Consider the following 1,153,433-nt stretch of genomic DNA (forward strand, 5'->3'; position numbering starts at 1 on the left):
GTTGGAAGCCCCGTACTGATTTCCTAATTTGCACAATCTCCCTGGAATACTGCACTGCGCTGTCTTTCTGATGACGATTTGTATGTATGGCATCAGAAGTGGCATAGAGCTCAGAATAAAAATCTGAAATAAATGTAAAAATGTGGTTCTTCAACCTTGGAAATTCCCCCACACCTCACAATAAGGATTAATTATGGGAGTTATAATCAACACAGACCTTAATTTGCATAACAAAACAAAGTATACTCAAAAATGTCTCCGCTGTTGCAACGGGGAGGCATCCTTCTACCACATCATATGGGAATGTTCACCTATACAGGCCTTATGGGAGAGGGCTACACAGCACATGCAACGAGCACTACAAAAAGACTCCACAGTTAGGGCTTCTCAATGTGTGGGAGGCAACAGATCTTTCTGAGGTGGAATAGCAGTGGGCTGCCCTGTGATACACACTGGTGAAACGGAACATAGCTACAAAGTGGGGAGCAGTTGACACTCCATCTTCCAGAAACTGGGCAAGGGCTCTATATAAATGTATGGTCACAGAAAAAGAGGTTTTCAAATCTAGAGGCTGCCCCAAGAAGTGGGATAAAAAGTGGGGAAAGTGCAATGTTTATAGGGGTGACATATGTGTCTCGCCGACCACGGAAATGGAAATGACGGAACACCGATGGGACAGGATGGATGCGGATGGATAAATGAAGCCGAAACCATGATTGATAAAGTTTGTAGACCACATATATATGCAACATGTACTGATCAATATTATGTATGTGACTGATATTGTCTTATTTTCAATAAAAACTATTGTTAAAAAAAACAATGACAGTCTACAATTGTTTATATTCAGGTAAATTATCCCACTCCTGCAAACAAGTCACCATGTTGAGCTTACATAGGACCTAGTAAGTGAGTAGCTGTAATATTGCAATAGTCTAAAAGAAGGGCCACGAAAAACGCCCACTGTCAAATGATAAAGGTTGCTACACAAATGCCTAAACCTTCGTAAAGGTGACAGCAGGAAGCCTGCTCGGAAAGCATTCCACTGGTTCACAATGCATTCAAGGATCACATTGAAAATTCTTTGGCCATCAACAAGATCCACTGGAACATAAGTCCTGGCTAAGTTGAGTGCCCACTCCACTCAGTGGGACTTCAGACAGATAAAACTTGGAGACAGGACAACAGGTGTGGTGACAGAGTGTCGCCAGCATGCTGTAATGGTTTCTTCCCTTTCCCTAAATGCCAGGATATATATGATATCCTGCCTGTTATGTTGGCCATGGCATCACACTAGCCGAAGCAGGTGTGCAGAGGGCTAGGCATGTCCCTGGCTAGGTGAGGTCTTGGTCCTGTCCAGTGACCTGAATGGGCGGACCAAGTGTGCACTATTGTACATAGACGACTACTGCTCCTGTCCTAGGTATAGTGCATAAATACTGGGTTTTGGAAGATGAATAATATGACCACACCTTTTTTCCTGTACCACTGGAAGTGAGACATACCATCTTCTATTGTGTAAGATTCTGCTGTTATGTACATGCCTAGCGCCCTCATCCTGTGTACATGTCTAGTAGGTGCACCTCTGTGGTGTGTGTAGCCCATGTACGGTAGGGTTATGTGTGTGGAAGTGCTGAAGCCAGAGGAATACATTTTGGATATCCTTGGCCTGGTATTTCACAGGATGGAGGCTGTGGATAGCTTCGCCAGACAGCAGAAATGTATTGCCTTCATTCCTGTGGGTGAAGGGTTGAGATCCAGGAGGATTGAGAGAGGGCTAGCTTTACAATTTCCATAAATACTTTTGTTAGCAAAGGACTGTGTGTTAGTCTTCCTGAGCACTGCCATTTGGTTGATAGTAGGGGTAGGGGTGGGTCTGCAGTTTCTGTTTAATGTGAGGACGTTTCTGGGTCATCCCTGTCCTTTTATCTATCCCTATTGGTCATGCCTGTTTTTTTATCTATCCCTGTTTACTGCTTCAGCTGAGCAGATTACAGTACAGGTGCAGAAACCTCACACTTCAGTGTACCTGTGTTATGGGTGCTCCCGTTTGGAGACAGCCCCTGTGCGATCTACTGTGAGAAACATCACTCTACACAAAGGCCGTTTCTAAGAGCAGTCTTAGAAGGACAATTGAAGAAGAGCTAACCTAAATAGGTCCTGGGGTTTTAGATAGTGGATCTACAGCCCCATATCTAGAAATATGTAAATAAGTGGAATCCAAACCATCCCACTTTGTTCCAGTTCCAAGTCTTTCCAGGCCTTCTTGAGCAGAGTAATTGAAGGGCTACTGTGTGACCACAGCTGGTGTCTGCCCCTTACAGTCATCTCCCAAATGTTAGGGGAGAGTGCTTTCTGCTTAAGAAGCTGAGGGTCTGCCTTAGAGCCTAGAAGCTTGCCTGCATGCTGAAAGAGTGGAGGAGTCTTCCTGACCCTGCAGGAGGAGACATGGTCCAGGAGTTGAAGCCCAGCGTGCCTTGGGCTGTAGGACATCCATAGAGAATGGACTGCTGAATGAGAGTGAGTAGTGCTATGGGGTGCCCTGGTCACTCATACCTGGTTACTGGCATGTTCCACTCTGTAATGACCTGTTATCCAAATTGGGGCTGCAACTGTTTAAGCTGGACAGTCATGGCTGCAACTTCCATATAACAACATCATCCCAATTGGAGGTGCAACTGTCATACGACATCATTAGCCAAGGTAGACGCCTTCAAACATTACAAGGGTCAAGGATAAGAATTGCAAGTGTTAAACTTGTCAGCCCTAGTGGATGTTGCATTAAGAATTCTAAGGCTGGAGGAGGAGCCAAGATGGCGACCGGGACGGCAGCGTAGGCTCCCGGCTCCGTGAACCTCCACATCCCGCACAGATATCCTGCATGTGATCCTCAGCCTGCGCTACATGCCCGTGTTGGTGATCGAGAGCGGCAACCGATCGTGTGATCCTGAAGCTTCCAGCGGCGGTACCGCCCGAGAAATGCTCATTTGAAGTTTGCGGCCTGTGCAGCCCTGGAGCCGGGACCTCGGGTGGACAACATGGCCGGGCGGCAGTTTAACAACAGCGGCCATTGGTGACCGGGTGGAGTCGGACTGCCGAAGCGGCGCGAATATTGGCTTGAATCTCGCAGTGGTCGCTCCTATCACCGAGAGTAGCGTGACGGGTGCATACCCGGGGTGACGATTCCAGGGGTTTATCGGCGATCGCCTGGACCCTCGCCAGTGAACTGATCGGACGCGGCCTGTGGCTCGTCCCGATTTGCGCGGGCTGCTCCCGGTTTTCGCGGACACTGGCCCAGGGGGAGAACGACTGTTACCTGTGGCCGCACACTGTATACACATTTTGCCTGCCTCCGGACCTTTGTTTGCAGGGATATGGAACTTGCTGCGCCCGTGCCTGAGACCCGGTCCCCATCTGGGATGGCCCTGCCCTGCGGCCATCTTGATGGGATGGACTCTGTCATCCTGTACACTGGGTCACAGCAAGATTGGGAGTGTGTGGCGCAAAGGAACGTGGCGGAGCGAGCGCGGGGGACCGTGCTGGGGTACGGTGACCTTCTAGATGCTCTCGGAGCCCTTCATTCCACCCTGGTCCACGGCGCCCTGGTATTGGGGTGGAAGCTGGATGGTATTGCGTCAGCGTCGGGAAAGTTGCGGTCTGCCTGTCCCCAGGTACATAAGGCTCTGTCTCACCTTCCACGGGAGGAAAGTACCGTGACCGCCTCTGTGGATAAGGGACGGATGGAAACTTTGGACATTGCGGCGGCGTGTGGTCGGCTGGCTGTGGGGTCGGTCTGTTCCGGAGGTTTTGGACTTGAGCAGACGGTGGTGACTTTGTCCCATGCGCGGCCTCCGGCGACCCAGGCAATCTTCACGCAACAATCGCCTGCTCTGGCCGATTTCTCCTTCCTGGACCTTGTGTGCGGCGCGGGCCCTGGGGCAGTACTGGGAAAGGTGATCTTCCATGACGATGACTGTGCTGATGTTTCGAAACGTCCTCCCCACATGTGTGTGTCCCTTCCTAGTCTTCTCTGGACGCTCCTCTTCCTTGTAACTTTGGACATGATGGTGGGTCGATGGGTATGCACTGGTGGATTCGCAAAGAGTGGCCAAGGATAAGGCTGATCCTTCCGCGGTGGTCAATTAATAGGCGGGCGGGCTGGGGGGTTGTGTGCTTTCACGACGTAACTAATAGTGTAGCCAGTACATAATGCTCCCCATTTCTCTTAGATATGGCCGAATTTTTGCTGTTTACTGTTTGCGCTGGGGAGGAATATATTGTGCGGGAGGGAGAAGCCGGGGGCATGGTTGAAGGCCCTCCTCCAGTTTATTATTACTCTCTCCCCTTTTCTGTTAGGGGGGGTTTCCTCTCTTTCCCCTTTTTCTCTGTTTCTTCTATATTTCGGGTCTGGTTCTGGGGCGACAGGCACGCTGCGGGGGGGGGGGCCGTAGTCATCTGCAGAGGTGCAGGGTGGGGGGGTGGGGGAGGGGCTTCTTTAGTCCTTTACTTTGTTTCTATGGCCTCCTTTTTCTTTTCTTATTCTTCTTTGTCTTTTTCTGGGGTCAGTGCGGTAGGTGTCCTTCGTGGCCAATCATTGTTTTTTCAGTTGTGCCTCATTTCAGTGGGGTTATCTGGGTCCTAGGGCAGGAGACTGCAGGCGCAAACGGCTCGTGATATTCCTCCACATCCTGAACCTTCTGTTTCTGCGCCATTGACTTGATAGCTTGCCATTTATTGTTGACGTTCATTATTCTGCTTGCCTTTTTTCGCTGCTGAGAACTTGATTGGCACCTGATCCTTCTATCCCTTATTGTAAAATGAAAACCTTTTATATCCTGGTTCCCCTCTTGGGCTATTCGGTGGACAAGAGAATACTAGCATGGAAAATCTGCTTCCCGAGGTGCTACATGTGATTAAAATCTGTTTGCTGTTATTTTCACTGCTTAGCGGCCGGCCCCGAGGGTTGTAGGCCCATACTTGTCTTTATTTGCAATGTCAATAAAGGTTTTCCAAAAAAAAAAAAAAAAAAAAAAAAGAATTCTAAGGCTGTGCAATTACCTCCCTATTGTGCCTAGAGGCCCACATTGAATATTTGGAAGATGAGGCATGCTCTGCCCACATATAGTAATTTGCTGGCCTTGGTTGTCTGAAGGGTCAATTTCTGACATCATCCAGAGATTTTTGATGCAGTGAAGTCTTCCTACTGGACCTCCTAACCACTTGATGGTTAGCAAAGTCTACAGACTGCCCACAGAGAGTGCACAGAAAAATACAGAGGTGAAAGGGACAGTGATGTTGTGTTAGCCAGAGTGATTAAATGTAGTAGTTCTAAAAGTGAGATGCTGAGTTGTAGGATGCAACAACCTTGCTATTCCCTGATTACAGTATGCAAACCCAGCAGGATAGCCAAAAATGACAAAGAAGAAACTCTTGGCCCTAAGAATGGAGGCATCTTTGTGGCCCCCTGGCAGACTTAAAGTAGCACAGGGGACTCAGCGCTTGTTTTATCATAAGTGGAAGAGGGTGAGTATTTTTTCAACAAAATTCGAAAGAGCAGGAAACAGGTGACCAGAGTTAGCCAGGGCTCTGGAGACACTTTTCACCAACATATCCCTTTTTGTTGGATGCTTTGGGTCTATTCACATAGGTATAGTTGGTCATAAACATACGTCTATGACCAAGTTTAACTCACATCTGCTAAGTATTCACAAATGGATTCCTGGCAGTCCTATGAGTGTGGAAATCTCCGCCAAAAGTACGTCCAACGCAGTAGGTGGAAACATTGCCATCCCTGAGGTTTCCAAGGCATGGTTAGCCTTGGAAATTAGTGAACGCCACAAACACTTATATCTGTGCGCATTCATAAACACCTTTCATTCTTCTTTTCAGCCTGGAAGGGGTCACTTAGTTTTCTTAGGACTGAGTTTTAGAAAAGGCAGTGACATCCAGTTTTCAACTGCAGAAAGGTAAGACGAGAGCTAATTACAAAGAGAGTCAATCAACAAAGAAAAGTAAAACTACATTTGGGTGTTGTTTGCATAAAATTATAAGATGAAATCCAAAGAGGAAATAATGGAGACTACAGAAATCCTACAGGCAGAAAAAAGTCAAGATCGAAGATCCGAGCCTTGGGGGACATCATACAGAACAGAGTAGAAACAACTACAGCCCCCTTCCAGGAAACTCAGAAGAAGCTATCAAAAAGATTGGAGCAGATCCATTGAAGAATAGTGCCAAGAATCCCAAGTTTAGAGACAACGAATAAGGACAGAATGATCCCCTGTGTTGAACGCAGCTGAGAGATCAAGGACAATTAGAACAGAAGACATTGTATAGTGACCTGCACGAAGTAGAGTAGTGGACAGAGAGAGAAGTGTTGAATAAGTAGACAAGCCAGGACGAAAAAGAATAGAAGATTATGTTGAATCAGTACTGTGTAAATAATAAATGAATAAAATTAAAAACACTTCCCCGCTGGCCTGCGCACTTCCCCAACTGGTACCACCCACTCACCTTGCTGGCTCCGCCCACTCCCAACACTAGCTCTGCCTGCTTCCTGCATCCGCAGAGTTGATGTTGGAGTGGGCCGAGGGTTCTAATGAGGACTGCGCTTTTTGTTTGTTCAGGTCCAGTCAGGACCGTAACCAGGATGCCAGCAGAATAAGTTCCGGCCCCCACAAATGAGTGTTGGCCGGGCCCACCAGCACCACCTGGCTGAACCTCACCACTGGCCTGAAGAAAAAAAACAAAAATACAAAAGACAGTACACTCCTGCATTTCAGAGAAAAACAGGAGCAGGGAAAGTGGCCGAATTTTACAGAGATCGTTAGGATCAATAGTAGGATAGTTAAGTTACAGAACAACCCTAGCAGATTCAAAGGAGGAGGGACAGCTTTCCCTATGGGACTCGTGTTTGGTCTGGGGATGCAGGCAGTGGTCCAGGGGACAATGGCCTGCTCCAGGTGTCTTCCCAAAAATGAAAAAAATGTAAAGCAGCACCCGTTCCTTAAAGGAACACGGGCTGCTCTGAAAAATGTTTTCCGTTTGACATTGAGAATGCAGAGATGGAGAAATTGGTAGACGATCGTAGGAGTCACAAACTGCAACCTGGCTCATTAATATTCATGAGGCAGGTCAATCTGTAACCACCTGCGAAAAAAGGTCTTTTGTAAAGTGACCTATTAGCATATAGGTTGCTGTGCAAAAGTGCAAGTAAGTCGCAAAAAGTCAGTGCACAATGTGTACCTCTAATTGCGAAACGTCTGTTCATACATTTGACCTAAAATACTCCATGGTGACAAAAGTGGCCGATAAGAAGCTCGTCCCAGCAACCTGAACATGCGCAGTATGGAGACATGAAGAAAAGTCTCTGCTACCTGAGACCTGCATTTTGAATGGAACGTGGCGGAATGAGAGTCCCAGAACTCGATTCATTTGAAGGGGGTGACAATCTGAATGCCATATCCGATTGTCCTCTCTTCTTGTCCACTCCTAGATCATTATCTTATCCTTCGTCTGGCCAGTAAGTTTCCTGTCTTACTCTGACCCACACACAAAATGTCTTCCTTGCTTGGTGGTCTCAGCCCTCAATCCTCCATGGGTAGATGTCAAGGGCCGTGTCGTGCTCCTGTTTTCTGCACCGTGCCAGCGTAGAAGGGATCTGTGCACATCTTTTTAGCTCCTCAGTGCATACATTAACTCAAAGTATCTCCGGGTTAATGCATGTTTTTCTTACAGCAGAGCTCGAAAACACAAAGAGGCAATTACTGCTCTGTTTCCGAGCTCTGCTGTCAGCAAACCACATTTCGAGGTCATATATGCACTCTAAACGCCAAACAGGCCACAGACCCCTTCTGTGCTGTCACAGAGCAGATGACATCATGACAGGGCCCTGGATGCTTCCAGTGTATTCATAATCCATTGTTGTTTGTTTTCATAGCTGTCGTTATGAAACAGTGATTGTTTTTCTTTAGAAAGGATGGCTATAATACTTACTGTTGACGCTATATCAATTATTCAAACACCTTTGCTTCATCTTCAACATCTGTGTACATCTCATCTTTCCATAATAGACGTGTTGATGCTCCACAGTGATTTGCTTCCATATTGTATGTTTTGTTTACCTCCAATAATGGAATTGTGTATTATCAGTTACTAAATCCCGACCCAATAGCGTTGCTTCATGGATGCATGTGTCATCGTTGTAACCTTCATGCCAGTGCACGGCGCACAGCGACGGGCTTTCCATAAATAGTTTGACTTAATGAAGCCCATTGCTGCAAAGCTTTCAGTGACTGATGTGGTGCTGTGCAGCACGTGGCAGTGCCACGTCACAGACTCACAGCTGGTGGACGCGCTAGGTGCACTTCTGAAGGCCATGACCTCAATTATAGGCCAGACATTTGCAGAATTAAAACAAATTAATGTTGAAGAGACTCTGGACGTGCCTTCCGACTCCCGGCTCCTTTCACACCGCCTGTGGATGGCAAAGCATTTTACTGACGCATAATGGACAGAGTCCTTCCTTGCTAAAGAGTTTGAGGTCTGCGCGCGCTCGGTGACCTCATTAACACGATGGGCCACATTTTTTTAAAATGCACGCAACGCAGCGCCCAAAGATGTTGCCCAGCGTTGTGTGACAGGGAGCGAGCAGGAGAGCGTCATATCTACAAAGATATGACTCTCTCCTCCCCTCCCCTCTCCCTAGAGCCGGCGCTGATTTCAACTGCCGTGCGCCAGCACACACCTTAGCGCTATAGCAGTAGGGTGTGTGCCTGTGTCTAGCATAGGTTTTGTACAGGAAGGTAGTACACAATACTATGCCTAGCAAGTTAAAAAAAAATCCCACTTGTATGTGTGCTGCACAGTGCAGCATGCATGCAAAGTAGGAAAAGAAAAGAGAAATGAAAACATTTCACCTCTTAACTCCTTCTTTCAGACGGCATTAGCTTTTCGTGCTGAACCCTGTCCACAATTGTTTGTAGATAGGATTTTGCATCAAAGGGCGTGGGTGGTTGCATGGGAACGCCCATGTACCACCCATGCAACGCCCCTTGGCGCAGAGACGTTTTAATGCATGGGCAAAGTGGGCTCTGGCCCAGGGCCCCAGCCTTTCAGGGGGCCCCCTGACAGAGTTAGCTCCGTTCTCCAGAGTTTTGCCCCAATGACCTTGAATATTTCTTAAACAGATTGTTTTAAATACTGTTTTCCTTTAATTTATGTTTCATGTGCCTGATGTGTGTGAGTCTAGTACAGCCATTTTGCAGAGAAATGTTGTGTTTATGTTTCATGCAATGTACATTAAAAAAAAGTTTCTTTTAGATCAAAACAAGGCCTAACATATAAGAAATGGGAGGACGTCACAGAGATTATTTGCAGTAATATTGGTGAGCTGCTGCTGTGTTACAATATTGAAAACACACATAACTATCTATCCCTGAATATTAGATGTAAACACATTTAGGGCCTTATTTATGACAAGTGATGCATCGCTGTGTGAAAACAGGGATGCGTCATTTCTTAGTGCGCCCTCCTTGCGACATGATGCATCATGTCGCAAGGAGTTACAGATACGTCAGTATTTCTGATGTATCTGTAGGTGCAAAAGTGATGCATTGCTGGGCTGTGTCTGTAAATAGACGCAACTCCAGCAATGTGTCCTTTCACATGGGGCAAGCCCCATGTGAAAGGGCCTGCATCAGTCTTACCCTGCTGGGAGGCAGGTGTAAGATATTGATGCAATGGCGTCCTAGAAGTGGCGCACTGAGTTCTCGTAGATTTCAATGCGCCACTTCTACGAGGCATTTTGCGGGGGCACACCCACCCTGCATACATTAAACCTGGTGCAGGTGTAATGTGGTTCAGGGGTTTATAAAATAAAGCATCTGCCTAGATGTGTCACTTTGTAAATAGGGCGCAACATGGCACATTTGTGAAGCAAGGCCTCATAAATAAGGCCCTTAGAATTTGGACGAGTGTTCCTTTGCACTGTCAGGGACCTAATGAAATGAAATGGTGTATTTAATAAAGGGTGCAGCTACTCAGACTAGAGTCTCCTGGCACGTGACAGTGGTGGGAAAACATGCGTAAAAGACCCATCAGTTATTAAAAAGTAAGCAAGTTCTTCCTGAAAGAGAGTAGGTCTGTGGTTAGGTTCAGAGACTCAGAGAGTCTATTCCACAATTTTGCGCCTAGGAAGCCAAGGCATTTGCCTCCAGTGCGGGCATGGCATATTTTAGGCACAATGGCCAAGTTGGTCATTGGAAGATCTTATGGGTCTAGATGTTGTGTAGCGATTAACGCGCTTATTTAGGTAAACGGCTCCTAAGCCATGAAAAGCTTTAAAGAAGATGGTCATCGCTTTGAAGTCGATCCGTTCTTTTATGCGCAACCAGTGTAGAGACTTAACAATAGGAGTCATACTAGATCTGGGTTTAGGTCTCAGGATGGCTCTGGGCGCCGCGTTTGGTACCACTTGTAGGCGCTGGATAAGGGATTTGGGAAGACCGAGGCACAAGCTGTTGACACAGTCAAGCTTTGATGTCACCAGAGCCTGCACCACGAGCTTTCTGTTCTCAAGCGGTAACAGTGGCAGGTATTTTTTTTGCATCCGGAGTATGCCAAAGCAAGCGCCAGTTAGATTTTGGATTTAAAAGCGCATGGATAGAGTCTTGTCTATGACAATTCCTAAGTTTTTGACTTTCTCTTTTTCTGCTGGTGGGGCGGCAAATCTTTTGGCCACCAAGAGCTCCAGTCAGGCGTTTCTGGATTACCAAAGAAAACAACTTCAGTTTTGTCAGGATTGCACTTCAGCTGATTGTCTTAAGCCTTTGTGAGGCAAGACCTAATCATTGCCCCGTCAAAGTCGGTTCCTTTTTACATGTAAAAATCAGCTGAGGGTCATCAGCATAAGAAACAATTTTGGCGCCCTCTTCCTCTACTGGAAATGCAAGGGGGATAGATATATATTAATAAGGGTAGGACTGAGAATGGAGCCTTGAGGGACATTCACGGCTGGAACTGGGGATGAGAAAGGGGGGAGCCAGATGTCCTGAGATCTATTTGCCAAGAAGGATGACATCCATGTTAAGGCGGTCCCCCCCAGGCCGATGTTAGCAAGTCTCTCCAGGAGCCTCTCATGTGGAACCGTATCGAAGGCCGCCGACAGAGCGAGCAGTATCAGAACAGCCTTGCCTCCCTGGTCTAGCTTACCCTTGAGAAATTCAGTCACTTCCAGCAGAGCAGACTCCGTACTGTAGTTAGCCCTAAAACAGGATTGGGGCTCATGAAGGAGCTTCCCATCTTCAATGTGTTTTTGGAGGGCCTTGTTTACATGCTTCTCTAATACTTTGGAGAGGGCCGGAAGAAGGGAGATAGGCCTGTAGTTGGCAGGGTCCATCGGTTTGGCGTTAGTCTTTTTTATCAGTGGAAGAATCTTAGCATTCTTCCATAATTTCGGCATGTTGCCTGAGGAGAGGGAAGCATTAAAGAGCTGGTTTACTGTGAGGTTTATGATGGGAGCTAATAGGTTCAGGATATTCGCTGGACATGGGTCAGTAGGTGAGCCGGACTTAATGCTTTGGAGAAGGGTCAGTGACTCTTCAAGCTGAAACTCATGGAAAGCTAGTAAAGATGAAGTATCCAAGAGGTGAAATTTGCTATTAGAGCTAAGGTAAAAGGTCAGTTCTTCCTATGAGATGTTAGTGAAGGCTTGTTGGATCACAGAGATCTGTTTGTGGGAGAATTGAGCAATTTGCTTAGACCATTCTTCCGTGCATGGCCCTTCCTTTGTGCTGGCTTTTGGGGCGGTAAAGGATTTAACTATGCTAAAGATATCCTTACTTTTATTTTGGGCATTTTCTATCTTGGTTTGAAAGAAGTTTTTCTTGGCTGCCTTCATGAGAATGTAATAAGCTTTTAAGGTGTCTTTATACACTTTCCTGTCCTCAAGTAGATAGGATTTAGACCATTTCTGTTCCATTTTTCTACAATTTCTTTTGCTGTATCTGAGGGAATCGTTAAACCATGAAGCTGGTAGGGCCGACCTCTTTGAGGAGCGGGAAAAGACCGGTTCTGCTGCACAATGTTGGTTCCGAGCCAGGGATCTATTGAGAGGCATCCGAGTCGGGGCAGACAGACAGCTCCAGTGAGGAACGACCGAGGGCGTCTGCTAACATCGGGATGGGTATTTTATGGAACGTCTTGTAATTAGGGACCCTCTGCCCTGCGTTAGCCCGAGGGGCTGTGGCAAAGTTGGGAATTACACATTTTAATAGGAGGTGATCAGACCAGTTAATGGGAAGAGGTAGGCTTACTGATATGTCAAAGTTGGGAAAGATTTGGTCTAGGGTATGGCCCGTCTCACGGGTGGCAGAAGAAATAGATGGAAACATGTTGCAGGCCTGCAGCGTCTCCAACAAGGAAATTGTTTGAGGGTCTTTTCCATTGTCCATATGTATATTGAAATCTCCCAGAATAAGGCAGTTATTGTATTTTAAGGCCAGGGAGGTGGTGGCTGTATTAAGCGTAGTAATAAAATTTCCAATTGCACCGGGGTATGTAAATCAGAAAACCAGCTATGCTATGATGGGGGGATAAGGTACAGTGGAAGCCTAAGGACTCTGTGCCCTCGATGTTTTCCATGGGTATGGGAGAGCAGTCTAGTTTTTGATTGTCAATTATGGCGACACCGCCCCCCTTCCTACTCGGTTTGTCCCTCCTAAGAATTTTATAACCCGTAGGGATGGCCGAGGTGATAGTGGGGTTGGAGGCTTCAGACAGCCAGGTCTCAGTGAGAAATAAAAGATCAGGCTGTTCATATAAAAGTAGGTCATAAATGTGTGGTTCATGCTTTTGCATAGAGCGACAATTTAAAAGGGTGGCCTTTAAGTCCTCTGTTTTCTTATTGTTTTTACACTTATTGTTGCGTGGGAGGATCTTGGGTGCGAGTTTCGTGGGCTGGAGGAGAGACCAGTTGCACTTATTGCATCGAAAGTCTACCTCCAAGCTTGGATCAGCAGCTGTACACTGACATAATGGTAGCCGCCTAAGGCTAAGCAGTTTTTCCTTATTGCAAAATATTGGAAGAAACTCACTGGAGGGGAACTGGGCAGCATGGCCGGTGCCGCACGCCTCCGGGACGCTGATGAGCACAGAGGGGCTTGCGTTTGGCACGCCTTCCGCGCGCCCGCTGCGCGTGTCCGTTTGCATCGGGAATATATAGGCTAATGCCTATGATGCAAACTGGATCGCTAACGCAGCTGAGGAAGCGGAAACTGCGTGGGCTGAAATGAGGAGCCCAATAGTAGCCCCAGCCCTCCGCACAATCAGCGTATCAGCCGCGGCGGGCCAGGACTGGAGGAAAAGCGAGATTCGAATCCGAGCAGCGAAGGAGGTGTAGGCAAGCAGAATCAAGTAAAGTGCAAGTGCGTGTAGGTAGGAGAAATTGTTAAAAAGCACAGAGTAATTCAGCCACACATATATACAATTTAAAAAGTATTGAAAACCTAGTAGCAGGGCAGGAAACACTAAATCCTAAAGCTGTCAGCTGTGCGCCTCCGTTTACATGGCAATATATAGGCTAATGCCTATGATGCAAACTGGATCGCTAACGCAGCTGAGGAAGCGGAAACTGCGTGGGCGGAAGTGAGGACCCCGATAGTAGCCCCAGCCCTCCGCACAATCAGCGTATCAGCCGTGGCGGACCAGGACTGGAGGAAAAGCGAGATGCGCATCGGAGCAGCTAAGGTGGTGTAGGCAAGCAGAATCAAGTGAAATGCAAGTGTGCGTAGGTAGGAGAAATTGTTAAAAAACACAGAGTAATTCAGCCACACATATACATTTTTAAATGTATTGAAAACCTAGTAGCAGGGCAGGACGCACAGATCCTACCGCTGTCAGCTGCGCGCGTCCGTTTACATCGGGAATATATAGGCTAATTCCTATGATGCGGACTGGATCGCTAACGCAGCTGAGGAAGCGGGAACGGCATGGGAAACAGGGGCTCAAATTGGATCATAAATTCAAAGCTGTTCTGAACAGGGGCCCCAAAAATATGTTTGGCCCAGGGCCCCCAAAATCCTTAAGATGTCCCTGCCTTGGCGCTAAGTAACGCAAAACAATGCTTCATGCTGCTTTGTGTTATTTGTATGATACTTTCCAGCGCAAAATTTGTAAGTTGGTAAAAAAATATTTTATGCTGGTTAGCGTTACTTTTGTGAAGCTAACCCAGCGCAAAATGTTTGAAAGTCTGCCCCGATGTTCCGCTACGTGCAATAAACTCTAATAGTGAATGTGAGAGCGCGCGGCAGACAGGAACAGGCTTGCACGTGGGGCCTGCATTCTGATCTGGAGCATTCGAATGCACCCGATGTCCACTCCATACACGATGAGGTCGCAGGGCCTCACTCTGACATCTACACAATCCAGTTAATTGTGGGAAACACTGATACTGCCTGGTGTGGTATTTATCAGGTGCATACTTACTACACCACTTCCACTTTACACATTTAGATTGGGAGATGATCTGGTAATGCGTTTTCCCCGTTTAAAGATGCACAAATTGGCATTTGCACAGTTTTCCCACAAAACGTACACCATGTTTGCACCTGGTCCACTTTGTGTGTGGGGCATAAATATCACCCCTATAATCCCGATTGGGCTCAAACAGGAGTTTCTGCACAAATGAGGATTTACACCTGAGTTAGAATGAGGGCCGCAGTGCTTTCCTGGAGCTGTCTGACAAGGTCCACAGATTCATAACAAATTCCCACTCCCCTATCATTAGCCTGCCCACTGTTTCCATGGTTACCTATTTTTAGAGGAAGTCTCTGTTGTCACACGTGATGGAATAGATAGTACACAGCAGGTTACCATGGGCCTCTTTAGTGACCCCCACTGTTAGCTAAAGTGCAGTGCAGTCAGCCCCACGCGGAGAAGAGGCGCCAGCCCAATAACCATCATTTACCAAACTCCATTTTCCAGTTTAAAGCTGTCGGGTTCAGTACAAAATCCAGGGCTTTACTGCCCGGCGAGACTCCGTTTCTGGTGATATCACGCAGTGTGACATGGCTCAAGGTTAATATAGTCATAGCCATAGGTTATATGACGTATATGATCTACTGTACCAGAGAACTGTAATATTCAGGAGAGATGGTTTGGATTGGTAGAGCGGTATGCTGTGGCCCACAATGTTCACAAAGACAAGTGTTTTTGAAGCACATTGAAACTTGAGTGTGTCAAAGGGACTTTTGGTCTCCCGGAGGTCCTTCTAATCGCTGGTAGCTATGACAGGAAATGACCTATCGCCAATGGTGCCAATGGTATATAACGGTGCCAGTAATGTAGAGCACAGGTATACAGAAGCGGAGGTGGAAGGATAGGCTTCTGTGTCTCAGGGCAAGTGCATTGAGAATTGACGAATTTTTAACTCAGACTGGCAAGGTGTCTGCAGACTGAAGAAGGTGAGGTGAGTGTTTATTGGACGTGACCTGAACAGCATTTGTATGCTAGCCACACAGGTAAACCAACAAGCTGAGACTTGGAGTGCTGACAGCGTAAAGCCAAACAAGTAAAGATGAGTCAAATTAAACCTTGGGTGATAGTTTCTGGTGAGGCAACGAACAAGACTGCAACACAATTGAACAGAGCATGGATGCAATCCGTACTCTATTTTGAGTAGGTGTCATTACACAGAATTCTTACCAGATGCTTAGTAGCGCTACCAACAGCATGTACACTGGCACCTATGTAAATGTGAGACAAAAACTAACTTAATTTCATTTGAGTTAAACTATAAACATATTTCCATTGAATGTACTATTATTTCTATGACATTCATACCATACAAGAAAATAATATATAAAGAATGCAGAAACCTATCCACTGCAGTGAGCATGGATGAATGAAACATACAATTCTTTACTCACAGCTATGGCAAAGTATTGTTCGACAGGAAGTCAAAATAACATCACCCAATGCTCAATATTTCCACCCTGGTGAATACGGTGAAAGTTTGCTGTGATCAAGCGAATGGCTCCAGTCTGGGATGAGCCGCATGTAAGTTACTGGCTGGTCCCTGCCAGTCCAGTGAACTCCACGTCTTAAGGGCACAGGGACCAAGATTAGTGGCCGATGCCTTTGAGCCCGAATGAAGACGTGCAGGAGAGCCAGGCTGTACACATTTTTCATAGTGCCGAATTTGAGAATTATACCGATTTGTGAGTTTTAAGATGTCTGAAAAATATTCGTGCCCTTCATCATCATTCGTAATCTCGAAAACTTCAAATGTGGTTGGCAGAACTAATGAATTTCTAGCTGTAGAGTGTAAACAGCAAGGGTATCCCTGAATGTTAACTTTTCGATGCCCAAATGGTAATATCTCAAAAACTGATGAACGGATTTAGACCAATTTTACTTTCATTCTATGGTTGGTGTTAATACGTTCAGTGGTTTATGTTGCAAGAGAGAGCAGAAATGGTTGAATGGGAAGTGCATTTTGTTTGAACCACCTTTAACGTTTTTCTGTGGCATTGCAGTGCTGGGATTGACTTAGGGGAGGGGAGTGAGGTTGCCTGATCCTGTTCCGCTAGACCCGGCCAGGAGCTCGGACGGCGCGGGACCCGGGCAGGTAAGTTTTTTAATTAACCTCTCCCCTGCGCAAATCCCCACGCGAACCCCCACGTGAGTCATGCCGGACACGACTGCTTCCAGTGCTCCCTGCATGTGGGTCTTCCAGTGCTCCCTGCCTGTGAGTCTTCCAGTGCTCCCTGTCTGTGGGTCTTCTAGTGCTCTCTGTCTGTGAGTCTTCCAGTGCTCCCTGCATGTGAGTACTCCAGTGCTCCCTGTCTGTGGGTCTTCCAGTGCTCCCTGTCAGTGGGTCTTCCAGTGCTCCCTGCATGTGAGTATTCCAGTGCTCCCTGTTTGTGGGTCTTCCGGGGCTCCCTGCCTGTGGGTCTTCCAGTGCTCCCTGCCTGTGAGTCTTCCAGTGCTCCCTGTCTGTGGGTCTTCTAGTGCTCTCTGTCTGTGAGTCTTCCAGTGCTCCCTGTCTGTGGGTCTTCTAGTGCTCTCTGTCTGTGAGTCTTCCAGTGCTCCCTGTCTTTGGGTCTTCCAGTGCTCCCTGCCTGTGGGTCTTCCAGTGCTCCCTGCCTGTGAGTCTTCCAGTGCTCCCTGTCTGTGGGTCTTCTAGTGCTCTCTGTCTGTGAGTCTTCCAGTGCTCCCTGTCTGTGGGTCTTCCAGTGCTCCCTGCCTGTGGGTCTTCCAGTGCTCCCTGCCTGTGGGTCTTCCAGTGCTCCCTGCCTGTGAGTCTTCCAGTGCTCCCTGTCTGTGGGTCTTCTAGTGCTCTCTGTCTGTGAGTCTTCCAGTGCTCCCTGTCTGTGGGTCTTCTAGTGCTCTCTGTCTGTGAGTCTTCCAGTGCTCCCTGTCTTTGGGTCTTCCAGTGCTCCCTGCCTGTGGGTCTTCCAGTGCTCCCTGCCTGTGAGTCTTCCAGTGCTCCCTGTCTGTGGGTCTTCTAGTGCTCTCTGTCTGTGAGTCTTCCAGTGCTCCCTGTCTTTGGGTCTTCCAGTGCTCCCTGCCTGTGGGTCTTCCAGTGCTCCCTGCCTGTGAGTCTTCCAGTGCTCCCTGTCTGTGGGTCTTCTAGTGCTCTCTGTCTGTGAGTCTTCCAGTGCTCCCTGTCTGTGGGTCTTCCAGTGCTCCCTGCCTGTAGGTCTTCCAGTGCTCCCTGCCTGTGAGTCTTCCAGTGCTCCCTGTCTGTGGGTCTTCTAGTGCTCCCTGTCTGTGGGTCTTCTAGTGCTCTCTGTCTGTGAGTCTTCCAGTGCTCCCTGTCTGTGGGTCTTCCAGTGCTCCTGCTTCATGTAATAAAAAGGGGATCGTCTGATGGAATCTAGAGCGAATCTGACGTATTAATAAGTGTGTGTTGTCTCTCGCACGCCTTATTCTTATGACGTAAATATGACGCTGTTTACAAGCTTGCCTTCAACCCCTGTTCCCTGCGGGCTCCACTTGAACTCTTGTTATTGCTATTATTTTTGATATTTCTAGAGCGCTACTGCTACCCGAAGGTGTCCTGGCGCTGTATGAAGTCCTGCCGAAGACTAAAGGAAGAAGAAATAACAACGATATTAATTCATGAAAAGCCATATTATTAATGCTTTCCAAAAGGCAAGTTAATTGGTCATACTCCTGAGGTGCACTGGAAGGCAGTTCCATGCTTTGGCAGCATTGGCTACGAAGCGTCTGTCCCCCTCCCCAACTGGCTTTTTTTCACCAATGGCACCATCACCAGTTTTGCATCTGATGACCTCAACGATCTTTTCGGGGCATACCAGCGTAATCGCTGTTGCAGATAGTCTGGCCCAGTTCCATGAAGGGCTTTGAAGACCAAGCATAAGGCTTTGAATCGGGTGCGCTTCCTAACCGGCAGCCAGTGGAGTTCTTTTATCTCAGCCGAGATAGAGGCGTATTTGGGTATGCCAGTCAGGAGTCTCACCGTCGCATTCTGCAGGATCTGTAGTTTGTTCGTCAGTCCAGTCCCTCCTCTTGTGTCCAGTGTGAGCTCTGTGCTTCCTCTGAGCCCTGCAGGAATAGCATTGGCTTTGGAGCAGGGTTTAAAGGAACTTCAGAAGCTATAAATAAGACTGTTGTGCTGTAAATTATTTTACGCGTATTCAACTGTTGATGCAATTACATATAGGGGTTGCTAGGTCAATAAACTGAATGTAATCATAATTGCTGGCAGAAAGAGAAGCGGAAACTAGCGACATCTCCTCACAGCTGCTAATAATATCAGCTCCAGCAGTGGACCCTGGGAGGAACAGAAATGAGATGGCATGGCGAGCCGAGCGAGGATCTGGCACTGATGGGCAGAGCGAGGATCTGGCATCGATGGGCAGAGCAAAGATCTGGCACCAATGGGCAGAGCGAGGATCTGGCACCGATGGGCAAAGAGAGGATCTGGTACCGTTGAACAGAGTGAGGAGATGGTACCAATGGACACAGTGAGGAACTGGCACCGATGGGCAGAATGAGGATCTGGCACTGATGGGCAGAGCAAGGTTCTGGCACTGAGGGGCAGAGCAAGGATCTGGCACCGATGGGCAGAGTTAGGATCTGGCGCCAATGGGCAGAGTTAGGATCTGGCACCAATGGGCACAGTGAAGAACTGGCACTGATGGGCAGAGTGACGATCTGGCATTGGTTTACAGTGTGAGGTGCAGGAACTGCAAGGCAGTGTTTGAAGCAGTGTGTGCTAACCAGTTCAAGGAGATGACACTAATGGGCAATGTGAGCAGTGTTATGAACTGGCACCGAAGGGGCATGTGAGATGTTGGCACTGTGGTGCATTGAGAAAAAGGCATTTCTCAGCACAGTAAAAAACTGGCATCAATAAGTAATGTGGGTCTCGAGAGCTGATGGCACTAATTTGCCATGTAAGAGGTTCATACTGGTGGGCAGTGCTCTGGTGGGCCCTATGCGCCAGGGCCACCAGTGACCGTAGTCGTCTGGAAAAATAATCTCCGGAGGAAAGTGTGAGGAGAAGGCAAATGGATTTTAGCGGGTCAGCGGGAGGTGTCTGGCACTGTGAAAAGCTGGCACCGATGAGCAAAGTGTAAAGCTCACAGTAGTGGGCAAAGAACAGAGATGGCACCAGTTGACACTTCGAATGGGTAGCACTGGTGGGACGTTTGCCATCCGTCAATGGTGATCAATGTGAGCAGCTGCGGTTGTCTGGTGGTTTAAAGCTCAGGAGCTGTGGTGTGATGGTTGGTTCGGTTGGACAATGTGAGCTTCAAAATGTTAAAAACTGGCATTTCTGTGAGGCTGTTCTGGTTTAAAAGGATTTGGCACAGGTAGGCGGTATCAAAAGCTCGTGTTGTTTGCCAGCGTAATGAGTAGCACTGTGGGCAGTGAAAGGGGCTGGCACTGGTGGTAAGATTGTGGGATGCACTGCTGAGCACTGTAAGGAAGTGGAACTGGTGGGCAGTGTAATAGGTGAGCACAGGTGGCAGAGAGAAGAGCTGCCTCTAGGTGGCAGCAGGAGGCGCCGGCACTGGAAAGCAGCATACGAAGTGCATATTAGTGGACAGTGTTATGAAGGATTTTCATTGTGGTTTGTTGAGGTGGCCTGCTGGGCAATGCAAGCTGTAGACACTCATAGGCATCGCGAGGAGGTGGTGCTGGTTGGTGCATTTGTGGTAGTATGGGGGCACTTACACTGGTGGGCACTGTGAGATGCTTGTACTTGTTGGAAATATCAGGAGCCTGCTTCAGTGGAAAGGGGGAGAGGTTCATGTTGGAGGGCGGTGTCAAGAACTGCTAGTGAGAGGAGCTGGCATTTATTCACTGTGGACAAAGCAGTAAAGCCCCATCAAACCCCAGCCGATCCCACAGGAGAGCTCGTGTATGCCCCCACTCAGAGAGGGGCCAACCTCCGATAAGAAAATACACTCCTCTCCCCTCCACCCTCAGTCTATCTTGGTGAAAATCCCCTCCTCGTTGGTTCAAGACGCTACAAAGTTCAAACCCTCGAAGGAAAACAGGAAAGGTCGGTGGCTTCAAATGAAGAAACTGAAGAAGCTACAGGACACCAGACAAACAACAGGCTTCAGGCCACAGCAACCATGTCTCCCCTACTGTCCACCCTCGCAGGTGACAACTACCGCACAAACATACTGCACAACACTTGTCACAACTTTGCAATCTCTGCCCCTGTCTATGTACAGAAACCTCCTTCACTGGCTCCTCCCAGCAGGCGAAACAGAGGTGCCAAGAGTGAAAGGCTCGTTAGCTTTCCTAAGAAGGAGCTCCTTCTCCCACCTCCGGTAAAGCTCCTAAGAATCAGTGTGCGACCTACTTACTGCCGGCGCCATCGCTGGAATCGCTGTACGACACTTACATTCCCACTCACTTCTCTCGTCTTCTGACGTTCTCTTTTTTCCTTTCCCTAGGGTTCAGCCATGCACTTGCTCCCAAAAGGTTTTGTATTATGGTTGCATCTCCTGATACCCTGTGTAATGTGGAAGGGTCCACAAAGAAGAGTGGGAGTAGCCGGAAAATGATATTAGAATAATGCATCTTTGCGAACATAGTATAGATGCACACACTTCTGTTTCAATAATAATTCAACAGATTTGGGAAAAAAGAGTACCGGGCGATGGAGAGAGCTGCACAATGATCTGTATGTCCTCAGCATGATTCTAAAAGGGAAACCCACTGGATCAGGAACAGATCAAAGTGGGCAGGATCTGTGGGGCATGACAAGCCCAACTTGTTTCACCTTTTTCACTTATCAAAAACAGTTCCCCTACTGGTTGTAAAAGGACAACCATCCTGGGAAGGTTCATTCTGACAGCACCGGTGTCTCAGCTGAAGTGGCATGGAGGGAGTCTCCTGTGCTGCCAAGCCAAGGGAGGACAGATAGCTAAATAAGAAACAAGGGTACCTACTTCCTGAAAGAAATGTTAAATGTGTGCAATTGATGAGTCTGCAAATATAGAGGCTGCTTTCAAGCATGTATGGCTTTAATTGATGGAATCACTTGAAGCTTTATAATGACAAAGATTTATTTTTAGGAGAGGTACTGTATGTGTTAACAGCTAAAATGTGGAGAGTGTGCTTTTAATGGACAGGTATAAAAAATGGTTGCAATGAGTACAGTTCGCGTATTACTAGAATCTATATTTTGATAGCCCTTTTTTATCTTAAACCTAAATCTTTTTGCTCATTTTGTGGCAGTCTATTACCGTGTCTACTCCAAGTTTTAAATAATGACTTACATATTCACAGTGATTTCTGTCACAGGCCTGGGGCCTTGTACCTCAATAAAATACACAAGAAGCTCTTCCCTACTGCGCCAACCAGAATTCCATTCTGTTACACTCTGGTTATACGTACAGAATCACATTAACCACTACAAGTTTCATCACCTAAAATCATGCATTTCTCACCGATTCATTTACTTGTTTTTATTTTTCAATTTACGGTGCGCGTTATTTTATATCCATTTACCAGAAGGTAACAACAAAATAGTTCCAGAATATTGTGATCTTAATAGCCATGCCCTTGGCCCTGCCCCTATGACACTGACCCAGCCCCTGTTGCTCTCATTATACCAATTCCCATGCTTTTATTTAATGCACTTCGCCTGAATGAGATAAAAAAAACTGCTGTATGTAACTCTCTGTTAGTCTTCCCCATAGCTCTGAAATAGCTGGTCAGTAGCAATCCAGTGGTCTCCTCACTGTATCAAATAAATAGAAAAATTCAAACAGTTTTACATGAACATATCATGGTAGGTGTAATCAGGGCCGGCTGGAGCAGTGGTGGCACCCGGTGCAACAGTCTTTTTTGGCGCCACAGATTCCCTTACCAACACACTCCAACAGTGCCTCTCATCTCTTCATAGTCTCCCCTCTGACATGCATTTCATTTTTTTTATAGTGCTGCATTGGTTCCTCACACAATCAAAACTGCCACTAGGCAAAACTCTGATCTCTCTCGGCAGGAACATTACTCACGAGAGTTCTTGACATTTTTATTGTTGCCTGAAAACTGCTAGACACAAGGATTTCAGCAGGATGTGCTTTTAAGCCATGTTAATTTTGTATTCAGCGCCCCCGCCCTCATGTCAGTGCTGGGTGCAACTGCACCAGCCGCACTGCTCTAAAGCTGGCCCTTAGTGTCAGCAGTGTAGCTTGGTCAGTAAGCTTGGGGAGGGTGTGAGCTTCAAATTTCCCGACAATCATGTTGGCTGAAATATGTTTTACAAAACCAGGGCAGGAGGGGCCCTTACGGAGCAGTAGAAATGAGAGGAGTGCAGATTGTGAGTACTTATAACTCTAAATGTTGTAAAATAAAAAAAAAATTAAGACCATTAAAACAGAGACAAGATTGTGCATTTGTTTGTGTGTGCTCTTTTGTTTACGTGTGTGTAAAAATCCCAAGTGAATTCCAACAAATACCTCACCATACCCGACTCAAAGCACCTGTACCGAACTGCTTACTACAGAATACATTATTAGGAGGGGTGTAACACCCAAAACACCGACCCTGAAGCTACGCCCCTGCTGGGTGTAAGTCAACATGCAATGAACGTAGAAAAGAATACAGCAAAACCTATCACACGTTTATCAGGAATGGTTGTTTGCAACAGTTTCAGACAGATACAAAAAAAGAAACCTGTATGCTATAATGACAGGCAACATGTTTTGTAAAGTCTATTCCTTGCTTGCTGTTTAATTTCCTGCTAGCATCACTCCACTGGCACATTCCTTTCCATAGGGGACAGTTTTTAACACATCCCTGATGTGATCAAATAATGTCACCCAAAGCTGTATTACCACTAAACTCCTAAAGCGCGCAAACAGAAAATAAATATCCAGTAACTGGGTTACTACACACTTACTCCATTAAACAAGTGTACTCCAATAGAGGCTCTTAGCATCTTCTACGTGTCCCTCTGCTTTTTCATTTGCGAAGCAGGAAGCCCAGAACAGGACAGCACCGTGGCACACACACACATATCTTCTCCCACTGCAGGAGGTACACGGAAGCAGTGCAAGAAAAAGATGGTTTTCTAGGCCACTCTGTGCTTTCACAAAGTACAAGAAGATGCAGTCCCACCTGAGGGTGTGGGATTGCTCGTATATTTATTTTATTAATTTTTAGAGTTTTCTATAGCGCAAACAAGACCCAGAATAGGGAATCAGAGCGCTTTACAAAACAAAGCAGAGTAAGAATAAACTTTTTACAAAAACAGAGCAGAGAAAGTATCAAAACAATTTTAACAAGTTTCGGACGGTAGCAGAAATGGTAATAGAGATGATTTGTTCGGAGTAGTAGGAACAGGTTCGAGTATGGGCAAGTCATAGAGGCGAAGGTGTCAATGAGGGGAGTGTAGAAACAAGTTTGAGGTAGTAGACTGGTACAGTGCCTTGCCAGTCAGTGAAATACCTGGTGTGATAGTTGAGCCCCATACGGTGAGGCAAGTGCGGAATTAAGGGAGGAATTTGCTCATCCGGAATGATTTTGCTTTCCTTTTGAATAGTGGTGTAGAAGAGATTTTTCTGATGCATAGAGGTAGTGAGTTCCATATTCTTGGTGCTGCCCCAGGGAAAGCTCTGTCAAAAGTTTATTTCTTACTGAAGCGAGAGGGTTTCAGGAGTAGAATGTCGGAGCTCCTAGAGTGTCTGTTTCCTCCAGATAAAGTAAGTTTCTGGGATAGGTACTGAGGGGTATTGTGGTGAAAAGCTTTATGAGTGATGCAGGCCATCTTTAGGTGGATTCTAGCTTCGTAGGATTGCCAGTTGAGCGCCTTCAGGTGTGGCGATAGGTGGTCAAATTTCCTAGAACCTGTTAGGAGTCTTGTTGCTGCGTTGAGACAGGCTTTTAGAGGGGATGTCGAGATTTTGGGAAGCCCCGGGAGGGTAGTACATCCGTACTCCAACCTTGAGATGACTAAAGCCTGAACTGCAGTTTTGAGGTCAGAGTTCTCAATGAATGGATTCATTTTTCTGAGATAGCTGAGTTGAAAGCGGGCATTTTTTGCCAACAGGTAGATGTGTGTTTGCATGTTAAGGTTTTTATCCAGTGTAATTCCAAGCGATTTGGTGGAGTCCACCAGAGTCGGTGTGCAATTTAAAGCAGTGATCATCTTGATCCATTCCTTTATCTCCAGTGAGTTTTTAGGGGGGGGAGATTGAAAGAAATTCAGTTTTTGCGAGTATAGCTTGAGGAAGTTGGGGGCATATTATCAAGAAACGGCGTTAAAAATATTGCCACTTTAGCGGCAGAAAACTGCAGCTAAAGCGGCGATAATGGGCTTGATAATATGCCCTTGAGAATTCCAATAGAAGCCCATGTTCTGGTGTCAACATGGGCTTCTATTGGAATTCTCATGGACATATTATGAAGCACATTATCACCGCTTTAGCGGCAGTTTTCTGCCGCTAAAGCGGCGATAATTTTAACGCCATGCTTGATAATATGCCCCGTTGTCGTTAGCCAGTGGACGGTCTTTTCAAGAGCTTGATTCATCATCTTTATCTCTTCAATGGAAGTGATCTTGATGTAAAGTTGAGTGTCGTTCACGTACATGTGGTAGGAGATATTCGCCAGCTGTAGTAATTCAGTAAGCCGTTCGACATAAAGGTTGAATAGCGCTGGGGATAGGGTTGAGCCTTGTGGTACTCCTAGTAGGTTGGGTGAAGCGGCAGAAAGATGTTTATTTGCCATGAACTATTGGGTTCTGTTTTCCAGAAAGGATTTGAACCATTGAAGGACTATGCCAGAAAAACCCATCCTGTTTTCCTGTCTTGTTAGAATTTTTTTGTGATTGACCGTGTCAAAGGCTGAGGAGAGGTCGAGCAGGACTAGTAGACAGGTTTCATTACGGTCAAGAGCGAGGAGGGTGTTGTCTACTATGTGCAGAATCGCTGTTTCTGTGCTATGCCCGGGTCTGAAACCCGACTGATAGTCGCTCAGTAGTTTGAAATCTGTGATGTGTTGGTTCAGTTGTTGCTGAACACATTTTATAGGACCTTGGCTAGCATGGGAATGTTGGTTATAGGTCGGAAGTTATTAGGGTCGGAGGGGTTTGCTGTCGTTTTTTTAGGATAGGGGTGACTTCACCAATTTTTAGGCAATCCGGGATGTGACCTTGCGCTAGCGAGGCTTTGATGATTTTGGTCCAGAGAGGGGAGATAATATGGTAGATGTGGGGTAGGCAGTTTGAGGGGACAGGGTTGGTGATGTCGTTATTGGGTTTGATAGTACCTAAGGTTTTAGTGATGTGACTGAGATCATAAAGTTTGAAGGTGGAACCATGAGAGTTAGTTTTAGGCAAAGGTAGTTGAAGTTGTTTAGGATTTTCAACTTGTGTTTCCTTTAGGGTAGCTGAGTTAGTTGCTGCCGTCTTTAGCTCGATTTGGAGGGATTTGGTTTTTGCTGTGGAGAATGAAGAACATTCTTCACTACTAAGCTGTGAATTCGAAGTCAAGAGACCGGTTTTGGCCAATTTGTTAGATTGTTGTTTTAGCAATTTGAAGAGTTTCTTCGGTCTGTTTTTGGCCTTGTCTAGTTCTGATTTGAAGAGGTCTTTTGTTGATTGTAGAATACTTTTGTTGTAGGAGTTTCTAGATTTCCTAAGTAGTTTAAGTTGGAGGGGGGAGAGATGTTGTCTCCATTTCCGTTCAGTTAATCTTAGTTTATGTCTCTCTTCGTTCAGGGCTCCATTGAACCATGGGTTTTTGTCTTTGTCCGGTATTCTTTTGAGTTTTGGTGGGGCTACTAGGTCAAAGACTTTGGTCATCACTGAGTTGTATTCAGCAGTGAGGTCATTGACGTCTGACATGTTATTGGGCAGAGTGAGAACTTTCTCAGAGTGGGATGTTAGGTTGTTCCAGTTGAGGTTTTTCGTTTCTCTTATCCAGTGTTTAGGTTTGAATTGCTGTGAGTACGTTTTCTTGTTAGCGGAGAGAATTTGGAAGGTAATGATGTGATGGTCTGACTAGTCACAAGGGGTGATCGAGATAGATTCAATCATTTTTTCTTTAGAATTGGTCCAGTCAAGTTAGCACCTTTGGAGTGAGTGGGTTTTGAGATGGCTTGGATCAGGGAACGGTCTGCTAGGAAGGTTTTGGAAGCGCTGACCTGCTTGTCTAAGGGGCCTTCCTAATGGATATTGAAGTCGCCAAGGAATATGTCATTGGAACGAGGGGGTCAAGTTAGTTGTAATGATTTCTATAAGTTGATCTGTGAATACAGCGTTCTTACCTGGGAGATGGTAGAGTATATGTAGTTTGCGGGAGTTGTTATCTGAGGATTTTAAGGAAATCCCAAAGTATTCACAAGTCTCTAGGGGTTCGGAGTGAAACTTTGAGATAGTGATGTCGGATCGATGTATGCAGGCGATGCCTCTGTCCTTTTTGTGATATCTGTCTACTCTTATGATGTTGTAGTTTGAGGGGACTGGGGTCTAGGCATGACGAGAATGATTCTGTGAGCCAAGTTTCTGTGAGGATGGTTACATCCATTTTCAGATTCAGGATGAGGTCGGCGATGTCAGAGGCATGTTTCAGAGCTGAGCGGCAGTTTAGTAGGAGGCAGGAGATCAGGTTTGAGGCATTCTCTAATGACGGTTTGTGAATTTTGGAGGTCGGGGTTATTGTTTGAAGGGTATTCGGGTTTAGCGTTCTGTGATTCGGTTGGGATGTTCTGTTTGGGTTGATGGGGACTGGGAGAATAGATAATTCTTGCTTATTTGTGGTGGGGCAAGTAGGAGTTTTGTAGAGAAGTAGTAAGGTTTGGATTTCCAAGTCTGTTAAGAAGTTGGGGTGATTGCGTGTACGTAAATGTCAATTGGTCAGAGGCAATGGGATAGTGTTTATAATATGATATAATATAATAGTGTATATATCAATGCATGTACTAATTGTGCATACCTGACGCATACTGGCAGGATTTGGCAAACCTTTAGGAGACTTTATCACAGATAACACAAACATATGTTGAAATGCCCTTGTGGTAAGGCATATATATTAGTCAAACATGCAGGACATGCACATTTGGAATTAATGTACACAAACTTAATATTTAGTTAAAAGTCACTGACTCAAGTGTAGCATGACTTTTTTCACAATTAAGATTTCAGATCTGTGAGGCAATGAAAATATCACCGCAAAGAGAGAGCTGGTGGGCCTATTGTTTAGTCAACAGCTCATACGGAGCTCATGGCAAGTTAGGTTTAGTTTTTATTTTATAGCTTGATTACAAAGTCGAAGTCTGTGCACAATTGTTTGGCTTTATTATTTAAATTGTTAGAGGATAAATCTGTAATCAACAACTGTGAGGGGCGAAATTGAATTGGGATATATTGGATGGCAACTGAAAATAAGGAAAGACTGAAAAGAAAACGACCATTTGAAAGGACGAGGAATTATATGGGTAGTTTAGGTCTTAAAAAGGATCAGGAAAGGGGGTGTGGCTTTGATGCAACACCAAGATCGCGCCTTCTGCCTCTCACCAACTTCACATGGGAACTAATTCATGCCTCCCATTTCGGATCCTGACTACTGGAATATGAGAATCTGATCCCCGGTGATTCACCAACATTCAAATATATATATATATATATATATATATATTCACTGAAAAAACCATAGGTTTCACGCAAGTTATAGTTAGCGGACATTTTACTGATAAAAAACCATTGAAATTCCCCCGTTATAGTTAGTGCAGGCAACTATAACTCACGCGACCGCAATCCTCTGCTGATGCTAATACTGTATTTAGACACTTATTTACCCATGTCTTCTTCCATAAATTTTTAGCTATACATATATTACAAATATTTTTTTTTCATAAAGACACATATGTCATCAGCAGAGGATTGCAGTCGCGTGAGTTATAGTTGCCTGCACTAACTATAACGTGGGAATTTCAATGGTTTTTTATCAGTAAAATGTCCGCTAACTATAACTTGTGTGAAACCTATGGTTTTTTCAGTGAATTTGCAAGGTTTTTTAAATGCTAATTCCTAACTATAACGTGTGTGAAACCTATGGTTTTTTCAGTGAATTATTACGGTTTTTTAAATGCTAAGTTACTTTACGCCGTTCGTGGCGTGCGCGCCCACTTTACGCAGTTCGTTCCGTGCGCGCACGGTGGGCACGCGGTGCGCTACGCGCACCGCGTGCCCACGTTACGCTAGATGGGCCATGTACGCACGATGCGCTTCGCGCACCGTCCGCACACGGAGGCCGTATTAGGCGCTTCGTTGTTAAAGGTTATCTATTGATTGTTCTGTTAATATATATGCCATGCACTAAAGGTGACCTTCGGGCACCTTTTGCACACGGGGTGTGGAAAACGTGGATATTGTTTTTTTTTAATTTATTTTTTACCGTACGCGTACGGTAAGCGTAATCGCCGATTTTTCGAAAATAAAACAAAATTACATTTTTGGCCTTGTGGGTTCTTTGGGGACACCATAACCATGACTGGGTGGTTGGGAGCTGTCTAGCAAGCCTCTTTTAATGTTTTCCGACTTTGATTTTCCTCCACTCCCCTCAGAGTGCGAGAGAGAAAATGGCGGCCGACACTTCCTGGTTTCGACCGATTCGAATGTTTACTAAGATCTAACAGCCAATCAGAATCGCGCTCGCGCACGGCACCGTACGCGAACGGTAAGCTTACCGTAAGCGCACGGTAAGCGCACCGTAAGCTGCCACAGATATATATATTGATTTAAAGGCTATTTTCTCAGGAACTACTGAACTGATTTACACCAGACCTACAAAAGGCACTTCCTTGACCTGTAGACTACCTCTCTGCCAAATTTCAAATAACTCTGTTCAGCCGTTCGGGCTGTAGCTGTGTCTAAAGGTCCTATGGAAAAATGCATGGGGAAAACGCGTTTTGGGACCCCCCTTTTTTCTCAGCCCCTGCTTGACGAATCCCCCCGAGACTTTCAGGGTAGGAGCGGAGCGTAGCGCCCCATTAGTTTTGAAAACTTCGCGAGGATTCATCGACCGGCGCCAAAGTTATTCAAAATAGAATGTTGCGGTTTTCCTATGGAAACAGGGTCCTAAATATAACTACCTACTGGCGACCGCCAGTAGGTAATATATACATATATATATATATATATATATATATATATATATATATATATATATATATATATATATATTACCTACTGGCGGTCGCCAGTAGGTAGTTATAGTTAGGACCACGTTTCCATAGGAAAACCTCAACATTCTATTTTGAATAACTTTGGCGCCGGTCGACGAATCCTCGCGAATTTCTCAAAATAGGTGGGGCGCTACGCTCCGCTCCTACCCTGAAAGTCTCGGGGGGATTCGTCAAGCGGGGGCTGAGATAAAAGGGGGGTCCCAAAACGCGTTTTTCCCATGCATTTTTCCATAGGACCTTTAGAACGAGCTACAGCCCGAACGGCTGAACAGAATTACTAGAAATTTGGCAGAGAGGTAGTCCCTAGGTCAAGGAAGTGCCTTTTGTAGGTTTGGTGTAAATCTGTTCAGTAGATTCTGAGAAAATAGCCTTTAAATCAATATATATATCTGAGCCCGCTTACGGTACGCTTACCGTACGCTTACCGTACGCTTACCGTAAGCTTACGGTGGCGTGCGCGAGCGCGATTCTGATTGGCTCTTAGATCTTAGTAAACATTCGAATCGGCCGAAACCAGGAAGCGGCGTCCGCCATTTTGTCTCTCGCACTGAGTGTTGTTTATCAAACATGATGGCCAAAAACATGTTACGGGGCTGTTTTGACAACTCCCTCCCACATAGTCATGTTGAGGGAGTCCCCAAACATCCCCCAAGAGCAAAAACGGTTTTATTTTTTTTTCGGCAATTTCGCGGGGTACGCTTACCGTACGCTTACCGTACGCTTACCGTAAGCTTACCGTACGCTTACGGTAAAAAAATAAAAATAAAAAAAACACTATCCACACTTACCCCACCCCCTGTGCTTTTGGTGGCCGCAGGCCACCAAATGTGCAGGGCTTATTAATAGAGAAAAAAAATGTAATTTTGGCAACATGAAATTATAAAATCGAAATAAAAAAAACACTATCCACATTGACCTCACCCCCTGTGCTTTTGGTGGCCGAAGGCCACCAAATGTACAGGGCTTATTAAAGTTGATAAAAACCGTGCACGGAACGAACTGCGTTAAGTGGGCGCGCACGCCACAAATGGCGTAAAGTAACTTAGCATTTAAAAAACCGTACAAATTCACTGAAAAAACCATAGGTTTCACACACGTTATAGTTAGGAAATAGCATTTAAAAAACCTTGCTAATTCACTGAAAAAACCATAGGTTTCACACATGTTATAGTTAGCTGGACATTTTACTGATAAAAAACCAATGAAATTCCCCCGTTATAGTTACTGTAGGCAACTATAACTCACGCGACCGTAATCCTCTGCTGATGACATATGTGTCTTTATGAAAAAAAAATATTTGTAATATATGTATAGCTAAAATTTAATGGAAGAAGATATGGGCAAATAAGTGTCTAAATACAGTATTAGCATCAGCAGAGGATTGCGGTCGCGTGAGTTATAGTTGCCTACAGTAACTATAACGGGGGAATTTCATTGGTTTTTTATCAGTAAAATGTCCAGCTAACTATAACATGTGTGAAACCTATGGTTTTTTCAGTGAATATATATATATATATATCCTCCAAAGACAGCGCTCCTTCCGATTGCTGGGACCCAAGGGAGCTGGCGCACACGCCGGCGGAGCACACCGGAAATTAAGTATTCCAAATATTCAGATGTCGTGCGCTCTCAGGAACAAAATAGTTCAACACAGATAGCGGAGAAACGGGTGTTTATTCACAACGCGTTTCGACTTTCACAAGCCTTGATCACGTGAATAACGGTGCTACAGTGATGACAAACTAAATAAAGTAAGAGAGCTGTGAATATAAACAAAGGACCAAAAAATCATGGTAACAATAAAGCAGCCCAATGCAGCAGCCATCTTGGAGTGGTCAAATTACCATCTCGAGCATGAATATTTTCACTTGCATGTTGTCCAAATGAGGCATAGCAATCAAATTGACCACAAATCCTGTAAAAATTAATACTAGCTTACATAAGGTATAGTATCATAATACCTGGCAAGTGCCTATGGCGTGTTGTTCAAACCACCCCATGTAACTCCAATTGGAGGGACAGTTGTAATAGTCAAAGGCAGAGATCTTAACCCGTATGTGCGGGATGTCTAATATCAAACAGGTATAACAATGGACAACAATCAACAAAGGGGGGGTAGTATGTGTTCCCCAAGTGGGGCTAACCGTGTTGACCAAGAGATGGACCAAAGTTTTCACACGCCCATATGTCCAGAACTGGTGATGACCTCGGTGAAGTGAAGGGGGAGAGAGGGAAGACTGCCCGTGCAGAGTGAGTGTCAGTGTTGGGGCCCCTGCCTCTCCTCCTGAAAGGAAGTAAACAAAATCAAATGAGAAAACATTGTTAAAAACAGATGCAAATGAGTCTGCATCTTGACAGTTCTAGTACATGTTCTAAAATTGGAAGAAGGGAAGAAAATGCACACTGGTTACACAGACATGACATAATGCAACTCTATATACATCATATACAGACAGGCTGGCGACAAAATCTAAATTATCACTCTCTAAGGTGTATGGCTAATTCTTCGTCCTGATTGAGACCGCCAGGGTCCTTGCTTTGAAAGTCAACAATGTACTTGGATTCCCTCTCTCTCAGCCTCAGTACCCTATCTCCTCCCCTGGGATTACTGAGGACTTGTTCCAAGATGAAGTATCTAAGTAAAGTGGAGTCAGAGAAATGATGGTCCCTGTAGTGACGTGCGACAGGATATTTTTCGTCTCTATGTGTTATGGCTCTACTGTGCTCAAGTACCCGTTTTTTGGCTTGGAGGATAGTGCTTCCTATGTACCACTTGTTGCAAGGACATACAATCACATAGATAGCAAATGTGGTGCTGCATGTTAGAAATTGCTCTATCTCCTTGTCAACTCCATTGTACGTGGTCGTTTTGAGGAATGTGCTCTGTTTACACGCCTTACAATGGCCACAGGGAAAAAATCCCTGAAGCCCATGTGTGTGTTTATCCGGGTACATTGTCACATCACTGCGTACCAACATGTCCCTAATGTTCTTCCCCTTCCTATACGTGATACTAGGTCGTTTAGGGATACTGGTGCCAATGACATTGTCAGTAGTGAGAACATTCCAATGTTTGGTCAGGATATGTTTGATGTTATCTGAATTGGTGTTATAGGTCATAATGATTCGCGTGACATCGTCATCATCCTTAGATGGCTGAGTGGGTTCATTTGCCAACGTAAAGGTTCTGGAAATCCCGTTGGCCCTCTCTCTAGCTCTGTTGAGTACCCAATTGGGATAGCCTCTATCCCTGAAGCGTTCAAATATCTCCTCACTCACTTGCAAATAGGCTTCTTCTGAATTGCAATTTCTTTTGGCCCTCATGAGCTCACCAAAGGGGATGCTCCATTTAAGGGTCTCTGGGTGACTGCTCAATGCATGCAAGATGCTATTGCTAGCAGTGGCTTTTCTGAAGAGAGTGGTGCGCAGTTGGTTGTTAATGATGTCAATTTTGACATCCAGGTATTCTGCCCCTGTACTGCTAACCTGTCCCGTAAGAACAATATTGCTGGAATTCTGATTGAGGCATTGGATAAAATCTAAGGCTTCATCTTCATCACCCTCCCAGACAATAAAAAGGTCATCAATATAGCGCATCCATCTGATGACATGCGCAAAATGATGGGCAAGCTCCTGTTTGGCCAGTATGGTCTCCTCCCAGTGACCCATAAATAAATTGGCAAAGCTAGGGGCAAAGCAAGATCCCATCGCCGTACCTGTCGTTTGTCTGTAGAGTGTGCCGTCAAATAGAAAAATGTTGTTAGAGAGACAGAACTCTATCATCCCCAACAGCATCCTGCTATGTTCCCTAAGTCTAAGAGGTCTTTCGTTGAGGAAATGTTCACAGGCCCTCAGTCCTTGTCTGTGATCAATAATCGTATAGAGGGATTGTACATCAAGTGTGATGAGAAAGAATTTCTCATCCCACTGGATGTCTTGGATCTTAGTCAGAAAATCTTTAGTGTCCCTCACATAACTGGGTAATGCCATGACAAACTCCCTTAGGAAGTGGTCCACGTATTTGGAGACATGTTCCGTTACACTACCTCTCGATGACACGATAGGGCGCCCCGGGGGATCTATAGGATTCTTATGTAACTTGGGCAAAAGGTATAGTACTGGGAGCACAGGATGATCGTTTTTGAGGTATCTGTACTCCTCCCATTCTAAGATCCCTTTGTCTTTCCATACAAGAAGTTTGTCCCATAAATCGATGATGCTAAGGTTGTATGTTTCCATGGAAACAGAGACATAACTGTTGGAATCATCCAGCTGTCTTAGAGCTTCTGCTACATACTTGTCTCTGCTGAGGATGACAACGTTGCCACCCTTATCAGCAGGGCGTACTACCACACTGGAGTCATTGGCAAGATCATGGAGAGCTTGCCTCTGACCAAAGGATAGGTTGTTGCGTTTGGTGTTGTTCTTCTTAGTTCTGTAAGTACATAAAGCTTTAGCAACACAGTCATGGAACGTATCGATGTTATCGTGTGGAAGGGAAGGGAGAAACGTGGATTTGGGTTTGAAACCCGACAAAGCACTGTCATCCATAGTGACCCCATATTCTGTAAGGGTCTGAGTACTGGTGGTAGGAACACTGTTGTCATCAACATTGATAGAATTGTGGATGTTCGTGTCTGTAGCGCTTGTTGTTTCTCGTTCTAATTCAATGAGATTAATCAGAGCGTCCATATCTCCTGTGGAGATCTCATTATGGCGTCTTGGAATGGATGATTTGGTCCCAATGGTATTGCCCAATCTTTTGAGCGCATGCCATTTTTTCAACTTCAATTTTCTAGTGAATTTGAACAAATCTATCCTGGTCTCAGTGAAGTTAAAAGATCTGGAAGGGCAAAAGGACAGACCCAGGCACAGAGTCCTTTTTTCCAAATCAGTCATAACCCTATTGGACAGATTAATGACAGTTTTATTTACCATTGTCATATCCATTATCGCATCCTTCTGGAGCGGGTTCTGTAACTTCCCACGCCGCCCCTTCCTCTGCCTCTCCTCCCATCGTTGGTGGATTCTCTTTCTTCTGTTCCTTCGTTTCCTCATCCCCTCCCACGTCCTCGTCCCCTCCATCCTGATGCAGTCTTCGCCGGAGCCTCCTTTGTCGTCCGTCTGCTCCGGCGCAGGTGACGATATTCCTCTAAAAAATTCACTTGCCGTGTTGTCGTCTCAAGGCTGTTGGTTTCTTCCGTGGAAATGTCAGATTCAATGTCGCTCGCCGTAGATGTTGATGGCGTTGGTTCCGTATCTCTGTCTTCCCTCATGGATGGCGGTTTTTCCTTATGTTCATAGAGATGGTCATATTTCCGGCTGAAAGTGAGAATTCTACCAGACTCGTAATCATTGTAGTCTCTGTTCATTTTTCTCTCCTTCCGCGCTTTGATCTCCTCTTCATGTTTTTTCAGCCGCTCTTTCATACTCTATAGGGATTTCTCTATGGTCTCTTTATCGATGATTGTTCTCAATTCATCAGTGATTTCTTGTATTTGTTTAAGAATTGTCTCTCTGTCAATCCAAGCGTATTTGACTAGGATCTCAAGCATACGCCTGGAGCTTGTGGCTGAGTTCTCAGACCATTCCGTTAGCATGGCTGGGTTGGGTGCTTCATAAGTCGGTGTTATAAAAATCCTTAGACCTCTAGGCACCATTTCTTGGTCAATGTAATTCTGGAGCGAAATGGCCTCCCACCACTTCGAGATTTCCGTTCTTTTAAGTTTCTCCAGTTTGATCATTTTATCATCAGTGGATAACGTCGATGTTGTTCCTGGTTTCGTGACTGATAGACTCTTGGGTTTTTTGGCAAATATCGCCAGGGCAGCCGCCCTGCGTTCTTCCTCCTCTTCCATATGCACTACACCCGAGTGTAATATCTGCTAAGTGTGTAGGTATTGTTCCCCTTGTTAATACAAGTTGCTCCTGCCAGTCCTTAAGGATCAACTGATGTTGGGGGTGCCTGGAAAGCTCCACCTTGATGAAACAATGCTGCATTAACCACCTGACTATTGTAGATAGTTCTAATGACACATGGTGCACAAGGTCTTTGGTGTTAACGAAAATTGTTGTGCCACAATACGACAGTATGCACCAAGGACGGGGTCAGTAGAGCAGATACCACTTGGGGAACACATACTACCCCCCTTTGTTGATTGTTGTCCATTGTTATACCTGTTTGATATTAGACATCCCGCACATACGGGTTAAGATCTCTGCCTTTGACTATTACAACTGTCCCTCCAATTGGAGTTACATGGGGTGGTTTGAACAACACGCCATAGGCACTTGCCAGGTATTATGATACTATACCTTATGTAAGCTAGTATTAATTTTTACAGGATTTGTGGTCAATTTGATTGCTATGCCTCATTTGGACAACATGCAAGTGAAAATATTCATGCTCGAGATGGTAATTTGACCACTCCAAGATGGCTGCTGCATTGGGCTGCTTTATTGTTACCATGATTTTTTGGTCCTTTGTTTATATTCACAGCTCTCTTACTTTATTTAGTTTGTCATCACTGTAGCACCGTTATTCACGTGATCAAGGCTTGTGAAAGTCGAAACGCGTTGTGAATAAACACCCGTTTCTCCGCTATCTGTGTTGAACTATTTTGTTCCTGAGAGCGCACGACATCTGAATATTTGGAATACTTAATTTCCGGTGTGCTCCGCCGGCGTGTGCGCCAGCTCCCTTGGGTCCCAGCAATCGGAAGGAGCGCTGTCTTTGGAGGTTACATGATTGAAGATTGCACCGGACCGGCCATCCCTTATGTGTACAGAGAAACCGTTATTTCCGGCAACCCGTCACTTCGAGGAGCTCGTAGTATTGAGGGTAAGTGCTTGACCCTGTCTGTCCGCCCCTTGGGAGGCGAGGGTGGGGGTCTCTGGTGGCGCTCGTCTCTCCTCTCCCGGGGCAGCGGCGGGGGGGTCGCGCTTATCTCTCATATTTACACGTAGCTGCCATTACGGACTGTGTCCTCTGAGTCTGCGGCGGTTAAAACACACTCTCTGCACAGGGTACTTGGACAATTTCTTAGCACCACTTGGCTGCAAAACATATATACGGAGCAATACGCGACTATCAGATTAACTATGATACCGTGGTATCTGCTCTACTGACCCCGTCCTTGGTGCATACTGTCGTATTGTGGCACAACAATTTTCGTTAACACCAAAGAACTTGTGCACCATGTGTCATTAGAACTATCTACAATAGTCAGGTGGTTAATGCAGCATTGTTTCATCAAGGTGGAGCTTTCCAGGCACCCCCAACATCAGTTGATCCTTAAGGACTGGCAGGAGCAACTTGTATTAACAAGGGGAACAATACCTACACACTTAGCAGATATTACACTCGGGTGTAGTGCATATGGAAGAGGAGGAAGAACGCAGGGCGGCTGCCCTGGCGATATTTGCCAAAAAACCCAAGAGTCTATCAGTCACGAAACCAGGAACAACATCGACGTTATCCACTGATGATAAAATGATCAAACTGGAGAAACTTAAAAGAACAGAAATCTCGAAGTGGTGGGAGGCCATTTCGCTCCAGAATTACATTGACCAAGAAATGGTGCCTAGAGGTCTAAGGATTTTTATAACACCGACTTATGAAGCACCCAACCCAGCCATGCTAACGGAATGGTCTGAGAACTCAGCCACAAGCTCCAGGCGTATGCTTGAGATCCTAGTCAAATACGCTTGGATTGACAGAGAGACAATTCTTAAACAAATACAAGAAATCACTGATGAATTGAGAACAATCATCGATAAAGAGACCATAGAGAAATCCCTACAGAGTATGAAAGAGCGGCTGAAAAAACATGAAGAGGAGATCAAAGCGCGGAAGGAGAGAAAAATGAACAGAGACTACAATGATTACGAGTCTGGTAGAATGCTCACTTTCAGCCGGAAATATGACCATCTCTATGAACATAAGGAAAAACCGCCATCCATGAGGGAAGACAGAGATACGGAACCAACGCCATCAACATCTACGGCGAGCGACATTGAATCTGACATTTCCACGGAAGAAACCAACAGCCTTGAGACGACAACACGGCAAGTGAATTTTTTAGAGGAATATCGTCACCTGCGCCGGAGCAGACGGACGACAAAGGAGGCTCCGGCGAAGACTGCATCAGGATGGAGGGGACGAGGACGTGGGAGGGGACGAGGAAACGAAGGAACAGAAGAAAGAGAATCCACCAACGATGGGAGGAGAGGCAGAGGAAGGGGCGGCGTGGGAAGTTACAGAACCCGCTCCAGAAGGATGCGATAATGGATATGACAATGGTAAATAAAACTGTCATTAATCTGTCCAATAGGGTTATGACTGATTTGGAAAAAAGGACTCTGTGCCTGGGTCTGTCCTTTTGCCCTTCCAGATCTTTTAACTTCACTGAGACCAGGATAGATTTGTTCAAATTCACTAGAAAATTGAAGTTGAAAAAATGGCATGCGCTCAAAAGATTGGGCAATACCATTGGGACCAAATCATCCATTCCAAGACGCCATAATGAGATCTCCACAGGAGATTTGGACGCTCTGATTAATCTCATTGAATTAGAACGAGAAACAACAAGCGCTACAGACACGAACATCCACAATTCTATCAATGTTGATGACAACAGTGTTCCTACCACCAGTACTCAGACCCTTACAGAATATGGGGTCACTATGGATGACAGTGCTTTGTCGGGTTTCAAACCCAAATCCACGTTTCTCCCTTCCCTTCCACACGATAACATCGATACGTTCCATGACTGTGTTGCTAAAGCTTTATGTACTTACAGAACTAAGAAGAACAACACCAAACGCAACAACCTATCCTTTGGTCAGAGGCAAGCTCTCCATGATCTTGCCAATGACTCCAGTGTGGTAGTACGCCCTGCTGATAAGGGTGGCAACGTTGTCATCCTCAGCAGAGACAAGTATGTAGCAGAAGCTCTAAGACAGCTGGATGATTCCAACAGTTATGTCTCTGTTTCCATGGAAACATACAACCTTAGCATCATCGATTTATGGGACAAACTTCTTGTATGGAAAGACAAAGGGATCTTAGAATGGGAGGAGTACAGATACCTCAAAAACGATCATCCTGTGCTCCCAGTACTATACCTTTTGCCCAAGTTACATAAGAATCCTATAGATCCCCCGGGGCGCCCTATCGTGTCATCGAGAGGTAGTGTAACGGAACATGTCTCCAAATACGTGGACCACTTCCTAAGGGAGTTTGTCATGGCATTACCCAGTTATGTGAGGGACACTAAAGATTTTCTGACTAAGATCCAAGACATCCAGTGGGATGAGAAATTCTTTCTCATCACACTTGATGTACAATCCCTCTATACGATTATTGATCACAGACAAGGACTGAGGGCCTGTGAACATTTCCTCAACGAAAGACCTCTTAGACTTAGGGAACATAGCAGGATGCTGTTGGGGATGATAGAGTTCTGTCTCTCTAACAACATTTTTCTATTTGACGGCACACTCTACAGACAAACGACAGGTACGGCGATGGGATCTTGCTTTGCCCCTAGCTTTGCCAATTTATTTATGGGTCACTGGGAGGAGACCATACTGGCCAAACAGGAGCTTGCCCATCATTTTGCGCATGTCATCAGATGGATGCGCTATATTGATGACCTTTTTATTGTCTGGGAGGGTGATGAAGATGAAGCCTTAGATTTTATCCAATGCCTCAATCAGAATTCCAGCAATATTGTTCTTACGGGACAGGTTAGCAGTACAGGGGCAGAATACCTGGATGTCAAAATTGACATCATTAACAACCAACTGCGCACCACTCTCTTCAGAAAAGCCACTGCTGGCAATAGCATCTTGCATGCATTGAGCAGTCACCCAGAGACCCTTAAATGGAGCATCCCCTTTGGTGAGCTCATGAGGGCCAAAAGAAATTGCAATTCAGAAGAAGCCTATTTGCAAGTGAGTGAGGAGATGTTTGAACGCTTCAGGGATAGAGGCTATCCAAATTGGGTACTCAACAGAGCTAGAGAGAGGGCCAACGGGATTTCCAGAACCTTTACGTTGGCAAATGAACCCACTCAGACATCTAAGGATGATGACGATGTCACGCGAATCATTATGACCTATAACACCAATTCAGATAACATCAAACATATCCTGACCAAACATTGGAATGTTCTCACTACTGACAATGTCATTGGCACCAGTATCCCTAAACGACCTAGTATCACGTATAGGAAGGGGAAGAACATTAGGGACATGTTGGTACGCAGTGATGTGACAATGTACCCGGATAAACACACACATGGGCTTCAGGGATTTTTTCCCTGTGGCCATTGTAAGGCGTGTAAACAGAGCACATTCCTCAAAACGACCACGTACAATGGAGTTGACAAGGAGATAGAGCAATTTCTAACATGCAGCACCACATTTGCTATCTATGTGATTGTATGTCCTTGCAACAAGTGGTACATAGGAAGCACTATCCTCCAAGCCAAAAAACGGGTACTTGAGCACAGTAGAGCCATAACACATAGAGACGAAAAATATCCTGTCGCACGTCACTACAGGGACCATCATTTCTCTGACTCCACTTTACTTAGATACTTCATCTTGGAACAAGTCCTCAGTAATCCCAGGGGAGGAGATAGGGTACTGAGGCTGAGACAGAGGGAATCCAAGTACATTGTTGACTTTCAAAGCAAGGACCCTGGCGGTCTCAATCAGGACGAAGAATTAGCCATACACCTTAGAGAGTGATAATTTAGATTTTGTCGCCAGCCTGTCTGTATATGATGTATATAGAGTTGCATTATGTCATGTCTGTGTAACCAGTGTGCATTTTCTTCCCTTCTTCCAATTTTAGAACATGTACTAGAACTGTCAAGATGCAGACTCATTTGCATCTGTTTTTAACAATGTTTTCTCATTTGATTTTGTTTACTTCCTTTCAGGAGGAGAGGCAGGGGCCCCAACACTGACACTCACTCTGCACGGGCAGTCTTCCCTCTCTCCCCCTTCACTTCACCGAGGTCATCACCAGTTCTGGACATATGGGCGTGTGAAAACTTTGGTCCATCTCTTGGTCAACAAGGTTAGCCCCACTTGGGGAACACATACTACCCCCCCTTTGTTGATTGTTGTCCATTGTTATACCTGTTTGATATTAGACATCCCGCACATACGGGTTAAGATCTCTGCCTTTGACTATTACAACTGTCCCTCCAATTGGAGTTACATGGGGTGGTTTGAACAACACGCCATAGGCACTTGCCAGGTATTATGATACTATACCTTATGTAAGCTAGTATTAATTTTTACAGGATTTGTGGTCAATTTGATTGCTATGCCTCATTTGGACAACATGCAAGTGAAAATATTCATGCTCGAGATGGTAATTTGACCACTCCAAGATGGCTGCTGCATTGGGCTGCTTTATTGTTACCATGATTTTTTGGTCCTTTGTTTATATTCACAGCTCTCTTACTTTATTTAGTTTGTCATCACTGTAGCACCGTTATTCACGTGATCAAGGCTTGTGAAAGTCGAAACGCGTTGTGAATAAACACCCGTTTCTCCGCTATCTGTGTTGAACTATTTTGTTCCTGAGAGCGCACGACATCTGAATATTTGGAATATATATATATATATATTACCTACTGGCGGTCGCCAGTAGGTAGTTATAGTTAGGACCACGTTTCCATAGGAAAACCTCAACATTCTATTTTGAATAACTTTGGCGCCGGTCGACGAATCCTCGCGAATTTCTCAAAATAGGTGGGGCGCTACGCTCCGCTCCTACCCTGAAAGTCTCGGGGGGATTCGTCAAGCGGGGGCTGAGATAAAAGGGGGGTCCCAAAACGCGTTTTTCCCATGCATTTTTCCATAGGACCTTTAGAACGAGCTACAGCCCGAACGGCTGAACAGAATTACTTGAAATTTGGCAGAGAGGTAGTCCTCAGGTCAAGGAAGTGCCTTTTGTAGGTTTGGTGTAAATCTGTTCAGTAGATTCTGAGAAAATAGCCTTTAAATCAATATATATATCTGAGCCCGCTTACGGTACGCTTACCGTACGCTTACGGTAAGCGTACGGCGGCGTGCGCGAGCGCGATTCTGATTGGCTCTTAGATCTTAGTAAACATTCGAATCGGTCGAAACCAGGAAGCGGCGGCCGCCATTTTGTGTATTTCACTCTGAAAAAAAAGAGTGAAAACAAGGAAAGGGGGCAATGAGGAGAGTTACAGACCCCCTAACATTTGTAAGGGGGTCAAAGAAGGACAGAAAAGTACAAAAAAAACATTTATTGATTTAAAAAAAAATCACGGGGTACGCGTACGGTAAGCTTACGGTAAGCGTACGGTAAAAAAAAAAAAAAAAAGATAAATGAAAAGCAGATTTAAGAGTTTAGAAATTAGGGAGCTCTAAAAAGAGCTGTTGTGTTTATGAAGTCATTTTTTTAGTGGTACCTACAAGTAAGTACCGATGCAGAGTCTAAGGTTCAAGAGGAAGACTCTGTTCCCTTCATCATTGAAGTGCACACCATCTCCTCTATAAATGTCTTGCATGTCATAACGCAAGTTGTTGTGGTAAATGGCACCCATACCATAGTCACGGAGGAAAGCAGAAACAGATTTGTTGACGTGCTTTCTTGCTTTGTCAATCTGTGGACAGAAATGATTGGACCAGTTCCATTTTTGCCTTTGGCATATGTTGGAAAACACAAAGGCAGTTTTAGGGAAAAGTGTAAACAGTTGTGCAAAGGTGTCCTTCATAAGCATTTCCAGACCTACCCCAGTCAAAGTGCCTAGGTCATTGCCACCACAGTGCACTATTATGAGGTCAGGGTGTTGGATTTGAATTAAGGATTTCACCAATGGCATCAATTGGTGCCACTTTAACCCTCTCTGACCAATCCATTTAATGTCTACATTTGGCAAAGCAAGGTCTCTCACCATATCTGTTTTCTCTGCAAACTTTTCACTCCAGAAGACATAGCTGTGCCCTACAATCCACACTGTGAACATCTTCAAAGGAGAACTGGATGCACTCAGGAGGTGTCTTTCAGTAGAATGGCAATAAGAAAAGAAAGACAGTTTGGAAATGGAGGCATACATATTTTTTTAAAACAAAAAGAACTGATTGGCTGTTTCATACCATTCTAGAATAAAAACTAGGCTGTATGTGAAAATTAATAGAAGCATGTTTTGTATTGGTACAAAAAAATGTGTAACCAAAGAACAGTACTATGGATTTGCTGTAAGGTTTGAAAAGTCAAGCACTCTTGCTCTGTGGAATTGAAACATTGTGTGTCAAACTTCTGACCTAACTGCACACAGCAGTGTTCCATGAGCTGTTGCTATGGTAGCAGGCAGAAGTCAAGTTGGGGGAAGGGTACTAGGCAGAAGTCAAGTTGGGGGCAGGGTACTTTTGGAAAAGGGTTGGTTTTCAACCAATAGAAATGTGTGAATACATGTGAAAAAAAGGGGGAAGCACTGAGATTTGAAACTTACATGTATATGTGTGGAAAAATAGAGGGAAAGTTTGCCATTATCTGGTTCTGCTGAGAGGAGAGAGGTGAACAGAACAGAGATCCTGGCTCTGATAATCTGCTGTTTGCGTGTCACATTTCTTTCACAACTAACTCATTTTAAAGGTGAGTTTACAGTTTGAGAGGGGATGTATGTGGTAACTTAAGAAATGAATAATAGAAATGGGAATTGTTTTTGTTGTAGTTACACATGGTGGTTTCATAATGTGTCAGTGTGTAAAAGTGATTTACACTTGCCCCGAAAAAAAAAAAGAGCAGTAAGTGTGCTTTCAAATTGGCAAAGAAATTTCGTTTTGGCACTAATGTGAAAACATGACTCTGTGTGCATAGAGGAATTATAGGCAGAGATTTATTGCGTCTTGCTCTGGTGATTTCACAGTTGCATTAGATGGAAAGGGGGAGCGAATTTTTGGGGGAAGAAGCAGAGGCTTAGCACACACCCATGTCCTTGCCGTGTATAGTCATGCACAGTATTTACAAGCGAGTGGGGTTTTCAGGTTTCAGTCTGTAATGCAAATACATTCAGCATCACTAAGGCTGGTTGCCCTTGGTGGAGTGTAGGCAGTCACAGAGAATGCACATGGTGGTGGTCTGAAAAAAAAACAGCTTGGACACGTGCAATTAAATAAATCAAAAATAGTGGTTTCATAATGTGTCAGTCTGTAAAAGTGATTTCAAATTGTAAAAAGAGATTTTCACTTGGCCCGAAAAAAAAAGAGCAGTAAGTGTGCTTTCAAATTGGCAAAGAAATTTCGTTTTGGCACTAATGTGAAAACATGACTCTGTGTGCATAGAAGAATTATAGGCAGAGATTTATTGCGTCTTGCTCTGGTGATTTCACAGTTGCATTAGATGGAAAGGGGGAGCGAATTTTTGGGGGAAGAAGCAGAGTCTTAGCACACACCCATGTGCTTGCCGTGTATAGTCATGCACAGTATTTAGAAGCCAGTGGGGTTTTCAGGTTTAAGTCTGTAATGCAAATACATTCAGCATCACTAAGGCTGGTTGCCCTTGCTGTATTGTTAATTTTTTTTGCCCGCTGTAAAATGATGAATGCAATTGCTTTCACAATTAATAGTGAAATGCAATTTATTCTGAAAACAGCAAAAATAAGGCAAAAATATTTTTTGGTAAAAAATGTAAATATGTGTACTGTATTATTAAATGGTTTAAAAATATTAATACTTTTTTCTTTATTTTCAGATCGATATAGAAAATTTTCGGAAACTACAACCATTTTAAAAACTATTTTTTAAAAAAACAAATGAATAAATATTTTTTTGAGTGAGTATGGTAAGTCAATAATAAAAATTGTAGTCTCTCAAGGACTTTATAATGTGATAAATGATTTTTAGTGTTTTTTTTTAAAAAATAAAAAAAAGGTACGCTTACCGTACGCGTACGGTAAAAAAAAAAAAAAAAAGTTTTTAAAAACAAGTAAAAAAAAGATGGAAGATAAGGTTGGCTCTTAAAAGAACCGTTGTGTTCATGCAGGGACAGAGGAAAGGAAGCATGGGAAAATCATTCAAAGCTACAAATGTGCTGATCTATTTTGTTGTTTACTAGGGAAACACTGGTCTCCCTATGACAAATTAGACCTTTACAAAATGTGCAATGAATATCAACCTTCCGAAATCGAAGGTTCATTTCCAGAGGGCCAGCAAAAGGAGATTCTCCCCCCACAGATGAAGGGCTCACCTGACCTGCAGAAGAAGGAGTAAGCCCTGCAGGTGATGGTCCAGGCTGAGCTGCTGTGGATGTACTGGCTCGTCTTTCTGAAGAGTTACCTCCAAAAAGATGACCATGTGTCCTTCTGTGTACATCCTGGAGGTGTCTCTTCATGGTGTGATTCCCAAAGGAATACTTCCTGTTAGGATTACCTCTAGAAAGTACACGCTTACACAGCTTGCAAGTAACTAAGGGTGCATTCACCTTTTGCTGGCCTTCTGGAAAAGTAAAATAATCCCAAACATAAGAAGGCTTTACTTTCCTCGCTCTCTGCCTCAAGACAGTGCTGCTGGTGCTAGCCTCACTCTCAGAAGAGCTCTGCTGTTCTGCCATCGTATCCCAAAGACAAACCAGCTCCTTCTCCCAAGGGATCACAAGCAGAAATGAGGGGAATGGGTGTGGTGTAGGAGAGTTCTAGAACTGAAAGTACTTTCAACCAATCAAAAGTTGTGTTTCATGATCACATGACCTACCGTACGCTTACGGTACGCTTACGGTGCGCTTACGGTGCGCTTACGGCAAAAAGTACGCATGCGCGTAAAAAAGACACGCGCTTGCGCGCATGCGCATAACAGTCACTCCCCGGCACTTCCGCGTAACGTGCGCGTGTGGCGTAAGCGCGCACGCGACCCACGCGCAGTACGCGCGGCTACGCAAAGTACGTAACTATACGCAAGCAGCGTAGATAGATTACGGGCGTTGCGTAAACCGTACGCTTACCGTGAGCTTACGGTACGCGTACTATTAAAAAAAAAAAAAAAAAAACTGGAAATAAATTTTACATGTTTATTTTAAAAAATTTATATAAAATAAATATTTAATGATTTTAAAAATTTAAGCATAGTCTTTATAAAAGGTAAGAAAATTAAATTAAAAATATGTTTGAAAAAAATGAAGAATAAAAAAAAAAAATAGCATTTAAAAAACCTTGCAAATTCACTGAAAAAACCATGGGTTTCACACACGTTATAGTTAGGAATTAGCATTTAAAAAACCTTAGAAATTCACTGAAAAAACCATAGGTTTCACACACGTTATAGTTAGGAATTAGCATTTAAAAAACCTTAGAAATTCAGTGAAAAAACCATAGGTTTCACACATGTTATAGTTAGCTGGACATTTTACTCGTAAAAACCAATGAAATTGCCCCGTTATAGTTAGTTCAGCTAACTATAACTCGCGCGCCCGCAATGCACTGCTGATGACGTCACATATTACATCACTCATGACATGGTCAGTGACATCACTCATGACATCACTGATGACATCTCAAATGACATCACTGATGACATCACTGATGACATCATCCTTGTGATAGAGTGGCAGACCTCCTCTCACCTTAATATAAGCTTTGATACACACATTCAAAAATAGAGACTAAAATTTTCAAAACAATGGACATACCAATACCAGTTACAACAACCTCTTCAGTAATTCTAAGATCAACATACACATCCACTCATTCACCAACAGTCCTATACAGTCACTCATACATGTACTCACTCATCATATGTACTCATACACCTATACATCCTGTTACATAATGCCACTCATCCATAGAGTTACTCACACACATAGTCACTCATGCTAGTAAAGAATCAAACATACATTCACCTGCATATACAGTTATACACACACCACCACACTTACTTCTACGGAAACTTACACATACTTAGTCTTTTAAACAATCACTTATAGAAACACATACTTATTCATACAGGAACTCTTTCAATCTCTCCCTCTCACATATACTCACATATATACACCAATAGTCACATATACTAGTTTAAAACATATGTAGTTACTCATAAAGACACTATTGAGACAGTCATTCACTCACTAACACACCAATACACACACGCATCCACCCATGCAGTCCTGCACACATGCTCTGTTCAACACATACAAACAGTGAGTCACTCATTCATGCACCTATGCACTACGACATACCCCCCACCGAACCATGCAGACACTCAGACTAATACTCAAAAAAACCAACTAATAACCTATATAGACACCCATGTAGCTACTCACCAACCCATGCAGCCACTTATACACAAAGTGAAAAAATGATACAGATATTTACATATTTAAATATTACTCACTAAGCCATGTATTCACTATGATACACTTAATCAGTCAGTTACACAATCAATTTTTCAAAAAGAAATCATCCATTTAGACAGTAATATACCCATTTATTCTTCTATCAACCTTGAGATATACATATATAAAACATATTTAATTATCAGAAAAACACACATTCACTGGATGATGTCATCAGTGATGTCATCAGTGATGTCATTTGAGATGTCATCAGTGATGTCATGAGTGATGTCACTGACCATGTCATGAGTGATGTAATATGTGACGTCATCAGCAGTGCATTGCGGGCGCGCGAGTTATAGTTAGCTGAACTAACTATAACGGGGCAATTTCATTGGTTTTTTACGAGTAAAATGTCCAGCTAACTATAACATGTGTGAAACCTATGGTTTTTTCACTGAATTTCTAAGGTTTTTTAAATGCTAATTCCTAACTATAACGTGTGTGAAACCTATGGTTTTTTCAGTGAATTTCTAAGGTTTTTTAAATGCTAATTCCTAACTATAACGTGTGTGAAACCCATGGTTTTTTCAGTGAATATATATATATATAGATAGATAGATAGATAGATAGATAGATAGATAGATAGATAGATAGATAGATAGATAGATAGATAGATAGATAGATAGATAGATAGATAGATAGATAGATAGATAGATAGATAGATAGATAGATAGATAGATAGATAGATAGATAGATTACCTACTGGCGGTCGCCAGTAGGTAGTTATAGTTAGGACCACGTTTCCATAGGAAATCCGCAACATTCTATTTTGAATAACTTTGGCGCCGGTTGACGAATCCTCGCCAATGTTTCAAAATAGGTGGGGCGCTACGCTCCGCTCCTACCCTGAAAGTCTCGGGGGGATTCGTCAAGCGGGGGCTGAGATAAAAGGGGGGTCCCAAAACGCGTTTTTCCCATGCATTTTTCCATAGGACCTTTAGACACAGCTACAGCCTGAACGGCTGAACAGAATTACTTGAAATTTGGCAGAGAGGTAGTCCTCAGGTCAAGGAAGTGCCTTTTGTAGGTTTGGTGTAAATCTGTTCAGTAGATTCTGAGAAAATAGCCTTTAAATCAATATATATATCTGAGCCAGCTTACGGTGCGCTTACGGTGCGCTTACCGTACGCGTACGGTGGCGTGCGCGAGCGCGATTCTGATTGGCTGTTAGATCTTAGTAAACATTCGAATCGGTCAAAACCAGGAAGCGGCGGCCGCCATTTCGTGTGTTTCACTCAGAAAAAAAAGAGTGATATCTTGAAAAGGGGGCAAGGGAGAGAGTTACAGACCCCCTAACATTTGTAAGGGGGTCAAAGAAGGACAGAAAAGTACAAAGAAAACATTTATTGATTTTAAAAAAAATCGCGGGGTACGCGTACGGTAAGCTCAACGTACGCGTACGGTAGAAAAAAAATAAAATAAAAGAAATGAAATGCAGATTTAAGAGTTTAGATATTAGGGGGCTCTAAAAAGAGCCGTTGTGTTTATGAAGTGATTTTTTAGTGGTACCTACAAGTAAGTACCGATGCAGGGTCTAAGGTTCAAGAGGAAGACTCTGTTCCCTTCATCATTGAAGTGCACACCATCTCCTCTATAAATGTCTTGCATGTCGTAACGCAAGTTGTTGTGGTAAATGGAACCCATACCATAGTCACGGAGGAAAGCAGAAACAGATTTGTTGACGTGCTTTCTTGCTTTGTCAATCTGCGGACAGAAATGATTGGACCAGTTCCATTTTTGCCTTTGGCATATGTTAGAAAACACAAAGGCAGTTTTAGGGAAAAGTGAAAACAGTTGTGCAAAGGTGTCCTTCATAAGCATTTCCAGACCTACCCCAGTCAAAGTGCCTAGGTCATTGCCACCACAGTGCACTATTATGAGGTCAGGGTGTTGGATTTGCATGAAGGATTTCACCAATGGCATCAATTGGTGCCACTTTAACCCTCTCTGACCAATCCATTTAATGTCTACATTTGGCAAAGCAAGGTCTCTCACCATATCTGTTTTCTCTGCATACTTTTCACTCCAGAAGACATAGCTGTGCCCTACAATCCACACTGTGAACATCTTCAAAGGAGAACTGGATGCACTCAGGAGGTGTAATTCAGTAGAATGGTAAAAAGAAATGAAAGACAGTTTGGAAATGGAGGCATACATATTTTTTTTATAAAAAAAAGAACTGATTGGCTGTTTCATACCATTCTAGAATAAAAACTAGGCTGTATGTGTAAATTAATAGAAGCATGTTTTGTATTGGTACAGAAAAATGTGTTACCAAAGAACAGTACTATGGATTTGCTGTTAGGTTTGAAAAGTCAAGCACTCTTGCTCTGTGGAATTGAAACATTGTTTGGTGAACTTCTGACCTAACTCCACACAGCAGTGTTCCATGAGCTGTTGCTATGGTAGCAGGCAGAAGTCAAGTTGGGGGAAGGGTACTAGGCAGAAGTCAAGTTGGGGGAAGGGTACTTTTGGAAAAGGGTTGGTTTTCAACCAATAGAAATGTGTGATTACATTTGAAAAAAAGGGGGAAGCACTGAGATTTGAAATTAACATGTATATGTGTGGAAAAAGAGAGGGAAAGTTTGCCATTATCTGGTTCTGCTGAGAGGAGAGAGGTGTAAAGAACAGAGATCCTGGCTCTGATAATCTGCTGTTTGAGTGCCACATTTCTTTCACAGCTAACTAATTTTAAAGGTGAGTTTAGAGTTTGAGAGGGGATGTATATGGTAAATTAAGAAATGAATAATAGAAATGGAATTCCTTTTGTTGAAGTTGTGTTTATCATTTTCTGTTTTGGGAGAAATTTAAATGTGAGGAACATGTAAAATAATATGGACTATGTTTTCATGATAAATTAAGGTGTACTGTACTGGTAAAAATAAGGAATACTTTAAGGGTTTGAGGTTGCACTCAGTAATGCAAATACATACAGCATCAGTAAGGCTGGTTGCCCTTGCTGGAGTGTAGTCAGTCACCCAGGTTACACATGGTGCTGGTCTGAAAAAGCAGTTTGGACATGTGCTTTTTTAAGAATCTGAAAAGTGGATTCAAAATGTGTCAGTCTGTAAAAGTGTTTATCACTTGCCAAAAAAAAGAGTAGTAAGTGTGCTTTCAAATTGGCAAAGAAATTTCGTTTTGTGACTAATATGAAAACATGACTCTGTGTGCAAATAGGAATTACAGGCAGAGATTTATTGCGTATTGCTCTGGTGATTTCACAGTTGCATTAGATGGAAAGGGTGAGCCATTTTTTTTGTACAGAAGCAGACTCTTAGCACACACCCAGCTGCTTACCCTGTGGAATCATGCACAGTATTCACAAGCGAGTGGGGTTTGAGGTTTCAGTCAGTAATGCAAAAACATTCAGCATCACTAAGGCTGGTTGCCCTTGCTGGAGTGTAGTCAGTCACCCAGGTTACACATGGTGCTGGTCTGAAAAAGCAGTTTGGACATGTGCTTTTTTAAGAATCTGAAAAGTGGATTCAAAATGTGTCAGTCTTTAAAAGTGTTTATCACTTGCCAAAAAAAAGAGTAGTAAGTGTGCTTTCAAATTGGCAAAGAAATTTCATTTTGTGACTAATATGAAAACATGACTCTGTGTGCAAAGAGGAATTACAGGCAGAGATTTATTGCGTATTGCTCTGGTGATTTAACATTTGCATTAGATGGAAAGGGGGAGCCATTTTTTTGTGCAGAAGCAGACTCTTAGCACACACCCAGCTGCTTACCCTGTGGAATCATGCACAGTATTCACAACCGAGTGGGGTTTGAGGTTGCACTTAGTAATGCAAATACATTCAGCATCACTAATGCTGGTTGCCCTTGCTGGAGTGTAGTCAGTCACCCAGGTTACACATGGTGCTGGTCTGAAAAAGCAGTTTGGACATGTGCTTTTTTAAGAATCTGAAAAGTGGATTCATAATGTGTCAGTCTGTAAAAGTGTTTATCACTTGCCAAAAAAAGAGTAGTAAGTGTGCTTTCAAATTGGCAAAGAAATTTCGTTTTGTGACTAATATGAAAACATGACTCTGTGTGCAAAGAGGAATTACAGGCAGAGATTTATTGCGTATTGCTCTGGTGATTTCACAGTTGCATTAGATGGAAAGGGGGAGCCATTTTTTGGTGCAGAAGCAGACTCTTAGCACACACCCAGCTGCTTACCCTGTGGAATCATGCACAGTATTCACAAGCGAGTGGGGTTTGAGGTTTCAGTCAGTAATGCAAATACATTCAGCATCACTAAGGCTGGTTGCCCTTGCTGGAGTGTAGTCAGTCACCCAGGTTACACATGGTGCTGGTCTGAAAAAGCAGTTTGGACATGTGCATTTTTAAGAATCTGAAAAGTGGATTCATAATGTGTCAGTCTGTAAAAGTGTTTATCACTTGCCAAAAAAAAGAGTAGTAAGTGTGCTTTCAAATTGGCAAAGAAATTTCGTTTTGTGACTAATATGAAAACATGACTCTGTGTGCAAATAGGAATTACAGGCAGAGATTTATTGCGTATTGCTCTGGTGATTTCACAGTTGCATTAGATGGAAAGGGTGAGCCATTTGTTTTGTGCAGAAGCAGACTCTTAGCACACACCCAGCTGCTTACCCTGTGGAATCATGCACAGTATTCACAAGCGAGTGGGGTTTGAGGTTTCAGTCAGTAATGCAAAAACATTCAGCATCACTAAGGCTGGTTGCCCTTGCTGGAGTGTAGTCAGTCACCCAGGTTACACATGGTGCTGGTCTGAAAAAGCTGTTTGGACATGTGCTTTTTTAAGAATCTGAAAAGTGGATTCAAAATGTGTCAGTCTATAAAAGTGTTTATCACTTGCCAAAAAAAAGAGTAGTAAGTGTGCTTTCAAATTGGCAAAGAAATTTCGTTTTGTGACTAATATGAAAACATGACTCTGTGTGCAAATAGGAATTACAGGCAGAGATTTATTGCGTATTGCTCTGGTGATTTCACAGTTGCATTAGATGGAAAGGGTGAGCCATTTTTTTTGTGCAGAAGCAGACTCTTAGCACACACCCAGCTGCTTTCCCTGTGGAATCATGCACAGTATTCACAAGCGAGTGGGGTTTGAGGTTGCAGTCAGTAATGCAAATACATTCAGCATCACTAAGGCTGGTTGCCCTTGCTGGAGTGTAGTCAGTCACCCAGGTTACACATGGTGCTGGTCTGAAAAAGCAGTTTGGACATGTGCTTTTTTAAGAATCTGAAAAGTGGATTCATAATGTGTCAGTCTGTAAAAGTGTTTATCACTTGCCAAAAAAAAGAGTAGTAAGTGTGCTTTCAAATTGGCAAAGAAATTTCGTTTTGTGACTAATATGAAAACATGACTCTGTGTGCAAAGAGGAATTACAGGCAGAGATTTATTGCGTATTGCTCTGGTGATTTCACAGTTGCATTAGATGGAAAGGGGGAGCCATTTTTTGGTGCAGAAGCAGACTCTTAGCACACACCCAGCTGCTTACCCTGTGGAATCATGCACAGTATTCACAAGCGAGTGGGGTTTGAGGTTGCAGTCAGTAATGCAAATACATTCAGCATCACTAAGGCTGGTTGCCCTTGCTGGAGTGTAGTCAGTCACCCAGGTTACACATGGTGCTGGTCTGAAAAAGCAGTTTGGACATGTGCTTTTTTAAGAATCTGAAAAGTGGATTCAAAATGTGTCAGTCTGTAAAAGTGTTTATCACTTGCCAAAAAAAAGAGTAGTAAGTGTGCTTTCAAATTGGCAAAGAAATTTCGTTTTGTGACTAATATGAAAACATGACTGTGTGCAAATAGGAATTACAGGCAGAGATTTATTGCGTATTGCTCTGGTGATTTCACAGTTGCATTAGATGGAAAGGGTGAGCCATTTTTTTTGTGCAGAAGCAGACTCTTAGCACACACCCAGCTGCTTACCCTGTGGAATCATGCACAGTATTCACAAGCGAGTGGGGTTTGAGGTTGCAGTCAGTAATGCAAATACATTCAGCATCACTAAGGCTGGTTGCCCTTGCTGGAGTGTAGTCAGTCACCCAGGTTACACATGGTGCTGGTCTGAAAAAGCAGTTTGGACATGTGCTTTTTTAAGAATCTGAAAAGTGGATTCATAATGTGTCAGTCTGTAAAAGTGTTTATCACTTGCCAAAAAAAAGAGTAGTAAGTGTGCTTTCAAATTGGCAAAGAAATTTCGTTTTGTGACTAATATGAAAACATGACTCTGTGTGCAAAGAGGAATTACAGGCAGAGATTTATTGCGTATTGCTCTGGTGATTTCACAGTTGCATTAGATGGAAAGGGGGAGCCATTTTTTGGTGCAGAAGCAGACTCTTAGCACACACCCAGCTGCTTTCCCTGAGGAATCATGCACAGTATTCACAAGCGAGTGGGGTTTGAGGTTGCAGTCAGTAATGCAAATACATTCAGCATCACTAAGGCTGGTTGCCCTTGCTGGAGTGTAGTCAGTCACCCAGGTTACACATGGTGCTGGTCTGAAAAAGCAGTTTGGACATGTGCTTTTTTAAGAATCTGAAAAGTGGATTCATAATGTGTCAGTCTGTAAAAGTGTTTATCACTTGCCAAAAAAAATAGTAGTAAGTGTGCTTTCAAATTGGCAAAGAAATTTCGTTTTGTGACTAATATGAAAACATGACTCTGTGTGCAAAGAGGAATTACAGGCAGAGATTTATTGCGTATTGCTCTGGTGATTTCACAGTTGCATTAGATGGAAAGGGGGAGCCATTTTTTGGTGCAGAAGCAGACTCTTAGCACACACCCAGCTGCTTACCCTGTGGAATCATGCACAGTATTCACAAGCGAGTGGGGTTTGAGGTTGCAGTCAGTAATGCAAATACATTCAGCATCACTAAGGCTGGTTGCCCTTGCTGGAGTGTAGTCAGTCACCCAGGTTACACATGGTGCTGGTCTGAAAAAGCAGTTTGGACATGTGCTTTTTTAAGAATCTGAAAAGTGGATTCAAAATGTGTCAGTCTGTAAAAGTGTTTATCACTTGCCAAAAAAAAGAGTAGTAAGTGTGCTTTCAAATTGGCAAAGAAATTTCGTTTTGTGACTAATATGAAAACATGACTGTGTGCAAATAGGAATTACAGGCAGAGATTTATTGCGTATTGCTCTGGTGATTTCACAGTTGCATTAGATGGAAAGGGTGAGCCATTTTTTTTGTGCAGAAGCAGACTCTTAGCACACACCCAGCTGCTTACCCTGTGGAATCATGCACAGTATTCACAAGCGAGTGGGGTTTGAGGTTTCAGTCAGTAATGCAAATACATTCAGCATCACTAAGGCTGGTTGCCCTGGCTGGAGTGTAGTCAGTCACCCAGGTTACACATGGTGCTGGTCTGAAAAAGCAGTTTGGACATGTGCTTTTTTAAGAATCTGAAAAGTTGGTTTAAAATGCGTCAGTCTGTAAAAGTGTTTATCACTTGCCAAAAAAAAAAGTAGTAAGTGTGCTTTCAAATTGGCAAAGAAATTTCGTTTTGTGACTAATATGAAAACATGACTCTGTGTGCAAAGAGGAATTACAGGCAGAGATTTATTGCGTATTGCTCTGGTGATTTCACAGTTGCATTAGATGGAAAGTGGGAGCCATTTTTTTGTGCAGAAGCACACTCTTAGCACACACCCAGCTGCTTACCCTGTGGAATCATGCACAGTATTCACAAGCGAGTGGGGTTTGAGGTTTCAGTCAGTAATGCAAATACATTCAGCATCACTAAGGCTGGTTGCCCTTGCTGGAGTGTAGTCAGTCACCCAGGTTACACATGGTGCTGGTCTGAAAAAGCAGTTTGGACATGTGCTTTTATCAGAATCTGAAAAGTGGATTCATAATGTGTCAGTCTGTAAAAGTACTTTTCACTTGCCTAAAAAGTAGTAGAAAGTATGCTTTGCAATTGGCAAAGAAATTTCGTTTTCTGTCTAATTTCAAAGCATGACTTTGTGTGCACACAGGAATTATTTTTAGATATTTAATTTGTGAAGGTGTTATTGTGATTTTCATTTATAGGAAAGGGGTTAATAGTATTTTAAGATTTCTAAAGAACATAAAAAATGTAGTAATATATTTAAATAAAATAAAGGATTTTTTTTTTAGTTTTTTTCAGGTATTGCTGAAGAGCAGTGAACAAAATTTAAGATGCCTACAAAATCCAGAGTAAAGAAAGACCACAAAAAAAACCTATATTTGAAGACAACTGGAGGACCTAAGTTAGTTGGAGATGCTCATGTTGGGAAAAAGAAAAAATCTTCTGGTAAGCAGACAAAAGATTTTTTAAAGAACATATTCAAAAAAAGGAAAAATGTACAAAATGTCTGTACTGGAAAGAATGTTTTCAATAGAAAAGGACAGGAGGAATTGAGAATTTAGTTAATGCAAATATACCTTCTGCAACTAAAAAGATTAACTTAAACAGAAAAACAGCGTTTAAAGAGATACGTAGAAAAATGTTTCAGAGAAGAGTTATGTCCAATTTGATAAAGGATGTGAAGAAATATAAGCAAAAGGCTAAATTTTACAAGAGAAAAAAAGAAATTGAAGCTATTGCAGCAAAGGCATTAGAATTAAAAAGGAAACTATTCATTTTAATTTTGAATATGATGCGTACATTAGATAAAATGGTTAATGTACTGAAATCACAAAGCAAAAGGAAAAGAGTAGTGAACAGAACAAACTTTTGTAAAGTGTTTTTAGGAAAATGGATGCATAGTTCAAGTAGTGAACCTTTTTTTACTGAAGAGAGTTATTTTCAAAGTAATAGTTTGCTGCATGCAGTTGACACCAGAGGTCGTGCTTATGAAGTGAAAAATGGTTGCATAATGGAGAAGGAGATAATGGTTCCAAGAGATGAGGTACAAGTGATGGCGGATGAGGCTATGGGGAGACGTCCTAAAGCCCCAGTGTACACTTGGAATTGTAGTAGTATTTGCACTGTGCGTCAGGAATCTATTGATAAATTTCGTGAGTTTCTAAGAGAATATAGTAAAAAAAGTGTAAAACAGAAGATTAAGGTGCTTCAAAGTCTAGATCCATGCAGAGTGAGAGAGAATACTGGTTTGCAGGGTCATTCTCTGGCTTGTCTATCTAGAAAAGTGTGTAATAGTGTTTTCCATCATTTTAGAATGCTGGCTGTTCATCATACTGAAATGAGAAAGTTTGTGAGACGGTTGTATTTTGCTAAAAGTCCAGCAATAAAGTTAGATGAATTGAATAGGGCTCTGTTCCGTGGATCGGTATCAGATGTAGAGAAGGTTGTTGATGAAATTCAGTTTTGTTACTTTGGTCCTGAACAAAACAGTGCAGAAAAGGACACAGTAAATGAGGAAGAAGTGGAAGAGAATGTAGAACCCTCTGTAAGTAAGACATTTAATGATCACATAACAAAATTTGCAATAATCTCTAATGAAAGACCAAATATTACTTGTATTTGTTGCCGCAGAACTCATTATAGAAAACAAACTAGGAATGTTGATCTCTACAGAAAGAGTGAAAATGAAGATAATTATAAGTGGAAGGATTTTGCCACATATATATTTCTTGAAAATTGTTTTGAATTGGGTGAAGATCAGCGTATTTGTAAATACTGTTACAACAAGTTAGAGGAAAATAGAATGCCGACCAGAGCTGTACATAATAATTTAGAATTGGATGCTATTCCTGCTGAACTTTCTGAATTAAATACATATGAGTCTATACTTATTCAATGTGTTCATCCGTTCCAGACCATAGTACGTATGGAGCCCAAAACTGGTAAATTACCTCCTTCAGATTTACTGAGAGGTTTAAAAGGTAGAGTGGTGTATTTGCCCTTGGATTTGAAAAAAAATATGGAAACTATTGATGCGGATACTTTGGAAACTGAACCATTAATTATTCTGGTTAATGGTGTACCTACAAAGAATAAGAAGATTTGGCAGGAGCTGGTAGATGTACGGAAAGTACAAAGAGCAAATTTGTATTTGAAAAGGAATAACAAATGGTATGAATCAATTTATATAGAAGAAGAAGAAGAAGAAGAAGATTTACAAGAAGACACAGAAACACCAACTGGACAAATTGAAAAAGTGGACAAGTCAAAGGAAGAAGAAATTTATGAACATTTTAGCATACATCCTCTTCATTCAAAAGAAGTTATGGGAGACAATATTGATCTGTTTCAGATGAAGAAAGCAAAAGGAACTCCCGTGAGTGTATGGGAGGAGAGCTTGGAAGCTCGATGTTTTCCCCAGCTGTTTCCTAAAGGAAAAGGAGGACGATACGATGAACGTCCAGAACAGATTCCAGCTTCTGAGTATCGGACTACAAGACTATATGCTGAAGATCCCAGATTTCGACAAAGTATTCCTTATTTGTTCCATCTTTTATTTGAAAGCGACTTGTCTGCACTGTCTTATGCAGTAAATCACATTTTAAAAAGTGGAGTACATTTACAAAATGTGTCTGCTAAGGATTTTATGGAGAAAGTGCAGCACCGAGATGATCATTTGGAAACACAACTGATCAATCTGATGGCTTGTCAGCGTGGGACAAATGAATATTGGTACCGACGCCATGGTGAATTAAAATGCATGTTACGGAATTTAGGAACACCAACATGGTTCGTTACCCTAAGCTGTGCTGAGTACGCTTGGGATGATTTACTGGATTTTCTACGAGAGGCAAATTCAAACATTAAAAACATCGAATACAAGACAGCAGGAGAACTGTGCTCATTGGATCCGGTTAATGTTTGCAGATATTTCAATCATAGATTTGAGGCTATGATGTCCTACATCTGCAATAAAAAAAATCCACCTCTAGGAGAAGTAGTGGATTTCTTTTGGAGAAAAGAGTACCAGGCAAGAGGTGCTCCTCATATTCATATGCTGTTGTGGATCAAGGATGCCCCAAAGTTTGGAACAGATGCTGATGAAGCAGTGTTATCTTACATTGAAGAATATGCAACATGTGCTATACCAAAAAGCACAGAAGAGAAAAAGTTAAAGGAGCAAGTTTTACGTTTCCAAAGTCATCGGTTCTGGAAAATACTGTCGACGGAAATACAAGAGCAAAGATAAATACTACACTAAATGTCGATTTGGTTTTCCTAGACCTGTTCTTTCAAATGGAAGAGTAAACAGTTTTATGTCATCTGTGAGACATACTATCACAAGAAAATCACCTAAGAATACCTACAACCTTAAAAGAAAAGAAGAATCAAAAAATATAAATGACTACAACCCAGTCATTTTATCCATGTGGAATGCTAACATGGATATACAGTATGTAGCTGACAATTCCATTGCTGTTGCTCGATATGTAACGTCTTACATTACGAAATCAGAAAAAACAGAATTGAAGGAAATGTGGGAAGAGATTTCTCACGAGAAGACTGTCACTAAGAAGCTGTACAGTTTTAGTTTAAAGATGTTATCGCATCGAGAAATTGGATCCTACGAATGTTCAGATAGGTTATCTTCTGCAAGTCTCTACTCGAAATCAAGAAGAATAATTTGGGCAAGTTTAGGCCTTGCAGCAATGAGAAATCGGGTACTGAAATCTGTTGGAGAAATTGAATATTTGACCGAGAATGACCCAGAAAGTACAGATATTTTGAAATCAAACATGTTGGACACATATTACCCAAAGAGAAGTCATCATCTGGAGAACATGTGTCTGTATGAAGTGCTGCAGAACTACATTTATTCATGGAAAGCCGCAGAAGACATCAACAATGGAAAATATAAAGTCATTGGTGAGGAAGGATGTTTGGTGAAGCAAACAAAAGGAAGTTTGATAAATCACAGGAAGCTGAGTTGCGACAGTACTGACAAAAAGGAATTTTACTACTTGGCTCTTTTACAGCTGTTTAAACGATGGCGTACAGAGGATGAACTACTGGGAGAATTTCAAAGCTATGAAGATTCTTTTAATGCTTGCAAAGACAGCATACAATGCAGTACATTCTCAACTTATCTGCAAATGTTAAATGAAGAAATTGAACAGGAAACTACAATTGCAGCAGAAGTAGCTAGAGACAGTTCTCAGGACAGCCAAAGTTCAGGAACACTCAGTCAAGATCCCCTAGGACAACCAATCGTTGAAAATGAAGCATCAATAGCCATGAATGAAGTGGAAACGGCTATGAATCAAGCTCAAGAAGAATTTATAGACTTACAAAATTTGGAAAGACAACTGAACGAAGAGCAGCAACAAATTTATGAAGAGATCAGAAACAAAATTGATCACGGATTTCTCATGCACATCATTTCATCCAATCAGGATGTATGTAAGTGGACAAGCTGGAACTGGAAAAAGTTTCTTAATAAAAGTCATCAGAAGCTACCTACAGCAAAAAACGGATTCTACTTTGTCTTGTGTGGTTACTGCTCCAACTGGGTTAGCAGCATATAACATAAAAGGAATCACCTTACATTGTTTGCTAATGTTACCAGTGGAGCATGAGAACAAAATACAATACAACAAGCTAACTGGAGAAGCATGCTTGGAAGTTTCAAGAGTATTGAAGAAGATGCAAGTTCTCATTATTGATGAGGTGAGCATGGTATCAAACTTAATGCTTGCCTTTGTGCATTTAAGAATGCAGCAAATTCTAAGGACAGACTATGACGTGTTATTTGGTGGAAAACATGTCATAGTTTTTGGGGATCTTCTACAGCTTACTCCAGTTAAAGGACAACCAGTGTTTAATACTGTGACACATGAAGACACAAAGAAGTCATTGGGAAGCATCGGTAATGCAAATATTTGGTCCTTCTTTGAGTACAAGGAACTTACTACTAATATGAGGCAAGCAAACGATGAAGAATATGGAAGTATTCTGAAAGATATCAGAATTGGACTACTCACTGAAGCTGGCACAAAAGCATTACAGAGTCGGTTGCTACATAATTTATTTCCAAAGGAAGAAATAGTTGCAGAGAAGATATACAAGAACATTGCAGAAAAGAAAAGTGTCATCTGCTTAATGCCAACTCTACGTGAATGCTCAATATTCAATGAGGAGCTTTTGAAATTGGAAAAGGAAGATATCAGGAAATTGGAAGCAGTGGACAAAATTGAGGATGGAAGAATTACTATCACATTAACAGGCACACTGAAAAATAAATTGGATTCACTAGAGAAGAACATTTCCAAAACAGCTGGATTAGAAAAAAATCTATATGTTTGCATGAACTGTAGAGTATTTTTAAGGAGAAATTTGGATGTTGAAAAAGGTTTAGCTAATGGAGCTATGGGAAGAGTTGTGGGTTTTAATAATTATCAGAAAAAAGATGGAATTGAATGTTTAAAAATAAAATTTGATCAGATAGAAGAAGTTAAAGATATTTGTCGTTGTTCAGTTCGTTTCATGCTTGTGAAAGACTTATATGTACGTAGGAAGCAGTTTCCGTTTTCTCTAGCATATGCTGTAACTATTCACAAGTCTCAAGGATTGACTGTAGATTGTGCATTTGTGAACATTGGTTCAACTGTGTTCAAAGAAGGTATGGCATATGTTGCTTTGTCACGAGTGAAAACATTATCAGGTTTATTCATGATAGACTTTGATGACTCAAAAGTTAGTGCTGATACAAATTGTGTAAAGGAGTATAATAGATTAAGAAGAAGCTATGCTCCTCATTTAGGTCAGTATCCTGTGTTGGAGAAACGTGTAGTATCTCGTAAAAGGAGAAATGAGAATATCTGTAATGAAGATGTAGAGAGGAGGAAAAAAAAGAGGAGTGATGTAATTGCAAGCAAAAAGATAAAGGAAAATGAAGAACAGGTTGTAGGATGTCATTTTGAAAATAGCTCTGGTGTCAACTGCTACGCTAATGTAGTGCTGAATGTTGCATTTTATCTGGAAAGTGTGCAAGAGCAGATAATAGTAAATCAGGGAAAAAGATTCTGTTCTGAGTTGAGTCTCCTTTTTCAAAAGCTGAGTAATGATAAAACTCAAATAGAAAGTGCTACTGAAATTAGAAAACTTTTAGATGTATGTTCAGGACGAACACAGTTTTCTCAAAATGTACAGCAAGACGCACAGGAATTCTTGATGTTTTTTCTTCAGGTACTGGAAGAAGAAGGGGTTCCCATTGAAAATGTATTTGGTCTCTCTTATAAATGGGAACATAGTTGTGAAAACTGTTATAATATATGTGGCTCTAATGTTGATTCTGAAAGGTTTATTTATTTAACATTGCCAGAAAGTAAAACAGTCACTTTTGCTAAATTAGTTAAAGATGCTAATCATAGCATGGAATGCAGTGAGTGTCAATCTGACATGTTTTCAACGTTAATTTTAAAGGAATACGGACAGTATGTAATTTTAATGATGCAACGCTGTAAAGCTGATGGTTCAAAATTAGATACTTTAATAAAGAAGTTTACAGGACAGCAATTATCAATTTCAGGAAAAACTTTTGTAACAGTTGCAATAATTTTCCATGATGGACCTACTGTAACTTCTGGTCATTACACAGTTTATCTTAAATGTGAAAAAGGCTGGACACTGTGTAATGATTCCCAATTGATTTTTAAGCAACGTTTGCCTTTTGATTTAGCAAATTCCTATCTAATCTTCCTGAAACCAAAATTTTAGAGAGACTTGGCAAGATCTGTACAAAACAATTTTACCATTTTATTGGATTACCATTGGAATTTAAAAAAAAAATGATTTTACAAATTATCATTTGGCCTAATGGAAAGGTAACCAATTGTAATGTGGACTTTTTCAATTTTTAATGAGACTTTGGAAAACCAAAAATTTAGAAAAAATCGGTAACATCTGCACAATTTAAATTTTGGAATGTTATTGGATTGCCATTGGAAATTTATTCCAAAAAGATTTTTCAGTTTTTCATTGTAGTCTCTCAAGGACCTTGTAATGTGATAATTGATTTTTAGTGTTTTTTAAAAAAAAAAAATAATAATTACGCGTACCGTACGCGTACGGTAAAAAAAAAATCAAAAAAAAGTTTTAAAAACATATATAAAAATAGTTGAAAGGTAAGGTTGGCTCTTACAAGAGCCGTTGTGTTCATGCAGGGACAGAGGAAATAAAGAATGGGAATATTAGTCGGTACGACAAATGTGCTGATCTATTTTATTGTTCACTAGGGAAACACTGGTCTCCCTATGACAAATTAGATCATGACAAGTGGCGCACCGTATTTCAACCCTCACAAACCGATGGTTTGTTTCCAGAGGAGAAGAAAAAGGAGATGCTCCCACCACAGATGAAGGGCTCACCTTACCTGCCGAAGATGGACTCGGCCCTGCAGATGATGGACCAGGCTGAGCTGCTGTGGATGTGCTTGGTTGACTTACTGAAGGGTTACCTTCAGTATGTCGAGCATGTGTCCTTCTGTGTACATCTTTAAGGTGTCTCAACATGGTGTGATTCCCGAAGGAATACTTCTTGTTGGGATTCCCTCTTGAAAGTACACGGCCACACAGCTTACAAGTCACTAAGGGTGCATTTACCTTTTTCTTGTCCTCTGGAAAAGTAAAATACTCCCATATGAAAGAGGTCTTTTCTTTCCTCCTTCTCTGCCTCAAGGTAGTGCTGCTAGCCTCACACTCAGAAGAGCTCTGCTGTTCTGCCATCGTATCACAAAGACAACCCAGCTCCTTCTCCTAAGGGATCACAAGCAGAAATGAGGGGAATGGGTGTGGTGTAGGAGAGTTCTAGAACTGAAAGTAGTTTCAACCAATCAAAAGTTGTGTTTCATGATCACATGACCCACCGTGCGCGTACGTTACGCTTACGGTGCGCTTACGGTGCGCTTACGGCAAAAGTACGCATGCGCGTAAAAAAGACACGCGCTCGCGCGCATGCGCATAACAGTCACTCCCCAACACTTCCGCGTAACGTGCGCGTGTAGCGTACACGCGTACGCGCCCCACGCGCAGTACGCGCGGCTACGCAAATTGCGTAACTATACGCAAACAGAGTAGATAAATTACGGACATTGCGTAAACCGTACGCTTACCGTACGCTTACCGTACGCGCACTAAAAAAAAAAAAATATATATATATTTTCAAAGTTATACTAATATATCTTACCTGTTTGGTAAAAAAAAAAAGAGAAAACTTGAAATATTGCAGATTTTTTATAAAAAAAACATAGTGTTTTAAGAGAATAAAAAGTTTTAAAAAAACTTGTTTTTTTTAAAAAAAAAAACACATTTAATATAGGAATTTATAATAAAAAAATCATAAAAAATCAATAAAAAAAAATATGGGAATCACATATGTTATAGCTAAGAATTAGCATTTAAAAAACCATACAAATTCACTGAAAAAACCATGGGTTTCACACACGTTATAGTTAGAAATTAGCATTTAAAAAACCTTACAAATTCACTGAAAAAACCATAGGTTTCACACATGTTATAGTTAGGAATTGGCATTTAAAAAACCTTGCAAATTCAGTGAAAAAACCATAGGTTTCACACACGTTATAGTTAGGAATTAGCATTTAAAAAAACCTTGCAAATTCAGTGAAAAAACCATAGGTTTCAGGGGTGTTATAGTTAGCTGGACATTTCACTCGTAAAAAACCAATGAAATTTCCCCGTTATAGTTAGTTAAGCTAACTATAACTCGCGCGCCCGCAATGCACTGCTGATGACGTCACATATTACATTACTCATGACATGGTCAGTGACATCACTCATGACATCACTGATGACATCTCAAATGACATCACTGATGCCATCACTGATGACATCATCCATGTGATAGAGTGGCAGACCTCCTCTCACCCTAATATAACCTTTGATACACACATTCAAAAATAGAGACTGAAATTTTCAAAAAAATGGACATACCAATACCAATTACAACAACCTCTTCAATAATTCTAAGATCCACATAAACATCCACTTATTCACCAACAGTCCTGTACAGTCACTCATTCGTGTACTCACACATCATATGTACTCATACACCTATACATCCTGTAACACAATGCCACTCATCCATAGAGTTACTCACACACATAGTTACTCATGCTAATAAAGAATCAAACATACATTTATTTGCATATACAGTTATACACACACCACCACACTTACTTCTACGGAAACTTACACATACTTAGTCTTTTAAACAATCACTTATAGAAACACATACTTATTCATACAGGAACTCTTTCAATCTCTCACTCTCACATACACTCACTTATATACACCAATAGTCACATATACTAGTTTAAAACATATGTAGTTACTCATAGAGACACTATTGAGACAGCCATTCACTCACTAACACACCCATACACACACTCTTCCACCCATACAGTCCTGCACATATGCTGTCTTCAACACATACAAACAGTGAGTCACTCATTCATGCACTTATGCACTACGTAATACCCCCCACTGAACCATACAGACACTCAGACACTCATACTGATACTCAAAAAACCAACTAATAACCTATATAGACACTCATGTTGCTGCTCACCAACCCATGCAGCCACTTATACACAAAGTGAGAGACTGATACAGGTATTTACACATTTAAACATTACTCACTTAGCCATGTATTCAATAAGATACACTTAATCAGTCAGTAATACAATCAATTTTTCAAAAACAAATCATCCATTTAGACACTTATATACTCATTTATTCTTCCATCGACCTTGAGATATATAAAACATATTTAATTTTCAGAAAAACACACATTCACTGGATGATGTCATCAGTGATGTCATCAATGATGTCATTTGAGATGTCATCAGTGATGTCATGAGTGATGTCACTGACCATGTCATGAGTGATGTAATATGTGACGTCATCAGCAGTGCATTGCGGGCGCGCGAGTTATAGTTAGCTTAACTAACTATAACGGGGAAATTTCATTGGTTTTTTACGAGTGAAATGTCCAGCTAACTATAACACCCCTGAAACCTATGGTTTTTTCACTGAATATAGATATATATATATATATATATCAGGAAAAAGTTCCTTTGAAGAAAGGAAAGTCGACGACTTGTCTGTTGCGCTCAGTATTTTATTGTCAACACAAACGTTAGACGCGTTTCGCCTGTGTGAACACAGGCGAAACGCGTCTAACGTTTGTGCTGACAATAAAATACTGAGCGCAACAGACAAGTCGTCGACTTTCCTTTCTTCAAAGGAACTTTTTCCTGATATTTTCGGGCCCGGCTTTGGCGGTCCGTTTGTCGACGCACCCTCTGTTTTGGAGGTGGCAGGCATACCGGAGCACCTGGGAAAGAAATATATATATATATATATATATGCTTCAAAAATAAAGCCCCACTCCGACTTCTGTGCAAACACAAGACTTTATTCGTCTGAAGCAGCATATATATAACTCAAGTCCTGACCGGTTTCGGCGTCACCACGCCTTGCTCACAGGTGAGTTCAATATTTACCATGTGGTCACGAGGCCATAGGATCAACTACAGCCCCCAGCATGCATCATCGTTGCTTTGTAATCACGAGGCATTGCTTAATATTCATGTTTTGCCCAAATAGCGTTTTATGAACAATGTCCCAACAACGTACCAATTTGTAATGTGCACGCATTCCTTCTCACAGCAAGTGCACTTTTATGCTGCCTCTGTCCATGATAAGGGTTAGCACTGCGGAGCTTCCAAGAGGAGAAAACTCCCCTATTCCCTTTCTCTCTGATGCGCTACCAATACTTCTGGCAATCCTTTGTTTGGTGCGCGAGAGCGTGTCATGCCCCCTCCATAAAATCCAGCACAACATCCTCCGTTTACTGGGGGCCACCGACTCTGCAGGGCGGGCTCAAAGGTTGCAGGAGCGGAGAAGCCTGCATGTTCAATGCTTCAAAAATAAAGCCCCACTCCGACTTCTGTGCAAACACAAGACTTTATTCGTCTGAAGCAGCATATATATAACTCAAGTCCTGACCGGTTTCCGCGTCACCACGCCTTGCTCACAGGTGAGTTCAATATTTACCATGTGGTCACGAGGCCATAGGATCAACTACAGCCCCCAGCATGCATCATCGTTGCTTTGTAATCACGAGGCATTGCTTAATATTCATGTTTTGCCCAAATAGCGTTTTATGAACAATGTCCCAACAACGTACCAATTTGTAATGTGCACGCATTCCTTCTCACAGCAAGTGCACTTTTATGCTGCCTCTGTCTATGATAAGGGTTAGCACTGCGGAGCTTCCAAGAGGAGAAAACTTCCCTATTCCCTTTCTCTCTGATGCGCTACCAATACTTCTGGCAATCCTTCGTTTGGTGCGCGAGAGGATGTTGTGCTGGATTTTATGGAGGGGGCATGACACGCTCTCGCGCACCAAACAAAGGATTGCCAGAAGTATTGGTAGCGCATCAGAGAGAAAGGGAATAGGGGAGTTTTCTCCTCTTGGAAGCTCCGCAGTGCTAACCCTTATCATGGACAGAGGCAGCATAAAAGTGCACTTGCTGTGAGAAGGAATGCGTGCACATTACAAATTGGTACGTTGTTGGGACATTGTTCATAAAACGCTATTTGGGCAAAACATGAATATTAAGCAATGCCTCGTGATTACAAAGCAACGATGATGCATGCTGTGGGCTGTAGTTGATCCTATGGCCTCGTGACCACATGGTAAATATTGAACTCACCTGTGAGCAAGGCGTGGTGACGCCGAAACCGGTCAGGACTTGAGTTATATATATGCTGCTTCAGACGAATAAAGTCTTGTGTTTGCACAGAAGTCGGAGTGGGGCTTTATTTTTGAAGCATTGAACATGCAGGCTTCTCCGCTCCTGCAACCTTTGAGCCCACCCTGCAGAGTCGGTGGCCCCCAGTACACGGAGGATGTTGTGCTGGATTTTATGGAGGGGGCATGACACGCTCTCGCGCACCAAACGAAGGATTGCCAGAAGTATTGGTAGCGCATCAGAGAAAAAGGGAATAGGGGAGTTTTCTCCTCTTGGAAGCTCCGCTGTGCTAACCCTTATCATGGACAGAGGCAGCATAAAAGTGCACTTGCTGTGAGAAGGAATGCGTGCACATTAGAAATTGGTACGTTGTTGAGACATTGTTCATAAAACGCTATTTGGGCAAAACATGAATATTAAGCAATGCCTCGTGATTACAAAGCAACGATGATGCATGCTGGGGGCTGTAGTTGATCCTATGGCCTCGTGACCACATGGTAAATATTGAACTCACCTGTGAGCAAGGCGTGGTGACGCCGAAACCGGTCAGGACTTGAGTTATATATATGCTGCTTCAGACGAATAAAGTCTTGTGTTTGCACAGAAGTCGGAGTGGGGCTTTATTTTTGAAGCATTGAACATGCAGGCTTCTCCGCTCCTGCAACCTTTGAGCCCACCCTGCAGAGTCGGTGGCCCCCAGTAAACGGAGGATGTTGTGCTGGATTTTATGGAGGGGGCATGACATGCTCTCGCGCACCAAACGAAGGATTGCCAGAAGTATTGGTAGCGCATCAGAGAGAAAGGGAATAGGGGAGTTTTCTCCTCTTGGAAGCTCCGCAGTGCTAACCCTTATCATGGACAGAGGCAGCATAAAAGTGCACTTGCTGTGAGAAGGAATGCGTGCACATTACAAATTGGTACGTTGTTGGGACATTGTTCATAAAACGCTATTTGGGCAAAACATGAATATTAAGCAATGCCTCGTGATTACAAAGCAACGATGATGCATGCTGGGGGCTGTAGTTGATCCTATGGCCTCGTGACCACATGGTAAATATTGAACTCACCTGTGAGCAAGGCGTGGTGACGCCGAAACCGGTCAGGACTTGAGTTATATATATGCTGCTTCAGACGAATAAAGTCTTGTGTTTGCACAGAAGTCGGAGTGGGGCTTTATTTTTGAAGCATTGAACATGCAGGCTTCTCCGCTCCTGCAACCTTTGAGCCCACCCTGCAGAGTCGGTGGCCACCAGTAAACGGAGGATGTTGTGCTGGATTTTATGGAGGGGGCATGACACGCTCTCGCGCACCAAACAAAGGATTGCCAGAAGTATTGGTAGCGCATCAGAGAGAAAGGGAATAGGGGAGTTTTCTCCTCTTGGAAGCTCCGCAGTGCTAACCCTTATCATGGACAGAGGCAGCATAAAAGTGCACTTGCTGTGAGAAGGAATGCGTGCACATTACAAATTGGTAGGTTGTTGGGACATTGTTCATAAAACGCTATTTGGGCAAAACATGAATATTAAGCAATGCCTCGTGATTACAAAGCAACGATGATGCATGCTGGGGGCTGTAGTTGATTCTATGGCCTCGTGATCACATGGTAAATATTGAACTCACCTGTGAGCAAGGCGTGGTGACGCCGAAACCGGTCAGGACTTGAGTTATATATATGCTGCTTCAGACGAATAAAGTCTTGTGTTTGCACAGAAGTCGGAGTGGGGCTTTATTTTTGAAGCATTGAACATGCAGGCTTCTCCGCTCCTGCAACCTTTGAGCCCACCCTGCAGAGTCGGTGGCCCCCAGTAAACAGAGGATGTTGTGCTGGATTTTATGGAGGGGGCATGACACGCTCTCGCGCACCAAACAAAGGATTGCCAGAAGTATTGGTAGCGCATCAGAGAGAAAGGGAATAGGGGAGTTTTCTCCTCTTGGAAGCTCCGCAGTGCTAACCCTTATCATGGACAGAGGCAGCATAAAAGTGCACTTGCTGTGAGAAGGAATGCGTGCACATTACAAATTGGTACGTTGTTGGGACATTGTTCATAAAACGCTATTTGGGCAAAACATGAATATTAAGCAATGCCTCGTGATTACAAAGCAACGATGATGCATGCTGGGGGCTGTAGTTGATCTTATGGCCTCGTGACCACATGGTAAATATTGAACTCACCTGTGAGCAAGGCGTGGTGACGCCGAAACCGGTCAGGACTTGAGTTATATATATGCTGCTTCAGACGAATAAAGTCTTGTGTTTGCACAGAAGTCGGAGTGGGGCTTTATTTTTGAAGCATTGAACATGCAGGCTTCTCCGCTCCTGCAACCTTTGAGCCCACCCTGCAGAGTCGGTGGCCCCCAGTAAACGGAGGATATTGTGCTGGATTTTATGGAGGGGGCATGACACGCTCTCGCGCACCAAACGAAGGATTGCCAGAAGTATTGGTAGCGCATCAGAGAGAAAGGGAATAGGGGAGTTTTCTCCTCTTGGAAGCTCCGCAGTGCTAACCCTTATCATGGACAGAGGCAGCATAAAAGTGCACTTGCTGTGAGAAGGAATGCGTGCACATTACAAATTGGTACGTTGTTGGGACATTGTTCATAAAACGCTATTTGGGCAAAACATGAATATTAAGCAATGCCTCGTGATTACAAAGCAACGATGATGCATGCTGGGGGCTGTAGTTGATCCTATGGCCTCGTGACCACATGGTAAATATTGAACTCACCTGTGAGCAAGGCGTGGTGACGCCGAAACCGGTCAGGACTTGAGTTATATATATGCTGCTTCAGACGAATAAAGTCTTGTGTTTGCACAGAAGTCGGAGTGGGGCTTTATTTTTGAAGCATTGAACATGCAGGCTTCTCCGCTCCTGCAAACTTTGAGCCCACCCTGCAGAGTCGGTGGCCCCCAGTAAACGGAGGATATTGTGCTGGATTTTATGGAGGGGGCATGACACGCTCTCGCGCACCAAACGAAGGATTGCCAGAAGTATTGGTAGCGCATCAGAGAGAAAGGGAATAGGGGAGTTTTCTCCTCTTGGAAGCTCCGCAGTGCTAACCCTTATCATGGACAGAGGCAGCATAAAAGTGCACTTGCTGTGAGAAGGAATGTGTGCACATTACAAATTGGTACGTTGTTGGGACATTGTTCATAAAACGCTATTTGGGCAAAACATGAATATTAAGCAATGCCACGTGATTACAAAGCAACGATGATGCATGCTGGGGGCTGTAGTTGATCCTATGGCCTCGTGACCACATGGTAAATATTGAACTCACCTGTGAGCAAGGCGTGGTGACGCCAAAACCGGTCAGGACTTGAGTTATATATATGCTGCTTCAGACGAATAAAGTCTTGTGTTTGCACAGAAGTCGGAGTGGGGCTTTATTTTTGAAGCATTGAACATGCAGGCTTCTCCGCTCCTGCAACCTTTGAGCCCACCCTGCAGAGTCGGTGGCCCCCAGTAAACGGAGGATGTTGTGCTGGATTTTATGGAGGGGGCATGACACGCTCTCGCGCACCAAACGAAGGATTGCCAGAAGTATTGGTAGCGCATCAGAGAGAAAGGGAATAGGGGAGTTTTCTCCTCTTGGAAGCTCCGCAGTGCTAACCCTTATCATGGACAGAGGCAGCATAAAAGTGCACTTGCTGTGAGAAGGAGTGCGTGCACATTACAAATTGGTACGTTGTTGGGACATTGTTCATAAAACGCTATTTGGGCAAAACATGAATATTAAGCAATGCCTCGTGATTACAAAGCAACGATGATGCATGCTGGGGGCTGTAGTTGATCCTATGGCCTCGTGACCACATGGTAAATATTGAACTCACCTGTGAGCAAGGCGTGGTGACGCCGAAACCGGTCAGGACTTGAGTTATATATATGCTGCTTCAGACGAATAAAGTCTTGTGTTTGCACAGAAGTCGGAGTGGGGCTTTATTTTTGAAGCATTGAACATGCAGGCTTCTCCGCTCCTGCAAACTTTGAGCCCACCCTGCAGAGTCGGTGGCCCCCAGTAAACGGAGGATGTTGTGCTGGATTTTATGGAGGGGGCATGACACTCTCTCGCGCACCAAACGAAGGATTGCCAGAAGTATTGGTAGCGCATCAGAGAGAAAGGGAATAGGGGAGTTTTCTCCTCTTGGAAGCTCCGCAGTGCTAACCCTTATCATGGACAGAGGCAGCATAATAGTGCACTTGCTGTGAGAAGGAATGCGTGCACATTACAAATTGGTACGTTGTTGGGACATTGTTCATAAAACGCTATTTGGGCAAAACATGAATATTAAGCAATGCCTCGTGATTACAAAGCAACGATGATGCATGCTGGGGGCTGTAGTTGATCCTATGGCCTCGTGACCACATGGTAAATATTGAACTCACCTGTGAGCAAGGCGTGGTGACGCCGAAACCGGTCAGGACTTGAGTTATATATATGCTGCTTCAGACGAATAAAGTCTTGTGTTTGCACAGAAGTCGGAGTGGGGCTTTATTTTTAAAGCATTGAACATGCAGGCTTCTCCGCTCCTGCAACCTTTGAGCCCACCCTGCAGAGTCGGTGGCCCCCAGTAAACGGAGGATGTTGTGCTGGATTTTATGGAGGGGGCATGACACGCTCTCGCGCACCAAACGAAGGATTGCCAGAAGTATTGGTAGCGCATCAGAGAGAAAGGGAATAGGGGAGTTTTCTCCTCTTGGAAGCTCCGCAGTGCTAACCCTTATCATGGACAGAGGCAGCATAAAAGTGCACTTGCTGTGAGAAGGAATGCGTGCACATTACAAATTGGTACGTTGTTGGGACATTGTTCATAAAACGCTATTTGGGCAAAACATGAATATTAAGCAATGCCTCGTGATTACAAAGCAACGATGATGCATGCTGGGGGCTGTAGTTGATCCTATGGCCTCGTGACCACATGGTAAATATTGAACTCACCTGTGAGCAAGGCGTGGTGACGCCGAAACCGGTCAGGACTTGAGTTATATATATGCTGCTTCAGACGAATAAAGTCTTGTGTTTGCACAGAAGTCGGAGTGGGGCTTTATTTTTGAAGCATTGAACATGCAGGCTTCTCCGCTCCTGCAACCTTTGAGCCCACCCTGCAGAGTCGGTGGCCCCCAGTAAACGGAGGATGTTGTGCTGGATTTTATGGAGGGGGTATGACACGCTCTCGCGCAGCAAACGAAGGATTGCCAGAAGTATTGGTAGCGCATCAGAGAGAAAGGGAATAGGGGAGTTTTCTCCTCTTGGAAGCTCCGCAGTGCTAACCCTTATCATGGACAGAGGCAGCATAAAAGTGCACTTGCTGTGAGAAGGAATGCGTGCACATAACAAATTGGTACGTTGTTGGGACATTGTTCATAAAACGCTATTTGGGCAAAACATGAATATTAAGCAATGCCTCGTGATTACAAAGCAACGATGATGCATGCTGGGGGCTGTAGTTGATCCTATGGCCTCGTGACCACATGGTAAATATTGATCTCACCTGTGAGCAAGGCGTGGTGACGCCGAAACCGGTCAGGACTTGAGTTATATATATGCTGCTTCAGACGAATAAAGTCTTGTGTTTGCACAGAAGTCGGAGTGGGGCTTTATTTTTGAAGCATTGAACATGCAGGCTTCTCCGCTCCTGCAACCTTTGAGCCCACCCTGCAGAGTCGGTGGCCCCCAGTAAACGGAGGATGTTGTGCTGGATATATATATATATATATATATATATATATATATATATATATAGTTCTTCTTTCTTTTGGAGATGCCTATAATCATCTGTGCTTGCCATTTTAAGGATCTTTTGTGCCTGTTTTACCTGGATTTGTCCTTTTGTCATCAATATTGAGGACTAAATTTGTCAACATCTATATAGTTTGGCGTTATTAGGTTTTTTGGCGGCCTCTTATTCACTTCATTGGTCCAGTGTATCCAGTTCCCTGCCTTATTAAATCACCTATCTGACTGTAAAGATGACTAGTGAACTGCATGCATCAACTAAACGATCTTCTTCTGGCACCAAGACAAAGAGACATTTTATCATCGAATGACCCTGTGTTGGATTCTATCTTGGATGAAGTATGTGGTTTGCAACCTTTCATGGGTATCACCAATGAAAAATTGCAGCAAATCAAAGACCGCTTGATTGTTATGGAAGGGAAGTTGTTGGAATTGGAACAACGTGTGGGAGACCTTCAAGATTTGTCTACTAAAATCCCTATGCTAGAACAAGAACTTCAGAAGCTTAAGTTACACACCAAAGACCTTGAATATCATAATAGGCGGAATAACCTCCAACTTTATGATCTTCCGGAAAACGTTGAAGGTCCTGATCTCTTGGTCTTCCTGAAGAGGTTCCTCTCATATCTTCTGGATTTTCCCACTACGCCACCACTCAATATCCAACGTGCATATCGTTTAGGATGTCTTCAACCTCATTCTTCCAAACCACCTGGGATTATAATGCTCTTTCTCGAATTCACTGACTTTAAGCGTGTCCTAAAGGCGGCTAAGATAAAGCGTTGTCTTATTTGGTCTGGCCATAATTTGTTCATATCACAAAATGTTTCAAACACAGCTAATGCCGTTGTAAGGAATTCTTAGCTCTCGGTCCTCAGATGAGACATTTGAACATTTAGTTTGGTATTCTTCATCCTTGCCACTGCAAGATCACCTATGAAGGCAGCTCCTGGTCGTTTGAGGATCCGGTGAAATTGAAATCTTTCTTGCAAAGCATTGCAAGTCGTAGCATGGAGATTACTCCCTAATTTTTTCTAAATTGTTCACTTTTCTCTTCACTAGTTTCTTTATTTCTCTGTTGATCTATTTTCTTATATCCTATCATAGCAATATTAGTATTTCTAATTCATACCATAGTCATCTGTTACTTTATCTTGCTTTTCTCCGCTTTTTAAGTTTTTAAGCCTGTGGCTATTTCCTTTATTACTTTTATAGTTCTTACTTTCTTCTGTCGCCATTCTTGTTTTTGGTGTAAGCATGTTCCCAACTTACTTCCTAATCTCTGTATTTCAGATCTGGATCCTTTTCCTTGATCTGTCTTTCTTTTCTTCATTTCATTCTTCTTCTCCTTTTTAGCCACCTCTCCTTCTATTTGATATTTCTCTCCATCGTATTCCCTTATCGCTATTTCTTCATATGTGTGAGTATTTTTCTTTACCTTTAATCTCTTTCCATTACAACTACTTCTGTCTATCAATATTTGACGATTGTTAAATGTTGTTTTTCTTTCTTTTTTATTGGTCCTGCAGCTTGTTGTTCCTGTTCTCGTATGTCTCCCCTCATCCTACAACATGTTTAACGTTGTCTCGTGGAATGTGCGTGGCCTAGGTCATCCTGTCAAGCATCAAAAGGTATTGTCTCATTTATCCAAACTCAATGCACATGTTGCCTTTTTACAAGAAACTCACTGTAAAGATGTGGAGTCACTTAAGCTCAAACGTCAATGGGTTAATCAGGTTATTTTTTCCTCTGCTCTTAATCGTCATGGTGGTGTTGACATTCTATTTCATAAGTGAGTAAATGCGCAAATATTATTAACTGAATGTGATTTGAATGGGCAATGGGTTTTGGTTGATGTTTTTATATGTAAAAAACAAGTTACCTTTTTCCACATTTATGGTCCTATTAAATGTGATCCCAAATGTTGGCATTGTATTAAACTAAAATTATCCTCTATTCCTAATCCTAATATAATTGTTGGTGGTGATTTTAATGATTGGTCAGATCCTTTCTCTGATGGAAAATCTAAGTGTAAATTTAAACCTGATAAAACTCACAAGGCATTTCAATCGGCCATCGCCTCTCACCCTTTCTATGACGTATGGAAAACATGTAATCCTGACGCTTGTGAATGTACATTTTTTTCAAATGTTCACCATACTATGTCTCGTATTGATTATATTTTGGTTTCTAAGACATTGCTCCCTTCTATACATTTCTCTGAAATTGGTTCTATTTTTATTTTTGATCATGTCCCTTTGTTTTCCTCCTTTGATATGTCCCTTAACACTTGCAAACAAAGCTGCTGGCATTTTAATAATGCCCTACTTTCAGACATATCCTTTATTTCACAAGCGATCTCTTTTATTAATGAATTTTTTCATTTCAATCAATATATGGATACTTCTGTTTATAACAATTGGGATGCCTTTAAAGCCCCATTTAGAGTCTTTACTATTATATACTCCGCTAGAAAAAAGAAATGACTAAACACTGAATATCACGCAACCCTTCAACAGATAAAGACTTTAGAGCACAACTATTTCTCCTCAAAATCCTCCTCAAGTTTGCAAGAACTGATTAAAGCCAAGTCTACCTTGAGTAAGATTGCCACTGTCGATGCTTGTAATATTCCCCTTCAATCTAAATTTCATGGAGGCCAAAATAAGGTGGGGAAAATGTTAGCCAACTACTAAAAAATCAAATCAGAAAGTAAAACTATTGGCCCTATTCTCTCTGAACAGAATAATAAAATGTTCTCCTCCGATTCTGATGTTGTAAATACCTTCCAATCCTATTATGAACTATTATATACAGAAGATACAACTCCTTCAGAAAAGGATTTTGAGACTTTTTTCCAGGGTATCCCTAAGCCACCTTCTCTAATTGACACACTTTTACCTCTTGAGAGAGATATCTCCCTTCAGGAGATTACTGATGCTCTTAAATCTTTCAAAAAGGCCATAGCCCCTGAACCAGATGGTTTCTCCGTTGAACTACTCTCATCCTTTTCCACCATCTTTGCCTCTAAACTATTAGAGCTTTTTAACTCATTCTTTTCTAATTCTAAAGCATGTGGTTCCTTTTTGGAGGCCCTCATTGTCGTGATTCCCAAGCCAGAAAAAGACTCTACCCTCTGTAAAAATGTTCGACCCATTTCACTTATTAACTATGATTGTAAGGTCTTTGCAAAGCTTTTAGCTTCCCATTTGGAAAATGTCATTACACTTCTTATAAAGCCGGATCAAGCTGGTTTTATTAAAGGTAGACTTGCTGCTGATGGTGCTAGAATGTTCTCTAATATCCTAGCCCTTGAGAAAAAATACTCATCTCCTTTAGCTGCCCTTTCACTCGATGCTGAAAAAGATTTTGATCGCATTAATTGGCAATATATGTTTCATACTCTTCATTGGTTTGGTTTTGGTCAAAAGTTTATTTCATATATTAAATTGCTGTATATTAATCCACGTGCTTGTGTGTTTGTTAATGGCCATTTCTCTCCCTAGTTTAAATTACAAAGAGGCACTAGACAGGGATAGCTTGATTCCAGTGGCACAGTGAGCCTCGGACCCACGTCTGGGCATACCCGGCGCACTTAGGGCGAGAAAGCAAAATACACACAATTGATGGATGGAATGCAGAACAAATCAAAACATTCACCCCCATTCAAGAGATCTGGGTTAAATCCATCATTCTTTTGCTCACCATGCCACCCCAGTTTAGACCTGGCCGTATGCAAATCAGTCTTCACCCTGTGCCTCATAGGAACAGTCCAGCCCGAACTGCCAAGCCAGGTCCTCCCTGGACCGGAATTATCTTGACCCTGTGCCTCATGGGAACAGTACAACCCGAACTGCCAAGCCAGGTCCTCCCTGGACCGGAAACAAGCATCCTAGGACCGATTTCGGGGTTTCACCCCTCGTCAGCCAGAATAACTTGATTCCAGTGGCACAGTGAGCCCGGGACCCACGTCTGGGCATAGCTGGCGCACTTAGGGCGAGAAAGCAAAAGACACACAATTGATGGACGGAATGCAGAACAAATCAAAACATTAACCCCCATTCAAGAGATCTGGGTTAAATCCATCATTCTTTTGCTCACCATGCCACCCCAGTTTGGACCTGGTCATATGCAAATCAGTCTTGACCCTGTGCCTCATGGGAACAGTCCAGCCCGAACTGCCAAGCCAGGTCCTCCCTGGACTGGAAACAAGCATCCTAGGACCAGTATCGGGTTTCACCCCTCTTCAGCCAGGATACCTTGATTCCAGTGGCACAGTGAGCCCGGGACCCACGTCTGGGCATACCCGGCGCACTTAGGGCAAGAAAGCAAAAGACACACAATTGATGGACGGAATGCAGAACAAATCAAAACATTCACCCCCAGTAAAGATTAAACACTTAGTAATATGGTTCTCCTCCAATATACCAGATACAATATAATGATCGCATTAATTGGCAATATATGTTTCATACTCTTCATTGGTTTGGTTTTGGTCAAAAGTTTATTTCATATATTAAATTGCTGTATATTAATCCACGTGCTTGTGTGTTTGTTAATGGCCATTTCTCTCCCTATTTTAAATTACAAAGAGGCACTAGACAGGGTGGTCCTCTTTCCCCATTACTTTTTCTCCTTTTGTTAGAACCCTTTCTTGAACGTTTCAGACATAACCCTGATATAACTGGTTTTAAACTCATCTCTCATGAAATTAAGCTTTCTGCATATGCAGATGATATCCTAATTTATATGTCCAATCCTTGACCCTTTTATATAAGAGATTGCTATATACTCTACTGTTTTTGGGTACAAACTAAATATTTCTAAAACTGAGATTTTACCACTAAACTCATCCTGCTATCGTTTTATATTTTTCATAAAACTAACTTTACTTGTTGGTCCCAAAAGATTAAAGCAAAACACACACAATTGATGGACGGAATGCAGAACAGATCAAAACACTCACACCCAGTCAAGAGATCTGGGTTAAATCCATCATTCTTTTGCTCGCCATGCCACCCCAGTTTAGACCTGGACATATCCAAATCAGTCTTGACCCTGTGCCTAATGGGAACAGTCCAGCCCGAACTGCCAAGCCAGGTCCTCCCTGGACCGGAAACAATCATCCTAGGTCCGGTTTCGGGGTTTCGCCCCTCTTCAGCCAGGATAGCTTGATTCCAGTGGCACAGTGAGCCCGGGACCCATGTCTGGGCATACCCGGCGCACTTAGGGCGAGAAAGCAAAAGACACACAATTGATGGATGGAATGCAGAACAAATCAAAACATTCACCCCCAGTCAAGAGAGTTGGGTTAAATCCATCATGCTTTTGCTCACCATGCCACCCCAGTTTAGACCTGGCCATATGCAAATCAGTCTTGACCCTGTAACTCATGGGAACAGTCCAGCCCGAACTGCCAAACCAGGTCTTCCCTGGACCGGAAACAAGCATCCTAGGACCGGTTTCGGGGTTTTACCCCTCTTCCGCCAGGATAGCTTGATTCCAGTGGCACAGTGAGCCCGGGGCCCACGTCTGGGCATACCCGGCGCACTTAGGGCGAGAAAGCAAAAGACAAACAATTGATGGACGGACTGTAGAACAAATCAAAACATTCACCCCCAGTCAAGAGATCTGGGTTAAATCCATCATTCTTTTGCTCACCATACCACCCCAGTTTAGACCTGGCCATATGCAAATTAGTCTTGACCCTGTGCCTCATGGGAACAGTCCAGCCCGAATTGCCAAGCCAGGTCCTCCCTAATCCGGAAACAAGCATCCTAGGACTGGTTTCGGGGTTGCACCCCTCTTCAGCTGGGATAGCTTGATTCCAGTGGCACAGTGATCCTCGGACCCACGTCTGGGCATACCCGGCGCACTTAGGGCGAGAAAGCAAAATACACACAATTGATGGACGGAATGCAGAACAAATCAAAACATTCACCCCCATTCAAGAGATCTGGGTTAAATCCATCATTCTTTTGCTCACCATGCCACCCCAGTTTAGACCTGGCCATATGCAAATCAGTCTTCACCCTGTGCCTCATAGGAACAGTCCAGCCCGAACTGCCAAGCCAGGTCCTCCCTGGACCGGAAACAAGCATCCTCGTACCAGTTTCCGGGTTTAACCCCTCTTCAGCCAGGACAACTTGATTCCAGTGGCACAGTGAGCCCGGGACCCACGTCTGGGCATACCCAGCACACTTAGGGCGAGAAAGCAAAAGACATACAATTGATGGACGGAATGCAGAACAAATCAAAACATTCACCCCCAGTCAAGAGGTCTAGGTTAAATCCATCATTCTTTTGCTCACCATGCCACCCCAGTTTAGACCTGGCCATATGCAAATCCGTCTTGACCCTGTGCCTCATGGGAACAGTCCAGCCCGAACTGCCACGCCAGGTCCTTCCTGGACCGGAAACAAGCATCCTAGTACTGGTTTTGGGGTTTCACCCCTCTTCAGCCAGGAGAGCTTGATTCCAGGGGCACAGTGAGCCCGGGGCCCACGTCTGGGCATACCCAGCGCACTTAGGTCGAGAAAGCAAAAGACACAATTGATGGACGGAATGCAGAACAAATCAAAGCATTCACCCCCAGTCAAGAGATCTGGGTTAAATCCATCATTCTTTTGCTCACCATGCCACCCCAGTTTAGACCTGGCCATATGTAAATTATCTTGACCCTGTGCCTCATGGGAACAGTACAACCCGAACTGCCAAGCCAGGTCCTCCCTGGACCGGAAACAAGCATCCTAGGACCGATTTCGGGGTTTCACCCATCTTCAGCCAGGATAGCTTGATTCCAGTGGCACAGTGAGCCCAGGTCCCACATCTGGGCATACCCGGCGCACTTAGGGCGAGAAGCAAAAGACACGCAATTGATGGACGGAATGCAGAACAAATCAAAACATTCACCCCCAGTCAAGCGATCTGGGTTAAATCCATCATTCTTTTGCTCACCATGCCACCCCAGTTTAAACCTGGCCATATGCAAATCAGTCTTGACCCTGTGCCTCATCGGAACAGTCCAGCCCGAACTGCCAAGCCAGGTCCGCCCTGGACCGGAAACAAGCATCCTAGGACCGGTTTCGGGGTTTCACCCCTCTTCAGCCAGAATAACTTGATTCCAGTGGCACAGTGAGCCCGGGACCCACGTCTGGGCATAGCTGGCGCACTTAGGGCGAGAAAGCAAAAGACACACAATTGATGGACGGAATGCAGAACAAATCAAAACATTAACCCCCATTCAAGAGATCTGGGTTAAATCCATCATTCTTATGCTCACCATGCCACCCCAGTTTGGACCTGGTCATATGCAAATCAGTCTTGACCCTGTGCCTCATGGGAACAGTCCAGCCCGAACTGCCAAGCCAGGTCCTCCCTGGACTGGAAACAAGCATCCTAGGACCAGTATCGGGTTTCACCCCTCTTCAGCCAGGATACCTTGATTCCAGTGGCACAGTGAGCCCGGGACCCACGTCTGGGCATACCCGGCGCACTTAGAGCAAGAAAGCAAAAGACACACAATTGATGGACGGAATGCAGAACAAATCAAAACATTCACCCCCAGTAAAGATTAAACACTTAGTAATATGGTTCTCCTCCAATATACCCGATACATTAGCTCATAATTTCACTGCCTTAAAACGTAAGCTTCAAAAATGTATGTCTTCCTGCTCCCTGTTGTTTTTGTCCTGGTAGGGCAGGCTAGACACTATTAAAATGATGATTGTCCCTCAGACTCTTTTTACGCTCTTAATGTTACCCTTTAAAATCCCTAACTATTACTTTTCTCAGATTATTTCTATTTGACCTAAATTCCTTTGGAATAACAAGCGTGTTCGTATTGCTTTATCTAAATTAATTCAACCAAAATCAGAGGGTGGTGGACGTTTTCCTGATTTTAAATTATATCATACGGCCTTCTTAATCCATCAATTCTATACTATGGCCCAGGATTATCATGACTATCCCATGCCAACATGGGTTGCTTTTGAACGTTCACAGTTACATGATTTTTCCTTTCAGGGTGTTGTTTTTATGACCAATTGTACTTTCATTTCCAAATATCCTATTTTAAAGTATTCTCAGCATTTACTACATACTCTTTTTACCCAGGGATTTAACTTTTATCAATCCTTTTTAGACTCCTCTCTATGGTATAATAAATATATAACATTTTGCCACATATCTTTTTGTTTCAAGCATTGGAAAGAAAGGGTATTGTTTATGTACATCATTTGATAGTCAATAATTCCATTTTATCATTTCTTCAACTACAAGAAAAATGTGGCCTCCCTGATTCGTGTATTCAACAGTATAACACATTATTCCCTGTACTCCAAACCTTTTTGCTGAATAATAGTTCCAACTCTGATGTTACTTCAGTTACGCCTGTTACACCGTTATTTAATATCAATGTAGATCCAACTCCAAGGACTTCTTTCATATACAAAATTGTGTCCTCTACAATTAATACAAGGAACAAATCTTCTATTGAATTACTAGGGGAAAAAGATCTATCTCAATCGCTCTCTGTCCATCAATTGGATCGAATGTGGGAAAAGATTTTTAAGACCTCTAAAGCTGCCAATATTACACAATCCCTGTATTTCATATATAACAGAGTGGTTGTTACTCCCGATTTTCTGCATAAAATTGACCATTCTATCTTTCCCTTGTGTTGGTCATGTCTCGCCTCTGAAGGTACTTTAACACATTTACTTTATTATTGTCCTAATATATATAAATTTTGGAAAGCTATATGGTCTAAATCTTTATAGATTTTTTCATGTAATAATCCATTTGCTATTCACAATGTCTTTTTGGGGACTATATCTGCTGATTTTGATCATCTCACCTCAAAAATTATTATATTCGACATTTCAATTGCTCTTGCTTTTAAAGATATATTAACCTGTTGGAAAGATAATTCTAAACTATCTTTTTTGTTTTGGTGGTACTTGATTTGTGATGAACATAGATTTGCTTCTGTTTCTCATTCCTCTGTATTTCAAAAGATTAAATCCGATCTATTATGGTTAACTTTTATCACATTTCTATCGTCACACTCATCCTTCTCCTAATACCGTTACTATATTTTATCTATCTACCTCCTCTTTTTTTCTCTCCTCTTTTCTTTCCCCCTTCCCCCTCTTTCCTCTCTTTATTGTTTATATAAAACAAAAACAAAACAAACGAATTTGAGACAATTCTTATGTAAAATATTCATTTACTATGTTGATGTATTTATTTTTTACTGTTTCTCTCTTCTCAAATAGGTTCCAATGATGTAGTATTTTCTAAATGTTATTAGGTATTTTTCTTGTTCCAAATGATTTTGTCAATTTTTATATCTTTATTATTTCTCACATCTCTTTTAACCAATGTAATGTTTTATTACTGTGCCTGCATTCTCAATAACAATTATTTACAAAGTATCAGGAAAGACCATGGCGTTATAGAGTCCACAACCTCGTACATGAAATATAGTGTCATTTGAGATTGAAATTCGTGATGTGTAAAATAATGTTGGCAAATTGGGTGTGTAAAAGCACCCAGTAACTGGTTTACAGTGTAATTGTCATTAACATAGACAATGATATATGATGTAACTTCACTTCAGAGACTATGGGTTCTCCGGAGTAGGGGAAACTATAAATCCAGAAATGCTTCGAGTTAGAATGATTTCATGAAAGCGGAGTAAGAAACTTATGGACATTTTTTATTGTTTGAAGAAATGATATGAAGAAAGTGTTAAAAAGGATTTTCGTGAATCTGAATGTTTTTCAAATGAATTAGAAATTCCTATTGGATGTCCATCACTTATTTAGTAGATACACTGTAAGGATTGTGATTGATGTTGCTCACATGTGGGCCATGCCCATCATTGTCTGCATGCAGCAACAGGTTGTGCCAAGGTCAAAACCCAGACATAAGTATCAGGGGCCCTGTGTGAGCGATGCCCATGCCAGAAGGGTTTAGGTAGCTAGTAGCTACATGCCATTGCACTTCTTCATGCATGACTTTACTGTTTGGTGACTCACTCACCCAAGGCCACCAGTCATGGGGTCACATATTAGGAACATCCTCTGGCCCCCGCACTGCAACCATGTTAGGTAAGCTACTTACATATATGGTGCTGTTGGTGGGGGCTTAGTTGTAGGAATTGTAGTGCTCCTTTGCCACCAGAGTCAGGCCAAAGAGCCACGATTGATTGACTTCCTGGTCATGGGCAGGCATGGGGGCTCGGATTATCTCTTGATAATGTCACCAAATTCTGAGTGAGTTGGAGAGAACCCCTTCTTTCCGTAAACGTACCTGCACATGAAGACCAGTAAGTGACATGCTGACAACAGAATTGTGACCTACTTTGACCATCAAATTTGTGCAGGACAAATGAAACCTCTCCTAAGAATGAATTCAGGTTCCACACATATCTGGCAGGTGTTTACGGGTTGTTTGAACCCAGCAAGCCTCCTCTCAGACCTCATCACCATGAGCGTTTACTAATAATCCAATGGAAAGGCAATGCCAGAGATTCAAAACTGCTCTTTGTGCAGCTCACCTCCTGTAGGCGCTCGAGTTCCCTAGACAATGTGGCATTAAGAGAGACCTGCATGGTACTGGGTTGGGCTAGTTCTATCCAAAATAGACAAGGGAAGGGTGCAGGTGTAAATGTTAGCGCCAAGATGCCCGCTGGGTGAACGGTGCACTTTACACATTTTTAAATAAATATATAAAAATAAAACAGAGACTGTTCAGCACAGTTGGCATAGCCATGCTTTTCGATCATTTACACTATGAAATTATTTAAGCAATAGTTTTTGCCCTTGTTTTTCTTGTCCTCCCTGCAGATTACAATCCCTTAAAATAATTAATGACCATGAAAATAGAAAATGTAAAGTGGTTCAGGTGATCAGTCTCCCTGCAAGGTCTTGATAGGACGTGATAATTATGATTACATTTATATAGCGCATGCCTAAATGTAGAACCTCTGGCTATTAGGGGTAGAGAGGCAAGAGATGATGCGAACAAATGCTTCTTATTAGCAGATTTAAATTTGGAAGGGGGGGCTTTCTGCAGATGAGGTTACTCATTTCCATTCATATGTATGAATATTGAAAATAAATGCACAACAAATTATATTATATGATACAAAAATAGGAAGGCTGTCAGAAAAAATACACACTTTTCCAGTTGTCAGAACCTAAATTAAATATATAATGCGGCATTGATGCACTCTATAATCAAGATGATAGTCCAAGTATTATCAATAAGCTAGGGGTGGAAACTCGAGTTTTGTCAAATCCTAATTAATTGGGCATGTACATTGCCTCCCTTGAATATCAAGTGTAATGACAAAAGTGGCAGCTTTTCTTAGAGCAGAGGTGTACTCTACATGTGTGGCTTGGGTGGAGTTTGGGAAGGCACATGGACGTGCTGTCAAGACAGACCCGCTATCACTAAGTAGAACATGCCAGAAAGATCTTGTTCCAAGCTAGGTTTTTCTTGTAACCTTTTAAACCAATCCAAGATGGAGACTGTTGAAGGTATCCTCAGACCATTTCCAGATCTATCATGAGGGATACTGTGGTTCCTGTTCCTGTATAGATTTGCGAACATTGGTTCCATAAGACACCGTTTTTTGTGAGCATAGAATGTATACACTGCACCCGGATTAATCCCAACAAGGGATACTATACTCGATGATGATATTGTGGAAGGGATAATTGTGCGTGAAAATGGGAAGAAAATATATTTTTGTATGTTTTATGTCCACGGACATCACGAACCCCGTGACCAGTAACATCATTACGAGATTCGTAATCATGACAGAAGACAATAGAAATAGATAAGCACATAATACGTGATTCCACAGCCTTCATTTTTTTTGAAGAGTGAGACTACAGGGAAATGCCCACTCCTTCTCAGCCAATGAGGTTGGTCGAGGTACCTGTTAGAGTAAGTTAGGAAACTGAGTACTGACAATGTTGCACCCTTTTCATACCCATACACATACACCTTGTAAAGAGTTATGCGGTCTCACAATAGCATTAGAGATTGCATTACAGATGGGGGATTCATAGAGTCAGCATTTGCCTCCTTGGCAAAGAAGGGTTTAACACATTCATAAGGATCTTATTTTACTTTTATTTTTCCTACAGGTTCAATAAAGCTGCAGAGACACAAATTGGAGAGCCTTATGTCTCCTTATTAAACAGACTCCTTTAGTGTGAAGGGTAGGCAGGCATGGTGTTTGCTAGCCCTGAAGCAAGTAGAGCAACCCATACGTCCAGATTATTTTCAGCTGAAACATACAGGCAACATTGTTAGGTCGAGGACTACCGGTCTGCCGAAAGGCAGAACCGGAAGTCGGAGATTTAATGACTTGGAGAAGAGGGGCTTGATCCAGCCCCTCTTCTCCCCTGTTCTCCATTGGCTGGCCTCGTAAATGCTGGCCAGCCACTGGAGAAGAGGTCAGTCACTCCGATCAGGCCCCGTCCTTTTCGGATCGGGGGGCGTGTTTTTTAAAGAAAGTCTCATTCTCTCCTCCAGCCAATGGCTGGAGGACAGAAAAGACAAACACGCCCCCGAATCTGAAAAGGACACTGCGTTTCTCCGAGGCATTTCTGCTCTGCCTCGGAGAAAGGCGGTGGTGTGCTTGTCTTCTCCCCCTGCTCTCGGCTCCCTCTGCCGCTCACCTGAATAGATTTCCTGCACGATCCGTAAATATTCTGTTTTCTCTCTGCCCACGTTGGGAAGGAAGTGTCCGTGCATCGTGATCAGTTGTTTGTTACCTTTCCCCTTTAAGCTGCGGGCGCCATTGCAGCTGCTGCAGAAGTAATACGACGCTTTGTCGTCATAGAGACCTGTTTTGCTGACTTATTAAACCATGGCTGTCTCGGCAGCTGCTTTTAAGCACGGGCAGGACCCGGTCCACTTACAGCCCTGGATTTAACTATGCAACATCATTTATGTTTTCTTCCTCCTTGTTCCAAGTAGGTCACGGTGGAGAGATCCTACGTAGGATTCGTTCGCATTTCTTCCTGGAGGAAGCGAAGAGCAGCTGGTGTCAGGACAAATGGCTGCAATAAACCTACCCCCGCCTTTCGTGGCTTTCTGCTTGAAATCCGCAGAGAAGAGCTCCTCGGCGTGTAGGGAGCCCCTGGGGCCATCTCCTCCCTCGATCCGCCATTGAGCCGGATACAGGAACACCACAATGCAGGTCCATCAAACACAACTGCCAACGGGCCACGTTGCCCGCGTGAAACCTTTAGCCAGCGACAAACAGGCTGCTTGCACGGCTTGAAAGCGCATATGCTATGGATGAACTAAACTACAAGTCACACAATGCAAAGCCTTTTTGGCTAAAGATGTCGCAGGAGGTGACAGGAGGCCCTCATTAACACTTACTTAAAGAAGGCGCCTTCATGCTTGATTATTTCCAATCCCTAACGGATCCGAAATAGCTGTTTAGCTTCGCAGGCTTCTCCATTCTCGCTTTCCTCGTTTATTTTAAGGTAATCAACAGTGCCCTCCCTGTGCTAAATTCATGTTGGTTTTAGCACTGACATTCTAAGGTCAGTGGCATAAAGCATAAATGATGCCCCCCCCCCCAAATCTCGCTGCTATTCATTGGCCTTGGGCTGAATGTGCCCCCCCACTTGAACGGTTGCGTGCCCCCCTGGGGGATTAGGGGACCCCTGCGTCGCGGGAGCTGCAGGAAATGGTTTTGGAATCGCCCTGTGTTGTGATGGAAGCCAAGGGGGTGGGGCAGTCTGCCTCTTCCCGCCGGTAACACCCTGGCCCTGCTGTCTGAAATCTGCTGTTGTCCTACACGGTGTGGATTACCCTCTGCCGTGCACCTTATGCTGGTAGCTGCTGGTGGTGAAAGGACATCTCATCCTGGTACATGTTTTTAGCCACGTGAACCGAAAGAGTCTGAGACTTCAGCAGCCCACAATCAGAGCAGTGGCCATGGGCGGTAATGGAAGCAACAAAATTAGGCCCCATCCCGTGGTTTGGTAATAAAAACAGCCATGGATTGCGGTCAAGTGACCCCCGGTGTCACTGCACCTGCTGCGCCATTGAAAACGACATCCTTAAATTAGACACCTCTCTCATACTGTTTCCATATCGTTTTTTCAACAAGAAAATCATGGGATGCTGAAAAAATACATCCGTCTAGCCTCCCTGCTCATCCCAACTACAATAGCCCGATTTTAAAAGAAAAAGCTCTTCCAACCCCTGCCACGAGCCAGGCAACAGGCTAAGATTCCTTGCGCCATGTAAATGTAAATGCGTATGTTTGGAAGCGGAATGTGAGGAGGGTGGGAGGAGGTGGGAAAGGAATGTGTTCTGCTGGCAAAGTTGACGACTTCAACACAATGAGACCATATTTAAATCTTGGCTTTGCCACCTCACGGACTGGGAGACATTTTCTGGCGCCTGTTTGTATGGTTAGCCTGTAAATGGTCCATAGTCCTGTTTGTAAACATAATTCCCCAGGGAAAACCTTCCTTGGGAGCACTACCTCTACTACCACAATTATTTATGTAAACTTTGAGGTTTTGGAATAGCCTCTCTTTTAGGCACATTAATATCTGTTTTCTTTAAATAGCGCCTCTCTGAAAGTTTGACGTTTCTCAGCGTCATAAATACGAGTGTGGCATTATTGCCTTACCGCTGCGCCATGTTTTATTTTAGTCATCAGATTTTTTTGGAACAAAATAATTAGTTTAAAAACAGAAAGTGGAGGACTCTTATTTTTAATGTTGGGATGCCACCTGTCACCTTCAATGGTGTGAGTGAAAAAAGACTGTCTGCTGAAGACCTGTTTCTCTCAAGGATGTTCGGCAATCAAAGACACATTTTGTCCTGTTTGCGGCTCACCGAGCGAGGCAACTGACGGTGCAGCTATAATTTTATGATCTGCATTTGCATTTACACCCTCGTTGTTTCTGTGTTTTGTACTGCACACAGTGTGCTTGCACATGGCTCTCTGCGCTCTGCCTTCGCCAGCGTAAACCGCTCTGGCCACGTGGCCCGCGCTATATAAAATCCAAAATAAATAAGCCACGGAGAGCAGTGCTTGGGTGTGGGGGAGGGGCTGTTTCCTATAGGACAGGTTCTGAGAACACACTAACAAGGTCTCTTAGGCACACGAACAAGAGCTACACCATATGCTAATAACATTTGCACCCCTTTTCACACTTGCTCCTACGAGGGCAAGGTGTAACAAGCATTTACAATGCAATGGTCTCTGCATTGGTAAAGTTAGAGCTATTGGCATTGCTCATGACATTATTTTTGTTTATGTTTTTAAAACATTTAAAGAAACGGCATTGTCATGAGCAATGCCAATAGCTCTAACTTTAACAATGCCGAGACCGTTGCGTTGTAAATGCTTGTTTTTAGATGTAGAAACCATTATGTTTCACAGTACATCCAGGTTTTAATCACACGGTGTCCCCAAAACTGAGAAATCCAGGGTTTATTAATAGTGGCTTTTAACTGGAACCTTGCACTTGTCCAGAAAAACAGCATATCTGAGCACCCAATGTCTGTTTGGTTGGGCCCATTCGGGTGGTATTCACTTGCCCAGATGAAGCATGCTGTCAAATGACGGGTGAGGTGTCTCCTCTAATATCTAAAACATACTCCTGGAGGACATCATGTTAGGTTTTTAATCGAAGGCTGACTGAATTTTGATCCATCGCATTTTTTGTGGCCTGAACATGTTTAACTGTCAGCCGGTGATAGATCACTGTTGTCCAGTGTCATCCTAATGATTTTTGGGGGCTGGAGAAAGACTTGCATTGGAGCCCCCTTTACAGAACACTTTTTAATTGTATTACCCATTTTCACTAACTTAAGTCTGCAAGGTACCAAACAATATTGAATTATAGATTAAATCATTAAAAACGGGTTCTCTCAAAAACAGCCAAAATATGACTTTGATGGCGTCCCAAAAAACTTATGATGAAACTGAGTAAAGAGAGACAGTCTGTGGCAGCGGTAAGCAGACAGCGGGAAGAAGGTGAGATAAACAGAGGTGATAGAAACAAATACATTTTCCAGGGCGGCCCTTGGAACTTGGGGGCCAAGCAGTGGCGGCCGGCACAAGTAAGAGCGGTGTGGCGGGGCAGGGTGTGGGGGGAAGTCGACAGATGACAGGGTAGGTAAAATTAAATTAAAAAATAAATAAAACCACCTATCTTTCGCTCGCCGCATCGCTGGCTCGGCCATGCAGTGAGCGCAAAGTAAGTGGTTATATTTCTTTTTTAATTTTACCTACTCTTTTTCTGACAGTTTTGAATTTTGATGGTCAATCGCATACTTTTTTGCTGCAAAAAGATGGTAAAAAAACCAAACTTACAACCACATACTACAAATTTTTGCGAAAGGACAATTTTGTCGCGAAATACACAAAATACTAACAGTTTTCGCATGAACTACATGCACTGCACATAAATAAAACTAAATGATTTGGACCAGGACTAAAAAAGGCAGCCAAAATCATAGGTTTGTGCATGTTTTGCTGTTAGTAGACGAAAGTGATGAGCATTCGTTCATAGGATTATGCTGGTTTCAGAGCTTAGTAACCAGTGTAGAGGACCAACCGGCCGCTACAATGCTTTGTAGCGATGCACCACTCCTCGTGGCCGGGCTCGGTCCGAGGGTATAATTAAATGGGCCCCTGGTCGCACGTCACCTTCGGCCGACACTTAGCCCTGAGTGAACGTGTGTTATGTAGCGCGCTTAACATAGCCCGCAGGCCCTACCTCTGCACAGCCCTTTGCACTGGCGACGAGGAGGTGAAACAACCCTGCCTGCCACCACACCACAAGGCTGTCTTCCCAACAGACCGGGTGTGACAGCGTCAGCCCGGGGAGCCTGCCGATGCCCACAGCACCATCATCCGTGCAACCCAATCCCCTCTGCAGTCCAGCATCAGGGTGTGAGTCACGGCAAGCAGCAGTGACCGCTCTGCTCACAGCGGCGTGTGAGCGACTCCAGCAGGAGCGGCAAGAGGTGATGTCAGCCGCTCTCCGAGCCAGCCCGGCTTTGATGCCTAGGCCCGCCGCGTGTGTCTCCCTACGCGAGATTGGAGCCTTCAGGCCAAGCTAGTGAAATTCCCTCTGTAGGACGGCACCTGAAGCTCAACACAGGCGGGAGGTCACGATCAAACCAGCATAAAGCCAAGAAAAAAAAGGGAACAATAACGAAAAGGAAAGAGAATAAAAGATAAGGAACGAGTGCAGGGATGAGGCCCAACGGGAGTTTCACTGAAGAGCACAGCAGCCCAGGACAACATACAGGCTCCATCAACAGCAGAAGGTCAGGGGGAGTCCCAGTAAGAGACACTGTGGGGACACGAGACAAGGGAGGCACCACCCCCAGAAGGGGGAAAAGGGCAGCACCACCACACGTGCCGTGCGCAACAAGGCAATTCTTATAAGGGTAATGAAACCCCAAGCCCGTCATGGGAGATCCCCCTCCACCCCAGCAACAGGCACAAGTGCCAATAGCGCTGTACTCTCATACGTCAGTGACGCCGATACCACCATTTAGCCAGCTTGCGAACCCCGCCGCACCCAGATGGAGTCTCTGGGTAGGCCGACTTAATCACTACTTCATAGGGCCCCGAGAGTCCGATGGGACGGTGAAACACTCCCTACTCGTGCACTTTGGGGGAGATGAGCTCTATGAGCTGTTCGAGACATTACCAGACACGGGGGCGGCACACAAATATGATGCAGGCATTGCAGCCCTGAACCGACCCGCAAATGAACCCCCAGCAAACAGAAGTGGAAACAGTGGACATGGTCTACACCAGGCATCAATCAGAACAAAGAAATTAGGGCGCAAATCATACAGGGATGCAAGTCCATTGCCCTGCGGCGCCAGATGCTCCGGCAACCAGGGGTTTCCCTCAATGAGATCTTGGTCCTCACTTGCTCCCATGAGCTGTCGGACAAGCGGGTTGAAGAGATGGAAGCGGTTCGAGTCAGGAACACTCCAGCCGCATCGACGCAGAAAGTAGTGCAGGTGAAAGAAGAGACCGTGGAGGTTGTGCAAAGGCAAAGGTGAAACACTGGAAGCCAGCCCGGCGGCAAGTGCGGACACAGTGGGTTTGACCTTAAAGAGCAGGACAGATGCCCCACAAGAGGACAAACATGCTCGAAATGTGGAAAGGCCAACCACTATGCCAGCGTCTGCTGCAGTAGCGGAGGGAGATCCCGCGGCGGCGCTATGAGAGGGCGATCGACGATGCCTCGAAACCTCACACCAGAGGAGCGGGTAAATCCTGATGCTCCACCCAAATAAGGCGCTACTGCCTACTATGAGGACGACGATGACACGTTTGTCATCTCCTTTGCAGGAAGGCCAGGTTGCAAGGGGCGTCCACCCCCGATGTGCAGCATCTAGGTCAATGGAATCTAAGTGCAAGCCCTAATTGACACCGGGGCATCAATCAATGTAATGGACTCAGACCAGGACGAACAGCTGTCACCCAAACCGAGGTTAACACCTAGTGCTGCCAAAATCTACACATATGGAGGCACAGAACCGATACCACTGTGAGGGATGATGGAGGTTGAGGTTTCGAGTTCCTAGTACTCCATGAAAACCAAGTTCCACATAACCGAAGGTAAGAAAGGGATGCTGCTGAGCTACCACACGGCTGAAGATTTGGAGCTGGTTTTCTTTGCCAAGCAGGTCCACGAGAATCACGCAGAAGACATGATGAGCAAATTTCCACAACTCTTCCAAGGGCTGCACAAGCTCGGAGGACACCAAGTGAAACTACGCATCAACCAGGCTGTCCAACCGCGAGCGCTCCAGCATCGTTGCATACCCTTCCCACCTCTCCGCCCCCTCGTGGAGCAAGAATTGCAGAACCTGGAGGATCTGGGTTTCATAGAGAAGGTATCGGGGCAAACCCCATGGGTGTCCCCGCTGGTGGTGACACCCATCCGAAGCAACCAGGCGCGATCCGGCTGTGCGTGGATAGGGGACTCCCTAATCAGGCCATCCGGAGAGAGAGACATGTGACCCCAACAATGGAAGATATTGTGGCGGACTTGAACGGCGCACAGTGGTTCTCGAAACTCGATCTGAACTCCGGATACCACCAGTTAGAGTTAGCGCCGGAGAGGTGCTACATCACCACCTTCGCCACTCATGTAGGGCTCCGAAGGTAAATCCGACTAAGCTTCGGGGTCTTGTCCATGGCTGAGGTTTCCAGAACGCCATCAAGGAAACACTCTCTGGCCTCGTAAGCGTGATTAACTTAAGTGACGACATCCTGATATATTCACAGGGTCTAGAGGAGCACCATGCCCGACTCAGAGCGATGTAGCAGAGGTTAGATGACTGCGGGCTCACCCTCCACAAGAAAAAGTGTGCCTTCTACCAAGGGTCAATAGATTTCTTCAGCTATGTCTTCTCAAGAGATGGGCTATGCGTCGACCCCCGCAAGGTGGAAGCCATCAGGAGGATATATTATCGATCCTGCCATGACTACTCAAAAGTGTAATCTGTTATTCTGTACGAAATTTATGTAAAAACAGACTTGAGTTCATATGTTATGCTGGAATTTTTTACTCACTTTAAAAGGAACAAGAAACAAATGTCCTACTTTTTGTCTTGAGTTTGAAAGTATCAAAACACATGAATATGATACGTAATTCCTGCATAATGTGTATATAAAATGACATAAATAAAGCATATCTAATAATTTTTGTATCTACTAGTGATATATTTAGGCATTCTGTCCGTTCTGTAGGTTTCTGTATTTTTTAAAATTGTTCCTAAATTGTCTTACAATTGAATGTTATAAGCACCCTGATTTAGGAATTAATCTCAGGGGCACCCCTAAATTCATTCAAGCCATCAGGAGTGCCCCAGTCCCGCAGAATCCCATGGAAATAAGGAGCTTCCTCGGGATGGCGACGTATTGTGGTTGGTTACTTCCAAACCTCGCCACCCTGTCTGAACCCTCCAGCAGCTGACAAAGACTGGAATACCCTGGGAGTGGAAGCCCCGAGAGGAAGGGGTGTTTCAAGGCTTCAAGAAAGCACTCCTAGACAAAACAAGGATAGCGTACTTCCATCCCAAAAGGAAGACTAAGCTCGCAGTCGACGCCAGCACAGAGGGGCTTGGAGCGGTCCTCCTGCAGGAAGACACCAAAGGAACATGTGTTCCCGTGGCATGCGACAGCCGCGTGCTGTCTCCCACAGAAACAAGATATGTGCAGATAGAGCGAGAGGCTCTGGCTATATGATGGGCATGCCAGCATTTTCATTTGTACCTGTGCGACCATCCCTTTCAGGTGATAACTGGCCACAAACCCCTCATACCACAATTTAGTGGGTCCACATGCCTAGCGGCCCCATGGATCGAAAGGTGGGCAGTCCAGCTACAGGCATACTCATTCCAGCTGCAATACAGACCAGGTGCAGACAACCCGGCCGACTTCCTGTCAAGGAACCCCATGGCGAAGGAAGGGGAGCCCACACCGGGTGAAGCTGTGAATACCAAGACTTTCATTTGCTTGGTCAAAGACAATGCTTGCCCCCTCGCAGTAACCAAAGAAGAGCTGTGCAGTGCCACAGAGGCGGATAACACCATGAAGAGAATCAAAGAGGCCCTCAAAAAAGGGCAGTGGCATCGCTTTCTTGATGGTCTCTGATCTCTCCCTGCTCGCGGCGGAAGAACAGAATTCCCGGTGCAAAATATGGCGATTATGACATGAACTCAGCATCAGTGGGTCTGGACTGATCCTAAGAGGACAGAGAATCATTGTGCCATGGGATTGTAGTAATCTAAATAGTAATCCCAAGGCCCACACTTACCAATGGCCCGCAATATCAAGTCAATAATAAGCAGTTGGCAACGTAGAAGGTTCAAGCGTTTATTGGCCACAACAGAACTCTACATAGAGGAGCCTCATCGATCCTCACCCATCAGGTGTGCCGAGGAAGACTGCTGGCCCCTTGACAAACTCACACTGATATACATAACAGATTCAGCATGCAAAGCATTGCAAGTGGAAAAACACCAGTTAGTCCTAGAGCTCCTAAATGAGCTCATACCATCTGCACACATAAGGTTACTATCTTCTGCAGAGAAGGTCGGCGGGGTGACTCCCTTTCGTCTCGGGCCCAGAGGAATTTCGCTTGATACTCCCTACTGCAGATGTGACCTTGGGCCTCAGTCGTAAATACAATTCACCCTGTCTCTAGGCTGGTACGAGCTAAATCATACAGACGGTGTTCAGAGAGAACCACGTGATCTGAGGCACGACTGGTCATAATCCAAGATGGCCGTAGTGCGGCTTTTCGGGCCTTTCTATCATGCAAGACACAGAGAACGAATGGGCCATCTTATGAAGCAGTTCTCGATGTATATGGAGCAGAGATACAGACCAAGATACGTTATGCTAACTTCACATACTGACTTGAATCCCACAGAACGGCCCTTTTTAGCATAATGTAGCTATTCCTCAAACTACTCTTCGAAAATACCCTTGTCTATCTGCATTATGTCATGTATCTCCTTCTGGACTAGTTGAGCGTTCACCCTAGCAGGGTTTGCCTCGGGCTTAGGTAAAGCAAGGTGAACTTGGGTAGCACAGTAGGAGCAACAGGCGGGCCCACATTAAATGCAAATACAACAAGTAAAAAGGAAACCCCCTATTCCTAGGAGGACCATGAATATTTTCCAACCCCAGGTGGTAAGGAGACCCCAGAACCACCCCGAAATAGACCAGGTACCTGTCTCCGTATGTATCTCAGATGCTAATCGATGCAACTTCTGAATGGCCAGATGAACTGAAGGGGCGGAGTCAGGTATATATACGCAGCAGGAGCTGCCGATCACTCTACACGCTCCTCCGCGATCAGCGAGGATAACGTCTAAAACAAGGCGGTTTTGGAGGGTCACAAGTCTGGTCACTTGAAGCTCAATGGTTATATTAGTCAATATCCCAGCGGTGGTATTCACCACTCCCTCTACCACCCTGGACAATCTTCTAATTTCTTTACTAGTTAAAATGGGTCCCCAGATAGGCAGGACTCCTTTTATAATATCAACAAAGTGTTGGGCAGGGGTATCAGTCTGATCTGTAGCATCTCTGTCAGTATTTCCTGAATCTAAACTCCGTCGGTTCAGTGAGTGGGATCTATGATAGTCGGAAGGTGCCATTTAAACGGGAGGGTATAGGAAGGATAAGTAACATTTAACTGACCAACCTCGGGGGAGCCAGGTGTAAGCGTTTTCCCCGCACACAAAATATAAATTCGGAGGAGTAAGTATAGGTGGGCTGCTAAAGGTTTGTAATCTATTTACTAAATCCAACGAATAGATGGCCAATACCATGTATGCAAAAGGAGGACGAGGTATTCAACACAGGGACCGGAAAGATCCTATCATTCGACACATTTCGTTCTTGGAAATATCTGAAATACTCAGTAAAATTAAAGGACACAAAATCTAACACTTCGTCCCTCAACCAGGTGTCGTTTTCATATTCCATATACACATTCATGCAGGCGGTAGGATCCAGAGTACCGTCCGTACCTTCGGCATTTGGGGTGAATCCCTTTTGCCTTTCTATATAGGCCAGAATCAACTCGTAATCCTCTGAAAATCGGTGCTCATCAGCAGTATAATGTTCATACATCATGGACAATAATTTGAACCAAGCTTCACAACTGCCTAAATATGACAAAGGCATTGAAATGAATAGATCATGCTTGTGCATTACTGAAGGAAGAAGGCCACATACCCAGCAATTCGTGGCATTCGTTGAACTATGGGTTTGGTGTAACATTTCGATAAAAGCATTATTCACATAGGTCTGACGATGCCTCTCTTTATGTGGGGCAAAGGTCTGAAAACGGTGCTCCTCGGGAGCGGGGGTGGTAGCTATCAGGGTGTGTACAGGATGGCGGAATTCTAGATAGATGAACATTCCTAAACATAACATTAATGAAACAACTATTATGACAATAAAAACAATCTTGGCACGCAAACTCCAAGTAGAAAACATTGGCAGATGTGAATACAAAGGGCGGTGTACTATGGGACGTTCCTCTTCAGGGACAAAATGGGCAAAAGGGTACATTCTCACTAAAAGTCCAGGTATAACCTCGGGAAAGAGAGAGAGAGTCTACAAGCAGTCCAACCTGCCGGAGGGTGCTTCTTTCCTGTGTCCGTATTGAGCCTCACAGGCAGACTCCTATTGTTCCATGCAACACAAAAAGGAAGAAGGGCACAATAACTTCTCGCGTCGGAGTTGCACTTGACACAACTCTTGCTGAAAGGAAAGGAAACTCTACCTGGGCCCCCACTAACTGATCAATGTCTCTATCTTCTTTCTGAACAGAGCGTTATCAAAAAGTTCCAAGCTCTCAACGAGTTCAGTCCAGTGTTTTTACCTTCCCAGGGTTTTACTCAGACCTTCATTCTCATTCTCTAGGCTGAACCTGGGATCTTTGCCTTCTGTCGGGGCCGCAGGTTGTAACGAACATGACCCGGTATCTCGGGATTAATGAAAAGAACAGGCACAGTAGGGTCAGGTAAAGGACTGGGTGTGTGACTTTCCTTCTCACGTATTGCACTCCCAGGTGTCAGATTACCTGTTGCAGATGCCGCCGAACTCATCACGACACCCTCCACTCGCCCATCCGTTTCTCCTTGGGCTTCTGGGGAAGGTGACTCTTCGGTAGGCTTATCACTTCCGTGCCTTAATGCTTCGCTCTGGTCCTGCTGATCATCCGGCAAAGGAAGTGGAACCCTTTTCAGATGCATTACATGAATCCAATGCCGTTTCCCTTCAACTTTTACAGCCGTCCTCGTAGCCAAAAGCACTTGAAAGGGCTTGGTCCAACGTGGGTCTAGACTCGATTTCCGTTGATAATTCCGAACCAGGACCCACTGTCCAGGCTCCAGGCTGTGTCCAGGACCCTCCGGCAGAGGCTGCAGTACTGCTGTTATCTGTTGGTGAATGGAACGAAGATCTTTAGTTAGTGCATAAAGGTAATCCGCCAACATAGGGTACTCAATGTCTCTAAGGGATTTTGGTCGTGGCACACCCCATACATTAGCGGGCCTACCAAATATCACCTCATACGGTGATATCCCACTGCGGGAGTGGGGAGTAGTTCTTACAGACAGTAAAGCCAGGGGTAATAGATCAGGCCATTTTAGTCCTGTTGTATCTTGTAGCTTCGCTAATTTCAATTTTAAAATCCCATTATATTTTTCCACCAGCCCTGCTGATTGGAGGTGATGGGCCGCATGGAACTTCTGCTGTATTGACAGGCCCTTGCAAACATGTTCGACAAGGTCAGCATTGAAATGTTTCCCATTGTCACTCCAGATCACCCGTGGTAACCCATAGCGGGGAAAGAACTCTTTTACTAGGGCCTTTGCGGTGGCTAGGGCAGTATTTTCTTTGGTAGGGTACGCCTCCACCCACTTGCTGAACGTACAAACCACCACCAAGACGTATTTGAGATTGTTAACCCGCTCAAACTGAATGAAATCCATTTGTAGTACCTCAAAAGGTAGGGTGGGGGGCGCGAAGCTACCAGTAGGAACAGGGATGCTACCTCCTGGATTAAGCTGTAGACAAATCATGCAATTCTGGACTAGTTGCTTTGCAGTCCTATGGATGTTGGTATTATACCATACGGGGTCTAGTATTGCGCAAATACCTTGAATTCCCACATGTGCGGGACCGTATGCCATGGACACTACCACATTCACAAATGCATTCGGCAGAAGCCATCTACATCTTTCTAATAGGTCAATCCAACATCCATTGTCATCTAGCTTCTCTATCTGTTCTTGCCAGTACTTTAGTTCTTCAGGGGTTGCTTCTGATTGCAATTCTTTCACACTGTCTATAGTGTTATTGAATGTCTCGGTTTCTACCATCCCCCTATGTGGACTCGTTACAAACATGGAGGTGGTATTGGATTGGGCAGTTTCTTTAGCGATTCTGTCCGCAAAGGAATTTCCCTTACCTACATCATCAACTACTGCTTTATGAGCACTACATTTAACAACGGCTATGGCTTGGGGCAAGGTCAGGGCGGCCAACAATCTCAAAACCAACTGACCATTCTTTATTTTCTGACCATGGGATGTAAGGAAACCTCTCTCTGCCCACAACCTCCCAAAGCTATGTGCCACGCCAAACGCGTACTGACTATCGGTGTAGACATTTATCCTTAACCCTTCCCCCAATTCACAAGCCCTTAGTAGTGCGACTAACTCGGCAGCCTGGGCCGATTGATAAGGTACCTTGGCCGTCTCAACTACTGTTTGCAATGTGGTGATCGCATAGGCAGAAGTCGTGGTGCCGTTAGGTAACCTAAAACATGAGCCATCAACATACAATTCCCCTTGAGGGTCAAATAAAGGAATGTCTGTCAAATCTATTCACCCCTTTGTTTCTTCTTCTGTCCGAAAGATGCAATCATGTATATCTTGACTGTGGTCTGCCAGAGGGAGAGGTAGTAACGTAGCAGGATTCAGGGTGACACATCTTCTGATAGTGATGTGTGGTGCAAACAGGGTCAATTCGTACCCTGTAAGACGCGCACTAGTTAAGTGCTGGGTCTGCGTCCTGTTCAATAATACGTCCACAGTGTGGGGCACCATCACTGTCAGGTCTGTATTCAGGACGAGCCCTTCTGATTGTCGGATCGCCACTGCAACCGCAGCCGTGGCTCTCAGACAACTGGGAAGTGCCCTGGCGACATTATCCAATACCGCCGAAAAGTACGCACAAGGTCTTTGCTTACCACCAAATCCTTGTGTTAACACTGAAAGCGAGCAACCGTCCACCTCATGCACGTAGAGTTCAAAAGGCTTCCGGTAATCAGGGGTGCCAAGCACGGGAGCAGAGCAAAGAGCAGATTTCAGAGAGACAAAAGCATTCTGACATTCAGCTGTCCAAGGTAAAGGCTCATGCACATCTTTAGTCGTTAGATGCAAGAAAGGTTTAGTCAGTAGGGAATAGTTAGGGATCCATTGGCAACAGTACGAAGTTATGCCAAGCAAAGCGCGGACATCACGTTGCGTGCAAGGAACAGGCATGTTAGATATTGTTATGATACGATCAGGAGTCAGTCGTCGTCCCTCCTTCGACAGGAGATGACCTAGATAGGTCACCTCCAGTCGACAATATTGAAATTTAGACAACGAGACTTTATTACCATGGTCTGCCAAGCGCTGTAACAACGCGGTCGTTGCCGCTCGGCAACCGTGCTCAGTATCAGAGGCCACAAGAAGATCGTCCACATACTGCACCAGAACGTTACCGGGTGGCAAGGTTAAGGTATCCAATAACGTTTTAAGCGCTTGGCTGTAAATACTCGAGCTTTCTGTATAGCCCTGTGGAGCGCGACAAAATCTGAAGCTGCGGCCTCCTAATGAGAAGCCGAAAAGAGAACGGCTATCTTGATGAATGGGAATACTAAAGAAAGCATTTTTCAAATCAATGACAGAGAAAAATCCAGCTGTCGGGGGAATCATCGTCAAAATAGTAGTGATGTCAGGCACCACGGGATATTGGGGTACTACAATCTCATTTATTTCACGCAGCTCAATAACAAAACGATAGGTGTCAGCGTAATCAGGGCTTTGATCTATCGGGGCTCGTTTAAGAATAGGAAGAATAGGGCTATTGCACGTATTGGAAGCTGTCTCCTCCACTACACCGGTGCGGATCAAATCATGGACAATGGACAATAATGCCCGCTCACCCGCGGGAGCAATCTTATACTGCGGGACTCTAGGTATCCGGGCATTTTGTTTCAGGGTGATCGAAATGGGTGGTATGTGTAACAAACCCACATCAGTATCTCCGGTAGCCCAAAGACTCTGTGGAATCTTTGCAAGCTCAGGGGGCAGAGTGTCCGTTTTGGAAAAACATTGCGCTGAAGGAGGAAAGGGTTTCTTAATAGTCAAATAAACACCATCTGGAGAGCAATAGATGCAGGCATATAGCCTCTTCAGTATATCCATCCCCAAGAGATTCTCACCACACTGTGAAGTTAGAAGGAAGGGTGAATCTATTGAAATCGGTCCCAAAGTAAGAGAAAGAGGTTGGGAAATGGGGCTTACCACTGGAGTTCCAGAGAAACCTACAGACACATTATTCTGGCCAGACCGAGCAGCCCCAGGGACAAGGGCATGTGAAACAGAACTATTCATAGCCCCTGTGTCAACTAGAAACTTACCTGATGTATCCAGTAAACGGGCATGCACATAAGGTCCGTTTTGATCTATTGGAATTGACACACGTCCCCCACTCTGTCCTCGGCTCTCCTATGCCTCAGAATAGCCTGCCGAGTCATTGCTCACACATCCTTCATTGTAATATTGCTTCCCCTGACCATGGTCAAAATAATTCTGACTATTCTCACCTTGCCCGATACCTTCCTGTCTCGTATGTCCACCTCGATGACCACCAGCACAGCCTCTCCCTTGGCCCCTCGGAACACCGTTTTGCGCATGCAACAACGGACACTGAGCTTGCCAATGCCCCTCCTGCTTACAGAATGCGCACTGATTTATTGCCAAATCTGTTCGTCCTACACCCTGCCCGGGACCCGGCCCTCGCGGGGCGTAGTTCTGTGTTCCCCGACCCCTCCCTCTGCCTCTTTCAACTTGCTGTAACAGGACCCTAGTCATTCAAATCCTTCGATTTCTTTTCTGTTTTTTCCTTACTTTCGTTCTCCCGATGCTCATAGTATTGAGCCATACTTAAGATAGTTGAAGGGGTAGATGTAGTCCAGGTACTCTCCGCAGCCTAAAGTCGGGCTGATATCTCGGGTAATAGGTTAGTTCCAAACATATTAACAAACAAGCGTAGGCCGCCCTCCTTGGACAGATCTTGTCCGCTAAAGTCAATAAAAACCCCTTCGAACCTCGTAAAGAAGTCGGACACACTCTCATCCTTCTTTTGTTTACACGCGGTCAATTTACCCCAATCTACTTTCCTGGGAGGAATTAGTGAATGCATGTAAGTTATTATTTTCTCCGGCAAAGTCAATATTTCAGTTCTAGGCTTATCTCCTGGCTTACGATCCCTATCCCAATCCCTCAATTGCTCCCAGGTTCCTCCAAACTCCGTCACATGGTCCTGGTCATGCACCTGTCGCCATATGTCCACCGGCACCAGTAGAGCAAAAATAGCTCGATATCAGCCTGTGTCATTACCGCCGAGGAGGCGGCTTCTGTGAGTTCCTTATAATATGCTGTAGGATTCTTCCTGGGGTCAGGCAACTGGGTTTTCAATGAAAGTACCTCACTACGTTTCCATGGAGTGTATACCCATTGCTCCTGAAAACGGGCGTCTGCTCTCGGGCGGGTGATTGTCCCATGTGCGTCTACTATCTCAGATACTTCTGGGTGATAAATGGGGTGCACCTCACGCATTGGGAACTGCTGTACCCCTGCAGGACTAGCTGTGAGTAGGCGCATTCTGTAACTGACCACAGAGTTTTCACATTCCCATATACCGCTTCCGGACTTAGCTGAGACTTATGTGCCTGGGTGTGAATATCATACAGTATAGTCGGAGCTCTTTCCCCTTTATAAGCTTGCTCCCACAATGAGATGAGGCGGTCAGCCATGTTTGCTAACGCATGCTGCTGCATCACCGGCTCATAATCTTTCATGGTGCTCCATATGTCAGACAGGGTATAAATAGATTGCCGCATCCATTGGGATGCCTGTACTGCAATGGTCTCCTTTTCCTCTGTTCCTAGAGCTGATCGAGTGAACAGCTTCTTGCCATCTAATGAACCGGCCGGATGTACTGGAGTTGAAACAGCTGCAAAAGGAGTTGCACTCGCAGAAGAGGAGGTCAAGGCAGAAGGAGAATGTATGGCCCCTGGTGACAACTGGGGAGCTTCAGCTGTTGTGGCTGACAACAAATTGGGCAATAAAGCCATAATTTCCGAGACAGAGGAAGACAACCGAGAGAGATCGGTGACAGGCGCGAGGGAGGGAGGCTGAGGCGCCGATGCAACCGGAGTTGCTGTGGAGGCAACTAGAGCCGGCGTAGGGGCGACTGTCCCTGCCCCCGCCGATACAATAGCTGCTGATACCTCCGAATATAACCGTTGCGGGACATAAGGAGGCGGTGGCCGCATGTCCAGCAAGTCTTCTATTTCATCCTCTGCATTAGATCGAGCCACATAACTTTTATCGACCTTCAATCTGAACTCCAGATTCATACAATCAATTCCTTTTTCTGCCCTAGCTCTATCATAGGCTACAGCTTTCTGAGTTATGGTCTGCCCAGCCTTAGCTCTCGCTAGCTTCTCCCCCCTCATCCGTCTTTGTTTGGCTTCTTTCTGCCAGGCGTTTAAGGCATCAAACATAGATTGCCTACTGCGCCTAGAAAATAGTTGGTCCTGTAGAAAGGCAATTTTCTTTTCATCAAATGAACCAGTCTTTGGCCATTGCAACTCTTCATTACCTTTTGTATACTTATGCCACAAGGTGTTGAACAATATGGGGGCAATTCCATGCCTCACATACATGAAATGGCTAGGGTTGCCCTTCGGAGGGGCAGGCTGACTCTCAGCCAAACGAGAGTCGCTGGTCCGGCAACAACAACCAAAACAATTCAATTTGCTGAAACACGACATGCTGGTTAGTAGACAGACACAAATAACATATAACAGACTTTATATCACTGATAACATATATGTTGACATTATTCTCTGCAGTTCAACCTATCCAAACTTGATGCATCCAAACAAACGAACCGAGCCCGTCAACTCCCGTTCGTGGAGAATTATTCAAAAAGGATCAACAGAATCACAACAGGCAGTCTCCCAGCAGACTGGCAAGAGGCTGTCAGACAGGAGTAACCATGGACTGGACTGCGGACCATCCCATGACCTCCCTGGTTCACCACTGAGACTGTTCTGATGTGGCCCGAGCCGCACTTCAGATATGTCTTACGGCTACCCAGTTACAGCCACGGGCTTTTCCGACTGCAATCCGGCCGCGTGTTACACACAGGTAACAACTAGGCATCTGATCAGTGTCTCTAAATCACAAAAGATCCGCGGAGTCTCTACAGTCAGTCCCTACCGGACCACCCTGCAAAACCTCCGTAATTCTCCTAGGGTACTCACGACCCCTCAAATCAAATACAGTTAACTGTTCCAAATGCACCGCTTAACAGCGAGAGCTTCAAACAAATGCACCGCTCAACAGCGCATGCTGCAAAGAAACAAATTACTCACCGGGTGCACCCAGGTACTAATGTTCGTTCTCCGCTGCCAACTTCTTACAACCAACACGGTCAGTTCCTGGGTTAAGCCCGTAGGACCCCGGTGAAGGGCCACTAGCAGCAGAGGGTACCCCGATCGGGAGCACGGAGTGGACGTGAACTCCCCTCCGCTCACCCGGCCAAGACACCCTCGATCCTGCCACCCAAATACGGGGGAGGAAAGACCCTATCACGGGGTCCCTTCGTGGTCGCCAAACTGTAGTAATCTAAATAGTAATCCCAAGGGCCACACTTACCAATGGCCTGCAATATCAAGTCAATAATAAGCAGTTGGCAACGTAGAAGGTTCAAGCGTTTATTGGCCACAACAGAACTCTACATAGAGGAGCCTCATCGATCCTCACCCATCAGGTGCACCGAGGAAGACTGCTGGCCCCTTGACAAACTCACACTTATATACATAACAGATTCAGCATACAAAGCATTGCAAGTGGAAAAACACCAGTTAGTCCTAGAGCTCCTAATTGAGCTCATACCATCTGCACACATAAGGTTACTATCTTCTGCAGAGAAGGTCGGCGGGGTGACTCCCTTTCGTCTCGGTCCCAGAGGAATTTCGCTTGATACTCCCTACTGCAGATGTGACCTTGGGCCTCAGTCGTAAATACAATTCATCCTGTCTCTAGGCTGGTACGAGCTAAATCATACAGACGGTGTTCAGAGAGAACCACGTGATCTGAGGCACGACTGGTCATAATCCAAGATGGCCGTAGTGCGGCTTTTCGGCCCTTTCTATCATGCAAGACACAGAGAATGAATGGGCCATCTTATGAAGCAGTTCTCGATGTATATGGAGCAGAGATACAGACCAAGATACGTTATGCTAACTTCACATACTGACTTGAATCCCACAGGATCTACGACAACAGATGGTCGTGCTGGCTCACCAAGGTCATCAGGGCACCGCCAAGACCAAGGCTAGGCTCAGGGCGAAGGTGTGGTTCCTTGGCATGGACGACATAGTGGACGAAGAAGTCAGGAGGTGTCACCCCTGCACCATCACAAGTACCGACCCTGCTTCCGCGCCCATAATCACGGAAGAACCGTGTTGCACACCCTGGGCCAAGATCAGTGTCGACTTCGAAAGTTTCCTGGATGGGAGGCACACCATGGTCGTCATGGACTCATTCTCAAAATTCCCGGTGGTGGAGTTGGTACCATCCACAGCACAGCATTTTCAAATGTCCAACCAGCCCTGGAGAAGATCTTCGTCATCTTTGGACTGCCGGAGGAAATAAAGTCAGACAATGGACCTCCGTTCCAGGGTCAAGACTTCCATGACTTCCTACAACGTCGAGCCATTCAGCACCGCCGTATAACACCTCGGTGACCTCAAGCCAACGGCGAGGTCAAGCATTTCATGAGGACGCTCAACAGAGCCCTTCGGATTGGCATGGATCAGCACCAAGAGCAGGAGACGTGCCTACACCAGTTACTGCTTGCCTATCGGCAGACACCCCACTCAACAACTGGGTGCGCCCCAGCCACGCTTCTGCTGAAGCGCTCACCAAGAGACATCATAAGACCCCGACTGGACGCCGCCTAGTCTGGATGTCGAGAGAGCCCAAAAAAAACGAAAAAACACTAACGAGAAGGCGACAGTGAGCAGCGGAGGAGCCAGAACTCCGACTATGTGCATAGGGTCCCTGGTGGTCCTCAAAGATCGTCACCCAGGCTGGAAGTTTCGCACACCCTTCGAACCGGATGTGTGGACAGTCACCCTAGTGGAGGGTATCATGGTCACAGCTCGACAAGGCCGACACACGGTAGTGCGAAAAGTGTCCTGTTTCAAAGAGGCTCCAGGAGCCTCGCACGCTAGCAGGGTATTCCCCGAAGAAGATAAGGAACCGATGAACATGCCCACGAAACCCGCAGGAGGCCTGAGTGCGACTTCAACGCCTACACCCAGAGGGGAGGCGACAAATAACCAAAGTGGAAACCCCGTGGATCAACCACGGCTAGGAGGGTCAGAGAGACCCCTGAAAAACACGGTGCGCAGTCAAAATATCTATTATTTTATATCGACCTACACTAATATCAAGTTTTTAATATCATAGGGACAGAATATCGATGTCAAGAATATCGGTGACCAGAATATCAACCTTAAGGTAAGTAACATCGTTTTATTTTATATCGAAGTAAGTAATATCGAAGTAAGTAATATCGTTAGCAAAAATATTGTTGTTAATAATATCGATATTTCTATCATTGTTAAGTATTTTAGTATGTATTTTATATGTACGTTTAACATTTTTTGTAATGTATTTTTATTATTTTTAAATATATGTATCAAGGTGCCGATTCCGATCCGTTAAAACCCGGGAACGAATGGTCGTACAGAGCGTTTTCTCCGTACGACTCGTACCCGGGAAATCCCCCTTACAAATCAGCAAGTACGAATCGTACAGAAATGTCATTTCCGTACGATTCGTACAAAACTACGTGCGGCTAAAAAATACCCACAATTCCGATCCGGGACATCGCGTACGTGACGTCCGGACGGAGTCAGGCAGCGTTTCCCGTACCAGCAAGTACGATTCGTGCCTACGTCACTCCGCACGGCTAATATTTTACGGCAGCCCAAAACTCCCGGGAAATTGAGGACGACGCGAAGAAGGAGCACCTGTACGCGACGGACAGCCATGGACCCCATCCTACGTGCAATCCCGGCCCTCCTAGCCTATGACCTGGTGCACAGAAACCGACGCAGACGCCACAGAAGGTCAGAACAACACCCATGGGCAAAGGGGGGGGCGAGGGGCATGCAACTTAACCCCTACCCAAATTATACCACATATATCATGTACATACAGTACCTCCAGGGTCTGGTCACTTCAGGGGGCGTGTCCACCAAGGCCTGCGTCCCACCACAACGGAAGTGGACGTGGACGCGTCCCGTCACCACAACAATGGTGGTACGGGTAGTACACACGCCCTCAGAGCGTGGGTATAGGTCGTACCACGCGTACCCCTACGTCACCCCAACAATGGTGGTACGGCCCGTACATACGCTCTGAGGGCGTGTATACAGCCCTTCCACCATTGTCGGGGTGACATAGGGGTACGTGTGGTACGACCCATACCCACACCCTCCGAGCGTGGGTACAGGCCGTACCCCTACGTCACCCCAACAATAGTGGTACGGCCCGTACCCACGCCCTCAGAGCGTGGGTACGGCTTGTACCCCTACATCACCCCAACAATGGTGGTACGGCCCGTACCCACTCCCCCACAGCGTGGGTACGGGCTGTACCACCATTGTTGGGGTGACGTAGGGGTACGCGTGGTACGACCCGTACCCACGCTCTGAGTGCGTGGGTACGGGCCGTACCCCTACGTCACCCCAACAATGGTGGTAGGGGCCATACACACGATCTCAGAGCGTGGGTACGGACCGCATCACGCGTACCCCTAGTGCACCAGTACATCAGTGATACAAGGCGTACACACGCCACGAATGTTGCCATAGGGCCTGGTGCAGCATCTAACCAGTATATTGGGGGGGTGTATGCCCAGGAGAGCAGTGTACTGCACCAAGGGTGCAGGCGGTTGGGTGGGTGTCTGCCTAGGATTCACATCAGTGGACAGAGACATGGGGGTGGGTGCAGAGGAATACCTGCAGTGGACAGAGACATATGAGGGGTGGGTGCATATCACTCCCAGCAGTGCCCAGACATATGAGGGGTGGGTGCCTATCACTCCCAGCAGTGCCCAGACATATGAGGGGTGGGTGACTATCACTCCCAGCAGTGGACAGAGACATGGGGTGGGTGCAGAGGAATACCTGCAGTGGACAGAGACATATGAGGGGTGGGGGCCTATCACTCCCAGCAGTGCCCTGACATATGAGGGGTGGGTGCATATCACTACCAGCAGTGCCCAGACATATGAGGGGTGGGTGCCTATCACTCCCAGCAGTGCCCAGACATATGAGGGGTGGGTGCCTATCACTCCCAGCAGTGGACAGAGACATGGGGGTGGGTGCAGAGGAATACCTGCAGTGGACAGAGACATATGAGGGGTGGGTGCATATCACGCCCAGCAGTGCCCAGACATTTGAGGGGTGAGTGCCTATCACTCCCGGTAGTGCCCAGACATATGAGGGGTGGGTGCCTATCACTCCCAGCAGCTGACAGAGACATGGGGGTGGGTGTAGAGGAATACCTGCAGTGGACAGAGACATATGATGGGTGTGTGCCTATCACTCCCAGCAGTGCCCAGACATATGAGGGGTGGGTGCCTATCACTCCCAGGGTGGGTGCCTATCACTCACAGCAGTGGACAAAGAAATGGGGGTGGGTGTAGAGGAATACCTGCAGTGGACAGAGACATATGAGGGGTGGGGGCCTATCACTCCCAGCAGTTCCCAGACATATGAGGGGTGGGTGCATATCACTCCCAGCAGTGCCCAGACATATGAGGGGTGGGTGCCTATCACTCCCAGCAGTGCCCAGACATATGAGGGGTGGGTGCCTATCACTCCCAGCAGTGGACAGAGACATGGGGGTGGGTGCAGAGGAATACCTGCAGTGGACAGAGACATATGAGGGGTGGGTGCATATCACTCCTAGCAGTGCCCAGACATATGAGGGGTGGGTGCCTATCACTCCCAGCAGTGCCCAGACATATGAGGGGTGGGTGCCAATCCCTCCCAGCAGTGCCCAGACATATGAGGGGTGGGTGCCTATCACTCCCAGCAGTGGACAGAGACATGGGGGTGGGTGCAGAGGAATACCTGCGGTGGACAGAGACATATGAGGGGTGGGGGCATATCACTCCCAACAGTGCCCAGACATTTGAGGGGTGAGTGCCTATCACTCCCAGCAGTGCCCAGACATATGAGGGGTGGGTGCCTATAACTCCCAGCAGCTGACAGAGACATGGGGGTGGGTGTAGAGGAATACCTGCAGTGGACAGAGACATATGAGGGGTGTGTGCCTATCACTCCCAGGGTGGGTGCCTATCACTCCCAGCAGTGGGCAGGGAAATGGGGGTGGGTGTAGAGGAATGCCTGCAGTGGACAGAGACATATGAGGGGTAGGGGCCTATCACTCCCAGCAGTTCCCAGACATATGAGGGGTGGGTGCATATCACTCCCAGCAGTGCCCAGACATATGAGGGGTGGGTGCCTATCACTCCCAGCAGTGCCCAGACATATGAGGGGTGGGTGCCTATCACTCCCAGCAGTGCCCAGACATATGAGGGGTGGGTGCCTATCACTCCCAGCAGTGGACAGAGACATGGGGGTGGGTGCAGAGGAATACCTGCAGTGGACAGAGACATATGAGGGGTGGGTGCATATCACTCCTAGCAGTGCCCAGACATATGAGGGGTGGGTGCCTATCACTCCCAGCAGTGCCCAGACATATGAGGGGTGGGTGCCTATCACTCCCAGCAGCAGACAGAGACATGGGGGTGGGTGTAGAGGAATACCTGCAGTGGACAGAGACATATGAGGAGTGGGTGCCTATCACTCCCAGCAGTGCCCAGACATATGAGGGGTGGGTGCCTATCACTCCCAGCAGTGCCCAGACATATGAGGGGTGGGTGCCTATCACTCCCAGCAGTGGACAGAGACATGGGGGTGGGTGCAGAGGAATACCTGCAGTGGACAGAGACATATGAGGGGTGGGTGCATATCACTCCTAGCAGTGCCCAGACATATGAGGGGTGGGTGCCTATCACTCCCAGCAGTGCCCAGACATATGAGGGGTGGGTGCCTATCACTCCCAGCAGCAGACAGAGACATGGGGGTGGGTGTAGAGGAATACCTGCAGTGGACAGAGACATATGAGGAGTGGGTGCCTATCACTCCCAGCAGTGCCCAGACATATGAGGGGTGGGTGCCTATCACTCCCAGCAGTGCCCAGACATATGAGGGGTGGGTGCCTATCACTCCCAGCAGTGGAAAGAGACATGGGGGTGGGTGTAGAGGAATACCTGCAGTGGACAGATACATATGAGGGGTGGGTGCCTATCACTCCCAGCAGTGCCCAGACATATGAGGGGTGGGTGCCTATCACTCCCAGCAGTGGACAGAGACATGGGGGTGGGTGTAGAAGAATACCTGCAGTGGACAGAGACATATGAGGGGTGGGTGCCTATCACTCCCAGCAGTGCCCAGACATATGAGGGGTGGGTGCATTTCACTCCCAGCAGTGGACAGAGACAGAGACATCCTCAGATGACCACAACTCCATGGGTGTATGAACGCATCCCCAATGTGCGACTATGTTGAGAGTGCCATAACAACACATCACTGACAGCAGTGTCCCACTCCCATGAGGATGGATGTCCTTCCCCCACTGCATGACACACCACATGTGTGTGTGATGACAAATGACACATGCATACCCACCCCTTGTGGATGCAGCACAATACACACACTGAGATCATGCCACAAGACAGTATAGTCATGTTAAAGCCTACTAAACTAAGAGAGCCAAAGGGAACACACACTGTCACGCACATTCCAGGACTGATAGGAATGTACAGGTGCTGGGACAGCCACCAAGTTGTTGTCTCCCATGGAAGGAATAGGGTGGAGTTCCCACAGATGCAATGCCCACACTTGTGAGTCAGGTGCCCAAATCCCCTGCAGAACAAGTAACATATGTGTGCTAGGCTGGGAGTACACACATGCATAGTGCGTAAAAGGGACCATTTCTACATGAAGGCATGGCAACATACTCTATACACAAGTACAGTGACTACCAAGGATGGCACAGACGATGTAGGCGGAGACATTGCTCAGCAGGCATGGCCATAGTTGAAGGGATCCGTCACCCACCAAGGAAATGTAGACACAGGTCAGCACAACAATTGTGCAACTCCCTGCAGGGAAGATGTCAGGTGCCACAGAGGAAGGAACACTCCTTGGGACAATGTCTCCAAACACAAAGAGCATACATGACCAAAGATTATTTGCAGAGACCTTGTGTTGGCACGCAGATACCAGGGTCCACCCCATGAGCAGCACACTACAACATTTCTCAGACACCTAACACATTATCACCACCCCAACTCAGGGAGCATCAGCACCAACATCAATACCAGAAAAGCAATAGTGTGCAAAGGAAAAACAAAATGCTTTATTCAGCATTAAATTAAAAAGTATAAAAGGACACTATTTACAAAGGCCATAGGCCAGTCCAGATGCGAAGTCCTGGGGGGGGGGGACACATGGCCACGCGTCTCCCTTAGCTTGCCCGCACATTTGACACTTCATGTTCATCCACTGGGGGGGGGCATCATGTGGGGAAGGACCAGGCACCGCAGGGACAGGAGGGGGAAGGGTAGGTGTTGTGGGTGCAGGGACAGATGACTCCACCACAGGGGGTGGGGCAGCACCAAAGGTGGTGGTTAGCAGGGTGCTGCACACGTCCGCAAGCTCGGCCAGCGTCTCCCCTGCACCCGAATAAACCCCAGGCCCCATGGAGGGGGGGACGGAGGGATGGGTTGCAGCGCTACTGGGGGAGGTGGTGGACAGGGGGGGGCTCAACTCCCCTACCCATGGAGTGCCTTGCCCGTTTGCGGGCTGGTGAACCAGTGGGGCTGAGGCCCAGCACAGCCAAGTAGGTCTCCTTTTCAGATTGTGGGGCAGGGGAGCCAAAGGGAGTGACATTGGAGGAACTGGGGAGTGAGGAATGCGGACTCCGACTGAGGCTGCGTGTCTGCCTGTGTGCCCCAGACCCAGTGGGTGTGCCTTCTTCCCCCTGAGTGTGCGTGACAGGAGGTGTGTTGGTGTGCTGGCTCTGTCTGGTGGGGTGCGTGCCTGAGAACGTCTGGGTGTGCTTGGGACAGGCATGGGAGTGGGAAGTGTGGATGGTGCAGGGGTGGGGGGGACGAAGCGCTGCAGGAGACTCACTGCTGCCGTCAGTGACGAGTCCATGGACCTCAGCAACATCCGTTGGTCAGACATCGCTGATGACATGCCCTCCATGTACGGCTCCATCTGTGTCAGCAGTCTGGTGTGGCCATGGAGGACACTCAGCAGCGATGTCTGGCCAACCTGCAACTGCCGCTGAATGTCCACAGACTCGGCAGTGAGGGCAGCAGGGGAGACAGGGGCAGGGGGTGCGGTGCCTGGCACGAAGGAGACATGTTGTTGCCCTACACGAACAGAAAGGACCGGAGCAACTGGGAGGGCGGTGATGAGAATGGAGGGGGCGGTGATAGATGTAGTGCTGCTGCCAGCTGTTGGAGCAGCCTCCGCCCCCTCTGGGAGTTCAGCCTCGGAACCGTCAGCGTCGTAGTCGGTGTTGGTACTAGACAGGTCCTCCGCCTGACTCCCCTCGCCCTCCGTGCCACTTGCTGCGCCAGACTCGCCAGCACTGGTGGCACCGGTGCTGGATCCCTCCTCCACGTCCGTGCAGGTGTCTCCCTCAGTGTCCCCCGATGATGCTGTGGGCAAGGTGAAGAGAAAGGAAATAATCAGACACCTGTATATATATGACACATTCGTCCAAACAAAATAGGTCACAGTGCATATCATGAAAAGCATCATGAGTAACATCTACAATACTCCGCACATATGTAAGCCCTGCACTCCCCAGTTGGTTGACCCATCATGCCCCTTGGAAACAATGAAAATCCGGACACAACAGCTAATAACTCGATATCCAATTAGACAGAGGATATGGTGTCTGGGAATAGTTAAGCACAGCCAGACTATGAAGGCATGCCACCTCTTGTTCACTGTGAAAGAAACAGTATTGGTGCACCCAAGGGCAAATAACTGACGCCAATGCTGAAGGTGTCCCCACACTCAGAGACCTGTGAGTAATTAGGAAAGCCAAAATAAATACATTGTGAACCCTTGGGAATCACAACACTTTACACAATCAACGTGTTTGGAATGTGTGAATGTGCCACTTTTTGATCAGAACACACATGTGCCTGTATAACAGAAGTCACACAAGGAGGTGCACAGAAAACTACTTTTACACAGTCATTGTATGAGCTGGCAGCCCAAATCAAATAAGCCACAGTAAAGAAGAAACGGGGTATCAGTAAGTACATATACATGGCACCATGGTGGTCTGAATGACTTGACACTCGTAAGTTGGTATCAGCAACAACCAAGGACTTACCCAAATGCAACCCCACAGTGGGAACATGTATATGTGTAATCTCAAAACAAATATTTTTCAAAACTGTGCCTTCGTTTCTAATGTGCCAGCGTGTCCAAGAAAAGTGTAAAGGTGGTGTCTTGTGCACTTCCTTGGGAGACATCTGTCATGCAGGCACATTAATGTCATTCACCACAAAACATCAAAGTCATGCATATCAACTATTGAGACATGTTGACAAGTGTAGTGAGTGCCAACGTCCAAGACTGCTTAACAACTTGAATCATGCCACCTGTCACATGGCAATCTGTAACATCATGACACATTTGGCAACACATCTGACCCACTACCTGTCATGTGGAGTGGCACACATGTCCAAACACAGGACAATGCATTAGCTAATGGCCCTGCAATTGTGTCGGAACAAGGAGCACCTGCACTGAGGAGACACCCTCATGGGAACCAAGATTGTCCACACAGATGTCAGCACACACAGACCAAACTACGTAGCATCTGGACCACACACCGTTGCCAAAAATGGATGAGCAGGAACCATGTCTTTAAACTTTTGACACATGCTGCAAAGCACAAACATTAAACCCTGCACAACATGACTGGGTCACTGCATGTTGAGTGTCTGTCCAGACAATTATCACACACAGGTCAGACCTGGCAAGGAGACATAAGGTTTGGACATGTAGGCCTTGCCCGCACAAACCCCCCCTACCTGAGACAATGTGATTGAGACAGAGCAAGTACTTACACCTCTTAATCTGGGTTTACTAAAATGTGCATCAAGAACTCCTAAATGTACTCAACATCACCTCGTGCGGCTTACCACACATATTAGTGACAAACAACCATCATCAGATAGTTGTACATAGACACACAGGCACTGGCCAGTGTGAGTACGTACGACCAGTGTGTACACGGACGTGTACGACCAGTGTGTACACGGACGTGTACTACCGTAGTACACGTCCGTGTACACACTGGTCGTACACGTCCGTGTACACACTGGTCATACACGTACATGTACGACCAGTGTGTACACGGACGTGTACGACCAGTGTGTACACGGACGTGTATGACCAGTGTGTACACGGACGTGTACTACCGTAGTACACGTCCGTGTACACACTGGTCGTACACGTACCTCTGTACGGTCCTTACACACACGCGTACTCCTACGCCAACACCAATATAGTGATACGCACCGTACACACGCCCTCGGAACGTGTGTACGGTGCGTTTCACATCTTCCACTGGTGATAGGAGGTGCACAGGACAGGAATGAAGGTCTCACACTCGCACAAGGCTGAACATCAAGTCATTGTCAGTGCAGTTCTTCTTATGCAGGGCCTATGTGTGTCAGGCAGTGATAGGGCACTTTTCTCCTCATGTTTTTGCACAATAGATGTGTCATGACCTCTGGACAGATGGCATGTGTGATAGGGCACTATGTGGCACACTTCCCCTTCACATTTTGCACATGTGTGCATGTAGTACAAACGTGTCAGAAACTGCATCACTGGTATGGCACAGTCACCAACACCCGCAACTGTCCCCTGATGCCAGGGACAGGAAAACTGACACCTGACATCTCACTACCAGCGTGGCCCGATGTGACTATGTTGTGTGCGTCATGTGTTCCCATGAGCTTGCTGTTGCTGTTCCGTCAACTGCATCTGCTGTTGCTGCATCCAACATGTGTCTGTGCGTAGATGGCCATGGCACACATATACGCACAACATGCCACATGTGGATTCACACGTTACGTGTGTCTGGATGCTTCGAGCATGTTCTTTTGACATGAGGACATATCTTCGTCATCTCCATGTCTGTGTTTTCTTTTTTCACGTGTACCCCTTCATCGCAATGTGTGTGAGCTGCTAATTTTTAATGACATGTGCCCTGTGCGTCTAGCTTGCCGCCAGCTGTCTGTATGAGATGACATCCTTCAAAAGCAGATATGTGGATGTATGTCACTCCTGTGATGTCTCTGGCTGTTCACTTACACTGGCCCACAGCTTGTTTCAGGGCATGTAATGTAGAACTTGACAATCAACGGTTGTAGCTGGCTCTTCGTAGGAGTCGCATCTGGCTGGCATACGTGTCCTGGATGTATTGCACAGACCAGACTCAGTATTTTGCAGATGTGTATTAGCAGTTGAACATGTGCTCAGTTTATTGACATTGGTGTTGTGATGTACTCACTCTTCGTTATTCCTTCCAAATTTCTGCAGGGCACCGCCTCTCCCCCGACCAATGCCAGACTTGGGTGCCATGAGGGAACGTGACTGCATACGCCGTTACAGATTCACCCAACAGTTAATTGAGGACCTGACAAACAGGCTGGCACCACACCTCCAACCGCGACACAGTTATCCTACTGCGCTGACCCCCAAGATGAAGGTGATGGCAGCCCTACATTTTTTTGCCACAGGTACTTTTCAATTCACCATAGCTGATGTGGGTGGCATGTCCCTGACCATGTTCAGCCGTGTCCTGCATGATGTTTTAGAAGGCATGTTGGAGCACCTGGAGGAATTCATCCATTTTCCGACTTGTGAGCAGTTGACGGGTGTCAAGGGTGAGTTCTATGCCCTGGGAGGGGTGCCCCATGTCATTGGGTCCATTGATGGGACACATGTGGCTTTGGTGCCACCACAGGCACAGGAGGTAGCCTATCGAAGCCGAAAACATTATCACTCCATTAATGCCCTTGTGGTGTGTCTTGCTAACATGCTGATTTCCCATGTCAGTGCACGTTTTCCAGCGTCAGCACACGATGTCTACATCATGAGGCGTAGCAGGGTGCCAGATATTATGCTGGGGCTGCACAACTAACAAGCATGTCTTGTTGGTGGGTATACTCTGTTTGTCCTGTATTTAGCGGTATCTTTGTATCTTACAGCATCTCCTGACCCACTTCTGTACATGATGTTTCCATGTAGGGGACTCTGGCTATCCCAACATGCCATGGCTGATGACGCCTCTCCGCAACCCCAGAACAACTGCAGATCACCGTTACAACAACACCCATGGGCAGACCAGGCGAGTGATTGAGAGGACGTTTGGCCTCCTGAAGAGCAGATTCCGGTGCCTTCATAAGACAGGCGGATCCCTCCCATATGCACCGGTCAAGGTCTGCAAAATCTTCCTCGTGTGCTGCATGCTGCACAACATGGCAGTGGAAAAAGCTGTGCCACTCATCCTGGATCCGGATGAGCAGGAACATCCACCCGTGGAGGATGAAGGGCTTGGTCACGAGGCAAGTGAGGAGGAGGAGGATGAGGAGGAGGACATCCGGAGTCAGGTCATACACAACTTCTTATCATAATGGTGAGTCCCTGGGTCTGAGTGTGCACGCTTTTAGCCTTGTGTGGCATGTGTTGCGATGTGTGTGTCCAGCTGACTATATGCTAAGTTACTTAGAGGTGTGTTCTGATGTGGCACTCGAGTGATGATGTGATTCCACACATTGTGGATGAGACAGTAAATTTAAAACTAGCATGGTGACAAACTTATTCCTGTAGAGTCACTGACCATGCATGCAGTTGAGTATCTTTTCAGTGACTTCTTGTGTGTCTGTCATCCCCAGGTATTTGCGCATGCTGTCTGCTCGTGGCATCGTTGGGCTCCTGCTATTCCTCATGAGTATTGCAACGTGTGCTGAATCAGCGTTACATGCACGGACATGGTGAAAATTCTCCTTTGGGTAGTATTGCAACAAGGCATTTTGGGTGTGGTAGTTGTTTGGAATGTGTGGGCACTGCTCCTGTGCATGTTTTGTTACTATGCATACATGTCGACTCACCATGGAGCACCTGACATGTAGCATGACTCCCATGACTTGATAGTCACCCTACGTGGCAGTCATCTGTAATGGGATTGTGGATTGTGAGGAAGGCATCAATGTGTGTGAAACATCCCTCTGAAACATCCGGGGGGCCACGGGTGGACATACTGTGGGACATCCCCATAAGAGGCTCAATGGGGAATTGCAGCCTCTCCGTGTGCAGCAGGGGTTGTTTGGCTCCCCCCTTTCACTTGTGTGTCAGTTCAATGGATTTACAGCATCTGTGGTGTGAAGGGGGTGTCCAGTCTAGGTCCCACATGTTCAGCCAAATGACCTGTGAGTCTGTTCATATTGATGCATTCCCCTTACTGTTGGCCTGAGTAATAAAGGTGTTCCTCAGCCTCCAAGGAGCCTCATCTCTGCCAATGCAGGTCTCTTGCCACTGTGCATGCGGCATCTCTGGCATAGTTGTCAAAGATTGTGCATATGAGTCTATGTGTAGATGAGCAACATGCATGGTGTTCTCCATGGATTTGAATCTCTCTTGTGCATGAAGTTCATGGTTGTGTATGTATTTGGCCATGTTGGTCCCCACAACGGGCCCTCAATATCTGCTGAGTGTGTGTTTTCTGTGCGCAGCTCGGCCTTCAGTTTCATGATCCGGTGTCAGTCTTCTTTGGTGATTGTGCATCCTTTGTCTCTGGGTGTGACATTGAAAACCGGACACTCCTTCCTTTACATACACCTGTTGCAGTTGGACTTTCTGACATCCTTATCTTTGTGTGCAACTTGTGGCATATTTTCCAGGACATGCCACCTGCTGCTGCAGCCCCTGCAGCAAGGGCACACAGAGTTTCCGGATGTGGCAACACACACGCCTCAAAGATGCTCCTCCCTTCCTCCCTCCACCCATTCATTTGGCTGGCATCAGCTTGTCTGTGCCACTGTTGCGGCCACGCGGTGCCAAAGGCTGGACCGTCTGCACATGCAACGTGCACATTGCACGACCCTCATGTCCTTGCATGACCCACATCACACTACAGTCTGATGTTGCAGCCACCCTCCATGCAATGTCCATCCGCATATCTACCGGCTGCTCTCAGGCAGACACTAAGCGCACACACAACACCTTTGCATGATGAGTGTGCAACTCCGACTACCTACACAGTGCTGCCACGCCTTCCAGGCCCTGTTACACCAACCAAGTCATGTCCCTCCTACTCCCCACAGGCTCTGTACCCCAGCAAGGCCATGTGCGTGGGAGTCAAGGCTTCTGCATGTAGTATGGTGTCGTCATCTGGCACATGGCCCAGGTATCATCTCTCAGCGTGTAAATCTACAATGTGTCCAGGACCCCCCTCACCACCATCACATGCTCACAGCACCTCATCATCAGCTCATATGCCATTGACAGCCAGGTGCTCCTCACCCTCACCAAAGACGCCGACATTGCCAGTTCAAATAATCAAGAATGTATGAGATCCATTGATGGATGGCTGAACATCAGCCACCTGAGGCTGGACTTGTACAGGACTGAGGTAATCATCTGCCGATTGTCCCCTTACAGCTGGGTCAACTGCTTGTGTCCCACCCGCAAGAGCCCTGCACAGGCACCCAGTGGGCACGCACACAAGATGGTGTGCATCATGTATTGCTCGCTCACATTTGCCATGGTAATCACCAGCATCTGTACCTCAGGCTGCAACACCCTCTGCATGATACACATGATCCACAGATAGATCCACTCCAAGGAAAGACAGACCATCCTCCAGGTCCACGACAACATCCGTGTCAAATACTGCCCTGCCCTCTAGCTAGTACAGCCACACTCCCTGGAAACTAGTACACATCCAGGGTGCATCTGCACACCTCAGCTTCAACATCCCGCGCCCCAGTCACATCACCGTCCAGCAGAGATAGCTGCAATGGATCACTGTGTGCTTGAGGATGACCTTCAGACTCCCCACCCACACTCAGGAGGCAGGCCACAACCCCGACCCAAACCCAACCTTGTACCACTGTCATCCGAGACCCCGTTGTGCCATCTCCGTGCATCCGACCTTGACCTGGCCACCATTCTTCACATCCACCGTACTCCAGCATGCAGGACATAGTTCTCCCACCTGGGAACAGATACCTGGGACTCCCTCCCCGGGATCCTCCAAATGAGGCATGACCTCTACGCCTTAATGATACTCTTCCAAATAGGTCTGTCCGCACAGTATTGCAAGCCGCCCCTCAGCAGCTTGAGGCCATCACAGGTGAGTATTGTGCTCCATGTCTGCATTGAATGACACATTGTGACCCATGTGTGTCCTGTATCAGACTCAGATCCAAGGGTATGGATGGGTGGAGTTAGTTCAACACTCAGGCATAGTTTGACATTTACACACACATATGTTGTGGACTAATGCAAAATGACTGCAACATCTCATGATACCAAATAATTATTTTTATTTGCAGTGGGGTACGTGTTTTGGTAGATGAAATGAGGTGCTCTACCGGGTGCATGGAATCCAAAGTTCACAGGGGGAGATGGTATCCTTGGCATTAGAAGTCATCAGAGTCCAGACCACAGTGTTGGTCATCATTGGTCAGACTGTGACCAGCAAGTCCATGTGGCAGAGAATGTCATTGGATGTGGTGCTGCTGTTGCGCCAGAGGGCCAGGTGCCAGGCCAGGTGACCTGGGAGATGTGGATGGTCCGCTGCCTATCACGGTATTTTCCGTGGACGACCCACCTTCCTCCGGGGACCCTCAGATGCAGGCCTTGACGATGTTTGGGACGCTCCGTCGGACGAATCCTCCTCCTCCTCCTCCCTCCCTGTGGCTGGTGCTGGTCTGCGCCTGGTGTCACGGGGAGGGTTGCCCATGTTGTCGGAGATCCGACGGAGTGAATGGCTTATGTCCCTTTGCACCGCCAGGAGCTCACCCAGTCTTGCCTCCATCCATCCTTGGTGTTGTTGTTGACTGGCGTGTTGCTCGGCCTGCAGGTTCTTCATCTCGTCGAGGGTCCCCTTCATCTCTGTGAGGCTCCCCACTACCTGGCTGATGCCCCTGGTGTCACGCCGGTATGTGTCCAGGATGTGGCGTATGTGTGACATACCGGTTCCCTCAGCTGGCTGGTCAGGTTCGCACCTCCGCCTGCCTCCACTCCCACCACCCCTACCCACACGAGCCTGGCCTGCCATTGTGGGCACATCGGGTCTACGGGACCCCTGAGGGATGGCATTTGCGGGGTTGCCTGCCTCCTCCTGGGTGCCCGGAGAACCTTGTCCCTCCTGGTCAGACTGGCTGTGTTGTTCAGTGCGAGCAGGGCTCCTGGGTGTCTCCTGGGATGTGGCAGGAATTGGGGTGGTGGTTGGCACAGATATACCTGATGCAGGTGCTCCAGGGGCTTGGGCACCAGAGGGGCCAGGTTGGTCGGGGTCATCCACGGAGTGGTGAGAGTCGTCGCTGCCGGTGGGATCATCTTCACGCCGAGCCTGGGACTGTGATTCTTCCCCCCATTGTTGGGGGGAGATCCATGACATTGCCCTGTGTGTGAGAGAGAGACAATGTCAATGCTGTTTCATGCGACATCCATGTTTCAGACATGTTCAAGTTGGCACAGTTCCTCCAGGTAGTTGGATGTGCCTAACATTCCTCTCAATGTCCACTTGTGGATGGGTATGTTGCGGGGGACAGATTGATATGTTCTCCTGAGTGTTTGACCTGTAGAATTGTGGCTAGAATGCTTATTTGGCTATGGATTGATATTGTTGTGTCACATGTCCATTGTGATAGTGGATGAATCCGTTGCTTGCCCCAGGGGTGTGTGCTTGTGTAAGGGGGGGGGGGTTGTGACCGGGCCTGCTGTTGTGTGTAGTGTGATTTGTCATTGGGTCTCCCAGGTGATGTGTCTGTCCCCTCATGGTGCATGCTGGCATGACAGTGAGTGTGAGTTCCTGTGCTAGATGTCTGATCTAGTGGAGTTGGTGTTTGAGTGTACAGTGGTCACAGGAGGGCCTTGTGCTGCATACAGCGGGGGCAAGTGTCAGCTACCTTGTCAGTACTTTGCCAGTCCCTGTGCCTTGGGCATGGTGCATGGGTGTGTACCTAGGCCATATGGGCTGAGGGCATTGGTGTCTGCTTCTGAGTGTCACAATGTGTTTTGTGAGGCCCACCCTCCCAGCATCCCAGACATCCAGTCTTGCGTTTGTGATTTGTGTAGCCTGGGACATGGCATGGCCTTGCTTAGTGAATGGGGCATGGACATGTTAGTGGCATGAGCGTGATTTTGAGTGTGGTTGTGACCGGTGAGGGCTTGGGGCTAGTTGCGTGCATTTAGGGTATTTGGGGTGTGGATGCCATAGCCCCCATGTTACGTAAGTAGTTTGTGTACTCACCAGGCTCTCAAACTCCTTCGACTCCGTGTACTCCCACCGGCGGAAGCAGGGCCATCACCTTCTCCTCCCAGGGATGGTAATGTACGGGTCTGCGGGGCAGCCCACCTCCAGTGATGTTGCTCTGGGCGTATTCCTCATTCATTTTCCGCTTGACTGCCCTGCGCAGATCGTACCACCTGGCTTGGCATTCATGCCTGGTCCTTCGGATGGGCGCAACAGCATTCACCTTATCGACGATCCTCTGCCACAGGCTAGTTTTTTGGGCTATGCTGGTCTGTCTGACCAATGTTCCAAACAGCTGTGGCTCGACTGATTACTTCGTTGACAAGGAGGTCCAGCTCCACCCTTGTGAACTTTGGATTCTTGTCTGTGGGCATGGTGTGGGGTGTGGGTGTGGATGGTTGTGGGTGTGTGGGTGTGAATGTGACGGTGTGTGTGTGAAAGTGAAGAGGGGGTGTTTGTGAAGGAGGTTGTGTGAAGGTGTGTAAGTTAAGGTGTAGTTAAGGTGTGAGTAAGGTGCAGTTGTTTGTCTGTGGGGTCTGGCAGCAGTGGGTCTGTTGCAAAGGCTCATGGGTTGTGTGTGTGGGCCCTTTTTATTGGTCCATTTGTGGGTGTGGCTGGGTTTGAATTTGTGGTGGGTGTGTTATAAGAGGTGGTTGTGATTTAGGGCCTCTGTTTGCCTGTTTGGATGTGCCAGGTCAGTCATTGAGATGTATTTTGTCATGTAGACGTGTTTTGTGGTGTTGTGCGAGTCGAATTGACCCTCCTTGTGCTGTTTTACAGTGTCCTGGTTCTGTACGAGTATTTTTCGCGTAGGTAAGGTCCGTACATACACGATGCTGGGTGGGGGTGCTGGGGTACGGTGTTGGGGTACGGTGCGTACAGGTACGGGGCTGGGGTATGGTCCTGGGGTGCGGCGCGTACAGGTGGGGGGCTGGGGTACGGTGTTGGGGTACGGTGCGTACAGGTGCGGGGCTGGGGTACGGTGTTGGGGTACAGTGCGTACAGGTACGGGGCTGGGATAGGGGCCTGGGGTGCGGCACGTACAGGTGGGGGGCTGGGGTACGGGCCTGGGGTGCGGCGCGTACAGGCGCTACGGTCCTGGGGTACGGTGCGTACAGGTGCGGGCTGGGGTACGGTGTTGGTGTACAGTGAGTACAGGTGCGGGGCTGGGGTACGGGCCTGGGGTGCGGCGCGTACAGGTGGGGGGCTGGGGTACGGTGTTGGGGTACGGTGCATACAGATACGGGGCTGGGGTACGGTGTTGGGGTACGACACGTTCAGCTGCGGGGCTGGGGTTCGGTGTTGGTGTACGGTGGGTACAGGTACAGGGCTGGGGTATGGGCCTGGGGTGCGGCACGTACAGGTGGGGGCTGGGGTATGGTGTTGGGGTAAGGCGCGTACAGGTACGGGGCTGGGGTACGGTGTTGGGGTACGGCGCATACAGGTGCGGGCTGGGGTACGGTGTTGGTGTACGTGGGTACAGGTACGGGGCTGGGGTACGGGCCTGGGGTGCGGCGCGTACAGGCACTATGCTCCTGGGGTACGGTGCGTACAGGTACAGGGCTGGGGTACGTGCCTGGGGTGCGGCACGTACAGGTGGGGGGCTGGGGTACAGGCCTGGGGTACGGTGCGTACAGGTGCGGGGCTGGGAGACGGGCCTTGGGTGCGGCGCGTACAGGTGCGGGGCTGGGGTACGGTGCTGGGGTACGTTGCGGAGGGGGGGTACGGTGCTGACATACGGGGGTACGGTGCTGACATATGCGGGGGAGGGGGAGCTGTACGACTCGTATCCGGGCACAAGTTTACCTGTGTACATGTGTGCTACAACGTTCGCTCAGTACGGGGCCTTTTACATACGGTAGTTTATTCGGACAGGCGGTACGGATCGTACTTGTGCGCTCGGACTTCTGTTTTACGATTTGCACGTAAAAATGTCCGGCTCCCTCTCGTACACTTTTCCCGACGCTATTCGTATGTATTTTTCACGTACGAATCGTACTTGGCCGTTTGTACGGGACTTGTACGATTCGGAAGTAAAAAAATACGGATACGAGTCGTACGGTAATTTTTTTTTAACAGATCGGAATCGGCCCCCAAATGTTTAGAAATTAGTAATTTATTATTAAATAAATTTTGCGTTTTAGTATCAGAGTGGGTTGTGGGTTTATAGGGGAATAGGGCAGGAAGTAATTTAATTATAATTAATTACTTAATATGTTTTTATTTATTGTCATTGATTATTAATGTATTGTTAATTAATTATTAATTGGTCATTCATTTTTATTAATTGATACATTTTTTATTTTGCTAATTATAATTAATTTATTATTTTTTGTTATTGTTATTGTTAATTAATTTATAATTAATGTATTATTAATTGGTAATTAATTTTTATTAATTGATTAATTGATCATTACATTACTTGTGTTATTTTTTATGTGTAGCGGGTTGTGGATTTATAGGGGAATAGGGTGGGAAGTAATTTATTATAATTAACTAATTATTATTTTTTCTTAATTGCTATTGATTATTCATTTATTGTTAGTTAATTTTTCATTGGTTATTAATTTTTATTAATTGATTCATTGATAATTACATTAATTGTGTTATTTTTTATGTGTAGCGGGTTGTGTGTTTATGGGGGAATAGAGTGGGAAGTAATTTAATGGTATTTAACTAAATATTAATTTAATTTTATTGGTATTTATTATTAATTTTTTTGTTGCTTAATAACGTTATTTATTTTACAAAAAGTTAATTAATAAATATATTAATTTAACCCCTACGCTATCCTACATTTTCCACACTGTTACACTCACTGGAGTTGGAATAGTGATTTCAACCCCTACGCTATGCAACACTTTCCCTACTGTTGCACTCACTGGAGTGGGAATAGTCATTTTTACCCCTACGCTATCCAATACTTTCCCTTCTGTTGCACTCACAGGAGTCGGAATAGTAATTTTTACCCCTGCGCTATCCAACACTTTCCCTACTGTTGCACTCACTGGAGTGGAATAGTAATTTTTACCCCTACGCTATCCAACGCTTTCCCTACTGTTGCACTCCCTGGAGTGGGAATAGTAATTGTTACCCCTACTCTATCGAACACTTTCCCTACTGTTGCACTGTTTGGAGTTGAGATAGTAATTTTATTCCCTCCGCTATCTAATATTTTTTGTATTATTTTAGTTAGTGTAGTATATAATTAATTTTACAAAGATTAAAAATAATTTTATTTTTTTAATTTGTTATATATATTTATTTAATTTTTACTTATATTAATGTTTTATGTGTATAGATGTATTTATAATTGATAAGATATAGTTTAACAATTTATAAGTTATTAACATTATTATTAAAATAATAAGTATATATATTATATCTTACATGTTTAATTAATTTTTACATTATATATATATTACTTATAATTTTTTACCATTTTAAAATATGTTTAACTATGTTTATTTTAATTACGTGTATTATTTACTTTATTTGACATTATTTTTTTAACTTAAATAAAAAACGATATTTTTAACAACGATATTTTTGACATCGATATTTTTTTAAAATATTTTTTACTTACCATAATGTAGATAGAATGTCGATATTCTTGACTTTGATACTCTTGCGTCAATATTCCTGTAGGTCGATATTCTGACCTTCGATATTCTGTCAGTGATTCGGAAAACACTGCAGTCGGCACTAGAGAAAGGCTCTCCAGAAGCCAGTGGTATCTGCTCCGACCCAACCCGGCACCCAGCCAGAAGTTAGACTATGGGCACCATTAGCAAAGTCAGCCCGCCATAGCCCCAGGAAATGGGACCGCCCGCAATGCATGCGGCGGTCCCGCAGATACAATTAGGATGTGCCCGCCACACTGGCGGGCACATCATGCATTTTTAACATTGCGGCGGGCGGTCCAGAAAGCACCGCCTGCCGCAATGCCAAAAATGCAAGTTGTGCATTTGCATGAACAACGTGACAGGTACCGCGTGGTGCCTGCCGCGTTGTACATGCAAAGGCAGGGGGGTACCATAGGTACCCCCATGTGGACCCCCCACGCACCAATGTGAAAGACCGCATGCCCAACGCCGCCACGGAAAGGCAAATCCCCGCATGCATCCTGATATGGATGGCGGTGTCTAACAGACACCGCCACCATATCAACAGCTTTTCCGCCCGTTAGGCAATCGGGCGGATTGCCTACCGGCGGAAAACTGGCGTACGGTCTTTCCGTCCGCCGGGGTCCCCCCACCATAGTAATATGGCGGGGGGGAATTGGCAGGCGGGCGGGAGAAAATATCGGGCGGATCGCCACCGCCATGCGGGCGGTGGCGATCCGCCCAACATACTAATGGGCCTCTTGGTATGTTGAAGCGCCGAGCACATGCGAAGTCTGGTCAGAGACTGCAACCAGGACCGGACTGGCTGTAGCGGGCAACGGGCATTTCCCCGGTGGGCCGCTAAGGTGGGGGCCGGTTTAGGGCCCTCTGGGGGCCATTTTGTTACCGGAGGCCGATATTCAATATCGGCCCCCTGTAACAAAATCGGCCGTAACAGGCCGCAGCATACAGCTCGGCCGGACCTCCATACCCCCTCCTGGGGGCCGGCCAGCAGTTAGCCAGGGCCGGTTTCGGTTCCCAGACCGCAACACCATGATTCTTTTTGTATTATTACTTTTGTTCTGCTCTACCTTTCCTCTTTCTTTTCACGGTTCTGTCCATCCTGTAAATTAAAGGAAAGGAGGGATGCGGAGTGCCAACCGGCCGCTACAATACTTGTAGCGATGCACCACCCCTCGTGACCGGGTTCATTCCGAGGGTATAAATAAATGGGCCCCTGGTCTCACGTGACCATCAGCCAACACTTAGCCCTAAGTGAACGTGTGCTATGTAGAGCGCTTAACATAGCTCGCAGGTCCTACCTCTGTTCAGCCCTTTACAACCAGGCGAAGGGTGCATTCGGATCTTTTCTAGGTCACAGACTAGAATAAATCATTCTGATGGCTCTAACAAGCAGATCAAAGCTGGTCCTTCCTACAGCTCCGCTTGTAGGCGAGCAGGTCGCAGCGCTTACCCCCTCGCCCCCCTCCTCCCCCATATCTCAAGAGGTCATGGGTTCTTGCACCTTCCCCGCCCATGCCTGCAGGTCATGGCTTCTGCACTGTGAAATGTGATCTGGTTCATACTGTACAGAAGAGCACAGCATCATTATACATTATAATCACTGAAATATTGCTTTTGAAATAGGAGACCGCCATCGCAGCCCTGTATGGCATTTGGACAGCACCGTTTTGAACGTGCATGCAGCGCCGCAGTGTACGTGCAACGCGCGCGGCTGCCGCTGCAGATAGAAGTGATGCGTAAGCAGGAAACGTCCTGTGCCCGTCACCGCTCGGCCCATCTCGAGAGCTAGAAACGGCCTTGATTTACGCAATATTCCAATTATTCAGCTTAATGAGAAGCGCATTCTCTCAAACTGTTAAGAAGAATTTAATTGTTTGGAAAGTAATATTAATGGCTTGGCAGAGGCCCTCCCCGGTGTACGGCAGGAGCAAACAACAGGCAATTACTAGGCGAGCTGCAGAGACGGCAGCCTGAAGGCACCCGGAACAGGCACACATCCTGCTCGGTTACTGGGGCTTGGAAACGAAATTCTTGATTTTGGGCACATGATGTGTCATTATCGCAGGTCTCTCCTCGAGACCTGAGGCCTACACAAAGCTCGGATCCAATGACCTTGTTTGGGGCCTCCTTCTCCAGCGGTCGAAGTGCGAAGTATGCAGACGTACATAATAAGAACAAAATAATCTTAAATCAAAAATACATGGAAATTAAATGTATATGTGGCAAAACCATTTCCCTGGTAGGAAAGCTCGGTGGGTTAATGCAATCACTTCAGATGTTTGTAGGTGTAACCAGCCGGTCACTGATATTAATTCTGTTCAGTGCACTGGGCAAATAGTGATGTATAGTTGTAGTGCTAACAAATGTCCAACCCTTGACAGAAAGCACTGTGATTATGTAAGTCATTTGATTTAAAAACAAAAAACAAAAAAACAAACACAGCATAACTAGGCTGTTGCAAAATTGCACAGTGTGTTTATATACTTACAGTGCTTTCAAATATTATTTTTAGTAATACACTGACTGGACCTATTGCTAATCTTCTTATAGGTTTCCAATGAATTCCAGATTCTATCAATTAATGCCTATTCTGGCTCCCAAGCAGCCTCTGATGAACTAATTGCGCGCATTTTCATTTCTTTCAGGAGCAAGGACCCAGGGGAGAAGGCTTGTTTCTCCTTTAGCTGCCTCTCCCTTCTATCCTTCACAGTACAGCAGCCCTTTTACTCCCCTTTCAACCCGCAGCAACTAAACCAGTCAGGGATGGTTGTTATTTTAACGAACAAATATGAGAACTGTTTTGATCAAATTGAAAGACTTGGGAACATCCTTTCCCCGTTCCTCTACCCTCTTCGACCACTTTCAGCAACTGCTTGTTGGTTGAGTTCATAGCACCTCTAACAAGGCTCACTGCGCTGTACTTTAAAGCAGCTATTATACATTAACATGGCTCTGCTATACTGTAGATCAACATGGCTTCACTGCGCTTTATGTCACCATGTCTTCATTACACTGCACTACAACATAGCTGTACTACGCCTTACTTTAAGATCTCTTCATTACCACCTGTACATCAACATGGTGCCACTGCACTGTATTTCTGCATGGCTCCGCTCTGCGGTTCATCCTCATGGCTCCACTATGCTGCATTTCAGAATACACCAAGATGGCGCCACTACACTTTATTTCAGCATGGCTTCTCTGCGCTGCACGTCATCATGTCTTCATTACACTGTAATTCAACATCGTTCACTGCCCAGTATTTCAACATCTCCTCAGTGCACTGCACTTAAAAATGTTTTTATTACCCTGCGCTGCAACAATTCTCCACTATGCATCAGCATCGCTCTGCTGCACTGTACTTCACCATGTCTTCATTACACAGCACTTCATCATAACACCATGGCACTGCACTTCAATACATTTTATTACACTATGCCTCAATATGGCTCCACTTCGCTATCCTTCACCATTTCTCCAATAACCTGTACTTCAACATAGCTCCACTACGCTGTATTTGAACATGTTTTCATGACACTGCAATTCAGCCTGGTCACCATTGCGCTGTACTTCAACATATCTTCATTACACTAATCTTCAATGTAGCTCCACTGTGCTACTTCAACATAGCTCCACTACACTGTACTTGAACAAGTCTTCATTACACTGCACTTCGACATGGCTTTATTACACAAGACTTCAATACATCTTCATTACAGTGTATTACAGCATAGTTCTAAAACGCTGTGCGTCATTAGTTCAAGATGTCTTCACCAATTATACTTCAGCATGTCTTCATTGCATTCAGGTCAACATGAATTCACTTCATTGTACTCAGACATGATTCCACTGCACTGAAATTCAGGATGCTTACACTAAACTGTGCTTTGACATGTCTGTGCTGCGCTGTTCTTCAACACGGTTCCACTTCAGTGCGGTGGGCAAGGGTTGAACAAACAATATGTCGATGTTAGAGGTGGGCGAGCCACTGAAAGTTCGAGCCGGGTTTGAGCCTGAAGCCTGGCTCTGGCTCAGCTCCATGTCCTGTTAGAACCTCAAGCCCATAACGAGCCAAGCTTTCATGTAGTTTCTGCCTGCCTCCCTCCCTCTATTCAGACTCTGGCATTGCGCTTAGAGCTGAAGACTATAGGAGCAGGGCCGGACTGGGAACCAAAGCCGGCCCTGGAAAAGTGCTTGGCCGACGGCCCTGTAACAAAAACGGCCCCCAGGGGCCCAAAACCGGCCCCCACCCGTGCGGCGCACCGGGGGATTGTCCGGTGCCCGCCACGTCCAGTCCGGTCCTGTATAGAAGCGGGGATCCAGGTTCGAGTCTTTGTGTCGAATCAACATCCTGTGATTCCGGACAAATCACTTAATCTACTCATGTCTATAAACAATGCATTTGACCTGGTGTAACGTAACTGGTGCTCATATAAAGCACTTGGCCGCCGAGTTGAGTTTATGCTGTGTTTAAAAACTGTAGAAAAATGAACTAAGAGGTAAAAATAAAGCCTTAACATAAGGAAAGACAAATAGATATGCATTTCCCGCTGATTTGTACAAAGTGAAACCAGAATATGTGGATAAATCTCAGCTTCCTCACTTAAATTGAGTGATCTTAGACAAATGTTATATTTAACCAAAACTCTTTTTCTGAATTATCACATAGGAAAGCACTTTCAAATCTGTGAGCTTAGACTACCAGTTGAACAAAACTATGACTTTTAATAATTTCTTCTCAGTGCAGTGTTTTAATGTGCCTTATTAATGTCAAAGCTTCCAAGTTAAAGAAATATTTTTTTAACATTTTATAGAAATGTTATCATTAGTTCAACTTGTTGTTTATTGTATAATTTGAATAGCAAATATTTTTAGGGCTCGGCTTGTGCACAGGCTCTAAGATCCGAGCCAGGCTCAGCTCTCTCTGTTAATTTGTTGGCTCCTCTACCACTAGTCGACATGACTGCATTGCCTGAACTACAAACTGGCTCCATCGCACTGAAATTAGAACCATTACATTGTTCTGCTAAGTGGCTCCACCGCACTTTTCTTAGACATGGCTGCAGTGCAGTGGACATTACCATGGCTCCTCAAAATAGCCCTATATCAATCTGGTAATGCATGGCTGCAGTGCTCTGTACTTCAACGTGCTGTAAAGCATTAACACTGCACTACAACGTGGCTCCAGTGAAGGCTCCCTTGCTCCCCACCCCACAAGAAAGACACACATTAAGTGCAGAGACAATGAACAAACTGAATTATTAACTGATTTACTGCAGCCACTTTTAATGTCAAAATTCTCTGTGGTTAAGATTGGCTAAATGATAATTCTCTTGTCGCCCGTGTTGGCACACAAACTGGTGAAAACGTGCCAGGATTTTAGGTGGTGCATTCAATTATTGGAATATTTTATGTAGTGCTGCATCACCAGTGTCTCAAAGTTCAATTCAATGGCACAGTGTAAGAGGAACTCTAAGGAGTAAAACATGCAATGACTTAGTTACATGCATTATGTGTGTTACCTTCAGTAACTGTTCATTTTCATCACCTTTTCATCACCTTACCTAACCCTGGACTGCAGAGAAAGTGCTATCATTCCAATAATAGTGTATTTATTATTTTGTGAAGCATTTTTTTTCTTGGCATGCCACTGCCCCCTACACATATCACTCAAAAAGTTACTGCTTTGCTGGTGTATGCAATACTTGCATATTGCTTGTTCTTGGCTTTTTCCTCTGTCGCAGCCTAGGTACATCCACTTTTAGTCACCCTTACAAGTGTATGATGTATGCATTTATAGCACACATTAGGCACGAATAAAACAAAAATATCCATATTCTTATTTGCACTTTTATATAGTGTGTCCACAGTCAAATAGGCATCAGAACTCTTTACAGAGACTATTCGTCCAAATACCATAGAATTCAAAAATTGAACAAATGGAGCTCATTGGTGGGGAGGAAAATAGCAGTTTAAAAACAGTAGTAAGAAGTAGAGAAGAAATAAGAAAAGGCATTGACAAGGCCACCAATAGGTCTCCCTTTTGAAAAGAATTAGACGACCTTTTGGCTTTACCATTGCTGAACATCATTCGAAAAACAAACCTAAAAACTGTATCCACCATAGATGATACATGCACACTAATGTGTAACTATGCTTGCAGGTGCACACATCATGATACGGCGGCCACTCTGCTTTTCTCTTAATCTACCCTTCCAAGATGGCGGCCAACTATCTTGGAGCAGTAAATAAAAAAACAATTAAAATCTAAGAAAGCATATTTAGTGAATGGAGCAGCCTAGCAGCAAACTGAAGCTGCTGAGCTCTCGTACAAAGTTTTAAAAACATGAGATAATAAAAACAGGATGGGGAGGTTTGGGAGAGCAATGGAAGCTCATGGGTGTTATACAAAAAGCTGGGTGGGGAGAGTTGAGGAAAGTAACAGATGAGTTGGGGGTGAGAGAGCAACACAGATGTTCTCTGGATGCAAGTGATGGAAGAATACACGTCATCCAATCACATGGGTGGTAAAAAAGCTATGCTAAAGGGAGGGACAAACACACGGAAAGGAAGGAAAACTATTAAATATAAAGCAAGCAAATAAGATTAACAAGAAAGCCAATTAATCATAAACAATGGGCTGACCCAAAATACAATGGGAGTACTGGTATTGTACTCAATAAGTATTTTGCAAAACAAAGATCTAAAGCTGCCTCGGGGTGGATGTAGGAAAGTAGGGTCTGCTTTCATGGTTACCCCCACTTTTTGCTGGTGTCAGTGGGTTATTGACTAGTCTGACTAGGATCCTGCTAGCCAGGAAACGAGTCACTGTGCTTCCTCCCTAAATTGACTATTTTCAATACTGGTGTACATTCACAATTGCATACAGGTGTACCCTTATAAGTCCCTAGTATATGGTACTAAGGTACCTAGGGCATAGGTACACCAGAGGTCTCCCATTGTCTGCATGTATTGTGCCACCCATGAAAGACCACTCAAACTGGGACTACAGGCTTGCCATTGCAGCCTGTGTAGGTTGTGCTAGCACCTCTCACAACAAATATAAATTTCCTTATATCTGAGGTCACTACACTTAAAACGTATAAGTTACCCCTCTGGCACATCTTTCGGTCCTGAAGTCAGGGGGCTTAGTTATAAGTGTGAGGGTGCCCTCTTATGACTCCTGTGCTTTCTGCCTGTGGGTCATATTGAGGGTCTTCTTCTGCTCCAGTGGGCTCCCCTACTTGCTCAGTGCCTGCTGTGACTCCCCTGCTTGTGGTGAGTCCCTTGGACCTTGCTAGTCCCAACGTTGCTCCTTCTTCGCGTTCCACGCCTGTTGCAGCAGTCAAGGTTTGTTGGTGCTCCCTGAAGACACCAACCCCCTGTTTCTCGACTTCGACGTTGGACAGGTCGTGCACAGCTCCATTGCCTTGTCCTCACAACTGCAGCGACAAGTTCACTGTCAACTCTTCTGAACTGCCCGTCATCGATGGGGATTCCTCTTCTGTGCCTCCTGGTCACCCCCATGTGGCATAGACACTGTCCCCTCTGCTTACAGGTTCTTCATTTCAAGAATCCACCCTTCGATTCCACCGGACTCTTGCACAGTCTTTTCCAGCAGCATCTTTCCTGAAGTCCTCCATTGTGGTCTACGGCGGTTTGCAGCGTCACTTCGCACCTAAGTAGATATACTGGTTCCTGGGGTATCCACAGGTGGGTAGACTCCAACCTTCTGTCTTCCATGGGGTATCTTCAGAGTCCACTGGGAAGGGTTGGGGTATCTTCAGGGTCCACTGGGAGGGGTCTTTCTTCTTCATAACTGCAACCACGACTTCCCCGTTGACCTCTATTGGGCATGTGGCTGCATTTCCACTGTGGAGTTCCTGGGTACTTACCTTGGGTGGTTCCTTGTGTCGCCAGCTCCTCTGAGTTTCCTGGTGCAAGTTCCAACTTCGGTCGAAGTTCGCATTCCATTTTATTAGTATATGGTTTTGTCTCCCCCTGGAGACCACTGTATTTTGTGCTACTTACCTTATTGTAATTGAAGTATTATTGTGTATTTGTATTTATATCTCCGGGTAGGAGATATATCAATGTGTTAGTGAGTGTTGTTTAATAAATAGACATATTTTTATAAATACACTCTGTGGTTCTTTTTCATTTAACCTACATTAAATGATTAAAACTTGTTAAACAAGGTGCTTAGCATTCCTTCAAGATTAGCCTGAAGGCTGTGATCCAAAGCTACCACTTTGGGAGCTTTCAAAAGGTTATCAAAGACCAGTAAAATCACCATAAGGGTTGCCTGGATTAGTGCAAGGTGCTTCACTTAAATAAGTGTGCACCATATACTAAGCCAGCCTCCTACAGTAGAAAAAAAAATGAAGATCACAAGTCTTACTAAAGGAAGAAGGAAGACAATTTGTATGCAAGGAAAATATGATATAATTAATTTAACGTGTGATGTTTCAGTGCACTTTGAGATGAAAATGAGTCCCTCCTGCATTGAAATGCACGAATGCCATAGGAGGTGGAATAATACACTAAACTATTGGCAGCATGAGATGAGAGAGACCTACTCCTCTGAGTGGAGCCAAAGCCCAATGTATGTATAATTTAAGTGATTAGCAATAGTAGGTATGGCAGGCAGCAATGTTGCCAAGTAAAATCTATTCTTAAAAAAGGGTAAGAGTCCATAGGACACAAAGATAAACTGTATGTTATCAGAACTGAAGGTGGCTTTGAAGCAGAAGAATTTTCACTTATTTTTTTAACTTAGGATAGGGCGTGGTGATCCTGACAGGAAGCGGAAGGGAGCTCCAAATCTTACGTCTACTGCTGGGAAGGATTGTACTATGTTACACTGCTCGATAAAGGCTGGCCTCTCTAGAAGAAGAGAGTCAGAGCTATGAAGGGGCCAACCATCTTCAGAATAAGTTGGCTATTCTTGAATTGGTCATTTTATTTATTTTACAGAGTTTTATATCCATATCCATAAGGTGAAAAACATTGTACTATTGTGACTCATGCACAAAGTATGAAGGCCCTCAAGTCTTTGATTACTCTCTAAGGGACCCATCAATAGTTTCCCAGTGGGTTCCCAATGGGATACTGTACTGCTCTGCACATCTATCAGTCTCCCAGTGTTTGAGGGCGAGGAATTACCAGATCCTTAAACTCTGGATCCGATGACTTCTGGCCCAGAAATACCAGACATGGACTGGCATTGGGGAGGGGGACATAGGGCAGCAGCTGTGCCTGACCCCATGAAGTACAAAAAGCTCCCCCCAGCTGAAGTTAAATACAAACTGCACCCCCATCCATCGCACCATGGCTGACCGGTTGCTTGTGTTTTGGTTCATGGATTACCTGGCTTTGCCGTTCAGCTGGACTGTTCTCAGTGGAACAGGGTCAAGACTGATTTGATTATAGCTGGGTCCAAACTGAGATGACATGGTGTGCAAAATAACGATGGATTGGGATGCGGCCCAGAGTAATTACAAGTGGCTAAGATTAATTCACGCCTTCCATCCATCACTCTTTTGTATACTTTAGTGTGCCTCTCTAAGTGGGATTAGTATACCCAGATGTGGGTCCTGTGTACACTGTGTCACTGGAACCAAGCTGGACCTGGCTGATGAGCCCATAACTAGGTCGAAACTGGCCCTGGGTTGCTAATCTCCTGGTTCAGGGAGGACATGGTTTGGCAGTCCAGTCAAGACTGGACTGTTCCAATTGGAGCAGGATCAAGACTGATTTGCATATAGCTGGGTCCTACTGAAGTGAGATGCTGTGCAAAGAACGCAGTCCAGAATAATTACCAGTGGCTGAGATTAATCCAAGCATCCCATCCATCACTTATTTCTATACTTTAGTGAGAGAAAAGGCATCCCACACATTTACCTCTAGATCCAAGTGGATGGAAAATGCCTGAGGATTTGGGTGTGTAACTTCCCTCAGAAGGGGAAATACAAGTGAAAGTAGACCCGGTGTTCCTGAGGTTGTACGTTATTCCCCATTCCTGCAAAAATAATTAATAATCCACGAATACAGTGCTGAGATCTTGGCCCTGCACCTATATCCGAGAAGCTCGTGCAATTGTGCCGTAAATGGTAGTAGACGTGGGCATGCTCTCAGTGAGAAGTAAAAGAGAGTCAGTCTGCAACAAAAAACTGAAGCTCATTTTCAACCACAGGGACGGTCCTAGGTTTTGGAGGAGCCAGATAATGTTCACGAGAATATCCATTCCAGGTCGGTACAACCATCCTTCATTACACGTGTGCCGCCTCCTCTCGAGATAAGCTTGTTCTCTAAATGCCTATTGGAGTAGGCATCAAGCACGCATACAAGGGATGCGAGGGATGCTGTGGTACGGCTTTCAGAGGCCTAAGAAAGATGAAAGAATGAGTGGTGAATTCAAAACTGTGTTTTCATGTTCCAAACAGATATTTGTAGCTAGAGCATTAAATCACAGAGTATCTTACCAGACACTACGGGGCACTGAACATGAACGGCTTTTATCGGCTGTTGTCGAGCTGCGAATTGTAGTAAATCAATATATGGGCACATAATTTCTTTTAACAAAGCCGCAGCTCGCAGCAGAATGAAATCCAGGCACAGAACAATGCCTTCCATATGGAGCCCAGTCACAACAATGCCAGAGGGGCCGTGGTTTAATCTCCATCCAGGGCGTGCACGGCAGCCAAGGTGAGGCGAGCAGATGTGTGCAGCGGGTGCGAAGACAATAGGAAGAGGACACCTTGCAGCTGCTGCCTGCCCTCCCCGGGCCGTGCTCTGGGGTGACCCGATCCCCACGGCGGGGATCGCTTTTCCTGCGGAGGCTGCATTACGTCAGGCAGGAGCCGCTTGTCAGTGAGAATGGCACAAACGTAGCTGCAGGCGGCGTGTGCGGGGAGGGAGGGAGGGAGGAAGGAGAGTGCGGGCGGGAGGGGGAGGGCCGCTCCACGCGCACTGCTCGGCACCGGCGCCAGCCGCACAGGTTGGCCGGGCTGTGGGATTCACACATGGGTCTGTTGCGGGCATGGTCGTCGTGAACTTCCTATGGGATACGTGAGCGAGGAGCGCGAGGCTGACGCCGAGGACCTGGCCGGACTGGCATGAGGAGCAGCGCGCCACAATGGAAGGTCTCCTGTCCCCGATGAGAGCAAAGGTGAGCTGCCGCCGCGCGAGCGTGGAATGAGGCTGCAGGGGACGGGGCGTCGCTGACGCCGAGCCAGCCCCGCTTTTGTCTTTTCCCAAAGTGCACCTGACCTGGCTGGGATGGACTGGAACCACCCCCACAGCAGGCTGAATGCGGCTGCTGTAAAATAGTGCAGGTGGGAAAACCTGACTCTTCGAGGTGTCTGTGCTGAAATAAGGGGATGCTCCTGCAGCGGCAGCTGGCACTACTGTTCCTGGTGGTTGTTCCCTGTCTGTAATTGGCTCCCTACCCTATGTCGCTCTGTGTCGGGTTCCAGCATCCTGTGGGTGTACAGGGCTACAGCTGGCTATGGGTTTGGTCTTGGAATCCCAGGTAGGGAGAAGGGGTTCTGGACTTGGCTGTCGCTTGACTCCTCTCCCACCCACGGTGCAGTACATCATTTACTGCAATATGAAGTGTGTTTGATTTGGTCATCTTAAAATGCATGTGATTCAGTGCTGTAGAAACGGTTACAACAAGCACCAGTATTCTGAAATGCGTTCCACCCTCGTTGGTGCTGCTGTTAAATATTTATGACTGTCAAGAGTTTTGAGACCCACTAGTCTGTTTTTGCATGATGTATTGCATTAGAGTCAAGGGGACTCTATGTAACACATATGCCACTTTAGATGGACCTATGTCTACATTTTCCAACAGTATACGGTGCTTTGCCTTAGAATTTAAGAAGCCTTTAATATTTTCTACAGAGCTCGTTGGTCTGCTGGGACTGGCCTCGCTCTCCTTTCAAGGTGTGAAGTTCATGCTAGTGGATTGTGTAGGTGATTGTGTTGCCTTTGGCATAGGTTGGCATGATAAATCATTTGCTTCACTGCATGCGGTCCTGGCGTGGCCTTGTTCAGGTGTAGCTGTTCCAGCAATTCGGCCTCGCGGCACCACTGCGTGCCCCATTCATATCCGGAGCATTGTGCGTCTGTTGACGGTGACATTTCCAGCCTGGATTCATTGGCCACAGTTTAGATTGCTGCCTTAGGCAAGCTATCAGCAGAGTGGGTTTATTGCATCAACGTTGCAATGCCATTACAGTGGCGGTGATCTGTCATGAGCAGGCGGTGTGTTAGTGATGGGATGTATGCCGCGGTCTGCACTAGAGCACGCGCCCAGTGCTTTTATAGTGCTGAGCGAAGTGGAACCTGAAATGTACAGTAATTGCCAGTTCAGCAAGCACCCCATCCGTTGAGAGACTTCAGCTGGGATGCACCAATTCATCTGCATTAGGATGGTTGTGTCTTGCAAGGATTCTGGCAGTGGAGTCCATGTGAGAGGGCTGGCGTGAGACAGACGAGGCCCTGTGTGTCTGTGGGCATGTCCTAATGAACTTGATTTCTCCAGCTAAGTCATTTTAAGGAGGGAGACCAGACCTTGCTGGTGGCAGCTCCTTCTGCACCAAAGCTAGGCTACGTTCAGTATGAACGCTAAACGCTTCAGCGAACCACTGCAGTCCAGCTCAGCATTTTAGGAACCAACCCCCTTCATCAGTACGTCAGTGTCTCTTTACCACTGTTTTGGGATCATGAAGTAGAATTCTGCGCACACAAGAGCAGCCTCCTCTCAATTTCTAGCATCATTTGAAGCCACCCTGCCTCTGAAGTATGCATGCTTCCGTAGCAGGCCTATGGTATGTGAAGTTGAACTTCTGGAACAGTGAAGGGGATTTGCCTACAAGTGATGATGATTCAAGACACTGCACTGGCCTCCCTTTGTTTGAATTGCATTAAGTGCACAGATTTGTAGGGCAACACGATTGAGACCTGTGGCACACCATCAATCTTATGTCTTTAACCCACAGTCTGTGCCAAAGGGACACCTGGTCTGCATTTGGGTCATTGGGTGTGTAGTAACATAGAGTGATACATTCTTTTTTAGGTGCTCAGACAGTGACTTGCATGAAGAAAAAGGAGTTACGCATCTACACAAAAGCAACTTTCTGTTCAGGCCAGGCGTCTTGTCCATGCTTTTTCCTCCCTCCACGGTGAACCAGTGAAAATGACAATCTCCAATAGCTTATCAGTCAAGAATGAGCGACATATCTTAGAAAGCATAAACATGTCCACAAAACTGAGTTCTGCTGCATGGAATTTCAATCAGGTGGTTGTTGCAGTTTGTGTATTTTTTTAAATTTTTCGAGCCATATCAAAACTTGTCCTATTAAACCTGTGAAGGCGGGGTATAGGAGGTTGTGCGTGTACGACACACAAACACCAATAGACACACTGGAAAGATTCTGGCTGCAGGGATGATGGTAGAGCTATATGTCCTTTTTGAAAAGTCCAGTTGGTGTACACACTGGTGTGAATGTATCATTGGCGGGATTGGATCTTGACTGTTTATACAAATCCTTTCTCAGATCCTGCAAGAACAACACAATCTTGACCTTTTTACGAGCATCGATTTCTGTGTGCACCAGCTCTGCTGCTTTCAATCAGCACAAGAGAGCTGGCCGGAAACGGAAGCGCTGCGGCTTGGTGTGAGAGATGCTGATTCATCTGGGAGCAGGTATTCCATGGACCACTGCTGCCACTGCAGGCGGATCCTGAGCTGGTCTCAAACAGTATGGAAAGTCACTCAGGCGAGCTGACAGATGTGTCCTGAGTAGGTGGTGAATGGAGGACAGCAAAGCTGTCTAGTCAGTGTCTGCACACACATGCATGCATGATCGTGGCTGATTCTGCCAGCAGCTGTAAACAGAGTGCATAGAAAATACACGTGACCCTGGGAGGCCACCTTGGCTACCACTTACAGAGGATCACAAGGATTGTACAGTGACTCACTCAGTACCTGATGGGCCAAGGACCAGTGCAGGCGCACAACCCTATGTGTGGTTTACCCACCTCCTCTTACCCGCTGTCTAGCCGGGATGTGAGTGGAATGACATATCACTCACAGTGGCATGTAGACGCTCTCCAGTACCTTCCTGGACATTTAAGTGCAGAAGTAAAGTGGACATTGAGCTGTAATGGGATTATGCTCTGTAATGCGATTAACAGATCTAAATCAAGGCTGCGGAATACCTTTGCATGCACATAGCTGACTTAAACTGTGCGCTGGATTAACTTGGGAGGTGAGAGGTGCCAGTACCACGGCCTAGCATGCTACGGTAATGAGATGCATATGGAAAAAGCAACAGTGAGGCAGTTGTGGCTGAATAAGTGCTTACTGTGCACTGGCTGTAGGCAGGAACTAAGGCTGACACTGATAGATGCACTGAATTATTTATTCATTTTTCATGCATTCTTCCTAACATGAGCACGTGCACACCGTTATTAATAGGTGACATAAGGATGGGTATGCTGTGGGTGCTGCTTCAATGGAGCCTTGCGCGCCAGACTACCAAGTGCACATCCGCAGCGCAAGCCGCCGGGAGCTCACTGGTTAACAGTCTTTGGAGGGAAATGCCTGGTTTTTCATATAGTCTTGCTCTGGTTGTGTTTTATTTTTGATTAGCATGATCATCACAATTACTCGAAATCCCTGTAGCACCGCCTGCAGTGGGTTCAGCTGCCAAGCTCTTGTTCCTGCTTCGGAGCTTGCAAAGCGAGCCCTTGCCGGCGCATGCCGTCGAACCTGCTTTCAGACAGGCAGAATTAGCTTTCTTTTGCTGAAACATGTTTTGTTTGGTGAAACAAAAATTGCTTTCTAGGAGTTAGTTGTTTTCAGGTCTGTGAGCTCAAGTCTTAAGATACCTCACTATTAGAGTGTATTGTAATTGCAAATTGTATTTATATAGCGCGTATTACCCCTCACAAGGTGTTTTGTGGCAAGTAGCATACTACTCCAGAACCAAAGGATAGATGTATATAGGTAGTAGATTGGTGATATGTGATTCCTGTTCCCTTGTAGGATTAGTTGTGGTAAGTTTGTTAAGTTTGTGCCCTTACAATTTCATTCATTCACTCAAGTGTTTTGAATAGGGATACATTAATTAGAGTGGATTCGTAAAGGGAAGATGTAAGAAGTTATTGTGTGGACATGTGCACCTGTTAGTTGAACAAATTGGATAGAAGGAGGCAATAGTTTGGAAGGGTGTTTCAGAGTCCATAGTAGTTACAAAGATTTTAGGATGAGTAAAAGAGTGACATTTTTCTTTTAAAAATAGCTAACAAATGAAAATATACATCTATACAGACCCTACCCACAGATAGAAATAGATACACATATGCACATTACACTTAATAATATTTCTGTACAAGGCACAAAACTAAATATATATATATATATATATATGTATATATATATATATATATATATATATATATATATACATATATATATATATATATTGATATATATATATATATACACACACAAACACATTCATATGTGTAATACTATTACATTGTCACACATACACATATATGTTGTGCATACATTTTACATAGAATATTTTTTTAATATCTATATATATTGTGATACCCTTACAGGTACCTTCTAAATAATCATATTTACATACTTAATATATATACATGCATGGAGACAAACCCACATAGATACATATATACATACATGCACAAATATATACATTAATCTTACTATTTCTGTACAAGACATAACCCCATATATAAACATATATATATATCACGCTGTTTTCCAACGGCCCTCTGACCTCATCCACCTTGCGGAGTCGATGGAAGATAGTGGGAGTAGGACCCTCTGTATGAGAAACAAGAAACCATGTGTGCAACGTGTAACACAGGAAATAACTTGCACTCCCAAGGATTGTTGCAGTCAAAAGTTTAATCAAAAGGCTGATGCGTTTCGACTAACACGGACTTTGTGTGTGTGTGTATATATATATATGTTTGTATATATACATATATATATATGTGTGTGTGTGTGTGTGTGTGTGTGTGTATATATATATATATATATATATAATGGCTCCAACTGCACCTCAAACCAGCGCACTCTCGGGCGGGTGCTTTGTAACGCGGAGGTGCATCCGCGTTTGAAATGCTCGCTCACTCCTTTCTCCCTTCTGGCATAAGGAAAGCACTCACAGGGGTTTTCTTTTGAGTTTCTTTTTAATTTTAATTCATCCGCTTTAAAACATGACGCGTTTCGGCTGACGCCTTAGTCCATTAGACTAAGGCGTCAGCCGAAACGCGTCATGTTTTAAAGCGGATGAGTTAAAATTAAAAAGAAACTCGAAAGAAAACCCCTGTGAGTGCTTTCCTTATGCCAGAAGGGAGAAAGGAGTGAGCGAGCATATATATATATATATGTATATGTATATATATATATATATATATATATATATATATATATATATATATATATATATATATATATATATATATATATATATATATATATATATATATATATACACACACACACATATATATTCCATAACTGTTCCAATTTCTCGATGAGAATCGGATCCCCACACAAGGTATGACACCACACTGGTTATCTTAATTGAGCTAAAAATAAATCCCGCTGTAAAACTTTTCGGCATTGCTGCCTTGATCACACATCCCTTTATATATATCCATGTGTACATACATGTGATACTATTTATATTGTCAGACATACACTTGTATGTTGTGCATAAACCATCCTACATACATTTTTTTAATATAGCTAGATACTTGTTATACCCTTACAGGTACCAGTGCTATAATCATAGTTGCACATTTACTTGGTTAATAACTGAAAAACAATATATACATGTAGATGACATATATTTATATATGTCATATATATATATATCAAACACACCTACATATCTATACATGTTAGAATATTTATATTGTCAGACATACTCTTGTATGTTTACAGAAATGTACATAGACTTTTTTCATATTACTAAATAGCTTGTTATACCCTTACAGGTACCTTCTCATATTTACATACTCTGCCATATATGTATTATCATACAAACAATCATAAACCAATATACTGAGACACATCTACATACTCAGCTATATACATATATATGTAACGCATAAACATTCAATTAAGATTATATACATGGTCGATTTTTTTAATATATATATTTTGCCAGTTAGTGCTATGAAAGCAACTAACCAGTCAACTGCATAGTGCACAGAGACATGTATATGTGAAGTAAAGTAGAAGACATTCATTATGTATTATTGCCCTCTGCTGTAAGCCTTAACAACTGTTAACAGGCCATCAAGCAGGCCTCCCCTCAGACAAAGGTGTGGGCAATCACTGAGGGGATGGGCATTTAACATCTGGTAACGCACATACACACATAGGCCACAAGGCTCTCATCACCCATCTCACTGACCTGAATCTCTTCACACAGAAGGCATGGATGGGCATTGGACATCGGTTATTGCCCATCATCACATAGGCAACAAGGATGTCATTGGCCATCTCACTGACCTCAACTTTTTCATGCAGAGGACATGGACGTTACAGCTGTTAATGGGGCTTATTGAAATGAAGGAAGGGAGAGTATGTCAATTATCCAAAGACTAGATGCACTGAATATAAAAGCAGAGATTGGGAATGAATCACCCACTGTCAATTCTGGTTTCTAATTTAGTTTATTCGTGGTCAGACATGTACTGGGAATTCAATGCTAAGTGGTAACCTGCCTTTTCTTATCCATCATCTGTGGTACTTCAGAAAATGAAGCAAATATGTTGTACAATTTTACTGCTGCGGACATATCATGGAATGTGGCAGACTGGCTTGGATACAGAATCATCATGGAGCAAGGGTTTCTACTCGAACTGTGATAGGTGTAGATTGTTCTAAATTGAAAAGGCAGACTCAGAAAGAAAAGCACTGGAATGTTGCATGAGGTCTAGTCCTGCCATTATTTGCCCTGAAACACACGCGTGTTTTCAAGGGAGCGCTCAACATTCCAATGTTCCAATTTACATTAATGCATGACACAATGTCACAATCTCATGCTTTGACAGCAGCCCCTCGCGCCTTCCTCACCTACTGTGCAGATTTTCAGCTTAACCTCTCACAGGCAGGCTTCTCAGCACTTGTCCAGTGCAGAGCTACAGGGCCCAAACCAACGGACTAGAGAGCAGGCAATATTGGCCAGAATGTGTGACTGCATCTCCATCAATGTCACATCTGGCCGACTTTGAAGAAGCAAGCATCCTATGGCTCATTTTGTCTGAGATGTGATGAAAATTACAAATCCTGCTTGGGGAGGGAAGCAGGTTTCCTTTTGGGAATTGTTTAGTTTTTATACGTGCAGCAAAACGCTGGAGCAGTAACTTTGCAATCTTTGTGTCAGGCAACATTTCCAAAGGCTGTAGAAACCAATAGAGGAAGCAGAACTGACGCATGACATCCTTCGGGGTGTGTGAGGGCATTAAGAGACAAGACTTGCTCTTTCTCCTCACACGTGGCCTTCATAAAGCCTAGGATCACTTATACCTCTATCTTACTCTTTATCGAGTGGGTGACTACCTGTACCCCTCATCTGGAACAGTGCCCCCTGTTTTGATTAATACGGTTTACGTTAGGAGCACGGGCACTGGACCTTAACTGGCTCCTGGTCCCCCCCTCTCTTTGTATAGATACATACGATAGCGGGATCGCTAACAACCAGAATTAAAATCTGCAGGCTTCATTTCAAATAACCAAGGATGGCGACGGGTGCTTACCGCCATCAATCTGGCTCTCGCCCCTTCTGCCATACTGCCAGCCCCTTTCTCTACCCCTGCAAGAGGGTTTACTGGAAATAAAAATACTCCTTAAACAGAATTGTGATTTTCTTTCTTTCACTCTTTAAAACAGAAAGCGTTTTTCCCTCTTTGTCTCTACGGTTCCCATTGGGATCAAGGTTGCTGTACTGTTTGTCCCATTTAACACATTGAACCAATTGTATTGATTTCCCAGAGGTTCGTTCCTGGCTGTGCGCTTTAAAATCCGTGAATACATTTCATGTGTTGTAGCGCCGCGTGGTCTCATGGGGTTCGCAGCACCTGGACCAGGTGCCCCTAATTCATACATCAATGCACCGGTACAGGTGGGGTATCGAAGCCATGGGCCCGTTGCCAGGCTTTAAGCAGGCGTTATCTGAAATCCTGCATGGAACCAAACGAGTTTCACATACAAAGATTCTCCCACTGGAAGTACTACAACCTTGCCTGGAAGCACCAATACTCTCCCACTGGAAGTACTGCATCCCTGCCGGGAAGCACCAGTACTCTCCCACTGGAAGTACTGCATCCCTGCAGGGAAGCAGCAGTATTCTCCCACTGGAAGTATTGCATCCCTGCAGGGAAGCAGCAGTACTCTCCCACTGGAAGTACTGGGAAGCAGCAGTACTCTCCCACTGGAAGCACTGCATCCCTGAAGGGAAGCAGCAGTACTCTCCCACTGGAAGTACTGCATCCCTGAAGGGAAGCACTAGTACTCGCCCACTGAAAATATTGCATCGCTGCAGGGAAGCACCAGTACTGTCCATCCGGAAGTATTACATCCCTGCCGGGAAGCATCATTACTCTCCTACTGGAAGTACTCTATAGCTGCTGGGAAGCACAAGTACTCTCCCACTGGAAGTATTGCAACTCTGCAGGGAAGCACTAGTACTCTCCCCTGGAAGTATTGCATCTCTGCAGGGAAGCACCAGTACTCTCCCCCTGGAAGTATTGCATCCCTGCAGGAAAGTACCAGTGCTCTCCCCCTGGAAGTATTGCATCCCTGCAGGGAAGCACCTGTACTCTCCCACTGGATGTATTGCATCCCTGCAGGGAAGCACCAGTACTTTCCCCCTGGAAGTAATGCATCCCTGCAGGAAAGTACCAGTGCTCTCCCACTGGAAGTATTGTATCTCTGCAGGGAAGCACTAGTACTCTCCCCCTTGAAGTATTGCATCCCTGCAGGAAAGTACCAGTGCTCTCCCTGCAGGGAAGTAACAGTACTGTCAAGCTGGAAGTATTCCAGCCTGCTGGTAAGCAACAGTACTCTCAAGCTGGAAGTATTGCATCCCTGGAGGGAAACAACAGTACTGTCTATATGGAAGTATTACATCCCTGCAGGGAAGCAACAGTACTCTCCCACTGGAATTATTGCCTTCCTATAAGGAAGCACCAGTACTCTCCTGCTGGAAGTATTACATCCGTGCATGGAAGCAACAGTACCGTCCCTCTGGAAGTATTGCATCATGCAGTGAAGCAACAGTACTGTCGCAATGGAAGTATTGAATCCCTGCAGGGAAGGAACAGTACCGTTCCGCTGGAAGTATTGCATCATGCAGTGAAGTAACAGTACTGTCCCACTGGAAGTATTGAATCCCCGCAGGGAAGTAACAGTACTGTACCAATGGAAGTATTGCATCCCTGTAGGGAAGCACAGTACACAACTGGAAGTATTGCATCCCTGCAGGAAAGCAACAGTACTGTTCATCTCGAAGTATTGCATCCCTGTAGGAAAGCACCAGTTCTCGCCCAATGAATGTATTGCATCCCTGCAGGGAAGAACCAGTACTCTCCCACTGAAAGTATTGCTTTCCTGCACGGAAGCAACCGAACTCTCTCACTGACAGTATTACACCGTTGCAGGGAAGCACCTGTACTCTTCAACTGAAAGTATTGCATCCCTGCAGGGAAACACCACTGGAAGTATCACCTACCTGCAAGGAAGCAACAGTATTCTCACACTGAAAGAACTGCATCCTTGCAGAAAAATGTTGGTACTCTGTTACTGAAAGTAGTGTATCCCTGCAGGAAAGCAACAGTACTATCCCACTGAAAGTATTGCATTCCTGCATGGAAGCAACAGTACTCTCCCACTGAAAGTATTGCATCCCTGCATGGAAGCAACAGTACTCTCCCGCTGGAAGTATTGCATCCCTACAGGGAAGCACCAGTACTCTCCCACTGGAAGTATCACAACCCTTCAGGGAAGCAACAGTACTGTCAAGCTGGAACCATTACATCCTACAGGTAAGCAACAGTACTGTCAAGCTGGAAGTATTGCATACCTGCAGGGAAGCAACAGTACTATCCCACTGAAAGTATTGCATCCCTGCATGGAAGCAACAGTACTTTCCAACTGAAAGTATTGCATCCTTCAGGGAAGCATCAATTCTCTCACAGTGAAAGTATGGTATCCCTAAAAGAAAGTACTAGTACTCTGTTTCCATGCAGGAAAGCACTAGTACTCTCCCACTGAAATTATTGAGTCCCTGCAGGGAAGCACCAGAATTCTCCCACTGAAAGGATTGCATCCCTACAGGGAAATACCAGTACTCTGCATCTCTGCAAGGAAGCATCAATACTCTCACACTGAAAGTATTGCTTCTCTGCAGGGAAGCACTAGGGGTCAGATGCACGACCTGTTTTTGCATGCGCAAACGGGTTTCGCAACCGGTTTGCTCATGTACAAACCCTATTTAGCGAGTCGCAATTTATTTGCAACTCGCTAAATAGGATTTGCGATTCGCAATTAGGAAGGGGCATTCCAAGGGCGTCCCTTTCTAATTGCGACTTGCTACCCTATGTAAGAAAGTTTTGCAACCGCAATTGCGGTTGCAGAACAATCGCAATTTACTGCCCTCTTGCAAAGGGTGGTAATACACTCGCAAATGGGAAGGGGTCCCAGGGGGACCCCTTCCCGTTTGCAAATGCATGTGAAAAATTTTTTGTGGGGCAGGCAGTGCCTTTAAGGAAAACGGGCTGGATTTTAAAAAAAACAGCTTTATTTAAAAGCCGTCCCAGACATGGAGGTCTGCTGAGCCCAGCAGGCCACCATACCTGGGAGGGCCAGCCATTCTCAATGGTCGCAAATTACGAGTGCCTCATGAATATTGATGAGGCATGCAATTTGCAACCCCATTGAGAATTGCTCACAGTGTCTCTGACACTGTTGTACATGTCATTTTGCGAGTTGCAATATGCGACTTGCAATTGAGCACAATTTGCGACTCGCAAAATGACATGGTCGTACATCTGGCCCCAGTACTCTCTGGCTGAAAGTATTGTATCCCTGCAGGGAAATGCTTGTACTCTGTTACTGAAAGTAGTGCATCCCTGCCGTGAAGCAAGTGAAGCAACAGTACTCACCCACTGAAAGTATTCCATCCCTGCAGGTAAGCACCCGTTCTCTTCCTCTAAAAGTATTGCATCCCTGTAGGGAAGTACCCGTACTCTGCATCCCAGCGGGGAAGCACTAGTACTCTCCCACTGAAAGTACTGCATCCTTGCAGGGAAGCACCATTACTCTCCTGCAGAATGTATTGCATTTTTATTTATTGCAGGAAAATGCTGATATTCTGTTTCTGAAAGTATTGCATCCCTGCAGTGAAATGCTGGTACTCTGTTTCTGAAAGTATTGCATCCCTGAAGGGGAATGCTGGTACTCTATTACTGAATGTATTGGATCCCTGCAGGGAAAAGCTGGCATGTTGTTACTGAAAGTATTGCCTCCCTGCAGGGAAGCAACTGTACACTCCCACGGAATGTATTGCATTCCTGCGGGGAAATGCTGGTACTCCATTACTGAAACTATTGCACACCTGCAGGGTAGGGCTGGTAGTTTGCCACTAAATGTATTGTTTCAATGCTGGGAAATGCCTGTACTCTTCCTCTGAAAGTATTGCATCCTTGCTTTGACATGCTGGTACTTTATTACTGAAAGTAGTGCACCCCTGCAGGGAAGTGCTGGTAATTTGGTAAAACATAATAATAACTGAATGCATTGTCTTAATGTTGGGAAGAGACAGTACTCTCCCTCTGAAAATACTGCATCCCTGCAGGAAACTGCTGGTACTCTATAGCTGAAAGTACTGCACACCTGCAATGTAGTGCTGGTAATTTTCCACTGAATGTATTGTTTTAGTGCTGGAAAGTGCCAGTATTTTCCTGCTAAAACTATTGCATCGTTGCTTGGAATTACTGCTGCTGTAGTACTGGAAGTATTTCATCAGTGCCCGAAAGCTCTGGTACTCTCTTACTAAAAGTTTTGTATTCCTGTTAGGACATGCCTTTACTCTCTCACTGAATGTATGAATCAATGCTGTGAAGTGCTCGTTCTCTTTTACTGTAAGTGTTGCATCATTGCTTTAAAGTGTTACCATTTTCTTACAGAGCGTATTAATCAATGCAGGAGAGTGCTGGTATTCACAACCTCAGAGTATTGCATCCATGGTTGGAAGTACTGGTAGCCTCCCATTACAAATACTCCATCCTCGCTGAGAAATGCAGGTGCACTCACATTGAAAGCATTACATAGGAGTGCTGGTGCATTTTCTGAAGGTCCATGTAGCCCTTCTTGGAGGAGCCAGCGAGCTCCATTTCAAATATAAGGCGCGGTGGTCTCTGGCACTAGCCCAGTGATAGATCAGTTTATTTGGATGTCATCACTTCTGTAAACTCCCAGCAGCATTCAGGAGTACCGCCTCCCTCAAGCTGGATTTATGGCTCTGTGTGTGCTAGGATCTCCACTGTATCCTCCAAAGTGTGCTCTTTACTCACTGTGTTCACCTGGGTGCCCTCCTGTGCATACACCTCTAGCCTGCATCTTTAACGCAGCCCCTTGGCACACAGAATGAACACATTTAGCACACCCAGTACAGTGTAGGACTAGATCTATGTGCTTCGCGTGCCAATCTTTCCTTTTATCCAGTCTGTGCATGAACTCCCTCCTTTTATCAGATTCCCAAGAGGAGTTTGAGGAGGCAAGAGCTTCCAGGGCTTTCCTTCATAGACGCGGATGGTGATTCCCTTGGCTTGAGTTTTCTCGATGAGGTTGCTGAACCCAAGGGATGGTGCTAAAGGAAGGAGGTGTATTCAACTTAAGGAAGCCTCTCTGAGACTAAGGCACAAGGAAAGGGAACTACACTCATTGAGGATCCCGAGGTGCCGAGGAGCATGTGGCAAGCCTCGATTGCTGCAAAAGTGACAGTGGTGTGTGTTGGGCATCCCTAGAACTTCTGCTATTGGTCACCGACAGTATTACATGATGTAGGATGTAACACGTGTTCTGGGAAAGGTACACAAATCATTGTGACAACTGGAGTTTGTGGGAGCTTTAAGCATAGGTTTCTATTTGCAAAGACTATCTTTAAGGTTGTCAGCTTAAGGCTGGTGGCCAGACCTGGATATGTCTTGGGAGTCATTGACTTAGCTACCTGCTTCACAGGGATCACTCCACAAAATTGGATATTTCTGGGAGGGTAAAATGAGCAAAACAAGAACAAGTGAGGGCCTCGCCCTCAGAACGCACCTCAGACTCTCAACGGAGGGTTTGTCAAGGCTGTCAACGTACCTTTCATATCCACACTTGATTTACCTATACGTCTGCAGTCCCATACTTTGACTCACTCTCGAAGTCAATGGCTAATCTTGAACTTACAGTGCACACACAAACTAAAAGTGCAAGCTTTTGATGTGCGGTTGGGCCTAATGACTGAAAATGCCTGTAGTTTGTTACAGCCATTGTTAAAAACAAAATGGCAGCGTTAAGCAACCAACCACCTACCGATACTGAATGCCAAAGCAGTAGCATGACCTGAATGAACTCGTTCGTGTGGACTTACTTTACTTAATGTGCAGAGTAGATTCCAACTATTCCGAGGTTAACATGGGCGCCAAGAGGAAAAAAAAACCTCCACAAAAATATTATGTACATTTTATGCAAGGATACTGTTTCTAGAGATGTCTAGGGGGCAATTTGCATATATTACGTACTGGTGCTTTAGTTTGGAAAGCAACGCCCACATCTAATTCTCCACTTTCTCTTAGGTACCCGGCTGTATTCCCCAACCCAGTGGCCCTCATTTTATTCATTTACGTATTTATGTATTTATTTTAGCTTTTTTAATTGCCCAGCAAACTTACACCCCAAAGAGCATTATCGCACTAATAGACAACTGCCTCTTAAGGACAAGCTCACGAGGATTTAGTGGAATAACATCCTTGTAAGTGCCTGACGGCGAGAGATGGTTCCGTACTCTGCATTGATTTATTGGCAGACTCGATCTAGCGGTCTTGTGAGGATACACATATAAATGAGCCTGCTGGGAGTTGAACCCGTGATCTTTGGGTTCCACACAGATCTCTGCTGTTGTCTATGAAATCCATTGCATTAATGGCCCATTATTAATAAACTAAATAAAATAAAAGGTTTCTGTTGCTGTTTTGTGTGATGTAGTACTTCTGACCCAATACGGACACTTAGCAGTAGTAGTAACTTTTTCTAGTAATGTTTCAAAACCTACGAACAATCTCAATATAGAGAGATTTAGTAGGGTAAAACTATATGGACGTAAGATGTGCAACGTCTCAAGCTCCAGCCTTCAGAACTACCCGCAGACTTCTTCATTTCTTCAAGTCACGGCTCATACCTAGTGTCTGCGCGCGGGCAGCTCTTGGGCTCTTTGTTAATATGTTAATCTTAATGAATCACTTCCTGGCCATGGGTCTAGAATGTGTGGTTCTGTGGGGGATAGTCTGTGATTTAGTGGGTACCATTCGCTGGTATCAGTGCTGGAACTTCTTGACGCTGCTTGCTGCAGCAAGCCCATAGCTCCTCAAGGAGCCCGCGGAACTAATGAATGTGCCATTGAAGGGATTTATGACCATGCAGGGTGAATCCATTTGTTTGACATGAAGCATCTCATTTTCGTGGATGTCTGTCCTCCATGCACACATTTAATGGACATAGCACACGCAAGGACGCCCTTTAACCATCTCATCAGGCCCGAAGCTCGCCTTATTGGTTTCCATACAACGACCATCATTCTCTGGTCGCTGGACACCGCTAGCTCTCAAACCACTGCATGAGGAAGTACATATTTTCATGTGCACCACCGATTGTTGCAGATTCTGTTTCTCTGATGCAAGGCAAGAAAGCAAAGGATGGAACAACATGACACTAGCGACCTCTCTGCAGTAAAGAGGGCCACAATTAGGCACACTCCTAGAAGAACAGAAACACAGCTTGCTAAACAATTACACCCGGCCTTGCACTTCTGTGTCTTTGAAACGTGTTCTACGCAAGAGCCCCGGCCAAACTCCTGAAGCGACTCCAAAGCATCCAGAACGCATCCGCACGCCTGATCCTCGACATCCCTCGCCACAGCCACATCACACCCCACTTGAGAGACCTACACTGGCTCCCCATCAACAAGAGGACAACCTTCAAACTCCTCGCCCATGCACACAAGGAACTCCACAACACCGGACCAGCGTACCTCAACAGCCGACTCAGCTTCTACACCCCCACCCTCCAGCTCTGCTCCACAGACCGCGCCCTAGCCACCGTCCCCCGTATCCGAAGAGTGACCGCCGGTGGCAAATCATTCTCCCACCTCACTGCAAAAACATGGAACACCCTCCCCATCCGCCTATGGCAGACCGAAGACCTTCTAACCTTCAGGAGACTCCTCAAGACCTGGCTCTTCGAACAGAGCAGCTCCCCCCTAGCACCTTGAGACCCTCACGGGTATGTAGTGCGCTCTATAAATGTTATGATTGATTGATTGATTGTTTGCTGATGCTAGCGCAAAAGCGATTTGTATTTTGTTTATATTTATCTATTTTGTGCTTGTTCAACGCAGCATGCTGCATTCCAGCCACCGCCGTGTGAGTAGTCTGAAGGGTATGTTCACAGACTCCACTCCACGAGACTCTCTCACAACCTGGCCATACTTCAGGTAAAGATGGCTGTCCCGTTAGGAGCCATTGGTAACTAAGGCTCCCATCCTCCTAGTAATCTGAATAGGGGACAATCAGGTTTGGGACATAAAAAATCGAAATTGAGGCCTGGATCCTTCTGTTTCCATGGATCTATGTTACTGGATGTCTATGCAAGAAGACTTTTTAGGTCTGACCTAAAGGCAGCTACAATTGTATCACCAGCCTCGTGATCGAAATACATACATATATACACACATGCATGGGCTTTGGGTCATCCTACACATCCATTGGTGTGTTCAAGTGACAATAACCATTAGCTTCTGACCCCCACAGTATTAAGCCATGTTGCATAGCGGTTGGAGGCATGTCACTCTACTCCATTGATTACGTCTATTGACCTGGGGTTTTAAGAAGTCTCAGGTGCACTGCATAGACCCCCTGGAGATGACTGGTGCTAAGTTATCAACAGGAGAGAGGGCCTGGCCATGTCTTCTAGAAGGACGGCCTATCTGAGCCTTAATGGGCGCTCCTAAGATGGGCATTTACCGTCATGGTACAAAGTTTTATGTATGCAGTAAACATTTAATGTAAAACAGATGTTTAGTGACATGATTGCTTGATATGTGCTGCATTTGTTGTACACAGAACAACTGTTTATCATAATCCACAATGCTATACTCTCCATAAGAACACCTTAATGCTAAAAATGTAACAGCGCAGCTCCGATACATTTCAGTGCAGAATTCTGTTTGACTTGCATTAAAGGTGTACTCTAAAAAGAGAATAACATGAAAAAATATACACTAATTAGATCTTGAAACAAAAATTGGACAAAGGCAGCTTATTAATGAGAATAGTGAAAGACGGTAAGAATGGATGGAGGGCCCAGCGCCACACAGATCTAAATAAACAGTGGCTCTATGTCAAGCACTGTGCAGAGAAGTATGCATACACTGGCAAAACAACGTCGCACATAAAAGTGATGCAGCAAATATGAACTGAGAAAATAACATATAAACAAGCATTGGCAAATCCACCAACTCTGGTCTTGGCAAACTGGTGCAATAGTTATTCAGTTTTTAATTGCAAGCACCTGCTACACAAAGAATAGGTAAAAAGGAAACAGGCTGCCTCCTAAGTGTGGCTGTGTATGCTTGCAATAAAAAGTTAACATTTATAAAAAATATTCCCCCTATGCAGCTGTTTTCCTAGTGATGTTTCTTTAATAGCAAGCCTTTCAGTTGTGCCATGTGTTGTATTATTTTTATTATTTGTAAAGGAGACAAGAATAAATCACCACCTAAGCAAGAATTCAAATTTCGGGCAGTTACAATGTTAACTGCCACCTAATGATTATATAACAACAATTTTTAATAAAGAGATGGACATTTAATTTCCATCTAACTGGGCATCCAAATTGCAGGCAAAATAAATAGCTGGTGTTTAAAGTTAATATAGAAATAATATGAAAAAGCACACTTTGAACCACCTTTGTCACAGAAGAGAAAGGAACTATTTTTAGGGGGATGTGAACAATGTGCACAGGCTTTGTGCAGTCACTCAAAGTCAAAGGAGCCAAAGGGAAAAAGTGGGCTGACCGATTGCTGTGGTGGATGAGAGCAAGATGTGAATGACAACTTAAGAGATCAATGAATAAAGCCCGCTGACCAAAAGTCAATCCAGACACGTAATTAGATTTACATAAACAAATAATAATAATGTCTGGCAAGAGATTTAAAGCTTTAGATCTCTCGCCAGTCATTATTATTATTTTTTAATCAAAGCCTTTTTAAGTCAAGCCCCAAATGCCTGAAATACAAAGGAGGCTGCCCAGAAGTCAGGAGCGCACTCTTTTTTTCCACACATTCGTAACTCCCCTAATCAATATGAAGGAATCAAAGGAAGTTTGATGTCTCTTTGTCCACATTACTGCAGTTGCCTCTCTTTTTAGATGCAAACATAGGTGTGGCACTTGGTGTTAATACACAGTGGAGTCTGGGAGTCCCATGAGGATCTCGAACACGCTACGGCCAGAGGGAGCAATGGTGTCATCATGTGGCACAGAATCCCCTCTCCTTCCTCCAAAACAGAGGTACATTTGGCAGAAGCCTTCATCGGTCTTATAGCTCCAACTCTGATCATTGCTATCCTTACTGAATTAGAAGGGAAGATGCGAAGATGCATCTACACTCTAAGCCATTATAAGGCAAATTACACCTCTCTGCACCACACCCCATTGCGGTGCCACACACCTTATCCAGCAAACAATCACACCCTAATCAACGATATCACACATCACAACACCCCACTGCACACCAAATGTCGCCAGAATAATGTGGCGCAAATACCCCACAGTAGCATGTACTACAGCTCTTTATACAATCTAACATCACACCATACCACACCTGGCACACCATACAATACAAAACATATACTTGTAAACATAAATACTTGGAAGACAGAGTTCCTTTTCCTATCTCCCAACAAGTCAACACCTATTACTACAAAGTGGACTGCAGCACTGGACACAATAGGGATCTTCATTATGTACATCTCAAAGATGTGAAATTCCTCGGTTTCATATTTGATGATAAACTCATCTTTGAACCCCCCATTATGAATTTGGCTAAAGGTACCCTCCAAAAAGCATAGCTCTACTGAAAAATGAAGCAGTTAATTCCACAACGCACCTCAGTTTGGCAGTTCAGGTCATTTTCATCTAACGTATTGATCAAGGATCTTCCCTCCTGGCTTAACTTCCCGAAAGGCATCTGGTTCCACCCAAGGCATTTTGCGCTCAGTTGCCAGAGTCTTTTGTTTTTTTATGCGCATTCACCAATTCCGTGGGGCTGAGGATATGTTTTCATGCTTCCAGTCGTGACTTTTCCCTTGAGAGTCTTCAATGGGCCTCTCTATAGACAGACTCTAGCAATCAAGTGAGCATGGTTTGTTGTAGGTTGTTTGGGTTTTCCTTATGATTTTGATCGACAAGAGGAAGCTTGGGCCTCATTGCATTTTTATAAAAAAATTCTTAAATAAAGAATAAACATCGACCCGTGCGCCATCGCACTACACCAGTCTGCAAAACATCGCTACATAGACCATTACCAAGTACGTCCACATTCAGAGCACATGCTTGGAAGTTCTGTTGCCCCATTGCATTGGTCGTTACTTTGGGTGGGAAAGAGCAGAAAGTGCAGGAGGCCTAATGGTGTCATGTCTGCAGATGCCTGGTATTGAGGGTTTGCTGGAAACCCCTTTGTCGGAAGAGGTGTTTGGAACTATTTTTGAACTTGGTGTCCCTCAGAGACAATGTCCAAGGCAAGATTGGTTTGGGTATAACCACACTTTGGATCAAGGAGATGAACGAGGAGCCATAGTAGGGGGTGCTCTTTGGACCAGGGAGACAAATAAGTAGAGCACAACAGTTTGCGAACCTTAGAGCAGCATGTTATGTCAAACAGGAAACATCACAGCTGGGAGATCCTGAGAGTAGGGCCACAGGGTCCGTGAAATTCTTTTAGAATAATTAAGACATAAGGAAAGGGCGACATAGCGACCGGGGACAGAACAATTCTTGAGGGTAGCCAAGCGAGGTGATAGATAACGTGTGCACAACATATAGAGTGGGATGAGCACAATGGTTACATTTAACGTAGTTAGGTACCAACCTGGTTAGACTTCAGTGGTTGTTCCTTTGTTCAACCAAAAAAGAATTATTTCTGAAATAAGCCACCGCTTCTTGAGTATGTTTTTTTTTCTGCATTGCAATGCAAGCCTATAATTCATTAATACTATATGTGGTTATTTTTCAGACGCAAATGTCTAGACGGGATTTCTTTTTGGTCACATTTCCACTTGCGGATGTGTAAATGTATAAGTCTTCCCCTAAAGTGATGCATAACATTTGCAGGGCATTTGAGGATTCAGCCTTATTATGGAATATTAATGCTGTTATTCACCACCAATGATTGGATCCGTGTTCATCACCGTCTAGTAGATCTTGTTTCACAATAAGTAGCCATTGTTGGTTTCTCAAGTCAATTCTGTATAGCATGAGAATGATTCCCTTTACACATTTTAAAATATCAAGAACGTTGTAAAAATGGGCTTCAAACAGTGGAATCTTCACAGTCCGCTTCAGTTTTGAAGTTGGGTCAGACAGATGTTCTTTGATCTCTTTCATGCAACAGCACACTTAGAAATCGATGAGTCTGAGAAACTCTCCTGTGGCCTCACACCACTAACCCTCAGGTCCTGGGGCTTGCATGGGAGTGGCCGCCTCTGCACCCATGGTGCCTACAGAGTTACAGAGGAGAAAAAGCAGAGAGCAGTCTTCCTCTGGAAAGTCAGCTAGAGAAGTGCAGCAGCAGGTAACGCTAGGTAATTCGCACTCATGCATCACTGCTGATGAGAAGGAGATGGTACGTCCGGTGAGTACTTGTACAAGAACAAGGGCCAGGACCCAAAAGACCCAAAGTGTTTCTCACAAGCCCCCTGCAGGCAATGCTGAATGTTGGGATCATCCAAAAGCAAGGCTGCTGGGTCTTGATACCACCTCATGCCCCTTCTGTCCACTGCCTGACACTGCTTTCACCTTTTTTCTCACTCCTGCGGGTTCTTTTTTTCATCCCTGATTTCTCCCATTTTCCGGTCTTTCTCTTCTCCCTATATTGTCCCTTTTCTTCCTTTCTCTCTTTTGTTCTGGGTCAAATTCTGATGATGAAGAATAGGTCATGGTGCCCAAAAATGTGTTCCAGTGGGCCCCATCTGCAACCACCAGCTCAAATTAAGCACTGTGAGCCTAATTCCCAAAGGGCCTTGTTATAAATGGGGGTCTCCAGTTGGCTATGGTTTGCACCTTTGTCCAAGTAGGGACCCTTGCTTCTAGTCAGTGTAAGGGAGTTATGCCCTTACAGAACCCCTGCTCACCTCCCCTTTCGATTGGCACGAGCAGACAGGCTTATCGCTGAGGCAGTTTGTAGAGCATTTGTGCACACATACAGTAATACCATGAAAACATTACAAATGGACACCACACCAGTTTAGAAAAATAATTTATCTTTATCTAAACCAAACAAGACCAAAATGACAAAAATCCAATATACAGTTATCAAAGTATGACTTTTCAAAGGTAAAAATAGTTCTGCCCACAGCAAACTAGAGATACAACACTTTCAACACAAATACTTTGTGTTGGAAGTATCGCATCTCTAGTTTGCTGTGGGCAGAACTGTTTTTACCTTATAAAAGTCAAACGGATGCATCAAAATCATAAACAAAAACAGCTGCAGGGAAGGTAATGCATCGGTTCCTTACGCACAGGGAAGCTGATGCATCAGTTCCTTGCTCCAGGGGAGGTTATGCGTCGGTTCCTTACTGCCACGCAAGGGAGGTGCTGCATCGGTTCCTTACTGAAGAAGAGGTGATGCGTTGGTTTCTTAATGTGTGGGGTGGTGATGCGTCAGTTTCTTACTGCTGCCCCAGCGTTGTTGTAGACTTGGCTCCCCAGTGTGATGCATGGGGATTCGGAGATGCGTCAGTTCTCAATGCAGTGGCACCAGTGCCACTCCAGCCGCGGTCCCACGATGTGTCAGTTCATCAGGGATTTTGGAGATCGGTGCACGAGACCTGGTGTGCAGTGATTTCTCCAGCCGCTGGCAGGCGCTGTGTCGGTTTCTTCAGGGGCAAAGTGGCGATGCATGGGAATTTTTACCGCACGGCAGTGTTGCATCGAAAACAGGGGCGGATGCGTCACGCTTATTTAGTTGCTTCTCTTTTCTCATCTCCCAGCAACAGGAACAACCATCAGAGGTTCAACACAGGAACTGGCAGGCACCTCTTGGCAGGTTAGAACTCACAGCAAGGAAGTTCAGGGGATCTGGTGTTGAAGTCTGTGTGTCCCAGAGATTTCAGAACAGGAGGCAAGCTCTACTTCAAGCCCTTGGAGATCTTCATCAGGCAGGATACACAGCGCACAACAAAGTCTTTGTCCTCTCCTTGACAGAAACACCCACCAAAGGCCCACCCCAGACAGCACACAGCAAAGGGGCATTACTTTTGTTTCAGCTTTCCCAGCTCTTCTCCGTGGCAGAGGTTCCTCTTGAGTCCAGAAGTATTCTAAAGTTCTGGGGTCTGGGCCCCAATATTTATACTCAATTTCTCTTTGTTCTCTTGTGACAGAGAGGCTCTGTGCTCAGTCAAAACAAGTTCTGTCCTCCCCGGTCCAGCGTCCCGGCAGGAGGCGGAGACAGCATTGTGTAAGGCAGACCAGGCCCATCAGGTGCAAGGAAATGTCTTCCCACTACTCTAAATGCAGCCCAGGTCTATTCAGCCCAGCCCTGGCTCATCCAGGAAGGCAGGACACACCTCAACCCCCTCCAGTGGCTGTCTATAGTGAATGCACATCCCCAGCCCCTGTCCCTCCAAAGCCAGTCAATCCACAAAGCAGCAGAGGGACACAGGATGGCCAAGCAAGAAAATACCCACTTTCTAAAAGTGATATTTTCAAACACACAATATAAAAATCATCTTTACTAAAAGGTGCATTTTTATATTCTGAGTTTAGGCATACTAAACTCCATCTTTCCATCTTGTCCCAATGGGAAGTTATACTTATAAAATGTTATAAATAAACTCCTATTCTATCCTATGGGACAGATATCCTTTCCATAGTGAAAAACGATTTACACTGCAGTTCACAATCAGGACATGTCACACACACACCAGGACATGTCCTACCTTTCACAAACACTGCACCCTGACTCACTGGGGTTCCTTGGGCCTACGTTAGGGGTGACTCACATGTACTGAAAGGGAAAGTTAGGGCCTGGCAAGAGGGTGCACTTGCCAGGTCGACAGGCAGTAGAGACTTCTTGCAGACACTGCAGTGGCAGGTGTAAGACCCCCTTTAAAAGGCTGCTTGTATGGGTAGCACAATCAGTGCTGCAGGCCCACTAGCAGAATTTGATGTACACACAGTGCATTGTACTAGGGACTTAGTAGTAAATCAAATAAGCCAATCTTGGTAACGCCAATCGATAAACACAATTTACAGGGAGAGCATATGCACTTTAGCACTGAACAGCAGTGGTAAAGTGCCCAGAGTCCTAAAACCAACAAAAACAGGGTCAAAAACAGGAGGCCAAAAAGAAAAAAGTCAGGAGGTAAACCGGCTGAAAAATGCCAGGTCAACTGGCCTCCACACTCATGGCTGAGGTCTCAAATGAGAATTCTCATTGTGGAGATTCCACCCCGTGTGCAGAGATTCCCCCACGTCTGTGGGGCCTCCACCAGAAGTGCAGGAGCCCTTTGTGAATCTCTCTGATTTGACCATAACAGCAATTCGAGATTTAAAGACACCATACGCGCCTCTCTCCTCGTAGAGAATACAAAGCAAATCCCTTCTTCCAGTTGGTGCAACTCACATTGATGTTGTTAGAGGTGAAACCCTCCAGGGCCTCTTTGTCGGGTTACTACCTCAGTAAGTGGGACTGAGAAGGAAGCTTAATCAGGCATACGCAATTTAATTTTACAACTCCTAATAAATTAAAGGGAAATGTGAAGTTCTAGATTTTGTGATCAGTGATGCCATCATTTATGTTACTCGCAATATTGTGTGATGTTAGCTGTGCTGTCATGTGTGATGATGTGTGTTAAGTCATCTGCTATGATTCTTGGATACATTTTGTGTACTTTTCTTAGGGAAAAGTACAAAAAATGTAATTATTTTCAGAAAGTTTTATCTAAGCTTCAGTGAGAATGTCCTTCCATCCATTTGTTAACTGTACTTCATTTTGATTCCCTTAAATGTAGATGGTTTACATTTGCATTAATTTGTGCTCCTATGTGTTTACCCAATACCAAGACATGGTGTCCCTCGGAGGGGATTATGTAGTTTAATTATTTCACCTTACATATGTTCGTGTAGAATAAAGGGATCAGTTTCTTCATTCATCTGTGTGCCCTGGCTATACCAGCTGCTCCTTCTATGTCAACACATTGTACCAATACCTTGTCTCTCATCCTTTACTGTAGACAAGGAATGAAGTCTTCATGCCCCATCATCCAACCTTTAGGCATCAGAGAGAAACACACTGCAAGATAACCTGTGCTCTCATACGCTGTTTCAGGCTCTCCTCAAAGTCACTTGGGGCATCGCAAAGCCAGCACTTCACTTTACACAGACAATTTACATATCTAAATTATAATCTAGCCTCCAAATATACTGGGGCAGGCTCTAGGCTTTCCTCTTGACCAAAGTGAGCTGCATAGTGTATTGGCTTCAACATGAATACAATCTCTCAAGCTTGATATGTGAAGGGATGTAGGTGATATGCATGGTACTAGATGATCAACGCTCACTTTTGTAGAAAATAAAACATTAATACCTTTTCCACTTTCCTTAGCGGGTACCAGTTCTCTGATGCAAACGCTTGGCTTTGCTAAGCAGCAATGTGCTGTCAGCGACCTTACTTCTGTTCCATACCAAGGTTTGGTGAGACATTTGTGTGGGGAAGAGTGTTGTCAAAACCCCTATTAAGGTTGTGTAATTGTACTAGATTAACCCAAGTGTAGACAAACTAATCCAAGAGGGAGATAGGCAAATCACTTATATTTGAGGCTCCCTGTTTCCCATTTTTACTGATTTTTACAGATAAATTCATACAGAAACCATATATTTTCCTGTCTGTATTTATTTTTTAATGAGGAGAAAAACAGAAATCGGTTCATTTTGAGCTATTCTGAATACTGTCAGTATGACTATGAGGGCAATAGCTGTGCGGATTCACAGGTAAAAGGAAAAAAGACATTTTAGTAATGAGGCTCAAACTGCAGTTGATATGCTATTAAAATTATTTTCATATAAGTGAATTGATTTATCATCAGTTGGTCTTCATATCATTGAAACTTGTCAGACATTCAAATAAGAATGCACATTTATTGACTGCATAAATGTTGAAATATACTAGTTTCAGCTTCATTTTTTCACAAAACCTAAAATAAATACAGATAAGTACAGATAAATTATCAAAAAATAAAGATGGATAAATAAAGATGAAAATGTCCCACAAAAAAAACCATAAACCCGGGAACCCTACTTGTATTCCACATTTGGGGTGCTGTTCATAGACCCATGTGCTCACAAAAAGGGCTAATGTAAGATTTTTGACTAGTTTAGATTGCAAGAAACAACCTATGATACATTATGTACATTTTTAGCAAAGCTTGAATCTCCATACTATGAGTGCGTTTTAAAATGTTTTAATAACACAGTGATATTTGATATGTATGAATTTCTCACAGACCTAGCTGCTTTGACAGAAGCACTTTTTAAATCCTCAGAAATAATCCCTAGATGGTAGGTGAGGATTAAGTTCTGTTACAATAATTGTATCTCCTGGGCACGGTTGTGGGAAGATAGATGCAGAGACTGTTTCCAGGTGCCTTTCACCCCCAAAATGAAGCGTGCAGCAACGCACACTGCCTTCACTTGGCAGCACAATTGGTCTCAACAATTTCTCATGCATCTGCGAGTAATTTGAAGATCACAGAAAGAACTGGCCTCGGATTTCTTTTCTGTCCCAGAGAAACCGACATTTCCTGCCTGTTAAGTCAGAGGTGATTGGAACGAGGCGACATAGTTCACCAGACTCCTATAAAGTCGGTTAAAGAAGGTTTTGCAGTATTTTGCAATTACATCTGGTATGTCAACTGGCTGCATTGAAAATGGTGCTAGGATCCTTCGCCGAAAATGCTAATTTACCTTCAACTGCTCAATAGCGCTTTCTTCTGCACTTCCACTCTCTATACAAAGATACCAAGCCATAGAGAAGTCTGAGCATAGACCCCAGCATCAAACTAAACCGCCCTTATATCCAACTGAAAGTGTTGTAAGTTAAGGACATGAGTTCAGGTAGGTGAATCAGCACTGATGTTAGAATTAGCCAATTCATGTATGTAGAAGTGTCATTGCTCTCGGGTAAAACATGGGCTGATTTTTTGCTGTGGTCAGTTCAGTGTCTGTGGAAGTTAGGGTCCAGGGAAAAAAAATCAACCAGCCAGCAAAAATACATTCGATGTGGTGATGACAGCACAACGTCCGAAAATGGAAATCACCTGACAGTTGTTTATGCAATGATTTCTGGGGGCAATGCTAAATCCGGAGGAGAGCCCACCTGTAGATTATTTCCACCACAGGCAGGGCCGGCTCTAGGGTGGTGCGACTGGTGCCGCCGCACCGGGTGCTGACTTCCGGGGGACGGGGTGTTTGTTTGCATGTTTATTATGGTTTTAAAGCATCTGCTGCAACATTCCTTTCCTCCAGCAATTTGTAGGCAAACATAAAAAATGTCAAGATAACTCCTGTGATTAATGTTGTAGAAAGAGTTCAGAGTTTTGTCTAGTTGAGGTTTTGACTCACTATAAAGCAGCATAGAGGGTTAATATTCCTGTTGCAAAGAACGTGTACCATGCCGAATACAAAGTGCATATAATGTATGTAAGGCAGTGGGTTATTGCTTTTAAAAAAGTCATCCTTTTGTCACTTGCAATTCATAAGTTAAAATCCTAATATAGAACTGCGAGCTATTAACTTTCATCAAAGAACTGCATGCACACTGCAAAGTAAAGATTAGAGCGCAGATTAATGTTGCACAAAGGGTTAATTTGGGTAGAAATCGATTCTTATTAATAAAGAGAATCCTGTTCCTTTCTAAATTCTGAGTTTGTGCTTCTCTAGATCAAGCACTCTTAAACTATACTGCTTACCAGTGTGGAAGACATGTCACTCCTACTCCTTGTAAGTCTCTGTCTTATGTAACATTTCCTATATACTGATTTTCAAACGTATGATTGATTGTCTCTGTGTAATGTGTGTGTGATGCAAAGTGTTCTGACACCCTACACTCGTATGAGTGGCACCCTATAATTAATAAAATGTATCTGAGAGAGAGCACTTATGCAGAATTGGGCACTGTTGTAGGGTGGTGGTGAGGGAGTCCGTGCTGGAGGTGGTCACTGGGGGACACCAACAAACTTTGTCGCACTGGGCGCCACAAGCGCTAAAGCCAGACCTGATTGGTTCTCCTGAGATGACAAGCATTTGAACTTGACTCGAACCCACTCACCTGCAGTCTGCCGTCCCACGTTTTCGGAAGGGACTGGTGAGTACAATGGTTGACATCCAGATCTGAACTGCAAAACTGTCTGTTGTCCACTGTCATGCCTCGTAGAAAGTCTCTTAATAAGGTCGTAGACTAACAAGTAACTTCCAAATCTTTTTTTTTTCCTCTTTGTTAAATTATGTCAGGATATTACAAATGCAAAGTATTTGCCATTAACCACTGCAGAGAATGTGTGTGACTTCCCAAGATGTTTTCGCACAACTCCCTTGCAAATCCAAGGCGTGAAGTGAACATGCTCAGCAAATCTTTGCTCAGTTATTGTCGAGGAGAAGCATCCGCATCATTTTTGCTGATTGATTATCTTTCACTTATTGTCATCGAGAATTCATTCTGATACAGAAAGAACACAACATCTTGCCTGCAATAGGAGAGAGTTTGATTTAAACATTTCAATGGGTACCTCTCAAAAACGTGGCTCTGAAATGTTTCTTTAATAATCTTTACAACCTGAATATGCATTGGTTGTTATTGAGATGATTTAAAGACATTAACTGACTTGGATGGGCTGACAATGGCCCATACACACATTCATCCCATCATCAGTTCTTGCTTAGTTAGCCAAAACAAGCACTGGCAAAGCCAATAGGTTTAACCTATGTGAGATCTATTGGCTTTGTTGGAGTGGAGTACCGTGAAGTGCAGTGTCATTGTGTGGCATGCAGAGGCATTGTGTGGCTTGGAGTGGAATTGTGAAATATATTTTCTTGGAGTGGAGTGGAATTTTGTGGTGTGGCATTGTGTGGAGTGGAGTAGCATTGTGTGGTGTGGAGTGGCATTGAGTGGAGTGGCACTGTGTGGAGTGGAGTAGAGTGGCATTGCGTGGCGTAGAATTGTGTGGAGTGGAGTGGAACTGTGTGGCTTGGTTGGAATTGTGTGGAGAGGTATTGTGTGGCATCTAGTGGAGTTGAATTGAGATGAATGTTGTGGGATTCTGTGGTGTGGAATTGTATGGAGGGGAATTGAGTGGTGTGGAGTTGAATTCTGTGGTGTGGAATTGTGTGGGGTGGAATTCTGTGGAATGGAGTGGAAATCTGTGATATAGAGTGAAGTGGAATTTTGTGGCATGGAGTAGAGTGGAATTTTATAGCACGGAATTTTGTGCTGCGGAATTATATCGAATGGAATTTTGTGCCGCGGAATTATGTAAAATGGAATTTTGTGGTGTGGTATTTTGATGCATGCAATTGTGTAGAGTGAAATTGTACAGCATGGAGTGGGTTGAGTGGAATTGTGTGGTATGGAGTGGAATGGCTATGTGTGATGTGGAGTGGTATCGTATGGAGTGGAGTAGAGTGACATTGTGTATCGTGGAGTGACATTGTGTGTGGAGTGGCATTGTGAGGAGTGGCATTAAATGGCATTGTGTGGCGTGGAGTGGAATTGTGTGCAATGTAATTTCTTGGAGTGGAGTGAAATAGTGTGGCGTGGTGTGAAATTGTGTGCTGTGGAATTGTGTAGGATGGAGTGGAATTCTGTGGCGTGGATTGGAATTGTATGGAGTGGCACGAAATCGTGTTACAGGGAGTGGAATTGTGTGGCGTGTGGTAGAATTGAGTGGAATGGCATGGAATTGTTTGGAGTGGAATTGTGTGACATGGAATAGAATGGCGTGTAGTGGAACAGTGTGGCATGGAGGGAGATTGTGTGCAGTGTGTGGAGTGGAATTTTGTAGAGTGGCGTGGAATTGTGTGGAATGGAGTGAAAATGTGTGGTGTGTAATAGTTTGGAATTATTTGGATTGGTGTCGAATTGTGTGGAATGCAGTGAAGTGGAATTGTGTGGTGTGGAATTGTGTGGCATGGAGTGGATTTGTGTGGCGTGGAATGGAGTTGTGTGCCATGGAATTGTGTGGGGTGGAATTGTGTTGCATGGAGTGGATTGGAATTGTGTGGTGTGGATTGGAGTGGAATTGTGTGGTGTTCAATAATGAGGTGCAAAGTGGGCTGGAATTTTGTTTTGGAGTGGAATTATGTGAAGCAGAATTGTGTGGAGTGAAGTGGTATTGTGTGGCATGGTATGGAATGGCATTGTGTGACCTAGTGTGGAGTGTATTTGCATGGTATGGAAAGTTGCCCGAGTTGCCAATAAATTGCCTTATAGCACTTCAAAGCCTTGTGCTATATAAAAGCAATTATAATTCAATATGTTACCAACTATATCGGCCTACGATCTATGTAAACATCTAATGCATGTGGTCTGATGCAGAAGCTTGTTAGTATGTACAACACTTTTGCAAGAACTGGTTTGTTTACAAATAAATGTGTTCTAGGCCTGGAGGGCCTAGTAGGCGAGGGAGAAACATGTATTATACCAGTTTGGACAAAGGAGATGGGCACTGTTGTTGAGCTTCAAATGTTAAAAGCCTTTTCCAAACTGGAGTAGCAGACGTGCTCAGTACTCAATCACGATAGAGAGTAACAGTCATCTTGTGAGAAGAGGCGGACACAACAGACTGTTGAAGGTTTAAAACAAACATATTCCAGAGTTGAAAATCAGGGATTTCTAGGACAAGTCTTTCAGACGTTAGGGTGGGGAGTGATAGGAAAAGAAGCAACACAGAGAACGGGTGGGTGGGAGGGGTAAGAAGCACCAAGATAAGGGAGGTGGGAGGAGAAGAAGAAATAGTACCACAATCACAGCATGAGTAGCAGACGGACACTAATTCAGATGAATCAATCTGTCCTTGGTCAATGCTCCACATACTGAAAAGGAAGTGATACCCGGCATGTGATTGCCATTTAGGAGGCAATAAAGAAGAGTGACAAAATATGCCAACAAATGGTAAATAATGGGTGGGCTCCAAGCCCTTTATAGAAAACAATACTCCTCACAGCAGACAGCGCATGCGGTATCGGCAGGAGAGAACTAAAAATGGCTCATTTGCTAGCATTCACAGTTTGATGAAAGACAAATGTATAAGCTTGATTGTCACACAGAAAAGTTTTGCTGCTGCCCTCCAAAATAGCGCAATTCTAGGCATCTTCAGAAATATGACTTTAAGACTGCCCCGTGTAGAGTTGGGGATTTCAATTTCCCACATATTAAAAAGCTGCTTCACCTAAAATATTGAGGAAATAGAATGCTAAAGAAAGAAGAAAAAATATTGCTACAATAAGAAATAAAAGTCAATAGTTTTGACCTTTTTATAGTGTTCATAGTGTAGAGTTTGAAAAAAACTCAATTTCTTCAAGCACTCACACAGAAATGTTGATGTTCAAACATGGGCCATCCAATTTTTTTTTGCAGCGTTAACAGTGTGATCACACGGTGACCCTGCAATTGTCAATACTTAATTTCTGCCAATGGTTGCAGGTCAGGACCATCGCCACTTGTGTCTGGGGACTGGGACTGGTGTGGGGAGGTCCCGAGGGCAGTACCAATTCTCAGTAAATAAATGTCCCGGGTTTGGTGCTGCCTGTCATGGTCCAGATGGAGGCCTTACCAGGCCAAGCAACCAGGCCAAGCAATTTGGCGGACTTTGAGGACAACCTGGAATGCCTGGAATAGAACTACTCAGATCGCTGCTAAAAGAAAAACACGCACACAGCACCACCATGTAGTTAGCTGATTCTAATAAATACATTCCTATGTTTACAAATAAGTGTGGGTGCCAAGTACCTGCAAACAGCAGCACAAGTTAAGCACTGCTGGTTGCCTTGTGGACCTTGGAGATGGAAACTGCCTGTATTCTGTCTTTGGGTCAAATGGGAAAAGACCATGATAAATTGGTAGAGACAGAGGGGAAAAGAGAAGGAGAATGATATGGACAGAGGGGGTAACATATAGAGTGTGGTGCAGGGAACCAGGGGGGGGGGGGAGAGTGGGAGACCAAAATAGAGACTAAGGGAATAACAGAGAGGAAGAGAAGGGGTAGAGGGGAAATAAGAGAGGGAAGAGAAAGGGTCACCGGGGGAAAAGATGGAGACAGGGCCCGGGGTAAGGCTAGAGTGGAAAAAGAGAGGGCGAGAGGAAAAGCAAAAGAAATTGGACCGAGGAGGAGCAAAAGAGATGGGGAGAGAGGAAACGAGAGAGAAATATAGGAATAGAGGGGAAAGAGTGCGAAAGAAATAGATATTGTGAGATTGGAAATGAGAGGAAGAAAGAGATAGCTATGGTGAGCAAAGAAATTGAAAGTTTGAGCCAAAGGGCAAAAGGCAGAAAAATATAAAGAGAGCGGAAAAGAGAGGGAGAATTATGAGAAAGATATATTGGAGAGGACAGAAAAGTTTCAAAGAGAACAGTGAGCAGCAACCTACTAACAAAAGTTTTGTGGAGTTGCACTTTTTTTTACTTTACAAATTAAGCACTAGAAACAGTAATGCTGCCCCCAACCCACAGAGGAGTTTTGAGCCACTCATCACTGCCTTGACTCTCGCCAAGACCCCATAGCACCTGCAGTTGAAGTTGTTTTTTCAAATCTGTATGTACTCTCTGGCTGCACACTGGTCTCACCTCGGCAAAGAGCACGTTCGAGCCTGGGCGTGGTTGCACCGGATGGGCCTTGTGCGTAGGTGCGCGCGTTCGCGCCAGCATAAGAATCTTCCACACTTTATTAACTTTGTAATTATTCTGTCACTTTTCAAATATAATCTCACTTGCAGCAGACGAGCAGCTGGGTGACATTACCAGTAATTGCTTAATACTGTCATCACATTTGCTTACAAGGAAAGAAAAGCAACGGACTATCAATCAGCTGGCGGAATATTCATAGCCCGTGATCATAGTAAGTGCTTCTGATCGCCATGGCAACCGCCGCGGGAGCGGCGCGAGGCACCTGATTACTCCGCGCGGCATTCTGGAGGGCTCCTGCACTGCCCCATTAATTTTATTTTGTTATCCTCATTTGTATCTGTTTGAGAGACACCCGGAGCCCGAGATATATCTTGCACTTTCTGCTTTCAAAAACTCAACAGGCCCAAATAATTATAAATAGCTGGAACAGATGCCGGGGAGACGCGCTGTGTTTACAGCAGGTCGTATATTAGTAGAGTGCGCAGGATCTAGTTGGGAACATCTCTGGGTGATATTGTGCGAATAAAATCCCATGTAAACTAGGGTCAAAAAGTGCTGAGAAGCCGAAGGTTGAAAGTGCTTGGTATGGCGCCCAGGCAGACACATTCAGACTTACACTAGCATCAACATAAGATGATAAGACGGCTCCATAGACCAACCACTCAGCACAAATGTTATTTTATGGCAATAATAACGAATCTTTATTTTATTATTTTTCCAGAATGACTGATGCTCATGTTATCCTCTGCAGAAGAAGGAATGGCTCAGTGGACTTGGGGGGGGGGGGGGGGGGGGGTGAGGAGAGGGGGATCAGAATTTGTAGCCCTGTGGGTAATGCCGCCCCTTTCAGTGAATGGATCATTTCAAAGACCGTCGAACCAGCCTGGGTCCTGGGAGAACAGTGACCTGCAGAAACTAGCATGGGCAAAGTGCCCTGATGGACTGAGAGTGGAGGCTCTCCATGCCCTCTACCATCAATAATACGCAATGAAGCGATACAGTTTGAATTAAAAGTAGAAGTAATGATCCAACAAACCACTGTATTTACTGAAAACATCACATAAGAGCAGAAGACGAAGCACAGAAGACTGAACTTCCAGTGTATACCATGACATTCCGTTGAGTGGGTGGGTGGCAGCGTCACACCGCAGGTGCGCTGCACCACAGAGGCGTGCATGAGCAATCTTATCAGAGCACTGCACCTCCTTCTAAGTCAGTGGTCTTCACATTTTTTAATGCCGCCCATCCCCAAACCGGGAAAAAACATCATCGGGCCCCCCCTCAGAATTTTTCACAATTCTTTTATTAAATTGCCAATGTTTAAATATGTCTATACCTATTTAAACACTGCAGTTACGTTCTATTACTGTTTTAAAAATGCAATCAAATACATGATTGTCAAACATACTATTCTGCTCAGGCAGGCCTTGCTGACACGTACAAGTATCCGCAGCGTGACTATTAGAAGTGGGGTGGGGGCTTTGAAGAATATTAGGACTCCCTTCCCTTTTGACACTGCTTCCCAGCTAGGATATAAATAGCAAAAGATGTTAGTGATGGCCCATTACAGAGCCGCTTGGCGCCGCTCATTTTTTCCATCTTAAAACAAAGCACTGTTATCAACAAAATGCTTGTTTTGGCCAGGCCCTGGCGACCCCCCCCCCAACCCCCAGAATCACTTGAGGATCCCCTAGGGGGCCCGCCCCCCAGTTTGAAGACCCCTGTTCTAAGTGTACCATGTAGACGGAGCCTGATGTATAGTATGTATGCACGCTCCAATGGGTTGTGCTGTCTTTCGTTATAATGTAATACTCACAAAGAGTAACCGGATGGTGTGTCAACTATATGAAAATATGGGTTAAGAATATGTTTGAAAAATCAGAAGCAATTGCTTTTTAAAGACGAGAACCCTCACTCACCCAGAGGTGACATGCTTCATCATTGGGTTCCCTCTTACACACTGAGGCCGCAAGGTACACAGTGTCGGCTACGACTCTCCCTCAGAAGAGGAGTGTGAGGTGTTTTTATCATCGAATGTTTCAGTGAGTGAGGGGCAGAGTGCAAAAATTAAATCAAAAGTGAATTAAAACTATCTCATCAGAGGAAAATGAATTTTAATAAGTATCCCCAGTGGATAGAGCTAAAAGACAGTGTGAAGAATAGGGATATGGATGTTCCCTATAAGACTAGGTCAACATGTTTCTGCCTTGATGACCAGAGGTTTGTGGCATTCTTCAGGACTGACATCATGTCACTCTGCTGTCAATGTGAAAAATTAAAGTAAAATACTATACTTATCTATATGGACAATCAAGGAACCAATTGGAGTCTGGTCCGTTTTCTGTGAATATAAAAATAATGATACATTCACTATGTCAAACCTTGTTAGCATCCCATATGAACAACCAAATAACCAAGTGTATGTGAAAACCAGTGCAAATCCTCCACACTACACAAGTGGGAAATGGTGTAAACTACATCATCTCACCAATCTCAGACCAATCTTCTGCCTCCACCTTTAGGAGGTCCTATACGCATGAGTCTCGAGAATCCAAAATAGCAATCGAGAACTCAGTTAAAAAACAGCCATGTCATGCATTACAGACATATCACTCTTAGTCCCTTACAAGTCACAGCCTTAATGTATTCTAAATATAGAGGCCCGAACATCTCCACGCTCCTTTTGAATCATTAGTACCCAGATATACTTCTGCCTCCATCACAGGTTGATAGACTAAAAAACAGGAAAACGATAGACAGAAGAATCAACGAGGCATAGCGCAAGACGCGTTTCAGTCTACTCACATATGACGATTTACAATCGCAGTGTTCTTACCAACTTTCCTGGCTCTTCCAGCTAATGCGCAAAGGCCGAAATGGGACGGGAAAGCGGCCGCATCCGCTCTTAATGACGTTCCTGCTCCATGCGTCATGTCACGGAAGTGAAAAACCCCTTCCAGTTCAGCTGAAAGTTCACATAACCCGCCATAATAACTTTGTTTGTGCAAAGCTGTAGAGCAGGACTATAGGTGGTACCAGATAGGAATGCAGTGTGAATGAAGGGTGGATTCAGAAAGTAGTTACAAGATGAATTTAATGGAGTGCTTCACAAAAGACATGGGTTTTTAAAAGTGTTTGGACATAAAAAGCGGAATGGTACTGTTAATGTCTGAAGTTTAAAGGTTCTAAGAAGATTCTGCGCAGTAGTCATTGAGGTTTTGAGCTTCTGAGGGGCAGAGTTTGCCCATTTGCTCAAGTAGATGAAATGGGTGTTGTGATGGAGCTCTGCTAAGGGGGAAATTATGGAAGCCAGCAATTCTACTCCACTGTCACCCCAACTCCGATGAATGCCCATGGGCACCCTCTTGAATAAGGGGAGCTTCAATCTACATGTCCTTCGAGAGAGCCTTACCAATGTTGGCACCCTGAGAGCGCCCTAATTTAAATTCCTAATGAGTGTGCTTCTCTTGAGAGGTCGTCTAACTTTAGCAGGCGCTTAAGTCCTCAATGAGATGCATGTCAGTTTCATTCTCTGCTAAAATATGGTAACCAGTGGGACATAGCTCTTCAGCAGCAGAAGTTATGACCTTGCAGCATTAATAACCATGTGCATGTGATGGGGAGGGCAGTGCCCGTGCCTTCTCTCTATGGTGGCACCATGCTTATGGAATGCACATATGAGGCATCCTCATGACCGTCCTATTTTTCAACACAGGAAGGGGAACACGGACTACTTCAAAATCATCCCCATAAAACACATTTCTGGACCAGCCTCTAGTATATTGATCTTTACACTGGGGAGAGGGTACACAAATGAAGGGCTGATTATTGGCTGAGATTGAAGGTCCTTACCCATGACATTGACACAGATGCCCCGGTTGACGCCTTTATTGAGTCTGATGATCCTAGTAGTTTTAATAAAAATAGTATCAAGGTGTACGATGAGTTGAAGAGCGGCAGCTGCAGGCGCAGTCACCTCCTGGCTCTGACCATCCTACCAGGGAAAGGCTTAGCGGAACAAGAACTATGAACCAAGAAGGGTCTTTCGGAGACTCCTGAAAAGATGATTTGACTCATGTATGATGCCATCACGTCAATTGTTCTAATAGTGGGTACCCCACACGGCAAACATATTTCTTCCAAAAGGTCCTTGCCTTCGTCTGAGGATAGCTATGAGTTGGAAAGTGTATGAGGGCAAAGGTATGCCAGGGAGGAGATTGTCACGGGGGACCATCTGTACCTTGAGCGACCTTCTGAGCATGGCAGCAAACCTGCACCCGAGTCTGAGAATCCGCTGGATGCCAGTGGAGAATTAGAAGAAGATGTGTGGGTGACATGGTTTTACTTCTTGAGCATAAAGAGCAGACTCTTTTAAGGCAGTGATCATTGACATGAGTGATGATATTTAAAATGCTACAACAATATCATGAACTAATGCCCATAACTTGCAAATCATGCCAGACTCTATAGTGGTAGCTGTAACTCATGGAGTTGCACAAATACTTTGCAAAAGCACTCGGCACTAAGAACGTTTGTTTTTTCATGACTGTCTTCAAGGTGTTTCACGTGATTTTCGAAATTGAACATCCACCCTAACACAACACTATAGTTAAGGTTGTTTTTCTGAGTTAAGGTTAAGGCTGTAAAACATCTGTATTATTTCGCTCAACTTTTCTCCTCTCGAGCAATCATAGGTCAGTTCTCCCACTTCTATTAGGTGGTTCAGACACAAATGGCTCTATGAGGCAATGTGCCTTACAATGTGCCCTACCATCTACAAATACAAACAAATAAAAAAGGTATGCATATTAGAAAGTACTGCTCTAAATCCTGCTCAAAGACCCACATATTGGAATTCTTGTTACAAATAATACAACTACAGTAGGGTACTGCAACTTGGTAATATCCCAGCTCTGCTCACTTTATTTAACCTCTTTAGATACATTAACCAATGGAGAACAAACTACCCCATTACGGTCAGCACTGAAGAAATTCTAGAGCACAAAAAAGAACGCAGGTCCATCTAAATTTTTTGCGACAAAGGCTATGTTAAAAGTAACCTTACGTTACTGTCCACCATGACTTTCAAGCGTTCACAGTCCTGTGGTCAAGGGGGTAGGGGCCATACAGTTTCACTGTGTACTCCTATGCCTTTTGTGTTACCATTCACGCGCTCCCATTGAGTGACCGCCTAACAGTGAGTGGACATTCAACAGCTGTGTGTGCTCCATAAAGGCCTCAGCAATTGAAGTCTGAGAAACCACATGCTTTCCATGGATGGTGGATCCTGTCCCAATCCCCAGAATGCCAGAATTCCTCACAATGAGGACATCTTCAGTTTAGGCTTTGCCAGGTGATAGGCCATGTGTGCCAAGCTCTGCTCACTTTGGAGACCAGGGTAATGGTGTTGGTGGTACAGGGAACCATGCCGCTGATTTCTTATTTTCTGTCTCCTGCCACCCAGAGAAACAACCCAGTGCCCCAAGTAGATACAAGTCAGTGCAGGGCCGGCTTTAGGGCAGTGCGACTGGTGCGGTCGCAGTGGGCGCTGACCTGTGGAGGGGGGCGCTGTGACCTCAGGGAGGCGCTGTGTTTAGCAATATCTTATGATGGGAGAGATAAGGGGTACTTTTGCAGGTGGTAGGTAGAGAATCCGAAGAGGTGGTCATGGGACGTGGGGGCACCAAAAGGGATTGTCGCACAGGGTGCCATCAGCACTAAAGCCGGCCCGAGTCAGTGCCTCCTACTAAGAGCTTTGGGTTCACAGTTGCGGATCAGGAAACTTGTGGGCAGTAAAGTGGCCCATTGGTAACAGCACCGGTGCTGCTGTGTTCTGGGCCACAGTTACTCTCCTGGCATCATCTGCCTCTGGCACTTTCATTCCTCTGCACATTCTGCCACGTGGTGATTCTTTTGGTGTGCTCCTGGGCAGAGAGGTTCCTCGAGCACTCACTGATTCACTTGCACTATTGTGTGGCACATGTGTTGGCTGTCTCTGCCGCACAGAAACGTTCATGCCATATTGTGTGGCACAGTGACTCTGCTCACACATTTAGAGAACAGTGACCCTGTTTGTACGGCAGGATACTGGACTTTGGTAGAGTGATTTGGGGAGTGATTGTGTTAGAAAACATATTAATTTTGTTAAGAATATACCGATGGAATTCACTTTTTTCTTTTCTGCAAATAAATCCAAACAAATGCATGCTAGTGTTTGCTTGCATACATTCTTACTCTATGCTCGACTGCCTCACGGGAGAGTCATTTTTTTCCTAAAATCTTTGAGAAAGAGCCACTAAGTCCATACTTATATATTTTCTGGGTGAGCCCAAGATTTCTTGTGTTCTGTGCATGCACACACAGTGGTTTATTGTTTCTCGCATAGTATGGCTGACAAGGGACACTAAGCAAAGCCTTAAATCACCGTACCACCATCTCTTCGTGGCATCTGCTGCTGAGGAGTGTTCTAACCAACAAGAGGGGCTAGCGTTCAGAGACCACCTCTCAGCAGCAACCTGTAGTAGAATGTCAGATCGTGCCAAGCCTGCTCATATCCATTATATTTGGCCTTGTTCTCCAGTGGGCATGGGGCCAGTTGGTACAGACCTGAAGACGTTGTGAGCCACCTCCAATAACTCTGGCTTGAGACGTTACGGTGAGCTGCTTCGCACTTGGCAGCGCAGCTCTGTAATAAATCGCATCTGTTATTGCAACTAACTGTTGGCCTCCGTGAGCAAGGCGGAGAGCCAGCATGTGCGTATTGCAGAACAAGACATGACTGCCCGAAGAAAGAGCAGTGGGTAATCCACAGAAGAGCTGTCCACACTCTTAGAATCTCTTGGACTGGGCTCTTCGCCATCTCAGGATGCGGCTGCTGGCAATGGCCAGGCATGAGTTAGCAACTACACTTCCTCTGTGATATGCAAGGGAGTAAAAGATAGGGGAATATATCCGCTGTAACACTCAGGTAAATTGATGCACCCCGCCGCTATCATCTTCACTTCCTGCAGGCCTTCCCAAAGATTACACCCCGCAGTGAAGGCGCTCATATGGATATATGCTTGCGGGGAGCACCTTGCCAATAACTAACGTGTAAACGGTCTGTGGAAAAGTATACAATGAAGCTGTAAGTCAGTAAAGTGTTCCTGGAAGCACTTGGTTTGTCAGGTCATTAAAACCCTCACCCACTTACATGGAATGCTTCCTTCACCATTGGGTTTGTGCTCCTCATCCCAGGGTGCTGGAGTAATTAGAGTGAGCTCTGCTCTGTCAGGATTTCTTTTTTTATTTTTCTGAATATTTCTTCCAGAGACGTTCTTTGCAAGAAGACTGGGTTGTTTAGTGGGTATTTTCTAGAAAGTTTTCACACTCTGGTTAGAATGGACCGAAACAGTTAAAATTGCCTTAGGTAGAATAGTTCATTTATTTAAAATGGATTTTTATTAGATTTTACAAAAACCAAGAAAACAGCAGGGCACGTTGGTAACATTTGATATTCTCAAACAAAATTATGCGGGAGTATCAAGCAGTGATCAATAATCTCGTGCACTATAGCTGGACGGAAGTCCGATAGTCATTTAATGTCCCACTATCTTTTATAGCAACTGTCTTCCCTGGATGGATTCCAGGGAGCCATGCAGACTCCATGGAAGAGAAAGATTAGAGATAGAAGAAAGAGAGAGGGATTTGGGGCAAAGGGGGGAAAGTTAGCACTACTCTGTGGCCCTTATGAGGCAGTTCTTGACAGTCGTAGCGGCGAGTGCGGCGCTCCTACAAATGGTTAACATGATCCAGAGGCGCAGCTAGGGGCAAATTTCGGGGGGGGGGGGGCTAAGAAAAATTTCGGGGGGTGCTGAATCTTTAAGCAAGAGTGGGGCTGCAGGTGCTCTTGGAAGGGGTGAAACAACAGCGAGGCCTCATTAACATGCAAATGGTCTTTTAAAGACCTGCGAAGTGCTCGGGTGCGGCTGTGTACATGCAAATGGTCTTTTAAAGACCTGTGAAGTGCTCGGGTGCGGCTGTGTGGGTACCCGGGAAGCTGTCTTATCCCAGGCTGCCACACACGACGGGGGGGGGGGGCTGAAGCCCTTTGTGTCCAATGGGTGTTGCGCACCTGACATGATCAGTTCATAGTGCCTGTGCCTCCTCTAATGTGGTTTCCCTTCGGTCAAGGCGATGAGACTCTAGATAACTTTGCAGTGGTGTCCATATGTTCTTCGGTCGCGACTGTGCGGGCATTAGTTCCCTGTAATCGGACAACTGGTTGTGACAAAACACTGCATCCCTTAGCCACTCAGTCATTCTCGGGCTGCACCTACTGCCTCTACAGATTGCTAACCTCTGCTTTGCCAACAGTAGTAACATAGTCACCAATTTCCTGTGCTCCGCAGACACTACACGCACAAACCCCATAAGGGCCACCAGGGGGGAGCGTTCAATTTCACCATCCATTAACAAGGCCAGTACATCAAAAGTGTGTTTGGTGTACCACGCCACCTCCGGGCATTCCCATGCTTGATGCGGGAAAGAGGCCTCCGGGGCTCGGCAGCGCACGCATCGCGAATCCTCACTCAACGCAGCTCTATGCAGCCAGACAGGGGTCCTGTACAGCTTATGAATGAACTTGAAATGAATAAGCCTCAACCTGTAATTAGGTGACATTTCCTCGATTTGCGTGCAGCACCAAGCCCACGTGCCCTCCTCAAAGGGACTTCCCAGGATCGTCTCCCATTTGCGCTGCGCAAGGGGGGCACATATCAGCGACGCGCGCTGGATTCCAGAATACAAGCAGGTAATAAGCGTCCGTCGTGAGGGATTCACCAGAAACTCCTCCAGCACCTGAAATGTTGGTGGCGCCACTGGCAAGGATACACAAAGTGCGTGCAATGCTGCTCGTAGCTGATAGTATCTCAACCTGTGGTCTTCCCCAAGCGCCTCGTCTATGGTAACGAACACACCGTTGGGGAACGCCTGCCCCATCGTGTGGAGCTGGAGTTTCCGCAGTCACTGGCCCACCCCATCTCTGCAGTGAAGGGCAACTCTGGGTGTCTGATGAGTGGTATCGAGGGGGCAAATACTGTCTCCAGTCACGCTCTACATGCCCACACTGTACAGCCTACCTTGTTAACCTTGGCTCGGGGTCTATTTTGCTAGGTAGAATAGTTCCTTTCTGTTTTTTGCTGACTCACCTTTGGTTGTTTATGACCTTTCTTGTCTTGTGTGTCCACATGTTTCTGCTGTATTCGGTGGCCTACGCGGATCAGTGACAATTCTTCAGAACATGGTGGTCCCTATGTCCTACTACCTCCTCACTAACTATCTTAGGCAGCATCAGAGTGTATGTAAGTTAAGTGCTAAACATGATGAAAATAACAGATTTGTACGTATAAGATTTCGTGAGACTCTTTTTAAAGAATCTATTCTAAGACCTGATTTTGAGGAAAAGTCTGATTCAAGGAGGCTGGTACAAAGACCTAGGTATGGCTGTTTTGCCCGGGGCATTGATTCGGGGGAGAGCGGCGTTTGGAGTGTGACACGCTTCAGATAAATGCATTCTTGACTTGGTAGTTGGATCTGGGGCTCTCAGTGGGGTGGGGTCTGATATGTCTGTGTTGGTTTTTCTCGTCGTTCTCATTCACTAAGGTTTTAGCTTGTTCCTTTTTTTGATTGGGAGCTTCAATATAGAAAGAGAGACCGGTTTACCAATAAGTAGTAATTCTGCACCCCCAAAAGTACTTCTTGAATTTGTGCAAATGTATTACTTTTTGGAAATCACAAACATTGGCAGTAGTAGGCTTGGAAAGCTGTGGCAATCTCAGGTTTCCAGGCATACTACTGCCAATCATAACCCAAAAGTTATAGGGTAAATGCTTGCAAATAATCTAACCACTGACAATCGCTCATAGTAGCATTCCAACCCGTCATCTTTTTCCCACTGTGCCACTCTAGACAGACGCCCACTGAATGCAAATCAGTGCTGAACATGTTTTTCATGGGAACTGCCCATCCCGAGACTTGGTCCTCTCATCCCTAAACCCTGGAGCACTCACATCATGGATTTAGGAGATCCAAGTCAAATCTGTACTATCAGAATGTCCTTTAGCCAGGAGCGACCTGTTCAGGTAAGAGCGATGGAGGGGGCGGGAGGTTATTCGATAGATGATGCTGAGGAAAAATTAAATAAATAATTAATTTTCCCTCTGCATCGTCTGTCGAAGCCCTCCTGCCCCCCCACAAAATGCCTCCCCACCCCCGCTCTAACCTGCGCGGGCCGCTCCTGCCTTTAGCACTTCCTTGCTTTTCAGTAAGCGTGAACAAGTGAATACTTTGTCATGATACGGTGTGTAATTGAATGTATCAAAATATTCTACAAAACTTCAAACTGCAAAACAGTTAAAGAAAAAAAATCACAAAATAAATCACTGCCAGGCAACTGCAGATGTCAGCGTTCGCAAGCGATAAACTACTACCCATGGCAGTGTGTCCTTTGAACGTACACTGTCACCTTGTGTTAAAGGAGAGTGGATAGGCAGCCAAGTGGAGCTCACCAGCAGATGGCCAGGCATCGCTTCTCTCCATGACAATTTGTAGACACAATTAAAACAACACGCGGCGTTGGATGCCCCGTCTCCATCAAGCTGTCTCGAGCGAATCCATGGCCTGGCAGGCTGTGTCCAATTTTTTCAGTGATACAAGTACTTTGTTGAGGTGGGATCTTCTTAGTTCATTAATATAACCCGGACCTTCTGTCATTATTGGCCCGTGCAAACAAAATATGTATGCCCACATCAGGTTGAATGTTTTCAGCTCGAATAAACTGGAGCAGGCGTTGCAGATGTAAACATGCATAGTCAGTGCTCCAGCCAGTACAGGCTGAAGGCAATCTACATGCACAACACCACATTTGAATGTGAATTTCTATTTTATATATTTCTTTTCACCATCATTTGCAATAGTGAAATAGCTGTGGAAAGCTCGTGCATGCTGCCAAAACACTACTGCAAGAGCCTCTTCATCCAACATAAATCTGTTAACGACTGGTGCACCTATGCGTTCGCCACCCACCCCCCTGCTGAGATGGGGTCTTGGAGAGTGAGGGGTGTGGAGAGGGGTGGGGGAGGCACAGTAGTTATAGGCAGGCTGTGGTGGGAGAGTGCAGGGGTTGCAAGCATTCTATGTCCAGAAATCCTGTGCACATTTCCCCTGTTAAATTCCAGTAGGTTTGACTTACCAAAATGTAATGAAGGTGAGCTATTTAATGCACCTGATAATTACTGGGTGCAGTAAATACCACCCAGCTATGCAGGAGTCGAGAGACATAAGCCCACTCATAATCAGGGCCTTGGAATTCCCTCCTTAGATTTAGGGTTAATAATTATAACAACTTTTTTTGTAGTGCTTTTGCCATTTCTATGGGCTGTACTTAACAGATGCTACTAATAAGAACGTTAACAGTGCTCAGTTGACCCCCCTCGAAGGATGTAAGGCTGAGTCTAACTTGCTGGAACTCGTGGCCTGCAGATCACCAACTATCTATATCAGCGACGAGCGTTTACTTTACTGACCTATCTTGGTAGGCCAGCTGTACCAGACAGTTACTCTATTTGAGAACAGCTGCCCCATAAATGCCACTGGAATTAGGCCTGTTTCTGTGGCTCGTCACTAATAAGAATCTACCATCTATTTCAATGCCGTCATTTCGTCCATGCATCATAGCCATGTTTAGGAACAATCACACACACCTGCAGTTCTGTAGCAGCATTCCTGATTCCTGATCAGGCCAATTTCAGGGCAAGGTGTGCAACTGGACTAGCAGTCGAGGCCGGCACAGGTGATTTGACGAGATAAGTTAAATAAAAATTTAAAAAAAATAAAAGCACTTACCTTGCACTCGCCGCATCGCAAAATCGGCGATGCGTCGAGCACAAGATAAGTGGTTTTATTTTTGTTAAATTAATTTAACTTATCCCGTCATATGTCAACTTCCCCACCCCCACCTCCCCACTCTTACCTGTGCCTGCCGCCACTGGGATCTATCCGCTGTTCAGCACTGCCTCACTGGGGCATCAGGGCGTTGGTGCTTTACAAATGGACTTTGTATTAATGCAAAGTCAGCCATTTTGCCCAACTCCTGGCCTTGAAATCAGAAAAGCATATTTATTTATTTGAGAGTTTTATATGGCACTGGCAAGACCGGAGGATATCAGATCGCTTTACAAGACATAGTTTAAATAGAAGGATCCATAAGTTGACATAGTGCAACACGCATGTGCTCAGATGCCTGATCCGTTTTTTTGTTATCCCTGGTCCCCTGCCTGTAACTTGAAAAATGGAGTCATAAGATGTGAGAGCTGGTTTTAATGAATGGGGGAGTAGTTTTGTTGATTGGGCGTTGGTTATCCCACATCTCAGAGCACGCCCTGTCCCTCTGGAGTCAAGCTATGCCAGCGCGCAGGAACAGTCTATACTAACCCATATTTCACAGGCACAAACCGATGTCGCACCCTTTACCCCTGGGTTCTCATTAGTTCTGAAGAGTCGCATTTTAGAAGGACCATTTATTTCAGAAAGAGGCGTGTTAAAAACAATATTTCCAGCATCCAAATATTTTCCTTCAGTGAGTGATTTCTAATTACAGGAAGATTAATGATTTAATCTGAGCTGGAATCAGTAAGGGCCACGCGCCTTGCTCCTGCTCATCCGGGTTCCAGCTCCATTAATCAAGGGAAGTTTCAAATGTGAGGCTCGACGTTTATTGTGGTAACCTTCTGTGGATCCTCTGACCTGCTGGGAAGCCCAAGGAATACATCACGAGCATCATCACTGTCATGGCGCCGGCCGCATTCACGCACGACAACGTCGAACTGCGCCACAGGCGCGCGCCAGTGAATCACGCATGCATTATTTATCAGCGCGCTCCATCTTCATAAAAGAAGCGGCGGAGATTACAGTTTAAATCCAGAAATCCATGTGAAGATTTTCGTGAGTTTAATTAGGAAAGGTTGGGTCGGTATAAAGATCATGATAGTTGTACCTGTGGCAACTAGCAAACTGACGAGTTATTTTTAGAAAAGTTTTTACCTCTGCCTGCTCTACTTACAATTCAGTACACACTGGGGCCGCCATAGTTTTATCTGGCCTTTGACCCAAAAAAGTCATTATTTGTTGTAATGCACCTTCCAGATCGTGAATGTGTGAGAGTCATGAAACATTCAGTGGAATAAAACAGGGGATGCTTCAACTGATTTCACCATGTGGGTTTAAAGTGCATGAAAAAATGCAGGTGTGGGGTTGCAAAATAATCGAAATAGAAGTTTGCAGTTGATCAACATCCCCGGGATGCATTGCGAGCACACAGCCTAGCATCCATGCTTTCAAGAGACGTTGGAATCTGAGAGCGAGGTATCCAATCTGAAGAGAATTCATCTCTCCGACAATACTGCAAACAAGGGGCTGTGCGTAGCAGAATCTTTTCTTTTATGGTCGCCAATGCCTCTTCAGGGGTAGTCAGCGCTATATAAATCCAATTACTATTACAATCACTTGAAATTAAACCGAGAGACCCTCATTTCACAAAGGCTAACACAAAAGTGTGAGCACTGTTCAACAAGGATGGATTTGAGCTCTGAGATCAAAAACTTTATACCCTCTACCTCCTGATGTGTCCTTCAGTTCCCAAAGGGCAGGTATGGACGAGCCACTTTCAGTTCGGTTGGAAGCTTATTAAACAAGAAGTTCGCCAGCATTTTAATTTGTGTGTTTTTGGGGATTGGACTTCAATGGAGGCCTTGCACCTTGGGTGTATTTTGGCCATGATTTCCAAAACACAGTTGGAAGCCTAGTTCTGGTTTGCAGGTTTTGCAGGCTTAACTGACATTTCATACTTTGTCGAGTATTCCCTCCTGTGGCTTTCGGCTTCTATTTCCTTGGATTACTGTTTGGAGATGGGTATGGAGATGGCTATGCGGTTCGGATAGTCGTTTAAGTGCATTCTTTTTTCAGCTTATCGTATGTCCTGATATTGGGGAACATTGCCCCGTCTGTGTCTTTACTCCTGCTTGTCACAGTGGACACTTTGAGATACTGGTCATGCCTGTTGGTAACTGGCCTGATGTCACCTTTATCCATGATTGTTGCGTTGCTCTGCTTTTGTCTAGCCGGAGGTCTGCGGCACCATACTCAGGCCGGGGAGCGCATGTCGGGGTCCTGGGGTGACTGTGCCTCCTCCGTAACCAGCTGATCAGTCTGCGAGGCTCTCTGTGTTGCGTCAGAGCAGGTGGTCTCATTTTAGCAGCCTGACTGGCCTGTGTATGGCGGTGTTACGGCTAGTGCAGAGGAGCGGCATCTGAATGCTATGCGTCAGACTTTTCCTTGCTCCACTGTTCTGTTCGCCTGGCTGGTGGCCTGTGATGCCTTTCTCCAACTAGGGTGAGTATGTTTGGGTTGCTGTGACTTCCTGCTGATATCCTTGTTTGTTCACTTGGTTTGCGCTGCCTGCTTCCGGCCAGAGGTCTGCAGTGCCTTCCTCAGTCCAGGGTGGACATATCTGGGTTACAGGGGGTGGTGGTGTTTCCTAGGCTACCAGCTGAACGGCCTGTGGTGCTAACTGTGTTGAGCCAAACTGGGTGGTCTGTTTACAGCAGCCTCTCTGGGCTGTGTGTAGTTTTGTTTTGATGGCCATGGTTACTTTTGGTGGCGGTTTCTACCACAATGGTGCAGGTGTTGGCATTATGGCTCTGGCGGTATGAGTCATGCTGATTTTCCTGGGTCCAGCGAGCAGTGCTGTGTCTGCACATGGTGCAGCAGACTTTTCCTGTTTGCCCGGCCAGTGGTCTGCAATGCCTCTCTGCGGCCGGGGTGAGTAGGTTTGGAATGCCGTAGATTCCTGCAGATTCCAGGTGCTTTAGCTTGCTTTCCTCCTGATTTGGTCTTTCTTAGCCCCTCTGGTTGGCAGAACTTCATTAATACAATGGGGTTGGTGCCTTCAGTTCCTGTGATTCGCATGGTGAATGATGGTCTGACAGAGTTTTTCACTGTCTCTAGTTTGGTGCTAAGGGCAGCATTATATGTGGCATTGATGGCAAAATCCTTGGGGAGAGATTTTGTGGCTCTGGCAGAAGCTATTGAGGAGAGGGCGAGTGTGTCAGATGTGACAGTTCGAATGGATCAGAAAACTGACTTTCTTGCTCTTGTGTTAGCAGATATTGTTGTAGGCATCTGTAGCATCCTCCTCTGCTTTCATGGCCTGATGGTTCCTCTGGTTGCGGGACTGGTAAGGCGGTCTGGCTTCCCATCTTTATTTCTTAGGTTGCCGTCAGGGGGGCCTAGCGGTTCGGTGAACGATTGGATGGTCTGCCTGCCTGTCCTGCCTGGATTAGTTGCGTGCCTGATCCTGCGGGTGCTCTTCCAGCACTTCTTCTGAGCCTTGGGATCACTCGGCTGCCAGGGTGCTCAGGGGTTTCCCACATATGGACGCCCGTCCCTATTCCTTCCATGGGGCCATCTCTGCTCAGGTGGGGTAGGATGCAGGTTTTCTCCCCTGATGCAGGTCCCTCAGGGCAGCACTCCTGTCTTGGGCTGTCCGGTGGGCACATGGCCTGTGGATGATTGGATGTGGTATTCCTCCCTGCTTGGATGCTTGGCATTCCTTCTAGTGGATGTGGAGCTTCATTCAAAGCTGCTATCTCATCAACTTCATCTTCCTTCCTCTAGCTACGGTGTTCCTCCCTGCTGCATCTCAAGGCAGGTCATCCCTGTCCTACTGGTACGGGTCGGTCAGTGGGTATATGGTGTCCTTCACCTGGTACTGTAGGTATAGGGGAGTATTTTGGTCAGGGTTGGGCCTCCAGCGCCCATTCCATTCTCATGCAATCCTTACCTCGGCTACTTCTCCGGAGGTCTTCGTGGCAGCGATCGTTTGTCCGTGTGTTCACTTGTCCTACTGTTTTTTTGACATAGTGTTGGCTCCCCTGATGACTGTTCTGGTGTCTCATGGCTTTTTTGTGTTTGCAAGCCAGTTGTTTCTATGGGCTCAGTCGACTGTTGGTTCTTCTTACCCGGGAGGCTCTAGATTGTCGGGTCGTAGCCTGTGCAGGGGATTTCGTCCTCTGGATTTTTTTACTTTCTCCTCAGTTATTTGCGAAGGTGTGTAGGCTGCGTGATCACCTCTGGGTGGACCTGTTTGCGCAGCCTGACATTGCACTTCTTCCCCAGTTTTGTTTCCAGAGGACAGGGAGACTCGGTTTTGAGGTTGGGTGCCATGACAGGTCGTTGACCTGTGGGCCTAACGTCTGCTTCTCTCTGTTTCCTTGCTCCAGAGGTTTCCGGTTTGGGTTCAGAGGGGGAGGGCTCAGGTTGTTCAGGTGACTTCGGCGTGGCTAGCTCTGTTTGATTTCCTCTGTTGGTGGAGATGGTGGTGGGACTAGAGTGGCGGGTTGCATTGATTCCATCTGCCCTGTGGTTGCCGGGTCTTCTGGTGCCCTCTCAGGCAATTCCCATGTTGGCACTTGGTGACTGAGTGGGGTGGCTTCTTGTTGCTTGGTCTCTTGGCTTCTGTCTCCTCTTCTGTGCTGGCATCTGGAGGGTGTCTGCCAGGTCTTCTTCTGTTCAGCATTGAAATCCTCCAGGATGGGCTTTTTAAAGCTTTAACCGGTCCCCTTGAAAGGATCTGGTGGTCGGTCTAGGTCTAGTCTCTTGTTCTTTGAGGGGGTGACCATTCCATGTCCATTCCCTCAGGTGGTCCCTCCTAGATTTTACAGCTGTTTTTACAGGCTCTGCAGTATCTCCTATTTGTATCTCTTTCATCTGCAGGGTGACTCCTTCTGAAGTGGCAGGGTTTAGTTTTTCTGCTGGTGGTAATGCTGGGGTACCTCGACTCGTTGTCTTGTCTGTCTCCTTTATTTTGTGTATTTGGGGTCAGGTTTTGGATCCAAAGTGTTTCTGCTGTCTTGGAGGTGGACTGTCTTTATTGTTTGTTTGCCCAGGAATGTGCATCTTTGTTTGGGTATTTCTGAGCAGATACTTGTCCTGATCTTTTTTGGCTTGGTATGTCTCATTGCATAATGGAGATAAGCGAGAAGGACGAAAAGGTAATGCTTCTATTACTTACCGGTAATTGCATTACTCCGAGTCCTACTCTCGTTTATCTCCATTATGGCCTCCCCACCAAGTGGCGGCCGGCAGGGATCGGGGAAAGGGAGGATGTGGAGATTGAAAATGAGAAAAAAACGTACCCGATTATTGGGTCTCTCCTCTGTCATCCCTCCGTCATCTCTCAGCCGGAACTGGGAAGCAGGAAGCACCCAGCTGTCAGGCTCTCCTGAGCCAATCCCAATGTGAGCACCGTGGATCAGCGCTCAGCCAGGGAATGTGGCCTTGGCATGTTTTCCATGCAGGCTGGAATGCAGCCTGCATGGAGAACATGCAAAGTGCACATGACTGTTTGGCTGGCCCGAAAGGACCAGCCAAACAGTCATGCGCAGGTTTTCAGTGCAAACCACTCCTCCCCTACTCTGTAAGTAGAGCATCCCCACCTGCCCAAAAAGCAGCCACACCAGGGAAACATAAAATGATAACAATGAGTTATCATTTTATGTTTTCTTTATTTAATTGCTGCAAGCAGTGGGGCGATGCTCGGAGGAGTCACCACTGTACCCACCTCATCGGTTGTCAGGCCAGCTGTGTCTAATGTGGCTGGGAACATACAGGAGGTGTGGTGGGTGCTTTTTATATTGGTAGGGGGTTGTGTCTACGAGGCACAGGGGCCCTATTGCGTAATAGAGATAAGCAAGAATAAAACACAGAGCAATGCAATAACCGGTAAAAAATAGAAGTATTGCAATTACAATTTCTTGGGACTAAACCAAGAACATCCCCTCATTTTACAAAGGCTAACTCCGAAGTGTGAGCACTGTTCAGCAAGGACGATTTCAACACTGAGATGAAAAACTTTATACCCTCTACCTCCCAATGTGTCCCTCAATTCCCAAAGGCCAGGTATGGGCAAGCTACTTTCAGTTTGGTCCAGTGGCAGCTCCCCCATTGGGGAGTAGGGGCGTCGCCCCACTGCTTTCTCGCAGTGCGAGAAGGCAGAAACATAAACGGTAAAAACTACCATTCATGTTTCTGTTTCTCGCACTGCAAGAAAGCAGAAGTGCCTCTGTGTCCGGTTGGGAGTGGGCGGGTGGGCGGTCCTGCTCGAGGGCAGGGGGGAGTGGCTTAGCCACTGTTGTGGGTACTGGCTGTTTGGTCGGCCCCAGGGCTGAACAAAGCAGTGATGCGCACTCCCCCTTTTTCTCTATGTTGGCTGCTGCATGCAGCCTACATAGAGAAAATGGCACGACTGGGGCGTTCTCCGCTGCGCCTCACCAATCACAGTGCTGCTATTGCAGTGTTGTGATTGGCTTGGGTAGGGGAGGGAAGCTGCCTGCTGGCTGCTTCCTGTTCCTGCAGCAGGAACACGGACCCGGCTGCCGCTGCTGGCGTCTTCAGAGAGTGTAGTTAATCACTGCACGCAATGGCTTTCACGTCACCCACAGAGCACTGAACGGCTTCCCCACTTCAGTGCTTCCCCTAGGCAACCAGTCATAAAGTCATCGGCTGGACTTCATCTAGTGACTTTACACCGGACGTGCCCGCCGATGCTTGAGTACTCAAATGGAGGGTCAGGCTGGGATGTGAGGTTAGCCCGGAGTCAAAGACGGAGCAGCCCGCAGATATGTCCCCACGAATTCACTTTGGGCTGCGCTCAAATACGTATATTTGTAATCACCACGGGTCAGTTAATTCCACCCCGTACCCGGGATCTGAGTGGAGGGCGCTTGCCCGTGTTCATCGTTCCCGTCACGGAAGTTCCAACCTTTATCAGTCCTGCAATGTAATCACTTACATGGCTGGTTGAATGGCAGTAGTCACTTTTCAAACACAATTTTTACTGCTGACTCCCGCCATTTTTAACATTCGAATGTGAAAGGCATCACCTTCTCATTTTTCGTATTAGGTGTTCACTATGGATTATCAGCATAGGTAATGCACACTATCTCAACGTTCAAACTACAGCACTGAGTTTTCACTGCTGCCACGCAATAGCCTTTCACCAACTACTGGTATTCCTGGTTAGATACAATTTATAGGTGTAATTTCTACTGAATGATGCTGATTTACTGGTTTTGCGACACACGGTTGTCAAACCCCATCACGTCTGACCGCAGTTATTGCTAGATCTATACTGGTATGACTCTGCATTCCGCTCCTTGACATTAAGTTCTTTTCCTCCCCAGCCTTAGGTTACTGATCAACCTTGGTCCAGAAACTGATTCATCACGGTAGTTACATGCAAACTTTCCGAGTAAGTCCCTTACGTTCATGGGTTGTTACATTGCTCATTTTTACCTTTCCACCTGCTAGTTCGATTATTTACCCTAGCGGTGTCGTCTCTGCTTCTGTTTCTTTTAGGAGCCTGGTGGGCCCAACCATCATATTTACAGCCTGAAGTTTCTTGCTGTACCACATTGGTAAATACCATTACGGATTGCTATCCATTGATATGTTTTCATTTTAGCATCACAAATTAACCCTATACTGTTGTCCATAGGTGCCATCTCCCCCACCCTCTTCCCTCTTTCACGTTGGTCCTGATGAAGACCCCCCGTTAAGGTGCAAGCTTCCTGTTGTCCATGGGGGTAGAAACGTTGACAGTGTTGTTTTGTGTGTCAAACATAGATGATAGAGTATGTGTATCTGCATCTATCTACTTATGTTATGATATATATGTGCATTTGCCAGGTGTTTGGCTGGATAGGCTGAAATAATTTATTGCTGGTGTATATAATGTACCCTACCTTCCCTTCCCACGTCACTATCACAAATCCTTCCTATGCCCTTGTCACCCCACCTTTTGTGCACCAATTTTAAACGTCTAACGTGACATGCATTTGTTCCTTGACTTGATCTATTCTTGAACTTTGTGATGAAAAAAAATCACAATCATTTTTTGAAAATCATATGGTGATGTCTTATTGGGATCAAATATACAAGATTAAGTCTATTTGTCTTTGTTATTGTTGTGCAACTGTTTGCCACTGTGACACACATTTTATGTACCGTTTGATTAAAGGGAGTAGTCCATATACACTGTAGACATTTTTAGCGCACCGACAGTAATTAACTCGAAGAGCAAGCGGGAATCTACATTAAGTATAGTTGTGACGACTATTCCAATTGCCCTTCAAGCAACCTCAGGTCGCTTTAATGTGCCATGACAAGCTGGGAGGTGCCTAGGAATGCGGGGGGCAAATGAAGGCAATACGTGGGAAATGCAGAGCATAAACAAGGAAAGCGACGATAGAACTCATAAGGGGGTGGGGCAACCTGGAGAGCGAAGGCCAGAAAGAGGCGGAGCATTTAGGAGGGGTAGGGCATTCTGTGTCGCTCGTATTAGAAAGAAAAGTAATCTGCCCCCAAAAATAATCCAGCCAGAAAATAGGTATTCTTATAAGATACTTGGGGACTGGGTGCCAAGCACACGCTTGTCAGTACGTTGCTAAGACAGTGTTTTATCAGCAATGGATTGTATCTCTAAGTCTGTTATGAAGCTCTGTGGTTATACTGAATAAGCAGCTACCTATGTTATATGACATCTTTTTATCAATGTAATAACTGCACTTTCACAATTGCTTTATTAACCTTCCTGCTTTCTCAAATTTGCTTGAACATGCACCATTTGTCCACTCTTTTTTCAACATTTTAACTGGGAGGAGAAACCCCCCGAACCCCCTGTAAGTTTTTCCAGCTCGCTCGCTCGCCACAGTGCAGTACAACACAACAATAATTTTATGCCTCGCCACTTTCAAATGTCACCAGCCGCTACTGGTTCGGTCAGACTGTTCATGGGGGGCATACACTTCTGCCTCCCCACAACAAGAGTTATCTTAGCAAATGTTTCAAGGGAAAACGAGCCACGGTGCAGAGGTATTCATGCATCTTTGTTCTTGAACAAAGCAACTGCGGGTGGAAATAAGGAAAATGCTAACATAGGAAGGAGATATATATGAAATTATTTTAACTAATATTTTAGATTACAAAGTGCGAGAAAATTTAAATATTTTCATAATGTAAATTAAATTACTTACCTTGTCAACAAAACGTAACAAGCCAAGTGGTTATTGTATAGGCAATAATTTCCATTAAAAGTGCCTTATCTGAAGAGCATCCCTTAACTCTGTTAATCTCTGTCTAAGTCAATTCAATAATGAATGCATCCAGCCTGAGGCAGTTAGAACCGACAAGCGACATAATCAGTAATGAGAAACAATTAGGTTAAGTAGCACCTTTGCGATTAAAAATATAAATACGTATCACATTGAATGTAAATAAAATATGCATCGACTCGAGTAGAATGATGTTATGTCATAAAAATTAATACAAGTACAAGAATGAACCAATCAACACCCACGTATGTCCTTATGAGTGGTTTCTTCTCAGTTCAGCTTTGGAAGAAGGAAAGTAGATTCCCTGACCTCCCCATGCATGAAGGATAGCACCTCCATATTCATGCACTGCAACCCACTGTGCACTCAGGACTTTATTTAGAGTTGGGTGCAATAGGACATCCCCAAAAGAGGTCTATTTTCCATCCCTTTGTCATGCAATGCTATTGGATTTAATGCACCTTTAATAAGGTGGCGGGGACATTCACCGATTTTTGCAGATGTCCAGCATTAAGGCCATTAGTCATTTCCAATAAAAAGAATAATATCCGTGCCAGTATGGACCAACAATTTTGTATGTAAAATGTTTGACTTAGTTCTTTTTTATAGGATATTTTAAAGATGAACCAAAAGGCAATGTGGTAGAGGTGGTTATCTGCCAGACATAGAAACAATATCTGCCAGACCGACAGTAGAAGCGACGAAGGACACAGGGATGTCAGATTAATGAGATGTGCTGAAAAAGCATATTTTCATTGGCACACTACTTAGATATAGTGGGCCCAATTTACAAAGGGTGATTAAGTCATCAGCATGTGTGTCTGACCAAAAGTACCCTTTTCTCACCTCTGCCAGTAATTCTCAAAATGATTTCTGCCAGGTGAAACCCATTTATGGATGAGTAGTTCTCCACCCCAAGTGTGGAGCTACCCGCAGCCATGAATATTACTAAAGGGGTGAGAACATTTGCATTTCAAAGCACTAAGTGGCCAGATGTAGGTCCCTTGGTCACTTTGCCACTGGATTCAAGCTAGCCTGGCTGATGAGGGCTGTTAGCCTGAAACTGGTCCCAGGATGCTTGCTTCCGGTCCAGGGAAGACATGGCTTGGCAGTTCGGGCTGGACTGTTCCCATGAGGACCAGGGTCAAGACTGATTTTCATATAGCTTTGTCTGAACTGGGGTGGCAAAGTGAGCTAAGAATGATGGTGGATTCAACCCAGATCTGTGACTGGGGCTGAGTGTTTGAAAAGTTCCAGCACTCCGTCCATCATCTCCTTGTGTTTGCTTTGTTTGCCCTAAGTTGGCAGGGTATGCCCAGCTGTGGGTCCTTTGCTCACTTTGCCACTGGATTCAAGCTAGCCTGGCTGAATAGGGCTGTTAGCCTGAAACCGGTCCCAGGATGCTTGTTTCCGGTTCAGGGAAGACCTGGTTTGGCAGTTTGGACTGGACTGTTCCCACGAAGAGAGGGTCAAGACTGATTTGCATATGGCTGGGTCCATACTGGGGTGGCGGGGTGAGCAAAAAAACAATGGATTTAACCCAGATCTATGACTGGGGGTGAATGTTTGCATTGTTCAGCATTACATCCATCTGTTCTTTTTGATTCTGTTGCCTTAAGTGGGAAGTTTATGCCCAGACGTGGGTCCCTTGGTCACTTTGCCACTGGATTCAAGCTAGCCTGGCTGATGATGGGTGATACACTGAAACCGGTCCCAGGATGTTTGTTCCCGGTCCAGGGAGGACCTGGCCTGGCAGTTCGGGCTGGACTGTTCCCATGAGGAGCAGGGTCAAGACTGAGTTGCATATGGCTGGGTCCAAACTGGAGTGGCTTAGCGAGAAGATGAACAATAATCTATTCAACCCAGATCTGTGACTTGGGTGAGTGTCTGAAAAGTTTCAGCACTCGGTCCATCATCTTATTGTGTTTGCTGAAACCCTGCTCCTTCCAGGTCCGTCTCTTTAGTCAGGCTTTGTCTTCTTCACTCAGGTGCTCACTACATTTGCTCTTCTTCAAGGCTTATTCATTGTGTTGGTGACATATTTGACTGTGATTAGCTTCCCACACCCTCCATCCAATTTGATGATCAATTTGCTCTCATCACCTGATCATTGCAGAGCACCACATTGAAGCCTGCCATTTCGTCCTCTACATATCCTCCCTGGAACAGAAATAACAAACGACGCTGACAAACAAAATGAATCTACTTTTGCTCAAATTACAAAGAAAATCAGACAGTCTCTTCCAATTTGGGATGTAAACTATGACTTGGAGGAATCTGGAAAGGCATTATCCACAGCCAAAAAAAAAATCACAAATTCACCCATTTACACAGCTTTTCCGCCGGCTCCGTCCCTGGTTCAATTAACATTGAATTACACAAATGACCTCCTCATATGACCCCAAAAATATTGCCTGCCCCCACTAAAAGCAAAGCATCATGCATCAGCCTGGCTAATTTCAGCAATGCGTTATTTCAACCATGTCTGGCAGAATCTAAAGGCCATGCAGAGGCTCTTAAATAAAGCAAGAATCCTTCATCAAAATGGCCTGCCTTGGCCCAAAACGTAGCCCACTCCCGGGCTCATTGTGGACAAACAATAATTTTCTGAAGAGTTCCAAAATCTGCAAAACTAGGAGAAAGCACATTTACTGATACCCCATTCAAAAAGCTTCAGAACTTAAGATAATTTCACGTGTGCAGTGCCAAAAGAACCTGAAGATCCCTCTAACCCAAGCTATGTGCACTCCCAGAGCAGTGCTATGGTACGCCAGTACGCCACAGTAATCTAGGTTCTCCTTCCCTCCCCTGGCATCCAATGCACGTGACGCAATGATCTTTCCGAATGGGGTGGTTCATTCCCACTGCTTCCTCTGTCGTCACCTTTCCTCTCTCTCAGATCTGTCTCCCATCTCCCATCTAGCACAATGCAGCTCAGAGCTCACATGCATGTGATTAATATACTAATAATCGAATGATCAAAGCAAATCGCGTTGACAACGTTTTCATATTTAGTTTCTACCCTTCTTTGCTGGTGACGTGTATCAGCTTGTACCTATAGCTCCATTGCTGTCAGTGTGTTGTTCTTTATCCCCTCTCACATGCAGCGTTTATCTTCCAAACAAGATCAGGTGTATGCGATTCATTAAAATGCAAAAATAAATATTAAATTAATTCTGCCCAAGGTGCTCTGTAAGTGCCGTCCAGCTACAGTATGCACGTAATAGGCTGAATTAATTCCACATTTATAAAATAATAAAGTCTGCTCGGTGCATATCAATCCAAGTGCTTCTGATCTTTAATTAAAGAATTTATCTTCACAGTAAAGTATATCAATTCCCTGGATGCTCTTCTCTGCAATAACTGCCAGAAATTATTTATTGCATTTCGCCTTCATTGCGCTGATAAGAATAATCATCTTTGCTTGACAGATATAGGCTGAGGGGAGCCACGCTCAATCACTGACACTGCTGCTGCTGATTTCAATTCTAACCAGGGTTAAAGTTCACCATTTTTAATTAGCTGGGCTGAGCGTCATTAGGTGTCCTTGTAACCGTAATGATCAAAGAATGGCCGGTTCAGGGCTGCAATCAACACAGTGTACCTGCTCGTCCCGCCAGCCCCCGCCCCTCCCCCGCCACTGCAATTATACATCTGGGATTCTGTGTCAGGACTGTATGCTCATCTTATGCATTATACGTTCTTCATTTATTGCTCAGCGGCCCAAACAAAAATCGTAAGCGATAACAATGAAACAACTACATATCCCATAAGCCCTTGAAAATGGCAGCAGTCCACTCAACATCCGGCCAATCCGTATAAACAGTCCTCAAGAAAATCACTTTTCTTTCTTTGCTTGTCAGAAGCTATACAATTACTTTTTTGGGGACTGCTTTATGTATGAAGTTGTTGGCAGGAAAACCGTAATAGTTGTAGACAAATATTAGAAGTGATGTGCACCCTCAACAATAACTTCTTCTCATTATTGTTATCACTTAAAACTAAACCCAGTGCCTAATTTGAGACGGTGGTTTCTGGTGTTCTGCACCATCACTTAGTTGTCAACACCAGCACTTATGACAGTGTGCCACATGATGGTGCTGTTTGTATATTTCATAGATGATGTTGGACCTAGCCCTTTTTGCAGGATTATACACAAACTTTTTGCCTTCTTCCTGTGTTTTTCTGACTTCATTTTTTTCTGGTTTCAGAACTCTGGGCACTTTACCAGTGCTGACCAGCGCTAAAGTGCAAGTGCTTCCTGTGTAAATTGTAATTGTGATTGGTTTTCCTTGATTGGTATATTTGATATTCTGGTAAGTCCCTTGTAAAGTGCACTCTGTGTGCCCAGCGCTTGTAAATTAAATGCTACTTATGGGCCTGCAGCACGGATTGTGCCACCCACATGAGTAGCCTTGCAACCATGTCTCAAGCCTGCCACTGCAGTGTCCGTGCGTGCAGTTTTTAAACTGCCATGTCAACCTGGCAAGCGCACCGACATGCCAGGCCCAAACCTTCCCTTTTACTGCATGTAAGTCACCCATAAGGTAGACCCAAGGTCTGCCCGTGGGAAGGGTGCAGTGTATTTAAAAGGTAGGACATGTACTGATGTGTTTCACATGCCCTGATAGTGAGCTGCTGCTAATTTGGTTTTTCACTATTGCAAGGACTATCTCTCCCATAGGTTATAATTGTAGCTGGCTTGTAGCCTCTTACAAGTTTAACTTCCAATTGGGAAGAGATGGAAATTTGGAGTTTGGGGTCCCTGAACTGGTGGGAGGAGTTGTCACTGACACCTGAATAGGGCTGTGCCTCTGCTCACACAACGATGTCTCCACCCCCCCTGTAATGTTTCTGGAGCCAGGTCAGGGAAAGGCAGGGTCTGTGCACTACAAAGAATATCCTTTGAAGTTTTCCTACTTCAATGGCGGAAAGGGGTATAAGTATTGGACCTCTGACACCCCCAAAATCAGTTCACTGTGGGTCCTGAGAAGACTCTGCAACTACGAGGAGCTGAGCTACCAGGAAGAGCAGCCATTCTGCCACTGCTCTGCTGACCTTCGACATGCTGATTGCTGTGTGACCAGAAGGAACTGCCACTTTGCACTGCACACTACTTGTCGGCCTGCTGCCTCTGCAGTGAGAGTGGAAGATGTTCTGCCCTCTGCATCCACTTGCACCCCAAGACACTCCAAGGGCTTGTTGGTTTGGCCCGGGTTCTCCTGAAGATCTCTGAACCATCAAAGACTTCATCCTTTGCTTGCCTCTACATTTCTTCTGCAAGCAGTCAAACTACTTCCCGGGAACATATTTTATTGCCATGCTGTGGGACTCAGATCAAGGCCAGCATGTACTGTGTGTTTCCTGGCACCGACCCGCAACCTTGTGAGCCCCCCGCCAGAGGGAGCCATGACTCTGCTGGCAGGAGTCTGCTGTTCACCACTGCACAAAAGAACTGCTTAGGACTGCAGCTGACCAAGGGTCTCACACCACATAATCGACCCTGGGACACGCAGCTGTGAGCCTGTTTCACCATGTCCCAAGGCCGCCGCACTGCAACGACCCCTTCTGCCTGGCCCCATCAGCTAGAGGAAGACGCATCAGAATACCCGCGCCCCATGAATCCCTCAACCCTGTCCTTCACGGTGATCCCGCTAGTCGAGGGATGCAAGCTGCATCTACCCTGTTTGCCCCCCCCCCCCCCAGCCCGTGAGGCTTGACTGTGGTCCGGAAACCAGATGCCGTGCATCATACCTAGCTGCAGCGACAGCACAAGGTACTGAGAGGGGTGGGGGCCCAACGGGGGGATCACATGGCATAACTCTTTACACAGCTCGGAGGCCTAGTTTGCATTCTTCAGCAAGGTGCTTCTCAGGGGATTAGGGCAACTCGTACCCAGATAAGAGGGACAGATTTTTCATCGCATCGATTGTCTACACATTTTCAACTGCCAAAGACTGGGCTAAAACTACCCTAAAGGCTCTAGAAGGAGCCCTGCTTTGAAATTAAACGTTGTGACGTAATGTATATAAAAATCACATATCTGGTGATTTAATATTTGTGTATGTTGGATTTCTGTTGTTTCGGTCTTGTTTAATTCAGATTAATATTGGTTATTTGTCTAAACTGATGTGGTGTCATTTTATAGTGTTTTCACTGTGTTACTTTTTGTGTTTGTATGTATAAATGCTTTACACATTGCCTGTAAGATAAGCCTGCCCGTGCCAAGCTACCAAGGGGGTGAGCAAGGGTTATGTTAGCTGTGTAATCCCCTTACCCTGATGAGAATAAGGTCCCTACTTGAACAGGTTGCAAGCCACCGCCAACTAGAGACCCCCATTTCCAACAGAAAAGCACACAGTAGTTGTTTGTAAATTCAATATATGTTAAACATGACTAATTCCTCCCACACTAGCAATTCTTATAGCTTTAGGGGTCTGGAATAGTGTTAATTGTCACACCTGTAGGAGGAGCGTGACCGTTAGTAGCTATATTGGTACTGTCATTGGCAGCGCTGACAGGGGTATTGGGTGGGGCAAGCTGCAGTGGCCTGAAGAGGGCCCAGGCACTTATGGTTTTTACACATTAAACACTGACGAAACGTTTGCTTCATGAAGGCTTGGAAATTCAACATTCCCCTTTGCGGTTTGGCACATAGAAACGAACGTCTGGGCACCTTCGCTCGCAGACAAACAAGGCTCAGATTGCAAATTACGAGATTGCACCACTAGATTAAGCAATTACAAATTGATTTGGTGCAACCTACATAATATATATTGCTAAATAAAGCTCATTTAAATTCGCTGTCAGCTATCAGAAGCATTTTTTGCACAAGCTTCTACCTTCAGTTGTTGCCTCAACTGACAGCAGTCCTGACATGCCAAATGGACGTAAGGTTTATCCCTGCCTCGTTGCACAGCACAGTCCTGCTTGACCAGGATGACATGAAGAACAGTTGTGTCATGCGCAGTAATGCAGCACATGAGAATGTGCATAATGATTATGCATCGAATATTCTCAAGTTAAGTCCTGTGAAAGGATCATCTTTTGCATGCCTGAAATTAAAACTATTTGAGATCGGATATATATGCTCCTTTAATTGATCTTCGCCGATTTTGTTGCCAATTTCATCATTACCAAGAACTGATTGCAACTTGGCCCTGCACATTCATAACACAATTTCTAGTTTAATTTCTTGTAAATATGTTTGCCTTTTAATGGCACGACGAGAAAAACAAAAAAATAAGCCTTAGCAAAGCCAATACATTTCACATTTGAAAGATGATTATGAAGCTATTAGCTTTGCCAATGCTTGTTTGAACTAAACCTCAAGAGAGAGGGGATAAGGATATGTGCGAGAAAGAAGAGACAGGGGAAAGAGGAATAGAAGCTGTGTGCTCCCACGTAGTGCTAAAAAAACATGTGTTGATAAAGTCAGTAGGCCTAACTTTAATGTGCCAATGTGTGTTAACACAGGCATTAACATTCACCACATTAAAGACTGCCTTCTTGGCTTTGCCAAGGCGGGTAAGAAAATAACACAAAAGGATTTCTTTCTAAATTAAATGCATATGAAATGAAATTAAAAGGATTTGATATAGCGCAAGCAGCTACTCCGACTAGAGTGGCCTGGCGCTAAAATGGAGTAACAGGGAAAAGGTGGACATAGTGGTAGGATACTAAGCTCGAGCTATGTCTTGAAAAGCCAGGTTTTAAGGTGTTTTCTGAAAGTTTCCAAGTCAGCTGAGGCTTTCAAAGATGTGGGTAGGCTGTTCCATGTTTGTGCACTCCGCAACCCAAAGGATCTTCCCCCTATGTGCGCTAAGCGTATTTTGGGGAGGCGTGCGAGATCTGCAGTCGAGGATCTTAAGGTCCTTGTTGGAATGTAGAGGATAACACGCTTCCTAAGATACTTGGCACCTTGGCCATGGAGTGCTTTAAAGAATATCACCATGGCTTTAAACTTAATTCTTTCTTTCATTCGGAGCTAGTGAAAAGATTTGAGAATAGGAGTCATATGAGATCTAGGCTTTGGCCTAAGGATCACTGTGGCTGCTGCGTTCTGCACTACTTGCAGACGCTGAATGAGATAGTCAGGTAGGCCAAGGTACAGGCTGTTAGCGTAGTCCAATTTTGATGTCACTAAGGCCTGAACTACGGTCTTCCTAGTGTCCACTGTCAACAGAGGAAGACATTTTTTTAGCATGCGGAGTATGCCAAAACATGAGCCAATCAGTGTTTGAATCTGGGGCCCATGGAAAGGACGTTGTCTATGACAATGGCAAGTTGTTAACCCTTTCTTGGGCCAACTGGGTGGACGACAGCTGCATTGGACACCATTCGCTCCAGTTACCCACTGCTGGTTGTCCTAAAAAAATAAGCTCAGATTTGTCCGGATTGCTTTTTAACTGATTAATTTTAAGCCAGTTAAAAACCTTCGTGAGGCAGAGTCTGATGCTGTCTCTGACAAAATCAGCTCCTTTTACAAGTAAAGATCAATTGTATATCTTCGGAGTAGGAGATAATCTTGACACCTTCTTCCTCCACCAGAGCTGCTAAGGGTGTATATATATTGAAAAGCGTGGGGCTAAGAATGGAGCCCTGTGGCACTCTTACTCTCAGATTTGACATTGGTGATGAGAAGCGGGGTGTCCAAATTTCCTGCGATCTGTCATTCAAAAATGACGACAACCAGGCCAAGGCGGTCCTGCCCATGTTCCTCAACCTGTCGAGAAGTCTCTCATGCGGAACTGTATCGAAGGCCGCCGAGAGGTCGAGTAGCACCAGAACTGCCCTGCCACCATGATCAAGCTTATCCTTTATGAATTCAGTGACTTCCAATAGGGCGGACTCTGTACTATAGTTTCACCTAAAGCCAGATTGAGAGCTATGCAACAGGTTTCTATTTTCGATGTACTCTGAGAGTGCTTTATTTTCATGTTTCTCTAAAACCTTAGAGAAAATTGGGTGGAGAGAGATAGGCCTGTAGTTGTTTGAATCAGTTTGATCTGCAGTAGGTTTTTTTAAGACAGGTAGGATTTTTGCCTGCTTCCAGATCTTCGGCATAATATCAGCAGAGAGGGCTAAGTTCAGCAACCTTGTTAACTATTGGGTTAACAAAAGGAGCTAACGGTGACACTAGTTTGACGGGGCAAGCATCTGTGGGGGAACCTGATTTAAGGCTCAAGAAGTAGTTGAGTGACTCCTCTAATTGTAGTTCTGGGAACTCTAACAGTGCAGGGGACTGCACAGGACATACGTTTTCATTTTGAGCTTGATAAAAGCGTAAGTCCTTCACTGATATCATGTAAAAATACTGTTGAATAAGAGCAATCTTCTTGTGGAGGGATGCTGCTATTTGCTTGAGCCACTCGGCAGAGAGAGGGGCCTCCTTCTTGACTGCCCTAGGAGAAATGAAAGATTTCACTATGTTAAAGATTTATTTACCCTTGTTGTGAGCTATATCAATTATACTTTGTAGGAAATTCTTCTTGGCCTCTCTCACTTGTTTATAATGCAATTTCAGGGCTGCCTTATAGGTCTTCCTGTCTTCAGGAGAGTAGTGTTTTCGCCATTTCCTTTCGAGACCTCTACAAATGTTTTTGCTGCTTCTAAGAGGTTCATTAAATTGAGGTGCAGAAGAGTGAATCCTCCTTGCAGGGGGCTCCAGTATCAATGTTGGACCTTAACCATGTTTCAAGCCTAAGAGCGTCAGAGTCAGGATTGCCCTGTAGTGTCTGCTAGAGCGTGCCAAAGCGGGTACCGATATTTTATGTAAGTTTCTGTAGCTGTGTTCTTGCCTTGTTGTATTTGGCAAGGGGAGCTTATTATCATATGGAATTTTAAAGCTAATAAGAAAATGGTCAGACCAAGTAATGGGGAGTGGAGGGTTGCACACTAAATACGTGTTGCAGAAAATCTGGTCCAGAGTGTGACCCTTATTTTGCGTGGAAGATGAGATCCAGGGGGTCAAATTGCAAGTCTTCAGCATTTCAGATAAAGAGATTGCTAGAGGATCCCGTGTTTTGCCCATATGTATATTGAAGTCTCCCAGAAGGAGGAACTAATTGTATCGAATGGCAAGCGGAGTGATGGCAGCATTAAGTGAGGAAATAAAATGTCCAAGTGCCCCCCCGGCATGATATGCATTGATGAGGGGAGAGCATGCAGCGAAAACCCAAACATTTAGCACCTTCAATGCTGTCAAATATAAGAGGGAGACACTCAAACTTTTGTTTAAAAATCATGACAACACCGCCTCCCTTCCCTGTATGCCGATCCTTTCTAAGAATTTTGTAGCCTAAGGGGATGGCAGAAGCAATGGTAGGATTTGAAGCCTCAGATAACCATGTCTCTGTGCGGAATAGGAGATCTGGTTGATTGTCTAACAAGAGGTCATAAATATATGAGATATAGCAATGAATGAGGCAAACAATATAGTGATTGAGTGTGCATTTCACATATGAAATAGTCTTTCATGCACTCCAATGAAAGCACTTACTGGAAGATGGAATGATACACCAAATAGCAGATAGCATGAGGTGAGACTCCTCTGGGTGGAGCCACTGCCCACTCTGTATGTTTTAAAGATGTGGTAACAATATGTCTTAAAAGCAGCTAAGCTGTTAAACCATGTCTAAAAATTAGAAAGCAGTCCCCTTATGACAGTAGTGGAAGGGTACCACTAATCTTTTAAAATAGGTGGTAAAGAAGTTGTGCTCCAGGGGCAGGACATAAGTAAAAATATGGCAGAAAGACATGCAATCGAGAGCAGGGAATTGAAATAAACAAGAAAGCCATCCAATCTTGAGCAATGGGCTGGCCCAAATCTCACCCTGTGTATTACATTGTTCACAATAGGTCTTTGAAAACAGACCTAAAAAGTGATGGGTGCAATGCTTGAATTAATCCCAGCCACTTGTAATTACTTGAAGCCACATTTCAGTTCATCATATTTTGCTCATTGTGATTCTTGGTGAGATGCCCTATGCGCAAAGTGTATGCCCAGAAGTGAGTAACATGATAGTTGGGCCAGGGGCCTCAAGCTGCACCTCACTGATGATGCCCTGCAAGGCCAAAACATGCTCCGGATTGCTTTTGTTTCCATCCTGAGGGGACATAGCTTGGCAGTTTGTGATGAACTGCTTCTTCTGGAGCAGGACCAAGTCTGATTTGCATAAAGATGGTCCCTGTTTGCAGTCGCACAGTCAGAAAAAGAAGCATTTGCAATGCAAAAGGTCTTGCAATTGCAAGATTTTGAGCTATTGACATTGTAAATGACAATACCTTTTAATTTTGTTTAAAAAACCTGCAATAATAAAAGGCATTGTCATGTACAATACTAATAGGTCAAAGTTTCTAAAATGCAAGACCTATTGGATTGCAAATGCTTGTTATTTACACGCGCCCCATGCTCCGCTTTCACATTAATAGAGGCCACGCCCCTTTCTTTAGACGAGCCATATCTAAAGAAAGGTCCATCGCCTCTATTAAAGAGAAAACGTGGTATGGAGCGCTTTTACCCAAAAAAAGCATTTGTTTGTCAATTTGACAAGCAAATGCTTTTTTCTAAACAGTGCCCTGTGAAAGCGCGCATGGCGCGCTGAATATTGAAGGAAAGCATGTAGTGCCTGCAATAGGAGAAACCATTAAAGAAAATAGTGCTTACAGACAAAATAAGATGTACCGTGTAACAACAGAAGTTAAAGGGCCAGTCCTCATGGGAGGTTACACATGAAGACAAGGCAGTATTTAGGAGGGACTAACAAGCCTATTAACAAATCAGAAGCCACCAATCATGATGGACAATTACACAACCTAATGACAAATATGGGCAAAGAGTGGGCAGGGCTTCAAGTTCATACTCCAATACAGCATGGCTCGCAGAGAAGCGTATGCACTGCCCAGGCCTAACCTAAAAACACGGGCCGACATATTGCCCAGGTTAATTAATTATCAGTGTTTAAGATTTCCTCAGCCCTTTCAACCCATCACCTTTTGTATTTCTCTGTTGTAATGGAAAAATGTAATTGAAAAACATAAGCACATCTTCAGCAGATTTGTATTTTGGTAATAAAGATAGTTAGTATACACAAAAGTAGCTTTGATTTTCAGTGAAATGTGCATCAGTAAGTACTTGTGGTGTTTTACCCTTGTTCCTTAGCTGAAGTACTACATATCCTTGTAACAATGCTTGGTGTACCAGAACGTAAACTTGGTGTACACACTGGTGCAACGCGGCACGCACCGCTTGCAGTGCTGTTGCTATATTCACTTTTTGATGACGTGTCAGCTGTAATTGATGAGCTGTGGCGAAGGGTGAGCTGCGCTGCTCACTGGGAGAAGACTTTTGACTCCTTGAACCCTTCCTTTTGTTTTGACCAAATGATAAATGGGACACTTCATTCTAGCACCCAGAGGAGACCCGGGGAGCGGCAGGAGCTGTGCCTGTTCTTTATCTATTTTGCTACACTCTAAAGCATGAACGTGCAGAGCTGTTAAGATAATAATACGTTGTTAGGTCTCGGCTGGCGATAGCAGCGTGCATGCGCTGCTCTCGGCTTTCGAGAACTTCTTGGAATCAATACAGATTCCGAAGCTCTCAGAGGCGGAGTTGAAGCCCCGCCCATCTTTTCAATTGGGTAGCGTCATCTCACATGCAAAACGCTGGCTTCTGATTGTAAAGGAGGCTTCTTAGTCCCTCCTTGTTGCCGCCTTGTCCTCTTTTGGCCCCGCCCACCGGGATTGGATCGTTTACTGGCAGCGTGACACTTTCTCCTTCATAAGTCCCTACGCACTTTTTTCTTCTCATTCGGCTTTGGAAAAGTCAGCCGCGTGTTTACTTTCGCATCACGCTTTCGCTTAAAGTGAAAGCGCGATGCGAAAATAAACACGCAGCTGCCTTTGTGGTACCGCGCTTGTTTGTATATGCTGTTTATTTGGCTACCACATATCTCAAAACAAGAGTGGAGTCAGGGCACACAGTCGTTATTCCCACCTCATTTTATTTATTTATTTATTTGCAGATTTCTATAGCGCGAACTCGACCCTGTGCCGTTCATGCTGAGTGATAGTAGAGAGTCACTTCCTGTGCCCTCTGTAATGATTGACGTCAGTGCTTATCTTCCTGTACCATCTGTTCTAGGTGACATCAACGCTTGCCTGAGTGAGTGACAGCGGGGCTTGTCTTCCTGTGTCATCTGTAGGGATTGAAAGTAACCCCTGGATGTCTGTATTGATTGACGACTGACACTACCTTTCTGTGTTGTAGATGATGAGTCACACTTGTGACTTGTGCCTACTTCCTTTGCCATCTACGGTAACTTCCGGGCTCCCAGTGTAAGACGGCTCCAGACGCTCAGGTACTGCTGTCCTTTGCTACATTGAGTGACTGGTTGGCCTCTCACTGTGCCAACTTCCTTTGCCACCTACAGTAACTTCCGGGCTCCCAGTGTAAGACGCCTCCAGACGCTCGGCTACTGCTATCCTTTGCTACATTGAGTGACAGGTTGGCCTCTCATCCCTTTATGTACCAGCCAACACCAGAACTGTAAATCCGTGCCCCCTCTAGCGAGTGACAGTTGAGCTGCTTTACTTTAGTAAAGTTTAGTTTAGTCGTCTGTGGTGACAGCCGGAAGTGTATCCAGAGGTGCCATCTTGTTTCAGCTCCAGTGACTGTCAACTGGCCGACGTCCTCTGATTTCTAGTGGGTTGTTAATATGCACTGTCAGTTTGTGCCGCCCTCATTGAGCGACAGTTTTGCTGGTGTGCTCTGCTGCCTTTTGTGTGTTTACAGCTTGTGCTACATTGTCACACATCTGGCCTGCCAAGCTGTGCCCCTTCTAGGGCCACTCAAGATGGAGCTTGTGCACTTGCATTCTGGAAATGGATGAATTTCCTTACACACCATTTTGTGTGTGCTCACAATTGGTCGCTGTATATTATGCATACGGTTTCAGATCGAGCCCAGTGAGCAGGGCAATTACCATGGATTAGTGCCTGCTCTGCGTGCCTTCTGCAGATACGTGGCAGCCAAGAGGGCTACTCACATCAAACAACACTAAACATGGAAACACACTCACAGCTGGGCATACACATGACATATTAACCGCAACCACACTGCTGGCTGACCTACAGAAACAAACAGAAAACTGATGCTGCTGTGTGGTGGGGAGACCAGAGTGTTGAGGTACCTGTACCCGACATTGTCACGAGGTCATGCGAATAGCAATACAGTACTTTACGTATCGCTGTGAACATGGACCTTCAGTGCTGAGAAGCCGCGGAGAGCAGATGGTTCATAAATGTGATAGTCAGTCATACATTTAGTGCATCTGCAGTTACAGCATCTGTGCTACTCAGGAGATACAGTACCAACAAGTTTAATGCAAACTTTGCAGATGTTAAAAATGTCACCGTAAAACCCTGATCACAGCGTAAATAGCAGAGCGTTTGGGTGCAGCTACTGCTCATTTGGGTATGTAAAATCAAAGGGCTAATTAACTCATGCATGTGCTGTGGGCACTGATAGCTCTGCATTAAAACCTTCTCTTCTGTTGTTGATTGGTATTGTCCAAAGGTCTATCAGCCTTTTAGTTGATTTCCATTTGATATAACTCCGCATATGCAATACTGGCTCATGTTTCAGTGCTGAACCAACGACATTAATTAAAATATGTAGTCATTTTTAAATGACGTGTACAGAGACCTTATGAAGCTAGCAAGGCCCCCTTAATGCCTGATCATTCTAGGCTACACTTGACCACTTCCTTTATTCCTCAGACTTTTTTCATAATCAAAGACATTGAGGGACATGATGTAGATCCCTTACTAAGATGGGACCAGCATGGACATAATTTCACATTTGCAGACAAATTTGCACTTTTATTTTATGTGAACAATCATTCTCCACATGCATGTATCGCTCTGTGTGCTTTTTCATTTGAAAACGTCAGCAAAATAGAAGCGTTATGTGTGGTGTTGTGTACTGCATTAATATATTGTGTTAATGTGCCTTGCTCACGAGGAAGCCTGGCATAAGACGTCCTGTCTTGCTAACGTTCATGGCCCTTAGCTCAAGTCTTTTGTAGGGACCATTCATTAACGGAACTGTATTTCTTATGCACACTTATTAATTTGCAGCAAATTAGGTGTTTACTAGATATATCTTATTTGATGTATCTTGTGTATTCGAAAAGTGATTGCTTAACATGAATGTAACTTTTTTATTCCAGCCCTATTATGTTATTTCTGTCTTTCTTTGCCTAACATCTTATAAAAGATGATGTTGTTAGGCTGTGTGCTAGCGCGCTTTGCACTTGCTTAGAGAGCAGGCTTTGTTAGTCTGTTTGCATACTTTATACTTAGGCTTTCTATTGAGTCAGACTTTGTCTGTCCTCTTACTGAACTATACTTTTGTGCTGGCTGCTATTAGCTTTAGAAGTACCTTATGTTAATTTTGTTGCATTATTTGAGTTTGATTTATTAGGACTGCTCATTAACCATGAATTATCTAAAAACATTTTACCTTCTCTAATTATCCTAATTTTGAATAAAACCTTTTGGTGTTGACTTATATTCTTGTCTTGTGGAGGGTTTCTTTATTGGCTTTGGACATAGTCTTATGAAGATTCAGACAGTCCCGATCCTACGCCTCGACTCCCTTAGTTGCTTTAATTAAAGCGTTGGCATTAATGTTGCGTGCTATGTGGCGGTCTGAGCTTGGAACTCCTGCTACAAGCCGATAAAGCTAAAAGGAGTCCGGTATCCTCCAAGGAGGCTTCTTTGCGGCTGGCTGAGGGATTTGTAGAAACTAAGCTTTCCAAGGGAATGCTCACTTGTAAGGCCTTATCTGTGAGCCAAGGTATGTATGCCCGTTTGTGCAATTAAATGTATTATCCTGGTACAATTGGCATTAACTACAATCCTCTACTTTTAGTTGGTATTTTGGTTTATGATAAGTAAAAACAAAAAGGAGCGTCCTTTTAGTACAAAATGTTTTGATATGCGTATGTGCGGCGTCACTTCTATGCAAAGCAAAGAACATTTTTACATAGAGAGTCTCCTGGATGAAAGGGAGAGAGAGAAGAACTTATCACAAACAACATAACAAAATCAACCAAAACAAAAGGTAAAGGAGACTTGTAAATGACAAAACATGGCGGTGGGATAGAAAAGTGATTATGTATTCTTTGCACAATGAAAATGGGTACAATTGAAAAATGGCTCATTAGCATGTGTATGTGACAATATTAGGCTGGAAACGTCACAGCATCCTTGTGAAATGTCATATTAAGAAGCAGATCTAGATTGATAAAAAGAAATTCCTAGTTGGTTAGAGCACGTATCAACATTTAATAAAACATTTTTAAATATATGTTATATAAACAGAGAAGGCACCAGTAGTTTCTGGTGACACCTTTGGAAATAATCTTATAATGCATTTATTGTGTCAGGGCACAGGAAGGGCATTTTCCTGCATCATGTGTCAGCTCCCCAGCCCTTAGGCAAGGCTGAAGAGCTTGCAGGGTGTAGGGGAGGAAGTAAGGGACTCCTGCAGCAGTGATTCACTTCCATTCCCAGGACAAGACTACAGAGCTGGTGAGAGATGAGGGGGCCTCCTGAAGCAAGTGTTTCCTCCCCAAACCTTGCGCGAGGAGGAAAAGCTAGGAGGAGTGGCACCAAAACATTGAGTTTTTAATATCAACCTGCACATATATCGACTTCACATTATCAACTTGTCCTAAAAAATCAAGGTGGGTAGACATGGAGTTAAAATAGTCAAGCTATGCTTTCCATTTTTGCTTAATTTGATGATATAGTTGTTGTCAATCTGTAGGAGTTGCCATATGTAAAGGTCCATAGTCCAGTTCTCAATATTTTGATATACAACTGTGGTAGGAGGGGGGGCGGTTCAACAGGAGTAGGGGGTTCCTATTCATTAGCAAGTGCACTTAGATGGAAAGTGGCATTCATGGCCATTGGATAAAACATTTTGTGTGCTAACATTCCACACCCATATCCAACTTTCGATGCTCAATTTCTAAAATAGCGTCCTTGGCCACTGTGCTAATGGTTCAAATTTTGCTCGGTATGAGGTGCAGCTTTAAGCCCTCCCCGTGGGCTGTTTCACAGGACCATTTGAACTTGTAGTTTCCCCGAGTCAATATTGAGGTTGGATAATGCTGCGGCCGGGAGAAGATTGATAGTAATGGATAGCGGTGGATAGGCGTAATGGGGTAATCGTTTTTTATACTTTGAAAGTTTGTATTCATTGGAGACCATTAATAAAGTCAGCTGCCTCTACACATTGTCTATCTGCATTAGTTGCTTCTGATTCCGTTCCCGCTCAGTCACAGGCGTCCTGGTGTTTCGGGTGAGTCCTTGAAAGGATTTTTAATTTAGATGGATGATCTGCTTCCAGTGCCTTCCTATTAAGAGACCACTCTGTGCCATCGTTGTGCTATGCATTATGCAATTAGTGCACACTTAAACAGTGCAACTCCTTAATAAGTCCGCGGTGTGCGCCACATAATTGTTGTAATTACACCCTGAGTGAACACAGTGCCGCAGCGTTGAAGAGGATGCCCTTGTGATATGGAATGGAACAAATTCTAATAACTTCCTGACTGTAAGCGGGGTAGGCTGACATCCTGCAAAATTTTACAGATGTACGCTAGCATGTTTCTAATTTAATAATCCTATGCCCACCCTATGGGAAATCAAGCCCATTGGAACTCCTTCAGAACACAAATTGGACATCGCAATTGCATTATAATTGTCATTTAAGGAGGCCAGCACTGCAAGATCGTTCTATAGGCAGCACTTTGATCGCACCAATCACAATTATGTGTTTGTTTACTGGAGCAAGCACGCTAATGCCCTGTTAATTTAGCGTTCAAGGTTTGCTTGAAGATTGCTCATCTAAATTAAGCTCGCAATATGTGTTCTAAAAAGCAACGAAGGCCATTTTGACTCAATAACTATAGTGTCTATGTAAGAACGTTTGGGTCGCAAAGCGGTCGGTGTTTTTGTGGTGCAGTCATGTGACCTGAACCCCTTTTTTGTGCTGTGTCAGATGAAGCAATCTGGCAGAGCGCAAAATGACCATTAGCAAGGAGTTACAGGAATCCAGCTGCATGTATAATAATGAGGCTATTTAAATCCATGCAAATGACTGCGAATGCAAGGATGGAGGCGCATCAGACCTCCATTCCTGCATCCATAATCACAAAATTCCATTATTGCCGCCCCTGTCTCCTTTAGGGACAGGGTTTCAATTGAGAAAAACTATCATTATTCAAAGGGACGTCGGGGAGAACAGACAGGGACCTGAGACCTCTGCATTCTCTCTCAATGCCCACAGTTGATATCCACAAAATGGAGGCTGTCCATTGTGGACAGCTTCCACTCTCTGAATAGAGACCAGTCACTTTCTGGTGTTGCTGCCCGAACAATGAATCGCGACTACTACAGCAGTCACGAGCCACTCATACAAAGCTTTGAGAGTTGCAAGTAAGAGAGGAATGACTCTTTCCTGTCCCCTTTTCTTGGCCATTTGCTGTTACCTGTATGTGGCTATTGTAAGTCACATGGCCATTTTCTACCTGCAGTATCCCTTTCGTACGTTGTGATTGGTGTTTTTGTTCTTGCAATGCTTGCAGTTTTGTGCACCACAGGATCTGCAAGAGCAGAAACCTTGGATACAGCCGGTCACATGTGTGCATTTGTGATGTTACTTGTCTAGCTTGGTAGTAATACTAAAAATGCACAACCTAATCTCCCTCTTGGATTTTGAGGCATTCTAGTGTATTTTGGATGCACCAGAGTTTACTCTGGTGCATTGACTGTTATATGCCCTGTCCTGTTCTACCAGTGTGTGTGAGTGGAGCACAGCAAGACAGTTGACAGAGGTCCCCGTCACAGGTGTCTCAATTCTTTATGGCAGGCTAATGAATACCAAATGAGTGGTCCCACTGTTAAAGGCTAATGATGCTGTCACTAAAGCCCACAGCGGCCTATTCTCCCAGCTGAAGAAGGATTAAAGAAAGGTGCTGCATGTACTGGGGCAATGCTCAAACTTTCCTATCCTCCCCCTGGGCAATGCAATTGGGCTGTCAAGACATAGGAAGTGAATGCTCCTGCATCCGAGGTTTGCTCGCCATCCATTGGGCAAGGATGAAGAGCTGGCAAGGTTCAGGGGAGGGAGTAGGGGACTTCTGCAGCAGTGGTTCACTTCCATTTCCAGGACAAAACCACAGAGCTGGTGAGAGATGAGGGGGCGTCTGAACTATGTGTTTATTCCCAAATCCCTACACAAGGAGGGAAAGCTAGGAGGTGTGGCACCAAAAGATTTAGTTTTTAACATCACCTGCACATATAGCGACTTCACATTATGACTTGTCCTATAACACCAAGATGAGCAGACGTGGAGTTAAAATAGTAAACCTATGCTTTCCAATTTATGCTTAATTTTCTGATATAGTTGTTCTCCATATTTAGGAGTTGCCATATGTATAGGTCCATAGTTCTGTCCATAATAGTTTGATATACAACTGTGGTACGGGGGGGGGTCATCAGGAGTCGGGGGCTCATATTCATTAGGCATACAAAGGAAGCTAATATGGGGGCTCTGCAGCTCGTGGCCTTAGACTTTTCTTCACTGGGTATTAAGCAAGTCTGAGGAACTGACTAGGACTTGGGGAAGGGGGTTCAGTTGTCCATGAAGTTTCCTTCCCTGTCCTTGAGCAAGGCCAGAAGCAGAGCTCCAAGGCAAAGGTTCATCTTGTGGACCCTGTGATGCCTAACTGCGGGACTTTAGAAGATCCTTCATGGTCCACGACCCGAAATCTGCCTCACTCCTGGATGTTGCTTTTCATTATGTGTTCTCTTGGCCTAGTCTTACAAATCCATTACTTGCAAATGAAAGGTGAAGTGCTTTCACGCTTGCTGACGTATACAGGGCTAATCTCCAATGGAAATCAGACCATCTCTTCAGGTTGAAGGCACACCAGGTGCTACTGCGTTGGTAGCGACAAGCATTTCAATCGGAATCTTTACTGTAGTCTTTCCTCAGTGAATCCATTAGGACACACTAGGTGATGTCGTTTGCACAGTTTTGCTCGTAAGTGTAAAAGTGAGCAACAGTGTCTATATCCCTCACAGTATCCTTGCACTTGAATGCACCTTTTTTAACATTCATCAGATTAGTGTGAGTTACAGACAATAACCAGCATGCAGTGTGAGCTCCTTATTTACGATATTGTATTATCCGTTACTGTATTTGTACACATTCGCATACATCCATGCATACTGCACACAGACAAATACACATATTTCATATATGTAGACGCTTTCGCACACAAACACATTCAATTCATGCACACATTTAAAAATGCAGAACAACGATTTGGCACCATGAGTGATGCCGAGAGTGCTATTGTGATGTACACATAATGCAAAAATTGCAAAGGTTGGGCCCCTTCTGTTTTTCAGTGTCAGCTTCCCTCAGTCCACATTTTGCTATGTGCGCATGCAACACTGCTTGGTATTACCGTTGGGTTTAAGATCCATCTGCGAGTGGACTTGTGGGCACCGTGGGCATACTGAAAATAAGGCTGGGTCTGTGTGCATTTGAATGCAAAGTGTGTGCATAGCTATGAGACTGCTTCAGATATTTCTACCAGCAAGCCTACACAAATGGCTGTGTGTGGTGTTTTAAAGGCATACATGAAGGTTTAGTTTTGAGTATAGAACTTTTAATCCAGAAGTAGAGAAGATGTGTTTTGTGCCTATCTGTCCTGTACCGCGGTGGTAGATGTTTCTGATGCCAAGAAACTGTCTCCGCTATGGGATAAACAACATTGATGAGCGAAGCGCGTGTAGAAATTTGGATAGTGGAATTTCAGGTCCGAAATTTGGTAATAGAAACATTTCCCTGAAATGGATGCACATTGTCAATGCCCACGTATCATGTCTCCAAGCATGCTAGGGGCACGATATTCTGTGAAGACCAGGCCTGCCACACATGGCAGTCTTTTGCAGGTTCACCTTGCTAAGCATAGTGGCATATCCACCGCTGTAGCCTGGATCACCGAACCACCACCATAGTTGGCTGAGTTACCAATTCACGGTTTCTAGTTGGAGGGTCCTTCATGATAACATGTCTTCCGCTTAGACAGCTCCAAACAGGAGATTTCAACAGCCAGACCACCATTTGTTTTGTTTGTCAGAACATCCAGGGCCACCCTGCTCTAAATCCAGTCACCAGTTTTCATAATGTCCAAGCTAATCACAGCCTCCTTACGTGGCGAAGGTTAGGCTGAGGAATTCTGGCTTGTTCACTTGTTTCTTCTTTTCTGAGTGATTTTAATGGATATCAACGTTTCTTAGTCCGTGCATTTTAGAGTCCCTTGTGGTGCCTTTCAGTGCTGTGAAGCTCAAGTCATTCCTTCATTTAACGAATAGATCCACAATCCGATAGGAAGGCATTGTACTCGACTAAGTTGAAGTGTTCAATCTGGAGCCCGTGTAGAATCAAGCATTCATCTCTTAAGACTATTAAATTATTTAAGAAAAAATGTTAACTTGTCTTTTTATATAGTGCTTCAACCGCCTCTTCTACCCCGTCTAAGTGGTAGTATACACAAGAGATGTTGCTATTACTTAAATCAGGGTTTCTCAATTCGCTGATCTGGGAATAGTGGAAGGCAGAGTCTACTGTGTGTGGATTCGAATGTGTGACCTTCACATGACTGCAAAGGTCAAGGCAAACCTTAAATCAGTGAGCAATCATACCGACAGGGAGGCCATGGAGCCTTTAAAAACACTACAGCAACCACAACAGAATGGCTTGGGGACTTTTCAGTTTGTACACGTTGTTCATAATGCAATGTGACAGCTTAATTTCTGTACAAGATGCAAAGACATTGGCGAATGAAATTTCAATTAAGACTTGTCTGAAAGCCATGTTTCTGCCATTGTTTTAATACAAGTCTGTTAGCAGCTAGAAATGGGAGCGGTCACTCCAGAGCTCAGTCTTGGCTAGGAACACCCAACTCGTTAGCCGTAAAGATAAATGAGAAATACTTCATGCACTTTCCTACTTACAAAGCAACCCATTCTCAGCGGAATCATTCTAAACGTGAATGGAGCACACACATGTTGAACTGTGTGACAGACAGAAGTGCACAGGTCTTGAAGAATCTGAGGTTTCCAATCAACATCTGGGCACAGTTTACTCAACTTTTGTGACTCGACAAGATTGCTCACTCTGTTTGCAACACAAATATTACACAGCTATCGTATTTATGCACTAACCGATCGGACCTTTTCTGTGGCAGAAAGTGCTTCCATTTTGTGACACCCCCTCCATTTTATGTCTTCTTTTCCTTCTCTAGCCAGCCGTATGGCTTGCGTTTTTTTATCTTTGTGTCCCTATTTCTTGCCCGTGGGCCAGGAAGGTTTCCTACTCGTCAGCTCGTTGTGAAGCTTGACACCCCTTCTGTATCACAGTGCACACCCAGCTTGTCTTTAGTGATTCTTTCAAGAGAGAAGCTCACAATATGATCCCCAAAACTTCTTCTTAATGACTATGCACAAGTACATTATTAGAAGAAAATTTTAATGTTTTTGTTTACTATTAATAGAAATAAATAGACCAATTTAAACAATATTTTGTCTGGTAACTACTTTTTTCGAGACAAAATCAATTGAGACATTTTTCACCCAGGGACGACTATCTCTAAACATACATATTTGTGATTCTTAATATTTTGTATTCTTCTGCTGTATATTTGATATTTATTTGCATAGTAGGAAAGCATACATGTGCGGTCAATGAACACCTAAATATATAAATCGTAATGGATCACGCAAGAGCGGGTTCTTCTCTGCCTCTGTAGTATTTAGGTTCTTATCATGCAAGCGCTCTCTCGCCATCCTGCATAAAGTAGGGAGCCAAAAATACCATTCCCAGAGATGACTCATAAGAAACATGCATTATGGGCCGGTACAAATTGATACTATAGAGGCAGGCGTAACAGATAAACCACATTAAAACATCAGCTACTTCGACCTTCAGCTCAATCACTTTCTGAAAAAACAAATTGCAAGCTGGATTATATTTGATAATCTTGAAACAGGAGCCTTCCTGAAATATCATTACTGCGGCTACTTTCATCTCGCTTTGGGCAAAACCTTTAATTCTATGTTGTGGCCAACATGGCCAGTCCCTGCTTTTTGTTGCTAATTGGATACACGGTGTGAAGAGATGGTTACCTGACAATAGACTGTATATAACGCAGCCTCTATCCTGGTACCTGTTTCCTAAGAATCTATTGTAGAGTCAAAATGAAGTAGTGAATGACCAGAGAATACTTCTGAAATATTTCGTACTTTGCAAAGGAAAATGTGGTCATGATATCTTCAAGAAATGCTGAGAAACCTCAGTGTGCACATTGTATTTCCTGAGAAAGAATGTTGATTGGTTATTCAATGAAAAGCAGCAGTCAAGTGATTTCCTAGAGTCTGTACTGTACATTCAAAAATGTATTTAGGATAAAGTCAGTAGTGTTAATAGGATACAGAAGCGGAATCTATTTCAGATGGGTTTGTGAACTGAACAATGTAAAGTTAGATTTTCATTATCTGATTCGAAGATCTCCATTATTGTCTTTAGTTGAATTTAGATGTTGTGTATTACATATTCTGTTCTAATATTGGCAGTTAAGGTTCAGTTCACGTTGGTGGGCCTCCTTATTTCAAATAACGAGTTACATTCCTATGAACAAGTCAGTTAATCTGCTATTCGCTAAGTAGTAGATAGTTGGAGGGAAGCAATGTTTTATTTTGTTTGAGGCGACTTACGAGCATGCAGTTAATGCTCTCCCTGTGCAAGGAGGGCGCTGCTTTACTTTGTTGCATACCACCACTGTTTCTGCAACAGCTATTGAGGACAGGAAACAACCATCCTTCTAGGGTGTTTGCACTTGGAAATACAATATCCAAAAATTATACTGTTTGTGTATATTATGTTTAGTGTACAACAACTACAGTGATGCAATTTAAGAGCATCAGACACAATCATCAATCCCATCCCAAGACAAAAAAACATGTACATAACCACATGCAAAATGCTGGTTGTAAATGTACAGACCCAAATATGCATAAGGAGGTTGTCACCACGTCAGTGTGCATTAGGCCTTCATATTTACATGAAAAAAAACATTAAACGAGGAGGTAGAACAGCATGGACACAGTATTATTTTTATTTGGCTTTAACTCCCTGAGTAGCGAGTGGTGTAAATAAGAGCCAGTAAGTTTCCTTTACCTTTATGACTTCGAATATTCCACAGTTTTTGAGTATCATGTTATATATTATTTTTTAACATATGTCATTCCTCCTTCTGGTGGATTAGTCTACTGACCTATTGCAACACAGAGAAGACTTCTTGTTAAGGGTTGGTTCATAGTCCTTTCAGTCTACATTAAGGTATATTGTATTTTGTTATATGTAGAGTTTCAAAAATATAATCCACACCAACCTCTAAACACTGTAGTGCAGTCCTGCAACAAATACACACTGAAGCACTCTTACGCAATAAGTAGTTAGTGATGGCAAATTGCACATTTTATTGCAAATACATTATTAAATAATTGCACAATGGTACAATGTCAACCAGTCTACATTTATCACATTTCACTTGGGAGATGCGAAGAACTTGGCAGTCTGGCTTCAGCTCTCCTTCCAGCTCGCTCAGACGTTTGCAGATACCAGCCTTGGTGAGGCTGCAGTCAGGGCCATTAGACAGGGATGCTTCTCACTGTGAGCTCTTCGACGTTAGGGCTCTCACTAGCAGCATATTTGCCAATATCGGGCAGATAGGCATTTGCTTGACTGATCATCTCACATTGTTAAGACTGATCTTTTCAACTGTTTGTTTTCACGCCACATCATTCTGCATGTTGTGTTCTAGCAACATGGTCTTGCTGACATGGAGGGTTCTAGCAGCCCTGCTTAGGGAGTTTGAGATAACCCAAGCCACACAAATAAGTGTGGGTGTAGCTAACTCCTAGACAGTGTTTTGCATGTCAGACCTAGACCCAATTTTACAAAAAGTATCGTTCTGTCAGACAGTTTTAAGGTGTATTATTTCATTGCAGGTTGGTCCTCTGTGACATTATTTGTATACAGCACACAGTCATTTAGAATGCAGTATTTTCCCACACAAGAGTTTTTCATAGTTTTGTAATGTATTATGCTCCTGGTAGCCAGTGTTACATCTTCTGAATCAGTATTTATCACGGGCGCTACTTTTGCCAGTGGTTTCAGAATAAGATGATTTCTGAAATTATACAAATTGGGTGTATATTGCTTCTATTGGGAGCAGAAATGTTTTGGGAGCTGCAGAGGATTAACACATCCGGGACACTGTGAAAAATTGTGAAAAATAAATGATTTATTCAGCTAAATATCAGATATTTCTCAGCTTTTTGGTGTTTTAAGCACATTGGCAGGAGATGGAATAGTGAGCAGTAAGAATTGTAATATTTGCAACAGAATTATCCTTGTTCTTTTTTCAAGTCCAAGTGGCAATAAAAGGGCTTACCTTATGCCACAACTTTGTGCTTAAGTTTAATGAATGGAATGAGTCCTTTACAAGGATGAAAGAGGGAGACGGAACTCCTTCGTCAGTCCCACTGCTCCCTAGCCTCTCCTCTGGAGCGCACTCAGTTTCCTGGATGTGCTATATTGGCAGGGTGGTTTTGTGATTGCGTGCACTGATACCCAAGTAGGCAAGGCTCAGAATCCCGATGTAGGACTGAGCCAGCCCTTTCCGCTTTATATATTTACATACGCAATATTCATGGTGGATGTGGTCGAACATATCCACTCACTTAGTTATCCGCAGACACCATGCCTTTAAACAAACTCTCCTAAAGTTTGAAAAGCTTTGAAGAACCTGCTCTTCCCCAATTAAAACTGATTTGGGCTTTGAAATTCAAGTTTACGGTATTTAGCCGCAGAAAGAGTCCAGTTCTTGTATAATTCCCCAACTCTCAAATGAAACCTTTCCTCACATAGTACATTTCTTCTTAAAGTAGCATTAACTTCTTCATCTCCTGTAACTTTATTGAGATGGCATCAGTGACCAGCAGCCCCCCCCCCCCCGACACTTTACCAACGCCCATCAGCAGTTCTGCCCTGTAAGTAATGGCACAGTATCACAACTCTCAGCATGGCTGTTTAAAAGTACAATAAAGACAGATGGTTCAAGTCCCAGTAAAGAGATCAATATTCGATGGGATATTGAGGACAGACAACTCTTGTACACCCCTGGGCAGGTTGGAATGGATAATTGTACAGTGTTTACAAGTCAGCATCAGAGCAAGCTCCTCTCACACACAGAGTAGTTGCCTCTCAGGCTATGGCAGTGCATGCTTCTCCCACAAACACAGAGTAGCTACAGTACAGCCCTATGCAGTACAGAAATCTCTGACACGCACAGGTAGCGGGATAGATTCATTCAGGAACAGAAGGTACCGTAGAGGCGGCAGCAGGAAGAGCTTGATTCCATGATAGGCCTAAGTAGTTCATCCTGTCCTGTTGACTCCTTTGCACATGCCTTGCATTCCCAATTTTAGGCATGTTTGTAAAATGGCATAACTGCAGATATCACAATGTACAGAAGAAACAATTATGAGATCAGCAACTGTGATCGACGCGCGGCGGCTTGATATCAAGTGCAAGTGACACTTTATTAATCAGGGACTTGTATAGTGCTAGGTCAACGCGTCAGTGTGCTTTACGGAGGGGAGCAGAGAGAAATAAGTAAACAGAGAGGTGGACAGAGATGACATAAGGGCCCCTTTCACATAGCATGTTTGCAGAGTGGATCTATTTGTTTGATGCTAGGTAAGTGCATCATTAATCATGTCCTGAAATTGGGCTTTCCTGTGTCAAATGAAGCAATTCATTCAGTCATGTTAATCCTCTGCATTCTCGTACATGCTGTTTTAAATTGTCACTGCAGCTTCAGTAGTAAAAGTATCAAAATGCAAAGCAAGATTTAAATACAAAAAGCTTTTTTGGCCTAACTAAACATACACGTTTTGCCAGAACTTGATTGGATGTGATAGTGCTGGCAGCTTTGTAGACTTTAAAAAGATAAAGCAGCATCACTAAGTGGCTTCCTTTCGTTTTTGGGTTTCTGGGGGCATGCTCTGACTGACCAGCCAAGAGAGGGACATTAAGCTCTTGGCTTTGATATGCAGATTGCTCACATCTTGGTGCTCACGGCAGAAACATCAAGTTAATTAAGTGTTGGTTGATGCCCCAGCCCTCCATTGCAAAAATTGCTCACATATGCATCACTCAAAAACAAAGAGGCGCAATAAAAAATATAATTGCCTGGTAAGTCTGGCCAAAGTGCTCCACCAAACCATCCCCCCTTCTGACAACCATGACTATCACAGCACAATAGATGCAAGGGTGGAGTTCTAGGAAGCCGAAGAAATTGCCACGAGTGTTGCAGCAAAAACAAAGAGAAACAAAACTAGTAGCTGTTTTTATGGGAAAGACTAGTGTGTCTGTAGCACCATGAATCCATATGTCCCTGGCGCCCAGGGCAACTGCCTAGTTCATCTATGCATAGGGCCATGGGTGCAGGCCACATACTGATTTGTTTGTATGCGAGATGCTGTTAATACCATGCTGATCAGTACTCTTGTGATGGACTTCAGAGCTCTGAGCAGGGGCAAAGGAGGGTCATCCCACAGAAAAATAAAATGATAAAACCATTTTATCATTTTATTTTTCTTATCTTATTTCCAGCCAAGGTTAGGGCATGAGCGAGGCCATGCTGAGGAGCATTACGTCAGCTGTAGGGAGGAGTGGTAGGCACTTATAAATGTGCATGTCAGTTGGGCCGGCCTTCTTAGGCCGGCTAAACAGACATTGCCACTTAGGTTTTTCCAACCCAGCTGTGTTGTACAGCCGGTTTGGAGAAAAGCTGCAGGCTCCCTGTGCCTGAGAGAGCATTAAACCAGCCCACACAGGCCAATCCAGGTGCTACTCTCATGCTAGGTTTAGCATAAGAGCAGCATCTGGATTGGGTAGGGAGTCTGTGCAGTGAAGCCCATCCACCTCTGGGACAAGAGGAGCAACGAGGCGGCCAGCCATGGGAGCGTAGCAGCAGGTCAATATTTTATTTTATTTTTTAAAACAAACTCCAAGCCCCCCCTCCCCTACCTCCCTCTGCCCTACCACTTTACTATAGCGGCACCCGTCCTCTCCACGATTTGAACCAGTGACCTTCAGGTTACCCAAAGATCCAGCCTTTTTTCTTCAATCACTGAGCTATCTCATCAGCTTAGCCAAGAGTGATTGATCATACTAAGACATATTGAAGCAATTTAACAATGGCGTGTCAGTCTAGATCAACATTTACCAAACTGTGGGCCGCGAGCCAATTTTTTGGTGGGTTGCGAAAGTCCAACCAATAAATAAAGACGCCTTTAAATGCCTTTAAATTCTGTATTTATTTTGTCATATTCAATGCACTTCAAAAACGTGGGTCAAACATGAGGCTATGTCTTCTGACAAATGGCTGCTTATTTTTTAGCATGAGGATTGATGTTTACAATCTCCTCTCACTTTGCAGTCAGTACAGAAATTGTGAAAGAAAAGGCTATAGGATGTCATTTTTTGTAACACACAACAAAATGTAAATACCTGTAAATCAACTGTACACGTTCAGTAGTTAGGAAAGCAAAAATAATGCAATTTGTTTTGTACTTCTGAAGTGTGATGGAAACAAAGATTTTATTATGATCAAAATAAATCAAGGCATGTTGATATGCAAATGATAAATATTCACTGAAATCTGATTTCTACACATTTTGTATGCAATATAGTTTTATCAGTAAAACTGTTTGTCTTCACAAATGTAGTGGACATTCAATGGAAAGTGTGCTGTCTGCAAACAAAAGTGCACACAACACAAAGATTCAGTTACATTAAAATATAGCCTACCTTATGTCCATTATAACCAGGTGGGTCGCAAAAGTTTGTTATTCTAAAAATTGGGTCGTGGTTCTAAAGAGTTTGGGAAGCACTGGTCTAGACTCAAGAAATCTGGTGTCTCCAAAACCTTCATACTGCAGTGAACCATGCCTTTTCTCATGATGTGATGGTGTGTTCAGAAAGGGCAGCAGTGTTTGCCCCAAGACCACTGGTGTAACGAAACTTGAGGGGGCCTTCCTGCAAGGTACGTGGAGTGGCCCCTCTGGGCTCAATCAGGAGCTTCCCGGCCAGAGTGCTGTGCTGAGTGGGCCCCCGGAAACTTGGGGGGCCTCCCACACCGCGGGGGCTGCGGGAGCCTGTGCTACGCCCCTGCCCAAGACCCAGTCTTGATATCTTATGACATTTGTTGGGATATTTGTGCGGATAAAAAGGCGAGAGATTGTGAAACTGGTCAGTGTGAAAAGAGGGTAAACAGTAATTTGGTGTGGCAGAGAGAGGGTGACAGGAAGGAGATGTTTCTGTGCCCGGTGTGTGTGCGTGTGTGAAGGGAACAGGATTACACGGCTTGAGAGAGAGGGTCAGCAAGGTACCCCAGGATCTGTTAGCTGAATACAGGGACGTCTGAACAGCATTTTTAGGCCTACGGGCAACGCAGTGCAATAGGTCTTGCCTACACAACCACTCATAGGAATAAAAATGTTTAACTGAAAATGTGGGTTACATTTTGCTCCGCATTAGGCCCCTATGCTCGTGGGGCTCCTGAGTAACTGCCCAGCCTGCCCACGCGTTAAGACGGCCCTGGCTGAACGCGCGATCCCAATGTGCACACGCAGCTAGTTTAGCATCTCCGCTTCCACACAATGAGTGACAAAGCCCTCTGAGAAGCTGACTAGGTATCTGGCCCGCCGCCCAGAGTGGGATGCACAATGTGGAGAACAGCTGATATTCTCTGCAGAGATGTTTGTGGGAGACACGCTCGAACATGTGCAGCCATTTTACTAGTCCCACTGCACGCAATGCACCTGTAGCTAGTGATTCATCCTGGAAGGGCATGTGGCCTCGTGCTTTGGAGTTCCGTGCAGTGATTCTGGGTACAATAAAGGCTACATTGTCCATCAGGCTGAACCTGTTTCCTATTCAGCACCACATATGATTCCAGTTAAAGGACCATTCTTTTTCCTGCACTCTGATTCTTTCATCTCGCCAATCTTTTAGAGCCTGGGGAGCAGCGGGCTATTGTTTAAAGCATACTCTATTTTTTACTAGACTTCTTCGTCTTGAAGTTGTTTCCAGAATGCTGTAAATTCAATTTTTATTCATTCAGCAGATTGCAATAGTCTGTTTTATCCACAGAACGTGAACCTTTGCGTCTTTTACAAGATGCTCTGTAGAAGCGAACGTGCCTCGTGCTCTTAGGCCAACTTTAGTTGGTAAAATTACTTTTTAAACATACTAGAATCTGTTTAATGCAAAAACAGGCCCAAAGCCTTCCTTGACATGCTCTTCTAACGTATTTAGTTTACATTGTTGAAGCGGGGCTCTATGCCGCCTCTTTTGAGAAAAGCCTCAGCAAAACAGTTTCAAACTTTGGGGCATATTTACAGGGCATTACGCCACAGGACCGTCACTTTTAATGACATTCCTGTGATGCAATGCTGTGCTCCATATTTACAAGATGGCGCTAAGCCACTTAAGTGGTTTAACGCCACTTTGTTAATATGCCCCTCAACACAGCAGTCTGCTGCGGCAAAGGGGAGGGCAATGGGGGTTGCTGTGTGTGTTCTACCCATTGCTTTTTGATGCTGCCCCCCATTAACAAGGAAGGTGTAAATATGGGGAAGGGCCAAAAATAAGAATAGGGAAAACCTGGTCTTAAACAGGCACAACGAGGAGAAATTAAATTAATAATTTCTCCTCGTTTTTGCTGCTTTTATGTGTGCTGCAGTGCAGCACACATAGAAGTTACAAATCGCCATTATTGATTGTTTATGTGCAGGAAGGCACACCTTCCTGCACATAAACAATCATTCCCTGCAATGCAGGCACCCTTGCACTATGGTGCAAAGATGCCTTGCGCTAGGCAGCTAAATTTAGCGCCAGCGCTAGGGGAAACTCAGGGGTGCGCCACATTCTTGTAAATATGGCGCATCCCTGCGCTCCAACAGTTTCCTTGTAAATATGCCCCGTGATGCACTGCTCTCAGGCATTTCTAAGACCATGTCACTCCTTTCGAAATGGCTGAATACTCCATTGCACAAAGGGAGCGTTGCCTAGGAGTTTAGCGAGGTTATGGCTATAATCTTCAAATAGCATTTTCTAATATGATACACTCATATTCTTAATTTAAAGCATTTGTTTAAGCAATAAAATCAATGGAAAAAAGTATTGGTGTTCAGGATCGTTTACTCTATAGGGCAAGTAAAAAAATCAGTTTTACAGTATCTTGTAAGTATGGCACCAAAACTGACAAGCGTGTCAACATATGTTTTGTTTTCAGAGCATGTAGCGTCTGGGGAACTCATGAAGAGGCAAAATTCAATTGTATCTCCTTGTGTGCTCTAAATCCTTGCATTGTTCCTCATTGTTTCCTAACGTCTCTTGGGGTTAATCATTTGGCAAATGTTTTTTAGTTAGTTCTTGTTCCAAATTGTGCTTCTATTAACGAAACACATTGACAAGAATATTAATGTTCTGTACTACAAGGTCAGGTGGAAGAAGCAAGTCAAAGTTTAATAAAGAGCAGGAAGAAAATTAGGCAATTTACATTTCTGAAAGCTTCTACTCATTAGTATGTCTTGTATAACTCCACACTGAGAGAAACTATCACACACACTTATTTACGCACAGAATAGGCAAATCCCCGGGCATTTCCACTCATGTTTTATGCGTGTTATTTTATGTTGTTCGCCCATGGAAGAATAAAAGTGGAATAACACCACCACATTCCCACATTCTGTGTTGTAAAATGTGCAGAGGGCATTCTGCCAACCCTATAACCCATATGTTGCTGCCAAGTCTTTTTTTACTGGTGGCACTACCAGCATCCAGGGAATTAAAAACAGACAATGTAACTTGTCCCAAATAAGCCCTATTTTGTGGCCTTCCTTTTACAAGTAAAAATTGTTACTCTCTTCCTCGAGAATGTGTGCAAAGAGCTCTTTGTAATCCGGGGTGATGCAGTCACTGTTACATTTCACATGTTTTACTTTGTTGCCTGGAGTCTGCACCCCTATCTCCGAGAAGTATTAATTTTCCCCAATGGGTTTCAGTATTTTTTGTTTTTCTTGCAACATTTGAATCTTGTGCAGCGCTTACGGCAAACTGAGTCACCTCTACGTGTCTGAGTCCAGGGTTGGATAGATGGTCATAACGGGACACGATTGAGAGCTCTGGAGTTAAGGCCGAAAGCAGTGTGAGTTGCTCACGGTGCCGGTCACCCTGCTATAAAGGTGTTCGGACTACATGCTCATCCAGTCCTTGGCCTCTCTGCATGGTGCATACAGCAATGGTCACTTATGTGCCAATCGTAATCATATTTCCAGGACAAAATTTGAAGGCAGTACATAGCTGTGGAAATATATATGACAGTGGCAATGAAAAAGAAAGGGCAGTGTGTGTCTGCGTGCATGTGAGAAGAAATGCTGAATTGGAGGAGTCTAATGTAAGAACAGAATAAAAAGATTGCAATGGAGAGGAAAGATATGAAGTGTGAGACATGAAAATGAAGATTCCAGAAAGAGATGTGCACAGACAACAGCCAAAAAGAGTAATTCAGAGATGTATAGCACAGGAAAATGAGATGAATGGAAAAATGGGAGCAGTTTCTCACTTATCTCATGTTGAAAAAATGAGTGCTAACAAAAATTGGTAACGCTAATTTGTATGGCATTTTATACGTGTATGTATTTGTTGCATAATGTACTTGGATGTACCAACAGAATAATCGATTGATGCACCCAAATCCTGAGAGCGCATCATGCTGTGTCACACAGAGCATTCAAGTTTGTGTGTTTTAGGCCACGGCCATAACTACATAGGCCAGGCCTCTAGTAAAGGACTCCTATTTACACTTCTTTGAGCATCCCTTCTTTAGAGATCACCCCGTCTCAAATACCCCTACCTGCACTCCCAACAACAGTCTGTAAAAACATTTAAAACACCCGCAGAATGCCTCAGACCACGAGCTTTACAGATGTTGAGATGACTGGAAAAGTACTGGGTCCACTCCTTTCACTCTGCAAGCATCTATACCTTGAGAAACTTAAACCATTCTGCAAGATCAGAGGTGCGGGGAAGAGCAGTAAAATGGGCAGCTTTTTGTTACTTCACCTCCTGGATGTGCCGTCTACTTATAACAAGGACGCTTGCATCCTCCCATATTTCAGGAAGGGTCTGTGATCCTACTGTTAACATGTATAAAAAGATCCAGTGAAAGATGCCTTTGTGAAGGCGCAAGTGCTATGCCTGTATCCTTTCTGTGCTCAGGGCTGGCTTTAGCACTGGTGGTGCCCTGTGCGACAGTGCTTGTTGGCGCCCCCCATGACCTTCTCTGCCATGGATTCCCTCACTACCACCATTTAACAGTGCCCCTCAAGTCTCCATAACCACTCTATCTCAGATTCATTTAGTTTCATAGTGCCACTCATACCAGTGTAAGGTGTCAGAGCACTTTACATCACACACACATTGCACAGAGACAATCATAGGTCTATAAATCAGTGTATAGGAAATGTTACAGAAGACAGAGGTCTACAAGGTGTAGGAGTCACATGTCATCCATACTGGTAGGCAGTATAGTTTAAGTCCTTGGTGTGGAGAAGCACTAATTCAGAATTTAAAATGCAACACCATTGTTAGGGGGTTCTCATTAATAATAATAATAATTGATTTCTACCAAAATGAAACCTTTTTGCAAGATTAGGTAAATGAAATACTGGGCAAAAATACAGATAGCTCTAATATATACCTTGCGGTTTGCATGCAGCTCTGTGATGACCGTTAATAGCAAAAGGACCTCTCTGACAAAAGCTGACCTATTTACTCTATATGGACTTTGTGATGTGCATGGTACAGGTTCTTTGCAGCAGGCATATTAAACCTCTGCACTACTTTATGATGAGTCAAAACTTCCTCTACACAAAACTCTGGTCTCTATCCAGGACGAACATTAATCACAGGAATTATCTTGACATTTTTATTGATGCCTGAAAATTGCTGGAGGCAAGGAACAGGGCAGCAGGTGCTTTTAAAATGATAAAATACTTGCAAACATGGCGTCCCCACCCCAAGTCATCACCCGGTGCAGTGGCACCCGTCGCACCGCCCTAGAGCTGGCCCTGTCTGTGCTTGCCTTTATTCTCATTTACATGTCGAGCTTCCAGCGAGTCTCTCACAGCCAGTTTTTGTGGGTGATTGATTTATTTTTGTAGGTGATTTATGTGTACATAATACTTATAATATGTATATAAAGATGCATGCTCAATTCTTTGGTAGCTTTTCCAGCTGCCTGCTGCATACAACATTGCAGTGAAGCCCTGGGCTCATCCTGTTGTGAGCCGTCGTAATATGCTGCCAGTGGCCATCCTGTGCACTCGCAGGGTTTATTAACATACTGCTCAGTGAGCCTGCAGTCACATAGCTGCCTCTTTCACATGTACTTACTCCAGCTCTGGCTTTTACATTCTTCCTAGCAGGACGATGAGAAGACAATTTAAGGACACCGCCCCTTTAAGAAAGAAAGTTATGTACAGCCTCCAGGCAAAACAGAAATGATTGGAGTGCACGTTTTCTCTCTGAAGAGAGCCATGTCACCGTATTATTAAGGGATTTTGTTTCACCTTTGCCTGTCCTGAGGATTGCTTTCATGATTCTCTTTACAAGTTCTCATTCCCTCCAGGTGTTTTAATGAACAACAAGGCGTCTACTCGCCCTGTCACTTTCAAGCAGCAAAGATCTGTGTCCTTCCCCTTAGTACACAGCAATGCCATTAATTTACGGGTGGGGAAATGGGAAAGCTATTAACACAATTTTAAAGAGGGTCCGCAGGGTTTATATTTATAGACCTACTATCAACTAAAACCCGCAATGAACTAACCAAAAAACAACTTAAGTTGAGCAGGTCTAATCTGACACTCACTCAGAGGTAACTAGTGGACAAATAGAATTGTGACTATGAAAAATGCTTCTTTTTACTGCAGTAGTTCAATAGACTTGTGAAAGCATCCCATCAACGACCACATTGGCCAGACTCATCATTTGAGATGGTAACAACTTATATCGTCCCCACAGGTTTATGAGGAAGATTCCTCTACCGTGATGTTGACAAAGCTGTATGTATTCACAGTCAGAGTATACAAAAATGGAAGATGGAATGAGAAGAAGTGCATTAAAAATGCCTACCATATAGCCATCATTATTTTATTGGAGCTATACTAGCGACAACGCTAAAATGGTGTAATTGGCCTTTAACATAATAGGCCAAGATATTACTGTATGTTGTTAAAGCAAGGTCAACATGTTTCTGCCCCTCTCGACCCACTAGGTCGGGCATTCGTCAGGACCATAAAGAACATCTATACACTCAGGAAAAACGTGAAAATCATAATAGAAATGTGATACAACCGTAGTCATGCTATGCCCGTGCGTCCATTTTGACGGCCACAGGAAGGTTGTCACCCTGCTTGACTAGGGTATGTGCTTCACCTCACCTATTGTATCACAAGGCGTGGAGCACCGCTCTCTCCGTCGGTTACTCCCGGCATCCAGGGATACAATCGGATGCTTTAACAACATACAGTAATATCTTGGCCTAATATGTTAAAGGCCAATTACACCATTTTAGCTTTGTCGCTAGTATAGCTCCAATAAAATAATGATGGCTATATGGTAGGCATTTTTAACGCACTTTTTCTCATTCCATCTTCCATTTTTGTATACTCTGACTGTGAATACATACAGCTTTGTCAACATCACGGTAGAGGAATCTTCCTCATAAACCTGTGGGGACGATATAAGTTGTTACCATCTCAAATGATGAGTCTGGCCAATGTGGTCGTTGATGGGATGCTTTCACAAGTCTATTGAACTACTGCAGTAAAAAGAAGCATTTTTCATAGTCACAATTCTATTTGTCCACTAGTTACCTCTGAGTGAGTGTCAGATTAGACCTGCTCAACTTAAGTTGTTTTTTGGTTTTTTTGAAATGGGAAAGCTGCCCTGTTTAAGTATAAAAAGAGGGGACATAGAGAACAATCCTGCTACATAAAAACGGAACCTCTACTGCCTGTGGGTCTTCACACTGCAGCGGACGTTCTACTGTAAACACCACACAATCTGCAATATTGTTTTATGTACCCAGGTACATACACCATGGCTCACCTGCATTGCTTGCTAATAGTTCTTCAAATGTTCATGTTGTGACGTTTTCAGTCAACGAGCACCTTGCGGAAGCCTCTGGTTCTTTGATGCTACTCAAAGCAGTGATCAGTACAAGCATCCTCTCTGCATGTGAGGGCTTCCAAGTTCACAAGAGGTACACGGTGGAATCCACAGAGTGTCTGATACTCCATGCCTATGATCAAGCAAGCGCAGCATACGATGCCTGGCTATTTCCGTCACAGAGAGGAGCCTGACTTTCACATGAATCACACACAAGGGTTTCCGTAATATTTCTGAGATTTTTTGATCAATGATATTGCCTACACACTATGGGCCAGCAAATATTTTAACAAATAATCACCTTGCATATGATGTACTGTGGTTCTTTCAAAAGAAGATCACCTGGTAAATTAAGCCTCTAATGTCCATATCAAATTATTTGAAAAAAAAATCTACATTTATTGATATGTCTGTTGTCATTGAGAGCATGTGGAAATTCCTTTTAAAAGAAAATATAGCAGTAACATTTTTACCTGACCTCTGTGCTGCTTTCATAGCAAAAGGAGTCCATGAAGTGGCATTCTTCTCGTTGCAGACAGTAGGGTGGAAATTATTCAGAAATTTTAATTATTGGAGTGCTTGTATCCTGGACAGATACTGTACAGCTGCTAAGTCAATCTAAAGCCATGTGCCACTCTTTATGCCACCAGAGGTAATCAACATTCTTTTTTGCGTTACAACAATCCTGCAATGCCGGAAGGAGTCGTCGTACCCAATAACACTCAGAACCATAGAGAGCCTACAGGACCACCACAATCTCAGACGGTCATGGGCATTCTTCATCCCATGGTGGATGATGTCAGAAAAGAGGCAATATGTTAGTGAGGATGTATTTATGATCTGAATTATGAGGCCACATTTTTTTAATCAAAGTCTATAATAGTTTACTGATTTGGAACTAATAATCTGTGTGAAATGGTTGTTTGTTTTGTTGTAAAATGTCGAGTAAGTGACAATCTGCATCAAAGATAATTTGCATAGGTTCCGCCTCAAAGACTTCCTTTTTGGACCAGTAACACATAAGGCAGAATTCAGTGACCAACTAAACCTAGAATAGTAAGCATGCATGCTTTTCTAGATTTTGTTGGTCAATCCCTGTTGGAGCCGGCCTCGTGGCGTGGTCCTGTTCCCCCTCGCCAAGCCGCACGAGGTCCCCTGCACCTCGGGGCTCCTCCATTTTGGATTGTACGTGACTCTGCGCACCAGCCTACGTGACCCCGCTCAACCCGGCCTCGGCCCCAGCAAGCCCCGACATCAAGGCGCCAACAACTGGCCAGGGGGTACAACGTGAACACTTCCCCACTCCCGGCGGAGGGCAGTATCGATGGGACCCCCAACCGTCCTCCCACACCTAGGTGCGATCGCCCCACAGCTCTCCTGGGCCTGGCGCCTCTCCTGCTGAGCGTCTGGCCGCTCCCGACCCGGCCTCTTCGCCCCCCCGGGCGCAAGGGTCCGGACATCAAAGGGCTCCAGACCTATATCTAGGGCGACCCTGCAACAGGACAGCAGTTGTATCCCGGAGTCAAGAGCCCTGCTGATCGGATCGCGGCTGACCCTACGGAGAAAGACTCATCCTGGAACCACGCTCTGAGCCCTGCTGACTACGTCGCGGCTCCACCGTGCTTAAAGACCTTCACGAACCTTTGGGGCCCTGCTGACGCTGACGCAGCCCGACCTTGTTGAACTTGCCATCAGAGCCCAGCTGACCTCGTCGCGGCTCGACCGAAGCGGACCTACCACCGGAGCCCTGCTGACTGTGTCGCGGCTCGACCCAAGCGGAACTACCACCCGAGCCCTGCAGACACCGTCGCGGCTCTCCACGTCCGAGCTGCTTTGAGACCAGCACCTGCCGCTCCGGTCCCCGGAGCCACCTTCGGCCTAACGCAAGGTCTGGCGCAGAGCATTCCCCGTACCAGGCTGGTACTAAGACTGTCCCGCTACCCTGTCCCTACAAAGACATTGAGACTCTTTCTGGATCTCTCGATCCCCCTGTAAATATTTTGAATGTGCTACTATTGATAAAATACCTAGATAAGCAACTGACACGGAGTCCTGTGTGGTGGTGTTACTGGGCCTAGTACGATCATAGGAGAAAGACCTCCCCTAGGAGGCTTCTCAGCGGCGCTCGGCTATAACTTTGCGGTAGGAAGGTGCCCCGGAGTGGTCCCCCTGACTCCCCGGTGGTCCTCCCTCCAACAATCCCACAAACACTTATGCTTACTTCTCTAGATTTAGTTGGCAGTACTTTTTTGGTTAGGTTACTTAACCAAACCTCCCTCCATGCATCCATGACCGTGTACGTCACGCCTTTAACTCCCCATTAGAAAGGGATTAGACCGATTGTGTGTTGATTCCCGGCAAATATGCTGTTGTGTCTCGGACCTGGTAGCATTGCAGAAGCTAGAGTAACTGGGTGTTTGGAACATGGTAAAGCTAAAAACAAGGGTTCGGTGAGGTGCTATGCTTTGAGTTGGGCTATAGGGTCTGGCTAGTTCCAGTGAGGGGTCCTGGCAGGACTAGGGTGACAGAAGCATTGGGATCCAGCGTCATTGCAGCAATCCATTGTGCAGTGCCTTGAGATGTTCTTGGATGCAGAAGGGTGCACATATTGATGTAATGATGTCACATTGGTATTATGATGTGTCTTTTTGAGCTAATGCAGTTTGCTGTGATTGAGAAGTAAATTAGGTTACCTCTGAGTCTTCACTTCTGTAAGCCAACCAAACATGATATCAGGCATCTGCAATGCACAACTACACAAATAACAGACTACACATACTTGATGGCCTCAGACTCTTGTTTCAATATTTTACTCTACCTAACTGTCTGACTTCTCTCTCTCATTTTTAAGGCTAAATTAGGGTCTGTACTTCCTTTCCAATTAAATACATTTTTTCTCTTGTAATTTTCCTCCTGGCTCCTTTCTTTCCCTCTTCCCTTTCATTGTGCACCCCTTCTCCAATCTTTCTGGTTGTTAAGTATGAGTCAACCCTGGCATCGAGCAGATCAAAATAAAGCAAGTCCTGCAGTGTCTCAGATCACGTGTTAGGAGGAACTGGGGCTCCAGGCAGATCAGTCTCAAGATACACCCGCCAATTAGTTCAGTTCACAAAACGTTATTCGGATAAACATAGTATGCATAAAAGTACGACAATGGTTAAAAATGATAGGGAAAAAAGTAACAATACATAATAGTTAGAATTACAGTTGTATAAACACAATATCATAAAATTTGGATAACAGAATAAAACTAGAGTCCTCAATAATAAATAAATCACTAATATATAAAACCAATCTAATCGATGGCTAAGAACTGTCCATACGTGAATAAAACTCAGTGATTAGACATTGTCTTACGCGCTCTGGTGGCAATTCTCAAAAATGTGCTTAGACGAAAAATCCGGTCTTCATCAGCCAAGGCAAGCATACATGAATAAGCAGAAACCAAACTAATAGGCCTGCTCTTATTAAAAAATGGGAAAAGAAGGCTCTTGATATATTTCATGTAATATTTGAAGAAAAACAAAAAGTGTTGAATTGATTGGCCTCTCACCCGTCACATGGGCAGGGTAGTGAATCGAGTTTCGGATGATAACCCAATGGGAAACACAAAGCAAATTTAACTTTCCCAGCCCTCAGGCGGAATAAGAGGCTCCTTTCCCACCGACTCATAGTTAAGGTGAGATAATTTGGTAGGGGGTAGCAGTGCCGTTCGTAGGCCATGTAACTGGAAACAGTAGGTTTATTTGATTTTGACACAGTTCTTACGGTGCTATATAACGAATAAAGAGCGCTTCTAAGTTCTCTTTTATTTACAGTTTCTGCTTCACTAGGATTTAAGAAAATGCAGCCCTTATTGACGCTGCATAAGCTTTGATACACTCCAGATAGCCAAGGAATATCCATCCCCTTCCCACACTTCAAACAGTCTTTTATGATGTTTTTAGTTAAGGTAGCTGCCTGATTCTTCCAGACTGATAGCCAGAAGAGAGCTGGGCAAGCGCGTATAAAATCAGATATATCATTTAAATTCAATTCCCTGTGGCAAATGTATTGTGGGGTCGAGATTGGGATACTCAACAGCTTTCTACAAACGCGTTTTTCTTCCTGCTGAATGCAGGAACTATCTACGGTGCCCCAAATCTCAGCTCCGTACGTGGCCACAGGGACACAATGTAATTTAAAAAAAATTTAAATAGCTAAAATAGCACCTGTGTTCTTTGGGCAGGGAAAACTAAAAATAGAATTAATAGTCTTTGAGAACTTGCTCCTGGAGTGAGTAAGATGCTCAGTCCAGGAGCCGTTTGCAGCAAAGACTACTCCGAGATAAGGGAATTTACAGGTACTTGTCAATTTTTGATTGCCGGAAACAACAGAACTAAGCTGGCGTTTTCTAGGGCCAGAGGACATTAAAAATGATTTTTTTAAATTCACGCACAAGTCCAAACTATCCATGAATTTAACAAAGGACTGTACTAGGATATGTAGAGATATATGAGTGCGGTCTATAAGAACCGCATCATCTGCGTAAAGTAGTACAGGAAGAGGTTTCCCGAGAATCCGACCTTAATGACTCCCGAAACCTCTCCCCCACTACCTATCCTCACCTGAGCCTCGAGGTCTTTATGGAGATATGCCAGAAAATGAGCCAGTGGCTCATCCAGCCCATAGGCCAGTAGGATAGCCCACAGCTTTGACCTGTTCACAAGGTCAAATGCTGAGGACAAATCATAAAGGCCAAATAGTTCGGAGCGATAGTATACTTCCCAACTACAAGGTTGAGATTAAGGCATTGTTCATTAGTACAAACCTTGCTACTCAAACCTAACTGGCAAGGCTCTAGAATACTACACTCCTCTGACCATTCCAGGATCTTTTTGTATAAAACTCTGCCCAAAGTTTTAAGGGTATTATCAATCAATGATACCAATTAAGGGAGGCCTACCAGGCTCGGTCCCTGACTGGTGGTACCAGGGATGGAGGTGGCATACAATGGCGGGGCCATTGCAAGTGTTCTGGCAGATACTGGGGAAAAGGTCTGGAACCTGCATTAAGGCAGGTTAGGATTAATACAGAATGTATGTGGACACTGTAAATAATTTATATGGCTTGAGCGTTGATGGAGCAGAGCACAGTGGGGAAATCAAAAGGACTGCTTAGAACATGGTCGCTATGTTCCTCCTTGAACTCCAGAAGGGCAGATGTGCATGTAGGTTCTCAGTGAAGATACGTCTATTCTGGAAACTGCACCTCTCCTCTGAGCTATACGCTGACAACTCAGATGTATGCCTCAGAACCTGAAAATGTGAGGGACCAATGAAGAAAGAGGATATTAGAATTCTGGTCCTTTAATGATTACCGCGAGCCATCTTAACATTCACAATCTCTTTCAATCTCAATGCAGAGATGCCTGTCTGCTTTGTGGTGGTTAAATATACTGGTTGTCACCTGCATGGAGTGTGCAGGAGTTGGTCACCCCTACCCAGACTAAGGCTCACAGAGCAGTGGGTAGCTGTGCTGAAATAGTCTTAGAAAGAGCAATCTAGGAGCAACCCCTGGCAAATGCAACAGACTTGCTAACTTTGTGAACCCAGGATTAGCTTCCAATTGGAGAGACATACAGAAATTATAACCAGACGGGGAAGCAAGTTTATGTGAGGGCAATGCAAAACCCTCCTCCAAATATGAGAATGCATAGCTTGAAAGGGAGATCCTGAAGAAGTAGAAGATAAAGAAAGCGTTCGTAAATATGTTATTGTCATTAAGCAAATATTATAGCAGAATTTTGTTCAGGCCCAGTGGGGGGAGGAGGGGTGCAGGTAAGTGCAGTAGTGCAGTGGGGCGGGTTGGGGGTGTCGACAAATAACAGAATAGAGAACATTAAATAATCCTAATCCATCGTCTGTCGACACCCCTCCTCCCACCCCTCCCTACCACGCTTACCTGCAGGGACCGCTGCTGTTCAGGCCTCAAGTGCATGAAAGCATGTGATCAAAAAGAGCAAAAGATGAAATTAAGTTATCCAATGTGCTCTTCAGTAGTACAATAAGTGACAACAGTAAAAAAAAAAACGGCGCATGCCAGTCAGAGAATAAAGGTAAAGTGAAGGGGTCTCCACATTAGAGGTCAAGGATACAGAAGTAATGTTATCATTAGCTACAAAGTACTGCAATTTTATCAAAGATCTTCAAGAAAAATGAAGATTTTGACACCAGATCACAGCCAAGCAACCTCTTTCATATCAGCATTTCAGAGGAGACTGAAGAAAAGAGAGGCGCCTGTGCTTTATTAACCATTTTCTAACTCTGCTTCCAGTCCTCTTGACCACTGATTGTTTCAAGAAAATGTGAAACCTAAATCGTGAGGCTTGCTTTACTCATGTCCTGTGGCTTCACCTGTTAAAGATGTAATTGACTTTTGGAAATCAAAATATCTGCAACAAAAATAAGTGGTCAATGGCTTTCTCTGTCAGAGGATCCCATGTTAGGTTTGGTTCCAAACAGGCTAGAGATGAAGGTTCAGTCTACAGACTGGTATGATAGCTCAGTGAGCTTAGTACCCACCCAGAAACCTGCATGTCACAGGTTCAAACATCACCACTATTGACTCAGTCTCTCGTCCTTCAAAGGCTAATTAACTGAACACACTTGAGTCAGCTTATAATGACACTGTACATCTGAGTACTCAGGAACAGTTAGTGATATGTGTTGTATAGATTATCATTCATGTGGTTACAAAAAGCCATACAAGAAGGGAACACATCTTTTGTTGTCAAGGGCCACATAAGGTGGATGGTCTTCCTTCCTCATTTGGCAGAGGTGCAGAAGGATGTCTCATTCAACCAGATTGGTTCCCCGAGAGCATCACATGAACTCAAGAATTTGCTGAATTTCAAATTGTGCAGACTGGTTTTACGCACGCGCTATGGCGTTAGCTGTTGAGGACATGCCAAAGATGAATACCAGTATCTAGAGTGAAAACTTGATCCAAACACTCATAGACAAAACCTCTGAGGGGTGTGGGGGAACAAGCAGCAGCTGTATCATGAAGTTACACAATCCCATGCTGTACCTACCCCCAGACATGCAACTGTGCAAAACCACTGGATGCAGCAAATGCCCTCGCCAGAGGACCACAGGAGTGATGTTTATACTGCAGACAGTGCTGTATGGGGTCACCAGCTGTGGTGAGCTCCCTGCTCCATGTTTCTGTGCACCTGGCACAGCTCCATTCTTCACCTGTGTGCAGGCATAGAATGAAGCCGTGCAGCATCTGGCTACAGCAACAGGAGAGCAGAACAATAGAACAAAAGCTAACAGCAGCAGATAAGCATACTGATGCTGTTGAGATGCATTTCACCCTTTAATATTGCTGAATACAGGATGTGATTTGATTTGATTTTGATTTTGTAAAGCGATTGATTGCCCTGAAGTGTCTTAGTGCTGCTTCTATCATTACAAGAGAAATGCAAAGTCTATTTACCGAGGAGGCAGGATTTTAAAGATTTTCTAAAAGACAAGAGATTGGGACTGTTATTCAAATACATAGAAGGGTATTCCACAGTTTGGTCGTTCCTGAGCTAAACATAGAAGTTGAGGGAATCCACTTTGGCTTGGTAACACTGGTGCTTCAGTAGAAAATTTGATGTGAGTAGGCCTTCAGTAAAGGAAATGTGGCCACGCTGCCACAACACAATTCCTTCTTAGGGCTCGGCTAGACAGTGCATGCGCTGTTTCGAAGAGATTGTTGTATAGAATTCAGTGGGCTTCTGCCCTCTCATAGGCTTACCATTTGTCCGCTCCGTCATCGCTCTCTTATCCTTCATTTCTGTTGGTCCATGGCATGCATGCGTAATGCCTCTTCTTGTGTTCAGCCCTCCTCCAGAGCATGGACCAAGTACTTCTATCGTACCGCTGCTCCCATGTTAGGCGCTGCTTTGTTCTTGGTGTTTGAGCACTTCACACGAGCGCTCATGTTTTCACTCGCTCCATTGTCCATTTGCTGTTTTTTTGTCTCCAAACTTTCACTCCTACCCTTCTGTTCTTATTTTTCTTTTAGCTCCCAAACACCCTCCCATCCCTGTTTCCCAACCCCCACCTACCATTTAAACTGTCCACTCACTTGATAAGTGCATAATGCATGTTTGTGGAACTACGGGGCATAATATAAATCCCCATTTCATCAACCACAGTGAGACAACCTATCATTTCACTTATCTTTTTAGTATCACTTTAGTATCTTTGTTGTATCACAGAAACACTTTTGACATTGTTTTAGCTCGGGATGTTTGGAACTAAAAGTTCCATTTCACTAAGTAGTGAGGCATCACGTCATGGGGACGTCGTTACCTCATGCACTATGCTAAAGTTGATATAAGCTGAATGTTGGGTTACTTGTGCTTTCTATACCCTGTAACTACTTTCATGAATATGTACTCTGCACGATTCTTACAATACGGGAACGTTTTCAATATTGCTTAATGTCCTGCGGAAACTGGTACTACATTTGCCACTACAGCTAGCGGTATAGTGCCATGGCCAGTGACAGCATTGCATCAAGTGTTTCGTTATTTGGATGGGTTTATGCTGACAATGGCGTTTTTCCCCCAGTGCGTGGAGAGGGTAATGAGCAGTGGCGCAAACTCAAGCAGGTACAATAAGGTTCAGCTAGGATGAAGGGTAATTCCATGTTCTATCAACTAACATTTTTTTTATAAAGATAGGCTGTACTGTTGATAGTTAGTAACTATAGTGAAGGATAGCAAAAATGCCCATGATGACTATATAGGGCAATTATACATACCAATGCAGATGTAGATTAGCGGAATATGAGAGGGGAAATGCGCTTTTGTTATCAACAATATATTGAAGAACAATTTAAATTTGCATGCAAAATCCTAATGTACACAAGATGTGCTAAATTGACTCCTGTTGCTAGACAAGTTGAGATGCCACTGCTATTCAACAATGCTAAAAAAAATGGACATTTACAACGCCAATAGCTCACGGATTGCCGAGACCTATTGGCTTTGCCAATACTTGTTTCCTGAAGGAGACACAAATATCTTAGTGACATCATTAAGCTACAACATTATACCACACATGAGGAGGAAAGACTCTGAGCAGAGGGGAAAGAGCCCATGCCGGCGAGAGGAAGCAGAAAGAAGTATACTGATCCCGGCCCTGTGCAAGGGGACGCCCTGCAGTGCCAAGGCTGCTGGGGCCTAGAACAAAGGAACATTATGAGGAAATGGCTACGAAACCAGTGCCGTCTGCAAGAGAGCTTATTAGGGCACTGCCACTGGCAAGGAGGGAAGCAGGGATACTATCCCAGGAGGGACGTGCGAGCCCAGGAGGCTGGGTGGAGTGCAGCACGCCTGAGATCTGATCGAGGGGAAGCCAACACCACCGGCATGAGGTCGAGAGTAGCGTGATAAAATATGATGCTGGAAAACACAAAGGGCCATGAAAGGGAGCCATAAGACTATATATAGCAGTGTGGAAACCCATAGGAAAACTTAGGAAAACTGAACAAGGCATGACAGATGCTTTACACAAACTCGACTCGATGATATACAGTATGTAAGAAGCAGGGACGGATTGGTACTTCGGGCATTGGCCGAAGGGCCGGTGTCTCATTGCCCTCTGTGGGCCGTTTTGTTTTCTTTCTCAGCCCACAGAGGGCCCTGGACAGGGAGACTAAAGCAGCCTCGCTTTGGGGGCCATGTGATATGGCAGTTTAGCAATTAGCAGCTTTGTCCTCCCCTTGACCCCCGCCCTGCCAAGCAGTCACTCTCATGGTGGGCTGGGGAGCGGGCGATTGTGTGCCAGAATCGACCTCCCTGGGGGCCAGGTGTTACTCAGGCCATTGAGCCATTCTCATCGCAGCCCCCCTGGGGCCCACGCAGCCCTGCAGCAGCGTGTGTGTTTGACACCTTGCCCACAGCCCTTCTCATTCAGGGCCTGGTGGGCAAGAAGAATGTGTCTATGAAGGGGCCTCGCTGTGGGTCCAGGTGATGTTGTGAACTCGGACCATCTTCATCTCAGCCTCCCCTCCACCCCCAAGGATGGCCCAGCAGCTGTGTTCTATGCTTCATCCCCTCCCCTGCCAGGCCTTCACCCTGAGGCAGGGGAGGGCTGAGTCATTTAGTAATAGAAAGGGCCTTGCTGTTGGGTTGCTCTGGCAATCGAGGGCTGGGGTGTAATTTTGTAATAGAAGGGGCCTCACTGTTTTTAAGTTGCTCAGCTTGTTGGCCATTGTCACCTTAAGTATAAGTATAAAAGAAGCTTGTAAAGCGCTCGAATACCAGAAGGTGTCTTGGCGCTGTGGTGTGCGAGATTGGCAGGAGAACCGGGATAATTACTGAACCTGAAATAAACGATGTTTCAACATTTTTCTGAACAGGGCATAGTTGGGTTGCAGTCGCATCCCCACAGGCAGGTGATTCCAAAGTCTTGCTGCACACGTGCTAAAAGAGCGACCACCCCATCTTGAAAATTTAAATCTGGAATAATGACCCCAGTGTCCTTCCCAAGAACAATATCCTCCCACTTTTATGCAGTGAGTGTGCATAGGCATATGTGGCCTGTAGGCCAGAGTTGCAGAGATGGGGAATCAGGTTTCAGTCCCAGCGTCTGCTCAACATCCTGTGATTCTGGGCAGATCACTTCATCTCCCAGCCCCTTAAATAAAAAATCTGATCTTGTGTACTGTAATTGGTGCTCATGAATAGCACTCAAATAACTGTTGTCATTGGCTGAATTCACACTATATAAAACTGTCAAAAGGAGGAACAACAATAAAAAATAACCATTTGTTCATTCTTAATGATTCTGCAAAGGGAACATGATAATTAGAGAGGACACTTTACAAAAACACATCCATATTTTCAGAACTGCAGTGCTCCTAGCCTTTACCCATGTAACTGTCTCTATGAGCTTTAAAAGGCTTAATTTACCAAACATTTATCTACAAAGGAGACCTCCAAGAGTAACCAAATAGTGTTTCATGAAAGGGCAAGCCCCGCGAATGTGCTCCACATTTTTCACCAGTGCCCGGGCCAAATTGTGATCCCAATCTGACCCTGGTCAGAAGATACCCAGAGTGTAAGATACTAGAATTAGCTTTATTTGAACTGTGGCACCAGGTTCGAATACCTGTCATCGGCTCAACATCCTGTGATTCTGAACAAATAACAATCTCCTATACATAATAAATTACGTTGTGTAAAAAAAAAAACTTTGTGTAATGTAATCCGGTGCTCAAGTCGCTCTTTATAAAAAAAAAAGATTTTTTTTATTTTAAAAGCCCTTGAATCTCATGCTGTCGTTTCTTTGCCTCCGGTGTACACAAACGAACACTAGGTGGCAGTAAACAGCGCAAAATGGACAGAAAGTAAAGCAACACGGGGACGTGATGGAAAAGTCAAGCGAGGTGAATTTCATCTTTTAGCACTTTGAAAGCTGTTACTCGAAACGCGTTAACGGTGCAGCATGCAGACTGTAGAAACAACATCCGTGTGTCTGTCGAATGAGCCCTCACCGGAAACGTTCTTTGTAAACCATCCAGCAACGGAGTTATGTATTCCTGTGCGTGCTTTGTTGAACTCTGACTTCTGCCGTGGGCGTGGTCATCACGGATAACTCTGGCCCCTTCCTCTACAGAGGATTTTACGAGCCTGGCCTGCTGGAAACTCAAAATGTAGCAATTTCGAATAGTGCGAACTATGCCCAAGGGAGTTCTTTACATGACCACTAGTTACATTACACGAGATCAGGTTATTTATTCTTTTAGGCACATGGAGATTATGTGATTCGCCCACAATCACAGGATGTAAGAGGCGAAGCTGAGACTCGAACCACCAGCTTTCTCAATTCCAAAGTGGGTAGCTCTGGCAGTAAAGTTACCTGTGCTTAAAATGGGCCGGTAGGTAGCACGCACCGGCACCTTTTCATTTTCTTCCCTTGAGAACCAGAACTTTTCCTTGTACAAGGAGAGCACTGGCGCTCAAAGGCTTAGACTCATGGCTTCAACGCAGGTGATGCTGCGCTTATCAGGCATTTCTGGCAGCTCTTTCTTTGCAGAGGGCTTTCAAACTGGGAGGAAGCCGGGGCAGAAGTGGTGCTACAGCGCCTGTGTTTCATGTGTGTTTCTTGTGTTCGCTTTATCCCAGTCGGGTTAAAAGGTTGTAAAACCTAATGGGCGGGGACTGAGGCCGCTTTCAGCGAAGTTCACCTTTTTAGCAAGCCCATTCTTTACCTGAAAATCACCGCCCATCAGCAATTTAAATTACATCGATTTGCTTGAAAGAAAATGCCTGCCCCAAAGGAATTATGTGGCAGGGGATGACCAAATCAAGCTGCAGTGTTCACTACATTATGCAGCAAGAAAAGGAAAATTAAGTGGCGTAGTGAGGAATATTTTCAAGCAGTTTTAATTCACTTTTTGGTAATTTGTTTACACTTTAACATTATTTGGGCACATGCTTTACCTCATAAATATCAGTTTAGCACCCAAATACTCCAATCAGCTGGTCTTCTTCTCCGCGACAAAAGTCCTGCCACTCACTGCAATAAGAGTGGGAGCGTTTTAGTCATTTTTGACCCATTCGAGCTAAAAACATTATTTTTTTTTTAAATCTGCAAATGATGCAATAGATGATGGATTATGTGGGAAATGCAGCGCATACATAATGTGGAAAATGTCACTGCCACAGAAATACATAATTCCATTGGTTATCCACACAGGTGAGGAACATTAAAATCATTTACTCGTGTGTCTCAGAAACTACTAATGCCCTTGACGGAGATGGGACTTTCTATCAGCCACCTTCATGCTTGCACCTTGGAGGTTCTCAACGCGCATCACTCCGAATGGTAGGGCTACAGTGTTGATCCAAAGTGGGAGGTAAAAGTAACCTCGTTTACTGATAAAACTGATGTAGAGATGTCAATAGTGGCCGGGGGCTATGTGGTCTACCCTTTGCTAAGCTGTTTGTGTATTTGTATTTGGTATTTCCACAGCACGTTGAAGATCTGCTGCCCCATGAGAAGCCTTCGACCATTGATTGCATCCAAGCGAGGCCTGGTCCTGCTTGTCATACATATCAGTGTTGTTATTGCAAACCTTTTGGCTGATTTAATTCATGCTTAGCTAAGTAAATTGTATAAATGGAAGCTCAGTGTCACAGCATGGTGGAAGGCCTTCTGCACCATGACATCTATGTATTGTATTGTAATTGCATTTATATAATGCTTACTACCACTGACGAGGCGTCAAAGTGCTTTTTCGGTGAGTAGCACGCTACTCCGGAACCCATAAAGGATTAGTGGTGAATTAGTATAGTGAAATATGAAAGTAATTTGAGTGGTGGATATGTTAGTCAGTTATTTGGAATAATAAAGATAATGGAAGGATAGAAGAGAGAAAAAGGCTTGCATTTATATAGCGCTTGCTACCCCTGATGGGGTGTTGAATCACTTTTTCAGCGAGTCGCACGTTACTCTTGAGCCCATGAAGCATTAGTGGTGAATTAGTATAGTGAAATATGAAAGGAATTTGAGTGGTGGATATATTAGTGAGTTATTTGGATTGACAAGGCTAGTGGAGGGATAGAAGAGGGGAAAAGGTTTGCATTTACATAGTGCTTGCTACCCCTGATGGGGTGTTGAAGGGCTTTTTCGGTGAGTAGCACGCTACTCGGGACCACACAAAGGATTTCTGGTAAATTAGTATAGTGAAATATGAAAGTAATTTGAGTGGTGGATATGTTAGTCTGTTATTTGGATTGAAAAGGATAGTGGAGAGATAGAAGAGGGAAGGATTTAGAATTTTTTTGTTTGTTTTTGTTTTGGACCTCATAACAGTCGGAGTAGGCTTGGGATGAGTGAAAGGGAGGTGGAGGGGGAAGAGTCAGAAGCAAGAGTTTAGAAAGGTGGGGACAGACTGCCTCAAAGCGAAGCCTGGACCTGTTTGTATATGTGCATTCCTGTTTGTCAGCACAATCCTATAAGTAACTACAGCATGTACTTTCCAGCCTAAAAACGTAGCCTTGCTGGAGACTACATTTCTTTATTGCTTTTTTATGTCTCCTGTTTTAAATGTAGTGTTGCTAAAAAAAAAAAAGACAGTCACTTTTTGTTCAGGGTTTTTTTATGGGACAATTTCATTACTCTACCTAGTTCTTTCATAATGATGTTGGTTATGAGCTTTCATCTACACCTGTGCAAGCAGGGTACAAAAAGACACAACAAATGCTGATATAAAGTCAAGGTGAACATAAAATGGTGTGCATGGCAACTCAGAAACTCCCCTTATAGAAGGGGTGAAACCTGCTACAAGGAAAGTGGTGTTTGCTGGGTGAAAAGGATGGTGCAGAATATGTGGAAGAGCATCTATGTGTAAGAGAACCCCATCAGGATGTGGTGTTGCTGGTCAATTGGAAAGCAAAGAAGAGGAACCATGCCTTCAAGAATCTTACTGCAAAACTTGTATTCGGCCCTCTATGGGATGTAGGATCCAGGGCATATACTAACAAAGTCTCAAAGTCTTTGATCCCACCCAAACTCTCTTATGACATTTTTAGTCCCTGTGAGATAATAAAAGCACCTTTGATGTGCTTTGGTCCTAGTTCATGGAACTTCCTGCTCCTAAACCATCATATTTCATGATTCTGTCAAGACCATTGATGTCAAAGAATCATGTGAAGTGTTATGGCTGGAACTGTGTCAGAGTGAAAAAATACATTCAGAATTAGCATCTGCCACCTCACTTAAAGGCTCTTGCCCGATACACCCTATATACCACTTTAAGGCTCTTGCCCGATACAACCTATATACCACTCTAAAGCTTTTGCCCGATACATCCTATATTTCACTTAAAGGCTCTTGCCCGATACACCCTATATACCACTTTAAGGCTCTTGCCCGATGCACCCTATATACCACTTTAAGGCTCTTGCCCGATACAACCTATATACCACTCTAAGGCTTTTGCCCAATACACCCTATATACCACTTTAAGGCTTTTCCGCGATACACCAATAGACTCTATGAAGGTTCACAGACCTGGAAGGATAGGCCCAAACAGTCAATACCAATAGGTATAAAATGAATACTTCAGTGGGCTGGGCCAAGATGGGATTGACAAAGTCTCCAGCCACTGGCTGAAAGAAGTCAGTCAAGGAAAGCCAAAAGTAGAAATCGTGGATCCAAAGTCAAAAACATATTCTTAGCGAAAGCTATGCTTGACAGCTTTGCTGTCAAAACCCAAAGCTAAAAAGGGTAAACCTATGCAGTACTTAGAACAACTTAATGTGCACCTAAAACTGAGCCAATTGTTGCTGGAAGATGCGTGGAACATTCTGAGTCTCTCTTGTATGATACTTCTAGGGAGCGCTCATTACATGTTTTTAGCCAACCGAGAGACGCTCCATTTATGACAGCAGGGCGCCACCACATTGTGCTGGAAACCACAGGCACTGATTGATCTGGCAGTGATGCTGGTTGTTGGTATGTTCAAATCAAAATATTTGGAAGTTATTTTCTGCCAGTTAAGCCGGTGACACGGCTGTAGGCTCCCAGTAAAACTGACTCCTGCACTTTAGACTCTCAGTTTGATAGTAGAGAGGCCAGAGATAGAGTGTACACAGTTGTTACATTCATTCGATGTTGGGTAGTATGAAACGATGGATAGATTTGGCATTTGAGTGGCACTGACAGGCTCTGATGAAGACTCTGAATATAGGCGTCACAGTACTCATTTAGAAACAACCAAAATACGTTGTGTTGTGCTATCAAATCATGAGGAAAAGTTAATATTCTATAGACCCACACCGACCCTTACTTTTAACACTTTCTGGCTCGGGGTACAGTGCAAGATGGAGGGACCGAGGAATATATGATGGTGCAAGGATTGAGAAAGATATGTTTTCAGTGTCTTTCTGAAATGGGCGTGCTTGGTCTCTCCGTGGATATTATGTGGCAGCGTATTCCACAGGCCGGGCCCCTAAACTGCAAAGCTATGTCTTCATTTTGAACTACAATGTGTTCTTGTGATGTAGAGCAGATCTTCGTTGGCCACGTAGAGGGAGTGCTCGTGGGCGTAGTGTTTCATTGCCCGGGTATCGAGAGGCTTCTCAATGGAAGCATTTGTGAATGTGGCTGAGGATCTATAGGCAATTTGGATATATAGAGGGAGTCAGTAGAGTACTTTCTATATTTGTCTACAAAGTTACAGGGTTTCTTTCCACCTACAAATGTGGCTGCTGCATATAAATTTCTGGGCAATTAAAGATTTGATGTTTTACAGACTTAAATCTAATCACAATTGGGAAAGCCGGAAAACCTTCCTAGAATACATTCAACCATGGAAATCCTGATGGCTATATCACAAATGCCAACAGGCAGGGGGAAGTGCTACTAAGACCGCACTTCCCACTTCAACAGATGGACTCGCTGGTTCACGCATTTAAAAAGATCAAAGCATATGGCATGGGGAATGAATTACTTCTATCTCTCCACGTGCCGTCCAAAAACCACCACTGATGTGGCGGATCATTGGCTATGGCCTCCGTATTACCATAAAAAACACTGACTTTGCAGAAGTTCTGAAAAGCTTGGCCTCTTTGAAGTGTTTACGGGGTTGTATGATTGGGGCTGTGTGATTGGGCATAAGCATCACCTGTGGGTGCATTATCAAAGCATGAGGGATGCAAGGTGCAGACCCCTGCTTATATCAACCAAGGATTGTCAATGTCAACCGAACAAAGGGTTAGGTATTACTGAGGCAAGCTCTTATTGGTCTACAGTACCTGTAGCATCAGAATATGCAATGTTTCTTTTTGTGCATCACTTACATATTTAATATGCTCCACAATTCAGTTTCCTTTGATTCGTTTATTTATTTTTTTATTTTTTTTAGTACACATCAATTTTTATGTTTAAGAGAAATCTCTGGGGTTTCAGCATGTTTTCCTTTATAAAAAAGGGGTGAGTACATCTCATCTAACAGTGGGTTGCAGTAGAGGTACATCATAACTCTGAAAAGAGAAACAATTTCTTGAACTCAGTTGTAGATAGTCCTTCTGCTGCACTCTCTATGATTCCTTTCTGTAAACAGCTTGACTCTGCCCCAGCCTCCCCTGTGGTTAGCCCTCCTTTATCCTGCTTTAATCGCTACATTGCCAAATTCAGTCGTTCCTAAGTCAACTTCCAGCGATCCAACCCTTCTTTACTATGTCAGCCCAGCCTTACTCTGTTCTTCTTGGCGTTACCTTGCTTTAACATGCTGTACAGTGTTACTGTTCAATCATCCTGGTTTATTCAGTCTAACCCAATATAATATGTAATGGCACTGACTTGTCTTATCCTTAGTACTTACAGTGCTGAGTCCAGATTCAATATGACTTTGCTCTGCTTAGCTGAGCCTCACCGGCTAACTGTGGTTTATCCTCATCAAAACTGCATTGTCTCGGCAAAGTAGCCCATGTCTTTCTGAAGAATCTTACTTTATTCTATCTCCTATTTTATTACGTAAAATACCCTGGAATAGAAACCAAAATCAGCCTTGGCAAGAATGTTTAAACCAGTTCAGCACTTCTAGAGGCCATGACTGGAATGCACAATCTGGGTTTCCATTGTTGGTTCATGGGAGTGGCCCGAGCCTGCAGCCCACTGGATGGTTCATGGGAGCGGCCGGAGCCTGCAGCCCACTGGATGGTTCATGGGAGCGGCTGGAGCCTGCAGCCCCCTGGTTGGTTCATGGCAGCAGCCGAGCCTGCAGCCCACTGGTTGGTTCATGGGAGTGGCCCTAACCTGCTGCCCACTGGATGGTTCATGGGAGCGGCCGGAGCCTGGAGCCCACTGGTTGGTTCATGAGAGCGGCCCGAACCTGCAGCCCACTGGTTGGTTCATGGGAGCGGCTCGAGCCTGCAGCCCACTGGTTGATTCATGGCAGTGGCCCGAGCCTGTAGCCCACTTGGAAAACGCCAGAGTGGTAAATGGCCAGTCGAGCTCTGCAAACGCTTTATCTTGTCTAGAACCACTCTATTGCTTGTGCTCTGTCTTTGTTTATCAGTCCGGTTTTATGTGTCCATGCTATGTTTTAACTTGTCAAGCAACTTCATAGGTCGTAACCCTCCTTCATGTTGCCCATCATTTCTTATATTCCCTAACTCTGGGTTGTCACCCTTAATTCTGATTTGTACTGTTTAAGTCTAATGCTATTCAGCTCACATTTTCAGTCTGATAACTAGCGCTTGAGACAAAGGTAGACGCGGGTAGACGCCTCTAACCGCTATTTTCAAAGGTTAGACGCCATCTTCCCTGCTGCAAAGCTGGCCGCTTTCAGCAGAGTGCTACGTTCCTTTCCTACTTCTCCTGAATTTACAGAAAAATATGCTGAACGCTTCCAGGTGTCATTTACTGACACCGGGACATTTTCAGCAGAACCTGCATGTTGTGTCATTTTCTGACACCGGGACACTTTCAGCAGCACCTGCATGTTGTGTCATTTTCTGACACCAGGACACTTTCAGCAGCACCTGCATGTTGTGTCATTTTCTGACACCGGGACACTTTCAGCAGCACCTGCATGTTGTGTCATTTTCTGACACCGGGACACTTTCAGCAGCACCTGCATGTTGTCTGCTTTTGTTCCAAGCAGCAATGTAAAGGCGGGGAAGGGGCTTATCAGATGCAAGCTGGGCCCATAACAAAGGCAAAGCTAAGGGGCTATTAGGCCTCTTTTTGTTGGAGTATCCTGGCTGGGAGCTATCGGAAGCCTCACACCTCGAGGCAATGGAGGGGAAACAAAGGCATCACTTCACTGGTAATTAAGAGAGAAAAGCTTTTAACTTTGTTCAGTCCCTGCATATAAGAGATATATATATATGCATGCATTGTAAGGATGCAAGATGTGTTGGTTGCCCCAGTATTTACACAAATAACAATTTAAATACCACCATTTTTTTTTCGTTTATAGCACTTTAGCCTTAAAGTAGTGCTAAAGTGCTATAAAAGAAATACAACAAAATAGTGGTATTTACATTTTTATTTGTGTATGTGTGATGCAAGTAGTGCCACTGCTCATCCCATTTCAGAGTGAGTTACATCACCCGTACAGATTATACATTGACAATAAATTATATGTTTGTACATCAATATAAAGGATGTCAAGTCAAGTCAAAAGATACTTTATTCGACAAATTATTACCATAAAAGTGAACATATAGGAGGAATTTGCTTTACAAATGACAATTAAAATGTAAAGTTTTGTAAACCAGAAGATAAAGTTAAAATTATTGGATAGAGCAGAGGGTTTCATATAAAGTGGATAGTGCCAAATTTATATTACTATATACAATAAGCAAGTTAAAATTCCTAACTGGGGCAGATGATAACGTATAAAATATCAAATACTAACTGGTGGAGTACAAAATATTACATTCACATTATCATAAACAATTGGACAAATATTAATATTTAAGAAGTTAATTTTAGTGCTCACAGTATAGTAGACACTACAATTTAAAATTACTAAATAGAACAGGGGGTATCCAGTGACGTGCAAAATGCTGCAATATAAAGTGCAACGTGCTAAATTTACAATTTAAATAACAGTAAACATTCAAGTAATCCTGATTACATAAGCAAAAAAGATGATTTGATAGTAATTGTTAAAATGACAACTTTTTTCTACATCTAATGGCTCCTGATAAAATAACTTGCAACCCCAAAACAGACCATAGGTGAAGATAGCATTTGGAGGTAAAGCAAAGCGGGCCTAACTTGAAATAAATGGCAATCTTTAAGAAGGGGAAGTATAAATCTTTTACGCAGCTGAGCATAGAAATCACAGAAAAAAATAAAATGTAAGGTATCTTGTTCTGAAAAATCTTCACAAGGACAAGGTTTGCGAGTACCTTATTTCGAAAAACCTTGTGGGACAGCTAAAAGCCAAGGGATCAAGTGTAATCGAAATCTTGTTAACAGAAAACAATGAACAACATTATTTACAGTAAGTAAATATGGTTGAACGTGATTATGCAAAGTTAATGTGATATATTTTCTAACCGTTGGTTTTATTAGCTCCTTTTCCTCCCTAAGGCCCTGTTGCTTCTCCAAAAACTGTGATTTAATGGCTCTAATTTTAGATTTGCTCATCGGTTTCGGCCTGTTATATAAATATGGGCAACCTAGCCATTTAGTCAGGTCCATTATATACTTCAGCCATGGAATATCCAAGGCTCTATCCAAAGCTATACAATCCATGATTACCAATTGGTTTAGCTTTGTGCTGGGGCTAGCCCAAACTCTGAGCCAACGTAGCAAAGGGGCTATCGCTATCTCATCCTCAATATACCCCACCCCAGCCTCTTCATGTAAAATAAACGCTGGGGTGGTGGAAGGTACCGCCAAAAGTTTACGTAAAAACTTATCTTCGGCTCTTTGAATCTAGAGGATGTGTTACATAAGACAGTGAGGGGCACAGTGTGTGAGAGCCGCATGTCGTTCATACCTCAAAGTGCTATACCAGAAGGATTACAATTTAGGAACTGCAAGTAACAAAAGGACCTGTCTTAAAAGCAGTAACACATTTACATTAAAAAAATCTTTCATCTGTGTGTTACATAATGTGCGTTGCAGGAGACACATTAACCCTCTATGCTACTTTGATTCAAAATTAGGACTAGGCAAAACACTGCAAATCCGTTATCCTACAGAGTTATCTTACCATTATTATTATTTCCTGAGATTTAGCTGGCACACAGATATATCTAAGGCAGGTGCCTTAACCCAATTAGATATTTTAAAATACAGATATTGCAACCAATTAGTCAGAACAGATGTACTGCTACATTTCTACTTGTTGCCAATTTCTTTGTGGTAGGGTTAAAAAAAAAAATGTATAAGTCAAGGCGCAGATTTTGCGTCTGGGTTTTGTCACTATTTTGGCACAACCCCAATGCAAAATCTAATTTGTTAAATATTGTAATGCACTCAAATGTACTCATGAATGACCTGCTGAACATATGTGAGGTCTTAAGATCTGATGTCACTTTCTGTGAGGTCATGGGTTGTGATGTCACTTTCTGTGATGCCACGTGCAATGTCATGCGCAGTGATGTCACCTCCTTTGATGTCACATGCGGTGATGTCACTTCCTGTGATGTCACACAGGTGATGTCACACCCATTCTGCCTAACTTGGTGAGTCCCCCCACTTCTTTTTTTAGGACTTGAGCCCTGAGTAACTGCCTTTTTTTCTGTCTAACTCTGCCTTATCTTCTAACCACATACTTCCTCACTTGCCAGTACTCCACTTTGTGTTGAAGGCCGTGTCCCTTTGTTGCGTGATACAAGAGTTACCGCTGAGAGGGTCTAACACATCATTAGGAGGCCTTGACCACTACCAGAGGACATGGTGAGCCCACACTGGGTTGCATCACCCACCATGTATGGTATTACATTTGTGTTGTTGTTAAAGACAACTGTTGCTCCGTTATATATATTCATATATGTTACATAAACATCATCTATGTGCTTCAAGTCAAATGCACGACATTGCTGCATTGATTCTTAGTTTCCACTGCCCGAAGAGATAGACCAACATAATTGCAGTAAATCTTTGCTTGTTTTAGTTTTATAAATATGCTATGTCTAACCACAGTATTCCAGCTTCGTTTTAAATAACCACACATTTGAAAGCACCTTTCTATTTTTTCCAGTTTTTGTATCTTTAAAAAGACACACATTGCTTGCCACCACATTGCAAAGGCACTTTAAAAGGAATGTATATAAATTACTTACTCACTAACGGTGTTTGTGACGTCCCAAGTATCACTCTATGTTGTTAAAGAAAATATCACCCTTATATTAGTATCTTTTTGTTGTTGTTTTATAATGAAAACATGTGCTGTTCACTGCCAGTTGCTTAAACAGTTCCCAACCCACACTACACATCCCCCCGAGACAATGCAGCCGGCTCGTGCCGTTTGTACCGACAGTGCCGGAGACCTGGCTGTGCTCAGTGGACCCAGCTCTGCTCTGATCAATTCCTTAACCACCAAATCGGGAAAAATGCAACCAGATTATCTGCCAGGACTTTCACATGGCGAGGCCATGCAGCAAAAATTTCATGACACTTTCATGGTAAATGATCGCATCAACTGGTGTCAGGGCTGCAGAGCTACAGGGTCAGACTTCTCTATCCTGTGCTTGCAGTGGGACCACGCCCATGCCTCACTGGGTCTGTGGACCCCTTCTGATGCCTAACAACCGGTTGGACATGGAGGACAAGGGGCACCACTCCCACACCCTCTGTGTGCTCTTCAATGCCATATGATCGCCCTCCTGGTCTCATTGCTCCTGCTGCATTATTGTTTTGCTAGTTGTTTCCTGTCACCTACCTCTTGTTTGACTGTAGCTCATCCTTCAGTCTTGACCATCAGATTCCATTCTGACTTCTAACATAAAGCTGTTCAACAGTCCATCCTTTAACCTCTTCTGTGCCCATGACGAGATAGTCTCGTCATGGAGCACGGTTGCGCTGTGCCCATGACGAGACTATCTCGTCATGAACCCCACCCACTAATGTAACGCCCGGCACAGGAGGGGGAAAGGGCGTGGCACTGAAGGGGTTAATAGACCTTTTCACCCTTGAACCTTGGCCACCAGATTCAATGATGAGTGCTGAAATCAAGTGGTTCAACAATTCCTCCTTTCATTGACCTCTTCATCCTTGAACCTTGACCACCAGAGTACTAAAATAAGTTAGTTGATAATTAAGCCTTTCAAAGACTCCTGTTTCTTGTCAGTAAGTTCCAAAACAACAACAGGATCTCATTCTTCGTTAAGCTGTCCTATCATGCTTTGTGTATTTTCGCCAAGTGTTTGTTCTTTGGTGTGACTTTCAGGGTTATTTTAGCCACAATCTGCCACTGTAGGCTTTTTGTCCTCTTTTTCATTCCACATAGTGCTGCTAGGCATGCTTTGCCTGGTCCTCTGTTAGCTTGCCACATTAATCCGATTTGAGATCTGCTCCATCCTGTTTTAAAATGACAAATAGTTGTTACCAACTCAAAGCAAATTTCTCTACTAACCCCTCTCTAACACGGCATGACCTAACGTGCATGCAACACTGACCTGCTACCGAAGTAGGGTCAGATGCATGAGAGGTCTGTGAACACAGTCGTTGTTCCATGCATTTCTGCATTACTCTAGATAATTGCCATGAGTGTGCCAATGGATGTCCATACCGACAGATTCCCTTCAATGTATGTGGCTATCCATTGCCATTGAATACATACTACAACACAACCCTGTTGGCTCATGTCTAGGGGCGTGCATTATTGTGTGTATTATAGTATGTGTTTAGCATTATGAAATACCCTTATCTTTGTGCAATGACACAATTTTATTTCCTCTGTGGGAAAAATATATTTCCGATGCGAAACTGCATTCCCTACAACCCCACCAATTTTTAGTATTGCCTTTCTTTTACTACCTTGAGATAATTTACTTTTGCCATTACTGTTTCCAGGCTGGGAATGGGTTTGTGGGAAGAATGAGAACACTCACAAACTCACACATTTATGGGTGTTCCCACCGGTACTAAAGAAACGCTACACTTGAATGCCCACTTCCAACCCTTAAATGAGATTACCTCATGAGCAATATTACTCCATTGTGTGAAAATATTGCCCATGAATAGAATAATTCTGAGTGCAAGGCAGGGGCGACTTCTCCGTGTGAGCAAAGGAGCGTTGCCCCACATAAAAATTCCCCCAAAGCCCAGAGATTTAAAATAAAATCGTAATTCATTACCATTTTATTTTTCATCCTCCCGTCCTGAGTCGAACGTCAGGACAGTGACGGCGCCTCTGCTGAATGGCAGCAGCAGGGAGGCTGTTTCTGCACTTTTCAAAGTGCGCATGTCCCTGTGGCCGGCTGTCTTGCAACGGCCAGCCACACGTGCACACTTTGAAAGCTCTAACTCAGCTGTCTTTAACCCAGCTGTCTTAAGACAGCTAGGTTAGAGTAAGTTCAGGGCTCTAGTGTCCTTGGGAGTGGCGAGTGAGGCCGGTCCCTCCAATCAGGGCACTGCTCTCTCAGCATGAGAGCAGCACCAGGACTGGGGTAGGGAGTTTCCTGGTCCCTGAGGTGGAGTCAGGAGATGTTGGGAGTAGGAGGTCCTTTCCTAAGGAAAGTTTTCTTTAATAATTTGTAACTTTATTTGTACTCTCCCGCTTATTTTCATACTTTTATATTTTATTTCTTGTGCGCGTGCGCTTGTTTATTTATAGATGTTTAATTGCATATGTTTGCAAGTGCACCCGCCCTACTCCTCCCCGCCGACCGGCACTGGTGCAAGGTCACCTTTTGTGAATTGAATACGCAAACGCAGATGGGAGGAATGCTTGCAATAAGTCTAGCCACTAGCAATCGCTCTGGGCTGGATTCAACCCATCGTTCTGTTGCCTACTATGCCACCTCTGTTTTAGACCCAGCCATATGCAAATCAGTCTTGACCCTGCTCCAATAGAAACAGTCTAGCCTGAACTACCAGGCCAGGTCTCTCTTGAACTGGAATACAAGCAGCCCAACACCAGTTTTGCCCTAACTGCGGCTAGTCAGTCGGGTACAACTTGGTTCCAGTGGGACAGTGAGCAAGGGCAGAGTTGGACTGGGACAGGAAATAGGCCTGGGCACCAAAATAAAATTGGCCCCAATTAGTGTATTAGATAAGTGAAAAGTGGCCCATGTTTGCAAATTGTGTCAGTTTTGATCTTGTATGTAAAAACACACTGTATAAGTGTGTTCCAAGGTCTGGAAGACTACATGGATTTGAGCTTGTTGCAGGCAATGTTTATTTAATATCAGTAAATCATCAGTAGAAACCTGCCCAACAGGGGCCACAAACAGCCAAAAAACAAGTCCCACAAAGTGGCCTGTCAGACCAGCCAATCAGGCTCTGCCTGATTGACACATAGGCCAGTCCACCCACAGCAAGGAGCCCACTGGGGCAACCCTTGGCCACTTAGGCCTTATATAAAACACAGAAAAAGGTGATCGGCTAGAATGCTATCCAAAGTTCCAGACCAGGTCCTCCCTGAACCGAAACACAAGCAACCCAAGACCGGTTTCACGCTGATTGGGGCTCCTCAGTCGGGTGCAGCTTGGTTCCAGTGGCACAGTGAGCAGCGGACCCACATCAAGGCATACATAACCATAGCCACCTCGGGAGTTACATAAAGCACACAAAAGGCGACGGGAGGAATCCTTGCAATAAGTCTAGTCACTGTCAGTCTCTTAGGGTAGCATTCCAATCCAATTGTTCTTTTGCTCACTATGCCTCCTCCGTTTGGATCCAGCTATATGTAAATCAGTCTTGACCCTGCTCCAATAAAAACAGTCAAGCCCAAACTGCCATGCTAGACTGATTTGCACATGGCTGGGTCCAAACTGGTGTGGCATGGTGGGTAACAGATTGATGGGTTGAAATGCTACCCCAAGAAACTATCAGTGGTTACACTTATTGCAAGCATTCCTCCCAGCACCTTTTTTTTGTTTGACTCCTTTTGTGAATACCATCCATTCATCAATTATTTGTGTGTGAAAGGCGTAAATCACACTAACAAGTTCAAATGGATTGATTATTACACTGAGCAAGGTGTATGCGACATCAATTGCGATAAAGGTCATGATTTTCACATGAATATCCTGACATGAAAAACTTTCCAAGCTATGTGACGTTGTAATGTTTTCGATGGAGCTTCACAAAGGTAGTAAAAAACAACTAACAACGTTGCACCCTGTCCCTACTCATGTGTATTTGCTGGCTTTTTAATGTGGTGTTCTACAAATCCATGATCTACATTACTTATCGAGGAAAATGTAGTGCCCATGTATATGATTTTATAGTGTTATGTTATGCATACAGCTCACACTGCACTTAAATGGTCTAGTACCACAATATCTTAACTAAAATATTGTTTGACATAAATATTGAGTTCTAAATTTACATAAATATTGCCCCAATGGAGTTAAATGATAGAAAATCTACATCCAATAGGACACTATTTTTGTAAACGATATTCATGACGCAATATTTCTTTGACAATACTTATGCTAACAGTATTGTCACATATAACTTTTTCGGACTTGTCCTGTCATATTTGCTAGAAAACATTTCTACGTAGATTAAACTATAATCAAATCCTATGAGATCCACATGGAAGATTCTACAAGAAATTTATTTTTCCAGGCCCTCGAGTCGAACCTTCATATAGACCGCCAAAAAAAGTGAACAAATGGACATAGTTTTTTGCTGTTGTGTTTACAAATGTTTGTTTATCACTTGATTTCCTTGGCATGTTGCTACCTTGGTGCAAATTGAATGGGTGGCGAATGCGCTTTGCAAGAATCTTTCAATTAGGATTTGACTTTTGTACTTTTGCGCATTTAGGGCATGAGCTGCGAGGGCGATGGGTGGCGTGGACTGCTTGAGTGAACAGTGCATTGAGAAATTACTCTGTGAAAGGAGGCTCGGTGAGGACCGCAGCCAGCGAATTTACACAAACAGGAGATCCCAGATCCAATGGATGGCTCCGGAATGCGTCTTGGCGTAGATTAAAACACAGGTCATTTGCTGTGCTTCAAACAGACCCATTGTGCCCAATTATTCATGGGCAAGCAGTGAATTCTCGCATTGTGAGTTCGAGATGTTTGAGGAGGAATCCCAAACTCTGTTCATTCAGGACTTCCTTGGGAGTGCTGCCAAAGGCCGCGCGACCCGCTGGTAGCCAACAATGTCACAGAAATCTAAATAGGAGTGAGACTTTCAATTATAGTAAAAAACAAAAACACTGATCATAGAAATGCATGAAGTTAACTGTGCAATATATATTCTCTCAAAAAGGTTATACCTACTGTTATACCTACATCAGGATGGTAGGTCCTCAACTGTACTACCAGAGAAATTGGATGAGTGGGCTAGAAGGTTTGATTCTAGGCATGGAAACAAGTCAAGAGTGCCGCAGAGACAGTTCAGTAACTAGGAGCAAGAAAACAGCAAAGATTCTCTGTGTCATTTCAAACTGCACTCATGTGGTAGTTATTAATATTCTGGTGGCTGCAGCCTCACCAGCCAGAGTCTCCTCTGAGGGCTACACACGCCGCGCGGAGAAGGGTGGATGAAGGACTGGTCTCCTCTCTCTTCTGCATCTCACCCTTCCCCTTTGAGGTCTGTGCTGTTAGCCTCTTCCAGCCCTCTGTCTCCCTGTAACTGCCACCAGTCAGCCATAAACGGCTGCCTACCGCCATATTGGACGTTGGCTTCTAGCTGCCTACCCTGACCCCGGATACATCGCACAAACTCGTCACCCCCACTACAGTCTCTAGACCTGCTTCCAGGATGTCACTCATACGACAGGTGTGTTACAGGACAGAAGGCCATTGCAGGACATGTATCACACAAATGTGTTGCAGTGGTAATAACCCGCAGAGGATGATTCTTCTTTGGCTGATGTGGTAAAACGGCATGAACTGGGAAGGCCTCGCTGTATAGTGTTTTTAGCAGTTTCTCTATGAGAAACCTGTCTGTGTTTGCAAAGATATTATGACCCGCAGAATTCACTGGAAAAGTATCTGAAGTTTGTTGGTTGATGGTTAATCTTAGACTTGCACTAGCATTGGAGGTGCCGTGGTGGTGCATAGCATTGGAAGGTGTTTTAGACGCATTTTTGTGGCCTTGTTCACAATGTGCTACTTGACTATATCAGTCTGTTGAGAAGCAAGGGTTATTCTCCTATGATCCAACAGAGGGCTGTGTGTGCCGACTTGGTGTGGACAATTTACCTTAATCCCCTCAGATTGGCTGCATAACGTTGGATGGTCTGCTCTTTGTTCAGGTCATTCATTGTTGCTCCAGAGTATGCATTTTAGTAGTAGACTGATAGAATTAGGCTGTCGATATTTGATGATAGAGGGTCATGGATCTGTCAAAAATCCCTTAAAAAGAACATTTTATTGAGAGCTGTAGGTGCAACAATGGATTATACTAAGAGACTTAGGGCTAAACGAGTGCAGGCCCTAGTTAGGGTATATTGAGAAAAGTACATCTCAGTGACAAGCTATGGGGGTGATGTGTGGGGATCCAAAGATGTCAGAGAGGTCCAGGTGATTGAAAATATTTTTTTGCATAGGCTTCCGACGGTCCCTACAAGCTCCCCGTTGTTTGTGGTTTACAAGGAGGTAGGACTGGGGTGCATCACCAATCTTATTGTCCTGGCCCCATTATGCAGTGTCTTAGAATCTGGTCTAACCCCGCTCCTTCAATTAATCAACTTGGGATTGAGGATTGCTGATCACTTGAGGTTAGCACTTTGTATCCCCTGGCTTGGGTATGTAAAGGATATGCTAGAGTGTGTGGGACGTACGGAATCATTTACCAATCCAAGACATTTATGGCCAAGGAAGTTGCTGGACCTAAAAAAATATGTTTCTATCTAGGTGGCAATGTAAAAGGGAGGAAAGGGAACTTCTTAAATCCACTGTGAAACAATACATTCTATTAACAACATGCTTTTGGGAAGAACCATACTTGATGATTGTAAATAATGCACATCATCAATTTTTATTGACAGGGTTCAGGTTTAACATAATATATTGGTTCTTAGCTATTTCAAAAGGGTTTCACAAGTTGGGAGATTTGAAACTGTGTCCTTGCGACAATTTTTCATAGCAAATCACCATGCATTTTATATTCTTCTGTGTTCTTTATAGTACATTAAGGCCCACATTTATTATGCCATTGTTTAGATTATTCAGTTTTCACAAGTGAAGCCAGCTTTGCTGTATTTACAAATGCTCCCTTTCCCCTTGGTTTGTTTTGGGGTTGCAAACTTCTTTTCTGGTGCCCTTAGGCTTAGGAAGAAGCTATTTCATGATCATGGGGCTGCTTAATTAATGAGCTGTTACTTTTGCTGTCTTAATGATTGTACTGTGACATTATATTTTTATGATTGGCTTGTAATCGTTTTTATATATTTTATTTTTCTTTGAACATTCTTGGTTTTAATGGTTGTTGACATTATGTGGTTTTAAATGACTGAATAAAGTATTATTAACTGACCGACTGACAAGAATAATCTTTCGTAAGATGGGCGTGGGTAAGAGAGCATTATCCTCCTAATTAGTCATGCTTTGTGAAATATCTCTTTGAACACTATGGGCCCGATTACGATGTTGGACCGACCTGAGACTGACCGACCTCCTGTCGGCGGTCCCAACCCAGCAATTCGGATGCATGCTCTCAGTGTAAAGTGAAGAGGTGCAGTTCATCGATGCATCCCGTGGCAGGCACCTTAACGTCCCTGCCACGGGGTGCAGGGATCAACAGGAGGGCACCATATGTGCCTCCTTGGCCGCCATCTGGAGGCCTTGCACCCACGGGGGCCCTGCTTGGGGCCACCAAAGTTGACTTCCAACAGCCTTTCTGTGTCGGAAAGACTGGCACAGAAAGGCCGTCGGAATCCGACATTGTAATCCCTCGGGCGGAAAGAGCCGCCCTTGGGATTACAGGAAGCTTTTCGAATGGCAGACGGGCTCTCCGAGCCCCTCGGAAGCCATTCGGAAATCCAGTTTGGATTCATTTCCAACCGACTCCATCCAAATGGGTCGGTCGGAAATGAATCCAAATAGGAGATTACAATGCTATAGGAACGGCTCCGACCGAACGTCGTAGCCATTTCCTACGGCATCGTAATCGACCTCTATATTGGAAGGACCAGAAAGTGTGCAGAATCAGATGAAGCTCCCGGCTTTAATGGTTTTTTCTTGGTTAGGCTCGTGTTGAGCATGGAGAGCTAAGTAAATGGGCATAATATGGGGCTAGCTGGTAGTCTTTTTCTTCCCATGGAAGCAGAGTCTGCTCGTTAGAAGTATAGGTGAATAGCATGTACACAGCATGTATTGCTCGGATGACTGGTAGTAAGATGTACACTTCCCAACACATATGATCCAGTCCACTTAGAATGGGTGTCCATCTATGCTTGTGTAGTCAAGCATTGGAAATGCTTAAAAAAAACACAAGAGTACTGGGTAAATGTACATAACTTTCTGCTCTCATACCCACAAACTTCCACATGGTGGCTACCTTTAAGCATTTGGAGGTATCTATGGGTGGATGAGACAGTGGTGTTTTTCAGTGAGGAGTCCTGCCAGTGAAGCACTCTGCTAGGACAGGCAGTGTTTACTTGCATTCCTTCTTCTGAACTAGGCCCAACCAATCACTGTACCAAAGCTGGTATTTATCTTGAGAATAAAGTGCCTTTGGAGTGTGTGGGGGGGGGACAATAAAATGCCAGTTGCCTGAGCCTTGCAAAAGAAAAAGCAAAAATGAAAGAGTTTGCTGAACCGCAAGGGGTAGAAGGGAAATGGAGTGCTGGGTAAAAGGGCCGCTGTGGGAGCGGGTATTTCAAGGGGAGGGGGAGCAGCACTCAAGAGAGAGAAACAAAACCCCTGCACTCTTATGGAGTGCTTAATTAAAAAGGAAAACGTCTTTCCTGAAATGTGGAAGGTTACAAGTTAGTCAATCAAATGGATTGAAAGAGGATATGCTCCAAGGGAGGGGCAAACACAAGAAGACAGAGGAAGGGAAGCCATCGAATAAGAAGCAGTAAGATTAAAGCCAATCAATTTTAATCACTGGCGGGCTCTATACCCCTGTATGGTATTGGTATGGTCCACAATAGGCGTTCACCACCAGACAGCTGAAGCCACCTAAAGAGCGTCAAAGCAGGCTTTTTTGTAACCCATCGCTGATCACATTTACCATTTGGACGGACGGTGAACTGTCTCGAAAGCGTTCTTATTACCTAACTCAATGCTACATGTTTTATCAATCTTGACATGGTCGGAGCTGTGTTGCCCCATCTGGAGTACACTGCCATGTCATGCTGATTACACAACTTAGTTTTTACAGCTGGTCACTCAACCAACTAAGCAATCGTTTCTGGTAGAAACGCAGGAACATGTCCAAGATCTAGACAAATGTTTACTTCATGTTATGGAGTTTAATAACTGGTATGAAACTACAAGTTCCATTGACTTTTGAGATACCTCTCACAGAAAGAGAAGATTGTATTCATTTAATGAAGAGAAAGCATAGAAAAGTCATTGTGTAGCGTCAACGATTTGAATGGCTGGCAGATGGAAGCCAAGAAGTCATTCATAGTGGTTTCAGTTGGGCTTTTCAAGCAGTGACAAAATTAATGTTCATGTCTCTTGCAGTTGAAGTTCGGTGGCAGGCCAGATAAGACATGGTGGGACGCTCAAAAGCAGTTGCCCATTAATGGCCTTATTTTGCCTCGTATATGGGTTGCCAGAATTCAGATTAGTTAATCCATAGTCTAAGATTGGGTTGGTCTACACAGAGATGTTTTAAAGCGTTGGCAAATTCCCAGGCCCAACCTTCCAAAGGCTCCCTGGCCCCTCTACCTCACATTTATTCTCTCCAGCTCAGCCTTTAAATCATTATTCAATATTGTTTACAATCATCGGGCTTGAAATAGCAGAAAATGGGTAATACTGTACAAACTTGTTATGGACAGGATCGGCTAAAGCGTCTCTTGTTTAGGGCTCAAAAAGCCTTGAGATGACCCTAGGTCTGCAATAAAAATATGAAATCACATAAAAGCTGAAAGTTTACTGACATTCACTATAGTCATTGCACTAACCATGTATGTTTACGTTTGGCATTAAAAAAAAGAAACAAGGTCAGTCTCACATACCGCACAGGTGAGAGGACATACACAAATTTTGGTTAAATAATAGGAATCAATGTTGTCGTTTTCGAATACTTTTTAAAATAAAGCTAATATTTGTAAAAATATTATGAAAGCGAAGGGTGCTCATTTTATTTTTCCGCTAAATCAGGTGCACGTTCTCCTTAAGCCACGTAATACCTGCCCTGGGTCCTTACTGAGTTTGTTCTCGTCATTTAAAGTTTATTTACCGAATGAGGCATAAAAAGAGCAGGCGGTTTCCCTACCCTGATATATGAAGTTTCAGTCTCCATGTTGCTACCAGCAAACAGCTTCGGTTGAGGTCTAAGACAGAATCCGATCAAGGTAGCACCTCCTGCACTAATCTTCCAAAAGGTGTCGTGATAAGACTGGGCCCCAAAAATGTTTACACTCGTTTCTTGGTGCTGTACTCTAGCATAAAACAGGCACTACATATTGTTTCCGCTACTAAACCAAGTCTGGAGAGAAGATGGCAGGTGATTAGAGAATAAAATAGAATTAGAGAATAAAGGCTCGATACGGAAAGAGGTGTCAAGAAGCCATCACAGCAACACCAAACAAGGGATTGTCATAGGGGCAAACTAGGAGATGGGAGTGAAGAAAAACATTACAAAAAAGCTTCCCACACTTTCTTTAGAAATAAACAATGTTTGAAACAAAACGATGTCAGAACATTGTGATGAAGCTACATGCACAAATATTTCAACATATAAGAAAGAGGGCACTGAAATGATGTGTTGCCCCAGTGCTTGGATCTCTGCAAGAAGCTGCTTTCATCTTGGCTCCAGAAAAAACACGAACAGACTCTTAGTAAAGAGTGAAAAATTTTATTTTGGCTCCACACCAGCGATGGCAAATTGTCTAACGTGAAGTCAGAGCCCCTGAATACTGACTGGAATGAAAAAAAGATTGGATTTTTTCTTTAAATGATTGAATTTCCTGAGCCCAATACAATTCATCTGTCAGCTTTACTATTTTCATATCTGCTGAGATTATGAACAGTAGGCACTGGGCCAAAAGACTTATTACTTGGCAGATGTTCTTCTCTGTATCTTTGATGTCTCTGTATTCAGATCCATTTGCTTTAGTCCAGCTTTTGTAGATGCACTTTCTTTGTGCAGAATGAAGCACAAAGATTACTGTGTATCGCGGGCTTCTCCAATGAGTAGATCGGGATTTACAAGAAGCTCGCCAGCAAACTGAAAGTAGCTCTCCTGGGTGCAACCCAGCCTACTAAGTTAGAAGCTTTTGTTTGGTTGAACTAATAACTGTATGCCAACAGTGAAAAGTGTTTATTCGAGATGAAAATGTGTGTATTTGCAAAACTCAGAAGCGGATGCTTGGAGCTGCAATGCCCTGGAGCCAGGGGCATTGCGGCTGCGACTGTATATATTACCCTAATGTAGTCTTGTTTGATGTGGTCACTACTCCACTACTAATATAATACTAGTAGCTTGGGATGAATTCCAATCAACATAAGTAGCTTTTGTTAAAAAAAAAAGGGTGGAGACCCCTAGTGTATACTGATCTGCTGTGAGCCATGTTCATCCTGATACAATTTAAGACAGAGGTTTCACCCCTGGATAACCTACACATCCAGATGCATCTCCAAACATATCATACAAATTAGATTTTTTTTTTTTAAATAAAGATGGCACTTCAGCACTCTTTCACACAGTGGGAAATTCCTCCCACTGCCACAGAGGGCAATGTAGGACAGTGGGTAATCTAAGGTACCTCAGCGGCACCCACCAGTGGACAGAGTATCTCCCTCATCCTCTTCACACCTTTCTTGCATGCCACAGCTTCACCCCGACCTCCCCACCTTCACCACCCAACTTTCCTTTACCTTCCTTACTCCCCCTACACCTTCCCACCCCGCGAATCCCCTTCTGTGTACTTCCACAATATTGCATGCCTTACTGCCGGAGGAAGGGATTTAAGTGGTTGTCCTCAGCTTTTCCTCATGCAGTATGTACAGCCCATGTGACATCTGGTGCAAGAAAATCTTGTGACCCTGAGGCCAGGCAAATCTTACTATGCTGTGTGTGAAGTATGTGTACTCAAGAAGCTATGCCTGCTTTGTCCAAGTAAACATTTCTGACGATGCCCTACTTCACAGCCATAGTTTAGACCTTCATCCACCCCAATTCTCAATATTTCCTCTGCTCCATCTACCACTTGTTGTACTACTTCCAGCTCTTGAGCTTTGCCCTACTCTTGTATTTAATTTGCATTTGCTATACACCCATTTCATTTGCCCCCACCAATCCAAAGTCGAGATCACTGCTTCCTAATCAGTTTAGGATGTGATATTTATATAAATATAGCCAAAATATTTAGCGTTTTGGTTTATTACAAATTGTTTTGCTGGTTTCTCTATCGATCTATCTCTCGCTATATATAATATATATATATATATATATATATATATAACCTACTTGGCGCCGTGTGATGAACCTTTACGCAATTTTCAAAACAAGTTTGCTGCTCACTTAAGCTGCAGTCTGGAAGGTTTCGGGGTGATTTGTGCGGGGAACTGGAAAAAAGGGTGGTCCCACAACATGTTTTCCCCGTGCTATTTTCCATTGTGAGTTAAGACACAACTATAACCCGAACCGCAGAACAGAGTTATACGAAATTTGTCAGGAAGCCTGATCATGGTCAAGAAAGATCTCTTTTTATAATTTGGTTTAAACTTGTGCAGTAGTTTTTAAGTAATTAAAAAAAAGATTTATGTATATCTAGGGATGCAAATCCTCAGTGGATCCAACAGATCTCATGCTGAGATCTGATTGGTTGCCTCCACTTATGGCTGCATGGCCATAACAAAGGGGAGGGGGCCACAGGGCCTTCCTCCTAGAGCCATTATTGGCCCTGGCGACCCCACTCACCAGTGCCGGACCCTGCTATGTCACTCAGTGCTCACCAGTGGGACATAGTTTCCCTACCCACACTGGCATGGGCAAGGAAACCTATGTTTGCTCCCGCTTGGTGGGAGCAGTTTCAAAGCTCCTGCCAAGTGAGTGGAAACATGAAGTCCGCTCCCAGCTGGCAGGAGCTTTAAAAATTCTCCCGCTAGCTGGGAGCAGACTTCAGATCTTTTCTCTACCCACAGTGATGTGGACAGGGAAACAGATCTGAATATTGCTCCCGCCCACAGGGAACAGTAATTTTAGATGCGGCCGGGAGCGATGCCGGCACCTGCTGGATGTGGGGAGCCGGCTAGGGCAGAGGGGCATTGGGCTCCCCATGTGGCCCCCAAGCAAGGTAAGGCAGGTGCCCTGGGTGGGTACCAGGACACCTACCCTTTGTTGGCCGGGCCCCGGGAGATGGATCCTCCTCCCCCTTTAGTAATTGGCTGGGCTCCAAGAGATTAGGTCCTGGGTCAATATTGGCCCATGGAGGGGGGCTGCATGCCCACATCCCCATTTAAAAAGTTGCTGGGCCCCTGGGGCGAGAATCGGCCTGGGGAGGGGGGCTACGTGGCCCCTTCATAATTTGGCCTAGCCCTGAGAGATGGGGTTCCCAGGGCTGAAATTGGACTGGGGAGGGGAGTTGTGTGCCCCCTAACCCATAAAAATACTGGGGGACCCCGGGGGATTGGGTCCCACAGGCCAAAAATGGCCCAGGAAGGTTGGACATGTGCCCGCCTCCTGTAAAACAATGCACCAGGTCCCTCAGACCACTGCCTACTCTTAAAAAAAAAAAGAAACTTTCACTTTTCTTTTTTTTTAATGCATCCCGTTTTCCTTTAAGGAAAACAGGCTGCATTTCAAAGTTCAAAAACGACTTTATTTAAAAAGCAATCACAGACATGATTGTCTGCTGATCCCAGCAAGCCACCATCGATGTGCGTGCCGGCCATTCCCAAAGGGGTTGCAAATTGCGATCTGCCTCATAAATATTAATTAGGCATGTCCCTTGCGACCCACTGAGAATCGCAAACAGTGTAAAACACATTGTTGTACATAGCTGTTTGCGATTTCCTAATAGCAAATTGCTATTAGGAAATTGCAAATGGAAGTCTATGTACCTCTGGCCCAATGTACCATAACTTGACAAAAAACAAATAAAATAGAGAAATAGGGAATCCCAAAGCTCTATAATTGGTTCATGAGCAGGCAAGTCCTGCACTCTCATCTCTTTTGCTTGCTCTTCGGCATCGCGATTCAGTCATTTTGCTTCAGTGTCTGCACCACATTCAATTATTCAGCAACTGTGGTCTGAGACGCAGTGACCATAACCCAATCAAGGCGCACATGATCGACGCCATTGTTCCAAAGGCTCTTAAGGGCTCTTTGCATAATCTACCCTGATTCAGACTCCTTATGGAGTAGTGGGATGGGGGGGGATTGGAGAAGGAGATGAGGAGAGATGAGGAGAGACAGTCTGGACCCCGATCATCAGTCTGTTGATCAGTGTGGTGTTTGGTCACTCTGGCCTTTCTCCTCACACATGGGCAGTTTCAAAAAGTCCAAAGCAAGTGAGAATCCTGCCTTCCAAGGGCACCGACACAGTCCTCGCGACCGAACAAATGGCTGTTAACAAAGGACTCACCGCAGAGGCTCCTCAGGGTGAGTATGAGAAAGGCGGAAGAGAAGACTGACCTCCAGCCATCAGTCATAGGCAGGCACAGCATGCGAGGGGCGGGCTCGGTGCTCTGGAAAGGGCTTCTTGGCCTTCCCTTCTATGCGTCTCATCTTGGGTTAGTTAATATTGCTGTGTAAACTATACTGGAACAGAAGTGTGTTAGTTTAGTGACTTCACTGATTGGCTGCTGAGATGTGAACTTGTCTGCTGGGTGAACTGTATTTTATTTCTCCCTGGACTGGCACAGAAAACGAAAAAGCCTGGCGCCCTTATATGACAGCGGATCGCCACTATAAATTGTGCCCCTTTCATTCTATACAGGTTTGTTACTTCTTAATGTGTTGTTCCTGGCTGGCGGAGTCTAGCAAAGCCCTTAAAAAGATTGATTCCTGCCCCTGGAGTTCGAATCGGGCACTGAAAGCGAATCCCTCTGCAGCGGCTGGCATCGGCATGGCAATGCGTTGAATCTCGCCTGATGAGTGGCCCGCATTGTCCTCGCGCTGATATTCATTCCTCCGCCAGGGCCCTCAGTGGCCGAGCTATGGACACAGCGATGGTTCCTGCGCGGTTTATCACTCCCCGCCAGACTGAGTGCAGGGGCCTCTTTGTAAAGGGCCTCGGATACTTTTATTAAGTGAGAGGCAATATAAATGCTAATCTGACTAATATCTTTCCTTGTAAAATCTTGAATGCCATTATTAGCAGTTACCAGGAGCGCGGAATACAATCCGCAATAATGAAAGCAAACACCGTTGTCCAACAAGCACAAGCTGCGCCCGCTGCCAGGGAACGGTGTCTCGGCGAGGATCAGCGCTGTGAGTCTGCACTTCTTGCCCCTCACAGGTTCTTCTGTGCGCGGAATCTGTTGGGTAAACGGGGCGGATAATACGCGCAATGTTCACATGTGAATGTGTTGTGAGAACTCTGTGGACGGAAGACGGTCGCCACGTGTGCTGTGGACGGAAGACGGTCGCCATCTGTGCTCTGTGCTCATTTATTTCTTCCGTGATGTTCTCTTGTTTATGTTTTATATTATACGCCCAATAGGATATCTTTACACAACCACGCGCCAGCAGAATCCAGCTCTCTGCTATAACGCATCCCTTAGACCCCTACAAGCGTCCATTAGCCCCTCTCAGTGTCATCAGTTTCTAAAAGGTAACCCAAGAGGGCAAAGCAAAAGCCAAAATGAGCTCCTATCTTGCATCATAATTCCAATAAATTGTCCCATTTTGGAGTCGTCTGCCCCACTGCAGCTCATTGTTCACCAGGCATTACCTCAACCCTGCGTTCTTTTCTCTCTGCCTTTGCCCCTTTGGTCGCACTGCACCATACTCCTCTCTTTCTGTGAGCCGCCCAGTCTACCCAAGGGCCCGATGCTTTGCTTTAGTTGAACCGGTGCTGGGGCACCACTGCCAGGAGTCTTCTTGAGCAGCATTGTCCTGCTGAGGCCAGGCGCCAGCATGAAGTGCCCTTCCCTTATGATGCTGAAAGTGGGAGTATAAATCCCATACTCCCCTGAGTCTCACCGTCCCATCTCCCACTAGAGCGCTCTGTGGAGTACACCACGCACGAGCTTTACCCCACTGCCACCAGGCAGACAGCACTGCATCAGCTACACGGGATTCACGGATTTCGATCCCTTTAAGTGCCTGGGCTTGATGCGCAATAATATGTGCTCACCTATGTTCCACCTACGTTTGTAAAAGGCCCTGTTCGCAGAGTGCAAATTCACACATGCACTTCAAAAAACACAAATGTATACTAGCTTACATGTAATATTACACCTGAGTGATGTAATATTAGGGAAGAATAAATCTGATCCCAGTGGCAGGAAGTGGGTTGAAAGAATGGGAATAGGTTTCTGATAGGCACAAATATTTAAATGTTTGTTATCCCTGCATTGCAGACAAGGGATCCTTTCCTTGCCCCGGCCTCATGATCCGTCCCTGACACAGTGCCTAGAATCAGGGCGGGCTTTAGGGCGGTGCGACCGGTGTCACCGCACCGGGTGCAGGCTTCCTGGGGGCGCCGTGTTTGAAAGTTTATTATGCTGTTGAAGCACCTGCTGCAGCCTCTCTTTCCTCCAGCAATTACCAGGCCTCATATAAATGTCAAGATAACTCATGTGATTAATTATCTTCCTGGAGAGAGATCAGCATTTTGTATAGTTGAAGTTTTGACTTATGTGAAGTTAGTGCAGAGGGTTAATATGCCTGCTGCAAAGAATGTGTACCCAGTAGATTAGAGTGCGTATGATGTAAACAGATCAGCAGGTTACTGCTTTCAAAAGAGACATCCTTTTGTTACTTGCAATTTATAAATTAAAGTCCTAATATAGAATTGTGAGCTATCAACTTTCATCCCAGAACTGCATACACACTGCAAAGTATACATTAGAACATTGATTAATGTTGCAAAAAGGGTTAATTTGGCTAGAAATCGATTCTTATTATTAAAGAAAACTCCCAACTATGCTGTTTCTTTTTCGACTTTGAGTTTGTGCTTCTCCACACCAAGCACTCTTAAACTATACTGCCTACCAGTATGGATGACATGTGACTCCTACACTTTTAGTCCTTTGGCTTATGTAACGTTTCCTATACACTGATTTACACACGTATGATTGATTGTCTCTGTGTAATGTGTGTGTGATGCAAAGTGCTCAGACTCCCTACACTGGTATGAGTGGCGCTATATAACTGATTCAATGCATCTGAGAGAGTGTGGTTATGGAGACTTGGTCACTGTTAAAGGGTGCTAGTGAGAGAATCCGTGGTGGAGGTGGTCATTGGGGGGCGCCAACAAACATTGTCGCATAGGGCGCCACCAGCACTAAAGCCGGCCCTGCCTGGAATTTACAAGAAGATTCCATGATCTACCACACCTTTTTTTAATTCTTCTAAAAATCCTTACTAGCATCAACAAAAGATGACCTAATTTTTTGGTGTCATCTCACTGTCTGGATCAGACAGTAAAGATCAGACTAGATGGTGAATACAAATGTTTACGCACTGCAGGATGTTTCATTTTAAGCCATTTTGTGCCATATTGCCTAGTTGCTCAAAATGTGCTTGTGTTAAGAAGCACTCGCATGTTTTGTACACCAAAAACTCCTTTGAAGCTGTTAATGCTAGCAGAAGTTTTACTCTGTTAATGTGTAATTCTGAAACAAAGCCAAGAAAATGATGTGCACTTTGGCACTTTTATCATAATTTTCATGCTAAGGTACTTCTCTTTTTGGGATGCAATACCGAAAAATGTGTAACATTAAATTATATAATTTAAATAACAGCTTTTTTGTGAATTGCACATTGAAACATTTGGAATTCAGCTAAAATAGCAACTTCAAAGACATTTTTGAAGCACAAAATATGTGAGTGCCTTTGAGTGCAGTTGCGGCCGGCATGGCTCGCGGGTGGGGGGACGAGCGAAAGGGGGTCGTGTGGGAGGGACCATAATAAAAATAAAAACATACAAAAAATAACTTACCGTAAGGCCAGGTCCTGCATCTCTGCTCCCCTGTCTCGAACTCCAGGAACAGGAAGCAGGCAGCCAGGCTCCCTCGCCTAGGCCAATCACAATGCTGAAATGCAGTGTTGTGATTGGTCTGAGCGCCGTGCCAGGGGCTGGAGGGGTGGGCATGTTCTCCAGACAGAGGTTATGATCCTAGGTGAAAAGACTGACCTTTGGGGATTGCATCACTGGCCATCCGAAATGGGCACTTAGCCCCTGCCAGTACACCACGTCCCCAATCTGGGTTTCATGATTGACAAGCAACTCACAATGAAGTAGCAAGTCACCAAGGTAACTGCTACTTGCTTCAACGTCCTAACATGGCTAAGAAAAATCTTATGGATGATACCTCGTGCCGCACAGAAAACGGTGGTCCATGCCTTGGTCACGTCCAGGCTGGACAATGACAATGTTCTTTACTTGGGATCCAACAAAGCCATCATCCATAGGTTCCAAGTAGTACAGAACGCGGCAGCTAGACTGCTGTGCAATATACCTATGTTTTTGCTTTTCGCACTGCGAGAAAGCAGTGGGGAGATGCTTCTTCGCCATAGCGGAGGAGCCGCCACTGAGTCACACTGTGGAGATCCAATAGCACATGGTGCACAAACAATAAAGCACATCATGTCATCTTCCCATATGATGTCCATCAAGGTCCAGCACATTAACACGTATGTTATCCTTTACATACCCACAGTAAAAGATGTCTGCAACACATGCTCCCTGCTACCCTACCCCTGAAAAACAACAAGTTCCAAAATTACCCAGGCCATTTCCTCTACATGAGTCATCCGTGAAATGTGCTCATTTGAACTCACTTGTGGTCAACAAAATGTATTTTGTGCCAAATATAAAGCACTCTGTTAAAAGGACCCAAACTGTTACACGCAGTAGCCAGCCCTTCATAAGATAAACAAAGCATGTCCCTATAGAGAAACGGGAAGGTAAACAGATGGCAGTGTCGCTACGAAATGCCCAGTGTGTGTGCATGAAATTAGTTTAGAAGAATTATTAATTGAAAATATGCTTGTTTATTTGGCCTCTGGGTGGGAATTGACTTCTATGGCAGTTCATTTTTTCTGATGAAGATTCCTCCAGGGGAAGTAAGAAGAGAAATGAAAAACTGATCCCCTTACTGCAGCTTCAGGATTTTACATGAGGTACATTATGAGGGCTCTGAAGCGGGAAGGGAGAGGGAGGCTCTGAGGTGGGAAGGGAGAGGGAGGCTCTGAGATGGGAAGGGAGAAGGAGGTTGTCATGTGGGAGGGAGAGGGAGGCTCTGAGGTGGGAAGGGAGAGAAAGGCTCTGAGGTGGGAAGGGAGAGAGAGGCTCTGAGGTGGGAAGGCAGAGGGAGGCTGTGAGGTGGGAAGGGAGAGAAAGGCTCTGAGGTGGGAAGGGAGAGAGAGGCTCTGAGGTGGGAAGGCAGAGGGAGGCTCTCAGGTGGGAAGGAAGAGAGAGGCTCTGAGGTGGGAAGGAAGAGAGAGGCTCTAAGGTGGGATGGGAGAGGGAGGCTCTGGGGTGGGAAGGGAGAGGGAGGCTCTGAGGTGGGATGGGAGAGGGAGGCTCTGGGGTGGGAAGGGAGAGGGAGGCTCTGAGGTGGGAGGGAGAGGGAGGCTCTGAGGCCTCCCGGCTGTGAGTGGGAAGGGAGAGGGAGGCTTTGAGGTGGGAAGGTAGAGGGAGGCTCTGAGGTGGGAAAAGAGAGGGGGGTGTGAGTGGGAAGGGAGAGAGAGGCTCTGAGTTGGGAGGGATAGGGAGGGTCTGAGGTGGGAAGAGAGAGGGGGGCTCTGAGGTGGGAAGAGAGAGAGAGGCATAGAGGTGGGAGGGGAGAGGAAGGCTGTGAGTGCGAAGGGAGAGAGGCTCTGAAGTGGGAAGGGAGAGAGAGAGAGGCTCTGAGGTGGGAAGGGAGAGGGCGGCTCTGAGGTGGGAAGGGAAGGGGAGGCTCTGAGGTGGGAATGGAGAGGGAGGCTGTGAGTGGTAAGGGAGAGAGAGGCTCTGAGATGGGAATGGAGAAGGAGGTTGTGAGGTGGGAGAGAGAGGGAGGCTGTGAGTGGGAAGGGAGAGAGAGGCTCTGAGGTGGGAAGGGAGAGGGAGGCTGTGAGTGGGAAGGGAGAGGGAGGCTCTGAGGTAGGAAGGGAGAGGGAGGCTCTGAGGCGGGAAGGGAGAGGGAGGCTCTGAGGTAGGATGGGAGAGGGAGGCTCTGAGGTGGGAAGGGAGAGTGAGGCACTGAGGCAGGAATGGAGAGGGAGGCTGTGAGTGGGACAGGAGAGAGAGGCTCTGAGATGGGAAGGGAGAGGGAGGCTCTGAGATGGGAGGGAGAGGGGGCTCTGAGATGGGAAGTGAGAGGGTGACTATGAGGCGGGAAGGGAGAGGGAGGCTCTGAGGCGGGAATGGAGAGGGAGGCTGTGAGTGGGAAGGGAGAGGGAGGCTGTGAAACGGGAAGGGAGATGGAGGCTGTGAGTGGGAGGGAGAGGGAGGCTGTGAGTGGGAAGGGAGCGTGAGTCTCTGAGGTGGGAAGGGAGAGGGTGGCTCTGAGGTGGGAAGGGAGAGAGAGGGTCTGAGGTGGGAAGGGAGAGGGAGGCTGTGAGGTGGGAGGGTGAGGGAGGCTTTGAGGCAGGATGGGAGAGGGAGGCTGTGAGGTGGGAGAGAGAGGGAGACTCTGAGATTGGAGGGAGAGGGAGGCTGTGAGGTGGGAAGGGAGAGGGAGGCTGTGAGGTAGGAAGGGAGAGAGAGGCTCGGAAGTGGGAATGGAAAGAGAGGCTTTGAGGTGGGATGGGAGAGGAAGGCTCTGAGGTGGGAAGAGAAAGAGAGGCTCTGTGGTGGAAAGGGAGAGGGAGGCTCTGAGGTGGGAAGGGAGAGAAGGCTCTGAGGTGGGAGGGAGAGGGAGGCTCTGAGGTGGGAAGGAAGAGAGAGGCTCTGAGGTGGGATGGGAGAGGGAGGCTCTGGGGTGGGAAGGGAGAGGGAGGCTCTGAGGTGGGAGGGAGAGGGAGGCTCTGAGGCGGAATGGAGAGGGAGGCTGTGAGTGGGAAGGGAGAGGGAGGCTCTGAGGTGGGAAGAGAGAGGGGGCTGTGAGTGGGAAGGGAGAGAGAGGCTCTGAGGTGGGAGGGAGAGGGAGGCTCTGAGGTGGGAGGGAGAGGGAGGCTCTAAGGTGGGAAGGGAGAGAGAGGCTCTGAGGTGGGAGGGGAGAGGAAGGCTGTGAGTGGGAAGGGAGAGAGAGGCTCTGAGGTGGGAAGGGAGAGAGAGAGGCTCTGAGGTGGGAAGGGAGAGGGCGACTCTGGGGTGGGAAGGGAGAGGGAGGCTCTGAGGCGGGAATGGATAGGGAGGCTGTGAGTGAGAAGGGAGAGAGAGGCTCTGAGGTGGGAAGGGAGAAGGAGGTTGTGAGGTGGGAGGGAGAGAGAGGCTCTGGGGTGGGAAGGGAGAGAGAGGCTGTGAGTGGGAAGGAAGAGGAAGGCTTTGAGGTGGGAAGGGAAAAGGAGGCTCGGAGGTGGGAAGGGAGAGGGAGGCTGTGGGTGGGAAGGAAGAGAGAGGCTCTAAGGTGGGAAGGGAGAAGGTGGCTCTGAGGTGGGAAAGGAGAGAGAGGGTCTGAGGTGGGAAGGGAGAGGGAGGCTGTGAGGTGGGAGGGAGAGGGAGGCTTTGAGGCAGGATGGGAGAGGGAGGCTGTGAGGCGGGAGGGAGAGGGAGGCTCTGAGGTGGGAGGGAGAGGGAGGCAGTGAGGCGGGAAGGGAGAGGGAGGCTGAGAGATAGGAACGGAGAGAGAGGCTCTGAAGTGGGAATTTAAAGAGAGGCTTTGAGGTGGGATGGGAGAGGAAGGCTTTGAGGTGGGAAGGGAGCGTGAGGCTCTGAGGTGGGAAGGGAGCGGGAGGTTCTGAGGTGGGAAGGGAGAGGGAGGCTGTGAGTGGGAAGGGAGAGAGATTCTCTGAGGTGGGAAGGGAGAGAGAGGCTGTGAGTGGAGAGGGATAGGGAGGATTTGAGGTGGGAAGGGAGAGGGAAGCTGTGAGTGGGAAGGAAGAGAGAGGCTCTAAGGTGGGAACGGAGAGGGTGACTCTTGGGTGGGAAGGGAGAGAGAGGGTCTGAGGTGGGAAGGGAGAGGGAGGCTGTGAGGTGGGAGGGAGAGGGAGGCTTTGAGGCAGGATGGGAGAGGGCAGCTGTGAGGTGGGAAGGTAGAGGGAGGCTCTGAGGTGGGAAAAGAGAGGGGGGTGTGAGTGGGAAGGGAGAGAGAGGCTCTGAGTTGGGAGGGATAGGGAGGGTCTGAGGTGGGAAGAGAGAGGGGGGCTCTGAGGTGGGAAGGGAGAGAGAGGCATAGAGGTGGGAGGGGAGAGGAAGGCTGTGAGTGCGAAGGGAGAGAGGCTCTGAAGTGGGAAGGGAGAGAGAGAGAGGCTCTGAGGTGGGAAGGGAGAGGGCGGCTCTGAGGTGGGAAGGGAAGGGGAGGCTCTGAGGTGGGAATGGAGAGGGAGGTTGTGAGTGGTAAGGGAGAGAGAGGCTCTGAGATGGGAATGGAGAAGGAGGTTGTGAGGTGGGAGGGAGAGGGAGGCTGTGAGTGGGAAGGGAGAGAGAGGCTCTGAGGTGGGAAGGGAGAGGGAGGCTGTGAGTGGGAAGGGAGAGGGAAGCTCTGAGGTAGGAAGGGAGAGGGAGGCTCTGAGGCGGGAAGGGAGAGGGAGGCTCTGAGGTGGGATGGGAGAGGGAGGCTCTGAGGTGGGAAGGGAGAGTGAGGCACTGAGGCAGGAATGGAGAGGGAGGCTGTGAGTGGAACAGGAGAGAGAGGCTCTGAGATGGGAAGGGAGATGGAGGCTCTGAGATGGGAGGGAGAGGGGGCTCTGAGATGGGAAGTGAGAGGGTGACTATGAGGCGGGAAGGGAGAGGGAGGCTCTGAGGCGGGAATGGAGAGGGAGGCTGTGAGTGGGAAGGGAGAGGGAGGCTGTGAAACGGGAAGGGAGATGGAGGCTGTGAGTGGGAAGGGAGAGGGAGGCTGTGAGTGGGAAGGGAGCATGAGTCTCTGAGGTGGGAAGGGAGAGGGTGGCTCTGAGGTGGGAAGGGAGAGAGAGGGTCTGAGGTGGGAAGGGAGAGGGAGGCTGTGAGGTGGGAGGGTGAGGGAGGCTTTGAGGCAGGATGGGAGAGGGAGGCTGTGAGGTGGGAGAGAGAGGGAGACTCTGAGATTGGAGGGAGAGGGAGGCTGTGAGGTGGGAAGGGAGAGGGAGGCTGTGAGGTAGGAAGGGAGAGAGAGGCTCGAAAGTGGGAATGGAAAGAGAGGCTTTGAGGTGGGATGGGAGAGGAAGGCTCTGAGGTGGGAAGTGAAAGAGAGGCTCTGCGGTGGAAAGGGAGAGGGAGGCTCTGAGGTGGGAAGGGAGAGGGAGGCTCTGAGGTGGGAGGGAGAGGGAGGCTCTGAGGTGGGAAGGAAGAGAGAGGCTCTGAGGTGGGATGGGAGAGGGAGGCTCTGGAGTGGGAAGGGAGAGGGAGGCTCTGAGGTGGGAGGGAGAGGGAGGCTCTGAGGCGGAATGGAGAGGGAGGCTGTGAGAGGGAAGGGAGAGGGAGGCTCTGAGGTGGGAAGAGAGAGGGGGCTGTGAGGGGGAAGGGAGAGAGAGGCTCTGAGGTGGGAGGGAGAGGGAGGCTCTGAGGTGGGAGGGAGAGGGAGGCTCTGAGGTGGGAAGGGAGAGAGAGGCTCTGAGGTGGGAGGGGAGAGGAAGGCTGTGAGTGGGAAGGGAGAGAGAGGCTCTGAGGTGGGAAGGGAGAGAGAGAGGCTCTGAGGTGGGAAGGGAGAGGGCGACTCTGAGGTGGGAAGGGAGAGGGAGGCTGTCGGGTGGGAGGGTGAGGGAGGCTTTGAGGCGGGATGGGAGAGGGAGGCTGTGAGGTGGGAGGGAGAGGGAGGCTCTGAGGTGGGAAGGGAGAGAGAGGCTCTGAGGTGGGGAGGGAGGCTCTGAGGTGGGAAGGGAGAGAGAGGCTCTGAGGTGGGAGGGAAGAGAGGAGAGGAAGGCTGTGAGTGGGAAGGGAGAGAGAGACTCTGAGGTGGGAATGGAGAGAGAGGCTCTGAGGTGGGAAGGGAGAGGGCGGCAATGAGGTGGGAGGGAGAGGGAGGCTGTGAGTGGGAAGGGAGAGAGAGGCTCTGAGGTGGGAAGGGAGAGAGAGGCTCTGAGGTGGAAAGGGAGAGGGCGGCACTAAGGTGGAAAGGGAGAGGGCGGCTCTGAGGTGGGAAGGGCGAGAGAGACTCTGAGGCGGGAAGGGAGAGGGAGGCTCTGAGGTGGGAGGGAAGAGAGGAGAGGAAGGCTGTGAGTGGGAAGGGAGAGAGAGACTCTGAGGTGGAAATGGAGAGAGAGACTCTGAGGTGGGAAGGGAGAGGGCGGCTATGAGGCAGGAAGGGAGAGGGAGTCTCTGAGGCAGGAATGGAGAGGGAGGCTGTGAGTGGGAAGGGAGCGTGAGGCTCTGAGGTGGGACGGGAGAGGGTGGCTCTGAGGTGGAACGGGAGAGAGAGGGTCTGAGGTGGGAAGGGAGAGGGAGGCTGTCGGGTGGGAGGGTGAGGGAGGCTTTGAGGCGGGATGGGAGAGGGAGGCTGTGAGGTGGGAGGGAGAGGGAGGCTCTGAGATTGGAGGGAGAGGGAGGCTGTGAGGTGGGAATGGAAAGAGAGGCTTTGAGGTGGGATGGGAGAGGAAGGCTCTGAGGTGGCAAGTGAAAGAGAGGTTCTGCGGTGGAAAGGGAGAGGGAGGCTCTGAGGTGGGAGGGAGAGGGAGGCTATGAGGTGGGAAGGGAGAAAGAGGCTCTGAGATGGGAAGGGAGAAGGAGGTTGTGAGGTGGGAGGGAGAGAGAGGCTCTGGGGTGGGAAGGGAGAGAGAGGCTGTGAGTGGGAAGGGAGAGGAAGGCTTTGAGGTGGGAAGGGAGAAGGAGGCTCGGAGGTGGGAAGGGAGAGGGAGGCTGTGGGTGGGAAGGAAGAGAGAGGCTCTAAGGTGGGAAGGGAGAAGGTGGCTCTGAGGTGGGAAAGGAGAGAGAGGGTCTGAGGTGGGAAGGGAGAGGGAGGCTGTGAGGTGGGAGGGAGAGGGAGGCTTTGAGGCAGGATGGGAGAGGGAGGCTGTGAGGCGGGAGGGAGAGGGAGGCTCTGAGGTGGGAGGGAGAGGGAGGCAGTGAGGCGGGAAGGGAGAGGGAGGCTGAGAGATAGGAACGGAGAGAGAGGCTCTGAAGTGGGAATGTAAAGAGAGGCTTTGAGGTGGGATGGGAGCGTGAGGCTCTGAGGTGGGAAGGGAGCGGGAGGTTCTGAGGTGGGAAGGGAGAGGGAGGCTGTGAGTGGGAAGGGAGTGAGATGCTCTGAGGTGGGAAGGGAGAGAGAGGCTGTGAGTGGAGAGGGATAGGGAGGATTTGAGGTGGGAAGGGAGAGGGAAGCTGTGAGTGGGCAGGAAGAGAGAGGCTCTAAGGTGGGAAGGGAGAGGGTGACTCTTGGGTGGGAAGGGAGAGAGAGGGTCTGAGGTGGGAAGGGAGAGGGAGGCTGTGAGGTGGGAGGGAGAGGGAGGCTATGAGATGGGAAGGGAGAAAGAGGCTCTGAGATGGGAAGGGAGAAGGAGGTTGTGAGGTGGGAGGGAGAGAGAGGCTCTGGGGTGGGAAGGGAGAGAGGCTGTGAGTGGGAAGGGAGAGGAAGGCTTTGAGGTGGGAAGGGAGAAGGAGGCTCGGAGGTGGGAAGGGAGAGGGAGGCTGTGGGTGGGAAGGAAGAGAGAGGCTCTAAGGTGGGAAGGGAGAAGGTGGCTCTGAGGTGGGAAAGGAGAGAGAGGGTCTGAGGTGGGAAGGGAGAGGGAGGCTGTGAGGTGGAAGGGAGAGGGAGGCTTTGAGGCAGGATGGGAGAGGGAGGCTGTGAGGCAGGAGGGAGAGGGAGGCTCTGAGGTGGGAGGGAGAGGGAGGCAGTGAGGCGGGAAGGGAGAGGGAGGCTGAGAGATAGGAACGGAGAGAGAGGCTCTGAAGTGGGAATGTAAAGAGAGGCTTTGAGGTGGGATGGGAGAGGAAGGCTCTGAGGTGGGAAGGGAGCGTGAGGCTCTGAGGTGGGAAGGGAGCGGGAGGTTCTGAGGTGGGAAGGGAGAGGGAGGCTGTGAGTGGGAAGGGAGAGAGATGCTCTGAGGTGGGAAGGGAGAGAGAGGCTGTGAGTGGAGAGGGATAGGGAGGATTTGAGGTGGGAAGGGAGAGGGAAGCTGTGAGTGGGAAGGAAGAGAGAGGCTCTAAGGTGGGAAGGGAGAGGGTGACTCTTGGGTGGGAAGGGAGAGAGAGGGTCTGAGGTGGGAAGGGAGAGGGAGGCTGTGAGGTGGGAGGGAGAGGGAGGCTTTGAGGCAGGATGGGAGAGGGCAGCTGTGAGGTGGGAGGGAGAGGGAGGCTCTGAGGTGGGAGGGAGAGGGAGGGGAGGCTGTGAGGCGGGAAGGGAGAGGCGGGCTGAGAGATAGGAAGGGAGAGAGAGGCTCTGAATTGGGAATGGAAAGAGAGGCTTTGAGGTGGGATGGGAGAGGAAGACTCTGAGGTGGGAAGGCAGAGGGAGGCTCTGAGGTGGGAAGAAAGAGAGAGGCTCTGAGGTGGCAAGAGAGAGAGGCTCTGAGGTGGGATGGGAGAGAAAGGCTCTGAGGTGGGAAGGGAGAGGGAGGTTCTGAGGTGGGAAGGGAAGGGGAGGCTCTGAGGTGGGAAGGGAGAGGGAGGCAATGAGGTGGGAGGGAGAGGGAGGCTGTTAGTGGGAAGGGAGAGAGAGGCTCTGAGGTGGGAAGGGAGAGGGAGGCTGTGAGTGGGAAGGGAGAGGGAGGCTCTGAGGTAGGAAGGGAGAGGGAGGCTCTGAGGTGGGAAGGGAGAGGGAGGCTCTGAGGTGGGATGGGAGAGGGAGGCTCTGAGGTGGGAAGGGAGAGTGAGGCTCTGAGGCAGGAATGGAGAGGGAGGCTGTGAGTGGGACAGGAGAGAGAGGCTCTGAGATGGGAAGGGAGAGGGAGGCTCTGAGATGGGAGGGAGAGGGGGCTCTGAGATGGGAAGTGAGAGGGTGACTATGAGGCGGGAAGGGAGAGGGAGGCTCTGAGGCGGGAATGGAGAGGGAGGCTGTGAGTGGGAAGGGAGAGGGAGGCTGTGAAACAGGAAGGGAGAGGGAGGCTGTGAGTGGGAAGGGAGAGGGAGGCTGTGAGTGGGAAGGGAGCGTGAGGCTCTGAGGTGGGAAGGGAGAGGGTGGCTCTGAGGTGGGAAGGGAGAGAGAGGGTGTGAGGTGGGAAGGGAGAGGGAGGCTGTGAGGTGGGAGGGTGAGGGGGGCTTTGAGGCAGGATGGGAGAGGGAGGCTGTGAGGTGGGAGAGAGAGGGAGACTCTGAGATTGGAGGCAGAGGGAGGCTGTGAGGTGGGAAGGGAGAGGGAGGCTGTGAGGTAGGAAGGGAGAGAGAGGCTCTGAAGTGGGAATGGAAAGAGAGGCTTTGAGGTGGGATGGGAGAGGAAGGCTCTGAGGTGGGAAGTGAAAGAGAGGCTCTGCGGTGGAAAGGGAGAGGGAGGCTCTGAGGTGGGAAGGGAGAGGGAGGCTCTGAGGTGGGAGGGAGAGGGAGGCTCTGAGGTGGGAAGGAAGAGAGAGGCTCTGAGGTGGGAGGGAGAGGGAGGCTCTGGGGTGGGAAGGGAGAGGGAGGCTCTGAGGTGGGAGGGAGAGGGAGGCTCTGAGGCGGGAATGGAGAGGGAGGCTATGAGTGGGAGGGGAGAGGGAGGCTCTGAGGTGGGAAGAGAGGGGGGCTGTGAGTGGGAAGGGAGAGAGAGGCTCTGAGGTGGGAAGGGAGAGAGAGGCTCTGAGGTGGGAAGGGAGAGGGAGGCTCTGAGGTGGGAGGGAGAGGGAGGCTCTGAGGTGGGAAGAAAGAGAGAGGCTCTGAGGTGGGAAGAGAGAGAGAGGCTCTGAGGTGGGATGGGAGAGAAAGGCTCTGAGGTGGGAAGGGAGAGGGAGGCTTTGAGGTGGGAAAGGAGGCTCTGAGGTGGGATAGGAGAGAGAGGCTCTGAGGTGGGATGGGAGAGAGAGACTCTGAGGTGGGATGGGAGAGGGAGGCTCTGGAGTGGGAAGGGAGAGGGAAGCTCTGAGGTGGGAATGGAGAGGGAGGCTCTGAGGTGGGAAGGGAGAGAGAGGCAGTGGGGTGGGAAGGGAGGCTCTGAGGTGGGAGGGAGAGGGAGGCTCTGAGGTGGGAGGGAGATGGAGGCTCTGAGGTGGAAGGGAGAGGGAGGCTCTGAGGTGGGAAGGGAGAGGGAGGCTCAGAGGTAGTTCGGTCTTGGGAGGCTCCGACGGATAGAAGAAGCTAGCAGGTCTGTTGCTCATCCTTTACTTGAGAAAACAAGGATCCGGAAGCGATGGGTGCTTATATACTGAGTCTGAATGAGATTTCTGTCTTGAGCAAAGGAAGCTAGTGTACAGACTCCAGTATGCGTTGCCAGATGGAGGGTAAAGTGTCACAGGCTATTACATCTAATTTTCTTAGGAAGAGAAAAGAAAGGCTGGGAGGGAAAGAAAGGTAAAGACTAAAGCAGAAAGAAAATAATTAAAAATAAAAGAGTAAGGCCTGGTTGTGGGTCTAGAGGTGGCAGGCAGAAGAGGAAGAGGGCATTATTTTGGGTGTGTCATTTATGGGAGTCATACCTGCTGTGTCTTCCTGGTCTGCACAGGTCGTGGGCCTCCCATCTCCTCAGGAGTCTGCAGAGTCTGTTTTCTGGCCATTGCCCACTTTCCAGGTAGGATAAACATAGGGAGCCTGTTTTGGGAATTTCCTGCGGCTGACATTACCACACCCACTTCTCAGACCTTCACTACCTCACAGAAGACTTCACGTCATTAATGGTCCTCTGAACATAGTCTGGATAAAGGAGCAGGCAAGCAGCCATGCAGCATTGAAGGAGCAGTGAACCAATTCATAAAACGGTGGTAGCAATAGGACTGCCGAAAGTGCGGCTTTTGCTTGTGTGAAACTAGTGAGCTCAACTATATGGCACCCACCCCCTTCGGCTCAAGAGTCTGCCCACTTCTTTCGTTTTCCATGTCTCTGCACCGTTCGCATTCTACTGTTCTCCGGGCGAAAAAGGGCTCCCCTTGAGCCTATTGCATTGAACGTCATAATGTGAGACTGAAGGAGCGTTGGCGATCTAGGACTCATGGTACAGGCCCAGAACCCACAGGTCCCAGGGGGGTAGCACATGCCTTGCAGCCCCTGCAGCACAGTCCCCCCCCCCCACACCCTTCAGGGGCCTCCAAACCTGCAGGGGCCCACATTCAGCAGAAGCCCAGTAAACTTCGATGAGATATGGGAGTCCCAGGGTCTCCTCATCACATTCTACAGGGAACCCCTATTGTTTTGTGTTGCGCCGCTCACAGATCTACCAGAACCTCTGAGCCGCGCTGAGGTACAGGGTACATGTTTGTCTCTGCCTGTTGGTAGATACCTTTCTGTGTGTAGACCTGTGCCCTGCCTGTAGATTGTTGTCCTCAGCAGGGCGAGGGACTGATTTGTTAACCATCATTCTCATGCCAGGCTTTGAATACTTCACTTTCACTGATTAAACCACTTGTGGTTTCTGCATCTATGGGCATCTTGCACATACAAATCTATGTATCAGTAAAGAAATGCATGCTCGTTCTATCTCTTTATTTGATTTCTGATCTTACCTATTACTGGAATGTAGTTTCCTTTTACGTAACCGTTCATATGCAGTAGCGCCTAAAGAAATAATTGTATGTACCGCATATTATTCAATTTTTCTTGATTTAAAACGGGATCTCCTGTCCAGTAACATGAGCAATTTTTTCTTGGTTAACAATATCGTCGATATTTTAAACTTTTTTTGTTCAAAATTTGTATCAGTTGGTCAAGCTTTTTCCCATCATCCCCCATTAGGAGCAAACACTGTTCCACATGTAATGAGACATGCTGTTCTGATCTTTGGCTTGAATTCCATATATATCTATACAATGCCCAGTGTCTAGTAAATAGGAGCCAGTAGCTTTGAGGAGTCAACTATGTCCCTATTACACCTGTATTTTACCTTAAACGTTGGGTTAGAGCCCATTTCCTTCTTTGTATTATGGCCAGTGATACTCTTGCTGCACAACTCAGCATCATTCGGCCAATTTGTAGCTCACGCGTTTGTTTTAGTCTCTTTTGTGGTGCTCCCTAAAGGCTTTTCCCTAAATGTACGTAGAGTGTATCAATCACGCTCTCACACTTTCATTTCCCAAAAGAGTAACCAATGTAGAGCCCTTGCAAGCAGTCAGCACACTTTGAATTTGGTTTAGTTCTGCAGTCTGGTTATCAGTGACAGGTTTCTGGTAGTGGTCTCTCGCTCTGTTGTCTGATATGAATACCCACTGGTGATTTGTAGGAGTAGAGGGTACTACTATGGAGTCTGCTGCAGTGCACACACAGTCACAAACCGGGGACTGGAGAAGGCTTAAAATATAACTACCTAGCCTGGGAAAATCACACAGAACCCTGAAGTCTTGAAAGCATGCACATTTATCATCTGGCAGTCTGTGAAATATGTTTAAAATGGCAGGCAGACATTATTTTTACTGCAAACCAAAACACAGGCATGGGAAACTAGCTTCAAGTTGGGCTCATGATGACTGGGAATGATGAAATAACAGCATGAAAATGTGAAATTAACCTGAGCTGTGTCATGTTGTCTGCCAAAATGTAAACTGGGATATCCTATCTGGGAAAAAACACAATTTCAAACAGTGCGATAAAACAATGCATATATATTATATGTACTAAACAGCTTTCAGCAGCCAGCTGTACGCTTACCATTTACATGAGGTAGAAATAATCCTCCAGTGTTGGCCGAGTGCCCTTGGGGGCATATTCTGCTATGTAGCCACCAACAAAACTACAAGCATGCCCTGCTTGCTTTATCACATCTCTTTTAACAATAAGGAATTACTCTGATAGACACAGCTATTGCCATGTAATCTACAAACCTACGAAAGAGACAAGCTTGCATTGTGAAACTCCCCAAGAACATTTAAAACTAGACCCTGCTACAGGGTTTTTCTTCCCCCTGAGTAAGGAAGGCTGTCAATCTTTAAAATAGGACAACAGCGAAGTTCAGGAATAACATTATTTAAAAAAGATATTCATAGGGCAGGTTGAGGAGAGGTGTGGAAGAGAAAGGCAAAGATACACCTGGAGAGGACATGGGAAGGGAAGAGTGAACAAGCATTGGCATAGCTAATAGGTCTCGCCTTTGGGACCTTATAAGTGTAGAGCCATTCAACAGTTTGTGTTGTTGCACCAAGGATATTGTGCTGCATAACTAAATACTTATAAGGCCCCAAAGGCGAGACCTATTGGCTATGCCAATGCTTCTTTGACAATGGGGCTCCAGGGTGCGAGAAAACATGGGAAACGTTGCATGCTAACTACATGTTTAGCAAATAATATTAAACAATACATACACTGGGATAGGGGAAAACCTAAAAAAACAACTTGACCTGGTGTATTGTAGTTTGGTGCTCATGTAAAGCGCTCTGGTGTTTTTGTGCCAGTTGCGCTATTGAACACTGCAAAAAAAGTCAAAGTGGGTCGCGTGAAGCGATTGACCACACATTCATAACCCTAACACAAATGTATGAAGCAGTCTGAGAGAGGGGAAGGTGCAAGGAAATGTAAATACGTTCACATATAACTCGTGTGGTATTTCCACAGTATATACCCATCTCCCTGGAGGGGAAAGACCGACGGGAGCAAGGGAAAGGTCAGTGCACAGAATGCAATAATTAGAAGTTTATAAGCACACCGCCCGATATAAGAGTTGCCGAAAGGGGGCAGCAGAAAGCATAATCAATAGGATTGCAACAAAATGACACATGTAAGTAGTGAACCCCTCCTACCGATGGAGGGGGCCAGCGTGGCAGCTGGAGCTGTCACGAATACATGTTCCACGTAAATATGCAAATATGGTATGACAAGGCCATATTATGTCACACACAAGAAGGCCAGAGGAAGCAAAGACAAGCATAATTATAAGCCATGTAATGAATAATAGGCCCGCAGGTAGGGAACCCATGAACCACTCCTACCGAGGGAGGGGTCTAACGTGGCCGATGGAAGTATTGCAAATACATGTAGCATAAATAAGTAAATATGGCATTACGAAGCCATATTAAGTCATACACGAGGATGGCAAACAAGGCCATATAAAGCCACGCACGAGGCCAGCAGGGGCAGACGAGAAGACAATCCAGGCAAATACAAAAATTATTAATTATGTTCCTTCGCTTTAAGGTAAATTGTGTGCACACTTTAACACGCTGGTTTGTTTTTTGCTATACGAATTATTTTGTAACTTTTTATGAAGAGCGTTTGTAAAAGTGAAATGTAATGATCATTTCAGAAGTCTTTGGGAAGCCGCGATCATAAACAGATTTAAAAATTAAAAGCTTAAAGGAAACGCAAGCGCAGCTTTAACCTTGCCCCGCCTCCATAAGTGAACTCACGGCAACCGGGCGCAGAGTGTGGAAACCAAGGGAGAGGGGTCTGTCCAAGAGGAAGAGGAGCGTGCCAGGGGGCAACACGGGGAGCTGACAGCGGGGCCACTCCGAGGACCTATGCCCGGCTTGTTGTGGGGACACCGGCAGAGGGCGCAACTGGACACCGTCAAGCACAGAGTGGATTGACGACAGAGTGGGTTTCTGGCAGTTATTTCTATATGTATGACACATAAGTAGGACCTGGTATGGCATCGAAGCGCATTCGGTATCCGGGTATGACATGTGCTTCACGTGTATGATGCCCCCATCTAGCCTCCGAGTATGTCCGAGGCACGTAAAAGATACACATGACGAGGTCAGCATCAGTGCACCACCGAGAAGCCTTCAACGAGCTGACTTCACAGCGCGCCGGCACTTCATATTCGACTTTAGCCTCGAATTGAGTCTTCGAGCTTTCAGTTGCGTCTCCCAATGTGCTGTCACACAAAAGTCTGCGAATTCCAAACTCATTTTAGTAGAAATACCTTCCAAGTATACAGTTATGTTTTCTAGCAATAAAAGGAGAGGAGAGTGTACGATATTGTGCCGGAATAAAAGCTTATTTGAATCTCTATTTGAAAATCCACCACGAGTTTCCATTTATTACAAATTAAAATGTATTTTGCAAAAGGAACACAAGCAACCCGACAGCATATAATGTAAGAAGAAGTATTACATTTTGATTTCAAGCTATATCTATAAAGTGGTCGGCGAGACCAAGCACACGCCGTGCATGAGTGATTAACCAATGCTGATTTGGTGCGCGCACTTTAAGGGGGCCCACGAACGATGCGCTTGAGCGATGCGCTTAATGAGGAAGAGATAGGAAAGCCAGATGGCGGATGTGCGCGTAACCACAAGCTTTAGGCCACAAGCAAAAGCGTGTGGTCGGATTTCTAAAGCCCACTCACTAAATGTCTCGCCAGAACAGCGCATGAGCTGGCTCAGGCGAGACCTAAAAAAGTAAGGAAACTAATCCCAAACTTACAAAACAGCATTAATAATAAAACGGGAAAAACTGAAAAATAGAGCCAATGCCAGATTTACATGTTTGAAAGAATCGCTGAATACTGTTCATTGTCAGACTGAGTGTTTAACGCACAGGGAGATCTTTCAAGACTAAAAGTGTCATAACCAGGAAACATGCAGTGGTGCAAATAGGCAAACTGTCAAACATGATTCACAACGTGTGGATCTGCACTCATAGAAAGATGTATGTGTGTCTGTCTGTCTCTACTTCCAGGGGCAGGGAATGGACATTCAACAGCAAGAATGCCGTGGAACACTTCTGAACAACCATTGTGGGTTTTTAAAAACCTTTTCATTACCTGCTCTCACCCGGGACATGGCTGAAAATGTACTTCTGTCAAGCAGAAGTAAAACCATATCCCCACTAAACTAACAAGTAATCTATAGGTTTCAGACTAGCAGGCTAATTGCTATAAATCACTACATTGTCTTTGATTGCTGAAGTGATAAACAGCATTTGTGTATGCAATACATAGTAACAAAATTAGTGAATGACAGTCTTCACGTGTGTTGGCACATTCAAGCCAGAACTGTTTACTTTGCCAATGCTTGTTTTTTCCTAGTGTACCCCTGCCACCTGTAAATTGGATTTTGCCAGTAGCATGGTAGGGCCAGTATGACATCAAAGACAAAGTTAAACTGGCACAAGCGCTTTATAACAATAATGGAGGATGATCACACAATTTTAAGTTAGCAATGCGGTATAAAGTGGGAATACACCCCTCCCCCTACAATATTTTTGTTATCATTTCTGCCTTACCCGGAAATAAGTAGTCATAGTCCACTCTGTTAATGTATTGTAGAAGGCAAGACAGAAGTCAAGGTTGTGACTTATAAAACCCAACTGTGTTCTTCCTTTTATGTTGTACATTAGTAAGTGTTGCAGTAACTGGTAACAAATCTGAAGTATTTCACAGCTCTAGTATTGTAACTAAAGATATAGGGCTCCGGTAGGGGTTGGCTGTACAACGGCCTGGTATTTCCTCTGCTGCCTCCCACAGAATTACCGCTACTGGAGCATCAATAGTAACAGAGAGGTAGAAAGACTCCTGATTATGAGATTATGGAGAGTAACATGCATGAATCAATCTTTCCTCATCAGTTCCTGAATGGTTTTGTCCGGGATTTCACCATAAGGCTTTGAGTACCCAAAGTCTCTAGGTGGAATTCTCCTAATCCACAGAGTTACAGAGGATCTTGTAATCCTAATTCAATGGTAACTCCTGTTACCGGGCAAATCTGGATTACCGGGGCACATGCAATAAGGACCACAGTATCTGTTGTTATTTTTAAAAGGCAGGGATAAAGCTTTAAATATGTAGGGATGGAATGTGTTGTGACTTTCAAACTTCAAACATCTAGATATATAATTTGCTGTGACGGTGAAATGAACCCAAATGTAGTGATACTCAACGTACGCGGGGTTCGCCTACAGCCGTCCTAACCTTCCCATGCGGCCCCCGGGTTAACAGCAACACTGGGCTGCTGTTTACTTCAGAGAGCACTAACATTCAGAAAGATGTTAAATAAATGGGGAAGCTTTAGTTTACAAGCTAACTGAAGTAAAGGAAAAGAAGCAAATAAAGTATCCTGCACCATTTAACCACCCACAAAGCCCCACACCCATCCTCTAACATCAATGCGACCATCGCGCTCACCACAGACCATACTGTGAGCCCCCTGGGAAAATGTTTGTGAATATCTATGCTCTAAAGCATATTGGATTATCCTTTGAGGAGTTTATCTGGAGCTGTTTTTGTGCAAACGTTGTTAGCATTATCTGAGTAGGGTTATGTACACTCTAGTCAAAAGATAGTTATTTCTGGTGTATACCACTTTCTTACCATGCTTACTCTATTTCTGTATGGTGAGATTCTCTCTGTTAATGACCTTTTTATGGGCTGGGAAAAGCTCTTGCTAATTTATTGGCAAACCCATTTCAGGGAGGGGAAAATTCCCAATTCATTATACATTTTATGAAACATCCACTGCCAATCAAAGAGAGAAAAAGTGCAACGGATTTTGAGTGATGAGTTAATTGTTTCAAACTTCCCCAAGAATGTATTAACTTCTATAAATGCCTGGATTATAGATCAAAACAGGACACTACTGAGGTTTACCAGCAAATCTGGGCATATGTTCTAGCTTAATTGGTCATAAATGTAGAAATTTAATTTAATTTAACGGCAACCTGAATTTTGGTAAAAATAAAACTTTATATGGATCCTCTTGTAAAAATAACCCCATTCTCAATTGTTCAAATAGGAAGTGCTGTCTATAGCAGATGTAGTTGGAATTGTATTTGAATCAATTGGAAGAGGGATGATACACCAAAGTGATGGCAGCAATAACTTGGTATAGCCTTCTACGGCCCAGGACTCGACACTTATTTAAGGTCAAATGAAGCTGTGAAATACAATGGAAAGTTAAAGTTGTGCCTCCATTGGAATCTTTTGTGGATGAATATACAACACAAACTGCATTCTTCTTATGAACAGGTATCTGTTAGGCATGGTATTCATTTGAATATGAATATACAGTGTTTTCATTATTAGGAATGCTGTTGTGCTCAATAATATGTGACCTTCTCTCACTTGTATGACTTGTGCCCGCATGACTGTGTCATTTCACAATCTGCCCTGCCACTCAGCCAGAGTGGAGCCATCCCTTGCTCAATGCATTCAAGCCTCCTTGCACTACAGATCCACCAGGATTGTTTTGAAAAAGATAAGACCACAGACAGTTCGGAGAGGAGTGCAGCTATCTCAGGGTCAACATCCCTCCTGGGAGGAGAATGTATGTGACAATTTGCACAACTCTTCCAGGAACGTATCTTGGGTGGGCAAGTTGCTTTCAAGCACTCTCAGAGGGTTTGGCCAGTGATCTCCTCTGACCTTCTGGCCTGGCAGAGGCCAATCCTGTTCCAACCCCTGATAACACTCCTCTGTGTCAAAATTAAAAGGCAGCATGTCCATGCCTCATGAGATGTTGGAGGAGCTCAGGGTTTCGTACTTGGTCAGTTTGTGGATTTATTGTGTGCCTCCGTATGTGATTTGCTGTATTCCTTATCTATAATATATGCGCTTTCTGATAACCTGACTCCGGTGTCATGTTGAAGCAAGTACCAGCATTACATTGTTAGCAGCCTCAGTCCCTTGACTCTAGTGGCCTGCACATCCCCCTTCCACCTGCTGTGGAAGGTGGGGGGGGAGCGAGAGAGAGAGAGAGAATTTTATGACACATCATTATTGACTTTTGATACATGATTTCAGGCTTTGAGTATGGCAAATAATGTCCACGATTAGAGGAACCTTGTTGCTACCAACATAAAAACCCCATAGTAATTGGTGGTTGGGGTATTGATAAATGATCAGATCATCTAAATCCACAATTATTTCATGCCCTAATAACTTTGATTTATAGTGTTATAACTACAAATTGGAAGAATGCTCAAATATGTACGTATTTGCCTTGATGGAACAATATCAGAGACATACAATAGACAAACTATAGGAAACGTCTAGCCCGAAATACCAGGCTACGTCTCCTCTGAGCAGGAACAGAAGCAACCCATGACCAGTTTCAGCCTAAATGGGCCTTGTCAATAGAGTGTAACTTGAATCCAGTGGCACAGTGAGCACGGGATCCATGTCTGGGCATACATATCTCACTTGTGGCATCACACTATGGACAAAAAATATTAGAGCACGACCAATAGTAATTTGCATATGGCAAGTTTCTAGCATGCCTGACTTAGTGAGTGAAAAACAATGGACTGTAATGCATCCTGAATGATCGCCATTAGCGGGGGTTCATTCAAGAATTCTTTTCTATCACCTTATTATTTGTTGTAGCAGGTGCCCTAAGTGTGAAAGGTATGCCCAGATGTGGTTCCTGTGCTCACTGTGTCTCAGGACTCAAGCTATACTCACTGATGAGACCTAAATAGGTCAAACACAGGCAAAAGTTGCATCCGTTCCTGCCCGGAGGGGTCCTTGCCCAGGAGTTTGGGCTGGACTGTTCCTATTGGAACCGGAACAAGACTGATTTGCATGTGGCAGGTCTCTGTCTAGAGTGGCATAATGGGTGAAAAACGATGGCCTGAATGTGGCCCTAAGTGATCAGTGGCTGAGATTAATTCAAACATTTTTTTCATCACCTTCTGATCATCCCATAATACTAGGACGTCCTGGACCGCAGAGAAACAGCGGCCCTTATCCTGCTAATTATCTCTGCAGCCTTCAACTCTGTCACCCACAACACCCTTATCAGAAGACTCCATGAGATTGGAATTCAAGGATCTCCTCCCAAATGGATCTGTTCCTTCCTCACAAGAAGAACCCAAAGTGTCAGGCTTCCCCCTTCACTTCAAAGACCAACAAACTGCTATGCGGTGTTCCACAGGGATCGTCGCTCAACCCCACCCTTTTCAACATATAAATGATACCATTCACCAACATCAACCGATCACAAGACATCGCCGTCATCTCCTGACATCAGAGTTAGGACCACCACCCACAGACCATGCAAGAAATCTAGGGATCATTCTAGATGACAAACTCAACGACGGCTCAAGCCAATGCAGTGTGCACCTCTTACTTCCACACCCTAAGCATGCTGCAAATGATCTTCAAATGGTTGTCTCAGAACGCTAGATGGGTCGTCACACAAGCACTCTTCACCCACAGGCTGAACTACAGCAATACACTCCACACCAGAAGCTTCAAACAACTTCTACACAGACTCCAGACCATCCAGAATGCAGCCGCAAGCCTCATACTTGATCTCCCACACCATGCCACGCCACACTCATTTTGCACCACACCTCAGGAAGCTTCCCTGACTCCCCATTCACAAGTGCAGCCAATTCAAACTTCTCATGCGCACATACAAAGCCCTACACAACACAGGACTAGAATACCTAAGCAGCTGCAAACTCTTTCACCTACCTAATAGACACCTATACTCTGACTCACTCACACACATGCCCCGCATCCGCAAAAACAAAAGTGGAGGTTACTCATTCTCCTACATCGCACCCAAGACATGGAACGACCTCCCTGTACACATCAGATCCTCCTCCTCACTTATTGAGTTCCCCACGAAGCTGAAGATCTGGCTCTTTATGTGAACACCTTTGGACCACAAACCTATAAACCTTGCCCAACACCTGCATACCCTCTCGAATTGTTAGAGTGCTATACAAATCAACATAACAACTAAGGTGAGAATGATAAGGCAGATGGCAGAGTGTGAGGAACGTAAAACTATGGGGAGCCTTCACTCTCCAGGAGAGCATCATTGGGTATGCTGCAATAGGGACTCAGACACATGGGAAGGCTATAGAGGGACAAAGACACTCAACTGGTGTGACATGTAGGAGCCACCCACATAGTGAACCATGTAAGGGAAAGTGAGTGGCACAAATGCGAGTCTGATAGGACTGCCACGTTGGAGCGGTTGATGGGTAGGGTTAACTCTGTAAGAAGGAAGGCAGAGTGGTACCCATACAAAAAGTGAGGAACCGGGGAGGAGAGCTTGTGGGCCATTCTCACAAGCGTGGGCAGGCAGTGCACATCACTCAAACAATTCATTAAAAAAGATGTCAAACAAAGAAACACATGCATACATATTGTTTCAATTCAGCGATCGAATCTAATGACTTGCTGTATACGTTTTCTTGAGCCACACTTTTCCTTCTATTTTTCTGTATAAAAATGTATTCGTTTTCAATCGGTCTATGAAGTTACCCAGAAACGGAGAACTTAAGAATTCTGTAGATAAACTGTTATTTTTGTGTAATTACTGCTTAGCTTCAACTCAACCAAAGTATCTGAAAGAGGTGATTAGATATGGCCAAGTCTCCGAAGCATTCATTTAACTGAAGAGTGAAAAATAAAAATAAATCCACCTTCATCATTATCATATAATTTCTGACAGCTACTTCAAGCATGCCAGACTCATGTGAGACACATAAACATATGCATAGTTTTCTATCAGACACAAATCTCTATGATATGTGTAGTCATTAGTATTGTTGTGTTGCAGCAGTGCGCCGCGCGGTATGATCGTTTTCCATGTTGTTTGTTATTCATCAGTGTAAATTGCATTGATGGTTCCAGGCAGTTTGAATGTGAGAAATTGACAAGTGCCTTCAGCTTCTGTAAATAACATCTGACAGGGTGATTTATTTCTTATTAAAAACCCTTTTTTCTTCAGTCCAATAATGGAAAAAGTCAACCAAATTGTTCTGTGGGTTTCATTTCTGCACCTCACTGTTTATGGTGGCTTGTCACCTCAGCATTTTCATTTAAGTGACCTTGTTAAGGCATAAAATGTGAATAAACACTCCGATGCGAGATGTTCTATGCAGTTATTCCACCGGAGCCGCCTCTATGTCTGTTGAACATGCTGGAGTGTAGAGGGTAAAAGCTTTTAACAGACTATAGACCCGGGCCAGCGGCACGCATGTTGCACAGAGTATAACTTCCTTACATTTAGAAAGAAATTCAGCACCCACATTTTTGAACCCTCCATGCACCCACTGTGTCTAGCAAGAATGTACCTTTAAGTAAACCCTGCATATTAAACATATGTTGATCCGTTCTTAAATTCAGTTTAGACAGTCACTCCAAACCTTCTTTAAAGCTTAGGGTTTAGCCTAAGATAATGGCAAAATGGCCCATGCTTCAACTGAGAAGAGGACAGTTGTTGTAAAAGTATTTATTTTCAACACACCTTGTCACAGTGGTAGCCCATCGGTTAAAATACCGGAGCATCCAGTCCTTTTTGCATTCGTGAAAATGAGGTTTTGGCCACAGCTCATTATCCCATGGGATACTGCTGAAGTTACACAATCAAATGATCACTAAAATAATATTTACTCCCGAGAAAGAACGTTAATAAAAAAAATTAGATCATCTTTGGGTAGTCTAATCGAAAATATTAACCAAAAGAAGAGATCGTACTCGAAGCAGACTATGTGGGAAGAGGGGTAGTGATTTTCTTCGAAAATCTGGAGACTGCAGAGCTGGAATCTCATGAAACAAAACATACTATGAGTTACTGATTGGAATAGGGTAAGGCGAGAGAAGCCCTGCTGCTGGAGAGAAACCCAAGAAACCAAACCTCGGACAGCTTAATCCTCTAGGACAGTCCTCTAATGGCTCCTGGTGCTATAGCGGTATGTGGGCTAAGGGCATGCTTTCCAGATGAGGTTTAACGGATCGTTTTAGTATATTTGGGAATAGTTTGAGAGATATGTATTATTCGCACTGCATTTTGCCTGAGAGTTTAATGCTTTCATTACATATGCACCTTCCCTCTTATACTGCTTTTGGAACATTTTAGGAAATGTACCGCGTATCAGATTGAGTCAAAGATCTTTTGTAAGTCAGAGAAGCACGAAAATATTTGACCTTTTTATATTTTATGAGCATACCATTGATTAAATAATGTAAGGTGTATATATGGTGATAGCCCTATAACTGTATACATATCTTATTTTCCACTTGTGCAGTGCTCTCTTTGCCTTTAAATCTTCTATGAAGGGTACCCAGGGCTCGGTGCACACCACCAAAGACAAGTGTGGTGGTCAACATTTTGTAGATGATGTACTAACCATGTGAAGGGTACCCAGGCCCCAGCTTACACCACCAAAGACACGTGTGATGTCCAACATTCTGTAGATGATGTGATAAGTACCTCCAACCACATGAAGGGTACCCAGGCCCCGGCTTACACCACCAAAGACACGTGTGATGGTCAACATTCTGTAGATGATGTGATAAGCACCTCCAACCACATGAAGGGTACCCAGGCCCCGGCTTACACCACCAAAGACACGTGTGATGGTCAACATTCTGTAGATGATGTGATAAGCACCTCCAACCACATGAAGGGTACCCAGGCCCTGGCTTACACCACCAAAGACACGTGTGATGGTCAACATCCTGTAGATGATGTGATAAGCACCTCCAATCACATGAAGGGTACCCAGGCCCCAGCTTACACCACCAAAGACACGTGTGATGGTCAACATTCTGTAGATGATGTGATAAGCACCTCCAACCATAGGAAGAGTACCCAGGCCCCGGCTTACACCACCAAAGACACGTGTGATGTTCAACATTCTGTAGATGATGTTGTAAGCACCTCCAACCACATGAAGGGTACCCAGGCCCCGGCTTACACCACCAAAGACACGTGTGATGGTCAACATTCTGTAGATGATGTGATAAGCACCTCCAATCACATGAAGGGTACCCAGGCCCCGGCTTACACCACCAAAGACACGTGTGATGGTCAACATTCTGTAGATGATGTGATAAGCACCTCAATCATATTTAAGGGAGTTGTACTGAGCTGAGTGCGAGACTGATAATAGACTGAGTGTTGAATTGCAGATTATCATTCATTATTATATCAGTTCCAGGTGCTTTATCTGATTTTACATGTTTCAGTGTAGCTTTGTTATTGGTACAAGGAAGTCAATATCTTTAATTACACTCACACGTTTGTAGCTCCTGTTGGCCATGTCTATCTTGTCTGGCGTGGATTGATAGCTTTTACTGACTTTGTAGAGTTTTGGGAAATGATGTAGCCATGCATTCCCATCTGTAATGTCCACCTCTTTCTTCCTTTCCTTCGTACACTTTTTGTTCTATTAAACGTAAAGCAATTTCCAGATTTTATTGTTTTTTTCTTATGTCCTGGAGATTCTTATTCTTTCTTGAAGTGCCATCGATATTTGCATTTGCAGAGAACCCTGGTCTTCGACACTTAGTGCTTGATTACTTGCTTAACCGTATTTTCATGTAGGTAATTTCTGTGTTAAGGATGAGCTACATGCTTAGGATGTTCAGAGAAACCTATAGTGTCCCAGCTGAGTTTTCTCTTTATTCTCCAGGCAGTAAGAACTCCACCAGTCTTCTCATCTTTTCATCGTTGAGAGCTCTTTTCCAATTGATCTCTGCTAAGGTGTTTCCATTTGACTCAGACTCGGAGGTTGTGCCATTTCTTATATCCCTGGTGCAGGTGTATTGTCCTTTGGATTTATTCAGGTGTAGGCTGGTTGGTTGTGGTAGCGATAAGGGTCTTTGAGTTAACAGTGAGCATTAATATTTTTAGGTCTCGCCTGGCGTTTGCAGCGTGCATGCCCTGCTCTTGCCATGCGAGGGCTTCTTGGAATCAATACGGTTCCAGAAGTTCGCTTTGTGCTCCACCCGTGTTTCCCACTGGTGCGCGTCATTTTGCGTCACCTATCATGCTAAACGGGGTGTTATGATTGGCTCGGAGGCTTTTTTGTCCCTCCTGGTTACCAGCTTGTCCACTTTTTTCCCTACCCACCCGGACTGGATCGTTTACTTGCAGCTTCGCACACTCTCCTTTAAAAGGCCGTAAGCACTCTTTTATTTCATTTTGAGCCCGGTCCGCTTTGGCTGCGTTTGTTTCTTTAAGCGCGGTCCGCTTTGGCTGGGCTTGTTTCTTTAAGGCGCTGATTTCAGTGCAGGACACGCTGATTTCAATGGCCGCAGTGCTCCACTCACCCGACATCACCAGGGAGGCTTTGCTCATAGTTGTGCATTCACGTGCAGCACTAGTGCTTCCCGTTTATTGTAAGCAGTCCCCCTTCCCTGCTGCTTCTCCGTATTGGTTCCCTCGAACCGGGTGATTTTACAACAGCGACATTGTGGTTTGACGCTGATTTCAATTGCCGCAGTGCTCCGCTCACTCTACATCACCAGGGAGGCTTTGCTCGTAGTTGTGCATTCACGTGCAGCACTAGTGCTTCCCGTTTATTGTAAGCAATCCCCCTTCCCAGCTGCTTCTCCGTATTAGTTCCCTCGTACTGGGTGATTTTACAGCAGCGAGATTGTGGTTTGACGCTGATTTCAATGGCCACAGCGCTCCGCTCACCCGAAATTGTGGTTTGTTGCAGATGTCACATACAAGGTACATCACATTATCAGCCCTCCGCCCTCCCCCACCCTCCAAACGCAAACAGTGCTCTGGTGGGTTTTCGTTTTTACTTTTCTTATGCTCTCCTCCTATTTTCATCTCCTGGCAGTGTTGATTTTTTTGTTAGTTAAGTGATGGGGGTTATGAAGACTTCTTGCGGGCAGTGGTATGAGTTCGGGAGCCCGGAAGTGGTGGAACTGTGGAAGGTTTGGGGTCTCAGCACAGAGTCATAGCGCCGGGAAGCAGCAACTAGTTGTCTGGTATGAACGTGGTGCTGGTCATTGCATATGGCAGCTTGGTGAGGAAAACAAACAAGCATTGAAAATGCAATAGGTCTCGCCTTTGATTAAGTTAAAGCCATTTGCTTTGCTAATGGTATTGTATAGCAAATCAAATGGCTTTAACTTAATGAAAGGCGAGACCTATTGCATTTTTAATGCTTGTTCACTTTGAAAGGGGTTTACGTGACCGCTTGCCTTAAAAAAAACATAAAGAGGCATCTTTTTAATTTGAATTCGAGCATGTTCGGGACTGCCATAAGCACTCGGAATTTGTCGTCAACGAACGAACACCTATTTGGTAGCCTACATCTTTGCTCTATTTTCAGCCTCGCACAGTTTGTTTACTCTGTGGCCGGTAATCGCAAAAGTGACAGCTGGTGACGTACGGACAAGTTCTCAACTAATCACGGCGCGAGAAGTTCACAGCGCGTCTTACACTGAACAGCTGTGGAAGCAGTCGGGGCTCGCAACTCTTTGGTGACGTACAATCCTATTGGCTGCTGACACGAGGCTCCTTTCTCTGCCAAGATGGTGACTAGTTGAGTAGCATCCTCTGCACCCAGGATCAGCGCCTGACACTGACCGGCGTAGGCGTGGTCTGGTTTCTGTTCCAAGCCGAGGTGAGATGCAAAGAGGTAAAGGCACCGAAGGACGAAGACACGAGCTTCTGTTCCAAAGGTAAAGGCCAAGATACACTGCTCTGTGATTGCAGCGGCACAGGAAAGCACTATATGGTGGGTAAGTGAAGGGGGACGGAAGTCATGGGTTGTCGGGCAGTAGGAATCTACGATGGCCGTGTGGGAGGATCAGAGGTGTTTGTGGATGAGAGGACAGGCACTTTGGAGCAGCAGGTGTTTTAAGTAGCTTAGTGGCGGAGTGCGAGTGAAAGAGGAGTAAAAGGTTTGTTGGTCATGTGTTTTGGCAGAATGTGTTGGGGTGGTGTGTGAATATGTATAATTAAGAGCGCTGTGGATGAGATGATTGTTGAGGGTAATCTAGAGCTCCAACGACGAGAGGATAGACTGAAATGAAGGTAGACACGATAAAACAAGCTGTCTGTGTGGAGCCGACGAGGGGAATGGAAAGTGAAAGTGCATGAGGCTGCTGAGGACGGAAGGGGAACAGGAGATGTGCGCGCCGCGTGGCTGTACACATCATTGCAAGCGCGTCTTCACAAGTGCGTACACAAGCTCCAATCCGCCAAAAGCCTGCGCGTGCCCATCTCCTGTCCCACTTCCAAGGCAAGTCAGCAACAATAGATCTCACTGGCGACAGCGCTTCGCGCTGCGTTCGCCAGGCGAGACCTAAAAAACACTGGGAGCTTGTGTATTGCAGAGCATGGACGTTTGTTGCCGGAGATCACTTAACATGCTTTTTTGGGACATTCTTTATAATCAATCAATCAATCAGAACATTTGTAAAGGGCACTACTTACCCGTGAGGGTCTCAAGGCGCTGGGGGGTGGGGGGATGCTGCTACTGCTCGAAAAGCCAGGTCTTGAGGAGTCTTCTGAAGGTTAGCAGCTCCTGGGTCTGCCTTAGGAGGATGGAGAGGGTGTTCCAGGTCTTGGCGGTGAGGTGGAAGAACGATCTGCCGTCTAAGGTCGCTCTCCGGATGCGGTGGACTGTGGCGAGGGCAAGGTCGGCAGAGCGGAGCTGGCGGTTGGGGGTGTAGAAGCTGAGTCGTCTGTTGAGGTATGCTGGTCCGGTGTTGTGGAGTGCCTTGTGTGCATGGGTGAAGAGCTTGAAGGTGATCCTCTTGTTGACGGGAAGCCAGTGCAGGTCTCTCAGGTGGGGTGTGATGTGGCTGAGGCGAGGGATGTCGAGGATCAGGCGTGCAGAGGCGTTTTGGATGCGTTGAAGTTGTTTCAGGAGTTTGGCCCAAGCTCCTGCGTATAGGGCGTTTCCGTAGTCCAACCTGCTGCTGACGAGGGCCTGGGTGACCGTTCTTCTTGTTTTGGTGGGGATCCACCTGTAGATCTTGCGGAGCATGCGGAGGGTGTTGAAGCAGGAGGACAAGACGGCGTTGACCTGCTTTGTCATGGAGAGAGTAGAGTCGAGGATGAATCCTAGGTTGCGTGCATGGTTGGTGGGTGTTGGAGCTGTTCCCAGTGTTGTCGGCCACCAGGAGTCGTCCCAGGCCGAGGGGGTGGATCCGAGGATGAGGACTTCCGTCTTGTCCGAGTTTAGCTTCAGTCGGCTGTTCTTCTTCCACTCGGCGACGGCTTTCGTTCCTTCGTGGAGGTTGGTTTTGGTGGTGAGGGGGTCCTTGGTGAGGGGGAGGATCAGCTGGGTGTCGTCGGCGAAGGAGATGATGTTGAGGTCGTGCAGTCGGGCGATGTGGGCGAGCGGTGCCATGTAGATGTTGAACAATGTCAGGCTGAGGGATGAGCCCTGGGGTATGCCGCAGATGATCTCGATTGCTTCAGAGCGTAAAAAGGGGGGAGGCGGACACTCTGGGTTCTGCCGGCAAGGAAGGAGGTGGTCCAGTCCAGAGCCTTGTCTCGGATCCCAGCGTCGTGGAGGCGTGTGCGTAGGGGGTGGTGGCAGACGGTGTCGAAGGCGGCTGACAGGTCCAGGAGGATGAGGGCAGCAGTTTCTCCATTGTCCAGCAGGGCCCTGATGTCATCGGTGGCGGCGATGAGGGCAGTTTCGGTGCTGTGGTTGCTGCGGAACCCAGACTGGGACGGGTCCAGGATGCTGTTCTCCTCGAGGTAGCGGGTGAGTTGTTGGTCTTCTTGATGACCTTCGCCGGGAATGGGAGCAGGGAGATGGGCCGGAAGTTCTTGAGGTCCTTGGGGTCAGCCTTGTTTTTTTTTAGTAAGGCATTGATCTCAACGTACTTCCAGCTCTCTGGGAAGGTCGCTGTCTCAAAGGAGATGTTGATGGCTTTCCAGAGGTGGGGTGTGATGGTGGCGCTGGCTTTGTTGAAGATGTGGTGGGGACATGGGTCTGACGGAGATCCGGAGTGGATGGTGTTCATGATTTTGATGGTGTCGTCGTCGTTTATGTTGGTCCAGGAGACCAGGGGGTTGGTACGGATGGTGGCCGTGGGGACGGAGGTCCCAGTGGTTGTTGGGATGGTCATGGCACTGAAGCGGTCGTTGATGTCTGAGATCTTGCGATGGAAGAAGGTGGTAAGGGAGTCGCACAGGTCCTCCGAAGGTGGGATGTCGTTGGTGTTGGAGCTGGGGTTGGAGAGTTCCTTCACGATGTTGAAGAGCTCGTTGCTGTTGTGTGCGTTGTTGTCTAGGCAGTCTTTGATGGAGGCCCTTTTGGCGGATCTGATGAAGGGATGGTGTCTGCGGGTGGCGTTCTTGTGGGCTACATAGCTGTCCGGTGTCTGTTTACGGTGCCATTTCTTCTTTAGCTTTCGGCAGGTTTGTTTGGAGGCCTGGAGGTCTTCAGTGAACCAGCTGGCTTTCTTGCTGGTGTGTCTGTTGGAGAGTTTCTTGATCGAGGCGAGGGTGTTGGTGCAGTCGTCGATCCATTGTCTGAGGTTGCGGGCGGCGGAGTCCGGGTCTGTTGGGTCGGCGGGTGGGCTCCGGGCGAGGGTGGTGGTTAGCTGGTCTTCGGTGACTTTGCTCCAGCCACGGCGGGGGATCTGTTGGGTGCGGTGGTGCGTGGTGGGTTTCCGGAAGGTGAAGTAGATGCAGCGATGGTCGGTTTGGTGGTGTGGTTGAAGGAAACGTGGGAGCTTGCGGAGAAGATGGGGTCAAGCGTGTGGCCTGCGGAGTTGGTGGGCGTTGTGACTAGTTGTCTGAGGCCGAGGTTGGTGAGGTTGTCGATCAGGGTGGTGGAGTTGCGGTTGTTGTTGTTCTCGAGGTGGAAGTTCAGGTCCCCCAGAAGGATGTAGTCTGTGGAGGCGAAAGTGTGTGTACTGACGAAGTCGGCGATGGAGTCGCTGAACTGTGGTCGGGGTCCGGGAGGTCTGTAGACAAGGGTTCCTTTGAGGGTGGTGTTGAGATCGGTGTGGATCTGAAAGTGCATGTGTTCGGCAGTGTTGAGGGTGTCGTCGGTGTTGGTCGAGATTCTTAGAGTGTTCCTGTGGACGATGGCGATTCCTCCTCCTACTCCATTGGTGCTGTCCCTGCGGGTGATGTTGTAGCTGTCTGGAATGGCTATGGCAATGTCGGGTGCTGAGGAGAGGTTCAGCCAGGTCTCCATCAGGAAGGCGACGTCTGGGGAGGTTAAGTCGAGTAGGTCCCAGAGTTTGACTGCGTGTTTGCGGGCGGAGCGGGTGTTGAGAAGGATGCATCTGAGGTGGTTGCTTTCCTTCACGGTGGGTGGCTTGGCGGATCGGATGCTGGTGAAGCTGCAGTTCCGGCAGCTAAAGGTTCCTTGGGTGCGCTTAGGGGCGGCCAGGAAGCAGGTGTGTGGTCGTCCGTGGTTGAGTGCGTGGAGGGTGCTGGCATCGTAGCGGTGTCAGGCGTCGTGGCATTCGCGGGGGCCAGGGGTTCTGGCACTGGGCACGGACAGGCTTGCCTTAGGTGCGCCATTGGAAGGGGAGGTGGGAGGGAGGAGGCAGCTGGGAGGAGGGAGCGGACGAATGGGTGAGCGGGGGCGGGGACGCAGGGGACGCAGCGGTAGAAAAACGGGGTCAGGAATGGTGAAGAAACAGAAGGCAAAAGGGCACAGGGCACAGAGAGAAAAGGGGGGAAACAAGGAGGAAGAAGCACTAAACAATAAGGCAATAGAGGGAACAGAAGGCAAAAGGGCACAGGGCACAGAGATACAAACGGGGAACAAGGAGGAAGAAACAGTGTACAAAATAAGGCAATACAATTACAGAAAACAATAAGAATCACTACAAACACAGTGAGATAAACCTATCTATGGCCTACCACGGGCCACCAGGGATGAGGCGCAGGTGGCAGCCTGCAGGTGGAGCAGGGGCTCGAACTCTCCTCAGTAGCGGCAGCTGAGGCTGAAGGGCAGGACACACACGCAGTGCTGTGCGGCGTGGGGAGCGACCTGCCTAAAGAGGTCACCTAAAGAGGTATAATTGTCAAAAACAAAACTGGAAGTCCCATAACAGTGTGCTAGGACACCCACAAAACGTTTTCATTATGTTTACTCTTAATTACTCCTTACTTTCCAGTATGCTCACATTGGTGTCATTAGTAGTTCTTTTTACAAGTAGAAGATCTAGTGTGGTTCCTGCTTGATCTGGAGTGTGTTAAAAGTATGCAACGTTTCATTGGTGTTTCTATTAGTGTAGAAGCTTCCACGTTGCAGCACCCAGAATAATGTGCTGCATGGCTAAATACTTATAAGGTCCCAAAGGTGAGACCGATTGCACTACCAATGCTTGTTTTATATGTAAGCGACCTCTGTGCGAACAATCCCCATGAATTCCCTCTCCTTTTCTTATTTATAAATCAGTGCCCTGCACAGAGGTAGTGGTGATTTTGCTCTGGCAGTTTGATTGGAGGCTTTGGTTCTGTTGTGTCTTGTAGTGTTTACGAGGCAGTATTGTTTTTTAGGAGATGCTCATTTTCCTCAGTGAGATTGTGGTCCAATTCTGTACCTGTTCCACATTTAGGTTGCCCCATTTCGAGAGCCCCCTCCTTTGAAAGAGGAGACTCCTCAAAGGATGACTGAAAGTGGAATGCTGCTCGTGTCTAATTGCTTCAGACAGCAATGCCGTATGAGCAATGAGTACAACGGGTTGCAGACTCGCAGCCTGCACCCCGGAGAGCTGGGGGCTCCTGGTTCAAAGCTCAGAGCGCCTGCTGGGGTCTGAAACTGAAGTGGGTGCAGAGAGAATCTTCTGGGCTCACCCTGCCTGAAGGATGGCAGGATGTCATGGACAGGGGTATGTCAAAGGATGGAGCACCCTGGTCAGCTCTGGAGGCGAGAGGGCACAGTGCGTGTGTGTGCGGTCCTTCCCCCTGCTCCCCAGATGCAGTGATGTACCCCTGGGAATCTGAGATCCCTCCCATTTCTGGGGCACTAGTAAGTCTGACTAATATGAGTCTTGAAGAATTAGTAATAAAGAGGTTACAGTTTCAATAATAGTCAACTTAATGACTGGTCAAGTTGACTAACAGCAATATTATGTATTTTTTAAAGACACATTCTTGAACTTTTTGAGCCTGGTGAGCCTGTCCGGTCTTGAACCTCCCCCTGGAGTATTCTTGTTGTCCTGGCATAAGCGCTCATCTGCTTGTGTTGTTCTGATGTAGCCCACATTTCATATGATTTTTAAGTTGCAATTGTTTCTAAACATCTGGCAAGCACTGCTTGAATGACAGTAGCCAAATTTTCCTATTGACGCTGGTATGAAAAGTATGTAATTTCAGCAACAAACTGGAGTTAACATCTGGAGTACTGGCAGGCGCGTATTTGCAGACGCGCATGTTAATTATGATCCATATGCGGATTAAGTATGCCTCTTGGGTTGTTCTGCAGCAACGGTAAAAAGAGAAAAGTTTGTAAAATTCACAGTTCACCAATTAAGCAGCAGGTCTGAGGCATAGGAACGGATGCAATGCCTCACACTCTATTCTATTCTATAGTTTTGGTAGAGCGCAACAGCTGCCCCAGCAATGAGGCGTCCCGGCGCTAGAAACCCAGATCCTAGTCTGAGAGGAGGGCAGGACAAGGGGGGTTACAGGCAAGGGAATAGAAACGTTTTCACAGCTTTCCGGAATGCTGGTAGGCTGTCTATAGAACGGATATGTTGTGGCAGGTCATTCCACATCTTGGCTCCGAGGAACCTAAAGGAGCGGCCGCCCATGCGGCTGAGTTTTATTCGAGGAACGCAAAGAAGATTTTGGTTGGAGGATCTAAGGATCCGTGCCGGGGCATAGGGAGTGAGGAGGGGTTGAAGCAAGGGAGGGGTGTTGAGTCTGAGAATTTTGAAGGACATAACAAGGGTCTTGAATTTGATTCTAGAATCAACGGGTAGCCAGTGTAATCTTTTGATGGTCGCTCTGGCTGAGCATCTGCGGGGGAGGCCGACCAGAGTTCTAGCCGCGGAGTTCTGCACACGTTGGAGACGTGCTATCTCACATTTGTTGGCACCAAGAAGGAGTACATTGGCGTAGTCTAGTCGCGAGAGGATGGTGGCTTGAATAATTAGTTGTCGGGTTATGGCGTTGAAAAAGCCTAGTATGTGGCTGAGGCTTCTCAGTAGGCCAATGCAGGTGCCGGCAACTTTCTTGGTGTGGGACCGGAAGTTGAGTGAGTCGTCCATCCAGACGCCCAGGTTTTTCACTAGTTTTTTTGGGGGGGGGTGGTGCCCAGGGAAGACGGCCACCAGTGTTCATTCCAAAGGTTGGTGTTATTTCCCAGGAGAAGAACCTCTGTCTTTCCGCCGTTAAGCTGGAGACAGTTCATTGTCATCCACTGGGCGACTGCAGAAAGTCCGTTTTTGAAATTAGAGGAAAGGTTGGAAGGACCTTCTGAGAGAGCGATGGCCAGCTGTGTATCATCGGCGTATGATACTATTGTCAATCCCCATTCTTTGGCCACTGCCGCCAAAGGCTGGACGTAGAGATTAAAAAGGGATGGGCTCAGTGCAGAGCCCTGCGGGACTCCCTTGGCAATGGGGTGGGGTTTGGATAGGAAGGGAGGGGCGGAAACTCGAAAGGATCTGTTTTCGAGGAAAGATCTGAACCAGTTCAAGGCATGATCAGTTATTCCAGAGGCCTCCAAACGGTTGAGAAGGATGATATGGGATACCGTGTCAAAGGCCGCGCTAAGATCCAGAAGGATCAGCGCAGCGCTTTGACCGGCATCTAAGATCGTTCGGAGGTGCTCTGTGGTGGTTAAGAGAGCAGATTCAGTGCTATGACCTGGTCTAAACCCGTTTTGCGATGGGTCAAGGATGTTGTTTTTGACCATGTGCTGGGACAGGGAGCTGTTGACATGAGCTTCAGCGAGTTTAGACAGCCATGGGAGCAGGGAGATAGGACGAAAGTTCTCCGGTTTAGATGGGTCTAGAGTGGGTTTCTTGATGATGGGCGAAACCCAAGCTTGCTTCCAGGCTGAAGGTACGCACGCTGAAGTGAAGGAGAGGTTCAAAATGGCGGTAAGTGCTGGTAGAAAGAAGTTGAGTGACTCCAGGAATTGGGCCGGGCACATAGGGTCTGCGGGGGAACCAGATTTGACCTTTTTGCATAGTCTGAGGAGGATATCATCGGTGATTTCTGGGATGTGCGTCATGTTCGAGTAATTGGGGGAGGAGGAAGTGCTGGTAGTGCTAGGGGCGGGCTGAGGGAAGGAGGTGTAAATCTTCCGTACTTTATCGACGAAGAAACTGGCGAGGTCTTCGCACTGCTGCTCGGAGGAGATAGTAGGGAGGGGGGCTTTGCTGCTCTGCAGTTCTTGTACTAGTTTGAAGATTTCTTTAGCAGGGATGGGACTAGAGTCGATCTTGTCGGCGTAAAAGGCGGTACGTGCCGCACGGATGGCTTTGTGATACGTTTTCTGTAGACCTAGATATTTTGCTTTGTCCTCTAAGTTGTAGTCTCTGCGCCAGAGGCGTTCTGCCTTTTTGCATTCTTTGCGTAGATTTTTAAGGATATCGTTGTACCAGGGATTGGATGGGGAATTGCGGCCTTTAGCCCATTTAGCTGGAATGAGACTGTCTAGTCCGCCCGTGATCCATTCTTGAAACGCGCTATAGTTAACGTTGATATCGGAATGGGTGTCCAGGTGGAAGTCCCCTAAGGTCGTATGCAGGTCGTTAGGAGATAGTTTATGCCATGGCCTTTTTAATCGGCGAGTCGAGGCCGTGTTGTGTCTGTTTTTATTGACCGGAGTGGCCAATTTGATGAGGAAGTGGTCTGTCCATCCCATTGGTAAGGGTGGCTCTGAAGTAAGTTTCTCTAGGTTTGAGAAAACTGGGTCTAGGATGTGACCGGCTAAGTGGGTTGGAGTGGAAATGAAGGAGTTGAGTTGCAGTGCAGAGAGATCTGCAAAGAGCGTTTTGATCGTGGGGTCATTTAGCTGGTCGAAATGAAGATTAAGATCTCCCAGAATTGTGAAGTTAGAGTATTTAGTTATTAAGGAAGTTGTTGTCTCGAGGAGGGCCTCAATGAATTTTGAGGTAGGGCCAGGTGGGCGATAGATGTAGAGACCCGACACCGTGAAGTTAGGATTTATGGTGATTTTAAAATGGGCGCATTCGGAGTTTGGCAGTTCTTCCTTAACAAATGCACAAGAATATATTTTTTTATAGATTATGGCGATACCGCCTCCTCTTCCATCTCTGTTAATGGTTGACATCAGATAGTCGTCTGGTAGCGTGAGGTTGGGGATGGTGGAAGTACCGTCCCATAACCAAGTTTCACATAGGAAGAGGATGTCTGGATTTTCCTCCAGGATGAGTGTATTAACCTCAGGGTGATGTTTGGCTAGTGATCTCACGTTGAGGTGGAATATCGAGACGAAGGTGTTTTTTTCCGGAGCTAGGAGCTGTTGAATGGGGTGGGGTTCAGTCGTAGTAAAAGTGCAGGTTTGGCATTGTAGGCAGGTGCGGCCGGGTCTACCTACAATGTTGGCACAAGACCGTCCAGGGTTCAGTCCAAGTAGTAGCTCTCTGTCATAGGAAAGGGGTGGTGACGGGATTAGACCAGGGGGACTGGCGAGAGGCGATGACTTGGCGATGACGGGCGCAGACGGGCTTGCCTTAGGCGCTCCCGCTGCGCTCGTCCGCTGCGCTTCCTGTACTGACACATATCAAGGTGAGGAAGGGGGTGTGGCCTGAAAGGGGGCGGAGTCAGCGCGCACGCCTGGGATGATGGCGGCAGCTGAGAAAGCGCGAGGTAGGGCGCGGCAGCTCTCAAATCAGCTGTGCGCAGAGGGCAGAGGAAGCGCTTGGGTGCGTGTTATTTTAAAAGCACAAAACAACAGTGACACCACACAGAATAACGAAAATAGCAGTTTTTTTTTTTAAATCAAAACAATCACATGAGTACCTCCAGCTCCCGGCTTCCGCCTCAGGACTGGGTCATAGGTTATCTGAGATCGCCAGGAATCGGCGGTTTAAATACAGGCAGCAGGGGGCGTGGCCTGAAAGGGGGCGGAGTCAGCGCGCACACCTGGGATGATGGCGGCAGCTGAGAAAGCGTGAGGTAGGGCGCGGCAGCTCTCAAATCAGCTGTGCGCAGAGGGCAGAGGAAGCGCTTGGGTGCGTGTTATTTTAAAAGCACAAAACAACAGTGACACCACACAGAATAACGAAAATAGCAGTTTTTTTTTTAAATCAAAACAATCACACGAGTACCTCCAGCTCCCGGCTTCCGCCTCAGGACTGGGTCATAGGTTATCTGAGATCGCCAGGAATCGGCGGTTTAAATACAGGCAGCAGGGGGCGTGGCCTGAAAGGGGGCGGAGTCAGCGCGCACCCCTGGGATGATGGCGGCAGCTGAGAAAGCGCGAGGTAGGGCGCGGCAGCTCTCAAATCAGCTGTGTGCAGAGGGCAGAGGAAGCGCTTGAGTGCGTGTTATTTTAAAAGCACAAAACAACAGTGACACCACACAGAATAACGAAAATAGCAGGTTTTTTTTAAAATCAAAACAATCACACGAGTACCTCCAGCTCCCGGCTTCCGCCTCAGGACTGGGTCATAGGTTATCACTCTGAAATTCAAACATTTTGTTCTGCCACAAGGATATGAACAGGCAGTCTGTGGTCTTGGCTAACAGGCTACTCTTTGGAATACTTTAATAAACCCAAATTGACCACTCACAGGGCTCACAGCACCTTGGCCGTAATCAGGTGATTCCACCTGAAGATACCAAATTGTACCGGGTGTCTGGCTGTGACTATGGTTATCTCGCGATAGAAGGCAGGGTCACCTGTTCATGTTTGGTGCACAACAAACCCATCTCTGAAACACAACTGTGACCTCACCGCGGTTCTGGTCTAGCCAGCTTGACCTGGCCAACCTTCCAATGACTTTCAAAGAAATGTGTTGGCTGTACCAATGCATCTTCTTTTCCCACAGTGCACCTCTGTGCCACAGGGCCTCGTCGGTATGTAAAGGACAGTGTGTGTGTGTGTGTGCGTGCGTGCGTGTGTGTGTGTGTGTACATGAGTGGCCTATAGGGTAAGAGAAGTTGTAAATGATAGATGGTGGGGTTGAATCAGTTTCAGGTTCGTAATGATCAAAGATCTATCCACGGGGTTGAATAACTTTCATGACATGGGTTGGGGATCCAAGTACAGACGTCTGTATGACCTCTCCCGTAGGGGCCACGCCTACGCTGCTTTCGCAAACAGCAGACAGGCATGGGCGTCCGCAGGGGAGGGCAAGGGGGGGCGCTTGCACCCCCCCTGGATCGCCGGTGCGGGCCCAGACATGGTCGACGCTAGGCATGGGTAGTATGGGCAGCTGGGCCTCGCTGCTGTCTAACTGGGATGGGCCCCCCCACGAGTCCATCATGCTTTTGAAATGGTGTACAAGTTACAGGTGGGCAACCCCCTCCCTTTAGGGTTGCCGATTTGGTGAGCTGTGAAAGACACAAGGCTGGGTGGGGGGATGAGGGGGGGGGGGGGCTCTCCTGGGCCGGGCTGCCATGGGCTGAAACGGCAACATGACACCGCATGCCTTTGAGGTGCTGCAGACTGGGCAGGGCAGGGTTTGTGGCCGTGATTAGCTTTCCCTGCATCTCTTTCTCTGAGCTTAATCACTGCATCTGCATGATAACAGCGTTAGGCAGACACTTGAACTGGGGTGAGGTGTGAAGGGAGCCCTGCCCCTGCATGAATGAAACGCAGAGCATCCTGCAGGGCTCACAACAAAAATACAGAGCAACCTCACATCACGATGGGCGCTGCTCACTTCCAAAGAAGGGAAAGGGAGAAGAGCAGAAAACGGAGAGAGAGGTGGTTATTATTATTTATTTTTTACAATTCTGTTTTGTTTACTCTAGCATCTTTTGTGGTCTGGGGGTGGATTCTGGAACCCTGCCCGTGTTGGGCCCCCTTACCCAAAAGTGAAAGATGCGAATTAGTTTCTTAACCTCTCAAGGGCCTCATTATAGTAAGGAGGCGTATGATTTACGTCACATGTTTTGGTCCTGCGCCCAGTTGGGTGACTATTGGGCAGAGGTTATGGATTGCCTGAATCAGGTGACGGACCGCATTATTGCCCCGGAACTGGGGGCCTGCTTGCTACTTTGGTTTCCCCACACCCGCCGGACGAAGGTTACTAGCAAGTTTTACGACTTAGGGTTGATTATGGCCAAGAGGGAACTGACTATGCACTGGAAGTCCCGAGCGGGGCCTAGCTTCTTGCGGTGGAGGGCGGCGTTTGCGCGATGGGCGGGGGCAGAGGGTACGCTCCGGTTGCAATTAGCCCTTCGGAGGGATGACGAGAAGGCACTGGCGACGGCCCGAGCGTGGGAGGCGCTGGTGGTGGAACTTCAGGGGCTGATGTCTGACACCGGGAGAGAGGGGACACCTCTGACAGGCAGGAGGAGGCGTTGAGCGGGGAGTAGGAGGGGAGCAGTGGCGAGCACTGGAAGCAAGAACGTGGCTAGGCATGAGGGAAAGCCTTGGTTCCCTAGAGGAGGTTGAGCACCCGTGCATGATTTATTGTAGGGGAGGGGCACATCAGGAGAGGGGAAGGCAGAGGGGGCACACTGACATGGGGTGGGGAGGGGGGGGGGCCCGCATGGGATGGATGACTATTCTCCTGGATATTGGATGGCAACGATGTATGTAAAGTATTCCTTTTGAAGGGGGGGGGTAGCGGGGGTTGTATTGAGTTGATGCTATGAAAACAATAAAAAAATGTTTTAATAAAAAATTATAGTAAGGAGGCGTCTAATCAAACCAAAGGCAGGCAGGAAGAACTTCAAGCAGAGAGACAAGCTTGCATTTCCTCTTATGTTATTTTAACAGGGGAGAGATGTTACTTGGGTTTCTTCGTTCAGTGCAGCAGGGCCTGTGCCTGATTTTCCCTAGGAGCAGCAATACTTATGGTACATGAATGTGCCAGACAACGTTGGACGGATCTGGTCATTACTCGTCCTTACGCCACAGGTCATGGCAATTCTAAAGGCATCATTCACACACACCAAAGCCTGATGGCACGTCTCTGGCCACACAATGGGCGATTACCGATTTAATTTTTTGGTTGTGTTCGAAGCTCACAGACACAGAATGTAACCATTTTTGCTGCTGTGGGGAGCAGGCAAAAAGAAATAAATCTAGGTGTTTCCTTCCGACTCAGAAAACAGATTAACTCCTACAACACCATGATCGTCAGCCACAACCAAAGTAGAGCTACAGTTACAATATCTGAAGGTGCTTATGAACCAACAGCCACGCAAGTTTGGGGACGGGGACTTTTTTTCTTTTCTTACAAATTAAACTCTGAACTGGATATAATTTTCTCCTTTCATACACCTCTACGCGGGGAGATTCGGTTCAAATTAGAACATTTCCTCACTTCGCAGTCACAGAAAGGAAACTAAAACAGAGGTCATCATGTTAAAATAATTACAGCAGTTTACCAGAAACGGTTGCCTGATATTTAACAGTCTGTGTCGGAAAACATAATAAATGATGACAAACGAAAAACATATGAAGGGGTTCTATTGTTAATTTTCCTGCTAAAACCTTTCAAGTTTTATAGGATTGGTTCATCAATTCCTGCATCCACAGTTCCAGCTCACTGACTGTTCCCACGTTTGTTTCTCAATATGTAAGAACCTACACTCCTAGGACCGGTGCTTAATTTGTAAGTAGAAGGCCCGGGGCTCACAGTTTTGCTCAGAAGGAGCTGCTGTATGTCAGCACGCTGAAAGACATGGCTGCATAGTCTTGATTCCGCCACCTGTTTCCTTGTTCCACAACCTCCTGTCCCGTTCTCTCACTCTTGCATGTTCTTTCTTTGAACCTTCGTCACTTTTTCCGGCCTTTTACTTCCTCCTTTGCTCCTTGTGTGTTTTCCACTCTCTTGCTTTGGATAAAAGTCTGACAAAGAAATATAAGTACTGGTCCCCAAAAATGAGTGCCGGTGTGCACCCCCTCACCCTCTGGCTCAAATGAAGCAAGGTCTAGAACCTATCACTAGCCCACGTATAAATTAATTCCATTCTTCGACCTTGGTTCTGAGGTTTCTTCAAGGTCTCCCTCTTCATCTCACATCTATTCTTTCACACTTACTCTTAAGACACATTTTAACTCTGCTTTTCGGTCAAATCTTTGGATAATTTATCTGATAACTACGTAACACAAGGGTCCCATTACTGCCAGCAGGCCTCCAGACGATAGTGCGATCTATAAAGGTTTTCATAACATAATGTAATATAACAAAACATTTTGGCAAGGGAAACAGGCTCTGACAACTTCCCCACTGCAGAACGAAATAAGTAAAGGATGGAAGCCACCAATGAACCTCAACCTTGTCTACCAGGGGGAAGCCAGCAGTGATCCATAGCAGCAGGCCGGTGAAGACGGAGGCCACAAGGGTGCGCAGTGACACAGCGATACATAGAAGAGTCCTTCAGACTAACAGGCCATGGTGACCCATGAAGAAGGAATGAAGCCTCCCAGACTATCTCAACTTATGGGTGGAAAGTTACTGTTAATTGCCCTCCGTCGATTTCCCAGGTCCCCTCAGATACATTTCATGGCAGTGAACAGGTTCTTTTCAAATGACATACAGGCCACTCAATTGATCTGGGTATATAACAATCTTGAATAGGAGAGCATATGACTTCTGTGTCTAAATGCCTAGTGCAAGATGTTACAAACTGCTGTATGTTGTGCAAAAGTGTCCCCTCTGGAAACCCTGTAGACCCAGTTAAAGTAAGTCACTAGAATATTCATTGCAGAAAGGTGCAGTCAAGGAAGAGCTACCAACCAATCTCAAGCCTGTATACCTCTCAGGAGGCGCCCATAATAGGGAACTTTCATCCCGTGCACCAAAATCGTATTCCGTACCATACCCCTGACTGTGTGAACTGGTCGATCATGTGGGCATGACAAGTTGTCTACTTCCAAGAACAACAAGCTTTGGCATAGCCAATAGGGCTCGCCTTATGGACCTTATAAGTGTTTAGCCATGCAACACTTGATGTTGTTGCACCAAGGATATTGTGCTACATAACTAAATACTTATAAGGTCCAAAAAGCGAGACCTGTTGGCTGTGCCAATGCTTGTTATTAAGTGACCTCAAAACACGATTTCTTCCCTAGAAGGGGCAAGGCCCCTGAATAACGTAAAATAGGGCTAAGCTCATCCTCCATTTTCTTGCCCCCCTACTCCTAGCTGAATGTAACTCCCAAGTCTCTCAGAACTCCATCTCACCAAACCCATGAACTCCATTCTGTCCATCCTTATTATTTGCCTTTTGGTCTCTGCCTTTGTTCTAAAGAGGTGTGCATTGGAGGACATGTAGCCCTGCCACTTCCATGTTCAATGACTTGCAGAGTACACCTAAAACCAACCATTTTTCAGTCCCCTGCTTCCTTGTTTCAGTTTTTCTGCACCTGACCTTTACTTCTGCACTGAGATTTCCCTCTCTTGCTTTTCCACTGACTCTAAAGAGGATGTAGGTATTCTTCTGTCCATGTTGAAACCCGGCTTTCCCAATGAATTGTGCTGTGTGAGAATATTACAAGGAACATCTACTGCCAGTGTCTAGGAAATTGCCAATATTATCAATGCATTGTTCACAGCTGGACTTGTCCCCAAAGTTTGGAAATCCAGTGTCGTTAGCCCTCTGCCTTCAAAAGATGGTTTGGATATTCCAAATGTTTATATCTCTGATCTCATGGTGCTGGTACCCACTTTGGAAAAAAAGGCAAAGCGAATAATGTCTGAACAACTTCCCGACCATCTTGAAGAATTCAATGCTGTGTACACGCCTCTGTGAGTTTCTGTCCAAGTAGATAGATGGAGTCAGTCATGGCTTTGGTACTTAATGAGGAGCTTCATTAATATTGTTTGAGACGATGTGGTTTAGCAAGGCTGATCCTACTAGCTCTTGAATTTGACACAATCGCCCACTGTACCATCATTGAAAGGTTTGCTGATGTGGATCTCTCTAGAACCACATCAACCTGATTTAGAATTTTTTTGTTTTTTCCGGCCATTTTTAGTTTTTCTCTCTGTTTCATTGTAGTTGCCAGGTCGTCTGCTGTGGTGCCTCGCAAGATTTTTCTATTCCCCCTATCGGTTTCTTTGTTTATTTAAGCTCTTTGTCTTATTAGATTTCTTAAAAATGTATTTAATACTTGTGCTCAATCATGTCGGAGGATGGTGATGAAGTTAAAAATGTGCCCCCCCCCCCTGGAAACATTTCTGCGGATGCCCATGCAGACAGGTCAATATCTGGCAAACCTCGACAAGGAGTGAGCCCCACACCCGCAGGTTCTCTCCCTGGTGGTACTGCGTGTGAATAGACTCTGGCAAACAATCACACTGAGGAGCATTGTCAACAAAAGAGTCATTGTGTAGAGCACTATGCAACCAGCAACAATGCCTAGGCTTGTTCACGGTGCAGCCCATTCAGGCAAACTCTGAACGATGTCTTCATTGTGTGACTATCAATCTGGGTTTATTCAAGGAAGGACCCAATCAGACAATATTTCCTTCTTAATGAGAGGTGTCTGAAACCTCACACTGCTGAATTAGATTTCCCCATTAACCCAGTACCCTGCGAATGGGGTTCAGCTAAAGCGTTGCTGGAAGACCCTGGTCACGCAATGTTGCCAGTGTGATTGTGTCTCCTCATCAACATATGTTTGTGTTAAGGTGGAGGTTCATGGAGGATGGATGGCTTGCGGACTGTTTTCAGCCCCAGTGTTACCCAATTTAAGGCTGGGCACTCTCTTGGCGGATCCTCCATATAGAGAAAGGGTGCAGCTACATTCCGCTATGACCCCTGGATTAATTTAAAATAGTCTGTGAAGCGCGTGCCTTGACAGCCTTGGCACAGAGATTAAGATTGTAGCAGTCCTGGCTGCCTTGGTAAGGCTTCTTGATAGAGACGTGCGGTGTATCCGGAAATCACATCAAATGAAGCCCATTCCGAGTAGGGTTCGAACCTTAAATCAGATTAAAATCACTTCCTGCACATTCTTATCTGTTAGCCTCTTAGCTGTGGCAAATGAACACCCAACAGAGTATCTCAAACATTGAACAGTGTCCCCAGGGCTACCTCACAATATGTGGTTACACAAAAATCATGTGTAGCTATTACTTGCCGCTGACATGTTTCTTGCAGTTCGATCCCGGACATGTGCAACGCATTTTGATGAGCCACCTCCCCTGAGATGTTTCCTTGGAAAGCCAGATGTGCTAACCCACTGGGATGCATTCCTGGCTTCATCAGCAGCCACATTCAGCAAAACTAGGCATAGTAGCTGCATCAGGAGGCCAAATCATGGTGATGCCAAAGACTCCTCATTTCACGAGAAGCGAAACCTGCTGCGTCATTGCTGCAAATGGCGTCGGCGATCTGGTTAATTTTGCCTGATACAAAAAGCCCACTGGCTGTGCACCAGATCCTGCTTCTGCTGCGTTAAACAACGGATTAGAAATAGTTCCTTGAAGCAGGAGAGTGCAGGGCAGAAAAGGGAACAACAACACACCATGTTGCACCCTGACTACATATGAGAAGCAGTCATTCCTCCAGTAGTGTGTGTTCACGTGCTCCTAGCGCAGTTTCTATTTGTGATGGTTCCTTCTTTAAATTAATAAAATAAGACTCTCAGTCCTGTGGTTTAGCTCTTAAAGATATCTTTGGGACTGTACTTGTACAGTATTATTTACACCACCTCACGGTTAAGAACACGAAGGGTCACAAAATGGCTGCATCTGATTTAAAACAACCTGGTTTCGGTTTCAGGGTTTAAACGCCATTCTAGGTTTTACTTCAGTTTCGTTTTACAGCAGTTGCTGACATTTGTTTTTACTGTTAAGTAATGCTTCCTTACATGGTTAATTAAAACTATAGCAAATGCATAGCACACAACATGAAGCAAACTCAAAACCAAGTTAGTTATGGAGGATTTGCAAAAACAATTATAACATTTCATACATGGTCACAATAACCTAAGGAAAATATACAGTTAAAATGTCAGTTTATCATATTGCTTCACGGGTTGCAGACTTGGATTCAAATGCAGGATATTCAATACATACAGTTTCTATTTCAGAGGATGTCACAAAGAGACTAGCACTGGTTATGTGGGAGATAGCAAGCATTGGGCCACATGTACGACACGTTTTAGCATTCGCAGATGGAGAATCTGGCCGTTTGCGACTGATAAAGAGCCGTTTCACATGTACTAACCCTATTTTGCGAGTCGGTAACCTATTGTCGACTCGCAAAATTGGCTTTGCAAGTCGGTATTAGGAATGGGCATGTTGAGGGCGTCCCTTCCTAACAGATTTACGACTAGAATGCAGTTGCAAAAGATTCATATTTTACCTACTCCGTGAAGGAGGTGGTAACCCATTCGCAAATGGGAAGGGGTCCCAAAGGGACCCCTTCGCTGTTGTGAATATGGGCACCAAGTTTTTTAAGAGCAGGCGGTGGTCCCATGGGCAACTGCCTGCTCTTCAAAACAAGCAGTGGTAATTCATCGGTTTTGCCTATGTAATGAATAAAGAGCTGTTTTCATCAATCATCGTCTAGTAGAAGGAAAGAGCTCCCTGACAGATAAAAACAGGAGTGGATAAGATGTGGTGCAGCGGCCAGAGCTGCTGACTCGGGAGCTGGGGATCTGTGATTCTATGCAAATCATGTAATCTCTCCGGGTGATACATTTTTATATAAATATGCTGCAATAGTAAATGGCAAAACGTTATGAAAATATAATATCACCAACGTGGATGTTGACAGTATTTTGGTGGCTAGAAACTGGTAAGAGAAACAGTCAGAGGAACAAGCATTGGTTAATGCAGGAAAATAGGCTACAGCCAATAGAAATGGAGGAAAGGTAAGCGTCACACACAGGAACCAATAAGAAGCCAGAAAAGAGAGGAGGCGGGATGTAAGTCCCTTTTAACTTTATAATAGAAACAATAGATTTCCTAAGTACAGCGCAAGTGTTTTTTTAATGCTTTATTTAAAAAGCAATCACAGACATGGTGGTCTGCTGACCCCAGCAGGCCACCATCCCTGTGATTACACGCCAATCCCAATGGGTCACATATTATGACCTAGCTAATGACTAATGATGAGTCAGGTCAATTGCGAACCCATTGAGAATCACTAAATATGTCTGAGACATATTGATACATCACATTTTGTGACTTCCTAACTGCGAGTTGCAAATAGTCTCAATTGGGAACTCGTAAAATGCATCAATGTCCTTTTTATGGACCAATTCTGTTTTATTCAAGATTCTTTGATTGGCACACCCACCTACAACACTAGCCTGCGGGGTGATGAATGTTGATGAAACAATCTATGAACAGCTTGCTTATTGACTCTCATCTTCACCCATATCCAGCGTGTGGTATGGAACAGTATGAAGTGTAAATAAAACTCCCAAATTACGCCCTCCCACTGTCCCACTACTGCCCCTTGCATATCTAAGGAAGAATTTAGCAACGTAGTCCCAATTATTCGCCCAGGTCTAGGCCGCATTGTCCATGCTCCTGATGGCAAACGTTGATCCCCCACATCTCAACAGGGCCATTAGCTCAGACTTGGGTATGATTGCAGCACTCTACGATATTTAGGGCACGTGATTACTCTAAATTCAGTTGAAATTAATGCAAAGCAGGGTTTCCAAGAGAGTCTAGGGTAGCCTCTTTTTGCCGCAGTCATTGGCGGGCTGGACTTGGAACCCAAAGCAGGCTTGGCAAATTTTGTTAGACCATCCTCCATACGGTGCACAGCGAGCGAGCAAGCCTGCCCACTACAAGTGGGGTTGGGAAGGGAGGGGTTTGCTCCCTCTCAAGAAAATATGGGGGAAAAGGCAAAACTTGTGCTTTCCACAACACATTTTTCATTATATATACAATTATATTAGCTTTTAAAGCATATTAAATGATGACCTTACACTGCACCAGGATGCAACAATATTTGTTGGTACTCTTTAATGCTTCCCTCAATGTCACCCTCCAACAGTGTCTCTCATCTCTCCATAGCCCCTCTCGCACATGTATTTAAATATTTTTTATAGTGCCTGGTTGTAGGGTGTTGGAGAATCACATACACATACAGAGAAAATTAATCATATGTGTGTAAATCAGTGTATAGACAATGTTACATAACACATGTAGGATTTCGTCATCCATATTAGTAGGCATTTTTTTAAGAGTGCTTGGTCTGTGAAGCACAAGCTCAGGATTCAGAATGTAACACAGTGGTTAGAGTTGCCTTTACTAATAAAAATGTCTTTCTACCTAAACAATCCCTTTTTAGCAAAATTAGGATAATGAAAGACTGGGAAAAAACATAACTTTCTAATCTAGATTATGATTGTAACGTATGAACTGCACAGTATCAAAAAGATCTCTGTGACAAAAGCAGTAACCCACTAAGCTATGCACAAGAAATACTGTTCTATGTTCTGCTTAATACACGCCCTTTGCTGCAGGCATTTTAACCCTCTGTGCTACCTTAGGTGAGTCAAAAATGCCACTGGACAAAACTCGGATCAGCAGATGTATTAATCACTAGAGTTATTTTGGCATTTTTATTGTTGCCTGAAAACTGTTGGATATACAAGGAACTCTGCACTGCTTTAAAACCAGCCCCTAGTAACAAAAGCGGCCTCCCACCCTTCCAGCCTTCAGGAGAAACGCCCGATGCGTGGTACGGCCATTGACAAGTTTTCTAGGTCAATTAACTTCCATTTACGGTATATCCAAGATCTGTGGCAAGGAATTTCTTCAGATTCACACAGGATCGAATTGCTAGTTTAGCAGCTCATAGAAGCATTGTAATCAGCATGCCCCTCAGGAACCTCAGTGGGTATGAAAGTTAATACGCGAGCCACAATGTTATATGTACTAGGAATCTAAGGACCGTGATGTTCAGCATTAAGTCTGTGTCATCTAACACTTCTTTCCAATTTCGTTTGAGTTTTGGTCAGTGCCAAAGTAAGTGTAAGAGAGATCCGAAGCCGCCGCAGCTCCTTCACCAACTTTTTTTTTCTTCACCCCATTCATAAATTCTTTCTGGCGCACAGTACCAATAAGTTACTATCTTGGTCAGAGTTTCTTTGAGAACTACACTGGATATGCTCGCCTTGGCCCTGCAGTGAACCTCACTTCACTACCTTTCTGACAACTGTCTGTCTGCCTAGATCTGACTCTGAACTTTTCTGGCCTGATCTTGCATAGGGGTTTGGTTAAAGTCTGTATATATATGACAGTATATGTTTATAAACTGTTTTGGAAAGTAACAATTTTTTTAATGAAGTCACAGGTTTGCTTGCTTGGTTTCTAATTGATTTCTTTGATAGCTTAATCTGTAGGGCTCTACATTTTCTGGTGCCTGGTAGTCCACACCCTGATTACATCTGCTGTTTCAAGTCTTCTTCATAGAGGAAATGTCGATCCTCTTGCACCCATGCGGATTGCCAATTTGCATATTGGGGTTCATTAAGTGCTGGGATGAAATTTGGTTCGCTAATAGATGGTGTGAGTAGGGACGGGTAGGAAGGAAAGCCCTTTCTTCGCATATGCTTATCCCACGATGCTAACGTCCTTGTTACCGGCGAAGAGTAGAGGCTTCAATAGCTACACTTTTCAGGTAGCCATGAAACTTTCCTTTAACTGATCTAGACTTTGTATGAGTCCAGTAGCCGAAACTAAATTTTCACTCGGCCATGAGTGAAACACATGTAAAACCTTCTGCTTCTCCCATCATGCATTTAGCCCCAAAATTCCCAGATCCGCTCGCTGTTTTGTGTGCCTGGCACTCTTTTTTTAGAGTCAACTGGTGTAGGCGAGGGACGTCAAGACACCGGAGACCTACTCCATGAGTGGCCCAGTAGTCCTGAAATCGTCCCTGCAAGCTGCTTGCCCCTGACCGCGAAGATCGCCTTTGCACACTGAGCTTGGCTGATCAACCTGCTCTGCACCCTGCCCACCCAGCCTGGGTACTGACGAACCCGCTGTTCTCCCATCCTCAAATGCCCTGCGACCTGAGGCCCCGTTTGGTAGCTCTTGGACTTGCCTACAAGTGCCCCCTTTGCAGCCCGTTTCTAGGTGCCCCCCACCCCCCTTCTTCATAGCGCTGCAGCACCCTGCTCCTGGCCGAATCCGGGACTCTCCTGATGAACCACTGGTGTGTTACAACTCCAAATCCAGAAGGTTAACCCCTCGAACCATCTGTGCACTTTTCTATGCATTTTGCTATTTCCTTTCATAGGAATACATGTGTATAAGTGCGCATGACTGTGGACTATTAACCGAAATTTAATAATTTATAAGAAATTAAGTACTTCCCTGTGAACAAAGTTCTTGGTTCGAAAATATATATATAAATACGTGTAATTTTTGCAAATTGGTCTCGATTTATTCTTTGAGAGTGTGTCTCATTTATTGCTTCTGTGAGTACAACAAATGCTTAGCACTCCCTCTGATAGGCCTAACTGCTCACCCACATTACCACAAATAGAGCGCTAGTATTATCTACTTTTGCCTCTGTCAACCAGTCGGGGGCTCACTGCACAGTGTACTTCATTATAGTGCACTATATAGAGAGCCGGCTTTCTACGGCTGGTTTTGTAACCATCTTGAACTGCATTCTTCGGAATACAGAAGAGTATGCGTGCCTGTCTCTGGCTCTGCTGAGACTAAACTGCGTTGTCTATGAAAAAGTGACACGCCCAATTGTTGGTTCTCTTCATTTAGTGGACAGTACAGACTTCAGGGAGGAGAATGATAGACTATTATCACAACCTGCCTCCCAGCTCAGGCAGTACCACTCTTTCAAGGGTCTGTAGAAACAGCTGAAACACCAGGCATTCTGCGAGCAACAAACTGCTATTCTCTGGGTATAAATGCATCTGTTTAGAATCGTAAATCGACAGCAAATCACTCTATTTAGATTTCTAAATAGAGCGATTCAGTTAAATTCACTTTTAACACAGAAGCCATTGCAAACATGTTCTTTTATTACTGTATTTCAAACTCCTGTCCCCAGAAAGAGGGATGCAGAGCCTCTGAACACCAAGAACACTAAAAGACTTGATAAAAAAATAGATACACTTAAATTGGCAGTTTTCATAAACAGAATAGGAAGTAGAAAGCGGAATATTTATTTTGATTTTTTGAAAATTGGTTTGGAGTCACATTTCTAAATTGCATCTGGAGTAAGAGTTGATATTTTCCGTTCTGCAGAACATTGAGAGGCTGAGGACATTGGCTGCTGGACAGTGATAATCTACAGAGGAGGGCATTCGATCCCTGCAGGGCTCTGGGCATTAGTGATTCTGGGGGTACAAGAACTAAGCCCTACTGGCCACTGGACACTAGATTCTGACAAACCTCTAAACCTGTTATAGTTTCTGGGTCTGAAATACCATCAAACCTTTGCAAAGGGTGCTGGTCGAGTTTGTCTGGAATGTTAAAACATACAATCATTGCTGTATATGTGTGAGGAGAAGGGCAGGCCCCTGCACAACTGTGCAGGAGGTAGCCTGCTCCCTTATCCTCCTCATGCCCCCCTTTCACATACAACCTGCAAGCTTGTCGCACCCACTTGGACTGCGCCGCCCGGCAATCGTGATCGAAGGCCTGTGTCCTATATTACAAAGCATGCTGCTTTTTTTGCTCTATGGCCATACTAGAAGGACTTCTCGTCCGCAATACAGAAGACAGACCTCACATTATGATTGCGGAGCAGCGGCAGTGCTGTTTGCAGAGTGTGTGAGAGGCAAGTAAGGGGCTGTGGAGATCAGGAGATCCTGAGCATAATCCTGTGGGATCCTATTAACACTTGCAAAGCGTCCAATCAATAATACAATTAACATGTTATGATTTTTGTAATTGTTTTCTTGAATGTTCAAGGCCATATTTGAGCTGTAAATATTGCCAGGTCATCACGAACTTGAGGTGGGCTTTTTCAAATATTCACTGGTCAATTTTCATAAAGGTTTGTGTGGCTTACTGATCTCTGATCATCAACAGTCCTAAGACACTGGAAGGTGGAGCCCTACTGCTCGGAAGGACTCTATGCATTGGCAATTCTGAAGTGGTGGAAAGAAGGCCCTCCTCTGTAATGGGCCTCAGCCCACTAAACATGGCGATGAGACTGATAATCAGTGGCCAGCACCTGTCTCTCTCAAGGCTATCGAAGAAACGCCATCTGGCACGCTAGGCACTGATAATCACGCCGTGCATAAGGTGGGTCCCATTTGGATCTGAGAATTAACATGCAAAAGTCATGGCAGGACATTCCCACTGGGCAGTGAGGCACTTAAGAAAGCGTGAGTCAGGCTGAGGGGCAGCAAAGGAGGGAGGGAGCGCCTGTTGTGTACTGACCATTGCCAATCGTGATGCATCAAGAGGCAAGCCTGGGTGACCGATAGATTGAGAGGATTCTAAAGTGCAAGGAATCATGTCAGATTTGTAGAGAACAGTAACTATTCTGAGATGATGCATTGCAGGCTCTGGTGGGGACCTTAGTCGTACTCCGTCCAGTCCTCAGAAGGTCGGATGAATGACCTGTTGTGCACTGGCCATACATAATAGTGCGATGGTGTAAGGCAAATCAAACAGAGAGTGTGCACTGACAATCTAAGGTGGCCAGGAGTGGGCACTGATAGTCTATGATGGATGGCGTTTTTCCATGCTGGGCATTGAGCAGTAGCAGCATTTAAATGATTGCAGCCGACCCTACTCGATAGCGAAAAGCTTGACATGTTGGAAAACCAGTCCTGCAGGGCAATAAACATTAAAAATATTGCGACGGGTAGGAACATTCTGCTGATCGCTAATTTATGGGATAGTTAATGTGGGCCATGTAACGCCCTGGCCAGCCACATTTCTGAGGTAGCTAGTAGCAGACCCCGCCAATCATGAGGCACTTAGCAGAGAGAAACATGAAATGATATGAGACAGATGGTCGATCTTTACATTGCTGATGATAGGCAAAGACGGTCCCCAAGCATATGCAATACTGAAATGGTGTGGGAGGCAGGCCAACTAGATACTTAGCCGTGACATTCTTGAGATGGGGAGTGATAGTCCCTGCATGATACGTGGCGAGTGGCATTCATGGGCTAGCAGACGGAAGATCCTTCTAATCGCGGAATGAAGATAGATCCAAGTAAGAGTAGATAATGTTCTTTATTCAAGAGGTATATGCTGTAGAAGCGGCAACAGCAAGACGAAACATGGCGCGCTGGCTCCTGAGCTCCCAGACACAACAATTCTGTTACAAATCTTCAAAGATGGGAAAAGACCTGGGGAAAGGAGAGAGAGAGAGCGGGAGTAGGCTTTAGCACTGATATTCACACTAACCACTTTGCACTGGTTTGTAAGTGGGGTTTTTGAATACTTATTGGTCAATTAAAGGAAATGGTGCTAAATCGGACTGCACCAATACAGACCTTGGGTAATCTGGCCCACCTCTAGTGGAATGAATAAAGTGTCAGACAGCAAAAAGAGGAAACAAAACAAAGTCTGGATTTGATAGGGAGGGGTGAAATAAGGCATTCTTCTAGGCTAGGAGAAAGCAAAGTGGGAGCAGAAAAAAGGGGTAGCAGATTTGAAAAGAAAAAAGGGGGTAGGAACTAGTAACTTTTGAGAGGGAAGACCAGAAGGGGGCACAAAGCAGCAAGGAGAGCGAGAGTGGATCGCACGATGGAGCGAGGCTAAAGATCAGTGCGAGTAGTCTGGGCCAGCACAAGGAAGAGATAAAGAGAGAGCATGCTCCTGTTAGTACGAGGATGCCGAGTGTGTCATTTAAGAATCTTCTTAAATCCATGCATAGTGAGGTATGCGTGTGCACATGATAGCCAGCTCCGGGGGGTCTGGAGATGGAGGAGTATGGGAGAGAGGATACAACCGTGGACAAGGTCTCACTCAGTGTACCCAAAAACGGGAGAATGATGGAGAAAAATAGAGGAACATATTTGGGTTAAAAGCAAAAAGTGTGAAAAGTCAGAATGCGCCTATTGGTGAGTCTGAAGCCTGTGAACCTTATTGTTTGGTGAACTGGGACAGAAGAGGAACGAGATCTCTGGCTTCTTCAGTCTGCTTGAAAGTGGGGTTTTCTCTCCACTCTTGTGGAGCCGTGCGTGTGCTTATGTGGATGTTTACACCTCTGTAGGTTGTGTACACTAAGGACGGACTACATCATAAATATTTAGGATCAAGTTAAGGTACTTGGAATTCGATTTTAATGACACAATATCTGGCGTGTTTCCTTTTTGCACAACGGCGGTGAGTAAAAACAGCACACTGATCAGGAACTGACTATTGGAAAGGACATCAGGGTGTTTATGCCAGATATCAGTCTCAACACAAGACAAGGAACAAAGGTTTGTGATGTCAAGATAGGGTAACCTGAACTTCATGTCTTTATGAAACAGAAAATTATACTGCACAATAAGCAGGGAGCAAAAGCCATTTTTGTAATGTTACCAAATGTCTTAAATTACTCTGTCATCGTTTGAATCACTCTGACATGAAGGTTTTATTGATCGCTGTGTATGCCATGGTTTGATGGGTGTCTTCTCGCAGTCTGAGATCATCGGTGTCATTAACACAAGATGGTGCTGAAGGTACGTTTACAAGAGTAGGCCTGTGGAAGGAGATGAAAGCCGTGAACATCTGTGCCCACTGTGATGGTGGCTTGACGGGGTGATGACCTTTATGAGGAATGAGTGTGTTTGCGTAGCACACACTAAAAAAATCCCTTCTAGACAGCCGCGTGGATTCAGAGTTGGATATAGTGCTCCTGGAAGGTGCTATATTTAGGCACAGGTACGTTGAGTTACCCAATGGCACATCATTCTCACTTGATGCCACCATCAGTGCACGTTCACGATTGACCATAGAGCAGACACACTTCTCAGTCAGGCCTCAGCACCTCTACGGCCATCACCAGCAAGAGTAATTCATGGCAACTGGGATGAAGTCAAAGGCTTCTTTATAGTGGGAGCCCAACTGGTGGAAAATGGTGTGAGAGGATCAACTCCTTTTACAAGGGATGTCAAACAAATCACTTGATGGAAATCAATTTGTCCCAGTGCCAATGAGAACCAGATATGAACCAGAGAGCCACGCAATCTCAGTCATCTCAGTACCAAAACATGAAGACGTCCAAGGAGGCCATCCTCTATCGAGTCCAGTCATCGATCTGATTCTGTATGGGCTTCCTTGGTCCTGGCTGAAGCTGTTGGGCGCAGGTGTGAAGGGACTTCGGGCTGTGGGGCGGGTGACACCAGGACAGATCATTGGGGTTCGGTGCAAAGACAGTGAGAAGTGGACAAGGGGAGGTCAAAGCAGAAGAGGGAGGGGGTGAGAGAGGGTCCCATATTGAAGAAGAGAGGAATGGTGAGCTTGGGAAGTTGGGCACAGCGACACTGGGGAGAGTGAGGCCATAGGAGCAGCGGTTAAAGAGACAAGCTTTGACAAAGCCTGTAAGTCTTGATTTATCTTGAGGCTTTTCCTTTAAGGAATATGATTTGCATCATGTGTTTAGTGCAGTCAGGCCCGCAAGAAGACAGGCAAGGGTACCATATCTGAGGGTTGGGTGTCATGCCGCTATTTCAGGACTTTCCACAGGTGTCCATTTAATTACATTATTAGAAGGGTCTACGGGACCTGACGGTGCTTGTTGCAGGCCTAAATAACAAGCAGAGACGGGAAAACTCGATATAAACGAGGGATACAACTAAGCAATCAGAGCAAGTAGAATAATGTGAGTACAACAAGGAGGAAGCCATTGTTGGAAGCACATTTCGGAGAAAAATAACTACTTCCTATTTAGTGCGTTGTTCATTGTACAGAGAGCAGGGTTGTGGGGGAGGCTGCCTGGCAAACTGTGCTCTCTTTGTCACATCTGAAATTGTGCATTTCTACGATGCTTTGTGTCTGGTGTGGTCTCGCCGATACCAACCCATTCCAGCACACTGCTCTGACGCCCCCAGGAGCTGGCACACTATATATAACTATACGAACGAATGCAGAAAAGAACAACATTGTGTGTACTGGCATTCATTATCTCACTGGAGGTCTGCAACCCAACAACATTGATAGAAAAGCCTTTAAAGAAACTCTACTAAAGAGAGAACACCAAGTATTTCACAATTTCAGCACACAATGTTCTTCTTTCAGTCCATGTAAGAGGAGGGAGCCATAATGTGATTTCCAATAAGAATGTCTTTATTTATGTTTCATCAATACTTCGCACCTCAGTCCAGCCAACGCGTTTCATCCTCAATAGAACTTCATCAGGGTTTGCGTGGTCATGTAGGAATTATCTGGCAATAGGTTGAACCAGTTTAATTATGGCTCAGAACGAGCAGCTTCTCCCAAGAGGGATCTGCAGAGTAATGCAGACACGTATGCAACGGCGCCAATGTCAAATAATGGTTTCTGGTTGGTGTATGCACAGTGGTTCCCGAGCCGTGGAACTGCACAAGTTTGAGCACTGTTATTCAACATTTGCAATATTAACACATGTGCATTCGTCCTAGGGCCAACGCTGCTCGGGTTTGTTGTGATTGGCTTCAAAGAAAACTAACATCAGAGAAAAATATTAAAGATCAGAGAGATGTCTCAATGGGTTAATAATACAGAGCTTCTAACTGTGCTTCTGCCATTTCTAGGCACTGTAAGCAGCCAGCTAAGCTATTACGCGATCTGATAATATTCCGTACTCTGGTCCCAGACGGATGGAAGACTGAGCGACCTTATCTGGATTCCAGCTTGTGACCTGTAGATCCCTCCAGATGCAGCGGCGAGTGACAGATCACTAAGCTAACTTGCATGCTTGAGCACGACCTGCAAAACCTGGACTCATCTAACCCTACCTAGTTCAGTTCTAATCCCAAGGCCACTTTTATATTACCCGTTACAAGAATGGTGTCAGATCTCATTTTCTGTGATATTTTAATAGAACATGGACCTTGGAAGAAGTGTATTAAAGTGTAGTGTAAGGGCTAAGCTTTAAATGTACGAAACTGTTTTGCAGTTGCAAAGCCTGTGATCTACGATATCACAGCTTTTGCAACTCAAAAACCGCAAGACACAATGTGCAAAAGCTTCTTTGCAAGTCCTAAAATTCTTTTCTGCTTGCATTGTGCAGTTTGCGACTCATTGTGAATAGGAGTGGAGAGGGTGTGTGAGAGGCATTCTGCGCCTCCTCATTCACAGTGTAATTAGAGTCCTAAATCAGAGGAGTTGGCCTAACGGCTAGGGCGGTCGACCTCGAATCTGGGGAACTGGGTTCAAGTCTCGGCAATGACGCTGAACATCCTGTGATTCTGGGCAAATCACTTAATCTCCCTGTGCCTAACAAAAATGAATGTGTCCTCGTGTAACGTAACTGGTGCTATGTAAAGCGCTCTGATACCCGATTCGGGTCAAGTTCGCGCTATATAAAACTCGGTTAAAAAAAAAAAATTACCAACCTATCAAAGCTGGCATACTGATTCGCTAAGTGGAAGCTCTCCATGATGGACAGCGTCCATCCTGTGAACCAGTGCTGCCGGTGTAGCGGAGGCAGGCAGCCGCCATGGGCACCACCGACAGCTCAGCCTGATGCTATGAGTAGAATCTCAATTTTAATTTTTGATTCAGTCCCTATCCCTTGACTAGACGGGTGCCTTACCTGCGGCTCGCGGAGTGATCCTGCAGAGACAATAGGAACAACCTCTGCTGTACCTTTCCGCCCACCTGTATGTGCATCAACAAAACCAAGGGAGAAGGCCGGGGCCGGGAGAGAGGAACCTAGATGACGGGGGTGTGTGTTCTTCTGCCGGTTCACCTTTTAACAAAAAAGACAGGGTCAGAACAATGGTAATTTTGTATAAGTAAGGGTACTCCTTCCCACCCCTGGTGACTGGTACCTATCTGAAGACGAGTTACCTGTAGGGTAAAAGGTGGAGTTAGGAAGAGACAGGATATGCCCCTGTAAATTATTGGTAAGCCCATAATAGGTCTTTTGCAACAAGACAGCTTCCATTGTCTGGTAGGCATGACTTACAAGTAGGCATACTGTAAATGTAATTGTACAGAAAGAAGACTGCTTTCCATCGCAGCCTCTCATCCCTGTGCTTGCAGCCATGTGCAATGAGTCGCAGAAGGAATCCTTTATCGTGCAGATTAATGACAGGACCTTTTTGTGACTTCCTATGAATGTTGGTTTCGCATCGCGACTGCTTCCTGCATCAATCTTAACACAAAACAGAGAGCTACATAACAGCTGCATCTGTGGAAGAAACAGGGAAGCTTTGCACCTCGATCTTTGTGCATCACACTCCAAGATGCTGCCTGTGCAAGTGATAAAGAAGTCATGCACAGATCCAATCAGGATTTAAAGTGCAGACTAAAATGTGCACCGATGATGTAAGAACCACTTCTAAAGGCATGTTAAATGCACAGGTACACTTACATTGTATGTGGTCATGTGTAAACCAGCCACAGGTGCAGCACACGCTGAAATCACAGTGCTAAACACTAGTTGGAGCAAGCGGAAGGCAAATACATTCAAGTAATGGTAGCCATGGAGGCACCAGGGTTCGGCACAAGGCTTGCAGGATTGACAGGACCCAAGTTGCTACCAAGCAAGTGGCACTGGGGTACAAAGGTAGGAGGGGTTGACTCTACCCCACATTATTGGCTGTTTTTTCTACCTAACAAGTGAATGGGACCTCCCCTTCCTTGCTTGCGTTACACCCATGATCACACGACACTGCTACTGGGATTGAGAAGTTGTGTAAGGAGTGAAGGGAGAACCAGTGGCTTAACGAAAATTGAGGGGGCCCCCTGCAATGTACGTGGAGGGGCCCCCTCCGGACACTATCAGGAGCTCTCCGGCCGTAATGCTGTGCTGAGGGGGCGCACTGGAGATGGGGAGCCACCCGCGACGCCTGTGGTACAGCCCTGGAGAGAACCCAGACAGGGAAAGAAGAAGATGATACCACAAGAATCTGGATCTTCAAAGGTTGGTGCAGAGATGAGAGGTGCAGGAATGCAGGCAGCAGGGTAAGGGATCCTGGGCAGTGGCCTGTGAAGTGGTTCACAGGGGTTGGAAGGCTCACCGGGGGCTCTATGGAGGCCCCTGCAGGGCCCACGGTGCAGGGGGGCCAAGGTTCATTGTATACCTTGCAGACCGCATGCAATGGCATGGAATAAGAAATAGTTAAACACTCAGGAAAGCCACTCTGCTTTACCAAGCAGGCCCCTGCAGTGTGTGGGAGGGGCAACCTTTCAGTGGGTCCCCATTGTGCCTTCTGCAGGGGGGGGCGCCATCATTTGCATTACTCCACTGAAATGCACCATCGAAGTGAGGCCCTCTTCACCTAAACAAAGTCTTCTGTCTCCAGGCAACAGTACAGGGTCTTAATTAAGATCTGAATTTAAAAAGCCATAGTGTTGTTGACTGCACAATGGAACCAAACTGTAGTAGGAAAGATATGAATAGTCTGAAAGCACAATTGTATCGGTGACATCTGGCTATCACGACCGATCTCCACGCCACTGGGCAACACAAGCCATGACGTGTGTAAACAAGAGCAGCCTTCATGCTAACGTTACCAGGCACCCCTACTGTAGACTGAGCGCGAGGAGTGATAGTCATATATGTACAGCAGAACTTCTTTGTTTTTATACTGAGTCTTTGCTGCATCTATCCTCGGGAAATCCTGAAAATCAGGTCTCGGGTTTTCCCAGTATTGTCCTCGGGGGTCACACAATAAGGAACCCTAAACCGTGGCTTAGCTGAACTACCCTACTGTTGCATAACTTTCGTCACAGTGTTGACTTCACCACAGTATTTTTTCCCAAGGCCGGAGATGCCCACTGTAGAGAGTTCCGATAATCAAAAGAGTGGAGGGCCCCAGTGCACAATATCGACTTTTTTTGTTTTAACGTTCACTTTTTTTGTACTGTTATATATCCCTATGAATAAAAAAAAATTAAAGGGAGCCTTGTGTCTAGTGTTCTGGGCAAATTGGGGTTAGAATCTTATTGTCCCTTAAAAATATACTTGAAAGTGTGTGAAGCATGCCGCATTTCATAGATTGTCTCGAGAACCTACTCCATGCCTCGCATTGATATTTTCGCGCGGTGGCAAGAACACCACAGCGTAGCTGCAAACAATATAGCATCGAAGCGCCCGTCTTATCCTGTGTTTCACAAGGCGGGGCTCTTTTCTGTCACCCGCCACAGAAAGGAGCCGGGGGCTTCCACAAAGCACTATTGATAGAGCGCCTGTGTGAACCGTCCTGCATTGGTCACAGCCAAACTTCGCGAGAGCCACCGCTCCGTCCCACAATACGCGCCTCTGTGCCGAGCCATTTATGAAAGGTCACCACAGAACAGGGAAATGGACTGGAGTCCAAACAGGCAGCCCTATAAATATCGCTCATAGCTCGCCCGGGGCAGCCTATTTCATTATCTGCCCCTTGTTTTTCGCTCTATTTTTTCCACGGCCTGTCGCAGATGCGGTGCCAGGGCCCTGACTGCACGACTCCAGGCAGGGGTCAGAGAGGAGTGGGCGCGCCTCGTGCCCTGGTGCTCGCATGGGATGGGACTGTCTGCTCGTCGGTGCTGCGGGCTTCCGGTCGGCGCGTAGCCTGCAGGACTGCGCCGTGAAGGGCTGTCTGCGTCACTCTGCATTGGTCGGCTGGTTACCGGTGTGCACAACCTTAAGAACTGGACACCCTTGACTTCTTACTGCTCGTAAGCACCTGCCGCCAGAATGACCCTAGCAGCTAAACTGGATGACATCGAGGCGACACTGGACCACCTGCTCATGGACCTGTTTGTAAGTAAAATGTGATAAGATGTGGAAATAATGCAGAAAGTGAAGGGATCAGGAGGATTGTGCTAAGGATGAAACACCTGACCCACCCCGCTACTAAACTAAATATCGACCCAACTCCTCTGCTAACCTCACACAGCCAAACACCAACAAACAACAGGCACAATTAGAATGTGACAGTCTCGGGCTTGCACAAAAGGGTTTGCTCCAAATCCAGAATGTTCTAGGATGCCACAGTAGGGGCAGTAAGTGTTAGCATTCTGCACTAAGCTTGTTGTTTCATAGGTGCGTGCACTGCCACTGGGAGTTTGGGTCTGATGGGCAAACAGCACAGTCACTACAATGAGACACCCAGGCATGTAAACAGATCTCCAGGGACATACAGTGCAGTTCAGGGAGGGATGGGGTGTAGAGAAGAAAGGTACAGAGAAGTATGGTGGTGAGAAAGAGAATGTAGAGAAGTGCAGCATGGCAGATGGCTATACAATAATGCATGGATGTTTCACATTTATAACTCTTATCATATATAAGCATTTTTATATAGCTTCCATTGGATATCATAAACTTGCATTATCAGAATGAAAGCCAGTTACTTACTGCTATGACAACCGTGAGGAAGAAAAGTTGGATTCCATTGTTACATTAGCAGGGGAAACGCTTGTTCCCTGTGCTTCCGCACTGCGCCCAGGACTGTGGCGACCCATGCACAGAAGCAGAATGGGAGACTCACCCACCTTCTTCCGCCTCATGGAAGTGTGAGACCGCAGGCGGTGCGGTACCTGTGCCAACCACCACATCTCCCTGCCAGCGCTGATCACTGAGACCCATGCTGACAAGAGAAGACCAGCAGTGCCGCGTGGAGCCAGGCCTCCACTCTTAAGAGCAGAGAGCTGGGCGTTGGGGAAGGCAAAGAGGGTGGTGGGGTGAATGGCAGGAGTCCTGGTATTTGTTTTTACCTATATGCAGGAGGAGGGGGCGTGTACATTTAGAGGGAGGATGGGGTGGGTGACAGGAAGCCAAGAATATGTTTTCAGTTTGGGCGGGTGGGGGCAGGAACGAAGAAAGTGGTAGGGTAGGTGCAGGAGGCTAAGTATTGTTTATTTTTGGCAGGGGGGATATCAAGGGAGGCAGGAATGGTAGTTGGTGGCCAGATATTTGTTTTCAATTTGGGTGGGAAGAGAAGGTATACGCAGAGGGTGATGGGGGTCGGTGACAGGAGGCCACGTCTTTTTTCATCTTTGGGTGTAGAGGTCCATTTGTGCTTGGATCACCTACTACTTCTCTTCCCCTACGCGGGTACTGACAATAGTGGCAGATGATTTGAAGGGGGGCTACACCACATCAAATTATAGATGGGTGAGAAGTGAATTACAGGGATGTTTTCCACCTCTGGGCTCTGAGTGACACCATAGACAACTCGAGCTTCACTCTCATTGTCTATTTGATATCACTCAGAACCCCTCAGTGAAAACCCTTCCTGCTATTCTCTGTTACCAAGCCATAATTATATGCGTGATAGGTCCCATAACCATCTTCTATCCTAAACGGACTTTGCAAAATGCTGTTATTCACTGCAATTATGTCACACTAATGAGAAACAAAGCCTGTCGTCTACTGCAGTGATGTGACAATGCTCAACTCAGGGCTCGCTGTGCCATTATAAAGAACTTTATGTGCAGTCTTGTGGTCTCTTTCATGAACCACAAGACCCCTTGGTGAAAAACATCCCTGTTATTCACTGTCACCCATCTATAATTCTGTATGTGCACATCTCTGGTTTGTCGGAATATCTCCGGTTAGAGTACAGTCTTCTTTAGAGGACCGCTCTTAAGTCACTGTGCTCATGCCTGCAATGGAAGGGCGTATCTTCTCGAGATGTTTTTCCACTCGGGTCCCCTTTACAACATTGGGGTATACCAGTGCAGTAATACTGCACCCTGTATTAGCAATATCAGAGGTATCAGTAATATTGTGATGCCATATTATGTTATGTTATGTTAAATATATTTATAACGCGCAATAGTTACTCCGAGGAGTGTCCCAGCGCGATGCCGAGTGAGGAGAACTAAAGTAAGAGGCTATGGAAACAGATGGGTTTTAAGGAGACGCTTAAAGCAGAATGGGTCCTGAGTGTTGCGCAGGAAGAAAGGGAGAGCATTCCAGGCCGCGGCAGCTTTGACCGCAAGCGAGCTGCCCCCAATCCTGGACCGGGAGAAACGCGGAACCCTGGCCAACATAAGTGCTGATGAACGGAGAGCTCTGGTCGGGACATAAAAGGCAAACCGCCTCTGCAAATAGATGGAACCCAAGTTGTGTAGGGCTTTATGGGCAATGACCAGTGCTTTAAACTTAACCCTCTCAGCCATGGGCAGCCAATGCAGGGCACGAAGATGATATTACAGGGAGTTTACCAGGGATCCCCTATGAATTTGTTATAAAATAACATAAAATAACATTTGAAAATCAGCTTTTCCTTACTGATTTACACACATTATGAATATAGAATTCCAGGCCAAGTTGTTGGAACAAATTCCACAAGATTGAACGTGGTGGATGGATCCCCGAGTCACTCACGTTATTAACGGAATAGTTGTAATATTTTAGTGAGTTGCCACCCAAATTGATTTCATGACAAAACTCACATTGTGGGCGTGAATGTTCACCATACTCTATGAAAATATATCCTCGTACTTAATGTTGTTAAAGAAAGTTATTTTCTACTCTTGCAAAAATGTTATTTTTCCCACAGAAAAACACATTCCTACCTCCTGATTCCAGTTGATTGACTGATCTTGAGGGCATGTTTACTTCTGCTAGAACAGCTCAATATCTTCAAGTGCAAATTCCTGCTACATGTTCAGTAGTTGACACTCGCATACAAGGCGAGGATGCTGTGCATGAGCCTAGGGGTGGCGTACCCTAGCGGTCAGTGTTCAGTCCACTGAGCGGGCACATACAGCCCACGCAGGACCAGCTGCCCCTTTGTGCAGTGACACCTACAGCAGAAGCAGGCATGAACACAAGCCCCTATGAAGGAGTGATGACAGTCAGATGAAATAGATGGGCCTGAGCTGAAGTCCTTCCATGTGGTTCTTTGATGTCTAGTGCACACCAGCTGATATACATGGAATCCTCCCTGAGGTGAGGAGTGTGACACACCTTAATGTCAGTGAATGACATGTCCAAATAGAAATGTAAACATTGCAGAGCTAAAGTGCAGAGTATTTGCACTGGTGCTAAAATACGCGTAAAACCCAAGTGTACAGTTTACTGTTTGTGTAATAGCGACTTTAGCAAATATATTTTGCTAAATTCTTTATTAGAATCGGTTTTTATGCTCTGTTGCACAAATGAGAAACGACAGTGTGAGGTTATATGTGACCGATGTGTTGTTTATATATCCTTCCAAGACGGCAATATGCATTTTAACAAAGCAAATCCTTGCCCGTGAATAATCCTCAAAAGAGCAACAGATTTTACTCTAACTTTGCTACCTATCCAATACCAAATAGGCCAAGTTGATTTTGCTTCAAATATAGTCCCACCTTTCAGGTTTGAAAAGCGCACAAATTGAATTTAATACACTTCTGATTATGTAGGCACCGCAAACATATGGTCGAATCAATATCTGCCGTGTTTACCATGGTACGAATACAATTTGCTCCATTCCTTATCGTGCAAGAAGCAAAGCAAACACTTTTGCCCTGTTTTTTGAACCACTGTAGATGTCTGTGTTATGCCGTTGAGACCTGGGGTATCACATTGGACAAAGGTAGAACTAATCAAAATTAAACTATTTATTTGACAAAGAAAAATATAAAAACAGAGTCCCTGGTCAGCTGTTTTTATAATAATGAATGATGGAAAGTTTGAGAGCTGGATTTCAAAAGGTTATGGGGAAAAGAGAACTGTGTAAAGTACAATAAATTAAGATGTTTGTGTATTTTAGAGTCCAAATGCTTGCTCCAAAATAGGGTAAAGGGATGTTTTAGCTAGTTTAGCAAAGAGAAGCTAGGAAGGTGCAAGCATGTGAGACGCGTAGCAGTAGTATCATTAGACTGGTAGTGAGAAAATTAAGGAAGAAAGTCAGGCACCAGGCCCTTTGTGGTACCCTCTAATGGTGTGGGGTTCCATCCTAGTCTAAATCTGACAGCCCTCTCCCCTCCCCACTTTCTCAAAGAGCTGTAGACTTGTCTCTTCAAACAACAGCGACTTTCAGCATAACCACCCTGCTGCCGGACCCACCCAAAGAGAAACTCTTTACCACCACTTCCTCCTGAGCCATGCCTCATCTCTGGTCCTCCCACACCTCTCCCGCTAATTCATTCTCCAGTTACGTTTCCTGCGCCTCCTCACTAACTGCAAGACACACTGCGTCCTCATTCTCTGCTGATCTGTGAACCTGTTCTTCTTCGTGTAATCTGTTCCCCATTGCTTTTTTCTAATAACCCTAGTATACGTTCCCCGAATATGCCTGGTCTTACCACTCTTACATTCTCATCTTCAACCCCTCTGTATGCCCACTCGTATCAGCCTTTTAGCTAGGTTTGAACATTGAAAAAAAATATATATATATATATATATATATATATATACTGAAAAAAACAAAGGTTAAAGTAAAGCTATAGTTAGGTGTGATAAAAATATCTGTTTTCGTTTAAAAAAAAAAAAAGTAGAAATTCACTGAAAAAACAAAGGTTAAAGTAACCTTATAGTTAGGTTAATATGTCAGTTATCACATTAACATTTTGAACTAAAATAAAACATAGAAATTCACCCCGCTTCTAACTATAACGGGCCCCCCACAATGCACAGCTTATGACCTCTCATATGACATCACTCATGACATGTTCTCTGATATCACTCCACTCTATACCACTTCACTCTGCCTCTAGACGCTACGTCACTCTACTCTGCATCACTGTTCTCTCCGACACTGAACTCTATGCTACTCTACTCTGCATCACCCCACTTTATGCCACTGTACTCTACACCAATCCTATCTAATCTACTCTGCACCACTGCACTCTACCGGAATTCTACTCTATACCATTGCACTCTATGCCACTTCACGTTACTCTGAAACAATCTACTCTATGCCACTGCAGTATATGTCACTCTATTCCAATGTACTCTGCACCACTACACTGTACGGCATTATAGTCTGCTCCACACCACTGCACTCTACACCACTCTACACCATTGCTCTCTGTCACTTTACTCTGTACCATTCTACACCACTGCACTCTACACCAATGCACTCTACGCTACTCTTCTCCACACCAATGCACTCTACGCTACTCTACTGTATACCAATGCACTCTACGCTACTCTACACCACTGCACTCTACGATGCTCAGCAGCTCAGCACTTTCTGCCACTGACCTCTGTCCCACTCTAATCTATGCAACTCTGCTCTCAGCCAGTTCACTCTATGCCACTGCACCCTACTCCGTACCACTGTACGGCATTCTAATTTACTGTACACCACAGCACTCTATGCCACTCCTTGCTACGTCACTCTTTTCTACTCTGAACCTCTGTACTCTATGTCACTGCTCTCTACACCACTCTTCTCTGCACCTCTCTACTCTGCACCACCCTACGACTCTGCACTCTGACACTATACTCTGCATGACTGCACTCTATGCCATTGCACTTCATGCCAGTACACTCTACTCTGCCCCACTCAACTCTACTCTACACCACTGCACTCTACACCACTGTACTCTACACCTCTCCACTCTACACTACTCCACTCTACCATGCACCACTCCACTCTATGCCACTTTACTCCACTCAGCACCACTCCACGCCATTGCACGTTGTGCCACTGCAATCTATTCTGCACCGCTCTACTCTTGGCCACTGCACTCTCCGTTACTCTATGTCACTGCATTGTATGCCAGTGCACTCTACACAACTTTAGACAAAACCAATGCACTCCACGCCATGGCATTCAACGACAATCTACTCTGCACCACTGCACTTTCCGCCACTTCACTCCAGGCCACTCTAATACACTCCACTCTAAAAGGCTTCACTCCACAATACTCCACTCTATGATGGTCTGCTCCATTAAAATTTACTCTACTGATACTGTATTCGCCTCTGTTGCACTCTACTCCACTCTAAGCCATTCTATGACACTACTCCACTCTGTGACGCTCTATGCAACTCCCTCTATGCCACTCCTCGCCACTCTACTCTTCTTTATTCTGTGACACAGGCCCTTTGCTTTTCTCTACACCACTCCATGATACATATGCCACTACATGACACTCTACTCCACTCTATGCTACTCAACTCTATGCCACAACACTCTACAACCTCCACGATACTCCACAACACTTTACACTACACCATGACACTCCACTTCGCTATTCTCCATGCCACAGAACTCTGCTGTAGACCACTCCTTAACACACCACTTTACGATACTCCACGCCACTCTCCTTTGCCCCGCTAACTTTTACTCATGCTGAACAGCAGTCACTCTGGTGTATAACATTGCTAAAACATATTGACAAAGCCAATAGCTCTTAAATAGGCAAAACCCATTGACTTTGTCTGTGCTTGTTTTCCTTTCAACTCTAGTTAAAGCAAAGGGAAATGTGGAAATGTGAGAAAACCCATATGTGGGAGGGGCTAATCTTGCACATTTGGCTTGGAATATATTTATTTATGTTGTAAACATCTATATAAGTGAAAAATGTTCATGAGTACTTCATAAAAGTGTACGGTTCTAAATGGGTGATTACTAGGGTGATTCTTTTGGTGGTCTTTGATGACGTGTATTTATAATACCGCACTAGTGTGCAGTTGCTTACTTGTCAGTTTCTTGTCTGTTGTGTTTGTTTATAACATGAAATAAAGCGTGCATGTTTTTTGTTAAGCTGGCTAACTCCTGCTAACAGTACTCATCATCGCCAACACATTATCGCAGCATGGTAAATAGACGGGTGCCCTCTGGTGCGCTTCACCAGTACTGGGACTATGAAACGAGGCTCTCACGGGCTGTAAAGCGCTCTCTTTCCCCCTGAATTGGGGAAGTGAGTTCTCTACTAATCACATATACGCTTGGAGAGGCAGGAGCCTCGCGAGTGCGGCCTGTGGCGCTTTCTGCAGCTTCTAATGTGCAGTTTCCCTTCTGAAACGCTATTTCTTCCTCCCGAGCGGTAGTTTGCAGCGTCGCACGTCAGTCCCTTTGTTACCAAAGGGTAAGTGAGAGCTCCAGCGGTGTCCACAGGCTCGGCAAGATTTGATATCAGGAAACCATCAGGCGCGACACTTCATAACCAGCTGTCGTCGGGCCGCCCTCAGAGCAGCCTCAGCCGGGCACATTTGCCGGGTGCGCCGCTCTCTGCACCGTGTGAACAGTGAGTGTGAGGGCCGCCGTACATGTCTGAGGGGTTTGTGGTAGGGGACTCCAAAGCCAAAATATGGACGAGTCACAATAGCGTGACCAGAATATCGAGGGACAATAGATCAGCGTAGACAGTTGTGCCATGACAATATGTAATGGTGTATATACATTCAGATTGGGCCTCTCAGGCCATAGTGTGGCAGAAAATACAAGAAAATATGTTTTGATAAAAAAAAAATGTTGAGGGACGATATATGGAGGAGCTAAGTGCACAGAGGGAGGTATGAATTTACTGTTCTTACCTCCACATCTACGTACCTCGAAGAAAAATATCACCAAGGTGCGTGTATAGGTATAGAAAACCTGTACACACGTACCTTTCCATAGCTTGTCCCTCGAGAATTCTTGTCACAATATTCCCAGTCTAGTCCGTAGTAGGGCCGTCCGTCAGAGAAGAGAGCCTCAGATCCCTGCAGGATCTAGTTTGGAAAGCGTACCCTCGTGCACCCGCCAGGAAGCGCCCACGTTTCTCTGCTGCCCTCTAAAAGCAAGTACCGGGCCGTCGGTAGTGGCTGCTTGCCAGTGTATGGTGCTTTAGAAGACTATGGCCAACAATAGGAATCAACAAAGAACCCCTGGCACATTTATGCCAATGTTGGTGCCACAAGGAAGGTATATCTTGGGGGCTCTGGGCACATCAAACATGGAGACCCACAGCTGGGCGCCAGAGTCCAATCACAAAGGCAAGAGAAAGTTCTGATGTGAATTTTCGCAGCTTGGTATTCCAACGACCTGGGTCAGCTCCAGTGCGTTTATTGTTGCACTCGGCTGTGCTCTTACGCTCGACAACAATACATGTGCTAATCTCACTGACCCAACTTGTAACTCAAAATAATAAGGGCTATTCGAGGAAAACTTTCAAGCTCACTGTGAACCTGGGCTCAAAATACACTTCAGTGATGAAGGCCACCGAGGCATAGGTGTTGTGGTATGTAATAAAGGCGTGGCGACCAGTTCTGACAGACTGTTCCTCGTCGTTGGGTCTAAACTAGCCAAAACCCATGCCCCAACACATGGAAGGGTTGAAGACGCACCTCTTTAAAGAGCACAACATCATGGTGCAGGAACAGACCACAACACCGCTCCCTCGCACATCATTTGTTGACTGTATCTTTGCCCTTGACCTTGTACAGCACTCTGCTGTCTTAAGTCTAGGTTTGCTCTATGCAAATACACATACCTATGCTTGGACATATCTCGTGATAGGACAGCAGAGTAGGAGCTTGCAGAATGCAGTTCAAAGCGTGTAAGTCTAAGTTCAAGCTGTAAGTGGTATAGTAACAACTTTTATGCCTGGAAAGTCGTTTTTAAGGCATTCATTGCTAAATGTGGTGCCTCAGATATTCCATATGCTCCATGTTAAAGAGTTACTATCAAGTTCAGTATTCTATCAACAAACACATCTTTTAACTTAAGAGCAGCTCTACAAAGACCACCGTATGCACTATTTTCACTGTTCCATGGAAGCTGAACTATGAGGGCCTGGGGTCTCTATGGCCCACTGCCAATGTTGTCACACCCTGGCGAGCGGTGATGGGAGAAAGTCATCCAAGGCCCGAAGAGTAAAGCTAACTTTTGCTCTCCTGGTCACATGTACATTACCATTCCTTTGACTCCATTGTGAACGGTCGAGCATCTCCTCCAGCACCGCAGTCCATGGCTCATTCGTCGGCACATTATTCGTATAAGGCCCATAAGTAATATTAACCTTGTGCGCACTGTGGTATTAGGTAAAACCCAAGCTCCCTTGTATTGCTGACTTGTGTTTTCCTGAAACTAAATGGGAGCACGTCATCCAGATAGGTCTGTGTAGTGGGCGGGTAGTCTTATTTTTTAGTCGTTTTGTCGATATTTGAATTTTCACGGTATTTCAATGGCTTATGCTATATTGTTTCCTGATAACTGTGTTTCCGCTATCTGTACCTGGATGTGGTTGCAAGGGCCTCCCCACCCTTCCCATTCACAGCAGACACTCATTAGTCTCTAGCTTAGTTTTCACTCTCACACAGTGATTACGCCTGTCGAGCACGTGCCTTTATGAATTTTGTGGCTTATGCTACCTTGATTACTCCACTAGCAGACAGTCCAATGCATTCTCAACGGCCTCCCTTCCTGAAATCTAAAGGCAAAGGACTGAAGAAAAAGAAAGGGGATAAGAGATGCAGGGAATGCGACAGGATGGCACCTCATTTGCATATAATGGCTGCTAGGCTTTCTGGGAGCTTACTGGTTCTAGACTTATAGGAAGACCAGTGCACCTCGGAGAGGGCCTAGCTTGGTGAGGGCAAACAAAGTTAAACCTGTGTCAAGCGCAGGGCAGGCTGTCGGTGTCTTTAGTCTCACCCCGGCTTTTGCAGTGTAACACCCAGGCTGGGCCACAGACCAGACTTGCTTGAAGAGGTGGGTGTATGTGTTTGAGTATCCAAGATGTAAGAGTTCACAACCTCCTCTCAGCAACAGGCAACATCCAAGTTCAGATCTGAAAATACACAGTATGTGCTTGTGGGAGGAAGTGGGTTTGCTGCATGATTACGTAAAGCCAAAGTCAGCACAACCAGGGTAACCAGGGTAACAAGTTGTTCATTACAAGTTTCTCATAAATCCCAATTTGGGCAGTAGAGGGAGGTACCGGGTGAAACGGGATTGCAAGTATTGGGGGGAAACGCTGCAGGTTTTGGTTAAGCCTGGCACATCTTGCCATTGTAAAACAGTACAGTATATCCAAGAGAGTGCCTCTAATAAGGGGAAGGTATGCAGGGATCACAGCACAAACACTGATTTCCAAAGTAATTCCTCATTCGAGGGGTGTAAACCTGCAACCTGCTGTTTCTGTAACATCAGTTTTCATCCACCACTTATGTAGGCTATTCAAGTCTGGAACTGTAGAGAGCAAAATCCTCACACCGTAAGGGAAGCTGTGCCATCCTGCCCTTGTGCCCCTTTTATCGCCCTTCCTAGCTTTGCCCTTTAGTGACCTGAGCAATCTTAAAGTCCTAGAGGGTTCTGCGTGTGTACTTCTCAACCAACAGAGCACAAGACTCTGACAGACTCAGGGAACACCCGAAACGAAGCCTTCACTCATGTTGGGGACAGCACACACATGCAGACATGCCAACTCACGCAGTACCACTGCGTGCCACTTGACATCGGCTCTCTGTACACGGTCAGTTGGCGTTGCGCCAATAGCACCTGGTGAGCGCAGGGTTAGCTGGACAGCCCTACATAGAGTAGATTTCCAGCTTGTTTGCGAGATGAACTTCACCCCCTCATTAAACGTTTTGCAGCCTCCCCAGGACAGCAGCGGTGGTTTCAGAAGTTTTGTTGGTTCATGTTTAAAAGAGTTGGAGGAGCTTCTTAAGCTGGGAAAGTTGTAGCCCTGACCCCTCTCATGCGAGTGGGTCTCTTTAGTCAGTCAAGCGCTGAAAGCCCCGCCCCTCTCCAAGCCCCACCCCTCTCAGACGTGAAATATTTTCTAGGGTAACAGTGGTCCAATTAGAAGAAACAATGAAGAATTGTATTACAGCAGAGGGCCAAATCAAGCCACTCCTCCTTATTTCCCTTGGATACCAGCACTTTGATTCAATAACAAATAAGAGGTCAGATTCAAGGCACACATAAAAGAATACCCTATAGGTCTGACTGGCCCTTTCCTACGTGCCGGGTCTAAACGTCGACACTATATGAAAGGCCTGGATTCAATAGACTGTTCACAGAGGGGCAATTTGAAATGAATAACTTTACCTCGATCTGATTAAACAAAATTAGTTTTTGCCATGTACTAAATATGTTTAGTACATTGCACTGTGGTGTATGTAATGTATCCATACCCCGTGCCACTCTCTTTCTTTCTCCTTTCAAATCTACATGAGCCCCTTTTCATCAACAAAGCCAAGAATTGAATGTAAATTATGTATTCACATTGTCGTTTTGTAACACCATTTCAAAACTCCTACAGGGGATTCGTTTGTGTGTGTCTTGAATTTGGCCTCTAATTTTTGATAGAATCAAAGTTTGGCTGTCCGAGGGAAATTAGAAGGAACTGATTTATTTGGTCTCCGCTGTAAAACAATTCTCCGTTGTGTCTTCCGATTGGATCCCTGTTGCCTGTATCGTAAGCTGCCCAGGTTCTTTGGGGTCTCCCCGTTGTTATGTAATGGATATTTTCTAGGATGGCAGGTAAGCCCACAGCAGCTCATGGGAAGGCTGACTCTTGGCTGTAACTGATATTGCAAAGCCAGGCCACAGGCCTTAGAACCTGTAACCCCGGACCAGGGGCCCCTCAGTGTTGCCTCCGTGGATGCATAGCTCCTCATATAGCTCTGCCTGCAAGTCTTACTTATGTTAGAGCAATAAACAAGTATTATTACTGTGTCTTTTAATAACACAACAACCTGGTCTGAAAGTGTTGCAAAAAAATCATGATTTTCAAGTTTATTAAAGACTGCTTAGGGCTTAATGGGAAGAAAGTCCATGAGTTCCTCACACCAACTTTGAAATTGATTTCCTGTAAAATTACCTGCTTTGATAAACAGTGGTTTCTAAATGCACTACCTCTAAATTATATATTGTCTTGTCATGCATGGTTCTGTCCGAAGTCTTGTTAGATAAAATTGTAATTCGCCATTTTCTCTTGAACGCAAACATTTTTTGGTGCAACTGTGATTCTCCGCAACGGGTGATGCCATTCGAGCTGTGTGCTTGAGCCCATTGCGACTCCTTCCTTCAATGGCCGCCATGGCCTGCGTTAATAGTTTTAAAATCCTATAATCACTTTGGTTTCTGAGCTGCTTTGAAATGTTGTCTTTTGTAAACCTGATGAGAGTGTAAATACCCGCCTTGTAAATGCAGAGAGGTCCTCTAACTCTGTGTGTGCGCTGTATCTGTTTCAAAATCACTAAGAAAGCTTTACAAATGTATTTTTTACCTACTTTCCTCTAATTCATTAAAACAAAACAGGGAAAGTTATTGCCATGAGAACCAGATTAAAACCGCTCGCAAAACAGGGCTTTAAGAGTCGAAACCTTGAAAAAACAAGGCACTTCCCGCCATAATTAGGGGCAGAGGTGGGTGGTAACCACAGAGGACTAGAAGCCCGCAGCCATGATTACAACCAGACGGCTGCACCGAAGGAAGAAGCCTTCCCAAGCCATCGACCTCTTGAAGGTCACTTCCGGTTGCCTTCTCTGGGAGAGGGTGGGGCCCGACAAGCCCTGTGCTTTACATCATGTTTCCTTGGACGGCAAGAAAAAGAAAGTGCAGAAATAGAAATCTTCCAGTAGGGCTAGCAACAGGAAGACATAATCCTCTTCAATAATGCATAAGCCGTGCGCTGTAATCTTATAGTCGCTGGCCTGGCCTGCCCTTCTGTGCGGCTTAGTGTTACGCTGTTCCGCGCTGTCTTGGATCAGGAAGTGTCTCCCACACAAAACACTCAGGTGTCAACCTCTCTCTCTACATCTAGCTATGTTGTGTTAAGTACACTTGCATAACACACTGACCATTTGTATGGTTCCAAAGTGTGTTCCGAAAGTGGCGCCCTTTTTGGCTCTGCGATTCTAGTTGACCCACATCAAAGTAGTGCATTGGTATTGCATTTGGTGGCGTTTGGTATTGTTTAGGGGTGAATAATATTTGATAGGGGCTGGAAAGTTTGCCGGTGACCACTGTATTGTTTCGTGAGAGAACCTAGAACTGTAGCGGCCAGCTAGATCCTGTTAAAGGTTTGGGGGGGTGTTTTATGAATGTATGCACGTACCAAAGACATTAGGGTTTGTTTTGCTCTGCTAACATGTATGTTTGCCCTCTGCTCAGCTTCAATAAGGCATCTTTGTTCATCATCATTAGCAACTGGTCCATGCTATGCATCCTTTGAAAAGTCTCAGTAAATTGCCTGTAGAAGTGTGTTGGTCAATTAACAGTGTTTTTTGTTGCCTGAATCAACTTGGCATTGATAGTACCTGATTGAGGGATGGGCAGCAAGAGACACACTGGAAGTGGACAGGTAAGTCATCACTGAGCAGCACACGTGTGCTTATCGCAAGGAATGGGAAGGACTATGTACAGATGCTACATGGGCGTGTCCTGGAGAGTAATATAACAAAATAGGCCTAGTCAGTGTATTATTTTGAGTTATTTGCTACTGTTAGTTTCTTCAGAAAACAGCTATAGTACTTGTCATTCAGTGTTCAATGCCGTCATCTTTTTCAATATCTTCTTTCCTAAGTACGCTGATGGCCTTTCGTAGGGCAGATGAAGATCTACTCCTCACCCTATCTGAGAACTTTTATCGACCCCCCCCGCTGAAGCATTGATCTTGTCCGCCTTTTAGGGTTTATAGCATATTCAAAATAACAAAAAAGCAGCCCATAGCCGGTGATGATCGTACCGACTGATCAGTGGTATGCACTAGTGGCAGCTGATACCCACCAGCTGGATATTGCTCATACAGGCCAACATACCCAATTCAGACAGGATACGCCCTACAAAGCCAAACAGGGCTTTATTTTAGCTTCTTCCCATTTAAAATTGGCTCCACTTCAATTGAAGTCAATGGGGAGAATAAATTCCGTGATTTACTTTTTCAAAATCGCCCTCTTTCCTGCTTCCAAATGTTGTTGTGTATGCTCGCTGTCGGCATGATTGGTGAACAATGGTTGCGCCTTTGCCAGAGTGGGACAGCATAGTGATGATCACTTCCTGTTCGGCAGCGGTTCCTGCTTCATAGATTTAGTCGAAGTAGTATGTCTGCAAGAAAGAGAAAAAGAGCGTCTGTTATATTCTGAAATATACTTCTCCGCCAGAAGTATTAACCAAGCCTTTAATCAAACCGAGCATCATAATGCGGCTGCTGACGAAGCAGTGTTGGTAATACAGTTAATATGCTCGTCAGGGCTTCACTTAAGAGATGACAATGAATCATGAGCCACTGGAGCAGCACTGAAGAGAAATTAAGTAGAAATCAAATTATTCATGACGTCACCCCCGGCTTCAAGAAGAGTGGACCAGTAGCAAGAGGCAATGGCATCCTGAGCCTCTTCTTTTCTTCGTTACGCGCCCTCTGATTTTATCGCTCCTGTCCCGCCTCAGCAATTTGAGGCAACCTTCCTGTAGCGTAGGACGTTGCATAAATAATTGAAATAATATCAGTAAAGCATAGGTTTTTGGCTGTGACGCTGAAGGCGTTGGCTTCTGTGCTAATGGGAGGGCAGAAGTCACACCCAGGCAGCTAGAAACAAAAGTGCAACGTCAACTAACATGGCCGAACCCTGGCCAATATAAGTTGTTCTCATGAATCATTGTTCAGCGCCCTCTAGATGACTGAATACATGTATGCCTGCTTCCTACTTTACTGTTAGTGTAGTGATTGCAACGCAAATACTATTAGAAGCATTTGTTATCACAATCTAACATATATCACGTTTGTATGCAGTAAAACACAAAGTACATGACATAAACCTGTGCAAACACCACAACACTGTCATCCAAGAAGCAGCACACTGCTCAAGCAACCACACTCCACAGACACAAATGAACCCAAGAGCTGATGCTGTCCTGCCCACTACATCAAAGTGAAACCCCACTAAACAGGTAAGTCCTTGAAACACGATTATCATGCAAGCCACCTACACACACACATGCATGTAAGAGCTTGTTAAACATACAGTGCCCTGAATACCACTAATAGATGGTGATTGTCTCACACCTACACTCACGTCTTCCAACTCCAGTGTGCATGTATTTTTATGCGGTGAGAAATGTATATTGTGGATTTGCGCAATGCACACTCCAGGCCCACAGCACTGGAACACAACATACTAGTAGGAAACGTGTGATACAAATATCAGTAACGAATCAAAAGTCATACTGACCATCCCTGGGGAGGGTACAGTTTGTGGTGTGTCTGCTTGAAGCTTTATAACACTACATGGCATAGCACATCATGATCTAATGGCATGTGGCATAACATTTCTTAGCATATTGTAGCAAAGCATGACACTAATAAGCCACAAGAACCAGGTCAGTAAATAAACCGCACCATGTTTGTGGCGCTAAGCGTATTTTGTTAAATAACTGGGGGCAGAGAAACTGAGGCAGACCATTAGCAGAAACCACACTGTTCACCGCATTGTCCTCATATGTCATTAGTGACCGCTTGCATCTTTAAAGTTTAAAGCATGCTTCCTCTGATAATAATGTTTGATGCTGAAGACACCACATTTTCCATCTGGGGGATTCCGAGTGGCCCTGTTTACATGTACACTATTGCTATGAATATTGGATTTGATGCTCTGATTTAAAATGCCCGAAGTGCAGTAATCTGTGTCGTGCGAGTGTAATAATGCACAATCCCATTGGTACCAGGGTACCAGCAGTACTAGCCCTTCCGCACGGCTCACATAACCCCGGCCCATATTAAGGGGGTTTTTCCTGCAGTTACCGCTACATGACTGCGTGCATCCCTTGTGCAAATGTGTCTTTAGTTGTGGTTAGTTTTCGCAACATGGTGTCCGAGTTAGTTATCATCAGTGACATTGCTCAATTATTTAGTAAATTTTACACTGCTTGTACAAATGTGTTATTCACTTTCAATTTGTCACTTCTTGTGCTATCACTGGGGTGATCTACCAAACTGTGATATCCGTGTGTCAAAGGTGGTGTGAATTAGCTTTCTGTGATACCAGTGGGGGAGGGGGATTTCAAATGCCTTGTGAGGTCACATCTGGTAAGTCTAGGGCTTTGGTGAAAGGGCACCGCAGAAAACAATTGCAGTGAAGGAAGACTTCTCTGTAACAGAACCCCACCTAACCAGAATGGTGTATCTCTAGCAGGAGATTGCTCACTGTAATGCGCAGAATTCGCCATTTAATTAACACTTTGTCAAACAGAAATCTGTGGTGCAATATTGAATTATCCAATCCAACACAAGGGCACAGATCTCCAAGGCGTGATCATTCTGGCTGCGCGCAGTCTCTGTGGTCTATTTAAAATGACATCTATAGAGTCTTGTATTATAAACGCTTCCCTTGCATCGATCTGTTCATCCAACATTTACTTCTCTTATTCAAAAGACACTTGAATGATGGCTGAAAGTGGAAAACATTGTTTCCAGCCAGGTGGGCCGTTCAGCATATGACCTCAGCTAGCTTCTTCGGTCCACTACGAGCCTTGGAGCATGTCCACATTGGCACAGTCTGCTTAGATTCTGGATGGAACCCAGGATTGAGTTTGCACCATCTCTCTGAAGCCGGAGACAATGATGATTTTCCAGGAGCCAAGTTCTGATACCCTGACACTGCCAAAAAGTACAAGAGTGATCACTGAATACAGGTCCTTCCCATGGCTTCTTCAATAGCAAGACTGGTAGAAACTTCCATATTGGGGGGTTTCAGCCTACATTGTGTGGGATGGTGATCGCTGTAGGTTGTGGACCTGCATCTGCTCACCTGGTCCATAAGGTACTTCGGAAAGCAAGGATCAAGTGCAAAGCCAGGCATTATGGGAACAATTCTATCCTGATGTAGCATGCACAGGTGGGGTAGTTCAGTAGGTTGAATACATACTGCAGACCTGCATAATACTATTTTGAATCCCAGTTAAACTGACTGGACTAAACTTTTCATCCTTTTGAGATGGATGCAACAAGATATGTGAAAATGAGGTCTAATGAGAATAAGAAGTAAACTGCAAGCAGCCGCTTGGGTTCCTTGGACAGTGCCTCAATTTAAACAGGGTGCCTGCCTTGCTTCTACAAATGATTCACTTGCCGCTTGTTTCGTGAGCACTTGCATTACCAACAACTTGCAGAGCCATATCTGACCCAAGCAGAACCAAACTCAATGCCCTCGCACATTGGTAGAATCGGCACTCGACATCCCCACCTAGGTGGCGTAAGAACAGCTAACTAGTCCTTCCCCCAGAATATTCTAACACTGGTGTTTAGACCAATAAGTAAATAGCTCTTGGAATAGTTGTATGAATAAACTGTTTGCTGGCCGCTCCAATCCAGGTTGGGAGGACATTTTAGGCATTGAATGAGGTGCTGCACAAAGGTCATGGCAAATGTATCAATATTTCTAAAGTTTTACATTTCAAAAGTCATTGAAAGCCTTCCAGATTTCACGGCAGACTGCTCTGGCTCACATACCCATTAGACGAGGATGAGGCCAGCCATGTATTTGGTATCTAACTAATATGGAATGTGCTCAAAGTGTCTGCTGTGTAAAAAACAAATCTTGGCTTCTTAGCAACTTATTTTGGATCCATCATGTACCTTTAGGACATAGTCTTGAGTTTTGAGTTATGAAAGAAACATCTGCACAGTACTGGTCATGGAAAAATACATTTTCTTTAACATTATCATGTTGTGTAGCTAGATGTCTAAGTTTTTATCAATACAGTTTAAGACTCCACACATACTGCACTATAAGCCTTTGTAGGATACAAAGTATTGTTACATATTTCCATCCACTTACGTACTCATGTTTTTTCTTTTTACGTTTTTGATGTCTTTGTAATTCAAGGAACTGAAGATACAAAAGTTAGTCCTAGAATGCGCTTTTGGCAGCCTATCGCAATTGTATTTTTTTTTGTTTTAGTGACATTGATATTTTAGGCCATTTTAAATTATGTAGTGGAAAAAAGCAGCGATTTGTTTTAAATAAAAGATGTAACCTTTGATTTAATCTTCATACGAAGCTTTGTAAGTAATGTCTTTCAAGATGTTTATGTCTTTTCCTGTCTGTATTTTTTCTTAGGGTGCCAGCGCGCATATGGTACTAATTCTGAACAGAACGTGATTGTTTCATAGTCGGAGGTTCCCACATCCAGCTAATGCTTTCCTGAAACTATTCTTGGTGTGTGGGTCTGCTCCACTGATAAAGTGTTTTTTTAATGACCCATAAGCTCTGTTTCCTTAAACGAGTTTTGATTTTTAGTGCAAGGGTGAATACTCAAAAGTAACACGTGAAGCAAAACCTTAAGCATGGAGGGAACTTGTGGGAAGAAGATACACTTTCTTCTCCGTATAAATGTCTGAATGAAGTTCTCGAGTATACAAAATATATTAAACAATACTGGAAAGCTATGTATGTATTCTTCATGAGTTGTAAAAAGCCTGGGCATTATTTGTAAAGCACAAACCTAGCCCAAAAAAAGCAAAACGCGTACAGAGTTAAGTCAAACATACAGCCAACAAGTGATTGGAGAGGCAGATGGCTTCTGGAGCAGAAAAGGACTGTGGAATACTACTCTTTGAGATGGCGCTTCTTCCACTGTCTCCTGAAGTAGAGCAGGGTTGGGCCGTCTTTGTGGATAGAGAGATGATGTTCCAGATCTTTCGGTACATAGACGGGACAGACCTGTTGCCTTGTTGTTTTCTTTTATTTTTTACATCCTTTTTCCTTCAGACTGATACTGTTCTGGCTGTGGATGTGCCAAGAACCACCAGAGATGGTGAACTTGTCAGCCAGACAGGCAGTGGTGCTGGTCGTGATGGCTTTGTAAATGACACACCTGGTTTTGAAGATGGTGCGGGCTGGCAAGTGGAGCTGGTGTAGTTCCATCAGGATGCGGGTGATGGGACCATATCGCTGTAGGCCCCGGGTGAGAGAGTAGTGCTGCAGCGTGTAGGATGTCCTTAAGGGATAGGTTATACTCTCATTGAAAGTACTTTTGTTTGTTGCACTGTAGATGTTCCGAAGTCTCTTTTCATGTATTGTGTAGGTGCGGGATATTGTGTCGTCAGTGTGGGACCTCCTAAGGAATGAGGATATTACAGTCATTTACTTCTAGGTAAACTGGATTCAGCAAGCCCAGTGACTTTCATTTCGATGCAGCAAAATAAAAGGATTCACTGAGGCCAGAAATCCATAGGGGAGATGGATGTAAACTCAAGCAAACTCCCTTTGAACCTAAGGTTGCTTTATCCACTTCTTGCCTTCTCCTTCCCTTTCCATCCACCGTTGACCTTCTGCTTTCTATGTCAATTACCTCTCACCCCCTCCCCACAACCACCATCGCTTCATCGTATTTTTTCCTCTAATCCGATTTCCCCTGTAGCATAGATACCTTGACCAGCCCCTTTGCCTGAACTACACCTGTCAAGATAGTCTGTCCATTTGCCGTGCTACAGTAGCCCTCTCGCTCTTGCCACACAGATCGCCCCTTTTATCTTTCACCTGCCAAATCATTTCCCTCTTTTGCCCACCTTTCTGTTCTGCTCACTCATTGGAGAGTGTAACAGAGGTGAAATTGCAAATGCAGTGTGTCAGAGGGTTTGGTAGATTTTGAGCACCAACACTACAATGTCTAAACTATCCCACCAAATCCATTCTGGACCAAATTGCTTAGTTTTGCCCTTTTGTGACTTTCAGACTCTTCATGTGGTCATGTTTACGTAATCTGAAATCATCTATATTTACCCCGGGGAAGTTCATCACGTTAAATGGGCCATATCCCATGGAAATTTCCCAACCGATTAGGCACTGAAAATCCGCACTCTCGCTGTTATATGGCAAGTTCTGTAATTGCACCAGTGGTGACCTGTGTTTACCATCATTGCTATGGTAGTGTCCTCTCTATAACTGGAAATTATGGCAATTCACCTTTGAAAATGCATCCAAATCTAGTTTTTATTTTGCAACAGCAGTTTCACTCATTTTTAGGTCTCGCCTACTAGACAGCATATGTATTGTTGTTGCTAGACATATTGTGAACTTACCAAGGGCATTCAGGGACTTGGAGCCCATCCATTGCTTACCATTGGTTGCCTCTCCTGTCACTTTCATTTGCCTTCTTCTTTAGTTGTGTCCCAGCCTGTCAATCTGATGTGTGTCCCTCTCATGGAGCACAGCCTCTTTTAATTCTCTGGCTTCTGTGCGTCCACTGCTTGCTTTTCAAGTATTACTTTTTTCTTTTGGGTAAAGCACTCCATGGCAGTGCATGTTTTTTCCAGCCATCTCCCTTGTGTACTTCTCTCTCTCTTCACTTCATGTTGATCTCTGTCACCTAAGTGCTTCTTCCTGCACCCCTTCATGGCTTTCTCTCCTTTATGCTTCTCCCCTGCCCATTCATTGTTGCTCTCTTTCATTTATTGGCTCCCACCACGCTCCACTTTTCTTTCTCTCTGTCATTTGTTTTTTTTCCCCCCCATTTTTGCCCTCCCTGTTGCTTCTGCTCGCCACCCACGCCTTGTTTTGCTTCCCCCCCAACCACCACCTACAGTGTTTCTTCTGCCCCCATTTGTTGCTTCCTCCCCGGTGTTTCTTCCTACCCCCTTGTTGTCTCCACTCCCACTCGGTTTAAAAAAAAAAAAGAGAACGTTTTGCATGTTTTTTTCTGTTTAGTTATCCATTCAATGGAGATCGGTAACAACAAAGAAAATATGTACTCATCATTTTTTAGGCACGTGCATGTGTGGTGTGCGCCTCCAGAATAACACAGCCTGCTGAGTCAAAGGCTGTTCAGAAAATTATTTAGCCATGCTGCTAGGTATCGGGATGTTGTACAGCATGTCTAAAATCCATTGGCAAAGCCAAGAGTTCAAAGTAAAGACCAGTTGGCTTTACTAATGCTTGTTTGGTATGTGAAAGTTTGAAGTTGCCAGGTTTTTCGAGTTTCGAGTGCACTAAACAAGTGCTGCCTTGGCACATAAAGGGATGAGAACAATTGCAGAGAATGAACTTTGTCATGAAAAAGTAGGAATGTGAGGATTGTAGAATGGGATTTGGATGAATGTGGATGAGGAGGAATTAGAAGAAGTTGAGGGAAGGTTTAAGTAATTAGTTTGAGGGCACGGGGTGCTGCATTGAGGAGATAAAGTAGATGGTGTCTCAGCTCTTCCTAGTGGCGCAAAAAGCATAAAAGTGAATCCCTTTCAACACTTGACACAGCAACAACGCACAGTAAATTCAATGTCAGGCCAAAGCTACAGCTATTAAAAAGATCAGGTCTTTATATATAGGAAATGGAGGGCAGGTGAAAAAAAATGTTCAGCAAAACAAACTTAAAGGTTTGTCTCTTTTCTGGACCAAGAGAAGGCCCCGAATGAATTCCCAGCACTTCGCTGGTCAGCCCAATCGGCTAGAACTCTGCCAAAAATTGTCACAAAATCCAATCATTTTTTAAATATCCATGAACCACCACCCACAAATAACCTCGGACTCCAGTAATCAAAACATTATTGTAAATTATTGTTTTCCTTACCAAATAAATGCTCCAAGGTGAAGGCTCTAGTTTCCTGTCCATGGATTACCTGGCTTCCAGTGGCCTATTACAAAGGTGGAGCAGATCAATGTTCAGCCCTGTGCCGGAGATGGACCACTGTAGGATTCAGGTGGTAAATAAAACTTTAGTGGTTGATGTCTTGTGAATTTCACCTTGTGATCAAATTATTTACATGGCATAGGTACCCACATGACTTCCGACACCCAGTGGATCCCTTGTTTTCCCGTAGCAACTGGTGAATTGGGATTTAGGATAAACTGTGATATTCCCAGATCTGCAAGAGCTGGAGAGATTGAAAAAATGGTTCTAAACACATCTACCCACCCCGGCCCATAAGACACTACCCGGAGGCCAGGTGGGTCCATTAGGCAGGACCTCCAGGCTCCTCAGCCAAACATCAGATATAATCTTCACCATCTTTCTCCACAGAGGAAGGCCCGGACTCCCAGGAGCCAGGGCAGACTCTCTCTTTGGGGGCCTCCAATTGCTAGACAGCGCTTGGCAGAGAATGAAGTGGACTGGTCAGGTGGGCCGGCGGGAGCTTCTGGGCAGGGAGGGGTCTGATCTCCTGCGGGCTGACGTGCAGGCAGAGCGCACCCATGAAGTTACCTGTGTCACTCTTACCTGGTTCCAGAACAGGGATGCTAATTCCCCTCACAGCCCTCGACTGATGGAACGCCTTGGGCAGCTGGCCTCGGTTTCAGAAAAAGATGATCACAGCACATTGATGACAAGTCATCCTACGTAGAGAGAACCTTAAATGGGAGAGGATACATGCCTGGCGTGAAATAAACTCAAAGATCACAGATGTGGCCCTGAGCCCTAGAGTACCCGGGTACCTGCCAATGCCACGTCCAGTGAAATGGTCTCAAGGGAGGGCTCGCTCCTGTGGAACACACCTTCTTCCCACAGGTCCTCCAGGGCAGCCATTGGACGCCGTAAATAAACATTTCTGTGAGCTTTGCTTCCTATTTATACCTTTCCGGGCCGCATTTGACATGCCGCATTGTTTATTGTCGCAGCCCGGTTTTTGGCAGAACCCACCCAGGCTTAATTGCTCGTAGGAGTTCTCCAGGCATTTGTTTTACTCCGAGTTCAGGACAGAGCACAATCCAGCCGTGGGATTTAACATTAATCTCCGCGCCAGATGGTCGCGCGCCAGATATGCTTTATAAGGTGAACATGTGATCGCCTGCACAGCAAAGGAAGGGGGAGGGGGCTCGGGGGTCCCCGTCGCAGGGCCAGCAGTGCAAGAAGTGCGATGGAGCGCCCATTAGACGGGTGACCTGGTTACCGTCTGTGACCGCACGGAGTGAGGTTGACATTTTGTGAAACACTCTCCTCCCAGCGGCTTTAAATCTCCCACCTCTGTGCGCGCCGCGCAGCAGCCCTGCTGAGCGCCGAGAAGCAGAAGGCAGCTCCAGATATGCAGCTTAAAACATGCGGCAAAAGGTTCCGTGTCTGTGCTTTTTTCCCTCGTCAAGGAAGTACCATGTTTGACTCATACGGTCTGAAGTGAGAGGCGCGAGAGGACATTTGATCTCCGGAGGCTCTGAGGGGCGCTCGCGCTGCTGCGGAGGCTCCGGGTTTCCTTGAATTCGCTCGCCGAGCACACACACGCGGCTGAAGGCACTCGGGGTGCCCCGCCACCATGGTGCTGCAGACGGCCGTGACCCCGGGCAGGACTCGCAGGCTCCTCTTCAAAATCCCCTACGGATCGCTGAGGCGGAGAAGCGGAGAGAGGGTGAGTCGCTTCCCTTTGTATCCTTCCGTGCTGGCAGAGAGATGCGAGCGTTTAGTCGGACACAGTTCGGTGGCGAGGCAGCTCTGTGGGTTCAGTGCATGCCGCAGAGCACCAAACAATAGCTGACAAGTTGGCATCCCTCAGGGAGTCGAGCGCCTTCCATCATTATGAGAATGAAAGAGTAAATATAATTGATTCGATTGGTTATTAAAGCAGGGATTACAGCGCGTGTATCTCCCAGACCTTGGACGAAAATAAATAGCCCTTTATGAGGTATGTGACATCAGAGGTGAAGGCTGGAGACGAGGTGTTCCCAATTGTTTCTGTGGTTCACAGAGGTCACGTGTCCGAGCTGTGGGACAGGGCTGGGCAACCCTGGTGCCAGGGAGGATGCCCGGTGGTATGGGGTGACATCCTGGTGCCCGCACCTGTGGCCGCAAGGATCTTCCCATGTGTCCAATGCTCATTTAGCCCTTCATGTAAAGTATCAGTGTGCTCCTGTGTCGTCCTGTGTCCCGAAGCGGACAATAGCAGCGTCCTCCAGGGGATGAAGGGCCGGCAGACGAGATCTTGTAGCTGCCCCCTAGATGCACAACTTATAGCCGGCCATTTTCCCTCTCTGTGTATTCATCAGCGATGCTCAAGCCACCCCTACTTTTGTATGCTATGTTGTGTAACGTTATAGTTTATCGTTGGTATCCTATGATTTATCCTGCGATTCTGAGTTTTGTTGTTAATCTGGGCTATGTTTCATTGTCTTGGTCGCTTTTTGGGTCTCCTTGTAATTTTCTGGGACTTCTGCATACAAACTTACCGATATTTCAATAAATGTTGAGCCCCTCGCTTTCGGCTGCGCTTCCTGTGGGCAGAGGTAAACCATGCTTGGGGGTGAAGTTGCTCTGTGGAAGCTCACGCTGTGTTCATGTAGTCTGTCTGCAGCTGAAGGTTGGTACAGACATTCATTTGTAACAAGAAATACGGCACAATCTCACCTTGCGTCTTGAAGGTGGGAGTGACTCAGTTGAAAACATTTTTATATACAGATAATTGCCAATTCACGCCTTGGAATGTAGCAAAAATATGTGATGGGACCATCTCCAGAGTTAATTTTGGTGTAATGACGTACGTTGTTGAAAAATGTTTCAGAAACATGCTGCGTTTCACCCCGATATTTTGTCACGTGGGTGAGCACGGCGGGCTCACAGGCACAGAGCACGCGCCTCCTGACGTCAGCGCCACCATATACTGTTGCATTTCCCTCTGTACTCCACCGCACTAGTATTGGCTCTGATTATGTCCGCCGTGGCGGAGTGGAAGCATCCTTCTTCAGAAATAAGAGTGAGCTAAGACCGTGGCCTTCCCCAGAATCTATCCTGCAGCTTCTATCAGAGACACGTGTTCATTAGTGGGATGTCCCCAATCATGTCCCCAAGCACCTCACAGCGCCCCTCACTCAACAGGGAACCAGGAATGGTCCTGCCTGTGCAGTGCTCTAAAATGGACACATAGAAGTGCAAGTATTTAGAGTACCTGTTCACTCCTGAGAAGTGCTGGTACTCACCCAATGAATGTATTGCAGGGGTGCTGAGAAGTGCAGGTTACTCTCCCTTTCAAAATAAAGAAGTGCAGGTACCCAGTACTGGCAAGCACCTGGCCATTGAACGCACTGCCCCTGTCCATATGGATTCACTCTCTTTACCCATGCCAACCAGGGCCTGCCACATCTATCTATTGTAGACTCCTCTCTCCATGGTAAATGGTATTTCCCACCAACCCACCTATGTTGATAATATGTGCTACGATTTCTTAGTTTGATGGCTTCTTTCCACCACAATCCCATTGCCTGACTCATCCTCCCTAAAGCTTTCCCAGTCACAGTGCTTAATTTGTGCCGGTGGTTGCCAGTGTGTGGCACTTATTGTTTGGGGCCGACACTTATTTTTCTGCATCAGACATTTACTGCAAGAAAAAGAGGGATAAACACACAAACTGTAAAGAGGTGGAAGAGAAAGACAGAAAAGTGTCACAAAGGGAGAAAGCAGGAAGCTGCAAGCGTGATCTGAAGGGACAGGAAGTGCTTGTAAATGGATTAAAGAGGCCTGAGGTGGCTTTAGGATTATGCAGCCCTAGTATTCTGTGCTCGCACATCAGCTGTATGTTTCAGAAGAGAACTTTGGGCACCGGCTCTCTTTTATTTACAAATTAAACACTGCCCAGCGATCTGCACAGAGTGGGGAATGTGTTACTGGCGGTGAATCCCTTAGGTATTCTTTAAAGTACTGAGCACTGGTGCTCTGCTCCACCCATTCTGGCAACCTACCTGCCATGCAACCCCTACTTGGTGCTTCCGGCCTCCAAACAATATAGGTGATGGTTCCATACTTCCTCCCCTCCGACAGGACTCTTTGGGTCTCCACCTTTGTCAGTGGGGTGACATCGTGGCCGACGATCACAGGTTTCTTTCAGTTCATCAACCTAGGCCTGATTTGTCTCATGCCAAAGCTTATTAACTTCAGATGCCACCTGTGTAGTGCCCACGGAGAGGGCACAGCTGTCCTCTGGGCTTTTTGGAGCCGAGTCTACTCACTAGTGAACACTGTTGCACACACCCTGAGTCTGGAGTGGTTTCATCTGCCTCGGTTGTGCCTCGCAGTTTGCCAAATTGTTTGCCAAGGTGGATTACTATGATATATTTACAATCTGTGAAGTGCCATATGTTAAAGGCAGCACCACAGGAATTCATTGATATGCGTCAGACTTGAGGCCTCCGGATTTTATGGCATAAATGCACCAGCCAGTTGGTCTAGTGCAGTATCCCAACCACTTTCCTCTCTCTTGAATTGTAAAAATAACGCATTTTCCAAAAAGTATTAGTTCTTGCAGTCCATGGAGGATTTTCATGTGAGGTGCCTCCTAGAGCCAGTACCATAGCCACATATATCCTTACTAATCATTGCAAAGCCAATGGGTCTTGTCTTTATAATGCAAGTGTAAAGCTATTGGCATTACCAATGCTTGTTTGTTAATTGTTTGAAAAAGTAAAAGAGAAAAACATTTCAAAATACTGGAGGAAAAGCAAACACATATGTCAAAGCATCTTGAAACTGAACACTGAATTCAATATTTTCAAACTTTATAAATGGAATGGTTTATTTTTCAAGGTCACACAGGTAACTCAACAGAATTTAAAAAGCCTATTGAATGTGATTTCTCTTAAAATAACATTTTCAGGTACTGAAATGAAGGTAACAGATGTCTGAGTAAGTGTCAGAATAAAAAAAAAAACATATCCTGCCACTTACTTTCCACATGAGTAGGGCTGGAAAAAATGCTCCCGCAATTTGGTGCCCTGCTGCAGTCCGGGGAGCAGATTTAAGGGTAACAAAGATATACTCACAACAGACCACATCATTCCCAGAGCCATGCTGAAATGCACATTGCAGACGGCCCTCCGCTCTGCGAACCATTGCTAATGGAAAAGGCATTTTATGCCAAAACCGTTGACATAACCTAATCTCTGGTGTTCCCATGCTGGGGGCTTGTGGCTCTTCCATAGCGCTGTAAGTGACATGGCATTGTATGTTGATCTCACTCCATGCAGTGCTTTTTAATGACTTCGAGGTCCCTTGGTTCTTTCTGTTTTACTGCAGTTGTATTTATGGAGCCTTATGCAGTGGTAATGGATACAACATTCCTTTTTCACAGGCTATGGCTCCTCGGCCTCACCTTGCATTGTGAATTTCCTTCCTGTGCGGTGTGAGTCAGCGCAAAGAACTCCCACCAGTGTTCCGTGTGGTCGTTACTTCACAGGAATGTGCCAGAAGTCACTCGAGAGGCCTGTGCGCATGTCACTCTGTTTAAGGACTGACTCCCTTGTTCAAGAATGCTTGGGAGGAGCTACGGATGATTCTGGTTTCACATAAACGTTTTCACCAGCGTGGCATGGCTGTGGGAAGTTATTGAAGCAAGGATATTTCCACCTTGGCACTAGTGAACCAGTGCTTCGTACCGCCCCTAACTAGTGGTGTAAGATTGACTGGGGCTAGTTTAAAGGTTTGTTGGGTGAGCCTATTCACTGAGACAGCTACACCTGCTTGGAAAGTTTTCACAAGAGTGAATTTGGGATTGGAGGAAGGCGGCATAACGATAGGCGAAGGGTAGCTCTTGTGCACACTCACCAATTTAGAACATTTTGCGCATTAGTGGAACTGTTTCTAGTGATTCCAAGTCTGAAAGCACAAAGAAAACTGCTCCTGCAAAAGTTATCCGTTTTCGTTATTGAAGGCAAGAAGATTGAGACCTCGGGACACCTCACATGGATGTTGGTGCACTCTGAATGTGGCCACGGTTTTAGAAATTCACCATGAGATCTTACCGAGACTTGAAGCTGCACTTGAACGTTTTCTCAAAGATGTGAACTTCACATACAAGACACTCAACAGACCTCTGAATAAAATATGTCGTTCCTGCATCTTAATATTACAATTTGTCATGTAAATCTGCCTCATTGATTCAATTTTATTCCTCAAATGAAACCCATGTTGTGCATCCATCCAGACAGTAACATAGACATGGGCATGCGCAGTGTATCAGAGCTCTCCCAGCAGCACAGATAGGGCTAATGGTGGGATCTGTAAGTCTTTGAGGATCTCGGTGGTACCTACATTACCTGCAGCGACTGTCACAGATCCATAAGTAGAAGCTGCCACTGAGGCCGTAATGACAGATGCTTCGCTGAGGTGAATTTGTGGAAATGTAAGCTAAGACGAGATGATGTGCTGTCTTTGTCGCCATTATTCCTGAAAGATTGTGGCTAAGACCTGTTCTTTCATCACCTCTCATGCATTCATCACTCGCGTTCCATGTATGGGCACTGCCCGCGCAGCGTGTGCCAGGCCACTTGATTCCATAGATGAAAGGCTCACAAAGCGTGATGGGAGCTGACAAACCAGATCAGTCACTATGAATTTGTTTGCAGTCCTGTGAGGGAGAAACAAAGTGAAATTGATTTTGCAATATACTGTTTTGGAGGGCGAAACTGTTGCATTTGAAATTTAACATGCTTTTGCAAGTATGTATCACTAAGCACCCATTTTATATAATACTACATAAAATAAGCAAACGACTCAAGACCTGGCTTTTCGACCAGTAGCAGCAGCAGCTCCCCCCCCCCCCCCCCCAGCGCCTTGAAACCCTTACGGGTAAGTAGTGCGCTTTACAAATTAACTGATTGATTGATTGATTGAATGGTAAAAATCTAAATTTACTTTTTTCATTATTTCTTTCTTCATCACTTTTTCCTTTACTCGTTCATTTTTTCTTTCTTTGTTTCTTCTTTCATTCTTTCCTTCCTTTGTTTAATATTTCCCTCCTGCGTCCTCATTTCGAGTCACACCTGATGAAATCTGACACAACCGTATTGGAATTCATTGTGTTCGATAAATAGCTCTCAATTATTTGTTTGTTTCAAATGGGGAATAGCAAGCAGATATACGTTCTTATATAGGTTCTTTCCACATCCAAATCTACATGTTCTGGCAATTATTAGGCATTTTTCCTCGTATAAATTTCATCAGGTTTGACCTGACGAAAATTACTGGGGGAAAACTGCAGGGGTGCGATGTCAGCTGGCAAACTCATAATTCCCGTTTGCGGTAACAATAATTACTGCACATACCAGAATTATCCAGGCCACTCTTAATAAGGGCCTTAGTCTCGTTTTCCTTGTTTGAATCCTTTATTTTTCTAATATTTTTCACTCTTAATCGTTTTGTAAATTTCTATATTCCATAAGCACTTTATTGAATCCCAATTGTTTTGAATTACCCCTTTGCGCATCTCAGAAAATATTATTCTGCATGATTTTGAAAACTCAGATAGCATATGGTACTATTATTTAAGTTGCATTTAAATGTTTTAATTAATGAGACTTGTCTTTAAAGGCTTTCTTAGAAAATGTAATTATTGCAAAATATACCTTATGTGATCTCTTTCCTTCTCTGATATATTTGTTGACCGAGAGAGGGAGGCTTCTGGTGCATGAACATAGTACTGTGAACATTAGGGTGTCTTCTGTATGAGCCTTGGCGGACAGGTTAACAAGATGAGGACAGTCTGGGCTGCTCCTCATGGACCTGACACTGTGTTCAGCAAGGCCAAACATACTGCGTGCTGCTGGGTATTTCTGCCAGCCATAGGGCAGAATTGGCCAGATCCGCGCCCTCTAGAGTCCTACTACCGCATGCCCCATCGCTTATGTGGTGTCGAAGTTCATGCAGGTGGCCTCAGGACCTCCAGACTCTGCACTCGCTGATATTCTGGGAGGTGCTCCTCGCCATTGCTCAGCAGCTCACGGTTACCAACGATGGTCAAATCCTGTGGTCCAGACATCAGCCCCAGCAACTTGCATGTTCCGCAGCAGGCCACAACCAGGTGGAAGATGGCTTCTTCCTGGGTCCTGGGGCCCATAAGCACTGGTCTACAGAGACAAGTGGGAAATCCCTCCATGCCAGCACGCAATCCATGTGCCTGCTTATACATCACAGCGCACTAGTGGGTGCGCTTGTCCAATATCTTATTTTGTGCATCTTTTTGCAAAGGACCCAGATATTTCCAATGGATTTAGTGTATCCAAAATGATTGTGAAAATTGTTCCCAATTGTAATAATTGCTTTCCTATAAGTAAAAGAAACCAAATGACCCTTTCTCTGATGCGAATCCATACATCTTCTTTATTACAAAATGAAAGGTATTTCTGAAACCCAAGCATGCTCTTTTTAATCAGATAAATATATAATATTAATATGGGAGAACAGAATTCTGTATGAAACGCTGCTTGGTTGCATAGATCTCGGCAGTTATGTGCATGACGAGTGGATGAGCATTTTGAGGAGATCGCGTTAACGCGGCCTCTATGCAGGCAGCACGCGCTGTTGCCTGGACTACGCTGCGCCCAGTGACGTAGAAACCTTACAGCTTGTGACACTTCCAGCGAGAGAGCGAATGAAAGGAGACCTTCGCGTGAACACATCTTCTCTTGTCTAAACCTTGGAAGTGATTGCTGCAATGATATGAGAGATCTGTTCAAACATTAATCCTAATTATCATGGGCTCTGTACGAAATCAACATAAAATATTCATTAAAAATGGAATTGTGTTTTATAGCCCATTATACCTGTAGGCCGAGATGAGTAAGTGCTGCATGAAGCGGTGTCTCTCCGGCACGTCTAACTCCATCCAGGTCTACCTAGTGCAACCGAGGAGAAGCAATCATCGCTTTCAGTGACCCGAGGGTAGGCCAGTAAAGCTTCACAAACCACAACAGTCTGTAAATCATTTCATTTAGTAATGGGACTTTAATTCCATTTGAGCTGTTTTGAGCTGCAGTTTGAAGCGTTAGTTTATGTTTTTCTAGTTTCTCTGTGTCTCTGCCGAGTGTATTCTCTTCAGAGGGAACCTTATGAGGTTTGAAGGCTGTGGGGCTGAATCACAAAGGGTCCCCACACTCGTGGCAGGGGGGCCCTGCACTTATAATAAAAAATTCCTAATTGTAAAGCGCGAACATATCACCAGTTGCTTGGGAAAGGTGCCTGCATGCGCTATACTAGTCGCATTTAAGCGCGCTGCGCTTATTATTGATTTTAAAGCTCGTTTCTGACATTTTCACTATTTTTGTTTGGAGCCTCGTTTTATTTGTATAACTGTTTCTGGCCTCATACCTGCATTTTAAATTGTGCCCCCACCGCGTTTTTTCGCGGAATTTCACCGGTTTTGTAGTTTCTTCGTGGCGCTTGGCCGCCATCTTGGGGTGGTCTCTGCCTCCTGTGCCACTTGCTGCAGCGCTCTAGCGCTTCATGTAGCCCAGGTGAGCTGGTATTTAAAGCTCACTCTGCGAGCGCAGCGGTGACGCGCAGCGTTAGCGCCTGACTCGCGCCGGAGTCGAGCCAGAGTCTGCCCGTCTGCGCCCGTCCGCGCTAAGTACGCGCGGTACGCGGGGGATTTTATCTTTTATCTTTACTTTGTGTATATTTGTGTGCCCGTAGCTGTCGCCCTGTCAGGATGATTATGTATTCCGGTGCCTCGCTTCTTGCCATCAGAGATACTCTCCCACGCTGCTCTGCCACACCCCACCATCCGCTGTGTGGCCCGTTTCAGTGTGCTTGCAACAGATGGTCATTGGACCAGCCTGTAGGTATTCGCGAGCTCGCCACTTCTCCCGCCCCACGAGCTCCTCCTGGTCTCTCTCCGTTGCCTGGTAGCTTGGGATCTGGTCTACGATTTTTAAATCTGAACACCAGATCTCTAGTGAAACACCATCTGTCTGTGGCTGATCTCATTTTGGATAAGACACCAGATCTGTTGGCTGTAACTGAAACCTGGCTACAAGATACTGATGACGCCATAGTCAATCTTGCCTGTCCTCCGGGCTATTCATGCTTCAGATCTAACCGCCATTCTAGAGGTGGAGGGATCGCCTTATTTATCAGATCCGCCTTTACATGTACCTGGACGGTCTTGCAGATTGCTGGATGTGAGAGTGCGCTGTTTAAGGTTTCCATCAGCCCTCAGTTTTCGTTGTCAGGGATGGTTGTCTATCGCCCTCCAGACAGCGATGTAGCTTTTAGAGGTGCCTTTCCGGAGGCTGTGAGCCTATTGGCTAGCGGCTGTGCAAACTTTTCTATCTTGGGCGACCTAAATCTCCACTTTGATAGGTTAGAGTCTCTGGCCATCAGTGGTTTTTTGGCCGATTTAGAGGCTTTGCAGTTGACCTAGCTTATTTCTCAGCCTACACACGTGGCCGGCCACACCCTTGATCCGTTTTTTACCACTCTCTCTGATGTTCGGATTGTGGCGGTTGATCCTGTGATATGGTCTGACCACTATCTGGTGTCTGCTTGGCTTCCCCTCCCTGCCAATCCCACTATACCGCCTCCTTTGCGGATACCCCGGCGCCACTGGAACAAACTTAGGTTAGAGGACCTTCACCGCATTATGGGTGCTGAGCCATTAGGTCCCCTGCTGAATGCCACCTCGGGCTATGACCGGTTCTGTAACTGGATTACCAGGGCGCTGGACGTCCTGGTACCTATCATCTCCAGCAAGTCCAGTCCCCGGCAGGCTAGCCCCTGGTATGACAGCGCGCTGCGTGCAATGAAGTCCTCTTGCAGACGGGCGGAAAGGGTGTGGCGTAAGTCGTACGATGCCGACAAGAAATCCATCTACCTGGCCTTAGTTAAGCTTTACCATCGAGCTATATGCAGGGCCCGGGCGGCGTTTTACGCAGCCGAATTTCGAAATAGCCTTAACCCGACTAAAACCATCTTTAAAACCATAAAAGACTTAATGGCAAAGAGAGTTCCCCCACAGTTGGACAGTTCCACCGCCCACTGTGAAGCCCTAGCCACCTTCTTTTTGGATAAAGTCAGGAAGATCTATCTGGCGTTTCCAAGCACACTGTCTCCTGTGATTCCCTGGAGCGGCTCTAGCAGCTGTCCATCGCTGCACTCCCTTCCTACCATCTCCAATGAGGAGTTCGCAAAGTGGGCCCTGCGAGTCAAGTCTGGATCGCCTGCAGACCCGGTAAGATCTGCTCTTTTCAGGGACGTTGCTTTTCAGGGACGCACAGCAGTGTGCTCCCTGATTAACCTCTCCCTAACCTCTGGCCTGGTCCCTGCCAAATGGAAGCAAGCGGTGGTTTCCCCGATCCTAAAAAAACCATCTTTGGATCCATCGAGACCTGAAAACTACCGCCCTATATCTTTGCTCCCTTGGCCGGCCAAGGTTATGGAGGCCCATGTAAATCGGGCCCTCACGGAGCATATGACCCTTGTGAATGTCCTGGATCCCACGCAGAATGGGTTTCGTGCTGGCCACAGCACTGAGACGGCCCTTCTGGCAATGGTTGAGCATTTGCGAAGTGTGCTCGATGCAGGTCAAACGGCAGCGCTTATTTTACTAGACCTGAGCGCTGCCTTTGACACTGTCTCCCATCGCATCTTGCTACACCGCCTGCAGGACATTGGCATTTGTGGTTCAGCTCTGCAGTGGTTCCGCTCCTTCCTCAGTGATCGCTCCTTCTGCGTTGCCACCCCTCCTTTTCAGTCCAAGTACCATCCTTTGGACCTGGGGGTCCCTCAGGGCTCCTCGCTGAGTCCCACGCTTTTTAATCTGTACGTGCAGCCGCTGGCTGAGGTCGTCAGGCAATGGGGCCTTACCATGGTCTCCTATGCTGACGACACTCAGTTGGCGGTTACGATCAGCGGGGATGCCAAGCAGGATGCCTTCAGGTTCCGAAGTGGACTGAGAGAGGTGGCCAGCTGGATGAATAACAACTGTCTCCAGCTGAACGCGTCAAAAACAGAGGTGATGATCGTTGGAAGGGAAGCGGACCACTGGGGGGACGAATGGTGGCCTCCAGAGCTGGGATCAGTGCCGGCCCCTGTCCTGGAACTCAGGAATCTCGGAGTATGGCTTGACCACACGCTAAGCTTTGTGACTCATACAAAGAGAGTGGCGGCCTGCTGTTTTGGAGTACTACGCGGGCTAAGACCCCTGCTGCGATTCTTCGATGCTCCTACAAGACAGCTGGTCATTCAAGCAATGATCATCTCGCGGTTGGATTACGCCAGTTCTCTCCTACTAGGAGCGAACCAAGCCGAGATTCTTCGTTTACAACGAGTCCAGAATGCGGCGGCTAGGGCGGTGGTTGGTCTGCCTCGAACCTGCCCTACCTCTAACACCCTGCGGTCCTTGCACTGGCTCCCGATATGCAAGCGTATCCAATTCAAGGCTCTCTGCCTGGTTTTTAAAATTCTGAGAGAGTTGGCACCCGGAATACTCAATACACTGATCTCTCCCTATGTTCCTACCCGCTCACTACGATCCCTTGGACAGTCCTTGGTGGTCGTCCCCCGTTTCAGACTTAGTCGGATGGGGGGTCGCTCCTTCCGCGTGAAAGCCGCAACCCTCTGGAATGCGCTCCCCTTGGAAATCCGCCTTTCGAATGACCTAATGTCTTTCCGCAGGGCCCTGAAAACCTTCCTGTTTTAATTGTTTCTAGCTTTTATTGTTTGCTTTTTGTTACCGGACCTAGTGTTGTGTTGTGTTTACCTTTCCCTGCGCCAGGACGCTCCTTCGCTGGAGCAGCTGTGCGCATTAAAATGCAACTAACATAACCAGTTAAGGTTTCAAGGCGCTGGGGGCACTAGGGGAGATCAAGTGAGCTATTGCCCAGAGTCACATGAGGCTGACCTAAGCTGCCACCAGCGCCGGGGATTGAACCGTGACACCCGCGCTCTGGAGTCAGCTGCCCTGGCCCCTGCGCCACACCTCTCCCACACTTGTGGCGGGACATCTGCAATGGGCAACTGCAGTGGGGAGGACCCGCCACAAGTGTGAGCTCCCGTCACGAGTGCTGAGGCCCTTTGTGACTCTGGCCCCCAGTGTCCCAGCATCCCATTGTGCCACCGTGGCAGTATCATGAAAGAGCTGGAAACAGAGCAATGGTGGACAAGTGAGCATTTGTTTTGCTATGGGCATCAAACATGATTTAATTTCTCCCCGAGCATTCTAGGCATGCTTTATTTGTTTAATTATTAGTTGTCAACAGTGTTCCTGTACTAGGCAAAATATAAAGGCACTTCACATCTAGTGTCCTTGTTGCAAGGCAAACAAGGGCACAACGTGGCCAGAGCTCAGCGCTCTCACTATTGGTGCATTAGTAACTGCCAATGCACAGATCTAGCCCAGAATGGGAGGATCCCTACTCATGCCAAATCTTCACAATTTCTCAAATTCCACCTTCTGTCCCACCCCAGTCTCCAGTTTTCATTCTGTATTTCTCATATTTCACCATCCCATTCTCTTACTACATGTTCTTGATCTTCTTCTTTATGTCCTACTTTATAACCCTCTGTTGTTCGCCGTCCCATGTTTCAACTTCTCATTTAACATCATATTTCCATTCTTCCCATTTCCACCCCCTCTTTTTTCACTTCCTCATTTTCCCCCTGCCAATCTCCACCTCCCAGCTTTGTCCCTATACATTCTGCACCTCCTTTTTATCTCCCCATCCCACACCTTGTCAATTTTACTCAATCTGAGTCCTCACCTTTGCATCTTTAACTACACAATTCTGTACAATATGCAATTTAACCTTCCCATTCTCCACCATCCCATGTTTCAGCTTCCCATACCTCACATCCCGATTCCATACCTTCCGATTCGCCACATCCCATTTTTCACCTCCCTATTCTTCACCTCCCCATCCCTTACCTTCGAATTCTCCACTTCTCCATTTTTCACCTTCATATTCTTTAGCCCACATTCCATTCCTACCAATTCTCCACTTCCCATGTTTCACCTTCCTGTCCTTCAACCAACCTTGGTTTCACCTTGCTACTCTCCACCTCTCCTATTCCATACCTCCCCATTCTTCACCTTCGCATGTTTCACTCCGATTCTTCACCTCCTGTTCCATACCACCCAATTCTCCACCCCCCATTCTTCATCTTCCCATGTTTAGCCTTCCCATTTTACACCTGCCCAGGTTCCACTTTCCTATCCCCGACCTCCCCATCCCATACCTCCCAATTTTCCACCTCCCATTCTTTCTCATCCCATGTTTTACCTTTCCATTCTCCACCTTCCCAGGTTTCACTTAAATATTCTACACCACCCTGTACCACACTCCCCATCCTTCACCTTCCCATGTTTCATCTACTCATTCTCCGACTCTCTGTTCCTCGCCTTCACATTACCTGCCCCCATTTCCTAACAATTCAAAATATGAAACGAGTAATCCTTTATAAATATATTCCATTCAATTTACATTCATTTGTAAATTAATATACCACTTAAAAGCAATACATATTTAGTATTATTAACTCTTGAAGGGATGTGTGAATATTGGGGCTTGCTGTCACTGTGACCTCCCTGAAAACTTCCATTAAAGGCTATGAAATAACACTTTACCTTACAATTTCCGAAGGGAGTTACCAAGAAAATTTGCTGTTTCTTTGCTTCGGTACCTAGTCCCGGTGTGTTCACTACCAGATAAAAATCTGACTACAGCACTGAAGGAGATTTGGAACCGCTCTGGGTGGCGGTAGGCTCTTGGTACCCAGACTCTCATGAAAAACCTGGCTCAACGAGGAGGGTCCCAACTCAGGCTATACCCTCTGCTACGGGCAGGGACTTGAGCAAGCCCCGAGGACGGAGGGATCAATCCTGCCGCTCTGTGCTGCTTCTCCCATTCAGACTTCCATACATGCCAACAGAGCCGACTCAGGCGGGAGACTCCCAATTTCTGAAGCCAGGAATGGCTAGATTTTACCAGTCTCCTGCCTGAAACTGCCACTGCCCCAGTTAAAGTCAATGGGGAAAATGCATTCTCCCAATTTTTTGTTTACCAAAATCTCCCACTTTTCTGGTCTAAAACGTTGGCATGTATGGAGATTAAAACAGACAATAATATTAGAGAAGTGCATACATTCATTCCTCAGGGCCCAGTCAGTAGCAACACACAATGTTGGTCAAAGATGGTCCAAAGGATGCGGTTGGGGCTCACCTTTGATAGTACCCAGAGGTAGGAATTTCTAGCAGTCATCTACAGGAACAAAAATACTCTACACTCAAATATGAAAAATCCACGTGGGAATGCATATTGTTGGTGGACTACGGTGAATATTCTTCTAGAGCTGACATACTTTTCTCTGCCAACTGTGTATGCATTCCCATTGTTATTCTTTGTGTATATTTGATTTTATGGTATTTTTGTTGTTGTGCATGATCTTAATGGGGACCCTTCCTTCTCACTCCCTACGTGTCTTTGAGAAACTTCCTACAGACCATTCCTAATCAGCCTGGTGCAGGAGCCAGATAACAGTAACATAGCCAGCCATTTGACCATGCTTTGAGTTATGTTATTGCAAAGTGATAGCTTCTCAGACACAGTGGGCGTGTGCAGGTTGTCACACATGCCTCCAAGGGATGTAGGGCTTTGCATGCTGTCTATAGGATATTTTGTTGGTTTAAGGTCTGTTTTGCGAAGATCTCTTTCGAATCCTTGAGCAAGGAGGTTCCACCCTGCATTTCAGGGCACGAGGCATGAGCTTAGATGCAGTATTCTAGCAGAAAAAGCCATATCTACACATTTGCAAGTATATATTTCTAAAAAAAAGGAAAGTGCAGATGACTAAACATCCAACTTAGCACCAGAGACTGCAGAAGATGCTCCATTCTGTGCAATGAGGATCCCACCCAACCAGCAGAAATTCTAATAATGCAAAAATCATATGAGAGACACCTGCAAAAATACTCTCCACACATTACTAGTGCCAGAGTCTGCGTTACTGGTGACCTGCATCCCTTTTCAGGGAATTGAGTTATATATAGAATTATCGATGGGTAACGGTGAATTACGGGGATGTTTTTCACAGAGGGGTTCTGAGTGACGTCAGATAGATAACACGAGCAAAGCTCGAGTTGTCTATGATGTCTCTCAGCACCCTGAGGTGTAAAACATCTCCGTAATTCACTTTTGCCCATTATATTATGTATGTCCCCCAAAATCACCTGTCCCTGCCTTCAACTACTGCATGGGGCAGATGATAATGGGAGAGCTATACATAGCATTCCCTCTGCTCCCCGACGCAAATGTGAAAAATAAATATCTTACCTGCTATCCGTCTCCACTTCCTTCCCTGCCTTCCTTCCACCTCCTGTAGCTGCGGTTTCTGCTTTCAGTCAAAGCAGACAAGCAGAGCTGCACTGACAGGCTCTCAGGGAGATCTCTGAGACTGGCCATGAAGCCCCTTATTACATCACAACAGTTGATAACTAGTGTTATCAACTGTTGTGATGTCACAGCAAGGAGTTATGATTTGCAGCATCTGAAATAAATGATAGAGGTTCTCTATGAGAGCCATTCATAACAATAAATGATAACCATATAATCCACATTTGTAAAGCGCGAACAATCACCCGTAAGGGTCTCTAGGCGCTGGGGGCGGTCGGGAAGATTGAGCAAGCTATTGCCCAGAGTCACATGGTGCTGGGCTAATCTGCTGCCGGTGATCGAACCGTGATCCCCAGATTCCGGAGTCAGTCGTCCTGGCCGCGGCGCCACACCTCTTCCCTGAGCTTGTGCTAGTCTTTTCATCATAATATGGGTTCTAGCGCTTCAACAAGTTGTGCAGACATTCTCATTTCCTTCATGTTCTCAACACTAGAAAGATAAAAATCCTTTCCATGGGTAGATGCCAGTCGACCCAGAGATGGTAAGGGTTATGCAACTGTTGCCAGATTCGTTGTGGTATATATATAGTTATATACTCCATATTTGTAAAACGTGAACATATCACCCCTTTAAGGGTTTCAAGGCACTGGGGCCGTCGTAGAGATTAAGTCAGCTATTGCCCAGAGTCACATAGTGCTGAGTGGCCGCCGGGGATTGAACCGCGAGCCCCGTACTCAAAAGTCAGTTGCTCTGGCCGCTGTGCCACACCTCTCCTAGTGTGGTGCCAGTCAACAGTCTTGTATTCGGTGTTAAATCTGCACTTTACCCTGTAACCCTGCTTATAAAATACACTTTTCAATTGCTTACAGTGAGAGGGCATGGACTCTCGCTCAAGGCAGGCATGGGCATCTTTAATTGGCCATGTTGTGTTCCTGACTTTAAAAGTGTAACGGTGAATCACCAAAGTGCGCACCAGGGCCATGACGACTGGAGGTGAGCGTCCTAGTCAAGTGTCCTTGCACAGAGCATTAAACATAGTAGGGCTCACAGCGCTCATGATGAGCCTGGCTTGACCTTTTCTTAACAGCTCGGAACAGAACAGTCATGGTTTTGCAGTACAGAACACCATGTGTAACCGATCAGTCATACATGGCGAATAACAGCAAAACCAGCTCAGAAAGTTCAAAGCTTCAGTGCACTGCTGCCAGCTCAACCACAGACAACCAGTTCTTGGACCCAAATGCCCTCTTCCAAAAACCAAGTTTCCTCTATTCGCTGACTGCTGTTAGGTGTTACAGAGAGGAATTCAAAGCCGTAAGAACAGTATTTGGCAGACTTAGGATGTTATGGTGAGTGGACTAGTGCCCCTAGCTTGTATGCACCATAACATGGGTCTTTAAACCAATTAGATAAAGCGGAGCAAAGATCCCTGAGTCTGGACGGATGCAGGAAAAGTGAGCATTATCGCCTCCGCAATGCTTGAAAAAGTATCCACAGACTCTAACAAGTATATGAAAATGCAAAAACGGTGGCCGTCGTTTCATACGACGGAAGTGTTTCCCATGGTCACCATTGGTGCATTTCTAACACTAGACACTACAGCATTTAGAAGAGATACTGGAGTCATGTCAGCAAATATATTTGGTTTTCTCACACACGTGCTTCATGCTAGCAAAGTTTGTTTCCTAATATTCATCAAATTTGTGTTGATTTATCAGTAGCAAAAGTCAAGATATTGACTAAACCAAAATCCTAGGGCTTGGTGCCGAATTTCCTCTGGTGGCTGATGTGGTCTGCACCGGTACTCATTTGGGAACAGATGCTTCTTTTTCGTCATCTGACTTTGACTCAGAGCAAGAGAAAGATTGTTAGAGAAGTCAGAAAGAAAGAGCAATTAAAGACAGAAGACTGTATTAAAGTCAAGGGGGAGCACATGGATGAAAGAAAACCTATAGAGGGAGCTAAAGAGACCAGCAGCGCAGGGTGGTGTAAGTAATGGGGCGGGAGACATAGTGAAGACTACGCATATTCTGCAACCCGCAGCATTCAGTAGTGAACTCTTAAAGAAACTTTAAGCCCCTGCACTTATTTCTTTGTATGAATTAATGGAGGTTTACTTAAATGTGCTGTTTAGTATTGGAGTATAAATCCAGTGGAGGGTATTTCCAGCGCTTTTCAAAATCAGATCAGTTTCTTTGCCTCAGAGCTACTGAGGCAAAGATGAAGATGCGAGAATCAAATTATTTTTTTGGGTTAAATATTTTTATTAATATTTTCATAAGAGAAACGCATTGCATGGTAAAACATTGAGATTGACTTCATTTAGTGCGTTGTTAAACATTGGGAATTACAATCATTTCTCTGGAGATGCGAGAATCAACTTAATGTTGATTCCCAAGCCACACTATAACATCCAGGATAAAGTTCCCCGCCCAACATTATAAGGATATTGCAGGATACGGAGGAGTTCTGTGACCATATAGAGAAAAGACGCCAAAATCTTAGTTCCTTTATAGGGTCAGGGAACTATGAGGTGACTAAAAAATTAGCTAGCATTCGCGCCAAGAATTTTCAATTCTATTAAGGACACGGAGGCGAGGATTATGCTTCTCTTTCTTATATTTGCTACTCACAGCAGCCAATGAACAACATTTTGTATGCAAATAAAACTACATTTCCCATGATGCTCGTCCATACATCACATCCTGTATAGCCCCATAAGAGCCACAGTGTCCTGTTTCTCCTCCTATTTCTTTGCTCGAACCTTAATAATCAATAACATTAATACTTTAGTCCAAAATAAGGAATATGAGTCCAATAATCATCCTCCAACGTGGCAGAACCATATCCAAACTGGAATTTCACGTCTTCTAAACCAGAAGAACACCTGCTCCGTCTTCTTTTCCCAGAACCTGAAAGGAATGAGACAGGGAAAACCAGTAAATTCTGCTTACACAGAATATCAAGTACATGCGGGTGGGTAATTATTACCAATATTGTAATAAACCGGGTGGGATAATCCTCGCCTCCGTGTCCTTAATAGAATTGAAAATTCTTGGCACGAATGCTAGCTAATTTTTTATTCTATTACAGGACCGGAGGCTTCGGATTATGCTAGTTTAACGCTTATCCAACTCAACTACAGTCATATCACCCACCGGTTGAATAATAAACTGTTTAAATATAGAGTGAGAAATCAATCAGTATATCTTGAAATATCCTGTACTATAGGAATCAGCAAAACACTATTGAGAGATATGGTCCCACAAACAAGACTGTCTCAAACATTTGGTTATGGATATCGTATCCTGGCATAACTGCCATCCACCACCGGCTATAATAGCCGTAGACATATGTAAAGGTTCTATAATGTAATCCACAGTTATAGCACAACAACTATATCACAACCTCAGGAGTAACACCAAGTAAACTCCCTTGTAAACCTTGAGGCATGGAAAACACACGTAATTTGCATCATTTGGAAACATAATGTGAACAGGCCTTGACCAGATGTAATTCTGACATTAAGTATAATGAAACTTCCTGGAGTAGATACCGTACCTGTAACACCGTGGGCCTGTCTCGTCGTTGGAACACCGAAAGGTAGAAGGTCTCGTAACACAGCCTGACGATAGGCTATTCCTTGCCGACATATTTTGTTAGCCACTGTTTCAAAGAAGAAAATCGAGAGAACCTCCCACAGAGGATTATTCTGATCTGGGTTTTTATGCTACTCATTGCCTTTAAACTTGCCTGTATCTAAAATGACCTGCATAAATGGCCAAATGGCCGCTGCGAAGCGAACGTCGCGCAAAACCGAATTACAGTACCTGCTGAAATATACACAAAGTAGGAAACTCAGCCCTCACGGAGATAACACAACGGGTACATACCAACAACGCGATCTTCCGACGCATAAAAAATTTTGTGGTTGCGCGGAAGGGCCCAGGGATGCTAAATGAACACCGACAGCGGGTCCGAAAAGTGTAGATCATAACAAAAAACAATGTTTTTAAAATATATATATACCACCTAGGGAAACTGAATGTACAGGCCTGACATGTTCCGAACCCTGACCCTGTCCCACCAAAAGGCGCCTGACTAACCTTTGAGCTAGTTCCTTGGTATATCATAAAGGACCACTACCCCCAATTCACCATGCGTACCTCTGCATGAAATGGAATGTTGTAAGGGGTCACAGAGAACTCAGAATCGGACGCCGCCGACTCGAGGAGTACTGAAAAAACAAAATGGAGACTTCCCTACAAGAGTTGTAAAGATCGCTTCCGCTAAGCAATGCAATTTTGTGTCACATTCCCCGAAATGTGGATGGAATGGAGGAAAAAACATAGTTCAGTCCCACCGACAGCCGTGAGACAAGGCATACAGCCTTTACCCCCTGAATTTTATCTCCAGCCGAACGTCTGTGAGGAATCCTTCCTGCCACTAAAGGTCTGCGGAGCAAGAACCCAGAAAAGGCTTACAACCAGTGAATATCCTTCGGGTGAAGCTGCCACCTACCGCCATCTGGAGATACCAGTATTACCAGTCCGCCACTGCGCGCTGTTGCTACGGATTCTATTCCGTAATGACTTAAATCTGATACTTCCGGCAGAACGGCAAAAGTCTGTGACCAAATCCGCTAGGAACATGACCTCGTACCCTTTGTCTTGCCGATGGCTCTCACAACCGAGATATTACATGATGTGAGAAGTACGTGTCAAAAGACCTATGTGGAAAAGGGACTCGAAAAACTGGAGGGCAGGAAAAACAGTTTGACAGACTATGCTAAACGCCTTACTACTTCGGCAACTGCCCGAAATGAAACCCTCTGCATGGGTAACGTCAGAATAGGCTCCATTGAAGCTCCCACGTAGGAGCTTGTAAAACAAAACTGACCTGTGAGTAAGGAGATAACCCTGGAAAAAATAAAAATAAAAAATCTAAGCCAAGCGCTACAAGTGTATCGAAGAGAATGGCCGAAAAGGCCATCACAAATCGTAACCCCGAGGGCAAATTGGAATCCGACGAGGAAAACTGACCTTGGGAAAGATGAGAGGCTAAAGTCTATGTCTGTGCTAGGATAAACCCACATATATATATATCTATATATATCAAGCTCCGTGGGGTGTCCAACAGTAGAGCAGCACTCGAAACCACAGACCGCTTTTTCCCCATAAAGCCTTTATTGGTACGAGCAGTACACACAATCCAGTCCATTAAAAAGCAGCCGACCGCTGCCTGACGCGTTTCGAGATCAACTCTTCCTCAGAGGCAGTAGCGGTCGAGAGAAGGTATGGAGGACTGCAACTTCCTGTTATGTGAGATCGTGGGACCTGATTGGTCCGCTCTGGATGAGCAACACGTTGCAGTCTGGGATATGCAGTCCTCAATATATCCTCTGATGGATGCCCTCTGTATTAAATGCTCTGATAAAGCCCTCAGTGAGCCCTGGGATATGCGACTGCTCTAAATCCAGGATCTGTGCTCCACAATTGAGTCCCGTATCATCGAGCTCAGTGGCTCCCTGTTTCTGGGATGGTGCTTGCTCGGCGGCAGGACGGCCGCCAAATAAATCATGCTCCGTGGGGTGTCCAACAGTAGAGCAGCACTCGAAACCACAGACCGCTTTTTCCCCATAAAGCCTTTATTGGTACGAGCAGTACACACAATCCAGTCCATTAAAAAGCAGCCGACCGCTGCCTGACGCGTTTCGAGATCAACTCTTCCTCAGAGGCAGTAGCGGTCGAGAGAAGGCATGGAGGACTGCAACTTCCTGTTATGCGAGATCGTGAGACCTGATTGGTCCGCTCTGGATGAGCAACACGTTGCAGTCTGGGATATGCAGTCCTCAATATATCCTCTGATGGATGCCCTCTGTATTAAATGCTCTGATAAAGCCCTCAGTGAGCCCTGGGATATGCGACTGCTCTAAATCCAGGATCTGTGCTCCACAATTGAGTCCCGTATCATCGAGCTCAGTGGCTCCCTGTTTCTGGGATGGTGCTTGCTCGGCGGCAGGACGGCCGCCAAATAAATCATGCTCCGTGGGGTGTCCAACAGTAGAGCAGCTCTCGAAACCACAGACCGCTTTTTCCCCATAAAGCCTTTATTGGTACGAGCAGTACACACAATCCAGTCCATTAAAAAGCAGCCGACCGCTGCCTGACACGTTTCGAGATCAACTCTTCCTCAGAGGCAGTAGCGGTCGAGAGAAGACATGGAGGACTGCAACTTCCTGTTATGCGAGATCGTGGGACCTGATTGGTCCGCTCTGGATGAGCAACACGTTGCAGTCTGGGATATGCAGTCCTCAATATATCCTCTGATGGATGCCCTCTGTATTAAATGCTCTGATAAAGCCCTCAGTGAGCCCTGGGATATGCGACTGCTCTAAATCCAGGATCTGTGCTCCACAATTGAGTCCCGTATCATCGAGCTCAGTGGCTCCCTGTTTCTGGGATGGTGCTTGCTCGGCGGCAGGACGGCCGCCAAATAAATCATGCTCCGTGGGGTGTCCAACAGTAGAGCAGCACTCGAAACCACAGACCGCTTTTTCCCCATAAAGCCTTTATTGGTACGAGCAGTACACACAATCCAGTCCATTAAAAAGCAGCCGACCGCTGCCTGACGCGTTTCGAGATCAACTCTTCCTCAGAGGCAGTAGCGGTCGAGAGAAGGCATGGAGGACTGCAACTTCCTGTTATGCGAGATCGTGGGACCTGATTGGTCCGCTCTGGATGAGCAACACGTTGCAGTCTGGGATATGCAGTCCTCAATATATCCTCTGATGGATGCCCTCTGTATTAAATGCTCTGATAAAGCCCTCAGTGAGCCCTGGGATATGCGACTGCTCTAAATCCAGGATCTGTGCTCCACAATTGAGTCCCGTATCATCGAGCTCAGTGGCTCCCTGTTTCTGGGATGGTGCTTGCTCGGCGGCAGGACGGCCGCCAAATAAATCATGCTCCGTGGGGTGTCCAACAGTAGAGCAGCACTCGAAACCACAGACCGCTTTTTCCCCATAAAGCCTTTATTGGTACGAGCAGTACACACAATCCAGTCCATTAAAAAGCAGCCGACCGCTGCCTGGCGCGTTTCGAGATCAACTCTTCCTCAGAGGCAGTAGCGGTCGAGAGAAGGCATGGAGGACTGCAACTTCCTGTTATGCGAGATCGTGGGACCTGATTGGTCCGCTCTGGATGAGCAACACGTTGCAGTCTGGGATATGCAGTCCTCAATATATCCTCTGATGGATGCCCTCTGTATTAAATGCTCTGATAAAGCCCTCAGTGAGCCCTGGGATATGCGACTGCTCTAAATCCAGGATCTGTGCTCCACAATTGAGTCCCGTATCATCGAGCTCAGTGGCTCCCTGTTTCTGGGATGGTGCTTGCTCGGCTCGACACATACATACACCTATACACACATATACATATACATACACACCTACATATACATCCCGTTAAACCTGAATGGGAAGACGCCCTATTCCCGTGAGGGAGCATTCACCTAAATAGAAAGCTGAGGAGATTATACAATTCCTCCTCAAGTTCGTCATTGGAGCAGCCGCCAAGGACGGGAAGGAAAAACTGACGACCACGAGATGCTCTCCCGAAAGCCATATAGTAGAAAAGTGTGTGGAACATGGTGGGAAAGCAATTGCTAAAACAGAGTCCCTAAACGGTCCACAAGGACCAGCCCCGCAAAAGACCCACTGAAGTCCAGAGCGTGTGACCAAAGGTCAACTATGTCTACATATCATAGACGCGACCCGTAACAAAGCTGTCCCAGATGGGTTCCGTCGCCAAGGCTCAGCGCAGTCAGGACATCAAGTTGTCCATCGCTGCTTGCGTCCGGCCCTGACCCGGAGGTTGTCCTGGCAACCTGGCAGCTCCGGGAAACCCTTTCTGAGATTTCTTGTACAACTAGCAAGTAAAGAAGGACTCTTCCACCATAACCAGTGTATCCGGCCGCAGTTCTCAAGCTATAACTATTGCGCCCCTGATCTAAGTCCCGTCGAGCGCGCGCTGATGCCCTAATATTTGTCATGTCGAATGATATAGAAAAGAAACATGCCCAAGGAAAAGTGACTCAAGAATGATGGGCGTCAATCAAGCTTTGCGTCCCCGAGCTAGGGGCTGGTACATCTGGGGCCCGGTTGACCTACTCAAGGGCGTGTAGAACCTGAGCGTCAACATAATTATTTCGGGAGCCTTGTGCGCTCTGTTAGACTAGATCACATCCTCATTATATATCTCACCCATGCGTTGTCATGGGGTGTCCGTATTCAATATAGTAGTGCCAAGCACAGCGTAACGGAGGAGTAGAGGGGGAGCCAACCCTGTGCACACGAAGTGAAGATAATAATGTATCGGCTCCTCAGCAAAGCTGTAGTCAAATTATTCCAGCCCCATGGGCGTCCGAGTCATAGTGAATTATCAGGAGCGTGTGCGCACTCCAAGGGCCAGCCGATTGTTACAGCCTGGAAGGCGTACAAGGAAGTCTGCCCATGTAAGGCACGAGGCTCTGTGAACCTGTGAAGCAAAACAGGGACGCGTGCGACGTGCGTAAACCAAATTGCCCAAATGTAGCCCAATTGGGTTACGCACGGAGCGTTATGACTCCATAACCGCACTCGGCTACTAGGGAAAACCTTTGGCGGAGAAAGCGCGAAATCGCGCAACGATCAGAGCAACCCTATGGAAATGACAGGAGTAATGTTAAATTAGAAAACCATAATCATTGAAACCTAACCTTTGAGTAATAATCTAGACCTAATCACTGTCCCACAGTGACTTATTTTGAATGCTGCAACAACAGCGCCGTATCTCAGCTCTTGAGGGAGCGTTATAATTCCGTGTTCAGCCGTACCAAGTCCTTCCCATGAGGATCAACAGAGGCCAAATTAGTTTAGTCGCAGGCATCATCAGTGCGCCATCTCCACTCCAGCGGGAGCGACCTTGATCTGAAACCCGGCGGGCAGTGCAGTATTAAGACTGAGCATGCATCAGCGAAAAACTACGCCTAAATTGTAATAAGAGTTCCAATTTTAATATCAAATAAATCTGGATGTATGACGTTACAACGCACACTTTTACAACGCATGCACTTACAACGCATTTTTTACAACGCATAATCCATTACAACGCATGACATTACAACGCATGACACTACAACGCATTTTTAAAAACTACCTTTACAACGCATTTCCATTACAACGCATAATACTTTTACAACGCATACCATTACAACGCATAATATTAAATTGCATTTAAGGTAAGTATTAGATAGTATAGGGGTAAAAGTTACTTTTCTAACTCCAGGGGGTGCAACAGTAGGGTAAGTGTTGGATAGTATAGGGGTAAAAATTACTATTCTAACTCCAGGGGGTGCAACAGTAGGGTAAGTGTTGGATAGTATAGGGGTAAAAATTGCTATTCTAACTCCAGGGGGTGCAACAGTAGGGTAAGTGTTGGATAGTATAGGGGTAAAAATTACTATTCTAACTCCAGGGGGTGCAACAGTGGGGTAAGTGTTGGATAGTATAGGGGTAAAAATTACTATTCTAACTCCAGGGGGTGCAACAGTAGGGTAAGTGTTGGATAGTATAGGGGTAAAAATTACTATTCTAACTCCAGGGGGTGCAACAGTAGGGTAAGTGTTGGATAGTATAGGGGTAAAAATTACTATTCTAACTCCAGGGGGTGCAACAGTAGGGTAAGTGTTGGATAGAATAGGGGTAAAAATTACTATTCTAACTCCAGGGGGTGCAACAGTAGGGTAAGTGTTGGATAGTATAGGGGTAAAAATTACTATTCTAACTCCAGGGGGTGCAACAGTAGGGTAAGTGTTGGATACTATAGGGGTAAAAATTACTATTCTAACTCCAGGGGGTGCAACAGTAGGGTAAGTGTTGGATAGTATAGGGGTAAAAATTACTATTCTAACTCCAGGGGGTGCAACAGTAGGGTAAGTGTTGGATAGTGTAGTGTAATATTATGCGTTGTAATGGTATGCGTTGTAATGGTAGTATGCGTTGTAATGGAATGCGTTGTAAAGGTAGTTTTTAAAAATGCGTTGTAGTGTCATGCGTTGTAATGTCATGCGTTGTAATGGATTATGCGTTGTAAAAAATGCGTTGTAAAGGTAGTGCGTTGTAAAAGTTGCGTTGTAAAGGTTGTTCCCCAATAAATCTAGTCCTGCGAAAAAACACAACCCAGAAACCCTGGGTGCGAACCCCGAACCTCTGGGGTTGGAGGCAAGAGCCTTGCCCCTAGGCCACATAGACTTGCTGCAAGCCTTAAGCGCGAGGGGAACCTGAATGGAAGCCGCCAAGAGCAGCGCGGCACTTACAGGTCAGCGGGAGCACCATTAAGCCCGATCAGGCCGCCCACATTAAAGATTCCCCGCTCCTGGCAGGGAACGCGCAACACTCGCTTTTAAATAGGAAATGGCGGCGCGAAATGAACAGAATAAACGGGAATTGAACCCGTAACCTTGAGAGTACTAGTCTCAAACCTTAATCATTAGGCCACAGTGACTCCGCCATGCGCGTGAAACAGCGCGGTACTCAGCGGCCAGCAGGGAGTGAATCGAAGGCCGTACAGGCCGTCAGTGCAACTATTCAAGCTCTGCTCCAAGCGGGAGCGCATTACCCCAATCGGGAAACTCTAAAGGGGCCTGCAAGCCATCGGGGTGTCGGTAAGCTGATAACAATAGCGCCCGCAAGTGCTTAATCGAGCAATACATGGCACCGTGAAGCAGAAGACAAATTGCCCCCAGCACAAAAACACAGACGTTTAAACACAATTATTCCATCTAGCGCGATATAAGCGCAAACATAACTGCAACATCATCAAAGATAATTCAACAGTCAAATAAGACAAAATGCACAACATAACGTTCTGAGCACTTAACTGTCTGCGTGAGCAGCAAAGAAAGAGGAGGAGAAACAGGACACTGTGGCTCTTATGGGGCTATACAGGATGTGATGTATGGAAGAGCATCATGGGAAATGTAGTTTTATTTGCATTCAAAACGTTGTTCATTGGCTGCTGTGAGTAGCAAATATAAGAAAGAGAAGCATAATCCAAAGCCTCCGGTCCTGTAATAGAATTGCAATATCCTTTTAATGTACGTCAGAGGCTAATTTCATCAATTATCCTTTCAATAAACCTTTTACATCCTTGGTGCCTTGCTCCTTCATACGAAAGAGATATAGTATGGCTGCAAACTTGGAGAATAAATTGGAAATCTGTAGTGAGGAATTAAACACAACAAAACAGCTAGTAATTTATTGCTAAAATATATATGAATCAGTTTAATGTTTATTCAGATTGAAAACATGCTCTAGCTCGGAATGTGTACAAACAAGCAATGACCTCGAGTGCCCACAAAATATACATGCTGCCCATATCTCCTTTCTTCTGACCACTGGTCATTTAGGGAAACAGATCAGAGCAACGAAAATTAACTCTAATTATGCTGTGTGACCTGCTTTCACCTTGGCTGTTGCCTCTGATGTCAAGCATAATAAAGTCACAACTCAGCTGTAATAAGTTATTACAATTAGGCAACTCGGTCATTTCTTTATTACAGGTATCTAGAAACGTCACAACTCAGTTGTAATAATGAAATTAGATAGAGGTTATTATAATGAAGATCTAGTGTGACTTCAAAATAAGCCTGTAGTATCATAAGTGGTTGACTTTGAGAATCAACTTTTGCTAATGCATGTCCGTACCCATGTTCCTTTAGAGTTTGAGTGGGCATATGATTGTAAAAGCAGAATCTTAGAGGCATCTGATTCATCTGAGTCTTGGTGGCTACACTTTTCAGTCCCACCACACATCTAGGCACTATGGGGCGGATTTTGTAATATTTGCCTAGTCCTATTTATAAGACCAGAGCCTTCTTTGACCCTATTCATACACTAGTAGCCCGGAGTATCTGCAAAATGTGCTGAGCAAAACAACATCCATTCTATCTGCCCCGCTGTCCACAGGCGTGCCTCAAGGATGCTTCAATGATGGTCAGGGTAAGCAAGACCAAAGAGTTCAATTTGATGCAGAATGATTTTCTCAATCTGCCCCCATTGAGTAGCGCCCCGCAGAGTCACCTAGGCACACAAATCCCTTGTTTTGCGACACATTTATTTCTTTGTCACATGTCCTTTATTACTTCTAGGAAGATGGTAAAAGTGTACCTATTTCAGAAATCAATTTTTTTGACCTTGAATGAACCCTTGTTCAGGATTAAAGTAAGGAGCTTTGTTGAGCTCAAGGGTCTCATTCAGCAGGAGCTAATTGCAGCTTTCCCTACTTTTTTTTTTCTTATGACATAACACAAAATGATGTCACCTGCAAAGGTTGTTGGGTGATTCATAAATTTTTACTTTGAATAGCTGCCTCATAGAACGCAAATGTTCGAGCTGAGTTGCACCCCTGCGCTCACCAACTCTACGCCACTGACGTCATTGTGGCTGCTTGCAGCTGCTGTAATATAACCAATCTGGCTACTGATCTTCAAATACTCGATTACAAGGGCCTCAGGTTATTCGTCCTTATTTCCCTGCCCCGGAATTACCATTACTGGGAATCAAGGTAAATTTTGGAGTGGAAAGATAATGGGAATTTTAAGGCTTTTAGGTATAAAATGCAGGGAACGTGTCTCCGCACTCATTCCCGCATGCTTTCTCCGGTTTTCACACAGAAACTGTTGGCTACTTTAAGCAGCCAAATTTTACATGTGAAAAACCAAAACTGCAATTCAGATTGGCCAGGTAGCTGCTGGGCCCATTCTTTGCTGAAATTATGAAAATAATAAATATATTAATTTCTCATACTTGCCCAATATGTTGGGTCAGTGGCAGGACTTAATCTCCAAGGCCCAGGAGTTGCCACACATCAATCCTATATTGCGTCTCTGGCATGACCTCACTATTGCATTTGTTTATTTGACTGCGTAGGTATTTGAATGCGTAGGCTGTCCCTACGTACAATATGAATGGAGGCCAAAGCACAGCCTTGCAGTTTTTCGGTGAGTTCTAGCTTCCAGGCAGCTTTGGGCAGTGACAGGGTGGCCATGCCTGCATTGGGAGGTAACCTATTCCTTTGTTTTCATCTGGCCCTCCCTGCTGTGGGGCATCCCAAAGCCTGCTGTGCTATGTACGCTTTGTCTGAGGTGATTTGTGACCTGGATGGTAGTTATTCTGAAGCACCTAAGTGTTCTTTACCGCTGCCCTCCTGTGACTCATTACCTTCTTGATCATGCCCTTTACACCCATTTCTTTATTGCGCGTGGGAGGGAAATTCTATTTGTCATAATGTGGAGGATTTTGCCTGCCCAGCATGGTAGGTCCCTTTTTATACGCACTTTTTATTTCTTTTAATTGTCCAGGGTTTACTGTTCCATTCTTGCACAGCTGATCAGTACTCCCTAAGGCCTAGAACGTTTTGGTACCCTTACAGTTTGGTTTTGGTACCCTTAGACTTTGGTTTTGGTACCCTTAGACTTTGGTTTTGGTACCCTTACACTTTGGTTTTGGTACCCTTACACTTGGATTTGGTACCCTTAGACTTTGGTTTGGGTACCCTTACACTTTGGATTTGGTACCCTTACACTTTGGTTTGGTACCCTTACACTTTGGTTTGGTACCCTTACACTTTGGTTTTGGTACCCTTAGACTTTGATTTTGGTACCCTTAGACTTTGATTTTGGTACCCTTACACTTTGGATTTGGTACCCTTACACTTTGGTTTGGTACCCTTAGACTTTGGTTTGGTACCCTTAGACTTTGGATTTGGTACCCTTAGACTTTGGTTTGGGTACCCTTACACTTTGGATTTGGTACCCTTACACTTTGGTTTTGGTACCCTTGCACTTTGGATTTGGTACCCTTAGACTTTTATTTTGGTACCCTTACACTTTGGATTTGGTACCCTTACACTTTGGATTTGGTACCCTTAGACTTTGGTTTTGGTACCCTTACGCTTTGGTTTTGGTACCCTTAGGCTTTGGATTTGGTACCCTCACACTTTGATTTTGGTACCCTTACACTTTGGATTTGGTACCCTTACACTTTGGTTTTGGCACCCTTACACTTTGGTTTTCGTACCCCTACACTTTGGATTTGTTACCCTTACACTTTGGTTTTGGTACCCTTACACTTTGGTTTTGGTACCCTTAGACTTTGGTTTTGGTACACTTACACTTTGGATTTGGTACCCTTAGACTTTGGTTTTGGTACCCTTAGACTTTGGTTTTGGTACCCTTACGCTTTGGTTTTGGTACCCTTACACTTTGGATTTGGTACCCTTACGCTTTGGTTTTGGTACCCTTACGCTTTGGTTTTGGTACCCTTACGCTTTGGATTTGGTACCCTTAGGCTTTGGTTTTGGTACCCTTAGACTTTGGTTTTGGTACACATACACTTTGGATTTGGTACCCTTAGACTTTGGTTTTGGTACCCTTAAACTTTGGTTTTGGTACACTTACGCTTTGGTTTTGGTACCCTTACGCTTTGGTTTTGGTACCCTTAGGCTTTGGATTTTGGTACCCTTACACTTTGGATTTGGTACCCTTACGCTTTGGTTTTGGTACCCTTACACTTTTGTTTTGGTACCCTTAGGCTTTGGATTTGGTACCCTTACACTTTGATTTTGGTACCCTTACACTTTGGATTTGGTACCCTTACACTTTGGTTTTGGTACCCTTACACTTTGGTTTGGTACCCTTAGGCTTTGGATTTGGTACCCTTACATTTTGGTTTTGGTACCCTCACACTTTGGATTTGGTACCCTTACTCTTTGGTTTTGGTACCCTTACACTTTGGTACGCCTGAGTCCCATCCCCCACCTCCTTTGCTCCTTTGGCTGGAATGTTAGCACATTCACTTAGTGCCCCTTTGTTTTTGGAGCAAGAAACCTTCAGGGGCCATCTTGTACCTTGAGTGTACTTGTCCACGGAGTTATGGCCAGTGATCAGCCATCGAGAGGTTGGGGATACTCAAGGAAGAGTCTTTCAGAGCCGCGGTGTGTGTGAGAGTCCCCGACTCCTGGCGTGCTGCTGGCGGAAGCGCACACTGTGCTGCGTCCTGCCCTCTAAATCACAGGGCGCGCAGCTCCTTTCTCCTCACTCACAATGGAAGGGTACATTACCCGCGCCCATTATCTGATCTGCTTTGCAGCAGTCGAGCGCCGACAAAGGGTGCAGCGGAGCGTGGAGCCATCGCGCCGATTTTAACTGGAAAACAAGGATTTATAATGCAGGCTATTTTGGGTTGTTCCGCGTCCAGCTCCTCTAACTTTAGAGCTTTCAAGCAAGTGATTATTAACTTGGAGAATGCATTGTTCGGCGCTCGTTCTTTCTTTTTTTGTTAGACACAGATGGAAACCAAAGAAGAAGCTGCAGGTTCACAGTTCGGTTAAGTCCTATTTTTGTGCCACATACACCCCACCGCACAGCTCATGCAGTGTAAGCTCAAAGCGGATTTGATATTAATAAACTGAAAATTACAATTATGGACGTGAGTAAACATGGATCTCAAAGGGGGTGTGCATTTTCTTAAAATACTTCATTTAATAAGGGAAGTGGAAAATGTGTTGCTAGTTTGAGTCACACCGTGGAACTGTAGAAGTAGATTCACGGCTTTGTGACCCTGACGCGTTTCTACTAAAGTCCCTGAGGAACTGGAAGTGGAATTTGACCCACACCCCATGTCATTGCAGAAAGTGATATCACATGGTCTTTGACCCACCCACCCCCAGACATTGGCCATTGCACTGGTCTTCCAACCAATATTTATTGAAATCTTTTTAAAAATGAGGTTGCATGCACCATGCTCATGAAGACAGATTGGTAGCAGACACACACCGTTTCCAAAACTTGCAGGTGAGCAAATGCCAAGGCACGTTTACGTTTAATAGGAGATCAGTGGTCACATAGGTTAAAAACCTACAGTCTAAAAGCAGTCCTCGGTTATTACATGCACTAGAGGTCACTAAGTGAGCCACCTCGTTCTCAGTTTCCACGGTAAGGCCCATCATTTGGAGTTTCAATGTAAGTCCGATTTAAGTGCAAATAGATTTTCAATCCAAAACCGGATTACACGTTAAGCAGTGAAACCCATTCCTTTGAGTTTTTCCCCAGATTTACTTTCCCTGTGAACAGCAGGGGGAAAGTCTCTGGGAAAAGTGGTCCGAATGAGGGTAGCACCTGTGGAAATCAGTGTACAACTACCCATTCCTGAGGTTATCCCTCATTCCAAGGGTACAGATTCTGAAGGGTGCAGTATCTGGACCTTGTAGGGAGGACGGTAGTGTAAAAATGGGTTACTTGCTTGTGTGGCTGATACTCGAACGGGCCTGTCAGGGTTCAACCATCACAGAGTTCGAACCCCAACCCTTTTTTATTAGACAAATGTGGCACCCGGTACCAGGGCACAAGTCCTAAAAAAAGAAGTGGGGGGACGCTGTCACCGGAAGTGACGTCACAACAGGAATCTCATGAAAAGAAGTGGGGGGACGCTGTCACCGGAAGTGACGTCACAACAGGAATCTCATGAAAAGAAGTGGGGGGACGCTGTCACCGGAAGTGACGTCACAACAGGAATCTCATGAGTATTCATATGCCTTTAGATGACGGGGCATTTCACAGCACTGCTACCCCTGGTCTGTTCCTCGATGTCCTTTGCAACCCCCCCTCCCCCGAGGGGGTGCCCCAGTTTCACAACGAAGTGCTCAAAAGTGCACAAGATACAGAAGGACACACATTCCAAGCGTTAACCGCCAACGCCTGCTCGCTCCGCCTCCCAATCACTCCAGCCTGCACACACCACCGGTGCCTCTTAAAGTCTCCAATTACAAATATTAGCATATCTTTGGTAATTTACGGGAAACTTCCCTCCCACCCGGGCTCTCTGCTCACACAATGCTGTCCAGCTTTTGGGCAGGGGGGACGGCGTCCACCCGGAAAAACCTGGTAAAATAAGTGGGGGGACGCCGTCCACCCGCGTGGTACCCCGACTCGAGCCCTGCCCGGTACACAAATCGAGCCGGCTTTTGTCATGGGGCAAGAGTCACGGTTGTATTTATTCATCTCATGAGCATCATAGACCTTGGTAAGGTGTAAAGGATGTTTGTGATTTCAGCACTAGATTATATCATCTGTTCAGCTGCTTCTGGTGCTGAGCCCGCCGCCAGTCACCGCCTCCCATAGAGTCCAGGCGAGTCCAACAAGTACCCCACGTGGTGGAGCCTTGTAAACAGATCAGTCGTGCATCTATGGTAAGTTTCTTTTGTGAGCAGTTTGGTCCCTCTAAGGAAAGGGGCTCTCATCGTGACCCGCCTGTGAGGGTCATTGCCTTCCTTTGCATTCCAAATGTTGGACCAGACATCAAAACCCAATCGGCGAGTTGCTACTGCATTAGTTGAGCTGCTTTCAGAATGCTTTTCCTTTTAGTTATAGCTCATGAGTGTGCATCAAGAGAAATGTTTGTCTTCGAGTGACGACAGTTTATCCGCGCCCGTGCCAAGATACAGCTCCTGTAAAAAGTCTTGACAGTCCAGTGGTCCAAACCAACCTCATTTTGCACACAACAATGTTGCGGTAGCAGTGCAGCATATGACTACCAGCCATGATCTATGACTACCATCTTCGAGAAAGCATTTGGACTCAAGACCCAGTCCATGAGCAACACTTTATAAAACAAGTGATTATTTCTGCAGAGTTCTAGTCTGTGCCAGGAGCACTAGGGACCAGCTTACGTTTGGACTTGGATACTAACAAATCCACTGATGTGGTGGTGTTCAAGTAAGCTTTAATCTTACAAAGGAAAGCTAACCAATGACCGGCTAAACTAGGTTCATAATCTGTAAAGAAAATTATGTAAAGCAGAGCACATAACTTTGGCGGCAGTAGTTCAGGAAGTTAGGAAGCGGCATCTTACTTGAGGCAAAAATGCAGATTGTACTCTGGAATATCGAGTACAAGAATATGGTGGCACGCTAATATCCTTGTCAATGTATCGAGGGGCAAAGTATTGAAAGGTAAGGGGTATTGGAAAGTGTATATTTACTTTTCTTAACTCTACATCTACATACCTTGAAGATATATATGGAATATATATCTCCAAGGTACATAGATGTGGATTTAGGTATAGAAAATCTATACATACTAACTTTTCGAAACTTTGCCCCTCAATATTTTGTCTAGGATATTGGAGTCTCACAATATTCAGGATCCCCACCAGCATGCCTCACTGCCATAATATAATACAATCAAAACAAAAATACATAGAATTGTCTCATGAGGAACACAACCATTATGTCCAAAAGAAACTTTATGATTTGAAATGTCTGTGGCCATGCTGCAGCAGCTGTCAGAAATGTGAGCGGAGGTTATATTTGTGCACTTTGAAACCAAGGATTAGTTTGAGAAGACAGCCAAGAATGCATATTTGTACACACTGATCCATCCTAGGGATGTACAACTTTCAGTGTCATAACTCACGCACACTATGTTCTGAAGTATACAATGGACTTCATTTGTTTCCATGGACTGCCATTTCCCCCAATTTCCTAACAAGTTGTGCTCTGCCATATAACAATATACCCTCCAAATATAAGTTAGTCTAAACAGTATATCCATATGGTACTTACGCGCTCTTGTGGCTCTATCAGTACCATCACCAGCGGCTTCCTGTCACCCCTGCCAGGTAGTGCATCCTGAATCAGACTTTCTTCCTTCTCAGTGTTGCCACACACTGGTTGGATGTCTCCTGCAGTGACTAGGGTAGTGCACCTACCTCACAGGTACTGCCATGGTAGAAGCAGTGTCATATTAACAGACTGATCTAAATCTGCCCAAAGCGTTGTGGGTCCCTTTTCTAAGGAATTCCTCAAGAACAGTTCCAATAAGGTATTTTACATGGTGATTCTACAGCCCATAAAGTAATCAGTGTTTTCTAGAAACAAGAATTAAACCAAGCACTGAATAAAATAAAATAACATGCAATATCTTTGAATGATAGTACAGAGCATACATTACATATTGATATCTACCAAATTGTATATTTTCTTGCACTCAGTGAACAGTGAAAACGTTTAATCAAAGATTGCATGTGGATAATTTCACAGTTTTCCAGGCGCATTTACAGCAGTTCCTTTAATATTTTGGTAGCTGCAACAAACAGCACAAAGGTGTAGCCTGTAAGTAAAAAGGCCACAAGTGTGTTCTACCGCTGTGCAGTCACGATTCCCTCATGAAAGCTGTCCTGCGTGCATACCCAGTGAATGCTATCATCTTTCTTTTGAACCCAGCATGGGAGTCCGTGTGGGCCATCTTTGTCCCATCTTTGACCTGTGAGTGCAACACATTGGCTTCTGTATTTTCACGCTGCAGCACAGCAGAAAGGTTGTGGTCTCATCTAAACAACATTGAAAATATACAGCAAGAAGGACTGAAAGTGTTTAATGTGTTGAGGCACTCAAGCAGCACATTCATTGTACCTCTGGGAAAACATTTGCATAATTTCGGGCAGTGTTTTAGAGAGAAGTAGGTCACTACAGGCTGATGCCTATTTCGGCGTTGTGGTTTTGTTCTGCAGCTCTGCTGTTTGCAGTAGTTTAGAGCTGTGTGCCCACATCGCTTGATTGATTGGTGTGCCAATAGCACTCCAAGCATGGCAAATGTTTGAAAACAGCCAATGACATTGGAAACAAAAGCTCTGCTTTCAATGCCCACTGAACAAATCTTCAGTATTCATGGTGAGCTTGCTGGGTGTATCCTCAATTACTATAACCACCTAGTTATTTAATGTATATTGTAAGCAGCATTTTAACCAATTATGGTGCTCCTCAGATCAGACAACACAACAGAAGCATTCATGCATGTAATTGGATTTACAGCAAGCGATGAATGCTGACTGGCTCACAAGCTGCCAGCCTCATGTTTGCATAATTTGAATATGTATGCCGCGTTAGTAAGATTCACTTTTATGGGTGGTGGGGGCGAGTCAGGAGATTTGAATCATGAGGGGCAATTTCTGGCCTTTTTTGAAAACGGATGTTCAATGGAAGTTAGTTTTGAAGCTGGTTAAAACTATGTAAATGAACTTCTTCAAAAATTGGGTCTCAGATATTGGGACCTTGAACATCACTTCTACTAGGCACACCCATGCTGAGGTGGGTTCAAGAGGGCTTGGTAATACCCACCACTAAATGTTTTTCACATTTTAGCATAGTACAGCATCAGCACCACAACCAAGTGACATGTTCAGCCAAGGTTGTACAGAGGTATTTCAAGGAGAGAGAGAAGAGTATTTTCCTCAAAATAGTGCCTCCATGTTAAGGCACCAACACACTCCTTGTGGAAACAGTCTCTTTTCAATCCACCCTGCCAACAATGCATTGCTTTGCCGTATGTGCAAACTTCTCTCCAAGTTCCTTTTTTGCGGAACAAAATCACCTCATTAAAATTTGCCCCTAGTCTAGAGGTGGCCATGATATGGAAAGGTAAACAGCTAATTTATGTGGCGTCTCAGCAGGTGGCCATTTTTGGGAACAAGCACACAAGGTTTTCAGACAGCATGTCTGACATGTTCTGACAGTATTACCCCGCAGTACCTGTTTCCATCGCCCAGTCACCCTACTTCCCTTTACATTATTATTATTATTTTATATAACATATATCTTGACCACCTATTACAGCTTCTATAGTCTTAACAGATCAGACTGGACACTAATCCCATTCATCTCTGTGTGTCAATAGAAAGCTATAACAGGATTTACTAGAGCACACCCTGGAAGCAGCACGCATGCTGTGGACTTGGAGAGCTGCTCTGATTAGTCAAATGACAGGGAGGAGGAAAAGAGGCTTTCTGGTCTCTGAGAAATGAGAGGAGACAAACTAATAAGGCATTCATCATCAGTGGAGGGCAAGCTGGAATATGTAAAGTGACTAATTGGATGATAGGGCCCCCAAACTTTCCCCACTGGGAACAGGTGATCCTCAAAGGAATTCTGTCTTCCTATCACGTGCCATGACAAGTTTTCTGTATTGCAAATATGGCCCATATCGTCCATAAAACAAAACACTGTCACAAAGTAAAATATGAAAAGGTGGAGGCAAGATGATCGAAAAACAGCATCACCAAATGTTTTAAATCTGTTAGTGGCCATTGCTTAGAAAAGTGGGTATCTCTTCTATTTTACGATGGCTTCCATACCAGTGGGCGAGAATGGGTAACTCTGTGCGTTGAGACACGTTTACTTTGGGAAGCTGACTGTGGTATATGTATCATTCTTGATGATTGAGAGAAGCATTTACTTCTGCTGGGCTTGTACCAATTAACTGGTCCTTGTAATCATAATCTATTCTTGTCTACAGATATGCTTGAAGTAATTAATTCAAAAGATTTTTTAAATTTTGCCATAAATGCTAACGCTGAGAAGATGCCAGCACATGTTTTGCTACATCAGATCATAGCTTCCTCATGGTATTTGAGTCCGTGTTACCATTCCTCAGATCAAAGACACTTCTTTAAAGTTTTTGACAAGATCCAGGTAAATCACTTTTATTAGAATTTAATTGTTTCAAAAAAACTCCAAATTCTCTTTAAAATGTTTTGTGACTTGGCGTCGTCTGCGCGGCCAAGATAGGGGTCGTAAGTTAGAGCGCTCCCAAGCTCCTCAAGCATCCATCACCATCCACTGCCTTAGCACAGACTGAGACTCCCCCCAAAACTTCCTACGAGTGGCAGGCACATCTTGCCATCTGGTGTTGAAGTCCGGGTGCCGCGGGGCAATGAGAGGTAGCTGGAGGCCATCAGGCCGACCCGCTCAAAATGGCACTTGTGATTGTGTCTATCAGACCCTGTTTCTGGAACTGATTGCAGATGGAGTGACCGGGGGGGCTTGAACATGTGGGCCTGCTGGATGGGCGCTTGAGGAACTCTGGGGTGCAGAGAGGCAGGGCCTTATCATTTTGGGTGCACCAACATGGCGTTTGTTGAAATCTCCGGCCCTGGGTGTTCATGCTGTCCTCAAGGGTAAGCAGGCCACTGAATACTTTCAAGCCAGCCATCCAAGACTCGAGGGAAGCAGTGGAGATGAAAGTGGGCAAAGTAAAAGCGGACGTTTTACTCTTGCATCCAGACCTCCGAAATTTCACCAACTGGCAGGGAGCTGGGTATTCTCAGTGGAAGAGGATGTAGCAACCCTTAAAACAGGGCTCCAAATTGTTATCTACAACAGCAGAATTTGAGGAGCACACAGAAGACGCTGAAAACAGGTCACACAGGCACAACCTCCGGTTTGTTGGATTCACAGAGGGTTCCGAGGCCACCGACACAGAGCAGTTCTTGGAACGCTTTTTGAGTTCCTGGATTCCTGAAGACAAACTGTGGATTTGGTTTGTGGTGGAACAGGCCCAGAGGCCTCTGGCCCAGAGACCTCCCTCCCAGGACTATAAATGAAGCTTACATGGTTTTTGCATGTAATACCTGTTTTCGGCAGCGGTTTTCCCTTTTCTGTGCTTGAGACAAGCTGGCAATGCTTCCGGCTACACTGTACCTATTCTTTGTCATTACCGATGCCTGTAAAGATATTTTCACTATCATATCCAAATTTCAGTCGACCATGCCCATGCACATAGATCCCTCTGGCTCCTCGGAGAAGGGTAGCATCTAGTTCAGGGGTCTCCAACCTTTTCTGTAATCAAAGCTACGTATGATAAAGTAAAATCATCCTGAGCTACTAATATTATTAGTGTGGTAACACTGACCACATCACAATTATCAGCAACAATCACCCCATTTCATCATGCAGGGTTGCCAGCAGTAATGTGAAAAATGCTTTATGTAGTTTTCACATAAGTGGAATGCACCTGGCACCAATGTAGTAATTTATTCCCCCGGTGATGCAGGATTAAACAATCAAATATCACCTTTTCAATTTTAAGTAATGTACATTAATTCAATCAAGCCAAAGCTTCTAATTTAATAGGCTAAGTTGTACACTGGAGAGCTACTTACAAGTAGCTGGAGAGCTACCAAAAGCTCACGAGCTACTCATTGAAGAAGCATGATCTAGTTAATCGGCCAGGCTTAGTCTCCTCCAGAGGGCTGGACACCTGTATGGCTCTGGGTCCTGTCCGACACCTCACCCCCTCTCTTTCCTTCCCTCCTCTGCACTGAGCCTAGAGCTGGTCCTTAGAGCACAGGCTTCACCCAGGACATGGGAGAGAAGCTGCTCCCTTTGATACACCTATCACAGACTTTCCATGTGTAGAAAACACATACAGAAGAGCTGGGTAGGGGTAGATAAGAGAGTGAGGTGCATGGGCTGCACATTGCTGGGGACTGGAATGTTCCTAACTGGCACCCTGAAAAGGTGAAGCTCAGGCAGTGGCGTAGCGTTGGGTGGGGGGCACAGGGGCGTTTGCCCCGGGTGCCAATTTCCTAGGGGCATTTTTAGAAGCACAACATTTTATTAGGGGCACAACATTTTAAAAGAAAAGTGGAAGACAACTTGCTTTGCCCCGGGCGCTGGCAACCCATGCAACGCAGGTCCTTGAAAGCATTATTCTGGTTGATCGTTTTCGTTCCCTTTCATGTTTTTTTTGTCAGGAACAGAAAAATGTTCATCAATTCTTGCAAGTTTTCAAAGATTTGTAAATTATGCCATACAAGACGGACCCTCCGAAAGACATTTAAATTGAGGAAAAGTAGTGCAAATGATAATATGGAAACATTTAGAATATGGAAATTATCTGTATTTTGCCCATAATTGAAACGTCATGTGTGGAAGCAAATTGTGTTTCTTTGAAATTAATCTATCTTACTTTATTGGTCATCTGCCTTGTTTTACTGGTCATGCCTCCATTAATCTAGAAGCATATATTCCAAAAGTGAATACATTTTTCCTGAGTAGCAGGAAAAAGACACCTTTTGCTTTAAAAAAGCACCATTTTACTCTACTTTAAAGGGGTTGGAAGTTTATCGTCAGTCAGGTATTAGTGTGCCCGATCAGTGTCTTGGTTTCACCAACGAGCGTGGTCCTCTGTGCTCTAAATGAGAATCAGTCCCCATAGATCTGCATCTCACTCACTCTGAGTACCACCCCTTCACCAGTCTGGGTCAGGCAGGCCCTCAGGTGCTGCAGTGCCCCTTCTGGTTGCAGGCTTATTATATACAGTAAGTTGCTAGACCCCCCAGAACACCCTACGGTGTCCTGTTGAACCAGTAGAAGAGAACCCTCTTTACAGAAAGGTCATGTCATCATTAGCACTCCTTCTGCACTCACTCAGAGGCACATCTCTATCAACATGGATTTCATCTGCCTTCCTGTTCTGGGTCTTTCTGATGTAACCACATAAAGCAGTTGCGCTATGCACTCAGGCACGCTTATACTCTGTGGATATTTTTGAGAGGTGTGCATGACTTCCCTTTGCAAGTGCACAGGCGCAGTCGTTCATCACAAACTGACAGTGCACCCTCTGCTAAATGGGATATGGCTTTGGCAATGCTGTTCTGAAATGAGCTAGCCACTGGTAGTGGCATTGGTTGAACCTTGCAAACAGTTAGCCCGTAAACTCAGTGTTAAACTTGTTATGTAATGTATTCTGGTGTGTTGTCCTGTGCTGCTGCGTGCATGCTAGGCTATGATTGTATTGGGTGAGGGCATGGGCTAGGACAGGGCGTGGTCTAACTCTGGGGTGGACTGCACCAGCTCCCGCATCACAATGTACATGCTCCTACCCTACTTCCAGCAGAGGAACATGGATGTGCAGATTTCTCTCTGTCTTACGTTAATGAGGGGGTGCCGCTTGAGGGGGCTCTCATAAATAAGCTCAATATTCCTTTAACATGCATCACCTCAGTAAGTCTAATACTGCCAAGGTAACAACAGGTCACCATTCCAAACCTCATTCTGAAAACATTGTGTTGTATCAATTCATACTTAACATCCAGTATGAATTAGAATGCAAGAATATTGAACTACTTAGCTAGGTGTTAAATATTTTTATATAATATGTCTAATTTTGCCAAACCATTAGCAAATGTTTGCAGTTTCAACTGGGGCTTTGGTATCTGCTACGCTACATCATGATAGGAAAGTCCACCAATGTGTTATAATCTTAACACTCTCGATGGCCACATGTAGCAGACAGTACTCCAGATGTTGGACTTAGACACCATGTGTAACAGGAAGGGCTAAATAGTTAAAGAAGATCTGTTTTTATTCATCCGGTACAAAAAACATATAACTAGAATATCTAGTTTAACAAAGAAACATTTTTTTGCCTCAATGTGAAAGCGATAGCTTTTTTTAATGAGTTTTGGTTGCTGGTTGTGTGTGAATACAATTCTGTAAATGCGAACCAATATAATTTCAGGATGAACAAACACATATATTTTAATCTAAAGAAGGGTCATAATATAAAAATGTAGACTGAAACATAATACCAGTTTAAAACTGTAATTTACAGAGGGGTAAGTGGTGGGCTAGCCTCAATGGATTGTTCATTCTCTCTTGTTCTCTCTTATTTTTGTTCTCTCCCTCCATCCCTGTTTATCTCCTTCTCTATTACCTCTTCTTTATGACTTTCTTTTCTTTCTCATTTGCTTCATTCTCCCTTCCGTTCATGTGTTTTTCTCGCACTCTCCCTTTATCAATTATCATTCTCAAATATGTTTAAATATGTTGTGCAATGTTTAGTGGGCTTAGGATCGTGTTCACACCACTGACTCTGTGCTTACTCAACACACATTTTGAGCAGGTTTCTTTCCCTTTCTCCAGAGATGTAACTGCAGAAACAGAGTTTAGTCCCCAGTGTTCAAACATATTCAGTGCACAAGGACGATAGACTTTTGCAATAAAATAAACAGTCGAACAATTAGTATAAAATTCTTTACATTTAAATGTGAGGTACTTTTCTCCCTTTTGTACATCTAATTTTTCTTGCCATATAATTCAATTCTCATGCATATGACTGACATTTCTATTACTGTCTTTAAAACGGGCTTACTTAAAAATGCAATATTTTGGAGGCAAAATCATACATGAAATACACCCATGAAATCACACACTTTTACTTGACAAAGAGGATTTTGAAGTCAGGCTAGACTCCTCTGCAACAGGTTTTCAATTTACAAGGATTCAATCTTTTGATCTCTCTGCTTCTAAAACTAGGGTCACCTGGTTCACCCCTAATCACCCCAGAACATTAAAGCAAGACTGGTGTCCACAATCGCAACATCATTCCTATCTCATGATGGACATTTTTACAGTCATTCACAGATGTTTTTATGATCATCGCGTAAATTGGAGCTCACTCAAGTTCCCAAATGTGGGACATGTTCAATAATTATGAGGAATCATGTCAGTGAGTCCGCGAGTGATTGTGTGAGTGAATGAGGAAGCAAGTGCATTTGAGTGAGCGCGCAACGCAAGGCGTGTTGCCCCGTGGCGCTGGCATGGCGCGTGGCTTCCTGTGTACAGGCCCGATCCCACTCTCCCTGAAATGTCATAAGGATGTTCGGCATGTGCTTTCCACAGGCCTTGGACTCAAGAGTCGCAGCCGTCTGCCGTCTCCCCCAGCTGCAGATGATTTGATCACGTTTGGCACGGTGGAGTCGGAATATGGTTGTTTTGCAGCTGTGACCTACTTAATTGTACGCAGGAAACATTCCCCAATGCTTCAATCACTTGCACACATTTCACTATAAAATTATAGGATGTGCTGATAAATGAGTGGACGCGGATTGCTGCCACCAGGGAATATTAGGAATCCTTGTTTGGTAAGATAGGGGCAATGAATGAATGGCGTATCGCGTGGGGCTGGACACTACCGACAGTTAAGCGACACTGAAGTGGTGAGTCAGGTATTTCTAAATCGGGCCCATAAATCCTCTTTGTTGGTTGCAGTTTAGAGCCGTCTGAGCATCTCAATCTTCGAATCACGGAATTATTGTATGAGCTTGAATCCACTGGAGAATGGAAACCCTGGTCTGGGTACCCCGGGTCGCGTGCCCCTTAGACCATGGTTATCATGCATGTCCTGAGCCCAGTGCACTTACAGTCGCACTGACTTGTCTGTGTTTTCAGGTGACATTTATGCCTGGCATCATTGCGCCCTCAAAGAGGGTATGAACCCTTTTTCAGCCTGCTGCGGTAACCCCTGCATCCCATATGGCCAGCTCAGCCCTTTAAGTAGGTGGCAAAGAAAGGCATAGATTTTGAAACTGAAGAGCCCAAAACTGTAACTTTTGTATTTGAAAAATTAACGATTGTAAAATGTTGATATGTTATAACCAGTTAGCTTAAGGATTTTGGAATAAATATGTATTTTATTACCCATTTTTGCTCATTCAAACCCGGCAATGCCAAACAATATTGAATAATACCTTCGTGGTTGAGATGGAGAAATAGATAGATGTGAGGTAGAGAAAAAATGCACTTTCCCGGGGGCCCCTTGGAAAGTATAGGCCATGGGCAATTGCACTCTTTGCCCATGGCTTAAAACGTCTCTGGTGGCATCGATCTCAAAACTTCAGGCACACACATTTCACCCCTTATCCTGCAATCAGCAATGTAATCTAATGGCAGTCTCTCAAGCACCTGTAACCATGAACGTTGGTACCAAAATACCAGGGGTAACAAATGTGACATTGTGCAGCTTTTGACCGTGTCACTAGTCGCACCCTTAGCCCCTCAACAGGTTCCTACTTAATGCTGATGCGGTACTGCCCTCTCTGCTACAAATATGCAGTGAATGGCTATTGAAGCAGCTTTACCTTCAGGAAGGAACAAAAATGTATTTCAGCTTGGAGGAAGTCTTGGAGCTATGCTACGCAAATTGGTATGGTGCGCTGATCACACGTGATGGCATCCTGGCACTTTTCAGATATGCAGGTTTGAAACCCCCCCCCCCCCAAGCCCCCTGTACTTTTTTAACATGTTTGTCACCCTCCCCGTGGTTTCTACCGCCCCCTCCCTCCTGCCGTTACCCGTGGTTTCAATCCGATGTCTTACCCACCCTCCTCCCTTGTGTAGCTTCACACTCCCCATTCCCCCCACCCCATGCTATTTTTTAGATGTTGCAATACTGGCCGCATCATGGAGCTTTTTTTTTAACTTTAAGCCATGTTGTCCAACCTGTAAAAAAAACCTTAGGCGAGTCCTAGTGGCTTTGCCGATACTTGTTGTCAAAGGAGGTTTGTTCCCCAGAGAGAGTATCAGTTGGGTGTCATCAGCGTAGGAAAGAATATTGAAGTTGTGTGATCTGATGATGTCGGCTAGTAGGGTAATGTATATGTTAAACCAAGTTGGGCTGAGAGATGATCCTTGGAGGACTCCACAGATGAATTTTCTGGATTCCGGGGTGTAGGGTGCCATGTTGACTTTTTGTGTTCTTTCCATGAGGAAGGAGCAGATCCAGTTGAGGACAAGTCCTTGAATGTCTGTTTCATGTGGTCTTCTGATCTGGGTCGAGTGGTAGACTGTGTTAAAGGTGGCAGAGAGGTTCAAGCAGGATGAGGGTCACTGTTTCTTTTCGGTCGAGCAACATTCTGATGTCGAAAATTGCCGCGATGAAGGCAATCTTGTTGTTGTGATTGAGTTTGAAGCTTGATTGAGTGCTGTCCAGGATTTGGTGTATGTTGAGATAGTGAACGAGTTGCTTGTTGACGACTTTCACCATGACCTTGGCTGAGTAAGGCAGTTGGGAGATCGAGCAGTAGTTTGCTAGCTGAGTGGGGTCTGCTGAAGGTTTCTTTAGAAGTGAATTGACCACTGGGTGTTTCCAGACCTTCAGGACTGTTGCAGTGGCAGTGGAGGTGTTCAGGATTCAAGTAAGTAGTTCACTAATCAGAGAGGCACCCAGGTTGTAGATGTGGTGGTGGTAAGGGGCCCTTGGGGCCTCAGGGTGGATTGTTCCCACGATGTTGGCTGTTTGTTCAATGGTGATAGTCTTTCATGTGGTCAGAGTGTTTCTGAGGTTTTTTTTATGAGTATGCTGCTGGGGTTTGGTTGAGGGTCGAAATTGTTGTGGGTAGTTTCAAATGTGTTGATGAAGAATTCCGATAGTTTGTCGCATTGGTCTTGGGAGTTGGTGATGCTTTTGGTGGTTGAAACTGGTGCAGTGAATTCTTTGACGCTTGTGAAGTTCTCTTTAAAGTTATTAGAGCTATTACCTATGCCCTCTGTTAGGGCCTTTTTCTTGATTTCTCTGATCTGCTGGTGGTAGCTGCTCACTGCCACTTTAAGGTGTCCTTGTCTCTTTCTTTGTGGTCCGCAATCCATTTTCAGAGCCCCAGCTCTGCTAGCCATAGAGCCTTAGTACTGTTGGACCAGTGAGTATAAATGAATGCTAGTGTGCATACTATTCTGTCAGCATAGTGTATTTGTTTCTGCTGTGTCCTATTGCTGTCCTGGGGTAGCATTTACTGTCACCGCTATTAAAGATTAAATTATGTTTTCGTGGTGCTCAATTTGCTGCATGCCAATGTGTCACACCTTTTTAGCAGTATCTAAGCTTGACAGTGTTAAAGGTGTGTACCTGTGAGCCACCTATGTTCTTTAACATTAACTTTGATTAGTGTTTTACAATAAACCCAAAATCGTACATTTCATTCAAATGTTTGAAACATCCTCAGGTTCCCTTCACAAACAAGCAGAACCATATTAATTACTTTTAAGTATCAAGTAGAAGCCCAGCAGAAATAAATGGGAACTCCAGTTCCCCAGCTAACACCATGACCCAAAATTGCGATTGAACTCCTAAAGGTGGAATAATGACCACTCACCTTCAAATACTAATCATGCAAATGCTGCAGTTGACAAAAATGCACGTTTCTATATGCAAACTCAAACTAGCATCTGTACATGAATGCATGATATTGCTCTAGAATATATCTGAAATACTACTTCCAGCTGGTTAGGAAGGTAGGGCACTAAAGTACATTTAGAAAAATAAGATTTGACAAGAAACAAATAGGCTTGAGATCTTGGGATTAAAATAAACAATTCAGATCTCTTAGTTTGGATTGGCTGTTTGTCAAAATAATGGGTACAGAAGGCCCAGTATTACAAGATCCTGTATTCAGCCTAGTGATGAAGGAACATTTGGAATCATTAGACTGAGTGGCAAATAGAAGTAAGAGAACAGAACTGTGAAACTTCAGGATTACAAGTAGAGATTTCGGAGTTCTATTTAGAGCCATGTTCGTTTTTTCTTTGCAGAGTGGATTGCAGTGATCATCCACAGGGAAGAAAAGACAAAGCTGTGAGGGATGGGCCACCCACCTCCTCTAGCATCCATTTTCTTGCTCTTGTGCCGCAACTCTTGTCTCCGGGGTCTACTCCCCCCCTCATGAAAATTGTTATTTTATACCGGCTCATCTAGTGCTGCAGGTCTGGGCTGGCAATAGAATTACCAACCAGTGACTGGAGGCCATAGGACCTGCAAATGGTCAAGCTGAGAAGATGATTCTAGGCATGGTGTTATAAATCTCTACCATGTAATAGCTATTCTTTGTATAAGATGGGGATACATAGAGATGTAAGGCAGTAGAACATGGGAACCTTTGATGTCAAGATTGAGTTGTGAAAAAAATTAATTAAGATTCATTTTTCAAATTACAGGCCTTGAATATGATAGCATACAAATGGCGATTTTAAAAAACTGACAGGCTGACGTTTAGGGACGAAATTATTGCATATTCAAAATGTATTTACATCTGACATTTGGCTGACAATCCATAGAAAGTTTGGCAGACTTGTTTTGCTAGTGTTGTTTTCTTGATATCAGAGCACACTTGTAACAATTATTGCATGACCTGTGTGGATGTATTTTATTATCTATTTTGTTTAGGTTTTTTATGACTTGTAAGACATGTCTGCTATGTGGAGCTGTAGGGACTCTGTATTTTAAGCATTAGTGGTGGTGCATGAGCATGCTTTCCATTGACTGAGTTTATGATATCTAGGTAAATTTAATTTTTCCATCTAGCCTTTTCTTGATTTTACAAGTAGTTTTTCAGCTATGTCAAATGACCGAGAATCTACTTGGAAGAGGGAGGATGTAAAAAGAAACGAAGTGGAATAGCGAAAAAAGATATATGTTTTGAAAAATGACAGTCCATATGAAAGTCTTCACTCCTGTTTTCTTATCTTCTTGTAATTGCCAATTGTTTTCGAAATTGTGCTGAAAATGAGTGGTCTTACTACAATTTAACAAGGCTCGCAGGAAGTGTCATGCTTGCTTGACACACCATGTATGTAATGTAATCATTCAAGATTCCCCTCAGAACCTATAGCAAATTAGTTCACTTATGTCATTCCAAACGTAAACTTTTGACCCATAGAAGACCTTCCCAACACCCATGGAGGAACTTCAACTTGGACAAAACATCTGCCACTATTTTGTACATTCCCACCTTTCAAAGTTCACCACATGCTACTGTTGGGGGCAACCATTATTGTGCCATCAATTTGTAAATATCCCCCTGACCACTGACATTAAGGTCCCTTTAACACTTGATGTAAAACTATTCCTCCAGCAGTGAGAGTAAATCATCTCCTGAAATAACAAGTCTCTGGGTGTTTGTATAGCCCATTATTCGCCAATTACTTTGTGTCAACATTGGTCTGCAACTGTGACTCACCCAGAAAATGTTTTAGGGTGGAGAAACTTGTGAGCATTATTGTCAGAGATTTGTTCCATAAGAGAAGGCAGGTGTGGTGACCTTCATCCTAATCCTTGTTTATGAAGTGTGTCGTTTGTGGTCTTTGTGAGCCCTCTGTCTAAGCTGGATCAGCTATGGCATTTTTGTCATGTAGGAACAATGGTGCATTGTTGCCAATCTAGGTTCAAATGTAAACATGTTTTCATAGGTTTTTATTTCCTTGTCTTATAGAACAGGTTATCCTTTCTTGCGCTATTTCTGTTGTTTATAGCTGTAGTGTCCTCTGTAGATCTGCCAAATCTTTCCTGGCACAATGTAATTTTGTTTGTGAGAGCCCCAACCTCTTCATTGTCCAGATGTACAAAGCGAATTTGTGGTTGCAAACAGCCTTCTTCACAGAATTGGCCCGTTTGCATACGAAAAAATGCTTTTTTCCATGTACCAACCCTATTTGGGATTTAGTAACCTATTACCAAATTGCAAATAGAGTTTACGACTCAGTATTAGGAAGGGTCATGTTTAGGGTGTCAAAGATATTAGTACATGGATGTTTGCGATTTCCAAATAGGGAATCATAAACAATTTGCTATTTGGTAATCGTAAAGCCAAGCATATGTTCATCTGGCCCCATATTCCTTCTACTTCTGTATCCAGAATCCTTTGTTGCTTCTGTCCCATCAGAGTCATCTTTTAGGTTCTCTTTCCCTGAAGCCTTCTGTTCACTGGTGCCCTGTCCCGCAAGAGGCTTTTAGTTGATGATCCTTTCTCTCTGCCCCCTGGGATAGGTACGTGGATTTAAGACAGCAGAACAGGCAATTAGACAGCTAGACGCTACTAACCATGGATAGCTAACGGTGCGAGGGATAGCTCTGTTCCTTGCAATTAATGTTGACTATAATGTCAAAACAAAGGAAAACCGAGAGAATTAGCAGCAAGATATCCAGAGAGGGACTCAAGATAGAACATGGCTTCTTGACAGTTCTTCCATGTACCAGTGAACTGAATCAAACAGCAAAGCAGCCTTATATAGCCCTAGAGTCCAATACTTTACATGACAAATTAACATCTAGCAAGATAAGATATAGAATATTTCCTTCACAGCCAGCCAAGAAACCATTCCCAAGATGTCAGCACCCATGCACAAATGGCACGCTGCTGCCACTGTCATGGGGTGCATACTCCCTCCATGAACAAGTATGTCCCCTTTCACATACAGGAAGTCACTCACAGCACCCTCAGGCCATAACCTGCTGACCCCTGGATGGCCCATCTGTAAGAAAGGCTCACCCAAAGCCTAGGTGTCCAAGCACTGACCCCTGATGCCTCCTTTTGGGGAAAGCAAATAACTCTAAATCGACTCCAAAATGTTCAATGGTGTGTTGCTCATCCCACGAGAAGGAGGCCGCTGCTCATGTTAGCGTGTGCCTTGGTCTTGCATGGTACATCAATAGTTTTAGAAAAAGGTCAATATGAACTCAAATACAACAATATATTTAACAATTGTGCTGTATGACAAAAACATAAATACAGGCGTTTGTGAATGTGCCCTCCTTAAAAGAGCCTGGTGTTCTCGGCCCTTGCTCCCTGCGTCGGTCCATTGGTGGATCGTCCCTTGGGCCCGGCTCACGCCCATCTTGCGTCATTGCATTATGAGACCGAGCCACTCCATGCTTCCGCTTCCTTTGGTATAGTCTTACCTCCTGGTCACAACAGCGAGACTAATTTCAGATGACAGCCCTCTCTTTACATAAACCCGCCACGCAGATTCATGCCTGCAAGGAAAAGAATGTCGCCATTCTTAGAGGGAACCTCCTGGACATGACCTAAGCGGGGCACGTGATTTCTTCACTTACATGCTGTGCTGGCTGGTCCTTGCTGGGTGCCTGCCTGGGAACAGGAACAGCTCTGTAGGTCTCTGTGAATGTGGTCAGTGTTATGCTCTTGAGAGGACATGTCACGTTTAGTCATGTTGGTTAAAAATACCTTTGGAGATGAGCGAATAAGGGAAGTCCTTCCAGCTCTTCAGCATTGCCGACTTGGACAGCCTTATACAAAGACTTCCTCTGACTTAGCTATTCTCCTGCATGCCAGGGTCATCTGAATAAAGAAACTGCAATTTAAAATGCTGTCGAGGTGTAAATGGCGACGGTCCTGGCGGCGTACAGTAAGTTCAAGGCGATGCATTCATTGTAACCCTCCTCGTTGCGCCCTTTTCTATTTGGTCGACTTTCTTGTGCTTTGTAGATTATATTTCTCAAGAATTGTAGTTACTAACGTCGCTCTTTCAATGAGTTATATGTCTGTTAGAGGAGTGGCTGGGTGTAAATGAAGGCAAAGACGTACATCAGATGATAAATACAGTCAACAACATATATATATATATATATATATATATATATATATATATATATATATATATATATATATATATATATATATATATATATATATATATATATATATATGTTAATACCGACTTTATCAAAACTGGTACGTGACAGTCAAGCTCGCATTTCTCCTCAAATAGTATTGGACGAGGCAGGTTGCGTTTGAGGGTCAGGATTGAAAACTGGTCGCGTGACGTAGCAGAGAATACGGGTACTAGAGTAGCCACGTGGGTGCGGCGTCGTCCATTTGAGGGCCCGGGGAGAGCTAGTGATGGTTCCTGTCCGTACGCTTCTCCCTACGCATCACGTGGTTCTACTTCCGGTACGTGCAAGTGGTGGATGGACGCATCGCATCTGGCATTATTGTTGTCCTTACCTGTCACATACAATCTCATCAAGACGAGCGTCTGTAGAGTGCAGGCTCAGAACAATGACGTTCCTGCTACACAGTTGCCCGTTTCATGGAGTAAATCTATTTTAAAGCTCCGTCCGTGGCTGCGCCGGCAGCCTCCTAGCATAGTCACCAGCCCTTGACGTCTAATTGAGCGAGCCATTCAAAGTGCCTTCTCTTTAAGGGAAAAGGCGCGCTGGGGTAATTTATATATACAGGCAGCTTTATGGCCATCGGGTCATCCCGATAATGGCTTCGAGATCTTTCGGGAATGTTTCTAAAAATGGCTATTCTTGCCTGCCGCACTGTAGACATTAATCAAGAGGTCAGCCCTTTCCTTCTACTTTCCCAGGCTTGTAAAGCGCTGCTCTGCTCTGCTCTCAGGGAACATGTCCAAACATTCTGTCACTTCGCAAACATCGGCATGGCAGTTGTGCTTGCTGGCGTTTTTTTAGTTTCCATTTGTTTGCTGATATTGCTTATTTGGTCGTAACCATGTTCTATTAAACCGTATTCCCGTGGCCCACTGTCTGGTAGTGGGGCTCTGCTGTGCTGTGTCCAGTCTTGCTTGCCGTACTTTCACGGGCGTTAAGGAGGCGGGGGAGGGGCTCCTTTTCGGGCGGGGGAGGGGCTCCTTTTCGTTTTAAATGCTTTGCAAGTTGATACAAGGTTTACAATCTAGACCATTGCTGGTCACATCTCAAAGGTGATGCCGCATCTTTTACGGATGATAAAACCTGTCCGTCAGCAGACCGCATCTCAAGTGGGCCCTAAGTATAGTGTGCATTGCACTTTAAATAAGAAGACAAAGAAAGAGTAATTCGGTGTCAAATTATTTTAATGTTGGTTACGCCTGCTCAACCCTTTGCAATTTGGTGGCATATCCGCTACACAGCGGTTGCCCAACACAGGGCCAGTGGCATAGCAAAGGCGCCCGGGGGCCTACCACTATCAAGGAAATTGCCCCCTTCTCACCCGTCTGGATAGAAAAGGCCGTCTTAATTGGGATGTACCTACTGCACTAATGATGCAACGCCCCTGCACAGGTTCGGGAGGGACAGATCTTTGCCAGACAACCATTACCGATGCAAGTGTTTATTATCCAGGTTGATTGTATGTGAAATTATAGTGCATGGATATCCTAAAAATCTCAAATGGCGCTAGTTCTCTTGATCCTTGACTCCCTCTGCCCTGTCCCTGACATGCTAGGCTGAATAAGTCTCTTTGGTATCTTCTTGTTTGGCTCCTCGTGAGGACCCCTGAATACACAGGCTGCTCTTACCCGGACCCCAATAACGAATGGTCTTTACCATTAACGTTGAACCAGTGGGTCATTGGAGTATGGCTGCCACGGACAGACCTGCTTCTGCGGGTGCAGTTATCCTCCCTTTTGTTTTCTTGACCGGTCCATCATGTTTTCCCCTGTCCCGGCCTCCTCTTCGTATGCTGCCCTCGTCTCTGTTCATACCAGCACCACTCTCCATTGTCCACGCTTATGTGTTCATGAAATGTAAGGGTTTGCTGCATTATTTTTCATAATCGGGGTAATCTGTACTCTTACTTCAATCAATGTGATAATATGTATCTGTTTCTGATCACAAAGAGTTAACTACAATCAATAAAAACTGTCCTTTAGCAGACCCTTTGCACCCTTGCCCCAGTTGCTGCCTGTTAGTTTAGATTTTGCAACCTAGGTAAAACTTCAATAAATAAATAAGTGCATACTTAAATAAACAGGCACATACATGCATTAGTAAACAAACAAACACACAACTGTTACTCCAGTCCTTTTCCAAACACGTTCCTGGATTTGCGGAATGAGTTTAAACCTCACCCCATGAAAAGATCTGCTGTGTCCAATGGCTGCCATTGGCGCTTCCTCAACACTGGAGCAGACTTTGAACTCTGCTGACCTACCCGCCCCTCTGCCACCATGTGAACAGTCAACCACAGACCCCAGCAGAGGCACCAGGTGCCCATTGAAACATGCTGTTCTTGCATTTTGTGAGACAGAAGTAAACATGCATTAAGAACCCAGGAAAAGAATATCTGGTAGAAAGAAACACGGTCTGCAAGTGCAGAGGGATTCACTAGGACACAGAGGCGCGGCAACAACAGGAACACGGGTAAAGAAAGCCAAAAGTCGCTCCATAAAGAAAAAGAACAAAATCTGTTTGAGGTTTAGGAAAGCAGTTTCAGGCCAAAAACTTGGAGAAGAAAAGAGGAATGGTTTGTTAGCTGTATAGTGAAAAGTTCATTGGAACCATGTGTGCTTCAGAAACAGGATGTGTCTGGCAGGGAGTTCAAGGGAGCACGTGGAGCGTAGACGGCATGTGCTTCCTGCCAGCCCCCCCTGGGGTACGCCCTTCCTCCTCTGGGGTCTTGGAAATGGAAGTGGCTGGAGGCAAAGCACCTCTGCTCGCATTCAGATATCAAACGCTACCCTCCTTACCTTTCTTTATTGATGGAGGTACTGTGGGCTCCGGGCAGGGTTGTGAGCAGCAGATACCGCCAGGGCTACAAATAATGCAGAGACATTGAAGGGTCTCTGTATTTTAAATTGTTTTGGAGACATGATCTGTAATCTTCATTGCAACCCCTAATGCAGTATCGACTGAAGAGAGCACCGAAAACTGGACAACAGCATAAAGGGAGGGAGCAGCACCAAGGCTAAACAAAAACAGAACTAAGGTCTCCTGAAGTGCTACAGGGCAATGACTCACTTGTCCACTGTGAGTGGTTGTGCACGGTGAGGTCCAAAACCTACCCGGAACTGTGAAAAGTCCAGACCACCTGCGTGCTACAAGAAGCAATCACCACTTTCTATTGGTTTAGATCCATACCTGTTTTAAGCAAACAATGGTGACTCAAAGCTTAAAATCTTGTTTCTAATGGTCTGTGTCTTTTCACCGATTTCACGCCTACAGCCATCACCACTATTTTGGGAGCAGTTATTTGTACTCTGTAGGGAGGAGACCTAAATCTAGCGAGTGCTAGGATGGATTTCAAGTTGTACACCAGTCAAAGAGCGGAACAGCATCTGTCCATCTAGCCATCTTATGTAATCTATGGATTGTGGCTGATGGTGATAATGTCACCAGCCTCTCTCTATTTGAGCTCCCAGTGTCTTTTGACATCGACTTTGTGGTTCTGCCCTCAATTTCTTCCAGTCCAGTTTATATAATCATCTCCAATTGTTAAACTAATCATTTCACCTATAATTCCTTCACGTATACTCCTGACATGCAGAGCCTTGCGGTTTCTGTCTGATTTCCAGGTCTTTCATACAGCTGTTTTGAGCCTTTGGTTTGACTTATTCCATTATGGCCACTGCCTCTGTTGCATGAGTTCTGCTGACATACACAGCCTTATCAGGTTTCCGGAGGCTTTGGAAGGTCAGCAGCAAAGCCCCAACAATGTATGGCAGTAGCCTGGGATTATATGTGCAATCAGTGGCTCAAAGTAAACCTGTCTTTTTGGTGGGAGGTGGCAATGAGGATCTGAGGAGACCAGCTTTTTGGTCACATGTAAGAGGCATTTGGCCCACCCTCATGAAAGGGGTAAAACACTTTGGATACAAATTAAATATCAACCTGACTTGCTGCCAAACGTACGGCAGCCTTCTCTTGCTGTCTCTACTAGTAGATCCTACTTTGCCTGGCCCCATCTTCTAGGATATCAACCATGATAGCTTTGGTCGGCTGAAATATGGCTTTTCTTTGTGCTCACAAAATGATTGTGGTAGGGAATATTGAAGCCGAAATATTGCTGGGTCACAATATTCTGATCAGCATATCGAGCGACAAACTTTTGAAGAGGTAAGTGCACAGAGGGAGGTATGGATTTACTATTTTTAAGTCCACATCTACGTACCTTGAAGATGCATATATCACCAAGGTACGTGTTGTAAGGGTTTCTTTTATATCACCAAGGTACGTATATGTGGAGATAGTTATAGAAACTCTATGCAAGCTTACTTACCTTTCAATATTTTTTCCTTCGATATTCTGGTCATGATATTGGCACCTGTAGATATTCTGACTTCGATGTTCCTATCTTACTCCTTCCCGGATATCTCTTATTGCAACCTCATGGAGTCCTAAACTCGTCTGCAGAGGTAAGTATGGGTGCTGAACTACCAAAACAACTTTCTAATGATAAAGCTGAATTCATGGTGCAACTATGAATATGCGTCTTACAGTCACTCATTCCATCCTAGTCTTTGTAAGAATAGATTGCCCTTATTTATTTGTGCATTTAAGAAAACATTAAATAAAGACCCAGTATTTTTAGCATCTCGTGATCTAAAAAATGCTTGAAATTATTTTGCTTCGGCTTCCGAAATATACTCCCTTTGCTACGTTTCAGAACTCATATTCGAGTTTGCACAGAAGACGAATTTGTGTTCATTTATGGGAGAGTAGCCACTGGCTCTGTACAAAATAAAATCAACATAGTACATAGCATCGATACAAAATAAAACTGAAATTCTTTATTCTGTTGTACTGTGAGCTAACATGTGAAGCTCCCCAAGTAACTGAGTTGTAAAGAAGACCTCCGTGGTTTGTGACTTCTCGGGCGCTAAACATGTCCCTTAGCCGGGAACCCTCAAGCTTTTTAGGTTCTGACATCCATGCACCAGCCATGCTGACCCTTGCCAACCAAACCAGCAAACACTCCTCTCTGTTCTGTGTGCTGAGTACTGTTTCAATTAGTCTAAGTCTTCCGTAGGAGCCCTTCCCACGGGCATATGATTGCATCTGTGACTGATGGTCTAATCAGGGTTTCCTTTCTAGCCACAATCCGTCCCTCCACTTTTATCCTTCACTAGTTTTACAAGTGAGAGAAGCATCAAAACCAAGTCTCACTGAATAGGCGCTCAATGCCTTATGTCTGTTTCCTTCAAAAATCCCCAAAAGACACTTTTCTTCTGCAGAGTTAGCACCATTACAACATCCCACTCCCAGACTGCTATACATTCACACACATTCATTCAAGCGATTGGTGACACATTGTTCCATCGAAAACATGCTTTGCTGGAGATTATATCACGTGGCGTGCATCACTCCAGCATATAACTGCTTCAATATTTTCAATATTAATTCCAAATCTTCATATTGGAATGGTTAAGTTTGCAGTAGCGGCTGGCATCTACAGGGAGGGGGTGGTAATGCTCAATATAAATAAATAAATAAATAAAACCTACCAGGCGAACACGGCGTTCTTCGCTCCGGACCTCCACAGAAACTGGGACCTGCAGCCTGGAAATCCCTTGATCTATCAGGGTGCTGCTCTTGTGCTGTGAGAGCAGCACCCTGAATGGAGGGGGCGACCTCACTCAACACTCCACAGGACCCTGGAGGCCTGCACTGGCTCCAACCCAGCTGTCTTAAGACTGTTGGGTTAGAGATGTTTAAAATGCGCATGTGTGGCTGGCCATCTGAAGGCGGCCGGGCTAAAAGACATGCACAGTTTAAACATAAGTGCACAGACGGCCCATCCTCCTCCCTGCTGCTGTCACTCAGCAGCGACCCTGCCTCATCCTGACGCTTGGCTCGGGAGGGGGGTGGAGAAATAAATGGTGATAAATTACCATTTTATTTTTCAAGAGGGTTGGGGGGATTTTAAGTGGGGCGATGTTCCTCCGCTGCAACGAAGGAGCTGCCCCTATCTCTGAGTTCTTTGACCAAAAGATCAAAAAGGTGTATGAATCTTTTAGACCAGAAATAAAAACGTTGAAACAGGACCTCGCGATTAAAGACGAGCCAGGTGAGACCTTCACCCAGTTCATGAATATTTCCCTGAGTGAGGTAAGACAAGAACTTATCCGATGCAAAACCGGCTCCCCAGACGACCCGTGCCCAGCTAAATTATGGAGCTCTCTAGCTGAGTTTGTAGCCCCCACACTACAACACATTTGGAACTCATCCATCGCTTCGGGTATATTCCCGGACGTCTGGAAACATGCTACTCTCCTCCCACTAAAGAAAAAACCTAATGGGGATCCAGAAGACCTTAGTAATCTCCGCCCAATATCACTGTTAGCCGCCCCGGGGAAAATGTTGGAGAAAGTCATACAGCGCCAACTGAGCAAATTTATAGAAGTAAATAAGGTACTACATGAGACACAGTCAGGCTTCCGACCCGGCTTTAGTACGGAAACAACGCTTATTGAGGTAGCCGAGTCAGTAAGGTGGTCGATGGATGCAGGTAACTCAGCAATGCTGGTACTCCTGGATCTGTCGGCCGCCTTCGACACGGTGGACCATGCCAGACTACTCAGCCGCCTGGCTGAGATAGGTATCCAGGATAAGGCACTGGGATGGATACACTCCTATCTGTCCCAGAGAACTCAAAAGGTGGCACTAGGGACGGTCTCTTCAGCACCCAATGTCCTCAGCTGCGGAGTCCCGCAAGGGTCGGCTCTCAGCCCCCTTTTGTTCAACATCTACCTCGCTCCTCTCTTTACATTGATTGCCAACTGGGGTGTCAAGGCAATTTCCTATGCCGACGACACCCAGTTGGTATTTCCGTACTCAGACATGACGCAGGAGTCCTTTTCGAACTTCAAAGGCTGTCTCCAAGATATAGCCCATTGGATGAACACGACTAAATTAAAATTAAACGCCAAAAAGACCGAAGTAATCTTCTTTGGCAGAGGCCCCACCCCCGCCTCAGAACTTTGGTGGCCGACGGAGATGGGCCTAGCCCCCTCACCCAGCCGCACGGTATAAAATCTTGGAGTGAGGTGGGACAATAGCATGTCCTTCACCTCCCACATCCAACAAGTCGCCGGCTGCTGCTTGAGCAAACTGAGAAATCTCCGTAAAATCCTGAGACTCCTCCCGGAGAGCTGCCGGAAAACGGTTATCCATGCCACTGTTACATCACGGCTGGATTACGCCAACGGACTCTACCTAGGCCTACCAAAATACCTGACGCAAAAACTTCAGGTAGTTCAAAATGCGGCTACGAGACTGCTACTGCGAATCCCTCTCAAGCAGTCAGTCTCTCCGCATATTCGATCACTGCACTGGCTGCCAGTTGCTAGCAGAATAAAATTTAAAGCACTTACGCTGGCGTTCAGATCTCTGCATGGCTCCTGCCCAGAGTACTTGAAAAACCGCCTCCCGAGATACTCCCAAACCCGCGCACTGCGGTCCAATTGACGCGTTCAACTGGCCGTCCCGCGTACGAAAAAGGCTCGACTAGGCGGACGGACTTTTTCGGCAAATGTTACCTCTCTATGGAACACTTTACCACAAGAAATCCAGCAGGCCCCTTCTGAACCTTGCTTTAAGAAACTGCTGAAAATGTGGCTCTTCACCCAACCCCACTAGCTCTCCTTCTCTGGCCTCCAGGTCAACTGTGTTCTCCTAGCGCCGGGACACCTCCTAGCGAGGTAGCTGTTCGCGCTTTATAAAATGCAGTATTATTATTATTATTATTATAAGTTTGTGACATGCTTGTCCTTGTCCCTAACCTACTAGCGCCCTAGAGGCATCTGCTCCTAGTAGGTGCCAATGATTGGCCTTTCGTAGCTCCTGCTCAGGTCACAAGCATCTCACTGCTACTGCAACGGTGATAAACTACAATAATTATACTTACTGGGCCTATTTAGACAACAATAACTGTGCTAATACCCAAGTAAACAGGTGGTGATGAGAGGCTGCTTGTTGCATGAAAAAATAGATGGAATCTTTATCCGGATCCAACCCTCTATTCGCAATCCTGTCATGTGATTGCCCAGCTTCATCCTAGTAACAATTAAAGGAAATTTTTGAGGCCAATGAGTATCCTTGTGTCATATGTATGCTCTCTCACGCCTCTCCATTTCCCTTGTGAAATTCACACTCTAGCCCTTCTTTGTAATCCCTTCTACTGGCTGCAATTGGCCGCTCATTAAAGGAAAGGCCCATGAGCCAATTTTGCAAACCTAAGTAAACAGACTAAATATATTCTAATAACAAGCATTTGCAATGCAATAGGTCTCACATTACTGATAGTTTGAGGTTTTGGCGTTGTAAATAATAATTCAACGCCAATAGCTCATACTTTCAGTAATGCGAGACCTAGTGCATTGCAAATGCTTGCGTAGTGAGACAGGAACCAGCATTGTATGTCTCAGTGCAGTACCGCAAGCTGCTCATAGAGGTCCTTAGTGAGCATGGCACCAGCACTGCATGTCTAGGTGCAGTACCACAAGCTGCTCCTGTAGGCCCCTAGTGAGCAAGGCACCAGCACTGCACGTCTAGGTGCAGTACCGCAAACTGCTCCTAGAGGTCCCCAGTGAGCAAGGCACCAGCACTGCATGTCTAGGTGCAGTACAGCAAGCTGCTCCTAGAGGACCCTAGTGAGAAAGGCACCAGCACTACATGTCTACAAAGTTGGAGTTATTGGAAATATAAATGGCAATGTTTTTTACCTAGCCATGTTGCAGGGTGCAGTACCATATGTGACCAAAAGGGGACCTCTTTTGTTCACATTTGGTACTGCACCCTGCAGAAGATATGGTAAATCCACCCTACCCATAATGCATTGCATGCAAGACAGTACTACGAGTACATTCAAATAGCTATGTCCATATATACAATGAGTAGCTTTGAAATGTGACAAAATAATTATTACATTAATTTCGGATTAGGTTGTACTCTGTGTGGAGCTGATGAAGGGGAGTCTATAGAGGGTCTCATATAAATGTGAGATGTTCTAGTTAGTGAAGTAACCACTGCCAGCCTAGCTTAGGACCAAATGTGTCTTCTGCCTGAAGCCTTTTTAGAAAACAGTGCCTTGAGGCTGTTATTAAAACCTAGGGAGTAACAACACATGTAACAGGGGGTGTTCTCATGGGAGGTTACAAGAAGGGACAAGGCCGTACTAAGGAGGAACTACTAAGCCTACTGACCAATGAAAAGCCACCATTTACAAAGGACAGGGACAGAAGCCAATTAAAAAGATGGGTGGAAAGTAGGCAGAGCTTTATGCCCATATCCTAAAAACAGCATGTCTTGAAAAGACAGCGCAAACGCTGCCTAGGCGAGACCTAAAGATGGAACCATCTCTGACAGATGTAGTTGGTGCTCATTGGAGTAGGCCAGGCATGGATAGAAGATCTGAAAAGTTAGACACTAATGGAGATCTCACTCTGATCGTGTGGTCCAGGCACATTCATGGTCACACCTATTTGTAAAGGAATAACATTTCACCCTAATTTTCTTTTACCTTTCTTCTGAGACAGGTGAAACTGCGTTTAAAACCCAAGTCGGCAGTGATCAATATTAATGGCATCTTGGTGGTGTGTACATTAGCTAATGGGTCACCAAATTTCATTCAAATATCCAGTGCACAGGTACCCATACCGTAAACTAAAAATTGGCACCTTTCTTGGTAGTCCCAGTGGAGATGCTTGAAACTGAACTGCCCTTTGCCCTTCAAGTTCTAGATGTTTCTTTTGAGACGTAGTATAGAAAAGCCTTCACCTTTTCTGGATTTCTTCATTTGCTGGACCTCAGAGCCTGCCACTTTTTTTTAAAAACACTTACTCACACATTTAATTCACACAAGTACTTGAAGGCCACAAAATGGGTTCCATGTTAAATGTAAAATAACTTTAAGCAAGAAACTGCTTCTCTCTTTTCTATTGGCACACCCTTTCATGGTTTCTTTGTTATCGTGGGCGTCTAGGGTTTGTGCTAGTCCAGGATTGACCTCCATATTTTATGATATATTTAAGTAGATGAACAAAAAGATAGGACGGTATAGTGCAGTAGGTTAATGCATCACACAGGCTAATCCTGTAGGTTCACAAGCAGCCATTAACGTTGTGGTATGCTAAAATATGAAACATATGACAATAGGTGATGTCATCCATAGCATTTTAGTATTTATTAATTATCACACAAAACGTTTCTTACTTAGGACATGTTGCAACCACATATCTCTCCAACCAAGCATGCAGGTGCACCGACTGACAGCGACTCTGCTCAGTTTCCTTTGATGGCACACTAGCAGCAGTTGTGCACTGCACAAATGATCGATGGCATAGCATAACTTATTATGTTACACATGGTTGGTACAACATGTGAAGAATGGGTCATTGTTGTCCAAAAGCTAATACATAAACCTATCTTTGTGTTTTCTTTGTTGACCCCCAAAGCAGTATCTATTTCAGTCTATCTTCTCACTGAAGTGGTGCACATAGAAAGACTGTGGTAATGAAAGCAATTGCAGGTAGGGTGGTGGCACACTGATAAATTGACAAGAAAGTAATGATTGGGTGGTGGCGTATGAATACAGGCAACACATTCAGTATCCTCAACAAATAATAGACATGCACATACATAGAAACATTGTGAAGTAATCCAGACTGGGCTTGGTGTGTTGCCTAGAAGGGGTGATACTAGCAGATCATTCTGACACTGATCAGTCAGGAGATGGCTTCATTAATAACGCAGCTGATTAAGGACGCCAGTCCATGGTGCCATTGAATTGCATCTCTAATTTTTGGTGGCCATGTGGTGATTGAATGTCACAAGCAAAAGCAGTGAGGTATGGGAGTGTAGCAGAAGCAGATGCGAAAGAGTGTGGAAGGACTCAGATCTTTGTGCAAATAAGCATTTGAGCGCATACAGGCTGATCTTTAGTAAGGGTGGTCATGAAAAGCTGAAGACCAAGAAAAAGTGGTTGAAAAATAGGAAGTTACCTTGCTTTTTATATTCTATATCTCCCTTTTCTTTTTCACATCTTTTTTCTCTACAAAATGTATCAGGCTTGTCCTAGTAGCCAACGCATTTGGGAGACAACATATACGTACACACCTGGTGAAGAAACCTTTTTTTTTGCTAGCAGAACGCCTGGGGAACTTAGACTCACAGTTTTGTTGGAGAAAGGAGGTAGAACAAATAGGGCCACCTCCCAATCCCATACCCCGAGACAGCGAATCTGAGAATTGGGTATATAGAACAGAGGCTCCTGCCACACTACACCCTAGTTGATGGCCCTCAATAACACACTCACCCTGACAACAGACCTCAACATAGTGTTCCTCAATGTCAAAGGTCTTAACCACCCTATCAAACGCCGTAAGATAATAGATTACCTAGCTAAAACTAAAGGTGATATAGTCCTTCTACAAGAAACCAAACTATCCATGGAAGATGCCGAACTAGTGAGAGGTAACTGGATCTCACAGATGGCTTGTTCACCAGCCGACAAAAAGAAACAAGGGCTTTTGAAAGATCAAACGTAACAATAGACTCTCAATCCCACGATTGTGAGGGTAGACTGCTAGTAACACATCTGAGAAGGGGGAAGGAGCTAATCCACGTCGCGAACATATACGGCCCCAACGCAGACGACCCATCCTTCAGGTCGGATGTGTCTCGCACGATAGATAGTTTCCCCCAAAACGATCTCGTGGTGGTGGTGGGAGATTTTAACATCCCATTGGACCACATAACGGATAGACAATCTTCCTGTCAATACCACCTCACGAACTCGCACGCAGCACTCCAAAATATCTGTTCCAAATTCAACCTTAAGGACGCATGGCGCCTACAGCACCCTGACACTAGGGACAACACATTCTACTCTAACCCACACAATTCCTACACCAGGATAGATTACATACTAATCTCGGGGTCTCACACGTACCTAATCGAGCACTCAGACATAACCCCAAGACTAGTATCAGACCACTCATGTATCAGCCTAAAACTGAGCGGATGCCATAACGAAGCCATCCCCCGGAGGTGCCGGTTTAACAGCGAGGTACTATCAGACCCCGCGAACAAAAAAAAGATTGAGGAGGCCGTAACTGACTACCTCAAATATAACGACTCCCTGGGGACTAGCACCAATACACTCTGGGATGCCCTAAATGCGACCGTCAGAGGCACAATAATTGAAATTAAGTAAAAAATAAACAGGAGTACAAACCTGAGACTATCTCAACTTGAGCAGGAGATCAAGTGTTTAGAAACGGCCCATGCAAAGGCCACACAAGATAACAAGCTCCTAGCAAAACTAACACAAAATAAATATGACTATAACAAAATCCTGAGCGAAAGAGCAGGACTGTGGTTTAATAAGTACAAAGCCCTTAATCTATGCGAAGCCAACAAAGCAGGGAATCTTCTTGCTTCCTACCTTAAACACAAACGCAACCAGTTTGCTGTCTCATCTATCACAGATTCAAACAACAAAACCCACACAAGGCACAAAGACATCCTTAAGACATTCCAAGAGTACTACCAAGAACTTTACAAAAACAACCAGAGCCTTAACCAAGAGGACTGTACAAAATACCTCGACAGAATCGGGCTTCCAAAGTTAACACTAGGTTAGGTCAAGAAATTAGCTACACCGAAATTGAAATGGCGGTCAAATCACTGAAAGGAAATAAAGCCCCTGGGCCGGACGGGTATACAGCCGCTTTTTACAAGACCTTCTTAAACCAGCTCAAACCACCCATGAAAAAGGTTTTAAACCACTCTGCATCTAAGGGGGCAGTTCCACAATCCATGTCAGAAGCTAACATAGTAGTCGTCCCAAAGGAGGGTAAAGACCACCTAGCACCAAAAAACTGCAGACCCATATCCCTCATTAACGTGGACTGTAAAATGTATGCTAAGATATTGGCAGTTAGACTCAACGCGGTTCTCCCCAAACTAATAAGCAACTCCCAGGTCGGTTTCCTACGCAATCTTTTGTCTAACAACAACACCCGACTTCTCTACCATATATTGGAACATGTGACCACTAAATCAGATCCGGTAGTAGCTATCGCATTAGATGCCGAGAAGGCCTTTGATAAAGTCTCCTTGACCTTCCTGGAACGCTGTATGCAATCCTTCAACTTGGGGGAGGGATTTATACGGATGGCTATGGCCCTGTATCGAGAACCTTCAACTCGTATCGTAGTCAATGGATCACTCTCTGACCCCTTTACATTGCAAAAAGGTACTAGACAGGGATGTCCACTGTCCCCTGCATTATTCTTGCTGGCCTTGGAACCCCTTATCCAGGATATAAAGTTAAACACTAACATAAAAGGGGTCGATATCAATGGCATTGAAATAAAATTAACTGCCTACGCAGATGATGTACTAATAGTAACGGAAAAACCGAAGTCCTCAATCGGGGCCCTGATGACTACGATAGCAGAATATTCCGGGTTCTCAGGGTATAAGCTAAACAAAGACAAATCTGAATGCAAACCACTAAACATTCACTGCACAAAAGACATCCTGGGGGGGTCGGGCTTGGCCTGGCAGACAGGGCATATCAAATACCTAGGTATAAACGTTGGTAGCGACCTAATGGATACGCTACACCACAACGAGAAGCAACTTCCAGGAAAGATGAAGAAACTTTTGGACTCTTGGTGTCCAAAATTCATAATGTGGTGGGGTATAATCAAAACTATTAAAATGATGATCACCCCAATGGTTAACTATTTGATCAGTATGCTCCCACTCCTCCTCACAGATGATTTCCACCGGAAAGTCGATATCCTGATCTCTAAATTCCTCTGGCGCGAAAAGAAAGCACGGATAAGCATTAAGAAACTAAGATTGGATAAAACCCCAGGAGGGGTAAACCTAGCAGGTTTCAGATTATTCCAGGTAGCTTTTCTAGCAAAACAAGGCTCATACTGGATATCACCGCCATCCGATTACATACCGGTATGGCTTTAGGTAGAGGGGCCATCCTGAACAATCTGAGTCCAATAGCCCTACTAACAGCAAATAGATACCCCCACACCTCCAAGTCTATCTTTAAAAACACAAAACTCACGCTACTAAAGATAGACAAGAAGCTGGAGTTTAGCATCAAAGGGTCTAAAATGGAATCACTTTGGGCTAGTAGTAAGGTTCTGTATAAAGGGAAAAGCCTAACCTTTGATACATGGATTGAGAAAGGTATTTATTACCCATACCAACTAGAGAACGAAACGTACCCCATTACATTCACAGACCTCAAATCAAGACATCACATAACTGACATTAGAATTCTCTAATTTTCTGAAAATCAGACCGGCCCTATCAAAAACTAAGCTATCTACCCCACAACCCTCAATCTTCCGATATGTGTCAAACATTAATAAATTAGGGCACCAAGTCTCGCAGCTCTACAAGCTTCTTTGCCCAAAAACCTCCAAACTCAATGATAAGACAGTCGCCTACTGGGATAAACAAACTAAAACTTCACTAAATGAACAATAATGGGCCACACTATGGGCCTCGGCCTCACGCAATAAGATCTCCCCAGTGCTCGCACAATCCAAATTTTGGCTGCTTCACAAGGCTTTTTGGACCCCTGCACGCTTATTCTCATTAGGTCTCAGGGAGGACGCACTATGCTGGAACTGTAACAAGGGGAAGGGGGACCTGGCACATCTTATCTTCCAATGCCCAACACTCAAAGTATTCTGGGAAAAAATCTTTGGTTTCATAAATGATTTTGTTTGATTGTACTCTAGCAAAAGAATTTTCCACCCTCTACTCGGCATTTATGAGCACGGAACTGAAAACGGAACAAGATAAGGACCTACTAGACCTATTACTGACAGCAGCAGTGAAAAGGGTCCTAGCCAACTGGAAGGATACAAGTAAGACCACTTACAAAGGCTGGATCAACTGGATCACGCATCTTAGAGGAACGGACAACATTACACTACAGAACTCACCCTGGAAACCGGCCTCCAGAGGGAAGTGGAGATCTCTAGACACTTACCTAGACTCTTATGAACCGCCATGAAAATGCTAGGCCGGCGAACCACACTCTGGTACCCCCTATGATCGTACCACAAAGACAACTGTATCTAACTGGTCCCAAATGGTTGCATCCAAATATAGCCCTGTCAGGCCTGCATGCGAGTTCAAACATCCTCACAGAATGTCAGATGTAATTAATAAGGAATGTATCTCTCTCATTGCCTGTTCCCTACCTCTTTTTCACCCCTTGCTTTTCTGCCCTTTTCTGTCTGCTTTTCTCTCTTCTTCAATAAATAATGCCACGTGGGGTTAGCTATATAAACACCGATGTATAAACGGCAATTGTTTCAACCTATGCTAACCCTGTAGCAGCTGTTGCGAATAATTCTTGTATAAAAAAAAATTAAAAAATTAAAAATAGAAAGTTGTGTTCCTTCCAGAGATGTTTAGGGAGGCTACATTTAGAAACATGTTTGGGTGGTTGACTGTATCGAGCACTGCAGAGAACTCAAAGAGAATGAGAAGGACGGCATTGTGATTATCGTGAAAGCAGCTGCAACAGTTGCAGGAATGAAGGAACTATTTCAGGGGATTTGGTACGACAAATTATTATTTACTGTACATTAAGATAAACAAGGAGCAGTAGTGGGTGACTCAATAAAGCACCATTTTCTTTAATTGTTTTGAACAGATACTGAATATTTATGTGATAGAGTGGATGGAAAAGACACTAATTTGTTTTCCACTAGGGGCAAAGAGCTGGGAAAAGACCCATGTAGATGTTAGATAGTAGGGCTAACAGTTTTATTACTGGAGGGGTAGATTGACTGGATAGAACATATAACTGGTTGGCTGAATGAAGTGTTATGCTGAGTGTCATGGGGAGATCAGGCAAACGTATTAATTGGCTGGTTTAGGTAATGAGGAGCGGCAGTGCGCCGAAGGAGAGGGAATATAGTTAACTGTGTAGAAAGGTCTCTGAGTGTAAAGATTGAGAGATGATATTAGCGTTAACGTAATGTGTAGCTCAAGCTGTATTAGGAGTAGTGGTGAGTGTGCTTAGGGTATTGTTACAAGCCTTAAGCTTTGTTTGGTGTGGAATTTTCTTGACCTGCGTGAGTGCCCATTCACATTTGAGACTGGGAATGGTTATAGTTATTCATGGCTGTATACATAGGGCCACCCAGTTGGCTGCTAAATAACCCTCCACAAAGTGCAGAAAACACACATGTTTTCCTATATAACCTTCACCCACGAGAGTTGCTCCATGATGGCATGCTTCATCATCGGGTTAATTCCGCTCTGCTGCCGAATGAGGCATTCTGTGACCTGCAAATTACGTGGGTGTACTTATAGATGTATTAATATGGTGTAGAATTATGATAATAGGAGTAGGATGGGTTATTTAATGTGGAAAGAAAACCTTAAAAATACCTGGCTAGGTAGGTCATTCTGACCTCTAGTTGGTATGATTAAAAAACTGGGAGGGTGGATGACTATGTACCTACCTTCCTAAGGGTCGACATGCTTCAAACCATTGCCTTGGTTTTTCATCAGTATCAAGGATCTACCTCCTTGAAACCACTCCTACAGTGCTGTTGGCACTAATCACGCTCAAACATTCTGCATGGTACATATAAGAAGGTGGTTATACCTACTTGGTATTCACTGTTTTGTAATCTGCTATATATAATCATGAGAGGGTTAGTCTGCCAAAGGTTTGACAGAAAACATACTTCAATCAACACGTATACATTAAAGTAATCCAAATACGTGCTGTTTATATACATTCTGAACATCACTTATTAGTGTCATAACTAGTGAACTAATATATGCTAAAAATAGTGGTGAGCACTTCTAATAAAATTAGTATACCTTCTGACACACAACACCTATTACATAAAACATAGAAATTTACATGAGCTACATACATTATTTAGGCAAATGTGTTATTTCATGGATCCGCCGGTGGTCAAGGTGAGCTTATAGTTACACTTGGCGGGGTAAAGAAATGTTGCCCATTATGTCAAAATGATTCCTGAATCTGTATTCAAGGAGCGTTCCTTATATCGAAATCGGCTGTGCCATACTCACGACATCAAAGCATCCCTTCAGCCATTTACCTAAAGGACAGATGCATACCGTGCTTCAGCTGTTACTAGTCTCATCCCTGTGCGTTGGTTTAAAGGCCAGTATCCCTGTCTGCGTTGCGTCCTCGCTGCACCGTGTTAGTCTCAGACGGGTAGACTAGACCGCCTCCTGTCCATGAGTGAAACAAGGAAGTGGTTCCACTCATGGGCGCCATTTCTAATATAGAAGATAACTTGTGCATGTGGTTCAAGTAGGTTAGGATCCTGACGAAGGAATATCTTATCAAGCAATTACAATTTGAGTCACAGAATTGGAGCTTCAATCAACAATCAGGATATTCAAAGATGGAATCAACAATGCTGGGGACTGGTACAATAACATGATATGATTCTGAAATGACCCACAACAGTGATGACAATATAGTTGTAGGTTGGTGAGCACGAGCAAAGGGAGGAAAACGTTGAAAAGGCGAAGAATTTGTTAATAAGGATCTCAACACTGCTACTCCTGCAAGATGTTCGAAGGGAACGAAAGGGGGTGTGAAGGTTAGTGGTGCAGCAACATCTCGGTTTTTGGTGACTATAATTAAGTACCGGGGATGAGAGTTGAAGCGGTCCGCTATGCAGGTGGTGGTGTTGCATATGGAATGGTTATTTCATATACAATGTGATTAGGATTCTGTAAGAGGTTTGCTCTTTACAGTTGTCAATATCTGTTAGCTATTGAGTTGATGGTGTGTATTGAATTTGTAAAGGACTAGCTATGACAATTGAGAAGGATGGGAGGTGGGGTAGCAAACACTCTGGATGTGTTGCAGGGAATTGCGACTGGCTGAGAAGGCTGGTGGCCCTCGGAGAGGATATGCAGAGGTGTATTGAAAATATAGAAGTGACAAGCAGGATGTTGTCTGATGCATTATAGCTATCACAAATATTTAGTGAGGTGGCTTGTAGCTACTGTGGTCACTGAATGAGCTGTAATTGCAATCAACCACAGTTTGGTTTACTGTGGACAGAAAGGGCTTGGTGCTCTAATCACTCAGTGAGCAGCGTGCATGAGCCCATCATGGCACGTGAAGTATTGACCGTTCACTGCAGTTTGATGAGAGCAATGAGGGGCGCCAATCACTCAAAGATGCAGTTCACTGAGATCCCTGGGAGCATAGAGTGCAGTTCAAGAAATGAACAATTAAATGTGGTGAAGCAGGACATGGCACACCAGTCACTCACTGAATGCATAGGTGGCACGTCGGGTATACCTCAGTCAAAAAAACAGTAGTTCCCTGAGGGCATGTCGAGTATGGGTCCCTGAGAGGTACAGTTCAGTGAGGGAATGCTCCATAAGGGATACCAACCTCTCTAATAATGCAGTTTGCTTGAAGATACTAGGTGGGGCACGAAGTAACGAGAAGTTCATGAAGTACCAACAGTAAGAACACAGTTCACTTTGTTCACAAGCCGTGCTTGTGGAACACCTCATTCAGGGCTATTGGAAGTATGCAATTCTGCAGCAGCATTTTTTTTTTGCATAGTCATGGATTTCAGCATTTGCTACATACAGCATAATCTGCAGATTTTAACCCCCCCAAAGGTTTTTCTAGCTCAAACGGATCAGGTGTTACTGGAGACGTGTTTGCGTGCAGTAGAGGGTGCTTTGCAAAGGTTAACAGGTCATCTGTAAGTTGCTTATTTCTGTATTTTGTTGTTAAATTGGTGCTAATGAGATAGAATATTTGCCCAGACGGTATCACCATGTGTAAAAATTACACGATAACGACGCAATAGTTTTAAAAAATGTGCATCATTATGTTGCATAATTTGCCTTATTTTACCACATAATTTAGTCCCTGACATCCTCCAAAGAACAGTTGACTGAGGGCTTGGGGCACATTGGTTTCTGATCATTCAAGTGTGCATGCTGGTCCCTGGGATCACTGGAGGCACATTGGTTGCATCTCATTAAAGGGATAGCTCAGTCAGGGTATATAGGGTACTGGACACTCAGACCGTGGTTCGCTGTGGCCAGAGAAGTACTGGGGTGTCTGACACTCAAGAACTGTGAGCCCCGAGTATTGTTCAGTGTAGGGAGGAGGGGTACTCTACATTCAAATACGCTTTTCCTGAGGAAAATGAGTTTCTGGACAGAGTACCCCTCACTTAGGACACACGAGGCGTAAGCAGAGCCTCTCATTCAGAGTTCAGTTCACTGAGGGCAAATGAGTTACTGATCCTCTAAAGTACAGCTTACTGCGAGTAAGTGATGGAGTGGGTGGTACTCGCAAGGGCTGGGAAGTCATGGTCTCGGGATCGAAGCAGCAGTTGTCAACGTATTGATTGCCTTTGACTGTTCACCTGATCACTCATGGTTTGTACAATAACAACAGTGATGTACATACGTTTGCCCTGGTGCAAAGCAATTTTGCATTGTCTACCGCACGAGCTCACTAGTGCAAAGACATCACCAGTCATTGCAAAGGTTGTGTTTTGACACTAGTTAGTCACTGCACTCGCCAGTGGTGTAAATGTTGATGCACAGTTGCCTTGCACCAAAGCAGGTTTTTGTCATTGCCCTAAATCAATAGATTGTATTACAGGAATAAACCGGATTAAATGTGCATCCAGAACTGCAGTAATAAAAAGTTGCAACTAGAAGTAAAGCTGTGTTTTTAACATGCAACACAGGAAGGGAGAGTTAGGAACGTATGGAGGAGCAAGAGAGGTTGGGAGAGAACTATTCCAACCCAGAGTTAAATGATGTCCATAAACCATTTGTTATCCTGCAAATAAAGCCCTACTTGTTGCTCCTATTTTGTCCGAAACCTATGGAGGAAGGCAGCTTAAAATAAAAGAGTGCTTCCGGAAGTCTAGCACAGCTTCTTAAAAGGAGTCCCTTCGCTTTTAAGTTCGAGATGCAAAAGGTTAAACAACAATCTGGCTTGTCCCGGGAATGTTGGCTCTCGACGAGCATTCTTGTTGAGCCTGGATGGGATCCCGGCAGCTTGAAGCCGACACGATGGCTTGGGATGGGAGTCTCTCTCCTGGCTCTGCAGTCGACAGCGGAGCACTGAGGACAGATGCAAGCAGAAGGCTTGGAGCGGCTGTGGGACTCTGCAGGGAGCAGGCACACATCCTTTACCTGGTTCCCAGGACCCTGTAATCCCCGGATATGACGAAGAATGATCTGGTAGGAAATGCTCTTCTGGGGACACAGCTTCCGAAGCTGATCTTGCTTGTGGCTCCTTCATGTTCATGGCGATCCTGAGGCATTGCAACCATCTTGTGTTGATCCATATTTTACCACAGTAGTTTGCCTTGCTGGTCTGTCGTGTGTTGATCTTACCCAAGCGATAAGCACCATGGCAGCCGTGCTTCTGAACTTCGAGGACTTGTGGTACAACTGGGACAGCTTGGTGTGGAACCTGACGTCACGGGCACTGAGGTCCTCCCGTGTCGGAAACCTGCGAGTCCTGCAAGTATTGCTGAAGCCATGGTGCATTTCCCGAACTGTCTACCAGGTGAGGTGGGATTGCTCAACTTCTAGGTTTACACTCATGCACGGACAGATCTGTGCACACACTGTCTGAGGGGAGCATGCATGCAGGCTGTGGGTGGTCTCTTAGTGAGAAGGCAGTATTGCATTTGTCTGGACTCCCGCAGGCTCCATCCCTTCCAAGACTTCTGCAGCCTGCGGCTTGGTCACTCAATGGGAAGGTAGTGTTTCATTTGTCAGTACTCCCACAGACTCCATCCCTTTGAAGACTGGCAGCCTGAAGTTAGTTTCTCATTGGGAAGGTAGTGTTGCATTTGTTAAGACTCCCACAGACTCCATCCCTTCAAACACTTTTTGGGGTTGTGGGTGGACAGTTAGGGCCTGATTATGAATTTGGCTGTCCGTGGACCGCCAAACTCACGATGTCGTAGCGGTGGCGGTCCGACCACTGCCACACCAGCAAACTCACCGCCGTATTACAACTTTGGCGGTCGGACTGCCATTTGGCAACTGACAGTGAACCGGATTCCCTGGCAGAGGCGCGGCGGTCAGGGACTCACAATATGCTGGCGGTGCTGCTGCAGCCCCGTCATGCATATTACGAGTTTCCTGACTGCCAGCGGTCTCATGGAGGTTCTTACTTCATAAACCTGCTAGTGGTTAGGAAACAAAGGGGGCCCTGTAGGTCCCCTTTGCCCTATGCATGGTGCATGCAGGGGGCACATGTTGTGCCCCCCTCTGTGTATACACCCTCAGTTCCTGCACTGCATGGACTGCACCGGTCCATGCTGTGCAGGAACTGCCTTTGACACTGTCATTGCGGTGCCTTTTTCATGGGCACCACCGTCGGACGACCAAAGAACAACCAGCCAGGGACTAAAAAAGTCGTAACCTGGCGGGCGGTGCTCACATGGCTTTGGTGGTCTTGGAGCGCGGCCGCGGCATGGCGTAACCGGTTAAAGACCGCCAAAGTCGTAATCAGGCCCATAGTGGGAATGTAGTGTTGCATTTGTCAGGACTCCCACAGACTCCATCCTTTCGAAGACTTTCCCAGCCTGTGAGTGGTCACTCCACAGACTCCATCCCTTCAAATACTTCTGCAGCTTGTGGGTGGACACTTAGTAGAAAGGCGATGTCGCACTTTTCAGGACTCCCACAGACTCCATCCCTTCGAAGACTTTGTGGGCCAGTGGGTGGTCACTCAGTGGGAAGGTGGAGTTGCACTTGTGAGAACTCCCACACACTCCATCCTTTCAAAGACTTCTGCAGCCTGCGGCTGAGTCTCTCAGTGGGAAGGTGGTGTTGCACTTGTCAAGACTCCCACAGACTCCATCCCTTCGAAGACTTCCTCAGTCTGTGGGTGGTCACTCAGTGGAAAGGGTGGTGTTGCACTTGTCAGGACTCCCACAGACTCCATCCCTTCGAAGACTTCTCCTCCCACTTCCCACGGGAGCCCTTCCCGTTTCACGCATGCGCCCGTGTGTCCCAGGCCTCCAGGGTACTCCTGGGAGAGGGCTACACTGCATGCGTAGATGAAACCATCTTTGCTCTGCATCGTTATCACATGGCTTGAAAGTGCAGTTTGATGCGCGAGGCTGTAAATCCACGCGGCGGCGGTGGTAACATTAGCCTTAAATAGGTGGCTAATGGCTTTCCCGTCAGCACTCTCCTCTCCTCATGCGCGCCTGTTCTTGCGGCTTTTTTACAAGTACTACCCGCTTTCCACAGTATGCTGTGCGCTGCCCTATTAATAAAGCGAGACATCCCCCCCTCTAACTTCATTTATAGATTTATGGCTTGGAATTAAGCAGTCTCTCGTACGCTAACGCTTTCTGCTGCTCACATGGCTTCCTCATCACAGCATGGCACAACGGTTCTAGAAACCATTCATTATCTCAAATGGCCCATTTGATTACACATTTTGTAGTTTTGCATAACATTTACAGCTGTAAAAATGTGCGTATGTGTTATTGCGATCAAACAACAAGGTGTCTGCTTCCCGTGAAGTGTACAGTTGTGCTGCATGTTGGAAACCCCTGCCTGGTGAGCACGCGGAGAGCCTTCCAGTGGCTCCCGTGAGCCTCCCATGCACTACTCCGCGTGTACAGTAAATAAACAGGTTAATTTCATATTCAAGGCCGGTTTCAATGTATTCATAAAGTACATAAGAAACTAATTCAGGGAGGGTTGTGACACAACTCTTGATTCTAGGGTCACCCACATTGGATCATCATAGGTGTCACGTGGCATTCTCGGTATTTTTGACCACACCCACTTTATCGTCCACTAAATGCGGTCAGAAAACAGATTCTGTTCTGAGCCAGGCTCCTCGGTTTCCTGTGTGAAGGACCCCAAGTTGTGCCAGCACTGTTAGCCAGTTCTTTAAATGGAAATGTAGAAGTGTTGGTACTCGCCAGCTAGAGTACCTGTTCGCTTCTGAGAAGTACCGGTACTCTCCCATTAAATATATTGCAGGGGTGCTGAGAAGTGCAGGTACTCTCCCTTTCAAATTAATCAAGTGCAGGTGCCGAGTCCTGGACAGCACCTGCCCACTTAAAGCTCTACTGTGAGCCCATTCTGGTGATGATATGTTGCTGTGCAAATGTCTGGCACATAACAAGCGAGTGGATTGCATCAGCACAGTTTGTATTCTGCAGAGTTGGGGGGATACTTTGAGTCCATTTCTGCCCTTACTCTGGTTGTCTTGTTCATCTCCCTTCTAATGCTAACACTGTGTGTCAGCCTCCAGCCCTGTGCTGGGCACTGGTCTTGTATTGGAATGGAAGCTTTCTGCACAGCCTTGCACAAACACACAGGTTCAATGCCACAGTGACGTCAGGTCCTGTTCTGGAGTTGTCCTCGCGAGCTCCAGTGCAGGGGTCGACTTTGAACATGGAGTGCGCAGCTGAGTGTTTTCTTATTCTTTGGAGTGACATCAGATTATTGGAAATAGGATAATATATAGAAACCCCCAGGGTTTGGTTGTGCGATAAAATGTTCTTACCGCAAGTGTGAAAAGTTACAGAGGTGCCCATAGTTCTGATTTATCACATTGCACCACATTCCTCGCTGTGATATGTGGTTAATGCAAGCCACCTGGTCTGACTGGTAGACTGGGTATCCGTTGCAAGTGTAGGTCATTTGGGACTTGGCACAGAGTAACGAGCAGGTCCTAAATTAGGGCTTGAATCATAACCTTGATCGGTATGACAGGTATGTTTAAGTTTGTCTGGGCTGTCCATCCTCGACTGAGGTTGGGTTGGCCTGCTGGATTTTTACCCGAAGATCTCTTCTAGAAGGCGCATGAAACCTCTTCCTAGAACGATCTTTCTGTGTTCCTTCGGCTTCGAGTCAGGGAGCACTTGTTCCGTCAATCCCAGAATTAATTCGACTGCTGTGGGTTGAGCTCTGAGGATTAGATGTGTAATTGTGGCAGCTTTGTTTCGGCCACTTAGAACCTGCCACGCTGGACAACTGTTGGCTTTGCAGCACGAGCATGGCCGCCCAGCCTTGTAGAGTGTGTACTTTGATATGTAACTCCATCCGCTCAGCTCCAGGCTCTTCACAAGGAAGCGGTCCCAGTGCTGGCTGGGTCTGCTGCGGGATCACTCGAAAGGCGGCCTCGGTTTGGATTAAGGCCACCACTTAACGGTGCTCCCTTTCCACTGTGGAACATCTGGCATGGTGCGTGTGCAGGAGCCAAGCCCCATGCGTGAGGGTCTAACGCTGTCTCACATTTTACTAGTGTGGTTTGAAAGCGGTCTTGTCATTGATGAAGCTTAATGGGGGCACTTGGAGCAGTATCTTACAACTCAGTGCCTCCACTAGATATCATTCTTATGATATGTGCTCAGATCAGCAAAATAGCAAGTTACATGCACGGCTTTAGTAGGTGTTCAGCTAACACTGTAGATTGTTCATTACCATTGTGTTTAATGTCTAGGCTCTGGGGAGAAGGCAATTCACTTCAGAAAAAGCTGAAAACATTGACCTGGGTTCCTCCATCGTTAGTATGGTAGGTCTGATGTAGAAACTGATGTTCACTCATGTGGATGAGAGCAAGGGAAACAAACCAAGTGGACAGCCTCTCTCAACTGTAGCCCTAATAACACGAACACTGGTGAAGGTCCCTCCAGGCAGCCTTGTTTCAATATTGATCGCGGGTCGCTAGTGCTATTCATTCATCGCGGAGTAGGTAGTATGAATGTAGTAGATATGCAAAGAACACTCAAAATAGTTTTGAGGAGCTCTACGGTTGTCTGGGTTATCCACTCATCACTGGATTCATATTAGGATAGTGTTGAGTGAAGTCCTATAGACCCAGGAGGGCAGTATACAGATTGGTCCCCATCACTTCCATCTGTCAATATTGGGCTTTCGACGCTGATGAAATGTTATGCTTGCATCTGTTGCTTCGTATTATGGATTGTTATAAGCACTAGTTGACGCCTGTCTACGGAGACACTGTGCTAAATATCTAAATAATATATCAACATTCAGTGTTAATAAGATACAGGTTGTGGCTTATGTGTATGGCTAGGGAAGGTATATAGGGTGTATTTCAGACCAGTGTTACATGTAACCAGGTGCAGAGGAGATGCTTCAGTTGTTTGATATTTAGCAAGTGTATGATTTACAAGGTTAATACACAATAAGGCATGCAAGCACATCCTTTTATGGGTTGCCATGTTTCAGCCTTCATTATGGTCACAGAGATCCCTTGACTTCTTCAGGACGATGCACCCAACTTGTACATAGGATTAGCAGTTGTTCTACAACATCAATAAAGGATTATTGAATTTCATAACACATATTTTGTGTCACAGGTTGGCTTCTAATCTTAAGGCCAGGTACTTGGTCATTTGTTTTAGCCATATATCTCGAAAGAGGAGGAAGTGAAGGTTTCGATTGGATCACTCCCTAGCAGCCATAAGAATGGTGATTATTTCAGGACTTTTTGGGTGTTCTTTCCTGAGCGTTAGGCTTTTAGGACTTTTTTGTTTTTTAATTTAATTTCAGAGAGAAGTGAAAAGGCCAAGATTGTAATAGTGGTACTTCTGAGAAAACAGGGTCCAGTTTGTGGGCGAGGAAGGGACTGTTGTTTTAAGTGAAACTCAAAGAGACAGGCATCTCAAGAAACACCTCAGTTTAATCCAGGCCATGTTTTTCTAATCAGCTTTCTCAAACTTTTTTTATGGAACACACTTGAGCACGTTTTTTGTTAGGAAGGCTGGATTAACAGTCCCAGGAGAGTTTGGAAAGGTTTTACATAAACATGAGTGCTCTGTTCTATTACGTGATTTTATTTTAGTTGCAAATAGAAGGCTTGTGGGTAGTGGGGGATGGGGTCACTAGAATTATGTGACAGGGGAGAACCAAATTATGTATTATAATTGTTAGACTAAATGAATCGGCAAGTAGGGCAAATAATGCAGTTTAATGCAGCACATTTTGTGATAGTGTTACTACATTATTTTGTCGTTTTCACACCTGGTAACATAGTCTGGAAACAGATTTCTCCTCCTTAGTATCAATGTAACACCTAAATACAGCACTATGCAACTGAAAACTATCCAGAAAACATTTGTGAAGGTGCTTCTAGTGAGCAGGAACTCGAGTCGCCATATTTTAGTAACTTTTGATCCATTTGAGCTTGAAACATTTTTTTGTTAAAAACTGCAGATTATGCAGCAGATGGTGGATTGTGTGGCAAATGTGGCAAAGCCATAATTATTTGAAAGACGCTGTGGCCGCTGAATCACATTTATTCAGTGTCCCTGGTTATATGTCACATTCCAAATAAAAGTACAAACAAAATAAAAATATGCTTATACCGATAAATCGAAATACTTACCCCTGCACGCACTCAAAAAGGGATAGAAAATAAGTTAGAACAGCATGTTCTTACTCTGTCCCTGACATCTGTGGAATTTGGAACCACTGTAGTTGAAATATCATCAGAACTCCCACCTGCTCCAAGTACTAACTACATCCAATCTATCTTTTTAAGTTCCAGGCAATTTGTTTTTCTTTACATCCGGGCAGCCAGGTGTTCCTCGCATTTTTGTTAACAGACAAATCAATGTTCTGCCTCCAAATTTAGAGCAGAAAACAAGCCTAACACGTGAAATCCTGATTGAAAAGGAGTCATAAATGGGGCTCCTGGAGGAGCACTGGTCACAATAACCTGCACGTGCACGTCCAGAACAGAGGGTCCCTTCCAGCAGGGGGGATGCGGAAGTTGGGTCCGTACAGAAACTTGAAGCCCCCCCCCCCCCCCCCCCCGCAAAGTACATGGAGGGGGCCCCCACACTCCGGATACAGTGAGGAGCTCTCAGGACAGGGGCCGTGCACAGTCCTGGAGGGGGGCCCCCGCACAGAGGGGACTGCGGGGGCTATTGTTACGTCACTGGACAGAGGGACACCTGCATTAGAGACAGAGGGGAGACCAGGACAGAGGGACACCCGCAGTAGAGACAGAGGGGAGACCGGGACACCCGCAGTAGAGACAGAGGGGAGACCGGGACAGAGGGACAGCCACAGTAGAGACAGAGGAGAGACCGGGACAGAGGGACACCCGCAGTAGAGACAGAGGGGAGAGCAGGACAGAAGGATACCCGCTGTAGAGGAGGAGGAGAGACTGGGACGGAAGGATTCCCGCAGTAGAGACAGAGGGGAGACCGGGACGGAGGAATACCCGCAGTAGAGACCGAGGGGAGACCGGGACAGAGAGATACCTGCAGTAGAGACAGAGGGGAGACCGGGATGGAGGGATACCTGCAGTAGAGACAGAGGGGAGACCGGGATGGAGGGATACCTGCAGTAGAGACAGAGGAGAGACTGGGACGGAAGGATTCCCGCAGTAAAGACAGAGGGGAGACCGGGACAGAGGGACACCCACAGTAGAGACAGAGGGGAGACCGGGACAGAGGGACACCTGCAGTAGAGACAGAGGGGAGACCGGGACGGAGGAATACCCACAGTAGAGACAGATGGGGTCCCTGGACAGAGGGCTACCCGCAGTAGAGACCGAGGGGAGACCGGGACAGAGAGATACCTGCAGTAGAGACAGAGGGGAGACCGGGATGGAGGGATACCTGCAGTAGAGACAGAGGGGAGACCGGGACGGAGGGACACCCGCAGTAGAGACAGAGGGGGTCCTGGGACAGAGGGACACCCACAGTAGAGACAGAGGGGCTACTGCCTCTTGAAGATGGGGGGTGGTCATAGCAGCATGAGTGCTGTTTAAACTAGAGGCAGGGAGAGCACCTACACTGGGCAGAGATGGGTGCATTTCCTAGGAAGTGGAGATCAATACTGGGAGAGAGAGGACGCTTGTGTCAGAGGTGACATTTAGAAGGGTGCTTACGACAGGAGCGTAGGGGACGCTTGTCTCAGAGGTGACAATTAGAAGGGTGCTTACAAGAGCTTGGGGATGCTTGCAGCATAGTGTTACAGGTATGTTGGGAATGTTTTTCTTCACCTTCCTCTGCAGTGAGGAATCCTTATGGTTTCTCCATGTCAGCTTGGATCCAGTCTTCAAAAGCGAACAGGGTCAGACTGGCCTACAGGGCAATCATGCAGTGCCCAACGGGCTGGTATGACAGGTCAGTATGTGGGCCTTCTTTTGCTGTTTGTTGCTTTTATGGTCTGCTGGGCTGGTGTTTACTGTTGATTTTCCTGATATTAAAACAAACATTGCCTTCAGTAAGCACAATTCCATACAGTGTTCCATACCTTACATAACACTTATCTAACGCATCTTTACAAATTCAAAACTGCCTAAATTTGCAGACATGGGCCCCTTTTTAGGTCTCGTCTACGCAGCGCGCAAGTGCTGCTTAGGAGGGACCTCTTGGAATCACTCTGTACTTTTTTGGAAACTCGTGCATGTTTTGCACTGTTTCCAATGAGTACTCGTGCATGCAGAGCGTTTACCTTGCGAGAGCGAGCAGCGGCGCCATCTGTTTGTTATTATCGCGCCTGCGGCTGCTCGTTCCCGCAAGGCAAATGCTCTGCATGCACGAGTACTCTTTAACTTTCGCGGCCGCGCTTGTCTTTTAGCGCTTGTTCTCCCTGCATCAGTCGGAACTCCTCCATTTACACATTTCTCGTCATCTCCTTACTGTTCATCACTGTCTTTTCACTTTCCTTCTGCAACCCATTTGCCCTTGCATCACCTCTCCCTCTATCGTCTAGCTCTTTCATTTGGAGCTGTCAATTTCCCTAATTGTTACATTACACTTTTGAGAAAAATGTAAGTGCAATTGCCAAACGACCGTCCATTCAATTGAAAAAGCCCCATTCCAACATGGCAGAAACACGTCCATCCACCTATTGTGAGTTCTTTACAGTCTGCTTCTGTGTCCCGGCTCTCCACCCGGGCGATGTAATACAGAATCATCAGGTTATGCGCAAGGAGCCCCTACCTGCAAAACGGAGTGGAAGCACCGCTGCACGCTCAGGCGAAGGGGGCGCACCCTGGCGGCTTCAGTGGGAACAGCTGATACAGTATGGGTGCCGGCGGGTAAGAAGGGGCGACGGGGGCGCGCTGCACGTTATTGCATACTTCCTGTTTGATGTTTATGACCGTGTCTTTCATTTCGGGAAGCTGGACAGAGGGTTATTCGCCTCCCTGCGCTCGTCCTTCCCCATATCGCTCACAGAGGCTGTCAGAGCAGAGTGGGAGGAGCCGAGGACACAAAGGAGGCATGTTAGGGGTGTCCGATGACTGACAGCAGACCACCCCAAAAATAATATCAACAAAGCGCCCCCTGCAGGGGTATGATAAGTGCAGTTGTGCTAAGTCTGCATCCCTGCTGCGAAACACCTGCAGGTAGGTGGGGATTGCGTGAAGTACAGTCAATAAATACCGCCTTGAATTCATGCCCATGGAAGGTGCCATCAGTGAGCAGACACTTAGTGATGGGTCCAACTGGTGACAGGTGTGTAGGGGCAATATGAGGTGAAGTATAAAAAAAGAGAAGCCCGAAGAGGCAGACATACAGAAGTGACCCTAAGGCCGACAGGTTGAATCAGAAGTGCAGGCACATTGACAGTCGGCACAGCCGTATGAAGGCAGCCTGTGCAGACGTAAGGGCAGCCTTTTTAGACACCTGGGGGCACCGTGGCAAACGTGAAGTTAAGAGAACGTACAGTACAGAAGAGAAATGGACTGTGCAGCTAACAGCTGATTTTAGTCATGTTTTAGATAAACAAAAGATTCCACAGCCGACTAATGTTGCGCACCTCAGTATCACAGTCCCATAAACGTGTAAATCCTGTGCCAATCAACTCCGAGACCTGCTGTGCTTAGATCGCACTGGAAAACCAGAGACGAAAAATGAAGGAAAATGGAGGTGGCACCAGGCATGAAGTCACAACTTCCTGAATACGAGTTAATTCAAAGTAATACTTTATTCTTCTTTGTATGCAATATAAAAGCAACAGCCAACGCGTTTCGTTCCTTTTTAACGGAACTTCATCAGGGCAGAAAGTTGTCAAAAATGTTTGTTATGAGTATTTTCTCTGTAAGTATCCAAGATAAGGGTCATCAAATATGGTATAGTTTATGTAAAAGCAGCGTTACGATTATACCATATTTGATGACCCTTATCTTGGATACTTACAGAGAAAATACTCATAACAAACATTTTTGACAACTTTCTGCCCTGATGAAGTTCCGTTAAAAAGGAACGAAACGCGTTGGCTGTTGCTTTTATATTGCATACAAAGAAGAATAAAGTATTACTTTGAATTAACTCGTATTCACAAAGTTGTGACTTCATGCCTGGTGCCACCTCCATTGTCCTTGATTTTAGTCATGTGTTTGTCTCCATCCGTTCCAAGGTTCAAGTATATTATTGCATTAGACTCAAAGGATGTCTGGCAATCAGCCGAGTTTATGTTTCTTATTATTTATTTGTGCAACACTGGATTCTTATAAATTACCTTGTCAGTTGTGAATGCGACTTATACATAGCTCACTGGTCATTTTCCGATGTTCGGCAAAGGTGGTTTAAGGCAACGCTTCGTCGTGATTATGGTGTTGAAGCGCTTTGCGGTCATTAGCATTCCACCCAGGTTAGAATGAAATAGGCAATAAGTAGGAAATATGTGCTTCCTTTTCCTAGTAGGATTAGTTGTGCTAAGTTTGTGCTGTTGACCGTAGTGTATGAATAGAGATATAATAATTGAAGATTATTAGAGGCCTATTAAGGTGCAGACTACATGCACTATGCTATTCAGTTTGTTACATTATAACAAACTACTGCAAGACATAATATAGAAGTCAACCAGAGAACAGTGCAACATTTAATAGAAAAATGTATTGGTGCTTTTTGTCTGCTGGTCCAATTACAAAAACTATCTAATGGATTTTTGTGGCTACTCCCAACTATACCTCATGTTTTCCTTAATATCATCTGTGTAATTATCTTTGTCCTCCCCCAAGTTCCACCTGCTTTTCACAGTTGTATGATTCTTTGAAATGCTAATTTTAAAAAAAACGATACCTCATGCTCACACAGTATAGCGTGTTGGTGTGTTTTGTGTGCAGAAGCTCCGCCTTGTGCCCAGATCGTCAAACACACAGTTTTCCTAGGGGCTTTCTAAAGTATATTGTTTTTTTAAGTAAAACTAAAAAATTATGAATAAGCTTTGTTCAATGAAAGTTATGATTAATTGGTCACTAGAGATGTCTGCTATGTAGAAAATATACAAGGGTTAGGGACGTTAGAAACGAAAAACTCACTGAAATTCATCACTTAGGTTGTGCAACACTGCCACAGCTCCCTTCAAAATGCACTGCTTATGTTAGATATGACATCACAAATTACATAATTGATAACCTCAATGAGACCGTCATGATGGATGGGCAACTCTGCAGTGGGTCTGTCCGAAAGAAAGCCTTTGTGGTGCTCAACGTGCACAGGGCATCGTGAAAGGACGAGTGCATCGAGCCATGCGGGAAGGGCTATTGCGTATTGGGCTTGATTGTATGGCCTACCCTGAGAAGCCATTGACTTTATCCAGTGGCTTCTTAGGAGGTAGGGAATCTTGCTTTAAGGTCCCCATAGATGCCCCGGCACTGCACCTACCGATCACTGAACATTGTTGAAAGGGCTATCTAGTGGGTATTTAGAGTAGGCCCCCTGAACGCAGTATGAAGATGTAGGGCTCTGCTTTTGCGCCCATTGCATCTTAGGCATTGACTCAAAAATTCAGTGAAAAAGACTTTAACAGATGCCCTGCCCCAAGGCCAAGCTCTGCCTTGAGATCGGCCTTCTGGCCACTGCAGAAGTGGACTCCGGGATGTGCTCAGTGCCTTCTTAATAATAGGGGCATGCAACACCTTTTAAGATTTATTTTGTAGTGTTACATGTGGCATTATGTAGGGTCAAGGTTAGTACTGTTGCACAGTTCACCAGAAGTGTTTTATTTTTTAATTTAAGGTTCAGGGTTTTTGCCTATAATGCCATTACTGAAATTGAATAGAGGAAATTCGTGTTTTTTAAGTCACTTGCTCTTCTGAGTAAAAAAAAACAATTAGCACTATTTTTAGTGGTATATAACACAAACTGTAGTTAAAATGTAATTAAAGTTAACAGGGACTATAGTGGTTACAAAGCAAAATCTAAAACTGTGGGAAGTACATTAGTTCAGGCTGTAACATAACTTTAACTTCCAAACCCACCATGCACTCTTTATAACGTCTCTGATTGTGTCAGATTCATAAGCGATAATGAATATGTCTCTAGATTATAAATATCACTAATGATATTGCAGCTGTTGACACCATGTTGAAATCACTCATTAGTAGAGGAAGAAGTGTAACACAACCAAACTATACCAAAACAAAAATATAGTGTAATATAACCACAATTTAAGGCACCAGGATAACACTTAATCACCGTACAAAACAAACCTATGCATCTTATCTTCAATGTCAGATGCATTTGATAAATAACACTTATGTAAACAAATGAATGCACAATTACCTTTGCGCAATTACTTTTACACAATTACTGTCGACTTAATCCTTTGAAGTTTGGATTCAGTCACCCAATCATAGAATCAATCTCTCTCTCTCTCTCTCTTTCTCTTCCCCTCTCACTCGAACAATAGCACTTAAGTATACATTATTACCTTAGATAATGACTTTCTTGTCTTTTTAGTTACTGTGTTCCTAAAATGTTTTTATGTGTCTTTCGGGGGAGGAGGGCGAGGAAGGAAGGGGGGAGTGGGGGATCAGTGAATTCTCAATCTCAGAGACTGCAAAATGATTAGATTGTTTGGTAAAACAATGGTAGGGAGTAGATTATAAAGGAAGCTATCACAAGAAGGATTGTAAAGGAAGCTTCCGTTGGAGTTTGTGCTCTGAGTGGGTGTGTGTTTGTGTGTTACTTGTGACGTGTGTGTGAAGAAAGATTGCACAGCGGCTGCATGTGTTGTCTTCTGCAGTGGGAAATGAAACAAAACAAACAAGCATTGGCATAGCCAATAGGTCTCGCCTTTGGGACCTTATACATGTTTAGCCATGCAACAGTTGATGTTGTTGCACCAATGATATGGTGCAGCATAATTAAATACTTATAAGGTCCCAAAAGTAAGACCTATTGGCTATACTAATGCTTGTTTAACTAATTCACTAATAGGGGCCCATTTTTCTTAGGTGCCCAGGCCTATTTTCTGTCCCAGTCCGACCTTGAAAGTGAAACATGGTCCAGTCTGGCACATGTGTTCGCGAACAGAGGATGCTCTAACAGCCCAGCCAGGCGCCACTTATAATTGTGGCACAACAGCATCATGGAATTGAGTATGAATTGATCCCTAGATAATAAAGCCAGATGAGGGCTGGAAAGTCTGCCTTGTCTGTCCCAAAAATCCTGTCTGTTGCACCACAAATGGCTGGACTGAGTTTCTTGTTCATACAGCATAAGTATTTCCGTGCAAATACCCCATGCATGCTCAAATTCAGCTCCTGTTTTACTTCCCAGTTTCCCTGCCCCTTCTTCCCTCTCTTACCCCCATAAATCCTACCTTATACCCCTTCATTCCGTCCATCAATTGTGTGTCTTTTGCCCTCATTCTAGAGCATGCTGAGTGGTTCAGGGGTGCATGTGTCCTTGCTATGCGCTCCCAACGAAAGGGATGCTTTGTGCGTTGGCTTGCTTCACCTAAATCTCTACTGCACCCTGGAGACTTGTATGCTGTTCCTCAGGTCCCCATTTGGTATTACTTTCCCAATCAGATTAATCTAAATATTGATGTGGTGTAAAATGCAGGATTCTGTGTACTTTTAGTCACTTTCTGGGTAGGCCTCACTATCCATTCATCTGTTGCTGTGTTGTTCACATTTTTCTTCCACCACTACAGTATAGCATGGGGTAAAAGGTAAGCCCATTTCAGCCATTGGCTAATTTCACTGTGATTGACTGTATTCTGCCCTTTCATAAGAATATCCATACATAAAGTAGTTAATTTTATGCTAGAGCCTACAATGGTAATGTGTCCCTTTTCAGACCAAAATATATTTGTGCTTTTTGCCTAGCAGTTCCTCCAAAAACAAAGTTTTACAAAAACAGTAACAAAACAAGGGCTGACAGCAAACCCCAACCTATTAGTTTTATCAATATGTGTTTATTTTTGGTGGTTAGTGAAAAATTGTTCTTGATTATTACTTTTTACTAGTACATTTTCACCTTTGTAGATGTGGTCATCAATTATTTGGCCATTTCTCCAAAAACGTGAAACAATACCATCCAGTTACATGTCTGCACAGTAACAGTGCTTGGTGAACAAGGAAAGGACTTTGTCGCTCTCATAAGACTTCCTTGCATTGCAGATGCCATTTGCTTATTGAAATAGTTATTTAAGTGCTTTAAACAGGTCAATTAAGGAGACAAATTATCCTATGGAAATCCTACGCAATCTCTATGTCTGAGAGAGGAATGTCGTAGAGGTAGTAAGTGCTATAGAAATGCACTTACAATTACAAAGTATTGGTAAATATATTATACTATAATGAAATCTGTATGGCACTTTCTTATCCCTGGTGAGGCCCAGAATGCATTCTCATCTTCTTAGGGGTTGAAATTATTTGACAATCTATTATTTGTCCACCTACCTGCAGCATTTCTGTAGCAACCCCTCTGTCCAGAGGCTGCATAATGGGGAGGAAGGGTAACAGGGTGAAGATAGTGAATGAAACCTTGATCAGATAGCATGGGAGCAGGGGCAGATAAGCAGCTATGAGAGGTGACAAGATGCCACTGTGGTCTATGAGCGGAACAGAACAGGGATGCACTTAGCATTAAGTGCCCTCATAGCGAAAGGGGCATATGCACCCACGTTCTACGCCCCCAAGGCACTTTGATATCATAGAAGGGACTGCCAACTCTTGCGCTGCCCCTTCTGTAATACAGATTGCGCGATTCTAAAGGGGTGCTAATGAGGAAAGCACTTTGCTTCTGTGCCCGCACTGTATGATGGACGTGGGTGCAGATTGAAAGAGACTGCCAGGAGGCGCACTGACTTTCTGCTCAAAGAGTTGACGCACAGCCAGTGCGATCTCTCCACGAGGAGGAAAGGAGGTCCCATAGACCCCCAGACCTTTCCCTGGAAGCAGGTACAGTCCCTCACTGCACCCGCCTGAAGGGGATCTCTGTTCTACTTTCAAAAACAGGCTGAGTGCCATCTGCACTGTGAAAGAAGAACCGGCTGCTTCAAACAGCCAGCCTGCTCTTCACTACTGTGCTGCCCCCAGGACAGGCGCCATTCACTGCTGCCCTGGGGGCTGGCATTATCTGTAATAGGGTTCATCAATGGTAGGTAGTGTTATCATGTGGATCAGAGCACCAAAACAGAAAGTGCTGGGCACACTGTAATTATTACCCATTCACAGGGATTACATGCAATGTATAACAGTGGTAGTGACCAGGTTGCTCAGTGGGCATGGGCTAAGCAGATTCCCAGGGTGTCTGTGGGCCAGGTCGGTCAGGGCTGTACTGGGGAACCAAAGCAGTCCTGGCAATTTTGTTAGACTGGCCGGGGGGAGGCCGAGGGGGAGAGGTTTGAAGGGTGCAAGTGTGAAGCACTGCTGCTTAACAAAATCATCCCCCTGCACTGCTGCTTTTGTTACTGGGGTCTGATATTGCAACATCGCTGCAAAACCGGCCTCCAGTAAGAAAGCAGTCCCACACCCCTCCAAAATCAGCCTCCCGGGCAAACGCCTGATGCCCCCTACGGCCAGTACGGCCTTGAGGTCGGTTTTGTAGCCCATTGACGAGAGAACTTCTTGGTCAACTGTGGATTTGTTGCAAAGGACCTGGAGAATGCTGGGAATCTGGGCAGCCACATGGGTCATGGCGCACATTTATATATACTGTAGCTTATGCTAGGGTCCGAGCAAAGATCTTTGGGGCATATAATCAAGACAGGCGATAAAATTATCACCGCTTTAGCGGCTGAAAACTGCCGCTAAAACGGCAATAATGGGCTTGATAATATGCTCTATGGAATTCCAATTGAAGCTCAGGTTAGATGTCCTTCACATCTAACATGGGCTTCAATTGGAATTCCATAGAGCATATTATCAAGCCCATTATCGCCGTTTTAGCGGCAGTTTTCTGCGGCAATAATTTTATCGCATGTCTTGATAATATGCCCCTTTTATTTCCTTATATGGAAGAGGTATTCTGCTACCCCAGGCAAAGTAATGTAATTTGCTGCTTGCAGGGGCAAGCAATCTGCCACCCTCTGCTGGTGGCACCCTAGAACTGGCCCTCCTGATGGAGAACCTCAGCGAACCAGTTCAGCCTCAAAACAGCCATGTTTGGTACCACAATGACTTCAGACTGTGACACAAACGATGGTGTGGAAAATAATGCAGCAAACACACAGTGTGCCTGGCAAAGCCGAATTTTTGATGTGGCTTTCTACTTGTGAAATGCTCAGCAAGCAGTGGCGGCTCCTCCGCTAAGGCGTAGGAGCATTGCCCCACTGCTCCTTGAGCAGTGCATAAGAAAAGTAAAATGATAATAACAAGAAGTTATTATCATTTTCTTTTTCTTTGCTCCAGCCAGGTCGGGCGGAAGGAGGCTGGCTCGCCGCAGAGGGAGCAGGAGTGGTTTGCACTCCTTCCCTGCGTGCACATGACGCTTGTGCGTCCCCTTCTATAATACCGATAGCACTGGCGCACTTAAAGCGCCAACGCTATAAACAAAGAGTGTGCCCTCATTTGCATAGGGGCGTGCCATATGCAAATGAGAGCATTCCTTTGACTGCGCCCGCGCAATGTTACAGACGTAGGCGCACAGTCAAAGAAGCCCTCCGAGGCGCACTGACAGTGCTCCATTTAAAAGGTGGCGCACTGTCAGTGCGCATCCTGACAGAAGTCCTCTGCAGGGGGTAAAGGGGGTCCTATGGAACCCCCAGACATCCCCTTGCAGGCGGGTGCAGTCACTGACTGCACTCGCCTGCAAGGGGATCTCTAAACCCCTTTGAAAGTGCAGGTGGGTGCTGCCTGCACTGTGAAAACACGGAGCGGCTGCTCCGTGTTTTCACATGAATGCGTTGCCCTGGTTAGTGGCTGCCCTGGGGACAGCGCATACACCATATCGGGTCACATTATCACTATTTGCGCCCGGCGCACCTTTTGAAAGGTGCCCCAGACGAAAACTGTGATAATGTGTAATACGGCCCCACGTTGCAGGTATGGTAACTGAAGCAAATCTATTGAACCCGCGCAGCACGTTACCACAGCTAGGGTGACCAGGCGTTCTGGATTTGCCAGGACAGTTCTGGTTTTCACCAGCTGTCCCAGCAGATTTCGGGAAATTTAGCTTATATTCCGTTTTTTAGAGAGGGTCGACTGAAAACGGTGGGAGGTCAGTGGCGGCTCCTCAAGGGAGTGCTGCGGAGGGGCGGGGCGGGCGGGGGAGGGGCAGGATGGAGGGTAGTAAACTCCGACTGACGGCCGAACGGAGTAATGTAAATCAGTAAATAAATAAAACGAATTACATTGTGCGCGCTGCATCTCCATTTGTCGATGCCGCGTGCGCAATGTAATTCGTTTTATTTACATGACTCCATTCGGCCGTGAGCCGGAGTTTACTACCCCCACCCTGCCCCTCCCCTCCCCCCGCACTTGAGGAGCGGCCACTATGGGAGGTGTATTTTTAAGTTTTCCAAAGCAGGGATAGTTAGCAGCTGTTATACGAATGCAATTTAATTAACAGGCCATGCTACTGGCTTTAAAAATTGCTTTTTATTTGTGTTCCTAATGCCTCTTCTGTAATTCTCGGCTGAGGAGCGCTGTCATTTTCTGCGCTCGGTTGAAGTAATTGTAGTCCTTCTATTTTTGTGAAATGTCCCAGTTTTTGGCTTTCAAATTCTGGTCACCCTAACCACAGCACAACTACTCCGAAGTGTAACACATTGTTTTAGATCTCTCTCGCAGAAGCCTCTTAACCGACATTTCGTCTCTCACCACAATTAGGTTGTTAGGAATAAAAACAACTTTTCTCAGCCTCCAGGCAGTGAATGTCTCAGGCTAATCAAAACAATAAGCCGGAAGCGAGGGTCTGCGATGTTTAGAACCGAGTCTCACGTTCGTAAAAAAGCACAGCCGGTACAGCCTGATCTAGGGAAGCGCGTGCGAAATTCAAATGCAGTGCGTGGTATGTGGCGCGAGGCTCTCACGTCCTGGAAGGTTTACACAAGAAGCCCGCGGAAGTGAAAGATTATATAATTCCCTCAGTGATGGAAGAGTGTCCCGCCAGCCAAAAGAGTTCGGCGGCAAAGAGACGGTCAAAGGTCACGCTGGCTGAAGAATGCTGGCTTTATTGAGCTGTCTCTTGTGGGAAGGTGGGGCCTTTAAGTACAAATACCTACTAGGGTCATGGAGGTAACCAGGGACAGAGGGCACGAGAGAGAGGGGTGCGGGGGTAGGAGGGTTGGAGCACTTTGGACACCGAGCTTCACGGCGAGGCCCAGGCCGCCTAGACGCTCCTCGGACGACCTTCTCTGCGAGTCAAAATGTAGGCACTCAAGGGGGTGAACTGCTTTTCATTAAAGGGGCTTCCAAAAAAGGCTAATTATCTCCAAATGGTTCTTTCAGTGTGTCCGATATTTCATGGTTTTTAAGAGGTTTTCCCACAGGAAAAAGGAGACAAAGAGAATGTCCTGAAGTAAAAAGTGCCTGTGCCTACAAAATTAAATAAATACATGATGGAGGGGTGAAGGCAGCCCAAGAAATGATTGTGACCAGGGCACAAGTCCTAAAAAAAGAAGTGGGGGGACGCTGACTGCACGACAGGAAGTGACGTCACGAAAGGTGGCTTGCACCATCAGACTCATTACCTCCCCTCGCTCACCCCTTAGATGCGATTGCATCAGAGCTCCCGGTAAAATACGTGGGGAGACGCCGTCCACCCGCGTGGTACCCCGACTCGAGCCCTGATTGTGACCCTAATCGCAGGGTCTGCTGCACTAATCCTGGTAAATATTGCATGTTCCATATAATAGCAAGAAAAAATAATTGTAATAGATTCCTAATGTGTACAATTGTGGAGGAGCGCAGAAAGATATGACGGCTTCAGCAAGACACTGCGTCATTTTAGAGTTACGCAGTGCATTTACACCACCACCACTTGGCAACGGGCCACGCTAAGTCAGATTTTTGGTATAACCACTGAATATCCAAGTTGCCGGACTCAGCTGCGTCTTTCTGAGATGGATATTGGAATAAGAAGAAAGAGTCCTCTGGCCTGAAAAACACCCAAGCCAGGACTGTCTTGGCATGGAGGAGACCGGTCGCTATATACTCTGAGTGATGGGGAGAGGATTTTTTATTGGCGGTGAAGTAAATGTCTGAACTTATGATGGCTTCTTTCATTGCATGGGCTCAGTTTTGTTCGGTAACATTATGGTATTCCTGTTTTTGTTGACCCAGGCCTACCCAGCACCCTGAACTGATAACTTGTCTATTGTCATGGTTTCCTCAGATGATTGCACCGCAATCCCTCCTGCAGTGTGCACGATGTTGGATATTAATCTTTGGAATTGTTTTCTGTTAATGAACTTCTTTATTTACTGTTTCTATAAATTGATGTACAATTAATAAAATAATAAAACTACCTCATTCATATGCACTGTAAGTATATTATTCTCATGAATACACATTTTGGAAATCCTGAATACCAAACTAGGATTATTACTCATTAGCCCTTTTTAATAGTCCCAGAAAAAATGTATACCCATCAATGCTATGCTTCTCTAAGAACCCTTCCGAATTCGACTTGTGAGCCGCGATGGATGCAGCCATTAAGCATCTTCGAAGGATTGAATTTATTTCTTCCTGGCCTTATTGAATGAATTGAACATCCATTTGCCTTAGATTTCTCTCCATGGCCAAGTAACTTTTGTTACCTATTTTAATTCTTAAGAGGCTAACAACACCCTTTTAAGCCTATTCTCTTTTCTCTGTACTAAATAACTCAACTGGTCAAATCCGTCCTCATAAAGCAAACGTCCCGTCCCTTATGTTTATTTGGTGGCCCTCTTTAGAAACTTTTCCAATTTACTGCCGGATTTGTCAGATTTGTTGCCTTGCATTGAAAATTCTATTATAATTGTTGTGTGCAATTTCACTTATGCAATGGCAAAACTAGTTGTAATATTGAACCTTCTACTTACATTTAATACATAGTTGCTATACGTCCTGATTTCAACTGCGGCATGAGATTTGGTTCTAATCTTCAGCACACCTTTTACAGGATTGTATTCTCAAGTCCCATTTGTGTGTACTTGGCCTGTGTATTATTGTGATCTTATTGTATCAGAATTCAATTGTGCCGAGAGTGTACAGAACCCTTTGCACTCCTGCTCAATTCTACTTAGCTTTGCGTCATCAGGATATGTGGCATATACACTACGTACAGCAGTGCACTTTACACAGAATATTGCGCAATTATCCAGCACAGACATACCATATAATTCAGTATCAGCATGTGAACAACAGCACTCTCCATCAAGGTTCCCCTTGCTTTATCATACAGCAGGTCACATTAAGTCATAGATCTTAACCTTCTTCCAGCCTTTAGCCTAATACGCTATTAATTGGTTACGATGGCACCCAAGTTCAGTCACCATCACCAATTGTCTCACACACATCAACGTCTACCAAGCAGTGGACAACCGTACCATCCTATAAAAAGATGAGTTAGTGATTCAGTGCGGTCTTCTGGTCCCGCACGTAAAAATGAAGAACATTCAACCACAACTCGTGGACATTCACCGTACTTAGGGACATAGGCATTCTCACTATTGATAGCGCAGTTCACGAAATGAGTAGCAGGCTTGAAGGAAATGTCTTCCGGTTTTCCATCAGATGCTGAAACACTCTTGTTCCGTCTTGCTTGGGCTATGGCAACTCTGTTTACATTGTCCTTTCCAATACTCTTCAGCAGGGCTCCAAATCATTCAGAAGGTTTTCAACCTGAATATATCGAGGAAAAATATTGTGGCCATAATATTGAGGACTATGCTATCAACAAGGTAAGTATATATAGGTATGTGTAGGCTTACTATATTTCATTCTACATACATGTACCTCGACAATATATACATATTCAAGGTACTGATAGGTAGAGTTAAGGGTAGTAAATCTATTCTGATGCTGACCTATATGGATTTACCTTCATGTTATTTTAGTTATCAACATTTAAGCCTCGATACTTTGGCCCCATAATATGTTTTCCTTTGTATTTTGACAGTCAGTCCTTTCATAACGCTGCTACCAGAATTTTTCTCAGTTTTCCTTTAAGGATTTCAGTTGGTTGCAGTGCATTGGCTCCTAGTCACCAATGTAATCATTTCTTGAACCTGAACTTGGTCATGGTCTGGATTCTTCTCTCTTCCAGATTTCTGCACCATCCATCCATAGCTGAAGAGCTGTCCACAGTGCCTAATATGTTTTGTTGACTTTTCATTCCATGGAGGTGCCTCTGAGTACAGAGAACGTATGGATGTTAAATGCAAAAGCAGCGCTGGGGCTTTTGATACAGCAAACCCCCCCCCCCCTCCCACCCCCACCCCCCAACCCCCATTTGATTCTTCTGCAAATGCCAGCATCTGAATTAAGCCAACAGGATTCGAGTCAAAGCAGGAAAGAGTGCTGTCATGTAAGTTTCTACTGGAAGCAGGAGGCTTTATGATGACCTAAGGGAGTTAAGACTAGTGGAATTGATATCTCAGTATTTACCTGTTATGGTCAAGAAATTCTATTTCTGGTGGGAAGCTGGTCTACCTGGCTAGGATACTGACCACCTTTGGTAGCACAGAAACATTGCATGGCTGTAACGCTTGAACATGCAATTGTTCCATTCAAGTTTGGGATCCAGCAGAACATAGCTGGCAGTGTGCTGGACTACTCTCCATCCTGGCAGCATCATGGGGCTCCAAGTATTGCTCTAGTGCACGCATGATATGAGGGCTCAAAGAATATTTCCAGCGCTAGAAATGCTGCAGGAAGGGAGGGATCTCACAGTTAAAAAGTTTCACTTAGGATTCCAGAGGAAGAAGATTGGTGGACAGAGTTACTCATAATTCCATTATATCCTATGGAGCTTGAAATATGGTGGACGGGATATCTGTCTCATTTGTGATGGAATATCCCATCCGCCAAGATTGTAATGAGGCCCAGAGTCTCCGCTGCTGGTGTCAACTCACCTAAACTTGGCCATTTATATGAGAGCTTTATTGTTTGGAAATATTATATAAATATACCAACATATACACATTTTAATTTTCCAAGTTTGGGTAATTTGAATTATTTGCTCCTACATTTTTAACTTCCATACATAAAATATGAATGTTCTATCTTATTAATTCAAACATATTACATTTCTCACTTTTGCTTACAGATTTTTAACTAGGCACTTACATCTTGCAGCCTATGTCTGGCACTGGTCCAGCAGTGCTATAAAAGTAAAGTTAAGAATGTAGCAAAGACGCCTTTGGGTTCTTTAATGTAGTTGCTGCTTTCTAGGCTTATTTAGTGTGGCAACATATAATCCTCCCATGGACAATCAGTACTTTTTCCTCTGATGTGTGGCCTTAAATTAAAAACATGTTCAATGATTTATCTGAAAATTGTAGTTCGATTTCTAAAGTTTTCTTGTAAGGGAACTATATCCACCTACTGTAGGTGCACCTGTCATTGTGTAGTTTTAGGGCTTTAGTGGACTGCATAGCCGAGCGCAGCTTTCCTGCTCCCTTTCCATCCCCTCTACTCCTCCCACTAGCCCAGGATATTATTCTTTTTTTGTGTTTTTTTTATATATCACAAACTTCCAAACTTGACCCGAAGGTATTGGAGTACTTCACATGAGCACCATGTACATTAAACAAGGACACATTTATTTTTTTGGGCATGGTGACATTAAGTGATTTGCCCAGAATCACGGAATGTTTAGCCAATACTAAGACGTGAACATGGTTCCCCAGTTCCAAAGTCAGCAACTCTGGCCATAACACCACATTTCCAATCAAATGCACATGCCCGGACTCTTCCCTTGTAACCATGAGGTGTGATCATGGCCCAATTATGTCTAATTAGCATTCTTGTGCCAAGAAGTCCCCTTTTGCGGCCCACAATGTATATTACAAATTTATAACAACTCAGGTAACCGGAAACGGCACACTACGTCAGTAAGTGTGGAGGAATTTACAGACCTAGGTCGTTCATTATTACAGGATGACCAAACACCAAATGTAGATGTAAAACTTTTTAATTTGCACATTTTACAAAGAGGTATATTTGATAATAGAAGGCTCTTTAAACTCTGAATGGTTGATACAAATTCATGGTTACTATGAGGACTATGATTACTGGTTGGAGAAGAACCATGCCTAGCTTTGCCCTGTTACCGAGGCCATCTACTAGATACCGCCTCTGTGTCCACAAAGATTAAATTAACCCCCAGTCAGCGGGGAAGGAATTGTCAGCAAATAGAACTCCCTGAATGGTCTCCACCACTGTTAAGAGATAATTACATGACTTTGAAAGGTTTTCACCCTTGAAGATTATGTTGCCCTGTAAATGACGTGTGCTTACCTCATGTTGTGTTTTTACCTTCTTTCGTAATTGCTACCATTTATTTTCATTGTTCGTGGAAGAAACTTCTACAAACCACAACAATAGACAAGACTTTAAATAGGGGTCATATAATTAGTGCTACACACAAGCCCTATGGTCAGCGCGCTGGGGTTAGGAGTCACCTGCACCACAGCTAGCTGTCTGAAGGCATGACAGGAAGGTGGGCTTCTGCTCTTAGAAATGGACTTAATATGGAAGTGAACAATAGTTTGCTTGCTGTTCTTGAAGAAACGGTGCACATATTAAAATGTCAGACAGACTTGTTAGCAGGTATGGGTAGAATTACATTTTAAAAAGGGCATATTCACATGGATCGCTGTACTTTAATCTAACATAATAGTGGCATATTTTGTTGCGTTTCTCAATTTGTATGTGATGTTGCTATGAAAGAGTCAAGCTACCCTTTGACTTGCTCAGTCAGCGCATTTTCCTACTTAGACAGTTATTGTCTCTGACAGAAAGAGGCTACCGTTTTCTTGGAATACTGGGCGTTATTGCGGGGAGTTCGTATATAGGATTCTCTTTGGGGTTGGGAATACCGACCTACATGTCCGTTCAAAGACTGCTTTGATACGGTTTCTGACCTGCTTTTGTTCGTGTCTGGCTATCATATCGGACTTACTCTCTCAATTTGGGACTGGAAGAAAAACCACCCATGCCAATTTGATAGTGTCTTCATGGTTTATTTTTAACATAAGGACAAGCAGAACAGCTAAGAATTACCAGCTTGTTGGAGACTATTCTCTACGTGAGACCATATGGTTATACAGATCATTAATTTGCCCTGAAGAAGTCCTAGCAGAATAGGACGAAACGCGTTGGCTGAAGAACTGTTTGGAAAATAAAAATAAATTATAAATCATCAATTGGATCAAGTGACCTCTCTTGTATCTTGACTTAATGGGAACAATATGAACTTTAAAAAATATATATTTGCAAAGAAGAGTGGTGCTGTTCTGATTTAGTAAAAAGTTATTGTCTCTGACAGAAAATTTGATTGGCTATTTGCTTGTATTTTACTGAAATTCAGTGGTGCCATTGGCCATGCCGAATAGTCTGGTTTCATTGGTTGATTCGGTGCCCATTTACCGAGTATGTAGCTCAGTTGATGAGGCTGGTTGAGGCCACATATATTAACTGAACAGACCATTTGATTGGTCGGCTGAGTGTGCAAGCATTCAAACTGGACTGAAGCTGGGTTTTTGTTTCAGGAAGAAATCATTTGAGACAGATTCCATCCTAATGCGGTCTTTATCATTTGAGTTGCAAATCCTTCATCAAAGAGCAATCATCCACTTTCCTACCACATCAAGAATGTGAACATGCTGCAAGCGGGAGTAAAATATTCAAATGATTTACGACAGCAGTGGTTTGGCTGTCATGCTAAGTCTACTGCGTATTTTCTCAAGTACATATCAGTGAAGTTAGATGGATTAAAAGCCCTTCTGTTTCCACATCCGGATAATGAGGATTCCTGAGTTATTAGCAACTTTAACAGCTTTTTTACCATATGAGGAGAAAATCCCATGAAGGGGTTTTAATCTTGTGACAAAAATAGCAACTCTTTGAAATATCCAACTTATTTATGTAGGCAGAGAGCACTGAAGTGCAGCATCTGGCAGAACAGTAAACTTTACTCAGACCACATGGCACTGCGTGATGAGCCGCCAGCTCACGTAACCCGTTTTACTCATGCTTTCCTACAAAACAAAGTTTCTACCTGATTCACACTCGACATGTAAAGCAACAGAGCGTGTTCAGTTTATTTATTTAGTGTTGTCTGGGCAAGTAAACCTGGTTTGGATCTGGTCATTTCTTTTTGTGGCTCTAGAACTGAAGTTTTGAAAAGGGAATTCAAGGTGATGTGAAATAGAGCCGTGGTAAAGTTTGAGGGAAATTGTGGCTGTTTTGGAAGATGGGATAGGCGTTCCCATTCAATGGTATTCGGTGCAGTCAGTATGTTTTGTGGTGAGAAACTTCATATCAAGGAAGGCACCTAGTTCTTCACAGAAATTCAGTTGTTTACATCATAACCGCCAATCATGAGTGCGTTGGTTTAGCAACCAGCCAACCTGGTTGCTTCAACCCTAGCTTCACAGTGGCAGGCACCAGGAGACTTTAAGAGTGTTCCATATTTTTCAGATTCCACAAACCAGCAATAACCCATGTCAGCAGACTCTTCGTCTATCAGTGCTCAAGTTCCCATAATATGAGCCAGTCAAAAATACATGAAACACTGGCGTTCTGGAAAAGATACACACGCCGCTGTTACGACCTAATTCATGGCTCCTTTCTCACGTGTAGCCTCATTGCAACAGTAGCATGTGGTGCTGGAAGATACAATTTTACATACAGTAGCCATATTGGCTGATGGAAAAATGGGTAATCGAGTGACTCTTTCTACAGTAGCCAATTATTGTATTTGATAACTATCTCACTAAAGTGAAGGGATTAGAATGTATTGTGTAAGGTGATAGTTGTATCCATGACACCAAGGTATGATGGGCATAACCAGTTACTCGTTTCTTTATGGTGTACTACTTCGATTGTTAGTTTTTGTTAATGGTGCTTGTGTAACGTCAAACTTCTCACTGTATTGTTACATGGAGGTTTGAGAGGCTTGGTATTAGGTCTGGAAGACTTCTGAAAGCTGTTGCCGGGGTTGTTGGAGTCGTTATACTGTTGCTATGGCATTATCCTTTCTCTCACAGTGTACTACTGCCCTGTTCCCTTTCACCAATGACTTCACCATTCTGCTCTCCACTCACTGGTCTGTAACCCCCGCTTGCACTGGTCAGAGACTCACTAACATGCTGGGCAAGCAAGAGCTGAGGCATTAATGTAATCTAAAGCATCACTTTCACTCACCCTCTGTTGTTCTCCTTTCACCCCCCTCTCTATGCATCATTCGTTTGGCCTCAGACTCAAATTCACTCTTCCAGAAAGGGTTCTCAATCTAATCCACTTTTTTCTCAATGTGCCAAGCCCCCCGCCTCTGTCTCTGAATCATAGGACTCCTCGCTGTTCAAAATGCTGAACTCATCACTACACCACCTCAAGCCCAATCCTTCAAAGGCAAAAAGAAACCAACTCACTCAGATGCAAACCCTCTATTGTAGAATGTGCAGAACCACTAGCCGTCACTTGAGACAAAACCCTGAATCTACAATTTCACATCACCACACAGCACCAAATTAGACTCCTCCAAGGAAACAAGCCCCTCATGCTGGTAGGAGTTTTGAGAGTATTTGTTTGAGCTCCGGTGCTGTCTAGACTTGACTATGGAAACGCCCTACTGGCTGGCATCCCTAAAACACACTGATTCCCATTAAAAGCAGCCTCGAATACAGCTGATAAAGTGGTTACTAGAAACAGATGATCCGAACATAAAAGTCAAGTGCTGCGCTCCCTACATGGGCTTCCCGTTGAAACTGGATGCATCTTTACACTGGTGCGCTTAGTCCCTAGAGCTATACATTCCGGCTTCTCTAGCTACCTAACGACCAAATTGGCCTTCTTGGGTAGATCATAATTGCTCCAAAGTACTTTTATAACAATCCTTTTCAGGAAGTAACCCTAGAACCTGGAACTATAGCCCCCCTCAATTAGGACGTCTTCCTTCAGCACTTTCAAAAGAGAACTCAAAACATTACTTATTATTTTTGTAAATTCTATTATATCGTTCTTTCAACACCAATTCCAATTGGGTTTGTAAACGAGTAATTTAAATTAGATGTCGAATATATAACCTGTGAGAATGCCTATACGAGTTGGCTCATTTTCTGATTTCATCCTCGAGGCTATCTCGTTAAGACTAAGTTAAGATTTGCTATGCTTTTTTTTTCTACTTCATCCTTGTTTGGACATGCACACAGTGATGACTTTCTTTTGTATAATCTATATGAACCCGTGTCATGATACATTATCAGTAGTGAACTATTACCATTTTTTAGTATGGACCATACAACAATTTGTAAAACACTCTGTAAATCAGTGGGTGTGGTACGCGCCATAAAAAGCACATATAAATGAACACATTACCTCCTCATAGATAATGATTGTTTAATTCTTAGTCTGTCTGAATCCTGGATCAATGATGCGACAGAACCACACACTGAACCACTCATCAAGGTATTTACTGTGGAGGTACACAGTATCACCTTGGCACATTGGTCAGGCTGAACTAGTGGAAGTATAGCTATTCTCTTCATGGCAATGTTAATGTTTCCATGATTGTCACTTCTGGCATCCTCTCAATAATCAAAGGCAAGTGTAAACTCTCGTCTCATATACTATTGTCTGCACCTAGTTGGACATAGGGCAAGGCTGTGCTGCAAAGTGCACACAGAACCAGCAGAAAAAAACAGACTCCTTGGTTGGCTCTGTGCAGATCAGCCGGCATCATTTTAGAATGGAGACGTGTAAATATTTCTTCAAAAGTGACCTCCTTCAGACCTGATCAACTTCCAGTTTTTCATCCTTTAGCAACAAATGGCTAACTCAATAATGTTTTTTAAGGGTTGAGTTGTATTATTGGTATAAAAATGTCTCATGTTTGAAAGGGATCCATTCGGCCACTTAATGGTGTGAAGAAAATTTGCAGACATGGCCATACACTGAAGCCACTTTGAACTATACGTTTAAGAACTTTTTGTGATGTTACTGATATAAAATAAAAGTAATCGCAAAATGCATATTATCTTAGCATATTTGACGTACAGCTATTTTTCTGCATAGGTCTTCATGAATAGCAACAAAACGAAAGCAAGTCATTGTGAAAAACTGAAAAAGAATGGGCCGCATGAAATAAGTAATGATGTTCCTAGTAGTGAAGCAATTTATCAGTTTGACCCTTTGCAGGACCCTTATTCGAATTAAATTGTGTCTAACCCATTCTTTTGATATCAATCATCAGCTTACTTTGCCTACTCTGGTGCCATACGTAGGTTTCCTTAGTCACTCATTCACTTTACCCAAAATGTCCTCAATAATAAGGACAAGCTAAGCTTCCAGAGGATGTTTGAGTTTTGCAGAGAGTCTGTTAAATGCTCAATGCCTTCTTTAAGGCATCTCTCTCCAACTTTTAGGTCTTGACAAGAAACATCTTTAGTTATCTCTTCAGCCTCATGTAATCAAAAGCGTTATATATAGAATTACAGATGGGTAGAAGTGAATTACGGGGATGTTTTTTCACCTCAGGGTTCTGAGTGACATCATTTAGACAACAAGAGTTAAGCTTGAGTTCTCTATGATGTCACTCAGAACCCAGAGGTGAAAAACATCCCTGTAATTCACTATTTACCCATCTGTAATTTTATGTTATGTATGGCTCCAAAATCATCTGCCCCTTCTTTCAACTGCTACGCAGTGGCAGAAGATTAATGGGGGGGGGGGGGCGGCATACATAACATGGCCTGTGTTATTCATCCCTGCTCTTAAGGTAAAGAAAGAAAAGCTACCTTACCTGCCATCCTTGACCAACCTCCAGCACCTTCCCTGCCTTGCTCCCACTCCTGCAGCTGTGCTTTCTGCTTTAAATCAAAGAGAGAGCAGCATTGCATTGACACGCTTTCAGAGAGCCCTGTCAGCTTGACCTGGAAGCCCTTTATGATGTAGCAACAGTGGGTACCACGTTTTGGTATCAACTGGTGCTACATCATGGCCGTGACCTATGAGATTTAGAAACTGAAATAAAGGATAGAGGCTTATTATGAGAGCCATACAAAACAAAATACATGCATAGAGGGTTTTTGCTAAGACCTCTTCATCAGTTAGTTGCTCTCCTGTCCCTAACATTTTGCATACACCCACCAACGAGTACACTTTTTGGCAGTGGCACAGTCCACTTCAGTAATTGACTCTCTTGCACTGTGAGCGATGGTATTTCACCTGCTCACATGTGCACATCCACCCAAAAAGAAGAGTATTTCGGCACTGGGCATGGTGAGTCATTACTTTACCAGTGCATTTTCCTCATTAAAAAAAAAATATTTTCGGAGGAGCCTAGCGCTTGACCAAGATGGCCGCGTGAGCTTTGAGCTCCCGAGACCCTCGTGCCCTCCGTCGTCTATCCTGTATATAATCCTGTTTGTATGCATGGCATCGTGTAGATGACTTGTCAGGGAGGCGATCGATGCCACCCGAGGTCGAATCGCCCACCGGGAACCGGAGTTATGCATGGCGGAAGATTGAGGCCTATCTCCAAGGGATGCCAGGGGCTCGAGTTGGCAGGATGCCCGACCTCTAATTGAACAACAGCGGCCAGGCGAGGTGTGAACTGCCGGACGGAGGTCCCTATCCTTTCACTTTCACTTTCTCGCCCTTTGTCTGCCCAGCCCAGGGAGTGCTCACGGCTGCTTTATTATCATTTGGACGCTCTGCATGCCACACTGGCGACCCATCGTAAGACGGAGTACTCCTGATCCCTCTCGCTGAGAGAGGGCAGTCCTGTTTGAACCGACTTGCTTGAGCCCACCATGTCGGGCAAAGCAGAGGTGGACCGGCCGAAGCCTAAGGCCACCAGGCGGGGAGCCTATACTCAAGCCAATAACATGGACCGCTATGCCCAGCAGAAGGGGTCACCGGGTGCACCGAGCCAGTCCCCGGACACACAGAAGACTGCCTCACCCTTGGCCCCGGAGCTCTCACTGCAGGATGTCATGGGCGCACTTGACGGGCTGCAGACTTCGATTGGGAGACAGTTTGATGCCCTGGCGCACAAAGTGGATACCATCTTGGTGGATGTTAATCTGATCCGCGCGGATTTGGGCAAAACAAATGAACGGGTCAAATCCCTGGACATCAAGACCACGGGCCTCGCCGATGATGTCTCGGACCTGCAGACCGAGGTCCGTAAGTTGCGGACCGAGAGTGATCTCGTCGGCTGGAGGACTTCGAGAGCCGGGCCAGGCGCAACAACGTGCGCGTTATCGGGGTCCCGGAGTCCTCGGACGAGACTTCAGTGGACCTGCTCGTGGAGGACTTGGTGCTCAACCATCTGCAGCCTAAGGGTCTAGGGAAGTTCTTCGCAGTTGAGAGGGCCCATAGAGTGCCGGGTGGGCGGCCCAAGGTGGGAGCCCCACCGAGGCCGATTGTCGCCCGGCTCTTTCATTTTCGAGACCGGGACGCTATCCTGCAGGCCTCGAGGGTAACGGGCCCGGTCCCCTTCCAGAACGCGTCGGTGAATTTCTATCCTGACTTCACCCAGCAGGTGCAGAGGCAGCGGCAGGGCTTCCTGGGGGTGAAGAGGAGGCTTCGGGAGAGGGAACTGAAATACGCCATGCTCTTCCCTGCCAGACTACGTGTGGTGTTTGAAGACCGAACATTCTTCTTTGAGTCGCCTGCCATGGCGGATGAATGGCTGGACGCTCTGCCTCGACGACGCACGGAAGAGGACACTGCCGTAGACGGGGACAGTGGCCGGGATGAACAAGGTTGATGTCTTCGGAACCGGACTGACTCGGACTGATTTTAGATAATGACTTGCAGTAAATACGGAGGTTGTGGGAGGACGAGGGGAGCTCTTTCCTCCCTTAGGGTACTTTTTGTAGATTTGGGGTTTGGTAGGGCGACAGGCACACTGCAAGTTGGGGGGGCTTTGTAAGCTGCAGCAGGGGTGCAGGGTGGGGGGGGGTTTCCGGGATTTTGGGTTTGTTGTTGGGGGGTTTGTTTCCGCAAGGCATAGTGATTATTTCCAGGACTGTTCCATGGTGGCTCTTCGGGTGTGGGGTGGGCCTCTTTACGTTTGGGGATGGGGGGTAGGGGTTTAAGTGTTATAAGCTGGAATGTTAATGGTTTGGGGGATCGCATTAAGCGTGGGATTGTTTTGCAATTCTTGAAACGGTCATTGCCGGATGTTGCCCTGCTGCAGGAGACGCATCTAATAGGTAATACGTGCTATGCCCTGAATAGGAAGGGTTATAAATTCATAGCTCATTCGGGATTCTCCTCTGGGTCCAGGGGTGTGGGCATCCTAGTCAGAGCCTCGCTACCATTTGAGGTGGACTCCACCATTGTTGATGATAGGGGGAGGTTTGTGGCGGTGGCGGGGCGGTGGGAAGGAAGAACTTTGGTTTTAGTTTCGGTTTATGTCCCGCCGGCCCTGCAGGCCTCCACGTTCACAGATCTGGGTAGGGCCTTGCTGGATCTCCCGGGGGGTATGCTTGTGGTGGGAGGTGATTTCAACGCTGTTGGCTCCGGTCTGCTGGATAGATACCCGCCCAGAGACACAGGGGGGGCTCAGAAGTGGCTTCCAGACTTTCTAGACACGCTTGGCCTGATAGACTGCTGGAGGCTCCGGCACCCCACACAGAGCCAATACACTTTCCACTCCGGGGCGCATGGTAGCCTTTCCAGGATTCATTACCTACTCACTCTGGCTGCGCATGCCTCATTGGTGTCCGAGGCCAGGCACATGGCGCGTGGTATATCTGACCATTCGCCAGTGTGGGTCAGGCTGGATCTAGGTCGGGAGGGAGGGGGAAGGGTGGCCCCTATCAACCCTTGGTATTTCCGAGACCCCAAGATGCGCAGCGCGCTGGTAAAGACAGTAGATAATTTTTTCGAGGACAATCAGGGATCCGTGGACTAGGCAGTGTCGCTGTGGGAAGCATTTAAGACCGTGCTGAGAGGGGAAGCCCTCTCCCTTGTAGTGGCTGCCAAGCGGCGGAGAGATGGCGAGGTTTTGCAGGTTGAGGAGGAGATCGCGGCTTTGGAGGGAGCGCTGGAGGAGGAGGTTACAGCGGCCTCACTGCATGAGCTGTGCTTGAAGCAATCCGAGTATAAGGACCTGGTGACGAATGCCGCTAAGACCCTCAGTAGGGAACAGCAGGGCCGTCTGTATGATGTTGGTGACAAGGCCGGGAAACTCCTGGCTTGGCTGGACAAAAAAGAACGGGTCAATAGAGTAGTGCCGGAGTTGACGGGAGAGGGGGGAGAGGTGATTGTGGAACCTGAGAGGATTGTACAGTGTTTCTCGGACTATTTCCGTATGGTTTATGCCTCAGTGTCGGACAGGCCGCCCGAGGACTCGCGTGACCTCCTGCGTGATATCGCATTGCCCTGTCTCTCCGATATAGATAGGGACGATCTAGATGGTGACATAACGGTTGATGAGGTGGCGGGGGCTATCCGCGCGTTGAACTCGGGCAAGGCCTCGGGTCCGAACGGCTTGCCGGTCGACCTGTACAAGCTGTTTCCGGATAGGGTCGCCCCTCACCTGCGCGCCATGTTCGTGGAGGCGCGGGGGAGTGGGGCCCTCCCGTTGGATCAGCGACTGGCGACGATTGTGGTTATACACAAAGAGGGCAAACCCCGAGATAAGTGCGCCTCATATAGGCCTATCTCACTCCTCAACGCAGAGCCGAAAATTCTGGCTAAAATCCTGGCGGCCCGATTGATTAGGGTGCTCGGTGACTTGGTCCACCCGGATCAATCCGGATTCATCCCGCACCGTAACACAGCGTTAAATCTTCGGCGCCTTCATGGTGTAATTGCCAGGGCGGGCACGCTGCGTGAACCAGCTATTGTGGTGTCTCTCGATGCCACGATGGCCTTTGACACGGTGGAATGGGCATATTTGTGGGCCGTGTTGACCAAGTTCGGCTTTGGCCACGGTTTTGTGAGCTGGGTGAGGTTGCTGTATGAGGGCCCTATTGCGAGTGTGGTGGTAAATGGCCGGGCGTCGACTCCGTTTCAGCTTGGGAGGGGTACTCGGCAAGGTTGTCCCCTGTCGCCATTGTTGTTCGCCCTCGCCCTTGAGCCGCTGGCTGCGTGGATACGCTGGCACCCGGATATACGGGGACTTAGATGGTCGCCTGAACACGAGGACCGTATATCGCTCTATGCTGATGACATCCTGTTGTATCTTGCCTCACCCAAGAAATCACTTATAGTGGTCTGTGACGTACTCACATCTTTCGGTAGGAACTCGGGTCTCGTTATCAACTGGAGTAAATCGTATTTATATGTTCTTAGTGGCGAGGTTCCACCTATCCCTCGAACTTGTTCTATCCAGGTCGCTCAGCAGGGCTTCGTGTATCTGGGTTCTTTATCTCCATGGACTCTGCTGTGCGATATGAGAGGAACCTGCTCCCCCCCCTAGCGCGCCTGAGGCGGGATGTGGAGGGCTGGCGGAGGCTGCCGCTCTCCCTCGTTGGGCGCGCGGCCCTGTTCAAAATGATGTCTCTTCCCCGGTTCCTCTACGCGCTGCAGAATACTTTGGATTGGGTACCGGCCAACTACTTTCGGGAGGTCGAAGGCCTCCAACGAACGTTGCTGTGGGATGGGCGGCCGCGAATAGCTATCGCAAAGTTGACGCTTCCATGGTACGACGGGGGTATTGCGCTTCCAGACATCCGACGGTACTATTGGGCCACCCAGCTGAGTGCGATTAATCATGGGTTTTATGGCCCTGCCCTCAGCCCTGGGTATGCCATGGACAGGTGGTTGCTGCGTGGTGGTAACTATTACAGGGCGTTGTACTCGCGGTCCCTGGACTCGTCCCTCACGGGGCCCACTGGTGTGGCGGTGCGTGTGTGGAAGATGGCAACTGACTCGCTGGGCTGGAAGGATAGGCTCACCCTCGCTACCCCGCTGTTTGAATCTGAGAGACTGGGTAGGCTTTGGCACACAAAAGGCTTTGACAAATGGGACTTGATCGGCATCTCCAGGGTCGGAGATGTGCTGATTAAGGGGAGGGTGAAGTCCTTTGAAGAGTTGCAGAAGGAGTATGAGCTGGGGCCATCCGAGTTTTTCCGCTATATTCAGGTGCGTCACGCCCTCCGATCAGTCCTCATAGAGGGTGAGAAGGTGCCTGAGTCCTCTCCTTTGGAGGACCGGGTCCTTGATGGCCATATGCCCGAGAGCACGATCTCGCTCATCTATAAGAAACTGATCAACGTCCGGGCGGATATGCTTCTGGGGCTGAGGGACCAGTGGACTAGGGATGGCCTCGAGTTGGATGACGAGGATTGGCAGTCTGCTGTTTCCTCTCCTAAGGAGGTTGCGATCCCGTCGCGTCTGAGGCTGGTGCAGCTTAAAATACTGCATCGAGTGTATGTGACGGGGCCAAGGCTGGTTCACATGGGATTCTCGGAGGACGGCCTATGCAGGAGGGGATGTGGTATGGTGGGTACTTTCCTGCATATCATTTGGGAATGTGGTGTCATTACGGAATTCTGGAGGAGAGTCCATGCAGTGATGGGGGAGGTGACGGGCATTGCTATGCAGCCGGAAGCGTGGTGTTGCCTCCTGAATGTCTGGGGGCCCACTGACCACGATGAGGCACAGACCCAATGGGTGACTCTGGGTAACATGGTCGCTAAGAGAGATATCGCGCGATTGTGGGGCTCCGCGGGGCACCCCACATTGACCGCGTGGAAAGAAAATATGGACTGGAGTATGCTAAGGGAGAAGACGGTATATTGCGCTAGAGGCCGCCCTCGGAAGTGGCACGCCATCTGGGGGCGGTGGAATCAATACAGGGGGGGAATTTGTCTTGCCCCTGATTTGGATCCCCCCGAGGAACAGCTTTCCTCCTAACCTTCTTTCCAGCTCAGTATGGTTAATGGACTTCTTTGGCCTCTGCTGTCCCCCTTCTTCCTCTTTTCACAGTACTGTAACTGGTAGATGATTGGGGTCCTGCCTCCCCTGGGGGGCTATCACCATGGGCATTCAGTGTTCTTGCCTTGCTGGGGGTTGTTGTGTGTTTTGTGTTTATTTAAAAATGGAATCTTTGCACTCCTCCTTCACTGTACTGTGGACGCGTCTCTGTTCCTCTTTATCGAAGCTGCCGAACCTCCGGGTTGTCGGCTGAATAGCTGTGTCCAGACTTTTGAAAATAAAGGTTTTTATTAAAAAAAAAAAAAAAAAAAAAATATATTTTCCCCCTGTGATGTGCATCAAAAGAGTTTCTTTACTTTTTCTGAGTGCATTTATCTGCTGTCTAACATCCGAACAGTTCGATTAAAATTGTATGCAGTTTTATTTTTTTTTTAATTTGATATTGTATGTCATGCATTTGGCTGCCACATTTAGGGAGTGACATGTTTTCTTTTTTCTTTTCATTGATTTCTTATTGCGGAATACATTTGAAATTAAAAAAATAAAACCATAACATGTAAAATCAAAATGGATAATGTATTAATTTTTTGAAAGAGGAAACGTAGCACTTAAAATCCATAGCACCAACTAACCATATTGGTGCCATGTACAGTTCATATATTTAGACAAGCCCATTCTCACACTACGGATTGCACAGCACTACGTGCCAGGAACCCATTTCCTGATCCACTTCTTTCTGCAATTTACATTATTTTCTTGGCAAAGGATGTTGTTGAAGAATTATATGAACCTGTTGCTAACCCTCACCGGCACACCCATGATTCAGGGAAACGACTCCACTTTCCTGGTGCATTATGGTGCCAACATGTCTGTCAACCGGACCTCACAGACAAAGTGAGGAAATACCTCATGTCTCACTTCTGTTAATGGTAATTACTTGGAACGTCTACTCAAGTAGGAAATGCTCTCATGCTTGCCGCAAACACAGTACATAATAAGCATTATGGCATCTCTCATCAGCCTTCGGAAGAGTGCATCATTATTGTCCTGCGCTCTCACATAGAAGGAAGCGTTAATGACTGCCTCTGTTCTCCAAAAGCAGTACTTAATTTGAGCCGGTGGTTTCCCATGCTCGGTACCGGCACTTACTTGTCAACACCAGCGCTTGTTACAATCTGCCACAAGGTGGCACTGTCTGGCTAATTTAGAAATAACTGCAGCAACAGTTAATAATTCAATATACATTAAAACCTGCGCCTAAAACCTTTTTATAGTTTTGTGGGCCTGGAATAGTCAGAATTGTCACACTTGTAGGAGTGTGATGGTTATTAGTTGCGTTGTCACTATCATTGGCAGCATGGCAGGGCAATGTGTGGTGCAAGCTGCAGTGGATCTTGACGGGAGCCATGGCACCTATTTTATTTTTTTACAAATTAAGCTCTGTCCAGCAGAAACTGCCAACTATAGACCTGGAACAGCCAAGTAATTGAAGGTGGGCCAGTTGATTTCACTTCGTAGATGCTCATTAAATAGGCATATTAAATAAGTCACTCCCAAGGAGATTCTGCTACCTCCCTATGCCACACTGTGCTGTGGTGATGGGCTTAATAAAGCAAAATACGTTTTAGGAGTGGCCATTGGATCAAGTGTGAGCAAATGCTTTAACACATGAGGACTTGAAAATGTGAGTTATTAGGCTAAAGACTGTATGTAGTTCTTAAGCAGTAGATTAATGTAGAAATAGCATTACAAATGTAGCACAATCAGAACTAAAGTATTTTAAATCGAACCAGAACGCTTACTTATATCTTTAGTTCTGTTTACTGCAATAAAATTTGGGATGGGCGGAATTAGGAATAAAATGAGGGGAGGGCCTTTAACAACTGGTATAGCCCGAGGCAGAATGACTATACAGCTATTAGAATATTCTACCCACTAGGCATGGACATCATTTGGAGGTAGTCCAGAGTCGCAGCTGTGACCTCCAGCTTGCTCCCTGCTACTCCTGGCACTTTCATTGTGACCCCTGGCCTCAGAGGGGACAAAACTTTTGCCTCCTCTGAGGCTAGAGGTCGCAAAGGAAGTGCCAGGAGTAGCATGCAACAAGCTGCAGGTTGCAGCTGCAACCCCTAACTACCTCCAAATGATGTCCATGGTAGAATGTTCTAAATTAAAAAGGGAAAAGCAAGAAGACAAACATTGTAATTTTGGAGCTCCGGGCTTACATAAACGAAGAGCTACTCTGTTGTCTTCCATGGAGCTCTCAATAGTCCAATGTTCTAATATAGCTTTAGAGCCCTTCGTAGCAGGCTCTACCGGCCATTAAAGCCCCGCTTTGGCTCGGGCCTTTAACATGGGAGCAGGCCTTTAATGGCCGGTAGAGCCCGCTATTAGAACATTCCGCCCCTAGAGGGCAGAATGCTCTAATTTGTAAAACAAAGGCCTAACTGAGCCCGAGGGTGTTGACATCACCTCGGATTCCGTGAGGCCTTTGTTCATAGCAACAGCTGTGAACAAAAGCAAACATTGGAACGTTGGAGCTCCTGGCTTATACCAGCCATTATAAGCCCAGAGCACTCCATTGTCTTCAACGCAGCTCTCAACATTCCAATGTTCTAATATAGCCTAATAGTCTGCCGTAGCGGGCTATACCGGCTATTAAAGGCCCGCTCCAGCATTAAAAGCCCGAGCCGAAGACGAGGGACTTTAACAAGGGAGCGGGACTTTAATAGCCGGTATAGCCCAGCTTCAAAGGGCTATAAGGCTATTAGAACATTCTGCCACTAGAGGGCAGTATGTTCCAACAAATAAAACAAAGGCCTCTCAGAGCTCGAGGGGTTTAAACTCCCTCGGGTTCCAAGAGGCCTTTGAAAACAACATTGGAATGTTGCTTTGCGAGCCTTTATCGGCCCGTAAAAGCATGGAGCACTCCATTGTCTTCAATGGAGCTCCCAACATTCCAATGTTCTAATAATGTTTCACTGTTTTCTTCTCTATCTGTACAAGATGTGCTATGTTTTATCTTAGGCACACAAGCAGATTTGCAGTACCTCCCGAGCTCAGGTTCTTAAGTAACCAGCTACGTGGACCTGCATGTAGAAGTACATGTTTAATGCATAGTCGATGCGCCACACAAGAGAGAACTAGTCCAGGATACATGACACTAGAGGTCAGATAGGTAGCTACATTGTCTTCTGGTAGCCATGCAAAGGCCCCATGCATCTGTGACCTTTATTAGAGTGCCCATGTGTACCTCCATACTCCCTTTTTAATGCTCAATGCAATATTTGTTTATTTGGTACTTCCTTTGACAAGTTTAGACAACTTTTATCTGTGGGCCTAGTTCTCAAGTTGGTACTTAGAAGGTCATTTTCATCATCCTGTCTGTGCTGCCAGGCACACCACTGCTCCACTTCAAACACTACAACAGGTAGCAAAGGGATGGAGTACCCTTCAGTGGATGAGCTGAATTCATCCCACACAAGGGCACATCTCCAAAGCCTTGAAACAAAGACTCCACCACCGCCAGGTTCAGATGCAAGTGAGATGATCAAGGGAGAGTCCGCTACTGCAACATTCCCATCCTGCACCTGGACATCTCGGCTCTCAGGACGCCTCAAGGGTCATTGATTCCTATTCTCTTCTGGGTTGCATTTACCAATGTGTCTGCTCAGCCGCCGGAGAAAGGTGGAACATTATCAGAGGAATCACAGCAGCATATTGGATTGCTAAAAGTCCCCTCCATGTCTTGTACCGAGAATTAGAAACACTGAAAATACATCTTCTCTGTGAGAGCCAGAGGGCTAAAGGAAGAAAGTGCCCACTAAGTTTCATAAACGGAGACAGGGGTAAACTAAACCCAGTGTGGAATTAATTGAGTAATCAGTACCGAGGTCACTAGACCACGAGGCAGGTGTCGAGGGAAGGAGGAATCTGCCACATGGAGCAATGGAGATGATAGGAGATGAGCCTAAACACATCACTGCATTTAAATATTTAAGTGAATAAACGAGAACTACGCAATAGTGAGATAGTTATGTTTCAAAATGTGGTGGAACCTCACATTGCTATTTGAGTAACAAGTATAACTGCTACTACATAGTGGTATTTTTTTAATACTTTTTCTAAAGACCTCTGTGGATACATTTCAGTGTTTGATTTTCTAGGAAGTGCCTAGAGGCACTCTAGTTATGTGGTACTGAGCTATGCAATGCATAAGAAGTTCTAATGTAAGAAGGACATAGAATGCGGTGATTTGTGTTTATTGATATTAGGAAAAGTAAGTGATGGCAAAATGTCAGTCATCTTAACATGGGAATACATTACAGCCACTGTGCTATTGTGGGGAAAAAATAGCAATACAACAAGCATAGACAAATGAACATAAAAGGAAGTGGGAAAGAGTGACACGAGGGAGTACCAGTTTGATTTTAGCATAGCATCGCAAAGCTGGGAAGAAGAGATCTGAGATGGAAAGAGTTCAGAAAAACTCGCCATCGATGGGTTGGAACAAGCTAGTTGTTGAGGAGTCATTTGTGTAGACATTAACTGGATCTAGACACAGTAAAGGCGGAATACAGATGGATGTAAGGAGAGAAATAAGATGAATGCGTGGAATCGAACTCTGAGGGTGCAGACTTTCAGACTGTAGAAAGGCTGAACATTAAGATCCTACACATTTCAAAGCTATAGTTGGTCGATGTCAACTCAGAAACCAGAATGAATGAGTGTAAAAGGTAAAAGCGTGAGTGATGAAACTTTAAACAATGTAAGACATTACTTCAAAATGTAAAGGTAAGAGGGAAATGGCTCTTCAGCTGGATAATAAGTATGGGCAAGTGGCTACATCTTATTTGTCTTTTAGTTTATTGAATAGTATGATATTCTGCATGCGTAAAGTATTGGATAAAGTCATATAGGTGATTATGCAGATCACATGATGAGTCTGTGGTCTAGCTGGTAAATCACTAGTAATGTAGATAAAAGTATGGTGCCATGCTTAGGAGGTTAGAGCCAGGTCGATGGTCCTACCTATGTGTCAGGGTACAGGGCTTGTAGGACACGCCTCAAAGCTCTAACTTGTAGAGATCTGCAGCTAATGCATCTCTCCAGGTAGCAAGCTCCTTTCTCTCTCATCACCGGGCATTGAAATGAGAGTTACAGTCTTGTGATGGGTAGGAAGCCATCACTGTGTCCTTATCTTTCTCCTACTCTCGTCAGTTTTCTTTTTTCATAAGAGAGTGCTGTGTTGCATGGTGTTGTATATGATGTGTTGCATTTTCAGGGTTCATTAAACTTGTTCATTTTTTTGCTCTCCGGGACCATGTTATTACTCCACACAGAAGCTTTGCTCTTCATTGCTGTAGATATATGTTTATCAAAGATAGCATTGGTTTTATAAGTACATTTCTTCCAAACACATTTGCACGCAGCAGAGGCTGGACTCTCGTGTCAAGTATATACCGAGGCCGTCACTCTGTTTTGTAGGACAGTAACCACATTGACACCAAATCAATTGTGCATGTTACAGAGCACCTGTCACTAAGACGAACCCTTCCTGGAACCTTTTCTTCAAGCACCTTATGGGGGACATTCTCACTAGTATCGACGGCAGGCGGGGGCCTGCACGCCTGTTGTGGTTCAGCGAAGCTGCCTACACCGACCAAGACCAAAGGTCTCATTGGTGGAAAGCGCAGGTGCTTAGGAATCCTATTGTCTCCAAAATGTATCCTTTCTCAGACATTAGGAACTATAACGAGCATTCCTTGAGTGCCAGGGACATGGAGGGATTTTTACATTTACTCATGGGTGTTGCCCATTAGTCCAAAGCCTACATGTCATTTTAGGTCGGGCCTAGAGACAGCTTTGAGACTGTCTTAGGTATGGCACCAGCCTCGTGTTTCCTTAAAAACAAACATAATAAAACTCCATACACACATAGATAAACAGAGGGGCTTTCAGCCTGCCCCCTTCATCCGTTGGTCTGTTCAAGTGGCATTCACATCTTGCTTCCACCCTCTACAGCCTACAGCATGACGCAGTGTGTCAGCCCACTTCAGCCATTGACTGCCTCCACTGACCGCATTTTGCTCTGGCACATGTGCACATCAGCCTAGAAAGAAGTCCACTCGAGTGCCAGGTCCGTAGGTCAAGCTCCTATTTATTTTTTTTCCTTGATTTCATGTTTTTTTACATTTATTTTTGCAATGGGTCATTTTTGAAAATATTTTTCTCATTGCAGACATATGCACACCACCTTTACAAGGCAGCATTTCTACTTTTGACATGTTATTACTTTTAATGTCTGTTTTCAAAAATATATAATTTTAAAAAATGCAAACTTGCCCAAGAAAGAGCTATTGGCTTTGCCACTGCTTGTTTCAATAACTTTATTGGCAGTAACTTCTATTGTGAAACAAGCCCATGTGCCCGACTTCTTGTGACACCACATTGTCCGTGACAGGCCCTATGGCTCTCCTGGCAGTTGGCGTTTGCAATGCAGCTCGCGTGATGCTGTCTGCGAGGCGCTTTCATGCTGTCTGCGAGGCGCTTTCCTGGTCCACCCCTGCCTTGGCTGTTGATTGCTCCGTTCTCCCGCCCATAGCTTATGTGACAGCAAATTTCTTTTCAGTGCGCGCAGTTGCGGGGAAACTAGAAATGCTATTAGATTCCGAAGGTTGCAGTGTATCCAGAGGAGACTGACAGCCGGGCGACTGAGTGTCGTACTTCAGCAGCTGTGCAGTGGGAAATCATTTATTTTGAAGAGACTCCTACCTCAGTCAATATAGATTCAATTTTGATTGCCTACACACGTAGCCTCCATTAAACTGTACTCCGTGGGGCTCAGCCTCAGAAAGCGGGAGCTTGAAACAAAAGAGAAATCTATTTAGCAATTTCCTCGAGGAAACCGGTTTCCAAATTGCAAATGGAAAGATGTAGAATTCAAGTTAGGTGAAAAGGAACAAATTGGCACCAAGTTCCCTGCAGAATGGCACACTTCAGAATTCCACTCTGGTGTGTGGCTTTGATTTATGTATACCATTACAAAAGAAAACTCTTATTTTCCAGGATCTGGTGTTCAGAAATGCTTGAAATTCTTACCTATTGATTGTTATGCACGAACATTCTTATGTCTAGCCTTTGTCTCGCCATACTATTGTTTTTCCAAAAGAATCATACATAATATACATTCATACATGCTTTTGTTCAGTCGGCTCCATCCATTGGTCTGTTGATTTGTCAATCAAATCGTGCTTCCTCTCAACACAGCATACAGCATGGGGCAATGGGTCTGCCCACTTTTCCCTTTAGTTCACTTCACTTCAAAAAACTGCACAAAGCCCGTGTGCATTGTTCACATCCCCCTAAAAATAGTTCCTTTCTCTTTAGCGACAAAGTTGGTTTAAATACTATTCAAATAAGTAGCTAATAATTTTGATAACACTAGGAGTGTCTACACTACAAGTGTCTAATTTGATGGTGACTGTTTTCCTATTTAAAGTTGCTGTTAAAAAGGTTTTAGGAGATATTGTAACTTTGTAGCTGCCTGTGTCTTAATCACTGCACGATCAGCAGGCCTTCCGATTGTGTGCTCTCTGCTGCCACTTGCGTCCCTGCATTGCCGCTCCTGCCTGTGTTTGCTGTGTTTACTGCGTTTATACTGTTTACTGTTTATGCCTCTGTATACTGCTGTTACTTATTTGTTAGTCTTAACTTTGTCTTCGTTTCATTAGTTTCTCTAAATAACCGTAAAATCCTCTTTTGTAACACTGTTGCCCTCATTTTATTTTTAACCGAAATAGCCTTGTTTTGCATCACTGCTGTCACCATTCTTATTGTTTAATATAGTAAAACCCTCTTTTGTAACACTGTTGCTAATTCTCTGTTATCTTGGTGTTTGATACATTGTGCCCTTATTACTGTACATGCCATTTTATTGAGCTGTCCCGTCTCACCGCTCGCTCTTTTCCTGCTGTTTTTTTACGCTCCCACTTCCTGCCACCAACTGCCCCTGTCTCCTCCCAGGACTTACATAAGGGAGGCCGCAATGCAGCCGCACAGCAGCCACGTACAGTGGGCTCACCACTGGTGTGCCAAAGGCAAACCTGTCTGCACCTGTCCGTGTCTGGGCCACTCCCAGAGCCAGGACCATGAGCTCTCCCGTAACTCGCAGATTTACCACTGCCAAACTCCGGGCACCGCAATAACAGCTGTTGCCACACTTGCCCTCGAGCTGTGGTAGGACCTTTCACTTGTCGGAACTGTATCTTCTCCTGCAACACCAGAGCACCCATACGCACAACGAGAATTGCCACCACACCAACCCCGACTACTTCAGCACAACTACACTGCATCCTGCTCAATTCACAACCTGTCTGCAAGCATGCCACCGAGATGTGGGACACCATCACCTCCCTCACCCCGATGTCTTCTTCCTCACGAAACCTGGCTCAAACCAGCATCCGTACCCAACATCACCTCAGAAATGCCCAACAGCAACAAAATAGCACATCGAAACCGCATCAACAAACATGGTGGATGGAATCACTTCATTCACAAAGAAACCATCCACTGTACCACCTTCACAGATGATATCACCCCGATCATGGAACAGCTCAACCTCCATCTCCACACCAATGTCAAAACCGCATCAGAGGCACACTCGCATACAGGCCACCAGGTCCTCGCTCCAGCTTCAAGACACCATCCCCGAATTCATCGCCCCATTCGCCATTGACTCCAAACACTGTATTTTCCTCGGCGAACTCACCACTAACCTCCTCAAATTCATGGACAACATTGGTCTCACCCAGCTAGTCACCAATCTCACTTACACCAGAGGATACACACTCAACGATATTTTCACAACCAGCTACAGAGTCAAGTGCAGCCACGTCACAGAGCTTATCCGGACAGACCACGCCATCATAAACTTCACCATCACAGGACCCCCAGCACCAAGCCGCCCAGCACAGCCCACCAAAACTGGAGCAAAGTATCTGAGATTCAGTGGTCCAACGCCCTCAATACCCCCTGTCCTGGCACCACAACCAACCTAGAACAGGCTGTGGAGAACTTCTCCACATGGATCACTGGAAATGGTGCACCAGTAAAAGAACCTGCAGACTGTGCCTCTTTCAAGACCTCCCTCAACCTATACCACCAACTAGTGAAAGAGACAGAAAGGAGCGCCCTCGCTGACTGCATCGAATACAGTTCCAATCACTGCAAAGAATTCTTCAACGTCGTCAGAGAATTCTCCAAACCATCAGCCACTGAAAACATCATCACCGCTTGCCAGAAACTCTTCGACACCCTGACAGACTTCATCCATGACAATATCTTGACTATTTACAAAAACTTCGTAATCAACCTACCACCGTTGACACCCTCAGCCTCCTTGCTCCAACAGGCACGAACCCCTACCTCATGCTCAAACCTGAAATCATCTCACCACCCACAGCACCACAGCCATCATGAACTCCATCCACTTTGGTGCACCCACAGGCCCAGAGAACCTCCTACTTCCTTTCACCTCAGAACCAAAGAACGTCATCTATGGGAATCTTCGGGAACAACACCTCCCCGCGGAGCGACATCTGGTGGCCTTCAGGACCAGAACCCTCACCCATGCTTATAGACCATGCCCACACCTAGGCATCATCCTCGACAGCAAGCTCACCATGAAAAACTAAGTCAATGCAGTCTCCTCCACCTGCATCTTTACCCTTCGCATGCTCCGTAAGATTTTCAAATGGCTCCCCGTCAACACCAGACAAACCGCCGCTCAAGCCCTTGTCACCAGCCGGCTGGGCTATGGCAACGCACTCTACGTTGAAATCACCTTTTGCCTCCTGAAGAGACTACAGACCATACAGAATGCAATGGTCACACTCATCCTCAACCTCAAGAAGCTCCACTAGCTCCCCATCTGTAAGAGATGTCAATTCAAGATGTTTATCCACACCTACAAGGCCCTGCACAACCAGGGACCAGCATACATCAAGCACCACCTAAACTACCACCAATCCTCCAGATACCTGATCTCCACCTCCCTCTCCCTCGCTCAACCTCCTGAATCCGCCATAGCAACAGTGGAGGATGCTCCTTCTCCTACTTCACAGCAAAATCCTGGAACGACCTCCCCTTCACCTTCGGACATCAGCCTCGCTGCTTGAATTTAGGAAAGGACTGAAGACCTGGCTGTTCAACTGATCCTCCCTCGCAGCAGGGCTATCAGCACCTGGATACTCTCACAGGTGATCAGCTGTGCTGCATTAATACTGTTCTGATCTGACCACAATGTATTTTTAACTCATTTGTTTGTTCCAACCCCTCGCTGACTTTCATTTGGCCTCTCACTTACTTTCATTTGGCCTCGTTGAAATCTTATTTTTGAACCTATTTGGTTTTGTTTTGATGAATGTTTGTGTTTCATTCCTTCAGTAACAATGTAAGACCTCTCCCTGCATAGACAGTTGAGCAGGTATACTATCATGGCACACACTCTGTTTCATGTCTGTTTTGAGACATGAGGCACAGGTGCAATATTTGTGCTGGGGATTTGCCCCCTGCAACACGTGGGTCAAATGCCCAGAGTGGTGAGCACAGTCTAAACAAGCACGAAAACGGAGGAAGAAGCACAAATGTGTGTTTACTTGACATGCAATTTAGAATTTCATTGGACAATCTTCCTCCTGCAACTACTTCCTATCTATCCCCAAATAACAGAAGCTGGAGGCTTTGCAACATCTGTGTTTCAGGCTCTGAGAGGAAAAGGGGAAGACTGGCGGGGTCTAGCAGTTCTTAAGTGACACCAAATTCAATCTTTGTTCAACATAAGCACGTCCTTACTTATGCACAATTAGATTTGTTTAGCTGATGCTTTACATTCTCCTACCTCTAGTGCATGCCTGGTAAAGCAAGGCAACCCCCCACAATGAAGTGGCATACTGATGTGTGGAGCATTAAAAAAACAATTAATTAAGGCAGGTTCCATTTATTCATAGAATTTCACTGCAATATGCCTCCAATAAAATCCTAAGTTCAGGCAACCTTCTTTCTAATGCCCCAAACTGGCTTGTACATCATTACAGCTAATTCCGTTCCATCAAAATCCCAGCACGTGCGTATTCCGCCAAAATGTACTTCATTAAATAGTACTTCAGATGAGTGGGCAGCCCTGGCCGCTCATTAGTGTGAGATTCAGAATGCATTTTGAAGCCTGGAGCTTAACATTAATAAAGGGATGGTGCGGCATTATCAGAGCGACCTGCAGAACAAGCCTACCAACCCAAGGAAACTCATTGTCGGCCAACTCCTTGAAGTTTAGTTTTAGGTCATTGATCTTGAGTGTGCTAATGGTCGCCATAGCAGCGTGGATGATAAAGCATACTTCTTGGGGAAAACGTGCAAATTCACAGTCTCGCTCAAAGGATAGGGCTGGTCTTTGGTTTTGATGCAGGGTCAGCAGCAGTAAACTAGCAGGAAAAATTCTGTGGCGCGTCATTCTTACCTTGCTCGGTTAAATGATGTGCTTATTAAAATGTGATAACTGATTTAGTCCCACGAAGCTCAGGAACAGAGGCCTTGAATATGAGGGCAGGCAGACCAACCAGCAAGCAGTAGAGCTAGTGCAGACTTGTGCGCAGTCTAGTTGCCAGGCAACCAGACAACAGATGAGCTTGTGAGATGAAGAAAGCCCCTTGGAAAGAAGGCCAACCCTGAACGCAGCAGGAGTGCATCCACATACCACTGCTTGGTCACCAGTCCATCTCCAGCCTCTCTCACATGAGGCAGGGTGTCCTTAGTCCAAACTTCCAAACACCTGCATCAACAACAGCCCATAACTGACCACTGCATCATCATTGTTAACTTTAAGACGTCAATATCCAATGAGTGACTAAAACCCAGGACGTTAGACCAACATGAAAACACTGAATTTACTGTTGGCCAAGAGAGTTTGACTGCATTGTCTGAAAGTTCACTGATCCTCATAGTGAAAGACCAGGACGCCTGAGATTAAATTTTCAATTCTGCACCTAAGGAACTCTAAGATGATCAGTGGCTCTCCCGAGCGCACCACAAATCTGCCACAACACCTGTAGGGTTTACACTGATGAGTTGAACAAGTGTATGTGTCCATCAGTTCCTTTCCTTCAAGCTTCGGGTACCGCTTTTAACAGCCCATGAAGATCATTTCACATTGGTCAGAAAGCTGTGATGCTCCTGATGACATAAGAAAATTAAATATTAGTGTTCGGTAATCGCTGCATGCGCCCTTTATGTACATTATGTATTGCTCATTAAACTCATCAAAAAGCAGAAAGGTTACTCAATAAAATTAAAAACATTGTCAATCAGAGAATAAACATTTGGAAGAGAACAGCCTCCCAAGATGCGTTATGCTGGTTTCCCACCACATGAAAGAAAGGAGACAAAACTTACAAGAAAATGGCCTGTACTGTCCATAAAGCCCACCTTGTTTTTTTTGTTGGCCAATTGCAACCGCCAACAAGAAACCTTACCCTGACAAGCACAGCTGCTCCCTCACCTCCCGTCCATTATGCATTTTGCTAATCTGTGCCATGACCATTAGAGGCCCCTGAGCAATGACCTGGTTTTAGGCTTCTGGTAGTTCAAGTCGATCACGTTCTTGGGGTTGCAGGCTCTATGTCTTGGTTCCAGGTGCAATGGCACAGACATTATGCCAACCACTTTCTGAAAACGTGTGTGCATTTAGGGTATATCTGATTGAATGCGCTCTTGAACATGGTGAAATATAAGAGACGCAGAGCGGTTGTTCCTCCTCTTGCTGATGGAGATTGACAACGCTGGAACAAATGCATGCTCAGCATGATGCATACTGCCGCAGCGGTGCTCGCCACAAGCCTCGCTGCGCCTGTTTGGCTGCAGTTATTGTGATTTGTATCTTGCATACAGCCATTGCTGTGCTTTAATGGTTGATAATCCTCAATAAACTCAACCATTATTAAACCGAGAGTAACAACAAGAGATCTAAAATAATACATTAAGCACATTATAGAGCAAATTATAGTGATATACAACATTACCAAATGGATGTTCTAAATTGCATACTAATTGCACAAACACGTCCATAGCACCGCTGGTGAGAGGTATCGAAGAATTCGGCTTAAAGCAGAGCTTGGGCATTTCTGCTCCACTTCCAAGATGGAGCTCTAACACTGTGCCACCTGAGAAACACTAAGGAAAAGATAACCAGTGTAGCTGTTGAGAGCATCACTGGAATACAACTAAATCATCTAAATATAACACACCACCTTTGACAGCATAACTCAAAAACAATGTGTGTGTGTGTGGAATATTATTCCTCCATTCCGTTTAAAATTTTAAATAGCGGTCTCTTGTCTGCTGTCTGGACGTTCCTGTAACTTTACGCGACTGGATGGCCTGCGTGGAGATACCACTCCTGCACTACGGTGACATTTGACAGCAGACTCAAGAAACCCCTGCATCAAGCTGGTCATTTCCTTGCCAAGAGTAACAAATGTGCCCAGACAGGATGCATACAATGAAGCAGTGAATAACCATTGAACCCACAACATATTGAAGAAAGGGGAAGTTAGCCACACTCTGCTGATTGCAACAACCAAGCCTAGATAGTTAAACCGGATCTTTTTATGATAAGCCAGATATTGAGGCCATGTTGCTTGTAAAAGGCACAACATGTGGCATGTAACAGGCTTTTGTTTTGGAGACTATACTTCCATATTAAAGGTTTGAAAGGTACTTGGGGGGTATAAAATAAGATAAGGACGCTGGAATTAGGACCACAAATGAATGAAAATGGAGTTTGCTATGATGTGCACCAATGAATTTCACCACCAGCTTTTTCAACGAAGATTAGGACCTGAAATCTCAAAGGACCTCTACTCTCAACCAGTGTCACAATAAAGAAACTTCCTGTCTCCATAGTGGAGATTCGCATGGTGTCTTGGTACATGCTAGCAAAGGGCGTTAATGGCACAACATGGCTCGTAAGTTCATGAATTAGCCGCTGAATGTTACTGTGCCCAGCTGGTTTGGAAGGCACCAGTTCCTGGACGTGCCTCTGGCGGAACAAATGCACTTTTACACAACAACACACCATTCCACTGCAAATGTGAATTGTTGTGTACTTTGTGGGACCAAAGCCTATTTAGCTTCAGAAAACTCGTTGTTGGAAATCATGTTTGTCAAGGAAATACCCATGATATCTGTCTGAGATACAGAAAAATCGACTGGCATTACATTCATCACTCCAAGATGGCAGTTCTCAGTATTAAAGAGAGGCCTCGTTGGCTGCTGGACCATTGTCAATTCATAGTGCGTCAGTTGATAGTGCTCCAGTTGCTAGTGGTACATGGAATTTCTGAATGGAATTTTGATCCTTTTTTAGAAAGAATGGATTGATGAAGTGAAATCATTAATTGCTATTGAGTTTTATGTAGCTTACCACCTACAAAAAGAAGTGTAACTGTTACAACACTTATACAGAAGATTAGAAGACTGGGTTTGGCAATAACAGTTTCTGATACAGTTTCGTAATTTAAAGATTCCAAATGAGACTCCCAACAAATTTAATTGAAGAAAATCTTAATAATGTTAAATTGAATATATCAGATGAAACATTGCCGTGAAGGCTGTTAAACCAGTATGAGCTGAATTATGGTTCTAGTGTAATAGCCATAAAAGAGTTGAAACCTCTTCAAACTTGTGTGGTTAATTTACAGTGGTATACTGTTAAAATGTGATTTTGATGTATGAGATATGTGAGTGAGGATGAAAGTTAAATTAATGAGCAAGATGACTTTGGCACACTTCAATGCCCAGTTAAACAGTGCTCTAAATCACATTATGTAATAGATGATTTGGCTAATGAGGTGGTCAGCTCTAATTTCCTTTCCTTGTGCCACAGGCAACCAAACCAGTGTCTGGTCTGCCTGGCCCCACAACCAATTGCAGCATTCTCACCCTGGATATCAGGGAACAACTATTTGCTCTTACTAAGCAGCTCTATTCTGTGTTTTTACTTGCAGCCTTGATAAATGTCTGTATGTCCATTAGCAGGTGTCTGACTGGAAATACATTCAAATGATTGCATGAGAGGAGCGAGATAGAAGGTCCATGACAGTGGCATACGGTTGGCCAGTAGAATCCAGAAGGAATGGCAATAATAAGCACACACAACTTGTTGTTCATGGTTGTGGAATTTTCTAATGACAGATCAGAATCAGAATTCCCCGCTCTGCATGTTAAAAATGTGAGCGGTGTACTGTCACCAGATAGCGAAGCTGAAGTGGCAGAAGGTAGGACGACAGGACTCAGCAGGACCCGCCTCTCTCTGTGTCTTTGCTGCTAAACGGATGCATTAACAAAAGGTAAACCTGAGTGATAATTGTGACCTGCTCAGACAGTCCGATGTGCTTGATGTGTGGTGGATTGTAGGCATCCAATGCACAAAGGATCAGGTGCTGCATTGTACTACTGAATTACATTAAGTTCATTATCTACCCATGCCCCATGCCACTATTAAGGATTCTTCCTTAACCGCCCAACCCTCCGGAATGCGCAGTCACCAGCTCCAACATGTACACAGTGGTTCAGTTGCCATCTGTGTTCAGCACATTTCCATAGAATCAGATGTGGTTTCTTGCGCCACTTGTTCCTAAAAGCTTCAATTCTGCCATCCTTTTACTCATTCCAAGTTTGTATGGTCAAAGGTATATGATTGGCTAGTGATGACAATATAGAGAACAGTCTTCTCTGACTGATACAACTGTTCATCCCAGTGGAACAAAATAATGTCTAAGTCTCTTGCCAGACTGATCCATGTACATAGTTCATAATGAAGATTGCTGATGGGATCAAACATATTTTGATTTTCACATGAATCACTACTTATCATAATTAGATAATACTTGGGACAAATTGTCAAGGGGAAGGCACACAGATCGATCCTTCACCGCTCTCTTAGATGCTCCGAAGAGAGGGCAACCCATTCCAGAACCCACTCCGTCTGTCCTGGTGGATTATTGTTGCAGTGCTGATACCCTCTGGAAAGTAGTGTTTGGTGGCACAAGGAGGAAAAAGCAGAAGGCACAACAAGTCTCCAAAGTGCTGGGTTCTAATAGTGGAACAGTTCCTACAAGGCTGAAGTTTTGGACCTGGGTAAGACCAGGACTGGAGCAGAGCTGGAGCTGGTTCACCCGGAGCAGAGCTGGACTTAGGCCAGTCTGGAAACAGCAGGAACTGAACCTGGCAGGCTTTTTTTCTTTCTTTTAGTCCTCATTTGCCATAATTGTTCCAACTGAAACCTCTGGGCTTCCCTTTTACCTTAGTAGTCTGCCCTACAAGAAATCCTTCAAGACAACATCTTTAAGGAAAGGGCGTCTTGACTACCATGTCCTGTCCCCAGATGGCTTATAACCATCTAACCCAATCGGAAGTATATTAACTCAGACCCTTCTTAATTAAGCTTGAAAGTTATATTCCATCACTCCTTCCAACCAACTAGTCAAGGGATCCCGTAACTTGCAACTCCAGCCTATGAACATAAAATACTGACTCAAGCTGACTGACTGAAACTGGCTGACTTGGAGCAGAACTGGAGTAGGAACAGGACTGGAGCAGACAGGGCTGGAGTGAGAAGGGGCAAGAGAAACAGGAAATGAAGCATAGCAGGAACTGGAAATAAAAATGCAACAGCAGGAACACCTGGAGGAGTTGGGACACACTCCTACTCTGACCAGAGGCTCTGCATATACCAGTAGGAGGGGAACTACCTGACAGGAAGTGGCTGGTCTTAGAAAATTAAATACTGGAATGATGTTGTGGGTTGGTGGCCATCTTGGAATGGGGAATCACTTAGAGAGATTAATCGGATCCTTCAGCTTATATCTGTCATCTTTGCTGGTCCACAATCATAACACTAATCAATTTTCACTAACCAAATGCAGCCAAATGAAAGCAGTTTATGAAAACTGTATGGAAATGGCTTGCATGCTTGGAAGGAACTACAGTGCCATAAACATTAGTAACAAAGGGCTGTACAAATGCTAATAACAAAACGAATGCATTGGCAAGTTTGTCAATTGTGTGGTGCAATTTGTTTGAGATCTTACTCTACAAGCCTACTGCACCGCAAGATGCAGTCAAAATACTTGTGATTTAAATTATCACATCTTTTTTTGACTTAAGGGCTACTAGTTTGAGTTCTATTCAGGCTCACCTTGCCTTTCTTCATTCTGAGCTTGATTAATCGAACACAATTATGTTGGAGAATAGCAATTTAGAATGCTACAAAATGGAAAAACTGTTATAGGAAGTACTATAAACTGTGCAAGTTATTATATTATTATTATTGTCTGACTGTACGGTCATGCGTAGAGAACCAGAGCTGAACTATTTTAACTCCAATTTTTCCACACTGCTTCCCTAGAATCACATTTTTTCCGCAGATGGTTTGTGATGCGAGCATGAATCAGAGCCTCCTAATCAGCTCGACTATAAAAAATATTAAATTGTTTAGCTGTATATTTTAAAGACACTGCTCCCACACCAAAGTCGCATCCAAGCATGTCATTGAGTCAAAACTAAAATATTAGCAGTCGAGGCAACGTAACATTTCTCAACGTACATACAATCTTATGATGCATGTGCATTTCCAGGGCTATCTGCCAGCAGTGGCCGGTGCAGGTAAGCACGGCGGGGTGCTGCAGGGGGGATGTCGACAGACAACGGAATATGATTTATTTAATTTGTCCCATTCCGTCGTCTGTTGACAACCCCCTCGCACCACACCCACCGTGCTTACCTGCACCGGACGCTGCTGCGATGACTAGTAGTCTTCCTAGAAAACCCCACCAGCCCACATATCCGCAGTGTGTTTTGCCATGAAGGGCAGACAGAAGTAACGCCCTTCTGTTGGAACTCAGAATGTGGGGGGATGGGGAGTGGGTGCAGCCCAATCCAAAGAGTGTCTGAAAGGATTATGTAAGGCAGCTTTAATCTCTACTCATTCAGGAACATGTTCATAAAACAAATAGGAGCAACAGAGGCCATCTTACGCTGTAGTCACTGGTGGATTGGTAACGAATGAAGATGCAATGATTGGAGAGTAGAGCTGGTGCCAGGCCAAGTTAATGCCAACTCTATGTTTAGACTCCTCATCACGCTGAGTCTAAGAAAATTAATTAGATCCTACATAGTGATCACAATAGATCCACATTATTGGACACCGCAAAAAAAGCACAATAAGAATGATTATATCACAATACATATGATTTGCAATAAGATCACAGCGCAGGTGATTGTAATAGGGTCAACGATGCTGAGAACCAAGAGAAGTCTTGGTTTTTGTAAGCAGTGTACGGTTATCTTGCGTGTTGCAGTTATCTAATAAGCAACACAGGCTTTCAACACAAGTTGCTTCACATGCAAGTGAAACAATTCACAAACAGGTAGCTCTAGATATGGTTCCACTACTAATCTTCACCACCTGAGCCCACAAGAAGCCTCTCAGTCCCGGTTATGGAAATGGCACACATGAGCACCCCACTACCAGACCAGAGAGTGGTAGGCCATGTGCACTCCTGGACACCAGCCATGATCCCCAGTGATTTTAACTAATGTTAGGTAAGACCTATGTTGGCATGGGATGCTGTAACACACAATTAGAGATAATGCCACCAATGACATATTTGTGTGTAAAAAGAAAACAATGAAATAATGTAATTTTGAAGGACTCCACAAATTCACAACACTAGAAAAGGAAGCCACAGTTACACATGATTTTCGTCCCCTCCCTTCCCCCATGTTTCTGAAAAGATAAAAAGGGTTTTTGTCAGCTTGGGAATTAAATCAGCAAATGATCCAATTGCGGGGCTCTTCTGAATAGTCAATATCATGATCTGCACAGCCATCTTGGCATCTGTAGCTAAGGAGGGCGGGAGAGAATTCAATTGATTCTTTGCATATTAAATTAAGAGCATTCATACTACAATCCATGACTCAGCGGAGATCAAGACATCGGCTCGCCTAGTTTTAAAGACTGCGGCTTGGGTTTCATTCTGGTCCTTTAGCAGTCCACAGCCTGGGTAATCTCGACCACCGGTTGCCTTTGACACCACCGCAACAGAGCATCTATGGAGGAAGGCTGGCCAGGGCTTGGAAGTTGCCAACACTTTCAGCTGAATGCATGGATCAGTTTCATCTTCCGCTGCTCAGCAAAGCGATTTGGTTCTGGCACCAAACTAAAGTGCACGACAGAGTCACCCCGGAGAATGTACTATTATGTTCCATGTAAACTTTCTCACATTTTCAATTACAAAATCTCTGAAAGATTATTTTAAAGATGTATCATCCATACCTAATAGTATGGGGAACAGAGAGAATTTCCCAGCATCCGGGACCAAAGATTAACTTTAAAAGTGCAAATGTTCCAGACCAGAAAAAAAACTACCAAGTACAACGCTCAGTAGCGAGGAGGCAGATGAATGAATGGTGATTCTGGATGCTTGTAGTCCCAACAATCATGAACCTGACCACATCCACCATAAGGAGCATCAAGGGGTCCAATTCACAAAAAGTTCCCATTTGAAAAGTTCGCGGGCATATTACCAACGAGTTGCGATAAATATTGCAAAGCGCGCTTAGCGCCGTTTTTGTTATCGCCGGCTATCGCTGGATTTCATTGCCGTGATAGCACAGCATTATCAACGCTCATCTCAAAGGCGATAAGAAATCCAGCGATAGCAGCGAAAACACCCATTATCGCGAGAAATCCAGAGATAACTGAGCAGCGATAATAGAAAAGCTCACTGATACGATAGTGTGTACTTAACCATACAATCCACCTCCCATAGCCAAAAGGCTAAGTCAGGTTTTTTGCAGGCGTAAGAATCATGCGATAATGGGGGCTTAGCGCGCCTTTTGTTATCGCTTCGTAGTTCTGGGGCAGCGTTGTTAATACCGCGATGTTGGTTTTGCTATCATTTCTCATGTTGTCTTAGGAGGGAACGCCTACTTTGCATCTCATTAGCGATATCTATCGCTGTCATGAGGTGCGTTACAAAATCGGCTGCTAACATGCGCTAATGCATGTTAGCGACTCCTTGAAAATATTGAGATTAAAAAATTGCCGCTTTTTCGGCGCTATATGCTGAAAAAGCGGCGATATATCTCTTGATAATATGCCCCCACAAGTTATGCATGTAGGGTTACACAGTAAACTTCAAATGTTTTGGGGAATTCTCAAATAGTACTCATATTAGGCAGCAATTGTTGCAGATTTCCAGGAGCACTTGTAATTTCACAGACATGTACACCTATCCATTTCTGCTTGAGAAAATGTGGCTTTAATAATGGATTTCCATCTGCCCTTGACAGGAGTAAATCTACTTATGAGCATTTGGAGAAAGTTCCCGCCACCACCAAGGTTGTCTCAATACCTTATTCCAGTGCTTGATTGGTAAAAAAAAAATATGTGCGAGGGCGCTTGTCAGGAGGCCACCACAGCTTGCACCACCCATTGCCGCTGCCAATGACAGTACCAACACAACTACTGACCATCACACTGCTACAAGGGCGGCGTTTCAGACTGCTCCAGGCCCCTAAAGCTATAAGAATGCCTTGGGCGGCTGATATTAGTTGTTTTAATGTATATCAGCCGCGGCCCGTGGAGGGAGTTCCGTGGGGCGGTAAGGCGGGGCGGGGGAGGGGCAGGGTGGGGGGTTCTAAAAACCGGAACATGGTTAATTGCAGGTAAGTAAACAATTAAATAAATAAAACGAATTTTGTAGCGCGCGCTGCATTGCATTTTGTGATGCAGGGCGCGCTACAAAATTCGTTTTATTTATTTAATTGATTACTTACCTGCAATTATCCATATTCCGTTTTTTTAAAACCCCCACCCTGCCCCTCCCCCGCCTTACCGCCCCACGGAACTCCCTCCACGGGCCACGGCTGATGTATATTAAATTAATAAACAACTGTTGTACTGCTCATCTTTTAATTGCACAAACAGCGCCACCATGTGGCAGCTGTCACAAGCTCCGGTGTTGACAATTGCGTGCCAACCACCTGCTCAAATTAATCTCTGCTTTATTCCTATAAACATCATTCTAAATGTGCACATGTGCAGGCCTTGTGGATGCGATGGCACAACCTGAATTGTAGCAGGGTGTTGCAGAACAGCGTTAAAACATGATCTAAGAAAAAACTATTATGGCTTTGGTTAAAATTAAAAATGTAAGGGCAGAGCCAGGGTAGTTATAAAGTATGCTTAGCCTATATATTATTTTCTAGCACGTGACGCATATATCACAAAGTCCCAAAGGCATACATCATAACATTAAAAGCACACTGAAACGAACATGCGTTACCATAGCTAATAATATGTTTCACTTCCCATCCACTCTTTTATAGATGGCTAAGTTAAGAACACAAACGCCAGTAAATACAGATGCAAATTCCAGTAGATGAAAGTGTGCAGTGAAGTAAATATGTCTGTACAGTCGCCTGAAGCTGCAATTGTAATTCGGAATTTACTGAAAGCAAATGAGGTTGACAGCTCTCAACATTCCCTTCATTCCATGCATTCCCTTCACTTCCGCCTGAAGCGCTGCTTTTGTTGTTTGTAGGCATCCGAACATCTCTGCACCCTGGGTAGCGCACTAATGGCACGTCTTGCATTTTAATGACCTTTGGTTGAGACACACAAAGAGCGGTGTTTCTGTAAAGTGTCCCGGGATGGGGCTTGCAAGAACCAGCCTCGTCTGCACGCTTTGCATCTTTGCACATGTGCAGCAAGCCTTGTCTCCCAATAGGCCAGCTGCCCTCTCGTGGACCCCAGGGTGCTGCTGCCTAACCGAGGCCCTGCTGTCAATCATGCCCATCTCTGTCGTGACCATGGCAGGGCAGGGTCGAGGACTGGGACTTCCCAACTACCCGTACTCTCCCATACAGCCTTTTAAGCGGCCCAGGTCTAATCAGATCGGCGTTGAGTTCTGGACCAGCCAGGGGGCGGTCTCACGTGTGTCTCTTGTAGGCGCAGAAACATGATGTTCAGGTCTACACAGCTCTCAGAATGAATAGTCAGCTAGAGAAAGGATGAACAATCAGTAAATCAGGAAAACAAGCATTTGCAATGTCAATAGGTCTCGCATTAGACGACAGCGTTTTGGATTTGCCAATGCTTGTTTTGTTTTTTCCACAATTTTACTGTAAGGAAGTTGCCAGGCCCTGGTCCATCTCAAAAAAGGCATTTGCTAGAAGTAAAACATTATTTTGGTCTCAAAAAACACACCTTTCGTTGGTGGTACATGCACTGAAGAGAACTACCTTGTGTGCAGATGTTCTCCTTGTAAAAGGGAATAAAGCAATCACACACAGTGAAGTTAGCTAATGACTGAAGTGGGCGGGCCCACTGCCTCATGACACAATGGTAGGCCAATGGATGAAAAGGGGAGGCTGATAGCCCCTATGAAAGTATAGACCATATAAATATAGTGAAATTAAAAGATTTGACTAACGCCAGACCCTAGAATGGGAATTATGGTATGAATAGAATAGTCACCTTGTGTACCCCTTCCATTTAGGGAATCACTCTATGCTGGCAGTTTGTCAATGAATTAGCTCAAAATTCAATGAAAGTGTGCTGCACTGAACTTTCATGTACTAGTTAGCACTTGACTTGTTCTGTTTCCATTAAAATAAATCCAACAGATTAATTTCTTTATTTTCAGAATGGATTCTTGCTAACTAGGTCTGCTAGTCTAGGTGACATGTTCACCTAGAAGCACTCCCCACACAAAAGGGTACCCCTCGCTATATAATTTAAGGTTCAGGAAGAGGAAAGAACAACAGCAATCAGTAATGGCACTTCCCACTTAACCTATCTACATTCATCGATGGACTGAATCTCATGTGGAAAGACCCCAAAAACATTCATTTATAGATATATTTCATTTTGCATGATTTGTTCATTAAACGTTGTTTTTTTCATTTTAACATAGCCTTTCTCATGAATACAATGCTTATAACTCATACATAGATTCACAAACAATACAACCAAAAATCACAATACTATGAGCAACAATATGACATAGGATCGCCCCACTCACCAATCACTATATATCACTCACACTCCCATGCCCTCCATATTCACAAGTCTTTCAAACTCCCAGAACAAAAAATGTTGAACATACAGAAAAGGAGGCCATTTGATTCTTTTGTCTTCCATTGGTGCGACATGAACTGGGTATGTTCAGAAAATTGGGCAACTCCTGTTTCGGTGGAACACGTATGCTTTAAGCCACCTTCTTCAGGACCTAACACTCTTTGAATTTTGTAGTTTACCCAATCCATCAAGCGAGGGAATCTCTATTAAAATAGAAGCATATGGGTCACAATCACATTTTCAATTGACCATAGCTTCAGAAAAAAACTTTATATAAGGGCTCTAGACCAAACCTCACAGTTTTATCATAAATAGAAAGAGTGAAAAACATTGAGTGAAGACTGTTATATCATTGAGGCCAACCGTGGTGAAAAGAATAAGAAAGTAAAAGAGATGGAAAGAATGGGATGGAAAGCTCCTACCACCTCACAGGTCCACCCATGCTGTACATTTAGATACATTTGTGGTGGCAATAGTCTTGAGCCAAATCACCATCACACACCCCCCAACAACCTTATATCCAGAAATGATTGATGTTACACTCACAGTCATCTAGGTCTTGTATGATCTAGATTATAGCGCATTACTGAGTTTTCCAATTATTTATACATAATCCAATATGGCCCGCTAGAGGTGAACAGTGCATCCTAATGGAGGAAATGATAAAAGCACATGAGGGTTTCTTGATTGGAATGATATTTCCCCCACTAATGGTCCAACTTCCCAGTCATCTGATGCTAGGATCCATTCAGATAGCAGGGTACAAACAGCGATAGTCCATTGATGAATGTAGATCGGTTAAGCGGGAAATGAAGTGATCACCTAGGAGCAGCAGAAACAGTAGATCCTGTAGACATATGCCTTGTCAAGCCAGACCTAAAAATATATCACTGGAAAAAGCTATGTGTTGGATATTTTCAAACACTGCTGCACCAACATAGCCCCCAGAGACCTCACGCGTTATCAAATAAGTGAAGGCTTTTCAACAGCATGTTTTATACAGTGCTTACTACTGAATATCTGCAGTCTCACAAAGGTGGAAACTAAAGGATTTTTTCTATTATTTAATTGGTGTGCCAACCCTCCAACATAATGAGGAGCAGGGCTCTCCCGACAGTGAGGGAAGTTTTCCTCCTAAACCCCCAAGTCACACCTCTTTATTTTTTTGCTGTACAGCTCTCTGCACAATTTGCTGATCTCACGTTCCTGGGCTGTGGTACCTATTGTGTATTTATACAGTTTTAATTTCCAGCAGTTCACGGTTGTATATTTGGACAGAATTGCCAATTGTCAGCTCAAGATTATGTCGTAAATACACCTGTTAAAAATTTCATTTGCTTGCCTGTATTTTTTATTCGAGGCGGACTTTACAACTTACACTTTTCTACCAGACACTCTCCCTACAGGCAATTTTCATCTGATCGCCTCGTATTATTTTTCTTTTTCTGAATGGCATGAAATGGCACATCAATCAATACAGTACATTTCCAGAAACATAAGGTTTGTGAAGCGTGCGTTTTAGTATGCCCTATTAGAACCTACCTGATGTCAAAGGTCGCCTATTGTATTATTTCTTGTGGGAATCCAGGTGATTACCGTAGGATTTCTATCGCATCTTGACTGCCTGAATCCCATTATTTCTTCTTTGATTGCCTATATTGTGCCTGTGGATGGCATAAATATTTAATGATACCCATACAATAAACGGAATATCATGAAGTGCCTTTAACCTTAATAATGCCTGGCCTGTGAGTCAATGATTTGCAGAATAAAAGTCAGGTTTGCAGCAGTTCATTATTGTAAAAAGTGGCTACTGATTATGATGTCACGGGCTAGGACTGCTCTGGGTATTCCTCCTAATACAAGGTAGTCCACGTATAAAATCATACGGCTGCAATTTTATAGCATTAAACAAGAGAAAATGTGGGCTTCTATTGCCAGTCAAAATTAGGAGAACATTTTTTCACTCTCAAAAATGATATATTTTACACTCCCTTTTTAATGGTGTTAAGTGTGCCCTTTAGAGCCCAGTAGCTCTGCTGACTGGAAACGGAAAGTATACCTTTCAAGCAGTTCTTTAGAACCCTGAATTTCATGATTTTTCTCAATGTGGCAAACCCCAATCTCTGTTGGGCGACAGGTTGTGGGTATCCGTGATGTGTACAGTAGATTCTAAGTTACCCGGCTTAAACTCACTGATTTATCCTCGTTTGCTAAGACGCACTGAGTAACTTGGACTAATGGAGGAGGGTTAATACCATGCGTGCTACATTGTAACTTTCTTTCTTGCACCTTCAGCCCTAAAGAGCGTGGTTATAAACAGCTTTGAATTAGGAGAATTGAGACCTGAGTGTTTTCAGAACCAGCCAAGATCTACCGATCCTTTCGCCGCAGGATGGCATTGTCTATAAGACTCAATGTAATTTCCACCGTACTGAAGTGATATCGGATGGTGCTAGGAACATGTCTTCTGTTGTTCATATTTCGAATTGTCCTGTGGCTTCTATGTGTAAATGAGGATTTAGAGCCTCAAATTAGAGTTTGCTAATAGCGCAACATCTATCATAAGCCCCTATCCTCCCAAATCTGCAGTAGAGCTGCGGGAACTGCCTTGGTTGGAGGTGGTGGAGCCGCAGCTGGCAGCCCATCCACCTCAGGGTCGCCGGCTACGATGCATAAGACGACGCACCATAGGTTTTCTGAACCATTTTATTTCACACATTAGAAGACTATGGTCGTGAAACAAAGTTTCCTATTAATCAGAGACATCGTTTTTGTTATTTCTGGAATTAATACTCCTGAAGAAAATTCTGACAAGGTTGTTCCCTACCCAGCTTTGCAGTTTTGGCCACAGTGCTTTCACAGAGCTGTTCGGAGCACTTTTAGCGAAGTCCCCTCCCCCAATATGATGGGGGAACTCTCACTTTAGGTCTGCCGCTAGGGGTGGTGTTGGGGTCTATGCTACACAAGCTGTTTGGCATCCGTCCTCCAAATTAACATTGATTCTGTCATATTGTTTTTAAAAGATGTAGATCTGACTGGACATTCAGTCTATGGTGCGGTAACTGTCATGCTGTATGAGAATACCAAACCTATTCGTTTCTAGTGGGATAAGCTTTAACTGCTAAACCCAACTAAGTTTGTGGAGATAAGTGTATAAAAGAAGTAACTTCATTTCCAAATTGGAGCAAGATAGTAACTGTGACGCATGGCCTCCTGTGCAAAAAAGGAGTACACTAAAACCTACTGTTTCTAAAACTCACTTTCCAAAATCACTCTGGAGCAGCAGCCATTAGGTCTATAGCTTTTCTTTTAACAATAAGATACTCCTTTGTAGGGATCCCAGTTCAGAACTAAATAGAAAAAAGATAAACTAGGAGATATTCTGGAGAATACAAGCCGTAACATTTTAGAAGTATTATAACTTTTCAATAGAAATGTACTACCCTGAAATATATGAATGTACCATTGTTTTAAGTAAACCCGGATTGTATTTTTCTATCCTGGGGAAGGCTGTCAGAAAATGGATCAACACTCCAAACAGCATTGAAGCTTGATATGGAGAATCGTGTAATCTGATAGTTGTTATTGTATGTCAGTCCTTAACATAGGCAGGTAGAAGAGTCACAGGAGGGCCACCGTGTTTCTTTTGGCTAGAAATGAATGAGTGACGAAACCCTGAAACTAACTGTCCAGTGGCTTGCCACTAACCAACTAAAACTCAACACTAAGAAAACTGAATTTCTCCTGATCTCCCCCCATAAAGTAACCCCGGAGATACAGGTGTTGATCAAGGCCATCACAGCCTTAAATTGCCCGCTGACCATTGTGGACTCTGCCAAGTCACTGGGCATATTTCTCGACTGCAACGTGAACATGCGAGGCCACATTAACTCAATGGCCAAGTCAGCCAGATTCCACCTGAGCTACCTTTGGAAACTAAAAACCTTCATCGATGCTCCGGACTTAAAAATGGCAGTCCAAGCTCTAGTCATCTCCAGACTGGAATGTGGATGTTCCACCCTCATAGGATTACCCGAGATCTACCTGGCACCTCTAAAAGCCTGTCTCAACGCGGCAGCCAGACTACTCACAGGCACCAGGAAATTCGACCACATCTCTCCACACTTGAAAGCTCTAAACTGGCTCCCTCTAGAGGCCAGAATACAGCTGAAATTGGCTTGCATTACACACAAGGCCCTATACGCAAACTCCCCTGCATACCTAGCACAGAAACTTGTGTTATCAGGAGGAAACAGGAACTCCCGATCCACCAAAAATCTCCTGCTCCGACCTGCCCATTTTCGTAAAAAAAGAACCTACAATAGGGCATTCTCTGGGACAGCACCAAGAATTTGGAACTCCTTCCCGCCCGACATCAGAAAAATCCCCTCTCTAGCACGCTTCAAGAAGGAGGCCAAAACCTTCCTCATGGGTAAATTCCTGATCTAAGACCCTCTCTCAGCCACTATGACATGCTGGTTGAATCCAAGACTATTGCTTCTCCCACAGTTCAACAACCTCACACCAACGAGAACACGTGGGGCTACGGTTTTCACCAACCCTAACCTGAACTGCAACCTCGCTTTTGTGTCCCCTTTTGCCCCTATGCTCCCTGCTACCCTTCCCCTCCTATATATTTCTGCTCTTGAGACTTTGCTGTTTTTCTATTGTTTTCCTCTGTTAACCATGTAAAACGCTCTGATACCCTCATGGGTCAAGTTCACGCTCTATAAAACATTCAAATAAAAAAATAAAAATAAACAGTAGGTAGGTTATCTACTTTTGGGTGGTCAACAACATTGTTGAAACATTTTCTATGAAAGATAGTGTTAATGTTGGATTATGTATAATTTGTCTATTTCACTTTTTGATATATTACAGTGTTTAAACTCCAAATGCATTTTAGCGTTTTTTGATTGCCTGCTACAAAAGGTAGCTTTTGCATTTTGTGACAGGGTTTCACAGATATAGGCAAAACCAGTACCTTCTTGTTAAATAAAAGAGGAATGGATTTGCAGGGTACAGCACCAAAAAGATTCTGGAAAGTTAATTGTAGAAACATTAGGAGATCATTTATGTTTTGGTTTATATTGATCCATGATCACCCTGCAGTTTATCAGGGGTGCTGGAAGTAGGGGTGCGGGGAGGTGCTACAGCACCCCTTAGATAACCCTGCTGAAGTTCAAAAGGGGGAATGCGCAATAAAGAGGCCTTTAAGTTCAGTTTCATTTGCTGTGTGTTCCAAGACTGAGGACAAGTGTCATGCAATGTGTTCTGACCAACTGTTGCTTGTTTAACGTGAAGATTGGTGTTTACTTTTTCTTTCTTTGACTGCAGTTATTGAATTTTTAAATGTGAACAAAGTGGCAATCTTGTTGGGAATAGGAAGTATGAAATGAAAGGCTGCATGAAGTCAATACTTTTCTAACGCACAACAAACTTTACAAACTCATAATTCAAATGAACTAATACTTGATAATATGTCAGCAGCAAGAAACCTTCGAATTAGGCATATAGTTTTTTTGTAATTATGAGAATTGATGGAAACAAAGATCTTAATACATCAAAACGAACCATCATTCTTTATTTATATGACTCACAAATGATAAATATACACATACGTTAGATGTAAGCATGTTATCGTGCATGAGCTACATAGGTTTAGCAGTGAAGCTGCATGGCTGATTCAAATGTAATGGGCATTTCATGATGCCATTTCAGTTGAAAATGTGCTCTATGTACAAGGCAGTACCCTGGCACACGCTTTAGTCATTTATTGAGGACAACGTACCCCAGAATGCACCACTTGATGCACACTATTTGCCCACCGTTTTTCTGCCGAATGGGCATCGCAAATTTGCTACACTTTGTGTAATACTTGGATGTTCATAACTCATATGACTTCACTGACATAACATTGAAGGTAGCACCTCCAGTCTGAAAATTGTTTGAGCATCACTGCAGTTTATTAAATTACAGTGCTCACCACTGACCCAGCCTAAAACATTACACTACCACAGGGCCCCTGGAAAAAACACCAACAACTGTTTTACACATGTTTTTAAGACTTACGAAGATGATAGCAAACCTCTCAAATGTTGAAAATACTGTAAATGTTTACAGGTTACTAAAAACCAATACATTAGTTTCTTCTAGTAACATGTTGCTGGTTATAAATAGCAAACTTTTGGATTCTTTATGTTTTTAGCTGCTTTCTTGTAAACAGGAGAGTAGCTCTCTGCCAGAGAGATATTTTACATTTTGTATTAGATTTCTGACATGTTTATGGGGTTTCACACCCCCATATTGACACAGAAGACAATTTCTCAAGCGCGTATAGTTATTTACAATGTCCCTGGTATGTACTTGCCTACAATGCCCGTTCAAGGTATGGCTACTCACAGTTTCTATAAAATATGTACAGTAGCTTAAAATCTGCGTTCGCTAATCAACATCTTTCTGAAATGAAAATATTCACTTAAAATGTCCCTGAATTGCACACAAATACTCAGTCTCCAGGAAATGGAGACATGTACTCAATGCATTTGATTTCTCGTAGTATTCGCAGATGCTTAAACTTATGATAACACTGAAACAGGTAAAAACGTAATAAATGGAAAAAGTAATGTTTTGCTCTAACTTTACCAGTGGCATAGATGCATTCTAAGAAGTCTAAGTTTTATAGATTAGTCAGTAACTGCCCATGTAAAGCACCCCCTATTTTCTATGTCAAAGCACATTCCAGGCAGCTGGAGCCATATCCACCATCGACATTATGCAAAACCCTCTCCCCGTTTTATCATCAACCATTGCAAGCCACATCTGCATGATCCATGTGTTCCGTGGTATTAAGCAATGCTTCCTCCATTCCACGCTGCTTCCGAGGCATGATCCATATGTTCTCTGCCATCAAGCACCCCTTCTCCTCCATCGCATACCACATTCCAAGCACGATCCATGTGCATCATCGACGTTATGCAAATCTCTCACCCCTGTTTCATCACCAACAATTCCAAGTCGCATCTGAGGCATGGTCCATACTCATCTCTGATATCAAGCACCCACCTCCAGGTCATCGGTAACTATTTCAAGTCACATGAAGTGACTGATCCTCTGGGACACAGATGCACCATTGCTAGAACTCATTTGTAGGTCGCTGAGTTCAAATCCCCAGCACCGGCATCTGCTGCTGCTTCCGACACAAAGACAAATATTCCCAGTGGGAAAGCTGCCTTTCAGGCAGACCCAGTCTCGAAGATTAACACAAATACTTCGTAATCTGTACTTTCTCTTCTATTCCTTTTGAGATATCAGTGTAATTTTTCATAAGACCTTCGACAGGGCCTTTTCACTCACTTTAATGTTCTACTCTCCATCACAGACTATGAACCGGGGGAGGCTATGGGTGTCAGTCTAGTTCTGTGATAAGAAATGCCCTTATTGTTGGATCATTTATCAGTTGTTTGTATCACAGACCAGCCGAAGTCGGTAGTAGGAGTAGCTGCAGGGCGATGATGTGGGGAGGGGGAGGGGCAGGGTGGGGGGTAGTAAACTATGGATTACGGAGGTTTACAGGTAAATTAACATAAATAAATAAAACGAATTTCGTTGCGTGCACTGCATCGCATTTGGGGATGCAGTGCACGCAACGAAATTCGCTTTATTAATGTATATGTTAATTTACCTGTAAACCTCCGTAATCCATAGTTTACTACCCCCCACCCTGCCCCTCCCCCTCCCCACGTCACCACCCTGCAGCTACTCCTACTACCGACCACGGCTGTCACAGACAATGTTGCTCCTCCACTGAACGTGCAGAGAAATATTAGTGACAGAAAGAATTAATGAAGAGAAAAATTATAAATGTGCATTAAAAGGGACTGCACTGTGGGCCTCATCTCTTAAATAATAGTTGTTGAAACAAAGTAAACAACTTTTCAACATTAACAATTATGTTGTAAGGAGGCACTAGCTAGATCTTGTCCTCTTATGTCCTTCCTAGGTCATTTCATTAACACTGTGTTATGGAGATGGCTGTTCCACATGCAAAGAAATGGCCCCATGTGGACCATGTAGCAGAGGCGGTCTGTCTGGTGGGCCCCATTCTGGCAGGAAAGCGAGTCACCACATGGCTTCCAGCGCCAAATAATACTACTGTTGGCACCCGGTTGAAGATGGTGCCTTAGCAGACATTTCCCTGGTCACCTTTAGAGTTTTGTGTGGGATCTTTGATGTGCCCCCAAACAAGAAACCACAATTCAGAAATCCTGGTGACCGCTTTAATGCTTCAGAGCACATGATCTGTGTAGTCAGCTTATAGAGTAGAACTTCCTGTTTGACACCCTTCGGTAGAATGAAACATTCTCTAAAGGAATGGCCCGGCATGAAAGAGAGACCATATTTAATAAACTGGTGTCTGTCTCCCTACTCAAACAATGAAAGTGCTTGTGTTACTCGTCTTCCCTCTCCACAGCAGCTCCCCTTTGAAAGGAGTATGTGCTTTAGCACTGAAGAAACAACCACTTCAATGAAAAATATTGTGCCCAGAGATAATGTATTTCGCAGTGAGGACTTTATTAGCTGCCATTACCTGTAGTTGGCAGTGGTTAAATATTAATACCACCACGGGCAATGATCCATTATCTATAAATTGATGGATGTCATTCTTCTGGGCTAATCTCAGTACTTCACTAATTACACTGTGCATGCAGTGGGTAAGATTCACCTCATAGACTCTTTTGATTTATTGGCTGTCTTCAAGGACCATCATTGGCTCCAGGTCTTGTCCATCATGTTATTCACCCTCCTGCTCTTGCATCACAGACATAGCTCCCCACACATTCAGACTCCTAGCCTTGGAGGCCACCGCACAACATGAGGCAGAAAGCCCACATACCACATGCATAAAAGCACTTTGAGATATCTTTAAAAAGCAGTAAATGTTTATGAGAAGGCATTGCACGCAGGCGCCATCTGGTAAATACTCCTCATATGTCCCACTCACCATCATTTCCATGGGGGCACCTTTAGTTAGCCCCATCGAAAGCAAGCCACACTCTGCATTTTGTTGTAGAACACCTGGCTCACTGAATCAACGGATGGCAACATTTTGAGGCGGAAATACATCAAGACTAGAACTAGCCAAATCCAACAGGAGACAACCAGTTGCTCGAGATATTTAGAACTCCCTTCCCTTGGATTGTCGCACTCGCTCTTTTTTTCCAGGAGAAACCTTAGCATCCTTCTTTTTTGCCAATGCGTAGACGAAGACCAACTCATTGTCCTCTTGTTCCTTCTTTCTGGCACTGTTCTTTGACTGACCTTTCCTGTTGCCTAACCGTCCACTCCTAATTCCACCTGCTATTATATTATAAGAGCTGAGCTTTCATTCGCCATTTGTGTTTGCGTGAAGTATGTCTGGTCCATAGCAGAAAAATAAATTTGAGCAAGTACCAACCAAGGCAGAGGGGTTGAGAGGGGCTGGTGGGACTGTGCGCACCCCCTTGTACAGCTTTGAAAGGAGGGGCCATTGTGCGCCGGAAGCTGAAGGACATACTGGATAAGCATATCGATGGGCTTCTGACCAGCCCTGCTTACAGAATAACCATGAGCCTGTACCTCTAGTCCTTTAGCACTGTGCGGCAACAAAGTTCTCCATAGTTCTCCATAGTCCAATGATGATTTTACCGGACAAGCAAAAACAGCTTTCTTAGAGACCTCTTACCCAGTGTGGCTCTGCAAACGTTCGCCCAGGTATCTGTGAGAGAAAACAGATCTTTGGTATCACTGTTTCTCCAGCATCTGTGAATGTATAATACATTCATCTTTATAGCCAACAAGGCCAGCACATTCTTTTCCATCGTTTTCGCACACGACACTCATTTTTGTTCATAAAACAGAGCAATAATTGTAGAGGCTGAAGTGTTATGTCATGCCTGCTGCTCCCTCTCGCAGTACTTTACTTGGTTGAAAGCCCGTCAGATGCACTCACTGCACCGGTGCCTGGGGGTAGCTCTTGTTTATGAGGCAATGCAAGGCAGTGAGCATCATTGCCAAGGTGGAGCGTTTGTGTGCTTCAAGCATGGACCGTCCCCACTGATACTTTTAAGAACCTTTTTCATAGCCATTCATCACAGTAGAAAGTCACTTAGTACACTCCCTTTTAACCCCCAGACTTATGTTTCAAATGGCATTAGAGCTATTGAAGATTCAGCTCTTACATTGAGCATCTCTTGATAAGGGAAGTTAGTGGCAGTCCCCTTAAACTGATGCAAATGACCCACCTTGACATTTACCACAAACATTTTGTCAGTTTCAATGGCCCTGCTATCCTCTACCTCAAAAAGACCAGAAACCCCAACTGGTCACATTTTATGAAGTATACTGCAAGGACATTGAACTTACATACCATTACTTGGACTGTGGTACAGCTCTTTCGCCTTGCCTTGGACTAGCACTGGATTAGATGCATGAGATGATGTATTGTGATACTTAGATTTTATTGGCAAAAGACGTGAAAAGAAATTTCCTTTTGTGATATGCTGAATCTGAGATTGTTATGCTATTAAGGTTGATTGTGCCTGTATAGTAGCCTTCCTGAAATCCTTGCAGTATACATCTTCATCTTATTATCAATGTTCTAGTTAAATGTTTTGCCCATGAAGACTACCCTGTGTGGTATAAAGAGAGGAGTGGAGTTGTTGTGATATTCCCACCTGACCACATCTGTGTCTCCCACAGTCATCTGAAAGACACCAACAGACATTCATGCAAAAAACCTAGAGGACCACAGGACCCAGGGGCTTTGTGCAGTTTTTGTAGGGCTGTGCAAATGTGCATGGTTAGTCACTCCATGTCATCTTTGACCAGGAGGTACCAATATTGGAATGTTAGAGCCTGGAGACTCCTGTGTACTGACTCTGGGATTAACCTGTTTATTCACAGTGGCTTCTCAAGCCTAAAAAAAGGTGCAGTGAGCCAGATACATATTTGTTCAAAACAAAGACCCTGATTGAATCAATTTTGTTTAATCAATTCTTCAAGTGGCGTTTTTCCAGAAGCGTTGTGACTGGAACCACTGATCAACTGCTTGGGAAGAATGATTTAAAACTCTGGTTCGCCGCGGTTGATAGTGCTCCATTACAATGAGTACCTACGTATGCGAGGAGGTGCACATCCCGGTACTTGAGAAAGCTCTGTGCCATGAACTAAGAACTATAAGACATGCTTTTTGTTGAGGGACTAACAAGACATCATTTCAGCTCGGCAAATGGGAGCATGTTAGGTTGGTTTTTTTTTGTAAAGAATATTCTGTTTCTAATAATAATTGTATTTAAGGAACATTGGATGAACTTTTTAGGATGGTCAAGACTATTTAACCCCATAAATTCATAATGTGCCAATGGTGTGCAATGTAAGCAGTTTGACCGCAGCATGCATTCCTCATCTCAGATCACAGTTCTTTTCAAATACATTTTCCCAATCACCAAGTGATCAAAAGCTCTTACCCACTCTTTTTAGACGGTGGGTATTCAATCATTGGTTCGTACTTTAGCCTCAAGTTGTTTCAATTATAGTAAAGTCCTTTGTGCAAAGCTTCCACTTGGAATGGTACCACATCTCTAGCTTGTTTCTTGAATGTTGAAATGTGTTCCTCTCTTCACATTGCTCTCCCCTGCTGGGATCTGCATAGGCTTCGCTCCCATTGATCTTTTGAAGCCAGTGCAAGTTGGCTGCCAAGGTAGAGAAACTCTACAGATTCTGAGGTCTCAGTGTCTTTGTACCCAGCTGGCTCCCCAACAATATGATCTATAGTTCTTTTGACTCAGAGACCTTACACCTAGCATTATTTATCGAACTTTAAGGCAGGTGTGTCTTTAGTGTGATGCCCAGAATGTGGAATTTCCTTAATTTAACTGTGGGTTTATATAGCGCTAGAATCGACTCCCGGAGGAGTATCTCCGCGCATTCGACCGCTGGGGAACCCGTCCTGGCTCACCCTGAGAGATGGTCCCTAATGGGTATCTCTAAGGTGCGACCAAGCATCCCCGGTGGTCTGGGGGGGCCGTTGTGAAGATGAGGCAAGCTAATGCCCAGAGTTGCCGAGTGTGGTCCCTGACTGGAGTAGGCACCGAGGCGAGAATTATCGTGCCCGCTGACCCTGGTCCACGACCCTGCCGCGTCGGGAATCGAACCCTGGTCCCAGGCCGTCCTCTGCTTACGGGTCTGCCGCCTCTAACCAGTGAGCCACACCTCTCCTTCCATTAAGAATAAGATATGTCTTGGATGTGCATGTATTTAGGAAGCAGTAAGGAGCTCGTAAGTTACATTGCTTTATTATCGGCTATAGTTTTGAAAAAAACATGGGCGCCACAGTGCTAATGATTGTGTTTATTTGTTCATTATTGAAATGTGCCTTCAATGCTAATGCGATGCACTGTGCTCGGGCGGCCTTTCCATATCTCTTGCTGGAACTCTTCATGGAACCTTGGAAGCCTCAGAGAAAATGTAAACACACAGATGTATTTGTTCAATATTTCCTTACTGAAGTTTTATAACAGGTCATATTTAGCAGAAGAAATGCCACTGGAATGGAAGAACAATCAACAGAGGCAAAAGAGTGCAAAATAATTGATTATGCTTTATCACTCACCCAGAGCCCACACATAGATACAGCACACTAAAAGACGACAACAGCACTGGGTGGAGGGGGATGAGATAGAGGGGGGGGGGCAAGGCACAGGGGGAAAGCTTCTGGTTCAGCGGTTTTTCACCTTTGACTTCTGTGGACCCCCACTTAATCCTTATGGGAATCCGGGGGCCAACACTGAGTCATTATTGGAATCCAGAGACCCCCTGCCTAATGATTTGAACTGCAAAACAATACACAAAAACAAGCATACACCAAACAAATGCTCAAATATTGAAATCGTTTGTTTAATTCACAATCAAGTATAGAAAACTATTTCCTGATTTCAATTTTTCTTCTTTATTTATACTTTATTAATTTTAATATTATTTAATTTGGCAAAACAGTGGTGGACCTCCTGAGTAAGCCATGCGGACCCCCAGGGCCCCTCGGAGTACAGACAGGTTAAGAACCACTGTTCTGGTTCATTCAAACATACAAATCTTATATAATAGTAAATAATTACATTTAGCTTGTTTTTTCAGAAATCCCCTCATCCTTACAGACAGAGTAACCGGTGCCCAGAGAGATAAAGTGATATGTTCGGATTACACGATTTGGTACAGTGAGGAATTCAAAGCACCATTAACGGTGGGGTCTCTAAGATCCAATGCTTACAACATGACCACCGGGCCACATTTCCTCTGTTGGTTAATCTTCCTAAATAATTCTCTTTATTGCCTTAGATGTCATTAACAGTAAAATCACACATTGTGTCAATTAACTGTTCCTGCTAATGATGTAACAGGCAGTATGTACATTGTACAAGCTCATGAATCAATCCAAAATATACCTTGATGCTTTGCAATACTCTTTCTTTTAGTAAAGCATATGTGAGGCAAAATAGCCCTTTAATGGAGAAAACTACAGTTGTGACAGGTTGTTGCAAGTTATGCATTTGCTACGAAGGACAGTTGCAACCAGATGATTTCATACCAACTCCTTAAAGATGACACCCAATGCAGAGAAAATCAGTTCTCTTTACCCAGTCCTGTTTTGTTACAGTCTCCAACAAATGACAATGCAGATGGTTATTTTGATGACGTCTGATTGGACGCTGAGGCCTATTGTGACATCATTCACCAGCGCCATTACTATAGCCTTATAGCCCGCCGTAGCGGGCTATACCGGCTATTAAAGGCCCGCTGCAGCGTTAAAGGCCCGAGCCGAAGGCGAGGGACTTTAACAAAAGCAGCGGGACTTTAATAGCGGTATAGCCCAGCTACGAAGGGCTATAAGGCTATTAGAACATTCTGCCACTAGAGGGCAGAATGTTCTAACAAATTAAACAAAGGCTTCTCGAAGCTCGAGGGGATTTAAATCCCCTCGAACTTCAAGAGGCTTTTGTAAAACATTGGAATGTTGTTCTGCGGGCCTTTACCGGCCCGTAGAAGCACGGAGCACTCCATTGTCTACAATGGAGTGCTCCACATTCCAATGTTCTAATAATGCATAAATAAAGACAGGGCAGGACAGAATAGGGAGATGTAGATAGTTGGTGCATTCACGAAGATGAAGCAGAAGTTAATTCCAATGTGCAGTTTGTGATCAGGTCACGCAGGTTTTAGGAATTAGGCAGTACCTGTCGATACCTAGAACTACTCAGAGAAATGTCTGTAATATCAGTGGCTGCATAGGAAGTTAAAATGTCATGCCACCTATAAGGTACTGTGCATTTCATGTTTTTGAAGATACAATATTCACTTACTTCATGTGCTCTGAGTACAGTGCAATTATCGTGACCTGTACTAGACTCCTCTCCCTATCCACGTCAGATTTCACTTTAGCATCCTTTGACCGCACTAGGTAAAAATATCTCTATGAATTTTTTCAAGACAAACCACGAGGCATCCCTTCCCTGACAAACCCTTTTGCCTGTCTGACCTGTCTATTAATTTTCTGAATCCCCAAAGGTGTGAGACATCCTGGTGGCCTCTGGTTCATTGACCGCTCGCCGCATGTTCACATGTGGCTGGGGCACGTTGAAGAGGCTGCCTGAGAAACAAGGTGTCTGTTGATGCAGCCATAGACCTCCACTGGAGCAGAATGGATTTAACAGGAAGAGCATCTCAGCTTTGACAAGGTGAAGGTGACCTTTCTGCCATTTGAAGCCACTTTGTACATATCTGCTCATGTATTTCACGGGGAGGCATTGGTGTCATGGGCCATAAAAGCAAGCCATGGAGATATAGGAGAATGCAGGAGGCGTTGCATATGGCCGCATCCAGATTGATTACTGGGACAAAAAGAAATCATCACATATCCCCAGCCCTAAAATCCCTAAACGGGTTGCCATACGATGCAAGAATACAGTTAAAATTGCATGCATGACTCACAAAGCCCTTCATTTTAAGACCCCCATTTATCTGGCTCAAAAACTAGAATTATCTGGGGGTAGCAGACGTCACAAAGTGCAAGTTCAATGCTCCTGAAACCACAGATTTTCCACAAAATGAGAATGAGTAACAGAGCTTTCTCAGGCATTGCCTCGAAGATTTGGAACTCTCTTCCGCCCAAAGTCCATCGAATCTCTTCTACCGCTTCTTTCAAAGAGGAAGTGAAAAAAATCCTAATGCTCAAGTTTCTGCCCTAAAGGGCTTGGCTCCTCTGCTTCATTACTGCCCTATATATGGATGCCTTGATTCACTTTTACATTGATATAGACCTGGCAATAACATTGTGAGCATGCTATGTACATATATGTGTCTAATGTTCTTTTCTAAACAAAAGAGAGGAAGTAAAATGGGTGGGCTATATTTAATGAGGTCCAGCGTACATGCCCTGGAAAGACATAAAAAGAAAGAGTATGCTGTGTCTCCTGGTCAGGGGTGATTCTGTGAAGTACACAATCTACCCCGGGTGGAGATAAAGTGAAAAATGAAAATTGATGTCAAAAAATGTAAAGGGAGTGGGGGACCCACATGGGTGGAACTAAAGCCCTCACACACCCAGCAAGCTAGGTGTCATGCTTCATCATCTGGGTTTTGCTCCTCGTCGGGTCGGTGCTGCAATACCCAACGGGCACCCTGTAAGGGGCTCTTTATCGGAGATCTTTTGTTCCTTGCCGTAAGATGAGTGCAAGTAAGGGCCAGGTAGGTGTAGATGTTGGTGGGTGTATTAAAAAGGGTTGATTGTCTGAATAACGTCATTTATTAGGTCAGTAAACCACCCTATTTAAAAACAGTGTGAGTGGCGGTAGTCTGGACTCGTTAAGTCAAGGACTAACAACGCTCAGCTCGGATGGTCAACATGTTTCTCGCCTAATGGTCAGGAGGATCCAGCGGCAATTCATCAGGACCAGTGTGGTGCAAACTATCTACAATCGTGAGGGTGTATGACAGGGTCTCACATATATGTGTATGTACCTAGTCAAGTCTGCCCTAAGAAAGTGTTTCCGCCGGTTTCGGCGGAGCGGGTAGGTCCTACGACCACCTTGGGCATCAGAAACGAGGCTACCACGCCATCCCAAAAGGCTCCCCACGCACCGATTGGAGCGGTACTAGTTTAGCTTTTAGGCCACTCCATTGCGAAAGTGATAGATTAATTCACACTTTCTTAGGGAGAAAGTGTTCCCAGGCCTGTTATAAGGTCACAGTGGCCCCACGAACAGATCGCCCCAGATGTTGAAAAATCTACACAAAGACAAGGATATAGATTTCCATCATACAAACACCGGGCAATGCTCGCGAACCATTATTCCCGGCAGGGAAGCTACTCTCACCCAGAGGTCGAAGTGGGCGGGATCTATTGAAAATAAAGTGATCAAGCTTTTTTCATTTTACAATAACAGCTCCCATGCTTTTTTGTTGTTGTTTTTTTCTAACAACGATCCCAAACCGTTATTGCTGTGTCTGGGTGCCTTAGCCTGAAAGGGAAAAACACAAGTCACCTATATGCGAAATGAGGGAAGGGAACAGTCTGCTGAAGAAGAAACACGCCTTCTCGCCAGGGGGCCTGCCACCTGACAGAAATGGGCATCTGTGCAGCTTGTTAATCAGCATAACTAAAGCCTGTTTGGAAACCACTTTAGGTTTTAATTGATAGAGGAATTTGAAGCTTGACAGGATGGCATAAATGTATGCTTTTTGAGAGTTAATGTAAATGTGATACTTGCTAAATTCTGGAGTGCTTCCTTCTCCTGTAAAAATTATTTAATTTAGGTTTGCACTAGGTGTAGTCTGACTGTGCGTTACCAAAAAATATAAAATATATATTGGACAGCACTTCTTTTATCTCAAGCACCGACTTGGTTTGCACATTTTGTGGCAGTATATCTTATAGTGTGTGTAACCCCGTTTCAAAACAATTACTCACATATTCACAGTGCTTTCTTGGCAGGCTGGGGCCTCCTAGCGCTATAGCTACCGAACACTGCTCCTCACCAAGCCAACTAGGATTTCATTTGGTGACCGTCCAGTTAAACACATACACATCTGCAGTGTTTGCATTAACCACCTGAGCTTTCATACTGTTTAAGAGTGCATTTCAAACTGATTAGTTCAATTGGGACCCGTGTTATCATTTACAAGCAGTTACCCAATGCTTAATTTGTCAAATATTAAGTGCCAGGGCTCTGATCAGGAGGCCACTGCAGCTTGCACCACCCATCTCCCCTGTCATCGCTGCCAAAACATCTACTAACCATCTCTCTCACATGTAAATGCGACAGTTCAGATTATTCCAGGTCCCCAAAGCTAACGGAATGGCTAGGGAGGCAGGTATTAGCACTATTTTAATGTATATTGTATTCATAAACAACTGTTGTTCTGCTTATCTCTGAATTAGATGAGCAGCGCCACCTTGTGGTAGACTGTTCTAAGTATGGTGTTGACAAGTAGGTGCCGGTGCCAAGCACCCGAAACCAATTAAGTGCCGGTGCTGAGCACGGGAAGCACCAGCTCAAATTAAGCACTGCAGTTAACTAAAGGAGAAATGCCTACAAAATAGTTACACAATATTTTGTTTTTTTAAGCCATGTTTGACCCCCCACCTCCACACTCACCGACCCCGTCCCATTGCCCTCAGGATCACAGCTCCCATACCTATTTGTATGCACTTCAACCGCTGCTCTCACCTGAGCCAATGTTTTCATTTTGTTTGTCTAAAAGTTTTAGATACCTCTCCTGAACGTTAAGGGTATTAGAAGTGCTTTAATTAGAACCAAAGCTAACTTACAAGAGGTGAATATCATTATTAGAGAGTCACGGGTATAGAATTAAAGTAGGAAAGAGAAGGTGCAGCGGCAGAATAACAAACCGTGCAAAGGAAACATTACACACAGGGCGCGAGCGGGGCGAGGGACGGCGCGTGTATGATCAGCAGCTGTGTTTGGTTTCAGCATGTATGTGTGTGTGTGTGTGTGTCTGTGTACACGTGTGTGCATGTGTTTTATCTGTATCTGTTGCGTGTGTGAACGTACGGTCTGCATCTATGTTGTTGTTGTTGTGCCCAGGGCCTGTGTTTAATGTGTGTGTGTCTTTGTGTTTAATGTGTGTGTCTCTGAATTATCTGTATTTGTAATGCGTTTGTGTGTGAGTGGTCTGTATCTGTATGTTGTTACTGGTTGTATGTGAGTGTGTGTCCATTTGTATTTAGTGTAAATGTATCATCTATGCCGGTGTTGTATACCTGTGTGTGTCATTTGTATCTGCATTTAGTGTCTGTGTATATATTTGACTTGTCTTTATGGTTGTATATTATATGTGTTTGTGTGCCTGTATGTGTGTTTGTGTATGTGTGCGTCTGTGTGTGTGAATTCACTGTGACACCCCGTGGTCGTCTGCTGGTGTCAATGTTTCGCAGCCGTTTAGACCACTGGGCCGGATGGCTCAGCTGAAATGAAGCCTTGTTCCGTGTACAACACTCGAGCTCTGCCGTGCCACCCCCGCGGCGTGCTGTGACATACAGTGCCCCACGGAAGGGTATCTCCCGGGCCACCGCTGGAACAGGCGTCACTCGCAGCCCTGTGATCTCTAGAGGGCGCCCACACTCCGAGGACGGGTGTGTACACAGCGCACAGGTGAACGGGACAAGGCAGTCAGGGCATCCTGTGGGCGTGGAGCCCCCTCCTCTGGCTGCACTCTGCCAATGCACAGGTGCGGGATCAAATCTATAATGCATCCTAAATCAAAAACACACCCTCCCGCGTCCCAACCCGGCACAGTAGTGAACCTGAAATACAATCATTCCAAGAACTCCTTGTAGCGAAACTTTTCTTTTCCGTCTCGCAAGTGGCGCTCGCAGTTTAAGAGATTGTGGCTAGGTGTATTTTTGAACTAAGAAGGGCAGTTTTACTCAGCCGTACCTTCACATCTTTGGGAGACTATTGTTTGTTCGTCTACACCGCTGAAGTTCTTTTTAAATGTACGTGTATTTGTAGGCGCCATCAAACACCCACTGTGAGCAAACCCCGCTGGTCTTACTTCTGAAGTGATATAATGCAGAATTGCAAATGCTGTTTTCAATTGTATGTGTAACTTGTTGATTGAAGAACACCTTTATCCGGGCTCGAACGACAACCTGGACATTTTTCTTTGTGGTTCCCATATGCAGCTGAGCGGCAGAGAAAGAGTGTGCAGGATCACACCGTGTTTCAGGAATGACAAGAATGGGTGGGATTCAGCATGGCGCCTGATTTCCACCCAGCACGTTTGTCTGCCAGGTCTGGGAGAGCAAACAGCAACACCGTGGAATGTCCTGAACTGACCCAGTCACATTCAATGTATGAAACTTTAGAAGACTGAGCGATTTTGCCTTCAACTGAATGCCACAGGCCCGGGGTGGCGACAGAAGGCCGTTGGACACGACTAACACATACGCACATACTCTGTCATACCCCATTTTGTCTTATTCTGTGTACTCTCATAACCCTCTTTAGCGCTGCGAAGTAGCCTGATGACTATTAGTAGCGCTTTCCAAAGCTCTCAGATAAATAGATGCAAAGGCCTCCCGCCAGCCTCAGCTTTCCTGAACATGCGGCGCCGTCGTGGATTGGCCAGAGGTCTCCCTCGTCTTCAGTGGAGCTGCAATGTATCATTCTAGTAAGCCAATGAATATTCTAGTACATAAGACACATTCAATAAGATCCATTCGGAAGAGCCTGCCTCTGCATGTTAATGAACGAGGGGTGCCTAGCAAAAGAAGGAAAATGACATGACGTTTTTGCAGTACAACTAATGAATGGCCCCTGAAAGGTGTGAGCAAAGGACCTGGAATGTTACTTAGACATGGTTTTGCCAAGAGGAACACACATTAATAAAATGTATTAATACCAGTCGCTGCTGGCACCACTAGAGAGTGGTGGGACGGGCAAATGGGTAGTGGATGGGGCACACATTAAATAAAAAAACATAAGAAATAAAGTAAAAAACACTTACCTGCACAAATGTCATCCGTGCTCTTGTCCCGTCTCCATCTTCTCGTCTTCTCCAGCGCTGGACCCTCAAAAACTCCCCCAACCAATCCTGGCGCTGCTTTCATCCTGCATGAGAGCAGCTCAGGGATTGTAGGAGCAGCCTCTCTCACCGCTTCCTAGGACACTGGAGCCCTGCACTTGCTCTAACCCAGCTGTCTTAAGACACAAGGCAGCTGGGTTAGAACTTTCAAAGTGCACATGTGTGTCTGGCCGTCACATGACCGCCGGCCAAAGGGACATGCGCGCTTTGAAAAGTGCTCGGGCAGCCCATTCACCACCCTGCTGCTACCACGTAGCAGGCCCCACCCCGTCCTTACACTCGGTTCAGGACAGGGAGGATTAAAAAAAAATGGAAATAAATTAATTTTATTACCATTTTATGTTTCCTTTCTGGAGCATTGTGGTTAGTGGGGCAGCCCTCCTCTGCTCAAACGGAGGAGCAGCCTCCGATTCATACAGAGACCATGGGTTAGGCGTCCCCTCCACTGATTTTCGGATGGGAAAGCACACAGAGCAACGTGGAAAAGCGTGTTCACATTACATAAAGGTGCACATTTCTTTCTACAAAAATGAATAGAGGCCATTGTCAGTTGGCTGCTGCCTAGTCATGCTAACTTAAGCTTATTTAAATTAAGCATTATTTTTCTAACTAATAAAAACGCTCTAACACAATTTAAGGAAAGCATATTTACATCAGCACTTTTGTTTTTTCTGCTACCCTGGGGTGGCAGCTTGTATGTGTCGTAACAATGCCCGCTTTACATTTGTGCTTACATATTCCTCGTCCGTTTTAATAAGACTTCCCGAGGTTTTTTTAACGCATGCCTCCGACTTCAAAACATTAGCCATTCTTAATACGATTTCTAATAATATTAAGAGAAGGATTAACGTCGTCCCCAAACTGGGCAACAATGAAATTACAGGGTGCTTTGTAACGCCGTCCCCAAACTAGGCAACAATGAAATTACAGAGCGCTTTGAGCCGGAAGAATGCCTCGTTGTGCAGAGATTTGCATTTAGTAATTGTTGCTTTTCAGGGCCCGTGGAGATAAAGAACGCACAGGCAGGCACAAGCAGACATCAAGGCCCGCTTGCTTATCGCAAGGAAACGTAGAACAAAGCGTCCAACTGCTCATTAAAAAGCGGCAAAGACATACTAAACATTGGCGACTGAAGCGCGCCGCTGCCACCAGCCGGCCTCGGCATCTCAGCGGCCTTCTACGGAGCCGGCGCCCACCAGGCACGAGCTCTCATTGGTCTGCGGCAGCACCGGAAATGATACCACCTCAGGTCCCCTGCGCGTGGAGAGCTAGCACGGGGCATCCGCAGCTAAAACGCAAGGCATACATAAACACACAGATGTGCGGATGCAGCAGTGCGATTACTTTTTTTTGGGGCTCTCAATCGAAAAGCAAGAAAGTGGTTGGAAAATGGAGCTATTATAACGCCCAAGTCTAAAGCAAGTGCGAGACTGTTAGCGCTAAACCCAGCAGACACCCACAGTGGGACAACCTTTCATCTACCGCCGGCATTACTCAGTCACGGCACTCTCAGGCGCGCAACACCCATTGGACTCGAAGGGCTTCAGCCCCCTCCCCCGTCGTGTGTGGCAGCCCGGGATGAGACAGCCTCGCGGCGCACACACAGCCGCACCCGAGCACTTCACAGGTCTTTAAAAGACCATTTGCATGTTAATGAGGCCTTGCTGTTGTTTCACCCCTTCTACGAGCCCCTGCAGCTCCACTCTGCCTATTGCTCACCCCTTCTAAGAGCCCCTGCAGCTCCACTCTGCCTATTGCTTAAAGTTTCAGCCCCCCCGAAATTTTTTCTTAGCCCCCCCCCCTCCCCCCCCCCCCCCCGAAATGTGGCTCTAGTTGTGCCTCTGGCACTCTAACACCCAACTGCACACATCAGACAAAATGCGTCACATACATCCGATTGACTTCAGTTAAGCCTATAGCCAGCTAGTCAGTAATCCACCATAGCCAGTGCTTAATTTGTAAAGAAATAAGTGCCAGGGCTGTGGTCAGGAGGCCTCTGCAGCTTGCACCACCTATTGCCCTGGCCAGCGCTGCCAGTGACATTACAAACATACCTACGAAAATCACACTGCTTCAAGTGGACTATTCCAGGCCCCCAAAGCTAAAAGAACGGCTTGAGTGGCCTGTATTAGTCATTTTAATGTATTTTAACCCCTTCAGTGCCCATGACGAGCTGGACTCGTCATGGGCTGCGGTGGCGCTGTGCCCATGACGAGTCCAGCTCGTCATGAACTCCGCCCGCTAATAAAAAGCGCGGCACTGGGCGGGGAAAGGGGCGGGCATGCAAGGGGTTAAAGTAATAAACTATTGTTGTGCTCATCTCTAAAAACAAAAACAGAGCCACCATGTGGCCGACTGTCATAAGAGACGGTGCTGGCAATTTAGGGCTGGTACTGAGCACCAGAATCCACCAGCTCAAATTAAGCACTGACCACTGCATTTCCCACTTAGAAAAAATGCAGCATCTGACAGACCACACTAGGCTGAGCACCTTCCTTACACACTGTGCACCTCAGATAGAGCGTGCAGCTGACTGTTGTTTAGCACTGTAGCACCCAACAACACTTTTCAATAATGTACATAACACACAAACATGTATAGCGCACACCGGGCAGAGCTTTGATAACACATAGCTCAGAAATACCATAAGCTGGATGCCACGTGGCTCACAAGAGCATTTTAAGTGGTATGAAGCACACACAAACATCGAACAGAACATACTGGACAGGCCTTACATACACACCGCGTATATACTATACAGCTGGCTGCAATGTCACCCTGAAGAGCACTTTTCAATAGCATAGAACAAACACAAGCGTCCAACACAACACATTAAATATAATATTTTACTTACATCTAACTCAGCACAGACATTACATTTGGCACATTGAGACATATTTTCCATAGAATGCAGTATATAAATGATGTAGCATAACATGTAGTTGCTGCCCCTACAGTTTTGTGGCTCTTTCTATAACTTGGTGGCCGTTATGTGCTACAATAAATATGATAACGCTGGGCTGGTATGCAGGAGAGAGGGGCAACCCATCTTCACTGCTGTGAGGGTCAGAACCCTGAGCTCATCAGAGTATGACAGGAAACTGAATATAGGGGATGCTACGCGTGGATGCTTAGATGCCTCGCACTGTCTCCCAAACCCTATACATCAGCTTTGCAAGAGTTTCATTCACTTAGATGTCCTCCACGTTGGCTTCTACTTAGCATCAGGAAATACACAAGGACGTTTTGGCTCTGGACATAGTTGTTCACCAAGAAATGTTATCCACAGATTTCATGTGGGTTCTACATATTCTATTTATAGGCACAAATTCAGTGTACAAAAGTGCTTTTTTCTACAGCCTCGAAGCTGAAGTGACAGTGATACTGGAGTGTCATTACAAGTAATATCACCCTCCGTGCTCTGGAACATCACCAACCCATGCCCAAACTGTGCCAGCACCGGCATCTCTTTAGAGGTTCTGCGGGAATGCACAGTGAAGCACCCCATCTCCCATGCGTGCAAAGCTTCATGCAGCTTGTTATCTGCACATCAGATGTTTGCAGTTTCATGTAGCGTGAAATCGACCCAACAAATGGATACCAGTGCTTGAGTACCATCAAGAAGCACTCTACAAATCTACTGATTGATTGACCCGAGGTATTGACATGAGTTACATTGCACAAGTACACATTCCTTTTTTTTGTAGACATGTGGAGATTAAGTGATGTGCCCAAAATCCCAGGAAGTTGAGCCAACACCAAGGCACAAACCTGGTTCACCAGCTCCAAAGTCGGCAGCTCTGTCTGCTACGTCACATCCGCTCCCCTGTAACTCATTGAGGTATCTGGAAGATGCAAAACAAATGTGCAGTTCTTTTGAATGCCTAAGACTAGCTGAGAAAGCTTTATACCAGGCTGGGGTACACTTTGTAGGAATACCTTATGGAATTTATCACCACTAATACTGGCAACTATTGCAGGTAACAGAATCAAAAGGTAAACAGAGCTTTAAGAGCCCTGTTTACTGTCTCTATTTCCCACACTTTCCCTCACACTTGGAGCTGCAAATGAGATCCTGTTGATGGGTAGGCGGTGGGACAACCTTCGAATGAACTAAGGGTTCTTAGTGCGTGCGATGTCACTTCCGTGATACAGCAAAGCTGGTGAATTGAAGTTTATGCTCTTATGCCAGAGTCAATTGACGGATTTTGGGGAGCCTGTGCAGTACATATGTTGGGGGCTCTCGTTCTGACAACACTGACATTCATTACACATTTCCTGCTAATTTAAGCGTGCATAATCCCCAAACTATACTGAATTATATATTAAACTTTCAGAAACTAAGCCACACAAAAATACTTGGCCGGGACCACGAAAGTTCTTATGATGACATTGGATAGAGAGATTCAGAGGTGCAGCCGGATAGAGAGAAGGGGAGTGGTAGTAGACAGGATATTCACTTTCCCAAGGGGTCCTGGGCAGTTGTCCACTTTGCCGATGCCTTAAAACGTCTCTGTCTTATGCGTTTGGATGTTCAATCCTGACTTTCTTTTTTTAAAAGGATTCGTTTGGGAAAAGTACCAACTAAAACAAAGCTATTTTCAAAAGAAAAACATAGTATTATGGTTGTTCTCGGAAAATGTTTGAAGGCTGTTATAACTATCAATCGTGGGGCTAACCCTTTGTTCAGCACTCCATGTTCTTACAGAGCAATCATGCACTGTCCCTTGCATCTCCTGTTCGTTGGGCATCGCAACAAGAGATTTAGAGACTAAAGGCCAGATGTACGACTGTTTTTAGCAGTCGCAAACGGAAAATTAGACAATTTGCGCCCACTAAAAAGGGTTGTAGTATGTACAAACCCTATTTTGCGAGTCGGTAACCTATTACTGACTCGCAAAATTGGGTTTGTGAGTCGCTATTAGGAAGAGGAGGTGACAAGGGCGTCCCTTCCAAATAGCGAGTCGCACTGGTATGTACAATTGTTTTGTGACCACAAAACAATCGCAGTTACCACCTACTTCAAGTAGGTGGTAAGCCAGTCGCAAATGGGAAAGGGTCCCTAGGTGACCCTTTCCCCTTTGTGAATATATGCGAAAGTATTTTTTAAGAGCAGGAAGTGGTCCCAGGGACCACTGCCTGTCCTTAAAACATTAAAGGACATTTTTCATTTTTTTCTTTTAAACACATCCTGTTTTCATTTACGGAAAACGGGCTGCATTTGCAAAAAAAAGGTTGCTTTATTTAAAAAGCAAACACAGACATGGTGGTCTGCTGTCCCCAGCAGGCCACCATCCCTGTGTTCTTGCTCATTCCCAATGGGTCGCAAATTGCGACCTGCCTTATGAATATTGATGAGGTAGGTCATTTACAACACCACTGAGTGTCTGACACTTTAGTACCTTCTGTTTTGCAAGTGGCAAAAAATTTCAATTTGCGACCCGGCAAAACTGAATGGCCGGTCATCTGGCCCATAGTGTCCACATCTGGAAAAGAGACAGTGAGTGGCCTGCAGCATCCCCGTGTGGATGGTCAGGCTTCAGGATCACACTTTTATGTCCTGGGTAGGTAGAATCCTGGCTCTAGAATAATCCACGTAGCAGGAGTGCATGCACGTGGCCAATAGAGGGTGGATTTAAGAGTCAGCGGCCATGGGCCTCTTGTTCCATGGCCCGGTTATGCAGGCGATTTATGTATTTAAAATGTGTGCCCTGTATCAAATACGGAAATGGACAGTTAAGGAAATCTTCGTCACGTTGACCGAATTGAGAATTTTAGCCCTCAAGTGCAAAGGGTCTCAATACTGAAGAGAGCATGCGATGATACATAGCAACGGAAGAACATTATGCAATTTGCAGCATGGAGAAGTTCAGTCAAGGACAAGTTTCGCAGAAGACTTGATGTTGACATTTCTAGAGGGCATGATATATAATTTCAGTGAATGTCACACCATTGGATGTTTAAAGCACTCAAAAGCTCTGGAGGAAGAACATTTCTGATCAAGATGTCCACACTTAGGAAGGCGTACACTCGGAATCAGGGAGAAACACGTGTGATGGAACACAGCCCCGGAGGTGGATGCATTAGGCAACAGTGCCACCAGATTGGAGTTAAGGGTTTCCAGAAAAGGTCACAGCCGCCTCCTCTCCCTGTCTTAGAGTGGAAGATGGTTGCACAAAACGGACCAATGCTCCAGGTGCATTCTCCCGGGGCACTCCTCTTTGGGAAATTCAGTAAAAAGTTAAAATGTAGGTAAGAAACTGGACTACACTTAAATACAGGCTGGCATTTCCTGGTCACAGCAATGGAGCTCTAGCATGTAAGAAAAATTCAGTAGTTGTTCTGGCCAGCAGTCCATATCACCACCAGACGCAGCTCTAATGTGGAGAGTGGAAACGGAGACCAGAATACCGACAGCAGAAAGTGTTGGTTCTGCCACGAGCCAACACGGTGTAGTATGTATAGCTATTTGAGTGTTCAAACTCCACAGCTGGTGGAAACGTAAATGAAATAGGGCAGTAAACGGAATACTGAAAGAAGTGGTGAACTGAGATAAATATCATCTATCTATAGGTGATTTACATTTTTTGCTATGCGATCATCTTGACATCTAATAATTGAGGAGTTTACGTACGCAGTGCGCGATACAGGTTCAAGGGAGGTAGGGCAGATCATGTCTGGTCACAGCAGAAAGTCCCAGAAGTTATGTGCACTATTTGTTTTCTCTGTTATGACTCTCAACACATTTTGAAACAGTGAATGTGTACTGCTTTCACTGAATGCAAATATCTGCACTGAATGTCTTTAGGATTTCCTAATTCAACATCAAATCATCTCTCCAAACAAGTGCTACCACAACACTCCTTCTATCTAACTTGCACACCCAAACATTTTTTTGTTTAAAACTATTGTTGAGGCCTAGTTTGGGTGTTGTTACAGGCCCATCCCCTTCTTGTGTAAAAACCACAGCACTCCCGACACCTGGCCAGATACTACTCCTCTTCTTGGGAAGGGTTGTTGCCATGAAACTCTTCGGAACATTGTAATAATCACCACCTCTCTCAATCTTACCAGTGCAGGCCTTTGGATTATCACTGAAAAATCAGCCATCCATACAGTGGATGACTCCTTTCTGATTACTAACAATTGAGGCTACTGCTCTTTAATTCTTCCAGAGGGGTTTGTATCTTTTGACACCTTTGCTGATTGGGCCCTACTAGCAACCTACTCAACCTGCATGGGTGCCACCAAGATCCATCCTGGCCTGGTCCACTTCCTTTCTCTCGGGCAGACATCATTATGTCCAAATGGAATCTTCAAGATCAGCCTCCCCCAGTCATTTGTGGCATCCCAGGGGACTCCATACAGACTTACCATAGGCATTCAGGGTATAATAGAACTCTTGGGTCACACTGACACAACAAGACATCTCTCGTCATCATAGTCAATGATACACAGCTTTACCTAAGCATGCCATTGGGTAATACCATCAATCACCTCTGTGCTTCCATAATGCCATCTAAACAAAGATGTCTACTATTTACTTTATCTGAATCGCAAGTCAACCTAGGCCATATTCATACTCAGACTCTAAACAGCCTTCCCTCTTCCCCTCAAACGCTCCTCCCCCAAACAATAGATATATATATATATATATCAACAGCAATCCTGCTTCAAGATGAAGAAGCAGGCGTCAACACCGGGTATAGTAGAACACCAAAATGCATTGTACAAAGAGGCCCTGACGCGTTTCAATGGATGAACTGCCTTGCTCACATATATATATATATGTATCCCAAAACTATGTAAATAGCCCTGCATGCACTCTCTAACCATGCACACATGGCATCTATCTATATTTGCTCAAGAAAGATGCAGAAAGAGTTACAGGAGTTTGACTCAAATGCCCGGCTTTCACAAATTCTTATCTTATCAAAATGTACTCTCCTAGAAAACATCTAGAAAGGTGTTTACAGTTCCCTTGGAACTGGCTGTGTTTCTCTGCCCTCATTGCTATTTGAGAGAAAGTACCTAATGTCATTACACCATTACATTTAGTTCCTGCCAGCAATAGTTTGCACCAAATCAATACAATGATTTAATAAGGATTCCATGAGACCCTCAGGAGGTTTCTCGCTTTTCATCGAGTGTGTTTTCCCTTTCGTGGAATCGTCCAGTAACTCACCCCTCACAAATAAGATTAGAATCACATGGACTTATTTCCCATTGCTTACAGTTAGGATCTGTTTATGCGAGCAGTGCATGGGCCTGCACTATTAATACAGCACTCTGCTCATACGTGTTGTCTATAATATTGAATTCAATTAACTTTAGAAACTGGCTCCACATATTACCCATATCCAGGCACTCCTTTGTCAGAAGGAATCAAGATTGTTCCTAATCCTTTCAACCTTTCCGGGGAAGGACTTTCTTGTCCTCATTATTTTGCTCTCTCTGGAGAAAATGTTTGTTCTTGAGTGTATCACCCGCAGAATAACAGCCGCAAGGTTTTTAATGGATCAACCAGGAAAGGCGGGTCTTTTCTGAAGGCTGTGAGACTAGCTCACTTGTGTTCAGTCTCCAAATTAGACTAGGGACCAGCATGGAATGGAAGCATTCTGGTGGTCCGGACTGTTTGATCCATTTGCTTTAGAATTGTTGAAAAGTATTCGGATGCTGTGAAGTGTTGATTCAAGATGCTGGAAATATATGGAGTAAAACAACCATACCAGGGTCCAAAACATTTTTATCATCCATGATAAAAACATTTGAAAAACAAATCAGCAGAATTTTGACTATTTCAAGTCTTTCCAAGTGCTAAATGTGAACCATTGATGTGGGAAGTGTCATTGAAACAGTAACATTTTTAAATCTTTTTTGAAAATCTTATAAGATGGTACTTTTCTGATAAGTGGTGTGAGCTAGTTTGTGAAAGAGAATTTGGTAGCACTTTCAAGAATGGATTGTTGAAAACGTTTTTTTTCCTTGAAGGAAGTAATTTCAAGTAGAAGTTTGTCAGAACATTTACGGCAGTGAGGACCACCCCACGTGACCAGTTTGAGCAAGATAGTTTGGAATACTGGAATGGATTGTCTTAAATGTTACGCATGCAAGTTTAAAAATACTCAAAGATACTCGAAACAAAGTCTTTTGAGAGTGAACAGAAGAGGAGAGAAATGGACACACTTTCTAGTGCCTATTGCTAACCTGGCAACAGCATGCCGAGCTGCCTTGAAAGGAGCCGGGGACATCTGATGAATTACTTTGATGAGTTGGGAGTTGGTGTAACAGTGTAATCTAGATAACACAAGGGGTTGTACTACTGGTATGAACCCCTCTCTGAGCATGAGATGTTTAACTCTGTGATGGAACTGCCCACCTTTGAACGACGAACAGGTGTGCTCTTGGGGAGTCAAGTTCTTGCTCATGATGAATCCGAGGTGTGTCATTCATGGATTGCACTCCAGCGATTAAACAGGAGTGGGGGCACTTGATGGGGAGATTGGAAGAAACTATTTGCAAGAGTTTAGCTTCAGGTGATGGCAGGTTGACCAACATTGTACGGCCCTGAGAGTCTCAAGGACTCGGGCAGGGAGGCATTATATAGAAAGAGAGTGTTTTCTGTTTGTGTATCTCAGGAGCGTTTTTAAGGTAAGATGTGAACCATTTAGGGATGACACCATTTGCATTTTGCTTGCTTCCTTTGTTTGCCCTGTACCTAATACGCTTAGTGTCCAGGTCAAAAAGACTAAATATTTGTGTGTGTTCCTGCTGTCCCTCTATCTTTTGGGGTCTAAACATCTACTTCCAATTTTCAGAATGTTGACCTTAATGTTCTAGTCTTTTCATTCCTCTGCCTTCTATTTTCTAACAATCTCGCTTTGTACCAGAACAAGAAGTGAACTGAAATTCGAAGTTACACGAAGTTTAGGTGTTTCTGTGGACTAATGCATACATTAATGAATCAGCTGTAGTGGTGTATGCCAAGCTGAGTGGTCATGGTTTGAAACTTGGTGAAGTCTCTCCGCCTTTAATCCTTTTGAGATGGTTAAACTAATATCACTGATAATGAAAATCTGTTATCGAATTTTTAAAAAGCATTGGAGTATTGATAACACATTGTTTACTCTGAATGATTGAAGAGAAATCTAGTCAGTTAGCATTTTTGGACTCATAAAATTGTTTTGGTAAAAATTGACACAGGTGGACAGCTAGGCCCATGCAGCTAACATCTGACTGTAATTTATATATATTTTTTTTTCCATATAAACTATAATGGGCAGCCATTGCTGTGATATGTGAAAGAAACTGCTGTGTTCATGGTCAGAAACATATGGTAGCAATTGCATTCCATTTCCTACAAGAACGTTCAGACTTCCATTTTCATCAAATGTCACGATCCCCCAATCCTCGATGGTTTTCAGAAGCCTCACGAAATCGGAATACGAATCAAACAATAGCAATGACAACCCACATGTTTTTCACCTTTTCCCTGGACTAGTTTCTTTCACTTTTAAATCATTTTTAGAATGCATCCTCGGGTATGGCAGTTTATAGACCAGTTTACTTTGAATAATATTTAAATCAAATATTGAAGTAGATATAGTATAAACAATGTTATTATTAATTGTATTTAGCTTACAACTGCCTTGCGGGTATCCTGGTGCTGGCTAAAGGGGTCATGAGAGAAAACGGACAGACCCGTCAACATTTACAATACAAATAAAATGTATAGCCGCAATGCCTATCAACATCGCCTTCCATAAATTCAAGAAAATAACTCTGTGAAATCAAAGAAACTTGCCTTTTCTGCCTGATATCAAGCGACTCAGGCTCATCAAGATTTGTGTTTTTGGGGAGCTGAGTGTACTTACTAAAAAATGATATTGACAGCAAAATATATGCCCTTCCATAAAATGACAAGATGGAAGAGAAGAGAAATCAGTTTGTTTGTCAAAACAACACAGGTTCTTGAGGCTAAAATGAGCGTCTTAAGAAAATTGAAATCTGATGTTTACGTACCCAATTGTACTACTTATATACATGGTTGAAAGTTGAAGGTTGAGGGATTAGATATATTGAGTGAATACACTTATTGCTGCTGACATTTATTTGGTGTCATGTGGCACTTGCTGATATTGCTCTAATTTCAAGACACAGATGAAGGCATTTTTATCATTATACTGGTAAAACCTTCATGGCATCATTATGATTGTTGCTATCTGAGGTCAAAGACTAACATTGGTGATACCTAATCCACATCTGCTGCCTATAGCGATAAGCTCTCTGTAACCTGAGAGGTAGATCTACCTACTGGGCCTGTAAAGTATGTAGAACTTCCCTTACTATACCGCGTGAGATTGTGAGAACTGTGTTCTTTTCAACCTGGTGCTCCTAGCAGCTTCTCTGCCAACTGAATGGCTAAGAAACTACTTGGAAGAGACTGGATAGAACCAACTGAAGTATACAAAAAGCAAAAGTGAAGAAAGCTTCTACATACATTTACCATACATACAAAATTCACCAAAATGTCAGCGGTAATGAAGTCATGAATGCTTTGACCACGGATTATATCAATGGGTTGACCACTTGCCCCACTTTGAGACATTCAGCATTCTCTTTTTTGCAAATGATGTTATATATAGAAAGTCAAGCAGGGGACAAAGTAAACACAGCTCTAAGAGTCTTTTTTTTTACTTGATGTTCCTGTTACCGTCTAGTTGACGTCTGAGAGCAGGGGTAGTAAGAGAAGTGATAGATTTTCCAAAGTCTAGCCATACCTTATTGATGTCCATAGCAAGGAGCAATGCTAAATTACGTGTTTTGACTATTTCAATGTTTTGTAAAACCTGTGGAATTTTAGACAATTCTTTGAAAACTGTGCAATAAATAGTAGAATTTGACTCTGTCTAAAACCTGCAATGTAAAAAGCATCCCCACTTGCACCATAAGGGATATTGGGATTGCTGTCTAGTCTCCACCACATTAGACATTAAGAACAACTTCAACTCAGGGGCTGCTGTAGGAATTTGGCAAAGCATCTATTTGCAGGAAAGAAATTACTGCATTTTGATGAGTCTGTCATGCATGTAGCAAAGGAGACACTCTCTGGCAGTCCAGTGATGTGTGATGTTCTGCTAACTTTGTACCCTGTTGTATATAGTCTTGTTAATCCCCTCACAAATCCCAAAAACATTTTTAACAAGTACTGGCAAAGCCAATAGACCTATTGGCAATGGTAATGCCTTTTGTTCATGCTGTACAGCATCTGCTGTATTATATGAACAAAAGTAAAAAAAAAAATAAGACACAGTGACACAGCTTCAGTTTTTAGTTATGCATATTGACACTTTTATATAGAAAGCAAAAGGACCGCCAGCAATTTGCTGTCTTTCTCAACAAAAAAAAGTTAAAATATAAGGTAAAATAAAACAAACTGGATTATGGAGGTGGGGGGCAACAGAGAAGTCAGTGAGGGCAGGAAGCAACAGGGAATGGGCAGGAGGTGGAAGCAGCACTCAGTGGAGAGAAACACAGGGAAGAGGGAGAAACAGAAAAGTGAGATACAGAAACACAAAGCGCAGGGGAGAGAAACACATGGGTGAGACAGAACAACACAGCAACCAGGAGGAGAGAAGCACACAAGGGAGACTACTAGAAATTACATGTACTCTCATGGAGTGAATAAGAAAAAAGAAGAAAGTAGTTCAATAAAGGTGAGCAGTGGAAGGACACAAGTAAATAGGCTGTGCTCCAGGACAGGGACAAACACAAGATGAACAAGGCAAGCCATCAAATAAGAAGAAAGCAAATGAGAGTGAACATATAGCCAACCAATGGTAAGCAATAGGTGAGCTTTAAGCCCACTGTTAGTTCTTGGTACGCTGACAAAAGGAGGAGGGAACATCTTCACCAGGCCTTTGATGTCATCACCAACACCCGTAAAGTAAAAGACCACAGGAAAAGGATAGAGGTAGAGGGGCGGGTGGGGTGGGAAGGTTCATCAAGGCCATCCATGCAATCGATAAGCATACGGAAGTACAGCTCATGTTCCTTCTGACGCCATGTTTGATTATCACTGTCTGGCACAGGACATTACGAAATCCCAGATGCCTGTGTGCAGTCCCCTGGGGCTGCAACATGTCACAACTGAAGATGAAGTCATCTGCATACATGCATTCATACACCTACAGCAGCGAAGCGAATGTCCAAGGATGCACAGACCTTCAGGAGGGAAAGGCGTGCAAAGGGTTCAGAGAGACCCATGAGATAGTACAATATACAGGCTGCCAAGGACTCCTTAGAGCAGTGTCCAGAATAAGCAAATATACACATTCTTGTGCCAAGGAAAAAGAACGAATTGCAGGAATTATGGAATAAGCAGATTTACACATTCTTATGTGACGGAAAAAGAATGAATTGCAGGAATTGTGGAATTTACCATTTTTAGAGCACTTTAATATCTATCCAAGACTCAAATGGAAAACCAATGTTTTGGTTCTTTCCGATGGTGATACTTAACAATAAAAGATGGGTCCTTGTGACCTTTTAGTGTGAACTAACATGCGTTGTACATGTTCTCTTCTGGCAAGGAAGCCCATTAGAGTGGGAGGGGTGTTCTTGGACCGCAGAGGCAGACATATGGTGAGTAGAATTATTTAGTAGTTTTTCTGACGGGAAGACCCACTCATCAGGAAATCCCTGGCTGCTAAAAGCTGCTGAGTAAGTGGAGGGCAGGGGCTGCTGCATGTACTCTGCACCCTGCGGTGTCCTCGCCTTGCCGGCTCCCCGATGTTGGGATACACTTCCAGCTACAGACATCTCAAGAATATCTGAATGTCTTCCCAGTCGATGTCAATAAAGTGTCGTGGGGGCCAGTGCAGGGGCCCCTGCATGGAAATATACCAGGTCTTACCACTGCAGGCGCAAGCACCGTATTCAAATCTGGTCTTTTAATATAGTTATTGTGAAGACATGGCTGCACATAACATGACCACAGCATGTTTCTTGGACAATCTGCAGGTTCAATGGAATTATGCGGCAGCTAAGGGCCAAATTATGTGGCAGGGTTGACTAAATTGTTCTGCAAGAAAAGGCAGATTAATCAGCATAATGTGCCACATTTGGTGTAAGTATTACTTCATTATTTTGTCTTTTTTACACTTGTTAGCACTATCTGGGCATAAGTTGTAGCTCGTTAGTACCAGTTTAATGCCCAAATATAGCAATAATAAAAAGTGATCAGTCAACCTTTGCAAAGAAGAGCCTTCCACTTCCACAGCAACATGTGTTGCTGCATTTTTAGCAACTTTTGAACTGTTTGAGCTATAAAAAAATGTTTTTTGTTAAAACCTGGAGATTATGCAGCTGTTGCTTTATGTGGCAAAGGTGGCAAATCTATAATTATGCGGAAAAGGCTGCCGCCTACAATCGCATAATTCCAGTGGCCCTGACTGTCTGTCTCTAGTAAAGATCAGACATGTGCATGAACGGAGGCGGCCGGGGCACACACTGAAGGGCATCTTACTGAGGAACGTTTTGGACGTGGAAGCACCGCGCGTCATCGGTACCCTTTCCTTTAGGAGTCCTATATTTTACTGCAAATTATAGAAAACCTGCTTCCTTGCACCCGCCCTGCCATCCTCGTGTATGAAGTCTGAACACCGACCGAGCCCTGAAGGAAGCACATCTGCCCTGGCTGGGCCTTACTTCTGTTGACTCATGGGTGACTGGGCTCATGGGTGACTGGGGTGTGTCAGTCTGGGGGCCAGATTTCCTCTAGGGTGGGGTTTCTGACCTTCTCAGCAGAGGATGCCACAGCTTCGCCTTCCTACTGCGGTTCTTAGAGAAAATTAACATGGGAAGAGATTTATTTTCACAAAATGTATCTTCTAGGCCTCTTCTATTTAATGTTTAACCCTCCACGTCCCTATGTTCTGCAGAAAATGGTGCCAACATCGTGGGAAATGTTCCCAGCCCTCTTGGTGGGCAGGCGGGTCTGCACCAACCCTGCCGTGTTCCAGGGGTGCCTGCCTGCTCCCACGTGACGCGGCACCAGAGGCTGCTGCTGTATTCCTTGCTTCGGTCTCCCCGCCTCCCATCCCCCACTGCCAGCCTCCTTTCATTTAAAGTCTGTTTTTGTCTGCACGTGAGCTGTTGGAAAAGGGGAGTCAAAGGCTTTGAGCCGGCGGAGGGGCCGCGGCACCGCAGCTGCTGCCAGGCTCTGTTGTCGTGCCCGTGCCCTCCTCCGCCTGTGTGCCAGCGGTCCTCCCGCCCGGGCAGCCGGCCCCTGCGCGCTGTGGAGTGGAGGGGATGCGTCCTGGCGTGGTGCACCCTGGACCGCCGCCAGTGCCTCTCCCGGAGACCGTTAGCTGCCCGAGCGATGGGATGTGGTAGCTCCCCGCACACAGCCCTGGAGAGAGGAGGGGAAGGAAGGGCTGGGGCGGGATTCTAGCAATAAGAAAAAAAAACAGCCCAGAGAGAGACCGGCGGAGAGCGTGTGCATGGATGCTGGGTGCTAGGCCGGCGCCTGCCCATGGAGCGTCGGATGCGCCGCTCTGTGACTGCGACCGCCGGGTAACAGCGCCAGCCGTCTCCCGCCCTGAACGAAGGTAACGTTTCGAGCATCCATTCTGAAAGGGTCGCGGGTGGAGGGGGCGTGAGGCGTTCTTCAGCAGCGCCGTGTAATCTAGCAATACGAAGCCCACTGGGAATAAAGGACACATGTTGGCGGACCAGGTTTGTGCTGTGGAACAGATATGTTTAACCCTTGCAACGGGTGCAGAAACGTCCAGCCGCTGTGTAACCCCCCGTTCGCATCTGCTTAGGGCATCTCTACAGTGGCAGGCATAGACTGCAGCATGCTCCCGTGCAGGCACATCGCAGGAGGCTCCAATCCCCCGTTTTAATGCCAAAACAGCTTCCCCGTAAGCCCACCAACATGCAATGCAAGGGCCGCGCGTACACTGTCTATGCAATTGCGGATGTTAATTGGAGGGCGAATAGAGTGAAATAGTGTTACTATTTTTTTTACCGTCGTATGTATGTTCCAGTCTGTATAGAAAATCTGTATCCCGTGGACCTAGTTATTAGGCAACGGAGCGCTTCCCTGGGGGTGGGGGGACAGGAGGCAGGGGGGCACAATTCATCAGTGGGGTGCAGCAGGAGGGGTTAGACCGGTGATAGGACCATTTAGTGGAGTGACCTTTACATTCTTGCATTTAAGTACAAGCAGTGGTCACTACAGTACACTATGCCTGTTGCACGGACATTGAGGGACATGTGATCTCTGCTGTGCAGGGCTGTCAGGGCATGGGCACTGGCGATTGTAATGGCTGCAGCAGGCCGATGCTGGCAGGTTAGCTGAGGGAAGGCAGGAGCGCACCACATGCTTGTCACCCTGGTAATGCAGGCGTGCACGTCAGGTTGTACATAGTGCGCCCAGCAGTGCGCCATCTGCGACTTTACCAAATATTATACCCTGGCATGTGTTGTTTAGCTTGAGGATGGTGAATGTTTATTAAGGATTCTGCAGCCCCACTCTCCTCTCGCACATGTGTGGGTGTACAGAAGAGAGCGGTACCTTCTCCATGTGTGTATCTACTAGTGTCCACCAGAGTCCATGCTGCACACACGTGTGAGCCTGGGCCATTGCACCATGGCCCTTCTTCCTGAAGTCAAACCACCCGGAGTTTCAGGAACTGATGGCAGAGCCTTTTTTGTTGTTTTGAGTATTTAGTTTCAAGATAAATCCAAGCTTTCGCTTCCCACAGGCGTGTTGATGCTTTTTGTGCCCGGTTGAGTGTTGTTCATGCTTTAGCACCAATTCTTGTTCCCATTCATGAGATCTGCACCCCAATAGTCCAGCTTTCTGGTGTGGATTCTGCCAGAGGTGTGGCCCGCGCGAGTTGTGAGAGCGGCTCCATGCTATTGGGCCCGTCGACGATGCATCATTTGAGAAGCCTACATGCAGGTCCAAGAGATGGGCTAACATTATGTTTTGGTTAAACATATAATCCACAGGGGAAGATTGAACATTTCCAATCCAATTCTCCATTGAAACAAGATCAGTATCTTAGACGAGTGAAGACTCTGATGAGCTGGGCTCCTACACCCATGCAGCAGCGTAACATCACAACACACTTTTTGATTAACTGAATTCAGATGTTTCTTTTTACGTCATGTTGGAGGTAGCATTGCACATTTTCAAGCACAGTGCATAGATTGCAACGTCTGTCATTGCACTGATTGTGTGACTATAAGAGTATAGTGTGGTGTCTGCACTATGCTTTGTGAAACAAATCTAACAATATTGGTACCTGTACTACATCCAACGGGCTTTAGGCCATTCGTGAAAGGATGCTCTCGAAGATGAATGCCCAGCTTGTTGTCAATTAGATCCCTCACTGACGTCATATGTATTATAGTCCCTTGGAGAGATAATGGCTACTGGAAATACCATCATTTACATGTCTTGGCTAGTGGATGGAGAACAAATAGCGTGCCTGGTAACTGGGTCTCAAGTGCAAAAGGAACAATGGATGGTCAGAATGCTGAACGATGTCATGCATTCACCACCAGTACAGAGATCTGGGACTAAATCCATCGTTTTTTGCTCCCCAAGCCATTTCAGTTTGAATCCAGCCATATGCAAATCAGTCTTGGCCCTGTTCCCCAATGAAACGCAGTCCAGCCCGAAGTGCCAGGCCAGGACCTTATGTCTTGAGGCTTTTTTTCTGACTTGTGCCAGATATGGCAGACTTCTCGTCCAATGGCAATGTGTCCTGTCCCCTTGTATACATACCACTCGTATGGTTGCTTGTCCAAGTCTTTCTATGGAAACCTGTGTCTGTGCCTTCTATTGTTCTTCTGGGGTGTTTTACACCTGATTTAGCGTCTAATGGAAACATGACAACATTTCTTCTTGTGTCCCTGTCGCTCTGTAGTTGAAACGGAACCATGTCTTCTATTGATCTGGGTCTGAAGTAACTGTATGGTTGTAGCTGATGCTTCCTGGCCCAGTGTTGCTCGGTTGTGAGAGTTCCCCTGACCCTGTGTGCCCTCTGTGTTTCCCTCTCCACCTGTTTCCCCTGTTCTACCAGAGTCTTCTCTGAAGTCCCTTTTCTCAAGTCCCTGGCTCCCTGTCCCATGGGAACCCTTAGCCCTGCAACGCTATGTCCCAGGGTGCCTGGGATAAACAGATGAATGTAGACAGACAGAACAGACAAGAAGACAGACAGTCAGACATACACTGGTCCAGAGACTGCTCAGCGGAGCAAAGCATAACTCAGCTGCCTGTAACTAATGAAGTGTACCTCTGCTTTCTGTGAATGGAGAGGGATAGCACTGCTGTCTTCAGTGCTCTGCTATTGTTACTCTGTAGAATATCAGCCTGCCAAGCAAGTGATTGATCTGCCGAAGGTGAGGGAAAGCTCTGCTGTCTCTGGCAAGTAAGGGATAGCTGTGCTGACTGCGTCAAGGGAGCCACACGTGGTTCCGGTACCTGTGACTGGTGACAGATAGGTTTGAGGTCCACGACAGGTGAGAGGTAGCTCTGTTGTCTGCCTTTAGCAAGTGACAGACCAGCTGAGTGAAGGTGATTCTGTTGTCGATGGCAATTGGCCATGTGGCCTATTGCCCCTGTATGTGGACGGTGGCAGCTATCGCTTCCTGATATTGATGCGTTGTTAGAACTCTGCCCAGGAGAGCAGCAGGGACAGGTGAACTTGGGTCCTCGACTATTTCATAAGGTGTGTCCGTGCGAACTAGAAGATGGCAGACTATCCGGGAGGTCGAGTAAAATCCGTATTAGTGCAGGATCTTGGGTCTGAGATAACAGCTCAAGCATCGCCCCATCAGTGATCTTTCGTTTAGGATAGGTTGACTATGGGAAACCTGCAAAAGTCTGTAAAAGGAAAGCAGAACCCCCTCATGGCTGGAATCCCATGGTTACATCAGTTGCTCGCTTACTTGCTTAGATGGCTATATCCACAATGTATGCCTTAACTTAGGGTAACCACGAGAATCTGGGAACCACATAGCACAGCAGCGTGCATGTTTCTCTCCCCATTCACAAATCTGCTAAGGAGTAGGGCAAGGGAGTTGAGTTAAGAGGAAACAAAATGAATGTGCATACAAAAGCAACATCCGCAGGGTGTGTCGTGGTCTGTGGGATATGTCAAAGTGAAAGGGGGCGAAGGAGGAAGTATGTGATTTGCATGAACGGGAAAGACCGGGAAGGGATACAGGGGATACTGGGCACAGTTGTGCATGTTTGACGTGGGCTACCCTCATTTCAGGCTGAAGACGCCTACATTCCATTCTGAGTGGTCACTTACTTCTCCACTCTGAGGATCTTGTAGCTCTGATTAGTGCACAGAGAATGGGCCATCCTTGTGCCAACCGGAAGACGCTTACTTTCTGGGTGACTTCTTATTCCCAGTTCAGCCGTAACATAAATTACCAGCCAAATCAGGAATTGCGAGCCGCACATAGAAAACCGCTTCAGTTTTTCTTTACCTGGACATTTTGCTTACTAAAAGTAGATGAAGTACAAGGTTGAAAATAGGCTTGGACATGTAGAACAACAGGCAGGGTTCATTGTGCAAACGGTGATCCACACATTTTCCTCCCATTTATGAGCGCAAAGACCATCATGATGCCGTTGTATTGCTGTAATACCCGTGCTACTGGTACTTCTGGGGGCATGCGTAGATCTGGGACTCCCCCGTCACTTGTAATTGGGCCTTTGGTATACGCCTTCCCTCGCTGAAGGCTGACTACTTTGTAGCAGTCCCTCTAGGTGTAATGACTGAGCATTCGTCTTCACCTAATGAATTGTCTCTGAGGTTCCTTCTGTCAGTTCCATGTCCACTCTCTGCCACATACGTGTTGATTGTCGCAGGTGCACAAGTCTCTGACTCCCTGGTTTTGATACCTCTAATATGGCTTCCAAAGGGGTTCACGGGCCATCTGAGGGTGGAGTGGTGCGAGAGAGGGAGAAGTGAGGGAGACGAGAGGCAAAAGTATGGATGGATGGCGATAGAGAGGGCAGGAAGGGAGCAAGTCTGGTTTCAAAATTTCTTTTTTTTGCCAGGGTTGCTTTTGGATCCCAGTACAAAAAAGAGTAGAAAAAAGGCCTATTCCACCAGCATTTCTAGCGTTAAAACCTGTGCCACTCTTCGTCTGAAACGGAGACTGTGGTTGAACATGTTCTGATAACCACTCAGTGAGGCTGTTGGATTGCACACTCAATTCACATTAAGTGATTGCTCTTATATTTATAGCATATACTTTTACGGTCCTATTTTATTATTCGCTGCTATCTATAACATAAACTGCTATCATTTTATATTATTTTGTCATTTTGCTATTTTTTAAATATATTTGATTAAGTATTGCAACATTTGTCAAAGGATTGTACGAAATGGTTCCTATGTAAGGGCCTCTTCCACGCCCTGTAAAACTGCTCATAATACATAAACTTCCTTCTGGTGCCTGCGTTGCACCTTTCCAATCCCTTTCTCCGCGGATCCCCTCAGCTAGACATATGGATGGGCTTGCAACTGTTCTGAAGATTTTTTCTATTGCCATTGTATGTGATTTCTCCCCAGTCACTGAAGCTAGGGTGCTTGATGGTTCAGTTTCTGTACTTTCAGTGCTATGGAAAATATATTAGTGTGAAGGAACAACACTTTAGATTTGGCACTCACTGAGTAACCTGATCTTACCCATTAATGTGTTGTTGAAAGCTGCAATGAGGGCACATGGGCGCTAATTTGATGCATCCATTTAATTGTGTTTAACGGTTTGTAAATAGCCTTAGACCTTGTCAGTGAGGCTAAGTTATCTCAATCAGTGACCACACTTCCCTGTGAGGTCATAGGAGCCAGTTTGTAATGCCTATCTCAGCAGGGAGAGGGAAAACGCGTACTTTCACCACAGACACTTTGACACTAGTGACGATTGGGGGTTTCTCTAAACCAAATTATTGATACCTCCATGCTGCCTTAAGTTGATGGATAAGCGACGCATAACAGGCACAGCCAGCCAGAAGCATAGTCCTCTTTGAAGAATGCACAGGACAGTTTGCTAAATCCCGGGAGTTGTGCGGGGACGCAAGGATCGCAATAGCGACGCCTAAAAGAGGAGCCCCGATTGGTCAGGTCTATGGTCCATAGAAGGATGGCTTGAAAATAAATGCAGGCTGGAATGCAAAGTAGTCGCCATCAAATTGAGAATATGGACCAGGGCAGGAATCAAACGGGTAAGGAAACACATAAAGCGTGGCTTAATACGAGGTGGAAGCATTAAATCCATATTTTTTGCTTTCTCATCTGACCAGACACCGTGATACTGAACAATTCATTGGATGTCCCTGTGGTTCAGTTGCCTATCAGCAAACATTAGAAGTGTTTAAAGTCGGGCTATATCACAGCATTACAGAATTATAATTAAACCTTGGATTTTTGAACTGCTAATTTCCATCTCGATGCTATGGCTAAAGGTTGACACTCGGGACTGTTTCTGTTTTGGTGTCCCAGGTTCATTAGGGGAGAACAATTGCATGGGTATCAAAGGAGTGGGGTATGTAAAGGGATTTACAATGACGTTTTACAGTATCTCCATCCACCAACACGTCCATCATTCCACAGAACATGTTTGTCAAGGACTGTGATTTCCCAGAGGAATATTAAGTCACCCAGCACCCCTTCAGGCACCATCAGTCCCAATCTCAGATCTTGTGGTCAAAGCTGGTTTACTGAATCTTGGAATAGCCATAAAGATGGATGTGGGGAGGCGGAATTAAGTGCTCCTCCACCTGAGAATGGAAACTGTCAGTATCTGTGATACTTCACCATTTCCCGAAAGTACCCCAGAGTTCCAACATTACATTATAATGTTAGCTCTACTTGATATCAATACAGGTATATCTGAAGATCACTATTGCAGCAAATCAATAGAAATGTCTTTTTAAGGTTCCTAAAGAACTGTTATTGAATGTATATATAACTAGGAATTATGAACTTTAACCTTGAATTATATTTTTTCAATTTTTATGTTGCTATACTCCATATAGGCTTTTCAGTGCAGGAATTCCCTTAATAACACAACTCCTACAACATTCTACCAAGTTCTTATCACTCAAGAGTAAACTTTTAAGATTTTGACATCAGTCCTCTCAATATGGTATGTTGCTTATAAGTCTTTCACAGTTTGTGTAATTCGCCTTTATTAGGACCTTGAGTTTGCTTGGCTTGGAAATACCTCTACCTACTCAAAAGATCAAGAAAACTACTTGCCTCTTGTACCATCTTGCCACCTTACCATAACTTAAGAAGCTCTAAAATACTGTGCTTTCTAAGGTACATTAGCTGTAAACTGCCTGCCTCTCTGTGCTGGTGGTAATATTGTCTGATGCTCCTCTCAAAGGCATCTTCTTGTTGTGTGTCTTCGCCGAGGTATGGCTTCTTTATAGAGTCCCAAGAAACAAGATGGCCACTATGTGAAATTTCCAAATCTCAGGAGATTTGTTTGAACTCTCGCAGACATGCACACCTTAATACTAACAAACGACAAAATAACAAGACAATAAGAAACTTACTTTACAATGTACATGTGAAACTAACAACTTAATGGTTTGGTTGACTGGGTTATAACTAGACGTGTTAGAAAATCACCCCATTATAGGTATATGAAGTATAGTATATATATATTATCTACTGGCGGTCGCCAGTAGATAGTTATAGTTAGGATTGTGCTTCCATAGGAAATCCGCAACATTCTATTTGGAATAACTTTGGCGCCGATTGACGAATCCTCGCGAAATTTTCAAAATAGGTGGGGCGCTCCGCTCCGCTCCTTCCCTGAAAGTCTCGGGAGGATTCGTCAAGCGGGGGCTGAGAAAAAGGGGGGGTCCCAAAACGCGTTTTCCCCATGCATTTTTCCATAGGACCTTTAGTCCAAGCTACAGCCCGAACGGCTGAACAGAATTACTTGAAATTTGGCAGAGAGGTAGTCCTCAGGTCAGGGATGTGCCTTTTGCAGTTGTAAATCTGTTCAGTATTTCCTGAGAAAATAGCATTTAAAAGCATATATATATCTATAGGCGCGCTCCGTGCGCGTACGGTAAAACTTACCGTACGCGCACGCTGCCGTGCGCGAGCGCGATTCTGATTGGTTGTTAGATCTTAGTAAACATTCGAATCGGTCGAAACCAGGAAGTGTCGGCCGCCATTTTGTCTCTCGCAGTCTGAGGGGGTGAAAAACAAAGGTGGAGAACGTGAAAAGGGGGCAGGGTGGACAGTTCCTGACCCCCTAGCCTTTGTCAGGGGGTCCCAGAAGGACCCCCAAGGGCCAAAATTTCCTTTAATTTTTTTTGCGAAAAATCGCGGAGTACGCGTAGCGTGCGCGTACAGTAGAAACGGAAAAATTCCGCGAACTGCGTAACGTGGGCACGGTGAAAAACCTTAAAAAAAAATAAAAAAAATACATAACTTAGCATTTAAAAAACCGTACAAATTCACTGAAAAAACCATAGGTTTCACACACGTTATAGTTAGGAATTAGCATTTAAAAAACCTTGCAAATTCACTTAAAAAATCATAGGTTTCACACATGTTATAGTTAGCTGGACATTTCACTCGTGAAAAACCATTGAAATTCCCCCGTTATAGTTAGTGCAGGCAACTATAACTCACGCGACCGCAATCCTCTGCTGATGACGTCAGATATTACATCACTGATGACATATGTGTCTTTCTGGAAAAAAAATATTTGTAATATATGTATAGCTAAAAATTAATGGAAGAAGACATGGGTAAATAAGTGTCTAAATACAGTGATGTAATATCTGACGTCATCAGCAGAGGATTGCGGTCGCGTGAGTTATAGTTGCCTGCACTAACTATAACAGGGGAATTTCAATGGTTTTTCACGAGTGAAATGTCCAGCTAACTATAACATGTGTGAAACCTATGGTTTTTTAAGTGAATATATATATATATATAGAGAGAGGTATAGGAAGGCAAGTATCGGGAACTATCTAAACTCTCTGCCATGGGAATGAATGGCGTGACTAACAATCGTTGTTCTAGTGACAGTGACACACAACACTAAGGGGTAATGTGGCTGGCAAGAACAGAAGTGTTTAGAGCGATTTCTGGTAATATTGATCTAAGCATGGAACACTGATCTCATATCTATGTTTTATCTATGTGCATGGTCCAGTTATTTCTGTGAATTAGGTAGATTTATCAAAACGCTTTTCCTGATCATCTGAATTACCACTCATTCACAAACGCAAAGTGCACAATTATTGAAAGATGTCAGAAAATGTATTTGTTTTTCATTCTTTAAATACGTGTCAATAAATATTAGAAGAATAGCTATAATTTTTACACAAAATATGTATTTGATTTGTTCATAGAATTGCATTATTTTTGACTTGGTCGCTGTTTTTGGTGTATGTTTGCAAATACCCGTAGGAGACACTATGACAGTACTTTGCATGAATTTCTCTTACTTACTCTCATCTCAAATTATAATTTAAGACTCCACGCCTTCATTTGTATGGGCTCTGTAGGCACAGATTAGCTGCATAGCATTTTGTAGCTGGGTTGCCAACCAAAACACACCTCAAAATGGTCTAAAGTTGCATTGCTTAAACCTGGATGTACAGAAAAGCGATCTCCAGTTTGATCAGTCTACCAGTGGTTGCCCCATTCCTGGTTGGAAGATACCCTCTTCTATACCATCACTGGAGGGAGCAGCCATCGCCCCAGTAATGTTACTGCTCCCCTATAATCTGCCTCCCCCTATCCTGGTCGGAAGATACCCTCTTCTATACCATCACTGGAGGGAGCAGCCATCACCGCAGTAATGTTACTGCTCCCCTTTAATCTGCCTCTGCTGCTTAAAAAATGATGTCCTCCTCCCGTATCCCTCGCTTGGAGGTCTGCAGGTGACTCGTTTCTATGCCCCCCACAGAGTAGTAAAAGTAGGCCCAATAGCTAGCCTTGTCTCCTGCACAATGTGTACATGACCCCAAGAATGCTTGTGCGCAGACTAAAGACAAGCTGGACTCATTGTGCTATCATGGACATGAGTGGGTTGTCCAACGCTTCAAGTGAGATGCTCACTGCCCCAGCTGCATAGCAACACAGTGCTGGATGTAGTACACATGTATGCAGTATTTACATAGCACAAACCTCGCCAAAAGGCAACCAAGTGCTTTACTGCCAAGGGGCATCCTGATTTTCTTTAAACTTTCCTTCTCTTGACTTGGGGGGTTTCATATTCATATTTACCTGTGGCGAGGCTAGAGACTTGCTTGGTGCGAACATTTGCTGCAGGCTCTCCTTTGCCTGCGTCTCCCTCCCGCCGCCGCGTTTGGCACCCTCGCGGCCGCGGTTGGAAGGGGGACTACATCTCCCGGCGACCTCTGCTTCCAGGGGAGGAAGTTCCCGCCCACTACCCGCCACCCGCGCCTGGAGGCGCTACAAAATCCAGCCTACCCTAGGTGGAGCGGGGGTTTCATATTCATATTTACCTTTGGCGAGGCTAGAGACTTGCTTGGTGCGAACATTTGCTGCAGGCTCTCCTTCGCCTGCGTCTCCCTCCCGCCGCCGCGTTTGGCACCCTCGCGGCCGCGGTTGGAAGGGGGACTACATCTCCCGGCGACCTCTGCTTCCAGGGGAGGAAGTTCCCGCCCACTACCCGCCACCCGCGCCTGGAGGCGCTACAAAATCCAGCCTACCCTCCGTGTCGCGGGACGCGCGCGGGCTGAGCCTGGGCAGAGGGCGGGCCGTCTGTGGCCGTCAGTGGACGACAAGGGACGGGACGGGCTCACCCCCTGATCACAACGCCATACGATGGGTAAGCGCACACTGCCATCATCAACCCTTGGGGGGACAGGGAAAGTGAAGGTACCCCGTATAACCACTACATCAAATAATATCATGTCGTATCTTACCTCTGCTGTGGGGAAACTTAATCAAGAGATTGCGGAGAAAGAACGGGAACTAGGGCTGAAAAAAACATGCTTGAACCCCCTTGTGTCCCCATTGCCCAGCAGACAAGCCATACCCCTGGAGCCTGTGATTCATATTATCCCTCCTAGGGATATATTACCCCAGGACCAATGTACTACAACAACCCACGGGGTCCTCATTCCATCGTGTACAGACACTGCCCTAAGCCCCACACGAGAGGCCACCGGTACAGTCACTAAGCGCGCTAAAAGGTTGCCAAAGAGACCATTAAAGAAGATTGTGCACTATTTTCCAAAATCTCGCCCAGCTATAAGTAACTTTGAAACCCGCTTGAAGGATATGGTAGAAAAAGTACTCACGGACAAGTTAGAAACAACCCTTGTTCATATTGCAAATGATATCATTGAGACTTTGAGAGAATGCGTGGCGGAAATACTAGGGAAATGTGATCAGATAAATAAGCTGGTATCTTTAATAAAAACGGACTGCCCGCAATCGAAACTATTAGGGACTTCGGTTAACCACGATCCACCTATGGAAGTGACAGGGAACGATAAGCTTTTAGCTTTAAGACGGCCCTCACCTTCACACACTCAAATGCGGCCAAAACCACCTAAAATAGTCACTCTGCAAACTAAGAATAAGAATAAGGTCCCTAGGCAACTAAGCCATGAAGAGGGCAGCCCCATTGCCTCCTTGGTAAATATTGCTGCGAATAACGGCGGCACCTCACAGGGTGTGACATGGTTATGTATAAAGCCCCGTGTTAATCTACCACCTGAGGCAACTCCGTTCGTCGCCGTACTAGTAAATATCCCACCTTTAACCCCAGAGGAGGAAGAGTCACAGGGTACACTACTAGGGAATGTCAAGTTATGGTGTGATGAAAACTGTACAGGCCCAAAAAATATATCTACCCACATCATGACGGTGAGACGAGTCAACTGGCTGGGCCCCACGTCAAAAAAGTTACCGGGAGACTGTATCATTGTAAATTTTAATAGACCCCATGTGGCTGCTCGCCTGTTCTGGGATGCTACTGCTATCAAGGCAGGAGGGGTTCGTGTGGTTCCTTTAGGTTATTTTTATCCTCGGCCAAATCCTCCTAAATTATTCTTGTGTGATGATGGCCAACACGAAGCCCCGAGACGCCCAATTGATTCTTCATCTTGGCCCTTGCAGACACCAGGTTTCATCCAAAGACATACTAATGTCAACAGACTAACTAATAGGGCCTCCTTGGATTTAACAAATAGGTACACAGCCTTATCTCATTTGGACGAAAATGATTGACTGACCTGCCACGCTGACCCTAAGTCACAGATGCATGGCATGTCTACTGCCGACAGGGGAGCTGGCAAATCAGTTAAAATCATAAGCTGGAATATTGCTGGGCTTCGTTCGAAGAGGGCCGACAGCATATGGTTGGAACAAATCAAGGAGTATGATGTTGTGGCACTCCAGGAAACCTGGGATAGGGAATGCAACTTTTGGATAGATGGATATTTATCGTATTCCGAAGCTGCCTTAGCAACAAGTTCAGGGAGAGATAGAGGGGGGCTTTTGTTCCTAATCTCTATGAAACATATGGGTACTGCAAAAATTCTAAACACCTTATCCCCGAATTTTCTAGCTCTGGAATTTACTTTTCCAAATAAACATAAAATTGTGTATGTTAACTTCTATAATACCCCTTGTGGTATGCATTGTAACGAAAATATTAATGCATTGGCAAAGTTTTTAACAAATTACAAGAAAGGTCAAAACACTTTTGTTCATTTAATCATCCTCGGGGATTTTAACACACATTTGTGCCAGTTAAACTGTCAGTATAGGGATACAATTGACACTGATTTCTTGCCCTACTCACATTTCGAACACTCAATAAAGGGTGCTGCTTTAGAAGAATTATTGTCCGATGTTGATCTAGCTGAACCGGAGTTTTTTTACATCAATGACCGGGTAGCAACATATAGTGCTAGGAACAGTAACACTATTATAGATTTTATATTTGTTTCTCCAGGCTTGCTGCAAAATGTCATCTTTTATAATGCAATACACGCTACATTCAGTGATCATAACCCAGTATTACTAGAATTACGTAATAACAATCCATATTTACTTATTGATAATATAAACATAAATTTAGTACCTCCCTTGGAATTATCCGTTAAGGACCAGGGAAGACGGCTAAAATGGAGTAAAATAATCCCAGAGGCTTTTTATACCACATTGAGCGATAAGGTGGGTAAGGAAATTAATATCTGTTTGGATCCGCTAAGGTGGGGTGGAGATATTATCTCCTCTTTTGACTTAATCTGCCAGCAGGTGGCTGTGGACCTAACATGTAAGACATCACATAAGGAGCAAAAACCACATGGGTGGTTTGACCAAAAATGCTCAAAAGCCCATAGAGACCTACTGGTGGAATTGAAAAAGAGTCCTAGAGATAATGTAGAAGTGCTCAGGTTAAGAAAACATTATAAAATGACTGTTGAGTCCCGGAAGAATGATATAAAAAAAAAACGCCTGGGATTCCTTGTATGATAAGGCTAGCCTTAAGAACAGTTCCAAATTCTGGGAAATTGTCAATTCTCCACTTTTTAATGACAAGGAAAATACCCCGCTTGAACTAAATATATCTGAACGTGAATGGCTAGACCATTTTGGGAAAATCTATGGTAATGGCCTCCCAGCAGATGTCTTTGTTCCGATAGTGAGCGACCAAGAGGAGCCCCCACTGAGATTTACAATTAAAGAAACACAAAAGGCTATCGAGGACACGGTTGCTCATAAGGCCCCTGGCCCAGACGGGGTACCAGCTGACATGTTTAAAGCACATCCTAATATATGGTCTGTAGTTCTTACTAATGTCTTTAATATGGCCTGTATTGATAATAGCAGATTGCCTACTTCCTGGTCACGGGCGATTATTGTCCCGATTTTTAAGAAGGGCCAGAGGGGGGACCCTAGATGCTATCGGCCCATATCATTACTGGATTCGTCCTTTAAAATACTAGGGAAGGTTATCCTGTCTAAGATCTCCTCTTGGGTTACTAACAATGACATCATGTGTAATGCACAGTATGGTTTCAGAACTGGTCGAGGCACCGAAGACCAGTGCCTGAATTTACATCTAATAGTTAGCAAATATACTGTAGCGACAAAAGGGGCAATCTACCTGGCTTTTATGGACTTGTCCACAGCTTTTGACCTAGTTAATAGGTCGAAACTGTGGACAATGCTCCTGGAGCTGGGTCTAGATCGGGCTCTGGTGAGCTTCCTGGCAGAGCTACACAGAGATCTAACAGCGGTCATTCGCATGACTCAAGATGGGAAGTGTTCCGCTGGTCTCCAGTCCGGCAGGGGAGTCCGCCAGGGGTGTATCCTGGCCCCAATGCTATTTTCTCTATATATAAACTCACTGGGTTCCAACTTGGTGGCTGCATCCGTTGATGTCCCATGCATGGGGGGAACACCAGTACCAGTCTTATTATATGCTGACGATACGGTGCTGCTGTCAAGGACCCCAATAGGCTTACAACATCTGCTAAATTCTTTCGGGGATTTTATGCAAAATCTGGACCTAGTGACAAATGTAGAGAAATCGCATGTCATGGCCATAGGGAAAGGTAGGAAGAACATGAAAACCCTTTCCTGTAATGGCTTAGTAATAACGAGAGTGAAAGTGTTCACCTATCTTGGCGTAGTGTTTGATGACATTGGGTCTTGGGTACCCCAAGTTGCTAATAAAGTAGCAGCCGTGAAAAAATCCTCGGCGGCTATATTAGGCTTTGCTAAAATATTGGGTGGCAAACCAGCTGAGGCCATATTAATGATCTATAGATCCAAAACCCTAGCCATAGCAAGGTATGGGGCAGGAATTTGGGGCTATAAAGATCTAGCCCCGATACAGAGAGAAGAAAATAAATTTCTTCGATCTGTCTTGGGTCTCCCCCAATCTACATCATCCTTTGCAGCTCATATGGAGCTAGGGATAGGGTATATTACTGATATGCTAAATTTGGCACCGCTTTTACTATGGATCAGAACCTGGCTGAACCCCAACCTTACACTAAACCACAAGATTATTAGGGATTGTATGGGGAGGGATGGAGTGTCGGACATTTTGTGGTTGACATTTATTAAAACATCTGCAGTACTTCTGGGTCGCCCTGATTTATATCTGAATCCGGAAAATCTTACCAAGGAAGATATTACATGGGTAAAAACACAATTCATAAATTTACGAGAATTAGAACGAGAAGCAAAGGAAATCACAAAGCCTACAGTTAGGTCACACTTTTTGTTGATCTCGTCCTTGTCAATCCAACCCTACTTGACTATTGTTACCAGACCCTATCACCGGTGGCTTTTGACAAAATTTTGATTTAATCAAGCTCATTTTTTGTTGGGTACTTATGAAAACTGGTGTAACCCAAAGGAAAACACACCTTGTGACTGTGATAATTTTTCCGATCAGGACCAGACACATTTTGTGTTTTTCTGTTCTTTCTTTGTTGAAAGTAGGAAAAAGTTCATTAGACCGCTGTTAAGGGAAAAGGGGTTTGCACAGTTTAAACCTGCACTGTATTATCTTCAATTAATGGAGACTCCTTTAGTGATGTTTGGTGTAGCCAATTTTCTGATTGCCTCAATCCGTGCTAGAAGGAAGAGACTCAAGATGAATGTAGGAGCTGGTTCTGTAAATGTTTTCCCGAGATTGTATGACATAACCTAAATCAATCCTCTTGTAACAAATGAAATATTGGGGTTATGAATCATGACACATTTGCTACTATAAATTTTTAGTGTATTTGTGTGGATTTATATGTATATGTCACAGACCTTTTTATATATTTAAAATTTTATTTGTATAATATGTTCTGGAAATTTTTAACTTTATGTAACTGTATAGTATACTTTTTATGATTTTTAAATAATCAAATAAAGTGCTTTTGACTTTGACTTTGACTCATGACCCCTCCCAACACTTAACAGCGGTTAAAAGTAGCGTAGTACACTCTGCTCATCTGTGTGTGTGTGTGTGTATGTATCAAATCTAAAATATATACACACATACATAGAAAGTTACATTCACACAATCACTGCTTTGCAGTGGTAAATGTGTGTGGCGGTGTCTGTTGTTTTCTGTTACCACCCAACAAGGGTGCATTCTGCAGCTGTGGTGGAGTCTAGGGGCAGGATAAATGGAACCGGGCATTGGCTTCTCTGGCCACCCATTGGAGAAGCCAATGACAACTACCATTTAAATGTATTTAATAAAGAGAATGGATTGAGGAATGCACTCCTGAATTTGACAGCAATTAGAAATGAAACGCCAGAGATATGGGAGCGATTGACCATTCCTTCCATAAACACGGCAATGTTTTGGCTAAGGGAGTGAGTAAGGAGAGCACAATAATTTGATACACTTTTCAGGTTTCTCATTTCTTTCGTGCAACAAAATAGAATTTCTTTCCAAATAAAACATTCAATAAAAGAACCTAAGCACAGAATTAAATACAAGGAGTAAGGGGGGAACGTAAGAGACAATTCCTAGTCCATAGGCACAGTGCAAAATCAATCAATCAGGGAATCTTAAAACACACTACTCACCCGTAAGGGTCTCTAGCCACTGGGGGGGGGGGAGTAGGTGGGTGCAGCTCCGGGTTAGCCGAAGAGCCAGATCTTTAGGCTCTTCCTGAAGGAGTGCTGGGTGGGGGAGCGTCTGATGTCGACTGGGATTTCGTTCCAGGCTTTGGAGGCGACGTAGGAGAAGGCGTTTCCATCCGTTCTGGCTCTGCAGATGCGCAGGGTTTCTGCCAGGGCGAGGTCAGCTGAGTGGAGGTTTCTTTTGGGTACATGGAAACAAACTCAATTGTTGAGGTATTTGGGTCCGATGTTGTGGAGAGATTTGTAGGCGTTGGTGAGTAGCTTGAAGGTTACTCTCTTCTTGACAGAGAGCCAGTGGAGGTCTCGCCAGTGTTGGGTCATGTGCTCCTGGCTTCGGGGGGGATCCACTTGAAGTTCTTGCGGAGGATGTGGAGGGAGTTGAAGCAGGTGGAGGCGACGGCGTTGATCTGGTGAGTCATGGTGAGGGAGGAGTTGAGGATGATGCCTAGGTTCCGGACATGGTCCGTAGGGGTGGGTGGGTTTCCGAGGGCGGGTGGCCTCCAGTTGCAGTCCCAAGCCGCGGGGGATGGTCCGAGGAAGAAGATCCCGCTGCTGCTCCTCCAGGCTGCAACACCCTTCATTCCTTCCTAGAAACTGAGTCTGCTTGCTTCAGGGTTCTTCGTGAGGGAGAGGATGAGCTGGGTGTCGTCTACATAGGATAGTATGCTGAGTCCGTGCTGTCTGAAGATGGCGGCGAGGGGGTACATGTAGATATTGAAGAGCGTGGGGCTGAGCGATGATCCTTGGGGTACTCCGCAGTTGATCTCTGTGGGTTCGGAGAGGAAGGGAGGGAGTCTGATCCTTTGGCTTCTTCCTTCGAGAAAGGATCGGATCCAGACGAGGGCGGTTCCCCTTATGCCGGCGTCATGGAGTCTGGCTGCGAGAGTGCAGTGGGAGACGGTGTTGAATGCTGCGGAGAGGTCTAGCAAGATAAGGGCTGCGGTGACGCCCTGGTCGAGGAGTGTGCGGATGTCGTCGGTGGCAGTAAGGAGGGTGGTCTCGTTGCTGTGGTTTATGCGGAATCCGGACTGGGAAGAGTCATGGATTTCGTTCTCTTCGATGAAGGTGGTGAGCTGGGCGTTGATGATTTTCTCTGTGACCTTGGCTGTCAAGGAGTGGAGAGAGATGGTGCGGTAGTTCTTCAGGCCTGTCGGGTCGGCAGAGGAGGGGCTTGACCTCTGTCTGCTTCCAGTCATCGGGGAAAAGGCCAGATTCAAAGCTGGTGATGATGGTGTGGGTACTAAGGGTGCTGTGGCTCCTGAGTGGGGCTCCTCATGGTCGTGGTGGTCTCTTCGGTGGTTACTGGGGTCCAGGTGGTGATGGTGGGCTGGCTGTACTTGCTGTCGGGGAGGGTGGTTTCTGGCGTTTGTTTGCTGAAGTTGTCATAGAGGGTCTTGATCTTCATGTGGAAGTAGGAGCTGAGCTTGTCGCAGTGGTCCTAGGAGGGTGTGACGTCCGTGGCTTCGCTGGGTGATATGGTGAATTTCTGGATGATGTTGAAGAGTTCCTTCGGGTTTCTGGAGTTGGTGAGGATTTTGTTCCGGTTCAAGGTCCTCTTAGTGGCTCTTATGCCTTAGTGGTATTCTGTCATGGCGTTCTTGTAGGTGGTCTGGTCATCGGTGGCTTTGCTGTTTCTCCATCGTTTTATGAGCCGTCTGCAGGAACGTCTGGCTTCATGGAGGTGGTGAACCAGGTGGCCTTCAGGGGGTGTTGCCTGTCGGGGTTGCAGAGGGGTGCAAGCTTGTCTGCGCAGCCAGAGATCCAGGGGTGAAGCTCTTTGGCTGCGGAGTTGGCATCGGTAGTGGTGAAGGGGGGGGCCGTGGATGAGGGCGGAGTAGAGGTGTTACTCTGTGACCATACCCCAGTTTCTTCGTGGAGTGTGTGGCGTGGGCAGGTGTGCAGTGGTGGTGTGAAGGAGAAGTGGTGGTCTGTCCAAAGGGGCTTCGAGGTGTGGCTGAAGCAGACTTTGTTCCCTCCTGTGAAGATGGGGTCGACGGTGTGCCCCACCTTGTGGGTGGAGGTGCTGACGAGCTGCTTTAGTCCGATTTTAGCGAGGTCGTCTAGGAGGGTGGTGGAGTCAGGGTTGCTGCAGTTGTCGAGGTGGAAGTTCCGGTCTCCGATGAGAGTGTAGTCCGTGGAGGCAATGGTGTGGGGTGCGATGAGGTCGACTGTGGAGGAGGTGAAAGAATCGTGAGGCCTGGGGGGGTCTGTGGGCTAGGGTGCCTCGGAGCGTGGTTCTGGGGCTGGTCTGGATCTGGAAATGGAAATGGAGGTACTCAGTGTTGGAGAGGGAGTTGCTGGTGCTGGAGGTGGAGAGTCGGAAGGAGCTCTTGTGTGCGATGGTGAGTCCTCCACCAGGGCAGTGTGGATAGTCCTTCTTCTGGATCTTGTATGGAGGTAGAAGCATAGAACCAGTACACCCTTATGATGATAAGAATGAGAGGAACGATGTACATTAAAATTCCCCTGCCTACCTGGGTAATGGACACAGCAGGATGACCCTGCTGGGGTTATATGTGGTGGGTGGACTCCAAGCATTAAACATGTCACTTCAAGATACCATATTCTCTGAAAAAGTATAGACGTTGTGTATTCAGTTCTATGTTGAATGCATAGCAGTTGCATAGTGAATTCAGTGGCTTGATGCAGTAGTGTCTGTATTCCAAAGTGTGTTTAAATCTCACTGTCAGGGTTTCCAACATGTATGTGACTTCTGCGGACATTGAGAGGGTGAATGAATGCGTAATGACGCCTGTATGGTTGTCCTCATCATCACTAAATCAGCGTGTAGTGTCAGGGGACACAAGTGCATTATCTACTAATTGTCAACAAGTGTTTCTCTGGATCACCTCCACATCTCTGGTCCAACAAACTTGTGTGCAACACAATCAGGAGATCAACAATGGTTGCTCCTTGGCATGTTCATTTGCCCATTGCCTGGTGAAGGCCTCTGAGGACTTACCTGGGATTAGAAATGTGGCACGTGAAAATGAAGGGATGTTTGGGGTTACATATTGGTTTTCCAAGGACAAATAGGTTTGCTACCGGAGAAGGTTACAGTTATATACAGGTACAAACCGAATGCAGGGAGAGTTGATGGTTGCGATGAACAATAAGTTTAAACTGAGTACAGTTCTGACTCCAGTGAAAGAATGAAGAATGTCATGAGAGTAGTGAGCCCGTAAAAACAATGATTGAAAACTGGAGGCTACTTGGGATCACTGATACATCAAGTGTTCCACACCAGTGCACTTTTCCTAAGCTGCCATCCACAGTATATATGGCTGCTGCACAGAGTCGTTCAATACTTGACCTACATTGAGACAGAAAGGTGTTTTTGAGTGTTAGGATAGGAAACTGGAGCATCCTTTGTATCTATTTCTGATGGTACCGACCATTGTCTCTGGTTCTATAATGTGCCAGAAGGTTACTGCGCCGGCAGAGGTGGAATCAATCAATCAGCATGTGTGGAGCTCAACACTGGCTCCCCTAGGGGTATCTGGGCACTGTGTCTCCGTTGAACAGCCAGGTCTTGAGTTTCTTTCTGCAGTCTGCCAGCGAGGGGGCTCTAGGGAGCTGGAGGGAGCTGGAGGGTAAGGTTGTTCCAGGTCTTGGCAGCAATGTAGGAAATGGAGCGGCCACCACTGCAGCTGTGACGGCTGTTGGGGTGTGTGCGAGTAAAGAGGAGTGCAGGTGTCTAGAGGACTGGTGGAAGTTCAGTTGATGTAGGCAGGTCCTAGGTCGTGGAGGGCTCTGTAGGTGTGTGTGAGTGTCTTGAACTGGCATCTCTTCTGGATGGGGAGTCAGTGGGGGGCAATGTGGGTTAGTTTGGGGATGTCCTGGATGAGTCTGGATGCAGCGTTCTGTATGGTCTACAGTCTTCTTAGGAGCTGGGTGGAGATGCCGACGGGAGGGGTTGCCGTAGAGGGCCTGAGTGATGGTCTTTCTGGTGTTGGTTGAGATCCATCTGAAGAGTCTGCGGAGCCTGGAGGACAAGGATAATTTGCATTGGGATACGCCACACAGGTGGGGCCGCACTGTGCTCACCACCAGAGCGCCTCCGCAAATTGCCCCTCTTGTGCTCCTGGCAGCCCGTGTATAAGGGTAGGGGACCGCCACCAGTACCTTGTAGCAGTTTAATTTGAGTACAGAAATCTCACTACACTCTGCCCCGAGGAACCTCTGAGTTGTTACCACACTGCGTAGCATCCACCAAAGGGCTCCGAGGTATGCAGCCTGTTGTAACACCTTATCATGTACATACTAATCATATGTAAATACTGATGTAGTTGGCTGAGTCGGCTCTGCTAGGAATCAAATTGTGATCTTCGTATTAGGCAAGGCAGCTAATGAAGTCGCTATTTAGTTCATAGGCATTCTAATGATATTAATTCAATTTACTAATTAAAAGTATCAAGTGTAAAATTAGTCAATACTTAGCTCTCCACGCCGTTGACAAGGCTGAAATAATGATCAGAAAATAAGTTGCATATATCATTAGAACATTAATCAACATTCATGTTGTAGTAAGTGTGTGTACAAGAGAGGGGACCAGGCCTAAGCCGACCACACCGAGTGCGAAGTTTAACAAGAGCCTACATGTGGCCAACCCACCTCCATCACTGCTTATGAAACGAAATCTTTTCATGCAGTATTTTCTACTAGGCATTTCCCCTCTGTTACCCAATTCTATTTGCGTATGTGACCTCACACACACAAACAGCAGTGTGCCCACCCGCATTGACATCCCCGCACTGGAATTTGCAAGAACAGCTAACCTGCGCTCGACCATTGAAACGTCTGACCACACACTTCCGGCCCACAGCTCTCTAATTGTGCGAGTTAAGCCGCCACGCCACGCCAAGCAAACTGCTTTCAGGATCAGCACAAACCCGTGCAGCAGAAAACCTTCACAAGTGCACGTTCAAAGCCGCGCCTCGCGCTCACACGTCATCCCATTCAGGGTCCGAGGCACGAGCGCGGCCTCGCTCGAATAAATGCTTTGTGGCCGGCCTGGCACAAATTATGAAACGTCCACCTATGGCTCTGTGCCCTCTGCAAGTGCAGACAGACACACATGCGGCAGATAAAAATGTCTGCAGTATCTACATGCTGATGTGCACTTCCTATCCCGACAACCCGGCAACTCAAGCATCGACTGTGCACGCTCCATATGCGCCGGGTGAAAAAGCTGAAGGAGAAAACTCTTTGTAATGTTTAAGGGTCTGCTTTCTTTCTCTCCTCCAGCTAATGTATGCCATACATTACCGTATGACCACCAGCTCTCCAGTGGAGGGTTCCCCAAAGTCTATCCTGGAGGGCCGGATCCATGCCAGATTTTTAACATTTCCCCATTTAGATAAATGTAGTTAATTTAAAACTCTGGCATGGATCCGGCCCTGCAGGAACCCTGCTCTCGTGCCTGGACACACCTTTCTTGGATGCTTGCATGCAGATTATGCGGGAATATTGCAATACCTGACTGAGCCCGTGGAGTCAACAAACACCTGCACAGTCGCTCGGATACATGTTTCTTTGAAGCACTCTGGGATGGAATACTCTCATGTTTGCGACTTGTGATGTGAAGTTTCTATATGTGCCATTTGTAAACTTTTTCTAACACTACTTTCTGAATTCGATTGCCTGGAATATAAACATTCTCCTAACCCAGAGTTGTCAAACATACGTTATTTCTATCTGTACGAGTTGCTGTCGCCTGGCATTCTCGCCTGCTAGTAAACCTACTCTTCCACTGTGGTCGCTGGGTGACCCTTGTGTGTATTCACGCACTCTGGCTGCATCCGTTTTTATTGGGTAAGATGAAAGGAAAGTGGCTTTTAAGTGAGTTTTATGATGAATACCGTTCAGAAACAAGGCAGTTGCTTTGCTTCTTATCTGGGGGCCGAGACGTGTTGGCCTCCTCCTTGGTGAAGTGTATCCACACGTCTGTGTTTTCTGTTCACAGAGTGACAGTTGTGTGGCTTTGCTTCTCACACATGCACAAAGATCATCTGGAAGCCAAGCCTCGTTCGTTGTTATTCTAAATCTCTGCACTCCGGCAGTACAGGAACGGGTCTGATCCTTGCCTGCTTTTCAGAATAGCCACTGACTAGGTATATAAGCTCCATTTTGTTCTATACATTGATTGTATGTGAATAGTTTGAAAATGTGGCCTGGATGTGGCGCTCCTGGACTCCACTGGACTGGCATGTAGCCTTCACAAATTTGAGTGAGCAGTACAAATGACTCGGTTTGCACAGAATATTTGCACAGAATAACTCATGCCGTTCACGCTTCCAGTTTGCAGGCGAAGGAAAACCCAAATATGTTTGCACAGATAGGAACATTTTCCTTTTGCCGATTTGAAAGTATCGTAGTTATTGGTGTAGAAAATTCCACATAAGCAATTCCAATACAACAGGCAGTAAAAATAGTTGTTCGTTGTTTCATATTAGTCATACAATATTTACATTTCTCGACATGTTCAGCTGCTCTAAAATATACATAATTTGAATATGTATTCGCCAGGCTATGCATGGCCACCTCCTCAGGGTTACGTGTTGTTAAGATCCTGGTGTACTACCTATATTGTATGTTGTCGCGATTTGGCCATTAAGTTATGTGTGTTAACTTTCCAAAACTGCAGCCTGCGTTTCCTTCGTCCACCATTTTAAGACTTGTCCATCAAATCCCAGGCCAAGGAAGATGTATAAACTGGAACCTAAACAGTGCATGCACACTTACATCTCTTGGTATTGTCGATATCACGCATGCACTGCTGTTGTTGTACTGCTTTTATTTAACATCTCTGACAAGAGAAGCACAGCTCTCAACTCTTCCACGTCCACGTGTGAGTAGCTCAAAGGGGCCATGGAAATATACTTGTAGTTCTGATAAACAGCACTACAAATCCCAGAAGGCAACGAAAAAACCTGGTCTGGATGCGTAGGCCTGGGAAAGCTGAGCGCGCTGGAGAGGCCTCCATGTGTGACGAGAGCAGCATGAACTGCTCACAGGAGTGGATTACTGTGGACATTCGATATTTCCACAATGCTCACTTGGTAGAAGATTGTCTGTTTGAGAGGGCGGAGCTGCCAGCTTGTAGTAAAGATACAAAGGAGGGAGACATGCAGCAGCAGAAAAGCAGATCACCGAGTCTAAAGCTTACCCACTTCAGTACAATCTCCGGCAACCTTCCTAGTCACACCAAATACATTTTTCATGGGCACCAAAAAAAGTGCAGAGGGGCAGAGTTTTTCGCAGGAGCCCTCTGCAGGTGTTTGCAAATTCCGGTGATGTCAAGCCTTTACCCCTCCTAATCACCCTTTCGTCCACCACACTATGTTTCCTGTCTCTTTAGCGCACTTATCCACACCCTATTACATCCCTGCATTCTCATTTTGGCTCAGTTCTCCTATCTTTTTTCCCTTCTTCTTTCTACCTTTTCCACTTTTCAATGTTTTGCTCTGAGTCGAAGGATGATGATGAAAAATAAGTCTGTGTTCCAAAAATGAGTTCCGGGGTAAACCACTAGCAACCACTGGCACAAATTAAGCACTGAAATGTACCCCACCAGAAAAATGTTTGCCCCGCAGCCTATGGAGGAACAGTCGTGGGACGATCCGAGGCTTGCCACCACCTTGCTCGGTGTTCCTGTCCACACTGACTCTGAGTCAATATCAAGAGGACTAGTATCAGAATGACAGGCTAGACAACTCCACGTCTTCTCCGGGCTGCATCCCGTAGGAAGATACAATGAAACCACCAACAGAAAATCAACACTGTACAATATAGTATAATACCCTAAAAACTGGAAGAATTAAACAACCCCGCCAACAAAATCAAAAATAAAATACTCTAGCATAGCAAATGACCGTAGTCCTGCCATCACACTAGACAAATCGTCAGCCTATTTCAGCCTAAAGAAGATTGTTTTTGCCACCAAGAGCTCTATTAGTGAGCAGAGGGTGGATGGAGAAGACAGGCAGTTGCATGCTCTGTGCAGGGGCCGTGGAAGCAAGTAGGCCTGCCACGAAAGCTTTGAGGTATTACGGCCCATAAGTGAGGTACATTTTTGCGCCATATCCACCATCAGTGAGTTCTTCAGTGGAGGGCCCCCTATCAGGAGGCACCATAGCTAAGTTTGCGTCACCTAAGCACAGAAATGCCCCTTGGGCCTGCCCTTTCTTGCACTTTAATGCACAAAGTTAGCACCAACCCGGTATGGCCCCAGCACATGTATTGTGCAATAACGGCGGCGCGTGATGTCTCCTGCCACCGCATACTATAAACATAGTGCACCGTGGGCCTTTCCCTGCCAGACCCTTGATCACGGCCAGCTGGCCGGGCTGTGCCCTCCTAAGCCTCCAGTCCTCGGGCACCACAGGCACCATGCGTGCAGCACGTGTGTTTTACTGGGATCTCTGGGTACACACCACCTCCCTGCCCAGCAAGTCCTCTTCTCTCTTACCATCCGACCGAAGGCTCCTCCCAGACCCCCACGCAACACTGCCCCATTCTTCCCTTTGGGAACAACGGAGGCCTCTTTATTCTCTGGATTCCTAAATGGAGCCTGCACTGTCAGCTCGTGACACCCCCAGTTCTAATGAGTCTGATGAGTGAGCCAGGCCCAGCCCCGCATGATGCGTGACTACGGGATCACCCGGGAGCTGCCTTCAGCTCGACTCCCTGCCAGAGAAGATGGATGGGTGGGGGCAGGGAGCATGCAAGCCAACTGCCAGCCCTTCTGCCTGGCACCTTCTAAAGACAGCCGCTGAGTAAATATTTAGTCAGCAGTCTCCAGCCGAGGTTTAAATCTCGAACTTCATTTCAAATACATCTCGAGAGGATTCCATTGGTAGCAAAGGACTACGTAGCTTCTTGCATCTGCAGCTGCAAACAGTTGGAAGTGTAAGGGGGCTAGGCTACATGTAGAGAAGGGAGGTATATGTGTTCACTTTGTATTTATTCATTGAGTAGCTTTCTAAAGCATTTGATTCGCTCTCTGGTCACTTTCGAGTTTATACACAAACAAGGGAGTGGTTAGATACCCTTACTGCTCGTTCAAGTGTGTCTAAAAACTATTTGGAGAATATATATATGTTTTAAAAGAGAGCTTATCGTCATGTAGCACACTGAGTGAGGGGCCTATATTTCTGAGTTGCGTAAGGTTGTGTTCTTTGTAGTAAGGTTAGAATTAAATTATTCAGGCTTGCGTAGATGACTTAAAAACTTTTCAATCCCATATTCAAATAAAACGCTTCCAGCATTCACATCTCCCTTCCCGCTACCAGAATTCACATCGCCCCTCCCCGCTTCCAGAATTCACATCGCCCATCCCCGCTTCCAGAATTCTCATCTCCCTTCCCCGCTTCCACATCGCCCCTGCCGGCTTCCAGAATTCACATCTCCCTTCCGCTTCCACATCGCCCCTGCCGGCTTCCAGAATTCACATCTCCCTTCCGCTTCCACATCGCCCCTGCCGGCTTCCAGAATTCACATCTCCCTTCCGCTTCCACATCGCCCCTCCCCGCTTCCAGAATTCACATCTCCCTTCCCTGCTTCCACATCGCCCTTGCCGGCTTCCAGAATTCACTTCTCCCTTCCCTGCTTCCACATCGCCCCTCCCCGCTCCCAGAATTCACATCTCCCTTCCCTGCTTCCACATCGCCCCTCCCCGCTCCCAGAATTCACATCGCCCCTCCCCGCTTCCAGAATTCACATCTCCCTTCCCTGCTTCCACATCGCCCCTCCCCGCTCCCAGAATTCACATCTCCCTTCCGCTTCCACATCGCCCCTGCCGGCTTCCAGAATTCACATCTCCCTTCCCTGCTTCCACATCGCCCCTCCCCGCTCCCAGAATTCACACCGGCCAGCCCTGCTTCCAGAATCAGCATTGCCCTCCCTGCATCTAGAATTGGCTCCACCCCTCCCTGCTCCCAGAAATAGCATCGCCCCTCCTCTATTCCAGAATTCCCTTCACCCCTCAGCCGTGTACTCCATACACCGTGTGCACTCCATCCCGCACTCGCAGCCTTCTTTATTAACGCTTTTCTCTGCCTTAAGACACTCTTATGCGTGTCTTGAGCAGACAATAATGACACTGATTTCCCCACGCGTCTTCCAGGCATAAGGCAGTGTTTAGACTGTCTTAAGTCATAAAGGTCTTGAGCCTCCCCTTTCACAAGCTGCAGTCTTGGGCTTGAAACGTCACACTACACACCACGTGCTTGGGCCGAGGCTGGTCTGCACCCACCGTCCCACAGCCTGTAGAAGGCCCGCCGTGAAAAACCACAACCACAGACCAAATGCTGCCTGAGAGCTCTAACTGGCCACGCAAGTGATAAACGAGTGCAGCATAAAAACTACATAACATCAGCACGTGAACATCACGTGGGAGGGCAATCTTCCAATGTTTCATTTGTAATTATGATAGCTCTTCAGAGTAACCAATTCTTGTAACTAGGTTCGAGTGAAACACTTATAAATCCAACATTGTTTACATGTTCAACAATTATGTAGAGTCATCGTTTTCTCTTTATTGAACCCGCCACCCAAGTTTTCAAATTGCTTTGCACTTCTTTGATAGGGAAAGTGCGATTATGCTGACTCAGGGACATGCTGACAGCATGCCCAGCATACTTCAGATCCCTGTTTACTGGCACGCTTTGTAACTGTCTGCCAACAGGAGGCATGGACCTAACAGCAGCATCTCACTGTCTCAGATCGCAGTCTTCTCTAAACAGGCTCCAAGTGCATTCTGGGCAAAAGCTGCAGAGTGGTTCAACTGTTCTGATTGTCTGGTTGGCAGATACATTAGGTAGCTAAGTGAATGTTTTGTGGCTAGAAGAAGAGCATTGTATAATAGTAGGTCAGTGGCGTCCACACTGTAGCCTTATAGCCCGCTGCAGAGGACTACGTCGGTTAAAGGCCCTGAACTTGAGTTATAGTCACAAGCTGCAGGCGAGGGCCTATAACAAGGGTGAGGGCCTTTAACAATAGGTATCGCTTGAGGCAGAAGGCCTATAAAGCTACTAGAACATTCCACCCACTGGGGCAGAATGTTCTAAATTAAAAAGGGAGAAACATGAAGACAAACATTGGAGTGTTGGAGCTCCGGGCTACTCCATTGTTTTCAATGGATCTCTCAACCTTCCAATGTACTAATATAGCCTTTTAGTCTGCTGTAGTGGGCTATACTGGTCATTAAAGGCCTGAGTCGATGGCTCAGGCCTTTAACAAATCAAATCAGGTGTTTGTTAAGCGCGACTACTCGCCCGTAAGGGTCTCAAGGCGCTGGGGGGAAGGGGTTGGGGGGGGGAGTTCGCAGGTTCCAGTCCATCAAGGAGGGGGTCTGTCGAAGAGCCAGGTTTTGAGGTTTCTTGCGAAGATGGGGAGCGATGCTATCTGTCTGAGGTGAAGTGGAAGGTCGTTCCAAGCTCTGGCCGCGCGGAAGGAGAAGGAGCGGCCTCCCGATCTAGTCTTTCTGGTGCGGGGGACCACGGCGTAGGAGAGCTGGGCTGATCGTAGGGTCCTTTAGGGTGTGTGGCATTTGAGTCGGCTATTCAGGTATGCTGATCCGGTGTCGTGGAGGGCCTTGTGACCATGGGTTAGCATCTTGATGGTGACTCTAGCTTCGATGGGGAGCCAGTGGAGTGTGCGCAGGTGCTGGGAGATGTGGCAGTGTCTTGGCAGGTTGAGGACCAGTCTTGCGGCGGCGTTTTGGATGTTCTGTAGCTTGCAGGTGAGGTTTTTGTTTATTCCGGCATAGAGTGCGTTGCCGTAGTCGAGCCTGCTGGTGACCAGGGCATGAGTGACGGTCTTGCTGTGTTGAAGGGGGATCTATTTGAAGGTCTTACGTAGGAGGCGGAGGGTGTGGAAGCAGGAGGACGAGACGGAGTTGATCTGGCGGTCCATTTTGAGCTCCGAGTCCAGGATGATTCCCAGGTTGCATGCGTGGTCCGTGGGGGTGGGCGGGCTTCCGAGGGCGGGGGGCCACCAGGTGTCATTCCAGGCATCCGGGTTTGGGCCCATGATGAGTACTTCCGTTTTGTAGGTGTTTAGTTGTAGACAGCTGTTTTTCATCCATTTGGCGACGGCTTCCATGCCTTCTCGAAAGTTGTGTCTGGCGGTGTTGGGTTTGTTGGATAGGGAGAGGATGAGTTGGGTGTCGTCTGCATATGACACAATGTTGAGTCCGTACGTTCTGACGATGGGGGCGAGCGGAGCCATGTAGACGTTGAAGAGTGTAGGGCTGAGGGAGGACCCCTGGGGGGCTCCACAGGTGGTAGGTGTTGGGTCCGAGAGGAAGGGGGGAGTCCGACCCGCTGCATTCTGCCGGAGAGGAAGGAGCGGATCCAGTTGAGGGCCTTGTCTTGGATTCCTGCGTCTTGGAGTCTGCGTATTAGGGTGCGGTGAGAGACTGTTTCGAACGCCGCTGAGAGGTCGAGGAGGATGAGGGCTGCAATTTCTCCTTTGTCCAGTAAGGTACGGATGTCGTCTGTTGCGGCGAGGAGGGCGGTTTCTGTACTATGGTTTTTTCTGAAGCCGGATTGGGAGGAGTCAAGGATGTTGTGCTCTTCGATGAATGTGGCAAGTTGGCTGTTGATGGCTTTCTCGTTGACTTTCGCTGGGAACGGGAGCAGGGTGATGGATTTGTCATTTTTTAGGTCGGTGGGGTCCGCTGAGAGTTTCTTCAGGAGGGGGTTGATCTCTGCGTGTTTCCAGTCGTCAGGGAACGAGGCGGTTGCCAGGGAGCGGTTGATGGTGTGGCAGAGCATGGGTGCTATGGTGTCAGCGGCTCTGTTGAAAATGTGGTGGGGGCAGGGGTCCGCTGGGGCCCGGAGTGGATTGACTTCCTCGTCTTCAGTGTGTCTTCGGTGGTAAGGGCTGTCCAGTTGTCGATCGCTGGCTTCAGGGTGTTGGGGGTGGTTGGTGAGTGTTCAGTGTGTTGGTTGTCTTCGTCGAAGTTGGCCAGGACTTTTCGAGGCGGCGGCAAGTGCGTCTGGACTCTCGAAGTTCAGTGGTGAGCCATCTAGCTTTCTTGGCGCGGGTGTTGTTGTTTTTCTTGAGGGGGGCTATGGTGTTGGCACTGTCGGAGATCCAACTGTGCATGGTTCGGGCTGCGGTGTTGGCGTCGTTGTTTTCCGCGATGGTTGGGGTGGAGTTGCTGAGTGATGAGGTTAGCTGGTCGTCGGTGATTCTGGTCCAGTTTCTTCGTGGGAGCAGGTGCTGGTGTCTGGGGTGAGGGGTGTTCTGAAGGTTCTGAAGGTGAAGTGGACGCATCGATGGTCAGTCCATGGGAGTTCGATGGTGTGGCTGAAGGTGATGGAGTTTCCTGTTGTGAAGAGGGGGTCGAGCGTGTGTCCTGCTGAGTGTGTGGGTTTGGTCACGATCTGGCAGAGTCCAATGTTGTGGAGGTTGTCCAGGAGGGATGTCGTGCTGGGGTCCAGTTGGTTGTCGAGGTGGAAGTTGAGGTCTCCCAGTAGGGTGTACTTGGTGGACGCGATGGCATGCGGCAAGATGATGTCCGTGATGGAGTTGGTGAAAAGTCCGCGGGGTCCAGGGGGTCGGTAGATGAGGGTTCCTCGGAGGGTGGAGATAGGGCTGGCCAGTATCTTGAAGTGAAAGTGTTCCATCAGGTCTGTGGACTCATCAGGGAGTGTGCTCGGGCGGAGGGTGGATTTGTGGACGATGGCGATTCCTCCTCCCGGGTGGGTGGGGCGGTCCTTCCTGGAGAACAAGGGAGTGGGCCTTTAATGCCCGGTATAGCCAGCTACAGAGGGCTATTCAGATATTCTGCCCCTATAGGGCAGAATGTTCTAATTAGTAAAAACAAAGGCTTCACAGAGCCTGAGGGGGTTGAAACCCCCATGGACTCCGCAGGGCCTTTGTTCACAGCAAAAGATGTGAAAGGAAAATATTGGAATGTTGATGCTCTGGGTTTCTACCGGCCATTAGAAGCCCAGAGCTACCCCATTGTCTTCAATGGATCTTTCAACCTTCCAATGTTCTAATAGATGCTATATGTTTTATTGCAATTTCAGGGAAGGCACCATAACCTGATTGAGTCATTTTAATTAATGTATGTGCTGTGCCTGAATTGTTTTGTTTTGTGTTATGTACTTTGATGGTTTTAACTAATCGAATAAAGTTTGACTTGACTTGCTATATGTCCGCTTTTGGTAGTTATTCTTTATTAGACTGAGTAAGGTCCTCATTCTACCTTGGGGACAAATTCCTTGTTGATATTGTGCACTCTGCCAATTATAATACGATGCTGTGTTCAAATGAAAAGGTACACAATTTCCACACAATTACAAGTGTCAGACTTTGGCTTTGGGCTAATACACTGATTGTACAAGTATTCCTCGTTCCAATAAGGACAAACCTCACATTTCTTGTATTTGCAACCACAGTTTCTGCCAGGTTTCACATGGTGAATATCGTGCAAGCAAACACCCGCGTAGTTGATTTTGCAACAAACTTGGAATCTAAATTTGGGATCGAAGAGAAGTCTGTGCCAGAATTGCTATTAACAGGAGGTTTGAAATGCGCGCCTACATTGGAAATAAGATGGTATAATACATGAGATGGGAAGTATTAGCCCGGCCTCAATGCAAGGTGGACCTTACTGGTTGAAGCATCATTGCAACTCTCCATTAAATACCAGCCGGTCAGCACCCTCTCGAGATGTTCTTGAATCGTGGGGACCTTCCAGCATGCTTTCCTCCGAGGCCCGAAGCCTCTCACTCACAAGCTTCTGCAGAACAGCAGCACCTCACATTATGACAATCCTACCCCCTCACTGACCCACCTCTACAGCGGTGTCCTCTTCACATCGACTCCAGGTAGCGGATGCTATTGTCCCACCCCCAGTCTATTCCTTCCCGCAATCTTTCCCTGTGCTGTGTCCTTCTTTGTGGTAGTCTTGCACTCAAACCCTCGGATACCTGTGTGCCAAAGAGATGCCCCTGCTCCCTTCTGTGAGCTGGCACATGTGGGCATCCCCACACACTGAGACGCGCCTTCCCCTCTGGCACCCTCCTCCCGGTGCTGCTCCTGCCTATGCCGTGCTCTCTGTGCTTCACCTACTACCTTCTCTTACCATCCTACTATCTCAAGGTATGTTGGCAACTTGTACCTTGACATCCATGGAAGTCATGTAGAGGTCGCTAGGGGTCGCAGCAGCCACCCACTTGCCCCTTGTGACCCCTGGCATGCCTATGTGACCCTTGACCCCAGAGGGGGCAAAATCAGTGCCAGGAGCACAGAGGCTCGTCATTATAGAGGTCAGTTGGGGTTCTACTTGCTTTGTTTTCTCTCAGTTTTTAATTACACGAAGAGTGAATGATGAAACATTATTCACAATTATTGTAATAAAATATGGAGTACAGTTAGCTGGAGTATGACATTCTCTGGCAGTAGAGTAAGTAAGAAATAAATGCTTTGAAATGTATGTTGTGTGCAAGCTTGCGGGTGAGTTTGCGTAAGAGTGTGTGTAGGTGTGAATACGTGTGTATGTTTAAGTGTGTGTGTATGTGAATGAAATTGAAGGTCAAAGGGCATGTGATGTCACTTCTACTACCCCTGGCATTTTGGTGAATTGACAATCATGTTTTATCTCACTGTTAGTACAGATGCCGTCCCTACAGCGAGGCAGTATAATGGTCACTTGTTTTTATTTACCCTTTGGGTTCATAAATGTGCCTCTTCATAAGGCTGTAAATTACATTTGTTTCTAATCCAGACCTGAAGGTCACTCAGTTCATCCATTTTAGTCGGTGGTGCAGGGAGTTGAACTTTTGACTTAAAGCAGTGGCATCTCGGGGGTTCCAAGTGCCCTAATGGTGCCAAGGGGAATGTCCCCTTGTCCATCCATCGGGTAGTAAAAGATCATTATAAGTGGAGTGCAGTGGGCGCCCTGCAGACCTGGGCGGGTGGCACTGCATCATTGACGGCCGTGCCCATGACGGATGCCAACAGTGAGCCTCAAACGTAGTGCCCTTTCTTATTCATTTGTTATTGTCTTTTATTTGGAGCATGCATTGCCCTTCAGTCACTTGAACACCAATGAGGAGTTTAAAGCCCTATCTATGGCTGACAGGCGAGACTCTCTCTGAAGTCCTTAGAGCGCGTGCTCCCGTTTCCTGACCGCCAGTTGCAGGCGATCCCGTGTTCTAAATATTCAAACTTCCCGCCTGTTGTGCCCCCCCCTGGAAGAGCCTCAATATCTATGCTTTCCCCAGCAGCTTGAAGAGAAGGCCTACAAATATCCCCAAATATTGTGGGAGAGGACGATTTACTAGTCTAACTTCATCCGTCGAATATTTAGGAAAAGTGTTTGTGAGCTCTGCTGTGGCAATCGGAGAGATTGAAATGTGCCGGTCAGTGCGCATGCGCAACTCAGACTGCGCGCTTAAACGGACCGGAACAGGTCGACTTTGAGACTTCTTCTGGAACGCATTTCATGCCACACACGCCTGAAAGGGCATCCTGGCAGCATGAATTACGGTGCATGACCACAGAGATGGACGCCTTCCCATTGAACCGAAGGCGTGCAGAGTCCCTCTTCGCCGACCTCTGCAGCAACATTAATCAGCCGCCTTCTGTTTTGTTTAACCATTTTTACAAAGTAACAATGTGCTTAAATTAAAAACTATCAATGTTGCTAGTAAAATCTTGGGCAACAAAAACAAACCAAATCAATCTCTGTTTCCAGGGGTCTGTAGGGAGAATTGAGGTGGGGTGAGTATAGGCACTGTTAGTCACTACAGGCAGGGTGTTAAGTGGAATACAAAAACTGGGGGGATCTCTCCAAGGGGCGTGGCACATGTAATTAAGAGCGTGGCTTAAAACACGTGAGCTAAAAATATATGGTTACTGGTTAGCATAGTGCGCCGCCCAACTGGTATTTTGCTGCTTCTGTCATTGCATCCAGATATGCAATACAAGAAGTAACATCACACCTACAACAAGCCGGGACTATTGGTTTTGTCAATGGCTGTTAGTTGCCTAAAATACATAAGCAACAACTATGGCTTTGTTGTATACAACATTGAAAATGCGTCAGTTTTGAAATGGTGAGACTGGGAGAACTATAACGAGTCTCTTTGAAGGTGCCCCAACAGCAGTGAAGGGGGGTACTGCTGCTGAGTTAAGACTTTTTTTCACCCTGAGAGTGAGGACAAAAATGGAGAGCCCGATAGGGACCCGTCTCAGCACCTGCTTTTTAGACCCGGCCCACTTAAAGCCCTGACTGCAGGTAACTCAGGTGCGCTTCCAGTGTGCCCCGGGCTCTTAGCCTGGGTGTCCACTGACCTACAAAGATGCCATGGTCCATAACACTAACTATGGGAATCGAAGCCTCCCCTCCCCCACCACCTCAGCCGGTGGTGATTAAAACAGCTATCGTGGAGGTACAGGGGACCCCTCAGACCCGCGGGTCCTGGTGCACTGCTCCTGCTGCACTCATGAGTGCTGCGCCTCTGGAGGTGTCTGTTTTTAGTGACATGCGCCTCTGGTACTCAGACTAGAGCGGGTCTGCCTGCGTAATACTGCCCTGTAGTTCAGATGCTGAACCCCCCCCCCCCCCCCCCCCCCCGCTGTCCAGTGCTCCAGATTGCAGCGTTTTATGGCTGCGCCATGATTCACTGAAGGAATGGTTGCGCCCCCTATAACATTTATACCCCCCTTTAATCGTGCCCACTGAATGTATTCGAGCATTAATTGCAGCGCTCGGGTGGGCGGTCTCCAGTTAACATTCACGCGAGGTCTCGTTTTACACGAGTCCTCCTTTGACGGCAGGTCAGAAGTTCAAATCTCCACGTGCAGATGGTTATGAAAAGGAGATGGCGGCTAGGTGGACATTGATAGAAGACATGTCTGCATGCCTAGCGACACGGACCAGGCGTGTTCACAGGCCTGTGCACTGTTAACACACACAGACGCAGGCACGCACATGCACGGCCTGGCACGGACGCACCTGGAGATTACCGGGAAATTATCTTTTTAAATGCGCGAATATTGTATTGATTTTGATGTTTCATTTTTATATAGCGCTTTTCACCCAAAAACAACAGCGTCTGTGGCATTTTGTACGAGAATATTATGATAACACCAATAACTATAACATAAAGGTTATTTATAAATATATACATGTAAGCAGTTGTTTTTAGAGTGAGGAATCCCGCTGTAAACTAACAGGAACTCTTGAGTGCATTTATAACGTCAGTGAAGCTCGTGCGTTGCCGCCTGAGCCTCGAGCTCGGGTCCACTGGTGGCACGCAGCTCACAACATGACCACTGGCAGTGTGTTTGTTTAAAGGAGGCCGCAGATGTTGGGCTAGGGGACAGCTGGAGAGGGGTCTGTCAGTGAAGGACACACACGTATCTAGCCCAGATATTCACTCGGACAACAGAGGCAGGAACGCGTCGCCCCGACACACACTGTGTTTACCTAGAGGGGTTGGCACACAGGGAGTCGCTGCGAGTCGTGATGCCCTCTGTTGCCGGTGGGTATTTCTGCACGCCGGTTTGACAAATACCTCGCTGAAGCCCCTGTGCCAAGGCCGAGCAGCTGTGTCTACAGACTTTGTCACAGCCATTTGTGAGGACTTCTTGGTAGAAAAGCATGTCCGATGTGTGGTCGTGGGCATGTGGCCGACGCTCCAGGGCTTCCTCTAAATTACTGGGAGGTAAAATCGTGTCACGGGAGTAAAACTGCTGTCACACCTTGTGTGTGTCCCCAGGGGGACGTCACCTCCCAGAGTTGCAGCGATCAGGACCGGAACACTTAAGGCATGAGCGAAGTGGGCGCTCTACCTTGCGGGATTGCACCCCTCCTCGGGTAATACCACGAGGGATACTGCAAGAAACAAACGTGAATCGTTTCAGAGTTAGGGCGCAACTCGAAATCCGTATCTGGATACAAACGCCGTTTGCCCCTGAATCCGAATTTAACGAACAACTCAAAGTAAGATTAGTGTCACAGAAGACATTCCCGTGTGTTTTTAATTATTCGGGGCCTACACACAGAGTCTACAAACGGGATTTCTGAGCATACACCCTTAGCATCGGATCCAAAGCACCAGGATAGGCAGACACGTACACCAGTGTGACTTACTCCTGCGGGCAGTATGCCGGTACATCAGATGGTCCATTGTAGTAGGTTTACAAGTGGGGGCGGGAAGGGAGGTTTACCGCAGAAGGGAGTGTAAATGTAGGAGAGGTTTGCAAACTCAGAAGGTTGCGGATATTGACAAACATGGAAACACATGTGAAACATCTCCTGAGAAAGGCAGGAGTAAGTGTCTTTCCATAATCATAAACAAAAGGGGAATATCTCCATAGTCCAGGAGTGTTTAGTGGAAGTGGTTTCTCAATGGGAAACATACTTTCCTTGTGGAGAAAAAAGTCAAATAAAAAACGTACAAATGCACATGTCCGCCAGGTGCGCTCCAGTGAGCCGCCGCGGTGCTATGAAGGGTATTCAAGAGAGAATAGGGACACATTTGGCGATGTGTGAGGAGGCCTACCTTTTTCACTTTTCTACAAAACTGGTGTGAATCTGGTCTTCCGGCTTTATATGGTCTGAAGAAAGTGCAACCCACGGAGAAAGTCTAACAGAGGAGGGTTTGTGAACAATGTGACAGGTTTTCCTTCCGGCCCCAGAGCATGGGGCGGTGTGATTCCAAACCTTGAGAGCAGGGGAGGCTGGAGGCTGGCGGCTTCCTCACAACACTGCCAAGCACAACATCTGAGGCAGGAACACTTGCAGGATCCCGGCCATTGCAAGCCATGCGGTCTCCGTTACTCTGTTCCCCTCTCAGCTTTCAAACACAAATACAATCACGGCTGAGCTTGAGGAAAGGCAGAGGCCTGGCTTCTGGGGACCGCCTCCCTGGTAAACACTTCCTTGGCTGTGTCTTGGGGAGATCTGCAAATGTCTGTCTGCTGCATTCTATGTAAAAAGGAGCCAGGACTCCACAAGTGTGTGTGAGGTACTATACTATGTCACTTACAAGACTCCCCCTTCTTTCCTTCTAGATGACGGAGGGCCGGCGATGTCAGGTGCACCTCCTAGATGACAGGAAGCTGGAACTTCTTGTTCAGGTAAGGCTGCCTTTACTCTTAAGTTCTGTTGCAGTGGTGACGCTGCCTCTGGTAGGAGTGTGTAACTTGGAATCTGTACCGGATACATGCGATAGTAGACATGGAAGTAGTCAGACACCTCTAGCGCTTTCAGGGCCTCCAGCCGCTTGGCAGATGACGCTATGCCACTAAGGCATGATGTTCCTTTTACAGTTCATTCTCATCAAGTTTGGACCAGGCAAGGACCACAGCTCCCAACATGCACAGACCTGTTAAACAAAAGCCCTCCTGGACCTGTGCTGGACACTTCTGCATTAAGGTCTCCTCTAGCCTCCTAGTGTCTAGAGCAGAAAAGAAGTAAGTCTGAACTTCCTTTTTACCTCCGCACAAAATCTCACCTTTTCATGTACATGCGCCACTGTATTAGGTGGATTTCCAGCCCCCAATCCCCCAAATATATATAGGCTCGTCCATATGACCAGAGTGTACCAACATCAGTTCAGGGAGACTTGTTAAGCTCCTGTGAACTACTCCCTTTTGGACCTTTCTTTTCTAGCCCATTCAGGTGTTGATTATATTATATCTCAAAATATGTTACATTCTTAGATTTAGATTTTCATAGCATGGCAAGATATTTCCTTCTCATCCTGGCCGTGGATATTTGGCTCCTCTGGCCATACCATGTAGGGGGATAGTAGGGGTGTAAATTGTGACCGGTGTCAGATGTATTCCTCGAAGCAGCGTACCACATGCTGCGGAAATGTACTATGATGCAGTGACAAACATTGTGATGGTATTTGTGGGAAAGCATTATTGAAAGTGTATAATAATATTACATCTTCAGAATTATATTTGATCCAACAATTGTAATACTAATTTTAACACCACCACGATAACAGTTTCATTGATCTGTTACCATTGTACATGTGAAATGGAACATCTTGTCCCTAAAATGTTTTCACACAGCTAGGACCTCGGTGACCTAGCTTAAGGTGTGAGGTAGCTATTGAGTGCATAAACCTCTTGCACGTAAGCCGGTTTGAGTTCTGCCAAGATACCATTTGTTTCCAATTCTGCAAGGTCATGACTTGCCTCAAAAATGGTGCTACCCACAATGCAATGTATTTAAGAGGGTGATTGTTTTTTTTTGCCTCTTGTTAAATACCTCAAATATCGATAGAGGTGCAAGTGCATGGTGAGATAATAAACATTACCTGGTGTGTGCAGACATTTCGTATGTGAAATGAAACTTTTACGGTATTACACAGCTCATGGCTTCTCTCTCTCAATTTCCTTGACCATGTTTGCATCGAAGCCTCAGAGGAGCCTTTAGAGGGTATTGCGTTGTAATGTATTTACATAGCACGTCTTTCCTCTTATGCGGCCTCGTCGTGTCCCTGGAGGCCCTTTTGATCTGCTTGGGTGGAAGAGTGTGATTTTGTAGTGTAATCTTTAAGAGAAAGCATTGGGTGTAAGGGCGTGAGGGCCTGAAACCTGATCCAGTCATATTGCAGCAACCTTTACGCTGTACTTATGCATGAGGCGGTGTGGAAATGTGCACCAGTTGCATGTGGTGAGACCTGTACGGGAAGGAGGTGGACCACTGAGGGGCAGTTCCGCTAACGTCACAGGCTGTTGAGAACCATTGCGTGAGTTGATTGGGCTTAACCGTGTTGAAGGCTTCTGGGAAGTCGAGCAGATCCGTGTGCAGACCATCATCCACAACAGTGAGCGGTGATTCTCTGATCTGCGTCAGAGCCATCTCTGTTTCTTGCTGCAGGCAACGACGAGACGGAAACGTACGAGAATGCTGTACTGTTTATGGAGGACACAGAGTAAGATGCCTACAGACATCCGGCAAACCCTGAACAGGAATGAGAGGCTAAACATAGGTCTGTAGTTGTAAAGATACTGAGGGCTTGTATTTGGCTCTTTCAGCAGCAGAGTTTTCGATGGTGTGGATGTCTCGTACTCCATGAAATGACCAATCTGGAGACAGGATGCATCAAGACATTGAAATATCTTGTAACATGGTTGTAACATGCTCTGCCCGTCTAGCCCTTGCTGTTCTCTCTCCCTTTGTCCTACCTCGTTTCCCTTTCTTCCTCTACCACCCAGTTAGTTGTTTTGCTTCCTCCAGATCTTATTTTGTTCCTTTCAAAGAGATACATTCACAAATAAGTTTGTTGGATTAGTGTCTGTGGTCCATTGTCCAAAGCTCTTATGATGAAAGACTACAAAAGGGCAGCATTGAACAGGGATCCCATTGCATATGAATTTAGCTCTGATTTGACTCTACTGCCCTCTAAATTCAATAATCCCAAAAGTAACTGGGAGAAAAACAAGTTTGCTTAAGCAATGTAGATTGATGCACTATGTGAAAGCCCTCCTAAAGGATGTTAAACAGGATTTTCCCGTTCCATTGCTTGGCATTTTTATGCTGTGTTGATGGTGATAATGAAGATCCAGGACATTTTTTGTGTCCATTCGGCTTCGGGTTCGCTGAGATGCGAATCACCGTTTCAGGGCTTCGGCGACAAATATGACCACTAGTAGCGAAGGAAGAATTATATCTGACAGACCGTATTAGAAATAAGTATACATAATGGAGAACGCTGATGCACAAGCATAAACATCTGCATTTTCTAAGTTATTTTCTCAAAAGCCAAACGTCCTTCGCACATTGTTTCACAAAGCCCAACAATATGCAGAACCTGGCACAACCCCGTGTGAGATGTCATGCAGATTGTTGGGGTTGTTTTTTGCTACAAACCCTAATACTTTTGAAATTGATGCACACAAAAGGATGCTCAGAAGCAGTCCAGTATATAATGAGACAGCCATACACAATGGATGGTTTTGGCCAAGCTGCACCAAACTGTGAAAATGCATTTAATACAAGGCCTCTTGGGTAACCGTAACTATTTAGTCAGCGAGTACCTTCGGTGTATCATATAGCGCGTTGATATGTTTAAGATTACATTTCAGAAGCTAAAAAGGTTCTCATATACAAATGGCACATCTGTGCTAAGACGCTGCTTAAAGTCCGAAGGAAGCGTGGGGCACTTGCATTGCATTCCTCGAGGCAGTGTGAGTAACAGGGGCAGGAAGTCTGATTGTCTCAATCCGCACACATAAGGAAAGCCATGAATGGGAATGTTGTAAACAGACTTGAATCACAGGAAATGCATTCGACTAGTGATTCCCGCCTCGGCATAAGAATCCGCTTTCTTGTGCTGGCGTGGACAACGCGAGCAGCACAACCATATCTCAACTTTGCAACAATGCCTGGTTCGACTGTTTCTCATAAGGTTCGGAGGTATAATGCCTGTGACCAAACACATTAAGAGCAGCTTGTTCAAAAGACTTTCAGAATTCTTTAAAACAGGAAATTTGATGATTTATTGTTTTACGCGGGTACAAAGTGGGTCAGTCTAGTAGGGTCCACTGAGCAGCGGTGGCTCATTGTTCGGTGCTGCACTGAACGAGGAGTTCACAGCACTTTTGTATCCCATCAAAGAACCTTTATAAGTTCATAGTTTAACAGAAGATGCCTTGCGTGTTCCCTTTGCATTTTGGATTACCCGCTGATTTCCGCGGACGATTTAATAGGTTCAGATACGTAACTGAAGTTGAATTACCTTTTGATGTTCTGAATTTCTGGAAATAGATCCCTCATCTGCCCTGATGAGCGTACTGTATCTTCTGCATTCAAATGTACATGCATTCTCATTAAACTCGAGAATGAAATAGTGCATTCTTGAATATCTTCCACCTCCTCTCCTATTTCGAGATGGGGAATGTCTGTTCTTAGTCCCCACATTGGTTAATATTCTGCATCTGAAAGCCTTCTATGCAACCCATGAAATGCCTTTTATTTGTACAGTGCATGTGACCTGGAAGCCAATAAATCCATTGATCACTTTGGTTGCTCTCTTGTGCTGTTACCGCTTCATTACTGAGGTGTGTGCGTCTTGCGCTGGGACCGATTCCTCAGCTTGGCTATTGCTTACAGATCGTCCACACCTCTTATGTAAAGTGCAGAAAGCTCTGTTAAGAATTAACCTAGGGGTCCGCATAAGTGCTCATTTACAAAAGGAACACAATTGGTCACAATTTTGCACGCTCCAGTTTAGCAGGCTCTCATGTAGGACATTCATTGAAGACCAAGTCACGCATGTTCGCAACTCATTAGCAATCCATGTTGTATTTTGTATCCATATTGTCCAACCTATTAAAACCCATTTACATGCTTCCTTTTTTGAGCTACATTTTTTAAAGTTCTGGTGTTATCCAAGACCTATTTATTTTAGTAGAACTATATGTATAATATACTTGCTTAAGTGGTGGCTTATAGCCAACCCTGTTAATCCATTGTTCTGTTATTGTGTCATTCACATTTTCTTCCACCCACAACAGCATACGCCATGGGGCAATGGGTTAACATGCTTCAGCCATTGGCTAACTTCACTGCAAGGACGAAATGTAGCCCTTTCACAAGGAGACCATCGATTCATAAACTAGTTCCCATAAGTTCCAGGTAATGCTGCGGCAAGGTGTGCTTTCTCAGACCAAAATATTTTTGCTTTTAGCTAATATTTTTGTTTTGATTGAGGGCCAGGCAGCTTCCCCAACAATAAAGTTTTGAAAAACCAGGACAAAACAAAAAAACAAGAACTGACAAAGCCAATAGGCTGATGACCAATGCCAGACCTATTGTCTTTGTCAATGCTTGTTTTGCATGTCCCTTGAGATACACAAAACTTTGTCTTTACCACACCACAAAGCAAGAGCATTTCTGTAACTCAGAGTTTTTGCTATTATGTATTTGCTAATACTGCGGTTTTTTTCCTGCTCTGCACACACTGGAGATCATGATGTCAGTATACATGCACCATATAGTAGCCTAGGAAGCATTAATGATCAGTCGGTACCAGCTAGTGAGCGATAAAGCAATAATGATATCTGTCCTTGTGTACAGGTACATGGGATTATACTTGGAAGTAGTCATCACATAGGTCACTGTATATTATTACCAAGTACTGAACCAGAAAGCATTCGTGAAAGCTGTCTGTTTGTGCTGGTACTGGGTAATGAAGTAGGAGACATCTATGATATGTCACTGAGGAACTAATAAGAAACGGTTCATAATGTGCGGCACTTTTCAAGCCTGGGTTGTTAACCAAGGAACAATTCATGACACCATTAGTCTATAATGAAGCATTCATTCATGACATTGCTCTCTGGTTCCATTTAGCCAGATGCATTGATATTATAGGTGAAAGTTAGTCCTGCCTGTTATGAAATGTCAATATAATGAGCAAACAGAAGTTTTTTGGTAGATTCACAGAGAATGAGTAAATCTATGACTTCAGAATCTCAAAAACCCATTGGAATTCATTGTACAAAATTATTAGATTCCCAGGCACGCTCCTCTAGTCATGCTTCTGTAGAACATCTGCAGATGTAGTATTAAGAGGCAAATGCACATTTTTCTTGTTTCGTTCTCCACAGTGAAAGCATTTCATTACCTGAGACTTAAGTGTTCCAATGCTTAATGAATCATTCTTTGTAAAACTAGGTACATCCGTAGAGGAAAGAACATTGATAGGTCTAGACTCGCAACACTGATAACTGTCAACTTTAATAACACTTGTCAGGAGCTAAGCCCCCAGGTGAAGGCTTCCCATGCTGACAGTGACCTACACCGATGAGAAACCGCGATAGGGAAAATCACCAAAAGATAATTCTTAACCAGTTGAAAGGTTTTGGAGTGCCAATATGTTTTTTTTACACAAAGCTTCGGGGAGGCTCTTCCAATCGTTTTCAGCATGTTACGTAAATGCTCTACCCTCTGTTCTAGCTCCCTAGGCCTTCTCTCCTGGGCACATTAAATTGAATTTTATCCTGAGACCCGAGGCTGAGTTGATGTCCCTCTTTCAGATAGATTGGTGTGAACCCATGCACTGCTTGGCGTGCAAGAGTTTCTACTTTAAGAGGGATTCTGACTAACCAAGAACCAGTGTAATTGACAAAGGACACTCCAGATGTGCATTACAGGTTAGTCTTCTTGCCACCATATACCACAATCACTGTAACCTTTGCATATGCTTTTGTGTCAACCACCTGCGACGTGGAGCTTCATAGGCAGGGCATTATAATAGGAAGTGGGGAACTGACTCTATCCTTGTCATACAATGCGGACAAGAGGGAATCGTCTGGGCCGGGACCTTCCACCTAGCAGTTAGTTCCCCCACGGGAAGTGTTCCTACTCTAAATTTAAAATACAATGCCCTGTCTCTGGGTTTTGATATAATATCAAGGTAGGGCTCGCAAAATGGGACCTCCTTCACTAAAAGAAATTCAGCAGTGGACCTACATTGTTTGGGATTAGTGTTTTGCCCGTCTAACACCCATCTCCAGTACAGTTTTTTCAAGACAGACTTGGGGGGAGCAGTCCTTAACTGCCAAGCTTCTTCTAGAACCAATTCTACCAGTAGTCGCTTGACTTCCCTCAACCAGCTGATCTTAGGCCAATCCAGGCATCGATAGGACCTCTTTCAAACCAGCTGCGTAGCTGGCCAGTTCGGGGACTCTCCAAATGCGAGCCCAAAGAAGGAGAGGACTCAACCTTGCCTGATCACTAATGGGACAACTACCCATGTCAAGCGGTAGTGGTAAGGTTGGAGTGCTGTATGGGAGCCCCATTAAGTCCTTGAGAAATTTATTTTCTGAGCAAGACAGCTGGTCCACATTCTGCACACCCCAAAGATCCGCCCCATAAAGCGCCGCACTCACGCCTCTTGCCCTATAAATATCAAGTACTGGAGCAATTGGTTTAAGGGAGGAGGCCCGTTGTTCTTTAAGTAGTGCCCCCGCCACCCCCTTATGGCTCAACAGCATCTTGTGGAGGTGGCAATTCCATCTCATGGTGTCACAGAGGCGAATTCCTAGATAGTCAAATTCTATGACCCTTTCTAGGGGGACTGATTTTAGTGTGGGTGGCCTACCAATCTTCTTTGGGGGATTCAGGACCAAATACTTGGTCTTTCCAGTATTAATTTCCAATCCTCTCGAATCACAGAAAGACTGGAAGCTAGTTAAAAGGCTCTGTAGCCCTGCCGGGTTCTTGGAAATCAGGAGGGTATCGTCTGCAAACAGAAGGGTGGGTACCCTCCTGCCTGCCAACGATGGGGCATCTGAAGGGATTTGTAAAAGGTGGTCCACCACTCCGTTAACATACAATGAAAACAGAGTGGGGGCTAAAACGCTTCCCTGACGGTCACCTCTGTTTACAGGTATTCGTGGTGTCTTTTGACCCTGGTTTCCCCACCTGATCTGCGCAAAATTTTCAACGTGCAACTTGATTAACAGAGACAATAAATATGGGGGCAAACCCAGCCTAGATAACACCCTCCAAAGATGGCTACGGGGGACCAGGTCAAAGGCAGTCCGTAAGTCTATAAATGCAAGGTACAGACCGCCTTTGCCCAGTACAACCACTTTCCAATAGAGCATCATCAACCGGAATGTTTGCTCAATGGTCCCAGTACCTGTTCTAAAGCCTGCCTGGAAATCGGACAGGATACCCTTCTCCTCTGCCCACTGCAAAACCCTCACCAGGACCACCTTTCCTGCCACCTTCTGCGTGGAGTCTAATAAACTTATGGGGTGATAATTTGCTGGGTCGTCCCGACACCCTTTCTTGAGAATCGGGACGACCTCAGCACCCCTCCAGGATTCTGGGAGAGCTGCGTCTGCAAAACTAGCATTTAATAATGAGGCAATAAGTTTCCCCATTCTATCGGGTTGATGCGTAACAGGTCCCCTGGTAGGCCATCCGGCCCCGCAGCTTTGTTGGGGACAAGACATTTAATTGCGTCCACCACTTCCTTAACCGTAAACAAAGAGTCTATACTCCGCTCAAGGTGGTCTAATAAAGGGGCATCAAAGAAACTTCCCCATTACCCGTTACCACATTATATAGATGGGAAAAGTGGTCGAACCACGAGGCCTCAGAGATATTGCATGTTATGAGCGAGTCCACAGGTTTGTCTCTAGCTCTAATCAGTTCCCAAAAGCCCTTCGAGTCCCTAGCGGAGCTTGCCAGTTTCAGATCACACCAAAACTGGTTCTCCCACTCTAGCTTTGCCCTAGAGATGGCACCTCTATAACTTTTCCTAGCAGTACTAATCAAACCACCGTCCTTAAGTTTAACTGCATTGATTAGGTCCCTTTTGGCGTTATGACAGGCAGGCGAATACCAACCAGGATTGCCCTTAGGGCGACATCTGTTGTTGGCCCTAGGGCTTGCATTGCGAACTGAAAAGAGGTCAGCTAGGGCTTTAGTGGTTTGGACAAACAACATGGAGATCTCGTGGGCGCTAATTGTGGCAAGGTCCAAACTGGACAGGACGTTTGCCATGATTGATCTTGCTTCCAGCATCTTGTCCTCATTGCCAACAATATTCCTCCATTTTAGCCGCCTCCCACAATTTGAAGGACATACTTCGCGTGTTGACTTCCAATCATGTGGAGTTTGTTCATTAGTCCCTGCCGTCGACAAAGGGGACAGTGACAAGGACAGGGGATTGTGGTCGCTATCAGTAGAGGGGAGAACCACCATATCCAACAAGTGACCCCAAAGTTTATAGTTCAACAGGATATAATCAATTCTGGAGGATTGACCTATCCTGTTGAACGTATGTGCCCCGCAAGAATCAACTTTGTCCTGCCATTTGCAGCCCTAACACCGTGTTCCAAGGAGAGGGCATTAAGATCATTGGCACTTTGAGTCCATCTCTTAATTGGTGATACTGAGAGATGGGGGATGCCTCTCCTAGCGTCGTCCTCCTGGGTGCCCAGTATATCTTCCGCTGCTAGGGGTTCAAAGGTACAATTAAAGTCCCCAGCAAGCATGACGAATGAGTCAGCACCACAAGATCTAAGCTTGTCATTAACGCCCGTAAGGGACAATGTCGGCATACCACCCCTAGTACCTCTAACATAAATGTTAAGAATCTCAAGCGCCCTCCCCCCACGTGGCCCTCTAACTGTTAGTCTCTGTAAGTCCAGGGACTTAGTATCTATGCACCGAACAGAATAGCCCAAGGAGATGTTTACCCAGATTAGTAGGCCGCCGGAGGGGCGACCTCTCCCTCCGGGCGATGGGATAGCCGGTACAAAGTAACTAGTATAGCCCACTTTGTATCGGGGCTCCAAGCACCAGGTTTCCTGGAACATACATATCCCGAATGATTCAATAAATGAGTTCCATTCGGGTATATCAATGTTGCGTGCCAAACCAGCTATGTTCCAGCTGACAACCTTCAAGGCCCTGTTGCCATCTACAGCCTGCCCCGGTGAAGACCCTTTTACAAAAGAGCTATCCCGAGGGCCAGAGTTAGATGTCACACCTGTAACTAGGCCCTCCCCGCTAGGGACCACCAAGATGGGCGTAGCAGGCTCAGGATGTTCAGTACACTCCCATTCTGAAAGGCCGACATTAATAACGGGAGGTAAAAGATGGTAAGTAAATGGCCTCACTACTTCCATTCTTGTGGCTAGACTACCACAATCGTCCTCCCCAAGCACTGCGAATGGCTTCGCTGTTGGTTGGCAGACAGCGTGTCAATAGCCATGCCATGACCAATTGGGCGGTGGACATGGATTATTACGAAACAGGCTAAATTGTGACAGGTTTTGGTGGGCTTGTCTACCGGCCCATCCCTCCCAAATGGGGGTTCTGACTGGCCTAGCAAAGGTTTTTCGGGGATTAAAGTAGCTGAGGTCATACATGCCAATACCTCCGATACCTCCAATTAAATTGCCCTCTCTAGTGGAAAGACTACACACATAGCTGGCAACCCTAGGATCATCAAAGTTAATTATAATACAGTCCCCCCTTTTATCTTTCGGCCTAGTGCCAATCCAGCTGACCCTCCTTACGTGGATGACCCGGCCACCCATCGAACTAGGCAAGGGTCTATTTTCCTTTAGCCAGAATACTGTTTTATTCTTAAATTCGGCATAAGTCTCATATTTGCCTGGCTTAAGGACTGGCACCCCGGTAAGAACTGCCACAAAAGGCTGGCAGTCAGGGGGTAAATTGACAGTAAGGGCCGGCCCTGCGTCAGAATACATTCCTGGCTGTGGGGTAGAGATTATCATCGGATTGTCTATACTAGCATTATTCGTTTCAGGGCCATTACTATTTCCAGAATTCTTTGAATTGGCTGGACAACTGCTACCAAAGTCCTTTGACCGTGCGGTCCTTTTAGTAGGGATGGTACTAGCCTTAGATGTCTTGGGTCGCACTATGCCATACGTTTTGGCCAACCCTGACTTCCGAGCGGCCCCAAAGGAAGCCACAGGATGTACAACGGGAACATTTGCCACGACCACCCCGGGTACTGATACGGCTACAGTGGTGGGGCCTTGTAGGGATGTAGGTGTCGCCCGGGGTACAGATTCCCCCCCTAGACCATCTTCCCTGATTCTTGAATGTAGTTTAATAAGGGATTTTATGGAGAACAAATTGTCCAGGGTTACCTGTTCAAACCTATCCAACCGCTCTGTGAGCCCCTTAACTCTCTCCAGAACCGGAATCAATAATGAATTCATCATTTTCTCCAAGTTGGCAATGGAGAGAGATTCGTGGGATGGAGCCTCAACAGAACCAGCCGTCAGGTCAACACAGGTATTCTCCACTATAACACCTTGGGATACCTCCCCCTTCTCCCCCTGGGGGCAACTAGCACCCTGCCCTACTCTCTTAAGGGTCCCGCCCCCCCTAGTACCTGACCTCCTTGGCTTCTTATAGCGTTTGGCATGACTTCCTTTGCGTGGGCTAGTGGTTTTTTTCTTTTGCTAGGGGCTGGATTGTTTACTGCAAGCGATGCCAATACTGGCCGAGGGAGGGAAACCCCATTGCTAGAAGAAATAACAAGAGGGAGCATGGGGACTAGGGTCTCACTAGGGAGTGGGTCTAATGCAGCATTATCATCGTTAAGCTGTACTATAGCTGTTAAATTCTCCAGCCTGTCCAAGCGGGCCCTTAGAGCTGCAACCCGTGGATGATCTGAAGGGGATGAAGCAGGCACCAAGGGATCAAGTGAACGTACTGGGGATGGCACTAGAGCCAGCGGACCCAGCGATGACCGTTTGTCAGCAAGATGTTCCCGAGAAAGACGCCGCTCTGTCATGGCGATTTCCTTCTCGATAACTGTGACAACACGGGTGATAAACTGGTCCATGATACCCGTTACACAACCAGGGCCTCCCCCACCACCCCCTCTCAAACTCTTACCCGAGCAGGTAGACATTAGCTTAACCACTCTAAGCAGTATGTATGGAATGTGCCTATAGTAGGGACCTCCTAGCTAGAAGACAACAAAGCACAGAAAATCACTAACGGAACATACAACCGCAGACAGCTTATCAGGGGGGTGGCCCAGCCCAGCCTTGGCCAGCCCCGGACGGCCACAGACGGCCCGCCCTTTGCCCGGGCTTCGCCTGGCTCGTCCCGCGCGGGTCCCGCGCAGCGGTAGAAGTGAGCTGGTTTATTAGGAAGTGTGGCGGGCTGGGGGCGGGGCTAGCAGGGGGCGCTGACCAGATGTCTAAAGGCCGCGCAGGGACTCCTGGGAAAGTGAGTCCCTGGAGCGCTCCACCCCTGAATCAGCCTCTCACGGCCACAAACACGCAGAGTCCCCAAACAGCGTCTCCCAATATCCAGGCCGCGAAGCTGCACCCGCGAAGCGGGTGCGGCAGGGAGCAGCGGCGAATCGAATTTGCCAACACCAGCGGGGCTAAGGAACCAGAGCAGCGTCCCAGGTCCGGACAGTACCTTCAGTAAAACCACTTATTCATAGCTTCAAGGGTCCCAATTGCAGCAAGGGTTTGTGGCGCTTTTGATCAGATTGCCGAGCTGGGGGCGGGGCTAGCAGGGGGCTCTGACCAGATGTCTAAAGGCAGCGCAGGGACTCCTGGGAAAGTGAGTCCCTGGAGCGCTCCACCCCTGAATCAGCCTCTGACCGCCACAAACACGCAGAGTCCCCAAACAGCGTCTCCCAATATCCAGGTTGCGAACGGCACCCGCGAAGCGGGTGCGGCAAGGAGCAGCGGCGGATTGAATTTGCCAACACCAGCGGGGCTAAGGAACCAGAGCAGCGTCCCAGGTCCGGTCAGTACCTTCAGTAAAACCACTTATTCACAGCTTCAAGGGTTGCTCTGTATAGTATTATTGTGTGAATCACACCATGCAACTGTTTTTTACTCTCTACTGAGTTGCACTTGAATACATCTATAAAATAGTTGTGGTCTACTCTGTTGCATTTCATTTATACTTCTTTAGCCTTTACAGGTTTCAAAACATTTGCAAAACAGGTCTAAAAGTCGTGAATAAAATGTATGTTAGTGAATGTATGCTTACACTCAGTTCATTCACATGGCAATGGTCTCCATTATGTGTTCCTGTTGTACAGACAGGTGAAGCGGTATAATTTCCTAAGCGTTCCGCACATGGCACGCTTTTAGAGTGCTACACTTTTTCTTCTGCATCTTTGTGGGTTGGTTGTGGAGTGTTTTAGCTAATCCAAATGGCTAACAATTGTCAGGCAGTGAGGTTAATATCAGCATAGATTGCTTTGCAATAGGCCAAAGTGTTTTTATTCTACAGTGACATGTTTTTTTTTACACTGATCATGGTTTGCCCATGTGTTCCACCTTCCTTCTTGATAGTATGTAGCAAGGAGTTTTAACTTTGATCTTTTTAGAGCAAAATTTTGCATTCCCTTTTTAAACAAGCATTGGCATAGCCAATAGGTCTCGCTCTTGGGACCTTCTAAGTATTTAGTTATGCAGCATAATATTCTTGGTGCAACAATAACTGTTGCATGGATAAACACTTAAAAGGTCCCAAAGGCGAGACCTATTGGCTATGCCAATGCTTGTTATTCACGCTTCAGAGTCAAAATATATTAAAACTACCAAATACCAGATATAAATGATCCATAAGTCTATGAATGACCTTCAAATAATCCACCTAGCGGTGACGCACAGTTCGGCCAGTAGGGGTGCATGGCAAGTAACTCCAGTCCTTCCTGAACCAGAACAAGGAGAGCCAATCAGATTGCTCAGCAGTTAGTTGAAATCTGCGCCAGTCCATTCCAGGTACAATGTGATTTGCTCAATGGTGAATTCCCTTCTGGGGTCTCGACCTTTACATTGTCTCTGCCAAGGGTTCATAACCAAAGATTGTAACTAGGGCAGGGCGGACTTGTTGCAAATCTGTAAGAGGAAGGAAAGACTGGGGTGAATCTGTTTTTTTCGAGGCTAGGAGGGGGGATTAGCTTCTGTTTACCACAGATTGAAACAAGCATTTGCAATGCAATAGGTCTCGCATTTGCATGACTTTGAGCTACTGGCATTGTAAATGACAAACCTTTCTCTATGTGTTGGTTTTGAAAACATATAAATAAAAGGCATTATCATGTACAATGCCAATAGCTTAAAATTTTGCAAATGCGAGACCTATTGCAAGGGTGAAGGCTAGTCAGCGTTGATATTGGGCGATCACGCAATTTGGCAGCGACTTCGGTAAACTTCAAAGAAAATATTTGGGTCCATGGACTTATTTTTTTATTATTATTATTATTTTAAAAAATGAAGCTTGGGGAGCAGGTGGTAGTCAAGGGCATTAACCAGGGGATAGGTACCACTCATGAGTTAGTCAACAAAAGGCCGCGTATAGTCCGCGACACTCAAGCAATGTGCAGCACTTACACCAACCCAGTTAATCGCTGAAGGCACAACTGTGAAAGCACCCGGCACTTTATGCTTCCATAGATGCAGCCCTTAATACGGCCGGCTCTCGGGCCCTGCCACCAGACGAGGAGCACCAACTTCACTTGGCATACAAGACTTTCATGCCCAGAGGCATCAGATTTAATTGAACTAATTCGTACACAGCCCAACTACTTTAAAGTCACAGCCCCAACAGGTGACTGACACTGCCCAGCCCAACAGACCTATTCATGTGCCCGACTCATGCCCATGAGCCTTAGTCTTTTAAAAGTAAAGGCCTGGCACGTGACCCGTACCAAAGTCTAGGCATGTTTCCGAGCCATGTAAGAACAGTGCAAATATATCACTTTTAAATAAGGAGGGGTAAAAACGTACTTTGAATACAGGCTGTCTTGTACATCGTCTAAATGGACAGTTGGGGGAATCCCTTCCTCCATAACCCCGCCCCCTTAAAACTTCCCAGAAATAACGCTTTACTTCTAGGATCTCCAACCTTAGGTTAACTTTGAAAAAAATTGCTTCTCTCCCTTGACAGTGTATTTCGCTTTCATGTCCTTCTTCCACCACTCTTGTGAAAATTGTGAGGTTTGGTGCTCCTTCCCGACCTTTCCACCAATCAATCAACCAATCAATCAACCATGATTTATAAAGCACGGTTAATCACCCGATAGGGTATCCAGGCACTAATCACCCGAGGGCTTTCAGTCACAGCTATTATTGTACCTTTCAGTTGTAAGTTAAGTTAATTGTGCGGATAAGCACGAGAAATGTATTTATAAAGCTTGATAAATAACCAGAAAGGCACACCTGAGAGTGTATGAAAGACATCTGAATGGAATTTTGCCAACTTCTTCTCTGATGCACCACTCTGAACGCCCACCTTCATGGGACTAGTAAGAGAAAACTTAAGAGATCATTTTCTATCCGTAACCTTTTGCAAACACTGTGCAACTTACACAAGAGTAAGTTAATCCCACATAAAAGAGTCTCCCTTAAATTAACTTTGTACATTGGACCCTGTGCCTTTTATTACAGAAACCACAGACCCTTACAGCCCGACTGATAATGACAAAAAACAATGAGTGAATAGTGCCTAGTGATGAAAGTGCCTCACTAGATATCACAGCGCAAAGAAGGCGACTTACAGCACTTTGCTCTTGACACCAGCTTTACAGTGGAAGTCCCAGAATACCCCTGTGTAAGTCTTAGAAGGATTGCTTCAAGAGATCTCTCCGATCGCATGGCCACTGAAAAGTGGCGCAACCCTAGGCCAAGCGTGTTATTGAGGGGGCCTCTTACCTGCGAGATGCCGAGGTGCCATAAACACATTCCAGACAGAAATTACGCAGGACGTGGATGTTATTTACAGCGCTTTGAGATGGCAAAAGGGAGAGTGTGAAGCACCACAAAGGCATTAGCATAGCACGGAGAAGCTCCATTAAATGCAGAGTAATATTGTGATGTAACACCATGGTGCTAGATATCTGCCCCCCGGGTTTCAGCCCCTCCTAGACACTGGTGAGCTCTGCAGAGGCGCACGCGTAATGCCCGGAAGGTGCCGGCATTGTGTACATTTGGGTGTGGAGTGCACGCATGTGAAAGAAAACATTCTGGCTGTCATGCACGCAGTGGGAGGGCATGCAAATACGGAACACTGGGGGCAAGGGAGGAGTCTATGGGCTCCTGGAGACCATGAATGAGCGATTGGTGTGCCTGTCCGCCTGAGGCCTGCTCAGTGCCTGACTGACTGCGGCGGCGTCCGCGAGTCAGATGACTGTGTTAACACTGTACATTTTAGTGCTGCCGCTTGTTTATATATGCATCGCGCTTTCACCTTAAGTGAAAGCGCGATGCAAAAATAAACACATGTGTCTGGAAGAGACGCCGTGCACGAGCTAAACCTCCGCGGCGGGGGCCTAAGGGAGACAGGGCGGACACAATCCCCGCTTCCAAAGATGCAGGACACAAAACCGACTATAGATCTCGCCAAGGCGAGCAGCGAATGCGCTGCAACGCAGGCGAGACCTAAAAAGCAGCATGTGATTTCCTACAGTGGTCCATCCATGAACCTCTGCAATATTATAACCTTTCACATGAGCTCCAAGCAGTGGGTCCCACATCTATTCTCATTGGCAGAAGGCAATCAGAATGGGCCTATTCTCCTTGGTGCAAAGGGTGGCCAATCAGATAGCTGAAGTATCAATCTTACTGGCCATCTATTCAAACAACCATTATGAATAGCCGTTTGTCAAGAAAGCAATGGCAGTTTTTTTTTGGGGGGGGGGGGACTGACTTCCATCTGTTTCTCTAGGCTGACCAAGAAGATTTTCCTAGTTTTTCCAACCAAACTTTGCTTTGTTTGGCCAATTTGACATCTTTGGTAGCATTTTTCTTATGCTGTTAATTCTGAGCATCTGTGATTATTAAAGTTTACCAACAGGATAGCACATGCCATTATTAGAAGAGCACCCTTGGTATTTTTGTCAAAACCCGTTGCTAAGTTTGACGGTAATTTTAGGTGTGTGCATCTAAACAACAGATTTTATCAATCCCAAACACAGATATAAAATAGAAAATCTGCAAACGGGAAGAACAGCCAAGTAGGATAACAAGAATGGTGTACATTTGAGCACTCCAAACGAAAGAGATAATGAAACTGGTTAAAGTGTAATAGATTTAGGAAGGAAAAGAATCAATGATCAAAACTGGGACAAGGCAGGAAAATTAAAAGGCAGAGGACGAGCCTGTGTGTCACATGAAGCGTGCGTATCACTGTGAAGGTGAGAAGTGGAAGCGAGTGATTGAAGGAAAAGGAACAGCATAGCGGGGACCACAATAGGATGACAGCGGTGGCTTCCAGAGGTGGAATGAGGAAACGAGAAAGGCAAACAATGAACTGCAAAGAGCACAATACATGAAAATATACCATGGTTCTCCAAAGGGACACTCGAGGGACAATGCTTGACATGAGGCTTCAAAGCGGTCTGTATAATAAGGCCTCAGCGGCTTGCCATTAACGTGATCCTGCCCAGAGCTCTACAGGCGCACTGAATGAAAATAATTAGATTTCTACCCTAAGATAGGGGGATGGGGCAGAGTAGGATAAAAATCAAGTCTTTAATAAAAACAGATTTGAAGTGCAACTTAAATATACATGTTTTTATTTATATTTAATTTTCAGCTAAGACCTTCTCCACTGCCATGTTGAAGCCAAGTCAGCTTGAAAAATTATTCTTACGTGCTTAGGTAATATTGCCTATGAGGGTGTCCTAAGTAAGGCAGTAGCAAGACAGGAAGATTGTATGTATAAGGATGAGCAGAAAGCCAATGAATTTGAAAGATTGCGAGGCAGACCTGACCAATCTATGAAGAGACTTCACTGACAGCTCGTCACACCGGAGACCCTCCATGATCCCTTGTTATATCTCTCTACTGTTCTCCACTGTGTCAGTCTCATGCTTGCTTGAATGCAGTTACTGTTTGTGTCTCCACCTTTCAAGTTGGTCAACATCAGGAAGGAATTGTCTGATATCTTCACTTATAGTTTTTCCTTAATGGGGATATTTCTACTATTGGTGTAAATCTATAATCGAGTCACAAGAGAATCCTTTGTGCGCTCGTCATAAGAATATTGCTTTTCACTGTAATCCAACGGTCTTTAAATGTTGGTTAGACCTTGTGCTTTGGTTAATAACAACAATTTCATGTCAGAATGGTGCATTGTCTCTGAGTTTGTTAGCCTGCCTGTTTCCCATGTGATATCACATTATTGAAGTCCCATTCCACAGTGTGTAATGGGGTGCCTACTTCCAGTATTAGTGGGCTTATCCTATTCTATGTGGATGCCAGTATTTTTACTGATGCATATACACTAAAGATGGTCACTAACATCTGCCAAAAGTGCCCTGGTTTCCCACATAGCATCATGAAGGATCTATCCACCAGAAGTGGTTCCTGTGCAATAAGTTGCTTCAATCACTCGCCTCTTTCCTTAAGTTGCTTACTTCAAAATCACTTTCCTCCATCCAAACACACACCAGTTTAGGATTATCAAAGAAACGTATCTTGTTCAGAAATATGGCTTTCATCTTGACAGGGTTGAGCAACATGTTTATGAGACCCATTGCTCTCAGCTTTTGTTTGACCGGATAAATCAAAGCTCTCCTCCCACCTCTCCCTTGTTCTCAGGATGAGGTTGTAAGCTCTATAGTTCAGGACACTTCCAATCAGAGGTCCTGGGGAAGTAGTGGGGAGCTTGGAGAGAATTAAGGTCCAGAGTGTGGGGCCCCTGGTCTGTTTAAAAGCAAAGGATGAGCCTGTCGACTAGCAGAAAGCTCTTAAGTCATGTCTCAGAAAATCTCTGGGTTGGAGCCATCACTCCTTCTGGAAAACACACAAATCTTAAATTATTATGACGAGAGCATCCCTTTGTGTCTTATGCTGGTGCTCATAATTAGGTACAATTTTCTATTAATTGTTCAACTGTGGATTTAAGTTCTCTCATGTCTCTTCGAGTTTGGAGATACCGCCCTTTGCCACTGTTACTTAGTCCACAGTATTTCGTAGATCCTGGCACAAGGGACTTACGCCTGTGATTAGTTTGCCAATTTTGGACTCTTTAGCTGGATTGGAGCATTAAAAACCTTAGAGGATTATTTCAGTTGAAGAGGAAACATCAGTTTGGACTGCTGTCTCTTGTACAGAGTTAATTATGGAACTCTCCCGTGCCTCTGTAGTGGGGCTGTTTTTTTGTGTATTTGTCTATCCTTCCCGACTTGGTAGCTGGACCACCTTTGTCTTTGACCATAAGAAGAAAGCTTATGTTTGTTGCCTCTCTGTGAAGTTAGCAATCCACATATGTGCACTAGTCATAGTGTCGCTCAGCCAACAATGTGTCTTTCACTGGTAATTTGGATAGGAATAATGCGTGCTGTGCACACTTATTTCGGTGGATCAGTGTCGACCTGCCAGCCCTGTTTGCCACCGGCGGCGTGAGCAATCGAGAGTTATGAAGGGGACTCCTTATTCCTTCCTATGTTTCTCAGATTACTTATTGCCTAGTCATGCTTTGCTCGCCCCATGTTACTTTCAAGTGCATAACTATGCGAAAGCTTTATTGGTCATTAGTAATAGCCTTATTGGTCATTAGTACTAGTGTTAGACAGAATTCAAACAGTGCTAATCAGAACCACTTAGGGCTATTTGTTGCTTAATTCACAGAAACTCCTACACCCCACTGATCTTAGAGGCGAAGAAGCCCCCATAGCATCAGGCATTGCCTTTCCCAGTTGGCAGTGGAACTATAGTTCTAAGTAATCAGTACACACATTGCCTTTCTGGACTTAGCCACATTTGGAAGACCTATATAACATATACCAGAACATGTAAGAAAGCCATGTTTTCAAATATCCTCCAGCACTATATGTGGCTACAGCAATTATAGTTTCAGGATGGGGTGGGTGAATTGCCCACGCTGATGCCAAGACTTAACCTTTGTGAGTCACTCCTTTCTGCCAATTGTACATTTTTTGCTAGAATCATGTCTTTGAATTTCCACACGCCTTTCAAACGTGGGAAATGGCTCTCTTTCTTCAGTTACGGAACCAGGACAGAGCAAAGTTGAGTTTATCCAAGAGGGACACAGATCCCTCCCATCATGTACAATAATCTTGCTTCTTTGGCCATGTGACGGGGTCAGAAGCACAATGGATTTAGCACAAAGTGTGATTCAGTCTATGATCAGGAATCGTGGCCAATGAGAGAAGTTTCAGTTTTCAAGTGCATAACTAGACCTAATCATTACTGGTTATAGTGTCGGATACAGAATTCTGGCAGCGCTAATTAGAACCACCGACCAATACATGGTTTATTTATCAGACACCCAGGCCAGCTCAAGTCTAGTCACAGGTGGACAGTATCATTACTACCAATCAACACTATTGACTAGAACCAGGATCCTAAGGCTGCAGACAAACCGATTCTAGAAATGGTAACCAAACAAAGCTTCAAGTGGCAGCAAGCTTCCATGGTGGCATGGTTTTTATGAGACAGTGGTGGCAAAGATTTAGTGGCGGTACACTTGGGGAAGGCCACTGGATTGCTCTGAATGGTGACGCTTGGACCGATGGTAACTAACATTAGGTGCTTTTACATGTTAGTGAAAACAAGCTATCCTGGGGTAACATATTCACTTTTATAATGATTGATTATTTAATTCAGTGTATCCATTGAACAATGTTTTGTTGATCTATGGCTCAGATTACAGTAGGAAGGAAATAGTTACTCGACCCGTTGCAAATTTCCCCTTCTCATAAATGCTTCATAGAACTGCATATGTCTTCTCATTGTCTCATTTCTGAGTCTTAAATTTGTCTTGGATTATTTGCCAGGTATTCGTGTTTTCTGTGGCATAAGTGGCAGAAGCTTGGGTTCACTATATGAGGCAAAGGTGTAATCGGTGATTTCATCTGTAATGCATATTGTGGAGCCATGTATGAGGTTCTTGTTAATCTCAAGGTAAATTATGTGTGTGTTCAGGATCACAGTAAGCACCTTTACATTACCATGTCAGTGTCGCATCGAATGAATTGTATTGTGTTTACAATCATGTATTCATGTGTATTTTGTTGAGCTGATTTGCACCAATCATTTTGCAGCTTACTACAAACGATGGTCGAGAATGTTGGTTCTATTGTCTGTTTCTCTATTATATGTGCAGGTTTTTAAATGCCAGCCTCCTTTAGGGATTTATGAGCTCTGCCGATCTTTGCATTGCAGTGTACTAAAGCATGCTTATGTCTCTCTCCTCTTGCTGGACATGAATGCCCCCCCCCCCCCACCATCCCCCATGGCATTCCTTGTTGCTGTGAAACAGAATGTCATAATGCCTTATAGACTACCATATCAGCTTTCTGAATTTGAAGGACACAAGTCCCTTCGGAAAAGGGTCGTCTTTTCTTTGTCATTGAATTACCACTGGAGACACCGCAGATGTGGACATTTTCAACTTGTGCCCTATTCATTAATTTAAAACTGGCGTTTTCTCATTATCATAAACCTAAAAACTGCCTATTTATCGAGTTTTTTTATTGCACGAGCTTGACCTGAGTGTATCCGAGCGCTTTAGTTTGAACAGAAAAATAGTAGGGATACAGGGTACAATAAAAGGTGGAATAGATGATCAATAATTTGCACAGGTAAAGATACTTGGTTTTTCAATACCTGGGGGAATAAATGTTACTTTATTTCCAGCTGTAGTGGTTACTCTGTTTTTTTGGTGGTTGGAAGGAAAGTACACTAAAGCAAGTCGGTTATTTTAGGAGGGCGGATTCAGGTATTTATAGAGAAGAAATAATTTAAGGCTTTTCCTGAAGCATAAGAATGATTGATTGTCACATAGGTCCTGGGGTAGAGCATTCCAGGTTCTAGGCGCATTCCTAGAGAAGAAGTGGGCAAGTGATTTTTATTTCTTAAATTTTGCGAGGAATCAGGAATAGATTGTTTGAACTTCGCAGAGGCCTCTTTCTTCCAGCTTTTGATAGTTTGTTTGCAAGGTAGTTTATTTTCTCAGTGTAAAGTACTTTGTGGGTTATGCAAGCCATTTGGAATAGGCTTCTTGCTTCAGTTGGTAGCCTGTTGAGTTTCTTAAGATGGGGGAGTGATGTGATCATAAAGTTTCTTCTCGGAGAGAAGACTAGCCGCTGCCTTCAAGGTAGACCTGATAGGGATAAGTTGTTTTTTTGGTGTACCAGTGACAGTTGCATTACCGTAGTCCATCTTAGAGCGGACTAAGGATTACAATACATTCTTTAGATCTTCAGGGGAAGGGATGGTTTGATTTTTGTTTTTAGTTTCAGAGTGTAGAAAGCACTTTTTGCTGAGGCATTAATATGGTCTTTCATGCTCAAGATATTGTCAAGTGTAAGCCCTAGCGACTTAACAGAGTTGGAGATAGATTGTTTGCAGTTTAATTCATCTAGGTTGCCAAGCCAGTTATAAATAGGATGAGACTTTCTCTTTGGCTGGATGAGGTGAAGTACGGTTTTGCTGGGGTTGAGCTTTAAGTGGTTGTTGGTCAGCCAGAATTGCACCATGAAGAGAGTGTTCTTTCGGTGCTGGATGTCTATAGATGACAATATTTTGATGTAGAGTTGGGTATCACCTGCATATAGATGGTATGCAATTCTGGCATGTTTCAAGATAACTGCAGGGGGTTCCATGTAGAGGTTGAACAAGGCAGGGTATAGGATTGCTCCTCGGGGAACTCCTTGTGGAACTGATACTGCTTGTGAGATGGCATTGTTTAAATTAATTAGATGATATCGTTGGTTAAGGTATGAGGCAAACCAATGAAGGACAATGTTGTTGATATTTGCATGCTGTGAGAGGGTGTTTAGTAGAATAGTGTGGTTACCCGCATCAAAAGCCGCTGAGAGTTCCAGGAGGATTAGGAGGCAGGCATCACCATCATCAGGAGAGCTGTGTATATCATCTATAATTTTCAGGATTGCAGTCTCCGTACTACAGCCTTTCCTGAGCATAGATTGGAAGGTGTCATCGAGGGGCAATTTTTCAATATGGTTGTTAAGGTGAGATAGCACACATTTTTCAATCGTTTTGGTAAGAAGAGGTAGGTTAGTTATTGGTCTGCAGTTATTTCGGTCATTCAGGTTGACGTCTGGCTCATTCAGTGGGGTGAGTTGGCCAAGTTTAAGAGAGGCCTGCATAGAGCCGCTGGATAAGGAAGAATTAATGATTTTAGTCCATGTTGAGGAGATGATGTGTCTGAGATTTTTGACTAGAGAGGAGGGAAGAAAATCAGAGAGGTGCGATGTCGGCTTCATGCTTGAAAGTATTTTGATGACCTCTTCTTTAGAGATATTTTCAACCTTGGTCCAGGTTGCATTGCCTACCTCATCCATTCATTTAATGTTTTTCTGAATCTTTTTCTGACTGTTTTTTCATTTTATTCGCTGAGAACACCAACTCATACCATCAGATTACAAGTTTCATTGACGTAGGTGGAGTTGTACCTCTTCTTTGTGCCAAAATGCAGAGCTATACACAGCAGCTATTGGCACTTCTTCCTCTGAGTCCACTACCAGGATGTGGAAAGAGTGAGGTGGATTCTCATCCAATATCATTTCTCTCCCATTTTCTTTCAAACCACCACCACCCCCTTATACAGACTTTCCCCTCTCTCTGCATGGCCAAACCCTCCCTCAAATTGCTGTCTCTCCGTTTTCCCAATTGTATAAACGACCCTTATCCTCCTTTCCCCTGTATGAAATCACTCACTTCTTTGGGTTCCTCATCATTCTCTTCATCTGCGTGTTCTGTACTCCATTTTTAAACGTGGAGACGATAGATTTCTTAGATCAAGACAATTCCTCTTTATTACCTTACTCATTTTGTGGCATCTTCTCTCTTCCCTACTACCCCTATATCTTAGGTTTCCATCCTCCTCGCCTCACTCGCATAACTCAAGTTCTTGACTGTCTGATCCCAGTTCCCATCCACGCAAGAGCAGCCTCCTCTTTCTGACGTTACCTCTTACCCAGTACCGTATGTCCCCTAGAACATTAATGTTCCCTTACAGGAGGGCTTCCCTCTTCATCTGTCCTGAATACAGTGCATTGCCTGCCCTATAGTCATTTATGCAAAGAACAAGCATGAACAGAGGATCGCCCTGATTGTCTCCACTGTCTCTATATATAGTTTCCCCCGTCTATAATGAATGCCATTGTCTGCTTTCATATATGGACTTCCCTCACTCTTTTATCACCATTCCCTATTTTTCTTCTCTATTTCTGCAGCATCTTTCCCCACTTTTTCATAATATTTTATCCCTCTTCCCCATCTCTCTATCTTCAATTTCTACTCTACCCGTTGATAGTAGCTTCTCCGAAGCATGTGATCCCTTTGTTCCACCTCTCATTGTGTGTGGTCCTGACCGCACCCATCTCTTTGCTACACAACCCTCAAGCCTTTCCTGGGGCCCAAAGAGATTTGCTACCAAGAAAAACATATGTTGTAAAAATGGGTTTTCAGTTAAGAGAAAAGAGGCAAAACATCACAGATTCATCCATATATTAGGCAAACTATGAAGAGGGGAAAACAAAAAGTAGAGAAAACATTATTGCAAATAAATGAAAAAGAAAATGTCAAAAGCTGTGAAAATGAAACTGTTAATGTGTGGACTGAAAAAGTAATACCGAAAAGTACTCTCATATAAGGTGGGTGTGGTATTTTCAGAATGTCTGGGGCGTGTCAAGGGGATGGGTGTGATATTGTGGTGAGTGAGCAGTGTGCTTTGTACGCATATGCTGTGTCGAGCATGCTAGGTTTGTGCCGGTTGAAGAGTAAACTCACATGGCTGCTGAACAGATGTACGCTACCGTAGGGAGAGTGATAACTGGCCACCCCACGTGTTGGGAAGAACACATTGGGTCTTCCTAATAGTCGCACCCTAGCCCCTGCCTAGCGTTGCCCTACTCTAGAAGTGGCACCATGTGCAAGTTTGAAGGAGGTGCCATGTGCAGAGTATGTGATGATAAGGTTATGATTCCCTGATTGCGCATTGTGCTGTTTGTGTTTGTGCTTTTATTGATTTCACTTTTGATAAGTGTGGGTGGGATTTGTGCCCAGTGTCTATACTGTTTTGAAGATTGTGCCAATATTGTGGGTGTAAAATGCCTGACCTGTGCCGGGTGTGGAGACTGTGCACTGTGTAAGAGGTGTGCTGTGTGTGGCTTTTTTGCTGATTAAGAGGAGTTATTCTGAATATGGCAGCAGGTATGCCAAATATGGGGGTGTGCACAGTGCAGTTGAGTGTCGGAGTGTGCCAAATCTATGTGAGCGGTGCAGGTTGCAGTTGGTTTGCATAGGGATGTATGAGTGCTGGGTGCTGATTGATGTGTGCTGTGCTTAACATGGCTGTTGATTCGCTAGTTCTGTTTTCTCTGCATCTGTGATGGGTGCTCCAGGATGCATGTGAATATAGGCTCCAAAGACCCAGTTTAAGACTGGTGAGGGACACTGGAGGTTTCCAGGGCTGCTGGTATATCTGTGCTCTGTACACGAGGGATATTACACCCACATTGTCAGTTAGCGAAACGCATTTTCAGATTTTTTAAGGTAAGGCTGCGCTTCTTAAGTTCTTCGAAAGGAAACCAGGCACGCCTGACCCATGAGCTGCTGTTTCCTAAAGCAGACTTCCACTCAGTGCCCACAGATTGGGCATCACTGGAAGATGCATTTCTATTGGCAAGGGTGGTCTCGCGTTGCATTCATGAGAGCACTCTGGACCAGGTTATATTTTTTAGGTAATGTTTGCCCTCGCACGCCACAACGAAAAAAACAGCAAGTTGCAATTTAAAGCAAATCGTAAGAAACACAGGGGAGTTAGTCTTGAAATTGCGGAAACAGAGGGAACTGAGGGCAATAACTTGCTAAATGAAATGCAAATTTAATGTGGTTTTATATCCTAACGATAGACCATCACAAGTAAAGAGCGTCTTGTTTCATTCAGGGTGGAAATGTAAAGTGCTACAGAGCACTGACCGCAGACCACTATGTTTTCGAATGGATGCTTTTAATTCGCCAATTGCTTGCTTAAGTACATTGCACGGGAAGCATGCAGTCGTGCGCTGGTTTTCTGATCTCCCAGCATGCCTGGTTGTTAGACTCATTTCCACATCCGGCCAGTTGACCATCAGCCAGCCTTCCTAGAATCAGTGCTGCGATTCTTCGGTGTTTCTACTGCTGATGCCAGCACTAAGCTGTTCTCCTTGCTTCAGTGTCTTCCAGTGACTTTACGGTTTATAAATAGTTTTCTGTACACTGGCAAAATCATTGGCGATGAAATCTATCAGAAGTTAATTTATATGACATGTTGGACAAGTACAATGTAAGCTCCGGAGTGAATAGTAATAGCTTTGCGGAAAACAAGGCTGCCTGGAATGTCAGAGTAAATAATCTGAAGGTTGTTGCCTACAGTGTGCATAAAATTCATAAAGTATATGGGCGGAATAATGATGTGCATTGATCAAGGTCAGCAGTTAGCTGGTTGCCTACAGCAAGGCATGGCTGTTAAGGCTGCATCACAGCGATAGAGCAGTTACAACAGTAGACGGGGACAGAGGGGTGGAAATGTAAACTGCTACGATTGGGATACAAATCCCCTATTAGTGGTTTTGCTAAGGATTCTTTGTTCGGCCTCGGATGAACTACTTCCCAAAGCCCAGAGTCCTGTGCTCCTGAAATGCTTTGCATTTTAGCACTAAGATAATCTATGCTTATGCCTCTGTGCAGACAGAATCCTCTGTTTAAAAGACAAAAATCGCAGATACGCCACTTAATATAGCATGAAAGCTGGCATTTTTCTATGTTTGCACATTACAGAATTTGAATAAAACATCACAAATGGTTTCTACCTTGAATGTAGCATGTGTGCCTCACCTGAGGCGCAGTGATACAGCTGTACCCTGGAAATGTTTGCTGCACCCTCTGGTGACGATGCCTCATCTCCTTCTGAGAAATGGTCATTATCACTATCATTGGACATTCAGTGAGAGGTAGCAAGAGCAATATAAAAACCTCAATATAGTTATTATATCTCCTTCACCTTATGACCCAGCCAGAAACGAATTACTTCTTTGCAGAAGGATAATTTGAAGTTTGTGACCTGGGACTTTTTACATTCTCATCAAGGACTGCTCAATCGTGGCCTGCCAGGAGTGTTGTGCTTGAAGTGGTGGTGCAGCGTGGCTGCCGGGGGAATCCCACTCTGGCATTTCCCCGGCAGCCTGCTTAATAGTCTCCAGTGACACAAGGATGCTCCCAAATTGTCGGTGTGTGTGAAATAGGCAACGTCAGATTTTGATTGGATTATGGTGAATCAAATAAGGATGAAGGAACAATCATAGACGTGCTTGACTTGGTCTTGATTCCCACATTCTCTGCCTCAGCAGATCAATAATATGAGTAGATTTAAGCCCTGATGGCCACTTCTACTTGAATTAACACCTTAAAAAAACTGTAATGTGGAGATTATGTTTCCTTTTGAGATTGCTGTGTGGACCAGCCCATGCATATCCTTTGTCATTAAGCGGGCGCAGATGTTCCTTAAAGCTAATGTCTAGCTAAGGTGTAAGTTATTGCTTTTGTTCCTGTCCCAGTAGCGATAAAGGCAATAACTGCATTGAACGAAACACTTTTCGCTTTGCAGTCTAAGTTGCTTATCTTAAGTGGTGCTGCACTTTCCTGGTAGGTTCAGTGGCCCTCCTCCCTGGCACAGTACTATTTCAGCATTGCATTTATTCCTTTTAATATTTGCTATCTAGACCAGAAGAGTATCAAAATGTGTTAGAAAAGAAAAGTTTATTTACATAAGCACTTATGTTTCATTTAATTACATTTTGAATATAATAAGATAACAGTTGTGTGGTATCATTTTGTTAGAACAATTGTTGAGACAGTTAGTGTGGTGGTTTTCTTTGCAGACTCCTCACCAACAAGAGAAATACATCAAAGATGACCACGCACGCTTCTTACTAATTGAAGCGAGAGCGTCCTTTCTGATTATGGGCATGATCCAGTAACCAACCGAGATCAGTAAAGAAAGATGGCTCTCCCCATGTTTCAGATACCTTTGGCACATGAATTGTTTTTGTGAATGGTCATACAGTGTGTTAAATGCCCAATCCCGACAGTTTGTTTATCTTCTGGGTAAATTCTACTTACTAATGATTGTCGGCTAGTTCAAACCTCGCCATACACAAGCCTAGCATGTCTTTACTTTGCTTGTCGGAGAACCAAAACCGATAGGTTTTCGCTGGGCACAATAGTTGAATCAAGTCCACGCTTTCCAGCTGCCTCCCCTCCAAACAGCAATCTAGTAATTAATGACTTTCAAAGTTCATTTTGTGAACAAACAATCCTAGAACCCCAGTTTGGTCAGGGGATTAGCTTCTGAATTAAATTTGAAAATAAAATATTTAGTTCCTGCTTGAGGTCTTGCATTATTTCTTTTATTTCAATTAATGAAAAACAGAGAGGTGGCGAGTCTGTGGGTTGCCGCCCCAGGGCATGTGACCACCTTTAAATCACAAACTGGCCATGGCTTGATGTCCTGCTCATAAACAAAGTGACCCTGAAGGGCTGCTACATAGCCAAGGACTGTTCAAGTCCTAGATTAGTTGCAATGTCTGACTGAGTTCTGGAGTAGTAGTAGATGAAAACCACAATGCCAATTTTGTATTTTATTGTTCCTAGTCATCTTAAGTTTAGATTGCTCTGGTGCCTCCGTGGACTGATACATTTACTGCATGGGTCTGTTTTTTGATCTCCGTGGTCACAGGCTCAGAGGCTGTGGGGTGCACTCGGACTTTCATTTGTCTCACGCTGAAAACATGAGTATGACTGAGTTGGGTCACAATGAAATGAATTAAACTAAACTTGTGAAGTGCGTAGATACCCAGGGACTGTGTGTCCGGGTGCTGACAACAATAAGCATGCTTAATTTCCCAACAGAGCCAACAGCCCCATTCAGTGGTGAACGTACACCCTACAAATACATGAGTTGTGCTTGGTTACGTAAATCAAAATCTTTCGCCGTGGGAGCGCTCATTGTTGGTTAGGCTAAATGGTTGTGGTTCCATGACCCGTTGTTCTGTTTTACTGCAGTTGATTGTTTCATTGAGTCTTTCATCCAGTGGGAACAACCTAGGTGACACGCTATGTGCTTTAGTCGAAATGCGTCATCGCCTTGCAGTGGCCTGGGACCCTGGGGGGGAGGCAGTGTTTTGGGACAGGGAGTGAATAGATAAGCACCGTCAATTGATTAAAACCTCGTGGTTGAAATGTATCACAGTGTAGCATCCTTTCTGCATGGCTCTGCTGTAACCACATTCCTCCTAGGCTTAGAGCAAGACACTTCAGAAGCGAGAAGAAAATAAAACAAAAATCAGCTTTGCTCCCCCAGGCAGAGAATTGAAGAATGGTGCATTCAGAATGGATAAGAAATAAAATGATCACGGGATGGCTCTGATGGTTGGAGTCTTGCGAGTTGCTTTTGTCCAATTGATGCGAAACGGAGTGAAGTGCAGCTCCTGGTTGGACAGATACATTTGTTGCGTTAGTTGCTCATATTTGGTTCCTGTCTCTAAGAAAGTGATTTGCTTACGTTCGGCAAAATCAGCCTGAAATATCAAAAAAATAAAAATGCAGACCCCTGTAATAATTTTACTTGACCCTGGTGAAATTGGAAATTTTTATCTTTCGTCAGTGGTGTAAACTGCCGGCAGATATATCTAAATGATATGCAGCGCTAGGGCAAATGACGTAGTGAGCTTATATCTGTCAATACTGGCAGTCTGCATGCTACAACACAGCAACTGTAGGCTTAGCAAGGTTGGCATGGAGACTGACTTTCTGCCGACTTCATATTTAATTCTAAAGTACTTTTATTTGTAGTTGGTTCTTAAAACTGGCTAAACATAGGATTGGCCAAGAGGTGTACCTTTAATTCATACACTTAACATTAGAATGGAATACGATTGTACAAATGATGTGTTGGCGGGCTTCATCAACGCACTGTTGTTCAGCGTAGATGTATGCGTTAGACGGTATGGAAGAGTATACATGTCAAAAGCAGATCCTCTTAACTTAGCAAGACAGCCGAAGGATGAACTCACGGTTCATGTATCCTGGCACACATAGTTCGCTTCCTCTCTCTGATCACAAAGCGGTTGATTCTGCAGATATGAAGGCAGATTCATGCTTGGATTGTGCAGTGGACTTTATTGCACGACTGGACTGAATGTCTTTCGCTTCAATTGTTTGCGAAACACAATTTTTCCATGTATGACATCGTTTTCCGTGTTTTTTAGAGTTGAAAGTTATTGGCTCTTTCAGCTGTGAGATTTCAGAAAAGATGCCACAACACATCAATACAAAACACAAAATTTGCAATGTTGCCATAGGTGATGGAAAACATTTTAGTGAACGTGAACACTTCTTAGAAGAATATAAGGTGAAACAGAGAGCCATAGAGCTAAACACTGTCGCCTTATCTTCTCCCTTGTCACCATTAAACATTTATATATTACTCTAAACATTTATATATTACTCTAATTCCTACACACAGTTGAAGAAAACATTTTGAAGGGTAGAGAGAAATTATCATGCACATATGGAGAATTTAACCCCTTTTTCAATAGGCTGTGTGGTGTCTTCTCTAGTGGTTTTGTCATGTCCTTTAGGCTAGTCCTGTCATGTATGTCACCTTTTTACATGCATTGTCCCATCCACACAACACTAACGGTTGCAAACAGGTGACTTTTTACCTAGTGGCTTGCCCCTGTCAATTTGACACCTGGCTCTTAGTATGTTGTCATAATCCCTGTACCTGACATACATAAACATGTCCTCAGGCACTGCATAACTAGTCTGTATAAGGGTCACCACTATTTGTATCCTTTGCCAACAAGCCCGGTGTGCATGATCACATTGTTTTAGAAAAACATTTATGATTGTTTTCAAAAAATGTTTGATTGGTTTCAAAACATATCGATTCTAAAAGAAACCCTGGAGGGACCACTCTAGTGTATAAGACCCTCATTCCCCCTGCAAATTAGAGGAGAATTCCTTCCACGCTGACACAGGGTCCTGCACGCTGAATCTTCGACATGCAGCAGTCTGACATCCCTTGTGGGGTGTCATCCGTGGAGAAGAGACGGGGTCCTTCATTCTCTACCATCAGGTGAGGGTGTTGGTTCTTCCCTAGAGGATTCTTGGCTATGTCCATGTATATATATCTATACACATAGACATACTACACCTACATATCTACGTAGGTACATTTAGGCATATTACGTGGAGGTGCGCATTATAGGTGTATGCAAGTGCTACTGGTTTATCAGAACTGTACATGTTCATCGTCTTATCACTATGGTAGAAATGTATCCACTCTTTACTATATGAGTACTTGTGATTTCTTTCGTATGCTTCTGTCTCCTAATTGTCACAGAAAATATGTTCTACACAAGATTGACGCTGGACCAATAAATACTTTTTGAAACGTCCTAATTGCTATTCTGTGTATTTTCTGAGAATAAGTAAGCATGCGTGAATGAGCGAAAAGTACTGTACTGTGTTGCACGATCTCTGTGGAATCAGGGTTCTCATGTTGACTTGTTGCCAGAAACTACCTACACCACTGTAAGATATAGGGGGGTGGTAGTGGCACTGTAGAGCTAGCTGGTCTTACAGCTGACATATACTGTAGGGGTGTCCAGGAATCGTTTTTTGGACACCAAGCCCTCAGTTTAGGTCATCCAAAATGCACAAGTCCTGGGGATTCCTAGGAACTACACAACAGTTTCATGCAATAGAGGTGATCTGTGATATTTTGATTGTGATTTGTGACGTTATCTGTGACCTCATATGTGGGTAATGAACTGTGCATTGGGAGCAAGTTATGTTGTGCTCAGCTGACCATAACTGCCCAATTTCAGCGGTTTGCATTATCCGGCTTGACATGTGAGAACCACCAGGAAAGGGGTGTTGGCTCCGCCCAAATGTTGGGAGCCAGGAGTAGATGTTTGGATTGGTCAGAGGTTGTGTGCTTCCACAAAAAAGTGGTTGCCCCCACCCAGCTGGGATCATTTTTTTTGTTTATTTATCTACCTGCCTGAGGTTGAACTTTGAGGGGTGCATATGTGCTATTATACTACTATTAAAGTCTTATATAACTAGATAATTGATGGTGTTTATGTCTGGCAGCTGCTCAGATGAGAGGAGGGCAGTCATTATCCTACATGGAGTTTTAGGTCTGTGTTGACAATGCAACTGTCACCTGACCTTTTAACCTACACCAATATTATTCTACAGTTCTTTGCTTCCCCACAAATACATATCCAAACACATGCTATCTACTTGTAATGATTCACGTCACCATACTCAATTCCAAGATATAGAGCAACCCAATATTCACCCAGGAAGCTGGTTATAAACTCCTAAATATAACAAAAGGTTCCTGATGGAGTCACTTCTTGTATTATTTTATTGCTTGTCAGGTTAGTACATTGATCCAACCCTTCTTAAATAATATTAATGAAAAAATAGTAAACAGGTGTACAAACACAGATTAATTCTTGTAGTCACAAAATATGTGTACTTTACCCTTTAGATTGCCACAAATCACACAAATTATATCATGTAAATTCCATTGGGATTTTCAATATTTACATTAACAATCACCGGCCACACTGACCTTTCAGGGACATTTCCTGTGTTCAAAGATCAATGCAGATCGGTATATCCACCTAACAATATGCATTTATAACAAGAAGCCCATTCTCGTTTACTGTAAGATGCAGATACACATGTAGTAGGCTTCTTGATGTTAGTGGGGATAATCTGTTGACGTTTCGGTCTCCAAAGCCAAATCAGTCCACAAGACTATCATGAGGACACAAAGATGCAAGTAAACTCAAACAGGGCTAACCGTCAAAAAATCTGATAAAATGAAAAGAACAATTACACTCAACTGTAAAATCAATGGTACGCCAGAAAAAGGGAGTGGATCACTCACCCACAATATGCCAATACACTGCGAGTCCCGGCGGCAACAAACCGAGTGATAAAACTTCCACCACAGAAGTGCCTACATTCCCCCTAAAATAGTGAAAATACCATTGAAAGTACAAAACCAGTGTCAAACCATCAAGTGCCATTAAAACCTTCAAAAGGAAGTTTCACCAATGGATAGAAACTCCCATCTGTTACAAAATCGAAAGAAACCAATTAAAATATTCATGATTTGTGGTAATCTAATGGATAAAGAAAACATATTTTGTGACTATAAGAATGAATCTGTTTTGGTACGCCTGTTTACTATTTTCCCCTAAAATTTTTCCATTAATATTATGTAGGAAAGGTTGCATCAAAATAATATAAGAAGTGACTCCGTCAGGAACACTTTGTTTCATTTTTCACATTACCATACAACATTTTTGTAAGGCCAGACCTATTGGCATTGCCAACGCTTGTTATGCATTGTTTCTTAACACTAATGTCTCTTTTCCAGTTTTTGCTCCATGAATTTCAAGCATCTTTTTTCAAACCATAATGGTCTCTTAAAATTGAAGGTTAAAATGCTATTATAGTTCAGTCTAAATGTAAGTGTAAACATACTGTTTTAAATGAACAAAACCAATGTAATAAACCAGTTATAGTTAACTCAAGTAACTAAAAGAAAATGTAACGTGCGCTCCCAACATGTATTGTTGTCATGAATGATTTCATTTTTGATGTGGCAGTGCTGTTATCAAAAATGTAATTGAAAATTTCATAAGTGATTCACGACTCTGGAAGGGAGGGCGCACACCCCCCTTCCCAAAATCTAAATATTAGACCCCAGGGATGGAGTCCCCGGGGCTTAATAAAGGCTTGTGGAGGAAGGTTCTTCCTCCCCATTCAATCAAAAATGGCCCTGGGGAATGGGGTCCCTAGGGCCTCAAGTAGGGTTGATGAGGAAGGCAGCGGCCCTCTTCCCATAAAAAATGCTTTTTTCTTTTTAATTCAGGACAAGTGACTGAGTCCCCCGAGTCATAAAGGCTTGCGCCACATCTTTGTTGATGTAGTGGCAGCCATTCAGATCCTCCATGACGTGAAATTTCTATACATTTTTACCCTTCATTTCTGAAAAACTACTTAATGGATTTAGACCAAAACAAAGAGCACACTTTCTGGACCAAGCTCTAGCTTTCTGCCAAATTTAGTGTAATTCACGATCACGAGTGATGAAGAAGACTCGTTCTCCGAAACGCGTTGGTTTTGCATTCTGCTTAATAAACCTGCTTGAAAGCATTTTGGGGCTGTGGTGTGTGGTTTTAGAGACGGTGGAGACAACACGATTGCTCGATTTAAGGGGTTCGCTACCCCACCACAGACCGCCGTCGACAAGTGGCATGGGTTTATTGCAACTTAATTTGAACTGGGATATATATATATATATATATTAAAAAAAAAAAAAATTCTACTTGTGATGGATCCACTGACCTGCATCTGAATCTGCCAATCACATGAAACATATGATGATTTTTTTCAATTTTTGGAAACAGTATCGGTCTTTCTGGAACCTCCAAATCCTCCCTGGGTACAGGGCATGCGCCTTCTCAACCTTTATAACCTCTCTCATGGTTCCTTTGTGTTTCACATCTTGTAATTGCCTCCACAACAAACAAGTTTTTTTGCTTCCAGCCTCTTAAATTATTTTTTTTCAAACCCATAATGAAAGCCAACCAATTATATCAAGTTTCTTGTACAATAATCCTCAATGACCGCCCAAAACATATTTTTAAATGGATTTTTTTTTGTTATAAACAGTACTGAATGGATTTACACAAAACAAGCAAATGACCCCTCTGAGTTGAGGTGTAGTTTCATGCCAAGTTTGGATAGTTCTATTCAACAGTTCCAGCAGAGAGCAAATGTAACTATGGGAGCAAAAATGAAAAATGTTTCTTTGTTTTTTTGATAACCCCTTCCTTCCCCACCCTCCGGACTCATCTGTACAAAACCTGGCATGCTGAAACTTAGCAACTTCCGCCACTCGATTAGAACGTTTCTGGCAGGCTCCTTAAATGGCGCCAAAGGTAACGTTCCTTCACTTACAGAGCACTTGCCAATTCATACACGAGGTAGCCTTGAGGTCCTGCTCTGTCTGTGCAACAACAGAATATTCAGGGAGGCGGTGCTGCCTGGGGTGGAGCAACAGAGCCAGCGTTTACCGAATGTAATTTGATATAAGCCCCAAATCGGCACCTACAGAAAGACAGCTCAGAAATAACTAACTCCCCAGATCCTCAAAGCTTACCTTTTTAACAAAAAAATAAGGCATAGAAATAACAATGCAGAGAGTAGAATGAACTGGAAGAAGAAACAGAAAGTAGCAAATGTAAAATATGGGGGAAAAACCTGCCTGTCCTGGCAGTAATATAGCTATAATGGATTACATAAAAGGCATTTTTTTTTAAAGTCAATTACAAGTCTTGGCCGGAAAGCTTGCTTCGGGCAAATAGTTTCATTATCCTATGATAATCAAGGACATGTTTTCAAGCGGGAAGGCAGGCCCCGCATGCTGAAGGTAAATACGCTTTTCTTTCCTTTTTCCATCCCAGTGATATAATGTAACTCTCCCATATGGCACTAAAGGTTTAGCTTCAAAGGCATTTCTTGACATTCTTTCATCACATTTTGATGCAGTATGCCATGATTTGACATGATTTAATGAAACAAGTAATTTAAGATGGATGCCATGTGGCCCTCTGGAATATGGAAATGCATGCAATACTAGGTCTGATCATCCATCTAGATAAAATTAGTGTAATATTACAGTGGAAATGGGAAGAAGAATCGCATATGGAAGACGGGGCATTAACAGTGGATCCTGGAATTGATGCTAACATCTGAAGAAATCAATGTACCATGAGCCTCCACATTACAGTGGGCTCATTGGTACACTAGCCAGACACAGTTCTGTATGAGTAGTAGGGTGCATGCGCTTGTACTTTATTGTTTATTGCACCTGGGCTCCCTGATCTTGTGGCCAGCATTAATACGAAAGCTGAGAAGAATTTTATGTTCCAGATATATGGGCAGTCCTTGGTAGAGGTATCTGCAGTCTCAATACATGCACCGTATGGCACATGGCTACTGCACCAGATCCTCAGAGGGTATGTGCCTGACCAAACATGGCCCTGCAAAGGTGCATGTTTGCGAGACACAGTTATATAACGTGCGTTCCCATGACTTGTGACTCACACGTTTCCAGCCTTGCTGCAATACATACTCTTTAATTAAGGGCTTGCCCCATAAGTGCTTGTCTTTGTTGCCTTTTTTTGTTCATCTTACCTCTCTCGAGTGGAGCATGTTTTGTACTGAAAAAGAAATTATGACACTCGTGAAGGTAATTTGTAGTAGGTAATAGCATGTGAGGGATTATCGTTCATTCTAGATGACAAGGTTTGCTATAGGGTGGACCTGAGAGACTATATGAATATGTAAGACCTGGGTTTCAAAGGTCCATAAAAAGGATGGGGGGTGCCCAGTGATTTGGAGACTGAGCATCAGTTTCATCATTCTGGCTAGTCAACTTTGAACTTATCTAAAGTACTAGGCAATGCCATGTAAACCTAGGCAACTCATGAGAGACCCGAGAAGAACCATCAAGCAACAATACACCTACTTAGCTAAATAGGTCATGCGATCGCTGCAGAACATTCACCCATCCTCAGATTGACTGCCTCCGGAGTAGACTTAAGTTGAAATAACCTCTAGAATCACCTCTCCTATTGGAGAGTCTCTTGTGACTTTGCCTTCTCATTTACAACAAGCATTGGCAAAGACAATACATTGGTTGTGGCAAGCTAGCGTGATCCCTACTTTTTATGTGGAAAGCAAATAATTCAAAAATGAAAAGAGAAAAGAAATGTGATACTCCTACATGTAGCACCAAGATACTAGCAATAGAAATGTGCTTTTTTTAATGAATGTAATTTTAACAGACAGTACAGTACATCCTAGCAGGGAAGTGCACTTTGAACGGATACCTTTCTTGGTTTCATACACTTCATTGGAAAATACGATTCTCATTGTCACAAGAAAAGGTACCATTTGCTTTGAGTTATTGTGTTCTTAAAGCAGTTTAAACATACCCAAATGTCTTAAAAAGGGATACAGAATGGAAAACAAAAAACACTGGAAAAGTAAAGTACTTGCCCACCACCCCTGGAACTCCCCTGAAGTTCTTTTTAGGCAGATGTGTGCAGGTGATCAGGCAAGATGGCATCACTCGCAGAGATGAGAGTCAGTAGCTGAGATGGGCTGACCCACTGCTGCAGAGAAGAGAAGCAAAATGTGAATGACCGGCTGAGCAGGCCAAGTGATGTGGTGCTTACTTGAGGTTCCTCTTTGTATGTATGTATGTATGTATGTATGTATGTGTTAGTTTTTTTATCGCATGAGCTTGGTGAGGCATCGAAAGACCTAAAAATGGAAGGCACTATGGGGATTTACAAGAACTTGGTTTAATCATGTGAAATTATCTCAGACAACTTAATTCACCCCGCTCCCTCCAGTTCTTCAATTAGGCGAGATAGAGAACACATACACCAAAATCCACCTGCGTACACAATCACACACCCACCAAAATCTACCTCCATACACACCCACACGCGCTAACACCCATCCGTTCACCCACATACAACCAAACACCCCCACATTCCTACTCCCAAACACGCATACTCTAACATCACCCCATATAAACCTATAGCAACGTGCCCCCTCCACCCCCACACGGACAACTTCCCCACACTAGCAATGGGATCATATTCCTGGCTCTACCCAGACAGCCACTATGCAACCACTATGTGGTGCCTATGGGTTAGATACAGAATCCAGCATTTTTACTGCAATTGTCCTTAAACATTTTAAATCTAAATGTGCCTCTTTGAGAGGTACAGGTAGAAATCCCCCAACGGGCGTGATATCTTGCTCACAATTTCTAAATGGATAAAATGGAACAGTCCCGCTCTCGTTCCAGACGGCCCATTTTATCTGCTGTAGTGTTTAGTGAGAAATGCGGTTTGAACCATCTTCTAGTGCCTTTTTATCAGAACCCCCCTCCCCCCGCTTCCTCAGTAACCATGAAAATGAGTGTTACATAGCTAGAATGTTACGGGGATCAGTTGGGAAGGAGGCACGTGATTAGATTATTTTGAGGAGAACGTGCAGCCCTCATGCCAGAGATTTAAACATTCTCCAGGACTCTGTGACGAGTGGATTGGGAATGGTGCCAGCGCTGGCCCTGATCGCATTGTTCATTGCTTCAGAATCAGAAGAATGTGGAAGCAGCCTTATCAGAGGCTTCGAGGCTTGTTGAAGCATTTAGGAAGGAAGCTCCTTTTTGTCACACCATATTTCACAAAATATACACAGTGTATATGGCCACTTGAGATTCCAAGCTCATGACCTACTATCGGCACGATGTTCCCACGCCACGATCAACATCAGGTCAATTTGTTGAAAGTTTCCGGGCTGGGCATTCCAAGGGCTCCAGACAATATGTGCAAAGCCTGAAGGTGTCCATCAAAATGTAATTTACTTCAGTGCTCTGCGTGCTACCCCCCCGTCCCCCCAATTTCGACGACCCGCATTTCTTGCTTCACCCTTGAATGTCGCTAATTCCCCAACTGGGAGGAGGTCTTAGTCAGGTCATAATTCAATGCCGCCACATCTTGATGAAGAGTAAACTAGTGGCTTTGTCTAAGTTGAGCATAATTGTCCATTTATAGAAATTCTGAGTCATAAGAGAGCGGCCACCAGGATGTACCAGTTGCGGAGCACAATGCTGCTATACAGAGCATGTCGTCAGGGTCTTGGTCGGACCCTCTCCATCACTTAATCATAGGCTGCATGAATAACTCTATTATTAGGCAAGTCAATTCTTTCCTACTGAATTTCATAAGGAAATTTCATATTTTCGAAAGTAGCTTGGTGCCTTCAATTACGTGTGAGCCGGGTGCGCTTGCAGATGTGCACTGAAGTGCACAGAGGGGGCTTTCTCTGAAGGGAGGTGGAACGGGGCCAAGATGACCTCATGTGCGCTGTCCTCCCGCTATGACCTGAGATAGCCCAGCCACATGACCGTGACATCTTACGCCGTCCTAACAATAGCTGCTGTTGGATACCTTGTATCAAGAGATGACTGAAGATGACATAAAACCCACCAGTTAGCCAACTTCTCCAATATCAGTAATTAGTCATCCGATCTCAGATTCAACATGGCGCTTGTGAATCTTTGTGTCATTCTTCTCGTTGGCAACCAGCACTTAACCATTTCTCAAATCTTTTCAATTCACATGAAACTAAAATATAGATTTCATCCTCTCTTCAATTTGCTAAATATTTTCTATACTACACGTTGCACACTGTTTGTCCACAAGCACATTCTTCAGAGCGCGTTGTCTGAGGTAAGTCTTGTTGTGTGTGTGATAGGCTTGTCCTGTGCCTTCGGTGTGCGGTACTTGGAACAATGAAACGGCACAGAGGAGGTTATACAATCCATGCTCAGAATAGTGGTAATCGTCATTGGATGAGTGTTCAGGTCAGAGAAAATATTTTTTTCTCTCTGGGAATGAATTTTTTCCCTCCCAAAGTTTAGGGTAAAATGTGGTATTTTTGATTGGTGTTAGTTAGACAGAAATACACTCTGGTAGCCCGGTAGACGTTAGTCGTTAGTAATCACGTTGTTGGTTAGGTGAGATAACGCAAATATTGATATGAGAAATTAGAATATAAAAATCCCAGAAACTGTGACATTCTATCACACGCACTTACAGTTCAGCCTCCCACAAAAAATCCACAAGAAAGCGGAGCTTCCAACAAGAAACCAATCATTCTCAAAAACCAATCCAAGGCCTGTTGTCTACCAGTTAGACTGGTGTTTCTGGAGTGTATTCTAATCCCGGGCGTAATTACGCGAAATTACCACAAGATTACTTGTAATTATGCAAAAGGCATCTTGCACTCAAAAAATTACCTGAATGGTCCGGATGAAAATTAAACTTGAAATTTTAATTTCAAGTTGATATTCCGTTGTTCGTGGTCAAAACACTTTGTTCACGTTCTGATTTATAGTTTTGTGCTACAACTTTCAAAAATGACCTGAGCAGTACATCTCATGTTAAAAATTCTCCTCGAAATTATTCAAAATGGTGTCATGGTAGAGCTTAATTTGTAAAAAAAAAAAAAAAAAAAGTGCCGGGTCCCTCCTCAAGCAGCCACTGCAGCTGGCATCTTTCATTTCCCCTATACATGCCGCCAGTGACAGAATCAACGCAACTACTAACTAGCACACCCTACAAGTATGACATTTCAGACTATTCCAAACCCCAAAGCTACAACAATGGATTGAGCAGCAGATATTAGTCATTTCTAATGTTCATTGAAATAGTAAACAACTATTGTGTTAATCTCTAATTTAGATAAACAGTGCAGACTGTCAAAAGTGCCAGTGTTGACAATTAAGTTCCGGTACCGAGCACCGGAAACCACAAGCTCAAATTAAGCACTGTAAACGGGTAAGTGTTTGCCAAGCAGTGTGTGGTTGCAGTGCGTCTTTAATGTGGCTTCGTGTACATTTAGCTGTTTTATGTGCATTACCGCTGGTCAGATGTCCATGGTTCCCCTCCTCAGAGTCGGGCTTCTCTCCATGCCACGGCTGCCTTGCATGTTGTGTTCTTAGGGATTGCCTGCAGCAAAGGATGGGGCGGTGCCTGCTAAACTGGGAACAGTCGGGTCACATGTCTCTGAATCCTCCAGAATTGTATGTGACATCTCGTGGCAAGAAGCGATCTGAGGCTTCATACCCGCGGGGCTCATAAAATAATTACTGTCAGTCCGGTTTGACAGCAGGCGGCCAAGAGACCCCTACAATAAAGTGTGTCGGGAAATGCGTGAACCCTGCAGCAGGGCTGTGGGATGGGAGGGTAAGGCTGATGTCATCCACTCATGTTTACTCCCCACTAAACGCTTTGGAGCCGTTTTACTCAGTCTTCCCTTGTGAGTGTGTAAGTGAAGGAGGATAGGATCAACTTATGTATGTCCCATTTCACTCCGAGCACCTGCCTTGGAGCATGTAGGGATGTGCGTGTGAAGGTGTGACCGATGTTACACGCAAGTGCCTGAGTGGCAGTGTGGCCTTCCACGCGGGATGGCATTCCTAATTCTCATAGGGCAGCATTCCTACATGAGAACCACAAATGCAGACAAAGTTAATGCAGACTGCTTGTTGGCCGCGCCCCCTACCACAAAACTCATGTACTGCAGGAGCCATTGTTGTAAAATTATTGTCGCCCCCCAAAGTGGATACAATCAGGGTCAGTCTAGGACAGATAATAGGCCGGGCAACAAAATAAAAGTGGCCCCATGAGTGAATTAGATCACTTAAACTGGGCTACATTTTCAAATCAGGTCAGTCTAGGACAGATAATAGGCCGGGTAACAAAATAAAAGTGGCCCCATGAGTGAATTAGATCACTTAAACTGGGCTACATTTTCAAATCAGGGTCAGTCTAGGACAGATAATAGGCCGGGTAACAAAATAAAAGTGGCCCCATGAGTGAATTAGATCACTTAAACTGGGCTACATTTTCAAATCAGGTCAGTCTAGGACAGATAATAGGCCGGGTAACAAAATAAAAGTGGCCCCATGAGTGAATTAGATCACTTAAACTGGGCTACATTTTCAAATCAGGGCAGTTTTGAACTTGGAAAGATGCTCTGTAGGTGTTTTGCAATGTATGGGAGACTGCATGCATTCGTACTTGCTCCAGGCAATGTTTGTGTTAAGATCAAGGAACTCAACATTCAAAATCGGCCCACCAGAGCATAAAACAGGCCTAGAAACAGCCAAAAAACGGGTCCACACACTGACCTGTCAGGCCATCCCTTCTGGTACAGGCTGATTGCACTATAGGCTAGTCCGGCCCTGGTTGCAATACAGAAGAATGGGCTATTTGTAAGAAATCCCTCCAATTTTTTTTTCTCGTTAGCAGCAGTGTTTAATTATTTCTTTAATGCAATATTTCAATGGGGTGCTATGAGCTCTGTAATGTGCTCCAAAATCGACAAAAAGTTAGCAGGCCTCGACGTCGCCTGCTATGCGAAGAGCAGCAACTACATCTCTATGCCTTCTAAGTAGGTATACATGGTGGGCCAACATTTGCTTCCTAGGTGGCCCTTCCCCACAAGGTACCCAAAATGCTTGCGTGAATAATGGACATTGTATATTCCCTGTGCGAATATGCGTAGCCCGAATGTGCCACCCTGGGTTTTGTAAAGGTAACCTATTTGCACTTTTAAGAAGTTTCAGCAGAGTTACAAAATTGTTTTTCTCCCATTCACTTCCAAGACTGACTTCTGAGCCTTAATTTGAAAACCTTCATTCAAGAGAGTTCTTACGCGAGTCCTAGTTCTTACTATGTACCCCTCTCAGTCTCTATGGTGACAGTGGCATTCTAGGTATTCCCTTAGGAACTTGAAGTACCATGAGTCTTTATTGCAGCCCTATACAGTAGATGCAGTACTCACTTGTACTTACGTCTGGTACATAATGTAAAGTACCCATGCTGTTCTGATTTCTAACACACATTGGCAATAGTTTCTATATTTTGACCTACCGGTAAATAAGTCAAAATTCAAAGCAAAAACACACAAGCAATGAACTGGATTCAGATTTGTTGTTTGAAATCAATTATTTTAAGATCTGGGTTTGCCCTCGTTTGGTGCAGTTCTGCTGTCGTTTAAAGCATTCAGTTCTTTCTAGTTCACTCCACTGAAGGGATCTTTGGCATGCTGTTTCAGGCTTTCCTTTCTTGCCCTGCTTCTGTATCTCTCACTTTCTGACTCTCATCCCCTCTAGTGTATCCAATCCCTTACTTAACTCGCCAGCTACTACGCCGTGTCCAACCTGCCACCATTCCCCCAACCCAACCAGTTCTCCAATATTGATTTTCTGATGGACACTTCTAACATAGATTTCTCACATTTCCCCAGGCACCATACCTGATCCACAAGATTTCGTAGCAGTGCTACCACACACCACTAGGTGCCACCATGCGGCACCTCGTTGACTTCGTTCTACCCAGGAAATGATTGAGAGGAGCTGCATATAAGCACCTCCCTTTCGCACCGACGTCAGTGCCTTTCTTCCCCCACCTTTGAAATCAGATCTGGAGCGCCACTCCCTATATCATCAGTTAAAAGTTAAAAATCAAATTTAATTCCAGTGTGCTAGCGAATGATGTCCCTACCTAAAACTACAGGGTTCAAACCATGCTATCTCTATTGAAAACAGATGTCGGTTTCGGACCCGCTTCAGGTGTGTGATTGGTGTTTGGGCTCGGGGCACAACCCTGAACTCATGCTATGAGTGTGCCCTCATGCAACTGAAGGCGATCTGGAACAATGAAGCTAGCATAAAAATAAGTCACAAACCTCACGCACGCCCCTCTCTAACTCGAGAATGTGAAACCGTTCCCGCTCTCCAGCCCAATCCTCCAGCAGGGCTTCGTTGATGTCAAAGTCATCTGCTAAGGCAAAGTCATCCGGTAAGGCAAAGTCATCTGGTAAGGCAAAGTCATCTGGTAAGGCAAAGTCATCCAGTAAGGCAAAGTCATCTGGTAAGGCAAAGACAAGTAGATGAATCAGGACACAATTCTGCTTCTCTCTATCCAAAGAGAAGTCACAAGGGCATCAAAGTGCCACTCGAGCTCTTTCCCAATCCGATGGAGTACCCATAATTGTTCATTCATATGTTGACGGGGTATCTGTTAAAACATGTCAAAGCATGTTGGCACAGTGATCATTAAAGTGAACATTTTCCTTGAATATGATACTCACGGTTTGCAAGAAAACAAATAAATTCGTATCTATTAAAATATGTCAAAGCATGTTGGCACAGCGATCATTAAATGAGTAGTGGGTCTGAACATTTTCTTAGAATATGATTCGTAATATTTGCAAGAAAACGAATAGATTTGAGCATAAAATTAAAGAGAAAACTGGAGCACTAGTGAAGTGCAGCCATTTACTCCTTGTGGATAAAAGAATAAAGCTATAAAATATGTGTACTTTTGTTTGCTACATATTGGTTTTGAATTGTATTGTAAAGATGTTCATTGCATTTAGGATTTACTTGTCTGTAATCCAATCCCTCACATGATTTCCTGCTGAGCTCGTTGTTTGTTAACAATAAATGTTGATTGCTAGTCCCTGTGCACGAGGAGATAAATACATCTCTGTCTTCAGCAAAGCATAACTACCAAGCAGATGTTAATAAGTGAATCTTGTAAATCTTTCAAATTCTGCCTATGCACATTAAAACTTAAATTCCATTTTTTCCTGTTTTTTAGCCAAAGCTTTTGGCCAAGGAGCTGCTTGACCTTGTAGCCTCGCATTTCAATCTGAAAGAGAAAGAATATTTTGGGATAGCGTTCACCGATGAAACGTAAGTATTGTGTTCAATGGTGACAGCCTTTACCTGAAGCAGTTTGATCATTTTGATAACCACTTTGTTATATGGAGGAAATGTCAAGTGATTTTCCAAAATTTATTGCAGTTCTTGCAGTTATTATCCCCAATTTGTTTTTTTTATTGGAGTACTTGTGCTATTTCTATCTGGATAACACATGTTTGATATAAAACAAAAATGAATATCATACCAAGTACACATTTCATGCCCTATGTCTGATTTTGTGGAACAGCATGTACAAATGGATGGCTAAGTTTGCAACATGTTTTTTTCTGTAGAATCTCATACAGAACTCTGAGGCTGAGCCACAGAAAAAACATATTTGCTAACCTTAGATCATAATGTGATAGCTCCATCCCATGAAAGGTGATACGTCCTTACCAAATGTGACAGCTGAAGCCTTGACAAGTCTGCTACTCAGCGGTGTTGAATATAAATTGAACTTGCCCTACAGATATTTATTTTCATTTTACATGTATATATAGTGTGAAATGACCTGGAGGTGTTGGAGTGCTCTGCAAGCAGTTTACACGAGTACAGTTAATAGTTCAATATAATCTTTCTAATGATTAGAGCATGATAAAAAATAAAACGGTGGCAGTGAAAACTACTACAGTATTATTAATGAGGACAACCTAATTTAAATGAAGGACACATTGTTAATTTGTAAATAAAAGATATTGTAAGTGAAAGTGCCATGTTCTTGTTGTAAACTGTAAGAATGTGAGTGACTCCAATATGGCGCTGATCTCTGCAAGAAAATGGCAGCCTCATGTGCAGAGGTAAATGGTTACTTCAATAGTGTGTACATCTGTCAAACTGAAAGTAAAATACGTTTTTCCAGCATGGTAAAGTATCAGGGCATCCAGAAGTATAGTCTGCCTCAAGTATGTCCATGGCTGGAGTCTTACAATCAGCCTTTCCCCAACTGACCCCTAAACATCTGCACCTGAACTTGAGGCTATGAGCATGGGTTGCATGCACTGACCCACTGAACTCTACACCAATCTAACAAAAACATCAAAATGGAGGGCTGCCAGCTACAGTTAAGTGCTGCATTGAGGGACTTATGCAACCAGCAGGGAGCTCCAACTCACCACAAGTAAAACAACAGGCTCAGCAGAGCTCAGACAACAGCCACAGGTCAGACCCCAACCGCTCTTTATCGGCGCCCCGCCTAAGTGGCCTCGACAACAGCTGTTTATGCTACACACCTCTTATAGGGGGGATTTGTTCTTGTTAGGTTGAAAGGGTGACCATAATACCTGTCACAGTCTTATTTGGAACTCACATGGTTTTGAGTGCTATATTGGACTCCTTTTTACTCTCTTATTACCATGCTTAGTCTTTGCTGTATATAATATTGTTTGGTGAAGAAACTTGGTGTGGATGACAATACTAACGTTGTTTTTGTGGAGAAACTTAGTATAAATCGAAAAGGACTGACACTCAGTTATTGATCCGCTCACAATGTTTTTTAATTTTTTCTTTGCTCTTCTTCTCTACTTGAGTCGTATTTGGGGGTTTCTCACCATCTAACTGTCCTTTTCTGATGCCTTGCTTTAAATTTTGTGCTATTGAGGTGATATATGTCTAATATTCATAAAGACACAGACTCTCTAAATATTAGAGCCTTGTCCTTATGAAATAAAATTCAGAAACCTGTTAAAATTCAATATGATTTTGCAGCTCATTGTCCTACAGTCGCAGGAAAATTGTGTTCCCAACCGATTGTACCAATTTATTGAACATCAAATAATACATGACAAAAGTACCTAGTAGCATCACACTTTAAGAAAATCTAGTCACAATTTATTACCTCAATCCTAATAATGGCTGTAATAGCATGGAACGCCCAAGTGAATTGTTCTATAGCAATTTCATGGCGTTGGTTTCCACATGAACCAAAGTTATTCCCAAACAGTTATATTTGTTTTGTTTGTTCACTTGTCTGTCTGCCTGACTATGTTTAACAGGCAATGCCTGGAGTAATTATTTTTTCCCAGAAAAACCATAACATTTGTCTTTGTTTTCGTTTTCATGCTATCTTTTGACCACAGGCAGCTAATCTGTGTGTCTTCTAGTAGTGGTTCAGGGCCTGATGGCTCTTGTAGGATAACTGGCAGATTTGTAATGTACATGTTGAATAGGACTGGGCTAAAGCAACACATCCAATTCTCTGCATGTGCCTGTTTGGAGGATCTTACTTTGTGTTTATTTTCTCTGGGAGTAACCGTTTTTTCCTTTAATAGAAAAGTAGGACCGCACAAGGCATAAATATGTACTTACATTATTTTATGACTATCTTTCTTGGAAACCCATGTTTGATGAAAACGTGTTCTATATCCAATTTAGTGGGTGATCTGGGACGATGTAACATGAAGTATGAGATACACTCTGGGCTTGATTACAAGAAGGCACACATAGCCTCCTACAGTAATACATTGAGAGGGCACCTGGTTTATGGAAAGGGATCTTGCGTTTGATAAACCGATGGAACACATAGTGACGTGTAGATTAGGTTTAAGGATCTTTATTCTGTATGAAGTGGGTATACTGCAGCTGTTTTACTATTTAAGCTGTGGTCCTGATTGACTTTCTTCACTGGCAATATCAGGAGGTTGCAGACTAGGGCCTTCACCCAGCTGGACCTTACTATGGGAGAACAGAATATGTTTTGTGAGTGAACTGGTAGAGTTAACATTGAGAAGTTGAAGTGTAATTTAGATAATCAAGAATTAACGGTTATATGTGAATATTTGGGTACATTTGAGTATTCAATTTAAAGATATGAATTTAAAGCAGTGATCTAAGGTAAGTGTTCTACATTTCATTATCTAGCAAGCCTTCTATTAGAGCTTAAATCATCATGCACAATGCTAAGAACCTACAACCTTATCTGTGTAAGATCTTGCATCTGATGGTAACTGGCTTTTATATGTTATATATCTTGCCAGCATTCTGTTTCTAGAAGTTAGCAGATCTTGGTGCAGTACACCAGCTGAAACGCATAGATGCCAGCTTTGCGGGCATGGAATTGAGTCTGTGCACACAAGCTTTTTATTGCAGCCTCTCAGATGTGGACAGCTCATTTTAATATGCCACTAGTATGTAAGATAGGGATTGATTATGACTGCACTTAAGGTTTTCCATTGTGGATATTCCGGTGATTCTTTTGTAATATTGAGGTACTTGAATTGGGCGTCATCTTTACGTGGGGGATGCAAACCTAAATGTCTTTTTTTGCCTCACCCTTGTTTCCTGGCATTTTCTTTTATACATAGGAGTTACGGCCAATGAGCTGAGTTTCAGCCAATGAGCTGTATAAATGGATATATTATGGATTATTGGTGTGACAACAGGTGAATTAGGCATATGTGCATTTTGATAATTGTATACCATGATACCAATGTAATGCTTGGTATGTAAATGTTTGTGGTTTTTAAACCTTGCATAAAATGGCAATAATTATCTGGGAATGTATACTTTTGATTACATTCAATTTTCTACCCTCATAACCACGTCTCAGAAGTGTGAGGATCTAAATATTTCTATACTTTGTGGATGCATTCATTTAACAGTGTGTCTGAGGTGCACATGTCCAATTTTCTGCTGCCCTTTGATTGGAAAGCAATTCAGTTCTCCTTTAGGTGTGCCCTTCTTTTAAGGTCTGGTGAAGTCATCCCCAGATCTATTGCCTTCAATACATAGAGAATGGACTTTTGCTCAGCTCCCTAAAACCGTTGGGTTGAAACATACACTCAATGAAGTTTTTTACTTATTCCCTTTCCATGTATCATTTCTCTTGCATTGTTTCTATTAGAATAAATGAGGGACTATTTTACATCTCAGAAAAACCCTCAAGCTTCACACTTTCTGGCACATTCATTCATGCATTTTTAAGCATAGGGCACTATTTTTTCTTCTCACTTTAGCCGGCAGTTTTAGATCCTTTTGTCAGCCCTGACGTGTGTGTGGGACCTTCCAATGGTGGCCACACCAGCATTGCCCTTTGAAGATCAGGAAAGGCTGATCTCAAATATGCTGTCTTACAACATCAGTAGCAAAAGGTAGAATATTGTAAACTTTGGCATTTATCTCTGGGGGAGGCAGTTGGTTCTCCAGTAATTCATCTTGATGCTTCATGGCCACCGGTTCCTTTTCATCCTGCCACTGGGCTGTTGCTACTGCAGAGCGCGCACAAATGGCTCCTTTTCATTATGCTGCTGGGTGAGCCCTCAGTCCACTGTACCCGGTGGGTTCTCATCTTGCCACTGGGCTCTTGGCTGTTGATAACAAGCAATCGCAAAGCTTAAAATGCAAGCCAGACCTATTGCTTTCACAGTGCTTGTTGCTTAAAGTGTTCTTGATTTTGTATTCATGAGGGCATAGAACAATTTCCCCAGGATTATTGTCATGCAGATACCATTACAGTAATTGAAATACATTGATAAGGCACCCTGCCTCTCATCATTAAAGTGTTAGGACGAGGAGCAAAAGTATTTAATTTTATTTTTCAGTTTATTGCATCCTTCCAATGGAACAAATATGGTCTGTGGCTACTGAGAGCTGCTCCGTTTTGTAGCAATTAACAAATGCTGTGTTCACACATTTTTCTTTCTACCAACCTGTTTGGCTCCCCCTCTCTAGTGTTGATTTTCCTTAATCAACTTCAGAGGGAGAGGGCGTTGACCAAATGGCCTATTTTCATTTCGTAGAGTCTTCATGTGTCTCTGGTATTGTTTTCTGTTAGTTTATTCAGTGAGGTTCAGCTGTTTGTTAGTAGTGTTCCAACTGAGGATATTGGTCTTCAGAATGAACGTGTTGCTTTCACTTGTGAATAGTATTTTTCTGATTGTTTTCATGTGTTCAGACTACCATTCACTTGAATATTTCTCCTAGGTCAGGACTTCTTGTGTCGACCAATTCAACTTTGTCCCAGAATTGATGCATCCTACTGTCTTACGCGTTATTTTGTGAATTATATGGGGAGGGGGTGTAGTTCTCCTCTCTGTTTCTGTAGTCACTGGTCAGTATTTGAAGTCTGGTTTTCATTTTAGCTCAATGCTTACTGTCAAATGTATTATTGTGACTTTCCCAGTACGGTTCTCTTCTTAACCTGTTTGTTCTGTGAATGAGAGGGGAAGCATTCGTTTTCCTCCTTAATTAAGGGGATCTGATAGGCATTTATCTGATGAGTATCTGCTTTGCTTATCTATGAGATGTTTTCTAAACTTCTTTTTCTTGGAAACCAGACTCCCCTCCTGCTACTCCTCATATGTAGATCTTGAATTTGTATTTCAGTTCCAATATGTTTACTACTGTAGATGAAAGGATTACAATGCTACTCTCATGTTAGAGATTTGGGAGATGGCTTTGCTCTTATTTGTTGTTTATGTTGTTAAGCTATTCTTGAGGTGTGGAGCCGCGGCCATGGCGACTGACTACGGAATCTGGGGATCACGGTTCGATCGCCGGCGGCAGATTAGTCTAGCACCCTGTGACTCTGGGCAATAGCTTGTTTAATCTTCCTGACGGCCCCCAGCGCCTAGAGACCCTTACGGGTGATTGCTCACGCTTTACAAATGTGGATTATTATTATTATTATTATTATTATTGCTCTGAACCCCTTCTCAGAACAGGTCAGATACGTTTATTTATGTCTTTCAACATATCCATTTTTGTCTGATTTCTTTTGGCTTCGATGTTGTTTCCTTATTTATGTCTCTAGTTTCTGCCTGTGTGGGTGGTGGTCTGCTAACACTAAATTTGAAGATGTGTCTTGCTCCTTTATGGTATCCTTAGACGTCCATCTGGACAGTGCTAATTGAAATTTGTTAGCAATGGTTTTGTCCTACTTTGTTTGCTGGTGAACTGTTTAAATCCTGTTGGAAGGGTCTTTTATACTAGCTGTGTGTGTTCTCTACTAGTGCTTTCTTTACCTACTGCTGTTTTTTCTACATTTTCTTCTGGATATTTTATTGATATTGATTTGTTTGTGCTGGTCTTTTACTTGCAACATTGTCCGTCTATGTACTTGTTAGCTTTGTCTTCTTCATTAGATCCCACATTAGCTCCTGTTCTTGTATTTTAGTGCTGAGGCACCCTTTTCTCGTTTATGAGGCTTCTGTGGTTTCAGCATGTTTAGCGTGTTTGTTTCATCTTTAAATTCTTTTTGTGTTTCAAGTCACGGCATCTCCTAGTTGTTGTTTGGTGTTGGCTGTTGTTTCTATGATTTGTGATGGAGCACCAAGCTAGTTTTACTTGTCTCAGCTTTCTGTTTTTCTTTGAGAATGATCAAGAATAACGCAATGTTATTCAATTAATTGTGGTTTAATTTCACCCATTGTCTGTGTGACGTTTGGAAATTTGGGTTCTAGCTTGCCGAGGCAGAGTTCAGTCCATGTGATTGTTACTTTCCTCAAGTTATTTCATGGTGGACAACATGTGAATTCGCTCTGCTGTTTCTCTCTTATTTCAGGTAGGACTGAGTTGTTAGCTCTGAGTAGTGATGAACTCTATGCCAAAGACTGAGTTTATTGGCAAACTGCTTTGAGCCTGGTTTCCCTTTTGCCAGCACAGGTACAACTGACACGAGTAGAACTCATGCACACCAAAGGCTCTAACATGACATCAACAAAAGAACATCCAACAAAGATGCCTTAAAGGCATAACACATCTTCCCCGTTTACAACAGCAAATATGACAAAGTAAATCCCCCAGCAAAGATAGAAAAAAAGGAAACTTAATGTTAAACCTTACCCAAACCCCCCCCCCAAAGACATAGAAATAATTCACTACTATACACATAGAATAACATACTAGATAACACCCTCCCATATCACTTTACATAGTCACTCAAATGCACGGGTGGTCTGCAATTTCTTTGAGTCTTGTTCAGCACCTCTTCTCCCTTTTCGGTCCCTCCCCTTCTTCCAAAAACATCTGTCCCAACTAAATCCCCATCTTCCATCAACATGAAACTGCTAATGGTATTGTACTCATGGCTGTATACAGGAGTGTAATCTCCACCCTTCTGGTACATAGCAACTCTCCTCTTATTCAGTTTATCTCCATTCTCAAGAATTGCACAGCAATCATGAACAGACCTCACTCTAAACAGGCCATAACATTTGTACAATCCCACTTCCACATGTCCCTTCTTGATCTTGACCCAATCCCCAGCTTCCACCCCATATTTCACTTCTCTCCACCTTCTCCAAACCCCCGTACTGTACCAACCACGCAGGAAGAAACGTGGTTCCTGGCTTCCTCCCCCTCATGCATTCAAAGAGAGACATTTTAATGGTCCTATTCTCCATGGACCGATACTCCCACACCATATCTTCCACCATTTTTCCCGCCACCTCACCGTACCGCTGTGTACAACCATCAAGATGGTACCCTTGGCTAAATGATTGGCCTTCTCAACGAGTTGTGCATCTCTGTTTGATACCACACTTTCCCAGGAACATCTTCATCTCCACTGACTTGAGTTGGGTACCATTGTCAGTTATGAGAATCCTAGGGAAACCCTCCTCTCTAAAAACGTTCTCTAATACAGAGATGATATTTCTCGTAGTCACTTCCTTCACTTCCTCCAATAACTAGTTAGAATGCACATCCATCATCACCAACCCATTTCTTAATTCAACCCTCAAACTTTGTATCAGACCAATAACGTCCATGCGTACACTGCAGCAAGGTTTTTGCGGGTTCTCTATTTGACCACTTTCTCATGAGACATTAGTTATAAGCCTCTTCTCACTTTCCTTGAAATGCTGACAACTAACCACCCAATCTGTCACCTCTTCATTCATACCCGGCCACTAGAAACTATCTTGGACCCTTTTCCTAGTTAACGACTGGCTAAGGTGGCCCTCATGAGCCAATTTTATAATGCGCTTCCTCAATCCTATTGGAGGTACAAATTTGCCCAATCTCATAACCACTTTACGACCCCACAAGAATTACTCCTCCATAACTTTAATGTAGGGCCTGACTGACACAAGTAGACACAATACTTTCCCTCCTGCTACCACGTACAACCATTTCCTTTACCACCTTTAGGAGGTCATCAATCTCCATCTCTCTTTCCCACTCCTCCTCAAAAACGCCACTTCAGTGTCTGCTAGCTATATTACCGCTCCTTTTTGTTCCTTGATTACAACTGCCTTCTTATCTACCTCTTCCCAATCCAATGAGAGTCTAGACAAGCAATCTGCTTGAGCATTTTTCCACCCTGGAATAAATTCCACCTTGAAACTGTACTCTTGTAACCTAGCTGCCAGCCTTGCCAGTGTGGCTGAACCTTTACCTGCCCCTCCAGGAATTAAAACCTTTACTATAGGTTTATGGTCAGTATGGAATACAAACATTAAACCCCACACATAAGTACAAAAATACTGAGCACTCCAGGTTGCTGCCAGTGCTTACCGCTCAGTCACAGAATAATTGTGCTCTGTTTCTGCCAAAGAACGGGAAGCAAAGGCTGTCGTTCTTTCCATACCATTGTGCACTTGAGACAGTATGGCGCCAATACCGGATGCATTGGCGTCCACCTTCAAGATGGTTTTGTGTGAGGTATCAAAAGGCAAAAGTATACCAGCCACAAAAATGTATTGTTTGATGGAATCAAAAGCATGGTGCTGCTCCCTGCCCCAATCAAATGCACAGCCTTTCTTTAACAAAGCATGCACATGTTCTGTTTTTCTTGCAAAACCTTAAAAAAATTAGAGTAATACTCAATCAGCCCCATGAAAGAGCGTAACTGGTCCTTGTCTAGAGTAATGAGAGCTTTCCTTATAGCCTTGAGAAGAATATATTTCAGCCTGACCCCTTCATACGTTATGGTGTTCCCCAAATACTCTATCTCTCGTGCCTCAAACTTGAACTTGTCTTTTTTCAATGCGTGGCCTGCCTCAGATAACCTCCTCAAAGCTTGTTGGAGGATGCAATTATGTTCTTCCTCTGATTCACCAACCAAACACAAAAATATCATCTTGGAAGTAGATGATGAACTTCATTCCCCGGAACACGTCTGACATCATGTGTTGCAAAATGCTGGCCGCAGACGAAAGGCCAAACGGCATTCTTGTGAATTAAAGTTAAATTTTATGTCGAGCCTGGGCGAGGCTCGCTGTATTAAGGCATGGACTTGAAACTCTGCCCTTTTTCCACTCATCTTTTCAATTGGCACCTGTTACTGTCCTTTCTAAATTGTTGCTTTTGATTCATGAATAGGCTTAGTAGTCCCTCCTTAGTACCGCCTTGTCTGCATTTGTAATCTCCCATGAGGACTGGACTTTTTACTTGTGTTGTTACCTGGTCTGTTTTACCTACAGACTGTGAGCACTATTTTCTTTAATGATTTTCCCCTATTCCACCCTCGAGGTGCTTTCATACAACCAGCACGTACAAAGTAAAACATTTTTTTCAGTATTTATTTACTTTATTAGTAGCAGGTACGTCGGCTGTCCACCTTTTTAAAATGTATTTGCTTTATTAGTATTCTTGTCATGTTGCGCTCTAGCTTCAGAGGTTTAAAGCGAAATCTCAGCACACTGCGCTTTTGCTTCAAACATCTAGGGTGGGGCATGATGTGATTTCTACAACAACAAATTAATAGGAAAAAAATGTGATGGCCTCTCGCCTTTTTGTTTTAGAATTATTTACTTTTGTAGCAATTGTTTTCAACACAGTGCCTGACACACTTTTAACAGGGTGGCCGGCCCCGCTTATTAACTCTTTAATGAGTCTATGTGCATGTCTGCCTCTCTGTGTGTGTGTGTCTGTGTGTGTGTGTCTGTGTGTATGCTTGTATGTTTGTGTGTCGATTTCTGCTAGTGTGTGTGACATTTGGAATGCAATAGGTCTTGTATATGCAAGAGTTTCAGCTATTGCCATTGTAAATGACAGTGCCTTTTATTTATGTGTTGGTTTTTAAAACATAAATAAAAGACATTGTCATTTACAATGCCAATAGCTTAAATTCTCGCAAATGCGAGACCTATTGCATTGCAAATGCTTGTTTAGATTTCTCATAGAGCCAAATCCGATAATACATATTTTTTAGGTCAAGTTTGGAGAAGAATTTTGCCCCATTTAGTGATCATATTATCTTGTAGATGTTAGGCAAAGGGAAACTTTCCGTCACAATTTCGCAAGTCCACACAAAAACGCAGATGCCCTTCAGGCTTTTCTGTGATAACCACTGGTGACACCCAACATGTGACTTCCACTGGCTCTATGATTCCTTCAAGAAGCATTTCCTCAAGCATTTTCTTCACCTCACTCCTGATTACTATGTGCACCTTCCTTACTTTGTGTTTCACTGTTGTGGCTCCCTTCCTAAGCGTAGTTTGTGCACATACCCTGTCAAACGACTTAACCCATCCCTGAATACATGTTTAGTTTCCTTTAATATCACGATACCCACTTCCCTTACCACCATGACCTGGTTAGGTGCTCTGGGATTGATGATAATGTGCAGGTCATATTGGTAAACCCTAAAACCCTAAAATCGGTGGATCATATTCTGCCACATAAATCTTTTGCACTTCCCTGGATTCAAATTTGATGGGAGCAGAACATTACTCCAGGATATCAATAGTTTTGCCTTGAGAACCCAAGGAATTGGTATCCTAGGAAGTAAGTTTTACATCAGCCAGGTCTCAAAAAACAACCCTTTGGGAATGACAGTAAACTTAGATTGTGAATCTGCCATTAGTTTCACCTCCTTGCCCAAAATGTGAAATATTGCTACCTATCGAGCTCTCCTGCCCACTTGATCTTTGATGCCATGTTCCACACTCAAAACACCATCTTCACTATTGTTAATTGAGAAGTCAGCTATGTCTGTCACCACAACTCTAGACTTAATGTTGCCTTTGCACACCCTTGCATAGTGACTTTTTCGTTCACACTTCAGACACTCTTTGTTGGTAGCAAAACACCATTGGGAATCTCCTGAATGGATATTACATCAACACCTATAACACATTTTCTCCACCCTTTTTTGCCCCTGGCAAAATTTCTCTTTTGAAATTTCTTTAAACGTCTGCCATTACTGTTCAATGCTCCCAACATTTCATGTTCTCCTTCCTCTTTGTGAATAGTGGACATTCCGGACCCACCCTCTGCTGTATCCCTCTTGCTCATTTCCCACATACAGCAGATTCCACCTCAACCTTGGCAATATAACTAGCATCCCTCAAAGAAGAATTTTTCACTACCCATAACCTCTCCTGAATTTTTTACTACGACATTGTACAATAAATTGATCATGTATAAGTTTGTCAGTCATCTGCCCAAATTGGCATTTTGTTGATAACCCCCTCAATACAGATGCAAAGTCATCAATGGAATCTTCTGACCTTTGCGGGTGAGTATAATATCTATATTCTGGTCATGGCGATATTTGTCTCCTTGGCAAATCTCCTTTCCAAGCGCAACTTCGCTTCCTTATAACTATCTTGCATAGGGTGATTCTCATCATCAAGGACAAAAGGCAATAATTTTAATATACATTGACCTTCTTTTCCCAAAACACTTATCAATAAGGCTTTTTCCCTCTCAGCTCTGAAGTTGTGACCATCCAGGGCTACAATGTAATTATCATTTGTATGCAGTCCTCCCAACTGATTGGAGGTGCACCCTAATCTGATAAAAACAGAAGAGGTAATAAAACAGAGTTAAAGGCCATTGCTGAAACCAGGAGGGAAATTCCTTTGCTAAATTGAAAACATTAGCCAATGAGGGCTACAGTGAGGCTGAGACAAGCCCACTTCCTTTAAGCAAAGTGAAAAAGCGAATGAGTTCGAGACTGAGGCTGAGACAAGCCCCCTTCCTTTAAGCAGAAATGTATGGGAAATCACAGCAGAGAAAGTAGCTTCTTGAATAAGCTCCTCCCCTACAAGTTCACTGGGGTACAGCAGGAGGAACACCACCGGAAGCGCTGGTAAGTTCCTCAAATTATATTGCATACAATAAACAGTCGAAGACTGCTAGTTACTTTTTGGACCAAACGACTCCATGTACGATCGACTTGAATTATTTGACAGACTGCGGAAAATGCACACGGCTATTTTTCTCATCGTATGCCGCTTGACACGTAGCGTGCCTCACACACGTACGATTCTCTTGGGCTGACAGAGAAATGGAGCGCTCGTGCACAGGGGATTATGGAGACCTGCTCTTACTGGCTGTAATATCGGAGATATGGTACTTGACGCCTTCCTAGCTTGCCAAGGGTGCGCTGGCACTCACAATGCCTTGCTTACAGTTTCTAAGTAGCCAGCTCGCCAATGTTAAAAGTAATGTCTCTACAAGTCGAAGCAGATCGTAAATTGTCCCAACCATCTAGGTCCCTGGTCTTATGAACACTTTAACCTTAGGCTGACGCTGCTGTGTATGTTACCAGATAATGACGACCTGATTGAAGGCTCCCACGACCGGACACCAAAATCTTCCTCTACATGCATGGGATCAGGTTTAGTGCTAGCAAGTCGTCTCCAAATTGTAGTGACAACACGGACATGGACTCTATGACAAAGACTGAGTTTATTTGCAACCTGCCTCTTGCCAGTACAGGTACAACTGACACGAGTAGACCTCATGTACGCCAAAGGCTGTAATGTGACATCAACAAAGGAATATCCATTAAAGATGCCCTAAAGGGATAACACTCTGCACCAAGGGTCCCTGTCCACAGTTTAAGATAAACTTGTTTGGTGTCCATGAGCTTGGGTACTTGGTTTGTCTATGCCTTTTCTCTATTTCTTTGGTTTGCTCATGTTCCATGTGTATTAAAAATCTAGACTTGTGGCTCCCTCATAGATTGTGTGTGAGGTTGCAGAATTATTGTCCCCATTTTGTTCCCTATGATATAATTCTATTTAATTTTTCCTTTAGACGTCATCAGCTATTATGTTTACCTCTTTTTTTCTCTCTCATGGTCAAATTACTATTAATGCTCACTTGAGAAGGCATTATGTGAAGGAAAGGAGCAGTTAATGCATGTTTAGGATCCGATTCATTGTGTTCGCACACTGCCAATACTGTATGTTTTGCATTTTCCTAAACCTACCCAGTTAAGAGATTACAGCAGAGGTGTGTGTTTTGGAGTGTGGGCTCTCGTTTTGAGGAAAGGCAGACTCGACAAGTAAAGTGATTTATGGAGAAAGGCTTACTGGTGGCAGGGCTTTATTTATCTAGACCAATTTAAGTCCCAGAAAAGGATTAAAGGGTTTGCAAAACGTTGTATCCTGGAATAGAAAGGTCGCAGTATATAGAGTCAAAACCAACAGAGATAAAGCAAACTCAACAGAGGACACTCCTTAAAAGGACAGAGTTTGTGGAAAATGTGGTACTGTAATAGACTCTCTTTAAGAGTTCATCTTCCAGTGCGGCTGTGTCCTAAAGTGTGAAATGTTAAGAGTTTAGCTTACTCCTTTCACTGCATCAGAGATGGGAAACTAGTTGTGTGGCGGAAGGACAGCCACTTCCAGATAATGCAGCCTTGTTGTTTTGAAGATTCACATATTTGAAATAAATGCCTCTTGCAAAATGCATGGCTGTGCTTAGCTTGACCAAAAAGTGTAGTCATGTGTTTGGACGCTGCGGGTGAATCCTGGGCCTGTCTTATTTTGCTTTAAGGGTGTGTGCTGTCGGTGCGCATAGCTACTATTGCCCTGATTTTTAGTTTGGCGGATGGTGTGCCATCACCAATGTGGCAGATATCCCGCCCGTCTTACTAACAATGCGATAGGATATAATGCACTTTTAATAAGGGAGTTGAGAGGTCTTTCACATTTAGGGCCAAACTCTACGTCAGGCCCTATGTTTTCATATTGTTTTGTGTGTGCATGACCTACCTTGAAGTGTCTAACCTTCATCTCCCCATTTCAGGAAAGACACAGTTTCCCTCCCCTGTTGGTAACAGGTCATTGAAAATATAAACTAAGTTTTCTACAACTATGGCTTTGTTTTATGTGTATATAATACCAGACCATGGAATTATGCTCATCATTTGCAAAAGTTTTCCTCATGTCTGTCTTATTGTTACCCGTGATTTGTAGATAGTCCAAGCATTTTTTAGAGCATTATCATCCTTTGAAAAATGTACTTTTGTACTTGAAATCAATCCACAGAAATTACAGCAGTGAAACTGAGTTATAGAAGCGTAATCATAAAATGTAATAATGGTTAATAAAATTAACTGAGTACTGTATTCAGTTGTGTGACTCGGGTGCATCGCATATATTTTTCCCTCCTGGCAGCCCCAGTGAAAGGCTGATATCGGCCAATAAACCGCAAAGAGATACAAAGGAGGGTCTTGTCCAGCAACGCAACAGCCACCTACCACGAGAGGAAGCCATGTGGTGGCCACTCCGTATGGTGAGCTAAAGCTCTTGATTGGTTCAGGCAATACTTTCAACACACGTGTGCAGGATTGTAAAAACTAATTTTCTCCTGCTGAGATGTGTATGTGCAATGTTAATCTTTAGAACGTTCCCTATAAAAAAGTAATTAATGACACTATTCTGTCTATGGTAGACTATTATAATTTGAGCACGTAAGAGACAGTTGTATTCCAATACCTCCCTCTTCAACTCAGACATATGACAGCAGATAAGTAAAGGCAGTTCAGCGTTCCTGCTCATAATAAGTTGTAGACATTTTGCAACAAGGATATTAGATTTGATTAATTCACAATGATGGTCCAGAAGGGGGATTGCTAAAATAAGACTGATCATAAGCGAAATGCCTAGTGTTTTTAAAGGTGATTAGTAGCAGCATGTTGCCACCTTTTCTGGCTGCAGGCATTCACAGCTAAGAACAACAATGGAACTATGACAGACAGCAGTAAAGGGATTTGCCTGAACTCACACGGCATGTCACGTGTGCAAGCTAGAAAAAGAACTCTGGTTCCCTCGGTACAGAGTCGAAATGTGGCCACTGGACACATTTCAGAAAAACACTTGAGGATGCTGTGGGTCAAGGACAAAAGAAATCAGGGTGAGGGGGCCGCCTCTGTTTAAAATCTTGTGTTTGTAGGACCCATAAGCTGTACGAGATGCTGGGTGAGATTCACCTGTATACAATTACAGGAGACCTTTGGGACCAGATACACTAGGACAGACTTAAAATACCATCGTGCTCCTCAGAATAAAAGCTGCCTTATAACTTTTGCAGAACAAAACATTAAATAAGTACACATTTCTTTGCTTGAGATAGTTTTCAGACTTTGTTATGGTCGTGGGCATCGTGTATTACTTCCAACAATGAAAGTGTTAAATTATTTTCTGCAGTGGAAGCAACTAGAGCTCATCACAAGTCTTAGAGGTCATGCCCCTAGGCATTCTGAGACTCAAGGTTAATAAAAAGCTTCGGTTCAGCACTTGGGTATTCATTTTTATTGTGGTCAGGGCTAGGGTTAGTTTAAGGGTGAGCATTAGCACTAGATTTAAAGCTAAGGTGTGGCATCTGATCGGTGATAGTTTTAGGATTAGGGTTTGGCTCAAAGTTAACCAGAGGGTTAGGTTGTTTAGCCCCGCGTGCCCTTGCGAGGCCTCGGTGGTTTAGGTCTTCATTTTCGAATTTCATTGCAATTCTGGCTCCTGTGTCCTGTACCAATTGCATGATTTTGGGTTTGCATTTGCATTTTCTTTGATTTTCTGCATGATTTTATATTTTGGCAGCAAGAACGGCCTGTGCGCTGCTTCTTATAGAGAATGGGCGTATCGTGTACAGCAGTTTCTGGTAAATATCTATAGTTTCTACCAACTTTGCTGACTTGGCTTTCGATGGTGAGTGAGGGTTTGAATTTGCATCCTAGTAATATTCCGTTTACTTGGATGAGGGTGAGAAAGTCTGGGCGCGTCAAGTAAGGGTAGTGTCAGCGTGTGGTTTAAGCAGCAGCATGTGCTTCACATTCTCATTGTTCAGCCTCTGTACGTTCTTCTCTTCTAAACGATGTACATTTAGATTTTGAGCTTTTTCCCAGGGTTTAGAAATATTAAGGTTGGGATTCATCAAAGTAGGTTTAGGGAAGGATACAAATCGTGATATATTTTACATAATTTTCCTTCGCCTGCAGTGCATTGCTACCAATTTTAATCCGCCTTTAGCAGATTTGTTTGCAGAAAATGTGATGGATGAAACGAGGCCCGCAGGGATCCGCGTGCCTAGAAGAGTGGGATTTGACATGTTTTGATGAAACCTGGGTTCACAAGTCATCCAATCCATCCTCCTGGGCGTGCACAAAAGCACTTTACAGTGCAAGAGCGTTGGAAATGTGATATGCTAACTGGTGTACCTGAGCACTTGTCAATCTATTATACAAATGGCAGTAATTTATGTTGACATATTAAGTGACATATACATACATACCATGTGCTATTAAGTAACTGACTTCAGGTATGTATTTATACAGGAAGATAAACCTCAGCTAGTGTTTGGCCTCTTCAATAGCAGTGCACCGTAAGTCGCCGCAGGCACCCTCGTGCGGAAGGTATGGCAGAGATGAAGTAATGGTAAAGGCCCTACAAATGCTGAGAGGTACAGTTTTAGAGAACGCAGTAAAATGGAAGTGTCTTCATCTTATAAAGGGTGTGCAACAAAAATATTCAACTGGTGCTGGTAGGATACCTCAGTAGATTACACATCTGCTGTACAGATGTGTGTACAACTTTCACGTAAGGGTTCGAATCTCGGATGGTCCACGCAGCCTTTCATCCGCAGCCGGTAAAAATATAAAACACCATTGATTCGAGTGAAAGAGGTTGATCATTTTAGATTTCTATGAACCTAGACACTTGCACCAGAAAGCCTTGTTAGTCTTAAATGGCCTATATAAACAGCAACACTAGACAGATACAGAAGGACTGAAAGGAGATGTGGTGGGAAGTTCCATCTTTATGGGTAATTCATGACCTCAGCAGTAAATGCAGGCATCTTGTAGCTGTGTAGTGAACATTGGTTTCATGGCTAGCTCCTGGACTCCTGGAGTTTTGTTTGTGTATAGGGCACGACTCGAGCAACAACATGACAGAGCGCAAGTCTCAATGGGATTTAACTTGCGTTTAACTCAGCTTTAAATATAATATTACAAAGTAAGATCCGGTGTGAGTCATAAGTCGCACTCCTCCCTTTAAAATCTGGTTATGAATCACGCTGTTTTCCCAGATGCTCCATAACTTGGCCTCCCGTAAATTGCATTTTTGCTGGAAAAGTAGAATGTTCGGTTCTAAAATAGCTTTCTAATGTGCTCTTAGTTGAAGCTGCTTCCGACCTTCCCCAGTTCCTTTGAAATTCCCTGGATCTTGGCTACTTCTTTCCCCTTTTGGCCTTCGCCACCACGTCGTTTTTCTGGATCATGTTCTGGCTCCTAACGATAGGTTTATTATGGTTAAGTTCCAAAAATAAGCTGGAGTATGACAAGAAAGGCTTTGTGCTGTCAGGTGAATATTCCCAGCTCTGGGCTCAGATTTCATGACATTGGTTTTGAAATGAAACGGTGAACGTGCTTTCCACAAATGCAGAAGTCAGTTTTATTTGAAAATGTGCAGTCCGCACAGAATTTAAAAAAAACTAAAATCCCATGTCTTCATTGTGTTCATTTAAAATTGTAAATCTTTTAAGTGTGATGATAAAAAAAAGCACCGGACTCCCGGCATCTTACAGCAATCATAAATATCCACAGTATGTGGGCTTTTAAACATTTGATATTAAAAAAAAGAGAATCTGCTGAGATTTTAAGAAATTTTGGACGCACCGCTTAATTAATTTAAAGCAGAAACAATTCAACAAAAAAGACACGTCTGCCCAAAAAACCAACAGACATGCAAAGGAAGGGAGCCCGAAGATGCATGGGTGTCAATGGTGCCAAAAATACAGAAGTAGTGGAGATGACCTTGCATGCACTTCACCCTCTGATAGCATCACAGGAACTGCGATCATTCGATATTTGACTTCAACAACTGAGCTGTTGTTCATTTATTGGTACCATTGCAAATGAATAACTCAAGCCTGAAGTACCACGTTATAATACACAGAAAGCACCACAAAGTTTCATAGTTGTATAAGACTCAATAAAGAACGAATCACAAGAAATAAATCTACGGGACCAAATATTATTCGTTATTTATTTTTGTGTTGTGCGGTGATCATGCCGTTATCTTTCGTACTGGCTCAACTAAGCAACTCCTAAATCTAGCATACAGGCAGGCCTCCTTTAAAAAAAAAAATCAGTAGCCAATTGTATTAACTCAAGTATTAAAGATGTTCCTCAGGTGGCAATCTTGGGGACCAATTGCTAGCCCTTAGTTGTGCCCTTGAGGAAGGAGGGCCTCCTCAATTTCATAAAAGTTGTAATATTTGGTTCAACTAAAGCCCGGCTTAACTTTGAGTCTCAAAGCAGCATTAATTGGTGCAGTTGACAAAATGATTAATTCTTGGTCATAATATGGGCTTTGACCATATCAATGGTGGGCATCGATTAAAGCATACACAGCTTTACTTACAAAGGAATCAGCCAGTGAAACCCATTGAGTGCAGGTGGGAGAGAGAAGATGTGGCATGCAGTCTTCACAGGCTGTGGAAAGCTACAAAGGCACTTCTTGGGCGGCTCTTTGGCTGTGCCAGTTAGATGCCGAAATGTAGAATAGGTACACACAGGAAACCAGTTCGGTGGGCAGTTTCAATGGCCAATAAGCTACAAGAACAGATGCATCACAACATTCACTAGTACTATTTTAGGTCGCCGCCTACCAGACAGACAGCCCACTTGTCTCGTATGCAAAAGGCATCTTGGTGACCTTCAGAAAGTTGATCTGGGTATTCATTCCACCTGTGGCTTGCTATTGGCTGTGTGGTTTGTAACTCACTTTCTCTGGCTTTCCATTTGCTGGCTTTATTTGCTTTAGGCTGTCCAGCTTGAGTTTATACCTCCCGATGCTATAGTTGTCTTTACAGTATTCTTCCATGAACTAATTTTTAGGTCTCGGCTAGCGAAGGCTGTGCTTGCGCAGTCTCGCTTGGAGAGATTTAATGTTTTTAGGTATGGGGCTTGAACCCGCCCCTCTTCTCCATTGGCTGGCTTCCTAAACGGAGGCCAGCCATTGGAGGAGAGGGGCGTCTGTCCATCTAAGCCCCGTCTTTTTCGGATTCGGGGGAATGTTTTTTACTTTCTTTCTTAAACATTCCAGCCAATGGCAAGAGGAGAGAAAGAAAAACACGCCCCCGAAGCCGAAAATGACCTTGCGTTTCTCCGAGGCATTTCTGCTTGAACTCGGAGATACATGGTTACAAAGTCGGCGAGCTCCTGCGGGGTCCTGGGGTCGGTGTCAGCCATGCCGCTGTCTGTGGGGCACGATTTGTTTCTCAAGCGCAGTAAACACACCAACATCTCCTTGGATAACGTTCACGCCACACCAAATTCTGGGGCCTGCCGCGGGTGGTACGTCAAAACAGATAAGTGACCACGGAGGTAAGCCGTTCGACGCTTCCATTCTGGACCTTGCTGGGATCTTTTGCCTGCGACGTCTCTCTGGTAACTGCAGCTGGGACGCATGGCTGCCCGCCTACCTCTGCTGGTCCACTACATGGCGGCCCGGAGTCCCGCTGGCACCTTGTCTGGGGGTTTTCGACGGGGAGACGCGTGGGTCCGGTCTTCCCCTCATCATAGCGGACTCGAGTGCCACGCCGCGGCTTTTACTGATCACCGAGATGGCTGATGCGCCCGCCGGAACCACGGCTGCTTTCCCCCTATGAGACTGCTGCCTTGCTCCTGTTCTTCCCCGGACTTCCGATGTGTCGTGGGCGATCTCCCACCTCTTGACTTCCTTCATTATGCGTCTGGTATGTGCCCCCTCTCAACCCTGCTCGTGGGGTAGGTTTTTCCTTTTTGGGAACTTTTCACCCGATTTGTATTTGCCTGCAATGCCGCCATTTTTGATTGCGAGCTACCTGGATACGGGCGACTGAAACCGTCATCTTACAGTCTCGTCATTCCCCTGAACCGACTCTTGCTCCTGATCAGCGCCTTGTTCCACCTATGGTCCTGTTCTAATCTACATTCTCCTCCCCTCTTCCTCTTCCCCCTCTACCCGTCCTTTTCCACTCTATATAACGTCCTTGCAACGGATGTAATTTTGTTTCTGATGTATCTGATGTAACTTTGTAACATTATGCAACTCATGTAAAGCGCTCTGATACCTCCAGGTCTAGCCAGCGCTATATAAAACTCCCCAATAAATAAATAAATAATGAAGAAGCGAGGGCCAGTGTACCTCCACTGTGAAACATGAGTGCCTACAGTGTGCCCAGATGTGTCTGACGCTGGGAGACCTGCTGCCTTGTCACCGATAATTAGAACTGCGCACCTCTGGTGTCAGGCGCACAAGACGCTCTTTAATTTAATAAGCACCTTCGTTCCCTCCAACCCGTCTGCCTCCCCAGGTGAGGACTTTCTCGTTTTTCGCCACCGTCGCAAGTTGAACAAGAAATGCATCTGGTCGCTATGAACTAACGGAAGGGAAACTCATTAATTGAATGTTTTAAACTGACAGCTTCGCCCGGACGGGCACATCACGGGCTTGTTGTATACATGTTTACATCTAACAGGACAATTTTTCTGTATTCCAAGCTCAAACCAGTACCGAGCAGGGCACACGCAGAGTAAATGTGATACCTGTATTAGGAAATACCCTGTTCTCGTCTTGAGGCTGGTTTTATTTGCATTCACTTCAGAAAATCATACGAGAGTGGCATGGACTGGCACACGCGAACTGGCATAGTATCTAAGTATGCAAGCAAGAAGGTGTATTTTCGGATCTAGGTACAGCGCCGTGTGTGGCTCTGTGTGTGTGTGAGTGGCTCTGTGTGGGTGGCTTTTTTTGTAGGTGGCTCTATGCGTGGTGGCTCTGTCTGTGTGTGGGTAACTCTTGTGTGTGTGTGTAGGTGGCTCTGTGGGTGGCTCTATTTGTGTGTGGGTTGCTCTATGTGATTGAGTCTGTGTATGTGGATGGCTCTGGGTGTGTGGGTGGCTTTGTGTGTGTGGCTCTGTGTGTGGGTGCAAATTCAATAGGTCTCGCATTTGAGAGTGATTAAGCTATTGACATTGTAAATAACAATGCTGTTTCTTTAAATGTTTTAAAAACAAAAACAGAAACAAAAATAATGTCATGAGCAATGCCAATAGCTCTAACTTTAACAATGCCAAGACCATTGCATTGTAAATGCTTGTTGTTAGAAACATGCCTTTAGATCTTATTGTTATGTCATTACATTTGCTGGGAAAGTTAGATCATTTATAAGAAAGAGGAATGCAGCGTACGTTCTCCATGGAGCCTGCTTGTGTCATTCATTTAAGACACAGCCATCTCAAAAGGTATCCTGTTCCTCAGCTGCACAAAACATTTGCACGTTTTTTGCGAAATTCCTCTTCTTTGGTGAGTCTGTGTAATTTGTGGAACTGCCCTTTTAAGGAACAAAGTACAAAAACATATATGAGTCTCAGTGTCAGCCTAACTTATGATGATCTTGGGCAATAAACACTGTTTATGGCCCGATTACTGTCAAGCTCTGGATAAAGTCTTTTCACAGGAAAGAGCCAGCTACATTGTAACAGTTTAACAATGCTTGGTTTTCACTTTGATGTGTAAAGCATATGCTTTATTTATGATGTCAGTGGCAACTAATTTTGGAGAGTTGGATAAGTTTAAAGGCACTTTTTATGAAAGATTTTGTGTTCAGCTACACAATAATTATGTATTCCATCTGCAACTGTGCCTTTCTCAGAACACATATATTACTGGACATAAACGTTTAATCATTTGTCCTTGCAGGCACTAGGGTCATGATTTAAATGGTGCAGCAGGTACAGTGGCCAAAAGCTCTAGGAAAACTACTGAGCACTGCTTATTGCAATATTTTACTACTAAACAAGCCATCACAAATGCAGTTACTTTGCAGCCACTATGGTCATGATTTGAACGATGCAGCAACTGCAGTGGCACAGGGGCCTAAGGCTCTAGGAAACACATTGAACACCTATTATTGCAATATTTTACTACTAAACAAGCCATCACAAATGCAGTTACTTTGCAGCCACTATGGTCATGATTTGAACGATGCAGCAACTGCAGTGGCACAGGGGCCTAAAGCTCTAGGAAACACATTGAACACCTATTATTGCAATATTTTACTACTAAACAAGCCATCACAAATGCAGTTACTTTGCAGCCACTATGGTCATGATTTGAACGATGCAGCAACTGCAGTGGCACAGGGGCCAAAAGCTCTAGGAAACACATTGAACACCTAATATTGCTATATTTTACTACTCAACAAGCAGTCACACGTGATTTTGCAGGCTCTGGGGTCATGATTTGAATGGCGCAGTAGGTGCAGTGGCACAGGGGCCAAAAGCTTCAGGAAAGGAACTCCGATTATTGCTATATGTTACTACTAAACAAGCAGTCACAAGTGCAGTAACCTTGCAGCCACTAGGGTTAGGATTTGAATGGTGCAGCAGGTGGAGTGGCACAGGAGCCAAAAGCTCTTAGGAACCCACTGAACACTGATTATTGCTATATGTTACTACTAAACAAGCAGTCACCATTGCAATTACCTTACAGGCACTAAGGTCATAATGATTTGAATGGTGCAGCAGGTGCAATGGCACAGGAACCAAAAGGTCTGGGAAACCCACTAAACACCGATAATTGCTATATTTAAATTTTTACTACTAATCAAGCAGTCAGTAGTGCTTTTTTGGTTATTTTAATAACGCATAGCCTAAAGCTTCACTCTAATAAAAGCTGCAACCTATTGGGATTTTCTGTCTGCCTACAACTTATGTTACTTTCAGAACATTTATATGGCACATTTTCACAGTTTTTGTATGGTCCTAAAATGTTTCTGAATCTAGACACACAAAGGCATTCTCCATTCTATAACATTAGCACTTCAGCTGTTGTAAACACTATATAAAAACTTACAAGTTACCATATGGCATTCCATACCAAGCATTTGAAATGCCAATAGGTCTCATCTATGCAAGGTCTATTGGCTTTGTCAGTTTATTTAGCCATATTATACAGCAGCGCTAGCTTCAGTGCAGCATAACCAAAAGGAAAAAAAAGCTGTATAATGCAGTCAATGGTTGCTGTGTCATACAGCTTTTTTGCATTACTTTCTGTGATATGCAACATAGCTAAAACATAGCTAAAACACATTAGCAAAGTCAATAAATCTCACATAGGCACGACCTATTGGCTTTGCCAATGCTCATTTGATTGGGACCTGCGCAGACTACATACCAAGGATTTTTAGGTCGAGCCTAGCGCAGCGCGCTTGCGCTGCTCTATGGGAGGCTTCATGTAATCAGTCTAAACTTTTCTGTGTGGGTCGGACCCCCCCCCCACGCGTTTGGTTGGCTGTTGGCTGTGTCAATTTCAAATGGGAGGCTGCAAATGGCTAAAGGCAGGCGCATGTCCCACCCCTTTTGCAAATGTTCACTCCCACAACGTTTTGCTTGCGGGAGCGAGCAGCGGCACGCAGCATGGCAGCTACATTCCTTGCAGCGTGCAAGCGCACCACTCGCGGGCTTTTTATTAAAATCACGGTGCCCGGAGCTTTCTGGAGCAGCCACACGCATAGCCCACTGAGCCTCCGGGGACCTGCGTTTTTCAGGGGCTCTTGTGTGAGTTTGCTCGTTCCTCTGTTGGCGAAGGTATTGCATGTGCCGAGTGATGCATTTAACGTACGGCTTCTGAGTTAGCATCACGGTATAAACAAATGCTCGCTGGGACTCGCAGTCAGCTTTGACGTTGAAGTGACCATTCGCGATGCTGCCACCCCTGGCGGACCCTAAGTTTGCCGCCTGGTGCATAAACCTGTGAGGGGGGGCAGCTGAGGACGACTTGTTTTGAGATGGTATCCCTGATCTGAAGACTGCACCCCTGATTTTAAGACTGCCCTCTGATTTCGAGAGTGCGCCCCGACGTTCATTGCCCGCTGCCTCAGCCGTGTGACCCCTCCGTCTCGCTCCCGCCCCCGGGGGACCTCCGAGACCGAGGGCTTGTGGTTGGGCTCTGCCTCCTCTGCTGCCTCTGCTGCCTCTCATCCGGTAAGTGGGGTACCCCCTCACAGGGGGTGCTTTGCGAGCTGAAGCCCGGTAGTAAGGGGGGCGGGGACAGCGTGAAAAGTAGAAAACAACAACCTAATAGCGCCAAGAGGCCGGACATCACCGAGCGACTTTTCTTTTATTTCCTGTTTTCCTTTTTTTATTTTACAATGTTTTACTTTTCTTCTTTCTCGTCGTTTCTTCAGATTTCTAATAGTTTCTTTTGTTTTATCCATGTGTTTCCTCTATTTTTCACTCAAAACCCTAAACTTTGGTTCCTGTTTTTAAAACCTCTCAGCGCTCCTCTGTGTTTCTTTTCTTCCCCGTGATACTATGTTCCATTTATGCACGAGGCAGAGGACAGCTGAATGCCTTTGGTACTGTACAGGTATCTCGACCTGCTGCGTTCGGCTGCACCCACCCGTATCGTGAAGTGGTGAAGGAGACGCCCTACAGGGGGAGCTCAGGATCTGCCCCTGGGGGTCCATTACTTTCATACAAAACACTGGACACCTCAGCTGAGACCCGAGGAGCGGCGCCAACGACCTGTAACTGCCACCCATTGTACACCAAGGAGCAGAGTTTACAACTCCCTTGTGTGGGGTGGGTTAAGGGGGTGGCTTAGTAGTGTGTTGGGGTACATGTTCGTGGTGGGGCGATTCAGCAGTTCCTGCATGGCCTGCGCACACACATACACACACACTTTCTCACACAGACATATATATGAACTTTTTCTCAATTTGTCTATCACGCACACGCTCTCTTAACACACGCACCCAAGTTATCTCACGCACGCATTTCTCTTAAGTTGTGTATCACGCACAAGCTCTTAACACATGCACCTCTCACGCACGCATTTCTCTCATACACATTTCTCTAAAACACATTTCTCTCTCACACATGCTGTCAGACACTCTCCCTTATCTCACAGACACTGTTTCACCGTCACACTCTCTCCCGCTTGGACTCTCCTCTCTCACGCACACTCTCAGCTTGCCCTATCTGATGCGTTGCATCCTGTGTGACCCTGGATATTTTGAACAAGTGCAGCACAGGGGCTGCTTCACTTAACAATTTATTTTTGCAACAAGTTACTTTTTCCCAAGCATATGCATGCAACCTTTAGACTGCGACATTTAAAAAAAAATATATATTTTTCACTTGTTTTCCTTTGTTGTTAGTTTTGAACAGGTAGGACTTCAATGTAAGTAAGGAAACGCAATACTTTAAAACGTACATAATGCACCACTTACCAAGTAATTGATTGGGTGTAAAAGTTCTTCCTTTAAATTATGGGAATTACTGGATTATTAACAGGATAATGTGCTGCATGGCTAAATATAAGTTCCCAAGGGCGAGACCTATTGGCTATGCCAATGCTTGTTAAATGATCCCATCCAAGAGGGTTTGGCATAACAGCCAGAGCCTCTGATTGTGAAACTGGGGAACTAGGGTAGAGTTTCGGCATCAGCTCAACATCTCGGGATTCTGGGCAAATGACTTAATCTCCCCATGCAAACAAACAATGAATGTGTCCTCGTGTAATGTCACTGGTTCTCATGTATAGCGCTCCAATCTCCTTGGGTCGAGTTTGTGCCATATAAAACTGCAAAACAGAAATCGGATACTGAACATCATGCTGTGCGCTACACATCCACAGGGCTGACTGGAGATGGCTGACACAGAATTGTTGGATATCTGTGCATAAGAGGTCAGGTTTGATGGGGAGAAGTGTCTGGCAAAGGAAATTAATTATCTCAATAACAAATATTCAGGTTACCTTTCACATTAATTTGTCCTAGAAAACATCTGTATTAGTTTGCTAAAGTTTGGTTATTGCTTGTCAACAAAACGAAGGATTATTAGGTCAGTAGAGCTTATCTTTGATTCTTAAGAAGTTTTATGTACCATAGGATCATCCAAAACTAAAAATAGCTTGTGTTGCGATGGAGAAAGATCCCCTGCGTGGCTCCTAAAAGCGTCCATCCTTGCCTCAGGATTATCATATCAAGCAGTAGATTTTTGACCCCACCTCAGCACAGACAACAATCGTGTGTGTGCACTGGAGGAATTTGTGTAACATAATTGAGTCCCAGCGTTGCGCTTAGTATTCTTGAGGAACACACTGTGCGTATCCTCCTTATTAAGTTAAGTTACCATCAGCACACCGAGCTATACAGCACTGACAGTGGTGGCAGCAATAAAGGTTTGAGTCAGAAGGCAGGCCTTTTTTTAACCTGCCCCTTGCAAGTGAGAGTCACCTTTGGCAAACTTTAAAAAAGAATTTAGTGTGCCAGTCCCCTGCAACCGGGTTCTTTGGCCATTCATATAGCTCAAGGATATTGCATCTGTATACAATTGTGTGCATAGAGGATGTGTATGGAGCATGTGTGACAGCAGTGGCCAAAGCCACAATAGAATCCATTTTGCAATTGCTACATCCAAGTGGCATCTAAGATGGAGGGCGCAGACAGCCGATGCGAATTGAAGTGCTCCTCCTGGACGTTCCAGGTTTTCTTTGCAAACAGACAAAAGTTTGGGTGTGGAGGACAGAAGATAGAGGAGACCTTTGTAGGTTATCCCTTTCCTTGCCCATTGTTCACTGGCAGCACAAACCTACGAAGGTTAACATGTAGTTTAGTAAGACAGTCTCTCCCTTTTGTACCCTTGATTTGTGGTTATAATGACAGGAGACTCTCGGCTCCATCCTGCTTTACTGCGGGAACTTTGTAACATATACCTTGGTTGGGCCAGTGCGAGTGGAATAAGCAAAAGGATTAGGTCTTCAGAACCATTTTGAGCTGATTGTTGGAATACCAACTACTGTCAGCCACTATGGAATAAGGATGAGAAAGAAACTTCCAGCCAGGTTTGCCAAGGTGTCTCTTCAAGAATCGAGGGTGTCCACTGCAGTGGTGACTGAGAAACCCTGTGTTGCTGAGTTGGTTTTTTCACCACTAACCTGTCAGATTTTGGACCTGACACCGTGGGACTTGGACCGAGACAGCTGGGGGGGGGCTGGACTCTGCTTTGAGGGAGATGAGCTCACAGACTGATCAGGAGAGGCATTTGAGGTACCCGTACATGAGGGAGGCACTGCTCAGAAGGAGAGTGGCAGCGAAGGAGCCGAGACAGGATGAGCCAAAAATGCCCCCTACAGCACAAGGGAAGGACATGCACCACTCTGTTAGGGTGAGTTCCAGGAATCCCAAAGTGTCCTCACAGTGCAGACAGAACTGTGTGCCCCCGGGAATGGAGGGTACTGAGGAATTTGAGAGTATTCATGTTCCATTGTGAACCCGAGTGCCACAGTGGGAAGGTGCCAGAAAAGGCTGGATCACAGTCTGTGGTCCGACTATAGGAAAAAGCAGAGTTTTGGAGGAAAGCCGGCATCAACTGAGAGGCTTGCACCAGGACCCAAGTATCACTGTTGCCACCAGGGTCAGCCACCTGGCTTGTTTGGGTGGTGGCTTTTGTGATTGAACTTGAGGACAAGCCAAGTTTCAGGAACTACCGCGCAATGAGCACAGCTGCAACTCCACCACAGCCTCCTCAGCCTGTGCAGGCTGTGCCTCCTTTTTACTGTTTCATCTGCGGCACAGTAACCACTGCTCCCGCTCACGTCGGCTGGGCCAGGGTGAGACGTTGCCCTCTGAGCTCCATGGGTCAAGCAGAGCCCAGCACATGGAGCGGCATTGCTCCACTAAACACCAGAGACCACCATAGCACTGCCTGTACTCTTCACTGATCAACAAAGGCAGTGTGGGGAGGAGCCTAGCGCGCAACCAAGATGGCCGCGTAGGTGCGAGGCTCCCGAGGACCTCTGCGACCTCCTACGTTTATCCTGTCTTCATCCTGCATCGGTTGAGGGGACTGTGTCGGTGAGCCTGAGCCGAGGTGGTACCCGTTTCCCGTTCTCGAATCGGACCTCGGGTGCCGGAGTGAGCACCGATTGAAGTTTGCGGCCTCCTTCGCTCCTGACCCCGGACTCGCGTTTGGGGGCGACCCGGTGGCAAAGTGAACAACAACAGCGGGCTGGGCCTGGCGAGTCGCGTACCCCGCACTTTCACTTTCACTTTCGCGCCCCCTTGCTGTCTTTGCAAGAGGGATCGCGGCGCTCCTTGTGTTGGGGTGGCCTCGCTGGGTGACCCAGCCTGCCTGCCTGCTGTGGCCCGCTCCGCCGTCCTGGGGTGACACCCCGGAGCCCGTGGCCTTGATTGCTTGCCTTTTACTGCGTGGCTGGTGAGGGGGTGAGACCCGCGACGATGGCCACGAAACAAGATGGCGATCGGTTGAAGGCCAAGTCGACCCGGCGTGGCGCCGCACATCAGGCCAACATCATGGACCGCTACACCCTCCCGAAAGGATCTCCCGGTGGACCGCACAAGTCCTCTGAGTGCCCTCCGGATGCCCCGGATTTGCCCACAGAGTTGACTTTGCAAGACGTCATGGGCGCCATTGCTGAGATGAAGGCCTCGGTGGGCCAGCGGTTTGACACCTTAGCCCATAAAATCGACGCGGTCCTAGTGGATGTCAACCTGGTGAGGGCTGATCTCTCCAAGACCAACGACCGGGTCGATTCTTTGGCCCACACCACGTCGGGCCTCACGACTGAGGTGGCGGCCCTCCAAACGGAGGTGCACCGACTTCGTCAGGCGAGTGTGCTTATGGATCGGCGCCTGGAAGATTCCGAGAGTCGGGCCCGGAGGAATAACATCCGCATCATCGGAGTACCCGAGGGACGGGAGGAAGCGGCGGCGGATCTTTTTGTAGAGGACCTGATCGTTACCCATCTCCAGCCTCGGGGACTGAGTAAATTCTTTGCCGTGGAGAGGGCCCACAGAGTTCCCGGGGGAAGGCCGAAGGTCGGAGCCCCTCCGCGGCCTCTCATTGCCCGGATTTTTAACTTTCGGGACAGGGACGCGATCTTGCAAGCCTCCAGACTGCAAGGGCCGATTAAGCTGGAAAATATGGAGGTGAACTTTTATCTCGATTTCACTCAAGCGGTCCAGAAACAGAGACTGAGTTTCCTGGGTGTTAAGCGCCGGCTCCGGGACATGAACTTAAAATACGCCATGCTCTTCCCGGCCAAGCTGCGGGTAGAGGTGGATGGTCGCACGCACTTTTTTGATCGTCCCGAAGCGGCCGGGGACTGGCTGGACACTCTGTCTGGGGGTAGTGCTCGAGATGGTGGGGGGGGGGGCGGCGGGAGGAGACGGCCCACTGGATCGGGACTGAGGGGTTGATATTGGACCTCACTCTGGACGACTATGATGCCACTTTCGACTAAAGCTTCTGTCTTTGTTCTTTCCCCTCCCTTGGAGGTTGTGTGGGGTCTAGAAGGGGTACTCTTTCCTCCTCTAGGGGGTCTAGCTAGTTTCACTATATAGGGGCGACAGGCACACTGCAAGTTGGGGGGGCTGTCTGGGCTCATGCAGGGGTGCAGGGAGGGGGGGAGTTTTGTTGGGGTGGGGTGTTGTTCGTTTCTACCACAAGGCAAAAGCATTGTTGTATCATTTCTAAAGTGCTCTCAGGGGGACGAGTGATGGCTTCTGTTTATGATGGGGGGTAGGGGACTGAGTTTGTTGTCCTGGAATGTTAATGGATTGGGGGACAGGATAAAACGAGGTGTGGTCCTGCAGTTCTTGAAGCGAATTTCACCCGATATAGTTTTTCTGCAGGAGACACACCTCATTGGCAACTCCTTTTGTGCCATGAATAGACGGGGCTACCGCCTTGTGGCCCATTCGGGCTTCACGTCTGGTTCAAGGGGTGTGGGCATTATGGTTAAGAACTCGCTCCCGTTGGAGATTGATGAGGTGCACCATGACGACAGGGGACGTTACACGGTTTTGGTGGGTAGAATGGAGGGCAGACTGGTCGTTTTTGTGTCTGTCTATGTCCCGCCGGGGCTGCAGACGACCACCTTTGCGGCTCTGGGGCGCCTCCTCCTTGGCCTTCCGGAGGGGATTCTAGTGGTGGGGGGGGATTTTAATGCTGTGGTTTCCGGAACTGTGGATCGTCACCCCCCTAGGGATCTCCCCCGTGCCCAGGCATGGTTGTCTGGCCTCTTGGATACCTTGGGGCTGGTGGATTGTTGGCTTTTGAAACATCCCACGCAGCTGCAGTACACCTTCCATTCAGGGGCTCATGGTAGTCTCTCACGGCTAGATTATGTCCTGGTTCCGGCGGCGCACGTTGGGAGGATAGGGGAGGTGCGCCATTTGGCACGGGGTATTTCGGACCACTCTCCACTCTTGTTGCACTTTGATATTCTTCCGAGGGGAGAGGGTAGGGTGGTCCCGATTAATCCCTGGTACCTGCGTGACCCCACCATTCGCGCAGAGCTGGTTACATCCCTTAAGCGCTACTTTGACGAGAATGTGGGGTCTGTGTCATTGGCGATCTCATTGTGGGAGGCGTTCAAGACGGTACTCAGGGGAGAGGCCTTGTCCCTTATTTCCCATTCCCGGAGGCGCGAGCGGGAGGAGGTGACTCGTGTTGAAGCGGAGATAACCGAGTTGGAGGGTGATCTAGAATGTGGGGTGACGGATGACAAATTACATGTTCTCCGACTCAAGCAATCGGCTTATAAGGCCCTCGTCACGGAGGCGGCCAGGGGCCTCAGTAGAGAGCAACAGGGGAGACTGTATGATGTGGGTGATAAGGCTGGTAAATTGATTGCATGGTTGGACAAAAAGGAGAGAGCGAGTCGAGTTGTCCCGTTGATTGAGAAACAGAATGGTGTGTGTGTCACTGAACCAGAAGAAATTGTCTCCTGCTTTGCAGACTATTTCCGTGGGGTGTATTCCCCGGTGTCCTCCCGCTCTGAAGAAGATTCCCACGCCCTGCTCAGGGATATCGCGCTGCCTTCTCTTTCGGAGGAGGACAGAGTGTCGTTGGACGCTGCTCCAACTTCCGAAGAAATTGCCCTCGCCATACGATCGGTCGCTTCCGGCAAGGCCATGGGCCCTAATGGTCTTCCCATCGAGTTGTATAAATTGCGACTGGATACGCTGGCACCACATCTCCGTGCTATGTTCCTCGCGGCCCACTCGGTGGGTTCCCTCCCGCTAGACCAGCGTCTAGCTACTATCGTGGTTATCCATAAGGAGGGGAGGCCACGGGACCGGGTCACATCCTATCGGCCTATTTCGTTATTGAATGTAGAGCCCAAAATCCTCGCCAAGGTGTTGGCCAATCGGCTGGTCGGCGTAGTGTGTGACTTGATTCACCAGGATCAGTCCGGCTTCATCCCTCATCGCAATACAGCGCTTAACCTGCGGCGTTTGCATGGGGTGCTCGCACGTGTTCCATTCATACGAGAGCCGGCCATTTTGGCGTCCTTGGACGCCACTATGGCGTTCGACACGCTTGAATGGCCTTATATTTGGGCGACGCTCGCGAAGTTTGGGTTTGGCCCAGGATTCATCAGTTGGGTAACATTGCTGTACTCTGCCCCGCTGGCGCAGGTTGTGGTGAACGGTAGAGTGTCGGCTTCGTTCGAGCTGGGCAGGGGTACGCGGCAGGGCTGCCCGTTATCGCAGCTCCTTTTCGCGCTCGCTTTGGAGCCCCTGGCGGAGTGGCTGCGGTGGGAACCTTCTATTCGTGGTCTCCGCTGGACCCCCGAGTATGAGGACCGCGTATCTCTATACGCTGACAATATTCTCCTGTACCTGGCTTCCCCACGTAAATCACTGATAGTGCTGGTTGATGTATTGCATTAATTTGGTCTTAACTCCGGCCTTGTCATCAACTGGGCTAAATCGTGCGTCTATGTTCTCTCTGGGGAGGACCCTGTCCTTCCGCGGGGCTGTCCTATCCAGATCGCCCCGCGGGGATTCCGGTACCTGGGTGTCTTCATTACCCTGGACGCGGAGGCCCGATATAGTCAGAACTTGCTTCCCCCCCTCCAGCGCCTGAAGGAGGATGTTGCGCGTTGGAGGCGCTTGCCGCTCTCGCCGCTCGGCCGGGCGGCATTGTTTAAGATGATGTCGCTGCCGCGTTTCCTGTACGCTCTGCAGAACACAATGGACGTCGTCCCGGCGCGCTACTTTCGCGAGGTGGAGAGTTTGCAGCGCCGACTGTTCTGGGAGGGTAGACCGCGTATCGCCCTGGCGAAGCTGACGCTCCCGTGGTATGACGGGGGGATCGCCCTCCCGGATATCAAACGGTATTATTGGGCCTCCCAGCTGGCTGCGATTAATCACGGCCTGTACGGGCCCGCTCTAAACCCGGCCTTTGAAATGGATAAGATTTTACTGCCGGGTGGTGATTATAACCGAGCGCTGTACTCCGGCTCGCTTGACGCACGTCTGACGGGCCCCACGCGTGTCATGGTACGAGTGTGGCACGCGGCTAATGCGGCGATGGGGTGGAAAGGTCGTTTGACCCGGGCGTTGCCACTATACGCATCTGAGCAGTTGGGCTCCCTGTGGACCTCGAAGGGCTTTGAAAAGTGGGACATGATAGGCATCAGCCGGGTGGGTGATCTCTGGACTAGGGGGGGATTCAAAACGTTCGAGATGCTACGGGCAGAATTCCAGTTACAGGACAGGGAGTACTTTCGGTATATGCAGATCCATCATGCGCTATGCTCCGTATTCCCGGACGTTGCCTCCATCCCGGAGTATTCCCCTCTGGAGGATAGAGTGCTAGATGGACATGTACCGGACAGCACGATTTCATTGATCTATAAAAAACTTATCAATGACCGCTCGGGACTGCTGACTAACCTTCGTGAGGCATGGGTGGCCGATGGATTGGAGCTGGATGACGAGGACTGGGTATCGGCGGTGGCCTCCCCGAAAGAGGTGGCCATACCGGCCCGCCTTCGCTTCGTCCAGCTCAAGGTACTCCATAGGGTCTATGTCACGGGGCCAAGGCTACTGCGTATGGGATATGCTGTAGACGGGTTGTGTAAGCGTGGGTGTGGTTCTTTGGGGACCTTTTTCCATATTTTGTGGGAATGCCCGGAGGTGGAGCGATTCTGGCGTGGTGTGCATGAGGTCCTGCGGGTGGTTACGCGTGTGTCGCTGCTGCCCGAAGCGAGGAGATGCCTGTTGAATGTGTGGGAGCCAACCGACTACTCGGTGCCGCAGACGCGGTGGGTGACTCTGGGATATATGGTGGCCAAACGCGACATTGCTCAACTGTGGGGTTCCCAGAGGTCGCCGACTGTCTCGGCATGGAAGGATAACATGGATTGGTGCATGTTTCGGGAAAAGGTGGTGTATGTTGCGAGAGGTAAGCCTGGGACATGGGTGAACGTATGGGGCCCCTGGAATGCCTACCGCGGGGGAATCTGTACCCCGCCGTTATTGCCCGATTCGTCACCGGCCCCATCCCCTTAGCCAGTTTATCTCCCCGGTCCCGGACACTGAGTCCACCTAATCCCAGTCTTGACCTTTTTCCCCCCCTTGCTACTCCTATGGATTGGTAGGGTCCCCCCCGCTAGGGGAGCACATGCTGCTGTTTTCGATTGTGGGTTGCCTTGTGGATTTGTTCTTTTGTTGTTATATATATTAAAATGAAACCGTTATGTGTGCCCGGATGGTGTGGCTACCACCGCTTCTAACTCCTGTGCATTTCCCTTTGCCGCGGCATGCGCGCTATTGTTTGTATCACATGCTCCTCTTGCTTGCTAGCGGCCGGCCTGAATGGTTGTAGGCCCATCTCTGTATATTTTTTGAATTTTGTAATAAACGGTTTCAAAAAAACAAACAAAAAAAAAAAAACAAAGGCAGTGTGCCACCCAGGAGAACCCCTAAGGAGGTTTGGGGGAACAAACAAAGACCGTACTGAACAGGGATGGAGAACAATGCAAGTGCTGGTCGTTGACCTGGTCGGCCTCCCCAAAGATTGTAGCGTCCTTTCAGAAAGATCCACTGAAGCTGTTTGGGTCTTTTGCATGCGGGGTATTAAGAGATTACCCCACAGGATCAGCATATGCCGTCTCTCCAGGAGCCACTGAAAGTTGTTGAAACACCTACTATTGTTTCCTGCTGTCTAAATTATTGTGGGCAATATTAAGTTGTGTGTGTTTGAGTCAGGGACTTAGTTTTCAAGACTAAGCACTGGCTAGACATTGAGCTACTGACTTGTATTGTTTGCCTTATTGAGTGCTGAGTCTCTAAACCCCATCACCTCCCTGGGTGAGAGTTGGACTGCTCATGTACTTCATGCCCAGTTTTGGTCTCATTAGAACAGTTAAGCCCTCGGACCCCAGTGGTAAAATGCTCTGATTGTTACAGTCTGAGCCTAGTAATGCCTGTCTGGCCTGGGGCTCCTGGATTCAAGAGATGCCCAGATCCGCCTCGTGTCAATGGTCTGATACACTTTAAAATAATTTGGTTGCCCCTTACTGCAGTTTTGCACTCCCAGAAGCTACCTAGCAGAGGAACACCCCAGTCACTGTTACTAAGGATGCTGCCCTCACTTCTTGCGGGATTGAATGAGAATTGTGGGGTTGAATTTGTCAGTCGCCACACGGTGGCCTACAAACATACATTATTTTGTGTTTACTGGTCAAATTAATAAAGATTGCTTTTCAGTGTTTGAGCGGGCTCCCCATACTGATTCCAGCACTGAAGTCTGATTCTCATTAAACTGAAAACAATTACCACTTACAGCAAAAGGTATGTTAATTGGCAATATGCCTTCTTCCATCACACATAAGGAAAATAAAGCATGTAGACTCGCATTTTTCAACATCCTAGCAGCCAGATGTCTCAGTGAACCAGTTACCGGCGCTCAGTGTGGATGTCCCATTTCTTGAAAGAGATCCTTGTGAGAGTGTTCAAGGCGGACTACGGTTCGAGAGCATCTCCCTGGGCTTCTCCTGAATCCTGGAGGGCAGGGCTTTAAGTGGGCCGGGTCTCACCGGTGCTGAGCAACGGCAGTTTTTTCAAGGGGGCCTCGAAATCGGGTCTCTATCGGGCTCTGTTTTGTGCCCTGGCTCAGGCGGTCCATTTGTTTTTGGACTGCAGTGACTGCGGCACATCGATGTGCGCTGCTCACACTGCTCACTTCTTGCTAGTGGAGAAGTTACGGCATGACTTCATGCTAGAGGAGCGTTGTTGGGGAAGGAAAATCCTTTAAAAAGAGTCATTTTCTCTCTGGATTTTTCTTCTCTTTTGAAACTCAGGAGCAGCAACATTGTCGGTGTGTCACCAGGGCTTTAAGTGGAAGCTTTTTCAATATTATATACAAGCCATAGTTGCTGCTTATTTATCTTATGCAACTAACAGCCATTGACAAAGCCAATAGTCCTGACTTGTTGTAGGTACGATGTTACTTGTTGTATCATATATCTGGATGCAATGACAAAAACAGCAAAATACAAGTCGTGAGGCACACTATGCTAAGCACAGATTTTTAGCTTACATGTTTTAAGCCACGTCCTTGATTACATTGGCCACGCCCCTTTGAGAGACACCCCTATCCCCCAGTTTTTTCAACACACTTAAAGCCCTGCTGGAGGGTGTGTGGTATTTATACAAGTATTGGCTCCATGTGTACGTTGTTTTTTCTCCATTCCCTTGCACAGCGGTGTGTACAATGTAAGACAGCAAGGACTAAAAATAAAGCTGGTCTGGGCATGCTCCCAAAGGCAGTGCTGCTTGTCGCCACCATTTATCATGGCTTCCTGTTCACGACGCGTTTAGGCAGGGTGAGTAGACAACAGATGTGTGAGCAGGGAGAGCACAGGCCCCCAATCAGCACCTTGAGATCACTCTAACACCCGCCATTGCTTGCCGCAGCTCACAGCCTGGCACAGCTGTGTCACCATGACCGGTGAAAGAAGGAAATCCTGGGCCGGCAGCCTCCAACAGGATCTAAAATGTCTCCATTTGTTGCTTGTACTGCCAGTGGGGTTGGATCAGAATCAACAACTTGACGCACGATCGCGCGCCGTCCAGGTACCAGCGATCCCAGAGAATAGGTGAAATGAAGTGGGACGGGCACATGACTCCCAAACAATAGTATTTCATTCAGAAACCATTGCAGTGGCATTTAAGTGTGTTTAAGTATTTGCATTAAGTGTCATACTCTCTTGTGGGGACCATTGTCGAAGCACCCTGACCTAGCAAACCGTGTATAAATGTGTTTCAATAAATTACGAATATCTCTAGGTTAAATGTCCGTCACTTTAGTCCAGTTCCAAGTTTGAGCTAATGTCTTTATGCACTAACACCTGATTGTTGAAAAGGAAACAGTGCCTCTCCCTCTTTCACACTCATTGCCGCACAGCGTTTTAATATATATGTATATACCGCTGCTACAGTCAGCAAGACCGCTATCGTTTGCTACTCAGAGCAAATCTTCAGAATTGCCATGTACTCATTGAGGCAACCGGAAACATTGTGTCAAAATGTGTAATTGTTTTTGCATTTCTTTGCCATTGTGTATATATCTTTTTATACTAGGTCTACTGAAATAAATTGTGAGGCTATGAGAGCCGGAAAGCAGTAACCAATGGCGATACGAGAGCTGTCGAGCAATAACCAATAAGGAGAAGATACTCCTCAATACAGTTCACCTAGACCAGGATTGACCCCTTAGCTCCTTGGCATCAGAACATCTTCAGGCCATAGGCTTTTCCATTGCATCTGATGATTAGGGTTGTCCCCGTGCCATTGGTTCAACCGAAACGACCTATGACAATTCTCAGAACGCATTTATTGTCAAATGAAAGCCTAGGACTAGAAACACGATGGACTTCCTAGATCTGCACACAGGCATTGAAAGTTGAAAGATCTCTAGCAAAGTCGGCTCTTCTGCATCTTCCCACTGCTGACAAGCCTCAGCAGACATGTTAACACCTGCCTGTATTCTTCCTCCTGCCTCCAGGTAGTTGGCAAGAAGGTTTGTTTGCGGCTAATCAGAATATCTCATGGAAGTCGCCATCCTTACATTCCCTCTCTTCTAGACACTGTGCCTCTCCTTAGTAATGAGAAGTTTCCTGTTTTTCATATTCATACATTCCGGGACCTTCGATATTCAAACCCTGGGAAAAAAATTATTATATTGTATTTTGGGATTGTAACATACCACCGAAAACATTTTGGTAGTATGTAGACAGCCACTACTGACTAACAAACTTCGAGGCAGCACAGTAGTTAGGGTGGAAGCCAGGTTTTAATGGCTTGCCGAAAACTTCAGCAGATCAGCTTGGAGTGTGCACATAGGAGACTCATACTTCTTTCATGTTAGGAATCCATGTTGGTGTCAAAAGGAAATAGCCACCGTGAATCCCTGTGACAGGAGCGTATTAAACATAAACTGCTCAGCAGTTAATGGCCTTCACAAGAGGATTTACAGAATCTCAGCCTCCATTGGGATCCTCTCATCAGTGTAAAAGAATATTGACGCTTACATGTTAGAATTTCGTCAGTGCTCTGTGTTTGGTTCTTGGCGGAACCAAGTGTACTCGGATTTACTCGCTGTCAGGGGTTTTTGATGTCACCAACATTTGTTTCATGGCACAGGCCAATATTTTACGAAATGATGGCACCTGCAAGCTTGTGTTTTTATTTTTACTTTGTTTTGATTGGGATTGTTATGCTTTCAGTCAATGCTTCATACACACAGATGTCCCAACAAAGCAGAGCGTGCCCTAAAAATGTCATGACACAAACCATTTGTGCAAAAAATATTTTACCTAAAAATGTATTCCAAAAGGTTTGTATTCACAAAAGTTCAAAAGCTATATTTAAATTAAACATATTTTTATGTGTGCTTAAAACATCTAAAAATTAAATGAATAACATGTTATAAATAAAAATGGATTAAAGTAAGATGTATGTCCTTATCTATGGGTGGGATACCTCCTTCTGGAACCAGTCCTGGTGGTCGGATGTTCTTCGTCCGCCACTTCTTGTCCCAGTGTCGAAAACCAAGAATCTTGGAATAATTTTTGACACAAAGCTGTCCTTCACCAACTACATCCTCTACATCTTCTTGTTTTTATACACTTAACATTTTGAGGAAAATCCGTTTTTTCTTGCCTTTACAGTTACAAAAATTGGGGTTTCCTCACTGATTTTATCTAAATTAGATTATTGCAATGCACTCTTGGTTGGAGCCCAGCAGTGTATCCTAAGCAGGCTCCGGAGGCTACAAAATGCTGCAGTCAGGGTTTTGAAAATAATTAAAAAGTCTGAGTCTGTGACTAAAGCTAAAGATGAGCTCCACTGGTTACCAGTGAAAAAAAGAGTAGCTTTTAACCCGTTCCATGCTGCGGACGACCCCCGGCCGTCCGACGTCACAGTGGGCGTGTGCGGAGGACAGCCGGGGGCCGTCTGAACCCCGCCCACTCATTAATTCTCCAGCACCGCGGCGGAATTCGCGTCGCGGTCAAGGTGTTAAAGCTCTTTGTATTGCTTATAAAGCAGTGCATTTCCAAGGCCCCAAATCTCTGAGGAAAAAATTCTTATATTATACCCCTAACAGGTCTCTACGTTCGTCAAACTCAATGACGTTGTCGATTTCTCGTATTCGCGAAGTCTCTTGTAGTGGGAGACGTTTTTCTCATGCTACATCTCGCCTCTGGAATCAAATGCCAGTTTCTTTGAGGAACTCCTCCAACTTCCTGGCTTGCAGGAAGCTTCTCAAAACCTGGCTTTTCACGCCCCCGCTGTAGATTCTCTCTGATCCTTTTTAGGTCTCGCCTGACCCAGCGCATGCGCTGGTCTGGCGAGACTTATTGAGAGGGCTCCAAAAAGTGCTACCAGGCCAGCCTAGAGCTACAGTGCATGTGCGCGGGCGCGCGCGCCACTTTTACCGCGATTACTTTCACTTTCGTGGCCACACGGCCGCTTTGATGTTTGATCGCGATCACTTTCACTTTTGCGGCCGCATAACCAATAGGTCTCGCATTTGACACCTTATAAGTGTTTAGTTATGCAACTGTTGCATGGCTAAACACTTATAAGGTCCAAAAGGCGAGACCTATTGGCTATGCCAATGCTTGTTTGTTTTGCAGCAGGCAGCGCCAAGACGCCCTTGGGCATACGTTGGGCTTTACAAATTAAACTCAAATCAAATTTAGGGCTATGGTGAGGGATAGGTATAAGTTAACGACTATAATAATGTTTAGGGTTAAAGGTTAAGGTGAAGGGCTAGGCTTAAGGCCAGGATTAGGGTGTGAATACAGTAAGAGTTTAAGTTAAGACCAGCGATGGGGTCAGAGTGATGTTTCAATTTAGGGTTTGTGTTAAGTTAGGTTTGCGCATTGAGTTACAGGTATGGATAGTGTTAGGGTTATGGAGAAGGGTTATGGTAAAGGATGAAATGGAGAGAGTGCTGAAGAGTTAGGTTTAGGGTATAGGTATTAATAACTGCTGTAGGTCTGTTTTAGGGTTACAGTTTGGTGCAGGGACATTATTTGGAAATAATCGACTTCTTTAATAGTACATTTATGTTTTTCACATAGAAATACATGTAATCTGTGAATTTCTGTCGCAATGTTTTTACTACTGTATTTTTTTAATTAACCATTGTTAATATTTTTTTGTTTTTACATACAGTCTGAGAAGAGGCCCTTTGAGTACTCTTTAGGTGGGACTACAGTCTTTAGGGAAATAAAGGGATACATGTTCACGCAGCGCAGTAACCGAAGTTGCTGCACTGTTTTTCGTTGCAGGGAGAGAGCAGGGCAACCCCCTTATCTGCAAAGATACAGTGCTGCTGCTCTTTTTCCAGCTGTGACACAGTGAGGGTGCCTAGCGCCCTACACACACCTTTGCACCATATTGCAAAATGTGTGCATGAGTCTAGTATAGGTTCAGTACTGGAAGGGTGTACTTCCAGTACAAAACACTATGCTTAAAGTAACTTTAAAGCTTTTCCCTCTTTGTATGTGTGATGCACAATGCAGCACGCATACAGTTTGAAAGGTTTGGTCCCTCCTTCGTGGCTGCCTTGAGGAGGAGTCCTTTTTTAGCGCACACCCCAGTCCACAAATATTATTAGCTCAGGCTTGCGTCAAAAACCTTTTAGCGCACATCACGGTCTGCAAATATTAATAACTCAGGCTTGGATCAAAAGCCATTAGTGATGGCCCCGGAACACCCATGAGCTACTCATGGAACACCTCCTTGACGCAAAGTGATGCATTATTTTTAGGCAACTTAACAGTGCAAAGCAAGTTTGCCCTTGGAAAGTAAATAACAAATCGGTACTTTGTGCCGGCTTGTGTCACTTTTGCTGACTTTGCACCTGCACAAAGTGTTGATAAGTCTAACCCAAAGTATTTGTGTGGCACATTTGTTATGTTTTGTGAAGGTTACAGGATCTACATGCAAGCTCCCTCGACATTTTGCATCAAACTCTTACCACTGGTTCAGCATTTTATTGGCCCTTCTCATCCTAGAACAGATAAGCGTGCCTTCTCTCTCTTCAACCCTAAGCAGGGATGCGGATGTTCACACCTTTTTGCCTCCATCACCACATGAAGCAGAATAAGCGTGTGCAAAAGATTGAGATGCAAAAAGGGAAATGGTAGAGATGCTGAAATAATCATGAACAATGCTCTGTTTTTCTCACTGGTGCCCCCCTGAGAAGGTAGATGTGCATTCGCTGTTCTAACGGCACCATTTTAATTCACGAAAGGATGCACTTCAAGTACACACCATCACCCCCAATGCACTAACGCCACCTTCAAGATGATGCAAGCAAATTGCAGGCCCTTGCACTCTTGACTTCTGTGATTCAGCTCCACTTTATATATTTTTGCCTTTCAGTGCAGGGCATGCCTCTCACTCTGCATGAGCTGGGCACGAGCGTTGCTTTTGCTTATTTACGATATGAGAGCCTTGTGTAAATTCTCAGTGGTTTCTATTTCTTTCTCCAAAGGGAAAGCAATTTTCCCCAGAGAGGAAACACTTCTCCTACATCCACAGCAAATCTGGGGGTGACACTTTCCCAATCCTGTTCTGGAGGGGAATTACTCCAGTAAATCTTCAACCAGTTCCAGGGTCGAAAGGGGTTAGATCGTGGTTTGGAATGCTTTACCACCACTGTAAACATCCTTGTTGGCATGCCCACTTTCCACCCCTTGAGTCAGATTTACTACTACAGATTTATAGGGATTTAGCAGGGAAATCTGCAGTAGTAAATTAAATTCGGCCCACCAGGAATCCCTTTGTGAGCTCTTGGCTTTCATCCGTGGGGTATTTTCAGGTGTAAATGTGTCTTTACAGGTGGAAATACCTTTGCAAATGGGTCCCTGTGGCATTACTATTTAACACATTATTCTGACTCGTGTGTCCAGTCATCTCCACTGCCAACCAGTGGGAAGATAATGAAAGAGTTAATGGCAGTAAAAACGGGCAGCACAGATTAAACCTGTATGTTTTCGAGAACCTTCTCTCCAGATAGTGTACTCTCAGGGTAGCTGGTGTCCAGGGAGTAGTGCGTCATGAAAGAGTGCGCGGTGGGTTGATTGTGTCCCGTCAATGTGTGGACTGCTCAGGAGCAGAGAAGCAAAATAACACCAGATAAAAGCTAAATGAAAACAACCGGAGTGGGAAGCGCAATGGATCACAAAAAATGCTAACTCATAAGAGCAAATGTGCAAAACAAGAAAACATGTATTTATATGGAAAACATATTTATGTATGCATATTTTATGCATCTGAAGAAACAATTTCCTGCATGTTTGTGTCACACGACTAAGTCCTTAGCGAGCACCGCATTAGGGGATCCTCATTGTCCGTCAAAGCATAGAGGCTCATCTTTCATTTCAGGCTGTGGGAGGGATGGCGCGAGCTTTGTACCTTGCAATGCACATTGCATTAAAGGGCCGTGTGCGCACGAGACGTGGCCGCCTCTTCGAGACTTTAACGGAGATGCCTCCTTGCTTTATGAATAATTAACCGTAGCCTGCACTGTACGCAAGTCACAAAGCCTCCCATGGTGTCCTTCCATTTCTCGTCTAGAGGATGCAGCCGTCCTACAGGCAGCTGCCTGCTGTGCTATGCCGAGGGCCACTGAATAGTGTACCCAATATGCTTGCATTCCAGCCAAGCTATGGCAGCCCTTTATCCCTATGTAGACATCCGGGTATCAGATACAATCAAACAACGTTTGCACGAGGGGTTTATTCAATGCGATGAATGGTTTGTATTTTGGGCATAGATTCTAAGATATACAAATGGAAGGCATGCACTGTTTCTTAATTATATGTACATTTTATTTCAGATCTACCAATAATATGACAGTCTGAAACCTTAATTTTGCAATGCAAAATTCAATTTACCATAGGCCAATTGGGGAAGGGGACTTGTGATCTTGCTATTGTGCGCATACTAGTGAGATACTACAAGTGAGTACATGAACATGCAGCATCTTCGGTCGGACGCTTTTCAGAAAATGCCTCTTGCCCAAACTGAAACTGATACTCTGACATTCCAATGGTCCATATTGTACCCAAAAGGGCTCTTACCCGTAGAGACTAGACAGTACCACCCCGGAAGCGGTCACAAGCCTTCTATCTCCAGAGGTCGAAGCGATCTTTAGTATTCTTGACTCATTGTGGCATCAGGTTGGCAGAAATGTGCATCTCGTACTTTAGATGTTTAAGATAGTAGATACAACGTGTCTTAGTTTATGAAATTGTAGAGCTATACAACCTCAGGTGCATGTAAAACAAACATAAAACAAGCATTGGCATAGCCAATAGGTCTCGCATTTGGGACCTTATAAGTGTTTAGCTATGCAACAGTTGCATAACTAAATACTTATAAGGTCCCAAAAGCGAGACCTATTGGCTATGCAAAGCGGCCGTGCGGCCGCGAAAGTGATCGCGATCGCAATCACGATCAAACATCAAAGCGGCCGCTAAAGTGAAAGTAATCGCGGTAAAGCGCGGTAAAGCGCGGCGCGCGCGCACATGCACTGTAGCTCTAGGCTGGCCTGGTAGCACTTTTTGGAGCCCTCTCAATAAGTCTCGCCAGACCAGCGCATGCGCTTGGTCAGGCGAGACCTAAACAGTGACAAAGGGTGTCTATGTCCTTGTAACATACAAGTCCAGAGAAGGAAGTTCACCGAGGTAAGACAACATTATGGAAGCTGATAATGCATCTTATCTGATTCTTGCTTCCTATTCATTTAGCGCAAAATACCCCCTTTGGGCTCTCAAGATTGTACTTGTTTCCGGAGTGTAAGGGTGACAGCGCTGTGATAGTGGGGTATCTGTGGGGCTGCCCCCTGATTATATTCGTGACATGGGGCCTGCTGCCTCGTGCATCAGGAGACCACTTCCTGTCACGTGGCAGGTGTGACCAACTGCAGGCCGAAACTGTGTTATTGTTAAGAGGAGGAGCCGTGGGAGGCCTGCGTATCACCCTCATGCACTTCCACACACCTCTCCACACTTCCAGGGACTTCCTTCCTGCAGGAGCGGGCTAATGGGAATAGATTCATAGGTTTTTGAAATTCATTTCAGTGCAATTTGGTGTGCATGTAAATACTTGGGTAGAATATGAAGGCAGTGTTAGTAAAAGGTCTATATTTATTACTCTCTTTAGTGTATTATAATAGTATTCATGAAACCAGGCAGTTCAGTTTAGGCTTATTGCATTTACAAAGCCCATAATGTCTTAGCCAGTATGAACGCGTGAACTGCAGAAGCCTGCACTGGCTGGAACTTCTGTTGTTTTTATTTCCGTTGTCAGATTCATAGTGTACTCTGACCAGATCATGTCTGTCACTCGGCTAACCATGGCGGATGCCGAGTATGGGCTTCCCGAACAGCACAGTGGCGCGTGCTGAATATGACCCAATAGAAAACCAGTGAAAGAGTAAAATACACCCCGGTGTGAGGCCTACCACCCCAGCTCACATACTCATCCGAACCAGGTCCTTGTGTGCCCTGTACATCCTGCTGGTGATGTTGCGGATGAAGCAGTGATGTGTAATGAGTGCACGAGATACAACACCTGGGCCTGAGCGGAATTCTGCAGTGTCTGCTTCTTTCCTCTCTGATGGATGGTCCGCTCTTGTGAAAGGACAGAGGGAAAAGCAGGAAGCATCTGCTTGATGTACCTCAGGAAGGAACCTCAGGACGCGGGCATCTAAAGCCATCATAGAGCAGCGAGTAGGAGAGAGAGGCGAGGGGAGGAGAATGGATGAGGGGCATGATGGCGTCTTAAGGGGCACGTATAGAGCAGAAGAGAGCGGGATGATAACGTATTGTTGCATAGGCCTCAGTGGTGCTGGAACAGATGTCAGAGTGGCAGCTGAGCAATGACATCAGCTCTCTAAAGACACAGAGTTGTAAATAATTCAAACGCAACTTTGAGGGCCAGTGCGCTTAATGAGAGATTTCCATTTAGTGCACCTAGGGTGTATTTTGAGGCCCAGTAGTTTTATTTGAAGCACATGCAGTGGCGGCTCCTCTGCTAAGGCGTAGGAGCATCGCCCCACTGCTTTTTAGCAGTGTCCTACTTCCGGCAGCTTTGCGTGAGGGGGCGGGGGCAGGGGAGAAGTGGTAGCCCCCTCCTAGGTGCGTAGTGACTGCTTGGCCAGCCCTCTCGGGCCAACTAAACAGTCTTGCGCACTTCACATGTTCTCCATGCAGTCTGCATTACAGCCTGTGTGGAGAACATGGCCAGGCTCCCAGTCAGCGTCTGAGCGTGAAACACAGCGCTCAGACCAATCACAACGCTACTAAGGCAGCGTTGTGAATCGCTGACTGGGAGCCTGGGTGTGCTACCTGTTCAGGCCAGCGAGCGAGGACTACGGAGGATAGAGAGGCAAGAAGATATGTTTTTTATTTTATTTTTTAATACCCGCTTCCCCCGCGTCTTCCCCCCCTTCTGTCCCCGTCCCCTACCTCCGATCTGTGCTGGTAAGTCCATTATGTGGACCTAGATTATTGTTCTGAAATTTGTACTTGGACCTGGGTTCCAAATTGTGCAGAAATACTGTACTTTTTGTCAGTACAAATTTTGTCAGGTGACAGTGAATTTATATGGGGGGATTCCTCCATATTCAGGGTTTGGCAGCTCGTAACAGGGGAAAACATGTTTTCATACCAAGTTATCCCCCATTATCAGTGCTTTAAATTGACAGGTCAAGTCAAGAATCACTATATTTGATTTGATCAGTGCAAATCATAAAAGTACATAAAATCAAACAATTCATTAAACTTTGAAAAATGGATAGTAAAATTGGGCCATCAAATTCCGTACATCTCAAGAACATGAATTTAAGACACCTGCTCAGAACCATGATTAATAAAAACATACATTTGGTGTGGATAAAAGTTGCAAATACAGTAAATCTGGCCTCACTTGTCTAAAATTCATTGAAATTAAAAGCAAGCGAATAAGATTATACTTTAACGTATTATATTTGGGGCAAATTAAAACAATGTGCAAAGTATCCGAAATAGCAGCTATATCACAAGTACTTACAGGGAACTCGAAGGGCTTATGCTATCCTAACATATCTGGATAAACGAATTCAGACGAAAATAAGTCAGAAGTCATCTCTGATGGGGGGCATGTCTAGCTTAAAATACAGTTCAGTATTCCCCATTGATTTAACCACTGAATAGTGGGTCAATGAGTATTTGGTCAGCGCAAGAACTTCCCTTTTTTCACGTCACAGGCCGTACCCTTCAGACCAGCTCTGAACTCGTTGTAGCAAGACACCTACCTACAACGAGTTCAGAGCTGGTCTGAAGTGTACGGCCCGTGACATGCTTCCTGCCCAAGGATGCCTAGATGAGCTTTCTTCTAATGGAAACTAGACATTCGCGTGACGGGAGACCAGTAAACCATCCTGCCAATGTTCTTGTAGTCCAAACCGAATGTCTAATGCCACTTTCTTCAAAGGAACTGGACAAATGCTTACTGAGCACATGATAAACAACATTTGTCTGGGTAAGGGACTTTTTTGTTTGTACGAAAAAGGATTTTCCTTTTGAGAACGATGTATTGAATGCGGCATCACTAGATCGGGAAACAGAACTGGAGAGACCTTCATATAGTATTGGATTTTACCTAATTTATGCAAAGGCACCTGAGGAATTGTATTGCACAAAGAAGCAAATAAAGCTGTGAGAAGAACAAATACTGCTATCAGAAAACACACTTTTGAGTGGTGCAATGCTGGTTTTTAATCAACAGGATAAGATATTTAGGACTGCGTTGCTGTCGGCATTTTACACGGCTCCGTGCTGAGACGGACGTTACCCGCCGCTCGCTTTTTGAATACAGAATTTTATTACGCATCAGTCCCGCAAGTGGAGTTACTCCCTGTCTCTACTCCCCTTGCCTTGAGAAAGCCCTAAGTCTGCGTGCCAAAAAAGGGGCGAAACACGTGTCGTCTGTCTCTTGTATTCTGTGGTTCTGACTTTAGAACCCCATTAAATCAAAAAAAGAATAGAAAAAAAGAAAAGAAAAAAATATGTTGCACTAATGCAGGACTCCTTGAATACATTGAAACTCCAAAATGACGCACTTGACATCAACTCAGCTCTGTCCTTCTTGTCCTTGTGAACTTTAGTAGAAGTAACTTGAGTATTGCTTGAGTAGCACATGTCCTGGCTTGTGTCCCTACAGGAACCACCTCTTCATCGACCCCACTAATACCAGATGTAGAAGTCTGAGCAGGCAGAGTAGAAGTCTGAGCAGGCAGAGTCAGAGGCAAAGCCTCATCAGATGAGATTATAGTATTAGCGTTTGTGCGGGAGGGAACCAATTGGTCTTCAACAAGAGTCATTTCCTCGGCTGTAACCCCCACTGCATCATTAAAGAAGGTCAAGATAGAGTTCTGGGTTCTCGGTCAGTTGTCAACTACGTTCGAGGACTTCCCTTTTGTCTTCCCCATCTTGATTTAAAGTATATAGATTTATTGGTAACCGAGGACAACCTGCAGTTAAATGACAAGGCAGACAAGTGCTGTGGATTACGGACCGCATGAAACATGTGTTAGAGGGGTGGCCCAGCCCAGCCTCGGCTGGCTGCAGATGGGTGGCCCAGCCCAGCCTCGGCTGGCTGCAGAGGGGTGGCCCAGCCCAGCCTCGGCTGGCTGCAGAGGGGTGGCCCAGCCCAGCCTCGGCTGGCTGCAGAGGGGTGGCCCAGCCCAGCCGGCTGCAGAGGGGTAGCCCAGCCCAGCCTTGGCTGGCTGCAGACGGGCGCAGGTGGGCCCGCCCTTGGCCGGGTGTGGCCCACACTGCAGGATTGCTATTCAGGAGGCCTGCTCCCTTCTTCCCAGGATGTGTGCTCTGGCGCCTCCAAGCGCAGTGTACAGCGGGGCATAGAGTCCCCTCAGCCAAAAGGAGTCCGTAGAGCCCTTGGGGCTGGTACTGTCTGGTACGGAGTACCTGCGCTTCTTTAAATTGAAAGGAGAGTACCTGCACTTCCCAGCACCCCTGCAACGCATTTAATGGGGGCGTACCGGCACTTCTAAGGAGCAAACAGGAACTGTAAAGAGAGAGTGCCTGCACTTCTATAGTTCCATTTAAATCGCTGCCCAGTACGAGTTGTAGAGCTCAGTGAATGAATGGTAAATACTGAACCGGGGCTGCGTTGAGGGGTGCGTTATCGCCTCTTTGCATACCGTGGGCCTCATAATGACCTGCGCTGTGTTGAGGTGTTGTGGTTATTTTTGCAGTACTTGAAGAGTTTGGTTTATAAACCCAGCAGATGTTTTACTTCCATGCTTTAAAACATTAACATACTGCAGCGGTCTCCTCCCATACCCTTCTGTACTCCAGTAAGAGTGTCACAAGGTTCAAGTTACAAGATGCCTTATCTTTTCAGTCAGGGGAGGAAACACTGAGTTACAAGAATGATCAGAATTCGGTCAAAGGAACCCTTTAGACAGCCTGTTTGTTGAGAGATCATTACAGTTACCTGGGGTGCTGGAGCAACTCCTACACCCCCATTTCCAGAACCCCTGGAACCCTCACCAGATGAGGCCCACAGGACACCTGTGGTCTCTCCCTATTTCTGCCCTGCACAGTACCACAGTCCCTTCTGGTCCTACCAGTATCACGTGCCCTCCAGGATGGCACAAGAAATGGAAGGGTTAAGGGGGGCAGTGATGAGTAAAGGCAAGAGTTAGGCTGGTAGGGGGATGAGTGTCAAAGTTGTTCAATACCCCACATATAATCAGAGACCACTCTGAAAATGGTTCAAGTCAGATATAGCTGAACTACAGCCAGCATGGTGGCAAGTAAGTTAATCATTCACAGCTGACATCTGATAACCCTCATGGCATGAGTGTGGATACTAACAGGGCCAACTCAGTCTTTCATCCTTCTGAAGTTGACAACTTGAGTACAACTAAGTGCTTAGAAACGGGAAAGCATGCAATAGTAAATTATATATATAAACACAACTAATAATGCTTCAGGGCCTCTACGAGAATTGTTTCTTTGCAGCAGCAAATTAATTTATGTGCACAATAGGAACATTGTGTGCCTGGAAGAAACAATAATTACCCAACACTTTGTGTGCCAGAGGAAAATTCCTCTGAAAAGCAAAGGTAAAATGTTTACCTAAATGTATCATAGTGATATGAGTAAAAGTGAAAACAAAGTGAAACGAATGGCCTAATACCAATCCAAGATGTTAACTAGAAGTCCACATTACCAAACTGATCGTGCGTTGTTGAGGGACGAGGGTGAGAAGGTATACATTACACAAGTGAAGTTTCAGCCCCTGGCCAGGCACTTCATCAACACGTGAAGAAGGTTCCTGTTGAAGACTATTGGGTAATTCTGGCATATGTTCCCAAGTACATTTGAAGCTTTACTTGTTTTTGTATTTATGCCAGCAGTTAGGATACCTGTAGAAGTGCTGCTGTCGTGTAGAGGGCTATGCCATAATTAGCCATTCTGCTGCCCCGGTACAAGCAGGTGCTGCTGAAATGTTATTCATATCAGACTCGACCAATGTACAATGGCGGCAATGAACAGACCCTCGGATTCCCTTGGTATTCCACCGTGTGAGTCAGGGCTGCGCTTCTCCCTGAACCAGGACTCGGTGCACTCAACACGCAGTCACTGAAATGAAAACCGAAACCAAACACTCCCTTATGCATCATGTACATTAAATCAGTGTTGGCTGATTCGATGTATGGATGCTTTTATTCCGAGAAGGTTTTCAATGAAAGTCTAGTCATAAATTACCTGTTTGGAGTGAACATTGCAGTGACTGAGTACTCGAATTGACACTCTTCTCGCTAATATTTTATTAACATTAGGCTGTACCTCAGTGTGCCGGGGGATGGCGCTGCCTCTGAAAGGATTGTGTTTAGGCAGTAACATAACACTAGAAGTAAAACAACACAGGGCAAGCAGTGAGCAGAAAGTTAAACGGTAGGTTGTTTTGCTCCAGGTGCATTAATGAACAAAATAAAACATGTATGAATTTCCTTGAGCTGGTTTTAACTTCCGTGTATTCAATGACGTAATCTGGAGCATTTTCTCTGTTAAGTAGTCAAGAATAAAAGCCTAATTGCGTGAGTAGTTTGATTCACTTGTGTTATTAACGATAATGTGTTACATTGGTGGCTTGTATGCAGATCCCTGGATGTCCATTTTTTCACAATTAACGTTTCTTATTTTACCTGTTGAACACTCCGGTGCGCACCAGCCCCCAGCGTGATCTGCAGTCTTCAGATGCTCAGGGATAGGCTTTTTGATAATAATTCGTTTTAAAAAGCCTTACATTTTTATAAACCTTTTTGCTTTAAAGTGTTTAATTGCCTGGTGGAAACATGAGTTTGAGGAGCCTCAAGAATCTGACCCTGGAGCCCAAACAATTCTCCACAGACTTTGGCTATAAAACTCTTTTCTTCTGCTGTACAACATAAATTTAGAACTCCTTAACAGTAAATGTCAAACTATCCGATTGCTTTTGCTCTTATGAAGAAAATTGAAAACCTTCCTGTCTGAACTCTACCTCACCTAATGTTTCTAGTGCCTGTGTCTGCTGATTAAAGCTAGCTCTGTACCTTGAACTGCACCCCCTTTCTGCCCCCCCCTTAGTCCACTTGTCTCTTGCCAGCCTGTTACCTTCTAAATGAAGGACCCTTGACTTCCTGCCTCGTGTTCCACTGCTCTGTGATTTCCTGCAGCCACTCCCTTTCTCTTCCCCTTGCCTCGTGCATCTCTCTCCCTTACACCCACCCCTCCAACCCACCCCCCCCCCCCCGCTACTCCCACCTTCATTAACCATCCCCATCCCGCAGAGCTCTTCACTCCCTCCCTCGAATGATTAATGTTTTATGTATTTTATTGTTTAGTCTCAGGATTATTCTTTGTAAGTTAACGTATGACTTTATTCTGTGTCCAGCATGTGGTATCCTCAGGCTAAGTACACTATATAGGAATGTACAGATAAATACATTGGGTTTTATGTTTTCTTGTCTTTAGTTCCGTTTCGATCCTAAATCGAGTTAAAATAAAAATCCTAATGAGCATCCAAAATCTTTTATCCAAAGGACAAAGAAAAAACATTAAAAACACGTGGCTGCTCATTTGGAAGAAGTTGAATGAAATTTTGTCCACAAATATCTCTTTTGACATTTTACACATTTTTTGGGGCAGTTCCTCCCCCATATGGGGAGTGTGGGTAAGTTTATTGATTTGATTGTAGCTATTACACTACAGATTATTACCACAAATTAGTAGCATACCACTCACTAAGATTTAATATACTGGTTGGTGGAATCTTTTATGTCATCATCATAGATTAGATTGTGCTCACGCTACCTCTATACCTTTAATGATTAAAACAGATTTATTATGGCCACCACTCACGGCATTTCTATCTAGGCAAGCCGTTCGGCCCACTTCTATGGTTACCAAATATGAACCCCCTTAATTTTCAATATGTTTAACAAGTTATTAAGTTATTATTGCAATGCTGTTTTGCATATTATATGTTTTTCTTTATATTTCCCTCCTTTCTGTCCCTTGCATAGAAATTTTAAAATGCGTATGTTTTTGTAGAATGGTTTATTTTGTTCAAATTGGTTTTTGATGTTATAATTGTTAAATTGTTTTTATCTTTCTTTTTTACTCTCAGTATTTGATCAGATGTGATAGAAATGTTTGAACATTATATGTATATTTTATACTTATACTTCACTTCAAATATTATATCAATAAAGCATTCTAAACTTAAAAATAAAAATCCTGCTCTATGACGATGAAAGCACTCTTAATTAACAAGCTGTCTTATGCTTTTATTTGACAGGGGACATCTAAATTGGCTCCAGTTGGACCGCAGAGTGCTCGAGCATGACTTCCCAAAAAAGTCCGGCCCGGTCGTCTTGTACTTCTGCGTCAGGTACCGTCTTCCTGTTTACAGTAATATGGCGACCTTGCCTTGTGGCGGTCGAAGGGCTTGTTGGGCAGACGCTGCAGATACCTGATCTAATGATGTTGGGGGTTCAGCTTGCTTTTAATGGATGTCTCAAGGCTGCCGCTAACAAGTGACTGGATGCAAGGCCGCCCGGTGCACGAGGCCACCGCCGCATCGGGAGGTTGAATTACATGCACTCGCAGGCTCATCAAAAGGGAAAGCGATGGGTCAAGTCCCCAGCTCACACACCGGAAGGAAGACACTCTGGCCATCATATGACTCCCTGAAGTGTGCTTTAAATATTGTTTCTATTCAGGTGACCTCCAGCATAAAAAAAACATGTGGCCACAATTCTTGTTTTTGTCTTGTAGGAAATTAGGCGGCAGAAGTTTGTTTATCATGAATGCTTTCTATCTCTACTAGATAAAGCACATAGTTCTTCGAAGGAAAAAAAATCCCTGGTGGTGTCTTCTACCAATGTCAGGAACATTTTTGATGCAAAGTTTCTATTGCTTGTGCACATTTGCAAAATAAGCGTAAACCAAGGCGTGCATCTTGATAAATGTGTAAGGCGATCTGGCACTGTAAGGTATTTTGCTTTCTAGTGAAGAGAAAAGACAGAGTGCCGATAAATGTGATACACTGAGCAATGCTTAGCAAACAAAAAAGGCTGCAAGAGGAGATTGAGCTGACAGAACAGCAGATGTGGCAGTAAAAGTCAAAGACAAAGACGCAGAAAGTGTTGGAAGATACTATGGGGGTGGAGTACATTTTGGTAGATGTTGTACAGCTGCCAAAATTGGGGTTTTCTGGCCTACCCTGTTTAGTGAATACAAAATGTTGCACTCTACATAGGGGAGACAGCGAACCATTTGAATTTTACACGAAGTACAAACAAGTGATTTCTTTGTCAATGGACCATTGAGTTCTAAGCACCTAGGAGTCAGTCACACTGTTTCATTTTAAAACAGCCTACCAGTGTTTGGATGAAATTGCCACACAATGCTTGGATTCAATTGTCGCACAGTGCAAAGTTGCCCCACTCCTGTTGGTGAAGTTGTCACCTAGTGTATGGGTGGAGTACCTCCCTGCGTTTCAGTTGAGCAGTCACATAGTGTTTGAGTGAAGTTGTTGCACACTAAGTCAAGTTTGAAGTTGTCAAACAGTGCTTTGTTGAAGTTGTCATGCAGTGATCGGGTAAACTTGCATATAGCATTCTCTCAGTGTTCATGTAGCATAGTTACACGCTGTCCAAGTCATGTTGTTGTACACTTTTCGGGTTCAGTAATCATAAGATATTGTTGAAGTAATCTCAGTCTTAAAATGAAATAGCTCACAATATTTGAGTGACGAAGTTTGGTCGTATTTGCCTTCAGTCTTCGCACAATGAAGTGATTCAAATTTTAGAAGTTTAACAGAGATGCTTATGAATACGTGCTTCTCTATGCGGATTACCATGTCTAAAAACACACTATGACAGTCACATATGTTTCCCCTAACTTTTTAAACTATCAGAGTGTAATAGCGATTAATGTTATTGTAGTCCAATGCAAGCTTGATTAAGTTTAACAATGTAACAATTCGAGGGATGAGGGTGCTAGACTCCTAAAGACCAGCCGCTGCAGGTAAGAGCTGTCGGGCCGGCCGGGGTTTTTTCGAGAGACGACCACGAGGGGAAATTAATTATTTATTTAATTTCCCCTCATGGTCGTCTCTCAAAATCCTCCCCCCCAGCCGGCCCCACGGCTCTTACCTGCAGCGGCCACATCTGCTAAAGACACCCTGTCACCATTGGTGCCCCTTAAAATAGTTGGAGTGTGTGCAATACAATAATAGTGTACCCACAACTCTAACAACATACAGAAACTTTGAATATAGGACAGTACACCATCAGTGCATTTTTATAATAATCTGGCTTCAGTGTCGAGGTCCCAAAAACATATATTACAATGTAGTAACGTTAATTCGACTATATGTGTTTGACACCATCAAAATTCAAAAACCAAAATTTTATGCATATTGTCTATCAATAAAAACTGCAGAGATCTTTCTTTGGGCAGAGAATGAAGAAACATCCGGCAAATACTTTGCCCCATCCAATGGGACCTTTTGCACATTAAGATTTATCAGGAAAAAGAGATCTTCCTTCTTTAGTAGTTATGGATCGTATTGCTCAATTTTACATAGTGTGTACACAGAAGCAGATTTTTAAATGTTGTAATATGTTACATAGTCCATGTTAAACATACATATATATATATATGTCTCAAAGTCAAGAATGCTGATATTTAACTAGAAGGGGTCTGATTACAGCTGTCAATTACCATTTAATATCCATATTAGATTATGGAAATGGTTTTTATACGGGTGCTTCCGAGTACTTATCCGCTGATCGCACATTTTATTTCATATGGCATCCAGAATTACCCTTGACTTGTGACAGTTAAGTCTTGCTTCTCTCCTCTGCTCGCAAGTTATGTTTAGTATGGCGGCTAAAGTCACCCTTGGCTTGTGACAGTCAGGCTTCTCTCCACTTGAGAAATATACATTGGCTCCAGATAACGCAGATGGTCAAGTTAAGGCCCCATGGATGGTGCACAAGCCATTTACAGCGTAGCTCCAACTTTTCTGCAACATAATCTAACGGACAAACAGTATTGGGCTCTCTAATCAGAATTGAAAGATCTTTAAACTGTTTGTGTTGCAGATTAACCTTATGGGAATTCTCTTTTTTCAGCCATGGTGCCCACCTTGTGGGATCCCCTATACCTTCAGCGTGGATTTCCGTCAACTTTACTTTCTTACATATCGTCTCCTCTCTGTCTAATTCCTTAAACGTTCTAAGTAAATGTTATGGTGCCATGAAACGTTAGGGCATGTCTACACTCATATTGCAAATCCTACACAGAATAATATACTTGCCAGTGTTGCAAAAGCAGAAGTACCTCCCTGAGTGTGAAGGTAGTGGTGGTAGCTAGGTCTGTAGAAAGAGTCGCAATGCTGCCCTCTGCTGTACAGGCAATAGCCCTGCTCTGAGAAACGGATACTGGGAAACCTCTCAGTTGTATAAAGATGAAACTGTACCTTTAAATATGATTATTATAGTTTGATGCCACTACATGCATGCTAGAGGTTTTAGAGTACTTATGCTGAGGCACTGTTCAGGGAGTGAAACGTAGGAAGGTTGGCAAGGATGATGTCTAGACTTGTAATTTTGCGATTTTGCAGTGTACTCAGGATCCAACGTGTGCCGTCCCTTACAAACGTAAAGTCTTGCGTGATCTTTGTGCATACAGGTATTATAGAAATGAACATCTGTCCTCAATCAGGGTATTGTAAATGAGTGTAAATGAAAAGACAGTGTGCTCCAGAACCGTGCTTCTGCCCGAGGGAGCGCTCCGCCTCCATGTAAGCCTTGCCTGAGTAGTTACAATGAGAAGCGTCTGGTCCTAGGACAGAGATTGCTATGAATACGGACAGTAGGATGGCAGGTACTGACAGTGGGATGGCAGGTACGGATAATGGGATGGCAGATACTGACAATGGGATGGCAGGTCCTGACAGTGGGATGGCAGGTACTGATAATGGGATGGCAGGTACTGACAGTGGGATGGCAGGTACTGACAATGGGGTGGCTGGTACTGATAATGGGATGGCAGGTACTGACAATGGGATGGCAGGTACTGACAATGGGATGGCAGGTACTGACAGTGGGATGGCAGGTACTGATAATGTGATGGCAGGTACTGTGGAGAGTACCCCTGATGGGCTTCTGCTCAAATATGCTTGACGGGATATGATGTGCTTCGTCGTAGCAGCCAATGCAGCAATTCTAGTTCCGGCATCTTCTGTCCTTTGATGCACTGTGTGGGACAGAAGCCATTCCTAGATTTGCCCATTGGGTTAATGTGTGCCTTTTTCTTGTCTTATCCATGGCACTGACACTCTACACTCAACAGTATTTTCCTTTGTACAGCCTCAAACTGTTTGCATAGAAGCCTGACTTTGTAGAAGCTGGATAAAACTACTGTGTGTTTTGGGGCCTGAGTGGATAGCTGGGTTGCATGATAAATGGAAAATCTGTCCTTGGTCAGAGGTGTTGGGAGGACAACTAAACTACTGAAGAACTGAGCAGGCAGGCCTTCTCGCCTTGTGTTTGGAAGCAACTGATGGCTGTTTTACTGAGCAGCAAAAACTGGCGAAATCGGATAACCTACCTCGCCGATGCATTGCCTGATGACATGAAGGTAGTCTTTATCAAAGTAGGCCTTCTTTACTCTCAAAACATGTTGTATCCTCTTCATAGAGCGAGTGGAAGTGGGTATTGTCTTCATATTGGATTGCGTGTTCATCTAGTGTGATAAGGCGGATGAGGACTTCTCGCTGTTCTTCATCACTCACCTGTGTTGTTCAGTTACCTGCATAAAAACGGATTATAGAGGAAGAGATGTTCTCTCTCTCATTCTTATATTTCACGTGTTGGCCTCGACTGCATGTCGGGTACTGCATGAAGGAGCCCTCCCTCTATTTCTGTTTACTTCTCGGGCGATGGTTTCGATCATCACCGACCACAAGCTCCAGTTCCAACTCCTTCTCCAAATCCGAGCTGGCTGTCCTCTGCTGGCTTTTCAGAAGGGGGCAGAAGATGAGTTTAGGTGCAACCCTGCCTGCAGGAAACCCGCCCCTGTGCCGTGTCTCAGCACTCACCAGCCCTGCTCTGAGACGGAGATCCTTACATCAGTGTGGAACGTGTTAGATTAAATCCACGTGGGACATCATTGTTTAGTTTTCTCTCATGGACTAGGCAAGTGATCATAGTATCTTCTTTGACTCACATCTGTCCTTGGTAGCACAGGCAAGGGCAGTGCACTTTTATCATGCCACTACGTATTGTTTTTTTAATTTGTCTACCAAGAAAATAATCTGGGTGTGACAACATGTAAAATAAAATTCCTATGATTGCCCACACGTGGATCTCCCATGCAAACTGATATTTTACTGCAGCTAAAATGCATATAATGGAGAAACCCCTCACTGGTCTGCTTCACAGTGATTGTATCAGACTAGCGTTCATGTGACTGTGCAATTCCCCTTAGGCACCCGTGTATGGAACACTGCGCAGAAGAAACCTCATCTGTATCATGACAGGAGATCCTTGCAGCCCTCCGGCAAGACCCAGAAGTCACCGGGCATTTGGAAGCAAGACCTCTTGATATGTCAGATAGCCATTGACAGCTCTACCGTTCCATGCAGCATCGCATCCTAGGTTTCTGCGCTTCCATTCTCAGTCGTCTGTCTGGAAGCACCAGCATTCCCACACTGACCAACAGCACCCAGGCCGTTCGGGAAGATATACTGGAACCTGGCAAATGCCATATTCCAACGTTTTATTGAAGGCTCAATAGGGAGACAAGTGCAGCAACCATTCTACTGTGCCTGGTGATTCTGGAAGAATCACTGAACACTTCATAAACCAGACACAAGCTACTTCTGCGGTAGCCGTGATGTGGGCCTGTTGCCTGCATGTGTCTGTCCTCTATCTGCATTTGGAGGGATCCTGTCGAGGACTATTTAAATTTGTACTACTTGGTAGCATCACAAAAAGTAATTGGATTTTCAGAGGCCGCTCCTAAACGGCTAAACAAGTCAACAGTGATGGCTAAACTAGTCTGAGTTAGTCTCTCCAACAATGGTGTAGCCTCCATACAAGGTATATAAGATAAATTGCGTACTTACCCGTCAGTCGCGCAATCCCGGTATCACTTTCAGACCTCAGACTATAAGAGCGTTGTCTGCACAGCAGTAGCCTCGCAGCTGCTTTGGCAGCACCCAGGTTTTAATATTACCCAACACAGTGGTACTCATTCACTGATCATGGAGGAAGGATCGGATGAGCAGGCGCTGGGATACAGACCCATGGATGCATGTTGCACTGAGTTCTCAGCGAGGCTAAGCTGTCTTTAGCAGCCAACAGAAGGGCAGTGGGAAGGGTTCTTGGTGGTACAGCTTGGAAGATGTGTTACGAGTTACGCAGTTGCATCCTTTGTGACTTCTCAACCTACCCCTTGTAACTTTAACTCAACTGAAACAGATATGTGAGAACATGTTCAACTATCTGTGTGGTGCGTGTATTGGCAGAGCAAATCAACTTCCAGGAATTATTCCATTTTAGGAGTTTGCACAACATGAAATGTTGGCAATATGCTGAGTTTAAATTAATTAAGCCATCTAGATGGATTAATTTCGTCAGGGAGAAGAAATAACACTGATCATGATTAGAAATGTCGAAAGGATGCATGCAGTAAACCATTCGTATTAGTTATGTCTGAAGGAGGCACTGGATCTGAGGCAGGCCTTCCACTCAAAGGGTTATTAATGTTTCGTCTTGGGGTACTTGTTCATACCCACAGATTCCCTGCATTCGGCCCTGGCTTGACTGAGCTGCCCATGGATACGCTTCCGGTGGACGCCGCTAGTGACGTCTGCCCTGGCCTTCTGAACCCGCCAGTGTGTCGGAAGCGATTAGAATCAGAATCCGCGATGACTAACTCGCGCCCCAGTAAGGGGCGCGCGGGTCTATTCGAATCAGTGTCCTGGCGCGCGCTGCAAAGAGTGCTAACATTTTCACTACAGATCTATGTTATCAAGTCATTTCAGGCATTTCCAGAAGACCAAATTTGCAGAACCTAAATGCTCGTGCTGCCTTATTTGTAAAGTCAGTTCTTTCCCAGATTCACATGCACACCCGATGTTATTTGGGGCAATACCTCAAATCGTAGAATCAGACATTCACATTTCTTAAACCCTAAATCCTTAAATTGATTAGCAGTTATATCAGACCAACAATAAATTTTTGAAGCATTTTGGTGACCGAGTAGTGCCTTTGCAAATGACTGGTAATGTGCAAACATTTATATATATATATATATATATATATATATATTTATCAGCCGAAATGTGTCAGGTTTCTTCACATAATCTGCTTTTTGCATTTTTACGACTTTTTTGAGGTACTAGGCACATTGTCTAAGAAGGTTTGTGTCAATATGATTTACTAAGATACTTATACTGTGCTAAAGAGGACTGGCTGTTTCCGCCGACCCCATGTGGTGTATTTTTTAGAACATATTCATGTTTGGGTGCTTTTATTACTCAACATGCAATGGTATAAAAACCCATACTTTCACCGAGAACCCTGACATAGGAAAACTATTTTATGATTCAATGAGAAGTGTGTTTTTCATCTTCAAAATGAAAGCCTCAAAAACACCCTACAGGACTTTAACATTATCAGGGCTACTAGAATTATGCGGCATGGAGGACTAAATTATTCACCTAGGTTTTCTAAATTATACAGTAAAAAGTGAAAATTACGTGCACATTTTTCTGGCAATGTTATTCCATACCTTTTGGCTGGAATCAGCATTTTTGCGAAAATCTGCAAATTTTGTGGCTAATGTGATAAATTCACAACTATGCAGGAAATGTTGCAACCAGATTATTACATAAATCCATTCATCAAAGGTAAACAGTATCTAAACCGTGCCCACTGTTATCTGCACTTTGAAGAAAACAGCTTTGACAAGCTAACTACCCATAGATAAACATGTAATATAAAAAATACATGAGATAACGTGTAATATGGCCATACACTGCAATCTCTGGAGTGACATTTACAATCGAGGCTAATGTTTATATTTAGTGGGGGCTGGTGGACCATCCCCCCACGGGCCCCAGTGATGACCACCCTCCCTCAGGCTCCCTCAGGCTATTGATAAAATTCAGTGGGGGGGCCACGCGGACCCACCATCGCCCCAGGGACCACCAGCTCCCCAGGACTAATTACTTTTTAAAATAGAAGGATGGAGCCGGGCATTCCCCCTACTGGACCATATACGGCCCTGAGGACCACCACCTACCCGGGGCCTGACCATGCAGATGAAAGGCCAGCAAGTAGCAGAAAGAGGCAAAATAAAGTTGAGAAATGAGCTCACAGAACAACTCAAACACTCTCACAGCCACTCATAGACCCATTCAGACACTCATGCACCAACGAGGAAAAAGAGGCCAAATAAAGGTGAGACGGGAGCAGAAAGAGACAAAATAAAGATCAGCAAGGAGAAGAAAGAGGCAAAATAAAGGTGAGAAACCAGCAGAAAGAGGCAGAATAAAGGTCTGAAATGGACAGAAAGAGGCAAATTAGAGGTCAGAAACGAGCAGGAAGAGGCAGAATAAAGGCCAGAAACAAGCTGAAAGAGGTAGAATAAAGTCAGAAACGAGCAGAAAGAGGCAGAATAAAGGTTGGAAGGGAGTAGAAAGGCAAAATAAAGGTCAGAAATTAGCAGAAAGAGGCAGAATAAAGGCCAGCAATGAGCAGAAAGAGGCAAGATAAAGGTGAGAAATGAGCTGAAAGAGGCAGAGTAGAGGTCAGAAATAAGCAGAGAGAGGCAAAATAGAGGCCAGAAATGAGCAGAAAGAGGCAAAATAAAGGTCAGAAAGAGGCAGAATAAAGGTGAGAAATGAGCAGACAGAATAAAGGTCAGCAACGAGCAGAAAGAGGCAAGGTAAAGGTGAGAAATGAGCAGAAAGAAGCTGAATAGAGGTCAGTGTGAGACAACCACACACACTCACTCACATACCCACTGACACACTCATGCACTCACTCACACACTTACTCTCAAAGGTTACAGGTTACAGTTAGGAAATAACATTTAGAAAAACTGTCAAAATTCACACAATTTAAAAACCTTAGAAATTCCCTGAAAAAAACAAAGATTACTGGAATGTTATAGTTAGGCTCAGATTTCACTTGTACCAAACAACTGCAATTCGGCATTTATATTTAACTGAACTAACTATAACTTACGCCCCTGCAATGCACTACTTATGATCTCACATATTACATCATTCATGACATTGTCAGTGACATCACTCATGACATCTCAAATGACTTCACTGATGACATCACTAATTACATCATCCGCAAAACCACTCGCACACCCACTCACAACCCCATGCAACATCTCATATACCCACTCACACAACCACTCATACCCATTCACAAATCCATACAAATACTCATGCACCCACTCACTCATGCATAGTCACTCATACACCCACTCACTCACTTATACAGGCACTCATACAACCAGTCACCCATACAGATACTGACACACCCACACACTCAGTCATGCAGATACTAACACGTACTTATTTGCCTAAACAGTCATTGAGACAACCACATAGTCTCCCATAGAGCCTCTTTCACACTCACTTACTCATCCATACAGGCACTCACTCACACACCCACTCACTCAACCATACACCCACTTACACACCCATCATGCACACATACCCTCACAATCACCCATATAGCCACTCGTGCACCTGCTCACTCACCCATATAGCCAATCATGCACTCTCTCATTTACAATATACAGCCACTCACACACACACTCACTCACCCATACAGCCACTCATGTAGGCTCTCATTCACCATTTACAGCAACTTACACGCCCACTCACTCATACAGCCACTGGTACAGCCACCCACTCACCCATACAAAAACTCACACAACCACTCACTCATCTATACAGTCTCTCACATACCCACTCACTCATCTATACAACATTTACATACCCACTCACTCACCCATACAGACACTGACACACCCACTTACTCACAGCCACACACAATCACACACGGAGCTACACAGTTACACAGGCACTCACATAATCTATGTTTTAAAATAGAATCACTCATTAGTAGTAAACTAATGTAGCTTTTGTGATACCATAGTATATATGTTTAACACTCAGAAACGTTTAGAAAATACTCATAATCACTGAATGATGTAATTAGCGATGTCATCAGTGATGTCATTTGAGATTTTATCAGTGATGTCACTGACCATGTCATGAGTGATGTAGTATGTGAGGTTATAAGCAGTGCATTGCGGGGACATAAGGTAGCTCAGCTAACTCTAACTGCTGAATTTCACTGGTTTTGTACGAGTGAAATCTGAACTTAACTATAATGTCCCTGTAACCTTTGTTTTTTTCAATGAATTTCTAAGGTTTTTAAATTCTATTTCCTAACTATAACATCCCTGTAACCTTTAGTTTTTTCCAGTGAATATGTATGTACACTGAAAAAAACAAAGGTTACAGGGATGTTATAGTTAGGAAATAGGATTAAAAAAATTAATGGGGGAAGGGCTGCACAGCTCCCCTCCCAGACAGATTTCGACCCTGGTGACCATGACGCCTGGGACCTGGCAAATAATGAATTGGGGGGGCTGCACAGCTCCCCTCCCAGGCTGATTTCTGACCCGGTAACCCCATCCCCTGGGGCCTGGTGAGTAATTAATTGGGGGAGGGGGCACACACAGCCCCCCCCCCTGAATCGATTTTGGCCCAGGGATCCCACCCCACGGGGCCTGGCCAATAAAGTTTGGATGCCCTGATGCTCACCCAGGGCACCCACCATCTCAATGGTGGAAGCCATGGGGGGAGCCCGAAGGCCACGGCGGCTCCAACTGGCTCACTGCATCCAGCAGTAGCCCTCATTGCGTCCGCCTGCAGTGAGTAGCTGAAAATTCTGCTCCTGCCCACTGGGAGCGGACTTAGTGTTTGCTGTCGCTTGGCTGGAGCTTTGAAATTTCTTCCATCAAGCCAAAGCAAACACAGGTTTTCCTGCCTGCACCAGTGTGGTCAGGGAAATCACTATGTCCCGGGGTGGGCAACCCAGGACATAGCAGGAGCCAGCCCTGGTAATGGGGTCTCCAGGGCCATTAATGGCTCCATTGAGGGAGACTGCACGGCCCCCCTCACTATTGAGAGCATAGCTGGGCCCCGGGGGATGGGGTCCCGTGGCCGAACGCGTCCTGAGGAGGGGGGCTGTGCAGCTCTCCTCTCCATTTTCAAAAGTGGCCAAGCTTTGGGGGATGGCGTCCCAGGGGAAAAAATCGGCCTTAGAGCATTGCCCTATGCCCCCCCCTCTTAATTTTCTGGATTGGCTGGGTGGGCCGAAAATTAGCTCTGAGGTGGGCCTTGCGGCCCCCTTTCTTTTTCAAGGCCAGAGCACAGAGTATGGGGTCTCCGGGGCCAAAAGCAGCCGGGGAAGGGGGCTACGTGCACCCGTTAACAATTATATAATAATGAAACCTCCCTCCAAGACCTTACCCAACCGAGATGCTAGTAAAAACAAGCATGGTAATCCATTTTTTTTTTATTCACACACCCTCCGCAAACTCGCGGGAATTTTTTTTTGGGCGGGTTCCCTATTCCTAGACTGCCCGTTTGTCTTTTTTCATGGTTTTTCTTGGGGCTCGGCTGAGTCAGAGTCCCAAGGTGGCTGCCACCACTTCCTGATTGAAGTGGTGGAAGCCAATCAGATCTCACCTTGAGATCTGTCGAGTCTGCGGACTCACCACATCTCTAGATATACATAAATCTTTTTTTATTTGATATCTCCAAAACTACTGAACAGATTACACCAAAAAACACTTTTCCTGCGGAAACTAGGTCCTAAATATATAAATATATATATATATATATATATATATATATATATATATATATTCACTGAAAAAACCATAGGTTTCACACATGTTATAGTTAGCTGGACATTTTACTGATAAAAAACCAATGAAATTCCCCCGTTATAGTTACTGTAGGCAACTATAACTCACGCGACCGCAATCCTCTGCTGATGCTAATACTGTATTTAGACACTTATTTGCCCATGTCTTCTTCCATTAAATTTTAGCTATACATATATTACAAATATTTTTTTTTCATAAAGACACATATGTCATCAGCAGAGGATTACGGTCGCGTGAGTTATAGTTGCCTACAGTAACTATAACGGGGGAATTTCATTGGTTTTTTATCAGTAAAATGTCCAGCTAACTATAACATGTGTGAAACCTATGGTTTTTTCAGTGAATTTGTACGGTTTTTTAAATGCTAAGTTACTTTACGCCATTTGTGGCGTGCGCGCCCACTTAACGCAGTTCGTTCCATGCGCGCACGGTGCGCTTCGCGCACCGTGCGCGCACAGTGAGCACGCGGTGCGCTTCGCGCACCGCGTGCCCACATTACGCTAGATGGGCCATGAACGCACGATGCGCTTCGCGCACCGTGCGCACATGGAGGACATATGATGAGCAAACTCTTAAATCTGCTTTTCATTTATTTATTTTTATTTTTTTTACCGTACGCTTACCGTAAGCTTACGGTACGCGTACCCCGTGATTTTTTTTAAAATCAATAAATGTTTTTTTTGTACTTTTCTGTCCTTCTTTGACCCCCTTACAAATGTTAGGGGGTCTGTAACTCTCCTCATTGCCCCCTTTCCTTGTTTTCTGTTTTTTTTCTGAGTGAAACACACAAAATGGCGGCCGCCGCTTCCTGGTTTCGGCCGATTCGAATGTTTACTAAGATCTATGGGCCAATCAGAATCTCCTTCGCGCACGCCATGTTTCTTCCGTACGCTTACCGTAAGCTTACCGTACGCGTACCCCGTGATTTTTTTTAAAAATCAATAAATGTTTGTTTTGTACTTTACAGTCCTTCTTTGACCCCCTCACAAATGTAAGGGGGTCTGTAACTCTCCTCATTGCCCCCTTTCCTTGTTTTCACTCTTTTTTTTTCAGAGTGAAATACACAAAATGGCGGCCGCCGCTTCCTGGTTTCGGCCGATTCGAATGTTTACTAAGATCTAAGAGCCAATCAGAATCGCGCTCGCGCACGCCGCCGTACGCTTACCGTAAGCGTACGGTAAGCGTACCGTAAGCGGGCTCAGATATATATATTGATTTAAAGGCTATTTTCTCAGAATCTACTGAACAGATTTACACCAAACATACAAAAGGCACTTCCTTGACCTAGGGACTACCTCTCTGCCAAATTTTGAGTAATTCTGTTCAGCCGTTCGGGCTGTAGCTCGTTCTAAAGGTCCTATGGAAAAATGCATGGGAAAAACGCGTTTTGGGACCCCCCTTTTATCTCAGCCCCCGCTTGACGGATCCCCCCGAGACTTTCAGGGTAGGAGCGGAGCGGAGCGCCCCACCTATTTTGAGAAATTCGCGAGGATTCGTCGACCGGCGCCAAAGTTATTCAAAATAGAATGTTGAGGTTTTCCTATGGAAACGTGGTCCTAACTATAACTACCTACTGCCGACCGCCAGTAGGTAATATATATATATATATATATATTCACTGAAAAAACCAGAGGTTTCACACACGTTATAGTTAGGAATTAGCATTTAAAAAACCGTGCAAATTCACTTAAAAAACCATAGGTTTCACACATGTTATAGTTAGCTTGACATTTCACTCGTGAAAAACCATTGAAATTCCCCCGTTATAGTTAGTGCAGGCAACTATAACTCACGCAACCGCAATCCTCTGCTGATGACGTCAGATATTAACTATAACATGTGTGAAACCTATGGTTTTTTAAGTGAATTTGCAAGGTTTTTTAAATGCTAATTCCTAACTATAACGTGTGTGAAACCTATGGTTTTTTCAGTGAATTTGTACGGTTTTTTAAATGCTAAGTTATGTATTTATTTATTTATTTTTAAGGTTTTTCACCGTGCGCGTACCGTACGCGCACGGTGCATGCGCTGTGGGCACGCAGTGCGCTTCGCGCACCGCACGCCCACGTTACGCAGTTCGCTAAATTTTTCCGTTTCTACCGTACGCGCACGCTACGCGCACTCCGCGATTTTTCGAAACAAAATTAAAAGAAATTTTGGCCCTTGGGGGTACTTCTGGGAATCCCTGACAAAGGCTAGGGGGTCAGGAATTGTCCACCCTGCCCCCTTTTCACGTTCTCCACCTTTGCTTTTCACACCCTCAGACTGCGAGAGACAAAATGGCGGCCAACACTTCCTGGTTTCGACTGATTCGAATGTTTACTAAGATCTAACAACCAATCAGAATCGCGCTCGCGCACGGCAGCGTGCGCGTACGGTAAGTTTTACCGTACGCGCACGGTGCGCGCTTATAGATATATATATGCTTTTAAATGCTATTTTCTCAGGAAATACTGAACAGATTTACACCAAACCTGCAAAAGGCACATCCCTGACCTGAGGACTACCTCTCTGCCAAATTTCAAGTAATTCTGTTCAGCCGTTCGGGCTGTAGCTTGGACTAAAGGTCCTATGGAAAAATGCATGGGGAAAACGCGTTTTGGGACCCCCCCTTTTTCTCAGCCCCCGCTTGACGAATCCCCCCGATACTTTCAGAGAAGGAGCGGAACGGAGCGCCCCACCTATTTTGAAAATTTCGCGAGGATTCGTCAATCGGCGCCAAAGTTATTCCAAATAGAATGTTGCGGATTTCCTATGGAAACACGATCCTAACTATAACTATCTACTGGCGACCGCCAGTAGATAATATATATATATATTTTATACCAATCCTGATTCCAGGTATGCAAAAGCAGGCGCTATCACCCAGTGGAGGTCACCACTGGATACTTAAAGTTAGGTCAGTTGTTTACAAAAGCTGCTACTTTGACTAGTTTGTGCATGGAACGTTTTGGGGTGATCTATCTAGCCGGGGTTGAGAAAAAAGGGGGGTCCCCAAACACAGCATCCACATGTATTTTCCATTGATTTCTTCAGACAAGGCTACAGAAAAAACAGTTAAACGGAATTACACAAAATTTGGTAGGAAGCTAGATCTTGGTAGGCTGATTGTGCTTTTTGTTATTTGGTGCTTTTTGAGAAATTAAAGTTAAAAAAAATATAGAGATATTGGGACAGTTGGGTCTGTAAGAGGCTCAAGATACTCTTGCGGGAGCACCAGTTTTAAAATCAAGGTTTCTGACTGCCTCACGGAGCTTTTTTCCCTTGGACCAATTTTCACTAGCAGGAGTCAGACATCCGTGAAAGCAAGTGCGCTGACTGGCTGACAGCAACATCAGAAAAAAAATTCTGACAGCCATTACAGCTGCCCTGTCCTGAACTTGTGAAAAAGAAAGATATAAGGGGACAGGGTAGGGATGCCGTGACTCCCTAGGGCCCATGGGGGGGGGTGTAAATGGGGCAAAAAAGACCCCAAAATAGCAAAAATAGCCCAGATTCAGCGGGATAAAAAAAATTACTGCCAGGGGCGCATTTATTAATTATGGGCCCAAAGATCCCACCCCCGGGGCCGAATTCAATAAGGGCAGGGGGACCACGCTGGCACCTCCCCAAGTCATTAAAGTCTCAGGCGCCGAAATAATGAAAAAATTGAAGGGGGTCTTGCTGCCCTCCTCCACGAGCTTTTAATGGCCCCAAGAATCCCATACCCCACGCCGATTTAATTATTGAAAGGGGAGGCCCCACCTCCAGGGCCAAAATTAATGTATAAAGGATATGGGGAGAGGGAGTGCATGCCCGCCCCCTCCCTGAGTCATCAGATGCCTCAGGGAGCCTACCCCAGGCAGTAATTTCTAAAAATGGGGAGGGGGTAGCGCAGCTCCCCTCCCTGAGCCAATAAAGGCACCGTGGCCCCATCACATGGGTCCAGCTCACATGTTATATCACAAGGAGCCAACAACCGGGACATAGCAGTTTCCATACCCGCAAAAGTAGAGAAACCTAGGTTGCGCCCGCTTGGTATGAGAATTTTCAAAACTCCCACCATGCGGGAGCAAACACTAAGTCTGCTCCCAACGGGCAGGAGCTTTACAAATGCTCTTCCCCAGCTGGTAGACTTTTGATCAGTTTCCCTGCCCGCAATGACGTGTCAGGAAAACAGATCTAAATATTGCTCCTGCCCTTAGGGAGCAGCATAAATAGCTGGTCCCTCAGGGCGGCGGCACTGCCGTCTCCTGCTGCAGGTGGAGGAGCTGGCTGGGGCTCATGGAGGGGGGCTGAGTGGTCCCACTTCCCTTTTTTTTAAGTAGTGGCCCTGGGGGATGGGATTACCAGGGCCTATTAAGGCTCAGGGAGGGGGCCATGCAGCCCCTTCCCCTTTATTTGATAAAATGGCCCTAGGGCATTTGGTTCCTAGTGCCTAACAAGGCTCAGTGAGGGGGGCCATGCAGCCCCCCCTCCCCTTTAATTGTAGGAGTAGCCCTGGGGTTTGGGTTACTCATGGCCTAACAAGGCTCATGGAGGGGGGGGGGGGGCACGCAGTCTCCACCACTTTATTTTAAGTAGGAGCCCTGGGGAATAAGGCTCGGGTGGGGGGCCATATGACCCCCCTCCCCTTTAATTTGGAAAAACTGCCCCAGGGCCTAATAAGGCTCGGAGAGGAGGGCACGTATACCCCTCCCCTTCAAAAAATAGAAGTTGTTGGCCAAGGTCTTGCGTTGCAGGGATTTAATTTTTTTGTATGGTAATAAAATATTACTTTATATTTTTAAAAACACGCTAGAAGTTCACTGAAAAAAACACAAAGCTTAAAGTAACATTATAGTTAGGTGTGATAAAAAGGTCTGTATTGTTTTAAAAATACCCTTAGAAATACACCGAATTTTTCTTTTAATAATGTTATAGTTCAGTGAATATGTTAGTGACAACATTAACGTTTTGAACTAAAAAAAGAAAATTCACCAGTTATAGCCAGCAAAGCTAGCTATAACTTGCACCCCGTCCATGCACCACTTATGACCTTGCATGTTACATCACTCATGGCATGTTCTATGACATTATTTAATCTATCACTGATGACATCTCAAATGTCATCTGTAAATTATTTGTCTGTCTACTAGTTGGAATCATTCCTCATTCGCAGGAAACTGAGAGTGATGATGGGATGGTAGGAAGCCAGTTCCAGCAGGTATTGTTTAAGGGCCAGTATGTGTTTTTACTTTCATTCACTGTTTTCATCCAGTCCCTACAGGAATGGCCAATAATTTGTAAATACGAAATATACATTACCAAAATAAGATAAAGTGTGGGAGATCAGCATCTTATGTTCACTCACTTGGCTGATCATCACACTGTGAATGCTTTTTAGGTCTCGCCTGAGCCAGAGCTTTAGCGCTGCTCTCGCGAGAGCCTTTGTAAAAGGGGGATTTGGAAGTGCAAACCAGTGCTTTCAGGCCGCCAACTACAGTGCATGTGCGCCGGGCGCGCGCACCATTTGGCAGCCTGCGTGATCAATTCGCGGCCGCTTTGATGTTCTCAGTGAGCCGCGCGGCCACTGAGAACATCAAAGCGGCCGCGAAAGTGCACACCATTTGCCACCCCCTCCCTTATCCCACTTCCTGCTTGTTATCACGTCCTTGTTCTTCTAATCTTGCTATTTAGTTCGCTTTCAATCCCCCCCTCGCAGGTTTAGGATTTCTTCCCTTGTCCACCCTTGGCTCAAGGTTTGCTGGCTCAGTGGACTAACGCATCACCAGCAGGCATTGGTTTTAGAAGGCATGGTCACAGATGTAAACCCCGGAGGGTCCACTCCGTCTTTCATACTGCTGAGGTCGATAAAAATAGCACCTCTTGGCAGGGTAACAATACCCAACACATAACCCACGGGCATGGCTTGGTACTCCCTCAAAGTGAGGTCACGCTCTCCTGCTTCAAACAGTGACTGTCAGCTGGTGCATCTATCACGCCCCCACCCCGCCCCCCAACCCAAACAACATGTCAGGCACCACAAAAAGGATTCCTGGCCCTCCCCCTTTAAAGCGAAAACGTCTGCAAAACAAACTGTGTTTGACATCAAAAGAACCTGCGCCACGAGTCGTACGTAGACTCTGGCAAAAACTGCAGGGGGTCTTCGCTTTGCAAGAAAAACGCAGAAAAGTTCTACACCAGCCCTTTAAATTCAGTTGCAGAGGAACCGCAACACCAGCAGACAACAATATTTTTGCTCAGTTCTACTTTACAATAATTGTTTTAACTCCTTTAACTTAACTATAACATGTTTTATTTATAGCGCCAAAATATCACTTTTAAACCTCTAAAATATGCACCGCTTCGTTGCCCTTGTGCCTAGCTGTGCCTCGTACAGATACGGAATATATATTTATCTCCCAATAGCTCTTTTGCGGACCGGTGAAATATATTGATGGCATCCGTACCAAGTGTGCAGATCCCTAAAAAGCGGTGTTTTGTTTTGAAACAAACGCTGCCCCTTTTCATGTGCTGCGAATCATCGACAAACAACTGCTTACAACTCCTCCGTGAAGGAAGTGAACTGTCTCTTCACAGACGGATGTCTCTGGGTAGAGCTCGACTGGTCTGCTTCCAACTCTACTGAAGCTAAAGCGTTCCTTCATACTTCGATCTATGAGTTAACTTCCTCTATCGCTTTGTAGCGTCAACTTCACCCAGCAAGGTTTGAGCGCTGCACATACAATCCTAAACTTCCTCCTGCTCAAATCGCTTATAGGTCCCAAAGATTGCACTGATATGTTATGCTTCCTTTCTTGCTTGAGGCTGAAGCTGCCACTCCATCCACTCCGATTATCAGTACAAGCACCGGTGCTCTCACATCTGGACAGTGGTAGACCAACACTGGTCACGTGACCTTCCTAAACCCCCACGGTCACTTGACACAGCAGTGTGGGGTCATCATAGGAGCAAAGGCATCACACCTCGTCTCCCCATTTTAAAAGAAGTCAGCGCCATCCCCTTTAGCTAGAATTACCATTAACATGGCTTGGATCCTACACGACACAAGCATTGGCATAGCCAATAGGCTTCGCCTTTGGGACCTATAAGTGTTTAGCCATGCAACACTTGATGTTGTTGCACCAAGGATACTGTGCTGGATAACTAAACACTTATAAGGTCCCAAAGGCTACTCTTAAGGTCTAGTCCCTCATGGTTTTGGAAGGCACTCATAAAATCGGGGGTCTTTATGATGGCGGTCGGTCAGACCACCGACCGCCATTGTTTCAGGCAGGAACCGTTTGACAATGAGTCGCTGGTCCCGTCCACCCTATTGGGATACGACCGCCGTGCGGGTGGTCATAAAATGCTTTTTTGTACTGCAGCTTCTACTGCGGCCCAAGAAAGGGGCCACAGCACAACCCGTAGTACAAAAAGGCACTTTTCAAACATCCATGCACCGTGTGCCAGGCACCACGTGGTGGCTGCCGAGCAGTGCACGGATGTGAGGGGAGGCCACATGTGCCCCCCTAACCACTTAGCAGTGGCCCGCAGGAGACGGGGGCCCTTCTTGGGGCCCCGAAAGTCTGTTGCCGTCTGCCTTTTCATGGAGGTGGGACCGCCATTAAAAGGCAGTCGGAAAGAGACTACCTAACCCCTACGGCGTTGCCTGCGAAGGCACCGCCTCCATTGTAGGGATCAGAGTCCGACCGCTGCTCCTACCGGCTCCTTGAGCCTGTCGGAGACGGCGGGCTTTCCCCCATATTATCGCTCTGGCTGCCCGCATGGTAATGCATGGGCCAGACCGATGCCTGGTTGTCGGGTGGACTGCCACCGACGGCCTGTCGCTGCCGGTCCACTCATAATGAGGCCCAGAATCCTGAAAGACTGGAGGTCTAGGAGTCATGAATGCTCTGAACTTCAATTATGTCCAGAGCAGTGCAGATCATTACATGATGATCAAGTACAACTAAACTGCAGCAGCTGTCTGTATTCCAAAATACAGATGTTATTAATTGAATAGCTAGATAAGTGTCATGATTGTGAAAATCTGAATTATGCGGCGAAGGGATGAAGGGTAGGATCAGGTGAGCAAAGATTGGCGTGCTAGACTAATTAATTCACAAACTTGAAAAGCATTTTGAAAATATTTGCAACTACTCAATTTACTTTAGGCATCAATTAAGTGTGTGATGTTTTTTCATCAAAGAGTACTGATCTTATATCAAAATACTGTTTATAAAGATTATTCACTTTTATGAATGATGCTTAGTTTAGTTAGCAATGTGTGCAACAGTAGAAATGACAAGAGCGTACTTTTTACACGGAGTGGGACCCTGCTAATGTGAGTGCTGAGACCAAAGAGCTTCTACTGCCCAACTCTTTGGCGCTCATAATTTTGTTAAGCTCAGGCGGATGAAAGGCTGAGCACAATGTTAGGAGGTAAAGCAGATAACTTGAGGTAACTCATTACAAATAGATGTCTGCATCTGGTGCATTATCCCAATTAACTCCAATTAACTATGCCACGTGCACAATGTAAGGATGGAGCTATAAAATGACTTTGCTTTTTTCAGTGAGTGAGCAGCAAGGGACACCCTGTTCAACACAAATGTTGTTTCCTATATTACAGCAGAGTCCTTTCATGGTCACCCCACCCCTTGCCCCACTTTTCCTGTACTTTTTAGCAGGTCACTCCTTTTCCTGCCCTCAACAGAGGGTGAAAGGCAGGTCACCGTGCATAATTACAGCCGTAGTTTAATCAAAGAAAATGGGAACAGCATTTTACTTCTGTATGTTTTCTAAAAATGAAAAGCATACCTAGAAAGGAGATATTTATGGTAACACGTTTATGTTTTTTCAGCGCTATAAGTCATTTCAAGAAATATAGAATCTTCGCATGTTTCAACACAATCTGAGCCACAGCATTTTTTATCTGATTTATATTAAACTGATAGTAAAATATTTTCGCAAAAATGACTAACTACTTCTGGGTGTGTTTAATCTCGCAGTACGCTTTTTTTCTTCGTGACTGCAATGAACATGAAATAGCAAAGACATCAAGGATTTATGCATATGTGGGAAGAGTGATGGTGAGACCATCTATTAAAAGGAATACAAAAAACCCTAACACATTAAAAGGATATTGCAGGCCACCTTAGAATTCCATGACCTTATAAAGAAACTCTGCCTTTGGCCTCGTTCCTCTATATGGTCATGGAACCACTGCTGACTTGCAACATTCTTGTAATATATGGCGGGGGTACTTTATCCAGTATATTATAATTGGCATTGTTATGCTATTTATTATTATTAGACAGAAATGAATCATCAAGGAGAACAGGCTGGTGAATGAATGGCTTGAGTAGATGTGCCTTCATTTATCAGGAAGGATGTTCATTAAGCATGGAAGATGATGAGGGGATAAGAGGGACTCATACTGCAGGACCACTTAGCATTGAATGCAGAACCCAAAGATGTAATTGGTCTTCACACACAGCAAGAACAGTTTTCCATTTTTTAACATTATGGTCAGAAAATGAGACGCCCACCAGAATCTCTTGATCTGGAGCAGGCAAGAGTTCTCACTTTTACACTGGAGTCTCTGACCTCCCCTCAGGCAATAACTCCCAGTAAGGGCCCTCTGACTATTACAGCTATATAACCACAGTGACCACACTCTCTGCAGATTAACACCAAGCTTACACGATGCAGTCACTGATGTTGGGTCAAGGTCTTGCAGTTCTGTAATGTCATCACCAGCCCCACGTCCTTGCAGGCATCACACAATCTGCTCTCTTTACTGCAGCACTGAAGAGATGCCGAGGTTTTCTTTAGATCCTCGGGGCAGATCTGTTGGATGCAAATTTCAACAGATGGAAAGCAGTTTGTTCAGTTTCTAAGATAGATATCTCTAGAGGTTTGAATGAGATAGACGTGCTGTTAGGAGAAGTGAAAAGAAATCCAATAATATGTTATGTTATGGAAACGTAATATAGCACAGCGAATCCCCCCTCCAGGGGTATCTCGGCGCTGAAGCGCAGTCCCAGATGAGAAAGGAAAAGAGGAAATATAGTTAAAAAAAAGCCAGGTTTTGAGTAGCTTCTTGAAGCACACAAAATGAGAGCAGGTGCAAATGTGAGAAGGAAGCGTGTTCCAGTGAAAAGGACCCAGGGAAGAAAAGGATCAAACGCCCTGTCTGGCTGTGCGAAGACGACGTGGACAGAGCAAGAATTGATCCTTAGACCTCAAATTTCTGGTGGCTCAATAGATTGAGAATTTGGTTTGGAGATAAGTCAATCCTTTACCTGAAGGAGATCTGTGAACCAGGCACGGAAGCGTGAAAATCACTCACTTCCTAATGGGAAGCCAGTGCAGTGATTTAAGCGTGGGTTCAGAAGGTGTGCAAGGTGAAAGCTTGAGGACAAGATGGGCTGCAGTGTTCGTAGTCTAGATAGGAGAGTCATTGGCTGCTGCCATGAGGGCATTTCCGTAATCTAAGCGGCTAACCACAAGTGCCTGTGATAGAGTCCTTCTTGTATGGAGAGCCAGCCATTGAAATTCCCTTCTCAACATGCGCCTTATACCAAAGCAGGTGCCACATTGTGGATTTCACTTGCTCTCTCATTGAGAGGCTATTTTCAATTAAAAGTATCTAGGTTTTTTACCACCTTTTTGGTTTGAGGGGGAGTGCCTAATTCAGGTGGCCACCAATCATTTATCTAGTAGTCATGGGCTTTGCCAAACAGCACAATTGCATATGTGTCACCATTAAGCTGTAGGCAATTTGGTTCATCCAGGAAGCAATTTTACTCATGCAATCTCTGAACTTCAGTTTAATAGAGTCCGGGTTTGGGCTCATGGAGATGATCAATTGAGTGTCATCAGCATATGAGAAGATACCAAAGCCACATAGCCTTATTACTTGAGCCAGAGATGTTAAAGAGTACAGGGGTTAGTGAAGAGTCCTGATGGTCTTCTCTTCCCAATGACATGACCCAAGATTTAAAGGGACCTAGATTGATAATCTGGGTATGGTCGCTGAGGTATCTTTGAAGCCAGCTAAGGGCTTTGCCACCGACACCAATCTTAGAAAGTCTTTGAATCGTGATGGAGTGTGAGATGGTGTCGAAGACAGCCGGTAGATCAAGCAGCACCAGCATGGCTGGACAGCCCTCTTCAAGGGATAGGCTTGTGGTATCAAGAACCCCAATCACAGCGCTGTTTCAGTGCTATGAAAGGCTCTAACCTCAGATTGGGAAGGGTCCAGCAGGGTATTGGATACCAGATACTGGGTAAGTTGTTGGCTGATTAGGCTTTCCATAATCTTACCAGAGTATGGGAGAAGGGAGATGGGCCTGTAGTTTGCTGGATTTAAAGGGTTCACATTAGGTTTCTAAGAATGGCCATGACCCGCGCTATCTTCCACGCCTGAGGTAAAGTGGCAGTATCCGTGGAAGGGTTACACAGTGCTGTGGTGGTGGGAATCAGAGAATTGGGAAGTCCCACCAGTATGTGAGGCGGAGAGGGATCAGAGGCGGAGCCTGACTTAATCTTTCTCGTCATGTCTAAAATTGAATCCGGAGTGATGGGTTCAAAATGCTCAAGGGTAGTGGAGAAATTATAGGTAGAGAGAATGATGGGTAAAGAGCCAGTAGGAATGGGGCAGTTGGTGAGATTCTTGTAGATATTCTATATGTTATCCTCAAAATGGTTAGCTAAGGCGTCGCACAGTTCCTGTGAGACTGGAGTTGGAGAGGTGCAGGCTGTCGGGCACATGAACTCATTGGGAGCCCATATTATGGGCACTTCTTAAAAGAGACTTGATTTTCAAACCACTTTCAGTCTGTACGATTGGCTTTTGCCCTCTCTGTAGTTCATAATAACGAAACCCAACCTTTATGCATATGTGGTGTATGTTGTGGGGTTCACTGTTACCTCTGTTTGTATGGACACTCGCCATGTTTAATCTCCATTGCCTCATTTCTTGCAGCCTGATTCCACAAATCCTTGCATGTATCAGAAGTGATCATATGCATTACATTCGTTGTTTCTCACTTTCAGTTGCAGTCCATTTGAAACATTTAAAATTCATTCTATTTTCAATCCAACAGATGTTGTTCTTTTTTAAAGTTTGATTAAAAATGTCTACCCGATGGGAGATACGTGTGGTGTTCAGATTAGAACCGTAGTGTGGCTTCGCTCGGTATTATTAAGTATTGAGATCTGAGGGAACATGGAAATTGCTTAATACAGCATGGACTACGAAAGAAAAATGTTGATTCCAAAGCGGAATCATGACTATAATGCCCCATAATCCCCAGAGTGACTGATTCCCAATGGTAACCTGGGGGTGGGGAAAATCAAGTCCATGATAACTCGATCCCTGAGATTCTACTACGAAATTGGGAATTTACTGGGTATTGAGTAATTTCGGGTCGTATTCCCCGGTATTTCCTCAATTTCCCCCTAATTTTCACACATTTTGCTGCGTGAAAGTGATAAGATCCACAGTGTTTCTGCAGATCTTCTCATTCCGGTGCAGCCAGTGCCTGCTGTTATCAGCCCCATGGGAATTACGAGGCCACTTGTGCGGGCCACAAGGCAGGAGCCATGTTTAACTCACCTGGGCACATGCATGTCGGAGGTCGCTGATTGTGGCTGTGTTTTTACTAGTGAAACGAGGCAGGCTGCAACCCGTTTTGCTTGTAGTAGTTTCCATAGCATTCTTGCTATGTCGCTTATTACCCATTGAAAATTGCTCATGTATGTTTTTGCCTCTGTCTTACGCAGAGAACAAATCGAGCCCCACGGGCGACCTCTGTCTCTCCAAGCAGGGCTTTAAGTGCAGCAAGTGCAGACGGGTCTCACACCTGACTGTAATTAAAAAGCGACTTTGAAGCGGGTCCCTACCTGGCTCTATATTAATTTGCTTTGCTTTACAATTACTGTAAAAACCTTTTTATTTATTTAAAGAGTTTTATATAGCGCTGGCAAGACCTGGGGGTATCAGAGCGCTTGACAGACAAAGAAAACGGACAAAGCCATGATTGGAGAACATAGATTATGCTATACAGATTCATTGAGGGGCGACTTACAGTAGTTTGTGAAGGGGAAACAGTGATATGAGGGAAAGAATTCAGAGAAGGGATTTGGTGTTGGAGTCTGGAGGGTTGGAGTGCCGGTTGAAGAAAAGGTCTTTTACAAAACTCTTTTGAAGCCCATAAAGGAGGGATTCATTCCGATATGCACAGGGAGGGAGTTCCAGATTTTGGGTGCATTGCCTGAAAAGGAGCGCGTGAGGGCTTTTTGTTTGTTTTTTGGGGTGGGATGAGGAGTGTTGGTGCTTCTTAGATTTCATATCTGGCCTGTCTTAGAGAGTTTGGACGCAAGGTAAGCCAGTTTCCTGGTGTGGACTGGAGGACATTGTGGTTGAGGCATGCCACTTTGAAGCAGCAACGTGCTTTGATCAGGAGCCGTTGAAGATTTATTAAGGAAGGGGAGATGTGGTCATGACTTTTTGCTCTGGTATCCATCCTTCTTGCTGCTGCAGCATTATGTGTGGCTCTTAGGGAGCTAGGTGCAATTTCGTGGAGCCAGTGAGGGTGGCATTCCCATAGTTCAGTCGGGACAGTACCATCGATTGCGTGGTGGTTTTTAGATTGGTTGGGGGGGAGGAAGGATTTGATTTTGTGTTGGAGTTTTAGGTTGTAGAATGCTCTCTTAGCTGTATTTTTATGAGTTGGTTCATGCTCTGCTTGGGTCGAGGGAGATCGCCAAAGAGTTGAAGGAATCAGAAAACATCAGTTTGCAGGAGCAATTGATGGAGTTTGTCCACTCTTGGACCCGGGAAGTTAGTCCATTGTTGCATAGGAGTAGGATTTCCTTCTTATCTTGATTGAGTTTCAGGTGGTTATGTGAGTGCCAGTTTTGGACTTTTATGAGAGTGAAGTTAAATCGTTGTATGTCTTCTAGTGAGCATATTTCTAGGTAGATGTGGGTGTTGTCCGCATAGAGGTGGTAGAGGATGTTTGCTTGTTTATGAATAGTGGTGAGGGGTTCCATGCATATATTGAAGAGTGTAGGTGAGAGGACTAAGCCTTGGTGGACACCCCTGGTTATCGGGGACGTGTCTGAGGTCAAGTTGTTGATTTTTTTATTAGCTGGGAGAGGTTACGGAGATAGGAGGTGAACCATGTCGGGACCAGGCTGCCAATTCCGATACAATTTTGGAGTGATTCTAGAAGCAGCTTATGATCAACTGTATTGAAGGCCGCTGATAGGTCTAGGTTGATGAGTATGCGGTATCTGTCAGAGTCCAGTGACTTGTGTATGTCATCCGCTATGTTCAGTAGGGCTGTTTCCGTGCTGCATCCTTTTTTAAAACCTGATTTGAATGAGTATAGAAATTATTGGCATCAGTGAGTTGAGAGAGAATGCATTTCTCAAGAATGTTTGCCAGGAAGGGAAGGTTGGAGATGAGCTTGAAGTTGTTAAGGTCTTCTGGTCCTTGTTTGAGGCAGTCGGGCACCAACCTATTACTCAGAGAGCTGTTTATTTATTATTTTGGTCCATAGAGGGGTTAGGGCCTGGTTTAGGCTTTTTGCCAGGGAAGACGCAAGAGGGTCTTCAAGGTGAGAGGAAGGCTTGGCATTTGCAATCATCTTTGAGATGTCTTTCTCCGAGAGCGTGTTAAACGTCCTCCATCTCTTGCGAGTGGAGGGGAATCCTAGAATTGTGTCATTTTTTTGTGTTCAACTCTGAGCTGTAGAAGGTGGGAGGCGGAGTGTTTTGTTCTCCAGTCTTTCTGCTGCTCTCAGTTGTCTTCTTTCTGCGTTGAGGTCGCATTGAGGTCTTTGCTGAACCAGGATCTCGAGGGAGCATCTCTGATTTTTTTAAACTGAGTCGCCAATAGTTGCCTTGGTCAGTTTAGGCTGTGGGTGGGTGCGCATATTAGTGCATAATTGGGAGGTCTGGAGTTGAGGCTGAACGCAGTGCACATTTCTTACAGTACCAGCCAGTAGGCCATACAAGTGGTCAGACTAAATGCTCATCCAGTCCATGGCCTCTCTACAGAGTGCAAGGAGTAATGGTCACATACATGATAACTGTAATTACCATTTTTTGTGAAAGTGTGTGAAGGGGGTACCCAGCTATCGAAATAATGACAACATCAGAGGAAAAGAAAATGCTGCGTTAATAGCAGCGAGAGAGAGAGAGAGTGTGTGTGTGTGTGCGCGTGCATGTGTGCGTACGTGTGCATGCGCGCATTCAAAACAGGGCGAGAGAGGGCATGGTAAAGGGGAGGTAAATTGGGGAAGTACTGCAGAAGACGATGGAAAAGACAATGATGAAGTGGAAGGAGATGACCTTTGAGATATGCAAATTGAGGATTTCAGAGAGAAGTGGGAAGCAACAGGGCATAAGTGGCTACCCGAGTGGCAGACTGCAGAGGAAAGTGGAGTAAAGGTGAAATGGGAGTGAGTGAGACACTCTGAAGACCACTAACGCTTCCGTGGACCTTAGGGATGCTTTATTCGTCTGTATTTGGATCGAGGGGGTTTTAGTTCACATAGTTTAAGGCATCCCCTTAATTACATGCGTTATGCCTCTTGGAAAGGAATCATATTTGTGCTTTTTTTTGCCACACCCACAGTCTCCACTTGCTTTTTCATTCCACTTAAAGCACTGTCCTCACGGTAAAAATGAAAAATACATTTAAAACGTCATTGAAAAGTCTGTCATTACCTTGGAGGACGCCAAACATTAGAAACATGTACAGTTGTGTTTCACAGCGTGCTGTTGTGTTCCACAATGTGTTAGAGACCCGCTGCCGTCCCATAACTCGTATTGATTTTCCCTAAGCAAGAACGTGACAGGGCAATGGTGTGCTTCCAGTGGTGGGCACATTGTACAACGAGTGGGAAAATGCCCCCAGAGGTTTTATGCCAAATCAATTTGTTTTCAAGTGGCATGCATTTCCCTCTGCGCGTGTACCGCGTGTTTCCAACTCTGTGCCTGCCGCTGTATTTAGGAAGTTTGAATTACTGCTTGCAGGCAATCTGGGGTTGCATTTCCTCCCGGAGTCCTATCTTTAATGGCATGCTGTGAGCCATGCCGTGGAAATCTGTGTTTCTTTACTTCGATTCATGAAAGTAGTTTCTTGGCCTTGTTTTGTCACAACATCCTTTTTAATACAGTTATATAATACATTTGGTAATACTAGTGACAACACAGCAAGGGCTTTGCTGCCCTCTAGTGCCAAACGAAAGAACTGTGTTCAGTTAGACGAACATTCAAACGTGTGACTTTTTATTTTCGATTTTCTTGTTTCATTTGAAGGGTGGGATGGACTATGCAATCTGGTTATATATAAGGGGGGCCGTAGCTTTCATTTCAGTACATTTGGCGAGACTGGAGGTGAAGAGCGATAAAACCTTCAGTAAGCATACGTCACCAAGAGCCTTGGTAAAGAGTCAGATGTAACGTTGCTCAGTAATCACACGAGGCACGTTGTTGGGTTACCGCTATATTTATTTAGCATTCTCATGAGCATGTACCGAGGAGCGTCGGCCACATTCTCCCTCATCTCGCGGCACGCTAATCTGCGCGCGCACCCCGGCGCCAACGGGGCCGCCTGCGTCACGTCAACGTGACGTGAACAACTAGACCGCTACATATCTCCCCCTTTTACCAAACCAAAAATCAGTCACTTACAGTTCGCAGGTTAGTTCGAAGTCTTGGAACCTGGAAGGCCTTACAACTTGTCTTCCACTCCTGGTCACCTTACCAATGTTCCCTCGAGCCCCTTGGCTCTGCGTTTCCTCGATTTCTGTTCCTCCACTCATCGCTCCTTCGCTGTTCATATTGCCTCTCGGCCTGTCCATCTCTGCCACTGGGGCCTCACCCCTTAACACACCTTCTTGCTCCTCTCCTGCACCTGCTTCTTCCCTTAGTTCACTTCCGCCTTCCTTGTTCTCTTCCTCCCCGTCTTCCATGGCTTCACCTTCCGGATCCCACTGTTCCCATCTCAATATCTTGTTGCACCGGGCCATGCGGTCCTGCGACCACACGTTCCCATCACTGAGCAGGGCCGCTCGATCATAAACTTCCTTAACCTGCATCGGCTTGCTGTACTTGCTGTCTCCCTTTCTTTGTAGGGTCGCCAGCTTTACTCGCACCCATTCTCCTCTCTCTAAGTGAGTGTCCTTCACATTCCTCCTCTTGTTGTAGTTGTCGGTGTAGGTGGCTTGTGCTCTCTCCAGATTTGCTCTTACTACCGCCGGAGACCATTCGCTGGTCACCACCTTCTCCTTCCAGATTCTGTTGTCGTGCGTGAAGGGTTCACGTCCTCTCAATATTTGAAACGGGCTATACCCCGTGCTTGTGGGCGTTATTCTGTAGGCCCATACCATGTTCTCCAACGCTTTCTTCCAGTCTTTATTACAGGTGATGGCCGCTTGTATGGCCCCCATCACCACTCTGTTAAATCGTTCCACCAGACCGTTGCCTGCCGGATGGTATATGGCCGTGTGCTTTACGGAGATGCCATTTCTTCCCATGAATTGTTTCCATCTTTCCGACGTGAACTGTGGTCCATTGTCACTTAAGATGGACTTGGGAATACCTTCCCGGGTGAATGTTTCCGATAGAAACTCCAGGATGTTCTCCGTGTCCATGGATTCGCTCACCTTTATTTCTGGCCATTTGGAATAACGGTCGATGAGGACACACACGTACTTCTGTATGCTCTGGTCATCCAGCACCGGTCCCAGAATGTCTATTGACAACTCTTCCCACGGGTTTGAGGGAGTGTCGAATTTCCCAAGGGCTGGACGTAGTGGTCTCAACGTTTTGTCGGCCCCTTGACATTGGGGACACTCTCTGACATACCTCTCTGCTCTTACGTCCATACCTGGCCACCAGTAGTTCTGTTTCGATCTGGCTTTGAGTTTCCCTATGCCAAGGTGGCCTTCGTGTAATAAGTCCAGCAACTTGTTGATAAGATTCGTGGGGGGAATTACTCTGTCTCCCCGGTAGATGAATATGCCCTTGTCTCCTACTGTCAGTTCTTCTTTCACTTCATAAAATGGTTTGAGGTTGGTTTTCACCTTTTTCTTATCAGGCCACCCTTGTGTGATGTGCGCTTTTACTTCCATAAGGTCAGAGTCTTCTTCATAGGCTTCCGTCCACTCCTGTATGCTGATTATCTTCTCTTGGTCCTCTATGAGAGCTACCATCTCTCCTTTGTCCGCTGGGTCTTCTTCTCCCGGCTCCATGGCCGCCGCTCGACTCAAGTAGTCCGCCACTCGGTTCTTGTTTCCAGGGATGTACTCCACATCATATCTGAATTCCAACAATTTTAAGGACATCTTCGATATCCGGGGTGTGGCGCTGGCGTGCCCGCTCGAAGTTAGTACCTTCACTAACGGCTTGTGGTCCGTCTTGAGCAGGAATCGGGTACCCCATAGGAACTGCCGGAACCTCGTCATGGCCCACACGACCGCCAACATCTCCTTCTCGATGACGCTGTACTTGCCTTCCGTATCCGTCAGTGCTCTGGAGGCGAAGCTTATTGTCTCCATGTCCCCTCTTCCTCGGTCTTGCATGAGTACAGCGCCTAACCCCTTGTCGCTGGCGTCGGTGATGAGTATGGTGGCGCCTTGTGGGTCGTACCCCTTGAGCGGTATGGCTTCTAGGATTCCCTTTTTGATGACTTCAAATTCCGCTTGGGCTTCCGGTGTCCACTGGAACACCGTGCTCTCTCTTGTCAGCCTCCTCATGTTGTAGGTCTTGGATGCGAAATGTACCACGAATTTGCTATAGTACTCCGCCATCCCCAGGAACGATCTGACTTCCTCCTTGTTCTTGGGGGGCGGTGCTTCCGCGATGGCTTTCACGTTCCCCGTCTTGGGTGTGATCCCCTGTCGCCCAATTTCATGGCCTAAATAGGTTACCGATTGCAGTCCCAACCGACATTTCGACCATTCTGCCGTGAGGCCTTTGGCTTCCAGTGTTTGTAGTACTTTTTCTAGTTTCCGGTCATGATCTCTCCTATCTCTCCCCATCACTAGGATGTCGTCCTGGAAGTACTGTACGTCTTTGCAGTCTCTGAACAATTGGTGCATCATCTTTTGAAAGACGGCTGCCGCCGAGGCTAGCCCGAACGGCATGCGACAAAATCTGTAGCACCCAAACGGGGTGATGAACGATGTCAGGCTTTTGCTGTCCGGGTGTAGAGCTACCTGGTGGTAAGCTGATGTAAGGTCAATGGTGGAGTACCACTGAACTCCTCTGGTTCTTGCCAACATCTCCTCTATCTTGGGAAGGGGAAATTTCTCCACCACTATGTTTTTGTTGAGTTCTCTCAGGTCCACACAGAGCCTGACCTTCCCGTTGGGTTTCATCACGACCACCAAGGGCGCCAGCCATTCGGCGCAGGTAATGGGTTCTATGATGCCCTTCTTCTCCAGATCTTGGAGTTCTGTCTGGACGGCTTCCCTTACTGCAATGGGCACATTCCTCACTTTATGTGCCACTGGTGTGGCTCCGTCCTTGAGCACTATTTTATGTTGAAATTTCTCCATTTTCCCTACAGTGCCCCCAAACACTTTAGGGTAGTTCTTCTTCCATCTGTTCATGTCCGGCCATTCCTCCTGTTCTGTGAGTAGAATTTGTTCCTTCCCTCCTGGGTCGAGTTTTATGCCTAGGTCGCCTTGGTCTAACCATCCTAGGACGGAGGGTCCTTTCTCGGCCACATACAGTTTGCACCGCGCTGATCGGCCTCTGAACTCGAACAGTAGACGTCGGAAGCCCAGCATGGGAATGCGATCCCCATTATAGGTAATCGGTCGTATGTCTAGTTTCTCCAGTTCAGGGCCCAACTTGGATTGGAACTGTTCTTCCCACACTGCTCTCTGTATAATGGTAAATGGGGATCCGGTGTCTGCCACTACTGAAATGGTGATGCCGCCCATGGACATCTCTAGGACTGGTTTGGTTGATCTCTCGGCGTCTACGCTCAATACCTGATCGTATATACATAAGACGGTGACCACTTCTTCCTCTGTGGCTTCCTCCAGGTCTTCTGCGCTTTGGTCAACATATTTCACCACTCCTTTCTGTTGTTTCTTCCGACACACCTTCTCGTAGTGACCCATGATTCCGCAGTGCAGGCATTTGGCTCGGAATGCCGGGCAACGTCTGTCGTGGGCTTCGTGGGACCAACTTCCACACCTGTAGCACGTTTTCTTGTACTCACTGTCCGCTTGTTTCCCTTGCCATCTGCTAGTCCCTTTGGCCATGGGTTGTTTGTGTTTCTGGTCCTTGCGGTGATCTCCCTCCTGTATCCTGTTCACCATGGTTGGGGTGACCGCCTCTTTTTTTTGTAGCATCGGCGCACCTCTTCGAGAGTTCTGCCCTCTTCACTATGACCATTACTTCCTTGAGTGTGGTGTCCCCACTCGCCCACAGCTTGTCTTGCACGTTTGCGCTGGTGGTGTGCATGATCACCTGGTCTTTTATGAATTCATCTTCCCACAGTGCGTACTTACACGGGGCTGCTAGCTTTAACAACGCTGCTACATACTCTTCGATGGATTCCCCCGCCTTTTGTTTCCTTTGCTGGAAGTTATATCTATCCACTGAAACACAGATGGTGGGGCGGTATCGTTCATCTAGGGCCTCCACTGCATGCGCATACACATCGTCGTCTGTGTCTTCTCTCTTCGTTGGTACTAGACTCTTGTATATTCTCAGACCTTCTGGGCCCAGATTTAGTAGCAGGATGCGTTTTTTTCTCTGAGGAGTGAACTGCTCTTCATTTTCGTCCTCCAGGACCCCTATGAAATTGTCTATACATTCCTTCCAGTCCTCCCATTTCATCAGTGGGTCTCCGGGTTTCGTTAGGAATTGCACTGGTGCAATCGCGTACCCTGCCGGGGTACTCATCTTCACTTCCTTGGCGCTCGTTCCGTCGGTGGCTTTGCTCGGGGGGCTGCCTGGGGTGTTGTTGTTGTTCCCTGTGTGCTTGATTCTCTGGGGGCTTTTGTTACTAGACCCCACCTCCTCCTCTTTGGTAGCCAGCGCAGCGCTCCCTGTGCGTGGATTTGCGTGAAGGTGGCGTGTGTGCTCTTGGCCGTTTGTGGGTAGCGTCGTCCCTGTGGCCTATATGCAGCTCGTGTGCTGTACTGTGGCACTGCCACGCTCCTCGGTTGCTCCGTACCTCGGATCGTCCGACGTGGTTGACTAGGACGTTTTCCGTGACTCCCCCCGCTCCAGGCAGGCCTGTCTGGTGTTCCGTTTTGGCCTGGTGACCTGCTTGCGTGTCTTCCTTCGCCTCGTGGGGGCCACGTGGAGTGTTGCCCTCTCCTGTGCTCCCGCGTCGGTCAGGTCTCTGTCCCGACCTCGTCGCCACTGTAACGTTGCTCAGTAATCACACGAGGCACGTTGTTGGGTTACCGCTATATTTATTTAGCATTCTCATGAGCATGTACCGAGGAGCGTCGGCCACATTCTCCCTCATCTCGCGGCACGCTAATCTGCGCGCGCACCCCGGCGCCAACGGGGCCGCCTGCGTCACGTCAACGTGACGTGAACAACTAGACCGCTACATCAGATCCGGTTGTCTTCGTCTCACCAGGAAGAATTTAGGATTTAACCTGGGAGGGCTGCCTTAGATGAAAAGCAATCCAAGTATCCGCGGGAAGAGGTGATTTTCTGATTTTCAGATACGCCTTTCCATTCGGATCCCCGCACGCGGAGAAATAACCTCCCGTATCTCTAGTGCCTCGTTGATCTCGGCAATGGTTGACCTGAAACCTATTTGCCAATTAATAAGCGTCAAATAGGGTTGACGGGTAGTTTGGTGAGGGGCCATGGAATGCTTTGTGAATGAGTCAACGTATTTTAAAGGTCGCTCTTTCTTTTACTTGGAGCCAGTGGGGGGAGTTCAGAGCTGGAGTGATGTGGTTATGTTTCAGATCAAATAACAGGTGAGCTGCCTGGTTTTGAACTCTAAGGACTTTTAAAAGCAGTATGCATAAGAGACCATCCTATATGCTTTTGAAATAATATAGGTCTGGAATGATCCCAGTGCGGATAATGGCATATCTGAGCAATATCTTGCAAGTGGACAGGTGGCAGAACTCTTTCTAACAGGCATAATTGGTGCAAAGCACATTTGGTGATGGCATTTAATCTGGAGGGTGCGTGATAGGCCATTATTAAAGTGTGCACTCAAATTGTGTGTTGTGTCCAGGGCACGAGTCGGAGTACCACACGGGTGGACGGCGTCCCCCCACTTATTTTCCAGGGTGGATGCCATCCACCCTACTTATCAAAATGCCATCCCCCTGCCCATCAAAATGCCATCCCCCTGCCCTGCTCATCAAAAGCGTGATAAGAGCGCTCACCAACCACGCATTTCCGGGTGATTGCGGCTGAATCCGTACATTTCTTGGACTGCCGGTCACCATGCCCCTGTACCTACTTGCTTAAGTAAGAGAGAGTCTGTGAACCTGCCCCCATTACCTCGTAACCTTGCCTGGGTATTTACCAGTAGACGCTGTGATCTGCGACCAATTAGTGGTCATATCAGGCGTCACTGGATGGGTGTGTCTGCAACTCGGCAGTCCCGCCCTCGTGCTCCATGCCCTTTTATTTTTCGGGCTTGTCTGCTCTGGCTCCTTTCCTTTCTGGAAGTGACCGGATCCGGATATTGACGTGTCTCGCGGCTCGCCCTCCCTTCCTGGCCTTGCCTGCTGCCTGACCTGCCTCCTGCTCGAGACTCCACTTTCCTTCCAGGAAAACATTTTCCGGCTTGGCGACGGTTTCAAGGAAAGTGTAGTAATAGTGGCGCCAACAAAGAGGCTTTAACCCTTGATTAATAGGGCCACTCAAAACGTGAACTATTATGTTACAGAAGTGTCAGAAATGGGTCTGGTGTTTTAGATTCAGAGTGTATATCGGAAATATGTGTGTGTGAAAAGAAAGAGAATGGGAGGCAGTCAAGAGAGCAGCGGACAGGTGGAAGAAATTCTTGACAAATTTGTGAAGCATGGAATCAAAATCCTATTAAATATGTTTGGAGAGACTGTGCTCAGAGGTTCACATAAAAAATATATGATTGATAGTATCATGAGTACATTGCTTAGTCTCAGTACATTGGACATCTATTTCAATGTTTTACGTTGTATGATTGGAAACGAATATGCCTGTTCATCACATGATAGATATGTGTTGGAGATTAGAAGTGATAATCCAGTTCCAGTATTGTGATTTAACAACCTAATCATGTTTTTACATTTCATGTGTTTGGAACTCAGATACATTGGCGCGTTTAAAAGAGGGTGATAAAGAAAAAAGCTTTTAAGGACAAAATCCTGTTTTTGTACCTTCAGCAGTAGAACATTCTTGTTCAGAGTGCCTTTCGTGGTGAAAATCTCTCAGAAAAAGCTCCTCTGAATCACCTATTGGGTTTGCGAAGAAGTGGAGGTACTGCAGTAAAAATGTAGCTGAATCAGTCACTTCTTGTAGAGTGACCGGTCCAGCACTTTGTCTTGCAGAGGTGTCCAATGCAAATCCATGAGACAGGATAGCACCATTTTACCAAAAGATGAACAGTGTTCCTACCTTCTGGGAGACATCCCTCAGCATGTTGGTATGCGTGCACATTGACGTACCTCAATATTGGGGGTACATTTCCAGCTAGCACATTTGGAGGTGGAAATTTCATCATTCGAGATGTGATTTGGCAAAATGTCAACTGGAATATTCCCCATAAAGTGACTCCGTGCAGGGCAGTGACTGCCACATCGACGGAGACACTTCCCCTGCTCTAGCACAGAATTTGTAAAGCTCCGAGTTTTCCACTGCCAATGTTTAGGCCAAGAAACATCTGCTGCAAGGGCTCATGGGAAATCTGACAGCAGAACTCTAAATCAGGCTTTTAACTTACATGACAATGCATTTCTGCAAAGCATAATTTTACTAAAATCAAATTCAACGTTTCCCTTACAAAATGGCCTATCCAAACCAATTCACTCTAGCCATATCATTAACACTATCATGCATTCAACTAAAAATGTTCAGTGTAATGCAATACAAGTGCATCGCAAAATAGGTTATGTTTAAAAATATAATGATCTTTAAATCTATTGTAGCCAGTACATTATATTTCCAACTTCAAGTATGCATAAACATCTTCAAACATGCAATCAATGACCCCTGCAGGAGAGTATGAATCATGTCACCTACATCTATGTATATTCCCCAGAAACTAAACATTGCAAATTTCATCAGTGCTTTAGACCAACGTTCAGTGGGATATCAATATTTCCAAAGTCTTCATTGGGATGCATACCAGAGGGACACTCATTTGTCTGGCCTTGATTTCCCCTGGCATAACCATTCCGATTTAACACTCAAATGTTCATGAGATCATTAGACTTTTCATTCCTTTAAGTGATTGCTTTCATGTCCCTAATACTGAGTTGAAGCCGACTGACCTGGAGGTGATAGTCTCTTCCCTCCTCGTGACTCTGTGCAACAGATTCATATTTGCCTTTCTCAGGTCCTCCTGGGCCTTTCCAGCCTCTTAGAAGTAACTGCACAGTGTTTTATCAGTGGCTGCACCATTCCCCCCAACCTCTTTCAGAAGCTTAGAGTGTCTCTCTTTTTGTCATCTTGCCTTATCTTCTGTAACATTTTCAGGCTCCAGATATCTATCTTTTCCAAATACACTTGTCTCCTGTCTACCCAAACCTATATTGCTTATGTGTTGCCTCTTGTTGTCCCCTTCTATGGTGAATGCTTTTTAATATAGGGCTGTTTTTATTTTATCGCACGTATTTAGTGTTTGTTACTTCAGTGTGCTCTGCCGAGAGTTGCAGATGAGAGGGTAGTGAGTCATGCTTGGGGCTGAATGTTGTGGTGCTAATTAGCAAATAAGAGATATTATGTGGGATTCAGACCATACACCTGCTGCCAAAGGAACATTTACAGACCTTTTGGACTTATCTATGGCTAGATTCGACGCAGAGAGACACTCAAAGGTAATTTCGTAAGGAGAGGCCTTGAAATTAAGTAGTCTGACCTGAATACTCTGTCATCTCATTGGGTGGAAGGCCAGTCTGTTTTGGGTAGCTGGCTGTAGTTTCAGGATAGCTGGCAAGAAACAGCAATTTGATGACGCAGTGAATCTTTGGACCAAGCAGTGTACCCTTTGCATGAATGAACCCCAGCGCAGGCCATGGACACTGAGCTCAGTAGTTTGGATCCTGATATGAAAATATTGAGGATCAGCGAGACAATAAAAGTTACATCTAGAGTTTATTAACCTGTCAGTACTTCCTGGTTGTCTGGGTTTTAATGTTGAGAAGTTAGATTTGTAGTTGTACGCCAAACATTTGGACTGTTAATTCCTCCATACAGTGACCTTAAGTCACAGGCTTAAGTACTGAGCAGCTTCAATTGTTAAATCTTGCAATATGTGCAAATGATAGATCTGCTGCACTTGTGATGTCACGTCCTGCTGTGATGTCACTTCCTGTTGTGATGTCACGTCCTGCTGTGATGTCACTTCCTGCCATGATGTCACTTCCTGCCGTGATATCACTTCCTGTGACTAACTTGGTGAGTCCCCCCACTCATCTTTTTTAGGATGTGTGCCCTGGTTGTGTCCAAAGAGATAGGAGAGACGGTGTTCATTTCCTCTGACCTGAGCTGAGAGAATTCAGTTTAACACTGTTTAGACCGGGGGGGAGGAGCCAAGATGGCGACCGGAGCAGACGCTTGAGCGCCCGGCTCCGTCGGTCCGTGGCCTCGGACTACTATCCTGATGCTCATCCTTGCCGATTCTCGAGGTGCACCGTGTGCGAAGACGCGCTGACCGCGCTGCTGCTTTCCCGGAGTCTCAACCCGCCCGGATGCCCGTGTTCTGGGTGCTTTTGTCCTCGGCACTGAACCCTGCGCCCTTACGGCCTTTGCCGGCCTCCTGGAAGCTCCGCAGTTACCGGACCCGCTAGCGCTAACCTGAGCCCCGCGGTCCCGATCTCGCCTTGCACCATGGATCGTTGCCGGATGAGCCCGAGGAGAGACGGCCGGACACCTTCTGCATCCTGTGCCTGACGGGCTGGAGCTGTGGGGTGGGCCCCGGTGCGGTGAGTCTCCTGCCCCGCTCTGAGGACCGAGCTGCGGGGGGCTGCTGCCCCCTTTGCCTATTGCCTGGCCAGCGGCGAGGGGGACCGGCGAGAAGATAAGCGACTGTCGGCCTTTCCTGTTGCGGCGTAGACCTGAGGGGAATTGACCCCTTGCCACGACCCCCCCCCCCTGGCCAGTACACCGTATAGCGGCAAAACATGGCGTTGAGTGCCTGCTCGCGGCTGGGGGGTGATACTCCGGTCTCGCCCGCTGCCCACTTCGCCCTCCCTCTTCCGGACACCAGCTCCACAGTGCCGTCCCGGATTGCTGCTGATGTTGGGGCCCAGCTTCCGCTGACATGCGGCTCCATTCTGGCTGTCCTGCGGGACTTTCAACTACAGATGTGCGCTGGCCTGCAGGCGCTGAGTGAGAGGTTTGACCCCATACTGTCGGCTGCGGGCCGTGAGCGCACTGTTTGTCATCCACAGGGCGTAGGTCTCCCGGTGCTCTTGTCCTCTTGCGGGGACGCAGCGGCGGTGTATGATTGTGCTACACTGGTGCCTTCATCTAGCGCTCCCGGCGCCCAGGGTCCACCGCTCTCCACCTCAACTGCGGATACTTTGTCCCCCTGGTCATGGCAGCCTGCTTCATTGTTCCCTGCCTCACCGCGTCCGCGAGGCTATCCTGCTGAGCGATACCTAACGGCTTCGAGGGACCGTCCGCGGTGGCCCACTGCTGCCTTTTTCTGGAACTCCTGTACCTTGCTTGCCAGGTTTGGATTTTGTGTGGTGCGGCGAGGGACCCCAATCGGTGGTCGGCGGCCATTTCGTGATCCTACTTCATCATCCTCTCACAAGCGGCCATCTTGTCTTTGTCTGCTCGGGACATGGGGCCTTCACGCAGGAGCTGGTTTAATCCCAAGCCCGCGATCGGGCCAGGGCTAGACTGACTTCTATCGCTATGGTTATGGACGGGCTGGCCTGGGACTGGGACTGTATGTATGTTTTGCGCGCACTCGTCGCGACTTGTATCCCTTGCTTAAACTGTGGTGCCATGGTATCTTTGCATGCCGTTTTTTGGCGTAGAGGGCTTCCAGTGTGTGGGGGCCATAACTGGCTGATGGTTCGGGGCGCTCTGGTGTCCAGTGGGCTCCTCCCCACCTTCTTTTCTGCTTTCTTCCCTTCTTTACTCTGTTCCTACTTTCTCTCTTCTCTATATTTCGGGTTCATTGGGCGACAGGCACTATGCTGGGGGGGGGGGTAGGCCGTAGCCTCCGCATTGGTGTAGGGTGGGGGGGTAATACTCTGTTCTCAATTAGTTCTATGGGCCTTTCTCTTTTATGTCTCTGTGCTCTACTTTCTTCGATTCGGGGTCCGGGTGTGGGGTGGATCGAGTGGGGGCGGCTCTGGAGGGGCGCGTACTTGTTTATGTGACTATCCTGATATATCTCTGCACCGCCTCACTGATTGAGATTTTACTCCCATTGTTGTTCTTACTGATGTTGCTGCTCGCCCGTGTGGTGAAGCTATCTTGCGGACTCGAATCTACTTTGCTCTTATCCTTCATTGACTTTTTTTTCTCTGATAAAATCATCAAAAAACTTAAAATTAACCTTCACCTCTCCTTCCCCGGGTTTCAAAGATATCTCCAGTATGTAACGTATAACCTGTTGTTAATCCTGACCGTTGATGCACGGGGGCTGTAATGTGGGTATCAGTGCTTTACTGTATCGTGGCCGGCCTGACGGTTGTAGGCCCGTATTTGTTCTTTTAAGATGCACGAATAAAGGTTTTAAAAAAAAAAAAAAACACTGTTTAGACCCAACCTGAGACAGGGCAGTGAAACGTTGGAAAAGTTGCCAGGTTTGTCTTGAGGTCCAACTGTGTATCATCCACATACATATGATGCCCTATCTTGTAGGAGGACTCTAGGATGTCAGCCAGGGGAACCACGTTAGAATTAGATAGCGTTTGCGACAGATCAGAACTCTGAGGTGCGCCACATTGAATGTTCCACTTGCTCCAGGTCATGGTTGATGCACATGACGCTCTTCATCATAGAATAGAGCAGCTCCTGTCCTTCCCGACCTGTCTGCTGCATTGCATGCAGTGAACCGCTGCAAGCGCATTGAAACCCTTACGGAATGTATGGCCATTGATGGACTGGTCCTCTAGTGCTTGACATCTTACCTGTCAAACCTCTTACAATGCTATAAATATACTCTTGTCTCTTAAAGTCGAATGCCTTAACTGAAGGGATCCCACAGGTCTCCATTCTGGCCCCTACTCTTTGACCTATATATTGAACTGGTTGGCGTCATACTGAAGAACTGGGGATCCTTTATCAACATATACAGATGATATGCCGGTACATCCTAAGATTTCTTCTCTCAGTGGCGTTTCCATCCAGCTTATACGCTCAAATGTGTTCACGACTGGATAGCCGCTCATTTAAAACGTAATCTTTTCTCCTCGTCGCTTCTTTCCCTTGACCAGCAGGACTGCCGGTTCAATCTTGGGTTGACTCAATTAGCCTCCTTGACTGCAAACCTTCCATCATCAACTGCTCCAAATCCCTGGGTGCCCTTTCTCATCGCCACTAAAATAGCAATGTAGATAAATGCTTGATGACGTAATAATAAATGTGTTGTACTATGGGTGCCCCTGATCTGTGCTGTTCAGTCCCTTGTTCTTAGTGAATAGGGAGGCTGCTCTCTTTCCCAGTCCTTCCGGCAATGCCCACGCTTTATACAATTGTATGAAGAAATATCCCGTAGACGAATGGAACAAGTTGACTTGAAGGGTATGTTTGCAGGAACAGAGTCAAGCATGTCGACACAGTTTTCTGATGCCAGCCTCTACTCGGTCTTCCACTTGGCACCTGATGGTCCCTGGTGTCGCAGGCTGCTGAGGAGTCTGGTATGATCATGTTCTCCTTGACGCTGGAATTGAGATCTTCTTCCATAATGTTTCACAGAGTGGTTACTAGGCCCCTGCCAGGTCTGAAGCCAGACTGAAGGTCATTTAGAAGAATATTTCAATCCAGATGGGAGAACTGTTGTTAGGTGACAACAGTTTCCGGAGACTTACCATCACGGGGAGGTGGGTCTATAGTAAGTAAGCTAGATTATCAGGGTCCACAGTAGGTTTCTTTGGGATGGGTGCGATGATTGCATGTTACGGACTTGGGGATGTCTCCTCTGCATAGGGAGGAATGATTGTGCTGGTGATGATCGGTGTCACTGCTGGGAGTCTGAGGTGGATGCATTTTTCAATACTGGTGTCCCAAGGAGGAGAGGATTTTTAAAAGCTCAAAATGTTACTTACATCAGATTAGGTGATGAACACACACTTGCAGAGAGGGCCGGAGTATTGCAGTATAGTTAACAGAAATTCAGACAATAATTAATTAATATTTAAAGCACATTTTACAGTATTTTTTTAAGGTTAAAAAAGTCCAGTGTTTCTCTGACGCGCTTTAGACTGCTAATTGACATTTGTTACCATCAGTTGTGACACACTAGGTCAAATGGTACTGAGCATGTGTGCACACCCTTAACTCTCTCTCAACAAAGAGAATATCATAATTGTAGTTTTCATGCTGTGTGAAAATGAGTTTCAACTCCTTCCAAATGTAGAAAACTGAAATATGACAACTGTGCAATTTGTGCATGGGTTCACAGTCAATGTCCTATGCTCCAATCTCCCCACAGCCACGCTTCTGACCAATGCACAATTCAGTGCATTGAGTAAGGCATTATCCCACCATTCTCGTTAACATTTCTGCAGTTCTTGGATTGCAAAATAATTATAGACCGTCATGCACTGTTAAGTGCGAAACACCCAACATTTCACCAGTGCTGGCTGCCCATAGGTTTGCAAAGGCCCCAGGCCCATGAATGGTGGCTGGCTCCCTTCACTGCATGGCTTTCAGAGGCCTATGATGAGATCGTATGTTAATGTTGTACTGGACCACTGAGACCTGGTACAGTCACTATATATAGATTTCCCAACATTGATATCTGAATGAAAAGGGAAGCTCTTTTCACTATCTTTATGCAGTAATACACAAAAATCTATTCCGTGCCAACCATGGGTCTAAAACTGCGCTCTACATTGGAGAATCACTTTAAAGAGCTCTCTAGTGACCGACTGTAAACCAGAATCTGTTTTGAAACCCCAGGGCGCTCAAAGTGGTTTAGAGACCACCTGATCATTTCCAAAAGACTCACCTGACTGTTTTCTAGGCTGCTGTGATCTGGTGACACTCTCCGACAACATCCCATACGCAAACACCACCCCACGGATGATCACACCACCTAGCAAGACATTTCATGGATCTTATCCAGGGCAAGCATAGGAAGACTAATTGTAGGTTTGCAGGAAACGTAGAGGCAAAAGGCGTGCTACTGCAAGAGTCTGTTGATTTTTCCGTCATTGAGTACTTTAGTAGGTTTGAATTCCCAAACTGCACTGCGACTGATCTATTTTGAAACAATTTGCATTGTCTGGTCAGTTCACCTTTGTGGATGAACGTGTGCGGCCAGGTTATTTTATGCGCCACTTGTTCATCAGTGCAGATGCTGCCCACCGAGTGTGTTTTTCTCTTTTTGTACCTTAAATGTTTTGCTTTTGAAAATGCCTTTTACAATTGTAGTTCATTTCTATGAGCTATAATGTGTTGTCATGGTTTGGCATGTGTCCAGTGTTCATTTATTGACAAAGTATTGTTAAGTGTTTCAGACATATTTTGCTGCTGTCTCAAGTCTGCTTTAGGTCACAGTAATTTACTGCACAGAAACCAGTGTAGCAGAGTAACATCATCTGGGCCAGACAACGCTGCGGGTAGAGATGCCAGTCACCTGCATACTGCCGTGTGACAGAGCACCACATACATCCTACTAATAATGCTAGATACTTGCACTACGGGCACACGAAGAATTGACGGCCTCACAGTTCAGGAACTTTCTGTCCTAGCAGAATGTTAAAAAAACATGCAAAACATATCTTTAAAAAGTGCAGATCCTATTTAGAGGTGTCCCCAATTTATAATTAATTGAGCAAGACAATCATTTAGAAAAAGCAATCCAATATGCCCTTATGTCCCAAGTAGGAAAGAAATTAAAGTAGTTCAAGAACTTTGACTACAAAAATAGAATAAAAATGAATGTGGACACTAACTATGGCTTTACTTCTATTTTTTGTTTGTTCAGGTTCTACATTGAAAGCATATCGTACTTGAAGGACAATGCGACGATAGAGCTGTTTTTCTTGAACGCAAAGTCCTGTATTTATAAGGTAAGCTCTTCTTGGCAGCATAATCACAGCGAGGGCGCTGAAAGGCAGCCATGGCCCGAGCTCCGCATGTGTCCGGGCGGGTATCACGCAGCGGCTCTCACGCGCCATGACAACACTCAGCTCTGGTTTCCAGGAGATCATATCAGCCCAGATGAATATGCCAGCACGCGCAGCGTTGGGAATGTCAGAGCACAGAATCAAACACAGTCAACAGCTAAATATGCCTGCACATTGGTGAGTTGCCTTGGAAATGGCGTTGACTCCTGAATTTTAAGCAGCCGTGACTCCTAGAGAAGAAACAGGATCTGTGTCTCGGGATTTGGATGAACACGACACGGGAGAACCTTCTGGCACCAAAATTTGACATCATTTCGCTCTAGAATTAAGTAGTCAGCGGAAAGGGTACTTGAAAGAATAGCAGACCTGAATTATGACGTCAGCAGGCCACTTGTCTGCTGCTGAGGCTGTTGGTTCTTCTTCTCTTTTGTTGATGTAAAAGTTGCCTGGCAGAGACATAGGGTAGCGTAGAGGTGCCAATCAACAATAAACAACAACAAAAACTCCCCCTATTGATTTATCATAGGTGAAACATCCAAAAAGTCATAAGTGAACCTCATTGAGCCACAGAAAATATTTTCATTTTAATTTATTCAAGCACATAAATATTGAAGAATAGAAATATACAAAAATATATTCAATTTGAACGATAATCTACGACACTATAAAAAGTGAACAAGCCAGTCATTTTGGGAAGCCCTAAAGAGCAATATACAGAATTATATCTCACAGAGCATACCTAGTCAACAAAAACAATCAGCAATACACCATTACAAAAAAAGATGAGAAAAAAAGAGAAAGAAAAAAGACAAAATACATCACATAATTTCAGACGCGCGTTTCGGAAAGGACCGAAGTCCAGACAAGTCCTTTGTCAGGGCGCAGGAGATCACAGTCATTAAATGGTCATGAGTTAGATCCAAAATTTCTTTGAGTGCAATATAAATGCCAGCTGTGAGGTTGGAGGGCTCCTTAGTAACGCACTATTATAACTGGCTAAGATTATTAGAGAGCCAGGCCGCTACTCGTCAGCCTCTTAGGGAATATGCCAAAATGAGAGCACGTAACCTCAAATCCTGAACAATGGGACCGGATGGGGTAGCATTAGATGTCTGACAGTGGCAGGCATAAGGTGATACTAATAATGGGCATCAAGATGTACATAAAGTCCTCGACTTATGGTCTGGGCATGCCTGATTTGAAATATACTGTTTGGAAAGAGACTACGCTATGTATACCGCGAAGTCACCGATTAGATGAACCAGCCAGGGCGGACTGGTCAATGAAAAATCGCTTCTCGTCTGGAGGTACTGATCTGTGTCTCGGGATTTGGATGAACACGACACGGGAGAACCTTCTGGCACCAAAATCTGACATCATTTCGCTCTAGAATTAAGTAGTCAGCGGAAAGGGAGGTGCGCCCCAAGTACTTGTTGAAAGAATAGCCGACCTGAATTATGACGTCAGCAGGCCACTTGTCTGCTGCTGAGGCTGTTGGTTCTTCTTCTCTTTTGTTGATGTAAAAGTTGCCTGGCAGAGACATAGGGTAGCGTAGAGGTGCCGACGGGGCTCTCCGCGCCTGCGCATGTGGGTTTACCATGAGGGCCTTGAAATGCTCGATCAGGATAGGGTGACTTGGAACAGGAGATGGCAATTATGGGGAAGTGGTTCAGAAAGGTGGAGGAGAGGGGTGCGAGGGAAGCAGTAGGGGAGATACATGATATCGAAGTGGGGAAAGAGGGGCATCTAAAGAGACTAAATTAAACCGTTTCATGAGTTCAGAGTGGCTGACTTAGCAGTGTGCTGTTATTAAAGGTCAAGGCCTCTTCCTCTGCTCTAGGATATTTTAATCGGTTGCAACTGTTTTGTAATTCACAATGTTTAGGGGTAGCGCTCTGAAGTCTCTAGGTAAAGCTTTCTGAGAGTAGTGAATTCATGTCCACGCGCAACATGAGCTGCTACATCACTCAGGTGTCGGAGACTGAAGATCTATAGGTTAGATGGCCAGAGTAAGTGAAGCACCAGCCTTCAGGGGTAAGCTAAGTGGTCCATTCTTATGTGTCTTCCAGAGTGACAGCCACAACCTGCTCCCACGCCCCCATTAGCAGGTGACTGTTGCACTCTTTACAGAATTCCGTAACCCCTGGCGATGCTTTCCTTTTAGTTTGCTTCTAGAAGTGTCTAGAGGATTAGTTTTTTTATTGGTTCTTCACCCTAAAAAGGAAGACTGCAAGTGTATACCCAATTATATATTATTTTTGCAACATGAAATGTCATTGTCCTTTTTGTCCTGAAGGTGACCCTGCCCTGTTAACTTTAGGAGTTACATAAAGTTTGGAAGACAGGGTACTCCACCACAAATGTGTCGAGTATCCTGTCCACCTAACTGATTCCCTGCCCTCTCCGTTTATGTGGATGAACCGTCATGTTCCCACCAAGGGCGCCCTCACTGGCTCCGCCGGAAGAAGCCTTACACTGATGGACCAACAGACTTGGGGCCATTGGTTGTAAGTACCTCGGACTGTCAATTCTATTTAGGGCAGATGGCTTATGGGATCTTCTTTTGTTGTTCGGAAAAGTCAGGAAACGACCCTAACAGAAACAAATAAAAATGATCACCACACCCTGGGAGAAAACTCTCGGGGTGACAGGGTCTTTATTATTTTTATTTTACAAAACTCTTTGGGAGTTTGTTTTTAAAAATATAAAGGTTTTCTGGGCAGCCAAATGAAAATGGCAGCTGCTGCGCAAGTTTTAAGTGCTGCAGGTTGGCTCGCAGAGAAAGAGCTGCGAGCTGAACAATGGTTTGCAGAGGGGGAGCTGCGGGCTGGCGGGCTGGCTCATAGAGGAAGAGATGCTCAAAAGGGATAGAGATCTCTGCCGGAAGGTGGAAATCTGCACATATAGTAGGCTGTAGTCTGCCAGCGTCCTAATGTTCCCCTATGTTTTTTTGGGTCACCATATTAACCTTTTGAATTTTGGACTGCCACTCGTGCAGTCTGGCTGTGGACTGTGATGCAGTTCCCTGAAAATACAACTGGTCTTGCCTTATCTTATGAAATAGACTGGCAGCCATTAATTCTCTGCTTTTGTTACTTTTAAAATTGGCCATATTTCTGTCACTTTTGTTGACATTTGTGAATTACTGAGCACTGTGCTGCACCTTCACTTCAATACTTGATATATACAAGTAGCACTTTTTCAAAATAAGTTTCTTATACAATTAAATATAACATAAAGCTGACAGCTGTTTGCCTTGTTTCCGATAGCTATTATTGTGCATTTTGTATTTGTGAATTTCACTATGCCGCCATGCAAGGCATCAACTGACTCTTTAGAGTAGTTATTCTATGTCCTGTTAGGACCTGCAGTTTTATTTGTATTACATGTCCCAAATGTGACAGGCTTTCGCCCCTTAATTGTTATATCAGGCAAAAAGTCTTAGCAATCAGTCAATCGGGGATTTGTTAGCTCACTACTCACCCGTGAGGGTCTCAAGGCGCTGGGGGGGAGAGGATAAGCAGCTCCAGTCAGTCGAAGAGCCAGGTCTTGAGGGTCTTCCTGAAGATGTGCAATGAGGGGGTGAGTCTGATGTCGACCGGGAGCTCGTTCCAGGTCTTAGCCGCGTTGTAGGAGAAGGCTCCTCCACCTGTTCTGGCTCTGCAGATGCGCGGGGTTTCGGCGAGGGCGAGGTCGACAGATCAGCAATAGACACATTTGTGGTGGTCACCATTGTCTAGGCACTGTCCTGTTTAAGGGGGAAACTGGTTGTGCTATGTGGTTATCCAAACCTTTGCTTTCCCATCACATTCTGGGACGTTATTGCGACTGGGGGTGTTGGTTTAAACCAAATTCAACTCTTTAAGTATTTACTAAAACTATGATACAGCACACACACTGTCCACATTCCTCCTAGAATGTGGGCAACAATCTATAGGTTCTTTGATAAGGTTATGCAGGCGCACAGGAAAGTCAGGCTGGAACCCACATTAACAGTTTAATTCATCGGGGCAGTCCAGGATAGAAAGCCAGCCAGCACTAATAATGTCTGACCTATGTCAAGTTGTTTCTTAGGGCTTTTTGCCCAGTGCTTAATTTGTAAAAAAAAAGAATTATAATATTAACAAAAATAATAAGTGTACCGGCTCCAGTTTTCTTAGGAGCCGACTGCTCATGCTGCCGAATGCTAGGGTTGCTAAACATCAAGGGTGTCTAGTCTTCACTTCACCTCATGCCTCTTTCTTCCACCACCTTCCACTACCGCTTACTCTCACTCTTGTCGGTTTTCTCATGTCTGGTTTCTCCCTTTGACACTGATTTCCTGGATTTCGATCCCCCTTCTGTTCTTTCTTTTCTGTCTTTCTCTCTCTTGCTCTGAGTCAACATCTGATGATGAAAAAGAAGTCCCGGTCTTCAAAAAAGAGTTCTGGTGCACACCATCTGCAAAAACTGCCATATATGTAACTGCAATTGTGTAGGCACTGGGGGTGGATATATGTTCCAAAAACAAGGATGCTGTAGTCATGGTTACCATGTCCCTAGATCTGGCATTGGAACTTCCATGATGAGAGCCCACTCTGGTTTTCTGAATCCATATGGCTCCATTTCAGACGACAAGTTACTGCCCATCAACTGGTTGTAGTTTAAAGGAAATGCCCATCATCTTAGGCTTCTTTGTCTCAAACATTTAAGAGTCTGCTTGTCTACTATGCCAACATCTCCAGTTTAAGGTCCTATGGAAACAATCATGCAGTTTTCTACCGGTTACTCAGTTAGGGTTTACAGTTTTGGCAAATTAAGTGTCACTTAAGCCGTATGAAGTAGCCTCCTGTAAACAAAAAAACATCAAAGTCCTGGAAAGAGCCCAGTTCCATACATTCAACAGAAGCAAGTGGCTTTCTTTCTGCAACATAGTTCTACTAATAATGTGGCTACAAATGAGCTGGGGATGAAGCACGCAGGATGCATGGATTACACTCCCTGCCCCCTGCGTATGTGGCTTAATACAGGAAGCGTTAGAACAGTTCTCCCGCGGGCCACGTGGTGGCGCTATCTTGCCAATTATAAATCTCGGGAGGTTAGAGACTAGTTATAGAAGTTACTGCACAGGTTCAACGCGTTTCTTTTATCTGCGTTGATTTTAACCTGATTTAGAAGTGAACCTCACGGATGGTGTTATTTGAATGCGTCTAGGTAATTTTAAAATATGATGTATATTCACGGGGCTGTTTAGAATTGTTTTGCTAATGTAATGAGTTCAACCAAAGTCACGTAAAAAGATGAAAATTGATATAATCAGTTTCTGTATTGGATGACTGGAAGAGGCAAGGTACATCAAAATAATTGGTTCAGATATTCAATTTTATGAAGCATTTCTTTTATTTTTGTCAATTGTTGAATTAACTGTCCCTGAACGGAAGCTAATTTGTCAATGTTGTAATTTTTAATATCTTAACAGTTGTATTTATGTTCGTAGCATACGTTGGGCGCAGATACATATGCTTAGCATTATCCTGTCATCTAGTGTTGGGCTCGGACAATTACAAGTTGTTTTTCTTCGAAGAAGTCTTCGAGTCACAAGGTATAGTGACTCTTCCTTCGGTGTGAATTGCACGTGTTCCTCAGGTCGTTTGTTAGATTGTTTTTTTCCGCCATTGGATTCGGACGCCGACATCTCTGCTCCGGGACTGAAGCAAGATTCCTCACGGAGCCTTGGCAGTGCCCCAGTTTTTCCTCTCCAACCGAACAGCTTTTAAGACCAAACAACACCGGCTGGTGTTATTGAACATTTTCAAGCGCCCGCCCGGGCTCGGGCCCGACCTTCCAAAACTTCTTTGCCTCCACTCTCCATGCCAGCGTCCACGAGGGATGGAAAATACACCCTTCAACTTTTGCCCCAAGTGCCACTCAAAGTACTCCTGGCAACACCAACACGAGGTGTACAATCTCTGTCTGTCACCGGAACACTAGGAGACTTCCTGCCAAATGTGCTTTGTGTTCTGGTCAAAGAAAACACTTTGGCAACGAAGGGAGCATTGTTGAGCCCACACCACAATGCAGCGACGCACAGAAGACGCACCAGCCTTCTTCGGTGAGCAGTCACCACACCCCGAATAAGAAGCTGAGGACACAGAGGCACAGACGATGCCTCCTGATGTACTGATACTGCTAGCAAGCAGAGGGGACAGCTCAGACCCCGATTCCAGGCAGGTGCACGTGAGCATCTCGGCGCAAGCCGCCAACCCCTACCAAACCAACCAAACTGGCTTTCGGAGCTCCACTGCCCTTGGGCCATGGTGGTCTCCAACAGCAGGAGCAAAAGATAAATCCACACAGGCCTTAAAATGTGCTTCTGCGCCAGTACTGAAAAAAAAGCCACATCAGCACTACTGTAGTCAGGCAAAGACTTGGAGCCGAAGCAGCGCACAGCAGATGCGAAGAAAACCTCGAAACCGAATGAAGTATTGACACCAAAGCCATCAGCGCCAAAGCCGGTACCTAAGCCCTTGGTGTTGAAAACCATACGCACAAAGCTGCATCAGGACCAAAACCCTCTTCAGCGCCGAAAATCAATAAAGATGCTGCTGAGCCATAGCAAAGACCAATGCAGCCCATTCTAGAGTGCTTACAAGATAAGCTCAACAGGGGACAAAAGACTCTCGTTGTACACCCCGATACTGGAAAACTGGGCACCAAAGCACCACCACCTGTTTCCCTTACACTTCCCAAAAGGAAGAACACATTTGAGGAGGACTTTGCTGGGCCTGAAACAGCTAAACCACCAAAGAAGAAGAAGGACAGGCACACAAGCCCTATCTTATTCTCCTCTTACTCCTTACCCTCATTCTCCGTTGCTTCCATCCTCGCCTACTCTGCCTTCACCACCATCAAGGCCAGGGAATCCACCCTCTCCTGAACACTTCCCCTCCGAGCAGTCACCTTTTTCACCAGATAAGTCGCCTACTGGTGATGACCAACCAGAGGAATACAATATCCCTATTTCACAGATCCACAGGGGACTCCTGATTACGCCCCGACGCATGGAATATTTATGATGCGGATCTGGTGGATGATTCCAATCCTAACATCTACCCATCTAAATCTTCGCCTCCGGATGATACAACATCATATCATGACATTATCAGCAGGGCTGCTGCTTACCATAAGGTAACCTTACACACTATACAACAGGAGGAGGATTTCCTGATAGAAACACTAGATTGCAAAAGACAGCCCAGTCGCTGGCTATGCATAAACATATCTTGTCCTCTACACAGGACCTATTCAAGCAGCCAGTTATATCTACAGTAGTCACCCCTAGAATTGAAAAGAAGTACAAGGAATGCCCAATGGACCCTGAATATCTTAAGGGCCAAGTTACACCAGATGTATTAGTTGTACACACAGCCAAGAAAAGGGCACATTCGCAGGGCACAGGAGACGCGCCTGATGCAGGTAAGGAAAGTAAAAAATACTATGCTGCAGGAACGTGCATCACAGCACAGGCAGCCAACCAAATTCTGTAGGGCTACTTCCCAGATATAATCGTACCACATAGGTTGAAATGCAGAAACTACTGCAAAACCTCCCTGATTGATATCAACAACGTGGTGCTAGAAGAGGACAGGGCTATCTCCAATGCCACTATAGAGTGCACCCTGGGCTTTGCAGACACAAGCACCCGTAAGGACGACACCAGTGCCCATATTAGACACCATGCATGGCTCAGAGTCTCCGGCTTCAAACCGGACGTGCACTAGCACTTGCTCAATTTACTATATGATGGACAAAACCTTTTTGGCCCACAGGTGGACGAAATGTTAGAAAAGATAAAGAAGGACACAGACACCGCTAATGCAATGTGGGCCCTACTGACCTACCACACCGTAGTTCCTTTCGTAGGGGCCAATACAGGGGTGCATCCAGAGGGGTCCCCCACTGACTTAGGTACTGCCCATAAACAACACGGCTAATACCCAAGTCAATTTACCAGAGGTTCATATTATAGATCAAGCTTCAGAAAAAGAAGCAGAGGCCGTGCAACCACTAGCTAAACACCCACCCCTCCAAAACAGTGACCACCTACACCGCCCCCCACCTAATACAACACCAGTTGGGGGAAGGTTAAACATTTTTTCAAGGAGACACCATCCACAATACTCACCAAGAACACAGAACATGCCTCAGGAACATCTTACCCTTTTACATGCCAAGGTACAATCTTTCCTTCAAAAAGGGGCAATAGAAATGGTACCCTTACAACATCAGGGACGCAGAGGGTACTCCCTCCCTTTTCTCATCCCCAAAATGGATAAAACATGAAGGCCCATCCTAGATCTCAGGCCGATCGACAGTGACATCTCCTCAGAACATTTTCACATGGTCACGCTACAACGGGTGATACCACTGCTACAGCAAGGAGATTTCATGACGGCATTAGACCTCAAAGGACGCCTACTTCCATATTCCCAAACATTCAGCGCACCGCCATTATCTCCGTTTTCAACTCAGCGGCCAACACTACCAATTCAAAGTGCAACCCTTCAGGGTCACTACAGCTCCAAGGTTTTCAACAAAAGCCGTGCAGTAGTGGTGGCTCATCTCAGAAGAGAAGGAATACATATTTTCCCCTATCTTGAAAACATACTTATCAAGAGACCAAACTATCAGCAACGTCTTCAGGACACCCAACCGGTTATCAACCTTCTGCACAAACTGGAGTCAGCCCTCAACACACTAAAGTCTCAAGTGCAACCCCTTCAAATTCAGCCCTCCCTTTATGCAACACTCAATTCAGTCCCAGCCAAAGCCTATTCCAGTCCAGAAAGAGTGCTAGAGTTCACATAAACATTGTCTTTTTTCAACCACAAGCTAAACTCACAGTAAAAGCAGTAATAGGTCTGTTAGGTATAATGTCTTCCTGCATAGCCATAGTACCACACACTCGCCTACATATGTGTCCCCTTCTGCGCACTCTACAATGTCAATGGTCTCAAGCGGAGGGGCCTCTACAAGGTTTAGTGTTGGTAGGGCCAGCGACCCATCGCTCTCTGCAGTGGTGGAAGAGCAGCAACATGTTGCAGGGTTGGCCCTTCAAAGCCCTAATTTCGCAAGTCACCATTACCACAGACGCATCCCTTCAGGAATGGGGAGCACATATGCAGGATCTCACAGTTCACGGTCTATGGACAGTATCCATAGACATTTACATATTAATCATCCGTAGCTTCTAGCAAATCAACTAGCCCTCAAATCTTTTCGCAGTCACTGGTACCAGAAGGTAGTTCTGATACGCACAGACAATATGATTGCAATGCATTATATTAAAAAACGGGGGGGGCACTCCCCAAAGCTATCCCTCCTATCAGAGCGCATCTGGCACTGGGCAATCTCTCACAAAACCCATCTCTTAGCAGAACAGCTACCTATGGTGGACACCGACTTTGCAGATATGCTCAGCAGAACACATCAGCAAGTACACGAGTGGGTGATCAATTTACCACTACTCCACTCTTAATTCAACAGATGGGGGACAGCGGACAGAGACTTGTTTGCCGCTCACTTCAGTGCCAAATCTTCACTTCCGCGTTCCCTCACCCTCAATCCAAAACAATGCTTTGTGGATGAAGTGGTCAAGAGTATTTGCCTGCGCTTTTCCTCCTCTCCACTCACTCCATATGTGGTACAGAAGCTAACACAAACATCTCTAACACTAATCCTAATAGCCCCAACATGGGCATGATAAGCATGGTTCACAACCCTACTGCAACTATCTGTAGTGCCACACAAGAAACTACCCATCTGCCCATATCTAGTGATGCAAAACCAAGGGAAAGTAATGCATCCCAAGCCCAAGCAGCTAAATCTAGCAATTTGGCTCTTGAAATCCTAGAATTTGGGCATCTCAAATTACCACAAGAATGTATGGCGATCCTTAAGCAAACTTGTTGGCCTACAACTATCGCATGCTACGCTGGAAAATGGAAGCGCTTTGTACATTACTATACAAATAAGCAAATCTAGCCTTTAACATCCGTTGTGCAAGACCTTATAGGTTATCTCTTCCATCCCCAGCAAGCTGGCTCGCTTACACATTTATCAGATTATTCTTAGCAGCCCTAGCTACCTACATATAGAACATGCCACATATGTCCATATTTAAAATAGCAGTAATCAAAGCATTCATGGAATGACTCAAAAGGTAATCTCACCTTCCACTCCACCCACCCTAACATGGAACCTAAACATTGTCCTTACATGGCTTATGGGGTCACCATTTGAACCCCTTCATTCATGTCAACTAAATGTTTTAACATGGAAAGTTGCCTTCCTAGTGGCAATCACGTCTCTCAGAAGGTAAAGTGAGCTACAGGCACTTACTCTATCGAAACCTTTCTTTGAATGTTGCCATCAAAATGTGTTCTATGAACGAATCCAGAATTCCTACGCAAGGTGTTCTCAGCCTTTCACACAAGTCAGACCATAGAACTACCAGTGTTTTTTCCTAACCCAGACACAGTAGTAGAGAAAGTCCTACATACATTAGGTGTCACAAGGGTGATCGGTCTACAATGATAGAACAAAATCCTTTGGAAAAGCACAACAACTTTTTGTCACCTTTACCAAGCCTCAGCAAGGGCAGCCATATCCAAGGCAGGAATTGCCAGATGGATAGTTATATGCATTCAAACCTGTTACTAAATATCCCAATAGAGGGTATTTGCAGAGTAGCAACATGGAATAACCCACATGCATTCACAAAACACTACTGTGTTGATTTCTTTACAGATCATCCACCAAGAATGGATCAAGCTGTACTTATAACACTATTTCAAACCAGTACTTTAACCAATCGCTAGCCACCTCAAAGCGGAGCGCTGCTCTACTTTCGATGCTAAGAATATGTATCTACAGCCCACACATACTATGAATGGAATATGTTACTTACCCTGTAAACATCTATTTGTAGTGTGTAGTGCTGTAAATTCATATGCACCAATCCTCCTCTTGCTAAGCTTTTCGTTGCTGTATTTAATGCTATATTTAGCAGAGTAAGTTACACACACTTCAACGCATGTCTCTCTATTTTGTCACTATATAGTTCCTTTTATAACGCTCACTTGATGAGCCAAAAACAATCTAACAAAGGAACCAAGGAATATGCGCAATACACACCGGAGGAGGAGTCACTATAGCTCATGACTCAAACACTTCTTCAAAGAAAAATAACTTGTAATCATATAATAATGCTAAGCACTACATATGAATTGATGCTTATACGGCAAGTAACATATTCCTTATAAACTGTGGTTTTCTGCTGGAAACACACCACATCGTAAGAATGCAGTGGATTAGATCATAAGTGGGTGCATATATCAGTGATAAAGATGATTTGTGATGAATGGGACAATATTTATGTATTTTTACATTAAATGACATGATTTTCATGTAATCGCACCTTGTCGGGTCAAGAAACACTACAATGTATGTGCACTGTTTCTAAAGCTGCTTTTTAGCTCTATTCCACGTGTTCATGATCATCATATCATTTGCTGCATCACTCTCAGTGATGTTTGTACATGACATGTCTGCCGTGTTGCTTTTTACCGACAGTATTCCAAAACGGGCTGAGGGTAGTCTGGATGTATGTACCAAAGTAGGGCTACAGATTATGTATTAAATTGTATTTTACTCCCTACTTTTGGAATGTGGGAAGAAAATTATTTTGTTAAGTGTATGTGTATTACCCAGTTGCGGTCGCCGCTGGGCAGTTGTAGTTAGGTCAGCTTTTACACAGGAAAAGCTTTTTTTTGTTTTGCTTTTAACATTGGCACCGTTTGAAAAACCTCAAGGAAACTTTCCAAAAAGGTGCTACTTTTTGACTAGTATGTGCATGGAAAGGTTTGGGGGTAATTTGTCAAGTGAGTGCCAAGAAAAAAGGGGGGGGTCTCATAAATGCAAAATCCCCACGCATTTTTCATAGACTTATTTAGACAAGATTACATCAAAAATTTGGTGGATTGATGTAAATCCAATCAGTAGTTTTTGAGAAATTAGGGTTAAAAAATAATTGTATTTTCGGACAGTTGGGTTCAAGGAACCCTTGCAAAAGTCCCTCAGACTCAGTTTTAAAATTTAGAGTGTTCTGATTGGCCCAGGGAGCTATTTTACCATGGGCCAATTTGCTCCCACTGGAGAGAGTCCTGTGATTGGCTGCCAGCAACATGAAAACATTTTGATGGCAGCTATTACAGGACTCGGGGATTTAATCCCCTGTACTGAAGTTAAAAAAAGAATAATAACTTGAGGAGGCAGGGTAGGGATACCCTACCCTCCCCCCCCGCCCCCCCCCACTCCCCACGGGGGCCAAAATGCAAAATAAACTGACATTTTTTTGCCGTGATCCCACGGGCAATATATCCAAAATCTGTGTTTTTTTGTATCCCATACTGTTGATGTCACTGTTCTGGGCACACTCTGTTTCTATGCTTAATGTGTACACACCTTAGCCCACTTAGTAATTCTCTGTGGCCTTCCTCAGCAATGTGTTATATCCCTCCACAGTACTTTTTAGTTTGCCAGTGTTTTACCTACTAAAAGTGAGTAAATATTGCTACCTTTACAATTTCACTCAATTGAAAATAAAGGTATACTTTTCTTTTGCAGAATCCGTAACATACCACACTATTGTGTAGGGGCAGATCACTGATGGATATTTTTGGGGGCTTTACAAGTGCTCTGTTGGTTAAAATTGATTTTTTTATTTATGACCCCATGTCTTTGTTACAATTAAATAAGTGGTAGATAAGTTCCATTGCATCTCAATTACTTTTTATCTGAGCAAGAGATGTTCAGACTACTTTATTTTTTTATTACCTTGGTTGTTCCAGGGGTGGATCAGAGTCACTGTGTGTCTCATGTCACTCATGTCAAGATGTACCTTCTGTATTTTTTCCATCTTTTAAAAATCAATACTGATAGGGAACCACTGTTTTCTGTTTGTGTTTACGTGTAAACATTTAGACAAAATGGAAAGCTGTGATTTATATTTTGTGTGTATGTTTTTATAGTTGAACTCCCGTGGTTGTATTTGTGGTAGTTAGAGCAGCGCACACTAGTTGGCATGAGGGCATGGACAACAAACATGGGTTTTACAAAAGTAGGTGAACCAAGAGAGAAGACTTTTTCAGAATTTCCATGAGCCGGAAGTTGGACAGATTGAGATATGGGGGCACGTTTAGAACGTTCATTATATGTTACATTGGTGTTTTGCCTGGACTCTGCCTCTAAAGCGCCCAGCATACACCTCACGTGAGCATTAGGATTTGACACTAGCCTTCTTGTTAAAATGATGCACATAGTCATGCAACAAAATGTCACTTTTCTAGTTTGGTGGATTAGCTCACCTTCCGAGGAGCTGGCTGCAAGATAGATGTGCAGCCATTGGCTGGGGTTAAATTCCATAAGAGTTCTCTCATGCTGTCATGCTCTGGAGGCGGAGGCTTTGACGAACAGGTGTTAGTGGGGCAGGAAAGACAAAAATATTCTACTAAATGAACTTGGGCAAGACCTCATTTGTTCTCTGTGTCGTGCTACGTGTCCTTCTGGATTCCCGCTCCTGTAAGGTGGAGCTTCCTGAGGGCAGGGCCGGTAGCAATCCTGTTGTTAAACCGAGCTGCTGTCATTCTGAAAGATGGGACAGTCAGGGCTTTGCACCTGCGTCTGCAAACAGGCATGGCACCTGCCTCTGCCCACAAGCCTGGCCCTAGCTTCTAGCCACAGGCATGTGCTGGTGCATGTTTCCTGCATTGGCTACAGGCAGGGCACTGGTGCCCACAAGGATGATGCATGCGTTTTCCCACAGGTTAGCACGCACAATCCAGACTTCCGGTCTTTAGGCACCTGAACAGAACACCCTCAAATAGCAAATTGTATCTCACCCAAAATTCGCACATAGTGCGCTTATAATGGGTCACAAAGGTGTATGTTGTGTGCTCGGCCAGGTCTAAATCAGCATCCCTCTATACCAGCGGTTCTTAACCTTATGACTTCTTTGGACCCCCACTTAATCATTACTGGAATTCGGGAACCCACACTAAAAATACAGACACAAGCATTCATCTAGCAATTACAAAAAATATAAAATATTTTATTTAATTCTCAAATATGTTAAAAATCTGAATATTAATGGAGATTGGAGATTTTCTTAATTTAATTTAGGCCACTCATCGTCCATATCATATTCTGTTTGATGGAACTGCGATGTTGCCAGGAGGATAGTAACTTATTTTTTAGCCTCCAATTTCAATTTCCTTCACATTTACAGAACGTTTTAAAAACTGATTTTCTTTCATGATGTGCATAAACTTTATTATTCTGTTAATAGTATTTATTTTTCTAAGTAGTTGCAGATTCCCTGGGTAGGCTTCGCAGACTCCCAGGGGTCTCGGACCACAGGTTAAGAAACACTACTCTGTAATTTCAGACTTGAGTTGGTGTAAACTCTTGGCGAATGAGAGTGAGCGCAAGGTCACCCCAATTACAAGTGTGCGCTTTAATTTCAGAGAAGAAGGCCCCGCATTAATAAGTAATTCTCTTTGATGCGGCCCATGGTGTGGATTGTTTCTGTGATTGCCGTTTCCGGCACTGAAGTATTTATTCGCTCGTATGCGGTGTTAGTGTGACAATTCCTATACCATGCCACAAGGTGGCAGCATTTTATATAAATGGAAAGATCAGCATTTAACATACTTTAGAAGTAACTGGTCCATGCACCCATCATGCTCCGAATAATCAAGAACACATACAGATTTTAGAGTGTGCAAGTCTCTATCAGGAGGTTGAAGAAAGTACTGCTAGTCTGACAGGTAACGAGCTCAAAAACAGAGTTCAGACAAATCCGTAGATTACATACAGGTCATCTCGCTTAAGGCTATTTTTCCACCTCTGAAACCGGAATACGTTGTGGCTATGCTGGTATTCATTAAATAGTACTTAACTTCCCACGAAGGCAGCACCACTTTGAAGGTGACCTTCTTAGACAAATACGGAGATCGCCGAGAAACAGCAATCACAGCCAGGTTTGGTTGTAGAAGTGTGAGAAAGTTAAGATGGGCTGAGAGAAGTGAATCGAGTTGCTGGAGGCTTCATGCCTTAGGTAAACAACAACAGGGTAACGTTAGATTTCCACTGCAATGTACAGTGCCATAACACAAAGTGATGGGGCCCCTGCAGACTATGAAGCGGGGCCCCTGAGTCTACCATATCGTTACAGAAATGCATTGATTTGGGGCTGAATAAGGCCTCCTATCGGTCTGGGGGCGCCTGAGGATTGGGCTTCAAGGTCCTTCAAAAGTTGTCAGTAAGACACTGTACCATCAGATCTCTCTGTCCTCTCCAAGAGGAATGTCAACTGATAGTTACCCGCATCGTGATCCAAGCTGACTTTCCGGGGTGCTAGCCATCACATTCTATGTTTGGCATATGCGACTCAATGCATCCTAAAATGACATGGATTGAAGTAGGAGTCTCTGTTTTCATTCCCTGTAGTGGCACCTACCAGTTCCATAACAGGTCCCACCAACATCCTCGATCCCTTAATCCGAACAGGATTTATTTTTACTCAATAATAAATGTTATATGTTAGCATGTAAAGGACAGGCCATTGTTAAGCATTGAAATGCCTAGAGAGCTGGTAATGTGTGAGGCAAGGCTATTAAAATGTCTCCACACACCGTCAACATTTGCATTGGTCAAGCCAGTTCTTATTGCCTAACAGTGTCACAGAGGGACAGACCACAGGCCTCTTGTCTAAGGAGCGTTTTCTCTGCAGCGAACCTGTGCTGTAAGTAAACAGCTTCTATGGCGTTGAAAACAACGCACAAACTGCAGCACACAAAATAGATACATGATTCAGCTGTTAGGCAGAGGATGTTTGTGGAATGTGGGCGGGGCTACCTGTATTTGTTGGATGACATCACCTCTAGTAGTAGTTCGGAACTTAACATTGGCCACAGGCTAAGCCAATAGGCCCTAGAGCCCTAGTCTTCAAACGTGTTAAGTTCCGAACAACTACTAGAGGTGATGTCACCTAACAAGTACAGGTAGCCCCGCCCACATTCCACAAACACCCTCTGCCTAACAGCTGAACAAAGCCACAAGTGCATCTAAGTGGAAAGTCCCCGACATCTCTGTTCAATCTTTATTTTGCTTTGCTTTCACTTTCTTTAAAGACAGTAAATTTAGCATTTCCTGGAAAGGAAGGACATGTGAGCTCCACCACTCCCATTCCATCTGCTCCAACTATCCCCAGTGTGATTCTGTATCAGAAACAGGGCTTAGGGCGACCTCGAGGACTATGTGCACTCAGAATATAGCACTATATGCAACAGGAGACAAGCAGCCTCTTGCATTTGATAAGTTTGTTGTGCCTGTACTCCTGCGGTAGGGTTTTTGTGCCAAATTACTTATAATTATGCAAACGTCCATAATCAAATACTTTTTAGTTATTCTGTGCCAAAAAAGAACGGGAATTTACTTTGATAACTGGCATTATTAAAATTTCTCCTGGGTCTAGTCATAAACCAAAAAACACTTTGTTGAAGAGTAGCCGGTTGGGAGTGAGTGTGAATGGACCAGTAAATTAACTGATCTTTTTTTTGGGCTATTTTAACTAAATGACTTGATTTTTGGTCTATAATATTTTCTTGCCCTTTGAAGACTATTGTGTCCAGTGCATAGGTGCGTTCTAAGGTGATAGTTGCCTTCCTATCACCTAACAAGTTACAAAAATACAAAACGATTGCAAGAGGCACCCAGATATCCACCCCAAAATGCAGTTTCTTTAAATCTTAATCTATACAGTTATTTATGATAATACCTTACATTATTTCAATTGGACAGATATATTCTTCTCATGTTTATGACAATTTCTATAAGTTATGTTATCTTCAATATGATCAACAGAATGTATAACATAAAGATTAGTGACCATACATCTTTTCAGATAACAAAATATAAAAAATTCCTTTAGAAACTATCAATATGTGCAGCGTCAAAAGAGCCAACACGTGTTTTATGACAAACCAACAACAAAACAAAAACCTTACATCTTAAGGTATGCTGAGGCTGATCGTAGAATATATCATTCAGCTGGATCAGTCCATTTGTACAGACATAAAATGATTTCACTGTGGTTTGCGGTGAAGGCGGTTTCGAGCTAAAAGTGGATTCTTAACTTCCATTAGCAGGCAGGGCTGCACACTGGTAAAGGGTGCAGGGCAGCTGACCTCACTAGAGAAGGAAAGGCTCGCTGCCAGTTATCATGCCGCCCGTCACTTTGGGATTTGTTGATTTTAAAGTTTTATATGGACTGTTACCCTTCTGAGGGATTACTTCCTGATAGACAACACTTATTTCCCCTGAGGGGTCATATTCACACCTTCAGCTGTGATGTCGTTAATCTAAATACTCCATACGCCAAACTGAATTCTGAATATTTTGCCTCAGTTATGTCGTATTGAAGGATTTATATCCATCTAGTTACTAATAAGCCCTGAAGAAGTTCCTGTGGCAAAGGGAACGAAACGCGTTGGCTATTTGCTGTTTCTAAAATAAAGGAAGAAAAAAATTGTTTTGGAATATATGTTGGGACTTAGCTTTGAGTGCACCTTCCTTTATGTGAAATTAGCTTTGAGTTGGCGAAACCAGAAAATGGCTGTGACTGGCGAACGCCGAGACATATATATCTAGGCTGATGCTCTACACTTTAATACTATGTTGAACTCTTCAAGAGATTGGGAGGCAGGAATGTCATTGGGTGGAGCATTCCAGTGCATGGGCTCTGAAGGGCAGAAGGCCGGGAAACTAAGCCAGCCCAAGGGGCTTTGGTATGGCTCAGAGCTTGTGCCAAGTGAGTCTTAATTGCAGTGTACCAGCGCTTCCCTGGAGCAAAGAGGCACTGTGGATAGTGAGTACCGGCACTTCCCAGGAGCAAAGAGGCACTGTGGGGAGTGAGTACCGCACTTCTATATTTACATTTAAAGTGCTGCTTAAATGTGACAGAAGTGTGCTATTCAGTTCCATTTAAACAAAGGGGTTGTTTTTGTTCGATTTTGCCGTGGCATCATAAAATGTGTACTACCCCTGAGGAGGCGTGAAGAATGTTAGCCTGATGCGGAAGCCATCACTCTAAAGTACCCCCCCCCCCCCCCCTAAGATCCGTGGTCTCTAGCGATGTGATCTCTGGTGCTAGTCAACTCTTCCGCATATTTATGAAAATTGCTTTTCTAAGCCTCGAATTTCCTGCGTGAAATCGGCTACTTCTGCAATACTGTGGAATTATAAGTCTCACTGCCATAAACCCCGCGCAGTTAACCAATTAGAAGGTTGTTAGTAAAGCGCTGTCTGGAGCGAAATGACTACCACACAACAAGCAGGCCGGTGTACTTTACCTCCCGCATTAAAACCAGCTCCCACTTATAAAGTCGTTTTATTGGCCTTTTAACGTGGGCACTTCAAACAGGGACGCTCTGGAGAGCGGTGGGGCAGAATGACGCAGCAGACGCCGCTTTAGGAACCCTAACATGGCTAATGAGGTGAACTTCAGCCCAGGCACAGGGGCTTCCCGTGCACTTTATTCTGCCGATAATTCGGAACATGCCAGTGTTGCCAAGCTGCAAAGCGCCCCACGGAGCAGCCGGCTGACCTTGGTGCAAAGCTGCAGGTTACCCTCCGGGGCAGCCCTCCCCTCCGCTCCCACAATCACTCAAGTAGCTGCTAATTAAGGATGGAGATGAAAGAACAGAGCTTCGATTGTCCGGCCGGGGAGCTGCGGCGGTGACTCAATAGAGGGGCAGGGGAGGGCCGGGTGGGTGCTGGGTCCAGGCTGGAGGCAGAACCTGGGAACCCCGAAGAAAGCGCGCGAAGGCCTGCTCTGCCCCCGTGGGCAGGGCTGTTCCATCCCAGGGGTCTCCGCGCGGCCGCTGTGAGGACTCTAACAGGCAGTGTTGCATTGTCTTGTGCTCCTTTTCAGGCTGTAGCACACGGCTTGAAAGCTGTTTTATTATGACATTGTATTAACAGTATTCATTTGCACAAATGTAAAAAAAAAAAATGCTAGTCAAAGGCAGCGCAGCCGTGACTTTGTGTGATGCAGTTTTTCACACTCCTGGCGAGTCTGGCTTTGTTGTGTCAACGATACTATCAAACTGTGCAAATGCGAAGTCGATTTGTTTATCTGCTTAAAATACCATTAAATCGCGACCAAGCAAAGCAGGTGTGACCAGTTATTTGTTAGTTGGTATCTGTTTAGAAACACCGTGGGCTGGCATCAATTCAGTCCCTCCCGGAGCGGGCACGACCGTGAGGTCATTGACGCCCCGAACCACCACAGTTTAAAAATTAACTCACTTTTTTCCAATTCTATACTTTCATTTCCCCCAGAATCTCTGGGCGCCAGTGCATGATTTCATAGCTGGCAACCGGCCATATGTGGGGAGAACACCTTCGGTCCAAAAGTACTTCGAGTAGGGGAATGAAGGCCACGACTTTAATAGGAAAAGAAGGACCTACAAGCCCCAAACCCAAGGGCTGTTGGCTAAGAAACCATGGGCTGGGTCGGTGTAACCTATTTGTAAGTGGCTAACATCTGGCAAGGCCACCTCAACCTCTCATCTGTCCAAGGTCACCAAAGCGAGTAGCGCTGAGGTAGATAACGCCTACAGATTAAGCACTAGGCCAAAGCCGAGTTTGTGGTGGAGCTGATGTAAACGGCCACAATTGTTATTCAAGCTCTAGACATTGTCTTGCGAGGGCAGCCCTCAAATAGAGGTACGAACCACGGGATGACACAAATCCTTTGCTGCACGACAGTAAATAACGCCACATCCAGGGAGCACTTCCTGGCCCACTGTGCAAGAGACGGGTTAATAGCATGCAGGGTTTCCCCTGTAAGCGCGTGCGTTCACCTGCACGCGGCATTGCGACCCGCCTTGCGGTCACCTGCACGCAGAAATGCGTGCTGCTAGCGTAATGACGTGACGCAAGCCCATCTACTTACTGATCAATAGGGGCGTAACGCAGGCTCCTGTGGCACTCAGGCTAGGGCCAATGAATATCTGTGAGATATAGGAGACTGGAAAGGGGGGCTTATTACGTTCTGTAAGGGGGTGGGGGAACATCATGTTGTGTTTCTCCACTGCAGAATAGCGCTGGTCATATAACAACACTCACGTTGTGCATACAGGGTGTGTGGCGTGTCTCGAGGATTCGTACAGCATTGTCACAGCGCTGCCTCCATCTACAACTGCCTGGCAGGCACAAGGTTAAAGGAATCCCTCGTGTTCAGGGTCAGTTATAGGAGACGCGGTATCACCGCCAGAGCTGCCGGGTCAGCGTGGGAACTGGTGAACCCCGGCTCGACATCCTGTAATTCTGGCCAAATCTCTTAATCTCCTCACCCCCCTCAATCTACAAAATGTGTATTGTAATTTGGTGCTCATGTGAAGCGCTCCAGGGCCATTGGGCCTAGTTCGCGCTAAATAAAAACCAACTAGAAAAAAACGTGCTCACAAGCACCTGGGACACGCGCTGTTCCCTTTTGTGGCGTGTGCTAGGTGTTGAATCCAAAGAGCTGCCTCTGAGGCCGGGACCCGGTTTTCGTTCTGCTGTGCTTATCTGGGAGGAAAGGTCCCCTCAAGCTACTCAGCTTGCGCCTGTGCATTCCATTCAATATATGTTTTTAAATTGAAGAGACGCAGGGAGGGGAGGCGCCCTGGTTTCTGTGGTTTATTTTGCGCACAGATTAGGGAAAACGTTTTTTTTTTCTTCCCCCTTTCCAGTCACCACAAGCCGTCGGCTGCGAAGGCTGCCTTTGATGCTGGGTACCTTGATCTGCAGCCTCGCTCTGTGTGCTCGACGCCGCAGAGCTCGGTGTGGGCATTGTTCATCCCGGTGCAGTTCGTTTGTCGCCAGGCAGGTGTGAAGTGTCATCAACACTTCTGCACGAACGGCATTGTGTTTCTGCATATTTTGCCGAGCATTTCGGGTGTCGCCAATTCTGTATTGTTCAAGTGTGAAGTAAAACGATTGTGTGCGGTATTAATGCAAGAATACATACTGGCCATTTTTAAGAAAAAACACCTCGTTTAGGCCAAAAAAGGAAATGCGCTGGCGGTGAAAAGTAATGCATAACTGTTAAGTCCCTTTGAGAGGTCGACACCTTTGCCTGGGCCTCAGTTTATGTACTTCCACATACTCACGCCTACTCTACTTGTCAGTTCAAAATCTTTATTTCGATGGTTTAAAAATCATCATAAAAAGTACATATTAAAAATACAGCAACATATACAGTTATACATATCATCAATATAAAAATAACCATCAGCCGAACTGTTACAATTCATTTAGGTGCAAATAGTGAGTTAGTCTCTAGTGTTCCTTAATCTCACTGCAGCTTTCAAAAAGCTTATCACTGAACATAAAGTGTACATATCGCTTGCTTTTTGGAGAAACAACAAAGCTACCTTTGCATGTCGGAATTTTCCACGTTTTAAAATATCAATTAAAAACATTTGTCTAGGTAAACGGTAAAATGGACATAATAATACAAAATGAAGGGTGTCCTGCGGAGACAAGTTGTCGCAGCCGCAGGCACCCTTCTGCTCAATAGTTGCAGTAAAACCCGATGGATAAGATAAAATATTATGCAACAAATTGAGCCTAAAACGACACATTAAAAATCTATCCTGTTGTTTATGCAACAGGAATAGATATGGTTCCATGCCCCCTGTCTCCTTAACTAGACAATGGGCTACCACTGAGCGTTTTGATGTGAGTGCTTTAGTCTCCCTGAGGGCTTCCATTTTATCCACCAACAATCTTTTAATTTGTGTTTTACTATTTCTTGAAATTAGAGCAGGGGTGCTAAAGAGTGTGTGCTGGCCTACAGATTCTAGGGTTACTTTAACATATTTCAGCCATGGGATTGACATTCCTTTGTCTCTTTGTAAGCAGTCATTAAGAATTTCCTTGCTTAGTTCAGCATCCGGGTTTGCCCAGATGCTGAGCCAAGCCAAAACTGGTTTAGTTTTGACCAAGTCAGCAATGTATGGGATACCAAGTTCAGAGTGTGCGATTTCAGCTGGTATCGTGTGTGGGATCTTCAGTATTCTGCGAATAAATTTATCTTCTTCCATTTGCAGATATTTAACATCCCTGAAGCCCCACACCTCTGCTCCGTATACCGCTTTGGCTATACTTATTGAGTTGTATAAGGTCATTACTTGCTCGGGGGACCCGCAGCCTAATCTTTGTGCGAAATTCAGGATTGCACCACATGACGAAGCTAATTTAGAGCAGCGTTCCTCCACCAATTTATCAAATTGATTTTTTTGATCAAACAGTAGACCTAAATACGGGAAGGTATTTACTATATCCATGACATGGGTCCCAATATTGAACACTGGTTTTTTAATCGGTTTTTTGCCTGCGATCAACGCAAATGACTTGGTCAGGTTTACAGACAAATCTAATTTTTCCATAAAGTCTACAAAACCATTAATCAATATTTGGAGACTTCGCGGTGTCCGAGCAAGGAGGACTGCGTCATCCGCATATAAAAGAACAGGTATTTGACGCTTTCCTACCCTGGGACAATCGGCTGCCTTGGCTACGAGGGTTGCCTCTAAGTCATTTATATATAGTGAGAATAGGAAGGGGGCAAGAATGCACCCCTGCCTTACTCCACTTGAACACGGGAAGGTATCAGTTTGTCCCCCCTCCATGCTATAGCGCACCCTCGCCGTAGTGTTCCAGTGCAGCTCTCTCAGAATGTTTATCAATCCCTGATCAATCCCCAATGCAGTCATCATTTCCCAAAGCTTACTTCTGTTCACGTTGTCGAAAGCCGCTGCAAGGTCCATAAATCCCATGTAAATGGTCCCATTACTCGCACAGGTATATTTAGCGACCAGTAAGTATAAATTTAAACATTGATCACTGGTCGATCTTCCCGCTCTAAAACCATACTGGGTGTCAACTATTGTGTGCTGTTCTTCCGTCCAGGCCATTAGACGATTTAAAACCACCCGCCCCAAAATTTTTGCCGAAACATCAATTAGTGATATAGGTCTATAACATTGGGGATTGTCCTTATTTCCTTTTTTAAAAATAGGAACTATTAGGGCAGTGGACCATGACCTCGGGAGTCCTGTTTTAATGGCTGCGTTTAGCACTCTCATCAAAATAGGTGCCCACAGATCAACATTACTTTTATACAGATCTGGGGGAGTGCCATCTGGCCCAGGTGCTTTGTTTGAAGTTAATCCATTAATTGCTTGCGTTATCTCCGTGAGTGTGAAGTCCCGTGCCTCATTCCTGTTGCCAACCCATTCCCCTTCTTGTTTACAGGCCTTGGAATTATTATAGAGCTTCTCAAAGTGGGCTACCCATTGCTGTGGGAGTATATTTGTGCTGACGACCGGTGTGTTACAATCATACAGAGAGGGCCTATTTATGATCTTCCAGAATTCAGTAAAGTCTCTGTTTTCACCAGCCTCTCTTAAATCCGCCCATAATTCCGCTTTTAATGTGGCTTTTCTTTCTAGGATCGTTATTTTATAGATTTTCCTATGCTTTGCCACTTCCCCAATATTCCTCGGCTTTACCTTTAGGCTTGACTTTAGATTTCTTAGTGCACGTGCACAATTTACATCAAACCATCTTGGGTGACTCATTAATTTTCTGGAGCCTTTTGCCACCAAAAGTTTCCCAACGCGTTCCGTTAGCTCCCTAAAAGCGGCAACTAAGTCAGCTCCCTCAATGTGGAGGTCTAAACACTCCTCAAGCCACTTTCTCCCCTTTTGCACCAATGCAATATAAAATTCAGGGGCGTTGATTTTTGCCCATTTTAACCGCCTTCCCTGATCGGTGGGATGTAGAATAATATCCAGTTGTTTATTCATTTTAGTATGGTCTTTGTACAGTATATCTATAACCAAAGGGTTATGATCGCTGAAGGCACTCCATTTGGTATTTATCATCCCAATCAGGTGTTTAGCGAAGGTGGATATAAAAATATAGTCTATAATAGACGAACATCCCCTTCCTTTGAAGGTCGGTATCAGGGTGCCCTCAGGTTCTGGGATTACCAAGTCAATGGTATGTACTAATGAGTGTCTCCCTAATATTTTTGATATTAGTATACCCTCGACTGTGTGCTCCAAATGTGGGCCCTTTTCAAATGGGCATAGATCCCAATGGGTAGTTACCGGTGTCAAACGTGCGCAAAGATGACAATTTAGGTCCCCCATTAGGAGAACGAATAAATTATCTCCGCCTTTTCTTAGATCAGATTCCTGTTGTAGTCTAAGATCTAATTCTTCCAGCACGGCATTAGTGCCACTTCCCGGGCCGGGGTTATAGAAGTTAAATAATTGTACCCTCAGCCCATGTCCCTGGAAGGTAACTGCTTGCAAGTTATCTGAGGTCCAAGCAGGCACAGTCCATCTCCCCTTCAGGTTAACATCAGCGTATATTAATAGACCTCCCTTTGCTCTACCAGCCCTACTCTCTCGAGCTGGTACAAAGAAGGATTTATACCCCTCTAAATAATAATTATCGGGCTCAACTGCCCATGTCTCCTGCAGGGCTATTATATGGGAATCCCTTAATTGCTTCCTCCATTCTGTATTGCTTATTTTCCCAGCAAGGCCTGCAATATTCCAGGATGTTATTTTCACTATTGGGTCCTGTGTCCCGGAGAGCCTTAAGCCATGGGTAACCAATTCGTGTACCTCCCTCCCTTCTAATAGTGGATCTGTCCTCTCCCCAATCTGGTGTTGCGGGCCGATTTCTAAGTCATTGGATGTGTGCATTCCCTCTGATGTTAGTTCACTTATTTCCGTGGGCGTCTTTAATTCCTTCCCTACCAAACATACAACTGATTTAATCAGTCAATCATTTTCGTCCAATGATTGGAGGGGGCTGAATCTATTCTCCCACTGTGGGCCCAGCGAGTTTAAAGGTGGGAAATAACTGTATTCACTATTCCTTATCCAGCCTCCATCTGTACCTCCTCCTTTCCCACCTAGATTGTGAGTCAGAGGGGGCACAGGGCCATTTCTAGGATAAAAATAGGCCAGAGGCAAAGTTCGAATAGTACTAGTTGCATTTTTGTTGTAATTTCCCAGTATATACTCCACTAACTTTGGGTTCCTAAAATTTGCGATAATGCAATCCCCTTCAATGTCTTTTCCTCTGTTGCCCAACCATGGTACTCTTCTTACATGGATGATTTCTCCCCTTTCCCTCCCCTGGAGCGGTCTGTGTGCATTTAACCAGTATATAATTTTATTTTTTAGCTCTAGGTGTACCTCCCTTTGGCCCCCCCTGAGTTCAGGAACCCCAGCGAAAATCACAACATAGGGGCTTGCTTCAGGGGGTAAATTTACTCCAGGGGGGGAGGGGTAGATTTTTCCCTTGCTAATAGGTACTTTCTGCCATGCATCCGCCTGCTCATGGGACACAACCTGCCCTGACTTTACCTGCGGTCTACTAGACTGATCTTTATTTCTGAGTTGACAGTCTTCAGTGTTTTCAGGCCGACCTCTATCCTGTAACTGGTCTGCACTTATAGATGGAACATGAACCTGGGCAGTAATGCATAGCTCATTTCTAGTGCTAGTGTTATCCATGGGTGGTGGCCTTGATGGGGGATTTACAATTGGGGTTGAATTTCCAGCAGGGTTGGAGTTACTTTCCTTCAACTTAGCCTGTTTATGAAGCTCATTAGTGATTTTATCTAGTTTGCTAAAGAGTGGCTTTATTTGAGCAGTGATGAAGGATTCTAGATGTTTTTGCAAATCAGCTATAACTGGTTGTAGCCATCCTGGGGGATTTAGTGGAGTTGATGTATTTACATCTATAGGCTCGTCCTCAGTTAATTGCTTCTTCCTACACTTATTAGAAGGTTTTGACTTCTTTGCTTGCGTGAACTTGGGGCCTCTTTTAGGCAACATAGATTTATCAGAGTTGAGTTTTTTTGTTACCTTAGCAATTGGTGAATCGACCTCTATTAGTTGCTGGCCACAAGGTAAATTTTCAATTGAAATATCCGGGCTGTTACCTAACAGGCTATCACACAGATTTACTTGTGGGCCTTGCATAGGACTACTGTGTGTTTGAGTATGAGGGTTTTGCGTGGGGGTCATTGATAAGCGTCTCTGGGTGCGTTCAATTTCCCCGTTTACTGCCCCAATGACCTTCCGTAGCATTAAATCAATGGCCGTTGGGGGTGCAGAATACCCGACAAGAGTATCAGTGTTAGATGGGCCATTTGACGTAATCAGCGGGGTGCTCGCTTTACTTTTGGTAGATCTAGTTTTTGGTTTGGTAGCCATTGCCCTCTTTATGTAAACAACCCCCTTACACCCAATATGGTGAAAACTAAGTGACCAGATATTATTCAGCGTTTGTTAATCAGCAGTTACCTACTCAATACAACAATACACCTCATATATATCAGTTACTCTATTACCTGTAGCGCTACACAACCACCACACCAAGCAACATATTTAACCTAGACAGTCCGGATACCGCTACAATATTCACAGGTTTGCAACAGAAGCTCTCATATGTCATACGAGTCCAGTACCCAATAATCAATTGTGACTGGACGTGGCCCAGCCCGGCCTCCTAGTGCCTCTGAGGGCCACAGAGGGCCCGCCCTTTGCCCGGGCTTAGCCCGGCGCGTCCCGCGCGCGTCCTCGCGGGACGAGCAACCGCCCTCAGATTTAAATGCCTCCAGGCGCGGGAAAGCTCGGGAGCGGGAGCGTCACCTGGTCCCCCTGGAATGCTGGGAGATGCAGTCCCTATCGGCGGAACCCAGCCTGGCCGATCGTGGCGTTGAGGGGAAAAGCAGTGCAAGTGTGCTCAGCGGAGCACAAGCCCGGCCGCACACAAAGGATTCCAGCAACAGCCCACAGAGTCCTCGCCACCGCCCTCAGATTTAAATGCCTCCAGGCGCGGGAAAGCTCGTCAGCGGGAGCGGGAGCGTCACCTGGTCCCCCTGGAATGCTGGGAGATGCAGTCCCTATCGGCGGAACCCAGCCTGGCCGATCGTGGCGTTGAGGGGAAAAGCAGTGCAAGTGTGCTCAGCGGAGCACAAGCCCGGCCGCACACAAAGGATTCCAGCAACAGCCCACAGAGTCCTCGGCACCGCCCTCAGATTTAAATGCCTCCAGGCGCGGGAAAGCTCATCAGCGGGAGCGGGAGCGTCACCTGGTCCCCCTGGAATGCTGGGAGATGCAGTCCCTATCGGCGGAACCCAGCCTGGCCGATCGTGGCGTTGAGGGGAAAAGCAGTGCAAGTGTGCTCAGCGGAGCACAAGCCCGGCCGCACACAAAGGATTCCAGCAACAGCCCACAGAGTCCTCGCCACCGCCCTCAGATTTAAATGCCTCCAGGCGCGGGAAAGCTCGTCAGCGGGAGCGGGAGCGTCACCTGGTCCCCCTGGAATGCTGGGAGATGCAGTCCCTATCGGCGGAACCCAGCCTGACCGATCGTGGCGTTGAGGGGAAAAGCAGTGCAAGTGTGCTCAGCGGAGCACAAGCCTGGCCGCACACAAAGGATTCCAGCAACAGCCCACAGAGTCCTCGCCACCGCCCTCAGATTTAAATGCCTCCAGGCGCGGGAAAGCTCGTCAGCGGGAGCGTCACCTGGTCCCCCTGGAATGCTGGGAGATGCAGTCCCTATCGGCGGAACCCAGCCTGGCCGATCGTGGCGTTGAGGGGAAAAGCAGTGCAAGTGTGCTCAGCGGAGCACAAGCCCGGCCGCACACAAAGGATTCCAGCAACAGCCCACAGAGTCCTCGCCACCGCCCTCAGATTTAAATGCCTCCAGGCGTGGGAAAGCTCGTCAGCGGGAGCGGGAGCGTCACCTGGTCCCCCTGGAATGCTGGGAGATGCAGTCCCTATCGGCGGAACCCAGCCTGGCCGATCGTGGCGTTGAGGGGAAAAGCAGTGCAAGTGTGCTCAGCGGAGCACAAGCCCGGCCGCACACAAAGGATTCCAGCAACAGCCCACAGAGTCCTCGCCACCGCCCTCAGATTTAAATGCCTCCAGGCGCGGGAAAGCTCGTCAGCGGGAGCGGGAGCGTCACCTGGTCCCCCTGGAATGCTGGGAGATGCAGTCCCTATCGGCGGAACCCAGCCTGGCCGATCGTGGCGTTGAGGGGAAAAGCAGTGCAAGTGTGCTCAGCGGAGCACAAGCCCGGCCGCACACAAAGGATTCCAGCAACAGCCCACAGAGTCCTCGCCACCGCCCTCAGATTTAAATGCCTCCAGGCGCGGGAAAGCTCGTCAGCGGGAGCGGGAGCGTCACCTGGTCCCCCTGGAATGCTGGGAGATGCAGTCCCTATCGGCGGAACCCAGCCTGGCCGATCGTGGCGTTGAGGGGAAAAGCAGTGCAAGTGTGCTCAGCGGAGCACAAGCCCGGCCGCACACAAAGGATTCCAGCAACAGCCCACAGAGTCCTCGCCACCGCCCTCAGATTTAAATGCCTCCAGGCGCGGGAAAGCTCGTCAGCGGGAGCGGGAGCGTCACCTGGTCCCCCTGGAATGCTGGGAGATGCAGTCCCTATCGGCGGAACCCAGCCTGGCCGATCGTGGCGTTGAGGGGAAAAGCAGTGCAAGTGTGCTCAGCGGAGCACAAGCCCGGCCGCACACAAAGGATTCCAGCAACAGCCCACAGAGTCCTCGCCACCGCCCTCAGATTTAAATGCCTCCAGGCGCGGGAAAGCTCGTCAGCGGGAGCGGGAGCGTCACCTGGTCCCCCTGGAATGCTGGGAGATGCAGTCCCTATCGGCGGAACCCAGCCTGGCCGATCGTGGCGTTGAGGGGAAAAGCAGTGCAAGTGTGCTCAGCGGAGCACAAGCCCGGCCGCACACAAAGGATTCCAGCAACAGCCCACAGAGTCCTCGGCACCGCCCTCAGATTTAAATGCCTCCAGGCGCGGGAAAGCTCGTCAGCGGGAGCGGGAGCGTCACCTGGTCCCCCTGGAATGCTGGGAGATGCAGTCCCTATCGGCGGAACCCAGCCTGGCCGATCGTGGCGTTGAGGGGAAAAGCAGTGCAAGTGTGCTCAGCGGAGCACAAGCCCGGCCGCACACAAAGGATTCCAGCAACAGCCCACAGAGTCCTCGCCACCGCCCTCAGATTTAAATGCCTCCAGGCGTGGGAAAGCTCGTCAGCGGGAGCGTCACCTGGTCCCCCTGGAATGCTGGGAGATGCAGTCCCTATCGGCGGAACCCAGCCTGGCCGATCGTGGCGTTGAGGGGAAAAGCAGTGCAAGTGTGCTCAGCGGAGCACAAGCCCGGCCGCACACAAAGGATTCCAGCAACAGCCCACAGAGTCCTCGCCACCGCCCTCAGATTTAAATGCCTCCAGGCGCGGGAAAGCTCGTCAGCGGGAGCGGGAGCGTCACCTGGTCCCCCTGGAATGCTGGGAGATGCAGTCCCTATCGGCGGAACCCAGCCTGGCCGATCGTGGCGTTGAGGGGAAAAGCAGTGCAAGTGTGCTCAGCGGAGCACAAGCCCGGCCGCACACAAAGGATTCCAGCAACAGCCTTGTCCAGTTCTGCGGCTCTGTCATTTTACATATACGATGTATTTATTTACTACACTTGACATAGTTTCAACTACAACAATGATTTCTAGGTTAAACAGCTCAAAAGTTACTAAAACACAGTAATGCGCGTTTGCAGATAGTTTTCTAGGGTTGACTTGTCACCCTTTATTTGCCGATTGGTGTATGCAGATGTTGAACAGGTACTAATAAAATGGATAATTTTCATAGACGCTATTATTGTGGATCAAAATAAAATAGTAAAATAATACTTCTAGAGAAAGTGCCACATTACGCCACATAATTTTACTTTGCCGCATAATTTAGTGCACACTGCCGCATAATTTCGGCCTCCTTTTTGCCGCATAATTCCATGTCTGAACTACAGCCGTACAAATACAAGCTATCTCTTCCTACAACATTCATAATTCTGTATTGCACTGTTGTACTGGAACAACGTTTTCACTAGCTTTAAAACTCGCACAGAAGTGCTGCAGTACTGGCTCCGCTGGGGGCCTGGGAGCGGGGACCTCCAAGACAGGTTGTGCTGCATTCACAGGTTCAACATGACATGGGTAGTCACGTCTCCTTTGCCGAGAGCGTCTGAGGTGTGCATTCCATCTCGGGTGAGGTAACGAGAACCCCCTCAGGTGAGGGGGCAGGGCGCGCCGGGGGCCGGTAGCGTCACTGTGCTGCGAGGGTGAGAGTAGAGGCAGGCCCCTCGCTCCACAACTTTTAAAGTCTCTTTTTGTTTTCTTTTCCTCCCTTGTGCCGCAGGAGCTCATCGAGGTGGACAGCGACGCCGTGTTCGAGCTAGCTGCACACATCCTGCAGGTAAGGTGCATGCTTCGCTGGTGCATTGTTACCGCGTCTGTGAGAACACACATAAAAGTTGCGCCTCAGTGTACAGTCACTGAAGTGAGTGATGCCTGTCACACCTCACGCGTTAAAATACCAAGGATTTGAAATGGCCGCCAGTGAAACAAAAAAAAGTCAAAATGCGTAATCCTGGAGAGCCCGCCCCTAGAGCGCGGTTTGTTAGATTTTTCTGCCAAGTGTATTAATCCCCTGTGCATGCAAGAAGCAACAAGCGTGCCAAGCTTGGGCAGGTGCGTACCTGCCACGCTGTGCGCGTGAGTGAACCAGATTGAGCGGTGCACCAGTGTGTGACTCATAGTGCAGTCTTCCAGTGATGGCGCGTTCCCCTCATGATTGGTTACTCTCAGTTTGCACGCTCGCCGTGGGTGACTGTTGTTAAAGCCCTCATCATGTAATAATGTATGTGTTACTCTAAGCTCTCCATAACGTTTGAGTGGCTCATTACATCCTCATCACGTACACCAGTTGAGCACCGTATTGATCAGAAATGTCAGACCTCAAATGCGGCACGATCTGACCCGCAGCAAATATGTGATTTAAATGGAACCATGGCTGGAACCTTTCTCAAATCCCCTCTGGAGAGTGCCTACTCCTATGTATACCATAAACGTAGAAAGATGCTTTGTCAGCGGTGATCCTTTTTTAATGTGAATATATATTTATTTTTTCGCAGGAGGCCAAGGGAGATTATGCAAGGTAAGTCTTAAAACACATAAAAAAAATGTTGTCCAGGAAAAATTGAATTATTTATTTATAGATGTATTCAGTTTATGTACTGTTGAGAGCCAGGTACTGAAAAGTGTCATTGATGTGCTGTAATCAGCGCGTGCGGTCAGTACCTTCAGTTTCGCCCTCCGCCATCTTGCACATCCCTGCATCTCCCCATCCTCGGCATGCACCATGTACGTCATGGGGGGGGGGGGGCTCCTTTGGATTCAAGGGACTGGCTCAGCACGCTTTTGATCCCCCCTGCCCCCCCCCCCCCCCCCATCCTACTCTAAAATAAACGGCCTGGGTGTGTGCTGTGCAGCGTGTCAGGGGCATGCTAAGCAGCACACAACTTAACCCAGAGGCTAGAAATTGCAGATATGTGGATTTTTGTACAGCGCCTTCTGCCATCCTAAGGGGAACTCAAAGCACTAACGGTGGAGGAGAGAAATGAGCGTAAGAGAGGGGACAAGCTAGCGGGAGAGCAGCATTGTTGAAGAAGTGGTCTTAACCAAAATGGCGCAGTCCCATCCGAGACCGTGATGGTGTGTTGTGGGGAGCTGGCCCTCTGGCCCGTATGCATGGACGGGGAGCGGAGAGGTAGGACAGGGTGGAAGAAGAGCGCTGGAGTGAACAGGACAGGAGTCTCAAGGGGGTAGAAGTTTTGGGTTAGAGGGGTGAGGGTGATAGTAAGAGGAATCTGAGTCTAAATGGGATTTGGGACTCATGGCAGATACCACAGCAGAGTCCTTGGGAAGGGGAAGGCTTCCTCCTTACTGTCGCCACAGAGTATAGAATGGAACCTGGAGCGAAGCCCCTCACTAACTCTTGCATTTACCTGTGGGGCCGCAGCTCAAGAGGGAGCGCGGAGGCAAGATGGCGGGCACAATATCTAACTCACAGAAAGTAAAGGTGGGTTCGGCTTTAGTCCTCATTTCTGTGAAGAAGTGTTTGTTCTTCTTTGAGGAATGAAAAGCCATCTGGGAAAGCTGATCAATTGACGCCCCGTCCAAGCTATGCATGCGGAATATGGAAATGTAATCATGGTGGCTCGAGCTCCTTGACTAGATGCAAGCATACCCTCGACTGAGAAATGCTCCTGGCAGGACTGCTCTTGGTCCTGCCCGGGCTTCGTGTTCACTTGTAGAAGGGATGAAACGCTGCCTGCCCGCTGCCCACTGTCGTTGGTAATCACCGGGGGCATGCTGAACGAGGCTTCCCCGGGGAGGGCTGGAATGTGCGGTGTAAATACCACAATCCCTGCAGACAAACAGCGGCAGGTACTGGATGCCAACACCGACACAATGGACAAAGGGAAGCGCGGGCCCGGCCCTGCCTCCCTTTACTTGGCTTACCGTGCGATCCCCAAACAGGCCTTTTGTTCCCAGCACATCTTAAGACTTCTTCCTGTTTTAGGCAAAATACCTGCCCAGGGATTTCATCCGTATTAGGGGCTTTCTCTTTAACTGGTTGGAGCCTGCAAGCATTGCTCGAAGCCCCCTCAGACCGTGTGCTGACAGACTCACTCGGAGTAGGGTCGGCCTTTCGGGCCCCGATGCAGAGCTGGTGGGCTGGTCTGTCTGGTAAGTGTGTGGGACGGTTTTTTGTTTGTTTCTGGGCCTGTTTTGTGGTCTGTTTGGCCAGTTTTTACTGGTGATTTCCCGCACGCACACATGGATGCAGTTTCTCATACCTTGCAAAACACTTCTATAGAATGTCTTTACAAGTTCAAAACTGCCCAATTTGCAAACACGTGTCACTTTTTGGCTATTTCATTCGCTAATGGGGCCACTTTTTTTGGTGCTCAAGCCTATTTTTGTCCCAGTTCCACCCTGCTGAAGAGGCGAAGCGGTGAGCGACCTTCACCCCCGGAAAGTGGTCCCCTGTCAGCAGGGTCCTTCGCCTGCATCTCTTGACGCATTTGTGCTGAAGCTCTGTGTGAACATGCATACAAGGGAGCTCGTGGACAGATGTGAGGACAGGTGCCTGCGGACGTCAGGGGTGAGAATCGGAGGGTGCTGGGTGCAGCTTGTTCCTACAAGCCTTCGTGCCAGGGCTCTTTCCCAGGGAAAAAGCTGTTTCCAACCTCTCATGTTAATCATTGTCAGAGAGCTGTCGCCGGAGGCACGCAGAGCACCCCTCAAGAGGGGAGGTGGGCATTCTCTGCATTGCTGTGAGCTGGAGCATCACGCGCGAGGGAGGTGATTTGCTGACGATTTGCAGCGATTTGCCTAAACATCAGACTGTTCTATGAGTTGACGCCCCAGTGCTGTGTCAGTTGATATGGAGTCTCTGAGAAATCCAGTCCCCTGAAAAGATTCCAGCAGACGACTGACACCTGAGCAGCTTTTATTTTAAAGGCAATATAGTTATTAGGTGGTGTTTGGAAAGATATCCTCTAGGGAACGTTCCAACACTCTGCTCTTGTACCCCGCAGTAGGTATCTCCCACCAGAGGCAGGTAGCATTCCTGCATTATTTGACCAGAGTTCTTCTAATTGGGTACATGTTCTACTCGTTGGTTCTGTGCTCAGGGAATGTGAATGAACAAGGTCACACGTAGTCAAGAATGGTCCAAGGAGTGACAGACATCTTAGTTTGTTCGTGTTGAGAGCCTGCAAAGGGGGTCTCATTGGAATCAGTAGGTTGGGGGATGTCCGGGACTGAAGTGGAATGGTATCTTTCGATCACCTTAAAAAGGAAATACAAACTATCAGAAACATAGTTACTTCGGTCCCTGCAACTTAGACATGCGCTGGTGGGCCACATTCAGGGAACGTTATGCGGGGAGATAGATATACCCTAGAAAATAAAGTCCTGTTCGAGCTATTCTGCAGAAAAGCGATATCCCACACGTACAAAAAGACAATCAACAATACATCAGCTACACTGAGTAAACTTAGGGAAAAACAGGTATCGGATCCTGGTGTCAGGAGGACTGGAACAAAGCCCCGCAGCGCTAGAGGGAAGAGATGATTAGAGCAAGATTCAGGATGGCCAAATTAATATTTTATATGGAAATGACTATACAAGAACCCAGATGGGTACATTCGACAGGACTAAATCTGTCCTCTGCCTCAGTGGAGGGGGTCAGATGGGAACCTTCTTCCAGGTATGTCAGAGGAAGTTCAAACACGTGCATTAGCCGACCTCAAGGCCCTTCTTGGAATGTAGGGTGCAGCCAGAGATTGCAGTAGTAGAGGACCTTTGTTGTGAAAGGCCCTATAAGCAATACACAAGGCCTTCAACTGCTTCTTCTGTTCCTTCGGGAGCCAGTAAGGGTCTAACAGTGCCTTTTTGCTGACTAATGCCTGGGGATGTTTAACAGAAGGCATGCTGCCATGTTTTGTATGAACTGTAACCTTTTTCTTACGTAGCGAGGGGATCCAAAATATAAAAAATTCCCATAGTCCAGATGAGAAATTATCAAGGCTGTGTAACGAGCCTTCTGAAAAGGAAAGGAAGATGAAATAGTTTCCTAAGGATTCTAAGAAGGCCCTAGCAGCTCGCTGCGAGGTTCTTCGCTTGGAATTCCAGGGTGAGTGTAGGATCTAGCCGTGTGCCCAGGCTCTTTATGGGACTTTAGGGCTGGGTGATGTCCCTGAACAGTACAGCCAGGGAATTAGACCCTGATCGTCATTGTTATTACCCAGAAGGATGATCTCAGTCCTGTTCCCGTTAAGCTTGAAGCAGCAACTTGCCATCCAATTGTCCACTTCCTTTAAACAGGGTGCCGGTTGTTGTGAGTTGGAACAATGTTCTGGTAAAATGGGCATGACTATTTGGGTGTCGTCCATGTACCATCCCATTGACAACCCAAAGGCACTAATGATCTCAGCGAGAAGGCGCATATAAAGGTTGAAAAGGGAAAGGCTTAAAGTGGAACCCCGAGTCACCATATATTCCAGAGTGAAGGTGTCTGAGTGGCATGCCTGATCGAGCACTTGGAAAGTCACGCCCTGGACAAAAGACGTATGTCCTTTTAGCACTCTTATCTTTTATACCCACATCTGCAATTCTCTGGGTGAGTACTGCATGGTCTACCGTGTCAAAGCCTCACTGAGATCCAAGAGGATGAATGCTGCGGGGCCTCCTTGGACCTGAGTTCCTCCACCACAGATAAAAGTGCTGTTTCAGTACTGTGTTGCAGTCTAAACCCCATCTGGGTTGGATGGAGAATATTATTTACTTCCAGGAGTATGGTCACCTAATTCAGTCCTAGACTTGCTGAGAGCAATTTACAATTCCTCAAGGTTTAGTTTAGACCAGCAGCGGTCCTGCTGCATGGCCTGTGACTGAAGGCTTGGGGGGGGGGGGGGAGGAGGGGGGGAGAGAGGGGGAAGCACAAGAAGATAGGTATCAAATAATGATCTGACCAGGTTACTGGTAACGGTTGTGGTGATAATACCTGTAGATTTAAGATATTACTGAAAACTCTATGGTCTTCCACTCTATGGCACTTTACTCGCTAAATGACACTCCACAGCACTCTGCGGCACTCCATGACACTCCACTTCACTACAGCCACATCATACAACTCTATTCTATCTACACCACTCCATGCCACTGGATAACACTCAACTCCACTCCACTCTACAACACTCCCCTCCATGCCACTCTACCCCACTAACTTTTGGCCATGCTGAACAGCAGCCATGCTGGTGTACAACATGATTAAAACATATTGGCAAAGCCAATATCTCTTGCATAGGCGAGACGTTTTGGCTTTTCCATTGCTTGTCTTAAAAGACAACTGCCCTGGAGCGGTTAGTTCCTAAGGTTAAGACATCTCAGCTGAAGTGGATGGGTGGAAGTCTTCAGTGCTGTGAAGTTGAGGGAGGGACCGACAGTTAAACAAGGAAAAGACCTTCTTGTCAGGGTGTCCGCTGCCGGAAAGAAATGTAAATGTGCACAGTTGGTTAATGTGCAACTGTAAAGGCTGCTTGGAAATCGGTATTGGATTTAATTGATGGAGTTCTCTTGAAGCTTTGTGAGGACAAAGATCTATTCGTTTTGGGTGGTATTGCAAGGGTGTTACCAATTGATCTCTGGAGTGCATGCTTTTAATAGACAGTTATAAAATATGTTGACACTGAGTTCAGTCTATTTTTAAAATCAGTATTTAGGAAGCTCTTTATTCAGTCTTATACCTAAATATTTTATGCACAGACTGTGTGTAATACAAGGTTAAAATAATGGCTTGCGTGTTCACAGTGCCTTCTGTCACCGGCTGAGACGTCGTAATACTAAAAACACAAGTCACTATTCATCCTGCACCAAACAGAATTCGGTTCTGTAGCTCTGTTCCATAAACAAACATGAACAGTGATCATAATAACCAATAGAGGTTTCATAATATAAAATAGTACATCACTAACTGATTTGTTTAACTTGCATTTCTTTTTAATTTAAGGTGAGCATGATTCCATATGCAGTTACCAGAAGGTGAAAGACCAACAGAATAGTTACAGAATATTTTGTTCTTTTTTAGCCACGCCTTTGATCGCGCCTCCCTGCTTACTGACCCCGCCTCCATTGCGCTCAGCATCACAGTTCCCATACTTTTTTAATGCACTTTGACTGCTGTATAAATATAGTATACAGTACAAGTCTAAGTGATCTGTGGGTCAGCCCCTTTCACCCATTGCCTTTCTTCGATCTGCCTCTTTCAGCTATTTGTGTGAAACGTGTCGATCGAGTATTCATCTCTCAGCTAATGGCTTTTGCTGTTTGTGTGAATTTTTCAGCCTGCACTCAAGAAATTGTATTGGTGTGGATGAGGGACTGGTTTACTGCTATAGCCCTCTCTGTGCACTCTTGCTAGCTCCTGCTGTTTCTCACGCTGCTCCTCTTCCGTTCTGTCTCACTGTTCCTTCTCTCCATTGTGCTCTCCTCTTTCCCTACGCACTGTCCTCTTACAACCCCTTACCTCCCCTCGCTTCTCTGTGATTTCCTTCCCCCGTCCACCCCCTCTCGTACCTACCTATTGTCCACCACCCTCTCATACTTGTACCTACTATAGCCCCTCCCTCCCCTGAGCTCTCCATGATTCCCAGCAAGCCACCCACTCACATCTCGCTAAACACCCTCCCACCTTCCCTGTGCTCTCCTCATTTCTCCACCTGCCACTCTATCATATCTCTCTCTTGTCTGTCCCTCCAGCCCCTGTGCACACCTTGTTCCCCCATCTTATCCACTGCTCTTCCCTCCCCTGTGATCTTCTTGTTACCCCATCAGTCATTCTCTTGCATCTCTCTCTGGTCCTCCTCCTTCCATTGTATTCACCTCTTTTACCCACCAGCCACCTTTTCATATACCCCTCCTGCCCCTCCCTCCCGTCTGCTCCTTGTTCCCCTTGTCCGTCTCTCCTTCCTGCCAGGACTGAGTATGTTTTGGGGGGGTTTTCATAGAAAAGAAAGATTGGCTACACTGAAGACTCTCTTTGCTTTCAATACCGTCCTCTTTTTGTTTCTATGTCAAAAGAAGGTCGAGTGGCAAGGGAGCCTTCATTACAGTCCTTCCTTTCTTTCTGTCATAGAAACTAAAGAATGACTTAATGAAGCCTCTCTTTAAATGCAATTTTTATTTAAAATAAAAATGAAAACAACAGGACTATATCCAAAGCAAGGAAGCTTTTAATACGGTCTACCCTTGTTTCTTGTCTGGGTTTAATGTGCTGACGTTGCATGCGTTAGAATATTAAACCTGTACCTATTGGCTTTGCCAATGCTTATTTTGTGGAGAAGACAGTATATTTATTGAATCTAAGTCAATACATTAACTCATGTTCCCAGTAGCGCACCTCTCAGAGTTTAACTGTGTCTATTAGTAAGAGCGTCTTTAGTCCTTTGATCCCCAGAGTTGTCCCGAGCCCTGGCCATGCTGCCACCATGTGCTGGTATCGCAGCCAGTGCGGGGTGTGTGTCTTCACCACAAAAGAGAATCATGGCACAGAATCAGCAGCTGTGCCTTTTATTTCCTCGGGTGCCTCGGTGAGTGCCAGACAAATAAAAGAAAGCTGGCTTTGATAATAATTGTCTGGGAATAGGCCGGCCATGGGAAACAGGGCCTGTATTGTACCCGGAAGCAACCAGGTGAAAGGAGAGGTGAGCTCCTCGCGCCATGCACGGAGTAACAGAACCCGCTTTGTGCACTTTCTGTAGGTCGTATACATTACCTAATCACACTTAATTGTTTGTGCACATTTTATTTTTTGCAATGAAAAAAATGCATCTGCAAGAGCTGTCGTACCATGAATAATGGGTTTAAAGGAAGGGATTGTTGAGGGCTCGGTCAGGCCGTGGCCTGTAGGGAGAAGCAGCAGCCACAGTCCCAGGGGGTGGGCTGGAGCTGGGTTACAGTCCACCACATTCAGTGCAGCAGTCTGATCCTTGTGTTTGACCCTATTTTGTTTCTTCCAGCAACGAGGTTGTCAGGAGTGACTTGAAGAAGCTGCCGGCTCTTCCAACACAAGCACTGAAGGAGCACCCGTCCCTCGCCTACTGGTACATCATGTATATATATATATCTCCATCTGTCTGCCTGCCTACCTGTCAGTCATCTGTCTTCCAGGGAATATCTGTCATTTCATCTCTTTCAGGCCCCATCAGCTCTTCCTCTGTCCGCGGCATCGCATGCCTGTGTATATGTCGATGTGTCTGTCCCCGCTTGCACAAGTTTCTTACTTTAGTGGTTTATTCAGCCTCCTCGCCTGATAGTTGGTTCCCTCCTAGGTCTTTTGTTTCTTATAATTTTGATATAGCTCATCTCGACCCCAAAATTGGTGTTAGGCACTATACTTGATAAGGTATGACGTGAAGTTGTTATATTCAGGGAAAAAACAACATTTACATGAGAGGATGAAGGACACTCGAGAACATTTCCATGTAAGGGAGCGAAATCGTTTTACTCAATTCCTTCTCAAGAATGAGAACAAATGTCAAGAAAACCCACATTGGGGATACACATGAGATAGTATTACCCAGTACGGCAAGCAGGCAAGCTTCACTCCTCTCCGCGGGTCTACCCGTTTGTGGGGCTCACTCAACTATCGTAACTCAAGCTCTGTGGCTGCCCTGTACGGGGTCAGCTGAAGCTCGCAGTCAACGCTTTACTTTCTCGGTGTTGCGGACTCCAAGCTCCCCAGCCCCATGCAGGTGTTGGAGCTGGCCTACGCCGGCACGCATCATGGGCGCCACCAGTTTATCCTTCACACAGTTAAACAGGTAGCCCGCAGTGGTGTTATTGGTCTGTGTGGTGTACACTACTCTAATCCTTCTAAAGAGAAATATCTGCCAATGTGTGTAGTTACCACTGGTCAGTGTAAGATACTTTATGCTCACAGCTATCTATATGTGCTCACTTTTCCACTTTATAGCCCGTTATGGAAAGCATATCTGATGGGAATTTGTGTCTCAAAATCAGGCAGTGTTTAGCAATTTATGATCTGTTCATTGCAGCAATTAGTGTTGTTAAAAGACCTTTGCAACCGTAAGTGAACACGCATTGTGCCACGCCAAACCCTGGCCATTTGGCCGTATTTGCTGCTTGTGCAGGTAATTTGACTGACCTTGCAAGTGGCACAATAGATGCTGCCTGCTAGTGCCTTGCTGTAGCACCTTCCCTGCAGTTAGGAAAATGAGTGGATTTGCCATGAAGTGTGAGAACATTTTGTGTTAGATGCCTTCATTTTTAAGGTACAGCTTCATCGTCTCCTTATTTTGAATTTGTTTAAATTTTGAAAAAACAGGCTTTGAAAAGTGACTATCTTAGCATTTCTGATATTTGGTGTAGAGACTACGGAGTCCAAAGTCCAAACCTTTTCTTCACCTACTGAGAAATCTTTGTAGGAATCAGAAATGACCATCAATGTGGCAAAACATTATTGGCTTATTTCTTAATGCATTAGGTATTTGTATCCTGAACAAGGAGCTGTGTTTTCAGGGAGATTTAAACGCTTCCCTTTTATTTTTCGCTCCCATCCCCAAGTGTTCCACTAGGATTCAAGGATATCTTCTATTTATTCAGCACATTTCAAATTACTGTGTGAAGGAAAGGAGAATAACTTCATGTAACAATAGAGAGAACATCACAAAACCCCAGACACGTTAGGTGTGAAAAGCACTAAGGCCGCACTAGTCAAGACTGCAACTATTATCTGCATGTGGTGTAGATCCAAAATAGTCCCGTCCTGAAGGAGTCCTCTACACCTGGATAAAGACTCAGCGAAGACAGTACAAGGCCCGCGCAGTTTGTATTCGGTACACACCATAAGTCCTTTGGGTAAAAACTCAACCATGAAAACGTGGACAATTGAGGGAAGACAATAAATACGTGCTGAATTGTTAGATTACTTTAGGAAATAACCACTAGGCAGTATGTTTTCTACATAAAAGATATTTAATTAGTTTAAGACTGCCCAAGCAGAAGAAAAGAGATCAAAAAATATTCAGAAATAAGTTAGGATAGGCTGTCTGGAGCAATGGCACTGAGAAAGCACGCGTAAAGCTGGTACCATGCACAGCCTGCGTGGTAAAAGGAGGCCGGGAGACGGTCTCCCACCTCTTAAAGTTTTTTTCCTTATTTCAAACATCCCAAGCGTGATGCGCCATGTTTTAGGTGGAGGCCTCAATCTCTTAGCCAACATCCCCAGATGCACACATGTAAAGTTATTTTGAATCATCTGGGAAAGCTGTTTTGAAATCTTGTCAAGAATCCACTTCCTGACATTGTACGCTTACCTTACATGCTCCGACTATGACCGGAATGCAAGAGAAAGTGAAAAAAATCTTCACAGAGATGAGTCCAAACTAGATTGCTTTTCTTCGCATAAAATCAGATTATCTGAGAGCGCCCTTGCGTGCGGCCCTGCTGGTGAGGATAAGCAAGTGATAGCGGACTCCGTGATGAAAGGTGGCGCCTCGAAGAGGCCCCATCTTCCTCAGCACTTAGGGCAACTTTTCATTTCATTATTCACTCCTCGTAGCCCAGTGAAGCCCTCTCTCCTGCCCTTCTGGCTTGATGTTTATATTTGGAACATAAATACCAGGGAAGCAGTGATGGCTTATCTTTAGTTTTGCATCGTTTGTCATTTAGTGATTGCCTTTGCAGATAGGGACCAGCCATGTGTAAACCAGTCCAGGCCCCGCTCCAAACGGAGGAGTCCAGCTAGAACTTCCAGGCAAACCCCTAAACACATTTTGAACTTATTGAGCCTCGTCGTTCAGATGCAAGTTGGTCCGAGTCTGTAATAATACAAAAGAACTGAAAACGATGGAATGGAATTTTCCAGTCAATACCAGTGATTCAGATAATTCCAAGCATTTGTTTTTATCTCTTTTTGGCGCATCATTTCTAGCTGGAGGCTGTCTTTTTCATGACTACATTTTTCCACATTGGAGTCGGACATTGCCAGCTGAGAAAGACTTTCATATCTTCAATAGTTTCCTCTGCAAGGAGTCCCCAACTTGAGCCGTATTATGAAAGGGGGCACGTGCCATCTTATCTCGGTATTGCCAGGGCCGGGCGGTGGGCTGCTTCAGCTGTTCATTAAAAGTTTCAAGTGCACATTCCACAGTGTGGTTTATAAACTCGCATAGTATCTGCTCAGAAGAGTGATTGTGAGAGGATGCTGCATTTAAAGGATGTCATAGTTAGTTCCTCTGGGTGTGTGTCTATCTGTGCCAGGGAGTCCCAAGGGCTTGGGACACATGCGAAATGCATACATTATTCATCAGGTGTTCCTCATGCTTTGAAAGACAAGATGGCTTCCACATACGGGGGGCTGCTTTTAACACAGCCTCTCGATAAGCAAAACGAAAGTACGTGTTTTTTCTGCAATTTCCCATGTACAGGCTATAAGGAAGAAAATACCCAAAAATATAACCCACCTCTGAACGATATAATATAAAGAATGTGAATTGTATTCGTCGCACCTGAAATGTAGAAAACTCCCGCGGCTCTCGTGTTTTTTTCCGGCCCAGCCGGTGGGAGAGGGGGTTTCCCGGGGAAGGACAGCGCGCTGCCCTCGTTGTGTTTGTGTATCTCGGGGTGGCCGGCGCCCTCGGTGTGCTCTTGTGAGGAGGGTTCAGTGTCCTCTGCCTTGACGGCCTGTGACAGAATCTGCTGTGATGGACTGCTCGGGTGGCACCGAGGTGGCGACAGTCTGCTGCCGGCGGCCTCGTGAGACGAGCAGCTGGCCCTCCCACCACTGCGGGATGGGCACAGCTGCCTGGGGGTGGTAGCGCCACCCGAGGCTGCCTGGCAGGGTGGCTAGCCAAATAGATAACACTCTTCACCTTTTATGATGTACCCTGACGGGAAAGTCCCTCATAGTCCTGGGACCTTAACCCTCCAACTGTTAACGCGTTTTTTAGGTCGAGCCTGGACAGCGCATGTTGTATTGGAGTATGGAATCGAAACCCCGCCCACTTCCGCCCATATTTGTCATTGGCTTATGTCATTGTCCTTTGTAAATGCTGGCTTTTGATACGTTAATAGGCTTGGTAGTCCCTCCATAGTACCCACCGCCTTGTCTTCACTTGTGACATCCTATCAGGACTGGCCCTTTTACTTCGGTTGTTAGATGGTAGTCTTTTTTAGTCTGTAAACACAGTTTTCTTTAATGAGTTTCTCCTACTGCAGGCACAACATGTTTTCCTGCAACATTCAGCGTGCCATGCACGCTTTAACTTTCTGAGCAGCCCGGGACAATGGTGCCACTCTTTGAACAGGCCTCTCATTTTCAAAAGTTTGAGCCATTGGCATTGTAAATGACAGTTCTTTTTAGTATGTATTAATTAGCAAAACAGATACATTAAAGGCGTTGTCATTTACAATGCCAATAGCTTTATCTCTCGCAAATGCGAGACCTTTTGCATTGCAAATGCTTGTTTTTGTTTTTTATGGGACATTCTATACATTTTCAGTGTCATTTGTCCAAATGCGTGCGAAAAAAGTGCTGTAATCTGGCCACAAATAGCAAAGAGTCATTTTCTAGAAGGGTTGTGTTCACCATCTACTGTGCCAGTAGCATTTCTTAAGGGCTGCGTTAGATGTTGTGCTGGGACTTTCCTGTGCAATGAGATTTTATCATGACTTAGTGTGATTGTGGGCATAAATCATGCATTACTTTTAATAGTGAGCGGTTTCCCTCACCTACTGCTCTCATAACCATTTCAGTGCAATGAAAGGGAGTGGCTTGGCTTGACCTGGAGTCGTGTCACGCAAGACTGTTCAAACACAGATGCCACGGAGAGGGCTCGATTTCACATTAAAGCGTCTCTTCATTGTTAGTTTCCTTTGTGAGTAGCTAATGCTTGTTTTCAAAGCCAGTGCTCTTGTTGGCGCTTTCCCACCCACAGCAAGCTTTGTCCTGCCCTGTCTTGTTCCCTGTTTTTCCACTTCATGTGCGACCTGTTTTTCCGCTTCATGTGCGACCTAAGTCATTGGACCCCACAAAGTAAGTAAGGGTTGAAGCTGGTGTTTTATGAAAAGACAGAACGGGAAGTAAGCCAAGAATCTTTAAGCATACATAACAAATGTATGTGTACAGACTTCTTAAAATGGTTAGGATTTTCAGAATTGATCAGCCTTTGCCAGGTAGAGACTCTCAAAGCCCCTCACCCTGCCACCGTCTGACTTTAACCACATTATCTCCCACCACTCACCCACTGCCTGCCTTTCCTCAGGCAATGCCTGTAAAACCTACAGCCAGGAATGGAATGAGGATACCCCAGAACTCACCGGGCTGGAAATGTGCGCTCACTTTACAGTGGTGAGCAGACAATAGCATGAATGCACTAAAAAATGGTTGTAAGACAGTCTGTTGGCACTAAATAAAATATCCTTGTAAATCAGGCGTGGCCGGTACAGTCAACATACAACGGGATAGGGAACATAAATAAAACAATTTACCTTGTGCTCGCCACATTGCAGAGTTGGCGCTGCGGCAAGCGCAAGGTAGGTGGTTTTATTTTATTATTCCTCTCCCGTCATATGTCGGCTCACCTCCCTTGCCCATCCCACCACTCTCACCTGTACCGGCCGTGCCTGTTGTAAATATAAGCAAGCAACTAGGTCTCGCCTGTATAATGTGGGTGCCTAGCTGTTGGCTTTGAGGAGGACTGTCTGTAAAGTATTATTTAAAAAAGTAAAAAAGATATCTTTCAAAATACTAGAGGAAAAGCAAACATACCTTTCGATATCTCGAACTGTGCATTGAATTTAGCTTTTTCAATCTTTATAAATGGTCTGGTGTATTTTTCCAAATACTTTTTACTCAGTAAACTCTGTGCATCATTTAAAATGAATAAAAAAAGTTACAAACTGTAAAGGGAAACACTGCCAAGGCCTAATTTACCTTCCACAGGATTCAGACGTTTGGTCCTCTGCAATATCCCAGTGAGCAGAACTATAGATCTTCAAGAGAAGTGTCATCTTAAGTACACCTTCTGCCCAAGACACCAACTCAGATGACCCTTTCCCCAACTCCATAAAAGCTTTTGTGTGTCAAAACATTTCCCTTCATGCAATATGTGGCATGCAGACGATAAAACAAAAACAACACTTAGAGTCTGCTGTTCAGCCATACCCCATCACAAATATCTCTATTGCTGTGCTTTTACGGATACGCTGGGAGGAGCGGGGAGCAACGCAGTGTGTTGGAGCAAGTATTTGACTGGGCAATTCCTTTAATGAGATCAGTGGAAGGATACAAATTAGTCAATCAAACTGAGCGCAAAAAGGCTATGCCCATAGAAGGCTCAATAACAAGAAGAGGCAGGCAAACAATCGAATAACAAGAAAGCAAATAAGAGGGACAATCGAGCCAACTAGTAGTACGCAATAGGTGGGGTGTAAGCACACTGAAAGCTCACAATAGATTTTTCGCAGCCAGACATCTTGCGCTGTTTGGTCGGTGAGACCTAAAAAGGAGCGGTCTGGAAGCATATGGAGCTGCAAAGCGATGGCAGGGGCAGGACGCAGGAGCAACAGAGTACCGTTTAGTTATAAGTCAGCACGGATTGGGGGGAAGCAACAGGGTGGGAGGAGAAACAATTGTTTTTTATGCAAGAGGAGAAAATACATTTAAAAGCCAAGGAAAGGTGGCGGAAGTAATGGATGAGCTGGGGATGGAGGAGCACGTAGGCGGTGTATGAGGCTAGAAGCAGCACATGAAGGAGAGAGCAAGAAAGCCCACACCATCTCATGGTTGGCCGATAAAAAAGACAAATATAGTTCCCTGAATATGAGCAGAGGAAGGAGAATTATCTAAACAAGAGGATGCTAAGATTCATGGGAGAGACAAAACAGGAAGAAAGAAAGCCACTGAATAAAAAGCAAACAAGCGAGAATAACTAGAAAGCCAACAAACGGGTGGCAATGGGCTGGCTCTAAGCCCACTGTTGGTTAATTGGATGATCAATAAGAAGTCTTTGATAGCCAGCAGCCAAAAGCACTCTGCAGCTAGACCTAAAACTCTGCAAAAGGGGAAAGGATCCAGTTTGTTTGAATCAAAAGTTATAAATGATCATGTATGATGAACCTGATCACGAAGAGAAGGTGACCGCAACTGTAACTAGCAGGTAGTCTGGAGGCACACACTGGCCTAATAATAACAAAGGAGATAAAAAAAACAAATTCAGAACGCTGGGAGAAACATGGAAGATTGTGTCTAGGGAAAGACATAACTACAGAAGTGATCAATTTGGCTCGAATTTCCTTTGAAGGTTGGCGTGGTAAGTGGGCAGAGGTCAGGAGCACATATCTGGTACAAGAGCAGAAATCAATCAGTGCACAGCTAAAAACATCCAGGGCTAGGGGAAGATAGTGGAGAGCTCGCGCAATATAACTGGTTATTAGCAAAGGGCACAGCACTGACGTACTGGAGGTCGGGGCAGTATTTTCCTGAGCAGAAAATGATGGAATCACTTCTGAAATGGAGTACAGTAATTCTATTACTAGTATTTATGTGACAAGTCTGCCAGTTATTTGGTACCGTGTTTACTTACAGACATAGTTAAAGTGGCATAGTGCTGGATGTAGGGTTCTCCTGCTGTCATGTTGTGGACAGGGTGGTGGTCATCGGGGTGATTGCAGAGCATGGCCAACGCCAGCCATCTGCAGCAGCATCGATTCACAAGGGGATACTCGAGTAACACAATTCGGATTGGTTGGGTCTGTGGAGATGTTGACGAAGAAAGAGGGACAGAGGAATTATACATACATTACAGACATGCATTTAATACATCCATACACAAACAAAGACCATTCAAGCTGGGTTACTGTGGGAAACGCCCCAAAACTGTAACCGCTACATGAACCATATATAAACCGCACTGGTACTCGCATCGAGAGGCTACCACAGAACAGCAGTCAGTGCCTGCGGAGCCTCGAAAAGATCATTTTTAGCATATTTTGCTTTAAGTGTTTGTAAGTAGCCTGTGGCTACCGTGGCAAGCACAAATTCTTCCGGTTGACCCAAGGTCACCTCCTTGAAAGTTTTAGCCTTCCAGAAAGAGTGGACACAATTGCACAGAGTCAAGAAGCGTCGAGGCCTCAGGCAGCAAACCAAGGGCCGACCTCCAGCTCTGGAGCACGTGAAGACCGCTTTACTGTAAGCACCAACAGCGCCAGCAAGAATACTGCCGAGGGGGATGGCCTCCATGCTTTCATGCACGTGACAGAGCACGTGGCAGCCCGCGCGGCAGGCAGAGGTCATGACCCACACTCACATGCTTTCAATGCTCCAATTCTATCAGATGTTCGGAGTGCTGTTTGTTTAACTGTGGCAGCTTCTGTGAAACATGTTAAGCTAAACAATTTAAACTGTAAAAGTGAAGTAGTGCCAAGAATGCCCCGAAGTCACATAGTGTCAACTAGAGTTAAAATGCAGACAGGCAACAGCGCAGGGGTATTTTAAGCCTTCTTTAAAATTTCGGATCAGCAAATTCTTCATTCTGTGACCTGATGCACATGGGCCAACTGTTTATCAGGTGGGCTTATTTTTCCCATTTGAAATGTGGGAGGGTCCATTTGAATTGTCATCGTGGTGAAACCCTGGTCATCTTCTCTCAGTGACTGCACCACATGACCCTGCTTAAAGAGGCGGCGACGGATCTCCAGGGCATGGGTCCTGTTGAGCCTTTGTGCGTCTTCTGCTTCCTGCACGGGTATTGTTGATCTACTCTTAAGCTCTCTGGTGCACTCAGGAGCCTCCCTGTTATTCGGTTGGGTCTGTCCATCCTTTAAATTCATGCCCTTTTGGGTCAATCAAACATTTCCATTTGGCCCCAAACCGGATCACTGCAAAGTAGGCACATCTTAGCATCCCGCCATCTCTGCGTGCCACCTCAGTAACGCTGTGTCAGTATCCACAGCCGTCTGACGTCGTTCCTGGTATCCGAGTGTGTCCATGAGTCGTGTGCAGCCTTGTATTGGGCCATCCGTCGCTCTACGAGTGAAATGAAAAGCAGCATTTGTTGAGGCCCTAGCTTCTGAGAGTTTAAGAACAAGCAGACGAGGCACCGAGGGTGTGTTGCAAGCAGTCACAGCAGCACACTACATTTATTCTGTTGGAGACCCACTTGTCTGTCAGTATTGTCATGTTGTCGGAACTAGCTACAAAGAACGCGATGAAGAGATGAAACCGTGCTGCAAAGCTTCGGCCTGTCAGGCATCTCTGGCTAAGTGACTCATGTGGCCTCATTTGTCACAGTGGAAGTAATGGTGCTGTAAATGTTTCCCATCCTTCTGATGTAATGGTTGTCTTTTACTCTGCCAATATCTAATCCCTGGGTATCGCTCAGTCAGATAATGGCTGCGTATCACGTACCATTTTCAGAGATGGAATGGCTACCGTGAGGGCCAGTGCTTGGCCTGCTGCTCCTCAGCGTGCATTAAATCATGTCTCTTACCAACTTCAGCTCTCCAATGGGAAATGTTCTGTGATAACACTGTTTATCAGAGTACCTCAGTGGGTTAATGCACCTGCTGCGTACATAGGAATGTGTTATCTGTGAGTCCTAGGTTTGAACCCTTTTGATTTTAATCACTTATTTTATTTCCAAGGGCAATACAATTGACATGAGTAACAATAACGTCAGTCAGTGCTTAATTTGTGTAAGAATGAGTTCCAAGGCCTAAAGCTCTGCTCAGATGCCCGGCACACCCAATACCAAAGCAGTGTAGTCCTACATCCACCTTATTCATCTTTAATGTATTACTAAACACTCCCTGCCCCTTTTTCCTACTCTTGCAGCTTTCTCCTTTCTCCCTTTATGACGGCTTTGCCGTCTTTCGCTTCCTCCATCTTTCTGCTTTCATTGTTTTTTCCCTCTCGTGCGCTCAGTAAATATCTGATGCGTAAAAAGTGAGTGCCGGTCCCAAAAATGAGTGCCGGTGGCCCCCACTGGCAACCACTGGTGCATATTAAGCACTGACTCCAGTTAGCCGCACACTGAGGTGAAGGGCACCATGAAAATGGCCACTCTTGGTAATGTCATCTGTTCTATAGCAAAGACTTCTCCTCATTGCCCACAGTTTGCTTCAAACTGACTTCCACTACTGGCAGGAAAAGGTCTGAAAAATGGTCCTAAGAGAGAACAAAATGACGTCAGCATTGGTTTGCTGTGCCTCCCATCACCACAATATTCCCTCATACAGCATAGCACAGAATCGAGCACGGATCATAATCTCCAAGCCTTGGCCAAAGTATGTTCCGAAGCCTGAAGCGAGCAAGTGACCCTTACCTGTCTCTTAGCAGTCTGAATACAGCTGGACTAAGAGCCCTGTATCATGACCCAACATGAATGAGAACACTCGGCTAATTAAAAATAGCTGTTCCTAAGTCATACTCCCAGAAATGGAAACTAAAAATATTTTACACACTTGGAGAGTACCTGTTTCTTCAAACGTGGCTGTGCTGTATGAAGAAAGGCCCTTTGTCTATTGTAAACTCACAGGTGACTTGACCAGGTGCCACCCGCTGACTGCCTCGTGGTTCGACACTGTGCAGTCATCAAGGATGCATGCCCGTTGCAGACTCTTGATTTTCTTTGCCAGGTTTCGCATCTTCACCTCAGGTTGTTATTCAGCAGCTCTTGAGGATCATAAAGCACATTATATGGAATCCTCTCTCCCCCTATGGCGTGAAACTGAACGAAGGCACTGGGCGTGCTGGGTTCCAGATTGTATTCTCTGCTACAAGGCTGCCTAAGCGCACACTACTGCAGAGCACCACCTTGAAACACAGACAAGGTGCATTGTGGCCGCCGCATAGTACTGGCCATTGCCCATCAGCAAGCCAGACCGGACGTTATGAAGATGTTTATAATATGAGATCGAACCTGTTAAAAAATAACATTCTTCTTTTGAGGTCCCCACTGTTGAAATGGAAGGAACATGGCATTGACATTCTTTGCCAGTTGCTGAGAAATGGTACATAAAAGGATTAACTAGTTGAAAATCCTGGATTTACCAAAGAATACAATATTTCTCCAATGTCCAAACCAAGGGGAACTACATGAATAACAAGCAGTGCAATCCTCTAGGTCTAGCCTTTAATACCTGGCCTCAGAGTTACTGGTTTTGCTAATGCTTGTTTGCTTTACCATTCCAGGATGACCAACACATTCAGAAGCAATGCATCAGCATTGTTGGGACGGTTAAAGAATAATAAAATATGCCAATGATATTACACGCACAAACAGACTGCCATCTTGGAAGGGTTTTCATTCTGCCTGTTTGTAAAACCATTCCAAGATTGCTGTCCGTGCATGCACACGTATGCGCACAAACAAACAGCCATCTTGGAAGGGTTTTTATTCTGCCTGTTTGTAAAACCGTTCCAAGATTGCTGTTCGTGCATGCACACGTATGCGCACAAACAAACAGCCATCTTGGAAGAGTATTTTTAACAAAGTATAAAAAAAACATTATTAGAAGGCTGTCTGTGTGTTCACATGTATGCGCATGCGCTGGGGGTAGTTTGGGATTGGTATTTGAAATTATTGTTTTTAAAAAATGACAAATCCTATTTAAAGGTAGTTGTCACTAGCAACCTTCATGCAGGGAACGAAAGATTTAAAAAAATAAAATTGAGAAATTGAGCACACATTGTCCCAGCAGCCCTGGCATTGACTATTTTAATGGCTGATGTGCACTTTGTATACAAGCAAAATGCTGTCCCTCAAACAGAGGGAGCCAAGGGCTGACGTGGGCTGACTCCGGCCTCATGGTGTATGCTGAGGTGGAGGGAAGCAAAGCATGAATGGCAGTGTAATACTCCAGTGGATTAAGACCACTGACCAAAGGCCCTATATGTATGTATTTTATACAGTATTAAAATTAGTCTGGGAAGAGAGATCAGGCTGTCTCAAAGGTCAAGTTAAAAAGCCTGTTTTGATGTTTGCTAAAGGAATGAACTCTTGCTGGATTTTGTTTCTAGAGACTGTATATGGGTGGGAACTGGACTTTAAGCTAAATTTCACTCTTCAGGCTTTAACCATCAATGAAAGGCCCCAGTTCAGGAGAGTGTTTGAGAAGTGTTTCCCTCTGCAAAGACCTTAAAAGATAAGGTTGTGGATTGTCCCCTGAATAACATGTGTCTATTACGACGCAAAATGCTTTCAGAATCCTGCATAGGTTGCAATATATATCCAACATATTAGTAAAGTTATGGCCCTCAAACTCTAATTATTACTGGAGATAAAATGTGTAAAGAGGTACCCTCCCCCTGTTTGGGCATGAGGCCATGCTCATTTATCCTTACTAGAAGTAGCTGATTGGCAGTGTTTGTTGGCAGGGAACAGGGTTAGAGGAGCAGGGGGGGAGTGAGGCAGGGTTACAAAGAAAAAACACCTACCGCCTCGCTGCATTTCTCCTCAGTCGTCTCTCCTATGTCGTCCATTGTCCTCTCACCACCGGAACCAGGAAGCAAACAGGCACCCTCCACATAGCCAATCACAATGCTTCGATGCAGCGTTTTGACTGGTCTGAGTGCCGTGGCTCGGCGCTCAGACGGGGAATGGGAGGGTGCGTATTTTCCTCACCAGACTGTGTAATGCAGCCTGGTGGGGAACAGGCAAAGTGCGCAGGATTGCTTGGCCGGCCCAAGAGGGCTGGCCAAGCAGTCCTGCGCACTTTGGAGCGCAGCAACCACTCCTCCTCCCGGACGTCACTGGAGTCTCAGCTCCACCCAACCTTGTCGGGGTAAAAAAATTATAATAACGAAAATAACTTCTGCTATTATCATTTTACTGTTTTTTACACTGCTCCACGAGCAGCGGGGTGACGCTCCTCCGCTTTAGCTGATTGGGTGGCTCAGGGACATGATGCTGGAACAAGCAGATGTCTGCTGAATACCGTGTGTTTATCTGGGGACTAGGTCACAGTGCTTATGGTAGCACATTTCTCAGAAGTGTCCAGGTTGTCCATGCCCCCAACTGGACCAGTAGAAACCTAAGAATAATGATGTGTCTGCCTGCTTTCACTTTGTGTCCCAGCATTACTTGATTGAGAAGAAATGGGCCAAGCTTGCTGAGACCGCAAGGAAACACTGCGAGAAAGTGTTTGATGCGTCCCAGCTGATGGTGCAACTAAAAGATTCAGAAGGCCCTTATCCAATCCGTCATTGGAAAAGGAACTGCGCGAGTTAACACTGGTAGTGAGTTTATATCTCACCAAGACTCACTCAGCCTTCCATCCTTCCGAGGTCAGTAAATTGAGTATTAATAACCCAGGTTAAATTGTCACTGTGGCACGAAGAGCTAAAAAAACGTTATTGTTGCGTCAGCCGGCTCAGGGAGGTGTAGGTGATCTGTAAAGAAGTAGCATGGCTGAGTTGATAGTGAACTTGAGGCCTTCCTGCTGCGTGCCGGTTGGCGACATTGGACACTTATTTACAGCACTTTCATAACTGTGTTGGCCAAGTTAGCCAAACAGCGTTGCGTCCATATAGCTGGTTCCTGTAGTTTTCCTTCCAAAGAGCGGAGCGTAGTCCTTGGACACTCTGGAAACATCACACATCATTCAATTGTCCATCTGCTTCCACTCAATTATCTTGGGTCTGTCCTATGAGGCATCTTTTGGTGTTTGGCCAGACTCTGTAATACATGCTTAGACGAGGATCATCTCTTGGTCTGTTGAATTGTCGTTCTCCTTTTGCTTGCACCCACCGGAGCATAGAGCCTGGGGTAAACTGTAGACTTTACCCATTATGCATCACACAAAGTGAAGGGAGCCAAAGCCCGTGCACATTTCCTAACAATAGTGTGTGTTTTCTATTTAATGTATTTTTATATAAAACATTGTATTGTTTATATTAAGTTTAATTACTGGCTATTTATTTTGTTTGCACCCCTTTTTAAAGTTTGTTATTAAGTATTTAATTGACTTTGTAACATTGTAGCTGCCTGCGAATGAAATACTTAGTTAGGTGGTAACTTATTCTTCTCTACGTCACTAATAATAAAATGCATGGCACAGTAAAAAAGCGTGTTGATTAAAAAAACATTACTAGTAAAACAGCCATATTGGTAAATGGTTTTTAAAGTTAAAATTTGTATTGCGACAATAAGGCAGCCATGTTTACATGATGGCATATTTTCTATTTCTCCTATTTAATTTTTTGCTATATGCTTGAAATACAAAATAAAATAAAGGAATCATCACACCTGCGTGCCAGACTATTGGCTATTTGTTTGCTGTTTCCCCACAAAGTCATTGCACTCTGCACAAGTACTACACCCTTCGTCCTCATGCCTTATGTTGCGGTCACCTAGGTTAATTTGTGCACCTCAACTGTTCCAGGTTGCTAGTGTGTCCCATCCCATGGGGTCAGTAGAGGCTGCCTTTGCAGCAGGCAAAGGTGGGTGTGCTGCTGCAGCATGGCCGCCTCCATTGACGCACAGATGTAACCATAAAGTATGCCTGTACCTGGTCATCTCTACCTCCCTGTCTTTAAGGTTGGCATGTCCTAGCCTCCTACGTCAAGTGCCATTGGGTGGTCCATGAGAGTCCTTCATAGCCCAAGAACCACCCATGCTCTAGGTATCCCTTTCGTGCATGTCCAGATGTGCAATATACTTTGCAGATGTGCGCAGCCATATAGCTGTTTATTAAAGCTGCCGTTCTTCTGCTTCCATTTCAGCGAGGACAGAGTTATAGAGCATTACAAGAAGCTGTCTGGTCAGAGCCGCGGACAGGCCATTGTAAAGTAAGTGCGACGACAGGATTCTTAGGACTAAAGCGCATAACCAGACTTCTAGCGCTTCCTGTGTCTGCGGTGTAATGTCTGCCAGCTACTTATCCCGGGCTGAACGTCTTTCCATAAAAACCTGCTGTCCAAATATTCTGAAATATTTGCACTGACCCAATGCTTGATGGTGTCGCTAAGTCTCCTTTGCTTATTTTTTGCAGTTATATGAGCGTGGTCGAGTCCCTGCCCACTTATGGAGTGCATTACTATGCAGTGAAGGTATGTATGTGTTATGAGGAGAAGGAAGGGTTCAACTGATTGTGGAGATTGGCTGTGGGCGAATAGTGCTTGCATTGTAAAATAAATATTAAGAATATGTCCCCCTTAGATGACCTCGGATTGAGGCTGCCCAGTCCTTCTCGATGAACGGAGCAAATCCGGAAACTCATCCCTTAAAAGTGCATTTGCCACATAGCTTGTGAGACGCTGATGTGTCAGTGCAGGTGCAATATTAAAAACATGACTGCCTGGGTCACAAGAGAGGTTTTGAGTTTATAAGCTGCAGACTTTAACCACCTTTCCTTACCCTCCGCCCCCACATATTCTTTTCTTATTTTGCCACAGTTGGGGGTCTTTTAAGTGATCTCTGCTATAGTAGGGTGACTGACTAGTGAACTGTTCAAGATAACACATTGTGCTGGGGGAAAAGCGGAACAGGAACTCACAGCTCCCTACTTTGCAAACAGCGCAGTGCTTACAGGACGCATCTCGTCTCAAGCCTGGGAGCTTGTTTGTCCAGAGATCCCAGCAGTAGCATTAGTTCACCAAAATGATAGTGTTTAATGGATGCGAAATCGCTAGCACTTTAATTCCGTGACCTCACGGAAGTGCCTTCATATTACTTCAAATTACCTTTCGACTTAGTGGCACAGTTACGCAAATTAGGCAATCTTGAAGCTGCATCATAACAAACCGTAATCTATAACTGGTGCCGCCTCCTAGTTTCTAAACACCAACCAAACCTTAAAGTACGCTGATGAAGGCTGGTGAGAAGGGGGGCTGCAAGCAGCAGCACTGGGCAGGGATTGTATCCCACAGGTAAGCCCACAGAATGTCCTCTGCTCTCTGGCCCCATCTATGACATAGCTGTATTGTGTTTGTGGTCCAAGAATGAGTCATCACCGCTCTAATGGTTGGTGTGTAGTGAAATGAGACCAAAAAAATGACGTGCTTGTTGAGGGAGTTCCTCAATCACTCTTGTATCTCCAACCATGCACCAGAAATGAACGAGACTGTTAACTGCCCACCCTCGACCGTGTCTCTTTATCTGCCCATCTGGGCATCAAAGATCATTAACCCTTATATCATCTGCCCAGATGCTACATATCTAGCTACTGCTCAGTACACTGTGTGAACACGTCACTGTGGATGTGCGCCATCTTGTGATCCAGCAGTCTTCAGTAGCCTTTGCACCTTCTATGCCTATATTGTATTGTAATTGTATTTATATAGCGCTTACTACCCCTGATGAGGCGTTGAAGCACTTTTTTGGCTAGTATCACGCTACTCCGGAACCCTTAAAGGATTACTGGTGAATTAGTATAGTGAAATATGAAAGTAATTTGAGTGGTGGATATTAGTCAGTTATTTGGATTGAGAGGGATAGCGGAGGGAGAGTCACCTCCTCAAACATTTCAAATCCAATCGCACGCCAATAACTACCACTGCTTAGGAACAGGCCCTGCATTGAGTATCACGAGAACGACACGCGAGTGAAACATGGCCTGTCCATATGTGTGTGTGTGTGCTTAAAGAAAGAAAAGTGTGTGCGCGCGTGCCAGACAGCAGAGACTGCTCCCAACAATCACACTGATTGAACGAGGATGAAACCCAGCTGGAGGGAAGTCAGCCCAGAGAGGTTCGGGGTGGAGTGGGGGGAAGAGGGGGGCATTACACGTGATCACTTACACGCCTCCATTTTCCAGGCCTGGCCCGCTGTTTATTTAAGAGACAACTGCCTACCCCCGGGTCTGTGGGCCTCACACAATCAATCACGGGAATCCCCAACTGGGGTTCCAACACTGTAAAAATGCAATAATTAGCATGTTTTGGGAGCTGCGATCTGAAATTGAATTTTAAGTATGTGCTTCGACTTCGCTCAGACTAATACTTTTACCATTTAGAACATTCCACTTTGTGAAACTGCCTCCTCCTATGTTGACTGAAGTCCCAGAGTGTCTTGGTTTTTCATGGCAGTAAGTCAGAGTGCTGTGGTAATAAATGTGGTGGCGGCTGTGTCCCATTACTTTAGCTTATGTTATGCACACGCCGTCTTTCAGCCTGGCAGGTCCTGTCACTGGGAGACTGTTAGGGTTCATTGCTGTCGCTTGGATAGATTTATGTTAGGTTTCTCGTGTATCACCCAGCCCTGCTGCCTTATTATGTTTTCTTCCACCCAAAAAACCTCTGCAAACTCCTATTTCACTGCATTATTAGACATTATTCCTACATAAAATTCTTTTGAACCCTGCAGGACAAGCAAGGAATCCCCTGGTGGCTCGGACTCAGCTACAAAGGCATCTTTCAGTACGACTACCACGACAAAGTGAAGCCAAGAAAAGTGAGTGGGGATTTATTTGTATAACTTTTTTTTTTAATAAGACTTGATTTTTCTTTTGATTAACTTGTATTGCTTTGACTCGTGCCACACTTAATCAAGCAACTTTATGTGTAATCTGAGTAGGGTGAGGGGGTTTTGCAGAAAATAATTAATTAACAACCACAAATTAAATTGTGCACAATGTGTTCGGCCATGTTTGTGTCTGCAAGTCTGGTATAGAACGTCTGGCTATTATTTGTCTCCAGTTCCTCCAATGTCACAAAAGGTTTTTTAATGATGCACAATAGGTGCTTATGTTTCGTCCATTGTTGTGTCAGAACCATAGTCCCCGCATTAGAAAACCATATATACCGGACGTATGGCAGGGGAGTCACTAAGCAGCTACAGTGGGGGTGGGCTTCTTGAGGGGCCTCTCCTGTCTGAGACTCGGCAGACAAAAGGTCATAATTTACGCTAAAGAAAGATGGGTTGTTAGAAAAGGGAAGGAAGGATTAAAGGTGTAAAGGAATGATTGGTGAAATCGTTGATGGGTGAAAGGATGCATGGGTTGGTGAAAGGGTGACAAGATTTGTGGGTGGGTGAAAGGATGTGTGGGTGGGTGAAACGGTGGATGAGTGACAGAATGCATGGATCTGTGAAAGAATGCATTGGTGGGTGAAAGGATGGATTGATGAAAGGCTGCATGGATGGGTAAAAGGATGGGTGAAAGTGTGATGGATGAAATGATGCGTAGAAGGGTGAAAGAATGTGTGGGTGGGTGTGAGGATGCATGGTTGTGTGAAAGGATGGGTGATTTGCTTGAGTTTGAAATCCTTTAAAAAGAAGTCAAGAGGTGTCTGGCAAAACAGGAACAGTTTGTTTAATTAAGCATTATGGCCGAGAGAACAGTTGCAGGCACGTGGTCTGAGGACTGTCTCAATTTACAATCAGCACACATCCTTCTTTTATACAAAACACAACAGGTTAGAAAAGTTTTAGGCATACCATATAAGGCGCGAATGTTGGTTGTTGCCTTTAAAGTCATAAATGAATGGTCAAATGGTTACTACAGGTGGATCTTGACCTTGCGTGGACATCATGTGGCCAGTGGATAACATGTCCAGATGTCCAGCATAGGAACGCGCATGATCACTACATGTGCTAGGTCCTGATTGGCTGTGTGTTCATAACTCATGTGGCATCTGACTTTATGGTGTTTTTTGGGGTGCGCGTACCCCCTCCGGCCATGTGTGTTTTATTGAGGCAATCTCCCCTGACCATTGTAATGTCACGCCACCTATCTATCGGATTGATCAAGAGTTTCCTGCCCAAGTGTGAGGCTGCTAGCTATGCACCCTCCCACCTGTCACCCATCAATCAGTAATCCTGGGCCTAGGTCTCAGGGCCGGTCTGACTACATATTTGCGAGTTGAGGTAGATGTGGAGTTCAGAACATTACATTCTATTAATAAGAACAAGATTTCCATTTTAACAGGTGCAAGCGTGGATGGGTGAAAGGATGTGTGGATCAGTGAATGGGTGGGTAAGTGAAAAGATCTGTGATGTCAGGAAGGATAGGTGAATGAGTCCATGGGTGGAAGGATTAGCGAAAAGGTGGATATATGAAAGGATGTGTGGGTGTATGAAAGGATGAGTGAAATGGTAGATGAGAAAGGGTGGATTCATGAAAGAATGCATGGGTGAGTGATAGGGTGAAAAGTTGTGTGGGGTGAAAGGATATGTCAGTGGGTGAAAGGATGGATGGGTTGGTGGATGGATGGATGGATAGAATGGCTAAAGACTGAATGATGAAAGAATGAATGGATGACCGAAAGTAAAGGTGAAAAAGTGGCTATCAATTAGTGGATGGAAGAGTGAAAGGATGAATGTATAAATGCTTGCATGGAAGAGAAAAAGGAGCTCTTCTGAGGTGAGTTGGTCTCACTTGCTTCTCTTGCTTGGTGCCATCAGAACTTTGGTTTAAAGTAGGAGGTATTTTAATTGTCTGGCTACCTCCTTGACGTATGTATAGTCAAGTAAAATAAACCTTGATTAAATGGTGTACATACAGCATTGTCAAAAACAAAAAAAGTGCTGAATAGAACACTTGAATTGGTCTCAGCTGCTAATAATTACTCTATAAGGCATTCTAGCCCATTGTTTTTGCTCACTGTGCCACTCCACAGCTCTATTCAACCGTATAAAATTCATCCTGCCCAAGAGGAACAACCCAGCCCAAACTGGTAGGCCAGAACCCTCTGAACGGATACAAAAGCAACTGCGAACTGGCTTCAGGCTTGCTGGGCCTCATCAGTGAGTTGCAGCTTGAGTTGAATCCTGGCACCGCCGAAGGTCCATTGATGATTTGCTAATTGTTGGTCCTTGTCTGTAGTGGCACATTCAGCAAAAAAAGTGACCACCTTCCATATTTGGCATCGTAGTGCAGAAGAGTGGCCATTGCTTTATTGGCAGTTCTCTTCATACCTAGTATTAATCAGTCCCAGCTAAATGTACTTTTGAGATAAATGCTGCAGTAACAACAAAAGTCAAGCACGTCTAGTTTTGTTCTTTCAGTTTTCCAGCAAACTTAAATTAATTGCTACCAAAAATAATAATTTTAGATTTGTTTATGTTTATCTTAAGCTTCTATCCAGCAACATTGAACCAGTAAGTCCAACAAACAGCGCAACCCAGTCAGATTGTGATCACACATAGTAATGTCACATAAATGGTATACCGTATGGATGTGTTCGCATGCCAGCATAGGAGAAAAGATATGCTCAAGCACAGGCTTTCCCAAAATATACAGCTTTATATATTGAATGGCATAGAACTAGGAGCATATGTTAATTAGAATTTGTGTAGGTACACAACGGTCCCTACCGTGGTATCGTAGGGCTCAACCTGTCCGGAGCAATTATCGGGAACCTCGGCACATGGTTCAGCGTGCGTGTTTGTAGTGTGTCCTGCATGGGAAGCATTGGGTATGATGCTTGAGGTTCTGACACTGGGACTGGTCAAGTTGCAGCAACCTTGTCACTGCCAGTATATCAGCCGGTGTTGGAAAAGTATGTAGGGTAGAGTGTAGTGGATGCAGCTGTATGTGCTCTACGTACCCATCCTTAACCCCAAGGCATCAGTTTACCCTGCCTGTTGCAACAAAAAACATTTTTGATAACTTGTCATAGATTGTGGTCGGTCAATAAAGGCACAACATCATGAAATATTTTAATACTTTAGTCTGGCATTGGTACCGAGAGTGCTATTTCTCTACCTTAACTAATTGTCTCTTTATCGCTATACCTAAATTGTGCGCTCCTCCCTCCTTCTGGGCCCTGGGCTTCTGATGGCTGTCTCATACAAGTGAGGGGCTGAATGTGCGAATCATTTATTCCACATTATTGTACTCTGAACATGAAGGGGTCTGGTTAAGTTCTAGCAGGATTACTTCAGCACCTGTTGGATGCGGGCAGTCATGGCCACCATTCTTATGCCGCTGCCACTCACCAGTGTGCTCTGGGTTTCACTGGACAGAAGGAGGGCTCGTTTGCATGACGTGCTAGTTCCAAAAGTCATCCAAGATGGTAGCTACTCTTTTAATTTTGTCAGTGTTGGTATGTGCGCTTACCAAGCGCACATGTACATTGCATACGAGAAGATCCAAACATTGTGACTCGCAGGAGTGAGTTGCAGCCCATAGACTGAATAATTAACTGGAGCTTTCATGAAGAGGCTCAAATCACTCTGGTTTATTCGGCCTTTCCAGAATATTGAGATAAGGCATCGCATAGTTGTGAGCTGGTTCTAGAGACTGCTCAGGGGCAGTGGTCAAGATACGAATAGTGACGGAGTGCAGGGGTTTAGGTACAGTTAGCACGTTGATGTTAACTGATGATGGTCATGACTGCGAACGAGTGTGTGATGCAGTTGCTTCTGATAGGTTGCTGGGGCCTCCCAATGCATAGCTTTGTACACAACCGTGGGTAATGAAGAGCCAGCCCTGGGTTTGGCAGATACTCATCCTACGCAGTGTCAGTATGACGAGGTTGGCGAGGGTCACAGTAGAGCGTACATGGTTTTGGTTGTGAAATTGATGATTTTGCCCTTTGGAAGAGGTGTTATTACTGGGGCGAACATTTAGTAAGCCACTGCACTAATCAAGCTTACTCATCATCAGAGTGTGAATCAGTGTGAATCAGTGACATGGCCTCAGAAAAGGGAGGTCTGAGTGGATTTTCTGGTATTGAATAGTTGAATTCCAGCAGTTATGCACATGAGTCCATAATGATTCCAGGCACTGGTTACAGTTAAATTACACTTCTTGTCTTTTGTCAGAAGGGGAGGGTAACATGATGTCTGGGATAAAGGCAATAGGGGATCACCAGCCCTTATTGAATTCATTTGGGATCCATATCAACCCTGACCTTACAACGTGTGGAGAAGCGGCTGTCATATGGCATGAGTAGGTCACAGCAAGTAACAAAATACATTTGCTGTGTTTGCAAAAGCATGGCTGCCTCTTAAGAGTCCCTATAGTTCAGCAAGTTAATCAAGCACTCTGAAGTGAGCCTGTGCGAATCGATATGTGATGCTATTTAAAGCGCTATATAGAAATCTTCCATGAAAACCTTTATTTTTAGACAGTTATAACATATTTATTTGTATTTTGTATATTAGTTCAGTATTTATAAAACACACCAATTAAGCATGTCCTCAACCTGAGCCAATGAGTGCTATACAAATAAAAGCATCTTAAGACGCTCTCTAAAAGCAATAAGTGTTGGCTACCTTTAGGGAGGTCCACAAAGAGATGGCCGTCATGGAAACATACGTCATATGTTCCTTCTTCCGTAACTTCTTGGGGGTCATCAGGAGATGGTTGCCTCTGGATCTCAACATTCTTTTAGGGCAGTATAGTTTAAGGCTGTGGTTAAGGTAGTTAAAAGCAGTGCTGTGAAATGTTTTGGGTATCAGAAAGGAGATCAATTCATTGTATAGGGTCTGCTACCAGGAGCCGGGGCAGGCTTCCTCGAACTCCATAAACGTGTGTGGTTTCAGACAAGTTAATATTTGCTCTTTCTGCAGAATTGGGTAGTACTTCAAACTTGCTGCTTTACCTCATCTAGGTCCCCACCAGCGGGGCATTGCCAAAATCTATTTTATCTCATGGTACAGTTCAGGCAAATCAAGCTTCTGGCAATAGTAAATGTCGAGCTTTAATCAGGAGTTTGAGTTTGGGGGTTCAAAGAGTGAATGATCAGATTGACGTAACTGACCATAATCGAGCGCTCATCAAACTTCACCCAGAGTCTTTGACATTGCCTTTGATCTGAATATCGACCAATATCAAAATGACCTGTTGCTGGCAATGTGGTTTTCTTTATCCAATGACTCATACCTCTTTAAAGGAAATTCATTCCAGAATCTTGTTATGTATCTCTGCTACTTTCGGGCTGTCAACATTTGGTTCACTGCTCAGCCGAAAAAACTCTTTAGTGTTGTCTGTCTAGGTTTAAGGACTGGCACTCTTGTTGTCTACTAATTGGTGTGGAGGCTGAATGTAAATATTAATCCTAACTGGATAAAAATAATCAATTCACTGGTTTTGTGATTTCTAATCAGCCACAGTTGTAAGTACTTACCAGTGGTGTGCTCAGCTTGGATATTCTGTGTGTTTTCAAAAGACTGGTCTTACAAAATAAACATAAGCGTGAGATAAATTGGCAAATATATGCACATTCTCCTGTAAAATGAAAAGTCAAGCATAATCTTTTAACCGGCTCACTGGACCAAACAATTAGTGACTTATAGGCCCATTCAGAAAAGGTGGCCACCCAGTCTCAATAGGATAGATACTCTTTGGCCCCATGACCGAGCCGAACAGGAAGGCTTGTGCTCAAGAACACACACCGCGTGGTGCACACATGTGGGAACGAGGCAGAGCCTCGAGTTTCATTACTCATGACGCAGCAGTTGGCAGTGGATGAGGTGGGATATACTAGCTAGCACTTTCCCTGGCTTCAGTTCTCTAAGCCTTCGACTTCCTTCCAGGCGTGGAGTCTCTAGCGCTCCCTATAACTTTCCACACGCCCTGTCACTACGTGAGCCTAGTCTCCTGAGACTCGGTTTAATCTTGGGAGAGCCTATTAAGTCCAGGTGTGACCCAAGTACGTGCCAAATAATGTGATCAACTTTCATTTCAGCTATAAATTATCCAGCATGACAAACGCCTCACAATTTGTTTTCATTTTCCCTTTTTCATGAAGTGTGAGTTTTAACCAGGTCCACACTAATAAACATAACTGACAGCGCTTGAAGCTAAAACCCAATTGTCTATGCATGTAGGGCAGCGGAGCGGGGTTCTCTCACTGTGCCCAGCTGTAGAGCCTCAGCTCAGTTCTGAGGAAAAGACACATAAAAAGTGGTAAAATGGTGCCTAAAGGGTCCTCAAACCATCTATGGTAAGAGCCACAAATGATGACACAAGTTTAGTGTTATGCAAATGTATCCTCTGGTGACTGTTCTGAAGCGCTGAATTCATTACAAGCAGACCGCGCATTGGTCATCTGAGAGCGGCGACTTGCAAAGTCTGAGTCACAGATGGGACTTGAACCATGGACAAGAAGGAAGGTATTATTTGTTGCCCTAAAGAGCCATTCAGTGGCTCTATAGCTTTTTATGGCCAAGCCCAACAAGCACAAGCCTCTTGTCACACACCTAGCAAAATGAGTTGATATAAATTATTAATCTGCCGCTCCCAAGAACCCCTTACTCAGAACCACAAATAAGTTTCGCCACTGAAGCAGATGGGTCACCACACGAAGAAAACCATTGATGTGGGTATTAATGCATTGCATTTAAACATTTTACTGAAGCAAATGTGTACCTTTTTTGTGAATCATAAATTCTGCGTTCCCAGAAAGATTTAGCATGCTTTGGTCCATGTTTGTGTTTTTTGTTGTCTACTATGTCAGTGTGTTTTCATAGCGAATCATACATTTAGTGAACGTCACAGAGATTACAGTTCTTTCAAGGTAGATCGCTCCTCTCCTTTTCATCTTTTAAGGTCCTCAGTTTTCTCGTAGAGAAGGCCTCTGGTCAACTTTCAGATCTGCTGTAAGCCTGAGATAGGACTGCTTTATCTTGATAACAAACCGTTTGCCCAATTAGGTGAAGTCTGCTTAGTAATGAAAGATTGTGTAGTCTGCAGTCTGAAAGGAAGAAGGGTGCTTCACAGAGACACATGCTAGTAATAATGTGCTGCCGTTTGTTTACGCGCCTCCCTCACCCTTTATGGTGATGATTACACTCTATGGGCAGGGAGGCAAAGGTAGGCCCTTTTGTTCCGCTCTTGTAAACCCAGGAAAAGCTGAAGGTGGCATTGTAGGAGTTCTTCTTTTGATATGGCTAATTTGAAGACCGGAGGCCACATACATGCTGCTGTAGAACATACAGTGGGTAGAAGTACAATTGGGAAAGTCCCAATAAACATCAAGACACGAACCCCAGAAACTGTGTATTCACTTCATTTTATTTGAATACTCACTAAATGAAATGCCAGTGAAGACCCCATTTCTTGTTGGGGCATTAAATTGATCGATTCCAATGGCATGCATATTTTTTGTTTCTATGATGTATCCTGCATCATTGTGTGATTATAACATTTATTTTAAACATTTTCCATCATCTGTCTTTTTCATTGTACAGGTTCACTTTCAACCCATTGCCCGTTTCGCTTTCACTATCTTACCGTAGGTTTTCTTTAACACCTTACTCACTTCTGTTACATCGGGGTTCACTTTCGTTCCCTGCTCTTGAGCTCTCTCCTCTAAGGCCATGCTCAACGGCGTTCGGTTCATAGTTTGAGTGCCCGCCTGAAGGTCAAAGTGGGACACATTGCAGGGTGCGGTTTCTGGAAACACAATCGCTGCTTCAGTCAGTCTTTTCACTTCCCTTACCATTTGAGGTTTTTAGTCTCTCCCCTAAGCACCTCCCAATCTTTTTATTCAGCCAAAATATAGTAGTTCAAATGTTGTTTTAATTGTTTGCTTTGCGTACAAGCTTGGGTGGTGGGAAAGTTGGAAGCTTAAGGGCTAGAGCACAGCATTGTCCAAGATGTTCTGGCTAAACCACACATTCCTTTTTGGAGTGGTCGTAAAATTGTTTTTATATTGACTTCTAAATGATTTGCTGTCCACACTTTGTTTGTGTCTACTTCATTGAATATGCATTTGGTGCTAAATAAAAAGTAAAACACATTGGCAGGGATTCCTTTTTTAGATGCACCAAATGTCTCCTGTTTGGTTTTTTGCAGTTTAAAGACTGCCACTCTAAAAATTGGACAGACGAATATTGTGGCCCATGTTCATGGCATGCTTTGTTCTTACTATATTTGAATTGCTATCTTATGCTATTTGCATTGGGATGGCCCTGTCCACCATTGCTATGTCATTGTACCACATTCTTGGTCTGCACACGCACTTTTACATGGATTTTCGATGCCATCCGTTGAACCAAAGGAAAAGTGTGATACTGTATTATGTTTTTTTGTGTGTGTGGTTTGTGTGATTAGAAGACGTTTTCTTTCAGTGTGGCATTCCGAAATGGTTTATATGAGTACAAGTGGAAGTAAAGTGCATTCCATCTAGGAGGAGCTTTGTGGTTTTATGACTATTGGAGGGTGTGCCGCGTGGTTTTTGGAAATCATTTCCATGCACAGTAAATGTTGCAGAAGACAAGACGTACTCAATTCATTGATTTTAATAACCAATTTGTATTACTTTTTGTTCATAAAACATTAACATCAAAACAGTCAAACCAACCCTGCCACAGACCACCCCCAAATACACCGATTTAACACCATCAGTCATTTAAACCCAAACCATGAAAGTCCCACCATTTTCCCAACTCCTCCTGTGTTTCTGTGGACATCCCAGGGCCATGCAAATGGGTTTTTCCCATTGGGCACACCAGTCCAGTCCCGGCCGCCAAGCAGCCAATGAATACTCAGTTCATTTTTATGTAGTGGAGCATCACATGACAATTGTAATGAGCAACAGAAAGATGTGTATCCAATTATTAACGCCTTACATCTGTTTTTATTCCAAAATGGCTTTGACTTCAGCCTACCCAGATTTCACACTAGGGATCTTTAACCCCTTCAGTGCCCGCCCCTTTCCCCGCCCAGTGCCGGCCGTTGCATTAGCGGGCGGGGTCTATGACGAGCTGGACTCGTCATGGGCACAGCGCCACCGCGGCCCATGACGAGTCCAGCTCGTCATGGGCACTGAAGGGGTTAAGGTTTCCCTCAGATGATAACTTCAGTCTAAAATTCGGAACCAAGCTGAGGTTTTGAATGTGTAATTTAAGGAGGGAGACTCCACCCTTAGCATACTTGGCCTTTATTCCCGACATTAGAAGTCTATTAACAGGCTGCATACCTTTCATAGATTACGAGGAGATGTTATACAACAATCAAACTAGGTTCTGGTTTTGCTAACCAGCACCACAATAGTTTGATACCACTCTGCATTACACAGCTGGGGGCATCAGATATTGTTCTTGCCCTTCTACGACAAATAGCACGGCGGGATGCTCGGCGGCTGGATCACACCAGTGCACATGTAGACTGTTCTTCAAGGTCACTGCTCAGTCAGTCAGTATCCACACAAGGAGGTTTTTCTATTACCAGATTTAAAATGCAGTACATTTTGAGTAGTATTTATATTAGATTATGTGTTCTAAGCATCTGTCTTCAGAATGTGCTGTCCTGCCCCCTGACCTATTGAAGTAGACCCTTCATCGTTCAAAGGGAAAGGGAATCAATCACCGAATGTGTAAGACGCTTACTTTGATAATGCATTAGGGTGATGTATTTAGGTTTTCTAATGTTGCGCGGAGTATCTCGTTAGTTTCCTCTTGGAGTGGATAAGCAGTTGGATGATTAGGAAGGAAAGTGACGTGGAGTCTTAAGGGATCGTGCTGATCATGCACTCTACATCTGTCACTCAATTAAGCAATTCAATTTGCGCTAATAGTAGATGAATTCTGCAGCGAGAGCATCTGGGTTACATTACAAGGTCAGATCAGCAAAGGAAATTGATGCCTTGTTTTCATAGTGAGATGTGATCAGCAGAGAGGAAGCGGGGCTTCTAAATGGAATGATGAACTTGCGTGTTTTCAAGTGGAGGAGTCAACTGAGATCAGAAGGGAGCTGAGGTGGCCTTAGTCACCCCTAGGAAGAGCCCGAACAACGTGAGACAAGAACGAGCTTGGAAATGTGCACCATCTTAAAGCTGCATGAGACTAACTAATGAAGCTGAACAAGCCCTTGGCAACGAGGCTGCAACTCTCGCACGGCATCAGAGAGGTGGACCGGGCTCGCTATGCTGTCGGGTGCTCCTTTGCCTTAGCTGTTGCTTCCTTTACACTGCCAGGCAATAGCCGACGTGCTGGTCATTTCCCTCAGTGCGAAGGGCCTTTGCACACCCAATGCAACCAAAGCAGCAGAAAATGCAGCCACGAATTAAGGGAGCTATGTGGAAAGCATAATGTCCATGATTGTTATCGCGCAAAAAGATGCATATATATAGGAAGTAATACCGGGGTTGAAATTAAGGCGAGGAGAACCCAGACTGTGATCAAAAGAGGGGTTCAGTGAACTAGGAAATATTTTACCATTCGTTGAGTAGTTGAACTTGTGTTTAATGTACGACCAACGATCCTGTGTTATTCAGCCATGCTTCTAAGCATTACTAGTTAAAATACAAATGTTCATGAATGCAAATTACATTTCTAAGTCAAATAAAACCAGATTGTTCACATAAAGAAATGCATTTGGCTTGTTTTGTCCTTATCAGAAATCACCAAAACCATTATAACTTGATCTTGTCGTTATTGCGTGCGTTTTTGTGGTGCATGTATTCACTGTCATTGCTCGGTTAGCGTCACCTCCAGCCTGCTACCATGGGCCATATGTTAATAGGCTGGTTCCCTCTTCGTGTATCTGTCTGCACCAAAGGAGGCCAGCGGGGACCAGCAGACATTTTGTGGAGCAGATGCTGTAGTGTAGTGATGTTCATGCATCCCTATTGTTTCCAAATAATGACAGGGTATTGCTTTCAAGAGAAAAAACGGAATTGATTCTCTTGCAGCTCCTTTTCAAATACTTTTACATTTTGTTAACAGGGGGCAGTGCTGCCGGCGATGACGACACATAATAATGCAATGTAATTTGGATACCTACTGGACTATAGAAAGCTATATTAATATGGTTACATGAATAAGCCACTACGACGTCCATCTTCTAGGACCACTTTGTCCAGTTTTATGTTTATCGCTCCTGGCACGGCCTGTGTATGCCCCAGTGGAAATGAAGTTCTGTTCCTGTAACATCTTGAGATCACTGTTTGAGGCATTGATGTGCAGACTCCTGTAAGCCCAGAGCTCTGTGGCAGGGGTAATTCACATGGGAAAATTAATCCACGGACACCAGCTGGGGCTGTGCCTTCTCTGCCAAATCAACGTGATTGCTTCTGACCATCGTGAGCATAGCTATCAAGGGACTGAACCCATTCGTTTGATGAGGAAAGTGCTGGTTCGTAAACCCTGCACATGGGATTCTGGTTTTTGACCAATCTTGCTTCATAGTTCTGCTAGTAAAGTCAACAATCATCCCCCAACCTCCAGGAAGCTTTAAACACCAAGGCACCGGGGAGGGACACTGTACCACCAATGCCTCTCAGGAGCACAGTCTCCATGGTCACGTTGAGCACCTTTTTTCCTGGCTAACATCAGCTTATATAGAAGATACAGCATGGTGTTGTCAAGTCATGTGGGACTGAGCGGCAAGAAGGAGGACAAAAGAAATCCTGTCCCTTATTGGCCTCTTAACTAGAGTCGCATCTAAAGAAACATTCTAGGTGTATTGACTTCTTTGGCATCTCGCTCCTCATCCTGGGAGACAATTGTTAGTGATGCTCCTAACTGCGTGAGGTACTTGGATATTCAGAAATATGTTGCCTCGCTCCCCTTTCAATGTTGCTCCTCCTTACTCAACCAGCAGCAGTCATTTGGATACACCTGGCGTTCGAGCCATACAAGTGCAGCTACCGCAACCACAACCACACCAATCTCCATTTCTTTCTTTTAATTCGCTGTTTGTTGAAAAAGGACTTGGGCAGGGGCAGACATCCTGTAATAAATGGGGCGTAAAAAATAAAAGCTCGAAATAAAATACTGTCAAATGTGAAATATCAAATGTTGACAGAAAAGTTCAATCTATGAGGACTGGCAAATTGAAATGCAAAACTAACAAGTGACAAGAACTAATCTGGCAGGATTAAATATATGCGAACAGCATTCATATACATGACATTCCTTGGAGCACCTAGTTCTCACCTCAGGTTCTACAAGTCTAAAGAGTGTGTGTGAGTCTGCAAAGGAGGTCTCTTTTATTCCCAGCGCATGGACAAGTGGGGCCATGATTATTGTGTTGTTTTTTTAAATAGTTGTGGGTTAAGGAAATCGTTGACCACGGAAGAGCAGTACATTATTTTAAAGGGCCTGAAGTTTTCCTTAGGAGCTCGCGGTCGGGATTGCGGAATATGAATGTTCCTCATGCCTTATTTCCAGCTCCCTACGTCTCCTGTCCCTTGATCTCACCCTTGCAGGTTCGTTTTCATCACAGGTTTCTCCTCTGCCTCTGTACCCCTATCCTTCTCTTCCGCCATCTTTCTGACTTTTTCTGTCTAGCTCCGGGTCAAAATCAGTCAAAATCAGATGATGACAAATAGGTCCTGGTCCCAAAAACGAGTGCTGGTGCCCGCCACCTGCACAGGTGGCAATGCCGAGAGAGTTCAGGCCCTGGCTATTCAGAGCAGTTTTTAAGGAGGCCAGGCTGCGCTGTTTGGGGATCCTCCCAGAGTGCACCGCAGGCCTGTGACTGCAGAGATGCAGACACAGCAGCAGCCTGTGCAGCATCTGGTGTACATCCCTGGGTGGTGCTGTGCGCCAGCACTTCTGGGGTAGCAGTGTCATGTTGTGTCCTCCCTCCCTGCACAGATCTAGGGAGGCTGTGGCTCTGGTTTGGAGGCTTCCACAAGAGAAACATCTGGCATGTTCTGAATTCCAGTGTCACTGCTGGAGATGGAATAATAGTTATGTATACAGGTTTGGCCTGGAGCCCACTGTGGGCATGCAGACTTGTGAGGAAAGTGGGCATTCTGTGACAGGAAGATTATCTTTTCAACTGCACTTATGGTTAAAATGAGAGTAAATGCATGCCAGGCCTTGTTTGAGGTTTCTTAATTAAGAAAACTCAAGCTACATTATTTTCTTCAGACTCCTGAAGTATGTTGACTGTACACAGTGTACTGGTGTAATTACCAAGGGACAGCCATCTTTTCAATGCTGCAGTTTACATTTTGCACTAGCAAACAGTAGATTATTTATAGCTCGGAGAAAGCTGCCTACTTTACGTTTGCTCGAAGCTTACTGTCTCCTAAGCTGCGGCTCCAATATTATGTGTAGGGAGGGAGGCCGATAAGTCTGGGGATTTGGGAATCCAAAGTGAATATGCATGAGAAAGTATCATAGTGGGAAACCCCTAAAGAGTTATTTAGCAGCTGCGATATCTAAGTGTGTTGATGCACCTACTGCAATTTAGGCTACCACAAGTTAAAAACTGAGTGGGTTGATTCAACATTTTGTCCCCTTTTGTGCCATAAATGTGACTACAATTAGGGTAGTGAATTGCTGATAGTAATGTGCAAGTGATAAACTGAAGTCCAAATCTTTCTTAATTGAGTAAAGCTGAGTGCACCTCAAGCAGGTCTCAACAACACTTGACCTCTTTAAAACTATAGCTCCCCCCAACCCCCACTTTGGTCTATAGTATATTCAGCACTTGCCCCAGACCTTCTGCTTTGGAATCCCATAGGGGAACCAGCAGTTGCTCCTCTCAGGCCACAGGCTGACCTGCTGGACTGGCATAGTGTGGTTCAGGTGAGCACAAAGGATCCTTCTTGCTCCACTCATTGGTTGCTGATTCAAAACCAGACACATAACGTGGCTTCACAATGGTTTGTACAGGGAGGGGAGATGGGAAAGCAGCCTAGAGCACAGGAAGTGAAGGAAGACAGCGGTACTCACTGACACTAAATGTTACTGGGTATACTTCAATCCTCAAGGCAGTGGCGGCTTCTCAGCTAAGGCAGAGGAGCGTCGCCCCACTGCTTTTAAGAAGTATAAATAAAGGAAAAATAAAATGATAATAACTCTTAAGTTATTATTATTTTATTTTTTCCTTGTTGCGGCAGCTATGCAGGCGGGGCTGCTCTGCTGACAGACTAGAGGAGGGGAGGAGTGGTTTGCACTCCCTAAGTGCGCAAGAATGTTTGGCCGGCCGTCTAGGGCCGCCAAACAGTCATGTGCACTTTGCATGTTCTCCACCCAGGCTGCATTACAGCCTCGGTGGAAAACATGCCCAGGCCCCCTGTCCCCGTCTGAGCGCTGAACCACGGCGCTCAGACCAATCCCAGCGCTGCATGGCTGTGCTGTGATTGGCTTAGAGGAGCCTGTGTGCTGCTCCTGTTCCGGAGACGACGGTGGTGAGACGCGGCGAGGAGGTATGCTTTTTTCTTCTTTACCTCCTCTCTCGCCCTCCGCCCATCCACCCCTGATTTGTGCCAGCCGCCATTGCCTCGGGGACTACATATGGAAAGGGCGGGATCCCAACAGAAGTACCCCTCCTCATGTTCCCAAGCACACTCATACATACCACATATCATCAGAAGGATACAGGGTGCCCAGTCCGGACACCCTATGTGAATGTACACAGGGAGAGAGGGTAGGGAGTCTCCCTACTGGCGTACCGGTAAAAGAGCCTATACCCCACAATTGTAAACACAGCCTGGCCCTGCCGACAGTAATCACCCATGTTAAAATGAGTACCACTTGGGTTGTACCTCTGTTACTCAAAATAATCTCTTTTCCTAGGCATCAGAGACTCAATTGGGTAGAGTACTTGTGATGCGAGTCTCCTGCACAAGTCTTACCCGAATGGTCTTAAGGAGAAAATAAGGAGCAGGTTGTCACCCTTTTGACATTGTGCCAGAGACCCAAGAATATGGTAGCACAGGCCCTACAGTACTCTCATTAAGAAGAACATCCAGTGCCACATACACACCTAATGGCCACTGAGGAGCCCAGCGAGCTCTAGTGTAGTACCGGATGTGACAACATAACCATATCACCAATAGAGAAAGTGACATCTTGCACCTTCATCAAAGTTGACCCCTTGCCCAGCCCTCAGCATCCTCGTATTTGCTGATGAGGGGATTAGCGGAAGGGCGAGTATAATAAACTCGAGACCTTGGACATGGACACGGGGTCTTGCTGGCTGCCCTCGTGGCTCCTGAGATGCCGAGGGAAGTACCATGGGTGGAAAAGGGGAAAAAATACTAGGGCTAGAGTAGACACTGCTACCCCTAATTGACTCCTCTAGTATGCCGCTTCCCTCGTTTCATCCAAATCATTTAAAACCAAACCATGTGCGTTCTTTTTGCAGAGCTCTTTTGCTGTTACAGTAGCGGGGGGGAGCCTGGCGCTCTGGTGTTCGCATTTAAAGTTCCGTTTATCCCACCCGCCACCGAGGCCGAGCATGAAAGCTGTTTGTGCGAACCTATAATTTTCCCCGAGCATTATGAACACTTAGCCACAAAGCAAGTCTTGGCTGCAGAGCCCCGCGCACTCCTCTGCCCCGGCCCCTCCCTCCCTCCCTCCCTTTCCATGGGAACTAATTCACCCTTTACAATCAGAAACCCTGCGCTGCCTGCTTCGCTTCCCTCCCCTCCCCCAACAGCCAGAGGAGGACAAACTTCTGGTGCATTCGCAACTTTGATTAAAAGAAAACGTGAAAAATAAAATACTTTCCAAAGCTTAATAATATATACTATGTTACATCTTCCAAATGCAGTGCTCCTAGAAATCAACCCGACTAAGAAAAATAAGTTTAAATCAAAGTTTGTTTACCACTTGAGTGAACAAAAAGTACTAAACGTTTCTTGTAAATGATTGTGTCGGTATGCGGTCCCAGTGGCCTCGTCTGGTCTTGTTTGGAATTATGCAAAAGACATTAGATTAATATCGATTGCATGTAGTTGTGTTGTAATAGCTCAGCCTCTGCTAAAGATATGGCCTCATGGCGCTGTATGGTGTGATTTGCGCTTGTGTGAAGTGGGTTCGCTGGGCATTTTTTCTTCGGCCCCTTGTCCATGTGCTGCTGTGGTGGATATTCATAGCATCACCTCACCTGCCCTACACACCTTCACAATCTGATCCATGTCAATACATGTTATTGTTGTTATGCACTGGTATTGCGCACACATGTGGCGTTGTAGAAGGCGAATTGAGTTTGTCTGGGATGCTTGCATTCTAGTGAGGGGTGTTACAAGTGGAAGAAAGTAAAACTATTGTAAGAAACGTCAAGATCGCTGGCTGAAAAGGTGCCTCAGCCGCACGAGTCTGCAGTGGCGGCATGTGTAATGTAGCGCGTCCCAGGGCTTTTCAGCGCTCGCTCGCCGCCTCTTAAGACGCGCATGCTTTGCCCATTCCTCGGTGCCAGCCCGAGAGCCCTGGCCGCCCCCTGTGCTCAGGCACACACTGGCTTCAAAGCGGGGGCCGCCCGCTCATTGTGCGCGCCTAGAGCGCCGCTCTCCGAGCCCGTATTAAGGTCACCGCTCCCCCCGCCGAGCTCCCCGAGCCGGTGGCCGTCAGGGACCAGTGCACATTAGCGCCAGGAAGTGGTGTCCCGCGGGAGGCGGGCGGGCGGGGGCGTCTGAGAGCCGTCCCACTCCGGCTGTGTGGGAGGGAAGGCGCTGGGCTCGGCGCTGCTCGCAGATCGTCCCAGCCCGCCCCCGAGCTGTCCCCTCCCCTCTGCTGGCGCCGGAGGCGAGAGAGTGCGGGGCTGGAGCGGTGCGGGGTGCACCGGAGCAACGGGGGTCTGTCACAGCAAGGGCTCTGCTGACCTTGTGTGAACATCTGGCTTGCAAGTGACGCTGTTGGCCCTAGTTTTGGTGCTGTTTGGAGTTTTCTATGAGCAGGAGGGCAGAGGGGCACTCCGGATCCGTGATTGGCTCTACCAGGATGCTGCTTGTGTTCAACACTCGGGGCCACCGTCAGTAACTCAAGCTCTCTTTTTGCCCAGATATTCCAATGGCGGCAGCTGGAAAACCTCTACTTCAGGGAAAAGAAGTTTTCGGTGGAAGTTCATGACCCGCGCAGGTAAGAGGCGCTGGAATTCCCATGCCGTGTGATGTTTGGAGGGCTGTGGGGAGGAGGGTGCTGTGTGAAGTTAGTCTGCATGTTTCCTGGTCGATGTGTTCTGTACCGTGCGCTTCTGAGAGAGAGCGCGTGGAGAATAAACCGTCTCCGACACTCATCCTTCTGGGGTGGATACAGCGTGTAGACTGGGCAATAATCACATTCCTCTGAGTCTATTTGTCCTCGTTACAATCGTGGCTGGAAGAATGGAACGAGGAAGTTACGTTCGCATTTCACAGTTTTCACCTTGACACAGAGCTGGTGTTAGAGCCGCGATTGCTAGTCCCACGCGCCAGCTGCTCGCTCACTGGTCACAACTGGTCCCTTAGGTAGGTGGTTTCTCAGGACAGGCTACGAGTTCCAGTGAGCCGACCAGTGAAGTCCAGCCAGTCGTAGCCCCGAACTGGCCAGACTTCATGCTGTCTCTTCAGGGGTGCACGAGAGGGCGGCCTGTGGCGAGGGTTCAAAAGAGTGCTGCGTGGTCGGATGTTTACAACGCTGAGCCTGCTGCCCGGCGCCTCCTTGCCCTCCTCCCAAAGATCAGCTCTTCTCCCTGGCTTCGCCTGCCTTGCCTCGGGTTTCTGTCTCGCGAGGCTGATGAATGACTGGGTCTTGTCAGCGCCAGAGCGCCGTGGACTAGTGACCACCTGATGGTTAGTGTCAGGACAGGGAGAGATACCAGGGATTCTTCCGGGCTGGGCTGGCGACACGTGATGTAGTGTTTACTAATAATGCCACGAGTCGTTTCGTTCGCGGTCTGGCATAACAATTATGTATTTTTGTTGAAAAAAGTAAATAAAGATATTTCACTAAAATGGTCACGAAATATATAATTGCACCGACTGAAGTAACACCAACCTTTCCTAGCGCCCAATCTTCAGAGCGAAGCTGTAGACATGGCCCCAAATGTCCTTTCGTAAAGTCACTTACTCTCACCTGACAGAAATTGACAGCGCTTAGAAGCAGACTTTTGGGTGCTATCTAGAAAATACATTAGAGCTTTAGCTCTAATTCTGTAAGCCCCATCTTGCAAACGTTTCTTGCATCATGTCAGCGTCATTGCAAATGTGCTTGATAGCAACATGCTTCTTCCGATAGGTGACTCGCACTAGAATCGGATGCACGATGTACACATAGAGGGCCATATGTAGGAAGCCAAATTGCGATCGCAAATGCTGAAATTCGCCGAATTTCAGCGTTTGCGATCGCAATTTGGGCAGTGTGCTATGTAGCACACAAAAACCCACACGCAAAATAAGGAATCGCAAAATTTGCGATTCCTTATTTTGCTAATGCATTTAAGGAATCCCAAATTGCGATTCCTTAAATGCAATGTAGGAAGCACCCAAGTTGTGCGAATTTGGCTTAACTTCAGGTTGGTGGTAATTTGCGATATCTTTGAAAAATGCACTTTTTTGCATTTTTCAAAGTGCCATGTGGCGCACATACATGCCCTTAGTGCATGTATGTGCGCCACATGTGCACACATGTTTATTTCAGGGGTGCAAAAGGGTGTCCTATTGACACCCTTGCAACCTTGAAATTTCATTCTCAATTTGCGATTCTCTAATTGAGAATCGCAAATTGAGAATGTCTTCCTATTCATTCCTATGGGCCTTCTAGCCCATAGGAATGAATGGCAAGGTATTCCTTATTTGCGAATCTCAATTTGGGATTCGCAAATAAGGAATAGGTGGGAATCGCAAAATATTTTGCTAATCCTACCTACATTGCGTTTTGCAATTCTCTAATTGCGATTCCCTAAAAATTGCAATTAGAGAATCGTAAAACACGTTTTACCTACATATGGCCCAGAATGAACTTACAGGCACATGCATCAATGTAAAAACCGGTCGCAAACGGGCAGATTCTCAGAATCTGCCCCTTTGCGACCGGTATTTTTGCATTTGGGATGCATCATCCCAAATGCAAAAATCGCAATTTAAGGAATCTCTAAATTGCGATTCCTTAAATTGCGATTGCATTTAAGGAATCCCAAATTGAGATTCCTTAAATGCAATGCATGAAAGTGGAAAAATTAGCGATTTCGCTAATAGGGGGAGCAAATTACCATGAAGTTGAACTTCATGGTAATTTGCAAAAACTTTGAAAAATGCACTTTTGTGCATTTTTCAAAGTTTCATGTTGCGCACACACATGCCCTTGGAGCATGTGTGTGTGCAACATATGTGCACAGATCAATTTCAGGGGTGCAATAAGGTGTCATTTTGGCACCCTTGAAATTACATGAGCAATTTGCGAGTACCTACTGGTACTCGCAAATTGCTCATGCAATCTCCAATTCATTCCTATGGGCCTGGAGGCCCATAGGAATGAATGGGACGGTATTCCTTAATTGCGACTCACAATTTGCGAGTCGCAATTAAGGAATTTGTAGGAATCGCTATTTTTATAGCGATTCCTACATGCATAGGCTTTTGCAATTCCTTAATTGCGATTCCTTAAAAATCGCAATTAAGGAATCGCAAAAGTCTTTGTTGATGCATGTGCCAGTTAGTATATTCAGGGTGGGGGGGTGGGCGTTGATACAAAGAGCCAGTCTTGCAGAAACACTGGCGGTGTTGCAGGCTCGTGATCGCTTCCCGGACACCGCGCTCACAGGGCTCGTCCACCTCAGACCCAAGTCAGGGGAACCACCTACACCCTATTTATAGTTCCAAGTTTGTTTCAGCTTTGGGCCAGAGCCTGCGGTGAGCTCCGGGTTGAAGGAATGTCCGTGTAGCCTAGAGTGGGCCTAGCTTGAGCAGAAGATGCCAGCCGTGGTGCCCACGAGGAAACACAAGGAGATGATGGACGGAGCAGTGAAACTTTTCAGACACTCACCCCCAGTAACATAACATAACATGTACTTTTGTATAGCGCACGTATCACCCGAAAGTCTCAAGGCGCTGAATAACAGATGTATATTGTCACAGATCTGGGTTGAATCCATCCTCATTCTTTAGCTCACTTCGCCACCTCAAATTAGACCCAGTTATATGCAAATCAGTCTTGACCCTGTGCCTCATGGGAACAGTCCAGCCCAAACTGCCAAGCCAGGTCTTCCCTGAAACGGAAACAAGCAACCTAGGACCAGTTTCAGGGTAACACCCTTCATCAGCCAGGCTAGCTTGAATCCAGTGGCAAAGTGAGCATGGGACCCACGTCTGGGCATTCCCTGCCAACTTAGGGCGAACTAAGCAAACACAAGGAGATGATGAACGGAGCGCTATTTTATGAGGAGCAGGCATTCGACAAGAAGCAGAGAGTATAAGTTGTTCATCTAGGCTGTGGCCTAGCTACGGCGAGGCTGCCTTACACATCACTAGCATTGAGGCCTGTATTGGCCCTGCAAGCAGCAGTGGGTTCCCCGAAAGGAGTCGCACGTGCATCCAAGTTGTGCACCACCAGCAGGCCCCTTCCTAACTACTCCCATTAGAAGCCAGGCCCCAGCACAGTGCGCCTTTAGAAGCACCGTGGCTAAGAAGGTGCCGCGCTCGAGACTTTTGTTGTCGTTCTCGTGTGCCTCACTATCGAGTGTTCTTCTTAACCTGTATGTGATTGCATGACACATGTATGCTCTGTCTGCTGGCTTGTTTATAAGACTAAACGAAACACATGCAATACCCGTATGAAAACGGCCCATTTTACTAGGAATAAAGCAAATGTGCGTTCGTTTGTCAGTAAGGTTTACACCCCAAACCAGCAGTTCTTAACCTGTGCTCTGTGGACCTGCCTACTCAGGGGGTCCGCGACTGCTTAGAAGATAAAATAATAGCAACACTTTTAAAAAGTGTATATAAAGAAGAAACATTGAAAATGTTAAAACGTTCCGTATATGTGAAAGAATCTGAAATCAGAGGGTAATAGTTAAGTAGGTGAAGAAGGTGAACTATGAACGAGAGCGTGCACTTGTTCTGAGGTCTGCAAAGACATTTGCAGTGTGTTTTTTGCCGTTATTGTGGGTGGTGGAGTGAATTAGGGTGTTGCTCAGAAGTCAGCCCACCCATTGTCAGGTTTATAAGAGAATCTGCATTAGCTTCTGTCGGTGGGGCTGTTCAGGAGGGGGGCGGTCACTACTTATGAGGCCACTGATGAGACAGTAGTGACCTCCTTACCCTGTAGGTGACGGTGTCTGAGTTAACTGAGACTCCCTTAAGTGCAGCAAGTGTCATAAGGGCCTGAGGGTGTGAGGCGCCAACTGCGCCCCATGTATAGCTGTCTTTCAATCCCCAATTGAAGGAGTGGGGGCTCTGCTTTATTTTTGTTATGCACACTGTGCCCCCCCCCCCCCCCTTCCTGCTTGCTGAGTCTTGTATGCGGGGGTGGTTTGCCGCATGGTAGACAGGTCGCCCGTTCTGTGGGCAGTAAAGCCATCTGCCATCACTTTTCTAGCTGCTGGGTGGTTGTCTGCTCAGGAGGAGCCAGGCCGCCCTTTCCTGAGGGCTGTGAAACACTAGCGCTGGCGGCGGAGCGCCTCGTGCAGGCTTCGTTTCCAGCTCTTTAACACCTGCCTCTGGGCCACTCGTCGGAAGGAGCTGCCCTGTGCCCAGCCAGGCAGAAGTGAGGTGCAGACACCCAGCCTGCTAGCTGACTGAGCGAACCATGCTATGAAAAGGAAACGTCAAAACACTAAAGCTGATCACTGTGTGTGGGCGCGCCCGTGTGTGTGCGCGTGCCCCAGCTCCTGATTGGTTACCCCACAACCCTTTGAAAACGAGTTCATTTTAGAAAGTAAACTTTTCTACAAATGATATTTTTCCTGAAAGTTTGTGTAGGCCTCGTATCATTTCAGGGGTGAAGAGTGCGCGCCCGGGGACCCTCGTGTGACCCGCCTCAGCAGGTATACCTTCACATTCGATTGTCAGTACAAACACCTCAACACTGGCCCTACTCTCACACAATGGCGCGATCTGAAATGGCGCATGCGCATGCAGGCTTGTGTTTGCTCCTCTGTGCCTGAGCCTAGTTGAGCGGGAGAGGCGGCTGATGGTCTTGTCTCCTCCTTGTGTATCCTTAGGAAGTCTCAGCCCATTATTTCTGCTTCTAGGGCGTCTGTGACCAGGAGGACCTTCGGCCATGGCGGCATCGCCGTGCACACCTGGTATGCCTGCGCTGCCTTAATCAAGTCCATCTGGGCTATGGCCATCAGCCAGCACCAGTTCTACCTGGACAGGAAGCAGAGCAAGGTAAGAAACCTAGGGGCAGGGAGAGCGGGAGGCCTGGACATGAAACGAATCAATCTTATGCTTTTTGGTGTCTTCATATAGTGCTGCATACCTCAGAGGCAGCCTCTTGGTGCTTGCTGCATGTTAACAAAAATAATTGTACAATGACAGGGAGACCTGTTGGATGGCCTGGGCAGGTTGGAATAGCAGTGTTTTAAGGGCTTTCCTCATTGCCAGAGGATGTACAGCCTCTGTCAAGGAAGGTAGCAGGCTTCCAGAAGCAAGATTCACAAACAGAGAATCGGTGCCCTCCACACAGATGTTTATACAGTCGGGAATGCCTGGCTTGTTTTCAGAGGACAACTGGAGCCATTTTGACAGGATGTGTTTAAAGACTGCTTTCTGCAAGTAGGGCCAGTCCTCTCCGAGGCCCTATGAACCATGAACACAACCTTGAAATGAAGCCCCCTGCACTGGGAGTCAGCCCAGTTCTCACAGTGCAGCGTGGGCTTGGACCCTTGGTTTGTGTTCAAATGGTACAGAAACTACAGCTTACAGATGACTTTTTATTAACACATTTGTTATATGCAGTCTGGTGCAGCATAACCTGGTTACATGCCGAGTGTATACTTTTCTTAATCTAGTCCTGCAAATAGTCATTATTGTGGTTTGTACAACATAACTAGTGCCATCCTGGGCTTGCCTCCCACTGAAAGACGAGTTTCAGCCCACCCGGTACATCCCGTCACTTGGTTGTACGCGGGCCTGCTTCCACTTCGTTTCAAGTAGTGACACCAGATCTACTTCACATGTAGGCCCAAGACATGCTAAGGTGGGATGACTTGCACCTAGGCCTCAGAGCACTTGTGTTTTTATTATAGAGCCTGCCTTTCAGGCACTCTGTGTGAGCCTGAGCTGTACACAAGCAATGTGCGCAACTTAACTGCAGTTCATAGCTGAATACAGGCATCTTGCAATTTAGATGAGGAAGGAATATTGGTGTGACTAAATGCACACACATGATGAAGGGCAAATACGTTTATAAAAGATAGTACGGGGTGTGAGATGGGACAAATATAGTAAAGAGGATCTAACAGACAAAGAATCACCAAACAGTTGTATGTCATTCCTTTACGGAAAGGGAGATAAGAAATTACGAGAAAAAAAATGTACAAAGGTATTTAGCTGAGAGAACCAGCAGTACACGTAGACAGGCCAGTAAATACATGTTTTACTCAGAATCTGGACTTGCTGTGGTTGATGCGATCCTCACACCAGAAGGAGACTATTGTACGTCTGAAAATGCGTTGTACTTATAAAAAACTCAAATAGCAACATAAATGACACTGTTGGAAACATTATTCATTCAGTGGGGCCCATAAACACTGGTCCTGGTCATTGAACATCAATTCTACAAAGTACCAATCTGAGCAACAAGTCTGCTTAATGTAACATACCTTGAACCGCTTTCATCTTCTTTGGGGTTTTCATAAAATTCAGCCCACATTACTGCATGAAACTACTGTCAAGTTTAAAATGCCTAATGGTAACCAGACACAATTATCCTCTGAAAAAATGGAGTTTAGAAGACTTCAGATGAAAGCTTTACTTCCATCTGGAAGGCAACCACTGGAAGCTCAGGGCCCCCTTTCCACTAGACTTCGAGGAGCATTGGGACAGATCCTGCTGTTTTTGTCCTGATGCCCAGAGAGTGATTTGTAGAGAGTCCTACTGGGCGATAGATTCAACGGAAAGGGCAGATGTCCAAGCAATTCCTGGCTGCGATGCTGTATCTCCCACATTCACGGAGGCCACAAAAAGTGAGGAGTTTCGGGATTTGGCTGTGTAACTTGCGTGACTGTCCCCGTCCTCATTTTCACTAGAGTGTAGATGTCACAATTTTAGCAAAGCAGACGCTCGTCATTGTTTGCATGAATTTCTTTCGCCTTAACTGATGTTTATACCAACGTGTAGTTGTTGGTCCCAAGGCATCTCCGTTACATGTCCCACACAACAGAAGGTGTAGAAAAACATAAGTTGTAGGTAGTACTGTATAATTACCCACTGTTTCCTATCTACAAGAAATTGACACAAACATGCCAGATGGATCTAAATCTGGCAAAACCAGTTTAGAAATGCCAAAACAAATCGAAACTGAAAGTAATAAAAATAGCCTCTCAAAATTATCTGGTGGTTGCAGCAATGAGCAAACATTGCAGATTTAGTGAGTTAGCGTACATGTGGGCTACACTGTATTTGGTCCCGTTTTCGAAAATGATTAAAGGCATATAATGTTGTATTAGTTTTTACAGTTAAAGTTATACGGTCATCTTTTTTCTTCTCAGTGGTGACTATCTAGTATTTTTTGATGAATTCGGGGTGATTTTGTTCCTAAACCCAGGCACTCAGCTAGTGGTAATAGATACTGGGTTTAGGAACAACATTTATATTACCGTGTTATGACCAGAACGCTCACTATGTGTACTCAAAACATAGTGAGTGTTCTTGTCATAACACTGTAAGATCCACAGGCATTTTAGTGGTGCACATATATAGCACAGAGAACGAATGAGCTTTCTCTGCCATCTGTAGTAAAAGGGCAGCAGGGGGTTCACCAACACAAAGTATTTGTGTCAACACTCGTAAACTGATTGTCATTGTATCGCCTTAATTGGGATTCGAGTTCCAGGAGTGATAGCCAGCATCCATCACTTTTTTGTATACTTTAATGTGTTGCCCTAAGTGGGACGGGTACACCCAGACGTGGGTCCTGTGCACATTGTGTCACTGGAACCAAGCTATACCTGCCTGATAAGCCCTAACTAGGGCAAAACCGGTCCTGGGTTGCTTGTGTTCTGGTTCATGGAGGACATGGCCTGGCAGTTCAGGCAGGATTGTTCCCATTGAAGCAGGGTCAAGACTGATTTGCATATGGCTGGCTCCGAACTAAGGTGGCATGGTGTGCAAAATAACGATGGACTGGGATGCAGCGTGAGTAATTACAAGAGGCTGAGATTAATTCAAGCATTCCATCCATCACTTTTTTTGTATACCTTAGTGCAGCAGCCAAGAGAGGCATGCCTCTCCAGCAAACTGGAGCTTTGTAATTCTAGATCGTTCTTGATGACCGACTGGACATTTTTGGTGATGAAGTACCTGGATAGTATTGGATGATGGAATGTGAGTTGGATCAAGTCAAAACTCTTGAACTAGAATGTTGCCATTGCTGGGAGACAATTTTCCATCTGCAGATTCCACAAGGAAACAATGAAATATTCTAGACTTTCTGGCAAATGTGTCACCAGAGCACACTTTAACAAAACGTGTGGATATCCAGGCAAACTAGAAGGCACAGGTGGGACAGAAGGTTTTTAGACCTATGTTCAACGTTATAAGGAGTAGGCATGGCTCCTCCGACACCCAAGAGCAAAATAAGGAAAATGGGGACAGAACCCAATTCAGATGGTGGGAGCTGTGCGTTCTCACCTGGAAAGGACCTGGCCTTGCAGTTTGGGCTGGACTGTTCTCACTAAAGCAGGACCAAGGCTGGTTTGCGCATTGGCCTGTTTCTAACTTAGAGTAGTCTTCAAAAAAATGGACTGGAGTGTGGCCTCGATTAACAACGAGTGGCTGTGAGTAATTCAAGCATTCCACTCGTCAGATTTTTGTTTTCTTCAGGGTTTTTTTTTCCTGTTCAGTTGCGGACTCATAATCATTAATCTCAGAAGCAGGTTGACTTGGTCTCTGCAATTTTGATGGAGCACTTTGTTATTGTTATTGCTTTACTTGCAATGTTACGCTGTCTAATTAATTGAAACTACCCGAGCTATTTTGAGCTCACCACAACCCATCCAGGGCGTGATGACATTTAGACTGAACTGGGCTATTGACCGGCCACAGTGCTCAGCTGAGTAAGTCTGCCATCACCACGATTTGTGAGCTGGTGATGAGAGAGGATCCGAACTAGAACCAGGTGTTGTTCCAACCCTTTATTCCTGTAACCATGGCTGCTCTTTTGGTGATGATGATTTACATTATATATGGAAGGAGGCTGAGGGGTGACAGTGGAGCCCCCTTTCTTTTCTAGTGCACTCAGCATCTTCACCGCTGGCATCACCATAGCAACCGCAGTACCATGGGAAAGAAGACAACCAGTGCGAGTCCTGAAGTTCTCGAAAACCTAGAGGGGCCAAAACTAAGGTAGTGACCACTTTCCAAAACTGCCTCAAATGACAAGGGATGTATTTTTACAATTCTGTCTGTACATTTTCTTCCGTCCGGGTAAACTCGTATTTTCTGCGGATCCTCTTTACCAGCTAAATCTCTCATATGTACCTTCCATACAAGTGTTTCTAAGGGCAAAAAAATCTGCATATTTTACAAGCATCATCCTTCAGTTATACCGATATTATGACTGACACAGCCTCGTGGCAACAGGCGCTCTCCAATCGGAGCCTGTGTTACAGTTCGGCCTCAGCCACGTGCTAACAAACCAACTGAGAGTGGACACAGTTACCTCCAGGAGCTGCCATCCCCGAGGAGAGGCCGTGAGACTAGATCTGTTTTACAACCAGTTAATGAGCGGATTCCTGAAGCCGGCAGCCAGACCGCGTGCAGGTCAACAGGTCACCTGAACAGGTGACCTTTGATAGTGCATCAAACGACTAACAGTAATCCATGTTCTAATTGATATTCATGTTTATTTCACCTTAGACATGCATGCTTTCTATGAATGTTGCTTCCCTTAAAGCCCGCGAGGTTTCAAGAGGTTACGGACTTTTATAGTAACACCCCCATGTACCAGCCAAAGTCACCTCCCTGAATAATCTTGCAGTGCAAAGGAGAAACCATTATCCGTCTGATGCGGGGTGGGGAAGGTTAACAACTTCGCCACAAAACCAACGACTTGCCAGTGGTTTATTTTTAGATAGCGCTTCACTCCGCAGTTTTGCTGTATAAATAGTAGGTGTTACAATTACTCAATTTAATCACACTTTGTTTACTGATCTAAAAAAGGATGGAAGGCTGAGTTGGCCTCACTAAGGCACCTTTGAACACACTGAGCTATCTATCCTAGTTGCACAGTACTTAGGAGAGTCCAGATATCCTTTTTGAGGTACTCTGTCTTGCTGTAGCCCATCTTTTGAATTGATTGTGAAACCTGTAGAGAAGTCGACAGGCCGCGTTAGCTGGATGATAAAATTAGTGAATAAAATCTTAATAAAAAAGCTTCCATGCTTCATGTTCACCAACTCTTTGGCAGTTGCACGCCACATTGGACCTACTTTGAGTAATCCAGCAAGTAGTGGCTGAGAGGATGGCGGAGTGAGTGAATGCCCACCACTGAAACATGCAGTAAGTTGCAGGTGGCAAGTTTGCAATTCTGCCTCCCACTAACGCCTGGAAAACTGGGCGGTCTGACGTACGGCACTGGACAGATGCCAGTGCTTGTCTGTTGAGCAACAGGCTTTGCGACTAGAAAAGGCTCCCAGACTCTCGCTGAAACCAGGCCCCGGTGTGTGAGATAATATGGCTTCTTTCACATCACATCACTGAAAATAAATTGTGCATTCTGCAATACAGAACGTGTCAACAGCTGCTCGAATGATAAGATTAGCGCCATCTCCCTCCCAAATGGGTCGTGGCATCGTGGAGGGAATGTTGACAGGCCAAGGACACTCACCTCACAGTGCCCCGTTGAGAATGGTGGTGTAGTGTCATGAAGGGAATGTTGACAGGCCAAAGCGCTCATCGCACAGTGCCCTGCCAGATAGTGTGGCGTAGTGTCATGGAGGGAGTACTGACAGGCCAAAGAGGTCACCTCACAGCGCCCCGCAGCGTTTGGTGTCACAGTGTCATGGAGGGGATGTTGACATGCCAAATCGCTCACCTCTAAGTGCCCCGCCGAGTATGGTTGCATAGTGTCTTGGAGGGAGTGGTGGCAGGCTAAAGCGCTCCTCTCAGTGTCCTGCCGAGTATTGTGCGGTAGTGTCATGGAGGGACTGGTGACAGCCCGAAGCACTCGCCTGATGGTGCCCACGGAGTATGATGGTGTAGTGTCATGGAGGAAATGTTGACAGGCCAAAGACGATCACCTCACAGTGTGCCGCAGAGTATGGTGGTGTAGTGTCATTGAGGGAGTGGTGGCGGATCAAAGTGGTCACCTCACAATGCCCCGCCAAATATGGTGGCTTAGTGTCAAGTAGGGAATGTCGACAGGCCAAAGTGATGACCTCACAGTGCCACCACAGAGTATGGTGACGTAGGTAGTGTCATGAAGGGAGTGGTACGTCCAGCAGTCCCACACTGTTCTGATCCCCGTGCCAGTGAACGCCTACAATGCTTTACACTATTCACAAAGGGTTCACATCTGTCTGCACTCATGTCGGATGTATATATTCAGGACAAGTATCTATATATAACTAATAGAGTTAAAAGTAATGAGTTAAAAACATTGCGTGTTACATAATGGTGAAAAACACAATCTGTCCGCGCGCTGGAGTTTCCGTTGTGTTTCTTACCAGCGAGCACAAAGCGAATAGAGGTAGCGTGCATTGCAGTAGCAAGCCTTTCTGAGAGTCTCGAAAGACTAAATCCTGTTGTAAACCAAGCACGTGTAGAAAAATGTGGCACTTGTGTGAACTTGCACTTCCAATGTGTGGTGGGGAGCGGCGAGGTGAGCGCCCCCGGCGCTTCTCTTCTCCGTTGCCGCGTGGGAGGGGAACTTCCGCTCACCGACACCTGGTGCGCGCGCCCCGCTGCCGTCCCGCCCCAGACGATGACTCTCGTGCAGGGATGCGGCAGAACGCTCGGGCGAGGAGGAGCACGCGGCCTTTCTGCGGCGGCCGCGGTCACCCCAGATCACCTCAGTTGATTGGGGAGATCACCCTCCGAAAGTTAGACTGTCCTCCAGAAATCGGGCTAGTGCCTTCAGAATCCAGGAATAGCCTGCTGCAAAATCTTGGGCAGCACCCGCTCGAAAGCTGTCTGGGCAGTTGCTGAAAGGGAATTAATGCTGAAAGGAAACGGGTTCAAACTAAATATTATATAGTTACCGTGAGTGTGTTCAGATCTCCCTCCTGAAGAATAGATTCTGTTCCAGGGGGATATTAGTTGCCTCCTCCATTGTTTTCAAAGCCATGTAAAACAGGGAAGTTATTTTTGTAAAATAACTTTTGGAAAAGGGATGATCTTAGCCCGCCCATGTCTAGATTCTTAAAATGTAAATTCTTTATGTTTCAGATCAGAGAATGTTTACTTTAGTGAGACAGTTGTCTTCTGTTAAGTGAGAGACCTTTTAAATCTGTGCCTGCTTTTTGATAGCAAGACTGATTTGCGCTCACCGTCTTAAAGCAGTCTCCAAATCATCTCTTCACAATCGACACCCATCAAAATTCCTCTTGGAATGGCTCTAGTATTTGCTGTGGTAATATCTCACCTATATTGTTGCTGTGATATCCAGACAGAACTCCTCAAACTCCAGTTTGAAACAGCAGACCAGCATCACACTGGCTCTGAAGCCCATTCTGATAAAGGAAAGACTCAACCTTATGTCTCTTTTCCTTTGCACAAAGGTTGATGTGCCCTCTCTCCAGATGATTGCTCCCCAACAGCCAATCAGAAGCCTCTGATCAACAAACCGTAGTCCTTTCACTACCCAGCCGACCAGCAAACGTCAGTCCTTTCACCACACTTCAGACCGACACACCTTAATCCTTTCACTACACAGCCGACCAGAAAACCTCACTCCGTCCCCTACACAGCCGACCAGAAAACCTCAGTCATTTCACCACTCATCAGATCAGCAAACCTCAGTCCTTTCCCCACACAGCCGACCAGCAAGCCATAGTTCTTTCACTGCACAACAAACCAGCTAACCTCAGTCCTTCCCCTACACAGCTGACCAGCAAACCTGAAGTCCTTTCCCCACACATCCGACCACCAGCAAACCTCAGTCTTTCAACCACACAGCAGACCAGCAAGCCTTAGTCCTTTCACTGCACAACCTACCAGTAAACCTCAGTTCTTTTACCGCACAGCCGACCAACAGTAAGAGATTTTGACATAGATACATACATGTTACGGGCTGCTCACCATGGCACTCACTACCACTGGGGATTTTGTATTTGAATGCCAAAGGAGGTTGAAGGTGCACCCCTTCATTTAGAATAGTGGCTGCCCGCCTCGATTTGGACCCACCAGCCATCTATACTTTAACTTTACATAACCTGACAATTATGCATCAAAAGTAGTCTCTTTTTTTTTTTTTTAAATCGTCTCCACTTGTTGAGGTCCTGGGTCTGGTGGCTTAGTGGACTTATGCGTCCACTCTAGGGGCCTGTGTTTGACCTCATTGCCACAGGTTCAAATCCCGGCTGGTCCACTTGGCCTTTCATCCATCTGAGGTTGATAAAATGAGTACCATTGAGTTGCGTAACAATAAACATCTGTTATTCAGCGCCTCGAGACCCTAGCTTGGGTGACACGTGCGTTTTACAAATACACGTTATGTTATGTTATGTTGAGTGGCAGGTCACGATGGTCTGCTTCAAACTAAGGCGGTCTCATTGTTCATATATACTCAGAGGGGCAAACACCAACTGGTAGCTTTTCTCATTATGCTGTTAAGAAGTCTCCTGACTATATCCTACTATCAAACCATTCTGAGGCAGCCTTAAGAAGGCTTGTAACAATTTACAAGCAAAATCAACTTAGAGGAATTTCTACTTGCAAATATCTATGCATATATAAAAAGTTAAACATGCAACCAAAAAGGCTTCCTCATCAAATAGAGTAGGTAGCTGACCACCAACCTTACAGGCATAGGCAGCAAAACATAGTCACCAGGCTTTTCTTATTTGTTTGTGTACGGGAAAACTTATGAATAGGGCAGATCCAGCTTGATAGTATGTCATTGCAACCCCAGAATTTAAAAGTAAGTAATAAACGCATAAACATTTTTAGATGATGCAGCTTTATTTTTAAACTGGGGGGGAGGGTGGTGAATTTTTAAACTCTTGCAGTAATTTCCAATGTCTATTTCACTTTAATGTAACCTTGAAGGCAATACCGTCGCATTTGTGTGAAAGAATGGGCATGTGTACTGTCCAGTGGGGCAAGTGGTAGGTAGGGTGGCCCAAGTTGCACAGCCGTTTGTCACAATAGCTTCATTTAAGGTTGCTCTAGCTCACTAAAATGCAGTGACTGGATTCGCTTCTTTGGAACTTACTGTTGTCAGCAGGTACGCTAGTGTTTTTTGGCACCATGCGCATGCCACAGGCAATCTACTTTGGCCCCTTTGCAGCGGATTGTGAAATGTGTGTGAAAGAATGCAGTTAACGTTAGGGACGGGTAAGGAGGGTGGAGGGGGAGCTCGGAGCCTGCCGCTTGGTGCAGAGATTTTAAATGTGTTTTTCTCACCTCTCTCAGTCCAAAATCCATGCGGCAAGAAGCCTCAGTGAAATCGCCATAGACCTGACAGAGACCGGTACACTGAAAACTTCCAAACTAGCCAACATGGGGAGCAAAGGAAAGATCATCTGCGGGAGCAGCGGCAGCCTCTTGTCCTCAGGTAGGGCCTGCACGGGGTCAGACACTCAGGACGTTCTGTGGGTCACTCTGGAAATGTTCCAGCTTGTTCTAGCTGCATGCTGTGATCTGTTGAGGAAATGGGTTTAATCCGTGATGCATTATTGAGTACCAGTGTGGACCTGGAGCCAATTGGTGTTTCTTAGAGAAGTAACTGTCTGATTGTTGAAGGAATTGTGTATCAGTGGGTTCGTAAGTGAGTGGCAGTTCAAAAATATACCTTGATCATCACAAATATGGTTTCCACAGACATAATTATGCAACTCCTGTATTAATCTTTGTAGTGGTGGAAGTTGTGTAGACTTTTTGATTAGAAATGTGCACTCTCACCCACAGGAAAAAGAAACCTTGCATTTATATGCTTTCACAATATTAGGAGGGCAATCTAATTTCCTTGTTCAGATTGAACTTTCCAATTCGAAGTGCATGCATCTGTAATCACTCTTGTTTTCAATTACTTTCCTTATTTCGTTTGTTCAATGAATTTCCAGACGTTAATGTCTTTTTCCACAAAGTTCTTTTTTATTAAGCATCCAATTCCTTCACACTTAAAACAGACCCAGCCAACGTGTTTCATCCCTTATAGGGACTTCATCAGGGCAATTTTATTTATCTTCCTTCTCAAAATTCTTCTGTTCGAGGCATATGAGCTACAGATTGTACACTATGCATAGATCGCCATCTGATGTTGAGCTCGGATGTCTGCATGTTGTTTTTGTCTTCGAAGAAGTGTTGCAGTCACGAGACCGGTGACTCCTCTTTCGGTGGACAATGCGCATGGGCATCGGCTCCATCGTTAGATTGTTTTTTCCCGCCATCGGGTTCAGATGTGACTTGCTGCGCTCCGGGTTGGTGTAGTTATCGAACCCCCTTTTGACGCGCAATCACCCTTAACCGACGGTATTATCTCGATCGCGTGCCTTCAATGCGCACAATCAACAACTTTCGAATAAACTTCGACGCCTGGGGACTTCGACGCGGGCCGCAGGGCCTACCCGCGCCAGTAAAGATGGACGTCGATGGAACGGACTCCCATCAAGAAATGTCCACAGTGTGGTGCTAAGTTTCCACACTCGGACCTCCATCCTGTTTGCAATCTGTGCCTCTCTCCAGAACATCGAGAGGACGATTGTGAGGCTTGCCTCTCCTTCATGTCCAAGAAGACCATCCGGGATCATCGAGCTCGATGCCGAGAGATGTCCCGTGGCACTGGTTCCATTCCAGACATCTTCCATCCAGGTCCCGATAGACTTCCGGAGCCAGAACAGGTCCCGGACTCCGAAGCAGACGTCTCTGACGACAAAGATGACATCACCCTGGCTCAAAGGGACGTGAGTGCCGAGACCCCCGCCCCACCCAAGCCCATACCAACGGTTCCGGTGACACCTTCGCCTTCGGTCTCAGGTCCACACCGCACGAAAACTTTGAACACCCCACCTCCGGGCCCGGCACCGAAGGATAAAGAAAAGCCTTCCGGCTCGAGCCAGCCACCCGGTGCCGAAAAGCCATCTTCGGCACCGAAAGCTCAGTCGTCCCAGTTGCCGTGACCTCCTCCGCCGGCACCGGGAAACATTCGGCACCGAAATCGACAAAAGATCCCTCTGCACCGAAGCAGCCGGATAAGACACCGGCACCGAAACAGCCAGATAAAACCTCGGCCCGAAGCACACAGAGAAGACTTCGGCACTGAAGCACACAGAAAAGGCTTCGGCACCAAAAACTTCGGAGCCAAGAACATTAAAGGAAAAAACTCCTATAAATAAGCCTCCTAAACAAACGCCTCTGGAGCCGAAACAACCGCACTGAAGGCCTCGGGACCAGGGAAAGCTTCTGTACCGAACACTGTCCAGAAACAGTCAAGAACAGTTTCCAAGGAGAAATCTTCAACGCCGAAGAAACCTATCGATCCCACAGAGCTTTTCTTTCCCGATCCGAGACAGACTACCATCTTTATTCACCCAAAGACACGTCATATAGTCACCAAGCTACCTACAAAGAGGAAACAAGAAGATTTAACATTGCTCCAGTTCCTCCAAAGAAATTACACATAGCTACTAATACTTCACCATCACCTTCACCTCCACCACCTGTTAACACTAATTTACTCATTTTGCCAGCACACTCTCCACAACCAGAGGATAGTGACGATTCACATGGGGATGGGCAAGAAGATGTAGTACCATTAGACACTGAAGATCCTGATGATCCACCACAGGATCCAGACCCATAGTATGATTATAATACTGATCCTGATCTAACCAATGATCCAGATTTCTACCCCTCAAAACCATCTCCGCCAGATGACAATGTGGGTTTTGCCCAGCTAATCAATAGGGACACCAGGTCAAACTACATTCAGATCCTGTAGAAGAGGATTTTCTACTGGAGACTTTTGACCAACCACAAAAATCTACTCACATCTTACCCATGTTAAAAGGCCTTCTTAGACACGCTCCTGAGGTGTTCAAAGACCCAGTTAGAGCTAGGGTTCTTAACCCCAGAGTAGATAAGAAATTCAAAGCAGCTCCCACTGACCCTATATACATCAAGGGCCAACTTCCCTTAGATTCACTGGTTGTAGCCAATGCACGCAAAAGGGCAAACATACAGGTGTCAGGTGACACACCACCTCCTGATAAAGAATCTAAATTATTAGATGCGTCAGGTAATCGTATGGCGTCTCAAGCTGCAAACTCATGGAGAAAAGCAAACACATAAACCCTTCTAGCAAGATACGATAGGGCCCACTATGATGAGCTGGAAAAGCTCATTCAACATCTACCTCAAGAATATAAGGACAAAGCCAATGACCTTATACAGGAAGGCAAACTAATAACCAATACATCCATCAAATGCACGCTCGACGCAGCAGACACCGCGTCCCGTGCCATAAATATCAGTGTTTTGCTACGCAGACACGCCTGGCTCAGGGTATCTTGATTTAAACAAGAGGTACAAAATACCATCCTTAATCAACCTTTTGATCAGAAGCACCTCTTTGACCCTGCAGTAGACGCATCTTTAGAAAAGATTAAAAAGGACACGGAGACCGCAAAGTCTATGGGAGCCTTACAGTCACCATCTGCCAAAGGCTCCTTTTGTCGCTCTTTCTATAGAGCAGGTTCCAAGACAAATACGTTAGAACACTCATCCTATAGAAGTCCCAACCAGAGCTCCTTTTCCAGGGGATACAATAGAGGAGGTTACAGAGGGAACAACAACAAGGGTAGAGGCAGGGGTAACAACACCTGCAACTCCCCTAATAACAAACAGTGACTTCCCTGCGCTTCCCCCCGATCATCCCACTCCTGTCGGGGGACGCCTCTCACAGTTCCTGCCTGTCTGGAATTCCATCGCAACAGACAAGTGGGTAAGACAGATTATCCAGTATGGTTATTTCCTGGAACTCAACTTCTACGCCACCCAACATTCCTCCAAAACAGAGTCCAATGTCATCAGAACAGCAATGTTACAAAAACATGCAATAGAGCCAGTTCCTGTGCCTCATCAGGGCACAGGGGTCTATTCCCTCTATTTTCTAATCCCAAAAAAGGACGGCTCTCTCAGGCCAATACTGGACCTCAGACCGCTCAACTTTTATATTCAATCAGACCACTTCCACATGGTCACTTTTCAACAAGTGCTTCCACTACTACAGCAAGTTGACTTTCTCTCAACTCTTGATCTAAAGGACGCCTACTTCCACATTCCCATTCATCCCGCTCACAGAAAATATCTCAGGTTTGTGGTAGATGGTCAACACTACCAGTTCAAGGTTCTCCCATTTGGAGTCAGCACAGCACCCAGAGTTTTCACCAAGTGCCTCGCAGTGGTTGCAGCCCATCTGAGAAGACAACAAATTCATGTCTTCCCTTATCTGGACAATTGGCTCATAAAAGCAAACTCCCACAACAGTTGTGTTCAATACACACTCCGTACAATACAGTTGCTTCACAGTCTGGGATTCACAATAAATCTAGGCAAATCCCATCTCCAACCGTCCACAATACAACCATACCTAGGAGCTACAGTAAATACTTCCACAGCCCTAGCATATTCCAATCCAGTTAGAATAAGTGCTATACAAACGCTAGTTCAAAGATTCCAGCCACAACCCTCACTACCAGCAAGAGTGTTTATGCAACTAATAGGAATGATGGCCTCTTGCATTTTTCTCGTTCCTCGTGCAAGACTGCAAATGCTTCCATTACAAGAGTGTCTAGCACGTCAGTGGAACCAGGCTCAAGGTCAGCTAACAGATCTGGTGTTGGTGAACGACCGCACTCATCGCTCTCTGCAGTGGTGGACCACAAAAAACCTTTCCAAAGGGCGGTCGTTCCTCGTGCCAGTCCCACATATAGTGCTTACAACAGACGCATCGCTCACCGGCTGGGGAGCACATCTTCAAACCCATACCGTTCAAGGTGTATGGACCTCCCAACAAAAACAATTTCACATCAACTACCTGGAATTGTTACCAATCTCTCTAGCGTTGAAGTCGTTTCAACCGCAACTGCTAGGGAAAGCTGTCCTAATCCGTACAGACAACATGACAGCAATGTATTACATACAAAAGTAAGGGGGGGACACACTCTCTCCAGTTATCCCACCTGGCGCAGAGCATCTGGAGATGGGCCATTCCGCGGAAGATATACCTCCTGGCAGAACATCTACCAGGGGTACACAGTCAGATTGCGGATCTGCTCAGCCTTCAAACACAACAGATCCCCGAATGGGAACTTCATCCTCAAGTTCTTCTTCCATTCTTTCACATGTGGGGACACCCAGTAATAGATCTGTTTGCCACACACCAAAACACAAAATGCCCAAGCTTCGCATCCAGGTATCCACACCCATTGTCCAAAGGCAATGCGCTATGGATGAATTGGTCAGGCAAATTTGCTTACGCTTTTCTGCCTCTCCCACTCATTCCATTACTAGTGAGGAAACTCCAACAACATTCCCTCACAATGATCCTAGTTGCTCCAACATGGGCAAGGCAACCATGGTTCACAACTCTGTTGGAACTATCAGTAGTACCACATTAAAAGCTTCACCTCTCACCCAAGCTACTTACTCAGAATCATGGAGAGATAAGACACCCATATCCCAATCAGCTCAACCTTGTGATCTGGCTCCTGAAATCCTAGAGTTCGGCTACCTTAAGCTCCCGCCAGACTGTATGAACATTATCAAAGAAGCTAGACGCCCTACCACAAGGGCATGCTATGCAGCAAAATGGAAGAGGTTTGTCATTTATTGCTCACACAACAAGAGCAACCCACCAGATGCTTCCATTCAAAACATCATCTGTTACCTCTTTCATCTACAACAATGTAACCTAGCGTATACATCTAGTGAAGGTTACATCTAGCTGCCATAGCAGCCTACCTACAAAACAGACAACATTTATCTTTGTTTAGGGTTCCCGATATCAAAGCTTTTATGGAAGGACTTACAAGAATAATTCCACCAAGACCTCCACCCTCTCTGGTGTGGAATCTCAATTTAGTCCTTACCAGACTAATGGGTCCTCCTTTTGAACTTCTCCACAAATGTGAACTACAATTCCTCACTTGGAAAGTAGCATTTTAGTCGCTATCACATCTCTCAGAAGTGTGAGTGAAATCCAGGCATTAACCATACAAGCACCATTTTTACAATTCCATCATAAGAAAAATGGTTCTTAGAACAAACCCAACATTTTAACCCAAGGTAGTATCTGCCTTCCATCTGAATCAGTCTGTTGAACTACAAGTATTCTCCCCTCAACCAGACTCAGTGGCAGAAAGAGCTCTACACACCTTAGATCACAGCTTTCCAAACTGTGTGGCGCAACATGTTGCTGTGTCGCGACCCACACGTAGGTGTGTCACGCGATGCGACGCGGTGACGTCTGCCGGCCGGCCGATATTAGGGGAATGCGACTCGAGCCCCCTCACTCAGTGATCGCGACGTGGAAGGCGGAACTTCTGCACAGCTGAGCCTCGTGGACAGGAGCTCCAGTGAGTATTGACCCCCCCCCCCCCTCCGGGAGTGCTACGGCGCTGCTCACGGCCCTGAGCGCGCGGCCTTGCTGGGACACAGTGATATCTGAGCCGCCTCTACCCCACCATCCTAGGCATTCGGTTGGTAAGTAGTGAGGCTTAGACCATTTTGGGGCACTTTTAAACTGCTAAATCTCTGTATTTTAAACTCCCTCCGCCGAGTTTAAGCTGTATATGCTATACAAACAGTATAGATTTCCAGCTCTGCTCTTGCCTCCCGATGAAACTCATGCGATACAAATCCTTCCCACCCATCACCCCCACTGGGGCCTACACCTGAATATATAATAAATATGGAACATTGTGTACCTTAGACGGAGCTTGGAAGCAGAGGATGTAGAAAAACCTTGCACCTCGTACAGACAGCTCCAGTGGGTACCTTCAACGTGACACCTGGCTCTCATTTCAGTATATTACAGCCAGGAAACAAAGTGGGTGTGTGGGGCCGCCTTGGCACCTGAAGGCCAAGAGTTGCATGTAAAAGTAACGACCTGTGTTTTACGTAGCGCCTATTCTTAGCTTGTTTCTAAGCACTGATAACTTCGGCTAATAGGACGATGGAGGCACTGAGACCTAAATAGTTCGCCCAAGATCACACCAACAGCTAGTTCTAGCTTGTTCTCTAATGGATTTGAAATAATAAAAAATGCCCAAATCGGGCATGAACAAAATGTGCACTTTTCCAAACTTACACTTTTCACATATACATGTGTGCAAACTGGACCAAAGCTGATCGAGTTTAGTGAACGGGGGAGACGAACAGGCAATCAGCATATTTGCACTTGGAATTTAGGAGTGGCCAAAAAAGGCAAGTGAAACTGATAAACAGCAGACCTATTGTGTCCTGATTCACAAATGTGGAGCAATCGATTTGTCCCCAGGTTTTTTAATCCAATTCCAAGCAGGCCCAACAATCCTGTAGCACTGGTAAAGAGTAAAGGTGCGCGTTTTGCCATCACCAGCCCATGTTTGGATGGCTGAAGGTTTGAATGTTAAAAGTAGGGTTCTGTCTTTCCTTGTAAGCAGCTGTTAACCTTGACAATGGTCAAACTGTGCACAACAGGCCTTGTTCCTTGTCGAGGTGGGCAGTCCCAAAGGTTTTATGGACTGCTGAGTGTCTCTCAGTTATTTTGATTTTTTCCCCTGAAAGTGGGAGTGTGTGGGGGTGTGTGGGGTTGTGTGTGTGTGGGGGTTGTGTGTGTGGGGGGTTGTGTGTGTGCCGTAAATCACTGGGGCATGTGTCAATGTGTGCATGATTATATTCTTGTTTCATGCACAAACCTAACCTTGCTTACACTCAGTTTTGCCAGTCACTGGCTTTGTTAGACCAGATTAACAATTGCTTTATTAACCTTCCTGCTTTCTCAAATTTGCTTAGAAATGTACCATTTGCCCGCTACTTTTTCAAAAATATCTCGGGGGAGAATCCCCCGAATCCCCCTTAGGTGGTTTGGCTTCGCTCGCTGCGCTAGCTCGCGTTACTGTGTCCCTGAAAATCTATTCACAAAAAGGTGTGTCACCAACATGAAAAGTTTGGAAAGCCCTGCCTTAGATGTTAAAAGAGCGATACTTTACTACATTGAAAGAACAAAATCCTTTAGGAAAACCAAACCACTTTTCGTAGCTTTCTCCCCACCTCATAAGGGCAATCCTATATCCAAAACAGGAATTGCAAGGTGAATTGTAAAATGCATACAAATATGCTACCTTAAAGCCAAACAAACATTAACCATTCCCCCAGAGCTCATTCTACACGCAAACTAGGGGCTTCTATGGCATTCTTAGGGAACATTCCCCTACATGACATATGTAAGGCAGCAACTTGGGCCACACCACACACATTCACAAAACACTATTGTGTAGATGTGCAGTCAAAACCTCAAGCTAGTGTGGGCCAGGCTGTATTAAAAAAACTATTTCAAACTACTGCAACAGATACAGGTAGCCACCACTAAGGAGGAAACTGCTGTATAGTCTATGCATAGTGTACAATCTGCAGCTCATATGCCTCGCACGGAAAATGCTACTTACCAGTATGCATCTGTTCTTGGCATGTAGAGCTGCAGAGCTGTACACGCCCACCCGCCTCTCCGGATACCTCTATCTGTTCCAGTATTATCTTAATTAGATACATTACACATGCACATCTTTCTACTTCTTACTACTCCATCTTACCCTAAGTGGCAAAAACAATCTAATGATGGAGCCGATGCCTATGCGCATTGTCCACCGAAGGAGGAGTCACCGGTCTCGTGACTGCAACACTTCTTCGAAGACAAAAACGACATGCAGACATCCGAGCCCAACACCAGATGGCGATCTATCCATAGTGTACAACTCTGCAGCTCTACATGCCAAGAACAGATGCATACTGGTAAGTAGCATTTTCCTTTCAATTCCTTCTCCGTTTAAATGTCTGGGCTCGTTTCAAGCTGCCTTTAGGCATGTGTGTCCTAGTACTGTCTGATCGATCAACACCACTTCTGGCTGTCTTCTGGAAATTGCATCTATATGCGTCCGCTTGCTAACACATTAGAAGGGAATTAAACATTTGAAGGGAATTAAACATTTGTCTGAAGTGTATGTGAATGTGTATGATGGCCATAAGCACTAATTCATATGCATTCACAGACAGGTGTACTGTAGCACACCACAAACCTTGCCTCTGGCATTTCACTGAGTGAACCACTTAATTTTGCAGTTTTTCCTCCCTCTGCAGTTACACATCATGGAATATGTTATGAACGACTGACATGCATGCCTTCTGCTAACTAGATGCAACCAGTATTGAACAAAAGTCAAATTAATGCCTTCATTATGAACCAAATGTATCGTTAAGTCAGTTTTGGGGATGCTAAGTGCCTAGCCACAGATAGGAGTATCACTTGAGCTGAGGCAGAATTAGTGGAGATTCAGGAAGAGCGTGCAGGGAGACTACTGCGTACAACACAGGAAGGCGGGAGGAAGTGTCACCTAAAACATGTAAGGACTCAAAACGTCCAAATTGAACATTGATTTAGGATCTACAGATACATAAGAACGGGGAATGCGTAAAGATGAGTTACGTTTGTACGTGTGAGATTTGCTGGTACCTCGCAGCTTGCTGGTCTGACATCATGCTCCCAATACTGTGCTTTCATTTGATTACCTATTTGTTTGGAGTTGTAGCCTTGCTTGAATTCCCTTGGACTAGTTTGACTTGGACACCTGATAACAGTGGCATGTTACGTAATAAGCCAGCATTGGAAATAATTTGTCCTTACAACTTGGAGTTAACCTTTTTAAGCAAAATGGCCGTTTTCTCATTATTGCCTCCCAAGTGCTCTCTGATTTCTGCGTTGCATTTTAAAGGATGCTGAAAACTTCCTAATATTTCCCAGTAAGTTGTCAGTGACGCTCAGTCACTGTCTGTTGGAGATGTGTATGGGAGTGATGGGACCCCTGAGAATGGGAAGCTTTGGGGGGAAGGCTGGTGTCGAGAGATATCAACGCCTCCCGCAGCTGTCCATTCGAAATGCACCACATGACCAACCAGCTCAAAGTCAACCATGTAGAGTGATTTTCATTCCTCCTTGGCAGAACAGTGTCTAATCTGGAATTTAGCTGTAGGATTTGAAAGTTTATGGGGGAGTAACATATGTTCCATATGGAAATAAGAAGGCCAGAGTGGTGTTGATGGCTCTGCTGTTATTCCATTCTATTTTTAAACCCCCAGTAGGTTGCAATACCCCCCGGAACTCTTTACATCGGCACTGCACAAGAACCGCACACCAAGCAGCCGGAATGTTTTTTAAATGACTAGTTCCTCTTCCTCTTAACCGAAGATAAATCCACTGGATGCTTCATCTCTCAGATCCCATGTTTTCACAACTGCGCACAGGATTTCTTTCTTTAGGTGACTCTAGCATCCACTGTCTGCTTCAGTCTGACCACAGGGAATGTGTTAGCATTTCTGGTGGGTGTGGGGGAAATGGAAACCACAAGTGGCCATTGAGCTGGAGAAACATAGTCTGGACTTAAGTCTTGTGTGCACTGACTCACACTTATATTGTGTGCTACACAATGCGGGATGTTTGTGTGGCCCACAATGATTTACAAAGTGACAAAAGTCACCTTAAAACTGTCTGATATCTTGCTTGAACGACTCAGCCATGTAAGTCATCTGCATTAGTTACGCCTTAGTTGCTTAAGGTATCTTTGTAATCTAAAGCAACTCCTCCTCCTAACATGTCGTTTTCAGAGAGTAACTAAACTCCAAAACAAGCCTTGACGGGTCTAAAGAACAACCTGAAGTTCTTGACAAAGTTTTATAAAGACGCAGAGTCATATTTTAAAACAGACTCACTGGTATTTCGGAGAATTTCAACTGCATTTATGGTTGTTGTTATAATAGTTATGCGTATGTAATAAAGAAAAATATCAGTGTTTTAAAAGTCAGAGTTGTGCCCTAATCATCAAAATAAAACTTAACACAACACGCTATAGCCACACATTTATGGTGCAGCTGAGAATTATGGAGTGTGGTTGGTTTAAGAAGAATTTGGGCATTCTATGGGAGGACATGGGTTTGGAGCTGGGAAGAGCTTGGGTGGAGGTTAGGGAATGTGTATCCTGTTGGTAGCCTCAGAGGAGAGCCCCTGGAAGACCGCCACCAAGAGCAAGGAAAACCTGTGGCATGTTTTAAATAATGACATATCATTTGTCAGGTCACGCGATGTCTTAGCCAAGTCAATGCAAGTTTATATTGGCCCTCATCCTCTTCTTCCTTTATCTGCTGCAGCAGAAGAGTCACAAATCCCCCTGGAGAGGAAAGTTCTGTGCTCAGTACCCCAAGATTGACATAGTATATCTTGTGGATCCGTTCCAAATACACTTGTCTAGGAAACACTGCAACGTGCACATTCATAATACCGCAAACCCATGGTTTGCCCCATCTTGCTTTGAAGTAATTGACTCATCAGCTTTTGAATTCTGGCAAAAACTGTTTAGTAATATTTTTCCATAATCGCAATTTACTGGCAAGATTAGGTCACTGAGCACTGTAAAGCAACAAGACTGGTTCTGCCGGATCCGTTGTTAATGCTGTACTCCCACTGAACACCGTGAATGTAATGCATGCGCCAATTGACTTCGATGGGTTTACACACATGTCCTTTTATATGTATAATATGCTCTGATGCACAGTGTGGTATTGTTATGCATTGGCTCGGTGAGGGAAGTCTACGGTTTCAGACAGTGTAACCTAAAGCTGAGGAATTGTTTCAAGAGGTGAGGGCAGCGTGGAAGCTTGGGAAAAGGTAAATGGAGCCATAAACCAAGTTTTAGATGTGACTTCTCACTGGCAAGCGAATGAAGCTTGAGAGGAGGTGGTGCTGGAATTGGGGGAATGGGAATACAGATAAGTGGTTGTCCAACCAAGTCCAGAAAAGGTGAAGCTGGCAAATGTACAATGCGACGGCTGGAGGGGCCACTAAGTGCCAGGCATTCCAACGTCTTTGGAGACTAATACTTATACTTCAATACTAATACTTGAATATTTGGCACATTACCCAGCCTTCACATATTCACAGGGCCAGACTAATAGTGTTAGTTCACTGAGGGGGATCTGCTGTTTTCCCTTTGTGTACAGATCCTGTTATTCTCCTAGTGCACTTCCCAGCACTCTTGCTCTTTGGCACCTTGGAGTCATTGGATGGGTCCACGTTCTCTCCGTTTGTAATTTTCCGAACCCATTGCTTCCTATGGTTACTGCACCATAAATGTGTGGCTATTGCGTGTTTTGTTAAGTGTTATTTTGGTAATTAGGGCACAGCTCTGACTTTTAAAACACTGATTTTTTTTCTTGATTACGTACGCATAACCATTATAACAACAAACATAAATGCAGTTGAAATTCTCCTAAATACCAGTGAGTCTGTTTTAAAATGTGACTCTGCGTCTTTATAAAAGTATCAACTAGAGGTTCCCTCGAGTAGACCATACAGCGCAGATGTTTTCTTTCTGACGAACGCTAGATAGTATCACTACTGAACAATACGAGTATCCTGCCATTGACTGAGTCACGGTAGCCTTTCTCGTAAAGGTTGATTGTCGGCCAGAACAATGATATCCACCCACACGCCAGACCGTCGGTACAGCCTGTGCTTCCTCCATTACACGGTTCTTTCTTGTAACCGAACCTGATGTAGCGAAGCAAAGATTGGTAGAGGTACGTTAACATGCGTTTTTGATGAAAGGTGCCTCTTGGTCCTACTGTCTAGTATGAACTCTAGGTTTTGTTTTTTTACAATTTACTATGGACGGGCACTTATGTGGGTGCTTGTGTGTCCACCCTATATTTACAATATATTTAGAAAAAACGCTCACTGTGAGGTCGCTTTTTACCTTTATGGTGACAGCACCTCTTGTGCAGCCGCTTTATATTTACACACAGAGTACTCACCACATGCCGAGACGTCGCGCTTTAACTTAAAATATTTATTTTTGGTGTGCGTCCGCTTTATATTTACACAAAAAGCCCTCACCACATGCCACAACCACACGCTTTAAGTTTTAACATTGTATTTGTTTTATGCACCTCACTGCGCTTCAGCCATCCTCTGACTAGAGCCATCCGGTGTCTACCTACGTCACGAACGCATCATCTCCTAAGGAACAAGTCCCGCAAGATTTTTTTCTTCAGTGTATGAAACTCAGCAGCAGTGTATGACACTTCAAGCTTGCACCTGAACCTGTACAGAGTGCAATTTGAACTCCCACTGCCTGTACACACTGCAGGGTACAGATACAGCCCAATATAAAGCTCAGGATGCACAGACTTTAGCATAGTGTCAGATGCTCAGCACAAAGCGCATAAGGTGGGTTGTGCCGAGTACTGAGACCTGGGTGCACGCAACCCAGCATACAGTGCAGATACACACACCACAACCAAAACTGCAGGATTCACTCACACAGCCCGACACAGGATGCGTACACAGCTGGTCGGGAGAAAATCCGACAGCACAGACCGCAACAGAGCCAATAGCGTTGATCACCATGCACTAAGCAACTTCATCACATTATTATCACCCTGAATAAGTTTGGTTCCAAAAAGGGGTTTCCATCTATCGCCCGTCTCACCTACCACCTGACGAGAATCGGCTTGTTAGTGGGTGCTGACACAGAGACCCCACAGGTAAAAAGTGCATATAATTGACTCCCTGAAGGGTTGCAGCTGGGAATTAGGTGATTTTCTTATTTCTTCCCTGAGAAATCTGTTCTTGCATTTTCTGATCACCCTTTTAAGTAAAAGCGATTTGTTGCATTTTGACTGCACGCACAGGATGGTACTTTTCCTTCTGGGTCAGAGGCGGGCACGAGCACAGCAGAGGGATGCTGCAGCCGAACACACACGATCACAAGGCATTCCTTGCTGTTTCACGCAGGTCCCATACATCGATTAAACTAGCTAATAGGTTCACTTTTAAAATTCAATTTTAAAAGCACCGTGAGAAACAATGGCAACATTTTAGGCACTACTTTTGATTTTTAGCTTTGAAGATTTTTTATTTTTGTAAGCGCCACACCGCGCTTTAGCCATCCTCTGACAAGAGCCATCTGGTGTCCACCTATGTCACAAACGCATCATCTTCTGCAGCCCCCTATGTGCCTTCCGCCCCAGTACTGCTGCTACAGGTCCAGGCACCATCCTATGCCGGTGCAGGAAGGTGCTACCAGTTACTGCACGGCTCAAGCCGGCTTCCGCGTATGTTTTAATAAAAAGCCACCTTTCTGAAGTCTCTTTGAGCTGGAAGAAAATGGAGGCTGTGGCACACGCGAATAAGGTTCGGAGGCACCGCTTGTTGCAGCTGCCACTGCACTCATGGGAGGAGACCCAGTTCTGCAACTGGTCACAGAAAGGCAGGATCTACTGCCTGTAATGGGCACTTATGCACTGCTTCTGGGGATCAGGATTCCCATCCAGAGCTACTTTCTGTTACCTTGTACTGTGGGGTTTAACAAGGGCTTTAAGTGGAATGAAAAAACTGGGGAGTCTCTCAAAGGGGCGTGGCCGCTGTAATTAAGGGCATGGCTTAAAAACACGCTGGCTAAAAAATATATGCTTGGAATAGTGTGCCGCTCAACTTGTATTTTGCTGTTTCTGTCATTGCATCCAGATATACGAAACAACAAGTAACATCATACCTACAATAAGTCACAACTATTGGCTTTGTCAATGGTTGTTAGTTGCATATGATAAATAAGCAGTAACTTTGGCTTGTACATAATATTGAAAAAGCTTTAACTTCAAGGCCTGGTGACAGCACGACAATGATGCTGCTCCTGAGTTTCAAAATGAGAAGGGAAATCCATAGGGAAAATGACTCTCTTTAAAGGATTTCCCTTCCCCTACAACGTTCCCCTGGCATGAGGTCATGCCGTAACTTCTCCACTAGTGAGAAGTAAGCAGTGTGAGCATGCACACATGATGTGCCTGCTGTCACTGTAGTCGGGGAAAAAATGGACCGCCTGTGCCAGAGCACAAAACAGAGCCCGATAGACACCCGTTTCGAGGCCTCCTTTAAAAAAACTGCTGGTGCTCAGTACCGGTGAGACCCGGCCCACTTCAAGCCCTGGGTTTAACCATGTCCAGTGGGCAGTGCCAAAAGTAAGGTGGTGCTTCGAGGTCAATAACCACGCAATGGGTCTCGCATTACTGAAAGCTTGAGCTATTGCTGTTGCATTATTACTTGCAACGCCAATAGCTCAAACTTTCAGTTAGTTTGTAATCCTCCCTGCTGTGTGGTGTAAAGCCCTGCAAGCAATGCAGAAACACTGGCCCCCTTTCTGCCTTCTCTGGCCCTCTAGAGAAAGAACACAACCCTTTGTAGTGGGAGGGAGGGACAGGGACTAACCAGAGCTTTAAATGGGAAAAAATAAGTGCAGGTACTCATTAAAATGAGCTAGAGGTGTAGTGAGGGGGTGGGGCTAAGGGCAAGACATGATGATACTTCTATATTAGTTGCCGCACATACCAAAACACATAAGCAATGTGTTTATATAAACAAAGCAGGTTGACTCATTACACAAAATGAAAGAGAAATGCGATAATATGTTAACATTTTCTTTTTTTGCAATAGTTGCACCTTCTTAATGCCGAACTGTTAATTGCTGATGATTAGCACAATACTATATATTTTTGAGCACGTGAGTAGGAAGAAACTGAAAATACCCCCACTTCGAACCAAAGCTCTTATGACACGAATCAAATGAAGCAAATCATCATGACCCTCCCCAGAGCATATCTCTTGTCTCTTCCATCGATCTATCCTTTCATCCTACCATTTACCTTCTGAAGTCCACCATTTAACCTTTACATTCTGTCGTCTGTTCAGTCTTTCATCCATCATTAAGCTTTTCACCATTCTGGCTGTCCACCCTTCATATCCAAACCTATCCATTCATCCTTTCACTCATCCATCTGTTTATCCACCCTTTCGTTCATCCATCAATCCTTTCACTCCTTTATTCCAGCCACCCTTTCATTCCATCCACTCTTTCACTCAATCGCTCCTTTCACTTATCCATCATCCACCCTTTCATCTGTCCTCCCTCCCTTTCATTCATCCAGCCAGTCTTTCACTTATCCACTCATCATCCGCCCTTTTACCCAATCATCCACCTTCTTTTATCCATCCATGCATTTACTCATCCATCCATCCATCATCCGTCTATACATCCACCCTTGCTCACTCATCCATCCACTCACTCACTCACCCACCAACCCTCCCTACTACGTTATTTATGAATCTTTGTCGCTGAGCAGACATGTACACAGAAAGTGCCACCTATTTTCTTTAAAATACCTCCTGAGAGTGTTTTGATTCTCTCTCTGTCTCTCACTTTTTTCTTACAAAAACAGGCATACAAATGCAAGCACATACGCAAACATAAGCAGACGCACAGAAGACTCGGGTATGATAAAAACCATGTTATACTCTTCACCTACCATGGCTTTTTTAATTGCCACCAGGGCCAGACTGGCCGTAGCCTGATTGCCACTGCCAGGGTACAGGATAGTGTGAATGTGATTAACAGCACAGGGCCTGAACAGACCCTGCTCTGTCAAACACAGCATGATGATGAGCACCCGGACATTATTCAAATGAGCCCTGCTGAATAGCTCAACTGGGGCTCAGACCGGGGCTACAGAAGCGGCGCCTTGGCTGCCAGACACGTTCCACTGCTGCTCACCAACCCTCACAGCCAATGTGCCTACCTTTTTATGAGTAACGGTACTCTCCTCGGCAGTAGAGAAGTGCCGGTAATCAGTACCGGTGAGTACCGGCCCATTTAAAGCACTGGGACTAACCTATTTTCCTTCCAGAAAAAGCTGTACAGCAGCGTGACAAAGCGTTTCTCACTTCCGGTATGCGTCTCCACTTCCGGTTTGCGTCTGCCTCGTCTGAGCTGCTCGCTATGTGCTTGGCAGTGTTCGAAAGTCAAGACACAAAATGGAACTTACACAAGAGACGTGCTGTTAAAAACCGAAACCCTGTGCCGAAAGTGTGCTCGCTGCTGGGCTCTTGCTGTTTTGCTGGTTGTTTTTGGCGGAGTCCGCGTTTTATGCTGCAGTTGATTGACCAATGCACTGACGAGGCTGAACACTCGGGCTTTTTCAGCTTACGCCTTTTGTAGCTGCAGATTTTTTCTATTCTTCTTTTATATGGCAGCCACGCACTGAAACAGAAAGCCTTATTCCTGTTTGAGTTGTCTAGTGTGCTTTGGATTAGCACAGACTTTAATCACTAAACAAATAATGATAGAAACAGTATGTTAGTAAACGAAGTGCGAGTATTTCTTCCTCGCCTTTTAAAAGCAGCAGTGTTAATATCAACATATACCGGTTACATAGTGTTCCTTGTTTTCAGCATAACTCCTATTCCATAGTTATCAGATGCTTCATTGCTTGGGTCTGTCCTGGATTTTGCAGGTTATCCATGGCATGGATACTCGCATAGATTTTCCCAGGCGGCCCAAAGGGTGCACACAACTGACTTGCCTCGGACTTCACTACTGGCATTGTTATTTGGTAGGGGGAAGCACGGCCGGACTAGGACCCGAAACCAGCTCTGGCAAACTGCTCGGCCGGCCCCCCTTTTGTTACCGCGGGCAGAAATTGCAGGCCCCCGGTAACAAAAAACAGCCCCCAGGGGCCCAAAACCGGCCCCCGCCCTGGCGACGCACCGGGGAAACGCCCGGTGTCCGCTACTGCCTGTTGGGAAGCATGAATGTTTCTACATTCATAATTGAAAAGTATCACTTTTAAGAAATACTTCTCAATGCACTGATATAATCGGATGTACTAAGGTGAACAGGTTCTGCATGTTAACGAAATACACTTTTTGAATTTACTTGATCATATTTTACATGTTTGCTGAAAGATGTCTTTAAAAATGAAGGTGTTCCTAAAATTAAGTGCTGCGTAAAACCCCAGTCACTTCCTTTCTTTAACTTCAATTAACATTTAAAGAAATGCTTGCTCGTTAAACATCTTTTTTTTTTTTAAGTTTAATGAAGCCGAGTAAACAGCAGCCCAGTGCTTCTGTGAACCAGGGGGCCCCATGTTAAGGTTAGGCAGGCCACATACCGCCCTCGGGCCGTACTTTGAGTATCACTGGTCTAGAACCACTTTTCAGAGCCTGAGAGCCCATTTTCAAATTCAACCATGCCACTTCCACTATAATGTGGTATACCTCGGAGGGAGGGAAGATGGGAGGTCCTCCTAGGATTTAGAGTAAGGTTGTAGGGGACAGGACCCCGCTCCCCCCCAATGTTATAGCTTATATAACATCCTACAGGGGACTCGCCCCAGAATCCTTTGACTGTATTACAGTACCAAGAGTGCAGTTTGTAAATGGCTACTGAATCCTTAAGTGATGTGCAACATCCTGATTATATATGTTTGTAAATGCATTATCTGCATTGCGTGTGTAATGCTCGTTGCATCCTTGAGCGTCAGATCTCTTGTTAAAGAGTGAGGTCAATCAACGGGCTCATGTAGTGATCACGGCAAATAGGAAAAATATGTTGGCTGTTTGTATGGCGTCCTGTGAGTGACCCATGAGTGTCTCATCGAAAAAGGGATTTCCTCTGAAGCATCTTCTTCGTCTGCGTGACGAGTAGTTTCAAGATGGAGTTCGTTTATGTTTTTTCAAGCCTGCTGACTTGCAGCCAGGATACGTTTGTGTGTGCCTGTCCTGGACGCAGTTCCCAAGGCACTTGCGAAAGAGATGAACAGCCGCTTGACTTTTCTCAAGAAGGATATCCTGCTGCAAGAAGTCATGATGTTTGTTTTACCTGTGTGTGTGTTCTGTTTTTGGTTTGCAGCCTGTCTGTTTTAGTTATAATACAATCGTATCTGGTATTCATGATACAAAAGATTGCAGGGGCCGTTCACCTAGATGACAAAAATCAAATATACGCTTGCATCGATGCGAGACCTAACATTTCTGCTTTGGGGTATAGTACCTGAAGTTCAGATCTGGTATATTAATGGTCTACGTATTTATAAAAGAGCATAATTGTATGTGCACATACCCAAAAAGACTTCTTCATAAATTGTATTCCCTCTCCACAAAATTGTATTTTTCCCCACTAACATGTAGGCTGCCAAGGTATTGACTTTTATTCAAGCAGAAGGGCTGGTTGTTAGCAATTTAAAGCATAAGATGGGCATAGCTGGAATACTGCTGGAAGTAACATCATATAATCAAGAATGTGTCCACTAGTCTGAACAAACGACATGCTATATAGAACTCATACATATAATAAAAGAAATGTTCGTCAACATGGTAACCAAGGCCAAGTCCTCAGAGACCTTGCAGCCGTGAACTTCAGTGCCAACGTGTACCATCTATGCAGCCCTGGCACCAGCTGTGCTCTGGTGTCCAAGATGAAGTAGTGCTGCTGCCCCATCTCTGTCCACCATGAATCTGAATGCATCCAAGAAGTGGGTGCAAGACATAATTTCCACTTCAGTACAGTTTTAAGGGCTAATGGAAACGGTTGAAGAGTTGTTATTGTAGTTGCTGTGTTCTTTCTATGCCGTACGCGATCAGGAGGAAAGAAGAGCATGTGGTACCAGGGGAATCTGACCTCTGCACAGGGACGGGTATATGGTGCTGTTCGGTACTTTCAGTAACAGATGATTGTACTTTTGGTGATGATCATAGCAAAAGCGAGAAGTTTATTTTTCTCCGGGAGCTCAATCGATCAGATCTCTATCACCATCCATACATGTCCAAATGGATTTGCTGTCAGTTTATTTTTTACTGGTTCTTTGTTGAACATCAACTTTATGGGACACAACTTTAATGGACCGGTCTGTATACCTGGATGACGGAGAGTGTGGCATTTCTGCCCGTTGTTTTCATAGTGTTGGTGAAGTGGGTCACTGTCCCTTTCTAGGCTGTGTATTGTGACCTCCTTGTTGATAGCTGACCGGGAATGAGTTAGAACCAACTGAGTGTGAACCTAGTTCTAGGACACCCCCGTGCCGCACGGCCACCAGCTGCTGCGTGTGCCCCCTGCCTCGCTGCCGCCTCGTGACCACGCCCCCTGCCTTCATGCGGCGTGGTCCGTGCCTGCCTGTCCTGCCCCTGCTGTGTTTGCTGTTTTGCCTGCTTAAATTGTTTAATCTCATCTTTTTGTTCCTGTAATAGTTGTAAACTTGTTTTTCCTTCCTGTTTGGACGTTTCGTTGCCCTTCGTCCTCCCTCCCCGATTCCCGCCACCGCCGCTAACCCCGCCCCTTTTTTCCTTCTGTTCCCTCCCCGCTCCCGCCTCCCAGCTGCTCCGCCCCACCCGCGCACTTCGCCATATATGGCGACCGTGCGAACGCGCAGCGGTCACGCGCAGCGGGCGCGCCGATTGTGCGCCGAAGGCGCGCCAAAGGCAAGCCCGTCTACGCCCGTCCGCGCCTGGACCGCGCCCAGTGCCAGGACCCCTGGCCCACGAGGACCCCGGCCAACCCGCCTGACGTACACCGCCGCCACCCTCAGCGCACTCAACACCGGTCGACTCCCAGGATGCTACCAAGCCGACGCACCCACGGACCCTTCAGCTGCCACGCCTGCAAGTTCACCTGCATCCAGACCTGCCTCGCCAAGCCGAAGCCGAACACCAGCAGCAACCACCTCAAGTGCATCCTGCTCAACACCCTCTCCGTCCGCAGACACGCCATCGAACTCTGGAACCTCCTCGACACCACAGCCCCTGACGTGGCCTTCCTCACGGAGACCTGGATGAACGCCTCTTCAGCGCCCGACATCGCCATCGCCATCCCAGAGGGATACAAGATCACCCGAAGGGACCGCACTGCCAACCAGATGGGAGGAGGCATCGCCATCATCCACAGGAACACCATCCGTATCACGACCAACACCGACAACACCCTTACCACCGCCGAACACCTGCATTTCCAGATCCACACAGACCCGAAGACCACCCTCAGAGGCACCCTGATCTACCGACCTCCAGGACCACGCACTCAATTCAGCGAGGACATCGCCGACTTTGTCAGCCCGCAGGCCCTCCCCTCCGCTGACTACATCCTCCTGGGGGACCTCAACTTCCACCTGGAGAACAACAACGACCGCAACACCAGTACCCTGCTCGACAACCTCGCCAATCTTGGACTCAAGCAGCTGGTGTCCACCCCCACCCACCTCGCCGGACACACACTCGACGCAGTCTTCTCATCCAGCATAGACATCGCCTCCAGCCACGCCACAGAGCTTCAATGGACGGACCACAGCTGTGTCCACTTCACCTTCAGAAGAACGACGACCCACCACCACCAGCAACAGGTTGCCCGCAGAAGCTGGAACAAGATCACAGCCGACCAGCTCGCCACCTCCCTGAGCCAGCACCCTCCTGCCAGCTCAGCGAACCCCAGCCAGGCCGCCGACAACCTCGCGAAGTGGATCAGCAACTGCGCGGACGAACTCGCCCCGCTGAGGACCCCGCCCAGCAGACCCGGCAGCAAGAAAGCCCCATGGTTCACCGACGAACTCAAGAGCTCCAAGAAGAACTGCCGAGCCCTCGAGAAAGTCTGGAGAAGGGAACCAACACCGGACAACATGACCACCTTCAAGCTGGCCCCCCGGAAGCACCACCAGCTGATCCGCGCCGCCAAGAAAACCGCATTCAAGGACCGGCTAGACAACAACGCACACAACTGCAAGGAACTCTTCAACATCGTGAAAGAGCTATCCAACCCCAGCGCAGGAAACAACGACATCACCCCATCGCAAGACCTCTGCAACTCCCTCGCCTCATACTTCCACAACAAGATCGCAGACATACACAACAGCTTCAGCACCCAACCAACGCACACCACGACCGAACCACCGCCCCCCACCACCACCCTCTGCACCTGGACTCCGATCAGCACCGAAGACACCATCCGCATGATGAACTCCGTCCACTCCGGATCTCCGACCGACCCTTGCCCTCACCACGTCTTCAACAAGGCCGACGCTGTCATCGCACCCCACCTGCGGGACATTATCAACACCTCCTTCGACACCGCCACCTTCCCTGAGAGCTGGAAGCACGCCGAACTCAGCGCTCTACTCAAGAAACCTACAGCGGACCCCACCGAACTCAAGAACTACCGCCCCATCTCGCTCCTCCCGTTTCCAGCCAAAGTCATCGAGAAGACCGTCAACAAGCAGCTGGCCGCCTTCCTTGAGACGAATGGATCCCTCGACCCCTCACAGTCTGGCTTCCGAGCCAACCACAGCACCGAAACCGCCCTCATCGCTGCCACCGACGACATCCGAGCCCTGATGGACAACGGAGACACAGCGGCCCTCATCCTCCTAGACCTCTCTGCGGCATTCGACACTGTCTGCCACCGCACCCTAGTACAGCGCCTCAGCTACGTCGGAATCCAGGAGAAGGCACTGGAATGGATCATCTCCTTCCTCGACGGAAGAACACAGAGAGTCCGCCTACCACCGTACAAGTCAAAAGCCTCCGAAGTCATCTGCGGCGTCCCTCAAGGTTCCTCCCTGAGCCCCACCCTCTTCAACGTCTACATGAGCCCCCTCGCGGCCATCGCACGCAAACACAACCTCAACATAATCTCCTACGCCGACGACACCCAGCTGATCCTCTCCCTGACCAACGACCCCGCCGCCGCCAGAGCCAATCTGCACGAAGGGATGAAAGATGTAGCCGAGTGGATGACGACCAGCCGCCTGAAGCTGAACTCAGACAAGACGGAGGTCCTCATCCTGGGCTCCTCGCCCTCCGTCTGGGACGACTCCTGGTGGCTTCCCGCCCTGGGCTCCGCACCCAAACCAACAGACCACGCGCGCAACCTGGGCTTCATCCTGGACTCCTCCCTCTCCATGACCAGGCAAGTCAACGCCGTATCCTCGGCGTGCTTCAACATCCTACGCATGCTACGGAAGATCTTCTGGTGGATCCCCACCGAGACCAGGAAGACCGTCACCCAGGCCCTCGTCACCAGTCGACTGGACTACGGCAACGCCCTCTACGCCGGTACCACCGCCAAGCTCCAGAAGAGACTCCAGCGGATCCAGAACGCCTCAGCCAGACTCATCCTCGACATCCCACGAACCAGCCACATCTCCGGACATCTAAGAGACCTGCATTGGCTCCCCGTCAACAAAAGGATCACCTTCCGCCTCCTCACCCACGCACACAAAGCCCTACACGACCAAGGCCCGAACTACCTCAACAACCGAATCAACTTCTACGCTCCCAAACGCCACCTCCGATCAGCCAACCACGCCCTCGCCGCCGTCCCCCACATCCGAAGAGCAACAACAGGAGGAAGGTCCTTCTCCTACCTGGCCGCCAAGACCTGGAACTCCCTCCCGACCGACCTGCGCCGGACCCAAGACCACCTCTCCTTCAGGAAGAAGCTGAAGACCTGGCTGTTCGAGCAGTAACGGCACCCCCCTCCCCCCAGCGCCTTGAGACCCTACGGGTGAGTAGTGCGCTCTATAAATGTCATTGATTGATTGATTGATTGAAGCACCCGAATACCTAGGATGATGTTGTTACGGTCCTCGTGTCTATATTTCATTAAAATTTCTACAAGGGGCTAATGTTCCTATGAAGGATAGGGAGGAAGGCACGATCAGAGTACTAGATAGGGACAGTCAGCTGGACTGTTTATGGTGCCCTCACCCATCCCCTAGAGGATGTCATGCTTCATCATAGGGCAGTGCTCCTCATCGGGCCGACACTGCAATGCCATACGGGTCCCCCGAAGGGTCACTTTGACGGAGATCTTTAAGAGGCTGCCGTATGATGAGTGCGGGTGAGGTGATTCAAGATGTGAAGTGGTGGGGTATGAAATAAAGAATTAAAACTGGTAGGGGAGATCCTACACTATACTTTATTGAGGGGACCGCCCTCCCAGGGATAAAAACCTGTTGGCAGGTGAGTGCTATCTTGGGGTTTGAAATGAACCCTGGTAGTCTGGGTGCTGACGCTAGGTGCCCCACACTGAATTGGTGCCACTAGGTGCTACCTACTGTGTGTGTGTGTTGTTCGGGGACGCGGAGACGGGTAGGTGCAAACACACAATCGGCACACCTATAGCACACTTCAACGCAGCTCCTCCATGCCACTGTTGCTACATTTTTGCATTACTTTGGTTGGACCCGGAACAACACACACAGTAGGTAGCACCTAGTGGCACCAATTCAATGTGGGGAAGTTTGTCCACTATACCTTCTTTTTGTCCTGATGAAGCGCCACGGATCCATATGACCAGTTTAGGCTCAAGACATGTCGACTCTCTTTTTTGAAGGTGTGACCGTAGTTAGGTTCCTCCCCTGAGACAGTAGAAGACCTCCCCTACCTAGTCTCAGCACCCAGACTACCATGGTTCCTTTCAAACCCCAAGGTAGCACACACCTGCCAACAGGTTTTTATCCCTGGAAACGCGGTCCCTTCAATAAAGTATAGTGTAGGATCTCCCTTACGAGTTTTAATTCTTTATTTCACACCCCACCACTTCACGTCACGAACCACCTCACCTGGACTCATCATAAGGCAGCCTCTAAAAAGATCTCCACCAAAGTGACCCTTCGTGGGACCCAAATGGCATTGCAGCGCCGGCCCGACGAGGAGCACCGCCCTCTGATGAAGCATGACATCCTCTAGAGTCTAGGGGATGTGTGAGGGCACCATAAACAGTCCAGCTGAGTGTCCTTATCTAGTACTCGGACCCAGACACTCTCCACCTTTTGAGAGACCGTGCCTTCCTCTCTATCCTTCATAGGGACATTAGCCCCTTGTTGAAATTTTGATTCTGTACAGGAGCCCGGGCTTTTGGACCTCCCAATTGGGCTCCCTGTCCCCCCATACACCCTTCTCTCTGGCAAGGGTTCTTCTTGAAACGTATATTTCTTTAAAACCATTGGACAAGGGCTGGAGTGGACCTGTGTGCAGGTAATAGCGTGGAATGTTTCTTTTCCATCGCGTAAGGGGACAAGTGAACGGCTACACCACTAGCAAAGGCATCGGATCGCCGTGCGCATTCTGCGTAGCACTGCTGATTCCTTGGTGAGCACAGTGAATGTCAGCAGCAATGCGCACCTCTGCTGATTGAAAGTCTTTCATATAAGGCATGCTTACCAGTCTCTTACCCTGACTTCAAACTTCTCCCCATGCACTTGTTTTGTAAGCAGGGCTTTAAGTGGGACAAAAAAACTCGGTGGTTTCTCAAAGGGGTGTGGCCTGTGTAATTTAGGGCGTGGCTTAAAAACACGTAAACTAAAAATCTGTGCTTAGCATAGTGTGCCGCACCACTGGTGTTTTTCTGCTTCTGTCATTGCATTCAGATATATAGTACAGGTAAAATTACACCTACAACAAGCCAGAGCTATTGGCTTTGACAATGGTTGTAAGTTGCATATAATAAGCAATGACTATGGCTTTGTTATACATATTATTGAAAATGCTTCAGTTCTGAAATGATGAGACTGTGAAAGAACTCAAACGAGTCTCTTTGAAGTTACACCAAAGCCTTTGAGCAGTGGCACTGATGCAGAGCTAAGATTTTCTTCTCCTACCTGAGGGTGAGGGTAAAAATGGAGAGCCCGATAGGGACCCGCCTCGGCACCTGCTTTTACGAACTGGCGGTGTCGAGCACTGGCAAGACCCGGCCCACTTGAGGCCCTGTTTGTAAGTAAAACTAAACCGGATAACTCAAAGTCGGTGTTTGCGTGCAAGTACCGTCATGAAAGAGAAGGAATGCTGACATGGCCAGGGCAGCTTTTCCCAGAGTTCAGCCTGTAAGTGGCTCGCAGGAGAGTTTTATTAGCAACGCTCTTGCTTGTCTTGGCCGACAAGGAGCGAAGGAAAAAGCCAGGTTTAGAAACAACAACACCGCACGCCACATAGCAGCAGCCGAGCCAGGTTTTAAGTGCTAAGCTCTTACAGACCAGACCCAGAATGATGACGAGGTGCATTAGGAGGACGCTGCCAATCCCAGGTCAGATTTAATTAATGAGGACACAGGGAATTTAAGCCAGAAAAATCTTTAACGCTAACCCGGGCCTTGCCTGTGCGGTTAGCAGAAGTCTATATTACCAATCGTGTTCCATTGAAAACCATCTATTCATGTTTACTTTGAGGAAGTTTCCAGCATTACTTTTGTTTCATTCATGATTTGTTCTGTTTGGTCGGCCCGGAAGTTCATGTAATTTACTGTGATGCTGCTCCTCAACCCCAGGGCTTTAAGTGGGCCGGTTCTCACCGGGTCTGAGCACCGGCAGTTTTTTAAAGGGGGCCTTAGAAACGGGTCTCTGTGGGCTCTGTTTTGTGCTCTGGCACAGGTGGTCCATTTTTTCCCCGGACTGCAGTGACAGTAGGCACATCGATGTGTGGTTGTTAGTTGTATAAGATAAATAAGCAGCAACTATGGCTTGTATATAATATTGAAAAAACTTCCACTTAAAGCCCTGGTGACACCACGAAAATGTTGCTGCTCCTGAGTTTCAAAAAGAGAAGGTAAATACAGAGAGAAAATGACTCTCTTTAAAGAATTTCTCTTCCCCTAGAACGCCCACCTGGCATGACGTCATGCCCGAAAATCTCCACTTGTGAGAAGTGGGCAGTGTGAGCACCGCACATCGATGTGCCTGCTGCTGTCACTGCAGTCCGGGCAAAAAAACGGACCGCCTGTGCCAGAGCACAAAACAGAGCCCGATAGAGACCCGTTTCGAGGCCCCCTCTAAAAAACTGTCGGTGCTCAGCACAGGTGAGACCCGGCCCACTTAAAGCCCTGAGGTACACTGACCTATGTTCTTGCCCCGCCCACTAAAACAGATGTATTGCCAATCAGCCTGATTTAACGTTATGCACTTATGTTTGAAAAGCTAGTTTGTTTATTGTATGTAATGTATTAATTAGTACGTTGTCACCAGAAGAAGCGTGATAACTTAAAGAAAAAGACAGACAAATAGATCGAGACACTCAGAATCATATACAATATGCCAAAGAGCTTACTGTTAAACTGTTTCTAGCGCCTAGTGTGAGGGAGCTATATTAACATTTAAGGTTCGATTTCTGACCTGTAAGGTTCTAGGACCTTCAGGTTTTCTTTGAAGCGCATAGTTTTAAGTGCACCATTATACTAACTACTTCATAAAGTCATTTTTATTTTTTACAAAGGAAAGCACTGTCTGAACATTCAAATTAGTAAGTGTAGTTACCTTTATCACCTATTGCCTGGTCATTTCTGTCTGCCCAAGAACATAAAGAAAAGGCGTCACAAGTTGGAGTCGCAAGATTGCAAAGTATTAGCGGAAACTAGGTGTGCGATTTTTCTGGAAACCTTGCAGAGCGGTGTGGCGGTGAGTGCACGTGCAAGGCCGCGCGCGCAGCCTGGATGGGCTTCCTCGCGCTGGACTGCTGCCGAGGCAGGGCTGGCCCTCTGGCATGCACGTGTGATCCTCTGCAGCATGGTGCAGAGCCCTTCTCTTTTAACCCGAGAGCCATGGAAGCGAGCACAAAAATGCAGCATTTCTTAGCAAAGTGCGCAAATCCACCGTAAACAAAGTGCGTGACACACCCAAAGAGCTGCACACTCGGCTTCCGATCCAGAATCTCCGTGAGTTAAGCATGTGCCATATGTTGACGTGATACATACGTCGGATATTTAAAAACAGTTCCCACACATGTGCTGACATTAGGCTCCATGGTGTTCATCCGGGCAGATCTCACAAAAATGTGAAACATTGTAACCATGAGAACTGGCGCTGGTTCATTCACCTTTCTGTCCCTGGGAAAGGCCGCCCTCCGCAGTGGGAGGGTCTGCGGCGGAGCAGGGGGCCCGGGGGGCTTCTGGAGGATCAGAACCAGCTGCTGGGGGCGCGAGGGGCAGCCATGGAGGAAGAGCGTTCTTCACTGGGGGAGGTGGGGGACGAGTTCGGCTGCGCGCCCGGCAAGGCCGTGGTCCGGCTGCTTCGCCCTGCCCCCATGTCTACGAGGAGAAGGCCCATGGCTCGAGGGTTAGCTGGTGCTGTTGCTTAAATGCTTGTTATGGTTCGCTGGAAGGAGCTCTTGCGCTGTTTTGTGGTGTTTTAGCTCCGCTCACAAATGACCTGCTTCACAAAGCCTTCTGTCCTCGAATAAATATGCTTTCCCCATAGAGTTAGGGAGTTCCACAAGGGACCTCGATGGATGGGGGAGGACCTGCCTCCTAGATGTTTACTGATGGAGAGTTCCACAAGGGACCTCGATGGACGGGGGGGGGGGGGGGCGCGGGGGGACCTCGATGGACGGGGGAGGACCTGCCTCCTAGATGCTTACTTGTGATGGTGAGTTCCACTGGGGCTTCGATGGACGGGGGAGGAGCTTTCTCCTAGCAGTTTAGTTGTGATCAGTCTCCAGGGCGATGGTTTCCTGCTCATGCTTTAAACCTCAGCCCTTCAGGTGAGCCGTGGTCTGTAAGAACGCAACTTTCTCAGGTACCTGCTATGTTTGGAACCCGCACAGGACACACCAGTAAGCTTCTGGTGGGGTCCGTGCTGGGAATGGTCCTTCTTTTCACCATTGGCAAGAGCTTGCGTGCCACGAGAGCAGTGGCGCCGGGCTCCGGCGCGCTCTGAGCATCAGCTGTTGCTGTGACAGTGGTTCCATATGTGATGCTGAAAGGCACAGAAGGGGCACCTTTCATTCCATGCATAGGTTTCTTGAGCTAATGCTGGCCCCTTTTCAGAATAGATGAATAGCCCTGCTAACACGCTGTCATTTCGTGCTGGGCCTGTTCCAAATGAACGATATCCTGGCATCATACACTTTATGCCAGCTGTAATGTGGGGCACATTATAGGTGGCAGAACATTATGTATGATGCGCAAAAATGCCCTACACTAAGCAAATGCCCTGCAAGCCAATCTGCTGCCCACTGGCATGTGTGCCACTCTGCATGTGTGCTGGCACCTATTCTGTGATGTGGTATGAGGGCAGTTGCAGTCCAAGATTGCACCCTATCAGCCCGTGGCAACGGAGACCCTTGAACCCGCGGCGATGCTTGGAAAGCTGAAAACATTAGGCCACAAGATTCCCAATGTGTAGCCTGGGCCAGGATTGTATTGTGCCGCCGTGTGATTGATCACCAGCTCATCAGTGCTTCTACCTCAAGCACTTACTGGAGCCTGGCTAATTATGCTGACTTCAGCCGATCTGTGAAAGGCCTCCTGACTGAGGGGAGGAAAGTTAATAAAAGAAGTGTTGCAGATTCCTGTAGAGAGAGAGCCTACGTTTTTTCCCCACTGGCCACCACTCTGCCTCAGGGGCACAGCAAGCAATATATCCGCTCCCCTTCCCCCCCTGTTCTCCAGACCCCATTGACTTCCTGAAATGAACCCACCCACCGCTGATTCACGAGAGAGCCTGAGACCCATTTTCGATCAGCTGGAACATTTCATTTTATAGCCTAATAAACAGGACTTCGCCTGCTTGACACTTAAATATACAACTATTTTCAGCTGAATCAAGAATCGAGTTCTAAATAAGTTCTAGAAAAGTGATGTGCCGTTTTTGTGTGTGCATATTTTGGCTTTTGGGTTTTTGTACCATAGCGAGCAAACAATTAACTCACCAGCCTTGTATTAACTTTTGTGTTGGTTTTTGGCTTTGACTTGGAACAGTGATTTTGATGTTTTGTTGTAGCAACAGGGCCATGACGTTTCCCGCAGAAATATCTGACATGGTGGAGGGGTAATGAAATCAGTGTGAGGCTCTCCCAAGCGGGCTGTGGCTAGAGGACTTGGATCTTAGTTTTTTTAAAGAATGAAATTGATTTACAACCAAAACATAAAACCAAACAAGCATTGGCATAGCCAATAGGTCTCGCCTTTGAGACCTTATAAGTGTTTTAGCCATGCAACAGTTGCATAACTAAATTCTTATAAGGTCCCAAAAGTGAGACCTATTGGCTATGCAAAGCGGCCGTGAAAGTGATTGCGATCTCACATCAAAGCGGAAGTGATCGTGGTAAAGCGCGGCGCCCGCGCACATGCACTGTAGCTCTAGGCTGGCCTGGTAGCACTTTTTGGAGCCCTCTCAATAAGTCTCGCCAGACCAGCGCATGCGCTGGGCCAGGCGAGACCTAAAAAGTACAATACCCGCAGTCCAGGCACACACACCTTCTCAGGAGCAAGTCAGTGCCCCTGCTGTTGCGCCAAGCGAGCCGTGCCTGTTGTAAACCATATTTTTTTAAAAGAAAGAAGTCAAATACTTTTAATGTTTCCTAAGGACTGTCCATAAAAAGAGCAAATCAGATTCCAGACAGGCGAGAGCAATGCATTGGAACTTTTGTTTCTTGGGTGGGGGGATTTTCTTGAGAGTTCCATGGTCGGTGGAGCAGAAGTAAAATGGAAATGACAGTTAAATTATTATATTTGGTGAAAATACTTTAATGCATTTATAAAGCATATCCTTTAATCTGAGTTGCTTCTGGTTTTGCACTATACTGAATGAGTTTTAGAGGGTCATGAACGATGACTGAACGCCCAGTTTGTGCTCATGCAAGAAACCGGATAGCATGACCACTGTCATGTGAGCCGATGTCCAGGTGTCTTGTGTGGGTCCAGCTTGAAACCTGTCATGCGAGAGTTTGTGTAAGGCCCGCCTTGCTGCCGCATCTGTAATCCATTATGGAAGTTGAGATGTAAATGAACATTTGTGAATGCTCCAGATGTGGGTAAGGTTGTCAGCTGGCCCATGAACTCCTTGTTTGTTGACAGGTTCTCAAGAGTCGGATAGTTCTCAGTCGGCCAAGAAAGACCTGCTGGCTGCCCTGCGCGCCAGGCAGGAGGCTCTGGAGGAGACGCTACGCCAGCGGCTGGAGGAGCTGAAAAAGCTGTGTGTGCGGGAAGCGGTAGGAAACTGACATTTCTTCATTGCGCATGCTCTCAATGTGTCACTTCCTAGCATCCTAGGGGACCTCCTGGGAAAGAATGAGCTTTGGAAGCAATGCCTACACTTACACTGTAAATCATACCCACGCTTCATCCCCAGTAACTGTACTATGAGTTGGGTACCATCCCAAATCTTAAAGGAAAGGGAATAATTCACTCCCATGCCATTCGCCATTTGAAAGTGACAATTACCGTATCTCCGGGTTTTTGATGGCCATAATGTGAAGAAGAGTCCCTTGACAGTGAAGTGCTTGAACAATTTACTTGGCTCTGTGCTAGTGGCACCAAGAGCTGTAGACAATGATGTTATCATTTTTTTAGAGACACGAAAAATATTAGGTTCAGTGTTAGAAGAACACTTATATTGGATGCAGCCGGTGAACTGTGCCGCCTCCGGCAATGTGGATGTAAAAGTTGCTAAACTTTACACCAAGAGATGCAAGTTCAAGGAATGAGATCTGCTTGTATAAGATACAGGTCACGTTCTGTAATATTTCCATCACCAAATAGATTAAGAGTAGTTTCAGGACTCAGTGGCTGAGCTCCTGGAAGTCATTTGTGACAGATTAAAATTATTAGTCTCCAGTTTACTTGTTAACTTTTTCCATGTGAAACCCTCATGTATGTTCTCACTCAGGCAGTGTGGAGCGAACAAGGAGGCACTCTCGAGGTAACTAGTACTATTTGACCAAGCCATTAAGCAACAAATCACTGTGTTAGGTTATTCATTATTTGCAGGATATTCAAGCAAATGTCCTAAGTGATTGTGCTTGTATAATAATATTAGCAACTTTTAACAAACATGTGTCATTTAAAGGATACAACTTGGTATCCCTTCATACTGCGTGTGATTCAAGGTGAAAACAGCATCCCAACTTTCTGCAGTTCAGAGCATAAACAACATTGCCTTCCTCCAGATCTTTATCAGGAGTGTGTACCTTCTATGGTAGTATTCATTTCCAAAGACAGTCGACAGTAGTTCATATTCTTGCAAGGCTGTTGGGCTGTGAATGTTGTTGTTATTACTGGTGCCTCCAGGCCAGTGTGCACGAAGGGTAACTTTTTGCTGCATGTGATATAAGCTATTGAAAACGCCTGCCTGTTTCTCGGAGCTTGAGATACACAATACAAAAGGCCCTTGTCCGACCTCTGCAAGTATGCAAAATGCAAAGCTCATCAAGTGACCCTAAATATGCACATACACACACACATCTGTAGACTGTCTGTGTACAGCTTCCATGTGCCTAATCTTTACCGGTACACTGCCGTCTGATGAGCAGAGCGCCCTGGGCACGGCGTGATACTGTGCTTTCCTTCCCGTTGTGTCACATGCCCATCCCTAGCCGCGCATTTACTCCTGCACCCACACCACCCTCTCTTGCCCAGTTACATTAACTACCGGTTGTGTCTGTAGGAACTCACGGGGAAGCTACCGAAAGAGTATCCCTTGGACCCTGGAGAGGATCTGCCCATTGTACGGAGAAGAATTGGGACATCCTTCAAGCTGGACGAGGATAAGCTAGAGTCGAAGGGAGAGGTGAGAGCTCATGTCAAATGGCAATGCCCACGTGAAACGTATCTATGAATCAGTTTAGTAATATTTGTTGCCAGTTTAATATGTCTTAACCTGCCCTTCTAAAACATTATTTATTACAAAAGTGAATTTTAGAGTTTTTGAACAAAACATAATAACATGTTCCTATCCAGCAGCAAGACCACACCAAAACCAGCGAGGATGCACACTACGTTTTTTGTTGGCATTCATCTGTACATATAACTGTTCACTTGGTACTTCATTCGGTGGGTTTTTAGAAAATGTGAGAAGTTTAGGTAGAGATCGGCTTGAGTGGCACAGTAGTGGCTTTAGTTAGATTATAAATGGCAGGGAGGATCAAGGGAATTACGTCACCCACCTAAAATATAAAACCATTTCCTTGGATGCTACCTTGTTTCACTATCCATGTAAAACATGAAAAAACCACTCATGTTTAATGTATGCCTTTTAACAACGCTTCGAACCCCTCGAGCACTGACGCGCCCGTGCTGTAGGGGAGGCGTGTCTCAGTTGCTTGAGTTTTCAGATCCGCGTATGGCCTCAAAGTGAATTTACATTCCTGTTTAATGAAACCTGTGTATCCCCATTTCAGTTGTTGTGAGCGGAGAAAAAACAGCACTTTCAGCCAGAATATTCGTTTCTCGCTGTTAAAGCAGAAGCAGGAGCGAGCATTAGACAGCGACCATTTGTTGATTTTACTTCTCTCCAGTTGAATCTTTAAAGGGGCTTCATGGTGGGTTTCCGTGTGCTCAGTGAAGACTACTTGTTCACTACTAAATTCCCTGCTATCCGCTGGGCCATTGCCCCCAGCCAAAGCTGTGAGGACTGTTGAAGGCCAGAAGTGCACAGAAAGCCCATTGTATGCTGACTTCTTGCTCTCATGATCCCAGCTGGAGGAGCAGCCATTTGTTTTGTGGCAACAGGACATCATAGCTAGGCTTTGAGATCATGTAGAGGTCAACTTAAAGCGCGACCTGAAGCTCGTCTTTGCCACTGTGGCTTCCATAGATCTGTCCGTGTTAGAGGAGAGCAGTCTCTTGCATTTGTAAAGTGCATTGTATTGTTGCATTTGGTGATGTTTATTATAGAAGATGCCAAAATCGGTCTTTAGAAGAAAGCCACTTGAATGCCTCACGGAGTGAGGCTGGGCTAAACCTTCTGGACAAACCCATAAAATGCCCATTTATTCATGTAGTTTATTTAACACTTTCATACGGCGCTCCTGTAAAGAACAAAAAATGACACCCATCTTTCCGAATGGCGGAATAACGCCTCTTTCCTGAGCTGCACCACCCAGAAACGGTTTGCTTTCTGAACTTGCTGGTGTAGGGTGCACAGAATGTCAGCGTTCCACTACCATTGGAATAATCTGTCTTTCCTAGAATTTTGCAAAGTTCCAGGCAGACAACCCCTTCCTCTCCCCCAACACCATGGAGGGGTCTACAACATGCTATACATTTAGACTGCAAAATGTCTCATAAGCCATAAGATACAGCACTAAGAAAGCACCCAATTCCGCATGTCTCTCAGCTTGTTTTAATCTGACGGCACATCCACAAATTGTGAAATAATTGATCATTGTTGAATTCCAAAAAAAAGTGATCTGTAAAATCTCGTCCAGTCAAGGAAGCACTATGAAGGCACACTGTGATTGTTTTGAATACAATACTTACATTGGATAATGTAGAGGATATATAATTCACCTTGAAATTACAATGTGTGCCTACTATCCCAATGGATACATGGAGAGATTTGTAGGAAGACAGAAAGGAGAGGACATCACAAAATGGCTATATGGCCAAGATTAGGTAATTCAGTCTGTGTATGGTTGAGAACTGACTGCAGGGAGTGAAGGGGCAGTATCTCAGGCTCATTGCACTTTTCTACATTGGGCACCATAGCTCAGTCTCTATACCTGCATGCATAGAACCCAGGCAGAGTAGCAGTGTCACCCCCGCCCTCTCACTGTGAGCACCACCATCATTTACTTTTGCGGGGACCAGCCAGTATTCACAATTGGAAAAAACACTCAGCCTAACCAGCGTGCAGCTTGCTCTGCACCACAGACAGCCCGGTCAGCATCAACTGCCTCCCTCCCTCCCCAAGAGACAACTCTGTGTCAGCTGCCAAAGACCGCACTCAGTGGGCACAACACGTAGGCCACATTGTAGCCTCCTACCAGTGCCACCTAAGTTGAACAGTCTCCTTCATGGAAACACCAGATATTTCCAAGCAGGGAAGACGTGCTTTGATGGGGTTCAGCCCCCGGCAACAGAGCTCAAGCCTCATAATGAGCGAACAAGAACTGGAGCAACAAACGCACGTGCAGCCTTTTTTATACCGAGAACCTTAAAGCACCAAAGAGTTCTTTACACCGAGCCCTTCTGTTTCTAATGTGGCCAGAGATCCACAAAAACATGCACATTTCTGAAGCAGAATCCTTTGCTGACCGAAAGTTTTTACGGACTTTGGGAGTTGTTCCTGCATAGTTTGTGCTGCTCGCCATTTCTGAGTGCATTTTTAGCAATATATTTACCAGCGATCAATTAAAGTCCAAGTTTCTTGCAGAAGAAAGGGACATTGTTGGTTTAAAGGGGTTGTTCAGGTTGCATTTTCTGACTGATGGCAGTGTACCCTTTTAGCTCCCGGTCATGTTCTTGTGTCAGGCTCTCCACTTAATACTCCATCCCTGTAATGTTCCAGAGCTATTGATTGATTGAACGCATCACAACCAGTTACCGCCTCTGGCAGTTATGCCGTGATCCAACTAAAGCTCACAAGATGGTAAATGACAACGAGGTACAGAGCATAAACCTTTCCTCTAGTCATTAAAAGTGGTAAAGGGCATGTTACCTTTACCATTCAGCCTGCACCACGTGGTACGCTTCACCATGCAGTCTTTATGCAACTAAATGAATAAAAAGAAAAAATATATATATATATACATACATACATACACACATATATATATATAGTTCCACAAAAGCCACTTGATTTCTGTTGAACACTTTGCAGGACGGATGCCTCCTTCGTGATAAGTTCCCATCACGTTAAATTATTTTTCAACAAACATCCACCAGGGACATAGCAGCACACTGAGGGTTCCAAATTACTTTATTATAACCAAGTAGACACGACACGTTTCGGCGACATTGCCTTTCTCAATACTAGATATATATATATATATATATAACCTACTGGCGGTCGCCAGTAGGTAGTTATAGTTAGGACCACGTTTCCATAGGAAATCCGCAACATTCTATTTTGAATAACTTTGGCGCCGGTTGACGAATCCTCGCGAATTTTTCAAAATAGGTGGGGCGCTACGCTCCGCTCCTACCCTGAAAGTCTCGGGGGGATTCGTCAAGCGGGGGCTGAGATAAAAGGGGGGTCCCAAAACGGGTTTTTACCATGCATTTTTCCATAGGACCTTTAGACACAGCTACAGCCCGAACGGCGGAACAGAATTACTTGAAATTTGGCAGAGAGGTAGTCCTCAGGTCAAGGAAGTGCCTTTTGTAGGTTTGGTGTAAATCTGTTCAGTAGATTCTGAGAAAATAGCCTTTAAATCAATATATATATATCTGAGCCAGCTTACGGTGCGCTTACGGTACGCTTACCGTACGCGTACGGTGGCGTGCGCGAGCGCGATTCTGATTGGCCCTTAGATCTTAGTAAACATTCGAATCGGTCGAAACCAGGAAGCGGCGGCCGCCATTTTCTCTCTCGCACTCTGAGGGGGGAGCTGATAAACAAATGCCAAAAACATATAAAGGGGCTGTTTAGACAGCGCCCATGCACATAACCATGTTAGTTGAGTCTTCAAAGATCCCCCAAGGCAAAAAACGGTAATTTTTTATTTTTCGAAAATTTCGCCGATTACGCTTACCGTACGCTTACCGTACGCGTACGGTAAAAAATTATTAAAAAAAAAAAAACCCACTCTCTCCACCCCGTGTGCAAATGGTGGCCGAAGGCCACCATTTGTGCATGGCATATAAAAGCACAGCATTTCCCAAAAAAATTTCAACAGATTACCTATCACAAGGAAGCGCATAATATGTCCTCCATGTGCGCACGGTGCGGGAAGCGCATCGTGCGTACATGGCCCATCTAGCGTAACGTGGGCACGCGGTGCGCGTAGCCCACCGCGTGCCCACCGTGCGTGCACGGCACTAACTGTGTAAAGTGGGCGCGCGGTGCGCGAAGCGCACCGCGTGCTCACTGTGCACGCACGGTGCGCGAAGCGCACCGTGCGCGCACGGAACGAACTGCGTTAAGTGGGCGCGCACGCCACGAATGGCGTAAAGTAACTTAGCATTTAAAAAAACGTACAAATTCACTGAAAAAACCATAGGTTTCACACACGTTATAGTTAGGAATTAGCATTTAAAAAACCTTGCAAATTCACTGAAAAAACCATAGGTTTCACACATGTTATAGTTAGCGGAAATTTTACTGATAAAAAACCAATGAAATTCCCTCGTTATAGTTAGTGCAGGAAACTATAACTCACGCGACCGCAATCTTCTGCTGATGACATATGTGTCTTTATGAAAAAAAAATATTTGTAATATATGTATAGCTAAAAATTTATGGAAGAAGACATGGGCAAATAAGTGTCTAAATACAGTATTAGCATCAGCAGAGGATTGCGGTCGCGTGAGTTATAGTTTCCTGCACTAACTATAACGGGGAATTTCATTGGTTTTTTATCAGTAAAATTTCCGCTAACTATAACATGTGTGAAACCTATGGTTTTTTCAGTGAATATATATATATATATATATATATATATATATATATATATATATATATATAATATATCACTTAAAAAATTAGGCATTTGGTTGCAGGGAGGGGTAAGGAGCAGTAAGGGGGTTTTAGGATTCAGGGTTGGGTGGGGTAGTATTGGTTTTTCAGGTTCTGGGATGGGTAGGGGTAAAGGGTGAGTACAAGTTTTTAGGGTTCAAGGTTGGGTAAAGGGTAGAAAAGGGTTTTAGGTTTCAGTGTTGGGTGGAGTGGTAAGGGAATTTTAGGGTTCAGGGATAGGTAGGCTTAAGGGGTTAATAATGCGTTTTTAGGGTTCAGGGATTGGTGGGATGAAGGGTAATAAGGGGGTTTACGGTTCAGGATTGGATAAGTGGTAGTAAGTGTTTTTTTAGGGTTTATGGCTAGGTAGGGGTAAGAGGTAGTACATTTTTGTTAAGGGTTTATGTACCGGGATAAGGGGTAGTAAGGCTTTTTAGGATTTAGGATAGCTAACAGTAAGGAGTAGCAAGAGTTTTATGTTTAGGGTTTAGGCATGGGGATTGGGATTTACCTAAATATAATTAATTTAAGCAGGCGGAAAAAATATCAATGCATACATCCGTACATACCAGCAGTTTGCATGGTAACAGTTCAGCATAGTAATGCAGTGCGTTGTAAAGGTTAAGGTGTTGTATTATATGCGTTCTTATGTATTGCATTGTAAAAGCCTTTATGGTAATAACTGATATTCATGTCAAAGAACCCCGCACTAGACATGTAGTGTCCAGTCGAACATTGTGCATTTAGTCTGTGTATGTCAACATGAGGTGGGTAAACCCCCTGTAAATGACAAAGATCTACTGAATGAGCCTGTATCAATACCATCTCGACTGCGTGTCTGTGCTGCAGTTGTCTTCGTCGAAGCACTTTGGAAGAACAGTTTTAAGTTTTCTTGATCGTTCAATGCAGAGCTCACTCATAGAATATTTGAAGTCGGCCATAAATACAATTAAGATGATAGTTATGAGCTCAAACAATGCTGGCCTGTCGCGGACATTGGAGGATGCCAAAGGCTGAGATGCTTGGAATGTGGAAGGGATTAGTGGCATTCAGTTTTCTTACTGGCACTGGACTTCAGGCTGCCATTCTTCCTTAAGAATTGGCAAGAAGTCGGGTGTCGTCAGTGTGCGGGCAGTGCCAGCCGCTTCTGCCAGCGAGACATTTGGAATGGAAAGCAACAAGCCTAATCTAGAGATTTTCCACTACATTTTGCTGAGTCTATGGATCTGCTGCCTGCACGTACAAGCCTGAGAGGCTCCATTCGAGTATGAAAATGTCACATATCAAACTATTGCACCTAATAGAAGACGGTGGAAGAGGGGGAGCATAGTCCCCTGTTACGTCTGTGATTTTTTTTTTTAAGAAGTGCTACATTAAGAAGATACCATTTTACAGTATTGTATTCCATAATTCAATACAATCGGGTGCAAAATATATTAGTGTCCTCTTTCATAGGCTGCTGACATTTTTTATGAGGTATATCATTGATGTATGAACTCGGCATTCCCCAAACGCATTACTTGCCGTCCCTCCATTTTCTCTTGAGGAGTGGCTTGTCACCCCACTGTCACTGGAATTTTCTGTCACACTGGAATACAGGTTTCACTCCTAACCCATCCTTTACAAATACCATTTCTTCTCCAGTGCTTTATTCCCTACAACTTCTCACATCCCCATTCTCAACCCTTTTGCTCCATCCCCATCAATCCCACTTAGTTTCTCCCTCTCTGCTCCATTACTGTCCTCTTCACTCCTTTAAAAATGTTAATCACTGATTACCTTCAAGCACCAAATTAATCACACCTCACGAATCCCATTTTCTTTGACTGCAGCACATCTTGAGTGTGTTTTTTTTCTTCTCCATTTTCTGAAACTATGGTTAATGGGCCCGATTTCCCACACCTCTGGATTTAGCGTTACCAGGGTTACAGATAACTGCAGAGAGGAAGAATCCAGCCCATTACAAGTCAGACCCTGTGGGTCCACTAAGAAATAATGAATTACAGGGGAGTCTGTAATTATGAGTCCGATTTCTCCCGGTAATATCTTATTTTGGGCTGGGCTTTCAGCCGGACGCTTTGGTTGCTTTTAGTGAAAATGTAAACATCTGCAGTGTGTCTGCAGATATCATAATTCTAATAATGCCAGTAACTGCTGTTGCTGGTCCCATCGGAATTAAGTGGCCACTCATAATGGGGGCCCATGTATTTTATGCTATATTCAGCTGCAAACCTTCCCAAAAATTATAATAGAATTGTTGTCCATGTACATATACATACATGCACAACACATACTTAGCAGCTGCCTGATCCTCTTTCCCACTCCATCCCCCTACCCAGTTTTGTTGCTCCAAAACTCCCCAGCAATGCGTATTCAGTACAGAGCAAGCCCCTTACAACCTAGCCCCCCATCTCCCTAGATTGCTATCCTACTAGCGTCACAGATCGATGGCTGACCTTCCAGCTAGTTGTCCAACTCCCCATGACTCACGTTAACTGATTAAAAGGTCAATAGCTCGTTAGTTCATTTTCTCCTCAAGTTTTTCAGTGCTCCATCCTAACTAGCAATAACCCTGCCATATTAGCTCCTCAGCACCTCTGCTGACCACTTTCCTGCTTTGATTCTCCCAAGGACTGCAAGTACCCACCTACCACTCTCTAAATCCATGTTTCTACAGCTCTGGATCCCTGCGTTTCTTGCTCCTTTCTTGCTCCTCGGCTCTCAATATTCTCTCCTCACCAGCTTAAACCACTTCTGCTTTGTAATTCAGTAGCGGAGAGCTTACAAGCTCTGTGAATCCCTGGCCGCACTCCACGGTTCCTCTCCTCTGTTCCTCAACCAGCTCATCCACCAGTGCCTCTTATTCCAGAGAGGCACACTCCCCAGATCTTTTTTGTCCCTCCACTCTGTACCACTACTTTCACCTAGTCACCAGATTTCCAACACCCTTGTTCTTAAGAAACCAAGCTTTGGGATGGAGACCAGAACATAAGGGTTTGTGGGTGGGGGGTAGCTTTAAGAAAATGTGGCGCAGAGAAATTGTGATGAAGTACACAGTTGAGAAGGAACATTGTTGTTTAATTCAGATAATATTTTTTATTTGCTGGGACGAGTGAGAGTTTTTGTCTCTGATTGACCCATCTTGTAATTCCGAGGCACCCTTCCCCATACAAGAACACAATGGCACTACATATTAATTGTGTGTTATTTAGTTATGTTGAAAGAAGAGAACCGTAGCATCCTTTCTGAAAAGATCACTGTGAATCCAAGTGAGCCAGCTAAATATAAATACATACAAAAATATGACTAATCTAAGCTAAAGAGGGATTTCATTACTTGAAATGCAACCGCGTTATAAACAAGCACCATCTCAGAAAAAGCTAATATATCAGCGTGAATTGTCCCACACTGCTGTGTTTTCGGAATGTGGCCCTAAAGCCTGTGTGAGGAGTTCCTTCTCTGGTGATGCATTTTTTGTTATTCACATGTAACACTGTTGATCACAAGCTACTGCAATAACTAGTGCTATGCACTTGTCCTTACCGGTAATCTTTATTTCTCCCGAGTCCAAGTCTTCCCCGATACTGTCCTAGGATTCCCACCGCATCTCCGTCACCAGGGAATTGATTATATGGTGTTTCTTACATGTAAAGACCAGGGAAGATGGACGAGGAGGTCATGGGTTTGCGCAGTTGTTCAAGCCCTGCAGTGGGTAGTCGTGGTTCTGTGTGTGTAGATGACAGTGGGCACCTTTTTGCTTCAGTCACTGATCTGTCTGGATTAAATTAGCCAAGTACCTGAAATGAGTTTGGATTTTTTTGATTAGAGCAGCCGTCAGATAATTGGCATCCATATCATTGTACTCAACCCTTTGAAGATATTTGCAAGAAAAGATACATTTTTACACCTTTTACAGGAAGCTGAGCTGGAGCGGTTGGAGAGGGAATTTGCAATTCAGTCGCAGATTACAGAGGCCGCTCGACGCTTAGCCACCGACCCCAACATGTGCAAAATAAAAAAGGTGAAGAAGCAAAGGAAAACGTCGTACCTGAATGCACTGAAGAAACTACAGGAGATTGAAAATTCAATTAACGAGTACCGTGTCAAGTTTGGGAAAAAACCGACGCAACGAGCTTCACTGATCATTGATGGTGAGTTATTTATGCTTTTTGCGTGCTGAAAAGCGAAGGACTGTTATTGAATCTTCTGCCTAGTAGAAAGCATGTTTGCTCAGAACAGTTACAATTTTGCAGTATCCACCTAGAATTCAATTAATATTTCGAAGTCTGTAAACGGAGTGGGTGTAGGTGACAGTGTGTTTTGAGAAAATGCCCATGTTTGGTATTGAATTTGAGGGACAGCTGTTCTTACAAGTGTTGTAACTGTAGGCAGGGCCGCTATAGTTAGGCAGAAGGTGAGGAACAAATTATGCGGCAAGGTTGACTAACTTATGTGGCAAGAAAAGGCAAAGTATGCAGCACATTAGGATAGTAGTGCTTCATTATTTTGTGATTTTTACTAATGTATCATTGGTATTTACCTCACTAGTACCAGTATAACAATAAAATACAACAATAAATACCTGAAAGATGCCCAGTCAACCTCTGTGAAAGGCCTTCCATTGTGCAGGAATACACGCCACCGCATTGTTTGTAACTTTTGATGCAATTGAGCTAGAACCAATTTGCCTTTATCAAAAATTGCACATGATGTAGCGGATAATGTACCCATAACTATGCGGCAAACACAGGAGCCATAGAATCACATAATTTCATTGGTCCTGCCTATAGGTGACACGTTCTGTTGCTGCTAAACGGAGTGGAATGGTCCTTAATCTCCTAGGATTGCATACTTAAAGCAAGGTGGTTGTCTCCCTCTGGTTAACTATAAGCGTATACACAAAGGTTTGAGACGCAACTGGTATGTACATTTAATGGCAACGCAGTGGGACTATTATTGAATTGTTCTTCTAACAGTCATTGTGAGGAGAGTGGTACATACTTTGCTTTTCCTATTACAAAATCTGCTTTATCAGAAAACCAACAAGTCCTTTAGATTGTTAAGAAGTCTAAAACATTTTTGGATTGTAGTTAAAGAATTCTCTTCCATGCTCTATCAGGCACCTGCCCAATCATAAAGTCTTCTAACTTTTCTGTTCTGCTAACTTTGCTCCAGTTTCCATCATCAGGATCCCAGTACCTTGATATCTTTCTTGACTGTATATAGTTTTCATTCATTCATTCAGTGGTTGTCCTTAAAATATGGTTCGGATCCAGCCCTCATGGACCATTGCTGGCTAACATTAATGGGCGAGCCACAATGCAGTGACCACCTTAGGTACCTGTGTGCTTCCGTAACACAGTATGTGTGTATTTAACGTAGTGTAATGTGTAAACATACTTGTTACATATTCCATTGTGTCACACCCCTACATTCCGTACTCCGTCTGCTAGGACAAGTATCCATTCTTGATGTGCTCTGTAAGATGGGATATGGACGCAAAGTTTGTGACTTTCTTAGTGCCTTGGGTGCGCTTGTCTATCCAAGCACCAAGCATCAGACATAAAGGATCAGTCATGCCAGCTGCTGCCACATCTTGGGTAATGTGTGAGGTTAACTCATTCCATGACAATGATGATCCGGTTATCGGGGACCACTGACATGTAGGGGGTACACATAGCTCCTCTCCACCAACAGAAACATTGCTGCAGTGTCTGGCGCTTCTGTTATGCACTGGACAGAAGTGTTCATGCAGGCGGGAAAACTGCCCGAAATTGCACTATGTTGCCTAGGCATTCCACTAGGAAAGGCAGTTTTTCTTGCATAACGAGGGGCCCTTCTGTTTTTGTGACAAATATTGTGCAGCCACTTGATCTAAGCACAGCAGGATGTGGTTAAAGCATTCAGCTCTTACAATTTGTCCCTATCTACGTCAGAGCACTTAGTGATGTAAAGATAAAAAATGCAAACCACAGTGAAGAAAATGAAGCACTCGCAGCAGACCTACTTGGCACCCTGCAGCAAGCAATGTGGCAAGTATTTACCAATACTGTGCTGATTAATTTCTCAGGTGCATTATGTAGGAACAAAGCCATACGCATGGGTTGGTAAAGATGTGCTGCTCTACCACTCATATTTTTCTTTCATACCTTGTGTTTCTGCTCGAGTGGGCTGGCAGAAAGAGATCAGAAAAGAAAGGATAAATAAAGTAGATGGAGGGGAGTGGTTGTGTGTCATAATTTACCCCTCATAGCGTGTAGTCCTGTGCCTGGTGCCATCGGCTCTATTTAATTCATGAATTTGGACAGCTTCGGACCCATGTTCTTAAGTACCTCCTTTCTGAATGAGTGTGGGTTCTGATCTCTCAGCCCTGGCTATGCGATTTACTGATCCCCAGGGAGGAGGCTACATCACGACTCTAGCCGGGAAAAGGTCCATCAAGTCCTCATAACTGAAGTTTCTAGTTTCGTTCATTTCTGGGATATGTATGTATGGTGGTTTGGACCTGTGTGTGCATACACAGAATTGCTGTCACTTTTCTCGTTGAGCTGATATTATCCATCTTACCCTGCATTTAATCACTTCTGTCCCCCTCCATAAAGCATGTGTTCCAGGTGCATGAGTTACATAGCCCATTGCCTCTGTCCAAGGTGGTTTCCACTCCCTTGGATGAAATGCATGTATTTGTTCTGTTATTGCAATTTCAAATGGCATCGGTTTCAGGTTGGTATACAGGAAATCTGGACCAGTTACAACTAGTATGTCTGTGGACTCAGAACCCCACGAATTGTAATTAGCAATACATATAGAATTAGAGAAGTACATAAACATTTGAATAAAACAGATGTTCTAGTTGGCTGTGGCATGCCACCCGAGACCCTCCTGTGAACACCAAAAAGACCTGTGCAGGAACAGAGAAGACGGACAAGTGGTAGAATATTTGTTAGGTTGCTACATTCCCTTCAGACTCTGCACAAGTTTTGTGCACCTGTGAGAAGTTTAGATGCTGGGACCTTTGAAGGAGAGCTTGTCTCCTTCTTCAAGGAACTGAGATTGAGCCTACAGGCGGAGCCCACCTCATCCACAGAAAGGTGCAGGGCCCAGCTGAGTGCAAGGGCCTCATGAAGGATGTCCCCAGTGGATAAAAGTCACTCAGGACCCAAAAGAGCCCTTGCACGGCTGGTCAGTAGGAATGATTCAGAATCATCTGGACCGTGGAGCTGCAGCATCACCTCCTCGCGAGTGGTGAGCCTTCCAAGTTCATGGCCTATGCTGTGCGTCTACCATCACTTCTTCAGCCCTAGGGAGGCTAGGAGGTCTTCACTCCTGAACTTAGGGTGCCTGGAGAAAGTCGTCCTGATTGCAGAAACGTATGAACAATTTTCCAAGCCCTTATTATTTTCGGAGATAGCAAATTAAACTCGTGATTGAAAATTAGCTAAAAAAAAAACATTCCTGGGCCGGTTCTGATTCGACCAATGATTTGCGTCGGTGCCGGAGGCCTCTGAGCGCTCTGCCAGCAGAAGAGCTTTCTTTTAATAGTACATATTGAGATATAGGCCCCCGATTAAAAAGGTGCCCTTGCACCAAATTAGTGAGCACTTCCTAAGCAGTAATCTCTATCTGGTCGATCTTTAAACTGTAATAGTACTGAAGTGAATGTGACTTTGTTAGCTGCATCCTTAACCGGGAAGTCACCACCAGCAGCACCAGAAACTCTGCTGCATGGGGTCTTCGTTGTTTGGGCGGTGGGATTTTGGGATCTATATTTTTGGGGGTGACACCTTTTATTTTGAGCCTGTCCTATTTTTATAGGCGACACTGTTATTGCAGTTTTGCTGCCAATGTAGTACCAAAGAATAGTCCAGGATCAGCAGTCAAGAGTTGCCCCGTCTGTATTGCTTACCCACCTTTATAAGGATCTTTTGCATGAGTGTAGCTCTACACGATCAATGTTATCAGAAGTCCAGCGCCCAGCACTAAGATGCCATAATAACGTTTGGCGTTGTATGTGACCCACAGGTGATCTCTTCATCTGAACTATGTTCATACCTGTTGAATAAAGTCATTTAAATTTTTGTAAAAAAACACCTAACGAGCATCATTGTTATTGAGTGTTTTCTGTATATCACACTGAAACAAAGTTGCTAGCCCACCCCACCGCCTGGAGGGATGCATAGTTGCTTACTCTTTCTACCATACGAGAGTCAGTTGCCGAAAAACAATCAGTTGGTTACCCAAATGGAGTGCACTCGAAGGGTGGCTCAGCGGCACAAGTGCAGCACCTTTGCAGAGCGCGGTCCAGTAACCACTGATAACCCAGGAATCCCAAGAAAGGCTTCACAGGTCGTGGTACTTGCCAACCACTGAAGTGTAGTGTCCCAGACGCAGGTCACCATGGTGCATAGAGGAGAGGAGTGCACCGCTGACGTCGAACAAAGAGGAGTGTGTTAATATACACAGACTCCCAATTGTAATGGCAAGCATCTTTAAGGAGGGACATCGTTGGTCACCAGACCTGACAACTAAAAGAAAAAATGATGCACTGAAAACTAGTTGCACAGAAAAACTATCCCCGTGTACGATTAACAACAAGTAATCGGTCTGGAATGTTGGGTGAAAACATGCATGGGCAAGTTAAAGAAGCTTCAACTGCATTTTTCGTATCCCTAGTTCTCCCTCGCTCCCACGTGCAATTTGAATAACAGACTTTTTGATCTACAATAGAAGCATTTGATTTTTCCTTGACTAAAATGTGGATGCACTGTAGAAATGTATGAGTTATTTGAAAATAATGAATCTTAATTCATCTATTTTTTTCACTTTTCAGAAGGAAACATTGCCAGTGAGGACAGCTCGCTCTCCGATGCCTTTGTGCTTGAGGATGGTAGGTGTCCTTTCTTTCAGGACAATGAGGCTAGTAGAGTGTGGCACCACCACTAGCTTTACGTAGAAAGCTTAGATACATGGCATGTAAATTGTTAGGGTCTAATGCAAGTATTGCCATAGGAAGTACCGAGTATTATATCATGCTATCTTATGTCACGTATCTTGTACTTTTATATATAAAACGAAAGTGAAACAGCTACGCACTTGATGGGTGGTAGTTTCGAGGTACGGATTATTAGTATAGTGTTGGGGTAACTGGTAAGCCTTCAGCCGGTTTCTAAATGGTTAGATTATTAACAGAGTTACTCCGAGAGCCTTTTGTTTGTGTTGCTGGATTAATTGTGAAGCAGTGTTCATGTTTCCCGTTTCTTATTTCAGAGGATTCTCAGGTCACCAGCATGATATCCCCATTGCAGTCGCCTCACAAAGGACTCCCACCTCGGCCCCCTTCACATATGAGGCCCCCTCCTCCCCAGTCACTCGAGGGTCTCCGACAAATGCACTACCAGCGGAATGATTATGACAAGTCACCCATAAAGCCCAAAATGTGGAGCGAGTCGTCCTTGGATGAGCCCTACGAGAAGGTCAAGAAGCGATCCAGCCATTCCAGGTGGGATAGCCAGCTAAATGTAAATACATGCATAAATATGATCCCAAGATTTGTATAAAGGCATATGTATATAAGCAGATGCCCAGAGTGTAATTTGTGATATCCATTGTTGAATGTATGTGGAGGGATCATGACCCACGAAAGGCGAAGGAAGCCTCGAAATTCCAACATTTGCTGCCAAAAGGAAATTTGAAGATGCTTTAAGGTGCCCAAACCATAAGCAACCAATAGTAGAACCAATGTAGAGGCTCACCCCAAGGGTCACACCTCACTTGCCATATCATACTGAAGATGATGACGATGTGGTCCATGACTCCCCTCAGGTTCAAGAATAAGAAGTCACAACATAAAAGCTATGGAAGGGAAAATATCCGAGATGAATTTCAGACACCCTTTAGATAATAAGCAGGAAATGTACTTGTTCTATCCGTTTCTGCCCTGTGTCAACACTTTTTCTAACCCTCCATGCAATATTAAAACAGCTCCCCACACATAAACAGCTCCCCACACCTATTGGTTGCATATGGATGAAGAAGCAGAGGAAGGACTTTGATGCATCTTCGGACCAAGACAAGGTGTTGAAGACTTCTTCAACAGCTAAGTGAGGACTCAAAATGTGGCTAGGAAGTTAAACATATCTCCATAAGATCCACAATTAATTCCTTCTCATTCTGTACCAGATTTATTTATTGTGGAGACTGCACACAACCAATCCATTACCACTGCTTCCATAACAGGATCACCACCTGCAAGGAAAGTGTAAAACTGGATGAGGCAAAGTTACAATTAAGTGACAACACGAAACTGCAAAACAGTGCATGCGATGAAACAAATGGTATCCTTCTAGCAGCAAGTATCTATACAGTGCAGTTCACAATATAATCCTCAGGGATGTCAACGGGCTTAATTAAATTACTTCAGGATAGTATTGGTCATGTAGATACCAGTGTTTCTGAGACAGAGGTATGGGTAGAGGTAATAGTCCCAGATGTTTAGCCCCTGCTAACAAGTGGCATTTGTAGTAGTGACAAATACAAGTCCTCTCCTCCAGGGGTGTTTGTGTCTCTTTACAGAATGTTGGAAAGAATTTACCTCAGACCTTTAGGTTCAACAGGTGGTTCAGCAAGGACATTGTATAGAATTTCAAAGAGAGCCAAACAAATCTGACCAGAGCAGACAGCAATAACATACCTGTTACTAATGGAAGTTAAATCACTGATGTAGTTGTGCAATTTAGAAGGGATTCAATTTCACATAAGGGATCTAAGAATGTATTCGGTCTCTTAATCCCCCAAAAGAATGGCATCTTCAGACCGATTTTGAAGGTTGTCCACCATGCCAGCCATACCTCTAGCACCAACCTGGGCAAAGTAACCTTGGTTCTCCGAATAATCCATACATTGCTGCTGCAACACATGACGTTGCCTCCAGTACCTTATTTAATAACTATTCAGCAGTGCTTAACTCGTGCATCAGAACAAATGTCGCTGAGCTTTGCAGCCAGGGTCCTGCAATCCTAGAATTTAGCTGCTAAAACCTCCCCCACAGATGTACAATCATTCTTGGGACACTTGCAACCTGGTTATTGGGTCATCCTACACGGTAACATGGAAAGGATTCACAGCGTGGTGTCACCTAAGCCAATTACAGATTCATCCACGTTGCCTTACAATACTTGATTTATTTAGTGGGTGCATTTACAGGGTTTGGCATCCATTTGTGTTCATCTTTGGGCTTTATCTTCTGGAGAGTTAACAATATCCATCACTCGTCTGCCTGCCTGTCATACACACATTAGTTCACCGCTCCATGCACCTCCACCAGAACGGAAGGTAAATACAGTTTAAACTCAATAATATCTCTTTTTTTTTGCTAAATTCTTAAACATATAACATTAAAGGTGATCCTTTTAGTGCCCTCTACGTCTATGTGCAGAGTAAGTGAAAAACACATGCATCCGGGAAGAGCTTTTCATAAGAAGAGCATTAACGTGTTACATCGATAAGACTAGAACCACGAGGCAAACACAACAATGTTTTGTGCCACATACACCACATATGTTGGGGAAGGAGGTGATAGTTGGAATAATCAAGCTGTTAAATTAGGTTAGTTATATGTCAAGCTAAGTGTGCACTGTACTATTTACAAAAAGCTGGTTCCCTTGCTTAGTTGAAATATGTAAGGCGTTTTTTGATCTTCAGTTAATATATTTACTAAATTTGAAAAAATGAATGTGCAGGTATGCTAAGAGGCTGAGGTAGGGCAGACATTTTTGAAGCATTTGTTTGCTGCTATTTACACATCACACCTACATCCCTCGGTGGAACACTTCTTTACAAAAATTGCAAAGCATGTGGCTCTAGGTTCCCACAATAAAAGGAAACAAGCATTGGCATAGCCAATAGGTCTCGCTTTTGGGACCTTATAAGTATTTAGTTATGCAGCACAATATCCTTGGTGCAGCAACATCAATTGTTGCATGGCTAAACACTTATAAGGTCCCCAAGGCGAGACCTATTGGCTATGCCAATGCTTGTCTTTTGTTCTTGCAATGCTGGCAATTTGTTTCTGCATAATGATAATAGACCTTAGGGACTTTTCTTGCAGTTTTATATAGCGCAAACTTTGTCCAAAGGCATCAGAGCGCTTTAGATAGACACCTTGCATTTAAATTGACAACTGTAGCAAGGGCTGTACATGAACATATATGAATGCATTAATTTGATTCAGTGCAGATTGCAACAAAATGCCAGTTTTGCATAACAGTTTATTTACATCGATCAACACGTGCAAAAACAAGATGTGCATGAGCTGTTTGGCACAAAAACACTTGTTGCACATTTATTGCATCAATCCATCAGTGCAAATGTTAGAGCAAAATTGCGTTTGTCTGTGCAAAGTTATGTGCCAGTCCCTCGCTTTTGGGACCTTATAAGTATTTAGCTATACAGCACATTATGCAACAGTCCAAGGCGAAGCCTGAAAAGGTAGAAAGTGGGAACCATAGGGGAGAAAAATCAGAGCGGGAGAGGACAGGGAGTGCAAACTAAGATAGAAATGAGAGAAAGAAAACTAGGAAGACAGAGGGACAAGGAAGTGTTGAGAAATACATACAAGGTGAAGAAAGGAGAGAAGTGAGTTAGACAGAACAAGAAATGAGTGAGGAAGAGTAACGGGCAGAGACTGAAGGTGAATGAATATAAATATATAGAAAGCAAAATGAAGAGCGAAAGGGAAACGAAGAGAGAAAAAGCAGGAATCATAGTTCAAGAGAAATATTAACGGCATGATCATGGACAAACGAGAGTGCCAAAAAATGTGAGGGATAGAAAGCAAGAAATGAGAGAAAGAAAAATAGGAAGACAGAGGGACAAGGAAGTGTTGAGAAATAGATACAAGGCGAAGAAAGGAGAGAAGTGAGTTTGACAGAACAAGAAATGAGTGAGGAAGAGTAACAGGCAGAGAGTGAAGATGAAAGAATACAAATATATAGAAAGCAGAATGAGGAGCCAAAGGGAAACGAAGAGAGAAAAAGCAGGAATCATAGTTCAAGAGAAATATAAACGGCATGATCATGGACAAACAAGAGTGCAAAAAAAATGTGAGGGATAGAAATCAAAACAAGAGTGAAAGAAACGAGATGGAAAGAAAGTGAACTGATAGGTTAATGAGAGGGGGAGAAAGAGAAATGAGAGGCAGAAGGAAAACCAGCAGCTAAAGAAAGAGAAAGGAGAGGGTGAGAAGAGAAAAACAAAACTAGAGGGTAAGAGAAACAAGAAAGAAAGAAATACGAGAGGGAGAAATAAAACAAAACCAGTGATTTTTGTGCAATACTTTGTCTCCACGCAAATCATACTGAAATCCCTGTGTTAGGAAGCTGCTTCTTGGTTGTGAAAAAGATGCAGGTTTTTTTTCTGATGAATACAGATGGCTGCAGCGGTTAGAGGAAAGCATTATGGTTTAGGCACACAGCTCGACGTTTCATGCAGTGCATTTTTTCCGTCTACTGTATGAAGATGGCAGTACACATGCTGCCTATGCGAGACCTAAAAAGTGTGGATATTACTATTGGACTCAAGGAAGCATGTCTGGCACCCCAAGCGGCTATGTATACACAACAAAGCCTCCAACAACCAAGGAGGTGGCAAAAATTAACAGTGCTGGTTTTATTGGAGTCGTGCAAAAGATATGAAGAGCAAATATGTGCAGACAAAACTTCAAGTTCCATAGTCCTTAGCAAGAAAATCATATTGCGTGGGTCGGTGGTATAAATAAGGGCCCTGTCCGGTTCCCCGTGATCCCAGGTCAGAATACGAGAGGGGGCGTGGGGGTACCACTGATTTGGTCCCATGAGGAGAAGGATCACGAGAGGCGTTCAGGACTCTAATAAATGCTGAAAAGATGTCATGGCTGTAGAAGTGCATTTAATTGTTTAACCCCTTCGCCGCGGCGGGAATTCCGCCGCGGCGCTGGGGGGTGCAGGGGGCAGCGCGGTGGCGCTGTGCTCATGACGGAGCCGCTCCGTCATGAGCCACGGTTGAGCTGTGCTCATGACGGAACGGTTCCGTCATGACTCCGCCCAGTTGCGTTGTCCCCCCGCACAGGCGGGGAAACAGCACCGCGTGGGCGTAGCGGCCGCCAACGGTCGTGGCATGACGGAACCGTTCCACCATGAGCACACGGCAACCGTGGCTCATGACGGAACGGTTCCGTCATGAGCGGGGAAGGGGTTAAAAAAAAAAGAGGGGGCATTCAACGTAACAACATACGTTTGTTTGCATTTTGGCTTTCAAGTGAGAGCAAGTTTAGCTTAGAGCGATATTTCTTGAAGGAAATTTCTGTTTAAAAGCCGTTGCTGGTCGTGTGCCTTTTCTAGACAAGAGTGACATCGAGATTCGGTGGAACACTTTTATTATTTTAGGTCAGGACAGGTGATTGGGCAGTAGGCGTGGTTCAGTTTGCAAGGTTTACTACAATTTCCTGTCTGTTTGGCAGTAGTATTCGGTTTTCTCTTTCTGTACTTGCGAACTCACCAGTGTTTGAGTAATTTAATAAAAACAGCACAATCAGTAGAACTCAACAGCATCCGGCAGAAACGGTTTTAATTTATGATGTATAAAAGCAAACAAAATGACTGACTTGGAACAGTCAGACTGGTGGCAGCACCGATGCACTGGTAGGATGTGAAAGCACATCGGGAGAGCAACAAACGGAGCGGGAGTGTAACAGGAGCAGCTGCACATACACTCTGCAACATTAAACAAGCATTGGCAGCAACGATGCACTGGGAGGACGTGAAAGCAGATCGGGAGAGCAACAAACGGAGCGGAAGTGTAACGTAGGACGTGAAAGCACATCGGGAGAGCAACAAACGGAGCGGGAGTGTAACAGGAGCAGCTGCACATAAAAAAGCTTACCTATATACAACAAAAACAAGCATAAACACTGCAACACCAACATGCAAGTTAAAAGCTCGAGATAGAGATAACAAGAGCGCGCGAAAAGCATTGGCCGCGCGGGCGCCGAAAGTTTAAGTGATCGCGATGCACTTAATTACCCGTGACGGAGAAAAGACAGATGGCGGCCGTCGCGCGTTCACGCGCACATGCACGCAAGCTTGAGGCCAGCAAAAGCCTCTGGTAGCACTTTGAAAACCCCCTTACTAAAAGTCGAGCAAGCAGGGCATGCGCTGCTCTAGGCTCGACCTAAAAAGGAACCTAACCGTCACTAGAGTTGTGCATCCTGAGGATTCTAGGATCAGATAGCACTTCTCACATATTTAAGTTTTCAATCTGTAGTATGTAATCACTTACACGTTTACATTGTACCTTACAAATGGCCATCTGTGAATACAGCATCTAAACATTGAAATTTAATTGTTGGACATTGTGGTCTTATGGCCAATGGCATCATGAGCACTACCTAATACAAGCACTGTACACACCACCCGGGCAGCTGGTAGTGGGAACTAGAGCACATGTAAGTGCAGCTGATCCAATAATGTACAATAAACACCACACAGGCCAGGGTTAGTCTGCGACATCACAGAGCATAATACAAAGACATTGTGCATATACCAAATACAATCAAAGGCACACTACACTGGCAACGGGCATTGAACACTATGACCCATTTAAAACAATCAACCCCACTGTGGTACACACCACATGGGAAGCAGGATTGGAGCCCCCAGCTTCAGTTGGGATATGGAGTTGAGCTGTAAAGTGTGAGTGCCCCAGTGAGAGTTTCTGCTTTGACAGTACGCCTCTGGCAGTTAAATGCTTAAATGAAATCCTGCCCAGATTTTCTGCCTAAATCTTTTCCAAACCGTGCATTTTGATTTGGACCAGAAATGCTGCAGTGTTAGAATTTCCCAGTCTCCGTTTTCATTTCAGTTTAGCTAAGTTGCGATCCAGCTTTTTACTGTCTTCTCTTCCTGCCATATCCATTGCTTGTATTTTCTGTCATATCCTCAGTGCGTTTTGATTTCTCCTGTCCTCCTCCTACAGCTTTTGTGCCCAGCTATAGGCCCAGGGCTGGTGATGTTGCTGGCTTGACCCTTCCTGCTGAATCTACCCTCCCATTTAACTCGCACCAGACCTGGGAGCCAAGCACCTTAGTGTGGCATCTCCCTTATTTTTGCCTGTTATGGCGAGGTAGATCACTGAGCCAAACATGAGATCTTCCCGACTCATATAATTTCCCTAAACTGCCCGCCACTTTCACCCATTTTATTAATTCTAAAACCCTCTCTTCACTCATTGACACCTCCTGTTTCCAGGTCCATAGTTGCTCCTACTCCTGTGGGTTGCAGTATGTTTACTTCTAGGTGGAGCCCACAGCTCCTGTTGATTTCCTTGGGCTTTTACCATTAGTGCCTTTAGGTGGACTTCATGTTTACATGTACTGGGATGTTTGTTGATTTCTTTGGGTTGCATCTTTACTGCTTCGGATTGGAGCCATGGACACATTTGTTGGGTTGTCCGTTAATTTCCCTGGATTGTACCTTTACTGCTTTTTGGTGGGCACACAGACTACATATTGTAGTGTCTGGATCCCCTTGCTTTTGGGTGGGCCTCATAGAACCACACACTGTAGCATTAGGTCTTTCTCACGTGTTGAGCCATAGCTGTTTGTAGGGAGAGAGTACCGTACCGCCATGCAATATTTGTTTGTTTAGGTATGTAAAATATAAACACTTCACAAAGTGCCCTCTATTCCTTCTTAACTGCATGAACATCGGCACGCATACAAGCAACACCAAGTTCACTACAACACAACCACATATCAAGACATCATGCATCACACTCCGTTCTTCCCACAGTAGACGTTCGACAGCCTCACACACTTTGAATGGCACATATAGGTCTACATGTAATTGCTCTTCACCATTTAAGTGCTCTGATACCACATCAGTGGAAAAATGCACTGCTCACATGGTAGCTCGCTTACCATAGCATTTACGCTTTCCCCGTGATTGACCCCCCCAAAACATTTTGCTAGATTCTGTTGCAAACTCAACTACTAGATGGAAGAATAATGTATATTTGAATCTAGATTAGCCTCAAGATTCACACTTTTGTTACAGGTAAGTAACATTTTCCATTTTATTAATACCAGTGTTTAAGTCTTTAAGTATTTAGCATATTCAAAAACTGAGATTTATTGCACCGTATAAGCTACATTACATCCAGAGAATGTAATATTATGTACAAACAAATACCTTTCCTGCTTAAGATGTTTTACTGACCAAGGGAAAATTTCAATTGTATACTTCAACTCAGTGAGTAAGATTTTTATTGAGGAGTCTGAAATAACATGAAGTGGATATGTGTTGTTTTGTTTTCAGTGGCCACAAGCGCTTTCCCAGCACAGGTAGCTGTGCAGAGGGCGGAGGGAGCAGCTCTCTGCAGAACAGTCCCATCCGCAGCCTCCCTCATTGGAACTCTCAGTCCAGCATGCCATCCACGCCCGACCTGCGAATACGCAGTCCACATTATGTCCATGCCACAAGGTAAGAATGCCACCACCAAGAAGGCATCAGAAGGCAGGCCCGTAATGTAACACTACCAAATTCATCTGGAAAAATCAGAAATGTTTTTCTCCAGTATATTAATTTATTATGCTGCCCTCTGGGGTAGTTCAGCGTGTATGTCAGATAAGATGGTATAGGTGATTTTTCGCTGAAGGGAAGAAGGTGCTCCCTAATTATAAATGTATGCTTCTGAGGAGCAAACTCTCTGTAAATGCTTTTTGATGACTCTTAGACTCAAAGTGCTTAGAAATAGATCTAACCCTTTATTTTTGTACTGTAAACAACTTTAACTAAATTATGCACTCAACTTCAACATATGGCAGTATATAAAAAGCACGCACATGCTTACTCACATTTATGCAGATGTAGACAAGGCATGCATGAAATTTGGTCTTAGAGAGGTGCCTAGAGCACGAACCACAGAGGAACGTCCACCTACATCTACTAGTAGCAAGTGTGTCCTTTGCCTAGGCTGTGAGGGTGGAAATGTGACTTTGCACAGAGAAACAGGAATCCTTGCAATATTCCTGTTTTATTCTGTGTAGAAGAGGACGTTCCTCTAATATTGCAAAATGCAAATAAAATACACCCTAGTTTATGTAAAGCCAGCAAATATTAGCTGGTCAAATTATGGCAGCATTTAATTAATTAAATAAAATGACATTTTGGCATTTTCACAGTGAACTAAAGCCGGACTCGCGTATGTCAGAACTCAGGTGGCAGACTTTGTGTAAGGCCTGTCTGAAACATCCTATCCAGCCACAGAAGCCGTACCCCTTCAGCGTGACTTGTGTTATTTCCTTTGGCCCCACCAGATACCGCAAGATGAATGCTGGTATCTAAACTATCAAGACATTGAGAATCAATATATCTAATGGCTAAAAGGCTTGGTGAGGAAATTCAGCAGTCTGTATCTTCCTGGAAGCTTATGGGTCTAGTATAGTCATTGTATAATAATAGCACGGTGTACTTTTCCAATTAGCAAGAAACCAGGCTGGGTGGACTAGAACCACTTCTAGCTAATAGGTACCTGGGCATCTTAGCAAAGAGTTTTGTGATTCCTACCAAGCTTATGAGGATGTCCTTCATCAAAAGCAATATGGAGTGAACATTGAGTCTTTGGTTTGTTATTAAGGTTTGGGTACTTTAGAGTAGGCATGGAGCAGGTGGCAAAAGTAAATACTGCCTTTGGTACTCGGAGTACCGTGACCTTACTTTCCAGCTGATTAAAGCACTTTCGCAACACACCATAGAAAAGCCATATTGGCAGTGGTGCAAAAATTTGCCAGCCATCATCATATTAATTCTGTTAATTAATCCAATAGAACAATTCTTGACCATCGATCATATTTAAAAACGGTACATTTTCTTTCTCTCTCTTATCCCCTCTGTCCCTCTAGTCTAAATCTTCTCATTGTTCTCTCGTCTTTCTCTGTTCTCCTTACCATATCGGCTCGCTCTCCTCTCTCTCCATTTCCATTCACCTCATTCTCATTTCCCTCTCGTGCGCTCTTTCACATTTTTATTCTAATTATGATTATTTTCCAAAATGTCTGTGCTTCTGGTTGCATGTCCAATAGAAGCTCTTCTCATTTTGTCTCTAGTTATACTACACGAGGTAAGAATTGTGTTCCTCAGTGCGCCTGGATTAATGTCTTTTGTTTTACTTATAGGTCAGTGGACCTCAGCCCCACCAGGCTGCATAGCCTAGTCCAGCACTTTAGACATAGAAGCTCCAGTCTGGAATCGCAAGGCAAGCTTCTTGGGTCCGAGAACGACACTGGGAGCCCTGATTTCTTCACACCAAGGACTCGTAGCAGCAATGGCTCTGACCCAATGGACGACTGTTCCTCTTGCACCAGTCACTCTAGCTCCGAGCACTTCTATCCCGCTCAGATGAACCCCAACTACTCCACGCTAGCAGAGGACTCGCCGTCTAAGGCCCGCGAGAGGCAGCGGCACAGGCACAAATCCGCTGGGAACCTTCTGTCATCCAATTCAGGGAGCATGCCGAATTTGGCAGCAAGGAATGGAACTGGACACCACGGAGTCTACCTCCACAGTCAAAGCCAACCCTCTTCTCAATACAGGATCAAAGAATACCCGCTCTACATTGAAGGAAGCTCCACCCCTGTGGTGGTGCGCAGTCTGGAGAATGACCAGGAGGGGCACTACAGTGTGAAAGCACAATTTAAGACATCCAACTCTTATACCGCTGGAGGGATGTTCAAAGAGAACTGGCATGGAGAGGACTCTCCGGATTCAGTAAGACTAACCCCCTCCCGCTCTCAGATTGTAAGGACTCCATCGCTTGGCAGGGAGAGCCAAGAGCGGGGCTCGGGCAGGACTGCGGTGTCAGATGAACTCCGGTTGTGGTACCACCGGTCCTCATCCACTCACAAGGAGCACAACAGACTCTCGCACACAAGTTCAAATTCATCGGATAGCAGTTCCCAATACAGCACATCTCAAAGCACCTTTGTGGCACACAGCAGGGTAAAACGAATGCCGCAAATGTGTAAAGCAACATCAGGTGAGTGCTAAACGAAGATACATGTTTATTTATATGTTACACTAAACTCTTTTCACATCCTCACACACTATCCAATATATACCAGCAACAACTTGACATGCTGAAATGTTTTAAAGATTTATTTTAATTTCCTGTGAAGCTGGCAGTGCATATTTAATAAAAAAATAAGTCTCCTTACAAATGTAGAGATTCCCATCCAGACTTTGGAGTGTTAGTTTGTAGCCTATGTATATTTCAATGGTAAATAACATGAATCTCTTTATTATTAAGTACCATCTCAAATGCAAGGTGAAACCAAACTGACCGCCCTCCTCGTCCCCTATTCATAACGCTCTCCTCCAGCTTCCATCTGTTGTATTTACAAAGACTTTTATAATCAATCGCTTTTCTCTGAGCAAATGTATTAGAATTATAAAATGGCATTCATAGTTTTGAAAAATATATGTGGAACTATTCCTAAGTTAAATGTGATATACACCAGCTCTCTATTGCAACTATTGGTGTCCTTACGGAATTTGTATTTCTGATAAAGATAAAGCTGCAATGTGTGAGATTTTTACAGTTAATGATAACATTGTTTTGATATATGAATTGCCACTTGTGGGTTCACCCGAGTTGAAATAGCTTACATACCCTAAAAGGCTGGAATAGACACACTTATGTTAATACAGAGCACACTCTCATATTCACAGTAGGGTAGGTTGGTGACTTCCAGAGAGATTAAATGCCCAGGCAGCTTTCAGAGAAAAGAACTGCCTGGGTGACTTTCTGATGAGAAGAAATACTTGCGGGTTTTTCAAAGAGATGAGATGCCCGGGCAACTTTCGGAGGGATGAAATGCCAAGGTGACTTATAGAGAGATTAAATGCCCAGGCGACTTCCTGAGTGATGCATTGCCCGGCTGACTTTCTGAGTGATGAAATGCCCTGCTTCCATTCATGCCCTTTGACTGTTGTATTTGAGGCAACAGAAGAACTCAAGTAGGTAAAATAAGCAGTTCACCGAGCTGCGCAGCCTGGATATGCAGAGAGAGCACAGATCACTGATTATATGCAGACAGAGGTGGTGGTGGTGGTGTCCAGTTTGGATTCATATGTACTTTAGATACTTATCTGATTGGAATGTGCACTCCCTCTCATAGATCAGTAAGTTACAGTAGTAGGAAGCAGGGGTCTTCCATCTTCCTGTTGGACACTGAGTAGTTCTAGCCGCCCACTGCTGGAAACCGGATTAGAATCATTTAGAAGGGAGCGGCAGAGATTGAACTTCCTCCATGAGAGACAAGTCGATGAGAAGGAGGCACGGAATGACTCCCTTTTTTCATTGTATGATGCATGGGCGATGATAACAGAGTGTGGGGGTGAGGAACGAGCTTCCTGCTTTTCTGAATACTAGATGGCTTCCTGCCACTGTTGTGTATGTAAAGGGAGCTTATAATAAATCAAGTTGAAAAGAAGTTGGCATTGTGCTCCAAAAATAGATAAACTAAATATAGCACCCAAGTTTTCAACACTATTATAAGTCTTAAGCAGTTAAAGTTTATTTATGTGTCTTCTAACCTAGTCACACAGGCATGGAGTCAATGGGAGTTTCAGATCCATCTCCGATATCTAAATAACTAATAACCAATTCAATCAATCAGCACTGGTATAGTGCAGCACTGTCACCCCTAAGGATATCTGGGTGCTGAGAGTGCAGTGTCTCCATTGAAAGTCAGGTCTTGAGTTTCTCTCTGAAATTTGCCAGGTAGGGGGAAAGTCGTTCCAGGACTTGGCCACGATGAAGAAGAAGCGACCCCCACAGCGACTTCGACAGATGCGGGAGGTGTGTGCGAGGCCGAGAGAGGCAGAGCGTATAAGTCTAGCAGGCAGGTGGAAGTTCAGTCGATGGTAAATGTCTGATGGTCATTGGTCATGAAGAGCGCTGTATGCCTGCGTAAGGATCATGAACTGGTTTCTCTTCTGGATGGGAAGCCAGTGGATGTTTTTGAGGTAAGGGGTGATGCAAATCAATTTGAAGAGGTCCAGGATGAGTCTGGCTGTGGGGTTTTGTATAATCTGAATTCTTTTGAAGAGCTGGGAGGAGATTCCAGCTTAGAGACTTTTGCCATAGTCGAGGTGGCTGGTGACGAGGACCTGAGTGACAGTCTGTCTGGTGTTGAGGGGGATTTATCTGAAGAGCCGGTGGAGCATGTAGAGGGTATGGAAGCAGGAAGAGGCAACTGCGTTGACTTGTCGTTTCATGGTTAGTTGGCTGTCTGTGATACAGAGGTTGTGTGCATGATCTGTTGGTGTTGGTCCGAGTTCTGCCGGCCACCAGCTTTGGTCCCATACGGAGGTGTTTATTACAAAGATCATAACTTCTGTTTTGTCTGAGTTGAGTTTGAGGCAAGTGTCTCTCATCCATCCATTTTTCCACATTTTGCAAAAGTTGGTTTTGGCGTTGGAGAGATCCTCGGTGAGCGAGAGGATTAGTGGAGTGTCGTCAGAGTAGGAGATTATGTTGAGGCCGCAGGATCTGACCGCGTCTGTGAGGGGGGTCGTGTAGATGTTGACTAGGGTGGGGTTGAGGGATGATCCTTGGGGTACACCTCAGATGATGTTCTTGGGTGCAGAGGTGAAGGGAGGCACCCGGAGGCTCTATGAGCGTCCTAAAAGCAAAGAAGTGATCCACTTGAGTGCATTCTGCTGTATGCCGATGTTGTGGAGTCTATTGATGAGGGTGTGGTGGGATCGCAGCAAAGAGGTCGAGGAGGATCAGGGCTACAGTTTCTCTGTGGTCGAGGAGAGTTCTGATGTCATCTGTGGCAGCAATCAGTGCAGTCTGAGTTCTGTGTGTGATGACATGGAATCCTGAGTGTGAAGCATGGAGTAGGTGGTTTTGTTCTAGGTGTTCGGTGAGCTGTTGGTTGATGACTTTCTCAAGTACTTTGGCTGGGTAGGGGAGCAGGGGGGTCAGTAATTTTTAAGGTCTTTGGGTTGGCAGAGGGCTTCTTCAGGAGGGGGTCTGACCTCTGCATGTTTCCATATGCCTGGGAAGGTTACTGTGGAGATGGAGGTGTTAAGAATGCTGGTAGTTCTGAGCTGATAGGGTTGGCTCTGAGGTTGAAGAGAAGGTGGGGGCAACAGTCGTTGGGCACCCTGGAGTGGATGGATGTCATGATGGCTGTGGTGGTCTGGGTGGTGAGCGGGGACCAGGTGCTTATCATTCGGCTAGTGTTCGATGGTAAATCGAGGTTGTTGAGGCTGAGAGTAGGAGGTTGGGTATTGAGGTTGTTGTAGATGGCAGCAATCTTGCGTTGGAAGTAATCTAAGAGGGTGCCGCAGAGTTCTTGGGAGGGCTGTATGGTATTCTCTGTGGCTGAAGGGTTGGAGTTTTCCTTGACAATTTGGAAGATTTCCTTCATGTTGTTGGCTGTGGTGTCGATGCCAGTGGTGATGGCTGCTCTTTTGGCTTCTCTGATGTGCACGTGGTACTTGCTGAGGCCTGTTTTGTGGACGGCTTTATCCGAGGGGTCCTTGGTGGCGCGCCTGCGCTTCTTGAGTCAGTAGCAGTTGCGCTTGGTGGTTCTGAGCTCCGGGGTATACCACCTAGCTTGTTTCGAGGTTTTGTTGGTCTTCGCTGATTTCAGCAGGCGACTGTCAGCGCATTTGTTGATCTATGCAGAGAAGTCCAGGATGGTCTGGTCAAGATCTTCTGAAGTTTCAGGTTGTGTGGTGCTGAGGGCTTGTGTCCATAGCTCCTTGATTACCTTGCCCCAGCTGCAGTGGGAGGTGCTGTGGTGGTGAGGTTCTGGGCGTTCAGGATGGTAAAGTGAACGATGACGTGGTCGGTCCAGAAGAGGTGTTGGGTCATCATTGGTGATGGTGCATCAGGTGCTTTCATTGGAGATGATAGCGATGCCCCCACGGTGTTTGTCAGTGCGGTCTCGGTGTATCATTTGTAGCCGTCGGGTATGGCGGTGGGGATGAGGTTTGAGGAGGGTTTGAGCCATGTTTCGGTGACGAAGGCAATGTCTGGGTAGGTGGTGTTGATGGTGTCCCAGATTTCCATGGCATTTTTGCAGAGGGAGCGGGTGTTAAGCAGGATCTATTGGAGTGGTGCCCAGTAGTTCGTAGTCTTCTGTGCGGGAGCTGTCTGAGGTCTGGGACAGGCGGGTGGGGGGGGTCCTGTGTGGCAGTGGAGGCAGTTGAGGAGTCCTTATGTTGATTGTGGGGTGGCAGTGAAGCAGCTGTTCTAGTGCCCCAGGCTAGGCGTTCTTCGGCGGCGTAGCGTGGATGGTGGGAGGGCCAGGAGTCCTGGGGCTGGATGCAGAACAGGCGTGGATAAGCGCAGACAGGCTTGTCTTTGGCGCGCCGGCGGCACAGCCTCCATATCTAGCCGAGGGCAGGAAGTGGGAACAGCAGTGGGGCGGAAAGTGGGAACAGCGGTGTAGTAGGAGACAGACAGCAGGAAAAACTGGCAGGGCAATCGGTGGGACAAGCGGCCCAGAAAGCACCAAAAATAAACACAAGGAAAATACACCAACCGAATAGAGGCCAGACGACAACAAGACAATGCTAAATACCCAACAGAAATCAGACTCTGGTCAGTGGTAGCGAAGTGGCGGTAGTGGGCACTGGATCTCAGAGGAGCTATGCAGCAGAAATGGGAAAGTGATGCGCAAGACCAAAGGTCACGGCCCACTGAAGAAGGAATTAGGATGGTGTTTCCATACAAATGCCAGTTTTGTTTGCAAGTCTTCCTAATATATGTCTGTGCTTAGGCGATGACCAATTTGGGAATTTAAAATACTTTCCGGGGTTTAGAGTTGTTCTTGTCCAATGTAGACCTGCATGGGTTGGAGCTCATGAACCACACTGTGCTAGTTTTGAGGTAAATTTGTTTGTTTATTAAACATATATTGCAACCATTAACTCTGTCACCGCTTCACACTGCAGTACAGGTGAACAGACCAAATGCCAAATAAATTTACAATCAATAGAAAAGCAATGTATGCATAAAAAGTTGCAAACAACAATATTAAAAGAAAATCTCAACCTGAGGCCATGATACCAACATATTTTATTTATTTATTTTATACGTTTTATATAGCGCTAGCTAGACCTGAGTGTATCAGAGCACTTTACATACATAGGTGCATAACATAGCACGACAGAGGGCTGCATACAGATAAAAGCCAAACATTATAAGTAGTCATACATTGCATAGCAGGACATGACGGTGCATGAGGATATAAGCAACACATTATAACTCGCCATGCAGTGAAGGATAGAGGGGGAGCTCACGAGGTTGAAAACCGTCCAATCTTCACTTATCCATGATGGACAAATAAGCAGGGAGTCAACTAGGTTATTGGAGTCTTGGTTCGTTGACTAGGACGGTAAGGTATTTCTTGAGAATGAGTTTCAGGTCCCTTTTGAAGCACAGGAAAGAGGAGTTGCATCTGAGGTCAATCGGAAGGGAGTTCCATATCCTGGGTACGTTACCAGAAAAGAATCGGGACTGAGTGGTTGTCTTTTTGAATTTCGGAGGAATGAGAAGAAGTGAGTTGGAACTTCTCAGGGATCTGGATCTTCCAGCTTTCACCAGTTTGCTGTTAAGGTAGTTGGGGGAATGTGAGTGGAGTGTTTTGTATGTGATGCAGGCCAATTTGTAGATACATCTGCCTTCAATGGGTAGTCAGTTGAGGGAGTGGAGAGATGGTGTGATGTGATCAAACCTTCTAACCTCCGTTATGAGTCGAGCAGCCATGTTAAGGACTGACCTTAGAGGGGCTAGTTGAGCTTTTGGCGTCCCTCTAAGGATGGCGTTCCCGTAGTCCAGTTTGGATACGACTACGGATTGAACAACAATCTTGAAATCGTCTTGGGGAATGACAGGTTTCATTTTCTTCAGGTGTTTTAGAGAGTACAGCGCACTTTTTGTAGAGTTTTTTATGAGGTCCTTCATCGATAAGTTCTTGTCCAAGGTAATGCCTAGTGACTTAACCGAGTCGGTTATAGTGAGGGAGCAGTTTAGGGCATCCAGGTTCTTTTTTTAAAAAAATATATTTATTGGCATTTTTCATAGTTGCATTACAGTAACAAGTCTCAGCAAGAATGTGAAGACATTTCAACGTCAATACCACAGCATCAAGTTCTTTATACAGCAGTAAGCAATAAGTTGACAGTATCATGTCCCGTTGGTCCCCCCTGAGCCATCCCCCTCAACCCCCTGCCCGATTCGTCTCGGGACCTCACTGGGATTCAGTAAGCGTAAGTCCATAGTGTTTAAGACACAGCTTGCATATCCTCCAGAACTTTTTGGGACAGCCTCTTGCCTGATAAGTCATTTTCTCTCCCAGCATACACATGTCCATGCTTCGCTTCCATTCAGTTAGTGATGGGCATAGCACCGCACCCCACGTCCTAGCTAAGTCACGCTTTGCCACCACCAGTCCCAGCTGGAGTAGCAATACTTTTGTCCTAGGAAGATCAACCTCAGTGTGAATTCCCAGCAAAACTAGCTGTGGGTTCAAGGGGATTGTCCCCTCCAGAATGGCCCCTAGTTCTTCCAACAGATTCACCCAGTACCTCTGAATCTGGGGGCATTCCCAAATCGTGTGGAAGAAGGTACCCTCTGGCGCTCGGCAGTGCAGGCAGTTGTGCTCCTCCGCCCTTCCTATTCTGTGTAGGCGTGCCCTGGCATCCAGGTTCTTGAGCCAGTCATTGATAGGAAGGTGGTTACTTTTTGTAGCAAACAGTGTTAATTCCATTTTGTCTGGGTTCAACTTTAAGTGGTTTGCGTTAAACCAGGATTGGATTTTGGTTAGTGTGACATTGAGGTGTTGAATGTTGCTGGGCGATTTGATTTTGTAGTAGAGTTGAGTGTCATCTGCATATAGGTGATATTTAACTCCTGCTTCTTTCAGAATGATTGCAAGGGGTTCCATGAAGAGATTGAAGAGGGCAGGGGAGAGGATCGAGCCTTGAGGGACCCCAAGTGTGACTGGTGTTGGCTTAGAGAGACAGGAGTTGATTTTAATTTGTTGAGACCGGTGCTGGAGGTAGGAAGCAAACCATTTTTGTACCATGCAGAACGGCCCTTCAGAGTCTCAAGTAAAGCTAGGTGAATAATTGTGTCAAAAGCCGCAGATAGGTCAATAACGATGAGAAGACAGGCTTCACCTTCAACTAAGGCTCTGTGTATATCGTCCGAAATATTAAGCATGGCTGTTTCAGTGCTACACCCTTTCCTGAATCCCGATTGAAAGTTGTCGAGGAGGTCGAAGTCATCAATATTTTTGTTAAGTTGTTGGAGAACCTACTTCTCCAAGGTTTTGGCCAGGAACGGGAGGTTAGAGATATGTCTGAGATTGTTGAGATCATTAGGGTCGGCTCCTGGTTTTTTGAGTATGGGTGTGATTTGTCCTAAATGAAGGGAGTCTGGTACACAGCCTGATGTGAGAGAGGAGTTGATGATCTTAGTCCAGAAAGGGGTAATGATGTGGTTGAGTTTTTGTACAATAGTGGCTGGGAGGTGGGTCCATAGTGTGGGAGTAGGGCCCTAAGCTCCAATTATATTGAAGACCTCGTTTTCCGACACAAGTTCGAAGTCCGACCAAATTGCATCATTTTTCAGTTGGCAGCAGACCTGGTTGTCCTTGGTATGAATTGGATCTGCTTGGTCGAGGGCAAGTAGTGGGGGTCAGGTTGAGATTGAAGATGTATTGGAGGATTGGATGAAGGATTGCTCAATTTTTGTGATCTTGTCTGTGAAGAAACTGGCAATTTCTTCGCATCGATCCTTGGTTGCTATAATTTCGTGCGGGGATTCATAGTTTGTTTGCCTTTTGACAATTTTGAAGAGTTCTCTAGGTCTATTCTTAGCCTGGTCTAGTTGGCTGCGGAAGAATGAGGCCTTTTCTCTGAATGTGTGCTTTTTATATTCTGACCGAGCAGACCTAAGAAGTGCTAGGTGCCTTGTTGATGGGTCTTGTCTCCAAGTCCTTTCAGCCAGTCTGAGTTGTCGTCTTTCGGTATTGAGATCCACATTGAACCTTGATTTAGATTTGATAGATCTCAATCGTTTAAGTTTGAGTGCGCTACTTAATCTAACACCTCAGTCATTGTAGAGTTAAAGTGAGCTGTAAGGTCATCGGCCGATATAGTGGTAGGCTAGGACTGTAGATGGGCGTGTATCTTGGATTGAAGTTCAGAGATAGGAACCTCATTGATGTTCCTGATCCATTGCTTGGGTTTGTCGGATTGTATTGTTTGGTGTCTGACAGGTGAGTTGATATTAAACAAAATGAGGTGGTGGTCAGACCAGTCAATGGGCGAGATTGACCTCAGAGAGACTATTTCATTACTGGTGATGATCGCGTCTAGAGTTGCTCCTTTGCTGTGAGTTGGTTCATTGCAGAGTTGTTTTAGGTTGGTTATTTCAAGCAGGTTGGAGAGGTTCTGAACAATGGTGTCTTCTGTGTTGTTCAAGTGGATATTGAAGTCACCCAGGAACACTTCTTTCTTGTCTGTTAGGAAGAAGCGTGTTATTTGGTTGTTTCGTTCTTCGGCGAAGAGGGTGCGCTTCCTAGGGGGGTGGTAGATGGTGTGAAATTTGATGGGGGTATTGCCTTAGACTGAAAGTTCGATGCCAAGGTACTCCAGAGTCAGGTATTCCGCAGGTTTTAATGCGGTGATCAGAATACTTTCTTTGTGGACGATTGCTAGCCCTCCACCTAATTTGAGCGGTATGTCCTGTCTAATTATGTTGTAACCTGGAGGGGACTAGTCCCACACCCCTTCCCTCGTTAATTTCATGATCAAATAATTGATCAGTGATGTACGTATTTTGTATTAGTAGTAGAAGTTATCAGTTTTCACTTAACACCTCTTGTTGTTTATAATCTTTCATATCAGAAATCTCTGTGCATCTCTCATTTAATGCATTAGTTCTCTACTGTTTTAAGGGCACTTACTACATTGCATATTTTCCAATAATATGTTAGCATAGTTATTATGCTGCCCTGGGTCTAGTGCAAACTAACATGTCTTAATAATATAATTCGGAACTTCTGTAACACTATGTACTGTCTTTCTAATTAAATCAAATGTTACTTGTGTGATCATGAAAAAGTTGTTAGTATATGCAGTGATATGTTTTGTCAAATTTAATAACTAATTTGGATTTATACTTTTAGCTGCAGAGTCCTCACCTTTAGAATATCCCTGGGTGCCAGACTGGATGTGGAAGATTTTTCAGCATAGCCCTTGCACGCCAAGTATTACCTAAAATATGGTACAGCCCTGGGTTAACCCCTGCGCTAGCGCTAACTTTAGCTGCCTAGCGCCAGTGCAGACACCCTTGCACCTTAGTGCAAGGGTGCCTGTGTTGAGGGGAAGATTGTTTAAGTACAAGAAGGTCCCCCTTCCTGCACATAAACAATCTTTAAATGCCGTTTTGTAACTTCTGTGTGTGCTGCTTAATGCAGCACACATAAAAGTTGCAAAACAGCATTTTGTTTAAATGATTCTTTATGTGCAGGTAGGGGGACCTTCCTGCACATAAACAATCAATGGCGATTTGATGTTTCTATGTGTGCTGCACAACGCAGCACACATGGAAACAGCAAAAACAAGGAGAAATATAGCATTTCTCCTTGTTGCGCCTGTTTAAGACCAGGTTTTCCCTGGTCTTAATTTTGCAGCTGCCTCCTATTTACATCACCCTTCTAAATAGGGGGCAGTGTCAAAATCAATGGGTGTTGCGGCGGAACGCCCAGAGCAACACCCATTGCCCACCCCTTTCACGCTAAGCACAACGTGGAATGGTGCCTTATTTACACGGCTGCGTTAAGTGGCTTAACGCTGCCTTGTAAATAAGTCGAGGCCCCTATCGCCACCACAACATGACAATATAGTGGCGATAGAGGTTTGTAAATATGCCCCTGAGTGTTTAGATCTCCTTTCCATTGCACTCTGTACGGAACCGGGGTCGCGACTGAAGGATATTGCACTAGAACCGATTCGATTAGACTCTAACCTCCCCTCCACAGACATTGTGTGCTGTTTTACCCCCTGTCTGTGTTCTGGCATAAGCAAAAAGGCGACATATAGCCTGCTTACAAAACTCCAACATAAATGAATATATTGTAATTGCATTTATATAGTGCTTACTACCCCTGACAAGGCGTCAAAGCGTTTTTTCGGTGAGTAGCACGTTACTCCGTAGCCCATAAAGGATTAGTGTTGGATTAGTATGGTGAAATATGAAAGTAATTATGAGTGGTGAATAGGTTAGTCAGCTATTTGGATTCAGAAGGATAGTGGAGGGATAGAAGATGGGAAAGGTTTGCATTTAAGCAAAGCGCTTGTTACCCCTGATAACTCAGTGTAGGGAGACGAGCGTAAAGTCTTCAACAGATGCGTTAAATACTTTCAGAGATAATGTCTATGTAAATGTAAACAAAAGTTATGCTTGTGTATTCCGGAATGACATCTGCAAGAGAAAAAATATGGTTAGGGGTGTTAATAAAGTAAATCATCCCCCACGCACCTTTAGCCATAAACATGTGTGAGCTCATTTAGAAACAGTGCAGCAGTCCATAGTGTGTTTAGGTGCAGAAAAGATGACCGCACAGAGTATAGTGCCCTGGGCCCCAGTTCGAAAATGAGGTCTGGGAGTGTTGGGAGGGGGCATTTGCTGGGAAGTTTAAGGGCGAGATTTGCACATTAGAAATATTTCTGCATACGCTGGTTTGGTGTTAATCTCTATTCAAAACAAGCCTGACAAATGGTTCACTTTGTTTTTTAAACTGCCAGACACTGACCTCCAATATTAACACATTCCCCGCGCTCTCGCCTTTTCTCCCTTTCTGTGTGCGCAAAACAAGGAGATAAATCTAACCGGGCGGTTTGTGGTGCCTTTTACTTCAGTCACGGGTGGTCTGCGTCGTTTCGTGGCGCTTTGTCAGAATCGAGCCACTTCTCCTCTTTTGGCCGTGCTCGGCTCTGTACCAGCAAACACGTCCTGTGTGCTAAATATAAATGAACACGTTAAAAGTATTCCCTTTTGAAGTGTGCTCGGCTGCCTGGGTGGTGGGGACCTCATGAGATTTAAACCAGAAAATAAATATCGAATTCCACCGGGCTTTGACAGCGGTGCCTGTTGTGTGTGTCAGTGCGGTGGCTGCTCTCACGGAACCTGTTAATCACAGCTAGGCGCCTTTCATCTGGCCTGATGAGTGCGCATTGCGTGGATTCCTGGGCCTTGTTACCCGTTGTCTGACCTTTCCCCCGCTTTCTTTGTTTCGTAGCTGCCTTACCTCAAAGTCCGAGGAGTTCAACACCAACCAGCGAGCTGGGAGCCACGCCGCCGAGCAGCCCCCACCACATCCTGGCGTGGCAGACCGGGTGAGTCACGGGGGCGCGGGGATTATCTCTGTTTCCCACAGGTTTCCCTCTCTTCGTTGCAGCCCAGAACTGTGTGGTATGCGGATCATCTCCTGCGATGCCCGAGGGCGGAAGCAACAAAGGGCCAGGTGGAAGTGGAGGCCGGAAGTTGGTTGTCCGTCTTTGATGCCGCCCTCAGGAATGAGATTAGCCCTCTGTTTCGTGGTTAAGGCGATTCCATTCTTACTCAAATGCCATTATCCATAGAAAAAGTCTTTGCAGGGGCCACGGGGAAGCTGTGTTTGACGGCCTCCGATTATAAATTGTTAATGTGGGCTCAAGTACTTGGGTATACTCGGTAAATATTGATTTATTTTAGTTTCACATGTGGGTTTTTGTATAAAGGTCCTACCCCTCCACAGTCCTTTCAGAATATTTATTCCAGGGAGTCGGATTAAGAGGGGAGTCTGTGAAGGGCGATGCAGTATGCATGGGGAATCTCAGGACGCAGAAGTGAAGGAGACATTACAAAAAGTTGAGCTTTCAACCCTCTGAGTTGGGATCAAGTCCCAGGTGCAGAGGTAAGGTCTGCCAGAAGGTGGGGCAGTGTGTGTGTCAAATGGAAGATGTTTTGGGTGCGGTATGCCAGTATGCAAGATCCCCATTCTGTAAATGTTTAGTAAGACCCAGCAGTGGCTGTTACAATATGCAAGTGTGTTTGTGTTAATCCGCAGACTCATGTTGTGATTGTTGGTGTCTTGAGCATACACGCAATACCCGTAGTTTTGGGACAACAGGGTTTAGGCTGCAGTGCCCATGTACCCATTGTGTATGCTTTTTGAGATCTGCTCATTGTGGGGCTCTGCACAATGTGCCGGTGAGGAGTGACGGGGTAGGGAAAATACTGTTTTGTAGGCCCATCTTTGTAATGTATCCAGGATAGCTGCGTCTTTCCCATGCTGGATTTCACTTGCATAAGCCAGTGAAATGTAATGCATGCTTGCAGCTGAATTTCAGCCAAGGTTGGTATGTACCGTAATAATTCTATGGTGCAATGAGCCCATTACACCAATGGTGGGTATTCCAGTAACACTTCCTGGCCGCATTTATGTGTGTACGAAAAGCCTGTAATTAAGAGACTGCTCTTTGCAAATACAAACGCAGATCTGCAGCTGCCTACACCAATGACATACTTGGGAGTTGCAATACCTGCCTGTCGGGCCAGTCTTTAGAGAGGAAACAAGCCAGGCACAAAGCTGTATTGTTTCAGAAACGGATTGCTCCACAGGGGGACTGGAAACAAGAAGTGCTTTTTGCTGAACATTCATCTTCGCCCCCCCCTGCAATGCACGATTGTGGAAGGCTCTGGATGTAGAGCTTGTCGCTCAAGCAGGATACCCTCTTTACGGTTTATAGCACAGGCTCCTTAAATGCCTGTTCAAAATCAGACTAGAGGCGCTGCTGTTGACCTATTAGCAGAATTCAGGAACCCATCGCAGTAACCTTAAAATATAAACTAATTTTGTGTTGTAAAATGCTAATATTTTACAGGTCACAGACAATTTACACCTTTCACTTTCCCTAAATTGACGCCATTTCCAACTTTCATAGAGGCCTTTTGAACCTAGCCCACTTCCCTGTTGCTCTATCCGCTTCAGTCCAATCCTCTGTCAGCCTAGAATTGCACATGCCTGCCTTAGTCACAGTGGCACTGAAGAAAGGCATCTGTTTGCCTTAAAAAGGCAGCGTGCTGCAGCGTCTTTATATAGGGCCTAATTCAAGAAGCGTTTTCCATCGAATGGTGTGACTTACACCTGGAAATCCAGGAGTAAGTCATCACAACTGCTCAGAGAAAAATCTTTGTGAATTGGGCCTTTATTCTAAATTAGGAACATTGCCTATGCAGTATTGATTAATATGAATAAAAGCTTAACTCTGTTGAGCCAACAACAATTCTGCACCATACACTGAGAAGTTGCTGTCTGCTGAGTGCAGTTATCCAGGGTGTTGGTTGTCATGCATCCCTGAGCTGGTTGTAATTGACAGTCTACGGTGTAACAGAAGGATTGCTCGTGCCTCCTAGGGAGAATTTTACGGGAATTACTACGGATTTCGAAATAACTAAATCACAAACCTGACAATCTACTGCTGACTGACGTAGTCCTATACTTAGAAAATATTATGTGATCTCTATACAAATATCAATTAATTGCCTTAATGAAGATGAAACTCGTGTCAGCTACGCCTTGTCATTGAAACTGTTTTCATAGTGCAATTAAAGTTTACGAAGAATTAAAAAACCACAAAGTGCTATCAGAAGATTTTTGTGCCTTAACTATATAATACCTACTTCAAATTCCATCTTGTTGGCATATAGTATTTGATCAATAAGCACTTTCCCCCCAAACATAATTAAACACCACTGAAAACGCTCTGAGATAAGTTAAGATGGTTGTTGGCGGTTGCGTGGTTTAGGAATTATGGCACTTTGAGAAAGAGTGCATTAGAAAGGCGATGACTGTAGTGAGCTGCGGAGCTTTTTTGTTGTGAGACTCCTAGATCTGATGATCTTTACTACCTGTCCCCATAGGTTGTTCATCAAATTACTTGATGACTGTGTATCCAGAAAAGGCTGTTGCTAAGAGTGTGCAAGGAAGCGCTTTGTATGGTGGCAGAGCTGGAGAATAGCAGATTATTTGCCATTGAATCTATAAAATTGAAACACTTTGATATCATTTTGTGCTCTAAACTGTATGCCTTTTTCAAACTGCACCAGGCAACTGGTATTGTTTTTTGTGCTGTCATGAAAAAAGCATATTTTATCCTATCACAGTAAAGCATCACTTTCCTCTTAGTCATAGTATTATAAGAGACCGAGTCGGCGAGATAGGAGCCAAAAGGGATTTTGCAATGACAACTTGATTCTGTTTATCCAAGTTTCCTAGGCCAAATGGAATGTATGTTTGCCAAATGGAATGAACGTATGTTTGCCAAATGGAATGAACGTATGTTTGCCAAATGGAATGAATGTATGTTTGCCAAATGGAATGAATGTATGTTTGCCAAATGGAATGAATTTATGTTTGTCAAATGGATGTTCCCACTGCCACATAGTATGTGCTTGGTCCTTGCCAGTTTTGCTTGTGCATATTGCATGCAAACGTGGAAACTGCCACCCAGAGCACTATTTTTTTATTAAATGAAGTAGTCTTGCAGCGTCCAATCTTGCAAGGTCTTTTTTGTAAATTTATGAAGACAAAACTTAGTTCTGTTTCCTTATATGTCACTAACTGCTTCCTCTGAAAACTAGGACTTGTCTTCCTCTCTAACTGCTGTAACACCCCTCTTGTCTGTCTTGCCTTTAACTCTCCTCCTTTCCCTTTCCTTCCTCTGCTTTCCGATGCTTAGAGAAGGAACTGAAAGCTCACCCAGTTTGGATGAGTCTCCTACTCACCAAAGTATTGATGATTAGAGATACGGTATGGTAAGGGGCCTTTCTTGGTTTATCACTCATTATTTCCTGCAGTTTGTGTTTTTAATGTTACATTTGTTACATTCAGTTTTTCATTTATTCAGTTGTGTGAAAGAACACAATCTTATTGCAATAATACCCAGTAATCGCACTGGATTTAACTGCCAGGTGGAATTTATTTCATTATTGTTTTGCATACTTTGAAGCCACAAATAGCAGCATCCAAGGGCTGGCTAAGCTTTCGACATGGACATTGAAGCACAAGGTTGTAATCTTGGTTTACCCACTTGAACACATTGTGTTATCCTCGGCAGAAATCTCTCCGCATATGCCTCAGACTCATACCTGCCAACATTTAGACCTCATGGGCACTGGTTATGAGCAGTTGGGAAAATGGCAATGCCTGTGCAAATGGGAATTTGCTTAGGGATTGGAATTCTGAATGTGTAGCAGTTATCCCAAGGGGTATTTTCTCCTTGGTGAGGTAAATACTACATAGGTAATAATAGCGCACCCTGCAATTTTCTTCTAACAAATTTCACTAAGAACAATGTAGCAATATCTGTTGGGGAAAAGGGATGGAAAAGAAACTATCATCTAGAAATCAGTGTTTACATGTTATCCCTCATTTCGACATAGCAAACTCACTGTAGGAGTTATTTGCCTACTCAGTAATTGCCCGACCCCTGCGTAATAAGGAATTAAAAAGGCAGTAGATTAGGGTCCTTGTCTTTTCATCCAGAAGGAATGAACAGAAGTGCGCTTCTGGAGGATTTTGAGCTCTACTAATTATTTAAGGCCCGGACATTAAAATCAGGAGGAGGAGGTTATGTCAGATCCCTCGTCAGTCTGTTTGTGGTATTGAGTAGGCATGCGTCGGGTCACTGACCGACTGCGGCGTCTTCTATAGCTAATGTGGCAGTAGAATTTCTGGCCATCTCTGTCTTTACGGACTTCCTTACTTTAGTCCACCCTTTACAAGATGTGCATGTTTATTCTCAATAGTCTTTGGGAAGGAGTGAATGACTGAGCCAGTCTTTGAAAACTCAGCCATTTTAGAAATGTTACTGCTGTCTGCTTGGACAGTGCCGAGGAACCGTACAGTCCAGTGTGCACTTTGAACCTAAGAGCACACAGAGGGCCCTTGTGCTAACTAATTTCTGATTGTTTATTACATTATGACAGAAGCTATCTGCTAAGGATAAGAGTGAAACATTGCAGAAACATTTCCTATTGTGTATTAACAATTCTGTGAAATATGAGGCATGGTCTTTACTTACGAAACTCCTGAGCTGGTACTTGGCGAGAGGTGAGTGGAGCGTGCTGTCCACTCACTTCACAAACAGGCGATCGTCTCCTGGTACCAACAGGCACATTTTCAGTGGGTGCCACTCACATACAATTGATTGCCTTCAATTGGTCTGCAACCATTCATAGGGACAAAGGCTACGTTTTTTTTCTGGCTAGTTTTAATTTGTTTAATTAGTTATATGTTGTATGACGGCCTGCAGATGCTGCTGGCTGTCCTGCATTATACACATTGTAGACCTGCACCTCCCAGGGCCTGAGTGTTTTGGCTAACCCTTGATCCATGGTGCTTCTATAAGTGATCCTTTCCCATTGTTAGACACAGCGACTAGTTGTTAATTTTGGTTCTGCACCTTGTTAAAAATAAAATGTTAAATCAAGTTATCAAAATGTTCAGGTTCAGATGCAGTCATAAACAATCTGTCCGATGATTCTGCTGAATGGTTTGACAGCAAAAAAAAATCCAACACTTAATTATAGTCAACGAAAATCAGGATTTTTTGGTGTGAAGTATTTATAAACTGAATCAACTTTGTTTCTTTACAGAAACTCTCTTTTCTCTTCCAGGAGTTACAGTGAAAGCAGTTTCATGGATTCCCCCCTCTATCCAGAAATAGTTGATGTCCAGTGGTATGGACAGGAAAAAGTCAAGCCCGGCACTCTAGTGTGAGCCCGTGACCTCAAATTGATCACATCCATGCCATTCGGAGATCACTTCACTGCCTCTCATTTGCCTTACCCAGACGCACTGTCACCTCGCACCAGCTTCTGCTCCTGGCACTCTTCATTTGGAGACGGAGGTGAGACGACATTATCAAGCCCTGGTTCTATGCATACCGTCATTTGTGAATATCAATACTGCCGCTGACTGTCGTGTGCCTCCCATGCCTCCCATGCCCTCGTACGAGGTTCAATAAAGATACATATGTTCATATCCAGCGGTTACGGTATTCAACGCAACTAGGATCTGCGGCTAGAAAGAAGACCATGAATCCGCAACTTTGGCCAACAGATGACTACTCCCATAAACTGTCGGTTTCATTTCTTTTCACCCTCTGCAGTATTTTTTTTAGGAGACGGACTAACAGTAACAAGCCACAGTTGTGCCAGAGGAGCCACATCTGCTCCATTGCTACCAAAGAACAGGAAGACATGACAGTTTTCATCAGTGGCCTGCTGCAACTAAAGCCCTTCTGAGTTGTGTGTGTTTGAACTCCCTACTGTCTGGAAGTTTCAATTTCGTGTTTTTTTTGTTTCTATTTTTACTGTGAGTCTGTGACATTGTTCCCAGTGTAATGGGAAGGAGATGTCTTTCGGGCCCTGGCCCAAAATCATGAACGGAAACTCACTGTTAAACTGGACGTGTGACCAGGCGATGGTGTGCCAGGGCGGGATATAAGCAGGTACAAGTCATAGCTGGACTAGCTGGTACAAGTGAAACACCAATACACGCAGAGATTTTTTTTTTCTACTTGCAATATGTGAAAATAAAACATGAAATGCCAAAAGCTGTACTGTTGAATCATACAACCAGAAAATGGTATCACATTTACTCACAAAGTGTACATAAAATCAAATGAAAGCACATCAGTTATCTAGGGTGGTTGTAAAGCTACATTAGCATCAGACTATTACAGGATTATTCTTTAGAGCACTTGTGTAGCAAAGGGCTTCTTTCAGCACCATATTGCAACATACCTTGTTCAAGAGACCCAGCCAGCACTGTTAGGAGAAGTCTTTTCTGGTGTGACCAAGCTGAACTACAACAAGCTGCTGCATCTGTGATACACAGACATCTCCATTCGAGTACCAAAAGAAAGGAGGGACTAATAACCATTAATGTGTGCAACCACACATAGTAATGCGTGAAATGCTTTGTACGTACCTCATCAGTTGCCAAACTTGGAAGGCCTCAAATACTTTTTTTTTTTTTTTTAAGAAACTAGTGCACAAAACTAGGCGAGCATATGATGGCAGCATGTAAGAGTCTGCTTATGGGGAATCTGGCTGCCTTAGCTCTCTGGGGAAGGGGAGTGCCCCACTCCTGCAAGTAGAGCATACTGTTGTCCTCTGTTTGAAAAGGCATGGGGAGCTGCTAGAGGGGGCGCAAACTGAAGACTTCGTTGAGCATTACTGAAAGAGGTAAACTTCATGGGTGGTCCAACAGACACTGGACTAAACCAGGAGGGTGAGAACTCTGCTCTCACACATCACTACTTCTAAAGACATTGTTCCACAGACGTTGACATAAAGTACAAGTCAATGAACTCGTACATGAGCATTTTTTCAATTGTAGGTTTCTGTTAAAAATGATTTCAGAAAAAAACTTTTATCACTTTCATTTCTTCTTTTCTTTTTTTTAAAGAAACTGTTGCTTCATTTTGCAATAACAGCAAGTGTGAGCCGGTCTGGTAGTAAAGACAGAGATTAAGTAAAACAGGTTTTACTGTTTAGCTGAATCAGTTATACAAAGTTGTAGATAAAATGTTAATCATCTGAGATTAACATGCTGCAGTATGATGTGGTGGGGTATAATATAGATATTGTAAACAAGCACTTGAGAAACCATGTTTTATTTTTTTATGTTTTTAGACCCTCCTGGTCTTTGACAAGGCCACCGCTGCAGGGAGTATTGTTTCGAGGCCTGCATATACTGCGGGGTAGTAGGAAACCTTTGTTCCTGTCCCCACAGCCATTATGCAGACAAGTGTTGGACATGTCCTAGCAGTTCGGGTTAGTTTTTGCTCCGTGTTCATTTTAGTTTTGGAAATAGTAAACCCCATTCAGGTGCTATCAGATGAACAGTTACTGCTTAGTTAACTAGGTGTAAAGTTTTACATATGTTAATGTCAATAGTTTTATTACAAGTTGTGTACAATGGATTCTAGTTTAAAATAATGGGTTAGGTTGCTCCTAAAACTGACCGTAGAGCATGTCAAAATGATTTTACTGGATTCTGTTCATCCGTATTCAATGACAAAATGTATGTTGTAGAAAAAGTTGCAGAATTTTTAAAAAGAATTCTGCTGTTAATTTATTCTTTTTGTATTAAGAATTTGTATAGTACCTTTACATTTTGCAAAGCAGTGTTGTCAACACTTCCTTATTAAAGCATTTTCAAAATGAAAAAGTCTTTGATGTCTCTTTAACTACAAACGTCTTAACACTGCTAAGTGCCGTTTCTAAATCAGAAAATCAGTCATTTGCACACCATTTTGCCACTGTTGGGTGTCAAGAATAGCAGAGTATCACCAGCTTGCTTTGGGGGTACTAGCTGGGAGTTGGGTCTTGTGATCTTCCCCAGCATCTGGAAACATTTGAGTAGTGGGTCCTGTAGTCATTTTTGCTGTGTGATGCCCTACGGTGCAGCCCACAGAGGCTTGTGTTTGTTGTGGCATCTAATTGATCATAGTAGGTGGGCACTGTGACCAGCAGTTGTAGGTTTTCCAAGTGTGACACCTGTAGAGGTTGGATCTAAAACTGTCCCAGAGTCTTCGTCTTGCTGTCCTAGTGGACATGTCATTCTGCTTCTTCACATTCCCTGCCTGCCTGTTCCAGTCTCTCCCCAGACAGTTTTTTAGGTCTCACTAGCGTAAGGCTGCTTGCATGCGCAGTCTCGCTGGCGAGATTTAGTGTTAACAGGGTATTTTCAGTAAGGGGCATGAAGCCCCGCCCCTCTTACCCATTGGCCGGCGTCACCGTTTATGGTAAACGGCGGCCAGCCATTGGGAAAGAGGCACTGGTGACGTTTTCGCTTGGCTTTTCGAGCCGTCCCATTTGGACGGCCTCGCCTGCTTTGCGTTCGTTGCAAAAGGTTTCTTATCTTTATGGGGCCAAACACATGGCCCATAAAGACAAGAAACCTTTTGACAGACGAGGCCGTCCAAGTGGGACGGCAGAAAAAGGCAAGCAAATACGTCATGGCGTGCGCTTGTATATAGTGTGAACTCGACCCAACTGTATTGTAGCGCTTTACATGAGCACTACTTATGTCACACAAGGAAACGCTCCTTTTTGGTAGGCACGGGGATAAAGTGATTTGCCCAGAATCAAAGGCTTTTGAGCCGTTATGGAGCCTTGTTTACTGTACCCCGTCTTTTGTCTCTCATACCCTCTTAGTCTGTCCTTCCTCACTCAGTCCTCAACATTGTAACCCTTATCCTGTCCAGACTTCCATATCGATCAAACTCAACACTACAGAAAACAGTGATTAGTTTAAAGAAATAGGGCTTACTCTCCCTCCTAGACCTCTTACATGAACTAACTGCCTACACCCCGTCTTACACTTTTTTTGTAATTTCTCAGCGTGATACCCTGCTTCTCTGCACACTTTTCATCTGGCATAACTCACCTACCTCCTCTCCCTGATGTGGCTTTCAATAGTAGCCCTTTTTTTCTTTCAACCGCATTCCAGCGGTAGCGCAAAGAGGCCCTTTTGAGGCCGATAAGCGCTCTATAAATCACTCACTTTCTCTGTTTTTTGTTGTTGTTCAAATTCTGTATGACTTCTTTCACCTCCTTCGCACACGCCCAGTCACCATCCCGCCTTCATTCATTTTACACCTCACACCCTCCACTCCCCGACTCTAATCTTCACTCCCTCACATTTTCTGTCGCCCTCTTTCTTCCCTTCATTTCTACACTTTCTTCTCAATTTATCATCCAGCTTTTTTGTGTTTTTTTGCAGTTTTATTTAGTGCTAATTGGACCCCAAGGTAATGGAGTTTGACACCTCCCCCACTTCTTTCCTCTCTAATGCACTTTCGCCTTCCACTGCCTCCTATATGACGTGTCTCCCTACTCCTCTACTACCGCCCTCGGGCCTTCTCCTGACTAGACACCCTTACTGTCATTTCCTATGTTTCTCTCCCCGTCCTTTCATCTCCTGTACCCAGCTCTTCTTCTTCCTTTCCACTGCCCCCTCCCTTCTCATGACCTCCAACAGGTCTGTTCCCTCTCCTCGCACTCCTCTTTCTTTTCAACTTTTTCCTATCTGACTTACCATCCCGTCTTCTCCTTCTCCACTACTCTCCCCTCTGCATTAGCCCGTCCCCTCTCTGCCCATCGACGCTCCTTCCTTTCCCCTGCTGTCCCCTTTTCGGAAAGTTCCAATGTTTTCATCTACCCTTTCATCACCACTACCCTCAGCCCTCCTCTTCATCTCTTCCCTCTTCATCACCTTCCCTCCATAAGCCTCACTGCCCTGCACTCTCCCTTGTCAGCATACTTCCCTCCTTTACTTCTCTCTGCTCGCACTCCTCCCGTGTCTTGGCTGGACCTGCCTGTCCTCCGCTCCACCAGTCTCACACCCAAACTCAGCTGTTCTCCGCCCTGTCTATCAACTGAACTTTCCCTTCATTCACCTCGCCCTCTCTCCTCAGCCCCTTTTTGCCGAATAGCCCCCTCTCTTCTCCACCTTTCTTCCCTCGTCCTTCCTCTGCTAAGCCCTCTCCCTTCCGCAATCATGCCACCTCTCCCCACCCTGGCCACCTTCCTCTCATCTTGACCCTCTCACATTTACTGTCTCCACCCCCTCGTCATCTTGTCTTCTCCGCCTGCCCTCTACGCCTGTAGAAAAAGAAGACCCTGTGTACAGGAGAGAGCAAAATCCTATATTCAATGGGTCGCCTTCTGCGCCGTTGAGAAAGGCCGCTGCTGGGTGAGGTCAGCCTGTGTACAATGATGAGGGCGGCTCTGGAGACCTGAGGTCGGCCTGTGAGTGCATTGATTAACAAGAATTTGCAATGCAATAGGTCTCGCATTTACGCAAGTTTAAGCTCTTGGTATTGTAAATGACAATGCATTTTATTTATCTTTTAAAAACAAAAATAAAAGGCATTGCCATTTGCAATGTTAATAGCTCAAACTCTTGTAAATGCGAGACCTATTGCATTTTTAATGCTTGTGTTAACTCTGTATCCCATTGGGTGTAAGCCCTTGCTCCAAGGATTCTGCGCAGTCAGAGAACTATGCTTGGGATAATAGAACCTTTATAGGCAGGGACTGAGTTATCCTACCACCATAGTACCCATGAGCTCGGGACCGACTAGCTATAGTGTTTCACTTGCCCTACTACTCATTCACAGAGGAACAAGTGATTAGCCACCCCAAAATACAACACTCTAGACCCTCCCAGGAATCTTGGTGACAGCACACACCCTTTCGCTCTCACACTCATACGTGTCCACAATAAGATCTGAAAGAGAAACGAGAAAGTTAAAAAAAATATTTTAAACTTATCGTGCTCTAGTATGCAGTATACGTGCTGCAATAAGAAGATGACACAAATTCGGTCAGCACAGTAACTAGTCCATAAATCTTAAAAGGAGCTGTCATTATATAAGACAGGGTAAACTAACCCCCTCCCCTTCTACAGAAGTAAAGTGATTGTATATCAAAAGATCTCTGGGTGTTTGCAGCAGACCCCGGTCCTTAGCATGCACAGATAAAGGTTCTATATCTCAGGTGTAGTCGCAATCTCGTCTGTGTATTTCCCTGTCTGTGCATACCTATATGACAAAGAGTACGTGTTCCTAAACAACATCTGAATGTGTGTGTTTGTTGTCCATGTGCTAAAGCCTAACCAAAGCAGAATAACAAGGGGCATTGTTGTTTGACCTTGTCTACAGTGTTCAGACTAAATCCCAGGAAAATGAAGAACACAAAAATAACAGTAAGTTTTGCAGCGTGAATCTTTCTGGATTCACTATGCTGTGCATTATTCCGCGATCTGGTGGTTGGGTCCGGATTCGTAGTCTTTTTTTTTTTTTTGTAGCCCAGGTGGGTGTCGACGTCCCACCATTTGGTGCACCTCTCGTGACGTTGTCGTGCTTTCTGCTGAAGTCCCACCTTTGGGGTGCCATCTTCAGATTCTTTTTTCCGCCGTTGGGTCTGGATCGTCATCGAGAAGCTCCAGGATTTCAATCGAAGGAAGAAGGAGAAAACGCGAGTTTCGTCGAGAAAGAACTACTGAGATCACAGAGAGGAATAACTTACATCCGGGACGCGAAGAAGGAAGAATTTCCCAGGAATTTTCTTCGACGCCCTTCGAAGATGCGCACTCAGAGGCTCTGAGCGCAATGGACAAGACACCATTCAAATTCTGCCCTAACTGCCACCACAAGTTCGCGCAGAAGGACCAGCATCCGGTCTGCAACCTTTGCCTACCGATCGACCACCCGAGCAAGGACTGCAACGCCTGTTCAGCTTTCGCGCCGAAGACGCTCCGGGTGAGAGAACGCCAGAGAAGAGCGAACTTCAGCATGGAAGGCAAGGGTAAGGCCCCGTCGCTTTACGATCTGGGCCTCTCCACCGACGATGAGGACACCATCACCGAAGGACCCGACGTCTTCACGGTCGCAGAGACCGATACGAAAACGCCTGACGAGGTAAGAGAATCGTCGAGTTCAAAACCCCCGAAAGGGCCTCGAAAACCCGAGACCGACTCTCGAAAATCTGAGTCAAAGTCCTCAAAAGGAGCACCGGCGCCGAAAATTTCGACGACCAAGGGTGGATCCATGGACAAAAGGCCCAGCGGATCCTGCGAGAAGGACTCCCTGGTGCCGAAGGACGCCGAAAGGCAGAGTTCGTCGAGAACAACCCACGAAACGGGGCGTTCGACGCAGAAAGACAAGCCAGCGTCGACGCAAGCTCCGTCGAAAAGAGCCGCGGTCGACGTCGAGAGCATCTCCGAAATGGAGAAGAAGAAGAGAAGGCTCGAGGCGGAGATGGAGAGCATCCTTCAGAGGAAGAAGGAGTTCGACGCCAAATTGAAACAATTCAGAATTCCAACGACTCCGTCGACGGACGTCGTCGAGATCGAGGAACAGGACGAATTCTACGCCGATGGGCTGCCGAGAGATCCTGAGGAGGAGGAAGAAGGCACCTACTATGGAGGCGAAGACGAGGAAGGCGACCAGCAGTCGTTCTACGGCTCGGCGCCATCAACCACTCACGAGCTGGAGTGGCAAGACATCGAAGCTGAAAATCCCGAAGAGCCCGTGGACACGTATCCTTCGAGGCCTTCGCCGCCCGACGACATCGGGGTGTACAATATGGTCGTCAGGAGTGCTGCAGCAGCCTTTGGGGTAAAACTGGACGAGGAGAAGCCAAAAGCTGATTTCCTTCTCGAGACTCTGCTCCCCATTCAGACGAGGAGCCAGTTCCTTCCCATGCTCCAAAGCGTAATGAACCAGGGGAAGGAGGCCTTTAAGGAACCAGCAACATGCCAGTCCATCACGCCCAGGACGGAGAAGAAGTACAAGCACTCCTCCCTGGACACGCCTTACATCAAGGGAGCGGTCACTGCCGACTCCATCATCGCTTCCACGGCCAGGAGAAGGGCCAACGTGCCAGCGACCTCGGGGCCACCCCCCGATAAGGAAAGCAGGAGAATGGACCTCACTGGAAGGAAGGTCGAAAGGAACGCTGCAATGCACTGGCGCATGGCGAACTCCAATGCGCTTCTCAATCGACACCAGTACCAGCACTGGGACGAGATGGGGGAATTAGTCAAACACCTCCCTGAAGAGTACCGCCAAAGAGTCTCCCACCTTGTGGAAGAAGGTAAAAACATAGCCAACTCATGCATTAAGACTGCATTGGACGGGGCGGAAACTTCAAGCAGACTAATGGCCATAGGGATCACTGAACGAAGACAGGCCTGGCTGAGAATCTCTGGATTCAAACAGGAGGTGCAGAGCAACATATTAAACACCCCTTTCAACGGGGAAACACTATTCGGGGCGACAGTGGACGAAAAGCTCACCCAGCTGAAGAAAGAGAACGAGGCGGCAAGGTCCATGGGGGCCCTACAGTTCAGGGGGATGAGAAGAGGCACTCCAACTAGGAGACCCTACGGTAGAGGGGGTAACCAGCAGGGAGCGTCGCACCAGACGTTCCAGCAAGGACAGCAGGGTGAAAGTCGCGGCCAGCAAAGTCAGCAAAAACAGTACTGGCAGTACCAGCCTCGGGCCAGTCCTTTCGCGGGAGGGGAAACGGACGTGGCCAAAGGAGACGAGGGGTGACCAACCCTCATCTAAGTGACTCGGCACGCATGGGGACGCTCACCCCCAACATACCCCCAGGGGTGAGGCGCAATGCAAAAACAACGAGGGGGGGAAGAGACCCGATCGCCTACGAGCATCCAACACCAGTAGGCGGAAGACTGGGCCTCTACCTACAGGAATGGCAACGTATAACCACGGACAAGTGGATACTGAACGTCATACAACACGGTTACTGCGTGGACTTAGAGGGGATGCCTCCAAACAGAAAACCAAAAAGAAGGCAACGCTCAGGTCAGAAGCTTGCTCAACTCAGAGAGGAAACACAGAAGCTGCTCGAAAAGAGAGCCATCGAGCCAGTGCCTTACAAGGAAAGGAACAAAGGGGTCTACTCGAACTACTTTGTGGTACCAAAAGTAGACGGAAATCTCAGACCCATCCTGGATCTGCGATACCTAAACAAATACATCAGAACACATAAGTTCAAAATGACATCACTGCAGGAGGTGCTGCCCCAAATAAGGGACGGAGACTTCATGTCCACCGTGGATCTCAAAGATGCCTACCTGCACATCCCAATAAACAGAAGGCACAAAAGACTTTTAAGATTCAGCATCAACCAGGATCATTACCAATTCACGACCCTGGCCTTCGGGCTAAAATCAGCACCAAGGGTATTCACGAAATGCCTGTCGGCAGTCGCAGCATACCTACGAAGGAAGGGGATTCATGTGTACCCTTACCTAGACGACTGGCTGATCAAAGCAAACACCCACAAGAAGTGCGAGAAACACGCAGCACAGGTGACAAAGACACTGACGAACCTGGGGTTCTCTATACACTGGGGGAAGTCATCAATGAAGCCAGAACAGGTGAAGATTTTCCTGGGAGCAAAAATCAACACCATAAACAGAACGGTCGTGCCCAGCGACAGGAGAGCAGCAGCCCTACTGAAGGAGACGAGCCTATACCAGAAGGGGCGAGTTCTGACAGTGAGAACAGTGAGCAAGATCATGGGGATGATGGCGTCATGTATCCACCTGGTCCCAAATGTACGACTTCACATGAGACCATTCCAAGAATGGCTACAACAGCAATGGTCACAGGCAAGCGGAAGTTGGGAAGATCTAGTGGTTGTTACGCACGCAGTGCAGGAAGAGATAACTTGGTGGAACAGGGACAACATAACTACAGGGAAAAGCCTGGCACCACCAAGCCCAACTGTGACCATCACCACGGACGCATCTCAAAGGGGATGGGGAGCACACATGGACAAACTCAGAGGGAGGGGTCTGTGGGCTCCGGCAGATGCGGTCAGACATATCAATTACCTGGAATTGAAGACTGTCCTGCTAGCCCTGAAGGCATTCCAGAAGCACCTGTACAACCAGAGAGTGTTGATTCAAACGGACAACACCACAACCATGTTTTATATCAACAAACAGGGTGGGACACAGTCGTTCCCCCTTTCCACTCTGGCACAGGAGATTTGGAGATGGGCCATACCTCTCAAGATAGACCTGCTGGCAATTCACCTACCAGGGAAGGACAATGTGGAGGCAGACTGGCTAAGCAGGCAGACCTCGGCTTCACACGAATGGGAGCTCAATGGGCACGAAACACAGAAGCTTTTCCAGAAATGGGGAACTCCCACAATAGACCTGTTTGCAACACGCCAGAATGCAAAATGCCGAAGCTTCGCGTCCAGGCAACCAGATCAGCAATCCCAAGGGAATGCCCTATGGATAAGCTGGTCAAGGACATTTGCCTACGCTTTTCCGCCGATACCACTGTTACACAGGGTGCTCGAGAAATGCAGAACCAGCAACATGACACTGATCCTGGTGGCACCACAGTGGGCAAGGCAGACTTGGTTCTCCCAAATTCTAGAAATAGCTCAAGGGAATCCCCACAGATTCACAAGAAGAAAGGACCTGCTCTCCATGCAGAACGGAGAGGTTCTACATCCAGAACCAGAGAGCCTCAGCCTGGCGGCATGGCTCCTGAAGACTTAGAGTTTGCGGACCTTAGATTGCCTCCAAGCACTATGCGAGTGCTGCGAGAGGCAAGGAGACCAACTACACGCAAATGCTATAGTGCGAAATGGAAAAGATTTACAATATGGTGTAGGAAAAATGGGCTGCAAAATAAAATGACTAAGGACTCAACAGTGCTGAGATACCTCACGCACCTTCTGAAAAGTAACCTATGCTCGGCCTCCCTAAGGGTACACCTAGCGGCGATAGTAGCCTACACAAGAGGGGAGAAGGGTGGAAGTTTCTTTATGTCGCAGGTAGTAAAGAGATTCATGGAAGGAGCGAAAAGAATCGCGCCACCTAGAAGGTTGCCGCCGCCGGCATGGAACCTCAACGTGGTCCTGACGGAGCTTATGAAGGCACCGTTTGAACCCATACACAAGGCCTCAATGCAAATGTTGACTATGAAAACGGCATTTCTGGTAGCCATAACCTCGCTACGCAGGGTGAGCGAACTGCAAGCACTAACGCTACAAGAGCCCTACATACAGATACACAAGGATAGGGTTGTCCTGAGAACGGACCCACACTTCATGCCTAAAGTCGTGTCGGCGTTCCATATGAACCAGAGTATTCAGATACCGAGTTTCTTTCAAAACCCAACTTCGAACGCAGAAAAGGCTCTACACACTCTAGACGCTAGGAGAGCGGTGATGCACTACATTGAGAGGACCAAGGAGCACAGAAAAACTCAGCAGCTCTTTGTGTCCTTTGCATCGAGTTTCATGGGGAGACCTGTGACAAAGGGCACCATCGCTAGATGGATTGCACTAACTATACAGTTTTGCCACAAACAGGCAGGACAGGAACTAACGGAGGGGCCTCAAGCTCACTCCACAAGGAAGAAGGGGGCAACCATTGCCTTTCTGGCAAACACGCCCATTCAGGACATATGCCTGGCGGCAACATGGGCTTCGGTGCACACGTTCACCAAGCACTACTGCGTGGACATACAGATGAACAAGGAAGCACAAGTAAGAAGGTGCTTCAACACATATTCAACGACCAACGCTCATCTACCACCCAGCCGCCACAAAGATAACAAACCGCTACAAAGTCTATGCACAGCATAGTGAATCCAGAAAGATTCACGCTGCAAAACGAATAGTTTCTTACCTGTCGGTGTAGTTTTGCAGCTTGAAGATCTTTCTGGATTCACTAGCGAACCCACCCACCTCCGCCAGGAAGATGAGGCTGGAGGAAGAGGGGGAAAAACAGAGAAGTACAGAAGGAATGAAATACTACAGAAAAGTGGACATATAATTTAATCATTCGCCTAGGGTTAAAAAAAAAAAAAAACGAGAGGAAAAAAGAACCCGAAGATGGCGCCCCAAAGGTGGGACTTCCGCAGGAAGCACGACGACGTCACGAGAGGGGCTCCAAATGGTGGGACGTCGACGCCCACCTGGGCTACAAAAAAAACCCCCAAAAAACAAAAGAAAGACTACGAATCCGGACCCAACCACCAGATCGCAGAATAATGCACAGCATAGTGAATCCAGAAAGATCTTCAAGCTGCAAAACTACACCGACAGGTAAGAAACTATTCGTTCTGTGTGAAAGTACAGAGTGGCACAAAGCAAACATACATGTGTATAGTAATGTGTGCAAAACAAAGTATAGACTGCAGCTTAAGGTGATGCACAGGGAAAACAGCAATGGGCCCACATGGGACATATGACATCCTATCCTAGTACCTATACCCTCATGTCCCAAAGTGTGTCCGTGAGTGTGTGTGTGTGTGTATACACACACTATTGTGTGCTGGCAAGCATAGGAGAGGAAATAGGGGTTTAGGAGAGAATATGCATAATGTAGGAGGAAGAGGTGCAATGTCAAGGGTCACGTTTTTATGAATACAACACTAATTTTGAGGGACTCAAATGCTTTGGGGGTAATAGGTAGTGAAAGCATGATGATTGCCAATACAGAACTGATGTAACCCCGAGCAGCTGCTGTCTATACCAAATGTTGCTGCCATTTTCCTGAGTAGCCAATACCTTAAAACGCCGTCAGCAAACTTCCAAATGGAATAAATGGCACTACAGATATGAAACATGTTTACTTTTCTTTTCACGAAACTAAACTTTACCAAATCGTCAGTGTATATTCTCCTTTCATTGAAAACATATAAAAGTACTCCAATATACCAATAGTTTTGTATCATTTTTCACAACACAATCCACTTCCCTGCTATATTTGCTGCTATTTCAAGAGATTATACAAAATGTATTCAAGCCTAAAGATAAACCACATAAACCAAGCGGGAACCCAAATTAGTACAATGAAAACAGTTACTCATCACTACTTGTTTCAGTATATTCCCTTCCTTTGTAACCGCTTTCTCATACAAAGAGTGTAATTTCCATAAAGTCTTCGCTAGATTAACTGTAGTCACAAACTTACATCATTTAGTTCAATACTATTCGTAGCATGTGTTGGCTGTAAATGCATATGCATAGCATATCCTGCCATCTAGTGTTGGGCTCGGACGTTTTCAACTTGTTTTTCTTTAAAGAAGTTCTTTGAGTCACAAGGTATAGTGGCTCCTAGTCTGTGTTGTGTGTGTTTATCAGCTCCTTTGTTAGATTGTTTTTTCCGCAATGGGGATTGGACATCGATCTCTGAGCTCAATACCGGCCTCATGGCCCTTACAGCGCCCTTCTCTTTTCGGCCGTCAACAGGACCTTGACAATCACTACAGCACATGGTGTTACTTCAAATTTTTGATTCGCCCTCCCTGGGCACGGCCTGGTTTTCAAAGCATCATTGTACTTTACACTCCAACAACAACAAACTTCATATAGTTGGCAACGAGGAATGGAAAAGACTTTAGCTTCTGTCCTAAGTGTCACGCCAAATATTCCAGTCAGGACCAGAACAGAGGGTGTAATCTGTTTGAACCCAGAACACCATGAAGTGCTGTGTACCAAAGATATGCCAGATATTTTCAGTGAACAGTCGACAAAGCTGGAACAAGAAACGGAGGACACAGAGGGACATACAGTACCAATGGGCATCCCTATACTGCTAGCTAGTAGTGACCCTTCCACACAAGGAAACATGAGTACACTGGCGAAAGCTTCCTATACCCCAACAAAAACTGTTAAGGTAGCTTCCGGAGCACCACTGCCCTCAGGTCATATGTGGTATTGGAAAACGGGATCAGGAGCTAAACCAAGTCCTTCCGCCTGCAAAACACTCGACAAGCGTCAAAAAGTTTAAAGCCCTGAAAGTATCCTCGGTGCTGGTACCGAAAAGACCAGACTCGGCACCTGAGAAGCACCACAAGGCATCGGAGCTGAAACAGCCACCATTGGATCTGAAACCACTTTCTTCAGCGAAACACTCAAAGACCATAGTTGGTCTCCGAAAACAGGCTCAGCAGCAGACCCGAATCCCTCCTCCTGCAAAACACTCGACAAGCGTCAAAGTTTAAAGCTCTCAAAGTATCCTTGGTGCTGGGTCCAAAAAGACCCAACTCGGTACCTGTGAAGCACCTCAAGGCGTTAGAGCCGAGACAGCCACCATCAGATCCGAAACCACTTTCTGCTTCGAAACTCCCTCTACACCGAAGCATTACTCGCCGAAACCATCATCAGGGTCAAAGGCCTTGTTGGCCTTGAAAATATCTTTGACGTCAAAACACAAAGACAGGGTTGGAGCCCAAACAAAGGTCGTTCAACAAATTGTTGTGAACCTTCAAGATAAACTTGACAAAGACCAAAAAACATTGATTATTCACCGGGACACTAGGAAAGTAGGGGCAAAGCCGCCCTAGCTGAATCTGACACACTTCCAAAGAGGATGAAAATATTTGAAGTAGAAATCATGGGGCCAAATCCACCTAAGACTCCCTAAAAGAAAGGAAAGGGGCACTAGCCCTATACCTTTTCCTTCTACTTCTCCTCCACCTCCATTTAAGCCTTTAGCTCCTCTACCTATATTGCCAATATTACAGCCATTGGTAATATCACCAGTACATATGCAGTCACCAGAGCACCTTCCTTCAGAACAGCCACACGCATCACCGACAAAGTCATCAATCGGTGACCGTGATACAGGGGAGGATTTACCATATGATGCACCATATTTTCCAGATCCCCAAGGGGACCTAACAAGATCCATGGGATCTATATGATGCAGGTCCTGTGGATAATACTGATTCAGAACTCTACCCTTCAAAACTCTCACCACTTGGTGATGGCTCATCCTATCACAAAGTAATCAGTAGGGCAGCACACTATCATGAAGTGGATCTTCACACTTTAGAGCATAAGGAGGATATTTTTATTGGAGACACTTAAAAGGTCACACAGAACAGTGCAATCCCTACCTATTTTAAAAGGCATGCTTAAATCCACACAATAAAAATTTAAGTAGCCCAGGGTCATAACTCCCAGAGTGGAGTGAAAATATAAAGCATGTCCATTAGAAGCCGCATTTATCGGGGGACAAGTTCCCCCTGACTTATTAGTGCACTGCTAGAAAGAGGACTAACTCACAGGGCACTAGAGATGCCCTGCCTACAAGTAAGGAAAGCAAAAAATATGATGCAGCAGGAAAAGGTGTTGCTGCACTAGCAGCTAGTCAGCTACGCATCACAAATTATGTGGGATTACCATTGCATTATAAGTGAGCCCAGTGGGATGAGATGCAGGAGCTTCTGTAGCCCCTCCCGGAACAATACGGTCAAAAGGGGACACAATTGGTAGAGAAAGGTAGAAATATATCAAAAGCCACAATATAATGTGCAATGGTTTCTGTAAATACCAGTGCAAGGGAAATAAACACTAGTATGTGTAGGAAAGTGCCCCTTATGTACATGGCCACCCCTACTTTTTGCCTGGTATTCAATGTAATTTTGATAGAAAGTGCGCCGGGTTCCTGCTATCCAGGTCCCCAGTGCCAGATCCCTTACCCTAAGACTACAATCGTTCCCACAATTGGCAATACCTTTGGCACCCCTGTACGTTCCTAGTAAATAGTACACCAGGTACCTAGGGTATGGGCACTAAAGAGGGTCCCTAAGGGCTGCAGCATGTATTGTGCCACCCTAAGGGAGCCCTCACCTAACTCATGCAGACTGCCATTGCAGGCTGCGTGACTTGGTGCAGACAGAAGTGAAAACACAACATGGCACACATTCCTGTGTGCCATGCCTGAAGACACTACATGCAGTATAGGTAAACCACAGCAGGAGGCCTTACCGCCCTAAGGCAGGGTGCACTATACTACATGTACGGAGATATCTGCAGGAGCAGATATGCTCCTGTGATGTGCAAGCCAATTCTTAGAGATTTCAAAAGACCAGGGAAACCATTTCAATTATGTGTGCCGAACACTGTTAAAAACAAGTTCCCAAGCTACATGATGGCTTCACTGAAACCGAAGATGTTTGGTATCAAACATCTTGTATTATTGGACCCACACTGATTCCAGTGATGGATTTAATAATACATGCACCCAAAGGACACCATAGTGGTGCCCTCTGTAAACCTACCAACTACTAGTGTGCTGGCTGACTGGTTCTGACCAGCCTTCCACCACAGACAAGTTTCTGACCCCTAGGGGGAGAGCCCATGTTCTCAGATCAGGAACAAAGCCTGCTCCGGCAGAGGGTGTTTTACACCCCCTCCAACAGGATGGCCCATAAATTAGCATTGGTAGGCAAATCTGGCTTCCCTCAGAGATGAAGGAATGTCAACCCTCCTGACCAGGGCCCATTTGGCGCATGGACAGGTGGGATAATTAGTACTACGAGGCGTGTTCACCCTCAGGCTAGTTCCACCCCTAAGGTGGGCTACCTGATGTATAGTGTTTAATGTTGGTGATGTAGGACTGGGTAAGGGAGATGTGTTTTTTTACTTCTTTACAGTAAAGCACAGAGAAATAATATTTGCAAAATTCATTCCAGGAAATACGAGTACAACAGTTTTTCATTCTGAATGGAAAAATGAAGGAATCTGAACAGGAGATTTGTTGTTGGGTCATTAAAGTCGTGAAAAATCTATGTTCTTGATGAAATCTGAGCCAGGGGTCACAAGGATAGTGCCAAGGCTCGCGGTCGCAAAGGACCCCTGGTGAACCCTAAATGACGTCCATGACAGTGGTGCAATTTTCAGATTGGGGGTGCTGCCATCAATATTACATCACTGAACTCCTAGGGATTCTAAGTATCTAAGCATCACACTAAGAACAAGTGTCGCAAATGAGCCACACCCATTCAGCTGGACAGTGGTAAGGGTACTGCATGTAGCTAGTGTTGCCTTTAAAAGCACACTGTCACAATTACATTATTAAAAGCATAGTGTGGTAGCATACTGTCATTTTCAGACAGCACAATTCCCATTGAAATCACCGCTAAATCTGCACAGACCTACAGTTTTACTGATAAAACTATATAGCTTACAAATAAAAATGTGTGTAAATTGGGTTTCAGCGAATATTTGGCATTTACGCATCACCAAGTAACGTGTCTTGATTTGTTTGGATCCTAGTAAAATCTTTGTTTCCATCACACTTCAGAACTCAAAAAAAAAGTGTATCATGTGTGCTTTCCTAACTGCTAATTTATTTTGAAATACCTGTAGAGTTCATTTCAAGGTATTTAATTTAGTTTTGTGTTCGACAGGATATTAACATCCTGCAGCCTTTCCTTTCACACCAATAAAATTGTCACATAGTTCAATTGACACTTTGCAGTAACACACACCAGTTTCCACGTAAAAAGAATGAGAAGCGACTTTTCAGGAGACTAGACTGATATTTGACCTCTTTCTTTGAACACACAGCATATGTGAACAGATAAAAAAAAAATGTTAAGTCTTCTTTAAGGCTAACTCATCTTATGAACTCCAGCATGGTTATTTTGTGGGTGCTGGTGCACCCCCCATGCCCTTAGGTCCAGCACTTATGATCCATGATGCTGGAAGGTATGCTGTTTATTGGGTGTGCATTTTCCTGGGTTCAAACTTCGGAATGAGGACAGCATTTTAAAAGGGTGTATTTTTTCTGTTCCGGGGTGTGTAAACTCAGAAATTACATAGTTTGCATTTACTGGATTTTACCTTGTGAAACTTGTATGGGCATTTATCCTGTGGGGTGTGCAATTAGCTCCCCAATAATAATCTGGATTCGGGCGCTAATAGGAACTTTGCAGCGTGAATGGGTCTGGATTCACTATGCTGTACATTATTTCGCCATCTAGTGGTTGGGTCCGGAATTGTAGTATTTTTCCTCTTTTTTTTTTTTTCGTGGCCAATGTGGGTGTCGACATACCACCATTTGGTGTCCTTCGTGACGTCGACGTGCTTCCTCCGGAAGCTCCCACCTTAGTTCGCCATCTGCAGATTCTTTTTTCCGCCGTTCGGTCTGGATCGTTGCCGAAGAATTCGAGTTTTGGAAGAGGAATCAAGGAAAATCACAGAAAATCGACGAAAATCAACTTTTCAGCTACACCGGACTACAGGTCAGGTAACCGGAGCGACAAGGAAGAAGGCTTATGACCAAAACCTCGACGTTAGGAGAATGTGCTTGCAGGAGGCTCCCTGAGCGTGGGGATGGACAACACACTGTTCCAATTTTTTCACCAATTGCCATCACAAGTACGCCCAGAAGGATCAACATCCAGTCTGCAACCTCTGCTGCCGCTCAACCACAGCAGCGAAGACTGCAACGCGTGCTCGGCGTTTACACCCAAGACCCTCAGAGTAAGGGACAGGCAGAGAAGGGAAAACCACAGCATGATGGGGACACCTCCATCGCTCCGAGACTTGGGTCTCTCCAGTGGAGAGGAGGACAACATCGCCGAAGGACTGGAGGACTGCACGGTTGTCGAGGTCCATAAGAAGACGTCGAAGGAGGTAAGGGAGTCGTCGAACCCCTAAACACTCGAGCGACACTCAAAAGGGTGAAGCTAAAGCCCCGAGCAACACTCGTAGAAGTGAAGCTAAGTCCTCGAAGGGAGCTCTGCCGCCGAAACACTCGACGAAAGCAACAGCTACCAGGGACAGTCAGCCGAGCGGATCCTTTGACAAGGACTCCCAATAGGAGAAAGCCCTCGAAAAACAAAGATCGTCGAAGGTTGCCCTCGAAAAGGACACCTCGGCGCCGAGTAACGAAAAGCCGGCATCGTCGTCGACGGCCCGAAGAGAAACGCTCCAACCCTCGACGCCAAACATGCCGCCGAGATGGAGAGGAAGAAGAGGCTCGAGGCCGAAATGGCGAGCATCCTGCAGCTTAAAAAGGACTTCGACGAGAAGATGAGCCAATACACCATCCCGCCGAAACCCGTGCTCGAAGCCGAAAGGGACGACGAGGACGCGGAACCGCCGAAAACGCCCGAACCAGTCGAGGAACTGGGAGACAAAGACTACTATTTCAAGGGAGAAGGCGACGAAGATCTGCAATCCTACCGGGACTCGACGTCCTCTGAGACACAAGACATGGAATGGCAAGATCTAGACCGAATCGCAGGAAGAAGGGGTTGAAACTTACCCTTCGTGCCCCTCGCCGCCAGACGACATAGGGGTCTACAGCATGGTCGTACAGAAGGCTGCACAGACTTATGGAGTGAAAATGGAGGAGGAGAAGGCCAAGGCATGTTTCCTTCTGGAGACTCTACTGTCTCACCAAACCAGGAGCCAATTCCTGCCCAAGCTCCTTAGTGTGCTGGATCAAGGAAGAGAGGCCTTTAAGGAGCCAGCAGTATGCAAAGCTTTGACCCCTAGAACTGAGAAGAAGTACAAACATTCTTCAAAGGACCCTGCATACATCCAAGGGTCGGTGCCAGCCGACTCCATAATTGCAGCTACGGCTAGGAAGAGGGCCAATGTACCCACTAATGCCGGACCACCTCTAGACAAGGAAAGTAGGAGGATGGATCTCACAGGGAGAAAAGTGGAGAGAAATGCAGCTATACATTGGCGCATCGCAAACTCAAACGCCCTGATCAACAAGCACGCATACCAGCACTGGGATGAAGTGGGGCAGCTGCTAAAGCATCTACCAGACCAGTACCAACAAAGAGCAGCTCACCTGGTAGAAGAAGGGAAGAACATGGCAAACACATGCCTAAAATCGGCATTGGATGTTGCAGAAACATCGAGCAGGCTAATGATGATAGGAGTGACCGAGAGAAGACCTGCATGGCTCAGAATTTCTGGATTCAAGCCAGAGGTGCAAAGCAACATCCTAAATACACCTTTAAATGGACAGCAACTGTTCGGCACGCCAGTTGATGACAAGTTGACGCAGCTCAAGGACAACGAAACAGCAAGGTCCATGGGAGCGTTGCAGTTCAGAGGAATGAGAAGAGGCACACCCACGAGAAGGCCGGGTGGTAGAGGAGGCAACGTGCCTACCACATCACACCAAATATTCTAGCAAGGCTACCAAGGTAACAACCAAGGCCAGCAGCAGCAGCAGCAGATCTGGCAGTACCAGCCCCATGGACAGTCCTTTCGAGGGCGTGGAAACGGAAGAGGACAAACACGAAGAGGAGGCCAGCAGCCCTCAACCATGGAACAGGCCCCCACCCTAGCAACACCTCAGCTCAGGGTGGGCGGAAAGACTTAAAGAAGAACTGCAGCCGAATGTTCAACGACAAGCAGTACCTCGAACACTCAGAACCGGTAGGGGGAAGAATAAGAGACTTCATCCAGGAATGGATACTAAACATCATACAATACGGATACTGTATAAAGTTAGAAAAACAGCCTCCAAACAGAAAACCAAGAAGCAAGGCACACTCCGCAAAGGAGCTCTCCCTCTTGCAGCTAGATGCGCAAGGAGGCAATAGAGGTGGTACCGCAAAACCAAAAGAACAAAGGGGTTTACTCAACTTACTTCCTGGTGCCAAAGGTAGAAGAAGCACTTAAGACCTATCCTAGATCTAAGGTTCCTGAACAAATTCATAAGAACTCAAAGGTTCAAGATAACTTCCCTACAAGAGGTAATACCACAAATACAACAAGGGGACTTCATGGCTACTATAGATTTAAAAGACGCATACTTACACATCCCCATCAACCACAAACACAAGCGCCTGCTAAGGTTTGTGATCAACCAAAACCACTACCAGTTCACAGTACTGGCATTCGGCCTGAAATCCGCACCAAGAGTGTTTGCAAAATGCCTAGCAGCTGTCGCAGCACACTTACGAAGGCAAGGAATACACGTATACCCCTATCTCGACGACTGGCTCGTAAAGGTAAGTTTGTACAGACGATGCAAACTACACATCCAGCAGGTCATGCTAACACTGACAAGACTGGGTTTCTCGATCCATTGGGAGAAATTGTCAACAGAACCAGAACAAATCAAGATATTCTTAGAGGCAGAGATCGACACCATACAGGCCAAAGTGTTCCCCAGCAAGAAGAGAACATTGGCGATACTGAAGGAAACACGTCATTACCGCAAGGGGCAAGTTCTGACAGTGAGGACAGTGAGCAAGCTGATGGGAATGATGGCATTGTGCATTCATCTAGTTCAAAACATTTGACTACACATGAGGCCATTCCAGGAATGGATACAGCAGCAATGGTCGCAGGCAACTGGGAGTTGGGAAGATCTAGTGGTTGTCACACACAAAGTGCATCAGGAAATAGCATGGTGGAACAAACAAAACATATCACAGGAGAAATCATTCACACAACCAAATCCAACAGTGACTATCACGACGGACGCCTCCCAGCTGGGGTGGAGCGCGCACATGAACAAGCTCAAGGTGAGGGGGCTATGGTCACAACAGGATGCGGTCAAGCACATCAATTACCTGGAACTAAAAACAGTGTTCCTAGCCTTAAAAGCATTTCAGAAGGAACTGTACGGAAACAGGGTGTTGATCCAAGCAGACAACACTACAACCATGTTCTACATCAACAAACAAGGAGGAACAGTCAGTAGCGCTATCGAGGCTAGCACAGGAGATATGGACATGGGCCATTCCACTGAGGATAGACCTACTAGCGATACATCTCTGGGAAGGACAACGTGGAAGCAGACAGACTCAGCAGGCAGACGTCAGCATCCCACAAATGGGAGATCAACCAACAGAAATTACAGAAAGTATTCCGGAAGTGGGGTACACCGCAAATAGACCTATTTGCAACACAACAAAATGCAAAATGCCAACACTTCGCATCCAGACAACCAGACCATCGGTCACAAGGGAATGCGCTATGGATAAGTTGGTCAAAGACATTTGCATACGCTTTTCCCCCAATACCACTGATACACAGGGTACTCAGCAAATGCAGGATCAGCAGTATGTCACTGATACGAATAGCACCTCAGTGGGCTAGACAGTCATGGTTCTCACAAATAGTGGAGATGGTGCACGCACCAGCACACAGATTCCCTAGACGAAGGGACCTGTTAACAATGCAGAACAGAAAGGGTGCTACACCCAGAGCCAGAGAGCCTCAGCCTGGCGGCATGGTTCCTGAGGACCTAGAGTTTGCACACCTCAAACTACCGGCAAGCACAATGGCAGTGCTCAGGGAGGCAAGAAGGCCTACCACAGGGAAATGCTACGTAGCAAAGTGGAAAAGATTCTCAGAATGGTGCATTAGAGAGAAACTGCAAAGAAAGATCACAAGAGAGTCAACAGTACTAAAATACTTAACACATCTATAGCAAAGTAAACTCAGCTACATATCCATAAGGGTACACTTAGCGGCGATTGTGGCTTACACAAGAGGAGAAACGGGGAAAAGTTTCTTCACCTCCCAAGTAGTAGTAGTGAAAAGATTTTTAGAAGAAGCGAAGAGGATCGCACCTCCAAACAGAATGCCAGCACCAGCATGGAACCTCAACGTAGTGCTGACTCCATTGATGAAGGCACCGTTTGAACCGATGCACAAGGCTACACTGCACATGCGCAAGCTAATGACTGCCTTCTTAGTGGCTATCACATCACTACGAAGAGTAAGTGAGTTGCAGGCACCTACACTTCAAGAGCCCTACCTGCAGATACAAAGTGATAGGATTGTAATGAGAACAGACCCACAATTCATGCCAAAGGTGGTGTCTCTGTTCCACACCAACCAGACAATCCAAATACCTAGTTTTTTCTGAAAACCAACCACAAGCACAGAGCTGCACACACTGGACGCCAGGAGGGCTGTGATGCACTATATAGAAAGGACAAAGGAGTGCAGAAAGACACAGCAACTCTTTGTTTCCTTCGCAAGAAGTTTTTGGGGACGACCAGTTACCAAAAATACCATTGCACGATGGATTGCACAAACCATACAACTATGCCACCAACAAGCTGGGCAACTGTTACAAGGAGCAGCTCATGCTCACTCAACAAGGAAGAAAGGAGCAACAATTGCATTTCTGGCCAACACACCATTTCAAGACATTTGACAAGCTACAACATGGTCTTCAGTGCGCACATTAACTAAGCACTACTGTGAGGATATCCAAATGAACAAAGAAGCGCAAGTGGGACAGAAGGTCTTACAACACATATTCAGTAACCCGTGCTCATCTTTCACCCAGCCACCACAATAAGGACAAACCGCTACAAAGTCTATGCACAGCATAGTGAATCCAGAAAGATTCACGCTGCAAAACGTATAGTTTCTTACCTGTTGGTGTAGTTTTGCAGCTTGAAGACTTTCTGGGTTTACTAGCGAACCCACCCTCCTCCACCAGAAAGATGAGACAGGAGGAAAGGGATTAAAGATGCACAAGACTTTAAAAAATAAGAGGGAAAACAAGAATAACACAAGACAATAAAAAAAAGAATCCGAAGATGGCAACCAAAGGTGGGAGCTTCCGGAGTAAGCACGTCGACGTCACGAAGGACACCAAATGGTGGTATGTCGACGCACACCTGGGCCACGAAAAAAAGAGAAAAAATACTACAATTCCGGACCCAACCACTAGATGGTGGAATAATGCACAGCATAGTGAATCCAGAAACTCTTCAAGCTGCAAAACTACACCAACAGGTAAGAAACTATACGTTTGCACTAAATAGGGATTTGTAGGGCAGGTGTAACGAGGCCCTTAATGCGAATTCTATATGCAGCCCTGTAGAAGCAGAGCATTAACACTTATGGCCATATTTATGGACGGGTTGTGTCACTTTTGCACCACAAAACAGGGTGCATGCACGATACAACCCTAAAAGGCGATTTATCAAGCCACACAAGATCACCTTACGTGGCCCGGAGTGGCTTAATAAATCCAGAGTAACACATCGCAAATCACTGTGTTGCGTTACTCTACCCCCAGGAGTCATTCTATGGGTGGTGCGTGGGTGTCTCATGCAACACCCATGGATTATGGCGCATTCCCAAATTTACCATTACTGGTAGACATGGGAATGTGCCAAAATGCGACGCTTTCCCAGGGAAGGTGTAATGAGGAGAAATATCTTTATTTCTCCTCATTTTTTCATGCATGTCAGGATTGTTTTTGAGCAGGAAGGTGTCCCTTGCTGCACAAAACAATCCTGCTTACAATGCACGCACCCTTGCACCATGGTTGGCACTAAGCCGCACATTGTGCACCAGCACTGGGGAAAGGCAGAAAAGCGCCATATTTTGTTGAATACGGTACATTCCTGCCCTTTCCGTGTCAGGCAGTGCAGTGACTTCTACAAAAATATACCCCTTACTACCAAAGCTATGCTCTGGGCACCTTGCGTGTGCCTCAACATGGACATCAGGAGTGTGAGTGATGCCTCAAGTTCTCTCCTATCAAATATCCCATCTCCAACAAGATTGAACTAGCATTATATCAAACCTTACCTCACAGTCAGCATGCTCTTTTTTTTATTCATAGATGCATAAAACAGAATCATTCCCTGGATCTGTGTTTTACATTTCCCTACAATTTTCCATACAAAAGAGGCATTTCAGTATGCTTTAATATAAATTTAATTGACAAGCCCTCATATGGGTATGTCATTCTCTTGCCTCAGGTGTTCACAGTATTCGATTTTCAGTGAGATTCTTCGTTTTGCAGCATTCATGCAGACTCAGAGCATACTTTATGCAGCTTGGGAAATAGATACAATAATTGCCCCTTAAAAAAGAACCTGGGCAATGGCCAGCGTTAGACTTTCCACTGCTCCTGACTAACCCATGCTGGTATTTCATCTGCTCATGGAAACTACCAGCTCTTCAGTAAAGTCACCACATCACCACATTTAAAAGAACAGGACAGCAATAGGAAAATTCAACTTTCTAAGTGCTTAATGATCCTAATAAAGTTCGCCAGCTTCTTACTGAAAAAGTGCGTTTAGGATGACCTGTAAAATAGGATTACTCAGAGCACCTTGGGGCACATTGAGGACCTCGTATCTCATGAATATGTAATCCTGGTTTGACATAAGAATGTGTGTTTTTGAAGGGTAATGTCAATTTCCGTGCACCTTTTAATTGCTTGCTACTTTCATTCCATTGTTATGCTGATTGGTATTTCTTTCTCTTAGTCTTGTGTTTTGTGTTTTTTAGCTGTGACCCGGAAGTCCAAGAGATCGTAGATGCTCCTCATTTGAGAACCTCCTACATATCCTGGGATAGCCATTCCCCTTTGGGCTACCCTTATCCTTTGACTATGGCTTCCCCTATCTGCAAGCTTCTATCTCGACACTACCGCTCTTTCTCTACACCATCACCATCATTAGCTTCCCAGCATTGGTTTGAGAAAAGCGTATTTCGTCCTTGTAGCACCCTTCATGACCAGACGCAATTGCATACCATGTCTTTAGGAAATACTGTTACCTGTTTTTGAGTCAGAGTAAAACCTTAGATGAGTAAGGTGCTTTTATAATGTTGGGAACTGTGCAGTGGGGAAGAGTGTTGTATTTGTTGTGAACCTATGTGGGAACCATTTTGGTGTCATGGAGGAATGACCAGAGAGATGCTCGTATCTTGTCCTCAGATTAAGCTCTCTGCAGTGTGATGAAGGAGAAAATGTGAGAGATAGATGCACAGATTAGGATCGAAGGTAGCCGGCAGTTATTCTTCAATCTGCAGGTCCCATATTCATTTTATGGTTTTCTTTATACTTTCAATCCAGTTCTTATATCAGCTGTTAAGTTGACCGTTCTGTAAGTCCATCAGCTTTGACAGTGTTGACCGACAGAGAGGGGTGGAAAGGCAAGGAAAGCGAAATCGGCCTGGCTGTTATGAATTCAGATTAAGAATAAGATATCTAATACTGAATCGGACAATGGACATGATGTGTCAAAGGGTTTTATCAGTTCTGTGTCTATGGGTAAATGCATTGATACATAGAGGCCAAAATTATGTCCGGTACCAGCAGGGACGGCCTGTATTACAGTCTTCCAGGGTGCCAGCTATACGTAGCTGTCATCATCCAATAACTGAAATTGGATGTTCGAGGCGTATGAGCTGCAGAATTCATACTTTTGCATAGATCGCCATCTGGTGTTGGGCTCGGATGCTTGCACCTTGTTGTTGTCTTGGAAGAAGTCTTTTGTAGTCACGAGATAGGTGACTCCTCCCTTGGACGATAGTGCGCATGGGCATCAACTCCATCCTCAGATTCTATTTTCTGCCATCGGGTTTGGATGTAACTTCAGCGCTCCAGTTCGGTACCGTGTTTTCCAAACCATTTCAACACGCAAACCATCACAAACTCGACGGTATTGTTCTCGTTCACGTGCCTTGCGACGTTCTACTTAATTCCCCGATTCCAGTCGTCGACGCGGGCCGCTGGGCCGATTGACGCCATTCAGGCCTACAGCTAATGGAAAGGACTCCATTCAAGAAATGCCCCCAGTGTGGAGCTAAATTCCCACACAGCGACCAACACAAGTTCTGCAACCTTTGTCTCTCGCCCGAGCACGAAGAGAAAAATTGCCAAGCCTGCGCCTCCTTCCGGTCCAAGAAGACCATCCGTGATCGCCGGGCTCGACGACATGTTATGGCGCAACAGGCTGCACCGGTGCCAGAAGACATCTTCGATGAAGGCCCCGACATTCCAGAGGCAGAGGATTCGGAGGATCTCGACATCGTATCCGAGGCAGATGACTCCGACTCCGATGACCACATCACTCCAGGTCAATGAGTGAGTACAACTGCCCATGCCCCAACCCCACCCAAAAAAAGAAAGCTCTGGTCAAGACTTTGCCTGAAGGTCTTAGTCGCGACCAAAAGAAAACTTTAGAAGCCCCGCCCCCGGGCCAGGCTCTGAAAACAAAGGAGAAGCCTTCCGGCGGCTTGGGACCGAGCAAGCCGCACGTCGGTGCACCAAAAACACCGTCGGTGCCAAAAGCGGGAACACATCCTACACCCGCTGTCTCCAAACAGGTCTCGGCACCAAGCACTTCAACACCGAAAGAACAGAAGGCCTCGGATCCGCAGACACCTCGGAAACCTTCGCATCCGAAAAAGATTTCGGACTCGACACCCAAGCCGAAGGACCCAAAAACCCCTTCTAAGGCTCCAGAGCAAAAATCTAAACCACGTTCGGAACTGAAAAAATCGGCACCCGAAAGCACACGCCAACGAGGAAGAACTGTTTCTACCAGATCCCATCGATCCGAAACAGAAAACACTGCATGTGGACCCTAAAACAGGCCATATTGTCAGTATCTCCAAGAACAAGAGAAAATTGGACACCCTACACATTTCTGAGGTGCCTGTGAAGAAAAAGAATTGTGCAACTTCACAATTAAGACCCTCTTCTCCTGTTCTGCCTACTAAGCCTTTCTCTCCTCCAAAGTCTCATATACTTTCTCCATACTCACCACCACCATAGGATGATGATGACCTAGGGGGTGGGGGTGGAAATAATGACCCTTTCAATGATCCTGATGATGACACTGACATACCACAGGACACATGGGACGACTACAATGACCCTGTAGATCCTCCAGACCTTCCTGATCCAGATGCGTACCCAACAAGGCCATCTCCCCAGATGACAACATTGGCTTTAGTCAGCTGCTTGATAGGGCTGCCCAATATCATGGCGTTCATATGCATTCAGACCCCACAGAGGAAGACTTCCTCGTGGACACTTTTGCTCAGTCGCCAAATACAGTACAAACATTACCCCTGCTGAAAGGTGTCATCAAACATGCTCCAGACGTCTTCAAAGACCCTATCAGGACCAGGATTCTCAATCCTCGGATTGATAAAAAATATAAACCCGCCCCTAATGATCCCACCTACATCAAAGGCCAACTCCCCTTAGATTCCCTGGTGGTGACCAATGCTAGAATGCGTGCCAACTCTGACCTCTGGTGATGCTCCACCTCCAGACAAAGAGTCTAAATTGCTAGACGCTTCAGGCAAACGAGTTGCCTCCCAGGCAGCTACTCACTGGAGGATAGCTAATGCACAAGCGTTACTTGCCAGATACGATAGGGCTCACTACGACGAGCTTGAGGGCCTAATGCGAAGGCATGCATGGTTGCGCATTTCTGGGTTCAAACAAGAAGTGCAGACTACTATCCTGAATCAGCCGTTCAATCAGGAACAACATTTTGGCACAGCTGTAGACACAGCCTTAGAAAAAATGAAAAAAAGACACTGAGACTGCAAAATCTATGGGAGCATTACAGTCTCCATCTACACGAGGCTCCTTTTGTCGCTCCTTTTATAGGGGCTCATCCAAGAACATCAGCACAGACACTGCTTCCTCCTCTTATAAAACTCCCATACAAGCATCCCCCAATAAGGGATATTTCAGAGGTGGGTACAGGGAATATAACAACAAAGGCCGAGTTCCTACCTGTCTGGAATTCCATCACTACAGACAGGTGGGTAAGACAAATTATCCAGTATGGTTACTGCCTGGAACTTACTGCAACTCCCCCCAACATACCGCCCAAACAGCGTTCCATGTCCACGGAACATGTAATGCTCCTCAAACAAGAAGTTCTCTCACTGCTTTGAAAGCATGCAATACAAATAGTTCCCCTAGCGCATCAAAGGACAGGGGTTTACTCCCTATATTTTCTAATCCCCAAAAAGGACAGTACTCTCAGACCCATACTGGACCTCAGACCTCTCAATTTCTACATACAGTCAGATCACTTTCACATGATCACTCTTCAACAAGTCCTTCCACTGCTTCAACAAGGCGACTTCCTTGCCACATTAGATCTCAAGGACGCCTGCTTCCATATTCCCATACACCCTGCTCATAGGAAATATCTAAGATTCACAGTGGACGGCCAACACTATCAGTTCAAGGTTCTCCCATTTGGAGTAACCACAGCACCCAGGGTCTTCACAAAGTGTCTCGCGGTAGTTGCCGCACACTTGCGAAGACAGCAGATCCATGTGTTTCCATACTTGGATGACTGGCTGATAAAATCCAAGTCACACAGTCAGTGTGTTCATCACACTCACCAAACAATTCTACTGCTATACCACTTGGGGTTCACAATAAACAGGGCATGACTGGGAACCAAAACCGGCCCTGGCAAAGTGCTCTGCCGCTCCCCCCCCCGGGCTTGGGGTTGCTGCCGAGCTCTTTGCCAGGGCCGGTTTTTAGGCGATTTTATTACAGGGCTGATTTTGCATCTATGCTGCAAAACCGGCCCTGTAACAAAAAGGGCCCCCAGGGGCCCGAAACCGGCCCCCACCCACGCGGCGCACCGAGGGATTGCCCGGTGCCCGCTACAGCCAGGCTGGCCCTGACAAAAAACCACGCCAAGTCACATCTACAGCCCTCCTACCTACATCAGTATCTAGGAACCACGATAGACACTTCCAAAGCTCTAGCATACCCCAATCCAGCCAGGATAGCCAGTTTGCAAACCCTCATCACAAAAGTTCAACCCCCAACACTCCCTTCCAGCACAAGTGTTTATGCAGCTCATAGGAATGATGGTCTCTTGCATTTTCATAGTGCCTCACGCAAGACTTCAGATGCGCCCTTTACAGGAATGCTTAGCACGCCAGTGGAATCAGGCTCAAGGTCAACTTACAGATCTGGTGTTGGTGCACAGCCGCACACATCGCTCTCTGCAGTGGTGGAACACACAAAACCTTTCCAGAGGGCGGCCGTTCATAGAACCAGTTCGACAGATAGTACTAACAGAGGATGCATCACTCACCGGCTGGGGAGCCCAGCTCCTAAACCACACAATTCAGGGCAGGTGGACCACTCAACAAAAAGTGCTCCACATCAATCACCTAGAATTACTAGCAATATTTATAGCGTTAAAGTCATTCCAAGCACATCTCCTCCACAAGACTGTCCTAGTCCATACGGACAATATGACAGCAATGTATTACATACAGAAACGAGGAGGAACACATTCTTTGCAGCTGTCTCACCTAGCACAAAGCATATGGAGATGGGCCATTCCGCAAAACATATATCTTTTGGTAGAACATCTTCCAGGAGTGCACAATCACATTGCGGATCTGCTAAGTCATCAGACACAGCAGATACATGAATGGGAACTTAATCCTGAAGTTCTGGGGCGTGGCCAAGCCGCGGGCTGAGATGGCTGCGCGGTGTTGAAGCTCCGCCGCCAGCCCAGCAAAATCGCTGATGTCCCTGGCCCATTGACGGTAGCAACAGGCGGCGGGCGCTGCCTCTTCACCCCATGTCCCCATGATGACGACCTGATGCCGGTTGGGCCGCGGAAACATCGGCGGCGGTCCCGAGGACGGCCCGATCCTAAGGACTGCAGAGGCAAGATGGCGGCTTGAGTCGGCGTTTGGGAGAGGCCATCGGTGCTGCGGCTGCCGGCACGGACACAGGTACCTGGAGGGGGCTGCGGGGGGGGGGTTTGGACACCTGGGCGCGGGCTGGTCGGGGCTTGCCTCGCCCCCCCCACTGCGGCTGGTGCGGGGCCGGTCGGGTGTTGGGCGGCAGTCTGGCGCCGCTTGGGCGGCTCCGCTCGCTGATTGAAGCGGGCGAGGTCGGAGGGGGCGGGCGGCGGCCTGCTTGCGGTGGTGGGGAGCGGGCGGGCTTGCCGGTTTGGTCCGGGCGCTTGGGTCACTCCTGCCCCCTTCCTCAGACCTTCTCTCTGGGTGGCGTGTGCTCCGAGTGCCGGGCGGCCTTACCTGCGTGACCTGGCGCCTGGGCCTTCTATTCTGCGGCCTAATCCTGTGGTTCTGCACTGCTGACGCCACCTTGGGTCTCTGTGCCTTCGTCCTGAGGAAGCCTTGCTGAGCTGCGCGGTCGCTCCTTGGTCTGGTCCAGAGTGGTAGTTTCTGGGCAGCCTGACCTTCGCACTGCAGCGACACCCGTCCTGGGTCCGGTGAGGGGAGACCGTGCAGGGTGCTGTGTGGGAGGTTGAGACGCCTGGAGGCCCGTGCAGAGTATTTGTGGCCTGCGCCGCCTTGCTGAACTTGCGCCATTCCGACGCAATAGCCAGCACTGGATCGGTCTCCCTCGCACAGTGGATCGGTGGCCAGCCAAGACTTGTTTGCAGGCTCTGGGGTGGGGTGAGGTGGCGCCTATGTATGATCCTTGTTTCTTTCATTGATTACAGGCTGGGGACTCTGGACAATTTTTCAAAGGTTGCTGTGTATTGCTGGGTTGATGGCGGGACGTTGCCACCCCCCATTGGTGGAAACCGCTGGGAATTATTTTGGATATGATGCTCCGTTTGTTAATGATTGATTGCACATGGCTCTTCTGCTTGGAGCTTTTTTTTTCGTTTACAGGTTTGGGATTGCCGCACGTTTTTGTGGTATGGCTGGGTGGGGGGGGGAGGGATGGGGTAGGCTGTTTTGATCTCAGAAGCATTCACGGGTGTGTGACGAATTGGATGATACATGGTCGTGCTGATGACACCGGTGTCCGACTGTTTTGTCAGATGTATAGATGGCTCGTATAGGTCTGAATGAAACCCAATAACCTTGTCATTAATGTCTCGGAACGTCAGGGGCCTTAACAATCAACGTAAATGCAGACAGGTCGTGCATTATCTGAATCGGCATCAGGTAGATATTGCCTTTATACAAGAGACACACTTGCACTACACAAACAACGTTCGATTTGCTGCATCCTGGGGAACGCACAGGTACTTTGCCAACTTTAGCAACTATGCCAGGGGCGCTGCAGTGCTGATTCATAAAAGAGTCCTGTTTCATTGCCATCAGGTCATTGGGGATAGAGAGGGGCGTTATTGCATAGTGAGAGGGGTGATGATGGGGCACAGGATCATCTTGGTGTGTGTGTATGCCCCCAACACTGACTCCCTGGAATTTTTCCACGCGCTAACCGCCCAACTTACAACCCTGGAGCCTGCTATGCTCCTTCTTGGCAGTGATTTCAACCTATTGCAGGATGTGGGCTTAGACAGTACTTCGGAGGCCGCTGACACTAAGCCCAGGGCACGGCGCGCACTTAGAGAACTCTGTCACCAATTCTCCCTTGTTGACCCATGGCGCAAGCGCAACCCAGACACCTCTAGTTATACACATTTTTCTGGCCAACATAACACCTGGACTAGGATTGACTACTGGCTGCTCTCCCTGGTTTCGGACGATAAAGACTCTCCCCAGAACGTATTCCGACCACTCGCCGGTTTTGCTGTGCCTGGATGTGCCGTGCCCTGAAGGTTTTGAGCGACAATGGCGATTCCCTGGGAAAGCGCTATTGGGCGACCTATTCTGTCATGAGGTCACTGAGGCGATTGAGGACTATTTCGCGATTAACACCGGTTCGGTGGACTCTTGGGCCATGCTCTGGGAGGGGTTTAAGGCCTACATTCGGGGGGTTTGTATAGCTAAGCATGCCAGGGTCCTGAAGGCGTTGCGCACGACTCTTGCTCAGTGGGAGGCTCAGTTAGACTTGATAGACGTGGAGGCGAGGCACACGGCATCAGATGACACGTTTGCAAGGAGGCTACGCCTCCTCTCCGAATACAGGGAGACAGCGGATAGAGAGATCCTATATCTGGGCAAATACCAAACCGCCTGTCGATATGGCGAGGGCGACCGGCCGGGTCGCACACTGGCACATGCTTTGCGGCCGCCGTATAGTAAGTCCGGGGGGGAGGACGGAACGCTCCGCACGACACCATCGGAGATCAGGGATGAATTTCTGTCCTACTTTTCGGCATTATATACAACTAGACAGAGTGATGACGCTTCTTCACGAGAAGACTACTTATCCGAAATCACGCTTGTGTTTTTAGAAAAGGGCATGCAGGAATTCATGGCAGAGCCCATAACGGTAACTGAGGTTCGTGGGGCGATTAAAGTGCTACGGAGCTCCTCAGTCCCGGGCCTTGATGGCTTGGCTGGCGATTTCTATAAGGTATTTTCGGATCTGTTGGCACCTAAACTTATCGAGGTCTATGCCGAGGCCTTGGAGCGAGAGACTCTACCGCCCACTCTAAGCGAAGCAGTCATTGTTCTACTTCCAAAGCCGAACAAAGACCCGGCGTTATGTGGGTCATATAGGCCCCTTTCGCTATTGAATATTGACTATAAGATTCTCGCCAAAATTGTGGCTTTCACAATTGATGGAGTTTATTATTGCGCCGGCTCAATCTGGCTTCATACCCCATCGCTCGACATCACTGAATTTGCGGACTTTATTCACTGTCCTGCATAGAATAAACCCTGACACTCCCGCGGCGGCGATTCTACTTGACACCGAAAAAGCCTTCGATTCTCTAGAATGGCCCTTTTTTTTATCCATAATGCAGCGCATGGGCATGCCGGCTGGCTTTGTTGCCACCATGCGGCTCTTGTATAGTCGACCCACGGCGAGGCTCCGCATTTAAGGTACGTTATCGCTCCCGTTTGCTTTTACTCGCGGCACCCGTCAAGGCTGCCCGCTTTCCCCGCTGCTGTTCATTCTCGCCATGGACCCACTGATTCGACATTTTCAGGAACGACACCTTCATAGAGGGCTCCAGTTCCGGACAGGTCCCCTATTGGTTTCACTCTATGCCGACGACACCATACTGTATGTTAGAGAGCCGCAGCTGAACCTGGCCCCTCTGATACGTGAAATACTTCGCTTTGGTCGGCACTCCGGGCTGGGTATCAACTGGCATAAGTCCATTATTTTCCCATTAACCAGCGGCACTTCCCCTTGGCAATGTGAATATCCGCTGGAATGGTGCTCAGACTCTGTAAGATATTTAGGCATACACATACACCTGAACATGGACGAGATTATTCGTCTTAACTATGGTTGCGCAATTACTAAGCTTGAAGCGCAGGTGGACAGATGGCTACGGCTTCCGCTGTCCATGGCGGCTAGAATCGCCATTATAAAGATGATAGTGCTCCCTAAATTTTTATATCTTTTTAATAACATCCCCATACCCCTCACCCACATTTTTTTCGCCTCGCTGCGTGCCCACTTGATTAGATTGGTCTGGGGTGGGAGGCAGCCCCGGATCCGCTGGAAGATTCTCACGCTCCCGCATGATAGAGGCGGCTTTGGAGTACCGGATGTATATCTATATTATCTGATTGCTCAGTGTGCCCATGCCTATGCTTGGTACCACCCTGATGCTAGGATTCCATTTCTTCGCCCTGAGGCTGATTTTGTGCTCCCGGGTCGCCTGGCCGCGGTATTGCCCAGGGGCGTACCTAGAAGTCCGGTTGACATTCAAACGGTGTCTACCACAAGCTGGGCTTGGAATAGGTTACTGCGCTATATGGACCAGCCCATTTTATACTCCGCTTCTCTCCCGTTACCTAATGAGGGATGGCTCCCGGTCACTGGCGAGAAACTTGTGCAACGCACTTTGACGAAGTTTGACCTCACCAAGGTAGGGGATTTATACCCGGGCGGGCACATATTCTCGATATCGGAGGAGGCACGATTCAGTGATGCCACTTTCATGGACAAATTCATCCTCAACCAGCTTTATTTTACAGTTAGGGCGGAGATTAGGGGATTCCCCCTCAAGCCTGCTTCCTTCGGGCCACTTACTCTCCTCATCGACAAAGATACAGGGGCGCATCTTATTTCTAAGTTGTACAAGCTATGAATAGCGCAGGTTCCCTGCTCAGACGACAAACTATGAATGGCATGGGAGGCTGACTTGGGTAGGCCCATTACGGATGAACAGTGGTCCGTTTGCTGTAAGGTCACTAACAAGATATCGCTCAATAGCCGCCACAAACTTCTACACTATAAGTTTTTCCGCAGAAGCTACATGACACCGGATAAACTTCACTCCATTGATCCCAAGAGGCCCCACTCATGCTGGAAATGTGCCTCCCCTCATGCAGATTTTGCCCATATGACCTGGACCTGTCCGAGACTGCAATCATACTGTCACAGATACACAAAATCATGGGGGAGATGCTGGGGCTCACCCTGGTTCCTACCCCGGAGGTGGCGCTGCTGGGATACACGGTTAATTTCCCCAAGTCGGTGAGGAGGCTGGCATCTCTGGGCTTTCTGTTGGCAAAGCGAGGAATTGCTAAGCACTGGGGCGGTGGGGCGGTGCCTACAACTAAAGCATGGCTTACGGATATGGATTATTGCAGCTTAAATAGCGAGATTTACTCCAGTCTCCTTCCTAGTGTGGCCCGTCCTACAGACATCTGGGGCCCATACAGAACATATATCGCGAATATGCCGGGCTCCTCCCCATCACACTCCAGCTCAGGAATTGTGCCCACGGGGGTTGGTTAGGTAGGGTGGTGGTGACTGTGCGATCGGGTGGGCATTGGGGTGGTCGATGTGCGGCGGATTCCCTCACTTTGGGTATAGTTTAAGGGCAGCGCAAGGGGGTGGCACTGTAGGATCTTGACTGGCAGAGCTTTTATGCAAATGATGGGTATGTCAAGGGTCAGTACTGCATTGTTTAATCACATGGATTCTGACGGATTAAACTGCTGTAATAGAAGATATGATAGTGCTGCTTGGAGCCAGGCTTCCAAATTGTTAACAGGCATGGGTGTATTGCCATCGAAATGTAATTTTCACACACAAGACAAATGTACCATTGATGAGATCTCTTTATTGATTTGTTTACAAAAAATAAAAAAAGTTCAACCATTTTTCCACATGTGGGGCCACCCAGACATAGATCTGTTCGCCACACACGCAAACACAAACACAAAATTGCCCACACCCGTTGTCCAAGGGCAATGCGATATGGATGAACTGGTCAGGCAGATTTGCGTACGCTTTTCCGCCACTCCCCCTCATTCCGCTAGTAGTACGTAAGTTAAAGCAACAGTTTCTCAAGATGATCCTAGTTGCTCCCACATGGGCACGGCAACCATGGTTCACAACACTCCTAAAACTCTCAGTAGTTCCACCCCAAAAACTACGTCTCTCCCCAAAGCTGCTAACGCAGAACCATGGAGAGATAAGGCATCCATATCCAGCACAACTGAATCTAGCAATCTGGCTCCTGAAGTCCTAGAGTTTGGTTACCTTAACCTTTCACCAGACTGTATGAACATTATCGAAGAAGCCAGACACCCTACTACTAGAGCTTGCTATGCAGCCAAATGGAAACGATTCGTCAATTACTGCAATCACAACAAAATTGACCCACTAGATGCTTCAGTTCAGAACATCATTTGCTATTTACTGCATCTACAAAGATGTAATCTAGCATACTCATCCATAAGATTACATCTGGCTGCCCTTGCCGCCTACCTGCAAAACAGACAACATTTGTGCTTGTTCAGAGTACCCGCTATCAAAGCCTTTATGGAAGGCCTTAAAAGGATAATTCCTCCCACACTGCCCGCCCTCTCTGGTGTGGAATATAAACATTGTCCTTATTAGGCTCATGGGTCCCCCATTTGAACGTCTACACAAATGCAAACTGCAGCTCCTTACATGGAAAGTAGCTTTCCTTGTAGTGATCACCTCTCTCAGGAGAGTAAGCGAGATCCAGGCTTTCACCATACAAGAACCATTCATACAAATACAAGGTGGTTCTTAGAACGAATCCAAAATTCCTTCCCAAAGTAATCTCTGCTTTTCATCTTAATCAATCTGTAGAGTTACCAGTGTTTTTCCAAAACCCAGATTCCGTAGCAGAGAGAGCTCTTCACACACTAGACGTCAAAAGAGCTATACTTTATTACATTGACAGGACTAAACATTTTAGAAAGACAAACCAACTGTTTGTAGCTTTCTCTCCACCACATAAAAGGAAACCCCATCTTCAAAGCTGGAATTGCCAGGTGGATAGTCAAATGCATTCAAATATGCTACCCGAAGGCAAAACGCACATTAACAATTCCCCTAGAGCGCACACAACAGGCAAACTAGGGGCTTCCATGGCATTCTTAGGAACATTCCCCTAGAAAATATTTGTAAGGCAGGAGCATGGACTACCACACACACCTTCACCAAATACTATTGTGTTGACGTGCAGGCAAAGCAACAGGCTTCTGTAGGCCAGGCTGTTCTTAAGACACTTTTCCAAACCACTGCAACAGATACAGGTGACCACCGCTAAGGGAGACACTGCTGTACAGTCTATGCAAAAGTATGAATTCTGCAGCTCATATGCCTCGAACGGAAAATGCTACTTACCAGTATGCATCTGTTCGTGGCATGTAGAGCTGCAGAATATCATTCGCCCACCCACCTCCCCGGAACCTGTATCTGTTCCAGTGTTATCTTACTTAGATACATTCACATGGACATCTTTCTGTTTCTTACAAACTCCATAATTTCCCATCATGGCGAAAAACAATCTGAGGATGGAGTTGATGCCCATGCGCACTATCGTCCAAGGGAGCAGTCACCTATCTCGTGACTACAAAAGACTTCTTCCAAGACAACAACAGGGTGCAAGCATCCGAGCCCAACACCAGATGGCGATCTATGCAAAGTATGATATTCTACAGCTCTACATGCCAAGAACAGATGCATACTGGTAAGTAGCATTTTCCTTTTGTGGTATAACCTCTCCTGTAAGGGTTCTGGTCTGTTATGAGGACTGTATCGGGGTCCAGATGGAGAGTATATTTGCTGTGCAGTATGCTCTGAGGACAGTCAGCTCTAGTGACATATAGTTGTTATGAATCCTTAATCAGGCCCCTTAGGGTGTCTAGCTGTTATGCCGCCAGCACTGATCCTGGTTGGCTGTAATATCATCCCAGGTGCAGCGATTGCTGAGTAATTTGGGTGCCATTGATAATCAGCCAAAGTTAATTACAACCAGCCCAGAGAGGATCTTAGTGTGGCTTTCTGGGACCTGTAATCACTCTTGGGCAGAGTGTAAAATACTGATGAAGACTGATCTGCTTGTCTGATACTGTACCAGAATTTAGAGTTTTGAATATGGGCTACCAAAATATTGTAGGACAAATATTGACCACCAAATCATTGACAAGTTAAGATTGCTGTCTGACGTTGACATAAAAGGGTCTAATTATCCAGGACTTATCTTGTAAATAGCCAGATTTTACATACATTGTTGCAGAGTCTGATGGCGGGATCTCTCACCCTAGGCCTCTTCAAGGCCCTAACAGGCCCAGAAATGGAAAACGCCCTTTAGCCTCTCCGCCCTTTTCCTTGACAACTGGGATGGACTCCCTGGGCCAGGGAGTTAAGTAGTGTGATAGGAATACACCTCTTTCGAAAGGTAGGTTCATAGAAGGAAAAGATCCTAGTAATGTGATCAAGATAGGCCAATGGGGATTGGTCTTACTGGGCCTTGGGGCGGAACTTGGCTCTAATACACATACCTGTCGGGGCAAGAAAACAAGACACTGGCTATGCAAAAGAAATAACAGCCACAAAACACTAGATTAAAATTAGCAGGAAATCTAAAAATGTACAGAAATTAACATTTTCCCTTGCAAAAATATTACAAATCCTAGGTTGAAAACCAGGTTATGTTAGCCACAATTCATCTACTTAGTGCAACCGTTTTCCACAAAATTCACTGAAGCTCATGCAAACACATTGTTACACTACAGGAGTGAAGTCACTGTCACCCTCAATGATATTTTTGCATAGCTCACAGTGTTAAATGAATCGTATCAAAACGTTTAGACACATGTATAGTTTGCAAAAGTTGCCAGAGAGCACTGGAAACCGAGTTGCTCCATAGCAGTGAGAGGTTCCTCACACTGACTGGCCACTGCACCTCAAATATTCTCAGGTTGGCGTGATGAGAGGTAAGACTCAACATGTATTCAATCGTCAGTCAAAGGGTGTTTAAAATTGTTAAAATGATAATTGGGGCAAAACGTATGAAAAGGGAGCCAAAGCGAGTCCAGCTGTAGTGAACATAGAGAGTCAAATCTCTGTTTAATGACTGCGGTAGAAGATGTGTAGGCAATATTCTGGCCCGCAGTGTTGATTAGCTGTTGAGTGGCTTCAGAAGAAACCACAGACAGGGTAGAATAGTGCTGATGATGAGGTATTTTAGGCAAAATGGTAACACTTTACCAGACAGGCCTAACATGACTATTGAAAGCTGTTGTAACTTGCCCTTTAATGTGATGCACCTATTGGAGTGTTAGGTTCATCACCAGAATTCTGGAGGTGGCATAGCAACGAGAGTCAGTGGTGGGAGAACTGTCTGGCGGTTGACAGTGTCCCATGGTGGGTGCACTAAATGCGAAGTTATTGAAGAATACTGGTGTACGTCTTGTTTTATTACTGGTGATGAGCTAAAGACAGCTTCCACTAAAGAACCCAATGTGCGAAGTACAAGAGGAGTGTCCCTCCATGCTGTTGGAGCAACGCATGTTGATTAAAGGCTAGCGATAACCCTAAATTAAAGACAAGTCTTATAGAGTGTAATCTGAACGGAAAAAATAATATAGTAAGAGTTACAAGAATAAGGGAAATGTGGCGTGGAGCAAGCAAATTGTACGTCACCTGTGGATTAGTTGACGGTTGGGCTGCGAGCACGGTCGGGTGGCCATGTTGGCCTTTGAAAGTGATTATATTCAACGTTGTGAGTACACATGACGATGTCATGAAGAGGCGTGCCCACGCACGGAGGCTGGAAAACTAGAACGTAGAGGAAGATTCCGTGGTTACGTTGAGGCAAAGAACTTGATGGGAACGTAAGACAGTATGGAGCAGTCACATTGCAGGGCATTGTGCATGTCACGCTTCATGCTGCAGTAGAAACCAACGCGTAGACGACACAGAGGCTGGTAGTAGTCTTGCATCGACAAAGACATCACGTTGCTTATGCGAGATAACCAAAATTGGTTGTACTGTTGACACTGTGCACAACTGTGAGGTGAGTGTCAACAGTTGGACTGGTCGGGAGACGTCAGTCCTAAAGGAAATAAGGTTTAGGAAGTGGATTTAAAACTGCTATAGAAAAGGAAGCAGCCAGTGGGAAAGAATCACAGCAGAGAGATCCTGTGTGAAAAGGAAATCAGCATTAAGGATGTATTTATTTTAACTCTTTATTTTATTCTACTGTGCTAGATTATTATTTTGTAGTTATTGTGATTTTTAGTTTATTTTGTTAGATTGTTTAGTCAACTTATTCTACAGGATGTTGTCAAGTGGTATGAGTCAACCATCCCAATTCTTATCGGAACGCGTTGAACCTGCACTTCCATGGAAAAATTGGAAACCCTTATTTGACTCATATTTAATAGCAATTGGTGGGAAGACGTTTTCAGCTGCAAGAATACAAGCTGTTTTGCTTCATGATCTTGGAATTGAAGGGTGAAACATTCATGACAGTATGGACCCAGTACCCATTGGAAGGGGGGTTGGTGAACCTGGTGATGTCTATGACATGACTGTTTTACTTCTACAAATTCATTTTGGTCCACGGTTAAATGTAGCAATGGAAAGACATAAGTTCTTCATGCGAATGCAAGCTAAGGGGGAGAGAGTAGAGAATTATGTAGCAGCTCTTAAATCACTAGCACAAATGTGAATTTGATTCACTGATACGAGATCAATTGGTGCATTGCACAAATGACACCAGGATTCAGGAGAAGTTATTGACAAAAAATCCCAGTTTGAAGGAGGCGGTAGCTATTGTGGAATGTCTAGAACACACGTCACATTGGGTGAAGGAAATGAGGAATGCTACTGTGCCACAAGAGGGTGTTGCAGTGGTTAAAGTTGGTGATTCAGAAGGTATAGAACAAGGTACACAACCCGCAATAATTCAAAAGATAACTGGAAAAAGAGAAATTTACTGGAAAAAATAAGAAGCAGAAATGGAATGCCAATGCAGGTAAAGATCTAAAACTAAGATGTAATAAATGTGGTAATCAAAGCCATGGCCCAAATTATCCCAACTGCTTTGCTCGGAGTATGCATTGTAGGAATTGTGGCAAGAATGGACATTATGCTAGGGTGAGTAGGAATGCTAATATAAATCTTGTGGAAGATGAGGTGGTATACCCCCAACAAACCATTCTACATATAACGAAAGCTGATGTGTGTGTGTAGCAAGACGTGATGGGCATGGAAAGTGATGTTGTAACCATGCTGAAGTGTGACATTTACATTGGGAGCAAGTCTGTCCCAGTTTTCGCAGATTCTGGATCCCCGTACACTCTGGTACGTGATAAGAATTGGGATTGTATTTTTGGGAAGGAGAATATTGCATTACAGTCACCAGATATCAATCCTGTAGGTTATTAAGGGCAAAGCATCGATATACTAGGGTATACAGTCCAAACTATTGTGTTCAAAGGAAGAGAGACTGTTGGGAAGTTATATGCTGCCAAGAGAGGTGACAATCTCCTGGGATGGTATCACCAGAGAGATCTTGGAATCACCCTGAATCCTAACGCACCGGATCAAGTAATGCTAGTTACGCAACGGAGTGATGACATGGGCATCATAGAGAAGTATCCGGAAGTTTTTAGTGACAAGTTAGGTCTCATCAAAGGATTCATGCACAAGACAAGCACAGCATGTGGTACATAAAGTCAGGAAAGTGCCAAACTTCATGGTGGAACCTCTGCAGGAAGAACTTGACAAGTTGTTGAAGTTGGATGTGATAGAAGAAATAGAGTCATCTGAGTGGTTGGCTCTGATTGTTTTGGCTCCCAAGGACAAGGGTAGCAAGATTAGGATGTGTGTGGACTTGAGGAGCCTGAATAATTATATTTGGGTTGACAGGCAGCCTTTGCCTAATATAAATGAAGCTTTAGCAAAGCTGAGTGGTACATGTGTGTTCAGCGTAATGGACTTGTCATCATCGTATCACCAAGTCATGCTACATTAGGAATCTAGAGCTTTGACCTCGTTTGTCACACCTCTGGGGGCATACAAGTTTATCGGAATGCTGTTCAGACTAGCATCTGCTGCTGCGTACTTCCAGAGGATGATGAAAGAGGTTTTAGCGGGTTTTAGCTCAGTTCTATATTTCCAGGATGACATATTAGTCTATGGAAAAGACAAGTCAAGCCCTGATGAAGTTATGGATAGTGTTCTGTCAAGACTGCGTGAACGAGTACTCATACTAAAAAGTGAGTAATGTAAATTCAGGGTTGGGACTGTGTCTTATCTAGGCCATTCCATCTCGGGTGATGGCATCAGCCCCAAGATTGACTTAGCTGAAGCAAAATTGCAAGACCTGATACCGACTGAAAAGGACCAGGTTAAATCATCCCTTGGATTATCAGAATATTATTCTAAGTTTATTTGAAACTTTGCAAGTGTCGTGCAACCTTTGAGATTGTTACTAAAAACGGGTGCTGATTTTCTGTGCTCAGAGGAATGTAGAGATGCTTTCAGTAAAGTTAAATGTGAAATTGCGCGTATGCCAACTTTGGGGCATTGTGATGTAACAAAAAAAACATTTTAACCACAGATGCGAGTCTGAGAGGAATAGGCGCTGTATTTTCACAAATTGTCGATGGCAAGGAGCCAGTTACAGGTTTTGCTTCACTCTCACTCAAAGGGGCATAAGGATGTTACTCTGTGATAAAGCATGTGGCATAGGCTTGTATGTGGGCTATCAATCATTTTAGGTTTTTCCTCTAGGGTTTGCCTTTTCTGGACAGAAGAGACCACAAACCGTTAGTTCACATGTTTGTGTGCAGGAATGTAGAAAGTGCTATTCCCAGGATCAAGAGATGTTGAGGGTCTTTGGGAATACAACTTTACAGTGAAATACTTACCAGGGATGAAAAATGTACCAGCAGATTATTTGTCTAGGATGCCATTAGACATGTCAGCTGTTTTGTGTGAGGAACCGTCAATATCATGGGTCAGGGAGCCCGCATTTAGCAAGTCTGAGTGGGACACTTGTGTTGTCAGAGATACCATATGGAAGATTGTGATGGATTTGGTAGTTGATGGTTGGCCCAATATCAACAAAGTTCCTCAATGTGCAAAGGGGTTTTGGAATGTGCGTGATGAATTGAGTATTATAGGAGATGAGCTGTACAGAGGAGAGAGGCTAGTTCCACCTGATGATTTGCATGAGAAGGTTGTTAACTTAGCACCTTGGTCGGAATTTGACAAAGTCCAGAGTGAGAGAGTTTTACTGGTGGCCTGTAGTGGACTGTCAGGTGGAAGAATTGTTAGGAATTGTATCCTCTGTGCAGGCAACAACAGATCCAGGAAAGTCAGGACTGCACCGCTGTCACCAGTGGAGATACCTGAAGAACCTTGACTAAGGTAGCCATGGATATTGTTGGGCCTTTTGAAGTGTTATCGACTAATGAAAGATTTGTTGTAGTTTTAGTTGACTATACATCCAAATTGGTCTCAGCATTTTGCATGAACTATGTAGTCACCAACATTTTTATTGAATTTCTTAAAGATGTGATTGCTTGCAAGGGAATACCGGATGTAGTCGTGACAGACAATGGAGTACAATTTACTTTGCAGGAGATGGTAGAGTTCTTAAAGGATCTATCTATTACTCACCATTGCACAGCTCTTTATGCACCGCAAGCAAACAACTTAGTTTAGAGCATGAATAGGCTGGTAAGAGCATGTGCACAGACAGCTGTGGATACTGGTATGCCCGTGAACGGTATATTGTGGGAAAAATTGTGGGTGCACAGAAAACCTCCCAATAGTGTCACTGGATTGTTGCCATTTAAGCAGTTGCGGCGCCACAATAAAGAGGTGGTATGGCGGGTGGAGGAGATGCAGGGGAGCGAGTGGGGGGTTATAATAAAAAGAAAAACATACCTGGAGCTGCCTCCCGCATTGCACTCGGGATGCATAGTCTTTCCTGTTCCAGCAAGCACTAGGGCCACATCACGAACTCCCAGCAATCCCCACGCTGCTCTCACGTGAGAGCAGCACGGGGATTGGTCTGAGCAGGCAGGAGTGATTCCCTGCTGAGACCAGGGAGTCTATGGGGTTTATCCAGCTGGGCTGCTCATTGCGGAGGAGCCGCCACTACATTTAAGAGACTCAAAGGCAAGGTGGCTGGTTCTAAACTCACTCCTTTGTGGTTGAGTGGCAAAGATAGAAACAGTGGCGTAGGCAATGTAAAAATGTAGGGGTACCAAGAGAAATATAAACAAAGGTTTGATGCTAAGAAGGGCGTGAAGAGAAGCAAATGGAAAGTTTGCGGCATGGTGTGCGTGAAAAAAAGCGGGTTAGTCTCTGAAAGGAGAAATTAAATATTTGGGTCCCAAACGCATTGAGGAAGTTAAGAAGAATGTTGTGGTGTTAAGTGGTGGCGAGGTTTGGAGAATGTGTTGTTTATCTAGGTGTAGAATGGTCTCAGGTCCAAGTGGAGTGGAGAACAAAAATCATGGGGGGTCATGGTTGTCCATACATGGTGATAGAAGAGTGAGGAGATCACCTTCGTACCTTCAGGATTACATATAAGGGTAACAACTTCCGTATTGTTTTTCACCATTGTTTTGTATGGGAGGATGATGACTGGGGTTTTCAAACTACTTTCTTAATTGCTTTTAGTAGCTAGTAGATGGTTCTCATAATTTCTTTTCCTCATCTCCGTATCTCATATATCTCTGTTTTCTTTCTTTTCCTTCCTTTAAGGTTTTAGTTCTTTGTACAGTTATAATATGCTAAAGGGGAAGATGTGTTGTAACTTGCCCTTTAATGTGATGCACCTATTGGAGTGTTAGGTGCATCACCAGAACTTTGGAGGTGACCTGGCAACAGGAGTCAGTGTTGGGAGAACTGGCTGGCGGTTGACAGTGTCCCATGGTGGGTGCATTAAATGTGAAGTTAATGAAGAATACCAGTGTACATCTCTTTTTATTAAAATCCTTATCCAAATTGCTGTCCACTGCCTGACAAATATCCCACCAACCAGAATAAAGGGTACAGGGTAGTAAAGGTTTTTAGGGATCAGTGTATGGTGTAGTAAGGGGTTTTTAGGGTTCAGGGATGGTACGAGTAGAAGGATGTCAGGGTCTTAAGAGGTTTTTCAGGGTTCAGAGATGGGTAAGGGTCTGGGGTAGCTGAAGTTTTTTAAGGTTCAGGGATGGATAAGGCTATGGAATAGTACAGGGTTTTAGGGTTTCAAGGGTTCAGGAGTGGGAAAGAGTACGGGTAGTTAGGGATTTTAAAGATTCAGGTATGGTTAAGGTTATGGGGTAGTAAGGGTTTTTAGGGTCCAGGAATGGGTAAGGTAGGGGGTATAATGGGTTTAAGGAGTTTTTAGGGCTTAGGGATAGATAAGAGTACAAGGTATTAAGGGAGTTTAGAGCGCAGAGATAGGTAAGGGCATGGGTAGTAAGGGAATTGTAGGGTTGTAATGGTTCAAGGATGGTAAGGGTACAGGATAGTAAGGGGTTTTATGGTTAAATATAGTGTAAGGGCATGGAGTAGTAAGGGTTTTTTAGGGTTCAGGGATGGGTAAGAGTACAGGGAAGTAAGAGGTTTTAAAAATTCAGGTATAAGCATGGGGTAATATCACATTTTTACAATTCAGGTATGGGAAACGGTACAGGGTAGTCAGAGGTTTTAAAGGTTCAGGGATGGGTAAGTGTATGAGTCAGTAAGAGACTTTTAGGGTTTAGGAAGGGGTAGCGGCACAGAGTAGCAAGTGTTTTTTAGGGTATAAGAAGGGGTAAGGGCACAAAGTAGCAAGGGGGTTTTAAGGTTCAGGGATGGGTAAGGGTAGGGTTAGTAAAAATTTTAAGAAGTTTTTAAAGATTAGGGTTGGGTAAGGTTATGGGGATTAAGTGGTTTACAGTTTTTTAGAGTACAGGAACAATGCATGATGTAATACAATGCTTTAGAATGGTTAATGCATGTTATTACATGTGTGGTAACAACTGCTATTCAAAGCGGATGCCACTGCAATGTGGTGGTTTACTCCAATTGTCTTAGAGTGATTTGATGACATCTTTCAATCTGTGCATGCCTCCTCCACCCTTCGTTTCTGTGGCCAAAAAGACACTACTAAGGTGTGCATTATATTGCTATGCAAAACCTCCAGCAATAGTGGGGAATTATTGGGGGCAATGGGCAATGCCTTACTCTGTTTAACTGCGCATGAAGAATGCAGCCTTAGTGGCAAGCAAATACAGTTTCAGGCTTTGCGTGGGTGAACCGGTTCATCCAGAGCATCTATAAATCTGAACTACCTTACTATGCTCTGTGAGAGGAGAGAGGCACCAATCAAGCAACTAGTGAGTGGATAACTTATGCAAGTTATGCAAGCGAGAGCTGCTGTTTCCTCCTCAGTTATTAGAGCTTTTCATTTCACAATACTGTTTGCAAGAGGCCATATTGATGTAAAGTGTGCGGCAAATCGACCTTGCGGCTCTAACCACACCCCAGAATGCGGATGGCTGTGATACATCATATGCATTCCTAAAGCTGCCCGCCAAAATCAGAAATTTGCAGGGAGTGCAAAAGAGAAGGCATCTAAAATAAAATAAATGTATTCTCTTTTTTTTATCGGGGCAACAGCACAGCTGCTCCCTGTAGTCACAAAGATGGAATGAAGCAGTCCAACTATTCTTTAAAATCCTGTCTGGAACTCTCAGGTGCAGGATAAGGCGAGCATTGTAACCCAATTCAATGTTATAGCAAAAAAGACATTACTTTAGATTTATGTTGCATGTAGATGCCAAAAGAGATTCAGAATAAGTGTGTTTCTTTTTGTCTGCCAGAAAATGTGCTATATGTTTCAAAAACTCACATTTTTGCTGAGAAATGATCAAAACCTGCAGATGAATAAATCACTGGGGAGCCACAAGAATCACTTCCTGGAGACTGCTAACGCTTAGCACGGTTTCTCAATGAATAGTCCTTCTGTTCACTTGGAAGAAACTGCTGGAACTGTTATCACTCTTGCTAACCTACGTTTTCTGTGGGCCGTGCCTTAAGTTAAAATGTTCAAATTCTTGTGGACTGCTGGTCGAAATGTTGTCAGTCTGCAAATAAGCCAAAGTATAGTCAAAAACGCATCTGTCAAGAGGCCGGAAGGTTAAAAGTTGTGATTCACTAATCTGTGGTGCACATCAGTGTCTGATTTTAAATTTTACATTGGGGTGAGATGTTTCATTCTGGTAAGGAAGTCTAGCTAGAGCTAAATTAAACATGGTTCAAAACGTACATTTCCCCCATCCATTCTGTGCTCCAAAATAATTAATGTATTTAGTTTTCTGTTAAAGTGAAGCTATCAGCTCCACAGAAAGCCATAATAGGAAGTGAATTTTCTGCTCCTGGTTAAGTCTTGCCTGCCGACAGTGCATGCACAGTTACTGCAAGGCATATTGTTTACTATGCGTTATAACAGTTTGCTTACTGTTAATTGACTTCATTGTCACTCTTATTTGCTACCTTCTAATTGGCCAACTCTTCCAATGTTGCTTCTTGTTCTTTAGTTTGGAGCATGGACCAAGTACTGATTGATTTACTTTGATTAGTATCCTTCTGCTGTTCATCCACTCTTGCTGGGATTCAGGTACTATTTTATTTATTCTTCCCATCAGTGTTTCTTCTTCCAATCCCACTGCCAGTTGCTTCTTCCACCCCCAACCCAACCTGTTGTCCATACTACATCTTCCCCTCCTACCTCCTACCTATGTCTTCTTGCCCACCCAACCCCCACTCTTGTCAGTGTTGCACCCTAGACTCCCACCCTCCTGTTGTTTGTGTTGCTTCTTCCCTCCCAGCCCCCTGCTCCCACCCTCCTTTTGTTTGTGTTGTCCCTCCCCACCAGCCATAAGAGAAAAAAAGTGCTATGACACCATCCTATTGCTGCTCCCTTCTATCCTCCCATTGTTCCTGTTGCCTTTTGTGTTACCCACCCCCACCTGCCATAAAAAAAACAAGGCTGCACAGCCAGGCTGCTGGACAATATGGCTAAAAGATATTGGAAAACCAATAGCTTTCGCATAGGTGAGACCTTGTTGTTTTCACTGCCATGACCTCAAAGAGCGCGGAAGCTGTTCATTTGCTGCTTCCTTTATCTTTCTTCACTCCCCTGGGGCCTATAGACTAGAAAGAAATGGCAAACTGGTAGTTACTTATCTGCCTTATCACCTGTGGCTCTACAGCTCACAGGGAAGTGGGGTTTTCTGCCTCCCATGCTTTCCCCTGTTTACCCTAAACCCATGGTATGTGACTTAATGGCAAGTCACACTATGGCATAATCTCTGGCTATCTCCGATGCCATGTGTCATTTTTACTCTGGTCTACAGACCGCTCATGTAATAAAAAAATACAAATCGATACATGTATTCATAAATAGAGGGGCATTGGGTCAAACTTCTAAATCTATTTATCTGTTCAGCTCTTATTTGTACTTTTCTTCTGCCCACCACAGCATACAGCATGGGGTAGTTGGTCAGCCTGTTCACTGAGCATTTGGCTTCTAGCACTGCAAGTGCTAGCATTATCCTGATCACATATGTACATTTGCCTAAAAAGAAGTGCACTTCAGGGCCAGTGGGCCAATGCTGTACTTTGCCAATGCTGTTTATGTTTCCATACTTTATCCTTTTTATTAGGTCTCGCCTACGCAGCGCGCATGCGCTGCATAGGAAGACCTTTAGCGATCGCTTCGGCTTTTCAGCCAAAAACGTGCACGCGTTCCATTGCCTTCAATGGCAACGCGTGGAGATTCACTTGCGGGAGCGAGCGGCTGGCGCCATATGTTATCAATAATCGCGGAGCCAGCCGCTCGCTCCCGCAAGTGAATCACGCAGGCCCCCTCCTCTCTCTCCCTGCTGCCGCGCGAGGCGCGTGCGCTTGTATTTGCATAGTACATGTCGAGAATATAAACACGTGAATATGGTCTGAACTCACAGTTTTTTTATAAGTAATATCTCCATCAAGCCACTGTCGGGGTAAGCCTCTGTAGTATACAATAGCCGGACTCAAGTAGTTGATAAAACTGCCTTTAAAAGGTATTGTTTTGCACATTTATGTTCGCCTCCCGCCAAAAGGCAGAGTTACCAGCTGAGAAGTTTCGATCGGGGAGAAAGATCGCTTGCCTGTTCGATTGCAGACTAAACATGGTGCCACTTTCGAGCGCTTTGTAAGGTGCATTTGCAATTTCACCAACTAAAAATGACATTTAAAAGAGCGTGGCGCCTCTTAATTCCACGGCTGCCCTAACGACAGACTTCAAAGAGTCATCAGTTTGTTTGGATTGTATAAGTAATTTATCAGATCAATTCACCTGACAGTAACTACAATCAAATTGTTTAGAAGCCCGTTCATTTTTCCAGCTTTGCCATTTCTACAAGCATAAATACAGTCCACTGACATTCGTTCTGTCCTCATTTATTACAAGGGATAGATACATCTTGGGCAGGGATTATAAGACCTGTCCGTCGAGATGGGATGCTGCACCATGGCACTCTAATGGGTGTGTACATTCACCAACATAACAAGCATTGGCATAGCCAATAGGTCTTGCCTTTGGGACCTTATAAGTGTTTAACCATGCAACAGCTAATGTTGTTGCACCAAGGATATTGTGTTGCATAACTAGATACTTATAAGGTCCCAAAAGCGAGACCTAATGGCTATGCCTATGCTTGTTTTGTTCGTCGTCATTGTGTGTTTAAATGTGGGCCTTGATTTATTACTGTGCCGCATAGTGTTAAAAAACAGTCATGCTGTGTTGCACAGACACAACAAATTGTCTGCAGCATCAAATTTATCAAGAGTCGGTCATCGATGACTCGGCTTACTACAACAAATCATGACGTGACATAGCGATAGCTACACTACCTCCTGCATACATCACGTTGAAAGTTGAAAATAGCATTACATCAACCATACAAAACATCATTTTTCAGCAATAGCATGGTTGAGAAGTACAAAGATCGTGGGGGTGGGAGTGGCCACTGGAGCCAGGGACTCACCAAAAAGTGCAGGCTGTCCTGTGGTTACAGATCCTAGATAAAATCATTGCAGTCACCCCAACATGTAGGACAATGAAAAAAAGATGGCACAATACTAAAAGTAGGACATATAAGAAGTTGGTCAAAAATCACAGGGCTGCCATGACTACAGACAGCGGCCCAGACGAAATGGCACAGCTGAACGAAATGGAGGTGCAGTTGTGATACCACCGGAGTTGGTTGGTGGATTTGAACAACTTCACACAGTCACCCTTGATGACAGTCAAAACTAGTGTAAGAAATGTCACATCGCAATATTTTCATGAATCCTGGGGCAGAGTGTGGTAATGAGCTCAGACTGTGTCAATCAGAGCCATTTACCACTGGTGTCCTGAGGCATAACCTTACTAGTAAATAAAACCGAGCACCAAGTAAATTCCTTTAGCACTTGACCCTTAGTGTTGCGAACTTTAGTAGCCCAGGACTTACACATAGAATTTTTATGAGGTTAAAAATTCAGAGCTGATTTGAATATCTAGTAACAATTAATAAATCACTGTCCAGTCAGTGCTTTAGTTTGAAAAAGAAAACAACTTTATTACTAACACACAATAAAATTACTGTACATCACTGCAAGTGGTTTCCCAATGGTAACTATTAACCTTGGTAATCAGTGGCTATTCCATTTGAACAGGTCTTATGTGGTAATGTTCATTGATCCTTAGGGCTGTTGTCTGGGAGCAGTTCTTGCACATCAGTTCACCTTTATGCCCACAAGTCAGTGTTTCATTCCACAAGAAAAATATGATTGTTTTTTCACACATTTTCTCGGGTCATAGTGGCATTATACTTTTTTTGTCTTCGGTTGTGGTTCAGACAGGCTGGGCCTCCATGTCTTCAAAGATGGTTGGTCTTGCTTATCGAGGTAGGGTGCACTGTGCATATTCCACTAAACAAGATATTTTTGTCTTATCTCCTGCCAAGTTGACATACTTTGCACTCTGTGGTAGATGCTCTGGTGAGTGTAGACGGCAATAAGTGGCTGTCTGACAGTTGTGCTGCGCATTGTATGGTTCTTTCTTGGGCAAAAATAGAAACCCTTCTCTAAAACAAAACCTATGAGCCACCCCAGTTGCAGTGTTGAATAGGGTGTTTACCAATATCCCCATCTGTGAACAGGGTCTGCTTTCCTTCTTGGCACAGTTCAGTCCATTCCAACCACTGAACGCAGTGTAACTTTCTCATTTGCTCACGCTTCTAGATGCTAGCTTCTGGTAATGGGAATGCTCAGTGGCAACTTTGTTTATCTTCAAGTTGCTCTTCTTCAAGTTTAAGTGGTCTTCGTGAAAGTCCCTTGATCTGAGGCAGCTCCATTGGACACCACAAGCTTCAGAAACACTTGAGTCGCTCAGATCTCATCTGCCATTGTAGCTCCTGTCTACAGTTGCTGTTGTACTTTATCACCTCCTCAGCTCCATCCCTGTCCTTCTTTTCTAGGTACTGCCTCCTTAGTCATCACATTCCATCAGAGTAGGCTCCAAGGCAACATCTGATGACAGGCTGTTTCTGGTGCTGAACCTGGAAAGGGGAGTTGGTGGTGGATAACCCGATCCTGTATACCAGCATAAGTTCTTGGTAGCCAGTGTTGTGGAGACCACAGAGTCTGGTAGGGAACTCTTTGCACACGGACTGATGGCTGTTTCTATCCTATCTTTATAACAATGTTGAAATATTAGATGGGTATTACAACAGTAAGTCCTGAAATCAATTCTCAGCAGTTTTGGCATTTTGCTTATAGTAATTAAACTGCTCCAGCCTTTCTGTTTACTGCAGTGTGCTAGCGGAAAGGTTGGGTGAGGAGTGGTGCTGGGAGTCTCCGTTCAGTAGAAACTCAAAAGAAGGTTACAAAGAAAAGAGCAGCTGTCTCACTTAACTACCTGTACTACCTGTTAACCTGTAGGGGTTCATCATTCCAGTTAACAATGGGCCACGAAAGTGAAGGGGAAACTCCATAACGTTTTATATAATTTATATGTACCGTCCTATCTCCTCTCCTCCCTCCTCATCCAAAAGTCTGACTGAGTACAATTGATCACAGGAATGTCCTTGAGGAGCCCTGCAGTTCCACCTGCTGTTTGTGCTCTCATCAAACCTCTATCTTAGAGGCCGATTAGGAGTCTGGCGTTTCACGGACCGCAAATCTCATGGGGGTGCGGCAGTAGCGATCTCCCGACCGCCCTATTACGATAAGGGCGGTCGGGCTAACATTTACCCGCTGCAGCCGCCAGCGATCTGTGGTTCCCTGGCAGTGTTGCAGCGGTCAGGAGGCCGCAATATGCATGGCGGGACCGCCGCAGTACCAGCAAAGCATATTACAAGTTTCCTCTCTGCTTGGGGTGTCATGGACGTACCTACTCCATGGACACCGCGGCAGAAAGGAAACAACGGGGTCCTGTGCCATCTCCTCATGGGCATGCTTGCAGGTTGGCACAGAATGTGCCCCCTATGTGCATGCATCCCGATTTGTGCAGGAACTGTTTTTGGTGTTTCCATTGCGGTGCCCATTTTCTGAGGCAAATACAAGCCCTCCAGAAAGGGCAAAAATCCTAATCTGTTGGGCAGTCTGACCACGACTTTGGCAGTGCGCCAGCGGGATGGACCCAGCTTTGCACGGCCAAAGTCGTAATCCGGCCCTTAGTTACCACTTTAATTTGAAATATACAAAACAGATTCCATTGTGACTATGGCTACATGTGTCACGCAAATTCCGCACACATAATTTATGCATATAGCTAAGCATGCTAACGTGACATCCGTGTCCCACATGGATGGGAGGAGGACCTGTTGGCAGGGGATTGGCAGACCAAATTGTAACAATGCAATAGAGACGAGTAGACAACTCTCCTTTGCACAGATTGGTAAAAAATCCTTACATGATTATTATGATCTTCATTGCTGAGTACCCTACAGCATGGTGACAAAGTGGATGCACATGGTGTACCCTTCCAGACCAGACTGCTCAGCTCCGGGTGTTAATCTATGTTGTATACATGCCTGTAGTGCACATACATGATCGTCCTGCGTGTGGAGGTTCTTCTTAATATTCTATTAATATATATTGATTGCATGTATCACAAATCCTACATTTTCGTAGGTCAATAATTTTATACAACATGCATATGTGCATACATGAGAATGTAGAAGCAGGTCATGAAAAAATAACATCTCACATGCCCAAAAAGTATGCAAAAATCACTGAAAACATGTCAATACTACTGAATGCTGGCATTTTACTTCAGTTCACATTTGAAGTTTTCCCAGTACACCCTCAAGGGTGTGTGTCTAGTGCCTCAGAATACATGTTCACTTTTTGAGCATGTAGGCCATGATTATGAGTCAGGCGGAGCTGAATTACCCATTAGAATTCTTCTCCACCTGATTCAAAGTGGGACAGTGCTCCAGCCCCACAGTTTTCCCAGATGTAGGAATTCGGAATTCGGCATGATAAAATCATTTGAGGCTTTCAGCCAAGCCTTATTCCCCATTTTCCTTCGGGGGGCGTGTACAATGTTCCAACCTAACAGGCCTGCCTCTTCCTTCCCCCAGTCCACACACTCTCTCTTTCACTCCCCGCCCCACACAGACGTCCACATATATTTACCAACTGCACAGAGCAGGAGGTAAATGTATGAGTTAAATCCACATAGAACTGGGAATTCTGTAAGGTTTTACGAATTGTAAATCTTGTCCCACACAGTACTTGCCCATTCCATGGTGTTCAACTTGGAACTGCAGAGTACTGCTGTCGAAGTATTTTTTAATGCACAATTTTAAGTGAAAATTAACTTTGAATATTAATGATATTTATAATTAATTTTAGACGTGACTGATGAAATATTAACATTACACTTAAAACGATTTTTATATGTCATTTAGAAGTGTGTTTATTCATATTATTTAATTGTGCCACATTTGTTTACGAGGGCACCATGTTTTAATAATATGGATGCTGGTCTGATGTTCTGTTCATCTTGCTCCTGCTCAATCCCCTTCCTTCTATCAAGTCCCCCAGCGTGACTTCTCGCCAAACATCTTCACAGAGCCAAAGATACTGCGACATAACTAGTTATTTTCCTTGGAGAGCCTATATTGTCAATGACACTGTGTACTCATCTAATGATGGGGCGGATGTTGAAGAGTGTGTTCTTTATTGCAAGATCAAGAACGTCGGAGCAGAATCTCTGGAGGTAATATTTTGGGGTCTCTAGCATTTTGGAGTTGGGGGTTCTGCTCCCACATTGGTGTGGTGTTACCACACTGTAACAATAATTCTGCATGCAAAGTTTGCAACCTACCAGTAGTCTCAGCAAGTAAGACGACTAACGCCATTATTATTTTAAAAACCATGATTTGTCAAAAAGTTAAATGATGGTCATTTCATATAGTTACTTTGGACATTAATAAGTAAGCAGTGGGTCTGAAACATAACCAATAACATAGACAATATTTCCTAAAATCTAGAAAATGTGTAAATTATGAAGACATACACATGATGTTTTATTCTTATTTTCTATTATACTGTGTTGTTACTTAACAACGTATAAAATGCATAACAATTGTAAGACATGTGACATGAATGCAACTTGTCAAGGTCATTTACTGATTTCGATGGAGGAAGTAGTACCGCGAACAGAACGACACAGAAGGAGAGGCACAATGGAAATCCGCCAGGCACTGGAAGAAATCGCACAATCATTCAGGAACCTCTTTTAGGGACGAAATAAGGGCTCCATAGATTTGCAATGTTTAGGTCCTTAATACTCACGCATGCATAATTCCATAATTCCATGATACTGATTTACAGCTCTATAGGCAGGCAGAAATACACATAATGGACCAGCCTAACCCAGTGCCTGAAATTAATGTACATTATGAATTAAGCTTTCCCAAACACCTGTGACAAACCACATGGTCCAATACAAACACTCAATGGTATATTATCCAAGCCCAGAATGTGGCTAGAACCTGCTACCTATCCGCAAGAGACATAGAAAAAGTTGTATAAGCTTTTAGCTTGTGATAAATTGAAAAACATTAAACAACTCATTGACAACAAATGAGCTACATGTCAAAAATTAATTGCAAACAAAACCACACACTGCCTGTTTCATATGCAGCTTGTCTATCACATACACTACTCTGCCTCGCCGTACATGCGCCTTGATTTATTACAGAATAATATAATAATAATAATAATCCACTTCAAATTGTAATTTTTTTTGGTGTATATCATTGATGCCTTATAACATGCATTGTGCATTGCCTCATACTGACTAGGCACTTATTATAATTAAAATCTAACATACAAATACACTTCACCTTCATCACAGTCTTTATCATAAACATCAGTATAGAAAATAGAACACAGTCAACATAAAATAACCCTCAGTGACTGTATACTATTATGCAGTTGCAGTATATATGCATGAAAATAACACGATAAAGATGGTTTCGACCTTATCACAAGGAAACAGTCTCTTATTTGTTGTTAATTTGCCCATGAGAGGTAATTACATGTATTGTAGAGTGTGTCTATTATCAATAGAGGACAACTGGGCTTCTTTTCCCTGATTCACCATGCTGTCATTGAAGACTTCCAGGCCAGTACATGTGCAGATTGACAGCATGGAGAGAGGTGATAGAACCATGAAATGTTCATAAATAACCTTACACGTGCACGTTTTTCCACTATAGTGCTATTATTTTCACAAGAGATTATTTTTATATAATCTATTTGACTGCTAAGAGTGCTATACAACTCGGCAGGAATCAAAGCATGGGAAAACATTAATTACTAAATAAATGTGTAAATATACTAGTTATGACCGAGTTTATTTGTGAAACACAAAACAAATATGGATATAAATACTAGCAATATGGGCAAAAATAATATGGATAAATACAGAAGCATGGGCTTGTGGTACAAAGCAATTTTGGGATTGGAAAAGTAAAATTTGAGCCTTTGCAACTGCAAAATGTTTTTTTTAACTGTCCAAAACCCAAACACGTGATTTGGTAACATGTTACTGAATCACAATTTGGATTTCAGACAAAATGTAAAATTGTTATTTGGGAAGAGGGTGTAAAGAGTCTCCCTTCCAAATACTGATTGCTTAACTTATGTATTAATGTTTTGAGATTAAAAATGCGGTCTCAAAATATTCATATTTTACCACCAGTCCCAAGTCGGTGGTAAACATTTGCTAATGACCTTTGTGAATTATAGCAAAAGCATTTTTAGGAGCAGGTAGGGCTCTTGGGACTACTGCCTGCACATGAAAAAAGGTTGTAAAATGTTTCATTTTTTTTTTTAGCATTTTATTTAAGGAAAATGGGCAGTTTAAAAATAAAAAGTGCTTTATTTAAAAGCAGTCACAGGCATGGTGGTCTGCGGGCACCAGCAGGCCACCATGCCTGTGATATTAGCAAATTGCAGTGGGTCGCAATTTTTAATGAGGTAGGTCGAATTGGGACCCACTCAAATCAGTATTTTTGAAGTAAGCTATTAACAATGTAATAGTAGAAGTCAATGCAAAAATTGCGACCACTTATACCAAATCCATTTTAGTACATACTTTATAAGAAATCGCAAATTGCAAATCGTTATTTGTGGCAATTTACAATTTTTTATTTGTAATCTTTGTACATCAGTCTTTGCATGTTCCAAAAACAAATACTGTTGAAATGCTTCTTGATATAAAAAATATTGAATTCAGATTCCCTTTCTATTTTTTGCTTGAGGCACGTCAATTCATATTCGCAATGCAACACCATTGAATAACTAAACGCATTTCTGAATATTCACCAGTACAAGAATGTTTCTTCTAACATATGTAGCAGATCAAAATGTCATGGCTTGTACTGATAACTGTGTAATTGATGTGTATGGTGTTTATACCTGGATGCCACTAACTTTTAAGATAGTACGTATGTTAGGTAATAATTTCAAAATATTGTTGATACATTTAAAAATACGTTCCATTTTTTAAACAAATATTAACAAATATATCACTAAAATAAAGTACATTTTAACTGTCAGAGTTAGCTGGTTCTCTGGGTACGGTATCCCATTTGCAGGGTTTATTAATGTTTATAAATATACACTTGATGTGTCACGAGACGTACACATTACTTCTGTTCATAGTGTGGATGACGCCACCAACATCATTATATTTCAAGATGTGGCAGTTGATAATGCCACTCAGGAGAAAACAAAATAAACATCAATCAGAGCCATATGCTTTGTCTACTCAAACACACAATGGCAGCACGACCTGTCACAAAAGAGGTAAAATTATGATTTGATCAGCAAACCTTTCTAAAAAATCAAAAGTTTGTGGTGATGTACAGTGTTCCGTGTCTGAAATACATGAATACCTGAAAGTCATTATAGAACCTATGTCTGAAATTGGGAAGGATGTCAAAGTCATGAGCTCACACTTGCAAGGGATGTTGAACACCATGCAAAATACTGCAAGATGTATTTGTTAACAGAACAACAATTGTCTTTTTTAGTCCGCCATCCAAATGAAAGCTTTCTGCTTAGAACATGGTTTTAGGGCAGCAAATGGTAGAACAGTTTCTGATAGAGTTGGTGCAAGCACATTTAACAGTGGACACCACGCTAGCCGTATTGACTATGTTCTTGTTAGTTTGAACTTATGGCATACTCTTGAGGACATGGTAGTGAAAGATCGCGTGGAGAGTGATCATGAGCCACTGTGCTCTAGGTTAACAATTAGGGACACAAGGCCACAAGAACTGTATGATACAGTACACACGACTAGCGACCTTCAGCCAACAAATAACATGCGGCGAGTAAAATGGTCTATGATCTTAGAGCGCCCTGAAATTCTGTCCTCCATTGCTAATGAGCTGGGAAAAACTGAAAATGCGATGGTGTCACTCAGTGCTAATCACCATCTATCAAATGATTTTATTCAGCAGCATAATGCCTTATTTGTAAAAATTAGGTCGCACTTTCAAAGACCAATCCAGACCAGAACAAGGGTATTAAAAGCAAAAGATCACTGGTATATTACCGGATGTAGACACGCCTGTGGGGTCCTCACCAAGGCTATCAAGTCAGGAGATGCGGCCAGAGTGTGAGCTGCTGGGACTATGTATATGTAGGCCACTCTCTCTGCCAAGAAAACCTGGGACGAGGATAGGTGGATGGAACTAAAACGTGCCTGCCGGACTAATAACTCACAACAGTTCTGGCACTTGGTTAAATGAGGGAGTGGCGGAGTGGCTCCACCCCCAGAAAACCACGTTGGTCGGGAAATGTGGATTAGATATTTTTCCGCCCAATAAGCAAGAGATGAGGCAGAGGCCTACGGCCCTGACCTGACATACTTTTGTGCAAACAATAATGTATTTGATGAGGCAGATGTATATGCCGCCCTAAATTCACTAACAGGTGGTCGAGCCCCAGGGTTAGACTGTGTTCCTGCTGATATCTTTCACCAGTTCAGGCCTAAATGGGCCCAATATATACTTTTATTAGCGAATGCTATTGCCCACTGTGCTCCTATCCCTGATACCTGGCGGGGGGGTGAGATAATCCCAATTTACAAAAAAGGAGACAAATCGATGCACGCCAACTATAGGCTCATAAGCCTTATAGATTCCATACAAAAGGTGGTAGCTCGGCTGGTGCTGGCCAAGATCCATGTATGGATGGAAGATAATTCCATCATCAGCCACCTTCAGGCAGGCTTTCGGGTTCGTACAAGCACAATTGATCAAGTCTTTCGCTTTGTCACTCTTCATTGGTGAACAGTAGTGCTCGGTAATGGCAGCATGTATGCTGCATTTGTCGATTTGAAAACAGCTTTTGACCTGGTCCCACAGCTCAAACTATGGGAGTGCTCTTTTTATCAATGGTGTGGTACATTTTCTGGCTGTAACCAATACTGATGCTCCAATTTTAGCAGGTAGAAAGATTCAGATTTTAATGTTCGCAGATGATACTTTGATCATTTCCAAAACACCAAGTGGCCTACAACTTGCTCTGTAAAAATACGAGGAATTTTGTCACCTACAAGGCCTACAAATCAATGCAGATAAGACAAAGTTCATGGCCTTGAACCAGCATCGCTCTTTTAAGGGCAGCATATTTCTGAAAGAGTTCCCACTTGAGCAGGTTGACTCATTCACCTACTTAGGCATTAGATTACATAAGGACATGAGCTGGAAGTTGCACGTAGATGCTATGGCATTAAAACATAGACAGCTAGTGGGCCTTTTAAGAAAGGAATTTAGAACTTCCCTGACAAAACCGCTCAGTCCAGTACTCCAAATCTACAACATCAAGGTGGTGAGCTCGGCACTATATGGTGCCGAGCTGTGGGGTTTAGGAAATCTTCAGCAGCTAACGGTTGTGGAAAATACATTCCTCAGAGCGATAACTAGTCTACCGCAAAGTACACCAATTGTTCCTTTAAGGAGTGATTTAGGCAGAAATGCTATAGTAGACCTCGCTAGACTCCGGCTGATTTTGTACTGGCGTAGGCTATGGACTATGATGGAACTGAAAGTATATGCTGAAGGTCTAAGGAACGTTATAGAAAAAGTTCAATTCCATAAGATCAGCTGGCTGAGAAATCTTAAGGGTCTGTTTTATGGAATAGGCCTTGAACATCTGTGGGATAGCCCCAACGATTCTTTGTTTCCGACGAAGGACAAGCTCAAAGAAATATACTGGGGGATGGTTGCATCTGAAGAGAGTAGGTGCCACGATTCTACTTCACTCACATGATTTTTTCTACAGATTAAATCCCACCCAAACCGTGAGCCATTTTGGGATGCTATCACAAAGCCACTGGATTTTAAACTCTACTCCCAATTTAGACTGGGGACCCTTCCTTTAAAGTGTTTCACATCCAAATGGTCCACATTAAAGAACAATAAATGTAATACATGTAGAGATCAGGTAGAAACCCCATCACATGTATTGTTTGTGTGTCCTGCATATTCAGCCCCGTGCAAAACTTGGCTAGCGCAAACCTGTAGGAATATGGGCACAAGATAGTGTAGAATAGCCCTCCGCATTCTTTGCACAGATCCATCCCTTAGGTATGCCATTCCGGTAGCAAAGTTTCTAAAATGGATGTGGCTAATCCGTGCGCAGCAAACTGTGTTGGAAAACTGATAATTGGTACCCATCTATAACCTTTTACGCATATTGTGACAACTGTGAATTGTGGGTTCCAACATGCCTAATCTTGCTGCAAAAGTGATTCTCCAGAACCCTTCTGCATATACTGTTTTATGCACTTTTATCAATTAACTAAATGTCTGACTGTATTTAGTCTTCTGAAGACGGCTTTCTACCTTTGTATAAGAATTTTTCTTATTCATGTGTTATCTGTATACTGTTTTTAACTTTTTTAATTGCTATGCTTTTATGACATGGATTGTCGAATAAAGCAATTATTGATTGATTGATCGATTGATTATATGAACTTAACATAACATCAGACATCTGGAGATCAATAGTTGGTCATCTGAAGTAACATTTGTTGAGACATACTGAGCCAATGCAATCAATGGTAGAGAAAAAAAAACATTGTCACAGTTGAAGTTAGAGAAATGTTCTGAAGCAACATAAAATCACAAACAGTACTTGTGTTAGCAATGATTTAATTGTAAATGCACTATAAGGACATGCTATAAGTGGCAAATACAGCAACACATACATCTGCTGGCACGTACACATCTACATATACAGCTCACGGCCATGCAGACTCTGATGAGGATGGCTTTCCTGTCCGCAAAGTAGTCATTTATGATGAATTTAATATTTCTATCACTCCTTCATGAGCCCCAATTTGAAGAACCAAAACAGTCCTCTGTCTTATTGCAGACCCTTATTTAGGTTGTGTGGTGACAACACAACATTCTTTGTAGGTTACATGTTGAATGTAAAAAATAACTAATTATGCTTTGTAATTACTTCTCTTACCAATATGGCTGTTTCCTCTTTTGTGAATTTCATCTTGGACAGCAATAACATAAGGGTCGAATAATTTTAAATATTATTAAGAATGATATTTTTCATGTGTACATATGTGTATATACATATGTGTATATAAACTAAAATCAGTATTAATGTTTCATTAAGTAAGGCATACTTTTAAGCAGTATATACTTACTATAACTATCAGACTTACAAAACATTTTTAAAATTATGTTGTAATTTTGTGTTTATTAAAGGTAATTGAGAATGTACATCTTTATGTGTAATATAAAACCAAATGTAATCCTGTCAATCAATCAATCATTTATAGAGCGCACTACTCACCCGCGACGGTTTCAAGGCGCTTAGGGTGGGGGTGGGGGGTGCTGCTACTGCTCGAACAGCCAGGTCTTGAGGTGTCTCCTGAAGGTGAGATGGTCTTGGGTCAGTCGGAGGTGGGTGGTGAGGGAGTTCCAGGTCTTGGCGGCGAGGTAGGAGAAGGATCTGCCGCCTGTTGTTGTTCTTCTGGTGCGTGGTACGGTGGCGAGGGCGAGGCTGGCTGAGCGGAGTTGGCGAGTCGGGGCGTAGAATGAGAGGCGTTTGTTGAGGTATTCGGGTCCGGCGTTGTGGAGCGCTTTGTGTGCGTGGGTGAGGAGTTTGAACGTGATCCTCTTGTTGACGGGGGCAAGTGCAGGTCTCTCAGGTGGGCGGTGATGTGGCTGTGGTGGGGGATGTTCAGGATGAGGCGTGCGGAGGCATTCTGTATGCGTTGCAGTCTTTTCTGTAGCTTGGCCATTGTCCCTGCATAGGTGGACTCTCTGGGTTCTGTCGGTGAGGAAGGAGGAGATCCAGTCCAGGGCCTTTCCCTGGATCCCTGTGTTGTGGAGACGTGTTTTTAGGGTGCGGTGGCAGACCGTGTCGAAGGCAGCTGAGAGGTCTAGGAGGATGAGGGCTGTGGTTTCTCCGTTCTCGAGCAGGGTTCTGATGTTGTCGGTGGCGGCGATGAGGGTGGTCTCGGTGCTGTGGTTGCTGCGGAAGCCAGACTGGGACGGGTCGAGGGAGCCGTTGGTTTTGAGGAAGTTGGTCAGTTGCTTGTTGACTGCTTTCCTTCGCCGGGAAGGGGAGCAGAGAGATGGGCCATAAATTCTTGAGGTCCTTGGGGTCTGCTCTCGGCTTCTTAAGGAGGGCGTTGATTTCAGCGTGTTTCCAACTCTCAGGGAAGGTGGCAGATTTGAAGGAGCTGTTGATGATGTCTCGGAGGTGGGGTGCGATGATGGTGTCTGCTTTGTTGAAGATGTGGTGAGGGCAGGGGTCGGATGGAGAGCCGGAGTGGATGGTGTTCATGATCTGGGTGATGTCTTCGGTGTTGACGGCGGTCCAGCGGCTGAGGAGGACGGTGGGGGGCGTTGGTTCTGCGGCTGGTGGAGGCGTCTGGCTTGCGAAGCTGTCATGTATGTCGGCGATCTTGCGGTGGAAGAAGGCCGCGAGGAAGTCGCAGAGGTCCTGTGAGGGGGGATGTCATTGGAGTTGGAGTAGTCACAAATTGGTTCACATTCTCCCATAAAAGCAAAACATTTAAACAATTTAAAAGATTACTTTTTTGTAAGGTGTATGTAAATATGTAACATATGCATTGCTTTAATTACTTCTATGTGTTTCTCCTTCATTGTGTTATGTGAGTTTGAAGTATATTATTAATTCATTACATTTTATAATTTTTTTTATCTTTGCATCATAATTTATATAATAACTTAATATCATATAAGTTATTATATAAAACAAAAATATTTAGGGCCTGATTTCGATGTCAGGCGACTCATTGCCGCAGTCTCGGGACCGACCGACCAACCTACGCTAGGCGACCCCGACACCGCCATTACAATGCGACAGCACATGGTGCGGTCACATACTCCCATTTCTCTATGGGAGCTTGCGCTGCAGCTGTAAAACGGCCGTAGCAAAAGCTCCCATGGAGAAATGGGAGATTCTGTTACTCCCTGCACCATGTGGCAGGCTCTTCAAGGTGCCTGCCACGCGGTGCAGGGATTAAGAGGGGGCACCATAGGTGCCCACACGGTCCCCAACTGGAGGCCTTAGAGGAATGGAGGCCCTTAGGGCCCCCAAAGTCGCTTTTTCACACGCTTTCCTTGTGAGGAAGCCCAACATGGAAAGCCTGTCTGAAACCGACACCATAATCCCGATGGCAGAAACGCCGTCCTTAACGGATTACGTGCCGGTTCCGACTAGCCAACGGGCTCCTTGAGCACATCGGAAGTCAGCCGGAATGACTGGCCGGTTTTGCATTGTAATGCAGCGGTTGAAAGTGAAACCGAAGATGGAGGTCAGAGGCTATCCGACAGACATTCACAATTATTTTTATTTAAATAAACATTTATATTTAAATATCTCACTGTGGTGTTGCACTAACCTTGTGACAGGATGCAACAGGAGGGATATTATTTTCTGTCTCTCATTATCCCCACCAGTGACCACATATGCAGGAATATGAGTACCAAAGGTAGAAGTGGGGAAAGGGGAATAGTATAAGAGAGATAAGAGAGAGACCGGACTCTGCTTCAATCAGTCATGTTTATTTCAGTCAATAAAAGCCATTACACACAGGGCAATAAGTTAGGTATCATGTTATTAAAACATAAATAGATTTCTTTTTAAATGAAACGGCAGGACCACATAATTTATAGTTAATCTAAGGTAATTTATTTATTTCACAAAAGAAGATACTGGTGTCACCATTTGATTTAGTGCACTCTTGAATGAGGCAAATGGGAGTTCAGATTGCCACAGTCCTTGAGCCCCTAAAGATGCTGAAGTGAAGTTCAGAAAGGTAGAGCATGAATTTATTGAGTTATTGGGCCCCTCATTTTTTCCCAGATTTTTTTTGAAGATGACACAGATTTCAGAACCACATGTTGGTCTGTCAGTCATAATTCCATTCTTATCTTAGACTGCGATTAATTCTGTGGCAACTTGAAGAGTCTGCATATATTGCATTTTTATGTGTTTATAAAAGGTAAAAATATAGCAGGAAAAGCCCCTACTCCTGATGCAAGATTGGAAATCAGCCTTGGTTTTGTCACTTTGAGAATGGGAAATAGTGAAGGGTTTCTTGAGGGCGCTAGAGAGCCCGGAGCAAGATGGCCGCATCTTAGTGCAGCTCTGCTGGCCGAGACTCCAATCCGCCTACTATCCTTGTTAATTTAGTGCCATCCACCACTCTGCTGACCGGATCTGCCCTCCTTACCGTCTAGGAATAATTTTGGTGTCCTTCTGCAGAACACAGCCGCCCTGCAACTCTGTCTCTGCCTCGCATCCGGATCCAGTGTGTAATGGCGGCGTCGCTCTACCCCCTCTGGTGGCCTGCTGTCTGAGCGGCTGTTATCCCGGTGCTGAGTGCAGCGCTCTGCTGGCTGCTGAGCGAAGTTTCCCCTGAAGCATTGTGGGGCTGCGCCTGGGCTGCTCCGGTGGCGATCGTCCTGCAGAGCTGCGTGTCCCGGGTGCCTGCAACCCTGTAGCGAGGGGGCGGGATCCCTGCCTTGCGTCCACCTGGCCTTGAGTGCCGCGATCCCTGGCTGTGGACGGATCTGCTACAGCGGTGCTCGGAGGACCTTCTTTGCTGTACCTGGCGGCTGCTGCATGGCGTCGGCAGCTGTGCTGCCCTCCTGCCGACCGCGGCGGCTGCCCCTGCCTGCCTGTACTTCGAAGAGGTGAGGTTGCTGGTCCTCTCGGGCCCTGCTCGGCCTGCTCCGCTGCCGCTGGGGGTTGCTATGGATCGCAGTGAGGCTAAACGTGCCCCTAGGCTGCCTACGATGTAGCCCGCGGATTGCCTGCACCTCGTCCCTGCATCTTGCGATCGGCGCTATTCTGTGCCCTGTTGCCACCTACCCACGCGTCATTGTGTGATCCACAGTGTGGCAGACTTTTGGGGCCTACTGTGTGGGGCAACCATCCCTGGTGCTAAGTGCGTATACTGCCTGACTCTGAGACTTGCGGCCGAGCAGTGTGGCTGCTGGCGGCGGGTGGGCCTATAGAGGTGCTCCTCTTCTTCACTTTGTGCGTTGTGTGCCCTCTTGTGCCTGCATTGCTCCACGGACAGTTGTGAATTGGTGGGCTCCTGCAGCTTTGTGCGCCTTCTTTGCGGCTCCTGGCGGCTTGACTGCACGGCCTGCATCCTGGGACATCTGGTGCTGGCGCCATAACGCTGTTTCCGCCTCCTCTGGCCCTGCGGTATCCTACTTAATTGCTGCGTGGTTGGATCGGGCAGGGTGGCCAGCCTCCTGCTAGCATTGTCTGCCACCGCTATTCTCTTCCACGCACATCTGGTAGTTTTCCTGGTCAGACATGGGGCGCACAAACAAGCAGCAAGCTTACTTTTGTAGCCAAAAAACACCCCAAGTCTCTCACCCCTGTTACTTCGGACGCTGAACCTGATCATGAGCAGGGCTCTGGGGCTAAACTGGAGCGCATGATGATATCCATGCAGCAGAGTCTCCACACTATTGATGCAAAAATTGACAATCTGAATAGGCGTATGGACACAATGGCGTCTAAGTTGGACAAACATGGCGCACAACTGGCTGAGGCCGAACAGCGCATCTCTACAGCTGAGGATCGGGTTGAGGCAGTCAGTACCTCATGTGCGAGCATGGAAAAGCTCTTGGAGATCATTAGGGCTAAGAATGAGGACATTGAGGCCCGGTCTAGACAGAACAATTTGCGAATTACCGGAATTGCGGAGTCGACCAACACTGGGCCCATGGAATTGTAGGTGGAGACGCTACTTACCTCTCTGTTTGGGGCGGAACACTTTTCGAAAGTTCTCATTGTTGGAAGAGCCCACCGCTCCTTGCCTGCCAGGCCTATTCCGGGGGCGCCGCCCCGACCCATTATAGCCCATTTGTTAAATTACCACGATCGGGACACTGCGCTGCGTCTGGCCTGGGAGAAAGGCAGCCTGAATTATCAGGGAATGAAGGTGGAGCTATTCCCTGATTTCACGGTGGCGGTACAGCAGACACCCAGGGAATTCCATGCGGTGAAGAAAAAACTGCATTCTCTCAGCATCCCATATGCAATGCTCTACCCGGCGCGCCTACGCATTCAACATAAAGGGAAGGCCCGCATCTTCCTTACGCCTAAGGAGGCACTTCAATATCTTCGGCAGCTGGAGCGTCGCTCGCCTCAACGCTCGCCGCAACATGGAAAAATGGGAGACTCTGACTCTGATGGTTAAGTGGCGGGGCTTGGCATCCTTTTTGTATTGTTTGCCACATCCCTGCCTCGCACGTTGGTGACTCGGATGTCCCCACATGTCAGATTTGGTCGCCTCCAATGCCTTAAGGCGCAATTTAAGATGTTTCATTATGTCTTATTGTGTTAACTTGGATGTTTTGCTTTATATTGTCTTTGCTGATTGGACTGCAATGATTGTATTAATGCATGCTGGTGGTGGGAGGGCCTTTATTGTCGTGGTAATATGTATGGCCGCTCGGCGACACTTGCGACTAGCTTCGGATGGCCCAATCCTTTAAGTCCCGACCCACCCTGTACTTCACGGGGTGCCGGGGGCCTCTGGTGCTTCTCTGAATGGGAAATCCCCGCAAAGTTGTTCTTTTTGTTTTGGCACATTTCTGTGTCTTGGTTGCACTGCTTCCTGATTGGAGTTCCTACTTGTATGCTTTGTCCATTATGCAACATGTTCTGGGGTGCTTTATTTTATGTTGTTTTCTGGGGTGTCACGGCAGGTGTACGCTGCTGGAGAGGGTGGGATGGGATGTTGGGGTTTGCAATGTTCTGAATTGTACATTGGCAGTGCACTGCGGTTGTGGTGGGGTAATGTTGGGGGCTGTTTATGAGCATTGTGACGGAATTTTGCCTCTCATTGACGGGACATAACTGACTCTACTGACAAGACGATATCATGGCTTAGTTGGAATGTAAGGTGACTCAATAATCCGCGAAAAGTGCGCCAGGTGCTTTCATATCTTGATGGTCACCGTATTCGAATTGCTCTCCTACAGGAGACGCATCTTACCAAGCAGGCGGTATCTACTGTTGCCACCAGATGGGCTGGGGTGCGGCTTGCTGCCTCCTACTCCTCTTATGCCTGGGGGGTAATGATTCTGGTTAAAAAAGGCACCCCCTTTATACCGCTTGCAGTAGATGAGGATGATGGTGGGAGATACCTCATAGTGCAAGGTACACTGTATGGTAGGTCACTAGTGATAGTTAATGTATATTAGCCCAACATTGACGATCCTACCTTTTATGATGACCTGTGGGGGAAACTCTATAAACTGCCCCCTTGCACTGTTATATGTGGGGGTGATTTTAATGAGGTCTTGGACCCCGACATGGACAGAGTGTCTACTGCGGACTGGCCTCCCAAGAAGGCAGCCATTGTTCTGCGGGACGGTATGTCGACGCTGGGGCTTGTGGATGTCTGGCGTTTGCGTCACCCTTGCCTCAGGGAGGGTACCTGTCACTCATATGCCCGTCCCGCCTGGTCCCGTATAGATCTCTGGTTGCTGACCCGGGATGCCAATGACTGGATAGTACATGTTGACCATTTACCTAGGACACTCTCGGATCATTCCCCTGTGCACATCCGTATGGCCTTGCCGGCTTACACTCCCCCCTTTCCAGTGGCGGCTTCAACCTTCCACCTTGTTGGACATGGTATTCTGTGAGGGCGTTCAGGAGGCCATTACTGACTATTTGGCGCGTAATACCGGGTTGGTTGACGCGGTGGGGACACTATGGGAAGCCTTCAAGGGGACCATACCTGGGGTCTGCATTGGTCTCCAGGCAGGAGTTCTTCGGTCACTCAGGGGCACAATGTCTGCTTCGGAATGTGAGTTGCAGGGGTTGGAGCGGAGGTATGAGAGCACACCTGACCCTTCTGTGCTTGCACTCATTAAAGAGAAAGTTGCAGAATATATCGCTGTGGCAGACCAAGAGGTCCGTCACATGTCCCAAAGAAGCATGGCCAGATACTATGGGGAGGGTGGCAGGCCGGGCAGAGCGCTAGCGGCCCGTATTATGGAACCCCGGGGTGGCGCATACATGGTTAGTTCGATCACAGTTGATGGCGTCACCCATCATGACACCTCCAATATTTTGCAAGCCTTTGCCGATTTTTATCAGGACATGTATGCTCATCGCCCGGCTGCAGATGAAGCTGAATTACAGCAATGCCTGGATGACATTGCGTTAGTGTGGCTCTCTCGGGGGAAGCAGGAATTTTTAATGCACCCGATCACCCTTGGTGAAATACGGAATGCCATAGCCGCTCTCCCTAATGGTAAGTCTGCTGGCGCTGATGGTCTGCCAGCGGAGTTTTTTAAAACCTATGTTGACATTCTTACCCCGTGCTTGCTCCAGGTTTATGAGGAGGCTTATGAGACAAAATGCCTACCCCCAACGCTGCGTGAAGCACTGGTGGTCACCCTTCTCAAGTCGGGCAAGCCGTCTGACAGATGTGACTCCTACCGACCACTGTCCTTAATCAACACAGATGTTAAAATTTTAGCTAAAGTCCTGGCGACCAGATTGCAGCTGATTCTACCGTCATGGTTCTGCCGGACCAATCTGGTTTCGTGCCTGCTCCTTCCACCTCCCATAATCTTAGAACGCTCTTTGCGGTTATGCATGTCTTGGAACCTACGTTACCTGCGGTGGCAGTGCTCCTCGACGCCGCTAAGGCCTTTGATTCCGTCTCCTGGTCCTACATGCTTGCGATTTTACATTGTATGGGGGTGCCCTTTGTCTTCACTAATTGGGTCAAACTGCTCTACACTTGCCCTACAGCCCGAGTGAGGATTATTGGTCATGTATCTCATCCGATTCCTATTCATCGCGGTACGCGCAGGGCTGCCCGCTCTCCCCATTACTGTTTACGCTCATACTTGAACCTCTGGCCTGTATCTTGAGGCAGCGTTATTCCCGGGCGGCGTTGCGGTTTCTCCAGCGCCCTCTGGCAGTCTCCATGTATGCAGACGACATGGTGCTATATGTGCGTGAGCCAGCCCTTCATTTGCCCCCCCTCCTCCGGGAGTACGTTCGTTTTGAGCGGTTTTCAGGGCTCGGTATAAACTGGTCCATGATATTGCCCCTTATGGACTGTACGTCTCCAATTGATCTAGACGTTCCTCTGGTGTGGTGTACTGATACAGTGAAATATCTGGGTGTGTGGTTACACCGCGATTCCCAGCAGGTGGTGCGAGCCAACTAAGAAGTGACTATCACACGCCTTGAAGAGCAGGTCGCCCGCTGGATTAAGCTGCCCTTTTCTTTCGCTGACCGACTAGCCTTAATAAAAATGGTAATCCTCCCCCTCTTTTTGTATCTATTTTTAAATATACCGATACATCTGTCGCATCACTTTTTCAACTCCCTTCGATCACTTTTAATTACATTGGCGTGGGGGGGCAAAAAACCTCGTCTCAAGTGGGAAACTCTTACGCTCCCTTATGAGCTGGGTGGTTTTGCGGCGCGTGATTTTCAGTTATACTACCTGTGCGCGCAAGCCCACTTTGCGTATTATTGGCAACATGACCATGCTTATATTCCCCATGTGGCGGTTGAGGCTGGGGCGGTGCACCCCATACCACTCAAGGCCATGACTGTTAATACTCACACAGTGTTCGAAAAGGGGGAGTTTGACACAGTTCAGACCACGGTTAAGGCGTGGCGGGAGTTGGGTAGGCGAGCGCAGAAGCTGCCACTTTATGCGCCCGGTATGCCTCTGCTTCATCATACCTGTCTCTCGGTTACCACTGAGGCGGGTGCTCTGCGGATCCTCAGAGACATGAACTTGGTGACCACGAAAGATGTGTGCCCCGGGGGCCGGTTCATTGTCTCAGCATCCCTAGCTGCTGACGGCCCTCTCACCGCTATGCAACTCTTCACCTACACCAGATTGCGGTCGGCCATGCGTGGGCTGTACTCGCAATTTCCTGCGGAGCCGCCTGCGCTGGAGGCATTGCAATTCTTATACACTACTCCCTCTAGGGTGAAACTGGTCACTAGGCTATATCGGCTATATCGGATATCACAGAGGGAGGCAGCTACTTCCGTTGTGGTGGCATTGCATAAATGGAGTGGGTGGGCTGCTGCCGCCTAACTGGGCACTTAACATCGAACGGGAACCTGCGAATGGTTCACTTTAAATATATACATCAGCTGTATTATAAGCCTGCCCAATTGCATAGATATTGTCTACGTGACTCTGCTGCCTGTAAACGCTGCGGAGCCCCTGATGCTGATTTTTATCATTTGGCATGGTTTTGTCCCAAGGTGTTCTCATATTGGGGTGATGTTGTAAAGATTATGCGCCTAATGGTTGGGTTTCCTTTGGACTCTACTCCTCAATTATGTCTCCTTGGTCTTGTTGCTGATGTTAAGGCCTCCTGTAGAAGATTTGTGGCCATTGCCTTGCTGGTGGCCAAACGGAGGGTCTCCATGTGTTGGGAGAGTAGGCTGGCCCCCACTACCAAACTGTGGCTGCAGGACTTGACCTACTGTCGAGATCAATTGGTCTGTTATGCTGAGGAGCTGCCTGCACCATCACGGCCATGGGACATTTGGTCACCCCTCACGACCTACTTACTGTCTGTGCCCACTATCTAATCTCCTGCTCTTTCGGAGAATGCGATGGACATGTTTACTATATGACTGTGCTGCACTGTACCCCCTTATCCATGCTTCTCTCCCTTGTGTTCCGACTGGAATGCCCATTCTATGATTGTATGCATGCTCTTGACCTACTCTCAATGGATTCTGCATTATTGTGTAATGTATCGATACCCACCTTTGCACCATGTAATGTACTTCATTGTGGTGTTTGTTTGTTGAGAAATGATCAATAAAAAAAAAAAAATGAAGGGTTTCTAAATGATCACATTAAGGCATTGAAGGCAAAGCATAGTAATGACATCTTCCGTGGAGTTCAGATGTTGTTGATGGCACCCTTGATTCTTAAACCAGACTCCCACATATTTGTACATTGAGGATTTTTTCCACTGGTTGCTTGCCTAGGTACCAACCACCTGTTTTGTGAACCTTTCTCTCTAAAGACAATTTTAGTCCTTTCAAGATGTATTGGAGTGAAGTGGTATGCCAGTGACCTTCTCAGGGTGAAAGAATGGTGGCTTCAAGTTGAGTGATTAACCTAACATTCCATGCTATCTCTATAGCTAAGTTTCATCCAACAGGGGGTGACAGAGTTTTGTCATCAAGAAAACTTGAGATGTACTGGATCATTCAGCTTAGAATGGTGGGTTTAAACTAATACAGGGAGTTACATGTATTTTTGACAGATTAGTTGACCTTTGTCAGGAAGCCTCACAGTTGACATGATGAGATTCTTGGTTCAACATATTGATTATTGGGCCTCATCTACTATGTTTTTTTTTTACAGTTCTAAGAATGAGTAAAAATGCTTAATGTGGTACATCGGGTTTACAGTTTGTAAATGAGAAATGATTATGATATTTTAAATTGTAGTTTAGCTTCTACTTTGTTAATACACTTTACATGACTGCGTTTTTACATGGTGTCAATCACAATTGTGCTCTTCTATGTTCATGGTCAATATGTTGTTATACTGATAGAAACTTGCGTACAATGTATCATGTGACTCGGAGATTCTGTAAATAAGGGCTTCGTTTGGGGCACATCACTGTTTTGCTCACTAGACTTGCTTGATTCTAATCATCTTCTTTACTGTTTTTCCCTCTCTTTCACAATATTAGCACAATTGTTAAAGGACTAATATTTCATTTTTATAATATGATAGTTTTTTGTTCCAAGATGGTGCATTGAACGCCACTTCTTCTTTTCATTGTCCTAGTTTATTCAGTGCACATATTTACAACTTATTCTACTCGACAGTAATATAGATATGCATAATCTAGTCCCTAGAGGTACAGTATTTTCCTGACGGTTTAAGTTTTGACCAGAAGTGGGTTAAATACTAACTTTCATAGTCAGACATCCAATATGGCTTAACATTTCAAATCCTCTCTAAGATGGCGGGATACAGTAGTCCGTCTTGGACTTCTTGATTCTATTTTAGTGTTTGAAGGCCAAAACTCTCTTATGACTTTATCCAACCTACAGACTAAATACAGATATTGCAGGTCAGTGGAGTAGAGTTTTTTTTGTATATTATAGAGACATTGACACAGTAGATGTGTAATGCATTTAAAATCCTAATTAGAACATTTTGTTACTCGTTTTATCATTGGCACAGGCTTATCAAGACCGCTCTACACCTTTTTTGATTTCAGTAATGATTATCCAGTCTTACGATGGCCAACTCAGTGGATAATACTACAGTTGTAACTTGTAATTCAGGCTCCTACTTAATCTGAATCTTCGTCAGAGTCAGATTTGTTTTGCATATAAATAATAATATTTTTCCTCTACTAAGAAGTGGCTTTCATAGCCACATTAGGCTGAATAATGATTAGCATATTCATACCCACAGATACGCTACCTCGTGCTCAATCAATCAAAGGCTTGTAAAGCGCGACTACTCAACCTTAAGGATCTCAAGGTGCTGGGGGGGGGGGGAGGGATGCAGGTCTGTTGAGGTGCTGTGGTCCTTCCTGAATTGAGGCAGTGACGGTGACTGCCTGAGGTGGAGAGGCAGGGTGTTCCAGGTCTTCGCTGTGGGGTAGAAGGATCTTCCTCATGCTGTCAAGTCAATTTTATTGTTTCCAGTTATTAAAAACTATTACAGAATACATTAAGATACATTCATTAAAAATACTCTTATTTTATACCGGTATAAGATCAAATTGTCCATATAATTATTTATACATTTATCTATGTAATGTTGGTTTAAGATCAACTTGTCCATAAATTGTTTGAACATTTGTCTATGTAATGTTAGTTTTGAGTTTTTCGGGTTCTTTTATCCCCCCCTGTTCCACTTGTTGTAGGAGGGATTGTACCTTTCTCATATATTTAACCCCCTACAAGCCAACATGGGAGATGTTCCATCTAACCATTGAATAACAGCTTGCCTGCATGTGCGAATGTTCAGTTTGTTAAAGATGTTTTTTAGAAATCGTCTCCTTATGTCCAATAGTGCTGGGCAAGCGCATAGCAAGTGGGGTAGTGTTTCATTTTTGTAGCCGCATAAGCGACAACAGGAATCCGTATAGCTGCATTTATAAGTTAATAACAGATCTTTTGAAAAAAGAAAGCCCAACCGATGTTCGATGTATCTCTGTTTTAATGTCACGTTAAAATGACTTCTTAGATAAGACTGCGGCTTTATCCCGGAATATGAGTTTATTACTGTCCACCCATGTCGTCGCTTCGTGATTAATGATTGATCTTCCAAAAACGATATCCGTTTGACAGCATTGTTTGTTATTTTATTGAAAGTGGGTCTATCTGGGTTAAAGTCCCATAATGATTGGATTTCGAGGACCTTCAAAGATTGAGCCAAATAATATCCCCAACTGCCTTGCGTGTCTTTACTCAGCTGATTTCTTATTTCCTTCCAGCATAGACTATCCAATGTGCCTTCTTCGGATAGACGTATTTTGTGACAAAATTTTACAAAAGTGCCCATGCTACAGAACTTCTGGTTCAGAAGACCAAATTCTAAGCGAACCTGGGCCGGTGAGGCTGATTTTGGGAGATTTAAAACTGCTTTGTATGCCCTCATTTGAAGGTTATTTAACAGCCCCGCCTCTTTACCGCACCAGGTTACCAAAGCATATGACAAGGTTGGCAAAATCTGTGATTTCATCACGTTTAACTGATGGATATAGTTTGGAAACTCAATTTATTTTGTAGTAGCCGGTGTGCATAAATCAAGGAGTGGGTTTTTGTCTTTAGGTCTATTTTGAGTTCTTTGTTCGATGAACCTCTTTCTATTTTTAGGCCTAGATATTTATACGATGGTTCTTCCTTTATTTGTATTTTATTTGTGAACCATTTAAATATCTGTTTTGTTGTATCTACTAAACGGACCACTTTAGTCTTTTCTTTATTTAATTCCAAACTTTCGTGCTCCAGATAGATTACCAGATCATTAATCAATTTTTGGAGTCCTATTGGGGTTTGGCTCAGTACAACAATGTCGTCCGCGTATTGCAGAAAGGGGATTGGGATGTTTGCCAACTTCGGCGGGTGTCCTTCTGCTATCTTCATCTGCTGTGTGATGTCCGCCATATAAAGATTGAATAAGCTTGGGGCAAGGACGCATCCTTGTTTTAGACCCTGTTGCGTATTAATTTCGCCAGTAGTACTGCTGCCGTCTCCCAATTTGACTCTTGCCCAAGTTTCGCTATACAGGTTTTTTATTGCATCCAACAGGTTCTTTGGTAATCCCCATATATTTAATTTTTTCCATAGTCGGTGTCGAATGCTGCTCGTAAATCAATGAAACATACAAATAATCTGGTCTTCTTTTTTTCTGCTTTTCCTTTTAGGAGTGCCAAGGTTGTTAAATTTGTTAAGGTGCCCATTTTTTGCCTAAAACCTGTTTGAAACATAGGTATTATTTTTGTTTCCTCCATCCAATCTTGAAGGTGCTGCAGCAAGCATGATCCATATAGTTTTGCATCCACATCTGTCAATGATATCAGCCTGTAATTTCCCGGCTCGTTATGATCGCCCTGTTTAAAAATAGGGTGTCTTATACTTCCTTTCCAGGACTTGGGCGTTTTATTCTGGGTGTAAATCCAATTAAATAATGGGGTTAAATATTCGGCCCAAAACTCAGGGAAGTGTTTGAAAAGAGCGTTTGGGAGTCCATTTGGTCCTGCTGCTCCCTCTGTATTTAAATGTTTTATTATTCCTTTTAGCTGTTTAGCTGTCACAAGGGTGTCTAGGTCCAGGATATTAGCTTCTAATGCTTTAGGTACGCTTGTGATAACTTTACCAATGTTGTTACTGAGTCGGTTCTTTTTGCTCGTGTTTGACATCCTTTTGTCATCCAGTTGGTGCTCCTGTGGTTTGAGCGGAGGTTTTTTTTGCTCTGATTCATTGGAACATATTTCACACACTTTATTGTTGTGCCACTTTTGTCCGCTCTTCCCACCAGCGAACATATTTTTGACGTGCTTGATCCATTTGTTTTCTGCGATTCCTGCCTCTCGTTTTAGTTGGTTACCCTTTGTTAGTTTGTTAATTATACCCCAAAATGACCGGCCATTTTTATTCTTTCCAGCAATTAATAATTTGGTCCAGATTTCTTCTTGATATACTTTTTTTGCTTTACTCAGCATTGTCATGTATTTATTTCGCATTGCTCTTAGTTTTACCTTATCTGGATTCCTTCCGTTTTTCATCATTATTACCTGCTTCCGGACTTCACAGGAAATTTTTCTTTTTTTCCTCCCGGAGCGTAAGATTAAACCATGGCTTCTTTCCACTGTCTATTCTTCCGTTGCTTGATTTTGGAACTGGGGGGTCTCTAGTTATGGAATCACATAAGTTTTCCCAAGCTTTTATGGGGTTTTTTTTTTTCTTCAATTGGTTGTATTAACAGTAGATTTTTGAATTTCTCCATTGCTGGTTTAATATCTTTACCGCCCCATTTCAGTTTCCGTAAATTGAATTTTTCCGTGTTTTGAATAACTGTTTTTATTTTTTGAGTTTTATTTACTGGCATTTTGATTTTGGTAATTAAAGGAAAGTGGTCACTTTCTGTCCGTTGCTCGACAGCGAATGCGTTTACCTTTGGCAGCAGGTTATTGCTCATTATTGTAAAGTCTATAGTTGATCTCCGTTTACCGCTTAAAAAAGTTGTTATGGATTTATCCCCATTTGTGTTCCCATTCAAAATTGTCAGGCCCAGCTCTCTAAGTTCTTGAATTAAATCTTTATCTTTCACTAGGTTGGTATTAAAGTCTCCTGAAATAATTAAAGGGTACCATTCATATGAAATTTGCAATGCTTGAAGGAGGGATATTAATGTTATAAGTCTTTCCTTCTTCTGTTTCTTTTCCGGGTGTACATATACATTAAGCACTAATAAGTTATTAATCTGTACGTTTGAGTCAAACTTTGCTGTGAGTTTTATTGCTTGCAGCCAATTAACCCCGGTATCTATCTCTTCTGCTTGCCATCCATATTGCTGAGAGATGTATACTGTTAGTCCTCCTCTTGGGTGACCGAATTTTGAAAGTTTTTCAGCTAAGATATGAAACTCTATGTAACCGGAGATGGATACTGGGCTCTGGTTCCAGGTTTCTTGAAGTAGTATTAGATCCTGTTGTTCCAAAAATTTCAAGGTTTCATGATCTTGTCCCATATTACTGAAGCCATGGACGTTCCAAGAGCAAATACTGATTGTTCTTATGTTCAACTCACCGAATTCGTCTCTGATTGCCCGATTTTTCCCTGATTCCCCATAATTATGGGTTGTTATCTGTAAGTGAGCTTTCCTGTTCTCGTATGAGCTTTTATACTGGTTAGGAACTCTTTTGGTTCAGTGCTTTGGAAATCCAGGACCAGTCTGTGCTCTTTTCCAGCCTACTATCCTGGTCCTCTAAGGTTGTCGGTATCATGCCTCTTTGTGTTGGTTTTTGCGGTGTTACCGAACATGCGCTTTTTAGGCATGCTCTCTGATTATATTTGATTTCCTTTTCTGTAGATTCCGTTTAAATGGCTTTTAAAAGAGGGAATGGGTATTTTTTCCGTCGAAGACGTCTTAACCCAATACCCCATGCTTCAAAGATCAGGCTCATTGCGAGTATCCTATCCACTATGGTCTTTGAAGCCCAGGTAGTCAGCGTTTCTTCTATATCTGGATTGCTTGCTTCAGTTTTAAATTCTACAGATATCAGGTCTTTGGATGTTATTTCCTCTAATTCTGGAATTTCTTTAAAAAGTCGCAGTAAGTTCCCTCTTTTCAAGACGTCTTGACCACCAGTTATCTGATATGCCGGTACAAATAATAATTTTTCAGGGCTTTCTCCTTGTATTTTAGTTATTAGTGTTTCTTCTTTTTCCTCTTGTTGTTGGTTCTTTGATTGGTCTCCCTTCGCTATTATTGTTCTGCTTGGAATTTGAATATTTTTGGTTATTTCTCCGATTGTATTTGTTGTTCTATTTCGCTTAAAAATGGGTGCAATAGGCCCGCCTGTTTCCAACTTTGTCCCTTCAATATTATGTTCAAGTATATCACTCTTTAAATGTATCGCTGCTTGTGGACGCTTTGAGAATTGGTCTTTTTGAGATGTCTTGCATGCTCTCCCATTTTCATTTAACTTTATTTTTATCGGTGTTCTTATCCTTTCTTCTTCGCTATCTTGTCTCCTGAGGTTCCGTACTTCGTCGCCTTTGATAGTTAGTTGTTCCATTTCTCGTTTTACCCTTTTAACTTTAGGAGATGAACTATTCTCTGCCCACTGCATTTTTGTTTCCCATTCTTCTGAGTTTTCTTTATAGGATATGTTATTGTCGCCTTCCATTTCAGTTCGGGCTCTGCCTTGTGGTTGCGGAAGTTTTTTTATTTGATTTTTTAGTTTTTTTTATTTCTTTTTTTCCTGTGGATGGTTTGCCTTTATTGGCGTAAGGGATTTCTGTGATTCATTAAGGAGATCGTGCCCATTCTCTATCCTTAGTTGGTTTGAGTGCTCCAGGTTATTTTCAGATAGGATTGATGAAGTTTTTTCTGATAACCGTTTCTCTTTTTTTAAAGTTATTTTATTGAAAATGGAAAAAATCTGATCGTTTATCGGAAGCGACTCCTTTCGCTGAGTCCTCCCCTTTCTGGCGCGTTTTCTTTGTCTTTTTGTTAACTTTACGTGTAAATTGTCCATTACTCTTTGTGAATCTTCAATTTGGAATACTCTTTGATTTGAGTGTTCCTCATTTATCATTTTTTGAGTCAGAGCTTCTATTCCATTCTATGCCCTCATTTTGGCTCACGCTTTCCTCTTTGATCTCTTTATCCCCGCCGGGGCTCGTATGTTTGTTGTTCCCTAGTGATGTTTGTACTACCCCTAAGATATCTTTTAGGATATCTGGTAAATTTGACAATTTATCCACCAATTTGCCACACACGCAGGTGGGCTTCGAGGCATTTGTATGTTGTTGGACCGAATCTGATCTTCTAGATAAAAGGGTTGTCATATGATCCAGCTTGATATTTATGCCTGAAATATGGCTTGCGATAAGGTTTATTAGATCGATTTGTACGTCCATTTTGTTTGACTGGAAATTCAAGGCCCTAATTGCCTGATCCAGGGTATTTAATAGTGCCTCACTCCACGGGACCTTTTGGTTCGTTCCTGGTAGTATTTCCAGGACGTCTGACACCTCTTCCAGTCTGCTCACCGAAGAGATCGTGATTGGGGATGTCAAATTTATTGGCCACCCCTTGGTTTTTTCATGTTTCTCATCTGGTGCAACATAATTTTTAACTAGACATATTGGTGTAGATTCCAATCTATCTTCTTCAATCTGGCCCTTTGCCTGTTCCTGTTCTTGTTCTGGTCTATATCTACCTTGCTAATTTTGCCGAAATTGGTTATTTTTAGGATCACCTTGTGTTTGAATTTGAATGCATTGTTCTATTTGAAAGTTGGGTTCTGTTAATCTGTCCGGGGTTGTCTCCTTGGATGTTAGGAGGGCTGACCAAATTTCCTCTAGCGCAATTATTTGATCTTCCCCGGTTTTATTCCCCTCTATTGTAAAGCTTTTATCTTTAGCCTTATCTTTAGCCTTGGTCCTGTTCTCTTTTTTCGTGGATTTCTCCATTACTGTGGAACTCTGGTTATGTATCTGGGCTGCTACCACAACTGATTTATTATCTTCTGTTTTCCATTTTGCCTTTCCAGAGGATTGAGAAATTTGTAGCTGTTCTATTGGGTGGGTTGGGCTGTTGTTCTCAATGGAGAGTTTTTGAGCTTCTTTTTCCTCCTTCTTATTCTTTGCTTGCAGTTGTTCATTTTTACTGTTATTTATCCTTAATGCAGGTACGATTGGGCTTGGCAAGTGGGCTTGTTCCTGTGTTTGTCCATATATAGCCGCCATTGGGTCCTTTAAGAAAAAGAATTTTTGAATCCCACTTGTTTTTTTTTTTTGGGTTAACGATGGTTCAGGTGCAGACACTAGTCTCTCTCTTTGTTGTATATCCTTCTCTTTTTTTTCCCCATCTTAGATGACCCCTGTTCTTTATCTTCATCGTACCCTTTTTTCTTTTCGCTTATCTCTTGCCGCACTCTCCCGGATCTCATGTTCTCCCTTGTTGACGGCAATTGTTATCACTTCTCATTAGTCCTCTCCCCTCCTTGTCCCCTCCTGGTCACCTGGTCTCCAATGCTCCGACCCTCATGCTAGTGTTTCAGGGTCACCGGCCACCGCCGGAGAACTGATGAGGACAACACGACAACTAACTATTTAGGCTTCTTTGCGGCAGAGAGGCGGGGAGGCTGAGGAAGCAGTGAGGCAGTGAGGCCGGGGTAACTGACGGCAGGAAAAAGCGGAAAATAGAAAAGACGGGTGGCCAAGAATGGGTAAGAGTATTATAAGAGCCCAGCTAGGCTAGGGTTCACCTGTCTGCTCGTTATCCCTCTGCCTCCATCTCGTCGTCTTTCCTCATACCTCGTACCTCACTTGCTGCCTGACTCCACTCCACTCCACTCGCCTCCGCCCATCTTGCCCGTCTCGCTCCTCCGTCCGGTTCTCTCTCTCGGTTCCCGGCTCCCGGCTTCCGGTTCCGACTCCTGGCACCCGCGTCTCAGATCCCAGGTCTCGGGTCAGACGCCCAAACCCGGCTCAGTCTGCTTCCTCGCGGCTTGACTTGGCGCGCTCACACCACTCATTTTGCTTCCTGCTTCCTGCTTCCTGCTTCCTGCTAGGAACTCTGGGTACCAACAATCCTGCAAAGAGCTGCATATGAAAACCTTCGTTTGAGTTCGCGCTATATAAATATGGAACAAAAAATAAAAAAGTTGAAGGTGACAAGGTGTGCACTCATGCTGTGTTTTTGCAGATACATGGGAGGTAGCCAGTGCCAATTGGGTGGGGCAGAGGGGTCTAGTGGGTATGTGGAATGCGAGGCATGGTTGAGGTACGCCGGTCCTGCGTCGTGTAGGGCTTTGTATGCATGAGTGAGGAGATTGAAGGTGATTCTTTTGTTGTGTGGGAGCCAGTGGAGGTCTCTTAGGTTGGGAAACGTGTAATATTTTACGTTAGCATAAGCGACAGCCATTTTTGCTATGGTGTCCATTTCATTTCCTTCGTAATTCTTTCGTCCTCTGCTGTTTGCCTTTTCACCCTGCTTGTGTCATCAACTTTAGTTGACCTCTTTCGACATGTCTCAGCAATGTACATGCTGAGGGGTTTGTAGCTGTCGATCTTAGAGACTATCTATTGATCATTTACTGCTGCCATAAGCATTCCTTCTCCCCTTCCCTATTTGCTGACCAAGTGGTCATCCATCTGTCCTGGTTTGCCGATAGCTACTTCTGTGTTTAAACTTGCTCTTTCCATTTCTGTCCACATGCTTACATTGCAACAAAACTGTATATAAGGACGATGGTTTGTGAGTTCAGTGTACCTCCTCCTACAATACTTGAGAGTGTTTGTGGACGCGGTCCCGCTCATGAGTGATTAATAAACTTGTTGTTTACCTTCAGCTCCAGTGCCTATCTCTCTTTTGTTAGTCTTTGGACCCGACAACGAGAGGGTGACCCTGCACCAGTGTGCTCACATTTGGGTACATTTCCACAAGGTGGCTGGTGATGTGGGGAATATAGAGCATGAGTCTGGCAGAGGTGTTCTGGATGTTCTGCAGTTTCTTGAGGAGTTTATGGGTGATGCCGGCATAGAGTGTGGGGAGCCGTCCCAGTTAGCGGCTAGAAGTGCACAGTTGAGCATTATATTTCGGTGCCTCAAAGGGAGAGACTTTTTTGAGTTTTGGTTACATCCACTTTCTCCGTTTTGAATTTATAATGAAGGTACATGTGTTAATGGTTTGGTGTAGGAGCATTGGGTTTCCTTTTGCCTGCTCAAGATTTTTTTTAGGGCTTTAGTGGTTTGATTAATAACACTTTATACCCACAACTTGACTTCACCTTTTGCATGCTCTTTTTCTCAATGGATTTCTAGACACATGGTGGGTAGAAGCTCAGATTTGGTTTCTGTCATCATATGTGTTCAGTGCATGTTCACTTTAACACTACTCATGTCGGGTATATATTCATTTATGATCTCAGTTATGAGTGGATTATTGCTCTTCCTGCACGTTCACATCCACCTTTGGCGTGTACCAAATTACAAACATTGACAGTATATATTTTGGAACAAATGTATTACTTATGTACACTTGTTAACATTGCAGCCTTGACAAAGTCGCATAAAAACGAAATGCATGTCGGCTGCCAGAGCATCATAAGAATTGTGCATTCAAGATTTGTGGGACTGTCAAAACGCAACCCATGAACTGTTAAATAAGACTGGCTGAACTTTAAATGTTTTGTTCCTAATTAAGAAAGTGCGGCCACTTTGGAATCTTACTGTGCAAGACTGATCAATGTAACTATCTACACGGTGTCCTGGCCTGTTTTCAGTATCAACAGAATACAAATAGGTAGAATATAACCCTAGTCTTATCTGTTCAGATAAATGATAGAGAAAATAGTTAAAAGTTTACTTTCATCAACAACAAGACTAAAGGATACTTCTTTGTAATCTAATTGTCCATTCAATTCAAGAAGCGATGGATCTTTGCCAGGACATTTGGAATCCATGTAGCAAGGATCTGGCATCAAAAGCATTGTCGCACGATTGTCTAAAAAAGGATACCATGAATTACAAGGAAAGTTGTACCCGATAATCCAAGATGGCTGTTATCTCTCTGGGACAGGCAAGAGATTTTGGCCAGGGAATTATAGCTTATTTCCATCACGCTACTCTGCAGCACATTCCATGCATTTAAGTCCAAACAGCACCAGCACTCTGTGAATAATGCCTGCCTTTCCTTTGCTGAAATTAACCAAGCACCATCAGATTTGATATGCTGCCCTCCCCCATCCTGACACCTTCATACAACACTCATAATTCTAGGAACCCCCAATACCTTACATTATTAAAAATATATATCTTAGAATTCTCAAAACAGTGATTTAATAAAAGATGCATAATATCACTGTAAAATAAGGAACATTTGAAAATTTAAATAACAGATATTCAAACATGAAACAGATGAAAGAAAAATAAAAGCAAAAGTTTTCAATTATTTTGTCTGAATTGTCAATAGCCATATATTAAAAATATTTACTTCATTGACCACACCCTCCAGTCCTTTTTTATTTTTGTTGGCAAATAGACTTTTGGGGCAGTATCAAATCCAGGTTTTACTCTTGTTTTTCCTCAAAAATACACACACAAACATACATACATACAGTGGCTTTTAGTCCACCTTTTTTTGTTTTTGAATAAGATGCGCAACAGTTTATAAACAAAGTAGCAGATTTACACGCCCCTTGCGTGAATTATGCGCTGCAGTTGAGTCACTTTTTTTGATGCAACAGTGGTGCAAACAATGCGGCCTATTTACAACGTGACGCATCTAGGGAGATGCGTCACGTTGTAAAGCCCTGCGTCACATTATACCTGCGTCAGGTATAATGTATGCAGGGTGGGCGTTCCCATGCAGGAAGGCCTCGTAAAAGTGACTCAGTGAAATCTACAAGATTTCACTGCGCCACTTTTAGGACGACACTGCGTCAAAACCTTATGTCTGCTTCAAGCAGGCGTAAGTAGTGACGTAGTGTAGTGGGAATAGGCCTCAACACGCATTGCTGGAGTTGCGCCATGCTTGCGACATGACTCCAGCAATGCGTGACTTTTATGCTAACAGATGCGCCAGAATTTCTGACGCATCTGTCAATCCTTGCGCCATAAATACGGCGCATCTATGGTGGCACAAAGGTTTCTAAGGGTGGCGCATGGAAAGTGACGCATCTGTGCAGATGCGTCACTTTCTTGTAAATCTGCCCCAACTTCTACGTTTGTACCAGGGCTGTTGAGCCAATGTCTTCCTTTTTAACTTTAGATTGTTGTAGGGGCTTATTTTTTGTTCTGGGCTGCTTTTTTTGTGAGTTGCTTACACCAGCCCTTTATTTTATGTTGCATAGTATGGAGTGGAATGGAAGAATGACACACAAACATGTGACTAACTAGTGTCTCCAGGATGCTCTTGACACTAGTGAGTTGTATGACACAATATTGACCACAACAATATTGAAATTTACAAATATTGTTCAATAAGCAATTTAAGAAGTGCTTGAACAAAAAACCCACAAATATCAACTGCAACAATATCCCTGTATAAAATATCAAAAATACGTTAATAAGGACGTAAAAAAAAAAACAAGCAAAATATCATCATTGCATTACATTTATGCAATGCTAAACAAATATTGAAAAACAATATTGACAACACAAATATCATTAATAATAACTAATAAAATAACTATACAAAAAATATAATCCAATATTAAATTGAAATGGCGGAAACTACTAAATAATATTTCTTAAAATGTACATTTATTTAATATATAAACACATCAAAAATTATTTGTAATTAGTAAAGAAAAGTATATAAAAATAACATTAAACTGAAAATAGCAAGATTAACCATAGACGTATATATTACAATATTAATTTGCAATGCTAAAAACTGCTAAATAATATTTTTAAGCATTTACCATTATTTGTTTACAGATAAAAACATCACAATATTTTTTATGATTTTATACATTGTATCAAAATAATAATAAACCAAAAAACATGTAGATTAATAAAACCACATTTATAATACAATTTAACAGTAAAACAGGCAAAACAAAATATCTTATTATTTAACATTACATTTTGATAAGTAAACTTAAATAAATACTTTCTAATATATATTTATATATTTATATATATAGATTTATATATTTATATTCACTGAAAAAACTATAGGTTTCAGGGACGTTATGGTTAGTTGGACATTTCACTTGTACAAAACCAGAGAAATTCCGCTGTTATAGTTAGTTCAGCTAACTATAACTCGCGCCCCCGCAATGCACTGCTGATGACATCACATATTACATCATTCATGACATGGTCAGTGACATCACTGATGACATCTCAAATGACATCATGGATGACATCATCCAGTGAATGTGTGTTTCTATAAAGTTTAAATATGTTTTATATATATGCCAAGGTTGTAATAGTAATATGATGGCAGTGGTAACTAAGGGAAGAGTCAGCACCTCTGTTGACGTATTGCACACGTATTAACTAAGTTGTCTTATGGCGTGCTCAATGTTAGACACTCTGCCATCCACAGTGTCCCCTGTACAGAAAGGGAAAACCTCTATGCACATACAATCTAAAAAATCAAGCAACAGAGCACAGCACCAATATAAGTACTATCTGACCAACACAGGTCAGTGTTGTATTTTAATTTCCCAGGTACATCATAGCATAATGCATTCCAAATGACAATAAAGTAAACAGCATATATTTGTTTAAACAAGATGACACGTCATTGTAGAACATCCACAGCCGACACGTGTTTCGTCGTAAGAACGACTTGCTCAAGGCTTAAGGTAGTAAATATGTATTGCAGAGTCCACCAACTCAAACTGTTTGGTTGCGATCAAATTTTATCAACAGTACTAGGTAGTCTCTACTAATCCGTATAAGTAAAGACCTTTAGAAGTATCTTGTGGTCGGGAAATCCACGATTATGAATTCCTGGAAGTAATAACTATGTCATTTTGATTCATGAGACAGAAGTCCCAAAATTATACGTTATGGTATTCGGTTCAAATACAATCATCAGCAAAAGCACCTTAGTAAATTATCGATCCATTCCCCAACATCCGTACTGTGTGCTAGACTGGTCCTGATATGTATAGAGACGGTGCACCGTCCCCGGGGGCTGCGGGGGGCTGCGCGCCCCCCCGCATTAAATTTCATAAGCCCCGGGGAGGTGGCGGTCCCCGGGGATGCAGGGGCCACCGCAAATGAATTTGGTGAATGCACCTGGGTCCTGGCCCACCCGGGGGCTTTCAAAAACGAAGCGTGGGAGCCCGCATTTCATTTTTTTTTTTTTTTCTCGCCCAGATTCGCGACCCCAGCGTGAATTCAGCCCATATAGAATAAATAACCTATAAACATTTTAAATAAAATAACATTAAGTACAATATAGCAAACTTTTATTACAATTAAATAAAACATTATATTAAGCTACACCAAATTTAGTAAGGCCTACTGCACTACACTACCAAAGAAGAACTACAACCTAACACAAAACTACTAAACGATAACAAAACAATAGGCTATACTAACCATACGAACACTTTACGCCCAAATCCCACTAAAGTAAGTTAAAATGAGTCTTACCTGATCCACAAAACAGCAGAAGACAACTGCAATCACCAGGAACCAGGCACGACCCATAATAATGTGAATAGACTAAAAAGGTAGTCAGAAAAAAATGGACACTAAATGAAATGAAAAAAAAGGACCTATCAATAGTAATGAATGGTTATTAATAAATTAACTCTATTATTATTTATAATACATTGTTAATTTATTTATATTATAGCACATATTAACATATTTACTGTACATGTTAGCCAAAATGTTTTTTTCAGTTTAAAAAAGCTGTTTATTCAACAAGATTGCAACAAGCGTTACATAATGATAGTAAAAGAATAATAACGGGAGTATTCTAAAGACACACAACATTTCATTGAGACAAAATAAGTTGCATATAGAAAATAATTAAGCATAAGTAAGAGAAGGAAAGAGATAAGAGTAAGAAGGCGCATGATAAATATAAACAGTGTCTGATGAGAGCGAAAGTGTGGAAAGTGGGAAAATAAGTGTAGACATAGGAAATCAATATTAGCATATCATCAACAAATTTTTAAGTATATTTCAAATGAAGGAGAACAATAATACAATTCTTGGAGTTTTAGGTACTTCTTCTAAATCAGGCTGGTGAGTGGTAGAGTTTCGAGCAGTAGTGTCTAAAAGGATGGTAATAGGAGACAAAATAATGTTTCTTTTAATAACAGGTGAAATGGGGGTGAAATATGCTCTGTCACGTCTATGATTATAACAAACGCTGTACCACCAGGCTTGAAAAGAAAGTTGTGAGGAATTTTTCCAGTGTTTAGTAATTTGCTGAAAAGCAACTGCAATTAAGAAATCAAGTTTAACATTTTTACAAGTACTATATCGCCAAACATCTAAAAACGCTTCCAAGAAAGATAGATGGAAACAAACATCGAATGTTTGTATGAAAAATAGAGTTCATTTGGGTCCAGACCTTCAGCCAAAATTGATGAGAAGAGAATATGGTATAAATCTACATAGGTCCCATTACATGACCAAAAGTTGGCAAGGATTCTGAATTCATCTTGCGTAATGTAACTGGGATAAGCATATTATAAGTCTATTATAAATTTAAAAAAGTGAGTTTGAGTTGTGTTGGCAGTTCATGATGTTTTGCACAATTTCAACCATATTTTAGTCCAAAGTTTGGTAGGTCATGAAATTTGGAAATCCTTTTCCCATTGTAATTCAACTTCTGACTTAGTTAGACGTTTGTAAATAGATGAAGGAGAGGCAGAATTGGATTGTAGAGGGGTAATCTTTGTATCATAAAGTGGATTAGGAGTTTGTGATACAGTGTAGTTAGAGCGTGGGTGATGGCTTGTAATAAAGTATTACATTTGTTACAAAATGTTTTTGGGAGATTGTATAGTAGATGTGCTTGAGAAAATGTAATAATAGAGTTATTTGACAGAAGTTGGTGATTCCAAAGCAAACCTTTGTCTCTCCAGGATTTAAAAAAAACAGGCATATTATTAACTTGTAGGAGTTTATTATCGCAAACAGAGGATTGGAGAAATTGGTCTGTATCCGAGAGTTTGGAGAAGAGTATTTGTGTGAGTAATTTTAGGTAGTTTTGTGGACAGGGGAGGACATGAAATGAGTCTTGTGGGTAAAGGATAGGAATTCTTTAAAAGAGAAGGGGTATAGAAAAGATAATTCAATGTCTTTCCAATGGAGTGAGAAATCTGTAGAATAATCCGATTAATATTTGGAAATTGTTTAAGTAGAAAAGCAGTGTTGTAAGATTGGAAATCTGGAAAGTTGACACAACCGTGATATTTACTACACTGAAGTTTCAGAAGAGATATACATTTTCTTTTAAATTCCATAGAAAGGAGGAAAGTACAGAGTAATTCTTTTAAAGAAGTAGACAGGAATAGTAAGAAGAATTACAGTTATGGGAAGAGAATAATGGGTACAAGCATCATCTTGATAGTATCAAGTCAACCCCACCAAGATAGATATACAGGGTGTCATCTAGTGGCTAAACTAGATAAGTTGGTTATAACTGTAGTTAGGTTTAAAGATATTATTTGTTTAATACAAGATTGTTAGAAATTGTGTCTCTAGTTTGCAGTGGTTTTCACCCTGTCCAAGTATGGACCCTCACTCTAATCAGGGTAATGGAGCCCCTTGGTAGCTTGACACGAGCAGTCAGGCTTATCTCAGAGGCAATGTGTGAAGGATTTGTACATACACACACAGTAACACAATGAAAACACTACAAAATGACTCCACACCAGTTAAAAAGATAGCCAATATTGATCTGAATCAATCAAGACCAAAACAACAAAAATCCAACATACACAAATCAAAATATCACTATTAAAAGATTAAACAAGTTTAGTCCATGGAAATCAATGAATGCATTCGGTTTAGCACAAAATACCTTAGATGTGTCAAACATCGAAGATGGTGAAGGCGCAGGGGAGGTGAGGTGCCGGAAAATCAAAGCGATGCATTGGTTCCTTACTCCACAGGGGAGGTGATGCATTGGTTTCTTATTACCTGGGGAGGTGATGTTTCAATTCCTTACCCCTAGGTAGGGGAGGTGGTGCATCGGTTCCTTACTGTCAGGGAAGGTGATGAGTCTGCCCCTTACTAGAAGGGGAGGTAATGTATTAATCCCCAGACACGCGGCCTCAGTTCCTTACTGTGGTACCGTGTCGATGAAGGGTCGGCATCGAGGGACGATGCATCAAAAGTCAAGATGTGCTGCGTTGATGCAACAGTGGCGAAGCAGGCACTGTCAATTTTACAACTGCGAGCTGGGGCCTGCGGTGAAAGCCGTGGTCGATGCACCAATCGGAAACCACGTTTTGATGCAGGCAGTGGAGATGCATTGATATTGTGCAGTGATTCATCGAGAAAACAGGCACTGGGAGTCAATACATGGTTTTCTCTGTAGATCACAGGTTACGCTTCCAAGAGCCCAGGAACCAGATTTGTCACCACTTGGCAAGTCAGTACTCCCAGCAGAAGAGAGCAGGCACTGGTAGATGAAGTCTTTGATGGCCCTGGAACTTCTTAACAGGAGGCGAGTATGCACAAGCCCTTGGAGAATCTTGGAAGCAGTATGCAGAAAGTAAAGTCTAGTTCTTTCACTCCCAGGACAGAAGCAGCAAGCAAAAGGCCAGCACAACAAAGTAACAGGCATAGTGGCAGTCCATCCTACAGCATCCAGCTCTTCTTCCTGGCAGAATGTCCTCAGTCCAGAAGTGTTCTGATTTTGGGGTGTCAGAGGTCCAATACTTATAACCCTTTCTGAGGGTTATTTCAAAGGAAAGTCTTTGTAGTACACTAGACCCTGCCTTTCTCTCTGAAGTGGCGCCAGACACATGACGGGGGGTGGAGACAGCTTTGTCTGAGGACAGGCATAGCCCTATTCATGTGTCAGTGACAACTCCTCCCACCACTCTAGCTCAGGAAGGCCCATCAGCCTGGTGATGGCCCATCAGGATATGTAAGGCACACCTCAGCTCCCTTTGTTTAACTGTCTAGAGTGAATGCACAAGAGTCCAGCTGTCAGCCAAACCAAAAGTGTGTTCTACATACAGGCAGTGGCACAGAATGGTTAAATAAGAAAATGCAAAACACAATTTAAAAATCCACTTCACCAAAAGATGTCTTTTTAAATTGTGAGCTAAGGTATCCTCAAACTCCAAATATCTATCTGCTCTCAATGGGAAATTACACTTAAAAGATATTTCAAGGCAATCTTTATGTTAACCTATGGGAAAAACGAAATTAGCAGCATTTCACTATTAGGACATGTAAAACACACCAGTACATGTCTCTACCTTTTAAATGCAGTGCACCCTGCCCATGAGGTTGCCTTGAGCCTACCTTAGGGGTGACTTACATGCAGTAAAAGGGATGGGTTGGGCCTGGCAAGTGGGTGTACTTTCCAGGTCGATATGACAGCTTAAAAATGTACTTGCCGACACTGCAGTGGCAGGCCGGAGACATGTTTATAGGGCTAATCATGTCGGTGTCAAAATAAGTGCTTCAGGTCCACTATTAGTATTTGATTTACAGGCCCTGGGCACACCTGGTGAACTTTACTAGGGACTTTTTAGTAAATCAAATATGCCAATCATGGATAAACCAATAACCAATACAATTTACACAGGGAGCACTTGCACTTTAGCACTGGTCAACAGTGGTAAAGAGCTCGGAGTCCTAAAAAAAGCAAAACCAAAATGCAGCACACAGTCAAAATAACAGGAGGCCAGAAGCAAAAAGACATGGTGAAATCATGCCAAAAGATGCTAGGCCTAACAACGATGTAGACCAAAGTCCTAGATATTTCATTTTATTAGGAATATGGAGGAAATAAATTAGGGACCGAAACCAAACCATGATAGAGTGTGAAAGATGAGAGTCCAATCCATGCGGTTAAAAGCTTTTTCAACCTCAAGGCTGATGATTGTGTATATTTGTTGGATTTACTTGAAGCATTGAAAAATACTCTAGTGTTGTCTGAAATGTGTCAGCCTTTGATGAAGCCTGATTGGTCCGTACCTATAAGAAGTGACAAAAAGAGATCAAGACAGAGGGCAAGTATTTTGGCAAATAATGTCGTAGTCAGAATTCACTAGAGAGATTGATTTAAAATTTTTACATAGTGGGTTACTTCCATCTTTAAGAATGAGGCAGATTAGTGCTTCTGGAAAGGTGCAGCTAGATGATTTCATAGAAATAAAATGTGAAAATAATTAATGAGGTTTCGGGATCAAAAGTTTGGAAAAATGTCAGTAAAATTTAATGGGAAAAGCCATCCAGTCCAGGGGCTTTCTCTGTTTTAATTAATTTAATTGCCTTGGTGATATCTTTAGAAGAGCTATCTGTTTCTAATGGGGAAAAATCTATGATAGTGTCAAAGTCTTTATTAATAGAGGATAAGTAATGTTGTATGGCATCCGGAGTTGGAGTCAATTCAGGGTTGTAATGAGTATTATATGTTCTGAATTAGCTTAAGATATCTGTATCTTTAAAAACAGGACAGGAATCTTCTCTTAGGATAGAATACATTTTAGAATGTTCTTTTTTCATTTTAAGGTAAACAGTTAATATTTACCCACTTTATTTTGACCTCCATAGTATTTAGCACTGCCTTTATGAAGGTAGGCAGCAGAATTTTTCGTAGATAGTTTGCTACATTGGAACTTTTCTGTAATTAGTTTATTTAAATAAATATTCACATTAGTAATGGTTTAAAGAGTTTTCAGATGTTTTGTCACATGGCCCATGGGTACATTGTCGTCTTCTCTAAGTTAGCATGAGCACGCTGCAGACTGTCCGCTGCTTTGCGCATGTTACTACACAAGTTTTTTTGTGCAAATTCCTCTTTTGAAATTTTCACATAAGAACCTACGACTGTTTTCACTCTCTGCAGGGTCCTGGGATTTTGTCTGAACATTGTGAACAAGGTTGAACAACAACGACCCTTGTTAATCTGTTCTGGTCAGGCCCTGTCACCTAGAAAAAACATACAGATGCAGCTGTTGTTTGGGAATACGTAGATGGAGCTTTCCAGGGAGAAGAGTATGACAGCACCTATGATGTAGATCTACCATCCACAGACTGAGGTACGGGGTCTGCAGATAACGCCCAGAGATCTTCTAACATATAATCATCCTGCTTCTATACAAGAGGGAGGGAGGTTAGGCTACGCTGTCTTTAAAAATGACAGCTCCTTTTATGATTTACGGACTACTTGCTATGCTGACCATATTTGTGTTAAGTATTTTTTGCTTTTTGTGGCACGTATAATGCATATTAGAGCACGTTATTTAAAATAAATATTTTAAACTTGTTCATGTCTCTGTCCAATGCTATTGTGGACAAGTACAACAATGTGAACGAAAGGGTGTGTCTTGCAACCACAATTCCTGAGAGAGTCGGGAGTGTTGTGTTCTTGGGTGTCTAATCACTTGTTCTTTTGTGAGTGAGTAGGAGGGCAAGTAAGACTATAGCTAGTTGGTCCTGGGCTCATGGGTACTTAGGTGGTAGGATGACTCAGTCCCTATATACCAAGGTCCCAAAATCCTACGCATAGTTCTGTGTTTGTGCAGAATCCCTGCAACATGGCGCCACCAATGTTTGGTCTGGTACTTATTCACAAGACCCCTGAGGAGCGCTTGCGCTTGTCCACGATAATCTCTCGCCGGTTCCCGGAGATGTCCGTTGTGGGAGGGCTTAGCCTCGTGCAGTTGTAGGGTACACCTGTTTCTGTAGGTTTTTTAAGCTTGAATTCTTAAAGGTATTTTGGACCCATTTTGCGCTACCGTTTGGTTTGACATTTTCCATATCTTATGGCACAACCAGTCGCTATTTTGGCGCATAACCGGGCGGAGGTGGCACATCATTTGATGCAGCATGGGGTCCCCAATGTTGGGGCTACTTTTATTTTCGTGGTCGAGGCGGATCCTGCATTCCGCTTTGAAGTGTTTTACTCCTGGGTTACCTTTCCCGCAGTTGATGCTAATGATAATTTTTTTCATGCTTACACGCCACTGCTCCTCTGGCAGCGTATCCTCCTTATGCAATGATTGAAGTTCCGCCGACATCCTGGGAGCATACTATTTGGTTTAATGGTGCCCTTCCTCACCCTGTATCATTTGTTCGTATATGCCCCTTCTTGGCCAGTTTTGACTGGTTTCACACCGCATCCGAACTATCTCAATGTTAATGTAGCAGGCCTTCGTTTGCTATATGGTTAAGTAATTCAGCTTTATAGGCGAGTCATACAATTTATTTCTCGTTCTTTTCTAGTAGGTCCAGGTGGAGCTGTGCCTCCAGCACTAATACAGGGGGAAGGCCTTTTGATTTGTCCCATCATGTTAACTCATTGATGGGCAAACGACCTCAGAATCGTGAGGACCTACCATTTTGGATAGCCCAGGAAATTGAACAGCTTGATGCTGTGTTCCCACTCTTTAGTCCTGTTGAGAAAGGGGATGCTTACTATGTGTTTGCCGAGTGGTCTGACTCCTCCTTTAGCTAACTGCAACACCTGGGAGATGGTGTTTGCCACAGTGTATACACTGTGCTTTAACACCCCCTCCATGAACATTCTGCAGAGTGTTCTAAAACATGTACAGATGTCCAGCCCTGGATTTGGGTATGAAATTAGTGGGTTTGTTCCCTATTGTCTCCAATATGATTCTGGCTAACATTAAAGGTGATACAACAAACAATTGATGGACGGAATGCTGACAATGCAGACATTCTCCCCCAGTCAAGAGATCTGGGTTAAATCCATCGTTCTTTTGCCCACTACGCCACCCCAGTTTAGACATGGCCATATGCAAATCAGTCTTGACCCTGTGCCTCATGGGAACAGTCCAGCCCGAACTGCCAAGCCATGTCTTCCCTGGACCGGAATCAAGCATCCTAGGACCGGTTTCTGGCTATCAGCCGTCATCAGCCAGGATAGCTTGACTCCAGTGGCGTAGTGAGCACGGGTCCCACGTCTGGGAATACCCATCCCACTTAGGGCGAAAAGCGTTACAACAAACAATTGATGGACGGAATGCTGACAATGCAGACATTCTCCCCCAGTCAAGAGATCTGGGTTAAATCCATCGTTCTTTTGCCCACTACGCCACCCCAGTTTAGACATGGCCATATGCAAATCAGTCTTGACCCTGTGCCTCATGGGAACAGTCCAGCCCGAACTGCCAAGCCATGTCTTCCCTGGACCGGAATCAAGCATCCTAGGACCGGTTTCTGGCTATCAGCCGTCATCAGCCAGGATAGCTTGACTCCAGTGGCGTAGTGAGCACGGGTCCCACGTCTGGGAATACCCATCCCACTTAGGGCGAAAAGCGTTACAACAAACAATTGATGGACGGAATGCTGACAATGCAGACATTCTCCCCCAGTCAAGAGATCTGGGTTAAATCCATCGTTCTTTTGCCCACTACGCCACCCCAGTTTAGACATGGCCATATGCAAATCAGTCTTGACCCTGTGCCTCATGGGAACAGTCCAGCCCGAACTGCCAAGCCATGTCTTCCCTGGACCGGAATCAAGCATCCTAGGACCGGTTTCTGGCTATCAGCCGTCATCAGCCAGGATAGCTTGACTCCGATGGCGTAGTGAGCACGGGTCCCACGTCTGGGAATACCCATCCCACTTAGGGCAAAAAGCGTTACAACAAACAATTGATGGACGGAATGCTGACAATGCAGACATTCTCCCCCAGTCAAGAGATCTGGGTTAAATCCATCGTTCTTTTGCCCACTACGCCACCCCAGTTTAGACATGGCCATATGCAAATCAGTCTTGACCCTGTGCCTCATGGGAACAGTCCAGCCCGAACTGCCAAGCCATGTCTTCCCTGGACCGGAATCAAGCATCCTAGGACCGGTTTCTGGCTATCAGCCGTCATCAGCCAGGATAGCTTCACTCCAGTGCCGTAGTGAGCACGGGTCCCACGTCTGGGAATACCCATCCCACTTAGGGCGAAAAGCGTTACAACAAACAATTGATGGACGGAATGCTGAGTGGGATGGGTATTCCCAGACGTGGGACCCATGCTCACTACGCCACTGGAGTCAAGCTATCCTGGCTGATGACGGCTGATAGCCAGAAACCGGTCCTAGGATGCTTGATTCCGGTCCAGGGAAGACATGGCTTGGCAGTTCGGGCTGGACTGTTCCCATGAGGCACAGGGTCAAGACTGATTTGCATATGGCCATGTCTGAACTGGGGTGGCGTAGTGGGCAAAAGAACGATGGATTTAACCCAGATCTCTTGACTGGGGGAGAATGTCTGCATTGTCAGCATTCCGTCCATCATTTGTTTGTTGTAACGCTTTTTGCCCTAAGTGGGATGGGTATTCCCAGACGTGGGACCTGTGCTCACTACGCCACTGGAGTCAAGCTATCCTGGCTGATGACGGCTGATAGCCAGAAACCGGTCCTAGGATGCTTGATTCCGGTCCAGGGAAGACATGGCTTGGCAGTTCGGGCTGGACTGTTCCCATGAGGCACAGGGTCAAGACTGATTTGCACATGGCCATGTCTGAACTGGGGTGGCGTAGGGGGCAAAAGAACGATGGATTTAACCCAGATCTCTTGACTGGGGGAGAATGTCTGCATTGTCAGCATTCTGTCCATCATTAGTTTGTTGTAACATTAAAGGTGAAGCGGTTTGCTTGCAGGTGCGCCAATACCTCGCAGCGGTGGCGGACGCTGATCTGGAACGACAGTTGCCGATAATTTTTGCAGATGTTTATACATCCTTAGGATGCAATAATTTGGGAGTCCGACCATTTACACAAGTACAGAGTAAACCCCCTCCAGACAAGGAGGGTCGTCCAGTCTTTCCGAAAGAGGCATGGAAAAAAAATGCAGCAACAGAAGCCTCGGTCTCGTGCTGGTTCACCTCCACCGGACGCTTCTGAGCATAGATATGATTTACGTGAGTGCTCTAAAATTAAGACACCAGAGAGGTTCCAGGTTCCTGATCCCGGTTGTCCTGGTTCCTTCAAGAAATCGTCAGATCAACAATTTGGAGGAGGGGGCAGCAGGATCGTAGAAAAGGCGAGTCCACGCAGACAAGGCAAGACCCGCAGCGACAGTTTAACGTGAAAGTCAAACAGGAGGAACCACCTCAATATCGAGCCCAATTTTTGAAGAAAAAAGTTTCTGCTTTGACTTCAAAGAATGCCTCAGATGGTGAGAACCCTCCTCCTAGACAGGAGTTGGGCAGTGACTTTCCTGCATATCTCCTCCCGATAGACTCTATGAAGTAGACCTCCAGATTGAAGGTAAAATTAAACGCACTGTAAAAGCAGTCTTTTTGGGGAAATTTGACATTTTCTTACGGCATTTTACTGGCGGATGTTGATTGGCCTCCCCTTTTTGTCCTCGTTTAGTCTAGGGGCGAGAATGTAATTCTACCTTCTTTCTCACAATATGTCCCAGATGAGATTCAAAAAGCTTAAGCATCGGAGTGGGCTCAAGCCTTAGCTCCTTCCTTATATTGCAATCATGCGGGTTGGGATAATGATTCGCCGGGGCATGTTATGCCTTTACGATCTACACCTCAACCCCAACCGCAATATCCCATTAAAGGTGATGCTAAAGCGTCCGTTGGTGACATTCTGACTCAATTGGAATATCAGGGAGTAATCGAACACTGCATATCTTCTATGAACAATCCTCGTTTACCAATATCGAAACCGGACGGTTCATATCGTATAATTTTAGACTACAGACATTTGAATAGTCATGTTCGCACCTTTGCGGTACAAAACACACACAGCTCTGCATTAGTAATTAAAATTATTCACAAGAAATTTAAAACTATATTAGACATTGTGTTCTGGGGTGTTTAATCACTTGTTCCTCTGTGAGTGAGTAGGAGGGCAAGTGAGACATTATAGCCAGTCAGTCCTGGGCCCATGGGTACTACGGTGGTAGGATGACTCAGTCCCTATATACCAAGGTCCCATGATCTTACGCATAGTTCTGTGTTTGTGCAGAATCCCTGCAACAGTTTAATGCGATTCAAGATTTCTAGTGTTTTTTTAAAGTTAAATGTCTCCTTCTTGGAAACATAAGAGATGATAAAATCTCTGGCAGAAGGTTTGAATGATTTCCAGATAGAGCGAGGAGAGAGGACGAAGGAGGAGTTGAGAGTAAAGAATTCAGTAATGAACGATTCAAACTTCATAGTAAAAACAGGGATGCATTAAAGCGCCATCTTCTGTTACCACAAGTAATAGGAAGTACATTTAAGTCCAATGTAACAGGGGCATTATCTGAGATCAGTATAGAACCAATATCTGCACGTGTAATGTGTTGTGTTAGAGGTATTAAAACAAACAAATAAATAATCAATCCTAGATTAGGACAGGTGTGTGAGAGAGAAAAAAGTGCATTCTTGCAATAATGAGTTACATATTCTCCATATATCAATAAGAGGCCATAGGTCAATGGTTGCATTGAATTGTTGATGCATAGTAGAGGGGACAAAAGTGATTTTATGGACATGATCAATATATGAGTCTAAAACGGGATTACATTCTCCACCAAATATTCTATAATCTGCGGAATTGGACATCAATTTAGAAGAAAGAGTAGACAAAAACATGTTATCAGGTTTGGTAGGTGTATAGCTGTTAAACACAGAAATAGGAATTTTGTTAATCTGGAGGTTAATTTCCACCCATCTACCATCTTCATCTGAGTCTTGGGAAAGGAGTGTAAAATGAACATTTTTATAACAAAGAATAATAACCCCATTCCTTTTCCCTGAACCTGGGGAACAAAAAATATTTCCCACCCATTGACGTTTAAGTTTTTGAACTTCTGATGCCATAACAGGTGTTTCTAGTAGAAATACAATATCTGCTTTTAGTTTGGATAAATGGGTGAGTACCTTTTGTGTCTTAATATGTGAGTTTAAACTTTTAGCATTCCAAGAAATAACGCGTATCATCTAAAGAAAATCAATAATCCTCAATACGGACTTCACTTTTGATGGAAAATGAAAAATAAAAAACAACATGAAAAAACACTCTTTAAGAAGTAGAAAGCTGAGGAAAAAAATATGGAAGAGCAAAGGGTGAAAAAAAAGGAGATAGAATCCAAAGACATACTAGAAAATATGACATTCTTAAGAAACAAATATATATCGAGGGTGGTGAAGCCACATGGGGTAGACGACACAACTGAACTCCAGGAAAAGTTGGGAAGGAGGGTGGACCATGTAAACAGACAAAGGATATGGTTGATGAGCTAGTGAAACATTGCCTAAGATGGATGAAAAAAAAGAAAAACAAGAATAATTTTAGGTATATTATGAACATATAAATTAGTTAGAAAACATCATAGGACAACATTTTTCCTGACAGTCAGAAGAGAATAATCGAGTAGTAGGTAGTCTTGCAACTTCCATTTTTCCTTCTCTGCAATTGTCCAAAATTCTCTGTGAAAAAGCGGGTCAGTAGTCTTGTTTTTACTTTAAAAAGACAAGGATAAAAAAGTCCAAATCTGGCATTGAGGTTTAGACGAGATGGTCAAATACCCAGAAATGTCTTTCTTTTATTTGCCGTAGTTTTGGTGAAGTCTTGGGAAAAGAAAAAGGAAGATGTTTGACCTTTAAGTTTAGCCGCTTGTAGGGCTTTCAATAAGTCAGTATATTCCAAAAAGTAAAGGATGACACCTCTTGGTTTTTAAGAGGAAGTGTGTGTGTGAACTATATTCAAGTCACTTTGAATATTCAATATAGGTGATTCAGGAAGTCCGAGAACTTTCGGAAGGAATGATTTGAAAAAAGAAAGAGAATTGGGTCCTTCTAAACCATCTGCCAAGCCATAAATATGAAAGTTGTTCCACCTTTTGTGATTTTCAAGATCTTCCATTTGCTTTTTTAAGATGGAAAAGGTCCATTTGTAGAAGAGTGACCTGTTGAGTAGTAGTTTGAATTGATTCTACTCTGTAATCAATTTGAGTGACTCTATTTTCAAAGGTTGACCTTCTGTCATCAAGGTTTTGGATGCATCAATTTGTTTCCTCCACATATGGTTTGAGACCTCTTATTTTTTCTAGGAGTAGTTCCATAGATATAGGTGGAGGAGACTTAGGCACAATCTCAAATATCAAAGTTATTCATCACTGTCTATATGATAAACATATCTAAAACTCAGGTAAAGAAGTAGATACTATGTATTGATGTAATTTTGCTGCCAGCAATAGTCAATTTTGAAGACAATAAGAGGCCCTATAGGCAAATATCTCAACAAAGATGTGGACTGGGAAAAATCTCCATTTGAAAATTCCACAGCAGCGCCAGTATGAAAAAAATAAAAAACAAAATGGCGGGTGCGGTTTCAGTCAGGTAACGTGCCCGCCTCAGCTTTTTGGAATATGCAGTCTTTTACTGCTTACCATAAGAAGCCAGGAACACTGCTGAAGTCAGGTGGGTTTGCTGCATCTGATCCACCCATAGTTACAGGGTGAGGAGAACGTCGTCTGTAGGGAAGTAAACACCTCTACCGAGTCGCCACGGAGCTGCGCTAGCAGGCAGCCATCTCCACTGCCGTCAAGCCGGGTCTCACTTGCAAAAGTGTTATAAACATGTTATATTAACCCCTTCAGTGCCCATGACGAGCTGGACTCGTCATGGGCTGCGGTGGCGCTGTGCCCATGACGAGTCCAGCTCGTCATGAACTCCGCCCGCTAATGGAAGGCGCGGCACTGGGCGGGGAAAGGGGCGGACATGCAAGGGGTTAAAGAAATGAAATGTATTTGTGACATTTTTTGAAAATATGTTAAAAATGTTACAATATATCTGAAAACAAACTATGTACGTGAAATTTTTTCTTTAAAAGTAAAATTATAAACATCTAACTGAAATGTAAATACCTATGTATGCTATGTATTATGTCCAATTCTGCTTTAAAGAAGTGTCATACAAAATGAATGTACAATAAAAAAATATGTATGAAAAACATGTAAAAATAAAAGTGATGTTAAAAATCAATGTGTAACAATTTTTGTAATAACACACATAACTTCAGCCAATATGGGGAAAACGATATACTTTAGCAAAGGTTTATTTACAATTCCGGCTCCAAACAAAGCAACATTTGAAAAAGTGTTAGACTCTGAAGGATCTGTGCTATATTGAAGAAGGTGTTGGAGTTTTAATTGGTCACAATTACTATTCCAACTCCAATCTAACCTAAATTGGAGAAAGTATTGGACTTTGAAGAGGTTACATTTACTGTTCCCTCTCCAATCTAAGGGACTGATTATGAGTTTGGCAGTAAGGGAACCGCTGTCGAATCAGCGTCGGATTCTGCGCTGTACAGTTGACGGTCTGCTCACTGAATTACGATATTGGTGATCTGTTGAAGGAAAGACCCCCGGAGTCCCGCCGATAGCCATTCGATGACCACCACGATGGTGGAAGGGGGAAAGCAGAGGGGGGTACAGACAAGTTCACCACCATCGGAATTACGAGTTGGCTTTCGGTTTAGCTGACCGTGGTAGAAAGACTGCCTGCTTCGAGTCAGCGGAATCAAAGGAACAGGGGTGCATACTCACCAATTCCTTTTCTTCTCTTAAGTCTCCCACGTGTATCTCTTCCTCCAGGGCCTCCCTTCACGGCAGCATCTTGACCCTGAAGAAAACGACCCTGTTGGTGCCGAAATCCACATAAGTCTGTTTTGTACTATTTATTCATTGCCTGGACGGGGCACATATGGTCCAGACTCCAGCAATGGGAAAGTACTCGTAGTAGGTATTTTTTCACATATGTTAATGCTTATGTGTACATTTAACACTTGTGCAGGCAAAATATACACACCGGGAACAACACATATGAAAAAATATTCCCCAGCATCAGAAACACCACCGCTGGGTCAGCGGTGACATCATAATACGGTGAGCCGGATACCGCCACCACAGCGGTCTTCTTGGGATCGCTGCCGCTGCGGTATGGCGGTAAGAACTTCGAACTCGTAATCAGATCCTAAGTTACCATGGGGAATGTGTTGGACCTTAAAGCAGTTACTTTTACTGTCCACTCCAATCTAAGCTGCAATAGGGAAGGTGTTAGACTCTGAAGGGTTTACATTGACTATCTCACTCCAATCCAAGTTACAATGGGGAAGGTGTTAGACTTTAACAGGACTACATTTAGTATTCACATTCCAATATAAGCTACAATATGAAAAATATTAATTTGTAACTAAACCGAATTTTGTTAAACAATAAAGTATGATTGAAAAAACATAAAATGATCACTGATGACTTTAATATTAACAAAGAAAATATTCGAAAATATGCAACATAGAAAAGAATTCAAAAAGTATAAAAATTTTAAAAGCATAAACAATTATCAAAAAGTATGTTTAAAAAAACATTTTAAAATAAAACTAATCCCAATTAAATCTACATTTTTCATAATAGTCCAATAGTAAAACTAACACTCTTGTTTGATTTTATTTGACATTTGTATAGCGCATGGCTACCCTGAGGCTTCCATGCGCTGGTGATGAGAGCTGTGGTAAGAACGAAGCCTATTAGTGGTTTAAGTGAAACGGCCAGGTCTTCAGTTTTTTCCTGAAAGTCTGTTCATTTTGCAACATTCTTAGATCAAGAGGGAGCTCGTTCCACAGTTTAGGAAACAGGTGTGCAAAGGATCTACCTCCTTATCTTGATTTTTAGGTCGAGCCAATAGCAGCGCGCATGCGCTGCTCTGGCGAGACTTATAGTAAGGGGCTTTCAAAAGCTCACCACATGCTCATGCGTGTGTGGCATATTGCTTGCGGTTACCTGCACTGGCGCCATCTGTTTTGAATTATCGTGCCCAGACACGGGCGCGATAATTCAAAACATATGGCCTGGTGCACGCGCGCGCGCCACTTGCGGGACGCTCCGTCGTCATGGGTCATTAAGCGCATCGCTCGCGGGCACCCTTACAGCGCGCGCACATGGGCCGCGCGCCGCTGCTCCCGCTTCATTCTTTCACCCTATTTGTCAGTCACAGACAATGCTGCCGCCCGGAGAAGAAAGCCTCTTCCTGGCCCATTAGGAGTTTGTGTAGCCTTCTTGAAAAGGGATTTAAGGGGTGCTTGGGACCCCCTCGTCTGCCGATCCAACAGTCCCCCCCGTGACATGAAGGAACGGCTTTTTCCTTGGCAACGCCTCGCATCGGCAGCTTAGTGTCTTTGGCGTTCTCATGACTAGCCGCACCGAGGGGAACATGCTCCCGCTCTTCCAAGGGCTTAGGGGGGGATTAGGAAAGAGATGAGCAACTGAGCAAGTTCTGTGTGCGGGGCTCGAGATGATGGCATTGGGGCAGCCCCCGCGCTAATTAAACCCGCTGGCTCTGCCTGGCACAGGATGGCTTCATCCTGATCCAGGCCTGCCTACTGCACAGGCCTCTGTGCCTTCCTGGCCTGGGATCCCTGCCCACAGAAGCCTGACACTCAAAGCACAGTGATGCCCTCTCACCTACCTCCCTCCCACCTCCAGCGATGCCCGCAGTGCCCCCCACCTCCCTCCCACCTCCAGCGATGTCTGCAGTGCCCCCACCTCCCTCCCACCTCCACCGATACCCGCAGTGCCCCCATTTCCCTCCCACCTCCAGCAATGCCCTCCCACCTCCAGCGATGCCCGCAGTGCCCTCCCAACTCCAGCGATGCCCACAGTGCCCCCCCACCTCCCTCCCACCTCCAGAGATGCCCTCCCACCTCTAGCAATGCCTGAGGTGCCCTCCCACCTCTAGCGATGCCCGCAGTGCCCTCCCACCTCCAGCGATGCCCACAGTGCCCTCCCACCTCCAGCGATGCCCGCTGCGCCCCCCCACCTCCCGCACGCAAACAGGCCCTTTGGCACTCCTGATACCCTCATCACCCTGCCACCTCACTCCCACCGCTACTGATGCCCACAGTGCCCTCCCACATCACTCCCACACAGGCCCTTTGGCACTACTGGCCCGCATTACCCTGCCACCTCTCTCCCACCTCCAGTCATGCCCACAGTGCCTTCCCACCTCACTCCCGCATGGGCCCTTTGGCACTCCTGACGCCCGCATTACCCTGCCACCTCTCTCCCACCTCCAGTGATGCCCACAGTGCCCTCCCACCTCCCTCCCGCACGGTCCCTTTGGCACTCCTAACGCCCACTCACCCACCAAGTGCTCTTTCAGAAAATCTGCAGAGGGCAGGGTCGTGTGCACTAGTGACACGGGAATTAAAAGTCACGTGTGCTCAAAAGCGCACAACCACAACGAAAGTTCTATATATAAAAAATAGTGCGTTTCAAAGTAGTTTGCTTAGTGGCTTCAACACTCATTGCTGAAATCTGGTGTGGACGGGTTGAATGGCGTGAGCGCCTACTCTGCCTTTCATCCTTCTGAGGTTGATAAATTGACATTGTTAGGTAATTACAGCGCGTTGACATCCCAAGGTCTGCAGTATTCTGGAGTTTGTAAAAATATGCCATTAATACTATTACTGTGAAGACGAAAGGTGTGAAATTGTACAGTGGAATGATGAACAGTTTAATGAATTTTTGTGCGCCAAGATCTGTACAAGGGTTATATATATAGCCTCGTTGATCATTCTGTGTTTTTTTGGGAAATGCGAAGAATAGATTTCAAATGTGGCTCTGATTTGATACTACTGAGTCCTTACAACAAGAGAGCAAAGGCTGAGTTTCAAATCATAATATCAATAACTCGTCTTTTATATAACACTTCATACCACATTCCTAATGTGTCTAAGCGCTGTTACTGTTACTTAATTAAATGATACTTGTGCTCTAGTGACACAGGAATGAAAAGTCACACGAGTGCTCAAAAGCACACAACTACAACAAAAGTTCTATATAAAAAAAAAAAAATAGGGGCATATCTACAAGGCGGCGATAAAAAATTATCGCCACTTTTGCGGACGTTTTCAGCCAAAAAGCAGCGATAATTTTATTGCTATATCAGCAAGGTCACGCTATCGCGTGAAACCTTGCCTTAGCGCCTGAATTCCGAACACCCATCTTTGCATCTCTAATGAGATGCAAAGTGGGCGTTCCTCCCCACGATAACGGGAGAAATGTCGCTAAGTGACATTTCTCCTATTATCAAGCCTCACGCAAAGCAGCATAGCGACAAGAAAAGTAGCGATAACCTCTGTTATCGCTACTTTCCTTACACCTGCTTTGAAACTGACTTAGCCATGATATCCTATGGAAGGTGGATATCATGGCTAAGTATGTGAGGCCCTATCAGCAAGCTATCGCCAAACTTCGTGGGATTATCGCTGGTTTTCCAGCGATAATATCACGTTAGGCAGTTAGCGCAAGGATTTTTATCGCTTTTGAGATAAGCGTTGCTAATACCACGCTAGCAGGCGATAATCATCCTAGCACTTAGTGCGCTTAGCGATAATTATCGCTGGTTGTTGCTGATATGCCCCATAGTGCGTTTCAAAGTAGTTTGCTTAGTCCCAGGAGTGGGAAACAGCATACAGCTGCCATGATTTGTTTCCTTGTGGGAAACATTCCCTCAAGCAATCCGTTTAACAGTCCGGCAGGAAGGACTTTGATCACTATCTGTGTCACCATCTCTTGTTAATCTAGGAACAGGAGCCCCAACCTAAACATTGATTGCTTTTCACCACATGCTGACACACTTAACACTTTCTGCATGCCGTGTGCACTTTCACTTTCATTTTATTCGCAATGGCGGCTGCTACACATACCACTCTCGGGACGTTGCCCTTGAGCAACGGCAGCCGCTTTTCGATTTTATTTTCTGCGTGCGTTCACTTATGTTTCACAATGCCCTGCTTTCCTGACACACTGTGATCCGGGGTTTAGGCTTATATTCAATCACATGAGGGTAGGTGCGACATGCGGTAAGATAAAGTGCGTGAGGGTTGGGTGCACAGAGCTGCACAGTGCCGGGGTTGTTTTGCCCTAAATACTTGTTCCTACTGACAGCAGTGGGCGTAAAGATAAAAAGTAATTTTCTGGAGTTTGCCTACAGTTTTGGATCGCTTCTACGTGAGGCTTTCAGTGCTTTATGTGTAACACACTATCGGCAGTAAAATAAGGCATTCATATTTATGCAGGGGAGTGCATTTTAGAATGTAGCCCCTTGCAATTTAGGGGTCTTGAAGGAAAAGTAAAGCTGATGCATTACTCCTAAAAGTTTTTATGTACCATCATAAAAAATTTATTTTCGAATCTGATCATTCTGTCAACATTAGTGAAGGGACAGATGAAGGTGAAGCAGTGACCTAAGTATTGCAGAGTTTGTGAGACAGACGTTTAGTCCTAAACAGGCAAGGGCCTACGCCCCCACAAAAAGATGTTTACCCAACTTCATTTGATAGCTCTGTATAAGCAAAAGCTTTCCCTTCCTACAGAGTATAGATGGGATTGAGCTATGCAGAGGGACTTGAACTTTACTCTCGCAGCAATAGGCAGCCAGTGGAGTTGTTCAATGGATTCTCTTTCTGATGTATGTCTGGGAAGTTTGAGCAGGAGCCTTGCCGCCACGTTCTGCACAGTCTGAAGCCTCTTGATCACGTACTTAGGTGAGCCTAGGTAAAGGGATTTACCATAGTCCAGGCAGGAGACTATCAGAGACTGCAGGACGGTTTTCCTAAGTTGTTCTTGGATACGTTCCAGTATCTTTTTGAGCATTCTTAGAAGCCCAAAGCAGATACCAGACAATTTGTTTGCCTGTAGGTTCATTGCGAAGGAGCTGGTGGGTCCCCCATGTAGGATGGCCAGTTATTCAGTGGCCTGGGAAGAGTCATGTTACCTAGAATCATGAGTTCTGCCTTTTCACCGTTCAGTTTTAGGTAGCAGTTTGACATCCAGTGGTCCAATTTATTCAAGCAAGGACCCAATTGTTGGTTATCTTAGTTGGGGCCGTTTTACAAAAAAACGATCAGCTGGGTGTCGTCTGCATACGATACACCTGTGATGCCAAACTCCTCCGTGATAGAGGCAAGCTGTCTTACTTATATATTGAATAGCGCAGGGCTAAGGGAGGAGCGCTGTGGCACTCCGAATTTTATTCACAGGCTGTCAGAGAAGCAGTCCTGGTCCGTCACTTGGAAAGACCGGTCATCCAGAAAAGAGCTTAGCCAGTCCATAGCTTTATCCCGAGTGCCTATTTCCCTCAAAGTGTTTTTTAGTATGGATTGATGGTATCAAAGGCCGCACTGAGGTCGAGTAGGATGATGGCAGCAGACCCTCCATTATATAATAGGGCCTTAAGTTCCTCGGTAACTGCCAGGAGCGCTGCTTCTGTGCTATGTAGGGCGCGGAAACCCATCTGCGTAGGGTGGAGTAGATTGTTCTCCTCAAGGTAGGTAACTAATGTCTGATTAACATGCCTTTCCAGGAGTTTACCGAGGAGAGGGAGTAGCGAGATAGGTCGCATGTTGCCAAGTATGGCAGGATCCAGATGTATTTTTTTCAGAATTGGTCTTATTACGGCATGCTTCCAAGATTAAGGGACCAAGCATGACTCGAGTGACTTATTAAGAATCCCCATTAGAGGGGGAAGTATGACCTCAGTCACCTTGAGAATGGCGTGCAGTGGTGCTGAGTCTAAGGGGTAGGCTAATTTAACGGACTTCATCAGCTTGAGGATAGCCTCTTCCTCAAGTTTGGGAAATTGTGATAGACTTGGGAGAAGAGTCGGTTCACCAACCTCATTATACTCCTTTTGAGATGGCTCAGTGGAGTTCTGAAAGAGGCTGTAGATGTCTGTCACTTTTTTGTGAAAGAAGGATGCTATTTGGTTGCATCTTTCTTTAGTGGCCTTAGGGGATCCATTAGTTTCTTGAGGTGTAGTCAGAGTTTTGACTACTCTGAAAAGTCCCTTTGGGAAATTAAGTGCCTGGGTGATTTTCTTCTTGTAGAATTTGGCTTGTGCCAATTTTAGTTCTTTATGATATGATCTGATAGAGGTTGTTGTAATTATTATTATTATTTTTATTTTTAATTTTTATTTGAATTTCAAAGACATGAGATAGTGCGGAATATACATTGTCGAACACCAACTTAGCCGTGCATCAGCACAGTTAGATTCATGTTTCGCAAGTTGACATTACGAAGCAAAAATTATATAATAAACGGGCAGTATCATATCATGTTTAGGCAGCCCGCCAAACCCACCCACAGCACAGGTTAAGGGAATACAGTTCACATTCTATCCCAGAATTTCCTAGAGATTGTCTGTATACCTCTGACCGAATTTATGCAAGTGGAGCATTATGCCATTCCAGAGCTCCCCAGTACCAGCCCCAGGTTCACAATCAGATAGGATTATCAACAAGCACAGTACGGCTCTCCTTAGTAATAGACCCCTCTCCCCCTCCTCCTGTGTTTCTATAAGCACTGTACAGGGCCCAGAGGTCCCTCAGGTAGGGGGTGATGTGGCCGTGGCATGGTATGTCGAGGATCAGTCGTGCCGAGGCGTTTTGGATGCGTTGTAGTCTTTGCTGAGCTTGGTCGGGGCTCCCGCGTAGAGGGCGTTTCTGTAGTCGAGTCTGCTGCTGACGAGGCGCCTGGGTGACTGTCTTTCTTGTATCTGAGGGGATCCATCTGTAGATCTTGCGGAGCATGCAGAGGGTGTTGAAGCAGGAGGAAGAGACGGCGCTGATCTGCTTGGTCATTGAGAGCGTTGAGTCGAGGATGATTCCCAGGTTGCGTGCGTGGTCGGTGGGTGGCGGGGCTGCTCTCAGTGCCGTCGGCCACCAGGAGTCGTCCCAGGCTGAAGGGTTGGAGCCAAGGATGAGGACCTCCGTCTTGTCCGAGTTCAGCTTCAGACGGCTGGTCTTCATCCAGTCGGCGATGGCCTTCATTCCTTCGTGGAGGTTGGCTTTGGCAGTGATGGGGTCCTTGGTGAGGGAGAGGATCAGTTGAGTGTCGTCGGTGTAGGAGATTATGTTGAGGTCGTGCTGTCGGGCGACGAGTGCGTGCGGGGCCATGTAAATGTTGAACAGTGTCGGGCTGAGGGAGGATCCCTGGGGTATGCCGCAGATGATCTTGGAGGCTTCGGACCTGAATGGGGGGAGGCGGATGCTCTGGGCTCTGCCGGAGAGGAAGGAGGTGGTCCATTCCATAGCCTTGTCTCGGATCCTTGTGGCGTGGAGGCGTGCGCGTAGTGTGCGGTGGCAGTTGCAGTTTTGTTGCAATAGGCAACACAAATTCAATCGCAATAATACATTGAGCTCAATGGGAATTTTAAGTTACGTGCAATTGATTACTTTCAGGATTACTTTTCTACAGTCTTGGGACAGCTCTTGGAAACAAGTGAGTACATTCGTTTTCGTTACTGATCTGATTTTTAAGCAATATTTTGCTATTTTAAAAGTTGACACTTAGAAACTTTTACTAATCAAATTACCAATGTTATCCTATGGAAGGAAATTCACTTATTAGGTAAGTGGGGTTATGGTTACTTTTTGTAGGTCAGTGTTGGATCCTAGATCCAGCACTAGTGTACCACCTATAAGCAGTTGAGAAACTGCGTTTAAGTTACACAGGCGATTTTTAAGGAATATTTATAAGTTTGCAAAATCGACACTTAAAAGAAATTTCATAGAAAAACAGTCAATGGTTTCCTATGGGAGAAAATTCAAGCTACGGGTAAAGTATGTTCTCGTTACTTTTGTGATCCAGTGCTGGGCTCCTAGGCTCAGTACTGGGGCATCTATCTAAAACAGGCAAGTAATTGCGTTTTCACAGTTGCTATGATTTAAAAAAAATATTTGTAGTTTGCAAAAATCGACACAGAAGAAATTTCACAGAAAAACAGTCAATGGTTTCCTATGGGAGAAAATTGAGTTAGTGGTAAGTACGGTTGTAAGTACTTTTCAGGGTCAGTGCTGGGCACCAAGATCCAGCACTGGGATCTCTCCGAATAGCAGGTGAGTATTTCCTTTTTCGTTACTCGGTTGATTCTAGGTGAATATTTTTAAGTTTAGAAACTCCACACTTAGAAAACATTTCAGAAGAAGCCAGTCAATGTTACCCTATGGAAGAAAAGTGGGTTATCGGCATTTGGGTGAGTACTCGACTGGCAGAGTTAAGGTCCTGGGCACAGACTCAGGAGTCTCCCAGGGTTAGGTAAGTACAGTTGTTACACCCTCAGCGGCACAAGGGCAGCCGGGTGCAGAGTGAGTTAGGCCCAATGTTATCCTATGGGAGGCAGGGGGGCCTTGGTTGGTGCCTGCTGACTAGCAGGCCACGCGGCTGTGGGAGCTGGGCTCCTGCTCACTTGCTCAGGGCAATTGGGGAAGTAGGTAGGAGTAGAAGTTGGACTGCCAGGGCCACTAGGACGGCTGGGTGCAGTGTGCTTTTGAGCCTTTGGGCGCTCAATGGATTTCAATGGGAAAGCTCAAGGACGAACAAAGGCTGCAAGCTCGGGGACGAAGTTTCTTCAGGTGCCACCACCACTTTGAGAGGTAAGTTGGGTAGTTGGAGGATAGGTAGGTACCCAGGAGTCGGGCACAGGGGGCCACAGGGCGCCGGGTGCAGGGGTGCCTTTTGATGTCGGGAAATCTTACCCTCTGTTGATCGCGGTTGGGGGGGTCCCTGGTTCTGAGGCTGCAGGCGTCATCAGGAGCGTCGAGGTGGGTCCTTCGGGGCCGAATTCAGGGTCACAGTCACCGGGGGGACGTCCTCGGGGTCTTTGTCCACTCCAGCACAGGCCAAGCTTGGCGGGTGCAGAGTGTGCAGGGCTTGCGGTTCTGGGATGATGCCAGGGGTTAGAAACTTGTTTTGAGCAGAGCCACTGCTCGTGGGAGTCCCAGGTGCTCAGAGTCACAAGGTAGCCAGGTCCTCCAGGGTTTGTGAGGTTGCTGGCCGCAGGAGGTGCCGGAATTTAGCAGGAGCAGGTTCGAGGGTCGACAGGCCGGTAGGGCTGGGGCCAAAGCAGTTGGTGTCTTCCTCTTCTTAGCAGCTGCACAGCAGGTCTTCTTTCTTCTTGTTCTTCTTTGCTAGTTTAGAATCTGGAATCTGAGGAAGGAAGGTTCAGGGTGCCCCTAAATACTAAATTTAGGGGTGTTACAGGTAGGTAAAGGGCAGGGACCACTGGGTCCTTGTCCTGGGGTGGGTACACCCCCTATCCTGCCACTCTTCTGTGGGAGGGGGGCAGTGGCCCAGTCCTGATTGGGTAGGGCTCCCCATCTTCAAGATGGCGAGAGCCCGGAGATGTGCTTCACCTCGCCTCCCCCACCTGAGGGGTGGGGTTGGCAGGGCTGGCACATCCCCTGTCCTTACTTGGAGTTTCTAGCCAGTCTTCCCACCAGAGTGGGGGTCAGAACCGGTGGGGGCCAGTTGCTGAGAAGAGCAAGTGGCCTGGAGAAGCTCACAAAGGCAGCATGCCTTTGAAGCTTCCCCCTGCCCATCCTGGGGGAGGAGACCTAGCACCTCACCCAGGATGTGCCTTGTTGCAGGCCCAGGAGAGCGGGGGCTCTCCACCCAGGGGTCCAGCAACATGTCTGCTGTGTGGCAGCCTAGGCAGCCTCTCAGACAAGATGTGGATTGTAGGTTAGGTTTCAGGGGGCATCTCTAAGATGCCCTCTGTAGTGCTTTGTACATTAAATCCCACACTGGCATCAGTGCGGGTTTAATGTGCTGAGAAGTTTGATACCAAACTTCTCAGTCTTCAGTGTTGCCATTATGGTGCTGTGGAGTTCGTGTTTGACGAGCTCCCAGCGCCATATACTCTTAAATGGCAGCACTGCACTTACAGTTCCCAAGAATGGACCTGGGTACTGTAGGGGCACAGGGCTCATGCTCCTGTGCCCACATCACTGGCATAGGGCACCCAGCTATAGGGGTGGCTGATGTATGCCAGGCCAGTGCAGGTTGTGGGCATGGCACACAGGGATGTGTTTTTGTCTTGTACCCAGATACTCAGCCTGCCAGGGCAGTGTGTGTGTGTTAGGGTACAGGGCCTCTAAGGGTGGCACAAATAGTGCTGCACCCTTAGAGGCCTTCCCTGGTCACAAGGCCCTGGGTACTTATGGTACTATATATCCAGAGGCTGACATGTGACCAGGGTTTGCCAATTTGGGTTTTAGGTTTTAGGGAAGGAACATAGGCCCTGGGAACCTGATTGGCAGGAGTCCAGGGCACACTCAGTCAAAGTACATTCAGCAATTCAGCAAAAAGCGGGGGCATACCATGCAAGAAAGATGGCACTTTCTCACAATAAGTGCTCCAGATTGAAGCTTAAGGAGGTGTTGCCATGCACTGTTCGGTCGCATACTCCCATTTCTCAATGGGAGCTCATTTTACAGATGTAAACCGTCCGTAACACAAGCTCCCATTGAGAAATGGAAGGTGTTGTTCATCCCTGCACCCCATGGCAGGCAACAAGGGGGCATCATAGGGTTCCCCCTCGGCCCCAACCGGAGGGCACACGCACAAGGGGGCCCTGCTGGGTGGCCCCAAACATGCTTTTCAACATGGTTTCCATGTCGGACAGGCTGGCATTGAAACCATGTCGGAAACCGTGCATCGTAATCCCATGGGCGGAAAGGCCCGCCCTTTGGGATCACGAGCCGGTTCCGACTGGCGGACCGGCTCCTTGAGCCCAACAGAAGCCAGACGGGATGACCGGCCAGTTTAGTTTCTGACCGTCAGCATTGTAATGCGGTGGTCGGAAAGTAAACTGAGGGGCCGATTACGATGCAGCCCGGATTTCTGGGCCGCATCGTAATCAGCCCCTAAATGTTTTATTGTAGCAATTTTTCTTTTATAAATATTTTACATGGCATATCGTATCCATAATTTATTAAAATATCTTTCAGTTTTAACTGCAAATAGTTTGAAAAATTAAAGAAAATTTTAAATACTTGAAAACTATTTTCATTACAGAAATAAACATTACATTAAAAAAGATATATTTTTCAAGAACATATGAACATTTCTAAATACTTACTAAAACACTCCCCAGGCTTTTGTCTTACAAACCCTACATCCCACTACTAAACAAAAATAACAGAATGATTGTAGTACATCAGAAAACTGCAGCAAAATGACTACAAGAATATTGGAAACAACATTACAATGTACAATTATATTATATACAACAATATTTTTTTTAACAGTGATATTAAAAACAACACTAAAAATTAGATTCTTAACTACAATATTTTTCACAATGATATTTTTGATATCACAATACAATTGTGAAGATATTATGGTAAAACAATATTTTCAACTAAATATTTTGGTCAGAAATTAGAGTGTCTGCACTATCTCCCTCGAAAACAACTTTGGAAATAGTGGTGGTCTGCCTAACCCACTATCCTGCAGGCTTCGTCAACATCACTGCTTCTGCATGGAGAAGACCTACTCTGCTTTTCAACCGAATGCACCAGGCACATCTACGTTGAAAACATGGTAACTTGGACAGGTAACTCAGGGATGAGTGACTATTTCAGCATCACAGTAACATTCTTTTACTGTCCTCAATTTATTGTTTTGAATAGGAAATTAATATACTTGAAATGGCTTTCACATGTCCAGGAAGTCTATGTCGGGCCTGCCACTCCACCATGAGTGGCTCCACCCAATGCTCACCCCATCCCACACCCATTGCAGAGAACTGGGAGCACAGAGAGTGCCCACTGTGAAACAAAATGTTTAACACAGCCCTAATCAGCTGCCTCATCCATATTTGATTGACCAGACACAAGCATAAACTGTAGCCTCACCCGAACTCTCGCGAAACCTGCTGATCTCACAAGAAGAGGCAGCCATGTTGGGCACGGCTGCTATTTAAGCCTCACACTTCTTCTAGAACTTGCAGTTTTTGAACCTCACCTGAGAAGGATCCTGGTCCTGTTCACCTGTGCCTGTAATTTCCTGGCTTCACATCAATTTCCTGACTTCAAGACACCTAAAAGGAAAAAACAACAGAGCAATTGGAGTTAGGAAGGAGAACTTTGCAAAAGGAGGTAACACGCTTGCATTTGAAAGTGCAGCACTGTTTGTTACCTACCTAGAATCGAATCACAGGAAGACAAGAGTACAGCACCTGAACGATAGGAACTCAAGGACCCGCTAACCTACCACCACTCTCTCTCTCAAGATATCCCATTTCCCTTTCCCCTCTCGGACCTGAGTCCTGGCTGTGTGGAATAGTGGTCTGGGCTGTGGTGCTGAGGAGGATTTGGGTGCTAGCGTCTTAGGCTTGCGTATTGTCTGCGCAGGATGCCACAAGTTAGTGTTTGACAGAACATCAAACCCAGGTTAAAAATTGTGCTATGATTGGTGATTTATTAAGAGAAACCCAAGCCCTAGCTCGGAAAGTAGACCACCCCCAAGGTTAAATTCCAGTAAAAACAAACCTACCATGGGGAAAAGCTTCAGAAATACAAAACCAGACCTGTCATGAGACCCCCCTCCTTTTCCTGCTTTCCGCTCCCAGTTCCTAACTCATCAGGGGAGGGTGTGTCCAATCCAGTGATACATGTCACCACTCCTCTGACTGTGCAATTGGCCCCTCTGAAACACTATTCTGGGAACCCGGCCAAATTTGCCCTGCTTCCAAATCACTGCCAGTTACACTTTATGTGTATATCAGCCTTTTTCCTGATGAGCAGTCAAAGGTAGCCTTTGTGCTGTCCTAATTAGGGGCACAGCAGTGTCCTGGTCCATTCCCTTAGTGGAATGAATGACCCGTTGTTATACAAGCACCAAGCTTTTAAGGTTGAAATGAAAAATTATTTGACAAACATACCTTTATGCAGTAAGTGGATTCAAAATGATTGAATCTAAGAGGAGGGTTAACCTATCTAACTACTTTCAATTGCATAATAGCAGAGATTGAGTGGCCAGAGAGGAAAATAAATTCTTTGTTCTCTAGAGGGTTAATAGATGAACTGAAAGATCCTTTGGCACAGGTGGTGAAATCCCCCCACTAACAAAGTCATGCAAAGTTCTTAGACATTTAGTGATAAAGCGTGCTCATCGACACAGTGAATGATGTTATGACAAAGGAAGGACAGGAAACAAGATTTGGTAGTTACGGAATGAAAATCAGAGGCCCCAAAATCAACAGGCGATTCAAAACGTATGCACATTGGGGAAATATGGGGACATCTGACTAAAGAAGAAAGACAATGCTGAAGAGAACACTGTACTGCGGTAAAAAGGGCATTTCCTTAAGGGACACGCAGTGAAACCCCAAAAGAAGGAAAAAGAGATTGAACCAGAAAAGATCCAATTGGAAAACTGTAGAACACAATAGCTTTGGAGGCTAGTCTGTCAGTTGGCCAAGTTTATGAAGCATCCAAAACCTTGGCTCACACAAGGTCAGAGTCAGGGTACAGACATTTCTACCTCCCAGTTCAGTTACAATGGATTAAGGGTCAAACAGGAGTTCATGCCAACATTTTATTAGACGCAGGAGCTACTGGAAGTTTTCTAGACATAGCTTTTACCCAGAAATTGGAGATACCAATTAACTTGAAGGATACCCGGGACTCTGTTTGAACCATTGATGGCAGTGAGTTATCATCAGGACCTATTGTTCATACCACCAAGGATGTAACCATGATAATCCAGGGATCTCATTCTGAATTGGTGAGATATAATCTCATTAATGCTCCGCAATTCAAGGCCATATTGGATATTCCTAGGCTACAAAAGCACAACCCTGAGATTAAATGGGTAAATCATCAATTGATGTTGCAATCTCAGTTTTGCCAAGATACCTGCAGAAAGAAGCCTGGCAATGAAAACATTGGGCCTCATTTATGAGGTTTTACCGTAGGGCAGCACCGCAGGCCTCCCTGCAGCGCTGCCCTGCAGTAAAAGAGAAGTCGTTTTTCCCTGCGCCGGTGCACAATGAGCTGCTGTGCGTCAACGCTGGCACACTTGCACCATGGTGCACAGGTGCCTGCGTTGACGGGATGATGGTTTCTGTGCAGGAAGGTGAACCTACCTGCACAAAAACAACCACAAGAACCATTTTCCTTTTTCTAGGTGTGCTGCAGAATGCAGCACACATGGAAAAAGGAAAAACGAGGAGAAATAAAGATATTGTGCCTCCCTTTCACCTCCCCTGGGGAAGCGTACGTTTTTGGCACTGCCTCAGATTCACGATTTCGCGTAAATGTGAGGCAGTGTCAAAATGCCATGGATGTTGCTGGGAACGCCCCCAGCAACACCCATTGCACGCCCCTTTAACGCAGAAAATTGTGATAAAGGGAACAATATTTACGAGGCAGCATTAAGCCAGATAAAGTGGCTTAGAGCTGCCTCATAAATATGAGCAGGCTCCTGTGCCTTGGAACATCACAAAAGTGACGTTCCGACGGTGCAAGGGGCCTCACAAATGAGGCCCATAGTTTTCTGTACTCCAGAAAATCCCGCAACTGTGAATGACAAGCAACTCCCTCTTTTCTAGAAATACCTAGGTGCATTTGATAAAGCTAGGGCAGCCACACTTCCCACTCTCTGGACTTTCGATTGCCGCATTGATTTACAACCAGGATCACAAATTCCATGCAGTCACATCTATGCATTAACCCAAAATGGAAAATACACATCTGCAGCAGTATTTGTATGAAATGCTTGAAACAGGTTTCATCAGACCGTTAAGTTCTCCGGATTCCTCTGCTTTGTTATTTATTTGTGAAAAGAGGGTATTGATTAACCGGTCTTGAATAGGATTACAGTTAAAAAACAATGAGCCAGATGTATGTACCTTTTTTTAGCTCGCAAACGAGCCGATTTTCAGAATCGTCCCGTTTGCGAACGGAAAAAAGGCTTTTCAAATGTATGAAACCCAAATTGCGATTCGGTAACCTGTTATCGAATCACAATTTGGGTTTGCGATTTGATATTAGGAAGGGGCGTGTTTAGAGTGTCCCTTTCTAATATCGAATCGCATCGGTATGTATGAATGTTTTGTGACTGTAAATGCGGTTGCAAAACATTCGTATTTTACCACCTTCTCCAAGTAGGTGGTAACCCATTCGCAAATAGGAAAGGGTCCCAAAGGGAAACCTTTCCACTCTGTGAATGTTTGTAAAAGCATTTTTAAGAGCATGGACCAATGCCTGCACTTAAAAAATGAAAAGAAAACTTTTCATTTTTCTTTTTTAAATGCAACCCATTTTCCTTTAAGGAAAATGGACTGCATTTAAAAAAAAATATTGCTTTATTTAAAGGCAATCACGGACATGGTGGTCAGCTGACTCGAGCAGGTAATCATCGCTGTGATTTTAGCGATTCCAAGGGGGTTGCAAATTGTGACCTACCTCATTAATATTCATGAGGTAGGTCATTTGCGAACTCCTAGGAATCGCAGAAAGTGTTCAACACATTTTCATAAATGCCGTTTTGCCATTTCCTAATTGCAAATCCTTGTGATTCGCAATTACTAAATCGCAAAATGGTATCTTCAGACATCTGGCCCAATATCCCCTGCCTCTAATCTCTACCTTACTGGACCAGGTGAAAACGCAACCTTCTACACTAAACTGGATCTGCGTGGTGCGCATCATCTTGTTTGTGTCCGGAAGGGAGACAAGACCAAGACTGCTTCTCGTACCACGTTTGGGCTTTTCAATTATCTCGTCATGCCGTTTGGACTCTGCAATGCACTCGCAGCCTTCCAGTATTTTATCAGCAAGGCCCTTCAGGAATTCCTGGATCTATGTACCCTCATCTACATTGACAATATTTTAATCTATTCCAACTATTATTCTCTCCTGGAATTCTGAAAGGGAACAAGATCTAGCTTGTTGACTGATTCCAGCAAGAACCTAGTGCCTAGATACCCTTGCGGTGATTAGCTACACTCTACAATTCTGAGTTGACCCAAGTTTGTACACGTGCTGAACATGTGGCATGTGTACAAACACTCCTGCACAAACTATGTGAAAATCACCTCTATGCGAAGTTGGAAAAGTGCGCTTTTCATGTTCAAGAGGTTGAATACCTGGGATACATTTTGTCCCCCACTGGAATCCATATGGATCCCAAAAAGGTAGAGGCAGTTGTGCAGTGGAAGTCTCTCCAGAGTGTCAAGGAAGTCCAAAGCTTCCTGGGTTCATTAACTTTTATTGAAGGTTCATAGACCATTTCTCCACCCTGGTCTCACTAATCACCTGATTCCTTCGAAAAGGAGTAAAATGTCAATGGGGGGTTAAGGCTGAATTAGCCTTTCATCATTAGAAAAAAAACACATTAATCCAAGCTCTAGTATTAAAATATCCAGACCCTAAACAACCATTCATGGTAGAAGCGGATCCCTCTCAAATTGCAGTAAGTGGAGTTCTTTCTCAAAGAAAGGCCAAAACAGGAGAACCTCATCCTGTCACTTAATTTTCTCACAAAGTGAGTCCAGCTGAAAGTAACTGTTCGGTGTCTGATCGGGAACTTTTGCACCTTAAAAAGGCCTTTGAGGAAAGGATGCATTACCTTGGGAGGTATTTTAATTGACAACCGTCTTCTTAAAAGTTCGCCAGCAATCGTCTGCCTCCAGGAAACCTGGTCTCTTGGAAATTTTTGTCAATAAGATTACTTCTCATTTGAAATCCCAGCAACAAGGAGGTCACACTGGGGGGGTCTGATGATCCTACTGAAGGAAGATATAAAGTGGAATTTCGAAGGAATTGATCTGGGCAGTAATAACGTCCAATGTATAAGGATATACTGTCAAGAAAAACTCTTGAGACGCCGATCCCATATTTCTTTTTAAAATCTACATCCGACTGGCGCTGAATTTAATCCCATGCTGATAAAAATATTCGATCAGATAGTCTCAATATTAGAATCGTGTGGTAGACATCAAGTCCTCATTACAGGAGACTTTAATGCAAAAATATCTAACCACGCAATAAATTCTTGTAGAAATAAAGATGATCTATACCAACCCCTATTTTCTCGGATGACTTCAAAGCAGATAAACTGGGGGAAATCCTACTCGAATTAGCAATTGGAATTAGTGGAGTGGTCATAAACGGAAGGCTAGATGGAGATATACCTGCAAGCTACAAAATAAAAGAAGTCTATAGCAGCTCTATATTAGACTATATAATATGTAACCCAGTGTAATTCCAAAATTGTAATTATCTTGACTACCATTTCACACCAGATAGCGATCATGCGATACTCCATCTGAATCTCAATTTAACCCTATCATCAGTTTCACCATGGACGCTCTCTCGGATGAATGATGAGACGATCCTAGACACTAAGGTGCCGATTCCGATCCTGGAAAAACCGGGTACGAATCGTCGGACGGAGCGTTTTCTCCGTCCAACTCGTACCCGGGAAAAATACCTTACAAACATGCAAGTACGATTCGTACGGAAACACCATTTCTGTACGAATCGTAAAAAACACCGACCGGCATGAAAATACAGACAAATCGGATCCGGGACACCGCGTACGTGACATTCGCACGGAGTCAGGCAGCGGTTTACGGATTAGCAAGTACGATTCGTACCCACAGCACTTCGCACGGCAAAATTTTTACGAGACCCAAAAAGTGACGGAAAAGCTAAGTACGCCGCGATGCACGACGAAAAGGGGGCCCGGTACGCACCGTACCCCCATCCCTACATGTCCGCACCGTACCCCCATCCCCCCGTACGTCCGGAGCATATCCCCAGCCCCCCCGTACGTCCGGAGCGTACCCCCAGCCCCCGTACGTCCGGAGCGTACCCCCAGCCACCCCGTATGTCCGGAGCGTACCCCCAGCCCCCGGTACATCCGGAGCGTACCCCCAGCCCCCCGTACATCCGGAGCGTACCCCCAGGCCACCCCCCCATGTACGCGCCGTACCCCCAGCCCACCCCCCCATGTACGCACCATACCCCCAGCCCACCCCCGTAGGTACGGTGCGGACCCCCACTCCCGTAGGTATGGAACGTACCTCCACCCCCGTAGGTACGGTGCGGACCCCCACCCCCGTATGTGCAGACCCCCAGCGCGTAGCGCTGGGGGTCTGCACCGTACCTACGGGGATGGGGGTCCGCACCGTACCTACGGGGGTGGGGGTACGCACCGTACCTATGGGGGTGGGGGTCCGTACCGTACCTACGGGGGTGGGGGTCCGCACCATACCTACGGGGGTGGGGGTCCACACCGTACCTACGGGGGTGGGGGTACGCACCGTACCTAGGGGGGTGGGGGTATACACCGTACCTACGGGGGTGGGGGTCCGCACCATACCTACGGGGGTGGGGGTCTGCACCGTACCTACGGGGGTGGAGGTACGCACCGTACCTACGGGGTTGGGGGTACGCACCGTACCTACGGGGGTGGGCTGGGGGTACGGCGCGTACATGGGGGTGGGCTGGGGGTACGGCGCGTACATGGGGGTGGGCTGGGGGTACAGCGCGTATGCGGGCACATGTTTGGACGTCTCCATGGTTGCTATGGGAGTTCGCACCGTACGGTGTTTTTTCCATACGGTTGTGCATTCGGACGGACGGGACAGATCGTACTTGCACGCTCGGACTTCAGTTTCTCGATTCGTACGTAAAACTGTCCGGGGGCATGTCGGACACTTTTTCCGACCCGAGGACGTGTCGGGGAATTTTCCCAATGCGATTCGTATGGATTTTTTTACATACGAATCGTACTTGCCAGTTTGTACGGGACTTGTACGATTCATACGTAAAAAAATCCGGATACGATTCGTACGGGGAATATTTCTAACGGATCGGAATCGGCACCTCAGCAGGGACGAATATTCTGGAACACGGCAAGCATAAATAAAATTTATGAGGTGATATCATCTCAACAGCTTTGGTTGCCAGACAGTACTCTTAACCCAATCAAGCACTTTGAGCAAACTCCTATTTCCACTACCAACGAGTTACAAAAGAAGGTCTCTTTATATAAATATTCTCTCAAAGCTAAGAAGGTCACTGGAGGGGAGAATATCTTCAAAAGAAGGAATCAATTAATTAGACGGCAATGTATCACTTTCTCAAGTACAAGAAAAGCAGAAATAGCCAGCTTGAAGAAAAATCTGCAAAGACTTACAAGGGAAAAACAGAGCTATCACAGACAAAAACTGGACGTATCTACATATGGCTGCCACTAAAAGGAATACCAAACAATTTTGCCAAAGGAACAGGAAGCCTTAAATCCATAAGAGCGACACCAGTATCAGAGACCGAGTGGGAAAGCTACTTTCTAGAACTTTATAAATCAAATATAGAGGATTCCAGCTGTAGGAAAACATACAATTTGAGTTATTTTGATGAGACTGTACAATCTTTACCCTCTCCCTGAGGAAAACAATTCGAGCTCTATATAATGAAGGCAAGAACTTCAGCAGCCATGAGTCCAGACATGATACCAATAAAAGTTTTGCAAAGTGACCCGGTGAAGTGGAGTGCATTCCTGGCACCCCTCTTTCGACAATGTTATGCCACCGCTCAAATTCCTTATTCATCGACTAGGAAGATTATCATTCCAATACTGAAAAGAGGCACTTGACTTAACCCTGGGAACTATCGGCAAATTGCACTTCTGGACGCCACAGGGAAAATATTTGCCGCAAGTTTTCTTGAGCATCTAAGAGACTAGGCTTTCTCCAGGGATATCATTCTGAAGTTCCAAGCCGGCTTTCGGCCCCATCATTCTGTAATCAATAATGTAGGCATTCTACAGTCAATTATTGAAAAGTATGTTCTATCTAAATCTTAAGTAATATATAGCCTATTTGTCGATTTCTCGACAGCTTTTGATAGGGTCGACAGACCTTCTCTCTGTCGGAAATTAAATGAAATAGGGATAGCGGTTTCACTTTTGAGGCTGATAGTAGCTTTACTCACGTCAACATGGTGTAAAGTTCAGATAGGAGGTGACAAAGACCTGGCTCACAAGATCTCCACTCAGAATGGTCTACAGCAGGGTTGCCTATTAGCTCCCCTCTTGTTCTCACTCCATATAAGTAATCTACCAGAGATTTTCTAAAAAGTAAATAATTTTCCTCCTAAAGTAGCTTCAGAAAAAATACACGTGTTCATGTAAGCCAACGATGTGGTACTTTTTTACCTTACCCCGCTGGGCTTACAGAGAAATATAGATGTCCTCACGAAATATTCAGAAACAAACCACTTAAAGGCGAATATCTCAAAGACTAAGGCAGTCCCATTTAGGGGTAGGAAACCCCATATCCAATATGAACGGAAATTAGGTGATGGAACAATTGAGGTGGCAAAAGCATATACTTATCTCGCGAGGGTCTTTTCACAAACCATGGAAGTCCATTCCCACCTACATCAGATGAACCAAAAAGCAGTGTCACATGCAAATGCATTAAGGACATTTTTCTCCTATTCGGGCAAGAGGCACTTTCAAGCTGTTTTAGAAGTCTATAGGGCAAAAATTCCTCCAACCATAATCTACGCTACAGAGTATATCCCCACAGCTAGATAGAATGTACTGAATAATGTTGAAGGCAAACTATTATGGCAATTAACCCTATTGAGACAGGTTGTTCCAGTACAGATCCTGAACTTAGAACTTAGTGCACTCTCAATAGCTCTAGGCAACATAATCAGATGGGCTTTTAAACTATTACAAGCCGAAGAAGGTTCTTTAAGGGCCTTATTGAAACATGAAACTTTTAAGTCAGTGAAAAAATACAACACTTTCCAAATAAATCTTAAGGCATTTTTAGAATATTTTCAGAAACCATCCTTCAATCCTGGTTCCCAATACACCTGAAGCAGATTTTGAAAAATATGACTTCCCGATTAAGCTATGAGCTTGATAAGGCACACTGCCTTCAACTTTCTCACTATAAATCTTTCACCTTGACTATAGAGTCTAAGATCCCTCAACAATATGTAAGATTTACCTTTGAGCATAGTATCAGGAGAAGTATTATAATGCTGTGACTAGGTATACTCCCTCTAAAAGCTCATACAAGAAGTTAGAGTAACCTAGATGAAGACTGTGGGGTTGGTGATAAATGCTATTACGGAACCCAGGATTTAGTACATGTTTTAAGTTTATGTTTCAATAAGGGGGTAGTTGAGGCTAGAAATCGTTTTTAGAAAACCTATTGTTTTTAGATAATTGATCATAGAAATCTTACACTTCTGAAATCTGCCCAAGCTCTGTTTACTTGTCATTATGGTAGGCTCAGTTCTTTTGTGATCATGACTTTGTGATCCAATTTAAACCTGGGCAAAAAAAATGTAAAGGCTGATGCCCTCTCTAAGTAGGGGTATACAGCCACTTGGCACAATGAAGACCATCCTCTGATAATACCACCAGACAAGAGACATTAGTTCACTCTACTGAGTTTCTACTTCAGTTACAATGAGAATAAAAAAACACAGAAGCACGACAAATCATACAACAACAGTAATTGAGGGAAACACAGACAGAGCTAACACCACCGTAGAGCCCTGGATCTAAGACTCCGCAGCAACAAATGCTGCTGCAGCTGTCCCCGATCTATGGAAGGACTCTTCGCCTGCTGGAACTGCCTCTTCTTATGCAACAATTGAGCACCAACATGCACAGGGACCGCAACTGTGCCCACCACGACCACCCCAGACCATTTCAACTGCCTCCATCTCAGCACACAATCTCTCTGCAAGCACGCCACCGAGATCTGAGATACCATCACCTCCCTCACCCCCAACGTCAGTTTTCTCACCAAGACCTGGCACAACCCCACTTCCACACCCATCATCACCTCAGCAACTCCTGACAGCGACAAGATAACACATTGAGACCGCATCAACAAACACTGAGGAAGAATCACCATCATCCACAAGGAAACCATCCACTGTATCACCACTATTGACAACTCCACCTCGATCATGGGACACCTCAACTTCCAACTTCATACCAACAGCAAAACTACCATCAGAAGCGCCCTCACCTACAGACCCCCAGGACCTCACCCCAGCTTCTGCAATGCCATCTCCGATTTCATCGCCCCACTCGCCATTGACTCCAATTACTACATCTTCCTTGGAGACCTCAATTTCCACCTCGATGAGCCAGATGACACTAGCACCACCAACCTCCTCGAAAGCATAAACAACATCGGCCTCACTCAACTAGTTACCAACTTCACACACGTCGCAGAATACACTCTCGAGACCATCTTCACAGCCAGTGACAGAGTCAAGTAAAGCCATTTCACAGAGCTCACCTGGACAGACCATGCTATCACCCACTTCACCATCACTGGCTCTTCCGCCACTGCCACCAAGCCTTCGAACATCTCTCACCGAAGCTCAAACAAAGTCTCTGAGATCCAATGGACCAACTCCCTCAACACCTCCCACCTGGACCCCTCGTCCAACTTGGAACAGACTGTCAAGAAATTCTCTGTCTGGATCACCGATTGTGCCAACAGAGTAAAAACCACGAAAACCAAGAGATCCTCCAAACAGGCCAGTTGGTACACCCCAGAACTGAGAACTGCTAAACACAACTGCAAGCAACTTGCAAGAAAGTGGTGTACCAGCAAGTAGACCGCAGACCGAAACTCATTCAAAATGTCCCTTAACCAATACCACCAATGCCTGAAAAAGACAAAAAGGAGCACTCTTGCCAACTGCATCAAAGTCAGTTCGAACCACAGTAAAGAATTATTCAATATCATCAGAGTGATCTCCAACCCCTCATCAACCGAAAAAACCATCACCCCCTCCCTGAAACTCTGCAACACCCTGGCAGACTACTTCCATGAAAAGATCTCCTCCATCTATAAAACTTCGAACCCTAAATCACCACCACCGACAAGCTTTACCTCATCGCTCCCACAGACACTAACCCTAACCACCTGCTGACCACTTGGAGCCAGCTCACTGCACGTAAACCTATTACATTATGAACTCCGTCCACTCAGGAGCAACCACGGACCCTTTCCCACCACCTTTTCAATCTAGGAAGCAAGTCGATCAGCACCCATCTCACCACCATCTTTAATTCGTCCATCACCACGGCCACCTTCCCCGAAGAAAGGAAACATGCAGAAGTTAAACCTCTTCTCAAGAAACCATCTGCTGACTCCTGCAAACTCAAAAACTACCATCCTATCTCTCTGCTCCCCAGTCCCAGCAAAGTCCTTAAAAACCCATCAACCCCCAACTCACAGAACACCTGGAGAACAACTATCTTCTGACCTTCTCTCAGTCAGGAGTCCGCGCCAATCACAGCACTAAAACTGCCCTGATTGCTGCCACCGACGACATCTGAGTGCTCCTTGACCGAGGAAAAACGGTGGCCCTGATCCTGCTTGACCCTTCAACAGCATTCAACACCGTATCTCACTACACCCTTAACAAGAGGTTTCACCACATTAGAATTGAAGGAAATGCCCTCAAATGGATCGCCTCCTTCCTCAACGGTGTGACCCAGAGAATTCACCTTCCCCACTTCACTTCTGAAAAGAAGAACATCATCTGCAGCATCCCTCAAAGCTCTCCCTTAGCCCAACTCTGTTCAGCACCTACTTGACCCCCCTGGCCAATATTATCAGAACCCACATGTAGGAATGTGACAATGGTCACCCCCACTTTGTGCATGGTCATTGATGTGATTTTGATTCAAAGTGCACTGGGTTCCTGCTAATCAGGTCCTCAGTGCCAGATCTCTTTCCAAAAACCTGTGCAATTGTTCCCCCAATTCACAATACCTTAAGCACTCTCTGGAAGTCCCTAGTAAATGGTATTCTTGGTACCTAGGGCCTGAGGCACTAAAGAGGGTCTCCAAGGGCTACATCACAAATTGTGCCACCCAAAGAGACCCCTCACCAGCCTCATGCAAGGCTGCCATTGCAGGCTGCGTGTTTTGGTGCAGACAAAAGTGAAAACACTACATAACACGGGTGGTAACATTTGTCAGTCACCCCTACAGCAGGCCTTGCAGCCCTAAGGCAAGGTTGTAAGAAAGTGCCCTCTTTCTGTATGGTTTCCCCCACTTTTTACCAAACCGTTGATGTAATTTGACTAAGTGTGCTCTGGGTTCCTGACATCCAGGTACCCGGGGCCTATGTTCTTTCCATAAAATTAATTAAATCAAAACTCAATTTGCACTCTTTGGACACAAAGAGTGCCTTGTAAATGGTGCAATTGGTACCAAGGGCGCAATGAGTACACAAAGAGTCCCTTGTAAATGTTGCCATTGGTACCAAGTGCACTGGGGCCAGGGAAGACCTCTAAGGGCTGCAGCACTTATTGTGCCACTGTGTACCATGCCTACAACCCACTGCCCTGGCATAGGTCAGCCACCCCTCTAGCTGGGTGCACTATGCCAATGGTGAGCTTACAGGTGCATGAGCCCTGTACCCCTACAGTGTCTAAGCTAATTCTTAGACACTGTAAGTGCAGTAATGCCATTAAGAGTAAATGTTACTGGGAGCTTGTCATTACGAACTCCACAGCACCCTAATGGCTTTTCTGAAAGCTGGGAAGTTTGGTATCAAACTTCTCAGCACATTAAACCCATACTGATGCCATTGCAGGCTGCATGTTTTGGTGCAGACAAAAGTAAAAAAACACAACATGACACATATCTGTGCCATGCCCCCTAACACGGCATGTAATATTTGTAAGACACCCCTACAGCAGGTCTTGCAGCCCTAAGGCAAGGTGCCTTCTATTACATGTGGGGGCATATCTGCCTGAACAACTATGCCCCTGTGCTGGCCAGTTACATTACTGCAAGTACAAGTGAACAGGGAAGCCATTTTAAAATATGCACTGGACTCTGGTAAAAACGAGTCCCTCAGATACATAATGGCTTCACTGTAAATAGGAATGTTTGGTCCAAACATCTCATATTCACAAATCTAACCTGATTCCAGTAGTGGATATGTAAATACATGCAAACAGTGGATACTTTAGAGATACCCCCCGGAAAACCTACCAGCCTCTGGTGTGTTGGCTGACTGGTCTCTGCCAACCTGCCACCCGAGACATGTTTCTGACCTTCCAGGGTGAGGGCCTTTAATCTCAGGAGGACAGAAACAAAGCCTGCTCGCGAAGAGGGTGTTCCCACCCCCTTCAACAGGATGACCTGCTGATTAGCATTCTAAGAAACATGTGAGTCTGGCTCCACTCACAGGAGAGGAAGCTGAACCCCTTTGTTCAAAGCTCTTTTGCACCCGGATATGCAGGAAAATTAGCTAGCCAGGTAGCTGCTCACAGGCTAGTACTACCACTAACCTGAAGTGGGCACAACTTTTCAGAGTTAGCTACCTCGGTGATGGCAAAATTAGGCATTCTGGGACAGGGTTATGCCCACTTCCCACAGGAAGTGGTCATATAGGGGCATAGTAACCCCAGAGGTCAATAGCACATTGGCTACTACCCTACACTCCCCTCAATTCTGTATTTAGGGGAGGCCCAGGCATCAGAAGAGCAGATACAGCTGACCTGAAACAAGAAGATGGAAAGGAAGAGTCACAAAGAGCAAGAACTAAAGACCCAGCAACTCACTTGGTGCTAACCCGGCCGACCTGCCTGCTGACTTCGACAAATGCACAAAAAGACAACTTGCCCTGCAGCTGCTGAGTCTCCTAAGCCTGGGAGACCTACCAGCCCTTCACCCAGGAACCAAGACCTCCCGTGGGATGCGGAACTGTCCCCTGCATCCTGCAGACACCCAAAGAAGAACCAGGAGGACTCCAGAACCCGCAGAACCCAACGCCACCAAGCAATCAATCAATCAATCAATCAGGGGTTTATAAAGCGAGCTACTCACCCGTGAGGGTCTCAAGGAGCAACACTGTACACGAGCCCCCAGCCTGGTCTGAAATGGGCCAGTGGTGCCAGCTGGTCCCCAAGTCATCAAGGGACATAGTCCACTGTGGATTGACCCCTTGTGAACTCTCCGACATCGCCTGCTGCCTCTGTGTGCAGACTCCCTCAACTCGACACCCCAAAGCCCTCAACTCGACACCCCAAAGCCTCTATGCACTCAGACGCCCCAGCCTGAGGAGAAGAGGACCAAAGGTGTCCCCACGTCAATCAATCAATCAGGGGTTTATAAAGCGAGCTACTCACCCGTGAGAGTCTCAAGGAGCAACACTGTACACGAGCCCCCAGTCTGGTCTGAAATGGGCCAGTGGTGCCAGCTGGTCCCCAAGTCATCAAGGGACATAGTCCACTGTGGATTGACCCCTTGTGAACTCTCCGACATCGCCTGCTGCCTCTGTGTGCAGACTCCCTCAACTCGACACCCCAAAGCCCTCAACTCGACACCCCAAAGCCTCTATGCACTCAGACGCCCCAGCCTGAGGAGAAGAGGACCAAAGGTGTCCCCACGTCCCCATCATCGCAAGACCCGCAGTCACTGGTTGGTTTCACCGGACTGCCCTCTTAGTCCCCCCCTGGAGCCTCTTTGGGACTGGGCCGATCTCCTTTAGATTACATTGGGCACCCGACGCTGTTGCACCACTGCACCTGGTCACCTTAGTGCCGCTGGAGGTGACCTGCTGGTGCTGCCTTGGACCTTGCCCCTTACTCACCTTTAATCCACGAGACTGGTCCCGTAAGTCAGTGCAAAGAACTGGTATGCCACATATGTTTTTCTTCCCATAGGATAACATTGCAGCCTTTGAAAATTGCACCAAGAGTCGACTTTTTAAGAACAAAGGACTTTTTCTTGCAAAACTTACTTATCGGATCGTATTGATTATAGCGCCTAGATATATATAAAGATACATGTTATTTTTATAAATTAGTGTAAATCTCTTTATTTAGTCATATGTATCATTTATTGACTATTGTGTGTATTTGTGAATGTCTAACACTCCCCTCTGATAAGCCTAAGGCTTCACAATCACATTACCCTCTAGAAGAGTACCTTGGGATTGCTGGAGCAAGCACCTGTCCACCTTTAAGGGAATCCCTGGACTCTGCACAATATATCTGATTTTGATATATCATATAAAGAGTCAGCTTCCTAACATCATATCCTACACCAGGTAAACAGACTTTGGTGCCGATTACGATCCTGTAAAAACCAGGTACGAACCGTCGGACGGAGCATATTCTCCGTCCGACGCGTACCCGGTCGGAACAATATACAAACATGGAAGTACGATTCGCACGGAAATACTATTTCCGTACGATTCGTACAAAACACCGACCGACGAAAATATACATACAAATGTGATCCGGGAAAGCGCCGACGTGACGTCGGGACGCACGCAGCCTGCCTTTCACGAACCAGGAAGTACGATTCGCACCGACGTCATCCCGCACGGAGAATATTTTCCGGGAAATCAGGACGACGCGAACAAGGAGTACCTGTACGCGACGGACAGGTATGGACCCGAACCTACGTGTCATCCCGGCCCTCATAGCAGTCGACCTCCTCTACAGGTTCCGACGCAGACGCCGCAGAAGGTCAGAACAACAAAGGGAGGGGGGAAAGGGGTGGGGGGGCAGGAGCAGGGGCAGGCCACATACCCCCCACCCAAGTCACACAGCACACATGCCCTGGACATACCTGACCCCCAGGCCCTGGTCACTACGAGGGGGTGGGTGCGTATCCAGCAAATCCAGCGTCCGCCACAACGGAAGTGGTTGACGACGCGAACCGGTAACACAACAATACAGGTACGTCCTGTACCCACGCCTTAAGAGGGTGGGTACGAGTCGTACCACGCCCACACCTACGTCACCCCAACAATGGCGGGACGGCTCGTACACACGTGGCAAAGGCCTGGGTACGGCCCGCACAAGCATTCCACAGCGTGGGTACGGATATGTACGGACCGTACCCCCACCCGCGTATGCATGGAGCGTACCCCCATCCCAACAGTGGACGTACGGACCGTACCCCCACCCCCGTATGCATGGAGCGTACCCCCCCAACAGTGTACGTACGGACCGTACCCCCACCCGCGTACGCATGGAGCGTACCCCCACCCCAACAGTGTACGTACGGACCGTAACACCACCCCCGTATGCATGGAGCGTACCCCCCACCCCAACAGTGTACGTACGGACCGTACCCCCACCCGCGTATGCATGGAGCGAACCCCCACCCCAACAGTGTACGTATGGACCGTAACACCACCCCGTATGCATGGAGCGTACCCCCACCCCAACAGTGTACGTACGGACCGTAACACCAACCCCGTATGCATGGAGCGTACCCCCCCCAACAGTGTACGTACGGACCGTACCCCCACCCGCGTACGCATGGAGCGTACCCCCACCCCAACAGTGTACGTACGGACCGTAACACCACCCCCGTATGCATGGAGCGTACCCCCCACCCCAACAGACATAAGAGGGGTGTGTGCAGAGTCCTCCCAGCAGTGCCCAGACACAGGAGGGGTGGGTGCCTAACACTCACAGCAGTGCCCAGACACAGGAGGGGTGGGTGCCTAACACTCACAGCAGTGCCCAGACATAAGAGGGGTGTGTGCAGAGTCCTCCCAGCAGTGCCCAGACACAGGAGGGGTGGGTGCCTAACACTCACAGCAGTGCCCAGACACAGGAGGGGTGGGTGCCTAACACTCACAGCAGTGCCCAGACATAAGAGGGGTGTGTGCAGAGTCCTCCCAGCAGTGCCCAGACACAGGAGGGGTGGGTGCCTAACACTCACAGCAGTGCCCAGACACAGGAGGTGTGGGTGCATAACACTCACAGCAGTGCCCCTGCAAAGAAAAGGGTGGAGTACCCACAGATCCAATGCCCACAAATGTCAGTCAGGTGCACAAAGATCCTGCAGTACATGTACCACATGTGTGCGAGGCTGGGAGTATACACATGCATAGCGCCGAAAGAAAACATGTCCACATGAAGTCATGTCAACAGTCTACATACACAAGTACAGTGACCATCAAGGACGCCACGAATGATGCAGGTGGAGACATCGCTCAGCATGCATGGCCAAAGTCTAACGAGTCCGTCACATACCCAGCAAGTGTAGACACAGCTCAGCACCACATATTGGAATGACCCTGCAGGGAAGATGTCAGGTTACACAGAGGAAGGAACACACCTTGGGACGGTGTCACCATGCAGTAACTGCTTACATGAACAAAGTTATGTAGCCAACAGCTTGTGATGGCACACTGATACCAGGGTCCACCCTATGACCAGCACAAGACGACAATTCACACACACCCAACACATTATCACCACCCAAAATAATGGAGCATGTCCACCAACAGCAATACCAGATAGACAGTAGTGTACTAAGGAAAAATAAATTGCTTTATTCAGCATCCAAAAATCTGTTTGTCCCTTGAAAGTTCAAAATGTACTATGCCCATAGGGCAATCCAAAGTTCAAATCCAGGTGGGGGACACAGTGGGACGTGTGTCCCCTAGCTTGCCTGCACAGTCAGACTCCTTTGTCTTCCGGGGGGGGTCATCATGTGGGGGGGAAGGACCAGGCACCGCAGGGACATGAGGGCGAAGGGTAGGCATCATGGGTGCAGGGACGGAGGACTCCACCACAGGGGGTGGGGCAGCGCCAAAGGCGGAGGTCAGGATGGCGCTGCACACCTTAGCAAGGTCCTCCAGTGACTCCCCTGCACCCGAAGGAACCACAGGCCCCAAGGAGGAGGGGGGTCTGAGGGATGGGTCGCAGCGCCACTGGGGGAGGGTGTGGACAGGGGGGGGACTCAACTCCCCTGCCGGTGTTCTGCCTCCACCACTTGCGGGGTGGTGCCACACTGGGGCTGATGGACAGACTGGGCAGGACTGACCCTGTATCCAGGAGAGCTGAGGGGAGGGGATTTGGAGGGAGTGGATTTTGTGGAATGCGGACTCCCACTCTGGCTGCGTGTCTTACGTTTTCCCCCCGACCCAGTGGGTGTGCCTACTTCACCCTGTGTGTGCGTGCCAGGAGGTGTGCGTTTGACCTTCCCTGCTGGTGTGGTGCCTGTGTCTGTTGTGGTGGGTGCATGCTGACGTCTGGGTGTATGTGGGACAGGCATGGGAGTGGGAAGTGTGGATGGGTCAGGGGTAGGGGGTTGGACGAAGCGCTGCAGGAGACCCACTGCTGCAGTCAGTGTCGAGTCAATGGACCTCAGCAAGTTGTGTTGGTCAGCCTGCGATGAGAAAATGCCCTCCAAGTATGCCTCCATATTGTTCAGCACTTGGCTGTGGCCATGGAGGACATTAAGCATCGCAGCCTGACCAACCTGCAACTGCCGCTGGATGTCCACAGACTCGGCATTGGCGGCAGCAGTGGAGACAGGGGCAGGGGGTGCGGTGCCTGGCAGGAAGGAGACATGTGGTGACCGGGCACGCTGGGAAGGGACACGAGCAAGTGGGAGGCGGCTGATGGCAATGGAGGGGGCGGGGAGGGATGTTGTGCCGCTGTCAGCTGGTGGTGCAGCCTCCGCCCACTCGGAGAGCTCAGCCTTGGACCCGTCAGCTTCATATTCTGTGGTGGCAGTGGACAGGTCCTCCGCCTCACTCCCCTCCGCCTCAGTTCCACTCGATGTGCCAGCCAAGATGTCACCGCTGGCACTGGTGCTCGGTCCCTCCGCTCGGTCTGTGCTGATGTCTCCCTTCGTGTCCCCCGACGATGCTGTGGGCAAGGTGAAGAGACAGGAATTAATCATACACCTGTATACATATGTCACATGAGTCCAATCTACATAGGTTACAGTGCATAGCCTGAAAAGAAAGATGAGTAACATCTACAAAACAAGGTACATATGTAGGCCCTGCAACACACAGTTGGTTGACCCACCATGCCACTGAAAAAATATGGAGAGCATGACACAATAGCAAATGACATGAAATGGATTTTGACAGAGGAGCCAGGCTCTGGGGACAATCCAGCACTGCATCTGCACCACACAGCGTTGCCGAAAATAGGGATGAGCAGGGACCATATCTATGAACTTTAGGCACATGCTTCATAGGTAATACTGAAAACATGCCCACCATGACTGGCTCACTGCACCTTGAGTGTATGTCCAGACAAACATCACACACTGGCCAGACCTAGCAAGGAGATATCAGGTTTTGACATGTAGGCTTTGCCCGCACCAACCACCCCCTACATGAGACAATTTGTTGAGACACAGGAAGCACTTACATCTCTTAGTCTGGGTGAAATACACATGGGCTGGATAAATGCAAGATTGGACACAAAATACCCAAGGTGCGCCTGTCCAAATAATCATGTACAATTGGTCATCATCAGATGATTGTAACAAGACACACAGGCACTGGCCACCGTGAGTATGAACAAGGAAAATCAGGTCAGGCTGTACAGTGGACACTTGTACTACATTTTAGGTCAATATACATGGTGCCAGGGGACAATGGCACAGAGCACAACCTATGCTGTAGACACTGAGAGTGTCCACATTTTGTGATGACACACATGACACCTAGGAAAATATGCCCCAGGGGACAGTAGTGACCACACAACTCCATGGTCCTGAATGGGAATGACTGCAACACACGCCACCATCCCTGCACTATGCGTATCGCACACTCATGCACATCATGTAACAGGCCACAACATAGGACATGCGTGCTGTAAGGCATGACACTTGAGAGACTAACTCCCATGTCTGGACTCAGCATCAGTGCCAACTGACATGGAACCCACAAGTACTGAACTGGACAGGGCACAGGCAAGGTCCCAAAACCTGTTACACACCACCCCCACACATGATGCTACAGGCATTGTTCACGTGGATAAACTGCCAGCCTAGATAACCTTGTGAAGGAGTGACTACACACAGACCAGGGAACACATTGCAAGGAGGGGAAGGGAGGCAGGAGAGCACCGCTATACTGTGGGTAACAGGATCTGCACAGCACCTTTAAACCCTGGCAGTGTATCCATGCAACTGCGCACTTACAAATGCTGGTGACACACAACAAACACACATGTACCTACCCCCTTCCTGCTGCTGCTTCTCCTGTAAGCGCCTGTCCAAGTCTGGAAAGACCACCGCCAGCACACGCTTGTGGATGTGGGTCAGACGGCGGCGCCCGCGGTTCTTATGAGTCTCAGGTGAGTCCCCCAGCAGGACCCGTGCGATCCTCCGCGTCCAGCACCTGATATCCTGCCAGCGTTTTCTCACCTGGGCCAGGCGCCGCTTGCGACCCTCCATCCTCCTCACGGCACTGACGGCGTTCATCCAGATCTACTTCTTGGCAGAGGCGCCTACCTGTGAGGATGAACAAGTGACACTACATCAATACACCTGGCACATGTCACAGAGACACATATTAGAACAAATTTGCTGTTTACATCAAGGCATAGTATGCATCCAACGCATTGCACCTTTGTCATTGGGACATTATCCTCTGGGGAAGGGCAAAAGCAGTACGTGCCATTGAAAGTACACAGGTGGAATGAGGGCAACGACACAATCAATGATCCAGGCTCACACTGTGCATCACAAGCTACACCAGGATTATGTGCAGCACCTCAAAGCAGTCACATGCCACAGGCCACTGACGCTACCTCAGCAGAGTACACAGACACACACAGGCACAGGACATTCACCTGCCATTGCCAAATGCAGCTACAAACCTCACTCTGCACATCTGCCACTAGAAGGGGGGGGGGCTCACAGGTGTGGGGCTGGCTCTGCACGTCAGACACACAGCACTGCTCCCTGCTCACATCAGATGGGCTGGGTATATCCATCCCTCATGCAGCTTGGGTGCTACACTCCACATATGCACCCACCCACATGACAGGGGACTTACACACACACCGATGTCCAGGGTACGAACACATCATGTGGACACTCTCAGCACAGGTACACAGAACTGACACACATCTGTGGGTACAGTCACCTGTCACACTGGGCTGACCACATAATCACATGAGGACTGTAGAGGCTACATTCCCAGGAGGATAAGACAGGCAGAATGTGGCATGCACCATGTAGTGATTGTCACAGTAAACACAATGCAAGTGAGGATGGCAGACATGCACCACAGCATGCTCTGGCTGGGAGACATCAGGCATTCCCTCCCTGGGAACCCCCTACAGTACATTGCATGTGTGTCACACCTGGACACAATGCCAGAAGTCACAGTCACAAAAAAGGGACACAGTCTGTGCTAGTGGACTCTGCACTCACCTGATACCCTGGTCGCCCATACAGCAGGGGGTACTGTGGGAGGATCACATCCAGCAATGCCAGGTTCTCCTCCAGGGTGAAAGGCTGGGCCCTCTCCACAGACCTTGACATGGTTCCAGGGAATCAGGAGCAGCAGCTGGGTCGTAGAATCCAAAGATGTGCAGGCAAGTGCTCTCTCATGGGACCTGGCTGCCTTATATCTGCCTTGCTGGCCTGTTTCATGCACAGTAGTACAGAGTGATTGGTCACTCACATTTGCATCCTATGTTTCCTCCAATCCCTTCAAACCTAGCACAGTCAGTGGGTTTCAATTGTTTTTTTTCTTGAGCATGATGTCAACTCCACAACCACATTGCAACAAAGTAGATTCATTCAAACTGACTTTTGCTGTGCACCTGCAGAAAAAAATTCATACTTTAAACTTGGTCTCCATGACAACCTGCATGCATGTAGGCCTTTATACTTGTCCCTCATGTGTCCCCTATGTAATTTGGAGATTCACACACAGGTACGGTGCGTTCCGGGGCCCTAGGGCACCCCAAATGCATAGCAACGGCCCGTACAGGCGTGTGTACGGTCCGTATCACTATGGGTACGCATACGCGAGCACACCCATAGTGATAGTGAGCGTACGCGTGTGTGTACGGTCCGTATCACTATGGGTGTGCTCGCGTATGCGTACCCATAGTGATACAGACCGTACACGTGCGCGTACGCTCACTATCACTATGGGTGTGCTCGCGTATGCGTACCCATAGTGATACGGACCGTACATGCGCGCGTACGCTCACTATCACTATGGGTGTGCTCGCGTATGCGTACCCATAGTGATACGGACCGTACACGCGCGCGTACGCTCACTATCACTATGGTTGTGCTCGCGTATGCGTACCCATAGTGATACGGACCGTACACGCGCGCGTACGCTCACTATCACTATGGGTGTGCTCGCGTATGCATCCCCATAGTGATACGGACCGTACACGCGCGCGTACGCTCACTATCACTATGGGTAGGCCTACGGCAGCACTCCCATAGTGATAGGGAACGTACACAGGCCCTCAGAGCGAATGTACGGTGCCTTTCACACATCACAGTGGTGACAGGCAGCACACAGGAAGGAATAGAGCTGACATACTTGTCCATGGATGGACATCAAGGCATTGTCTGGGCAGTACTACATGTGTGGGGCACAGGTGTGAAAGGCTGTGATGTGGCACATTACTCCTGAGTTGAGAAGGCAATAGATGTATGATGAGATGTGTACAGATGTTATGTGTGACGGTGCAATATGTGCCAGGCATGCCCTTAACTCCTTTGACATGTGTGCATGTCGTACTGCACACTTGGGATGAGCGTCACTGGCATGGCACAGTCAACAACACACGCAAGTGTCCCCTGATGCCCGCTACAGGGGTTACCACACCAGACATGTGACTACCCACGGTGCACGATGTGTGGTGTGTTCCCATTAGCTTGATGTTGGTGTTCCCTCAAAAGCATCTGCTGTTGCAGCAACCAACATGTGTCTGTGTGTAGATGGCCATGGCACACTGTTACGCACACCAGGCCACATGTGGTATCGGATATGAGGTGTGTATGTATGCATGGGACACGGAGTAGCGTAACAAGGACCTGTCTGCATCCTCTCAATGTCTGTGTGGTGAGTCATGACATGTACACCTTAATGGCAAGGTGTGTGGGTTGTCCTAGTGTAATGTCATGTGACCTGTGGCTCTAGTGTTCCGCTACCTGTCTCTGCAATCGACATCCTACTTCTGCTGATGTGTTGATGTATGTCACTCATGTGTTGGGTCTGGCTGTTCTCTTACACTGGGACACAGCTAGTCCCATGCCATGGGATGTGGAGGTTCACAGTCTCCGTGTGTAGCTGGGTCTTGGTAGGAGTGTAACCTGGCAGCCATACATGTCCAGGGCATGTAGCACATACCTGACTCCCTATGTAGCATATGTGTATTGACAGATTAACATGTGCTCAGTACATATAAATTGTTGTTGTAGTGCACTCACTCTTCCTTGTCACTTCCAAATTACTGCAGAGCGCCGCCTCTTCCCCGACCAATTCCGGACTTGGCTGACATGTGGGAGAATGACTGTATACGCTGCTACCGCTTCCCACAACCGTTGATTGAGGAGTTGACGGCAAGGCTGGCACCACACCTGCAACCGCTGCACAGGTATCCTACGGCACTGACACCCAAGCTGAAGGTAATGGCAGCCCTACATTTTCTTGCCACGGGTACCTTTCAATATACCATAGCTCATGTTGGTGGCATGTCCCAGAGCATGTTCAGCCGTGTGCTGCATGATTTCTTAGAGGCCATGTTGCTTCACCTGGATGAGTTCATCCATTTCCCAACTCCTGAACAGTTGACTGGGGTCAAGCGTGGATTCTATGCCCTGGGAGGGATGCTCCATGTCATTGGGTCCATAGATGGGACACATGTGGCTTTGGTACCACCACAGGCACAGGAGGTTGCGTACAGGAATCGCAAACACTACCACTCCATCAATGCCCTTGTGGTGTGTCTGTCCAACATGGTGATTTCACATGTCTGTGCTCGTTTTCCAGGATCAGCACACGATGCCTACATCATGAGGCTCAGCAGGGTGCCTGAAATGATGACGCAGCTGCGCAACGAACGAGCATGTGTTGTTGGTGGGTAGACTCTGTCTGTCCTGTATTTTGCGTAGACTTCCAGCACGACCGCTTCTCCTGTCCTACTTATGTCCATGTGGTTTCCATGTAGGGGACGCTGGCTATCCCAACATGCCATGGCTGATCACACCTCTCCGCAACCCCAGCACACCGGCCCAGCTCCGCTACAACACCGACCATGGCCGGACAAGGTGAGTGATAGAGAGGACATTTGGCCTCCTGAAGAGCCGATTCAGGTGCCTCCACAAGACCGGCGGCGCCCTCCCATATGCCCCGGCGAAGGTCTGCAAAATCTTCATGGTCTGCTGCATGCTGCACAACATGGCAGTTGAGAAAGCTGTGCCACTCATCCTGGATCAAGATGATCAGGACCATCCACCCGTGGAGGACGAAGGGCTTGGCAATGGGGCTAGTGATGTGGAGGATGTGGTTCCACAAGAGGACATTCGGAGTCGGCTCATACGCGACTTCTTTGCTAAGTGGTGAGTACCAGTGTCTGAGTGTGCACGCATTGGTCCCCGTGTGGCATGTGTTGCGATGTGTGTGTCCATCTGCATGTATGCCACGTGAGTCAGAGGTGTGTGTGGATGTGTCACTCGAGTGATGGTGCCAGTGATGAGTGTATTTCCCCAGTCATAATTGTGACCTAGCATGTTGTCATCCTTACATGTGTCGAGTACATGCACATGCAAGTGGCTGTGCTTTTTGTGGCTGACTTCTTGTGTGTCTCTCATCCCCAGGTACTTGCGCATGCCGTCTGCTGGTTGCATTGTTGTGGCACTGCTATTCCTCATGGACACGTCATCGTGTGCTGACTCAGCGTTACACGCACGGACAAGTTTGGAAGTCTCCTTAGGGTAAGGGATGCATCAGGGGTGTATTGGGTGTGGCAGTTGTTTACGATGTGTGCACACTGCCCCTGTCAATGTTTGGTTCCTCTGCAGACATGTCGCGTCACCATGGGACACATTACATGTAGCTGGATACACCTGAATAGATGGTCAGACTTGTTGACAGTCATCTGTGAAGGGATAGTGGATTGTGATGATGGCATCAATGTGTGTAACACTGCCCTCGGACACATACGGTTTGCATTTGCTTGACATGGTGTGGGACTTCCACATCAGAGGATCAATGGTGTATGGCAGCCTCTCCGTGAGCAGCAGGGGGTGTTTAGCTGTTACCCGACACTTGTGTGCCAGTTCCATGGCTATCACGCATTTGTGCTGCAGAAGGGGGGTTCCAGTGTTGGACCCACATGTTACTCCACATGACCTGTGTATGTGTACTCCGAGTTGCCTCTGCATTCCCGAATACATGACTAATAAAGGTGTCCCTATGCCTCCAAGGTGCCTCTTCTCATTCAATGCTGGTGTGTTGCCACGGTGCATACGGCATGTCTGGCATGGTTTTCCGTGATAGTGGCTATGTGTCTATGTGTAGAGTAGCAAGATGCAAGCTGTTTGTGTGGGATTAGACTCTGTATTGTGCATGATGTCCATGACTGTGTGGGTATTGTGACATGTGCCATCCCCATGCATCCAACGTTGGCCAGGCCACCATTCTCTGCATCCACCTGACTCAAGCTTGCAGGACATGGTTCTGCCACCTGTCTACACATACCTGGGTACCCCCCAGGACACTCCACATGATCCCTGACCTCTGCGCATGACTGTCGCTGTACTCAATATGTCTGTCAGCACGGTTGTGCGGCCACCCCTTCAGCTGGTTGGGCCCATCACGGGTGTGTATGGTGCTCCATGTCTGCCTTGCCTAATACATTGTGACCCATGTGTGTCCTGTGCCAGACTCAGGCCCCAGGGTATGGATGGTTGAAGTCATATGAGAACTCAGGCATGGTTAGACTTTACAAGACACATGTAAGGTAATAATGCAAAATGTAAGCATCATCTCTTTATCGTGTAACTTTTTATTTGTGTTGGGGTACGTGTGTGGGGGGGGTATGACAAGAGGGGCTTTCCGGGTGTGTGGAATCCAAAGTTCACTGGGGGAGTTAGTGTCCTTGCCATTGGAAATCATCAGAGTCCATGCCACAGTCTTTGTCAACATTGGTCAGACAGTGACCAGCAAGTCCATGTGGCAGAGAATGTCTTTTGCTGAGGTGCTGCTGTTGGTCCAGTGGGCCAGGTGCCAGGCCAGGTGTCCTGGGAGATGGTGCTGTTGCGCCGACCCTCACGGTCTTTTCCGTGGATAACCCACCCTCCTGCGGGAACCCTCAGAAGCAGGCCGTGACGATGTTTGGGATGCTCCGTCGGATGTCTCCTCCTCCTCCTGATCCCTCCCTGTGGGTGGTGATGTTCTTGGCCTGGTGGCACAGGGCGGGTTGCCCATGTTGTCGGCTAGCCGACGGAGTGTACGGTGAATTCCCGTGAACACCGTCACGAGCTCAGCCTGTCTGTCCTCCATCCGCCCTTGGTGTCGCAGTAGACAGGCATGTTGCTCCGCATGTTGCTGGGCCTGCTGGGTCTTGATCTCCTCGAGGGTCCCCTTCATATCGTTGAGGGTGGACACAACCTGGCCGATGCCCGTGGTGTCCTGCCGGTATGTGTCCAGGATGTTTCTGACATGGGAATATACCGGTTCCGCAGCCAACTGGTCAGGCTCGCGCCTCTGCCGTCCTCCACTCCCACCACCCCTGCCCACTTGCACCTGGCCTGCCCTTGTGGGCACATCGGGTCTCCGGGACCCCTGAGGGGTGGCATTAGCGTTGTCGCTTGCCTCCTCCTGGGTGCCCGGTACACCGTGTCCCTCCTGGTCAGCCTGGCTGCATTGTGGTGGTGGGGCAGGGATCCTGGGTGTCTCCTGGGATATGGCAGGAGTGGGGGTGGTGGTTGGCCCAGTTGTACCTGACGCAGGTGCTGCAGGTGGTTGGACACCAGAGGGGCCAGGTTGGTCGGGGTCGTCCACAGAGTGGTGAGAGTCGTCGCTGCCGGTGGGATCGTCCTCCCGCAGAGCCGGGTCCTGTGAGTCTTCCCCCCCAGTGTTGGGGGGTGATCCACGACGTTGACCTGTGTGTGAGAGAGACAATGTTATTTTTGTTCCATGCAACATCCATGTTTCATTCGTTTCAAAGTTGGCACATTTCCTCTGGGTATTTGGCTATGTCTTGCATTCCACTCACAGTGCACTTGTGCATGGGTATGTCCCTTGTCCACAGCTTTTGAGACTTTACCTATGTGTGACACAGTCTTACTTGCTGCGTCAATTGGGACTGCAGTCAGCAGTGGAGTGAGCAGGTGTGGCGAGCCATGCATTGGCGCCTTCCGTGTTGCACTGTACGTGGGCACATGGAGTTGTTCCACACACTTATATAATGCAGGTAGCTGGCGTTGTGCTTATGCACAGGTTGAGACATGGCCCAGTGTTTTGCCATGGAGAAGAGGGGGGATTCAGGCACTGGCCACCCTTGTCTACATGCACGCAGTCCACCTGCTGACGAGCAGACATTCCCACACCACCCAAGGCTGAATTGGTCTCCCTGTGTCTCCCTTTCTCACTCCCTCTCTGTCCCCCTCTCCCTCCCTCCCTGTGTCAGCCTCCTCCCTCTGTCCGTCTCCCTGTGTCTCCCTCCCTCTCTCTCCCCCTCTCCCTCCCTCTGTGTGTCACCCTCTGTCACCTCAGCCCAGCTTCCTAGGCACACACTTTTTGCAGATCTTTGAATGGCCCTTGGCTTGTTCATGTGAGTTTGTTTCTGATATCCAGGCACCCATTGGGTGTAGTGTCTGTGTCTGCGCTGCTGCTGTGGTGGTGTGTACTCTTTCACAGTGTTGGCTGTTCATTAGCTGCTGTCATGTGCAAAAAGTGCCTTCACCCCCATGTCTTAATGCAAGGCGTCCGCCATTTGCTGGCACGTCTTTCCTGTGTGGGGACACACTGTTTGTCTGCCTGTGACCTAGGCCATATGGGCAGAGGGCATTGTTGTCTGCTTCTGAGTTGCACTATGTGATTTTTGGGGCCCACACTCCCGCCATCCGGGTTACCGTGTCTTGTGTTGGTGTTTTCTGTGGCCTGTGACTTGGCATTGTCCAGCTGGGTGCATGGGGCATGGTGGCGCTAGTGGCATGTGCGTGTTTATGGAGTGCGGTTGAGTCATGCGATAGCTTGGGGTGGTTGCGTGCATGATTGTGAGTTTGGTTGTGGATGACGCTCCCCCCATGTGAGGTGAGTTGTTTGTGTACTCACCCGGCTCTCGGAGTCCTTCTACTCCGTCCACTGCCACCACCGGCAGTATGGCCATCACCCTCTCCTCCCAGGGATGGTATTGTACGCGTCTGCGGGGCGGCCCTCCTCCAGTGATGTTGGCCTGGTTGTGGTCGTCAGTCATTTTGGCTCAGACCCTCCTCCGCAGATCGTACCACCTGGCTTGGCATTCATGCCTGGTCCTTCTGGTGGACGCAACACATTCACAGCATCGACAATCGTCTGCCACATGGCTGTTTTTTCGGAAATGCTGGTCTGTCTGACCAATGTTCCAAAGAGGTGTGGCTCGACTCTGAGGATTTCGTCGACAAGGACCTCCAACTCTTGGCTAGTGAACTTTGGATTCTTGTTAGTGGGCATGGTGAGGGGTGTGGGTGTGGATGGTTGTGGGGGGTGTGGGTGTGGATGGGTGTGGGTGTGGTTGTGCAGGTGTGTGTGTGAATGTGATGAGGGGGTGTTTGTGAAGGTGGTTGTGTGAAGGTGGGCAAGTGTAAGGTGTAGTAAAGGTTCAAGTATGGTGCTGTGGGTTGTCTGTGGGGTCTGGCAGCAGTGAGTCTGTTGCAAAGGCTCATGGTTTGTGTCTGTGGGCCCTTTTTATTGGTCCATTGGTGGGTGTGGCTGTGTTTGAACTTTGGGTGGGTGTGTTATAAGGAGTGGTTGTGTTTTGGGCCTCTGTTTGGGAGTTTGGCAGTTGCAGGTCAGTGAATGTGTTGTATTTGTGCTTGTTGGACATGTTTTGTGGCTTTGTGCGATTCGAATAGAGTATTCTTGTGTTGTTTTGCTTTGTCCTGGTTGTGTACGTGTGTTTTTTGCGTGTGTACGGTGTGTACATCGGCCATTTTGTTGTACAGTGCTGTCCTTGTCTCTGGCTTGGTACGACTCGTACATGCGCGATGTTGGGTGAAGGTGATGGTGTTGGGGCCTGGGGTGTGCTCCGTACTTAGACTGTTGGGGTCGGGGTACGCTCAATACATACGCGGGTGGGGGTACGGGTCGTACATACACGGTTGGGGTGGGGGTACGCTCCATACATTCGCGGGTGAGGGTACGGGCCGTACATACACGGTTGGGGTGTGGGTACGCTCCATGCATACGGGGGTGGTGTTACGGTCCGTACATACACGGTTGGGGTGGGGGTACGCTCCATGCATACGGGGGTGGTGTTAGGGTCTGTACGTACACTGTTGGGGTGGGGGTACGTTCCATGCATACGCGGGTAGTGTTATGGTCCATACGTACACTGTTGGGGTGGGGGTACGCTCCATGCATACGCGGGTGGGGGTACGGGCCGTACGTACGGGGGTGTACATACACGGGTGGGGGTACGTCTCGTACATACACGGGTGTACATACACGGGTGTACATACACGGGTGGGGGTACGTCTCGTACATACACGGGTGTACATACACGGGTGGGGGTTCGACTCGTACGTACACGGGTGTACATACACGGGTGGGGTACGTCTCGTACATACACGGGTGTACATACAAGGGTGTACATACATGGGTGTACATTCACGGGTGGGGGTACGTCTCGTACATACACGGGTGTACATACACGGGTGGGGGTTCGACTCGTACATAGGAGGGCTGGGGGGGTGGTTGGGCGCGTGCATACGGGGGCTGGGGGGAGTGTTGGGCGCGTATGCGGGCACATGTCTCCATGGTTGCTATGGGAGTTCGGTGCAGACGGTGCTTTTCCCATCCGGTTGTAACATCGGACGCACGGGATGGATCGTACTTCCGCGGTCGGACTTCACTTTTCACATTTGTACGGTAATTCGTCCGGAGACGTGTCGGGCACATTTTCCGACCCGAGGACGTGTGGGGAATTATTCCCAATGCGATTCGTATGGACTTTTTCCCATGCGAATCGTAGTTGGCAGTTTGTACGGCACTTGTACGATTCGTACGGTAAAAAGACCGGATACGAGTCGTATGGGGAATTTTTTGACAGGATCGTAATCGGCACCATTATATCGAGAAAAAAAATATCGACTGGACAGAATATCGAGTTTTTAATATAGAAGGGACAGAATATCAAATTGCCAAAATATAGTGGTGAAGAATATCGAAAATCAGGTAAGAAATATCGATTTACATAATTTAGAAGTAAGTAATATCGACAGTCATAATATAGTTGTTAAAAATATCGATTTTTTTTATAGTGTTTTAAGTGTTAGTATATGTGTTAAAAGTGTGTATCAATTTTGGAATGTATGTTTGAATAATTTTAAAGTAATGAATTTTATGTTATTAAATTTTTGTGTAATTTAATTCGGTAGCGGGTTGTGGGTTTATAGGGAATTAGGGTGGGAAGTAATTTAATTATAGTACATTAAATAATAATTTTTAGGAATTATTAATTATTTTTAATTTAATTTTGCGTTTTACTTCTGTAGCGGGTTGTGGGTTTATAGGGGAATAGGGTGGGAAGTAATTTAATTGTTATTAAGTAATTATTAATTGGTATTGAAAATTAATTGGCTGTTGATTAATTATTAATTGGTAAATAATTTGTATTAATTGGTAATTCATTTGTATTAATTGTTTAATTGATAATTATGTTAATTGTATTAATTTATTATTTGTAGCGGGTTGTGGGTTTATAGGGGAATATGGTGGGAAGTAATTTAATTGTAAATAATTAATTATTTAAATAATTTTTGTACATTGATAATTAATTTATTATTAATTAATTATTAATTGGTATTATTTGTATTTATTAATTTTTGGTATAGAAAATTAATTGGTAGTTAATTATTAATAGGTAATTAATTAAAAATAAAATGTATTGGTATTTATAATTAATTAATTATTAAATATTGTGTGATTGGTAATTAATTTTAATACTTTTTATTGGTATCAATTAATTTATTTTTAATAAAATATTAAATTAATATTTTCCCTACTATTGCACTCACTGGAGTGGGAATAATAATTTTTACCCCTACGCTATCCAACGCTTTCCCTACTGTTGCACTCTTTGGAGTGGGAATAGTAATTTTTACCCCTATGCTATCCAACGCTTTCCCTACTGTTGCACTCGCTGGAGTGGGAATAGTAAATGTTACCCTCCCGCTATCCAACGCTTTCCCTACTGTTGCACTCTCTGGAGTGGGAATAGTAATTTTTACCCCTACGCTATCCAACGCTTTCCCTAATGTTGCACTCTTTGGAGTGAGAATAGTAATTTTTACCCCTACGCCATCTGACGTTTTCCCTACTGTTGCACTCACTGGAGTGGGAATAGTAAATTTTGCCCTCCCGCTATCCAACGCTTTCCCTACTGTTGCACTCTCTGGAGTGGGAATAGTCATTTTTACCCCTACGCTGTCCAACGCTTTCCCTACTGTTGCACTCTCTGGAGTGGGAATAGTAATTTTTACCCCTACGCTATCCAATGCTTTCCCTATTATTGCACTCTCTGGAGTGGGAATAGTCATTTTTACCCTCCCGCTATCCAACGCTTTCCCTACTGTTGCACTCTCTGGAGTGGGAATAGTAATTTTTACCCTCCCGCTATCCAACGCTTTCCCTACTATTGCACTTACTGGAGTGGTAATAGTCAATTTTACCCGCCCGCTATCCTACGCAAAAAATATTGAATATTTGTAATTAATATTACGTTAATATATATGTATTCATTTTTTTTTTACTTACATTTTTGATTTATTAATTTTAAAGTTATTTAAGTATTTCTAAGTATGTTTTAGTTAATTATATGTATTATTTCATTAAGTTTACATTACTTTTAAGACATTTAAAAAATACGATATTTTGGATACTATATTTTTGTACTTATCTGTTTGTAGATAGGGATTCGATATTTTGGCATCCTATAATTTTGCCTCGATATTTTGGCAGGTCGATATTCTCCTTCTCGATATTTTGTCAGTGATCCCCTACACCAACGACACCCAGCTCATCCTCTCGCTATCAGAAGACTCTGCCACCACTAGGGCCAACTTCTGCAGGTGCATGACGAGCATCACCTACTGGATAAAAGACTGCCTCCTGAAACTCAACACATACAAAACGGATGTTCTGATCTTCGGGAGCATGTCCTTGTGAAACTATTCTTGGTGGTCTTCAGAACTAGGACCCTCACCCATCCCAACAGACCACAGACGTAAACTCTGCGTCATCTTGGACACCAAGCTCAACATGAAAAACCACATCAATGCAGTCTTCTCCGCCTGCTTCCTCACTCTTCGCATGCTCCACAAAATCTTCAAATGGCTCCCTATCAGCACCAGACGATCTGTCACTCAAGCCCTAGTCACCAGCCAGCTGGACTACAGCAATGCACTCTATGCAGGAATCACATCGCACCTCCTGAAGAGACTGCAGACAATACAGAATTCAGAGGCTAGACTCATCCTCCCCAAGTGCACCTGCATCACCCCCCACCTCAGAAAGCTCTACTGGATCCCTATTCAAAAGAGATGTCACTTCAAGATGCTGATCCACACCTACAAAGCTGTATACAACCTAGGACCAGCATACATCAATGACTGCCTGAACTTCCACCAACCTGCCAGACACCTGCGTTCCACCTCCCTCTCCCTCGCCCACACCCTCGCATCTGTCGAAGCAACAGCAAAGAACGTTTCTTCTCCTACTTCATGGCAAAGTCCTGGAATAGCCTTCTGACCTAATCCTCTCTGCTGGAATTCAGGAAAGGAGTAAAGACTTTGCTGTTCAACTGTACCCTACTTCTGCAGCAGGACTCTCAGCGTCTGCATACCCTCACAGGTGATTAGCCACACTTTCCAAGTCTTGTTTGATTATTTGATTGGCGCACTTGCAACAGTGGGTACTAAAGCACTTTTAATCGGAGGTGATACACTGAGCATGTTAGCAACAATTTAGATGTAGATACCTGCTGGACAATGACAATAGATTCACAGCAAGTGGAGTGCAGAGGACGAAGGAACAGAGGGGGGAATTAAATATTGCAGTGGAAGTCTGTTAAAAGAGGCGGTCTAACAACTATTAGGGAGCACTTGAAGGGAGAAATGCACACTGTCATTTTAGATATGGGGTGACAATTCAGACGATCAAACGGCTCAATCAATGAAAAGTTGAAATAGATGCATTTGTAGGTGTTTCCTGAATGAGAAGAAGTTAGGTTTAAGTCTGACATTTGAGTTAGAAGTCTGACGTTTGTTGGACAAGAATTCTAAACAGCAATACTGGCTGGATTAGAGGAACTGTTTCAGGCAAAGGTGGTTTAAAATCTAGAAACATGAATTCTGAGGTCATAGCTTCTTCAGCAGTTCCTTTGACCTTCCGAGGTGGGCAGAAGAGCAGAGGGATATGATGTTTTGTTGTTATACAAAACAATAGAAGTGAAGCAGGATGCAGGAAACATAAGATGAAATGTCCAAATGGTATTTAAGGCTAAACACCCCACTTACAGATTTTGTCCTTTGGAAATCCTGTTGGCTCTTGACAGGTCAATGGACCTTTGCCACAGTGTTTTGGAATGGAGCTGGAATGAAAACACAAACATGCATATATCGTCAACTACCAGATCTTTAATGTTCAGTGAATGATGAGAGGTTGATGTAGTTTTCAAAACCTTCATTTATCTTAAGGATTCGTATGGTTTTGTCATCTTTATTCAGTTTAGTTCAGGTTACAGAAATATCAAATAAAAGATTGATTTGTGACAGCATAAATCAATACAAAGTGTTCCATAAAGGAAAATTTCACTAAACAAGCTAAAGAGCCTGATCTACCCTAAGATAGAACCCATGAAGAGTTCCTTTCAGAAAAGAGCAAGCTAGAACTTCCCATAAAAAGTCGTCCTGGAAACTCAGCCGAGTTGCCCACAGTTGCAGTACCAACCGTCAGAATATCAGTAAAGAAGGAATTATCGTTGCAGTAGCATTGATCAGGAAAGGGTTTGGATAGGGTAAAGAATAAAGTCACCTTTAGCAATAGCTCTCAGCAACAAAGAGCAAGAATAGGAAGCGACTCCCAGCAGAGTCATAAGGGGTCTGCTCTCACTCACTAGGAACACTCATTAATGTAAAAAAACACAATTATGTAGCGAAACCTAGTAGGTGTTAATATTTCTTCTCCAATGGAAACCTTTCATCCGATGCTTCTTTTCCCGGTTGCCACAGTAAACATTCACACCACTATGTAGTAAAACAATGGTTCATATACTCGTAACATGGAAGATAGTTATCGTGAGAACCTTCTTACCTAAGCTAAAAGCTACACTCTATGTCCATTGTGAATATATAAGCAGTCAGATATGCTGCGACAAAACTAGCAATAATGTTCTGGTGAGGCATACATAAAATATATTGAAACCACTACTCATTCTAACATTCACAGCAAGGTTCATTATTTAGTATAAATGATCTACTATGGCACGATGAGGCTAAGGAAACATAAGCTTGATGTCAGCACATTCTTAAACAAGATGCTGGTGCCATGCAAAGTCTTCTAAATAAATGTTTATTAAGCTAAGGGCAAGAGTGATAAGACATTTTTGGGGGGTCTTAATAGAGGGGCACATTTAAGAATGGTAGCCTAGTACAAACATTTTCTTCACGTTATTTTCAAATACATTTATGTAAGCACATTTGCTCTACCTGTGATTTACTTACAAATTATTTGAGACATTAATAATAAATATTAAAAGGATTCTTTCACATTATAAAGCAAGCACATTTTCTTACATGTCATTTTCTATGTGAAAACATTTCTGCAGCAGTTTAAATGTATTCGAAGGTGCAATTCTAATATGGTTTGCAAGTCGAAATTAGATTTTTAAAGTCAGTTCCCAAAAGGATTTACTAGCTCTATGGAGTAACCAATAACGTTTGCATAAGATGGAGGAAATATACCACAGTTCCTCAAAGAAGTCACTAATCTAGCCACAAAATGGAATATGGCTTTTAGTGGGCCTGGATTCCACTGAGGACCCCTGCTAGAATAGAGTTGCTAAAGTCCAAAGAAGAGCTCATTTGGGAGGGGACAGTTGTCGTGGGTTGGTCATTGAGGATGATGTGTCCTACATTTTGAGGAAAAAGTTGGACATTTGTCCTGGCTGTTACTGTGAGAGTACACAGGAAAAAGAAGGATCTAGAGGGAAAGCAGTGCAGTAAATAAGACACTTTAAATGTAAAACCATGGTGCCTGTTGTTGAGATCAGTTGTTTGTTTTATTTATTTCATAGTTTGCTGGGGTTTGGGTATTTTATCTAACTCACTTTTTCCAACACAGATATTTTTTTACATGACCGTTTTTATCAGCAGAGTATAGATAAAATTAGCCCCACTGCAGGCGTGCGAGCATAGGATTCCAGGAACAATATTTGTCATATTTCTTGACCACTACAATATGACCTAGTTCTTTCCACATGAGTCCTGTACAATCTTCATTTCGCACCTGAGTGGTCCGCACTCATTCTGACTACATATTATTCTTAGTGACCTGAATTACTTCCTTTTCTCTGTACACCTGTGCTAAGGTTTTTATGTCGGCTTATGATACAATTTCTTATTTGCTGCTCCACGGCACTGCTACTGTCCACGAGTATTTCCAGTTTACATTAGATTGTAACTCTTCATTTTGTCATGAATGAAATGGTAGATATTGTTACCTGTTGAATTGCATTGCTGTCATCATTAGCTTTTACAGTATTTGTTAGACCTGGCATCCTTGGCGTGGTTTTCCCCCTAGGTGTGTGTGCAACACTACCGACAATAAATGTAACTACCTTGCAAACAATACATCATTTTGAGAGTATAGTCGTGGAAGCACCCTCTGCTAGGATTCAGAGAATCCTATCAAGAGTTATTTGATATTTCAGGTTGAGGGCTACTCACAATCTCAAGAGAATGTTCATATCCAAGCAACAGAAGTCTAAATGGTATAGTATACTTAATGATCCCACTGTGACACACATTCCCAGTCCTTGGCTTACATTTTCCAAATAATTGTTTTCAAGTGTGTTATTACAAGTGGTTCAAGTTAACTAAACCAAAAATGCAAGTCCCAAAGTTAACCGATTTGTTAAAAGATAGCAAAGCACAGGAAACAATGTATCTGAGTGACATTGAGCCACCTGATAACTCTAATAAATACTCACTTAGCTTTATTCAAATATCTCCACCTATTTTTTCTGTTTGAAAAGCAGTTAATAATTTCTTTCTAAAATGTAGAATATGGCCTGCTTTCTAGAAAGAAACATTAACAAGTGCACTGACGTATCTCAGGAATTCCATGTGTTCTCTAAAGTTTCTAAAGCGTGCTTTAAAAGGTGACACATAGAAACACAACTATATGTGCAGGTACAAGTTACGGTATACATTGACATTGCATTGACAGGCATTGTGCAGGTACAAGCAGTGGAATACGTACAAATTGCATTTATTGATATTGCCATTGTTGGGCCTGCACATTTCATGACATTCATTGACATCATATTCACCCATTCCAACACTTCTGTGTCAAGGTAGAGCATGAGGGTAACAGCAAACGTTTACTGCCTCCATGTGCCTCAATGCCATTTTATCACTTTCTGTCTTGTTCTGTATATGGAGAGAACAGAAGGGCATGCCTGTGTAAGTGTAGGATATGACTGTGTGATTGCCGATTGTGGGTGTGTCTTTGTTACCAATACCACTGAGGCTGCTTATTTGGCCCTCTTCTGTCTCAGCAGTTAGACCAACTAGATTCAAAATGCTGTTAACACATAAAGACCAGACCTATTTGCACTGCCAATGCTTGCTGCACTCACTGTTGAGTTGAACTTTTAGCATGCACATTTAGGGGAAAATACAGTGATATGACTTTTCATAGTGGGATCTATTAGTTCTGCATTTCCGGTTCTTTTCAGATTTTGGTTGACCAACCTGATTCAGTAAGTCACACATTGGTAAACTTACCTTTACAAACATAATTGGCACACACTGCAATTTCTAACTGCATGTATTTTCATTTTTTGCTAACATAAATTCCGACAGTCCTCATGATGGCCCATTACTCAGTGACAAAAACCAGTCGGCTCACACTGCAACAGGAACTTATCTGGATTTAGTACTCACTGACCCATAATTTGTTGTATACACAGTGTTATTTATTGTCTAATTATCGGTTTCTGTTGCCATATTGTTTTAACATCCTGATTCTGCTAGACCGGGTATCCTTGGTGTGGTTTTCCCCTTAACTTTTTGCTTTCAGACCTCTTGTTTTTGCCGAATCGTTTTTTGCTGGCCTGATGACTCTGCACACTTTACCACTGCTAACCAGTGCTGAAGTTCTTGTGCTCCTTTTTTAAAACATGTTCAATTGGCTTATATCCATTTGCCATATTTGATTTACTTTTAAGTCCCTAGTAAAGTGCCACTGCCTGTGCCCAGGGACTGTGAATTAAATGCTACTAGTGGACTTGCAGCACTGATTGTGCCACCCACTTAAGTAGCACTTTAAACATGTCTCAGGCCAGCCATTGTAGCCTTTGTGTGAGCAGTTTAAAATGGTCATTTTGGCCAAGCAAAGTAAATCTTTTGCCAAGCCTAAACCTTCTTTTTTTAAACATATGTCACCCCTGGGGTAGGCCCTGGACTAAACAGAGGGCAGGGTGCAATGTTTTAAAAAAGTAGGACATGTACTTTTAAGTTTTACATGTCCTTGTAGCGAAAAACGCTTAAATTCATTTTTTACTACTGCAAGGCCTACCTCTCCTATTGGATAACATTGGAGTTACTTTATAACATTTCACAAGTGTAAATTCCAAATAGAAATAGGTAACCAGTTCAAGTTTGATGTTTCTGGAACTGTAATGAAAAATCCTAATTTATGGTGAATTCAGAAAGTTACTATGGAGAAAAAGTGCCTACAAGGGATTTTTTTGAAAGGTATGTAGATACAAATTACTAATTACTTACTGGATGTCTAATCATGACATCAGCAGACTAATTCAAAGCACAATAGTCTATATTATTTAAAAAGAAGAAATAAATCAATGCAACCGGGTATATCTCTTAAATCGTTATATTTCACTCATAAGAAGATGGTTTCTTTAGGGGTTCAAAATTAAAAAATACTTCAACAACATTGATAACAGAACAGACAAGAAATCCTTGACAGTTAGATTTTTCTAGTTATCAATTCACAATGGTCCATTTCCAATGAAATACAGTATGGAGACTGTCCTAGGCATAGGAACAGGATCCCCAGATAAACTCTTAACAGATACTAAATGGAAAATGGGTTAGGGTGTTGATGTTTTGGTCTCTTCTGAGATAAATATGCGAGACCATCATCAGGACAAAGGTGTTTCATGTGATCCATAACCCCTAAGAACCAAAATAATTCAAAAGTAATCTCACAGATAAGTGGTAAAAGAAGTTGGCGTTCCATAACAAGAAAAACAAATTGGTCCAATATCGTTATGAAAAGCACAACAAGACCACCGACTGTGGTTGCGACACTCCACTTTAAGAAACTCTACTTTGCGACAGTAAATTTTATCCATGTTGAACATCAGCCACGCTGGTGTACAACATGGCTAAAATACATTGGTAAAGCCAATAGTTCTTGCATAGGCGGAACCTATTGGCTTTGCCAATGCTTGTTGAACATGGAACTGTTGTTCTATATCATTTCATGTCTTGGCACTAAATGCAAATGTGGAAGACGGGGAGGAACATGACCCTGTCATTCGGCCTTGTCAGTACGCTGTGGAAGCAAGAGTGTTAGCTCAACCAAAATTCCATGTAGCATAATAACTCTTAAATTAAGACTATCTTACTATCTAGACTTGTAGCCGAGCACCATTACTAATATTTCTGAAAAGTACGTTCATCTACTTTGAGGGGAGCACACTTTTTATCATTGTGCTTAAGAACTTGCAATAGCCCTTTAGGAACAGCTAAGTGAATTCAGAAGGGTATTGTTACATTTAATTTGACTTTAAATAGGGGAAAAAGCAGCTACCTTTCCTGGCAACTCCCGAACCTACCCCTTTCCAAGGCCTTCATAAATTATTGTACAGTGCAATTGACAACGAGATCAGCAAAAAGTGTAGGAGCAAAATAATTATGGTAAAGCAGCATACCAGATGTTCACCTTTCAGCAAATATCTCTAACTAATGCAATTTCTCAGTGGAAAGTCACTTATTTCAGAACAATAACAAGTTGTCCTCATATCTTGCTTACTACGACCGTTTCACTAATGAAAGCACAAATAATAGCAGTTGTTACTGATACCCGACATAATAATAATTACCATAGAAGGATGAAAAGCTGAGTTGGCTATGCTTGGGCTCAAACTTGTGATGAGCAAAGTATGAAGATCACATAAACCTTTTTTGTCATCGGTACTTAAAATTTTAATCGGTGATTTAAGCAGCGCTTATTATTAGCTCTAATGACTCATGGTCAAGAGAGAGAGCCCTTTGGTGCTGCAATACATAAAGCTTCGTGTCACTATCAGCTTCAAACCATAACTTAGAGAGATCGCATCACTAAGCAGTTAAAGAAATACAATATACCTCCTAAACAGATATCCTCGGTAGTATATCTGTAATCGCCGAACAGGCACAGCACATACCCGGTTCAGCTTAAGAAACAACTAAGGTGCATCTCATATGGCACATGCCCAACACCACTTTGAAGTGTATATAAACTCTAAGAATACCAAGGGCAAACGGGAGCCAAGAGTGTTTCACATGTTACCGAATAAATAACCTACATGGGTACGTCAGTCAAAATACTTTGGGGCTCATTTATGAGCCCCTGCGTCACTTTTGCGCCACCGGTGCGTCACTTTTTGTGACGCACCAGTGGCATAAAACATGCGCCATGTTGCACCATATTTACAAAGTGACGCATCTAGGTAGATGCGTCACTTTGTAAACCCCTGCGCCACATTATACCTGCGCCAGGTATTATGGGGCAGATTTATGTTGCACTTGCGCCACTTTTGCGCTGCCGTTGCGTCACTTTTGTGACGCAGCAGCGGCGCAAATCCTGCGCCATGGTGCGGGGTATTTACAACGTGACGCATCTCGGGGATGCGTCACGTTGTTAAGCCCTGCGCCACATGTAGGCGTTCCAGGGCAGGTGGGGGCGTTCCGGCGCAGGAACGCCTCCTAAAAGTGGCTGAGTGAAATCTACAAGATTTCACTCAGTCACTTTTAGGCCCATGCTGCGTCAAAACCCTGCGCCTGCTTGAAGCAGGCGTAAGGATTGACGCAGCATTGTACAGATAGGGCCCCCCAGAGCATTGCTGGAGCTGCGTCGCGCTTGCGACGCAACTCCAGCAATGCACCACTTTTACGGCACAGATGCGTCACGCATCTGTGCCGTTTTTGCCCCATGGTGCGCCGCATTATAAATGCGGCGCATCCATGGTGGCGCAGCTGTGGCGCATAATAACTGGCGCATCCCTGCTGATATGCAGGGATGCGCCAGTTATTATAAATCTGCCCCAATGTATGCAAGGGGGGCGTTTTGATGCAAAAAAGGGTCGTAGAAGTGACGCAGTGAAATCTACGAGATTTCACTGCGCCACTTCTAGTGTGCAAATGCGTCAATTTCTTGCGCCTGCCTCACAGCAGGCGTAAGACTGAAGCAGGACCTTTCACATGGGGCTTGCCCCATGTGAAAGGACACATTGCTGGAGTTGCGTCACTTTTGTGACACACTCCAGCGATGCGTCACTTTTGCGCCTACAGATACGACAGAAATACTGACGTATCTGTGACTCCTTGCGACATGATGCGTCATACTGTAAATATGACGCATCACTGGAGTCGCAGGGAGGGCGCAGTGAAAAGTGGCGCATCACTGTTTTCACGCAGTGATGCGTCACTTTTCATAAATGAGGCCCTTTATTTCGATCACACAGATCAGCAAAGTAAAAAACAATAGACAACAGTGTACAAAATAGAGAATAGATTAAAAAAAAACAGTCCAGCTATTATCATAAAAACAGAATAAAATGTTAAAACGGAGCAGACTATTGTATGGGCAGAAACACATTTGCAGTTTAGAAAGGATTCCACTAGTCACTTCCCTACATTATTTACTCAGGGGATTGCTGCCAAATTTGATTAACACTTGGAGCAACTGATCTAGTTTGCCATAAGAAATGTTGCCACACCATAAACATGGGGCCTGTGTGTGCTAGTGCTCAGAATTCTAAAAGCAACCTGGTTACTCCTGGTACCGAGATTCTTGCAAAGTGGAACAATCCACTTTGCCTGAAATCTGCTGTACTGCAGGCTAAAGAACAATATGTGTTCCAATGATTCTTTTCCCCACCACATGCAGGGCATTGACCATCATCACACTCACTCCCTGCAGACCAATAAGAGGTAAAACATTGGGCCGGGAGGATACCATATCTGAACTGCAGATATAATGTACGCACCAGAGGGGGTTCAATTTCATCTGTGGTTACCTCATAACTCATACTCGGTTTAAAATCGATAACAGACAAAGTAAGACTACCTGTACTCTTGGTTGCTGTATCCGTGGCTGCAGCCTCCCAATAAAGATTTTTGATCTTTGGTCTAGACAGCTGGCACAATTGCTCAGGGGAAGACCAATACATATCTAGGCTCAAACTCTGCAAAGGGGTTTTAAAAGCATAAAACCAGGGAATCTTAACAACATCAAAAAGATTCTAATTCAACTGTCGACCACAAATGATACAAAAATAAAAACTTTCTGCATTTAATTTTGTTCAGAATCTTCCTCTGGGCTAAGTCAAAGTATAAGGGTACAAGAGGCATACTCGTTGGAAGTGAGAACATAGACCTCATGAGCCTATGCTCTGCCATGGAAAGGCTATTAATGTTTGAAGAGCCCTATATTTCAGCACCATTCAACACAGACCCATTGATTTTAACATTATAAATCTTCAGAACAGGAACCAACCTCCTGGAGGGAGATGTGCGGTGAACCTTCACCAGGTTTATAGACTGTTGGATAAGCGATGAGTGGGCCTTTTCAATCTGTGGAACCCAATTCATATTAAGTGTCATGCGTATACCTAAGAAATCAAAGGTGGACACGTGATCAATACACTTGTTTCCCACCTGTATCTGTCTGCTACAACGGAAGTCCTTAGTCCTGGAGAAAAACATACATTTTGTTTTGGTGCCATTTAACTTGAGGCTCTTCTCAGCACAGGAGGAGGAAAAATGGTCCTGGATCAGATGCAGTCCCTGGGGTGTCTTAGAAATCAATAAGGTTTCATCGGCGAAGAGGAAGGCTGTAACGCACCTTCCCCCGAGGCTTGGCATCTCGCACCCCTCTCTGCTAAGATGGTCATTCACCCCGTTCATATACAGGGAGAAAAGAGTGGGAGCCAAAATACAGCCCTGTCTGACGCCTTGTACCACCCTAAAAGGGTCTGTTAACTGTCTGTCTATTCTACATGGTTACGACAATGCTTCTGAGGTATACCTGAACCTCAGAACTCGTGTAGTACAGCAAAGAATGTGCGCACTACCAATGTACAGAACAGCCAAGTGCAGGTTCAGAAATGAAAGCAGGAGTTGGGTGGTAACAGAGACTTGTGCGTGAAATCCCAAAGGAGCAGAGGAAACTTCACTAAAATCAAGAAAGCGGCAGTTGCGACTGGTGCAGGTAAGAGTGGTGGGGTAAGGTGGGGGCGAGGGGAATCAACAGACGATGATGAGGAAAAAGAAAACAAAAGAAAACCACTTGCCTTGCGCTTGCCGCATCGCTGAGTCGGCAATGCAGCGAGTGCAAGGTAAGTAAGTGTTTTTCTTTTTTGTTTATTTTATTTTCCTTCGTCGTTGTCTGGCGACTTCCCCCACCCCGCACCCCCACTCACCCACTCTTACCTGCACCAGCTGCGACTGGAGAGCGGAACAACCAAAAGACAATACTTGAAAGTTAAACAACACATTAAAATACTTCAATATAGAATTCTATTCAATAAATATGTTTTAAAGACATATGTGAACAACTGCTGCCCCAAAAATACAACTGTGTTGGGTGCAACGAGTATTATCAGAACAAGAACGGCTAAAATAACACACCCTAGAAAGAAGACAATGGTAACAAATACACAGAGAGCTCTAAACGCACTAAAACATAATGCTGACTATGGAAAGCTAGTAAAAGCATAGGGCCTGAATTAAAGGTTGGCAAACGGGTTACTCCGTCACAGAGAATTATTATATCCTGTGGCACTTGTAATAAGGTGGGCGGGACAATAACCATCATGATCATCGTCTTCTTTTCATTATTGAGGGGGAAGATGTGTTACAATGTGTAGTTATATTAATTTGTTCAATTGGAGTCACTCCCTACTCCTGTCTTCATAGTTTATTTTGGTACATTCCTCCCCTGGTTTCCCCCTATGTTTTCTTACCTTGGTACCTTCCTCTGTTCCCTGGAGGCTACCTTGGAATGTTCAGGTATGTCAATTGCTGCACAGTTGGTGGAGAGAGGAGACTGGTAATAAAGAGTTTGACTTACCTTCTTGAAGATTCCTTCTTTTCATCACTAACACATCTGTCAAACTCTAACTCGGGCACATAATTCCTTGGAAATAAGATTGCAGTTTCAAAACAAGATCACACAGCCTATTTTTTTAATGGGGTAAACGCATACACATTTTTGCTTGAAAAGAAGTAAAATTGTAGGAGAAGATAGTATGTTCTGTTTTATAGTTGCACCAATTGAAGAAGATGACTTTGAGATATAATTCATTTATTTTGATTGCTTTTCTTTAGTCCACTACTGCTGGCAGATGAAAGTCTCTACTGCGTCATCATCAGTAGTATCATAAAACATTTTAATGAATCTAACAAAATACAAAAAATACCATTAACCCATTAAGGCTTGAGCTTGCGGCAGCAATTTGGCAGATTTCATTGCAAGGCGCTTCAGCCTTTGATGAAAACCAGTTGCCATAGCAGGGTTTACACAGTGGCACTCCTGAGACCAGGCCTGGCTCGCGCTCTCTGGACATCTGGAAATGGTTACATAAATATGCCATGAGAAAGGACATTTTCAGTCTTTAATGCTCTCAACAAAAGGCCGTTCCGAGATCTCTGTTGGATAAAGTTGTTCTGCCATAGATGCAGTTGAAGTGAAATGTTGTATTTGGAATTCCATCTGCGGTGGAGCTGTGGCAGGGGTGGGGGAAATCGGGGGCACTGGGGCTGTGCCTAGCTCCACCGAATGGCACCAAGCCTCAGAGCAGGTAGGCCTAACAGGGCCTGGTCGCGTCCGGAGGGCGGTCAACCCAGTTCTCACGGTGCGACCGTGCCTTCGTTACCTTGGTTTCACCTCCTACACATCTTTATTTATTAGATCACTGCATAGTAAGACTGTAGTTTTTAGGTCTCGCTGAGCATGCGCTGCTCGGAGAGCATTTAGTATACAGGTTTTCAAAGTGCTACCCACATGATTTTGCAGGCCTGAAGCTTGAGTGCACGATGGCGTGCACGTGCACAGCTGCTGCTCGCACTCCCTCCTCCCTTCTCCCCCTCCCTTTTCGTCAGCTTTGATCAGGCTCCTCTGCAGCTTGCATTCCCCCCTCCCTTCTCGCCCAGCCATTCTTGTCACCTCGGCTTGCACTCACCCCTCCTTTCTCCCCTTTCGGCCGCTTTCAGCCGCTTTGATCTTCTCAATGAACCGTGCGGCCAATGCTTGTTTAAAATCGTCATTGATTTCAACATAGATCAAGTACTTGATAAACAATCGTATTAGATGGAACACGTAAGCACAATAATGCCCTGCATGTTGTTACTCTGTGCTCTTTGACAACAAGTCGCAGAAAGAGAGTTCTTAAAGTTTTGATAGCAGACCTGGAGGCCCGGACAAACTGAAATTAAGTGGCCGACAAACTCACTTTTTGGACATTTAAGTCTTTATTTTTACCAAACTGAATGCATTTCGTCAACCTTTAATATGAACAATTTGACTTAAAACTTGTGAAAATATGTTGTGCAGTTCAAGTACACGCAATTTAACTTACTGAACTCTTTAACATGATTGTAACTCATGACCAGCAGGCCAAGTGAAGATCTCTGCAACAAAATCATAAACCCACCATACTATCTTACAGGTGTATTTGTAAGGCGCATGTCACCCAGAAGGGCATCTTGGCACTGGATAACATATGTTCATTGTTACCCAACTCAACACATGAACCCTTTAAGCTATCTAATATTATACCACATGTTATCTTACCAATGTTGTACACTGTGTCAAAGATCCCTGCAGCAAGTGCATTAACCTCATAAACTTTTTCGTATGGTACATATCTCTTTGGAGTCAGCGCTTATGAAAAAGATAATGCATTGGATGACTTCCAATAAGCAACTCCTTATGACTCCACCCTTCATTACGAAGTCCATTTCAGCCAAAATCCAGCACCTCCAATTTGTGCGCTCTTGGAGCATTTTGTTTTTCCATTTCCAACAGTGCTTAATTTTATGGCCAACGGCGCTGGGCCTGCAGCTTGGCCACCAAGTTTCCTTTAGGACGTGCAATGCACAGCAAAGGTAACAAGCATTGGCATAGCCAATAGGTCCAGCCTTTGGGACCTTATAAGTGTTTAGCCATGCAACAGTTGATGTTGTTGTACCAAGGATATTCTGCTGGATAACTAAACACTTATAAGGTCCCAAAGGCGAGACCTATTGGCTATGCCAATGCTTGTTTATTTTGCTTCACGTCATATGCATGACCGTCCATACGTTGTGATGAAAAACTAATCCAGGCTAAAGGGAGCTCTTGGACAGAGTTCAGGCAATGTGATTGTGTGAAGTGACGTACGTTTTTTCAATAAAAAGAATTATAAATTCAGGCCAATATTTACTTAGCCTGTACGTTGCCCTTGCCTAGCGCAATGCGACACAGAGCAACACAAAGGCTTATGAAGTATTTACAAAACCATGCAAGACTTGATTCTTGTGGCCTTGCATGGCTTTGTTATGAAATGTAACTCAAAACAGCGGCTTGCACTGCGTTGCGTTACACTTCTCAGTGGAAGGCATTCCATGGGTGGAGCATGGGCATTCCCATGCATTCTAATTTTAGAATCAGTACACCTACCAAGAGAGATATGACTACGAGAAGCATGTTTAGGTCTCGCCTAGCGAACGCAGCGCAGCTGCTTCTCTTGGTGAGACCATATTGTTGTGGCTTTTCCTAGCGAAGGGAGACAAATCATGTGCGCGCATGGACATCCGATGTGCAAGCGCATGGTGTCTCCTCTGCTTCACACGCTCCCACCGGCGCGCACGCATGGCGTCTCATCTTTGGCTCCCACCACGCGCTCACAAGCGCATCACATGCTTTCACTTTCCGTCCCCCGTCGGCTCCACGGAGACAGCTTGTTCTTTTTTGGATCCATTTCACAGGGCAGCAACTAAATGAAAAAAGGAAAGAACCGTTTCTTCAAGTCACGGTTTTCAGTAAGTGAGGAGCAAGACAGAAAGAGAGGGAATAATAGAAAGGGGGGGGGGGGGCAGGTGCCAGCACAGAAAAGAAGAGGACATTGTCCGTTTCTTTCCTGGGCAGTAAGCACGGATGTCCGTATCGTGCTAGCTTTGCTTTACTAGTCATTACTACCTCTTGTTAGCAGACTCTAGCAGTTTAATAGCAATGTTAAAAGGCGTTTTCCAACTCGGGACGGCTTACTGGTGATACACGAGTTTAGTGTACTTTCTAGCACCTGGCAGGACCAAAACCCTCGGTATAATTATTACTTTGTGGTGGGAATTCAGAATATCACGAAACTAGCCCGCCCGATTCCCGTGTGTTTCTCAGCTGTTTTTTCACACGGACATTTGCGATTCTTTGCGCAGATAAACCTCTCAACTTCAAGTCGTGATATCTCCCCATGAGTGGCAATCTCAATGCAGACGGTATCTCTCATGAACAGTAACATCGGGATTACTGCGCCACTCGCAGCCCTCAGCGGTGCTCATTTTGATGCCCTAAAAGAATGAAAGGCTGATTGAGTTACAAAATTCAAGCCTTCAATCTTCAGGCCCCTGTTTACAATAGGAACCCTGACCACCCAGCTTCCAAAACCAGCTCTACCTCTACTGGACAACCTTATCTACTGGTTTTTGCATGTGTATGCAGGTCTGTCTGTCTGTCTGTATGTATGTATGTATGAATGTATGTCTGTATGTATGTATGTATGTATTTATGTGTGTATGTCTGTCTGTATATATGTAGGTATGTCTGTATGTATATATGTGTGTATGTGTGTATGTATGTATGTATGTATATAGGTATGTCTATATGTATGTATGTATGTATGTATGTATGTAGGTATGTCTGTCAGTATGTATGTATGTATGTGTGTATGTGTGTGTGTGTGTGTATATGTGTGTATGTATGTATGTATGTAGGTATGTCTGTCTGTGTGTATGTATGTTTGTATGTCTGTATGTATGTATGTATGTAGGTATGTTTATATGTACGTCTGTATGTGTGTATGTATGTATGTATGTATGTAGTATTTCTATAGCGCACATCTAGCCAAAAGCTAATGAAGATGATGTAGGCCCTAACTCACATGAACAGAAGATGCATGTATGTTACATATGTTTTACACGTTTGTTACATTCCACCACTGATTTGGCATTTTGCCTTGTGCGAGCAAACAAGTTCTTTGAAGTGGGGGGACTAAATATATGGAAACTAAGTTCCTGTTTGCAAGTGGGAGGATGTCATTTATCAAATATTGAGGCTTTTTAAAACAAGCATTTGCTGTGCAATAGGTCTCGCATTTACACGAGTTTAAGCTATTGGCATTGTAAATGACAAAGCCTTTTATTTATATTTTTAAAAAAAGGCATTTTCATTTACAATGCCAATAGCTTAAACTTGCGTAAATGCGAGACCCATCGCATTGCAAATGCTTGTTATTTCTCCTGGTTACTTCCGCTTTGGATCGTTTTTGTTCAGGAAAGTGTCCCTTCCTGCACAAAAACAATACTGCCAGTAATACTGCAAGGGTGCTTGTGTTGGCGCTAGGCAGCCACAAGTGTGCCAGCGCTGGGAGAGAGCTGAAGAACGCCATAGCTTTGTAAATATGCCGCTATTCAGCACTTTCTCATTTATGCAGCAAAACAACTTGCCTTGCTGCGCCGCGTTGCATGAATTCTTAGGAAATATGCCTCTCAATGTTCTTTTCTCACTCATGCCTCATCTCATTTTTGCACCCCCTTGCCATCATGCTTCACCCTCTGGCAGGCATATGATGCAAGGACCCTGTGTGCTACTAATACATTCTTATCACATGCATGCGGGTCAAATGGGTTCTGAGAAAGATGACACCGACATATAACAGGCATACTTGGTATTTCCATAAAAATAAAACTTCTAAACTTAAAACTTATATATACCGCACCGCACAAAACTAAATCAAGCAATGTCCCTCGGATCCAAGATGGCGGCTGTCCGCCCATAACTATCTTTATATCAGATAAATAAATCCCAAAGCAACCACCTCAGTTGCGCCAGCCTCAAGGGAGGCGGAGGCGCAGATCATGGCAACGTAATACCTGGCCCCAAGATAGTGCCTTCCGGCCGTTAAGAACACCCTGCCCTGATAATCAATTCCAGAAACAACAGTTCCTAAGCCACCTATGGCAGCCACTCTCCACAACCCTAAAGCAACCACTTCAGTCACGCTGACCTCAGGTGAGGCGGATGCGAAGTTCATGAAAACGCATTGCCTGTCCCTAAGATGGTGGCTTCCGGTCATAAAGAACAGCCAGCCCCGAGAGCCAGTACCATATTCAACTGTACCCAAGCTACCGAGGGGAAACAAGCCACAACACCCCTACTGACCCTCCCCTACTCCCCAAACACCCATAGTCTGTGGAGACCTCTGAGTGGCTCACATACAATATGTACCTCAGCCTCCAAGAATGAGCTCTGGGTAACTATCCACCTTCCTAACTAAGACAAAAGGTCACCCCACCTCATCCTTCCTCCGCCCTTCTACACCTAATTGCCTGAAACCACTTGGCCCGAACTCCTTTTCCATCCTTTTCCCCCATACCTCTCACCAAAAGCAAAAAGAAACTTTAAACAGAGACTGATTAGACAACACCCAGAGACACTATTCGCTGACATATACCACTGCTCTTCCAAAGGCTGGTTGAAAATGGATCTCATTTTCCACACTGAAAGACCTGCAAATTGGAACAACATTCTCAGAGCACACCATCACATATCCAAAACAACTAATACTCCCTACAGCTGCAAACTAACAATCACACTCCCAAGCCGCCCTATGCATAGTGGCAACACCTCTGTGACCATCTACACCAACGTCACAGTCATGATCCAAGCCAACAAAGACAAACTAGATGCATTTGACTCCCTCTTCCCCTCGCTTCGCAATGCCCCCACGCATTCACGCCACTCCCCCCCACCAAACTCCCTATTCCCTGATAGACTGCCCCTCTAGGAGATCTCACACATCAATCCCAAGACCTTCGACAATAACGCTAACCCCTCCCCTCCGGACACCAATCTCTCCTCCATCTACTCCTCCCCAATCGCACACAATACTTACTTCCCTTCCAAAACTAATCAGAGACCAGTCTCAGATGAGGCTCTTCAGCTCCCTTGTCGACCGACACCTACCCCCTCCATCCTCAAAATTAACCGAGTTGGGTGTAAAGGGTAATCAGGAGCTCATATAGTATTCACACTATTATAAAGTAAACAAATGGATTCCCACTGTCTTACGGTGCATTCAACATGGGGAGAAACAACCTGAATCCCCCAAAAACTCAATCTAAAATTGATCAAACTGTTTACAATTATTGAAGCACACGTGTCTTATAATACAGTAAGTACAGAAGTGTAAGAAATTAAAGCAGTAGTAGATTGGGCTTTTTGTTTCTTCCTTATTGTAATGGGGTCTTCTACTCCCTTACGCCAACGCGTTTCGTCGTTATTGGATATGACCTAACGACTTCCTCAGGGCTGGAAGTAATACAAATATCAAAGTTGTAGTATGCATTTCAAATGCAACAAAGTTTTTACATGATGCAAGCCCAGATAGCTAAACCTTGTGCAAAAGGACTATTCAAAACAATACTCGTGTATATACAGAAAGGAAAATATAGGTGTACATATTAATAATTATTTTCCCGATTTTCGGATGAATAAATAAAAACCCTTACAATAAGGGCATTGAAGGACCGTGTCAGTAAACACATGCGAGCGATCAAGCAGAATGACATGAGGTGGAAGACCCCGTTACAATAAAGAAGGAACAAAAAGCACAATCTACTACTGCTTTATTTTCTTACCCTCCATCCTCAAACTACCACTCCCAATAGACATCTAGCAAACCTAATCCTCAGTCAATGACTCTTAAATCTCTTCCTTTACCGACACACAAGAGGCGGCCGCTGGAACCACGTTGTAACTTTCCTCACCCCATGTCCAGGGCCACCCATAGGGACAACACTGGCAACAACAACACCAAAAGCCATTCTCTCAATGACAAGCTCTCTCCTTCCCGGGACGCCCCCACCCTCTCTTCTTTGGAGACAAATCAGCGACTTGCTTTGCTGGAATGCCAGCTAAAAACTGTAATACTGGGCCTAAACGAAATCCTCCTGAACCTCACCACACCCCGAGAGCCTAGACTACACCCAAAACTCAACGGCTCAGCTGGATCACAACACCCCTCTCAAACCAGACACAGAGACCCAAAAGAAGAAGAGCCGCAATGTCCACGAGTGAAGCGAGGGATCTTGCCACCTCGTATGACACTTCCTCTACTGTCACCCCTAGCTCCAAGATCCAGGTTATCACTGGATTTGGAAGAGACCACTCCACTCCCAGATCTTTAACCTCTTGCGTGCCCCGCCCTTTCCCCGCCCTGTGCCGGGCTTTCTATTAGCGGGCGGGGTTCATGACGAGATGGTCTCGTCATGGGCACAGCGCAACCGCGGCCCATGACGAGACCATCTCGTCATGGGCACTGAAGGGGTTAAGACCACCAACCTTCCTCACTAATATTCCCAGGGCCCCCATAATGAAGAAACTCTAAAACGAGGGGACCACCACCAATTGCATGCTTATTAACTGCAGATCGACCGCCAAACATGCAGCAGAATTGGCAGAAACCATCCTTACCCACGACATTGACATCGCGTTCATCACCGAAACATGGCTAAATGAGTTCTCTTCCCCAACTATTGACATGCTTGTTCCCCCGGGCTTCGTAATCATCAACAAAGACAGAAAGAATCAGCAAGGAGGGGGCATAGCAATCATACACAAGAACAACATCTCTGTGATGGAAACTGAATCCTTCAAATACAACACATTTGAATGTCTAACTGCCACCATTAAGATGAGTGACAAAAAAACTCTATTCTGCCATCTCCTCTACCATACGCCAGGCAACACCGCCTCATTCAGAAAACACCTCTCCAACCTGATAACTCACTGCTCACTCTGGCACTCCAACATTATAATCCTAGGCGACCTCAACTTAGACTGGAATGAGGAAAACAACTCACTGATCAAAACCTTAAACGAGCTTCTAAGCAATAATACCTCACCCAACACTGCACAGAGGAAACCCATAACATAGGCTCAATCCTGGATTCCATTATCGCTAAAGCAGACAGTCTTGATTGACCACACCCAGCCTGTTGACTGGTCTGACCACTATATCATTCTATTCCACATCAACCAAACGATCCAATGGCAGCTCCAAACGCAGGAACCCCTCCCCCACTGGGCGACAAATCTGAGTCTGATTCCCCTTGCTGACCTGGAGTAAAGGGCCAGCTCTCCTCCCCATATCCACAGGTGACTTCTCCACAACAAAACTCATCTCTCACTACAATACTACTATGACTTCCATTCTGGACCAAATAGCCCCCTTGAAACAAAAAAGAGTCAGGAACATTCCATCTAGATCGTGGTTCAACACAGACATAAACTCCGAAAGAAGACAACTTAGAGCTCCAGAAAGACTCTGGAAGAACAACCCGTCCACAATCCTCCTTGATCAACTCAAATTAGTACGCAGGAAATTCTTAACATTATCATTTGGCGATTCACCTCCAATGGCCCTCCCAGTGGATTGCTGACAAACTCATACACGAGGTGAGATCCTCATCTAAACAAGAAGCCTTAGATTTAGTCAGCGAGGCTTTCCTGCTCAACATCACCTCACCCAGATACTTTAACAACCTTTTTTCGTATAGCACCCGACTGCCATCACAGGGCATTAAACTTTTCACCTTCAGTCATAGGTTATGCTCCTGGGATTCCACTCCACAGCTTTTGCTGCTCTCGGTAAAGTGTCACACCTACCGCGGCAAAGGTTTGGTATGACTTGGGAATGTACTGTGTAGGAGACTTATTCCAAGATTGTAACCCTATCCCCTAAGAGTGCCCAGCTGCACTGGGAGGAGTGCCTCTCCACTAGACAACGAGGCTGGGGAAGCTCTGAGGGATTGGAGGGAGAGACTTTCCTGGGACTCTATGATAGACAATCAGGGAGGGGAACAGAGAACATGATTGCCAATCCCCCCGACCCCCCTCCTCCGTTCCCCTCCCGGAACACCAGCTCAAAGCAAATTTTGATTACTCGCAGATGCACCAGTCCATTCCTGGAGATGTCCAGCTGCTCGTGCTGTTACCAGAGATTGGCAAGTGAGCCGAGGTCCCCCCTCGAGTTAACTGGAGATAATCACCGGCGGCTACCATGGGAAAAGACAAAGATCCAAAGCAACACCCCCTCCCAGACCCGTAATGACCAGTTTACTACTGGAGCTGGCGCGACTGGAATGGGAGAGACAGAGATGGAGACACCACTCGCCAGTAATCTCACCCCGATTCTCCAAGCAATACACTCGTCCCAGGTGACGGGTGAGTTAAAAATAGGGAAAATTCAAGTGGTCATGGTGCTCCTACTCCAAGACCTGCAGAATGTGACAGCAAGAATCACAGAGGTGAAGGGTAGGGTCTCAACCGTGGAAGACGATGTCTCAGATCTCAAGACTAAAGTCAAATGTCTACTTACCCTAACAGCCGAACTGCACCAGTGCGCTGAAGATACGGAAAACTATTCACAACGCAATAACCTCAGATTCATGGTATTTACTGAGGGTCGGGAAACTACCTAACCAGCCGAATGATTGGAACAATGGATCAGATCCTGGATGCCAGTAGAGAAACTTTCAGCATGGTTTACCGTGGAACAGACACATAGGGAACTCACACCCAGACCCCCTCCGGTGATTTCCCGATTTCTTAATTTCAAAGACAATGATAGCATTCTCAGAGAGGCAAGGAAGCATGCGGACCTTGTTTCTAAAAATGCCAAAATCCTTCTTTTCCTGGATTATACCAAGGAGGTGCAGAAAAAGTGGTGCTCCTATGAGTCTGTCAAGCAGAGGCTCCGAACCATAAAACTGTCTAACTGCTTATGTTCCCGGCTCGGCTCAAGGTCATCCATGAAGAAAAGTCACACTTTTTTCAAATTCTGGAGGCTGCCTGGGAGCGGATTACAGAAGAAAAGCAATTGAGCGGCTGATACCGTTTATGGCCCCCCAAGAGTCAGGGGAAATCGACGCAAGCTGCAACTGTAATAGGTGGTCATAGAAGGAGGAACTATGCCCATTTGCTGTGTGGGGAGGACTTCATCGGGTTGCCTCAGCCTCCCCGGGATCTGGATCATAGTATACCTTGCCTGACTGGTCGCAGAGACAGGTGCGTTAAGGCAATCCAAGCGGTGGACTCTCTGCTAAGGGGGCGATGGAGGAGGGTTTGCTGCGTCTGCCCAGGTCCATCTTTGCCTCCGGCGGGAACACCTGAGAAAGGGGTAGAGTTAACCCGAGAAGCCAAAGCATTGTAACACACTACTGGCGGCTAGAAGAATTACATACACACTACAATCCTGTACTAAGGAGGGGTCCACCACTTCGCGTCCAAGAACACAATGCTCTTCTGTTGTGTTATTTAGTTTGGGGTGAAACATGCTTCTGAGGGGGAAGTCAAGGTTGGGGAGTGGGGGTTTATTATGAGGTTCTGGATAACACTGTTTGTTTGTTCTTATTGTGCACATCTGACACTTCCCATCACACTGACACACTTTGGTTGGCATGCGAGCACAGTGACCAGGGGACAGGAGCCAGACACCAAGCAGTTCTTGTACCTTGGGAAGCCTTAACGCACTCCCTCCCCATATTTAGGTACCTTCTGGGGTCATGGCATCTATTCAGGTTATGACGTGGAATGTTAACGGCCTTTTGGACCATATAAAATGATCTGCAATACTGAGGTACGCTCATCGTTTCACTCCCTCAGTTCTCATGTTACAAAAATACCCATTTGCTGGGGAATTACTGCCCATTCCTTGCCTGTCAGGGATTTGACAGAGTGTATCACGCGGGTGGTGCCCGAGGAGTCCAGGGGGTGGCGATACTCCTGAGCCATGACTTTCCCACGGTGGTCAAACAGACGTGGCAGGACCCCCAGGGGAGATACCTTTCAATCACTGGGACACTAGAAAGGAAACCATTGAGTATTCTTTGTCTTTATGCCCCACGAATAGCACTGGACTCTTTCTTGAGCAGCCACACATTGATACTGGCTCAAATCCCAAATGGACCCAGATATGTAGGGGGTGACTTTAACACTGTTGTAGACCTTACCACCGGTGCCCGGCATCTATCGAATTGGCTAAGTGCGATGGGCCTTTGTGATACGAAGAGACGGCTGCACCCACAGGAGCAACAATACACACACACTTCGGCCACACATCATACTCAAGGCCAAATTGACTTGATCCTCATTCCAGCTGCTGATTGCTGATATTTAGGTATACACATGGCAAGCCATTCGGCCCTCACATGACACTCGACTCAGGAAGTTAAAAAAAAGTCCTGCAAAATGCCAATCCCTCTCCTTAATGTTATGGGCAGGATAGCCCTATACAAAAAGATGGCCCTTCTGTGTTTTTAATATATTTTTTAAAACCTCCCGCAATCCATTTCCCGACATAGGTTCTGAGAATTAGACACCTTAGTCACGCTTAGTATAGCAAAACAAAAGACTCAGATTAGCTTACACAAAATGTCAGCGTGGTGAATATGAAGGAGGTCTTGGCATGACAAATTTGTACTTATACTATCTAGCAACCCAGTTAATCGTCATTAATGACTGGTTCTCCGGGGAATGGTCTGATCCGGGGTATAGGGTGGCACTTACTGCTATGAGTTTTCCGACCCTGATGGCTATGTTGTATGGGGCTGAAATCCCTATCAACCTGCGTAGGTATTCTTGGGCTGGAGGGCAGCACTGACTCATACAGGTTGGACTGCCACATTGACACAACAAATACCCCTATGGCATGATAGATGGTTGTCTGTAGTGGCAGCATTGGAGGGATTCAGCCGATGGGATGCAATAAGTATTACCCTATTGGGAGATGTAAGGCGTGGTACACATATATGCTCCTTCCAAGATCTTCGGACAACATATAATCTGTCCCCAACCAAATTTCACAAATACCTCCAACTACGCCACACTTTATACACATATACAACACATGACACCGTCCTACCAGAATTCAGTCCCCTAGAAGCAAAGCTCATGATGGGTGCCATAGAGAGAGGGGGCTGTGGGGTTCAGATCTACCGTACACTTATCATTAATGCCCCAGACACAATTTGATCCCTCTGGATGAAATGGGATGCATGTTTGGGCCCATTGGAGGAGGATGATGATGATTATTGGAGGGACGCCTTGATGACTTTGAGGGTCATAACGATTTCGACACGACTACGTCTGATTCAAACGTATTATCTACACTGTGCATATCTCACACCAGACTGATTACATAAAGCGGGTCCAATGCCACATGCTCAATGCACCATATGCTCCCATACTCTAGCAACTTCTTATCATATGGTTTGGGAATGTTCCCGTATCCAAAGATATTGGGAGATGGTAGTGGTTGAACTTACGACAGGGGTTGGTTGGGAAGTGGAACTCTCTTCTACGTTTTCTACTACTGGTCAGGCACTGCCGTCAGGATCACAATGTACCTTTCCGACTGCCTGTTCATGGCGGTTCCACCGCCATGGAAAGGCAGCCGGAAAGGGACTTTGGGGCCCCAAGCAGGGCACCCTTCCGTGTGGGCCACTGCCAAACATCCATGCACCGTGTGCCAGGCACCACATGGTGCCTAGCACACAGCGCATGGATGTTTGAAAACTGCTGTTTTCTACTGTGGCTTGTGCTGCGGCCCTTTTATGGTCCACAGTACTAGCCACAGTAGAAAAAGGCAGTTTCCGACCTCCTACACGGCGGTCTGATCAAAATATGGTGGGTGAGTGGGACTGCCGATTCCTTGTCTGGCAGTCTCAATCCCACTTCGATGTCCGACCGCCTTCGTAATGAGCCTCCTATATTCCTACTCTCAAGAGTATTGTCATATTTCAATTAATCCTTTGTATACCAGAAACAAACTGAAGCTATATAGAAATGTTGTGTAATATACTGAATATAATGTGTCTTTTATATGAAAAAACAATTAAAAATGGTTTCCATCTTTTTTCTTAAAAGATGATAGACTGGGGATAGCGTACATAAAGCTATATTACTGGGCAGCCCACTTACACCCTGTGAATGCCTGGTTCTTTGACAACAGGGCCCATCCCACTGTGAGATTGGAGATCGATGCAGTGTGGATTTTGAATTTGTTGTTACAGATGTATAGGAAGACACTGAACCTGGCACTATACCCAATCACTAGAATATTGCAGAAGTGTTGGCACCAGGCCTTAAGAATGATTGGCTGCCATGGGAGAATAATAGAGGAAACCCCAGTGGTATGGTGTGTGACATTCAGCAGTCACCCACCGGACAGGTTTTCACTTGTTGGATACGACATGGATATCCAGAGTTGGAAATATTTGGAAAGCTAGTCACAAAACATTCGGACAATTGACCAAAATGTTCTAACTGCATAAATCACAGTTCTTTCTTTAACTACAAATTACACATGCCCTGGAGGGAATTTACTGAATCTAGCTTACTATAAGCACATTTTACTATCTAAGGCGACTTCAACTTCCATTTGAAAGATTTTCTAACTGTTTTAATGTTAGACAATTGGTGAATGATGCTACTCATAACGCCGGCCATGTCTTAGATGGAATTTTTTCAAGTCACCCAGACTTTCAGCTGGATGCCATACTACCACTGACGTAGTTGGACCATAAAGCTGTGTGTTTCAACTTAAGGATTGTCGCCTCAAAATCTTTATCGGGCAGAACAGTGCAGGTCGTAAAAACACAGACATGGCATAAAATCAATTTATCAAGCCGAGTCTGGTGGCTTAGTGGTCTCCCACCTCTTTAACAGTTGCATGCGTGAGGTCGTGAAATGGATGAAATGTAACAGTCTTAAGTTAAACTCTCTGCCTTGCTAAAGCCGGAAGGGTGTACCTTGCCAAAGCCGGAAGTGCTGCCCCGCTCCTATCCAGTGAAGCTGTGAAGAGAACCCGGCGTCCTGGGAGACCCGCGAAGCTGGTGCCCGCCTCAGTTGGGGTGAAGGCTGACCACAATTCTGCATGGAGGGACGAGCTGCGAGTCGCCGGACCGTTACCCAGCCGCTTCATCCCCGAGTTGGGCGGGCCCGGGCCCGTAATCAGAGCCCCTGGAATTACCGGAACTCGAATACAGATCAGTACCTGTCCCCCGATGACATCATAGCAGGCCGGGACGGAGGAAGCATCACCGTCGGTAACGGGTGAGAGTGCAGCGATTATTGGTCGGACCCTGCCCTCAGAACCCCACGGGGAGGAAGAGAGCGACCTTACACCCTAATTGCCATGCGACTCACGGTGAAGGAGGCAGCTTGAGTAGGGGAACTGCAACCAACACCCCTGCCCAGGCATCCATTGAGGCGAGGCGGTCCCGTGCGGGTCTTGGACGGTGCCGAGAGGTAAGACCTCTCATCGTGGAGGCGTGAAGCAGCCATTAGCGGAGGGGCTACGATTTTGGACTGCTGTGCCGTCTGTGGGCGGTGTGTGGTCCTACATTTGTGGACATTCTCCCTCCCAGCTGCTGCTGCGAGTCGCGCTTTACACCGGTGGTTGTTGCAGCAGCTGCGGGCCTGCGGCTGGCTCGGTGTGCAGGCCACGGGGTCGTGTTGAACGGGGGGGGACGTGGCCCACAGGTCGGACTTTGAGACCCAGGACCCAGTCATAATATTTGTCTCAGCTGGGCCTTGCGGAGAGGTCTGTGAAGAGTGGAGGTCATCGCCCATGTGCCGTGGGGTAGCAGAGAGGGCGGAGATCTCGAGGGCCCCTTGGCCAGGCTGATCGACTACTTACCGGGCTTGGCTCCGTGGTTGTTTTTGTGGCCGGGCTTTGCTCCGCTTCCATTTCCTGAGCCCTTGTGACCTATCCGGGACATTGGCCGGCTGGGTTTGGCTCCGCGGGTCATGCCGCTCACAACTACAGGCCCCAGGACTCCCTTGGGCAGGCCGCCCTGATTCTAACGCGCCAGGAGGCGCATAAAGCTCCTCCCGGTTTTTCGTCCCGCGCGGACGTGTGCGGGACGCGCAGGGAGAAGCCCGGGATAGGGGCGGGACCGTCCGTGGCCATCAGGGGCCGGTAGAGGCTGGGCCATGTCTCTTGGTTTCAGCGACTCTTGAAGTAATGACTCAAGTGACTTTTTAAGTGCTATATGTAAATCACGCTACTAGTTTTTACTACCCATGGTAAATTGTAGTTTATTTTTATTTCATAAGACATTGTTTTAAAATGTATCGTATTAATTTTTTTTTTTTTTTTTTTTTAAGAGTTTGGTCAGTAACGTTCTCATATTGTTATTAATTTGGACACTGATCCCTTGTTGTGGTAAATAATGGGGAAGAATACTTTCCCCCAACTCTATCCTGCTACTAAGCAAAAAGTAGTTCCTAATACTCCCCTCCCTAGCTTGACAGCGATTGATCGAATGCTGCAGCAAACTATTGGGGTAGTTGTCATCTCCCTCCATGCCTATTATTACCAGGTTATCTTTAACACCAACAATTCCTCCAGCAAATGTATCCTCTGAGATCCCACCCTTGCCTAAGGATTCAATAGAGAAAGGAGGGTCTGACTCGTGTTTAAGTTCGCCCTTGGTTTCGGCATCAATTGTTAGTTTAGATAGTCACAGTCCTCGAGTAACAACTAGAGGGCAGAAGGCAAAGCCTAAACAAAATCATATTAATAAGGAAGGACCAAATGTATTGACTGCCAAAGGGAAGATTTCCCATAAGCAACGTAAATCTACTTCAATAATAAATGAAAAGAAAGGTAATAAGGGTAGTAGGCAGACAGAGATTGCCTTTCCCTCGATTAGTACAGGTGAACCAGTAGTTGGGGAATGTTTTTGGGGGGAAATGGAGATATTGATATCAACTCTCCTAGAACCTATTCGTATTAAAGTATCGAATATAGAATCCAGGGTAATTAATATGGAGAACCAGCTTGCTGGAAATCTGCAGTCTACGCAGGTTAAATTACCCCTTATCTTACCCCAAGTGACTCCGCCTGAAGCAAATAGCAATCCCAAAAAAACAACGGGGGCCTTGGAAAAACATGTTCAATTTAAAACCAATGTGGAATTGGGACGTTTGGAGTTTAATAAATCCAGGGGTTTAGAACCTAGCGTAGCAGGTATATCCGGTCCCCCTCAAGTGCTAACTAACAACCCTAAGACTGTTATGAGAAGGAGTTGATGATATTAGGGAGGCTGATTCGATATCAATTTGACCAACTCTTAATTTGCCCCCTGAGGCTATTCCATATACAGTGGTGTTAGCAAATGTTCTTCCTCTTCCCCCCAATGTTTACGAACACTGGTCGACTCTCAGGAATAAAGCACTTCATTTCCTTTCTACCAAGCTTGGACCTAATAGTTCCTTGTTTCCTGAGTTCAAGATGGTTAGAAGAGTTAGTTGGCTAGGCCCGCCGACTAAATCTCTGAGTGGTGATTGTGTAATTTTAACATTTCGGTCAACACCATTGGTTCGGAATATAATTGAGAGGGGTTGCACTGGGTCAGCTAGTTCTGATTTTGTTAACATTGTCCCCCTCGGCTTTTTCTACTCTCCCCAACGCCTGGATACGTTTTCAGGTCCCCGTTGCCAAACATTAAGTCAGGGGGGGTCCATGGGAGGGAGATATGGTATCCCGACGTTCAATCCCTTTGATATCCTTAGCGGTTTGGACACAAATGATTGACCACAACTCTATTCCCTTCACAACTCCCCAGAGATAGTCACGGATCTTATGCCTGTTATTACTTTAAGGGAAAACAGCAAGGAAGGCAAGGGGTTTGATCTTAGTCCTTCAACATCTGAGGGTCTCACAGGGGGGCCGGAGGTTCTGGTTGGTGGGTTAGAGAAGCGGAGTGAGTGTGGTTCTGTATCTCTACCCGTCGGTCTGAGTGTGGACTCTTCCATCTCCCCCCCTTTGGGTCCTCCTTTATGTAATGTTTGTTCTTGGAACATTGCTGGTATCAAATCTAAGATTGGTAACCCATTGTGGCAGGCCTTTATTCAGACTTACGATCTTATTTGTCTACAAGAAACATGGAGTAGGGATCCGGTCCATATAAATGGTTTTAAGACCTTTTACACACCAGCCGTGGACTGATGATTTATTTGTCAAATAAGTTGAACATCTTAAAGGTAACGGAGCCTGTCAAAGATACTTATTTCCAATTTCTGTTATTCGTTTTGGACTCAGACACTCCGATTGCCCTGATTAATTTGTATAATACCATTCCCCCTGGTGATGTACTTAATGTTTTTAAAAAGTTGGCTAATGCACTCTTTCTACAAGGTAAATTTTGTGGATATAATATGATGACCCTTCTCCTCGGTGATTTTAATTGTACTTTGTGCACCATGAGGGGAGACAATAGGGGCGGAATCACCCAGGAAGATGGCTTGTGTCAGTCACATTTTAATCATTCCCTTTTGGGTGAACAATTTAACGAACTAATAGGAAAACTTGATTTGGGATTTGTAAATGAAGTTTGTGCAACCCCTTTCATCTTACCTCCTACATTTACTGGGAGGGGTTGTACTTCCACAATTGATTTTGCTCTAGTAACTATTGAGCATGCTGGTAGCATATATTCTTTCAAGGTCTCAGATATTGCGTTAAGTGACCACTTTCCTCTTTGTGTAGCCATTCTGATTCCAAGGAATTCTGTCCCAAAAGATAACATAGATGCGGACAGATTGCGTGAAAATTTGAGCACTGGTAGTATGAATGGCTACACGCTTAGATGGGATAAGGTGGATCAAGTAGAAACACTTAAAACACTAATTGTTAAAAGTATGTCTGGGGTAGTGGCTTGTTTGAGGGAGGAGTCTACATCTGAAGAGATTCTTGCATCCTTCCTATCTATTTGTAACGAAATCAGGTCCTCCCTTATTAGGCAATGTAAAACTAAAAACAAACAAAACGGAGGCTGGTTTAATTCTAGGTGCACAAGAGCTTATTCTCTCTTAAAGAAAGAACTGCATAAATCCCCTAGGTGTGCAAAGGAAGTGAGTAGACTTAGGATTGAGTATAAGCTCGCCCTAAAAGATAGAAAGAACGAGCTAAAAATAGAATCTTGGGAAGCATTGCACGACGCTGCGGTAAGGAAGGATAGTGCGGGCTTCTGGAAGATCATTAGAACTCCTTTCCTTAGCGATGCTACTGGCCAAACTCTAGAGATAGCAATTGCTGAAACAGATTGGATTAATCATTTTACTAAAGTTTACGAAGGACTAGGTAAGTCTAGCCCTCTTTTGAATCCCTCTGCTTATCCCATCTCAAGAAACCTAATGTTCACCCTGGAAGAGGTTGAACTAGCCTTACGTGTGAGTCACGGCGGGAAGGCACCAGGTCCGGACGGTGTCCCTAAAGACATTTTTAAGGCAATTGTTCCTTTGTGGAGTCCCCTTCTGGTCCAAGTGCTTAACGCTAGTTGTATTACAGAATTATTGCCCACTTGGGTGGAGTCCATAATTGTGCCCATCTATAAAAAAGGGGATAGACACGACCCGGGTTGTTACAGACCCATTTCCCTTTTAGATTCCTTTACTAAAATAGTGGGTCGAATAATTTTGGACCGCCTTTTGCTTTGGGCTGAGGATAATTCTATTTTATCTGACTTACAATATGGTTTCCGCTCCGGCTTAGGAACAGTGGAACAGAGCTTAAATCTTGTAATGCTGACCGGGAAATACACGAGGGCCAGGAAAGGGAGTTTGTTCCTGGCCTCTGTTGACCTCTCGGCCGCATTTGATTGTGTTGACCATTCCACTTTATGGACTGTGCTGGGACAACTTGGGGTTGAATCCAATATTATTTATTTTCTTAAACGATTTTATAGTGACGCTTCAGCTCGCGTCCGCTATGGCCTTAGGGGGGCAATGCACGGGCAAAATCCCAATCAGGAGTGGTGTCAGGCAGGGCTGCGTCCTCGCCCCATTCCTTTTTAATTTGTATATAAATGGTTTGAAGAAAGCCCTGTGCAATAGTAAATTCGACCCCCCATACGCTGCTGGTCGTCCAATCCCGGCGTTGATGTACGCGGACGATGCTGTGCTAATGTCCCGTACTCAAATGGGATTACAGCGCATGGTGGATAGTTTTGCCCTCTTTATGAACGAGTTGGGCCTTAGAGTGAACATCTCGAAAACTTTCATCATGCGCTGTGGTCGAAATCCCAAAATTAAAAAAGCCATTTTTATAGCAGGACAGAAGCTTGATTCCACTAAACAATTTTCATATTTGGGTATCTTGTTCAACCAGAATGACTCTTGGGGTCCGGCAGTGGCAGCGAACAAACTTGCACTGGTTCGCTCGACTGCCGCCCTTAAATCCTTCTCCATGAAACTAGGTACCAGACCGCCGGTAGAATTAATTAAGATTTACAAAGCTAAATGCGTGTCTGGTGCAATGTACGGTAGTGGGGTTTGGGGCATTGCTGACTTTGCTCCCATTCAGGCAGTTGAAAACTCCCTCTTGAAATTTATCCTCGCAGTACCCAAGAGTTCCCCTAACTATAATTGTCATGCAGAATTGGGTCTTCCTTTTATATCTGATCTTATTAAACTTGAACCAGTGCTACTATGGCACAGGATGTGGACTAAAGATGAAACCAAGTTTAATAGAGATATACTGATAGATATCTTGGAATTGGAAGGAGTGATGAGGATACCATGGCTGAGATATGTACGTAAATTTTTAGCTGACATGGGAAAGCTGGATTCTTTTTTAAATCCTCTTACTATCTCAGCCATATCGCGTAAGGACTTGAAGAAGGAGGGCCTTGCTTTTTTGGATTCCGTGAGAATTTCTGTGGAAATCCTAAAACCTACTGTCCTGCAACACCAATTAATTTTAACAACTTTTAATATTCAACCCTATTTGCTGTATGTCCCTGGTAACTATGATAGATTCCTACTATCACGTTTCAGATTTGGAATCTTCCACAGATTGGTTAGTTTTCCTATAACAAATGATTGAACGCACAAATTATTGCCCTGTCCTTGTGATGATGTTTCCCCTCAAAGTACTATCCATGTTGTTTTATTTTGCAAATTTTACAGTTATATTAGGCACACAGTTTTACTGCCATTTTTGAGAGAGGTGGGTCATCGGCAATGTCGTTTGGCTATGTTAGATATCCTACATTTGGATAATCATTTTTGTGTTGCCACAATTACATTGTTTTTTAAAAAAGTGATTTGCACTAGGAAAAGTATAATATAATGCACTTTATCAAGTCCTTGAATGATTTGTGTTAATAATTCTGGTGTTTAAGCGATTGAGTTATCGTTAAATGAACTGTTGTGACTTTTTTAAACGCAATGATTTTTTAATGTATGCTTTTATGGTTCTTTTTAACAATCGAATAAAGTTATATTTGTTGTTGTTGTTGTTGTAAACTCTCTGCTTTCCCTATCACCCCTGGGTGTCTTCTCCCTTCTCAGATTGGAATAGATCTAGTGTCAGACCCTGATGGTTCCTGGGGGAATGAATATTCAATGTTGCTGCTGAGCATACTGTCGGAGCGTTTTTCATGTCCCCTGTGTGTGCCATCTTGGACTGTAGCTATCATAATACAGACTCCCCCTCTGTTTCTCGGCTGATTTGCATCACCCCTCCCCTCAAACTTAGGTGCCTCCTTATTCAGACACAGGGGACATCGGCCATATATGTGTGAGACCACCCTGCAAACAGGCCATTATGACCCTGATAGGCAGGAGACTCTCATGTATGCAATAGCTCAAGTCAACTCTATGACTCCATCCCCCCTTTATTTACTTTTTGAATGACTTCAGCATCAGTCATATCAATCAAACCATCCTATGATGATACATTCTTTTACCACTTTACAAGCAGCGCATGTTTTTGCATTTTTCTACCATACACCTACATGTTGATTCCACTTGTAAGTTGAAACCTATATCAATATACCTATGAGATGCATTAATATGTGGGTCAGCATTTCACATCCTGATTATCTATCATTTTATAAACTTGGACCAGTAAATAAGAATATTACACTTCATCTCTATCATCCCTCTAATAGTGCTCACATATGAGCTTCTCAAATGATTTAAAGAAACTTAACATCAGAACCTGCAAGTTAACTTAGCAAGAGCCCATGGCAAGACATTTAGAGCAGGTTCCACTTTTGCGCACGGATACTTCAGATTTATCACAATTTTAGACCCTATTTTTGCAGGTATTTGGACCCTGTGACACTGCTATTCAGGGCCGCATTGTGAGTGTTCTGGCCTAAAATGATATTGGTAAAATTGGTTTCATCCAGCTGATGCATTTAACTTTCCCTTAAAGCCATAGTAAATGGTGCACAAAATGTTCCAATGACATGGGAGGTAAATTTTGTATTAGGGATACACTAAGGGGGATATTCACAAGGAGATATCGCCGAGTTAACGGCACTATATTGCAGCCAAAGTTGCGATAAATCAATCACCCCATTCACAAGCTGGTGTTAACAGCCCACAGCACAAGTTTACCCGCGATAGAAGCTGCAAAAACATCGCCACAGAAGACCCCCGCAACTATCGCTAATGAGATGCAGAGTAGTCAGAACTGCGATAAGAATACAAAACAGGTGATAAGGCATGTTAGCAACAAGAAAAAAACAACTGCTCTGACCTGGTGCAAAGTCGGACCACAGCCTGCACCACAAAAGGGAGCACAGCCCACAGCCACATCGGAAGGGCAATAGATGCCATGAAGGCACTGGTCATGCGTCCCAGACACCCAAGAGGGCCACAACTTCAACCGTCACCACCCCAGAACCCCAACCCCCGACCGGAACAAGCCCCTCCCCGGACCACCACAGAGGCAGCACATACAAAGACAGCGAACCCCCAGGAAACACACCAGCCAGACAGACCCAACACCTGAAATTTTCATTGCCCACTACAGGCTTAAAAGAACACCCATCGTACGCATCCTGACCAACAACACCCAACAGGCCAATGGCACTAACACAGTGGACAACCAACATCCCACCCCACACAAAGCTGCTGGCTGTGCTGCACCTGTTGGCCCCTGTTAGCCCCCTACCAACACCCGCCACAGTCGGAGGAGTCACACAGCCAGCCACATCCAAGTCCCTCCCACCTGACCTGGACATCACCGTCAGCCTGTTACCCCAGTCCATATACGTCCAACACAATGCGCAGGATCCGCTGGACACCAAGCAAGGCCCATATGCCATAGCTGATGCACGCACATGTTGGGGGCAATCCAGAGCACACATGTCATACCTGTGCCCCCTGGCGACACAGCACACAATCACCGCAACTGAAAACACACGTCTCACATCAATGTGCAGGCAACAACCGAACACCGTGGAACCTCCACCAATCTCGCCTCCAAATACCCAGCCAGTGTGCACGATTCCTCCATCCTCTGACAGTCCATCAGCTACCAGCGTCCCCAGGATGGCACCAGGGGAAATGCACAGCCCCTTTGCAAGTTCCAAATGAACACCCCACTTACCTCAACTCCACAACCATGCAACTCATAACTCTGGCAATGCACACGTCACAAAATCAAAACCAACATGCTAAACAACATGCCCACCCACCAAATATGAGCCATCAACGGCATGGCACCTCAGCCACACACTAGCCCAATGTGGGGAGAGGTGGCAACCATGCATGTGTGAAGGAGGCAGGAGAACCATGACTGGAAAAGCACACAATGCCAAGAGTGGCAGAGATGTGCTGGACAGACCGCAGGATGCAGAACACACCCATATCCATGGTGACATACACCTCTGGTGTGTGGAGTGTAGTGGACAGTGGACGCAACCATGTCACCCCGACCAGTGGGTGAGATCGCGGAAATGTTGCCTGAGTAAGCGTGAGCAGAGTGGGATGGCCCAGGCCAGCGTATGGGTGTGAATAAAAAGCACGTAGCCTTGGGTGTGGTCCACTTCCGGAAAGCTCAACGTCTCTGCCAGGGCGGCGCCTCTCACCAAGCCATGAGGCCGACACCGTCCTCGTGAGCGGAGTTTCTTGTGATCCTGTGCGCCTGCCGTACCCTGGCCCGCTGGACCCCGAACCCGTCTGGCCTGACCCTGTGCGGCCAGGCCACACTGATCACTTTCCGACATCGGCGTGTGTCAAGGAGGGTCCACCACGTGCCGGTGCAAGCTCCAAGCACAAGTTCCGTGACCTCTGCAGCCTCCGCTGGTCCCCCGACGCTGGCCCACATTACTCCAGCCTCATTCACATACTACACCAGCGTCCTCTTCGGCCCAGTAGGTCCCATATGTGAAACTGTGTCCTGAGTCCTGAATGGCAGTGACCCAAAAGCCGGGGCAGCGGCCATAGCACCAGACCCCCGATCAGGGAGGCATAGTTCCATATGGGCTTCCTGCGACACATGGTGCCACTAGCCCTGTTCAACGCCAGCCGGCGACACGTGGATGAGGGACCAGGACTACCCTGCGGACCTGTAGGTCCCACATCCAGCACCTGGTCACGAATCACGAATGGCAGAGTCCACACCAGTGGTCGCACGGAGAGGAGTAAGAGGAAGATGCGGCTCAGTCCAGACGAAAGCCGGGTCACAGTCACGGAGGTGACCGAACACTATCAACAACTGACCTGGTGCCATCAACCCTGTTCACCACAAGTCCGCGTCTCGTGGTGCCACTGAACCTGAACTACGCAGGCCGGTGGGACCATCCAACCTATGCCGGCGACACTTGGTGAATGGCCCGTGCTGACCGCTGCCTCAGGCCTACACTGCGGTCCAGTAGGTCACACATGTGGAACTGTGTTTTGGGTAAGATGTGAAGGAATCCACACCATTGAACACGCCTCATCACAGCCGGCATCCCCTAACTGCACAGGTGCCACTAGCTCTGTGCGCAATGAGTCAAGGGCACCATCTGGTTGGACCTTGGTGGCATCAGAGCCCATGGCCTGATGGTTTTCTGCATCATCTTCTGGCTGGACCAGACTTGGTGTCCGACAAGTGTCTTTTCCATTCATCTCCACCATAGTGACTGTATCAGCGTCGGCCTGTCCTCTGCATCCTGCCCTGGGGGTACACCTTCCACTGTCCATCGAGACACTCCGCAACAAGGCCCATTCTCATCCTGTGAACCTGCTCAGCACCCGTGACCCTGCCACAGTGCACCGCAAGTCAGCATCCCGTGGCGGCAGGCCCGTGCAGGACGCTGTGCACCCGGGGCTACTAACTCTGTGCAGCACAAATCATGGGGCCTTTATGGTTGAATGGTTGTGTCCTTTACGATGTACACTGTTGTCGATTTTTGACTGCACCAGGCAGCCCTTGCCGGCTGGTGTGCACCCACCCCACACACATTTAACACAGGTGTCGCTCTGTAAGTGTGCCTGATAATAAATGTGGCTGTGCGCACGTGCCCATAGCCATTCACACCATCTGAGCAAATGTGTCCGTGTGTTCATTGTGTCAGCATGATGGGCACGGGCTCTGCAACATCACAGTGTGATGTCTTCTGCGGACGTTGCCATGTCACCTCAGCGTTGGCAGTGACCCTGGACATGTAGCCCTGCACCTGCCCCCCTGCATGCACAGGCTGCATGTGCTGGTTCGGCAGGGGGGCAGGGCGTGGTCCGGACCTGGCCCGGTGCAGTAAGTGCAGTAAGTGTGTCTATGTTTTGGGCTGTTGTCACCACCAGGGCCACAGTACATGATGTTGCAATGTGGCATGTACCAGGAGGGTGGGCCCGCAGGTATGGGGACGTGTAGGAGCGCGAGGACGCTCAGGGTCTTGGCACATGCATGTCAGGTGTGATGTGTATCAATCTTGCAGATGTATGAGTCTGTTGCCTGGCCTCATTCGCAGCCCGATCCCCGTCAGCCATGGGCTGGACACCTGTGTTCGCCCTGTCCGGACCATTGGCCTACACCCAAGTGGGCGCACACCTTCGAAGGCCTTCTTCGCCGTGTTGTTTCATGGCGCTGGACATGTGCGGACAGGCATTAGAATGGTGGCGCGTAGGAGTGCACGTGATGCAACCATGCAGCACACACAAGTGTGGGTGCCCGTGGCAGGGAGGAGCAGCTGTGTGGCAAAGTGACACACAGTGAGTCCGCTCATGTGCATCGTGCTGGGCATATCATCCATGATTCCCAGGGTCGCAGACGTCCCACCACACCCACGACCGGCCTCTGTACGTCTCCTGTATGCATGCAGCTGGTGAAGTTACTGTAGGGATGAAAGGTCCTTTGTCTGTACTATCAGGCGGTAGCACATCTGCAGCTACGAGCAGGAACTTGCATGTGCCCAGCACCCCCTGACAGATACGATAGCATTTGCTTGTGACTCCCACACTACGCACTGTCCGGCATGAGACCAACGTGCACACATCCCACACGCAGTAGTCCTTGGTTGTAGTTGGCGTGCGTGAAATGGCCTTTACACGTACTCCCACCCCATTCAAGGCCTGCACCCATTGAACACAGACACTGCTCATTGCACCGAGCTGTGCCATTTCATCCACAGGACTGTCTCAGGGCAAGCCTGTGCCACTTCAAGCAGAGCCACTGACGCAATGGCAGACCATCCCGGACACATGGTCTACTTCAGTGACGTAGAGCTGTACCGTGCACGTCTGCTGCATGTACTGGGGGCATTGCCGTCGGCAGTTCTGCGGATCAGTTACCGGCTGAGCTTCCGCCTTGCGCACGTCACCTGCTTGCAGCCTGTGTTGCATTGTCGCTCGTGCATATTCGAGTGGTCCATAGATGTCTGCCTCTCAAACGTAACGGTAGCTGACCTGGATTTCGACGTGTGCGCCCCCTGTTGGCCCACGACCAGGAGTGTCAACAGGATGACCGCTTATGGCATGCATGGATCTTTGGCATGCAGGCTGGAAACTGGACCTGGGAGATTGCACGAGACATCGTGTGCAGTGAGCACATTGAGCCATTACCCGATTGGGCTTTGGTGCACATTGGGTCCAGTGGTTGGAGTCAGCACATCTGTCCAGGTCAGATGATGGATGATGGATTACGTTGACGACATGTCAGATGTGGTGGACGACGATCGCTTATTGGAGATCTTGGCTTCCGCAGCTGCACTCGCGTTCATGGACGAGTGACGAAGTACCTGCAGCCGCAACTGAATGTGAGCCATTGTCACGACACATGGTTGCACGTTGTGGATATGTTCACATGTCCCGAGACGACAGTGGACATGGATGCATTGGCCAGGACTCATGTTCCAGGTGCTGAGCTTAGTTGTGCATGTGTGCCATTGTGCCCATCTCCCCCCGTCCCCCAGGCCCTGCTGGTTCCTCTCCCTGTTGCTGTTGTGTCTGTTGTTTGGTGCAGTTTCCGGTCCCCAAGTCCTGCCACCATCTCCAGACTGATGTGGTGGAGACCATTTCCTCCATGTCATCCAGCTCCTGGTGTGGCGCTGGACTCCCACCTCCGGTGTGCATTGCTGCCTTCTTGTTGTTGGCGTGTTTCTGCTTGTTTGTGCCTTTCGCATCATTGCTTGAGTTCTGGTTTTCTGCCATTGTCCTCCTCCGCTCTCAGGCTGCATTCATCTTGTCCAAGTTGGCCTGCCAAGTACAATGTTTTGTTGCCAATGGGTTTGGTGGGGTTGTCTGCTGGCTCGGGTTGCCTCAATTGTGGTTGGCTGTTGTTTTCTGTTTGGTCTGTCTTACTTTTTCAAGCTTTTGTTGTGCTTATTCCTGCCTGCTGTGTGTTTCGCGGTCCCTGCTTTCCTCATCATGAAAGGGCTCATCACAAGTTTTCTGGTGTTGTGGTTTGTGTTTTTATCTCCATCGGGGTGGTTGCATCGCAGACATTGGCCTCGTTTTGGGCAGACTATCGCATGCTACCGCCGTGTTGTGAATTCCACGTTAACACAGGGTTATTTTCCCGCTATGGGCTGCGATGTGTAAAGTTGCGTTTTGGTAAACCTATTTTTATATATTATTAAGTCACCCCTAAAGTGTGCCTTATAAGCCCCACAATGCAGGTTGTCTTTTTATTTTAATTTGGAAGCAGGAAGTACAAAATCAGTGCAAATTAAATACATAGGGCATGATTCACAAAGGTAACTTACACTTTAGTGAGTTTTCATTTTTGAGTACATTTTAACTTTTGAGACAGTTTACCACTTTTCGATATTCACAAACTGCACTTTTGCAGTAACTTACATTTTTGTAGTATTGTAGTAAGTCCTGCACTACACATTAACAACCCCTGGTACTGTCACATCCTCCCATTGAAAATAATGGAGGAATGACTTCAAAGAAAGCCCCATAGGAAATAATGGTAAATCAAATTAAATTATTTAAAAGAGTTAAAATATAAATTAATGTTTAAAATATATAGGTCATTAGTACATATTTATTATTTAATTCTAAGATATGTAATTATGAAATATTCTATATTAAAATAATATATGCTATTTTTTTTATATATTGTAGAGATTTTAGAACCATAGAGCAGGTGTCTCCAACCAGTCCATTGCAAGATATCAGTAGCTCTCAGAAACCTTCAGAGTAGCTCCTAGCCTTGAGTTAATTTTTAACTAAGAACTGCCACAAAGAAGGTTCACTTTTACATTATAAAGTTAAGGAAAGGCTAAGTTTATTTTACATTATTTTCATTTTGCAGATAGAAGAGTCTGATAATGAGCAGTGCTTCACTCAAGAATTATGACCCATGGGGGTCACAGAGGATCAGAACTGAAGCACTGAGGTATTTAACTCTTAAATAAAAGTCATTTTCAACTCAATATTGGAGCATGAGAACAACATGATATATGCTTTTATATGAGAGAAAATTAAAATGAAGAGTTAACTTAATTGTTAAGTTAACTTTTCATTTTAATTGTCTGCCTTTTTAAAGTGTCACATTTAAAACAGCAGGTATTTTGCTCTCAGTGGCTGGGAGACACAGTGCCATATTTATAACTATACAACTATATTGTCATTTTCTTTTAGATGGGAGAAATTTGAAGTGAAGAAAAATGTTTCTATGAAACATTGTATTCATGTTTTTCTTTACCTTAAATTAAGACAATTAAGTCCTGATGTTTTATGTTCTTCACATTCAAACAAATGACTGTATTTTCCTATTATAAATATGTCACCATGTCTACTGGCCCCTGGGAGTAATATGCTAGCTGTTTGTAAAGACACTTTGACATGGGAGAATATGTAAATGATGAGTTTTATGAAATGCATAAAAACATAAGTTAACACTTCAGTTGAATTTTCTCCCATGTCAAAGTGTCACATTACACACAGCAGGCATCTTGCTTCTAGTGGCCGGTGAACGCGCTGTCATATTTATAACTGAAAACTTCAGCCATTTTATTTAAATGAGTGAAATTTGAAGTGCTGAAAAAGGTTCCCTCAAGTGCAGAAAAATCTCCCTTATTATGAAAAGAGGTCTGGTATCAATGCGCGAGATACTTGGCCTTCAGTAGCTCACAATGATTTTCACTGATCAGAAGTAGCTCTCATTACAGAAAAGGTTGGAGACACTTGGGCTAAAGGTATGTCGTGTGCCACAAGTACATATGACAAGGCTCTCAGTCACCCATACACATATATCCCATTCTTTCGCACACATGTTCATGAATCGCCACAGACCATGCAGTCACTGACTCACATGGCAACCCTATCAAAGTACCCTTAGTCACAATATTTTGTTCATACCATAGTATCAAGCTTCATGGACATTAGATTTAAAGTCAATGAAGCTGAGCGGGTATCAATGCACAAGATACTTGGCCATCAGTAGCTCACAGCGATTTTCACTGATCAGAATTAGCTCTCATTACAGAAAAGGTTAGAGACCCGTGCTGTGGAGAGTTTGTATTTCTTTTATAAAATATGCCTCAAGCCCATTGCTTCTATAAGTCAATAAATATGTCCATGTAACCCTGTCAACTGCTTTTTCTGCATTGAGGAAGTTCATTGCCAAGGGAGAACCACCACTAGCTTCTATCTTGAGAAGGTAAATTGCTTATTTTATATGGTTAGTTGCTCCTCTACCAGGTACAAAGCTGTGCTGCTATAGTGATACTACCATGGCAGTGATCCTACTCAGATATCTGGAGATACCCTTTTAGTAAATTTTCAAATCACGTTAATTAACAAAAGAAGACAGAATGAACAAGGGTTAATGGGATCTTTATTTTTTAAGAAATATAATATCATTTTGTGTCAATGACTGTAGGGGGAATATACCTTGTTAGATTCCTAGCGGTAAAAGAACTGTTAATATATTTGAAACAAATTATGATAAAAATCAATTGCAATTCTATCAGGTCCTACCACCTTTCCTCTCGTTAGACCATCTATTGCTTCCTTTAATTCCTATAAAGATAGAGGCATCTACCATCTCTTGTTTTGGTTGTTTAGGGTGTTTTGAGTTGTTTATTATTCGAGTACATGTTTATAAATTCTAGTGAGAGGGCCCTTGCTTACTTGATATAAATCTTGATAAATGTCCTGAAATGCCTGGACAATTTCTCCTTGTTCGTGCGTCACAACAGCTTCCTTATTCTGTATGGCATTTATTTTATTTCTGGTTAAATTTAATCTATGTTTAGGGGCAGGAATTTTCTAATACTCTCACTGCTCTGAGTCTTATTTGTAATATACTTCCATGCAAGCTCTATCGTATAAAGTTGCAAATGTCTGATTAATTAATGGAAATATGATTTTGTAAAAACATTATTCCTAAGGATCTTTACTGAAAGTAGCACCTATTTTCCTGGGCTCCAGATCTGCCAGATCCAAATAATGACAAGCTTGCAAGAATTTTGGGTTTTTTATTGTATCATTCTGGGTTGAATCCTAAAGTGTCCAAAAAGCTTTTGCTTTTATCTCGGAAGGAACAATGTAAACTTTGGAGTCTTTCAGGACTTTAATGTGCAACGGGCCAATAATAAATTGTTTTTTTAAAATTAATTTTTGATTGATTGTTCATTACACAGTTGTACATATATGAACATTTTACAAAAATAAACTACTTATAGTATACAATTTTGGTTGACACATTTCATCCAAACATGGTCCATTCGCAAAGTATATCGCCATTAATAATGATAATAAAAAATACATAAAAGCACATCTAAAAGGCCACATTTTGGACAATTTCCCTTTAGTGTTTGGTTTCATCTACTTCGCTGGCTAGCTTCCTATGAACTTCCGCTGTTTCTCAAATTTTGTGTACGTGCCTGACCTTAGGGCGTAACGTCTCTCCAGCTCTCTAACTCTATGCTGTTTCGCCAGCCAGGCATGGAAGGTGAGCATAACATTGCTTCGCAAATTCTGGAGAATTAGTGATCTCGCCACTAAGGCCGATAAATATAAACATTCCTCTTGTGTTTTATTCATAGTTATGTTTGGTGAACACCTTAGAATTGCAATATATCTATTGATGGTTAATGCGTATCCTATCTTTGTTCTAGAGTGTTTCTCAATTTCTTCCCATAGTTGCTTAATCTTTGGGCAATCTCAAACAATATGAGTCCAGGTGCCTCCCAGAGCAACGGGAACATTTATACTCAATCTGAGGATATATGTTGAGGAGAAAAGAGGGAGTCCTGTGTAATAACCATTTTGTATAGCATTGCATTCTCCTAAAATTGGAGCCTCTTATTGAAGTAATATTAAATTTGTTAATTCTATTCCAGACCACTCTTGAAATCTGAAGGTCTTCCATTTATCTCTGGCTTATTCATAGCCAGTAGAGGTCTTATGTTCATTAAAGGTTTTCACCCAGCTACTTATTGACCTCTTACTTGTTGTCTCTAGCAGCGCCTCACTGAGTTCTAGTCTTGCTCTTAGTGCTGTTGGATCAATATTTTCCAAAAATTGCTTAATTTGAATAAACGGCCACTTAAGCATATCTAAAGAGTGACACAGCCCGTTCTCTATCTATGGCCATTTTTTCCAGGAGTCTGAATTGAGAAAGTCTCCCACATGCCTATACCCATTCTCCTCCAAGTTCTTTAATACACCAGGTTGGATCAACCAGTCTTCCCTGGCATATAGGTTGGCCAAACATTTGGAACCATTTATCTGAGGTATTTCATTGTACTTGGACAATTGGGCTTTTTGTTTTAGAAACCGCTGGAGGACCTTATACCACATTTTCTTAGGGTTCTTCACTATCCTAATCTATATTTGGCGAATTAAGATGGTTATAAAATCTGTGTTTATTATGTGAGGTAATATTCCCTCAAGTTTGATTTGATTTATTTTCTTTGTAAAGCGCCTGAATCACCCCGAAGGGGTATCTCCGCGATGTCGGATTGCCACGGCCCGCCCCAGAAGAAATGGATTAGAATAGTAGGGTTTTGAGGAGTCTTCTAAACTGTAAGTGATCACAGCATTGTCGCAGATGTACAGGGAGTGTGTTCCAAAAAGTAGGAGCCAGGTGGAAGAAAGCTTTACCCCCTAAGTGCGATTTTTTATATCGAGGAGCAACGAGAAGAGATTTGGACACTTACCGGAGAGACCTGGGCGGCATGTAATGGGTAAGTTTCTCCACTAAATAACTAGGGCCTTTGTCATTCAGAGATTTGTGCACATTGCAACAGACCTTAAACCTAATCCGTTTCCGCACAGGCAGCCAATGTAGCTGTCGCGGAAGGGAGGCTGTTCGAGGTGGAAGATTAGATATCAGGCGAGCTGCAGTGTTCTGGACTACTTTCAGCCTGTTTAAAGAAGCTTTATTTGCTGAGATCATCAGGGAGTTGCAATAGTCCAGGAGGCTTAACATTAGTGCCTGGATAAGTGTTTTCCACGTATTTAGAGGCAAAAAGGGGAATACCTTCCTAAGAAGACCAAGCACATGAAAGCATGACCAAACGGTAGAAGTAGCGTGCTCTTTCATTGTCAATTTTTGGTCCAGACAGACACCTAGATTCTTAACCACTAGTTTGGGAGTCGGTGTAGTGCCCAATTCCTCAGGCCACCACCCAGAGGACCACATTGACGATGCCTCGCCAAACAGCATGATCTCATTAAGCTGGAGAAAGTTGTTTCGTTTTCAGCCTGCAATGGTCCGCATACCCACGGAGAAGGTAGACTGGGCATTTGGATTGTTCTAATCAAAGGAAAGTAGGAGCTGAGTATCATCAGCGTAATACATAGGAACACATCCTAAATTCCTTAGTAATCCCGCTAAGGGAGCGACATAGAAGTTAAATAAGGTGGAACTCAAGCAAGAGCCCTGCGGTACTTCCTTAGTCAGTTTAGTAGTCTTTGATCGGAAAGGGCCAAGATTTATAGTTTCAGTTCTGTCCGACAGAAAACTCAACATCCATTGCAGAGGGCTCCGTTGGAGGCCAATTTCCCCAAGTCTCCTGAGCAGAGTCTGGTGGGAGATCGTGTCGAAGGCTGCCGATAAGTCAAGCAACACCAGGAAGAGCTAACCCTCCCTCCTTGTTTGGGTTGCTTAAAGTGGCTAGTGCTAGTACCTTGTTGGCCAATATGAAAGATGAGAATAGACCATCTAACTCTTTAAAAAAAAAAAGACATTTGTAGTGCACAGGGGATTGCTGAAAATAGAAAATTAAATAATGGTAAAATTGTCATTCATAAAATTGGGAGTTAATACCATTTCGCAAATAAACGCTTAACATTTTGCACTAGAGGGGCGCAGTTTAATGTATATAGTTCATCCATACTTTCCAACACATAAGTACCTCTTAGGCCTACAATTATATAATAACTGAAAATTTGGTAGTAAAGTCTTGCCAGAGCAGTTCCATAATAACATTTCTGTCTTAGCATTATTAATTTTATAGCCACCCAGTGCTTGGAACTCTGAAAAAATCATTAAAATTTCCATTTGAATATTCTCCCCAGGTTTAAGAAATAGAACGATATCATCAGCATAGAGTTTTATATTAGAAATGTCTTGTAAAGGTGCAGTTTGTGGCGCTTTTTTCCTAATGGCTATTGACAGGGGCTTTATAAATAAGGCAAAGAGAATTGGAGATAGGGGACACCCCTGCCTTGTACCCCTACTCATTCTGCAACTACCTACGTTTCTAGAATTAATTATTATTTGTGCCGTAGAGCCCTTATACAGACATTTCACTATGCATATAAAACTTTCTGGAAAACCAAATCTAGCGAGAATTAAAAGAAGACACTCCCAGGACACCAGATCAAAAGCTTTCTCAGCATCTAAAAACCACACTGGCGCCTCTATTTATTCTTAGTAAAATAGTCCAAAGCTTCTATCAGAAATTTTGTATTCAAGGAGAGTTGTCTACCATCTACAAAACCGCATTGGTCCCCATATATTAATTATTGATCCCACAATCTAAATGCCTGTTAGTGAGAAGCTTTGTAAAAATGTTATAATCAGCGTTGAGAAGGCTTATTGGCCTATAGGAATCAATGTTTTCCCTGTTTTTGTCCTTCTTTAAGATACAAACTACCACTGCCGTGTGAAAGGAGGCCAGAGGTTCTCCCCCTCTTAGTATACAACTAGCAAGATTTACCAGTTGTACATTTAAAATTGGAGCGAACCTCTTATACAATTCTACTGGCAATCCGTCGTCCCCAGCTGCTTTCCAATTAGCCATTGAACTCACAACTGTGTCTATTTCTGCAATAGAAAACTCCACCGTCGCCATTTCACTATGCTCTTTGCTTATGGATGGAAACAGTAGTTTGTCTAGGAACCTTATAATACAGTCAAGCATTATTTGTTGATCTGTCTGATATATTTTCGCATAATGTCTTAAAAAGCCCTCCCTGATTTCCAGGGGACTTGTTGTCTGTACTTTAGAGTCCTCATCTATCAGCAATTGAACTCTATTTTGAACCTGTCTCTCCTTTGCCTGCCACTCAAGTAATATCCCCGTATATTCGCTCTCCTCGTATATCTTCTGGAGGTAGGCCGTGTTATCCATGTCACCTTGTAGATAGTAATATTCCTGCATTTCTAGCTTTGCTGTAGCAGCTCCTGTTTTGTGGCTAGATTACTATCTTTAGTGTGCTTTCTATTTGCTTGCTTAAGCCTAGACTCGAGCTCAGATCTTTTTTCCCTTTTTGCCCTCTGTTGGGGGATTTGTTTAGAAGTCATAATCCCCCGTAGTGTAGCCTTAAAGGCATTCCACATATTGCTTGTCTGTGTTGTTCAAGAAAAATCTGTTAATTTCATTCGCTACCTTTGGGCACCATTCCTCTCTCTCTAAATTAACTTTGTTTAAAATACCATCTCCTGGGTGCTCTTTCCAGCCCTACCCCGGCTGCTTCCATCTTGATTAGTGCATGGTCTGAAAAGGCATTTGGAATATATTTGTGAATGCTCATTTTCATCCCATGTGAAATAAAAAAAAAGTCTACTCTAGAAGCAGTATTGTATTTTGCTGAGAAACATGTTTTCCAGGGTGCAGAGAGTGCCATGGATCTAGTAGGTCTAGATCCTTTTTTGCAACTAACTACAGCAATGGCCAACAGTGGCATATTTTGTTTTCAAGTTTTAGTAGAGGAATCAACTAATGGATGCTGAGGGAAATTGAAATCGCCACCCAGGATAATATAGCCTGGGATGTTGGTTAAGGCCTGTTTAAGCTGAAGCAAAGGGAGCGGTTTGTCTAAAACTGGTGCATCGATCGTTCCCATAATGAGATTTGATTGATTCAATCTCCCATGTACAAAAGCCCATCTTCCACCTGGGTCTATCTGCATGGCTTTCGCTTGGAATAGTACAAGTTTACCTGCGTAAATTCCCATCCCCTTCTGTGTGCAGCCAGCATTAGACAAGCAATAGAAGCCGGCCCACTGTTGCAGGATCCTGCTTGCACTATTTATATTCTTAAAATGAGTTTCCTGCAGGAGTATAACGTCCAGGTTGTGGCTTCTGAGCCAGCTTTCTTTTGCATGGGCTTTATGGTTGTTGTTCAGTCCATTGGCATTAAAAGAGAGTACTGCAAGTTCTTCTTTAACCTATTACTTACTGGTAACTGACCTAAAGTGACTTGTGCTCTTGTAGACAAATTATGTAAACAAATAGACCCCCCAACCTCTTAGAAAGTGTTGCGTGCGTGCGTAACTTCATATTTTGAATATATTCCATCCAATTAGGTACCATAGCAACTAAGATATAACTCATATAGGTCTAAAGGTCATCAGGAATTCATAAAGTGACACAAGCATTTAACAATATTAAAGTGTATCGAGTGCTCTGTTTGAAATAAAGTGACGTGTGCCTTCTTTTCACCTCCTCCGTGTTTTCTATTCTCTGTTCCTTATGTCAACTCAAAATTTGACCTATGTATCCTAATTCATTTCATTCCGTAGAGTATTTAAGCACTTAGATTTGAACTCTCTTTTTTTATTTTGCCTCACCCCCACCATGTCACCCTCTGCACCCCTCACCCTGGAAAACAGAATTACCCACTATTCCCTCTCCCCCCCTTGTCACTGGATGCCATTGTATTGCATCCCTTGTGCCCTCCAGCTCTCCCGCCTACTGGCCCTAGTGCTATTAAGCACACTTCCTCCTGCCCTAAAAATATCCAAACCTTTCAGTGTGAGACTGGCTGAGTGGATTATGCCCCCTTCCAGGCTGAGCCTCACTTATCCCCTCTAACCAACTTTGATAACATCAATTGGGCTTCCTGAATGTCTATAAAGACATGGAATTTTCCTTTAGCTAACACTTTAGGCTTTGATTGATGCACTATTAATGCATGATCCCCCCTCTCCTTAAACAAGTCAATCATCTTGCCAAATTATTTTTGTCGCCGTGCTGATAAAAAAAAACTTGAAATATTTTCTTCGGAAATGCATTAATTATCTGTTGAAGTCTCCATTTCTTCTCGATTGTTGAATCGTAGTAGTCTGGTCTGGCAAAAAACGCATGGCTATCAGTCTCAGCTTTTCTCACTGGATGGGGTTTTTAAAGAATTCTTTGAGCAAGAAATCACCCCCCAAAACAGGATTGCCCTGGGGTTTTGCATTGATTCTAAAGAGTTTTGCCTAATGCTCCAGGGGAAATTATATGCACACTGAATTTATCAATCCCAGTCCCAATCCTTTAAGTTCGGAGATGCTGATTTAATCTATCATATAACAAAGACTCTGGTGTTGCTGCCTTCTGCCGCTTTGACAATACCTTAAATTCTTGGCTTTTTCTGGCATTGTCTATTTTCAATTTACTCAAGTTTCTATTGTATATCTCTAATCAGAGCTTCCAAGCCCATCATCTTTTTAGTGGTTTGTGTGATGCATGCTTCAAGTTACACAGTGCACTGTTGCAGTTCTTTAATCCGTTTGGGGATATTTGCATGTTTTAGCCATTTTACGTACAGCGCTATGGATATCCTGTTGGCAGCTTCTGTTCTTTCACTGTCCTCATGTGCTACTTTCCTATGTGTCATGATCACATGATAGATTGCTTCTAATGTTGGTGTCTGTCCTCCCTCATTGCTGTCCTGACACTTGCAGTGGGTGGCAATAGGTCTTGCAGCAAAGTTAAATGAATAGCTGTGTAATCCAATTTCATGGCTGCATATATCAAATTGCTTTGCCATTCCTTTGTCTTGTTTATGAAGAGGTTTCTCAGGATTATCAAAACTTTCTGTGGAAGGGCAATCAATATTAAAATCCTCCCAGTTGCTATTCTCTGAGAGTTCAAGTTCAGATGATGGGTCAGACAGAGGGAAATATTGCTTTGTCTGGTCAGCAGTGTTTGATTCTAATGCTCTTTGCTATGCTGTTGTTAGTCTTCAATCTTAATTTGCTGCTTACATACATTTTGTACCAGGAGCATTCTTTGTCTTGTTGTGTTCATGGCTATATTGATTTTGTGCTAGAGGGGTTTTGAGATGAGAATTTTTATCCTCTTCGAGTGCGTTTTCTAATATTATCTAAGCACCAACAGTTTCTTGACCATATTGCTGAAATTCATTTTTTGTGCTGCACCACAAAGCTGCTAATTCAACAATTGCATTGGAACTACTTTTCTTAGAGTGCGTTTAGCCTATATTATGGTTTTGCTTGATGAAGTGCACTAGGTGGATGTTTTGGGTAGCAGAAATCGCAATAATATAGCTCTTCCCAGTAATGCATAAGGGAATTAATCAAAGTTTAGATTGCCTGTGGTCATTTTTTGCGTAAAACATTCTCCAGGTGTGTGCTCAAAGGGCAGATAAGGTGCCGATGTTCCATTTGTATTCGACTTTGTTGAGGGAGGAACTGAAGAAGCATTTTCCTGTGCTGCAGTTATCCTCTCTGAGGCAGCATTGTCAGACGGCGACTGCTGGCATGGCTGTGCAGCAGAGGTCCAGTGGGTCTCCAGAGCTACCTGCTTCCCAGCGGCCTTGCCGCAGTCAATGCCCATTAGAAGTCTGTAATTGTGCCTTTGGAGCATGTTCCATTTCTGCCGCCCCATCCACTAATAAATGAGGAGGGGGCAGGCCCACATCACCTCGTCTCTATCCCAGGCCAGCAATGGAAAGGGCACCAGGGCTGGCCCCACAGGATAGTTTGATGTTTTTCAGCTCCATGTCCAGCATTAAAGCTGAGGAAGAAAGTTTAGAACCCCTCTTGTACCTGTGGCAGAACGAAGCTTCTATGTTGGACCCTTAGCAACAAAACATGAGTTACAAGCTACAGCAATGGGGCATTTCAAGAGTATTATTTAGACAATTCTGAGCATGTCTACAGACTGGTGAGAATGATCAGGGAGAGCCCCCAAATGCCAAGCTAAGCAACTGTCATCTTGATTTTCTCCAATGCATGGTATCCAATATATGAAAAAAAATAGCATAATAGATATTTAAAAAGCTATTTAACTGTGTGGGTACAGCTACAGTTTCCATTTGGCAGGTCTATTTAATTTCACATCTCGGACTAGGAAAAGGGTAGCAAAGTCCAACAAAATGTTTTCTTGCTTATTATTCAGAACCTGATTTAATGGTGAAATCAGATGTTTCATAACTGAAATGTAAAAACAAAAACCTTCATAAAATGCACCTTATGCTGCCTTTGTCAGAACTGGACTAAAATCAGTTCTCCCACTCAAACACCCCTGGAGAGACAATATCTATATGTGGTACACATTGAAATGAATATATCACATATTATAATTAATGTTACAAGCACTGGGGCGTGGCTACGAGCGTCAAGATGGCGGTCGCACCGTAGGTGTGCTCCGGACCCCTCTGTCATCCGCTCGACCATCCGACGCCATCGGGAACAATCAGTGCCCTGGGCCCCGTACCTGACTGCCTGGGGACCTCTGCGGACCCGTTTCCATCGTGCGGCGCTGCACTTGAAGAGTAAGGGGCTGACCTGAAGAATTGGAGCTGCCGGGCCACGCTCCCTAAGATGGCAGCCACAACCGCGCTGTATCCGGCTCCTCTGCTGGTCCACGCTCTGTGACCGGTCTGCCCACCTGTGGGGGGGGGGGCTCCTTGAGTGGCGGGTCTCCCCCTCTGTTCCGGATCCTTCGTTGCCTCCTTGATGGGTCCCGCTGGCGCTGTAACGACGGCCCCGTGGTGCGGAGCTGTGGCGCTGAAGGGCTAGCGCTGCCGTCCCACGCCGGTCGACCCTTTTGAGGAGGTGCTGGTGTGAGTGTGCTACCACGGCTCCGTATGGGGTCTCGGAACACGCGGGCCATCTGCTGCGATTCCGGGGGCTCTGTGAAGTCCTGCCTGGTGCCCGGCATGAATATAGTGGTGGACATCCTTCACGAGCTGTGAGCGGGGGCCGGCGGGCCTTCGTTGATCCTGGGATTCCGGCAGCCCTGTGGGCCTTGGACTTTGCCTGCCTGTTGTGGTGCTGAGGCCAGGCGGGGATGCAGCCTGAGAGAGGGTGACCTCCTGTTGCCCCTGTTGCCCCCGTGGCCTTCCCCTGGACTAACTGTGTGCATTATTGGTGGCGGGGCCCTGCCACCACCCCCCTGCTGCCTGGCCCGATCCCACTGGAGGGGAGAGATTTCGCCTGCGGGATTGCTGACCAGGGAGGTGGGCGTGTGATACCTTGAGGGCTGCATTGGTCATCGATGGTGCTGGAGCCTGCCGTAGGGGGGGGCGGCTTCCTGGGTGAGGTGCTCTTCTGTCGCCCCCCAGCGCAGGGTGAACGTAGCTGACTCCAGAGGCCCTGCCTGAGCCCACGCGAGGAGGTCCCATCCAAGCCCCGCTGGGCCCGGCGGCCTGGGCCGCTACTGCTGGTGCTACTGGTCATTGGAGGCTGGAGGTCGCAATCCTTGAACAGGCCTGCAAGTAGGGAGTGGGGGTGCGGTGGTGTCTGGTCTGGGGGTGTGGGTCGGCTGTCAATCGGGCAGCAGGTGGGGTGCGGGGGGCCTTGGCTGGTGCGGCTCATTTCCCCCCTCCCTCCCGCCCCCGCTCCTGGAGGGCCACGCAGGACTTGCTAGTGGGTGGAGCTGGTCCCTTTTGCCTGACGATGGTGGCGGCGTAGCCTGCTGGCTTGCCCTCCTGGGCCATGGGGCATGGGTGCGAGCGCCTCACCCAGCATTTCGGGAGGCGGTGTTCCACAGTGGCTGTGGATGGAGGCCTGTTGGCTCCCGTGGGGCGGCGATTATCACCACTGAAGCTGGATTCATAGGTCCTCCACTCACCCCTTGGACAGTCAACACATCCCAGGGGGCGACTGCGCATACTGAACCCTTCCGCGTCTGGGATACGGTAACCCTCCTGAATTTCTTCCTCATCTGTGGTGTTTCTTGCCCCGGTGGGCTGTTCTGTGGCTCCAGCGGAGGGGGTTTCACTAGTGGCCCTTGATTGCGACCCTTCCTTCCGGCTCCTCTACGCTGGCTGCGCCTCTTGGGTGGCGGCTTGGGCTGCCTCGGGTCATCACATCGGCTGCCTGCGATTCACGGCTCTTTGGGTCGAGTCTGCTGCCTCACCAATCTTCCAGTGTGGGGCCTGCCGGGGGGTACTCGGGGCCTGCCCTTCCCCGGGGGTCGAACATGGGTAGAACGGACAGATCTGCAAAGGTCCCTGCCACCCAGGCAAAAATTTACCGCTTCACCACCCCGCGGGGGGGGGGTGCTTTCTGGGGGAGTGGCTGGACAGGATGCTCCGCCATCCGACGAACTGGCTGCCATCCTCCAGGCCATTCACACGTCCCAGACTTCGGTGGAGGGCAAGATCGCAGAAGTGAGGGTGGGCATGACATGACTCTCATCAGGCAGGATCTTCGTAACGCGAATGCCCGGATCTCCTCTGTTGAAGATGATGTGCAGCAACTTAAAGAGCAGGTGGCCCGTCTTCATTCTCATACTCAAGAGTTGCACCGCCGGGCAGAAGACGCTGACAACAGGTCTAGACGGACGCAACAACCCCCGCCTGGTGGGCTTTCCGGAGGGAGTAGAGCAGGGTCGTACAGTGGACTTCTTGGAGAAGTGGCTGAGGTCGTGGGTCCCAAGGGGATCCTTATCCCATTGGTTTGCAATTGAGCGGGCTCATCGTTCCCTGGCCCCCAAACCAATGCTGGGTGCTCCTCCCCGCACGATCATAATACGGGTTCTTAACTTCAAGGACCGCGACATCATCTTGTCTGAAGCCCGTAAGCAGCAACGCCTCCTCCACGATAACAGCGCCATTATGATCTTTCCAGACTATACCCGGGAAGTCAAGGGCCAGCCTCGCTCGTTCGTTGAGGTTAAGCAGAAGTTGAGGGCGCTTAACATTCAATAGCGGCTCCTCTTCCCAGCTCGTCTGCGGGTGGTGTTCGCGAATAAGACCTTGTTCTTCGACAGCCCGGGTGAGGCTTGGACATGGGCGACGGAGGAGTGCCCTGTGCGAGCCGAGGGTTGTGCCCTGGGCGAGGGGGATGCGGGGGTGTGCTAGGCCGCCCTGCTCCCTCTGCCCCCAGCCTCCACGTAATCGATCCTGCAGGCACTGTGATCGGAGGCGGGCCCGCTCAGACTCCCCGCCGGGTCACTCACAGCAGCCATCCAGAGTCACGGAGGGAGTGCCGACTGGGCGGTGTTCCGGTTCTGCTGGCCGACTGGACGGCGGAGAGGCTGCATCCGGTCCCCCGCGATTGACCTCCTGGACACAGATCTTTCCTGTAGCCCGATGCTTTTGAGGGACCCTGCTTGAGCCGGTCTCTGCCCGCCGGGCCTTGGTCCGCGGCCGGAAATGGCGCTCTGACTTTGAACAGTTCCTAGTTTGCCGATGGTCTTTGTAAACATGCATCCGTTCAAGAGAGGGGTTCTCCACGTTTCCCCAGTCCCAAGCGTTCAAGTTTGGTTGTTCGCCCAGTGTAATAGGGTGTTGCTTTTGAGGGTCGACAGATGCTTCGGTTCCTGAAGTGTAGGGTGGGGGTCAAGGGGGGGTTGGGAAGGTTTTTCCCTGTACATTATGGTTTTTGTTGGTTTTTGTTTCAGCTACCACGGAATGACACAGGTTATCGAGGGGAGGGACGGGTGTGCCCCCGTAGCAAGCGAACACTCTCACCACTGCGGGCCCCCAAGCGTGTTTATATACCCAAATTCATCTGCTCAGCCTAGACCGAGACACGCCTATCATGACAGATAACACTTCCCCCATGGCATCTTTCCACGTGTTGTCGTGGAATGTCAATGGCCTGTTAGACCGCCACAAACGCACAGGGGTTCTACGGTACGCGCAGCATCTCTGTATATATATCCTCATGCTTCAAGAAACACATCTCTTAGGTAACTGCTGTCCCTTCTTGGCTCGCTATGGCTATGACAGAGTATGGCACTCGGCTTCACTAGGGGCTCACGAGGAGTTGCCATCCTCCTGCGGCGTACACTGCCCTTCGTCCTCTCCCACGTGATCCATGATCCTCAAGGCTCGTCTGTGACAGTCCGCAGTTCGCTGGCCGGGTCTCCCCTTATTCTAATGTTGGTCTATGTCCCCCCCTTCCATGCTCGCGACCACACTCGCGCATATTGCTGCCCTGCTACACAATGTGCCCGCTGGCAATATGGTAATTGCGGCGACATTAATGCAGTCTTAGCCCCAGCCCTCAACACAACGGGACCTCCATCTGCTGCCCAGGCGGCGAGCGCGAAACAACTGAAAAGCTGGTCTGAGTCCCTGGGGCTCTGCGATGCATGGCACACCTAGCACCCGCGCAGCACCCGCTTTACACATACCTCCGCCGCTCACCACACCCAAGCGCGCATAGATGCGATTTTTGGCCCGGTGCCCGACTGCTCTATGATCCTTGATGTCCGCATCCTGCCCAGTGGCCTTTCAGATCACTCCCCGATACTCCTTAGCACAGGGGCCCCCCTCCCTCGGCCCGCCAAACATGGAGGATGAACGCCTGGTTTCTCCAGGATAAAGACTTTAAGCAGGCAGTGGGGACAAAGCTTAAACATTACTCTGCTACCAACGAGGGCTCGGTAGCCTCCCCGGGCACCCTATGGGAGGCAGGGAAGGCGACCATACGAGGTTTCGCAAAACGACAGCTTAAGCTCCAGAGGCAATCGCAGGTGCAGGAGATCACTTCCAAGGAAGCGCAGGCGCTTCACTTGGAACAGCTGTTGTCCACGTCAGAAGACGCTGCCCAGACCCGACAACTAGGCCTCATCCGGGATGAGATTAAGCAACGGTCATTGGATGCGGCCAAGCTCCTCTGGAGGTCCTCGGTAGCAAGAGTTTACGGTTGGGGGGACAAGAATGGCACGATCTTACACAGATTGGCCACATATCCCAGGGCGAACCGTATCATCCCTGAGGTGAGTGATGCTGCAGGGGCGGTGCAGTGTGCTCCAGTGGTGATGGCAAATACCTTCGCTGCATATTACCGGAGACTGTACACAGCCCGCACCCTCGAGCTGTCCGTTGCAGCTCTCCTATCCCAGGGTGAGCCTTCCTAAACGGGACTCAGCTGCTCAGAAGGACCTAGAGCGACCTATTTCCCTGAAAGAAATCAAAGAGGCAATCACCCTGGTTTCCCCGGGTAAGACCCCGGGTCCGGATGGCCTTCCGCAAGAGTATTCCGCAGCATACCGAGGCACCCTAGTGCCCCACCTGGCCAATTTCTTTAAAGAAGCCGTGGAGAGAGGTTCCTTCCCGCCAGAAACGGATATTGCCACCATTGTGGTTATCCCAAAATCCCAACCTCCCTCCCGGTCGTGCGCAGGGTATCGCCCCATATCCCTCCTCAACACCGAAATCAAGCTTTATGCTACCATTCTGGCCCAGCCGCTGAAACCATACTCGTGCACCCGGATCAATGTGGGTTCTTGCCTCAGCGTGGGACCCGCCACTGCCTCCGCAGGCTGCAACTAGCTCTGGCACACCGGCACCTGCTTACCCCATACTTGGTAATCCTGGCCATAGACTTCGAAAAGGCCTTTGACTCGGTGGACTGGACATACCTGCAGGGCATGCTGTCCGAGATGGGGTTCGGGCCCCACTTCCGTTCTCTGGTCCGAGTCCTGTACGCTCGCCCAAGAGCGCGAGTGTTGCTCCACGGGGTACTGTTGGAGGCCTTCCCCATTGCCAGGGGCACTAGACAGGGATGTCCCCTGCTATTCGCCCTGGCGATGGAGCCCTTGGCGTCCTTGGTGCGGGCTGAAGACTGCCTCCGTGGATGGGAATGGCCCAATACTGACACGGACAAGATCGCCTTATACGCGGACAATGTCCTTGTCTTCCTTTCCGACCCAGCCTTCTCCGGGCCACATTGCCTCCGGATTCTGCACTCTTTCGAGCAGGTCTCAGGGCTGCGGTTAAATCCTGGGAAATCAGGGCTGGTTCCTCTGCATCTCTCTAGAGAGTGCTTTCACTGGCAGTCTACCATACCAATCCGGAGGCAGTCCTTTAAATATCTGGGGATTTGGATTACCCTGCTTCCTGAGTTGGGCTGGTCCCTCAATGTGGCCCCGTTAGTTAAGAAGGCATGGTTGACCTCCTCAAATGGAAAGCGCTGCCCCTGAACCCCCTGGGGAGGGTGGCCCTGTTTAAAATTATGATCCTCCCCAGATTCCTCTACGTCCTGCAGAATACCCCCTTCTGTTTTCCCAGGACCTGGTTTCAGTAACTGGATAGTCTCATCACCATGTTTCTCTGGAGCGGAGGACAGGCATGCGTGGCTCTGTCTATTTGCCAGATTCCCTCCTACGATGGCGGTATGGGGATGTCACACTTGTATTTGTACTTTTTGGCGGTGCGTCTCCTGGTAGTTCACGATTGGTTTAATGGGGCTGGTCAGACCCAGCCTGCAGGCTTGAACCGAGTGATCTAGGGCTTGCGAATATTCAAGCCATGATGTATGGGGGTCCATTCCAACTCGATTGCCTGATGTGACGCGCTCTGTGTTGTTGGCCTGGCGGGCCTCGCTCCGCAACACTGGTTGGACAGGGAAGTTGACCCAGTATACTCCCCCTGGCATGGGGTGTGGCTTCGGGAGGTTAGTGGACTACAGGGGTTCAAAACTTGGGACCTCATTGGCATTTCCCAGCTAGGGGATGTATGGGCCAGGGGCCGTATGTTGTCCTTCCAGGAGCTCCAAATCCGCTACTCCTTGCATTCGTCCCAGTTTTATAAATATTTGCAGTTGAGACATGCCCTCCACACACAGTTACGGACGAGATGAGGCTCCCCGAGCATAGCCCCACTGAAGCTCAAACGTTGCTGGGAGACTTGGGAAGGGGTGGATCTCCCGCATTTATCACACCCTAGTTAACAATACCCCCACATCCCTTGATAGATTGAGGGGTCAATGGGTGGAGTGGATAGGCCCCCTTGATGAGGTGGATTGACATGATGCCCTCATGGCCCCCAGAACAGTCACCATCTCCGCAAAACTCAAGCTGATTCAGCTCTACTACTTGCACGCTGCATACCTTACCCCCTTACACCTGTATGGAGCGGGTATGCGCCCAGATGCATCATGCATGAGATGTAGCCAAGCACCGGACGACTTCCTCCACATGGTTTGGTCATGCCCCCGCTTAGGACAGTTCTGGGGATCCATTGAAGTGGAGTTAACGGAGGTTCTGGGCTGGGAGGTCCCCCATAATCCACGTGACTCTTTGCTGGGGATCACTGATGGGCTGGACGGGTCCAGGAGTGACAAGTTATTTTTTAATATAGCCTTGATGGTGGCCAAGCGGGACATAGCGGCGGCCTTGAAAAGCCCTGACCCAACGGTCCTGGAGAGGTGGGGTAGAGGGGTGGATTGGTGCGCAACCCAAGAGAGAGTCCTTTATAAAGCCAAGGGGTGCGTCAAGAAATACCGCAGAGTGTGGGGGAAGTGGTTGGGGAATGTGGAGGGTCTTGATTGACTTGGTTCTAGATCCTATCAATGTAATTTTTATGGGGTTCGTGATTGGGGGCTATGTCGCATTTGTGAATGGACTTAACTTCGTGATTTCCGTGTATTGGCTGAATTGTTTTCTGTGTTGTAAAATCAATAAAAATTTGCTTATCAAAAAATGTTACAAGAACTAAACTAAATATGACACTATTTAATATGAATATAGTGCACGGTAAAATTAATATGAAATGCACTGAACCCTAATTTTGAGAAATGTTAAAATGAATAATGACAATTATGGCCAGTCTTGAAAGGTGTATGAAACATTGAATTAATATAATTCACATTGAAATGCATAAAACACAAATGTTTGTTAATCTTTTCATGCCATCTGGGTCTATGGGTTTCACATTTAGTTGATGTACAGTTGCGCCATACTTACACACACACACACGTATGTAGATCCAGCTCAGAACATAAAAACACATATAGGCACACAAAAAATTCAACACTAGAGAACATGCATACCTGCATTAATTCCAAGTAGCAAAAAGTTATTTGTGATGTCTTTGGTAAACCTGTCAATGGGAAAATCATTGGATGGGTTTATTCCCCTGCTGCATATGACAGTGATAAGCTAATTGCACACCTTTTTTGCTGCTTGGTCTCTACCCTCCATGTTATTGTACGCATTGTGACTGGTCATGTCCTCTGTGCTGGGTGTAATGAATTGGGATTAAGAACACTATGGTGGAAAAAGCAATATGTATGTCTATGTCTGTCTGTGTGTATACATATTATCTACTGGTGGTCGCCAGTAGATAGTTATAGTTAGGACCGTGTTTCCATAGGAAATCTGAAAATTCTATTTTGAATAACTTTGGCGCCGGTTGACGAATCCTCGCGAAATTTTCAAAACTAATGGGGCGCTCTGCTCAGCTCCTACCCTGAAAGTCTCGGGGTGATTCGTCAAGCGGGGGCCGAGAAAAAAGGGGGGTCCCAAAACGCGTTTTCCCTATGCATTTTTCCATAGGACCTTTAGTCGAAGGTACAGCCCGAACGGCTAAACGGAATTACTTGAAATGTGGCAGAGAGGTAGTCCTCAGGTCAGGCATGTGCCTTTTGCATGTATGGAGTAAATCTGTTCAGTATTTCCTGAGAAAATTGCAGTTAAACCATATAAATATCTATAGCCGCGCACCATGCGCGCACCGTGCGCGCACCCTAACGTGCGCGAGCGTAATTCTGATTGGTGGTTACATGTCAGAAAACGTTCGAATCGGTCGAAATCAGGAAGTGTCGGCCGCCATTTCGTTTGTTGTGGGTGCGAGAGTGAAAAATAGAGGTGGCGAACGTGAAAAGGGGGCAGGGTAGAGAGTTCCTGACCCCCTAGCCTTTGTCAGGGGGTTCCTAAAGGACCCCGAAGGGTGAAAAAGCATTTTTTTTTTTTTTTTTAAATCGTGGAGTGCACGCACCGTGCGCGCACCATGCGCGCATGGTGAAAACCCTTAAAAAAAAACAAAAAAAAAAAAAAACATAGCATTTTAAAAAACCGTACAAATTCACTTAAAAAACCATAGGTTTCACACACGTTATAGTTAGGAATTAGCATTTAAAAAACCTTTCAAATTCACTTAAAAAACCATAGGTTTCACACATGTTATAGTTAGGTGGACATTTCACTCGTAAAAAAACAATGAAATTCCCCCGTTATAGTTAGGTCAGATAACTATAACTCGCGCGACCGCCACTCTATCACAAGGATGATGTCATCAGTGATGTCATGAGTGATGCCACTGACCATGTCATGAGTGATGTAATATGTGATGTCATGAGCACTGGATTGCGGGCGCGCGAGTTATAGTTATCTGACCTAACTATAACAGGGGAATTTCATTGGTTTTTTACAAGTGAAATGTCCACCTAACTATAACATGTGTGAAACCTATGGTTTTTGAAGTGAATATATATATAGATCTATATATAGATCTATATAAATATATTTTCACAAAATACTCATACAAAACCATAGAAATTCAGCTGTTATAGTTACCCGAGTTAACTATAACTCGCGCCCCCACAATGCACTGCTTATCACCTCACATGTTGCATCACTCATGACATGGTCAGTGACATCACTGATGACATATTAAATGGAGCACCCCGGGACATTGCTGGTGTTGGCCCTGGTTTTTAAAAAAATGCTTTGGGGGCCCTGAAAGCTCCCTGTGGGACCCCCCCCCCCAACAAGAGGCCCAAGGCGTCAGGGTGTTTCTATCCTGCCCCCTTTTTTCTTGTAACTCGGCCACAAAGATGGCTGCCAACACTTCCTGATTTGAAGTGTTGGCAGCCAATCGGAACTCAGGGACAAGCTCAGGATTGGTTGCAAATCCACTGCGGCCACAGTTATATATCTGAGTAATCTTTAAATTTCTCAGGAACTACTGAACGGATTTACACCGTTTAACAAAAAGTGTTCTTTCTGGACCAAGAGTTACCTTTTGACAAATTTGCTGTAATTCCGTTCAGCAGTTCGGGCTGTAGCCGTGTCAAAAGTTTCCTATGGAAATTAACATGGAGATAAAGGGGCTGATTAAGATGGCGGGCGGTTCGCCACCACCGGGCCGGCAGTGGCGGTCCACCCGCCATTGCAACCCGATTTACCCCCGCAATATTATTGCGCCCGCCGCTTTTCCGCCTGTCGGCAATCGTTCTGATTGCCAGTCGGCCGGACTTGGGCCACAATATGGTGGCGGTGCCTAGCAGGCACCGCCATCCATATTAGGATGTGTGGCATTCAAGGCCGTTCGCCGCCATGGAAAGGCTGGCAGGGATTTACTTTGGGGGCCCATTGCGGGCCCTCTGGTGGTGGGGGGCTGCACTTGCCATGCACAAGGTGCCTGCCACGTTGTGCATGTCAATGCACAACATGGCATTTCACCATTGCGGCGGGTGCTGCAGCCAGCAGCACCCGCCGCAATGTTGAAATGCCTGATGAGACCGCTGCAGTCGCATCATGATTGGGGTGGCGGGACCACCGCATGGCTGGCGGGCAGTCCTGTTACTGCTAGGGTCGCGTTTTGGGACCCCCCCTTTTTCTCAGCCCCCACTTGATGGATCACCCTGAACTTCATCAAAAGGCGCCAACGTTATTGGCAAATCGAAAAATGTTCTTCCTATGGAAATTAGGTTCTAACTATAATATATATGTATCCTACTGGAAGTCTTCAGTAGGTAGTTATAGTTAGGACCTAGTTTCCATAGATTGACTTGCCTATATCTTTGGCGCCGTTTGACAAATCTTCACAAAATAATCCCCCAAAAAGTGTGCCAGTGATTCTAGTTGTGCATGCAAAGTGTTGGGGCATCCGTCAAGCAGGGGCCGAGAAAAAGGGGGGGGGGGGAGTAAAAAAATGTGTGTTTCATATGTTGATTCCAATAGGGATTTTAGACCGCTTTACAGAATTACGCCAAATTTGGTAGAAAGCTAGTTCATGGACGAGAAAGAAATTTACTTGGTGTACATCCATTCAATAGCTTTAGAGTTATAAGAAGAAAACCTAATTTGTATACCTAGGGATGTTAACCCGATGTGAATCCTCCCGATCTTTTCCAGGGATCTGATTGGCTGCCAACACTTCAACAAGGAATTGTTGACAGCCATCTTGGGATTTGAATTCAGCCTCCCAAAAAGTTTTTTTCAAAAGAGAATGGGGCAGAGCAGGACTACCCTGATCCTGTAAGCCTGGTGCCATGGTCCAACAGGGACCCGCCTGCGACAAAAAAGCGTTTTTTTAAAAAATGTTGTGGCATAAATCATGACGGATTCATGGCAAAAATAAAAAAAAACACTGGCCAGGTTCTGGGGGCTTGTTTATAAACATAATGAGGTCACCCTGTCAAATGTAACTCATCTGGCCTGACAGATCCGTGTGGGGTCCATTCTTCATAGTTGTTTGGAGTCTGTTTTATGAGCTACTGTGCCGGTTTTCACTATTGATTTCCCCAACATTAAAACCCACACATTGACTGCAGCAAGCTGCAATCCATGCAGTCTTCCATAACTTGCAAAACACATACAGCTATCTTTACAAGTTCAAAACTGCAAACATTTGCCAACTGTTAATGATCTAATTCGCTAATGGGGGCCGCTTTCATTTCGATGCCCCAGCCAATTTTCTGTCTCAGTCCGACCCTTGGAGTGGCGCGCCACGAACCAGAAAAAGTGAGTGTGGAGTTGGATTCTTTCTGGTCTCTGTAGTTTTCCCCTCTCATTCCCGGTGACTATCAGTTTTCCCTCCAAATTCCCCCTTGGCTCTGTGCTAAGACCTGTATGTTAAGCAGTGCACCTCCAGCCACCATTTTGTGTTAACAAGTCAGTGAAACCAGCCCCCCTTCACCCCCAGCAACAGGGATATTCTACATCAGAGGGTGCTCTGAGGCAGGAGTGATCTTCTGTGTGCTGTTTAAACTGTGTTTAATAGGGACTGTGCACTTCCTTTTTTGGCCAGGAAAGAGAGTAAAGTTTTATACAAACACTATGGTCAGAGGACAAGTTAGGCCCTTACCTGCAGAAGTCCAAAGTGTGGATTGAGCCTGTCTCCTATGAGATTTCTGAACAGGAGAAGCATCTCCCAACTCCCTGGCCAGCAAAGCTTGTCTGAGGTCGCTGGGACCTTATATAGTCTGTTAGTGGTTAGTACATGTGTACACTGACTGGTGTTTGTATCTGGTATTTCTATTGGATTAAGGCTAGTGTCCTCATTGGTTGGGTATTTGAGTGTTCTGATTGGTTTCTTGGTCTGTGACTCAATCAATGTAGGGTTGGGATTTCTATTGGAAGTAGAGACTAGGGCTTCATGTGTGATTGGTTGTTGGGACTAGGGCTAGGCTTTTATTGAGAAGTAGCAATTTGGGCTTCTGGTGTTATTGGCTGCTGGACTAGGTGTGGGACTAAGAGTAAGGTTGGGCTTTCTATTGGAAGTATGGACTAGGGCTTCCTGTGCCATTGGTTGCTTAGACTTGGGTTGGGACTACTGGTAGGGGTAGGGCCTCTATTGGACATAGAGATCAGGGTTTTTGAAAGTTTTTGGGTGCTTGGACTAGGGCTAAAATTGTCTGTAAGGTCCTGGTCTCCTATTGGTTGTAGATTTTAGGCAGGTCTTGTGATTAGATAGGGTTAGGGCTATTGTTTCCATTGGCTGAAGGGGTCATCTGATTACTAGGGCTATAAAAGGCCTAGGCTTAGGACATCCTAGCCCGGGCGTCGAGGCTAAGGGCGGGGAGGACAAGGGCAATTACGTGTTTGAGCCTGTTATGAGCATAGAGGACAAGGACAATTATCTGTTTGAGCCTGTTTGAAACTGGTCGGGAATGTGGCCAGAAATGCTGCCCATGTTCACATTCAGTAATAGCCACCCCACACCATCCACAAACATAGTAACACATTCACACCAAATGTACACCATACACAACCCTATCCACAGACCAATGTACCAGCATGCACTACAAACCCTACCAATCCACATCTATACACCCTTCTATCCCAAATACCACACAGCAGCCCTTCTGACCCCTGTCCACCACAAACTTTCAAGACAATTCTTTTAACAACCTCTGCTGCCACTCCAGTAAGAAGAATCATCAATGATTCCTTAACTAACAGAATATTTCCAGAAGAACTCAAAAAATCACACAGACGCTACTGGAGAAACCAAACTTGGACACATTGAACCCTGACAACTACAGACCCATTACAAATGGACCTTTCCTGGGCAAACTGATAGAAAGAGCAGCGTTCGCCCAGATCTCACAATTCATTGCAGAGAACGACATATTCTCAGACTTCCAAACAGGATTCCGACCGGGAAGAGGCACTGAATCTGCCCTCCTTGTCGGGGATGACCTGAAGAATACAGTAGACAGCAGCGGGGTTGCTGCACGACTCCTCTTGGACCTCTCGGCTGCCTTTGACACGGTAGACCATGACACTCTGAAACAAAGACTCTATCAAGCCAGCATAGAGGTAACTGCTCTAGACTAGATCGCGTCCTACCTTCAAAACAGAACTAATGTCATCCATACCCCACCTTTCTCACCCAAACCATACTCCACAAAAGCAGGGGTCCCCTCAAGGTTCTATCATCTCGCCCATGCTTTTCAACATCTACATGAAGTCATTACCGGTACTGATCAATCAATTTCACCTCACGTGCTATAACTATGCAGATGACACACAAATACTCCTTCAACTGGAATGCCCCAAAGACATTGAAAAATCCTCAATTTTCAGTTGTCTCAGAGCCGTGGATCAGTGGATGACTTGGAGTCCTCTCAAATTGAATGCTTCAAAAACAGAAATACTCACGTGTGGCGATTGGAAACATTACGATCCGCTTGCCGCCTGGCCTGATGACCTGGGATCACCACCTAAAGTATCGAAGGAAGTAAGAAACCTCGGAATGACCATGGACTCCAAGCTGCCGAAGGCCCAAGTGGACAAACTAGCAAGATCAATCTTTGTCACTATAAAAACGCTGCAACAAATTTTCTCTCATTTGGGATTTCCACACAAGGTCCAAGCAATCATCCTTGTTCTGTCCAAACTCGATTACGCCAATAGCCTCTACCACGGATCACCTTTAACGTCCATGAAAAGACTACAATGAATTCAGAAATCGGCTGCCAGACTACTCTTGCATATCAAACTGCGAGACCACAAATCACCTGCCTTGAAAGCCCTGCATTGGTACCGGTTGCCAGAAGATCCACGTTCAACCTACTTTGTATCATCCACAAAGCAATACATGGAATGGGACCGCTCTTCATCAGGAATAAAATCACCAAACACATTCAACAAAGGACCCTACGCTCCAAAGGGGCATCTCGCCTCAAAATCCCAAGATACAAGAAAAAAACCATGGGTGGCTCATCCTTCTCTGTTCAAGCAGCCAAACTATGGAACTCTTTACCCCCCCAACATAAGATCCACCGACAACCACCTTATCTTCAGAAAACGAGTCAAGATTTGGCACTTCCCCACATAAGCACCATACGCAAATTTGCAGCATATTCCTCTGTATATAAGCATTTATTTTCACTATAGATATGTACCAATCTTTGTGTATTGCTTTGTATAAACATGTAGAATAATTATGTTATCGAAAATAAATAAATAAATATCATCTTTGGTCTACATGTACTTACTTCCATTGTGCATCTATGTACCTTCCATGTACTTGGATCTGTGTGTCTGTTACCTTTCTCCTGAACAAGCATATCCAATGCACTACCCTATTTCTCATCCTGTACCTCTATCAATATCTTTAATCTATATATACTTACCTACTTTATGCATCTATATACTTCCAATGTACTTATGGATCTATATATTTATCACAGACATCCAATTTAGCATTTTAAATGCACTACCCTATTTCTAAGCCTATACTTCTATCTATATATCCTCTAGCCCAACCTTCTGACTCATCTCAAACTTCTTTCTACTACTCTTTCCAATGCACTACCCTTTCTCTCACCCTATACATCTATCAATATATCCTCTAAATCCACTCTCTTATTTATCCCAAACCCCATACCACTACTATGATCCCCAAAATAACCCTTTTTAGACTCTCTCCTACTCTACCCCTCCTTGCATCATCTGACACCTCTTTTAGTATACCGATCCCCCAAAACAACCCTTTCTAAACTCTTCCCTCTGACTCTTCCCCTCAAAATCCCCATTTTACTCATCCAAAACCCTCCTCCTAATCCTATGACCTAAAAAAAAGAAAATCATAATCTCACTCTTCTGTCCCTCCACTATCCTTTTCAATCAAGACTAACATGTTCACTTCTCAAATTCCATATTCCACTATACTAATTCACCACGAATCCTTTATGGGTTCCAGAGTAGCGTGCTACTCGTCAATAAAGCATTTCAACTCCCCATCAGGGTTACCAGCGCTATATAAATGCAAACCTTTTTCCCTTTTCTACCCCTCCCCAACCCTTCTCATTCCAAATAACTGACTAACATATCCACCACTCAAATTACTTTAATGTTTTGCCATACTAATTCAACAGTTATCCTTATGGGTTCCAGAGTAGTGTGCTACTCGCCAATAAAACGCTTCAAAACCCCATCAAGGGGTAGCAAGCGTTATATAAATACAAGCCTCTTTCCCTCTTCTATCCCGCAACCTACCCTTCTCTATCCAAATAACTGAATAACATGTCCACCACTCAAATTACTTCATACTTCACTATACTATTTTTCAACACTCAGGGGCCGATTCCGATCCTGGTCGGAAGGGCACCGAATGCGATCCGGCCGGAAAAACTACGAATCGCACACGTGTTTTCCACCCGACTCGTACAGCTGTACGAGTGAGCAAGTACGATGCGAGCTACGTGAAATTCACCGACCGAGTCGTTTCCGGGTCCGAACCGCTCCATACGTCTCGGTCGTAAGCTAACCGTGGCGTGCAATGGATGCGATTTACAACCGAGCCAGTACGATGCATGCGTTGGACAGCAGGTGCGAGCCGGAGTGTCCGGCTCGCAAAACGTCTGGGTGGTTGCCTTTGGGGGTCCGCGTCGGACCCCCTGTCACCCGCAGCCCTACGACTCGGACACAGGGGAGACCCAAGGGTCCCCCCAACACAGGCATGTACGGTGCATATGGCACCGATGCGTACCCACTATAGGGGGCGCCCTTGTGCGAGACGTACCCATTCAGTCAATGGGAGCCCATGTACGCGTCGTACGACCGGCTCCCATTGACTTCTATGGGAGTCCAACCGAACCGAGTCCGGCAGCATACGGCCGCATCGTTTGGTCAGACTGCAGGACTCCGGCTCGGTCGGAAAACACTCCGGATCCGGCTCGGTCGGAGTGCTTTCCAACCCGGATTGGAATTGGCACCTAATCCTTTATGGGTTCCGGAGTAGCGTCCTACTCGCCTGAAAAGCGCTTCAACACCCATCAGGGGTAACATGCGCTATATAAATACAAACCTTTTTTTTCCTCTTCTATCCTTCTGCTATCCTTCTGCTATACTTCCGAATCCAAATAACTTACTAACTTATCCACCACTTAAAATGTACTTGCATGTTTCACTTACTAATTCAACACTAATCCTCTATGGGTCCCAGAGTAGCGTGCTACTTGCCGAAAAAGCGCTTCGACGCCTCCTCAGGGGTAGTAAGCGCCATATAAATGCAATTACAATACAATACAATACAATTCATCCTCTGAATGCAAGGCAATATGAGCTGTTAGATATGAGTCTTGAAATAGACGATGCACCTACACACGGAGGGTTCACTGATAGAATATCGATGTTAAAAATATCGAGGAGAAAATATGGACTACAAGAATATCGACTCCCATACCTTAACAGGTAATTACAAAAATATCGAGGTAAAAAATATAGGTTTAAAAAAATATATAAAATAAAATAATATATATAAAATATATTAAATACTAATATTATTTTTAACAAAATAAATTAAATGTAATATACATTTTAACTAAATATAGCAAAGAAACTTAATTTAAAAAATATAAACACACAAACATTATGATTTATACATATATATATATTTACTTAAAATTATTTTATGACCTATTATCTTCATTTAATTTTTAAACTATAAAATTATATACAAATAATATATATATATATATATATATCAATAATCTATAGTAAATTAAAACATTAAACTATTTCAAAAAATGTAAACTAACATTTCCCAATACAATAAGTGCAACAGTAGGGAAAGTGTTGGATAGCGGAATAATTAAATGTACTATTCCAACTCCAGTGAGTGCAACAATGGGGAAAGTATTGGATAGCGTAGGGGTAAAAATTACTATTCCCACTCCAGTGATAGCAACATTAGGGAAAGTGTTGGATATTGGAGGGCTAAACATTACGATTCCCACTCTAGTGAGTGCAACAGTAGGGAAAGTGTTGGATAGTGGAGGGGCAAAAATTGCTATTCCCAATACAAAGAGTGCAACAGTAAGAAAAGAAAAATTTTGGATAGCGGAGGGATAAAAATGACTATTCCCACTCCAGTGAGTGCAAAAGCAGGGTAAATGTTGGATAGCGGAGGGATTAAATTTACTATTCCAACTCCAGTGAGTGCAACAGTAGGGAAAATATTGGATAGCAGAGGGGTAAAAATTACTATTCCCACTCCAAACAGTGCAGCAGTATGCAACGTGTTGGATGGCAGAGGGGCAAAAATTACTATTCCCACTTCAGTGAGTGCAAAAGTAGGGAAAATGTTGGATAGTGGAGGGGTAAAATGTACTATTCCCACTCCAAACAGTGCAACAGTAGGGAAAGTGTTGGATAGAGGAGAGGGAAAAATTACTATTACCACTCCACTGAATACAACAGTAGCATAAGTGTTGGATAGCGGAGGGATAAAATTTTTTATCCCCACTCCAGTAAGTGCAACTGTAGAGAAAGTGTTGGATAGCGGAGGGGTAAAAATTACTATTCCCACTCCACTGAGTGTAACATTAGGGAAAGTGTTGGATAGCAGAGAATTTTTTCTTAATAATAATACTTAAACAGTTGAAAGAAAACAAAAAGAATTACAAATTTTAAAATATAAAAATAAAACAATATTTAAATTTTTTTTAATTAAATATATTAAACATATAAAAAGAACACATATTATAATATTATTTGCATATAAAAAACCTACAAAATAATATATAAAATCAATTAATAAATACATTTATAAACAATAATTATTTAAAAGTAGCAAATATTAACAAACAAAAAATGTTAGTAAAACATAAATGTATTTATTTTATTTCATACCCTATAACACCACACCAATAACAAAACACTTCAACTTTTTTAATTACATTTAGTTCCATTATTTACATAATTAATAATCAATTAAAAAAATTCTCATTAATTAAAAAACATTGAGTATGCAAGCTTTAACACTCTAATATCCACAACACACACCTAAATTAAACTATAAAATAATAAAACACAATTATATATTCAATTCAATTCAATTATCTTTATTCGGATATAATATATATCCATAAAAGTACAACATCACTGCTAATATACATGTGGCATACAGTCTTCTCTCAAGCATAAAAATAGTTAAAAATAAGATCAGACGATAAACTTTGTAAAATTGAATAGCATAAAGCCGACATGCAGTTTGTAAATGCAAATTGACAAATAAATAAATTAACCAATAATTCGTACAGAGACCAGCGGCATTACTGTGCAAAAATGCAAGATGTAAACTTTAAACACTGTGCAGAAATAGGCAATTTAAAGACATCCAACTGTGTGGAAAACGGGCTTATCACATATATTACAATCTGTTAAATAGCATATGCCCAGTATGTAGCTGTAATGATAAAGTGCAAATAAGCGATAAGTTGCCTTGTTTAGACCATACAAGTGCCGCAGCATTACTGTGCAAAGATCGCAAAAATGTAAACATTGATCATAGTGCAAAAGACAATTTATGACATCCGACTTTGTATAAAATAGACACATCATGAATAAACATAATTAAATAAAAGTATTGCAAATTAGTGACGTGTTTCAAGGGGCATTCATAGAGGCTCGAGATTTAACCGTTGCTCGTAGAAAGGAGCTTACACGGTAGATCATATCCTCGCAACCCAGTTGCAGTATTTCTTGATACGCCAAGATATGGTTGGTCATCTCGTTTGCCTTAAAATACGAGATTAAATATTGTTTTGTATACCTTACATAAAATTTGCAAGAGAACAAGAAGTGTGGCATTGTTTGTTTGCAACCGTCGCCACATGGCCAAAATGTCTCCTCCAAATTTTTGTTAAAACCAATCGGAAAGCAGAGTAAGTATTTTACGCTATTGTCCCTAAGACGGAAGAGCAAGCTCCTATTCCATCTCCCAATATTTTTCCTTAGATACTCCTGTGGCTTAAAATAGTTTCTACCTGATGTCCTCAGGATAGGAATATATCTAATGATTGATGGCTTACGAAGCTCGGTCTTTTCTCTGTCTTCACGATATAGATCATATAATGCACCCCTCGCTGCTTTTAGATTTATGTTTTCGGCAGTGGAGGGAAAAAAGAAGGTATGTTCTAAATGAATGCTGGCTAAGCTTTTATGTACAGCACTAAGCCAAGGTATGTATTTACCCCTATCACATCTAAGGCACTCTGATTGCTTCCTTGGGTTAGAGTTGCAGCAGGATTTCGCCATAACTTTAACCAAAATAAGGCAGGACGAGATTTGATGAAATCCTCCACATAGTGTAGGTTCAGTTCTTTATGGCATATAAAGGTGGGTGATGAGATTTGTGCCCCAAGTACCCTTCTGCAGAATCTGTTTTCCTCCGTTTGTATGCCACTGCAGTCTACGTGCCCCCACACTTCGGCACCATAGGTTGCAGTAGGCAGACACTGGGTCTTATAGATCTGCAGTAATGGGATTACCACTTCTGCCTTCCTGGGCTGTCTCAGGCTAATTATAGAATTAATTGCCATAACAAGTTTATTTCTGCCTCTGGCTACATGCGATCGCCATGAGCCCGTGTCAGAGAAGACTAGACCCAGGTAGGGAAAAGTGCTGGTGCTTTTTAGAACGTCACCTCCAGTCCTTATGTTCTTTATGCAGTACTTTTTAGGTCCACATGACATTATAAAAGATTTATTAAAATTAGTACAAAGTCCCAGCTCTGCCATAAAAGAAACAAAACCTGAAATTAAAATGCGTAATATTTTAGGTGTGCGGCCCATAAGGAACGCATCGTCAGCATATAAAAGTGCGGGGTAGAGTTGACAATTAATTTTCGGTACATCACTAGTCAATTCAATCAGGGAGTTATTCAGTTCATTGATGTAAACAATAAAAAGCAGGGGGGCCAGAACACACCCTTGTCTGACCCCCCCTGCCGATTAAAATATCCCTGGAGAACTCTCCTTCATTATTGATCCTCACCCGCGCTTTTAGGTCTCTGTGCAAATATGCCAAAAAGTGCACAAGTGCATCGTCCAACCCATAATTTAAAAGAATCTCCCATAAACGTGAACGATTAACAAAATCGAAGGCCGAAGTTAAATCCATAAAACCCAAATATAAAGGTACTTTTTTAGCTACAGTGTATTTCCCCAATATGAGGTTCAGATTTAGGTACTGTTCAACAGTTCCGACGTGGCTCCTAAAACCCAATTGACAGCAATTTAAGATTTGTTTTTCTTCTGCCCAATTCCTGATTTTGTTAAAAACAACCCTGCCCAAAATCTTCAAGGTATTGTTAATCAGAGATATTGGGTGATAACAGCTAGGGTTAGATCTATCCCCATTCTTAAAAATGGGCACTATTATGCTCGTGGACCAGGTTTTAGGAATTAAAGTATTGGCCAAATTATTAAAAACATTACATAAAAGAGGGGACCAAAAATCAGGTTCAGATTTGATAAGATCAATTGACAAGCCGTCAGGGCCTGGAGCTTTATTCCCTACGCTTTCATGTATTGCATTTTCAACTTCAGATAATAGTATAATCATGTTGGAAGGTGGGGGGAAACGATCGATGCTTACTGTTTTAGCTGAGTATATTTTTGAAAAATGCTCCTCCCATGTATTACTTGGTATGTTACAGTTCAGGGGAGTGATGTTCGATCCTGTTGATCGCATCGCTTTCACCTCTCTCCAAAAACCCGTTACATCTTTGAGGGCAGCGGCGCAAGCAAGGGAGTCCCACCGTTCCTTTAACACCACCTCTGCGCGTAATTTAGTTGCTTTCTTGTAGCGCTCTCTCAAGGATTTTACTAATGCCATGTCCCTTGGTTCGGCTTTTAGTGCATCACGTAGGGCCCTATTAGCCCTGGAGCAAGTGCCATCAAACCATCTAGGGTTCTTGCCCTGGGTCATGACAGGTTTGGAGATTTCGCGTTTAATTCCGGCACATAACCTGGTAAAGGCCTGGATTATGTCAGTTCCAGGGCATGTGCTAGACAGGCACGTCTCTATAAGTGATCGATAGGATTTTATGGTACGAGCCAGTAAAACTTTATTATCAATACCTTTCCAAATCACTTTCAACTTGTCAGTGGATGGTGTCAGATCTTTTGCCCCTATTTCTTTTCTTTTCCTAAATTTATTAAAAAATCTAATAGTGGTTAAAATTGGGTTATGGTCACTGTAGCTGGTACCTAAAACTTCGGCCTTTACTAGAAAATTCTCAAGGGATGATGAGATGAAGATATAATTGATGGTGGATGAACAGCCACGACCTCTATAGGTAGGCAGTAACGGTTGTCTGGATCATGTCCAGCTTTTGCCATTACATTAACCAGATCATGAGTGGATAGGTAATTAGACAGTTCTTCACCTCTTCTACAGGAGATCTTCCTGACACATCTAATAGCGGATATATCTGTACTATTATACAGGTGAGCGTTAAAATCCCCCCCCCAAACAAATACCGTCTAATCTACCATATTTATCCTCGTCTACCAAGTTATCGATTAATTCAAATAGCTTAATAAAATTTTTATTAGGCAGTGATGTAAAATCATTATTATAAAAGTTTATTAGGCATACCGTGATTCCGTGCGTGTAAATCAGGGCCTGGACATTGTCATCATTAGTCTCTATAGGTTTTATGATGTTACCTTCAGTAATCTTTATCCATATAGATAAGCCCCCACTAGGTCTACCAAAGTCAGGAGTGGGTACAATTTTATTATAGCAGGCGAATCCCTCAAGTAATAAGCCACTAGTACACCAGGTTTCTTAGAACATCAGGATGTCAAATCGACCAACCATATTAACCCATTCTTTTATGGTCATTTTGGCTTTTAAGCCTGCAATGTTCCAGCTAAGTATGTTCAGGTTTTGTTCGTGGGATCTTGATACAATGGTCACAGGAAGAGTGACCAATGATGGTTCTACCTGCCATAATTCCTGGAAGTTTTCAATAGAGCTGCATTCAACTATGTCTAAATGGTCCTGCAAGGGACTCAATTGTTCTGTATCGACACTAACGGGTCTATATGTTGGTCAATCCTGGTTCTCTAGATCTGATAAGGTACTAAACCTATTGGATGTCTGTGGTATCTGGATGGCAGTATTATATGACCTCGGTTGAGGTCTATAAAAGAAACCCAATGGTACTGGGGTAATGTTTGTGGGACTGGTGAACGGATCAAATGGGGCATTCAGCAACCATTTCGCCAGTGAGGGAAACCTTAAGGACACAACTGTGCAATCTCCCGTGATGTTTTTAGTAGCGGGTCCCACCCAGGCCACCCTACGCACCATTAGGATATCATTAGCAATCTCCCACCCTGCACCCTTATGCTTGCACAACCAATCAATACATTTATTTTTGAGCTGATCCCAGGACTCAGTTTGATCGTGTCTAAGTGAGGGTACGCCGGCTAATATTATTACGTAAGGACAAGCTTCTGGGGGCAACTGGAGGACAGCTTCCGCTTCCGTGACGGGCCTGCTGGTTAACTCAGAGGCTGTTTTCACAGAGCCTGACATAGGTGCTGTAGTTGGTGCTATAGAGGGGGGGTACCAAATTGCCAAGGCGGCTGTTCACAGTATGCACTTTTTGTAATGACGGCATACTAGCCACAGTGCTAAGCGGGGGATTAGTTGATGATAAGTTTAAGTTTACCCCCCCCCCGATGCATGTTTTACATACACTAGTTGAGCCAGACAGTGCACTCCTGCTGTTGCCCTCTGCGATTCCTTTATTAATAGCTTCCAGATCTTTTAGCAACCTGTCACCCCTGATTTGTTCTATAGTTATAGTCCCTTTTCTCTTTGTTTCCTCTTTTTTCACCAGGCTCTCCAGTCTGTCAAATCGTTTAAAAATGGCATTAAACTGTTTATCCATTAAATTCTTCAGTCGATTAAAGGTGGAGTCCACTATAGTATCAATTAAGTTTCCATTCGGACTTCTTTGTATGTCATCCCTCGGTGCAGACTCAGTTTGGGTAAAGGCAGAAGTACAAGCAACTTCCGCTGTGGTAAGATCTAAGGTGCTGATTGTTGGTTGCACGGTGCGGCTAACAGGCACCCTACTGGATTCTGCTGCACCTCGTGACCACATGCTCATCGGCGTTGGTTGGAGTTTGTTGCAAGGGGGCTGTTTCCTCTTACATCTAAAAGGTTTTCCAGGACCCCTCTTCCTTTTCTCCCCGCAGTCTTTACCAATGTGGCCGCTGAATTAATGTTATTTACAGCGTTAAGACTTTGCTGGGAGTCAAGGATGGCAATCACAGCGTCGGTGGTCACGGGAGCCTCAGGTACGGTTTCAGAGTATGATGACTTGTTAATTGTTACAGTTGGTGATAATGGGAGAGGGGCCACAAACCCATTTTCCCATGGGCCCTCAGACGGTGGTTGATGTGAAGGTATACGGCCCATGGAGAGTCTCCTCTCGGTATTTTCAATCTCTTTGTTTACCCTATTAACTGCGTTCTCCAACATGTTCTCAAAGGAGGATGTTAACATATTGAGACTACTGGGTGCCGGAGCAATAGGGGCGGTGGTAGTGGTGGATGATACACGTTTACCCATAGCTTTAGTGTATGTCCTCTTACCGTCACTCACTGGTTAGAGGAGGGCCCCAGCCCAGCCTCGGCCTACCCCGGACGGCCCCAGACGGCCCACCCTTTGCCAGGGCTTAGCCCGGCGCTGCCCGCGCGCGTCCCGCGTCGCGGGTGATGTCCGCAAATTTATGCGCCTCCGGGCGCGGTGATGACGGTGGCGGGCTTCCGCTGCTGAGGAGCTTGGGGGCTGTAGTCCCCCCTACGCACTGCGGCCGCGATGGAATGTGGCTGCTGCGGCGGCGGCAGGAGGGAGATGTATATGCCCCGGTACTGCTCTGGTGCGAGGTGCACAGTTCGGCAGGATATTGCGGGATATTGCGGGATACCACCAAAGACGCCACAATTATATATTATTTTTCAAAGAAAAACTATTACTATTAACAACTAAAATATTATTTAATACCCATCCTTTACCCCTTCAAAAGTAAAAACAACACAAAAAAAAAACATTTGCCCAAAATAAATATCAAATAATTAACATTAATTAACAATTATATATAAATTAAACAGAAATTACTTCCTACCCGTTACTCCTATAAACACCACGACACACATAAAATTAATTACACAATTACCATATTTACTGCCAATTAATTAAAATTAATTAACAACCAATTATTAATTCATACATTAAAAATAAATTTCTTCCCACCATTTACACCTATAAACACCACAACACACACCTAAAATTAATTACACAATTACCATGATTAATTACCAATTAATTAATTAAAATGAATTAACAACCAATTATTAATTAATTAAGAATATATTACTTTAAACATTTAACGCTATAACTTCTCAATTAAACAAATATTAATAAATAAAAAATAATCAATTAATTGAATATAATTAAATTACTTTCCACCCTATTCCCCTGTAAACCCTTAACCCGCTACGGAACTAAAAGCACAAAATTCAAATTAAAAAACTATTAATAACTACTAAAAAATTGAACACATATATTAAAAATACCAACAAATCTTATACAAAAAAAATCCCATTCATATCAAATATATACTAAAATACATAACAATAATAAAGAAAGATATCTTTAACAACTATATTTTTGCAAACGATATTAAACACTTCGATATTTTTAAAATCAATATTATTTACCATAAGTCGATATTCTTGACCACAATATTCTTGCTGTCAATATTCCTGACCCATGATATTAATGACTCCATATTTGAGCAACTCGATATTCTGTACTCGATTTTCTCTCTCTGCACCCACACGGAGATCCAGGCAGACAGCAAAGGGTCCGGAAATTAGATTTAATTGGAGAAAGGCACAGGAAAATCATGCCAAGCAGAAAGAGCTGATAATAGGATGGTCACACAATGTCAAAAATGATTGTCGTTCCTACAGCTCTAAAGCCAGCCCTGGCTAGCGCCACTGCCTGTGCATGAGTGTGACCGCAGATTCCCTGTTACTTCTCCTGCGACTTCCTGGCTTGCACTGTAGTTCGCAGGTAGACTCCCGTTGTCCACCAGCTCCTAAGAATGTTCACCCTTCTCAATGTCTCTCACAGAAGCAGCAAGAGGCTTCCTGCTCGCTGTGGTCCTGCTCCGCCCCTTGCTACATGCGTCCTAACAACCGGCTGCCAGAGACCTGAGCCCGGCTCATGCTTTGCAAGTGATTACGTCACCTAATGCTGCATTGCAACAAACTTTTGAATATCACAGATAAGGCCAGGGGTTGTTCTGCACAATGCCCAAAACAACATTGGCATGTCTCTGAGGTACACTTCTGGGGGGATTGCATGGATTCATGAAATGGTTTATTAATCTAAAAATCACTGGGTCAGTAATATTGGTCACATTGATTTGGCCTTAAAGACAGCCACAAATGCAAAGATACTTTGACATGATGCAGTTTAAAAACGACTTTACAGAAAGGGAGAAGGCTGGGATTACTATCCCACAGAAATTTGAAGGCCGGTGTTTTCCCATCTCTTCTACTTAATGCTTGTGCTTCTGAGTCAGAGCACTATGGGGGCCAAAGGTCAAAGTTATGTCAAGCCCACTTGACTGCTGGGCGCCTGAGACTTGCACCATTTAACACACCCCTGTTCCCCACATCAGCGTCATCCAACCGTGGCAACAGTTATGAACAGCGTTTGACTTTTGTTGTGACTCTATTGCCCAAAATTTCTGCAAAAAGATTGACCAAATTAACAAACTTTTCGCTACCAGTTACATCTCAGTTGTTAGCGTAAATGAATCTGATCTAACCATTTTTACTGAATTTGCTTCAGTTACCCCATGCAGGTGGTTGAGCTAATTTGCAAAAGAGGAAGGTCCCGCATGTGTGTTCTGAGTAGGAATCAAAGAAACAAAGGGTATGCAGTTCCTATAGAAAAGGGGGGAGAAATGGTGAGGCTCAAGGTATAAACAGAAGGGGGAGAAATGCTCCTTTAGGAGCAAGGGCCCTCACATACCCCAAGGGGTGTCATGACCAACAGGAACTGCAGGGGGGCTCTTTGCCGGAGGGCTTCTCTTTTTGCCAATGTGAGTTGGATGGAGTGGTGAGGCATATGGTAATAGAAGGTCTGAGTCAAAGTAGAGGGAGAGAGTATGAAAATAAAAATAACTGAAGGAATCTCAAAGATTCTTTATTAGCTTGGTTCCTATGTAATGGTTAAAAGACTAAAAAGTCCGGGTGAGAGCATGTAATAATGGACCTCTCAAGCTCTGGTTAGTGTGCGTGAGAAAAGGGGGTTAACATGTTTCATGTCTTTCATAGTCCAAAGGATCTCGGCATTTCATCAGGACCAGGGGATCCTTTTCTACTTATGTAAGGATGGTGAGTGCTTGCATGTACGTAGTACCATGCCCTGGAACACTGTAGTTTATAATATAGTATGACTTATAATATAATATAGTATACCTTAAGGATAGACCAAAGCAGGGGGGGGGGGCTAATGGCCCAAGTCGTTTGGGCCAGGATGGTCGCACAATGGCGTTTCAGAGAGAAGCAGGCGGAGCTCTGTTTGCTCATTGACCAACCCCTCCTCCTGCCGTACGGGTGGTTGAGCTTATTCACTCCACAAAATTAGGGCCCACTTATGACCCTTGCCCACCTTCAGTGCTACGACGGATTCCTGAGCATATAGCACTAAACTTGAACGATATATTCAATTCTATGATTGTGATCTGATTTTTTCCAACAATATGGAAGTAGGCCTCAATCCTCCCTCTCTTGAAAAAGCAAAATCCTGACCCAGAGGACCCAGGTAGTTATTGCTCTATCTCCAGACTACCCTTTCCTGCAAAAATTGTTGAGAAAATCATGAATCTTCAACTGACCTAATGTATCCAGAATAACCATCTTCAAGACTCCACACAGTTTGGGTTCAGACCTGGACATAGCACCGAGACTGTCCTGATCAAGGCCATAGAGGGGATAAGGACCGCTCTAGACAAGGGAGGCACTGCAGCCCTCAATCTCTTTGACTTATCGGCGGCCTTTGATATGGTCAGCCTCACTTTCTTGGTCTACCGCCATGAGGCACTAGGTATAACAAAAACAAGGCCCTCGCACTACTGAACTACCTTCTGAAAGGAAGAAAACATACAGTGATGCTGGATAATTTCACCTCTAAACCATTCTCTGTTCCTTGTGGGGTCCCACAATTGTCCTCACTCAGCCCTACACTTTTCAACTTGTATGTCACAAAGCTAGCATTGCAAAGCCATCCTTTGGTTTTTCCCTCACTTCTTATGCACATGACACACAAGTTGTGTTGTCTGCTTCCAACAATTCTTGCATCATAAGCTCTCAGTTGCACGATTGCATGAGAGCTGTTGGCAGCTGGATGAGCAATCATTACTTAAAGTTAAACTCCGGTAAGACCAAGGTTATCCTCTTCGGAAAGAATCGACATTTCTGGATCCCCCTCTAGTTGGCCATCAGATATGGGATCACTACCATCAATCAATCAATCAATCAATCAATCAATCAATCATAGCATTTGTAAAGCGCACTACATATCCGTGTGGGTCTCAAGGCGCTGGGGGGGATGCTGCTACTGTTCGAAGAGCCAGGTCTTGAGGAGTCTCCTGAAGGATAGAAGGTCTTCGGTCTGCCGTAGGTGGATGAGGAGGGTGTTCCACATCTTGGCGGCGAGGTGGGAAAATGATCTGCCGCCGGCGGTCACTCTTTGGATGCGGGGGATGGTGGCGAGGGCATGGTCTGTGGAGCAGAGCTGGCGGGCGGGGGTGTAGAGGCTGAGTCGTCTGTTGAGGTACGCTTGTCCGGTGTCGTGGAGTGCCTTGTGTGCGTGGGTGAGGAGCTTGAAGGTTATCCGCTTGTTGATGGGGAGCCAGAGCAGGTCTTTCAGGTGGGGTGTGATGTGGCTGCGGCGGGGGATGTCCAGGATCAGGCGAGCGGAGGTGTTCTGGGTGCGTTGGAGTCGTTTCAGGAGTTTGGCCGGGGCTCCTGCGTAGAGTGCGTTGCCGTAGTCCAGTCTGCTGCTGACGAGGGCCTGGGTGACTGTCCTTTTATATTCAGTGGGGATCCACATGGAGATCCTGCGAAGCATGCGGAGGGTGTTGAAGCAAGAGGAGGAGACAGCGTTGACCTGCTTTGTCATAGAGAGTGTGGAGTCGAGGATGACCCTTAGGTTTCGTGCATGGTTGGTGGGTGTAGGGGTGCTCCTAATGCTGTCGGCCACCAGGAGTCATCCCAGGCCGAGGGAGTGGAGCCGAGGATGAGGACCTCCGTCTTGTCCGAGTTCAGCTTCAGTCTGCTGTTCCTCATCCAGTTGGCGACGGCCTTCATTCCTTCGTGGAGGTTGGTTTTGGTGGTGTGGGGGTCCTTGGTGAGCGAGAGGATCAGCTGGGTGTCGTCGGCGTAGGAGATGATGTTTAGGTCATGCAGTTGGGCGACGTGGGCGAGTGGTGCCATGTAAACGTTGAATAACGTTGGGCTGAGAGATGAGCCTTGGGGTACGCCGCAGATGATCTCGGTGGCTTTGGAGCAGAAGGGGGGCAGGTGGACGCTCTGGGTTCTTCCAGAGAGGAAGGAGGTGGTCCAGTCCAGGTCCTTCTCTTGGATTCCGGCGTCGTGGAGGCGTGCTCTTAGTGCGCGGTGGCAGACTGTGTCGAAGGCGGCTGACAGGTCCAGGAGGATCAGGGCCACGGTGTCTCCGTTGTCGAGCATGATCCTGATGCTGTCGGTGGCGGCGATGAGGGCAGTTTCGGTGCTGTGGTTGCTGCGGAACCCTGACTGGGATGGGTCCAGGATGTTGTTCTCTTCGAGGAAGCTGGTCAGTTGTTTGTTGATGGCCTTTTCGATGACCTTTGCCGGGAACGGGAGCAGGGAGATGGGTCGGAAGTTCTTGAGGTCCTTGGGGTCGCCTTGGGTTTCTTTAGTAAGGCGTTGATCTCTGTGTGCTTCCAGCTCTCCGGGAAGGTCGCTGTCTTGAAGGAGATGTTGATGGTTTTCCGAAGGTGGGGTGCGATGGTCCTACTGGCTTTGTTGAAAATGTGGTGTGGGCAGGCGTCTTCCGGGGATCCGGAGTGGACGGTGTTCATGATCTTGATGGTGTTGTCGTCGTTGGTGTTGGTCCAGGCGAGCAGGCGGTTGGTGCGGGTGGTGGTCGTGGGAGCGGGGGTGGCGGCTGTTGGGGTGGTGACGGCGTCAAAGCTGTCATGGATGTCTGCGATCTTGCGGTGGAAGAAGGTGGCCAGCGAGTCGCACCGTTCTTGTGATGGTGGGATGTCGTTGGTGTTGGAGCTGGGGTTGGAGAGTTCCTTCATGATGCTGAAGAGCTCTTTGCTCTTGTGTGCGTTGTTGTCGAGGCGGTCTCTGAAGGCGGACCTTTTGGCGGATCTGATGAGTTGGTGATGTCGGCGGGTGGCATTCCTGTGGGCTGTGTAGCTTTCCGGTGTTCTTTCGCGGGTCCAGGTTTTTTTCTAGTTTTCGGCAGGTTCGCTTAGATGCCTGGAGGTCTTCGGTGAACCAGCTGGCTCGCTTGCTGGTGTGGGTGTGGGGGGTTTCTTGAGCGGGGCGAGGTTTATTACTGTAACGGTTTGTACTTAAATTTGCAAGAACAATCCCTAAATATATTGCAGACTCTGCAAAATGCGACAGCCAGATTGCTCCTGGATCTTCCAAAATGTCAATCCGTCACACAGGCAATCAAGGGGCTCCACTGGCTGACTGTCAGAAGCCACATTAAATTCAAGGCGCTGTGCCTAAATCTACAAGGCCTTGCATTATATTGGCCTGAGTACTTAAAACAAGCACTCACATGGTATGAAACCCTACAGAAATCTCTGATCAAGAGGAGCAAATAAAGTTATGTCCTCCAGATTTAAAAGAATGAAATGGTGAAGAAGCAGCTTTTTTACAGGAGCTATCGAGCACTGGAATCTCTTGCCCTCTTACATTAAGGCTGCCTTCTCTCTGCTTGACTTCAGAAAGCTCCTAAAAACTTGGCTTTTTAATAATTAAAGGTAGCTACAGTTCCCACAGTTTAGCTCAAGTTATGCTAGCGCTAAGACACCCCAGGGTAGACGTGCGCTTTACAATTGTTTTTAACATAACAGTTGGAATCATCCCCAGAAATAAAGCTGCCGAGCTGTGGGTGCGAGGACCTGTCTGCGTAGTGTCAACCTATATGCACAGTACAGGGAGCGCAATAAAGAGCACTCCTTGGTGAATTAATGGGAGTAGCATGACAAGAGAGAAAAAGTTGAGGAAAGAAACGGGGGAATGAAAAGAAAAAAGGGGATAAAGCTTGTAAAGACGAGTGAAAAAGATGGTAGCAGCGAAAGGATTGTAAAAAAAATTAATGAGGAAAGAAATAAGAGAAGACATAGAACCAAAAATGAAAATGGAGGGAGATAGATGTACACAAGTGGAAGAGAGTGGAGAAGGAATGAGAGGACGAATGTGAACTTGAGCAAGATAGTCAATTACAATTTTATTTAGAGAGCGCCTCAAACCCATTTCTAGGCACTTAAGAGCTGCAGTGTTGCTTGATGCCTCTCACTGAAATCAGAACTAAGGGCCATGAAACAGCACCTGGGGCATTAATTGTAAAGTGTGCACTGATACTTCAAACCAAGAGTCATTAATTTGAGCAGACATTTTGTGCCACCTTAAACTTATTCTCTGAAGAGAACTTAGCATTGGCCATAGTTTCACTGGAAAATTAGCAATTTGCTTGCTTAGGTAGGTATGACACAGTACAGATGCTGGGCAAGTGCTATTGTGTAATTTATTGTGGTTACAGTAAGTATGTGGCATGGCAGATCTAAAAAATATTCTTAAATTATGTTTTGTCTAATAGTGCTTTTCTGGTAATTTCATTTCTGATAATTATGTGCCACACTTTAGTTGTCTGTTTTAGGAAGATATTAATTGTCATTATCGGGCTCACTATTTTATTTTTATTTCGTAGGAGTGTAATAGTAGTGTTCATTGATCTTCTGTACTTTTGACTACTGTTTGGAACAATGGATGCATGTAACATGAAGAGCCAGGGATGCATGCAATATAAGGAGTTACTGGCATATGTACTCAGAAAAACCACTATGCATGTGCTGCAAGTGGCTGTTAATGTTTGCTTGTACTATGAGGCAACAAGAGTGCATCTACTGCATTGGTCAAGCAGGCATCTCCTAGGTTGCACTACTGATGCAGCAGGTACAGAATTGGGACTCTGTTGCAGCAGTTCCTGAGATAACGCTCGTCATTCCTTGGGGCGATGGATGCATGTAATGTGAGGACCCATTGATGCCTGTGAGGCAAGGGCTACTAATACTTGTATACCGTGGTACACCTTATGCATCTCCTGAAAAAGTTCTCGGTTAAAGTACTGTTGAAGCAGATCTAGAATGGGGAAATTGATACAGCAGGCAAATGGTAGAGACACTGATGCAGCAGGTCTTGGGTACATGGTCATCGTTCCCTAGGGCCATTGATGACTGTACTGCATCAGACCCTTGAGAGAATAAAGTACGGCCTATAGAAGGCTGTGTGATGTGGCTTGCTGGTAGTCTGAGTGAGGTCCGGGAAGCAAACTCAGTCTCTCCGATTACAGAAATGTTACAGTTAGGAAATAACATTAAAAAAACATTGAAATTCACTAAAAAAAAGAAAGGTTACAGGGATTTTATAGTTAGGAAATAACATTAAAAAAACCTTAGAAATTCACTGAAAAAAACAAGTTACAGGGACGTTATAGTTAGGTAGTAGGATTAAAAAAACGTAGAAATTCACTGAAAAAAAGAAAGGTTACAGGGATTTTATAGTTAGGAAATAACATTAAAAAAACCTTAGAAATTCACTGAAAAAAACAAGTTACAGGGACGTTATAGTTAGGTAGTAGGATTAAAAAAACGTAGAAATTCACTGAAAAAAACAAAGGTTTTGAGGGGCGTTATAGTTATGCTCAGATTTCACTGGTACAAAACCATTGAAATTCAGCAGCAGAAATAGTTACTTGAAATAATTATAACTTACGCCCTGGTAATGCACTGCTCATGATCTCACATATTACATCACTATGGCATGGTCAGTGACATCACTCATGACATATCAAATGACATCACTGATGACATCATGGTGGCTAAGCCAGCCAAGATGGCGGCTGCGAATCTCTAGTGCGCCACTCGTCAGCCCGACCATCTACTTCCATCCGTGGCAAGGCAAGAGAGCTGTGGATGTAGTGGCCTGATTCCCTGAGGCTCACCCTACAACTCACTGGACGTATGATCCAATCCTGAGGGCGCCTGGTGTGTGGCGCTGCGCCTGAGTCTCATGGCAGATGCCAACATGGCTGCCTCTTTGAATGCCGCTCACCCGGAGAGGCGATGGGGCGCTGGGGCTTACTCCGCAGGCCCCAGATCGCTGCCGCGACGAAGAGGCATACCCCTGCCTGAGGGGGCATGGTGCACCACCCCGGCGCCTGCATCACAGTTAACAGTGAGACGCCGACCATGCTAGAGCAGAGGGGCTCGCTCAGCCTGCCGCATGACTGGGGTGTGTACTCTTCACCCACTGGGGTACCAGGTAAGCGTCAGCGGCAATAAGTTGGCCAACCCAACGGCACAAACCCCCAATGCCATCCTGAGATCAGTGCCATAATCGAGGTGCTTAGAGAGTGGGGGCCTATAGCCCCTAAAAAAAGATGGTGTATAACCCCTACAGTGGCATTGAAGAGTGCATTTCTCTTGCTGGGGAACCAGATGGGAGGCGGCAGCGAGTGGGGGCTCTTGGTGGTATGACCACTGGTATCATCATTAGATCTGTGCCATAATTGAGGCATTGGGGGGGAAGAGTCCCTACCTCTGCAACAGTCCCACAGAGTGTTCCACAAGCTGGACCCCCTCCCTCCAGCGATCTACAGTACAGCTGATCCTGAGCCACTGAGCCTCTGTTAGGCTGGCCCGTGGCAACCCAGCCAACAACAGATGCTACACTACACTCACAGGTGATGACCCGCGTGTGCCGTGGAGCACCCTGCCAGCACTTGGTGACTTCCTCTGCTGCGCACAGGATCGGAGGGGCCTCCTTTCCCCCCTGCAGCCATATTCAACATCGCTAGGGCCCTGCAGATGACGGCATCTATTAATTGCATTACCCCCATGCTGCTCTGCATACATCCCAGAGGCCTTACAGATCACCCCACTCTTGTGCTTCTTTTTTAGGCCTACCAGGAGGGCCTGGGCGACCTCTGCCATCATTTGAGGGATTACTGTAATTTACAAAAAAAATACAATGATGTCTATGTTTTAACTGTACAACTGGACATAATCATTTAATGTGAACATTTGTGAGAACAACATATAAGTGCGTCATTTAACAACAGAAAAAAGGACTCCGGCATTGAAATAGCAAGGCCTCTAAAATATTTCAGTAGTTAGGCCAACAAGCATACATTATAACACCATGGCACAAGTTGATAAAAAGTAAGATTGTGTCAAGGTACGAGAAGTCAACGACGTGTCTATCCCTTTGTCAAAATACTGGGATCATCTTCAGGACATCAAGGATAATGCCTGAGAAAGGAGCCTATTACAATAGAAGCTAGAAGAAGGGAGAAAGTGCGGGGGGGGGGGAATGGAAGAAGTGAAAAGATATGTTATTAAGGTTAGGTCCAGGTCCAAAATTAAAAAGTATATTTATTCTATTGGAGCATGCAAAAGTAAGGGGCATGCTCAATCTTTAAATATTATTTTGAAAACCACGACTAATGTGTAAGTCTACCCAAGTGAACCATGCTTAAAGGTTGGGCAATGCTCAATCAATCAATCAATCATTTGTAGAGTGCACTAATCACCCTTGAGGGTCTCAAGGGGCTGAGCAGGGGGGGGCGGGGTGCAACTACTTCTCGAACAGCCAGGTCTTGAGAAGTCTCCTGAAGGTCAGCAGGTCCTGGGTCTGTCGCAGCTGGTTTGCGGTGTAGAAGGTGGGACGTTTGTTGAGGTATGCTGGTCCGGCATTGTGTAGTGCTTTGTGGGCGTGGGTGAGGAGCTTGAAGGTAATCCTCTTGTTGACTGGGAGCCAGTGCAGGTCTTTCAGGTGGGCAGTGTGTGGGTGTGGTGTGGTGTGTCGAGGATGAGGCGTGCGGAGGCGTTCTGTATGCGTTGGAGTCTCTTCTGGAGTTTTGCTGTGGTTCCTGGGTAGAGGGCGTTGCCGTAGTCCAGTCTGCTGCTGACGAGGGCCTGTGTGACCCTCCTTCTGGTTCTGGTGGGGATCCATCTGTCGATCTTGCAGAGCATGCAGAGGGTGTTGACGCAGGAGGAGGAGACGGCGTTGACTTGATGGGTCATTGAGAGTGAGGAGTCCAGGATGAACCCCAAGTTGCGTGCGTGGTGGTGGGTGTGGGTGCGGCTTCCAGGGTGGCTGGCCACCAAGAGGCATCCCAGGTGGAGGGTGTGGATCCAAGGATGAGAACCGCTGCCTTGTCCGAGTTAGGTATCAGGCGGCTGGTCTGCATCCAGCTAGCGACGGCCTTCATTCCTTCGAGGAGGTTGGTTTTGGCGGTGGTGGGGTTTTTGGTGAGTGAGAGGATCAGTCGAGTGTTGTCGGTGTAGGAGACGATGTTCAGGTTGTGCGAGCGGACGATGTTGGCGAGCGGTGCCATGTAGACGTTGAAAAGGGTAGGGCTGAGGGATGATCCTTGGGGCATGCCGCAGATGATCTTGGTGGCTTCAGAACGGAATGGGGGAGGTGGACCCTGTGGGTTCTGTCAGTGAGGAAGGAGGTGTTCCAGTCCAGGGCTTTGTCGCGCAGTCTTGCGTCGTGTAGGCGTGTGCGTAGGATGTGGTGGCAGACGGTGTCGAATGCGGCCGAGAGGTCCAGGAGGATGAGGGGCGCGGTTCCGCCGTTGTCCAGTAGGGTCGTGATGTCATCTGTGGCAGCGATGAGGGCGGTTTTGGTGCTGTGATTGCTGCGGAATCCGGATTGGGACAGGTCCAGGATGTTGTTCTCCTAGAGGAAGTGGGTCAGTTGCCTGTTGACGATCTTTTCGATGACTTTCACCGGGAATGGAAGAAGAGAGATGGGCCGAAAGTTCTTGAGGTCCTTTGGGTCCGCTGTGGGTTTCTTGAATAGGGCGTTGATCTCGGCGTGCTTCCAGCTTTCCAGGAAGGTGGTGGTCTCGAAGGAGTTGTTGATGATATTCCGGAGTTGGGGTGCGATGATGCGGTTTACTTTGTTAAAGATGTGGTGAGGGCAGGGGTTGGATGGTGAGCCGGAGTGGATGGTGTTCGTGGTCTTGACAGTGTCGTCGTCGTTGACGTGGGTCCAGGAGAGCAGGCGGTTGGTGAGGCTGGGGGGCGGTGAGTCTGCAGTGTCGGCAGCTGTACGGAGGGTCTGGGTGTTAAAGCTGTTGTGGATGTCAACGATCTTGCGGTGAAAGAAGGTGGCTAGGGAGTCGCATAGGTCTTGCGACGGCGGGATGTCGTTGGAGCTGGGGTTGGAGAGCTCCTTCACCTTGTTAAAGAGCTCTTTGCTGTTGTGTGCATTGTTGTTGTTGCGTTCCTTGAAGGAGGTCCTTTTAATGGCTCGGATGAGTTGGTGGTGCTTGCGGATGGCGTGGTTGTCCGGTGCCTTTTCGTGGCGCCACTTTTTCTTGAGTCTTCGGCAAGTCCGCTTGGATTCCTGGAGGTCGTGGTGAACCAGCTGGCCTTTCTGTCGGTGAGTCTGTTTGAGGGTTTTTTGATCAGGGCGAGAGTGCTGGCACTTTATCATATAGTGTTGGATAGTATTGAGTGATACGTTAAAAAGAAAATATCTCTGTTGGTAGGGCCTGCAATGCAGGGTGAGATGGATAATTGGGCTAGTGAGGCATAAAAGTGAGGGCATAGGAGATGACTAACCCTCGACGGATAGGTGACCAGACCGTAAGCAGGTGGAGGGAACCAGAGATAAGAGCTTAGAGTGTTTCTGGTCGAGTTAAGGGAAATTAATAACAATAAGGATTCATAAGCCGATAGAATTATGTCAACATGCAGAGTAATTTATACAGACCCTGAAGCGCTGTTTGAGCAACCGATGTGGTTGTGGTAATTGGTGAAGCGTGGTATAGTCACATGTGAGTGGATGCGCATGGGCAATGACCCGTAACTGATGGAAAAGGTTATACGAGGTTAAGTAAGGTGAATTGCATTACGTTAAATAGGCTATAGGAGCGGGGATGAGTGCTCTTACCGTGGTTGTTGACCGGAACACGGCGATCAGTGGCGGGGTCCCATCTGTGGCCCAAATGGTACCCTGCTCCGTCACCACAGAAGAGGTACGAGGGAGCTCAAGGGGCAGAGGGCACCTCCGCTGAGGTGAATGAGGGAAAACAGCCAAACCGAACAGACCACCGCAACAGGGAGCTCGCTCTCCCCCAATTCCTCACACCTCAACCGTCGTGAATTGGTGCCACAACCAAGGTGCACGCAGGCCCACAGCAACCCCTACACTTCTGAATCAGCGCTGACCGGAGGGGACCAAAAGATCTCACGCAAGAACCATCCCCCCACAGTGATGCCGTGCCTGCAGCTGGGGGTGTTAATTTGCTGTGCCTATCTCCTTGGCAGGCCATACACTACAGAGTACGGAGGCTCCCCGACTCAGACACAGGGAACAGCTCGGTGTTGTCCTCGAGCAGTGTCACCCCTCACACAGGAGGGTCACCGAATATGGGCCGGCTCTGATCAGCCTCCGAGGCCCTGCTGTTCAATCCTGAAAATCTGTCCAGAAACCCTGTTGCCAGGAGATACCCCTTCCCTTTCAATATTGGTCAAGTTGACAAGCTACTAACTAGCTGCCTTTGAGCATTCCCTAGCCACCATGGAGGCCAGGTTTGGTGTCCTGTCCACAGATCTTAATTTCCAATAGACATTACTTCTTCTTTTTTAGAACTTCTACAAGAGATCACTCAATATTGTGAAGTATCCAAGTTCAAAGTAAATTTAGATACAACTCAGAAACTAAACAGTTTGATCACACAGGAGCAATCCTGATCCTGAAAGCTCTTTTCAGTTTCAAATGGGCCGCATGTTCGATTACTTAACTGGGCGTAAGAATTATTACCACGGTAGAAAGATTGAAAAAACAACTCCTACTACGTGCAGATATTCAAAGAGACTTAGACACATAGCATGTGAGTGGCCTTTTATGGGCTTGGCAGACTGACTGCTTTTAAAATGGCAATTATGCTTAAATTACTCTTGTTTCAGACACTGTTACTTCCTCTTTCAACTTCACTACTTAAACAATTCCAAAGGGCATTTAAATTTTTTTTGTTGAGCAAAGAAGCATCCATGTATTGTGAGGTGATTGGAAACGCTGCCCCATCAGTTAAGGGGTTATGGGCCTTCCTGGAGTTGTGCAGTATGACCGGACAGCCCAATTGTTTAATATAGTGAATTGAAGAAACAGGAATCAGAGAAACAATGGTGTGTCAGAGATCAAAGGCTCGCTGGCATGTCTATCCGCAAGGCCTCAGTGTTAGATAATGCCATTACGACCATAGTCTGGGTCACTTCAACAAAAGAAGACACATGCAACATTGACCACTCTCTATTCAAATTTAATTAAAACCTGATTCAACTCTTTGACGTTCAACGACCACTTAAAACCATCAAACATTCCATCATAGCCACTCATAAACATAATCCATGGCTAACCACTGAACCTTCTAGGTTAAAGCTTGAAACTAGAATAACTGAAAGGCACAGGAGACTTAAGTATGCTGAGGAAGACAAAATACAGCATACATCGTCATTGGCTGCGTACAAACTTTACATTTGTCTTGCAATTTAAGATTACATGCATCTCCCAAGCCTCTAATTTAACCAAGGAATTGTTTAGGGTCATTGAAGATCTGTAAGCCCCTTTGGCATCTCAAAACCAACTGAAACCATTACAAACATTTCGCTACAAACTCTGATTTTTTCAATAAAATACACAATGTCAGTGCATTAATATAACTGGACATTACACTCCATACAGTATTAGTTATTGTAGGAAGGTGCCAATTTTTGCACGGCTACCCCTCACTTTTTGCCGGATAGCTGATGTACTTTGACTGAATGTGCACTGGGTTCTTGCTAATCATGTTCTCATTGCCTGTGTTCTTTCCCAAAACTGTACCTTTTTTTCCACAATTGGCACACCTCTGGCCCACATGTAAGTCCCTTGTAAAAGGTACCACTGGTACCAAGCGCCTTGTGACCAGAGAGGATACCTAAGGGCTGCAGCATGTAGTGTGCCACCCTCAGAGACCATTCACCTAGCACATATACACTGCCATTCCAGACTATGTTGTCATGAATATGCTGACACATCGGAAATGTTGTTGAAGAAGATGACAGCCGACACGTGTTTCATCGTAAAAACGACTTCTTCAAGGCTCTACATTAGTTGAGAAGATCATAGTATAGATTCTTCGGAATACCGCAAAGTTTATGAGATGTATCCTAGCAATAGTGTTGTACAGGATACTTTGGATAGAGTAGGACTAATAAATACTGCCCGAACTCGAAGAGAGAATTAATAATCAAAGTGACGCGTTAAAAAAGCAACTGGTGTTCAATCTGTCCAGTTTTCAAGTATATGCTCTTGTAATATGTAGAGAATTACAGAAAACACTCGTACACTTGTATCAAAAGAACATGAACCCAACAATTTTGTAGGTGGGTTTTAGCATCTGAATTCCTGCTGCACACATCCCAGTGTAAACAGAAACACGTCTCAGGTCTCCTGGGGCAGTCATCTTCTTCAACAACATTTCCGATGTGTCAACATATTCAAGATTATTCTTTGCATTTTTACTTGTTTTACATTTGAAAGATCATTGCTGATATATAAAATGATGCTATGAATTTATTATTAAAATATACTGACAACAAAGTCAGCAGTGAAACTTATTAGTGGCTGTGCTCTGTAACTAAATAATTGTTATATGTATGGGGACAAGTTTTTTCCATACTAGATAACACTGGATAAGTGGCACAGTGTTGTACATTGAGCACGCCCATTTATAGATTGTTAGAATTTGGACTTCTTTGGTAAATATTACGGAGGTGCTGGCTGGTGTGTTGCTTTACCACTGCCATTCATATCGGAATTGCTATTACAGACTATGTGTTTTGGTATCAGATAAAACTTGAGAGTAGACATGGCACACATCCCTGTGTGCTCTGCTCTAATCACGTAATTTCAGCAATTTGAATGAGTTGTGTTTGACCAGTTTGCTAATGCTTTGTTCAAGAGTGTAATACTTTTTTGTGTGTATTTGTAACACAATTAAATCTTACATTTCAAATCAAACAAAAATATTTCAAACAATACGTTTAACAATCAATTATGAGTAGACAACATATGCATTCGATTCAATGAGAAGAAGGTGTGAAGAGGCCCAATGCATTTCGGGACGACGGTCCCTTCCGTCAGGGGCACAAACCTGTAGAAAAGAAACAGTTTTCAGTACAAAGTAGGTTGAAGGCAACAAGTCACCAACACTATTTAACAACCGTTAACCAGTATCATCTGCGGGAATGTCGACATGCACTCACGGTGTGTGAACCACGTGTAATTTTGCACAAAAATATTTTGTTGTTAACACCCTCTGACCACCATGCAGAAAACAACCAGTGAACATGCCACATCTGAGACTTTTTTAGTGGGTCCTTTAAACTCACCAGCAGAATAATTAAGTACATTTCCAACTGAATAGTGCTCGCACAACCTAATGCCTGAAAGAATGTAAGACGAATGCCATTACTGCCCTAATTTCAACCACATCGAGTCACCAACAGGTATCAGAAAATTTGCCAACTGCCTTAAAAATGCACCTCAAATCTTGTGTGCCTTCAATCAATCAATCAGGGAATTGTAAGCGCGCTACTCACCTGTGAGGGTCTCAAGGCGCTAAAGGGAGGGGGTGGGTAAGCAGGTCCATTCAGCCGAAGAGCCAGGTCTTGAGAGTCTTCCTGAAGATGGTCAGGGAGGGGGTGTGTCTAATGTCTGCCGGTAGCTCGTGCCTTTTGCTCAATAGGATTCAGTCAGAAGACCTTGGACAGATCGTCACTATTCTGGAAAAACAACACATAATAAATTTGTCACAGAAGATATTATGAGCCTCTAATTCCACAATTTTTATGGAGAGAGCGTGACTGCTAAACTGCAACTCTATTCTCCGTATAGTCCACCTTCGTTAACCTGTGATGCTGCAATCACTCCCTGGCAAAGAATGCAACACGTTACAAACGCTGCTGCAATTGAGGCTTCAAAGCAACCTAAAAAAATATATGCGCCGATTCCTGACCGCAGACTCATCTCTATGTTGCGTTAGGAAATCTCCGCAACAGCAATTGCTCAGTTGAACTTCCACTCTATAACTCGTGGTCTCGCGATATTTAAACGTAACACAAAACCGTGAACGTCACCTTTAAATAGAAAAAACTAATGCATCAGGTATGCCAACCGTACGGTAATCGTGCTACATCTTTTGTTTTTTTAAAACATATTTTATTTATCAAGAACACATATTATGCAGGTCCCTGTAACCCAGAGAGCACTGCCCAATCATTATCACATCAGAATGTCTTGAAATTTTTGTATATTGAAAATAATGCAGGGCATTTCAAACCAACTATAGCCCCGCAAAATCTGAACTGCCCCCCCAACCCCCGGGTCCCACCCCCCGACCGCTAACCTACCCATGGCTGGCAATGAAAGATAATGCTCTCCCTCCATTCGCCCAGCTGACCCACCGTCTGCATCACTCCACACGGGGGACCTTCCACCACGGACCACTCACACCCGCTGTTCGTCCCGCCCAACCACCGGCGGCTCCAGGAATATCCCCCTGCAGTCAGCCCAGCGCTTCCAGATTTTATAGTGCTTACGGAGGCACCCCCTGGCCTCAAATACCGGGAGCTCTAGACCCATATTAAAGTCCAGACCCCTCTTCCATACAATAAGTGAGGGGGCCGCCGGCGCCTTCCATGCCCTGGCCACATCCCTCTTCGCCAGTACCAAGCCTAATAAGAACAGATGCCTCTTATAGATGTTAGCCCCAACGGCGTTCATCACATGGAGAAGAACCAACCTAGGCTCCGATGGAATGTCCCATCCCAACACCTCCGCAAGGCACCCAAGGACCCCCCTCCAAAAGCAGGAGAGGCCCTGACAAGAGCACACCGTATGGAGGAAGTCCCCCTCCGCATGTCCACAGCGGAGACACTCCGGGGAGGCGATCAGGCCCGCCCGCCAAAGTCGTTGCCTAGTATAGTACACCCTGATCGTGCTACATCTTAATTAAAATCAAGAACAGGGGGTGTGGCCTGAGACGTCAGGATGGCAGACGCCTTCTAAGAGTGCTCCGGACCCCCTCCGTCATCCGCCTTGCATCCGCGCGTTACCAGCTGCTGCTCACCTCCTCTGACTACCCGCTGGGCTTCCCTTCACCGTCGGTGCTCTTCCGATCCCTTTTGTGGGTGGATCGGCGTCCCTGCCGTTGAGGGCCACTGCCTTCTCCCGCCGGCCCTGGGTCCTCAAAATGGTGGCCCGACGGCCCTTCATCCCTAGGCTTGGTGCCTTCTTGGGGGTCTGGCTACCCTGGCCGCACTGGTGGTTGTGCTTGCTTGTTCCCGTCTACACGTCCGCGCTGCGGACACTTCCTGGTGTGAGGACCCTCCGGTGGACACCCCTGCGCTGGGTGTGGTGTGCGGCCGCCATCGGGAGCTGCCCTGCGGCTGTGTGCGGACCCCCAAGCCTCGACTGCCAGTCGGGCAGTGGCGCAGGGAGCGGTGCTCTCCTCAGACTGCCTCTGGTGCTTTCCCTCCGGCCCAGCGCTGGTTGCACTGTCTGGCGGGCCGGTGGGGGTGAGGCCTTCCCTAGCCTCTGTCTACGGCCCGGGTGCCATCCATCACTGCATCTCATGGGGGGGGTGCAGCCCTTGAGCCCCCCTGAGGCCTGCCGGGGCTTGGATCCTCCTTCCAGGCTGCTCTAATCGTCACCTGCCGCGCCGGATCAGCGGATGCGCCCGAGCTTCGTGGGTGACTGCAGGCCTTGGACCACCGGTGAGTGGGGCCAGGGACCAGTCACTGTGTCGGGTGGTGGGCGGAGTGGGGACATCGGCACTCCCGCCGCCCCCCCGTGCCGCGTTTCTTCTCTGGGGGTGCCCCCTGTGTTGGTTGACCGGTGGGGTGCACTGGTTCTGCCTGGCTTCTTCTATCCCAGCTGTCTCGCGTTATCTTCCCTGCTGCATCGGACCAGCATTGGGGAAGCGACCTCCTCTTTGCTGCGGGGCCTCTGGGGGCGCCGTGTCCTTGGTGGTGGCCTCGGGCCCTGGACTTTCGGGGAGGCCGGGGATCGGCCACTGTGTCGGGTGGTGGGCAGAGTGGTGGCATCACCGCTCCAGCCCCCCCTCCTGCGCCACATTTCACCTCTGGGGGTACCTCCTGTGCCTGCCGGCCCGTGGGGTGCACTGGACCTACCTGGCCTCTCCCTCATCTGGCTCACTTCATCCCCCCTGATCGCTCTGGACCGGCTCGAGGGCGGCGGTCTCCTCTTGCCGCTGAGCCGGCCGGCCCTCGGGGCGTTTGGACTCCCTGGTGGCCTTGGGCACTCGACTGCTGGTGTGTGGGGCTGGGGTTCGGCCCCCGTGTTGAGTGGCGGGCGGCGTGGTGGTAGCAACAACCCCCCCTCCTTCTTGCTATCACCCTCCTCCCGGCGCCACGGTTTCTTTTGGAGGTGTCTCTCTGCGTTTACAGGCTTGTGGGGTAGGTTGGCCTTCTTGGCCTCTCTGGCCCCGGCAGCCTAGATCCTGAGTCGGAGTCCTCCCTGCCCTCTGGCATCTCCCCACTCTCCCGGCTGTCCCGGACTGCGGCCCTGGACAAGGGGCTGGTCCGGGCCCTACCCGGGGGCGCCCGGACTGGAGTATCGATGGTCTGGATGCTTGTCTCCTCTTGCTGCTGGACCCCTGGCCGAGCTTATCTCCTGGTCCGCACCGACGACTTTATCTACCGGTGAAGATGGGTAGAGTCCGCACCACGCAGGCGGCTGCCCCGCCAACCCAGACCACGATGGACCGCTACACCACCAGCGAACGGGACCCTGGAGGGGGTGCAGCTGCGTCCCCCACTCTCGCTGGAGGAGACCTGTCCACCATCCTGCAGGCCATTGGAGCCTCTCGGGCCTCAGTTGAAAGCAAGATTGGTGAGGTGCGGGTTGACGTGGCCCTCATTCGTCAGCACCTCCGCAACGCCACGGCCCGGATTACGGAGTCACGCATTTCCACAGCGGAGGACGACATAAGCCAACTCAAGACCCAGGTTGCTCAGCTTCAGAACCAGGCTTCCGAACTCCACCGCCGGGCCGAAGACACCGAAAATAGGTCACGGAGGAAGAACCTGCGCCTTGTCGGATTTCCTGAGGGGGCCAAACAGGGCCGAGTGGACACATTCATGGAGACCTAGGTGCGATCCTGGATGCCCAAGGAGCTCCTCTCCCCTTGGTTTGCGGTCGAGCGTGCCCACCGCTCCCTGGCTCCCCGACCTCCACTCGGAGCCCCTCCGCGGCCCATCATCATGAGGATCTTCGATTTTCGAGACGGAGACGCTATCCTCAAGGTGGCGAGGTTGCAGGGTCCACTGACTTTTCAAAACAACAAAATTATGGGGTTCCCTGACTATACCAGGGAGGTGCAGGCCCAACGGCGCACCTACGATGATGTTAAACAGAAACTTTGTGGCCTGGGTCTCCGGTATGGCCTCCTCTTCGCGGCCCGCCTTCGGGTCATCTTTCAGGACAAGACCTTTTTCTTCGATACCCCCCAAGAGGCCTGGACCTGGCTCTTGGATGAGCGCCCACTTTGTGCTCACCCTGCCTCCCCTCCCGGCCGCAGTGGCCCACGGCACTCCCAACCATCCCCTCCTAAACCTCAGAGATGCCGCACTCGCTCCCGTAGGAAGACCGATCGGCAAGGAGGGGCCTCGCTATCCCCGGTGGTGAGGTCTCAGAAGCCCCCTCCCCCTACACCTCCTCGGAGCCAGGGACCTCTTAGCCTGCCCGGATCCTTGGTGGACTTGGGCCAAATCCCAGACCCGTCCTCAACGCTGCGGCCCTCCGTGTCCGACTCGGACCTATCCCGGAGCCCCGTGCTTCACGGATCCGCAGAGGATGATGCTGACCGACTCCTGAGGCCCAGCAGAGTGGGGTCCACGTCTGTTCTTTATTGTTACTTGCAGCTATTAACCTTGATGCCTCCGTATGTATGGGGGGTCCACCTCCGCCAAGACTCTGCTTGACTCCCTGGTTTGTTGGGTACCCTGAGTAATTTGTGTTCGCTTCTTGGGGCCCTCTTTGCCATGCTCACGTCCTGCTAAGCGTTTTAGCTTAACACCTTGACTTTTTGTACTGTTGTTTTAGGTGTTTTCTTTTCAGGGCGACAGATGCTTCATGTTTGGAAGTGTAGGGTGGGGGGAGTTGGGGGCGAGGGAGGGTGGGTAAATCGTTGTCTCCCGATGGTTTATTGTTTTCTGCCGCTTACGAGCCACTGTTTCTCGTTTTCCTTGGTGGCCTTTTCTGCACACATACGCCACCGACATTGACACGAGCCTTACCAGACCACACGGACTTCACTCTCAGGCCCCGCTTGGAGTAGGGAGGAGGGAGCGAGGAGTTGTGGGTGGGAGGAGACACCATGTTGTCTCCTGCATGTTTATTGTTTTCGTCCGCCTACTGGCTGCTATCTCTTGTTCTTCATAACACCTCCCCGAGCACCCGAGATTCCGGCGAGGGCATGGGCCTTGCCATGCCGTATGGATTTCCTCCCCACATTCCAGCCAGGGATCGCTATCTCCCTTGGAGCTCAGATGCCCCCCGCGCGGTCCCTTACATACACTGCCCTTCCCAATGTTGTCCATCATGGGTAGACCCCTCCACATCCTGTCCAGGAACGTCAATGGCCTACTAGACCGCATTAGGTGCACTGCTGTCCTCCGCAGCACCCAACGCCAGGCCCCTGACATCCTCTTCCTGCAAGAGACGCACCTGATGGGCACCCACTGTACCTTCCTCGCCCGCTATGGGTTCGACAGGGTCTGCCATTCTGGCTTATCACGGGGCTCCCGGACACACAAGGCCACTACGTGGCCCTGACCGACAAGATCGAGGGGCACCTTATTAATCTCCTGAGTGTATATGTTCCTTCCGCCACACTGCCTTCTACCCTTCGACACCTCACAAGCGTTTTCTCCTCCTTCCCGCTGGGGCTGGCGGTCAACGGGGGCGACTAACGCTGTTATGCATCCACCGCGCGACTCATCCGGTGCTCCCTCTGTGTCCCGTCTAACCTCCGCTAAGCAGCTCTCTGATTGGTCCTCTGCTCTGGGTCTCTGCGACGCTTGGAGGATGTGGAATTCCCGCAGGGACCAATACACCCACACCCCAGCAGCCCACCACACCCACTCCCGTATCGATCTGTTCCTGGTGCCGGCCACCAACAGCCAATTGGTGTCAGGGGCTGATATTCTACCTCGGGGCATCTCGGATCACTCCCCTGTCTCCCTCCGACTCGGGACTCATCCCGAGGGCGTCCGTACGACCTGGCGTATGAACGCTTGGTTCCTGCACTTCGTTGACTCCCTTGAACAAGAGCTGCGGCAATACTTCCTGATCAACACGGGATCGGTCGCCATGCCGGCTATGTTGTGGGAGGCTGGCAAGGCTACTATGCGGGGAGTGGCTAGAGGCTTGGTTCATGCACGGCGTGCTGCTCAGGCCGCCCGCCTTGCACAGCTGGAGGCCCGCGCTGCACTGCTGGAGGCAGCCCAGGCCACTGCTAATAGTCCTGACTCCACCCGGCAACTTGCTTTACTCCGCAAGGAAATTTGTCATGTTTCCTTGGACTGTGCTAAAATGCTTTGGCGTTCCTCGGTGGCACGCGAGTACGGCTGGGGTGATAAAAACGGCAAATTGCTCCATAACTTAATCTTATACCCCATGGTGGACCGCGTCATCCCGGAGGTTTGCGATGCAGCCTGCTGTCACCATTCCACCTTGCGGGCCATTGCTCAAGCCTTTGCAGGGTACTATGCCAATCTGTACGCCGCCAGGCCTCCCGCAGATTCTTTGGCTGTGGTGCTGTCGGAGACCGGGCCCCAACTGCCCCGCCTCCCCCGGGACATTTCCGAGACCCTGACGACCTCCTCCAAGCTGAGGTTAGTTCAACTTTATTACTTACACGTGGCGTACCTCACCCCTGCGCATCTTTACAGTGCCCGATTGCAGTCCCCACCGAACTGCTCGCGATGCGACCATGCTCCTGCAGACGTCTACCACATGGTTTGGCGGTGTACGGCTCTGGCGGCCTTCTGGGCGGAGGTGGAGCTGGAACTTACACTGACCCTGGGGTGGACGGTCCTACACGACCCGGTGCAGTTGCTCCGGGGTTGTTTGATGGCCTAGATGGTTCCCGAGCAGATAAGCGCTTCCCCGGAACGGCAGTGGCGGTGGCAAAGCGAGACATTACCGCACTCTGGTCTCAGGCCAAGCCTCCTTGCGTAAGGAAATGGAAACAGGGGGTTGACTGGTGTGGGACTCAAGAGGAATCCCTCTTTGAAGACCGGGGTTGTCCTGAAGTTTTCAAGAAGGTGTGGGACAAATGGTTCAATCAATTCTCCTAAAGGGGTCGCGGGTGTGTAGGCTCATTGTCATCTACGGGCATTATTATACCCTGCAGTACGTCTTACGCAGCTCTGTCTCCATTCGTGTGGCTGTAAACAATCGTCATAATGTGTTTGACTTTGCTACCAATGTATTGTTTTGGTGTGATTTAAATCCAATAAACTTGATTATCAAAAAAAACAAAAAATCAACAATTCTTGAAATCACTGCATAGACAACTCGACTATCATCTGTGACTGTACGCAAGAATATACGGAACAAAGAAGTTCATCTTTTGATCACTGTGACAAACACAAGTTGTGAGTGCCATCTTGAGACGGGTAACCGTTGTGAACTAGAGTCTCCTTGATTGCAACTTTATAAATTAATCTTAGTGAGCAACACATCGAGCTATTCCCACCCAATCTTCCGTGGGATTTAGAATGATCGCTAACTTCGTTGATTATTTAAACGCATCTTCAAGACATCCATGAATTCTATTGTCACACCATTCTGTAACACAACTACATCTGCGTTTCAATATGCCGGGGGGCGTTCGTATTTAACATAAGATCTAACGACTGAGATTATGTTTGACAGGTTATTGCTCTCATAAAAAAGGTGTTCCCAGTACAATTGTGACTCAAGACTCCAATGTGACTAATGGGTTTACCTTAGTGAATGATTCATAAATAACTTCCTTAAATACACATTTTTAGTATCACAATAATTAACATTCTTCATGACTGTTATACATGATATTACAATCGCGATAGTTGTGAACACTTCATGCCTTTATGTGTAGGTGTATTTCTGACTTTTCACAACAGGTGTAAAATTATTCTGGTCAAGACCTACGTGTTGATAGACACTGCTGGTTGTTAAATCGCTGACTTAAAGGAAACAGGACATTTCAAACTTGTCATTCAACCCCAGTGGCGTAAGGGTATTCATTTTTTTATCCAAAATGCTTCTCTTTGCAAGAGTTTTTTGGATTTGTCAACCCCTTCTCTGATAGACACTTGTTCTATGATTTGAAATTTTAGTTGGGCTATTGTGTGTCAACACTGTTCCCAGTATGTAGCCAAGCTTGATGTGGTGTTTTTGTTTCTGATTTTGCTCCTTTGTTCAGTGAGACGGATCTCCATTTTTCTTTCTTGCCTATATATAGTAGACCGCATGGACATTTGATGGAATATAAGACATTAGTAGTGTTACAATCTGCCATGTCTCTGAGTTTTATGCGGTCTCCTGTTACTGGGTGCAATAGTATGTCACCCTCTATCACGTTATGACTGAATGCAATTGTAGCACTTCTTCATGCCTGTATTTCCTGAGATGATCTTTCTTTGATGCTGTGTTAGAATTTCTTTAAAATTACGTGATCTTGTATGAGTTGTCATTGTGGTGACCTCTGCACCCAGCCACTCCAGTGCCGCAGGTGGTGCAGGACCTAATTTGATCTGACCCTTGCCCAGTGTTGGTCTAAACCCCCAAAGACTGAATGTGTAAGTCGAGTATTCACCTGCAAATGTACCTGTTTTCCTGCATTTCTTGTTATTTGCACTAAGTGTTTATCGTTTACACTGCTAAGTTACTGCTATTGTTGATTGACACCACAAAGTATTTTCAGTATCACTGTAAAGTAATCTTACTGATTTGAACTGTACCTGAAAAGTATTGCTATTTTAGAACTAGTACTTACCTGCAACTGAGTTTCTCTCGGTTCTAGAAATAAATGTAAAAAAGTAAAATTTTTATACAAAACAACTGGTCTTGGATTCAGTCTTTGCGTTTGTGTAATCATGTCTTGCTTGAGTGTGTAGACAAAATGCTTAACACAGCCCTCAGATAAGCCTTACTGGGGGGTGGCCAAGACAGCGACGGGAGCCGACGCTGCCTATATAGCTAGGCACCTGCCTGTGAATAATCCTTCGTTATCCTGCCCTTCTGTTACCGAAACGGTACCTCTGGATGACAGAGAGGCGGTAGGCAGGTATAGGGGGGCTCCGATGACTTGGGGCGACCCTGGGCCTGAGTTAGCGATCGGCCGCGGCCTGCGCCGCGTGGACGAGGGAGTTGAGTGAAGTGGGCCTCGCTGACACCGCAGAGACCTGACCGGAGGCTGGCCTGGCCGTGGAGACGATGAGCCTGTCGAGGAGCCTGGTGCACTTTCCAAATCCACTACTTCATTCACCGTGATACCGGAGGAGACTCGGTGCCCGGACTCCGGTGGCTGAGGAGGACCGCAGGACGCCATAAGGCGGAATCCCAACCGGATCTGGGCTTTCCCTCCCCTGACTCGCGGTGAGGTGGATGCTGGCCGCCTTCACCCTCTCGTCTGAGTTGTGGGCAGAGGGGACGGCTGAATAGACGGGCCCAGGTGTGGTGCTACACAGAGGTGGCCTCTGATACCCTGTGCACAGGACTGCTGACCGAGGGCTGCCTTCGCGGTGAGGTGGATGCTGCCCTCCTTCCCCCCTCATCTGAGTTGTGGGCAGAGGGGCCGGCTAAATCGATGGTGAATCGACAATCACATGTGCGACACTCAAATGTCTTTCCAAATTTTCAAATGTTGCAGTTTGCCAACACAGGCCTTTTCTTCCTGCAGGATTGTCGATTCACCTTTAAGTTACATTAAACATTGGAGGAACGTGGAAATAAACTTAAAACAAAATTGGATTAAATAGAGTCATCGTTCGTTCAAGGGCTGTGCGTCCGTTTAGGAGTGCAAAACGCGCTCCATTCTTGACAAGAACCGAATCCCCCATAAGTCCCACTTTCAGAGGCTGTTCACATGGAAGTGCAAAACACGCTCCATTCTTGACAGATTAAATTACCCAGTGGTTTGAAAGCAAAACCATATTTCTCGGGCTGCACGTGAAAAAATGATAATTTATAAAAGCAACTTTCAAGAAAATTGGATTACTATGGTGTGCATTTCGTCATCCTTGTAGGTTTATAGATTCGGTTCTTGCCCACTTGCACTGGTGGACTAAACAACAGCCGTCGCATCAGGGTCACCACCATTTTATGCAATTAACCTGAGTTGCCGCACAGCCATATCCTACAGCTCAATTTCTACTCTCTACACACAAATAGAGGGGTGGGAGCCACGGTTCGGCTGATCATAGGCGAAGCGGACTGCAGAGCGATGGGCAAGGACTGCCATCCAATGGCTGTCCAACAGACGAAGAAGGATCATTTTACAGCTCAGGGGGACCCCTTGAAAACAGCTCCACTGCATGCGATGCCAGTGGGGGGGGGGGGGTGCGGCACAGCCTGAGCCCACAGGGACCAAAATATTGGCCAAATATTGGCCATAGAGGTCTCTAGTGCAATGTTACAGGCACAAATTGATGCAGTCTCCCTGGAAGTTGAGCTGCTACGTGCGGATCTTCGCATTGTTGCGCATCGGTCGCTGGCCACAGAACAGTCCGTGAACTGCAAGAAGACTTTTTGGCGCTGAAGGCAACATTAACTGATCTCTCACAAAAGACAGTGACCCTGGAGCGCCACGCTGAAGATGCTGAGGGGCGGTCCTGCAGATGCAATCTGAGCTTTGTTGGCTTTCCCGAGGGGGTTGAAGGGAGAGAGTTGGAACTTTTCTTAGAAAAATGGATCAAAGAGGCTCTCCCCATGGCCAAAATCTCCTTGATTTTCAATGTAGAGTGAGCGCACACTGTGTTTTCTCAGGGCGGCCAGATGCGATGGAGATCCAGCCTTCAAGAACCAGAAGATTTGTACATTTACAGACTACACCCATCTGGTTCAGCAGCAGAGCGCGTCTTTTCTTGGGGTTAAACAAAAGCTGCGTGACATGAACATCCAATACATGCTCCTGTACCATGTGAAGTTGAAAGTCCTCCATGTAGACTGTACCCATTTTTTCACAGCACCAGAGGCAGTCTGGGACTGGTTGGAGATCTATGGAGATGGGAGGGAACTGCAAAGGGGACAGGTGATGGGCAGACCCCCTGCTAACCCGCAGGGTTAAAAAAGTTACAACTTCAGTGGGAAATCCCAAAAAGCCTCCAGATCAACACAAAGGGTGGTGGTGGTGCAGCCCGATGGATCCTAGGATTTGGAGGAAACGGACTCTGGCAGCAAGGGCAGGAGATCCCCCAGGATAGACCGGGAGACTCAACAGGCTGAGCGGGATGCTGCCAGGGCACTGGTGGAGGTGGTAATGGCCACAGGTTAGGACACGAGCAAGGGTGAGGTCGCTGAGGACACCCCGCAGCTAACCCTCATGAGTTCAAATAAGGATGCCACAGCGGCGGACGGATGGACCTAGCGAGGGTGTCACTGGGACCACACAACATATCTTACTCTTTTCGCTGCACACTATTCTTGATCATAAGGGTGCCTCCCTCCATTTCTCCACATAAGGAAGGAGGAACCTGGATGGACACAGCGTGGGGCAGGCGTACACCGCCTCTCACCCCCCTTATCTATTTTCTTTCTTTTTTCTTCTGACTTTTCAAACCCCATCTCTTCTCTTGATTTCTTCCCGCGCCTCTCTTTCATCTTATTTCATTCACTGGAAAGTGGTGCCTTTTGATTGGCGGCAGGTTTCTTGATGTGAATGTCTTTGGATGGTAGTGGTATGTGTGGGAGTGGGTGATGGCTGGGCTAGGGTGTGCTCGACAAACGGACGCATTGGTAGTCCGGGAGGAGTGCAACCCCTGTCCTGACACAGGAGACAACTGGATGAATCAAAGGGGATGTGCTGTTTGCCACCACTGCCAGCCATCACCTGTGGAGGGGACTCCAAGTCCCAGGGTGCTCTACTGCCCGGAGGGAGGATCCTGTCATCCCAGCTGCGCTAAAAAGCGCCACCAAAATAGCGCAGCGCGGGACGCGCTGTTTGCCACCACTGCTAGCCATCACCCGCGGAGGGGACTCCAAGTCCCAGGGTGCTCTACTGCCCAGAGGAAGGAACCTGCGGTCCCTGTCGCGCTAAAAAGCACCACGAAGCACTGCAGCGCGCGGGCAGTGCTAAGCCCGGGCCAAGGACGGGCCCATCCTTGCCTGGAAGAGGCAGGGCAGGGCCAATCTCCTAACATTTGTTGTGGAACAGGATTGATTGGAACGGACCTTAAGGTACAGTCTCACGTGTGTTAGGGACGCTGAAGGCAACAGTAAAGGCAGCTTATTATCCAGCGTGTAGATTGGCCAAAGTGTAGCCAGCAGTCACACTAGTACGAAATAAGTTTTACAGGGACTGTGGTGGGTACTGTCATCCTGGAAGAAATCACCTAATGTACATTGGTGGTCTACCAATGTAGTGGCTGCTTGCATATAGTCAGCAGCCGTGTAACATCTCTCATCATAGCCCATCCTTGAGTCATCGTCTGTAATAGACTGTAGCAAAATGGGCAAAAGGAAGGCAGTGGACGGACCAGGAGGTGGATTTACCCGGAAGGTTAAGAAGCCAAAGAATTTGGCCAGACGCCCCAAGCACGTAACAAACAATTTTGTCATGAACCGTATAGACTCCATTATTAGTGATTGTGAGGAGATACTATCCGCTCCCCTGGGTACTGGAAGTGGGTCCCTTGCTGCCAATCCAATCAATCGGCCTCCATCACCCGAGCCCGCAAAACATATTCCAGCTATGTTAAAAAAAGGAACAGAGAAAGTGCCCATTCCTTTGAACAAGGGCATCGCATTGCCTAGCGAGCAGTATGCTCCCCCCCGCCCCCTGCGCAACTGCACAAATTCATACAGTCTGTGAGTTGGAGTGCAGTAACAGCTATGCGCCCTTGATGGACGAAGCGGAGGATAACATGCTCCCACGTCCGACTAATTCCACAGACCATATAGGGATGGTAGGGTTAACTAAAACCACAACTCCTGTAAAAGTGTGCAGATGTCCCTGCTCAGGCTGACCCACAGAGAACTTAGGGTCCCAGACAAATCTGCTTATAGAATTTATTACCACCCTTAAGGCGTTGGTCGACAAATTGACAGACACTCTTAACATGTCAACACATGCTAATGCCCTAGATTCCAGTAGACCGGGTACGTTCAGGAATTTAGAAGATAGTGTCACTAATACGACTAACACTGGCCAATTGGGTAGAAACAACAATGTATGTGTCGTTTCCACAGTAGGCCCCCAACAAATTATTAATGGAAGGCCAAAATAAGTTCATGAGAACTCTTACAGGACTCCCACAATCAACTCCCCTCAAACCCCTATATCAGAAATAGAGGAGCTAGCTCGGTTTAGGCCCATAGCATACTGGAGAAGGCTCTGGACCACTCCGGAGCTGCTACCCTATGCGAATGCATTAACCCACGTAAGAGAAGCCGACCCTTGATTCAAAATCTCATGGCTACGCAAAATAAAGGGCACATTGGTGGACATGGGGTTCAGTCACTTGTGGGAGGATCCAGCAGGCAGCACATTTCCATCCAAAATAGCTTAAAAGGAAACATATAGGAATATGGTTAAAATAAGGAGTTTGTCATCCATACAAAATACCTCCCTCACGTGTATATTCCTGGAACACAAGTATGATACCCAGTTTGAGGCCTACTGGAACTTTATATCCAAACCATGTGACAGAAAATTGTACCATCAGTTTAGGATAGGCTCACTACCGATTAAACCATTCACTTTAAAATGGCAAAACACAACGGACATCAAAAGCCCATCATGTCAAATCATGGCTGAATCAATCCCTCATGTTCTGTTCACATGTCTAGCATACAAATGCCCTAGAGACAAATGTCTCAAGCCGATCTGTCATAACTTGGGCACCAGATCAAGTAAACTTACACTTCTTATTTTGAAGACTAACACGCACGAACACATAGCAATAGCTACAGCCAAGTTCCTGAGCTGGTCATGGGGCATACGAACAAATAATTTGAAGAAATAAGGTGTAACGAGTGACAATCCAAAATCATAGAAATGTTTAAATATACAACTCACACCATTTGTGGGTGTCTGTTGATGTGTAACAGGAACGCGTTCCACTCTTATCCAATATGAAAATGAGTTTACGGAATTGTGTATTATCTAGGTCGATCATAACATATTATTGTGAAACAAGATTGTGATATATAAACACAACCCAAAAATGTTTTAAATCAATTTACGTATCTGGCTTTTAACATTTTAAGATTTTATGAATTTTCCAAAAGAATCTTTTTTAGTATTTTTTGTAATGATATAATATGTATTTGTGTAGGCCTGCATGCACCGTCTTGCTGTGTCTTTAATGATTGAAATAATCGAAATAAAGACTAATTTCATTTGAATCGAAGTGTAGAGTTTGATGGTAGTATGCGCGGTATGGTGTGCAAGAGGAGCGAATGTGCATTATTGTTTCTGTAATGTATTCCTTTTGAAAAGGTTGAAAATGTTCTATTATTATTGTTCAAGACGTGGCTGGGGGTTCTGGATCTGGAGACTATATGGGGATGCACAATTCTTTATTACAGTGTCTACAGGGGGTTGGGTGTTCTGAATATTCAAGGTATAGGTTCTTCTGGCAGCGGCAAAAGGCAGGTCACCAACATACGAGTTAGGGCTGGCGATTACTGATGACTATTAGACAGTATAAAATTATAACATGGAATGTGAAAGGGCTAAATTCGTTTGTGAAGAGTTATAGAATACAAACATATCTGCAACGACAGGGTACTCATATAGCTATGTTGCAGGAGACACACCTCCTAGACACTGAGACACAGAAACTCCATTAAATATGGAGAGGACAATAGCACCACAGGTCCCGTTCAAGTTAAGAAACTAGGAAGCTGATGTAGAGAGCAGAAACGTAATAGTACATGGGGACTTAGATCAGATGGAGGTGTGCCTGGTGAACCTTTATGCCCCAAATACGGATGATGTTGATTTTTTTAAAGATATGAAAAATGTGCTTCTCCAATACATCGAGAAACCATTAATATGAGTCGGTGATTTTAACTGTGCGATAGATGGTTCACTGGATAGACATCCACCGAAACACCACACTAAGCCGAATATGTTGGCTGCTCTGAGGGGAGTGATGGACAGGCTCCATTGTGTAGACATCTGGTGTGAAGTGCATCCGGAAGAGCCACAATACACCTGATACTTCGGCCCGTGAGGTCTACAGCAGGCTCAATCGTTTTCTGCTTTCCCGAGAAGTTTCTAGCACTGTGGGGGGGACTACTGTACTGGGCCGCTTTTTGTCTGATCATGTTCCTGTATTAATAGAATGGGGACCCGAGAGGAGTAGGCTGAGAATTCCGTTGTGGCGATTGCAACGTCCACACTGAGTGATCTGGTGTTCAAAGAAGAACTTAGAAAAACCATAGTAGATTATTTTGCGGAGAACTGGTCAACCACTGCAACCAGGAGCACAGAATGGGATGCATTTAAGGTGGTTACTTGAGCGGACTGCTTGTCTAGAGTCGTGGTCACGAGGAGGTGATTGGAGTTGGAACTGACAGTGGCAGAGGAAGAGCTGACAGAATTACAGCGTGAGAACCGTGTGAAGGATCGGCCTTCAGACGTACTTCTACAGGCGCAGCAGAGGGTTGGGGAGGTCTGGGATAGACTAGATTGCCTGACTCATAGGGAATACTGGCAATTACTGCACAGGAAGGGTGATAGATTGGGAAGATTGTTGGTGTGGTTGTTAAAACGTGAATGTCCACTCCCGACGATACTAGCATTGTGTTGCTCTGAGTGAGCTATGGCCAACACACAGGTCGGTGTTAACACAGTGCTATTTAATCACTTAGCTGATATCTATCGCAGGACTCTTGGGAATGAGGGGATTGGGGGGGCGACTTACTCCTGGATGTCCCGCTCCCGTGACTTCCGAATGAGCAGAGAGATGAACTGGAGGCAGCACTCCAACTAGAGGAACTGCAGGAAGTGCTACGGGGCATGGCTCGATGCAAAAAGACAGACCTGGACAGAATTCCGGTTGATTTCTATCAAACAAATGCAGATATTCTTCTCCCGCATCTATTAGACACCATGCAAGAAGCCAAAAAGGCTGGACATCTGCCGCCGTCCATGCGGGAGGCGCAGATTGTCATGCTCCTCAAACCCAATAGAGATACTGAAGAACCGGCTGCATATGGACCCCTGTCTATGTTGGGAGTGGATGCTAAATTATTAGCCAAAGTCCTGGCCATAAGACTAAGAAGAGTAGTGACTTCATTGGTCCATGAGGACCAGTGTGTGAAATGGAATTTTAACATTTGGTCATACGCTGACGATACCCAGTTGCTGATTACGTTTGAGGAGAAATATGAGACCATCAAGAGCAATCTGAGCCTCTCAGAAACTGCGGAGTGGATGTCAGACCACTACCTAAAATTAAATGCAGACAAATCTGAAATATTGCTGTTCGGCGCTGTATCTTCAGTCTGGTACACAACCCGGTGGCTCCAGTCATTGGGCACTGCCCCCATGCCCAAAAGTGTGGTAAAAAATCTTGGAATACAGGTAGATAATGCACTAAACATGCAGGACCAGGTCTAAGCTCTTTGTGGCAAACGTTTTGCTATACTCAAACTACTCAGGAGCCTTTTCAAGTGGATCCCTTTGAATTGGAGGAAAACCATTACCCAGGCCCTACTGACTAGCAACCTGTATTACAGGAACGCGCTTTATGTTGGCATGGCCGACTATCTTTTTTTCACGACTACAGGTTGTGCAGAATGCTGCAGTCAAACTGGTTTGCAACAAAATGAAGTATAGCTCGTCTCGGCTTGTTTGAAAGATCTACACTGGCTGCCTATCGGACAACAAGCAAAGTTTAAGCTCCTTTGCCATGCGCATCGAGCATCATATAAACTTGGCCCTAGAATACTGCAGGATAAATTGAAATTTTATGTTCCCGCTCGTGACCTTAGATCCGGCAGCCTCGTTCTGGTCAAAGTTCCACGCATCGAAAGGGTCAGAATGGGGCGTTGCTCCTTTACCTACCTGGCAGCAACCCACTGGAACAACCTCCCATTAGAGCTTCATCTCATGGAAAATCACGCTAGCTTCTGAAAGAAATTGAAGACCTGGTTCTTCTCAGGTCTCAAGTAGGGACTACTTCGGATTTCGGGCTCCAAATCTGATGTACTTAGCATGTACTACTTCCCACTCTAAACAGTTTTCCGTTTATCCTAGCGCCGTGATGTCCCTTGGGATGAATGTTGCACTTTATAAATACAAATACTGGGGAGGGGAACACACATGAATTTACGGCGATTATCGCATGTCCTACACTCGGTGGCAGACAGTGACTTCAGGGCATCAGTTGTCGCCCTGGACATCAAAAAAGCCTTTGATACACTGCGGTGGGACTATCTTTGGGAAGTGCTGAGAACAATGGGGGTTGGCAGTGAATAAATAGCCTGGATTAAATTACTACATTATCAACCGAGGGCCAGAGTACGGAACAGGGGACAGGTGTCAGAAACTATAAAGAGAGAAAAGGGCACGCGACAGGGGTGCCCATTATCTCCATTCCTCTTTGCTCTAGCCATGGAACCCCTGGTGGTGCGATTGCAAAGAGATATGGAACCATGGGGTATAACAGTAGATGGCCGTACGCACGTGGTCTCCATGTACGCGGATGATGCACTCCTTTACATCACAGAAACGGAAGAGGCGATTCCAGTGTCTCGGAAAATATGAGACTCAAAACCGCCAGAAAACAATATTGTTCCCGCTTGTGGCTCTGGTGCAGGTGACACCTCAAGATCTTCCTGGGGTTGGTATAGATTGGAGGTGCGATCGCTTTCAGTATCTCAGTATACAGATTGCCCATCAACCAGAGGCCCAGTTTGAACCTAATATCGGGAAATTCCTCACAGGACTGCGGGCATTGCTAACCTTCTGGAACAGGTTACCGCTGTTGGTTATGGGAAGAGTGGCAATATTGAAGATGGTGCTCCTGCCCCATTGTCTCTATGTACTGCAGATCTCATTTTGTAAAATTCCTAAGTCCATGTTTGACACCCTGAATGGTCTCCTGACCTCACTAGTGTAGGCTGGTAGACACAGCAAAGCCAAGTTGGGAATAATCAAACTGGATATGGATATGGGTGACCTAGGTTTGCCAGACCTTAGTCTATATTATATAGCAGAATTATTGCAGTACGCAGCTCAATGGTGCATGGGGGAAAAGCACGGTTGAGACAGACTTGCTGGGTAGAAGGAACGAAGGGACACAGCTACAACGGTTCCTAATGATATGTTCGAGGGTTCCTAGGGACTGCCCTTACACAATATGACAGGTTACGGAACCCGGCAACAGGCAGTGGTTCTGGTTCTCCGAAGGGCCCTGTACGCTAGCGCACTACCCCTTTGGTGGTTGAGGGGATTTCAGAACGTTTAGGTGACGATTGACATTTCAAGGTGGTACGAGGGGGGATGTGAGTTGGTGGGAGATCTCTACCAGAATGGAACATTTCTGACCTTCAACGAGGCACAGAACTGGTCTCAAGGTGCTAGCTAGGCACTTTATGCAATATGCTAAAATATCACCTGCGCGAGATGTGGACTATGTTCCCAGATGAGCCGAAGGAGTCCTGTACATTCATGACGCTACTGGACCCGGGCTCTAGCAGGGGTCTCATCTCACGTATATACAAAGCATTAAAGGAGGATTGTGGGTCCAACCTTACTGTAATTAGAAGGAAGTGGGAGGAGGACCTACCTATCTCGTTGACTGATGGTGTGTGGAAGAGGGCGCTAGCAGAGGTAGCTGATGCAACAAGTAACGGTTGGTTTAAACTTACTCAGTTTCATTATTTACATCATACGTATCTGACCCCACAACGCCATGCACAGTTCACCCCGGGATTGTCCCCCTCCTGCCCGCAGTGCGGTATGAACCCCGCCACATTCCTACATATGACCTGGAACTGCTTGCGCCTGCCACAGTACTGGAATCTGTTAGAACAATCTCTTCACATGGCAACAGCGGTGCAGTTTGAAACCTCCATAAAACAATGCACCCTGGGCGTAGACCCAACACCCAAGAAGGGAACCAAGATAAGATAAGATAAGATATAAACTTGTGTTGCTAGGGTTGGTCCTAGCAAAGAGACGGATTGCGATCCATTGGATCCGCCCTTCCTCCCGCACGTGGGATAGTGTGTGGGGTGTGGCTGAGGAGTGCCACCTTGGAGCAGTAAGAACAGACGAGAATGTGCAGAGTGATCTACTAAAGTAGGGCAAAATGTTAACAGAAGTGACCACAGCAACAACCCAAAGGGAGAATGAAACCGCACACAATTCACCATCCACCCATTACTCATTGCCATCTAACGCAGCATCAGAATAATGGCCCTCTCACACAAATATCACACAAATTTCAAACCAGTTTTTAGCAAAGTTGCCAGATTGCCCTTATTAGAAATAGTGACAATTGCTGGTAGCTGCCAGCGTGAGGGGAGCGGGGGAGTAGAGAGGGAGGTATGCACTCGTTTTTTTTTCTTTTGATTGTTATTCTTGTTTTATGATTGTGATCGTTTTTTCAATCCAAAATGCACTGTTATGTAAAGTAATTCATCTCAAGTGCAGTGTGGGTGAAGCAATTTGTAATTTGAACCAAAACAGCGGTCGAGATGTAAATGTATGAGCATGACGAATGTCGCTGATACCTTTTGACGCAGTATTTAATTAAAACAAGTTACAAATAAAAAAGCCTTACTGCTCAAACACACTACCACAAAAGAGAGTAAGATATTAGCTAATTTAACCTCTGTAAAGCCTCTTGGTATCCACTGGACTCTGTGCAAATTAAACATTACTTTGGTATAGTATATTCTGAGCTAGCTTTCTACAGTTATCATAGATGCTACTTGCCTTCACTCTGTGCAAAACACGTTCTCTTTCTCCGAAATGTCCCGCAATTAACTGAAAACTATCTCTACCCTTATACCCTCTGGTTCACCTGATCTCTGCCCTGCTGGCTCCACACCATGCATCTCATTTGATCTCTATTTTTTTTTCCCCTACTTTCTCTGACATAAGGTGTGGTGCCAGACCAATGGAAATAAAACAAGCATTGGCAAAGCCAATAGGATTTGCATATGAAATATCTATTCCTGTTGTCAATGTTTTTTAAAGATGGTGCACAGCAGCTCGAGCTGTTGGGCAATGTGGCTCAAAGTAAATAAAAACAAAGTGCTGTGGCATGGCCACCGCTTTCTATGTTTACTTTAAGACATGTTGCACAGCATCCTGTGCTGCTAAAGACCGGGCTGGTGGGTTGGGGGTGGAAGGAAACAAGATGGAGAAGGGTGGTATACAAAGAATTTTTAGTGGGAAGTGGCAGGGTGGGTTAAAGAGAACAACAGCAGGGAATGTTTGAAAAAGAATAGAAAGCGTGGGGAGAGTATGAAGGATTGACACCACAATTGACTCAACAGAGAACGGGATGGGGAGAGGTTAACACCTTGGAGACTAGGAGGAGGGCAGGGGTGAGGGAGAGGGACTCTTGAGGAGTGCATGCACAAAAAAAAGTACCTGCAGGAGCTGGCAGTCAGTGGAAGGACATTGGCTACAGGATGCTGTAGTTCCACAGCAGGGATGAAAACGGAAGCCTAGGAGGAAGTCGGAGGCACTGACCATTAGGAAGCAAGGAAACAAGAGTGACATGGGAACCAACCAATGGTATGAACAAGTTAGTAATTGGCAGGCGTTAAGCCCCTTTTAAGAAATGTATTTTCTTTACAAAAGAATTTGCAAGCACAGCGGAAGTGCTGTGAAGGTAAAACATAAAAATAAATTCTCCTCATAACCGTTTAACTTCCAGACAACTTCTCTGCTACCATCCCTTGCAAAAGTTCAGGAACATCTAGGACCTGATGTAGACTTTGGCGGCCTTTAGTCTGTCCATCTGAATCTGGATGGAGAAGAATCATTACATACGCCACCCTCACGGACTGAAGACTGCCATATTTAGAGATCATTGCTCGCCCAGTAGTTATCTTCTTACCTTAAGTAGAACCGCTGTGACAGTGGTTCCGCTCAAGGCACTGCAAGTTTGGTGCACAGCCACAGTATTTCACAGTTTGGCTGCACAACAAACTTTTCAGTTTTTCAATACAAACTCTAACAGTGGGAGTTTTTTTTTCTTAAAAAACGCTTTAATGCAGTGTTCAGCAGTGCTTCATTCTTTCTCCACTCTCGTTTAACATCAATAGGATCTGGCAACACTTGCACTCATTGGAATCTTTTTACTTGTAAGTGGATAACTTGTAGCGTAGCTGATATATAGACTTTTTGCCAGAAAACCTTTCCAGTCAAATTCAGCTTAATCTCAGAATCCCATGTTTCAAGCTCTTACCACAGCCCGTCATTGGATGGCTCTATATTTTCTAAACTTAATCCTTTAAAAAAGGAGCTCTCATCACTAAAAATGAGATCAATAAATTGAATCCTTCAAGCTGGCCAGAAGCGATGGAAATCTCAACTCCTTCACCATTGGTACGTGACCATGGAGAATCTCCACATTAACTGATGCACTTCGTATTTAAAGTATCATCCGGCATAGTTTCGAGCATCAAACGACAGCCAGCTAGCGGTCGTTTGATGCTCGAAACTATGCCGGATGACACTTCAAATACGAAATGCATCAGTTAGTGTGGAGATTCTCCATCACTATGTGCTTGCCTTAATTGTACCAGCAGAGTCTATACTTGTCAGTGGCCATCATACCACCTTTTTCATTGATTAGTTTACAAATATTGGATTACGCAAATTTATCCATACGATTTCATTTTGGATTGCTAATCCTACGCATGGATCAGATGACAGATAACAACTTCTGTTCAGGATAATTCACCTACAAGGTCACAACCCAGTCGACCGGTTGTCGCCTTTTATTGATAGTGCCCTGAAGAAATCCTATGTTATAGGACGAAACGCGTTGGCTGTTGCTTTTGATGAATGGAAAAATAAAGAAGACAATACCTCACACCTTGCTTCATTGAACGATGATTTTCTACATGGACTTGTTTGTTCAATTGTGGTGCAGCTCCGATCTAGTTTTTCTATTCCCGCACATCTGCACTGACTGCCTATTAAGAAAAGCGTGCTTTTCAAAGCTTTGGTAATTGTGCATTGTGTTATTCAAGGTGATGTCCCCCATTTTGTGATAGCCAAATTACATCTGCATCGCATTCAGCATACCTTATGATCATCTACTCACCACTTTTTCCCTAGATTTCCGAAAGCCCCAAACAATAAGAGAGATGCTAGAGCATTCGCCGTAGATGTTGCAAGGGAATGGATCAAACTTGATGCCTCTCTACTTTTCAGTCCCTCTTTATCTTTTTCCAGAGAGACAGACTCTTTCCTCAATGATTTTAACCTCGTTTTGTGACACATATATCTACATGTTAGGTCTCCTTACAATGCCAAGAAACCTTAGTAACAAGCACTTCAGAAATAACAACATAACATTACATAGCTGAGATGAAGGAGCGGTTAAGTTGGGTATTTTTCTACCTTTCCATCACTGTTATCGTCCAGATGAGGTTATTCTAATTTCATTACAGCAATGGAGGTTGAACATTTCAATATGTGGAAGATTCATGTTAGGGTGTGAGCAGCAGGGGGAGTGGGAGAGGAACTGTTCAATGAAAATGGCATTAGTTCCTCTGAGATGCTAAAAGCAATACATGACTTCCGAGCGAGTGTAACATATACATACGATCAGGTCTGACACTGCTTCAACTATCGGTTGAATCTGTGGTCTCCACTCTCCAGACATATAACAATTGGAGAGTGGCTAAATACTAAAGATTACAAGTTAGGCCTGCAACACAACCAGAAGTGATTCATGGAGAGAGGCTGGGGCTAAAGTTATGTTTCAATGGTACTGCACAGCATCCAAACTTCATCCCTGGGATACACACAGATCTAGTGCATGCTGGCGCAGGTGTGTGGACACCAGGAAAGGGACTTTGGCTCACATCCTTTGACAGTGTCCCACGATTACAACTACTGGACCAAGGTTTAGCTGCAACAGACTTGGTATTGCTCTACTTAAATTTCTGGTATATATCCTTATTGGGTCTCTTGAATACACATTTCTGTTCATCTCATTGGCTTTATGCGCAGCTACACAATCATTCACCTCATTATGGGGTAAAGTTAAGAAGACTCTCTAAGCCAGGGATTTGCTCCGAATGGAGGAAATCACGATGGCCGTGGATAGGAAAACAGATGCATTTTAAATGGATTGGGCACCTTTCTTAAAGTTTCTGTCCTCAGAGTTCAGGAAACTGTATTGCCCTAAATATCTAAAGGTTTTGCAATACAAACAGAACCCGTATAGCTTCTCCACACTGAATTCTTTGTCCCTGGAAGGTCTAGCAGTCACTTTTTTGTGGTAGACAGTATGGTCTAGAAACAATGTTCTCAATGTTCTGTGTACCATTGATTACCATCGAGAAGTGGAGGTGGGGAGGTAGTTGAAGTTGGAGGGAGTAGGGTATGATTTGGATTACAGTAGCTCTTATATTCCACATCGCTTATATTGGAACGATGAAATGAGGCTCATGACATTCATGACTCAGTAACTGTCAGAATCTGCTGTCATATCATCTTGCATTTCTGACCATAACTTATTTACCTTATCATAATAACAAATCTGTCAATACAATTTGTTTTTAAGAATTGAAAAATAAGAATATTACTTTTAATGAATTTCGGAGGAATAATTTGAAGGCCTACCACCAGACCTTTCAAAGTGTTGCTAGCATTCATGGGCACTTCATAGACTTAAGCCATTGAATCCTTTGCAGTCTAAGCTATAGCTTCAAGTGCAGAGGTAAGAGGGATACAACTGCCTGCAATGAGGCAGGGAGAGGGCACTTAGTGGGCAGGTTAGTAAGTAGGATGCTATAATGGTGTCCCAAGTTGGGTAATTGCCATGCAATGACCTGTCACTCAGGATGCCTGTGAGCCAATGGGGAGTGGGATTGCATACAATTCTACATGACCCATTTTATATATTCTCCCCAATCCCTTGCTTTAGGTTCACTCTTCTAGCATCTGGCTACAGTTGGCAAGCTGAGATGCATGCTACTGGCCCACAGTATATTGCAAATGTGTAATTCGTCCCTTTAAGGCTTAGGTAAAGATGAAACATTTTCTGCTCACAATTATGCATACATCGAATAGAGGCGCTACCTTGTACCTGCTGTAAGCATTACAGGCATGCCAGAGGGGTTAGTCTTGCCAATGTTTGTTTCAATGGCAGCTAGGAGTTCATACATTTGCAAGTAACTCCTTGGATTGTGGTGGTAATTTAGATTGTTTTGTAGAACTGTTAGTGAATGGTTATTTGTGGAGGTCGCTTAACACAAGCTTTAGGATAGAATAGGTTTTAAGCAATTAGTTTTTTTTTAGTATTTCAATCTCAATTTTAAGGCTAGGCACTGCAGGTGGCTGACTTAATTTTCTTTCTTACACTAGAATACTAAGGGCTATTTTACATTAATTTCTCAGTCTAGTCCCAAAAGGTAGGACTAAGAGTTTCATATACGAAAGATAGCAGAAAAACAGGGGTTACGTGCTATGCTCTGAAAGTGAGGAATACACTCGTATTGGTGCTCAGTAAGCTGCTGTTGTCCGTGGACTGAGCATAGTGTACTTGGATGCACCAAGGTGTTCCAGTTCCACAAGTGTGAGACTGATGACAGTACTGGGCAGGCGCATGTTTTTCTCTTAATTCCTATGTAGTTGTATGGTGGGATGTCTCACTTATGAGGTTCTGGGAGGAAGGCACAAAGATCTTGGGTATGATCTTGGTAGTATTTCTTCACAAAATGTATTGATCATTTTCTAGTGTTTATTCATTGGGTACTTCACAATTTAGAGCCTGGCCAAAAGAGCCGAGGAAGCGGAATTTAGATTCTTCAAGTATGTGAAGAGAAAATCTGAATTTAATTAAAGACACAGAGGCTGGCCTTATGCATATATCTTTTGTTGCCAGCATTTTAAAGCAAAACAGAACACTAAACAAAAATTCAATAACTAGAATGTCTCAGTAAACTATATAACTCCCTTGATAGAAGCCACCTTCCACTTCTAAACGGTTCCGTTTCCATAACCTGAAACTTCTTGTAAACTTATGAACAAAATCATCGCTCCAAATACTCTCCTTCCCTTAATGCGCATCTGCAAGAAAAATAAACATACGACCAATATACATTATTCTTTTAACTATTATCTTTTATACGTTTCACATGGTTGTCAAGTACTGTCCCATAAACTCTTACCCTACTCTTTTTAAACAGATCAAGGGATGGATAATGCCAGCCACCGTGTCTTTAATGAAAATCAGATTCTCTCTTCACATACTTGGAGAATCTAAATTTCATGTTGAGACTGGAGGCTGGCATTATGCCTGTTTAAAGATGCCCCAACACCACAAATACACGTTCCAGAGGCTTTAAGTAAACCCTTGCAATCATGTCCGCATTAGACCAGTCAGCTACTTTCAAAATCTTTTCCAAGCGTCCACCTGACAAATACTTTGCTTGCCATAGCTCTCCTAACTAAATGTGCACTAAACATTTGCAAATTAACACCTGACTCAAGCATAGAGTATCGCACCCAATGAGCTTTTGTCGCAGAACTCACCGGATTATAAGGCCTCACATAAGAAATCAAGAGTTGACCTACTCCAACTCTTCTGAACTATTTCCTACTCCTTCAAACATCTTACCAAACAAAGTTTCAGATGGTCGTAAAACTTTGGATAAAAAATAAAAGTCATTGTCTTTGGACGCCTCGTAATCTGAAAAACCACTCTATCCGGACTATAAAACTCTGCTGAACAAGACTAAGCACAGCAAAGTTGCCAACTTACCAGAAAATTGTTGCAAAGTTAAATATTAATTCGCTCACCACCCATCAAACAACTTCAAAATCAAGTTGACATCCCATAAACAAGTGTACCTAGACCGAGGTCTCTGTATCTTAAGTCCTTTCATTACTCTACAAATTAATGGATCTCTACCATTCGAACAACCTCCTACAAGACTATCACCTGCTGCCATTGCAGACCTATTACAATTTATAGTCCTATAACTGAAACCTTTCCCAAACAACAAAGACAAAAAATTTGAATGTTCTACAGCAAATGCCTCCACGGGATCCAAATCCCTCTCCAAGCACCTACACACCCATTTCTTCCATTCTCCAACAGATCTCTTCATAGTGACAGGAGCCCAAGATTATCTGAGCAACTCCTGAGCCTGTTGTGAAAGCCCCTCAAATTAGTTTCCTCCCCGGAAATCTTTCAATCAAGGAAGGAGTCACCAGAACTAACTGACATCTCTGCTTTCTGACCTTCAACAGTTCCCTCGGAATCATCGCAAATGGGAGAAATGCATACCCCCGAACAATCCTCCGATCCTGTTAAAAGGCATCCACCTCCTCTGCTTGTGGTCCGGCTTCCAACTGTAGTAATAGTCTAACTGATAGGTCAGTCTTGACGCAAACAAATCCACCTCTAGAGGACCCCATTTTAGATCTATTCTCTGGGAGCACTGAATATTCAGCTTCCAATCGCTGTAATCGCTGGCATATCTTGAATTACAATCTGCTACTGCATTGTCCAGTCCTGCAAGATACTCTGCTGGTAATCCTATATTTTGTTCTAGACAAAAATTCAAAATTTGCTTCGCAATTTGAGTCAGATTCCTTGACTTGCTTCCCCCTAAACAGTTTATATACTGTACTACTGAAACATTGTCCACTTTTAACAAAAAATATTAGTTTCTCAACTCCTTTCCCAAAACTCTGTAAAGCAAAAAGTCCTGCTCTCATTTCCAACACATGTATGTGGTCCAAACTCTCTTGCAGTGGCGTAACGAAACTTGAGGGGGCACCCCTGCAAAGTTCTTGGAGGGGCCCCCACCTTCCGCACCCAGTCAGGAGCTCTTAGTCGCCACCCGTGCACAGTGCTGGAGGGGGGCCCCTGATACTCGGGGTCCCCGCACCATTGGGGCTGCGGGGGCTTTTGTTATGCCACTGTTGGTTGGGTAAGGTTTAATGTATTGCTTTGTGATGGTGAACAATGTGCATCTGTCTGTGAACTGTGGGGATTTGCTGTTTAATTCATGTGACGTGGTTCAGCAGTTGTGGTTTAAAAGGGCTTGTCAAACTACCTCTTGCTTTTTAAACAATTCACCCAACTAACGCGTGCACATGTCCACTTCTTCCAATAACAAGTCACTACACTATTCCTACTCAAAACAGTATTGAACTAGCAAGACCTCCAGAGTTAAAACTTAAAAAACTTTCCAGAAGGAAAAAGTAAAAAAGCACATATTATAAATATGCTAACTATTTGCATTTAACTCTAATCTTGGGTTCCCGAATAGCAGTACACTTCTCACCACAGAGCGCTTCCGCCCCCTGTGGGCTGCTCAATTTGTGCAGGCGGTTTCCGGTGCTCAGCACTGGCACTTAATTGTCAACACCAGTGCTTGTAACACTCTGCCACAAGTGGTGCAAGCTGCAGTGGCCTCCTGAGGAGAGCCCTGGCACTTATGTTTCTTTGCGAATTAAGCACTGCCTTTTTATTTATTTATTTATTTATTGTCAAAGTTCTGTTTATTGAGCATCCATCAGACAAATTTCATAGCAAAAAAACAGGTGGGACGTGCAAGCCCCAGGGTCAAATTCAAACCGCTAAGAGTTCAGTTTCAAGCGATACGTGGGTACGGCACTCCCTCCCTGATAACATATAGATGCCTGTTTTATTGTCCTGACCAAACATTTACAAACAATGTCCCTTTCCCCCTGCCCAGGTCCCCCATCCCCCTCCCCTCACCCAGTGGTGGTGAATAGTAATCAAATGAAGAAAAAGACTGTACCAAGGCTTCCTCCGACACCTGAACATATCAAGTCGGACTACAGAGCGCTGCATCCAATGGGTCGCGAGACCTCTCGGCTCCCCTTGTCGTAGTTTTAAATCTGGAAAAGGTGCATAGCCCTAGTCGAGGGAGGACATACTGCTGCCAGTAGAGCTTGTGAAAGGAACTTAACTAAGGGCCCCCACTTGTGTTCAAAGGTCGTGTAATTGTCTCTAAACAGGTCTGCCAGCCGTTCCATAGAAAAGAGTCTCCATAACCAGGCGTGCCAAAGTGGGATTGCTGGGGTGCCTGTTTTTTTCCATGCTCCCGCTATTGGAAGTTTGGCCGCCCCCAGACAAGTCCACAGGATAACCTTTTCCGAGTTTGGAGTGTGATCTAACTCTGGATCTCGGAGGCCCAACAGGGCGCCCCCAATATCCGAGGGAATCGGGTACCCCAGCATCTCTTTGATGTGGGAGAGAATTTCCTCCCAAAAAGGCCAGATACTAGGACAGTCCCACCAGATGTGGCGAGAGTCCCCCCTCTCCCCGCCAGCAGAGATAGGATGTGTCAGTGAAGATCCTCCAGAGCTTGGTAGGGTAGAAGTACCAATTCAGCAGCGTTTTGTAGTGGGCTTCCCTCAGAGCTATAGATTTGTTGTGTCTAGAGAGATCCCCCCATAAATGCTTCCATTCTTCCTCTGTGATATCCCGCCCCAGCACCCGCTCCCAAAAAGACATTTATCGTGCTCGTGGCGTATGTAGAGTGGACAGCAGCAGCGCGTAGAGAGAGGAGATGGCACCTTTCATAAAACCCGCCCTGTGTATCGCCAATGACTGCATTGCTGTTAGTTCTCTTGTGGCGGCTTCTTTTATGTGTGGAAGCGTGACCCAGTGTTTAAGCTGTAGGTAATGGTAGTGCTCACTAGAGGGGATCAAAAATTCCTGTTGACAGCTCTCGAATGTCCGCATGTCGTAGTTGTGGAAAAGGTCCGAGAGTTTAAGACAACCCCCCTCCCTCCAACATTCAAAAGGACCCTCCCGAAGTGCTGGGGGAAACACTGGATTGAAGTGAATGGGGTTGAATGGGGAAGGGAATGTAGTCCAACCCTCCATCCTCGTTACCTGGTCCTAAGTCATGCAGGTGGGGGTGCTTAGGTAGGAATTAGCCAGGCGGTCCCTTCTGGGCTTCCAGAGAACATCCCATATGGAGCGCCCCACGATGGAGCGGTTCATGCGGAGCCAGTGTTTATCGGACTCCCGTGCTGTCCATTCGGTCACCACACGCAACTGAGCCGCTTGATATTACAATGTGAAATCCGGAAGTGCCACCCCACCCTCCCTCCCTCCTAGGCTTTCTCAGCACATGGTAAGGTAGGCGAGACCAACCCCCTGCCAAATAAAATTAATAACCAGGGAACTAAGACGCGGTAAGAGGTCATGCTCTAAGGAGATAGGCAGGGATTGGAACAAGTAGAGGAGCTTGGGAAGGACTGTCATTTTGACTGCGTTGATCCGCCCTAACCATGAGATGTAGAGAGGCTTCCACCTTTTAAAATCCTGTAGCAGCTGCGTCACTAAGGGGGGATAGTTAGCCCAATATAGATCCCCAACTTTAGCTGTGAGATGGACCCCCAGGTAGAGAAGGGAGTGCTTGGCCCATTGGAAGGGTGTTTGGGCCTTCAATCGTGTCACCTCGCCTGCAGGAAGCGTGAAGTTAAGTATGGATGATTTTGAGAGATTTACCTTAAAGCCTGCCACTTGTTCAAAGCCAAATAGCTCCGTCTGCACTGCCTGAAGGGATGAGGAAGGCTCCCTGAGAGTGAGGAGAATATCGTCTGCTAACAGGGACACTTTGTGCTCAATGCCACTGAAATTAATTCCCCTAATCTCCTCATTGGCCCGAAAACGTGCAGCTAGGGGCTCTATACTGAGGGCGAAAAGGAGGGGAGAAAAAGGGCACCCCCTGTCCCGTGCACCTACTGAGAATAAAAGGGAGAGAATAAGACCCGTTCACCATCACCAGCGAACTGGGGAGATGGTAATTGGCCTTAACCATGCAGAGGAAGGTATCACCAAAGCCGAAGCGCTGCATGGTGAGGAATAGGAACGACTAGTCCACCCTGTCGAAGGCCTTTTCCGCATCAAGACCAACCAGGATAGCAGGCAAGTTGAATTTGGAGGCTTTCTCGATAAGGTGTATGGTGCGAAGGATGCCTGTATAAAGCCAGATTGATCCGGGTGGATCAGCTCGGCCATCAACCCCTCCACGTGCGTCGCCATATTCATGGAGTAGAGTTTAGCATCGAGATTGAGAAGAGCTTTAGGCCTGTATGAGGCACAATGTTGGGGGTTCTTCCCCGGCTTAGGTTTCACTGAGATCACCGCTTCAGCCATAGACGTGGAGACGCACATCAGCAGCTATTGCCTGGAACAATTCAGTGAGATGGGGTGTAAGCTCCGCTGTGAAGTTTTTGTAAAATTGGGCCGTTAGGCCATCCGGGCCAGGGGCTTTGTGTAGTTTGAGTATCCCTATGGCCAGTCGAACCTCCTCAGAGGAAATAGGGGCATTGAGGGCCTCCGCAGTCGCGGGGAAAATCCTAGGAAGTGATGCATTATCTAAATACTGCTGCTGTAGGACCGTGTCTGGATCGGTGCCCTTGTAGAGCTCCCCATAAAAATCGCCAAAGAGGTTGGCCTTCTGATCGTCAGTATGGGCGAGCTGCCCCCGGCGGTCCAGGATGCCCCTGATAAATTCCCGTTCCCTCTTCACTCGGAGCCGCCATGCCATGTGAGACCCTACCTTATCCCTGTGAGCATAGGAGGTCTGTCGTAGTTTCAAGAGCGTATATTCCGCCCTATTGTTGTAGATCGAGCGGAGTTTGCCCCGAACGGCGGTAAGTTGTCGCTGTAACTCTCGGGTGGGGGTCGCATTGTGTGCCTTCTCAATTACCTCCAGCTCGTGTTCGAGTTCTACCCTTTCCTTTTGCCTCCGCTTGTTAAGTGTCACGTTAAGCTGGCTACATGTACCCCGGATGACTGCCTTAAAGGCGTCCCAGTTATTCTGCGTGGAGGTGTCCTGAGGTGAGTTCTGGGCAAAGAAATCCAGTATAGAGGTCCTCAGCTCCTCACGAAGGACGGGATCTCGTAGGATCGGGGTCGGGATATACCATCAGGGCACGCCTATCTTGGGTCATGGACAGTTTAGATTAATAGTGACAAAGCCATAGTCGGAAATGGAGATTGGCAATATCTGCGCTGCCTGGAGAGAACCCAATAGGACCTGACTAAGAAATACGTAGTCAATCCTGGAGTAGGACTCATGCACATGTGAGTAGAATGTGTAGTCTTTGGTGGTGGGGTGCAACTCCCGCCAAGCATCACGCAGGCCCAAGGAGGATTTTTTTTGCTCGATCCCTTTAGGAAAGGTGGATGCTGTCACTCTATGTGTATGTGAGCTGTCCAGGCTCTCGTGCCAGGCCAAGTTGAAGTCCCCCAGGAGAACTATCGGACCCTCCGCAAACCAGAGATCAACTCAAGGGTGTTAGTACAAAAGGTGGCCAGTTCCGAGTACGGAGCATATATGGAAGCGAAGGTACAGAATGTGCTCCCTGTCTGTTTTAGTAGCCTCATGCTGGAATTTGGTGGAGCTGTGGAAGAGTAGTGCAACCCCATTATGCTTCGTGTTAGAGGACAACTTGTATATGAAGGGATATGATTTGTGGTGCAACAGTGTCCTCTGGCTTTTTAAGATGAGTTTCCTGTAGAGCCACCACCCGAACCTTCGATCTGTGAGGCATTTCCAGAGTTTTTGATGTTTTGGAGGGGGGGGGGGGGTTAATCCCTTTACATTCCAGGTTGCTATGGATACCATTGATAGACTGTACCACTGCCCCATTCTTTGCGAGTCTGCGCGCTCCGGTTCCATGGTCGAAACCTCCCCTGGCGGGATCTCCGCTGGGATACAACGTCCGTCCCCCCTGCGCCCCCCCGTTTGTCATACGCCATTGGCTTGACCAGAATAAAAAAAACATAGCCCAGACACCACCACCAAGGGTGCAACCCCACCTCCACCCCCCCAAAACCGTGAGCCGCTTGGCGAACGGGCCTGCAGCTCGTAACCTCCCGAAAAACCCAGGGAGAATTCTGGGTGGTACTACCAAGGCCTGCACCCACCCGGCTGCCATGCGTCTAGAAAGCATAGTAAAAACATAGCCAGGACAGAGAGGAAAAATAACAACCTCAGTGTCTTTAGAAGTGGGAGGATCCACCCCAGACGCCTCCTCGATTAACCCAGTCGATCATCGGGTTGCCGCTCTCGACGTAGTATATGCCTGCAATAGCGTCTCTGGTCGAAGACTGTCCGGGCACAAGGCTGCAGCCAACAGTCTCTGGAGATTCATTTAGATTTCAGAACCGTGTGCCAAGATCTGGAACCCTTCCGCCGTTGCTCCTGACCGCTGGATTTGCCCTCCGAAGACTCCTCCTCTAATGGTGGCAGGCCCAGAATGCGGAGGCCATCAGCTAGTTCCGTCACATGGTGGGGTTTGTTCTTGTATTCAAAGACCAAGCCAAAGGGAAACGACCAGCGATAACGAATGTTCTCATCTCGTAACTTTGTGGTGATGGGTCTCAGCAGCTGCCGACGAGCGAGAGTAGCCGGTGCCAGGTCATAAAATATCGAGAATTTGTAGCCTTGGAAGGAGATGTCAGTCATTTTCCTCGCTGCGTTCACGATGACCTCCTTTGTTTTAAAGGCATGTAACTTGACCAGGACATCTCTTGGTCGCCTACGGTCATCTGAGTGCATGGTCCCCACACGGTGAGCTCGGTCAATTTTAATCTTTAGTTGGTGGGGTGCCAGTATCTCTCCGAAGAGGCATTTGACGAAAGCTTCCAGATCCGGCCCCTTCGTGCCCTCCTTCAGGTCTCGAATGCGGACGTTCTCCCGCCGGGATCTATTCTCCAGGTCTTCCGCCTTAAGCAGCGCGTCCTGGAGTTGGGCCTTCAATTCCCGTTGGGCGTCCTGTAAAGTGGAGGTTCTGGTCTCCAGGTCCTGCGTCCGCTCCTCCACCTCTAGTACCCTGGTGCCCACCGCGTCCACATCTTGGCGGAGACACACCATCTTCTTGGTGAGGTCCGCCTTAAGCTGGCCCATGGAGGCCCGCAGGTCCTGTTTGATCTCAGTGCAGAGGTCCACATTAAAGTCTCTCAAAGTCGCCACTAATTCTTCCAGAGTGAGCACCATGTTCTGCTTTGGAGGGGAGCCCAGAAGAGGAGAGTCTTTATCTGAGGCCGAGAAGTAGCAGGAAACCTCGTTTGTGGTTTTCTTGGGCAACATAGGTGCTGTAACCTTCACTGCATGGGAGGTAGGAGTCCGGGCGGGAAATGGCAAGCTAGACTCTCACGCCCTCCCCCATCGGCAGGCACAGTCAGTAGTCGGGCACACTGGACTGAGGCAGTTAAGAGTCGGCCATGTTAGGGTCAGGCGACATCCGTCTAGCTAATGATCATTCTCCTTAATGTAGGATGGGAGCTGCACAGTCTTACCGCCGCTTACTGTTCGCCACCATCCTGCAATGTCCACTAGGATACCAGATCAGGAATCGCCAGCCAGCCTGCCGCCATCTTGGAGCCAGGCGAGGCCTCCGAACCGAATCCCGACCCCTTCCTCAGGCCTTGGGACTGGATTTCTGAGCTTACGAGGGGAGGCGTCTACTTGCAGCGAGATCCCCGCTCTCCCTCCGTGCTCCTGGATGCAGGCGCCATCCACACTGACATCGACCGCCTGCCGGAACCCAAGGCTTCACCTCCTCGCTCGCGGGCCGCCGCGAAACCACACCATGCGGGATCCACTTAGGAGCGGGCGCCAAGAAGCATCAGCGCCCGACCCCCCTTGTCGCTGGGACGTCTCGGTAAGGTCCTGGTTGCAGCCGAAACCGCGCTATTGCGGCGCCGTTCCAGATACCCCGAGTGCCGCTACTCCATACCTTGCTCGGCCTCACTTCGCGGTCCGTCGCTGTGGAGCTGGCGCCCGGCCTGACGCTCGAATTTCGGGGTCAAACTTAACATCCCCGTTAATTAAGGGCTCCGCTGCTCATCCCTCCTGGGTGTTCTGCCCTCTCTCCGTGGCATTAACGACCCGAGGAAGCCGTGGGGGTCCGCTGAAGCGGTTCACGCCCCCTTTATTTATTAAGAGTTTTATAAAGGCGAGCTTGGCCGATGGTTTCAGGTATCGGAGCGCTTTACGCGAGCACCAGTTGCGTTACACAATGTCTCATTCATTTTTGTTAGGCACAGGGAGATTAAGTGATTTGCCCAGAATCACAGGATGTTGAGCGTCCCTGCCGAGACTCGAAACCTGTTCCCCAGCGCCGCTCTAGCCGTAAGACCACATCCTCTTCCCTTATCAGCGGTAGTAAGTGCTATATAAATACAATTTACAGGTAGTTTGTACTGCGATTTAACTAGCGCCATCTTGTGTTGAGTAAGGACGTGCTGTATTTTGTGGCATGCCGGGTGCAACTTGAAATTAAACTAAACACCATTACCGGGGTTAAAAGCAGTCCAGCTTGGATAAATGAATGAACAATGGTGAGTTGTCTGCTCCTGCGGGTGCTGGTCTCCCGATGTGAGAAATGAAGATGCGGACAGTAAATAATATTCCATAATTACCACGCTCACTCAGGTCATCTCATTAAACATCTTTCGAAGAACGAATGAATCAAGCGGGCTGCGCCGCGGAAGTCATCCGCATAAATAACAGGCATAGCGCTTTCCGCGATCTAAGGCGCTGCTCTGCTAATGAGACTGGTTCATTACAACTGCTTTATTGCCTGTTACCCCGTGCGGATGGAGGGCATCAGGGCTATGCCACGAGAGGGCAGCGAATGCGCTACCTGAATGGAGTTTATTTTCAGCTCAAATTAATTTTAATGATTGGTCACTGGTAGTTATCAGGTAAAATGAAAGTTCATTACCGTTGGCGGTCACATACGAGAAAGCTATTAGTGCAGCTAATTGGTTGTATCGCAGTAACTTTTCAAAAACACGGCAAACTCTGCTTCATGTGCAATACACCAGGGCAAAAAGAAGAACATTGACTGTAAAATCTTGCTAATCAGACAGACGAGGCATGAGCGGACTGTTTTGACGATGTTAAATTTTAATTATGGCCTCTCATTTACCGTCTCTGCCCCACCCTGAGGTCGAAGACTATGAAGCTGCGTGCCGCGCAGCATTTGATTGAACTAGAGCGAGGCGGATTAACATTAAACTACGTCTACGTACCAGCGCAATGTGCGGACCCTGCGCTCAATGACTACTGGTGGTGCAATCTACTTAGGCATGATTTTGAGCTGCAGTTCGAACGTTGTTTTATTTTATTTGCTGTGCATGAATACAGTCAAAGCAATGCAGCGACTACTGTGTGCTGAAAGAGCCCCTAGAGCACGGGCCCCCCACAACACGGGGGCTGCGGGGGCCTTTGTTACGCCCCTGCTCTCTTGCCAAGATCATCTGCCACCTGTCTTACATTGGCCCACACAAGCTCCCCAACCGAAAAGGCTCACATCTGTCTCCATTACATAATGTGGGCAAATCCTGAAAATTGCACGGCCATTCCATGCATCCTGATTGTCTAACCACCATCTCAATTCCTCTTTTGTTTCCTCCAAGAGATGCATCCAGTCTCCATACCACAAACCCTCCCTCAATCCTTCTGCTTTTAATCTTTGCAAAGCCCTGTAATGCAAAGGCCATAGAACAAAATTGCCTGGATTGAAGCTGAAGGAAAACCAATTACTCTCATCAGAGCTCTAAGTTATAAACTGCCTTTTCAAAATACCTCTCACTTCCGTCTTTATCTTTACCACCTTCTTCTCTGGTAAACTTAAGGAAGCTTCCACTGTGTTCACCTGAAATCCTAAGAATTCCAAGGTCTGACTAGGGTCTAACACGGACTTCTCCCAGTTGATAAAAAAACCCAGACTTTCCAAAAGCAAAATTACTAAATTAAGTTGCTCACTCAACTCCTTCTGACTCTGAGACATTATTAAAATCATCCAGATATATTATCATACGTAGTCCTCTCTCCCTGAGATATGCTGCTACTGGTCTCATCACTTTGTGAAACACAGAGGTGCTGATGCCAGCTCAAACGGAAGGCATGTGAACTGATAAAGGACACCTAACCATCTGAACTGTAGAAATTTGCGATTCTCCAGTGCCATCGGAATTGTAAAATATGCAGCTTTTAAATCCAATTTCACCAACAAATCGTTTCTTTGTAAAATGTCCCTTAATATATGGATATCCTCCATCTTGAAATGTCTTAACTAGGGGGCGTGGCTTCGGCAGCCACGATGGCGGACATGAATTGCTGAGGCTCCCGTCTCGGGCGCCTATGTCGAGGTCCAGAGAGCGTCACTGGGACTGCTAGTCGGCCACAGATCCGGCGGAACCTGCACAGCTGGGGGTGCGGTGCCAACGGAGGCTCGCGGACGCCGGAGAGGTCGATTCCGGACGGAGCCGCGAGGCGGGGAGCCTCCTACGCCGAGATATCTAAGATGGCGCCGGCGGCGCAGTAATCAGCCCGCCGGCGATACGAGGACACAGCAGTGGGCGCGAGAGAGCCGCACCTGCCCGCGGCGGAGCCTGGACTCCTCGAACCTCGGAAGACTCGGCTGGAGTGCGGGGGCGAGCCGGCCCCCTTGTACACTTGGTCGACATACAAGGACCGGGAGCGGACCTGGCCGCCTCCCCTCCCCCACATCCTCATTCCCCCCGCCAGACGGCCGGGAGGCCCACTGTGTCTGAGACCAAGGGGGCAGAGAGGTAGCGCTGCTCATCGGCGGAGGCCCTGAACTTGCCCGGGTGGGGGCGAGAGGAGTTGCCTGACCTCCGCATGGCCATCTGAGCGGCTTGGCGGCCTGCGGTGGGAGTTCCTGCATTGTGAGACGTTGCGGTGGCGCCCCCCCCCCAAACGGAGGACGCAGCGGAGTGCCCCCGAGATGTTGCAGGTACACTGGGTGAAAGGTGCGTGGTGTGGGGACGAAGGAGACCGTGCCGGGGGATGGAGCAATTGTGATCCCAAATTTTGCTGCCAGCCGGACGCACCCCCTGTCTGACCTCGATGAGGCCGCTTGTACGTGGCGTGGCTTCGCTGCATTCCCTCCACAGGGGCCCATAACCTGCGAGGACGGCAACTGTACGCTATATCCGTGACGGGGGCGCGCCGTTGGTCCGCTGTGGCGATGACGGAGTGCCCCCACCGTGTATCTGGCTCAGAGACACCATAGTGGAAGAGTGACTCGGCGACCTGAATGCTCACCTGGGAGCCCCCCCCCCTCCACCTGGCTCAGCGGACACTGCCCCATACCTGGACCCCTGGGTGAACAAGAGTATCCAGCTCCTGTCCGAGACTCCTCCCCCCCCCCTTCTGCTGGGGGACCACACTCACGCCGGGTGCCTCTCCCCACCTCCTACACCCGATACGGCGCAGAGGACAGCGGGACCTGCGGGGCTCGCCCGGGGGGGGAGGGGGCCCGCCTCCCTAGCGCCACTCAACCGTGGGGAAACCAAGATCCACACAACACCAATGTGCGGTGCCGGAGACTGCTCCGGAAAAGATGCCAAAAACTTCTACTTGGTCCCCCAATACCGCGCCTTCGTCGGATCTCTCCATTTCGGACAAACTAGATAAAGTCCTCGCAGCTATTGAACTCTCCCGGATCTCGATGGAGGAACGACTCGGCACGTTGACGACGGAAGTCAATTTGCTCCGGGATGATCACCGCAAGCTGGCGGATCGGGTGCGGGCAGAGGAACAGACATTGGAGGAAATGCAGCCCGCACTGAAAGAACAACAGTCGACACTCCAGGGAATCCTCACGCGCTTGTCTGCAGTGGAGGAACGGGCACAGGACTTGGAAGGCCGCTCGAGACGCTGCAATATTCGGGTGGTGGGGCTGCCGGAGGGGATCGAAGGAGCAAACCCCATAGAGTACCTGGACACTTGGCTCAAATCCTTTACCCCAACGGCGGACCGTACAGCGTTTTTCTCGATTGAACCAGCCCACAGGGTGCCGGCCCAGAAACCCATTCCTGGAGCGCCCCCTCGACCACTGCTCGCTAAATTCCTGCACTTTCGAGATCGCGACGCGGTACTTCGAGCGGCACGACAGGCGGCGCCACTCCGAATAGAGGACAAGCAGGTAATGATTTTCCTGGACTATGCTCGAGCGGTGCAACAGCAGCGATCCACTTTTCTGGACATAAAGCGGAGACTGCGGGATAACAACATGCAGTATGCTTTACTCTATCCAGCTCGCCTCAAGGTTCTCTACAAGGGCTCTTCAGTCTTTTTCACGACTGCCGAGGCGGCGCATGACTGGGCGGATCAACACTGCACACGACGCCAGATACCCGCCCCAGAACTGGCTCACCCTACAACACTTCCCGAGCCAAAAAGCGCCCCATGAAGCCTCGTCACACAGAGATGAGAGTAGTCTCTGGCACCCACGACTCACCGGACCTGGAGCAGATCATGAAGGAGAGGCGGGAAGCGCTGCAGGCGGTCATTGATCTCCGAACCACCCAACATACCGACTCCATTGATCGCCCTCCACACATCTTCTCCTCAGAGGGTGAAAATGACAGTGATGACACCGCATCGGGGATGTTCTCCGTGGTGCCCTCTGGGATCACTCCACAAACGGCAGAAGGACTGTTGGATAGACAGGCGTGTCCCTCCTCACCATGATGCACCCAAGAACGATGAACTGTCTACTTTGTATCCTTATGAGTAATAGTCAATATACACCCACTATCGCAAATGTCGAGCTTGGCACATCCCTAGTGACGCGTAACGATCCTCTTCCCATGCCTACTAGACGCATGGGCGCGCAGCTTCAGGTCGCCACCCCCCAACATATAGAACAGGTTCATTCCCCCGGCGTTACAGGGAGAAGTTTGGACACACCGTCTCTCGGACGATGAGTCCTTTGCATTGGGACTGTTTCCCGTACCCCAGCATACCGTTTATTTCCCAGTTCTTACACATCCCACACATCATGGCACCCTACACCCGCAAGACCAAGCGCCCCAGCGGCCGGGATCACTGGTCCGTTATTCAGCAGCAGCGCCGCGAACCCCTAGGTCCCCATACACCGACCACTCGGATCGGCATCTCCCTCGGCCAGCACACTAGACGTACTACCCATGGCACAGAGGGCGAGTGTAGCAGATGTTAACATACTTACGTTAAATGCACGCGGTCTTCACACTCCCCGCAAGCGCTATGCGATCTATGCTTATGCGAAGCGCCAGGCAGCCTCCATACTCCTATTACAGGAAACCCATTTTAATGCAACAGAGGTAGGCAGGGTACAGGCGAAATGGCGGGGCCTTGTCTGCGCTACAACCTACTCATCATTTGCCCGCGGCGCGCTGATCTGGGTTCGACCGGGTACTCCGTTCCGGGAGCTCCAGCGGGAGGTAGACGGGGAGGGTAGGTTTGTCCTGTTGGAGGGACTGCTCGACGGACAGACCATCCTATTGGGAAGCATATATGCTCCGAATGTTGACCAGGATAAGTTCTGGGACAGACTTACGAGAATTCTAGCACAATTCACACATGTACCTTGGATACTCGGGGGAGATTACAATTGCATCCTCGATCCCGGAATAGATCGCTCCTTCCCTCCACTGCCACGTTCCCCTACTTACAGACAAATCGATAGATTTAAGGCATGGGTAGCGCACTGGTCACTCACAGATGCATGGCGATTGCATCACCCTCATACGCGCATGTACTCCTTCTACTCTGCTCCTCATAATCTCCGAGTCCGGCTAGATCGGTTCTTATGCACGGCAGCGGTGCTCCCTCAGGACCGTCACACAGATTACCTGGGTAGAGTCATATCCGACCACGATGCACATGTGCTAAGTCTCCAATGGAGACCCCCACACCCCCCCGTCCCCACATGGCGCCTCCCACGCGATTGTCTGGCGGATCCGGTCTTCGCACACGAACAAGAGTGTAGTATCCGAGAATACTTTGCCCGAAATGCGGGGTCGGCATCCTCCACCTTGATCGAGTGGGACAGTTTTAAGGTGGTAGCCAGGGGAGACTGCATTCAACAGCACGTCGGGGTGAAACGTACCCTGGAACAGGCCCTCGATAAGGCTGAGAAACAACTTGCTAACGCCACAAAACTCACTGATCAATCGGTGGCAGTGGCGACGCCGCTTGCCCATGCCAAATCGGAATATCAGGGAGCGTGCGCGGATATGCGGCGGTACAACTTTCGGGCATATGCGACTCGAATGCACAAAGACCGTGTCAAGACGGGTTCGCTGCTGGGGTGGCTAGCTAAACAAGACACGGAGATGCGACCCATCACGTCCATAACTACGCAACACGGCGTCTTGGTACACTCCCAGGACGAGATTCTTCAAGAATTCCGTCAATATTACTCGGCGGTCTAGGACAGCCCTCGAGAGTGGAGTCAAGGGACGATCGATCGCTTCCTTGACCCTCTCCCTCTCCCTCGGATATTTGCTGCAGAGAAAACTGACCTGGACACAGCAATCCATACCTCGGAGATCACACATGCCATACGTACATTGGCCCGAAACAAAGCCCCGGGCTTGGACGGGTTCCCGCTCGAATACTATGCCACCTTCGCTTCTCTGCTGACCCCCCGTCTATCGGCGGTACTGGACACAGCACTGCACACGGGCGAATTGCCCAGATCCATGAGAGAATCGGTAATTGTCACTTTCCCGAAGCCCCACCGCGACCCACAGCTGTTAGCTTCTTATCGACCTATAACGCTCCTTACAGCCGACTGTAAAATTTTAGGGAAAATATTGCCAGAAAGATACTCCCGGGTGATACGTCCACTAGTACACGCTGACCAATGCGGATTTGTTCCGGGCAGGAACACCTCCCAGAACATACGACGTCTGTTCCATATCCAGGATCAGATTGGTGACCGCTACCCCAGAGCGGCGTGTCTGATCTTGGATCTCGAGAAGGCCTTCGATGCCCTGACGTGGCAGTACCTGTTCTCGGTTCTCCAGCGTGCTGGCCTTGGCCCAAAGCTAGTAGCCTACACCCGCCTTCTGTACACAAAACTCACTTCCCGAATCCGCATTGGGCGTCGTATTTCTTCGGCATTCACAATACACAGGGGTACCAGACAGGGCTGCCCCCTCTCGCCCCTATTATTCGCGCTGGCTGTAGAGCCCCTGGCTATCCGTCTCCATAGGGAGGGGCAGGACTGGGGCATACCGCTCGTGGACACCACACACTGTGTCTCACTGTATGCAGACGATCTCCTCCTGTATATACGGGACATCACCGCGGATCTCACCTCACTCGGGATCACCTTGACCGAGTTCGCAGAAGCTTCAGGCTTAAAGGTGAACTGGGAGAAATCTGTGGTGTAACCCCTACGCCCCGACTCTACCCCTCGGGAGGTATGGATTGGTGATCAGAGACTCAATTGGACGGCGGAAGCCCCTCGCTATCTAGGGATTCGCCTATATCACTCACCCACTGACATCTTCGAGGGTAACCATCGTAGGACACTTGCCTCTATACGTTCCACCATCGGGTTTTGGCGGAACCTTCCGCTGGCCCCGATTGGCCGAGTAGCCCTAGCGAAAATGGTTTTGGTCCCGCGTCTCCTCCTTCCTAATATGGGGCAAGGGGCGACATAGAATCGCACTGGCAAAACTGAAATTACCCACAACACAAGGAGGTCTTGGAGCCCCTTCGTTCGAAGCCTATTTCCTAGCGGCGCAGCTCCAATGGCTCTCCTATTGGACAGCTGACAGGCACACGTCCGAAACATACACGACCGCGGGTCGGATAACGACACCGGAATTATGCAGTCTGCTTGTGCCGGGATCCCGCCTAGCGGGGACCTACCCCCTCCAGGTGGAGGTGGCCCGGGGGTGCCTCCGACGCATACACCGACTCGCGCCAGACAGGCCCCCGTATTCACCGTTGCTTCCACTAGTGGGCTGGCCCAAAAACACCCAGTTCTTTACCCCTGCCATGCTTCGGGAGTGGACATCTAGGGAGGTCACCGAGGCAGAAATGCTGTTCGCGGAGGAACACCTTCGGCCATTCCAGCAACTCATTGATGACTACGATCTCCCCCCCAGGGCAATTCTTGAGGCATCGTCAGCTCCTCAGCCATTTTCGACCATACTCTGATCTCACACTAGGAGAGCCCCCCACACATCCAGTCCTTCACATGATACTGCGAATGGGACAGGGCCGTCATCTCACCACCTGGCTGTACAAGTCCATCCGGGAGTTGACACCCCCATCGCTGGCCCCCCTACGGACTCTTTGGGAGGAGGAGGTGGGACGGGCGTTTCACGACACTGAGTGGGAAAGGGCACTCGAATTCCCCAAAAAGGTGTCTAGGAATGCCCGTTTCAAAAACATACAATATTACATTCTACATAGGGCCTACCTGACCCCAGCACGCCTGCAGCGTTTTTTTCCCGCTACGGTCTTCCTCTGTCCCCACTGTCAGGTGCAAGACGCAGATTTTCTCCATATGTTCTGGTCGTGCCTGGATATTCAGATCTACTGGTCAACTATCCACGGGACCCTCCGAGATCTTACGGGGTTGCCTCATCTAGATACATGGGAGTACTGCGCGCTGGGAATAATGGGCCAGAAGAAACGGCACAAAGTGCCCATACGATTTGTCTCCTTAGCACACCTCCTGGCTAAACGATGCATAGCTATGCATTGGCGTTCCCCCACGGGCCCCCCGCTGGCGGCATGGAGGGGACGGTGCTCAAGTGGTCCGCGGCTGAGGAGGATGCCCTGCGAGAGGAGGAAGTGAAGGGCATACGTAAAACCCCGATTTCCCTGAAGTGGGCGCTGTTGATGCATCAGTTTAAACAGCCCCAGCCCTTAGCTGATCAGGGCTCGCTCGCGACCATCCCTACTGCCACGCAGCCATGCGCGACACAAACCCACTCGGATGACGCTCCCCCCTAATACCCCACGCCCACCCTGGAGTGACTACGTTCCTATCCCCGCTACCCATGGGGCCTGCACCTATACCGTATGTCCGCCTGCATAGTCGTACCCCGGCCAGGGGTTCCCACTGCGCTGTTTCACCAGTTACCTAACGGACCACATGTGATATGGTCTGGCTGCCCCCTCACTGATAGTCCATGACTGCCCCTAGTTTGCTCTCCCCCTCCCTGGTTTGTTTCTTCATATGGCAAACACCTGTTTCATTGCATAGAATTGCAGTAAAGATACTTATAAAGGTCAAGATGGATATCACCTGATTGGAAAAATGTACTTAATGACTCTACGATCCAATACTGAAATGTAACAACTGTACTAACAAATGCCAATAAAAACAAGTTTCAAAAAAAATCTTGAAATGGCTTAACTAAACACCAATTTAGTTCTCTCAGGCCTTCTCCTTATTTTTGACCAAAAATATTGTACTATCAAAAATTTGTTCTACTTCTGAAACTCCTTTCATTACCATTACCTGCACTTTCGCATTCACCAAACCCCAAAGGTCTTCCTGAAAAACCATCGGTCTTGGGTCCTTTAACTGAACCGGATTCTCTCGGAACTCTATTGCGTAACCCTGGAAAGTGAGTAAAACTGATAAATTTCCTGTTAACATCTTTCAATTGCTCACAAAAGACCTTAACCATACCCCTATCTTTCCTTGTGAAAAAGAAAACACCAGTCCTCACACCTACCTTGAAATCGTTGTTAACTACTCCCTTCCTCTGGACTGACGCCCTCTACTTATTCTTCCTCTTTGCAGATAGAACCCGGTCATGGACTGAAATCCTCTGAAGACTGCATGTCCTTGTGATTGGTAGTGGGACATAGTGAATGAACGGCTGGGGAAACGTCCCCTTGCCCCAGCACGCTCAAAACCAGGCCTCCAAAATCACTTTTCAGGGAATGCTTTGCCTTATCCAGACTGGTGAAGGATGACAAAATCTACACCCTTCACCAAACCTTCTCCAAATAAATACCCTTAAGGGTCTCTGTAGGTTATTTCTTTGCAAAATCTCCCAATTTCGGGCAAATTCCCATTAAAATTGCCTTTATGCTTTTCTGTCATTAATGCCGCAGTGGCGTTTCCCAAAAACACACTGACCTTTGAGACCAACCTTGTAATTCATTATCCCCTCGCCTGATCTGACTCTTGCTTCCTTTGCCTTGTCTAGGATTCTTGCTAAAGGCCCCATAATCTCCAGTAACCTATCTTGGCATTGTTTCAATGCCCTTTCAAGCCCCTTCCTGGGGTTACGCCCCCATCTTAAACAAAATACTGATGAGCTCAGGATCTAAATCAGGAGCTACACACACTTTGTCTCCAACCACAGGATGAGAACACTCTGCCCTCATGACAGCCCTGCATTTTTTTTCTACAGACCTTTTCAACCAGAGCTTAGTGAAATACGCTACATGAGGAAGCGGCCATCAATCGGCACTCCTGGGGTGCCTAATCATCTCTGGCCTAAACATATCCTCCCCTTGTGGGTCCTTTACATTTCCTTCTCAATCTTCTCTTTAGCCATACCCCAGCCATCATAGTCATCAAGGACGAACTCATCATAATTATAATTAACATGGTCATGGCCGGATTCATCGTTAGGGACAACCTAATTCTCCTTCGTGCCGTTCTGAACACTCTCTCGTGTCCCACGTTGGCAACCCTCTCTACTATGGCGGTAAGCTCACCTCTTTCACATGGCAGGAATATGCCACTAATATCAATATTTTTCATCTTCATCTATCTCTTTCCATACCAATTATCCTTAACGCCTTCGTCCTCATCCATGGACGAATATTCATCTCCTGAAATACCTACTAATTTCCTCTTTCTTCTTAATGCTGATTCTAAGCCTCCTTAACTGAAGATTTCACCTTTTCTTGGACCATTTTCCTCAAAGAAGCAACTCATCTCATCCTGAACGCTCATCCTTCTCACTCAGCTTTTTTTTATTTTATATATTTCTAAACAAATATTATTTCACCTTCTCAAGTGGACCTTCACACTCTGTGCCTAAAACACTTATCCCTCCCTTTTTAATGTTAATTTCGACTTTAGCTCTCTCTGTAATAACAGGTCCAGTCACAAACCGCTGAAGCAAACCCAGTCTGATGTTTTGACAGTTTGCCGGAGTATGTTGGTAAACTCAGTGGCACCCTGCATGACGTTGTCGCGTAATAATGCACGGTGACGCCACAAACACAAATATGTTAACCCAGGGAGAGCAAAAATGCTCTCCAAGGTTCCGTTGTCTGTTATTCTGACTCTAATCGAACGCTTCCTGAGACGCACACCAAACCAAGTGCACAAGCAAAAACGCAAGCCAAGAATGTCTTGCACAACTATTGCTGCAACGGTTGGCTCATACCAGCTCTAAGGGAAAACAAACTAAAAAACTTTAAATAACTAAAATGAACCTGCTGACGGAAAAAAAAAAAACGAATTCCAAACCCATAAATTGGGTTTTCCAACCTTATCTATTTTTTTATTTTACTTCCTACCAAAACGAAAAAAACACTTATGTCTTCAACAACCTGTTAATTAGCTCACACAGTTCTCTAGAACTACCAAAATAAACCATACTCAAAACATACTCATCCTTACTGGAAAAAACGCTCTCTGCACAATACTCACCTGGCAAGGAGCAGCAAATAAAAGTAGATCATGGCTGCTGTCAAGGGAGTTATATAGATTACAGAGACATTCTAGTTCTGGAATTTTTGTGCTTTGTTCTGTTTTGCTTTAAAGTGCTTGCAATGAAAGGTATATGCATAATGCCAGCCTCCAATCTTGAGATGAAATCACAGGATTTTCTTATGAAGAGTGTTAGAATGGTTTTAGTGACATTGTTATCATCAAGGCAAGAAAATGGATAAAGTGTTATTTGTTAATCCTTCAAAACATATGTACTTTAGTTTTTAGTTTTTTCAATTAGAAAAATCTTTGTCAGCAACAGTCTTAACAGTTTGAATTCATAATTAAATACCATCATGTTATTAGACTGTTATTAGTTCCCAAATCTAGGTCTAGTTATACACCTCATTTGATGAATTTTACATAAAAATTAAACTAAGACTTACAGAGGAAGAGTAGACAGTCGTAGACCTTCAGCTATTGGCTTTTAAGTGTTTTTGATGATTTCCCTTTGCTTTGATGGGATTTGCGACTGGAGAAGATATTACTGGTAAAAACTCAACTTTCTTCAGTGGGACAGTATTCTGGGAGATCAAAGCATGAATTCCAGCCTACAGAGGAACTGGTTTTTCTTCATCCTTCATTCCCCACCGAATAAGCGATATGATAAATTCAGTTAAATCAGTTAGTGATTTTGCACACGTTGGCAAGGCAGTTGGGTTATAAGTTCGCAGCTTGGTTTGTTTATACCTACAGCTGACAGCTTGTTTTCCAGCAGCTACCTCATTGGTACAATCTTGAAAAAGCACCATGGCAGTATCAATTGTGCTGGATCTTCCAGACAAAGAAGAGTGGTTTTCAAAATAAAAATAATCAAGAGCAGCAATTGCAAATCCTTTCCTGGTAAAGGGACGTGGTGTGCAGTCGGATTCACAAGATTTTACAGAATGAGCTGCTAACAAGTTCCTGCTCCGTACTATGTCATTATAACTTGTTGATACACCAATCCTATTCATTGAAGTGATTAGTGCTCGACTTTTGCACTTGTCCTAGATTGCATGATCAGTCATGTGCAGCAGAGTTTTTTTTTGTCATGATGAAATTCATAAAACATGATTTTGAAAAGACAGTACATTTACACAACATAAGCCTGTCGGTTCATGGGATTGTCTTCCACTTCTTCGCTTACATCTTCAAAGCCATCATCAATGTTGTTGGCTTCTGTTCTGAACTCTTGCACTTAAGTTTGTAACAGTTTTGCTTTGCTGATATTAAACAATTATGTAAAAACTGTTAAGACAAAAGCCATTATTTCTCTGATCTCACCAAGTATGAACCTGTAGCCAGCACTCAAGAGTGGCTTTAAAGCTTAATTTGATTTTTCAAAGAGTGCAAACTTAACTGAAAACTTGTGGTTACGTTGCTGCCGGGAGCTCATTGTAAATTCATATTTTCGAATGTATGCATGCATGCAGTTCGGGTGGGCATACAAATGCGCTGCAAATACATTCACTTCACTGTTTAGATCAGCTACTCAGTTAAAAACATCAACTTGGAAGAAACTAGCTGCTGATAGAAACATGTTTGTCGTTTGAGACTCACATACTCTGTACTTGATTCTTTCGTCAATCCCTTTGACCCTTTTTCTGCCTAAACCACAGATAACACATTGAAGATTCTCTACTTTCTGATCAGTTGTTGGAAGTGGACGACGGGTAGCCATCGATCTTCTAAATGGATAGGCATTAGGTTTGGTTGTCGTTGCTTTCTCAGAAGGCTCCGATTCTTGTTGCGATTCACCGATTTCTGCAATTTTTTGACCAATTCTTCCCAGACTTTTTTCCATTGTATACAACTTGTGGCACTTGCTACAATGATAAAATATTTGATCCTCTTCACCCATCGGTTTCAATCTGTTGTGAACTCGGTCTTGCCGTATTGCTGCAGCATTTTGAACTCTCTTCTGTCCAGCTGCAGTTGATGTTAGCTTTTCTTTCAGGTTAGTTTGGGATATGCCACATTTTTCTTTGTTGAAGGAGTCCTCAGATTTTGTAGTTAGCAACACTCTGTCAGGAGGTAAAGATCCTCTGCTACCACCAGCTTTGCTCAGGTTTACGAATTTGAAGCAACGGAATACTGGAAACAAAAACAATTAAAATAAATTACCAATATGATGGATATAACGCATAATTATAGAGCCGTCATATTAGAAATGGCGGAAGGGTTGTTCTGAGCAGTTATTTTCTCTAAAAGACTACTTGGCCCCCAAAACCTATGTTTTTACACCAAAATGAAGTATATGGATCTCATGGTTCCTGAAATATTACATCATCACTGCAACACATCCTCCACTTTTAAAAATGTCATTCTGAAAAAAGAATTTCAAAAAAATCGGCCCGGATCGGCAATTTAGTCCCCACGCTAAATTACTTCTCGAATGATCCAAAAACACAACTCAAAAATGAACATCTCTGGACAAAATCTTGTTTTATGGAGGTATATGAAGGGGCCAGGACTAGATTACACGTTCTTGTATTTACAGGCTGTTTTTGGTCACAAAGATGTGCATGTACACAAGCTTTCTTAAAGATGCAAGATAACCATTGGCTCTTTGTCAAACATATCTACTATACACTAATTTACTGTGTATCTCTTATATTCAAAATTTACCTCACAAACTACATCCTTTGACCCCACATACTAACACATTTGTTTGAGTGTTTACTCTGCTAATGCAGTCAGTTCGGCAAAGGGGCTCCGGTCCCAGCTTCCATATTGTTAGAACCCAATATATTCTGCGTTATGGGACTTTCTGGTAGGGACAACACACAATGTTGGCCTTGATTGGCAATCTGTGTATCTGGGTTTTCCTTTCTTACACTATCTTTACATTTTTTTAAAGATGATTTAGTGCAGTTTGGACCTTTTATGATATGCATATGCACATCCACTGCCTTATGATCATAGTCATGGCCTACTTTGGCCTCTTTCAATTTTGTTTGGTTTTTAACAATGGAAGGGTACTTTACTCATTTTGTGCCAGGTGTCTTTTAATTCTGTTTTCACTGGTATCAGAACATCGTATAGAAAATCTTTGTCAGTGGGTAATATGTACAGTGTTAACTAGGTTGCAACAGGGCATTTCCAATCAGTAGTCGAACTAGAAGAGAGGACTGGAAGGACTGTATATTAGCTTCAGTACAGGAAAACGCTTAAGGCTGGAGAGTGTGGGGCACTATCGGAGCAAAACTATTCCTAATGGTGGGTTGACTCCTGAGGCGAAAGGCCGGGAGTAGACGCTGTTGCTGCTATAATTAGACCTGCTCACCTTTTAAAACTGCTTTTTAACTCTGTACAGCACTCTGGCACTTTAGGGTATCACGGAGCTGATCTAGCGCTCACGTGACCCCTTACACCGGCCTCCTTTGCCGCTGGCCACGCCCACCGCTAGGCCACGCCCCCTTCCCGCCCTTCTTAAGCGCTGATTGACGAGCGCTCGGTTGGGTTGGCTCCTGAGGCGAAAAGCCGGGAGTAGACGCTGTTGCTGCTATAATTAGACCTGCTCACCTTTTAAAACTGCTTTTTAACTCTGTACAGCACTCTGGCACTTTAGGGTATCACGGAGCTGATCTAGCGCTCACGTGACCCCTTACACCGGCCTCCTTCGCCGCTGGCCACGCCCACCGCTAGGCCACGCCCCCTTCCCGCCCTTGAGACCTCCTATATTAAATGTGCAACTACAGAACGCGCAGCGGACGTGCGCAGCGGGCGCGCCGTTTGCGCGCCGAAGGCGCGCCTAAGGCAAGCCCGTCTGCGCCCGTCCGCGGCCGGACGGGGCTAGGGGCACGACTCCATGCTAAATTCATCTCTTACTCCTCTGAGGAGCTTACCACCCTCCAAGGCCATTGGCCACTCTCGGATTGTGTCTGTAGGCACATTACCTCATTAGGTCTTGTACCTTCTTCCACTCCTACTCCACCGTTTTCTTTGCCCGCCTCTCCCCCACAATGCCCTCGCCCACCTGACCCTCTCCCTCCAACTCCGTCACTATCCATTCTTTTACTTAACACCAGGTCAGCGGTCAAGCACCATCATGAGCTCTTTGTCTTGCTCGACTCTGAGAAGCCTGACTTATTGCTCTTGACCGAAACCTGGTTTTGCGACTCCTCCCTCCCCGTTCTCTTGGCTACCCTCCCCCCCTCCTATGTGGCCTTACGGGCTGACCGTTCGGCAGGCAGGGCTGGTGGTGGAGTGGCGATAATCGCTCGATCGGAACTAAAGTTTCAAACCATTCCCTCTCCCCCCATTCCTTCCACTGAATTCCTTACAGCTCGCTCCCTCGCCTTTCCCCCCCCCATCACCTGTCTCCTAATGTACCGTCCTCCCAAGCCTTCGCCCCTATTTTTGCCGGCTTTTCAAGACCTACTAGCCAACATGGTGGTCAACTATGCATCGGTCTTGGTACTAGGGGATTTCAATTACTGGCCCTCGGACCCTTCTGAGTGCACAGCCTCGAAAGAATTTACTGAGTCCCTCACATCTCTAAATTTTATGTCGCACGTCTCTGTCTCCACTCACTCTCACGGTCACATACTTGACCAGGTCTGGTCCCTTAACCTTCCAGTCTCCCCGGTGACGGTTTCCCCCTGTCCTTGGTCCGATCATGCCCTTATCTCCTTCTCTATCTCTCCCAACTCGGTGCCCAAAGTTCCCCACGCCAAAAATACCTGGACGCGAAATTGGAACAGAGTTGACTTTCCTACCCTGACGTCCCACCTTCGGAATACTATCCCATCCCTCTCTGGTCTTCCGTCCGACTCTCAAGCCAACATCATCAACACCTGGATGACTATGGGTTGTGACTCAGTGGCTCCCCTGCGTCGCATCTCCGCCCGGCGACCCAAGGAGTCTAACAGGTGGTTCAATGACCACCTAAAAGAATTAAAACTGTCCGCTCGTCAGGCAGAAAGGCACTGGAGGAAAAATTACTGTCCCTCACTTAAAACCCTTTATCTGACATCACTCGCCCACTACAAGACCGCAATCCTTGCTGCCAAAACTTCTTATTTTTCTACAAGAATTTTGTCTGCTGAAAATAAATCTAGGGAGATCTTCGGCATAGTGCAGGACCTAGCCTACTCCGACAGGGCTTCACCTCAAATCCCCCCATCCCAGCCTCTATGTAACCAACTAAACACCTACTTTCTTGATAAGATTGCTACCATTAAGGCCAACATCCCCCCTCCCTCCCCTGCTTTTGTTGACCCTTCTCCTCCCACTATTCAAAACCGTCTTACTTCCATCCCTCCCCTCACTGAAGAGGTATTCCTGGAGATACTTCCCAAAGTAAAATCAGGCTCTCCGGCTGACATCTGTCCGGCGCGAGTCCTCCAACAAATCTATTCCTCTTGTCCTGAACCTCCCATCACTTTCCTTAACAGCTCCTTAGCGCAGGGAGTAGTGACCCCTACGCTCAAATCAGCCACCATAGTGCCCATTCTAAAGAAGCCTGGCGCTGACCCATCCATCTCAGCAAATTACCGCCCCATTTCCCTGCTGCCCTATCTGGGCAAGGTGCTGGAGCGCTATGTCACCGCGGTATTCAGCACCCACGTAGAGGCCAATGGGGGACTGGCTTCCCGCCAGGCTGGCTTTCGACCTAGGCACTCGACTGAATCAGTCGTGGTATCAGTCCTAGACAACCTCAGGAAGGGTATGGATAACAACAAACACCAGGTGCTGGTACTCCTCGATCTCTCCGCCGCATTTGACACGGTAGACCATACCATCTTATTGTCCCGTGTCAAGGCGGCTGGAATTGAGGGATCAGCCCTGGTGTGGCTTTCCTCCTTCCTGAGGGACCGCACCCAGGCGGTCCGACTAGGAGACTTCACAACCACCCCACTCCCCGTCACGTGTGGTGTCCCCCAGGGTTCTTCTCTGTCTCCCCTACTATTTAATCTTTACATCTTCCCCCTCATCTTTGCTCTTCAGCAGCTGGAGGTCACCGTGTATAATTACGCGGATGACCTCCAGCTCATCTTTGACCTATCCTCTTCTCCCCTCTCTGTCTCCAGCTTCCAGCACACTATGTCATTTATCAGGGACTGGATGAACCACAACCATCTCAAATTGAACCCGGATAAAACCGAGTTGGTTCTTACCGGAGGCTCTTCCAGTCCCTGGAACTCTCTCTTCTGGCCCTCAACCCTTGGTCCCGCCCCCACCCCTTCTACCACGGTCAAAACACTAGGGGTCAAAATGAATAATCAGCTCACCCTTCACTCTCAAATTAGTTCTGTAGTTTCTTCCTGCTTCCTCACCCTCCGTACTATTCGCACTGTCGCCCGTTTCTTTTCCCCTCAGGCACTCAAAATGATCATGGCCGCTTTAGTGATATCACGGCTGGATTATGCCAACGCTCTTTACAACGGCATACCAGCATACAATCTTAGGAGGCTACAGTTGGTTCAAAACCAAGCCGCCCGGCTGGTCTTTGGTCTCCCTCGCTATCATCACTCCACACCCCTCCTCAGGGAGCTCCACTGGCTCCCTGTTAAGGAACGTTCTCTGTTTAAAACCGCCTGCATGGTATTCCAGGCCCGTCAAGGCACCGCCCCCGCCTTCATTTCCTCATTATTAAAAGAATATGTTCCCCCCAGAGAACTTCGTTCCTCCACCAAGTCCCTCCTTCAAATCCCACGCTTCAGATGCAAAAAGTGGGGTGGGTCCAACTTCTCCACCCTGGCCCCCACTCTTTGGAACTCCCTCCCAGACCACCTCCGTGCGGCTACCCATTATGTATCCTTCCGTAAGGATCTAAAAACGTTTCTTTTTAAACAGGCTTTCCATGCGTAATCTTCCCTTCCCGGGTCTACCATCGGTTCTCGCTTTGTCTCTGTAGCCATTACCCTTTATCAGCGCCAAGAAACCGTTCGGTGCACGCTGCGCTCTATAAATGTTTTAAATTAGAAATTAGAATGATGAGGTTTCCCAGCCATGCTTATTTAGTGAAGTACTGGCATAGGAAGGAAAATGCTACTTACCCTGCTAGCATTTGTTCATAGTGTTTAGTGCTGTAGATTCACATGCTTAGAATACTCCTGCCATCTAGTGTGGGGCTTGAACATTTGCACATTGCTTTTCTTTGAAGGTGTCTCTCGAGTCACAAGATGTGAGGAGACTCCTCATCTTAGGGTTCATTGCACATGGGCACTGACTCCATGTTAGACTTTCTTTGCACAGTGGGTGAGAGTATGTATGAAGTGTCAATATAATTACAATGCGACAAACTCAATGTTTGAGAAATACAGTATGTAAGTGAGCTGCAAAAGACAGAGGTTTCCAAGGAGGAGGGTGGGTACAAGTTAATCTACTTCACAACATGCTACGAAAAGATGCTGCCAGGTTAAGCAGCATTTTCCATTCAAAACGTGGGTGGCTGTAAGTACACATGCTTAGCGCAGACTGTAAAACAGTGCTCCTTAGAAGTGGTGGTTAGTATGTGGCTGATGCAGATGTCTGAAACAAGGTTGTTAACACCATCTGGCCCACCATGGTCTGTGGACTGGCTAAGATGGCCACACAATAGTGCTTGGTTAAAGTATGGAGTGATGGCCAAGTGGCTGCCTAATAAATAGTCACTACACTTATGTTTCATAAGATGGCCATATTCACACTCCCTTCTTACTGGTACTGTGCATCTTGAGAGAAGCAGGAAGAACCTTCCTTGCTTTAAGGTAGAAGGTTTGAATATCTTTGACTGTCCACCTATCTATGCCTGCCTTGGAGATGATATGCCCTCTCTGAGGCTTTGCAAAGGACACAAAGAGCTTATTCACAAGCTCTTTTGACATTTAATATATGCAGTGCTATTTCTACCACAGAATCTGGTTGCAGGAAAAAAATGAGGAGCTCAATGATTTGATTAGGATGGAAAGGCTACACCACCTTCAGGAGGAACTTAGGATCCTGTCCTTGTAAACCTAAATGAAAGGCCACTAGGAAAGCCACCTTCTAGAAATGGAAGTGAAGGGGGAATGAGTGCAAAAAAACATAAAAGGGTGGTGCCATACTCCTCGTGAGGACAACAGTGAGATTCCACACAGGAGCAGGAGGCTCTCCATGAAGGCATTAACCAGAATTCTAAAGAGGGACAAATGTTCCCTATCCTGCATGCATGCTGTGACTACAGTGAAATGTAAACGGATGATGGTGAAGACAAAGCTTGCCTTCTGCAAATGCAAAAGGTAGACAATAATATCCTCGACGGTAGGTTTTAGCGGGTTGAGGTTCTTGGAAATACAGTGGTGAACAAACCTCTACTATTATTCGGCTTTCTTTAAGATGGACATTAATTCCTGGGGATGGTTGATGTACCAGCATTCTAGGACCTCAGGAGCCAGATCACAAGGCTGAGTTGTCTGTGGACTGGATGGCGGACTTAACCTTGCCTCCGATTGCAAGCCTCTCATGCCGGTTGATGAAAATCCCTAGTAGAGTGGACTACCAAGGTTGTCTAGACCAGGTTGAAGCTATGAGAAAAAGGGTTATTGAGGTTTGCCTCAAGCTCCTCACCACGTAGGGAAGCACCTGGAGAGGTGGAAAAGTGTAGACAAACATCCCTTACCAATTCATCCATCCATGGTGCATTAATCATGGAGTGTGGGTACTTGTAGGTGAAGTTTGGCCATTTCCCCTTTTTTGAGGTGGTAAACAGAGCCCAAACATTGGAAATATTTAAGGGTAGAGTTTTCAATCATGGACTTGTTGATGCTTACTGAACAAGTCTGCAAAGTCATTGTCCACCCCTAGGAGATGTTCCACCAAGAGGTGAATTTTGTAGGGGAGTGCCAATGCCAAATCCCCTGGGCTAACAGAGACAGATGAGGGGAGTGTGCACCGCCATACCTCTGTAGATAGTAGACAGCAGTCATGTTCTCTGTTGTTATGAGGACTTTGTCCTGAATGACTAGTAAGGCGGCTTTGAAAGCTAGTTGAATAGCCAGCAGCTCCAGGTAGTTAATGTGGTGTCACTGCTAAGAGGGCCATGATCTCTGGACAGTTGTGTTGGCAAAATGCGTGTCCCACCCTGTGAGTGAGGTATCTGTGGTGATGGTCAACTGTGGTACTGGGTCTGCAAAAGGGCTGCCTTGTAGTAAGTTGTAGTTGTTTCACCACTGCAGAGAGTGGTTTGCCATGGCCTGAACAAATACTAGATGTTCCCAGCGATCCTCTGCTTGGAGCCATTGAAGCGCAAAGTACTCTTTTATATGGGATGCATATGAAGCCTTGCGAGTGGAACAATGGCGATGGATCTGGCCATCATCCCTAGAAGGCACATGACAGTTTTCACTGTGAGCGGACGACTGAGACAGCAGTTGCTGAAAGGCTGTGACTCTGTTGGCTGGGGTAAGCTTTTCCTGTGACTGCATCCAACACTGACCTAGGAAGGGTTGGCTCAGTAGAGGCTGTATGTGTGACTTAGTGGCATTTCTGGTTGAGATGCTGCTGGGCATGAAGCCCGAGATACGGTTCAGATGTGACATCTGAGGATACAGTTTGTACAACTGCCTCTAGAGCAGTGGCACTCAAAATGCGACCCTCCTGACCTTTATGTGTGGCCCCTGGTTGAACAGCAGCACTATGCTGCTGTTTACTTTACACACTAATACCCATAAAGATATGGGAAGCATTTATTCACAGTCGAACTGAAGTTAAATAAAAAAGCACAGAAGCTGTACTGCACCACTGATCTTTAAGAACACTATGGTTTTTAAAGAAATTTGCAGGAAACGAGTAACAAAATGATAGTTCCGTAAAAATAAAAAAAAGTGTATTTCATTAACCTGTAGAAGCATTTCACCATACTACATAAGATTATAAAAATTACTTGCGATGGTTTTTTTTTTTAAGCGACAGTTTTTATACATGAATTTAGAAACATTAATGCCTCCATTCCCGGACGATAATGCCAATAGGCAAAGTAAAATAAAACAATTGCCCAGGATCACAGAGTTTGATCAAGTACGGAAGCTTGGAGTGTTACCAGGTGCAATTAAAACACTAGATTTACACGTGTCTCGTCTGCTACGCCCACCTTACACCTCCCACGCCCCTGACCACCACCATGCTAGCATCATTACGGCCCTCAGTCACACCACAGATTAACTTTTTGACCCCTGGGAAAATGTTTGAGAGTACCCATGCTCTAGAGGCTGTGACCGTAGCATCTAACACAAAGTGAATGCTGGTGTTAGAGATGACATTGCCCTCATACATGATTTACTCCCCTAGCTTTTCCTCTGGGAGATGTTTAAGTGGTTCCTGCATCTCCGTCCACTGGGCCCTATCGTACTCAAACAGAAGTGCCACAAAACTAACTATTCACCAATGTGTTGCCGCACCGACTGCCACCTTCCTTCCTGCTTCATCTATTTTTGCTACTCTTGTCTGTAGGGAGAACATCAGCAGTAGCCTGGGCCAAGGCATGCTTGCAAGTGGTATGGACTACAAGACAGTATGGAAGAATCTGCTCCTTGGTGTACAATGGATCACTTTGGATGGGTTTTAATTTCTTTTTGACTCTCAGGGCCACAATGCGCACCTTGATAGGCTACTTGAAGTTGACAGGAGCAGATTTTAACATGTCCTTTGGCAAGGGCAGTGACTGAATGCTGCACTCAGATTTGGAGAGTGTTTCCATAGGAAAGTTGTCCTCATCCCGGGTGGCCCTTATGTCCACTTTATGAAAGGCTGCAGCGCTTTGAAGGACCTCATGACAGACTGTGGTGCTATCATGGGATGAGACCCTCGCTGGATAAAATAGTGGTCCAGATCAAGGTCACCTTGTGGATCTATAATATAGTCACCCCCGAGATCATCAGTGGGGCTGTCTCCAGAGGGCTGAATATAAGGGTCAAATGGGCCATATGGACTGCCTGTCTCTTAATATGAAAAAGGGAACTCCTCCTGTAAATCTGCTGGAGGCAGAGGGGGAGGTAGGGGTGGAGGAAAAGGTCGGCTCTATGGTAGAGGAAGAGGACTGGTGGCTCTGTCCTCGCTCTTCTCTGGTGTCCTCAAAGGCTAGTCTCCTTTTTCTAGAAATAGGTTGTAAATGTGCCTGTTTCAATTATATTTTGCCCATATCTGAGTGAATGAATAGGCACTTCTGCCTGGTATTGATTTCCTGTTGTGGTTTGAGGATCAGAGCCTTGATGCTCATCTCTGAGCGTCGTCAGGAGCCTCCAATTTGGCTATGCCTTTGCGTTGAGGCAAGTTCCGGCATCAACAGGAACTTGTACACAGGTGCAGAAGGAGCCTCTCATGCTTGCTTTGGTTGGGGAACGATGGTGCTTGGTGCCTTGGAGGGGCCTGGGCTCAACACCCTTGGGTGGAGATTAGCTGGGTTCAGAACTGTTTTGCTGGTGCCGACCAGAACCCTTGGCTGCCTTTTGGGCCTGTGCTCAGGGCCCAATGGCAGATTTACTCCGGAACAGTGCTCTTCCACGGTTTGGGGCTTGCTTTGTTGGTAAATTTTGATGGTATGGGCCTCAGGGGCCAAAGAAATACTTACAACCTTGGGCATGGTCTTACTTCGTACGTTGGTCTTCGGCACCTGCTTGATGTCCTTCATCTCCTCATACTAGGACTAGCTCAACGACATTGTTTCCAGACACTGCATTCACTGCGCGGCTGGGAGGGGTGTCAACGTTTCTTCTGATGGAAGAAAGAGACCCATTTCAGTATGCTCTCCTGTTAGGGTTACTGCTACTGAAGCACAGCATCAGTGTCCCCACTCAGGGATTACACTGGTAATAAAGAACACCGCTGTAACACAATTCAGTTAAGCTCTTCTGACTTGCTGGTATTACTCAATGCTGGGAGACCAACCGCTCAACTAATACTTCAAAGGCTGTGAGCAACAGCAAGACACCAGTGGTGCTTTCTACTTACTCTTCATCGCAAGCTGGTACAGTCTGATTACCTAACAGGTTTTTTCAAACCAGGCCGATATTAGTTTACACCATATGAGTAGAGGAAGCTATATCCAGGTGCTCAAGATAGCTAACAATATTAGCATTTGGAATGTTCTTGTGCCATAGGCTAAAGAAGAACACTGTCAGTTGGATACCGATGGTGGATAATACTTCAAAGATCTAGTCTAAGAGGTCTCTACTGGATAGGATCTTCTTCTAGAGGATTATTGCGGCACAATATTTTTGGCGATGGTTTGTTCCCTGACCAGGGCTTGGAGGATATCTAGTGTGGGTTAATCTCTGATTGCTATGCTAGGACAGATGTCCATTATCCAGTTACAGTAATATTCTATATACATTAATAAGAATGTCAAGTTCTAACAATGGCATGGTAAGCATGGTGCAAATACATCTCTGATAAGCAAAACCTTGTAGATGCAAATACATATAGATTCTCCAAAAGTGATTTTTATTTTACAAATATTTACTTTCAGATTTTTTTTACAAATGTCCTTTGATTATAGTAGTATCTTATAATAAGGCACAACAAGCAGACCATCTGCTGTGAAATACCAAACCAGGCTCACAGATGTATCACAAATGAATTAACACGGGGATTAAAGAAAAACAAGATACTAACATTTCTGCTATACTAATCCACAATTAAATAAATATGTATTTGACATATCTGACAACATTGTGTTCAACAACGTTTACTGGGATGGCAGCCACCCTAACGTAACTTGCAAGTAGCTGTGGGAAACTATATCCCTTATAGCTCGAAGAAATTTAAAATGAATCATCTAAAACAATGACACATTAATAATTCTGCGCATATTCCGAGTGGGCTGGAAATAACACACAGTTCTTTAAAAAAGGAAATGCAGGCAGTTGTGGCATTACAGGCATGAATCTGCTGAACCACTCCCACAGTTCACGTCCTTGCATCTAAACAGCAATTAAAAGGAAAAAATCATGAGACTTGTCTCTTATAATTTCAGTTTTCCTGGATACGGATCTGGAGGAGATCTACATCCCTTTAGTCTTCGTACACTAGAAGGTGCTGAGGCTTTACAGTGCATTGTACTCCACACATTTTGATGGGTCCGTTGAAAAGTGTTTTTGGCAAATAGTCATCAGCCTTTTCAACCCCTACAAACACAAAAAATATATATTTGCAATTCAGTTACAAATTAGTGCAATGCTCTCCTGAGAAACAAAACATAATATCAAGCAATAACCAGCTAACAGATTAAGATTTCTTAGCCACAAAACCACTGGGCATGCTGCAATTTGATTAATGGTCAGTGATCTGGGATCCACAGTTAGTACTCTATTCATATTTTAAATCAAATATAGCAGGAATGAGGTGGTAATCAGTGGGCTGAACTAATGAGTGTTAAAGACTGCAATTATATGTCAAGGACTTATTTCTAATGCTCATCACCAAGCAATTTGGTTCGAGGCAGGAAAACGAGTCAGGCACAGAAACCACAGATAAGGCTATACACGATATTATTGTTTTTCTCGGATCTTACCCTTAATGGCGCTAATGGTCATCTGACTAATTGTGGACACAGCTAACTCCACCTGTCCAGCTTGAGGAACCCTTGCTGGGGCAGTATTTAGGATATGCTGCATTATGAACTGCATAATATGTCAAAACAGTCTAGCACGTCCAAACCTAGAATTGTAAACATAAGCTACTGAGAATAGTTTGCTTCTACCTGCTCCCCGGTAGGACAAAATCTTGAGTGGGTGACAATGAAGGCTAGGGTTGCCACCCGCTCCAGACTTAGTCCTGACTGGATGTATTTTCAGTGCAGAGTCCAGAATGAACAGCGTGTAGGTCTTTTGTATGGCTTTCAGGCTATTCCTAGGGAATTCGAGGTAACCCTCCCCTGCAAAATACTAGAGTTCCATGAACGAGAAGAAACGGGGCCTGCCGCCTACTCTGTAATTGAATCACTTCCCAGGCAGATTCCCTTTGTGATGAGGAGTTTCAGCACAGCTGGACGCTCGCAGCTTGTGGCTCCCCACTCAGCAAGTATTTGGACATTATGTCCACATATTTATCAAGAGATAAACAATTCACTCTGTGTAAAAAAAAAAAAAAAAACTATTGGCATGTAGGGATGTGACTTTTTACTTTTATCTGTATCAAAACATGCCTGTGTTTGGCGAGGGGTCTCTTAGGGTGGCATAATACATGCTGCCGCCCATAGAAACTCTCTCTGATCACAAGGCCCTTGGTATCACTGATATCATTTACAAGGGACTTATATGAGAGCCAATTGTGAAAACTAAGGTACAGTTTTTAGAAGAAACACTGGCACTGGGATCCTGGTTAGCAGGAACCCAGTGCACAATCAATCAAAAATGCATCAGAGTCAGGCAAAAAGTGTGGGGGTAAAGATGCCAAAAAGGGGTACTTTTCTACACAGTACAGTAAGAAAAGAAATGCTACTCAGTTTGATCCTCTTGCACATCAGCATAGATAGTGAAGGATACCCCAAAAACATTATTGTGACTTGGTGGTCAAAGTCTGGGAAGAAAGTATTCAAGAAGACATTTTGGAACTTCCTGTGCTCGTTATGCATGTAATTTATCGATTTAATAAAAAAAAAAAAAGAATTCCTTAGTTAACCATTACTTAAACAAGAACCTCTACTTATGTGTGGGCCCGTTTGCAGGAACTGCTAAGGCATTGGATTAGAAGGAGCCACCCGAGGATAACCGTAACGCAAAAATAAATATTGTATTTCATAATTAACTTGCATTTTCCAAATATGGATGGTAACTGAAGACCTGTCAGGAAGATCATAAGGGCATTTCAATACATTTGACAAACTTAATACTGAATTACTCAATAAACCAAGTGCTTACTGAAGTAATGGTGCCCCTTGTAAACACTCCAGCACACAATACCACAGTAGCACAACTTCAAAAATAGGGGATTAAACATTATTTTCCAGTTTTACATTTGGGATTTTACTCTATTGAAGTTACCTGAATATATTTTCTTTGTGTTTCATCATTCAAAACATGGGCAACATGTTTGGAGAAAATCTTTTCACGACCAGTTCGAGCATGGATACCAACCATGGTGACACCAATAGGCCAGGGAGCATTGCCAATGGCCATCTGCAGATAGGCATCATTAGCCTGAAAATAGGAACAAAGAAACATAATTTTCAAGACCAGTTCAAATTATACTAGTATGATGGGATGTTTGCATTCAAAATGCACATTGAATTCATTTTTATTATGTGAGAAGACCTATATTTACTTTAAAATACTGTACAAGTCCAATTCAAAAACAGGACTGGAAGCACATCCTGTTAAAGGTTGACTAGTGGCCTACAGGAAGAGCAATGTAAAGTTCTGCAAATCTTGGCGATTCACACGTGACACACAGGTGCTTTAAAAGGGAGACTATATCTATGGAAACATGAGTATTTGAACAGGAAGGCGGATATTGAGACCACTTTGTACCCTGTTTCTTTGAATTAAAACAAATTGAATAGGGGAAAAAAAGATTGCATTCTTTAGGCAGATTTATTCATCTTTAATACATAAACATGCAACTTATTGAAATATAAAACAATGAATGTGATAAGTATTGCTGTCATACAGTATATTAGTAAGGATCTGGCCCAATAAAACATACATTAATGGAAATACCATAGAAACATAAGAAATATAACTTCTCAATAGTTATGTTTCTATACTTAAAAAAGAGGTTTCATATCATTTGTATGAGCCATGCATATTGTAGGGCAATTTAAAAGACAGTGAACAGAAGTTTCTTTCTCCTACGCGGGCCTACACATGAAGCAAAATCCCTTAGTTTTAGGTAAGCTCCATTCGCGGACCGCCAACAAATGGAAAATCCTAAACCGTGAAATCATGAAAAATTGTTTACCAGAAGCAATTTGACAGCACTTGGATAACATTTTGAATGGTAGTCGCCAGGGTCAAACAAAAATGTTGGATCGAGGCCTAACCCCCTCAAAGCCTCCCAACCCTTGACAGGATGTGCCAATTTGTAAAATAGAGACTAACAAATGAGCGAGTGCAGGCGGCAAGGAACTAACAAGGCATCCAAGGAACTCCTTAGATGCCTCCAGGCCTGTGGCCAGAGCTAAAATAGTTAAGTGTGCAGACTTGCCATTAGCTACAATGGCAAAAGACAGACCCATTTGGCATGCCCAAGTCCTAATCAAACTGGAGGAATACACCAATCTCAAGAAATCTTTAGGTGATAACTTTCCAAAGACCATGTGTGACGCTCGCTCACCGCAACCATGGGCGCCAGAGACAGAACCTCTTGGAGGTGGTGATTACAGCCTGGACAACGCTAAAAAACAACATAGATATGGTCAACAGAGCAGTTAAACTCCATCTGCATTGATCACCAGAAGGTAAACAAGAGAGTTGAGGGCAACCTAAGCATATCTCTTGAAGTGTGGCAGATTTAAAGGGTGGACTTTTGACACCTTATGGAAGCCAGAGGGTGCAACAATGCCCACTTTGTTGGAATACTGGAAAAGACCAAAGGCCCAAATATGAAGATGCCTAATAAAGACTGGATTAAGACAGTGCTGTAACCAATAGTCTGACCAATTACATCTCAGTTGAAAAGGATCACAGAGCCCTAATAACCCTTCACCCATCCTAGAGTCCTGCAGAGGCAAGTCATTACTGGTCTCAACTACTATGATAAAGAGACAATTCTTTCGATATGACCTTATCCCTTAAGAAAATGAGGTGCTCCTTCTGATCTTTAGCAAAGATGTACAAAAATAAACATGATCTTTTGAAGAGTTAAAGAGAAGACTGCAAGAAAAAAGCATTAAATACATGATGCTCTTCATACGGTTCCCTCCGACGCTCCAAAATAATGGCAGAAGGGAAATCAAAGTAAGGTAAGCCTCCACACCAAAGGAGGGTGGGAAAGGGGGCACGAAAAAAGTGAGTAGTAGGATTAAAGAAAAATCAGCTGAAAGAATAGCCTCAACTAAGTAATTGAATGGGCCTCTCTATGACAACTCATGGTAGAGGGGCTTACGTCAACTCTGAAAAGGATATAAATGAAGGGCTTAGAGACAATCTGGCTTGGATACCAGACCATAACGTGAAACAACCAATCATCAGATGTGAATGACATGCCTCAGTCAGCGGCTAGGGGCTGTAAAATGAAAATTCAAATGTGGCTGATGAACAGGTTATGTGGGTTGGAGGGATCAGTATGATCATGGATTTTGCTGCACCTAAAAGTCTATTTTTGAATCTGGATTTTCATGATTTGTGGATAAGTGTGACAAGATGTTGTTTACTTTGAAGAAATTTCTCTTCACATGAATCATGCATGCTGCTTGCATATTTGTTGGTGGGATTTTTTGGGGAGGGCTACAGGTGTGCACACATTGGAGGGTGGGTAGCTGCGAACCTTGTGATGCTGTGAAGTGGGGATTGGGAGGGATGGATAAATGCCTTCTAAATATAGAAAGGTCACCTAGTTCCACATTGGGAGAGGGTGGCAATATGAGGAGCATTAAACATTGAATCTTGATTAACGATATCTGCTAGTGTGCAGACATGAATGCTTTACACAGGATGTTGATGGGCTGGGCAGCGAGATCAAAAGGAGTAGTGTTTAAAATGAAGCAGTGCCATAAACCGGATGTAGCACTACTATAGGAAATACCATTCAGTGGGCAACAACCGTGGCTTAAAAGTGAGGAAAAAGTTTAAACTGATTGCCAATGCAAAGTTTTTGTAGGGACTGAGAGGGGTGGCTATACTAGTGAGAATAGCTACGCCATTATTAATGGAAAGGACAGCCAAGGATGTTATGTAGTAGCAACAGCAGCTAAATGGGATGGGGAGAGGAGGATGTTGGTACCCACGTACCCAAGACTCTAGTCAGGAGAACTTGGTGACATAACTTCAGTGATGCTAGAGATGCCAGGGTGGTGGTGATCTTAGGTAGAGATTGCAAATTAGTAATGGATGAAGTAATGAACCATGGCTTTACAGGTGGATTGGTCAACAGGGAAGATTAATGATTAAAGGAATATGTAGATGCTCGATGCTTTATGAAGTCATGAGGAAAACACAATATTGATATTATTCTGGAGCCCACAGGTCACAATCAAGATTAGACAATTTTTTTAAATCCCTGGGATGATTGTGAACAAAAGCCGAGATGTACAATCCTTAGCGGAGGGTAGTTCTGACCATGCCTCAATGGTGATGTCCAAACATTCCAGGGTTGACATTAGAATAGGTGGCTGGCATACAAATGCATGGCATAGCAAAGATGGAGTAGTTTATTTTCTGTAACTCCAGTTCTGTAGTAGGGGTATCTCTGTTATAGTCATAATCTAGTGAATAGTCCCGCCCATGTTCGTGGACCCCGGAGCAATAAAAATAATCTCTTAAATTGTCAAGCCATGCAGACCTGCATCTACATTTAAGAGAGAATTCAAAGACAGATAATGCAGCCTATATCCACAGGCTACACTGTCCAGTACTTCAACTAGACAATTCCACCAACATCCACCAACAGCACTGCCTGCCCAGCTTTTTCCACAGAGAAAAACCTGCATCTACCAGCAAAAGCCTCTGGAATGATAGAGAGGGAGGAATGGACAGACAAGCCCCATAGGCTGCCATTATGTGGCTCAGAACAGGATACTGTGCCTTTAAGAAAACTTTCCAGAACGTTTCCAGTATCCCAGAATGCACAGCAGGTCCCTTTTACTTTCAGTTCTTTTTGAAGGCGTAACGCGCCAGACCTGTAGCATTCTTACATTAACATTTATCTCTCCACCGGGGAGGAGGGCGGGTGCTTATGACTATAACAGAGATACCCCTACTACAGAACTGGAGTTACAGAAAAGAAACTACTCCCTCTGTAGTAGGGGATCTCTGTGTATAGTCATAATCTAGTGAATAGAATGGCAAGCCCATCCCCACCCAAACTGCTACAAAATAATACCACTACTGTGCGAACAAATTTCGCAGCGAAGCCTGCCCAACCTGAGCATCTGCCCTGGCATCCGTGTCCAGACAGTAATGCGCAGCAAAGGTATGGACCGACCTCCAAGTGGCCGCCTTGCAGATTTCTGCAATCGGAACATTACGCAGCAAAGCAGTCGTGGCAGCTTTGCCCCTGGTGGAATGAGACTTAGGTTTACCCCCTAAGGTCTTATTAGTTTTTTGGTAACACAATTGTCTACAGGACACAATCCACCGAGAGATGGACTGTTTGGAGGTAGCAAGACCGGTCCTGACTGATCCATAATTGATAAACAATTGGTCTGACCTAGGAATATCTTTGGTCTTATCAAGATAAAACTTCAACACCCTCCTAACGTCCAGGGAATGTAGAGAACTTTCCGCTGGAGAGGAAGGATTCTGAAAAAACGTACGTAAAGTTATGGTCTGGTTGACATGAAAATCAGATATAACCTTAGGAAGAAATTTAGGGTGAGTACGCATAACAACCTTAGCAGCATGAAATACAGAATAAGGTTCTCGGCAACACAACGCCTGAAGTTCACTCACCCTGCGGGCCGACGTAATGGCCACTAGGAACGCCGCCTTCCAAGACAGGTGCTGCAACGAAGCCTTGTGAATAGGTTCAAAAGGCTCCTTAATCAATCTGGACAGCACCACATTCAATTCCCATGAAGGCGAGGGAAGTCTGACAGGAGGAAACACTTTCTTCAAGCCTTCCAAAAAATTCTTGATCACAGGGATCTGAAAGAAGGAAGTCTGTGAAGGGCATTTCCTGTAAGCAGTCAAAGCAGCGAGATAGACCTTAATGGAATGGAAATTAAGGCCAGACTGCGCCAAATGCAAAAAGGTACGGAAGGATGAAATCTTCCTTACATGTCGTCGGGTCAAACTGCTTGGACTTGCACCAGATGCAGAACCTCTTCCACTTGTAAGCATAGGACGTTCTAGTGGAAGGTCGCTTAGCCTCCTTCAGTATATCCATACAATCTGCTGGTAGATTCAAATGGCCATATTGCACTATCTCAGGAGCCATGCCGCCAAACTCAAAGACGAGAGGTTGGGGTGCACCAACTGCCCCCCGAACTTCGTGAGAAGGTCCGGCCTGCACAGCAGCCGTATGTGAGGAAGGAGAGACCGGTGAAGCAGGTCCGTGAACCACCACTGTCTGGGCCATTCCGGGGCAATCAGGATCATCCGCGCCCCGGACTGGGACCGCTTGATGAGCACCGCCGGAATCAGGGGAATGGGTGGAAAAGCGTACAGAAAGCTGTTCGACCAGTCGATGCATAGCGCATTCCCCAGCGTCCCCCGCTGGTAGTACCTGGATGCGAAGTCTCGGCATTTGCTGTTTTCGGCAGTGGCGAACAGATCTACGTCTGGAGTCCCCCACCTTGCGAAGACGTCCCCTAGTACTTCGTCGTTTATGACCCATTCGTGGTTGTGCTGAATCAGTCTGCTCAGTGCGTCCGCCTGAACATTCTGCACACCTGGCAGATGCGTGGCCGTAATCGTCAGTCCTCGGGCCAGAAGCCAGTGCCAGATCGACTGCGCCTCCTGCGACAGCGTGCGTGATCTCGACCCCCCCCTGCTTGTTGAGGTAATACATCGTGGTTGTATTGTCCGTCTGCACCAGCAGCGAGTTGGTCTGGAAGGACGGATGGAAGGCCTTCAACACCAAGTAAACGGCTCTGAGTTCCAGGAAATTGATGTGGTACGTCGACTCCAAAGGGGACCACGTTCCTTGTATCTGTAAGTCTCCGGAATGCGCTCCCCAGCCGTGGAGAGACGCATCCGTCATGATACGCTGCGTGGGAATGTCCTTGTGGAAGGGAACCCCCCTGAGGAGATTGCCCGCCGAACACCACCACTTCAGCGACTGAAGAGCATGCAGAGAGAGCCGTATCTTGTCGTCCCAAGAACCTGTCCTCTGATTCCACTGATCCTCCAAGCACTCCTGCAGTGGTCTCAGGTGCAGCCGTGCGTGAGGTGTGAGGAAGATACATGAGGCCATCGATCCCAGCAGCGAAGACACCTTCCTCACTGTCGTCGATGGCGCGGTCAGATGAGCCTGAGCATCCTGAAGGAGTGATAACCGTCTCTTCTCCGAAGGAGACACGCTTGCGGACAGCATATTGATGGAGGCCCCCAAGTACTGTATGCACTGGACCGGAGTCGGGACAGACTTGGACATGTTGACGTGCAACCCCAGCTTGTTCAAGAGAACGCACGTCTTCTGGAAGTGCGCTTGTGCTTCCGAGAAGGAGGAGGCCTTGATCAACCAATCGTCCAGGTACGGGTAGACAAACACCTTGTTCCTCCGCAGGTGTGCAGCTACCACTGCCATGCACTTCGAGAAGGTCCTGGGCGCAGACCTTAGCCCGAATAGCAGTACTGTGTATTGATAATGATTGGCGCCGACTTGGAATCGCAGGAACTTCCTGTGCTTCTGTGCAATGGGCACATGGAAGTACGCATCCTGTAGGTCTATGGCACAGAGCCAGTCTCCTCGTTACAGTGGAGGGTAAATCTGGTGCAACGATAGCATGCGGAATTTGTCTCAGCGAATCCATTTGTTTTCTTGCCGCAAATCCAGAATGGGCCTGAACTCGTTCTTGTCCTTCTTGCGAACCAGGAAGAACCGAGAGTACAGACCTCTTCCCCTTTGAGACAGAGGTACGTCTTCCACCGCCTTTTTCCTCAACAGGATGTCTGCCTCCGCCTGGAGCTCTCGCAGTTGATACCATGAGCTTACCGGCGGAATCGCTGGAGGCGGGCTGATGAACCGAAGACTGTATCCATTGCAAACAATTTTCAGCACCCACTTGTCCTGAGTAATTTTTCTCCACTCTGCCAGAAAAATTGAACGCTTCCCCCCACTGGAGTGGGTAACGGTTGAAGGGGAAGTAACCGCTCAGGGCCGTGACCCAGCTGGGCCCTTGGTCGCTGTAGCGGACTGCTGGCCTCCTCTACCCTTCTGGCGCTTCTGGAAGGGTTTCCGGAACTGCTGTTGCTGATGTTGCTGCTGTCCCGAGGCCTGCCCACGCCCTCTGCCTGCAGCCCCGAACGGTCTCTGGAACGGGCGCTTCTTCTTCTCAGGCTTCTCTAACCCGACAGCCGTCAAGGTTTCTGCCTCCATCTTCATGCGGGCCATTTCGTCGTCCGCATGCTGGCCGAACAGGGTTTCCCCCGAGAAGGGCAGGTTGGCCACTCTTTGTTGTGCCTCCGGTTTGAGTGAGGTAAGGCGAAGCCAAGCGTGACGCCGTTGGTCGATGCCATGACAATATCCATGTGCCGCTAACAGAGACACATCCGCCGCCGTGCTGATAATCTGGTTTGACACCAGCATCCCCTCACGCAAAGTCTCTAGGAAGTCCTCCTTCTTGTCGCGAGGCAGCAGCTCCGCGTACTGCTGGAGAGACTCCCATAGGGCACGGTCGTAGCGCCCCAACAGAGCCCCGGCACTCGCCGCCTTCATGTGGTGGAAGCCGTCCCACAGACCTTTCTGCCCGCCGAGTCTAGCCAACGGCTATCCTTATCAGGCGGCACTGTCGAGGAAGGAGTGGTAGCATGCTGCTTCCTAGCCGCCGTCACAATGACCGAGTCCAGTTATGGGTCCATCCTCAGAAAAGTCGGGTCCGAATCCGGCGCCCGATACTTCATCAGGAGCCTTGAGGGGGCTGGTTTGGTCACCGCCGGAGTGAGGAACAATTCCGTAGCGGGCTCCACCAATCCCGGCACTAGTGGCAGCAGGGGGCGAGACAGGTGCTTCTTGTGCAGCGTCTCGAAGATCACGGACGTCGTAGGTGTTGGCACCGTCACCGTGATCCCTAGCTTGGCCACACCCCTCAGTAGCACCTCCTGAAAGGAGACTACATCGTCGACAGGCGATACACCCGTCACTGGCGAGTCCGACAGTGTCGGCGAGTAGTCCCTGGTAGACGATTGGGTGCGGGATCTGGCTCTGCGCCTCCTGCGGCGTCGCCCAGATGTTGATGACGACCGTCCACGGCTCCGTGATCTTCCTCTCAATCCGGAGCGGGAGCGCGATCTGTGTGTCTTCGGCCGCCCAGCCGGCCTCACAGGCGCAGGTGGCGTAACCTGGTGCTGCGGCCTCGGAGTTCTCTTTGGCGGCGTCGGATACCTAGGCAACGACACCGACCATGGCGGGGCCACAGATGGGCCCGATGGTGTGTGAGGCGGAATAGGAGGAGGAGGAGGAGGCGGAATAGGAGGAGGAGGCGGAATAGGAGGAGGAGAAGGTGGAATAGGAGGAGGCGGAATAGGAGGAAGAGGAGGAAGAGGTGGAAGAGGAGGCGGAATAGGAAGAGGAGGCGGAATAGGAATAGGAAGAGGAGGAGGAGGAATAGGAAGAGGAGGCGGAGGAGGAATAGGAAGAGGAGGCGGAATAGGAAGAGGAGGCGGAGGCGGAATAGGAGGCGGAATAGGAAGAGGAGGAGGAGGCTGAAGAGGAGGAGGAGGCGGAAGAGGAGGAGGCGGAATAGGAGGAGGAATAGGAAGAGGAGGCGGAAGAGGAAGAGGCGGCGGGAGAGGAGGCAGAAGAGGAAGAGGAAGAGGAAGAGGAGGAGGAGGAGGAGGAGGAGGAACAGGAGGAGGAGGAGGCGGCGGAATAGGAAGAGGAGGAGGCGGAATAGGAAGAGGAGGAGGAGGCGGAATAGGAAGAGGAGGAGGAATAGGAAGAGGAGGCGGAATAGGAAGAGGAGGCGGAATAGGAAGAGGAAGCGGAGGCGGAATAGGAAGAGGAGGCGGAGGCGGAATAGGAAGAGGAGGCGGAATAGGAAGAGGAGGCGGAGGCTGAATAGGAAGAGGAGGCGGAATAGGAAGAGGAGGTGGAATAGGAAGAGGAAGAGGAGGTGGAATAGGAAGAGGAGGCGGAATAGGAAGAGGAAGAGGAGGCGGAATAGGAAGAGGAAGAGGAGGCGGAATAGGAAGAGGAGGCGGAATAGGAAGAGGAAGCGGAGGCGGAATAGGAAGAGGAGGAGGAGGAGGAGGCAGAATAGGAAGAGGAGGCGGAAGAGGAAGAGGAAGAGGAGGAGGAGGTTACACCACTGAGTACACCGAGCCTGGTGACTCCGTCCTCTTCCCGGCGTCAGGACTCCTCCTGCGCTGCCTCGGTGTCGGCAAACGCCTCTCCGACGGCAAACGCCTCTCCGACGGCAAACGCCTCTCCGACAGGTCCTCGACGTCGGGGGTCCTCGACGTCGGGGATCCCCTTGACGGCGACTTTCTCCTCTTCGTCGACGGCGAACGGCAACCTTGCCTCGACGGCGAGCGCCTACGCCGGGCCTGGTCTCGACGCCGATGACTCGACGGAGATGTCGACGGCGTCGACGAAGATGCTGATGTTGACGGCGGACTGCTCAGCTCCCTCGACGGCGAGCGTCGACTCCGTTTCTCCCCAGAGCCCTGGGGAGACAGTGAACAGACTGCAGCCATCCCCCTCGACGCCGTAGTCGACATAGACGGCGAATGGGGACGTCTGCTGGGCTTCCCAGGGGCCTCAGCATGTCCTGACCCACCTTGTGCCCTCAGCCTTCTGTCCTGGCAAATGTCACACTCCTCTGGAACATGGGACTGAGGAAGGCAGACGATGCACACCCTGTGTGGGTCCGACTTGGCCTTCTTTCTCTCGCACTCTGGGCACTTGTCAAACAGGCCAGGCATGACAAGAAGGAAGGCAACAAGGTACGTAATAAGCACTTGAAAAGTGAACAAATACCAAATAAACCCTTGAAAAGGGAGAGCTCAATGCTCCAGGGTCCTGCTAGCAGGAGCCGGAAAAAAGAACTGAAAGTAAAAGGGACCTGCTGTTCATTCTGGGATACTGGAAAAGTTCTGGAAAGTTTTCTTAAAGGCATAGTATCCTGTTCTGAGCCACATAATGGCAGCCTATGGGGCTTGTCTGTCCATTCCTCCCTCTCTATCATTCCAGAGGCTTTTGCTGGTAGAGGCAGGTTTTTCTCTGTGGAAAAAGCTGGGCAGGCAGTGCTGTTGGTGGAATTGTTTAGTTGAAGTACTGGACAGTGTAGCCTGTGGATATAGGCTGCATTATCTGTCTTTGAATTCTCTCTTAAGTGTAGATGCAGGTCTGCATGGCTTGACAATTTAAGAGATTATTTTTATTGCTCCGGGATCCACGCACATGGGCGGGACTATTCACTAGATTATGACTATACACAGAGATCCCCTACTACAGAACTTAAAATGGAGTAAAATCAGCAGAAGTAACAGACCAATCTTTCCAAGTAAAAGTGAAAACTATATGATACTCTGCTGTTTTATTGAAAGCCTATGACAGTGCTGAAAGGCCCGAGGATCGCAGTGGGCTCAGGGGAAGAGAAAGAAACATTCAAGTAAGTGAAAATACTCAAAAGGGAAATAATATGGTTGGCAGGGACCAGAGTAACATCTCAGACAATGCAGCACAGAAGAAACATACAATCTGTCAGTAAGAGATTAGAGGAAAATAAAAAAAAGACATGTTTTATAAATTATCAGAGGCATCTGTACGATGCAATGAAATAAGGCTGTTAAACTACTCATACGGTTAAGCAGGAAATAAATGGAGGATAGGTGAATATAGACATTGTAGATGGTAACTGCCTTGTCACTACAGGTCATCTGATGATAATGAGAGTATTTGAGGACTACCTCCAGGCCTTCTATGGCTTCAAAAGCGAACATAATGAGATGGAGCTGTTGCATTTTGTAGCAGAGTTCCCGATCCAGAGACTTGGGGCAGAGGATAGGAACAGTCTGGAGGCAGAAATCACATAAGGAGAGATAAGTGCAATATTTTCAGATTTATACACATGGAAGTCAATGAGCCTAAGCAGTTTTCCAGTAGAAAAATAAAACAAGTTGAAAAGCCAGAAAGGAACCTCTCATCTTATGCATGCATTTCCTGAAATGTTCTTGAAATGTTAGAGAGTGGCACTCTATTGGAAGAAATCACACTGGCTACAATAACTCTTATACATAAGGGGATAACACTAAAACTAGGAATGGTTCTTCCCATCCCATTTCATTGTTTAATACAGAGACAGAAGTTCTGGCCAAAATATTGTGCAAATGAGAAGAGGCATTGGAAAGTTAATAGTCTAGACCATTTTTTTGCCTCATGGAGCTACAAGATGAAAGGTCATGAGATTAGTTTATTGTTTGGGTATGGCAGAATGCGTGACTCAACAAAAGGTGATTCTGCAGTTGAATACCGAAAAGACATCTCACACTGTAGAATGGTTCTTTATTCTGGCTGTACTCAGTAGGGGGTGAGAGGCCCCAAAATTATGGGAGGGATACATCTGCTGTATGATTTACTAACAGCCAGTGGTAAAATGAATGGGGTGTGGTTGTGTCTTTTCCCACTAAATACAATTTTGCTCCTTGCTACCAATGCTATTTGCATTGTGGCTGTAGCAGTTAGTTTGCTGATACACATTGATGCCCTGGTCACAGGGGTAAAGTGCAATAAGGGATAGGAGGAAATAATCTCACTCTACACAGATTAAGTTCTGTGCTACATAGTTAACCCAGATGACTCCAGAGATGATTGAGAGTGTTCTTATGGAGATATGGTAAATTGTTCAGTTTCAGAATGAAATGGGAAGAGTCTGTTCTGTATCCGATAGGCAGCTGGTACCTGACATTCCCCATTCAAGATAATGACAGAGGGATTCAAGTACTTTGGAATTTATTTAATGAGGGAGGATTAGAGAGTTTGCAATTGTCAATCAGCATCCTTGGTAAATAAATTCAGAATAGATGTCGCACAATGAGGGAACCACTGACACAGATGGATAATGCAGGCCTTCATAAAATGATAGTGCTGTGAAAGCTTTTGTATCATCTTCAAAACACCTTGTTATATTTGTTTAGGAATCATTTTTTTAAATTAAATTGACAGAGGCAATATTAAGGAAGCTCCTGTGGAAAGAGGGTATACAGAGGATCTTAGTAAAAAGTCTATATATTACTATCTCGTAACTCATCTGATAGTGATTAAAGAAAGGGCTTTATGGCTCAGGAACCTTCTCTGTGAATAGACAAGTAAAGGATAGAACAGGAAGGGTTTACAAATTAGCTCTATAGGGGTAGCTCCTCCCTCTCCAATGAGGACAGTACCTAAGGCTTGGGCAGAAGAGATAAGGGGCAAAAGTTGGAAAGGGAAAGCCACTAGTGGAACCCCTACGTGTCGAGATCGTAATGAAGCATGTCAGGCCCCAGCTGGAAGTTATAAAATAGGGCCGATTGGGAGGGTCAACATTGAGAGATATTTGGAGCAGAAGAGTGGTGATGCTCATTGCTCAACTATATGAGGAATGATTACATTTTATCTTCAGCTGTGATATGCAGTAGGAAAATACATTAACACCTGTCACTAGTCTGAATGATTATACCCCTCGCTCGAAAAAAGAATATTAACTGAAACAAAACACAAGAAAGTTGTATCTTTGACAAACAAAAACATTTTCTGGAAGTCAAATGGGAGTTAGATGTTGTGACCGGGTTTCAACTTGTCTAATTAATAAAATTGCATAGAATGTATTATTGTATGATGCATTGGAGGCTTTTGGTTATGCTATCCTCTCTGTGTCTTAACAGGATGTGGCCAGAACAGAACCCTGTAAAGTACCATTTGGCACTGACCCAGGCTATGAGGGAATTTTGGGAAGGAGCAATGGAACATCCACATGATCTGATGTGCACTTTATGGTCTCTATCCCCTAAAGTAACATTACTGGGCATGCAGAGAGATCTAGAGCGAAAATGAGATAGTAAGCATTTTGCAAACCTGACACTGGTGGTAGCAAGGATGTACAATAATCTGGCTCGCTTACTGTAGATTAATGGTTCAGGAACATGGATTTATGTATGGAAGCTGTGAAAGTAACATTTGAAAGAAGAGGCTGCACTGATAAATGTAGGGTTATGGGGAAGTCTGGAAAACCTTGGGAAGTCCTTTATATGTTGGCTCCCCATGCTTCCGGTACTCTTCAATATGGTAAATGTACCATTAATCCTCCCCTTCAGTTGACCATTTATCTATTTATGACTGATTAACACAAGCATGTGTCAATGATGATGAATGTTTATTGATGGCAACTTAATCAAGGAGTCCAACTTGTGGTTCTCCAGTACATTTAAGGGGTTGATATAATGCTGCTTAACTCGGGTTACATCTATTTTCAACTGCTCTGGAGTTCACCCCAGCGCTCCCTATGGTGGAGTGCACCAAATCTGCACAAAAAGTTCTTTTTTACAACTTGAATTAAAAATAGGAACATGGCAACCGCAGAAAATGTTTTAAGCTCTTCAAGCTGGAATTCACATTTTTATTTGGAAGTCATCTATAAATAGGTCTGTGTTTGACACATTTTCTTTCATAAAACTGACAAATTTAAAATAAACCAAAGAACATGCTTTTCGCTTATGCTATGTATTAATGCCCCTTTTGAGTTTCTTCTGTACAGCACATCTTACAATATAGCTTCCCAAACGTCTCCAGGGAGTTTGAATAGGAAATTAAATGTTAGGAACCTTATGCATGAAAACTTCAACGAATAAACATATGTGGCTGTATAGCAGGTCAAAGTTATAAGCAGCCAAAAAAAAACAACTATCCTTTTTACTAATACTTTAACCATAACTCCAGAATCGCTATTGCTGAGAGGATGTAAAAATAGAATGGGAGATCCAAAAGTATTGAAATGAATCAGTTAAGGTGCATTTCCCTCTCAGCTAATACTTGCTTTTCCGGCATTCTTATCAATACCTCTTCGGGAATCACTGTTGATTTCTTGTTCTCGTGAGAGGACGCCACCTCTGCTGTGGCATTAAGATACTCGAATAGCACTGTCTTGTCAGACTTTCATCTGTAAAAAGCTGCAACAGATATGGATGGCCTGGAATTGGTTGAATCTGATGTCAGCCGTTACTCATTAAAGGGTCACACATTATAAATCACCTTTTCGAATTTGCAACTAATGGTAGAAATCCCTTTAGTCCTCAACTGGTAATATAACTTTTTGATCCCATTCAGTTAGCTCAGGAACTTTTTGGACTCTGAAATGGTGGTTAGGGGTATTCTTAATTATCAGGCATTGAACAAAATCAAGACTTTGGAGCTCGCTGAGGAGTTGGCTGGTTCTCTTCAGCTTATTGAAAATTGGATGGATTTAGATCCAGAAGCCATGGACTCTTACATAAATGAGACCACCAGTTGCTTGACCAAGGAAAGGAGTCCTTTCGCCGAGTGGTTCTCTCTGGAACGCCGTACATTAAAGAAAGGCTGTAAACAATTGGAGCAACTCTGGCGGTTGGACTAGGACAAGGAGGCCAAAGAGTCATATAAAGCGATGCTGAAAACTTTACAGTTAGGCAATTAATGCTGCACAGAGCGCGCTCTCTGCGGAACGAAACGAGATGACCAAAAATCCTTTTCGTGAATTTTTCCAAAATCACCAAATCTTTTTTTAATCCCAGAGCATGCAGACCCACAATCCCCGACTCTTGACTTAAGTGAAAAGCTCTCAGTATCGTTTTAGGAAAAG

General features: G+C 45.5%; 2 protein-coding genes across 9 annotated transcripts in view; one reads left to right on the forward strand and one right to left on the reverse strand.

Moving 5' to 3' along the window:
- Positions 1–134,694: 134,694 nt before the first annotated feature.
- On the forward strand, positions 134,695–847,824 carry FRMD4A (FERM domain containing 4A). Of its 7 annotated transcripts, none has more exons than XM_085652949.1 (23): positions 134,695–134,845; positions 545,049–545,114; positions 588,878–588,972; positions 640,351–640,443; positions 683,380–683,464; positions 713,916–713,972; positions 714,691–714,713; positions 722,146–722,229; positions 736,875–736,940; positions 737,144–737,201; positions 739,456–739,542; positions 756,728–756,804; positions 761,864–762,032; positions 771,441–771,582; positions 801,932–802,065; positions 803,520–803,642; positions 812,389–812,623; positions 817,303–817,359; positions 817,740–817,971; positions 825,821–825,985; positions 827,680–828,539; positions 839,839–839,935; positions 845,262–847,824. In XM_085652949.1, exons 1-23 carry the CDS (start codon positions 134,813–134,815, stop codon positions 845,362–845,364), a joined length of 3,141 nt encoding a protein of 1,046 aa, XP_085509075.1. In that variant the 5' UTR covers positions 134,695–134,812; the 3' UTR covers positions 845,365–847,824. The 7 variants fall into 7 exon arrangements, with proteins under 7 accessions (XP_085509075.1, XP_085509073.1, XP_085509072.1 ...); XM_085652947.1 differs by lacking the exon at positions 134,695–134,845 and adding an exon at positions 321,992–322,375; XM_085652946.1 differs by lacking the exon at positions 134,695–134,845 and adding an exon at positions 345,218–345,765.
- Positions 847,825–1,136,281: 288,457 nt separating this feature from the next.
- The window catches only part of PRPF18 (pre-mRNA processing factor 18), a 155,914-nt gene continuing 138,762 nt past the window's right edge, over positions 1,136,282–1,153,433 (reverse strand). For both annotated transcript variants that reach the window (XM_085652952.1, XM_085652951.1), the window contains 2 exons: positions 1,138,843–1,138,998; positions 1,136,282–1,136,985 (listed from right to left, as the gene is read on the reverse strand). In XM_085652952.1, the coding sequence (XP_085509078.1) occupies positions 1,136,905–1,136,985; positions 1,138,843–1,138,998 (237 nt within the window). In that variant the 3' untranslated portion in view covers positions 1,136,282–1,136,904. The remainder of the gene's footprint in view (positions 1,136,986–1,138,842; positions 1,138,999–1,153,433) is intronic.

This window comes from Triturus cristatus, chromosome 4_1 (genome assembly GCF_964204655.1).
Source record: "Triturus cristatus chromosome 4_1, aTriCri1.1, whole genome shotgun sequence".
NCBI classification, from domain to species: Eukaryota; Metazoa; Chordata; class Amphibia; order Caudata; family Salamandridae; genus Triturus; species Triturus cristatus.

What these genes read in the sequence shown, in the direction of transcription:
- FRMD4A (XM_085652944.1), top strand. Translation starts at nt 415,134, where the DNA reads ATGGCAGCCGTGCTTCTGAACTTCGAGGACTTGTGGTACAACTGGGAC. An exon ending in ATAGCGTTCACCGATGAAAC is followed by an intron (nt 588,973 to 640,350) that starts GTAAGTATTGTG and finishes TTTATTTGACAG; the next exon opens with GGGACATCTAAATTGGCTCC. An exon ending in GAAGTTCATGACCCGCGCAG is followed by an intron (nt 756,805 to 761,863) that starts GTAAGAGGCGCT and finishes GTGTATCCTTAG; the next exon opens with GAAGTCTCAGCCCATTATTT.